At 38.2% G+C, this 1,051,363-nt stretch overlaps 83 protein-coding genes, 5 non-coding genes and 7 pseudogenes across 131 annotated transcripts in view; 49 read left to right on the top strand and 46 right to left on the bottom strand.

The window, feature by feature from the left end:
- Nucleotides 1-6,378, top strand: part of LOC139942373 (uncharacterized) — a 33,890-nt gene extending 27,512 nt beyond the window's left edge. For 3 of the 4 annotated variants that reach the window (XM_071939238.1, XM_071939237.1, XM_071939236.1), the window contains one exon: nucleotides 2,860-6,378. In XM_071939238.1, the coding sequence (XP_071795339.1) occupies nucleotides 2,860-3,068 (209 nt within the window). In that variant the 3' untranslated portion in view covers nucleotides 3,069-6,378. The remainder of the gene's footprint in view (nucleotides 1-2,859) is intronic. The other variant, XM_071939239.1, reaches the window with a different exon arrangement.
- A 115-nt stretch (nucleotides 6,379-6,493) lies between these two features.
- On the top strand, nucleotides 6,494-30,304 carry LOC139942372 (CST complex subunit CTC1-like). The gene is made up of 27 exons (XM_071939235.1): nucleotides 6,494-6,909; nucleotides 9,760-9,924; nucleotides 10,786-10,941; nucleotides 11,331-11,491; nucleotides 11,996-12,062; nucleotides 12,303-12,453; nucleotides 13,075-13,140; nucleotides 13,483-13,561; nucleotides 14,227-14,316; nucleotides 14,441-14,542; nucleotides 15,113-15,174; nucleotides 15,412-15,517; nucleotides 15,941-16,024; nucleotides 16,699-16,826; nucleotides 16,917-17,067; nucleotides 17,531-17,683; nucleotides 18,130-19,008; nucleotides 19,821-19,925; nucleotides 20,712-20,815; nucleotides 21,345-21,478; nucleotides 21,720-21,843; nucleotides 22,595-22,696; nucleotides 23,510-23,695; nucleotides 24,073-24,156; nucleotides 25,404-25,572; nucleotides 26,588-26,723; nucleotides 27,284-30,304. Exons 2-27 carry the CDS (start codon nucleotides 9,795-9,797, stop codon nucleotides 27,355-27,357), a joined length of 3,783 nt encoding a protein of 1,260 aa, XP_071795336.1. The 5' UTR covers nucleotides 6,494-6,909; nucleotides 9,760-9,794; the 3' UTR covers nucleotides 27,358-30,304.
- A 47,104-nt stretch (nucleotides 30,305-77,408) lies between these two features.
- Nucleotides 77,409-204,439, bottom strand: LOC139941329 (rho guanine nucleotide exchange factor 28-like). 7 transcript variants are annotated; one of them, XM_071937765.1, is made up of 49 exons: nucleotides 204,286-204,439; nucleotides 200,603-200,852; nucleotides 191,241-191,287; nucleotides 186,096-186,246; nucleotides 183,486-183,788; nucleotides 166,900-167,083; nucleotides 164,701-164,834; nucleotides 164,130-164,243; nucleotides 163,254-163,337; nucleotides 161,160-161,252; nucleotides 152,385-152,467; nucleotides 146,566-146,647; nucleotides 140,413-140,451; nucleotides 136,266-136,617; nucleotides 135,665-135,808; nucleotides 134,900-135,009; nucleotides 128,151-128,224; nucleotides 117,964-118,105; nucleotides 117,047-117,083; nucleotides 115,881-115,982; nucleotides 113,283-113,339; nucleotides 109,610-109,794; nucleotides 108,804-108,889; nucleotides 107,647-107,794; nucleotides 106,755-106,834; nucleotides 105,690-105,741; nucleotides 103,952-104,028; nucleotides 103,333-103,391; nucleotides 96,702-96,761; nucleotides 94,649-94,787; nucleotides 93,639-93,690; nucleotides 93,468-93,520; nucleotides 92,975-93,148; nucleotides 92,226-92,351; nucleotides 91,580-91,697; nucleotides 91,173-91,231; nucleotides 90,673-90,795; nucleotides 90,348-90,515; nucleotides 89,762-89,945; nucleotides 89,457-89,540; nucleotides 88,964-89,070; nucleotides 88,572-88,650; nucleotides 88,129-88,275; nucleotides 87,141-87,343; nucleotides 86,492-86,656; nucleotides 85,694-85,728; nucleotides 85,020-85,152; nucleotides 83,615-84,344; nucleotides 77,409-82,410 (listed from the first exon to the last, which is right to left on the bottom strand). In XM_071937765.1, the coding sequence occupies exons 2-48, from the start codon at nucleotides 200,613-200,615 to the stop codon at nucleotides 83,622-83,624; spliced, it is 5,964 nt and encodes a 1,987-aa protein (XP_071793866.1). In that variant the 5' UTR covers nucleotides 200,616-200,852; nucleotides 204,286-204,439; the 3' UTR covers nucleotides 77,409-82,410; nucleotides 83,615-83,621. The 7 variants fall into 7 exon arrangements, with proteins under 7 accessions (XP_071793866.1, XP_071793867.1, XP_071793870.1 ...); XM_071937766.1 differs by having other exon boundaries at nucleotides 87,141-87,328; XM_071937769.1 differs by lacking the exon at nucleotides 96,702-96,761.
- A 773-nt stretch (nucleotides 204,440-205,212) lies between these two features.
- LOC139941866 (transmembrane 6 superfamily member 1-like) lies at nucleotides 205,213-219,112 on the bottom strand. The gene is made up of 8 exons (XM_071938501.1): nucleotides 218,765-219,112; nucleotides 217,677-217,774; nucleotides 214,379-214,482; nucleotides 213,194-213,392; nucleotides 212,518-212,616; nucleotides 211,537-211,629; nucleotides 210,703-210,822; nucleotides 205,213-209,239 (listed from the first exon to the last, which is right to left on the bottom strand). Exons 1-8 carry the CDS (start codon nucleotides 218,955-218,957, stop codon nucleotides 209,054-209,056), a joined length of 1,092 nt encoding a protein of 363 aa, XP_071794602.1. The 5' UTR covers nucleotides 218,958-219,112; the 3' UTR covers nucleotides 205,213-209,053.
- Nucleotides 219,113-228,591: 9,479 nt separating this feature from the next.
- On the top strand, nucleotides 228,592-239,808 carry LOC139942336 (heterogeneous nuclear ribonucleoprotein A1-like). 2 transcript variants are annotated; one of them, XM_071939168.1, is made up of 8 exons: nucleotides 228,592-228,718; nucleotides 230,076-230,116; nucleotides 231,127-231,293; nucleotides 231,738-232,004; nucleotides 232,522-232,570; nucleotides 233,290-233,372; nucleotides 234,423-234,492; nucleotides 234,973-239,808. In XM_071939168.1, the coding sequence occupies exons 1-8, from the start codon at nucleotides 228,699-228,701 to the stop codon at nucleotides 235,317-235,319; spliced, it is 1,044 nt and encodes a 347-aa protein (XP_071795269.1). In that variant the 5' UTR covers nucleotides 228,592-228,698; the 3' UTR covers nucleotides 235,320-239,808. The 2 variants fall into 2 exon arrangements, with proteins under 2 accessions (XP_071795269.1, XP_071795268.1); XM_071939167.1 differs by having other exon boundaries at nucleotides 234,423-234,510.
- Nucleotides 239,809-240,496: 688 nt separating this feature from the next.
- Nucleotides 240,497-254,376, bottom strand: LOC139942335 (uncharacterized). Of its 3 annotated transcripts, XM_071939163.1 has the most exons (13): nucleotides 254,244-254,376; nucleotides 252,578-252,618; nucleotides 251,857-252,023; nucleotides 251,158-251,310; nucleotides 250,844-250,892; nucleotides 249,194-249,276; nucleotides 246,973-247,219; nucleotides 246,677-246,712; nucleotides 246,094-246,339; nucleotides 245,347-245,409; nucleotides 243,401-243,580; nucleotides 242,493-242,588; nucleotides 240,498-242,168 (listed from the first exon to the last, which is right to left on the bottom strand). In XM_071939163.1, the coding sequence occupies exons 1-13, from the start codon at nucleotides 254,306-254,308 to the stop codon at nucleotides 241,930-241,932; spliced, it is 1,665 nt and encodes a 554-aa protein (XP_071795264.1). In that variant the 5' UTR covers nucleotides 254,309-254,376; the 3' UTR covers nucleotides 240,498-241,929. The 3 variants fall into 3 exon arrangements, with proteins under 3 accessions (XP_071795266.1, XP_071795264.1, XP_071795267.1); XM_071939165.1 differs by lacking the exon at nucleotides 246,677-246,712 and having other exon boundaries at nucleotides 240,497-242,168; XM_071939166.1 differs by lacking the exon at nucleotides 245,347-245,409.
- An 808-nt stretch (nucleotides 254,377-255,184) lies between these two features.
- LOC139941327 (uncharacterized) lies at nucleotides 255,185-283,467 on the top strand. 2 transcript variants are annotated; one of them, XM_071937761.1, is made up of 33 exons: nucleotides 255,185-255,426; nucleotides 256,399-256,641; nucleotides 259,123-259,277; nucleotides 259,515-259,776; nucleotides 259,987-260,070; nucleotides 260,322-260,419; nucleotides 260,614-260,758; nucleotides 261,085-261,198; nucleotides 261,648-261,773; nucleotides 262,166-262,333; nucleotides 262,782-262,907; nucleotides 263,487-263,654; nucleotides 264,037-264,174; nucleotides 264,606-264,767; nucleotides 265,687-265,866; nucleotides 266,375-266,454; nucleotides 267,183-267,378; nucleotides 267,903-268,105; nucleotides 268,507-268,667; nucleotides 269,103-269,228; nucleotides 270,487-270,538; nucleotides 271,299-271,548; nucleotides 271,993-272,145; nucleotides 272,344-273,072; nucleotides 273,384-273,515; nucleotides 274,720-274,784; nucleotides 275,506-275,599; nucleotides 276,354-276,374; nucleotides 278,660-278,688; nucleotides 278,893-279,095; nucleotides 279,284-279,440; nucleotides 279,570-280,058; nucleotides 280,804-283,467. In XM_071937761.1, exons 2-33 carry the CDS (start codon nucleotides 256,411-256,413, stop codon nucleotides 280,829-280,831), a joined length of 5,325 nt encoding a protein of 1,774 aa, XP_071793862.1. In that variant the 5' UTR covers nucleotides 255,185-255,426; nucleotides 256,399-256,410; the 3' UTR covers nucleotides 280,832-283,467. The 2 variants fall into 2 exon arrangements, with proteins under 2 accessions (XP_071793862.1, XP_071793863.1); XM_071937762.1 differs by lacking the exon at nucleotides 276,354-276,374 and having other exon boundaries at nucleotides 280,804-283,466.
- A 170-nt stretch (nucleotides 283,468-283,637) lies between these two features.
- LOC139941328 (cotranscriptional regulator ARB2A-like) lies at nucleotides 283,638-293,550 on the bottom strand. Its single transcript, XM_071937763.1, has 11 exons — nucleotides 293,395-293,550; nucleotides 292,770-292,840; nucleotides 292,440-292,557; nucleotides 291,609-292,052; nucleotides 291,238-291,401; nucleotides 290,182-290,373; nucleotides 289,799-289,876; nucleotides 289,524-289,643; nucleotides 288,485-288,598; nucleotides 287,584-287,668; nucleotides 283,638-286,867 (listed from the first exon to the last, which is right to left on the bottom strand). The coding sequence occupies exons 3-11, from the start codon at nucleotides 292,528-292,530 to the stop codon at nucleotides 286,623-286,625; spliced, it is 1,533 nt and encodes a 510-aa protein (XP_071793864.1). The 5' UTR covers nucleotides 292,531-292,557; nucleotides 292,770-292,840; nucleotides 293,395-293,550; the 3' UTR covers nucleotides 283,638-286,622.
- Nucleotides 293,551-294,827: 1,277 nt separating this feature from the next.
- Nucleotides 294,828-392,937, top strand: LOC139942149 (insulin-like peptide receptor). Of its 2 annotated transcripts, XM_071938878.1 has the most exons (23): nucleotides 294,828-295,248; nucleotides 296,204-296,346; nucleotides 311,463-312,008; nucleotides 357,645-357,808; nucleotides 361,973-362,123; nucleotides 363,455-363,559; nucleotides 371,621-371,765; nucleotides 372,148-372,359; nucleotides 373,095-373,224; nucleotides 373,795-374,006; nucleotides 374,612-374,782; nucleotides 375,271-375,457; nucleotides 377,766-377,798; nucleotides 380,899-381,197; nucleotides 382,225-382,478; nucleotides 383,261-383,414; nucleotides 383,802-383,913; nucleotides 384,521-384,594; nucleotides 384,920-385,127; nucleotides 386,874-387,018; nucleotides 387,286-387,575; nucleotides 387,690-387,824; nucleotides 388,007-392,937. In XM_071938878.1, the coding sequence occupies exons 2-23, from the start codon at nucleotides 296,247-296,249 to the stop codon at nucleotides 388,341-388,343; spliced, it is 4,164 nt and encodes a 1,387-aa protein (XP_071794979.1). In that variant the 5' UTR covers nucleotides 294,828-295,248; nucleotides 296,204-296,246; the 3' UTR covers nucleotides 388,344-392,937. The 2 variants fall into 2 exon arrangements, with proteins under 2 accessions (XP_071794979.1, XP_071794980.1); XM_071938879.1 differs by lacking the exon at nucleotides 377,766-377,798.
- Nucleotides 392,938-396,021: 3,084 nt separating this feature from the next.
- Nucleotides 396,022-413,405, bottom strand: LOC139942150 (N-alpha-acetyltransferase 35, NatC auxiliary subunit-like). 2 transcript variants are annotated; one of them, XM_071938880.1, is made up of 17 exons: nucleotides 413,261-413,405; nucleotides 409,811-410,033; nucleotides 408,867-408,943; nucleotides 408,026-408,122; nucleotides 407,204-407,393; nucleotides 406,360-406,527; nucleotides 405,607-405,717; nucleotides 405,354-405,404; nucleotides 404,832-404,915; nucleotides 404,009-404,144; nucleotides 403,576-403,754; nucleotides 402,783-403,019; nucleotides 402,057-402,155; nucleotides 401,178-401,356; nucleotides 400,539-400,746; nucleotides 399,597-399,860; nucleotides 396,022-399,105 (listed from the first exon to the last, which is right to left on the bottom strand). In XM_071938880.1, the coding sequence occupies exons 2-17, from the start codon at nucleotides 409,873-409,875 to the stop codon at nucleotides 398,965-398,967; spliced, it is 2,286 nt and encodes a 761-aa protein (XP_071794981.1). In that variant the 5' UTR covers nucleotides 409,876-410,033; nucleotides 413,261-413,405; the 3' UTR covers nucleotides 396,022-398,964. The 2 variants fall into 2 exon arrangements, with proteins under 2 accessions (XP_071794981.1, XP_071794982.1); XM_071938881.1 differs by lacking the exons at nucleotides 408,026-408,122; nucleotides 408,867-408,943; nucleotides 409,811-410,033; nucleotides 413,261-413,405 and adding an exon at nucleotides 407,595-407,632.
- Nucleotides 410,022-413,089, top strand: LOC139942151 (uncharacterized). The gene is made up of 3 exons (XM_071938882.1): nucleotides 410,022-410,313; nucleotides 411,003-411,121; nucleotides 411,939-413,089. Exons 1-3 carry the CDS (start codon nucleotides 410,205-410,207, stop codon nucleotides 412,167-412,169), a joined length of 459 nt encoding a protein of 152 aa, XP_071794983.1. The 5' UTR covers nucleotides 410,022-410,204; the 3' UTR covers nucleotides 412,170-413,089.
- A 1,828-nt stretch (nucleotides 413,406-415,233) lies between the features above and the next one.
- On the bottom strand, nucleotides 415,234-432,260 carry LOC139941951 (uncharacterized). Its single transcript, XM_071938598.1, has 18 exons — nucleotides 432,058-432,260; nucleotides 429,346-429,561; nucleotides 428,494-428,589; nucleotides 428,073-428,154; nucleotides 427,551-427,680; nucleotides 426,933-427,104; nucleotides 425,368-425,563; nucleotides 424,841-425,014; nucleotides 424,392-424,494; nucleotides 424,020-424,110; nucleotides 423,004-423,124; nucleotides 422,070-422,196; nucleotides 421,682-421,802; nucleotides 420,620-420,971; nucleotides 420,088-420,222; nucleotides 419,418-419,538; nucleotides 417,805-419,199; nucleotides 415,234-417,103 (listed from the first exon to the last, which is right to left on the bottom strand). The coding sequence occupies exons 2-18, from the start codon at nucleotides 429,489-429,491 to the stop codon at nucleotides 417,021-417,023; spliced, it is 3,645 nt and encodes a 1,214-aa protein (XP_071794699.1). The 5' UTR covers nucleotides 429,492-429,561; nucleotides 432,058-432,260; the 3' UTR covers nucleotides 415,234-417,020.
- A 225-nt stretch (nucleotides 432,261-432,485) lies between these two features.
- On the top strand, nucleotides 432,486-434,983 carry LOC139941717 (succinate dehydrogenase assembly factor 4, mitochondrial-like). The gene is made up of 2 exons (XM_071938329.1): nucleotides 432,486-432,590; nucleotides 433,690-434,983. The coding sequence occupies exons 1-2, from the start codon at nucleotides 432,497-432,499 to the stop codon at nucleotides 433,998-434,000; spliced, it is 405 nt and encodes a 134-aa protein (XP_071794430.1). The 5' UTR covers nucleotides 432,486-432,496; the 3' UTR covers nucleotides 434,001-434,983.
- Nucleotides 434,984-435,384: 401 nt separating this feature from the next.
- On the top strand, nucleotides 435,385-460,962 carry LOC139942178 (semaphorin-1A-like). The gene is made up of 19 exons (XM_071938928.1): nucleotides 435,385-435,558; nucleotides 444,096-444,205; nucleotides 446,104-446,261; nucleotides 447,699-447,773; nucleotides 448,569-448,670; nucleotides 448,935-449,040; nucleotides 449,533-449,676; nucleotides 450,028-450,170; nucleotides 450,456-450,564; nucleotides 450,865-450,922; nucleotides 451,763-451,913; nucleotides 452,301-452,499; nucleotides 452,942-453,024; nucleotides 453,620-453,801; nucleotides 454,251-454,288; nucleotides 454,974-455,093; nucleotides 455,333-455,509; nucleotides 455,968-456,065; nucleotides 457,394-460,962. The coding sequence occupies exons 1-19, from the start codon at nucleotides 435,542-435,544 to the stop codon at nucleotides 457,451-457,453; spliced, it is 2,130 nt and encodes a 709-aa protein (XP_071795029.1). The 5' UTR covers nucleotides 435,385-435,541; the 3' UTR covers nucleotides 457,454-460,962.
- A 357-nt stretch (nucleotides 460,963-461,319) lies between these two features.
- Nucleotides 461,320-465,899, bottom strand: LOC139942179 (large ribosomal subunit protein uL24m-like). Its single transcript, XM_071938929.1, has 5 exons — nucleotides 465,687-465,899; nucleotides 464,746-464,841; nucleotides 464,164-464,267; nucleotides 463,140-463,276; nucleotides 461,320-462,593 (listed from the first exon to the last, which is right to left on the bottom strand). The coding sequence occupies exons 1-5, from the start codon at nucleotides 465,897-465,899 to the stop codon at nucleotides 462,457-462,459; spliced, it is 687 nt and encodes a 228-aa protein (XP_071795030.1). The 3' UTR covers nucleotides 461,320-462,456.
- Nucleotides 465,900-467,908: 2,009 nt separating this feature from the next.
- LOC139942176 (uncharacterized) lies at nucleotides 467,909-470,753 on the bottom strand. Of its 3 annotated transcripts, none has more exons than XM_071938926.1 (4): nucleotides 470,277-470,331; nucleotides 469,463-469,696; nucleotides 468,786-468,913; nucleotides 467,909-468,514 (listed from the first exon to the last, which is right to left on the bottom strand). In XM_071938926.1, the coding sequence occupies exons 2-4, from the start codon at nucleotides 469,651-469,653 to the stop codon at nucleotides 468,384-468,386; spliced, it is 450 nt and encodes a 149-aa protein (XP_071795027.1). In that variant the 5' UTR covers nucleotides 469,654-469,696; nucleotides 470,277-470,331; the 3' UTR covers nucleotides 467,909-468,383. The 3 variants fall into 3 exon arrangements, with proteins under 3 accessions (XP_071795027.1, XP_071795028.1, XP_071795026.1); XM_071938927.1 differs by lacking the exon at nucleotides 470,277-470,331 and adding an exon at nucleotides 469,995-470,095; XM_071938925.1 differs by lacking the exon at nucleotides 470,277-470,331 and adding an exon at nucleotides 470,384-470,753 and having other exon boundaries at nucleotides 467,910-468,514.
- A 200-nt stretch (nucleotides 470,754-470,953) lies between these two features.
- On the bottom strand, nucleotides 470,954-479,836 carry LOC139942175 (stimulated by retinoic acid gene 6 protein-like; annotated as a pseudogene).
- A 1,212-nt stretch (nucleotides 479,837-481,048) lies between these two features.
- LOC139942174 (stimulated by retinoic acid gene 6 protein-like) lies at nucleotides 481,049-491,739 on the top strand. 2 transcript variants are annotated; one of them, XM_071938924.1, is made up of 20 exons: nucleotides 481,049-481,446; nucleotides 482,078-482,180; nucleotides 482,743-482,828; nucleotides 483,411-483,553; nucleotides 484,246-484,378; nucleotides 484,704-484,752; nucleotides 484,958-485,077; nucleotides 485,608-485,714; nucleotides 486,157-486,215; nucleotides 486,749-486,810; nucleotides 487,070-487,220; nucleotides 487,431-487,506; nucleotides 487,625-487,700; nucleotides 487,890-487,938; nucleotides 488,268-488,385; nucleotides 488,745-488,876; nucleotides 489,164-489,327; nucleotides 489,754-489,909; nucleotides 490,159-490,356; nucleotides 491,114-491,290. In XM_071938924.1, the coding sequence occupies exons 1-20, from the start codon at nucleotides 481,406-481,408 to the stop codon at nucleotides 491,149-491,151; spliced, it is 2,061 nt and encodes a 686-aa protein (XP_071795025.1). In that variant the 5' UTR covers nucleotides 481,049-481,405; the 3' UTR covers nucleotides 491,152-491,290. The 2 variants fall into 2 exon arrangements, with proteins under 2 accessions (XP_071795025.1, XP_071795024.1); XM_071938923.1 differs by having other exon boundaries at nucleotides 481,050-481,446; nucleotides 490,159-490,346; nucleotides 491,114-491,739.
- Nucleotides 491,740-493,421: 1,682 nt separating this feature from the next.
- Nucleotides 493,422-501,849, top strand: LOC139942169 (armadillo repeat-containing protein 6-like). Its single transcript, XM_071938916.1, has 6 exons — nucleotides 493,422-493,612; nucleotides 494,700-495,356; nucleotides 495,844-495,989; nucleotides 498,233-498,364; nucleotides 499,083-499,220; nucleotides 499,568-501,849. Exons 1-6 carry the CDS (start codon nucleotides 493,492-493,494, stop codon nucleotides 499,775-499,777), a joined length of 1,404 nt encoding a protein of 467 aa, XP_071795017.1. The 5' UTR covers nucleotides 493,422-493,491; the 3' UTR covers nucleotides 499,778-501,849.
- Nucleotides 501,850-509,195: 7,346 nt separating this feature from the next.
- LOC139941923 (uncharacterized) lies at nucleotides 509,196-511,489 on the top strand. The gene is made up of 2 exons (XM_071938567.1): nucleotides 509,196-509,365; nucleotides 509,634-511,489. Exon 2 carries the CDS (start codon nucleotides 509,639-509,641, stop codon nucleotides 511,478-511,480), a length of 1,842 nt encoding a protein of 613 aa, XP_071794668.1. The 5' UTR covers nucleotides 509,196-509,365; nucleotides 509,634-509,638; the 3' UTR covers nucleotides 511,481-511,489.
- A 133-nt stretch (nucleotides 511,490-511,622) lies between these two features.
- On the bottom strand, nucleotides 511,623-527,924 carry LOC139941917 (MAM and LDL-receptor class A domain-containing protein 2-like). The gene is made up of 23 exons (XM_071938561.1): nucleotides 527,785-527,924; nucleotides 526,920-527,093; nucleotides 526,087-526,361; nucleotides 525,298-525,376; nucleotides 524,819-524,986; nucleotides 523,716-523,960; nucleotides 523,474-523,558; nucleotides 523,240-523,353; nucleotides 522,672-522,895; nucleotides 521,662-521,708; nucleotides 520,722-520,861; nucleotides 520,040-520,189; nucleotides 519,249-519,440; nucleotides 518,878-519,018; nucleotides 518,053-518,189; nucleotides 517,499-517,580; nucleotides 516,515-516,676; nucleotides 515,838-516,100; nucleotides 515,352-515,433; nucleotides 514,932-515,048; nucleotides 514,298-514,429; nucleotides 513,542-513,658; nucleotides 511,623-512,696 (listed from the first exon to the last, which is right to left on the bottom strand). Exons 1-23 carry the CDS (start codon nucleotides 527,840-527,842, stop codon nucleotides 512,407-512,409), a joined length of 3,474 nt encoding a protein of 1,157 aa, XP_071794662.1. The 5' UTR covers nucleotides 527,843-527,924; the 3' UTR covers nucleotides 511,623-512,406.
- Nucleotides 527,925-528,626: 702 nt separating this feature from the next.
- Nucleotides 528,627-533,304, top strand: LOC139942171 (trans-1,2-dihydrobenzene-1,2-diol dehydrogenase-like). 2 transcript variants are annotated; one of them, XM_071938918.1, is made up of 8 exons: nucleotides 528,627-528,921; nucleotides 529,525-529,742; nucleotides 529,865-530,028; nucleotides 530,599-530,734; nucleotides 531,492-531,605; nucleotides 531,839-531,963; nucleotides 532,311-532,509; nucleotides 533,167-533,304. In XM_071938918.1, exons 2-8 carry the CDS (start codon nucleotides 529,538-529,540, stop codon nucleotides 533,292-533,294), a joined length of 1,071 nt encoding a protein of 356 aa, XP_071795019.1. In that variant the 5' UTR covers nucleotides 528,627-528,921; nucleotides 529,525-529,537; the 3' UTR covers nucleotides 533,295-533,304. The 2 variants fall into 2 exon arrangements, with proteins under 2 accessions (XP_071795019.1, XP_071795021.1); XM_071938920.1 differs by having other exon boundaries at nucleotides 528,627-528,963.
- A 37-nt stretch (nucleotides 533,305-533,341) lies between these two features.
- Nucleotides 533,342-541,104, bottom strand: LOC139942172 (trans-1,2-dihydrobenzene-1,2-diol dehydrogenase-like). The gene is made up of 8 exons (XM_071938921.1): nucleotides 540,983-541,104; nucleotides 539,317-539,529; nucleotides 538,294-538,457; nucleotides 537,880-538,015; nucleotides 537,311-537,427; nucleotides 536,845-536,969; nucleotides 536,123-536,315; nucleotides 533,342-535,610 (listed from the first exon to the last, which is right to left on the bottom strand). Exons 2-8 carry the CDS (start codon nucleotides 539,516-539,518, stop codon nucleotides 535,501-535,503), a joined length of 1,047 nt encoding a protein of 348 aa, XP_071795022.1. The 5' UTR covers nucleotides 539,519-539,529; nucleotides 540,983-541,104; the 3' UTR covers nucleotides 533,342-535,500.
- On the bottom strand, nucleotides 534,898-534,970 carry Trnan-guu (transfer RNA asparagine (anticodon GUU)). The gene has a single exon. It is a non-coding gene; the product is annotated as a tRNA-Asn (tRNA).
- A 92-nt stretch (nucleotides 541,105-541,196) lies between the features above and the next one.
- Nucleotides 541,197-543,517, top strand: LOC139941610 (immediate early response 3-interacting protein 1-like). Its single transcript, XM_071938190.1, has 3 exons — nucleotides 541,197-541,401; nucleotides 541,841-541,942; nucleotides 542,228-543,517. The coding sequence occupies exons 1-3, from the start codon at nucleotides 541,311-541,313 to the stop codon at nucleotides 542,281-542,283; spliced, it is 249 nt and encodes an 82-aa protein (XP_071794291.1). The 5' UTR covers nucleotides 541,197-541,310; the 3' UTR covers nucleotides 542,284-543,517.
- Nucleotides 543,518-543,896: 379 nt separating this feature from the next.
- LOC139942166 (semaphorin-1A-like) lies at nucleotides 543,897-575,166 on the top strand. 10 transcript variants are annotated; one of them, XM_071938906.1, is made up of 19 exons: nucleotides 543,897-544,109; nucleotides 550,656-550,699; nucleotides 553,698-553,935; nucleotides 555,303-555,430; nucleotides 557,620-557,673; nucleotides 558,477-558,575; nucleotides 559,278-559,371; nucleotides 562,733-562,867; nucleotides 564,374-564,498; nucleotides 565,017-565,143; nucleotides 565,520-565,577; nucleotides 565,892-566,042; nucleotides 566,874-567,048; nucleotides 567,768-567,856; nucleotides 569,877-569,956; nucleotides 570,593-570,636; nucleotides 571,084-571,419; nucleotides 571,822-571,913; nucleotides 572,647-575,166. In XM_071938906.1, exons 3-19 carry the CDS (start codon nucleotides 553,800-553,802, stop codon nucleotides 572,710-572,712), a joined length of 1,989 nt encoding a protein of 662 aa, XP_071795007.1. In that variant the 5' UTR covers nucleotides 543,897-544,109; nucleotides 550,656-550,699; nucleotides 553,698-553,799; the 3' UTR covers nucleotides 572,713-575,166. The 10 variants fall into 10 exon arrangements, with proteins under 10 accessions (XP_071795007.1, XP_071795005.1, XP_071795008.1 ...); XM_071938904.1 differs by having other exon boundaries at nucleotides 553,695-553,935; XM_071938911.1 differs by lacking the exon at nucleotides 543,897-544,109 and adding an exon at nucleotides 548,535-548,552.
- An 11,792-nt stretch (nucleotides 575,167-586,958) lies between these two features.
- On the top strand, nucleotides 586,959-593,976 carry LOC139941980 (cAMP-regulated phosphoprotein 19-B-like). 2 transcript variants are annotated; one of them, XM_071938635.1, is made up of 4 exons: nucleotides 586,959-587,005; nucleotides 588,504-588,835; nucleotides 589,794-589,892; nucleotides 590,755-593,976. In XM_071938635.1, the coding sequence occupies exons 2-4, from the start codon at nucleotides 588,569-588,571 to the stop codon at nucleotides 590,962-590,964; spliced, it is 576 nt and encodes a 191-aa protein (XP_071794736.1). In that variant the 5' UTR covers nucleotides 586,959-587,005; nucleotides 588,504-588,568; the 3' UTR covers nucleotides 590,965-593,976. The 2 variants fall into 2 exon arrangements, with proteins under 2 accessions (XP_071794736.1, XP_071794737.1); XM_071938636.1 differs by lacking the exon at nucleotides 586,959-587,005 and adding an exon at nucleotides 587,010-587,111.
- Nucleotides 593,977-599,674: 5,698 nt separating this feature from the next.
- On the bottom strand, nucleotides 599,675-648,780 carry LOC139941493 (sodium/potassium/calcium exchanger 2-like). The gene is made up of 8 exons (XM_071938025.1): nucleotides 648,669-648,780; nucleotides 636,488-637,668; nucleotides 623,716-623,836; nucleotides 616,482-616,921; nucleotides 612,703-612,840; nucleotides 609,542-609,661; nucleotides 608,592-608,728; nucleotides 599,675-604,443 (listed from the first exon to the last, which is right to left on the bottom strand). The coding sequence occupies exons 2-8, from the start codon at nucleotides 637,307-637,309 to the stop codon at nucleotides 604,191-604,193; spliced, it is 2,031 nt and encodes a 676-aa protein (XP_071794126.1). The 5' UTR covers nucleotides 637,310-637,668; nucleotides 648,669-648,780; the 3' UTR covers nucleotides 599,675-604,190.
- Nucleotides 648,781-653,361: 4,581 nt separating this feature from the next.
- LOC139941407 (integrator complex subunit 14-like) lies at nucleotides 653,362-664,987 on the top strand. 5 transcript variants are annotated; one of them, XR_011786600.1, is made up of 10 exons: nucleotides 653,363-653,535; nucleotides 654,429-654,693; nucleotides 655,377-655,484; nucleotides 655,744-656,254; nucleotides 657,000-657,162; nucleotides 658,254-658,387; nucleotides 659,151-659,269; nucleotides 659,444-659,509; nucleotides 659,860-660,765; nucleotides 660,824-664,987. XR_011786600.1 is itself a non-coding variant. In XM_071937882.1 (9 exons), exons 2-9 carry the CDS (start codon nucleotides 654,445-654,447, stop codon nucleotides 660,082-660,084), a joined length of 1,575 nt encoding a protein of 524 aa, XP_071793983.1. In that variant the 5' UTR covers nucleotides 653,362-653,623; nucleotides 654,429-654,444; the 3' UTR covers nucleotides 660,085-664,987. The 5 variants fall into 5 exon arrangements, 2 of the variants coding, with proteins under 2 accessions (XP_071793983.1, XP_071793981.1); XR_011786601.1 differs by having other exon boundaries at nucleotides 659,860-661,245; nucleotides 661,669-664,987; XR_011786599.1 differs by having other exon boundaries at nucleotides 659,860-661,453; nucleotides 661,512-664,987.
- A 508-nt stretch (nucleotides 664,988-665,495) lies between these two features.
- Nucleotides 665,496-679,925, top strand: LOC139941408 (ubiquitin-conjugating enzyme E2 Q2-like). The gene is made up of 10 exons (XM_071937883.1): nucleotides 665,496-665,753; nucleotides 667,065-667,169; nucleotides 667,934-668,035; nucleotides 670,137-670,294; nucleotides 671,225-671,321; nucleotides 671,765-671,910; nucleotides 673,171-673,261; nucleotides 673,680-673,883; nucleotides 675,912-675,981; nucleotides 676,298-679,925. Exons 1-10 carry the CDS (start codon nucleotides 665,592-665,594, stop codon nucleotides 676,327-676,329), a joined length of 1,167 nt encoding a protein of 388 aa, XP_071793984.1. The 5' UTR covers nucleotides 665,496-665,591; the 3' UTR covers nucleotides 676,330-679,925.
- A 916-nt stretch (nucleotides 679,926-680,841) lies between these two features.
- LOC139941742 (sodium/potassium/calcium exchanger 5-like) lies at nucleotides 680,842-699,655 on the top strand. 2 transcript variants are annotated; one of them, XM_071938358.1, is made up of 9 exons: nucleotides 680,842-681,399; nucleotides 692,744-692,959; nucleotides 693,316-693,399; nucleotides 693,748-693,846; nucleotides 694,952-694,982; nucleotides 696,389-696,660; nucleotides 697,087-697,356; nucleotides 698,165-698,266; nucleotides 699,191-699,655. In XM_071938358.1, the coding sequence occupies exons 1-9, from the start codon at nucleotides 681,180-681,182 to the stop codon at nucleotides 699,511-699,513; spliced, it is 1,617 nt and encodes a 538-aa protein (XP_071794459.1). In that variant the 5' UTR covers nucleotides 680,842-681,179; the 3' UTR covers nucleotides 699,514-699,655. The 2 variants fall into 2 exon arrangements, with proteins under 2 accessions (XP_071794459.1, XP_071794458.1); XM_071938357.1 differs by having other exon boundaries at nucleotides 693,748-693,851; nucleotides 694,882-694,982.
- Nucleotides 699,656-702,638: 2,983 nt separating this feature from the next.
- Nucleotides 702,639-715,678, top strand: LOC139942117 (small ribosomal subunit protein mS27-like). Its single transcript, XM_071938827.1, has 9 exons — nucleotides 702,639-702,745; nucleotides 703,653-703,730; nucleotides 704,427-704,500; nucleotides 705,331-705,389; nucleotides 705,980-706,094; nucleotides 707,077-707,277; nucleotides 710,015-710,191; nucleotides 711,936-712,004; nucleotides 712,635-715,678. Exons 1-9 carry the CDS (start codon nucleotides 702,640-702,642, stop codon nucleotides 713,001-713,003), a joined length of 1,248 nt encoding a protein of 415 aa, XP_071794928.1. The 5' UTR covers nucleotide 702,639; the 3' UTR covers nucleotides 713,004-715,678.
- A 2,885-nt stretch (nucleotides 715,679-718,563) lies between these two features.
- On the bottom strand, nucleotides 718,564-733,122 carry LOC139942134 (cholecystokinin receptor type A-like). Its single transcript, XM_071938855.1, has 2 exons — nucleotides 732,738-733,122; nucleotides 718,564-723,694 (listed from the first exon to the last, which is right to left on the bottom strand). The coding sequence occupies exon 2, from the start codon at nucleotides 722,589-722,591 to the stop codon at nucleotides 721,479-721,481; it is 1,113 nt and encodes a 370-aa protein (XP_071794956.1). The 5' UTR covers nucleotides 722,592-723,694; nucleotides 732,738-733,122; the 3' UTR covers nucleotides 718,564-721,478.
- A 2,643-nt stretch (nucleotides 733,123-735,765) lies between these two features.
- Nucleotides 735,766-750,640, bottom strand: LOC139941339 (molybdopterin synthase catalytic subunit-like). Its single transcript, XM_071937781.1, has 5 exons — nucleotides 750,503-750,640; nucleotides 750,152-750,262; nucleotides 748,679-748,829; nucleotides 746,303-746,426; nucleotides 735,766-736,143 (listed from the first exon to the last, which is right to left on the bottom strand). Exons 2-5 carry the CDS (start codon nucleotides 750,255-750,257, stop codon nucleotides 736,078-736,080), a joined length of 447 nt encoding a protein of 148 aa, XP_071793882.1. The 5' UTR covers nucleotides 750,258-750,262; nucleotides 750,503-750,640; the 3' UTR covers nucleotides 735,766-736,077.
- Nucleotides 742,175-745,784, bottom strand: LOC139941337 (uncharacterized; annotated as a pseudogene).
- Nucleotides 750,641-751,516: 876 nt separating the features above from the next.
- Nucleotides 751,517-755,579, top strand: LOC139941336 (uncharacterized). The gene is made up of 3 exons (XM_071937780.1): nucleotides 751,517-751,786; nucleotides 752,936-753,073; nucleotides 753,876-755,579. Exons 1-3 carry the CDS (start codon nucleotides 751,734-751,736, stop codon nucleotides 755,575-755,577), a joined length of 1,893 nt encoding a protein of 630 aa, XP_071793881.1. The 5' UTR covers nucleotides 751,517-751,733; the 3' UTR covers nucleotides 755,578-755,579.
- Nucleotides 755,580-759,669: 4,090 nt separating this feature from the next.
- Nucleotides 759,670-759,741, bottom strand: Trnan-guu (transfer RNA asparagine (anticodon GUU)). The gene has a single exon. It is a non-coding gene; the product is annotated as a tRNA-Asn (tRNA).
- A 2,973-nt stretch (nucleotides 759,742-762,714) lies between these two features.
- On the top strand, nucleotides 762,715-768,586 carry LOC139942124 (tubulin polyglutamylase complex subunit 2-like). Its single transcript, XM_071938842.1, has 8 exons — nucleotides 762,715-762,857; nucleotides 763,147-763,314; nucleotides 764,167-764,301; nucleotides 764,846-764,953; nucleotides 765,073-765,236; nucleotides 766,072-766,235; nucleotides 766,365-766,409; nucleotides 766,582-768,586. The coding sequence occupies exons 1-8, from the start codon at nucleotides 762,791-762,793 to the stop codon at nucleotides 766,643-766,645; spliced, it is 915 nt and encodes a 304-aa protein (XP_071794943.1). The 5' UTR covers nucleotides 762,715-762,790; the 3' UTR covers nucleotides 766,646-768,586.
- A 66-nt stretch (nucleotides 768,587-768,652) lies between these two features.
- LOC139942121 (glutathione hydrolase 1 proenzyme-like) lies at nucleotides 768,653-790,063 on the bottom strand. Of its 3 annotated transcripts, none has more exons than XM_071938839.1 (11): nucleotides 789,932-790,063; nucleotides 774,039-774,233; nucleotides 773,568-773,788; nucleotides 772,924-773,116; nucleotides 772,583-772,746; nucleotides 771,771-771,917; nucleotides 771,282-771,418; nucleotides 770,665-771,002; nucleotides 770,004-770,229; nucleotides 769,259-769,378; nucleotides 768,653-768,804 (listed from the first exon to the last, which is right to left on the bottom strand). In XM_071938839.1, the coding sequence occupies exons 1-11, from the start codon at nucleotides 789,949-789,951 to the stop codon at nucleotides 768,661-768,663; spliced, it is 1,905 nt and encodes a 634-aa protein (XP_071794940.1). In that variant the 5' UTR covers nucleotides 789,952-790,063; the 3' UTR covers nucleotides 768,653-768,660. The 3 variants fall into 3 exon arrangements, with proteins under 3 accessions (XP_071794940.1, XP_071794941.1, XP_071794939.1); XM_071938840.1 differs by lacking the exon at nucleotides 789,932-790,063 and adding an exon at nucleotides 783,555-783,674; XM_071938838.1 differs by lacking the exon at nucleotides 789,932-790,063 and adding an exon at nucleotides 778,050-778,396.
- Nucleotides 790,064-793,965: 3,902 nt separating this feature from the next.
- Nucleotides 793,966-802,572, top strand: LOC139942120 (glutathione hydrolase 1 proenzyme-like). 2 transcript variants are annotated; one of them, XM_071938837.1, is made up of 12 exons: nucleotides 793,966-794,341; nucleotides 794,592-794,812; nucleotides 795,109-795,300; nucleotides 796,250-796,470; nucleotides 797,076-797,283; nucleotides 797,480-797,640; nucleotides 797,759-797,908; nucleotides 798,206-798,342; nucleotides 799,277-799,473; nucleotides 799,765-799,993; nucleotides 800,601-800,717; nucleotides 801,275-802,572. In XM_071938837.1, exons 2-12 carry the CDS (start codon nucleotides 794,610-794,612, stop codon nucleotides 801,416-801,418), a joined length of 1,959 nt encoding a protein of 652 aa, XP_071794938.1. In that variant the 5' UTR covers nucleotides 793,966-794,341; nucleotides 794,592-794,609; the 3' UTR covers nucleotides 801,419-802,572. The 2 variants fall into 2 exon arrangements, with proteins under 2 accessions (XP_071794938.1, XP_071794937.1); XM_071938836.1 differs by having other exon boundaries at nucleotides 793,967-794,341; nucleotides 794,584-794,812.
- Nucleotides 802,573-802,716: 144 nt separating this feature from the next.
- LOC139942119 (dimethylglycine dehydrogenase, mitochondrial-like) lies at nucleotides 802,717-820,709 on the bottom strand. Of its 5 annotated transcripts, none has more exons than XM_071938832.1 (17): nucleotides 820,587-820,709; nucleotides 817,289-817,484; nucleotides 816,809-816,989; nucleotides 816,201-816,299; nucleotides 814,491-814,655; nucleotides 813,763-813,967; nucleotides 813,125-813,373; nucleotides 811,929-812,127; nucleotides 811,597-811,716; nucleotides 811,234-811,388; nucleotides 809,267-809,484; nucleotides 808,047-808,177; nucleotides 807,597-807,814; nucleotides 806,769-806,926; nucleotides 805,691-805,750; nucleotides 804,750-804,887; nucleotides 802,717-804,213 (listed from the first exon to the last, which is right to left on the bottom strand). In XM_071938832.1, the coding sequence occupies exons 2-17, from the start codon at nucleotides 817,411-817,413 to the stop codon at nucleotides 804,016-804,018; spliced, it is 2,619 nt and encodes an 872-aa protein (XP_071794933.1). In that variant the 5' UTR covers nucleotides 817,414-817,484; nucleotides 820,587-820,709; the 3' UTR covers nucleotides 802,717-804,015. The 5 variants fall into 5 exon arrangements, with proteins under 5 accessions (XP_071794933.1, XP_071794932.1, XP_071794936.1 ...); XM_071938831.1 differs by lacking the exon at nucleotides 820,587-820,709 and adding an exon at nucleotides 819,014-819,108; XM_071938835.1 differs by lacking the exon at nucleotides 820,587-820,709 and adding an exon at nucleotides 819,010-819,027.
- Nucleotides 820,710-820,934: 225 nt separating this feature from the next.
- Nucleotides 820,935-826,791, top strand: LOC139942123 (betaine--homocysteine S-methyltransferase 1-like). The gene is made up of 8 exons (XM_071938841.1): nucleotides 820,935-821,090; nucleotides 822,813-822,945; nucleotides 823,214-823,332; nucleotides 823,890-824,081; nucleotides 824,216-824,369; nucleotides 825,037-825,219; nucleotides 825,362-825,590; nucleotides 825,959-826,791. Exons 1-8 carry the CDS (start codon nucleotides 821,079-821,081, stop codon nucleotides 826,125-826,127), a joined length of 1,191 nt encoding a protein of 396 aa, XP_071794942.1. The 5' UTR covers nucleotides 820,935-821,078; the 3' UTR covers nucleotides 826,128-826,791.
- A 2,501-nt stretch (nucleotides 826,792-829,292) lies between these two features.
- LOC139942170 (dual specificity mitogen-activated protein kinase kinase 5-like) lies at nucleotides 829,293-869,421 on the top strand. The gene is made up of 20 exons (XM_071938917.1): nucleotides 829,293-829,526; nucleotides 833,135-833,183; nucleotides 835,257-835,324; nucleotides 839,781-839,850; nucleotides 840,860-840,897; nucleotides 841,775-841,839; nucleotides 842,593-842,638; nucleotides 843,060-843,124; nucleotides 843,856-843,895; nucleotides 844,483-844,551; nucleotides 856,346-856,427; nucleotides 857,896-857,957; nucleotides 859,826-859,874; nucleotides 860,580-860,704; nucleotides 861,542-861,613; nucleotides 861,856-861,882; nucleotides 862,799-862,825; nucleotides 863,631-863,663; nucleotides 864,951-865,012; nucleotides 865,507-869,421. The coding sequence occupies exons 1-20, from the start codon at nucleotides 829,428-829,430 to the stop codon at nucleotides 865,664-865,666; spliced, it is 1,308 nt and encodes a 435-aa protein (XP_071795018.1). The 5' UTR covers nucleotides 829,293-829,427; the 3' UTR covers nucleotides 865,667-869,421.
- On the bottom strand, nucleotides 844,562-855,437 carry LOC139942173 (caprin-2-like). Its single transcript, XM_071938922.1, has 2 exons — nucleotides 855,251-855,437; nucleotides 844,562-848,222 (listed from the first exon to the last, which is right to left on the bottom strand). Exon 2 carries the CDS (start codon nucleotides 848,220-848,222, stop codon nucleotides 847,365-847,367), a length of 858 nt encoding a protein of 285 aa, XP_071795023.1. The 5' UTR covers nucleotides 855,251-855,437; the 3' UTR covers nucleotides 844,562-847,364.
- LOC139942167 (uncharacterized) lies at nucleotides 869,098-873,966 on the bottom strand. Its single transcript, XM_071938915.1, has 7 exons — nucleotides 873,621-873,966; nucleotides 872,737-872,825; nucleotides 872,035-872,179; nucleotides 871,382-871,463; nucleotides 870,584-871,187; nucleotides 870,024-870,238; nucleotides 869,098-869,868 (listed from the first exon to the last, which is right to left on the bottom strand). Exons 1-7 carry the CDS (start codon nucleotides 873,645-873,647, stop codon nucleotides 869,618-869,620), a joined length of 1,413 nt encoding a protein of 470 aa, XP_071795016.1. The 5' UTR covers nucleotides 873,648-873,966; the 3' UTR covers nucleotides 869,098-869,617.
- Nucleotides 873,967-874,059: 93 nt separating this feature from the next.
- LOC139941580 (ras GTPase-activating protein 1-like) lies at nucleotides 874,060-906,037 on the top strand. 2 transcript variants are annotated; one of them, XR_011786610.1, is made up of 24 exons: nucleotides 874,060-874,200; nucleotides 875,895-876,186; nucleotides 876,661-876,807; nucleotides 880,359-880,494; nucleotides 880,729-880,802; nucleotides 882,851-882,968; nucleotides 883,948-883,979; nucleotides 884,786-884,838; nucleotides 885,868-886,015; nucleotides 887,035-887,113; nucleotides 888,321-888,459; nucleotides 889,001-889,083; nucleotides 889,635-889,793; nucleotides 890,551-890,792; nucleotides 891,379-891,628; nucleotides 892,693-892,855; nucleotides 894,564-894,822; nucleotides 895,563-895,649; nucleotides 896,817-896,884; nucleotides 897,799-897,893; nucleotides 898,418-898,495; nucleotides 899,271-899,393; nucleotides 901,264-905,423; nucleotides 905,588-906,037. XR_011786610.1 is itself a non-coding variant. In XM_071938146.1 (23 exons), the coding sequence occupies exons 2-23, from the start codon at nucleotides 875,990-875,992 to the stop codon at nucleotides 901,348-901,350; spliced, it is 2,817 nt and encodes a 938-aa protein (XP_071794247.1). In that variant the 5' UTR covers nucleotides 874,060-874,200; nucleotides 875,895-875,989; the 3' UTR covers nucleotides 901,351-906,037. The 2 variants fall into 2 exon arrangements, 1 of the variants encoding a protein (XP_071794247.1); XM_071938146.1 differs by having other exon boundaries at nucleotides 901,264-906,037.
- Nucleotides 906,038-916,588: 10,551 nt separating this feature from the next.
- On the bottom strand, nucleotides 916,589-954,736 carry LOC139942165 (protein mono-ADP-ribosyltransferase PARP12-like). 2 transcript variants are annotated; one of them, XM_071938903.1, is made up of 12 exons: nucleotides 954,713-954,736; nucleotides 944,115-944,354; nucleotides 943,253-943,472; nucleotides 939,821-939,927; nucleotides 937,487-937,673; nucleotides 936,102-936,184; nucleotides 935,024-935,249; nucleotides 925,312-925,490; nucleotides 924,502-924,697; nucleotides 922,338-922,522; nucleotides 920,263-920,490; nucleotides 916,589-919,913 (listed from the first exon to the last, which is right to left on the bottom strand). In XM_071938903.1, the coding sequence occupies exons 2-12, from the start codon at nucleotides 944,342-944,344 to the stop codon at nucleotides 919,484-919,486; spliced, it is 2,271 nt and encodes a 756-aa protein (XP_071795004.1). In that variant the 5' UTR covers nucleotides 944,345-944,354; nucleotides 954,713-954,736; the 3' UTR covers nucleotides 916,589-919,483. The 2 variants fall into 2 exon arrangements, with proteins under 2 accessions (XP_071795004.1, XP_071795003.1); XM_071938902.1 differs by lacking the exon at nucleotides 954,713-954,736 and adding an exon at nucleotides 949,327-949,562.
- A 1,832-nt stretch (nucleotides 954,737-956,568) lies between these two features.
- Nucleotides 956,569-957,165, top strand: LOC139941914 (uncharacterized). The gene has a single exon (XM_071938560.1). The coding sequence runs from the start codon at nucleotides 956,569-956,571 to the stop codon at nucleotides 957,163-957,165; it is 597 nt and encodes a 198-aa protein (XP_071794661.1).
- Nucleotides 957,166-958,242: 1,077 nt separating this feature from the next.
- LOC139941913 (uncharacterized) lies at nucleotides 958,243-958,815 on the top strand. Its single transcript, XM_071938559.1, has one exon. The coding sequence runs from the start codon at nucleotides 958,243-958,245 to the stop codon at nucleotides 958,813-958,815; it is 573 nt and encodes a 190-aa protein (XP_071794660.1).
- A 1,100-nt stretch (nucleotides 958,816-959,915) lies between these two features.
- On the top strand, nucleotides 959,916-960,512 carry LOC139941912 (uncharacterized). The gene has a single exon (XM_071938558.1). It carries the CDS (start codon nucleotides 959,916-959,918, stop codon nucleotides 960,510-960,512), a length of 597 nt encoding a protein of 198 aa, XP_071794659.1.
- Nucleotides 960,513-964,220: 3,708 nt separating this feature from the next.
- On the top strand, nucleotides 964,221-964,802 carry LOC139941911 (uncharacterized). Its single transcript, XM_071938557.1, has one exon. The coding sequence runs from the start codon at nucleotides 964,221-964,223 to the stop codon at nucleotides 964,800-964,802; it is 582 nt and encodes a 193-aa protein (XP_071794658.1).
- A 1,075-nt stretch (nucleotides 964,803-965,877) lies between these two features.
- On the top strand, nucleotides 965,878-966,474 carry LOC139941910 (uncharacterized). Its single transcript, XM_071938556.1, has one exon. The coding sequence runs from the start codon at nucleotides 965,878-965,880 to the stop codon at nucleotides 966,472-966,474; it is 597 nt and encodes a 198-aa protein (XP_071794657.1).
- A 1,083-nt stretch (nucleotides 966,475-967,557) lies between these two features.
- On the top strand, nucleotides 967,558-968,154 carry LOC139941909 (uncharacterized). The gene has a single exon (XM_071938555.1). It carries the CDS (start codon nucleotides 967,558-967,560, stop codon nucleotides 968,152-968,154), a length of 597 nt encoding a protein of 198 aa, XP_071794656.1.
- A 1,835-nt stretch (nucleotides 968,155-969,989) lies between these two features.
- LOC139941908 (uncharacterized) lies at nucleotides 969,990-970,586 on the top strand. Its single transcript, XM_071938554.1, has one exon. The coding sequence runs from the start codon at nucleotides 969,990-969,992 to the stop codon at nucleotides 970,584-970,586; it is 597 nt and encodes a 198-aa protein (XP_071794655.1).
- Nucleotides 970,587-971,667: 1,081 nt separating this feature from the next.
- LOC139941907 (uncharacterized) lies at nucleotides 971,668-972,264 on the top strand. Its single transcript, XM_071938553.1, has one exon. It carries the CDS (start codon nucleotides 971,668-971,670, stop codon nucleotides 972,262-972,264), a length of 597 nt encoding a protein of 198 aa, XP_071794654.1.
- Nucleotides 972,265-973,343: 1,079 nt separating this feature from the next.
- On the top strand, nucleotides 973,344-973,940 carry LOC139941906 (uncharacterized). Its single transcript, XM_071938552.1, has one exon. It carries the CDS (start codon nucleotides 973,344-973,346, stop codon nucleotides 973,938-973,940), a length of 597 nt encoding a protein of 198 aa, XP_071794653.1.
- A 1,080-nt stretch (nucleotides 973,941-975,020) lies between these two features.
- LOC139941904 (uncharacterized) lies at nucleotides 975,021-975,617 on the top strand. Its single transcript, XM_071938551.1, has one exon. It carries the CDS (start codon nucleotides 975,021-975,023, stop codon nucleotides 975,615-975,617), a length of 597 nt encoding a protein of 198 aa, XP_071794652.1.
- A 1,080-nt stretch (nucleotides 975,618-976,697) lies between these two features.
- LOC139941903 (uncharacterized) lies at nucleotides 976,698-977,294 on the top strand. The gene has a single exon (XM_071938550.1). It carries the CDS (start codon nucleotides 976,698-976,700, stop codon nucleotides 977,292-977,294), a length of 597 nt encoding a protein of 198 aa, XP_071794651.1.
- A 1,081-nt stretch (nucleotides 977,295-978,375) lies between these two features.
- On the top strand, nucleotides 978,376-978,972 carry LOC139941902 (uncharacterized). Its single transcript, XM_071938549.1, has one exon. It carries the CDS (start codon nucleotides 978,376-978,378, stop codon nucleotides 978,970-978,972), a length of 597 nt encoding a protein of 198 aa, XP_071794650.1.
- Nucleotides 978,973-980,056: 1,084 nt separating this feature from the next.
- Nucleotides 980,057-980,653, top strand: LOC139941901 (uncharacterized). Its single transcript, XM_071938548.1, has one exon. The coding sequence runs from the start codon at nucleotides 980,057-980,059 to the stop codon at nucleotides 980,651-980,653; it is 597 nt and encodes a 198-aa protein (XP_071794649.1).
- A 1,079-nt stretch (nucleotides 980,654-981,732) lies between these two features.
- LOC139941897 (uncharacterized) lies at nucleotides 981,733-982,329 on the top strand. The gene has a single exon (XM_071938544.1). It carries the CDS (start codon nucleotides 981,733-981,735, stop codon nucleotides 982,327-982,329), a length of 597 nt encoding a protein of 198 aa, XP_071794645.1.
- A 1,083-nt stretch (nucleotides 982,330-983,412) lies between these two features.
- Nucleotides 983,413-984,009, top strand: LOC139941896 (uncharacterized). The gene has a single exon (XM_071938542.1). It carries the CDS (start codon nucleotides 983,413-983,415, stop codon nucleotides 984,007-984,009), a length of 597 nt encoding a protein of 198 aa, XP_071794643.1.
- Nucleotides 984,010-985,090: 1,081 nt separating this feature from the next.
- On the top strand, nucleotides 985,091-985,687 carry LOC139941895 (uncharacterized). Its single transcript, XM_071938541.1, has one exon. The coding sequence runs from the start codon at nucleotides 985,091-985,093 to the stop codon at nucleotides 985,685-985,687; it is 597 nt and encodes a 198-aa protein (XP_071794642.1).
- Nucleotides 985,688-986,767: 1,080 nt separating this feature from the next.
- On the top strand, nucleotides 986,768-987,364 carry LOC139941894 (uncharacterized). The gene has a single exon (XM_071938540.1). It carries the CDS (start codon nucleotides 986,768-986,770, stop codon nucleotides 987,362-987,364), a length of 597 nt encoding a protein of 198 aa, XP_071794641.1.
- Nucleotides 987,365-988,955: 1,591 nt separating this feature from the next.
- Nucleotides 988,956-992,862, bottom strand: LOC139941891 (uncharacterized). The gene is made up of 3 exons (XM_071938538.1): nucleotides 992,829-992,862; nucleotides 991,273-991,397; nucleotides 988,956-990,351 (listed from the first exon to the last, which is right to left on the bottom strand). Exons 1-3 carry the CDS (start codon nucleotides 992,860-992,862, stop codon nucleotides 990,013-990,015), a joined length of 498 nt encoding a protein of 165 aa, XP_071794639.1. The 3' UTR covers nucleotides 988,956-990,012.
- Nucleotide 992,863: 1 nt separating this feature from the next.
- LOC139941890 (uncharacterized) lies at nucleotides 992,864-993,460 on the top strand. Its single transcript, XM_071938537.1, has one exon. It carries the CDS (start codon nucleotides 992,864-992,866, stop codon nucleotides 993,458-993,460), a length of 597 nt encoding a protein of 198 aa, XP_071794638.1.
- A 1,078-nt stretch (nucleotides 993,461-994,538) lies between these two features.
- Nucleotides 994,539-995,135, top strand: LOC139941888 (uncharacterized). The gene has a single exon (XM_071938535.1). The coding sequence runs from the start codon at nucleotides 994,539-994,541 to the stop codon at nucleotides 995,133-995,135; it is 597 nt and encodes a 198-aa protein (XP_071794636.1).
- A 1,077-nt stretch (nucleotides 995,136-996,212) lies between these two features.
- Nucleotides 996,213-996,809, top strand: LOC139941887 (uncharacterized). Its single transcript, XM_071938534.1, has one exon. It carries the CDS (start codon nucleotides 996,213-996,215, stop codon nucleotides 996,807-996,809), a length of 597 nt encoding a protein of 198 aa, XP_071794635.1.
- Nucleotides 996,810-997,889: 1,080 nt separating this feature from the next.
- Nucleotides 997,890-998,486, top strand: LOC139941885 (uncharacterized). The gene has a single exon (XM_071938531.1). The coding sequence runs from the start codon at nucleotides 997,890-997,892 to the stop codon at nucleotides 998,484-998,486; it is 597 nt and encodes a 198-aa protein (XP_071794632.1).
- A 1,082-nt stretch (nucleotides 998,487-999,568) lies between these two features.
- Nucleotides 999,569-1,000,165, top strand: LOC139941881 (uncharacterized). Its single transcript, XM_071938519.1, has one exon. The coding sequence runs from the start codon at nucleotides 999,569-999,571 to the stop codon at nucleotides 1,000,163-1,000,165; it is 597 nt and encodes a 198-aa protein (XP_071794620.1).
- A 1,085-nt stretch (nucleotides 1,000,166-1,001,250) lies between these two features.
- On the top strand, nucleotides 1,001,251-1,001,847 carry LOC139941879 (uncharacterized). The gene has a single exon (XM_071938518.1). The coding sequence runs from the start codon at nucleotides 1,001,251-1,001,253 to the stop codon at nucleotides 1,001,845-1,001,847; it is 597 nt and encodes a 198-aa protein (XP_071794619.1).
- Nucleotides 1,001,848-1,002,987: 1,140 nt separating this feature from the next.
- On the top strand, nucleotides 1,002,988-1,005,206 carry LOC139941878 (uncharacterized). The gene is made up of 2 exons (XM_071938517.1): nucleotides 1,002,988-1,003,529; nucleotides 1,004,567-1,005,206. Exons 1-2 carry the CDS (start codon nucleotides 1,002,988-1,002,990, stop codon nucleotides 1,005,204-1,005,206), a joined length of 1,182 nt encoding a protein of 393 aa, XP_071794618.1.
- A 1,517-nt stretch (nucleotides 1,005,207-1,006,723) lies between these two features.
- Nucleotides 1,006,724-1,007,134, bottom strand: LOC139941877 (histone H3, embryonic-like). Its single transcript, XM_071938516.1, has one exon. The coding sequence runs from the start codon at nucleotides 1,007,132-1,007,134 to the stop codon at nucleotides 1,006,724-1,006,726; it is 411 nt and encodes a 136-aa protein (XP_071794617.1).
- A 677-nt stretch (nucleotides 1,007,135-1,007,811) lies between these two features.
- LOC139941963 (histone H4-like) lies at nucleotides 1,007,812-1,008,123 on the bottom strand. The gene has a single exon (XM_071938611.1). It carries the CDS (start codon nucleotides 1,008,121-1,008,123, stop codon nucleotides 1,007,812-1,007,814), a length of 312 nt encoding a protein of 103 aa, XP_071794712.1.
- A 6,402-nt stretch (nucleotides 1,008,124-1,014,525) lies between these two features.
- LOC139942379 (U2 spliceosomal RNA) lies at nucleotides 1,014,526-1,014,595 on the bottom strand (annotated as a pseudogene).
- Nucleotides 1,014,596-1,014,932: 337 nt separating this feature from the next.
- LOC139941968 (histone H2A-like) lies at nucleotides 1,014,933-1,015,310 on the bottom strand. The gene has a single exon (XM_071938617.1). It carries the CDS (start codon nucleotides 1,015,308-1,015,310, stop codon nucleotides 1,014,933-1,014,935), a length of 378 nt encoding a protein of 125 aa, XP_071794718.1.
- A 1,397-nt stretch (nucleotides 1,015,311-1,016,707) lies between these two features.
- LOC139941875 (histone H3, embryonic) lies at nucleotides 1,016,708-1,017,118 on the bottom strand. Its single transcript, XM_071938514.1, has one exon. The coding sequence runs from the start codon at nucleotides 1,017,116-1,017,118 to the stop codon at nucleotides 1,016,708-1,016,710; it is 411 nt and encodes a 136-aa protein (XP_071794615.1).
- Nucleotides 1,017,119-1,017,608: 490 nt separating this feature from the next.
- LOC139942410 (U2 spliceosomal RNA) lies at nucleotides 1,017,609-1,017,803 on the bottom strand. Its single transcript, XR_011786682.1, has one exon. It is a non-coding gene; the product is annotated as a U2 spliceosomal RNA (small nuclear RNA).
- Nucleotides 1,017,804-1,019,627: 1,824 nt separating this feature from the next.
- Nucleotides 1,019,628-1,020,617, bottom strand: LOC139941873 (uncharacterized). The gene has a single exon (XM_071938510.1). The coding sequence runs from the start codon at nucleotides 1,020,615-1,020,617 to the stop codon at nucleotides 1,019,628-1,019,630; it is 990 nt and encodes a 329-aa protein (XP_071794611.1).
- Nucleotides 1,020,618-1,023,081: 2,464 nt separating this feature from the next.
- On the bottom strand, nucleotides 1,023,082-1,023,262 carry LOC139942415 (U2 spliceosomal RNA; annotated as a pseudogene).
- An 899-nt stretch (nucleotides 1,023,263-1,024,161) lies between these two features.
- Nucleotides 1,024,162-1,024,539, bottom strand: LOC139941955 (histone H2A-like). Its single transcript, XM_071938602.1, has one exon. The coding sequence runs from the start codon at nucleotides 1,024,537-1,024,539 to the stop codon at nucleotides 1,024,162-1,024,164; it is 378 nt and encodes a 125-aa protein (XP_071794703.1).
- A 1,014-nt stretch (nucleotides 1,024,540-1,025,553) lies between these two features.
- LOC139942095 (histone H2B, gonadal-like) lies at nucleotides 1,025,554-1,025,922 on the bottom strand. The gene has a single exon (XM_071938787.1). The coding sequence runs from the start codon at nucleotides 1,025,920-1,025,922 to the stop codon at nucleotides 1,025,554-1,025,556; it is 369 nt and encodes a 122-aa protein (XP_071794888.1).
- Nucleotides 1,025,923-1,026,858: 936 nt separating this feature from the next.
- Nucleotides 1,026,859-1,027,269, bottom strand: LOC139942091 (histone H3, embryonic). Its single transcript, XM_071938782.1, has one exon. It carries the CDS (start codon nucleotides 1,027,267-1,027,269, stop codon nucleotides 1,026,859-1,026,861), a length of 411 nt encoding a protein of 136 aa, XP_071794883.1.
- Nucleotides 1,027,270-1,028,026: 757 nt separating this feature from the next.
- LOC139941929 (histone H4-like) lies at nucleotides 1,028,027-1,028,338 on the bottom strand. Its single transcript, XM_071938573.1, has one exon. The coding sequence runs from the start codon at nucleotides 1,028,336-1,028,338 to the stop codon at nucleotides 1,028,027-1,028,029; it is 312 nt and encodes a 103-aa protein (XP_071794674.1).
- A 232-nt stretch (nucleotides 1,028,339-1,028,570) lies between these two features.
- Nucleotides 1,028,571-1,028,760, bottom strand: LOC139942409 (U2 spliceosomal RNA). The gene has a single exon (XR_011786681.1). It is a non-coding gene; the product is annotated as a U2 spliceosomal RNA (small nuclear RNA).
- A 6,452-nt stretch (nucleotides 1,028,761-1,035,212) lies between these two features.
- Nucleotides 1,035,213-1,035,282, bottom strand: LOC139942380 (U2 spliceosomal RNA; annotated as a pseudogene).
- An 888-nt stretch (nucleotides 1,035,283-1,036,170) lies between these two features.
- On the bottom strand, nucleotides 1,036,171-1,036,548 carry LOC139941945 (histone H2A-like). Its single transcript, XM_071938591.1, has one exon. It carries the CDS (start codon nucleotides 1,036,546-1,036,548, stop codon nucleotides 1,036,171-1,036,173), a length of 378 nt encoding a protein of 125 aa, XP_071794692.1.
- A 1,007-nt stretch (nucleotides 1,036,549-1,037,555) lies between these two features.
- LOC139941965 (histone H2B, gonadal-like) lies at nucleotides 1,037,556-1,037,924 on the bottom strand. Its single transcript, XM_071938612.1, has one exon. The coding sequence runs from the start codon at nucleotides 1,037,922-1,037,924 to the stop codon at nucleotides 1,037,556-1,037,558; it is 369 nt and encodes a 122-aa protein (XP_071794713.1).
- A 909-nt stretch (nucleotides 1,037,925-1,038,833) lies between these two features.
- Nucleotides 1,038,834-1,039,244, bottom strand: LOC139942060 (histone H3, embryonic). Its single transcript, XM_071938745.1, has one exon. It carries the CDS (start codon nucleotides 1,039,242-1,039,244, stop codon nucleotides 1,038,834-1,038,836), a length of 411 nt encoding a protein of 136 aa, XP_071794846.1.
- Nucleotides 1,039,245-1,040,001: 757 nt separating this feature from the next.
- Nucleotides 1,040,002-1,040,313, bottom strand: LOC139941932 (histone H4-like). The gene has a single exon (XM_071938577.1). The coding sequence runs from the start codon at nucleotides 1,040,311-1,040,313 to the stop codon at nucleotides 1,040,002-1,040,004; it is 312 nt and encodes a 103-aa protein (XP_071794678.1).
- A 232-nt stretch (nucleotides 1,040,314-1,040,545) lies between these two features.
- Nucleotides 1,040,546-1,040,735, bottom strand: LOC139942408 (U2 spliceosomal RNA). Its single transcript, XR_011786680.1, has one exon. It is a non-coding gene; the product is annotated as a U2 spliceosomal RNA (small nuclear RNA).
- Nucleotides 1,040,736-1,047,183: 6,448 nt separating this feature from the next.
- LOC139942417 (U2 spliceosomal RNA) lies at nucleotides 1,047,184-1,047,253 on the bottom strand (annotated as a pseudogene).
- An 899-nt stretch (nucleotides 1,047,254-1,048,152) lies between these two features.
- LOC139941730 (histone H2A-like) lies at nucleotides 1,048,153-1,048,530 on the bottom strand. Its single transcript, XM_071938347.1, has one exon. The coding sequence runs from the start codon at nucleotides 1,048,528-1,048,530 to the stop codon at nucleotides 1,048,153-1,048,155; it is 378 nt and encodes a 125-aa protein (XP_071794448.1).
- Nucleotides 1,048,531-1,049,536: 1,006 nt separating this feature from the next.
- On the bottom strand, nucleotides 1,049,537-1,049,892 carry LOC139942160 (histone H2B, gonadal-like; annotated as a pseudogene).
- An 878-nt stretch (nucleotides 1,049,893-1,050,770) lies between these two features.
- LOC139942059 (histone H3, embryonic) lies at nucleotides 1,050,771-1,051,181 on the bottom strand. Its single transcript, XM_071938743.1, has one exon. It carries the CDS (start codon nucleotides 1,051,179-1,051,181, stop codon nucleotides 1,050,771-1,050,773), a length of 411 nt encoding a protein of 136 aa, XP_071794844.1.
- Nucleotides 1,051,182-1,051,363: the final 182 nt, after the last annotated feature.

The raw sequence follows: 1,051,363 nt of genomic DNA, 5'->3' as shown, positions 1-1,051,363 counted from the left end.
TGGGAAATAGTTGAGGATATTTTCAACTTATCTCGTTGGTAAAAAGGAGAGGTTTTTAAAAAAGACTAGGTGATAAATTAATCATATTGAAATGCCCCCAGAAAGTTTGAAACTGTTTTGTTTGATTACTAATGACTAACGTTTCTCTAACATGAATGAATCTAGATATAGATCATCATCAGAGTAGAAGAATCTTCCATAGCTATAGTGCATGCAGTGCAGAGTAACAGATTTGTTGTACATTAACATGACTAATTAAATGAACTCTTGTTACAGACCTGGGGCTTCTTCTAAGCTATGGCATCGGCTCCGGGCTTCTTTTGTCAATTTCACCAAACTCTTCCTAATTTAAACTTAATCTTAAGACTTAGTATGAGTTAAAGTCCGTATCCATACACGTTGGGACGCATTGAACCCATCCAAAGTTAGGATGAGTTACCTGTCCTACATTAACTCAAGATAGGATTAATCCTAGCGTTTGGTGAAATTGGCTGCAGGCCACTGGCTCAGGGTTTTGGGCTCGTTGCTCTGGGCACGGTGCTCTGGGCTCCAGGCTCTGGGCTCCATGCTCTGGTCTACAGGCCCTGGGCTCTTGGGTGTAGGCTCCAGGGCTCCGGGCTTCATTTGATGGTGGAAACACTGTGCAAAATGTACACTGCTCCAAAATTGATAATGTAGCTTAAACCAGAACCCAAGTTTAGCTTTGGAAAAGGCCCCTGGAGTTACATCTTTGAGAGGACGAGGCCATTTTCATTTTGCAAAGGACACTTTCATAGGAGAAAAGTCATGCGACACCAAGGCCAAGAGGGGCACCAATGCCAAGTCTTGTGCGACAGAGGTCATGCCTTCCATAGCCTCTGTGTAATCCTTGACTTGTAAATAACTAGATTTCCAGCTCATTGTGTTTTTTTCTATACTCAGTTGCAGTGATGAAGGCAGAATAGATCTGTTATTCTATTGAATGGTCTAGATATTGAAGGATTTTTTTTCTTCCCCTGTTAAAGCCATTGGACCCTTTCGGTACAGAAAAAAAAAAAAGTTCACAGATTTACAAATAACTTGCAGGGTTTACAGAAGGTAGTGGTGAAAGACTTCTCTTGAAATATTAGTCCATGAAATGCTTTACTTTTTGAGAAAACAGTAAAACAATATCAGTTTTCGATAGCGAGAATTACGGATTTATTTTAAACACATGTCATGACACAGCGAAACGTGCGGATACAAGGATGGGTTTTCCCGTTATTTTCTCCCGACTCCGATGACCGATTGAGCCTAAATTTCCACAGGTTTGTTATTTTATATAGAAGTTGTGATACACGAAGTGTGGGCCTTGGGAAAATACTGTTTGCAGAAAGGGTCCAATGGCTTTAAATCCAGTTGGCCAATTTATCTATCCTAAAAGTGACTGTCCTACAAGATGATGTCTAAACTTTCCCTCTAAACATTTTAATCATTTCACACTGAATTCTTTGACAAAGTATAGATTCTCTAATATGACACATTTCATTTCCTTAGTGCGCCGAGTGAGAGACAATTGTTCTAGTCATCATGTAACTTTTCTTGACAGGGACCCAATTCCATAAAGCTGTTAAGGTACCCAAAACAGGTTACCAGCGAACATATGATGTAATGTAAACTGTTGTTTTTTCACTGGCTCCATCGAAATGTTGCCAAGCACCATTTTCTGCTTATCAGCTTTACGAATTCGATCCCTGGCCATGAGTTTTGCTCCCACCCTTTCTGTTGCAGTGAGATTAAATTGTCTGAACCTCTTTTGGGGAAGGACTTGACTTCTAGGGATTGTGTGCTATTGACGAGAAAAACAAGAGCCCGATTTCGGGGCTCTTTCACTGCAGACTTTTGGGCTTACCATCATGTTCCTCCACTTTGAATTTTTGCGCTTGCTGTGTACACGTTGAAGCAAAGAATGCTTTAGTTGTGTGAATTTGCACACCTCATAAGCAAAAACTTCTTGCAATACTATCCTTGATTAAATACATGTATCCTTATGTTAAGCATAGATTGTTCTGCTTACTGTAAGTGTAGTTTTTTTTTGGCTGACATGAAAGCACTGTTTGTGTGATCTGCTTTACAAAGTGAGCACAATGGTGGCATGTACCAGAATGTACTTCATGTCGCTAAGGTTTGAAATCCATATATCCATCAGCATTGTGCATGACTCGTCAGTTTGTTTTAATAACTGCACTTTCACATTGCCCATTGTGACCATTCACTCTGTAAGTGGTCGGCACAGTTTTTACCTCATCGGTTTGTACACATCTCAAAGGCACAAAATCGAAAATCTAACAAAGACACCTACACCTGGACAGTAAACCCTCAAGACCATCATCATGCTAATACTATCACCACCACCACCGTCATGTTCCCTGTATGTGATAACAATAACTAATACTAATTTCACCAAATCCCACAAGGGGTCCATACTATTAGCCCTCCGAGCCTCAGTTTGGCATAACAAAAGAGGAAAGCAAAATACATGTCGCTAGACCTTGATATAGATTCACAAAGGCATGATGCACATGTTCATATACACACACAGATAACACTGGATTAAAAGAAGACTGTCTTCCACTTTGGTTTAGCTTTTTCAGGTTTTTCCAAAATGTCCAGACTCGCTGTCCAGACCATCAAGACATTTCTAATAGGGCTAAACTGTGTGTTAAATTGTGAAGAAAAGGGAGCAGGGAAAAATGATTTTGTAAACGATAGCCGAGAAAGATTATCTAATTTTCTGGAGTGAAATTGAAAATCCTCCGCTGTTACACTCCAAAATCTTAAAATCTCACTCAAGAAATGACATGTCTTAATTATTTTTTTGTTTCCTGAACAAATTATTAGATGGCAATGAAAACAATAGAGACGCCTATCCCGATCATGGAGACATCAGCAACAAGAGCAAGGAGAACCAAGAAGGCCAGAAGGAGGACGCCCAGGGACATTACGGAGATGGAGAAGAACCTGCAGAGAACCGTGATGAAGATGAACATGCTAAAGACGTCTATGGTGGCGAGGAAAATGTAGAAGATGCTGATCAAGATCACGTATAACGCTGGATGTGAAATCACGTCTTCTTTTATATCGCTTTGAAACCCAAGTGCAAAAATGTTGAATCTCCAGGGGTCGATTTCACAAAGAGAGTTCTAACTAACGACTGGTCCTAGGACTCTTAAGGATTGAGTTACTCAAAACTTAAGTCTATTGTCGAGATAAGACTAGACTTAAGTCTTTGTGCAATCCACCCTAGTTGTTTTAAGGTTGTCTCTCTATTTTTGTTTTGTTACTTCTCTATTTTCTTTTACGTTGTTTCTTACACAAAAGGGGCGTAGTGAAATAAACCCCTTTTCTATTGGATTTGAACAACATTTTTGTCTCAATTAAAGCGTGTGTTCAACTTTTGTATTAAGGCAAAAGCTTTAGAGATACAACGCTTTTGCATATTTTTGATATGTAAGTTTCCAATCTACTGGTTTGTTTATACTTGACGCAGTTGTGAATGCAAAGCGAACTTTCTCATCACAAACGCTTTGTGAGTTTGGTGTCAAACGTGTTAAGTTTACAAAGTCACATTCATCTTCGTATCGATATTTGCATTTTCAAGAAATGAGAACTTTGTGTCTAATTCATAAAAGGTAAACATTTTGTGAAATTTTTTGAGACTTCAGTGGGCCAAGTTTGTTCATGGTTGTAAGCAACCCCTGGATGACACCTTGATTTGCGTTTTGTCTTTGTAGCTGCGTGGAGCATAAAACACCCCAGAGAGTATGGAGTTTAAAATTCCCAGAGCATTTTCTTTTTAAGCAGATGAGAGAGAGAGAGTTTAATTAAAGCATTCTTGTTGATGATGTCTTTCAGTAGTGCCAGTTCATTTTTTTCTTTTAGGTTCATTGTCCTTCCATACCTTGTCGTTGATTTGCTGTATCATTTTTGTTGAATAGAATCAGTTTAAAAAGGGGGGTTTAATGAGAAAAATTTGATAGTTTCTTTTGATATTTGCCCGAAGCTACCCCCTGTGTTTGACATACATCATATTGATGAATGTGTGGTACTTTATTTGCTTTAGATGCTGCCCTTTCAAACAAATATTTGCATTGAAAGTTGTTGTATTAGGAAAAACAGTAGCCAGACATTCTCATTTGGATGAGTGGGGGCAAGTGTTGTTAAAGACACAATTTGGGACTATTAAATGAAATAATCCATGTAATTGTGATCCCCATTTTGGTAGAGGTAAGTGTTGGTTTGGAAACTGTCAACATTCTAACACCAATGTTTCTACTCGCTGGTTTATTTCTATATATATATATTTGAAAGTTTCAACAAATCTTTTCTTATGCCCATTATATACATAAATATTCTTCACATTGGTAAAAAGAATACATAATGAAATACAACGCTGTAAAAAGTCATTGTTACAAGGTGGTTTGTATCTAGAATTTTCAGGATTAACACAGTGGCATTGGTTTATGACAGCACAGATTTTGAGGCATTTTAAGGAGGGTTTCAAGAGCTCAATATGTGACGTTTCACTGAATTGAATAATGAATGGTAAAGACATGCCATGATGCAACAATGACAATCAAAATTGCACCGTTATCTACTTTTATACTTAACCTTTGTGAGTCCTTTCTTTTGTACTGTATAAAAAAAACTACCACTGTGTAAATTTGGTGCAAGTGAACTTTCAGTTCAGTTCAATTCAGTCAACTTAAGATGTACATTTCTTTGTTGTTTATATTAATTCACTGTTGACACGTTTACTTTTCAGTTTCCTACATTGTTAACTTTTCATAGGCATTTCTTGCTGCAATTTGTACAATTGTTGTGTAGGTATTATACTGTTATTTTGTTGCAAATTTGTTGTATTCTTGTTTGACATATTTTTAGATTTTTATTTGTTTTTTACTTGTTTACTTAGCATTTTAAAATGTTAAATTGACTGGGAAGTAGTAATTTAAGCTGGAGGTTTTGAGTTTTTAATTAAATCTTTGGAAAATGTGCTCAATTGACAAACCATAAAAATGCGTTAAACATTTATCAGTCATGGTTTATGAGCCATGGAAATTGAATCATTGTAAACCTTGCTTTATGGTTTTTTTGAGAAATGTTTAATGCATGTTTATTGTTTATTAACCATAGACAATGGGCCATAAGCATTGGTGTTTACAAACAAACAAAAATTCATAAACGGTATATAATGGTTTACAAACCATGTAGTTACCCATTTATGTGACTGCTCTGTATTTCAACACCGCTCTATTCCAACAACCCTTTGTTCTGAAAAACGATTGGGGTTATTCACTAGGATTTTTTTAGGGTTAGGATTAGGAAAATTTACTTATGTTTTAGGAATAATAGGGGTGTCCAAACACGAGTGTAACCCTGCTACCTGGCCCTCCAAAGTCACCCGCTGGGTGTAATTTTGATATCTAAACGTGTGTAACAAGGGTAATGAAAGTTTTAATGGGCAGGGGCAAGTTTTTATTTGGAAATCATGGAAAGATAAATTACAACTAATTAGAGTCCAGGTAGGAGTGATGTAGTTCAATGGAAACATTTTCTGGCATAACTAATGAGATAAAATGTGAATTCATGTTTTTATTCATCATTTTTTGTTTTGTCTTGCAAATTTAGTCAGATGATGTTATCATTGTCAATGGGTACACTGGTATGTTTACTTTTCTTGTGAAATTAATTTATCTTGACAACTTTATCCAAGTACGGGACTTAAAGGTAACTAGTTTAGATTTGGAGAAAATGACATTTGGAATGTAAGTCTAGTAATAATTTATGATTGTATGTAAAGCGTCTCTTAGAAATGGTCATAATTTATCGGATGATTTTGCTTGTATATTACTTTGTATTATTTCCGATTTAAATGTACTTCAGAACTTATGGTATGTTGTCAAAATAAAGTATTCTGACTTAAAGGAACACATTGCCTTGGATCGGTCGAGTTGGTCTTTGAAAAGCGTTTTGTGACCGTTTGTTATAAAATGCATATGGTTAGAAAGATGATGTAAAAGTAGAATACAATTATCTACACAAATATGCCTCGAAATTGCGTGGTTTTCTTGTTACCTCGTCCAATAACACGGTCGGCCATTTATGGGAGTCAAAATTTTGACTCCCATAAATGGCCGACCGTGATAGTTCACGACGTAAAAAGAAAACCGTGCAATTTCGAGTGATACTTGTGTGGATCATTATATTCTACTTTTAAAACATCTTTCTAACCATATACATTTCATAACAAACGGTTTCAAACGCTTTTTATAAACCAACTTTTCCGATCCAAGGCAACGTGTTCCTTTGAACACATTTTTTCCCAAAATAAATAAATTAATAAAATAAATTAATAAATCCATGGTGTTTTCCCCCCTTTCTTTTAAAGAAATTGTGGCATTTCTCAGGAAATTGGACAGAGAGAACACCACACAGACAAAATAAGCATTTTATGGGAACTACTTCATGAATGTTCAATGTCATCGGCCAACAAGTCATAATTTGAAATACTTGGATAGTTCGTTTTTCCCCCATTTTCCCCATTTTGTCCTTTTCAACTTTAATACAAGACTAGTGAGGTACACATGAGGTCCAATAGTTTGTTTTCATGGTAATAGTTGAACTTTGAAAACAACTTTTTGTTTACATTTTTGACCCCACATAAATATTTCAACAATTTTTTGAAAAAATAATTGGAGATTGGATGCAGCTTAAATGGGGAGGTTACAAAAGTTACAGCTATGTGTAAACAAGACTATTGAGGGCGCTCTGCAAAGCAGGGCAGTGTTTGTTTATTTTGCCGTCTGCTGCGTGGGAAACTTCCTTGCCTTGGATCGTTGAGAACTTCAGAATGCCGAATAATTCCTTTGAGGTTTAAAACAAAACTGGGTGAGCTGAAGAGATGTTTTGTTAGAGGGGAGTCCGGCACTTGTTATAAGTTTCTTTAAGCCTGATAATGACCCCACCGCAACTTTTTTAACGTTTTTGATTAACTTTAAAGTTTAAAATAGTTTCACCTTGCGTTTTAACTTTTAAAAGTTTTATTAACAATACTATTACTAGTTTATGTTTTGTCACCGTATTGCTGATTTACATTTACTTACACAGGGCCAAATTGTCAACAAAGATACATTAGCATTTAAACTGTGAAAGTTTCAGAGAGTTTGTTTTTTGAGAGAAACAGGCAAAACAACTCGCGGTATCTTCACAAAGAATTTCGAATCCACCGTTTCGAGCGGGTCAGCGGGTACCAGCCGCATCATCTCGGCCGCGCATGCCGCAGCATTCACGAACGGACACCAACCATTAGAAATCCAAGAGCCATTCAATCATGCGTGAATCGGGTTTCTGAGATTCAAATGTTTTGCTTGGGGAATAGTTTGATCATGGAGGGAAAGGAAATCCTTTTTTTAATAACAATCACTTTGTGGTTCTGGTTGCAACAATGGAAGAATATCTCTGCAAGAAATAAATTACCACTAAAAACACTGTAATTCAGGATATGTTTAGACAAGACAAGTTTTCTTTTTTAAACTTGTCCAAACTTAGACCCAGTGAGTGACTGGGAGCGCTAGATTCCTTTTTTCGAAATTTTGACATTATCGGTCCCATAATGTCAAAATAAAAAATGAAAAAGGAATCTGTCCGATAATGTCAAAATTTCGAAAAATGAATCTAGCACCCCATTCAGTGGGTCTAGACTAAACTAAACATTGACTGAGTATTCAGGCAGTACACAAATTTTGTAGCTACAAAAATTCTTGCCTCAATATTCAGTCAAACTAATGTCAGATCCATGATTAGCCCAGCTCCACTCTCCTCCGTGCCTCACCAGATCTACATCTCCGCCGCAGCATGCAAGGGAAACCTCTGCTGCCTGTGTCCTCCATGACGTCCATGCTGTGAATAACTTCAAACACCTCACATATCGTAGGAGGTCCTGTTTTCGAGGTGTCCCTAAAATCGTGGCAAATCTTTTACCTCTCTGTGTGCGATGTAAACAGTCCCTAGATACAAAATTTGGGGTTTTATTTGCCAAGCAAAGAGTCTCCTCTCCCTTGACCAAAACTTGGAAACACGTAAGGCTCCACTGGTTATTTGCACTTGTAAATGCAAAAAGGTTGGTATTTTAGGCATTTCTACACGGTACAAAAATATGTCATAATGTTGACGCCATATAAAAATATTTGCCCACCCAAAAAGTTTCATCAAATACTGTTTCAATTCACAATTCATGATGATCAAATCATGTGACTGAATATTTTGCAGAGCATTCTGAAAAGAAAAAAATACAGAGGCTTAAAGAAGCCATGTGCCTTATATCATTTTCTAATATTTTTGGAGATTTTCTATTTTTTAACCCTCATATCAATATTATTATTAATATTAAAATTTAAATATCAGCTTGTTGATTCAATTATCACTGTTTGTTTATACGCTTTATTATAAATTGTTAGAAAAAAGGGGGAAAAAAACTAAATAAAAATCAGGTTTGAAAGCCAATAATTATTCACACTTTTTATTAAATTATTTATTTTTGTTATTTTTTGCAAATTAACATGGTCATCATTTTTAAAATTTCATTAAAATATTTTGAATAAAACAAAGACAACTGCTGGCTATAGAGTCATACACAGAGTCTCAAAGAACACTTGTAGTCACTGCAGATGTTTCTTCAATGTATGGCTTCACCGGGAAACCATACTTTCTTGTTTGCCGTGAAAACAGGAAAAACTCAAAACAAATGGGGCCAGTTGAAGTCATCAAAGATCGGTGTGTAGTGTCAACATTTCAATGCCCATCAAGTTTTAATATATGTTTGCATACTTCATATTAACAAATGAAGATAATTAGGGCATCGGTTGATATATGGCATCATTATTTTTTTCCCAATTCATAGAAAAAGGCATAATAGCGTGAAAACTGGTAAGAGGAGGATACCCAAGTTAAAACTGGTAACTCTGACCTACTTGCACTCTCTCCACTTTATATCCCACACTACCATTACAATCTGCTCACTGGGATGGACTAGCCAGGGGACAAAAGAAACAGACCTCAGCCACAGCAATGCCTTTGTACACAGGTACTACTGCTGCACAGTAGCACTTGCACACCTGCCCAAACTATTAACAACCATGGAGGTAGTAAAAACAGGTGGCTCTCTGCACAGGAGAGCTAGAAAAAGTACTGCCATCTATTTACAACAAAGTAGATGCACATTATAGCAACTCCAGGTGTGGCATCTGGGTTTTGTTTTTTCTTAGAAAGGAGAGGCAAGCTGTAACCTGTCAGAATACTAAACTGCTTTTACTCGCAATCACAATCTAAGACAATAAAAAAAAGTAGTGCATATTAATACTAGACCAATTTTTTTATAGCGCTTTTCACGCCCGAGGGGTGTCTCAAAGCGCTTCCGACATTATTACCCCTGGTCACTGGGCCTTAAATCATTCCTTAAACCATCTCAGCTCCCTGGGGAGTATACAGCCTGTGCGCAATATATGCGCTACTCGGCTAAACCAGTCACAAGAACCATCTCTGCCCTCACAGGTACCCATTTACCCCTGGGTGGAGAGAAGCAATTATAGTTAAGTGTCTTGCTCTCAGGGACACAAGTGTCACGACCGGGATTCGAACCCACACTCTGCTGAACAGAAGCATCAGAGCTTGAGTTCGATGCTCTTATCCACTCGGCCACGACACCCCACATATTAAATGTCTAATTTGTTTTTCTTTCAGTTTATTAGATCAATTGGAGCCAACAAACAGTCGAAATGATGTCATTCTTGTCGGAGTTGATTTTGCAGCATGCCAAGACTCATTTGGTTCATCACGATGTCTCGGGTTCACATGTCACCAAAGTCTCAGAGTTCACTTTGGACTCGGTTCAAGGTTCACTCAAAGGTAATCTAAAGATAATTATTCCTTAGTTGAAAAATAGCTAAGATTCCAGCTTATCTTTTAAAAAAATGACTGTCTGCCATTTAGGAACAAGTTTCATAAAGTTACTTTTATAAGCACACAAAAAACAAAAATAAACAAAATAATGCTTTTCAGAACACAGTTACCATCCAAACCGCCATTTCTCGTGTACAAGCTCTGACTGGTATCCTGCTAATTTGTGCTTGGTTAAAACTTGTAAAGCAATGTCTTCTGCTTAAAGGGTGGCTGCAGTAGTTTTTTTAAATAATTTAAACGATTAAAGATGACTTTTTAAATCTGAAATATTTTATATTATTTTTTATTAAATGCGCAAGTATTTTAAAAATGGTTTTCAAGAGATTAGGGGAACCCACCCTGCCCCTAAAAGGGGCATAAACGTGACGTCATGTCGGGAACCCGAGCCGTCTGGCCCCCTGGCTGTGTGCATATAGAGATGTGTGCACTGTGTGGCCTGGTACCTAGGCGCGTGTAGTTACGGGTTAGGGACCAGCCTTTTTTTGCCGACGATATGTTTGAATTCCCGACGTGACGTCGATGGTAGGGGGGCGGTAACAATCCACAAAAGGGGGGGGCATGACTTATTCGCTAATTACGCAAGTGAGATATGTCGAGGAAAAAACAAAACACATTTTATTGAGTTTCAATACATATATCAGAAATAAATGACAGCAAAATTAACTGTTTTATTTTAATTCACTGCAGCATCTCCTTTAAAGCAGGTCTATGAAATTGGACCTTAACAAATTTGATCATCTTCACACTTTCTCCAATGTACCAGTAGATGATAACTAAAGCTAATGCCGTATTTTATCTCCACACTAGGTTCTTGGCTGAGTTCCTTGGATCGTTCATCGAGTTATACATTTATCACAATCAAAGAGTTGCTGGCATGGAGGAGGGTCGTTCACAGTCACAGTGACAACGCTCAATGCCTCGGTGAGACGTCCACCCTCCATAAGGATCATACTGATCATCTAGGTAAGGCAAGATTGGGAGGTTTGGGAATAACATTAGAGCGGCCCTAAGAACATGCCAGCTAGTTGCCTGCTAGGCAACCTTTGACCTTGCATGCCATGATACTATGTGTGTAGAAACATACTCGTTTGTGTAGTTTCAGGTAGCAAGATACCATATTTGATTCGTCAATCAGATGGGACATTAAGCCATACAGGTCCTGTGTTCTAGGATTGGTAGTGTATAGTAAGTAAAGAGCTCGGACTTTTATGCTGGAAGAGTAGGGGTTAACCCAGGTGTTTCTGGTTCACAAAGTAAAGTAAGCACCTTTGTTGCAAGTTTCCTTAGAAAGCTTGCGAGCTAAAGTATCTAAAGCGCATGAGCCAATGTAAGATTTTCTTTTTGTGTTCCAGGTTTGAAGCCATTGAAAAATGAGAAAGTTTTCCTCGTCGCTTGGTTGAAGACAGGACACAGTCTTCATCGCCAAGGCGAGAGCGGAGATCAGGGATGCGTCACCATGAATACAGACGATGAGTTTTATCTGAAAGATGAAACGGGATCAGTTCAGTGCCAGGTGCGAGTAGTTGTCATTTGAACTATTAAGAGCTGTTATTGATAAACAAAGCATGGTTTTTGAAATATTTGGACAAATTATTTTCCAGACATTATTTAAGTATAGCTCGCAACTCGCTTTTTTTGGCCTACAGCCGATTTCACAAAGAGTTAAGATTGATCTTGACTGTGTGTCAATTGTAGTTACTAAGCAAAGTGTGATGTCCCAATACAAATCACTATGGTATTACTGACAATTCATCTTCAGGTTTATCTTGGCCCTTTGTGAAATCTTATTTGGTTTGTAGACTCTTAGATTCTGCTGTAGATTAATTATCTTGTTGTTATATATTTGGTTTGTGGTAACACCATGTGTGTATCTACTTGCCAGGTAGAGTTTGTTCTTAGAGAACTGTCTTGCTTAATTCTACTACCGCGGAGTAGATTGTTTGGGTGTTCGGGAGACTTCTCAGTTCTGAAAAGAACTGTCCTGCTTATTAACTATTATGTTGTTGTTATTATTCAGGCATCTTTCTGTAACTGGAGATGGCTTGATCAAGCTTTGTTAGTTCCATGCTGGAACTTCATCCCAGGTAAAGAACAATATCATTTGTTTTACAAAGAGTTTACTTTTTGTTAATCCCATTCTTTTATACCTTTTGATATGTGTGTGTTGTGTTGTCATCTAGACTTTGAGGAAGACTCTGCTAGGGTTGAAACGTCAGGCCACAAACTATTTTTTGCATTTATACTATAGGTCATTTTGGTTGGTAAACAATTTGCAAGTATAGCTAATTCTATTTTCAACTTTTATTCTTGTATTATTTTTGAAGGAGCTGATGCGAGGGTTAGGAGTATGATTGAGATCTGCCCTCTTTGTACCCCAGTGGTTGTTTCTTCAGACCAATCAGACCGCCTGCTAGATTCCAGCCAACGGTCAGTATCCGTCGAGAGAGCTCTACGGATTCTTCAGCGTCATGACAGGTACTGGAAAGAAATCTCATCATCTTAAAATGTGTCTTCATTCTCATCACCATAATAATAACAAATAATAACAAATTCTTATATAGCGCATTTCACGATAACCGTATCAATGCGCTTTTTATTAGTGCCCTGGTCGTAGGGCCAATAACATCCCTTTTAATGTTTCTCAGCTCCCTGGGGAGTATACAGCCCTGAACTGCCTGTAAGGCGCTTGTGGCTTTTTCATACACAATATCAACCTCTACCCTCGCAGGTACCCATTTATACCCCTGGGTGAAGAGAAGCAATTATAGTAAAGTATCTTGCTCAAGTGTCACGACCGGGATTCGAACCCACACTACGGTGAATCAGCACGAGAACTTGAAGTTAGCAATAAGAAAAAAATAATTCTTTCAACTGGACTCTCAACCAGTTTTGTCGGAGGACGCTGCGAAATTCTTCTGAACCGGCCTATGACAATTTTTTATGGACGAACAACTTCAAAGCACCCTCAACTTTTTGCTTTATAGCATGCACAGGCAGGCTTCTGCGAACCTACTGTACTGCGCTTTGTTTCCCTGAATGTTGTAGGTGTCTTTAAGCATTATATTTGATTTTCTTTCTTCCATTGATTGTTACTAGCTCAAGACATGCTGTAAATGATGTCCACGTTACAGGGATTGTTGTCAATAAAAGCCCTATTATTAGGTGAGTCGTTTTCAAGATCAACTCCATTCAAACTAATTTGAGTAGTTATCCTTGTTTATGTTGTGTTTAGTTGTTATTTTGATAATGCTGGGGGCGCTACGTGGTTTGGGTTTTCTAACCCTACCTGACTGCCTGGGTTTTCCCGGAATAATTCTCTAGGGTTTCCTCCTACATCTAAAACTGAAACTTCATTCCTTGTCTTCTTTCCATTGGGTTCTTGGCTAGTACAGTGATTTAAGTTCACTTTTTTACTTAGCTTAGAGTCCTTGGCTTTACAACCAGAATAAACGAAATGTAATGGATCTGCATAAAAAACTTTAGCTTTTTCTCCCCTTCTTACAGTGTTCGTGGCAATAACCTTTTCTTCTTCCGGATGGCTTCAGATGTCTCTGGTAAGCTGAGCATTCCAATATTGGCCAAGGTACTTTGAAACAATTTTATAGTTGGAATATCGTTGATTTCACAAAGAGTTAGGACTAGTCCTAACTTAGGACTTTTCCTAGGAGATATTAAAAATGTATGCCTTGTCCTAAGTTCCATCACCGTGGTCAAGTGGTTAGACTGCTGGACTTGCAATCACAAGGTTGTGGGTTCAAATCCCCAAAGCTAACCCGCTGATTTCACAAGGACTAGAATAAATCTTGTCTAGTTACTGAATCACAATTTCTTGATTTGTGTAATTCTTAATCATAGACGTTACACCAATATTTGTATGAGAAAGATTGGCTGTTGCCAGTTTGGTGTTCATATCCCTTTGTGGGAGTTTGCCGAGTTCCCTTGATGGGAAGATCATTCAAACAAGTTAGGACGAGTAACTCGAGATAAGACTAGTCTTAACTCTTTGTGAAATCCACCCCTGGAATTTCATCTTTGAGGGCAAGGCCATATTCCTCCCACATCTAAAACTGAACATTTCTTTCAGCTGCATTTGTCATTTTGTTTTGGAATGTGTGCTGCTGGATTTTGTAAAAAAGCAAAGAGATAAATTTGGAAATTTGTGGACTTATCTTGTTCAAAAAGTAAAATACATGTATTTGGAGTGCAACGCTTCAGCATTTTAACTAACTTGTTTGATTTTGGAAACAGGAAAAACCCCAACTTGTATTCCTCCACAAGACGCTCCCGATGTACGCTTCATGTTCTGTGAGGCATCTTAGGCCAACAACAATGGTGAAGGTAAGCAGAGCGCAGTCGACTCTTATGATATCAAAAAATAGCCTTGCACCAGAACCTCTTAGACTGCTTAGCATGACAAGCCTATAGTTGTTACCTTACGTGTTACTTTGTTGATGAATTTCAGGGAGCCAAACAGCCTCATCACGTGTTCATGTGCAAGAAAGAAACTACAGTGACTGACGTCAAATATAGCTGTGATGAAAAGAAGCATAGGAACAGTATAACGGTATTACAGAGGCTGAAAATTAAGTCAAATTTCATGTCCCATCTGAAGGACGAAACTATTATGGTCAAATAGTTTTCTCAAGAACACAACTGGCACTACCAGGTCTCAAGCCCATACTCTGCTGATCAGAAACTTTAGAGCTTGAATTGGGTGTCCTTGGGTGGATTTCACAAAGGTAGTCCTAACTTAGGACTAGTCCTAGGCAATGCTAAGAGATAGGACTGGTCCTAAGTTAGGACCAGTAACTCATCCTAACTTAGGACTGGTCCTATCTCTTAGCATTGCCTAGGACTAGTCCTAAGTTAGGACTACATGTACCTTTGTGAAATGGCTTGCAGAACTGCTTGGCTCTATCACAACATGATGTCTGGGTCACTATTTAGATTTGTTTGCTCTGGAAAAAAAGTTGAAACATCTCTTTTATGTTAGTTTTATGGTTCGATCCTAGTGCTATCTTGCATGGTCTGAGCTAAATCGTTTTTGGGTTTTTTAAGATACATGGCTTTGTCAAACTTGTTCTGTCCCCAGTCCTGTTGGTTTGAAATTTCCTCTTTGTGTCTGTTTTTGCAGGGAACTGTTTCCAAATGCATTGATGCTTCATCGGGCATATATGAGCTGGATGGTAAATGCAGGTAATTCTATCTAATTTATAGAGGGAAAGTATAAACTTTGTGAAACTTTGTCCTTACACGCGCCGCCCCACCTTTGTGGCTGCCCCCCCCCCCCCTTCATCCATTACAGGACAAAGGCAGTTGTACGCCTGATTCATGCTATTTACGAACACCCCTTCCTGTGGATGGTTTGTCCATAAATTCAATTGATAATTAAACAAAGGTTAACACAATCTCTGTATAACTCTTCGTTATTAGGTTATATCTATGCTATCAAATGGACGACACTGGGCCCTCTACTGCCATGTTAAGGATAGGGTCAGTCATCACAGTATACAATGCGCATCACCACCCGAAGACTCTGGTAAATATTTTCTGTTTAAATCAGGTGTGATATTCGTCTGACTTAAAGTGTTTTGATACTTTTTGTAGATCAAGTTTTTGGCCATTATGAGTCCCTACTCACTGTGATTGAAGATGTATATAGAAGTTTTTGGGATAAAAAGGTGAAAATCACAGAGTGATGTTTTCAGGCGAGTCGCATAACCACAGTACTGGTTAATACGTTGTACATGCGTTTGTCTCCTACACGAAACTTATTTCTGTGATACTGTTTTACTTATTTGTAAAAAAAAACTACAGCGCCTCAGCGAGTATAATTTTAAGAGAATAGCCCACCATTATTATCTTCAAACTGTGTAAATTTAATGTTAATATGTGGACATTGTTTTGTGTCAGTAGCCTACAAAAAGTTTGTTAAAACATTTTTAACCCATTTTTCAAGCAGCCTGAGATGCCAAGAGTTGTTTGCTGCATGAGGAGCTCAGTCCACATTGATAGATTCTCTCCTCTTGACTCCGGCCCTAGGAAGGTAATCTTATCATACATTTATCTTATTGTTAATTTTTAAGGAATTCAGAGTTTACCCCTTTATAACAGGAGCGTTGTTACAACCGGTCTATTTGGAAGCGTCTCACAAGTCAGGCAGCCGGTGCAGAAATGCATGATGCTAACCGATGATGATGATGATGTTGTTATAACCGGACAGCAAAACAAAGAAACACAAAGTAGAAATGAGATTCAGGATTTCAGAATGTATTCTTTATAAACAGAACCTCTGTGCTCTTTATAACAATGGTTGACTGTATAAGGGATATTTAACCATGATGGTGTGGTTGCCTTGTGCGTAATGTGCTCGCCTCTCACCAAGGTGACCCCGGTTCGATTCTCGGCCAGGGCCATATGTGAGTTGAGTTGTGCGTTGGGTCTCTGCTGTGCCACGAGGGTTTTCCAGACCATCCGGTTTTCCTCCCTCGGGAAAAATCAAAAACTTTCAATCTTGGCTGTGCTCCGTGGTCATAATGGGTTGATGTGGCTTGCAGCCGAAGGCGCCCTTGCATGCCTGCTTCTCGAACAAGTTGTAGCCGCGTCCTTCGCAATTCAGCTCTTAGCTGCGAGTGAGGATGATTAGCCCCCCAAATTTATTTATTTATTATCAATGTATGGCAAAACCAATGTTAAGGATTTCTCTCTCTCTTTGGATAGAAATTGAGTCCGTCTCCATCGGGGATGGTTCGAGTCCTCCTGCAGTACAGTCTGACGTTGAGCGAGTTGGACTGGCTCTCTGATGTCATGAATTCTCTAGAGAGAAAGTTTGCGCCAACTTACTTGAGGTGAGGTTTATCTATAAAATAAATTCCACCATTTGTTTGTACATGGCTCATGGGCATGATTTAATGTCGGAACACCTTTGAATCTTTCAGAAAGAGAGCTCTTCACACATTGCTATGGCGACTGTTCAACACCCCTTCCACCGAGTCTATGAAACCCCTCCTGAGAGGGAAGAAGAGAAACATCTATGAGGAGTTTCTGAGTTCATCTCATTCATGCCATGCCTCTAGGGAGGTAGAAAAGGTATCCAAGATTTGCCAAATGTCACTTTACCCATCCTCATCCAACTCCCACCGCACCCCCACCGCACCCTCACCGCAGCCCCACCGTACCCCATCCCGATCATATAAGATGAACGTTAATCTAAGACTTAAGTGATGTTTGAAGCTTTGCATGGTGTGATGGATAAGAATAAACTTTATAATAGTAAACTTGCGGGTACAACCATGTAATGATTCTCCTTTGAAGGAGTCTTGGCTCTGAAAACAGCTGGTTTGGTCTCTGGTTTACCCTTCTCCTGAAGACGAGCAGAGTATACTGTTTGGAACCTCTTTTCAGAGCCAAAACTCCTTCAGCTGTAGCCGCGAATTCGGAAAAGGGCCTTATATAGTTACATAAGGAACCCAGACACAGTTCTAAATGTGTGGCTCAAGGATACCAGTCTTCGCTGCTCTGGATCTTATTGTTTTTGCCTTTTTTCACCCAGTCCCCTCCATGGCACTTTCCAGACCTAGCTGAAGTTTCTAAACTTGGGCATGACCAGGAAGAGGGAGAGGTGGATGATGATGATGGAAGCTCTCTCGGGCTTGCCGACTCTCATTTCAAAGTGACGGAATCCAAGCATATGAAACCGCCGAGAGTAAGTTGTTACTAAGACATGCAACCTCCCAACTTATCAACAAAATGTATTCTTTGGGTTTTTTTCCTCTCATAAGTGTCTGGAAAATTGGCATAGAGATCAAAGTTTATAGAAACAAAAATAGTTTCAGCAAGTTTTCATATGTATAAGTTGAAAATTGTCCAGATCAAATTTTAAACATTGTTTCAGTTTTCGATAGTATGAATTTATTGAACTACTGTTTGTGTGTCCAAAAATATTTCCCTTGTTATCATGTCTTTTGGTGTTAACTTGTTAACAACTAGAGGTATTTGGTTTTTATGTTTTATTTATCGTTCTGTTATATATTTGTTAACAAGTAAAATTGGAAAATGTCAACTCAGGTCATGACCTTTTCTTTGACCTTTATAATGGAGTGTTTTTATACCTCTGTGAACATTTGGCTTGATTGCATTTTTCTCCTGCAGATTCTTTTGGGCTATTTGCATCTCAATCCATCAACAGGCCGAGTACAGCTTAAGGATCAAACAGGCTGCGTGGACTGCATCATTACAAACACCATCCCATATCCTCAGACAAATGGACACACAGACGAACCAACAGATAGGATTAAGCATTCATGCCATCCACCCGTAGTAACCAAAATTGAATTAGGCAAGTCTGTCGAGAGAAGGTGCTCCTGGACCTGTTGCCATATGCACACCTGTTGTCTGGGACATCTCATCCGAGTTGAAGGCTTCCTGATCATTCAGGAAGCCTTGTCGCTCACTCTAGCCAGACCATCACCAGGATCTGATGAGACCTGTGTACCAGAGAGGGTTTGTTCTTCAGATAGAGTCACAGAGAACCAGAGCTACGTTGTGTTCAGCATGCAGTCTGTGGAGTGTCTGAATTGTGAATCAGCAGCATCTGCAACTTCATCAAGAGTACCTCATGGAAAGAGTGGAACTCACAACCGAACCAAAACCCCTCACTCCAAAAATGTTTCCACTTGCAACATCCAAGGGGAAGATCTTCCTACTTCAAACCTCACGTCAGACAAGACTGCTAGGACTGAGAAAGATCCAAAAGTTCCAAACAATGATTCTCCAAGAGAAAACATTTTACTCCTTCGTAAGAGTCAGCTCATTAGTAATTCAGAGGGTTCCCTCTTCTTCTATGCTCAAGTCTTGCCCCTTGAGGATCTCACATTGGAGGAACAAGCCAGCGAAACTCTTGCCAGTTGCAGTGAAGGAGACATCCATTCAGGAGTGATGAGGTTCAATGGTTCTTCAGTGAGGTGGTATAACACGTTACACTGTGGTTGTGCCTACATGGTCAGAGGAGAGACGACTAAAATCACCAAGGTATAAAACTCTTATCTGGCATTTTGACTTTCATATCTTGCAGATTTTAAAGTGAAGGTACAGCCACAACATTTATGATAGTAAACTCTTTGAATGAATTTACTTTAGTTTTTGTTAAGCTTAGCTACAAAATAAAATCACAATTTGCAGATTGGGATGTCATTTTTAGGCATAGTTTTTAATAAGAGTTTGACATTTCAGTTCTCAACTTTGGGCGAACTAAGTAAAGTTTACCAGAGTGGGATTTTAACCTGCCACCTGCCGCTTTTTGTACCAGTGCTCTACAAGGCTTAAAGGCAGTGGACACTATTGGTAATTACTCAAAATAATTATCAGCATAAAACCTTACTTGGTAACGAGTAATGGGGAGAGGTTGATGGTATAAAACATTGTGAGAAACGGCTCCCTCTGAAGTAACATAGTTTTTGAGAAAGAAGTAATTTTCCACGAATTTGATTTTGAGACCTCAAGTTTAAAACTTGAGGTCTTAAAATCAAGCATCTGAAAGCACGCAATTTTGTGTGACAAGGGTGTTTTTTTCTTTCATTATTATCTCGCAACTTCGATGACCGATTGAGCTCAAATTTTCACAGGTTTGTTATTTTATGCATATGTTGAGATACACCAAGTGAGAAGACTGATCTTTGACAATTACCCATAGTGTCCACTGTCTTTAAACACTTCACATTGATGGCACATTTACCTTGACAAAAATATGTAACTAAAAAAACCAAACTGTTTTGAAATATTCTTACAAATTAGGAAAGTGTATGTACTGAGACTAAATATTATTTGTAATATTTTGTTGACAGAATGAATTGCTTCATGGTACATCTTTGTTATTGAGGGAGCTAATGCTGACGGATTGTGACAATATTTGCTCAGTCTCAGAAGACGTCATTCTACAACATGTTCAGGTAAATTGTTTTTGCACAAACAGCCATTTTACTGTTAACCTCTGTGTGTAGACATCTTTTGTTCTTTCCTTTGTTAACATCCACCCGTAAACTTTGTTCACATAATTCCTTTTGTTGCACCCCAGTTTCTTGAATTCCCCTATGGAGACATTTTGTTTTCCCTTATTGTTTTATTTGCGGTCTCCATAATTTAACAAATGTTAAAATACACACCCATTATATACACTGTGGAAATTATTTTGCTCTGTGTCAAAAATTATTCTTCAAAATTTTTAAGAAACAATTTTCTTATAATCGCTTCCTTGGGGAAACCGAGGAAAAAACAAAAACAGTTTTTGGAAAAGTCTTTCTATGCTGATGGCAGATTTATAATAAGGCTTCAAAACAAAAACATCACACATTTAAAGGCAGTGGACACTATTGGTAATTGTCAAAGACTAGCCTTCACTGTTAGTGCATCTCAACATATGCATAAAATAACAAACCTGTGAAAATTTGAGCTCAATCGGTCATCCAACTTGCGAGATAATAATGAAAGAAAAAAACACCCTTGTCACACGAAGTTGTGTGCGTTTAAATGGTTGTTTTTGAGACCTCAAGTTCTAAATCTGAGTCTCAAAATCAAATATGCGGAAAATTACTTCTTTGTCAAAAAAAATGTTTTACACTATCATCCTCTCCCCATTACTCGTTACCAAGTAAGGTTTTATGCTAATAAATATTTTGAGTAATTACCATTAGTGTCCACTGCCTTTAATCTGTGCCATTTTTGAAAATCTGTTTCAGGAGAACTTGCTTCCAGCAGGGAGTGTAAACAAGCTGGAGAAAGCAAGAACTCAGTTCAGGAATTGTTTGCATGTCAAAGGTGTCTCTGAAGTCCCAAGCCACAAGTAAGTAAGACTAAACCTGGCTCATACTTCCTGCAAATGAGAATGCAATACGAATGTTGACGTCACAGCTCTGTTTTTGCTGCGAATGTTTCGAAGGAGTTGAGGACATTTCAACAAGAGAAAAGGGAAAGGGTTTTGTGAAATGGAGATTTTAATAGTTGTGTGCACAAGTATACCACTTTCTTTGTTTAATAGGTGGGTGGGGGGAGGGGGTGGCGGCGCTAGTCAGAATTCAGAACTGTCTGAACTGTTTACTGCGGTTATTGCCAAGGATATGCGTGCCAAGTTTATGAGCCAACCTGAGAAGTGGCATGGTAAAAGAACTCCAAAATATCTTCTCTTACTATCTAAAGACTCATTCATTCATTCCTTATAGCCGTCCTCTCGAGATAAATTCTTGAGATGGCTCCCCAACCACTATGAGTCTCCATAGGTCTACGTTGCAATAAAGATTCACAGCAATACATTTAAATTACTTTCTCAACTTAACTTGGGAATGAATATGAAATACGTCTTTTTAATATTTTAGAGCAAGTCCATCAGATGGACTTGTTTCATTTCATGGAAGAATCATCACAAGAACGAAGAGTATGAAAGATGAAATAAATCACTGCAATAAGAAGATAAAGACGTCTCATCATCAGCCCAGGTCTCAATCCGGTGGTGAGTTATTTATAATTGGTAAATTCTTTCCTCCATGTTTGATGGAGATTTAAGAATGTGAAGAGAAAAAAAACTGTTGACCACCCAACTTACATTTCTCTTTAGAAGACAATCCTACAGTTCTTTTCAAAACCACCCCATGTCATTTAGAGATTATCATTTCATGGTGTTACCGCAAACCTAAAAGTCGTATCACCATGCAAAGTTTCAATTCCTACTTTAAATATGTTCCTTCTCTCAGATAACTTGATCAAGTTTGTGATAGCACATCCTGACGACACGTCAAGCACCCTGGACGTCCACATTACCAAATCGTCAATAGAGAATACATTGGGGCTTATACCAGGTGCCTATGTAACATTCAGGTAAGAGATGTTCGTCTGCAGTTTCAGAGAGAACAAAGATTGCTAGACGGATATTTTCATGGTAAATGTGCCACCAGTGTGTCTGACCTAGTTCCTCCTATCAGAATGTTTTAGTAAGACCCCAGGCTTTGTGCTTCTTCTCACCCATGCACTCTTGATTTGTTGAGATGTAGAACAAGGAGCCATTCCAACAGTGTTATTCCACGCACTGCATCTCTTTGGAACTCCTTGCCTGGTGCATGTTTCCCTCCATCCTACAACCTAGACTGTTTTAAGAGGAATATCAATTCCGACTCTCAGCTCCCCCCGAGTTCTTTTCACATTCAATAATTATTTTGTTTATTTTTTTTTATTTTTTTTAATCTTCGACATCATTCTTTGTTGGCATGGGCCGTCCAGGGTAAGGCAAAAGTTTTAAAAACTGTCATCAAAGTGATGTGCCCTCCCAGACCCCTCCAACAAAAAACATGCATGTTTATAAAAATACAGAAAATAAAAGCATGAATTTTAAAAATGTAGATAATAACATATAAAAGTCCAAACACTACATTAAATTAAAATCATTAAACACCGAGCTGGCACAAACATTATGGCAAGATAGTGACAATAGACCAAAACTGAACGCTGGTAGATAAAAACGTTTTAATTTATCTTCTTGTAGCCCCATACCAAGAGTGGCTTTTAGCCTTGTTCGGGGTGAACTTGCATCAGCCTGGCAATACAATCTTCTTTTTCTTTTAATTACTTGCAGGAATTGTAGACTCTCCTATTCCACTATTGGTAGTGTCTACAGCTGCTCGTTTCCTTGGACTACAGTGACAGTGGACTGCATACCAAATGACATCAAATCATTGTGAGTTGTAAATGCTTTCGGTCATGCACTCCGCAATTTACCCAATAATTTATAATATATTAAATAGTTTGTGAACAAATTCAAATATTATTGGATAATCATTCAAACAATGAGTGTCTGTTGTGTACGCAATGAACAGGAATATAAAAATGTGATAAAATCTGGCCTCAGCTTTTGTGCTCTGCAGAATTCTGGGCTAATGGTCACAATTCTTTGGGTTAAGGTCAAATTTCTGTGCTAGCTGTGTAAGCATATGTGTAAGCACATGTCAATCTCCTGCTTATTTATCTGAACTTGTTCATCATTGTTCCCCTACTCGGACTCTACGATCATCTCAACAGTCATTGCTTTCTGCTACTAGAGCTTCTTCCATTTTTTATGACCACAGATCTTTTTCTTACGCCGCACCGTTTCTTTGGAATAGTCTTCCTGTGCATATTCGCCAAGCTAATACTTTACAATGTTTTAAGTCCTTGTTGAAAACTCATTTGTTTAAAGCTTCTTTTTTTGTAATTTGCCTTTTTGTATCTTGTATCTTTCTCTAATTGTTTATTTTATTGTTTCTTTTATGCACTTAGAGGCTTTTGCATTAGGCACTTTACAAATGTCTTATTATTATTATTATTATATAATTTTTATTTTTATACTTTGTAAAATACACTTATGTTATAAGTGTGTATATTTTTTGTTACTGGAAGCAAAGTTTTTGCTGAAGGTAAACAGGGCCATGTTGTTTCTTTTTGTTTAAAGATTGTGTATTATTGTACAAATGTGCTTGTTTGAGATTTAATGATACCATTTTATATTTCTTAGTTCTGTTCAAGATGCCCCAGCAAAAGATGAGTCCCAATCATCAGATCTTAGCCAATCTTCAGAATCATCCTTACTTCCTAGGAGGTACTACATCTCCCAGCTTCTTGCCACTCCAGACAGTGTTTCTCCATCTCACGTAATCATCATTAACTGTCATCTTCAGACTGTCAAGTACCTCAGTCTCAAGTAAGTACAGATTGATTTCAGAAAAACATTAAGCACACAGCTCTGTGTTGTAGTCACTCTGTGGACATTCTTTTGTTCTGTACATGAAAATCCTCATCTTCATAACTGTAAACAACACTGTGTGGACGTGTGTAAGTCCACATGGTGTTTCAAGTCCCTACGTTATATGAACTTCTTTTGTTCTATGTAGCGTTTAAACATATATAATAAGTAAAAAAGTGTTATTAATATTTGTTAGCCTTCGAGAAAGACTCTGCTAGCGTCAAAACGTCAGGCCACTCACTACTTGTTTGCATTTTATACCATAGGTTGGTAAGCATTTGGAACAGCTAATCCTGTTTTTGTAATTATTCTGGTTCTATTATTGATGTTAATAGATGGTCTTGTCTGCGCTGTGGTCATAAGGATTGTGTTTGTAGCAGCAGTGACGGCCAGACTGGAGGGATAACTGCGTCAATCAGGTTTGTGTTTGTATTCAATGTTTGGATGACCACAAATAAGTTGACCAAGACAAGTTGACCAAGACTTTGTGTGGTTGCAATTTCAAAGAGCTGCTTAAGCAAATTAAGTAGCTCAGCATGTTAAAGTTATGCTTACCAGATTAAGGTTACCAGCTAAACGACTATGCCACAAGTACAATCTATGACTGGTATCCTGCTTATAGCAAAAAACTGAAGCAATACTTTCTGACTAGCAACCGGGCAATGTCTAATGTCTAGTTTGGAAGACACTGCTCTAGAATAGCAAAGGTCATGGGTTCGAATCCCATCCAAGTAATATGCCTGTGATATTTTTCACAGAGCTTGGGGAAAGTACCGAGTATACAGTGCTAACACAAATTAATAAATACCTTGGACGGTTTCAAGTCTCTGATTGGTCAAAACCCGGTCACGTGTGAGAGTGTTAATGGTGGTATAAAGACCGGCTTTGGAAAATAGCGAAAAAGTGGCCACTAAATCAGCATACATTGTGTAAACCTTGCGCGTTGCACTGTTATCGCACGCTTATTTATATCCATGTAAGTTTCATTGCAACTTCGCGCACTTACGCGTACGCGCGCTGAAAATGTATCGATTTTGAGTGCGCGCCTGTAACATGCGCGCGTATAAACTCACGCCGAGCTCATGCGCGCGTTTTAATGCACAAGGAACAGCTATCGTCCAATCATTTGCCTCCTTTGACCCCAGTTAAGGCGCTGAACAGATCATTATTTAAAAGAGTCACTGGTCTCAAATATCAGTAATGTGTTAACGCACGAAAGAAATGGGAACCATCAAAAGCTCAAATATGGCCCCTGAACATGTCTGGAAGTACCGCCGAGAGAAAAGTCACAAAATTTGGACAATTTTAGCCGTTGAATTCGCTAAAAAAGGTATTTATTAATGGGAATAACAGTGTTCATACCCGGTCTTCACTGCGTGGTAATGACCTTTGTTGGTGGCTGGCGCTGTTAACGACCTCGCCTCCGGCTCGGTCCGTTAACAGCGCCAGCCACCAACCCGGTCATTACCACGCAGTGAAGACCGGGTACTCGCACTGTTATTCCCTAATCGGTGTAACCTGGTAAAACCAAATTTAATACAACACTTTCTGCTAAAGCAGCTTTATGAAATTGGACAGTACGCTACAAACAGGACCTCGATGGGATCTCTTTTCTCTTCTCAGACTTTGACATGGTATTAATATGCTTCAATGATCTCGTTGACAGGTTTATGGTTGAAGATGGTAGCGGTGAAGCCATTGTGTGGTGCAGTGTGAATTCCTGTATAGCTTCACTCCTAGGAATGACTGAGAATCGTTGGTTGCTGCTGGAGCACGCTGTAAGGCAATGTGAAGAAGTGGTCTACTCATATAAGCCAGAAGACTTCAACAAAGAGGTTAGTAAGCATTAAAGACAGTGGACACTATTGGTAATTGTCAAAGACCTTTCTTCTCACTTGGTGTATCTCAACATATGCATAAAATAATAAACCTGTGAAAATTTGAGCTCAATTGGTTGTTGAAGTTGCGAGATAATAATGAAAGAAAAAACACCCTTGTCACACGAAGTTGTGTGCATTTAGATAGTTGATTTCGAGACCTCAAATTCTAAATGTAAGGTCTGGAAATCAAATTCATGGAAAATTACTTCTTTCTCGAAAACTACGTCACTTCAGAGGGAGCCGTTTCTCACAATGTTTTATACTATCAACCTCTCCCCATTACTCCTTACCAAGTGAGGTTTTATGCTGATAATTATTTTGAGTAATTACCAATAGTGTCCACTGCCTTTAATATTTAGTTTCATAGAGCCGCAACTTTTTTTGGTAAAAAGTGCAAGACTTACCCCGTGTGATTTTATCAAACTTTTGCCCATATTCCCAAAAAAATGGAAGGCTTAATACCCCATTGTGCTTTTTCTGTGGTTATCCCAATATCAACAAAATTGCAAGGCTTGTACCTTCTGATTTAAAGGATTTGGGTACTTTTTCAAAATGTCCACAGATTTACATTAAACTTACAGGGTTTGAAGATAATGATAGTGGAAAGTTTCCCTTCAAATATTACTAACTAAGGTTGTGTAGTTTTTGAGAAATGAGTAAAACAAGTCACAAAATAATTTTGGTCTCATGAGACCAAAATTATTTTAGCATGTAAAATCCCCTTAACCAGTTATGATAAAAAGTCAGACGAAAATTATTACTTTTACTCATTTCTCAAAAACTACAGCACCTCAGTATGTAAAATTCCAAGGGAAGCTTTCTACTATCATTATCTTAAAACTGTGTAAGTTTAATGTAAATCTGTGGTCATTGTGTTTTTTGTCAGGAAAAAGTACATATACCCTTTAACTGAAGACTTGTCCAGGTTGTTTGATGTTGATGTGTTGATTTGATCTCTTGCTGTTTGTAGATGGAGATGCCAGAATCTTCTTCAGACATTGAGGGTTGGTTGAGTGTACTTTGTAGTCATAAGAGTATTCAGAAACCACTGATACTACACTGTCAAACAATGGTGTTCAACAACAGGAGTAACAATCCAAACACAGGTAAGGGGCCAATCTCTTAAATCACCCAGGTTCCTCAACAGACTCCAATGTTTAACCAAATTTTTTGTGCCCATCTGCGGTATTTTTTACTGAATTTCTAAATGATTTTTTAGCAAAACAACTCACAAAAGTAATTTTTGCCTCAGTGAGACAAACATTTTTTTAGCATGTATGAACGTATTAACCAGTTATGGTAAAATACCATAACTGGTTAATATGTTTTTATATGCTAAAACTGAAACTAAAATAATTGTTGAGAAATTTAGGTACTAATTTCTCAAAAACTACAGCACCTCAGCAAGTAATATTTTAAGGGAGCTTTCTACTGTCATTATCTTCAAACTGTGTAAGTTTAATGTTAATCTGTTGACATTGTGTTTTGTGTTACAAAAAGTACCCAGACCCTTTAAGCAGCAGTGTTCTCACATGTGAAAATAAGAGTAGGCACCCACCGTGATAAGCAGAACCTCGGCTGTGAGGTATGGCCGATATTCTGCCATGATATGCTGTAATGGATTCACAATAATGATATTTCATGTTGCTCATTTCTCTGTTTCCAGAAGACGCTGCCAAGACGCATTTCTCTCCCCAGGCTCGGCTCAAGTGCTTAGCTGTATTTGACGGCAACTATTGACCCACTCAAGACAATGGAGGTTTCCTACCAACACACTGGGTTACATTGAGTCACTACATGACTGGAGTGTTGTGGCAATTTAACTAAACTTACATGTAATATCATAATAATTAGTGTTTTTTCAACAAAATGGAGGTCTTCCCCCTTGTGGACATGTCCAGTTCCAGTTCTGTGAGACTCGCTATTTGTTGAATTTTGGATAAAATCACAAGGGGAGAGCCTTGCAATTTTGTTGAATCTGGGCTAAAATTTGATAAAATCACAAGGGGAGAGCCTTGCATTTTTGTTGAAATTAGGCTAAAATTTGATAAAATCACAAGGGGAGAGCCTAGCATTTTTGTTGAAATGAGGCTAAAATTTGATAAAATCACAAGGGGTAAGCCTTGCAATTATGTTGAAATTAGGCTAAAATTTGATAAAATCACAAGGGGAGAGCCTTGCATTTTTGTTGAAATTAGGCTAAAATTTGATAAAATCACAAGGGGTAAGCCTTGCAATTATGTTGAAATTAGGCTAAAATTTGATAAAATCACAAGGGGAGAGCCTTGCATTTTTGTTGAAATTAGGCTAAAATTTGATAAAATCACAAGGGGAGAGCCTTGCATTTTTGTTGAAATTAGGCTAAAATTTGATAAAATCACAAGGGGTAAACCTTGCAATTATGTTGAAATTAGGCTAAAATTTGATAAAATCACAAGGGGAGAGCCTTGCATTTTTGTTGAAATTAGGCTAAAATTTGATAAAATCACAAGGGGTAAGCCTTGCAATTATGTTGAAATTAGGCTAAAATTTGATAAAATCACAAGGGGTAAGCCTTTCAATTATGTTTAAATGAGGCTAAAATTTGATAAAATCACAAGGGGTAAACCTTGCAACTTTGTTAAAATTATACGTAAATTTGATAAAATCACAAGGGGTAAGCCTTGCAATTATGTTTAAATTAGGCTGAAATTTGATAAAATCACAAGGGGTAAACTTTGCAACTTTGTTATTGCATTTTTGTTGTAATGAGGCTAAAATTTGATAAAATCACAAGGGTTAAGCTTTGCAATTATGTTGAAATTAGGCTAAAATTGGATAAAATCACAAGGGGTAAGCCTTGCAATTATGTTGAAATTAGGCTAAAATTTGATAAAATCACGAGGGGTAAACCTTGCAACTTTATTGAAATTGGACATAAATTTGATGAAATCACAAGGGGTAAGCCTGGCAATTATGTTGAACTTAGGCTAAAATTTGATAAAGTCACAATGGGTAAGCCTTGCAATTTTGTTGAAATTAGGCTAAAATTTGATAAAATCACAAGGGGTAAGCCTTGCAATTTTGTTGAAATTAGGCTAAAATTTGATAAAATCACAAGGGGTAAACCTTGCAACTTTGTTAAAATTAGGCTAAAATTTGATAAAATCACAAGGGGTAAGCCTTGCAATTATGTTGAAATTAGGCTAAAATTTGATAAAATCACGAGGGGTAAACCTTGCAACTTTATTGAAATTGGACATAAATTTGATGAAATCACAAGGGGTAAGCCTGGCAATTATGTTGAACTTAGGCTAAAATTTGATAAAGTCACAATGGGTAAGCCTTGCAATTATGTTGAAATTATACGTAAATTTGATAAAGTCACTAGGAGTAAGCCTTGCAATTATGTTTAAATTAGGCTGAAATTTAATAAAATCACAAGGGGTAAACCTTGCAACTTTGTTATTGCATTTTTGTTGAAATTAGGCTAAAATTTGATAAAGTCACAAGGGGTAAGCCTTGCAGTTATGTCGAAATTAGGCTAAAATTTGATAAAGTCACAAGGGGTAAGCCTTGCAGTTATGTTGAAATTAGGCAAAAATTTGATAAAATCACAAGGGGTAAGCCTTGCAATTATTTTGACATTAGGCTAAAATTTGATAAAATCTGGGCTAAAATTTGATAAAATCGCAAGGCGTAAGCCTAGCATTTTTGATGAATCTTGGCTAAAATTTGATAAAATCGCAAGGGGTAAGCCTTGCATTTTTTACGGGGTTGTTGGAACTTCATTTTGTTCTTCATCTTGAGGCTTACGGATATAAGTTGACTCAGTGAAATAATGTTTGTCTCCTCACACCCCATTTATGGCTCCCCTCAAATACCACGTGAATTGGTAAAAGAAAGAATTCGGCAACATCTTCAAACACATCTTTTCATTAGTTGTTTTCAGCCTTGAAATATTTACGACCGCCTGGCATTAAAATAAGCGGAAAGAAAACTTTAAAATCAATCTTTAAAACAATAAAATTAATAGTCAATGTGTTTAAAAAGCATTTTGAATTTAAAACAATAATGTGCAGAAAGTTAGTTAGAGTGACGGCCAGGCCTTCAGGGGACTCAAAGTCTGATCGAAACCAGCGTGGTGATCACCCATTAGAACCCTTCAGGGATGGCTAGTCCCGGCCCCTCCTTTACTTTCCGACCCGGGATAATCATCCTACCCTAATTTGGGGAGAGACATGACGGACCCCAATCACTTACTGGTGCTAGCAGTAAAAGTCATGTCCCTTTGGTACGGGGCGGGATTCGAACCGGGTCTCCCAGCTCTGGAACGCACGCAAGCGAACGATCCAGTGCACCGTGTCGCCACAGTGCCCGTTGGTGTTAGGAGGTGATTTTAAACACTACTTAAATAATGAACTGCTATGCCGACTTAGTAAAAGAAAAAGATTGGTAGCATTGGGATTCGAACCCGGGTCAGTACCACTGGAAGCCCTCCTCTAACTGCATAGGCTACGGTTCCCTTATGTACTTAACTGAGAAATAATGCATTGTAATGCATCGGAGCGGTCAGAAAAAGACGAGTTTCGAAGTGATAATGTACTGGAATGTTTAGTGAACAGCGCGTCTCCGAAATATGATTGATCTTTAAAGTTTTCCCCTTTTCTTGATTTGATCAAGTGATCACCCAGAAAAGAGGGGAGAAAATCCCCGGTATTGCGTTTTTCTCTTGGGTTGATTTTTGATAAAACCCTTATGGGTATAGCTTTGGTTTGTTGTCGATATTATTAATCTAAACTAAAAAGCAATAAATTTAAAGTGCTGTTATAGTGGCCTTGTTTTGATGTGGCTGTTCTTATATCGTTCGTGTAATTCTTGACTTGCCAACTTTTGTTTTAATTTTCACAATTATTAGAATTCTGTGTTATGAATAGTGTTTACATTTTTACCTTTTTACGAGCAAGGTCTGGGAGGGCACATGTTTTGATGACAGTTTGTGACTTTTGCCTTTCCCTGGACGGCCTGTGCTTGCTTGTAGAATGTTTGTATTGTCCGAAGAATTATATAAACAAATGATAAATAGATATTGGGCTAGGATGGGTACAATTTCAAGGGATATAGAAGTCTCGAGTCTTTGTCAAAATGGGCTCAAACCTGATTAGATATAAAGTGTCGAAATTGTCGTCGAGGGGTAAGCCTTACATTTTTGACGAATCTGGGCTAAAAAAGGATAAAATCGCAGGGGGTAAGCCTTGCATTTTCGACGAATCTGGGCTAAAATAAGATAAAATCACAAGGGGTAGGCATTGCATTTTTGAAGACAAATTTGATAAAACTGCAAGTTTTTGCAGTTTTTACGAATCTGGGCTAAAATTAGATAAATTCGCAAGGGGTAAGCCTTGCATTTTTGACGAATCTGGCCAAAAACTAGATAAAATCGCAAGAGGTAAAGCCTTGCATTTGTGATAAATCTTGGGCTAAATTTTGATAAAATCACAAGGGGTAAGCTTGCATTTTTGATGATTCTGGGCAAAACATTTTATAAAATCACAAGGGGTAAGCCTTGCATTTTTAAGAATCTGGGCTAAAATTGTATAAAATCGCAAAGGGTTAGCCTTGCATTTTTTATGAATCTAGGTTTAAATTAGAAAAAATCGCAAAAGGTAAGCCTTGCATTTTTGATGAATTTGTGCTAAAATTAGATAAAATCGCAAGGGGTAATCCTTGCATTTTTTATGACAAATTTGATAAAATCGCAAGGGGTAAGCCTTGCATTTTTGACGAATCTGGGCTACAGTTAGATAAAATCTCAAGGGGTAAGCCTTGCATTTTGAATACATCTGGGCAAAGGGGTTATATATCAAATCGCAAGGGGTAAGCCTTGCATTTTTGATGAATCTGGGCTAAAATTAGATACCACAGAAATACCACATGAAGTGGTATAAGAAAGAAGTCGGCAACATCTGCTAACACATCTTTTCATTCATTGTTTTCAGTCTTGAAATTGTTACGACGGCCTGGCATTAAAATAAGCGGAAAGAAAACTTTAAAATAATAAATAGTCAATATTTGGTTTAACTCGCAAGGGGTAAGCCTTGCATTTTTGACGAATCTGGGTTAAAATTAGATAAAATCGCAACGGGTAAGCCTTGCATTTTTGATGAATCTGGGTTAAAATTAGATAAAATCGCAAGGGGTAAGCCTTGGATTTTTGATGAAACTGGGCTAAAATTAGATAAAATCGCAAGGGGTAAGCCTTGCATTTTTGATGAATCTGGGCTAAAATGTGATAAAAATCGCAAGGGGTAAGCCTTGTATTTTTGATGAATCTTGGGCTAAAATTAGATAAAATCGCAAGAGGTAAGCCTTGCATTTTTGATGAAACTGGGCTAAAATTTGATAAAATCGCAAGGGGTAAGCCTTGTATTTTTGATGAATCTTGGGCTAAAATTAGATAAAATCGCAAGAGGTATATAAGCCTTGGATTTTTGATGAAACTTGGGCTAAAATTAGATAAAATCGCAAGGGGTAAGCCTTGTATTTTTGATGAATCTTGGGCTAAAATTAGATAAAATCGCAAGAGGTAAGCCTTGGATTTTTGATGAAACTGGGCTAAAATTAGATAAAATCGCAAGGGGTAAGCCTTGCATTTTTGATGAATCTGGGCTAAAATGTGATAAAAATCGCAAGTGGTAAACCTTGTATTTTTGACGAATCTTGGGCTAAAATTAGATAAAATCGCAAGAGGTAAGCCTTGGATTTTTGATGAAACTGGGCTAAAATTAGATAAAATCGCAAGGGGTAAGCCTTGTATTTTTGATGAATCTTGGGCTAAAATTATATAAAATCGCAAGAGGTAAGCCTTGGATTTTTGATGAAACTGGGCTAAAATTTGATAAAATCGCAAGGGGTAAGCCTTGCATTTCTGACGAATCTGGGCTAAAATTAGATAAAATCGCAAGGGTGTAACCCTTGCATTTTTGATGACAAATTTGATAAAATCGCAAGGGTTAAGCCTGGCATTTTTGATAAATCTGGGCTAAAAAAGGTAAAATCGCAAGGGGTAAGCCTTGCACTTTTGACGAATCTTGGCTAAAATTAGATGAAATCGCAAGGGGTAAGCCTAGCATTTTTGATGAATCTGGGTTAAAATTTGATAAAATCTCAAGGGGGTAAGCCTTGCATTTTTGATGACAAATTTGATAAAATCGCAAGGGGTAAGCCTTGCATTTTTGACGAATCTGGGCTACAGTTAGATAAAATCTCAAGGGGTAAGCCTTGCATTTTGAATACATCTGGGCAAAGGGGTTATATATCAAATCGCAAGGGGTAAGCTTTGCATTTTTGATGAATCTGGGCTAAAATTAGATACCACAGAAATACCACATGAAGTGGTGTAAGAAAGAAGTCGGCAACATCTGCTAACACATCTTTTCATTCATTGTTTTCAGTCTTGAAATTGTTACGACGGCCTGGCATTAAAATAAGCGGAAAGAAAACTTTAAAATAATAAATAGTCAATATTTGGTTTAACTCGCAAGGGGTAAGCCTTGCATTTTTGACAAATCTGGGTTAAAATTAGATAAAATCGCAACGGGTAAGCCTTGCATTTTTGATGAAACTGGGCTAAAATTAGATAAAATCGCAAGGGGTAAGCCTTGGATTTTTGATGAAACTGGGCTAAAATTAGATAAAATCGCAAGGGGTAAGCCTTGCATTTTTGATGAATCTGGGCTAAAATGTGATAAAAATCGCAAGGGGTAAGCCTTGTATTTTTGATGAATCTTGGGCTAAAATTAGATAAAAATCGCAAGGGGTAAGCCTTGTATTTTTGATGAATCTTGGGCTAAAATTAGATAAAATCGCAAGAGGTAAGCCTTGGATTTTTGATGAAACTGGGCTAAAATTAGATAAAATCGCAAGGGGTAAGCCTTGCATTTTTGATGAAACTGGGCTAAAATTAGATAAAATCGCAAGGGGTAAGCCTTGTATTTTTGATGAATCTTGGGCTGAAATTAGATAAAATCGCAAGAGGTAAGCCTTGGATTTTTGATGAAACTGGGCTAAAATTAGATAAAATCGCAAGGGGTAAGCCTTGTATTTTTGATGAATCTTGGGCTAAAATTAGATAAAATCGCAAGAGGTAAGCCTTGGATTTTTGATGAAACTGGGCTAAAATTAGATAAAATCGCAAGGGGTAAGCCTTGCATTTTTGATGAAACTGGGCTAAAATTTGATAAAATCGCAAGGGGTAAGCCTTGTATTTTTGATGAATCTTGGGCTAAAATTAGATAAAATCGCAAGAGGTAAGCCTTGGATTTTTGATGAAACTGGGCTAAAATTAGATAAAATCGCAAGGGGTAAGCCTTGTATTTTTGATGAATCTTGGGCTAAAATTAGATAAAATCGCAAGAGGTAAGCCTTGGATTTTTGATGAAACTGGGCTAAAATTAGATAAAATCGCAAGGGGTAAGCCTTGCATTTTTGATGAATCTGGGCTAAAATGTGATAAAAATCGCAAGGGGTAGGCCTTGTATTTTTGATGAATCTGGGCTAAAATGTGATTAAATCGCAAAGGGTAAGCTTTGCAATTTAAACGAATCTGGGCTAAAATTTGATAAAATCGCCAGGGATAAGCCTTGCATTTTTTATGAACCTGGGGCCAAAATTTGATAAAATCGCAAGGGGTAAGCCTTGCATTTTTGATGAATCTGGGCTAAAATTTGATAAAATCGCAAGGGGTAAGCCTTGCATTTCTGACGAATCTGGGCTAAAATTAGATTAAATCGCAAGGGTGTAACCCTTGCATTTTTGATGGCAAATTTGATAAAATCGCAAGGGTTAAGTCTGGCATTTTTGATAAATCTGGGCTAAAAAAGGTAAAATCGCAAGGGGTAAGCCTTGCACTTTTGACGAATCTTGGCTAAAATTAGATGAAATCGCAAGGGGTAAGCCTAGCATTTTTGATGAATCTGGGCTAAAATTTGATAAAATCTCAAGGGGTAAGCCTTGCATTTTTGATGACAAATTTGATAAAATCGCAAAAGCCTTGCATTTTTTATGAATCTTGGCAAAACATTTTATAAAATCGCAAGGGATAAGCCTTGCATTTTTGACCAATCTGGGCTAAAATTAGACAAAATCGCAAGGGGTAAGCCTTGCATTTTTTGATGAATCTGATAAATTCGCAGGGGGTTAGCCTTGCATTTTTTTACGGGGGTTGTTCCATATGTTTTTCATCTTGAGGCTTACGGATATAAGTTGACTCAGGGAAATAATGTTTGTCTCCTCGGACCCCATTTATGGCTCCCCACAAATACCACGTGAGTTGGTAAAAGAAAGAATTCGGCAACATCTTCAAACACATCTTTTCATTAGTTGTTTTCAGCCTTGAAATTGTTACGACCGCCTGGCATTTAAATAAGCGGAAAGAAAACTTTAAAATCAATCTTTAAAACAATAAAATTAATAGTCAATGTGTTTAAAAAGCATTTTGAATTTAAAACAATAATGTGCAGAAAGTTAGTTAGAGTGACGGCCAGGCCTTCAGGGGACTCAAAGTCTGATCGAAACCAGCGTGGTGATCACCCATTAGAACCCTTCAGGGATGGCTAGTCCCGGCCCCTCCTTTACTTTCCGACCCGGAATAATCATCCTACCCTAATTTGGGGAGAGACATGACGGACCCCAATCACTTACTGGTGCTAGCAGTAAAAGTCATGTCCCTTTGGTACGGGGCGGGATTCGAACCGGGTCTCCCAGCTCTGGAACGCACGCAAGCGAACGATCCAGTGCACCGTGTCGCCACAGTGCCCGTTGGTGTTAGGAGGTGATTTTAAACACTACTTAAATAATGAACTGCTATGCCGACTTAGTAAAAGAAAAAGATTGGTAGCATTGGGATTCGAACCCGGGTCAGTACCACTGGAAGCCCTCCTCTAACTGCATAGGCTACGGTTCCCTTATGTACTTAACTGAGAAATAATGCATTGTAATGCATCGGAGCGGTCAGAAAAAGACGAGTTTCGAAGTGATAATGTACTGGAATGTTTAGTGAACAGCGCGTCTCCGAAATATGATTGATCTTTAAAGTTTTCCCCTTTTCTTGATTTGATCAAGTGATCACCCAGAAAAGAGGGGAGAAAATCCCCGGTATTGCGTTTTTCTCTTGGGTTGATTTTTGATAAAACCCTTATGGGTATAGCTTTGGTTTGTTGTCGATATTATTAATCTAAACTAAAAAGCAATAAATTTAAAGTGCTGTTATAGTGGCCTAGGTTTTGATGTGGCTGTTCTTATATCGTTCGTGTAATTCTTTACTTGCCATATTTTGTTTTAATTTTCACACCAATTATTAGAATTCTGTGTTATGAATAGTGTTTACTTTTTTACCTTTTTACGAGCAAGGTCTGGGAGGGCACATCTGTTTTGATGACAGTTTTTGTGACTTTTGCCTTTCCCTGGACGGCCTATGCTTGCTTGTAGAATGTTTGTATTGTCCGAAGAATTATGTAAATAAATAATAAATAGATATTGGGCTAGGTTAGGTACAATTTCAAGGGGTATAGAAGTCTCCAGTCTTTGTCAAAATTGGCTCAAACCTGATTAGATACAAAGTGTCGAAATTGTCGTCGAGGGAAAGCCTTGCATTTTTGACGAATCTGGGCTAAAAAAAAGATAAAATCGCAGGGGGTAAGCCTTGCATTTTCGACGAATCTGGGCTAAAATAAGATAAAATCGCAATAGGTAAGCCTTGCATTTTTTTATAAATATGGGCCAAGAAAAGGTAGAATCGCAAGGGATAAATTAGCCTTGCATTTTTTGATGATAAATTTGATAAAATCGCAGTGGGAAAGCCTGGTATTTTTGACGAATCTGGGCTAAAATTCGATAAAATCGCAAGGGGTATGCCTAAGATTTTTGAGGAATCTGGGCTAAAATTTGATAAAATCTCAAGGGGTAAGCCTTGCATTTTTGATGAAAAATTTGATAAAAACGTAAGGGGCAAGCCTTGCATTTTTTACGAATCTGGGCTAAAATTAGATAAAATCGCAAGGGGTAAGCCTTGCATTTGTTAAGAATCTGGGCTTAAATTAGATAAAATCGCAAGGGGTAAGCCTTGCATTTTTGATGAATCTGTGCAAAACATTTTATAAAATCGAAAAGAGGTAAGACTTGCATTTTTTTACGAATCTGGGCTAAAATAAGATAAAACTGCAGGTTTTTGCAGTTTTTCGAATCTGGGCTAAAATTAGATAAAATCGCAAGGGGTAAGCCTTGCATTTTTAGTGACAAATTCGATAAAATCGCAAGGGGTAAGCCTTGCATTTTTTATGAATCTGGGCTAAAATTAGATAAAACTGCAAGTTTTTGCAGTTTTTACGAATCTGGGCTAAAATTAGATAAAATCGCAAGGGGTAAGCCTTGCATTTTTAATGACAAATTTGATAAAATCGCAAGGGGTAAGCCTTGCATTTTTTATTAATCTGGGCTAAAATTTGATAAAACTGCAAGTTTTTGCAGTTTTTACGAATCTGGGCTAAAATTAGATAAAATCGCAAGGGGTAAGCCTTGCATTTTTGACGAATCTGGGCTAAAATTAGATGAAATCGCAAGGGGGTAAGCCTTGCATTTTTTACGAATCTGGGCTAAAATTTGATTAAATCTCAAGGGGTAAGCCTTGCATTTTTGATGAATCTGGGCAAAACATTTTATAAAATCGCCTTGCATTTTGGACGAATGTGGGCTGAAATTAGATAAAATCGCAAGGGGTAAGCCTTGCATTTTTGATGACAAATATGATAAAATCGCAAGGGGTAAGCCTTGCATTTTTGATGAATCTGGGCTAAAATTAGATAAAATCGCAAGGGGTAAGCCTTGCATTTTTGACGAAACTGGGATGAAATTAGATGAAATCGCAAGGGGGTAAGCCTTGTATTTTTGATGAATCTGGGCTAAAATTAGATTTCATCGCAAGGGGTAAGCCTTGCAATTTTAACGAATCTGGGCTAAAGTTAGATAAAATCGCAAGGGGTAAGTAAGCCTTGCATTTTTGATGAATCTGGGCTAAAATTTAATAAAATCGCAAAGGGGTAAGCCTGGCATTTTTGATGAATCTGGGCTAAAATTTGACTAAATCGCAAGGGGTAAGCCTTGCATTTTTGATGAATCTGGGCTAAAATTTAATAAAATCGCACGGGGTAAGCCTTGCAGTTTTTGATGAATCTGGGCTAGAATTGGTTAAACTCGCAAGGGGTAAGCCTTGTATTTTTGACGAATCTGGGCTAAAATTAGATAAAATCGCAAAGGGTAAACATTGCCTTTTTGATGAGTCTTGGGCTAGTTAGATAAGATCGCAAGGGGTAAACCTTGCATTTTTGATGAATATTGGGCTAAAATTTGATAAAATCGCAAGGGGTAAATCTTGCATTTTTTATGAATCTGGGCTAAAATTTGATAAAATCTCAAGGGGTAAGCCTTGCATTTTTGATGAGTCTGGGCAAAACATTTTATAAAATCGCAAAGGGTAAGCCTTGCGGTTTTTATGAATCTGGGCTAAAATTAGATTTCATCGCAAGGGGTAAGCCTTGCAATTTTAACGAATCTGGGCTAAAGTTAGATAAAATCGCAAGGGATAAGCCTTGCATTTTTGATGAATCTGGGCTAAAATTTAATAAAATCGCAAGGGGTAAGCCTTGCGTTTTTTATGAATCTAGGCTAACATTTTATAAAATCGCAAAGGGTAAGCCTTGCATTTTTGATGAATCTGGGCTAAAATTTAATAAAATCGCAAGGGGTAAGCCTGGCATTTTTGATGAATCTGGGCTAAAATTTGATTAAATCGCAAGGGGTAAGCCTTGCATTTTTGATGAATCTGGGCTAAAATTTAATAAAATCGCAAGGGGTAAGCCTTGCATTTTTTATGAATCTTGGGCTAAAATTAGATAAAATCGCAAGGGGTAAGCCTTGCATTTTTTATGAATCTTGGGCTAAAATTAGATAAAATCGCAAGGGGTAAGCCTTGCATTTTTGACGAATCTGGGCTAAAATAAGATAAAATCGCAAGGGGTAAGCCTTGCATTTTTTATGAATCTTGTGCTAAAATTAGATAAAATCGCAAGGGGTAAGCCTTGCATTTTTTATGAATCTTGGGCTAAAATTAGATAAAATCGCAAGGGGTAAGCCTTTGCATTTTTGATGAGTCTTAGCAAAACATTTTATAAAATCGCAAGGGGTAAGTCTTGGATTTTTGACGAATCTCGGCTAAAATTAGATAAAATCGCAAGGGATGAGCCTTGCATTTTTGATGAATCTGGGCTAAAATTTAATAAAATCGCAAGGGGGTAAGCCTTGCGTTTTTTATGAATCTAGGCTAACATTTGATAAAATCGCAAAGGGTAAGCCTTGCATTTTTGATGAATCTGGGCTAAAATTTAATAAAATCGCAAGGGGTAAGCCTTGCATTTTTGATGAATCTTGGGCTAAAATTAGATAAAAATCGCAAGGGGTAAGCCTTGTATTTTTGATGAATCTGGGCTAAAATGTGATAAAAATCGCAAGGGGTAAGCCTTGTATTTTTGATGAATCTTGGGCTAAAATTAGATAAAAATCGCAAGGGGTAAGCCTTGTATTTTTGATGAATCTTGGGCTAAAATTAGATAAAATCGCAAGAGGTAAGCCTTGGATTTTTGATGAAACTGGGCTAAAATTAGATAAAATCGCAAGGGGTAAGCCTTGCATTTTTGATGAAACTGGGCTAAAATTAGATAAAATCGCAAGGGGTAAGCCTTGTATTTTTGATGAATCTTGGGCTGAAATTAGATAAAATCGCAAGAGGTAAGCCTTGGATTTTTGATGAAACTGGGCTAAAATTAGATAAAATCGCAAGGGGTAAGCCTTGTATTTTTGATGAATCTTGGGCTAAAATTAGATAAAATCGCAAGAGGTAAGCCTTGGATTTTTGATGAAACTGGGCTAAAATTAGATAAAATCGCAAGGGGTAAGCCTTGCATTTTTGATGAAACTGGGCTAAAATTAGATAAAATCGCAAGGGGTAAGCCTTGTATTTTTGATGAATCTTGGGCTAAAATTAGATAAAATCGCAAGAGGTAAGCCTTGGATTTTTGATGAAACTGGGCTAAAATTAGATAAAATCGCAAGGGGTAAGCCTTGTATTTTTGATGAATCTTGGGCTAAAATTAGATAAAATCGCAAGGGGTAAGCCTTGCATTTTTTGATGAATCTGGGCTAAAATGTGATAAAAATCGCAAGGGGTAGGCCTTGTATTTTTGATGAATCTGGGCTAAAATGTGATTAAATCGCAAAGGGTAAGCTTTGCAATTTAAACGAATCTGGGCTAAAATTTGATAAAATCGCCAGGGATAAGCCTTGCATTTTTTATGAACCTGGGGCCAAAATTTGATAAAATCGCAAGGGGTAAGCCTTGCATTTCTGACGAATCTGGGCTAAAATTAGATAAAATCGCAAGGGTGTAACCCTTGCATTTTTGATGACAAATTTGATAAAATCGCAAGGGTTAAGTCTGGCATTTTTGATAAATCTGGGCTAAAAAAGGTAAAATCGCAAGGGGTAAGCCTTGCACTTTTGACGAATCTTGGCTAAAATTAGATGAAATCGCAAGGGGTAAGCCTAGCATTTTTGATGAATCTGGGCTAAAATTTGATAAAATCTCAAGGGGGTAAGCCTTGCAGTTTTGATGACAAATTTGATAAAATCGCAAAAGCCTTGCATTTTTTATGAATCTTGGCAAAACATTTTATAAAATCGCAAGGGATAAGCCTTGCATTTTTGACCAATCTGGGCTAAAATTAGACAAAATCGCAAGGGGTAAGCCTTGCATTTTTTGATGAATCTGATAAATTCGCAGGGGGTTAGCCTTGCATTTTTTTACGGGGGTTGTTCCATATGTTTTTCATCTTGAGGCTTACGGATATAAGTTGACTCAGGGAAATAATGTTTGTCTCCTCGGACCCCATTTATGGCTCCCCACAAATACCACGTGAATTGGTAAAAGAAAGAATTCGGCAACATCTTCAAACACATCTTTTCATTAGTTGTTTTCAGCCTTGAAATTGTTACGACCGCCTGGCATTTAAATAAGCGGAAAGAAAACTTTAAAATCAATCTTTAAAACAATAAAATTAATAGTCAATGTGTTTAAAAAGCATTTTGAATTTAAAACAATAATGTGCAGAAAGTTAGTTAGAGTGACGGCCAGGCCTTCAGGGGACTCAAAGTCTGATCGAAACCAGCGTGGTGATCACCCATTAGAACCCTTCAGGGATGGCTAGTCCCGGCCCCTCCTTTACTTTCCGACCCGGAATAATCATCCTACCCTAATTTGGGGAGAGACATGACGGACCCCAATCACTTACTGGTGCTAGCAGTAAAAGTCATGTCCCTTTGGTACGGGGCGGGATTCGAACCGGGTCTCCCAGCTCTGGAACGCACGCAAGCGAACGATCCAGTGCACCGTGTCGCCACAGTGCCCGTTGGTGTTAGGAGGTGATTTTAAACACTACTTAAATAATGAACTGCTATGCCGACTTAGTAAAAGAAAAAGATTGGTAGCATTGGGATTCGAACCCGGGTCAGTACCACTGGAAACCCTCCTCTAACTGCATAGGCTACGGTTCCCTTATGTACTTAACTGAGAAATAATGCATTGTAATGCATCGGAGCGGTCAGAAAAAGACGAGTTTCGAAGTGATAATGTACTGGAATGTTTAGTGAACAGCGCGTCTCCGAAATATGATTGATCTTTAAAGTTTTCCCCTTTTCTTGATTTGATCAAGTGATCACCCAGAAAAGAGGGGAGAAAATCCCCGGTATTGCGTTTTTCTCTTGGGTTGATTTTTGATAAAACCCTTATGGGTATAGCTTTGGTTTGTTGTCGATATTATTAATCTAAACTAAAAAGCAATAAATTTAAAGTGCTGTTATAGTGGCCTAGGTTTTGATGTGGCTGTTCTTATATCGTTCGTGTAATTCTTTACTTGCCATATTTTGTTTTAATTTTCACACCAATTATTAGAATTCTGTGTTATGAATAGTGTTTACTTTTTTACCTTTTTACGAGCAAGGTCTGGGAGGGCACATCTGTTTTGATGACAGTTTTTGTGACTTTTGCCTTTCCCTGGACGGCCTATGCTTGCTTGTAGAATGTTTGTATTGTCCGAAGAATTATGTAAATAAATAATAAATAGATATTGGGCTAGGTTAGGTACAATTTCAAGGGGTATAGAAGTCTCCAGTCTTTGTCAAAATTGGCTCAAACCTGATTAGATACAAAGTGTCGAAATTGTCGTCGAGGGAAAGCCTTGCATTTTTGACGAATCTGGGCTAAAAAAAAGATAAAATCGCAGGGGGTAAGCCTTGCATTTTCGACGAATCTGGGCTAAAATAAGATAAAATCGCAATAGGTAAGCCTTGCATTTTTTTATAAATATGGGCCAAGAAAAGGTAGAATCGCAAGGGATAAATTAGCCTTGCATTTTTTGATGACAAATATGATAAAATCGCAAGGGGTAAGCCTGGTATTTTTGATGAATCTGGGCTAAAATTAGATAAAATCGCAAGGGGTAAGCCTTGCATTTTTGACGAAACTGGGATGAAATTAGATGAAATCGCAAGGGGGTAAGCCTTGTATTTTTGATGAATCTGGGCTAAAATTAGATTTCATCGCAAGGGGTAAGCCTTGCAATTTTAACGAATCTGGGCTAAAGTTAGATAAAATCGCAAGGGGTAAGTAAGCCTTGCATTTTTGATGAATCTGGGCTAAAATTTAATAAAATCGCAAAGGGGTAAGCCTGGCATTTTTGATGAATCTGGGCTAAAATTTGATTAAATCGCAAGGGGTAAGCCTTGCATTTTTGATGAATCTGGGCTAAAATTTAATAAAATCGCACGGGGTAAGCCTTGCAGTTTTTGATGAATCTGGGCTAGAATTGGTTAAACTCGCAAGGGGTAAGCCTTGTATTTTTGACGAATCTGGGCTAAAATTAGATAAAATCGCAAAGGGTAAACATTGCCTTTTTGATGAGTCTTGGGCTAGTTAGATAAGATCGCAAGGGGTAAACCTTGCATTTTTGATGAATATTGGGCTAAAATTTGATAAAATCGCAAGGGGTAAATCTTGCATTTTTTATGAATCTGGGCTAAAATTTGATAAAATCTCAAGGGGTAAGCCTTGCATTTTTGATGAGTCTGGGCAAAACATTTTATAAAATCTCAAAGGGTAAGCCTTGCGGTTTTTATGAATCTGGGCTAAAATTAGATTTCATCGCAAGGGGTAAGCCTTGCAATTTTAACGAATCTGGGCTAAAGTTAGATAAAATCGCAAGGGATAAGCCTTGCATTTTTGATGAATCTGGGCTAAAATTTAATAAAATCGCAAGGGGTAAGCCTTGCGTTTTTTATGAATCTAGGCTAACATTTTATAAAATCGCAAAGGGTAAGCCTTGCATTTTTGATGAATCTGGGCTAAAATTTAATAAAATCGCAAGGGGTAAGCCTGGCATTTTTGATGAATCTGGGCTAAAATTTGATTAAATCGCAAGGGGTAAGCCTTGCATTTTTGATGAATCTGGGCTAAAATTTAATAAAATCGCAAGGGGTAAGCCTTGCATTTTTTATGAATCTTGGGCTAAAATTAGATAAAATCGCAAGGGGTAAGCCTTGCATTTTTGACGAATCTGGGCTAAAATAAGATAAAATCGCAAGGGGTAAGCCTTGCATTTTTTATGAATCTTGTGCTAAAATTAGATAAAATCGCAAGGGGTAAGCCTTGCATTTTTTATGAATCTTGGGCTAATATTAGATAAAATCGCAAGGGGTAAGCCTTTGCATTTTTGATGAGTCTTAGCAAAACATTTTATAAAATCGCAAGGGGTAAGTCTTGGATTTTTGACGAATCTCGGCTAAAATTAGATAAAATCGCAAAGGGTAAGCCTTGCATTTTTTATGAATCTTGGGCTAAAATTAGATAAAATCGCAAGGGGTAAGCCTTTGCATTTTTGATGAGTCTTAGCAAAACATTTTATAAAATCGCAAGGGGTAAGCCTTGCGTTTTTTATGAATCTAAGCTAACATTTGATAAAATCGCAAAGGGTAAGCCTTGCATTTTTGATGAATCTGGGCTAAAATTTAATAAAATCGCAAGGGGTAAGCCTTGTATTTTTGATGAATCTGGGCTAAAATTAGATAAAATCGCAAGGGGTAAGCCTTGCATTTTTTATGAATCTTGGGCTAAAATTAGATAAAATCGCAAGGGGTAAGCCTTTGCATTTCTGATGAGTCTTAGCAAAACATTTTATAAAATCGCAAGGGGTAAGTCTTGGATTTTTGACGAATCTGGGCTAAAATTAGATAAAATCGCAAGGGATAAGCCTTGCATTTTTGATGAATCTGGGCTAAAATTTAATAAAATCGCAAGGGGGTAAGCCTTGCGTTTTTTATGAATCTAGGCTAACATTTGATAAAATCGCAAAGGGTAAGCCTTGCATTTTTGATGAATCTGGGCTAAAATTTAATAAAATCGCAAGGGGTAAGCCTGGCATTTTTGATGAATCTGGGCTAAAATTTGATTAAATCGCAAGGGGGTAAGCCTTGCATTTTTGATGAATCTGGGCTAAAATTTAATAAAATCGCAAGGGGTAAGCCTTGTATTTTTGATGAATCTGGGCTAAAATTAGATAACATCGCAAGGGGTAAGCCTTGCAATTTTAACGAATCTGGGCTAAAGTTAGATAAAATCGCAAGGGGTAAGCCTTGTATTTTTGATGAATCTGGGCAAAAATTTGATAAAGTCGCAAGGGGTATAAAGCCTTGCATTTTTGATGAATCTGGGCTAAAATTTAATAAAATCGCAAGGGGTAAGCCTGGCATTTTTGATGAATCTGGGCAAAAATTTGATAAAATCGCAAGGGGTAAGCCTTGCATTTTTTATGAATCTTGGGCTAAAATTTGATAAAATCGCAAGGGGTAAGCCTTGCATTTTTGACGAATCTGGGCTAAAAATAGATAATATCGCAAGGGGTAAGCCTTGCATTTTTTATGAATCTTGGGCTAAAATTAGATAAAATCGCAAGGGGTAAGCCTTGCATTTTTTATGAATCTTGGGCTAAAATTTGATAAAATCGCAAGGGGTAAGCCTTGCATTTTTGACGAATCTGGGCTAAAAATAGATAATATCGCAAGGGGTAAGCCTTGCATTTTTTATGAATCTTGGGCTAAAATTAGATAAAATCGCAAGGGGTAAGCCTTGCATTTTTTATGATTCTTGGGCTAAAATTAGATAAAATCGCAAGGGGTAAGCCTTGCATTTTTGACGAATCTGGGCTAAAATTAGATCAAATCGCAAGGGGTAAGCCTTGCATTTTTTATGAATCTTGTGCTAAAATTAGATAAAATCGCAAGGGGTAAGTCTTGGATTTTTGACAAATCTGGGCTAAAATTAGATAAAATCGCAAGGGATAAGCCTTGCATTTTTGATGACAAATTTGATAAAATCGCAAGGGGTAAGCCTTGCATTTTTTACGAATCTGGGCTAAAATTAGATAACATTGCAAGGGGCTAAGCCTTGCATTTTTTACGAATCTGGGCTAAAATTAGATAAAATTGCAAGGGGTAAGCCTTGCATTTTTGATGAATCTTGTGCTAAAATTAGATAAAATCGCAAGGGGTAAGCCTTGCATTTTTGACGAATCAGGGCTAACATTTGATAAAATCGCAAAGGGTAAGCCTTGCATTTTTGATGAATCGGGGCTTACATTTGAAAAAATCGCAAGGGGTAAGCCTTGCATTTTTGATGAATCTGGGCTAAAATTTGATAAAATCGCAAGGGGTAAGCTTTGCATTTTTTACGAATCTGTGCTAAAGTTAGATAAAATCGCAAGGGATAAGCCTTGCATTTTTGATGACAAATTTGATAAAATCGCAAGGGGTAAGCCTTGCATTTTTGACGAATCTGGGTTAAAATTAGAAAAAATCGCAAGGGGTAAGCCTTGGATTTTTGATGAAACTGGGCTAAAATTAGATAAAATCGCAAGGGGTAAGCCTTGCATTTTTGATGAATCTGGGCTAAAATGTGATAAAAATCGCAAGGGGTAAGCCTTGTATTTTTGATGAATCTTGGGCTAAAATTAGATAAAATCGCAAGAGGTAAGCCTTGGATTTTTGATGAATCTGGGCTAAAATTAGATAAAATCGCAAGGGGTAAGCCTTGCATTTTTGATGAAACTGGGCTAAAATTAGATAAAATCGCAAGGGGTAAGCCTTGTATTTTTGATGAATCTTGGGCTAAAATTAGATAAAATCGCAAGAGGTAAGCCTTGGATTTTTGATGAAACTGGGCTAAAATTAGATAAAATCGCAAGGGGTAAGCCTTGCATTTTTTATGAATCTGGGCTAAAATGTGATAAAAATCGCAAGTGGTAAGCCTTGTATTTTTGACGAATCTTGGGCTAAAATTAGATAAAATCGCAAGAGGTAAGCCTTGGATTTTTGATGAAACTGGGCTAAAATTAGATAAAATCGCAAGGGGTAAGCCTTGTATTTTCGATGAATCTTGGGCTAAAATTAGATAAAATCGCAAGAGGTAAGCCTTGGATTTTTGATGAAACTGGGCTAAAATTTGATAAAATCGCAAGGGGTAAGCCTTGCATTTCTGACGAAACTGGGCTAAAATTAGATAAAATCGCAAGGGTGTAACCCTTGCATTTTTGATGACAAATTTGATAAAATCGCAAGGGTTAAGCCTGGCATTTTTGATAAATCTGGGCTAAAAAAGGTAAAATCGCAAGGGGTAAGCCTTGCACTTTTGACGAATCTTGGCTAAAATTAGATGAAATCGCAAGGGGTAAGCCTAGCATTTTTGATGAATCTGGGCTAAAATTTGATAAAATCTCAAGGGGGTAGGCCTTGCATTTTTGATGACAAATTTGATAAAATCGCAAGGGGTAAGCCTTGCATTTTTGACGAATCTGGGCTACAGTTAGACAAAATCTCAAGGGGTAAGCCTTGCATTTTGAATACATCTGGGTAAAGGGGTTATATATCAAATCGCAAGGGGTAAGCCTTGCATTTTTGATGAATCTGGGCTAAAATTAGATACCACAGAAACACCACATGAAGTGGTATAAGAAAGAAGTCGGCAACATCTGCTAACACATCTTTTCATTCATTGTTTTCAGTCTTGAAATTGTTACGACGGCCTGGCATTAAAATAAGCGGAAAGAAAACTTTAAAATAATAAATAGTCAATATTTGGTTTAACTCGCAAGGGGTAAGCCTTGCATTTTTGACAAATCTGGGTTAAAATTAGATAAAATCGCAACGGGTAAGCCTTGCATTTTTGATGAATCTGGGTTAAAATTAGATAAAATCGCAAGGGGTAAGCCTTGGATTTTTGATGAAACTGGGCTAAAATTAGATAAAATCGCAAGGGGTAAGCCTTGCATTTTTGATGAATCTGGGCTAAAATGTGATAAAAATCGCAAGGGGTAAGCCTTGTATTTTTGATGAAACTGGGCTAAAATTAGATAAAATCGCAAGGGGTAAGCCTTGTATTTTTGATGAATCTTGGGCTAAAATTAGATAAAATCGCAAGAGGTAAGCCTTGGATTTTTGATGAAACTGGGCTAAAATTAGATAAAATCGCAACGGGTAAGCCTTGCATTTTTGACGAAACTGGGCGAAAATTAGATAAAATCGCAAGGGGTAAGCCTTGCATTTTTGATGAATCTTGGGCTAAAATTAGATAAAATCGCAAGAGGTAAGCCTTGGATTTTTGATGAAACTGGGCTAAAATTAGATAAAATCGCAAGAGGTAAGCCTTGGATTTTTGATGAAACTGGGCTAAAATTAGATAAAATCGCAAGGGGTAAGCCTTGCATTTTTGATGAAACTGGGCTAAAATTAGATAAAATCGCAAGGGGTAAGCCTTGTATTTTTGATGAATCTTGGGCTAAAATTAGATAAAATCGCAAGAGGTAAGCCTTGGATTTTTGATGAAACTGGGCTAAAATTAGATAAAATCGCAAGGGGTAAGCCTTGCATTTTTGATGAATCTGGGCTAAAATGTGATAAAAATCGCAAGTGGTAAGCCTTGTATTTTTGACGAATCTTGGGCTAAAATTAGATAAAATCGCAAGAGGTAAGCCTTGGATTTTTGATGAAACTGGGCTAAAATTAGATAAAATCGCAAGGGGTAAGCCTTGTATTTTTGATGAATCTTGGGCTAAAATTAGATAAAATCGCAAGAGGTAAGCCTTGGATTTTTGATGAAACTGGGCTAAAATTTGATAAAATCGCAAGGGGTAAGCCTTGCATTTTTGACGAATCTGGGCTACAGTTAGATAAAATCTCAAGGGGTAAGCCTTGCATTTTGAATACATCTGGGTAAAGGGGTTATATATCAAATCGCAAGGGGTAAGCCTTGCATTTTTGATGAATCTGGGCTAAAATTAGATACCACAGAAACACCACATGAAGTGGTATAAGAAAGAAGTCGGCAACATCTGCTAACACATCTTTTCATTCATTGTTTTCAGTCTTGAAATTGTTACGACGGCCTGGCATTAAAATAAGCGGAAAGAAAACTTTAAAATAATAAATAGTCAATATTTGGTTTAACTCGCAAGGGGTAAGCCTTGCATTTTTGACAAATCTGGGTTAAAATTAGATAAAATCGCAACGGGTAAGCCTTGCATTTTTGATGAATCTGGGTTAAAATTAGATAAAATCGCAAGGGGTAAGCCTTGGATTTTTGATGAAACTGGGCTAAAATTAGATAAAATCGCAAGGGGTAAGCCTTGCATTTTTGATGAATCTGGGCTAAAATGTGATAAAAATCGCAAGGGGTAAGCCTTGTATTTTTGATGAAACTGGGCTAAAATTAGATAAAATCGCAAGGGGTAAGCCTTGTATTTTTGATGAATCTTGGGCTAAAATTAGATAAAATCGCAAGAGGTAAGCCTTGGATTTTTGATGAAACTGGGCTAAAATTAGATAAAATCGCAACGGGTAAGCCTTGCATTTTTGACGAAACTGGGCGAAAATTAGATAAAATCGCAAGGGGTAAGCCTTGTATTTTTGATGAATCTTGGGCTAAAATTAGATAAAATCGCAAGAGGTAAGCCTTGGATTTTTGATGAAACTGGGCTAAAATTAGATAAAATCGCAAGGGGTAAGCCTTGTATTTTTGATGAATCTTGGGCTAAAATTAGATAAAATCGCAAGAGGTAAGCCTTGGATTTTTGATGAAACTGGGCTAAAATTAGATAAAATCGCAAGAGGTAAGCCTTGGATTTTTGATGAAACTGGGCTAAAATTAGATAAAATCGCAAGGGGTAAGCCTTGCATTTTTGATGAAACTGGGCTAAAATTAGATAAAATCGCAAGGGGTAAGCCTTGTATTTTTGATGAATCTTGGGCTAAAATTAGATAAAATCGCAAGAGGTAAGCCTTGGATTTTTGATGAAACTGGGCTAAAATTAGATAAAATCGCAAGGGGTAAGCCTTGCATTTTTGATGAATCTGGGCTAAAATGTGATAAAAATCGCAAGTGGTAAGCCTTGTATTTTTGACGAATCTTGGGCTAAAATTAGATAAAATCGCAAGAGGTAAGCCTTGGATTTTTGATGAAACTGGGCTAAAATTAGATAAAATCGCAAGGGGTAAGCCTTGGATTTTTGATGAAACTGGGCTAAAATTTGATAAAATCGCAAGGGGTAAGCCTTGCATTTCTGACGAATCTGGGCTAAAATTAGATAAAATCGCAAGGGTGTAACCCTTGCATTTTTGATGACAAATTTGATAAAATCGCAAGGGTTAAGCCTGGCATTTTTGATAAATCTGGGCTAAAATTAGATAAAATCGCAAGGGGTAAGCCTTGTATTTTTGATGAATCTTGGGCTAAAATTAGATAAAATCGCAAGAGGTAAGCCTTGGATTTTTGATGAAACTGGGCTAAAATTAGATAAAATCGCAAGAGGTAAGCCTTGGATTTTTGATGAAACTGGGCTAAAATTAGATAAAATCGCAAGGGGTAAGCCTTGCATTTTTGATGAAACTGGGCTAAAATTAGATAAAATCGCAAGGGGTAAGCCTTGTATTTTTGATGAATCTTGGGCTAAAATTAGATAAAATCGCAAGAGGTAAGCCTTGGATTTTTGATGAAACTGGGCTAAAATTAGATAAAATCGCAAGGGGTAAGCCTTGCATTTTTGATGAATCTGGGCTAAAATGTGATAAAAATCGCAAGTGGTAAGCCTTGTATTTTTGACGAATCTTGGGCTAAAATTAGATAAAATCGCAAGAGGTAAGCCTTGGATTTTTGATGAAACTGGGCTAAAATTAGATAAAATCGCAAGGGGTAAGCCTTGTATTTTTGATGAATCTTGGGCTAAAATTAGATAAAATCGCAAGAGGTAAGCCTTGGATTTTTGATGAAACTGGGCTAAAATTTGATAAAATCGCAAGGGGTAAGCCTTGCATTTTTGACGAATCTGGGCTACAGTTAGATAAAATCTCAAGGGGTAAGCCTTGCATTTTGAATACATCTGGGTAAAGGGGTTATGTATCAAATCGCAAGGGGTAAGCCTTGCATTTTTGATGAATCTGGGCTAAAATTAGATACCACAGAAACACCACATGAAGTGGTATAAGAAAGAAGTCGGCAACATCTGCTAACACATCTTTTCATTCATTGTTTTCAGTCTTGAAATTGTTACGACGGCCTGGCATTAAAATAAGCGGAAAGAAAACTTTAAAATAATAAATAGTCAATATTTGGTTTAACTCGCAAGGGGTAAGCCTTGCATTTTTGACAAATCTGGGTTAAAATTAGATAAAATCGCAACGGGTAAGCCTTGCATTTTTGATGAATCTGGGTTAAAATTAGATAAAATCGCAAGGGGTAAGCCTTGGATTTTTGATGAAACTGGGTTAAAATTAGATAAAATCGCAAGGGGTAAGCCTTGCATTTTTGATGAATCTGGGCTAAAATGTGATAAAAATCGCAACGGGTAAGCCTTGCATTTTTGACGAAACTGGGCGAAAATTAGATAAAATCGCAAGGGGTAAGCCTTGTATTTTTGATGAATCTTGGGCTAAAATTAGATAAAATCGCAAGAGGTAAGCCTTGGATTTTTGATGAAACTGGGCTAAAATTAGATAAAATCGCAAGGGGTAAGCCTTGTATTTTTGATGAATCTTGGGCTAAAATTAGATAAAATCGCAAGAGGTAAGCCTTGGATTTTTGATGAAACTGGGCTAAAATTAGATAAAATCGCAAGGGGTAAGCCTTGCATTTTTGATGAAACTGGGCTAAAATTAGATAAAATCGCAAGGGGTAAGCCTTGTATTTTTGATGAATCTTGGGCTAAAATTAGATAAAATCGCAAGAGGTAAGCCTTGGATTTTTGATGAAACTGGGCTAAAATTAGATAAAATCGCAAGAGGTAAGCCTTGGATTTTTGATGAAACTGGGCTAAAATTAGATAAAATCGCAAGGGGTAAGCCTTGCATTTTTGATGAAACTGGGCTAAAATTAGATAAAATCGCAAGGGGTAAGCCTTGTATTTTTGATGAATCTTGGGCTAAAATTAGATAAAATCGCAAGAGGTAAGCCTTGCATTTTTGATGAATCTGGGCTAAAATGTGATAAAAATCGCAAGTGGTAAACCTTGTATTTTTGACGAATCTTGGGCTAAAATTAGATAAAATCGCAAGAGGTAAGCCTTGGATTTTTGATGAAACTGGGCTAAAATTAGATAAAATCGCAAGAGGTAAGCCTTGGATTTTTGATGAAACTGGGCTAAAATTAGATAAAATCGCAAGGGGTAAGCCTTGCATTTTTGATGAAACTGGGCTAAAATTAGATAAAATCGCAAGGGGTAAGCCTTGTATTTTTGATGAATCTTGGGCTAAAATTAGATAAAATCGCAAGAGGTAAGCCTTGGATTTTTGATGAAACTGGGCTAAAATTAGATAAAATCGCAAGGGGTAAGCCTTGCATTTTTGATGAATCTGGGCTAAAATGTGATAAAAATCGCAAGTGGTAAGCCTTGTATTTTTGACGAATCTTGGGCTAAAATTAGATAAAATCGCAAGAGGTAAGCCTTGGATTTTTGATGAAACTGGGCTAAAATTAGATAAAATCGCAAGGGGTAAGCCTTGTATTTTTGATGAATCTTGGGCTAAAATTAGATAAAATCGCAAGAGGTAAGCCTTGGATTTTTGATGAAACTGGGCTAAAATTTGATAAAATCGCAAGGGGTAAGCCTTGCATTTTTGACGAATCTGGGCTACAGTTAGATAAAATCTCAAGGGGTAAGCCTTGCATTTTGAATACATCTGGGTAAAGGGGTTATATATCAAATCGCAAGGGGTAAGCCTTGCATTTTTGATGAATCTGGGCTAAAATTAGATACCACAGAAACACCACATGAAGTGGTATAAGAAAGAAGTCGGCAACATCTGCTAACACATCTTTTCATTCATTGTTTTCAGTCTTGAAATTGTTACGACGGCCTGGCATTAAAATAAGCGGAAAGAAAACTTTAAAATAATAAATAGTCAATATTTGGTTTAACTCGCAAGGGGTAAGCCTTGCATTTTTGACAAATCAGGGTTAAAATTAGATAAAATCGCAACGGGTAAGCCTTGCATTTTTGATGAATCTGGGTTAAAATTAGATAAAATCGCAAGGGGTAAGCCTTGGATTTTTGATGAAACTGGGCTAAAATTAGATAAAATCGCAAGGGGTAAGCCTTGCATTTTTGATGAATCTGGGCTAAAATGTGATAAAAATCGCAAGGGGTAAGCCTTGTATTTTTGATGAAACTGGGCTAAAATTAGATAAAATCGCAAGGGGTAAGCCTTGTATTTTTGATGAATCTTGGGCTAAAATTAGATAAAATCGCAAGAGGTAAGCCTTGGATTTTTGATGAAACTGGGCTAAAATTAGATAAAATCGCAACGGGTAAGCCTTGCATTTTTGACGAAACTGGGCGAAAATTAGATAAAATCGCAAGGGGTAAGCCTTGTATTTTTGATGAATCTTGGGCTAAAATTAGATAAAATCGCAAGAGGTAAGCCTTGGATTTTTGATGAAACTGGGCTAAAATTAGATAAAATCGCAAGGGGTAAGCCTTGTATTTTTGATGAATCTTGGGCTAAAATTAGATAAAATCGCAAGAGGTAAGCCTTGGATTTTTGATGAAACTGGGCTAAAATTAGATAAAATCGCAAGAGGTAAGCCTTGGATTTTTGATGAAACTGGGCTAAAATTAGATAAAATCGCAAGGGGTAAGCCTTGCATTTTTGATGAAACTGGGCTAAAATTAGATAAAATCGCAAGGGGTAAGCCTTGTATTTTTGATGAATCTTGGGCTAAAATTAGATAAAATCGCAAGAGGTAAGCCTTGGATTTTTGATGAAACTGGGCTAAAATTAGATAAAATCGCAAGGGGTAAGCCTTGCATTTTTGATGAATCTGGGCTAAAATGTGATAAAAATCGCAAGTGGTAAGCCTTGTATTTTTGACGAATCTTGGGCTAAAATTAGATAAAATCGCAAGAGGTAAGCCTTGGATTTTTGATGAAACTGGGCTAAAATTAGATAAAATCGCAAGGGGTAAGCCTTGGATTTTTGATGAAACTGGGCTAAAATTTGATAAAATCGCAAGGGGTAAGCCTTGCATTTCTGACGAATCTGGGCTAAAATTAGATAAAATCGCAAGGGTGTAACCCTTGCATTTTTGATGACAAATTTGATAAAATCGCAAGGGTTAAGCCTGGCATTTTTGATAAATCTGGGCTAAAATTAGATAAAATCGCAAGGGGTAAGCCTTGTATTTTTGATGAATCTTGGGCTAAAATTAGATAAAATCGCAAGAGGTAAGCCTTGGATTTTTGATGAAACTGGGCTAAAATTAGATAAAATCGCAAGAGGTAAGCCTTGGATTTTTGATGAAACTGGGCTAAAATTAGATAAAATCGCAAGGGGTAAGCCTTGCATTTTTGATGAAACTGGGCTAAAATTAGATAAAATCGCAAGGGGTAAGCCTTGTATTTTTGATGAATCTTGGGCTAAAATTAGATAAAATCGCAAGAGGTAAGCCTTGGATTTTTGATGAAACTGGGCTAAAATTAGATAAAATCGCAAGGGGTAAGCCTTGCATTTTTGATGAATCTGGGCTAAAATGTGATAAAAATCGCAAGTGGTAAGCCTTGTATTTTTGACGAATCTTGGGCTAAAATTAGATAAAATCGCAAGAGGTAAGCCTTGGATTTTTGATGAAACTGGGCTAAAATTAGATAAAATCGCAAGGGGTAAGCCTTGTATTTTTGATGAATCTTGGGCTAAAATTAGATAAAATCGCAAGAGGTAAGCCTTGGATTTTTGATGAAACTGGGCTAAAATTTGATAAAATCGCAAGGGGTAAGCCTTGCATTTTTGACGAATCTGGGCTACAGTTAGATAAAATCTCAAGGGGTAAGCCTTGCATTTTGAATACATCTGGGTAAAGGGGTTATGTATCAAATCGCAAGGGGTAAGCCTTGCATTTTTGATGAATCTGGGCTAAAATTAGATACCACAGAAACACCACATGAAGTGGTATAAGAAAGAAGTCGGCAACATCTGCTAACACATCTTTTCATTCATTGTTTTCAGTCTTGAAATTGTTACGACGGCCTGGCATTAAAATAAGCGGAAAGAAAACTTTAAAATAATAAATAGTCAATATTTGGTTTAACTCGCAAGGGGTAAGCCTTGCATTTTTGACAAATCTGGGTTAAAATTAGATAAAATCGCAACGGGTAAGCCTTGCATTTTTGATGAATCTGGGTTAAAATTAGATAAAATCGCAAGGGGTAAGCCTTGGATTTTTGATGAAACTGGGCTAAAATTAGATAAAATCGCAAGGGGTAAGCCTTGCATTTTTGATGAATCTGGGCTAAAATGTGATAAAAATCGCAAGGGGTAAGCCTTGTATTTTTGATGAAACTGGGCTAAAATTAGATAAAATCGCAAGGGGTAAGCCTTGTATTTTTGATGAATCTTGGGCTAAAATTAGATAAAATCGCAAGAGGTAAGCCTTGGATTTTTGATGAAACTGGGCTAAAATTAGATAAAATCGCAACGGGTAAGCCTTGCATTTTTGACGAAACTGGGCGAAAATTAGATAAAATCGCAAGGGGTAAGCCTTGTATTTTTGATGAATCTTGGGCTAAAATTAGATAAAATCGCAAGAGGTAAGCCTTGGATTTTTGATGAAACTGGGCTAAAATTAGATAAAATCGCAAGGGGTAAGCCTTGTATTTTTGATGAATCTTGGGCTAAAATTAGATAAAATCGCAAGAGGTAAGCCTTGGATTTTTGATGAAACTGGGCTAAAATTAGATAAAATCGCAAGGGGTAAGCCTTGCATTTTTGATGAAACTGGGCTAAATTAAATAAAATCGCAAGGGGTAAGCCTTGTATTTTTGATGAATCTTGGGCTAAAATTAGATAAAATCGCAAGAGGTAAGCCTTGGATTTTTGATGAAACTGGGCTAAAATTAGATAAAATCGCAAGAGGTAAGCCTTGGATTTTTGATGAAACTGGGCTAAAATTAGATAAAATCGCAAGGGGTAAGCCTTGCATTTTTGATGAATCTTGGGCTCAAATTAGATAAAAATCGCAAGGGGTAAGCCTTGTATTTTTGATGAATCTTGGGCTAAAATTAGATAAAATCGCAAGAGGTAAGCCTTGGATTTTTGATGAAACTGGGCTAAAATTAGATAAAATCGCAACGGGTAAGCCTTGCATTTTTGACGAAACTGGGCGAAAATTAGATAAAATCGCAAGGGGTAAGCCTTGTATTTTTGATGAATCTTGGGCTAAAATTAGATAAAATCGCAAGAGGTAAGCCTTGGATTTTTGATGAAACTGGGCTAAAATTAGATAAAATCGCAAGGGGTAAGCCTTGTATTTTTGATGAATCTTGGGCTAAAATTAGATAAAATCGCAAGAGGTAAGCCTTGGATTTTTGATGAAACTGGGCTAAAATTAGATAAAATCGCAAGGGGTAAGCCTTGCATTTTTGATGAAACTTGGCTAAAATTAGATAAAATCGCAAGGGGTAAGCCTTGTATTTTTGATGAATCTTGGGCTAAAATTAGATAAAATCGCAAGAGGTAAGCCTTGGATTTTTGATGAAACTGGGCTAAAATTAGATAAAATCGCAAGGGGTAAGCCTTGCATTTTTGATGAATCTGGGCTAAAATGTGATAAAAATCGCAAGTGGTAAGCCTTGTATTTTTGACGAATCTTGGGCTAAAATTAGATAAAATCGCAAGAGGTAAGCCTTGGATTTTTGATGAAACTGGGCTAAAATTAGATAAAATCGCAAGGGGTAAGCCTTGTATTTTTGATGAATCTTGGGCTAAAATTAGATAAAATCGCAAGAGGTAAGCCTTGGATTTTTGATGAATCTGGGCTAAAATTAGATAAAATCGCAAGGGTGTAACCCTTGCATTTTTGATGACAAATTTGATAAAATCGCAAGGGTTAAGCCTGGCATTTTTGATAAATCTGGGCTAAAAAAGGTAAAATCGCAAGGGGTAAGCCTTGCACTTTTGACGAATCTTGGCTAAAATTAGATGAAATCGCAAGGGGTAAGCCTAGCATTTTTGATGAATCTGGGCTAAAATTTGATAAAATCTCAAGGGGGTAGGCCTTGCATTTTTGATGACAAATTTAATAAAATCGCAAGGGGTAAGCCTTGCATTTTTGACGAATCTGGGCTACAGTTAGATAAAATCTCAAGGGGTAAGCCTTGCATTTTGAATACATCTGGGCAAAGGGGTTATATATCAAATCGCAAGGGGTAAGCCTTGCATTTTTGATGAATCTGGGCTAAAATTAGATACCACAGAAATACCACATGAAGTGGTATAAGAAAGAAGTCGGCAACATCTGCTAACACATCTTTTCATTCATTGTTTTCAGTCTTGAAATTGTTACGACGGCCTGGCATTAAAATAAGCGGAAAGAAAACTTTAAAATAATAAATAGTCAATATTTGGTTTAACTCGCAAGGGGTAAGCCTTGCATTTTTGACGAATCTGGGTTAAAATTAGATAAAATCGCAACGGGTAAGCCTTGCATTTTTGATGAATCTGGGTTAAAATTAGATAAAATCGCAAGGGTTAAGCCTTGGATTTTTGATGAAACTGGGCTAAAATTAGATAAAATCGCAAGGGGTAAGCCTTGCATTTTTGATGAATCTGGGCTAAAATTAGATACCACAGAAACACCACATGAAGTGGTATAAGAAAGAAGTCGGCAACATCTGCTAACACATCTTTTCATTCATTGTTTTCAGTCTTGAAATTGTTACGACGGCCTGGCATTAAAATAAGCGGAAAGAAAACTTTTAAATAATAAATAGTCAATATTTGGTTTAACTCGCAAGGGGTAAGCCTTGCATTTTTGACAAATCTGGGTTAAAATTAGATAAAATCGCAACGGGTAAGCCTTGCATTTTTGATGAATCTGGGTTAAAATTATATAAAATCGCAAGGGGTAAGCCTTGGATTTTTGATGAAACTGGGCTAAAATTAGATAAAATCGCAAGGGGTAAGCCTTGCATTTTTGATGAATCTGGGCTAAAATGTGATAAAAATCGCAAGGGGTAAGCCTTGTATTTTTGATGAATCTTGGGCTAAAATTAGATAAAAATCGCAAGGGGTAAGCCTTGTATTTTTGATGAATCTTGGGCTAAAATTAGATAAAATCGCAAGAGGTAAGCCTTGTATTTTTGATGAAACTGGGCTAAAATTAGATAAAATCGCAACGGGTAAGCCTTGCATTTTTGACGAAACTGGGCGAAAATTAGATAAAATCACAAGGGGTAAGCCTTGTATTTTTGATGAATCTTGGGCTAAAATTAGATAAAATCGCAAGAGGTAAGCCTTGGATTTTTGATGAAACTGGGCTAAAATTAGATAAAATCGCAAGGGGTAAGCCTTGTATTTTTGATGAATCTTGGGCTAAAATTAGATAAAATCGCAAGAGGTAAGCCTTGGATTTTTGATGAAACTGGGCTAAAATTAGATAAAATCGCAAGGGGTAAGCCTTGCATTTTTGATGAAACTGGGCTAAAATTAGATAAAATCGCAAGGGGTAAGCCTTGTATTTTTGATGAATCTTGGGCTTAAATTAGATAAAATCGCAAGAGGTAAGCCTTGGATTTTTGATGAAACTGGGCTAAAATTAGATAAAATCGCAAGGGGTAAGCCTTGTATTTTTGATGAATCTTGGGCTAAAATTAGACAAAATCGCAAGAGGTAAGCCTTGGATTTTTGATGAAACTGGGCTAAAATTAGATAAAATCGCAAGGGGTAAGCCTTGCATTTTTGATGAATCTGGGCTAAAATGTGATAAAAATCGCAAGGGGTAGGCCTTGTATTTTTGATGAATCTGGGCTAAAATGTGATTAAATCGCAAAGGGTAAGCTTTGCAATTTAAACGAATCTGGGCTAAAATTTGATAAAATCGCCAGGGATAAGCCTTGCATTTTTTATGAACCTGGGGCCAAAATTTGATAAAATCGCAAGGGGTAAGCCTTGCATTTTTGATGAATCTGGGCTAAAATTTGATGAAATCGCAAGGGGTAAGCCTTGCATTTCTGACGAATCTGGGCTAAAATTAGATAAAATCGCAAGGGTGTAACCCTTGCATTTTTGATGACAAATTTGATAAAATCGCAAGGGTTAAGCCTGGCATTTTTGATAAATCTGGGCTAAAAAAGGTAAAATCGCAAGGGGTAAGCCTTGCACTTTTGACGAATCTTGGCTAAAATTTGATGAAATCGCAAGGGGTTAAGCCTAGCATTTTTGATGAATCTGGGCTAAAATTTGATAAAATCTCAAGGGGGTAAGCCTTGCAGTTTTGATGACAAATTTGATAAAATCGCAAAAGCCTTGCATTTTTTATGAATCTTGGCAAAACATTTTATAAAATCGCAAGGGATAAGCCTTGCATTTTTGACCAATCTGGGCTAAAATTAGACAAAATCGCAAGTGGTAAGCCTTGCATTTTCTATACGAATCTGGGCTAAAGTTAGATAAAAATCGCAAGCGGTAAGCCTTGCATTTTTTGATGAATCTGATAAATTCGCAGGGGGTTAGCCTTGCATTTTTTTACGGGGGTTGTTCCATATGTTTTTCATCTTGAGGCTTACGGATATAAGTTGACTCAGGGAAATAATGTTTGTCTCCTCGGACCCCATTTATGGCTCCCCACAAATACCACGTGAATTGGTAAAAGAAAGAATTCGGCAACATCTTCAAACACATCTTTTCATTAGTTGTTTTCAGCCTTGAAATTGTTACGACCGCCTGGCATTTAAATAAGCGGAAAGAAAACTTTAAAATCAATCTTTAAAACAATAAAATTAATAGTCAATGTGTTTAAAAAGCATTTTGAATTTAAAACAATAATGTGCAGAAAGTTAGTTAGAGTGACGGCCAGGCCTTCAGGGGACTCAAAGTCTGATCGAAACCAGCGTGGTGATCACCCATTAGAACCCTTCAGGGATGGCTAGTCCCGGCCCCTCCTTTACTTTCCGACCCGGAATAATCATCCTACCCTAATTTGGGGAGAGACATGACGGACCCCAATCACTTACTGGTGCTAGCAGTAAAAGTCATGTCCCTTTGGTACGGGGCGGGATTCGAACCGGGTCTCCCAGCTCTGGAACGCACGCAAGCGAACGATCCAGTGCACCGTGTCGCCACAGTGCCCGTTGGTGTTAGGAGGTGATTTTAAACACTACTTAAATAATGAACTGCTATGCCGACTTAGTAAAAGAAAAAGATTGGTAGCATTGGGATTCGAACCCGGGTCAGTACCACTGGAAGCCCTCCTCTAACTGCATAGGCTACGGTTCCCTTATGTACTTAACTGAGAAATAATGCATTGTAATGCATCGGAGCGGTCAGAAAAAGACGAGTTTCGAAGTGATAATGTACTGGAATGTTTAGTGAACAGCGCGTCTCCGAAATATGATTGATCTTTAAAGTTTTCCCCTCTTCTTGATTTGATCAAGTGATCACCCAGAAAAGAGGGGAGAAAATCCCCGGTATTGCGTTTTTCTCTTGGGTTGATTTTTGATAAAACCCTTATGGGTATAGCTTTGGTTTGTTGTCGATATTATTAATCTAAACTAAAAAGCAATAAACTTAAAGTGCTGTTATAGTGGCCTTTGTTTTGATGTGGCTGTTCTTATATCGTTCGTGTAATTCTTGACTTGCCAACTTTTGTTTTAATTTTCACAATTATTAGAATTCTGTGTTATGAATAGTGTTTACATTTTTACCTTTTTACGAGCAAGGTCTGGGAGGGCACATGTTTTGATGACAGTTTGTGACTTTTGCCTTTCCCTGGACGGCCTGTGCTTGCTTGTAGAATGTTTGTATTGTCCGAAGAATTATATAAACAAATGATAAATAGATATTGGGCTAGGATGGGTACAATTTCAAGGGATATAGAAGTCTCGAGTCTTTGTCAAAATGGGCTCAAACCTGATTAGATATAAAGTGTCGAAATTGTCGTCGAGGGGTAAGCCTTACATTTTTGACGAATCTGGGCTAAAAAAGGATAAAATCGCAGGGGGTAAGCCTTGCATTTTCGACGAATCTGGGCTAAAATAAGATAAAATCACAAGGGGTAGGCATTGCATTTTTGAAGACAAATTTGATAAAATCGCAAGGGGTAAGCCTTGCATTTTTTATGAATCTGGGCTAAAATTTGATAAAACTGCAAGTTTTTGCAGTTTTTACGAATCTGGGCTAAAATTAGATAAATTCGCAAGGGGTAAGCCTTGCATTTTTGACGAATCTGGCCAAAAACTAGATAAAATCGCAAGAGGTAAAGCCTTGCATTTGTGATAAATCTTGGGCTAAATTTTGATAAAATCACAAGGGGTAAGCTTGCATTTTTGATGATTCTGGGCAAAACATTTTATAAAATCACAAGGGGTAAGCCTTGCATTTTTAAGAATCTGGGCTAAAATTGTATAAAATCGCAAAGGGTTAGCCTTGCATTTTTTATGAATCTAGGTTTAAATTAGAAAAAATCGCAAAAGGTAAGCCTTGCATTTTTGATGAATTTGTGCTAAAATTAGATAAAATCGCAAGGGGTAATCCTTGCATTTTTTATGACAAATTTGATAAAATCGCAAGGGGTAAGCCTTGCATTTTTGACGAATCTGGGCTACAGTTAGATAAAATCTCAAGGGGTAAGCCTTGCATTTTGAATACATCTGGGCAAAGGGGTTATATATCAAATCGCAAGGGGTAAGCCTTGCATTTTTGATGAATCTGGGCTAAAATTAGATACCACAGAAATACCACATGAAGTGGTATAAGAAAGAAGTCGGCAACATCTGCTAACACATCTTTTCATTCATTGTTTTCAGTCTTGAAATTGTTACGACGGCCTGGCATTAAAATAAGCGGAAAGAAAACTTTAAAATAATAAATAGTCAATATTTGGTTTAACTCGCAAGGGGTAAGCCTTGCATTTTTGACGAATCTGGGTTAAAATTAGATAAAATCGCAACGGGTAAGCCTTGCATTTTTGATGAATCTGGGTTAAAATTAGATAAAATCGCAAGGGTTAAGCCTTGGATTTTTGATGAAACTGGGCTAAAATTAGATAAAATCGCAAGGGGTAAGCCTTGCATTTATGATGAATCTGGGCTAAAATGTGATAAAAATCGCAAGGGGTAAGCCTTGTATTTTTGATGAATCTTGGGCTAAAATTAGATAAAATCGCAAGAGGTAAGCCTTGGATTTTTGATGAAACTGGGCTAAAATTAGATAAAATCGCAAGGGGTAAGCTTTGCATTTTTGATGAATCTGGGCTAAAATTAGATAAAATCGCAAGGGGTAAGCCTTGTATTTTTGATGAATCTTGGGCTAAAATTAGATAAAATCGCAAGAGGTAAGCCTTGGATTTTTGATGAAACTGGGCTAAAATTAGATAAAATCACAAGGGGTAAGCCTTGTATTTTTGATGAATCTTGGGCTAAAATTAGATAAAATCGCAAGAGGTAAGCCTTGGATTTTTGATGAAACTGGGCTAAAATTAGATAAAATCGCAAGGGGTAAGCCTTGCATTTTTGATGAATCTGGGCTAAAATGTGATAAAAATCGCAAGTGGTAAGCCTTGTATTTTTGACGAATCTTGGGCTAAAATTAGATAAAATCGCAAGAGGTAAGCCTTGGATTTTTGATGAAACTGGGCTAAAATTAGATAAAATCGCAAGGGGTAAGCCTTGTATTTTTGATGAATCTTGGGCTAAAATTAGATAAAATCGCAAGAGGTAAGCCTTGGATTTTTGATGAAACTGGGCAAAAATTTGAAAAAATCGCAAGGGGTAAGCCTTGCATTTCTGACGAATCTGGGCTAAAATTAGATAAAATCGCAAGGGTGTAACCCTTGCATTTTTGATGACAAATTTGATAAAATCGCAAGGGTTAAGCCTGGCATTTTTGATAAATCTGGGCTAAAAAAGGTAAAATCGCAAGAGGTAAGCCTTGCACTTTTGACGAATCTTGGGCTAAAATTAGATGAAATCGCAAGAGGTAAGCCTTGGATTTTTGATGAAACTGGGCTAAAATTAGATAAAATCGCAAGGGGTAAGCCTTGCATTTTTGATGAAACTGGGCTAAAATTAGATAAAATCGCAAGGGGTAAGCCTTGCATTTTTGATGAATCTGGGCTAAAATGTGATAAAAATCGCAAGGGGTAGGCCTTGTATTTTTGATGAATCTGGGCTAAAATGTGATTAAATCGCAAAGGGTAAGCTTTGCAATTTAAACGAATCTGGGCTAAAATTTGATAAAATCGCCAGGGATAAGCCTTGCATTTTTTATGAACCTGGGGCCAAAATTTGATAAAATCGCAAGGGGTAAGCCTTGCATTTTTGATGAATCTGGGCTAAAATTTGATGAAATCGCAAGGGGTAAGCCTTGCATTTCTGACGAATCTGGGCTAAAATTAGATAAAATCGCAAGGGTGTAACCCTTGCATTTTTGATGACAAATTTGATAAAATCGCAAGGGTTAAGCCTGGCATTTTTGATAAATCTGGGCTAAAAAAGGTAAAATCGCAAGGGGTAAGCCTTGCACTTTTGACGAATCTTGGCTAAAATTAGATGAAATCGCAAGGGGTAAGCCTAGCATTTTTGATGAATCTGGGCTAAAATTTGATAAAATCTCAAGGGGGTAAGCCTTGCAGTTTTGATGACAAATTTGATAAAAACGCAAAAGCCTTGCATTTTTTATGAATCTTGGCAAAACATTTTATAAAATCGCAAGGGATAAGCCTTGCATTTTTGACCAATCTGGGCTAAAATTAGACAAAATCGCAAGGGGTAAGCCTTGCATTTTCTATACGAATCTGGGCTAAAGTTAGATAAAAATCGCAAGCGGTAAGCCTTGCATTTTCCATATGTTTTTCATCTTGAGGCTTACGGATATAAGTTGACTCAGGGAAATAATGTTTGTCTCCTCGGACCCCATTTATGGCTCCCCACAAATACCACGTGAATTGGTAAAAGAAAGAATTCGGCAACATCTTCAAACACATCTTTTCATTAGTTGTTTTCAGCCTTGAAATTGTTACGACCGCCTGGCATTTAAATAAGCGGAAAGAAAACTTTAAAATCAATCTTTAAAACAATAAAATTAATAGTCAATGTGTTTAAAAAGCATTTTGAATTTAAAACAATAATGTGCAGAAAGTTAGTTAGAGTGACGGCCAGGCCTTCAGGGGACTCAAAGTCTGATCGAAACCAGCGTGGTGATCACCCATTAGAACCCTTCAGGGATGGCTAGTCCCGGCCCCTCCTTTACTTTCCGACCCGGAATAATCATCCTACCCTAATTTGGGGAGAGACATGACGGACCCCAATCACTTACTGGTGCTAGCAGTAAAAGTCATGTCCCTTTGGTACGGGGCGGGATTCGAACCGGGTCTCCCAGCTCTGGAACGCACGCAAGCGAACGATCCAGTGCACCGTGTCGCCACAGTGCCCGTTGGTGTTAGGAGGTGATTTTAAACACTACTTAAATAATGAACTGCTATGCCGACTTAGTAAAAGAAAAAGATTGGTAGCATTGGGATTCGAACCCGGGTCAGTACCACTGGAAGCCCTCCTCTAACTGCATAGGCTACGGTTCCCTTATGTACTTAACTGAGAAATAATGCATTGTAATGCATCGGAGCGGTCAGAAAAAGACGAGTTTCGAAGTGATAATGTACTGGAATGTTTAGTGAACAGCGCGTCTCCGAAATATGATTGATCTTTAAAGTTTTCCCCTTTTCTTGATTTGATCAAGTGATCACCCAGAAAAGAGGGGAGAAAATCCCCGGTATTGCGTTTTTCTCTTGGGTTGATTTTTGATAAAACCCTTATGGGTATAGCTTTGGTTTGTTGTCGATATTATTAATCTAAACTAAAAAGCAATAAATTTAAAGTGCTGTTATAGTGGCCTTTGTTTTGATGTGGCTGTTCTTATATCGTTCGTGTAATTCTTGACTTGCCAACTTTTGTTTTAATTTTCACAATTATTAGAATTCTGTGTTATGAATAGTGTTTACATTTTTACCTTTTTACGAGCAAGGTCTGGGAGGGCACATGTTTTGATGACAGTTTGTGACTTTTGCCTTTCCCTGGACGGCCTGTGCTTGCTTGTAGAATGTTTGTATTGTCCGAAGAATTATATAAACAAATGATAAATAGATATTGGGCTAGGATGGGTACAATTTCAAGGGATATAGAAGTCTCGAGTCTTTGTCAAAATGGGCTCAAACCTGATTAGATATAAAGTGTCGAAATTGTCGTCGAGGGGTAAGCCTTAAATTTTTGACGAATCTGGGCTAAAAAAGGATAACATCGCAGGGGGTAAGCCTTGCATTTTCGACGAATCTGGGCTAAAATAAGATAAAATCACAAGGGGTAGGCATTGCATTTTTGAAGACAAATTTGATAAAATCGCAAGGGGTAAGCCTTGCATTTTTTATGAATCTGGGCTAAAATTTGATAAAACTGCAAGTTTTTGCAGTTTTTACGAATCTGGGCTAAAATTAGATAAATTCGCAAGGGGTAAGCCTTGCATTTTTGACGAATCTGGCCAAAAACTAGATAAAATCGCAAGAGGTAAAGCCTTGCATTTGTGATAAATCTTGGGCTAAATTTTGATAAAATCACAAGGGGTAAGCTTGCATTTTTGATGATTCTGGGCAAAACATTTTATAAAATCACAAGGGGTAAGCCTTGCATTTTTAAGAGTCTGGGCTAAAATTGTATAAAATCGCAAAGGGTTAGCCTTGCATTTTTTATGAATCTAGGTTTAAATTAGAAAAAATCGCAAAAGGTAAGCCTTGCATTTTTGATGAATTTGTGCTAAAATTAGATAAAATCGCAAGGGGTAATCCTTGCATTTTTTATGACAAATTTGATAAAATCGCAAGGGGTAAGCCTTGCATTTTTGACGAATCTGGGCTACAGTTAGATAAAATCTCAAGGGGTAAGCCTTGCATTTTGAATACATCTGGGCAAAGGGGTTATATATCAAATCGCAAGGGGTAAGCCTTGCATTTTTGATGAATCTGGGCTAAAATTAGATACCACAGAAATACCACATGAAGTGGTATAAGAAAGAAGTCGGCAACATCTGCTAACACATCTTTTCATTCATTGTTTTCAGTCTTGAAATTGTTACGACGGCCTGGCATTAAAATAAGCGGAAAGAAAACTTTAAAATAATAAATAGTCAATATTTGGTTTAACTCGCAAGGGGTAAGCCTTGCATTTTTGACGAATCTGGGTTAAAATTAGATAAAATCGCAACGGGTAAGCCTTGCATTTTTGATGAATCTGGGTTAAAATTAGATAAAATCGCAAGGGTTAAGCCTTGGATTTTTGATGAAACTGGGCTAAAATTAGATAAAATCGCAAGGGGTAAGCCTTGCATTTATGATGAATCTGGGCTAAAATGTGATAAAAATCGCAAGGGGTAAGCCTTGTATTTTTGATGAATCTTGGGCTAAAATTAGATAAAATCGCAAGAGGTAAGCCTTGGATTTTTGATGAAACTGGGCTAAAATTAGATAAAATCGCAAGGGGTAAGCCTTGCATTTTTGATGAATCTGGGCTAAAATTAGATAAAATCGCAAGGGGTAAGCCTTGTATTTTTGATGAATCTTGGGCTAAAATTAGATAAAATCGCAAGAGGTAAGCCTTGGATTTTTGATGAAACTGGGCTAAAATTAGATAAAATCGCAAGGGGTAAGCCTTGTATTTTTGATGAATCTTGGGCTAAAATTAGATAAAATCGCAAGAGGTAAGCCTTGGATTTTTGATGAAACTGGGCTAAAATGTGATAAAAATCGCAAGGGGTAGGCCTTGTATTTTTGATGAATCTGGGCTAAAATGTGATTAAATCGCAAAGGGTAAGCTTTGCAATTTAAACGAATCTGGGCTAAAATTTGATAAAATCGCCAGGGATAAGCCTTGCATTTTTTATGAACCTGGGGCCAAAATTTGATAAAATCGCAAGGGGTAAGCCTTGCATTTTTGATGAATCTGGGCTAAAATTTGATGAAATCGCAAGGGGTAAGCCTTGCATTTCTGACGAATCTGGGCTAAAATTAGATAAAATCGCAAGGGTGTAACCCTTGCATTTTTGATGACAAATTTGATAAAATCGCAAGGGTTAAGCCTGGCATTTTTGATAAATCTGGGCTAAAAAAGGTTAAATCGCAAGGGGTAAGCCTTGCACTTTTGACGAATCTTGGCTAAAATTAGATGAAATCGCAAGGGGTAAGCCTAGCATTTTTGATGAATCTGGGCTAAAATTTGATAAAATCTCAAGGGGGTAAGCCTTGCAGTTTTGATGACAAATTTGATAAAAACGCAAAAGCCTTGCATTTTTTATGAATCTTGGCAAAACATTTTATAAAATCGCAAGGGATAAGCCTTGCATTTTTGACCAATCTGGGCTAAAATTAGACAAAATCGCAAGGGGTAAGCCTTGCATTTTCTATACGAATCTGGGCTAAAGTTAGATAAAAATCGCAAGCGGTAAGCCTTGCATTTTTTGATGAATCTGATAAATTCGCAGGGGGTTAGCCTTGCATTTTTTTACGGGGGTTGTTCCATATGTTTTTCATCTTGAGGCTTACGGATATAAGTTGACTCAGGGAAATAATGTTTGTCTCCTCGGACCCCATTTATGGCTCCCCACAAATACCACGTGAATTGGTAAAAGAAAGAATTCGGCAACATCTTCAAACACATCTTTTCATTAGTTGTTTTCAGCCTTGAAATTGTTACGACCGCCTGGCATTTAAATAAGCGGAAAGAAAACTTTAAAATCAATCTTTAAAACAATAAAATTAATAGTCAATGTGTTTAAAAAGCATTTTGAATTTAAAACAATAATGTGCAGAAAGTTAGTTAGAGTGACGGCCAGGCCTTCAGGGGACTCAAAGTCTGATCGAAACCAGCGTGGTGATCACCCATTAGAACCCTTCAGGGATGGCTAGTCCCGGCCCCTCCTTTACTTTCCGACCCGGAATAATCATCCTACCCTAATTTGGGGAGAGACATGACGGACCCCAATCACTTACTGGTGCTAGCAGTAAAAGTCATGTCCCTTTGGTACGGGGCGGGATTCGAACCGGGTCTCCCAGCTCTGGAACGCACGCAAGCGAACGATCCAGTGCACCGTGTCGCCACAGTGCCCGTTGGTGTTAGGAGGTGATTTTAAACACTACTTAAATAATGAACTGCTATGCCGACTTAGTAAAAGAAAAAGATTGGTAGCATTGGGATTCGAACCCGGGTCAGTACCACTGGAAGCCCTCCTCTAACTGCATAGGCTACGGTTCCCTTATGTACTTAACTGAGAAATAATGCATTGTAATGCATCGGAGCGGTCAGAAAAAGACGAGTTTCGAAGTGATAATGTACTGGAATGTTTAGTGAACAGCGCGTCTCCGAAATATGATTGATCTTTAAAGTTTTCCCCTTTGCTTGATTTGATCAAGTGATCACCCAGAAAAGAGGGGAGAAAATCCCCGGTATTGCGTTTTTCTCTTGGGTTGATTTTTGATAAAACCCTTATGGGTATAGCTTTGGTTTGTTGTCGATATTATTAATCTAAACTAAAAAGCAATAAATTTAAAGTGCTGTTATAGTGGCCTTTGTTTTGATGTGGCTGTTCTTATATCGTTCGTGTAATTCTTGACTTGCCAACTTTTGTTTTAATTTTCACAATTATTAGAATTCTGTGTTATGAATAGTGTTTACATTTTTACCTTTTTACGAGCAAGGTCTGGGAGGGCACATGTTTTGATGACAGTTTGTGACTTTTGCCTTTCCCTGGACGGCCTGTGCTTGCTTGTAGAATGTTTGTATTGTCCGAAGAATTATATAAACAAATGATAAATAGATATTGGGCTAGGATGGGTACAATTTCAAGGGATATAGAAGTCTCGAGTCTTTGTCAAAATGGGCTCAAACCTGATTAGATATAAAGTGTCGAAATTGTCGTCGAGGGGTAAGCCTTAAATTTTTGACGAATCTGGGCTAAAAAAGGATAACATCGCAGGGGGTAAGCCTTGCATTTTCGACGAATCTGGGCTAAAATAAGATAAAATCACAAGGGGTAGGCATTGCATTTTTGAAGACAAATTTGATAAAATCGCAAGGGGTAAGCCTTGCATTTTTTATGAATCTGGGCTAAAATTTGATAAAACTGCAAGTTTTTGCAGTTTTTACGAATCTGGGCTAAAATTAGATAAATTCGCAAGGGGTAAGCCTTGCATTTTTGACGAATCTGGCCAAAAACTAGATAAAATCGCAAGAGGTAAAGCCTTGCATTTGTGATAAATCTTGGGCTAAATTTTGATAAAATCACAAGGGGTAAGCTTGCATTTTTGATGATTCTGGGCAAAACATTTTATAAAATCACAAGGGGTAAGCCTTGCATTTTTAAGAATCTGGGCTAAAATTGTATAAAATCGCAAAGGGTTAGCCTTGCATTTTTTATGAATCTAGGTTTAAATTAGAAAAAATCGCAAAAGGTAAGCCTTGCATTTTTGATGAATTTGTGCTAAAATTAGATAAAATCGCAAGGGGTAATCCTTGCATTTTTTATGACAAATTTGATAAAATCGCAAGGGGTAAGCCTTGCATTTTTGACGAATCTGGGCTACAGTTAGATAAAATCTCAAGGGGTAAGCCTTGCATTTTGAATACATCTGGGCAAAGGGGTTATATATCAAATCGCAAGGGGTAAGCCTTGCATTTTTGATGAATCTGGGCTAAAATTAGATACCACAGAAATACCACATGAAGTGGTATAAGAAAGAAGTCGGCAACATCTGCTAACACATCTTTTCATTCATTGTTTTCAGTCTTGAAATTGTTACGACGGCCTGGCATTAAAATAAGCGGAAAGAAAACTTTAAAATAATAAATAGTCAATATTTGGTTTAACTCGCAAGGGGTAAGCCTTGCATTTTTGACGAATCTGGGTTAAAATTAGATAAAATCGCAACGGGTAAGCCTTGCATTTTTGATGAATCTGGGTTAAAATTAGATAAAATCGCAAGGGGTAAGCCTTGGATTTTTGATGAAACTGGGCTAAAATTAGATAAAATCGCAAGGGGTAAGCCTTGCATTTTTGATGAATCTGGGCTAAAATGTGATAAAAATCGCAAGGGGTAAGCCTTGTATTTTTGATGAATCTTGGGCTAAAATTAGATAAAATCGCAAGAGGTAAGCCTTGGATTTTTGATGAAACTGGGCTAAAATTAGATAAAATCGCAAGGGGTAAGCCTTGCATTTTTGATGAAACTGGGCTAAAATTAGATAAAATCGCAAGGGGTAAGCCTTGTATTTTTGATGAATCTTGGGCTAAAATTAGATAAAATCGCAAGAGGTAAGCCTTGGATTTTTGATGAAACTGGGCTAAAATTAGATAAAATCGCAAGGGGTAAGCCTTGTATTTTTGATGAATCTTGGGCTAAAATTAGATAAAATCGCAAGAGGTAAGCCTTGGATTTTTGATGAAACTGGGCTAAAATTAGATAAAGTCGCAAGGGGTAAGCCTTGCATTTTTGATGAATCTGGGCTAAAATGTGATAAAAATCGCAAGTGGTAAGCCTTGTATTTTTGACGAATCTTGGGCTAAAATTAGATAAAATCGCAAGAGGTAAGCCTTGGATTTTTGATGAAACTGGGCTAAAATTAGATAAAATCGCAAGGGGTAAGCCTTGTATTTTTGATGAATCTTGGGCTAAAATTAGATAAAATCGCAAGAGGTAAGCCTTGGATTTTTGATGAAACTGGGCTAAAATTTGATAAAATCGCAAGGGGTAAGCCTTGCATTTCTGACGAATCTGGGCTAAAATTAGATAAAATCGCAAGGGTGTAACCCTTGCATTTTTGATGACAAATTTGATAAAATCGCAAGGGTTAAGCCTGGCATTTTTGATAAATCTGGGCTAAAAAAGGTAAAATCGCAAGGGGTAAGCCTTGCACTTTTGACGAATCTTGGCTAAAATTAGATGAAATCGCAAGGGGTAAGCCTAGCATTTTTGATGAATCTGGGCTAAAATTTGATAAAATCTCAAGGGGGTAAGCCTTGCATTTTTGATGACAAATTTGATAAAATCGCAAGGGGTAAGCCTTGCATTTTTGACGAATCTGGGCTACAGTTAGATAAAATCTCAAGGGGTAAGCCTTGCATTTTGAATACATCTGGGCAAAGGGGTTATATATCAAATCGCAAGGGGTAAGCCTTGCATTTTTGATGAATCTGGGCTAAAATTAGATACCACAGAAATACCACATGAAGTGGTATAAGAAAGAAGTCGGCAACATCTGCTAACACATCTTTTCATTCATTGTTTTCAGTCTTGAAATTGTTACGACGGCCTGGCATTAAAATAAGCGGAAAGAAAACTTTAAAATAATAAATAGTCAATATTTGGTTTAACTCGCAAGGGGTAAGCCTTGCATTTTTGACAAATCTGGGTTAAAATTAGATAAAATCGCAACGGGTAAGCCTTGCATTTTTGATGAATCTGGGTTAAAATTAGATAAAATCGCAAGGGGTAAGCCTTGCATTTTTGATGAAACTGGGCTAAAATTAGATAAAATCGCAAGGGGTAAGCCTTGCATTTTTGATGAATCTGGGCTAAAATGTGATAAAAATCGCAAGGGGTAAGCCTTGTATTTTTGATGAATCTTGGGCTAAAATTAGATAAAAATCGCAAGGGGTAAGCCTTGTATTTTTGATGAATCTTGGGCTAAAATTAGATAAAATCGCAAGAGGTAAGCCTTGGATTTTTGATGAAACTGGGCTAAAATTAGATAAAATCGCAAGGGGTAAGCCTTGCATTTTTGATGAAACTGGGCTAAAATTAGATAAAATCGCAAGGGGTAAGCCTTGTATTTTTGATGAATCTTGGGCTAAAATTAGATAAAATCGCAAGAGGTAAGCCTTGGATTTTTGATGAAACTGGGCTAAAATTAGATAAAATCGCAAGGGGTAAGCCTTGTATTTTTGATGAATCTTGGGCTAAAATTAGATAAAATCGCAAGAGGTAAGCCTTGGATTTTTGATGAAACTGGGCTAAAATTAGATAAAATCGCAAGGGGTAAGCCTTGCATTTTTGATGAAACTGGGCTAAAATTAGATAAAATCGCAAGGGGTAAGCCTTGTATTTTTGATGAATCTTGGGCTAAAATTAGATAAAATCGCAAGAGGTAAGCCTTGGATTTTTGATGAAACTGGGCTAAAATTAGATAAAATCGCAAGGGGTAAGCCTTGTATTTTTGATGAATCTTGGGCTAAAATTAGATAAAATCGCAAGAGGTAAGCCTTGGATTTTTGATGAAACTGGGCTAAAATTAGATAAAATCGCAAGGGGTAAGCCTTGCATTTTTGATGAATCTGGGCTAAAATGTGATAAAAATCGCAAGGGGTAGGCCTTGTATTTTTGATGAATCTGGGCTAAAATGTGATTAAATCGCAAAGGGTAAGCTTTGCAATTTAAACGAATCTGGGCTAAAATTTGATAAAATCGCCAGGGATAAGCCTTGCATTTTTTATGAACCTGGGGCCAAAATTTGATAAAATCGCAAGGGGTAAGCCTTGCATTTTTGATGAATCTGGGCTTAAATTTGATAAAATCGCAAGGGGTAAGCCTTGCATTTCTGACGAATCTGGGCTAAAATTAGATAAAATCGCAAGGGTGTAACCCTTGCATTTTTGATGACAAATTTGATAAAATCGCAAGGGTTAAGTCTGGCATTTTTGATAAATCTGGGCTAAAAAAGGTAAAATCGCAAGGGGTAAGCCTTGCACTTTTGACGAATCTTGGCTAAAATTAGATGAAATCGCAAGGGGTAAGCCTAGCATTTTTGATGAATCTGGGCTAAAATTTGATAAAATCTCAAGGGGGTAAGCCTTGCATTTTTGATGACAAATTTGATAAAATTGCAAAAGCCTTGCATTTTTTATGAATCTTGGCAAAACATTTTATAAAATCGCAAGGGATAAGCCTTGCATTTTTGACCAATCTGGGCTAAAATTAGACAAAATCGCAAGGGGTAAGCCTTGCATTTTTTGATGAATCTGATAAATTCGCAGGGGGTTAGCCTTGCATTTTTTTACGGGGGTTGTTCCATATGTTTTTCATCTTGAGGCTTACGGATATAAGTTGACTCAGGGAAATAATGTTTGTCTCCTCGGACCCCATTTATGGCTCCCCACAAATACCACGTGAATTGGTAAAAGAAAGAATTCGGCAACATCTTCAAACACATCTTTTCATTAGTTGTTTTCAGCCTTGAAATTGTTACGACCGCCTGGCATTTAAATAAGCGGAAAGAAAACTTTAAAATCAATCTTTAAAACAATAAAATTAATAGTCAATGTGTTTAAAAAGCATTTTGAATTTAAAACAATAATGTGCAGAAAGTTAGTTAGAGTGACGGCCAGGCCTTCAGGGGACTCAAAGTCTGATCGAAACCAGCGTGGTGATCACCCATTATAACCCTTCAGGGATGGCTAGTCCCGGCCCCTCCTTTACTTTCCGACCCAGAATAATCATCCTACCCTAATTTGGGGAGAGACATGACGGACCCCAATCACTTACTGGTGCTAGCAGTAAAAGTCATGTCCCTTTGGTACGGGGCGGGATTCGAACCGGGTCTCCCAGCTCTGGAACGCACGCAAGCGAACGATCCAGTGCACCGTGTCGCCACAGTGCCCGTTGGTGTTAGGAGGTGATTTTAAACACTACTTAAATAATGAACTGCTATGCCGACTTAGTAAAAGAAAAAGATTGGTAGCATTGGGATTCGAACCCGGGTCAGTACCACTGGAAGCCCTCCTCTAACTGCATAGGCTACGGTTCCCTTATGTACTTAACTGAGAAATAATGCATTGTAATGCATCGGAGCGGTCAGAAAAAGACGAGTTTCGAAGTGATAATGTACTGGAATGTTTAGTGAACAGCGCGTCTCCGAAATATGATTGATCTTTAAAGTTTTCCCCTTTTCTTGATTTGATCAAGTGATCACCCAGAAAAGAGGGGAGAAAATCCCCGGTATTGCGTTTTTCTCTTGGGTTGATTTTTGATAAAACCCTTATGGGTATAGCTTTGGTTTGTTGTCGATATTATTAATCTAAACTAAAAAGCAATTAATTTAAAGTGCTGTTATAGTGGCCTAGGTTTTGATGTGGCTGTTCTTATATCGTTCGTGTAATTCTTTACTTGCCATATTTTGTTTTAATTTTCACAACAATTATTAGAATTCTGTGTTATGAATAGTGTTTACTTTTTTACCTTTTTACGAGCAAGGTCTGGGAGGGCACATCTGTTTTGATGACAGTTTTTGTGACTTTTGCCTTTCCCTGGACGGCCTATGCTTGCTTGTAGAATGTTTGTATTGTCCGAAGAATTATGTAAATAAATAATAAATAGATATTGGGCTAGGTTAGGTACAATTTCAAAGGGTATAGAAGTCTCCAGTCTTTGTCAAAATTGGCTCAAACCTGATTAGATACAAAGTGTCGAAATTGTCGTCGAGGGAAAGCCTTGCATTTTTGACGAATCTGGGCTAAAATTAGATAAAATCGCAAGGGATAAGCCTTGAATTTCTGATGACAAATTTGATAAAATCGCAATGGGTAAGCCTTGCATTTTTGATACATATGGGCTAAAAAAGGTAAAATCGCAAGGGGTAAGCCTTGCATTTTCGACGAATCTGGGCTTAAATTAGATAAAAACGCAAGGGATAAGCCTTGCAATTTTCAAGACAAATTTGATAAAATCGCAATGGGTAAGCCTTGCATTTTTGATGACAAATTTGATAAAATCGCAATGGGTAAGCCTTGCATTTTTGATAAATATGGGCTAAAAAAAGGTAAAATCGCAAGGGATAAGCCTTGCATTTTTTATGACAAATTTGATAAAATCGCAAGGGGTAACCCTTGCATTTTTGATAAATATGGGCTAAAAAAAGGTAAAATCGCAAGGGGTAAGCCTTGCATTTTTGACGAATCTGGGCTAAAATTAGATAAAATCGCAAGGGATAAGCCTTGCATTTTTGACGAATCTGGGCTAAAATTAGATGAAATTGCAAGGGTAAGCCTTGCATTTTTGATGAATCTGGGCAAAAATTTGATAAAATCGCAAGGGATAAGCCTTGCATTTTTTAAGAATCTGGGCTAAAATTAGATGAAATCGCAAGGGGTAAGCCTTGCATTTTTGACGAATCCGGGCAAAATTTAGACAAAATCGCAAAAGGTAAGCCTTGTATTTTTGATAAATCTGGGCTAAAATTAGATAAAATCGCAAGGGGTAAGCCTTGCACTTTTGACGAATCTGGGCTAAAATTATATAAAATCGCAAGGGGTAAGCCTTGCATTTTTAACGAATCTTGGCTAAAGTTAGATAAAAATCGCAAGCGGTAAGCCTTGCATTTTTGATGAATCTGATAAACTCGCAAGGGGGTTAGGCTTGCATTTTTTACGGGGGTTGTTGGAACATCCATATGTTCTTCATCTTGAGGCTTACGGATATAAGTTGACTCAGGGAAATAATGTTTGTCTCCTCGGACCCCATTAATGGCTCCTCTCAAATACCACGTGAATTGGTAAAAGAAAGAATTCGGCAACATCTTCAAACACATCTTTTCATTAGTTGTTTTCAGCCTTGAAATTGTTACGACGGCTTGGCATTTAAATAAGCGGAAAGAAAACTTTAAAATCAATCTTTAAAACAATAAAATTAATAGTCAATGTGTTTAAAAAGCATTTTGAATTTAAAACAATAATGTGCAGAAAGTTAGTTAGAGTGACGGCCAGGCCTTCAGGGGACTCAAAGTCTGATCGAAACCAGCGTGGTGATCACCCATTAGAACCCTTCAGGGATGGCTAGTCCCGGCCCCTCCTTTACTTTCCGACCCGGAATAATCATCCTACCCTAATTTGGGGAGAGACATGACGGACCCCAATCACTTACTGGTGCTAGCAGTAAAAGTCATGTCCCTTTGGTACGGGGCGGGATTCGAACCGGGTCTCCCAGCTCTGGAACGCACGCAAGCGAATGATCCAGTGCACTGTGTCGCCACAGTGCCCGTTGGTGTTAGGAGGTGATTTTAAACACTACTTAAATAATGAACTGCTATGCCGACTTAGTAAAAGAAAAAGATTGATAGCATTGGGATTCGAACCCGGGTCAGTACCATTGAAAGCCCTCCTCTAACCGCATAGGCTACGGTTCCCTTATGTACTTAACTGAGAAATAATGCATTGTAATGCATCGGAGCGGTCAGAAAAAGACGAGTTTCGAAAAGTGATAATGTATTGGAATGAATAGTGAACAGCGCCGTCTCCGAAATAAGATTGTTCTTTAAAGTTTTCCCCTTTTCTTCGTTTGATCAAGTGATCACCTAGCTTTGATTTGTTGTGGATATTATTGTTCTAAACTAAAAAGCAATAAATTTAAAGTGCTGTTATAGTGGCCTTTGTTTTGATGTGGCGGTTCTTATATCGTTCGTGAAATTCTTTACTTGCCATCTTTTGTTTTAATTTTCACACCAATTATTAGAATTCTGTGTTATGAATAGTGTTTACTTTTTTACCTTTTAACGAGCAAGGTTTGGGTGGGCACATCTGTTTTGATGACAGTTTTTGTGACTTTTGCCTTTCCCTGGACGGCCTATGCTTGCTTGTAGAATGTTTGTATTGTCCGAAGAATTATATAAATAAATAATAAATAGATATTGGGCTCGCTTGGGTACAATTTCAAGGGGTATAGAAGTCTCGAGTCTTTGTCAAAATGGGTTCAAACCTGATTAGATATAAGTGTCGAAATTGTCGTCGAGGGGTAAGCCTTGCATTTTTGACGAATCTGGGCTAAAATTAGATGAAATCGCAAAACGTAAGCCTTGCATTTTTCATGACAAATTTGATAAAATCGCAATGCCTTGCATTTTTGATAAATCTGGGCAAAAATCTTTATAAAATCGCAAGGGGTAAGCCTTGCATTTTTTAAGAATCTGGGCTAAAATTAGATAAAACGCAAGGGGTAAGACTTGCATTTTTGACGAATCTAGGCTAAAATTTGATGAAATCACAAGGGGTATACCTTGCATTTTTGTTGAAATTAGGCTAAAATTTGATAAAATCACAAGGGGTTAGCCTTGCAATTATGTTGAAATTAGGCTAAATTTGATAAAATCACAAGGGGTAAACCTTGCAACTTTGTTATTGCATTTTTGTTGAAATTAGGCTAAAATTTGATAAAATCACAAGGGGTAAGCCTTGCAACTTTGTTGAAATTAGGCGTAAATTTCATAAAATCACAAGGGGTAAGCCTTGCATTTTTGTTGAAATAAGACGTAAATTTGATAAAATCACAAGGGGTAAGCCCTGCATTTTTTTTTTAAATTAGGCTAAAATTTGATAAAATCACAAGGGGTAAGCCTTGCAATTATGTTGAAATTAGGGGTAAATTTTATAAAATCACAAGGGTAAGCCTTGCAATTATGTTGAAATTAGGCTGAAATTTGATAAAATCACAAGGGGTAAGCCTTGCATTTTTGTTGACATTAGGCGTAAACTTGATAAAATCACAAGGGGTAAGCCTTGCAACTTTGTCGAAATTAGGCTGAAATTTGATAAAATCACAAGGGGTAAACCTTGCATTTTTGTTGAAATTAGACTAAAATTTGACAAAATCACAAGGGAAATTAGGCTAAAATTGATAAAATCAGAAGGGGTAAGCCTTGTGACTTTGTTGAAATTAGGCGTATATTTGATAAAATCACAATAATGTTGAAATTATGTTAAAATTAGGCGTAAATTTGATTAAATCACAAGAAGTTTCGCATTTTTATTAAATGAGTCGTAAATATGATAAAATCACAAGGGGTAATTCTTGCAATTATGTTGAAATTAAGCTAAAATTTAACAAAACCACAAGGGGTTAGCCTTGCATTTCGAAAACGAATAAAAATCACATTTAGTACATTTTCAGAAACCTATCAATCATGTTTGTATTGTTTATAAAACTTACCCATTCTGACCTTGAAAGAAAAATCTGTAGCATCATTTGAAAACAAATTCACAAAACAAACTTTGAACATTTAAGACGCTGAAAAATAAAACCCCAAACAAGCAGCATGGAAGCTTCACTTTCTTGTAAATTATCTTTATTTATATTATTTGAAATGGTGATTTGTTTGTCAAGTTAGTATTATAAACGCCACATTTACCGGTTGTTACGTTCGGTTAACTCCAAACTCTTTGACCTAGTTGTACAAAGCATTACCACCGTGGAATTATAAAAGTCATATTTGGAGAAAAAAAAAACATGGTGCAACTGTATCTTCAATACATTCAAAAGGAGGGGGGGGGGGCTCTTAAAAAAAGGGTAATAAATAACAATTTACACATTTACAATCACTTCAAACAAACACAATACTGAAGATGTTTTTTAAACAAAAGTGGCGTTAAGTGTTTGTCCTGTTTTCTGAAGGGATTCACTCCAAGATATTTTCAAAAGTTCTCCTAATTAATTATTTGATTAAATTCTGCTGGTGCTCGTTACAAAATAAAATAAAGTGCATAAGTAAACAGAAATTTGGTGAGAAGACACTTTCTCTGGGATGGCAAACTTAAGAGGATAAAGCACCTCAGTAGTGAAGACGTCACAGTTTGGAACACAGTTTTTTTTCACAATTCATTTTGATTCAAAAAAACATTCAGATATTTAAACAAAAATGTCACTTACTTCTTGTACAATGTGGAGAAATATGGAAATTTGTTCTTCGATTGCTCATTATCATGTAAAACTGACTTCTAAGAGTATTTGTGGGGAAATTTCTTCAGTAACAGAAATACACTGATATTGATTATTTCTCTAATCTTTACAAGACTTGCATTTGATGTCACAAAGGACTAAGATTCATCTTAAAATGAAGGAGCACTCTTAATTGCTAAGCAAAACAAAAAACGTTTCAAATCACACTTACCCTAACAATTAACATTCAAAGATGGAATCCTATTTCTTTGTGAAATCTAAGACAAGGGGCCAATTGCATAAGCCCAAAAACTAGCTAAGCAAAACAAAATTGTGCTTACCAGAAAAAAAAGGTTATCAGCTAAAATACCATTTGACATGTATAAAATGTGACTGGTATCCAGCTAAGTGGTGCTTTAGCAGACATATTTTATGCTTGAGCAGCTCTATGAAATCGGGCCCTGGTAACCAACCAAAAACTCCTGTAGAGTATATTATTTTCCATTGGTTCCATGCTCCATTTTGCTGAGTACCTAAATTTCTTAGCATTAACTGTATTTTCTGCTTACCAGCTAAGTGAAATTGCACCTTGGACTTCAGTAGCTACATTTACTATAAATAAATCTTAAATTCGTACTGAATGCATTTTATTTTTGTTAAAGGCAGTGGACACTATTGGTAATTAGTCAAAAAAATTATTAGCATAAAACCTTTCTTGGTGATGAGTAATGGGGAGAGGTTGATAGTATAAAACATTGTGAGAAACAGCTCCCTCTGAAGTGCCATAAATTTTGAGAAAGAAGTAATTTTGCACGAATTTGATTTCGAGACCTCAGATTTAGAACTTGAGGTCTCGAAATCAACCATCTAAACACCAAAACTTCGTGTGACAAGGGTGTTTTTTTCTTTCATTATTATCTCGCAAGTTCGATGACCGATTGAGCTCAAATTTTCACAAGTTAGTTATTTTATGCATATGTTGAGATACACCAACTGTGCAGGCTAGTCTTTGACAATTGCCGATAGTGTCCACTGCCTTTAACAAAGTAAACTCTGGCTGTTTTGCTGACCTTCAGGCAGAGAATCTAGTTTTGTACAACAGGTATCATTTTTTAATAAAATAAACTAAATAAAAATACTAAGATAGCACACTGCTCTGCTGGCGTCTACAGAAAATGTACATTGAAATTTGTGAAATACATAAAAGATAAAACAAAATTTGTAAAATATGGATTTTATACTAAAAAGGGGTTTTATGTTGGGTCCAAATTCAAAGAACGGTAAGCTCAAGAAAATATGCACAAAACCAGTCATAACCAGTGCTTGGTACTTTGTTTGGTGAGCTGTATCAAAACTGGTTTATTCTGTTGCAAAACTCGTTTATGCTTAGCTATTTTTATGTTTCGCAAACCTAGTTCTGTGAAATTGGGCTGTGGTCTTAAACCATAACGAAGTTGGGAAACAATACATTATACAGCTTACCTTGTAAAATTGTGATCTCTTATTCTATTACGTTGAGAAATAAACATGATATGAAGTGAATTTGGGAGAGGAGCCATTTTATAATTTCTCTCTGCTTGCGAAGTGTCAGTACAAGGATCTTTTGTAATAATTTCAGGTTGCATAAAGAAAATTGACTGGAGCAGGACATGAACCAGTCACCTCCGGATTAACATGCAAGAGGGTATACTTTGATTGGGGTTTATTGCGTATTGAAACCTGATCATGTACCATTCAGGTTGGATTTTGTAAAAACATGGTACCCTCAATGAGGAGATGAGGTCCCAATCGGGGTAGATAGGTTCATCTCTCAGTTTGTGCTATATTTTGTAGTACTGTTTTTTGCAAAAAATAGTTCTATGAACTTGGGGCATGGTTTAAACAGGTACAACAATACACGATAACGAAGCTGAACCATGCTGTTAATTAATTGTTTAATCTTGTCAATGTTTTTACATTTCTGTGGGCCATTAAGGGTGGGAAAATTAAAACCTACTTTTGAGTTCAAACTTTTAAAAATCAAGTCAGCAATCGTTCAACAAAGAGTAGCTACCAGACTTAGTGAGGGGAACTCAATTTTTCTCAGGGATGAGGTTGTTCAATCTTTTGGCTGAAGAAAGTATTTTTATGTCGGCCTGGTGAAGAAAATCTGACAATATAGAAATCCTGCTCATTGGTCTACTTCTCTAGTGCTTTGGATACTGTTTCCAAAAGCTCCTTGGAATCTATAACCCCCGGGGGTGTACCAAACAGTAGAAATGGCATCATTTCAACATACCTTTGAATTTGTATCCAAGTTTCAGACTTTTTCGTTAGTAATGACTCTCACCCCCGTTTTCTCATAACAAGGATTCACGGAAGATTAGACAGTACAACACTCATGTTTAGAGAGGAAAGAGTGGGTGAGGGGAACTGTTTGGTATTAATCAATACAGGTTTGTTTAAAGGTACGACCTTTTGAATATCCTAATCTTTACATGTAGACCTGGACCAAAAATCATAGAGCAAAAAACATTGCAACGAATAACAAGGGAGTTCATCGCAACTCTATGACTTTGGGCCCTGGCAGGGTCAGCCCAAAGGTCACCTCAAAACAACCTGTTTTGATTGGTCTCATTCTGCAGAACATATCACCACATTATCAAAAACTTTCCATAAGGTGGCACGTGATTGGATGAAACTGTCTGGGACTAGCTCTGTTGGCCAATGATATTCCACAGTAGAAGTTGATTTTGTTGCAATCAACTCGGAAATTTAATTTTGAATACTTTTCGTTTTTTTAATTTATTTTTTTAATGATATTTTGTGACACTGTGTTTACAAAAGAGTATTTATTCTGTCAATTTCTTTCCCAACTTTGAGGAACTACTTGCAGGTTTTTGTATGTACTCGATTATTTTTTTCACAGCCCTTCACAGATACAAAATACATTTAATATAGACCAGTGTTTGACAGCTTCTGACAGCTTTCTGGATTTTTTTTTAGAATAAGCGGATATCGAAAAATAAATTTTCGTTTGTGTCTTGCCATATCCCATTTATCGAGACACTAGGATTCAAGGTGTTTGTTTTTGTAAGGCTCCAGTGTTATTTTTTTTTCTTTTTCTCTTTTCATTTGATGTGAAATAAACTTGTAAAACCCTCTCAAGCTGCTAATTAAAACTCAACTTTAAGTGAGGGGTCTGCTACCTTTTATAAAGAGAGACAGCAATTTAAAATGAGCGACTTTTTGTCCGCCATTTTAAAACTAATGCCCACTGCACACAGTGAGATGGCTGCAGGAAAAGGAAAACAAATGGCCACCAGGCGGACACCATCTAATGGTAATGCTTTTACAGTCTTTGTTCCCCTTTAATTGGCCATAAGGCGATGAAAATAATTGTTGTCTTAAAGTGACACAGAGATGAGAAAAACTCCAAACAAAATCCAAACCCCCTCAAAAAATATACGTTCGTCCCTAAAAATTGACAGAGTTTATGAATTCAATACTTTTGTCCACAATGCCCCAAACAAAAAATAAAAAACACAATCTAAATCCATCATCACTCTTGACGGGTTATCAAATCTGAAAACCTAAACTTTTTGTATGGCGCCTAGAAAAAGAAAAAAAAAAATTAAAAAAAATGCATGCCTTTTCACATTACCAAATACTCTATTTCAGATAAAATTACTCTATTAAAATTTATCACAAAACAAATTGAATAAGAACTCAGTGGACATGAGTCAAATATGATCTGAATTACCCCTGAAAACTCGATACCTGTTATAAAAACAAGCAAACTGCTGTACAATATTTTTAACATTTCACAACAAACTTGAGTTCCAAGTCCAAACTTCCATCTCAACTTGTCCCTGTCATAATTTACACATTTTTACCCCAGAAAGTTTTCAACATCAACTCTTCTCTGGTAATATATTCTGGCCGCAATAAAAGTAGTACAAATTCTCGACCTAAAAAATAGTGGAACGGCTGCATTTCTCTTTTGTTTTATGATACATACTTTTTTTTAAATTTAATTTATTCACAAGATACTATTAGCATATATCTCTTCTGTTTTTTAAATCTCAATCTACACACTGTGTTTGATCACACACTTACTCTGGAGTATTTTAAAACTTTGTTTTAGCTGTACAGCTTGCGATTTATTTTGTACATTGTTTTTTTTTACTAGTATCAAATGTCCACATACTATGATCTGACGACCCTTTGAAGCTGGCGTTCAGTAAGCTGCTATCTGTCTCGGCAGCGAGGAGGCCGTGACTTGCACCACACTTCAAGCATCCAGTAGAAGAAAAAAACCGTCTTGTGCTTTTATAATTATTGCTGTTAACGGAAAAGACGAACCACCCAGAGATTCAGCCTGGTGAAGGAATCCTTCATGTGGATACATCAACCTGCCAACCGAGAACGTCAGTCAAAGTTAACTTCTTTTAAAATATTCTAGGGTGAGAGTCATTGATGACAAAACGCTCTGAAATAAGGATCAAAGTTAAAGCCAGTGGACACTATTGGTAATTACTCAAAATAATTATTGGCATAAAACTTTTCTCGATGACGAGTAATGGGGAGAGGTTGATGGTATAAAACATTGTGAGAATTGGCTCCCACTGAAGTACCATAGTTTTTGAGAAAGAAGTATTTTTCCACGAATTTGATTTCGAGACCTCAGATTTAGAACTTGAGGTCTCGAAATCAACCATCTAAACACAAACAACTTCGTGCGAGAAGGGTTAAGTTTCTTTCATTATTATCTCGCAACTTCGATGATTGATTGAGCTCAAATGTTCACAGGTTTGTTATTTTATGCATATGTTGAGATACACCAACTGTGAAGGCTAGTCTTTGACAATTACCAATAGTGTCCACTGTCTTTAAAATGATGGCATTTCCACCCATTGGTAACCCCTGGAGTTTTAGATTCCAAGGAGTTTTTAGGGACAGTTTCCTAAGAGACAGTTTCCTGTTGAGATACACCAAGTGAAAAGACTGGTCTTTGACAATTACCAATAGTGTCCATTGTCTTTAATTCTCTCTGATTTCTCTTACACCAGTCTCAACCAGGGCTGTACAGATGAGATAATCTCATACTCTTTAAAAGCACCCTCACTAAGGCCAAATCATTGGACAATCGGTGTTCTTTGTGCCAAGAAATGTGCGCATGGCCTCATTGCCCCGTAGCATTTGACGTTATGCAAGGGGTCTATTGAACCTTGTTTAAAGACAATGGTGACAATTGTCAAAGACCACTCTTCTCACTTGCTGTATCTCAACATATGCATAAAATAACAAACCTGTGACAATTTGAGCTCTTGGGCATAAAAGTTGCGAGATAATAATGAAAGAAAAACACCCTTGTCACATGTAGTTGTGTGCTTTCAGATGCTCGGACTCAAATTCTAAATCTGAGTTCTCGATATCAAATTTGATGAAAATTACTTCTTTCTCGAAAACTATGTCACTTCAGAGGGAGCCGTTTCTCACAATGTTTTATACTATCAACCTCTCCTCATTGCTCGTTACCAAGTAAGGTTTTGTGCTAATAATTATTTTGAGTAATTACCGACAGTGTCCACTGCCTTCAAGACTCTTTGTCTTTACCTGTGATTTAGAAGTATATAACATTCTGATCTGGACCCTGGCTTCGTTGATTGTTCAACTGTGTGGATTTCTGATCAGCCTTCGGCGACACTTTATTCCCGTTCCTCGTGGGTACTGGGGACGTTGAGGACGTCTTAGATGACGTGAGTTTATTTGGAATCATCTGCTGAGGTTTACTCGAGGAGGAGAACGAGGATGAAGATGAGAGAGAAGCGAGGGTGGAGAGCTTCATCGGAAGCTGCTGTTGAACCAGCCCGCTGGATGCCTGCAGCTCATTGGTCGCACTCAGGAGGTGCTCCGGCACTAAGTCTCGCCTCGACGTCCTCGTGCTGGCTTTCTCCAATTGCTGTTGTTCTCCATGGGTGGGTCTTGTGATGTCACTCCCTGCTCGATGTTTCATGATGGACTTAGGGCTCTCGGCCTGAAGCCCATGACTGGCATGAACGCTATTGTCATCATAGAGGATTTCACCAAAGGCTATTTTTCGTAGGCTTTGATCGTTAGTCCTGACGCCGGCAAAGGGTGGCTCGTACGGACTCTTACCGTCCACCTGAGAATCTCTCTTTCCTTTATCCTTCTCGGACGTCTTTCCTTTGCTCTCTTGTGACGAGTCCTTCCTAAGCTTCTCCTTGGTTTCACTCGAGTCTTTTCTGCTTTTGTCTTTCGTTTCACTCGGATCCTTTTTAGTTCGTTCCCGGATGCTGCTGAATCTCTCTCTATCAACGCTGCTCTGTAGGTTAAAAAAAACAAAAAAACATTCCTTCAAAAATCATCCATGTAAAACACTTTTCCACTTCAGTATGTAAAACGCTTCTTCACTACATCAGAGACACGATAAGATTCCTAATGATTTCTGTTATAGTGAGAAGAAAACCCAAAACCCAAACATAACAATATAATATTGAAGTATTATATAGCGCACGTATCTACCAACAAGGTTCTCAAGGCGTTTCATAATATATACGTTTTAAACAGCAAGATACACGTAGGTTATTGAAGTTATGAATTCTCAGACCCAATTATGTAGCACCTTATATTCGGCAGCCACAGCCAGGAACATCGGGGCGTACCCCTTCTCTTTTGGATAATGGCACTGGGTTCTTTTACATGCTTTACACAACACATGGGACCAACAGCTTTACGTCCCATCCGAAGGACGAAGCAATGGTTAAGTGTCTTGCTTAAGGACACAAGTGTCACGCTCGGGGGATTCGAACCCACACTCTGCTGATCAGAAACACCTGAGAGTTTGAATTTGGTGCTCTTAATCGCTCGTCCACGACACCTCCAGTCCGGGACTTGAACCAGGGTTCACCAGGGACAAAAAACCCTGAACCGCCTGACTGCGCAGGTCGAAGATGAAGATGACCTGATAGAGGTTTTGTAACTGTAGAGGTTGACTTACCGGTGATTTAGTGAGTGAGGCTAAGCCTTGTGTGCCCATTGAGTTGGATTTGTAATGTCTCATCTTGGGAGCCTCCCCTGTGCCGCTCAATGATTTAATCTTTATGTTGGCCTCTAACAACTGCGATCTCATTCTATAGAAACAACAACATCCAAATCAAAATCATCCAACAACAGATGTTGATGCAGTGTTTTAATATCCCAATGATAAACAAAATATTAATAATAACATGAGACATTTATATAGTGAAACATGCAGGAGCAACAATGCACAATACGTTTACACAAAAAAATTATAGAAATAAAGAAAGAAAATTGTTACAAAAATGTAGATTCAAATAAGTGAGTCTTTAGAATAGACCTGCATTGGCGTCATCCATTGGCCTCTTAGCGGTAATACGTGATGAAGCAATGGAAAGCACATCAATGCACAGTGCACATGATGAGCCAATCAGCTACCTTCTTTTGACCTCTAGGCGAGGGCGCCCTACTTAAATGACGTAAAGTGCGTAAGGTCTACACAACATTGGCCGGATCAATGTTGGAATGCAAAGCAAGCAATTATTTTGTTAAACCTGTGAGTGCATTTTTTTAAAAAGTTAATCTCATTCAGTGACATGACATTTCATAAAGTGTAAAATGCAACGAAAATATTGAAAGTAAAATAGAAGTTACCTTTCGTAAGCAGTTTCTTTTCTTGTCGTTAAACACTGTGGAGAAAAGAAACCAAGTAATTTTAAATTTGGTGATGGATGAAGATGATTTAACAGTCAATGGGATTAAAGATTAAAATATTTTTATTGTCATGATAAAAAACACGAAATTTGTCTTCCCTGTGTAAAGGAGACTATACAATACATACAAGAAAGGCATAGCAAAAATAAACAAGAATAAAATTACAATTTACAATTTACAGATATATACAAATATAGAGATAAAAATATGTGGAGAGCTTGTAAAAAGAACAACAATGAGAGTGAACCAATTTATCTCGACCATCTACTGTTAAAAAGCTGAATTGCACTGGGGAGAAAAGAATCCTTAAACCTGTTGGTCTTTAGGCATAGTTGTCGGATCCTGCCTGAGTGGTTTTGGATAATGTGAGGGTGCAGAGGGTGGTTGGGGTCGCAAATGATCTTATTGATTTGAGAAATGATACAATCCTCCATAATCTCCCGCATGCCTTTAACGTCGGCTCCAATAATCCTGCTAGCTCGTTTAGTAATACGTTGGAGCTTCTTAGAGTCAATGGGAGTTGGTTCCATACTTGGGCTGATGCTGCAGAAAATGACCTGCTACCCCAAAGAGTGGAAGTCCTGGGCTGATGAAGCATCATGAGCTCATTAGGACGCAGTCCGGTGTGTACTGAGGTGTATTGATGGTTGAGATCGACGAGGTATTCTAAAGCATTGTTATAAATAATTTTAATTAAATACACATTCAGGTCATTAAAAACAAAACCAGAAGTCCTACCAGTAATGAATTGAGGTGTTTTAACAGGTGGTTGACGCTGAGGACATGATCAGGTGACAAGACAGCCTTCTCATCTCTCAGTAAACCTTCAGGTACATCTTCACTCATGGAGCTGTTACTGTCTACGGTCAGCCGACTTGAGTTATCAGATAACCTGTCTTGATCCTAAGAGGCAACAAACGCAACGAGACAAAACAAAAACCAAATGAGTAGGACTTTAAACTTTGTATCATAGGAATGTAGTTAATGAGGACACTAATGCTGGACAGGGAAGAGTGGAGAGCTGCGACCAAGTCCCGAGTTGGTGTAGGAAAGAGGGCGCTCTTACATCGCATCGCATTATTAGGTGAGTGTTGCGGTAGCACCATGTATAGATCTCTTTTGAGTTGACAACTCTGCAAACCTGACCTAAATACCAAATGACTTTTAGCCCTTCACTGACGTGGCTATTGATTCAACTCATCTAAAGCCATCGTCCATGAATTTATCGTCTCAGTGTAAAAAAATGTTGTATCTCAGTTTTGTGAAATAGTTTTATCTTGCATGAATGTTCATGCTTTCTGCAAAAATGAAGTATCTCAACACGTACTTGTTGTGTGTGTACACTCGGAAATCAAGGCAGTCCCAAGAAGACAGTGTTTGTTCTTACCTTCTTCAGCATGTCCGTGTTGTCTTGATAGCTCTCAGAGAGTAGATTCGGGTCCGACCCCTGCTGAGGGTGAAGCTCAACCACATTCTGTTCAACCCCGTCCACTTTGGTGAGGTTAGGAACGCTGTAACTACGAGAATCTGGCTCCTTGACGTGCACTGTAAAACGCTTCTTCACAACCGGAGCAGCTACAAAAAACAAATCTGAAACCATATTATTCAAACATGTAACAGTGGTTGTATAAAAAACAGCATATTCAGGCATGCAACAGTAGTTGAATATAAAACAGAGTAATCAGACATGAAACAGTAGTTGTATAAGAAACAGTATATTCAGGCATGCAACAGTAGTTGAATATAAAACAGAGTAATCAGACATGAAACAGTAGTTGTATAAGAAACAGCATATTCAGGCATGCAACAGTAGTTGAATATAAAACAGAATAATCAGACATGAAACAGCAGTTGTATAAAAACAGAATATTCAGGCATGAAACAGTGGTTGCATAACAAACAGAGGAAATTTCAAGGCACCGCAAGACTTAGTATTTTGTTTTTTACAATCTTCACCGGCACAGCTGAAAAATCCTATTGGGAAATAGGGGGGGGGGGGGGCCTAATTTCTTGCTATGCCTCCGTAAGCAAAGAATCAGCACTTACATAAGCAGGGAAGTCCGTGCATATGTCAAGCGTAATTCACAGGTTAGCAGGGAAGTTTTGCTTGTGGGCATGCGAACTTCGCGTTACTAGGCATTCGTCGCTTATACAGCTAGCAGAAATTTGGCACTTGCACAGAAAGCGTATACTGATGAAATACAAAAGTCGGCCATAAATTTGGACCATGAAAAATTGCATGCGTGAATATAAAGCTCCTTAAGGATAAATAGCAGTCAGTGCGTTTAAATCTCTCTAAACCACCCAATACACCCCATCATTCCCTTCCAAAAAGTGTCAAATAAGAAAAATTCAATGCATTCTGCAAAACTCACCTTGTTGTTTGTCGAATCCTCCAAACGTCTCGGCTCTTTTAGGGAGAGAGTGAACTTGGAATAAGCCGCTTTCCCTCTCCCCAGCGCTACTTGCACTCCTGGTTAGTCCAGCCCCGGCACTGTATACAACTGCTGTCAGCCGATGGGCTGCACAATAAAAATAAAAACAACTGATACTTGTGACCCATTCCAACAAAGTGAAACTACTAAACAATGCAAATCTGGTAGACATTGGAATTGTTTAGAAGAAGTTTGGGTTCTGAGCCACATTTTATATATGAACTTTGGAACAATCTTCCTCATCACCTGCGCCAACTTGAAACTTTCAAATCGTCACTCAAAACTATCTTTTCAGTGAAAACCACTTTTTATAAACCCTTTTTTTCTCTAGGACGCCTGACTGACAAAACGCCCAACCACCCAGAAGATAGACTGGTACCAACCTTCTGCAATAGCTGCTAGGAGAATCTGTCTGGCTTCCTGCATCTGACAATCATTGTCTGCTATGATAGGGGACTTTAGCTGAAAGGAAAACAACAAAACAATCACATTGATTAAAACCCTCCAATGGGTACATGTACATACACACGTACTCAAAGATTTTAAAACCATCATTATCGTGGAATAAAATTTAAAAAATGGTAATCGCCTATTTTTCCAGGGGTCGTTGCCACCTACTCCTAGGGCTGAAACAGGGTTACCCCCTTCACAGTCCGTACGGATGTAGGCTTGGGTATCATCCATCAGAAGCCTGGCTGGTAGAGCAGAAAAGCACTTCCTCCCCAATTTACATATGCAAGTTGAGTTTGTGGATAGGTTAGGTTTGTAAACATACCGTTCCTAAGACGTCATCTTTATTGAGGGTGTCTTTGAGCTCCTCAACCAGCTTAGCTTTCTCCTCCATGATCTCATTTATCTTATTATCCTTCTCCTGCATCTCGTCTGCAACACAGAAATTTAAATATTCATCTTAAGTCATCTCTTGCTGTTATCTTTTATTCTGTTTATCTTATTAGATAATTTACTTGAAAAAGCAATCTGCTGTTTCAAACTGTGACTTCTCTATATTCAAACATCCCTATGTTTCGACACCCCTATGTTCCGACACCACTATATTCCGACAACCCAACCAACCCTGTGTTCCGACACCCCTATGTTCCAACAACCTGCGCCAACATTGTGTGTTAGCCATTTTTCAAGAAAAACAGTGAAGCAACTTCAAGAAACTACACCCAACTGCAATTTCATCCATATCTTATGCCGTTCATTGGAAAAGTTCAAATTAATTCTTTTTATATATATTTTTTATCTCAGGAGGACATTCTCACCCAGAAGTTTCTTGATCTTTGCTGCTCTTGCTTCAGTAGCTTTCTTCTCCTCATCCGTTTCAGCGTCTTCACCAACTCCTTCATCTTTCAAGTCAAACAAGAAGAATTTAAGAAAAATATTTAATTGATCAATTCATTACTATTACAAAAGATAGCTAATTTCTGTTGTTGGATTTTTTAAGAGAATGTATTGGGGGGAAAAGGATTAGCATCACTCCCTTTTTTTTTGGGGGGGGGGGGTCTTCTCTGACTAAATATATTTGTTGTCGCTTTAAATTTCAAATTGAATTGATTGAAACTCTCACCTTCATCTGGGCAATCTATGATCGCCTGTTCCAGAATCTCCTTCCATTTTTTCCTCTTGTCCGTGTTTTCACAATTGACTTCATACATCTCAGGGCCAGCTTTATTTGGACTGATCAGGTAGATGCTGCACTTGTCGACAGCGACGTCTCGCACCATCAGCTTGTGTAGGTGGATCACGGGAGGCTGGAGGTCGAGGACAGGTCAAAGGTTAAAGGTAACCACAGTTTGAATTTGAAACATTCACGCAAGCTGAACACATCCCTTGTATCATTCAAATTCAACTTGCACACCGCCAATCAGAAAACAAAATGCAAATATTGTGTACCATTGTACCATTTGTACACAAAAAAGTGACCTTGTACATTCAAGGGGCTTTCTGGCAGGCAAAGTACTCGTTGGTCGGAAATTTGATGATTTGTGTCATAATTCCCACGTAGATTCAAGAGTTTCAAGTAAAACAGATGAATAAGTTTTGAAATGTGCTCCCTTTCTTCATATCAAATGATAAAAATCACACGGCGCATTATCCATCTAAAAAAAGTCTAAATTCAGATAAAGAATGACATTTGTCCACCCTGAACATACCTTGCTGTCCTGCGATGCAAAGGCATACTTCTGGTTATTCTCCTGGAGTAGTATAACCACGTCGCTAAGCACCACCACGTTCACATCAGTCAGCTTACCCCTTGCAGACTTCCACCTCAACTCTCCTTCATGTCTCAGCTTCCGATTGCTCGACAGCAGATCCGATTTCTGTAACGGAATAAATGAGGTTTGGCGATGGTAACATCTCCTGATGAATGACTTACTGGCCCGTGTTTCCCCTAATTCTCCACCCGAGACCTCCCAGGTTACCCATTTCTGGTTAGCACGATTGATTCATGCTAAGCAGCTACATGTCTGTACTGACCTTGAACTTCTTTCCACTTTTCAGCATTCCAGATGATTTAGCTTCCAGCTTGTTGTAGATGTCCATCAATCTCTGATGTCTTTCATACTCATTCACGCGTACATTCACATCTTGGCATATGTTCTGAAACAAAAAAGTGAAAAATATAAGATTATGGCTCTAATTCTCAAAGAGCTGAAACTGATCTGAAGATGCGAATCACTCTTAATTACTAAAAACGTGACATCACAATACAAAGCACTGTAGTAATAATTCTGCTCAAACAGTATTAGACTTTACCAAAGAAGAAAAATTCCAGAATTATTCACCAGATATCAACAATTTTCAAAACTAAATATTATCTTCCACTGAATTCAAAATATCTTCAATAAGGGACAATGTACAAGTTAAAATGTATCAACATTCTTAATGTCATAGATATAATTTTTTACTTTTTTGTTAAGACTTTTCTTTACTGAATACAAAATGACAAATTTGTGTCGTTTAACATAGAAACGTACCTTGACAAGTTGTAGTGCCTTCTGAAGATTTGGATATTCACTTTTGTCGACTTTGGCAGCTGAGGAAGGACAAAGAGCAAAAGTTATAAATCAATATTTTCATATAGACTACGGAGGCAGAATTCTTCAATCCTGGTCATTATTCTTGAGTCAATCTGGTCAGATGTAAGTCACTAATGCCTGGTTGGTCTATAGTGGGATAGGACGACTGTCTTACCTTTGGTAGGTTTCATAATAGCTCTCATGAGTAGATAATACTTGGTTAGTTTGTGGTCAAGGAACAGCTATTGAACTTTAGTATTGACCATGCAGACAAACCTATTTAACCTTGGTAACGTGATTTTCCCCCAGTCAGTCAGGTCACTAATGCCTAGTCAGTCAATAATGGGATAAGATGACTGCCTTACCTTTGGTAGGTTTCATAATAGCTCCGATGAGTAGATGATACTTCGTTAGTCTGTTGGTTACACTAAGTATACATTCTGGTATTGACCACCTCCTGCATAGCGCATTGGTACTACATCTCTGTCGGACAAATCAACCAGTGTGTGATTAAACAAAATATAAAAAATATTGAAACTGGAGAATGGCCCCTTCTTTAATATAATAATGGACTGTGCTAGTCCACCAATGACGGTGTCGAATACTATAAGCCCTGGTCACTGGGTCATTTATTTCATTCCAAACGTTGTCCCATGTCCCTGGGGAGTATACGGCCTTTGTTGCTAAGTATGTATCGCTGCCAAGTATGTCGCACACCAAGCTGAACCCATCACAATAACAATCTCTACCTTCTTATGTACCTAACTTAAGTGCAGGCCTAGTGTGTGTGGCAGTATTTCAGTTTGTACACATTTTTCTTCTCATAGTGATGGGTACAGAGATTTTCCTTCGTTTTGCAAATTTTCAGCCAAAGAGAGCCAAATTATTTTTCTTTGACACATGCATTAAATCTCATGCAACAACAATCAAGGTCCTTTCTGCTCTCATCAATTAAAAGGTTGTTTTTTCAAAAAAGGAAAAATATCATAGATTCACTCCTCTTTAATTTACCTTGATAAACGCTTGAAACTTCCTGTCTGTTTTATACAACTCTTTATACAAAGCAACCGCCTCAATCTGTCTGCAGCACAGGTAGGCATAGGCTTCCATCATTTGCTTCCCGTTTTCCTTGTCGAACTGTCAACAAAAATCACGACATAATTGATAATACCACAAGACTTCATAGATTAGATGTCACTTATAAAAGCAAGTAACAATCACAACTTATTATTAGGGATTAAAAACATGATTTTTGTTATTCACATACGACAATGTATGTTTAGAACGGTACACTTGGTTCTTTCCCAATAATACATTTTTTGTCTGAAATATTCCCCGCTGTGGTTTTGAATAGGCTATCCCATGCTACAATAGGAGATCATGTGGTAAATGAATCTACACCGTATATGTCTTGCTGTGGGCTATTGAATGTTTTTTTTTAAAATGGTTTCTCAACTTAAAAAATGCTTACAAGAGAAGCAGGAATAACCTCAATCTACTCAGCAATACATTTATGAGCTAAGCATATTTTGTGTGCTTAATAGCTTAACGTTTTCAGGGCAAAATTTCTTAAAGCATAGAAGCATAACAATTTGCTAAGCACAGAAAGTCATGCTCAACAGAAACTGGCTACCAGCCAAATTCCATAAAGTTTACATTGTTGCAACTGGTGCCCCACTCATCGTTTGCTTATCAAAAGAGATTGTGAAATTAAGCCCTTGGTAATGGCTCAGACCCACCAACAGATCTCTATCTCTTACTTGATTGACTAAGACATCTCCTATTGTCTCTACAGGATGACCATCTCGCTGTTTGGATTGAAGAGCTTCATTGAACTGCACTGCGACCTTAACGAGCTCCTCTAACGATGGGAAGACTTTGTTGATTACTGAGGGTTCCATCTTTAGCTCGTCGTGCATCCCTAAACTGAAGATCTGCATCAAGAGAAACAAATCAGGACTATTAGGACTTGTTCCTTGTTTAAATTAAATTTTTATTGTAAATTGTTGCAATTCAGCACATGGCTGCTAATGAGAATTTTGTGTAAAACTTTTTTTTACAAAAACAAAACAAAAAAATAATTGCCTGAATCGAGCAGCTACGAATTTACGTTTATCTGTAATGCATCATTAACTCTTCTTCAATTCAATTCAATTCAATCACGTTTACTTCCAGACTGGTTAAAAAGGAGAATAATAACTATGTTAAGTAAAAGGTTTTTTTTTTTTTTTTTTTTTTTTTTTTCAAACTTACCTTTTGCATTATCTTGAGTGTTCTTAAATGATGCTTCTCTGTCTTAATAAACTCTGTATCCGAGATAAAAATCAGACAAAAACATGAGATGGATTCAAGAATGCCAGATTTTACGTATTAATTCTCAGAAGACAGTTTCAACAAAAAAGAAGTCACTAATCAGTTACTCACCAAAGATAACATCCTGCCTTTTGATTTCTTTATGGCTCATCTTTTTCAAAACCTGTCAACATAAAACAAATAATTTGGGGTTGAACAAAAACAAATTGACCAGAGCGGGATTTGAACCAACAACCTCAAGTTTAACGAGCCGGCAAAACTCACTTCGCAGCAGTGAAGTTAATAGCGAGAAGTCCCTCGATCCACTAAGTAAACGAAGAAGTCCCGGCTGATTTCCTATCATTCACCCAGGACAGTTCCTTTCAGAACTAAGAAGTTTCGCGAATTCAAAACTGCGGCAGTATAATAAACAGCAAGTTCTCAAAGAACAAAATCACCACAGCAGAGTAGACATACATGATGTTACCAAAAACCTACATTAAAGTATACATTAAAGTGGTGAACGGAGGGTTAAGGTTCTTTGACCATGAGCAAGTTCGAGTGCGCACATTTAGTCGACCAATGATTAACCAATGACCAACAACGTAGATTCTCCGTATGCACTCACTGAACAACTCATTTGAAAGCCTACTCAACTATCGGGACAATGATGTTTAGCACTCAATTGCCTTCTGCGCTTTTCGCTATAGGGTCACTTGATCCACTCTGAGCATCACACATGTTATCATGGAATAGGCTATCAGAACCGCGGATGAAACCATGGTCTTAAGGCTGGTGCCAAATGGTCTACCACAGTGGTCGACCAATCGACCAGCCTGGGTACGAGTCAAAATAGTCACCACTATAGACTCAACACATGTTCACTGCATGAACTCCCGTAGGCTAGTGAGCCACACCTTATCATACTATAGCACTGCCAGAGGTCAATGGTCATTCAAGCACGCAAGACTGATTTGCAAAAGCCTGCACTAGTTAAAACTTTTACAAAACTGTGCTGGGCCTAGAATTTTGGTCCTTACATTAACCATGGTGCACACCCGAACTTGCTCAATGCTACAGAAACTTCAAAGATTAAACAATAATCAAGTTGTGGCTCTGCAAGACGCTTATATGAACTGTACCTTCTTTTCTGCCGTGACGCTCCATGATTCTGGCTCGGGACCTTTAGAGACGAGATCTTCGTCCTCCTCGAATGACAAGGTGCTGGCCGTAACCTCGTCCAGTGACTCCATGGATACTGAGATGTTGTTGTTGCTTAAGCTGTAGAGCAATAATGGTGTTAATGTCTTTGAAACTACAGCTTTCCCACTGGGAGTAAGAAATGCATGGACAATAAAGCGGTCTGACTTTTGAATTTGAAATTGAGAACTAGCATCTGAATTCAGTTAAAAAAAGATGAGAGATCGCCCAACATCACAAGGCAAGACAGCCAATTCAAGGTGAAGGCTAGATTTAACTGATTGGTGCTTTCAACCCAAATCGACTGTCTCCAGGGGCATGTTGCCACCTACTCCTTGGGCTGAAACAGGGCTAACCCCTTCACAGTCTGTAAGGATTTACATGTAGGCTTGGGTATCATCCACTAGGAGCCTGGCTGGTAGGGCAGAATGCACTACCTTCCTAACTTTTTTAAATCTACAAACCACTTTTAAATAAAGTACATTTTGAGATGTGACTATAATTTTGATAGGGTTACGTTAAATAGGCGATTGTACCGGGCTCCTTCCCCAATCTATCAAACACAAGAAAACCAACATGTAGCCGGCAATGCAGTACTAAATCCATCAAAACTGGGCAAGACTTGACTATGGGTTTTGGAGGCTTTGGGTTGTGGAGGATATGGGTGTTAATGACACTGTTAGCAGCGACTGTTAGATATGGTTACTTGTAAATCACACCATGTCAAATTGTTAATTCACACCCTTTGAAGTAAACCAGGAATTAGGAATGATTGTTTAAAAAATGACAGTTTAAAAATTGTATAAAAAATTTCTTCCTTACATTCCCTCAGTGTCATCTTTTTTTTCACAAAAGAAATCAAGTAATTAAAACAGTCCGAGGCCCTTTTCAAAAACACAGCTTTGGCTTTTGTTTGGCTTGTGCTTTGGCTTATGGCTCTGTCCACCAGTTTGGATCCCAGTAATGAAAGCAGTTTGGCAATGAACTGACGAAGCCGTTTCGAAAAGAGCCTTAAAAAATTCCTAATTCAAAGGCGAACATTCCACAACTTCTTCCACGTCATATCAATTGATCAACACAGCACACGTGTGTCACATCCAAATATCCACTAAACTACTTGTGCAGATCCACCTTAAACATTGTCATATTTGTTGTGGATCGCTGATCCACTCACTTCATTGATTCATGTCTGTATGAATGTTTGCAACCACTGACTACAAACATGTATCCACATAAAAACTTGTTGATCCACATAGAAACTTGTTGATCCACATAAAAACTTGTTGATCCACAACTTGAGTTGTTTATCAAATAATTTTTTTTGTTTTTAGCAAACTTAAACCTGCATCAAACAAAATTTATTTTGAGGTTAAACTGGCCCACTAGATCACTACTTTCACACTACATGTACCTAAACAAGTCGAGTAAAATATAAATTGTTATGAAATTTGTGACATAATTTTTGTGTGGATAAAAGCATACAATTATAAATACATAACATTTACCTTTGCTTCAAATACAAATCTTTAAACAAACTCCAAATAATTGGTTAACTATTATTTGCTTAAATAATTGTACACTGATGTAACATGTCAATTGAATAAGTAAAAAAAATGTAATCTCAAAACTTACATTTGAAGTCCAAACCGAATATTGTATACATTTGTTGCATTGGTTTGCCTTTTAAGGTTGTAAACACTATCTTCAGAGTCAACTCTAAAAAATTGTATTATTAAATATGTTTCTACACAAAGAAGGCGTGTTCATATTTCCACAGGTGTGAGGTGGAAAGTACAAACCAACCTCGAAATAAAGTATTAAAACTTTGGTCTGAAAAGGCAGTCTGTACAATCGCATAACAAAATCTCTTCAGCACGTCCCCGACTGACACATTTTCCAAATTGCATGCTCATTCATTCGTTCGAGTTTTCCCCCAATAATAGGAAGGGGGATCCATGCATAACGGCATCCATTAAGGGTGGCCCTCTTCCTTACCTAGAAGCTTTGGGTGAATTATCCTCATCTTCTTCTAATTCTTCGCTTTCTTCAATCGTCCTGAAATGGGAAATTTCTCTAGCAAGGTTACAACTCCGACCTCATCGGGAATCGATAAAAAACGATCGTCTCAGCACGAAGACAGCAAACACAACAACTCAAGACATTCCATCTGAACTTAAAATCAGTTTCTTGAACAACTTTACATTGAAAAGAGAAATGCAAAACAGCTCTTCTGTTGCCCACATGAGTTTCATGCATGAAAGACACTTTGCAAAATGACTGTTAAAGTTACAAAATGATAACGATGTTAACAAGACTATAAAAAGGAAATCAAGCAATGCAAATAAATAAAAAGTAAAAAATTGAATAACGGTAAACGAAATTGGTTTAAGATTATTTCTTATTTTTGTCTAACTATTTGGATTAACTTGCAAAGAAAAGTTGTCTGAATCTGTTGCCTTCTTTTGATTAATTTCTGCCACAGGGTTCTCAGCAAGTCTTAAAACTGGGGGGGGGGGGGGTATTATGGACCACGGTCTGGGAATTTGGACCTAACCAAGCTGCATTGAAACGATGTTCTTTTGAAGGCTCTTGACTTCGTTTTTATCTTTGGTTTTAAAAGCCCTACTCGTTATGTGATTTTTGTGAATTTGATCTTGAGTCCAAATTTATTTAGTTATTATTAAAATGTTGTTGTTAAACATATTGTCTGCGATTTGCGCACTATCAACTGCAATTTGTGCGATTTGACCCAATATGCAAGCCAGTGCGTTGGAGAACCCTGTGGCATTAAGATAGTTTCCTCTAAATGTAAGTGAAAGATGAGCTCGGTTAAAACGCTAACTTTCCTGTCTGCCAATCTGTGACTAGTTTATGCCATGAAGATTTCTTCTCTCTGAGATATAAAGAGCGATAAAAAACTAAGAGCGGTAAAAATCTAAGAGCGATATTAAACTATGAGCAATATCTGATAATTTAGAATGGATTGATCTTCTACAAAGCCAAATGTATGTCTGCTATTGATTGACATAATGTAGCAAGACAAAGATGATAGCATGAGAACTCCAAACCAAACTTGAGTTGCAAAAAAAATGAAATTTTTTCCCCAAAATGCGCACTTCCAAACATGAAGAAAACTGCTAAGGATGAACAAAAACAATGACTGGAAATAAGATAAATAGGGTTTTTCCCCTTTTTTGTTATAAGATGAATAGGGTTTCCCCTTTTTTGTTATAAGATGAATAGGGTTTTCCCCCTTTTTGTTCTTAACTCCTGAACAGACTATACATGTAGGTAACAAAATGTTACAGGTGGTTACAAAATGTGCTCACAGACATTTTGATTGATTTAGTTTTTCCCATTCGTTTTTTTACTTATTGCAATTGGAACTGAATCAACTCTATTTCAACTGGAACAAATCGACAAATATCTACAAAAGTGTAATCAGAAACTAAAGGTTATTTCCTACATGTACTTTTGAAATAGCTCTAAACTCACGACTAAACTTCTATTAAAAAAAAAAAAATGCAGACGATTCTATAAAAAAAAACCTGCAATTTGTCCTCCTTTTCTATCTGTTTTTTTTTCTCTAAAAATGGCTATCAAAATTCAACTTACAAAATGCTTCGGGTGACTGAAAATGAAGCCGAACGTTGACTGAAGGAAAATTCAGTCTTTTGAGTTTTTCTGAAAATGTTCCAAATATGACACTCTTTTTATTCTACAACTTGGATGGCAGTAAAATTAGAAGTCTCAAATTTCTAGGAAAACCAATCCACAAGTAAAAAGTCAAAACCTTTACTTTACATATGAATTAATAAGAATTACAGTGGTTCTGTTTTAAGCAAATCAAGATTATTTAAATATTCTAGAAACAAATTGCTGAGAAACAAAAATTGCTTTTACTTTCTTGAACTCTAACAAACACAAGTTACCATACAAATAGTATGATTTATATTCTTAGAAATTATATCAATGATTTTACTGCTTTTTGTTAAGAAACAAAATCACAAGAAATTATCTCAACCTTTTCACTGTGAGTTAATACTTTTTTAAATAACATTCCAACACCATGCTCAAAATATCAGTTATCCATGCACAGTAAAATCAAAACTCTTTTCAAAACCAAATATCGGAATAATGGTGCAAAAAAAAAGGGAATTAAAGCTACAAAATGTGAAGCAATATGGTGCATTGAATCATGCATTAAGAGATTCAAATGTTGAAATCTTTATCAGTGTCTTGGTTATCGGCACACGCTCATTTTAATAACTAAGTCCCTTCATAATAGTCTGGTTCCCTTCTCATCGTATGCACAGAATGTGCATGGGTAAGGGGGACAAGACTGGAAGACATCTTGTGTTCCCCCTTCTCCTCCCACTTAGATGGCCAAGAATACAGTACAGTCTTATTTTTTTAGTCTAGTTGGCATAAGACACTGCTCTACAATTGTAAAAGTTGTGGGTTCGAATCCCACCAGAGTAACGTGCCTGTGATTTTTTCCACAGAGCTCTGGAAAGTAATGAGTATACAGTGCTATTTCATATCAGTGTACATAGGTAAAACCAAAATTAATATTCTTTATCCCCTTATTGAACATTTCCATGTAAAAATCTGAGAAATCTTGTGCAAAAAGAAGAACAGTGTTAGTTCTAACCACCCAGAAGAAAGGAGTGCCTTGTTTTTTGTTCACAAGAATCTAAGTGTGTTGGAAAAATAAGAAAAAAATGAAAAATATTTGTGTGCTTTCAGATGCATGATTAAATTCACCCAACAACTGGCAACATCAATATTTTAAATCCATAACGAAGCAAGGGAATACTCGTACAATGTAAAAAGGGTACAAAAAGAATCTTAGCTCCAACATGGTAACGTATGCTTAGGAAACTCTACCGTAGAAATGACATAAAAACTCTAAAACCAGAATCAGACTTCAAGCAAAAGTGAAGCAGATTTCTTTGGGCTATCTCGGTGGTGAGCCATCTGCCCTAGAATGGTGAAGGTTGTGGGTTTGAATCCCACCCGAATAATATCCTTGTGGATTGTTTTCGCAGGACTTAGCAAAGTTCTGAGTAGAGAAGTGTTTTACATACATAGGGTATGGATAAAACAAAACAGTGTAATTTTTAACAAGTTTAGTTTCTTTACAGTGACTTTTTTTTAAATAAAAAGTATAACATCGCCTTTTAATATTTCACACAAAGTGTTTTAAAAGCCTTTCAATTTAAACTCTGATTTTCTTTTGCCAGTCAATTGATTTCACCAATTTACATTATATACAGTATGTTTGGTTTCAAGTTATACAAATTTGGGTAAAAAACTGTCATTTCATAATCAAGTAGACTTCCCTCGACATACACATGAGAGTAAAAAAATAAAAATGAACAACAGCTCACAAGTAAACTGCGTACAATGATTTTTAAAATATAAACTAAAAGAGTTCATTCAAAAGGAAGAGTGCAGGATCGTAAAATCTTTTAAAAGTCATATTGAAGTTTATAAAAACTCCCCAAACTTCAGAAACAAAATTCCTTCCCCTCATCCCTACGCAAAACAGCAATAAGGCTGGCCCCTTTTAGTTTCTCAGAATCAACAATTCATTAACTGCATTGCAGTCGGGGAGTAAGACTTTCCGATCCTCACACTCAACCAACATAGCATTTCACCGGCGGTCAGTTCAGCCGGTGGAAATAGGTCACTTACTTGACCCCTAACTTTACGGCCACGCGGTGCCAATGCCAACGTCCAGTGTCCATACTGTTATCCCGAGATATGCATGGCAAATGGGAGGGTCATACACAACACTGGTCAATGGGATACTTTTTAAGATTAGTGCCCTATTTCATAAAGTTGCTTAAGCACAAAAAGTAGCTAAGCAAAACAAAATTATGCTTAACATGAATAAGATAACCAGCCAAACTCCCATGTCACAAATGTAATTTGCGACTGGTATCCTGCTCATTTCTGCTTAGCAGACAATTGTTAAGCAGCTCTATGAAATTGGAATGTTTTTGGTTCTGTCTTACATCTCAAAAGTCTCCCATTGTATGGCTCGTTAATCAGCATTAATAATTAATTAAGAACAAAAACGCTATAATTCAATCAATTAAAAACTCAACTAAACCATTTACTTTCTACTCAATTTATACTAAGGGAAAATCTTCTAAAACCTCTAAACCTCTGCAAGTCTATAAGTGACCATCTTGCTCAAGCTGGTTCGAATGGCAGTCTTAAAACACAGTCTTAAAAATCAATCTACCTCATTTTACACAGCAAGGTTATGACATACTTTTTAGTTAAGGTTTTTGTTGGAAGTAACTCTAAATAGTAAACTTGCATAGACAACCGCGTAAATCTGTCTTGTGAGATGTGTTGGCTCTGAAACAGAGCTGTTGCTGGTGTTAGTTTGTTGTTGTGCTTATTTTCAAATTTAAGGCGGTTTGCAACAAAGCTAGCCAGAATACAAATAGATTTTTTTTTAATTTGATATATGTGAATTAAATTAAGCAATGGTAGTTTGATGGAAATGATGTCCCTCAAATATAGAGAAAAAAATGGAAAAAGATGCATATTTAACCCTCTATAATTTGCAAAAAAAACGGCCAACAGCAAATCTGATTGCTACTACAATACTAATGTCTACAAATCAAATCGCACTGACATGATTTTCACTCTATGTTATAGCACATGATTGCTTACCAATTATGTATGATGTTACAAAGGAAAAAGAGGGATTGGATTGGGTTGGGGGGGGGGGGGGGGGCTGGAGGAAAGTCCACAGTTGCATTTATTTACCTAACCGTTGGGCACATTTTTGGATTGTTGGTAAAACCCAATAAAGATCCCACTATCCTCAGAAAGACCTGTATTACAACATGGCCGCCTTGGTCACACACCCTGACTGATTGTGATATAGAATCACCTACATAGCGGGGGCCATACTAAATTTATAGGTCAAACTTTGTTTCTGGAGTTCACTCTTTAACATGGAACATCAGCATGGCGACCTTATGCAAGATGTTTTCATGCCGAGAATAGTTTGGTTTAATTTATCACCACATAGGGCCTACTCTCGAAAAAAACATATATCTGATTGTGGAGTAACTGTCACACTCCACTGCATTGAGATTCATAAATACAGAGGGAACTGTTAATATGGACGACAAAACTGTCTGATAAGACAGAGCTGAAAAAGAGCCAGCGGCAACTTGAACTCCCCACAGAGTGTCAATAACTGCAAGCTGATTAAAACTAGGCGCCAAAAATATGCACGTCCGCTTTCCTGTTGTGTAATTCTCAACATATGAAGGTGAATATTACGACGGAACTGTTTCACTGACCACAAATAGATAAGCTCAGGAAAGGTTGCAAGAACGTAAGGTGGAGGAAGGTGGCTGGCACATGGGAAGGGCCAGAGAAAGGATAAACTGGGTCAAAAAGAATTGGCTTACTTTCCTCTCTCCTTTGAAAGTAAAACCAATACAGTCATCTTGTTTCAAAGACCACTGCTATAAAGAGGTTAGAACTGCTTATAAAGAATACATTTTGAAGTGCCAAATCTCATTTCTGTGTTATGTGTTTTTGTTTTGCTGTCCTCGTATAACAACTTTCCTATAAAGAGGTTAGTTGACCAGTCCCAGTGACCTTGTTATAAAGAGCACTGCTATAAAGAGGTTCTGCTTATAAAGAATACCTTTTGAAGTCCAACAATTCATTTCTGTGGGTTTTTTTTTTGCAGTCCTCTTATAATTATATAATTTTTACTTTTTTTTGCTGTCCTCTTATATAACACCTTTCCTATTATAAAGAGGTTAGCCAGTCCCAGCGATCTTGTTATGTCACGAGAGACAACTGTATACTATTGATCAATAAGTTCTCCAAAACAATGTGGGGGGAGGGGTCAGGGGAGGGGGGTGAGAGACAGTGTCATGAACAACAAACTGCTCATTGCAAGGAATGGTTTACTTAAAGCATAATCGAAAGGCTCTTAATATATGAAGTTCTATTTTAAAGAAATTCATGTGAACTTCAGTGATATTTACATGTAGGACAGGAAAGTTCAAACTCAATAGACCCAAGACCTAAATCATTGTGCATTCATAAACTCTACATGTTTCTTGCTCCGACTACAGAATCTGAACTATAGTTGTTAGCAATATCGGCTGTGTCAGGGTTAGTACATCTTTAGGAGATTAGTCTTGAAACAAAACTTTTTTGTTCAGAAAGTTAGTGTTTCATGATTGTTAGACGAGTTAGTTTCACTGCAACTCATGCAATAGCAGTTGGGGTTATCAAAACAAAATGTGTTAACAATACATCAATCCATTAAGCTCCACCCACATTGACACAGTAGCCAATCACAACCACCAGTTGCCGTGGTGGGCGGAGCCAAATGGTTTGAGTTATTCATAGTTAGTATACACCAATCCATTAAGCTCACCCCACATCAATGCATTAGCCATTCACAACCACTAGTTGCTCTGGTGGGCGGCGCCAAATGAATTGAATTATTCGTAGTTAGTATGAAAAGTCTCAGAAAGGGTCATCAAAAGATGTGCAGAAGTTTTCCCTTTGACTTGAGGTGTTATAGGGGCTGTTGAAAATCCAGTGGGTTTAGTGTTTTACTCACCCAACTGATGATGGTATTCCATGTAACCTGAGATCGGTCAAACTCCCCTGGAATGGCAACTGCCAAATTATAACAGATAGCATTTATCTCTCACTTTAAAAAAAATATGGACAACTGAGAAAGTTCAGTCAGAAATGAAAATAATAATGGCTTCTTATATCATGCTAAGGTCTGTCACGCCACGCAGTGACGCTCATAGCCAATTATAAGTCTAAGGCTGACTTAAAGACACTGGACACCTTTAGTAATTGTCAAAGACGAGTATTCTCACTTGGTGTATCTCAACATATGCATAAAATAACAAACCTGTGAACATTTTGACTCAATTGGTCGTCGGAGTTGGGAGGGAATAATGGAAGAAAAACACCCTTATCGTTGTTTGCTCTCAGATGCCTTTATCAAATATTTTAGTGAGAAAATACTTCTTTCTCATAAACTACGCTACTTTAGAGGGAGCCGTTTCTCACAATGTTTTATCCTTGCAAGTATCAACAGCTCTCTATTACTCATTACCAAGTGAGTTTTTATGCTAACAACTATTATGAGTATTTACCATTATTGTCCAGTGCCTTTATTAATGAGAAGTAATTTTGAGCTACAGAATGGAAACAGAACCTACCTGTTGCAGCTTGGATGTAAAGTTGCCCGACGATGTAGGCCTTCTAGAGTTTTCATTCACTGACTGGGAATACCCCACTGTGGTACAGTACAAAAATAATCAGAATAAGAATAAGAAGAAAACTTTACATGGCACCGGTATAAGCTTGGGCGATATCGATTCATTTTATTCACGATATATCGCCGACAATACATCGCAATATTCAATTTAATCGCGATTAGTTAAATGTGACATCATCAGTCTTCAAACTCCCAGTGAAAGTTGTAGAAGAGACAGTCACAGCCTATGAGAGGTGTTCTAATGACCTATTCTTCAAAATTTTACTCCAAATCTATGGGGTGCATGATGTCTCAGCTAGAAAATACATCCCGATATTGCGATATTTAATCGTTATCGCAATATATCGATATTTCGATAAAAACCAAATCGATCCGATATCAAGTTAGTATCACGATATTCGATAATATCGTGATATCGCCCAAGCTTACACCAGTATCCGCCTTAAAAAAAAAGCTCATGTGACTGGAGGAGAAAAACAAATTAGGACAAGGGATTGTAAGAGTATGCTTGTTTGAACAGGTGAAATTTTCAGTTTGAATGTTGTGATGGATGGAGATGATTTGCCTGTCAGGGGAGGATGGTTCCACACTTGAGCTGAAAATGACCCGTTGCCCCAAAGAGTAGAAGTCCTGAGGTCGATTTCACAAAGACAATCCTAACTTAGGACTAGTCCTAAAAAATAAATGCTAGTCCAGGGCTCAAGTTCACAAAGGTAGTCCTAACTTAGGACTAGTCCTAGGCAATGCTAAGAGATAGGACTGGTCCTAAGATAGGACCAGTAACTTATCCTAACTTAGGACTGGTCCTATCTCTTAGCATTGCCTAGGACTAGTCCTAAGTTAGGACTACTTTTGTGAAATCCCCCCCCGCCAGGGCTCAATTTCACAAAGAGTTAAGACTAGTCTTATCTTGAGTTAGGACGAGTTACTCTTCCTAACTTAGGACTAGCTATACATTTTTGATATCTCATAGGACTAGTCCTAAGTTAGGACTACATGTAGTCCTAACTCTTTGTGGAATCCACCCCTGAGTTAGGACGAATAACCCGTGCTAATGTAAGACTAGATTTAATTCTTTATGAAATGAACCCCATGGCTGGATAAAGCACCACCACTTCTGCGTTCCACTCATAGAGTTATATGTAAGAACTAGAGGGTGCACTGGCCTATATACGCGCCCCGTATGCGCGCAGGCGGCCATTTTTTAAGTTGAACAAACAGGCATTGATTAGTTTGTGTTTGTGCGGCCATTTTGTAAGTTGACAAAACAGCATCGCGTCAGCGTTCAATAAACACAAACTCCAACGTATTCTTCATATTCAACGAGCGTGCAGAATGGCGCGCGTGTCTCCTTGCGGTCCCATCGCGTTTGTGCAAGAAGCATCACCAGTGCGCCCTCTAGTTCGTATATATAACTCTATGGTTCCACTCAACATTGAGCGGGGGATCGGGATTGGGGAGAGAATGTTTATTGTCAGGGGGGAAGTGGACATGAAATGGTTTTATGTGACGTTGGGAATGGGTGGCTCAAGCATATTGGCCGGAATTGTAGATTAGATCACTGAGAATGATTTGGTTTTTTCGCTCATCACGGTCAGAACACAATTGATAAAAGGTCACACCACAGACAGATGGATATGAAAGGGGGTTAGTAAGTGAAACCCGCATACTGTACTCACGAGAAGTTCCTGGTTTAGCGCTGAGACGATTTTGGGATCCACTGTTGGGCTTCTGTCAACGATAGAACAACGCAACAAAATAAAATCATTATGGCGTGTCATGACCGAGCTGTTTAGCGCATCCAACTCAAGTTCTTGTCCCAATTTGGCAGAGCTGCTTCAGCACAAAAAGTAGCTTAGTAGAAAAATGTTGCTGACCAGAATAAGGTTACCAGTCAGACTATATATCAAGAGTAAAATTTGTGACTGGTATCCTGCTCATTTCTGCTTAGCATGAAATTCTCAAGCAATATTTGTCTGCTTAAGTAGCTCTATAAAATTGCTCCCTGGTGGTCAGGGCCCAATTTCATAGCTCTGCTTACTGCCAAATTCTGCGCTTACGATCGCGATTCCCCGCTTACGTGCAAGCGCCGAATTTCTGCGCTAGCCTTATAAGCGTAGAATGCCTAGTAACGTTGAGTATGCACGCGCAGAAGCCAAAATACGCCGCTAACCAGTGAAATACGCTTGCCATAAGCACATAATTCCCTGCTTCCGTAAGCGTCGACTCTGTGCTTACGGTAAGCAGAGCCATGAAATTGGGCCCAGATCATCAGGGTGTGGGTTCGAGTCCCGGCTGTGACACTTGTGTTCTTGAGTAATATGCTTTACTATAATTACTTCTCTTCACTAAGGGGTCAATAGGGGTACATGTGAGTAATATGCTTCAAAAATAATTTTTTCTCTTCACTAACATGACTAAGGGGTATAAATGGGTACATGCGAGGGTAGAGGTTGATATTGGGGCTGTTTACTCCCCAGGGAGCTGAGAAAGAGAACAGGAATGTTACTGGTAAAAATGTGCTACATAAGAACTAGTTATTATTAACCTTACTACCATTTACTTTAATTCTCTTTTTGATTAACAGCTCTTTTTAAAACAAAATCTCATTTCATGTGTGATTTTTTTTTTTTTTTTCGAGGACTCTTTTTCTCATTTGACTGTTGTTTTTCTACTAAAGAATATGTAACTGAAAGCTTGACAAAACTTTCTGAACTAATTGCTCTTCTAAGCCCTATACATACCGGCTTAGGATGCTTGGTAAGCTTTGTGCAGCCTTGGACGTGATCCTTGCAAGAGCTGTTATGTACGTTCACCTGACACGCTAATAGAACATCAAATAAAAAGGCAAAAAAATGTGTTAGATTGTTTTCAAGCGCAACTGATACCTTTAAGGGCCAGGTAGACTTTCCTTTGTAAAGTGCAAATCACGTAAACACCAAATTTACTTCGAAAAAAATGTGAAAATAGAAACACCCAGAGATCTGAGAGAATGAATCCGAGATAACATGGTTTGAGGTGGGTGTGTTTATTGGGCATAAATTGGCGCACTTTCTTTCAGTGCTTATTTTAGGCCTGTTTGATGTTCTTATCGGGAATGAAGTTGTTAATATAACATATGATAGCATTTAAATAAAAGTAAAACAAACTTTTTAAAAGGCAAATATTGTTGGCCTGTTTGGTCTCGTTTATCCATAATTGAACTTCCGACAACAACACATTTAGTTTTGATCAGATTATATTCATAATATTAATAATAATATAATGAATAGGGTAGGTGGCCTTAGCTTTCGATCCAAACCGGACCTTCTTCAGAGGCATAAAACAAGTACAAACAAATACATATCCATTTATTGAAAAAGAGAGGGGAAAGGGATTAAGGGAGGGATCCAGAAAGAAGCGGGAAAATAACAGCCAATAATATTAATAATAATAATAATTTATAAAGACTTGTAATGAGCACATATCCACCCTGCTGGGTGTTCCAATGCGCAGTTAAACCAAATACTAAATGAAAGGAAAACAGACACAACAAAATTAGTTCTTGAAAACCTGCGACATAAGATAAGTTTTGGAAAGAGACTTGAATTTTGTGGTACAAAGACAAGATCTAAGATTAGGTGAAACTCTGCTTACTGATGCATTGTAGGGCGTCTCTGTTGGCCATAGACTTGTCACAGAAATCACACTTGGTGGAATTGGAGAAGGAGACCGTGACAAATTGATGCTTTCCTCGTTCCTTGTCTTTCTTGTTCTCTTCTTTTGGCTTATTTGGATCTTTTGTCTAAAGGGGGGAAAAATCAAAGATGAGCCTAAAGTTTTTTATACCTTATTCTATTTTGACGTCACATGGCTGTTTCCGCAGCGAATGTTTCGCAGGAGTTAAACACACTTCAACAGTTGCGAATTATTTGTTTGCGAATCTGTTACGCCAAAATTTGTATCGCATTCGCATTCGCAGGAAGTATGAACCAGGTTTTAAGGACAGATTGGTTTAATTTCAGGGAACTCTCAGAGTTGGAAGTTCTTGCTGTTTAGAGAAATTTCAAGTTGGTGATATTTGAATGACCTCTGGGGGTCCGTGGGGACATCATACCATGGTACCTTCATCCTGAGAAAGCTATCAGTGGCTTAGATCATTCAAACAAGCAGTTCCTCTTAGGCACAACCCTTCTGGGTGCTGTTAGCTGAGTAGGCACCCCCCCCCCCCTCGGTACCCATTAAATGGGTGCCTAACTAGGTGACACAGTTTGGTTTTCACAGAAACCCAATCCTTCGCGGTTGCTCGCTCGCCAAATCGTGTCAACAATAAATGAAAATTAATGTGTGGAACTTATGAATTTCTCTGACAGAAGCTAAGTCAGCAAAAACAAAAGGTTCAAAGTGAGGTACTTACAGTACTAATAAAAGTGGAAATGATTACCAAGTTTACAAAATGGAGATTTTCTTGCAACATGGCTGCTTTGCATAGAGATTTTGTTTTCCCCATGTATTGGTTGTTATCATGTTGTTTAATACTCTGATAATTGTGCAGCTAACTGCACCAGCTACGCATTACTACTAGTTAACAGTGTACTTGCCCAAAGAACACAAAACAAACTTCCAGCCAAATCTCAACAAATTGTTTGGTTGATATTTGGTTGACAAATACTTGCTAATACCTGCAGCCTTTTGAAAAATCATGTCGAGAAATAAATTGTTTTAAAAGCCAGGATGATCGGACGGCCCAGCAAGTGAAAAAAGAAATTAGCGGAAAAAATATATACATATTTTTTTTAAACTCCATTTCTCACCTTAGTTCTGTTTTTCCTCAGGAAGCTAAACTTTCTAATCACACCTTTAGGTTGATCCATGTCGCTCGCTGACATGGACTGCGTCCCTGAAAAACAAAGCATGTTGTTAAGACGGTGGTGAACGGTTGCAGGCAATTGCCGGGATACGTTGGAAGGAATAGACAGTGGGGATCGTTTCTCCTGACGCAACCTGACTGCTCGGCCAACAAAGAGCCAGAGCAAAAGCTCTCGATAATACTTTGTAACTGAAGTAAATACAGGGGTTGGATTGCGACAAGAGGTAAGACTAGTCTAATCTCAAGTTGAGACATGCTTTTAATTACTCCTAGGACTAGTCCTAAGCTAGGACTAGTCCTAAGCTAGGACTATCTTAAGTTGCAAGTAGACCCTTATGATTAAGCACAAAAAGTAGCTAAGCATAACAAAATTATGCTTAACAAAATAAGGTTACCTGCCAAACTACAATGTCACAAGTACAATTTATGACTGGTATCCTACTGATTTCTGCTAAAGCAGAAAATTATTAAGCAATATTTTGAGATGCAGCTCTATGAAATTGGGTCCAGTTTTGTGAGACAGATTTTCCATTAGGGTGTGCGTTTTAGGTCATGCTCGCATGTGTTGTGTTGCTAGTTAGCCTTTGAGAAAAAACTCTGCCAGTAACGGTTCAAACATCAGGCCATTACTTTTTCCTTTCTTTTTTTTTTTTGGGGGGGGGGGGGGGCATTTGAAATCCTGATAAATGCCAGACCTGCTCAAGTCAAGTGACATTGTATATAAACCTGGAGAATTATTGAGTGACCTACTTGCGTGGATTGGTGATTGTGATGCCTCCTGCTCTTCCTTCAACGCGGCTGCCGCTGCCTCGGGGTCCCCCTGGAAGTTCCTTGGATCATTCAGGAACTCTGTCAATGACAGACGTGCCTTACGCTGCTTGGCCGTCAAGTCCTTCTGGCCATCGTCAAGATCGGAATCACGACTGATGTCGGAGCTGCGGAAAAAGGGACGACGGAAATCTTTGATCAATGTCAGGTTGGATTGGAAGGGGGGGGGTGGGGGGGGGAAGGTGGGTAGGGTGGGTTTTTCTTGAGGGTATGAGACTATGGCCCGTTTTGAAACCACGCCTTTGGCTTTGGATTCGGCTCAGGCTAGCTTGGCCCCGCAGTTAATTTGACAAATGCGCATACATTTTCCTAAGTGCTCGTAGCTTCAGATGAAAGGATGGAGCCTGAAGCCAAATCTAACGCCAAACCAGTGGTTTCGAAAAGGGCCTATGGTTTATAGCTGTAAATGAGTTGCGTTTTGTTGACTCGGGGTAAGATCAATTAACAACTTTCATTTTGTCCTTAAGCAGTGTATAAATCATTGCATACTTGATGAAGCCTGCATGTCACATGTGGAAGTTGTTCCTCCCTGCAGGGTAAATCAAGCACACAGTGAGTAACTACAGCGCCGGGTCGCAAAATCAAAATTCTACTCTTTGATTGTAAGATCTGACTTTATAATGGATACACTGAAAGGAAGACTAAAATAAAGTCCAACTGAAAAACATTTGACCCGTCACAACCCGCAACAAAACTGCCCTGGGTGAAGGATTTCCAAGCAGTTCTTGAAGTCCTTTTCGGGTATTCCCCTTCCTCCATCCGCCCCCTAACAAAGGATCATTTCTCTCAGGCTTTGGAAAGAAATACATCTACTGTATCTATCTACTATGTAAATACACACCACAAGATCGTCAAACAATTGGGCACTTCACTACGATAATAATGGTTGACTAGAGCAAGTCTAAATGGTTGACTAGGGCAAGTCTAACGTCCCTTTAGGCGTTTCAACTTTTCTTATTTGAATTGATTGGAATTAGTGTATTAGTGTGCATTTTTCTCAAGGAAACATTGGGGCAGTGATGGGGGTTCAACTCCCAGCGAATTCCCTTGGGTTGTTTTTCCCAAGGATTGGACTTGGTAGTGTGAACGGGGCTTACTAATGATGATCACAGGAGGAGCTACGACAGCATTGATGGTTGGGTAAAGAAAAAAAATGAAAGGAACCTAACTCAAATGACCATGAGCTTCATTAAAAGCCCCTTTGAAGATAGATTACAATAGTAATCATACGTCATTATAAATACACCATGAAAGACATGGATGGAAAATTCTGTAATTTCACTTTTCTAAATCACAGATGGATGGCGTTGGTTGTCTGGGTTGCTAAATGACACTACGGGACAGAGGGATGTGATGTATGAGGATGATTGCGGGATAGAGGTTGTGGATGTAAGAGGGTGACCATTTTCATTGAGTTATGTAATAGAGATAGGGTCATAACTGGGTCCAATTAGGTACAAAAAATTGCTTACTGGTTTTCGGCTAGCAGCTATAGAAGAGTACCAGTCATACATGATACATGTGATATGGTATTTTGGTTGGTGACCTTAATCTGGTAAGCATGATTTTGTTGCCTTTTGTGCTTAAGCAGCTCTATGAAAGTGGACCCATATCAGAAGCAATTAATATTCTACTTATGAATAAAGGCCAATCCATTCCGATAGCAAAATCAAGAGCTCATACTTGTACACTTTATGAAAAATAAATGAGGAGCAAACAACGATTGCCTTAAAGCCAGTGGACACTATTGGTAATTACTCAAAATAATTATTAGCATAAAACCTTACTTGATAACAAGTAACGGGCGAGGTTGATAGTATAAAACATTGTGAGAAACGGCTCCCTCTGAAGTGCCATAGTTTTCGAGAAAGAAGTAGGTTTCCACGAATTTGATTTTGAGGCCTCAAGTTTAGAATATGAGGTCTCGAAATCAACCGTCTAAACGCACACAATTTCGTGTGACAAGGGTGTTTTTTCTTTCATTATTATCTCGCAACTTCGACGACCAATTGAGCTCAAATTTTCACAGGTTTGTTGTTTTATGTTGAGATACACCAAGTGAGAACATTGGTCTTTGACAATTACCAATAGTGTCCATTGCCTTAACAAAGTGTTGAAGTGCAAGGAAGCAACAAATTCAGGCATTTCTGTGGCAATAATTCACTTGTTCTGGTACATTGGGGATATAAACAGCCTGTCTGTTGAAATTGTACAACACACAATTGTCAGCAGGGAAAGGACAAGGTCGAACATTGTAGATTGTCTACAATGAAAATATCTCTAGTAAAAATTGTTTTGTCATCAAAAATATCTGTCCAAACACAACCCCTTTTTAAACATAGCTACTCTTTAACTGCTGGCCTAATTAGTGAGTTCCATATGAAATGATGCCTTTAGTTTAAGAGTACGTTTTTCGCGGTCCTTACAAATAAATCTTTCGGTTACAATTGGCCATTGGTTAATTAATCACTGGCCAAAGACTGAAACAGTTATTGTTAACTGACGCCAAAACGCACCCCAGGTGTACACAGACCCATAGCACCGTCTGTTGTACGCCATTTTGACAGTCATATTTCATGACAGTCATATTTCATGACAGTCATATTTCATGACAGTCATATTTCATGCATCTCAACAGAAAAACTTGGACTTCCAAAATAGCACTGCAACAATTTTTCATGGGCGATGATAACAGGTGAATATGATCGATAGTTCGTGATTATATTAATGATATATGTGATGATTATTTTAATTTATTAAATTTCCATCATACCAAATGAATTATGTAAAAAAATCATTGATTTAGACAAGGTTAGATTTCCCAACAAACCAATCACCGAAAAACATGAATGAAAGAGCATAGCATTCCTATCTAAGTTAAGTAAATATGATCCAGAAGCAACTGTTAGCAAGTCGATGTGTTTATGTTTATTCGCTACAAGATGGTACGTTACAAAAAGTATGACTAAAATACTTTTAAAAAAAGGAGGCATGATTAAGATTGAGCTTTTGCAAATTGCACTTACCAAAAAGTATTGCAAAAATGGGGTTTATACCAATACTTTTTAAAATAAATTTTATTTAAAGAGGGGCTCTTAGGTCAAATTGAGTTTTGTATGCGAGGTTAAGAGACACGTTCTGTTTTTTCACTGTCATACGGTCTCTGTTCAAAAATTCAATTTGACTTTAGAGCTCCTCTTTCAAAACTCTAAAACTTTATTTCTTGACCTTAGTTCATTCTATGGTCAGAAAAAGCATGTATGGTTGAAGCTCTACAGAAAATGTGTTCCAGCATAATGGAATGACGCTTTAGCAAGCCCGGAATTTCATCTTAGAGAGGGCAAAGCCATTTTCATTTTGCCAAGGGCGATTCCATTGGCTTAAAGTCTAAGGGATGGTTTTAAAGGGGCACAAAGGCCAAGACCTGGGGCAACAGAGGCCCCGTGGCCTGGGTGTAATTCCAGGCCTAGCATGGGGATAGGTTCAAAGGTAGAGAAGTACAACAGGAACTTGTGGAAGCAGGGTTTTGGTTTCGGATGACTGATGGCTTGGTGCAGCTTGGGGAATGATTGGAGAAACTAAATCACAAACTTACTCATCCTCCACCTCCACAACGGACTGAATCGAGTCTAGGGTCCTCGGAGTAAGAGTACTGGGAAGCGGAGAAAGAGACGAGAAATAGAAAGAGAGAGAAAAGATGTAGGAAAGTAGAAAAATGAAGGAAGGAGGAGGGGTGAGGGAACATCGGTGCAGACAGGGGGTGTTTTTTTTTTTAAATAGAAAGTGGGAGGGGTGTGGGGAGGGATGAAGTGGAAAAAAATAAAATCAAACTCAAAATTTACACCAAGGAAAAGAGATCAAAGAAAGGTTTTAGGTTGTAGATATGAGACCGCTTCACCTTTGGGGAATTTACTTATAATTTAAAAAGTGGGCTTTAAAGATACCCTATGAGTTGTAAATTCGATTAAAGTTAGCAGCCAGCAAACCGTTATAACTGACTATACATGTATGATTTGCATATATATTTGGTTTGCGGTAACACCATGTGTATTACAGTGGGTGATAAAAACTCCATCTAAGGTCCTTTTTGTGCAGTTACCTAAGAAATCTGGGGGTGTTTTTCTTTTCTTTTCTTTTCTTTTTTTCTTCTATTTTTTCATTCACCTCAACTGATTTTAAACTGCTCCTTAATTCATTATATTTTAGAAGGATTTGAACATCACAATCCCAAATTTACATAATTTTTTTAGCAATAGTGTATGTACTTTCTTTAATTTTTTATTTTTTCAAACAGATAGCCATTGAACTCTTTCTCTTCTTCAGTTTCACAAGCAGTTAGCAGTTAGCTTTGAGCACGTTTTAGACTTAAATCACCATTAGTAATGTGCATGTTTAGTTTTTACCGCTTTCAGGCGAAAATGGAGAGTCGCCAGTATCCCTTCAAGGAGAAAACGCTAATTAGGTAGACTTTGTTTTTGACCCCCTCACTTTGCAATTCATAAAATGTCCCCACTACCCTAGACTTGATGTTGTTAACCTTACCGGCGGTCAAACCGGAGAATAATTACAGAGCGGTTCGTGCAAAACTCAAGTGGCACAGAAAAACATCTCCTAAAGCTAGCATATTGTGTGTCTCCGTTAGGCAAGGGGTTAACACACTGTGTTCGTGCAAATAGCGAAGGGCTTGTGAGGTTAGGTTACATATGTGGTTAATTTTCAAACAACGAACAAACGAAACATACATTGGTAGTAAACACTCTATGATGTTAACACAAGGCCAGGACATGCAGTCAAATGGGCTTTCTGAAAGCCCCCCCCCCCCCCCTTCAACCCAAGTACATATGGTTTGTTGGTAACAGACAAGGGCAACAAGTTGTACAAGTACTAAATATTGGTAACTACAACTAAATGTAATCACTGCTGGATAGTTTCACTAGGGTACAAAACCTATTTCTAAAGCCTGGTACATACTTCCTGCAAATGCTACACGAATGTTGACGTCACAAATTTGCAGCAGTTCGTTCAACTCCTGTGAAACATTCGCTGTGAGAGCAGCCATGTGACATCAGAATAGACCCTTCCCATGAAATATGTAAATTGCACGTAGCGCGTGCGCACTAACGTTTTGGTTGGCAAAACGAGGGAACATTGCGCCGTTTTGTACACGACTAATGGGTGCGTGACGCAGACGCAATTGCGCAACTCTATGGCGTTTGCCAACCAACAGGGTCTGTACGCATGCGTGAATGTAATTAGCATATTTCATGGGTGGGAAGGGTCCATTCACTTTGCATTCGCAGGAAGTATGGACCAAGCTTGACACTTATACTGGGGACATTTTAACCCTAGGGAAATGAAATGTACACTACAATCAATTCATGAAGGGTTTGTAATGGCTGTCATTTCATCAATCTTAAGGCTGTGACCAAATCAACGGCTTCGGCTATGACTATGGCTGGTTCGCTGAATAAGCCACATCAGCCAGTAGCCAGTAGCCATGGTCAGTAGCAGTAGCCATAGCCAGTAGCCAGAACCGAAGATGACCTTTGGTATCAGAAGACAATACCACTGGGCAGTCTGGTGGAAACATGGTCAAACCATTACGTTATAACAAGTCAGGAAACCCCAACAGTGTGGAAAAACATACCAGACATACTTCATACATTGGACTTCTCACCGCCACTTGAAAAATGCTTAGCAAAAAAAAAACAATCTAAAATTTTGCAGCTGAGTGCACTTTGTTTGATTTGCGAAGAAGAAAAAAAAGCTCTGCTGTTTTCCATTAATTTCCATTTCTAGCTAATCGCCAAGAAAATAAAAAGCTTCTGCAGATACCCGGGAAAGCAAATCTACAAGTCTAAGAATAATGTCGGTAAATTGAAGAACATACATGTATCTCAAGATTTCCCCTTGCACCAGAGACAATGAAAAGGCAACCCTGAAACAGTAAGGCATGCATTGAGAAAGATACTCGAAGACAAAGTGATAGAGAACCGACAGTAGCATAACAAACAGGGCTTCAAAGTACAAAAAGTCTTTGGGAACTGACGGGGCACAGTAAACAAAACTTGACGTCGCTGAGAACGAGGTAGGGAAAGGGGGGGGGGGGGTAGGGGGGGTGTATTGGAAGCTAAGGCATTGATGTTAGCTAAAGCACAGCACGCGACAGGGTAACACTAGAGGGTGTTCTTACAGCGTGACGACGGGCGGTGCACTGTTGGGCAATGGGGGTGTGAGCGGCTCGTCTCCCATGCTACACTCATTGGAAGAGCCATCCGTTCGCAGCTCAATAGTCCTGAAAATTCCAAGCGGATTGGCCCTTTTTGATTCAAGCCATGTGTAATCTCCCTACCGTCTACCATCATTTAATGCAGTTATGTATAGTTTTGTTCACCAGCAAGGTCAAACTCTTTAACAAAATCCTTAAAAAATCAAGAACACATCTTTGAAGTTTTCTTAACATTATAAATATTTTTATAAGCCAAACCACTACTAGAAAAACATGCGTACTTCTCCCATTTGGCATTAAATTTGAGACTTATTTAAAGTACCTTCCAATAACCAAACCTTTGTAACACTATGTCAAGGTTTTCCTGAACCCTCCGTACTACGCAAAGCATCTGACGTTCTAGATCTATTTGGGTTTTTCACTGGGTAGGCGTTAATGACATTTAGGTTTGATAATTAACAGTAAGTGTAGGTTGGGCTTCGATTAATGATGGGGCATCTCAGCCAATGACAGCTTATCATGTACATTAAATAGTTAACAAGCAATTTGTTTATTTTTTAATCTTGTACAATTTGTCAAGACTATCTCATTAAAAGTATATCCACACTCGTCCAACTTTGTTGAATCATCAATTACTGTTTGTAAACAAGTTTACAAAAACACTTTGTTTACTGTGTTCTGATTTCTCCTATTTGAATGGATGGGAAAATGGCCGGAAGGCTAGCCGTCCAAATCCAGAAGTCAATACAAATGTTCTATTGTTTTTATTATTATTACCATTATCATTTTTATCATGTTCAAACTAAACTAACAGTGCAACTTTTACTTCATACCCATAACCACATAATTACCTCAAATCAACAATCTTTTTGTCCGGCAAGTACATGGCTGTGTCCAAAACGGCGCCTTCGGCTAGAGCTACGGCTTGATCAGCGCGTCTAGTATGCCAGTGTTGAAGAATAGGCAGACACGCGTGATCAAGCCCCAGATGTAGCCGAAGTCACCGCTTCGGACACGGCTGATTACTAAGTAATGAAGTTTCACATGGCTCTTGATAATGACCTGTCTTGTAACTGAAGAGGTTAAAGGTCAAAGGCTACGTTCAAAATAAGGAAATGTGTTATAATTACCTTGAGGGGGCGAAAAGTGAGTTGACCTTCCGGCGACCTGTAATGACAGTCAAGGAGTAATAGAGTAAATATCAATGTAAGTTTTTTTTATTATTATTATTATTATTTATTAGATTGAGGTAGGACTTGCACTCTTTGCATGGTGGAGATGCAATATAGTAAGGTTTGCAGTAACACCATGTACATGAGTAGGATTTGAAACCTTTGAAAGGTGTGAAACACAAATTTGGTGCAGGATTTCGCGGCAAGCAGTACCGCAGATGCATGTTTTGACTAACATGATCATGTCTTTAAAAAGAAATCTGAAATTATCAGATTTTTTTTCTTTCTGTTAGAGGACAAACCAAAAAGTATTCCACTTTGTTTTATGAAGTACTAAGGTGACCACTGATTCAACGAGAAATAGAAACCAATTAACTCAAAAAATCCTCTTTATCTTTGAAATTATAAATACAATTATATCTACAAGTCTTTGAGAAAAAGACTCTGTTATTATTCACACTTAAATTTCAGCTCTCCTCACCTCTAAAGCACCATGAATCACATACAAGCCGTCTTACCTAAGCCCATCTGATAATCCTCAGTTAATCCTTAGTTAATTTCCCCTACCAATCATCAAATCCTTCATAATCCCCTGGTTAATCCTTGAATTTGATGGAGTGGGTCACGCACGGTCAACCCTGGATGCCGGGCAGGCAAACCAATCAGAGGCGAAACAATTTGGGGTTTCATTTTAACATCTCATGAATCCGGGCCGGGACGGCTACTTGCGAAGAACCCCCCGAGTCGGATCTGGATAAATTATCCGGTTCACACAAGGCTTTCTTATCATCCCCTGGAGGGTACCCTTGAGATGGATCTGGGCAGTGTGAACAGGATCCCCTTAACCCCCATGCTAAAGTCAGTTGATTACGTACCGGATTGTTTCTGAGTATCTTGGTTCTTTTTGCGGAGGGGTACTGCTTCGATTTCGGCCCTCGTTGGGAGGGATGTAGCATTATCTGGAGGCAGGATGGTTGTCACGTCAACCTCGTTGGTGTTTAAGTCCGTTGCATCATCCTAGTAGAGAGAAAAATCAAAAGATTTTTTTTTAGTTTACGCTATTATTATTAATGTTTTTATAGATGGAAATTTGCATCAGGGATAAAGAATACATGTTTTTAATTTGGGTTTTACCCTAACACAGATGTTTGGTAACACTTTATACTCAAGCTCTGTGAAGAAAAAAAATCATCTGTATATTACTCGGGGGGATTCGAACCCACGACTGTTGCAGGCAAAATTAAAGGTTAATTCAAAGAATTAAGGTTGGGCAGAGGGCTGGGCAGGGTGGAGCTGGGCAGTGTGGGTAATATTCAAGAATTTGATCAGATGATTTGTAATACAATAACAATTGATACAATAATCAATGGTAAAATAATTAATTAATACAAAAATCAATCAATCCAATAATCAACCGCTACAATAATCAACCAAAAAAAATAAAGAAAAATTGAATACAATGATCAATCAATTAATACAATATTCAACCGATAAAACAATCATAGTACCATTGTATTAACAATCTCTGCTCCAACATAGCCTTATTTTTCCTTCGTCCATTTTTCACGAGTCTGTTTCTATATACATTATAAAAAATCACTTCTCCATCAATCCTAAACCCCAAAGGTGCGGACAGGGCACCGACCATCCTTCACACCAGGACTGCATCAATAGCTGCGTGTACCATCTAATAATATTGTCATTCCACATGTGAGACGTTTGTTGTTGATGTATCAAAGTAGAGTTGGTGTCATGAATACAGAGCCACTGGCAGTTCTTAGTCTCCCCCCCCCCTCTTCTCATCATAGCATCAAGAAGGGGGAATGAATATCATGGTGTCCAACTAAGTATCTCATGCGTAATCTATATTTATTGAAACTGGAGATGGATATACCCAAGACTACTAATTAGCTGCAGTTTGGTCTGCAGTCCCGGCCAAGCGAAACAAACTCTTTTGAAGGTAGGAATTTAAAACGCAAATGCGATACTCTCGTCTACCCAATGCCTGTGGGAATAAACAATCTGCATTTCTAATCAGGGAGATATTGTAGTGGCACCTTGGGACAACTCTCGTTGAAAGTGTAGGCCGTCGTCAATCAGGTATAGTAACACCTCGATAACTACACTCCGATCTCTTAATATTACGTTCACTTATTTCAAATTTGATGGCCATAACGAATAACTTCACCAGGGGTGGATTTCACAAAGAGTAACAAATGTAGGACTAGTCCTAAGAGATATACAAATTGCATGGATAGTCCTAAGTTAGGACGAGTAACTGGTCCTAACTCTAGATAAGACTAGTCCTAACTCTTTGTGAAATCCAACCCCTGGGTCAAGGAATCAACCGATGGGGGAAATTTTGTATCTACAAGGCAATGGATGAGCCCTCTCGTTACCGAACTGTTTAGACATTTACAAGATCTGGTGCCTGGATTGTTTGATCTGCACTCAAACCTGAAGCACACATTCTTATACAACAGAAAGCTTTCATTCAAACGTCATTTTTACAAACTCTATTATCAAGATTACAAAAAATGTTTAGTTGTTAAATTTCCTTTTTGAAACTGAAAATCGATGGAGATCAGCCAATAAATGTCCAAGTTCGTGGTCTTTGTTTCCTCAGTGTTATCTGTAAACTCAACAAAATCTATATTGCGCTCCAAAGGCGTTTTGGCATTTTGGATTTTTCAACTCCAACTTTAAAAAAAAATCCATAAAAGCAACCTTACTTTTTTTGATCCTCATTGTAGATGTCCGATCTTTCTCTTTCTAATCACATAAGCTTGTGTATGTAGAGTGACAAAACTAAAACGGACAAGACTTTAGCTTGATTACAATGGTCTCTGTGGTGCTTAGGCTTGTGTGGGAGCTTGGTCGACTAAAGTCGCCAATGGTAAGGAAGAAAGGGTATGAGTGCAGTCAGCTAAAGTCGCCTATGGTAAGGAAAGGAATAAGTGTATGCACAGCGCTTGTGCATTAATGCAAAGTGTCTGATGGTCAAATCCAACAAGTAACCATGACTATGAAGAATCCACTCGCTGTCAGGTACACTACCTCGCTGTGTCAGCCGCCAGCCTGAAGAATGAGACAAGAGGGTACAGCTGCCTCTTGAGAAGCTGTCGCAAATCTGGACAGAGACTTAACAGGTGTACTTTCTTCCTTGTTCTTATACCACGTTTTTTTTTTTTTCCCATTTTTTTTTTTTTTTCATGTTGTCTCGCTTAACCATGGACTCCCAAGATGGTAAAGAAGCATTCATATCACTGTTCCCCGGTTCTGTGATATTTACTCATGCAACTTTCCTCGGTCTTTATAAAAAAAATTTTTTTTAAAGTTATATGTGAGAGTTGGCAGGGGCGTAACAGTTGAAGTTGAACAACTTTGACTGGGTGTGCCGCAGGGTTGGGTGGTTTCGTATAGTCATGGTGGGGTGGCTGGTCTGAGGCTTAACAAGGCTCTGCTGTATCTACATGTAGGTCTCTGTACTTACATGTAGGTAGGATTAGTCTCCTTTGGCCTTGATCTCTCTGCCAACATTGTCTGGTTGCGTGAAGAAGAAAATGCTTATTCTCACACAAACAGAGAAGGCCACACTGTAGCTGTTAATTCTTTATACAGGTTTGGTTCCATGCAGTTGCATCCAACATTGTCGGCAGTGGATTTCACGAAATGATGAGTAACTCGCCCTAACTTAGGATGGTTTCAATGCGTCCACACGTCTATGGTAGGGAACTTAAGTTCTAAGATTAATCCTAAGTAAGGAAGAGTTTGGTGAAATCCACTGCTGGTTTTATGTTGAAAGAGGTCCTTATTCTCCCACAATTCGCAACGGCCAGAGTACACTTGAGTGATCCTTCTTCAGTTTGGTTCCACGCTTAGTACACAAGATACAGAGATGGCAGCAACAGAAGAAAGTCTACTGAATTAGTCCGAGTCCCCACCCTCCTCCCACCTGCCGTAAACCCTCTATTCATTATTAATGAACAGACAATCAAACGAATCTCCTCACAACTTGACCTCAGATTACACCTAGATGGGTGGACCTACAATTTCTTGTCGCAACTATTCAAGTCCAACGATTGAACTGTTGACCTTTAATAGGAGAAAGGGGTAACCTGGTCAACCTCAGACAATCAAACGAATCTCCTCACAACTTGACCTCAGATTACACCTAGATGGGTGGACCTACAATTTCTTGTCGCAACTATTCAAGTCCAACGATTGAACTGTTGACCTTTAATAGGAGAATGGGGTAACCTGGTCAACCTCTGACAACGCCTAACGCAAACAAATATGGCTGTACTAAAATACATCTCCCATTTCTGTGTCGCTTTGAAAGAGTAGGAAGTCGAGTTACAAAAACAATAGTAGACTGCCCCACAACGCCCAAACAATTCCAACGGGTGAAAGTGACCTTTCTTTAGATTGTTCCCGTTTGATATCACACTATGTCAGAGGACATCTTCATGAGCAATCATAGTCACTAAGTCACTGTACATCTATGCGTTATGCGCAAGTGGAAGTTTTTTTCAATTCATTTCATGTTTGGTTAGTGAACTACTCGTATAAGTACATGTAGCTGTATTAAAATGCTTGACATAGCTCAAAGTCTTAACCTAAGCAATCCATCAAAAAGGCGTCTATCGGAACTAGCTGTTATTCTCATTCAGGGCCCAATTTCTTAGAGCTGCTTAAGCACAAAATTTTGCTTAAGCAAAAAAATCCTTGCCTAGTAAAATTAATTTACCCACCGGCCTAAACTCCACTTAATTGTTATGCTAAGTAAATAACAGCTAAATACCAGTCACAAGCAATGTATACGTATATGGCGTGAAATTTTGGCTAGTAACATGTGTAAAATAAGCAAGCTATTTTCGTGCTTAAGCAAATTTATTGCTTAAGCAGCTCTATGAAATTGGCCCCAGGGATGAGATTTGATGAATGAGAAAATTCCAAATAATTTTTTTGCAAGGCTGGGTTCCCCCTTAGTCTAGACCCCAGAACCTCCCAGGAAATATACAGCCACTAATGTGCAAATAAAAAACTACAATTTAGGACACAATTTTGCAAAACTTACTTCACTCTTGGTGACTTATCCTTCTATCAAGAAAGTCTCAAAAAAGTTGTGTAAGAAAATCCTGAAATCGAGAAAAATTCGTGAGAAATCACATGTCTGCTTCCAATGTTCGTTTCGCCGTTTGTATATGATTTAGACATCATTTAGGCGCAGAATACAACAAAGAGTCAAAAACCAAGCATTAAATCAAAAAAAATAATAATCCCTACATTGCATGAGACTCCGCAGACAAAGAAAACACAGAGCCTCTCACGTCAAACTCGCTGAAGATCAAAATTCAGCCAAGTCAGGATTTGAACCGAGGAAAGTCTCTCAAACTCGGGGAGGTTGACATCTATTTAGGAAGTTAGTATGGCCGAGGGGCAAAGTAATTCAGGATGTCTAGAGCCTTATCCTTAGCTTACATCGAGGGGGGGGGGGGGGGAAGGGTAGGGTAACCGTCGTTGTGCTGAATAGTCTTTTGGAATAGTCCTGGAATAAAAGTTGAGGTCAGTCAAACCAATGCTAGTGTTCATTATGTACATCATATAAAAATGTCCTGCGACACGTACATTTAGATAGGAGCTCAAACACACTTGCTAGTATTGGAAGTGATGTTGGGTTCCTTAGAAACATGTTGGTGCTAAATGTATACATGTGTACATGCTTAACCTCTGGTTAGTGGTTAGGGAGGGTAGGCCACCCTTGTTGAGCTGGGTAGTGTTTGGGAATAGTCCTAGGATAAAAGTTAAGGTCATTCAAACCAATGCTGTTTTATTTTTATTTGTATTAAATACATCATTTCAAAATGGCCTGCGAAACTTACATTAGGACAGGTGCTCATACAGACTTTCAAAGCTAGCATTGGAACTTTTGTTGGGTCTCATAGAAAAAAATGTGTGCCAAATGTATGTATGCTTTACATACGTTTAGATCTATTGCCTAGAGGCATGGTAGGTAAAGACCAAGATCACGTGAGTTCACTAAAAAAAATCTTCAAACATAATCAGTTTTAGTGAAAACATTACTTTAAGGTACACGTATTAGTCCCCAATTCCACCAGTCCTCAAAAAGTCCTGACAATTCAACCCCCGTCTGCAAACACTACAGGTGGTTTGATTCAGAGCTGCCAACATTTGCATCTTGCAATCAGGGAAATTTTGTCTAATATTAGGGGGAGATATTTACAATTACAATAGACATAATGTGCAAAGTGTTTCCATAATGAGGGGTATGTTCAAACTTGCTAATCAGAACACATGGACAGATTGGTTTATTTCCTTGAACCTTTCAAGGAGAGTTTGCAGCTCTGCTGACTAAATTAATGTCCTAACAACGCACCATGAGGTGATGAAGCAAACTGATCAGCAATCAACAGCTATTAGAACAAGACCCATCGGGGCAAGCTTTATACAGTCCTACCCTAACCACGACTGGGGTGGATTTCACAAAGAGTTAGGACTAGTCTTATCTAGAGTTAGGACTAGTCTTATCTCGAGTTAGGACCAGTTACTCGTCCTAACTTAGGACTATCCATGCAATTTGTATATCTCCTAGGAGCTAGTCCTAAGTTAGGACTGGTCCTAACTCTTTGTTAAATCGACCCCACGATCATTACAAGACGGCACCAACACACATGGTGCATAGAATGGAGAGCCCAAGCGCTGTGCAATACCTTGGCTAAGTGCCAACGGTTCAATGTTCCAGCCTTTTACTACCGTGCCCTACAACTCAACACATGGCTTAACTAATGAGAGGAAATATAGGTCTTCCTGTTCCATTAAAGTTCGTAGTAACAGCGTTGAAGATGGTGACTGGCAAAACATACAACTCAACTATTGCTCTCTCTCTCTCAAGAAACGTGTGTATGTTGTGGTACATGAAGTGGGTCACACACACACAGAAACTATCACCATGGAAGTTAAATTGTTTGATAACATTTGCCTTGATGCAAAGGTTGTAGGTCTAAGTCTTCCAGAGTCAAATATTTTTCACAGTTGTTCCATATATGACGATAAAGAATGTCAACACTTTAAGAACTCAAAAACTTGGCCTAAAAAGCAGATTTTTGTAAGGCAGTCTCTAAACAAAAACTTCCAATGCAGAAAAACATCTAGGGTTAGTAATAACCTTAAGGATGCACCCATGTATGACGAAAGTTTGGCGACAGTTTTCCCTTGAGAAGGAACGTGGGGTCTTGACATTTCCAACAAGAGACTCTGCTCGTCTTCATATCTTCTGAAGTAGAGTAAACTGACCAAAGAAGTTCTTTTCAGAGCCATAACTTCTCCCTAGAGTTTTGTACATGGTTAGTGTACTACTCAGTCTTTTTTATGATCCACACCGTGTAAAGCTCCAAAAATAACTCCAACTGCAGAGGTATGAGCCAGATTCATACTTCCTGCGAATGCAAAATGCGAATGCAATACGAATGCTGATGTCACAAATTCACAACAAACCATTCACAGCAGTTGAGTTGTGCTCAACTCTCTTGCAAGTATCGCAGCGAAAACATAGTTGTGACGTCAACTTCACGTCAAATTCGCATCGCATTTTCCATTTGCAGGAAGTACGAACCGGGCTTTAACCATATGGACAGTAGCAGTCTTGATGCAATTAAGAACAACCCGACTTGTCTGTAATCTATATTCAAAATCTCCACCACAAAAAGACTTGTAAAGGTCAAAGTTATATAAATGCAAGACAGTGTTTTTGTAAAGTTCCCAGACTTCCTTTATGGACAGCACAGTGCTTGCAGGTTGTAGTCAGGTTCCACAGACAAGGAAAAAGTGTTGGCTCTGACAAGGACTGTTTTCAATCAGCATACTCTACTTTAGAAGCAATGAAGACGAGCAGAGTATACTGTTTGAAATATGTGATAAATTACAAGTCTTAAACCTCACGTTAAATCAGTGTAAAGTGTCACTGTGTGCCATTTAGATACCCTTTAAGCGCAATTTTATCAACATCCCAAAATGTTTGATGGCGTCACATTTCAAATATATGGTCTTTGCATAGAAAAATTTTGTCATTCCTGAATGTTGATGGTATTCAATCACATGACATTGGATTTGACTTTTTTACTAGCACAAAAAAAATTCCTCTTTGGAATGTACCGACCAATTTTGTATTGATGTTCAATGACGCCTTGTTACTATTTCGCTACGAAAGAGTTTTGGACAAAATGACATTTGACAATTTATCCTGAGATGACTCCATCCATTGATAATTGAGGGCAACAAAGGCGATTGCCTCCATGCACCCAGGTCATTGCCTTAGTGCCCTTGAAATGCTGTAGAAAGTTACAAATTCCTCAAAGGGTGCCCAGTACAAAGGAGAACATGCCTAGATGCCGTTGCCCATTTAAAAAAAAAGTATATGCCTCTCTTAATATTCATGCATGATGTCACAATTCTTACCCAAAATGTGGCTATTGGGGCACGTCCGCCACCACTTGCAGTGGCTGGGCCTATGGCCTCGTTTGACATTAGAGTTGTGGCGTACTCATGCATAAATATTAAAGGCAGTGGACACTATTGTTAATTGTCAAAATCCAGTCTTCTCACTGGTGTATCTCAACATGTACATAAAATAACAAACCTGTGAAAATTTGAGCTCGATTGGTCGTCGGAGTTGCGAGATAACTTTGAAAGAAAAAACACCCCTGTCACACGAAGTTGTGTACTTTCAGATGCTTGATTTCGAGACCTCAAGTTCTCGAAATCAAATTCGTGGAAAATTAATTCTTTCTCGAAAACTACATCACTTCAGAGGGAGCCATTTCTCACAAGTTTTTATGCTATCAACCTCTCCCCATTACTTGTTACCAATTAAGGTTTTATGCTAATAATTATTTTGAGTAACTACCAATAGTGTCCACTGCCTTTAAGAGAGGCGTTATACAGACCAGTGAGAGCATCACAAACTGAATTACATTTTGGAGCCCCTCATTTATTAAATTGATTAACTAAGATCTGAGTAACAGGTGACTAAGACTTCCTAGATTCAACTCCCCATAATTACTTACCTGAACATCAATGAGAGAAGACGTCCATAGCAAGACAAAATATAATCCAATATATCCATTAGGGTAGCCAGAAGTAAAATGGCCAACGTTGAGCTCTCCCAACTGAATCAACGACTCCGTGCATTCAACATCGCCAATCTGACTCTATTTATAAACAGGCCAGACCACTGGAGGAAGTACTTTACATTCAAAGGAGAAATGCGGTCTCCAGATATAAATCCTAGATACAGTCCTGTTTGTGCATACGTCTTAAGCCGCTGCTGACACTGCAAGAGTGCAACGAGTAGATGGTGGAAACTAAGAAAGCCACGACGGTTTCGGAATCACGGCTCAACATCTGCGTGCCACACGTAAAACATAACATATCCTCTTTCAACTCAACACTTGAAGGCAATAGTTCTAGAAGTTTCCAGTGGTTGTCAGTGATGCCCAAACAATGTCTTCCAAGTTGGTCCAATCTTTGATTTTGTGAGAAATACCTTGAGACAGAGTTGACTGGCGAGTTAGCGTCACCCCGTCACAACAACAGACTATCGACTTTTACACTGGCTCCTTTACACTGGGTGAACGTAGTGACACATTACACAGGAATCAGACACTGAGAAGTGACTAGGGGGAAGCTTTGCCATGTTAAGATGCTCGGGACATGGATCGTGGTGGTCGCGAGATCGGGGGGGGGGGGGGGGGGGGGAGGGGTCCGAATAGAAACAGTGAATCATTCGCCATCTATTACTACCTCTAAGACTTTCTGGGTCTCAGTCATAATTGACTGGAACGGACCGCACTGGCTCATGCCAAAGTGTTCATAGACTTGACTGAGTCCACACACTTTCTCTGCCAACTTCCCAAGCTGCTGTTGGGAATTGGCTAACCACAAAGACTTCCACATACCTCCCACGATTACAGATGTAGAAACGAGAGATTTTACCTTTTCGGTCTTCCCTAAAATCCAACCAATCCTAGAAGATAAATACATAGAATGTAAATGCCTTGTCACCTAGGATGGGCACTGAAACACAGGTAGTTCAGGGGCTGCAGGGCACAGCAGCCTCGTTTCCCATAAGAGCAATCCATCCAGCCATGCCAAAGGTTAAAGATCCGAATTTAAACTAAGGCAAGGACATGAGCAAGTCTACTTTCTATAAATGCCTTGCCTCGTGCTACAGGTTGCATCCGACGGATCCAGCTGGTACAATCAGATGTCTGCAGAATAAGAAGTCTGTACTTCTACGGCTGTCTTGGCTTTTGGATTGTGCACATAATGGGCAAGGGTACAACTACCCATAACTCACAAATGAACGGTAGCTCAAAAACCGTTGTAACTACTGCTTTTCCAGAACTCACAAACCTTTAGGACTAATGCATCTTCGCCAAAACTCACTAAGGAGCAGTTGGTGGAAAAACCTTAATAAGAAATGCATCTTTGCCGCAACTTAAAACACTATTGTTACGTTTGCTTGTTAGGTAATATTATTCCAGGAAAAGCTATGATCACTTTTGTTGTTGCAATAAGAAGTCTTTACTTCTGCAGCTGTCTTGGCTTTCGGATTGCTGCATCTTTGCCAAAACTTACAAGTCTAGTCTAACAATTTGTTTGCGTTTGCTTATCGAGTTATCTTGTTCCAAGAAAAATGATGACACCTGAGAAACACAAGAGCTCAGTGTGTAAAGGGAACAAGGTAAAGGAACAAAAAGGGAGGAATGGGTATTCAAAACCTACTCATGATTCTCAGAGCTACATTGTACAATTCTACTTCCGTACCTTTGCAAGGACTAATCTAGGCGACACAAGACACAAAAAAAAATTGCACCATCACTTTGTTTTGCCCAAAGATTGCCATTCAAAATTAAAGTTTTCAATTGCCAGCACAGAGTCTCCGCTGGGATTTCTGTCTGAGTCGGTCGGTGCTGGGTCATTGTTTACCACGGAAATCTACAAGTCATGAAGTCACTGATATACATCAATTGACACTTACTGAGATGACGTCAGGTGAGCTCTGGCGCTCTGCTGCACCTCGGCCGTCGATGGGCGATGACGTGGCACTCGGACCTGGGGGGGGGGGGGAAAAAAAATGCATGATTCGTAAGAAAGTATGAACACAGGAGAGAATTACAATTTACAATAGAAATCAAACTCCCACATACTAAATGTCATCTTACCACACAAAGAAATTGTTTATAAGGATGCAGACAACACCTTCATAGTACACCGTGACACTTGGTGGGGAAGAAGGTAATGTGGAAAGTGACTCCTCGGGGAATTCACATCGTCAGTTTAAGAGGATTGTAAATGTCAATGACTTGTTCTCTCCATGAGCATGCATTTTTACAAAAATATATACCTAAATAATAATTGCTTTCTGGAATGAATTTGACATCCAATATTTAAAAGTAGGGCAGATATCACAAGAGAAGGATCTGATGAGCCGGGGACGGAGTTTGTTTTAATGGATTTTTAACGTCAGGAAGTTTTGATTAGTCATACACTCTTTCATCACACATTGTTCCACTGACTGGCTGATGAGTCTCAGTGAATATTATAACACTGTAGGGGATGGGTATAAGCAGGCAAAGTTTTAACAGAATAACAGGGCCCAATTTCATGGATCTGCTTACGTGTAAGCAAAGAATCAGTGCTTTCGGAAGCAAGGAATTCGGCACTTATACGTTGAGTGTATTTCACTAGTAAGCAGACAATTTTTGCTTATTGTTGCTTAGCAGACAATGTTAAGCAAAATTTTCTTTGAAACTGGGCCCTCGAGTATACACTTAGACCAAAATTACAAACTGATTTTAATGAAAGTAAAAACCTAAAGAAGAATTTACAGGACAATCAAACCAGGTCTTATGCAATGGGTTTCGGGTCACCTTATTTGTCCAACCTGAAAATGCCAAATTAATACTTTGATAAGACGTATAATCGCAGAATAAAGCTAATCTCAGAGAAACACTTCCTGTTCCTGTTCACTTTTCCTCTGGGTTTGTACCTGTTCCTTCAAGGTATAACTGCTTCCCCCCTTAAACTGTGTTTGACATGAGCCAGCGCAAGGTGTACACGGTGGCACGAACGAGAAGGTTAAACCAAGAGGGAGGGGGGCTTTTTAGGAAAGGGCTACCCTCCCAGAGGGGAAAGTGAGAAATTAAAACTATTGAGGTACTCCGACTCAATTCTCTTTTTCCTGTTTTTTTTAGGGTTAGGGTAGGATGTTGAATTGGTTTTTGAAGTAATAATTTGTACTCCAATCCACTTTTTTTTTTTTTTTTTTTTCTTTTTTTTTTTCTTCACATGCAAGTTCACACCAAACTACATGTAGGCTAAACACCACTCTTGCAGGCCTGGAATTACACGCATGCCATGGCCTTCATTGCCCCATGTCTTGGCCTTGGTGCCCCTTTATAAGTTTCACATTGCTTTTCAGATTTTCCAATGGAAATAATGCTCTGAAGAAGGAATTTACCAACTTTCTTCAGAAGTTATCAAAATCAAACACCGATGAGTGCTAGTTTTAGTTGAACAGCACCTACGTGTATGATAACTTTTTTGGAAACCTTCCCAGAGTAAAAAAGGGGCACTCAAATGTTGGAGGAAGCCTCCATGACATCACGCAATGCGATTAGCGTTGAGCTTTTGCAAGGAAGGAATTAATTTAGATGTGGAATTACAGAATGAGGCCAGTCGCCGTTTAGGGACACACTTCCATGGGAAACAGAAGCCCAAAGAAAAAGAAGGAAAAAAAACCCAGTAGCTACGAGTTGAAACTTATTTTTTTATTAGAGTTTGGGAAAGTACGGAGTATACACACACGGATGTATGTGGGTAAACCCAAACTTAATACTCTTTACCCACGATGCACATTTCGTTCTATTAAATCCTTGCAACTCCTACTGCTGAAACATTGCCTCTACCGGGCAATCTCGTTGGTCTAGTTGGTATGACACTACTCTATAATTTCAAAGGTCATGGGTTCGAATCCCACCCAAGTAATATGCCTGTGATTTTTTTCACACAGCTTGGGTAAGTACTAAGTATATAGTGCTAACACACATCGATGTATAAGGGTAAAACCAAAAATTAATATTCTTTATTCCGATGCAAATTTCCATCTATGAAAACTTGTCGCTTTCTTAAAGCCATTGGACCCTTTCGGTTCAGAAAAAAAAAAAAAGTTCACAGATTTACAAATAACTTACAGGGTTTACAGAAGGCAATGGTGAAAGACTTCTCCTGAAATATTATTCCATGAAATGCTTTACTTTTTGAGAAAACAGCAAAACAATATAAATTCTCGTTAACGAGAATTACGGATTTATTTTAAAAACATGTCATGACACGGCGAAACGCGCGGAAACAAGGGTAGGTTTTTCCGTTGTTTTCTCCCAACTCCGATGACCAATTGAGCCTAAATTTTCACAGGTTTGTTATTTGATATAGAAGTTGTGGTACACAAAGTGTGGGCCTTGGACAACACTGTATACCGAAAGGGTCCAATGGCTTTAAAGAATGATTGGCTCAATTACATTACATTATATTTATAAATAATAATAAAATAAAAAAATAATAATAATAATAATAATAATAATAATAATAATAATAATAATAATAATAATAATAATAATAATAATAATAATAATAATAATAATAATAATAATAATAATAATAATAATAATAATAATAATAATAATAATAATAATAATAATAATAATAATAATAATAATAATAATAATAATAATAATAATAATAATAATAATAATAATAATAATAATAATAATAATAATAATAATAATAATAATAATAATAATAATAATAATAATAATAATAATAATAATAATAATAATAATAATAATAATAATAATAATAATAATAATAATAATAATAATAATAATAATAATAATAATAATAATAATAATAATAATAATAATAATAATAATAATAATAATAATAATAATAATAATAATAATAATAATAATAATAATAATAATAATAATAATAATAATAATAATAATAATAATAATAATAATAATAATAATAATAATAATAATAATAATAATAATAATAATAATAATAATAATAATAATAATAATAATAATAATAATAATAATAATAATAATAATAATAATAATAATAATAATAATAATAATAATAATAATAATAATAATAATAATAATAATAATAATAATAATAATAATAATAATAATAATAATAATAATAATAATAATAATAATAATAATAATAATAATAATAATAATAATAATAATAATAATAATAATAATAATAATAATAATAATAATAATAATAATAATAATAATAATAATAATAATAATAATAATAATAATAATAATAATAATAATAATAATAATAATAATAATAATAATAATAATAATAATAATAATAATAATAATAATAATAATAATAATAATAATAATAATAATAATAATAATAATAATAATAATAATAATAATAATAATAATAATAATAATAATAATAATAATAATAATAATAATAATAATAATAATAATAATAATAATAATAATAATAATAATAATAATAATAATAATAATAATAATAATAATAATAATAATAATAATAATAATAATAATAATAATAATAATAATAATAATAATAATAATAATAATAATAATAATAATAATAATAATAATAATAATAATAATAATAATAATAATAATAATAATAATAATAATAATAATAATAATAATAATAATAATAATAATAATAATAATAATAATAATAATAATAATAATAATAATAATAATAATAATAATAATAATAATAATAATAATAATAATAATAATAATAATAATAATAATAATAATAATAATAATAATAATAATAATAATAATAATAATAATAATAATAATAATAATAATAATAATAATAATAATAATAATAATAATAATAATAATAATAATAATAATAATAATAATAATAATAATAATAATAATAATAATAATAATAATAATAATAATAATAATAATAATAATAATAATAATAATAATAATAATAATAATAATAATAATAATAATAATAATAATAATAATAATAATAATAATAATAATAATAATAATAATAATAATAATAATAATAATAATAATAATAATAATAATAATAATAATAATAATAATAATAATAATAATAATAATAATAATAATAATAATAATAATAATAATAATAATAATAATAATAATAATAATAATAATAATAATAATAATAATAATAATAATAATAATAATAATAATAATAATAATAATAATAATAATAATAATAATAATAATAATAATAATAATAATAATAATAATAATAATAATAATAATAATAATAATAATAATAATAATAATAATAATAATAATAATAATAATAATAATAATAATAATAATAATAATAATAATAATAATAATAATAATAATAATAATAATAATAATAATAATAATAATAATAATAATAATAATAATAATAATAATAATAATAATAATAATAATAATAATAATAATAATAATAATAATAATAATAATAATAATAATAATAATAATAATAATAATAATAATAATAATAATAATAATAATAATAATAATAATAATAATAATAATAATAATAATAATAATAATAATAATAATAATAATAATAATAATAATAATAATAATAATAATAATAATAATAATAATAATAATAATAATAATAATAATAATAATAATAATAATAATAATAATAATAATAATAATAATAATAATAATAATAATAATAATAATAATAATAATAATAATAATAATAATAATAATAATAATAATAATAATAATAATAATAATAATAATAATAATAATAATAATAATAATAATAATAATAATAATAATAATAATAATAATAATAATAATAATAATAATAATAATAATAATAATAATAATAATAATAATAATAATAATAATAATAATAATAATAATAATAATAATAATAATAATAATAATAATAATAATAATAATAATAATAATAATAATAATAATAATAATAATAATAATAATAATAATAATAATAATAATAATAATAATAATAATAATAATAATAATAATAATAATAATAATAATAATAATAATAATAATAATAATAATAATAATAATAATAATAATAATAATAATAATAATAATAATAATAATAATAATAATAATAATAATAATAATAATAATAATAATAATAATAATAATAATAATAATAATAATAATAATAATAATAATAATAATAATAATAATAATAATAATAATAATAATAATAATAATAATAATAATAATAATAATAATAATAATAATAATAATAATAATAATAATAATAATAATAATAATAATAATAATAATAATAATAATAATAATAATAATAATAATAATAATAATAATAATAATAATAATAATAATAATAATAATAATAATAATAATAATAATAATAATAATAATAATAATAATAATAATAATAATAATAATAATAATAATAATAATAATAATAATAATAATAATAATAATAATAATAATAATAATAATAATAATAATAATAATAATAATAATAATAATAATAATAATAATAATAATAATAATAATAATAATAATAATAATAATAATAATAATAATAATAATAATAATAATAATAATAATAATAATAATAATAATAATAATAATAATAATAATAATAATAATAATAATAATAATAATAATAATAATAATAATAATAATAATAATAATAATAATAATAATAATAATAATAATAATAATAATAATAATAATAATAATAATAATAATAATAATAATAATAATAATAATAATAATAATAATAATAATAATAATAATAATAATAATAATAATAATAATAATAATAATAATAATAATAATAATAATAATAATAATAATAATAATAATAATAATAATAATAATAATAATAATAATAATAATAATAATAATAATAATAATAATAATAATAATAATAATAATAATAATAATAATAATAATAATAATAATAATAATAATAATAATAATAATAATAATAATAATAATAATAATAATAATAATAATAATAATAATAATAATAATAATAATAATAATAATAATAATAATAATAATAATAATAATAATAATAATAATAATAATAATAATAATAATAATAATAATAATAATAATAATAATAATAATAATAATAATAATAATAATAATAATAATAATAATAATAATAATAATAATAATAATAATAATAATAATAATAATAATAATAATAATAATAATAATAATAATAATAATAATAATAATAATAATAATAATAATAATAATAATAATAATAATAATAATAATAATAATAATAATAATAATAATAATAATAATAATAATAATAATAATAATAATAATAATAATAATAATAATAATAATAATAATAATAATAATATATTACACTGCTTTATGGAAAGCCAAATGACCAGCCGTCGATTTCACCAAACTCTTCCTAACTTAAGATTAATCTTGGGACCTAGGACGGGTCCCAACCCTGCACTGTAGCATACAGACCTTAAGATTAATCCTAAGTTAGGACGAGTTACTCGTCCTAACTCGAGATAGGATCAATCCTAGCGTTTCGTGAAATCGGCTGCAGGGCAGTTATAAAACAGCATGAAAAAGTCATTGTGAAATGCGCTGTTATTAAAGGCATCATGAAATCAGGCCTAGGTAACACTATTGTCAAACATACCTCTGTCTGGTGAGCCCTCTATATAGCTTCGGGATGTCTTCGGGGTTAACAATTCCTTAGCGTCGTGGAACTCCTGCTCGCTTCCTCTATCCAGATTACCCATGCTCTTACTGCAAGAAATCAAAGCCAGGTGGAGGGGTCTTAAGAACTAGCGGTTGCATTTTGAATTTGGTTTTGCCGTGGACGGCCAGAGGGCCAAATTACATGTGATAAGTACAAGGATTTACCTAAACATATCGTCGGTAGCGAGTGTAAGGTCATTAATCAGAATTAATCCACAATGATCATGAGGGCATTAAAGACGTTAAATGAAAATTCTGTTTAATATTTGTTATCCTTTTCTAATTAACAAATAAAACAATCTACCCATAAACAAAATTTCTCCGAAAAAGATTTGGTTCTTTTATTTGTGTGGAAATTACACAAATTTCGTCTTAATCTTCTTTATGACCAATGCAGTATCTTGCCTGACGGGAAAAGCAATGCCATGTGCAAGGTCACTGTTTTGGGGGTTACATGAACTATAATTTACATCGCAAGACTGAAATCGTTGTTCCGCACTTCTGTCGGCATTTTAATCATCAACATCAAAGGCAGATGCTGAGAGCAGGCTTGCTCAGAGATGAGATTTATTGCTGTCATGCTAAGAGAAAAGGAACATGTACGATCACAGGAAATAAACTTCTTTTTTCTTTGATCAACCCTAAATCACAAAATGAAAAAAAAATAAAAAAAATTGGAGGTTCTGGAAGATTTAATGCTCACCTTCTTGCCGATAAACTAAGAGGCAATGATACATCTTCAGTCGGACTTATAACCTCATCTGTTGGGTCTGAACCCCAGCTGTTTCGACGACCTCTAGACAGATGCTCTGGCTCCTGGAGACTGTTCACAGAATCGCTCGGTGAACTGCAAAAGGAGAAGAGGTGGAACAGCAAAAGCATTAAGAACCCCTTTTTTTATTATTAAAAAGCTGTTATTATTGTAAAAATACTGCTGTTTAATCTCCAAAGTAAATTGGCCCTTCCCATGAGATATGTAAATTGTACATTTTGGTTTTCAAGATGAGAGAACATCGCGCTTTTTTGTATGCGGCTAATTAATGTGAGACACAGATGCGCTTGTGCGTCTGCTTAGTACACGAATGTGCATGAATGTAATTAGCATATTTCATGGGTAGGGTCTATTCTTACATCTATCAAATATATATTAGCTAGGCAAAATAATTGCACCACTCGGAACCTTGTGAATATTGTTATATTTTGGTTGGTTACCTGTTTCTACTCAGCAAAATTGTTCTATACCATTAATCATATTTGTGGGGGGGGGGAATATAACGGGGTTCAGAAGCACTAAATATCTTTACCTGCTTTGCTCTTGCCTTGATGTAGCCGTTAGACCAGATGGGGTCACGCCCTCTGACCTATTGACCTCTGCACTCACATCATCAACGAGAATTCTCACGGCTTTGTTCGGCTCCTCAAAAATTGGCTCCTCTGGAAACGAGACGTCGTCTTCGGCAAAGGGTTCCGTCGAGACGGAGTTCTCCGTGGGAAATGGAGCATCGGTGATGTCTGCCTCGGGGAAGGATGTGTCTTCTTCCTCAAGGAGGAGGGGGTCTGGTGAGAGGATGCTCGGATCGGGCTCTGTCGACTCATCCTCCTCCTCAACGCTGCTTTGGTGGTAGTTGGTTGCTGCTCGACCCCTCATTGGAATGTCTGTAGGGAAAAAGATGAGGAAATAGAGTTAGCTATTGCAAACTACTTACCCGCCACAAGGACCTATGGAATAATTGCAAACAAATAGTTAATGGCCTGCAGCCGATTTCACGAAACCTAACGCAACTGAGTAAGTCCACTTGCACACATTTTTGGAGCAACCATAAACGTTGCGCAAGTGGACTTAGTTGAAATCGGCTGCTGATGTTTTGAGCCAAGCAGAGTCTTTCTCGAAGGCGGAAGATGTAAGATAAATCACTGCATCTTGAATCTTGAGAATACAAATTTGTCCAGGCATACTTGAAGACCATCAGAGCATACTGATCGAAACGTTGAGTTATTAAACACCGATTTTTTTTTCTCAGAACCAACACTACTCGAAAGAAAGTTTCACATGGTGTTACAGCTAACCTTACCTAATAATACACTTCCACTACGCAAAGTTGCAAATCCTAACTAGACATACATGTACTTGTCTAAGAACGTTTAAGCTAGTTAAATTTTCTAGGTTGAATGTTTTCAAAATAAAGTGTGGAGTTTTTTTATCAATACAGACCTCATCAAAGCCATCTATGTGAACAGTTGAGGTTCCCTTCCAAACTCAACTCAATTAAAACAGGTACCCGCCCCCTTTCCCCAACCGGCGCAAGTATGAATTCAAGCAAAGACCTTGAACTTTGCTCTTGAAAGGGTAGTCATTTTCCCCTCCGGTTAAGGAGAACATCTTTGAGGACAAAGTCAGTTTGCAGTGGGTGCAAGAATTTAACAAATATTTAATTTCACCAAGCAAAACCTCAAGTGACTTTACCCTATTTCATGCCTTCCCAACTTATTGTCAACGAATCGGTAGATTATACACAACTTTCACCATGTTCTGCACCAGCAAAAACTACAGTTCACTTCTTAAAGGCATGATAAAATAAATATAACCAAATGTAGATGTTACAAACTGCTTACCAACCAAAAGGACCTATGGTATAAACACAAACAATATTTAATGGCCTGACGTTTTGACCCTAGCAGAGTCTTTCTCAAACATGTCAAAGACTTTTTCGTGCTTAAAACTGTGTATGATTGCAGAGAGTTTAAGCAAAAAAAATAGCTTCCAATGAAGGCTTGATTTGGTAAAGTCGTACGCCTGGGTACATCCCAAAGTCAGAGTGTATGATTGGGTGTGATGCTCACATGGTTTATGATCTCTGTGGAATGTTAAAGGGGGAGGATGGTAAGAACGGTGAATACTTAAAGGGCCTATGTAACTTTTGTAGGACAAAAAACACAATGTCTACAGATTTACACTAAACTTACACAGTTTGAAGACAATGATAGTTGAAAGCTTCCCTGAAAATATTACGTGCTGAGGTGCTGTAGTTTTGGGGAAATGAGTAAAACAATGTCATGAAAATAATTTTCGTCTCATAAGACGAAACTTATTTTAATCATTTACAAACGTAGTTTCGTGACATTTTCTTACTCATTTCTCAAAAACTACAGCACCCCAGTAAGTAATATTTGAAGGGAAGCTTCCCACTATCATTATCTTCAAACCCTGTAAGTTTAATGTAAATCTATGGACATTTTGAAAAAGTACCCGAATCCTTTAAAGGAGAGGGACAACTGTTAAAGCATGAGTTGAATTTCAAGAGAATCTTCACTAGACCATAGTTCTCTATGCTCAGAGCTTGCTCAGAGCTTCACTGGACCAGCAGTATTTTTTACAAGACCATTACTGTTTGGTATTTTTTTAAATATTATTTGCCCCTGGCACTCATTTTCAAATGATTCTTAATAGACTTCAATTGTGTGACGGTAATCTCAGTGAAACCAGGCATGGATGAAATCATCATGCATGCAGAAATGGTTCTCAAAAGACGCTGGCAAAACCATCAGCAACACTAGGCTTAAAAGTGAGAACACATGCTTGACGTCAGTGGTGCAAGATGAAACTGTAAGACAAGCTGATGCATTGAAACATATGAAAAACTGATGTCTTCACGTCATGACTCTGAAATAGCATCTTCAGGATGTCTTCAAATCATTGCATACGGACTTCCTTATGAAATGAATGCGTTACTTAAACATGTTAAGAACTTCCCTGCTCGGGATTGCAAGCACATTTTACGAATCGGATCATGGGAAATGAGTTGAATTGCGAACCGCTGAATCAGAGCCACAGACAACAATTGATGTTTCTAGAATTTGTGTTACACTAAGCTGTGAATTAGTCATTTGACCACAGCTTGTTTTGTTTTAACAGAGCTTTACTTTTGTCAGCTGGATTGTGTGCGAATAATTGGCTGTATCTTCCGTCAATTTGTGAACATACCCTGAAAGCGGGTGGGTCCAAATTTGACCCAGTTGCAAGGCCTGAGTAGAATCCTCTACTTCTGTTCAAGGTTCATCAAAAGACCAACCCAGATTGTTTCCAGCGACACTTTTTAACGGTCCATCAAAGAGACTTTAAAGTCAATGGTCAGATCATCACAAACAGTAGACCATTAAGGTCAAGTTTTAGACTTTTCAAGCCATAAAGTTTTTAATAGAAAGAATTGGTTTTATGAACTGTATAATGAATACAATGAACTGCAGTAAAAATGGAGAAAAAGGTAAGTTAATGGCCAGTGATTTCTAGCCAAGGGTTGGAAAGGTCAAAATGTGTACCCATAATTGCGGCTGTGCACACAGGCGAAGACAAAGTGACTTAATTCAAACACAGCTGTATAATATGCACAAAGTATAAATAGCTCCCTCTTGTGGTAGGAAACAGCCAACAAATGCTAAATGAAACAGAGTGGCAGGTGATATAACATCCTGGATTACTGTAGCTACTGGCAAAATGTTATCATAGTAGAGGACACAAGTCCTTCGAAATGAAAGATAATGATTCTTGAATGCAGTGCAAATGAAATTTTGCAATGATACACGTATGTATGTGTTCATAGACATCTTGAACATTATCCCTTTCCGCTTTCCAAGGAGGAAAAACAACAAAGCTTTGAGGAAAGAAAACAAAAATGTAAGGCTCTATAAAAAAAAAATATGTATAAATGGGACTTGAGGTTTTAAAAAAGCAAAACATTTGTAGATCACTTGATGAGATCTGTGAGTAAACTGAGATCTGAGAGAAAAGATGAGAAAAGATGATGGCAATAACTGGCTCAGGAATAAGGTGCAAGAGAAACCTACGTTGTGAGCCTTCATTTATGGAGTGAGTGGACACAGGCTGAACAGCGCTCCTGTGTAAAGAAGCTGTTGGTGAAATATGTGTAGTCTCGGCGGATAGACCTTTAGGTGATATCATGGCCCTGTTTCATGGTATTGCTTACCATAAGCAAAGACTCAGCACTTATGGAAGCAAGGAGATCCGCACTTACATCTAGGGCATTTCACAGGTTGCTTGAGCGAGCACGTACTCAATTTAACTTGGCACTGCTCGCTTATACAGCTTGCGCAGAAATTCAGTGCTTGCACATCAAGTGATCCTAGTCGCAGAATAAGGCGGTTAGCAAAGCCATGAAAATGGGTCCTGGTTTCTCTTCCATAGAAGTTAGTGTAACCAAACTGAGGCTGGAAGGGAAAATAGTCTGGCACCCCTTAGTGCAATGAGAATTATAACTGTTTATGCCATTTGGTATTCAGGGGACCTGACAATGGTTGCAACAGAGTGATGATGATCTTTTAAAGGAGCACTTTTATTCCTCATGAGAAGCAAAGTTTTTTGGCTGGTTTTGGGGCTGGTTGAAATGAAGTGCAGCAATGAATTTGATTTTTTTTTTTTTTTTTTTAAATTCATACCACTTTTTTCTGGAAACGGAGGAGGAGTCAACACAATTCCTAACCCAGAGAGAAGAAAAAATCAATAAATCTTCATATTACACGGAGGGATCGTTTTAGCCAGATGTACAAATATGCGAAGCGTGCAATTTGGAAACCCTCATTTTGAATTACAAGCAAACTTAACTTTCTCAAGATTCTACTCTTCAAAACTGCAAATAACACTGTGTGGACATAGTGTCCACATAGTGTTTCAAGTTCCTGCATTACGTGGACCTCTTTTGCTCTCAGGTCCACACTTTGAATGTAGCGTCAACACATAAAATGCAAGAGTGAACAGAAGCCAGAACTTTAGCGAGAATGGAATTATTTGATTAAATTCCACGTAGACTCCTCGTTCAACACTTAAGTATGCAGGACAAGGGTCTCACTCCTGATGCTCCACCCTGCATTTTAAAAATGAGACGTTGATTAAATTGAACAGGACTTTCTCAAGTCACCAATCTACACTCGCTTGACCTGGATAAGTAATAAATGCCAACGGGAAAGTACAATACGTATATTTTTTGTTATCCTTGGACATTTTTATCACAATTTTACATCTCAAAATTGAGTTTGTAGGTACATCAAATCCAATAGGTCAATCCAATAAAAAATCAATAGCAAAAAGAAAAAAGGAAAAAAAAATTAGCCCACTCTCTCTGAAAGTCGCTCTAAAAGCAAATTTAATGTGGCAGAAGTGGTACAGGTGTTTTTTGCAATAATATGAAAGCACTTTTCGCTTTCTTGCGTCCGAGTGTAACAAACTTTCTTGAATTTTTCTCAAATATAGGACAGTGTGTTGTTTGAGTAACTTATTTGCAAAAGAGAGCAATTTTATTTGTTTTATAAAGGTCACGCAGAATTGGAGAGTTATTGACATGCATTTTTCAGCAGGTCTGATATTTACCCCCGAAATAAAGTAGACAAATTTTTGTGGGTTCAAGCATATGTAACCTACATATGGTTCAGGCTTTGATAGTGGGTTTTTTTTCAGGCTATCCAAAAATGATTTTCTGAGGAGAAAACAAATTTGGAGGAGAGAAAAATTACTAAAAATCGTAAACCAGATTAAAACAAAAATAATATCATACCTGCCTAAGATTTTAATTTATTTTATTTTTGGAAAAAGATGAGTTTTTTAACAAAAATTAAATTACACAAAACAGAATATTGTTAGGTCCACTTGTAATAGGAATTTCCCTACAATTTTTAGAGGTAGTTTTAATAAATTGGACATTGAAAATGTCCATGCAAGACAGCTGCTTGCTGCAAATCAACTAAGCACATTTCTATGTTTGCTTACCGGAAACAGGCTACCAGCAACGATACCAATTTGATATCAAGTGTGAGTAACCGTATCCCCAGTAAATTTTTGCGCTTAAAACATAATCTCGTCCAAATCCTGTTTGAAGCCACCTCCAAATTCATTTTCAGTGTAAAGGCCTCATGGCATTTCCACAATGTTTGTTACTCGTCCGACAGATCCTGCACGTGCTAATACTGCACTACTGCTTTTTTTTCTCTACCCGCAAGTGCAAATGTTGCTGAACCTATCAAATTACTTTCCAAATATCCAATCCCCGAGTGAATGACAGATAACTCCATCTCACATCTTGGGATTTATTCATGCTACTCTTGCCATTACAGCGATTAAGAGAAGAGAGGGAGAGGGTAGGGGGAGACTGACGTGTATGCTACTCACGTCAGTCCGCTGGTGACGGGACCGGTCAATCCATGTGAAGAAGAAAAAAAAAGTGAAGTGAGCTGTGATCAAATCGTATAATTGGGTGCTAGCGGGGAACAGGGAGCAGGGAGCCGGTGATTTAAACCGTGGATCCTCCGTCGATTTGACAGTGATGTTCTAAACAACATTGGATTTATCGTCACATAGGAGATAGACAGGCTTCAGATGGTATTATTGTTACTTAGCTTACATGTAAGTCGGAATTCTTGAGGGAGGGGAATGTACAGGGGCAACATGATTGGGGGGGGGGGGGACTGGAGTGGAGGGAAGATTTCCAAATTTTAAAGGCATAAAAGGGGAATGGAGAAACGTGATTCTCTAGAAATGAGAGTATTCTACAGTCTGACAAGGAGACAGACCTACCATCAAGAGACAATACCCTCTAAACAGAAGCCCTTCTCTCTCCCCCCCCCCCTCCTTCAAGCCCCCCCCCCCCCATCCAAACTCGCTAGATTTTTGCAATCAATGAGGTAGTGTTACGACCCAAGAGCACCAAGCCATTCACCCGGCTCCCATCAAACTCATCTTGGAGACAATCTCATTTACTCCCCTCACGGCTGTTGACGCAGACTCTGCATTTCAATCAATCTCGGGGATGAAAGCTGATCTGGGAGGGGGGGAGGGTGAGGGGCCTGGGACGTGGATTACTGCTAAGTTTGGGATTAACCCGAAGGGAAGTACTTGCCTTATTTATTGTTTTTCATAAAAGGGTTATGATTTATTTCTTACAATTTCATTTGTATGTTATATCGTTGCGGTTATTGAGTAACTGTTTTTGTTTGAAATTGATGTGCCAGGTAAATCGATCCTTAAAGCTCGAGTACAACTGCATGGGTAATTTTCAAAACCCAGTATCCAGACTTTGTGTGACCCAACATATTCATCAAACAACAAACCTGTGAAATTTTAAGCTCAATCGGTCATAACAGTCAAAAGAAAAATATCTGATATGTTTTCAGTGTCAGGTTAATGAGATCGAAACACTTTGTTTGTCTCATCTTTTAAAAACTGTAGATTTCCAGTTCAGATGACGTTTCTCCTCAAAAAGATAAATCTCACGGAAAGATATCACTTTTGTTTTTGTAAACAGGATATCCATTGTTCTAAAATCCTGTCCAAAAATAATACGGTGTCAGTCTCAACCTTTGCAAACAGTTCCATATTTTCCTCAAGTCAGTTGAGATTTCTCTTAAAGAAGGTAAATCCCTCAGAAAGATATAACTTTTGTTTTGGTAAAAAAACAAAAAGACCAATTGTTTTAAAATCCCGTCAAAAACAAAACTAATACGATGTCAGCCTCAAAGGGTATTCCCGAAGTGTGGCTTAGGGAACTTTGTAAGAAAGGGCGTTAATCTTTCAATTTGCTAAAATGAATAAACCAAATATATTTTCACATAATATCAACTTGAAAGGTTAATTAACGAGATGTGGGCAGACATCAGGCCTTCTGGCTCAGTTCATGGACAATACAGGGTGTGATTCTACAAAGCTTTACGGCACGCAGTCATGATACACATCCCCGTTTAGCGGAGTCGATACCACCTCCCTTGAAAGTTGTACTCTTTTTTATCCAAGTCCTTTATCCTCGAAACTGCCAAAGGGAGGGATTTTAAAATGGATGATGAATAAAGGGCTGCAGAGGAAAATATTATGTAAAAAGTCTTTATCTTGTGATTAACGCTCCACTGGGGGAAATAATTCTACGAGCTTCGATGAAAAACATCAGGACTTCAGACTGCATCGAATCCCTCAGGGAACTTCCTTTGTCAACTTCACTTCACAGTTTACAAAAACAACGACATTTGGACTGGATGTCCTCATTAACCATACCATGAATATCGGTACAAAATGAATATCGGAAATGCTTTGAATATAAAATGTGGATTTGAATGTTTGGAATTTATACAGGGCCCAGGGAGGGGGGATGACTTCTCTTGCAACTGTCAGGCTTACCAAGTAAAAACAACAAAAACAGACATACCAATAAATAAGAAATCAAAAATAAATTTAACCCGTGGTTTTTGGTTTTATCTTAGAAATGTTTTTTAAGTGCGGGTTGAGACTTGCGTATTACTCAAGACTTTTTAAATTTTGCTGAGGTAATTTGTTGATGTCTTGCTGTTGGAGTTCAACTAGCCTCAGTTTTTTCCCTTTACTCATTTAAGTCACCACTCTAAATACAATGTTTGATTTACCATTTTTTTATTTGGTGACAGATATTTGTCTATTTATGCAGGGTGTCTGAAATGGCAATTACATAACTTTATCTGTGATATAACACATCAAATGATACCGTACAGACTTTTTGCTCGGTCATTAAAGTAAAGGTCACACTGTGTACAGCACATCTGCCTTTTCCCACTTAAAGAGTGTTTTCTTTTATACCCGAAGCATCAACAAACACACCAAAGTCAGAGTGAATGTCCACAGGCGATCACGTCCAAAACCAAGAGGCATTTATAAAAGACTGGTATGACACAAAGCATAAAAAGTCCAGTGATCTCCAAGCGATAGCAGCGACGAGCTTTTCTCGCCTACGGTCAAATATGCAATTAGGCAAAAGAATCGATCCTCTGACATCTAACTTCTGTAATGATGACTGGGTACAACGTTACGGAATATATTGGTTTATATCAACAGCTCCCCTCGACAGTTCCATATGGGAATGGGGTGCAGCATTTAAGCGATTCTGGATGGGGTATCTGGCAATAAATTGGCCTGTTTTATGATTTTATACAGAACCAAAAGCTCTGTTGTGAAATTACGTAAATAGAAGAGTCAAGTAGTTTCCAGTTGTAGAGTGGGTAGTACAAAATAAGTATCATGGGGGAACTGCCATGAATCAGTCATGTGTTGGAGAGAGGGGTATTTGATAATGTTGTTGTTATGTGGGCTCTGTTTTGCTTTGGTTTTCCCTTCTCAAAGTTTCAAATAATTTGTTTGTTTGTTTGTTTGTTTGTTTGTTTGTTTGTTTGTTTGTTTGTTTGTTTGTTTGTTTGTTTGTTTGTTTGTTTGTTTGTTTGTTTGTTTGTTTGTTTGTTTGTTTGTTTGTTTGTTTGTTTGTTTGTTTGTTTGTTTGTTTGTTTGTTTGTTTGTTTGTTTGTTTGTTTGTTTGTTTGTTTGTTTGTTTGTTTGTTTGTTTGTTTGTTTTTCCTTCTTTTGATAACCAAATATTTCCATAAAATGTTACAAAGTGTACATGTGCAACACACTTCACCATCATGCATGTGAACATGTCATTTTCTCTACACAGACCTTTTTGTCTTCCCTTTTTTTTCTTTATTTACCCATGGTGGGCTAAATTGTTTCCTTCATGGCAAAAACTGGGGATCCTAGTGGGCTCATATACCTAGCTTTAAAGGGAAGGTACACCTTTGGTAGTTACACAAAACAAATTTTAACTTAAAAACTGACTTGGTAACAAGCATTGGGGAGCTGTTGATAGTTTAAAACATTGTGGGAAATGACTCCCTCTGAAGTGGTTTTTTGAGAAAGAGGTAATGTCTCACTAAAATACTAAAAGACTTCTAGCTAGAAGTCTTTTCTTCTTATCTGAAAGCACACAAATTCGTCCAACAAGGATGTTTTTTCTTTCATCATTTCCTCGCAACTTCGATGACCAATTGAGTCCAAATTTCCACAGGCTTGTTATTTTATGGTGATGATGGGATACACCAAGTGAGAAGACTGGTCTTTGACAATTACCAAACGTGTACCTTCCCTTTGATTTTTCATTATGTAATTTGACACCCATGGAAGGAACAAGGAGTGGTGTGCTTAACGATCCTCTACAGATAGTAAATGGGTTCCACCCCAAAAAAGTGGGCACAAGTCCAACACTAACACCAAATGAGATCCGATTTCAATGAAACTGGGAGTTCCCTTCCTTGTTGTGCTTTACAAATATTTCAACGGATAAGTTGGTGAAAGGTCAGGAGAGACTCTAGATGTACCAACGACAATTCAGTTCAATGTCATAATTACCTTCTTTTGTTTTTGAATGGGTTTTTTTGTCGATCACAAAAAAAAATAACAGTCCTGAGTGAGCTAAAAAGGCATCACATTATAGAAGCTGTTGCATCAGACCCTCGATAACTCTATCCGACCACCTATCTTACTAAAAAAAAAAAAAATAGCCATATAAATAAGCCAATCCACCTATTATTCTAAGCTTGAACAATATAATCCTTGATTGGCATGGCAACAGTTGTCATAGAAACTTGTTTTTGCCAGAGCCAAGATGTTTGATAGACAAGGAGGGGGTCAAGCTAGAAGAGACAGACCAGGCCTGTTGGGGGTAGGAGGTTGGGGTTAACAAACATCAGATCTGACAGACCATTAGCTCTACCCTAATGAAATTTGACTGGGGGAGAATGTTTTTCACTTACTTGGAATATGGATTTTTTCGCTCTCGTCGGCAAGAACTGGGCAAGATGAACTAAACCGTGACAAAGACTCCCTTCTTGCGTCCTGAAATGAAAAAACGGAACAAAAACAAAATCAACTACATTTGTATATGCTTGTTAGTGGATAGATTCTACATAAAAAGTTCCCGTTTTTCAATATATATATCAAATTTCACTTCTTTATCTCCTAGTTTAAAACTAGAAAGTGTGACCTCATGCTTCATTGTTTTACAGCACCCCGTCCACTGTGTTTGAAGCGCTGAAAGAACAACTTAATAACTTCCACTCTATGTTAAGTTGTGGGAATGACGTATTAATGGGCTCAGATTCAACACCTAATGCCACACTTTGCAGAATCAACTCACTGCGCATAACTTTTAAAAAAACATTGCCTCGTTTGTTTACTGTAAACAACCCTCAACATCGACCCATTTTGGTGAGATTTCATAACTCCAAAGTCTTTCCCAGAAACAAAGTTTCAAAGATCAACTGCTTGAACCATTATTTACAGGCGCTTGAAGCACAAAAAAAAAAAAAAAAAACAAGTTTTAAGAAATCCTGAACAAGCATGAGCAATATTATCAGTGGAAATCTAAAGCGATTATATGAAAGCTCAAAGACCAAGAGTATTTAGTGCACAAAATGAGGCAATCGATGGGGGGGGGGGGGGTTTAAAAAAAAATCCATTGTAGACATTATTGGTTCATGGAGGTTAATTCCTTCCTCTCTTTTTTTCCTTGGCATCTCTAAAGGTCAAGGGGTCAAACTTGCCATCATGTCAGTGAGACCAAAAGGTTGCGTCACTGCTTATTATTCTCAACTATATATTATACAACATTAATAATTCACTCTTTAAGTACAATGTGGTTCTGCATCCATCAAAATCTCACCCCCAGGCCGATTTACATTAGTATTATCCAGTTTTACAGCTATGCTCTGGTAGACTATTCACATTTTCTTTCAGATTTAAGGGTGTGTGAATTGACAAATGGGCAACTTATTCCTTGACCGGAAAAAAATGTAGAAGTGGAACTGGGCCTCCCCTAGGTCATAAGTAGGAAGTCTCATGAACAACTCCATCATCACATTACAATGGATTAATAATCCTTGAACCCAAGGGTTAAGGTAATTTTTACCTCGTGCAGGGGAGAAAAAAAAACACTCTCAATGTACGTGGAAAGAGCTCTTTAAAAAAACTATACATTACCCAAGTGTCACCAAGACTGTTTGGGGGGAAAATCTACACAACTCAGCCCAATTTCAAAGCTTGGCTAGATTTCTCAAACAGTAAGGTTCATTTTAAGATGGGCTGTAAGTATATATACCGTAGTGATTTATATTGTGACATCACACTTTTAGATTTGAATGATGTCTGTACAATGCCTTTTCACTCACAACAAGTGAATGCTCAATTTGATTTCAGACTACATCTAGCGTTGGTATGATGTCATATGCTTAAGAGCAAGCTTTTTTTTTAGCAACATGGGAAAGGCAAGCCCCCACATGCTAGAAGATACCAATCTTTGCTGATTTGCAGATCGCAATGCAAAAGCTTGCCCCCAAACCATTTAACAACATAAAGCACGACTTTCAGTAGAACTCCAATGAAGCATTTACTAGTGTCGAACAAGGTATCGTACATACCTAATTCAAATCTAACTCAGAAATGGCTTATTGGGCCCACATTGAAACGATGTTGCTTTTATTGCTGTTATTTATTTATCATATGCTATAAAGTAACATCTTCTCCCCAAGTGACCTATTTATGGCCATATGAAATAGGCCATATCGCTTCATAAATAAATGTGTGGATTCATGAGTATTTCATGGAGCTGGGCCGAGATCATTTACCATTAAAACAAAGTGACCCCTTTAAAATAAGTTTGTTCAGAGCCAAACCGTCACAGGTCGATCACTACATAAACATCAGTGTTTCTTTCTCTCTGTTTCCCCATCATCCCCAAAGCATCGATCTCCTTTTTAGTTCCCGCCAGAAATACAAGCAAGGCAACTTGGAAATATTCCTAATTTTCTACACCTCGGGTACGATTTCACTAAGGTAAACATCCCCCGTGGAGCCTAGATCGTATTGCTTTTATTTTTTTCTTTATTTTTTCCCCTTGGTCAAACCCGCTCTCATGCACGCGAGGCAAGAATTTCTCATCCACGTCGAGCACTTACACAGCAGAGGTTTGTGTTTTTTTTTTCTCTTTTTTTTTCTTTTTTTTTTTCTTCTTCTCTTTTTCCTTCGCTTCATGTGGGAGCCAAGCAGAAATTCTTGTAATTAGGAATGCTTTCCAACCCCCTTGAGGAATTCAAACTTTCCTTTGGGACTTTATTCCCCCTTCCCTTGCTCATCTTGTGGTATTGTTCTCAGAGAGAGCCATAGCGCAAGACGGTTTCTAAGCAACGACCCTAAACTTGGAAATTTGAGGATGTCCCGGGTATCGATGAACGAGTAATTGATTTACGATTGAATGAAATTACTTAGTCCAGAATCAAATGTCTTAAGAGTCGAACACAGTTTAATCTTACACAGATTAAAGAATATAAAAGGTAGCGTTTTGATTTTGGTAATTTATTCTTTTGTTTCAAGAAATTAAATCTTTCACTGGAAAAGATTCTTGCAAGCTGTGCTTGCAATGGCTTACTGACTTCTTGTTGTTTTCAAGTGCAAGAGACAGAGCGCCAAGGGGAGAAACAATCGGAGATGTTTGCGGACGGGGGATGGATTCTTCTATAACTACATAACTTCTTATCCCCGATTATGTTATTTTACAATAGTTTTACATTAAAAGATGATAGGATAGATTTTGTGGCTGATTTGACCCAAATTAATGAGCCTTCGCTCTACAAATTGAGCTCTCTGGCCCTAATGTTGGCGGTCTCTCTATTTCGTCAATATTTTTGTTCATGTGAGCCAGTTAGAAGCAACTGCCTTCGCAGGTCATAATGGTTTCTGACTGGCACCCTCTTACAGAAAAAAAAAAAATTTAGTTAATATAACAGATGAATTGAGCCAAATTATGATTTGAATAGAATTGAATAGAATTGAATTAGATTACAGACTAAAATTCCATTCCATTCAGACATCCATTCAAGCAAGCAAACAGTTTATTGCATGTTATCTTAGGTTATAGTGTATTGATGTTTACTTATTGCAACACTTATCTTAATACCAAGCCAGACTTTGTACACATTTACTGCTAGTGTTCATCACATACCAATCAGATACATGTATTGTACACAGGGTAGTTATTGTGAATGATCAAATAAATCAATAGAGTATTTTTATTCTGAAAGATTCTTTTAACAAAATTCCTGCCCCAATTTTAGAGAGCTGCTTAAACACAAACCAATAATGCTTACCAGAAAAGGGTTCACTTTCCCCTCGGCCAATTGCTACAAATATGTAATGTGTACCATTTGTGATTGGTTGCCTGCTTATTCGTGTTTCATACATGAAACATTTCTTAGATTGCGTGTTCAAATTACATGTGGACATAACCAAATTTTGGCCGATATCTCATAAATGCTACCACCTTTTTTTAAACAGATGCTGCAGTGAATTAAAATAAAACAGTTAATTTTGCTGTCATTTATTTCTGATATATGTATTGAACATCAATAAAATGTGTTTTGTTTATTCCCGACATATCTGACTTGCGTAACTAGCGATAAGTCATGCCCCCCCCCTTTTGTGGATTGTTACCGCCCCCTACCATCGATGTCACGTCGGGAATTCAAACATATCGTCGGCAAAAAGAGTGTGGCCCCTAACTACACGCGCCTAGGTACCAGGCCACACAGTGCACACGTCTCTATATGCACACAGCCAGGGGGCCCGACGGCTCGGGTTACCGACATGACGTCACGTTTATGCAAATGAAGGCTCCCTTTTAGGGGCGGGTGGGTTCCCCTAAACTCTTGAAAACCATTTTTAAAATACTTGCGCATTTAATAAAAAAAATAAAAAAATATTTCAGATTTAAAAAGTCATGTTTAATCGTTTAAATGAAAAGAGAAAAAAAAACTGCAGCCACACTTTTAATGAAATTGTGAGCTCTAAACATATGATATGAAAGTGAGCCCAGATTTAAATTTGAACATAATAAACCCTTGGTACAGAAATGTAAGAAATCAATCAATCAATCAATCAATCAATCAACCATCAATCAATCAATCAATCAATCAATTCGAGGCTTAAGGGGGTGTTATTCTCAGAAATGTTTGAAGCTAAAAACTATGTATGAAAACAATGGAAAATATCTGCAGCAACTTAAGTACCAAAGTTTGTCTCTGAAAGAGTCCATAAGACAGAAATCGGGTGAACAAAACAGGCATTATATTTTGTCCTTGGGAAAAAGGTTGTAACATTTTATTGAGTAGAAGGGCTGACCTACATGTATACAACCTCTACCATGCCCACATGGTAGAGGCTTAAATACACTTTTCAAGCTACTTATTTACAGTTTACTTATTTTTCTGAGGGCTAAACAAACTGGAAATCAGTAGGAAGAATATCATACGTGTACCTAACAGAATCAGGGGTGACAACAAGCTAAAGTTCTTACCAATAAGGAAGCAATACACTTGTGAATCTTATGTATAATCCATGGTTTGGCTCTCAATTTATCCACATCGGCAGAGACGCAAGCCCTCCTAGCGAAGTTTTTCCGACCCATGATCCCACAGAAAATTTCCACATCCTCATCGAACAGAGGAATTCCTACAAATGGTCTCTCAAGTTTTCTCGCTAGGTCAGCAGTTTTTACTCTCTTTCCGTTTAATACTAAATGTCAATATCCTTTAAGAGGGGTAGGTTTCAAGGCCCTGCCCAGCACCAGAGGAAATGGGGGCTAAGTGAATTTATCCACTTAGCATGACCAATCGAGGAAACAACGATCCCAAAAAGCTTTGATCGATCTGTCAGCGATACCTAACAATTTCCTCCCAGTTTGTTTCCTTCAAGCGGATTCGGTTTAAAAATAGAAGAGCCACCACCCATGATAATATAACAGTCATTCTCCGTATCTGGTATCACATCGTACGATACAATATTTTGGATTGTCAATCTTATGTTATCAGTGTCAGAATATGCCCTGGGATTCTAACTTCGCACTGCTTAGCAGACATTAGTGCTTAATTAATTTCTCTCTGCTAACCAGGTAACAAATTTTCTACATTGATTTTATTATGACAACCATATATCTGCTTAGCAAGCCATTTATGCACTAAGCAAATTTGTCTGCTTAACAGCTCTCTGAAGTTGGCTCTTGATCTCTTCAAGACAATCTCTTTTTCCTGTTAGTGAAACCAGGAAACTGAAACAAGTCCACCATAGCCAAGAACAGTTTATACATTTCAACTTCAACAACTGACAGATACCCAAAGGAATTGCATTGAGGTTTCCTTGGATTTCTTTTAAGAATATATGCAAAAAAAAATTATTATTATTTTTATTTTATTTTCAGGGAAAAAAAAAAACTATGGATGCTGGTAAGCAGATTGATATAGGTTATAAGAACTGTCCTTGATGGATGAAATTAGGGGGTTTAAAGCAAATTTACACACAAATGCCACCTTAAGCAAGAAAAGGCGAGAACCTTGCAAGAAGGTGCGTGCATGTGTGGGTGATGTATAGAGTCGCCCACAGAATACTGGCATAAAACCAACTACATCATGCTACATTGTGATTCTTCCCGCTGCTGTTCCTCTCCACTCACCACCCACTCTACCATTATCACAAACACAAAAAAAAACATCAAAAATCACAGAATAAAATTCAAGAAAATCCTTACCTCTGCCGTTAAATACTCCTTGTTACTGGCCCGTAACCTTTGAACTTTGGTTTTTAATACGTGAACATGTGCCATGCTCTCTCCTGAAACACAGAATCGGGGAGAAGAATAGAATAAAAATAACGGTTACACAAGCTGTTTAACAACCTAAAGTGCATTTTCACAATCCCGCTTTAAGAAAATATAAAAAAAAAAAACGATATATGATGACGTAGGCTAGGCGCTGTCTTGAGATTACTTGAGTATTCTCAGCCCACTCCTAAACAAATACTACTGAGGAGATTTAAAGACAAAATACAAGATTGGCTCACAATTCAGAGAGAGGAAAAAAATCACTACTTTCAATCAGTGGGCTCAGTGTCACTGATTATGAAGTTTATAAAAGTACCGATTCTCTAGAGGAATAGACATAAAAGAATACGCTTTATTAAAGTGGTTTCTACTTATCGGGACTCTGGGAATAAGCCAGTATGTCAACATGAACAAAATCTCTGACAACACTTTAAGCAGTTTTTTTGTTGTTTTTTTGTGTGTTTTTTTTTACATTTGTTTTTTTCACTGCAACAAGATCACCCAAAGTGCCTAGATTTGCATCAGGGAGATTTTGTACAACAGTCTGAGAGGTATTTAGCAATCAACAAATAATTGCAACCCTTTCAATGATGTGTATTAAATACATCAATGAAAGGGTAAAAACTGATGCAAAAAACACATCTATTACATTCAACAAAATGGGGAAAAGATTTCCATAATCTAAGACACTTTCAAATTGCTGCAAGCCTCGAGTAAGGTATTTATTCCTTTAAATCAGCGTGTTTGCGGTTTTTGAAGGCTCATCCTAATTTGATTTTTTTGTGATTTTAGATATTTTCATAGAATGAATTAAATTTTTCAGTGGGTGTCTACCTTTATATAAAAAAATATGAAAAATTTCTTTTTAGCAAAAAAGAATTGAAAAAGTTGGAGTACTTTACGGCATAGAACACTGAACGCTCAATTCTATTCATATTTTTTTCTATTCCTAGCTGATTTATTTATTTTATTTTATTGTATGTTTGTCCAAAGCTACAAAAGCTTTTTGGCTTAATACATACCAGACTTGTCACAAAGTATTATTTTTATCTTCTTGGTTTTTTTTTTTTTTTTTTTTTTTTTTTTTTTTTTGCAATTGCAGAGCAGTGGCATAACCAGCAGTTCACTGGGTGGGGGCAGGCAAGCGGGGGCAAAGACATATTCTGTGGATGGAGATATTTTTAAGTATCAAACCATTCATTTTTCCATTTTAAAGAGGTTCTGGGGGAGATTTAACAGATCCAACTGTCTAACTGCACAAAAAAAGAGGAAACGGCCAATCACACTTGGTTGTCTGTGGCTTTTTTTTTTTTTTTTAGAAAAAAAGGAAATCAGCTGATCAGGCTAAAAAGTTGCATGCGACTGCGTGATCCCTGTGAGGGCAGAGATGGTTCTCCTATTACAATTGATTTCACTTGGTGCGCTACATTTTGGCACCACTCCCCAGGAGATGAGATGAATAAGGGAATAAAATATACGGCTGAGTGACCAGGGGCAATAATGTTTCCATGGTCATAAGTGCCACTGAGTGACAGATTTGAGCACAGTATAAGAAGCCACTATTATTATTGTTACATACAAACTGACAAATAAACCTAGACGTCATGTCAAAAAAGACAGATACCAAACTAATGAAAACTCCATACCATGGCATTATTCCCAAGTGCAATGTGCAAAGGGTTCACAAACTTCCACAATCCGCATTCCCTTTGGAGCTCTCAGTGAAGAACCGTGACGAAAAAGAGGCAAATAAACTCAAACAAAAATATTCTTCATCCACGCAAGAATATCAACAGAAAGATGCATTTCCAGAACCAAACGCTATCCAAAACTCCCATGTTTGCGTCATAAGCTCCAGGTTGAATCAATTTTCCAGGAACCACGTCGATGAGAAACAACGCTCCAGAAGCTGAACCTTTCGGTTGACTTCCAATCCCCAGCCTCTCAATTCATTATTCCAAAACCACCCAGGTGCAACACCAAACAACAAACCAACCACAGAGCTCCCTTCAACAGGTACCAAGTTCTCACGCACTTATGCTAAAAGGTTCACCTTGGCCCAAAACAAAACGCAGACATGATGGGCCTGGGCAATCCGGAGGTCCCTCGGAGTGCTTGAAACTTCACTAGCCTTCACACCAGTGTTTCCAAGCCCCACTTTACCCCAAACAACCAGGCGTGGTTTCCAAGAGACCGAACCAAACTGTGAAGACTGAAGAGGCCTGGTTATAAATACAATCGCCCCAAGGTCAAACAAATACAGGTATTATGATGGAATACAAGCATCGCTGATTATTTCATACACAAGCTATTCATAATATTTCTGTAATGCCAAACAATGGTGATCATGTAAATGACATGCCAGGCCTACATGTAGTTCATGCACTAATGAATCGACATGATATTATGACCAAGTTCTGTAATCCGTTAGAATGTTCTCCAAAGAAGTCTTCTCTTGAAGGGTTGTTTATTTACAGAACTCGTTTTCCCTTCTTTCTTTCAAACACTGCTGGCGAGATGGCATATTTAATTAATAACAAAAGCACTCTTCATGAATGTCTTCATAAAAGTTTTGTCTGCTCAAGTACTGGTTTTTATTTTTCAGCCATTGTTGATCCACAGCAGGATGAAGGCCTCATGATGTCTCCAAACGTCTCTATGTTTGTGCATTTTTCTCTGGTGCCCACAAGTCGTTACCATTGTGGTTGTTCAGCATTTGACTAAAAAGATTTTATTACAATTTGTGTGGATTCCATAACAAAAATTCTTTGCAAATTTTTTGAGCTCAGGTAAATGGAATGGATTGGACAAAAGTAAATATTCTAGCGCAAAAAAAAAGTATTTCTATTAAAAATAAAATAGTGTCCCATATAGTGAGACTCCCCACTGAATATCGGTTTCGTATCAAATTAATTAGTCCTAGTTTTTATTTGACCTCCACTAGTGTATAAATAAAAAGCACTGTTTACTCTGTAATTTATGTGCCCTTGCGAAAAAAAAACATCAAGAGAAATATGCAGTATATATCGCTAATGGCCGATAGTCATTTCACGAAAGTACTGCTTAAAAAATGAGTGGGGCACCAGCCATAACAATGTCAACCTAATGGAATTTCGGCTGGTAACCTGTTTCTGGTAAGCAAGATTTGTATGTACTTAGCAAGTTTGTGTGCTTACAGACTTTGTGAGAGCTGCTTAAGCAGTACATATTGCTAAACAAGTATCTGCTACAAAATATTATACAACCCTTAATAAAATAATTGGTAAGCCTAATGTTGTCGTACTTCAGCTACTTTTGTGCTTAAGCAGCTCTATGAAATTGGGCCTTAAGCATAATAGAATTATGCTTACCAGAATAAGTTACCAGCTAAACTACCATGTCACATGTACAATTTGTGACTGGTATCCTGTGCATTTCTGCTTAGCATACAATTGTTAAGCTATATATGTTGCTTAAGCAGCTCTATGAAACTGTGCCCTAGTCATCTTTTCAATTATGGACGAACCACAAGGCCAACTCTCCAACTACATCCGTTTGAAATATCCTACGTCCATCCCCCCAGGGCTTGACCAACCTAATGAAGCAGGACATTCTCAAATAGCTCAACAGTTCAAATAAACAAAACGTAACTAATCATAATATTGATCTTAATTTCATCTTGATTACTTTCATTAAATCGTCTTCCCTTGCCTTTGTCTTTCTAACGGCGGAGTGCACGCAGTTTAACGGGGAAACACAGGTTGTGATTTGTGTTGGTTTACTATTTCGATGGTCATCCATAATTAATAGTCACTGCATGTATTGGTTATGTGCACATTAATGGTAAGGTCATAATTTTGTTACCGACCCCCCAAAAAACTAGTGTAACTTATAACTGAACCCTTACTTGTTATAAAGATGGTAACAATTATTTAGTCTGAAGTGCCCCAGTTGATAAGCAATCCATTTAAGAATGATGAACAATCTGCATCTCCAACAATCAATTTCATTAATAATATTAATAACAGGTCTTATATATTGGCCCAATGACCAAGGGACGATTATTGTGAAATGTGCTATTTAAGAATTTGTTATTATTATTATTATTATTATTATTATTATTATTATTATTATTATTATTATTATTACTATTATTATATACAGTTTCAAAAACGATCATTTCACGTCACAAGCAAACAAGATTTTTCTTGTGTAGCAGAACAACATGCAACACAAATTATACCAGTTGCTAGTAAAAAACAAACCATCATTTGCTACTCAGTATTATCATTCAGTTTGCACGACAAAACATGTCCATTCTAATTATTTTGTTCTGCAAAATTGCTGGCCAAAGATTATTCCCAGAATTCATGCCTTTAAAGGGTCTATGTAACTTTTGTAGGACAAAAAAACACAATGTCCACTGATTTACACTAAACTTACAGAGTTTGAAGAAAATGATAGTAGAAAGCTTCCCTGAAAATACTACGTGCTGAGGTGCTGTAGTTTTTTGGAAATGAGTAAAACAATGTCATGAAAATAATTTTCGTCTCATGTGACGAAAATTATTTTAATAATTTACAAACGTATTTTTATGACCTTGTTTTACTCATTTCTCAAAAACTACAGCACCTCAGTAAGTAATATTTGAAGTGAAGCTTTCCACTATCATTATCTTCAAACCCTGTAAGTTTAATGTAAATCTATGGACATTTTGAAAAAGTACCCAAATCCTTTAAAGGGGGACTGTAGTCATGTTCATCATGCCTGTGGCTGCACATGGAATTACAAGCTCTAACCAAGTTACTGCACAAGAGCGCGCACGCTGCCCATCTCATCACAGTACAACTATGACGGCGCCCTCTGTGATGTAACAGCCAGCGAGCGTATACAGCAACTGGGCTAGAGTATTAGTCATCAAGTTTTTTTTTAGGTAAAAAGTGAAAATAACCGAGAAATATTTTCAAGAGAGTCCCGTTTAATCCAGTGTAGATGCTAAAATAATTTTCACCTTACCAAGGCAAAAATTTATTTTTGTGAAATTGTTTTTACTCATTTCACTAAACCTGCAGCACCTCAGCAAGTAGAATTTTAAGGGAAGCTTTCTACCATCATTATCTTCAAACCGTGTAAGTTTAATGAAAATTTGTGGACGTTTGTTTTTTTTGTGTTGCACAAAAAGTCCCCAAACCCTTTAAGGTCTGCACTCCACGTACACCAGGGCAATCCCACACTGTTCCTTATTTCATGACCTTTCGAGACGGCCTGCGGGAGGGAATTCTAGCAAGATTCCAGTAGGTGGTTCATGCTGCTACATGTATGTGTCCTGTTCATAATAATCCAACGACAGAGATCCCAAGCAGAGGAACTAGCTGTCAACTTCCACTCATTAAAAGGCACTGGACACCTTTGGTAATTGTCAAAGACCAGTCTTTGTGAAAATCTGGGCTTGCAAGAGAATATGAGTGAGAAATTAACTATTTCTAAAAAACTATACTTCAGAGAGATCCATTTCTGACAATGGGTTATACTATCAACAGCTCTCTTCATTGCTCATAACCAAGTAAGTTGTTAAGCAAAAAAATATTTGAGTAATTACCAATAGTGTCCAGTATCTTTAACAGAACAAAACAGTTTCCAAAAATTAAGGAAATTGGTGATCTTTTGAAAGAATACACTTGTGGTTTCCTGAAATCGAAGTGGGGAATGTATTACATGTTTAATTCTTCATTCAAAGGAGTTTATTACGTGGAACCTAATCATCGTTTTGGAATTTCATCTTCGGTGGGGCAAGGCCATTTTCATTTTACAAAGGGCACTTCCATAGACCTTATGCACATGACGTCATTTGAGTAGTGCGCCCTCAACTTTTTTTTATAGAGAGTAAGCTTTCGAATTAAAATTAAACAATTGTTTTGAGTGGGCCTTTACCAAAGAATGACCCTAATTAATTTTTCACTGAATGGAATTCAAAATAAACATCTTCATGACCTTCTCGTTGGCTTTGACCCACATCTCCTTTTAAGATTCAAGAATTGATACGATTACAAAGTATCCCTCCAGCTTTCTAGTTTAAATAGGATGAGTTTTTTTTTATTTTGCGAGTGGCACGATCACAATAATTGGGTGAAGCGATTAAGAATGGACCAGCCGGGATCTATCGTCATGGGCAAGAGTGCCGACCAGCATTAACACCGTTATCTGATTTGAGCACGCCTTGTGGGGTCACGAATAAATGTTTCAGGAATTAATAACAAATACTTGTTCATCATTTAAGAGACTGTGGTTTTTTTTAAAGACAGATTCCGACCTGGGTTCACGGATTGGGCCCCACTTTCCTCTGACCCTTTTAGTCTCAAGGATAATGAGATTTGAGAGAGGATTTGCACAGAGAAAATTTGAAATGTAGATTTATGTAAACAAAGATATCAAATACAAAGCAATGTGACTACATGGAATTTGCGTAGTTTTAATGTAATTTATTTTGTCGGTAGAACTTTAGAGGTGAGAGTCATTACTGGCAAAAAGCTTTGAAACTTTTATCCTAATTTGACGAAGTTTGTTTGAAATGATGGCATTTCCACCTCTTGGTAACCCCTGGAGTTAGTGAACAATTCACCACAAACTAGGTCAAGTAACCTGGTTATTACAATATAACTAGTCAGCTTCCAAATGATAACTGTTGCAATAATGATCCCAGTAAATATCTCAACCAAGTAAGTGAACAAATTATGACAAACTAGGTCAAGAAACATGGTTTAGTACAATAAACCTAGTCACAAAACTGGTGGCTACATGTAACTACAGCACTTCTTACACTCAACAATCCCACACAAGGCCTTTCCAAGATATGTTTTCCCCCAGAGTAACAACATTAAAACATGCTGCCTGACATTTATCCACAAGCCTAACTATCTCCAAGCCATTTCACCTAAACGCTCTGCGTTGCACTTTCGCCCTAGAAAAATAATATTGGCACACTAGGGCTAACACCTTGACGCCACAAGAGTCACCAATGGAATTGAAGTTACCCCCAGGAGTGTCATTTCTATACGGACGTCTTTAGGTACGAAGAAGCTTCTCTCTGATGTAACTGCGTTACAGAGCCACCAGCAATAACGTCATCCGACTCAAAAAGCCAATTTAAGAGGTTTTGTTGTCCTTTAAGGATTTAATGCCATTCAACTTGGCACACCTTGGCGTTACCCTGGTAACACTTTCCGCAAATGGGTTTTGACGTTACACTCAGATTGACTAATGTTTATTTTATAAAGACAGTTGAACTAAGCGGCCTATATGAAAGGAGAGTTGTGATATAATGCCTTGGGTGGGTAGTCTGCAGTGACTAGGGATAAGACATTTATATATTTTGCCCTTAAGTAAGGCTGACAAAAAGATAAGACACAAAACGCAAAAATGAGGATCATCAAAGTGGACTTGCACTGGCTGCAAAAACAGAGGTCTCTGATGCGTATGCTGTTGGCAAATGTCAACTGAAAAGCACGACTACTCAACTTGAATCAGGACAATTCTGAGAAATCGGCAAGTTGAAGTTTTCTCAATTATCGGAATGTCTCTTTCAATAACCAAGAGACCAAACTCTGCCTCTGGAAAAACTTACTTAGGAGCAGAGAGCAAAATGTAGTCCATCATAAATTACTTAAGACAGATGAACTTTATACACTTTGTTATTACAGCTAGTAAAAGTGCTTTTTCACAAAGCACAAAGTTAGATAATTTTCAATTCAGTTTCATCCTTGAAGGTGCTGCATGTAGGTCCTGACTAATTACTACTTTTTTTTATGAAAATGGAAAAAAAAATTAAAAATTTGCCCGCAGAGTAAAAATACAAAAGAAAACATCACTTTTGCAAAAGTCCTACCAAACAAATTTGGCACTGTGTCAGCTCTATGTATTTATGTATGGGTAAAGTGGAGTATCGTGATATGTCACTTCATTAAAACACAAAATGGCAAATCTAATGATACATCGTTCATGCTAATTAGCACAATAATGAAATTACTGTGTATTAGGTGCTGGTGCTGACTTATCAGTGAAGAGTGTACAGACTTGCCAAATAAGTTGTTATTAAAAGAGCAGAATCCAAACATCTGTGACTGTCAAAAAAAATTGAAGCAATTCCATGGCAGATGGTTCCAGGTTACGAGTGCTCATACACAATCAATCCCAAGGTTTGATATTGTATATTTTGGAATTTACATTTAGTCACAGGGCCAAATAAACTCGCTAAGCAGAAAATTCTGCAAAGTATAAAGAGATCATGTTTATAAACCACACACAGCGAGCCTTGACATTTGATATGTGGAACACCCATCACATGTCATCCATTATTTAGAAATGTACTTACTGGAGCAACACTCCAAAATTTATTATTATTGGACAGGCACCTGTTCAATATAAATAATTCATCATTCCCCCAAAATAATAATGGCACGCTGACTTTTCCAAGGGTAAGAGAATAAGAAATCAAAATCCTTTGTGTAAACCTGGCAACTAAAGTCGCCACTGGTAAGAAATAAGGGGTGTGAGTGAAGTCGACTTAAGTCACCAATGGTAAGGAAGAGGGGGTATGAGTGCAGTCAACTAAAGTCGCCACTGGTAAGGAAGAGAGGGTATTGGTGAAGTCCACTTAAGTCACCAATGGTAAGGAAGAGGGGGTAAAAGTCGCCTATAGTAAGGTAGGGTAGAGGAAAGCTTTCTTACCTAGTACTTCTTCCTCGGGAATGTTTTCTTGTATCTCTGTCTCCTCATCTTCATCTTCATCTTCATCTCCTCTGTCTTCATCTTCCTCGTCAGCTACAAAGAAATACAGAAGAGGAATTCATTCACCTGTAGCAGTATAGTACGATGCGACGACCGCTCCACAAAATATAACTTAAGGCTTGAAAGACTTTGTAATAGATTCATCAGGATCCTTCAAAAGTCATAATTATATTAATTTAGTTCTGAGATCAGATCCGATAAAGCTCATTTAGACAGTTATATGGTTAATCAATGACCACGTGATCATATTAAAGGCACTGTACACGTTTCGCAATTGTCAAAGACCAGTGTTCTCACTTGGTGTATCTCAACATAAGCATAGAATAACAAGACTGTGAAAATTTGAGCTCAATTGGTCATCCAAGTGGCGAGAAAATGATGAAAGAAAAAACACCCCTGTTGGACGAATAATTCCAGATTGGAATAAAAGGCTTCTAGCTAGAAGTCTTTTAATACTTCGAGGGAGTCGTTTCCCATGTTTTATACTATAAACAAGTCTCCAATGCTCGTTACCAAGTCAGTTTTTAAGTTAATATTTGTTTTGAGTAATTACCAAGCGTGTACCTCCCCTTAAGTATGTGTCACCTGTTCCACAAATTGTAAACAAAGACTTCAAACGAATAGATTCAACAGTTATATTCATATTAGAGTTCTGAGATCAAATCGGACCGTTCCATGGTAAATCATCGACCATAGGTCTTTCATGACATGATTTTTTTTAAATCTGTTCCGTATAATCACAAATCTTAACACAACAAACAAGACAACAGAGTATACTGTTCAAAATGTTGTGACCATGCTGGCTCTTTTTAGAGCAAACACTCTAGTTCTAGTTACTTCTCAACATAACAAGTCAGTAAAGAAATCATTTTTTAAATAACTTTGATATCAGTGTCGCTGAGTACGTGGAAATGTTCCTACAGCTTAGCAAATTTTTGTTCAGTTTTTTAACCTGAAGGATTCTCCCCGTCATGCCAAGCCAAACTCAATCCACCAGGTAGCTGCACAAGTCATTCCTATGCTCTGTATGGACTCACTGAGCTGGACACTGATCTACCGTCACTATCACATATAGTGCCTAGAGCTTGCAACTGTACTGGCATTATTACCCACATCCACTATCAAAAAGTACAACCCTGAATAAGCTCAGCGAGTCTCTCCAGGGATGGGAGCAAGAGAGATGCGTATCTCTTTATTTGAGAAGGTTGCGATTAACGGCTAAGCTCCCTTGTGAAACATGGGAATACCGTTCACCCGAGGTGATTTCAAAATCGCCGTTCCGTCCTAGCCCCAGCAGGCAACTAAGGATTACTCAACAGAATTACACATTTTGCACTTCGGTGGATCCCGCCATGTTTCTCATTTTGCTTAACCGTGCGGAAGACACAAGCCCAACGGAGCATGAGGAAACCTTTAAAATTGTGCAGTAGGGTCCCCGCGTCGTCTTACACGGGACGCATAAACGGATTGACAGCTTTCGGAACTTGATATTCAAATGTAAGCAATATATGATTGCTTTATTGGAAGGTCCTGTTGAAGCTTTTTATATTGTTGTCTTTTCCATGGTGGACTGAGAAATGTTGCAGGAGAATGTTAATTTGAATGATTTAAACTGACTGCTAGTCAGTTTCAATATAAAGGTAGAACACATCTCTGGATTTTGGTAGAGAGTACACATGTATGGTCTCTCCAATGCTCTAGTTTCCAATTGACACTTTTTACAAATAAATTCTAAATAAATATAATAACAATAACCAGTTTTGATATTGTTTTTATATTATTACTATAATTATTATTATTTTATTTTTATCTTTCTGAGTGGGTTTGGAGAAAAAAAACTTGTAAGTTGAGAATTTGGCAAGCTAGGTGGCAGTAGTGTTAAGAAGTAAATTTCCATTGTTGACATAGATCTGAAGAACAATGCATTTTCCTGGTAGGTCGACTGCCAACCAACATCCCTAAAACTCTCCCATTGCAACCCCCTTCCCAAAGACCCCATCTATCTCCCCCTCCACGACACTTTTCTCCACCTACCTGCTGAGAAGTACTGTTGACTGGACTGGTCTGATGACATCCTAGAAGGTAACATCTCCGATGGTAGTCTTGCTGGTAAGCTCCCTGTCAAACACATCAATCAAGAGCTGCATTTAAAAATCGGTACCTTCAATAGACCCCTGTATGAGACACAAGCCTGACACTTCACAGGGGCAACAAAGGCAATTGCCTCCATGCCCCCTGGTCACTGCCTTGGTGCCCTTAAAATGCACCACTAGAAACTTACAATTTCCTCATACGGGTGCCCTTTAGCGAGTAGAAAATGCCTTGGTGTCCTTGCCCTTTCAAAAACATAGACGTCACAAGCCACTTCTGATGAGCCTTTTTGTTGTTCTGGCTGAGAAAAATCTCTAAAAGACATACCATCATACTACCACGGTAAAGGGTGGTCAGGTTGGCATAGTGGTATCTTTCTTCACCTTCCGTCTCTATGACCCGGTTCGAATCACGCCGGGGACACTATGTGGATTGGGTTTCCAGTCCCAACCCGACTGCGTGGATTTCCCTGGAATAATTCTCAGCAGTTTTCCTATCACATCTAAGTTTTCCTATCACATCTAAAACTGAAACAACTTCCTTACGTGTCTTCTCTCTATTGGGTTCTTGGTTAGTACAGTGATTTAAGTTTGCTCGACCAGCCAAGCTACTAATGGATGACACCAAAGCCTACATCCGTACAGTTTGCATCCGTATGGACTGTAAAGGGGGTAACCCTGTTTCAGTTGGCAATGGCCCCTGAGAAAAATTGAATGTAGCCCACACCTTGAAGTGGCCTTCAGGCGTCGTGTGTCTGGGATTTGCATTATAACAAAAATATAAAAAATATTTTTAACAATTATCAAAAAATACACTTACCCACTGAGAAGTAGTCCGGACTAGGTGGGTCTTCAGTGGATCTACCCGCTGGGGGACTCTCTACTTCTACTCCCATGAAGCTCACGATCTCCTTCAGCATCTGGATATCTTCCTCTGCGATAATACAAATAAACAACGATGAGAATGAAGGAATCTTAGGAGCCCTTTCAAGATCATATCTTTGTCAGGGGATGCTGGATGCTAAGCCACTAGATCAGGGCCCAAGTTCATAAAGCTGTTAAGCAGAAAACACTGCCTAGCGATTTTTCTGTTTAACAGCTTTATGAAATTGGGCCCCAGGCTCAATTCAATAGAGCTTCTTATACATGTAAGCAGAGGGTTATGCTTAGCAATTTTCTGCATAGCAAACATAAGCAGGATGCCACTTTTATTTTGTAATGTAAAATGGTATTTTGGCTGGTAACCTTATTCTGGTAAGCATAATTTTGTTATGCTTAGCAAAATTTTGAGCTTAAGCAGCTCTATGAAATTGTGACCTTGTGGCTAGCTCCAACACCAGAGAGATAGACTATCTTTTATTTTTACTGTGTCGCCATCATAACTATCTTACCTAACGACCTTGTATCCTCCGTCGTGTTGGTGCTGATAGTAGCCGTGCCGAGAGAGTGTCTCTTCACCATCACTGATTTGCTTTGAACTCTACCTAGATCGGCCGATTGATGCGAACTGCCTCCAAAGTCGTGTCTGCAATGGGGGGGAGAGAAATCATAACACCAAATCACATTAGATGACGCATACATGTACTCCCATCATGAATGACGTGTAGCACCTTTTTTCTCGGGAGGTGGTTGGATCCTAACTTGATTACCGCTAGCTTAACCTGATCAAGGTGCCATTTTCATAGCCTAAGCATAAATCTGCTAAGCATGAAAATGGCGCTTAGCAGAAACAGGTCACCCGCCAAAAAAACTAAGTGGCAAATCAGAATTATCAATCAGGAATGTTTTATCACTGAAAAAAAACAGACAGGAAAATCAGTGGAACATAAGGGTTTACCAACAAATCATTATCACAACTTCTATATCAAATAACAAACCTGTGAAAATTTAGGCTCAATCGGTCATTGGAGTCGGGAGAAAATAACGGGAAAACCCACCCTTGTATTCGCGCGTTTCGCCGTGTCATGACATGTGTTTAAAATAAATCTGTAATTCTTGCGATCAAGAATTGATATTGTTTTACTGTTTTCTCAAAAAATAAAGCATTTCATGGAATAATATTTCAAGAGAAGTCTTTCACCACTACCTTCTGTAAACCCTGTAAGTTATTTGTAAATCTGTGAACTTTTATTTTTTTTTCTGTACCGAAAGGGTCCAATGGCTTTAAGGGGGTTGTGGGTTCGAATCCCAGCTGACTAGTATACCTGTACAGAGAGGGTTTTTCGGCAGGATTGATCACACATTGGTGTAAGGGTAAAGCACACAATATAAAGTCGTTGTTCTGCTTTCTGCCCGGCAGCTCCTTAAATTGGAGCTCATTTATCATCGGAAATTTTAGAACATTTATCATCAGAAAATTGAGTTTATTTATCATCAAAAAATTTAGTTTATTTACACTATTGATACTTAGCGTCATAGGTTTCCCACTAAATGGACAGAAGAACATCTGTTAATGGGTCTCATTTTTCATTTAATACAGTATGATTAATCATTTGTCATACATACTGACCCCGCCCCCCCCCCCACGCTCTTCAGAGAAAATGTCAAACATCGGTAATAATTAATTGGTAAGAATTTTATAGTCACCATGGGCAGAATATGCTCTCTATGAAAAAGCTCTTAGAGTACATCTAAAGACTGGGGTGCTCCAAAAGGAAATTTGTGTACAAAGTCTATGGGAAACTGATAGTACGTCAGGCCTGAACACTGCAGTTTGTCAACAAAAGAGGAAAGTACATGACACAGATGGACTTTGCACTGAGTTTTTCAACGGCAGAGCTTAGAAACCAAAATGAAAAATTAATTGATCAACTGAAATGTTGCATGCCTAATTTTCACATTTATTCTACCTTCAAAGAGATGTTTTTCATAATCATCTTCTCAGTACCAAATAATAAAACGAAATAACTGGTAGAGCACCGGCATATTAATCCGGAGGTCATTGGTGTGGTTCAAATCTCACTCAAGTAAAAAAAAAAATGTCAACCCCAAATAACCTCCTCTGTGCCATTGCAATTATTAAGATGATGTCAGGCCAGGTATAGCATTATCCAAATGTGCAATATTTACTTCAGGAATGATATTTCATGAATGTGAAAAATGCAGGAAATGGATGGCAGGCCGGAATTACCCCTTATTCTAGTCCCAGATCCTCCAAGGTGTTACAACTCAGGAGATTCACAGAATCTGTTCATCACCAGAATTACAAAAAAACTACTTGTTCAGAGCATGTGTACTATTTCTTTCTACTTTTTTGTACCTGCTTTACTTCTGACTTCTTTCAAGAAAACTTGGAGGCTCTATGAGAATTTGAGATAAGTCCTGAAATCAGGAGGAAAAAAAACCCAGGGTTATTACTTAAGTGCTCTTTGTCTTTGTTTTTTTTTTACTGGTGGGTAATTACTTAAAGAGGTCACGAAGGACAAGGAAACCTGAAAGGACATGACCCTGGATTTCTCACGATGAACCTTAATGCACTTTCAAGGAAGTCCGTGAAAAGTTAAGATTTTGAAAGCACCCTTTCGGAAATATAGGTGCCTTGCCCATGAAGACTAGAAAACTCCCCACAAAAAAAAAAAAACACCACTTACTCGTTCATGCGATCCGCTAAGTCATCTAAGCCATGTGACCTGGCAAGCGCCACCGCCAATTCACCGTTCTGATTGGGCAACCTCAGGGCGATGTCACTGCCCTCCTTACCCAATAGGTGCTCTGCGAATTGAGGAAGACCAAGACGGGTCGCAAAATGAAGAAGTGTTTCTCTCGGGGGAGGATCTGCAGTGAGGAAGAATAAATTAAGAACAGTTTGATTAATTTCTTGTGTGTGAAGGGGGCGGACAAGGAACAATTCATTACTTGTGGATAGTAAAGAAGCTTTCCAAACCTTAGGGGTAATTCATCCTCGCTCATACATAAACATGAAAATAAATGCGTTACAAAATAAATATCATTCAATATGAGTGTTGTATCTATTGACACAAATACATTCACTTAGACCCCAACAAGTATCACACAGCCAAAGAGCAATTCAATTTAAATCCAAAATGTATCATTTCAGTACCATTTTATTTATGAACACTCCCTCCCCCTCAAAGAAACAACAACCCACATAAGACCTTAATCCTGATGGTGTGTATTGTAGACACCACACAACTCCCGTCCATCTACGACATATGAAACACCCAAGACGCAAGACTCCCCAGCATTAATCTACCCTAGTCTAATTCTAGTAGCTTCTATTACTGAAACATAACCTCCACATGCCGCTAGATACAGTAGCTGAACCACAACATGCGTAATATCACGCGAACCATAATCCTGCCCAGCCTATCTCAGTGTTGCAATGTTAGCCCAATGGTTTGGTTGATGCCAGAAATCCTAACCCCCCGCCCTTAAAATAAAAACCTCCCACGAGTAACGCGGCGGCCCATGTCAAACAAAAATGAACCGAAGTGCACAACCTAGCTCCCAATGCCGCAAAGATAAGCAACTGTCAGAAACAATTACGGCTAACAGAATCACACTACTGATATTCGCAACCGTTATTTACCCTCAAAGATAGCGAGAAGTACAAATACAGGTCTCCTGCTCCTGTGATTTAAACAACTAGATCTATCAAGAACGAATACAAGGGGGAACTATTTGAGTTGACACTTCTAAACCAGGGCAGTACATGTGGAAACCAGACTAGGTGTATATTTGTAAATGCTGGAAGATTACACAAATCAGTTACTGTGGGGAAAAGAATTCAAGGCAAAGTTTTGGGGAACTATTTGAGTTGACACTTCTAAACCAGGGCAGTACCTAGAGACCAGACTAGGTGTAGGTATATTTGTAAATACTGGAAGATTACACAAATCAGTTACTATGGGGAAAATAATTCATGGCAAAGTTTTTGGGAACTATTTGAGTTGACACTTCTAAACCAGGGCAGTACCTAGAGACCAGACTAGGTGTACGTATATTTGTAAATACTGGAAGATTACACAAATCAGTTACTATGGGGAAAATAATTCATGGCAAAGTTTTTGGGAACTATTTGAGTTGACACTTCTAAACCAGGGCAGTACCTAGAGACCAGACTAGGTGTACGTATATTTGTAAATACTGGAAGATTACACAAATCAGTTACTTTGGGGAAAATAATTCATGGCAAAGTTTTTGGGAACTATTTGAGTTGACACTTCTAAACCAGGGCAGTACCTAGAGACCAGACTAGGTGTACGTATATTTGTAAATACTGGAAGATTACACAAATCAGTTACTGTGGGGAAAATAATTCATGGCAAAGTTTTTGGGAACTATTTGAGTTGACACTTCTAAACCAGGGCAGTACCTCGAGACCAGACTAGGTGTACGTATATTTGTAAATACTGGAAGATTACACAAATCAGTTACTTTGGGGAAAATAATTCATGGCAAAGTTTTTGGGAACTATTTGAGTTGACACTTCTGAACCAGGGCCGTACATGTAGAAACCAGACTACATGTATGTGTACATGTATATTTGTAAAACGCTGGACGGTTACAAAATGGGTTACTATGGGGTAACGAGTTCATGGCAAAGATTGCTGTATGGATCAGCCACTCAAAAGCAAGATGAATAAAACAGGGTGCAGACCATGACTAAAGAGTTTCTGATGCTGGGTCAAAGGTCATGAGGAATACAAAATATACTGTGTTTAATGGGGGAGTGATCAGTCAAAAACAAAATAATAACACAGAATAGAGCAGGCTTTTGGTGTCAACAGTCTGCCACCCCCCTTATTAAAGGCACTGGACACCTTTGGTAATTGCCAAAGACCAGTATTCTCAGTTGGTGTATCCCAAAATATGCCTTAAGCGTTAGGATAATTCAAATTGTCGCTACATGTAGCTATCGGGCAAGCTCGGTAGTCTAGTGGTAAGACGTTGGCTCTAGAATGGCAAAGGTCCTGGGTTCAAATCCCACCCATGTAATGTCTGTGGACTCAGGAAAGTGCTGAGTATAGAATGCTTCAGAGTCATTGACGCATGAGTAAAACACCCCAAAAATTGTATCCAAGATAAAAAATTAATATTCTGTTGTCTCAACAACATTTACACTCCGTTCGTTCTACAACAAGAAATATACCTAGCGCTGCCTAGTCCAAATTCAACACTTTAACACTAAAACAGGAGTTTTTTTAAACATAATACTGTAACTAAGGTTACAAATTATGCACTAAATATCCAGGGGTGGATTTCACAAAGGTAGTCCTAACTTAGGACTAGTCCTAGGCAATGCTAAGAGATAGGACTGGTCCTAAGTTAGGACCAGTAACTCATCCTAACTTAGGACTGGTCCTATCTCTTAGCATTGCCTAGGACTAGTCCTAAGTAAGGACTACCTTTGTGAAATCCACAAAGGTAGTCCTAACTTAGGACTAGTCCTAGGCAATGCTAAGAGATAGGACCAGTCCTAAGCTCCTAACATAGGACTGGTCCTATCTCTTAGCATTGCCTAGGACTAGTCCTAAGTTAGGACTACCTTTGTGAAATCCACCCCAGGGTCTAGAACCTGTGATCATGAGATGACCTCTGGTGAATGCAGATTGCGATGAGGTCAATGGATGTGTTCACCAGGAGCAGGTGGTACCTTGTAAGTGGTACCGGTGTAACGACATGCAACTTATAATTACCACCATTAAAGTATCTATTAAAAAACACCATGGATGAAACAGCGTTTATCAGTTTTTAATGGCTCAAAAATCCATGAAAGCAGCTAATCTGTTCGGAAGTTGCATGGCCAGCTGGGTCCAAATCTCATTAAGCCAGTAAGCACAAACAACTTATTACTGAGCACAATCACGTCAAAATAGGCTCCAAAATATTAATTAAAGGTTTTTTTTTAAAATGCTTTACTTCCAATCCTCTAGATATAATGAATTAACTTCACAGTGTTGTTTCAACCCCAATGGCCCTCGTCAAATTAAAAAGTGATTAAACTTTCTTATGCATTAGTAGTTGAACTTGACGGCGGCCAATCAAACAACATGCCCTCTTTCATCTGAAAACTAATCTTATATAAATGCCATCGGCTACATAATTACAGTACAAAAAGATAGATTGTGAAGCAGTAATGGTACCTGATAAATGTGTTCAGCTGTGATCTCCAATTTCAAACTCAAACCAAAAGATCACAATTGAAAAAAAAAGCAGAATTGCAGTAGAATTTTTTTTTTTTTTAAGTGTATGCAAAACATAGACACTGTATATTAAGTACACATCGCCTATTTCTGCCAATTCATACAATGACTACACCATCTACACGACAGCAACAAATAAACGCCAGCTCATTCAGCAAGCTCAGAGCAATGCTCTAAGACTAACCTTTTACTCGTGTACATGTTCCACACCAGCAAATAAACAAGTAAAATGCTGACCCCTAGTGCAAAGAGTGCAGCACACATTCATAAATCATACAGGAGGCCTATTTATGTTTACACATGTTTAAACATTGGAGCCCAATGCTGTTTATCAGTTCTGGATCTATACACGCAGTGCCGTTCTGTAGTAGTGGGAACCGTAGTCGCAACCCAGCACGCTAGGGCAAATCCACAGTTCAGGTTTTCCACCTGGATACACCCAGAATTCACTCCCGCTTTGAAGTTGAAAACGATCACACAAAACTTGGGCTGAAACTATTTCTTTCCTTTCAATGGTCTACAATTGTACATGAGATCTATTTAAGAGCTTTACAACTCAAGTTGTTGTCGTGTCTAAAATGGAACACAGTTCCTGCCATAATGGTTGTATTTTATTAAACTCTCACTGCCGTTTAAGTTACTAGAGCGGAATTTATGAATTGGTCTATTGACGAGTGGCTCGCCACAAGTTCAAAAAAATTCCAATGCAGACAAATGCAGTTAACTGTGAAACGTACATGTATGTGAAAACACTTGTAAAACAGTAAATTTTGAGAGTTTTTTAGAGAAACTGACTTGGTAGGCCTACTTATAAATCACTTTTGGATGAACAAAGTCAAATTGACCACTACATTAAACACTACAACCTCCAGCATGTGCTTGTGATCAGTGTTCTGCCAATTCTATCTACCCCTGTGATGGTGTTCTCACTCACTTGCCATTAACTTTAATATCATTTGTAAAGGAATTTTGTCAAAAGTGAAGCTACATTTAGAGGATTGTCAATCTTTAAACAGAAGCAGGCAAAGGGGCACCAGTCAGAAATTATATGAAATATTAATAAAACACTTTCTGTGAAATGTTTAAAGGTGTGTCATTTTCTGACCTACATGTTTGTCTATGCACATTCTTCCCAATAAATCATCTCTTTCCAGTAATAAAGGAAACAGTTTGTTAAAAACATGAACTAGCATATACATGTACCACTATGCGACCTTTATGTAGATTGACACAGGCTCTGTAAAAAATAGATTTGCACAAGTTAATAGGAACAACTTGAGCAACGCTTGAGTGGGGCTGGATAACCCCTGCAGACTCTTTTGTTCATTCTGTACACAAGAGTGTCGCCATTGGGACTGTTACACAATACGGACAGACACCCACTGTAATATATATATTCAATAGGGGTGCAAAATCATGTTTTATAGACACGTACATGTATCGTTTTATTTCAACCACTACTGTATTAAAAGGGCACACCACCAGATACACTGACAATTACATGGCTAGACACTTAAGGTCAAAGGTCACATGCAAGACAAAGTCAAGTTTATCAATAAGATATTTAAAACACGTGATTTGGCAGCCGGGGACTATTGGCTTGAAATGGACAACTTGGGCTTTGGAACCAACTTGTGTGAAAAACAAAACACGGGGGAAAATTGTTTAATTGCCTTGGTGATGAAGCAAACACCCCTGAGGGACTTAAAGGTGGGGTGATAGATTGTTTATTGTTGAGGTAATGATGATTTAAAGGCAAATAAAAAAAGATACAATTTAGGTCAACTGAGACAAAATAATTTATACCATCAATAGCTACGTTCCTTTTAAAGTTTTTACATGCCATTTCTTTTTCTCTATCTGTTATTAAATTCTACAGATCTCAGTCCATCACTGTTATGATTATGACGTTATTTCCAACTCGGATACAAAGAATGAGGTCTTGCTTCCTTCCTGGAGTAAACACTTAGTGGAAGAGTCAACGTCCATCACGACAATAAAAACACTTTTCTGGCTCTCTTAGGCGAAGTCCTCTTTGAAAATCAACACAATGTGTACTAACACGCCCAAGTATGAAACTACAAGGGTCTACGGCAGGCTAATGAGGGCCATTGCGAGGGCAAGGACATTTTTTATTGTGCAAAAAGGCACTTCCATGAACTTTTGAAGGGGCACCAAGACCTAAGATCAGGGCAACAGCGGACATGGCCTCCCATGGATTCCGTTAAAGTCAAGGCCTGCTACGGTATCTAGCTTGTTTGAGAATTGCCAGGAGAACAGTTCCAATTTGAACCTGAGAGCTTTGCAGTACTGTTAGTGTTATCAATCATCCAGTAAATTCCATCTAAAGTACTGCCAACTTGACAAATTAATGATTAAAATGTGACGCTAACCAGTGACCAATTACACAAAACCTGTAAGCAGATCATTTCCTGCTTACAGAGTGGCACTTAACACAGTAACTATGTCATAAACAATGCTTACTATAACTTTTATAAGCTAAAGCAAAAGGGATGCTAGCTTACCGGCAGTTCTAGTAAGCAGACAAGTGGAGGATCACTGCATCTAAATCGTGCTATATCAAATCATAGAAGCATTACAAATCTGCTTACACACAATTATCTGCTAACCATGTATTATGGTAAACACACACAGCTTTATGAAATTGACCCCAGCTGTGAAAAGTGCCAGTCCATCTGTTTACAAAGTGTCAAGTACAACACAAGTCTTATTAAAATATTACTGTATCAGGGATGCACTTTTGGGATATCATTTCATAGCAAGTCATCACTGAATCTACAGTAACTCCAAACATACTTTTCTTAAAACACAGAACTTTGGTGTGGGAGTTCATTCATTATTTCATGAAAATGGTGATGAAATGTAAACTGTTATGTTTGGGCTTCAAGGGTAAAACATTTTACTTTGAAACCTTAACAAGGTTTACAACAAGCGAATCCAAAGCAATACTTGCATAATCAGTGGCAAACAAAAATACATGTTTATGTACTGTACTTCTTCTTGAGTCCAGCCAAAGACACTAGTACAAAGTAGGCAAGCAGCTCCAGATATCTGCAATTTTGACCACTTGAGGGTGCTTCTACAGTAATTATCACAGTTGTATCTTATTTTGACTGCCGTGTACACTCGTATCAGTGGCCAAATAAATAATAATAGTAATAACAACGGTGAACCAACCAAGCCTCAAAACAAGTGCTCCGGTCTACCATTCACACCTCTCGGATCGGCAATTCGCACATTGCTCCTCTGATGTAATCAGCGTCATCGATATAACCCCACAACGCAAAGGATGGACGTACCGGTACTTGACATGTCAAAGCACTCTTACCCTTCGTGTAGGGAGGAATTTTAAAATTACCTGATATTAGACAGGTGTTTGGTAGGATGAAGATGCATTCTCACTCTCAGGGAATCTTTACAGTATAACCAACTACATTGTGTATTTTAAAGGCAGTGGACACTATTGGTAATTACTCAAAATATTTATTAGCATAAAACCTTTCTTGGTAACGAGTAATGGGGAGAGGTTGATGGTATAAAACATTGTGAGAAATGGCTCCCTCTGAAGTGCCATAGTTTTCGAGAAAGAATTACCTTTCCACGAATTTGATTTCGAGACCTCAGGTTTAGAACTTGAGGTCTCAAAATCAACCATCTAAACGCACACAACTTCGTGACAAGGGTGGTTTTTTCTTTCATTATTATCTCGCAAGTTCGATGATACACCAACTGTGAAAGCTAGTCTTTGACAATTACCAATAGTGTCCACTGCCTTTAAGGTTGAATAAGCAATATTCATGCTTGAATGATCCGACAATCCTCTCTCATTTTTTTAAAAATAATATAGAAATATCAAAAATTAAAATATAAATAAAAAAATTACAAAAATTATATTTTTTTATGACAAATCCAAGAGCAAAATTAAGCACTTAAAACTGGATGATTTTTTTTTCTTTCTTTCTTTCTTTTTTTCTTTCTTTCTTTATGAGAAATCTTCTAAACTCAATTGCGTCAAACCTTCCCTTTAAACTCACTTGGACTAACAAAAGGTGCAAACTGTTAATGTGACACTACCCCACACTTCAGTCTCTCTATTTCACGAGGACAAATGCCAAAAAAAATCCGCCGGTTCTCTTTCGCAGCATCGTTGGCTTTTTTTTTTCTCCTTTCCTTCACTGCTCAGGCGAATCAATAAAATCACTTAACTGATACGTGCCACGGCATGACTGCCTGGCATGAGGGGGTGTCGGACAACAGCCAAAGAGTAAACCTGCATTTAATTCCACAACGCTGCCCAACCAGAGCTCGATGCAAATGCAATTTTCTCTAAAACGTGAAAGTGACGGATTGACGCTATTTATAAAATGGATGAGAGTTACAGGACAGTGTATCCTGACAAAATAACTCAATACTGTAAATAGCAATTTGAAGAGTTGAATGCCAGGAATCAAGAAAGGAGGGTGTGTTCATTTGTCGACATGACGACTTCCAAACAATAGCTCGTGGAACTGTGATATGAATCCCTCTAGGGGTTTGCACTTTATGATCTCTGCAAAGCGGATCCAATCGAAGCTATTTCTCTCTCTCTTACACACTTCACATTCTCAGACTTGAAAGGAAACACAACCCAGACTGTCTGCAAGATGGAAGAAGCATCATCAACGAGGGACTCATTATTCGTCAAGGTATTTGCCGCCAGCAAGCCAAACTCTTCCAGTAAAAAATCTTCTCAACCTTTCCCCCAAAATAGCCATCCAAAGTGAAACTCCAACTGTCATCTTGAAAATATTTCCTAGGGCAAGGAGTAAAATGATCCAAGTTGATTTTGGTCGAGGTTCAAGGGCATCGCGATTGTGATTTTAAATTGATGGGCTGGAGGTGGGGGGGACTATTATTAGAAAACCAGCTACAAGAAATCGAGATCTGACACACACCTGTCCTTCTATAAAACTCATTCAGTCACAGACGCTCAAATCTTTTTCAACGATGGAATAAAGGAATGAAAAATCTTCACTTCATCCTGCAAATTGAAGTCTGTATACAGTACTGTAAACACAGACTGGAGGGTTATGTCATGAAATTACCTTACCTCAAATTTTTGCTGAAAATCTTTGTAGTCTCATTGCTATTGGGGTCATCACTGCTAGATTTGACCTTGTGACAGTCACAAACTTCAGTTTTATAAAAATTAATAGACGTGAAAAATGACTAGACCACTGCTGGGTTTCTAAGAATGCTCTACCAGTAGACAAGGCCATTGACTCCCATGAGCCTGTCATAAACCCACCATGGTGGGTATGCCATGTTCTCTACTATTATTACAGATTATCACAATGACAGCCAGGGCAGACACAGGTCAAACTATGAATAATGAAAGGCTTTTTTCTATTATTTCTGCAGGATTATTATTTTTTTCTTTTTTTCCCTTGGTTGTAATGGATGGGATTTGCTCAGTGTGGTTAAAGGATCAAGTACAGGTTATTATTATCACAGCATGGTGCGCTGGATTCCATTTGGTCAGGATGGTGAAGATTTAGTCAGTCAGTAAGTGTTTTATATTTTGTTTGATTTTTACTTGATGAGAACTACGTCACAGTCCAGAATGAGGAAGAACAAATTTCAATTGGCTGATGATAGCTCTATTAGGTGAATGTGGCGTGTACTTCGGGTTATGTCACCAAGGTACCTCTACTCTCTTTAAATTTGGCTTTTTTAGAGACTCATTTTCCCGCGCCGGGTTAAAAGTAGTAAATTAGCAGGGAACCAGTCACAAACACTACACACATACAGTGTATTTTGGCTGGTAACCTGTTTCTGCGTAGGCAACATTTGTGCTACCGCATTTTAAAATCATCTATTTAAATGAAGAAATGGGGCCTCACAGAGATTGTTTGTAAGACTGGAATTTTTATTTGGCAAGTTCAGGGCTAGTAGAATAGACATGGGGGCCAGGCCAGCCCAGTAGTTCTCAATGGTGGTCTTATGTACACATAATATGGGTGAGGGTCACTGTGAGGACATGGTACATGTACATTATAGGGTCTAACATGGTCTAACCAGTCACAGCACAGGGCAGTGTAATTTATGATCATGTACAAAATATAGTATCCAAATCTGTACTGTCAACATGGAATGGGGATTTACTTGTAATCTTAAATCATACAGGATACGTTTCACCTACAAATCAATCTGGGTGAAAGTTTGACGGCTATACAGAATGAACACAATTTTCCTGGAAACCGCTTCGGTGAACTGAAAAACTTCTACTTTTGCAAAACAAAGGAGTAAATCAAGTACAGGTTTGAAAACAAGCAATGAATTTTCTCTTAAAGAGTGCATGCCCTTAAAAGATGTTGAGTAAGAACTTTTTTTCAAAAACATTTCAAAATGTTAAGATACTTTCATCAGAGGCAAAAAGCTAGTAGTGACTGATTTCCCTTGCAAGGCAAAGTGCAATGCAATTTGTTGCTACTTAAAAATAATCATTTACTCCTCAATGTCTAAATATTTTGCGATTCACAATTGCTGGATGAAGTCATTTCCTTGCTCAGAATTTTTTTTCGATGACAGAGACCATTTGAAACAGGGAAGGGCGTTACAAAACTAATCGTCATAATTTTTATTTGATTTGTTCACAATCCACAGCAAAAACAAAACTTTGGAATGGGTGACAGCAGTGTTGTTAACAAGTCCTGTATAGTGCATGAACCATTTCCAAAGAAATATTACCAGCTTTTTCTGTGAAATATACAGGAAGTCTGTTAGAATTGCCACTTCCCTGTTTTACATTGTGTCAAACGAAAAGCTTTATGTATGACCTATTTTTTTAAAGTTATTAACCATGCATGAATAGAAAAAAAAAATCGGAAAAAAAATCCAATTGTTTTAAACAATAGTATTCAAAACTTGTATCACATGTGTCATAAACTTGTACAGTTTGTTTATTTACATAGTTTTATCGTCCAATCAAAAATCTTTATATTGATGTTATATAAAACAATCAATGAATGTTTCACATTCGTGCAATGGAGAAAATCTTTTCATTCAATGAAAGATGGAATGTTCTGTTAAACTCTGTTTCAAAATTCTGTTAGTGTCACCTCTTGAACGGAAACATATCAACTCCATGAACATATTCTCACGACTGCACTCAAAAAACATTTTCCATTTGTGTACTGTCTAATACAGGCCTTGAACTTGGTTCTTGAAGGGCTACAGTAATTTTCCTCTGGTAATACATTGTAATAATAATAATAATATTAATAATAATGACATTTGTAAAGCGCCTCATGCGAAAAGCCTCTAAGCGCATAACGAGAACAATAAAATATACAATGAGAGAAAAATACAATTACAAGTATAAGCAGATTACAAATAAGCAGCTTCAAACAAACAAGTTTTTAACAGAGACTTAAAACATGGTTAAGAAGTTGCCTGGCGAATACGCACAGGACTATACCAAAGAAACGGTGCGGCATATAAAAATGATCTGTGGCCATAACAAAAATTATTAAGGGGCACTCTATGAACAAAATGTAAACTTGTATTAAAGGCAGTGGACACTATTGGTAATAACTCAAAATAATTATCATCATAAAACCTTTCTTGATTACAAGTAATGGGGAGAGGTTGATGGTATAAAACATTGTGAGAAACAGCTCCCTCTGAAGTGATGTAGTTTTCGAGAAAGAAGTAATTTTCCACGAATTTGATTTCGAGACCTCAAGTTTAGAATTTGAGGTCTCGAAATCAAGCATCAGAAAGCACACAACTTCGTGTGACAAGGGTGTTTTTTCTTTCATCATTATCTCGCAACTTCGACGACCGATTGAGCTCAAATTTTCACAGGTTTGTTATTTTATGCATATGTTGAGATACACAAACTGTGAAGACTAGTCTTTGACAATTACCAATAGTGTCCACTGTCTTTAAACTTTGCAAAAGGCAAAAGCACAGGGCAGAACAGTAGAGGGTGGGTGCCGTGGGTTATTTGAAAGCATGGTCTAATAGTTACACTGTACTTGTGTTTTTAATCATACAAGATGTAACTAGTAAAAAGTATGCAAAGTACGTCCAGCGGTTATACAGGAGTGACACAAGCCAAACCTGATCAAATCAAGACTAAACCCTGATAATCCTTAAATATAAACAAAGGATTAAGTCCTTCATCTCTATTCCCCTATTGGTGAAAGTTCATTCCTCTGTAGTATCGGTGTTTCTTAATTAAATCTCGGGGGTGAAATTTCACTCTCTGCAGAGAACAATTACACAGTTTTAGGTTAAGACCATGTACTTAATACTGTAGGCAATGAATCAGCGCTTACTTCCAGGAAGCAGTGAATTCCACACTTATACGTCAAGCGTATTTCACAAGTTAGCAGGGAATTTTTGCTTACAAGTGCAGGTGCATGCTTACACAGCTAGCACAGCACTTGCCATGTAAGTGAACAGTGATGGTTGCAAGCACAACATTTGGTAAGCAGAGCCATGCTATTATAAGCTACTCTAAAAGTTTGCTTGAAGATTGTAGGGCAATCTCGGTGGTCTAGTTGGTATGACACTGCTCTAGAATTGCAAAGGTCGTGGGTTCGAATCCCACCCGAGTAAAATGCCTGTGATTTTTTCACAGGACTCGGGTAAGTACCGAGTATACAGCGCTACACACATCGGTGTACATGTATATGGGTAAAAACCAAAAAATTAATATGAAGATAAATTACCAATCACACCTGTGCTGATTGTTTACGAACAAATACATGTAGCATTTCTGGGGCCCAATCCAACTCCACCAGACAAAAAAGTGTTGTATTTTTCCGCATTCCACTCACGCTTGTGTGATAACTTTTAAGTGTACATGTACATGTTTATAAAAGTACATCAATACTGATTTGCGGCCACATAAAAAAAAAAATCACTGATTTGAGCCACAATGTTCATGTTCATGAATGCTATTGTGTGCTACATCACTCAATCACTGTCATCATCCTACCTCAAAATGACAAAACATTTATCAACAGTTGAATTGAAATATTTATACTAAAAACACAATGCTTACAGTAGTTACTGCTGAATGCGCCATGATTTAGAGCAAATTATCGGTTCCCAATTTTGAGTTGCCATAAATCAACAGTAACCATGGAAACTAGTAACCCTGATTCAGGGATGGGCAACTCCCAAATCATTCCTAAATCTAGGTATTCAAGTATCAAGAATTTGAAAAAGGAGACCCCTATTCAGCGTCAACTGGAAGTACAATGCAATTTTGATACGCAGTCATCTGGCATCCCACCTGCCAAACACCGATCAAAAGAAACGCATGATGGGTTTTTTGTTCACATGAATTACGAGGAGGCTCCACAATGGCTAACCCTGGGAGCCTGTGTAGACACAATGGGATCCCAGTCACATAAGGGTACATGTGACACCTCGAGCGGCATCAACCCAGCATTAATGTACAGGCCTTGAATTAACCCACATCACCCCCACCGCAATTGCCGCGGTGCCCTGTGCTTTTGTGTGCTGCCCTTTGCAATGTAAAATTTACATTGTCCTCATAGAAGTGCCCCCGAAAAGAGGTAAATTACCGCACCTGTTCCCAGGGGGAATTTCAAGACCTGTATAGATACTGTAAAGTGTGAACAAATAATACTCACCTTGTGAAGTTGATCTGCATTAGAGGCTAAGGGTTACATGTATGACTGTAACTAAGTGTGTTGCTAAGGGATGTTCTACACTTTAACACATGATGACGTGGCAATCCCGCCAGAGCTGTAGCCACTAATTCTAAGGGTACGGCTTTGACTGTAACTACATGTAAGTGTGTTGCTAAGGATGTCCTATACTTTAACACATGATGACGTGGCAAACCAGCCAGAGCTGTAGCCACTAATTCTAAGGGTACGGCTTTGACTGTAACTAAGTGTGTTGCTAAGGATGTTCTACACTTTAACACATGATGACGTGGCAATCCCGCCAGAGCTGTAGCCACTAATTCTAAGGGTACGGCTTTGACTGTAACTAAGTGTGTTGCTAAGGATGTCCTATACTTTAACACATGATGACGTGGCAAACCAGCCAGAGCTGTAGCCACTAATTCTAAGGGTACGGCTATGACTGTAACTGAGTGTGTTGCTAAGAATGTCCTACATATACTTTAACACATGATGACGTGGCAAACCAGCCAGAGCTGTAGCCACTAATTCTAAGGGTATGGCTATGACTGTAACTAAGTGTGTTGCTAAGGGATGTTCTATACTAAAGCGCATGACGAGATGACAATCCATTTGTAGCCAGAGCCGCACATTCCGACATTACCTTAATTAGTCACCATCAATTTGAGACTATCCAGACTACCCTGGCTATCACACAATATCAAATAACAAGAAGCCAAGTCTTTCTACGTGGCCCAACTTTGTCTAACAGTTCTTTATGTTTGCAAGTCGGTCACGACGGGGAGCGCAAATCACATAAATGTCAGCCAATTTAAAGAATTTCCAGTCATGGGATGCATAAACATAGTGTAGCGTTTGACATGCCTTGATCATGTGGATCTGTGGTAATGAGTCAGGATGCAGTGACCTACATCTAGAGGCAGACAACGCTCAAGGCCAATGGATGCAGAGAGGGCTGACAACGTGAGGCAGAATATAACAACTGGAAATAAGACTAGGCTGTGGGGAACAGTTGCTTTATAAAACCTGATCCCAATTTCAAAGAGCTGCTATAACTTAAGCAGAAAAAATTTGCAAAGCACAAACCAATCGTGTTTACAAGAAATACCTAAGCAGCCATTTACAGGCTTACCGACTATTTTCAGGCTACATGTATTTTTGGTGAGCTTACAATTCAACAATGTTAATGTGTTCAGAGATACTTTCTGTAGGTTCTCGGCTTGATTTCATCGTGATGTAAATCACTCTTACAAATGTATAACTGCTAAGCAAAGTGTAATATCACAATACATATCACTATGGTTATACTGACAACTCATCATTTTAAAATGAATCTTGAAGCTTTGAGAAATCAAGAAAACCCAGCCATGGGGCAACAAGGCCATTGCGTACATGTATTTCCAGGTGTGCTCATCTACAGGAAACAGGATGAGAAGGCAGGTCCAAAAAATGCATTTATTCTGATTCCTTGGTCTTTCTAAAAACCTCAATGATGTTTCGGAATAAAGGCATATACTGTACATGTTAGTACCAATATTTAAATCATCTCACATCTTCAGAAATTCTCCCATACCCCAAAAAACAAAATATTGACAACTCATTGATCCGATCTTTCTTATGAAAAAACAACAACCATCTTAAGATTTGTCAACTTTCTAAGGAGTCTCCTAAAGAGAAACACCTAAGATCCCGAAATGGTATCAAACCATGCAGTAAGAAATATCTTAAGATTGAAATCATCTCACATCTTGAGAAATTCTCCCATCCCAATAACCAAAAGTTAAAAATTACAACTCAATTATGGGATCTTTCTGAACAACCATCTTAAGATTGACCAAATTTCTAAGGAGTCTCCTACACAGACACACCCAAGATCCCTGCATCCCACGCTGGTCTCAAGCAGCTTAAAAACATCTCAGGTCGTTCTCTCCCAATAGCACCAAGAAGGAGCAACTTGACACTTCACCAGGTGATAATAAACCAAACAGGCCTCCTTTGACCTCTTTAGGCCTACACACAGTGGCTCTTGTGTAATGCACAGCGTTTGACACATTGCCATGAATTACTTGGATACAGATTAAGTGGGCGGTAATTGGATCTAAACATGTTGGATACAATCAAATGATATTCATGTTTCTTCCGATTAAAGAGTAACAGGCATGTGCAGAATTCGTATTTATATAGAGAGAAAAGTTGACTTTTTTTCAATCTGAAACTCATGGATTATAAAGTTCATATCAGTCCCAATCCTCTATAGAAGTATCAGTTGGCTACTTCAATTATTAAGTTCAGAACTCTCTACGTGATTAATGTAAATGAAATAATAAACGATTTTTGGGGTTTAACAAAGAATTGACTAAAATGGGATTTGAACCAACGCCCTCCGGATTAACGTGCCGGCCCTCTAACAACTGAACTATCTAGCCCTAATATTGGCGGTGTCCCTATTTTGTCATATCTTTGTTCGGGGGTGCCAGTCAGAAGCCACAAGAAAAACTTTATTTATTATTAAGATTGGCGTTGAACAAAGACAAATTTACTGCAGCGTGATTACATCCAACATACTACGGATTACCTAGCCGGCGCTCTACCAACTGAGCAACCAGCTTGTTAATCCGCAGGTCAGTGTTTCAAATCTCCCTCTACTCAAGTTTTCTTCAGTCAACTAAAAAAAATTAATGTGATTGTAGTTGCAGGGAAAGAAACTTTGTACAATGGTGAATGTTTTTCTCCCAAAGACCATACTTCTAAAACACTATATTTTTTTTAATAAATTGTAATTCTTAATGAATAATAAATTTAGTTCCAACCCCGTTTATATAATGTCATCCAAACTAGAGAGGGATCATATTGTCGTAAACTACGGAAATATGACCCACATATTTCTATTTTGATTCACAGTAGAAAATTAATAACGTTGTAATAACAATAATAAATAATGAGTTCCTGAAATATTATATTTTGCTATCCTTGGTCTTAAAACATCAGCATATTAATTTGTATTTTCATCCAACCCCACGAGGAAACTTGTATTAATTTATTAATTTGTAGAGAACACATCCACTTTGAAATAAACAGCTTCTAACACATTTAAAATGATTGGAGGGGTTCAGGATGAGAGTGGGGGTGGGGGTCGGGTTTCAGGTGAAGGTTTGGGGGCGGGGTTTCAGTTGAAGGTGAGGTTGGTATCGAGTGGGTCAGTATCGGAGGGGTCCTGGATGAGTATGTGGGTTTGGGTTGGGATGGAGGTTGGGGTCGGGTTTCAGGCATGAGCAGGGGTGGGGAGGGTAGGGGTCTCAGATGTCAGTCATCACTTACCTTGCTCCAGTCTGGATGTATCCTCCACCAGTCGCCAGCTCGGTGACAACTCAAGATGCTCAAAGGCTGTGGTGAGTCGCTCATCCAGCGTGGACATGTCCTCTGTCCACAAGTTGAACCTTTCCGACTTGATGGAGGACGGGTTCTCCAGGGCAGTAATATCAGACACACTGGAGGCCAGGAACTGGGCCAAGTAGTAGGTGGAATCTTGAACAAAGTTCAGGGTGCCTTCTGAGATGAGGTGTGGGTTACCACCTTCGGAGGCATACACAGAGAGGTGGACAGACTCAAAGCTGTTGTGGCCTGCAAGACAAACACGAGGGAGGTAGTGGTAGAACTTAAAGACTAATTATCAATTAAAAAACTGCATGAGCTTTCATAGCAAAAACTACTTCATCAGATGAAATGAAGGAGGCATGCCAAGTAGAATTATACAAGAAAGTAACAGGTGAAGGAATCCAGTCACAAAAGATGGAGTTGGTGACTAAAGATTTATAGTAAGACCCAACTTAGACTTAATACAACTATATGATTTGTGTGTTGTTTGTTACTTGTTACTTAATTCTTGACATAAACTTCCTCAATAAAGACACAATTTTGTGCAAAGAGGGAATAAAATGAAGTCTACATTTGGGGAAGTTCCCTTTGAATACTTCATAGACATCAATTGTTGATTTTGTATTACATTTGAGCCTTTCATTGTTGTCTTTGTCAAGCCCTTGTGCGTGTGACATCATGGGTGCGTGCAGTCTGCAGTCACTGTGGTAATGCATTATGGGTATTTTATAAGAGCGCCAACTGACAAACTGAGCTGACTCCCACAACCACAAGGCAACTTTAATAGTTACGTCCGTACGCAAGCGTTATGTCCAAGCTTTACATTTACTCAAACGCAAACCGACTGTACTACTGCAGGCTGGCGGCCTGGTTGGCTGATGTAATGATCGTGCGACAGCTAGTGATGAAACGATTGTCTGATATACGGGTAGTTTGAGGAAAGTTTACGTCGTTAGTGGCAAGTGCTGTTTCCACTAGAAACCCAGATGAAAAATACAGCTAGTCAGCCACAAAAACATTCATCTTTACTGTATGATAAAACATTTTTCTAACACAAATTTTAGGTGTGGTTAAAAACTAATTTAAAAGCGCACATCCAGTTGGAGTTGTAGTTTGTGTTTGAATGCGGTCAGGAAAACACAAGCATTCTTCCTGCTTCATAAACCAAATGACAACATTGGAAATGACGTCCAGGGAAAAAGCAGTAACGGACATAAACACTGCTACCCACAAAAGACATGCCCTCAATGGAACGGTTTTCAGTGCTGCTAGCGCCAACAAAAACAATACAATTTCCTATATTTAGCAGCGAGTATGACAAGGCATCATCTGCCACAAGCATTAGATGCAACAGACATGGCAACCTGGCTGACAATCAGCCGTACATGTAGCTCTCATACCCAAGAGGGGCACGCTGGGCGATGATCGTTCTTCCCTATCCAACCCCTCAAGTAACGTAAGTGTAAGACCATTCCAGGTATTGCTCCCGCCCACTCAGATTCAAGACACCCTGTCTCCTCGATGTTCATGATCCAAGTTAAACTCCAAGGAACTTCAATGTTGCCCCCTCACTCTGCCGCCCACACACAGAATCTCATACTCCCAAGGTGTTATGCCCTCATGGTGTAATGCCCTCATGGTCTCTGAACATGGACTGCATCACAACAGAAAAGCAGACAGTGTGGCCTTCTAGATTTTAAAGGAACACGTTGCCTTGGATCAGACGAGTTGGTCAAAACAAAAGCGTTTGTAACCGTTTTTTATAAAATGCATATGGTTGGAAAGATGTTTTAAAAGTAGAATACAATGATCCACACAAGTTTGCCTCAAAGGTTTTCCTTCTACTGTGCGAACTAACATGGTCGGCCATTTATGGGAGTCAAAATTTTGACCCCCATAAATGGCCGACGTGTTAGTCGACGAGGTAAAAGGAAAACCACGCAATTTCGAGGCATGTTTGTGTGGATCATTGTATTCTACTTTTACAACATCTTTCTACCCATATGCATTTTATAAAAAACGGTTACAAACGCTTTTCAAAGACCAACTCGACCGATCCAAGGCAACGTGTTCCTTTAAGTGAACATATTCTTCATACATGTACAGCTTTCAAGCAGGGCTACATTTCATAGAGCTGCTTAATCACAAAAAGTAGCTAAGTACAACATAATTATGCTTACCAAACCAGCCAAAATAACATTCAACAGGTAAAATCTGTGACTGGTATCCTGCCTAGTTTTGCTAAGCAGAAATCTGTTAAGCAATATTTGCTGTTTATTCAAAAAATGTCTTTTTCTTTTTAAGGGCAAACAAATCAGGAATAAGACTCAAGTGTATGTTGGAAAACATCATGCATGATCAATTCATAAAAGAAAATCATACAACCAAAAAAGCTTTGCCGCTAGGGAGACAACCACAATATCTGCTTAGCAGGCTTACTTAAAAATCAACATTACCATATTGACGCTGGTATACACTTTGTCTGTACTTAGCATCTTGGTGCGGCAAGCAGCTTTGTGATTCTAAGCGTGGATGACTACAGTACGGACTTACCTGGAATGATAGCTTGAATGGTATGGTAGTCCAGTCGACGAGCCAGCGTTACGTGTCGTGACTTGGACCCCTGAAACACTAGAAATATCTCGGCATCCAGGCCGGGGAGGTCACTCGTCTCGGAAAATACAACCACGATCTGACCACCACCCTGGGATTAAACAAAATTTAAGGATCAAAGAATTTGAAATTAAGAAGTACATTCAGCAATTTATGTAAATCAAAGTTTAAAATTTCAACCCAGTCAAAAAGTCTTCTTTAGTGAAAAACTAAATGGAAATATATTTAACTTGGGTTATTAATCTTAAAAAAGATTTTGACAAAACAGGGAGACTACCAACATAGCTTAGTTGGTCAGGTCAGCATCAACACATGAGGTGCAGGCTCAAATCTAGTTAATTTGTCCGCGTTCACCCGAAAATGAATTTTTAAGAGTTAACACCACATTGATACAACTCAATTCTCACTTTTCAAGCAATTTAAAGGCTAATAAAAAACTCCAAGTTTCTTTAAGACATGTTCCTGGACAGTACATTGTATTTAATAGGCCAATTAGGAACTTCAAAATTTCAGGCATTTAGAGAAAACACAGTCTCCATGGATCCATAACACAGCGTGTCTAGACAGAGACAAGAACGGCCACTTGTAAATAAAAGATAAATATCTCGGACATACTTTGGGGAAGAGTTGACTCGTGTACTCATTTCAACCGGATCTTGTTTTAAAGGCGAAGTATAAAAATTTGTTTTTTTTGTTTTGTTTACACTCCACTGAAAAACTAAATTTGAAGTCTATGTAAACTAAAGAAATGAGTTTTCAAACCCTATCAGAAACATATTCCAGATCGGGAATTCCGTGGAGGCCACAGAGACCATGGCATCAGTTGCCCTGGGCCTGGCCTTGGTGCCCTTTCAAAGGAATTCCCATGAAGTGCCCTTTCCAAAAAAAGTAAAATGGCCTTGGCCACTCAAAGATGAAAGTTCAGGTTAAAACAAAACAACTAAATATAAATCTTGATTCAAGATGAGAAAGTATATAATCAAAGCCCAATTTACTTGTCAACAACACAAATTCTTTACATATGACTTCAAGATCAATATCATCAAGTTAGCATGCCACACAATTTCTCCTTGAAATAGCGTACATATGTCATGCCCCCAAAATACACCAGCGTGTTAATTATCAGATGCACATGTGTCCTCTCATTCCCTGTTCAAACTCTAAGATCTTCTTGCAGTACGTTTCTTTTCTTTCAGGAAGGGGGGGGGGGCTGCTGGAAAGGCCAGGGACTCTAAATGTCACACCTGTATAAATCTTGACAGGTGCCATGATTTGTCAACAGCTCAAAAAGTGTACTGTGTCCTTTGCAAATATCAAACATGACAGCTACATGTATGAAGAACTGCTAGAATAAAATACCCGATTTGGTTCACTGACCACATGAAGCTGGCTTAAAAACATCTGATCATTGGAGGATGTCAAAAACCAGAAATCACACTTTCAAAATGCCGAACCTGTGACGATTTAAGCTCAATCGGTCATCAGAGTTAAAGACCAGCTTGAACGAAAAGTCGTTAACTTTGCTGAATTCCACTTAAAATGTTTTCGATGAATAAGGAAATCAAGTCATATGATTATGAAGAGGTTTCAATTGTGTAAAAAAAACAATCATTTTGTATGCCCTTGTCCAGAGCTTTTCTGTGAGATTTGCGAAAAGCCCCGTTACGTAATCACTCTCAAAACGTCATTTATAAGTAGATAAAGCCGCTTTGTTGCAGCGTGGATGTATAACAAAGCAAACTCCCACAAATGACGTCAGCGGCATTGTCCTTTGACGCCCACTCTCAACGGCAGAAGTGTTTTTAGTTTTTAAAAAAACCTTTAGGTAGGGGCCTGATTTTTTACTCGATAATTACGAAAAGTTCAGAAGTGTACACATATCAAAATTACATTAAAATGGTGAACAAGTGCATTATAAACAAGTAAAAATACCATTTCTGTTGAAAACATTCTGCTCAGGTAGCTGTTTCAGGCCGAGTTATAGTCGGTCGCGCGGTGGTCGGGCGTCGGAAATCGCGACGCGCGATCATAAAAAGACAAGGTTTTTAGGCCTCAGTCTTAGGATTGCGCACAAGATTTACGTCGCGCGACCATCGCGCGACCGACTATAAACCGGCCTTTAGGGGGAAAGAGTGTAAGTGAGAGGAACAAACTTAACTAGTTTCAACCAATGGGTATCGGACTTGTGTGATAAAAACTAATTGTTTTACTTCTCTCCATAAGTATTTCAGGCAAAAACATTTCAGGAAAAGTTGTCCACAATAATTACCATTTTCATGCCATGTAAATTATTTGCAACCCTGTGTCTTGCGTGATTGACCATTTATAATTGTTTAATTTTACCAATGTTGTGTGTACCCTTTAAAAGCAGCTAGTGAACACTTTCAATCGGCTTTTTCTTGATGTTTGCCAATGCAATCATACTCCAGAGTACGAGCAGCAGATGTCTTTGGAAATGTTATTACCTCTCTGTTTATTTTTATCAATGCAACTGATCTCTCGTAATAATCCTTCAGCTGCTGGCTGCGTTGACCACGAGCAATGCTAATTTATATTAAAATGTATATTTTAAAATGGCAATTTTGTTCGTCTCCTCAGGAAGCTTACATGTACCATGGAATCCGGTCTGGAAACAGAATCAACATGACAAAGGTCATTCTGACATTTGTTAATTATGTACACATTTTGCAAAAAGAATTTACATGATTTGCTTGCATTTCTTGTTTTGGGCTTTGTAAATCTTTTGTAAAAAACCTTTGGTTTTTAATTTGTATTCCTTTCCATCTATTTATCAAAAATAGACAAGCCTGGTTAGGCTAACCTGTAAAAATTTGAAAATATAGTGACTGGATAAAAGTTGCGTCTCCCTTAAGGTGATCCCCTGGCTGCTGCTTCTCGGGTTGTGTCATACACTTTGGTGTGATCTCTGTACACACAGGAGCTTACAGTTACAAAGCTTCTGACCGACACCCTGAACAAAGATTGACTAGTCGGGAGACTGCCAACATAGGGCTAGATAGCTCAGTTTGTAGAGCATCGGTACACTAATCCAGAGGTCGTTGGTTCAAGTCCCGCACCAGTCAATTTTTCTTTGTTCAAACCCAATCTATTTCAAACTTACCCAGTCAGTTGTCCTTGTACTTAAATTACTGGATAAAAGTATTATTAAATAATATCAAATGACACCACTGCTTGTTCTTCCCATTATCTCGAGGACTCAATGTTGAGTACAGAACATACTTTAAAGGCAGTTGACACTATTGGTAAATACTCAAAATAATTATTAGCATAAAACCTTACTTGGTAACGAGTAATAGGGAGAGGTTGATAGTATAAAACATTGTGAGAAACGGCTCCCTCTGAAGTAATGCAGTTTTTGAGAAAGAAGTAATTTTCCACGAATTTGCTTTCGAGACCTCAGAATTAGATTTTGAGGTCTCGAAATCAAGCATCTGAAAGCAGACAACTTCGTGTGACAAGGGTGTTTTTTCTTTCAATATTTTCTCCCAACTACGACGACCAATTGACCTCAAATTTTCACAGGTTTGTTACTTTCTGCATATACACCTGTATGTTGAGATACACCAAGTGAGAAGACTGGTCTTTGACAATTACCAATAGTTTCCAGTGTCTTTAATGTATGCATTTTTGTGGGCAGCTGCGTCAAGACGTATGACACATTCATAGTGCACATTTAATGAATAAGTCATTAATACCATAAATGCTAATACCATCCTCCTTGTCACAGATACATAAATTACCACCCAGTTGTGACCTCGATTCCTGTACTTTAAGTCCGTTAGAGAAATCATCTGAATATTGATTGCAAATCGCCCTTTGCAGACCTGCTGCTTTGTTCTTTTAAGGGTGAGGCATTTTTTTGTCTCGCTAAATTAAAAGGGTACCTCTATAAAATGTTTTACACCCCTACAGAAACACTCCAAGGGCACCAAGGTAATCACCAGGGGGCAAGAAGGCAATTGCCTCTAGAATGCTCAGTATGCAAAGTGCCGGCATGGTAATCTGGGGGTTGTAGGTTCAAATCCCACTGCTTTCAAAAACAACTCTTTATTCAACCTCAACATTATTTCAAATGTAGCCAGTCAGTTTCCAACACCAATCCAACACCATGCTAACTGGTGAAACTTGCCAAGAAAAGAAAAAAAAAGATAAATTACACCCCAGTAAAAAAGACTTTTTATAAAATGGGTATTGACCAAGATTGATTTCAGTCAAATTTTAAAAACCAATTTTGGGGATTTGTGAAGATCGACCCTCAGAGTAAACACCTTTTGTTGTAAATCCCCGTCAATTTTTTTTTAAATCTGTCTAGGTGACCATTGACACGAGTATCTTCTTGTCAAGCTTTGTTGTCACTGTCATTGCTGTCAGGTTAGCTTTGTTGTCATTGTCATCCCTGTCAGGTGAACTCGTCAAAAAGATGACCAAAATTTAGACACATCAATACAAACTTGATTAACTGCGCTGGCTCTAGTTATACTTTAAAGCCTTGTGGCTTTGATTGAAATCGTAAATAACCCAAAACATTTTACGATTTAATTAAAATGGGGACTAAATGACAATAGCAACTACAAACCTTGGGAGGTTCCAATGATTTTGCAGCCGTCAATAACTAGAGTTAAAGGCAGTGGACACTATTGGTAATTACTCAAATTAATTCATAGCATAACAACTTACTTATTAACAGTTAATGGAGAGCTGTTGATAGTATAAAACATTATGAGAAAAAAATAACGTAGTTTTTGAGAAAGAAGTTATTTCTCACTAAAATATTTGAATTTGATTTTGAGACATCAGAATTAGATTTTGGCGTCACAAACTCAAGCATCTGAAAGCACAGAACTTTGTGCGACAAGGGTGTTTTTTTCTTCCACTATTCTCTCGCAGCTACAACGACCACTGAGTTTAAGGTTTGCTATTTTATGCACACATTGAGACTGGTCTTTGACAATTACCAAAGGTGTACAGTGCCTTTAAACCGTGTCTGAATTGAGTGGCTTTGACTTTGGCTGAAGCCATTGACTGTAGTGGCTTCTAGCCATAGCCGTAGTAAGCCATACTTACATAGATTGGTGATTCTTGAGGTGAGAAGGCCATGTGGCAGTTGTCCCCTGATGAAAAAGAAAGAAAGCGGACAACGAATTAACGTTTGAAAACTTAAATGAAGGGTAAGAAATTTGTATCACATCCTGAAACAGTGGAAATAACTTAAAGGGTTTTTACAATGTTTGATATGACAATGAAAATTTATGGCACTACAAATTTTCACATGTTAGTTTTATGGTCTACAACTACCGTATAAAAGGTTGAAATAAACAACGAGTTCCAATTAACAACCATACATTTGTATACAATCCCTTAATAACCTAAATGGATACAGAAATGTTGAGGATTTTTATGGTGGCAGGCCCAAAAGCTTCTCAATGCACAAGCTACGCATAAAAATAAATGTGCACATAGCAGCGTTTCACAAACATCAAAGCTTCAACGTTTATTTAGAGGAGAAAATAGTACCCAGTGTCAATGCACCATGATCATTTGATTGCCCTTTGTACTAACATTTAGCAGGGTTTCATTTCAACTGCGATTCATTTTGATTTAGCAAGGTGCCATGAAAGCACCTCGTGATACAATGTACAGTAAGGTTTAAAGGAACACGTTGCCTTGGATCGGACGAGTTGGTCAAAACAAAAGCGTTTGTAACCGTTTTTTATAAAATGCATATGGTTGGAAAGATGTTTTAAAAGTAGAATACAATGATCCACACAAGTTTGCCTCGAAATTGCGTGGTTTTCCTTCTACTGTGCGAACTAACATGGTCGGCCATTTATGGGAGTCAAAATTTTGACCCCCATAAATGGCCGACGTGTTAGTCGACGAGGTAAAAGGAAAACCACGCAATTTCGAGGCATGTTTGTGTGGATCATTGTATTCTACTTTTACAACATCTTTCTACCCATATGCATTTTATAAAAAACGGTTACAAACGCTTTTCAAAGACCAACTCGACCGATCCAAGGCAACGTGTTCCTTTAATCAGCCATCAGATGCAAATACTATGTAATCTCACTAAACCACATGTAATTATGTTGATTCTGAGAAAGACCTTGAGGTTTAAACTGAACTATTCAAACAGTTTTATCTCTAAAAAATATTATCACCAGACTGTACCAGAATCTGCAGCTGGACCCCCCGTAATAAAACCACAGGACACAAAGGTTGGTTTAAAAAACTCATTTAATGGTGCCCCAGTTTAGCACTACATTCCACGTTAATGTAGCGTAAATCCTGTGTCTCCGTGTTCAGACACAATGCAATGCCCCAGTAATGTAATGCATGCTGCAAGCAGGAATTGTGTTACTTGGTTGCTATAGTAACAGGTCACAAACGGGGTCACCAGCTAGGGAAAGAGTTTATCCAGCAACCAAGGCCATGGGTGAAATGACAATTGGTGGTCGGTTCTCTGTACCCACCACAAAGCCTGATCTGATTCAAATCTTCAATTACCAAGCCAGTGTTTCCATCCAATTTGGTTTAAGAACGAATCTCTCGATTGGATTAGTGACTTGTGGAAGTTACTTGGTTGTGGTGGAAACTATTTTGAGAAAATAATATTAGCTGAATGCAAACTACTAACCACCCAAAAGGACGTGTATGCAAACAGTAGTTAATGGCCTGATGTTCCATCCCTAGATTAGAAGTACTAGAAGTATCCGTTTATACAATATGTGTTATGTGTTTTTTTTACATACGTGTACAGTTACACAAAATGTCGTATGATTGTTAGAGCGGTAGGTTTGAAAGGTTAAGTGTCAGAAAAAGAAGCAAATAATAAACCGATAATAATGTGGAGGCGAGGGTGATAAGCAAACCATATTGTACAGATGTTGTTTATACAATGTAAAGTGATAGGTCATGCAGTAAGTACGTTTGCTCATCTCACTGCACCTGTGCTAAAAATTGTGCACAAGTCATTAAATGTTTGTCTCGGTGATAGCATTTACAGCTCTCCCGCGATACTGCGAGACTGTCTGGGAGGGCTGCTCTTGAGAGACCACTGCCCTAGCAAGGGTCTGCTGCCCCCCCCCACCCTTAACTAGGCTGTAGTCGCAAGAGCAGTAGTCTCACCCAGGCTGGCAGTCTCGCTTAAAACATCACCAGTGTCATGAGATTACTAGAGAGAGTCGGGTACGCAATTATTATCGACTTGTCCACAAGTCTACACCTGTGCACTAATGTACAGTACATTGTAACTCTTACATTAACACAGTATGATCCATGTATTCACTTTCAAAGACTGCACGTTGCAGTTACAATGATTTCCAATTGAATGTTGTCATTTGAGACGGTACGCCCTGGAAACCAGGCCACAGAATTTGACATCTTGTAACATGACGATGCTAGCCTTAGTAATATTCATGCTGGGTTTCTGTTTTTTTTCTTCTTCCTGGTTTTTTTCCCTTCCTGCAACGCCACCACACACTTGCTGCTATCACAGAGTAGTAGTTCTACTGTGCACTTGCTAAATGTGGTGGCTGTAAGCTTGACGTGTAACCACAAGAGTCTGACTACTTTTCTAGATGTGTGTCAGCGTTTTGCTGGTCCAGTGCCAATTTTGAAAAATTGTGAAAACCAGTCCCTCTGTTCTCCTGCCGGCTAGTTCAGTGTTTTAAAAGCTGTCATATTTCATTTGATACATGTATATTGACTTATTTGAAAAGCTAACAGACTAGTGAAAAAGCAAGCTGACAGACTAGTCAAATGACATGCTGACTCAACCAGGTCCTGCAGGCCAAACCCTGTATATATCCATTGGCAAGCAGTCCAATACCAGCCAAGTTGGACATTCTGACGTTACTTTTATTTCCTTAAATAATCAAATCTTCCTGTATTTGTAGAAGTCAAACAAGACACTCCTGCTTGCAATACAATTTGGAGGGTACAGGTTTGAATATATCAAGATATGTAACTTTCCACTTTGCAAGTTACCTGCGTAGTACGAAATCTCAACCTCACATTTAACCACTTGCAGCTTGTTTACAAAAAAAGTACAGCCACCAGTCACCAAACAGTCTCAAATTTAGGGTTTTAGAAAACAAATCTCTTATTAGGTGCCACACTCATCAGTGTCATATCGAGGGAGTCGCCCACCAATCCTGACAGGAGGGGATTTTGGCTGGCTTTGGATGGGACCCCAAGCTCACGTGGCAGTAGATTGGCCAAATGCCAATCAAATGTCTGTTTGTTGGGCCTTCAAAAATCTGCTCAACTTTGAGGGCCTTCCCATTTGGTTCTTTTAAAACAAAATATAAAACCAAAAACATTGTGGTCTGTGGTACACGTGTACAAAACAAAAAAGTGCCTTCACATTCATTGGAAGTTCAAACATGACTACAAAACCAGTTTAAATTTGACTGAAATCAACAGAGGCAAAGCATGGTCTCTTTAAACTTGGAAAAAGGTCAATAGTAAAGAGATAGTAATAGTAATAGTTGTTTCATTTGTCTTGTTTGGGATGAGCCGTTCTTTTAATTTTTAGTCACAAACTTTGCTTTAAATTTGACACTGATTTGACATGATACACCCATTGGCTTTTTGACATATTTTCCAACTGCATAGAATGTTCTTTCCCCAAAGAAAGAAAGGGTATACATCAGCAAGAACGATGTCACCCACAAATTGAATCAGCCTTGGCTTAGGGAATGCACCCTTGCCAATTTTGCACTTAATGCAAACTTGATGCACTTAAATGTAAATGACAGACATTGATGGACACTGGTGTTATTTTGACAGTATGTAAGGAACTGCAAAACTAGACAAGATTTGTTCGGCTACAAATGCAAACACTTATTACTGGCAAAATTCTTGTTTCTGAGCTGCCTTGTACAACAATGTTTTCAGGAATGTTAAATCAGTCCAAACCAGTTTTAACAAGTTGGTTGCCCATAATGGCATGGTGTTTTAATGGGGGAAAAACAAGCTTGTGAAAGAAATTTCTTGTCCAAAATCTAGTGGTATATCTGTAAATGTAAAAGTTCAGCCCTTTTTAAGGTCTATCAATAATCATACAATATGTACATTTATTTGTGATGACCTCTAATTTATGTAAATATACACAATGGATAGCTTCTAAATAAAGAGGAAGGTTTATTTATTTGTTCAATGAGGCTTGGCAATCTGAATAACTATTATTTGGAATCAGTGACTGACAAAGAAAGGAAAGGTTCTGTTTAGACCACTCAAGGCAAGTTGCTTTCGCATCACGCTCAGCTCTCAGGGCATACAACAGGTTCTTTGTAATTGTATACTGGTGGTGCCACAGAGAATCAACTTGTTTAAAGTTGGCTCGACTCTTGACTGGTGGATTGGGTTCCCAAACCGGGCGTAAGAAATCAGCGTTCAGAACTTCCTCTTTCTATGTGAACATTAATGTATGTGCATCAAAACCTGTCCGGGATTACGACAATTACACAAACGACAAATGTACACACAATGTACCTCGCATCATTAAAAAACCAACCCCGAAAACTTTGAACCTTAATTGGGCACAAAAGACTGCAGGCTAACTCAAACATAAAGAACCCCCGTCTCTTTTCCTTAATTTTCCCTAAAAATTTCCTTCTTCCATTGGGTTAACAGAAGTGGACATCAAAGTGGAGATTTGCGAGAGTTGGGGTTTAAAGGTAGGCGTGTGTTTATCCCTGAAGCACGGAGGGAAGCCTGAAGCCTGAATACTGAACTCACATCAAATCATTCCAAGACAATACAAGAACGGTTGCTTGAATGCTACACCCTTCAGAATACCTCTTCAATAGTTGCGACCTTTTGATTTGACAAGTTCATACCATGAGTTAGAGAAGCTGACAAAGCACCACACAATGCACGTTTAACCATAGAGAAAGGGTTTTACACCATGTCCGCACTCATGTTGGTGGTTTGTATATAGTAGGGTTAGTCAAACATAGTTGTGTATGCATGACTGCACCACTCATGGAGCTATGGTGGGAGCCTATACCATAGTGTCCGAATACAATGGCTGTGACCATGTCAACATGTAACTGTCTGCTTCTGTCCTTACTCTATGATTCTACTGTGCTGTAGGATGGGTATTCCCATGATAGGGTATTCTCAAATGGGCAATGCACACAATGACATCCTAACCATCAATGTCAGCTCTATCTAGTACTAGTAGTATACAAATATTGACTGCTTCGAGTGCTATGGTTAAAACTATGACTCCCGAGGTGATCCACGGAGCGTTCTATTTTCCCGAGGCGAAGCCGAGGGAAAATAGAACGCTCCGGGGATCACCGAGGGAGTCATAGTTTTTAACCATTGCACAAGTAAAAGCAGTCAATATTTGTTTTATAACACCCCAAACATTTCTAAAACCTGTATTATTATTATTAAGTTACAGACCTGAATGCTACAATCCACGGACGACGCGAACACAGATTGCAAACACTTTTACCTACTGTGTTGCATGTAGTGTCGGACAATCCGAAATGGTTACAGACTATTAATTTATCATCCTCGTACACGCAACGGACGTCTGGGTACTGCACGCCGTGTGCTAGTCTGTCGGACTAGCGCACGGCGCCATGTGCTAGTCTTCGGACTAGCGCATGGCAAACCGACGCTCTATCACACGGCCGTCGTCTAGCAAAACTAAGACATGTCATGTGACGCGCTCTAAACCAATGAGCAGGCACAATACTTGCAAGGGGTGTTATAAAACCCATTATCATTCTTTAAAGCCATTAAATACACTTTCGGTAAACAGTATTGTCCAAGTCCCACACTTCGTGTATCACAACTAATATATAAAATAACAAACCTGTGTGAGAATTTAGGCTCAATCGGTCATCGGAGTCGGGAGAAAATAACGGGAAAACCCATTCTTGTTTCCGCGCGTTTTGCCGTGTCATGACATGTGTTTAAAATAAATCCGTAATTCTCGCTAACGAGAATTTATATTGTTTTAATGTTTTCTCAAAAAGTAAAGCACTTCATGGAACAATATTTCAAGAGAAGTCTTTCACCATTACCTTCTGTAATCCCTGTAAATTATTTGTAAATCTGTGAACTTTTTTTTTTTTCCCTGTACCGAAAGGGTATAATGGCTTTAAAATCTGTGTCAACATGTACACGTAATTGTACGATGATGGGTATTCCCATGATGGGGTATTCTCAAATGGGCAATGCACACAATGGCATCCTTAACGTCAATGTAAATCTATATCAAGTAGAACCCATTCTTATTTATAAAATCTTTGTCAACATACTGTACGATGACAGGTAATCCCATGATTGGGTATCCACAAATGGGCAAGAAGAAAACAATGGTATCCCTATCATCAATATCATCAGCTCAGTAGAAAACATTCTGATTTTTAAAATCTTAACTTCAAATTAAAGCCATTGGACCCTTTCGGTACAGAACAAAAAAAAAAAATTCACAGATTTACAAATAACTTACAGGGTTTACAGAAGGTAGTGACGAAATACTTCTCTTGAAATATTATTCCATGAAATGCTTTACTTTTTGAGAAAACAGTAAAACAATATCAATTCTCGTTAACGAGAATTACGGATTTATTTTAAACACATGTCATGACACGGCGAAACGCGCGGATACAAGGGTGGGTTTTCCCGTTATTTTCTCCCGACTCCGATGACCGATTAAGCCCAAATTTTCACAGGTTTGTTATTTGATATAGAAGTTGGGATACACGAAGTGTGGGCCTTGGACAATACTGTTTACCGAAAGGGTCCAATGGCTTTAACTCAACGCAGCACCCATAGCAATTGCCTTTGCTTCTGCTGTTGTGCCCCAAGTTACAAAGTTCCAATAGAATATAATATTCTTCCCAGCAGAAGTGTATATTATTTCCAGAGGAAACTTGTGCCCCTTCAAGAGCAAGGGTCAACCTTGGAATTGACCGAACAAGCTTTGGATTTCAGCTTGGTCTCCTGCCTGTGTGGAGAGAAATCACCCCCAAACATTCATGTTTCAGTTCACTATTCAACGCCTGTACACTTCACATCTGTTGCTGTTTAGAAATTTCCAGCCAAAAGGGTCACTACCAAAATGCTATAGACCTTGGGTGTAATGGGCTTATATCATTCAATACTCCCCCACATTCTGCCTCATGCACTGAGACTGAGAGACGTACACATGGATCGTGCTTTCTTCCCTAAGGTCGGCAGGTTAATGTCGACCAATAAAGACATCCTCTAGAAGCACGATTGGGCAACATTGTTTTTGAAATCCCCCACACAGGTCTAATCTGATAAAAACTAACCAAGTGCTTCCGAGAATGACCCTTTTTTTTCAACTTGAACATTTTCACAGTTTCGATGTTGATAAAAGGTAAACTACAACGCTATGCAAAAATAGTGAGCAATGGGTGTGGTTGGAATCGGACTGATAGTATTGTATGCTCGTTGGCTCAGTGCTTAAAGGTCACATTACAAATGTTCATGTTTGTACACTGCATCACAATGTACTAATATAATTGGAAGCAAAACTCAAAGTCCACAAACTTTACAAAAAAGGTTCTTTGAAAATCCCCTCTTAGGTGTGTAAAGCAATCACTCTGGAGACGAAAATTAATCAATCACCATTTGCCAGGAGCTCCTAAATATGTGAATAAATTTTAACAAATCCTTACAAAATTGTTAAAATAAGGGTCTCTGAGCCAACACTGGGTGATCAGCTATAACGCATACAAAAACAGTCGTTTTAACTAGTTTTGGGAGCTTTTGTTTTGTTTAGGATTTTTTAGTGTTTTTTTTTAAATCATCAATTACACACGCTCCATTATATGCCCAACTTGAAATCAAACACAAAACAATAGCAAGATACAAAATGTATGAGTCAAGTCCAGGATCCACACGCAACTCTAGGGGGACATTTTTGCCCCACACTGTGTATGCCATTACACAATTTAAGGCCCAGCCAAATATAAAGTTAGTCTAGGAATAGCCACATATTTACATGCTGTTTGAACACCGGGGGATTAGGAATTTAGCTGTATTGTGTGACGTTTCAAATATTTTCTTTCCTGCCAAATTTCATTTTCAATGGCAAGAATAAGCTCAGGTAGGGCCGACTAGGTCTAACATTCTGCAGTGAAAAACATTGTGTGTAAAACTGGGGTCAAAATTACTTTCTTGAGGGTTAATTGCTTAAAGAGACATCTTACTTAAATGATTTTGTGAGACAAAGTGCCTTATGGAAAAACTTGCTAAAACAGATGCAAAGTGCTTTCTTTTTGTCTCCTTTTCTATCTTTCTCTCTTTTTTTGGGGGGGGGGTCCAGCTAGACAAGACAAATCAGTAGAATGTTCACCTGTTCTTGGTTCCACCATTTTAATGTGAAGCTACGCACGTAAAAGCAGCGGTCTTTTACAATTTACCATAAGTATACCCTGCCTTTAAACAACCCAGCTGAACCACTCTGAGAAAATGTTTACTAGTCCTTGGTTTCCTGTTGGTTTTTCTTGTTGCTGGCACTTTACTAGTTGTCCACTTTAAAACAGCGAATATTGAGCAGCAGTTCATAGTCCAGATGCAGAGCTAGTTTGTAGGCTCTCAACGTACATTTGTACATTATTTGACCTTCTCATAATTTGCAATAATAAGTAGTATGTATTGCACAACAGAATAATACTAAATTCAAAGTCCCTATACCACATTCCATGCTTTTTCTCTGGACAAGGTCCAACAACATAAGGTATTTACTCTTAACAATGACTCTTTTGTTTTCTCATTGTTAGTTGTACCTTGAGGTTACAAAAGGGCTGCATTTTCTTTGACAATGTACTGTCTGCAAACAAACTGTGCATGCCAAGAGTCCATCTAATAGAAACTTTATTGAAAGAATTAATTGCTATGTACACATTGTTTTCTGCGATTTACTGGGTTTTTTTTTTTGGTTTTTTTTAATGTCTTTTGACTGTGCAAGTTTCATATGCATCCAAACTTCCTGGACCAAGTTGGCCTAAACTATATCGAGTTTCACGTGCGCAAGATTTTGTTTCTTCAAAAGCTTGATTTTCTTGTTTAAGGCTATTGAAGTAATTGTTTTGTTTTGAAAGTAAAATAATGTTGACAAACCAATGAAGAAAAAGTGAAATGTGACGTCAGTTTCCGATTATTTGTAAACATACGATTAAACGTAATGGTTGCACAAACTTTGGGTGTGATTCACAATTTCTTAGCATATGTAGACCAGAACTATTCGGGTCGAGAAAAGATCTGATTTCATTTTTTTTTAAATGGTCTTTAGGCCTATTTGTTTTTAAGGGCACCACAGCAATTGTAGTGGGAGCCTTGGGTTATTTCGAGGTTAGCCACAATATTTCTGCAGTTTGGTTAGAAAAACATTAGCTTAAATTTACCAAACAGGTCAAAAAGCTTACCTTTGTTACGCATGTTGTCAGAAGCTTCAATCCAGAGTAGCTACATGTACGTATATTAAATCCAGGAACTTCCAGGAAGCAAAACGAATAAATCCGACTAGTACTGGGCAGACCTTGGTACTAAGAAGAACAAGTGTTTTCCTACAGATCGGATTGGTATTATCCCCGTAGTGTCCGTCGTGTTCATCATTTCCTTGGTGAACCCTTGTTTGAAAAGCCTCAAGTTTGGTGTATGATGACCTGTAAACGTCTGTAGCATGAGAGAAAGTCAAATGGATGACCTTGTCAGTGGCTTAGATCTTAAAGAAGAACGCAATAAGGAGACAATGCATCCTGTATTAACTTCTTAACTCTCATCATATCCTTGTACTATGTCCCCACTAGGAAGGGATCTTAAATAGACCATAATGGCCGAATATTCCCAAACATGAGAGACTGGCTTCAAAATTCTACGAAAGATTAACAAATTGTAACAGCCAGTTGAAGCCAGTGGCTGTATGCTATCACGCAATTATCACAAAACTGCACGTTCACCAATAAAACCATGAAAGCCGGTTCTCTTCAAAAGTAAAAACATATTGGGCGGCCTTTTCGTGGGGGGAAAAAAGCCTTCCACCTTCCCTTTTTTTTATGGCAGAACCAAAACATAGGAAAAATAATTATTCCTAGGCCATTACGCTTAGCTGCTTCGTTCATTTCCCTTTCAATTACCCTCTACCTCCAAACCCCCCCCCCCCCATCTTCTCAATAACCTTCCCCCATCAAAATCAAACTACGCCTACATGTACAATACTAGATTACCTCAGCCACCAGGGCCAATTATTTTCCCAACCCTCAAATCAAAATTTGATTATCAATGTAATGACACAACAAACAAAAAGGGAACCTCAGTTCTACCCTTTTCAATAAACATGTATCCACTGTTTGACCTGGAATATTTCGCTAATAACATCTAGATGTGTACAAGGACATGGACCATCAACATTCCACAAACTATGCATGCATTATGTACACAAAGTATTGACCCAGGTATATCAAATGGCAACTGGATGCCATTCAGTTCCTATCACACACGCAGTTTTATTGGACCTGGTTTTACAAATAATAGACTATTTACTGTGCTCAAAGTATTGTTAAAAGATGTCCCATACAGAGACTAAGGGAAGCACTGCAGACTCCATAGTGCAAGTGTAATGCACTGCTAGTACTGTACATATACACGATTGAAATGCAGTTCTGCAAATGCACAATGCAAACAAACCAACAGGGAAATACATGTTGTTTAGTATCTATTATCATGGAGGTTTATTGTAGTCTGCAATGTTGTCTACAGTGTGGGACAATGTCAATAGTCAATAACCAAACATCTTTCCTACATGTAGAACATTGACAACGTGGCGAAATGTTTTCAGGCATTCCTTCAGGCATGGAGATAATGTTTTTTACAACCCAACCCAATAATTTATCAATCCAATGAGATTAAATTCTTCTTTTTGAAGATATCAAAAAGATGATGCATTTAGAAACTCCAAAATATATGGGTCACAATTCTGTAGACTCGGCAGGTAGAAAATTCTTTCCACTGAAATCAATTTATTATGTAAAGTATTAATTTTAAAACTTGTTGCTATAATAATAATGTGCAGTTGTTCCATGTTGCAATATCTTTATTATTTGTAAAGCACAACAACCAGTGCTGACAACAACAATCACAAGAATTGTATCTAGGGGCCAACTCCCAAAAGCTGTTTAGCAGAAAATACTACTTAACAAGTTTCTTGCTATTAAAGAGTGGCGCACCAGTAAAATAGTGTAAACTTTGTGGAATGTTGGCTGGTTAACTTATATCTGGTAAGCCATATTTTGCTCTGCTTAGCAAGTTTTATGAACATTTATGAAATTGAGCCATGGTTGGTTGTCTTTGTGGAGTGAATTTATGAGCTTAAAATGTTGTGTAGCTCTATGAATTGGACCCTTGGTTGTCGTCACTGAACCACCTCATACAAAGTTAACACAAAAATCAATGGAAAATTGATCTAATGGGTTTACAATTATAACCGTAGCGTAAGTAGGGACTGTGGAAAAACTCTTACGTGTATTCTGTGCATTGGATTGAACTGCTCAGAGGTTTAAAAAAAATAATAATAAATCAGGACCCAACTTCAAAGTGGTTCTGCTTAAAAGCAGATATTATTACTTTTCAGAAGCAGAAATTATAAGCAAGATACCAGTCACACATGTACATTGTAGTTTAGCTGGTTACCTCATGCTGGTAAACATAGTTATAGAAAATGTATTCTGGAGGCCATGGGGCAGTCACTAGACTGGACTGGTACCTGTAGTAGTTCAGAGAAATGTAGAGGTCGGTTTCTACACACCACATTCAAGATTCACATCAGAACTTTTTAGGAAATTACTAAAATAGAGAGCTATCCTTTACATCCGTGTTGAATTATCTCCGCAGTCTGGTGGCAAGTTTAAAGGCCCCCTCGTGAATTTGAGGGTCCAGTTGAATGGTTTAAAACAGTGCTCTGCCTACTGCGTCGTCATGTGGTCAAGTGTCAGGTTTGCTGCTGATGCATTATGGGTAGTGGATGTAAATCAACGACTACAGTGTCCTAATATTTCGATCGTGATGGATGGTTTCTCTGCTGATTGACAACTTAAAAATAATTTTCAAAATAAATTTGCAGCACAACAAATGATTGCGAGTACAATGTAATGCCTGGTGTTGCATCTTGTTTTTTTTTTTGTTATTTTGGGGCATTGTTTGTGGCTGGATTTTCTACTACATGAAAATTATCATCAATCTTGTTCATCACCCCACTTAATAATTAAATAAAAAGGAACTGTCATTCTCCTTCCTACCAAGAACCACTGTGAATTGGAATCTTGATGTAATGCCTGTCAATTGAAACCTTAAAATTCAAAATTAATAATAAATTAAAATAGGCCTAGCTAGGAGCTTTGTCTATTTTCCTGAGAAGGGGGCCCACAAAGTCACAGCTCATTCTGTCTGCTTGCCACTTATTAATTGTATATCTGCAACTACAACAAACATTGAACAATCTAAACACCACAATCACAGAGCACAAATGGAATTTGCAACCCCCCCCCCCCCCCTCTCCATGACAGGACAGGAGCTTGTTGTTGTATTATTGCAAGGTATTCCAGAATTAAGAGGGTTACAACGAACAACAATATGCAAGCAAAATAACAAACAAAACAAAACAAAACAAAACAATAAGTAAGTGTGTTTGTGTTTCGCAGAAAGAACTAGCTCTGGCCTGGGAGCCTCTGCTCTGCTGAGCTGAGCTCACTGTCTGTACTTAATTATTAGGCATGTGCTGTCATCTTCCACCACCACTGACTCCAAACCTTAAACACCACCATGGATGCTTAAACGTTTGCACGAGAGATGACACCTCGGCACCTCCACTCTACCTGGTGCTTAATGATGGTCGAACCATGGTCGAACCGATCCTGATCCGGCGATAGTGTGAAATGGTTGGCATGTCCATCCAGCAGTAAGTCGGCGACATTTCCCCCGTACCGTAGCGCAGTGCTGTACGCTACCCCCTGCATCACTCGCTCTCTCCACAGTCTAGGAGCATTTTCTGCATCTAAATAGTACCCAGACATTACAAAAGAACACCATACCAATTAAACAGATACCGACTCACCTTTTTCTCACTCTATGTCATAATGTCGCACACACGTATTCCAAAAGAGAAAATTTTAAATTCCAAAATTGTCACAGCACCGGCAATTTCTCTTCGACAAAACAAAAACTGTCTTCCGCCATAAATTAATGGTATCACTTTGTAGCTGGTTTCCTTCTACCACCTAGCGGTTTATGACAATGACATAAGTGACAAAGATCGAAGGGTTGTTGAAAACCAGCTAAAAATACACCACTGGGTCTCCCGACGTCACATAACTTTATCACGTGATATAAATAGGGCAAAACTTCGTCAAGTTTTGGAGAGGGCGCCCTACAGTTTCAATGATGGGTTTCTGACAGACATAAAGAACTTTATGTCTGTGGTTTCTGAGGTCCAGAATGGTCGTTATGGGAGGAAATGGGAAAAGAAATGAGGTGTAATTATGGCCCAGATAAAGAAACCTTTACTGTGAATCAAAGCGTACAAAATGCATCTGAAGATAACCCCCTGAACCTTGTGACATAGATTACGCTTACTTTCTCAAAATTTTGCGACTGAGGCGTAGATTTCCTCCTCCAACTGAACCCCTAACAAACATTCCAACAAACAAACAAACAAACAAACAAACAAAACCCTGACAAACAACCCAACAATCAAACAAACAAATGCTCTCAGGCAAAGACCTCGACAAGTCCAGCTTCCTGGAATTCCCCACTAATCACCCCTCTTATAATCTCTGAATATCAATATTATAATTTGTTGATTGATTGAGTGGAGATTAAGTATTGATTGATATTGATTGATTATTTTTAATCCCTAATGCAAAATTCATACTACTAAAAAATAGTATGATGAGTACAAAATATGCCATTAATCAATAAAACAAACAGGTATCTTTCAAATTATACAATACGCGAATATCACAGCTATTTTATTGGAAAACTTAATCAAATCATTTTAAAATATTCACCACTTCTAAAACTTGAACTCATTCAATATATAAAAGCATTATATTCACTTCAATTCAATTTTATACAAATCATTTAAAATGCATATTTTTACACAGATCATACAATGCAACAGAAAAACATATCAAAGAAAAAATTCCTCAAACAAAAGCACCACCGATATTTACTAATTAAAACCACAAACTTTAGCGAAAATTTTGAAACACTTATAATTGCTTTAGTTTAACATAATAACATATTAATCTTGTCAGTAAAAACTAATTGCAAAATGCTGTCGCGGGTAACTTCCAAGGGTGACTAATTGTGCTAGTTTGGAGTAATTAGGAAAATCTGCTCCGAGCTTACAACCGAATTGTATGCTTATGGTAACTAAAGTATTGTCCACTTATAAGGTTAACAACAACTTCATAGAGCTGCGTATAAGCAGAACCCAGGTCAAAATTCCAGTTGAACCTAGTTAACTGGGGTCAACTGGTTCAACTGGATAGTGACCAAACTCGTCCATTTTCCATTTTAACCAACTGGTTTGAACTAGGTTTAACTGTGTTCAACTAGGTTGAAATTATAAACCAGTTGGTCTCTGTCCATTTTTCCATATTAAACCAACTGGTTTTAACTGTGTTTAACTAGTTTATCAACTGGTTTCAACTAGTTCCAGTTAAACCCAGTTTAACTAGGTTCAACTGGAATTTCAACTTTGGAAAATACTGCTTAGTGATTCCAAGATACCAATACAAAAAGGTACAAGTGCAAATGCATTTGTAAAAACTAGATAGCAGTCTCCTTTTGTTTAATTTGGAACATGAAAACCGCTGAAATTCAAAAGAGGGTTCAATTCTGCAATATTGCTACAGATATCTAGATCCTCAGGAGATCAGGCTGGTTTGTGGTTTGATAACCTGCCCTTTTACCCCTGGTTCACATCCCACCTAGATAGGTAAAATTGCAAATATATGGATAAGGTTTCCAGACCTGATTACGTGGGTTTTCCCCATTTGTTAGTATTTTGGAAGATGGGAAGGCAACAGAATTTGAGATAGCTTCACTTTTGAAGGCCTTCCCTTCGGTAAACCGCTTTGGTACAACACATTTTTTAATAAAGGTTACAACATAGAACATTGTCTTTTTATATTCTGATGAAAACAAATTCAAGATTGTTTTTTTTTATACAAATATGAATATACATGTGTCTTATAGAAAACAATTTTTACAAAAACTATGAAGTGTTATTTGAAACTATGGCAGGAATAAGCACAGGGACCAATTTCATAGAGCTGCTTAAGCACAAAATTTAGTTTAAGCAAAAAAATCCCTGCTTAGTAAAACCAGATTACCGGCCAAGACTCCACTCAATTGTTATGCTAAGTAAACAACAGCTAAATACCAGTCACAAGCAATGTATATGGCGTGAAATTTTGGCCAGTAACATGTATAAAATAAGCGAGCTATTTTCGTGCTTAAGCAAACTTTTTGCTTAAGCAGCTCTATGAAATTGGCCCCAGAAGCCTTCCTACTCATTTTCTATAACACACGTTTGTATCTTACACCAACATCAAATACAGGCCTCCAAAAACCCACGACACCAACAGCAATCACAATGGTGCCCTGTGCTTTTGCTGTGGTGCCCTTTGCAAAAGTTTTAACACGAACTTAAACTTTCCCCGTAGAAGTGCCCTTTACCAGAGGAAAATTGCCGTGTCCCTTCAAGAACAAAATTAAGGCCAGCACATAGTCTACTGTTGTCCACACATTTTGGGGAGTCAAATGGCATTTGAAATTATGGTGTGAACATGTAAATGCCGCATCACCTTAAATGTGCACAACACTGTATAACACACAGGGACAATGAATCCTAAAATGATGCAACTAAGATTATTGCGATGGTGAAGTCGGGTGAGTTTCATCAATATGCGTATTGGTCAATTGCAGTTAACAATATTAATAATCACATAAATTAAAAATGGACATTTGTAGAGCACCATTATCTACTAATTTTGCCGCTCATGGGCTTAATTATTTTGCTTAAATCATCTCAGCTGCCAGGGGAGTATAAAGTCTGTGCTGCTATATAGGCAGCTAAATCAATCACATGAACCATCTCTGTCCTCATTGGAACCCAATTACTCCTGGGCGAAGAGAAGCAATTATGTTTTGTTGTCTTGCTCAAAGACACAAGTTTCATAACTGGGATTCAAACTCACTTGTAAGATTCAAACACGTGAATACATTGTCCAAACCATGTGAATACTTAGAAGGGAATCCTGTCTCAAAATAGTTTATACAATCAACAGCTGCAGTACTTCTTACCAAGTAAGTTAGTATGGTCCATAGAGTTATATATAAGAACTAGAGGGCGCACTGGCCTATATACGCAACCCGGTATGCGCGCAGGCGGCCATTTTCTAAGTTGTCAAAACAGGCATCGCACAGCGTGTGTTTGTGCGACCATTTTGTAAGTTGACAAAACAGCATCGCGTAGCGTTCAATAAACACAAACTCCATCGTGTCTTACAATTTCAACGCGCGTTCAGAATGGCGCGCTTGTCTCCTAGTGGTCCCATTGCGTTTGTGCAAGAAGCATCACCAGTACGTCCTCTAGTTCTTATATATAACTCTATGGTATGGTCATTAACTTGTTGAGTATTTACAAATCTTTGACCCTACCTGTTATTCCATTGAAAGTATAAAACAAAATGTTTAATTAATACTGGGTGCGTTCGTTTAGCTTCCCTAGGTCTACCCCGTGGTGCTCACTCGGGTGAGCCCCTGAGAAGAGCTACACGAACGATCACTCACCGCTCTCGTAGTGACGTCGTTTACCTGGGGCCAGACCCCAAGTGACCCACTCCACAAGCAGAGCACTGGGGGCTGACCTGGGTGAGCCCCTTGAATGACGTCAAAAGCTATTCGAACTCACCGGGGCATACCGGGGATGACCCAGGGAAGCTAAACGAACGCACCCACTATTCCCCTAAACCGAATACCTTTTTCAGTTTAGAATTTTACAGGGCAGTTAAAGTGCATATCCTGAGTTCTTAAAAAAGCAACAAGTATAAACAAACACCCTCAAACTAATAACAACAAAAATTATTTTCTTATCTTAAAGGTGTTGTACAGGATTGGTACAGCTGGAAAAATAGTCGCAGACAGTCTTCATGTTTTTGTGTGATCAATCATGCATGAAACAATAAACCTGTCGAAATGCAAAATTTGTAGCATGTTTACACATTTTCCTTCATTTTGGATGCAGTTTTCTTGAGTATGACTTCATTTCATAGGGAAATATTTCACAGAAAATATATTATCTAGTATGAAATTCATAATCAGCAAGATTTGAGACTAAAATTACACAATGATTTGTGGACACTATTGGTAATTACTCAAAATAATTATTAGCATAAAACCTTACTGGGTAACGAGTAATGGGGAGAGGTTGATAGTATAAAACATTGTGAGAAACGGCTCCCTCTGAAGTGACGTAGTTTTCGAGAAAGAAGTAACTTACCGCGAATTTGATTTTGAGACCTCAGATTTAGAATTTGAGGTCTCGAAATCAAGCATCTGAACGCACACAACTTCGTGTGACAAGGGTGTTTTTTCTTTCATTATTATCTCGCAACTCCGACGACCGATTGAGCTCAAATTTTTACAGGTTTGTTATTTTATGCATACGTTGAGTTCCACCAACTGTGAAGGCTGGTCTTTGACAATTACCAATAGTGTCCACTGTCTTTAACAATCCTGTACAAAACCTTCAACCACACAAACTTTTCACACAGGCAGGAACACAACTTGTATTTAAGTGAAGTTCGTCTATTCTAATTTTCTTTATTGCTCAGTGACTTCTTGCTATTGGCTACCGAATAACATCTCCATGCCAACAGTTGTGGCATGACCAATAAAGCCACATTGATGACGAGGAAGACAGATTGGGTTTCAGCTGGTACTCGATAGATATACGGAGTGTTGCTATGGAGGGAAGCACCAATGTGGGAAATTTGGGCCTGTAAAAAGAAGAAAATATACAAACAAAATTTAATATATTTCATTAATTTCAATTTCATTTTCGATACCTACCTAATGGCGTGGGTTTTCTCTGGAATAGTTCTATAAGGCTTACCCACCACATCTACCCTTATTCCCTGCAAAATGTACCACATTTTTTTTCAATCTGGGACAATTTGTTATGCGTTTTTGCTTGAACTTCATTTCCAACCCCCACCTGTGGGCTTGAACAGGGTTACCCCCTTCACAGTCCGTAAGAATGTAGGCATGGGTATCATCCACTAGGAGCCACCTACTCCTGGGGCTGAAACAGGGTTACCCCCATCACAGTCTGTAAGAATGTAGGCTTGGGTATCATCCACTAGGAGCCTGGCTGGTAGAGCAGAATGTACTACCTTCTCTGTTACAATGCAATTATGCCGTGCTCAAGGGCACAAGTGTCATGACCATGATTCGGACCCACACTCTGCTGATGAGAACACCAGAGTTTGGGTTAGGAAACTAAATGTGCTGTAAAGCCTGTTCATATGTCCTGCGAATGTGAAGTGAGTTTTGGCATCACATGGCTGTTAGTGTTTTCGCAGTGAATGTTTCGCAGGAGTTGAACACAGTTCAACTGTTGAGAATTATTCGCTGTGAATTTGTGACATCAACATACATCTCACATCTGCAGGAAGTATAAACCGGGCTAAAAGACAGTGGACACACTTGGTAATTGTCAAAGACCAGTCTTCTCACTTGGTGTATCTCAACATATACATAAAATAACAAAGCTGTGAAAATTTGAGCTCAATTGGTCGTCGAAGTTGCGTGATAATAAAGAAAGAAAAGACAACCTTGTCGCACGAAGCTGTGTGCTTTCAGATGCAAGTTGATTTCGAGACCTCATCTAAATTTGAGGTCTCGAAATCAAATTCGAGGAAAATTACTTCTTTCTCGAAAACTACGTTACTTCAGAGGGAGCCGTTTCTCACAGTTTTTTATACTACCAACCTCTCCCCATTACTCGTAATCAAGAAAGGTTTGATGATAATAATTACTTTGAGTAATTACCAATAGTGTCCACTGCCTTTAAAGCCATTGGACCCTTTCGGTAAACAGTATCGTCCAGGGCCCACACTTCGTGTATCACAACTTCTATATCAAATAACAAACCTGTAAAAATTTAGGCTCAATCGGTCATCGGAGTCGGGAGAAAATTACAGGAAAACCCACCCTTGTATCCGCACGTTTCGCCGTGTCATGACATGTGTTTAAATTAAATCCGTAATTCTCGTGATCGAGAATTGATATTGTTTTACTGTTTTCTCAAAAAGTAAAGCATTTCATGGAATAATATTTCAAGAGAAGTCTTTCACCACTACCTTCTGTAAGCCCTGTAAGTTATTTGTAAATCTGTGAACTTTTATTTTTTTTTCTGTACCGAAAGGGTCCAATGGCTTTAACCCTAGTGAATTCATACCTGAGCTGACGCCCCAGCGTGAATAATGGCCCAGTCAGCCACCCAGGACTTTCCAGGCTTCACTAATGACCAGATGGTTGCACCGTAGTATGGGACGTAGTAAAACCAAAACACAAGCATCTGTAGTGACAGAAATAAACAGCACAGAAATTTAGTACAATTATATCACATAAGTTGGAGGCTAGTACATGAATATTTTTGGGCCCTGGAAAACAGTAGGCCGTATTTGGATATTGTCTTACTCTCTTAAGGGAAAATCGGTGAACATTGAATTGTGAATGGCTTTTCTTCTTGGAGATTGCCTGGAACTGGTTGCCCGTAAATTGCCTCGTCAACTTTCACAAGAGGCACTTTACAGGCAACCAGTTCCCGGCAATCTCCAAGAAGAGAATCCATTCACATTTGAATGTTCACATACTATGGGGATCGTAAGACACTGTTTGAAAAGTTACTAACGACTGTGCTACCAAAGTGGTCCTGCAGCATGCACTGTACATAGTTGGTTCCCTCTCAGTTGCCTGTAAAATGCCTCATGCGACATAAGTCATTTTGAGTTATGGAGGCCACAGTATTGCGGCACTATTAGGTTTGGTTAAAACAAATTCTGTGCACTCTTTCAAGGCCGAGTCACACTGCAGCGATAACAAAAACGATAACAATCACGACACAAAGATAATGCATTCTATTGGTTAATTGAGCGTGTGTGTATTCTGCGTGGAGCAATTCAACCAATAGAATGCGTTCTCTTTGCGTCATATTGTTATCGCTGCAGTGTGACTCGGCCTTTAGTGTCCGGCATATCTCGAAAAGGCTCATGGCCTTAAGGGTATTCACCTGCATCTTGGGGTATGCCACTGGGTCTTGTAGGTACGGCTCGTAGTTCTTAAGGTAAGCTTGAGCTGGGGGATAGGGGCTATCCATAGCAGCCTATGGGAATAAAAAACACACACACAAGACCTTTTATTATCAATATTTGTACTACCTAAAAAAAATGTAAACTTTGGACAGTCCCCTAACCCTAACCACTGTCCGGTGTCTTCTAGTCACCCTGCTCAATACAGCAATATCCAACACAGTTGAAAAGGCGAAGGTTTATGTGAACTGATGCCCACTTTGCCACCAGGCATTTAACTTGCTAATTGCACATAGACTAGATCCTTGCTAATTTCAGCACAGTGCAACAAAGTTTGAGATTTTAGTAGACAATTAACCGCAATCAAATACAACATCTTTTACCACCTACCAAATATACCAGGTAAATTTTTATTGTTTACAGAGTATTTGAGAATGTGCACATTTCTGCAAACAATAGATTCACCAGCGAAGAGCAAGTTCGAGTGCGCACATTTAGTCCACCAGTGGTCGACCACAGACTAGCAACGCACATGTGCAGTGACGTACTCACCAGAACGACTCGTTTGGTAGTCTAGTCAACCTTCCATCTTTTCGCTCAAGTGTCACTGGTTCCCCTCTAACTTAACACATGTTAGAATGGAATGTGCTGTTGGGACCAGTGAAGAAACCATGGGCTCGAGGCTGGTTCCAAATGGTCGACTACAGTAGTCAACCAATGGTCGACCAGCCTGGGTTCGAGTCAAAATGGTCATACTTTAGTTAACCATTGTGCACACTCGAACTTGCTCTAAGTCTGCTTCCACCTAGTGTCCCCCAAAAATGCCTGATTTTCTTTACACAACAATTTACCCAAAGTAAGATCCAAAGCATCTTGACCCGTTACCTCCAGTTTTCTAGGTCTCTGATAAGGAGGTTAGAATTACACATTGATCTTATCAATAAAGATTTCCTGTAACTCACCATGACACGGATAAAAGCTAATAATGTAGCTGCAGCAAGATACAACACAAAAATCAGATCGATTGGTCGAGACAAAATGCTGCTTGATTTGGAAGACGTCTGTTAAAATAAAGTAAAAAGATGTTTGCATTTGAACAGCAATTCTTAGGGTATCATATAAAAGTGACATCATTATGAACTCACTGACAAAGACCCTACAGCACTGATACATTGGCCATCGTAGGGCGCTGTGGCCGAGTGGTTAAGAGAATCAAATTCAAGTTCTGGCGGTTAAGTCATCGGGAATGGGTTCAGGTCCCCGTGTTGACACTTGTGTCCTTGAGCAAGATACTTTAATATAATTGCTTCTTTTTACCCAGGGTATAAATGGGTCCCTGCAGGGATAGAGAATGATATTGTGTATGAAAATGCCTTTGGAGTGCTACGGTTGTCCGGGTTGTATACTCCCCAGGGAGCTGAGAAAGATTAAAGAAATATTATTGGTCCAATGACCAGGGCACTAAGTGTAAAGCGCATTGAGACGATTATTGTGAAATTGGCTATATATACGTAAGAACTTGATATTATATCTACTATTATTATTACTATTATTCAAATGGCACATGCTTCATCTGAGTTTTTAGTGCATTTGGCTCATCACTCAATTATACAAAACACGATTGGGCCTTGGGCAAACCTTTGCGGGAGGATCTGGCTTTCTCTGATGAAGGAACTTATAGCCGGCGTAAAGCGGTAAGAAGATGTACGGAGTATTGAGGAAGAACGATGACCTGACTTCACCACCAAACTTTCCTAAGACGTTCCCGGGTAGAAAGACGCAGAGGCTGTTCATGACTGAACCGACCCAGAACAGACCAACCTCACGATAATTCTCACTGAAAATATCATTGGTAAGGAAAGCAAAAATGTGTTATTCATTGTTTCCATAAAAATTAGTTGATTTTGCAATATCTTTCACAAGTCATAAGCATTTTACAAGGTGATTTTCACAATTACTTTGTTTTCAAACAAACAAATTTATATTTTAAAGACAATTTGATTTTTTTTGTAAATTAGTTTTGGATAAAAAGCAAGTGATAAGAGCTTCTAAGATTCTTTTCAAACAGGAACAAATTTGACAATTACCCAAACAGACAGACAGAGCATTTTTATCTTTAAATATTTAAACAAACTTTTGCCATTGTTTTTCCACCGTTGACTTGGGACAAGAATTAAAGGGACTTTGATCTGCAATAATCACGGAATGATAACCCTATTTGTTCTCTTTGGTGCAGAAACCTTAAGTACTATGGTTTAGTAGGAGGAATATTATGCCCGATTTGCATTATGCAATTATTTTGGATAAAAAGCAAGTGATAAGAGCATCTAATATTCTTTTCAAACAGGAACAAATTTGACAATTACCCAAACAGACAGACAGAGCATTTTTATCTTTAAATATTTAAACAAACTTTTGCCATTGTTTTTCCACCATTGACTTGGGACAAGAATTAAAGGGACTTTGATCTGCAATAATCATGGAATGATAATCCTATTTGTTCTCTTTGATGCAGGGTCCAAATTTCACAAATCTGTTTTACAGCTGATATTGCTTAGCTGATTCAATTTTTCAAGTCACCAAGGCCCAATGTCATAGAACTGCTTAAGCAGGAAAAAATTGCTTAACAATTGTGACTGGCATCCCGCTAGTTTGTGCTTTTAAAACATTTTTTTTTTTTTTTTTACAGCTTTATGAAATTTGGCAATTCTTACTGCAGAATTTTGCACATCCAGCTCATTAAATTACACAACAGGATGCAGTAAGCGCATAATTACATGTCGAGAAGAGCCATGAAATTGCAGACGAATATGATTGACTTACTTCCAGACAATAGCAGTGACCATCATGATGTACATACAATAATGGCCGGATGCATCCCAATAATTGATCATGAGTCCATAGGCTGTGTTCAGATAAGGTTCACCCTGGATATATAAAAATAATGAATGAAAGTAACTATCGATGAGTCTAACTTGACATTTAACACAGTGTAGAGTTGACCATCTTTATGGTAAAATCAGACAGTTTGTTTAATCATGGAGGAAGGAATAGAAGGAGCTCGAACGAAGGGACTTCAAAAGTCGAACCTGCGGTACCGCGGTCGTTTAACAACACCTCGTAATCACCGACATACCTTATACAGACAATGGGCGACCTGGCGTATGTGAGTTTGCGCGTGCGCACTTGGTTTTTCACTCAACCATGGTGTCGTATGTCGTATGGATATAATACAGAAAAACAACTTTTTTGAGACCTGATAAAATTTGTGTACACTTGTGCTCACCAAATCGAAAAACACAATTGAATACCAACCAGCCTCGTGTGCTAGTACCCACATTTTGAACCACCGCTAGTGACCGGAAAGTCACAAAAAATTTAAAAATATGCCATGATGTTTCAGTGAAACACCACAAACGGTAAATGAATACGTGTATATTCACAATTCTTGTCTCCAATGATTCAACTTTACACGAAGGCAACGGTGCAGAGAGGCGGTACCGCACGTTCTGTACAAAGAAATCTAATCCTGCTCGTTAAATGGCCGTCCAGCTGGAGGTGTCCTATCTTTTTCCACTGGTCAGACAGGGGCATTGTCAGGGTATTCTTTTGTTACTCTGCGGTTTTGCGGATCGTTCGAGCTCCTTCTATTCCTTCCTCCATGGTTTAATGCACAACTATTCGTTTTGCCTCTATATTGACTGCGACAAGGGGGAGTTTCTAAAAATCTGTTTGTGCTTGGTACGAAATTACTCTGCACAAAATTACTCTGCGCAAAAATGTTGGTAAGCTTTATGCAGGTGATGAGGATATTGAAGGAGTTTGGCTTTTCAGGATTATACCTTTATCATGGCTACCACCACATTTGTACCATGGCAACTTCTGTGGTTGCACCATGGTAGTACTTCATTGAAAACTACTGCGTTGGAATAATACATTTTACTCCAACAGCAAATTATCACTTTAAGCATGGTTAAAGAAAGTCAATTATTAACGAAGCCAGAGAACAGAGTTTGTGCAAACAGAATAGCTGGGTTTGATATTTGATAAAGATGTTTGTATCAAATGACAATCTGGCTATTCAAAGCCCCTGAACAGTGCGGTCTTCCAGGCTGAAATCAATCTGCTTATAGCATTAGTGCCACAAAGAGCTGTTTATAGTACCAGCATTTAATACTCTAGGGCTTTAATGACCTTTGTCGTTGTTCTATGTGTGATATGATGGTGTTAATTTCTCATTGAAAACATTGGCAAGTGACTGAAGTAGAATTTCAAGTAATGCTGATATGGTAAATTGAAATCAATTTTGGGGTTGAACAAAGACAAATTTACTGGAGAGGGACTGGAACCTGCGACCTCCGGATTAATGTGCCGGTGCTCTACCAACTGAGCCGTCTTACCATGTTGTTGATGGTTTCCCCTATTTTGTCAGTATCTTTGTACGGGGGGGGTGCCAGTCAGTTAAAGGGTCTATGTAACTTTTGTAGGACAAAAAACACAATGTCCACAGATTTACACTAAATTTACACAGTTTGAAGATAATGATAGTAGAAAGCTTCCCTGAAAATACTACGTGCTGAGGTGCTGTAGTTTTTGGGAAATCAGTAGAACAATGTCATGAAAATAATTTTCGTCTCATGAGACGAAAATTATTTTAATCATATACAAACGTATTTTCATTACATTGTTTTACTCATTTCTCAAAAACTACAGCACCTTAGTAAGTAAGATTTGAAGGGAAGCTTTCCACTATCATTATCTTCAAACCCTGTAAGTTTAATGTAAATCTATGGACATTTTGAAAAAGTACCCAAATCCTTTAAAGCCATTGGACCCTTACGGTAAACAGTATTGTCCAAGGCCCACACATCGTGTATCACAACTTCTATATCAAATAACAAACCTGTGAAAATTTGGGCTTAATCGTTCATCGGAGTCGGGAGAAAATAACGGGAAAACCCACCCTTGTATCCGCGTGTTTCGCCGTGTCATGACATGTGTTTAAAATAAATCCGTAATTCTCGTTAACGAGAATTGATATTGTTTTACTGTTTTCTCAAAAAGTAAAGCATTTCATGGAATAACATTTCAAGAGAAGTATTTCACCACTACCTTCTGTAAACCCTGTAAGTTATTTGTCAATCTGTGAACTTTTTTTTTTTTTCTGTACCGAAAGGGTCCAATGGCTTTAAGCCATCCAACCTCTTGTACTGTAAACTTGGGTTTGACCACTGGCAATACAGCAGGCAGCTTGCATGTCTTCCGACTGGCACCCCCAAACCAAGACAAATGAGGAAGACCACAAACAATAGGGCTATATGGCTAGGTTGGTAAAACACTGGCATGTTAATCCAGAGGTCACAAGTTCAAATCCTCCTCTAATAAATGTTTCTTGCTTCCAGCCAAAAATGAAATAAATTTACAAATTCTACTTTTGATGTCCTCTGATATACTAAGAATAAGGTCCATTATCCTTCATTGAGGTGCATACACATATTCTAGCCACAAAATGGTGAAGTACCCAGTGCAACCTTTTTCTGTCATTGTATCTGTATGGATGTATGGTCAATAAGTGCCTTGATTTGCCACTTCAGAAATTCTCCAAGGTTGAGAATCTTATCTCTTCCATAATAGTGGCTTAAATTCCAGTGCAATTGAGAACAGCTGGTGGCTTCTTTAGTTTACCATTGAAGAACCCTTGCAATGCCTCTACACCATGCAAGTGTAGTGCCTTAAATTTAATAACAATAAAGAACACTTAATAGAGCGCCGGTATCCGCCTCAGGAAGGCACTCATGGCGCTTGACGAGAGAAAGACAAAATTTGGACTGAGGATTGTGTGAGTATGCTTGTTTGAACAGGTGAGATTTTAAAAGGAAGGTGTATCTTTGGAATGGCAACAAAAACCTTTGGTTGGAAGCCTACAAGTTACAACTGCATTTGTTAGTTTAAAGCATTTTGATATTTTGCCACTATTCAGGCGGTAATGTACTGGGATTCGAACCTACACTCCGCTACTGGAGCTCAAACTCGATGCTGTTAACCGCCACAACATGCATGATAAAATAATAGTATTAATCAATTATTTATAATATTAATAGGGTATAAATGAATTGATTACCTCTATGAGATAAAAATCAATGAAGTTTGCGATGAGTCCATCAGCTTGCATTGCAAGAATCAGATCAACGATGCTGGTCCACGCAAACAGAGAAAACACTGAAGGAAAAAACACAACAAAAGGGGGGTATAAATAAACATCATACATGTTTCAAAGTTAAGGCTCTTTGCAACGTTTCGCAGCAAGTTGACTTTTTAAAGCGATTCTAGTGGCACATATCGAGCCTGGAAATACGCAGAGACCACGGCCTCTGTTGCATGCCCTGCAACCGATTTCACGAAACGTTAGGATCAATCCTACTGTGTATCTCGATTAGGACGAGTAAACGTGAACGAGTAACCCGTCCTAACTTAGGATGGGTTCATTGCGTCCTACGTCTCTGAATACAGAACCCATCCTAACTTAGGACGGGTTCATATATGCGTTCTACGTCTTTGGATAAGGAACTTAACTCGTCTTAAGTCCTAAGATTAATCCTAAGTTAGGATGAGTTTGGTGAAATCGACGGCTGGTCTTGGTACCCTTTCATGAAGTGCCCTTTGTTGCAAGATGAAACTAAACGGACCGAAACTGGGTGAATTTTTTTCGGATAACTTTCCGTATGGCGCCACCACTTTTCACGATTTTTTTACAAAAAGGGATATCTCATTGAGATAAATTAGATACTATATTATTTCATATCGAATGAAAAAAGTGGTGGCGCCATACGGAAACTTTTCCATTTTTTCTAAAGGGAAGGGATAAGTTTCTGTATGGTGCCACCAGTTTTTTATTCGATACATTATAATTAAGAAGTATCTAATTAACCTCAATGAGATATCCCTTTCTGTAAAAATGAGAGAAAAGGTGGGGCGCCATACGGAAAGTTATTCCAATTTGAATTATGGAGATCAATCAGTAACTTGAATTGATAAATTTGATTGATTGGAATTTTTAAAACTTTATTCTCAATCAATAATCAACAGAAGTGAATTTAACAACAGCTCGTCAAATCGATGGTATCGATAAGTAAACAGTGACAACCTACAAAATAACATACTTCGCTGATAAATACTATTCTATGTATCAATGAAGACAAAAATACAAACCATAAAAGAACCAGTCTTTGGGCTTCGACCTCCGACTGATGAGGTAGGCTAGCGCTACGATGATCGGCAGGACCAAGCAGCCAACAGCAAACACTGCTCGGTGGTCTTTGGAAAACGTCTGCACTTGGTTCAGCAAGTAACATGTTGGAATAGCTGTCAGGGACAGTAGGAATATTCCAGTTGCAGTAGACATTGCAAATGATGTTAACACCTACTGAGTCTTAAAAACATGAAAAAGCAAGCTGGAAATGTTGGGCTTATGTTATAATGAAGCGTCCAATAACTTTTCTGATAAACGAGTGATCGATCACGATGATGCATGCGAGTAGTTTTGCGGATCGAGGTCTCGATCCATCCAGCACACTTTTGTGTGTGGTACACAAAAGTCGTACAGCGCCCTCTTACGGTATATAAAACAAACTTGTGAACATTAACTTTGGATGGGTTAGGGTTGGGTCAGAGTTTGGGTCGGTGAGTCGGGGTAAGGGTTAGGGTTGGGTTTGGGGTTAGGGTTAGGGTTAGAGTTAGGGTTAGGGTAAGGGTTAGGGTTAGGGTTAGGGTTAGGGTTGGGTTAAGGTTAGGGTTAGGGTTAGGGTTAGGGTTAGGGTTAGGGTTAGGGTTAGGTTTAGGGTTAGGGGTAGCATGAGGGTTGGGGTTAGGGTTGGGGTTATATCGTTAAGGTTGGAGCTAAGGTTAGGTTTAGGGATGCGGTTGGGGTTAGGGTTGGATTTGGGGTTAGGGTTAGGGTTTAGGGTTACGGTTAGGGCAGGGGTAAGGGTATGGATTGGATTAGGGTTAGGTTTAGTGTTGGGGCTAGGGTTAGGGTTAGGGTTAGGGTTAGGGTAAGGGTTAGACTTGGAGTTAGGGTTAGGGTTAGGGTTAGGGTTAGGGTTAGGGTAAGGGTTAGGGTTAGGGTTAGGGTTTACAATGAAGCGTCTACAACTTTTCCGCTAAACGAGTGATCGATGATATTGTGTAATGCGGATCAAGGTCTCCATATCCAGCACATTTTTTTTGTGTGGTACACAAAAGTCGTATACCGCCCTCTTGCGGTACTGTACAAAACAAACTTGTGAACATAACTTAGGGTGGGTTAGGGTTGGGTCAGAGTTTGGGTCGGGGTGAGTCGGGGTTAGGGTTAGGGCTGGGGTTGGGGTTAGGGTTAGGGTTAGGGTTAGAGTTAGGGTTAGGGTTAAGGTTAATGTTAGGTTAAGGGTTAGGGTTAGGGTTAGGGTTAGGATTCGCATGAGGGTTGGGGTTAGTGTTGGGGTTATATTGCTAAGGTTGGAGCTAGGGTCAGGGTTAGGGCTGTGATTGGGGTTAGGGTTAGGTTTACGGTATGGGTTAGGGTTGGGGTTTGTGTTGGATTTGGGGTCAGGGTTAGGGTTTAGGGTTAGGGTTAGGACAGGGGTAAGGTATGGATTGGATTAGGGTTAGGTTTAGGGTTGGGGTTGGGGCTAGGTATAAGGTGGAAGTGTCTTGGCCGAGCGGTTAAGAGCACCGAATTCAACTCTGGTGTTTCTGATCAGCAGAGTGTGGGTTCGAATCCCCCCATCCCAACCCCAACTCAAACCCCTATACCTGACCCAACCAGTATCCATACTAACCCAAACCCTAACCCAAGCCCTAACCCCAATTTTAATCCCAATCCTAACCACAACCACAACTTTAACCCTTACCCTATACCAAACTCTATCCCTAGCCCTAACTCCAACCCTAACCCCAACCCTTACCCCCAACTCCAACCCTAACCCCAACTCTAACCTAATCCCAACCCCAACTCTAATCCCCCACCCTAATAATATACTTGGGGTATAAATTTCAAAAAAATCATAAGAAGCATTATTTATCTATTTTATTATTAACATTTTATTTGTTTCGTTGAAGGGGAGGGGGGAGGGGGACTACGGTTGAATAATTGTTTATATTTATATCAAACTACACAAAATGGTACTGCTATTTGTTTGTCAGCCAATGGCAGAAGGTGGGGGGGGTCGGCAAATGCAAATAATTGGGGACAAAATTACCCAAATCCCATAATAAAAATGGTGCACCCCTGTTACCCCTTGTGTTTTTTCCCACGTTTCATCATTAACCAATGGAGGGTCAAGAGCTTATCACAACTTTCTTTATGAAGCAAAGTTTTGGATTGTATCAACTAAAAACAGAAAGTATATTACTCCGGGTTTTTTTAAAATATATTTTATAGAATTTTAGATGGAAATGTTTATCTTAGGTTAGATGCGACTTCATAGTTAATGAGCTTTAGGTTAAGTTTGGAAGTAAAAGTTTGCAACCCTCTTTGTCTATTGTGTTTTTAACTATGCTCCCCCTTCCAAGTTGTGATAATCAGCCTATGATCCTCAAAATAGACCCACCCTAACCCAAATGGAGATAGATCATCATATCTACTATAAAATTAAATAACCAAATAAATGAAACAAGTTTACAAACTGCATGCCTCAATTAGTTTTATTTTTTCTGTTTTTTCTTTTTTTAATTTTATGAATTAATGAAATAACAACAGATATAACTTTACTGGTTACTTAGGTAAAGAAGCAAGATGATTCGTTTCGGTTTTTTTTTGTAAGTGAAAACGAAAGTGATTGATAAGTCTTCTTCACCTGACATTATCGCCACAATAATTTAATGCATACCAATGACTTGTGGTTTATCTTGACAATAATTTAATGGCGCTACTAATGAGTTATTTTTTCCATGTAGAAACTGTGCATGAGCGGTGAACAGTGTGAGCATTGAAAAATATGCAATTATTCTATTTTTTTTTTTTTTTTTTCATTTGTTACACATCTTTCAGTTGATTTATTTAGCAAAGCTGTATCATCTTTAAAGGCAGTGGACACTATTGGTAATTGTCAAAGACTAGCCTTCACAGTTGGTGTATCTCAACATATGCATAAAATAACAAACCTGTGAAAATTTGAGCTCAATCGGTCATCGAACTTGCGAGATAATAATGAAAGAAAAAAAAAACCCATTGTCACACGCAGTTGTGTGCGTTTAGATGGGTGATTTCGAGACCTCAAGTTAAAAACTTGAGGTCTCGAAATCAAATTCGTGTACAAATTACTTCTTTCTCGAAAACTATGGCACTTCAGAGGGAGCCGTTTCTCACAATGTTTTATACCACCAGCCTCTCCCCATTACTCGTCACCAAGAAAGGTTTTATGCCAATAATTATTATGAGTAATTACCAATAGTGTCCACTGCCTTTGAAGGTATATTCTTAAGTACACTGAATCCATCAAAATCCAAAGGGATAGTTCAATTGAATTTGATGAATTTGATTCTCAATAATAAACGATTAGTGTTTGGCATCAAACAAGGCATACCAGTTCTTGCAGTTAACTGGTGTAGATGCTGAATTAAAAATATTGTTTTGGATTTTGATGGAATCAGGGAACTAATTAAAAAACTAAAGGCCGTTTCCAAACGTCGTCTTGGGCTCTGGCTTGCAACGGGCTCTGTTTGAAGTTTTGGAGCACTTTGCCTGGTGGCCATGGTTAAAAGATCAAAATGGAGCCTGAAGCCACAGCCGGAGCCTAAGCCAAGGTTTGGAAAAGGCCCTTATAGATAGTCTTCTCCTCGGGTGTCATCATAGTAGGGCGCCATCATGGTCCAGTTGAGCTCACTCGAATAGTTGACAATGTGGAGAATGTCCTGGCTAGGGTTGACCCAGTCCTCCTTCAGCTGGTTGCACAGTCCAAAAAAGCGTTGGTTGTGGCATCATCATCGAAAGCGTCTCAAACTGAGGGGGGAAAATTACTGATTTTTAATAATTACAAAAACTATTGTTAGTGGGACGGATTTAAAAGTCAATCAATAGGAGTGTAATTTATAGGGACCTGTCCATTTTCAAAATCTAAAAGATTTAATTTCAAATCTAAAAATGGATTGGTCCCTTTAATATTACACTTCTATGGATTAACTTTTAAATCCCTCCCAATTAGAGTGCCGGCTCTTCATATAGGGACAATGTAAAGGGAGGATTAGTCAAGATCGAGAGTGGCTACCAACCCCAAACACAAAAGTCCTTGGATTGCATGCAGACACAAAGGACACTTCAGACTACTTATCAGTGACTGTTTGTTTACTTGTTTGTTTGTTTGTTTTCTTGTGCTGTTTTCCTTTGTTATAAGCCGCAAAAAAATTTATCTCGAACTGCAATAAAGATCTCAGACATTGGTTGATGGTATATTGAAAAGGGAAACTGTATGCTAATATAAGAACAAATGTATTCTTTTAATCTTCAAATCTTCAAAAATGATAGATTTGTGAACCCCTTTCCTAAAATATTTCTTGACCAAATCTTCAGGATGAACCTCACAGATGTTGACAACAAAATCAAATTATTTCAAAGTTACCATGTGGTCTGTTGTTGACTTTCTCTGTTGTTTCTTCACTGATGCTCATCCCAAAAGTCCAGGCTGTACTCATCACTGCACGAGACAGCTGGGCTGAAAGGAGGAAAAATTAACACAAGTACACGTCACTAATAGTTACTCTGTATTTATTGTTGCAAGACAATCTGAATATTGTTTCAAGAATGGGGGGGGGGGGGCATTATTTTTAAGTGCAGAAAGACAAACAATACTGTTGTATTGGTTCAGTTGCCATTGGTTGTTTGATTGTATAAGTCTTGATGTTGTGAATCGCAAACAGTGAAAAAATATGTTCTGCTGATTATAACCATCGAGGTACTACCTCCATGTTATGACCAAACAGTTTAGAGATTCCTTTGAGATATTCAGAAATAACTGCAAATTTCTTGACGCTTTTCAGATTACTATTTGGAAAGGTTGGCATTCAGTTGTCAGATAAAGTAAAGCCATTAACTTGTTGGTAGATCCTTGGCTGCAGTAGTTCATCCATGTTCAGAAGAAAACTTAACCTGCAATATAAATGAAAAAGGAAATTTCAATAAGGTTAGCATTTGGTTTCACTCAAACCTCCATGCAGTTAACCATGAGTTAACACCGATACCTTACCAAACTGCGGTCTCATTGAGTTGCTACCCGGGCATGGCCTGCCCCATTGCTGCTTCAGAACAATAGGCTGTGGAAGACAATAAAAAGGGAAATGTTACTCTCAAGCCAAAGTCTAGTTAGCCACGAGTTAACCCCGATACCTTACCAAACTGCGGTCTCATAGAGTAATGTTGCTAACAGGCATTGGCCTGCCACAATTGCTGCTTCAGAACAACAGGCTGTGGAAAACAATAAAAAAGGGAAATGTTAGAATTGTTGTGAAGAGAGAGGGTTATTTTCCTTTCATACTTTACCCAGATACTACCTGGTTGACCTACGATGACCTTGGGTCATGCATCAAGGACATCAAAGGAAGACTCGTCATCATCTGCTCAAGTTCAGACTTGAATCTTGGGTACCTTGGGGGGGGGGTGGGTGAGCCTGGTTGAAGCTATAGTCTTATCTCTAGGCCTACATTCCCTATCCCTGTCTAGGCTAACACTATCTTACCACCCATACAAACCTAGGACTTCATGGTGTCCTCTTTCTCAAGGATGACCACTCTGCTGCCTCAAGGAGAAGATGAATCTTGAATCTTGATCCTTTTCACCATCCTTGCCTCTTTTTTCCATACTTCAAGATGTTCGTGGCGCTGCCGAACGGAATTTGTGGTTTTCTGCCGAACGGAATTTGTGGTTTGTAGCGCTGCCGCATGGATTTAGTGGTTTAAAGCGCTGCCGAATGGAATTAATAGTTTGGGGAATTTATTCCCAACTAAACTAAAACAGATTTGTAGTTCATGCAAAACTACAACGCTCATGTTTGCTACTTTACTTTTATTTAAACAAAAAAATGTTTTGCAAAATGTTAAACTTTTGTCTTCTAAATTAAACTGTTATGGAGTTGGTGTAATTTATAATAAGTCAAAAGTATAGCTACATTCAGAATTTGATGCAGTGCTGACTTCAGGGTTAAGTAACAATTTAGTATGTCTAAATTATTGATTTAGTACTCCTTAATCAAACATTGATCATCAAATTAATGCAGATTAGTGAAGCAGATAGGCAGGAATGTTTTGGATGCAGGTTCGATGAGAATACAAAGAAAGTAAGAGGTGTGCCAGAGTACAAAAGGCACTAAGCAGATAAAATGTTGTTGTATAAGGGAAAATTGAGGAATGTAACCATTAATTTATTTTGTATTTTTACTCAATTTTGGCTTTTAAATTTAAATAACAGATATTACATTATTTAAGTGGTATTCGGCATTTAACTTCTAAATATTTTACAAGAATTTAAAAATCATGACAATTATTTGTAAAATGACAATTGGCGACTTGAAGTTTCAACCCAACGGAAATTTCCAGATAGACTAGTCTTCTAATTGAAAAGCATCATTGGCTTCGACCAATATGCAATCGGAGAAAAGGCCTGGGAAAGTGTGACATCACATTGAAACTATTTTTAGGGACAACATCAACAAGTTTCTGGAACATCTTGTAGTGGGCATGGGATGTACAAGGGGTGGGACTCTGCAAGAGAACGGGTTAGATCTCCTTCTACCTTTTGCAGTCTTCTCCACATTTCTCTGTTTTGTCTCATTTTAGACAAACTTGGGGTATCCGACCGCCTTTATGTTTTTCATTACTTACATCTTGTTTGAAAGGTCAACAGTCATTGTATTTTCAACCATTTTCTTGAGATTTGTTTCCTCTTAACAAAGTCAATGATCTTGTTCTTGTTTTTTTAACAAAACGATGATCTTAAAAATGTATTTTGTTTAATTTTTTACAAAGTCAATGATCTTTAGAGGGTTTTATTTGAAAGTGGTCGGTCGGATACAGCAATTTGCCCCTACCTTGGTCCATTGGTGTCCTCTTGCATCCACAGAAACCACACAATCCGTAGACAACTGCATCTCTCCCTCTGCTGAATGCGGGAGCTGTTCACCAGCTGGTACCGCCTGTATACCTCATCAACGGCTTACAAGCCGTGAGAATGCGACAGTTCAAGTTCAGGTGTGTATAAACATAGCAACTTCTCTGTATTTTCCTCCAACATTTCCCCAACAAGCAAAGAAAAGAGGCTCAAAAATTTGTGAGATCGGCATCTTGTTTGCTTTTTAGTCATGAAGCTTTGGCTGCAGTTAATCCTACCTCCATGAGTATACGGTGTACAGAAATCTGTCCCCGAGCCACTCGCTGCGCTCAACACTTAAATTGTACGCCACTGAAGAAGGGCTCAACTAGGGAATTTTGTTTTGAGTTTTTCAGTTTTTAATCAAAGATACATGCTTCTGACAATAATGAAAGCTTGAATTTTAGAAGGTTCGTATTATGGCAAATTTAACCACCGAGTTCAGTTCATTAAAAGAGCGACGCCATTCACCTGAAAAGTGCTGTGCAGTCCGTGGTGGTCCATGCAGTCGTAGTCCAGTGCTGAAATGAGAGCCATGCGGTCTTTAAAAAACAGCGCGCACCGAGCAAGTTCGAGTGAGGCATTGGATGATTTTGCTTGGTACCCAGAATGTATTGAATGCATAGGTAACCATGGAACATTGACCAGTGGTTGACAATGGTTGCCACCGTGTAGAGACCCCAGATTTATGCAAACTATCTATGCAGCCCTGGTTCAATGCTTCGCCACATTGTTCCTGTAGTTTGCATGCAAATCATTCTGTGAATAAATAATTATGTAACACTCAGTTCTTTACAGGCTTTTATCCTGCCTGTTGTCGCTATGCTGAATTGCAGGAAGAGCTATTGTTTGTTTGTTTGTTTGTTTGTTTGAATTATTTACAAACCTTTTTCAGTAACACGATTTGAATGTAAAATTATTGTTAAACGGTTGTTTGTCAACGCTTGTAGGTAAAAATATAGACTGGCAAAGATTCAGCTAATAATGGCAGGTGTGGATCGGGGGGGGGGGGGGGCGCACGATAAAAATTAAGAAAAAAAAAAATAGCTAGCACATTATTTTATTTACAAATATCGGAGTGCCATAAGCTGTATGCAAAGTCATCCTATAGCTCCCCGTCGCGTCGTCACGCCTCCCCGCTCTCCTCATCGTTGCATGTATTATTATGAGAGCACTTACAACTAGGTGATAAATATTCATCTCGACACCAATGAAAGCTAGGGAAACAAACTGCTGGTAGGCCTACACTTGACCAACTGCAGACAGAGTTTTATGTTCCAAAATAATGTGTTCCATATAAAATAACGTAGTATAACAATGTGAACAAGTTATTAATCCCTAAAACCTGGTCTTGCTTTGTGTAATTTTCGATCAATATTCCTACGGCGATTTTCTAGCCGCATCCCATCCGCGTGTGTGCGGCAGATCATTGAACACGCGGGGTCCTACTAAAAGCCGACAACAAGCCGACAACGCCGACAACAAGTCTATAGCGCCGCCAACACGCCGCCAACAAGTTTTAAATACCTCAAAAATGGCAAATAAACCATATACATTTTAGAACTATATGTGTTTTGTAATGTAAACATAAATTTAATGGAAAAACTTCACGAAAAGTGTGAATTTTTAACCAGAAAAAAAACTTAACGTTCACGGAGAACGGTCGGACGCCATCTTGGCTTAAAATCGTGTTTGGACCAGTTCATTATGATGCGGGTGAGTCAGACTTAGCAATAGAGGGCGGGCGTCATGCACTGTGCACACTGCAGTGAAGGTCTTCACATAAAGCCCGCCCTCTGTTGTTGACAAGTGCTAAATCTACCCGTATCATAATGGTCTGGTCCAAACACGGTTTTTAAGCCAAGATGGCGTCCGACCGCTTTCCGTGCAAGTGAAGTTTTTTTCTGGTTAAAATTTCACACTTTTTGTGAAGTTTTTACATTAACTTTAAGTTTATATTACAGAACACATATAGTTCTAAAATGTATATGGTTTATTTGCCATTTTTGAGGTATTTAAAACGTGTTGGCGGCGTGTTGGCGGCGCTCTGGGCTTGTTGTCGGCGTTGTCGGCTTGTTGTCGGCTTTTAGTAGGACCGAACACGCGGGTTCCATGTGTGTTGTAGAGGGCGCTGTATAAAGAACGTGAATCGATTTTTCACCTGCAATATTTCGGATACGTGGAAACGTAACGTTGAAGCATTTACTTTAAAATGATAACATCGCCTTTGCTTATTTTCTGTTTGCGCGGCAAGAGTGCAAGGTTCGAAAAAACAAAATATTGGTAGTGGGTCACCCAATTGTAGCCTCCTTGTTTGTAGCACAAAGACTTGCTAATCACAGAAAAGTGTTGCTTACTAAAAAACAACAACATGTTTTTCCAACCAAGTTTACAGTGACTGGTGAGGGGGGACCCACTCAATTTCTGCACAGAATAGAAATTTGTCAAGTTAGCAGCTTTCAGAAATTGGATGGATAACAAAAAGAGGGTTTCCTAAGGAGTGCTAAATTTTAAGCTTAAAAGGACTTTCGAGTTGTCATAGTCTTTATTCGACAAATCTCATGCACTGGGGCTATCGCTCAATTAATTATACCTCCACGATAAACAAGATAGGAAACAATTTTAAGGCCCTGCAAGTCTTCTTTATACAGTCCCCGCCCCCTCCCTTTAGTCTTTTCTTTAAAAGTTATGTTACACAAATGAATCTTGGCCTCTCAACGTTATACTACACAAAATTGTATATGGTTTGTATCTAATTCACATCCATTCTCTTATGGCTAGCACTCTCCCACACCACCACCACCCATTTTGGGGGGGGGGGGGGGGGGGTGAGCCCCTCCCCCTCCCCATGATTGTGCACTGTGATGTGAGTTTCTAGTTCAATGCTTCAAACGAACAGCCACCCCACAATGCGTATCCGAACAGCTTCATGTATGTAACACGCGTTTTGTGGAAGAGGCCCGTTTGTCCGCTGCTGAAGATCTTGCACGCTGTAATTCCGCAACCTAATAACACACTTAAAACAGAAAAATGGAGCAATCAGACTTGCCGTAAGTACAATTCACAATATCTTAACGATTCTTTAATAATTATAAATGTTCTATGGAAATATTGATGTCCAAATAATGTTCAGAAAATTGTGTTTTTTAGATTTAAAAATTGTTGAAGCTGATCAAGCCAGTTTGGAAAAAACATTTGCCCGGCATTTTAACACGCATCTCCTTTCTCGTACGTTGGACGCCAACAACTTCCGTATGGCACATTATTTTCCTAAAAATGTTTGATGCATCGGATAATATTTTACTAGTTAATTGGACGGTATTGTTCTATCTTGTGCATAGTGTAATGTGATATAAATCATGCTATATTTAAGCCTTCTTTATGAACAAAACAAACGACTTGAAATTGTAGAATTGTTCAGTTTTTGTTGCATCATGTGCACAGCCAGCCATCCACCACCAGTGCAATTTTCTTTTGAAAAATAAGCACATGGGGCATGGCAATTTTTAATGTAAATCAAATTTTTAATCACATGAACTTACAGTCATTGTAAACTTTGTCCATGTTTCAGTTGGCTTATTATTATTAGTTCAGTTTAACTGTGTACGGTTTTCATTATTTTACTAAAATTTGTCCTCTTTTTTTAAATTAAAGTTTAGTAGGCCTAGTTCTTGTTTGAATCTGTTGACTGTAGTGTTGTTGAATTGAACTCTAAGTCTAAAGTAACTGTACAAACATCAACATTACCAACAATAAATGAATCTTTTTAGATGATTATAAATTCTTATCTTATCAATATCTTGTATTTTTAGTGTCGTCGTTGTTGTCTTGTTGTTAAATAATAGGCCTACTTGTGTTTTGTAAGGGAAACTTTTAATAAATGACTTACATTACAAAAAGCTTAATTGTTTTATTTCCTAAATCTTCTTTCAAATTCAATTCGGATCAATGCAGTGCAAACCTAAAATATTGTTGGTTTTACTGTGGTGAAAAATAACTTACAGGGTTTACAGAAGGTAGTGGTGAAAGACTTCTTTTGAAATTATATTCCATGAAATGCTTTACTTTTTGAGAAACAGTAAAACAATATCAATTCTCGATAGTGAGAATTATGGATTTATTTTAAACACATGTCATGACACGGCGAAACGCGCGAATACAAGGGTGGGTTTTCCCGTTATTTTCTCCAAACTCAGATGACCGATTGAGCCTAAATTTTCACAGGTTTGTTATTTGATATAGAAGTTGTGATACATGAAGTGTGGGCCTTGGACAATACTGTTTACCGAAAGGGTCCAATGGCTTTAATACGATTTACATAAAATATTTGATAACTTCAAAATGAATGCCCTCATATAAAGCTTTTCAGCATTGATTGACATTGTACTTGTCTTAACTTACTTTCAGAAACGTGTATGTCGGAGGACTTCACTTCAAGACAACAAAAGGTATGCATGCCCGTATGCTTCGTTTTTGAAAGGGCAAGGGCACCAAGGCATTTTCTCTTTGGCAAAGGGCACCCTATGAGGAAATTGTAAATTTCTACTGGAGCATTTCAAGGGCACCAAGGCAATGGCAAGGGGCAACTGAGGCAATCGCCTTCGTTGCCTCCGTGAAGTGTCAGGCCTGGGTATGAGATTGACACTTAAGTTACACATGTAGGTCTGGAGTTTACATGAGGCCATGGTTTATATTGCCTGGTCTTGGCCTCAGCCGCCCCTTCAAAAGATTCTGATATTCATTTTCTAATGGATGTCAGTGTACTTTAAAAAATAAAAAGTGCCTTGCCCTTTAGAAGATGAAATGCTAGGCTCGATTTGTACTTAGAACCTGCACCAACATGTTCCTGTGAAGTCATGTACGGTAATTCTTTTAAAAAGTTAAACCTTATTGAGTCTTCGAAAGAAATTTGGAAGTTGACTTGATTTCAGTGGTTTTTGTAAATATTTTGATTGGCGATTATGAAAAGAGTTTGATTCTAGACTAAATTCATATCATAAAAGAAAGTTTTTGGGGCATTGGATTGAGAAATGGTTAAAGGAACACGTTGCCTTGGATCGGTCGAGTTGGTCTTTGAAAAGCGTTTGTTATAAAATGCACATGGGTAGAAAGATGTTGTAAAAGTAGAATACAATGATCCACACAAACATGCCTCGAAATTGCACGGTTTTCCTTTTACCTCGTCGACTAACACGGTCGGCCATTTATGGAAGTCAAACTTTTGACTCCCATAAATGGCCGACCGTGTTAGTTCGCACAGTAAAAGGAAAACCACGCAATTTCAAGGCAAATTTGTGTGGATCATTGTATTCTACTTTTACAACATCTTTCCAACCATATGCATTTTATAGAAAACGGTTACAAAACGCTTTTTATAGACCAACTCGTCCGATCCAAGGCAACGTGTTCCTTTAACTCCATTTTTGTTAAACCATTTACTTTTTGTTTTATCCTTTAGAAACACTCATCGCCCACTTCTCAAAGTACGGAGATGTCAAGTCGGCTGTGGTGATTACTGAACCTGGACCAGAAGGAAAGAGCAAAGGTTACGGATTTGTAAACTACTTCAATGTTGAAGACAGAGATAAGGCTCTGGGTGTTTCTCATGAACTCGACGGCAGACCAGTAAGATTTGATTTTTTTTCGTTGCTCCCAGACCTTTCTTGGGTGTACTTGCTCCAAACATGATACTCTTCCTACTTGGGTCTGATTTCCATTCCCCTCAAAATTCCCCTCAGAAAAATCAGAATAATTGTTATTTAATAGCCACAAAATTCTAAACAAAATTAGACCATATTTACATGTAGGCCAGCCCACATACTCAATCAAAATTTCCCTACGTGCTTCCCCAAGAGCTAAATATCAAGCCGGTTGCTCCCACACACTCCTTAAACTTCTTGCTTTACATTTGTTTACCTTCAAGGATCTTGCTTTGAATCGTCTTATAATATTTGTTTAGGTATTGGATGACAATGTTTTGACAGAGTAAAATTTAATATTTCTTCATTTTGGATTTTGAAACATTCCAACTTAACACCCTTTTCATTTTTTTTTTTTTTTCTCCAACAGTTGTCGTGCTCAGTTGCTAAAGAGAGCAATAAGAACAGAAGTATGGGTGGCATGGGCGGAATGGGAGGCATGGGCGGTATGGGTGGAATGGGCGGCATGGGTGGTATGGGCGGAGGAATGGGTGGAGGCATGGGAGGTGGGAGCATGTACGGAGGTGCACCTCAGTACGGAGCCAAGGATGATGACGCTAAGAAAGTCTTTATTGGAGGTCTTCACGCAAACACGGAAACACATGACATCGATGAGATCCTGAGCGAGTTTGGAAAGGTGAGTGATCCTTGGTTTATTTTATTAAGTCTACCTACCTATGGACATTGATCAACATTCAACTGACTGAGAACAAGTTGATTTGCCCATTACAAAAAAAGCAACACATATTCAATTGAGACATTTTTGTTAACGGCTCTGTTAGCATGTGACCTACTGTAAAACATATAATGTGAAGGTAATGCAACCAAGATTGATCAGAGGTTTTCATGTCGGCTGAATTGGAGTTTGGCATCCAGACTCATGAGATAAAAGCTCTATAACTCACGACATTTTCCATAACCACATATTAATCCCTTGCACAATGTGAAACTTATCACTCAAGATTAAGGTCTACCATTTCTGTCATTTTGAGAGTCAATTCTTTGGTTCTTTACTCCAAAAATGGCGGACAAAATAGGTGTTTGTAGATGCGCTGCATGTTGTGCAAGGGGTGTATAGCTCACTCATGTACAATATCATTATAGTACCCACATTTTGTTGACGTCTTTATTTATTGATTGTTCTCATCCTTTAGGTTAGCTTCACAATTATCAAGAAGGATCGGGAGACGCAACGTTCAAGAGGTAGGCTTCCATGAACACTAGACAGACTTAAAGATAAATGCTAAGCGTAGATAATTAATGCTTTGCAGAATGCAATATTTTCGGCTTGACAGTTTATTTCTACCCCATTTGTAAGAAATGATGTTTGAAGCTTTGCATGGTATGGATGATACATGTCGAAGTAGTAAGCGGTAGTTCTGAGCCGCTGTGGTCTCCAAGTTTCAAACAGTATACTCTGCTCTTTTTAGAAATATGAGTTTGTGTTAAGTAAATATTGATACGTTGGAAGAAGATATTTAGCTGTTAAAGGGAAGGTACACATTTGGTTTTTGTCAAAGATCAGTCTTCTCACTTGGTGTATCCCATCATGTGCATAAAATAACAAGCCTGTGAAAATGTGGGCTCAATTTGCGAGAAAATGATGAAAGAAAAAACATCCTTGTTGGACAAATTTGTGTGCTTTCAGATAGGAATAAAAGACTTCTATAGAAGTCTTTTATTATTTTAGTGAGAAATTACCTCTTTCTCAAAAACTACATCACTTCAGAGGTAGTCGTTTCCCACAATGTTTTATACCATCAACAGCTCTCCAATGCTCGTTACCAAGTCAGTTTTTAAGTTAATATTTGTTTTGAGTTATTACCAAACGTGTACCTTCCCTTTAATGTGTTACAGGAAGATAAGTTTTTTTTAATTGCATTTGTCATTCAACCCTCCATCACTGTCACTTTGTTGTACAGGATTTGGTTTTGTGACTTTCGAGAAAGCAGAAGATGCAGCGAAGGCGAGGAAACAACAATACGTCAGCATCTTAGACAAACGAGTAAGGACTATTAACTTAAACATTAATTGAATTCATAGGGCAGCTTTCATGTGATCGAGAGCTCGATCTCACTGAAATTGTTCAATGAGAAATCACAAAGACATCTTGCCCTGTGATCTACTTCTCTAGTGGTGAGGATGCCAGTCCTACAACCACTGTGAAGTGAAATTTACACCGCAAGGAGTTATCAAGAGGTGGAAATGTCATCATTTCAATAGAACTCCTAAGATTTAGTTCCTGGTTTCAGATTTTTCAGTCGGCAATGACTCTTAACCCCCTCCCCCCTGATCATAAGGGAGGCCGTCTTTAACTAACCCCCATTTACTATTTTAAGTGGTGAAAGAAAAAACCCCGATCCCAGTGGTTTTTCTTTCACCACTTTAATTAGCTTATTATCTACAGGTCAATTCACAAAGCTACATTACGTCGCACGAATATGCATGAGCTTTACTCAAACAGGCTTGGGCAGTGGCTTCAACAAAGAGACCAATTACTGGCTCCTGCAGAGATATTCTGCAGAGATCTTTAGTAATTGAGATCTTTAGTAATTGAGATCTTTAGTAATTGAGATGTAACCCTTTGATTGCTCCGCTTTGTTATGGCTGCTCACTTCACCTGACAAGCCCTAATCCAAAGTTTCAAATCCTACTTAAGCCCTAATCTGCTGTATACAATAGCCCAACACCTCCCAAACTTCCTTTGTTGTCCCATTGCTTATTCAGATGTTAATCCCCCTGGCAAGGGACTGGGGTTTTAATGAACCCTTCGGCCAGAGCATGACCTCTTCAGCGCTGGTATATTCATGATTTATGCAATCCTTTTGTAAGTGTTCACCGAGTTAAAAGCCGCAGGGATCCGGCGGTTTACGGCGGAAAATGGGGGTTAGTTAAAGACGGCCTCCCTAACAAGTATGCATGGAAAAATACTTTGATGATAATACCTTCCGTTGAGTTTCAAATACATTAATGAAAACCTCCTTTGAAATGTTTGTACAACTTCCTTTTAAGATCCAATCTAATTCCCTCATCCAATCTGATTTCTTGATGACAGGTGGAGATCAAGTCTGTTAATTCCAACTCGGGCCAGTCACAAGGAGGATTTGGTGGTAGCTATGGCAACGGTAATATGTTCAATCCAGGTAACAGCTTTGTTATCAAGGCCAACATTCGTTGTCCAATTCTTTCGATCTCATTACTTTTTTAATTTGATTTTTTTCCCTTTCTTAATTTTTTTGTTTGATAGATACACTTAGTATATATCTTTTGATAAGTTAGGTGAGGTTTACGATAGCATCTTGTATAAATCTCTTTTGAGTAGTTGTGTTGGTTCCGATCAGTGTGCTCGGATATCTCTCTGGAAAACAAGAAACAAAAAATGACACATCCAGAATGGCTGTTGTACCATGCACAATGTTTTATCAACTTCAGGCCTGATGCTACACGGAGGCAATGAAGGCGATTCCCTCCATGCCCCCTGGTCATTGCCTTGGTGCCCTTGAAATGCTATAGTAGAAATGTACATATTTCTTCATAAGGTGCCCTTTCAAACTTCTTAGTTTTTAAGGTGTTTAATGAGTTTCTACTTTCAATTTCTTTTGTAGGAGGAAGCGGTTATGAGAACAACAGCTATCAATACGGCAGCGGGGGTGGTGGTGGTGCCGGGTACCAGGGATACGGCGGTGCTAATTCCTCCAACTGGCAGAGTCAGGGAAGCTCTTGGCAAGGTGGCGGCGCCGGAGGAGATTCCTCATGGAATAGCACTGCCTACGGCAGTACCCCAGGCACTTATGGTGGTGCTAGCACCGGTACATACGGCGCTGCTAACAGCACCAATACCTATGGGAACATGACGAGCGGTCAGACCCAGCAGTATAGCGGACAAGGTGGGTACGGTGGATATAGCGGAGCGTCAAACACCGGACAGAACGACGGCACCAACTACTGGTAAATAACAAACCTCTGACTCGGTATGACACCTGGGAATGGGTTTGAGGATGGTTCAAGTGAGTAGGGGGGAGTGAGTATGGAGAGAAAGTACTTCAGTAATGGAGTCGATGATGGGAAAGAGATCTGGTTGTATTACTCGCCCACTTGTAGTTTTAGACGTCAGGAGGGAAATGGGGGAACAGTAGAATCTAGTTTGTTAATACAAAATCCAGTAGATTGTAGAAAGTGAGACTGTTTAATTATATGCCACTGTATGTAACAGTCTTGACAGAATTGTATTGTATTAAATGGTTTCCAAGGGCTTGACTTATTCTTGGTAAAGTTTCACTGGTTTTAGTTTCGGCACGACACACTTTTATAACACTCTAATACCTTTGTCCAATATTCATAACTTGAATGAATGTTGATGACTGCCTACAGTTCTGATTAAGATGTGGTGGATTGCTACCCATTTTGAGTCATATTGCCAGTTTTCAGTTTGCAAAGTTAAAAAAATCGATCAAGATAAAAAGTAAAACCATGAATCCACAAATGGACAGCCCTTGGAACCCATACGCCACAAAGAGAACTTCTTCATCATTTCCAACTCAAATTGAGAACTAACAACTGACACATTTGTTTGGTCTTAAACAAACAATTCTCTTTGTTTAAAAGAATTGAATTTCTCTTTGTGGCGTGTTTCAATCTTATTATCTTATGTAACAATAACTGAATTATATTGGGCAGAATTGTTTTCTTTCAAAGTTTAGAGTTATAATTTTTTTCACAAACTTGTTATGAAAATTGTCAGCGTTTTGTAAAAATCATCACCACATTCCTGCAACTGTTTATTCTTTGTTTCAATGTCAGCATCATAAATACCTTGTTTGTTGTAACATCAGTCATACATTTTGAAACAAGATGATTAGACTGTTGTACCTTCCAACCTCGCTTTGGTTCTTTGTTTGTGGTGATTTCTACAAATCCTGCTTTTTGTGTGAATGTCTGTTGATAATATGTTCATCTTGGTGTTCCTTATAACTATTCAGAAAATCTCTATGAAAAATGGATGCTTTCCTGATTTTTCTCTATTTCTCGCTCTTAAAAAAAAAACTCCCCTTTGGAAATTCTGGATTATTGACTCCCTACAGTTTTCTTAAAGTAACACGTACAGATAATGATCTATTTTCATGTATTTTAATTACATCAAGAGTTAATAGGATTGCCAGATGGTCATCATTTCTAAATGAGTTTTATTTTACTGGTTAAAAATTAAGAATGGTTTAGAGTTTCACAATAATATTAATTGAATCGGGCATTTCAGTTCAATTCATCGCAACATAATGTTGACTTTTTTTTATATTGTTTGAAATTTGATTGTTTTTATTTGGTTTTCTGACAAATTAATAATGATTTTGGATTCTAAAATGTTCTTATATTTGGTGGTTACACAAATTAACTGAAGTTATGGTATGTTATGGTAAAAAGTCAGATTGTTGCTGCATTAACGGTCAATTATATCTTCAACACATTAGAGTCCTTTGATTATGAACAGGAAAACATGTTTGGAAAACTCCTATGTAAATACGTTTAGATTTTTTCTCGCTTAACAGTAGAACATTATAAATGATTAGTCTTTTTGTTGAATGTTTAGTTTTTCGGTCGCAGACGCTTTTAAGAAAAATTATTCAATCAAATACAAAACACGAGTTTGCTGATTCGTTTGACCAATCAAAAAGCACTTTTAGTATTTTAATGAGTAATTTGTTGGCATTTAATCAAACTACGTATTTGTAATGAGAAAGTGCCTGTTACTACTAGCCGGTTATAAAGTCGATAACATCGTCTCCAGAATGCACTTGTACATTGACACTTTCAGTTAGTTTGTTCATGAGATGAGATAACCATATTTTATTACCTTCATAGATTCTAAATTCAGGTCGTTGATAATAAATATGTACTACTAGAATTATTTCTCAGCAAGTTAAGTAGAAGAATTATATAATATGCAAAAGTCTGATTGGAACCAATTGTTGGTTGGTACTAGTTGGTATGGACCATGGTCGTAAGTTTAACACTTCTTAAGATTTTAAGGGAAAAGAGCTTGGGTAAAAGACAACAGTACACTTGCACCATTGTTTATAGAATACGTAACTGCCATTATACGATTGAAAGGGTCGTCTTAAACATTTTGCTACACATCAGCGTCTTTAATGTCGTTGCTGTCAACACGAGTATGTGAGACTAGCTTCTGCGATTGTTTAATTACATCATTCAGTTTGCTTATCTAGTTTTTAAGAACAAGTACAAGTGTACTGGTTGCTGATTTTACTAGCGGTAGTTCAGTTGCCATGTATTCACCATAGCTATGTGGTTAATTCCATCATCCACTGCATATATTTTTCTGTAACCCATGTGTTTATATTGGATACAGGCTTGTGTGAAGAAAATGTGTTAAGAACGAGGTCTCAGGGCTTTAAAAAAAAATAAGATTTCACTCTTTGCTTCAATTTTTTTATCAAAAATATAAATATCGATATGAATTATATCGGTTTAAAGAAGATGAGGCGGTGTTAACAACAAACAAGTAAAGGGTGCATTTTGGTATCTTTTTCATTACTTGCATAATTTGTTCCTTGTTTTGTCGGCCTGGTACTTTGCTTCTGTGCACAAACCTTCAATTTGAATTGCATTAAAGGCAAGTACCAAGCTTGAAGTTCATCTACTCTTTCGTTTACAAATACTGTTTGTTTTTACCAAGACCACCAATGTGGTAAAGTTTGTTGATGTTGTGTAAATTTGGCATTAGGAAATGAGTAATAACAGTTCGTTAATTATGTCTCATTAATTTTTCATGATTATATTTATCGTTTTAAGGTTTCCTATTTCTTAAAAGTTTGACATTTCAAAGACCTAACATTATTGTTCATTGTTTCTTAAGTAATTTTCACCCCAAAAAAGGATGGAAGTTAAAAATGGATTTCACTTTGTACAAATCACTATTTCTGTTACTTTGTAGACTTGTTAACAATTTACCATCCAGAGTTGGCGTGTTGTCTTCTTATAAAAGGTATCTGTGTAAAAAGATTAAGCTAGATACAGTAAACCTTCATGCCAAATTAAAATAATGGTTTGGGATCTAATTTTTATGCAAACCAGTTTTAAATGAAGATCTAGAAACAAATTAATTTCATTGTTTCCTAGGAATTACCTAATTTTACCTGATTTTTTTCCATAAAAGAAGAAAAGATAGTATCATATGAAGTAATTGTAAACCATAATTGATCAATGTTTGATTTTAAAGTCTAGATCAATGTATTGAGGAACCCAAAACTGGCAAACTGCATATTAATGTATTTACACGGCTACTCTCACCACTTGTGTATTTTTACTTCAATATTGCTAAAGACAAAAACCATTTCACCACACCATGGCCATCCTTGTCTGAACTCCTTTCTATTACATTGTGCCTTGCTCAAAGTGCAAACATGGGAGCAGACTATTTTATGTCTAACCTCGGTTTGGATTACAAATAAGATGGCCGTTGTGTGGTTGAGATTATTCCAACACAGAAGAAAGTCAAGCTTACTGTTACAGGAGTAAGCACTTCTGTTTGGTTTTTTTGGTAAAACATCTAAGATTTAATGGTACATCTGTAAGTTTACAAAAAGTAAAAGAAAAAAGATCGTTTTCCTGTTAATGTCATTTTTATGCATATTTTTGTCAATTCAAGAGTTAACTAAAATAAAAAGTATTTGGTATTACGCGAGATAGTGGTGAGTGATCGTAGCGAGATTGTGTATGAAAGAGTGGGAGAGACAGAGCATAATACCAGTTACAGTTTATGACAACTTTAACTAACGAGTTTTATAAAGGTTATATTTGCAAGCGTAATAAAAACTGTAACATGTACAGTGGATTTTGCAGCCGTGCCACAAATTTAACAGTTTTAATGTTTACATTAACTAATGCTTATTCAAATGTATAGCAATTTAAGAACATTATTTTTTTTCAATGAGAAAAGAAGTCTTCCGGTGTAATTTTGTGATAACCTGAGACTTGGAGACTTGTTATCTTAAGTATTAAAGAGGTTTATTTAGTGGCACGGAAGTGAAGTCCAACAATTTTATTTTGGTTTACTTACTACAATAATGAAATTTACCAAGTTGCATATAATGTCAATTTTGCATTTACTATTGAATTTACCTTTTAATATTACTTTCGCACAATGATTCCTGTTAAAAAGAAAACTGAAAAATAACATGTTAAGTGATTTTTTTTTTTAAATTTGCCTATTTTTCCAATGTTTCAAAACGCGAAAAACTCGACTGGCTTTACTGGATTCATAAAAAGGGATACAGATGGTTTTAATATGAAGGGTTTCAAGGTTTAGCTATCGGTTATCTTAGAGTGTCTTAATTTCTATAATGTTTCAATAATTAACGCCTTTAGTGTTCGTTCAAGCTTGTAATAAATTGTCACACTTAGGTGATCTTTCCTTCATTACTCAATATCTGATTGTTATGATATATTATTTTGTATTGTTGTCTATTTATACCTCTCCATGAATACACCATAAGCAGGGTCCTTGTGTTGACCCCTTGCACGCGCGGCGAATGTGCCACGCTCACATGATAGCACTACCTTTTGATAACCCCTGCCTAGAGTTATATGGGGGGGGGGGGGGGAGATGGTAATTGTACACATATAGCAAGTTTTGGGAGGACTAGCTGTTCCCCTACCCCCTTCTCAGATGCCTACAGCTTTTAGGGAAGTAGTATCCGCAGAGCTCTTATAATATCTAGAGTAAATCAAAGAGCCCGGCTTATTTACTTTTGAGAAAAATAAAGCATTTTGTGATTACCAGGCAGATTTAAAAACAAGTCAGAAATTTCTCAGCCCTGAAATTTCACAGAGGCAACGGCCTCCGTTGCCCTGGTCTTGGGCCCCCTTTCAAAAATTCCCATAGACTTTAAGATTTTCCAATGGAAGTGCCCTTTTCAAAATGAAAATGGCCTTGCCCTCTCAAAGATGAAATTCAAGGCCTGCCTGAAGAAAACGCTGCCCTGAAGCAAACGCCTCCTTGAAGAAATCATGCGAGGACAGTTGACCGATGATAGAGAAGATGCCAAATTGCTTCAGTGGTAAAGAGAGACAAGTATGCAGTCTTTGGAAACGGCACAAAACACGGCAAACATTTCTCTACAGTTTAACAATTATTTTATTTGATCTGCAACAGGGTTGTTTCACTTCGGTTTTCCTACATAAAGAATGGACAGAAATCTTCATAGTTTACCCGATTATAAAAATATCCTTACAAGTTAAAACAAAGGGGAAAGTTTCAACAGAAACGGTATAAAAAGACTTTACATGAAATTACATCAAGTTCCTTCGTCATCATGTAGTAATGTTTTGCGGCTCGTTTTACACAAAAACATAAAAATTCATATCACAATATCGACGAGACCAAATAATTTCCCTTTCAGCCTCTTTTGTATAGTTGTTAATATCATGGCTCTTGTATGGTTCAGTCTCCCAGTTGTTTATCGATGTCTGAATCGTACTTGAATTCTTGAAAACGTCTTGAATGATAAGACAGTCCATTCCATAAAAGGCCATTTTAAATCAATCATCGCTTTGCAAGTTGACAAGTCCATCATCTCTTACAACCTTTATAAGCCACTTCCAAAAACAAAGCCATGGAGTCAACTATCTTGCTAGATACTGGTTATAAATTGTTCCGTTAAGCGTCATGGAAGGATAGTTTTCAGTCCATGTTTGATCAAACAAAATCATATTAAAACTCTACATGTTGACAAATTGTTTGACATTTATACTGACTCCATGTTAAGTTCTTTGGGAAAAGTGCAATTAGGAAGTGGCCGTTTTAAGCTTAGATTGTTGTCTTATCATTAAGTGTAAAAACTACCGACTGAATTTAAAATCATCAGGTTACGGTAAGTGACTTTTGTACTCAAGTTTTTAATAGCCTCATATTTGGACTGTAGCAGGATCTTTCCAAAGGGCTAAAAGTACTTGTTTAACATACGGTCATACAAAACTACAAATACATGCTCATTTTATTTACAAAGTGGACATGGTAATTATGATGCCCCAAATTAAAATAAAATAAAAACTAAAAAGACGTTGGTGGCCAATCTTTACAATGACTAAGACAAACTTTATAAACAAAATGATGATGGCAAATTAATAGTGAGTTCATTTAACACTTTTTCTACAGGAAATATTACAAGTTGGCAAAATCTTTTCAAAATATCATGCGAGTGTCATCCAGATGTTCAAATGAAAAATGTGTTTTCCTGACGTACTGACAAAGTAACTTTTTAAATTTGTTACTTAAATTTCATAAATGATGTCAGCTCAGCTGTGAAAGTTGTTTTAATGAAATTCAAACAAATACTTGTGTATGATTACACAGCAGACTACATTTTTTAAAACTTCCCATCAGTTAAAAAAAAAAAATCTCTTGAGGTAAATATTTGTAGAATCCGAGTCTGGGTTTGAAAGATAACACAAGTTAAGAATCTAGTTCCTGTAAATAAGAAGAACAGATAATTATTACACTTGGTTTGTTTCTACATTTGTAGCCAACATGAGACAATGATGGGAATTTATCTCCTGTATGGATGGAATGGAACGGCAGCGTTGTTTCCACCACGTGCAGCAAAGTTACCAGCAGCCTGAGGTGTCCCACCATACATATCCTGTGAATGGTCTCCTTGTGCTGGTTGTCCGTAGTTCTGCTGCGGTGGTTGTTGTTGTTGTGGTGGTGGCGGTTGTTGTTGTTGTGGTGCTGCTGCTGCTGCTTGATTGCCGTAATTCATACTAGGGTCAGTGCCGTATCCTCCAGCTGATGAAAGAGCCAATAAGTTTATTAAATTAAATCAATCAATTAAGCCAAACAGCAACAGGTGGCAGACTGTACAAAACATTTTGTTTACAGGTTACTGATGCTGGGACACAACAATTCAATAACAAATAGGATTGACCATTACATGAGCACTGCACAGCTCGTCTACTGACCATCTTCATGTTGGTCTCAGTTGCTTCTGGTTCAACATTATCTTCCTTATACTCGACAGATTTTCTATACAAACGCCTTTGTAACAAACTGTTTCTACAGCTCTCCGTTTAAATTTTCTCATCAGATTCATGAACTGAAGCAAGATTTTACCTTGTGGTTGAGTGAAGTTCCCTTGGGTTGGGGCGCTGTAATTGACTCGTTGAGGTCCGTAGCCTGATGCTTCCTGTGGGTAGTTCCCCATGTTACCTAAACCAAATAACATAATCATCCATTTACTACCTCATAACAAAATCTCTATTATAATTATATCAAGTAATTTTATATAGTCATGAAATAACTAATGTTTTGAGCATGTTATTTTTCAAACAGTTCCACACCATAGTGTTAGCCAAAGGGGGTGTCTGTGCATCTTTTGGACACCCCGTTATATTTGTCATATACATGGACATTGTAAATGTATTTTAAGTGAACAAGTTTTAAAATGTTCAGCAAATTTTGACACCCCTTTAAAAAATCCTGGGTAAAACCTTGGTTCACACCATGAAATATAGAAGGTAATTAAAAAAAAAAAGGGTGAATTTATATTTAAAGGCAGTGGACACTATTGGTAATTACTCAAAATAATTATTAGCATAAAACCTTACGTGGTGTCGAGTAATGAGAAGAGGTTGATGGTATAAAACATTGTGAGAAACGGCTCCCCCTGAAGTGGCGTAGTTTTCAAGAAAGAAGTAATTTTCTGCAAATTTGATTTCGAGACCTCAAGTTTAGAATTTGAGGTCTCGAAATCAAGCATCCGAAAGCACACAACTTTGTGTGACAAGGGTGTTTTTTATTTCATTCATATCTCGCAACTTCGACGACCAATTGGGCTAAAATTTTCACAGGTTTATTTTATGCATATGTTTAGATACACCAAGTGAGAAGACTGGTCTTTGACAATTACCAATAGTGTCCACTGTCTTTAAGTTAGAACTGTCAACCATGAGCATGTTATGTAAACCACCGAGGTTAAACTTCATTCTTCTTCATATTAAAGAGAGTAGATTCTAACAAACCATTTTGAGGGAAGTTGTTTGGTTGTGCCGGTTGATTGAAGTTTCCAGCGTTATATCCCTGGTTGGTCGGTTGTTGAGGGGTTTGTTGATTATACTGGTCAGGTTGCTGTTGGGGTGGAGCTTGCTGTTGCTGCTGCGGTTGCTGATAGTTATTATAGTTACCATAGGTCTGTGGAACGCCTGACAGAGAAAAACACAAAGCAATTTTACGTCAGGAAACCTGCGTGATTACTTACCGTGATTACTGTGATAATGTGTTTGGTAGGATTGTATTTGTATGTTATGGTAAAACTAAGTTGAAAGCAATTGCAATGTTGATTGGGTTATGATTGTTATCTTTAAATTTAAAGATTGGGATGTTGGAGGACTTGGTTGACAGGCTAAGAAATTCAGGTTAAAAATTTCATCTTTGAAGAACACTTCAAAAATAAATTCTGCATAGGAATATTTTGATGGAACACCATGGCCAGAGGCAATCAAGACTGTCAGCTTTATCAAATACCACAGCTCAGTTTCATGGCTCTGCTAATTACAGAATTATTCTCTTCAGGCACCATGAAACCTGTAAAGCACACACATTTCTGTAGGCAGTTCTGTACTTAATGGCATCCAGTAAAGCACAAAGTCTTACGGACCTCAAAAAACAAAATCGTGAAGTAAGCAGAGCCGTGAAATTGGACCCAGGTTCGGTGTATTATTTTCAAAAGGGAACTGGAGCAACTATATACAACTCAAGTTGCCTGTTCTTACAATTTGAAATAAAAATAGTTTAGATTTGTTGATGATAAGGTTTAAATATTGAAATGGGTAAGTGTTGTTGCTGAGAGTTGTGCTCCTGATAAACACAAAATGAAGAATAACTAGGGATTAGTTTATAAGAATTAGTTAATTACAAAAATTCACAACACAACGTAGCTAGAACCACAAATTCCATTGTTAGTAAACAAAACCAATGCTGATAAATGTTCATGCATAGTGCTGGGTGAATAGTGAAATTTTGTTATTCGGATACCACTGGCCAACTATCCGAAATTAACCGGATATTCAAATATTTTTTTTGCCGCTAGAGGGAGCTGTTCGTTTGTGAATGAGATCTTATGGGCGGATTGATATTAGTTTTAAACAGTGTCACTCGGTTCATTCATAAAAATGACCGGATCTAATTTAAAGATGGCAATTTGCTTTTTCTTTTGATCGTGATTGACTCTACGTGAAGGAAAACTTTTGTAATCTTTGAACAAATTACGTCAGAAATGTCATTGTTTTAACTCTTCACGGAGGTGAGCTTAGTTAAATACTTAATATATGCTGTTTTATGCTGTTTTAATAGAAGTTTCATAAGGATTCAGACAAAACATTCATGTCAGTTGTCGCCCGACGTCCGCGGATATTCGGATATTAAAGAATATCCGGTTACTCGGTTGTAATTACAGAATTATCCGGTTTGTAAATAGGTATTCGCGCCCTATGCGGATATCCGATTAAGAAAAAAAAGGCATTCGTGGTTACGGATAGGAAAACCTATTCGCCATTAACCGGATATTCGAATAATTCGCCCAGGCCTATTCATGCAGCTTCTTGGTTAGACCACTCGGCCACCACAAAGTTATGGAAACATCAGGGGGAAAAAAAGTAGAGAAAAAAAAGGGAGAACAAATTTCAGAAATTCAAACTGATATAAACATCAGCAAATTTTCATTTCATCTGGCCAACATATTTTGATCTTGATGACAAAAATGCGATTATTAATATGTAAATGCAATTTAAGATTTTAAAAATTTAGTTAACCCAACATCATTGATCAGCATTCAATCAAAACAACTGTTTAACAAAAACCAGAACAATGGGTAAAACAGCCCAAACAACCAACATTAGAAATCACAACGCTTGGTGCAAGACACCATCAACAGGTGCAAAAAAATCAAACGACAATGGCCAATAGGTACCTAGAGGTTTATTAAAGCGGGGACTCTTTAGAGGTGGTACGTCACCGCCAACGTTGGGTCGTCCTAAGGGGGTAAACATGAATCATGAGACAAACATTGTAGTCGTGCTAGTTTAGTCAAATGCAAATACAACGGGAGGCACCAATGGGGTTCCACTGGGTCGCCCCTAGGATTAGGAGGGAGGGGGGTAGGGGATGTAAACAGGAATCATAAGACTTAGGCATGCTAGTATTATGAGGGCATTCTACCATAAGTACACAGTGAAGTAGACATGCATGGGCCGGGTACACATGGTGTAGTAACACAAATAAGATTGGACTATACTGACCATTTACAAATTATTTAGGTTCATGTAATAATTATTTAAAGTTGATTTGTGTGATCTGACACGAATTCCGAAGAGATTATAATAAAATAATTCACAACCTGAATGTTTTACTGATAACTTCATATCCATGTAAGTTTTCCATCAATCCACCGACTTAATCCATGATGAAATGGAAATAAGACATCTTCAAAATGTTGTGATATTCTTTGAAAAAGAAATTTTCTTCCATTTCCCTAAAACCTGCCTTTCAATAATAGTGTATATCAAACAAGTACAATATCACAATAAGATTACTTAGGCAGAAGATAAGCAGAATACACTGATTCAATTATAAAGACCCAACGTTACCTCAACTCCAGTTCTTCTCAGACCTAAACAGTTTTTCCTAAAGTTTATACGCAGCTTCATAAGAACCTTACCATAATTGCCTTGTTGCTGTTGCTGAGGTTGTTGTTGTTGTGGTGGTTGCTGTTGTTGTTGTTGTTGAGGTTGACCATAACCACTGTTATAACCTGCTTGTTGTTGTTGTTGTTGTGGTGGTGGTTGTTGTTGTTGGTTATAGCCTCCTTGATTACCATTACTGTACTGGTTCCTGAAGCCTTGATTGGGCATTTGTCCACCCCTTGGACCATAACCCTGCTGCGGTGGCTGACCATAGTTACCTCCTGGACAGGGTCAAATAGTCAATAATTTCAAAGCTAGGATTTGAAACTTTGCATGGTGGGAGTGAAACTAAGAGAGGTTGCGGTAAACCATTTTGATATCACTTTTTGACTTTCAAAGCTGCTGCTTTTGAAGGCAGATACATTTTGGTATTTGTTTGTTTCTGGCTTTCTAGTGATACCCCCTCGTTTCAACTTTTTAAAATATCCTTATTTTTCATCTTCATGTGCATCGTGTAGGTCTAAACTATCATACCAGTCTCTTTTTTCCAAATGTAAGAACTGTAATTATTCATCTCTTTCTTAAAGTTTTGCAAGACTTTAGATTAAGGTTCCTTACCCATCTGTCCTTGTTGAGGAGGACCTCCCCACCCTCCTGCAAGATCAGAGAGACACAAAACAAAATCTTAACTTTTGTTTGTTGAAGGAATTCTGCTCTATATCTAATAGTTTGTGATACAACCTGGGAAGTAGTTAGCAGCAACTCAAAGCAGGTGCAACTTTTTCCATTTCAAATGTCAAGTCATGTACCACAAGAGAAACTGACTGAGTAAATTTAAAATTCTACCAATGTTAGAATATGCTGAACAATCCTGATTCATGTTGATCCATTTTATATTTTATTAGAAGTCTCACCTTGCTGTCCAAAGTTGCCACCTCCTTGGTTGTACTGATTATTCCCAAAGCCCTGGTTAGGGTTAGGATTCCAGCCCTGGTTGAATCCACCATTATTGGGGCCGCCTCCTTGTCCACCCCTATGCATTGGGTTGAAGTTACCCCCTGGGCCTCCTGGACCCCCAGGGCCTCCTGGACCCCCAGGGCCACCTCCTCCTGGGCCTCCCATCTCATTCCTGCCTCTTGGCTCAGCCTTCTTGCACTCCACCTATTGGGATAAATAAGGAACCCATCGTTTAAAACAAATGATTTCATGATCATGGGAAAGAGAGGTCAAAGTGTACAAAGGTTCTCTGCATTGTAGACTTGCTACATTTTAGAGATCCTTGGTACAATTTTTCTCTCCAGAATTCAATTTGATTCAAGACAAAACAGTCAATTAACAACATATATATCGCCACAAAATGTTCTCTTAATTTCCACTTTGTTTCTTCAGACTTCAAAACGAAAATCTGCAGCTGGAATACTTTCCATTTCTTTTCATAAATGTAACCCAGAAATGTTATCTTTGGCTATCTTGTGTAGAGATAATTAAGTTGTGTATCTACATCGCACAACGGAACCACATCAAATGCAAATGGCAGTAGTTGATACAGTGTGTGGAATTCATTAGCGGATTGAAGCCACTAAGACGCCATTTTAAGACTCCCTTAACACACACTCTCTCTCTCTCTAACCACACATCTCTACATGAACATGGAGTGCTAAAAAGGTGAGTCACAATAAGGGAAGCTTATCACTAGGTTCTCAGATCACTAAACGCCTCTCTTAATATTCATGCATGAAGTCACAATTCTCACCCAAAATGAGGCTATAGGCGCACGTACGCCACAACTTGCAGTGGCTGCGCCCATCGCCTCATTTTGGGTTGGAATTGTGACGTACCTCATGCATAAATATGAAGAGAGGCGTATATCCTATCTATGTTATTCTTAAGTAAATAAATAAGCCAAACCACTTGGAGCACAGTGAGTTATAAAAGTACCTCATACTTTCTGCTAGTTTTAACATATGATACGTTACATACATTGTACATCTAAAACCTGTCTGCGACCTACTTCAAATCTTGTATACTCTCTACCAATAATCATCTACATTTTACTTGCAATGACTCTTGCCATAAGGGTAAATTTTTACCTGTACGACGTGGCAGAGTCAACTCTATCATTTTAAACTAACTTCCTCATACATGTAGATTCTTAATACCACTGCATAAATGTAAGTACCAGTATTTCACTAAACACGGTAACTACATACACTGCATTTAACTACATTTACAGTAGTAATAGTACGTTAACACAATGGTACTATGGTTCATCACACCTTTTTTTTTCAAAATAATTGTACGTAATACGTAATGTATTAAATTCCACCCATGAAATATTGTATTTACTGACGAGTGTAAAATAATCCATTTGTGTCTGATACGGGTCACTGGCTCCAAGTAACTTTAACTTATTTATTGTTAATCAATAACCAACCATTATGTAATGCTCACTACATAAAACAATTGAATCCCTCCACAATTTCTTAATGAAACGCTTATCATCAAGGACTACAAAACACACTTTATTTTCTGCGACCTTGGTAAAAATGCTGAATGCTTTCTGCACAGCCAATCAAATTTTAACGCTTCTGATAAAAACAAAAGTAATGTGGAAGAATAACGAAAACGTATTTTAAAACAACTCATAAAATCTCATCGTTTTCATCCCCAGCTCATGAACAATTTCCATGTTTTGGTATCTAGCTAACATGGCACAAAGGTTGGTGAACACTTGTAACGAATAGGACCACAATATTAACAATAATAATGCTATTGCTACCAATAAATGGAAAGAAAAACCTTTTCTCTAGAAAAACCTTTTCTCTAGAAAAACCTTTTCTCTGCACACTCACTTGATATTCAAAATTTTCAACATTTCAAATCAATACGTTTTTGAAAAAGTCAAATTCCAAAAATGAAAATCATATTTGTTTTTTTCACCTCACGTTCTCATGAGAAAACTTCTCATCCAAGTTTAAGCCGAAAAAAAAAATCATTGAAAAGACTATTTCAGCATAGACTTGTATGAAAAAGTAAGCTTCTCTGAAAACTCAAGTTTCCTCATCACACACACTCATTCCATCTCTCACATCATATAACATAAATTAAGAAGTAAGTGGGAACATAGAACTGCACCGTTTTGTTATCAATGTTGAAAAATCGTGTCCGGCAGACTCTGTCCACGGTGTTGTCATCGGCGAACGTCACAAATCCAAAACCTAGGCATGCGAGGTAGTCGTATATAAATTGTGGATATGTAGAACATTTCAAGATTACCACTGGTTTGATCTTATGCTTTTGATTGTCACATGACCTGAATAAAGTCACATGTTGGTCACATGGTTTCTATTGGTCACATGGTTTCTTCTCTCAAAGACTATTCTATGATAGTATGGCATATGATCCATATATTGTTACCTAATCATTTTCATCAAATTTTGAAGGATAAGAGTAAATCACTTAACACTTTACAGTAACTCTAACTTTCAAAAATGGCTGTTGTGTTGTGGTGAAGTTATTAACTTGTAATGCTTGAAAACATGTAATGCTTGAAAATATAACAGCGATGGGGGGAGGGGGGGCGGTAAGTGAAATCTACTCAAATGAACTTTTGCACAAAAAAAACAAAAAACTAAAAAATGTTTTTAAACCCACAACCACCAATCTTATAATTTTTGCATGTGTCTTTTTTTCCTCTAAGAAGAACTTTGAGATAGTGTGAAATTTAAGTTTTATTTGTGGCAAAGTTGTACCAAATAAGGGAGTTGAAATTATTGAGAGATTTAGGCAAGATCAAAAGCAAATGGTAACCAGTCAGCACTTGTTAACCTCATCAAAGATATCTTACTCATCAATACCTAAATAGAAATACAACTAAATAAGGAAACAAAATATTGGTTAAGGTACAAGTTACTAATACAGGTATATTACTTAATATTACGAAGACATGTATTCAACTCCTTGTAAGGGGCAGCAAGTTTGGAATGAATTAAGCCTTCGCTAGAAACACTTGGGTTAAAGCATAACAAGGTGTTAAGAGCAATAAGCTAAAGCATGTGAATGAAAGAAATATGATTTGTGATAACATACCAACTTAGATTAAGGTCTTAACAACTATTCAAAATAGCTTAGTTGAATAAACATGGTAACCTCCTTCAGTTTCTAAGCGAGATATTTCAATATTAAATTGGGATTCAATTTCATAAGTTTGGCAAGATTGTATTAGTTTGTTAGCCTCTAGGAATTGTAGCTTACTTAAATGAAGCTGTGTACACGTACATATTACTCTTAGAGTTACAAAGTTTATATGCACCTTAAGGGGCACAATATTGCCTTTAAAGTTAGCTTACTTTATCAAACCAAAGTTTCAATGAATGAGATGTTGTAAATGAAAAACATTGGTTCAATTGAAAAGACCAAACATAGGAATCAAGGAAAAATACCCTTTTACATAAATTTGTACTTTTTCATCCAAATGGCTTAACGACAAAATGACTCAATATAGATTGAAACTAATCCATAGTTAATAGCTTAGTTATGTCATTACATAATTTACAACTTCAAGCATGAATACAAATAAAATACACCAGTTTCAGAACGACCAAAAAATACACAATTATAAATTCTTGTTGTATTTTAGCAAAGACAAGTGCAAAACGTCAGAAACTGGAGCATATGAATATGTAGTAAGAATTTCTTGCAAAGCAAAAAGGTGGAAGAAATTGCGAAATTGATTACAATCTTTGAGGCAAATTGAATCCTGTTTTGATGCTTAAAGTAACTTACCTCTACTCTTCAAGGTTTGGCTGTCATGCATAAGCACAATATCTTGAACCTGAAAACAAATAAGAAAACAAACAAACTTATCAGATCAATTCGTACAACTTTCTTTTCAATTTCTTTTAAACCCGAGTTTTTAAAACCTTATTAATCTGCAAACTGTTTTTTATGTTATATTTTTTTATGTTATGTTATAAAAAAAGAAAGTTGACTAGAAAATGTCAAGTTAAAGAACAGACAAGACATTTGTTGAATAACAGAAATATGCATCAATAAAACCAAATTAAAAATTAAAGTGATGTTACCACATGTCAACTTACCGGTAAGTTTTGGCTATTGAAGAAATTCCTGAGTCCCTCCTCGGATGTTCCTTGAGCAATTCCTCCGACAAACACTTTCTTGTCCAGGCTCTTGTGTGGCATCGGTTTGCTCGGAGGAAGCTGTCCTCTTTGAACACTTGGTTTGGGGTCAATCTTTAAAAAAAAAACACATAAACAATACTTTATGAACATCAGTCAACCTTGTCAAGTGTTCTTGAACGAAAGACCTTCGTTGGTCAAACTGCAAGGACCTTCTGCAAGACTTTTTACTGTGGTGTATTAACAATTCTAAAAACTAGAACCCAAGTTACTTTCCAAGAGGATGGTCACTCTTTGAACTTTGTTATACAATTAAATCATCATCACTTTTTCTATGATTTCTTTTGAGTGGTCTCAAATTTGACCTACAGCTTAGTTGAAGGGGCTGTGACCTCATGATCAAAGCAGGTCTATGGCTGTACATGGAATTATGACATCATAGTTTTTAACGATTCCTGTAAGTGGCGGCTTTCCGCTGTTGGATGTCAATAAATAAAATTTAAAAAATTAAAAATCCATCCCAGTTCCTTTAAGCGTGCGTGTTCTCTCCAAAGGTTTTGTATGGAGGGAGTGCGCTTCTGTGCAGTAACTGATTGATTTTTCAAAACTCCATGTACAGTCATGCTTTGAATGTTTCAAAGTTATAAAAGTTATTTTTACCTCTCTTCCATTCAATAAATGAGGTCCTGTCTGCATGATTTTTGTGGCAACAGCTGGGTCGGCAAAGGTCACGAAACCAAAGCCCCTGTTCTTCTTTGTGATTGAGTCCTCCATCAACACAATGTCCGACACTTCACCAAACTTCTCAAAGAAACTCTGGAATTCCTCTGATGGGAAACAAAAAATATAACAGTTTTACAGAACTAGGCTTACAAGTTACAACTAAATATAGTCTTCAAAGTAATTAACTAATCAACCTGCCATTGTAAAATTTACAACAGCACAACTACTACTACATCAACCCAAGTGGCAGCTTGGGATGGCAAGGTTGAGAGTATCTGCTGACATAAAGGTCTGGAACAAGGATCAACATTTAAGGAAGAAATGTTGAAATGACGGCATGTCAACCTTATGATAGCCCCAGACTTATAGATTCCAAAGAGCTTCTGGGAACAGTGTCCGCAGCACTAGAGAGGTAGCTGAAAGAGCAGGGTTTCTTTATATCTAAAGAAATAAAACAGCTCTATTTTTTAAACCAGGCAGATCCAAATAGTCTGAATTTGGATCAGAGACTGGCATAATGAAGCTCACGCCACACATTTCTCGTGAATGCAGCGACTGAGCTCATTCAACATCTTAACCATGGTCCTAATTGGTCTCCTTCTGCTTAGGTTCCCAGAGAATTAACAGATTGCTATTTTAAATAAATCTTACAACATACCTTTAGTGACCTGGCTGTTTACAGCACCTATGAAAAGCTTTCTGTAAAGGAGAAATAAAGAAACTAATAATATTGGTGATAGGCCTGGGCGAATTATTCGAATATCCAGTTAATGGCGAATAGGTTTTCCTATCCGTAATCGCAAATGCCTTTTTTTTCTTAACCAGATATCTGCATAGGGCGCGAATACCTATTTATAAACCGGATAGTTCTGTAATTACAACCAAGTAACCGGATATTCATTTAATATCCGAATATCCGCGGACGTCGGGCGACAACTGATAGGAATGTTTTTTCTGAATCCTTATGTAACTTCTATTAAGACAGCATAAAACAGCATAAATTAAGTATTTAACTATGCTCACCTCCGTGAAGAGTTAAAACAGTGACATTTCTGACGTAATTTGTTCAAAGATTACGAAAGTTTTCCTTCACGTAGAGTCAATCACGATCAAAAGAAAAAGCAAATCGCCATCTTTAAATTAGATCCGGTTATTTTTATGAATGAACCGAGTGACACTGTCTTAAACTAATATCAATCCGCCCATACGATCTCATTCACAGCGCCCTCTAGCGGCGAAAAAAAACTATTCGAATATCCGGTTAATTTCGGATAGTTCGCCAGCGGTATCCGAATATCAAAATTTCACTATTCGCCCAGCACTAATTGGTGAAAAAGGAAAAGGTATATCAAAAGTAAAAAAATACAAGCATTCTCCACAATCCACTAGTGTGGAGTGAGCACTTTTTGAAGTATAAATAAAATAAGAGACCAATTCCAACTCGAAATTCATTCCAACTGCATCCCTTTTCACAACATTTCAACAACTTAACAAGGTCAAGGAAAAACATTTTTTTTTTTTAAGGATTTAAAACTTTCCGTATGGCGCCACCACTTTTTCACTCATTTTTACAAAAAGGGATATATCATTCAGGTAAATTAGATACTATATTATTTTATTTCGAATGAAAAAGTGGTGGCGCCATACGGAAACTTTTCCCCCTTAAGATACATGTATTTTATGTAAACCATAATAAACATTATGTGCACGCACAGCCATAATCATGGGTGGGCGCACAAAAACGGGAAAAAAACCCGGAAAAACTTAAAGTATTCCCATGATTCCCGGCTGTGCACTATAGGAAAAGTTTCCGTATGGCGCCACCACTTTTCAATCGATATGAAATCCACCTATATAGTATTTATAATACCCCTTTTTTAAAAATAAGTGAAAAAGTGGTGGCGCCAAACAGAAAGTTTTAAATCCTTAAAAAAAAATGTTTTTCCTTGACCTTGTTAAATTGTTGAAATGTTGTGAAAAGGGATGCAGTTGGAATGAATTTCGAGTTGGAATTGGTCTCTTATTTTATTTATACTTCAAAAAGTTAAAAACCTTATTCAACTGTGACACCCAAAATCATCCTAAATTTTGAAACAAATTATTATTTGCAGAAAAAAAAAATCAGTACAAAGACCTATTAAATGCACGACTGGTTCCCCCTGCTCATTCACGGTTTTCAACCCTTGCAAGCAATGTCTTCATTCTCAATAATGTTGGCAACCACCGAAATGGAAACAAAAAATATTTCTCCACATTTTCCACCCAGGTTTCTATCTCTTTTTTTAAACAAAACAAAACATGCATATCCGATAATGAATACATACCCTGGTTCTTCACCCATCTTATGTCTTCTTAAATCAGTTTCTGATTTATTTAGAACAATATTCATACGCAAACGACCACTGAAATTCTGCAAAATGGACGATCACAATCCGAGACAGATGTAGGGCACGTTCACTTGTGTGAAAAGACTAATGAATCAATTGAAAATTTTCGCTGGTTGCCTATCTTTTTCTGTTGTAATTACAACTTGTGAAGCAGAGTACCAGCGCTGAATAAAAGTGCGTACGACGTGTGTATGTACATACGTGTGTGTACTTGTGTACGTACGTGGTGTACATGTTGTTGCACGCACCGTGTATGTTTCTGCATGCATAATTTTTATGAAAATAAAATATGTTTGTTTCGAACAAAAGTGCCTCTTGATGAAAAACGAAGCATTTCTTTCTGAAATTTCCTTTAAAAAATCTGTCTTCATAATAATTTTAATAAACAAACAAACAAACAAACAAACATAAACTAGGCTAGCGAGTGACCTCAAAGAGTTAGTAGGTCATTGTTGCTAGTCTTTGATCAAGACCGGATCTGCGTACCGTAGGCTTGTATTACTGATGCACTCCGTACCATTCAAACACTATTACACCATGTGCGTCTTTGCTAAAGGCTATGACGAAAAGAGTCGTTTCCCACGATCGCCTATAATGGTCAAATTGATTTTGTAAAGGAGGGGTGGTTAAGTTTTTATTCATTCGTTTGTTCCTAAATATTTCCAAAATAGTTATTTATATTAATGTTACAAATATAAACAAGTTAATTTACATGTAAAATGGTAATTTTTATGTTTTTTTTGTAGTGTTAATTACCCAAAAAATTAACAATTAGTTTAATCTTTTACCTATAATTATAATGGTTTAGTCGACCTGACTGATTCAGATAGCGTCCTTAGCATCAGCATCAGTGTAAATTGCATTGTAAATGTGCACATAAAACTACAATGCATCATCAGTACGTGTTTTGTGTAGTAAAATGGACTTGTATTTGTAAGTTGTATCAACAAATGATTTGTGAGCTTTGATTTCTTGCGAACCATGGACCAATCTTCAATTGTGTCTTAAAACAACGACATTTGACAGGATAAAACGGAACTTTTTGATCCCAACAGGGGGAGGATGGCACAGTTAAACAGCTAGCCCTGCCCAGTTTTTGAAACGATTTCGTTTGAAAAGTGTAAGTCAACAGTTGTTTGTCCGTTTTTAAAACTTGTTCAAGTTGTAAATGGAATGTGTGGCCTAATTATTTACTAAAAGCATGGAGGTAGAATTACCAATTAGAATGTAAAAAAAAATCGTGAACAAAAGTTGTTGTTTTTTTCATTAAAAAGAAAATATATAAATAACTAAAAACCAAACTCACTGTAGATTTGAATCTTACCAAAGTATTGACAGTCAGTGGGAGCTGTACGCCTGGATCCATTTGTTTAGTTTTTAATGTTGACATTGCAGAGCTGAGAGTGCAGGTTTTTTTAAGGAGTGCAGTGGCTGCCAGTGTCCCAGTCAGTTCATGGGTCTTATGATTTTGATCATAATCAAATTGACAAAGTCAAATATGATATGGTGGTCGGATTTGGCACCTTTTCTCACCAAATTTGTGAAGTTGCAGTATGCTTTATACTTATAGAAATAAAAATGCCTAACATTAACAATAACAATTAAAAATTATTTCATGTTTATACTCAGGAATATAATAAGAACTTTTAAGATGCATGTATTCAAATGATTTTGATTTATTGGCAAAGCATTGTAAGTTACAAATGTGTTTATGTTCCCTGTTTAGCAGGTAGGTATTGTTGTAAATACTTCTAATCCTGATCTAGGTAGACAAGGTTATCGTCCCAACAATCCGAACGACCTCTCCTCATAGTTGCATATTAAGTCATAACCTTCCATCCTCCCGACAGTCAAGCTTTGGGAGGATTGTAGTTACGATAACATTACCCTCCTGCCGACAGCGAAAGCCTCCGGCTTCACCGTTCGGCAGGAGGGTTACGTTATCACAACTAGGAGGATTGAGGGTTACGATTGTGGCAACAAACCCCAAGACAATGGCCAGGGGCAACAAAGGCATTTGCCTATGTTTTCTCTTTGAAGCTTCAATCTTTTAAAAAGCAATACTAATTCCCCCTATGTATTTGATTTTTAGATTTGTTGCACTATGCAGCGAACAAGTTCACCAGCGATCCGTTACCGTAACCATGGAAACACAATGGGCCGAAGTTTCCATGAGGGAAATTATCAAGAAGACTTCAAGCCTCCCTCTCGTTATTCTAATACGATGTCTTCCCCTCCTGTTGTTTACAATGACGATGAATCAATCGTTATGAGTTCTGGATTGGATACAAGCTTTGAGTTGATGTCCGCAACGCAACTTCGTGAACAACTTAGGGTATGTAACTTAGGAATATTTCAATCTAATTAGATCAGTTTTACTATTGTTTTGTCAGGACTTGGGAGTCAACAAAGAACAAATAACTTGAGCGGGAATGGAACCAATGACCTCCAGGTTAACATGCTGGTACTTTATCAACTTGCCCTATAATGGCAGTCTCTCTATTTTGTCAATATCTTGGTTTAAGGGTGCCAGTTAGAAGCCATACAACCGTTAACTGATGTAGCCAGGTAACAAACCCAAGTTTACGATACAACCTGGAAAGCAGCAGCCAGGGATGGGACTTTACCCAGTCAGTTTCCCTTGTGGTTTATGTTTAAAGGCAGTGGACACTATTGGTAATTACTCAAAATAATTATTAGCATAAAACCTTTCTTGGTGATGAGTAATGGGGAGAGGTTGATGGTATAAAACATTGTGAGAAACGGCTCCCTCTGAAGTGCCATAGTTTTCGAGAAAGAAGTAATTTTCCACGAATTTGATTTCGAGACCTTAGATTTAGAACCTGAGGTCTCGAAATCAACCATCTAAACGCACACAACTTCGTGTGACAAGGGTTTTTTCTTCTGTCATTATTATCTCGCAAGTTGGATGACCGATTGAGCTCAAATTTTCACAGGTTTGTTATTTTATGCATATGTTGAGAAACACTAACTGTGAAGGCTAGTCTTTGACAATTACCAATAGTGTCCACTGCCTTTAAAGCCATTGGACCCTTTTGGTAAACAGTATTTTCCAAGGCCCACACTTCGTGTATCACAACTTCTATATAAAATAACAAACCTGTGGAAATTTAGGCTCAGTCGGACATCGGAGTCGGGAGAAAATAACGGGAAAACCCACTCCTGTTTTCGCGCGTTTCGCCGTGTCATGACATGTGTTTATAACAAATCCGTAATTCTCGTTAACGAGAATTTATATTGTTTTACCGTTTTCTCAAAAAGTAAAGCATTTCATGGACTAATATTTGAAGAGAAGTCTTTCACCATTACCTTCTGTAAACCCTGTAAATTATTTGTAAATCTGTGAACTTTTTTTTTTTTTTCTGTACTGAAAGGGTCCAATGGCTTTAAGGACAACAAACAAATTTACTGTTTTAGTATCCCCTCTGTGAATACATGTAGGTGCATTAGATGGGGTTAGTGTGTGGTTGTGATAACAGACTGGAAATGACCGTAGCGTAATGGGCAGAGAGGACGGGCAGAGCCGGGCTGAGCAAAGCTCACCACATACATGCCCTCTGCCTGTTACAGTAGGCCCCTACTACATGTATAATCTACACATGACCTCTGATACGTACTAGTTTACGATACAAAAATAATACCTAAGTGCCCTTAACAATACACTGTCCACAGTTGACTGTAATTGTGAACCAATGAACAATATAATGACTATTATCCCTCATAGATAAGAATCTATGAGGGCTAACCCTTTCAAATCAAAACACACCTGTGTTAATTTCTTCATGTTACGGGGAAGGGTACAAAGTTTAATCCCATCCGATAAACTTGAAAGAAGAGGCAAACTCATTCATAGAGAATTAATATTGGTCCATATTAACTTAGTCAGTAGCAATTTATCATATATTTATATGACCCACTTAACCTACTGTGATTGGTTGTGCATGTAGTAAGCATTTTACTGAATTTGTTGTGATAGTGACTTGATAAAGACTCAGTAATCTCACATTTAGGGCATGGAGTAAAGTATACTTTAGCCATTGCTTGGTGTGTGTGTTCATGCGTTATACAAAGGAAATTAAAGGCAGTGGACACTATTGGTAATTGTCAAAGACTAGCTTTCACAGTTGGTGTATCTCAACATATATGCATAAAATAACAAACCTGTGAAAATTTGAGCTAAATCGGTCATCGAACTTGCGAGATAATAATGAAAGAAAAAACCCACCCTTGTCACACGAAGTTGTGTGCGTTCAGATGGTTGATTTCAAGACCTCAAGTTCTAAATCTGAGGTCTCGAAATCAAATTCGTGGAAAATTACGTCTTTCTCGTAAACTATGGCACTTCAGAGGGAGCCGTTTCTCACAATGTTTTATACCATCAACCTCTCCCCATTACTCGTAACCAATAAAGGTTTTATGCTAATAATTATTTTGAGTAATTACCAATAGTGTCCACTGCCTTTAAACAAAATATTGTTCAAAAAGATAGGGTATGAGAAAAAGAATTGATTATATTTTGTATTGCCATTTCAACATTTATTGCCTATGTTTTATTCTTAGAGCTAGAGCAAAATTTCATTGAATATTATATCAGTTGATCAATATTGATGGTTTGATTTGTGCAATTTTTCTTGGTTTAAAAATTAAACTTGTATAGCATACTCTGTTTAATTTATGGTTGGCACTTGGCGGTCGCTGTAAAGTGTTTAGATGTATGATCTGAAAATGTTTTTTTTTTTAAGGGACACACCACCTTTAAAATGGGTCACATCTCCCCCCCTCTATCCCCCTACAGAGAGAACAGCAAAGAAGACGAGACAAGGAGAAAGAGGTTGATACTCTGAAGCGATCAACCACTAGCATGATGGGAAAACAGTCACACAGTCCAGCTGGACGCATTCATGACCACCCTACTAATAGTAATAGTCATGACTCAGATAGTGGTATCAGGTAACGTCAATTACTTTATTCCCAACTGACCAATCCGCCTGCCCATGTAGCACCCCACAATGATTATATTTGTTGTTTTGTAGCTCTTCTTGATGAGTTTCTTAATTTCAAATTCAGTTTGAGCTTCTTAAATTTATTTCTGAAGTTGGGATTCCCTTATCTTAATTTGGGTTTGAAAAATTCTGTAAAACTAAATGATAATGTATTTTATGTGTAAACAATTTTGTTGTTGTTTAGCTATTCCTTGTCAAATGGCCAGATGAAATCAACACCGCACCCTCAACACTCTTCCCCGATCCACGGAGACGTCGACACCAGCCCTACCTCCTACACATCTCGTAGATCAGCACGAACACCGGTCCCTCATTCTACTGATGAACATTGGGGTGTGTCTTCAACCTCAGGAGCATTGAAGAATCTTCAAGATGGGATGTATGAGAGTGAGCAGAGAAGGTTGGCTCTTGTAGAGAAACTTAGAGAAGCACATGAAACACTGCAGGTATGTCTAGGAATCAAGTCGGTGTCAGAAGTGGGATACAGGAATGTAGTTTCTCCTTTTCAAACCGGAGTTTTTTGTTTTTTTTACCACCCCCCCCCCCAAAAAAAAAAACACCCAAAAATAAATAAAATAAAAATTAAATATAACTTATACTCAAATTATAGTCAACAAATGGTTTTTAGTTAATGTGTGAACCTTTTTTTTTTTCAGCGTCAAACTGAACGATTATGTGACAGTGAAGCTAAACTTAACGACAGTCACTATGCCATGGAGAATCTGTCTTCAAATAATGAGGTAATTATTACTCAAAATGAATTCTATAATAAATCCCACTTGAATTTATTTCTTTTTTATGTTTACTAACTTCCTTCTTGGTGTTTAAATTAACAACCAGCTATATATCCAATTATAAATCTCAATTGCTTGAGGGCAGTACCGAATAAAATGAAATGATCGTTTTTATTCAGTTGTTCAAAGTTACCTTTTAAGATTGTGTATAATCTGTGTTTAAGTTGTTTATTTGAGGTGTCCATTATTTCTTTTAGGATTTGAACAAGAAACTTGCCAGTCTTCAACGTGAAAAGGAAAGGACAATTGAAGGCAGACAAGATGTAGTCAAACAAAATGAAAAGCTAAAACAAAGGTTTGTAAAAACAAACTTTTGCGTTTAATTAATTAATACAATTTGTATTTAAACTACAAAACTGTGCTCCTGTTAGTCTTGGTTTTATGTCTTTCTAGATACCTATGTTGTTTGATTCTTTCAGATTTTAATTTGAATATAAATTGTGTCTACTTTGACAAATCTTTAGAGTACTCTTAATATTATTATCACAGGTTGGATGAATTACTCCAAGAGCTGAAGGTACTAAAACTTTCTCAGGAAAGCACCCAAGCAGAGCAGCGGAAGCGAGATAACCTGGTGGAACAGACTTCTAAAGCACTCAATATGATGGAAGATGAGAACAAGAATTTCCAACAGGTATACTACCCTTTTTGGGCTCATCATACCCTGATCTAGGCTTTCTTAACCTCTTTTGGGATACATTTTTTGGAATCCACTACCTCCTTTGGGGTCCACTTTCATTTTTTGGGTCTACTTATCTCCTTTGTGTTGTACTTGCCCCTTTGGGCTCTAAATACCTCCTTTGGTACCGTACCACATACCTTCTTTAGGCTCTACACTCGCCGCTATGTGGTATCATGTTTAAGAAAAAAATTACTGTAAGTTCAACGAGAGAGAAAAAAAGTGTTCTGTTTTTCCATTGTAGTTAAAGAGGATAATAAGATGTGATTTCTATTCTGTAGATGAAGGAGAGTATGATTAAAGAAACTAAAGCATTAAGAGAGAGTCTTCATATGGCAAGAGCTAAAGCTGAGAAACTAGAGATGGATAATAGAGAACTAGAGAAAATTGCAGAGGTAAGACAAAGTTCAATCAACGTAAATTGGTGACAACATAAGACTCTTCATACAGGGGTGGATTTCACAAAGGTAGTCCTAACTTAGGACTAGTCCTAGGCAATGCTAAGTTAGGACCAGTCCTAAGTTAGGACCAGTAACTCATCCTAACTTAGGACTGGTCCTATCTCTTAGCATTGCCTAGGACTAGTCCTAAGTTAGGACTACCTTTGTGAAATCGACCCCAGGCATTACAAATCAGCCCTTTCTCATACCAAAAGGGTTCAAATGGATGAGAAGCATTGACATCTGTGTTTGACTGTGCCCAAATTATGCAGCTTTGGCTTCCTGTTATAAATAATGGGCATCGTCATCGGTAAGACCAGCTATCAAAAGCTGTCAACATGGACACGCCTGGAACTTTACAATATCTTCAGTTTTGAAAACTTTTATTTTTTAATTACTTCTAGAAACATGAGATGCTCGCCACTCAGAACGCTGATCTCAACAGCCAGTTACTGGAGGAAAGAAGAGCAAACACTGATCTTGATCATCAAGTGGACATCTTGAGAGCTGACTTCATGAAAACTAGAGAGGCAAGTCACTGATTAATAGTCTTGTCTACAACCCACTTATACTCAATCAGATATTACTGGTAGCCAGAGACAAGTCACTGATTAATAGTCTGGTCTACAACCCACTTATACCCATTCAGATAACTGGTAACCAGGGGCAAGTCTGTAATAATAGTCTGGTCTACAACCAAATTATACCCATTCAGATTACTGGTTGACACAGTCAATTCACTGATCATTGTAGACAAAAATACCTGAAATCTTTCAAATTATTATAAAGACAGTAGATTTGAGTACACTTGGCAAGAAATTCAGTTGTGAATAACTTTGAACTGATAATCATGTTAAACTTTACTAAAATCAACAGAAACCATTCAGCGTAAACAATGTCAGTATTTTCTTGTGACCCATAGGAGAGAGAGGTCTTCCAGAATCGAGCCATTCAATTGGATGAGAAATGCGCAGATTTGAACGCAAAGTGTGTCAGTTCCTCAGCATCTAAAGAGAGACTCCTTCAGGAGAAATTAGATCTTCAACAACTTCTTAATCTTGCCTTACATGAAAAAGAGCAAATGAATAAGGTACAATTTTTATTATTTTTCTGAGAGTATTGTTTTTTTATTATTCCCTTAACTCTTTCAGTGCCTGCTTTGTTTTGCATTTTAACCCAAAAATGCCAAGCTCTTTGAGCTGTTTCGAGATTGTGTAAAAAAAAAAGAGAAAGGAAAAGGGTTTCTCATAAGACAAAATGTATCTTGCTGACTTGTGTTGCTTTGGTACTACCGAAAGTCAATAGTATTTCTTGAGTGATAATGCCCTCTTGGGATAACATGTATATTATGTGTGTCATACATGTACGAGTGATGACCCTTTTTGAGTTAATAGATCATTCATGTACGATAATGACACTTTTGGAATACATAAAATAGCCTGTACAAGTACGTCCTTGGTTCTGAAATAGTTAAAGTTTCAACACTGAAGCGGAAAGCTAGATGCAAGGCTGACAATGCTTTTTATTTGTCTTGACAGACGAGGCAGGGCCTTGAGGGTAAAGTAACGGAACTTCATCTTGAAGTGACTCAGAGTAAATTGATGGTTGAGAATAAAGATGAAGAGATGGACAAAATGATGGAAGAGCTTAATGCTGTTAAGAAGGTCAGTTAAATGTAGATTTGGTTTTAAAGGCAGTGGACACTATTGGTAGTTACTCAAAATAATTATTAGCATAAAACCTTTCTTGGTGACGAGTAATGGGGAGAGGTTGATGGTATAAAACATTGTGAGAAACGGCTCCCTCTGAAGTGCCATAGTTTTCGAGAAAGAAGTAATTTTCCACGAATTTGATTTCAAGACCTCAGATTTAGAACTTGAGGTCTCAAAATCAATCATCTAAACGCACACAAATTCGTATGACATGGGTGTTTTTTTTCTTTCATTATTATCACGCAAGTTCGTTGACCGATTTAGCTCAAATTTTCACAGGTTTGTTATTTTATGCATATGTCGAGATACACCAACTGTGAAGGCTAGTCTTTGACAATTACCAATAGTGTCCACTGCCTTTAACACAATGTGTATATTTACTTGCTTGGTAGATAATGTTTTTTGAGAACTTGTCTTGCTTTTATACTCTACTACTGCAGAGTAGATTTTCGGAATTTGGGAGACTTCTCTATTGTGAGTATGAAAATAAATGTTTCATTGAAATGAATTGAATTGAATTGAATGATGTAGGTGAGTGAAGTTCTGTCGTTGGAGCTTGCATCAGCCAGGACTAATCTTGAGAAGATCCAGGAAGATGTGAAGCAGCTTAGCGCAGATAAACGAATGATTCAACAGCAACAGACGTACTGGGAGAATGAAGCTAAGAGAGTATCATCAGAGAGAGATGCTTTAGACCAGGTAATTGACTTCATCAATTAACGTTTGTGATCGATCAGATTGATTTGTCTCTTCTTTTATTGGTTTCTCTTTTAATTTCAAGATTTGTTTTTTCACGATTCCTATTCAATATTTTTTTTATTTCTTGAAATGCTTTTATTATCAATATTATTTAATGTTTTATCGTTGTCTTTTTAACCAAATCTTCATCTTTTTGTTGATTCCAGGCTCTTGTCATGTCATTTTAACCAAAATGTTTTAAATCTTTTAACTTTTTGTTTGGTATTGGTAAATAAAACCAAAATGAATTTAATGCATTGAACACACAAATAATTATATATAGTTATATATTTAAATAGAGAACTAGCTTGTTTACTGTTTTTCATCTTCTTGTTCATCTCAGGCTCTTGAGCAACACAAACAAGACTTTACTCAGGAACGAGAGCAGTTAGAAGGACAGCATCAATCCATGAAGGAGAATATGAAAGAAACTAGGACAGAGAAGAATAAAATGGCTGCTAAATGCCAAGAGCTTGAAACGGTGAGTCTGCTTACTACATTATTCCGTGCTTACTGCAATAAATCTCCTGTCACACAAAAAAGTTAGCAATCAATATTAGTGCTTGCTGTTTAAGCATAGCTTAGTATTAAAGGCAGACAAGTTAATTTCAGTGCTAACCAGTGACATCAATGCCAAACTTTGAAAGAAATGTGAATTAAGCAGGAATGAAATGGCTGCAGAAAAAAACTGTTAGTTAAAAGGGGTGATCCAAGCCGTCTGCTTACTGCGACATTACGTGCTTACTACAATCACTCTCCTCTTTAAAAATTAAGGTAGTAATCAATATCGGCGCTAACTGTGTTAGCATAGCTTAGTAATCAAACAAGTGAAAATTCACTGCTTACCAATGCCATTATGGCAAAATTTAGAAAGAATGTGAAATCAGCATTTTCTGTTCTTTATTGTTGTAGATGCTGCAACGAGCTAACGATGATTTGCGAGATAGCGCCCTCACTCAACAGGAGGAGATGGAAGAGTGGAAGATGTCATCTGAGCGTCTCTCTGCCTCTTTGAGTCGTAAAGATAATGAGATAACGTCGCTCACTGAACAGCTACAAGAAGCTAGAGATAAGGTGAGGTTTCATCACACTTCTCAAAGTTTTTACTTTTCCTTCTCGTTTACTACAAAAGGAGTAACACTAACAATGATTGCAGCACAAACAAACAAAGTAGGGGAAGGTAGTGCATTCTGCTTTACCACCCAGGCTTCTAGTGGATGACACCCATGCCTACATCCTAACGAACTGTGAAGGGGGTAACCCATAGAGATATATATATTGACTAGAGCGTTAACTTGCTCTGCGTTTTGAAGCCACCCTGAGCGCAGCCATGTTTGATGTGTTGCGTGAGTTCGGAACGATTTTAAGAGAACACACATTGCCGCGATTTTTTACATTCGGCGTGGGCGCTGACGTATGCGACTGTCCACTCGCGTACGTCCGCGCTACGAAAATGGTAACTTCGACTTGATTGATGTACTAAAAAAAAAGTATACGCGCCTTTTAAACATGACGCACATGACGCTCGCAGTTTGTACGCTGATCAGCAGATTGTGCGTTCACATTTGCTGCATTTTTTGCTTCGATGACACATAAAAAAGAACAAACGCACTATCATGCAAATAGCCGTACAATTGCCGTACAAAATTTCAAGCTTTTGTATTGGTTTGTACATAAACATGGATGCGCCCACACGGCTTCAAAACCTTAGTGCGTGTATAGCGGGGTGTTAGCGCTCTAGTCAATATATATAGCTCTATGGGGTAACCCCACTTTCAGCCTAAGGAGTAGGTGGCAACGTGCCCCTGGTAACAATTGATTTTGGTCGATAGCCCCAATCAGTTAAGTGTAGCCCTCACCTTGAAGTGGTTGTCCGGCCTTGGGAGTAAAAAATGAAATAAAATTGTTTTAACGCATACGTTTTCCCCCTTAAACACGATACTATAGATATGTAATTTGCAACTTATACATCACTAAATTTGGTTATTTACAGCATGTTCAGTTGAAAGGAGAGCTTCAGACAGCGAAGTTAAGACAGGAACAGTTTGCAGAGTATCGTGAAGAAGCTGACCAACTTAGAGAAGAGAATAAGCAACTAGCTCAAGATCATGCTGAGGATCAACAAGTTATACACCTCCTTGAAATGCAGAAAGATATCTTGACCAAAGGACAGGTATGCATGCAAAGGTTTTGTTTGTGTTTGTTTTATTTCAAGTTATTGGCAAAAGACCTTATGCATTGTGTCATCCAGCGGCCATCTTAATGGAAAAACGGTGACGAAACAATCGAAACGCACAGATTTGTACGCGCGGCGCACAGGATGATTGGCCAATGAACAACCTCCTTTTGACATCTAGGTGAGGGCGCCCTACTGAAATGACGTCATGTGCATAAGGTCTATGGAGCCAACATAATCGTAACAGTGTAGACAAGGAGCATTTAGGTTTGAAGAAAATTGAGAAAATGTCCTCACTTGCAACTGCAAAGTGGTGGTTAATTACTTTCATTAGGTTGCAATCATTGTATCTTGAACCTTGCATTGTTGTATTCTCCTGTCCTCTCGTGGACTGCAGCAATGCTTGTTGTAAGCGTTACTGCTGTCCTGGAGAGGGTGGGTTGTCTTTGATTACAAGGGATGTTTGATTTTGATTGACAAGTTTGATTTAATGTCTGTCATGCAGAGTCCTGGCGGCCAGCGACTGACTTCAGAACAACTTCAAGCTCAAGTCGATCATCTCCGAGCTGAACTAGGATTAGCAGAGTAAGACCAAGATTCAGTCTATAATAGATGTTAAATTTGCATCGGGGATAAAGAATATAATTTTGGTTTTTACCCATACACGGATGTGTGTTAGCACTGTATACTCAGTACTTTCCAGAGTCCTGTGAACAAATATCACAGGCGTTTTACTCGGGTGGGATTCGAACCCATGACCCTTGCAGATTCAGTCTCATGATGTTTTTGTTTCTCTGTGTGCTGTCTCTGAATAAATGACTTAATCAATCTGAAATGATGTTTGGGTTGCCAAATTAAAACTGTTATCAAGCCATATGGTAGCCGAATTGCTCTGATAGTCTTCAGGAGAACATGTACATTTAAAAGCCATTGGACACTTTCTGAACAGAACCAAAAATTTAAAGTTCACAGATTTACAAATAACTTACAGGGTTAACAGAAGGTAATGGTGAAAGACTTCTCTTGAAATATTATTCCATGAAATGCTTTACTCTTTGAGAAAACATTAAAACAATTATCAATTCTCGATATCGAGAATAACGGATTTATTTTAAACACCATGTCATGACATGGCGAAACGTGCGGAAGCAAGGGTGGGTTTTCCCGTTATTTTCGCCAATGACCGATTGAGCCTAAATTTTCATAGGTTTGTTATTTTATATATAAGTTGACGAAATGTAGGCCTTTGGACAATACTGTTAACCGATGTTGTGCGATTGCTTTAATACTTTGTTTTGTTGTTTTTCTCATAGGGATAAGGTGAATGAACTTCGAGAAGAACTAGCAAGAGAGAGAGCCCAGACTGCGGTTAGTTTTGACCTGTCAGACGGAGCTCCACGACGCTCAGCTAGAAGCACTCCAGTACCTTGCCATAATTGCCAAGAGCTCGCTGATCAGATTGTTAAACTACAGGAACTAAACTCACTGTTGTCTGAAAGAATAAATAGGGTGAGTCACAGTGATACTTAGGAGTGTATCAAGCTGGCCAGAACTAAAGCTCATTTGAGATTAAGGTCAAAGTTCATTGTGTTCTCTTTGTTCAAGTAGCTTGAGCATTTTGTTGATGGATATGTGCTCGCTATAATACTCCGATATTCAACTATTATTATCACATCAAGAAGTCAAACACATTTTGGTTGATGCCACCGAAACAAACATTTTCTTAACCCTGAAACTTAACATACTATCATCAAAACTGAATTATTCAGAACTGTAGTTTAACGGTTATTTCAAAGTTGATTTTCTTCTCTGCTTTTCACCAAAAAAACTTATATATTGCTTTCTTAAATGTTGTACATCTTAAGATGCCAAAATTAATGTTTGCTTATCCCTGACTTTTGAAATTATCATTAAAAACTGAAGTGTCGGAATTCTGCATTTAAGAAGTTAAATAACTTCAAAATTGATTTTTTTTTCTCTGATTTTCACAAAAAGAATCTTAGATTTCATTGATTAATTTTGTACACCTTCAGATGGAAAATGAAAGTCATCAGACGTCTCTTCGCTCTAAGGCTGTCTCCGAACTCCAGGAGAAATGTAGACACTTACAAGAGAAGTATAAATCTCTTGAAGACAGTAACAAGCAACTATCTAACAACGTCAGCCATCTTGAGACAGAGAAGATTGACTTACAGAGTAGAGCAGTCGGCTCAGTCTCAAAGGTTGAATATGATCAGTAAGTTGGGAGTTCTCTTTCTTAGTTTTGGTGGGGAATTTACAGCAATATTGTTTTATGTTTTTGGAGGTATAAATTGATTTTTTGTAAGGTACCGCCCAACTCACAAGGCCAGACGGCCACTTCAGGGGTAGGGCTACACTTGGCTGATTCGGGCTATCGACCTAGATCAACTGTCACCAGGGACACAATTTCACCTACTCTTTGGGCTGAAACAGGGTAACCCTTCACAGTCCGTAAGGATGTAGGCATGGGTATCATCCACGAGGAGCCTGGCTGGTACAGCAGAATGCGCTACCTCCAAACTTTGTGCACAAAATCTGAGCCATCTATTAGGGACCATCTGAAGGGTGATCCGAACGAACCCTGTCTTAATTTTTGGATCATTCTTCATTTCTTAGGATGGAACGAGAGAAGACCCGGCTGAAGATGGATTATGAGATGATAAAGTCTGATTATCATGAGCTGGAAGGACGCCACCAGCGGTTCGTTACTGACCATCTCTCAAGGACCTTAGACAGTACTGGACTAGGAGCATCTCTTACTGCACAGGATCATAGAGGTATATAATCGTGTCTTGGAATTACCATCTTTGTCATGTTCTTGGTCCATCTTCCACCTCCTTGGTCTCTATTTGCAAGTGTTTAGTATCCATCTTCTAGCTCTTGGCCTAGACATTCAATGTTTACCTCACCAACAGCAAATTCAAATTTTGTCAGGCAGTAGGTGCAGGCCCTATGTAAGATTACTTAACTTCTGACAGTGCATGGCCAGTGACTTTTCTCTTGTAAATAAAAAGTGGTTGTATTTGTAAGAAAGAAGTAAGCTTTCCATGAAGTAAGGCCACCTCTTAATTGGCGGCATCATCAAGTAAAGAGTGCCCTTAGCACCAGTTGTAACCATAATCGTATCTGTCAATTTGGATTATTGCTCAAGCTTGAATTGAGGGCCCTGACGGAGGTTGAAAAATAACTTTGTATAATTTTGTTGCCTTCAGATCACCTTGAGGCTGAAATCCGTAAACTACAGCAGGAAAATGACTCCTTAAAGAGGCAGATTGATCTTCTTAAGAGCCAGGCTCTTATTGCTGAGAATGCTAAGAGACGAACTGATGACAAAATACGTAAGTTCCTTTAATAATTCCAAGTGTAATCCATAGAATACTATCACATGATTACAGTTGTTTTTTTCAAAACCCTTTACAAATTTATAAAATTCAAAAGATATGCTGTTATTATTTACTTACCCTCTTATCAAATACATAATTGCATTTTGATAATATTGTGTTTGTTTGAATACTTAATGTTTGGGAGTAGCAGAGTGTGAAGCGTTAGGTGGCATTAATTTCTTGCTTGCTTGTTTATTTGGAGTCACATTTATTTTTGGCAAGTTGCATTTGAAACATTGTTTTCTCTTTTGATTTTGTCGCTCAAACACACTGTGTAGTGAACTTTGGTAAGTGACACACAATAAGAAACATACTCCACTTTTATAAGCTTGTTTACAGCTGAAGAACTGTTTGTTTTATTGTATCACTCACTCATTCATAAGCAGGAAGGTTTCCTTTTGAAATATAATGTATCACATTTGTTTGCATTTGCAGTATGAAAACTTGTGTTGTGTCTTTGTGTCTTACGTCATTTGTATAATCAACCCTTCTTTCTATTTTAATCATTGTTGCCGATTTGATTTTTGTTACACTGCACTGTTTATTTACTCTGTAATGTGTCTTTAACTCTCTCTCCTGTGGCTGTTTGTCACTGAATAAAATGACTGTTTTTGTGACCTTTAAACACATTCATTTGAAAAATGATTTAATTCACAGGTCTGATGTACATAAATTTGACATTATGTTTTTGTCCATGTGTTACCATTAATATAGTGGTCACAATATAGATAGAGATTAATATAGTGCTCTTAGATAGAGTTACTTGCCTGTTTACAATGTCATTTCATTTGTGTCCCCTCATCAGAATTTTGTTGTATTGCTCTTAAACCATTTTGATGTATAGACTTGCTTTTTTTACGTATATCATTTTTGGTGTGTTTTCCTGTGTATGTCTTTGCTTGTTTGCCTTTTTAAATTGTTTAGTGATTTGTATTATCTTCTGTGCTTTTTTATATGCCCCCTCTTGCCTTAATGTATTTTTAGGGTTTTAGGAGACATACGCCTTTTGGCGACAGTTATCTTTTTTAACTTTTATGCTCTCCTGGGCACCCCACTGTTGTTTTCATTGTTTTCTTAAATATTTTTAATGAATGTATATGTGCTTGTAAATGTGATTGCCCGAATAAATATTATTATTATTATTATTATTATTATAATATGTTATTGCTAAAATACTTGATACATGATTGGTTTCTAATTTGTGATTTTGCAGAGTTACTTGAGAAGGAAGCTCAAGACATGCATGGTGATCTGATAAGACAAAAGTAAGTTACGATGATAGGAGTCGGTCTTTGTTCTTTTTAAGACAGCTATCAGCCTAGCCCTCTTACAACCTGCATTCATCAACCCTCCTTACTGCTGACCATTAATGTCATCCACTGTGATTTGGAATTATAGATTAACCATACCAGTTTGGAATATAACATCGTGTGTGCATGTATCTACACAGTTAACCCTCCTACTCTCTGACCATTTAATATCATCCACTGTGATTTGGAATTATAGATTAACCATACCAATTTGGAATATAACATCGTGTGTGCATGTATCTACACAGTTAACCCTCCTACTGTCTGACCATTCAATATCATGTTAGGTTTTGATTGATCCCATATGCCAACCTGCAATTTGATATCATGCCGTGCATGCATCTACACAATACACAGTCAACCCTCCTACTGTCCGACCATTCAATAACAATCAGTTACACACATATAATAGATGTTAAATTTGCATCGGGGATAAAGAATATTAATTTGGTTTTTACCCATACACCGATGTGTGTTAGCACTGTATACTCGGTACTTTCCCGAGTCCTGTGAAAATAATATCACAGGCAAGTTACTCGAGTGGGATTCGAACCCACGACCCTTGCAATTCTAGAGCAGTGTCTTACCAACTAGGTTGCCCGGCAGCTAGAGGCAGTTCGAATCCACAGTACACAATAGTTACACACAGTACACAATAGTTCTGAACATAGTTGTACCAACATAAATATCGACCTTCTTTCATATTCTCTTCCAGACGTAGACAATCTCCAGTCCCTGACAACGAGCCGCTTTTGAGGTCACAGCTTCTAGAACGAAGCCACACCATAAACCAACTACAAGGAGAGATTGCTACAAAGAGCATCGCCATGGAAACCATGAGGCAAGGAATAGACTCAAGACTGAGTGATAAGAACCGAGAACTTGACGAGTTGATACGAGAGAAGGAAGAGATAAATGAAGTCAGAAGGAAACTGGAACAAGAGAAGCTGGTTCTTGAAATCAAGGTAAGTCAAAAGTTTTTCATTATAAGATGGAAACACTTATGGTTCATGGACAAGTACATCCATATAGCAAGAAAACATCTAGAATCAATTTTATAGCTCTGCTTACCGCCAAAATTTGAAGTTTGATCACCATTCTCCTCTTTCTGTGCAAACACTGAATTTCTACGCTAGCTGTGTAAGTAAGAAAATGCCTAGTAACGTTGAGTACGCACGTGCACAACTCAAAATTCAAGACCAGCCAACTCATAACGTAAGTGCAGAATTCCCTGCTCCCGTAAGCGCTGATTCTTAGCTCATGGTAAGCAGAGCCATGAAATTAGGCCCAGGTGCCAAACTGAATGCTTAAAGTTATTACATTGATGTTTTACATTGACCATGCTGCGTATAAAAAACTCATCTTTGCACTGCAATAAGAAGTTATTTATTCCTTAACCTCATTCTCAGGTTGATGAGCAGCAATCAGTGTTGGAGCAGATAAGGCAGGAGAAACCTCGCATTCTTGAAGAGAAAGACACTCAGATTGCTGAGCTACATGCAGACTTCATTCAAGCTGATAGGAACGCCAAGAAACTAGAAAATGATCTCAGAAACATGCAGGTAAAGTTAAGACCAGTCTTATCTCAAGTTAGGATAAGTTATCTAACTTAGGACTAGCCTTACGTTTTTTATAACTCAGGGCTGGATAGTTCAGTTGGTAGAGCCCCAATACGTTAATCTGGAGGTCTAATGTTTTTCTTGTTCAAACCCAAACCATTTATTTCATTCCCAACTCGACAACCGTTTTATGATTTCCAGGAGAAGCTGATGGAGAAGGATAGTGAGTTGATAGTTCTGAGTCTCAAGCAAGCTACGGAGCTGGACAGCGCTCAAGAACATACTCTCAATAAAGTCAAGGACCTCCAAGGAATCATTATCAAGAAGGAACATGAGTCGGCAGACCTTCGTCAAGAACTCCAAGTCAAAACCAAGGACTTCCGAGAGTTGCTTCAGGCCAAGACCAGACAAGACTTGGAACTGGAGCAGAGTAAAGATGACAGCTCTCGCCGGATTGAGCAACTGACAAGCCAGAACCAGCGACTTGAGGCCGAGATTGAAGCTCTTAGAGAGGAAGTTGCATCTCTTAGAGAGCAGCTAAGAGCTTTGAGACAAAGTCATGATTCTGATTCGGAGAACCTAAAGGAAAGACTTGCCGAGACTATGCGAGAGACTTCTCGCCTGAAGGGAAATCAAGAACGGGAGGTAATGGAACTTCAAGCTGAACTGGCGAGGAAAGAATCTGAGCTTCAGAGGGTATCATCAGAGAAGGGATCTGAAGTAGAGAGTCTTGAAGACCGGCTGGAGGATTCTACAAAGGAGTTATCTCGATATCGAGACAATAAGGAGAAGGAATTGATAGAATTGAAGAGTGAACTGAAAAGGAGAGAGTCTGATTTACTAAGACAGATTGATAAGAAAGAAGAAACCATCAAGGCGTTACAAGATGAACTTGAAGATGAGAGACATCGTAGACCAAGACTCATGAAGGTATGAGGAACCTTTTAGCATCTTGTAAGACACTCTTGAACAAATGTTTTGCAGATGTAGCTTAGTAATGGTTTTATGCATGCAATCCTTTGATCATCAGCACTTATCAACATTGACGAGCAGTCTAGGGCGTTGGTCTCAAGTTCTGTAATTTACAGAATGTGGGTTCAAATGCTGGCCTGCTCAGTCGTGACACTTGTGTCCTTGAGCAAGGCACTTTACCATACTTGCTTCTTTCCACCCAGGAGTACAAATGGGTACCACCTAGAGCCGGGGAGTAACCTTGTGATGTTATCTTTCTTTCCTTCTAGCAATCGATGAATGAAGTAGAGGAAGAATTAGCGTCAGTCAAGGGAGAACTCCAACGTGTGAATGGGATGATTGACATCAAACAATCACAGATTAATGATCAGAATAACAGACTCAGAGATCTAGAGACAAAGGTGAGTAAAATAAACACTCTTATTTTCGGTTGCTCTCTCATTATCCCTCAGGGCAGGAAAATTACCCCAAGTAAAAAAAACCTTGAAGCCAGGCGTTCCTTTGTAAATATTGTTCACAATGATCTCATTTGGATAGATGTTAGTTTTGCATCGAGAACTGTAGAATATTATAAGTTATCACACAAGCGCGAGTGGAATACGAAAAAATATAGCGCTTATGCGTCCCATATCCAACTAGGTCGAAAACGAATTTATCTTCCAGTCTCACTTGCAACATGCAAAATTTCAAACTTCAGAGCGTTGTTTCACGACGAACAGCATTCACGCGCACAAAGTTTAGAATGTAATTTTTGCACTGTCTGTATACGGAGCGTGATAAAATGACATTTCACAATACGCACTGTGTAATAAAAACAGGAAGTAGGATATAAAACAGAGGTCGTAGCATTATATGTTTTTATCCCCCTAGTAGTTTGAGCTCCTGATTGGTGGATTAGCGCGTACTGGAAGATAAATATATTTGGTTTTGACCCAATCAGTCATCAAAGTCAACTTTGATTACCACTGTATATACTCTTTGAGTTCTTTCGGAATTCTTTGAGTTCTTTCGGAATTCTTTGAGTTCTTTCGGAATTCTGTTTCATAGAAAGTACAGTGGTTCATAAAGTATACAGTGCTATGAATTATACACATCGGTATTTATCAATTCATGTCAATCTTGTGGGTGTGATCTTCTACTGGTTAAAGGCAGTGGACACTATTGGTAATTACTCAAAATAATTATTAGCATAAAACCTTTTTTTGGTGACGAGTAATGGGGAGAGGTTGATGGTATAAAACATTCTGAGAAACGGCTCCCTCTGAAGTGCCATAGTTTTCGAGAGAGAAGTAATTTTCCACGAATTTGATTTCGAGACCTCAGATTTAGAACTTGAGGTCTCGAAAGCAACCATCTAAACGCACACAACTTCGTGTGACAGGGGTGTTTTTTTCTTTCATTATTATCTCGCAACTTTGATGACCGATTGAGCTCAAATTTTCACAGGTTAGTTATTTTATGCATATGTTGAGATACACCAACTGTTAAGGCTAGTCTTTGACAATTACCAATAGTGTCCACTGCCTTTAAGATCATTGCTGACTGAAAAGTCACCATTTAAAAATATCTTATTTTATATTTATTCAAATTGTTTTTTAATTGTAGAAAGAGGAGATTCAACGGGAAAAGTTAGAAATGAGACGAAAACTTGAGGCTGAACTCGACGAAAAGTGAGTGTGAATTTTGTATTTTGATTATAAGTGTTGTTTGTATTTCACTGATGTTACTAATTGAATAGGTTTACATCTCATCCTCTCACGTGGATTTGGTTTTCAGTCGCTACCTGATTGCATGGGTTTTCCCCTCAATCAATCAATAAAACATTTATTTCCACATTCACATCACATAGAGGCATCATCCTAAAAGCCGAGGCTTGTGGCGGATGTGCCCGTTACAAGATTACAGAACAAAACAGGAATACAGCACTAATTAGACGAATAAATAAATACATACCACTACGGTAGATAACTACACAAAGGTTTAACCATGGTTTTAAACAATGTAAATATAACTATGAAGCAGAACATGTATGTGAAGTAAACAAAGGGACAGCAATTAAACAAACAATACAAATTAGAAAACATAGACGAGTAAGTAGGTAGGTAAGTAAGTAACGGCTAAGCCAACTACCAGTATAAAAAAGCAAATCAATCAATTATGTTGGGAATTTAGTAAAAACGTTGTTAGTCAGTATTTAAACGAGCTAATTGAGGGGCAATTAGTAATTGGTGGTAGAAGATTATTCCAGTTTTTTGGTCCAGTTATTAGGGTTATCCTCCCACATCTTAAACTTGAAAAACGTTTCTTCTTGTTTCCTATTTATCCTGTTATTGGCACTAATTGTACCATTAGATGTGTAAGAAATAAACAAATTATGTTGTTCTGTTAAAGCACTGACACTATTAGAGAGTTACAACGAAAGACAGATGCTCAGAAAACCGATCTGGAGATTATGAAGGAGAAATGTAAAGCGCTAGAGGGCCAGGTATGTTACCTATCCATCACCCTCCCCCCCCCCTTTCTTGCACCCAATGCATGAGGTTGAATTGTTTTTTTATGTCTCCTCCCTCTCAACTTGTCTTGATGTTTCTTGCACCCAGTTAATCATAGTAGCCAATGCCTTCGCCAAATGTAAAAGGGGGTCCGTACTAATGTCTGAGGATTTGTAAATAACACTCTATCCAAAATGATTGCTATGTCCATGATTCTCTTGGATTCAGTTCTTTTGAAGTCAATCACGGCATCTGAGCAATGAAAATACTGATTGTGTATTTCTGAACCTCAATGAACTATTCACCACCAATACCACCATGTCAGTTTCCTCACAGTTCCTTATTCCCTATTCGTGCAAACAAAGGCATTGTATACTGTTAAGTTTGTGTTTACCCCCAACTTGAGTGAATGTTTTTGAGATTGTTGAGTTTCTGTACAAATCCACTATAAAAGATGAAATATTGATACAAACAGAAATTGAAAAAAAAAAAGGACATATATTTCTTAATTTGAAAACTGAAGACACAAGACATGTATTATGGTTCTTTGAATAAATGGGATTTTTTTTGTATAAACTTTTAAAAAGTGGATCTGTGTTTATGATCTAGTTGATTTTTTTTAAAAGTTCTATGCACGTGTGTTTCCTTTTTAGTTGCACCTGTTGTATTGGTTTTGTTGTGTTTCCCCCTGTGTTTTTGTTGCTGTTGTTGTTGTTGTTGTGATTTTGTTTATTATCTTATTCTCAGGGGTTAGTTGATGACGTAAAGGTACGTTGTTATACGTAAATGTCGCAAACAGTGTTAGGAAATGCATGAAGCTTATTCCAGTGTCTTAAAGCTTGGTTCCTTGGGCTGCTAAGCAAGCTGATAATATAAAAAAGCAGAGAACAAAATTGAAAATTCATAAAACTAAAAGCATCATAGAATCATAAAATGCATTAAGCTTGGTAAGTCTTTTAGAAATTAGTACCTAAAGTCAGACAAATGGCTAAAGATTTGAATCTGTTAAGCAGAGAAAGCTAATAGTACAATTAGGTTATCAGCCTTAATAGCATGTATGCATAAATAGTTTCTGACCAATTCAACTAATGTCATTAAATACATGTGCTCATTCCACGTAATGTGCTCCGATATGTACTTTGAATGCAGAATATTAGCTTTCAAGAATGCAATGTCGCAGTTGTTTTATTGTTGCTTTTAGTCACTTAAAGCCATTGGACCCTTTCAGTACAGAAAAAAAGAAAAAAGTTCACAGATTTACAAATAATTTACAGGGTTTACAGAGGGTAATGCTGAAAGACTTCTCTTGAAATATTAGTCCATGAAATGCTTTACTTTTTGAGAAAACAGTAAAACAATATCAATTCTTGTTAGCGAGAATTACGGATTTATTTTAAAACGCGCGGATACAAGAGTGGGTTTTTCCGTTTTTTTCTCCCGACTCCGATGACCGATTGAGCCTAAATTTTCACAGGTTTGTTATTTGATATAGAAGTTGTGGTACACAAAGTGTGGGCCTTGGACAATACTGTTTACCGAGAGGGTTCAATGGCTTTAATTGATACTAACTTACACTGTAGTAGTTTTGTTTTCTGTGATTGACATAATTCATTGTTGTTTTCCATTAATTGTTTTCCTATTGATGTGATATCTAATTTTTGTTTTGCATGATTTGATTTACTACTATCATCATCATCATCTCACCATCATTCTCATCCTTCTTACTGCACTTCTTAGTCAACCAAGGTAGGTATCAAGATGCCATCAGACAGCCTTTGTGTCTTCACAACATTATTTACCATTCTTCCTTTTTTAAATCCGATTCACAATTTTATTTTTTCCCTATGAAAAATTTGCCAAGTTGTTTTTACATAGCCTAAATAAAATGCTATAGAAGCATATGCAAGCATAATATTCGTCCCACTTTTGTCTGATTTCCAATTTTATTTTTGCCCTCAAAAAAATGAGCAAATTTGTTTTAAATAGCCTTGAAGCCAATCATATGTATTATACATGTACATGTATATATGTGACCCCCTACGTGAAAATGAGTAAGATGTTGACAATTTCAAGGATTGAGTTATATGTATGGCTGGAAGGAACACACCAACAGCAGTAATTTGGTATGTGTCTAAGCTTTGGGTGTATCGCGTTGCTGAGTTACTTCCGTTTGAAATTAGCCAATACATAATTTTTTCTGAAAAACGAATTACAAGTAAAGTGATGTTTTAAACTACCATTTCGCGCAAAAGGATACAAATTTGACATAAGTATGATCACAAAATTGTTGTATTCATAGCTTTATTGCCTAAAAGTAAGTATTCTAAAGGTTACCCACGCAAATATAGATCTTAATGAAACATGAAACTGTCCATTACTAAATAATGCATTGGGCGACATCTGACTCATTTTCACGTAGCGGGTCACATATCAGTCTATGTACTTAATAACATTGTTCTACTTTTTGCCGAGGGGCAGCTATCTTGCCTGATAATGTCAGTTAATGTCTTTAAAATGCTAAAGAATCCTTTTTAACAATTTGTCAAGATAATTCTGCTCTTTTCTCAATATTTTCTCAATGTGTTGATATAATTATCCTTTCTGATCCTTTTTCATAAATATTTTTGGTCTTTTGTTATTATTATGTACTGATCCATTGTCATAATTTGTTCTGATCTTTTCTGATTTATTGCTTGTAAGGTGTTGTAAAAGTATTTATACAGCCGTCGATTTCACAAAAGTCTTTCTAACTTAAGACTAATTTTAGGACTTAGGACGAGTCCCAACCCTGCACTGTAGCATGCGGACCTTAAGATTAATCCTAAGTTAAGACGAGCTACTCGTCCTAACTCGAGATAAGACAAGTCCTAACTCTTTGTGAAATCGACCCCTGTACATATAAAAAGTTTGATCAATCTTTGATTCTCACAATACCTCTATTTAATTACACTACTAAATAGACTGAGTCTTTAGATTATCCCATATCTCAACTTTAAAACACAATATTAGTTTAGAACTCTAAAGTTAATTTCATTGTTTCTTTTCATATGCAGCAAGGAGATCGTGATGAGTTTTCCAAAAGGTGAGATATTTTATTTTTGTCCCGAGTGTATAATTTTTACAAAAGAATTATCAACTTCCTCCACTAAATGTTCTGTTTTAGTTTACTGTAAAACTCTTTGATAGCCCCATAGTACAGCATGAATATAGAGCCATAATTGTACTAAAGAGATGAAGAAATGTACTCTTTAGGAATTTACTGATTTTTCTATTTTTGGGGTCAAAGGTTGGAGGATAAGATTGAGAGTCAGGAGGAGGAGCTTCATGCTTTGAACCGACTGGTCAACGACCTCCAGAATAGAAACAAGAAACTAGAACAGACAAGAGAAGCTCTTCAAGACAATGTGGAGACGGTGAGAGAGAAGAATAAGAAGCTGTTAGAGGCAGAGAAGGCTCAGAAGATGCAGATGGAGAGCTTGAAGGCGTCAGGTGAGAACACTTAGGAGGTTGTCATGAGATTGGGGTTTGGACTAGTGAACATTGAAGATTCAAACGTTGCAGCTGGAGAGCCTAAATGCAGCATCTAGAAATATTCAGGTTTTAGCGTGTGAGACACAAAATAATAATTTTCTTAAATATTGACAATTTACTTATTGTCTCATTTTTCTTGTACATAGCGGGAGCAAAGTGTACAACCTGCAAACGTCTTGAGAATCAGTATGAAGAGGTCTTACAGGAGAAGGAGACTCTTGAAGAAGAGAATGAGGAGCTTCAGCAAGAACTCGAGAAACTGGAAGGCCTTATCAATCTCCAACAACAAGACGCTAAGAAAAGGTAGCAAGGAAAACTGCAAAGTGAAATTGATTATAGTGTCTTCAAGATTTAGTTTTGGAGATGATCTTTAAGATGACGTCTCAAGTGCTTTTCGTTTAATTAACTCAATGTTTTGTCTGAACCTTACAGCCAGGAGAAAGCCAAAGAATTGGCCAAGAAGACTCCAGTGAAGGAAGAAATGATAACAGTCACGAATCAATCTCCAACGGAGTCCAGACGACTGGGATCTGGATCACCGTCTCCACGTGGTCCTTCCCCGATCCCAAGAAAAGCTAATCCCTTGGAGCTCGCCGCAGCTTTAAAGAGATTATCCAACAATGCCGCTAAGAGATCCCCAGATTCAGCCGACTCTAAGAAACTATCGCAAGATGCCTCGGAGGAGATGAAGCGATCAAACATCAAACTCCCAGACACGGGGAAGTACGATCAAAACAAAAGAGCTTCGTTAAATTCCATGGAGGCCCGCTTAGAGGCCCTGAAGCACTCCAGTCAGGTCAAACCAGTCAAGGGATTGGATAAGAAAGATTTGGGATCTTCCTTGGAGCAACCCAAGAAGCAGACTCGTTTTGTTCTTCCGTCGAGTAAGAAGTTTGACAAACCCAAACCTAAACCTGAGAGGTAAGTCCAGTTCTACATTTCTTTACAAAACCTGGGCCCAATTTCATAGAGCAGCTTAACGGTAAGCTAATTTGCGTGCTTACTGTAGCAGATAAATTTGCTTAAGCCTTAGTATAGTTCACAGGTTAGCAAAAAAATTGGGCGGCCATATTGCGTGTTTACCGTGGATTTGCATTGTGACGTCATTTATTTTCGTGCGGTAAGCACGCTTACGGTTAGCAGCCCTATGAAATAGAAATTGCACAGTAAGCACAAAATCGGCCGCTAAGCAGCGCTATGAAATTGGGCCCTGGGCTAATATTGATCTTAACTGCAAATCCCTCTAATTGCTTAGCAAAGTGTGATATCACAATACAAATCACTGTGGAATTGGTTTTACATTGCATGAATATGGTAACTCATCACCAAAACAAAGCATAATTAGTTTGACAATGTTTTGATCAATTCAATAGATGTGCAACAAACCTGCTGTCTGATTTTGATGGGTTTTAGGGTTGTGAGGTTTACCAAGATGCTAAACATTGACTTTCTTTTAAAGCACATGAAGATTGTCTCACCTGAAAAATTTTAATCATCGAAAGAATTAGACTAGTCTTTGTCTCGTGCTGATAATCAAATAAATGCTTCACACATTATTTGAAACTGTTCTGTTATCTTCAATCTTTTGTCTAAATAGATCCAATGGGTTGAGTTTGAGCCTAAAATCACAATGCAATAATGAATCTTCTTTTTGGTTTTTTAACAGCATTCATCAAGCAGATGATGAGGTTTAGTCACTTCACCCTAAACACTGGACTGATTTCAATGAAAACAACCTTGTGGTATCGTTGAAGTAGTGGATACATGCTGAAAGAGTTAAGCCATATCCAAGTATGTGGCTACAGCTATGGCTACGACTGTCACCAAGGATGTACTTTACTTCAATGCATGATGACCTGGGGTGGATTTCACAAAGAGTTAGGACTAGTCTTATCTCGAGTTAGGACGAGTTACTCGTCTTAACTTAGGACTAGCTGTACGTTTTTGATATCTCTTATAGGACTAGTCCTAAGTTAGGAATAGTCCTAACTCTTTGTGGAATCCACCCCTGGAAATCTAGCCGTAGCCATATCGCAGCCTTTACATGAAGGAATCACACAGTCAAGACGCCATCGTTGATGTAAACAATGGCAATTGAGCTGGTTAGACAGCTGCTACAGACATAGTGTTCCAAAGTACCTATTGACTTCAAAATATCAAAAGATATTCTAGTCTAGCCTCAAATCATAGTTAAATGTCTATACAATTAAATACCAATATGTTTAATATAGACGAGTTTGCGGTAACACCATGTAATACCAATCTCTAAATGAGTTAGAGATTGTTATTACATGGTGTTACCGCAAACTCTTCTATATCTTATTTCCACCATGCAAAGTTTCAAATCCTACTTAATATATTTAATGTATCATTGTTATTATCAATACTTGTATATTTTATACTTCATTTAACTATGCATGTGTAGTTGAAATTGCTTGTGCAGCATCTATCCATTAATAAGGGCTGTCTACTTGGTACATTCTATTCCTGCTTCAGTGGTGCATTGATGTGTCTGTTTAAGATTTAGTTATGTTTGGTTTTGCCTTCATTTTGGGATTATTTTTTTTTAGAGATTTTAAAAAAGTTTGTTTGTTTTTATGATTTGGTTTTTTATTCTGTGCGAGGCTGACTTTTGTGCTGATATTTTGTTGAATTGTTTTGAAGCAAATTTTTTAAATGAATTGTTTTATTCTTGATTAACATTGACACACTTCTAGTTGGTGTTTTGGTAGTGATCATAACTGTAACATAAAATGTCATGGTGCTACTTAGCAACAAGTGGTGCTTAAAAAATTGTCTGCTTAGCAAACACTGAGCAGGATACCAGTTACAGATGGTAGCCTACATGTGGAAGTGTATGTTGGCTGGTCAACTTATTCTTTTATCATTGTGCTTAGCTACTTTTAGTGCTTAAAGGCAGTGGACACTATTGGTAATTACTCAAAATAATTATCAGCATAAAACCTTACTTGGTAACGAGTAATGGGGAGAGGTTGACAGTATAAAACATTGTGAGAAATGGCTCCCTCTGAAGTGACGTAGTTTTCGAGAAACAAGTAATTTTTCACGAATTTGATTTTGAGACCTCAAGTTTAGAATTTGAGGTCTCGAAATCAAGCATCAGAAAGCACACAACTTTGTAAGACAAGGGTGTTTTTTTCTTTCATTATTATCTCGCAACTTCGACGACCGATTGAGCTCAAATTTTCACAGGTTTGTTATGTTATGCATATGTTGAGATACACCAACTGTGAAGGGTAGTCTTTGACAATAACCAATAGTGTCCACAGTCTTTAAAAGCAGCTCAATGCAACTAGACCTGTGTTGTGTTTTGGAGTCTCAAACCAGACAAAAACAAGATTTTTTTACTTCAGAGAACTGTATGAAAAAGGCTCTTAAATGCTACACTCTTTATGCATTTCACCTAAAAATTTATGTTACCGAAATTGTGTGATTTTCATGAAATGGAATTTGCTGTTTTAAGGTTGACATTAATTTGCTGTGTTCTCTCCATCAGTCCTGATAGTGTCTTTTTATTGGGGTTTTTTCAGCATATATTATTTGAAATGTTACCAATAACTCCGTCCAATGGCCTCCGTCCACTTGACCATTTGAAATAGATGGATTTATCACCTGGGGCTGATTTCACAAAGAGCTATGGTTGGGATCCTAACTGCAAATCAATCATAGTTGCCAAGTTAAGTGTGATGTCACAATACAAATCACTATGGTAATACTGACAAATTATCTTGCGATGTATTTTATTGCTTTGTGAAATCAAGCCCTGATCTGGTCGACACCAAATCCAATTAATTTTCTCAATATTTGAGATGCAAGAGTTAATCAAATAATAAAGAGTAACTTCCAGCCGTCCTGTCCACACATTCTATATTTTATATGAAATTGTAAATATATTTTTATATATAATACAAATTATTATTGCTTTGATGTGGGTTTGTTTTCTGTTTATTCTACATGTGTTTCCTTCGATCAAGTTATGTAAATTCTTTCTGGGTAATTTTGTTTTATGTGAGATATTTTAAGAAACAACACTGTGTGAACAAAATTAATTAAGCTTTGGTATTCTTATACTTTATTCCATTTGTATCATTCCGATGCAAGTAAGACATTCTCTGATTCCTTTATCTTACCAAAATATTTGTTGTCACTTTAAAATTAAAATAAAAAGCAGTCACTTATCGACATGGAAAGGCTTGTCTTAAAAGGAACACGTTGCCTTGGATCAGTCAAGTTGGTCCTTGAAAAGCGACCTGTAACAGTTTTTTATAAAATCGGTATGGTAAGAAAGATGTTGGAAAAGTAGAATACAATTATCTACACAAATATCCCTCGAAATTGCATGTTTTTTTTTTTTTACCTCATCCAGTAACACGGTCGGTCAAATGGGAGTCAAATTTTTTTTTGACTCCCATAAATGGCCGACCATGTTAGTTCGCAACGTATAATGGAAACCGTGCAATTTTGAGTGATACTTGTGTGGATAATTATATTCTACTTTGTAAACATCTTTCTAACCATATGTAATTTATAACAAACGGTTTCAAACGCTTTTTATAGACCAACTAGTCCGATCCAAGGCAACGTGTTCCTTTAACCCTTTACAAAAACTGTTGCTTTCTAAGAAACTTGAGAATATTGATAAGTGTATTCCATCTCAAGAAGTTTGAATTGTTTTTTTACTGAAAGCTTGGAAATTCTTATTCACTTACTATGCAAAACAGGTATATGGCACAATCAATGTATGTTTTCTTTATCATTTGTAATCATAATCAATTAAAGACATTCTCAGCTTTACAGCCTAATTATTCACTTGTACTAAATACTGATTTTGAAATAAACTTTTTTATTACCAAAGTAATGTACATATCTATGTTTTGGTTTTTGTTTGATTAAAATGGAAATGCCCAAAGAATAGCTGGAATAGAAACACGTAACATGCTTTTTTTAGATTTGAGATTGATTTAATAAAATGAGAACACAATTTACAACTTTTGAGTCAAAAGCTCAGATCAGTAAATTATTTTTACAAATCTTACAAGGAAAGTTTTGTACTATAATATACAATTTCAAGAAGCACAAGTTTTAAAAGTTGCCGCATCTTGTCACTCTGATGAGAGAAAAATAGGTGTTTTTTTAAACTGCCGAGTTGAAAAACGTTACCCTGTAAGCAAAACTGGTATTTTTGGCACATTCAGTCATCAGCACTCAGTAAGAATCTATCTTTGGCTGGATGTTCTTCACAACAAACCAGCTTTTGTTAAACCATGTTATTAATTATTGTATGAAGTCCTTATCCATTCCAAAACTAATCAGAAAATAAGCCAATTACCACTACTAGGGAGTAGGGTTAAGCCAGCTGGGGGCGTTAGTATTAACTGCATTAAACCATTGGTAATTACGATGTAAGATTTATATCAATTCAATTAAAAAACTAATCAGAAAAGAAGACCTTTTACAGGAACTAGTTATCCCTGCTTTGAAGTGGGGTTAAGTTTACCCTAGATTTAATGTTTCTTTTCCCCAAGAATTCAAATCAAATCCTTTACAAAATGAACAATTACACATGATTTATTTACATAATTAAATCCATCTTTCACACAAACAGTCACATTTTAAATATCATTTAAAAAATGGGAGATATGGAAGTTATTGCCTTTAGAAAATATATACATTGTATATCAAAATATGTTATATGTTTTTTTATTTGGACAGTGATCACAAAAGCTTGATTTTAAAAGGGTGGGGTCAAGTGTCAACAACCCTCGAAACAAACGGTTGTCAGAACCACCCCAACTCATTTAGAGATCATTAACCCTCAAATTTCACAAATCAAATCAGTAATTTTCCCTTTATATTAATAAGGTTTTTCCCCATTAACTCAGCTTTTACCTCCATCCCATAAATATTAAGGTTTTGCAATATTGTAAAAGAAAGTAGTTAACGATCCTGACACAATGTAATCCAGCTGCTTCAGCAAACATTTCCCTCAGCTATTATTTGCGTTTATACAAAGGCCCTTTTGGTTAGAGAGTAGTTTGCAACAGCCAGTTCTATTTTCTCAAAAAAATATTGTTTACCATTTTCTGCTTGGCAAAAATAAGCCAGACACCACTCACAGAGGGTGCACGTCACATGGTATTTTGGCTGGTCACCTAATTATTCCAGTCTGGTAAGCATAATTTTGTTTTGCTTAGATACTCTTTGCGTTTTAAGGCAGTGGACACTATTGGTAATTACTCAAAATAATTATTAGCATAAAACCTTTCTTGGTGACGAGTAATGGGGAGAGGTTGATGGTATAAAACATTGTGAGAAATGGCTCCCTCTGAAGTGCCATAGTTTTCGAGAAAGAAGTAATTTTCCACGAATTTGATTTCAAGACCTCAAGTTTAGAACTTAAGGTCTCGAAATCAACCATCTAAACGCACAGAACTTCGTGTGATAAGGGTGTTTTTTTCTTTCATTATTATCTCGCAAGTTCGATGACCGATTGAGCTCAAATTTTCACAGGTTTGTTATTTTATGCATATGTTGAGATACACCAACTGTGAAGGCTAGTCTTTGACAATTACCAATAGTGTCCACTGGCTTTAAGCGGCTCTATGAAACTGCCCTAGTTTTGAGCAGACCCCAATCCAATCCAATCAATCCCTACCTCAATGATCCAACAGAGTGATGAATAACCCAAAGGCTGAATTGAAAGAAATGTCAAACAAATAATGAAAACCTCCACCGACTTTAAGCTTCAAATCCTCCTAAGCTACACAACCATGTTATGCTCTTAGGCATAGCATTGGTTTCACTCACATTATGCTAACAAAACTAGATATCAGAAACGCAGTTGTAACAGTCTGCAAATATCATAAATAGCAGCAACAAAAGATTCTAAAAAGCAACAAAGTTGTCATTATAGCAATGGATCACCAAGGATCCACTTTTATCAGAATGATTTTCTTGTACTTTCCTACTTTGTACAACTGCAAAGTACTTTCCTACTATACAACTGCAGTAAAAACAAAGGATAAAAATATCAGACACAGCAAGACTGTGTACCGTATTTTTGCACATCTGAGAAACCAAAAAACAAGAAAACTTAGATGTAAAGGTGCTTACCTGTTTGTGTCATGAACCATATTGACAAACATTTTGAGTATTATCATAATTATATCTCTTTATTTCTGCCTCTAGCTACCGGGCAATCTCGGTGGTCTAGTTGGTATGACACTGCTCTAGAATTGCAAGGGTTGTGGGTTCGAATCCCACACGAGTAAAAATGCCTGTGATTTTTTTCACAGGACTCGGGAAAGTACTGGGAATACAGTGCTACACACGTCGGTGTATATGGGTAAAAACCAAAAATTAATACTCTTTATTTCAGTTTTCCCTTCAAAGTAAATCGGAAAATTTCAAGCAACACAGGAACATATTTTAAAAACTTTAGAAAAAATGGTTTTACAAATGTTCTTAGACTGGTGTGTCAGCTGGTCCAATCTCTGTTTCCTGTCCCTGGTTGATCTCTTCCTTCAACTCGGTCTTCTCCGTCTCTACATCCTTCCTTACTTCATCAGACGTTTCTTTAATTTCTGGTTCTGCAACTTCTGGACGAGGGTTTAAGGGTTTGATGTTTTTAACCTCGCCTTCTTTAGTTGCAAGGAACTGGAAGATGGAGTCGATGCTGAAGTGAGATGTTTCTTCATGCTTCATTGTACCTGTTGGTTTTTAATTAATAGATGTTAATTTTCATAAGGGATGAAGAATATCTACTTGCTGGGTAGATTATGTTCTTTTGAGATCTTATCTATAGTTTCTACTTTGGAAATCATTCGACTTTTTAGAATGTTAACTTCTATACTACAAATTCCTCCAAGTGTGTGAGATTTTCAAGGCGTCTTAAAGGGATGCTGCAGTGAATTAAAATAAAACAGTTAATTTTGCTGTCATTTATTTCTGATTATATGTATTGAATACAATGTTTTTTGTTTATTCCCGACATATCTGACTTGCGTAATTAGCGAATAAGTCATGCCCCCCTTTTGTGGATTGTGACCGCCCCCCCGCCCCCCCCACCATCAACATCATGTCGGGAATTCAAACATATCACCGGCAAAAAGAGTCTGGTCCCTAACTATACGCGCCTAAGTACCAGGCCACACAGTGCACACGTCTCTATATGGGGGGCACACAGCCAGGGGGCCCGACGGCTCGGGTTACCGACATGTCATCACGTTAATGGAAATGAAGGCTCCCTTTTAGGGGCGGGGTGGGTTCCCCTAATCTCTTGAAAACCATTTTAAAAATACTTGCGCATTTAATAATAAACAGAAAAAAAATATTTCAGGTTTAAAAAGTCATGTTTAATCGTTTAAATGAATGAAAAAAAACACTGCAGCCACCCTATAAATAAGTTTTGTGTTAATCTTTATACCTGCTGAAACTCTCTTGCAATCATAACCCATATCATCAATAACAGTGTCTAGTGGTTTACTGGATGACACCCAATTCACTGCATTCTGTAGGTAAATAAAGAATCATATCTCATGAAAACAGAGGCAAGATAACTAGAACGTAGGCCTATGGCTGTACATTGAGTTACAACATATCATTATTTTTGGAAACAGGTGTGCGTGCATGCAACAACTGGTTGAGAGCTTATATTTTTATGTACAGCTACAGACCTGGGACGTATTGCACCAAGCGGTCTTAAGCCGGTCTATGCGCTATAGCCGGCTAACTTGAAACACGCTTAGACAGTCTTTAATTATAGACCGATTGCAATAGCGTGGTCTATAATTATAGCCAGTCTTAAATCTTAAACCTGCTCTAACCTGGCTATAATCAGTCTTTGTTTTGGTTTTTAAAGATGGTGCTGCATTTGTTAGTTGTAGATGATTTGATACAAAGAGCTCTACGATGAGATTGTATTTTATTTTAGAAATAGATTACACCCATTAAAGGCATTATGATGATGATACTTTGTATCGTGTCATATGTTCCCAACAGTAAACATTATACAACTCAGAGATAGGATATCCGATGATTCAAACCAAAGCAATAAGAACAATGCCATACCGCCAGTGCCTGTAGAAGTGCTTATGGGACATTTGTTTGTATTGCATTACTTTTCGCCGACTTATCTAAGACCCTCTTATTGCAACAGGCTTTATGACTGACTAAGCTAAGACCGTCTAAGGCAGATAGCCTGCTATAACTGACTGGTCTTAGACCGCTGACTAAGACCGTTTTATTGCAATCCGCCCCTGCTTTGATCATAACGACACAACCCTTTAATACCACAAGTTTATCTTCCTACTTTGTATATATCTCACCTCAACAAACCATGAGTAGAAAGCATCCAACCTCCGATCCTGGCTCATGAAGTGAACGGAATCAGTGAAGGCGATGGCAAAAACCTTCCCAAAGCTTTCCTGTTTTTTTGTTGCCTGAAGAAAAAAAAAATCATCATTTGGGTTTTAATTCATTAAAGAATTATCCAAAGTATCTCATAAACAATGAGAAAACGTTCACGCTACCATTGAAATTAGACAACACAAATTAATGGTCAACCGTTTTTCACTTGAAAATAAAAAGACCCTAAAAGTAAAGTTCATACCCCAAACCGTGGAATTTGGTCTTTGAGAGGGCAAGGTCAATTCCATTTTGCATAGGGTATTGTTATTATTATATTACTTCCATTGAAAAATCTTAAAGGAACACGTTGCCTTGGATCGGACAAGTTGGTCTAAAAAAGCGTTTGTAATCCTTTTTTGTAAAATGCATATGGTTAGAAAGATGTTTTAAAAGTAGAATACAATGATCCACACAAGTTTGCCTTGAAATTGCGAGGTTTGTCTTTTACTGTGCGAACCAACACGGTCGGCCATTTATGGGGGGTCAAAATTTTGACTCCCATAAATGGCCGACCGTGTTAGTCGACGAGGTAAAAGGAAAACCGTGCAATTTCGAGGCATGTTTGTGTGGATCATTGTATTATACTTTTACAACATCTTTTTACCCATGTGCATTTCATAACAAACGGTTACACACGCTTTTCAAAGACCAACTCGACCGATCCAAGGCAACGTGTTCCTTTAAAGTCTAAGGGAAAAATTTGTAGGGGGAATAAGGCCAAGACCAGGGCAATGTAGTCCAAGGCCTCGGTGGCCTGTGTGTTATTCCAGGCCTAATCTCTAGTAGTTTAAAACACCTTACTACTTTTTACAGACGTCGTGAACTTGTGAGTTTGAATCAATGTTTAATCTGTTAAAACAAATCTGTTGTTGTTGCTTTACAATGACAGCATGCTAAACTTGGGTCTACACAAAAACTATGCCAAGAATTTTAAAAAACATTAAATGATAAACTTACTAAATCCATTGTTACCACCCCTCCATAGCTGTGTGCTACTATGGCAACATGTTTAACTGGAGTGTTGGCCACAAACTTATCCCAGACAGCAAGTCCATGCTCATTGGGACTGGAGCTTCCCTGTAAAACGAGTATAAAGACTTGTGATGAATCAGATTTAGTATGTGATGACGTCAGGTACTTTGTGCCAAGACATTTAAAGTCCAAAATCAAATAATCCCAATTAATGTCAAGTTCCAAGCCAAACAAGAAATGAAGCAAAGTTATGTCTGTACCTCTTTCCATATTCTCCGACCATCACTGTCAATATAGAAGTTGTCATTCGTATTCATCACCAGGACCTCATAACCTTCCTGCCGTAAAACAAAAGAAAATACAAATTATTGAGTTACATAACACCTGGGTCCAATTGCACAGAGCTGCCTGACCAGAAAATATTGCTTAACAATTGACTGTTAGGCATAAATGAGCAGGATATCGGTCACAAATTGTACACGTTTGATGGACTTTAGGCTGGTAACCTTATTCTTGTAATCACAACTTTGCTGTGCTTAGCTACTTTTTGTGCTTAAGCAGCTCTATGAAATTGGGCCATGAACACAAGAAATTACAAGCACATCTACAAAAAAAGACAGCAAAAAGGTGGAGACAGTTTTACCTTCATAGCTCTCTGAATGTAAGGTATTTGTGTACCACTATCCAAGCAGTCATTAATGATGAGACGTCGTGCCCACTGGCCGGCTCGAACAACTCCACTACCATGAATTAATATCAAGAGTTTATCGGTCGTCGTTTGAGCATTCTCACTCATGAAGACAAAGCCACTCCCTTCATTCTCATTGTCATCAAGCTGTAACAAGATAACAATACATAAAGCATTGTTTAAATCTATTGTAAACACATGGCAGTGTCATGGCCGAGCGGTTAAGAGCATGGCCAAGCACTGGTGTTTGGATCCCGGTCGTGACACTTGCTACATAAAATTCGGGAGGTAGTGCTTTCTGCTCTACCGGACAGGCTTCGAATTGATGATACCCAAGCCTACATCTGTATGGACTGTAAAGGGGTGAACCCTGTTTCAGCCCTAGGAGTAGGTGGCAACGGCCTCTTGAAAAAATAATTGTAGCCCACACCTTGAAGTGGCCTTCAGGCCTTGTGTGTCAGGCGACTTGCATAACAAAAAAATTAAAAAATATAAAAAAATATGCATCTTGACAACATCAACCTAAATCTATAAACATACAGCGACAAAGAAAAAAGTGCACTTTAAAAAAACCGTATTGCACCAAAAGATTCAATGCAATTGTTGTGCTCTTTTCTGGTCATCAGACCAAGGTAAAGACTTCTTAACTCTTGTCACCATAACATGTCCACTTACTTCCCACTAAGACTAGAGATTTGAGTCAACATCTAATGTCATCAAGAGGAAACTTAGTTTCTCACTTGATTTCTCTGGAGCTGGAGTTCGCTGGACTAGGGCAAAACAAACTTCATATTCACATAAATTCAATCAAAAAAAAACCTTGCACAATTTGCTGCGCACTTTCACACCCATCTAAATCTTGTCTGACATTTTGCGAGTCAATATTCACACAAAGGAATTTACCCACAAAAAGATGGAAATTGTAGGAGGTGCGTTCCATATTGTGCAAGGGACCTATACTAGCAGCTCATAGTTGTACTAAGTGATCAAGAGGATCTATCTGCTACTTACATAAACTTTCTTCAGTCCAGCCACTGTTTCTAGAAGCTCATAGATGTGTTCAGTAATGACTTCACCAATTGCCTCATAATGCATCTGGTTGTAGCGATGGTCGTTTTTCCTGACGTCAAACTTAAAACCTTGTTCTTCATTTACAATGTGTCTAAGTCTACCCTCTGAAAGACAAAACCCAGAAAATCATTTTGCAATTCGGTTTTCATAACTCTTTAACCAGTTGTCGCTGGGATGTTCTGTCTTTTTTCCCCTTCCAGCCTGATTGGATTGTTTTAGAAGAATCACGCAAACATTTTTCTTTGATTATACTGGCACAAAGAAACCAAGACTTTACAAAGCCAAGACAACAAAGATTCAAAGTGTCTTACCTTTGTTAAATGCATAATTGAACTCTGCCAGGGTTTTAGGAAACTGCATTCCATCTTCCTCATCCTCATCCATGTCTGAATCGCTGAGATCTTTCTGCTCAAGTCCTTGGTCTTCCTTCACCTTCTCCAATCCCTCGTCTTCTTTCAACTTCTCAAGTCCTTCATCTTTCTTTTTCAGTTCTTCCGCCTCCTCCACCTTCCCTTGTGCTTCCTCCTTCTCTGGTACCAGCTTTACCTCCTTCTCTTTCACACTCTCTTCGCTCGCTGCTTCATTCCCATTCTGGACCAGACCATTGTCTTGTTCAGTCTCTTTTGGTACATGCGAGTCTGTAACTGACACTGGATTTTCTTCAAGATGCATCTTAGGTTGTTTAGGGATCGGAGATGAACATTGAGGCGATGGCTCAACATCATCCGTAGAAGTATCCATCTGAGACTGGGACTCTGAAGAAAAAAACACATCATAATTAGCCAACGACCGCTTGATGCAACAAATTTGTCATGTCTGGATCTGGATAAATATTCTTAACAATAACATTCTAATTAGAGCAAAACAAGAAGAGAAGATGATGAAGAAAGTTCATATAGGGGGAAAAACCCACAGAGAATTATTCCAGGGAAAACCCACGCAGTCAAGTAGGGACTGAAAACCATATCCACATAGTGCCCCAGTGGGATTCGAACCGGGGTCCTAGAGGTGGAAGGTGAAGCAAGACACCACTATACCAACCTGGCCACTAGAGAAACACGTGTGAAACATGAGCTTGATTTGAGTTTTTATGCAAACGGATAAAATATCTTGAGCTAAAGTTATGAGAAGTTGTTGTGTACCTTGTCCATCTTGATCTACAGACATCTGAGAGTCTAATACTTCTTGTGTTTGCTGAGAATCGTCAGCCGCTTGTTGCGACATCTCATCCATCTTAAGATGCTGAAAAACCACAATCAACTACGGAGGAAATCAAAACTAGAAATTAAAAGCCAGAGTGATGACATAGAATTCAGATATTATTGTATTCCTATTTAGGAAGTTAAAATGTGGTACTCAGATTAAATATGAAAACTGAAAACAAAAAATCTTTGAGATTAACAAAGTCTGTACAAAATAAATAAATAGCACCTTTTTAATGATTTGGAAACGCGATTAATGGGATAATTTACCTGAATAAGTAATAAAGCAACACCAAGACCCAGTCCAATGTGAACTTTATAATCCAGTTTTGTTACTGTTCCTAAATTGTAGAGAAAACAAAATTTTAATCGACAGAGTATCATATTACCTGAATTTACATGCATCAAGTTGGCACTTTATATTTAACAAAGCCCACTTTTTTTATCTTTAGATTAATCTTTTAAAAGATGAGTTGCCAATAAACAATAACTAACATTTAAAAACAACATGTTGTGCCATAGCCCACCTTGTAGAGCTGTTAATGGCTCTCTTTTAACATCGGTCTGTAAATTGTAATTGCAACAGTGAGTGATGAGACTGAAGAGATCCATTATCACTAGTATCAGCTCAACAAACAAGGTGGGCTAGTTGTGACATCACACTTTGCTAAGGAATTAAGATAATTCACGTCTTAAGATCAATGTAAGCTCTAACTTAGTGAAATCAGTCCTCGCACGGAATTCCTCAATAAGAAGAAAATTACGAATACAAACTTTAACCATGCTTTGACTCGAGTTTGATTGAAGCATGGATGTGTATAAATTAGACGGTGACAGTGACGACTCTCACGTAAATGCAACAACAAAATTGTAAGCAAAAGAGGATCTACCTTACCCTTTGACTATGATGAGACAGTAAGATGTTCCTGATTGAGGAAGAACACGGAAAATGGTTTCCACTGCTTTCAATTTCAGCTTACATTGTAAACAGAAACTTTCAAGAATAAACAGCTTCTTTCTCCCCCAGGTGTCAGTTAATGGTGTGTCTTTGACGAAAACAAAATGGGGAAATCCCAAACACAGTAATGATGCAGAGCGCCCTCTGTTGTTAAATTTTAGCTTCAAACGTCCCGGACGCAAAGGGGAAAAGGGGCGGGGGGGGGGGGGCTTCCAGAAGCTGATCGTCAAAAACTCTGACGGGAAAAACAACATATAGAACACAAAACTAACAGTTCATAATATACCCTATAAAAATCAGTATAACTGCAGTTAGTGTTTTGTTCCTTTCAGAAGGTTTGTATGAGTAGTTTAGAAGGGTAACCGCGGAGAGTGCCCCCCTGCGTTCTACAGCGGCAAAGAAAACCCTTTCGGCTACTATTATGGCGATTGGCATTTTTAAATCCCCCTAAAGTTGTATAAAAGGAAGGGTTGTAAATTTATAGGGAGTTGCGTTCATTTCCTCATTGAAGAACTTTCTACTAGATTGGCATTTTAATTTGTTTTTACTTCCCCCTTATAAAGTTGTACTAGCTACTGGCTGGCTGATCAACACAGCGCCCTCTATTTAGAACCCCCTTGACTTGGAGGCTGGACTGCCCTGGTTGCCCCGGGGGCCGAGCTTTAAATCTCTTCAGCTGTAATTTCTTCATAGAGAATAAAATGAGGCAAATATTTCCATATATGAATGCTCTATCTAGTTAGCAATAAACTGTTAAATACTGATCAATATCATGGACATTAGTGATCATCTACAAGTACCCATGCTTTACTTTTAGATTCTAGGTCTGGGCATAGAGGCCCAAGTAAGTTGTGAAATAATGCAAAGGGTGGAACTATTCTTTCTAGTGTTGATTAAAAGTGTTTATGCTTAAACAATACTTTCAGAATCTGCTTCTAGAAAAATCTCCACAGCAAAGAAAACTGTAAGAAAATAAAATATCCCAATGTTCTGTATCTAAAAATATAAAAAAAACAAAAATATAATACCGTGCTACATTGTTACAAACCAAACCTATTTTTGTCAAGATGAAATACAAATGAAGATAAAAAAATGCCGTGCGTGGAATTGAAGATCATGAGGGAATAAACCCTTGGGAAATGCAGGGAATTGAGATAATCCTCCTCAAGAAAGATCGTTTTTTTTTTTTTTTTAATCCACAAAATTACGAATGATCCCAAACCACCTAATATGGATTGTGGACTAGTCCATAATCTCATCACTGGTCCTCTCTCGTCCCCCGTCACGAAACAATGGATGTCACTTACAGGAACCAGCTCCGGGATATTATGTGTACAAATCAAATGCGTGCATAAACGATGTGCGTTCTGAACACCTAGAACGACGAATAAGTCACTCTCAAATTATCCAGTTTTATACCTTCTTGGGGATTTCAAGCTATCTTAAACTACCATGTATTGATCACAGAGGATTTTATTCCCGAAATTTGAGTATAATTTTGGTTTATAACCAGCAGAAGAGGTCAGTGCAGTGTGGTTTAAGCAGCGGTTCGGTAGAGTGCGGAGGTTTTTTTTGTACGGAGAGTTGACCGTGTGTTTAGCGAGGTCAGTGCTTTGACGGTACGGACGGACGGCCGGCACACAACAACAACTTCCACGACGTACTGTGATCTACGTACACAGCCGGTGAAGTATTTACAACGTGTGGTCTTCATCAAACAGCAATGGTATTTTGTTGTGCTTCGTCACATCGCGTTCGGGATTTCTGTCATTAAAATGCCATCTTGTATTTGTAAGTAATTTTTGAAATTGCAAGTCTTTTAAAATAATTATTGTTATGTAGGAAGCTTGATCGTTGTGTGTTGAAATGTGAGAGTGGAAGAAAGGCAATTGGTTAACAAATCAACCAACATTTTGTTGACATTTTTTCCATACCGTCTTGAATATTTTCCTTAAATACATAAACTTATGCCTAAAATGCACTGTATAAACTGCAATTTGGTTGTATGGTAGATGTACAAAGCTCTTTACAAAATACAAACACTTTTTTTTTAAATTTTGCATGTGAGTGAGTGATCATTTGATTTAAATTTTAATCATGAGCTCATTGTTTTTTTGGCTGTAATGACAAAAGGTATCAAATGCATTTTGATTAATGTACTGTATTTAACTGTTGTGTAGACCCTTACTTACAATACATGATGTTTTTTTGTAAAGGAAATGCCAAATCAGATATTACATCAATTTATTGATTTACAAATCATCTGGGAAGGTATTTTTTCTGTTATTCTAAAGAAATGTACACGCACTGCATTGCATGCCATCGTTGGTTAGCTTAGATCATTCTACTATTACTAACCTAACCAACCATGTCAGAAATGCTTTTAGTTTTTTCTACCAGGCATGCCACTTTTTCCCTCAGCTGATCAGCTGATTTTCACATTAAAAAGAAATTGCCCTAGAAAAACTGAAAAACACTGCAGATTGAAATGACAAGATTGCTGTTTTACATCATTTATTTAAACAAATATAAACAATATTCCACATGGATGTTTATTAATCTTAATCTTTGGAAAAGGTTCCGAATCGCGCCACCACTTTTTCATTCGATATGAAATAATGTTATCCAATTTATCTCAATGAGATATCCCTTTTTGTAAATAAGTGAAAAGATGGTGGCACCATACGGAAAGTTATCCTAAATTTTCACTACAAATAATAATTGAATTTGTGTTTTTTTTCCATAGTGTAATCATTGACGCTTGAGTGCGCTATAATCAAGTCACCATCATGTATTTGATGGCTTCAAAGGACGTACCTGTGGGGTACCTCATTGGGACTCTGTTCCTGGTGCTCTTTGTCACAAGAGAAGCTACTGGTGCTGAAGAGAGTAAGTATTTTTCACACTTACCCTCAATCCATCAAATACCCTGAAACACCAAGGTGACTATTTTAAAGTCTGGAGTGGTGCCACACTTTTCTATTTTTAAAAGCAGCTCTACATGTATGACATTGGGCCCAGGCTGATAAGAGCCAACAGAGGAATTTGTCTTAATGCCCCCCAGTCATTGCCTCAATGCCCCTGGTCATTGCCTCAATGCCCCCGGTCATTGCCTTAATGCCCCTGGTCATTGCCTCAATGCCCCTGGTCATTGCCTCAATGCCCCCGGTCATTGCCTCCATGCCCCCGGTCATTGCCTCAATGCCCCTGGTCATTGCCTCAATGCCCCTGGTCATTGCCTCAATGCCCCTGGTCATTGCCTTAATGCCCCTGGTCATTGCCTCAAATGTCCCTGGTCATTGCCTCAATGCCCCTGGTCATTGCCTCAGTGCCCCCGGTCATTGCCTCAGTGCCCCCGGTCATTGCCTCAATGCCCCTGGTCATTACTTTTATTAACTGTCTTGTAAAGAACCAACGTTCTCATTTTCCAATCAAATCACAGTGATTACCCATATCCATGGTTTCAATGCAAACCAAAACCCACCATTTAACGCCCCATGATTTATGAAATCAGATTAAGCACTGATTTATTAGGTGTGTGTTTAAACATGAGTCCCTAGTGTTGGATATCATAAGAAACTCCTTAGTCTTTCCAGTTCAAATGTTCAGGTATTGCACTGTTCAGAATTAATTCTAAGAATTTCCTGTCAGTAAGGATTTAAAACTAGTTACATTTGAACGAATCATGTTACTGTTCTAAACCTACGTAGTATGTGAATCCTACCCTAGCGCTGTACATGAGTTGGTACTCATAGATGCTTAAAATCTATCATGTAGCGCAGTTCAAATGCGTAAAAGCCGTGACAGTCTCGCCCTTGCAATTTAATTAAAACAACTTGTTGTTTTAAATGTGGGGCAGCCATGAATGCCCTGTATACACAATGAATTGTGTAATTGAAAACTAGAGGTGTGGTGACTTTTGCATTGCATCGGAGGTGGATAAATTTTGCTGGATTTGGTTACATTTTGTGTCGTACTGTGACACTTGAACACAGACTTTTGTCTGAGATATTTATGGCTCCAGATGCATTTAATCACTGTCAGCAAGTTGAAACATTGAATAGAATAGAAAGTGTAGTAATATCAACAATAGTTTGTTTATGATATCATATTCGCCTAGTAATCTATTATACTTCTTAAAAGGTAAACGAAAACTAGTTCATACAACAGATGGCTGTTCTCACCAGCACTGCCAAAGCGGACAATAAGAAGCCCATGTCAGGCCTGGAATTTCATCTTTGAAAGGGCAAGGCCATTTTTCATTTTGCATAGGACACTTCCATTGGAAAGTCTTAAAGTCAATGGGGAACTTTTGAAGGGGCACAAAGGCCAAGACCAGGGGCAACAATGCCCTCAATGGCCTGTGTGTAATTCCAGGCACGCCTTGTTGATGATTCAACATGTAAATTATTTTGTAAAATGAGTGTTTACCTGTTAACAATTTCTATTCTGTTTGCTCTACCAATGAACTGAAATCCCAGATCATTGTTAATTTAATTCAGGCTTCCTGTATGATGGAACGACTGACAATAATACATTGTTTGAATTTTGTTTCGAAGCTTGTTCTAAAAAAATGGGAGGAGAAGAAAAACATCCTGGCTTCAGGCTTTGTGTATGTTGGTTTTATTTTCCAGTCAGCAGAGTAAACTGGTATCAGTAGACGCAGAATCAGTACACTTATTGATCATGCAAATGAAGCAAGATTGACTTCAGACCTAGCAGAATGTCCACACAGTATTGTTGACTTATTGAACTGTTTGTGTAAACAAAACAGTGCGAGACTTTGGATTGTTAACAACTTCTGTTTAAATAGAGAGTAGCCTTCCTTCGGGTCTGATTCTATGTGGAGGCAATGGGGACAATTGCTTCTACAATCCTGATCATTGCCTTGGTGCTCCTTTAATGTGCAGTTAAACATTTTGATCATAGAGGTGCCCTTTTATTATCGGAAAACTGCCTTGCCGACGAAGGATGTAACAACAAGCCTTGTCTACATGGGCCTAATTCCATCTAATTTAAAAAAAATATGCTTAGTTAGCACACAAATTTGCTTACCACTAACCAGCGCTGAAATCAGCGCCTGGTGTCAACCATGGGATTAGATTCTAAGGCTGAAATTCTAAATCTAAGGCCGTGTTGGAATTGGCAGTCTACAGCCCTAAGCCCTTGAACCGTTGGATCATCTTTATTCTTAAAGAAAGGCTTGCTGTTGTAACTGAGAAGATTTTAAATTTACAATTTATAATGGCATTTTGAAAATCATTCATTCATATCTATAGGGCCTACCATTAAAATTTTGAAGGTCACAATCTATGGTTGATGTTTCGATGGAAAGTCCAAGTTTAATGTCATTGGGGTAGTTGCTGCATACATAATTTAATTATGCAATGGTTTTCACTTCAAACTAAACATCTGTGGGATCAATTTTTCGCTTCTGAAAAAAGGAAAAAGAGAAGAAAAAAAAGAACCAAAAAGCACCCAAAATGTATTAAGTTCAGCTGTACTGGTATCATTTAAAACCTTATTTTTTTTTATTTATTTTTTTTTTTTTTTTTTGGGGGGGGGGTTAATGTGTTCATCACATTGAGAAAATGACCTTGAATTAAATGATTTTGAAGAAAATGTTCTGAATCTGTTAATCCTAGTCAGGTATTCCATAGTGAACCATTTTCTATTGTTATCATGAATGACATCCATAATTAATTCAACACTGAAGCGTTAATCTGTTTTGTTGTTTTCCACGACCCAACTGGTCGTCATGTACAAAGGTTTGTTTACCACCTCGGTACAGCGGAGTGTTTACACACACGCCAGTTTCCCTGGCAGAGTTACCGGGTAGACAAAAAAAAAAATTGATCTCGTTTTCTCCGTGTCTAATTCTCGGGAAACAACCTTCCATGTAGTCGATGTAGATATGTGCACATAGAGTCCCTCTATACACACACATGTCAGATCTATTGTAGAATGTTATTAGAAACACCCCATAATGTAACTGGGTTTTTATGTAGCGAGAACCTAGAAGGCTCCATGTATGTTATTATAATATCCCCCCTCTCTTTCCAACGCTGTAATGCTGGATAGCTGTGGCGTAGCAGCCTGATACTTTCGTCACAAACAACTCTAGCTTCCCCGGCTTCATGACCCATTTCACCATTGAGCGCTGTTGACACAATCACTGTTTACCGTAGCCATCAGCAAACGTAGACCAGTAATGTCTTCCATAGTGCTGGCTTTTTACTGGTGATTGAAGCAGGCAGTACGTGTACATGTTATACATCGGTGACGAGGGCAGGCATGGACTTGCTGAAACCGAGAACATCCAAAACAGACGGATTATTTGTCCCTGTTACATTACATTTGTGTCAATAAAGTGGGATGTGTTTTTCCTGTTCGCTTGTGAAAATGCTAAACGTTTGGGTGATACGGCGTATAACAGCGAGGGAGAAAATACGTGTTGTTGGAAAATTATGCAAATGCGTAGTCTTTTGTGTGTCGCTGTCAAACACAATATCTGTTATCATTAGTTCGCTGATGCCATTCTAAGAAAGCTTAGTACTCCGCTAATGCATTTAAAATAATTTAAGGATATTTTTTAAGATCGAGGCACCTTTTATTTTGTATGATCGCAGGTTTCACCTTTTGTATTGCATACAAAATTTAATCTTGGGATTAAAAACAAAATTTGGGAACAAAACAATTAAATTAAACGTAAATTATCTATCGAGGCCTAATATGTGAGTATGAAGTCAAGACCTGTGTGAAATGAATTAACATGTCAATACTAATAAAATATGTTTATGTCTTTAAAAATTAATTAATTTTATGTAGGCTAAATGTCTGTAGGCTACACAGTATGAAAACAGTGGTGAACTTCACAATTTTTCCCATAAGTATTGCGCACAGCATTTGATAAGAATTTGTTTGATCAGCATTACGCATTCCCTCCTTATGTGTGCGTCTCCAATGGCTCTAGAGAATTTCCAGGAAAAGTGAAGAGTATTGGCAAAGATTTGTCTTCAACAAATGTGTGGTCAGTGGATCAGAAGCAAAGGTGGCTTGCTTTGCCTGACTGAATGTCTGATGTACATACACCAGGTTGTCTTTATGGACTAATAGGTTGACTACACACCCATTGCATAATATTTAGAAAAACAACACGGGACAAAAAAAAACAAGTATTCAAATGGACTTTGGTTTATATATCCAAATGAATTGTTGATCTACAGTGGGGTTTGTTGGCACTATTGTTAACCTTTTCCCATGGTTCACTTGAAACACATGCATGGAGTTTTATCTTTGAACATGTTGGAAGGGCAAGGCCACTTTCATATTTTGCAAATGGCAATTCCTTTGTCAAATCTGAAAGTCAATGGGGAACTTTTGAAGGACACCAAGACCAAGTCTAGGGGCATCGGAGGCATGGCCTCCAGGGCCTGAGTGTAATTCCAGGCCTGTAACACAACTCTTTTTTGAGATCCCGTTTCAATTATTTGAAGGAAGTAGAAAACAAACGGGGAACATTAATAATGCACGACCTTCCATTGCATCATAATACCAACAAACCTATACAATACGTATTACCATGGCTACATCCTATTCTAAGAGCCTGAGATGCATGTATTGTTATTTAAAGGCAGTGGACACTATTGGTAATTGTCAAAGACTAGCCTTCACAGTTGGTGTATCTCAACATAAGCACAAAAAAACAAAGCTGTGAAAATTTGAGGTCAATCGGTCATCGAACTTGCGAGATAATAATGAAAGAAAAAAACACCCTTGTCACACAAAGTTCTGTGCGTTTAGATGGTTGATTTCGTGACCTCGAATTCTAAACTTGAGGTCTCGAAATCAAAATCGTGGAAAAATACTTCTTTCTTGAAAACTAAGGCACTTCAGAGGGAGTCGTTTCTCACAATGTTTTATACCATCAACCTCTCCCCATTACTCACCAAGAAAGGTTTTATGCCAATAATTATTTTGAGTAATTACCAACAGTAATTACCTGCCTTTAAAACAATACAACATGCTTAAAAGCATGTTGTTTTCAAATTTATAATAGAGCCAATTTTCCTGTTAGCTCTGACACAACCTACTGAAGTTATGGCTGTTTCCTGAAGGTTTACTAATGGCAACTGGATTAGACATAGTCAAAGTAGAGATGCTATCATTTTGTAGCAGAGCGTAAGATTGTAAAAAAGCGGAAATATTTATATCTCATTATCTGTAATTGCAATGTCCTTGGGTTATTTTTTGTACATGAAGGTATTCTGTAGGCTTTGTGCATTTTATATATATTCTTCAGTTTTCATTCATTTTGGTGATCATTTGTAAATATTTATATTAGTTATGCGGCATGGGTAAACTTTTGTAGTAAAAGCAATTAGCTTGCAGCAGTGCCCCAATCAAATTGAATCACATCAATACAACAATGCTTGGGTGTAAACAAAAAACTGTAGAAAGTTTTAGAAATATTGATAAAACAATTACATAAAAAGTAATTGTTATATTTAATCCTTCATCTTCACTGTGAAATTACATCGAAACATAATTTGTTTAGGGAATCAGATTGGTTACATATGTAATATCTTGTTATCCCGCCTTTCACTTCTGTAGACCCTGGTTCACATCCCCTTTGAATGGTGCCTTACAGAGTGGGTTTTCAGTCCAAACCTTTGTGCCTGACCTGACTTCATATTGTGAAATTCCTATTTGGGGTTTTCCTCCCACAATTAACTAAACATTTCTTGGTTATTGGCTCAACATATCAGAAACCAGTTAAAGGAACACGTTGCCTTGGATTGGTCAAGTTGGTCTTTGAAAAGCGTTTGTAACCGTTTGTTATAAAATGAATGTGATGAGAAAGATATTTTTAAAGTAGAATAAAATGATCCACACAAGTATACTCGAAATTGCGTGGTTTTCCTTTTACCTCGTCGACTAACACGGTCGGCCATTTATGGGAGTCAAATTTTTGACTCCCATAAATGGCCGACTGTGTTAGTTAGCAAGGTAATAGGAAAACCTCGCAATTTCGAGGCAAATTCGTGTGGATCATTGTATTCTACTTTTAAAACATCTTTCTAACCATATGCATCTTGTAACAAACGGTTACAAACGCTTTTCAAAGAACTACTCGACCGATCCAAGGCAACGTGTTCCTTTAAAGTGGTTGTTACTCTTGCGAATCCATCGGTTTTATTACAAGAAAATTTAGAAATTAAAAATAGAGATAGATTATGGAATTAGATTAATAAAAGCATTTTTTTTTTAACAGATGGATGAACTCATGGTAAAACAGGTTCATGCTATTCATGTATTCATGAGCCAGGTGTGCCAATGATGGTGAGGTTATCTGCACTATAATTGCATGTCCCAATTTCAATAGGATGGTAAGCGCTGAAAATTGCTTACCATCGGAAATTCAAATCTGAAGATTAAGATTAGATTAAGATTAAAATATTTTTTTGTCATGATAAAAAAAAAAACCATGAAATTTGTCTTCCCTGTGTAAAGGAGACTATACAATACATACTAGAAAGGCGTAGCAAAAATATACAAGAATAAAATTACAATTTACAGATATATACAAATATAGTGATAAACATATGTGGGTAGCTTGTAAAAAGTACAACATACACTGATTGTGATAGTAGCTTTGGTGAGATTATTGCTCAGCAAAAATATGACTTACATACAGTTAATGTCATGTTGTAAGCTCAGCAATGATTTGTGAGAATTGTTTGTACATAATGTACAGTCTTTGTTTTATTAAATTAGCGCAGTGTTGTTTTTTTGCTGATGCAGTAAGCAACAGAAATCAACATCCCATATCAGATGGTTCATTCATCCATTGTGTGAAAAATAAATAGTCAATGGAAATTATGCATCATTATTGACAGAAGAAGTGTTTTGTGTGTCGCTCTGCACTCATTGCCCATAACAAGTTACCTAGAACCCTTAAACTCGTTATACAATGCAGAAAGGTGTTTTCTTTCTTCTCTTCAGTTCATTAGTGTTTTTAATTCAGGTGTACAGTCAGTTTAAAAAAACAAATGGGAAACCCAGGTGGTTTTAAACACTACTAGAAAACAATTGAAATGAATTACTTGATATATGTCTTTATTTGACGTAAATTGAAATTACAAAAATATCCTTTCATTTATTTGGAATTTTTCCTTGCTTGGAGACGCCACCTGTTTATGCGATGTTGTTTCTCGGAGCATGAAATTCACTATACCTCGCTCAATTACTGTTTAATTTCAATACTCGGCTGGTATTCCCAAAGCTAATTGTATTTCCTTGGAACTTCAGTATTTGTGTCATTTAGAGTGAATATTACATGTGTTTTCACGGTTAATTGTTCCCATGGGGAAAGAAATAGAATATATGTAAGATATATATCTCTTGGGGTAATAGAAGGATGACAGTAAACCTTACATGGATCACTGAATACTATGACAGTCAAATAGTGTAGGGTGCAATTAGGCATTGACAACATGGACTGTAGTGGAGGTCGCTGATTTAGGTAGAATGGGAGTGCCGTACATGTGGGAGGGGGGGAGGGGGGACTGGACAGTTACACAAGTTGATGATAATTTGGAAAACATACCTTCTCTTGTTAGGGACTTGGGGATGCCTGTTAAACAATTGCTGAAAAATAAAATGAGAGGTCACAAAGAAGCAGGCTGTTTGGAAATATCAAAGATTGAAATGATCCACATCTGACATGTCTGAAGTCTGTTTTTTATGTCTTCACATTTTTTGTTTCCGCATCACTCCTTTCTAATTATTTACCTTGGCTGTAGAGTTCCATTTTCATTATTGGCTCGTGCTACTCTAAGAGCTACTAGGCCTATAGAATAAACAAACTATAAAAGTCATCCTTCACGCCCATCACCGGGTCCCTAACATAAACATCAGTCACATCAGCAATAAGCAAACCAATTTTTTAATTTAGGAATATTTATTATGCTCTGTGCGCTGGGCGTGGATTAACCATTATACGCAAAACCGCCAAAAATAGTGGAGCATATTTATCGATCCCTGAAGTGTCGACAGTTAATGGCAGGAAACAAATACTAGTGATTTATGGTTGCATCTACCAGCAGTACTGTCAGCCATCTACTCCTGCATAACAACTTACAATAACAGATCTATTAATCATAAAATGCGAAAATAGAAAACATGAATAGGTAGGTCAATGCAGTTTGATTTCTTTCTAAACGTAGAACTTGGCCGAAGCCTTGAAATGTGTTTTTGGAAACTAGTGTACATTGTAAATGCCATGTTTGCCTGCAATTGCTACTCTTATATAAAGCAGGTGTGAAAGTAAGTGCAGATTGCTTTCTGTTGTTTCCGTCTAAATTCAACCCTTAGAATTCCAGAGTCAACAATTTTACCTTGTTTTCCATGCAGAGATCGATATAAAAAGAGATAATAATCACCTGAGTCTAAATTTTCCTGGGTGTGTATATCATGAAGCAATCTGAGTGAAGGTCCCTGGCACACAAAAGCCTGGTTCTTTTTTTGCAACGCATGGATGATTCACGTGACAGCCTACTGAGGGCTTCCAAAGCTAGATGAGTTTCTGATGTAAACATCTCAGACCCCCCCCCCTGTTATTTTGTTAACCAGCGCTTGTCATCATCATACCAGAGACTCTAGGCAACTGTGCAGTACAATCATATCAACATCAATGAACAATATTCAAGATGTAAGTGCTTGATAGTGCTCATCTGAAATTCTATTTGCTCTGCTGAAATTAAGACGTACATGTTTACCTCAGATTCACCTGTTTTGAAGCATACCTGATTCGCGGATTAATTGAAGATTTGTATCGTTTTTGTTGTTATGCTTTTACTTTGACATGCTTTTTAGATTTTTCGATAGTTGATTGTAAAACGTAGAATGAATAATTCACAATGGCTATCGAAGTCACTGTTGAAGAAACTGAGTGCGAGTAAACAAGAAATTATCATCAACACATGGGTAGCATTGAATTTATTTTCTTTCTTTTTAATATATTTCTATAAATCATTATAAATTTACCCAGTAATTTTCCCTTGTGGGTAAATTATTTGATAATAAGTATAAGCAATTTACATTTCATATGAAGCGGTAACAGCAGGCCTGATACTTCACGGAGGCACTGAAGGCGATTGCCTCCGTGTCCCCTGGTCATTGCCTTGGTGCCCTTGAAATGCTTCAGTACAAATTTGCAATTCATAGGGTGCCCTTTACCATGAAGAAAATGCTTTGGTGCCCTTGCCCTTTCAAAAACGAAGCATACAGCCCTGTAACAGTAAAAACAAAAGTTAAAACTTCTATAATATTTAGCAATATTGTCAACACCCCTCGTCCACTTCTCCCATTTCCAAATGATCAAGCAGCCACATCATCAATCATGTTGTCCACTGAGGTTTGCCTAATTTCATCTCACTCTTGTCTCTGACGGATTTTCTCACTGAACATTTTCGCACAGGTGTTCTTCGCCTCCGAGCTTGTTGTTTTTGTCTTTCCTGGCGACTGCTGGAAATGCGGGAATTGACCTGTCTTTGTTGGTGGTCATGGAGTTCTTGGTCCCATGCCTTCTTCCCAGGCAGAGCATAATCAAGTTAACATTTATTACATATTTACACCGAAAGAAAGGTCTATTTTGAATACACACGGGTGAAATTATGTCCAATGATTGCCTTGTAGGCCTGTCGTGTGCAAGTAAATAAAATATTACCGTATATTTCACATTTTGGTGTGGCCCAACATTTCAAATCCTCACCGTCTTTTATATTCGAATGAGGAATAACAGTGTTATCTGCCCACGTACCACCAATGTCTTTTGTGTGAGACACGTTTTTAGAACGCTGAGGAACCCAATTGGAGACTTTACAAACATGACGAGAGATGCAAGATTCTCAATGTATTTACAAAACAAGTTTCCAGACAGTTTCTTGTAATTTGTAGTATTTGATTTACCATTTTAGATCTTTTTATAGAATTCAGCTTGTACAACACTCGGGTGTCTTTCTCTATCCATCTTGGGTACAACTCCCACTCCTTCCTCCTTTCTACAGGTCACAACTTGACAAGCCTCTTTGAGCAGGGCCTAATTTCATGGAGCTGCTTAAGCACAACAAGAAAAACTAAGCATAATAAAATAATGCTTACCAGAACAAAGTTAAACCAGCCAAATTACCATGTCACAAGTAACTCTCCTGCTCATTTCTGCTTTGCAGAAGATTGTTAAGCAATAAATTCTGCTTAATTACATGTAGCTCTATGAAAGTGGGCCCAGTCTGACCGCTCTGACCGGATTGACCATGGTCTGTTCATCCCCTTTATAACAAGCTGTGCCAAACAGCGGCCAAACAGCAGCTAAACTATGGAGGTAGAAATAGATGTCTGATTAGTACTCCACGGTAAGATCATGGTAGGATTTTCTCTCACAAAGCATGGACCTTCCTAGAAGTCTCCACTTGCCCTTAAAGACAATGACAGCCATGACTGAAACATCTGGAGCCAATATTTGGTTGACCTTTGTTGCTGGGTTCACTTCAGGTTTTATTTGATGTATTTTGTGTTTTCTAGACTAGACAGGGGAGTTTGGCAGGGTTGTTGTTAGGGGAGGGGTGGGTACAAAAATATGGAACATTACATGGTTGGAATCGTATACACGTACATCTGCCCACAATTTTATTATAGTTGATGGTTTTATTTGATTGAAAATGCTCCGAGAGCGATGAGAAAATAGGTTCTTATTGAATAAATGTTGCATTATCACCTAGTAGTAAGAAGGCTGGTACATGTAGGAGCAGGAAACCCTAGTATTTCAAAGGTTAGAGTGTTTAGCACCAGCTTGACCATTTGCTCTTTGAATGCGTCATAGTCAAATACTTGTAGTTGTAGTCAAAATTTAGTTGACGCAAAGTCACGTAAAGAACGCTGGAGTAAATGTCAAACAGTCATTGCAGAACTTAGATTGTTGACAATAATCTTTCCTTCGACTAGCCCTGAACTTGGTGATCACTTTAAGTAAAAACATCCCCCTATCTAGGCCAGGCATCCCTTTGACATGCTGTGGTAATTACACAAATTTGAAGAAAAATCTTCTCTGATGTCAACAGGTTTTGTGTGTACTTCACAATCACTCCCACTTGTCTGGGATCAGTAGCTCAAAGGCAAGCCTTGACTAAAAATAGAAGGTTTATTTAGATCTGTAGTATATCAGGCACCGCCCGGGCCCAATTTCATAAAGCTGCTTTACAAGCACAAAATTAAGTAGCTAAGCTGTTAAAAAATTGTTTTGCCTACACAAGTTTACTAGCCTAACTACCATGTCACAAGTACAATTATCCTGGTAATTTCGACTATACAGGCAATAGTTAGGTAACATTTTCTGCTTTCAATTGAGCAGTTCTATGAAATTGGGCCCAAGCATCAACAAGTATCAACTGGAGACCTGAGCATCATGTCCTAGAACCTTAACATCACCATGAACACAAATCAAGCTGGACGAGGGACAGAGAAATATAACTATAGTTTGGTTGCCTTTGGCTCTTGTGTTGTGTGGGTGGGTGTTACCTATTTTTAAATGCCATGCAATTCAGAAGATACTTGACGGTAATAACAATGAGGAAGATGTCTGAACTCCCAGAGCAAGAGTCCAATGTTTCATGGGTTTCAGATCCACTGGGATTTCATTTCCTTAGGGTATATACATGTATTTGTTTTTTTCTTCTCTGAGGACTATGGTTTAAAATTTGGCAAACAGATCTTCATGATAAAAAGGCTTCCATATGGTAAACATATTTTTGTGTGAATTATAAGTTAAGTCCTTCTTGAATAACGCAAGAAGGACTTGCAAGAAGAACTGATCAGTCCTGGAGCTTTTTTTCAAACCTCCAGGGCTCTGGGCTTCGTTTGATGTTGGAAACACTGTGCAAAATGCACACTGCTCCAATATTGATGATGGAGCCTAAGCCAGAGCCCAAGCCAGAGCCGGAGCCCAAGCCAGAGCTGGAACTCTAGCATGGTTTGGAAAAAGGCCCCTGTGGTTAAGTTGTTCCATGAGCTCTTCAAATCTGTCTTTGCTAATTAAAGCAAATCATGAAAGGCAGTCTAAGCAGTGCACCTGTTGGATTCACCTGTTATGTGATTAGACCAGGTGAATGGTGCAGTTCATGACATTCAAGTATGTCTATTGCTTTTGAGCAATATTGGACATTTCTGGGAAAAAAATGTTTATAAAAAATTGGACAATTCTTCATTGGTAAATTTTGCAAAAAGATGATAAGTTGGAGAGGCTCATTAGATGGGAGCTTTCTGAATCCTGTATGCCAAATTGGTTTTCTACTTGAATTGTTTTTTGTTTGAAATATGATTTAACATTTTATAGGAAGAAAGAAACTGTGAACGTTTGAAACAACTACAGAGGGCCAACATTGACCTGATCTTAAGTTCTAATGGTCCTTAGATTACAAAACTTCAGCCAATAAACAAGAGAACATTATGTAACAAAATGCATGCATAGCCTGCGACTTCATTTTCAATGTGACAGGCACACTATGTGTTTTTTGTTGTTGCAAATTCAGATATTAAAGGCAGTGGACACTATTGGTAATTACTCAAAATAATTATTAGCATAAAACCTTTCTTGGTGACGAGTAACGGGGAGATGTTGATGGTATTAAACATTGTGAGAAACAGCTCCCTTTGAAGTGCCATAGTTTTCGAGAAAGAAGTAATTTTTCACAAATTTGATTTCGAGACCTCAAGCTTAGAACTTGAGGTCTCGAAATCAACCATCTAAACGCACGCAACTTCGTGTGACAAGGTTTTTTTTTTCAATGACCGATTGAGCTCAAATTTTCACAGGTTTGTAATTTTATGCATATATGTTGAGATACACCAACTGTGAAGTCTAGTCTTTGACAATTACCAATAGTGTCCACTGCCTTTAAATGAAAGGACACTTAAAACAGTTACACCTACATTTTCTTGAATTCAAACTTCATTGGTTTCCCGCATGTTTTGGAGGTTCTGGAGATTCCCATGCTTGATATTACATTACAAACAGGAAACAATTAAACTGTTATCATATCTTGCTGAATATTTACCTTGAAATTGATTCAGGAACAAGCTACTTTAGACCTGAATGGATTGCCAATTACTACTTCCTCTCTATCCTGGTCAGGTAATTTGAGACAACTGATCTTTGGTAGGGTAGGGGGAATGGGTGTTTTCTTATATGTAGTGGCACCAATATTTGATGGGCCATGATTTATGTAGCACACAAACACTGGGCTACTTGGACTCCATTTATGTACTCAACTTCTTGCAAACAGTTAGTCTTGGTCAAGTCGTTGGTCTTTATCACTCAATTATCGCGATGCCCCACTATCTGCACAGCCTAAGTAATACATTAATCTGAATCTTCAAATGATAGGGGGGCGCTCACACGAATCGCATGGTACAAAAGTTTGAATTTTTGTTCATCACCGATGATTGGATCACCCACATGGTTTGTGGTTTCTGGTTCGTTGCCCTCTATCTGTGAAATAGGTGCACTGTGTATACAAAATGTGTCACCACTCACAATATTGTGTAAGAACTAAGCTTGGGTGATATCGATTTATTTTTTTCACGATATATCGCCGACAATATATCGCGATATTTGATACAATCGCGATTAATTAAATTTGACATCATCAGTCTTCAAACTCCAAGTGAAAGTTGTAGAAGAGACAGTCATAGCATAAGAGAGGTGTTCTAATGACCTATTCTTCTGGTTTTACTCCAAACCTATGGGGTGCAAGATGACTCAGCTAGCAAATACATCGCGATATTTAATATATATCGCGATTATCGCGATATATCGATATTTCGATTAAAACCAAATCCATCCGATATCGAAATCGTTTCCAAATTAATATCGCGATATTCGATAATATTGTGATATCGCCCAAGCTTAGTAAGAACATCATGCAACAACACTAGCAAAGGCAGGTTCTGAAGAAAAAATTTTAAAAAAATTCACAAGACTCTGGGAATGTGCTAACACACATCGCTGTATGGGTAAAAAAAATAAATAAAAAATAAATGCGTTTTACTTGACCGACCAGTATATCCCACTGAAGGGCATAAAATTAACAAGCGTGCGAATGTGTCATCAGGTATGCCAGCATTTTCGCTTTCAATTGATACAAGCTTTTAACGAGGCCAAGGTTGTGTTTTAAAAAAAATCCTTAGTTTTATGTGAAATTTTAGTCATGAGGTGTTCATAACTGGGGAAAATGAATGAGACATCAAGTGAAATGTAGCAGTAAGATCAGGAAATGAAAATACTCACTAGTTTTGTTTTTGTTTTTTTGCCCCTGTTGCCATTACATCTCTTTATAAAACCTCTGTAATAAAATGTTTGTCCCTTGTTTGTATACGTGCGTTTTATAGACTACATGATAGACTAGTATTGATATTATTATAAGCACCGGAGAAATGGTCTATATTTAAGTTATTAAATAATTAATGAAGTCTGAAACATAAACCCCTTACTGGCCTTGAACTTGGCTCTTAATGGGGCACAGCAATTTGCCTCTGAAAATGGCCTCTTCTTTGAGGGAAATGTAAGTTTGTGTTGGAATCTCACAGAGGGCACTGCAGCAAAAGCACAGGGCACCACAGTAACTGCTGTGGATGTGGAGGGTTATCTTGAGGCGTGCCCTCGCTTATCTTCTAAATCCACTTAATTTTAAAGAACCCCTACATGATGCTCAACAACTAGTGTCACAGACAAATTTCCCATACAACCCTACGATACTACAATGCCTTTCTACTGTGGATGAGAATCTCAGAGTTGATCATGTTCTAACTTGGAAAGTAACATATTTTGGCCATATTTCGAATGTTTGGAATAAATTGAGTGTATTGGAAGGAACCCGTTGATTAGGTGTTTGTTGAATAACCATGGTAACACATGTAGTAAAAATCAAATGTTTCTTTTTCCTTTTCAGTCTGTGGAAATATTGACATTCGCAACAGTGCTGAATCTTTCACCATTCTACAAAACTGTACAATCATCGAAGGTGATCTTCACATTCTTCTTATTGAGAGGGAGCCACCAGGCGTCTTGAACAGCCTTTCTTTCCCAAAGTTACGAGAGATCACCGGCTTCTTCGTCTTATACCGTGTCTCACATCTCCTGACCTTAAGAAACATGTTCCCGAATCTAGCGGTAATCCGTGGTGATACTCTCTTCTTTAACTATGCCTTAGTGGTATATGAAATGCTTGAAATGCAAGAGATTGGCCTCCCAAGTCTGGTCACCGTAATGCGGGGTTCCATACGCCTGGAGAAGAATCCTAGCCTGTGTTATATGGACACAGTAGACTGGTCCCTCATCCTTCAAGAGGGAATAGAGAATAACTTTATTGTTGATAACAAGGACCAAGGAGGGTGCTTTAATTTCTGCCCTAAAAAAGACAATGGCCGGACATGTCGACGACAGTCTACCCTGGGAATGAGAGAGCTGTGCTGGTCCAGTGAGCATTGTCAAAAAGGTAAGATTGTTAACTCAGGCATAAGTATGAAAGACGAGTCTTGCGTAAAACGACGGAGAAACATCTTCCCAGCAAAGCATTCTGATACAATTTCTAGTTGATCCCTCCATAAACCTGTTATCACAAGAAGATAAAGCTGCGATGTTCGGAGGAGATTTTATCTTCTGAAACGTCTTCAAGACCATCTCTCCTTAACAAAATAACGTAAAGCCATTCTGAACAGTCATACAATTAACCTAAAGGTTTTGTATCAGCTGAGGAATCTTACCATACCTTTTACAGATAATTGCGCAGATTGGTTTTTGTTTTCTTAATTTTTTTCCGTCAATTGCTGGTTTACTGACCAGTTTTGATGGGGTGTTGTTTTTGACTTGCTTTGTGTTGACTTAATTTAGTTGGCTTCTTACAAGATATTGGCAAGCAGCATTCCAGGTTTTGATAGAATTCCAGAATTGATACTGTAACAATCAGAATGATCAGCATTCAATCCAGCTATAATTGCAAAGATGGCTGAGACTGCCTTCGATAAACCTTTGCAATGGACTCTTTCATCTTGTACATTAGAAAACAGTGATTAACCTGTGACGTAGTTTGATGTAAAATACATCTGTGCTGTAAAAAGGAAGGTGTACCGACTGATAGAGGATTAGTCGTGTGGAGAAAACAAATGAATTGTTCCTAATCTGAAAGCTTACTTAAAAAAAAAAAACTTGTACTAACGATTGTTGTGATAATTTCTGTTCAAAATACTGTGTACATTATGCAAGAAAAAACTTGCGTCCAACCAATATTGGGTTTCTTAGTTTGATGAGCCAGAACTAATAAGTAAGAGCAATACGTATTTCCTGCCCTAGAAAGAGGAAGTGAGGAGAGTCAAGTAGAGGCTGCTCCTCTATGTCTACAGATCTCAAGCTTGAATCTTTCAAGACGCTGGTTGTGGAGGACATTGTAGAGCAAATTCTCAGGCTATGAAGGGGATGAAGTATGCAACGTTTGGGTTAATTTTATTGACACTGTACTTGAATATCTTAAACCATGCCCTATTGGCTCTTGAGTAAGCCAGAAATTGTCTCCATGCCTGCTTTCGTGATAGCCAGAAGTTGTCTGCAAGTGGGCTATGGGAACTTGGGAAGTAGCCAGTAGTTGTCTGCAAGCCAGCTTTTGGGATAGCCGTAGTTGTCTATCAGGCTATTGGGATGGCCAGTAGTTGTCTAGCAGGCTATTGGGATGGCCAGTAGTTGTCTAGCCGGCTATGGGAAGTAGCCAGTAGTTGTCGGCAAGCCAGCGTTTGGGATAGCCGTAGTTGTCTAGCAGGCTATTGGGATGGCCAGTAGTTGTCTAGCAGGCTATTGGGATGGCCAGTAGTTGTCTAGCCGGCTATGGGAAGTAGCCAGTAGTTGTCGGCAAGCCAGCTTTTTGGATTGCCGTAGTTGTCTAGCAGGCTATTGGGATGGCCAGTAGTTGTCTAGTCGGCTAAGGGAAGTAGCCAGTAGTTGTCTGCAAGCCAGCTTTTGGGATAGCCATAGTTGTCTAGCAGGCTATTGGGATGGCCAGTAGTTGTCTAGCCGGCTATGGGAAGTAGCCAGTAGTTGTCTGCAAGCCTGCTTTTGGGATAGCCATAGTTGTCTAGCAGGCTATTGGGATGGCCAGTAGTGGTCTAGCCAGCTCTGGGGATAGCCAGTAATTGTTTAGCCGGCTATGGGGGATATTTAATAGTTTTCTTCAAGCCGGCTTTGGGGATAGCCAGCATGCGCCAGCTATGGGGATAGCCAGTAGTTGTTTCTAGGCCTCAGGGTCTCTGACCCAATTGTTCTAAGTAAGTGGATATTAAGTTTCCAACGTCATTTCCTAAGTCATGGGGGTGGCCGTGGCCCCTGTTCACACCATCACACCAACCACACATTGTTGATCTCAAACTTTCAAATAATATTTCCATGCCTTACAGGGGTGTATTTTAGGCTGTCAGTCGATTTACGTTGAGGAATATTCAGCCCAACACTTAACAGCAACTCTGAAACGTGTCAGTTTGTTTTGTAAGGTTAATATCAGGATTGGATTGTATTGAAGCACTGCAGGGGTTTGAGTTAGTGGGTTGATGTCTGCACTTGGACCCTACTTGAACCCAGTAAATGAACAATTTAGAAGTAGGATGTTTGGAATCAAATTGTGTTAATGACAAGTTAGGTGGTCTACAGGAAAGCCTGATTTGGAAGCATAAACCATAATTTATGAATTTGTTTTTCTCCATAAAACTGCTGCTATAATTAGTACACCTGTTTTATTAGTGGTGCCCAGTTGTAAACAACCTGTTAGGTTAAAAATGTTGATTGAGTGATGAGTATTAGTTTCCCCTTTTAATTAGAAGTCTCTAATCCAGCTGTTCATTGTGTGGGTGGTTGGGTAGAAAATAAAGTAAAATCATAATTTGATGTATACCTTCCTAAAAGAAAAACCTAAAACAAAACAAAAACAAAGCAAAACAAAACATGACATTGAAATTTAAGATTGGGTTGAAAAGATGGGTAAAAAAAAAAAACCCCAAAAACCCTAATATGTTGATTTTTTTCAACGTGATATTTATAATGTTGTCTTTGATGTGTAATCAAGAAGACTAAAAAATATATATTACACACATGACCTTTTATTTAAAATGAACTTTTAGGTTGGCATTGTTGGTTGTTCAACTGTCCAATGAAGTTTGTTATTTTTAAAAGCAGACGCTTCTCACAATACCTGACTCACAAACACAATAATTGAAACGTCTACTTCATGATATATTTTATTCCATCTCACGCTCCTACTGTAAGTACGAATTGTGCTTCAGGAATTCTTGCCAGCCGTGCATGTTGTCGTTTAGACACACTCACTGCTAACAACAATCACCCAAGGCCACATGTGCGGTTATATAATTTCCATGGTAACGGAATCAGAACCAGAATCATCATTGTATTGTGATTTGAGTATGTAGAATGTATGTGTGTTCTCTACGCAATCCTGCTTTTAGGCCCCTATTGTTAGATTATTTAAAATTCAGTCTTAAAATGTAACTTTAATTTTCACATTAGTGTTATTTTTGGGGGGTGATCCAATACATAAACTCTTTTAAAGCCATTGGACCCTTTCGGTAAACAGTATTGTCCAAGGCCCACACTTCGTGTATCACAACTTCTATATATAAAATAACAAACCTGTGAAAATTTGGGCTTAATCGGTCATCGGAGTCGGAAGAAAATAACGGAAAAACCCACCCTTGTATCCGCGCGTTTCGCCGTGTCATGACATGTGTTTAAAATAAATCCGTAATTCTCGTTAAGGAGAATTGATATTGTTTTACTGTTTTCTCAAAAAGTAAAGCATTTCATGGAATAATATTTCAAGAGAAGTCTTTCACCATTACCTTCTGTAAACCCTGTAAGTTATTTGTAAATCTGTGAACTTTTTCTTTTTTTTCTGTACCGAAAGGGTCCAATGGCTTTAAGGAGTTCATTTGAGAAAGAAATATTACCTTTAAATCATATTTACATGTAAGATGTAAATCTGGTTGTTGCTCTTTTGATTCTGAGTAATTAATGTATGGATGCCCCATGCACTCAGATCAGAAATAGGCGACTTTAAAAAAACACTTTAAAGAAAAAGAAAAAGAAAATATTCCAAAACAATCTGCAGAGGTCTACAGGCATCGGATCCTGTTGCTTCTGGGCCTTAATATATTATTGATTTCCCCCAAAATTGTCTCTGATTTCGCCGGTCTGCAAAGAATCTGAACGACTGAGATTATCTCTTGATCTCATTAGCCGATGTCACAAAGACTTTTTGACGGCGGTTAATCAAATAAGGGAAATGTCGGTAGATGATCCTTAATCTTAGCCATTAAAAATGATGGCTTTTGAGTTCAAAATAGTCGTAGAGTACTGGAGTAGATTTACAACAATAAATAAGACGTTGAGATGTAGTTGAATGCATCAACCCTGGATAGATGACTTGGAGAGTGAGGGGAAAACATAAAGTCAGGTTTCTTATTATCAGGAAATCTAGGGTTCAAATAAAAAACCAAAAAGTCTTCCTAAATTAGATTTATTTTGTGATTGGAGACTTAACTAGTGTTCAGTAGAGGAGAGGTTACCGTTTTTCGGAGAAAAGACACTTCCATTTAAAATAAGAATATGAAAACAGTTCAGGGCTATGAAGGAAATAATATGCAATGAAAGTATTGATGGCACATCTGTGCATGTTTTTACACCCTAACTACTTCTACACATGAGGGCAGTCAGGGGAAAGCATGTTATACACAGTACTTCATAACAACATCCTGTCTATCTTAAAGTTACAAAGGCGTTGACTTGTCAAATACACCTGTACTGACATACAATACATAGTATTATGGATTACAAGTGTATCAAGTAGAGCCACTGATGCAATGGTTACACCATTAGTTCCTTGCTCTATGGTAACATGTAGGCCATATCCGAGTTGGCGGCTATGGCTCTGGCTTAAGCTGGATTGCCGCATCTTCATACAATGAAGCATAGGATGTCCTTAGCAACAGTCGTAGCCGTAACTCAATCCGCCAATTGGGTTTGGCTTTATTTTCATGACATACTGTGTGACGTTGTGAAATCTTGAGACGTGAGTATGTTGATTGTGGTTCCTGTATTGGTTGACCACTGACCAGTAGCAGGTGGTTTGGATCACATTCATCAAGTCTTAGTCCAGGATGTAGCTCAAATGTCTTCATTTCCTTTATGACTGCTTCAAGACTTGTATGAAAGCAATGTGACTACATCCATGCTACTATTTCACAGGAGTTGAATCCATGGTCCCATTATTATACGTAGAGCAGACTTACATTGTGCCCCTTATTAGTAGAACTTCTAATTCGTAGCACTATACAAAAACCATGGTATACATTAGCTCCATGGGCATACATGTTTGTACTAATAGTTTTTAAAGGCAGTGGACACTATTGGTTATTGTCAAAGACGAGCCTTCACAGTTGGGTGTATCTCAACATATGCATAAAATAACAAACCTGTGAAAGTTTGAGCTCAATCGGTCATCGAACTTGCGAGATAATGAAAGAAAAAACACCCTTAACACACCAGGTTGTGTGCGTTTAGATGGTTGATTTCGAGACCTCAAGTTCTAAATCTGAGGTCTCGAAATCAAATTTACTTCTTTCTCACAAACTCTGCCACTTCAGAGGGAGCCAATTCTCACAATGTTTTATGCCATCAACTTCTCCCCATTACTCGTCACCAAGAAAGGTTTTATGCTAATAATTATTTTGAGTAATTACCAATAGTGTCCACTGCCTTTAAGTTCTTGCTACTATGGAGCACATTACTGCCTCTAGACCATGGAGGAAGGAATAGACCAACTGCTGAGTAGTAAAAAGTGCATTATACAATACAGCTTAGCTTAAAATCTTTCTCCGTTTATCAAAACTGTTTCATGCTTTGCCAACTTGGATCAGCATCAAGCAGCCCCAGGGAAAATTTCCCCGATCTGCTATGCATAGAAATGGCATATCAAACAGATACAGTTACCAGAGCTGAAACATTTTATCTTCTTAAGCAACTGATAAAATTTTGCCTAATGGTAGACCTGGATTGTATCGAACTCTTGGCTTAATATTTGTCAAAAGATATTCCTTCTATGTTGTGAAGGTTTGACAACAAGCAAGCAATGCTATTGCTAAGTACGTCATGTGAAGTCTCGTTGCCTTTGATAAGATGGGTACGTGTATAACATGTAGCCATCAGCAATCGTGTTTTGAGTTGTAAACATTCATATTAGCAGCCAAACACAACGTGACAGCCTCTCCTTGAGATATGGACATGTCAATACAAGTGGATCTGGATGGAATGGATTCTGCATTCAGCATCCAGGAGCATAGCAACATTTGCTGCATCATGAGCAAGAAAACTACACAGGGAAACTAATAATGTCAAAGAAGATTTTAACGGTTTCTTGGAATTCGTTTAATTGGGGTTCTATGTATGGTTTCATTTCATGCCGACACAGTCCAGGTATGCTTCATTTTTAAAAGGGCAAGTAAAGGCATTTTCAACTTGGTCGAGTTGGTAAAGGGAACCCTATATTGGTAAATTTTCACTGGAGAATTTTAAGGGCACCAAGGCAATGACCTGGGGGCATGGAGGCAATTGCCTTCGTTGCCTCTGTGAAGTATCAGTTTCTACTGGAGCATTTCAAAGGCACCAAGGCAATGACCAGGGAGCATGGAGGCAATGGCATTCGTTACCTCCTTACAGTATCAGGTCTGTCATATTTTCTTCATCAAAGTCACAATTCAGAGGCTAGTGATGTGTAAGGATATTTCCCCGATTCCAGAATTTGTCAGTGATCTCAGTCCTTGTGCCTTTTTAGATTTCTAATATTCTCAGACAAATACAGGTTGCTTATTACATATAAAGGTAGTTACTTCAAAATATTCAGATAAAATGAAACAAATATCAACTCAAAGAAATGGTACCTATGGTGCATTGTGACTTGCATAGATGGTTGTTTCCCAAAAGGAATATTTAGATCCTATAAGACTTGACATCGATCTGCCTTGCGATGAAATCATGATTGATGACATCACTGTGACTGCAATTAAACAAACTTACATGTATCCTTGTAATTTTATCTAAACAATTGATGACTACATCCAAAAGCTTGATTTGATTTTGATTAATGACCATTGTTTCTCCCTATACTTTGATTACTATTAAGAAACCATGACAATGTTTTGCTCAAATCTCGTTTTGGCCATATTTTTTAATGCCGCCAGACTGATGGAAGTATTTTTACATGAATCCTGTCCAGCTCTGATCCTGGACCCAGCTTTGATCTGTCCTTGTTGTCTTTACAACCAATTTATCAAAGAGTGAATTTAATCAACCAGGACTAGTGTAGTGTCTAGTCAGTGAATTGCAGTCAGTGGAGGCAACCACATCCTTTCATTATTACTTTGTTTTTGGTTCCAAATGCAGGCTGTTTTTGCCAAATGGTGTTTACAACACCAAAGATGAAAATCCAGCCCCTGTGCGATGCTTTCTCTTTTGGGAAATGATGGCTTTGTTTGTTAATGTTGTAAGACTTAGGGCAAGGTGTTTGATCAAGCTGCTGTGAATGTGTAAATAAATGCCGAGGTGGAGAAGAATTTTAATGAAATTCAATCCTTTACGAAGAATGCGAATGTTCAGCTTAATCACTCTCACAAAATAACAATGTTATATGTACCAATTGTATTTGTTCTTTACAATGGCCTTGCTGTTTATTAATATTTAAATGAGATACATGTATATTTACTCTTCAATTTATAGTGAGCAGGGTAGATGGCCTAAGCTTTCGATCCAAACCGGACCTTCTTCAGAGGCATAAAACAAGTACAAACAAATACATATCTATTTATAGAAAAAAAGAGGAGGAAGGGATTAAGGGAAGGATCCAGAAAGAAGCGGGAAAATAACAGCCAATAAAAGTTTCTCTTTCAGAAACTAAATTCCGGGATGTATAATGAAAAAGTTAAAACAGTAAATAATATGGTGACATAAAAGCCTGACATGAAAATTTAAATGGAAGCAAAAGAAAAGAAGGAAAATGGGAGACCCAGGCAAGGAACACGAATGTAGTACATTGTAGTAAGAAGAACCTGTATGGTGTCTGAAAAACAATCTGTGCACCATTAGAACCTACACATAATGTACACAAAATATCTTGCTGTAAAATCAAAGCAGAACATGAACATCTTCATTTTATGAGATCTTGGAGGTAGATGTAGGCTTCCATTGTAGGGGCCTGAATCTGACGTCCAACATGAGGTCATTCTCTGCAAACAGGAGCCATAGACATGGCTCCTCCATGATGAAAGGGGAACATTTCCCTTGCCTTCCTTTGGTTCTGTTCCATTGATTTCAAGGTGAGGTCCAACCTAAACATGGACCCACCAAAATGACCTATGTTCTGACATCGCTAAAACTTACACCATGTGTAATGTTCATTATGATAAACTGATTAAGGTCCCTCTTGTTTGGTATGGGAGGAATTTACAGGTCGGGTCAAATAGCTGGGTCCATGTCAAGTTTCAGCTAATTTTATGTGTGGTCACTAGTACCCCTAGGGTTTACCTGATATAAGATACACCTTGGTATGGTGACTGGGGGGGGGGGGGGGTGCTGCTGGAGGTACTTGAGATGCACCAAGCTAGAGACTTGAAGAAAACCAATACAAGGAGAAGTCAAGACTACTCCAGATGCATCTTATTGTTGGATGAATTTATTCATGAATCATGGGCAGTCCTGGGATTGGGTTGTGGTGTTTACCACTGTTGTTGCTGTTGTTGTTGATGTTGTTGTTGTTGTTGTTGTTGTTGTTGTTGTTGTTGTTGTTGTTGTTGTTGTTGTTGTCATACATGTGAGCAGTTAACATACATTCTGACAGTTGCACACACACGAAAAACAGTTGGATAGGCCTATAATTATGCAGTATAACAAACCTAATCTCACAAAGAACCAGTACGTACATGTAGGAATAATACACTTAGACTTGGACAATATTTCTCCAAATGAACAATATTTCATTTCATACTGTACTCTCTTGGTTTTTAATAAAGCATGATTTGACCAACAGTTCCCTTATTAAGAAATCGTGTTTGATTAGCCGCTTTAGTTCAATTCCTGCCATGGATCCTTAGTCACACACAACGCCCACACAAGGTCCAAAACAACCCTGGTTTCTTGAACTGTTTCAGGGATCTGGATTTCCAGTGAGGAGAAAGTAAAATCTGTTCAGCCTAGTAATCTTGGATGACCTACGTCTATGCTTGTCGAATGTAATGTGTTATTGATTTTACATAACCTGTACGCTAAAAATATCGCTATGCAAAGGTTTACCCCTTTTCACTTTAGTCCGTACTGGCTAGATAGAGTCTGTGTTAAAATTGAGCGCAACCAAGTTGTTGTTTACAGCGTTCAGTTTCTGCGGTAACGGTGTGTTGGTCTGTGATCTGTTTATTAGAATTGGACTAATTTATGAGAACACCTTATGAAAAAAATCAATTTACCATGGCAACAGGATTGTACATGTAGCTGTTTGCATTTGGATGTATATGACCAGCTCAATTTAGCATGTAATGCAGCACATTGGTAGAATACTTCTTGTTGCTTGGGTAGGCCTACATGTAGCTGTTGGGTTTTGAAATTAACACCTTCAGTGTCAAGTACTAGAGTCGTCAGTGGAACTGAGGATAACCCACGCATCTTGCTCAACCTCTTCAGTCTTTAAAAGGGATGATATTATTGATGATGTCAAGCGGGGATTGAGTCGGTTCAAATTATTGTTTTTTTTTAAAACAAAACTCATCCTTAAGCAGTCCTGAAAAAGAAATCCTGATGATTTTCACGTTTTTGAGAAATAATGTAAGGTACATGTGTAGGTCTAAATGTTACACTTTTTACACATGATTCTTATTATTCTTCCGTGCATTCTGCAATGCAACAAAAGACATACAACAAGAAATAATAATAATACAAAAATGGGGGATCACAGTTATGTTAAATGAATATTCTTCTACTTGTTGATCTTTATTCTCAGAGATGAGAATTAATAGAATGCATGTTTTTTAAAGATGAGACAACTACAACTATCTACACTCAAGCATACCAGCTTGACTTACCAACCTTATACACATTAAGGTTTTAAATTTACATTGATCCATTTATTTTTGTAAGTTAACTCCTAGATTTAGGTCACCAAAACTTCCCAAGGTTCATATGTCTTACACCAAGGTAGTCGTCTTATTTCCGTGTCTTCACCGTCACAAATGGACATGGCATCATCAATCTGCGTAGCTATAAAAAAAAGGACGGTGGAATAAATTGAAGATGTGAAATGATGTGTATCAATAGTGACACTACACAGTGGTCGTAGGTATTTTTACTGCGCAGTCACAGTTGAGTCATTAACCATGCATGTTCTGTACACAACAATTATCCCGTAGGAACCATTTGAAAGTCAAGGCTCATTTAACATTCCAATTGCACTGCAACTCATTATGTATTGGGTTCCCATACTATCAGCTATGCTAGTCCAAGGGTCTTAAATTATTGAAACAATCAGGCACGCACACCTAATGTAGTCTTCTAGACAAGTGTGTGTGAGTGTGCCCCATATTATTCTCATGTTCTGTTTTCTCGGCAGTTCGCTTGCTTTTTATGGAAAATCTGAGATACATGTAGGACTGAGTTGTTGATCCATGCATGGTTCGGCTAGGTTGCACGATCAAATGGGTTGATGTATTTAGGGGTGTTAGTTTGGGGGGGGGGGGGTGTTGGGGGGGTTATTAAAAGAGGGATGGGGGATGGGGACAGGGTTGAGATGAAAGTTCAATTCATCATTGCATTTACACATCTAATAAGTGCCTTTAAGGATAGAAATTCATGTGAATTGTTATTTCACATTAAAAAAAATGCTACATCTTTACGAATGATGGAAAGTATTATGTTTGAAAAAATATTAGAAAATGCAGTGAATACATTTTGAAATCTATATTGTTTACGCATTGTCAGGTTGGTAAGTGTTTGGAATTAAAAAGGTTGAACGATGTGGGATAAAAATAAACCAGTATTGTTATACCTCGGTAACAAACTGTGAAGTTTGATTGGTCGAGAACCAATCATGTGACGTGCAACAAATACGCATGTTACATGGCTCGACGGGCCGGGTAACATGAAAAGTGATGTACACCGGTGTACATCACCTTGATCGTTCCCAGCGTTGGTCGATTTCGCGCTGTGTACGAAATAACCGCGGGTTCGAGGGAATTGTTGCCTGTTCGTCTGCTTATAAAACAATGAATAGTCCGTCGTAATAATGTTTGAAGATGACAACAGAACTTCGAGAAGAGGAATAACAATTATACAAAGGTATAACAAAACAATTGTTGCACGCTGTGAGTGGGGTCCATGGGTTTCGTACACCCTCGAGGGTAAATGGCACCCTCGGCTTCACCTCGGGTTCCATTTACCCCCTCGAGTGTACAAAACGCCATGGACCCCGTCACAGTGTGCAACAATTGTATACTGGTTTACAGTTTTCCTTAGCCTGTAACTTGTTGGTTCTTCATGTTAACTGTACACGTCACAAACATTTACATATTATTCAGGCCTGTTACATGGCAACACCTTTTTACTTTTATATCAACCACAAAATGTTAAAGTGTTGAACCATATCTTTTGCTGGTTAGATGTTGTTTCACTCCATTTCAGTATGACATTGTACAGGATGTATGTCTTGGCACTCTACAACAAGCCTACTATCATTTTCTACACTTGCTAGTGAAGTAACACAACCATGGCATATCCACACTGCTCTCTAGTTAGAGCACAAACTTCTAGTAACACAATCACTGAATTCCTTTACTCTTTTTGAATCGAAAGGATATTGCCTTGGGATCGGACAAGTTCACATCCAATGGGAAACAAGAGGGTCAGGGTTAGTTACACCTCAGAGAAATAATACTGGAGTCTCTCCCTGTATGGTGACACCTGCTCATAGCGATAGATCATATGGCAAGCATACAGAATAGAAATAGAAATGTTCGAAGTTCAACAGGGAATCAAGAATCTTTTGATTGAATAAAACGTCAGTAAAGCTAGATATTAAAACATGTGTTTCCACCATCTATTATTTATGATGTGGAGTGGACTCTTGGATTTAATTTAACTCATTCGTTACATGCATTATTCCACAGAATGTAGCATGGCCGAGATAGTATTACTGCATCGACTTAGAAAATTAATCATGACATATATTTCTCATGAAATAAATCATCAGTTCTGCAAACATTCATTATGTAGATGGCCATCTTGAAATTCTCAAGACAGGCAGGAAATGTACATAATTTTCCTTGATGGCAGTATTGGTGTTATCAGGGCAGGCCTCGATAACCCACCGCACCCCACCCACAGCAATTGCCATGGTGCCCTGTTCTTTTGCCTTGGTGTCCTCTGCAAAGTTCCAATACAAACTTACATTTTCCTCATACAAGTGCCCATACCAGAGGCAAATTGAAATTGCTCTGCCCTTTCAGAATCGAAATTCAAGGCCTGTGATGGCAGATGATGTTATCAAGGCCTATGTGCCTCTGTTACCGCTGATCTTGGCCCTAGTGCCTCTTGGTATCTTAAGTTTTGGCCCTAGTGCCTCTTGATATCTTAAGTTTTATAGTTTGGTATCTTGTATTGTTTGGCTTTCTTATTAAGTGCTCGCTCTCCTGGTAAGAATGAAATTTAAGACCTGTCATTGTTTTGTGTAATGGAGTGTAAAAGCTTAGAGAATGCACTGGTACCAGTATGACAAGTATCTTCATAAAAGTTATCAAGTTACTTAGACATAGCGTCTGATCAGATAAATACTACCAGTAATCTTCCACTTAATGATAACTCTAATCAATCTGATACTCCATTAAACTACTTATAGATATTATGGGAATCCTCATAAATACTTGTTGCTTGGATTGCTTTCTTGGGGACACAATGTTAGCCTTTCTCTGAACCTTACACAAATTGTTTGTCTCAAGAAATATGACTGAGAAAATAGAATTAACTGTTGTAAGCTGCTTTTGAACAAAAAGGACATAGATAAATGCAAAAAACTTTGTTTGTTTTACTCTACAGCATTTTCTCAGGCTAATGTTGAGAAAGACTCTACTAAAACTAGGGTCGAAAACTTCCGGCCATTTACTGTTTTTTTTTTCCCCCCAAGAAATATCACCATAACTTAAAACCTGCCAGAAAGTTTCAACAACAGTTTGTTTAAATTGGTGAACTTTGATTTGCCCTCTTGTATTAATGACTTACCCTATTATGTTGAATTTGCATCCGGGATCACCATATTGTGATGATGTTTATTTTCTCATTGTAAAGTTGTTTGCCCTTAACTCACAATTTTTCTAAATTTATTTTAATCAAAGAGCTGTCATGCATTTCTTTCAAAATTCCTGTGACCTGTTTTATTTTTATCTATATAAACCACAAGGGAAACTGACTGGGCAAATTTTGATATGATTTTTGGGGTTGAACAAAGAATTGACTAGAGTGGGATTCGAACCAACGACCTCCGGATTAACGTGTCGGCGCTCTACCAACTGAGCTTTCTAGCCCTATACTGGCGGTGTCCCTATTTTGTCAACATCTTTGTTCGGGGGGGGGGGGGTGCCAGTCGGGGGGGGGGGGGGTGCCAGTCAGAAGCCATTTGTTTTATTTTTGTAACACATGATGAAATTCTTAATAAATTTGGAAGAAGAAAAAGATAAGTAATTTGTTGCTGGAGAAGTGATGTCCAAGGGTTGACGCATCTACAGTGGTTACACATGACTGATGTAGGATTGTGGAGTGTTTTTGACAGTGCTTGGCCCCCTCTTGCAGGGTTAATCCCAGTGGGACCTATGAAGTGTGAAGTATTATGGTCGATGCAGGGTAGATAGGTGAAGTTGATGAAATACTGCACAAAATTGAAATCAAACCTTGCACTCTCTCTACTTGACTTTTTAGGCACCAAAGCATTTTCTTATTGTTGGTGAAGGGCACCTTAAAGGAACACGCTGCCTTGGATCGGACGAGTTGGTCTATGAAAAGCGTTTGAAACCGTTTGTCATGAAATGCATATGGTTAGAAAGATGTTTTAAATGTAGAATATAATGATCCACACAAGTATCACTCAAAATTGCACGGTTTTCATTTAACGTCGCGAACTAACACGGCCGGTCATTTATGGGGGTCAAATTTTTGACCCCCATAAATGGCCGACCGTGTTTGTCGACGAGGTAAAATGAAAACCACGCAATTTCGAGGCATATTTGTGTAGATCATTGTATTCTACTTTTACAACATCTTTCTAACCATACCGATTTTATAACAAACGGTTACATAGCGCTTTTCAAAGACCAACTCGACCGATCCAAGGCAACGTGTTCCTTTAATGAGGAAATTGCAAATTTCCACTGGAGCATTTCAAGGACACCAAGGCAATGACAAGGGGGCATGAAGACAATCGCTTTCATTGCCTCCGTGGAGCATCAGGCTGGTCACTTAAAACCTCCAGGGTATGAATGTTCACTTCAACACATGTCATGGTTTATGGTAGAGGGAATTCTAGTTCAACAAGTTTTTAATTTTTATAGCATTCTTGTTTGTTAGAAAGCAAGTGTTTGCAAAGGCATAAACACCAGAAGGATGATTACTAATATTTAATTTGGTTTAAATTGTTACATGTATGCTCTCAATGATACCTTTGTATGTATTCTAGACTATAAACTCAATTGAAGGATAAAAACCTGGTACTTCTATTCAAGCCAAAGCCTGCCAAGGATAAAAACAAGTTATTGTGACCGTTTAAATTGTTCACTGCCAAACAGGATGTCTAAATTGTTGATTTGTAAATGCTTGTTTATGGCAACTAAAACAGGGTGTCATTTTACAGAGACTGGAAGACATGTAAATACTCCCATGGGATCTGATAATTCTCCCTAAATCCATTTTCTGTATCCTTGGAGGATAGCCTGAGTAATAACCCAAACATATGTTCACTGCACTGCCTTGCCAGGAGGTTGGTTCTGGATTCAGAGATACTTCTTCAGTCTTTCTTAATTTATGAGTATGGATGGAAGGAGAGAGATTCCATACCTCAGGGCAGTCTGCACACTTTCTTGGAAGTTTAAGTGACATCAGGGCCCAATTTCATAGAGCTGCTTAAGCACAAAATTTTGCTTAGGCAAAAAATTCATTGCTTAGTAAAATCAGATTACCGGCCAAGACTCCACTCAATTGTTATGCTAAGTAACAACAGTTAAATACTAGTCATAAGCAATGTATATGGCATGACATTTTGGCCAGTAACATGTGTAAAATAAGCGAGCTATTTTCGTGCTTAAGCAGATTTTTTGCTTAAGCAGCTCTATGAAATTGGCCCCAGGTTTCATAGGAATGCTGTTTATGGAAACCTTATTTGATAGAATGGTTGTGTAGGGTTGTTTTATTTAGTGGGTGTTTTATGGTCTTTTGTGCAGTTAAGAGTTAAGTAAATTCCTTTTGGTGAGTTACAATGTAGGTTGCCTTGATTTTTATTATAAAAAAGGTAAATGGACTTTAGAGTCAACCTGAGATTCCAGAGCGAGACCCAGCCAAGGTCCAACGCATGATTCTTGTAGGACCATGAGAAACTTGTTTGTTTTTCTGAACAACGTTTCTCAAGTAACATATGGTCCTGATAAGAAACCCTTTTGATTTCACCATTGAGACCCTCTTCTAAGATTTCACCTTCAGACTTTAGAAGAAGGAGTTGAGTCTGATACTGGACACAACCCAGATCATGACCTGAGTGACCTTCTAGGCATAATTTATATTTAAAAGCCACAAGCTTTTTCCCTGCTGTATTGGTGTAGCTAAAAATGCTAAACTCTCCATCGTGCTGACTGAGATGATGTGTTGTGGTCTTCACTGGCGCCCCACTCCAACCTTGATGAGAGTCAGCCAGGGTTAATGGACTGTTAAACCTTCTTGATATCACCGGCGTTCATTAATCAATTTTTTATAAGTTATTCCTTTTGTTTTGGAGGGAAGAATTTGTCACAACTTACAAATTTGAAGCTTGCAAAAAAATATTTGTTTTTATTTTAGACTATTTACATAATGATGTCGGGTTTTTTTTATGAGGAAGAGAGCGCCCTCAGTGACAGAAAACAATTTAAGCTACACGTGCATGTTATTAACGTACAACGCATCCATTGTTTGAGTTTAATTTTCGTAAATATCATTGGAAAGTTCTGTTTAAACTGGTTTTAATTTTAAGTAGTGTGCTTTTGATTGTATTTCACCTTTTAAATCAAATGGCAGGGTCTCGCTCAGTTTCAACGACCTGCCAGCTGTTTCTTACTTTAAAACCACACTTTGGCAGTTTAAGTCAAAGTTGATAAATTGTTTCATTTTTGGGGTAATCTGTCAAAGAAAATGTGTGCTATATGAAGTGTCCATTTGGTGTGGTGCAGTTGTGTTGACACATAATAAAATAATGTCCATGTTTTTGGATTTGTTGACATGTGTACTCTTTATAGTGCATGCGATGTTGTTGACACATAAATTGCACCTATGTATGCGGGCTAGACTGGGTATAAATAGGTAAAGCCAATGATATAGCACCTTCGTGCAGCACCTACATGTACATAGGTGAAACTGGGTATAAATAGGTATATATCCAACTTGACATACATGTTTTCTACATTGGTCAAATAAGTTTGTTGTTCACAGGAATTTGATATTGGTGCCTGATGACATTAATACTTGTTGCCAGTTTCTATTTATAGAATCTGACGAAAACAGATGTAAACAATGAAGGTTTTTGTGTGTCTTGTTCTGAGTATTGTTACGATTCAGCTGAGACTAAAATCTGATTAATCTGATTTTCAGACGTGGAGTCTTCGTTCATGGTTAGAGCCTAATCCATGAAAAACAGGACAGAACGTCTGGATGTTCAGATAGCTGGTGCCACTTAAGCTTGGGCGATACCACGATATTATCGAATATCGCGATACTAATTTGGAAACAATTTCGTTATTGGATCGATTGGGTTTTGATCGAAATATCGATCTATTGCAATATCGATTAAGTATCGCAATATTGCGATGTATTTCCTAGCTGAGACATCTTGCACCCCATAGGTTTGGAGTAAAACCAGAAGAATAGGTCATTAGAACACCTCTCTTATGCTATGACTGTCTCTTCTACAAGCTTCACTGGGAGTTTGAAGACTGATGATGTCAAATTTAATTAATCGCGATTATATCAAATATCGTGATTTATTGTCGGCGATATATCGTGATTAAAATAAATCGATATCGCCCAAGCTTAGTGCCACTGATGTCATGATCAAGTCACAGACAAATACAAGAATTGATGTGCATTTTTATTGGGAATTGTTGGATCCGTTCATCCTCATATGCCTCTTCCATTGTTGATGGTTGGCTCTCTGTTTGGGTTTATTAGTCTGCTTATTGTGGATTCATGCATATATACATTGTACTGAAGTAGTCTTGGTACTAGGTTTCAGGCGTTGAATTTTGCTCTTAAAGGGGCACATCAATTTGCCCTCTGGTAAGAAGCACTTCAGATGAGAGGGCCCCAGAGCAAAAGCACAGGGCACCATGGCCATTGTTTTGGGTCATTAAAAGACATGAGGTTTAACAATGTACACGACTCCATCTGAACACCAATCACAAAGTAATGGTTTTATGGATTGTTGTTAAATATTGTTTATTAAAATAAAATGGATTTATAACGTTCGCATTTCTCAGAAAACTTATCAAGGCGCCTGTTTGTATTTGTCCGACCAGTGTCAAGCGATCGCCTTCCCTCTTGCCCTAACAAGGGACCAATACCAAAGGGGACCTGGGACTTAGGCCAGGTGCCTAGCTCATCATATCACATGTTCCTTAGTAGTCACCTTACCTAATGAAGTTACGTGACCCATTTGGCGCGGCTTGGCTTCTTCATTTTGTCCCAAATTGATTATTTTTCCTGGCTGCAGTTTTAACCTGATATCATTCTCCCTTGTACGAACCCGATATGGGGATACCATACTACCGCAAAGTTTTGGGGTTTCCGTTACCTTATTGAGATTCAACAAAGAGAGACCTGGAAAGGGAAATGAATTCTCATATTTCAGTCAATTTCATTGTCTTCGAGCTTAGAGAGCCTGCAATTATTCATGTGGAGGGGGTGGGGTTTATCAATTTGTGGGATGTATATTTCTTGAGATTTACAGGTAGCTATGAAAAGTTCTGCTTTATGAGTTTTGCTGGACTAGAGGGATTTTGGTCCATTGTTTGTCTTTCAATCTTTCTCAATTGTTATAATCCAGATTGGAATCCTAGGCTATCAATTATTCCTAATTGGGACTTTCTTGGCTGGTGATGACACCACCTGAGTTTGGGTATCCCAACTTGGACTTCCTATGATTGGTTCTCAATCGGACATTCAACTTATCAATCGGGTATTCAACTTATCAATCCTTTTTCATTGTTCTTAACAATAAGAACGATAGTAAATACCGGTGAGGAGACGTACGCTATCATCTTAAAAGTCTCCCATTTTGACACACGGTCATGTACTTTAAATCGCTTTTCAAATTCTCCTGCAATTAAAGGCAGTGGACACTATTGGTAATAAGTCAAAATAATTATTAGCATAAAACCTTACTTGGTAACAAGTAATGGGGAGAGGTTGATAGTATAAAACATTGTGAGAAACAGCTCCCTCGGAAGTGACATAATTTTTGAGAAAGAAGTAATTTTCCACGATATTTGATTTCGAGACCTCAAGTTTAGAATTTGAGGTCTCGAAATCAAGCATCTAAAAGCACACAACTTCGTGTGACAAGGGTGTTTTTCTTTCATAGTTATTTCGCAACTCCGACGACCAATCGAGCTCAAATTTTCACAGGTTTGTTATTTTATGCATATGTTGATACACACCAAGTGAGAAGACTGGTCTTTGACAATTACCAATAGTGTCCACTGTCTTTAACCAATCTTCATGATCTACTTCAAATGAAAGGTTTTGTCATCAACCAGCTGCTCTTTGGATTAGGCAAGGGTCAATCCTATATATAATTCTAAGGTGTTTCAGATCGAGAAGAGATTATATCTTGGGCCTAATTTCATGAAGCTGGTGGTAAACAACAAAATTTGCAAAGCTTAGAGAAATTCTGCTTAGCATAAAAAGGTTATCAGCCAATAATGTTTCCATTGATGTGACTGGTGCCTTGCTATAGTTTCGCTTAGCTTTAGCAATGTTCTTGCTTAACACTCAGTTCCCTGTCTGACACAATACACATTACTTGACACTTAAGATTGCTTACCTGTTGCAGCTAAGCACGTTTTTTATTGTGCTAAGTAAAATTGTTTGTTTCAGCAGCACTATGAAATTAACCTGATTATGCTGTAGTGTTACAGGCAAAGTATGCGTGGGTTGTGTTTAGTATCTGCTTCTAAATTTAACAGTTCTGCTTTTAATAACAAATTATGCTGAATTAAGACCCAGTTCTCTGAATAGTGCAAATTTAAAATTATTTTTATATTATCCGATTTCTCCACGTTACATTGTTAGTATTGATGTTTCTTTAACTACCAGTGCACTGACAGAGTCAGTCTGAGTCGGACATTGGTGAAATGTGAAAGCAGTATGGCCGCCACCTTACGATTAAGATCTATTTAGGGTACTCAAGGACCATGGCAAGATTACTTTCCCATCTCAGGAGTCATTTCCAGGCACAGAGTCCAATAATTCTACCTTCAGCATCAGTCTAATCAATAAAGATCGTCTGATGGTTTCTCGTTGGTCAGATGTATGGCTGGCATCTTGCCAAGAACGACGTGTGTCTTCTTAAGACTCCCTCCCTGGCTAATGCATCTTCATGAAGAAGATTGTTAATGTCCAGGACTTCTTTTGTTTTCATGCAAATTGGCTAAAGTGACTTGAAGACGTGTGACAATCTACAGCCAATTTCACTAAACTTTACGCAACAAGGATTTCTTGAGTTAATGGTGTACAACTTACACAATGAATTATAAATGTTGCCCAAGTAGACGTACATACATGTTTGCAGTTGCGTGAAATTTTGTGAAATGGTCAGCTGGTTCCTATCGTTGACGACAATCAGCTTACAATTATAACTGAGTACATTGGGCACCAGTCCAAGTTGCCTTCATCCTAAAAGTCCATGTTATATTTAGGGTCCAATATGTGATGAACATTCTCACCTTTCAAAACCTATTAATGTTTGCTTCTCATAATAACTCCTTCAATACTAGGTCATCCATATCTGAATTCTTGATAATGACAATTTCACACTGTCTCTAGACTGATCATCATTTTATTCATAACCTAGAAATATTAATTCTTCTCTCTCCTGTTGTCATGTCTGTTAATGAGTTACTAATGTGAGCGGCCATCATCACAGTATTTCACCCCTTAATGGTGCTACACCATCAGGTGTTTGTAATGTCAGCATCACCTGACGAAACAAGACAAACAAGATGATTATCAGTGGGTAGACTCTCAATGTCCGACCTCATTAAAAGCAAACCTAGAGCAAAGACTATCGAGGCACTTATACTGCTCCTTGTGGGGCTTGCTCCGAACGACTGCGCACGGCGGAGTTGTTGTTCATCATTTTTCGGAGATGTTTTCTTGTTGTTTTTCGGTGCATTGTTTACTTTAATTAAATCACACCCAAAGCAGAACAAACATGTTTTTGAGATTGTGGTGCTTGGCTGTGCGTGTTCACCATGCATAATTTGCTGTGAGCTAAAACCGGCTCAAATGCCCTGTCATTATCAGATTAAAGTGAAGGTGCAATGGCAGTATTTGAAAGAAACAAAAACACGTTTTATTGAAGTTACTTTTATTCGGTATTTATGCGAATGATGTGGTAATGATGGGTGTGGTCCTGGGTGTGGTTGGAAGATGTGGTTTTCACTTAACTAGAGTCTTACATTTTCTTTATTTCGCTAGCCAACAGGACAAGAAAATGTTTGTGACAAATAAGCATCTAATTCAGTGTATAATCATGTCATGATATATTTTTCCATCATAGATTGAACGGTTTGAGTTTGAATTATTACATACATATATTCATGGTTTATTTATTAAAACAATGCATTACAGCGGCTAAAAGCTGAAATGTACAGTTTACAAAGTAGTCATTAAAAACATTACTATTATATATTAAAAAAAAAAACAAAAAACAAAAAATGATGTAATCAAATGTATAAACACACAGGCAACAAATTTGTGACAGAAAAATATTGAATTCAAGATGAGCCTACAAGTTAGAAGTATTACGTAAATATTGAATTTAAGATGAGCCTATGAGAGGAATATATGCCAACAATGTGCATACTTAGTACACAATCAACTTGGCCTGAAGCAGACAAGCTAGCAGAATGCTATATAAACTAAATAGCAAGAGATAGTGTTACAGAGGTCTGCTGGATTTGTTGAGTAACCAGAGGCTATAGGGACGGTCAAAAGCTTGTATCAAAATGAGATCTACTTCTAAGAAACGGCAATAGTTGCATAACACTTGGTGTTGTTGAAGAGGTCTCCAGACGTTGTAGATAGTAGAGGGATGAGGCACCAAGGTGGTACCCTAAGGAAGTGGATGTTGTTGAAGATCAAATACTGCATGAATCATCATTGATTCTTGTAAGATGTCTGCAGTTTTCATCAAATGCAAAAGGCGGCCAAGCTTTTAATTTTCTTCTGTTGTACGGCAGTCCTCCTAGTCTAAGGCTACTTCAATGTTTACCCACTTGGAAGGTCCTTCTAATGAAAAGAAAAATCAATACTTAATGTTTTGCTCTGGGTGTCTGTTACAATTACAGCAAATGGTTCCTGGTCATTGGCAGTTTATGTGAAGGCTGAATGTTAATGCGTGTCGCTGCCGTTCATGGCTAAGAATTTCTCACAGCTTAATTTTTGAGAAAAATTTTGACCAATCATAAAAGAAATGCCTGAGGTGTTCGATGATATCGCTATCATCTCGGCTCCAGAAAACCCCGACTCAATTTTTAGAGAGGGGAAATCGGCTGCCATGCTTGTCACTGAGACAGACATTAGAACCCATGTGTGTATTGATTCTAAGCGCTTTCCAAAAACCTGAACGGAAAAGTGGAGTTGAATTAGATGCCTGTCAATCTTCTTGATTTCAACGAGGGGGGAGTATCATAGTCAGGATGGGGGGGGGGGGGGGGGAACGCTGATACCTTGGATGTCCAAGGCCCTGATGGGGTTTAGGGTCAGCTTTGCACTTTGTTGAGTCATAGATGGTGGTGGTCCAAAGATTCTACAGTAAGACACTGGGAACTGGAAGTTGAAGTTTATGGATTTTACTGTTAGATTTGTAGTCGTCAGTGTAGACATTGATTTGAGATGACAGCTTGATTGATGTTTGATATTCTGTACTTGAGTGACACCATGTATTTCAAAACATCACCCACTGACACCCACTGAGCCAGTGTGTTTCCCACTACAATGTGAAGTGAAATGCCCATTTAAATCAAATAGTTAAATGTGAGCAAGATTGACATAGGTTTAATTCTTACAAAAACAACTCCTGTAAAGCCCTTTTTACCACACACAATGATTTAAATCTAAACGAAGACTTTTCGATTCCAACTCTATTTCCCATCCAAGAAAAAAGTAATTCAATTCATTTAGCTTTTTGTGCAAAACTTCATCAGATTTTTATTCGCACAACTTATAAGTTCTTAAATCAGACTTCTTTATAAGGTGTGAAACCTTTAACTTGTACTCAATTCTACCCTTTTTCCCTAGCTGAAATAACCAATTTATTTGTAAGTCGTTGTAAATTCCTTCAATTGGTATAACTCATGTTTGTGTCACTTTTGTGGAAGACTTTAATCTGCAAAGCATTGCTTGCTCATTGCAGAAATTGCTGCCGGAAATGGCGGATTTGTTTCAAGACTGTAAAATAGCAGTCCAACAGGTTTGTCGTTTCTTGTGGATTGTCGGATAATCACAGCTTCTTAAGACCCTTAAAGGTTTTGCTCTCGGCTCACGGATTAGAAGTCTGCCATGAAAACTTTTTTTTTCCCCAGATTGATTGTGTCTGGCTGTACATTTCCATTAAGGGTAAATCTTGGAGTAGAATTCAAACGTCATCGTCACATTTATCTCCATGGGCACAGTCCGAGGTGTGAGAATAACAACTGCATCTTCAAGAAAGAGGTAATGATGGAAATACAATCAAATGAAACATTGTGACAGATGTTGGAGGGGGGGAGAAAGAAAGAAATTAATCCAGTTTCTTCTCCTTCAAAGAAAAGAAGGATGTGAAATGAGCCAGCAGCTGGTGCGATTTGTTGTGACTGCCTCCGCATAGTTTCATTACTTCATGATCTCCCAGTAAGGGTGTACTTTTTTAGCACCCAGACCGCTCTGTGGACCCTCAAGGAATACTCTATAATTATAGGATACTTATTCTTGACTGAGTGTTTGAATACTTAATCTGTATTCCACGTACTGCATCTATGTTTCCCTCCATTTTTTTTTTTTTTTAACCACTTACCAAGAGTGGCTTTTTAAGCCTCGTTTGGGGCAAACTTGCATTATATACAAATAACTAGAAGGTTCTAAACTTATGTAAGATGAAGATGAAGAAGACATAGGAGGAATAATGATCTTACCATCAGCCAAAAGTTAACTCACTCACGGGAGAAAGAGTATTCAAACCAAAAATCTCTAACTTAAGAAATTGGGATCATGAATTTACTGCATAGTCATTATTGAGCCTTGCCCTTATCCTTGAGCTAAATGTACAACAATCAGTCTAGAGAAAAGATGGAATTCTTAAAATCTACTTTCCCAGGCTTGGAAGGGAGATTTCTAGGTGATCTTTTTCTTTCCGTAAGCGATAGTTTGCAATACCGGTATGTCCTGACAATACACGCACCTTGAGTTTGTTAAACCCTTCTGAGGGTACCAACCTACAATGGCTGTCAAAGGTATCCAACAATACCACACTATTGTTGTTTATTGTCACATTCAATTAATTCACAATAGAGTCCCGTCACTCTAAATTTAACAGAACACAGCGTGGCTTGCGTTGTCGTTGTTCACCAATCCTTTGCCGGGGGTCCTAGATTGACATGAAAAGGGGGATACCTGATGAAGTAGAGAAACGTTTTTATTGTGTAGCTGTACTCTATTGCAGCTGTCCTGGCAGGGTTTTGTGAGTTCACTTACACAGTTGTTGGGATTTGAAATGGATTGGGATTTTAACACTCTCGCCATGGGATGTAAATACTGCTCTGACCAAGCTGTGACCTTAGCATAGCTTTGGTTCAGTGGGAAAAGTTCATCAGATGGTTACACAAACACCGTGCATCAGTGTACTAACTCAAGACTATCTGCTTATTTTTATTACCATTTTTTGTTTCCCAGGGAAGATGTTTACAGTCGAATGTCGGATTCCTGTCCTAGATTTAAACTTTTCATTGCAAAAATAAAGTTATGGTTACACAATCAGTCTGCGTCAGTGTACTAACATTAGATGTACTGGCTATTTTTACTACCATTTTTCGTTCCCAGGTAGAGATGTTTACTCGTCAATGTAGGGTTTTTGTTCCAGATTTACCCAAGATATTTACCCAAGATGGGGAGCTTACTTGTCTAGACAGGAATTTTATGGTTGTGAGCCAAAAACATGGTGGATTTATAGCCATTGCTGCTCCAAGAATGGGAGGCTGTTGGTTTGTGATTGGTTAGGGTTTTAGTTGTTATTGGGGTCAGGTATAAGCAAGCCATACCTCCATGGTAGTTGTTTATGCTTACTGGTGGTGCTGTAAGTGTCAACACACCAGCCCTCCTGCCTGTCTACCAGGAGTCACTACACAGCTTGATACAGCCAGTTGGACCATCGGACTCACTACACATGGCCCTTAATTTCATTTCATGATTTCATCCCACTGAGCGTTGTCTAAGTGCATCATCTGTGTGGGTCGTTCTCTGTCGGGCATCCAACAAGCATATATGCCTGTCTGTTTTAATCTACTCTATTGATGGAACTCAAGGAAATAAGTCTGTTTAAATTATTAATCGTTTTTGCAACTCAAGCATTTCAACACAACCTCAAATGGAATGTACAAAATGCATCAGAAAAATCCTTCAGAATTCAGTTATAATTTTATTCTGGTATTAATGATAATAGGAAGTGACATACAACAATAGCCAGCAGATTTTTCCGTACACTGCCTTTAACACTAGATAGAATAGCATTGGTTTGTACAGTGTTGTGTAAGATTGTTGGGTAAGATTGTCGAGTTGTTTTTGCACGGACACTTTGCAGCTTCTGAATAAATACTGTGAGTAATCAATGCATTGAATCTCGGAGACATTCGAACAAACAAACTAATTTACTCAAACACAACTGTCTACATTACGTTATTCAGCAAGTCTGAAGTCAAATACAACCGTCTCCATTGCAGAATATTCAAAGTCTCAAGTGTTTTGCCCGTCCTCTTGTGCATACCCTTATTTTCAAGAATTTATGTCAACATTTGGATAGTTGAGACCACTAGTGGTACCTTAGTCTGCCATGGTACGGCATCATGTCTGTTTTTGCATTAACCCATTTTTGTCCTGGTCTAACCACATGGATTTAATGTGGTTTGATTTTCACCGACTTTTCAATCTTGCATCATGACTCATAGCATTCTGTTTCTTGGCCATGAATTGTTGTTGTAATCATCCAATAACCAGCCTTAATGTGGTATTGTGATGTAGAAGAAGAGAGGGAACTGAAAATATGCTTCGGCACCTGTTTGTGTCATTCTAAGTGGCAATTGCATATAGTGCATAAACATTGAGCGGTCATGGCTTCCCTTGTGAGATGGTTACGCCATGCTCAACTCACCCTAACACTACTGTACTTTGTTTAGAGTTGGACAGAGGACAATGACCTAAATCATAAGGACTCTCAGGGTTTCTCGGGGACTTGATTAGCAGAAATACCTCAGTTGCGGATTTGTTTTCTTCAGAAGGGATTGAAAGAGGGTTAAACCTTACCTTGATGCCCGGCTAGATTTATATTCATTCACTTTGTATTAGACTCAGGTGTGAGATAGGGTCCCACAAGTTTGCCCTAGTAGCCCTCCCAGTGGGCTATTCTACCTTGCTTAGGGTCAGGTCTTTTGGGCAAATATGACCTGGATCTGTCTTCAGAGGCACATGTCACCACAAAAGCTTTACCTGGGTCTGTAACTTCCATAAGAGAGAGAGAGAGAGAGTCACAATCCGCTGATGGGAATTGGCATTAAAAGTTGTGGGTTTTTAACTCTCTTGGGTTTAGGTTGAGGGGGGACTGTTCAGAAGAGACAACAAACAGTAGCAGGGAGAACCTTGAGTGGGAGTGATTTGGAAGGACATGTCAAGTCTGATATTTAATCTACTATCCGCCACTTGAATCTCATTTGTGGGAGTGATCGAGCTAAACCAACGTATAGATGATATGAAAGGACAACAACCTCCGTCTCACTCTTAGACTAGTCTGCTCACTCTCTCACCCTCAATGCTTGACATTTTCATTGTACTTTTTTTTTCAGCACCTTATACTACAGAAATAGCTGAAGATGGGATATCTAATGTGTGTGTCCTAATGTGTGGATTTGATTGACAGACTCAGTGCCTAAAATACTCATGCTTAGTTTGATTTATTTCTCACTGTGAAAGGTAAAACACCTTTGAGCCTTTGAGCCTTTGCTTCCAAGAAGTTAGGGGGGCATGTATGCTTCGTTTTTGAAAGGGCAAGGGCACCAAGGCATTTTCTCCTTGGTAAAGGGCACCCTATGAGGAAATTGTAAATTTGTACTGTAGCATTTTAAGGGCACCAAGGCAATGACCAGGGGCAACGGAGGCAATCGCCTTCGTTGCCTCAATGAAGTATCAGGCCTGAACTACCAGCACACAGCTATGGTGTCTGTGTGCATGTACTTTTATTTTACTATTTGCATGACTTTCAGTAATTGTTTTTCATATGAAGTTAGTTATGATATTAGTATTGAGGAGTACACTCAGCCTTGCACAGCATTTTTCTTCTGGTAAGGGACACTTCTTTGAGGAAAATGTAAATTTGCATTGGAACATTGAATAAAAAAGGGCACCACAGCAAAAGCACAGAGCACCACAGCAGTTACTGTGGGTGTCTTGTGGTATTTCGACACCTGTACACTGTGTGCCACTCATGTGTACAACCATTTTGACTGTCCTATTATTAAAGGCAGTGGACACTATTGGTAATTGTCAACGACTAGCCTTCACAGTTTATGTATCTCAACATGTGCATAAAATAACAAACCTGTGCAAATTTGAGCTCAATCGCTCATCGAACTTGCGAGATAATAATGAAAGAAAAAACACCCTTGTCACACGAAGGTGTGTGCGTTTAGATGGTTGATTTTGAGACCTCAAGTACTAAACCTGAAGTCTCGAAATCAAATTCGTGGAATATTACTTCTTTCTCGAAAACTATGGCACTTCAGAGGGAGCCATTTCTCACAATGTTTTATACCATGAACCTCTCCCCATTACTCGTCACCAAGTAGGGTTTTATGCTAATAAATATTTTGAGTGATTACCAATAGTGTCCACTGCCTTTAATAAGTACATGTAGGCCTGGAATGACCTCATGTTGTACCCTTGCAGGATACAGAATGCATAATGTGACCTTATAGTAGCTCCCATTTGACCTCTCTATGAACCTTGACCCCATACCAACTGCACTCTACTGTAATCCTCAAACACTTATCTCAGTTTGAGCATTTGAGCATGAGGAAGTACAAATGGTTGATAATTTAAAAGAAAATGGAGGAGTTGATTGAACATCCTAACAAAACAATGTAGCTTGTCACCAGCTCTAAATCCTGCATCAATTATAATATGCCAAGCCAAATCTATCCACCGATATTCTGGGGTGCAGTTAGCCTTGCTCAAGGCAGTCGCATTATTCGCTCCGAAAAGACGCAGCTGTAAACCCACCCGCCGTATACCCTATGCATGGTGTGTGCGATCACACCGAATGACCAACCCGTATACACACTGTCACATCGCACGAATACTGTTCACACAAGTCAGCGCACTCGTACACCACTAACCGCATGCGGAGGCCGTCAGGCCGACAGCCTTGTCGGATCTGTATCTTCCCGTTTTAATGTGTTGTATTGAAAAAATTCCAATAGTGGACGAAATTGGGGGGGGGCTCGAGGATATGCTAGTATGCAGCTCATGAATATGTATATCGTTCGTCAGACCTATCAGACAACACAGGATGTGAGGCAAATGAATTATTCATTTTGACGTCCAATCACGCACTTCCCTTATCACGACCTTTGGACCCTATCATGCGTCCGTGGTGGTGGTGTGTGAGGTAAACATGTCTCGTCTTTCGCGGGCATTATGGTAATGAGCTGACCGTGGGAACTCTTCGCTTATTATAGTAATGAGGTCAGTGGCTTCAACACAGATCCTAAAAGGCTGTCGGCCTGACGGCCTCCGCATGCGGATAATGTACGGGGGCATCGTGTCGTGCGATGTTACGCACAGTGAATACGGGTGGGTTTTACGCACAGTGAATACGGGTGGGTTTTTATACAGCGGCGGTCTTTTTTCGGAGTGAATAATTCGACTGCCTTGAGCAAGGCTAGGGTGCAGTTTGCTTTGGATTGATTAACTTCAGGACCCAATAGCGTAGAAGAAAACCTGAATAGCTGCCCAATTCACTTCTATAATCTGTACCCAGCCCTAGGGGTGCCAAGGTTTCAAGGAACTTTATATCTAAGCAAGGGTTGGTGTAGCTTGATGGTTCCCACAGCTGTGTGGCTGGCAACTTTCTCTTTATTGACCATGCTTCAACCAGGGTAGTATACACACATCTGGGGTCCCATTCATGTCTACCTACCTCCATGCTTCTACTAATAAAGAGCCTATATGGATAGACCCTTGGAGCAGATGTTAACTTTCAAAAAGCCCCCTCTGTTGGTGACCTTTTGTTTCATGCTTGTTTAGAATTGACATTACATCACACATGCTTGTTGAGAAACAAGTTAATATTTACATTACTAAGTGCTCACGTCCGATCCTACTACTATTCACAGCAGATTCTCGTTGCAGCTATTTATATACTAAATGGAAAAGCAATGTGGTCAGCGTTTCGCAGCACCTTTGAGCCAATTTTGTGTAACCTTAATCTGAACCATTCAAATCTGTTGGTTAGCTGTGTAGGCCATAATCCCGTTACTGCCACAGGCTTACGGTTAATTTTATTTTAAGAGTAAAATTTTCGATTGTTATAAATGCAACTCAAGATTTTGGGTTGCGTGAGGGAGCACAGCTGGAGATATAAACAATAATGGTACTCATCTTCTCTCAAACTAATTTTTGCTTTTTTAATGAATTCTGATCACCTTTTCACAGATGAGAAGTTTTTTATTCCCCTGTCTGAGACGGAGAAATTTCCCCCCGAAACTACTTTATGAAGACGTAGCCATTGTTGGAGAAAATCTTGAGGACATCTATGTAGAGGTGGCTGAAAACATTTCCATAACAACAATTCCCTAAGGCCGATTGTGATTTCATTTTCAGGTTCCCACTCGAAGCTTACTTGGCCACTTTTTGCGGACAAAACAACAGCTATTGTTTTGATTGTTTCTTGAACACAATCATCCCCTGAAAATGAAAAACAACTTCTCTTAATAATATTATCGTAGTAGTTGAAGAAGAGATCGATTATGAGGGTGGGTGTTAAGGTGGGGGGGGGGGGGGAGGGTGTTGGAGAGACAAAAGCCCATTGGGGCGTTTTAGCTGGTGGGTTATGACTGAGAGAGAGGCGAGAGAGAGAGGGAGAGCTAGTCCTTGGGTTTAGCCTGGGTGATGAAGAGTGTTTTGTTGAGCTCCTCAGCTCCTTGCTCTATGGGTCCTTACATGTACATGACAACTTCAAGGCTTTTGATTTGGCATTGTGTTTTGACCTGTAGTAACCTCTAGCTCTCTATACCAGCATGTCTAGCAGTCAACTCTTACACCCAGAAGTAGAAACTTAAATTGGTCCCATAAGATGTGACACTTGGCCATGGATTGTCGCAAACAGGATTATGAGAGAAAAAGAAACCAGAAAACTTCTTCTTTGATGATGGATGTTTCTAAACACCACAAAATGAAGAACTTGTGGGCCCAGTTGTACCATTTAGCAATAACCATGATCACAAAGTTTTCAGTTTATAATACCAAGCTGGAAGGAAAAATAGAAAACCCATGACCCTTAGGATGGTTTTTCAGTGGATAATAAGTGCATTTCACAAAGTTGTTCTCTGGGTCAAACCAGGGGCCCTGGATTGTTATTTCTCAGCTCCCACTAGGGGGTACTACATGTACAGAGCTTGTAAACCCCTCTCTAGAACCAGGTGAGTTGGGTCCATGACAGCTTCTATGGTGAGGCACAGGTGGTGGATAAGTTGCATATATCATGGCCTGGATTCTAACACTGAGGTCATTAGAGTTCTTGATTCTACACTAAGCGATTGCCACAACACTTGACGCCTCGACACCCTTTGCTAGTATTCAATCTGATGAATTATGAAGATGTTTTGATGCTGTATTATTTTGTTATTGCTGACGTGCGCATATTTGTTATTTGTCATATTGCTTTTATTGGTATTTGTGTTTTTCGTGGTAGGGGAGTGATGTAAAGTGCAGGGTGGTGCTGGGTTGAGGCTGGAGAATGAATTGATGTTAGCAAACAATTTGTAAACATTTTTTATTATTTTTATTTTAAGCCTTTGAAAAAGACTCTGCTAGGGTTGAGACACATCAGGCCATCAACTCTTTTTGCATTTACACCATCAGTCCTTTTGGTTGGTAAGAAGTTCTCAAAAGTTGTTATAGATAAAAGTTTAATTGGCAAAAGTTCAAAGTTAAAACAAAAATCGATGGGTTTATGATTGGACGGCCATATTACAATAGGTGTTGCTAATGGATTGAACTTCCTACTTGTCCTTGCTGGAAGTTTACTGTACCTTCCTTTGTCAGTTTCTGTGTCTCGGAGACAAAAACTAATGCGTGGGAGAATATGATAAACCTCATTTGGGATTATGTTGGCATGCGCCTTGGGCAGGTGTAGTTTGCTTTTAATTTGATGAGTGGTAGTCTCACTCAGCTTGAAGCAATTTATCAGCAAGTTTGGTAACTACATTCATCCATGGTTACTGAGTGTCTACCTATCGGTTATTTGAGAAGGGGAGAATGTTTGGGAGTTTCATCATTGCCCCCTGTTTTTCGTGGAATTTCAGTTGTCAATATTAAGTGAGGGAAAATGATAACTCCTTTCTCAGCTTGATCTGTTTCTTAAGAGTTTGCGGTTATTTTGTGGTTCTTATTTTCTTTGGCCTTTGTGCCTGAAGTGACTTTTATCTGAGATGTTGGAAGTAGTTCTTGACACTTTTATGTTTGTCTGCGTTCTATTTTTTTAAAATTGGTTTCCCATCTCGATCGAATTGTCAGTGTTAATATTGATCATGATATTAAGTTAGTTTCCTATTTTGCCACATCCTGGACATCGCAGGATTTTGTTGTTTGTCATACCGTATACTGTCATTTTAATAGTTTGTAATAGTTTCTGATCTACAATTCATTTTGACTTGGTTTCTTCCTCTGACAATAAAAGGAGTATGTTCCAACTTATTTCCTTGTTCTAATCGATCGAAGGTTCTACCATGGAGGTGGGGAACTACATGTACCTGTACCAACCTATCATAAGTAGCAAGTAGAGACGAAAGAGAAGGTACATGCATCTTCTGCTTGATTGCATTTTCAAACTCCTCCATGCTTTTACATTGGATCTCCTAAGGCATGCTACAAACACACACCAAACCGTCTCCTTCATCACAGTACTAGACTATCCTGTCACCCATTTGGGTGACCTGAACCCAATCTGGGTGAAATTACCCTCCTGGGAGATAAGGAAGAAGCCAACAGTCCCCATGAACTGAGAAGTGACCTTGAGGTCACAGGTCAACTGGTGAACTTGTAGATACACGGACTAGTTTATCATCACTTGAAATGCTTGAACTGGAAGGTAGTGATCCTGCTCATATAGAGACATGGTGGAAGTCAACCTACTAGATTGTTTCATGAAAATGGGATGGGTCATTTAGATGGTATGATAAACTTGTCTTTATTGTCTACCCCTGAATGTTGAATGGACTGAGGGATTGGGGTGAAATAATGTAGGAAAATGATGTGTAATTTACCAGATCCATGCTTGGTAATCTAATAGTTCTCATGTTGAGTCCATGTGTGATACACATGATGCTGCATGATGTACATATGTTTAAGACATGATCATGGTTTAGCAAGCAAGCCACATACAGAAATAGCTCCATGGGTTGGTTTAAGACACAATGTCGTTTGGTTTACCCAGCAAGCGAAATATAATTTCATGGAGACATGCTGTAGTTACATGTAGCCAGCAAGCGCCATGTGTTAAGACATGATGTACCTTCACCAGATCAAGAATGTCAAGGCCCTTTTTTCACTTTAAAAAACTAAGGTGATTTTTGACATGAATCTAACCTGTACTTTTAAGCTGTTGTGTAACAGCTGTATCTTATGAAACTATAAAAAATGAGCTTAAATAACAAGGTCTCTTGAGTCCAAACGTCATCATGCTTGCTAGTTTTTTTTTGTTAAATTGATTTTCCACAGGTGAGCAGGTTTTTTATCGAATCTGCATCATTGATGCACCTTCTTTCAGTTTCACATTGTGACTTATTCATGGTTGGAACAAGACCAAATCACAGTAGTCCAGAATATTCTTATACTTACAAAACTTCCTGAAACCATTTCTAGTTTTGTAGGGTACTTAAATCACAGGTGCATTATTGCTAGCATTCATTGTACTGTCTAAAGAATGCCTAAAAGTACAATAGCCCAATAACTGCCCGAATCAAATGGGTTCGGGCAATCAATCATCTTTGCATGTCTCCAAAAGCAGAACAATAAAATACCTGTTGGTTGAAATATTTGCAGAAACTTAAGTCTGCTTGTATGTGGGGAGCACATTCCTCCACCCCATTTTATTTATTGTGAATTGGTTTGTTCCCTCTCTCTGTCAGATGTCTGTTGTGTTCCCATTTATAAAGGGATCTGATCAACTTGAGTGATTGGTATTCTGGAATTGTTTGTCCCTGGAAAGCTGAGGGCAATGGTGGGCGAAACGATGAAGCTAACACCCTGGGTAGAATGGCATTGATGGTGCTCAGGGTTGAGACGTACTACCATCTTTTTATGAAAATGTGTACTCTTGGCTGATCATGTGATGAGTTCAACAGTGCATGACTCAATAAACCAACACCATGATAGTGAAATTTAACCATCAATTTGTTTTGATGCGTGGAATGGTTGGATGGCCAGACTTGGGAATAATGGATGGGTTTCTTTCAAACTTTTATTTTATTTTATAAAGATTTGTTTTTTTCATAGGATTTTGTTTGTGTGTCTCCCTCGACTTCGACTTAGATTATTATAACTCTGACAATAGTTTGTTATTTCAAAATCATATTCTACTTGAGCTCATTGTCCGTATCTAAGATGTTTGCTGATATGGAAATATGATTCGGTCTTACTCTCCTCAGACTAACCTAGTCTTCTAATCCAGCAGAGAAGACCTATCTTTAGACCATTGGCCTTAACAAATGAGTTTGTACTACTACCCAAGTCTCTTGAGAATGAGGTTAATACTGTTATAGAGAGTCCTACATGTAAGTTCTCTCTATTTCTATCACCATCTGTTATCCAGCATGTAGATGGCGACAGACTGTTCAGCATAGCATGACCTCAATGAACTTAAGAAGTCAAGGCTGTCTGTAGGAAGGGGTGACCTCTGGTTCAATCCTAATGGCTTACTTTAGGGCTTTGGCTACTGCTCTAAGTCACTGAGGAAGCCTAAGCCATCTGTTATCCAACATGTAGATGGCTATAGACTGTTCAGCAGAGCATTGCCTCAATGAACTAAAGAAGTCAAGGCTGTCTGTAGGAAGGGGTGACCTCTGGTTCAAACCTCATGGCTTACTTTACAGCTTTGGCTACTGCCCTCAGTCACTTAGGAAGCTTAAGCCAACTGTTATCCAGCATGTAGATGGCGAACAGACTGTTCAGCGTAGCTAGATGACCTGAATGAACTTAAGAAGTCAAGGCTGTCTGTAGGAAGGGGTGACCTCTGGTTCAAACCTAATGGCTCCCAAACATTATGGCTTTGGCTATGCTCTAAGTCTCTGAGGAAGCCTAAGCGACCTCTGGTTCAAACCTAAATGGTAACAGCTTTGGCTACTGTTGTAAGTTCTGGAGGGAGCCTAAGCCCTACTAACAATAGTTCTTACATAGCGCTCATATCGATCACCCAAGCATGTTTGGGTCCAGTGGTCACCTTTAAACTTAGTGCATTGGGGGGAAAAAACAGGGGAAAAAAAGAAAAAAAAGGAGAAAAAAAGGAAGCGCCGCCCCACCCCCCTTCAAAACCCCCACCCCCCTCCAAACCCCCCCCCCCCAAAAAAAAAAAAAAAAACACAACCAATATCACCATTCTTGTTTGAGAAATAATTGGATTTATGACAAAATTAGATTTTTTATCCAAATTTATTAATAACTTTACATGGACTCTGCTCAACAAATAATAATCACCCGATGTAATCCCTCATGTTAGCTTAGCCATTTCAACTTCCTCTAATTAAAGTAAAAATAACCAAATTGAGACAGGAAAGAAACTAGTTTGCCACCATTTCAATAAACACAATTAGTATTCATGACCACTTTTTCATTATTATAAGAAACAAGCAACCATAGTACATGATATTTATTGATTCCATTCGTGTTCATTCTTTTGAAAGGAACTACTTTACATTCAAAACTCGTTCACATGCACTTAAAATGATAAACTATCAAAAATATACTGAGCATAATGATCATCCCGGACGCACCAAACAAATCAGATAACACATGAATACCAATCATTCATTCCCTCATTGATTAAATTACAAAACCTAGTTGTTTGTCATTTTCCAGAAGGGCACTCAGCGTGGATGTTTGTTACGTCGCTAGCAAATCCCTCGTCGAATCGAGTAAACAACATAACCATGTTTTATTATATTCTCTGATCGAACCGGTCTTCCGTTGGCATTCGCACTGACATTTCCCTCCATTATGATTGGATATGGTTAATATTTGGCAGTGTTTTTCTCCTTTGGGCGTTGTCGCCGTGGAAGCAGAACCCTCGAATACATCGAGACCCAGTAATAAATAGCCCAGCAGCCATTGACATGCTGGGTCGTTGCTTAGTAGCAGTGTCACAAACAAGGAAACATTAACAAAAGCATGGTCAGGCTTTTTCATCAACACGTCTTGGTTTTAGTTGAATTCTTTAGGCTGGAGGAGGTTACTATGACAACCTTTTGAGTGTTTGTTTCGTTGGGTTGTTTTCCCTGATACCTCCCCAAATCTATCCCGACGTACGTCCTTGTTTAAATATATATATAGACCAGCAATTATATAGGCCCCTACTCCAAAGGTTTCTACAAATAAAAGCTATTTTTTGAGATCGAGGCGATTTATTTTTAAATTGTTCTAAAAAGGTCTCTGTTGTCTTTGTCATAACATTGATGACCTTCACAATCATCTCTTTACTTAATTCTCTTTATTTGCTGATTGACATGATGGAAGCACCCTACCTTATAAAAGTAGACTCGCCCCAATCAAACATGATTGAAGTCTTACCCCTTAGGTCAGGGTTTGTGGGTAGGGGTTTGGGGTAGGGGTTTGGAGTTAGGAGTTTGGGGGTTTGGGAGTAGAGGATGATGCTCCAAGATTATCTGTGAAGAGTGTAATATTTCGTTGAGAAAAATCATGGAGGAATTAGCTCTTGAATCTTGCTTGGTCTTATTCCAAACCACGACTTAGGTTGGTTCTGTATGTAGCTCTGGGCTTCAGTAAACACTGCAAAACACTGCTCTCAAATTTATGACGGTGCCCAAGCTTAGGTGTTGGTAAAGGCCCTATATTCTTGTTTTCTTTGAGTGACACAGGATGCATCTTTTCAGCTGATTTTCTCTTAAATGTTTGCCATAGAAAACTGAAAATCGTGGACATTTTTTTTCACCTTGGGTTGCCATCCAAATGTGTAATCCTTATTACTCTGGATCATGTTTGTACCACGGAGTCAGCAGTAATAATGAATTGAACATTTACAAGGGTTTTATAACAAGGTCGTTTGGAGAGAGATTTCATGTTATGTGAAGAAAAAAAAATACAAGCGTTGCAACGACCAGCTCTCCGATAAATTGGCTTTGATTGATTGACTACTGTGATTTTGCAACAACAATTCCATGAAAACCAGTTGAATGTTGCAGCTAGCGTACCGCATAAATTACTACACGTACGTAGACTCATCAACATGTATCAACCAATCAAAATCAGTCATTTTTCTAGGCCAGTCATTGATTGATTGATATTATTAAATAATAAACATATTCCTTTATTGAATTCATCAGTTTTTACGACTGCCATTTAGCATCAGTCAAATTATCAGTTCTTTTTGGGGGGGCGGGGGGCGGGGGGGGGGGGGGGGGAGTTGGAGAAAAGAGTTAAAGTGAAGTGGGCTAATGTTGAAGCCTCCAGATTCATAATTGTATTGGTGTAAGATAATGATAATCTTGGGAATAAATGAAGAGGGATATTGCAATTCAGGAAGCTCTTTGTAGTCGTTGTATTTCACCGCTCATATTCTAGATACATGTTTTAGTTATTGAGCCATGGAGCTACATGTAGGTTTATGGGCTTGTTTGCTTATAACCACCCTTAATAACGATGGATTGTACCATTACAATCAGGGTATGATCATACATTCTCCAGCATTATCCAGCATCAGAATGGAGGGCTAGAATTTGCCAGGAAACAATTTTTATGATTTTTTTTTTTTTATATATCAGGATATACAGTGCAGGCCCTACATGTAAACATGTATGATGGTATTTTGGTAAGATAGGTGAAATTTTATAAAGGTGATTGGAATGATTTGTTAGGGTATACAGTCAGTATTGTGTTGATTGTTGATGTATAATGATGTTAATAAGTTCTAGCCAATTAAATCCACTTTCAATATTTGTTCAGTTTTTAATATTTGTTGCTAATAATTACCCATATCATATGACTTCTAAGGTAAGTTTTTGAGCTTCGGAAAACACAGTATGGCAAATCGAAGGATGACATTTTGTGTGGGTTTTACTAATCATATTATGACATTGACAATAAAAGTAGTACACATGCATTCGTTGACCAATTAGAAGTAGGATTCACCTTGCTTGGAGTAAGATTTCAAGAAACTCATTAGACATGTACAAGAACAGCCCCTAGAGCAAGACGAGCCCTCTCCGAAGGAGGAGAGGAGGTCTTGTGCTTTCTATGTAGCCACACATGTACACTTTGTATTCTATTGTCCTTGTTTGATCCAATAATAATGGCTTACATCAACACGGAGGTCATTAGAGAAAAAAATAATGAGCTCCTTGGTGTAGGGTCTTCAAGGATTACACAAATTGATTATTTCTACTGTTTCTTGTGTTAGAGACACTGGACACCTTTGGTAATTGTCAAACACAAGTTTTCTCACTTGGATGCATAAAATAACAAGTTTATGAAAATTTGGACTCCATTGGTCATCAATTTTTGAACTTGGGTCCTCACTTGGTAAACAATGTAATGTTGAATTAGTTATTTACAGTAGTATTAGTTTATGTTGCTAAAATGATGTCAGTTAACTTCTTGTCCCCTTCAGGTTTGACCAATACATGTGTGTTGTAGCCATAGAGTTATATATAAGAACTAGAGGGCGCACGAGTGATGCTTCATGCACAAACGCCACGGGACCGCAAGATGACAAGCGTGTCATTCTGCACGCGCGTTGAATATGAAATACACGTTTGAGTTTTTTTTTATTGCACGCTCACGCGATGCTGTTTGTTCAACTTACAAATTGGCCGCACAAACACACGCTGTGAGATGCCAGTTTTGTCAACTTAGAAAATGGCCGCCTGCGCGCATGCTGGAGCGCGTACATAGGCTAGTGCGCCCTCTAGTTCTTACATATAACTCTATGGTTGTAGCTTTCTATGTTGTTCACCACAATGTATTTCAATATCCTGACAATTTTATTTTGAACCTGTAAGCAATAAGCCAAGGTACTTGAAGCATACAGTATGGAATTGTTTAGACAGTTGTAGGCAGACAGTGTTGTTTGTAAATGTACATGGCATATGCAAGGCCGAAATGTTGTTGATTGTTGAAATTAGTCTTCTGCGTATTAACATAAAATGTTTGAATTGTTCATGCAAGGTTAGTTTTAATGGAGGGGTTCATTTGGGTGCATCTGTTGCATCCATGCCAACATGTACACATCAAGGTGAAACAGATTGAGAAAGAGTTGTTTTGCACAGTCTTATGTCCACGTAGATTACATTATAAGTAGTGTGGACAAATGGTGATTGCTTGTCAGCTCTCTAAGTGCTTGTGTTAATTAGCGGGTTATACTACATTAGCTTTTAGTTAGAGAATTAGAAGGAAGACTTTCACAGGCCCTGTAAGATCTTGGAGGAAGTAAACCTCATTGGTAAAATTAAACACATCATTAATGAGGAAATAATTAGACAGAGAAACTTAGCACAGAATGCTGTTTCACTTTGCACAATAAATAATACTACGTAATATGTACTCTAATGATCAAATTGCCCCATGCTTTGGGCTCCTAACTCTCTGCCCAAGCTTGCTATTTTCTCCTCTCTGCCCTTCTGCCCTGTCAGCCCGTGCCCCCCTCCCAGCCTACCCTTCTCTCTCAGTCAACCCCGCCCTCACAACCTTCCCTCTACCAGTGTGTCCCCTTCCTAACATATCTTACCTCCTCAGCCTGTCTTTACTTAAACTGCCCCGCCCTACTAGCCTGCCCCTCCAGCCTGGCCCCGCCCTCGTATTATATAGCCTACTGATTCAAAGAATTTACTCTCCTGGTAGTGGCAATGTTTTTGAGATATTGACAAAGTTCGATCTTTTTCTTTCATTTCGTACCAGATTTACAGAACAAAATGTACACATTTTCAAAAATGTTTAATAAAAAAACCAAAATAAATAACTGCTTCTCCTGTATGTAGGTCATAATTTGTTGAGGTTATATTAAGTAAAGTGATAAAAAAGATGATATAGATCTCTCTACTTCCGAAAAAAATACAAATATCCGGTAGATGTTTTATATTTGAATGACCTCTCTATAGATGATGATTGTCATAGGTCGACCCCAGGAGCTACTATTAGCAAAGATGATGTCATTGTGTCACATTGTCCATCAACACGTTGAGGTAACACCTGGTGTATCTTCGGCAACATGTGGAAACAAAACATGACACAATGTTTTTTTGTGTCCACTGTAATAAACACAACTCAATAATCGAATAACCCTGACAAGTACATTGTTTTACTTGAGTTACAGACGCTGTACATTGTGTATACATGTCCAAACATGTAACTCCACAGTTGTGTACCGGCTATCAAAGCATACCCCCCCCCCCCCCCAAGTGTATCATAAAACTATGCTGCAAGGTTTTCATCATCGCCTTTCTGACATTTAGTATTTAAACAAAATACACCTACCACTTCTTGTGTTGATGCTAAAGAATGAGCCTATAAACTTGATAAGAATGAATTGCTAATTAAAATGCAAATTACAGGGATGATAACGGAGAGCAAAAAATTCAAAACAACTTGTTATTGTGATCGTCACTGCCCACATAATTAAAGAACCCCAGCCCATTTCTGTTGATACGATAACACAGTGAGATACCGCCGAGCACACCCAGGTTATATTAAATATCTCTACACATGCTACACTGACATCAACCCCCCCCCCCCTTCCATGCAGGATCAACGCAGCCGTCAACCCCACATCCCAGGTGCATGATGGTATTGTTTACAACTCTTGCTGTCACGGCTCGGCATGAAATATTTAACCCAATCATCCCAGCTCTCGGCCCTGCTTGGAAAAAGGAAACCCATTTTCATATTGACAAGCAGACGAAGAGACTGATGGCGTTGTGTGCTTGAGCTCACTGTGCTGAGGCTCACTGTGGTTCCCCATTGCGTTATAATACGTTGATGACATGTTAGAATACATGATGATACATTGGGTAGTAGTCATGCGTTTACTTTTACATCACGATCCAAACTGTTTGTCTTGTAAACTAGATCAGGGGTTACCTCTAAGATTGCTCCCGGGCAGCTTTAGGGGGAGGGGGGCTGGACCAGTCTATTTTTGGGGAGTGAGACATGACCGTGTTTATTTGAACTAAGCTGGATGGTGCTAGACATTTTAATATTTCTCAGTTGGGAGAAATTATCACCCAAGGTGAAAAAGCTTTGCATGTGTTCGGGCTTTGACAGTTCTTTGAACTTGACAAAACATAAACTAATTGCGCATGTAAAATGCTTTCGGATATAACATGGATTGGACCTCTATATAAGATGAAAATAAAGGAACCCAGAGCTACGTTGTTGATGCTGTTACCAAATATTTTCAGAGCAGGAATTTTGCCCGAGGAGAGGTCAGAAGCAGAATCGTAAACAATTTCTTGTCAACATCTTTCGGGGGATTGAATCTCTCCAAATGTAATATCCGTCAGATAAATCAAAACAAATTGAAATATAAATCTGGCTTCTCCAAATCCTTATTTCTCAAAATAAATTCATCAACACCACCTGCTTTTTCTCTCCTTTAAATATCTCATCATAAAAAAATGAAAAAGTCATCTCGTATTGAATTCCGTCCCTATATTTTTCTGTGTGGACTTGAAATGTACATCTGGTACAGTTGTCATTGTGCGTTTGGTGACATAGCGAGCTTCATATTGTTTTTGTCAACTTAAAATGTCAAACCCTCTTAGATACAAAGAGTAAGAGTCTCCATGTAAAGTGCCCTGTACTTTCTGGACATGCAGAGCTAAAGATGGGGGGAAATTACTGGAGATAGACGGGATTATATTGCGCGCCATCCAGAAGAATTTCTGCAAATTATTAATCTTTGCTGCATTTGTTCAGAGAGTTTCATGTCGGGTTTGATGTTTTGATGAGGTTTGGGGAGGGAAGCTTTAATCCAAGATGATTTTGTGTGTAATTATCAGCAATTATTTGTAGTCTCTGTTTTTGATTTGGGGAGGGGGAGAGGGAGGGGGTGTTTGTTGTCAATGGACTGAGGTGAGAGGAAGATTTTTGGGTTGAGTGTGTTGGATCATGGAGGCTGGATTGTTGTTTATCAGCAGGTACTTAATTGCATTACATTCCCTACTCTTAAAGGTTTTAAAAGTACACTGCCTTGTTGTTGATAACCCAGGTTCAGAACTGCTAGCGTGTTTGTTTGCTTCTAAAACCCTTGAGCTGCAAAAAAAGTGGCGATAAAAAGGAAATTTCTCACTGAAAACCAAATGAAATATAATTTATTTTGAAAGCAACACTTTGAAATGCAGCACGTTTATCAACATAAAATATAATGTAAAAATGGAAAGTCTGCTGCCACCTAGCGTTCCAAAGTCTCTCAATTGTTCAATTCAAACCTCAAGAAGTACATAGTATTTTAGGATAATGAGGGCTCAAACACCGATTGCTGATGATTAGAACAGGCGTAAATAAATTGTTTGGGGATGAGTAACCAACGAGTTGAAGTTATCAGAGGGTAATCAAACACACTATAAGGTGATAAGGTTTTCATTCATGTACCTGATGTATGAAGTCATAAAGAACATTCTGACAATTTTGTTCTTGAGCTTAAATATAAAAAGCTCGTTTGTGATGTGTACAACTTTGTTTGAAAGAGTGAACAGGTTTAATGTTTTGTTTTGCCAGTAGGCTGTAATACAATAGAGCACAATGTCTTCTTTATTTTGACAAATAAGTTGAGTTGAAACTTGATAACGACTGGTTGGTTTACCTGGGTTAAATTACTAATGGGAATAGTCAGTTTGATGACGCTCTTATACAAGCTATAATTTCCAACATGCCGGGAAAAAAAAAGATCCAAAAGACATTATCAGGAGTCTGTATAGCTGACTTTTGTCCGCCTTTCCCTTTGATTAACGATCCAGCTGTGCATAACACGTCGGGACTGAACAAACAATTCCTCGGAACATCTCTCCCAGATTACGCAGACTCTGCACCGTGTCCATGTCAAGCAATCTCCGCTACTCTACCGCGCTACTCCACCGCGGAGGTGAATAACAGGGGTTTCTGTGCGGAAATGAAAGAAAGACACACCACTGTTTGTGCCACATTGCTTCTAACCCCTACGTGGTAACTGAATGAACGTGTTGTCTGTTAAGTTGAGATGAGGTGTGGATGAGAAAGATACCTAGTTGTTCTAGATAACGTAGATTATTAAAGTTGTCTCAAGCTGAGGAGAGTACAGAGGAAGTTGATTGTTTTTAAGTCTGACTTGATGTTATTTGTGAAAGGGACTAAACAGCATGAAACGGATGCCCAACACTCAAAATATTGTCAGTGATAGGAGAAGTGCAAATTAAATGGCTTGACTTCCATATGTGTTTATTATCTCCGACAATTTGTCCTGGGGTAAAAACACCTGACATTGTACTTCTTAATTCATATCACTTTGTTGAAAGTCCCAAACAATTATCTTCACTTGATCCTTGCCCCACCCCTTTTATATCAATCAAACACCAGGCGAGGGGTGCGTTCCAAACGTTCCAAACGTTGCCAACAGTTGCGCACGTTCGCCAACAATTTCAAGTGGAACGAGTTGTGTGCTGCCACCCCTGCAAACATTGCCAACTTTAGGCGAACATACTTCTGAGGTGTTGGCGAGTGGTTTTTAAAATGGCGGACAACATACAGTATTATTTCCTTGTCACAAACATAATTACATTGTATTTTTGATGATTTATAATGAAGATTTAAAGTAACAAAGTTAATTAGTTGAAGAAATGATGTAGAAAAGAGGACTATACAGCAGAAACTAAGTTAAAAAATAATAATACTGCGTACGGTGCGCGCCATCTTCATTTCAGGGCGCCGCCATATCGACTTCACGTAATGCGCACCAATCAATCCAAAGATAAAAAATGTTTGCGCGAACATTGGCGAGTTGTTTGCGTGAGTGGAACGCACCCCTGGATGGCCTCCGTTGCCCCTGGTCCTGGCCTTGGTGCCCCCTCAAAAATGTCCCATGGACTTTCAGATTTTACAAAGGAAGTGCCCTTTTGCAAAAAGAAAAAGGCCTTGCCCTTTCAAAGATGAAACTCCAGGCCTGAAACACTCTTCGTGAATGTAGCGCTTCTTTCTTTCGTAACCCCCCCACCTTCCAAGAACCTTGTACTGACTCGCTCCTTCCATCTGCCACTAAACAATTAAAAAAGTAAGAAGTTTCTCGCATCTATACCTGATGTCACCTTATAAAATTTGTACTTGTTACAAAACAACAACCTGTCATGCCTCGCCTCCTGAGGGTAGAAAACAATGATGAGTTATATCACACTGTAGCCAGACAATGCCCTAGTGTATCAATCAGTCCAACCAGGTGATTGTACTGTGAGATAGTTTTTTTTTTTTAATTAGGTTCGTTGGGATGCACAATCCCTGATTAGTTCCCTCGATGCTCGCAAGGTCAAAAAACAAATTAATTTTAATATGTTTGGTCACGATCGTCTGATCATACCATAAGGCGCAGGCTGATTAACGAGCGATCACACGAACAACATCTCTTGGGTTTGTGCCATTTGTATACTCTCTTATTGTCGATCGTAATGGAAAGATGAATACTTGTTAACACTCATGATTAGTTTCCCCAACCTGCAGGTGATTGCATTGAAAAAACAAATTTACTCCCCAGATTTATAAATTGGTTTATAGGAAATAAATGCATGTTGATTTGTTTCCTGTTACATCTAATTCATAAAAGAGAAATAAACACAGCAGACCATGACATTTTGTAGGGCTTTAATTTAGTTATGTCTATACTCTTCACTTATGCATACTAATTATTTTGTTATTACGGCATATTTGTTCTTGTTCTTGTTGATTATAATATTTGTGTTCAAGCCTGCACACTCTGTATCTTATTATTGTTATTACGACAGTTAGGTTCTTGTTGCTTGCTGGACAATTTGTTGAAAAAAAAAACCCATTTCCATTCAACTCTGCACACTTTACATTTAACGCAATACGAATGCAAAGATTTTTCTGCAATTTACATGGAGAACAATTCTTCATTATTGAGTGGAATTAAATTGAAAATGAATCATATTGAAAATGAACTACAGACGCCAGTGTAAGTTGTAAATATTGGAGTATTTGCATTGAAGTGGTTTGAGCACACTGTTTTTAACCACATAAGGAATATCTAGGGATCGACCTTGTTTACACAACAATGAAGATTATGTTTTGTATTACTGGGAGAGAGGGAGGTAAATACAGGCATACTTGAGATGTAGGTCATATGCAATATCTTACGTGACCCAAGCCTGGTTCTAGATTGCAATACCTGCTACTACTAACACATAGGATTCAAACTGCCTCTAGCCACCGGCTAGCTCTAGCAATGCAAATTTCATGGGTTCGAATCCCACCTGAGTGATTTTCCTGTGGGTTTTCCTTTCGCAGAACTCTGGGAAGGTGCTACATGTATGTACAATGCCAAAACATTGGTGTAAGGGGAAACAAAACATATTTGTTTTCTAGATGGTTCTGCATCCTTACTTTGGACCCAACACAGCTCTGTTTTGTTTTTCCGTCCACTCCTTTCCTGAGAATCTGTCCTCTACCCCACTGTCTCTTCAATAGATCTCTCATGTAGCCTCATTGGTCATATTCCGCTCTGCCAAGAGGGTTTAAATTTCACCATTTGTTTTAATTTAATGTTGCAGAAATAATTGAGAGCTGGGGGCTAGGGACTAAATGGTGCGTTCATGCATGTCTGATATAACATGTCAAGTTTTTTTTTTCTTTTAAAAGATCACAATTCCACTTGAGTCTGAGTCCCTTTTCTTCTGAGACGCCATTTACATTAAACCATTGTTAAACTTTAAGCAAAATCATTTTCTAATTGATAAAAATTAGACAGTTGACAATGAACTGGCAAAAAAACAACTTAAATTGTTTCAGACATACAGTAGGAGACATACGCCTTTTGGCGATAGTTTGTTTTATTTTTTTTTTTACTTTTATGCTCTCCTGGGCACCCCACTGTTGTTTTACTTTGTTTTCTAAAATATGATTAATGTATGTACATGTGCTTGTAAATGTGATTGCCCGAACAAATATTATTATTATTATAGTATTGTTGGGTTACAACTCTTTCCTAGAAGAGTTTCAAAATTGAAACCATTCTATAGGAGTATGAAAAAAAGGTCATTACACTATGTGACATTTGTCTTTTGCAAATAACTTCCTAATGGCTTAGGGAATAAAATGATCTCTCCAGGATAACAGAAGGGGTAGTCGCTAGAGTCTGTCCGGGCAGCGTATTTATAATGGACTCGCGTTGCAGAACATAGAATCTATTTTCTTATAAGCCTTAGATTTCCTTCTTGACGTTTATCAGAATGCTACCATCTTTGTAATCCTTCTTTACTGAAGATCCATTGAAACTGGGGCTTTGTGGTTCACTCTGGGTTTGGACCTGTTCACTTGTGAAATAAAAATAGCCATGGTCCAATAAGCCATTTGCGTGTTAGATTTGAATATTGTCTGGAACAATGACGTGCTTGATCACAAGTTACCACTTAAGTTTGAATTCCTCAGACTATTGAGACAGTTGCTATGTCACATGATCAGTGGCGAGGCTTTGCGTAGTTAGTACGTAAGAGATGGTGAACACCCATACACAATTCAGAACCAAAATGAATATTCTTATCCCGATGCAAATTTAACATCTTATAAAAACGATCTTTGGTTTTGTTTTTCCTCCTTGCAGTATGCCCTTCTCGTTGCCAGTCAGCCTGTGATGAATCTTTGACTTGTTGTCACGAGTCATGCATTGGTGGGTGTGATGGACCTACAGATAGAGACTGCATTGCGTGTCGGAACCTCATCCTTAATGGCAGGTGTATAGACAGATGTCCAGAAAATACATTTGTGGTAAGTTTTTATCAATTAATATTTGTCCCGGCCTATTTCCTACCTCCCCCCAGGTAAAAAAGGAGGACAGTTCTTTTCAGAACTCCCAAATTCCGGAAATCTACGCTGCGGTAGTAGAATAGAAAGCAAGACAAGTTTGTAAAAGAATATAATCTACCTGGCAAGTTGACACACACATTTTTTATTGATACATGCAATGCCTCAAATTCCATACTTTTGTTTAAATTACTTACTTACTTACTTAGCTGCGTAGGACTGGGTGTCCCTTGGCCTCCTTTGAGAACCATCCCCATTCATGTCTATTTCTAGCTAAGTGCTCTGCCTCATGAAGTGGAATGTTGGCATCTTCCTGGATTTGCACCTTCCAGCGCAATGGTGGGCGTCCTCGTTGGCGTGGAGTGTTGAAGTCATTGTAGTAGACCAGGTTGGGTAGCCTGTAGCTGGCATTCTGATGACATGGCCAAACCAGTTCAGGCGACGTCTGGTCACTACATCTGTTATTGTTGTGTTCATGTTAAGTTGCCTGCGTATTTCTTTATTTCTCATTTTGTTTCTTAAAGAGACACCTAGTATGGAGCGGAGGCATCTCATCTCAAAGACTTCCAGTTTTTGTTTGGTGGCCTTTTTGAGAGTCCAGGATTCCGAACCGAATGTTGCTATTGGGAGGATGAGTGATTTGTAAATTCTGGTCTTAAGTGATCTTGAGATGTCATGGTTTGACCAGATGGTGTTTTTTAGACGACCAAATGACCAGGCTGCAAGCCTAGTGCGCCTCTTCACGTCTTCTTCCATAGATGGAACATTGCTTCCTAGGAACACAAACTCCTGTACTTTTTCTATGGGAATGCCGTTGAGGGTGATGTCTCTCGGGTCGTCTGTCATAATTTTGCATTTGGCTGGGTTGATTTTCATGCCCCATTTCTTGCAGGCTTTGTCCAGTTCATCTGTTGCCACTTGGAGTTTCTCGAAAACAAGATCCAGTAGGGTGGTGTCATCTGCATATCTGATGTTGTTTATGCACGTATCTCCCATTTGTACTCCTGAATCGAGTTGTCGGAGCCCTCTCATGACAAACTCAAGGAACAGGTTGAAAAGGACTGGTGGTAGGAGGCATCCTTGCCTAACCCCAACTCCAACCTTAAACCACTCTGAAATTTTGCCATTGACGATTATTGCACACTTCGTCTGCTCATACATGGATTCGATGAGGTCAACCAGTTTACTCTCTACACCAATTGACCTTAAGCATTTCCAGAGTGCTTCTCGCCAGATGGTGTCGAAGGCTGCTTTGAAGTCCACAAAGTTCCAGTGGATGGGCACTCGTCGCTCTTTGGCTTTCTCAAATATCTGTCTTGCGATAAATACTGCATCCGATGTTCCTCGAGCTCTCCTGAAACCCATCTGCTCTTCTGTTAGGTGTGCTTCTATAGTATCTTGGATCCGATTGAGAATTATCCTACAGAAAACCTTACCCGGGATGGAGAGAAGAGTGATGGCTCTGTAGTTACCTGGGTCTAGCTTGTCACCTTTCTTAAATACAGGGGTGATCAGGCCTGCACTCCAGTCCTTCGGAACTTTGCCTTGTGTCCAGGCAGTGTTTATAATTAGGAGTAGGAGCTGGTTCATCGATGCACCCCCTGCTTTCAGGGTTTCAGCTGAGATTTTGTCCAGGCCACAGGCCTTGTTCTTCTTTAGTTTTTTGACAGCTTTTCGGAGTTCATCTAGGGTGAATGGTAGTGATGGTTGACACTCTGGGGGATCTGGTATTGAGTCTAGTATGTCTTCCTCTCTTGGGAATTCTGTGTTGAGGTGATTGTCAAAGTATTTCCGCCAGCATTCCAAAACTTCACCTGGTGCTGTTCTCAGGGTACCATTTTTGTCTTTGGCTGCAGCTGGCAGCTGGTATCTTTTCCTTTTCTCCGGCCAGATTTTTGACTCTTTTGAAGAGTTGGTGGCTGTCATTTTTTGTATGGTCCTCTTCCATTTTTTTAGTTTCAGCCTCAATGAGTTTTCTTTTCCACTGCTTGACTTGCCATTTAACATTCTTATTTAGTTTTGAGTAAGTTGTTCTGTTATTTTCAGATGGTTTGTTAAGCATCGTGATTCTAGTTTTTCTTCTTTGGTCACATGCTTTCATGACCTCTTCTGGGAGACCTTTGATATGGCGTGCCCTTCTCAAACCCACTGTTTCTTCTGTAATTCTATTAGTAGTGTCTTTGAAGGTTGACCAGATCTCTTCAAGCTCAGTGTCCACCAGTCCTAGAAGAGGTTCGAATGCTCCGCCAATTTTTGCTTGAAACTCTTTAGCAATAGTAGCATTGCATAGTCGGCTGACAGCGTACCTTTTGGGGAGTGACTTGATCCGTTTGGTCTTTGTTGGATGCAGCGATAGTTTTGCTAGGACCAGATTGTGATCAGAACCAATGTCTGCTGAGCAGTAAGACCTGCAGTTGAGGATATTGCTCATGTTGTCTAGTTGTGTGATGATGTAATCGATCATGTTGCGGTACCTACCACATGGGGATGTCCATGTTGCCTTTCTGGTGTCCTTGTGTTGGAAGAAAGTGTTACAGACAGCCAGCTTATGGAGTGTGCAGAATTCAAGGAGTTTCTCCCCTCTGCTATTTATATCTCCCAGACCAAATCTGCCAACAGTTGGTGTCCAGAGTCTGTGTTCTTTTCCAATCTTGGCATTTAGGTCTCCCATGACAATCAGCTTTTCTTTCTTGCTGACCTTTTGAATATGGCATTGTAGGGTGTCATAAAAATTGTCACTTTCAGTCTCACTATGCGCCGATGTTGGAGCATACACTTGAATGACATTAAGGAGGCCCTCCTTCATCTTGAATTTGGCAGTTATGATTCTTGGCGAGACTGTAACGAAAGTCTCTAGGCACTGCAGTAGTGTGTGGGATATTAGAAGTCCCACGCCTTCCCTGCTGATACCGTCTTTTCTACTGGATAGCAGGATTGGGTCTCAGGTGGGTCTCACATAAACCGAGGATATCTACATTGAATCTTCTCGACTCCTCAAGGAGCATTTCCCAGTGTCCCGCTGTCTTCAAGGTCCTAACATTCCATGTACCAATACTAATTGTAGTGGAGCTCCTTCTTCTTTCTGTAGGAGGCACTTCAGTTGGCAGCAAATCATCCGGCAGATTCTTAGCACCCCTGCCGCTCTGTTGCCAGTGAGCAGCCACCGGGACTCGGGCCCTATTCGGGGGAAAGACTTTCATGTTTGGTTGGTTTGTCCAAAGGAGTTTTGACCTGGTATACATACTGGGCACTCGGCCATTGGCTTCCCAGTTGGGTGAGATGTTACTTTACTACTTCCAGGGGGGTGGGCCACCAGCCGCTTCTCCTAGATGACAGACCTCCATGTGGGTTTCCAACGGTTTTCCGTCCGTTTCCAGTCTAGGTGTTTTTATTCTGGGGGCATGGAACCCAGTCGTCTCTCCCAATCTGCCTGCTCTTTGGTGAGCAGTTGCCCAGGGTGCTCCACTTGGAGGTAGGGACTAGACATTTGTATTGATAGAGGCATTTCAGTACCAGAGTAGGGGCTTATGATGGTAATGCCCTCCTTTTCGCCTTACGGCTAGGCACCCGCCCGGTCAGGGACCAGCTGCTAAGCATATCCAATACCATTTTGCACCCCTAAATAGTTGGTCTCTAATATAAAATACAGAATGGGGATTATAGGTGAAGGTTAAGGTTGCTTGCTATGCTTAACAAGAAGTTTGATTGTTAACTTGAAGCTTTAGGTCAGTTTGATCATTAGTTACTCAGTTTGACCATCAATTAGTTTATTTGACCATCAAGTAGTCATTTTGACCTTAATTAGCATCAATTACCCAGTTTGACAATCAGTTGGTCTATTTGACAGTGGGTCAAAAGTTGATCACCGATTACTCTGTTAGACCATCAACTTGTTGCCCCATTCAGTTTGTCCATCAATTTCTTAACAACAAAGCAAACTTTAACATTGGCTTTACCCTAACTCTAACTCTACGCATTAATCCTTGATTTAGGACAATAATATCAATACAAATTGCAAACATAAAACATTAAAAGTCTTTGTAGACTGTAGGAGGCAAGTCTGTTCTTTTTGTATGATTGGAAATAATCAGTTACTATGGTTACTCTTTGATTTGTTTTCCCATTTAGTATCAAAATCGTCGGTGCATTCAAGCCGATAAATGTCCGCCTAAATGGAAACTTCACAAAGGTCATTGTATTATGGAATGCCCAACCAGCTACATCACCAACATTACCAACTCACGCTTCTGTCAACAGTGCGAAGGACCCTGTCCAAAAGGTACAATAACCAGGAGGGAAATATAACAGTCATTAATGTATCCCTTTGACCAGGAGGGGAATATAACAGTCATTAATGTACATCCCTTTGACCAGGAGGGGAATATAACAGTCATTTATGAATCCCTTTGACTGATAGAGAGGTCCAATAATAAAAATGTTATACATCCTACTTAGAGTTGTGTAGTTACGAAAACTGCTAAGGGGAAATGAGTGTTGGGAAAGGAGACAGTTACAAGCACTGGCTGGTAAACTGGTAATACAATTAGTATTATCAACACATGGCTTATTGGCTGGTAACTGTAGGAGCAAAGCGTTATGTATTGGTTGATAACATGTTTTTACCTGGCAAGATTTCTCAGTGCTACGCAAATTTGTGTGCTTAAACACATTTATGAAGTACATGAAATTGCCTGTTCTAGGGACTTATATGCAAAACATGTAGCTAAACATGGATTAAACCCAAGTCAGATTGGACCAGGGGGCCAATATAAAAGCCACACAGTCCAATGCACTTTTTTCTGGAGAACAGAGGACAATATACTAGTTATACTGACCATATGCATTACATGTTTGACATAACATGCATGTAGTCAAAAAAACATGATGTTAAATTATATTTTGAAGATACAATTCTGTAACAGACAACCTCTTTGCCTGCTGTTCAAATTACATACATGAACTGGACCAAGTATGGAGCCTCGAGGAACACCAGCATAACTCAATTTATTCCCTAGAAATTGTACTCATGGTCAAATATTAATCACAATTTTTCAGCAAAGTTCCTATGATTGATAACACTGCCTTGTTAGCATTGGACTCAACATATGTCTCAATATTAAATTTAGTTTGTCCTTCCTCCAAGTATGTTCCAGTAGTGGACCAAGTAGTAGGCCTTGAGGGATACAGGATAGACACACATTCATGTCGTACTTTATCGTAGCAGCCAGTCTTGTTTATAAATTACATTTACCCAAACTTGATAACATTTCCTGATGGTATAACTAGGAATTCTTGACAGTAATGGGTGGTATTTCAAACATGTCCTGATATTTCAGATAGAATAGAATCTGAGCTCTCATAGTGTTTCTGACCTCAGCATACTTGCTGGCATTTCTTCCCATCATTATTAAACAAATCTGAATGAAGATTCTTTGAAATTACAATCGCATTAGACGAGAGTGCTTTAACAGAAATGTCAGATTGCTTTCAATTTTGGAGGAATAGTTAACCATCCAAGCGGGGTATTCAATCTATAACACCTTGAATGTGTAAAGAAAAATGAAGGTTTGTGAGTAATACGGATGTACATGTTGTGTTTTAATTTGACAGTCTGTGGATACGGCACCTCAATAGTCAACGCAGTAGGACATTCAGAGACACTGGCTGGTTGTACTGTCATCAACGGCTCCCTGGAAATAGGCATCCGCAGTGGAAGTAAGTTTCTTATCAACATTTTAATGAAATAATTTGATTCATTTTCCATTTCATGTGGCACTCGTGTACAACATTAACTCAGTGATTATGCCGCGGACCAACTGAGCACTGAGCATCAATAAGATAAAATACAACCTTCAACCCAGGGGGTGATTAATTGTCTTTTTTTATGACCCTGGTAAAAGACAATTATAATTGCAAGGCTTTGTGTAATTACAGGTACCAATAAAATGGTTGTTAAGTGATTGCATTATTTATGTAGCAGTGTATTGCAGTCAATAGGATTCAGGCCTGGTTCTTAGTAATCTCACCATAAGTTTGACCTTGGAAGCAGGCCTTAGGACATGTAAGATTGTTACCAAGGGCTGTGACCATGAAGGTGTGGGCTTAATGGGTGTGGCCAAGGGGTGGGGCCAAATGTGTGTTTTTTACATCAATTGAATTGGTAATATACAACTAATTTAGAAAAAAAACAAAACAAAAAAAACTTAAAATTAAAAAATTTCAAGACCTAAAATGAAAAAAGAAAGAGACCAAGCATGGATTTCGACCAAGGCTAAGGCTAATCACGAACGACTCAGAGGAAAATCCAAGAATAAGTATTTTTTTTATAAATTTACTAGAAAGGATGCTCTTACTGTTGAATTTCTTTGTCATGTTCCCTGTATTCACAGTAAGCATATAAGGTTATTGTTCACTGAGGAACCAGACTCTGGTGTCACTTTGGTATGGAAGAAAAACATAGAGTTATATATAAGAACTAGAGCGCGCACTGGCCTATATACGCGCCCAGGTATGCGAGCAGGCGGCCATTTTCTAAGTTGACAAAACAGCTATCTCACAGCGTGTGTTTGTGCGGCCATTTTGTAAGTTGAACAGCATCGCGTGAGCGTTCAATAAAAAAAAACCTTAAACGTGTATTGCTTATTCAACGCGCGTGCAGAATGAAGCGCTTGTCCTCTTGCGGTCCCGTGGCGTTTGTGCACGAAGCATCACTCGTGCACCCTCTAGTTCTTATATATAACTCTATGAGGAAAAACAAGATACCCACACCATCATTATAAAGAGCAATAGTAAATGAGATTGCATACAGTGTGCTCTTTGAATGCCTTAGTAGAAGCCATTGGGTGTATGTCACCAAAGACAGATACCTTAATTATGTTTTCTTCCCAAGCACTTATCAGTTGAGATATTGTGACACGTGCACTATCCCTTCAACCGTTTCATGTCACTCTTGAACACACCACTGAACAGCAGTACGGGACTTTACACAACTGAGAGACCATGTTTACTGGAGTCAGTTCTGCAACGGCTGAGACGGGCAAATATAAATAACCCAGTCCCAACGGTAGCCACGGTTACAAATGAATCTGTCTCGTGCCTTGACGCACCATAGAATTACAACTTGTTTTCAACCATTACCAGAGTGCTAGCACCTTCATGGCCTGAAGATGTTTTCTGAGGAGTAATGTTGATTTCAATTGCTCCACAACACTTGAGGTCATTTGGGTCATGAAGGGTCATGAAGGGTCAAGCAGCTAGGATATTTGCATATTAGTCTTGGCTCATTAAAGACCAGTATTCTCACTTGGTGTATCCAAATGTGCATAAATTAACAAACATGTGAAAATTTGGGCTCAATGGCTCCTTCGAAGTTGCAAGAGAATGGTGAAAGAACAAACACTGTTGTTTCATTACTTTGGGTGCTTTCAGATGCACCAAACGGCTTCTGCTGAAGTATTTTATTATTTTAGTGAGAAATTAGCTCTTTCTTAAAAACTCTTGTTTCTCATAATGCTTTCAACAGCTCTCCATTGCTTGTTACCAAGTAAGTTGTTTTTTGCCTTAAAGTAACAAATACAAGATGTGAGCATTATCACATATTGACGTCACATACAAATATTATGTACACTGTGCCCTTAAGGTAGATGACATTCAGCTGCATCTAGGTTTATTCATACGTTGGCGTTAATCACATTCTCATGTTTCATAATGGTGGCTAAATCCAAACCCCCAAAATAGCTTGACTTAATTGGGACATTGTTGATGGCCAAATGACATATTTAGAGAGATCTCGGCAAGGGTTGAAACACAATGTTTGTTAGAAAAGGAAAGAATTAGATGTTTATAGGAAAAGGTGTATTCTTGCACTTGATCATTGACGTCATTTAATAAAATTGCTTATTGGTTACGTTGTATCTGAACAATTTCACAAAGGTACTATTGAAAGAATTTAGAGGTAAACTGCTCTTATTTGAAGACGTTAAGTAAAAAGGAAAGTCTTGGCTGATTTGGATAGCAGTGATTGACATATTATTCACGTGGCTTCAAGTTCCAAAATGTCAACTTATACAAGGTCAAAGATTTGCCTGCTGTTTCTGTTATTTTGGGGTTTGATCAGCGAAATCTCCCTGGTTGCCACGGTCATACGAGTTCAAACAGTTCACATCTTAGCTGGATTTCCTTCAAACCTGCTTGTTACTGCTTTTCAGTTTTCTAACTGGACTCCCATCTTGTCTATCAATCAGCTACAATATGTCTACCAGTAGTGGCTTAGCATGTAGTCATCACACACAGTGAAAACACTAAAGGAAATAGAAGTGTACAAACCATAGAGTTATATATAAGAACTAGAGGGCGCACGAGTGTTGCTTCGTGCACAAACGCCACGGGACCGCAAGATGACAAGCGTGTCATTCTGCATGTGCGTTGAATATGAAATACACGTTTGAGTTTTTTTTTTATTGAACGCTCACGCGATGCTGTTTGTTCAACTTACAAAATGGCCGCACAAACACACGCTGTGAGATGCCAGTTTTGTCAGCTTAGAAAATGGCCGCCTGCGCGCATGTCGGAGCGCGTATATAGGCCAGTGCGCCCTCTAGTTCTTATATGTAACTCTATGATACAAACAGACCCTTTCAACCATGTGGCATTTGCAAGCCTCAAAGAATAACCCACGGCACCACAGCAATTGCCAAGGTGCCCTTTGCTTTTTGTTGTAATGCCCTCCTTGCAAAGTTCCAGTACAAACATTACATTTTCCTCTTAGACGTGCCCCCTTCAAGAGGGAAGTTCAAGGCCTGCAGGCATACTATATGTAGTGTGCATGTCCTCAATGTGCGGTACATAGTGAAAGGTTTTCATTTTTGAAACAATCCTTACGCCGGTTTGATAAATGGTATATTATTAAAGACAGTGGACACTTTTGGTAATTGTCAAAGACCAGTCTTCTCACTTGGTGTATCTCAACATATGCATAAAATAACAAACCTGTGAAAAATTTGAGCTCAATCCGTCATCGAAGTTGTGAGATAATAATGAAAGAAAAAAAACACCATTGTCACACGAAGTTGTGTGCTTTCAGATGCTTGATTTCGAGACCTCAAATTCTAAACTTGAGGTCTCGAAATCAAATTCGTGGAAAATTACTTCTGTCTCGAAAACTACGTCACTTCAGAGGGAGCCGTTTATCACAATGTTTTATACTATCAACCTCTCCCCTTTACTCGTTACCACGAAAGTTTTTATGCTAAATTTTGTTTTGAGTAATTACCAATAGTGTCCACTGCCTTTAATCCTTTTATACAGTGGAGAAGGAGCTTTTAGGTCAAAACAAATCAACAATTCCAAGTATAACACGTCATTCTACCTTTAGTACCCACAAACGTGCTACGGCAATATCCCATCAAATTAACACTGTGCTACCCACTGGGTATAACAGTGGGGGAACATGTTTAGAATTGAAAGGTTTGCACGGCTAGTTGTGTGTAGGTACTTGGTCACTAAGGCTCCCGCATTCATCTTCCATGCATATTGATCGTTATTTTCAGTCCCTACACGTCTTAGATAACCTTTATTTCCACTCTACTAGGTGTTAGTTTTCCTTTCTTACCTTCAATTATATTTGAGATCGTTGGTTGCATTAATGTCTATTGCCTTGGGATGACGAGGCTATAAACAACTCACAATAGCAATAGTTATTGACAGCAACATGGAAACATGAATAACAAGTGCCCAAAAAAACAATGTTAAATAAGGAAATATTAATCATGTAAAAAGGTTTTGCAATTCTCTTATGACTTCATGTTTTGATTGTGATCGACAAACAAGTCATAGTGACAGGTCCTTAGGGATAACCATAGGAGAACCATATATTTGTCCATCAATCTACTTCCTTTTTTATGAGGTTTCAAAACATGCATTGAGTTCCTATAAATAGTATAAATAGTCAAACCAAGATAAAAATTGTATTTTTTAGTTTGGGCATGTGATTTTTTACTGGGCTTATTATTTATGCATTTTGTTCTGAAGTTGTTTCTGAAAGATATCATCTTGAGTAAAAACAAATTACCATCCAAAATCCAAATCAGAATGATGAATATACAAAATTTGCTCCAATATTTATTTTGTCTCGGAAATACAATCTCTCTCAAATGTAACTTTTACATAATAACCTGTTAATTGCCTTTTTTTGCAATTATTAAAATAATGATGTTAAATGCCTAGCAGCTCTAAGATTTGTTTTTTGAAAGTATTATTTGAGTTTTGAGATTTCTTTGGGGAGTAATATAAACTCCTCACCAAAGTGCCCTTTCACTCTTGAAATGCAGTCATCTCCTGTACCCTCCTCGCTACCCATTCAACCTTCCAGACACAGAGTGCAATTAATAATAGTTTCTCAATGGTAGAAATGTCAAGGGTGCAAGCTGGAGGTTTTTGAAGGTCATCTTTGCCTTCTAGGAGAGACTTGTTCGGTAGAGCTGTCTTGTTTGTCTTCCCTTCAAATTCACATAATCAAATTGAGGTTGAGATGAACTTAGTCTGGGCCCTTTTTTGTTTTATGGAAATAACTATTAGTGGTTATAGACTGCGGACAGGAAACAAGAGATTTAAATGAATTAAATGTAATTTATTTAAACAATGATCCAATAAAATGTTGATATTGCTCGGAGGTTGGTAGGAGTTGAGTCCAATTAGCACTGAGTCCAATCCCACGAAAATACCTCCACTAAACAACAGATCAACTTAAAGGAACACGTTGCCTTGAATCGGTCGAGTTGGTCTTTGAAAAGCGTTTGTAACCATTTGTTACAAAATTGATATGGTTAGAAAGATGTTGTAAAAGTAGAATACAATGATCTACACAAATATGCCTCAAAATTGCGTAGTTTTCGTTTTACCTCGTCGACTAACACGGTTGGCCATTTATGGGAGTCAAAAAGTTGACTACCATAAATGGCCGACCGTGTTAATTCGCGACGTAAAATGAAAACCGTGCAATTTCGAGTGATACTTGTGTGGATCATTATATTCTACTTTTAAAACATCTTTCCAACCATATACTTTTCATAACAAACGGTTTCAAACGCTTTTTTATAGACCAACTCGTCCGATCCAAGGCAACGTGTTCCTTTAATAAAAAGAAATGTCATCTTTGTTTTTTCGTATGTATCACCCAAAGTCGACCTCAGTGATGTGATTCCAACCGGGGTCAAGTCAACCCTGCCTCATCCCAGTTAGACCTTGGCTGTACTCCCATTAGGGTGTCACTTAACAGTCATTCGGTCTCCTTATCCTCAGTGTGTCTGATACACAACCTCAACCCTGCCTCATCTCAGTTAGACCTAGGCTGTAGCCCCATTAGGGTGTCATTTATTTTGGACAGTCCATAGTCTCCTGATCCTGGACTCTTGATCCAAAGAGTGATCCATGATGATCTAACTTATCCCATAGGCGTAGACATGGAAGGATTAGAACCACAAGTGAAGGATATTTTGGTAGTTTCACTGTTTGATGTTCATCTGATTCAGGTCTATAGGCTTGAATATTCTAGAGGATCTCAATTAGCCCAGAGGGGTAGGGGTACACACTGTTCTGCCCTGTAGGGGTAAGCCCTGCAGATGTCTACCCTGTAGGGGTAAGCTTTGAAGGGGGTAAGATACCCTGAGGGGTTCCTAGAGAGGGTAGAGTCTTGATTGTTGAGGTTAAACAGGGCACCATGTGTTAGCAACAGGTTATTATTGATACCTGCTGGTTTCAACATTCAGAATTAGCTGAAATTTAGGAGGTCAACTGGGCACACTAAACATGGTTGGTTGTTTTAAAGGGAAAAGAACTTTGTTACTTTGTGATAGAATAACTTTATAAAAATAAATTCGTGAATGATTTTCTAATAAGATGCGTCTGTGTGGAAATTCGCCCAGTTTTCTCACTTGGTGTGTCCAAACATATATGCATAAAGTCTGTGAAATTTTGGACTCAATTGGTCATTGAAGTTGCAAGAGAATAATGAAAGAAAAACACCCTTGTTGCACACCAGCGCAGAGTGCCCAAGCAAAGAATCTGCGCTTACGGAAGCAGGGAATTCTGTGCTTACGGCAAGCGTATTTCACAGGTTAGCGGCAAATTGTGGCTTCTGCGCATGCGTACTCCACGTTACTAGGCATTCTACGCTTACAAGGCTAGCACAGAAATTCGGCGCTTGCACATAAGCGGATAATAGTGATCGTTAGCAAAGAATTCGGCGGTAAACAGAGCCATGAAATTGGGCCCAGGTAATTTCACTTGAGTGATGGCACTAAACAAAACTATGGTCATGGTTTAATCGCACTCTGGCTCATAAATATTAGCTCGCTCTGTCCTCTTTTCACTCTGTCCCCCAATACGGCAAACTGTGTAACTTGTTCGCATAGCGCCCTCTTTTGAATCCTCCTCATTCAGCCCATGGTAATTCCACATTAGAAGAACATAATCTCCAGGGGACAGACTTCCCTGGGGTCACAGATATATTTACCCTCTCTTAAGTAAGCGGGAACACCTTGTGTCTATTATTACAAACACTGTAATCCTAGTTACTTCACTTTTAATAATACATTTCCATTAGGAATGTAAACATAAAGTTTGCTCTCTAATATCATAGGTTATATTTGTCAATTCCATTAATATTAATAAGTTGCCCGTAGCAGAGAGATAAGTGATCCATGTACGCCAGAATCTTTTCCATTAAAATTGCTTTTTGTTTTCTAGTTTTGGGTGAATGATTATTTATGCACGTCCTTCATTCGGTAGGTCATCAAACGTGTAAAAAAAAATATATATACATATATATATATATAGAGAGAGAAAATTAAGGTTTTTATGGAAAGACTTCTTTGATTATTTATTTTCTTTTTACTTTATTTCTCAAAATTGCACTCAATAAGGTATAAAAAGATATGGAGAAGGCTAGACCAAGTAGGAAAATTTTAATTTTTTTTCCTATAACCTATAAAGGTTGAGTCTGACGATAAAAACATTAAACAAGTGAACAACATTTAGTTAACAAGTTGTTGAAGAATCCATTCCTCAATTCTGCCTAATGCACTGTACACTATCAGCAGATATGTGACTGAGCGTCAACATTCACAAGCCACCGTGTTGGCCAATCAGTCCAGTATTTTCTTGAGTGTCCCAAATGGATCCAGTTTATTAAAACACAACAGCGATACACAACCCCCAAGACACTTAAAGTGACTCAATTCTGCCGAAGGCACCCCCAACTGAGTTGTGAAATTAACCGGCATGAAAACCAGCCAGTGCAAGACAAGTCAAACAGGTTGAGTTGCCTGAGCAATTGCGGTTGCTGTAAGTGTATCATTTTTGTGGCATTACCATAACCAGCGTGACTGCTTGATCATACTAAATATAGCCACAGATACAGGTTGTGGTTGAACACAACATGGGGATAAAAGTTGGATGGAACTCAAAATAAGACTATGAATGAGAAGAAAGTTTAGATTTGAAAAATATTTCTTTGTGTCGGAGTCAAAACGTTGCATCCTTGAAAATTTGAGTTTTAATTTGTCAAAATGTTGTATCTCGTTTTTGAAAGGGCAAGAGAGCACCAAGGCAATTTATCCTTGGTAAAGGGCACCCTATGAGGAAACCAATTTTCTCTGGATTATTTCGAGGGCACCAAGGCAATGACCGTGGGGAATGGACGCAACTGCCTTTATTACCTCAGTAAAATACCGGGCCTGCAGCATCTATCTTTATGATAATTGTTTTGTCTCTCTGCAGCGAACATCATGAAGGATTTGGAGAAGAATTTGGGTATGATTGAAGAGGTGACAGAGAAGATTGTTATCCGGATGGCTCACTCCCTGGTCAGCCTTAACTTCTTCAAACATCTCAAACGGATTGGTGGACGTGACCTGGAGAATGGGTGAGTAAAGGTTTGCGGGTTGAACAAAGACAAATTAACTAGAACGGGATTTGAACCTCCGGGTGACCTTCGGATTAATGTGTCGGCACCCTACAAACTTTTTTTTGAGGGGGGGGGGGGTTAGGGGGGTTAGGGGCCTGTCAGAAGCCATTGAACTTGTAACTGCTATGTAGCCAGTGATCATACCCAAGTTTACGATACAACCTTGGAGGCAGCAGCCAGTAAATTTTAAACATATGTTTGTAAGATTCCCCGACTTCAAGCTAATAAGAAGGAAACATTTTCAAACCTGTCAAGATGTTTGATTTTGAGTAACCTCAGTTAAAATTAATACTGTTTTCCCAAATAAAGTAATTTTTGTTGTTGTATACTTTCCTTTTAGGTTGTATTCCTTCTACCTGCTAGACAACAGAAACCTTCAAGAGCTTTTTGACAGTCGGAGCTACCCTAACATCACAATCGGCAATGGCTCGTTGTTTTTCCACAATAATCCCAAGCTCTGTGTGTCCCTGATCAGAGACTTCCAGGAAAAGGTCAACTTTTTGACTCCACCGCTGAAGAATAACTTTGGAACAAACGGAGATCAAGTGGCATGTAAGTTAAGTTAAAGCACACTTTAGGGAGCTTGTTTACCTGTTGTTGTTTCTCTATTGTTGTTTGTCTACTGTTGTTTGTCTATTGTTGTTTAAAACTTGTTGTGTCTGGGTTAGAAACCTTCAAAAAGGACATGAGCAAGAGACTTTACCATAATTTCTTTTCCCTTCAGATTGGACATAGGTTTCTAGATTGGTAGTGTAAAAAAACCCCAGAACACTTATATTTGAAGAGTAGAGGTTAACCCCTGTGTTCGTGTTTCACATAGCAAACACCCCTTTTACAGGTTTCCTCAGGCTTGCGAGCTGCAGTGATTAAGTTCACTTATGAGGCATCCTTGATTTCAATACCAGGAATATGGAATACAATTATCATTATTATTTTCTAAGAAGAAAAAGAAGAAAAAAATAGCTCCTGAGAGGCCCGGGTGATATCAGGGCCCAGTTTCATAAAGCTGTTCAGAAGAAAAAAACTTGTTTTTTCTTTGCTAAGCAATAATTGAGTGGGGCATTAGACACAACAATGCAAGCTTTACGCAATTTGGGCTGGTAACCTGGTTCTGCTAAGCAAGTTTGCTGTTGTTACATGCTATATGATATTAGCCCCAGGTATCTGCCAGTCAAGAAGATGTTGTGGTGACATTTCAGATCAAAACGTTGGGGTTCCTTAACCAACTATAATGTCTTATTATCCCTCCCACTCATTGGTCGAATCTATTCATCTTTATTTGAACAGGTAATGCTCAAGTCATCACGGTGGTTGCCTTACCAAACTCTAGTACACTCACTCTAGCATGGAAAATTAATATCGATCTAATTAAAGATAAACGGAATCTGCTTGGATTTATTGTTTCTTATCGGAAAGCGTAAGTAGAAATGATGTCATTCTATTGACTTATTTTAATATCATTGAAGGTTTACCCTTAAACTGTTTTTCAAAGTCCTGCCCGAATGTTTTAATTATAAACTGGTATAGACCATGTGAACTTTGTTTGCAATCAGTGTGACCTTGTACATTCTTTAAGTATTCTTGCAGGCACTGTACTACACTGGTCCTACGGGAAAGTTGACGTTTTGTGTCATAATGTCCACATAAAACCAAGCGTTATGAAAGTAAAAGCTGGACAAGTTTTGAGATGTGCCTCCTTTAATCATATCAAAAGTTGATAAGAATTAGACAGTGCAATCTCCATAAAATATAAGATTTTATATTTTCTTCAATTGAGCTGTGTACAAATCATGCCTGCAGGAAGTCCAGGCTCTGTGGCTCTTTTGTAAACAAGTGATATCACAGGTCACATCGTCTATACTACAACCAGTTCATGTTATTTGAAAGATAACAATAAACTTTTGTTTAATGGAAATTGTTTCAAGAAAAGAAGCAGATGGTTTTGTGTCTGACTAAATATTGATGTTTTTGTTTGGATTGAGCGCAGGCCTCATAAGAATGTAACAGCTTTAGACGGTGAGGATGCTTGTGGGACTAGTATGTGGCAATCAGTTCTTGAGAAAGCAGAGGACCGGGTCGCCATTGTGGTTGGACTGGAACCTTGGACACAATATGCAATATTTGTACGAGCTTATATGATATCATCGGCTGAGCAGGGAGCTCAAAGTGAAATAACTTACATCACTACCAAGGAGGATGGTAAGATCTTGATATCATTTTACTTTATGCCCTTCCTGAACTGCTCATCGCCCCGCCCCCCCTTCCTACCCCTTCACCCTCCCTCCTCCTTCCTTCTCACCTAACCATCCTTAGTCATATCGAGCCCAATTATTCTGCTTACCAACAATATATATTGACTCTACACGTATATATCAACTCTATACGCTTACAATCACCATCGTCTGCTTAATTTGTAAGCGGGGAATGCCTAGTAGCGTGGAGTACGCACGCACACAAGCATGAATTCCCTGCTTACCTGTAAAATATGCTTGACAGAAGCACAGAATTCCCTGCTTCCGTAAGGGCCGATTCTTTGCTGACGGTAAGCAGAGCCATGCAATTGGGCCCTGTTCACAATTTGACAAAGCTACCAAACAGAAAACAATGTCTGAACTTATTGGATTGCTAATTCTAATGAAAGAGATGTTGTCAACAGCTCACCAACCAAAACTACCATACGATTTGACGAGAGTCTTTCTCAAATGTTAATATTCTTTGGTGATTACCAACCAAAACTACCATACGATTTGACCAGAGTCTTTCTCAAATGTTAATATTCTTTGGTGATTACATTTTGTCCATAGAACCAGGACCACCGTCTGACCTGAGAGTTCGAGCTAACTCATCCAGTCAACTCATGATTTCATGGCAACTTCCACAGAAACCTAATAGTAACATAACTGCATACAAGGTACGATGGATCAAACAGGAGCTTGCACTCAATCAGTTCAGAATGAGAGACTTCTGCAGAGAAAGTAAGTATTGACCAAATAGTGACCAAATACTGGCTAGTAGAGTGAATAATATAAGAAGAATAATAATAACAGCCCGTTTTTGTATAGTGCTTTTCACACCCGGAGAGCGTCCCAAAGCGCCTCACATTATTACCCCTGCCGTCGATTTCACAAAACTCTTCTTAACTTAAGACTAATCTTAGGACTTGGGATGAGTCCCAACCCTGCACTGTAGCATGCAGACCTTAAGATTAATCCTTAACTCGAGATAAGACGAGTCCTAACTCTTTGTGAAATTGATGTCAGGTCACTTGGCCTTATTTCACTCATTAAACCATCTCAGCTCCATGGTGTGGAGTGAATAAGTTTGCTTTTCTGAGAGTCTTTGGCTCCACAACCAGAATAAATGAAATGAAATGAAACGAAATGAAATTGACTCTGTAGATACCAGAGAGCGACTACATCCTGCACTGACACCTAATGAGTTAAGACGTTATTTTGTTTTGTAGAACCACCAATGTTACAGACTGAGTTCATCCCTGAGCCAGATGAGGAGGACTTTGACATGAATAAGACATGTAAGGAAGGATGTTGCGCCTGCCCCAAGGACAAAGAAACACTCAAACGAGAAGAAGAAGAAGCTCGCTTTCAAAAAGAGTTTGAAAACTTCTTACATAACAACGTCTTTCATCAGAGGTAAGAAAAAACAACCAACGTTTTTAAAATTTCTGAATTTTGTTGCACGTTAACTTCAGCTCTCTGTTGAGCAATAGCAGGCAAAGTTTTCATCATTAGCAGCAAGTTTGAACAATCAACTAAAGGCCCTTTTTGATACCACGGCTTCTGCTCAAGATTCGGCTCAGGCTAGCTCGGCCCTGCGTGTTTTTTTTTAACAATTGCGTGTGCTTTGCGTATGCCTTCAGGGCTTCAGATGAGAGAACAGGGGCCTGAAGCCGAAATCCAAATCTGAAGCCGTGGTATAGAAAAGGGCCTTAAATATCTTCCAAGTCTTTGTGATTTAAAGAATAAGATTAAGAATAATCTGTACCTGCAATTGGTGTTACTTAAAATGAAGATTCTCAATAACAAGGGATTCTCGGTGGGTGTAAAGCAACAACATTAAGTGAGAACCTTTGATAATGTTCATTCATGAACGAGTACAACTGAACTCCTCTGGAGGTATGTACTTATTGAACATTTAGTGAGAAACTTTGATAATGTTCATTCATGAACAAGTACGACTGTACTCCTCTGGAGGTATGTACTTATTGAACATTTAGTGAGAAACTTTGATAATGTTCATTCATGAACGAGTCCGACTGTACTCCTCTGGAGGTATGTACTTATTGGAAACTAGATAGATGATGCATTGTCTTAATATTTCCATCCAAAGAAAGTAGTTTTGCACTTAATAAGAAAATAGCAACAATATTGTTGTTGGGTTTGTGTCGCCATTGTCATATCTGGGCACACTCTAATTCATTTCAGCTAAATGGCATCTAACCATGGATAACATTACCTTCTACCATTGCACATTGGGTTCACTGCATTTTTCATTTTCTGCAAAGTTTTTTGAATAAAACGAGTGGGGAAAAGGGACTTCTTTTTCTGCGGTGGAAAGCATTTTCATTTTCTGCAAAGTTTTTCAAAAAAAGAAAAGTGGAAAAGGGTACTTCTCTTTGGGATATTCTGAAACAACTCTGGCGGTAAAATTCCCTTTCCTGTCTCAATTTGAATCACAATAACTTTTATTAACAAATATTGACCTAACACTGTCTACCATGGATATGATTCTAACCAATTTAACCACTCTCTTTAACCACAGGTACTTACAAACTAATAATGTTGTGTTATTTGTATCCCCTCCCCTCCCTAACTAAGCCATGCATAGCGTTATCAATAAATCATTTCATATGAAGTCTCTAGCAACAAAGAGAGGCTTTCTAATGCTTGTAGGATATTCCAACCACGTTCGAGTAGGAAGCTTGATATCTCATTCCAGATTCATAATCACACTCATAAATCAATACATTGACTCTAAAGCTGGATCTGTGTTGGCTCCCTGCCTTACCCATGTTGATTGATTGATAAAGCCAGTTACCAGGGATTAATATTGATTATTAGGAGTTTATTATAATGTGTTTGGATACATTTTTTTTACAAGTTATTGTTGTCTGTTTTAGCAAATAACGTTAACTACACAGTAGGAATTTGTTACAGCCGTTTTCAACACTCATAAATTATGGTAAATGATGATGTTGTTGTTACATTTTCTCAAAAAAAAAAAAAAAAAAGCCCCAAAAACAACAACAACATTCACAGAACCCTTTTTTTAATAGAAAATTAATGTCATGATACCCTATTTTTAATATTCATGTTTTAGACAAGTTAGAGTTTGCTCTCATCCATGATTTGATGTGCATTGAAAACTTCTTTTTACTGACAGTATTTTTGTAATTTCAGAATCTCTAATTCCTTCTAGATTTTCTCATCATTCTTTTCCTGTTTGGAGTTTAAGTTAGGATTGAAATCATTCAACTTCATTTGAGAACCTTTTTTACCTGTCATTCCCAGAGATAATGAAACCATATTTGGTGGTAGTGTATGTTACAGTAAATTAATTCATTTCAATATCATTGGTTGATTCATCATTTGAGATCCCACAATCCTCATCTCCTGATTCTACCACAATTCATGACCCTGGGTATTCATATTAAATCTGAGTCAACGAATGTAGGAACTTATATTAGCACAATCAAATTATCAAAATATATTGTGAATTTTATTCAACTTAAAAAAAAAAAAAAATCGAAGACTTCATAAAAGCTGACTAACAGTTTGAAAAAGATGTTAAATTTAACAATTAATCGATAACAATTAATCGATAACAATTAATCGATAACTAATCAGAGAACAATCTAACAGCTTCACCTTTTTTCCTCCTGGGCTTCATTCCTTCCCACCCTTCATCCACAAACCTCTACCCGTCATGTTACTATTAAAGGATTTACTTCAAGTTTAACGAATCAAACACAAGGTAAGGTTAAGGGTCACTATATCATGTCAAAGGTCATTGAGTTGCATCCTGTACATATTGAATGGTGTAGTCTGGTGCAGTATGTTGTATTTACTTCAGAAGCCTTGAATGACAGAGCCATGCTTTTTTTGCTTACCATTTTTTGCTGAATGCTTTGTATGTAATGCTTCGCTGTTGTTGTTGTCTCTGGAAGGGACTCACTCATTTGCATAACTTTGCATAACTTTGCATGTTGCCATTGCAACACCTGCATGATATAGATGCACCCATTGATGATCAAGGAATTCCTGTATGTGGTTATATTATTATAATGACGGTATTAATATAATGGGGATTAAAATTTGTTGAGATACTTGTTTTGACTTTGAATCAACAGGGACCTTTCTGACGAACTTATTTCTCATGACGCTTTCTATCATTAGCATTATTATGACAATTAGGCTTTCAAAACAATTCCCATTTTCAAAACAAAAACTTTCCTTCCCTTAATTTAAAACTTTCAAGACTCTTTATCTCAAAGCACATCTGAATTTATAATTCAATATTCCTGTTCCTTTTGTGCATGGTCGCACTTACTTTGAAGACAACTAAATCTATACACAACTTCATAGTTAGTCAGTAGTTAATCTTTTGTTGATTATTTCTTTTTTTAAAAGACAGTGGACACTATTGGTAATTGTCAAAGACTAGTCTTCACAGTTGGTGTATCTCAACATATGCATAGAATAACAAACCTGTGAAAATTTGAGCTCAATCGATCGTCGAAGTTGCGAGATAATAATGAAAGAAAAAATATCCTTGTCACACGAAGTTGTATGCTTTCTGATGCTTGATTTCGAGACCTCAAATTCTAAAATTGAGGTCTCGAAATCAAATTCGTGGAAAATTACTTCTTTCTCAAAAACTACGTCACTTCAGAGGGAGCTGTTTCTCACAATGTTTTATACCATCAACCTCTCCCCATTACTCGTAATCAAGAAAGGTTTTATGATGATAATTATTTTGAGTAATTACCAATAGTGTCCACTGCCTTTAATCTGTAGTATTCTAGTTTAATGCCTGCTGAATCTGGTGTAGGTTGAAGTATGTAGATAAAGTTGAAAGGGTGTGGGTAATGAGCCTTTTCTATCAAATCCATCTACCATGTCACATCAGCCACTGGTTTCACAAAACTGTGTGTACGTCCACGTGTACATTTATTGATTAAGTTGTTCACCACTTAAAATAAATCTTGATTTTTGGGGTTGAACAAAAAATTTACTATAGTGGGATTCGAACCAACGACATCCGGATTAACGTGCCGGCGCTCTACCAACTGAGCTATCTAGCCCTATATTGGCGGTGTCCCTATTTTGTCAATATCTTTGTTCGGGGGTGCCAGTCAGAAGCCATACAACCGTTAACTGCCGTGTAGCCAGGGATCACACCCAAATTACGATACAACCTGGGAAGCGGCAGCCAGGGGATCACTTGCTGATTCTGGTTTAGGTTTAAAATAAATCTTGCAAAGTTATGTGATGCTACTTGGAAGGGAAGGGAATTAATCGCTAAGGTAGCACAGGAAACGTTTTCCTGCCAGTGTCACGCTGTGTAGGGATCGAAACAAAGTTGACTAAGAGAGGTTCACGGCAACACCATGTGGAAATCCCTTTTGAGTAGTGTTGGTTCTGAAAAGATACAAGGGTTAACTATTCAATGTCTAGGTCAGTTTGCTCTGATCATCTTCAGGAGAATGCTATAGTTTGTATTCTTCTTGAAGTCTGAAACTAGTTGCCTGTGGAGAGTCACATGTGACTTGGCCCTTACTTTCTTGCATTCTCTAAACACCATTGGTTAGCGTGCTGTTGAGTTATGCAGTTGGTGCCACGTGTAGACATTGCAGGAAGATCACCAGGTTTTACCAACTAGATAAAGTGGTGTCTCTATGGATGTGTGACTATGATTAACTTCCACGGAAAGGGCTAGTTATAGTAAAGAAGCTTGACAAATATAGAGGCTTGACAAAAATAGAAATAAATCATTTTCTAGTTTAGAATGTTTAGAATAATTGTTTTATTTTGGTTAGAGTTAATACACTGGATTTAGTAAAAGGAAAACTGTCATCTTTTTAAAGGAAATATTTAGACCTGATGGATAACTATGCCATTTTAAAATAAACTTTCAAAGAAATTTGAATTTGCATCAAAAATACTAAAGTTGTGTGAGGTTGGAACTTTCGGGCAGTCAGAAATGGATACAAATTTGAATTTGATTTTTTTTTTTTATGAGAGTTTTGAAATCAGATTATTTGTCTCCATTGGTATCTTTTCCCGAATGATGAATTTTAGCTGGAATCGTGACCACAAATTTTGTTTGTATTTCAAGAGTTCCGCACATCAAGTTCCAGCTGTCATAGTTAAAAAATTTGAGTAAATAACACAAACATTCTTGTTTACAAAGTCACATTTGTGGACAGCAGTTTTCCTTTTAAATGATAACTGAATGCAGATACATACATGTATCTAAATAGTAGGGGATATTAGTATGAATATATTCATAGAAGGGGATATTAATAAATAGTTATATTCCTTTGGTATAGTTATTATCAAATCCTGTAGTAGTAAAAACCAAAACCACCCATTATTTAATATTGATTGTCAATATACATGTATGTTTTAAATATTTCAATTGAGGGTGTGATTTTAAACGTCAACGTGTGAGTGAGTGATTATGTAATGCAGTATATCGCACCGCTGTAGACTTTTTTTTTATTGTACTGCACTCTTTTTACCTGAGCTCAATTCATTCAAAACACTCGACTACACATGTATTGGATATAAAACTGTGTAGTTTGATGTCTGTATGCACTGAGTATATCGATACTATACAAGTCTATTGTGTTTTGTGAGAAGCAAAGCTATCTGTGTGAGATTGTATTGTCTCAAATAAGTTTCTTTTATTGCTTGATCTTCCTTCCCTCCTGAGACGAAGCTAAAGGTAATGTATTACTTACAGATGTACATTCCGTTTGAGTTTTGATTCCTTATTAACATGTTGATTTCTTGAGTGTATTCTAACATATCTTGTCTTTCTTCACTCCAAATTTCTCATCTCTTCCTAGACCTGGTTCAAGAAAACGTCGCCGTCGTGATGTCTCAGATACTCCCAGAGTGACCCTTCCATCCCTGACCACCCCACCCACTGCTGGACTAGGCAACGACAGTACCCCTAATCTAAAAGCTCCTATGGGTACCTCACCCGCCCCTACGCCCTTATTACCCAAGGAAACATACGTCTTAGACACATCAGTGGTTCTGAATGATCTTGAACACTTCTCTGAATATATGATAGAGGTCCGAGCGTGTAATAGTGAGCACTGTGGGCTGCAGATGGCAACGTTTGGGAGAACGTTGGCAAACCGTGAGTTAGACTTCTGTCTTGATCAGGAATGGAGGGAAACAAAGTGGGGCAGTTTAAGCAACCTTGGGTGGATTTCACAAAGAGTTAGGACTAGTCTTATCTCGAGTTAGGACCAGTTACTCGTCCTAACTTAGGACCATCCATGCAATTTGTATATCTCCTAGGACTAGTCCTAAGTTAGGACTAGTCCTAGCTCTTGTGAAATCGACCCCTGGGCCCAATTTCATGGTTCTGGTTACCGCCAATATCTGCGCTTACGACAACCATTCTTCACTTACTGTGCAAGCGCCAAATTGCAGCGCTAGCTGTGAGAGTTACGAATGCCTAGTAGCATGAAGTACACACGCGAACAAGCAAAAATTCCCTTCTATCATGTGAAAGTGCGGAATTCCTTGTGTCCGTAAGCACAGATTCTTTGCTTAATACTGTAAGCAGAGCCATGAATTTTGGCTTCTGTAGGCTTATGTTGCATTGTTTACAGTTGTTAAAGAGCTTAAAGCCATTGGACACTTTCGGTAAACAGTATTTTGTCCAAAGGCCCACACTTCGTGTATTACAACTTATATATAATAACAAACCTGTGAAAGTTTTGGCTCAATTGGTCATTGGAGTCAGGAGAAAATAACCGGGAAACCCACTCTTGTTTCCGCACCTTTTGCTGTGTCATGACTCTTGTTTAAAATAAATCCATAATTCTCGATATCGAGAATTGATAATTGTTTTAATGTTTTCTCAAAAAGTAAAGCATTTCATGGAATAGTATTTCAAGAGAAGTCTTTCACCATTACCTTTTGTAAACCCTGTAAGTTATTTGTAAATATGTGGACTTTTATTTTTGTTTCTGTTCCGAAAGAGACCAATGGCTTTAATATTGTGGGTTAGTTATCTACATGGTGTCACCGCATCTGATGTTTGTTGCCTTTCCACCTTTCAAATCTTCAAGTCTTTTTTATAAAATCTCATTATAGAGTTTCCAACTGCAGTGAAATCTTGTTTCTAATATCTGTGTGTTTTGTTTTGTTCTTAGCTGAAGCTGATGAAATCCCGTCCCCAGTGACAGCTAACTCCACCTCTAAGAATCCAAAAGATCGCAGCGTGAAGTTGACATGGGAAGAACCAAAGAATCCCAACGGCATCGTCATCGTGCATGAGGTGGAATACTCTAAGGTGGATAACACCCCCAAACAGGGTAGTAACTCCATTGAGGGTATATCAAGCAGAGATGCCAATGGGGAAACTATCTCAAACGAGGTAGAAAAGAAGATTGTGGTGAAAGACACTGTGAGTATTTTATCAGTGAGAAATATAGTTTTGTCGTGATTGTTTGCAAGATGTGCAATTAAAACAATGGTTTAGAAATCATTAATTTATTCAAATGTGTGCAGCAATTGTTAATTTATGCTAATATATTCACTTTAGAAGCATTGCATTTTGTGTTGATGTGATTCAAAGGTATAAATTTGTGTTATTTGTGATTGTTGACTAAAAGAATAAGAAACAGGTAACTCTCCACAGGTATAAAAACTTAACCAAATTTGGCAAAGATGTATGGCATAAACTGTATCATCAATTTTCAACTTTGTGAACTTGATTTTTACCAATTGTTCATAATTTGTTCACATTTCATATGAATTGTACCCATGTAATATGATTTGGTTTTACCCATACACCAATATGTGTGAAGCACTGTATACACGTTTGATTCTTGTGGGAAAACAAAACCCACGCAGGTATATTACTCGTTATTCCCAGTTATTCCCAGTGTTTAACAGAGCATCAGTTTCTCCAGGATCCAGGCAGTGTGAATCCTGTCCTTTATCCATGCTGAAATAATACCATTTCATAAATCCATGTTATTCCTAGTGCCTAACAGAGCATCAGTTTCTCCAGGATCGAGGCAATTTGAATCCTATCCTTAATCCATGCTGAAATGTTAACATCTATATATCTATGTTGTTCGCAGTGTTTAACAGAGCACCAGTTTCTCCAGGATCGAGGCAGTTTGAATCCTATCCTTAATCCATGCTGAAATATTAACATCTATATATCTATGTTGTTCGCAGTGTTTAACAGAGCATCAGTTTCTCCAGGATCGAGGGTACGAATTGAAAGCTTTAGATCCAGGGAATTATACGGCTAGAGTCCGAGTCATCTCACTCGCTGGAGAAGGACCATGGACTGAACCGGTTTTATTCAATGTTCCTGAACCTCTTAAAGGTGAGTGGAATCCCTTAGCAGCCATCTTTGTTTTCTGTCTAGCTACCTGTACTCGTGTTTTGAGATTGTCCCTGGCTGGTTTTGGTCCTTGGTTTAGGTCGCTGGCTGGTCCGGGAGTGGATTTCACAAACAGTTAAGACTCTAGTCTTATCTCGAGTTAAGACGAGTTAAACTTAGCACTAGCGACACGTTTCTTTAACAACTTTAAGATTCCTCGGATTAGTCCTAAGTTAGGACTATCTTTGTGAAATCAACCAGGTCCCTTGCTTGTCTGGTGTCCTGGAAGCTCCAGGATTGTTTATGTTTGTAGTTTTTTGCTAGTTTTGTGTTTATAGAATTGAGACTGAGGATGTAGAAACATTGATACTTGTCTTTTTGACGTTTCAGAGAAACTAGATGATAAAGAGTCGGGTCTGAGTGCAATGGGCGCTACTATTGGTGTGTGTTTTGCTGTAGTAATCATCTTGGTATTCTTCATATGGTTACTGGTTAGATGGAGGTAAGACAACTGGGCATCAAGTCAAGTAAACAGAGTGTCAAGATTTACTATCAGCAAAGATTATAGAGCGCCGCAAGGGGCGAGATGGGGAACTCGGGCTGAAATGTGAAATCCCACTGGACGCCATTTCGGCGAGTAACTCTTTTGATACAACAGTAGTTCAGTGCAGATCGGTGCAGACAATGACCATTCCTATCAATGGGAAACAAAACATTCACTTGCTGAAATGGCGCCCATGCGTATTTCACGTTCCAACAATAGATAAAGCTTCAGTTCCGCATCTTGCGCCTTGTGGCGCTCTATAATCTTTGCCATTAGTGAATAGTAGGCTGTGTTTGAATTGGCTCTGGCTACAGCTAAGGGTGGGTAATGTGTTGAAGTATAGGATGTCTTTAAATACACTCTTAGCAACAGCTGTAGCCGTAGATAAAGCCGCAATTAGGAATGCAGCTGAACATTTCAACATTGTCTTAAAAAAATAATTTAGTCAATTTATTTTTGATAATTAATAATCATTTAAAGTTGTTGTCACTTGGTATTGATTATCAATACAAACCACAAGGAATGATTATGGAATGAATATTAATCGATTGTTGTTTCTTATCAGGTACAAGAAGAACCAGATGCCTGATGGTGTCCTGTATGCCTCCGTCAATCCTGAATATATGAGTACCAGTGACAGTGAGTACCAACTAAATTTATTATTAATAATTTATCCAAGGTCGGGGAATAGAGAAGTGTGGACAGACACGCAAATTTTCCTCGGATCAGCTGATTTCCTCTTTTTTATTCTCAGTTTTACCATTCAAAGTTTAAAAATAATGTACAAAAACATTTTGTAAAATTTTTTTTTTTTTGGTGAAGTTCTTGATCTGAACTGTTTGTTTACTTTGTTTCCATGACAATGCCTGTCTAATTGATTGTTAAGTTTGTTTCCATGACAGTGCATGTCACTGATGAGTTTGAGTTTGATCTAAATTGCTTGTTGACTTTGTTTCCATGACAGTGTACGTTGCTGATGAATGGGAGTTTCCAAGGAACCAATTGGATATCATCTGTGAGCTCGGTAAAGGTAGCTTTGGTATGGTATACGAAGGCCACGCTAAGAAGATCATTCCTGAAGAAGACGTCTCAACAGTTGCTGTCAAGTCTGTACAGGCTAATGCATCAATACGGGATCGCATTGAATTCTTAAACGAAGCATCGGTTATGAAGTAAGTTTTACAGACGTTTTTTTTTACCTTGGAAAAATTAGAAAAACTGTGATTAATTAGCCCAAAAGTCCAGTAAACCCTACTCCTTAGGAATAATCAGCAGCCCTTGTAGAAGATTTTCCAACTTTTTTTTCCTAGCACCAAAAATCCTGCCTTTTTCACCGAGTCATTTCGTTATGTTAGCCCTTGAACTCAAGAAGATTTCCTACTTTTTTTCCAAGGACCAACTATCATGCCTGGTTTTAGTCACCAAGTCATATCATTAAAGGCAGTGGTCACTATTGGTAGTTACTCAAAATAATTATTAGCATAAAACCTTTCTTGGTGACAAGTAATGGAAAAACGTTGATGGTATAACACTTTGTGATAAACAGCTCCCTCTGAAGTGCCATAGTTTTCGAGAAAGAAGTAATTTTCCACATATTTGATTTCGAGACCTTAAGTTTAGAACTTGAGGTCTCGAAATCAACCATCTAAAAGCACACAACTTCGTGTAACAAGGGTGTTTAGTCCTTTCATTATTATCTCGCAACTGTGACAACCGATTGAGCTCAAATTTTCAGGGGTTTGTTATTTTATGCATATGTTGAGATACATGTAAGGCTAGTCTTTGACAATTACCAATAGTGTCCACTGCCTTTAAGTCTGATTAATGAGTTCTGATTGGTTTATTTGAGACAGTATCTGGTTATTGGTGATTTCATCTTTGTTTTCCTTGTTTGATGATTTTATTGTTTGCTATTGTGTTTGTTTTTCATTGTATATGTTATTGAATTGTTTTTCATTGTATATGTTATTGAATTGTTATTCTTTGGATGATATTGTATTGTTTGTTATTCATTGTATGATTGATGGAAAACTATTGTGTTGTGGTGAAGGTTGAATTGATTTAAAATGTTTGTTTGTTTGTTATTCTCACAATTTGCTTTGCACCAGTATTAAAGACAGTGGACACGATTGGTATACATAAAAAAACCAACCTGCGGTTGTCGAAGTTGCGGGATAATAACAAAAGAAAAAACACCCTTGTCACACGAAGTTGTGTGCTTTCAGATGCTTGGTTTAGAGACCTCAAATTCTAAGCTTGAGGTCTCTATATCAAATTCGTGGAAAATTAATTCTTTCGCGAAAACTATGTAACTTCAGAGGGAGCCGTTTTTCACTATGGTTTATTCCATCAACCTCTCCCCATTACTCGTCACCAAGTAAGGTTTTTTGCCAATAATTATTTTGAGTAGTTACCAATAGCGTCCACTGCCCTTAAGTTTGACCAAGCTTTGTGATTTGAAACTGTCCTTTCATACTGCACCTCTTGTGATCTTATTTCAAATATTTCTCCACAGGTACAATCTAAAGTACATTTGTTTTATTAGATGTAGGCGTAGACTTTGTGTTCCTCGTACAAACATTACTCTTTTGTTTTAAACTCGGCTCATTTATTAAACCCGTCAGCTGTAGGTAAATAGGGGTACTCATTTGTAGGTTTGTTCACTACAGGTTTTCAGTCCGTTGTAAATAGTTTGTTACTTTTCTTGTATTTAAGTAGATGTTATTTGACTGTATATTTCTGTCCTTTTAATCCTTATAACTTTGTTGATAATTTGTTGTTGTTTACAACCAAATTATTGTTTACAACCAAATAACTATTTTCAACTAAATTATTTTTTTATTAAGTGCCAATGGAAACTAAATGTCCATGTTTTTATAATGCAGACAATAACATTTCTATTTCCTCCTGCTTTACAGAGCTATCCATACCCACCATGTAGTGCGATTATTGGGTGTTGTATCTAAAGGCCAACCTACCTATGTAATTATGGAATACATGGCACAAGGTGATTTGAAGAACTGGCTTCGAGCTCGCCGACCAGAGAACCAAGCTGATGTTGCTGTGAGTTTATTTAAATCCTTCGAAAAAAAAAGGACTCTGCTAGGGTCATTAACTATTTTTGGCATTTATTTCAAGAACTGAGAGTTGCTTGAGCACAAAAACTTGCTAGAATCCTTGATGTTGCAAGAGTAAAATTTGTTGTCATTCGCATTAAGCTGGTTACTTTCAATGTGGACTTAAGCGCTTCAGCAAATTTGATAAATCTTATCGATAAAATATGAACAATATGAAATAAGTTTGTTGTTTTGTTTTTTTACCTCTCTACAGCTTCACAACAGGAAGTATCCACCTACCCTAGCAGACATCATCAACATGGGAGCTGAGGTAGCCGATGGTATGGCGTACCTCACTGCTCATAAATTCGTCCATCGAGATCTCTCAGCAAGAAACTGTCTAGTATCTGAAGAAGGTACATGTAAAGTAGCTGACTTTGGTTTAGCAAGAGATATCTACCAGTCTGACTATTATCGGAAAGAGAAAGGTGGAATGTTACCGATCCGATGGATGGCGCCGGAATCAATTAGAGATGGAGTCTTCACTGCAAGCTCTGATGTCTGGTAAGAAATAATGGCAGATTCTTAGCTTCAATTTGAAACTTTACCCTTGAAACTACAATGTAACAAGAGAAGATATAGACAGGAGGTAAAACGTTATTGGTGTTATTCTTACAGGTCATTTGGTGTATTGATGTGGGAGATTGCCACACTAAGTGAACTGCCATACCAAGGCATGTCAAATGAAGAAGCTGGAGAATACGTCAAGAATGGAAACGTCTTAAACAAACCAGACGGATGCCCAGATAAACTGTAAGTTCAAAGTCCAATCCCTTCAAAACATTCTCTTAAAGTGTGAAGTAAAAACATGTGAAGACTTTGAGAAAGGTTATTATATGTAGGGGAGATGGTTTTGTTATGAGTTGATCAACATTTTAACTTTGTTTCGTCTTAGTTTCTTGAGTTATCTTCAACCTTTTTACTTTTGTTCTCAGGGATGAGATTATGGTGATGTGCTGGCAGTTCAACGAGAAACTCCGCCCAACCTTCTTAGAGATTATTCAGTTTGTCGAAGACACCAACATGGTCTCTTCTAAGTTCGCTATCAACTCCTTCTATCACAGCGATGAAAGACTTCAAGCCACTCACGATAAAATGAATGCCGCGGAGATGGAACGAGTTTCAATCCTTGGAGATGAGAAGGATGCTTATGAAAATATGGCGCCTAAGGAAAGGAAACGAACGCCTAAAAATGGACTTGTGCCTGTAAATGGCCGAGCAGTTCACAATGGTTCAAGTGACAGCTCAATAGGCAAAGTTACTGAATGCTAAAATGGTGTCACTTTAAGATAAGTGCTCGTCGAGCAAACAGAGAAGTATATATTTTCGGGGTGTTGTTGTTGTTGTTGTTGTTGTTGTTGTTGTGGAAATGGTGAACATATATATGTATATTATGTATGTGATAAATGTTCAGTGCATATTTGTTGAATTTGACTCAAATCTGTGCAAGACTTTTTTGATGTTTGGTATTCAATGACTAATTCTTATTATTGGAATAAATTGAGTAAAATGGTGTTTTTTAATCTGTATTCACACCATTGGCTTTTGATGAAATATTCATAAATTGTGCATCAATATTCATGAGTTGAATATGCAACTAATTAGGCTTATACTGAATTATTCACTATTCATGCATTACCAAATGAATTATTCATGAATTACAAATGAATTTACAAAGTGGATTAAGAATCTTTTAAATTTTTCATGTGTGGGAAGTCAGTGTTTTAGTCATTGAAAAATACTGAATTATTCATCTTCCAAAATGGAATGAGTTATTAATGAATTGGCCATGATAAGTGAGAAACTGCACAATTCATGAATTATTCATGAATTTGACACTAAGCCATGATAGCACATTGAATATTCATGACTATGCTAATTCTAGTAGCAGTCCTTGTGCCTAGATAGTGACAGGTGTGGATACAGTAAAAGGTGCTGAGTGGTTGCAAAACAATCGATAAATTGATATTCAATCAATCATTTTCTACATTAAACATTGATAGAATAATTAGATATTTTGATATTTACTAAAGTGATCACGTCTGACTTGACTCGTAGTACCATGACATGATCACGTAGTTGTTGTACAATCACTTCATACATCTTTAGCATCCTAGAAACTATTCAGATGCTTACAGTTCCTGCAAATAACGATAGCTAGGAAGATAGGTCAGAGGTCATCCAGTGTTGTCTAACAGCTTTGGCAGTGTGAGTGGCTATGTCTTTGTTGCTAGAATGACCTTTTCTTCATCATTGCGACTGCAGCCATTGGCAATAGCCATAGCTATAGCCAGAGTCAGTTGATGTTGAGACAGCCTCACAAGGAGGTACAGAGAGTCTAGATCATCCTTATTCCCAGGCCTGAAATAGTACATGCCATTACTCCACTGTAAACCATACAGTCTTCATTGAGTTCAAGGTTGATACAGAACCTTATGCAGATATTTCTTTAAAGTACTACAAATTATTGTCCTTTCTGTGTATACACAAACAATGATTATTCACAGATTGTTGTCTTGTTGTCTTGTTTTCTTTCTGAAGGCTGAGTCACACTGCAGCAATAACGAAAACGATAACGACGCAAAGAGAACGCATTCTATTGGTTGAATTGCTCCACGTAGAGTACACACACACTCATTCAATCAATAGGATGCGTTCTCTTTGCGTCGTGATCGTTATCGTTATCGTTTTCATTATCGCTGCAGTGTGACTCCGCCTTAATACTCTCTGTACAATCGTGGAAGCTGTTGATAATACTGGATGCACCCCTCTGATGTGGATATGAAGAAAGTGGAAAGTGGGCCATTACGGGTTGAGTTAAAAAGAAATATGTAATTGCAGATGTACTATAAGCCAGCCAGAAATTGCCAAAAGAAATTTACTTACAGATGAACTTATAAATATAATACTACCAGTGTTGTAGTCAGCACTTAGCCATATCATTGTGCATCTCAAATTTTATTAAGCTGCTTAAGCACTACATTTAGCTAAGCACAAATAAATTTTGCTTACAAGTTAAAAGGTTACCAGGCAAGTTACAATGTACACTGTTTTTGACTGGTGCTCTGCTTAGTTCACAGCAGAAGAAATGTGTTAAGTAGCTTTTTCTTGAAGCAGTATTATGAAAATGATTGAAATGTCTCTTCAAACCTAAAATGGTTGTTTGGAGTTTGACTAACATATGGAATGAAACGTATTCCATTATACTGTTGAAGAGTGAAAACTACAACACTGGTCAACAAAGAATTAAACATCAGTACTTTCAAAAACACTTCAATTTGATTATTTTCCTTTTTGAACTTTTTACATTTGGAACAATTAGTTGGCTCTTTGCTGCTCTTCGTTAGGGCGTTGTTTATAGAGTCAACCAACAATGTGATACCTCTTTTGTACAGATGAATAAAATATTCTAATGTGTAAGAATGATCAGAATTTACTAAGAGTTGAAATAAACTCTATCCGATATATTTGATGTTTATATAAAAAGCAAAAATAATGTGATATATTGTATAAGAAGAGTTTATTTTGTAAAAAAGTTTATGTCTGTGTGTGGTTGCATGTGAGAATAAATCAACAGTACGTGTATAGTTAGTAAGTGTTAGAAATATGTAGAAGATTGGAGAACATGTTTTCGAAGTTGGGATTTTCTGAAGAAAAAAAGAATCTTTAATGTACACAGTGTATATTTGAGGTAATTTTTTGCAGACAATATTCATAAAAAATTTGATCACATTGAAGTTTTCTGATTTTATAAATCATGAACTAGAAACAAAATGTGAAGGGATTGTACATTATTGCTAACTAAAAACCCTTCACTGGTTTAAACAACGGGAGAATCGGAATGAGGGCATAATCACTTTAATATCATTCGTAAATGTTTCAACAAATGGACTTTGAGAAATTAATATGAACGTAATGAATTTCAGTTGTGGAATTGTATGAATTTTTTTAAACAAAGAACTTCAGTGAAGGCACATGTTTTGTGGAACTTATATTTTTAGAAAGAAATTTGAATGGCTCGTTTGACTTTTGTTTTTATGTTCAATTTTAGTTTCCTTTAATGTAAGCACACTTTGGCAGAGTGTGTCCGATACTTTGGGGTATTTTTTTTGTGGGGAGAAATATTTTGGTAGAAATATTTGTACATAGAATGAGACTAAGATTAATCTCTCCACAATATATATAACAATAGTTGACCATTGTGCTTTAAGGTTCAGTAAATATGTTTAACTGTGTGTTATATTTTGTGTTTGTGCCAAATGTGATGGAGTAATACAAGGCCTTCAGACAAAAATGCAAAAGCAGAATACTTAAACAATCGATATTTTCATTTCCCCCCCCCCCCTTTTTTGCTTTGACGGAGTAACAAGAAATACACCGTAGCTCTATCAGTTGAAACGCATCCTTGAAAATGTGAAGTATGACGTTGAAATGTCTTTATTTTACTAATTGGTTTTACTTGTTGAGTTTTCAAAAATTCAAGTTTTAATTTTTTTTTTTTTTATGTCATTAAGCATATTTAATAATAAATAATATTAATAATTTAATAGATGTTAAATCGTTTGCAGTACCCGCTGCTAAAACATAGCTACCGGGCAATCTCGGTGGTCTAGTTGGTATGACACTGCTCTAGATTTGCAAAGGTCATGGGTTCGAATCCCACCCGAGTAAAATGCCTGTGATTTTTTTTTTCACAGGACTCGGGAAAGTACTGAGTATACAGTGCTACACACATCGGTGTATATGGGTATTCAAGGCGCAGTAAAAACCAACAACAAACAAAACAAAACAAAGAAAAACAGACACAACAAAATTAGTCCTTGAAAACCTGTGACATAAGATAAGTTTTAAGAAGAGATTTGAATGTTGTGGTACAAAGACAAGATCTAAGATTAAGTGGTAGAGAGTTCCAGATGCGTGGCGCAGCTGAAGAAAACATCAAGATGAATTTAATTTGAGCAGCAGGTAAAAATAATTATTATTAATAACTGAAGAGAACCAAGATGCTGCTTGTGTTAAAAGTTTGGATAAAACGTTATTTGGGAGACAAGTTTATAGTTCCCTTATGATTGTAAAGATACATTGATTGTATCTGCTTAGTGACTATTAGCAGGACACCAGTGATGAGCACTGTACATTATAGTGTATTTTAAACTGGTACCCTGTTTCTACTAAGCAAGGCTTTTCTGTTCTGAGCCATTCTTTTGCCCAACAGCTTTATACAATTAGGCCGAGGAACCAATCTGATAAAGCAGCTAAGCTGAAAAATCTGCTAGACAATCTGCTTAGCATAGGAAAGTCATACTGAGTAGCCAATGTGGCAGAGCAGCTAATCATACAAATCTGCTTAGCAATCTGCTAAGCAACGGCAGGTCATGCTAACAGAAACAATTTAACCAATATTCCTCAACCATTTGATCCTCTACTAAGTCAGTTATGAATTTGCTTTAAGTTAAATAAAGTTGTCAGTCAGAAAGTGAAAAAAGACCAGTCCTTATTAAAGTGTTAATGTATGAATATGCATTATGCAAATTTCTTGCATTTAGGACCTAATTTTAGGATTCATTCCATCACATCAATGACAAAGTAAATCAGCACGGGTCTTTAAAGTTCATGTATTGTATGATGCACTTGTGGCACTGTTTACTGTAGAATTCTTGGCGTATGGCGCCATTTCACAGGAGGTTGTAGCACCATGGAACTTAACTGGGCCCTCCTTCAAAGTCACCTGGGCACAATGTCTTTAAGACAGTGGACACTATTGGTAATTGTCAAAGACTAGCTTCACAGTTGGTGTATCTCCACATATGCATAAAATAACAAACCTGAGAAAATTTGAGCTCAATCGGTCGTCGATTTTGTGAGATAATAATGAAAGAAAAAAAACCTTGTGTCACGAAGTTTTGTGCTTTCTGATGCTTGATTTCGAGACCTCACATTCTAAACTTGAGGTCTCGAAATCAAATTCATGGAAAATAACTTCTTTCTCGAAAACTACGTCACTTCAGAGGGAGCTGTTTCTCACAATGTTTTATACCATCAACCTCTCCCCATTACTCGTAATCAAGTAAGGTTTTATGATGATAATTATTTTGAGTAGTTACCAATAGTGTCCACTGCCTTTAAAGCCTGTAAGCACTCAAACTCGCTAAGCACAGAATAGTATTGATAGCAGAATCAGGTTACCTGCCCAAATTACATTAAGTTAACGTTGTTTTGGTGGTGCCTGACTTAATTTTTGCTTAGCAAAGAAGTTTGTCAAGCAATATTTTCTGCTTAACAGCTTTATGAAATTGGGCCTTTATGTTTGTCTGACCTGCCCTCTGGGGCTTGATTGTTTGGAACTACTTTGTCAATGAGTGTATTATTATATTATTCCCACCGAGGCCCCCGTCCTGACTGTATTCCATATCGTCATGTCAACCGTCATGTCATGGATGTTTATCAAATATCAACAAAGAATGTTGAATAGTTACATTCTTACCAATCACACTAGGTTTGTCTTTTGGTACAATGTGTAGAACTACATGTAGTTGGATGTATTTGATGGAGTGTTGTTGGTTATGGCTTTGGCTGACAGTGAAGACAGCCACACCCTAAGCCGTTCATTTATGTACACTTGTTTAGTCAGCAATTCTAAGGCTGAGCATAAGCAAGATGAGTTCATTGTGTAGTTAGGTTACCAACCATGCAATCAGAATACCAGTGATAACCTATTTGACAAGAATCACTGTTTCATGTTACTTTTTTTTTTAATATCCTATATTTCAATGAGTGATCTCTGGCCTTAATGAATTTGTTTTCATAAATGAGTCCCATAGGTACGAAGGAAGTATTTCTCACTGTTCCCCAAATCCATATACAAATATCTCTTACTGCCATTTGATGTAATTATTTATTTTTTAATTTATCAACGCAACTCATTAAATATTTTGTATTTATAAGAATATACAGTCTCTCACTGTGAAATAAACAATAACTGTAAAGCTTAACATTTATGATTGATTGTGTTTAATGGTATTTACACTATTGGCAATCAGTGTGTTGTACGTCAATATAGGATCCAGTTGTGTGTTACTGTAACTAATGTTTTCAATTACAAAAGTCAATTTTTCATGATGTATCAATTTTAACGAAATTTGAGATGGGACCAAAACAAGCCTAATATTGGCAGCTGACATATTATGTGTATTTTAAAATTAAGCTAAATTATCCCAGTAGGATTAGAAGACGTTTGTGGAATGAATCTGCCCAATGTTTTTGTGTTCTGGCTTACACTGCTGGGCTACTCCTCCAATATTAAATTGTTCTGAATAACACTGCTGGTCCACTCCTCTGATATTGAAGTATTCAAGCTTACACTGCAGAATACTCCTCCAATATAAAAGTATTCTGGCTTGTACTGCAGGCTACTCTTCTGATATTGAAATACACTCTTTTACACTGATGGTCTACTCCTAGAATAATAAAGTGTTCTGGCTCACACTGCCCGATACTCAAATATTGAAGTATTCTGGCTCACACTGCATGCTAATCCTTCACAACTTTGACAAGTATCCATACACCAGGGACTATATTACTATAGAGGTAACTCACTTACACCCATCTTCATATCAGTACTCAGGTAATCAAATTGAATATATTGAAGAATTTTAAATGAACAATTTAAATGAAAAATACTACAACTAAACTTATATCTCCTTTAATCAGTTTAAAATCCAGCATGGGCCATTCTGGGATGACTCAAGTGGGCCCCACATTGGAATCTTCAAACCAAGTTTCTACTTGGTTGATCTGGTTGTAAAAATACAAATAAAACTATCAGCAATTGGGCTTTACTTTGCCCAATTGCTTAGAGCTTAAAGTTGTTTACTACAGGTACTAGTGAGTACTTCTAGACCTTAGTTTTTTTTAATATAAATATGAAGAAAGCATGCATTTAGTGATGAAACGATAAGACGTTGTCATGTTCAGGAAGTACAAGAGACAGATTGGTTGTTTCCCCACACCCAGAAGTAGTATTAGTACTAAACCCAATACTGCAAGTTGGCCATGAAACGCTGAATAACAAATTGGAATGTCTGCTAAAGAACTGTGAAAATATCAGTCAAGAATTGAAATGTTAAGTACAATTCTGAGTGACTTTTCTCAGCAACTTTTCCTACATCTGTCCCAGTCATTACGCAAATTGTTGAGGTTAAAACGAGTTTATTGCTTATCTGATCCTTATCTGTGTCATTCCTACAACACAACATGACTGTAGTCTAGAAAGTTTTGAAAAAGATTCTTGTTTTAGAGTGGTTTTCTCAATTTTTTTTTACAAAGGCAGGAACTGGTTTTTTTAAGGTGATTTTTCTTAGGATTTTATTATTAATTAAGAAACAAGTGAAGTCTGGTTGTTGGCAGGTGGAACTAGTTTTTACATAAAGCAAATTGACCGATCCATTAGGCTCCGCCCACGACGCAAGTGTGAGCAAGAATACGTGCGCCACTCCAATGCCATTCTGCACAACTCTGCCGCGCCCGCCAAGCATACGCGCAAACATGTCGGACCTTAATTTGTCAGACTTTTGGTTGTGCGATGGGTTGTGATTGGTCAATACGACATGGGGCGGGGCTTAATGGATCGGTCTATTGTTAAATAGCACTTTGCACTAATGACTTGCGTGATCACTGCATTGGTGCGCCAGATCGCTATATTAGTACGGTCAACATCAAGCTTGGACATGTATGTGTGCGCTCGTTTGAATTTTGACGCATTTTCTGAGATACAGGGTACTTAATGAGCCTCTATTTTTATAGCACTTCTAGTGCAAAGTGTTATTCAGCAGCAAATCTTGATCATTTGTTTCATACTATTAGATTGTCTAGAGACTGTCATGAGGGTATTAGTAGTCAGTCAGCTGGTCTGGCGTTTGTAGCCAAAGAAAAACTAAAATCGCTCAGTACAAATCATGTATGAATTTATTAAAGTAATTGCTTTATTTGACTTCCTGCTAACAATTACACAGAACATGAAATAGAGTTTTCTCATAAACGTCACGTATTTATAGCAACGTGGCAAATCCACCATTCTGAAGTACCAGGCACATTAATACACATTGGTTTCCAAGTTTAGGAATTGTACTTAAAGGCTCTGTAAATCTCAAACATTTATTTGTCATTAAATCTTAACTCGCCATTCAATTTAAATTCATACACAGAAGTTATTGATATGTTTTATTCACCTTTTGCAACAGGTTAAAGAAAAACGGAGACATAGTAGTAAAACCCATCGGCTTAGAGTCAAACATATTTCCTAAGGGTTTCTGAATTGGAATTATTTGACATTTACCAACTGCATTGATTCCAGACATCCTTAACTCTATCAACAGGAAAAAGGTCATTCTGGTTTCAATGTGCGGAGCCATTTTGTTTATGTCACATCCAAATGCATACTGATCAAAAATAGTCTGGTTCTTTATTATGTACGTACGTTATTATCATTACCAGACACGGGTGATATGACAAATATACCTTTTTGGTCCATAAGATTTTCATGTCATTCATATGAAAATGACTCAAAATGAAACTGTCAGTGTACTAAAGATTGATTGACATTAAAAACCATGGTTGCAGCTCTGGCTTAGGTTCTGGCTTCGGTTCCGGCTAAGGCTCTGGCTTAGGCTTGGGCTCCTCTGCCTGCTTTGAAGCCATGTACATAAAGGGCAAAAAATAACTAAGTTGAAGCCAAAGTTTTTGAAACGAACACTGACAAATTTTGCTGAATACAGAAGTAGGTTCCTGCCTTTAGTGGTTTGGGTTTCCTGTTTTGAAAACAATCATTTAGCTTCAAAAATAGCTTCATGAAATCAAATCCTGTACATAAAACTCAACACACCCTTCCACCCTCAATTTGGTTACATTGACTTGAATGTGAGAGAAACAAAATGGCCGACGTTGAATGACTGTTGAGTACAATGATAGATCAACCATGCCTTGAGTTAAGTTATACCAGGGCCCAATTTCATAGAGCTGCTTAAGCACAAAATTTTGCTTAAGCAAACAAATCCTTGCTTAGTAAAATCAGATGACCGGCCAAGACTCCACTCAATTGGTATGCTAAGTAAACAACAGCTAAATACCAGTCACAAGCAGTGTATTTTGCATGAAATTTTGGCCAGTAACATGTGTAAAATAAGCAATCTATTTTCGTGCTTAAGCAAGTTTTTTAAGCAAGTTTTTTTTGCTTAAGCAGCTCTATGATTGGCCCCAGGTCCCAGGTCTAATTGGTACACGATTAATAATATTGTGATGGATTTAATATCTGTTGTATATACAATGTATTTAGTCTGTTTGACATTGATGTACACCATTCTACAGTACACTCAGCCCTTTATGTCGAGGGTTGACCATTTTATGCCTAATTCAAAAACTGTTGTGTACAATTTATGTGATTTAAATATTGTTTCAATTTTCAGATTTTTATGAATGGTGTCAAATTGGAAAGTTAAATAAAGTCATATTTATGCCAATATATTATTTCATTGGTTTTAAATGTTGTTATTTGGTTTCTGAAAATAAGTGGAGACCTTTAGTACATGACTTTGTGTCACCGTGGTCCAGTTGTTAGACTGCAGGATTTGTAATCACACTGAAGTGGATTCAAGTCCTATCAAGCTAACTGCTGATTTCACAGTGACTAGAATAAATAATGTCGTCTAGTTACTGAACCATTATTGAATGATTTGTGCAAATCATAATTATAGACGTTAACCAATATTAAGAGATATTGTCTGATGCCAGGTTGGTGTTCATATCCCCTTGTGGGGTAAACTACAAAAAAATTGCATTTTCATCTGGATGTTTTAGCAGAATTTTGACTGAAAACTCTGCAGACATCTTTACAAAGTCCATGATTATACAAATTGATTTGTGACAAAAATAATCTTGTATTTCGGCAGTGTAGACTTGGTGTTTAAGTATCCATCCCTATCACTATGGCGTGCCATAGCGGTGTTACTGGTCAGCAGAGTGTGGGTTCGAGTCCTGGTCGTGACGCTGAGGCCCTCCAGCAAGACACTAAACCACTGTTACATTGTCCTTTGAATGGGGCATAAACACACAGGTCCTGTGTGTTGTGCAATGCACATAAAATAACTCTTATACACATAGCTGAGAGAAGGGGTTTGCCATGTTGTTTGGTGGCATTTGTTGCAGATTGCTTGCAGATTGCATGCAGTGCAGCACATTGGCTACCTTTAAAAGGTTCTACATGTACATAAATGGGTATGATAATTCAAACAGTTTGCATACCTTCATCTTTAACTTACTGCACCTCAGAATAGTGAACTAGACTGTTGGTGCTTTAAAAATACTTTATGTTATAGTTATCAACTACTTGTTATCAGAAAAGTCTGACTGAAACTTTTTGTTTTTGTTTACTTGCCATCTTTTTACATATGAATGAAGCATGCACTATGCTTCACAAGACTGTACACTTATTTCAGAACCACCCTGCTAATTGTAAGATGCGATTTGATGGTTCAAAATAATATGGGAGGATTAATCTGTTCGATGGAACTGAAGGAAGTCTAATCTTAAATATTGAAGATCTTAGGACAAACTTAATACTGCAAATAATTGTTTCAAAAGTCCAATGTGGAGGTTTTTCCAAAATAGATTAGACTAGATTAGAACACTTTATCTATTAATAAAAAACATAAAATCGCATCTGAGTATTGTACACAATAAGCAAGGCTTAACCCTAGGGAGTCATTAACAGTCACTAATGACCCCTCATTAACTTAACCCTAGGGCAGTCATTAACAGTCACCACTAATGACCCCTCATTAACTTAACCCTAGGGCAGTCATTAACAGTCACTAATGAACCCTCATTAACTTTTAGAGAGTTATTTTAGTTTAATGATGGGGAAGATGCCATGCATGCTGAAATCAAACTCAGGAGGGACTTTGGACTCTCTCTTGTGACCTCCCATCATTAGCTTGATGACAACTACATTGGTCTTAGCAACACGGATTAACGAACTCAACTGTTGATAAAAAAGAAGAAACAATAAAGTGATAAACATACAATGTTGTATGAAGCAAAATGTTCCACATCACATTTTAAGATGCGCTATTCAAAATTATAACTCACCTCACATTATTCCCATATTCATACATGACCAGGACAGTCTATCCCTTCTGATTGGTCGAGAGGGGATCATCCAGCCATGTTCAAACGTAACATAACAACACGGTGAGGAGTGTTTTACATGGCCTGGGGACATCAAGTCAATACAGGGCAGTATCATATTTCATGACTTAATTTTAAGTTGGCCGGTCGCTTGTTTGGCTCTCACACGTTGGAAACTTACGTGCCATTAACAAAGATTAAGTGAACAAGTTTGAAACTTCACAGAGATCAAAAGAGTGGTGACTCCTTCGTAAACTGCCATTTTAAATCTTGCAGGATCGTTGCCATGCAATACCCTGTATCAATAAAGAACATTACAATTTGAAAAGAGTCCAGGCAACCTACCTCTGGCGTCTGGTTGGGGATCTTTTCTAGCATTGACGATGACTGCATGAAGAGTTTATACGCCGTGTAAAACAAATCTAGCGGTGTCCTATTAGGGTCCATCTTACGAATATCCGTCATCTCACAGAATGTCTCATATTGCACTAAAGGAGGAGTCAAGACGGCATTGAAGACACTGAACCGATGCTCAAAGCGAACCCTTTCATTATCAAAGGTACAGTTGGGTCGTTTTAATTTGCCATCCATTGTGAAACCGATGACCGTCTGGGTACAGAAGATAAAAAGAAGTCAAAGTTTTGATTTTGTATCTCCGAGATAAATTTATGAGTAAAATTATTCGGTTATGCCAGGGTTTGATCTTTCAACAGGGGCTCAGATTCATACGAGTTGAATTTATCCAATGATTCAACTTAGTTTCTGCACAAAATGTTATAAATATTAGAGTTTTGTGAAACATAACCCATGACTTCTTGTTATGTATTGACGTCATGAAATGGAATGAACTATTTATAGCAGAAATGTTTCAAGTAGGATTTGGTGTACTGCATGGCGGAGATAGTTACTGCAATTGGGGAAAACCATGCATTTATCTCTCTTGGACTAAGTGTTGACTGTCCAGAGCTTTGATGAACATATCCAGTTAATTTGGTTTTATAAAGTACCCTGTAATAAGCAGAACACAACAGCTGATAGGCCTGGGCTATCGCTAGCTCTCGTTCAAACCCTAAGTACCTTTAAATAGGCAGAACACAACAGCTGATAAGCCTGGGCTATCGCTAGCTCTCGTTCAAACGCTAAGTACCTTGTAATAAGCAGAACACAACAGCTGATACGCCTGGTCTATCGCTAGCTCTCGTTCAAACGCCAAGTACCTTATAATAGGCAGAACACAACAGCTGATATGCCTGGGCTATCGCTAGCTCTCGTTCAAACGCTAAGTACCTTATAATAGGCAGAACACAACAGCTGATAAGCCTGGGCTATTGCTAGCTCTCGTTCAAACGGTCGTGTCTTACGTCGCTTGTTCTTCTTCTTGTTGCTCCTGCTTTTAGCTGCAGGTTCAGTAAACGCAGCCTCATTGTCTTGTAGCATACTATCTGCTCTTGTGACTGTCGAGATAAACCATGCATACAGAAAGTCGGCCAGATACCTGAGGTAAATACACAATGGGAATGAGAGGACACACAAAAAGTCAAATCAGCAATAATAAGAATAATAATAATAACAAGTTTTTCTACGGTGCTTTTCACACCCGAAGCGAAGGGCTTCTTAAAGTGCTGCCAACATTACCACCCCTGGTCGTTGGGCCTTAAATCACTCCTTAAACCATCTCAGCTCCCTGGGGAGTATACAGCCTGTGCAACAAATATGCGCTGCTAAGGTATATCAATCACAAGAACCATTTCTACCCTCACAGGTACCCATTTCTCTTGTAATAAGTAGGAATTGTTTGTTTAATTTTCTCTGTTTTTATATGATGAGTAATTACTTTTAGATGTAAAAATTGTGGAAGTCGGTCTTCTTTTATTAACCAATTTATCTATCTTTAATGTATTCTAAGTTGCCTAAAGAGTTACTCACCAGTAAATATAATGATACTCATGTGTTGCATACAGCTCAAGTTCAAACCCAGAGAGAACATAACGTATCATGGTTCTTAGCGTATGGTACATAACCCAGCTCCCAAAGCAAGCTTGATGAGGCCATTTAGGATCAGACTTTGACATGAAGGATAAAACTCCAGCGTCGACTTTCTCTGCCTGTAGATTAAGCAAAATCATTCTGAATGTTAGAGAGTCAGACATCGAGGGTAGTCAGGTTGGCTCAGTGGTTTCTGTCCCTGCCTTTCACCTCTATGGACCCTGGTTCGATGCCCGGCCCGGTTCTTGGCTCAGTGGTTTCTGTCCCTGCCTTTCACCTCTATGGACCCTGCTGTCGATTTCACAAAACTCTTCCTAACTTAAGACTAATCTTAGGTCTTAGGACGAGTCCCAACCCTGCACTGTAGCATGCAGACCTTAAGATTAATCCTAAGTTAGGAAGAGTTACTCGTCCTAACTCGAGATAAGACGAGTCGTAACTCTTTGTGAAATCGACGGCAGGTTCGATGCCCGGCCCGGTTCTTGGCTCAGTGGTTTATGTCCCTGCCTTTTAATACTGTGGATTTTCTCCCACGTCTAAAACTGAAATTTCTTCATTGAATTATCAGAACAAAATTGGTGTTGTGTTTCCATTGGGATGATTTGCCAATTATACAGTTTAAATTCAGATTCAGATTCAGACTTTTATTGGTCGAGGATTGATGGTGAATTTTCTGTGTGGATTGTGGGAATTTAAAACAAAAATTTTGCCAAGAGACAAGAGAGGAGAGAGGGGGTTGGAATTGACTTCAGGTGTCTAGTTGTGTTGTAACTGCAATATAAACACATATATTTCCGAGTGTCTTGTTGACGTTTTTACCTCATCTTGAAGGTTGGAGAGTTCTTCTAAGACTTGTCCAAGTTTATCTCTCTGTCTGGCTCGATTATGACCTTGAATCTGAATTATGGTACACATTGGCTGAAAAATAAAATATTGTAAAACCATTGAAGTTGCGTTTCCAAAAAACTTTCCTGATGACTTATAGGGACTAGAAACCTAAACAAACATTTTGTTTTCGTTCACTTGCAAAATGTTACTAATATTTTAACAAAAGTTACACCAATCCATAAGCAATGTCTCTCCTTTCCGAAGAAGTGCACCACAACACACTATGAAGGAACTAGATTGGGAGCAGTTTTGAGTGGGATTTTATCTTGTGGGGCTTTTTGGCTCCGACCCTAACCCTTACCATGACGATAAGAGCAATGGACTCAAAATCTGAGTGTGGGTTGTGTCCTTTAGATAAGATGTACAGTGGTTGATCCCGTGTGTTGTGTAATGCATGTTAAAGAACCCAGTGCACTTATTGTAAAGAGAAGGGGTTTTCCGCGATGTTCCTAGTTTGATTGGTTGCATAGTATGCCACATCACCTTGTGAACCATAACAAGGTGGTTTGTAATGTAATTGGTCTCATACTTGAAAAACTAGCTCTATAAAACCTTGCAGGAAAATACTGAATGTTAAAGTGCCTTATGAGTGCCACCATGTGATGGATATAAGTTTTATATAAGAAGCCATTATTATTATTCTGATTAACAACGTACCCTGACGGCATGCAGTAACAACGAATCGACCATCTCCTTAACTTGAGGGTTGTTGTAGATCGGTGACTTTGGGATAAGGGCAGGAGGATACACAAAAGAACGGACGCAGTCTCGTAGAGACTCTTGAACTAACTCAGTCCCAAATACCTTCTTATTGTTAAACGGAAGGAAGATGAGTTGGAGAATGGAACGAGATAAGACACAGGGACAATGTTTACTGAATTCACCAATCATATCCTGAAATAAATAAAAAATAATGAAAGAAACATTAGACAAGAATGTCAATCAGAAATAAGAAAGTGATAAATGAAAGATACATCTCAAGAGTTGGGTGAAAATATCACATCACATGATTGACTGCTGTGGATCATGAAGAGGGATTCATTTTCTGAGCCAATTTTCTGCACGGAGCAAAATACTAAAAAACAACACAAGTATAATTAGTTGATTGATATATGTGGCATTCTGAGGTAGAGCAGTCTAGCTCACTTGACTTGAGCTCTTGTGTTTCTGATCAGTAGAGTGTGGGTTCACATCTCAGTTTTGTCCTTGAGCAAGACACTTAACCATGATGCTTCGTCCTTTGCAAAGGACGTAAAGCTGTAGGTCCTGTGTGTTGTGTTATGCTCGTAAAAGAATCAAGTGCTTTTATCGTAAAGAGAAGGGGTTTGCCTCCGTGTTTATGGCATGGTGTGATAGTATTATTTGACTTGATGAAGTGTGAAGGACAAACAAACATAACAAAGAATTTGATTTTCATGAATCTACTCTTAATATTTGAGAACATTCTTACCATAATAGCATGGAAGGCGCTGAGATTTGTGACTTCACAAACAGATTTTAATCGAACTATGAGACCTTCAAAGTATTTGACTGCAGCTGGACGATCGATAATCTTGGAGTATCGAGGGAAGGTTGGAGGAAGTAATCTCTGGTTGACAAGCGGCTCAAAACCCATGATTAATGGTAAATCTACAAGAAGTTACAATTGTAAAACAAATTATAAGAAAAACAAAAGTAACTCAAGTTTTGTAAACCGTTGTTATCATTGAAGTTGAGCATAAAACATAAAACTGTTTGTAAAGAATACATGTAAATAATGCATACACCAACTGTGAAGACTAGTCTTTGACAAGTACAAATAGTTAAAAAAGTAACTCAAGTTTTGTTAACCGTTGTTATCATTGAAGTTGAGCATAAAACATAAAACTGTTTGTATAGAATACCTGATGCTTTTTCTTGATCCCCTTGGCTGTCCGACTTAGTGGGTTGAATTCCTAGATGAATAGATTTCTTGATTATAGGAAGGAGATCACCGGCTTGGATTAGAAGCTTTCTTGCCTCCTCTACACCCTGCTTGACCTAGGTCAAAACAAAGGTCAAAAGTCGAACAAAGATGAAATCACAACGTAGCTCTTTAGCAATGTCGGACTTGAGTGAATAAGGGCTAGATCTGTTGAAGTTGGCTTTTTATTACTGTTTTAGGAAGCAGCAACTTAAAGGCAGTGGACACTATTGGTAATTACTCAAACATTTTTTTTAGCATAAAACCTTTCTTGGTGATGAGTAATGGGGAGAGGTTGATGGTATACAACATTGTGAAAAACGGCTCCCTATGAAGTGCTATAGTTTGTGAGAAAGAAGTAATTTTCCACGAATTTGATTTTGAGACCTCAGATTTAGAACTTGAGGTCTCGAAATCAACCATCTAAACGCACACAACTTCGTGTAACATGGGTGTTTTTTTCTTTCATTATTATCTGGCAAGTTCGATGTACGATTGAGCTCAAATTTTCACAGGTTCATTATTTTATGCACAGTGTGAGATACACCAACTGTGAATGCTAGTCTTTGACAATTACCAATAGTGTCCACTGTCTTTATTTGACATAGCCACAATGAATTATGAACACATGGCCTAGAAGTTTGGTCTTTTGAACATTGCATAGAACAAGCAGAGAGTAGCTTCCAAATTACTATCAATCACAAGTTTGTTTATAAACAATATCAACTCTCATTGTCCTTGTATTGATTGGATCTTGAACTTACCTCTTTCTTATTTAATGCCAAGAGTGCCGTGTAAAACATTCTGATGAACTTTATTCGACACTGAACGGCAACACACTGCTCATGCTGCAATCAAATTCAAACAAATAAAGTTGATAAACATATTATTATTTAGTACTTTATTTGAAAGTACAAGTACAATAAATATCCCTAGGTCAGTTAAACAAAGACAGTCCTTATTTAGGAACTAGAAGTTATTAGAAACTTAAGGCTAGTCTGAAGTTAGGTAACTCGACCTAACTAAGTCTAGTCTTAACGGCTGAAATCCACTCCTGGACTACGACAGAAACAACTTCTTCACTACGGTAGTTTTACGGTAGACTGTTAGTAATAATTGTTGTATTTTTACTCTTTGTGTATATGCATCCGCAATTCTGCTTTTTGGCCGCCATGTTTGCATTTTTAATAAACCAGTAATAATAAATAAATAAATGAACTGTAACTTTATTTTCTTGAAATGGCCCAAACCAAAGAAGTCATTTTATAAAGTTATTTCACTCTTACCTCTTGCTCAGTTGCTGGCTCTCTCACCTCTCCTTGTCTGCTTCTCGTACTCTGAGAAACACAAGAGAATATCAACTTTGTCACTGTCTTTAAAAACTGACATTGCCATAGTTACACAGTGTCTCATTACTGTCAGACATTACAGGAGTTTAAGAAGAATTTGGGAATATGTTGATAATTATGTGGTTACTACCGGTCCAAGATCATATATCAATATATTCAGATAACTGTTCAATATTTTTCTTGAACTGACCTTAATCCTTCTGTTGAATTCTTCCTCTACTTCTCTCAGCATTCCAGCTACTCTTAGATCTGTCACATTATGAGCGAGCTTAAACCCATACGTCATGGACTGAAAATCCTCCTGTCAAAATTCACATAAGGTTAGATTAATCCTAGCACAGATTGACTGACATAAATTAAATAACTTAAAGGTGTCAGTGAAAAGGTTCTCGGGAGAGAGAATTGTAAAATCGCAATCTGTAAAAAGGGAATCACTGTGAGATTGAGTCTGATAATATTAGTATTCATTACACTCTGCTTGACGCTATGGGTATGTCAAAAACCCAAGTGGGCAATTCCAACCCCATACCCATAATCTCTGATGGTGAATGTCCAACCCCATATCCACAACCCTACTAAAGGGTAATTTTAGCCCTGTAATAAAAACCCTTGTGGGTACGTCAAATTCTATTCACAGTTCAAAGTGCCCATCAATAGATAGGAGATTTACTTTCGGGGAAATTTCAAACTTCAACCCATATTCAGATGTGTTATAACAAACACATTCTCCCTCCTAGACCCTGGAAGGTTTGGCTGATGAGCCCTGCCGTCGATTTCACCAAACTCTTCCTAACTTAGGATTAATCTTAGGAGCTAGGACGGGTTCATTCCGTATTCAAATACGTAGAACGTATTAAACCCATCCTAAGTTAGGACGGGTTACTCGTCCTAACTTGAGTTAGGATTAATCTTAGCGTTTCGTGAAATCGGCCGCTGGTCTTACCTCTTCAAACACCGAAGCTCTGACTACTTTATCTTTGATGATATCTACTATTTTGAGAGCGGCTAATGTGAAAGCTCTAGTACATCGATCCTCTATAAGATCAGGATTATGAGTGTAGAGATTGGTGAAGACTGTCTGGGCAAGAGAATGACCTTCTAACCATGTAGCCTGAAACAGAAACAGTTGAACGCAATAAGGTTTCAGAGTAAGAACAAATACAACACTATAGCACTTCTAATCACCAATTCAATTAACTACATAGTTAAACAGATTTTCTTCAGATTAATTAAGACACAACTGCCACCCCACTCGATCCCAACTCAATCCCAGCCCCCTCACCTAATTTTTTCCGTCCAATCCATTCTTTTCAAACCAAATTGATCAAACAGATCTTTGCAAACTTTGAACAGTTTAAGTTTAGCTAATTTGTAGAAACAAAATGGTACTTTCAACATAAGAATCTGAGAGTTTAACGCCTGTATACCAAATAGCTCGACTTTGTTCCTTACTCTGTGCGAGGCGACTGTTTCATCCCTTACCCACTCCCTGACCCCTACCATCTTGAGCCTAAGAGATACTTACAAGACAAGCTAGAGTGTTGACAATAATCTCTTAAGGTACCAAGTCCTCTTTGGTCCTAACTCAGTGTTTGGCGACTGTTCCATCTCTTACCCACTCCCATACCATCTTGAGACTTGCTAAGAGATACTTACAAGACAAGCTAGAGTGCTATCAATAATCTCTTGAGGTACCAAGTCCTCTTTGGTCCTAACTCATTGTTTGGCGACTGTTCCATCTCTTACCCACTCCCATACCATCTTGAGACTTGCTAAGAGATACTTACAATACAAGCAAGAGTGTTATCGATGATCCCAATGACCTCATCCGGAGACAAGTCTTTAATCTTGAGTCCTCTGTGTTGAATTGACTGCTCCATACCCATGACTTGACGTCCAGTTTGGTTGCACATCATTCCGGCATCCATCTTAGGGTCCATCATCTCAATGGCGGACATTGCCTCAAATAAACCAAAGCTAGGGTAGAGAAAGAAAGAAAAAACTATAGTTTCTACATGCTAGGTGAGAAGGGATGTAATCCCAATCCCAGACATTCCGATCAAACAACCATTCCTCCTCTGGCTCAACTTGAAATACTGCAAAATACTCTCTACCCACCCTCACCCTAAGCTCCAACTGGGATATGGGTTTCTGGGTACCAATAACTGGGTACATTACTTTGCATCATGTAAGAGTTCCCCCATCTCAAGTTGAGATGCTGCTTAGCAAACTCCTCTCTACCCACCCTCACCCTAAGCTCCTACTGGGATATGGGTTTCTGGGTACCAATAACTGGGATATGGGTTTCTGGGAACCAATAACTGGGTACATTACTTTGCATCATGTAAGAGTTCCCCCATCTCAAGTTGAGATGATGCTTCAGTGAATTCCTCTCTAGCCACCCTCACCCTAAGCTCCTACTGGGATATGGGTTTCTGGGTACCAATAACTGGGATATGGGTTTCTGGGTACAAATAACTGGGTACATCATGTAAGAGTTCCCCCATCTCAAGTTGAGATGATGCTTCAGTGAATTCCTCTCTAGCCACCCTCACCCTAATCCCCTACTGGGATATGGGTTTCTGGGTACCAATAACTGGGTACATTACTTTGCATCATGTAAGAGTTCCCCCATCTCAAGTTGAGATGCTGCTTCAGTGAATTCCTCGGTGATATCGACCCAGTTGTACTTGATACCTTGAGCCTCTGAAAAAAGGAAACAAAAATACAAATTCAGTAAAGAATAAAGTAAAGTTTTAATTTCATTCCTGATGAAACATACAGAAATAAGCTGGTAAGCATTAGACATTCATGAGAGCTGGTGTGGTACATTATATAACGATGCATACAGCTCTTTTTTTCAACACCATTGTCATTCTCACAGTACAAGGGGTCATTGTAATTAAGATTGGGTAACAATGTAGACCTATAGACCTTATGCACATGACGTCATTTCAGTACGGCGCCCTCGCCTCGAGGTCAAAAGGAGGTTGTTCATTGGCCAATCTATGTGTGTTTCGATTGTTTCGTCACCGTTTGACCTCAAAGATGGCGATTGGATGACGTCAATGCATAAGGTCTATAGGCCTCTTTCTCAATGGTAGGCCTATTGACCCCTTGCACGCATGTTACACGGGCTGACTGTGCCTTACCATTTTGGTGGTCAATAAAATTACACGTAAATGCCGTGCCGCCTAAAATGCGTACTTTAGGGCCTACTAATAACGCACAGTTACATTGCCCACCAGTATGGCGGTTCCAAGATTATTCTGATGATGGCGTCAGGTGAATTGGGTAAATAGGCCCCTATGACTTGTGAGTGAAAAGATAGTAGTCAGATTTGGAATCTTTGCCTGATGGTCGTTTTAATCATAACTCAATCAAAAAAAAATTCTGAAAATTGCAACTATTTACCATAACAACTCCAAGTTTAATCTTCAAAAACCTTACCTCTCATTTCAACAATATTTGGCCTGTCATTGAAGTCACATTTGTTGGCAGGTTTGTCTTCTTGTTGCATATTTAACCTATTGAAAAGTGGAACACAATAAATAGTAAGAACAGTTTTGTACGACAAACATTTTGCAATATTTCATTGTTTGTCATCCTGCCATAACTGTGTCGAACTCGTATCGTACAATCGTAGGTAGGTAGCAAGTTTGTGAAGATCAGAACCCTCCTTGCATGCTGTTTGCCGAAGGTTCACAGCGGGAAGAAATGTTATGAGGCCAAGCAAGGGTAAGGGGATCCCAACTACACATGTCTATATAGTAGTACTACTCTAGGCTACTAGCGGATAACTTTCTGTATGGCGTCACCACTTTTTCACTCATTTTTACAAAAGGGATATCTCCTCATTGTCTGAGCCTCAATTTGAATGTAAATTAGATACTATAAGTTTACGTCGATACTCAGCAGAATCCTCAAGTGAGGACGTAAGGCCAGGGGTGCTTGATTGTTGATGCAGTGCAGATCGGACACAAAAGTGCTAACTAACAAAAACAAAACTGAAGAAACAGAAGGTGATGAAGACAAAACAACTGGAACTCAACTGGTGCTAGACAAAGTGCAAGTAAAAAAAAGATATTATTTCATACCTAATAAAAAAAGTGGTGGCGCCATACGGACACTTTTCCCTACTAGCTAGCTATGCCTACCAAACCATGCCTACACTACTGAAAGAACAAATAAATAAATAATATCGCAACTGGTCAATAACAAAATGTACACAACACAAAATTGATTTTGCTTGTGGATATGTCATTAAAAATTATTATGTGTGCCTCATCATGTGATGAAGTTGAATGAACCGATCGAACACTAGACATACTTTATAAATTACACAGCTACAATGCATAGAACGGAACACACACAGAATAACACATTTGACTTACTTTTGATCAGAAGTCTGACTTGAACTTGCCGAAGATGACAAATCTAACTGATTTTCGTCTGCCATGTTGACCTCTCTCTCATCTGCAGAGCGAGACTGTTCGCGACGACTGTTGTTTGTAAATAAAACTACGGCTGTTTATTGTTGGATACTTTACTGACGAAAACTGTAGCGCCCTCTGTTGAAGCTTTCATGCTAAATTATTTGAGTTGAAACTTTTTGTGCTGCGAGGGAGGACGTGTGATAAGAACTGTCAGGAAAACTTCTTGTTTTTACAACTTCGTTAGATTTGAAACACTTATCAATAAGCTTCTTTAACGGATCCTTCCTTCATCGACATCGAGAAGAAACAACTTTATTGTGAGGACTTTCAAAGGATAAAACTAAAGGCGAGAATGTTGAACGTAGGCTTTTCCCTTTTCATCGGATTGTTGGTTTGGTCGGCAACTTCACTAGTTCACACAACAGCAACCATCAATCCGAATGCCACTGTCTCAGACTCAGGTACGTAAAACACTGCCTTCTGGTATTTCCAAAGTGGTTAATCATTGTTTTGCATATGGTGTGAATATTACGAATTAAAGCCATTGGACCCTTTCGGTACAGACAAAAAATTAAAAGTTCACAGATTTACAAGTACGAACTTACAGTGTAAGTTCGTATTTGTAAATCTGTGAACTTTTATTTTACACTTACAGGGTTTACAGAAGGTAGTGGTGAAACTGAAAGACTTCTCTTTAAATATTATTTCATAAAATGCTTTACTTTTTGAGAAACAGTAAAACAATATCAATTCTCGTTAGCGAGAATTACAGATTTATTTTAAACACATGTCATGACATGGCGAAACGCGCAGATACAAGGGTGGGTTTTCTCGTTATTTTCTCCCGACTCCGATGACTGATTGAGCCTAAATTTTTACAGATTTGTTATTTTATATATAAGTTGTGATACACGGAGTGTGAGCCTTGAACAATACTGTTTACCGAAAGGGTCTAATGGCTTTAACTAAATGAATACTAGCTTGCGGGTAAAATTAAATCTCTTTTGTGGGAGTGTGGGCTAAGAAAATAGTTCCAGTTTGGTCTTGACGTTTCTGGCAGGGGCAGGTGGGGGTAAAAAAAACTCTCTCTTTTAATACTGTTTTGCAATAGACTAAAACTTAAGCATTTCTTTCTGTGTTTGTTTTCTAGATATTGAGTGCTACCAATGTGAAGGAACTCTGGGAGATGCAAATAATAATTGTGGGAATACATTATATCATGATGACATCATTAACACAACAACTTGTACCAACCAGACCGTTTGTGCTGTAAGTTCATCAATCAATGTGTCATAAATAAATAAAATCATACAAACTAGTATAGGCCTAAGGATTCATTTTCTTTACATTTGTGCTTGTCTCCAGAAGATTTAGATGAAGAAATACAAAATCTTTAACAAACCACTAGTCCCAGAGTGGCTCTGGTTTAGCCAGGATTTTGTACAACTACAAAATACAAGGGTCAAAATGTGATAGAAATAAAAAAAGGGGTTTTCAAATCGTTCACTTACAATAGTATATTTACATGTCAATGACAGATAAAACAGGGTGTCCGAATTGAAAATTATGGTGTCCAAAAGACACCCAGGCACTCCTCTATCTAACACTCTTTTACTGATTGAACTGACAGAGGTACTTTTTGCTGAAACTGAAACTGATAGAGACTTATCTGTGTCCCATGAGAGTTGACAAGTTCCCGAATCCAAAAGCCTAAGGGTCAAATGCCACTTTGTTAAAAAAAACCAATAAAATAGAAATGAAACATGTACAATATATCATAATTGTTTAACCCAGAACAAATAATAATATCGCAACTGCTTCCTCCATGATGACGATAAGTTTATAACAGAATGTACACAACACAAATATGATTTTGCTTGTGTTTGTGGATGTGATGAAGTTGAAAGAACCGATCGAACACTAGACAATGTGTCCCATGAGAATTGACAAGTTCCAGAATCCAAAAGCCTAAGGGTCAAATGCCACTTTGTTAAAAAAAAAACCAATAAAATAGAAATGAAACATATGTACAATATATCATAATTGTTTAACCCAGTGTCTTTTTCTTCTTCTTCTTCTCTTAAAGAAAGTAATAATCTACATGATTGAACAGAAGATAACTATCGTCAGAGGTTGCGCCCCTCAATGTCAAGATGGATGTGTTAAAGATGAACAGCTAGCTAGCCATTGTTATTATTGCTGCCAAGATTATTTGTGTAATAATGCAGTAACCATCACCCGTAACTATGTAAAATGGTTCACTGTTTTCATGACAATTCTTCAAGTTCAAGCTTGTAGATTCTTAAATTCAGAATAAAATGTGAAGCCATGCATTTATTTTGCATTTCTTGTATTCTGGTAAAATGGCAATTTAAGTGAAGACAACCAAAACATTAGCCACGATATCTATGTGTTCATGTGATGTTTTAAGTATTCTATATGTTGAGAAAGACTTGCCTAAATGACCCCAACTAAGTGACATTTGAAAAAATGGTCTTATTCTTATCTCTTTGATGAGCAAATTAACCAAGTTTTGAGAATTGGCAGGAAGTGTCTGTTTTTGTTTTTATGAGAAAAGACATGACGGAATGTCACTTCATAACTTTTTTTTGCAAGTGGAAGCAGTTCCCACCTTGTTTTCACGAAAACTTTTTACTAACTGTGAACTTTTATTGATTAAATAAACAGTTTTTAACATTTGTTGTTTATTATGAGCCATAAGACTAGTTTCGTAGAATTGTTAAGCACTATAGTATCTGATTTGTCTCCATTCACAAAAGTTGTATGTCACACATTTTTCTGAACGAACATTACATTGTGTTTTCTTTTAGCTAGCATAATGATGTGATTAGAAGGGACCACTTTCATAAAGTTATTATTAAGCCAATTGCCTGCATTTTTTTTATGAGCAGACAAATATGCTAAGCGCAATGTTCTGCTCACCACTTGATGAAATTGTGCTCAGCTAATTTTGTTTGGGTCAAAAGTTTGTTGTACCAAGTTTTCAAAAGTTGTACAAAAAAGGTTTGTTCAAATTTTCACCAGGATTATGTAACAACTATTACACTTGTATAGTGTGAAGCGAGAGTCTTTATAATCGTGGTCAATTTTAAAATCTTAATTGTTTTAAGTTACTTGTACAATCCGAGACTGTTAATAAATAAAATGGCGTTTCCAACGCGACCTGGCTTTTTTAACATCCGTTTGTCTTTTACAAGTTATGTATTGATGTATCTTCTTGGCAGTACTTTTGATTTAAATAAAGTGACAATTTTACATCTTCCAAGACTTCTCTGTGAATGCAGATGTTTCAAAAGTGATTCCCCCCACCCCCCCCCCCCCAATAAAAAAACCCAGCAATATGTTTCCTCAATTTTACACCAATGACATTCATCATCAAACAATTACCATTCTCTACTTTTTCTTGTTAGCTCCATGTTGTGTTTAGTTTAGATTTCATCTCTACATCTTCTCTTCGGTTTTCCTCTTCTTCTGTTTCCATTTCGTTGTCATTCAGTTTAGTCTCTTGGTCCACCTGTTGCCATCTTTTTGATATAATATGTCTCGCCTATCTCCATTTAGGTTCCTTGATCTTTTCTATGATGTCTTAGATCTAGTGAAGATCGTTGCCGTATGTTGGAATGTAATACTTTGTCGCGTAGAGTTTGGTACGATCTTCTACCCATAATCTCTGTGATATTTTGCAGGTGAATTACCAGAGGAGCGCGCGCCATTTCCGGGTGTGGCAGTTTGTGCGTCTGGACTGAATCGCGTGCAAGACACGCAAGCGCACACGTGGTAAAACTAAGGCCGAAAGTCTGTTGCTCTCAAATGCTCTCAACGCGCACGGAACGATTTTGTGTCGCGCGCACTAAATAAAAACCCCACATAATACACAAAAATAATACTATGGGGATTTAGGAAGTTTGCAACAACGTTGTTCAAATTAAATAACGGGTTTGCCGTGCCGTGCGGTAAAAATACAGTAGGCTCTCAAGGCAAACTCAGGTGAGGTTTTAAATAAGTGGATGATTCTTTATAAACTGTTTTGTACTATTGATGTTACGGTGTGTTCATCTGCAACTTCAAGTTGTTTTGACTTAACTTTGTCCGTCTATATCTTCCTTTGTTTTCCAAGAAGGCCGGGTGTGCTCTCGAGATGGTGTTGCTACTTCTAGGCCTTGTCTTGTGCCTTGCTTCGGCAACTGACGCGAAACGTAAGGTTACTTTTTGATTTGGTCGATTGATTAATTGGTTTACAAAGTCACAGTTGATGAAAACTTATATTAATTTCAAAGTAGAATAAGCTTGATATTTTAATATTCTTGCTAAAACTTATTGAACTTCATGATTGTAATCTCAGAGACCGAGTGTTATTCCTGTAATGGTGTATTGGCCAGACCGCCAAACTGTGGCTCCGACTGCGACTTGGTAGCAGACCTTGAATACTGCGGCGAGATGTTAGATTTATCAGTTAATACACCACCCACAGCTGTATGTGAAGGCATATGCATGGTAGGGTGAACCCTTCTGTTAATTCACTCAATAAACAAAATAACACCCAATATTATATCCACAATAAAACTTATCTTTGCTATTGGATTCCTTTTTGGTTCCAGTAACGTTTCAAAGTTTTGCTTAGATTTTTTAGACCTCTTTTCATTTAAAGGCAGTGGACGCTATTTTGGTAATTACTCAAAATAATTATCATCATAAAACCTTTCTTTATTACGAGTAATGGGGAGAGGTTGATAGTAACCAACATTCTGAGAAACAGCTCCCTCTGAAGTGACGTAGTTTTTGACAAAAAAGTAATTTTCCATGCATTTGATTTCGAGACCTCAAGTTAAATTTCGAGATCTAAACTTGAGGTCTCGAAATCAAGCATCAGAAAGCACACAACATCATGACACAAGGGTTTTTTTTTCTTTCATTATCTCGCAAATTCGACGACCGATTGAGCTCAAATTTTCACAGGTTTGTTATTTTATGCATATGTTGAGATACACCAACTGTGAAGACTAGTCTTTGACAATTACCAATAGTGTCCACTGTCTTTAACACGTGCGACAGGAGATTGTGAACAATCATAACTTGTAGTTGTTTTGGAGATGGAATACATTGATCTTTTTGGGGGAGGAATTAAATAATTATCGGTTTTGATTCACAGACCAAGAAATCGTACGTGATGGATGAGAAGTATTTCATGGATCGTAAATGTGTACCTAAATGTGAGGCTGGTTGCTGGTTGACCTTTGGTACTGGTGCCTGCATCTCTTGTTGTGAAGGAGATTTATGTAATTCAGCCAATGGGAGGACTGCTTCATTATGGTTGCTTAGCACCGTTACCATGGCAATTACTGCCCAATGGTTACTTTATTAAATGACAAGAAAACAAACATGGAAACCGTCTTAATTCCAGAATGGATTATAGAAATTTGAAACAATTTGAAACAAAGTCATCTGTTATCATTTACAAACTTAATGCAAGCATAAAAATTCATTTATTTCAAATTCAGTTTTCAGTTTGGCCATACTATATTAAATCAATCCACACTTATTAAATTATTTTACACTCGACTGAGAAGTACAAAGTTAATCTACTACTCTGGAGAAAAGAAAATATGGAATAATTCTGTGGTTTTCAGCTAGACACATTCAAAGTTGTTGAAATAATTAAACATTTCCTAGTTATCAGAAACTCTGAAAACAAGATGTCTCTTTCCTAAGTTTGTTTTGTTTTTGAGAACCTACAAGTTTTTTTTTAACAAATGGTAATTCAAAAATACCCTGCACTTCCAATCCAATACAATTTAATTTTTAGCTGCACTTTTTCAGCAGTTGTATTTAACCATGGGGGAGAAGTCTTTCCTCTACGATTCAACACTAAATCAGTAACCTTTTTGAGATATGATGGACACTACAGGTGCGCTGTTTGGTTTATGTGTGTATAAGAAAAACCTCGTAAGGTCATAGAATTGCGTCCACCATATCAACAAAACAATGGCTCATGGAGCTGCTAAAATCTACTTTGTCGCACATACAACTGTTAGGCATTACGTTTGATAAACTTAACAGATCTTACCTATAGCCTTACTTTGCTGAAATTAAAGTGTAAAGCAATAATTTACTGCTAAGTAGCTTTGTGAAATTATTTTGGTCCGAGCGTTTACATAACTATTTTGCTGAGGATAAATAAATTGCTTATATTACTGCAGCTGATGCAACTAAATATCCAAATTCATTACCAAGTTTGGGCATTTTTTGTGACTACATAGAAAAAAAGAGCAGTATTGAAATTAAATGCCTGCTTAAAAACTAAATGAACTCAAGCTCACTAACAAACTCACAAGCACCAAACGGATTATGTGTTCATGTACGTTATTTTACAAAAAAATATGTACAGATTTGCACTCTCATATTCTATAGTCGCATATTAACTCTGTGTAGATTTGTCATAAGGCACTTATTATTAAAACAATGCATTGCATGCATACACAAACTCACCACAAATCTAATAAAATATTGACAAATTAAAATAAGTGTGAAGGTGATCACATAAAACGCTTTCAATTGAAATACTGATATGAATAAAGTCAAGTCGAAATAACTTGCTTCAAACATACCGACTCGTGTAACTTTTTGGTGTCAAAGTTGCATAGAATTAATTGTTATTAACTGCAGCTACTTACATGCTTTTGTATATTTAGTGTATGTGCAATTATAAAACAGTTGATATGTCTTGAAACATCTACACAAGACGCCAATACAAATGCCAAATGATGACTATCTCCTTAGCTCCCAAGAAATGATGACATCTCTATAGAGTGGTATCACATGATATAGACAATCAAATGTTATCAAACTCCCAAAGTTGAATTGATTCACTAGGGAGTGGTGTAACTATAACAATGTAATCAAGTGTGACACCAACAGAGGTCAAAGGTGAATCCGAATGAGAATGAGCAATTGCCAGATCAACATCTTTACCAGAATGAGATTGGTTGAATAAAGCTCCAATAGATGGGATTAATCGACCCCTCCAGTCGTAGCAACATTGAAGGAGAACCAATGTCTACTAGGATTCCCCTGACTTAGAGCTGTTGAGGTTGGAGGCAGCTCCAATATAGATGTGATGTGATTGATTGATTGACCCCTCCTGTCGTAGCTACATTGAAGGAGAATCAATATCTACTAGGATTCCTTGACCAAGAGCTGGCGAGGTTGGAAGCAAAATAGAATCATCTTCATCTGTATTTGAGACAAGAAAGAAAACATTTTTTAAATCGATCAAACTGTCTCATGATTGCTATTAATGCTTAAAGCCATTGGACCCTTTCGGTAAACAGTATTGTCCAAGGCCCACACTTCGTGTATCACAACTTCTATATCAAATAACAAACCAGTGAAAATTTGGGCTCAATCGGTCATCGGAGTCGGGAGAAAATAACGGGAAAACCCACCCTTGTATCCGCGCGTTTCGCCGTGTCATGACATGTGTTTAAAATAAATCCGTAATTCTCGTTAACGAGAATTGATATTGTTTTACTGTTTTCTCAAAAAGTAAAGCATTTCATGGAATAATATTTCAAGAGAAGTCTTTCACCATTACCTTCTGTAAACCCTGTAAGTTATTTGTGAATCTGTGACCTTTTTTTTTTTTTCTGTACCGAAAGGGTCCAATGGCTTTAAGAAGCACATCAAGGGGACAACTGAGCCTCTTACAGTTCAAAATATCTACAGCTTTCTAAACAGATTTCCAAATTAAATTACAGAACTGACAAAGTCTAGTGTTGGAATTGTAAAGTAACTTTTTTTTAGTAACATGCACTGTTTCACATGGTACTCTATCGGCTTTAGAAAGACTGATTTTAGGAATTGATGAGGAGTCGTAGTTTGGGTATGCACATTATCATTCCCTCTTCAAACAAATCAACAACAAAAATACTCACCTAGCAGACCAAAGTTCATTGAGGTATCAGGTGTATACCGATTTGATGTGAAAGAGGACTGGGTACCAGACACTCTAGACAGATGTAAATTGGACAATTCCTGTAGCAGCGGTGAAGTTCCAGATGTCATCTTGATGAAATCATCTGTCTGATTCAAAGAAGGTTCGACCAAGGAACTATTCTTATCCCTGTGTGGAGTCACAGAGTTTCTCTGCTGTTGCATCCAGTTTGAGGAGTGTCTCGCATTGAGCTTTGGGGTCCTAGAAGGAGTGATGTCGGGAGAAATAGAAACCAGGAGATCATCCATGGCCTTGGAGAGGTTCATGGAATAATCCTGACCTAGGTCAGAATCTGACAGAAGATCAGATTGTAAAGGGCTTGCATAGAGTCCTTCACTGGGTCTGTCCTGTGGGGGAGGGGAGTGTGCAAGATAAACTTCACTCAGGAATGTGTTGGTAGCTTTCTCTGGGCTTCGGTGTTCTTCAATTGATCCATTGTTGGCCATTCCAAGGATTGAGTAGCCACTCGGCCTTGGCTGTCCTGCCTGGACATAAGGGTCATCAACTGATTCCTGGTCATTCGGTGGCGTCATATCAACGTTTGACCGGTCAGGGCTAAAGTCACTGATATTAAAGCTCTGCTGGTCAACATGATCAGAGAAAGTTACACTCTTTTGTGAGCCACCACTTACTTGCCGAACCTTACTGCTACTCAATTCAGCTGAGGGCGTTGGATCCGGAGCCTGTGGTTGCTGAGTTCTTGTCTGTTTCTGCCTCTTAATCCTATCTTGACGTATCACATCTAAATTTGGGGTTAGCCCTTCAATAATATCAGTGTCTCTGTGAAGTGTTAGTGGAGTTCCATGTGTGGATGAAGTCATGTCATCGTCCTCTTTGAAACTTGGAAGTGGTTCCTTCTGCTTGTGAGCCGCAATCCTCGTCTTTGCTCGTGTTGATAACTGAGGTGTCCTTGTCTGGAATACTTCAGCTAGGGTTAGCTCAAGATCCTCAGAGAGTTCTGGCCTCCTTACAAGCAACGGGGAATCAAATTCATGAGCTGGTGACACTCCAATATCAAGATCAAGAAGATGGTTCTGGAGACGATTTGATGGCAGGAACGACGTCTCTCCTTGGGTCTCAGGTGACCCCAGGTCAAGAAGATTACCAATGTGTACGCTGTGTCCCTCAAGGCTTCGTTCTTGGGACTCGTGTGTATCTGTAGCACCCATAGGTTCTCTCCTCTGGCTTGTAGGGACATCAGGGCTTGAGTCTGAATCAAAGAGTGTTTTAGGGAGCCTGTCTTGAGGGGTATCCAATGACCTTGGGGTGCCAAGTGTACTCTCATCTAAAACAGGAGTTCTCGCCAACTTATCTTTGCTGATAAAAGCCTCTTGATCTGAAGTACAAATATATATATAATATTAGCCCTTTCATGTCCCCATAAACAGGCGATGACAAACAAAAATACTCTATTTTTTGTTTGTAGCTTGCATTTCATATTTCTTTCTAACAATATTAAATTCATCTTCAACAAAACCTGTACTCAAACTATACTTTCTCTCATGCTTGAGATTTTTCAAGCCGTTATAGTCTACTATATGAAACTTGACTCACCTAATCCTGCCACAGGATCCTGAAGAGCCAAATCTAGAGGAGTGTTCTCTTTTGATTGAGTCCTTAACATTTCCAAGAAGTCTGGTGTTATATTCCCTCCATCCGTCACTGCATCAGCAATCTATTTGTCAAAGCAAGAAGAAAAGGATGAAGAACAAAACCATTCTTTAAGACCATCTGTCTTAAAGGCAATGGACAGTGGACAGTCACACGCTAAGTAATTGTCAAAGACCAGTATTCTGACTTGGTGTATCTCAACATATGCATAAAATAACAAATCTGTGAAAATTTGGTCTTGATTGGTCGTCTAAGTTGCAAGAAAATAACCAAAGAAAACACACCCTTGTTGCAAAAGTCTGTGTGCTTTCAGATGCCTGAGAAAGACTTCACAGGCTTGAAGTATTTTTAGATTCAAATATTTTAGTGAGAAATTACCTCTTTCTCCAAAACTATGTTACTTCAGAGGGAGTTGTTTCTCACAATGTTTTATACTATCAACAGCTCTTAGTTGCTCGTTACTAAGTCAGTTTTAATGTTAATGTATATTTTGAATAATTAACAAACTTGTCCAGCTTATAACTCCTTATCCCCTGTGTAATAATAAAAGAGAGATTTTCTGCTTATAAGATTGAAAGTTGAAAATAAAACTAAAATATGGATGACCTCTGACCTGATCCACGAGTAATTGATGAGCTCTAGGTGTAGTCTTAGACCTCAAGGCGCTTGACATGACATCTCTCTTTATTGCAGAAGCTACTGGTGTATGTGATGATAGAGATTGGGATGTTTCATCATGACGTGATATCTGATGAGTCAAAGAGTTGATCAATAATAAACTCAGTTAGAATTGTTGGCTTCAAGGCAGAGTAAATGCAGTACAACTTTAGGGTCACAGCTATTACTTTTTTTAAAAGAATTCATTCAAATTCTTAAGTTTCCAAAAGGCATATCACACATCTAACCTGTAAAATTCCATAATGGCTGCACATTTCTTCAAAAATGTAACCCTAAATAACTGACATATTTGTGTTTATGTTCTTAAAAATGGAACTTTTTTGTAAAAAGTATTTTTTTTAATTTGTGCTAGTTACCAAAATATTACAACATTTTAAGCACTCAGGCCGTACAAATTAATTTGACTGAACAAATTTCTGATCTAATGAATTGAATTACTCCCACATATTTCAATTAGGGCATCAAACCTTTGTTTTGGATGTTTTCTTTCGTCTCCATGGTTTCTCCTCTTTCAAGTCCTCTTTCCTATGATCCGTCATTCCTCTACTGACTCTACTCTCAGCCCCCTTCCTGGGTTGTGTCTTGTACCCCTGGGTCACATCTCGCTCCATCTTACCCACTCTCACACCCTTCTTATGGGATGCAGTACCATTGATCTGGGTGGCATTAGTTGCTTGGGTACCTAGGTGCCTGAATGGGGTATGTAGTGCTGAATGGGTTGATGTGGGTACCACTTTAGATGGTGCTGATTTAACTCTCTTGCGGTGGTGGGTGGTCTCTGGGTATGTTGTTCCTATTGGGATGGGTAGCTTGGATGGGCTGTAATAACAAACATTCAGTATAAGGTTACTAGCCAAAATACAATGATACACGAACAACATATTACTAAAGTTCTCGCAGAAAGCAGAAAGTTGTTAAAGGCAGTGGACACTACTGGTAATTGTCAAAGTCTAGCTTTCACAGTTGGTACATCTCAGCATAGGCATAAAAATAATAACAAACCTGTGAAAATTTGAGCTCAATCGGTCATCGAACTTGCGAGATAATAATGAAAGAAAAAACACCATTGCCACACGAAGTTTGGTGCGTTTAGATGGTTGATTTCGAGAACTCAAGTTCTAAATCTGAGGTCTCAAAATCAAATCCGTGGAAAATTACTTCTTTCTCGAAAACTATGGCACTTCAGAGGGAGCCGTTTCACACAATGTTTGATACCATCAACCACTCCCCATTACACATCACCAAGAAAGGTTTTAAGGCAATAATTATTTTGAGTAATTACCATAGTGGCCACTGCCTTTAAGTAGATATTTCCGCTGACCTATACCTGCTTTGAACAACTAACATAACCTGACCGACTGACCTGACTGACGTGACCTGACATTGTCAACATTGCCAACTGACCTGACCATGCGACCAGACCAACCTGACCTGACTGACCTGACCTGACCTGACTAACTGGCTGATCAACTGCCCTTACATGGTAGGGGACTAGATAAAAAAACGCATAGCTACATGGCGTGTCTCACCCATTGGTCTGTTTCCTTAGGTCTCCAAGCATGCTTGTTGGTGTTCCTTGTATCAGTCCAGCGTGTCTAAGCGCATCTTTATTGATGGTTTCACTTAACATGGACACAGCCTCTGGAGTATCTGGTGGGAAAATCACAAATTTAATTCAATGTTATTTATGGTTTAATTTTAACAGGATAACCCAACCAGAATAAATACAACTGCTATTCTTAAAAAGCATGTGAAAGATTCCAGAGTAACAATAGTATTACGTCAAAACTTGCGCTTTAAAAATTGAAATTGTATGTATTACAATACTTAAAACATGACTGTTGTTTAACTGATAATGTTATTTGTGCTGACCAAAATAAGTAAAACAAAGGACTCGGACAAAAACAAAATAACTACCTGTAGATGTATTTATCTTGAGAGATTCTGCAGCAGGTAGCCTTGTAGGTGTTTCATCTTGAGACCTCACAGCAGCAGGTTCAAATGAGACGGGTGGAGTAGGGGGCAGTAAGTCTAGACCTAAAGACTAAGAACATATCAAGTGGTTATCAAACAGGTTATCAAACAGGTTATCTTGAGTGATCCTGCAGCAGGTAGCCTTGAAGGTGTTTCATCTTGAGACCTCACAGCGGCAGGTTCAAATGAGACGGGTGGAGTAGGGGGCAGTTAGTCTAGACCTAAAGATTAAGAACATATCAAGTAGCTTTGGGTTGCGAAGAGAGGTTTGCGGTAACACCATGTGAAAATCTCTTTTGAATAGTAGAACCAACACTACTCAAAAGAGTTATTCACATGGTGTTACTGCAAAACCTCTCTTAGTTATACTTCCACAATGCAAAGTTTCAAATTCTGGCTTTGAATTGACAAACAGGTAATCTGATAGAATCGGTTAGGAAAAATCTCTCTTAGTGTACAGTTTGTTTTGTTTGAAGTCATTGTCTTATGCGATGAGTTTTATGCGGCAAATCAAAGAATTCTAAGAATGCTAAGAAAACAGAATATCTTTCTGCTGTGATGTCATGTCTTATTATCGAACTCCAAGTAGTTTGTAGGGAGAGGGGGTATAATTCATAACTCAATAACAACAATAAGAATAAACAACAAACCAACCTCGGTAGTCTAGTTGGTAAGACACTGCTCTAGAATTGCAAGGGTCGTGGGTTCCAATCCCACCTGTGATATTTTTTTACAGGACTTGGAAAGTACTGAGTATACAGTGCTAACACACATCGGTGTATGGGTGAACCAATTAATACAAACCAAAATTGTTTACTCTTTTCCAATCATAATTTGCAAGGATTAGATTAGGGGAATTGAATTGTTTGTAACTTACACTGAGCTGAAAAGACTTGAGTGTATCTTTCCTGCTGGGTGTTTTCCCTTCGCTGACTTTCTTACGAAGTTGACTAACTGATGTCTTCAGCTCTGGTAATAATTCATTGATTAATGTGGATCTGTAAGTATCAAAGACAGGGAAGGAGAGAGTATGGTGATACTAGACAAAGAGCCTCACACTAAGATACATAGTTATCAATTCTCAAGGAAGTTTACACAGTTCAGCTTAAAGTGAATGGTTGTGCAGATTCAGTGTCTCACTCAGACTATGTGTAAAACGTAGATCAAAGAAATTTTAACAATCAGAGTACATTTCATAATATTAAATAATAATAATTTAAGGGGGCTAATCATCCTTAATCGCAGCTAAGAGCTGAATTGCGAAAGACACGGCTACAACGTATTCGAGAAGCAGGCATGCAAGGGCGCCTTTGGCTGCCAGCCACAATCAACCCATTATGACCACCGAGCACAGCCAAGATCGAAAGTGTTTGATTTTTCCCTGAGGGAGAAAAACCCTCGTGGCACAGCAGAGAACCAACGCACAACTCAACTCACATATGGCCCTGGCTGGGTATCGAACCGGGGGTCACCTTGGTGAGAGGCTTGCGCTTTACTTACAAGCCAACCATGCCACCATTTCATGTGACTGTACCAAAGAATACTGCATTTAGATGGACCTGTAAAGCATATAAGCCTATGGGGCTGTGGTAGGGCAAAGCAAAGAATGCAAGGGCAAGTAGCGACCATGAAATAGGGCTTGGTTGCAGTTTTAACAAACATTACACACTTACTGACTCACTGTACTGCTCATTGTAGTTTTAACTAAAATACTAAACCTATGATTCATGTGCAAGTAACAAGCTAAGCCAAAAACCACGTTGCTCCTATATGTTGTTGCAATATTGCAAAAGAAGTCCAAGCATTTTACAGTGGAGAAAAAATATATAAATATTCATATAGCTAGGTGATAGAGTAACTTATCACGGCTTTTAGTAAAAGAAAGTGGTTTACCTAACAGCCTGTGTATTGGCAAGGTGTGCATGATGAGTGTGAACTTGAGTTACTAACTCAGAAGAATACTCCTCAAATCTTGGCATTGGTGCTGAGGACAAAAGATAAGTAAATAGTACATTTTGAAAATCAGTTCTTTATGTTAACGGTTCAAGGTGTAGATGAAGATTTTTCCCCGAGAAGGCGTCGGCTGAAGACATCCTCTCGTTCAACTGATGAAGATTGCACTATTGGCTGATGCATGTACATAGGTTTGCTAAAGAGCATACATACATTCTAGTTCCATTATTATTTGTTTTGATGTGTAATGTATTCACTCTTTTTACAGTAAACTTAACTCAATTCAGCCCTCCAGTCTTAACCAGAACCCACCTTGATGGATTTTCTCCAAGTAGAGATGAAGTGAGAGGTTCCAGAGCTGGATCAGCGTGACTAGATTAAGTTGACCGCCTTCGTAAGTATTCCCAACATTACGCTGGAAAGAAAAAAACCAACATGGAATAAAGTTACCTTCATTTTTCTCTGTAACTCTCGTCTGCTTTGTCTTTGAAGTTCATAATTAGGATCAAGAATAAGTTGTTTGTTATTCGTAAGGGCAAGCCATGACAAGTCTTTGCTTCATGCCTAATGTTGTTATTGTAGTATTTATTATTGTGTTCTGTTCCTGTGAAATCCTGCATCAAGAAAAATGTTTTTATCGATTGTTTCATTGACAACCAATTGAAACTAAACAGATATGGAAACTTTCTCCTTGGAGTATCTCATCAAAATAGAAAAAGGCAGATTTGACAATTTGTTGAGAATGAAACATTTACTCTTACCCTCTGGAGTTCTTGTTGGCATTCTCGAAGCAACATCTCTGGGACTTGGACATTAATCTCTCCTGCGTCAAGACGGTATTTATTTTCAACCTCTTGTAAGACTGAGGTCACTACATCTCTCTCTGCTGACTGGGTGACATAGAATGAATCCACCGTCTTCCAAAGCTCTCTTAGCTATCATAGGATTTGGAGAAATATTTGGTTAATTCCATACAAAGTTAAATCTTAAATTAGCTACACCTAGGTACAATCACAGATACAAATTTTACAAAATACTAATCAATGTTGGGAAGTTAGAGCATTTTGCTGTACCAGCCAGGCTCCTAGTGGATGATACCCATGCTTCCATCCTTACGGACTATTGGGGCAGCCCAAGGAGTAGGCGGGAGCGTGTCCCTGTTATCAGTTGATTTCAAGGGCCAATAGCCCAAACCAGTTCAGTCTAGCCCTCACCTTGAAGTGGCCGTTCAGCTTTGTGATTGTGATGCTAAGCAATATCTCATTCTGATGATGGGGACCAATCTTACCTTTTGAATCTTCTGAGTCCGTTTGACAGCATGCATATCTTGTTCTCCCGTCGTCATCCCACCTGATCTACGTCTCATAGTAACTGGACTACCCCTAGCCTTGGCTTGATCGTAAGACGCAGCTTGGCAATCTCGTAACTCATGTTCAATATCACGTAGCTGTTTAGATAACTGTCTGTGCTCCTTCACAAGCTCACTGTAATAACATCAAGGTTACTCAATCATCTTAAAATTATCTTCAATATAAGTTAAAGACAGTGGACACTATTGGTAACAGTCAAAGACCAGTCTTCTCACTTAATGTATCTCAATATATGCATAAAATAACTAACCAGTGAAAATTTGAGCTCAATCGGTCATTGAAGTTGCGAGATAATAATGAAAGAAGAAAACACACTTGTCACATGAAGTTGTGTGCGTTTAGATGGTTGATTTCGAGACCTCAAGTTCTAAATCTGAGGTCTCGAAATCAAATTCGTGGAAAATTACTTCTTTCTCGAAAACTATGGCACTTCAGAGGGAGCTGTTTCTCACAATGTTTTATACCATCAGCCTCTCCCCATTACTCGTCACCAAGAAATGTTTTATGCTAATAATTATTTTGAGTATTTACCAATAGTGTCCACTGCCTTTATGATTCTTCTGCCCAACTAAACATCTATTGCTAATAAATAAAAGCCCCACCCCACCACTAAAAAATGACCCCTCCCCCCAACAAATACTTTATGTAGACAGTACACTCTCGGCATGTTTTCAGAGGTGCACTCTGCTGCTGGGGATTGTGCATTTTATGCACATGCCCTGAGCCTTTGGAACTGTCTCCCCCATCAAATTAGTTTGGCATAGTCACTTGAAGTTTTCCAAACTTTCCCGTTCAATGGTTGATAATGGGAAACTTTAGACTATCTGCCAATCACCAAGAGAGGGCGCTCTTCACCAGGTAATGTCAACAACTTAGGAATAGGAAAAGCATGAGTGACGGCGGTCACTGACAGCAAATACCTTGTGTTTTGCGTGTTTTTGATTTTGTATTTTAGATTTAGCCAAACTGTGTTTTGTTTTTCATAACACATTGCCAGCATAAACCAAACTGTTCTGGAACAGGACGTACTGGACACGAGTTCCCCAAGGATAACAAGCGGTGTGCATGAGTTTTGGGGAGTGTTTCTTCTAGGGTAATTAGCAAAAATTCCAAAATGCTGACCTACCAAAACTTGAGAAGAAATCTGAAGTTAAGTTGTATGACAATGTATCTGATTTAATTTCAAGAGGTTGAGAGACTTCTAAATATTTTTTGAGTATTTTTGAATTTTTGGCATTTACCATTGTTTGCTATAGGAGTTGTGCACCCTTACCTGGTAGGTCTGCTGCCCTCTAGTGGCAGAGCTTTCAAAAAGTCTCCCATTGTCTTTCCCATTATTAGTGCCTTTATTTATTTGCTTATTGTATAGTTTTCTTGTAAAGCGCTGTGGTACCCAGTGTAAGAGTGCTCAATAAATTACGTTATTATTATTAGCTTATCTGGACTGAAGAATTGTCTCCTTTGCGTATAACCTAGATCTTACTTTGCATATTGTTTCCACTCTCTATGCAGTAGTACCATGAGTTGAGCTCTCTCAAGGAATCTCTTTCTATGTCTAACAGTAGCTGATTGGGTCGTCTTGAGCATGATATGCCCTAGATGAGAGACTGACGGTAGTAACTTAGGTCTTTGTAGCATGTCTCGCTCTCTCTTGCCTGTGAAAGAAATCAGTTTATTTTTTTCTCACTTGACCCTTGTAGTACTGATTGTCACTCGTAGAGTTCTGCATGTTTATTTGTTAAAGCCTTCTGTTTACTCTATGGTACTTGTTTCAACTGGTACTCTATCTAACCAAGTTTAATTTATGTGTTTTAACTGACCCCGTGTAGTTTCAACAAGAAGCACATCTCATACTAAGACTAATCCAATCCAACAGTATTTCAAATTTTAAAACTGTAAAACCGTGATAAGATACAGCAGGCAAAGCCTACCTTGCTTAGCAGGCGCAGCCCTACTAGCTTAGCAGGCAAAGCCAGGCTATCTTAGCAGCAATCTCACTAACCAAATAAAGCAAAAATGCCCAATGGCATTTCATGAGCTAACAATTTACATGTTTACTGAAACAAAACCCGAAATACTTGAGCATAAATTATGTTCTTACTGTTTTCCTGTCTGATGACTTTATAAAGGACATACTGAGAGAAATGTAACAGGAGGAAGTAGAACCTATCACCACCCGGAGACATGAACAAGGATGGTACGATGCGGGGTAGATTGGCTACTGGATCCTCCTAAAGATGCAAACAATACAAAGAAAATAATCAAATTACATTCCAATTTGAACAAACCTGATCATCACGCCTTAACATTGAAAAGTTCTCATGTTACTTTGGGGTTGAAACTAAGAAACATTTCTGAGAATGGGGTTTGAACCTGCAACATCCGGGCTGAGTTAGCTCTCTCTCAACTGAGCCATCTAGCCCTAATGTTGGTGGTCTCCTTATTTTGTCTTGTTTGGGCGTGCCAGTCAAAGTGCCTTCAGCTGATCCCTCTGCTTCACAGGTTGTATCACAAACTTGGGTGTGATCCCTGGCTTTGCTGGGGTCACAGGTTTAAACCTCACTTCAGTGCATTTGAGTAATTTTTTTAGTGTTCAACCAAAAATTATTTATTTTATACTTACAGCAGAAATCTCAGAGAGTTGATTGCTTACAGCTTTTCTGAATGCCTGTTCCTGTTTCTTATCAAAGATCGGCCAACAATCTCTGCAATCCAGAAGACGCATTACGAAAAACAAGAAGAAATTATCAAATGGATGAATGAATAAAACACCATCTCAATAGATATGTAGGTTTACTACCATGTGCATTTTGTAGGTTTACTAGCTGGGTAGTGTTTATGTTCTTTGGAGAACTTGTCTTTCTTTATAAGAAAATTTAAATGTATGATGACAACACACACAAACAAGTTTTGAGTGTCACTTAAGTTTGGATACGATCAGCTTTCTGATCAAGTGTTAGTAAGAAAGTAAATAAAATTGTGTTAGGTTTTTTGTCCGACACATTGGATGATTTATTTGATTGATTTCTGTTTTTGATACTGACCTGAATTTTTCATGAGCCATGGCTGGATTTAGTCGATCAAACAAGAAATGCATGACAACTTCAAATGCTTTCTTGTTTGGAAGAGCAAACATATCTCTGAAAAGTGAAATAATAATAATAATAGTAATAATAATAATGGACACTTAATAAAGCGCCAGTATCCGCCGCGGCGCTCATGGCGCTACTCTACAAAAGAACAACAAGCAATGAAAGTAGCAAACAACAAATATAAGAAAATAAACTTAACAAAAAGCTTCTCTATGAAAATGAGTTTTTAAACTGTTCTTGAATGTGTTGAGTGATTTGGAGAGTTTCACAGTGTCCGGGAGGGAGTTCCAAAGCTTTGGTGCTGCGCTCTGAAAACTTCTCTCCCCCCATACGTGTTTAGTTGTTTTTTCCTGGAGGAGTTTGTGTTTTGTAGACCGTAAGCCACAATGTCTTGGGGTGTATATCTGCACAAGGTCACTTAAATATGCTGGGGCATCACCTTGTAAGATCTTGAAAATAATGAGGCACAGTTTATATTTAACTCTTTGAAAGAGAAATGAGTGAGAGTTATTATTATTTCATCTTGGCCTGTCTCCGAAAAAGGTAAACTTTAAAAATGGTTCACAGATAATAAATGTTTACCATCCGACTACAAACACTTTCAAAAAATAAAAATATAAATCATAAACATACAGATGTAAGAGACAATGTGTCTCTTTTTTTACTTTCTTCTAATTTGCGATTTATTATTTAAAACTAAAGAATACTTGCTTCAAGAAGATCATGATTTTTGCTGAAGATAATGATTTTTGATGAAAATCCATGACTCAACTTTCAAAAGAGTTTCTTGAAATGTTTACAAACCTGTTGAATGGAATTTTATGTCGCCTCTCAGCTTCTTGAGGTTCAAATCCAAGAAGCAATACATTGGTGAAGAAGATCTCCCTAGACTCCAATACGTCTGGGATGTTGCTGACTGACGCATGACTGCGACTCTTTTTCTTACTCATCTTTCTTACTACTTCAATTCAAGACAAGATCCGTTAGGTCAGATAATGTGTTGTGACTTTTTAGTTGACTCTGTGAATAACAAAATGTAAGTAAATATATATTATAAAAAAGAAGCGTTAATTCTTAAAGTCACTTGGAAGTGGTATTTTTTCAAAATAAAGCTTTTGTCACTAATATATGTGTTTTGATGAGTGGAATGTGAATAAACAGTTAGCTAAGGTTTTAAAAAATCAGTTCTGATGTTATTTACAAATTTAAGAGTAGACCCCGACCCGAGAGGGCGCTGTTCGTGACGTCAATCGAGGCAGACTTTGCCTGTAATGCGTAGAGTAAACACAATTGCAAAGTAAATGTACGTACCAAATCGTGAGTTTGTACGTTTTTTTTTTTTTCCGGCAATGCCGACCAGGTGTATTGCTGCTGAATGCAGAAAAACACTTTTTGAAATGTACCAACTAACGACCTGGACGTACATGTACTTTGGACGTGTGTTTACTATACGTTTACTATATGTTTACTATACGCATTGCAGGCAAAGTCTGCCTCGATTGACGTCACAAAAGGGGTAGGCGGAGTCAGCCCCCAAACAACTTTATATATTTTTTAAACATATAAATCGTGACAAACAATTACTAAAAAAATTGTTTTATTGTTCGTAAGCATATACTCTTATGTTTGAAAGAAAAAAAATTCTATTTCCAGGTGACTTTAATCAACAAAGGAGTGATTTTTTAGTGATATCCTCTAAGATCAGGTAAAAATCAAAACAATAACATGGCTAAGCCTTTTTTATTTGAAACTAGGTTCCCAGGTTCTACAATTATTACTGCCTGGCCCATTATAATTAAATTACGGTATTATCATCTGAATGTGACAATGCCGTATCTGTTTTATTTACCAGTTTCTTTCAACGACAACATGTTCAACTTCAAGAAAGTTTCAAATAAATTCACTGTCTAGTCTCTCTCTGAGCTGACTCCGAGTCTGACTCAGTCATCAGTCAATTCATCATTGGCAGCTTTTCAAGAAGTAGCCTTTTCAAGAAGATTTTTTTTATTAATTCATGATAGAATTAGTAGAGGCAAACAAATATGCACATATATTTATTATAGTATATAATATACGGACATGTCAAATCATGGCAAATTATGACTGTCAAAACAAGACTTGTGTTGTGTATCTGTATCTGTATTGTTGAGCCGGCAAAAAAATGACTAAAGACACTTCACACCTGTGTCGACTGCAGTGTCAGAAAAACTCAGATGAATATAATTTTTGATTATAAATAATCATTCAAAGAGCAATAATCCTGGATCAATTCTGAACAGATATTCTATGATTTATGAAAACTAGTTTTTTATTGCCCCACATCCATTCCATGATCATCATGGGGTCATGGTTTATTCGGATAACTTTCCGCATGGCGCCACCACTTTTTCACTCATTTTTAGAAAAAGGGATATCCTCTGCTTACCAGTTATCACGCTATTATGCCTTTTTCTTTGAATTGGGAAAAAAATAATGATGCAATATATCAACCGATGCCCTAATTATCTTCATTTGTTAATACGAAGTATGCAAACATAATTAAAACTTGATGGACATTGAAATGTTCACACCACACACCAATCTTGGATGACTTCAACTGGCCCCATTTGTTTTGAGTTTTTCCTATTTTCACGGCAAACAAGAAAGTATGGTTTCCCGGTGAAGCCATACATGGAAGAAACATCTGCAGTGACTACAAGTGTTCTTTGAGACTCTGTGTATGACTGTATAGCCAGCAGTTGCCTTCATTTTATTCAAAATATTTTTGTATTAAATTTTTAAAATTACCATGGTAACTTGCAAAAAATTTAAAAAAATAAAACAAAAATAAAAAGTGTGAATAATTAAGCTTCAAAATCTGATTTCTATTTATTTTTTTTCTACTTTTTTTCTTAATATTTATAATAAAGCGTATTAATAAACAGTGATAATTGAATCAATAAGCTGATGTTTAAATTTTAATATAAATAATAGTATTGATATGAGGGTTACAAAATAAAAATCTCAAAAAATATTAGAAAATGATATAAGGCACATGGCTTCTTTAAGCCTCTGTATTTTTCTTTAAGAATGCTCAGCAAAACATTCAGTCACATGATTTTGATCATCATGAATTGTGAATTGAAATAGCGTTTGATGAAACTTTTTCGGTGGGCAAATATTTTTTTATGGCCTCAACATTATGACATATTTTTGTACCTTGTAGAAATGCCTAAAATACCAACTTTTTTGCATTTACAAGTGCAAATGACCAGTGGAGCATTACGTGTTTCTAAGTTTTGGTCAAAGAAGAGGAGACTCTTTGCTTGGCCAATAAAACCACACAATTTTTATCTAGGGATTGTTTACATCGCGCACAGAGAGGTAAAAGATTTGCCACGATATTAGGGACACCTCGAAAACAGGACCTCCTACGATATATCAATCAGGTAAATAAGTTCCTATATTATTTCATATCAAATGAAAAAGTGGTGGCGCCATACGGAAACTTTTCCGTTTATTCCTTAATACACTTACTATTCGAGAGGCGCCGAGGTAACATTTGCATCGCCACTTTACACTAGATTCGCACTGATTGTTTGTCAACTAGAGAAAGCAGCTAAACTGGCCAGTCGATCGGTATTCCGGTTTTACTTCATCACTGTACCGATCATTTTTGCCGACGATCACTCGTTTCCCGATCTTCTTCAAGTTCATACTTACTTCAATCCACCCGCCAATTTTAGTCATCTTTTTTAATGAACAGGCATTGTGCGAAAACAAAAATTAAAATTAAATTATTTTATCTCCTTAAAAAATAGTTTTAGTATTGAGAAACTACTCTGTTATATATTTTACTTGTAAAAAGGTGTTTATAATTTATTTAAATGAAATTTAAATAAATTTACAAATTTGAAAAATGTCATGAAAATAGATTTACATTTTACCCATGATGCAATGAAAGTTTCATAACAAGATGGCGGCGCCCATAGTCTATCGTAGATTTGTCAACTTTAAGCTCATAAAAAGTAGTTTGAGTCAGCCCATGATCATTTGTGGAAATGTCAATCGTAAGTTTTATATATTTACAATATTTACATTTATAAGCTAGAAAACACATCGTTCGTTCGAGAAAGCAGACTCTGCTAAATCAATAAAAAGTTGTTTCAATCATTAATCAAAATGGTTTACCACGTAACGCCATAGCCCCACTTGTGTGGCCAAGGGTGGGGCTAGTAACGCCACAAAAAATCGTGTAGTGTGGTGCGTGATTCATATGCGTTATCTGCATGGATCCAACTGCATTGTGAATGTTGCATTGGATGTCAATCGTGCGTAAGGATTCCTTCATGAAAGTCACACACACCACACAGTGGTCTCTGTTCTTTTGCTGGATAACTTTCCGTACGGCGCCACCACTTTTTTTACTCATTTTACAAAAAGGGATATCTGAATAAATTTTGATTATCTCATAATTGAGGTAAATTAGATACTATTTATTTCATATTGAATAAAAAATTAGTGGCACCATACGGAAACTTTCTCTGATTTTTTATTTTAACTGCAAAAAGGCAAACAGTTTGCTAAGTCGGCGCAAACGTTGCAAGAGAGTACAAAATGGCCAGGTATGCCACCACATTATATGTCTGGATGTTTTTTCCCACTTTATTTGTTATTATTGTTTTCAGCACATGACATGCATATATTCATAACAATTTTAATAATATTATTTTATCAAAATCTTAAAATATTACTTTTAATTAAAGGAACACGTTGCCTTGGATCGGACGAGTTGGTCAAAACAAAAGCGTTTTTAACCGTTTTTTATATAATGCATATGGTTGAAAAGATGTTTTAAAAGTAGCATACAATGATCCACACAAGTTTGCCTCGAAATTGCGTGGTTTTCCTTCTACTGTGCGAACTATCACCGTCGGCCATTTATGGGAGTCAAAATTTTGACCCCCATAAATGGCCGACGTGTTAGTCGACGAGGTAAAAGGAAAACCACGCAATTTCGAGGCATGTTTGTGTGGATCATTGTATTCTACTTTTACAACATCTTTCTACCCATATGCATTTTATAAAAAACGGTTACAAACGTTTTTCAAAGACCAACTCGACCGATCCAAGGCAACGTGTTCCTTTAATGATAATTTGTCTTTACAGATGCAGTCAACATGGGTCAGTTCCAAAGAACTCCTTCTCTCACGATCCCTGGCAATCCAAGTCTGCTACAGAAATTCTACTCACAATCCTCAAACGACAGCAGTAGCAGCAAAACACCACTGAAGAAACCATTTACTCCTTTAGGGAAACATGATGGGACTTCTGAGAGGCACCGGGATGGAGAGAAGGAACCTCTAGAAGCTTTTCCTGATGATGTTAATCCGACAACCGGAGAGAGAGGCGGACCTAGAGGACCAGAGCCAACTCGATATGGAGATTGGGAACGTAAAGGCCGCTGTATTGACTTTTGATATATTGGATCAAAGTTGACAGATATGAGATGCTGAATAAAGCACTATATGTGTAAACACTATATTTAAGTCTATACCAGTAAGAAGTGATCTCTTTGTAAGTCACTCTTTTATCAAGATGGAACATTAGTTCAAACTGTTTAGACAGTCACCTGTCTGCAACTAATGTTACAACCTGCAACCATTGGGCAAATCTCTCTGTGCTGTGCTGTGTAATCTAATCCAATGAAGAAACATGCCCATCTAGGTCATCAAATCATTTTTACACCTGTTCTCTATGTATAAAGGTGTAATTATTTTCATTGGCCATTGACTGTATGGAGGTGTTGTCGTGTTGGTAATATAATGCTTCATTTTTCATTATTGTCACCTCAGGCTTTTCTAGAGTTATTCTCTGATAAATCATAAGACATAAACCATCACTTATAATTATGAGTCATTTTTGTCTGTAAAGACACTCAACATTGCTCATTTGCTGCTCTTCTTCAATATATTAAAAGACATATATATTATGACAATTTGACAAATTGAACGTGTTAAAAGATTACAACATTTTTACAGCTTGACATTGGGTTCTGAATAGTTTTTCAGTGGAAGGTTATTTCAACCAATAAAAAAGGGTTTGCAAATTGCTTTAAAGAAATAATCCTGTTGCCTCAATTGTATTTCAAAACATTTTTGCACCGTTAACTGTACAAATATTGGAAGGATGTCTCCAAAACCAATTGGTTATACCATTATACCATTAGTGTACAGTTGTTAGTTGCATAAAAAGGTATTTATATGGTAAAAGTCCTTTGCAAAAACACTATAGAAGGTTTATTTCTGTATGCATGACATGTTATGTGTGGGTGTCTTTTAAATAATTTTCTGTACTGAACCCTTGTTTAAAGTGCATAATAATCCCAATTATTAGTATATTTATTCACACTTTTTCACAATTTAGGTGAGCTTGGATCACAATAAATCTCTAGGTAAAGATATGAATTTTCTTGGTTTAAATTGTTTTTGTTTATACCACTTTTTGTTGCTTTTTTGTTTATATTAAGACATAATGCCAATCGAATATTTAGAATGGGATGTATAAGGTCCGGTTGGATCGAAAGCTAAATACCCTACTCGTTATTATAATGGGATATATAGATTATCGCATTATGTGGCCTGTTCGCAAGTCAGAATAATGAGAAAGGAAGACTTGAGTTTAATCAGTAGTTATGAGATTAAGTCATAAAGATTTTTTTCTCTCTCCCGATGCCATTTTATACTATTTCGCTAGTCATTGTATTTTGTATAATGACTGCTCACAATCCAGAGAGCAAAGACGCGCGCTCCACTAATTCAAAATAGCGCCCTCTATAAAAGGATATATTTTATTTCCGGGAAATGACGTCCATTGTAGGTTGTGTACCAATCTCGGAAGGACATGAAAACATCGAAGTTTGTGTCGGTAAAGTCAATATAAATAGACTTGATTAGCTTTGAGTGTTTGGTCTTGGAAATCCCCCTTCAGAAGTCCAAGAGGTCCAGTGCGCCATATAAAGATGGGAAGGTTGAGAAGGTAAGTTAGAACTCGGAAAATGTGAGCGAAAATGTGCACACAAAAAACTAACTTCCTAGAATCCTACCGAGTCGTCACGTACTTATTTACTCAATATTTATTATTAATATAAAATGTTAGTTTTAGTTTTAATATGTTTATGATATTTAATTAGCTGTTCCGACCTACCGTCGGAACAGGTATTGTTTTCGTCGAGATTTTTATTATTTTTATTATTATTATTCTTTGTTTCCGCCTAAAACCCCATAGCGTTTGTACAGCTAGCGAGTCTGTCAAAATGGCAGTTTTGTAAAACGTATCTGTTTGTGTGTGAAAAGTAGCTTTGAATAACTCGCCAATTGATAACATTAACCTTGTCCAAATCAAACAAGGATTCAGTTTTCTAGAAGAATTAAGATAACAGAATCCATAGAAAACAAAATATCTTGGGAAAAGCTGCAGTAAAATTGTGAAAAATTAAGTTTACTTTTGCGTTTTTGGGACCAGATATTGACGCGTCTAAATTTCTGAACGTCCATTTTGTCGACTGCCACAAGAAGTATATTTTCAAGAATACTGGAGGGTGCTCTTTCTTTCGAGATAATGTGAGAAACTAAAGTACATGATGTAGAATTTTGTCAGCTTTCCAACGGTACTATTTTGAAACAATTCACGTAAATAAAAATGGAATTTCTGCCCAGTTTTTCGAACACATGAAATACGGACATATTATGACGATTTTTCTCCTGAAAATGCGTCAAAATGTCATACTTATAGGTCATTACAGTTCTTTGACAGAACTCTATTTGAAAGATTATACTCTGAACTGGGTGTCAATGCACTTTTTGTTGTTTTATTAACTATCGCAAACAATCGCAAAGCAAATTTATAGAGAAGGTTCTTTAAAAAAATCCTCAAAATCGGGTCGATGGTTGAACACAGCGCGGCACTCTGCGCACTCACACACATAGCCTTGGTTCCAAGACCATTGGTGTTGCGCGGTCACGCACAGCCAACGTTCGATCTATGCACGCACGGCAAAAACTGTACACGCTTGTAACGAATGAACGTAGAGGGCGCACTGTTTCTCTGATTTCCGAATCCCACCAAGACTATCCGACACACCGTGTCTGCGCAAATTGCCATTTCAGTTGTCGTGTCCCCTGACTTAAAATCGGCTTATCAGCAAGCATTGCCGCGTGAGTGTGAACACCAGTCTTTAAAAGATTGCGCAATTCGCTGATGCACAAAAACCAGACCGGCTAAGAAACAACGGCCGGCAGTGTCCGCGCCCCGGGATTTATTGGTTTCAATAATTCAGAATCGGAAAGGTTAAAATAAATTACGTTCTGATGGCCTTTTTTTTAATCTTAATTCCATTGTTTGAGGTTACATACATGTTTTAAATGAGGATTCGTTTTAATCTTGACTTTTGTTACTATTTGTTTAATAAGATAGAAAGGAAAAAAAGAAAAACAAAATTATAATAATAATAAGTATTTCGTGCGGAATTTGTAAACATTATTTTGCAATGTTTATTTTAACTTTCAAAATGAAAAAGGGCTTAAAAACTTGAGTCATAATAAACAGAGAAGTAAACAAAATTACTCTAATGAATTGATACTATTTTTAATAAAACACTTGGTAACTATGTTTACAAAAAAAATTACCACACAAATTTCTAATACTAGCAATTGTTTATTGGCATAAAGTGCAGTTTTCAAAGGCCAAGGTAGCAGTTATATGTGCAGCTTTATGTCTTAGAAACTGACTTGCTTGAATCTTCAAGACTTGAGGTACCTGAAATGGAAAAAAAGAGATATATTCACGCTTCAAGTTCATGTATTTTAATTTGTTTACCTTTTTTAAAACATGTAATTAGGCTTAAAAATATGTAAACAAGACACAATTATCACCTATTGTCCCATTGATGTGAATACCGAGATCAATTTTGTCAAATTTATTATGTCTGGTATGCTCTAATGAATAAATCAGGAGCAGTTTCTACACTCTTTTAATCAGTAAGAAATTGACAGACTCAAAACGCCCTCTGCCATGTTTAAAATGAGCATAGCTTCCTCATTATACAAGCTATTGAAATAAAATAAACACCATTGGTTTGCTCTTGCCGTCCTCTTTCCAATGGTATAAAACTTGTTGGCGTTTTGTGAAAAAAGGCAAATTTTGCCGGACTCCCTAGTACAGCGTTTTTGTTCAGGCCCCTACTCCTAAAGTATTGGGATAAAATAGTTAAATCATATATAAAGCTAAGCTTTACTCTAATAAAAAAAGGTGTAAAAATTCTTCATTAATTAACCACGTGGTCTTCATTTGAATTTTTAATTTGTAAACTTGATGCAGTCACTTTTCATGTTATTGTGAAATATTCAGAAAAGTTTCCGTATGGCGCCACCACTTTTTCATTCGATATGAAATAATATAGTGTCTTATTTACCTCAATGAGATATCACTTTTTGTAAAAATGAGTACGGAAAGTTATCCAAATATTCTCTTTGGTAAACATGGTAAATGCATGCATACACACAGTATGGGATTCACAGTATGTACCTATCATGAGTTGTGACTTCTTGAGATGAGTCTACGCGTTTGAACATAACTGGATGCAGTCACTTCCATGTCAAGCTTGTTCCATGTTATTGTTAAAAACATTCTCTATGGTAAATGCAATTCAGTATGTACCGATCATGAGTTGTGACTTCTTGAGAGGAGTCTACTCAAGTCTCTTTTTCTTGTTTTTCTACATACGTTCTGGACCACAGCGTAGTGTCTGTTTCTTCGTTTCCTAACCGAGTTCTGGACTAATATGCTTTGTACACGAAGGCTTAGGGTTTTCCTTTAACGAACGTGCGTATATAAATAGGGGTTTTTGACGACGACGACTTACCATGGTGTCCACAGAATTACACTAAACTTAAACAGTTTGAAGATAATGACAGTTGAAAGCTTCCCTTAAAATATTACTTGCTGTGGTGTTGTAGTTTTTGAGAAATGAGCGAAAAAATGTCAAATTTAGACTCTGAGGTGGCGTCCTCCGTGGACGAACGTGCGTAATTGAATAGGGGTTTTTGACGACGTCCTCGTCAAAAACCCCTAAAGGCATCTAATACTACATTTCAACCCTACTTAATAGTTAAAGGCGTTAGCAGTTCATATTTAGTGACATTGTCATAATCACCTCTGTTGATATACATACATGTAAACCCTCGATTTTTGCATTGGCCCTCATAGCCTAGTGGTCATCAGTCGCGCTTACCTCACTAATGTGTGCGAGTTCGAATTTGCGCACGGGAGCAATATTTTTTTTATCCCCCAAAACTAAAAAAATATTTCTTTTTGTAATATTTAAGTTAGATTCTTATCTTTATATCGATAGTGTTGCCTTTTCTTTTTCTCAATTGTTAACCCAACATAACATGTGTGCATGCATGACACGATGATGTTTGAAAAACACAGTAAGTGGAAAATGGTGATCATAAGCGCAGAGTTTGGTGGTTAAGAGTTCTGTGAAATCAAATCGTATTAGATCAAACATCAAGCACCGACCCCCAAAAATGTTAAAAATCGTAATTAATTAACCACGTGACCCATATTTGCATATTTAATTGGGAAAACTTTGTAACACCATATCTCAAGAAGTACACTGCCGTTTTTTAGACTGTTTGTAGTTAAAGACTCCTTGGGGATTGGAGATTAATTTTGAAAAACCGTGACCTCAAGTTGACCTCTACTTCCGGGTCAACCCAAAGTGTGGCAATATCGATTTTCAAACTGTTCTCAGTTAGAGACTCCTTGGGCATTGGAGATTAGCCTTAGGTTACCATGACCCCATGTCGACCTCTACTTCCGGGTCAACCGGAAGTGGCACCATAACTCATTCAGCATTTTCTTTCTTTTTTCAATGATAGACTCCTTGGTCATTTTAGCTCATAATCCAAGCAAAAGAACACGGAACAGCTTTGTGTTTGTTCACAAACACCTAATGTCTAGTTTTGATATGATATTTATTTATTTATTTATTTATTTATTTTATGGTGGTTGTCAAATGTGGAATCTTTTCCTCCAGTGTTCTCCCCCTTTTCATCATCATTTTAGCGGTCGCAACCGAGATTCCATGCACAACATCTCGCCAGAGGTGTTTATCCCTCAATCATGTTTGGAAGGTCCATGATTTCAGCCTCCGTATCTCTCCCGATCACGTCGATGTAGTTGAGTGGTCGAGGTCCTCTATTAGGGCACGGTAGTCTCCAGTAGAACACGTCAGGAATGACCTGGTCTTTGTTTGGCACAAAAGCAGTGACATGAGAAGCGGACTCTGCAATGAGCAACAGTAGTAGAGATTGGTGGAATATCTCCGTAGATCTGTTCTTTGGTCTTGTGCTCACGCCATGAGATGTTCTGTACCCTCATAAGAAGCCTGGTGTATGTGCCGTCCAGGCGATCGTGAAACTCTTTTTTCATGGTCCAGGTCTCCGCTCCATACAGAAGGATGCTCTCTACACAGGCTCTGAAGAATACCAGCTTGGTTGTATTCGCTATGTTTGAATGTCAGATGTTATGAAGCTTGTTGCAGGCATTCCAAGCTAAACCCTTGCGAATCAGGAAATTTAGCCCACCTTGTTGAGCTGTTAATGGCTCCGCTTTTAACATCGGTCTCATCACTGCAGTGATGAGACCGATGTTAAAAGCGGAGCCATTAACAGCTCAACAAGGTGGGCTACAGGAAATCTTTCTTGCTATTGGCAATATAGGACCCAAGGTACCTGAAGTCGCTGACAACTATGACCTGTGTGCCATCCCCCTTTTATACCTATAGTTAATATTGTAGCTTAACCCTAATTTTAATATCATCTTTACTTTGTTACATTTAATAATGCGTATAGCAAACAAATGTAGTCTAAGCTCAGTTAACAGTACAACTTTTTACAAGGCAACCAATACACTACGCTATTATACTAGTCACACACAAATATAGCAATTTTGCAATTGGTGCTTTTTCTATGGGATTTTTATGACTTTTTGTTGGTAGTCTTGCTGTTTTATATTTATTACAGTTTTACTGTAGAAATTAAGTAGTGAAAAGAATATTAATTTAATAAATGGACTGTCAAATTTGATGCCAAACAAAGCCAAGAGGAACCCTACATTGTGAAACTGGTGATGTTCAAAATTGAATCCGCCACAGTCAGGCTCTTCCTCCAACATGGAGTCCATGAATGCATAGACCAACCTAAACAATAGACCTCCCTCCAATACATGTATGCATGCACAGTACAGTGTGTTATAACTGTGTACCAGATGCTATCATTTGTTATGCTAATTAGGGACAGTCCCTGGTTGATGGCATGTTTGAATGCCATAAACATTGAGACATTGTGATCAATAGCTTTCTGTTGTGATAGAGAAGGTGCCATGGAGACAAGCCTAAGGTAAATTAACTATTTTAGTTGTCAGTAAAACTGCATTCTAGAGTGTGCCTGCGCATGCTTGATATTAAAGGGGAAGTTTTGTAATCACTCTTAAAACTAACGGCAATACAACAAATTGTTAGAGAAGCCAACCAAATTGTTCAATAGTATAGCATTTTGAGAAACAATTCACTTTGAAATGTGGTTATAAATAATATATCCATTAGTTTAAAGCATCAATGTACACACATTATTTGAACAAATATTTCCTTTAACTATGGAGGGAGTAAATGTTATGATTGTTGTCAATGGTGTTGTAGCTGCCACTGCCAGTACACAACAATACACTGATCACACTTCAGTGCTCAATAAGGCGTGCCGAGTGGTACATGTATTTGGATATTAACTGTTTGAAATGTAGATTATCACGAACCAAACAGATGTTCTAATCATGCAGTTATAATGTAGAAAGAATTTTCCATAATTGTGGTGTTGTTTATCATCCTATGATTACGTACTATTTCTACCTCCATGGTACATTGTAAATTATAGGGCCTATAATTAAAACATAACTTTGTACAGTCTCACTCTCAATTCTTTTTTAATCCAATTGCCAAAATGCAGGACTCCAAAAGTACTATCCCATTAATGATTGCTTATCACTAGGTCTGGCATTCCATGATGGAGCAACACACACAGAAAAGAATCTATTAAATAAAGCTGCCATAGAGGCAGGACAAAATACACAAAAATAATTTATGGACAAATGCTTACATGGAACTATTCTTGGTGCATGTACAAAGTGTAAGTTTCCTCATGGAGGAAGGTTTCCTGCATTGCGTCATTTCTTCTTTAGTTCTCCTCACTTATTTAAAAACTTGCTGAAAATTCATAATTGACTCCATTTTCATGAGCACTTTTATAATGAGACAAATAAGCACAGTGCATTGCCTATGGGCTTCTTGTCATTGATGGAGCTCACCTGACCCGAACTGAGCGCTTTGCAAAAAAACTAAACAAAACAAAAACAAAACAACACAACATCGGTTTGCAGGAAACATGAGATTGTAATCTGGATTGAGTTACAACAAACTAATTGCATTAAAATCAAGGAATGGAATCCTTTGTTATGGTCTACTCATCATGTTACATTTCCTCTCATGGTATTCAGTAAATTCAATATGTATGTTGACATTTAGTTATAATTAGCATGTATCAGCTATCAAAAGTCCTGATATGACCAAGCAAAAGATGTTATCCTGGGAGAGAAAAATTTACTTGAATAATGTCAGTCATTTGTAAATGACACCCCTGGTGCCCAATTATAAAGGTGGAAATTGTTGAGAATTGTATGAGATACATACAAAACCATAAGATGCAAGCAAGGTGAGGTGATGCCAAGCACAGGGAATGAAACTTTCCCACAAGTGGCATACAGATGTAGTTCAGCTGTGACTAACGTTTAGTTTTGCTTCACCACTGTTACCGAACAGACACCATTAAATTAGGTAAAAAATAAATGTTTTTTACCCCCCTTCTTTTCAGTGAAAAAAAATTAAATATTGTTAGTACTTGTCTAACCTACATACTTTTATAGCCTAGTGCAATGAGAGCAGTTTTGTTATGGCAACATGTGTAGCTGGATGTCTTTAACGTTGTTCAACCTTGGTTCAACCACAGAAAAAGGCGAACTGATGGCTTCTAATCCAAATGTAAAAATAGCAAGGAATGATTGATAAATGTTTTTTGTACGGTGGGGTCAGGAATGTTTAGTGTCAACGGTTCAATGAAGTAAAGTTTAGTAACTCTTCACTTGGTTTACCAGAATGTGTACATGCATCAGGTTGAAAGGTTAGACATGTACTGCTTATGCAATGAAAAACATCTGATTTGAGGCCAGATAAATTTAGATAACAAATGGCAAGTTAAAATAATGCATCACATCATGCGGCAAGTCGTGATTACTGTTTGTATCTAGGCAAGTTAAAGGGAACGTATAGGTGTACACTGGTGCTGGTGATTGCTACATTGTAGCTAATTATGTAGCTGGTGTGTATTTCAATCAATGATATAAATGGAGACCAAGCATGAGTCGGTGTTAAAACCCTAAATTACTTTTGCCCCCTGGATTTTGTATTACATACAGTAGCTGGAGAGCCATTATACTGCATATTTTTTGCAAGCAGTCGCTGACGCACTATTTAATATTTTCTGGGTGTGTCTGTTTCGTCACTGGGGGTTCCCCAGTAACCATGGTTACTACAAAATAATACGTCAATAGAGCTTGATTGCTGTGTTTTGCCATGGATGGTGTACAAATAGGCCTAAATGTTTACATGCTTACTACAAATTAGCATTATTATATTGTTTTTCAGTTATATTGGTACAGTTATGTTTTTGAGGGTTATTGCATTTAGTTATTTCACATCAGATGACGCATTGTAATTGTAAGATTCACCCCCATTTTTGTCCATGAAAGCAGGGAATTCTAGTGCTTACGTCAAGTGTAATCCACAGGTTAACTTATTGCTAATAGTGCGTGTGCATAAATACTCCACTTTACTAGGAACACAGCTAGCCCCCAAATTCAAGGCTTTCCCTGTCAGCAAAGATTGGTGATTGTAAGTAAACATATAATTTAGCTGTAAGCAGAGCAGTGAAATTGGGCCCAGTTTGTACAATGGAGAGTTCCATGTACATCAAATTAACGCAGCTTCTCAGATGACTTTAAAAAAGTCTCATGTAACATGAATGTTAGTTAAAATACATGTTTGTAATGCAGCCTTGCCAATAATTCTATAAGCCTATTGCAATAATACTGAAGTACTCGTGTGTCCTTTTAGTATGGCATCATTGGTAAAATTTTCGCCATTTTAGAGGTATAATTACCTCCGGTAATTACAATGCAGGACTGTTGGCATGAGTTGAAATCATGAACAAATGTGTTATAAACAATGACACCATTCATCTAAATAAGAACCACGAATCTATTAAGTTTTTTACAAAATGTTTAAAATCATCACTTGTTGTTTTAACCGTTTTCAATTATGTACGTTCTTACGTTGTATCTTCAAGTTCACAGTGCTCAATGAATAATTCCACCTGTTTCCCTTCATGTTTTTTCTTGATCAGGATGTACACCTGTTTACCCAGCTTTGTTAGCTTGGTGTTTATCACCCTTCCTGTTCTGATGACTGCTGTGAAACTAAACAATAATGACATCATAACTGTAGATGTGAAAGGTAAAAACAATCAACACTTTCAAATGTCAAACGACCTTTGTGTTCAAGGTGGTGTTATTATCATTATTTACTTAAAGGCAGTGGACACTATTGGTAATGACTCAAAATAATTATTACCATAAAACCTTTCTTGGTGACGAGTAATGGGGAGAGGTTGATGGTATAAAACATTGTGAGAAACGGCTCCCTCTGAAGTGACGTAGTTTTCGAGAAAGAAGTAAGTTTCCACAAATTTGATTTCGAGACCTCAGATTTAGAACTTGAGGTCTCAAAATCAACTATCTAAACGCACACAACTTCGTGTGACAAGGGTGTTTTCTTCTTTCATTATTATCTCGCAACTTTGATGACTGATTGAGCTGAAATTTTCACAGGTTAGTTATTTTATGCATATTTTGAGATACACCAACTATGAAGGCTAGTCTTTGACAATTACCAATAATGTCCACTGCCTTTAAAGGTATTATAAAGGATTGGTAAAGATAAAAAACTCTTTTTGTGTATGAATACTTACAATTATGAGTTCATACTAGAACCCTTTTTTCTGTGAAATATTTATCTCTGAATCACAGGAAATAAAGTTTTATTTGATAAAACTGTATCTAAAAGTTTGAAACCTTGTAAAAATGTAATGTCAGCTGATTTCAGTTGTTTCCTAAGTTTAGAACAAAATTGTGTTTACATGCTGAAAATGTTGCATGGTAACGACAGATTAAATTAAGCCAACATTGTACAAGTTAGTTTGTTAATTCATTTTAATATTAATAATTATTTTAAACACCGTCTATGACTGTTTGGTCAGCTTTACCAATCCTGTTAAACCTTTAACTTCTCTACAGATGAAAAAAAAGGGAAGTAGCACTTCCTCAACGTTGTATTAACCTTTTAAACAATTTTATTTCCTTTATTGCTCTCAAATGAATCAGTTATTATTGAGGGAATTTATTACAAATTAGTGGTGATGATGTGTTAAATGGTTGTTTTGGGTCGTGGCTCTGTGATTATGACAAAATGTTTGTCACTGCTTGTTTACATCTGGGAAAGACATAAAGAGAAGAGAGTTTTCGCAGTGAAGTTATTGGTTGATACTTTACAGTAGACCAAACAACCACATAGAAGAACTAGGAAAACACAAAATAATTTACTAGATACAATTTAATAAGTTGAAAGGAGTATTAAATACTTGGGTTCCCCAAACTCAAATGGTGTGATTGTAACCCCCTTTTATAAGTCTATAGTACACCCATACTGAGAAAGGCTGAAGCTAAATTGATTGATCAGAAACTGTTTGGGGCATGAGGGCCTCAATAAGAAATACCTACCCAATCAGAAATACCTACCCAATCAGAAATACCTACCCAATCAAAAATACCAACCCAATCAGAAATACCTACCCAATCAGAAATACCTACCCAATCAGAAATACCTACCCAATCAGAAATACCTAACCAATCAGAAATACCTACCCAATCAGAAATACCTACCCAATCATAAATACCTTCCCAATTAGAAATACCTACCCAATCATAAATACCTACCCAATCAAAAATACCTACCCAATCAAAAATACCTACCCAATCAAAAATACCTACCCAATCAGAAATACCTACCCAATCAGAAATACCTACCCAATCAGAAATATCACCCCAATCAGAAATATCGACCCAATCAGAAATACCTACCCAATCAGAAATACCTACCCAATCAGAAATACCTACCCAATCAAAAATACCTAACCAATCAGAAATACCTACCCAATCAAAAATACCTACCCAAAAGGATAGCCTTGAGGTATTTCTTGAGCACCAATAAGATGATTTTTCCTCATTGAGTATTCTGTACTGGTTGAGGTTATTTTGCTATTTCTTGAACGGTTGTTTTGCTGATTTAAATTGCAGATTACGGTGGGGACAATTCTACAAATGAATTAGATCCTGGTAGTCAGCCATCATATCGGCTCTTAAATAAGATTGATGGTTCCATCTACTTTGGGGGAAATGAATCCCTTATTAGAGCGTTTATTGACAGTGAAACTAAGAAGTTTGAGAATATAACGGTAAGTTGAAAGAAGTTACACTGACAATTTCAATCTGCTACATAATTTTAAATTTAATGTTTTGTGAGATTTTATTAAAAGATTTGGGTACTTTTTCAAAATGTCCATAGATTTACATTAAACTTACAGGGTTTGAAGATAATGATAGTGGAAAGCTTCCCTTCAAATCTTACTCACTGAGGTGCTGTAGTTTTGAGAAATGAGTAAAACAATGTCATGAAAATACGTTTGTTAATGATTAAAATTATTTTCGTCTCATGAGACGAAAATTATTTTCATGACATTGTTTTACTCATTTCCCAAAAACTACAGCACCTCAGCACGGAGTATTTTCAGCGAAGCTTTCTGATATCATTATCTTCAAACTGTGTAAGTTTAGTGTAAATCTGTGGACATTGTGTTTTTTGTCCTACAAAAGTTACATAGACCCTTTAAAGGCAGTGGACGCTATTGGTAATTACTCAAAATAATTATTAGCATAAAACCTTTCTTGGTGATGAGTAATAGGGAGAGTTGATGGTATAAAACATTGTGAGAAATGGCACCCTCTGAAGTGACATAGTTTTCGAGAAAGAAGTAATTTTCCACGAATTTGATTTCGAGACCTCAGATTTAGAACTTGAGGTCTTGAAATCAACCATCTAAACGCACACACCTTCGTGTGACAAGAATGTTTTTTTCTTTCATTCATATCTCGCAAGTTCTATGACCGATTGAGCTCAATTTTTCACAGGTTCGTTATTTTATGCATATATGTTGAGACCCACCAACTGTGAAGGCTAGTCTTTGACAATTACCAATTGTGTCCACTGCCTTTAAGCAGTGACAAGTTGGATTTTAAACTTTGCATAGTGGAAATATTATAAGAGTTTTGCGGTAACACCATGTGCGACAATCTCTTTTTTCATAACAGTTGGTTCTGAAAACCACCGGTTCTTTTCAGAACCAACACTGAAAGAAATACTCACATTGTGTCACTGCAAACCTCTCTTAAAGGAACACATTGCTTTGGATCGGACGAGTTGGTCTATAAAAAAGCGTTTGTAACCGTTTGTTATAAAATGCATATGGTTGGAAAGATGTTTTAAAAGTAGAATACAATGATCCACACAAGTTTGCCTCGAAATTGCGTGGTTTTCCTTTTACTGTGCGAACTAACACGGTTGGCCATTTATGGGAGTAAAAAATTTGACTCCCATAAATGGCCGACTGTGTTAGTCGACGAGGTAAAAGGAAAAATGTGCAATTTTGAGGCATGTTTGTGTGGATCATTGTATTCTACTTTTACAGCATCTTTCTACCCATATACATTTTATAACAAACATTTTTCAAAGACCAACTCGACCGATCCAAGGCAACGTGTTCCTTTAAGTAGTGACAAGTCATTTTAAATCTTGTACTGAATTTTTTGCCTTCTTCTATTTTTAATTACAACAGACGACGCTTGTGACAACAAATGCAACAAAAGAGCTCGTCCTGTCTTGCTCAGTTCTCAACTCTAAAAACAATGAAGTAGGTCTACTTTATACATTTTAGAAAATAAATGTCCCAGAAAAATAACCCAGTTATCTTTTAAAGGAGTATTTCGGTTAAAAGTTTTACTTTATTTAGTGATGATACATATACAATAATATTTTAAGATGATTGGTGTAAAACAAAATTAACAATTTATATTTATTTTACATAATTAACAAGAAATATTCTAAAAAACCGTAGAAAAAGTCATAGGACAGAGTAAAAGCTTTTTCCTTGCTGTTGCAACTTCCAAATCTATGTGACATTATTGTGCAAAGTTTCAAGTTGACTTGAATGTTTCTAAAACGAATGGCGTCAACGTCGCTGCATCCAAACGTTCAAATATGTGTCATGCGCGTAGTGAAATTGTGCAATCCCTGCACGTTGCAAAGCGTAGTGTTTTAGAAATGGTGCTCAGATAATGTGTTTATGTCTCGCTATCTCTGTGCACCTTGTTAACACCCTTCCATTTCACAGACTCATTGGATAGGTTAAATACTCATTATTATGTGAAATACTCATGAGAAATTGTGAACAAAAAACAAATACAGTTCAATTTGGTGTAGTGAGTAAAATTTGCATAGCTTGAAGAAACTGACTCCACACATCATTTGAGTGATTTAGACGAAAAAAAAGAAAAAAAAAAAAGTTCATTTTAGGTGATTTTAACCCTCCTCCCAAACAGCGGGAGGAGGGTTATGATTATCGCAACTACCTTGCTCTGTGCTTAGCCATAATTTCAATACAAGCCCAGCAATTGACACATTATTTCTCTCTTTTTTTGGCTTCTAGACCGTTTGTTGGAACTTCATTCGCGTTGTCGAGAAGCTTAACCGGCCTGATAATGAACTGTTGGTTTGTGGTACCAATGCGTTTCACAGATTGTGCTACAGGGTATGTATTCTATCTCTAATGCTTGTATAAAAAAATGTACGCTATAATTTCAAAAATAGGAATAAGTACAGTGCTGTACAGTCAAATACTATAATACAGAATACAAATATGAGCAGGCGTAGCTAGTTGATTTAAAAATACACTTAAGTTATTAAAGAGTAAATCGAATGGAGTAAAAATTGCCATAAAACAAACACACAATATACAATAATAACATAATATTCTATTTTCTCATGGTTTGATTGACTGACTATTTCTTGACAGTGTGACACTACTGACTTGTCAGATATCAATTGTACACCTGGAACTGTTCCCCAATTGAACTTGGTGCCCAAACTCCCCGATATCAGACCATCTTCAGCATTATTTGGTGAGTACATCTCTACACATCAATATCTCATCATCTTTCTAGCCAAAAACTATCAAGTCATTTGCATTATTCAGCTCCAAAAGGTTATCACTCATTATGCTGAATTTGTATCCAAGCGCGATATGAGGGTAGATGGTATCCCCCACACACCCACACACCCAAGTGTGTATACGCCTGCAACCGTGGACCTCCTATTGTCCCACTTTTGTTTATATTTTTTGGTTGCAACAGCTCCCATTGGTTTTGAAGTTGTTTTCCAACTGTGGACTTTTCCCGAAGTTTGGACTCTCTTGTCCCTCTTTTGTCACAGGTCCCCGGTTAGAATGTGTATACCGAATCACACACCCACATTCCTATATTTTCACACACTATTTTAGAAGTACAAAAATTCTTTGTCAGCAGAATTTCTGTTAGTTTGGAAGTATGATGTTAAATTCTGTGCTGAAGGCAGAGAACCTTTACTAATTGATCTCTCGATTCTTGCTTTCCCAGGCCCAAGTCTAGGTGATACAGAAGATGTATTATTTGCTGCACTTACTGATGATGATTCAACCTTACAGAAATATACAGTACCCTTAGAAGGTGATCCTGTGTTTGAGCTGGACACAGTGACCGTTGGAGGCAGATTTATTCAAAGTAAGTTTTAGAACCTTAATATTGTATTTATATTTACACACAGATACCAAGCTCCTCGTATGTGGGGGTTTGCCTCGGATCGCTTGTCATGTATTGCAAATGGCTGGATTCGGGTTACCGGTTATCCAGGGTACCAGTCAAGCCAGACTGGTTTATTGCCAAACAACGCTTACATTTACACTAACAATAACACTAGTCGTTACACTTTTTGCCAACGTATGCATAAAACAACAAATCTGTGAAAATGTTGGCTCAATTGGTGATCGAATTTGCAAGAGAACAATAAACTGATTGATTGGATTATTTGAATAAATGTCTAAACTGATTGATTTATTTATTTGAATCCAACAGAAGGAGTAGTGTTTGTGGGACGTCCATTTGAGTACACTGACCCCCACCGAAATACGTATGTATTTAGTTTCTACCGTGAGCCGGCCTTAGAGTATGAAACTCATGGCAATAAAGTCTACTCTAGGTTGAGTAGAGTGTGTAAGGTAAGTCCTTCCCAAATCTTAGTTAAGAATGTCCGAACATCTTGAAGAATACTTCTTTTCCTTTTCCTTTGTAACAGCAGTTTCTTCAAAGTCATGAGCATTTTGTAATGTCATTGTTTATCTTGTTTTTCTTGTCCTTGTTTCGTCATTCGCTGTTTGTTTGTTTGTTTGTCTGCCTTGGAGTCCATTCATGGATGTATGGCGCTTTATAAGCCTTATTTATTATTGTTACTATTATTATTAGTGTTTCCAAGACTAATGTTGTGTATTTTCTTTATTCTTTAGAATGATACTGGGGACAGCAGTAGGTCGGATAAACTTGCAACTTTCATCAAAGCTCGAGTGAATTGCTCTCTGCCAGACCTTCTTCTTCCATTTTACTACGATCTCATTCGTAAGACATTAACTGTTTGTATTTTCATAATACTTAACACTCTGTATTAATACTTACCATGCTTACTAACCATACTCAAGAATGTATTAATTCATCGGTAAATTGTATCAACACTGGATTAGAAGTCTCCCGAAAATCCAAAATCTACTCTGCGGTAGTAGAATATACAGCAAGACAGTTCTCATAACAAGAAAATCTACCTGGCAAGTAGACACAGGCACATGGTGTTACCGCAAACCAAATACATAGTATCAAGTTATGAATAACATTGCTTTTTTTTTTTCTTTTTTTTTTTTGTAGAGGATGTGATTTGGAAAGAAGATACAGAGGAAGTTTATGCAGTATTTACTTCCCAAGAGTAAGTTAATTGTGGGGCTCTTTTTCATTTTTTATCTTGGAGCTTGTGTCCAGTGGGCATTATGTTTCATTTATGAAATCGATCAATCATCTGGTATTTGTAGAGCACCCTCATTCTAGTTGCCTTTTTCCCGAGGCGCTTAGAAAAGTGAAGGAAAATATGGCAACAGAGTTCACAGTATACTATGTGGATGTGCCAACTCCATCGAACTAAATGTAAGCAGATTCAAAGAGATGAGTCTTATGCTGGCTTTTGAAGATCAGTAAGTAGTCAAATGTACAGAGTTGATAGGGAAGATCATCCCTTAGCTTTGGTGCAAATGAAACACATAATGAAGAATGACATCGAGGAATGTTTAACAGTAGTTTGTTTAATAATACTAACAAGCGTTTTTATGTTGCCCTTTAAACACCCGAGAGGCGTCTCAAAGCGCTTCCAACATTAGTACCCCTGGTCACTAGGCTGTTTAATTCATTCCTTAAACCATCTCAGCTCCCTCGGGACTATACAGCCCGTGCTGCCAAATTTGTAGCGCACTAACAGACTAAGCTCAATCAATCACAAGAACCATCTCTGCCCTCACAGGTACCCATTTACCCCTGGGTGGAGAGAAGCCATTATAGTTAAGTGTCTTGCTCAGGGACACAAGTGTCACAACCGGGACTCGAACCCACACTCCGCTGAACAGAAACACTAGAGCTTGAGTTTGGTGTTCTTATCCACTCGGCCACGACACCCCAACTATGACACCCCAATGATGGTCTTAGATTTGGCAAAATGAAATTGGTGTAGAACTTTTATTTGTATTTGACTGATTTCTTGATTGGGCTTTGCCTATAGACTTGGACCAGCGGCGTCAGCACTTTGTCGTTATAGAATGAAAGACATCATGAAGTTGTTTGATGAAGGAAAATTTAAGGATCAAGAGGGGCAAGTTACGACTAAACTCTGGCTGCCTCTCGATGCAGATCCAGTTCCGAGACCTGGGACGGTGAGTACTTCATAGACTCGGTCAAGTTCAACTCCTGTAAACTTCCCATATTTATAAATTTACATTAAAATTGGTTTTTAATTTAGCACAAACAGTTTAAATATGTTAGCAATGAAGAACTGGAAATCAACACACAATTGCAAATTATGCTTCATTAAAGAAGAACCAACAATGTCAGATACTGGGATATACAGAGCTTAATGAAGAACTCCTAAAGACTTCACAGATGAAAAACAATTGAAATCAATTGTTTGATGGAGTAGGATCTCGATAGGTTAGTTGGAAATACAAATATAATTTTGTGACTTAGTTGAATATTTGTCTGTTTTTTTAATCTGAGTATAATAATCTTTGATTTGTGTTTGTTTGTTTTGTTTTTGAATTTAGTGTGAGAATGTGCACTCCGTTAACTACCCCCCGCTTCTTGATAAACTGGTACCCAATTATAATCCAAATGAAATGGCTGCTACTAGTACAGATTTTCTACCTACATCTGCACTACCTACCCTCTACGTTAATGGGTTGAGGTTCACATCTCTGACTGCAGATTTTCAAGGTGGCAAATGCGTCTTCTTCTTTGGTACAAGTAAGTAAAGATGGAGTCAGTTTTAACAAAACAAACCCATATTAGTGGGAGACGGTGAGGAATGCATTCTGGCTTACCAAGTAAATCAAGTATTTTGAATGTGCGCACTGTTTCACACAAATAGTGGACAATTACCTGGATTGTCTGCTGCCACCTAGTGGCCAAAAGTCCCTTATTGCTTGCGACTCACTTGTAATATCTTGTGTGGACGGCCATTTTGTTGCTCCTTATTCTGGTGATTTCTTCTAGGTTGTTGACTACTATCAATTTAGAAGTTTTGAGATTGTTTCATGACCGTCGATGCATCAAGTTTTAGGGACCGCAAGAAAAGTCAGACACGCTCTGGGCTCTGAAAACAAGTGAAAATTGTTTTTGTATGGAATTTTTAAATAAACAAAATCAAATCAAGCATTAAACATAATTTTGTTGTTTAAACTATCAGCAACTGGAGTTATTTTGAAAGCGTACAAAGATGACTGTTCAAATGCAGATGAGCCTTTTAAAGCAGTCAAGCTCAAATTCATGGTAAGCTAAATATCCTTCTTCCATCACCTACATGTATCACCTGGTAAAACCCTTATATAACTCTAGCTTATTTGTCACCAGTGGTTCTTGTGGAATAATTTAAATGAGTCCATTAAATCTGGGAGGATTTTTTGTGAGGTAAATTAGAATAAATTCAAGTTGTCACGATCAATCAATCTTCCCAATCACTTCAATTCTGGCACTAGAGGTAACGGTTAACCATGGAGAGACTGTTTGTCTGAGTAGGGAGAAACTGTGGATAAGGCGCCTTCAGACCTTTCAGTCCCATGACCTGATATCCAAGAATAAAATGACCTTCTTAGTCTGCTTCATTCACATAACCAATTATTTGTCTTCCATCTTCCAACTTTTAAGTCCTTTGTATTTCCATCCTCTTGGGGTCTAGCCAGCCTCTACCCCCTCCCCCTCCCACCCCCTGTCACTCGCTTCATTGTTCACCCCTTGCTTTTCCTGCATGCTTTCTGCTGGTCTCTTTCCATCACTTTCTATTTGACTGATTCGTTATAAAACAAGTATATCTGTGTATCTGCGTTTTGTTGTAATCATTAAATGTGCATTTTCCCCTTTCTCTTAGTGGGAGGCTGTCAATGGAGTAGGTCGATTGAATGATGGTGATACTAACGTCCTGGTTGTTGCAGGAGCCAATGGGCTCTTAAATTGGCCAATTACTGACAATTGCGGATGTGCTCGAACAGAAAGTGAATGCAATACTGTTATGGGTCCGTATTGTAACTGGAACGGTAGCTCATGTGTAGAGTAAGTAAGGTTACCTTATCTTCTAGCTAGCATGACAAATTTGGGCTCAATTGGTCATTGAAGTTGCAAGAAAATAATGAAAGAAAAAACTTCTTCGTTACACAAATGTGTCCGCTTTCAGATGTCTGAGAAGTCTTTTTCAGATTCAAATATTTAAGTGAGGACAGCTCTCCATTGTTTGTTACAAATTTAATTTTGATGCTTATATATATTTTGAGTAATGGTAGCAAATGTGTCCAGCCGTCGATTTAACCAAACTCTTCCTAACTTGGGATTAATCTTAGGGCTTAGGACGAGTTGAGTTCTGTATCCAAAGATGTTGGGACACATTGAACCCACCCTAAGCTAGGACGGGTTACTCGTCCTAACTCGAGTTAGGATTAATCCTAGAGTTTCGTGAAATCAACTGCAATGCCATTAAGTGATTTTTCTAACTTTATTTTTAACAGTCCCAGTGGAAGTCCTGGAGATGGTCCTCAAAAGTCGGGTAAGTCAATGAATCTGGGGTGGATTTAACTTATCTCGAGTAAGGACGAGTTACTCGTCCTAACTTTGAACTAGCCTTAAGTTTTTAATAACTCAAGAGTCCTAGGACTAGCCCTAAGGTAGCACTATCTTTGTGAAATCAACCCCAGGTGCGTCTCCAACCAATGACTGTACATTACAAAATGCCACCGTGACACAATGTTTAAATTCTTACATGCAGTGGTGGAAAATGTCCTCTACGAATGAAACTGATGAAAATGGTTTGGCCTGTTAGTTCCTCAACAGGACTATCCCATATCATTAGGTTGAGATTACTCCACAAACTGCAAGTCATACCAAGTGAAAATATGATTACCTTACAGATTGAAAATTATTTGTTAAAATAAGATAATCCCATAGATTGAAAATCCTATTCGTAGTTGAAAATGAAATTACTCCACAGACTGCAAATTTTACCTCATTAATATGAGATTAAAGTTTACGTACCCTCACACTGAATATCCTTTCCATTGAAAGTAAGAGTTTCCCATATACTGACCAGATTCTGTTCATTGAAAATAAGATAACCACACAAAGTGTAAATCCTATCCAGTAAAAATGAGATGTTTAGAATGAGATTATCCCACAAACTGCAAAATCCTATTTGATTAATAATTTTTGTTGATTAACTTTATGTATTTTTCTAGTTCTTAAACAGCCAGTTGAAGACTCTGTTCAAGTATGTGGGATGGATAAGATAGTCCTGTACTGTGAATTCGACTATGGAGTATTCAACACTGAACCGTTTAATGTTAGTTGGATCAAAAGTGAGTGTTTTAACAGAATTTTCTTTTGTTATCAAAACAGTTGCTGGCAGTCTAAGCACTTTATGTAACCCACCAACTATATACAAATGCAAGTAACGTGTCTGTTTGTGTAAGGTCCGGTGATGATCATGCTATGGGGGTAAAACATTTTTTTAGTTTCTTTCTATTTCAAAATTATCGTCTTCTTATTATCATCTTGTAATCAAGATTATTTGTTTCGTTTATTTTTAACTCTTTAGCTGACAATGATGCCTTCATTATGAATAGCGGACACTTAGTGAGATTAACTCGGTATTCACGTTCATTACTTGCGATGGAAGTCACGGTTGTCGAAGGTGTTTCTGATGGTAGCTATACGTGTAGTAGTACTCTTGGGACACCACCCACCTCCAAAACGGTTAAGATAGAACACCAAGGTAAGGACATGATTATACAAAATAACAAGAGTCGTACACAATGCAGACATATTTTCCCCCTATATCATCCCAGAAAGTCTTGGAACTGCATCCTTATGGAGCGTTGTTTTGATCTTCCCTTTGTCCCTGCATTTAACGATTTCCCATAGACTGTGCATAATTGCCACACTAGTTCTCTAAAAAGGTCTCTGTTAAAACCCTACTGGTTGAAGCTGCTTTTTTTTAATCTGCTTATATTTGAAAATTGTAATTGTATCTTTCTTTCATTTTATATTTTATTGTTCTCTTTATGCGTTTAGAAGCTTGTCGCATTAGGCGCTTTACAAATGTCTCTATTATTATTATATTAATATTATTACTACTTTTAAACTCCTACTACTGCTTCTTCTTTATTTTTATTTTTTTATTTGATATCCCACAATCCTCTTCTGATGTTTTTTCGAACGTTTTGTCAACAGATTGTGTGACTGTGGGAAGCTTGGAAACAAGATGTGAGCTTCATAACACACTTGAAACTGAGAGGGACGAAATAAAGAAAGAGTTTAAACAAGGAAATGTAAGTTAAGATTATTCATTGATATTCATGCTTCTTGATTAAATCCAAAGATTAATTCATGTAAGTTTTGGATGATTTTTTGTTACAAATGACATTGAAAAATTAAGGTCATTTCCCCTCCAAGATTATTTTTCCAAATTTATTTGTTTCTATAAAAAAAAGCTGAAATTGAGTTCCCATTTTAATCTAATAGTTTGATTGGATAATCTTAGAGGATTAATTAAAGACAGTGGACACTATTGGTAATTGTCAAAGACCAGTCTTCTCACTTGGTGTATCTCAACATACGCATAAAATAACCAACCTGTGAAAATTTGACCTCAATTGGTCGTCGTAGTGGCGAGATAACTATGAAAGAAAAAACACCCTTGTCACACAAAGTTGTGTGCTTTCAGATGCTTGATTTCGAGACTTCAAATTCTAAATCAAATTCGTGGAAAATTACTTCTTTCTCGAAAACTACGTCACTTCAGAGGGAGCCATTTCTCACAATGTTTTATACCATCAACCCCTCCCCATTACTCGTTACCAAGTAAGGTTTATGCTAATCATTATTTTGAGTAATTACCAATAGTGTCCACTGCCTTTAAACTCAATAGCTAATGCTTTAAATTGGAAGCAACAAATTATTAATTTTAATGCACTGTATTGAAAACTTTCCATTTGTGTTTTGTGTTTGTCACTTTATATTATCTGTATCATTTCTCATTTCTCATTTTATTTGTTAATTTAACATTTGTATAATTTTGTACTGTGCCTTCCTAAAGTGTCTTTTAAGGCAGATTTTTGAATATACCAATATTAATTGTTGTTTATTATTAATATATGACTATAAACTAATTTTGTTACTAATAATAATTTTTATTATTATTATCTTAATATCAGAGTATGGCATGTAACTTTGTTTTTCTCATTTTTTCTCATTTAGTGTAAACCCCCTTCTTTATGTTGCCCTTTAAGTATCTGATAGCTTGATGAATATTTATATACAAACACGAATGTGCAGTTCTAGATTGTCAACATTTTTGGACCTGTTCTATCATAACACCACTCACGTGTGAAGAAAATTAATTTGTCTATAGTATTTGTGTGCATAACTTACATAGGCGTATGGGATTTGAGGCATTGCATGATGAGGTATCAATAGATATTTGGTTTGCATTAACACCACGTGTGTGTCTTTCTTACGTAGGCATTATCTAAATGACCAATGTAGATTTTGCAATGAGAACAGTATGATTTTTAAAATCATAGACAGTTGTATTTAGTTTGTTTAAAATATTCTGTTATTAAATTGTTTTATTTGTCCATTTTGTCTCCCAACTCAGACTTGTTCGATTGATGTTAAATCGTGTGACACATGTCGTCATGGATTTACTACTCCGTAAAACTGATAGCGTCAACTTGAAGAGTTCATGCATTGGAGGAGACGATTCTATAAAACGCTAGTTGGATGATTGTCCAAACTATTAAAACCTGCACTGTCTCAGTTAAATACGTAATAAATAATCGGGTTTACCCTTACACTGCTGTGTATTAAGCACTGAATACTCTTTCCCCGAGTTTGTGAAAGAAATCCACTGGGAAATCACTTGGGTTGGATTCGAACCCACAACCTTTGCAATTCTATATCAGTGTCATACCAACTAGACCACCGAGAATGTGTTAGCCGAGGGTATCACATCGTGTTCTAGATGTTGTTTTTGCATCGGGGATAAATAATAAAATATGTTTTTACTCGTCGTTTTGTTATTCAAGACACAAACAAACTATTCTTTGAGACTATTAAAAAATTGTGAGGCTATTAACACATAAAGTAATAAATATTTAAAAAGAAAAAGGTATGCAAATTAATTGACATACTAAAAAATAAACTTGCTCAGATTTGATGGATTAGAAGTGTTGACAAAATCAAAACTTGCGATATGACTCAAATTGATTGTGTTTCGAGACAACTCAAGAATAAATGCACTTTAGTAAAATCATTTTTGGAATTTACATGGTGTTACGCAGCAATACTGTGAGTCCTTTAAGACTTTAAACAAATCTCTATTTTGTAAATTTTTTATAATATTTTGATTTTGAAGTTTATAACAGCTAGTGTAGTGACAAGCTGTTTGGTCTATTTTTTAATAAAGTTGTTTAATTCCAACAAATGTAAAGGTTGCTAAGAGATCAACAAAATATTAACATGTGTTTTGTTTTCTTGAGAGTGGAATGAGGTGGTACATGTAGTTGGTGTTTTGTCTTTAAAATTTGAAACTCTTAGCCAGTATGATTTAATCACTTTAAACAATATTATGAATACATTATATTTTAAGTCTTTTAGTTTATCATTGAGACAAACTTCTTCATAACATTTTGTAAAATTTATTTGAATATTAGTTTGAACCCAGAGTGCATGCAAGAGTAAATAAGGAAAGTATACCTTTGTTGTATGGTGTTGGAATCCTATATAAATGCAGGTACATATGTTAAAACTAACCTGTGAAAATTTTATTACATTTAAACATAACCACATTACTTCGAAGTGTAGTGATTTTCAAAATGCTTTATACTAAAACTGTTTCTACCCCAGTAAGTGTTTATTGCCATTAATTTAAAGAGTGACGACCAAAATTATACCTTCCCTATAACTAGAAATATCATATCTCGCTCCAAAACCAAGGTACACTTTGGGTTTTGAATTTGTTTTGGTCGGACTCCATTTTACACATCAATATTTGTCTACGTAAAAAAAAAAAAAAAAAAAAAAAGATGGCAACACTAAAGGTAATAGTTAAACAAGTCAATTAAGATAGCTTTGTCTATCTGTTGATATATAAACATGTATAAACGTTACAATGTTGTTAATGTGGTTTCTAGGAACGTTTTTCCTTAAAAAAAAAGACCAATATCTTTAATTTAATTTGTTTGCTTTTTGAAACATTATTTATTACGCAGAAATTTTTATTGATTTATTAACCAAGATTACTCAATTATAAAAGAGCTTTCATTTTGTTGCAATGTTGTGTAACATAGGAGATAAACAAGGGTAATACACCATGTGACTACCTGTGACATCACATGTTTAAAAGAGCCACCAATCAGTGAGTTCCTGCAGGCACGATTAGTACACAACCAGACAGCTCAATTGAAGAAAACAAAACGTAATGGAGATTTATGGAGATGGAGACTGTCTGATTTGTATCTACTTTTGATATAAAGAAAGAGACATCTCAAACTTTCTTCAGCTATTGAATTTGTAGAAATTACTACATAAAGTTTTCCATATGACTTGTGTAGTAATTTGCCTGCTGGAAAGGCTCTGGAATGTCCAAGTCAAGGTCCATTCACCTACAGGGGCCGATCTCACAAAGGGCTAAGATTGATCTTAATTGTACATCACTCTTAATTGCTTAGTGTTGTCACAATATGTTTGAACTGTGACATCATATTTCACTAAGCAATTTAGCGTGATACTTTCTAAAAATAATTCTTGACAACTAATCTTAAAGTTTGTCGTAGTGCTTTGTGGAGTTGAGCCCAGCACCAATTATTGTGTAATAATAAGAGGGCTTTCTCATCAATGCTGAATATTCCTGCCTAAATTGTTGAATCGTAATCACTTCTTAAAAAACTTGTAAGCACTTATTTTGAGCTATTTTTTTCTTCCTGAACTTCAGTTTTACCGGTAGTTAGCAGATAGTGTCCATTATTGTAAATACATTTATAACTAAGCATTCATACCTATACACTGTGCCTACATTATGGATTTATAACCATATGAGGTGTTTTGCTGTGTTACCATGGGAATATATCTTGTAGTTAGTAAAGCTGGGTTAGTAAATAACTTTTCGTCAAGTTTTGCTCTGGTTGTCTTAAAGGAATCAACAAATTTCTAAGAGATGTTCTTGGAATTCCACCATCTTCTTAATTCATCCCAAACTTGATCCTTATTGTAAGTAATCAGGGGTTGATTTCACAAAGAGTTAGGACTCTAAGAGATATCAAAAGTGTACGGCTAGTCCTAAGTTAGGACTAGTAACTCGAGATAAGACTAGTCCCAACTCTGTGAAATCCACCACAGAGCTTTTTTAAAGGATCTTGACTTGAAACAGTTACAATGTTTTCCTTATAAATGTCAAGTGCCAAAAGAAGTTTGCAGTAAGTACCCATATACATGTATGCTTGAACAAAGTTTAAGATTGATTTTTGTTTGTGCAACAGTTGTAGAACTGTATTTCAAACTGTAACCTTTGTATGTAGACCACAAGGGATAAACAGAACATAGGGGTGTCAGAACATAGCGCAAGCAACCTCAAAAACAGTGTGCGTGCTATATGTAATGAGTTGAACATTTAACAAGAAAACAATGTTTCTGATGTTGCTCCAGGAGGGCGTTTCAATTCAATTCAATTCAATTCAATGAACATAGTGTCAGCAAGATAATTTAGCAAGCGTGCAGTTCTCTTGACTTAAGGATTTCTCACTTTTGCCTGTTTGTATTAAGTCTGGGCTAACACTGAATTTGAAAGTCAGCAGTAACATCAAAGTGAATAGATGGCAATTTGCATTCGGGGATAAAGAATATTAATTTTGGTTCAAATTTGGTTCAGGTCTATATAGAATATAGATTGGATCAGTGCCTGAAAGATAAATGTGAACAGTTATCAATGTTATCAATGCTGTGCACATCATAGTTTTATTACTTCACATTGCTGTGTTTATCTAAATTTAGTGGATTTAAAAGTTGCATATTATTTTTTGTTTCATGTACACCAATTAGTGTGTAATTATCCATTATTGTACAATGTATTTTATAAAATGAAAGCAGCTGTTAAATTATTCCACATCTTGATCTGTTGTTAATGTTTAGTTTGGTGTGAACTGATTAAATTTGAGCTTTCAGAAAGAACTTTGTCCGCCGATAACCATCCTCCCCCCTTGACATCCGAATTGACATTCCATATTATGGATCTATCATCTTAAAGGAACACGTTGCCTTAGTTCGGTCGAGTTAGTCTTTGAAAAGCGTTTGTAACCATTTTTTATAAAATGCATATGGGTAGAAAGATGTTGTAAAAGTAGAATACAATGATCCACACAAACATGCCTCGAAGTTGCGTGGTTTTCCTTTTACCTCGTCGACTAACACGTCGGCCATTTATGGGGGTCAAAATTTTGACTCGCATAAATGGCCGACCGTGTTAGTTCGCACAGTAGAAGGAAAACCACGCAATTTCGAGGCAAACTTGTGTGGATCATTGTATTTCTACTTTTAAAACATCTTTCCAACCATATGCATTATATACAAAACGGTTACAAACGCTTGTTTTGACCAACTCGTCCGATCCAAGGCAACGTGTTCCTTTAAGGTCATTTAGCCTTCGAGAAAGACTTGGCTGGGGTCGAAACTTCAGGCCATTTAATTTGTTTTGCATGTATAACATTATAGTATGTCCTTTTGGTTGGATAGCGGTTTGCAACAGCTAATTCCCCTTTTAGTATTAAGTATCATCAAGTTGGTCAGGTTGATCAGTAGTTTCTTTCTGCCTTTTGTGAACCCTGGTTCGAATCCCACCTTGGACCAGTGCAGCCTTGCATTTAGAAGTTGTGTTTTCATTCCCTACCTGGTTGCGTGGGTTTCCCCCCCGGGTATTCCTCACACATCTAAATGGCCTCTCTGGGGTTGACTGAGAACAAACTGTCAGTCTTAGTTTCCGATAAAAGGTATAAACAAAGAAACACAAAGGAAAGAAAATCAACTTTTGTGTACATTTCTTTAAAAAGACTCATCTTAAGAATTCATCCTTTTCTTGAAGTGCATCATCAAGCAGCCCAAAAGACAGACTGGTCAAGCCTAGGTTTCTCAATTTCCAATCAACAGGGTAACTAGATCATGTTGTTCAAAAAACAATAAAATGATTTCAATGACATTTAGCCCTCATCTGTGGTGACACTTGAGCAAGGTACTCTACCATAATTGCTTCTCTACACCCAGGTGTACAAATGGGTACCAACGAGAGTTGGGAGTGACCTGTGGGTTGAACTGGCAATCTTGTCCAGGTGGGAGCAAAAATATTCTCAGTCGCTTAATGCCAATGAAACCAGATACAAACGGTTGCCTGATGAGCCATACATTGGGTCGGGACAGATTTGAGTTTACTAAAAGCCATCATCACACTGACTGAATGCCAGACTGGTCAAGTCTAAATTTCAACTTGGTGAAAATAAGTTTACACTGCCTGGTGTCCATCTGGTATTTCCAGTCGTCGCAAATTTGTTAGTTTTTAGCTTGTGTCCATTTAATGTGAAGCCTTCAACATGAGCTGGCAAAGTTGTAGACAGAAAAGTGTTGTTCCCGATATAAAAGCACAAAAACGCTTTCATCAGAAGTTTAGTTGTCCGCTCAGTACCAGTATGTTTTAGCTGTTTTCCGTGTTTCTACAATGTTATTGGCTTCCATTAGATCTTCTTCAACAGTCTTTAATGATGGCTTGTATGTTCTCTCACAAACATCCTTCAGAACTGTGTCTTTGGGTTGCTCTGCAAAATGGGAGAAAAAGTCAAACAGAATTTGTCAAGTTATTACCCTTCAAAAGTTCCCCAGTGACTTTAATATTTTCCAGTGGAAGTGCTCTTTGCAAAATGAAAATGGCCGTGCCCTCTTTTTTCAGCCTGAAAGACTAGACAGTTTGGCTGGCATGTAGCCTAAATCTTCCACTATCCTCTTCTCCTATGTCACTACCTATCAAATGGTGTGGACTTGGATGAAATGACTGATTCCGTGATAAGCAATTGTTATGTGGGCCTCAGTCCTGAATCCTTCACTTTGGCAATTGGATATACATGTAGAAGGAATTGGAACTGTGAGGGTTTCATAAACCTCACCCGAGTTGTGGAGAGCCCTACCATCTTCTCTTAGAACAGCTGCTACCATGGAAAATTTTCAAATCTCAAAACCCTCCTATTCCAACTTGCATTCACTCATTATCTGTAACTTTCAGTTTTGTCAAGCGCATTGAGATTTCCTCCAGTTATGTTTTGCACTATATAAGATTTATCTAATATTACTAATGCTTAGTTTCTTACCAATATAGGATTCCTTTGTCTTGTAGTCTTTATGTTCGTTGGCGGTGGGTGGGATGGGTATAATTCTTCCAGTGCGTTTAGATACTCTTACTTGATCACCTGCCTCTGTGAATCGAAAATCTATCTCTGCTGGTTTGCTGTAAGAAATATAATAGAGAGATAATGTATAAGTTGTATAATACAGTGTAATGATCTGTGAAAGTTTTGTCTTAGTCTTTCTCGTCAAGGGAACTCGCAAACTCCCCATAAACTTGAAGCTGGCAACAGCCAATCTCTGTTGTACAAACATTGGTTTAATGTCCATTATAATGAATTGCACAAATCAAGAAATTGTAGTAACTAGAAGACAAAACTTATTCTAAATTGTGAAATCAGCGTTTAGCTTCGTAGAGCGTTTTATTTCAAATAATGTTGGGTTGAACAAAGACAAATTGACTACAGCTATATTGAATATGCAACCCCCGGATTACCTTGCCAGCCCTCTACCGACTGACCCATTTAGCCCTTATGTTGGCGGTATCACTATTTAGTCTTGATTAAAGCCATTATACACTTTCGGAACAGAAGAAAAAATAAAAGTTCACAGATTTACAAATAACTTACAGGGTTTACAGAAGGTAATGGTGAAATACTTCTCTTGAAATATTATTCCATGAAATGCTTTACTTTTTGAGGAAACATTAAAACAATTATCAATTCTTGATAGCGAGAATTACGGATTTATTTTAAACACATGTCATGACACGGCGAAACATGTTGAAACAAGGGTGGGTTTTCCCGTTATTTTCTCCCGACTCCAATGACCGATTGAGCCTAAATTTTCACAGGTTTGTTATTTTATAACAGTTGTGATACACGAAGTGTGGGCTTTTGGACAATACTGTTTACCGGAAGTGTCCAATGGCTTTAAGACATCATTTTGAGGTATGTTTTGGATGATCTTTTCTCTAAGAACCAATAATGGTGATACAGACATCTCTATTAATGTGGTCTACTTTAGAAATACTTCAAGATTGTAACTTACTTATCTGATGGATCAACTAGTCCGACATCATGAACATTCAAAGGTGCTTCACTAGCGACGTATGTTCCATTGTACCCTGGCATCTTACCAATGTATCTATAATGCTATAAATCACATTAGAAAGAAATAACACATTATCACACAGCATGGACTATGTGAGTGATAGAAACATTAGTTTAGAACTTTTAGAACAAACACTCCTCTTACTAGCTAGGTAAGTTCTGTATCATGGTTGGTTGAAACAAGGTCATGAGGTAACTAATAATATAGGCTAGTTTATGAGATTTGAGCCACTGTGAACTAGACACGCTTCAAGAACAGTTACAGAACAGTTTCTTTTCTCATATCATATTTTGGACCGATGTGTGTAATCGATCACTCTTCTAGCCACTCACAGTCCCAAGGGAGGGGGGGGGGGTTGAATTGCTCTAGTGACCTGATCATGCCAGTCCGTTTATGTGTATACCATACCAAAAAGGTTTTACAATCATTATGACTGTGCATTTGTATCACTTATGAGCCAGATTATTTAGTTTGTTTGTAGAGATTTGGAAGTAATTTATTAATTTATGTTGGACTTACACAGTTGAGACCCTCAACAACGACCCAGTTCCTTTCTTTAATGACGTCATTAATGATTCCTTGTTTACCGGCATCTTTTCCTTTCAGAATTTGAACCTGTAGTGACAACAAAGATATTATAAATACATGTACTTAAAGCCAGTGGACACTACTGCTACTGGTAATTGTCAAAGACCAGTCTTCTTACTTGCTGTATCTCAACATAAAATGCATAAAATAAAAAACCTGTGAAAATTTGAGCTCGATTGGTCGTCGGAGTTGCGAGATAACTATGAAAGAAAAAAATCACCCTTGTCGCACGAAGTTGTGTGCTTTCAGATGCTTGATTTCGAGACCTCAAATTCTAAACTTGAGGTCTCGAAATCAAATTAGTGGAAAATTACTTCTTTCTCGAAAACTACTCCACTTCAGAGGGAGCTGTTTCTCACAATGTTTTATATCACCAACCTCTCCCCACTACTCGTTACAAAGTAAGGTTTTATGCTAATAATTATTTTGAATAATTAACAACAGTGTCCACTGCCTTTAAGAAATTCCCAAAGATTTAAAGATCAATTACATAATAAATCATTTGATTTCATTTCCTAATCCTCTGACATTGCAACGATATTCAATTCATACAAAAATGGCACTTTGAAATACTAGTTCTGAATCTAACAGTCAATTTACTCAATAGTAGGACCAAAAACAAATCATTTTGTAGAATTTTTGTTTAAATCATGAATGAAAAGTGGCAGTGGAGTCAACATCTTTTCTGGTTAAGAAAAGGGCAATGCTAAACATCTGATGGAAGTGTTTGGAAAGGATTTTTAAAACCTTGTTGTTTTACTCGTTGCAAGTTATTTTTTTTTTTTTTTTTTTTTTACTTTCTATTGAAAATAAATAAAAGTTTTATTCTGTGAAAATTGAAGCAATCCTCTTAATTTAATGAATGGACTCACAAAATCTCCTTTGAAGAACTTCCAGTCTTTGATTGGTTCAACTTGAACCTTCTTGCGGTCTCGTCCTGGCATATTAGCAACTTGAGATTGAATTGTCCATGGTCGCGACATTCCGTAGCGGAAATGTCGGTTTATCTTCTCCCAGGATGGTTTGTCCTTTGAACTTGAAGAAGCACGACGAGCCATAAGAAGTAGTTGTGTCAATCTCACCATGATGAGGTCACTGATGAGGCACTGTTGAGGTCAACGATGAGGTCAACTTTGAGGTCACTGATGCCCGAAGTCACTGGAGAGGTCACTGGAGAGGTCACTGGAGAGGTCACCGATGAGGTCACTGATAAATGTAAGGCCACAGATGAGATTACTGATGTATGATGTGACCACTGATGTCTGATGAGGTCCTAAATAAATGCTTTTGAAGGGGGCACAGACACGTCATCTTGTTAATTTTATGTTAACAGATAAATAGTAGATAATAATAGTAATGTATAGTATTGGCAGTCCAGTAATAAATGTTTACTTTTAAATTAAATTTAAATGTTTATTTGGAAATGTGGTACGTGGTAATACTGGTAACGAATTATTACCCTGACAAAGTGGTGTCATTGGTGTAAACTGTAATGTCGCGAAAGGTTACTCTTTATAATTAATATATAGTTTTAATAAAACTTGTAAGATGCATCCTGCAAAATGATTTCATCTGAAAAGCCCCCCCGCCCTTGTCAGATAAATGCATGATAATTAATGCGATTGCGAGTTTTGCGTTTAGTGAGTTGAGACTGAGACTGAGCATGAGCATGGAGGTAGACTGAGTGAGAGCAGAAACACACTACATCCCCGACATCCAACCAGAGCAAAACCATCTCGCATTTAGTTGGCAGAAAACATTTACTTTTGCCTACGAACACTTTAATTAAATACCTTCTTCGTCATCACAATTTTCTATTTAGAGCCCAATACACATTAATTAAACGACTTACTTGGATGATTTTCGTTCATCAAAATGAACCAGTCTTCGCTCTCCTGACCTGGTCGGTTGCAGACGGCGATTTTTTTGTATGTCAATAGAGGGCCACATTGAGCTTATTTATTTTTGACCACATGGGGGCGCTTTCAAAGGCGAATTCCTCTGACTTTTCATCACTTATAGCTGCCCGGTGTTGTTATAATTATTGTATCAATTATTTGGCAAGTAACAAATAAATTTAATAAGAGTAAACAAAAATACCACTTTATTCTACTTGTTTTACGTAAAGTTGGTTCAAACACGCACTCACGTGGTCAAAAACTGCCAATGGCACAAAGAGCCCCCCCCTTTTTTTTTTTTGTTTTTTTTTGTTTATAGCTTTGTGGGTTGTTATCGGTCCGTCTTCAAGAGTCTTTGTCTGTTCACGCTTTATTCATGTGAAGTAATGCTTTCATTTCAAGCTTTGAAACTACACCCGAGTCAAAAGCGACGATAGGTCCAGTACACAAGGTTGGGGCAGTAATGGGACGCGCCTCGTGTATTCCAAAGATGAAACCAAAACTTTAAGTGGTCGTTTAAAGGAACACGTTGCCTTGGATCGGACGAGTTGGTCTATAAAAAGCGTTTGTAACCCTTTTTTATAAAATTCATATGGTTGGAAAGATGTTTTAAAAATAGAATACAATGATCCACAGAAGTTTGCTTCGAAATTTCACGGTTTTCCTTTTACTGTGCGAACTAACACGGTCGGCCATTTATGGGAGTCAAAAATTTGACTCCCATAAATGGCCGACCGTGTTAGTCGACGAGGTAAAAGGAAAAATGTGCAATTTCGAGGCATGTTTGTGTGGATCATTGTATTCTATTTTTAAAACATCTTTCCAACCATATGCATTTTATAAAAAACGGTTTCAAACGCTTTTCAAAGACCAACTCGACCGATCCAAGGCAACGTGTTCCTTTAATGTAATTCTATATGCCGCTGGACTGTCATTATTTAGGTGACCAGTTCAATCAAAATATTTAGATAATTAAAATTGAGGCTAATAACCTATATTGATTGTTTGCTGGGGTGGGGCGCAGGCTACATCAGATGGGATGGGAGTCTGGGCGACGTGGGTGGGGGGGGGTTGGAGGGGCGGAGCGGGTGGGGGGGGGGGAGGGGGCGCATTCAAACCTTGTAATCCAAGAAGAAAAAAACTGCAACTATGAAAAATGATTACTTTTCTTACACACCATCAATTAAATAGGGAGAGTTGTCACAAGTTTTTTGAGGTGTTTATAATAAATAATTTTATTTATTTGCCAACACCAATACTTCCACTTCTCACTTGGGCATAGAATACTTCCCGTTTAGCTTGAGGTCATTATGCCATCGTGAGCTTGGACTTTAACACTGATCTTTATAATTTTTTTTTACAAATTTGTGTTATTGTGAGTCATTGCAGCCCTAATTTCCGGAATCATTAACTTGTTGATGATTTCCCCATCAACCTCATGAAAACAGAGAAAAGAGTTCAAAGTTGCGGGGACAAAATTGTTCTTGAATTATCTTGAGATAGATGTGGTAATTTTGTTCCTATGTACAAACACGGTAGTAGGAAGCTTATATATTCGTTAATGTTGTTCGTAGATACGGGAAAGGTACCAGACTAATTGAGCTTCCAGCCTCGGTTTGGTTACATGTGATTGCATAGAAGACAATCCAAGATGGCTGCCCAGTGATGAGTTTATTGGCATCTTGAAGGGCAATCTCCACAGTCGGTACCAATTGCACATACTGCATCAATGGATCCCGGTCCACCATCATTACATACGTCATTATCCCTGTGTACTAGGCAGGAACGGCTGCATAGTGGGTCTACGGAGGAGGAAACAAGAAAACGCAACTATTAGTCAACTATAGGCAACACCTCAAAAATAAATCTATGGTGAGGTGCATTCGGGAATTTGAGAATTAAATTAATATTCCAATTAAAAAATGCTTTGCGGGGAAAACTCTAACAATTGTATAACAATTCGTTTGTACCCCCCTTTTTTTTACACATAGGGCCTAAAAAAAGAAAGATAATTTCCAAATTAAAGTTTGAATTGACCTCTGACAACTCGACCTAAAACTTGTTCTGACTTACCTCCCGGTGGGCAGCTATCACATGTTGTACCAACCCATTGACCGCTGCAGGTGCAACTGAATTCCACCGTGCCGACTATTGCGCCTTTTGTAGATACGCACTCGGCTCCATTCAAACAAGGACTTGAACTAAAAGGGAAGAAAATGGAATAATAGTCACAATTTCTTTAAAGCGCTTCATAAAAAACAATAGTGTAGCTTTCAAGACCGTCTTTAGTACACTTTGTGCATAATATTTCCATGTGAACTTCTCTGTACATGCATTAAGAATAAAGAACAAAGACAGAAGAGCATAATGATTTCTTAAAAAAAATTGCGGCAAGGTAGTGTAAGGGTACAGCAAAATGTGTATCTCGCCACCAGCAAAAAGGAATATCTCATTAGGTAAATCAATTATTTTATTTCTTAACAAATAAAAAGAGGTGGTATGATACGGAAATCTGTCCAAATAATATTGCCTATTCGTTGTAAAGTCCACGTGAAAGATCAACATTTTAAACAAAGGAAGGACGTCTGTTGATAATTCTTTTTTGAATAACTTTCCGTATCACGTCACCACCTTTTCACTAATTTTTACAAAAAAGGGATATCTCATTGAGGTAAACTAGATACTATATTATTATTTCATATCAACTGAAAAAGTGGTGACGTGATACGGAAACTTTTCCGATACTATACCTGCATGGACAGTCACGGAGCGGGGTCCTTGGTGCTGGGGCGGCAGCTCTTCTTACCCGGTGATGTTGCTGTAATGGTCGGTAGTAGTGACCGGGTAAAACATGGTTATGCTGTAGTATACCATTACTCACTTGAAGGGAGTAGAACAAACACCATACTAAAACAATCGAGGTTGGCTTCATAAGATACATCGTGGATCAAGAAGATGAAGTCAGTAACTGTTGTGTTCTTTTCCTGAGATAAGTGGAGAACAAAACTAAAGTTCAATATCTCAGATCAGTATTTTCTTTCAAAAATTTCTACTTTTAAGATTACAATCTAAAGAGAGGCGCACCATGCATCGAGATACGAAGGGGGAATCCATCGAAAGTGACTTGATTGAGCATTTATAGAAATCCTGAATGAACGTAATGAGTGGTGTCCTCGTGCGTTTTAGATTCTGGCAAACTTAAAGACAGTAGACACTATTGGTAATTGTCAACGACTAGCCTTCACAGTTGGTGTATCTCAACATATGCATAAAATAACAAACCTGTGAAAATTTGAGCTCAATCGGTCATCGAACTTGCGAGATAATAATGAAAGAGAAAAACACACATGTCACACGAAGTTGTGTGCGTTAAGATGGTTGATTTCGAGACCTCAAGTTCTAAATCTGAGGTCTCGAAATCAAATTCGTGGAAAATTACTTCTTTCTCGAAAGCTATGGCACTTTAAGAGGGAGCCGTTTCTCACAATGTTTGATACCATCAACCTCTCCCCATTACTCATCACCAAGAAAGGTTTTATGCTAATAATTATTTTGAGTAATTACCAATAGTGTCCACTGCCTTTAACGCCCCTTACCAAAACACAAGTGCTATTTTAAGAAATGGGACAGAAACTCAAAAATCGGAGACCACCATATGCGAGACGTCTTACCTTTTCTTATAGCGCCTTGGACTGCCTTGTGCTGGGTGCACGTCTGATGGTCTGACAGTCAGGAGAACACATAGCACTAGTTTCACAAGAATTCCTTCATTCATCAATCAATTATTATGCAACCTTAAATTCCTCAGATTTTTTTTACACAAAGGTGTTTTAGATGTTCACTCGGAGCATTGTTTAGACTTGTGGACAAGTCGTTAAATCGGCCCCACGTGCTGAGATAGTGCTCTCGCGAGATCACTGCTCTCGCGCGAACTGGAGCATTGTTTCGAATTCAATTCTTTGTGTGGGTTTCCTCATTGCGGTTAAACATTGTTAAAAAATCACCGTATAAAACATTCAGTAATTCGTGATCGTTTGACCTCGTGGAATTCCACACATGTCAATCCATCACAGCAGCCCGTGATTAGTTTTGTTTTGCATCTTCTCTCAAACGAACTCTTATTTTCAAATAATGCACCGTAGTACTATCTTTCCACATACGATATCCTTGTCAGCCACTATGACGTCATTCATCGAGTTGAACTGGACATGTAAAGCTGTTGTATCAACACCAACTTTGTGTAAAGAGTGCTCCAATGGGTTGGTCATTACATCGGCTTGATTAGTAAAGCTACAAGTTGAAATAAAGATTAAAAGATGCCAAATGCGGCGGGAAGGCTGGCTCGTGGCTCAAAGAGAAGGTAATTTAATACACGACATGGATAAAAAGGGATATCTCAATGAGGTAAATTACGTACTTTATTTAATATTGAATGAAACAGTGGTGGCGCCATACGGAAACTTTTTTTCCAAGTTTCGATTGCAGAACTCGCTGAAAATTGTGTTCGGCCATTACACAAGGTGGACGAGAGTTTGTTATCATCTCGAATACATATAAATGCACTCTCTTTTATAGTTTAAACCCATCTGGGTCTACTGGTATCTTGTGATGTATATACTGGTTTCGGGGTAACAGTTGGGCCACTTTTCCCACAGACTTTTCCCAGAACATGATGGTTTGTTGGAAGTTTTACTTGAAGGACGAGGATATGAACCCCCTTTGTTGAGGCTGAGGGCGAGCCTTTTACACAACAAGGATAGACATGCTGTCTGTATCCTTGACGTCTTGAGCAAGAGTCTTGCTTCCCTCTGCATCGAGTGTCGAGTTTGATCCATTTGAAATGACTGTTGTGGAGACGGCTCCAGTCTGGGAAAACAAATGACCATAAGACCTATTATTATTAATGATTAAATACAAAATCTGTTTCCTTTAAAAAAAATTTTTTGTTCAGTCACCATAACCATTCACGAAGTTTAAAATGGTAGGCTACCTAGAGAGGGAAAACACGTTGGACTACTCATTGAACTATGAGTCTAAAAGGGAGTGCATCTATAATTATTTGTACACATAGCCCTAGCAATTTGTATTACGATTGTTGCTGCAATGAATGGCTTGTTTGTCTGTGTGGGTTTAAGTGTGTTTCCTCCTTCTGCTTGTTCTTATATCTTCTACGTTGGTAAAAGTCTTCCGCAAAGGGGTTTTTCTTCTAATTCTCAGAGTTTGATGAACCTGCCATAAAAAAAAAAAAAAATGAGCCCCTGCAACGAAACTTTAGCCCAAATTGTTCGCCAATTATTTTGATATTAACTTGAGATGTTCGTTTTTAGATGTTGGTTCGATGGGGTGTAGGGGTATACAAAGGGCTATGCCTATACCTGTTTTGCTCGTCTTTCCTTTTCAATATCTTGCTTGACTTGAAGTAACTCTGGAGCAATTCTCATTCTCGCAATGGTTAAGGAACGATTACGCATTAAGGTGATTGCTACAAACCATTTATTACGGGGCCAGCGAGGCTTTTGACGGCACCCTCTTCTTAGCTCAATGGCCATGCTTCCCTCGGAACCTATAAAGCAATTAGTTGGGTTGTTTAGCCAAATTAATGCTTGCAAAAAAATAGTTCATGGCCTGACGTTTCGACCCTAGCAGAGTCTTTCTCGAAGGCTAAAAATTAATGCTTATTACAAAAAGCTTCATTATCTCGTGTAAAATTCATTTTGGAAAATCATGATCTGAGGACGAAATTACACAGAAAAGTTTAATTTAAAATACCCCAATAAATTATGGCTTTTGTTTTGTATAAGTGGAGTATCTAGTGGAGCATCTTTTTAATTATAAATTTAGTTACGAGACTAAGCACAGTTTTGATGGTTTTATACAAAATCAAAATTAATTTTGTGTTCAACCCAATTAATTCAAAGTTACCCAGTCACTTTCCTTTTGTGGTTTAATACTTGATTTATACAAATAGCGATACACAAGGGTTAACTAGTACTACCTTTCTTGGTTGGTACTTTTCTCCAAAACGCAAGAGATGCTTTTTCTTCTGCCATGTCCTTCCCGACTGATTTCCACAGAAAATGACAGAATGTTACAAGAACTGGATGTGTATGGGCAACCTCTAGCTCCAGAAAACCCATGTAAGATTTAAAACCTGAATAGGAATGAAAGAACAACAATTGAATACTCGATATCTCTTCTTTGCTGTAGTGACATTCTCTTTAAATAATTAGGCTTGTATCCGCAATTGGTCGATGATTCTTACCTGGGTCCCATAACTCCCAGCCTCTCATTAGGGTCGATCGATCGATTCTCCCGATGAAGAGTACACCAAAGATAACAGCCTTGACGATCCTCATCAAACAAGACACTAACCCAACTATGACGTTCACAAATAAAGTCACGTAAACTACAACATGAAACATTCGTCTGGTGAAATAATCAGAACGTAATTAGGAGAGTAAATGAGAATACAATACGGCTGTTCGTGGTAGTTATATATTAATTTTATTGAAAGGCTGATTAATTTGTTCAAGGTTCAAGGTTAATATTTTTGAACACAAACGACTTTTTTCTTCCAATATTTTTTTTAATACAAATTTTGAATAATTTGTTCAAAATTACCTATTGTTGAGGCTCAAATGGACTTTACGCCTTCTCTTCTTTCTCTTTTTGTAAGAAAGCAATATGAGCCAGAGCAACTTGGACGTAGTAAAACACGATCCCCGTTACGAACGTTAACCTATACAAGGAAAAAAGGAATGAGTTTGTGTATACCACGGTAGCCCAATGATTACCTGGGAACCCAATGAAAGTTAAAAATGAGCAAAGTTCCACACAATTACAAAGTTATTTTGTAGAGAGGTTAAACAATAACACCCAACTTGTTTTACTTTATTTATTATTTTTTTAATCTTTTTATTTTAAATCTTTAGACATGCACAATAGTTACAAGTTGTACAGGGGCTGTCAAGGTTAAAACAAAAGTGTAAAAAAACTGTCATCAAAAGATGTGTAAAACCAGACCCCTGCCACACCTTGACACAAGAAACAACACCCTTTTAGTTATATTAAGCACAATGCCTCAGGTCCTACTTGGTACATTTTAAGTGACTGAATCATATCCTAAATTTCATCTTGTTTCAAAACAATGATTCTCCACGAAAACCGTGATGGATATTAAAGAGTCTCTTTCATCGAGCTATGTTGATATTTACCAATATAAATATATCAATTGAAATCAACAAATAATACGGCTTACCAGTATCCCTCGAAAAATTTGAGAAGCCATGTTAGTTCTTCATCAGTTTTCTGAAGTTGATAAATTATAAAATACACAACGAAGAACAGTACGAGCCAGGATACGACTTGGGTTATGAGAAAACCTGAAACAAAGAACACAGAGATGGGGAGAGTGTTGAGATTAGTATAAGTTTATATGCATCTTAAAGGCAGTGGACACTTGGTAATTACTCAAAATAATTATTAGCATAAAACCTTACTTGGTAACGAGTAATGTGGAGAGGTTGATGGTATAAAACATTGTGAGAAACGGCTCCCTCTGAAGTGCCATAGTTTTCGGGAAAGAAGTTATTTTCCACGAATTTGATTTCGAGACCTCAGATTTAGAACTTGAGGTCTCGAAATCAAGCATCTGAAAGCACATAACTTCGTGTGACAAGGGTGTTTTCTTCTTTCATTATTATCTCGCAACTTTGATGACCGATTGATCTCAAACTGTCACAGGTTAGTTATTTTATGCATATGTTGAGATACACCAACTGTGAAGGCTAGTCTGTGACAATTACCAATAGTGTCCAATGCCTTTAAAAGCACCTACAAAAATGACTTATAATGCACTTTCGGTCTCTATTATTTTCACATTATTAACCTGGGTTATGACAAACCTACTCAGTTCTACAATCTTTTCTCTTGTGAACTGACTTTTTATAAATTGAACTGGAATTCACCTCCCCTGTAAGATTTGAGGCCGATAAAAGAGACTTAGTTTGCCAATAACAGACTGGAGTAGACTCACCCCATGCTGAAAATCCGATCGCATATCCAGAAAAGCGAAGGTTTGCCACCTATCAATCAAAGCATCAATATTCACATCAGTGAATCAATTTATACAAACTAATTTCATATCAAACATGCTCCATTGGTCACACCGAGAAAACTGCTGGTAATTGGGGGGGGGGGGGAGGGGGGAAAATAAGGGCAAACAAAACACAAACGTCACACAATATCTTACCACTAAAGATGGTAAATGGAACTTCTCTTTAGGACAGAAGTCTCGATTTCCTCTCCACAACTTTAAGGTGTGTTCTCTAGAAGAGAAATAACATTTAACAATTCATAATTGATGAGTAATTTCTTCAAGAGTAATAATAATTTTGCAATGAATTTGTTCGTTTAAATCACAAAACAGTCGTTTTTAAATCACAAAGCCTCGATTTGGTCCATATACACGTGCTTGTTTATAGGCATACCTGTAACATAGCGGCATGTGTAGATTGTACAGTATGGACAGAGGGATGGCGAAATAACAAGATGCCCAGAACGTATCTGTTAAAAGAAGAGCAGTTTCATATTAGCCAGAATGTAACCGAGAGAAGAATAATGGGTAACAATATCCGCTAATTACCATGGAATATTGCACTTATATAACACGTCTCATGATTATGTGCTTTACATAGCTTGATAAACTCAGAATACCTCGGCAAACAGAACCATGCCATTGGAACATGGTAACAACAAACATGGCATTTTGATGCATGGTTTAAACTTGTTATTGTTTTTTTTCATACTAAGCAAATCGATCTTGTCACTTAAAGACAATGGACACTATTGGTAATTGTCAAAGACCAGTCTTCTCACTTGCTGTATCTCAACATATACATAAAATAACAAACCTGTGAAAATTTGAGCTCAATCGGTCGTCGAAGTTGCGAGATAATAATGAAAGAAAAAACACCCTTGTCAAACGAAGTTGTGTGCTTTCAGATGCTTGATTTCGAGACCTCAAATTCTAAACTTGAGGTCTCGAGGTGATCAAATTCGTGGACAATTACTTCTTTCTCGAAAACTACTCCACTTCAGAGGGAGCCGTTTCTCACAATGTTGTATACTATCAACCTCTCCCCATTACTCGTTACCAAGTGAGGTTTTATGCTAATAATTATTTTTGAGTAATTACCAATAGTGTCCACTGCCTTTAATGTTTACAAACCTTCAGCGATTTTGAAGAATTCTCTAGCCTCGATGATGAACTCTGTAGCATTAAACACAGCAAACGATTGATACAGTATTCCTTTATCATCAAGTGCAATAGCTGGATACGTCCAAAGGGTGTACAAATTCGTCAAGTATAGAAGACCAACCTAGAGGAAATCAATTAGTTTCAAACTTCAAAAAAGTAATGATAAATATTTATTAAATTTGTTGGCATCTTTGGCATGAATGTCTTTTTATAGGCTTCATTGCTCTATAGTGACCAAAAGGAGGCAACCACTTCAAGTTTCTCTGAATTATGTTATTACTCTTATTGATAACAATTTATGAAGATCTCTTTATTTTATGCTGAAAAGCTGCTTTCTTAAACTTTTTGTTTCATTCCAATAAATGAGTTCTTGTATGTCTCTTTGTATTTAATACAAAGAGACATAGGCAGTTATATAATATAGGCCTACCAAAGAATTGTAATACATGATGTCTTTGTTCAAAACTCGATGTTGTACATCCCTGTACCTTGGTGGATGTCCGTACCTGGTATGTAGTTAACGTCGCTAGTACCACTGTGCAGATAACTCTTGCTGAATATCTGAAACCTGAGCAACAATTACAAAGTTGTTTCAAATTTGCAAACATTTATAAAAGTGACGTTCCGTATGATATTATGTTCTTGCTAAAGGAACTATTACAGGACGCAGTACTAAGAAACTTACCAGGAGCATCAGAGTAAAGCTTTCTTCTGAGTCGGACTAAGAAACTCACGTCTCCCCTGCAAACAAATGAAACTATATGATATAAAAATTATAAGGGTAAGACAAATTAGTGTTTATCAATATTCTGTTGTATGGTCACATTGTTTTTTCTTCTTGCAAAGTCGAGGTTGACAAAAGCATATTGACATGTCGATTGTAGAGCCTTGTAAGCAGTTTAATAAAGACAAATGTTATTCTTTTGACGCGCTGAATTCTTTAAAGAAAACTTTCACAATTGAAGGACAACACCATTTTTGTTTTCTGCAAATAAAACTTACTCTTCTTTGAATGGAGTCAGTAAATATTTGACTCTCTCGTAGTAGTGTGTCTTCTTAAAGTCATCTTTAACTTCTTCATGACCATGTTCGTCTCTCTTATCAAACAAAAACAGAATTTGATTATTTGGTGAGAAAATAAAAACTCGATAGAAATATATTAAGAAAAAGCAATTATTTTTTAAATGGAACCATTTGGAGTAAACATAAATGACTTTACCTTGCATGTTGCCTTTTTTAGTTGCTCGTAAAGCCCATTGCCGAAACGTACCTCTAAGAACATGTAACCAATAAACACTGGTACTGTTATAGCAATGGTCGTCCTATCTGCAAGCTGGATGGATGTACAGATATTGGAAAATCATTGTTTAATTCAATATAATACTTTTCATGTATAAATAAGCATGTATAAGTTTAAAACCCGATAGTTTTTTTTGTGTCAATTTCCAGTGTTTTATGGTAAAAGTACCATTATTTGTGCAACAAAGTAAGTTACAAATTTCATGATTTTTGGAAATAAACAAATGAATGAAGGGAATGAGCATTATAATAAACTTACAATTTCGATGTTTTGGCAGAACAACATTATCATGAGATAATACGTCATCCTGTGAATCATAAAAATCAACACGATCAACACAAATCAGTCATTTTATAAATGTAGATTTAAATGTAGATTTGGATAAATTTAAGTTCATCTGATGTACACTTACCATGCTGTAGTGAATAGTAACCCGACGATATTTCCAATGACTTTGTGTTGCGTTCTTAGACAGATTAACAATGGATAGAAGATGGCACATATCAATAAGACATTCGCTAATCCGATGAAGATGCTCACTGTTCCTGGAACAAAAAACAATTTTAAAACATAAAATAATAATAATTTTTATACGAAAGAAAACAATATTTGTGTAGTATAGTATAAAGCAATACAAGTTCTCAAAAGAACATAACCTACCCAGCAAGTAAATACACACATAGTGTTACCACAAACCAAATTGGGGTGTGTTGGTGTACGAACACTTCCGAATACATGCAAATATTTTAAAAATAAAAAAAAACATAAAAACACAATAGAAAACGTAAATTAAAAAATGTGGTTTGAGTTGGTAGGTATACTATCAAACTTTATTTGAAGCTCGGGTAGAAAGGAGTGCTACCTCTCGACTGTGGGGTCATTTGTGATCATTTTGTGGGAGCTCAGTTGCATCTGTTGATTTAAACATAAGCGACAATTCACTTTTGACGATTAACCCTAAAGTAATTTGAGAAAACAATAAGACTTATGTGCGCATTTGACTTCGCAGTCGATTAAGACAATTGTAAATCAAGTATTGATAAACTGATTACCTCTAAGCATATTGGGTATATAATCGATATTTGGGTTGTAGACCCACTGTCCGCTGAATAGGAGTAAGATACTGGTTGACATTACAGCAAAGGCGCTTGAGAAAGACCAACGATCGTCATAAGAATCCACTAGATTTACTGGACTATATCAAAGAAGAAATTACAAAAAGGTGCATCAACAAACAAAATGACAAGATATTTGCACTGGCATTCTCTCTGTGAACATTTAACTGATCCATGTTAGTTAAGTGATACATGTTTAGTGATTCATGTAGTTATTTTAACTCTAATATTGGTGCGTTTGGGGTGACACAGTTTTTAGGCGAACCACCAATCTTTAATCTGTAATGTTCATCACCTTATATACATGGTATCTTCGTTTCATAATTTGATATAAATTTACACTTATTAATAATAACATTAAAGGAACACGTTGCCTTGGATCGGTCGAGTTGGTCTTTGAAAAGCGTTTGTAACCGTTTTTTATAAAATGCATATGGGTAGAAAGATGTTGTAAAAGTAGAATACAATGATCCACACAAACATGCCTCGAAATTGCGTGGTTTTCCTTTAACCTTGTCGACTAACACGTCGGCCATTTATGGGGGTCAAAATTTTGACTCCCATAAATGGCCGACCATGTTAGTTCGCACAGTAGAGGGAAAACCACGCAATTTCGAGGCAAACTTGTGTGGATCATTGTATTCTACTTTTAAAACATCTTTCCAACCATATGCATTTTATAAAAAACGGTTACAAACGCTTTTGTTTTGACCAACTCGTCCGATCCAAGGCAACGTGTTCCTTTAACAATCTTACTATGGGATGCCTGGTCTCCGATTACAGCAGTCTGGCCACAGCCTCACTCTAGCCTCCAGAAGGGAGAACATTGCTATTATTGATAGCTGAAATAATAGAATGTAACTTTAGTTCAATTGCATAATCAATTAAGTAAAAATCCAGTGTCGAATGTGAACGAGTTGTTCCTTGTATTTCAACATCACTAAGTTGGCATGACACCGAAAACGCCGGCGCAAAAATCTTTTCAAAAACAATTTCTAATTCATTCTGAAAACAATTCCAATGCTGGGATGATTAAAGGCACATGAACCTAGCTTATGTGTACAAATGAAGACCTCGACATTCATTTTTAAGAGTTCCTTATGACCCTCTAAGGCCGATTATTGTATGCGAAAACATAGAATGTAAACTGAAATCAAACTCCTGATAATTATTGGAGATGTTGTTTGTTTTACTTACCGAGACTGGTAAGGAAATAAACGTCCAGTATTCCAATTCCAGTTCACTTCCACAGAATGGAAAACTTGATACATTTGTTGAAATGAAAAACTCCGCCATTTTGCCCTGAAGAAATTGAAGCTTATAAACAGAAGATGAATGGGGTGCAAAATGGCGTCACCAGTCGGATAGATCAGTTTTATCATGAAAAGATTTATCCATGTTATCAAAAAAAAAAAACTCAAACCAAAATTCCTGACGGACGACACGACCGAGTTCCTTTTTGGTATTATTAGCAGTACCGGGATACACCCGATGACCATTTACTAATCAAAGACAAACTGTGTTATTTCCATGGGAATAAACACTGACTGTTAATAATTAAACAACTTTGACACATAATTGAATGATTGGACTTTAGAATAACCTTTTAAAACACTCACCTCTTCGACAAGAGGTTTGCTTTATTCCCCTTGTCGGCAACATTGTTTTGACACAACATATCAGTCTTTCCGAGTTCCCTATGAAAAATGTGTCCCTCTTGCGGCTCCGAATCAACTTTCACCTAAAAGGAGGACTTTCACGAGACTCGCGGCTTTTCTTAGATGATTCTTGCTTTTCAGTTGTTTTGTTAAAATAACTGGTTTATTTGTTTGCAAGCATTAACACTAAACAGACGTTTTTAATCCTGGTAGTAACTTTGTTGACGGTACAATTATTCTTCTTCTCTTCTATTATTAATTGTATTAAGATAGAGTCTCGTTTCAATGCCGTCTTATATAAAATGATTGATGGTTGATTCAAGTTGGCCCCGGTTGGTACATTTGATCATATTAGTCATGTCTTACAAGGAAACCTGGTCTAAATCAGCAAATACTATCCGTCCGAAGTCTTTACTTCGCCATATTATTGTTGCTGCTGTTGTTTTTTTGTTGTAGTTGATGGTTGTTGTACTGTAAAGTCATGCTGTTTTGTCTTGGAAAAAGTTGGCGTCATTATGGGGGACGTACAAGATTCCGACAGAGATGTTGGTCGACTAATATAAAGCAATTATTGAAACATTTTACAAAAATACAAATAAGTTTATTGTTATTTTAAATCTTCGGCCAACAAAACAATTTCCGAAGATTTAAAATAAAAATAAATTTATTTGTATTTTTGTAAAGTTTCAATAATTGCTTTATATTAGTCAACCAACATCTCTGTCGGAAGATTATTTTACGGAGCACTACTCAATCGAGGCTGATCGCGCTTGTCTATACTGTGTGTTTGTTATTCTAAATTTCCTGTTTCCATAAAACCATTCTTCAAACTAGGCTTTGGACAAAGGGCCACATGTCAGTTCACGCTACAAGGTCATGTCTAGGAATTCATAATTGACAATAATACACAGGGGTCATAGTTCACTAAAGGGAAAGAGATTTATGTTTGTGTTTACACACTGAGTCAGTGTAAAGGTTGGTAGGAGGCCTATTATAGGCCTAGTGTATATGGTTCAGTATGTATCGACACCATGGGTTGTTTGCAGAAGGCATAAATGCACGTAGTTTCTTTATCACCTCCATAATCATATTAATCTGCAAGCTGTGTTGACATGATACCGAAAAGGTGGACGTTTGTTCCAATTTGTGATAACTAGTTTCACATTTAAAAGGTTCACTTCCTTGTTGCCGTGAATTGAAGATGACCCTGTTTTCCTGATCCATGAAACTATTCTACTGAAGTGCTGACTGTCAGTTGGATGTTGATGGTGGATACAGTTGACATTATAGGTTATTTCAAGTGAGCATGGCGTAGTCTAGGCGCCACTATCTACATAGTCTCTCATCAGGCCTCTTGCATCATGGCGGATTTATTCAATATCACCGGCGTATTTTCCCAAGGGTGAGTCTTTGTTTGTCTTTGGTTCGCAATATTATTGTCTTTAAATGCTTACAATGTTTCAACATTATGATCTTTCATTGGAAGAATGGTTTCTTGGCAGGGCGAGTAAGGCATAACATGCATCTGCCTTTGAAGTAATTGACGTCACGTCATTGAGATAATTTCCTGTCATATAAAACTCATTAAAAATTGTCAGGGCTAGGCCAAGTTGAAGTACTTGATATATAATTTTGTCCATTAATATAAATTATTATGAAATAACGCATTATGGAGAGATTATGGCTAGTCAAGTTCATTATTCATAAATAGTGGAGCATCCTGGCCTGAATTCATAGAGCTGCTAAGCAGAAAAATATTGCTTAGCAATTTCCTGCTAACCAAGAAGTGAGTAGGATACCAGTCACAAAATGGCACATGTATTTTGGCCGATATATTCTGGTAAGAATAATGTTGTTGTAATAGGCTACCTGTCCTATATGAAATTGGTACCTGGACATTATTGCATGGATAGTGGATTGTAATATGCAACGAGGAGGGCATCTGGAAATTAGAAAGTAAAAAAGTCAATATTATATTGTAATGAATTAATGAAAAACAGCTATTTAATAATCATGTGATATTTTTTGTTCAGGGAAGGGAATGTGACACCGATACCAGATGGAGGAGGTGGTACTGTGTGTGAGAACACAGCATATGATATGAAATACTGGATTCAGCTTAGTGTTATACCATCTGTAAGTACATTATATTCCATTCGTGATTAAACCACAATAAATGGACAACTTTAGGTTTTCGTCCCAAGCATAATACCACAGAGTGAACAAACTGAAAACAATGAAAACATAACACATATTGTCCTCATATTGATGAACGAGGAAGACAATCGTGCCTATGACCTGCATATCTACACACAGTGAAAGTGTAAACAGGTGTGGTTCAAAGAGAAAACAGTCCATTGTGCATAGCTCACGCTCTATCTAGCCTTCTATCAGAGTGACATAATGACCTTCTTGAAGAGAACATAATTATGAAAAAGACTCCGTTTATTTGTGCTTTGATTTTTTTTTGTTAATATTCTTCTCGCTAGCTCCACTCACACATGATGTATAAACAATATTAATTACGTCAAAATAAACATGCTAGATTTATGTTTGAGAAAAATTGCTGGTTTTACTACCAGTATTTTGAACAGAATGCAAATTATTATTTAAATATATAGGCCCCCGTCCGATCGTAATTGAGGTTATCATTTTGTTTAATATGTCGGTGGTTTTTATTGTCTATTATTTTGCATAGGTCATAATTATCATCGTGTTTTCGTTTCTACAACCAAGAGTTCGTCTTTGGCCAAAATGTTGCGCTCAAAGACCGAGTATTCCAGAGTAAGTGAACAGCTTCATTTCTATTTTTTTTTTGAATATTGGTCAATTACCAACGTCTTGGTTTTATGAGTCTATATTGATGTAAACACATGACCCGAAAATTGAGATTAAGGATTCGAGAAAGTTGTTTTAGGTATTAGGCCTATTACGGAAAAAAACGCGTGTAAGTTAAATAAAATAAAAAGATTTGTCGTCAAGTTCCACTTAACATAATAGCCATTGTGTTATTGTACATCTGTGGGATTAAGCAAGAGCATTATGCAGTATTCATTACGCTCACGCATTATGCATTAGTTTTTCGTTTTGGATCGGCAACATCTGTTAAAATTCGCTCAAATAAAAAAAACCTTTTTTTTTTTACTTTTTATAAATTCGCTCAAAGAAAAAACATTATGTATGTAAAATAAAACTAGACCTTGCAACTTAAATGTAAGAATAGACGAATGCACGAAAACATTGTATCCTTGAATTGTGATAAAACAGGAAGTAATTCAATTCAAACAACCTGTTTGCTCTAGTCAATTAATTATCTCCAAGTGATCAGATAAACCTAACTCTAAATGAATTGTTATCTACCTACAGACCTTCTAACTTTATCGATGCGTATGAGGATCGACTGTCCTACGCATGCGCATTTGCTGCCATGTCAACGTGTGTGGTCCTTTTATTCACCGGTGATTGGTTCTTTAATCCAGATATAAGTCACATTCCTGGAGTCTTCCAAGGTAAATATTTACATTTTTAATTTCTTAACAGTTTCACCTCAGATGTTCAATTAAGGCACTGGACACCTTTGGTTATTGTCAGAGACAACTATTCCTACTTGGTGTATCTCAGCATTATGCATAAAATAACAAACCTGTGAAAATTTGGACTAAATTAGTAACAATAAAATATTTTTCGAAAAAAATTGTGTGCTTTCAGATAAATAACAAAAGGCTTCAGGCCTAAAGTCTTTTAATATTGAGTGGAAAATTACTTCTTTCTCAAAAACTACGTGTGACTTCAGAGGGAGCCGTTTCTCACAATGTTTTATACTTTTAAAGGCGCATGTGGACACTATTGGTAAATGCATAAAATAACAAACCTGTGAAAATTTGATCTCAATTGGTCATCGAACTTGCGAGATAGTAATGAAAGAAAAAAACACCTTTGTCACACGAAGTTCTGATGCTTGATTTCGAGACCTCAAGTTCTAAATCCGAGGTAGTCGTTTCTCACAATGTTTTATACCATCAGCCTCTCCCCATTACTCGTCACCAAGAAAGATTTTACGCTAATAATTATTTTGAGTAATTACCAATAGTGTCCACCAACAGCTCTTCAGACTCTTTTTTTCTTTGACATAGGCTAGAACACAAGAAGAAACTAACAAATCTAAATTTGTTTTGTTTAATTTGTTTGTTTCTCTCAATAGGAACTGTTTTAATATTCATAGCGTTTGTCAACGTGTTTGAAATCAGCGTGGTTTACTATCCAATCCTCCTGTGTTTGAGTACTGAACATAAATTAACTGGCAATATTATTGGTCTAATCTACTCTACTGTCTGGTAAGAAAATCACTTCATTTACTTTAAAAACATCTACATATATTTCATCATGACAGTATGATTGCTTGCTTGATTGATTGATTGACTGATTCATCGACCAATCGATCACTTACTTGATATTGATTAGTGATTGGTTAATTCATTGAAGTAACTCCAGAATGTGTAATGTTATTAACTTATTATGGACAAGAATAAACTTTTTTCCTTTACATCGATGTACATTAAGCACTGTTTACTCGGTAAATCCCGGGTTCTTTTCCGATACAACAAATACATTTTGGGTAAAATACATCATGAATTAAACTTTGAATTTGTTGTGTTACAGGAGTTTCTACTACGTAGCTGTTCTTTTAGCTTGTCCCAAAGAGGAAGGGGTAAGTTTAAAAGCTATCGCTACTTAAAAACACACATTTGATTCAGTTTGTCTCTGTCCGAACTGCCAAAAATGGTCTTTGACGATCGTTAAGTTCAAACCACTCTCAGATAAAGTGGATGCCATAAAAAAATTCTTGCTCTTAAAATGCGTTTATTTTTCTAATTTCAATGTTTCAAATGAACAATTCTATCTGTTTATATTAGGTTGTAGGTAAGACAGTAACGGCAGTGTTGGGTCCAGTGTTCATATGCTACATAGGACTGGAAATCCGATTCGGCTATGGAATATACACAGATTTTAGGAGATTAGTATTGCAGGAAAAGGTAAGTTTCAAAGGACTTATGTTGCCATGTGAATGGGTTATATATTGAAATGTCCTTTGTTGCATATTTTTAATCTCCAACTTATTCTGTTTTTGGCTGTTAGTGTGTTTAACTTCGCTCATGTTGTGTTAATTTTTAGTAACTTTCTTTTCCTTTTTTTTACGGGCCTTCTGCTGAGTCTTGTCACTTTTTGTATTAATTTTAGCTTTTGATGTATTTTTCACATAATATGAGGGCCCCAAATGAGCACGTGCTGGAATGGTCACCCTCGTTAAATATGGTTTCAAAAAAATAAATAAATTAATAAAACCTTTGATTTTTCTTAAACCACAATTTTGTTTTGAATTCTTTTTACAAGATAATCTATTACAATGCAGGCCTTTTCAAAAAACAGTCTTTTAATTTCGGCTGGGTCCATCCACTGTTTTATAAACACGTGAAGAGGTACAGAGAATTTCGAAACCTACAGACCAAAGGCGTGGTTTTGAAAGAAATTCCCAAACAACAATTATTATATTTGTACTCGACAGGATTCGACGATGGATAAAACCGCAGTAGACAGCGGTATCGACGAGGAATTCAAGAAGACTCACTTCTACGAGCGAGTTCAGTACCTTCTAAGAAAACCCACACCAGAGTAAGACTGCAGTCTTACACGAGACTGTACATCTTTACTTACAAACTCACCTTTATGCTCAAAACATCTCTAATGTCGTCATGGAAACAAATAATCCTTCCGAATCTGCTCATCACCAAGGATGCTCTAATTTAAAGAAACTGCGCGCATGTTATCTTTTCCAACAAGTCTATTGTAATTATCGAACGATTTTATTTTGTTGATTTTGGTAATTTATATATATATAAATGTTTTATAATTGATTGATTGATTGACTCTATGAATGAAGATATATTATTTTAAACAAGACACTCCAAACAAAATTGAATACGCACTCACTTCTTAAACACACTGAAATCATTGAGGTTTTTTATATAGCAGATATCTTCGAACGTATAAACTCATAAAAGAACCCTAAAGTTTAGTTTATTTTACAATAATTGTCACTTATTTGATTGATTAGGGTAGGGGAGCCAAGCCTTACAGTCAAATGGAGAAGAAAGTTGATAGATGACGCACCAGGTAAGTTAAACAAGATCAGTCAATCATTTACAATTCAGTTCAGCAAATTAAGAATACTTTTAATGCTAAACCTTTTACCATGAAATGTTAGTTGCACATCGAGCTTGGTGACACTTTTAGTTGAGTAGGATTTGAAACTTTGCATGGTGGAAATAAGATATAGAACAGTTTGCGGTAACACCATGTGATGACTATCTCTAAATGAGTTGGGTGGTTCTGAAAAGAACCGTTGGATTAACTCGACGTTTCGATCAGTATGCTCTGATCGTTTTCTGGGGAATGCTGGACTCTGATGCTGCATGCTGCTTAAGTACTTTTAGTTGGCATTGTGGAGGAATGTCACGCCCCATTGTTGTAAGGGGATGATGGTGGTGGGATGCATACACGTTTGTCTGTCTAGTGGACAACTCAATGGCGTTTTACAATAATAATAGTACATAAGTACTATATATAAACGTATCTACACTTTAAGGTAGTTCAACGACAGCGCCCTTTTTTCTTTAAACTCTCAATTATTTGTTTGTGTCATTCAGGCTTCAAGTTTTCAAGAAGAATTGTTTGCACCTTTGTCCTGAGCTCTCTAACCACATACCAGGTAAGCTGACAATTTATATATTTATTACAAATTAATCCTAAGTTAGTTCATAATTGTAAATACTCAGTGTTTTATAGTACAGAATCAATTACTAGCCTATTATTGACTATATACCTGAGAGCGATTGTTGTTACATTTAAATTAAAAAAAATACAAATCATATTATGCTAATAATAAGTTTCATGTTGTTTTTGATGATAACAATATTAAATATTCCTTAAAATGAAATAAATGTGACTCCTGTGTTGTTCTTGTACAGCTTGGTTTGGTTTACATCATGTCTTTATCCAGCGTCTGGGAATCCGCCAATGCGTCTCTAGCTATTAATGGATCTGTTTATAATATATTTGAGAGATCAAATGAAACAGCGACTTTCTATGAACTCAAGGACTTCTTTGATATCGCTGAAAGTAAGCATGACGTCATTATGACCTAATTTTGTGTCTAAAAATAAACCGTACGATTGTTGAGCTTAACAGTAAAAAAAACCTTTGGTGTTAAACAAATGACGAATTTAAGATATTGTTTAGCTGTCCTTATTCTCCTAATATTCTTATTCGATTGTCAATTATTTTGTTGTCTTTAAATTGTTATTTTAATTTATTTGTTATGTATTACAGGTACTTTCTGGGGGACCTGTTATTTCGCCATCGTAACAACTGTACTTTACTCCTTCCATATGCAAATTTGCTACAGGTAAGACTCCATCTGATGGTGTGATTACACAAGTTCAAACTATTGTTTTATTGAAGTAAATATTGCTACCAAAGTTTTGTAACTGGTACTACTATACCATTCTTGTCTTTCAATTTAGGAAACATACTCTTCGTCTTTGGAAAGGAAACAAAAACTTCTGCCCCAGGGAAGATTTCAGTTTCGACTCGTTGGTGGTGAGTTTGCATGTTTACCTCTGGAGACAAAATGAAAATCTGACGTTCCAATCCTCATTGAAAGAGACACACTCGTTAATCTAATAGTGATTTTTGTCTATCGAGTTATAAATAGTCAAACATTTCCTGTTTATAATTAGGCTTTTATTTCTACATGATGTGCCTTGTTATTTTTCTTCATGTTCACAGGTTGCCAATTTACGATATTCTGGATATCATATCGGATTCTCAGCCTGGGGTAAGTATACGGAAATATAAAGTCACTAATTGTGTTTCTAATAGTTACGATACCCGCTGCTAAATAAGTTTGGAACTGCCTCTAGCTATATACCGGGCAATCTCGGTGTTCTATTAGTTGGTAAGAAACTGTGCTAGAATTGCAAAGGTGGTTTGTTCGAATCCCACCCGAGTCATTGCCGGTGATTTTTGTTCACAGAGTTCGAGAAAGTACCGAGTGTACGTAACAGTGCTTGTTGGTGTAAGGCTAAAACCAAAAATTTACATTCTAATTGTCTTTCTGTTTTCTACTTTCCTTGACTAATTGATTATATTATTTACCACCTCCAGGTTTCTTCATTCTTCAGATTGTTTCTTGGGCACTTGTGTTTTTCGTGACGTATGGAATCATTTACCCCTTAGGTAAACGTATGGACACTGCGCTTCTCAATCTACTCAATGACTATTGGTAAGTTGCAATAACACATTGAGAAACAGCACTTGGTTTGGTATGGTCATTTCAATTGTTTGCCAGTATTTAGCAAAGCTGTGTGCATTTATTTTGATTTTGACAATTTTAAATTTTATTTTAAATTTTATTTATACATTCATAAATATTTCAGGACAAAATGACATACTATGTCAATACTTTTCAGATTCAGTATTAATCCCAAAAAATATTGTTCATTAACTTGGATGTAAATATCGATTATGTAATATCTTGTTGACTTTGTTGAAGCCTACTCAGAAGTAGATGTGTGTTTTAGTGCAGTAGCTGGTATGTCATTGTGTATTTATCTTTTGATTCTGACATGATTATATACACAGGTTGAGCTTTGTGGTTGGTCTCATTTTGTACTACGCCCAAGTATTTCTGTCTCGATTAGCTTTTCTTCAAGCTGACGAAGAAGATAAAAAGAAGAAGAAAAAGAAGACAATACATTTGAGTCTGAACAATAGGTTAGCGAATTCTTGATATATTTTGGCAAAGTACAAACTTTTGTACCAGACTTTGGGGCAAGTGACCCAGCCCTGAAACTGTTATTATTATGTTGACTCAGAAATGGGTTTGTTCCACATTATTTTCGTGTAGTTTTTTACATTTTCTGAAAATATTTCCTTCTTTTGAGCGTTTTTTTTTTATTATAATAATTTTACAGTTTTTTATATCAACTGTGTAGGATTCAGCTGACAACAATAATTATGAAATAACTTTGCAATAACTATTGTCATTCTCGTTTTTTAAGGCGAGCCTACAACGTCACTGTTTACATCACGCTGTTTATGAACGTCCTTCTTGGTCTGGTATCCTGTCTTATGAGGATTCTCAAGGCAGTAGTATTCGGCGTTTTGTTCATTGGTCGGATTGATCGGTGTACCTTAATGCGTGGATGGGAACTTTGGGATCCAGGTAAAGCATGTTTAGTCCAAGGAATAAGAACCCAAATAAAAATACAGACACTAACCTTAATCGGACTTATTTGAAATACACTGCCACTGTTGAATGAAAACTGGCAAGTGAGAATAAGGAATGAATAAGCAATGAATAAGGGATTAAAACTCCGTTTTACTTATATACAGAAACAAATTGAAAAGGTTCTTTAGAATGTGGGGCAAGGTGTCACGACAGAATGGTCATGTGACTCGCAAATTTCGTATCCACTTCTACTCGCAAATAAATATCAAGTCAGGATCATCTTTTGTGCACCACAACCGGTGTATTCAATTGGTTAGTTTTCTTTAAAAACTCAAATGTTTCTAACTTTCAAACTGCCATATCGATTCATTTGTTAAGTAGTGACATTTTCTGTTTGATTTGATTTTTTACCCATTGCAGGTTTTAAAGCCTATATTGGGTTTATTCAACTGGAGGTGGCCCACACCCATCCTGTGGTGATCACGTTTTGTCATTTATTATGGAAGTCCATTGGCAAGAACAAGTTCACATCACCACAACTCACAAGCTACAAGACATTTGACATCGTAGAAGAAGGTCAGTTAAGAGGCAATCGGAGTGGTTTTGCAGTTTTAAGTAAACGGTTGGTTTTATTGGTAATAGGCAAAATAGAATTAGCTGTTGCGACCGCTGTACCAACCAAAAGAACATTGTTATGTATAAATGCAAACAGAGGTTTTCTCGAAGGCTAAAATCAAAGAAAGACCCTAGAAGATCCGAAACGTCAGGCCATTCACTATTTTTATGTGTTGGTAATAATTAATAACAACGACATTTTAACTACAGGTCAGAAAAAATCATCTCCAACCAAAAGCACCTCTGAAGTGAAGTCGCGTCGAGCCCGCAACCGTTGGTTTGTTGCCATCACACTAATGAGAAACAGAGCACTGACTATCAATCGGGTGCCTATTCTTCCTGAGCTTCAACAAGTGCAAGAGGAGTCAAGAGATAAGACTGATCATGGTTTGGTTAAGGTGAGCCAAGGTAAAGTATGGATATTTTATTTGTCTTTCTGCTGATTGTCTGCTTGCTTCATTAGTCTGCCTGCTTCTATCTGCAATCTTGGTGTCTTGGACGTTGTCTTGCCTGTATCTGCATGCTGTAGGATTGTGTGAGTAGTATCGATTCATAACAACAAATAGAGCAACCAGCGCCATTTTTGGCCTTGCACAAATTGGACTCCTCATTTGCATGCTAACTTTAAATACCTCGTTTGTCTGCGGTTGTTAATTTCTTCTTAAAATTTCCTGTTAAGCCTACTGCACGTAGGCCTACTCGGCACCACTATCTTTTAACAACATTGGAATTACAGCCACAGTATTGGATAGTGCATTATGTCTATGAGGATTTTAAACTCGGTATTAAGGCTACTTGCATTGGCCTTCAGTGGGAGTGCTGTTTTTGGTCTTGTTACGTCATTATGAAATGGCAGGTCTTTTGCAGCGTGGGCTACGCCTAAACTTAGTTCTTGCTCTAACTAATCGTAGCCTAGACGCAAATGAATAAAACGCTTCCGCCAGAAAGTCTCCAGCAGTAAGACCAATCAAACTGACTTTACTTTTTGGTTACGTGATCGTATACAAGTTTTTGTGTCACATCATTGTGTAGTTATATTGGCTCAGGTTCTAGAGAAAAGTGAAGTGAAAAGAAAACTTGTAGGCTTATCTACGCTTGATTAACCAACTTAATTTTGTAGTCAATTATTTCACTGCATGTAATGTCTTCTTCTCCCTTGATACAGTATGCTTGGCTGAACACAATGTCTCCTCTACTGTATAAATCCGATCGTGATCATTTGATGACAAATCAAGAAGCAGAAAAAGTGCCCTCTAGTGTTCCGATCGAGACGTTCGTCCATATCAAACCCCCAGCCAAGAAAACGGTACCTAAGGAAACGGACTTGTCTGACGTCACATCTCCGAGAAACTCGCCCCTTTCTCCGAATGAGAATGACCCTCTTCTGGTAGGAGCATCTGGCAGGGATGGTGAGAAGCAATCCGCCAGAAGGACTGATATCAACTCTGGTGGTGTCGTCTTGAAACTTGAAAATAATAGCACAGAAACAGATATATAATAATTGGCGTTGCTTTTAATTTTATGACAGTTGGCTAATGAGCTGTTGAGGAAAGTCTATTTTGAGTATTAGTGCATGGTAGATCTGAAAATACGGTGGTTGTTAACTCAATGTTTCGATCAGTATGCTCTGACTGTCAACCACTGGTTCTTCTAGAACCAAATTTACTCCAAAGAGATTACACATCGCCTAATGATACTCTCACAATGCAAAATTCAAATTCTACTTTTTGTTTAGGGGCCTACTATTTTTATCTCAAAAAAATCAGCTATGTGTGTGAATTAAAAAACAAAGTGTAACCGAACATCTCAATCAACATGACACTTTTAAAATAAATTAAGACATTTTGACAAAAATTATTTCCCTATTACGGACATGTATATACAATAATATTGCACCATGATGACTCTGAGTTACACGCGTCTCTTCTCATAATATGGGATTTGCCGAACTTCTTTATTTTGTAGCTATTTAGAAAAGGTTGGACAATAATTCATCCAAGCAAATTGATATGCTAGGGGTTCTGAGGTGCTTTGCAGAATAATGTGTTATTTTTATAATTTCGCTGAGTACTATAACGCTTAACAAGAATCTACAATTCTTGCATCAAATAAGTTGTTTAGGTCTACTTTAGTTTCTTCTATCGTCGCACAAATAAACAATAAGAAGCCGAGTCTTTCAGGTGGTTCGAAACGTGAATTAATGACAAACTAATGTTTACAACGTCCTGCTTGTTTATTTGTTTATGTATTGTTACATTTGTATACAGAGTATATCATGATTGATCATGACTGAAAATTCTTTACAAATTTACTCAGTTGTTAAATTTTAAAAGAACTATACGTCTTAAAGTCCTCAAGATAACTTCATCAGGGTCACAATAAGTTTTTTTTTTATTTTATTAAGCGCTTTGATTTTACAACATTCTTATGGATATGAATTATTATTTTGCAAGAAGAAATAGAAAAGACGCGCAACCATTGTATTCCACTCGATGAGCATTATTCTTCTTGCTTACTATTTTCCATTTTCATTTTGTTTAGCATGGATATTTTATCCCGTTTATAAGATTGTACATTAATGTGTGTGTATTGGTCCGACACGGTATATGAATTTTATAAATAAAACTTAATGTGTAAGCTTGATTGTTTGTTTGTTTGTTTGTTTGTTTGTTTGTTTGTTTGTTTGTTTGTTTGTTTTTTATTTCCAAATATCACAATAAATATACATAAAACATACACGAAAAACGAACAAAGGGTGAAAAGAGGAGGGCACCAGGAAAAACCCTAGGCTTGTACAGAGCCTGGACCCTGGATTGTAGGCTATTAGTAGCTTTATTTCTGGGTTTGAATAGGGCCTACTGATAAGTATAGACCTCTAACATCAAATTATTAGCTTTTTACAAAAATTCAAATCCCGCAGCCCAGGGGCCGAATATAGGCCTACATCTGAATTGAAAAAAAAGGTGTGAAGTTAGTGACGTGCAAAAACCAATGAAACAAAGAATAAAAGATATCTACTTACAAAACGTATAATGATAAGAATGATTATTGGCTTTTTGTATCTTTCGGTTCGGCAAAGAGGGATGGTACGTTGGTTGGAGTTGAAAAGATTATCTACACGGAGGAAAGCATTCTCTGTGCCCAACCCAACGAGTCTCCCCTATAAGCACACTATGATGTTGGCGCTCCCAGGGGACCAATAATTTTTAAACATTTCTGACTCCTGAGTCGACAATATTTAGGCCTATTGATAAAATTTGTAAAAAATCAGCAAATGATGTTTCTCCATAGTCAAACTTTATGAGTGAATGGTGGATGTTATCAAAATGCCTGCAAACGTTTTTTTTCTGGCCTAGTATAGAGGGTCATCGGATGGAAGTTCCTGTTGTCAGAATAACATGAGGACTATTCGCCAAGAGAGGGCGCTTTCCTTTATTAAGTAATGAACTACAGGTGGCGCTGTTAATGTTAAGTGTACCCATGCAACAGAAACCTCGAATTGAGTAAAGTTAGACACAAAAAGTAACATAAAATTGCTTTAAAATGACAGCCAAGCGAATAACCCAGGATACCTTTGATGCTGTTGTGAAGGAGAACATCGAGGAGTTTGAAATGTCACCAGAGGAGGCGTTAAATGATGCAGTGGAACAGTTCAAATCACAAGGTGTTTATTTTTGGATGAGCCCAAAATTACCCAGTCACGATCACCCCAGTCAATTGTCAAGACATAATGCTCGCGGCTGCACTTTTTCTCTCACAATTTTGACATCTTCGGTCGTGTGCCTTTCTAGCTTAAAACTACTAGTAGTAACTACCACCACTACGACCACAGATGTCAACATTTTGGAGAAGGGGTGCAACGCCCAGATACATTACTAATAGTTACTAGATATAATAGATGTTAAATTTGCATTCAGCATTGGGAAAAAGAATATTAATTTTGGTTTTCACCCATACAGTATACACCGATGTGTGTTAGCACTGTAGGATAACTTTCCGTATGGCGCCACCACTTTTTCACTCATTTTTACAAAAAGGGATATCTCATTGAGGTAAATTAGATACTATATTATTTCATATCGAATGAAAAAGTGGTGGCGCCATACGGAAACTTTTCCGCACTGTATACTTAGCACTGTATAACTAACAGTTACTAGGGATAACTTTCCGTATGGCGCCACCACTTTTTCACTCATTTTTACAAAAAGGGATACCTCATTGAGGTAAATTAGATACTATATTATTTCATTTCGAATGAAAAAGTGGTGGCGCCATACGGAAACTTTTCCGTTACTAGTCTAGACTAGTGCAGTAGGGCTACTACTAGTATAACTATAGGCCTAACTGGTTGTCAAAATTTGATGTTTATATCCAGATCCAGATAAATTAATCAGAAAAGTTTCTGTATGGTGCAACCACTTTTTCAATCGATATGAAATAATATAGTATCTAATTTACCTCAATGACAATGAGATATCCCTTTTTGTAAAAATGAGTGAAAATGTGGTGGCGCCATACGGAAAGTTATCCAATTAATTAAACTGTACAGTCCATTTCATTTTCCCGGTAAAAACTACTTCTTGCACTGTCTTCAATGAAAATTATACTTAAATGAAAATAAGTATGAACATATTGTGCTTTCTCTGTGACTGTGCGAGGTTTCTTTAATATTTACAATAAAAATGAAACAAAGGAATTACTAATACTAGTTACATGGTTTATTTTGTGTTTTTTTATCTGACATATTGCAGGTGTTGATTTAATCAACATAATTAAAGCAGTTCCAAAAGCGGACGGTGAAAATGGTTCATCTAGCAGACATCCAGTCCTCCAATCCTTAGATGAGCTCAATGAAGTCTTACCAGGAGTCATTACAGATGAGAAAACGATTCAAGCAGCTCTCGTCAAATTCTCAGCAGAATGTAGCATTGACATTTCTCATCGTATTGCGGCAGGCGGCAACAAGGCTTTTCCAACGATGAAGTATTTGGTGCAGAAATATCGTAAGGATGCGACGATGCTGCCTATTGTACTTGATACATTGTCTGCTTTATTGAACGGCCAACCAGACTTGATGGATACAGAGGGAATCGACATGCTGTGTAACATCCTTAAAGAAGATGTGACATCAGAAGTAATCACCAAATCGTGCGTCAGGACTGTCCGCCTCTCATGCATAATGCATGAGATGAATAGGCGAGGTTTTGTCAAAGCTGATCTGATTACATTATTAATGGGAGTAATTCAAGAAAACAACCAGTCTAAGGAGGTGATTAAGGAAGCTTGTGGAGCTCTGCGTGTCTTGACCAATGATGATGATGTTCGTGTTCCATTTGGCAAAGCTCATGATCATGCTAAGATGATAGTAGAAGCTGGAGCGTTAAAAACAATTCTAGACACCCTGAAAAGTAAGTCTACTTGGCTCTCATCCTTTATAAATCAATACATTGTTCTTAAGAAAGACATAAATTTGACTTGGAGAGCACCTTCTTCCTATAAGAATAACTTTAATCAGAATATTTTGGGTAGAGTTCTGGTGTGGTCTCTGAAGGTTTTTTAAAATATCAATTGAAACGTACAGCCTTTGAGAGTATGAAAATTTGGTTATTGTAACATTCTACTTATCAAGTTATAAACCACAAGGGAAACTGACTGGGCATCTATTAACAAACTTTGGGTTGAACAAAGATAAATTGAGTTGAGTCGGGTTTGAACCTGCCACCTCCAGATTAACATGCCAGCATTCTACAACTGAACTATCTAGGCCGAATGTTGGCGATCTCCTTTTTTGTTAGTATCTTTGTTCAGGGGTGTCAGTCCGAAGCCATCCAGCCTGTAACTACTATGTAACTGGCTATGATAATTGTTTACTTGTAATTTAATCTTTTGATACAGTCCACGTTGGAGACGCATCTGTTGCTGGTGATCTGAGTTTAACTCTTGGGAGGTTAGCGGTACGTAATGAATTCTGCCAAGAAATCGTTGATCTTGGAGGATTGAAGCTCGTCCTACAAGTATTGAATGATCACATCAATAGTCAGGTAGGTGTTGGTTTGAAAAGACCCTTCCCATGAATTATGTAAATTGCACATAGCGCGTGCGCACTAACGTTTTGGTTGGCAAAATGAGGGAACATTGCGCTGTTTTGTACACGGCTAATGGATGCGTGACGCAGACGTGAGCTGCTTAGTGCACAACTCTATGGCGTTTGCCAACCAACAGGGTCTGTACGCATACGTGAATGTGATTAACATATTTCATTGGAAGGGTCCATTGTGGGGAAAGTTCTGTTGATTTGTCTCATTGATTAATATTGAAACTTTTCCCAGACATGGAGCACACTTTACAGACGCCTATACGGTCCACCATTATGGGTGTCAAAATTTACTTTTAGGAATTGACTCCCAAAATGGCAGACAGGCTTTTTGGGGAGCGAGTTGTGTAAGGGATCAATAGAATTAAGTGTGATGCATTGTTTCTTTTGTAGGCGCCTTGATCAAGTTTTCTGGATAAGTGTGCCATATGAATCTGGATTATTATTATTATTATTATGCTAAATGTTGTACCTATGTACAATCTATTAGAGTTTAACTACTGTTATTTGTCAACTTACTTAAAGACAGTGGACACTATTGGTAATTGTCTAAGACGAGTCTTCTCACTTGGTGTATCTCAACATATGCATAAAATAACAAACCTGTGAAAATTTGAGCTCGATTGGTCGGCGCAGTTGCGAGATATTAATGAAAGAAAAAAACACCCGTGCAACACGAAATTGTGTGCTTTCGGATGCTTGATTTCGAGACCTCAAATTCTAAACTTGAGGTCTCGAAATCAAATTTGTGGAAAATTACCTCTTTCTCAAAAACTACGTCACTTCAGAGGGAGCCATTTCTCACAATTTTTAATACTATCAACCTCTCCCCATTACTCGTTACCGAGCAGGGTTTTATGCTGATTTTTTTTTTAGTAATTACCAATAGTGTCCACTGCCTTAAAGTGTAATCTATTTTCTTTATGTTCGTTGTTGACATGGATATGAACAAAGTGAAATAATTGGTACATAGTTGTTTTTGATAACTTAGCCATGTAACTTGCATTGTACCTGTGAATTTTTATATTTTTATATTTGTTTGAGTTTTATGAAAACAACTGTATATATTGATGAATTGAATTGAATTATGCATAATTTATGTTATATTTTGTGATGTATTTTAAAGTGTTCCGATGGATACCAGCCAGGACATGATATGTGTTTGATGTACTATGAATACTGTGTGATTTTGATTGTCTTAAGATTTGCATTCATCTCTCTTTGAATTCCCTACTCCTGACCTGATGATAATTTGTTGTATTTGTGTTTGTTGGATTACTCTATTTAGTACAGTGCTATTTGTAATAACTATTGTCAATTGTTTGTAGGCCTAGTCATGCATTTTATGTATTTGAAAATTGACTGTATTTGTTCACATGTCTTTATGCTTCTACTCACTAGTTTGTTCCACTAAATGGGGCCACCCATTTGAAATAAACAACACAGAGTGACTGAATGTTGGCCCTTTGCCAATATTAGTTTTCACATTTTGTGTAATAACTCATTTATTAAAGCAATATAATTTACTGATTTTACATTTTAAAGGATTAAAGTCACCTGGATATAGATTTTTTTCTCTTTCAAACATAAGAGTATATGCTTACGAACAATACAACAATTTTTTTAGTAATTGTTTGTCACGATTTATATGTTTAAAAAATATATAAAGTTGTTTGGGGGCTGACTCCGCCTACCCCTTTTGTGACGTCAATCGAGGCAGACTTTGCCTGCAATGCGTATAGTAAACACACGTGCAAAGTACATGTACGTCCAAGTCGTGAGTTGGTACATTTCAAAAAGTGTTTTTCTGCGTTCAGCAGCAATACACCTGGTCGGCAAAATTATGTTGTTGTTGAAACGTACAAACTCACGACTTGGTCCGTACATGTACTTTGCAATTGTGTTTACTCTACGCATTACAGGCAAAGTCTGCCTCGATTGACGTCCTGAACAGTGCCCTCTTGGGTCGGGGTCTACTCTTAAATTTGTTAATAACATAAGAACTGATTTTTTAAAACCTTAGTTAACTGTTTATTCACATTCCACTCATCAAAACACATATTAGTGACAAAAGCTTTATTTTGAAAAAAATACCACTTCCAGGTGACTTTAAATAAAAGTTAAACAAAGATACTATGTTGAAAACCAAAGCCATTCTTGAAAAAAACTAACTGATTCTTTCACTCCTAGGCTATTGTGAAACAAGTTATGAGCATGCTGAAGGCTATAGCTGGGAATGATCAAGTCAAAGTTGCTATCATGAATTCTGGAGGAGCTTTAATTCTTATACAAGCTGTGAGTCGACATATTAAACACGCAGGGGTAAGTAAAGTGTTTGTGTGTTTTTTTTTTCAATATGCTTTGATGGTCTTAGGGATAATAATAATAATAATAACAATAATAATAACAACAGTAACGGTAACGGGAGCGGGAGCGGGAGCGGTAGCGGTAGCGGTAGCGGTAACGGTAACGGTAACGGTAACGGTAACGGTAATGGTAATAACAAGTTCTCATATAGCGCATTTCACAATAAACCGAATCAATGCGCTTTACATTAGTCCCGTGGTCATTGGGCCAATAAACATCCCTTTAATCTTTCTCAGCTCCCATTAGGGAGTATACAGCCCCGAGCTGCCGTGGCGCTCCGAAAGCTTTTCATTCACAATTATCAACCTCGCAGGTACCCATTTATGCCCCTGGGTGAAGAGAAGCAATTATAGTAAAGTATCTTGCTCAAGGACACAAGTGTCACGACCGGGGTTCGAATCCACACTCCGGTGACTTAGCACCAGAACTTGAATTCGATGCTCTTAACCACTCGGCCGCGACACTCTACAGGGATGCTGAGATTGTCTTCAGATCTCTTGATTGAAACGTTGAGTTGCCAACCACCAGTTATTTTCAGAACCAACACGACTCAAAAGATCTACACACGGTGCTACCACAAACCTCACCTAACTCTCACCATTAGTTTAAAATCCTAGAGTACTGTCTAGTAGTTTAGAGTGATCGATAGTGTCTTGTTTTCTTTCTCTCTCAGGTCTGTGAGGCAGGATTTGCTGCCTCGGCTGCTATCACTCTAAGAAACCCTTCACATTGTAAGATGGTAATGGAAGCTGGATGGGCACCAGTTATTATACAAGCAATGCAGATACATCCCAAGGTACCAGCTATGCAGGTAAAGGATTTCAATTGAATACATAAGACACTGTATACAGGCGTATCAGACGTCTGGTGTTGTATCAATAGATATTTTTATGGAAATAAATGTGAGTTTTTAATCAAACTGAATAAACATTATAATCTGCAGCATCTTCTGTTCTTTGCATTCAAATCAATCGATCAACTATTGACTGATTGATGAGTGAATGATTGATTGGTTGATGATTAGTTGATTGGTGATTTATTGATTGTTAAATAAATTATTTAAATAAACAAAATTATTAGACACAGTGAGACACTGTCAAGTAAATAATATGGACTATTTTTTGGGATTTAATTAGTTGTATTTGATTGTATTTACAGAAACAAGCGTGTATGGCTCTGCGTAATCTAGTAGCCCGTTCTAGAGAGTATTGCTCTGCGATCGTAGCGCTAGGAGCAGAGGCTTTAATCCAGGCAGCTAGAGCTAACAGTGACTGTGAAGATGAAGCCAAAGCTGCTCTAAGAGATCTTGGGTGTGCTGTAGATCTTAAAGAGCTATGGAAGGGAGAGAAGGCCCCTATGAGTAAGTGATGAGGTAGGAACTAGATTACAGTTCCTGGAACCTTATCTTATGTGTGGCATTTTAAACACCATTGAAAACATACCCTGAACTCCTCAGAAGTGTAGGGGTAATTATAATGCTGTGACTATCAATGAGCCACGTTTAAGGGGTCAAACGTCATCGATGAGGGGGTTGGATGTGTATAACATCAAAAGGAAAATTAAGGCTTTGTCTTTAAGAATGGCTTGGGCAGTGGCAGTGTTCTCCCTTGAAAGTGGTCCGCTGGCCAGATGGCAGATAAGACACATGCGGACCGGACAGAATTCTCTCCAATTGATCCTATCTGCTGGCTAGTTCAGTGTTAAAAAAAAGCATGCCTATTTAATATGAGTTGTGAACAAGTGCAAAAGCTGACGGACCAGTAAAATAAAGGCTAACTGGTCCCGCTGCGCTGGCTAGTCAATGAAAAACGTTAAAGTCAAACCCTGCAGTGGCTATTGCTAGATTACTGACATGTCCTATTCCTCATTATTGTTGTTGCAGCCTTAGCTGTAGCCAATAAAGTTGCTTGCTTTAGATGTGATTTAAGGTTAAAGGCAGTGGATACTATTGGTAATTGTCAAAGACTAGCCTTCACAGTTGGTGTACCTCAACATATGCATAAAATAACAAACCTGTGAAAATTTGAACTCAATCGGTCATCAAACTTGCAAATTAATAATGAAAGAATAAAACACGAAGTTGTGTTCGTTTAGATAGTTGATTTCGAGACCTCAAGTTCTAAACTTGAGGTCTCGAAATCAAATTCGTGGAAATTTACTTCTTTCTCGAAAACTATGGCACATCAGAGGGAGCCATTTCTCACAATGTTTTATACCATCAACCTCTCCTCATTACTCGTCACCAAGAAAGGTTTTATGCTAATAAATATTTTGAGTAATTACCAATAGTGTCCACTGCCTTTAATATGTTAGAGACTGACAAACCAATCCACATGTTTATACCATTAGGTACTTGTGGTAGACTCAGTATTGAAAGCCAACTACAGTCTACAGATCGAAAGATAGAGTTAACTTGCACTGTAGTAAACTTGAACAATTCTAAAAGTAAAATGTTGGATATTTCTCTACTCTGACTAAAGTTATACTGAGTTTGTCTTGAATCCATTCATTCTCAGGATGGGGACTTTTGTAATTTATTGCAATTTAATATTCATCAACAATTGTATAAGCCAACCATATTTTACTTAAATGCAAAAGATTGGGCCACTATGTATGAGGTTAAATAGCAGGTCTTAGTCTTATATTGAAGAGTCAAATTGTTTGACAACATGTCTGATGTTGATTTAGTACTGGGTAAACACCAACTCATTGTGATCAGTAGAAAAAATTACCAGCAAGAAGAAGTATGATGTCATTGGTATTGTTGACTGGTTCCCTGCTTATATACGGCACGAAAACATTTGCGAAACAGGTACACGTATTTGTCCTGAAACAGCTAGCTCTATGAAGTTAAAATTGATGTTTGCTTGTGCTGCTCTGATACAGGTCTCAAAATCATTCGATTAGCTTCCCTGGGTCAACCCCGGTCTGCCCCCGGGTGCGTTCGAATAGCTTTGATGTCATTTCAAGGGCTCACCCGGGTCAGCCACAAGTGCCCTGCTTGTGGAACGGGTCACTTGGGGCTGGCCCGAGTTGCATGACGTCACCGCTAGAGGGCGGTTTGATTAGCTCTTGTCAGGGGCTCACCCGAAAAAGCACCGCGGGGTAGACAGGGAAGCTAATCGAACGCATTATATATAACGTCTATCGACGCATTTTATGAAATACTATATAAATGTTTATATATCAATTGTGTTTATATAAAAAGTGTGAAACTGTTTGTTTATTTTGACATTTTTATTTGACCTTGCTGTGTTGTTACCTTGTAGCTCTTTGTCGCCAGAAATAAACTACATGTACAGATTGAAATCTTATAACCTGATGGGTAGAAGTTCATTTAATGACACATTGTGTTATGATCAGTATCTAACGTGTGTTAGTATGCAAGATTTAAAATAAGGACACCTTATTAAAGGCAGTGGACACTATTGGTAATTACTCAAAATAATTATGAGCATAAAACCTTACATGGTAATGAGTAATAGGGAGAGGTTGATGGTATACCACATTGTGAGAAACGGCTCCCTCTGAAGTGACATAGTTTTTGAGAAAGAAGTATTTTTCCACGAATTTGATTTCGAGACCTCAAGTTTAGAATTTGAGGTCATGAAATCAACCATCTAAAAGCACACAACTTCGTGTGACAAGGGTGTTTTTTCTTTCACCAACTTCGACGACCGATTGAGCTCAAATTTCCACAGGTTTGTTATTTTATGTATATGTTGAGATACACCAAGTGAGAAGACTGGTCTTTGACAATTACCAATAGTGTCCACTGTCTTTAAAGACAATCTGTTTCCTTTATGGTATTGAGTAGGCTAAGATTGTCAGTATTTATGGTAAAAGTGTTTAAGACGCTTCACACAGTACGTTGGCTCACATAGATCGTGTTTAGGATCAAGGGATTTTTTAAAATGTTGCTAAATAAATGTTCCATTGTGTATTAATAAGTAATTGCACAACAAATAAGGCAAAATCAAAGATCATACGTGGCGCTACACAATCTTTGGGCAAAACTACCAGATGCGCCAAGGGCAACAATCGCGCCTAAATCACTGTGACCCGTAGACCGTGCTGACTAGTCTTGGTTCCAAGACCATTGGTGTTGCCTGGTCACACACAACCAACGTTCCGATCTATGCACGGCAAAAACTGTACACGCTTGTAATGAACGAACGCTAGCGGGCGCTCTGTTTCTATGATTTAGGCCGCGTCCGAAACGGCGACTTCGGCTACAGCTACATTGATCTCCATTATACTGACTGGATAGGACATCGCGTCTAAACGCAGACCGCGCGCGTAATTTTTCAAACGGGTGAAGACCGTTCGTCACACGAAATGCGCTGTACACTTTTAAACGGAGTTGCTGCAAGCAGAGAGGAGTTTTCGTCCTTTTAATTGTCATTTGGGGATAAATACAATTGGAATCGGATCAAACAAACTAAAAATGCTGATGGTGAAGTCGTGCGCGGCTGTCAATCACTGGAGGAGGGAAAACTGAGTCGGCAAAGGGATTGTCTTTCCATAAGTAGGTAGGCCTTTGCATTTTTTTAGCGATTCATATTATTATTATTATATCTAACGTTACAAATATAAGCCGGAAATTTAAACTATCTTTCATAAAATAATTATTATAGGCCAAGTATTTGTAATTTTTACAGAGCAATACTATTTTTGTTTTCGCTCCGTTACAGATGGTTGTCTGGAATCGACGAGGACGGGAAGCCCGGATTTCAACAGATGTTTGTCATAGCATCAATAATTAAATGGTTCGGGAAAGCGACATGTATATGCGAATTATGTACAGACGATACAAGTTCGTTGAGAGGATCAGTCATCTCGGAAATAGCCGACTTCGTTATTTGTGACCAAAATAAAATATTTATTTCTGGCGGAACAGTAAAACGGTTATGGAAGTTTTGCTGTTGGGATTGTTTTTCAATTAACATGATGAATAGAAGCTTAACAATAAAAAGTTTAAATTTGTTAATGGAGTCAACTCTCACTTATCACATTGTATTTTGTTTTCATCTTTCTTGTTCTTTTCCCTCGATTTTAGCGAGTATGTAGTTCTCACTCTAGTGCCTACTCGAATTGTTTATTGTAGGAGCACTCTTGTTTTGTCTTTATATGGTTTATTGCCATTTTCTCAATGAACTGAAAGAATAAAAAAAAACATATACCTGAATCCCAATACAGTTTCTCGGCCGAGTGTTTGTTTAGAAATTTAAATATCATTATCATAATACTAATAGGGCATTCGATAGAAACAAATGTAAAGTTAGTTTGCTTTATTGCATTTCACTCAGAAACTTTTTCATACTTCAAACTATCGATCGTCATGTTTTCCCCACATTTCTATTCTCAATTTACAACTTCAACTGACAGACTCAAACCCGACCAAGTGCACATTAATTTACCCGTTTGAAGGAATTGCGCCGCCATTGTTGGGCCGCGTGTTTATGCACGCAGCATAGCGCAATGTCCTATCCAGTCAGTATAATGGAGATCAATGTACAGCTACGGCTAGATCGCGCGCGTCTGCCTATTCTTCAACACTGGTAGACGCGCTGATCTAGACGTAGCTGTAGTCGAAGTCGTCGTTTAGAATGAGCACAGCCGGAAGCGCCAGCCGGAAATCAGAGAAACAGAGCGCCCGCTAGCGTTCGTTCATTACAAGCGTGTACAGTTTTTGCTCTGCATAATCGGAACGTTGGTTGTGTGTGACCGCGCAACACCAATGGTCTTGAAACCAAGACTACGTGCTGACCGACATCTGATAAATCCCAACTCTTCCTTGTCATCAGTGTCACGTGTATTCTTGGCGAATGGTGGTTTTCAATTTGACAGTCAAATATAACAGGAAGAAGGAAGGAGTAAGGTGCAGTTGCAGACAGATAACCAAAATGACTTGTCGAATAAAGACAGATAGTGTTACTAATTCACACTTCGACAACAACAGTCTTTCCCTATACAGCTATTGAAAAAGGCTAGCAATGGATCGCAGCGTCAGGCACCTTTCGCAATTGAATCATGAGTAAGCTTTGGAAACAGGGTTAATGGTCTTACCATGTTCGTAGTGACCGCTAAAAAAATGTGATTTTTTCCCCATTTCGGAAATGCCCTGTAGGTTTTAAAGGCAGTGGACACTATTGGTAATTGTCAAAGACTAGCCTTCACAGTTGGTGTATCTCAACATCTGCATAAAATAACAAACCTCTGAAAATTTGAGCTCAATCGGTAATCGAACTTGCAAGATAATAATGGGAAAAAAAACCTTTGTCACGCCAAGTTGTGTGCGTTTAGATGGTTTATTTCGAGACCTCAAGTTCTAAATCTGAGGTCTCGAAATCAAATTTGTGGAAAATTACTTCTTTCTCGAAAACTATGGCACTTCAGAGGGAGCCGTTTCTCAATCGGTCATCGAATTTGCGAGATATTAATGAAAGAAAAAAACACCCTTGTCACACGAAGTTGTGTGCGTTTAGATAGTTGATTTCGAGACCTCAAGTTCTAAACTTGAGGTCTCGAAATCAAATTTGTGGAAAATTACTTCTTTCTCGAAAACTATGACACTTCAGAGGGAGCCGTTTCTCACAATGTTTTATACCATCAACCTCGCCCCATTACTCATTGCCAAATGAGGTTTTACGCTAACAATTGTTTTGAGTAACTACCAATAGTGTCCACTGCCTTTAAATAATTACAAGTTCATGTATACCCAAACATTTGCCTTGATAGGAGATTCATAAGTTCGTGGTGGCTGCGTATAACCCCTGCGGCCAGAGATGCGGTTGGCACCATGCTGTCACCTCAGAAACGTGGATATATTTCACGTTCTTCATGAAAATACAGTGGCTAATTTTACTGTTTACTCATCAAGTAAACATTGTATTTAGAGGAAACTTATGTTTACATGTGACCTTTAAATTGTGATTTTATTTATAATTTGGCAATAAAACAGCATTATTCACCTTGACCAAACTAGACCATTGGGTCGTATGAATAAAAAGTAGTATTTACTGCTGACAAGTACTAGCAAAAAGTAAAAGCATAAACTTCCAAGTAGAAGCATTCAGTAAAAGCATCTTCTAAATTCCGTATGAATAAACCTATTCTTTTACTGCAAAGTATTCACTTAATGCTTTGGAGTAAATACTTCTGATATACCATGGCTGAATGGCTCTTAACAAAAGGTTTCCTTTGTATTACAACTCACATTCACGTCTACGTACGCACTCACACACACACACAGCCAAAGCAGCATTTGATTTAACAGAAACATAGAAATCTTCAAGTCAGCCATGAGGTTTTTATTCTGACAACATTTTGATGAAGACGACTCATCTGGACACACAGAATAAAAACGTTTTTGTTAAAGGAACACGTTGCCTTGGATCGGTCGAGTTGGTCTTTGAAAGGCGTTTGTAACCGTTTTTTATAGAATGCATATGGGTAGAAAGATGTTGTAAAAGTAGAATACAATGATCCACACAAACATGCCTCGAAATTGCGTAGTTTTCCTTTTACCTCGTCGACTAACACGTCGGCCATTTATGGGGGTCAAAATTTTGACTCCCATAAATGGCCGACCATGTTAGTTCGCACAGTAGAAGGAAAACCACGCAATTTCGAGGCAAACTTGTGTGGATCATTGTATTCTACTTTTAAAACATCTTTCCAACCATATGCATTTTATAAAAAACGGTTACAAACGCTTTTGTTTTGACCAACTCGTCCGATCCAAGGCAACGTGTTCCTTTAAGCTTTTGAAACTTGGAGTGGAGCATGACAGCGCTGTATAGAGAACATGAGAGCTGGATATGAGCATAGCTATTTAACTTAAACTTAAAAGTTTTAATAATAACACGAACAACATTCTATTGAAATGCATTTTAATTGTTTAAAAAAATTACTTCTTCTGATTTTATGAACAATAAGCCTTAATGATCGAGGCATTCATTTCTGAGTTGAAAAAATTCTTTATATCTTTTTTAAAAGCTTACTGTAATGATACAAAACGGTTTTTTTTACAAACGGGTTTATTTTATCCTCAGCATATATAAACAAGTTTGATTAAAAGCAGTTTGAGTTTGTGTGTATTGTTTCTGTTGTGAAACACTGTGTATGTGTCTATTTAATATTTTAGTGATGTCTTTCCTTTGGACTTAAACATTTATCCTGTGAGGAACATTCATAAACACTGTCATTTCTTCGGACGAGCCTTTTACTTCTGTGCCCAAGGTAGCTCTGGAGCTACCTTGAAAAATCACTAGTATTTACTTGCATTTTGTAGTATATTCTCCGTTTGTTCATATGGAAGTAAGTAAGTGCTAAAATTAAAAGAATTTACTTTTTGGTAAAAGTAGATACTTTTAGCATTTTAGTAAATACTTTTAAGTAACAGTTTTTACTTCCTTTTATTCATATGGATGGTAGTAAATACTTGAAATTTTCAAGTAAAAGTAAGTACTACTTTTTATTCATACGACCCATTATACTTTGAACTCTTTCCGAAAGTGTCCCACAGGAAGAGATGGGTGACACTGAATTTTAATCTGGCAATCACGAGTTTGCCATAACGCTTCCGTGTAATGGTTCTATTTACACTGCAAAAACGTTGGTCAAATTATTTGTTGGGCAAAGTAACTTCAACAATTATTGGTCGATAATTGCCCAACAAAACCAATAATTGGTGTTGTTGGGCAAACATTTTGTTTGCCAATTTTTTGTTTAAAAAGCGGAACAAAAGTTGGGCAAGTGTTGGGCAAATAATTCGTAATCTGAATTTATCATAACTGTTGGTTACACTTTTGCTTATTTATTGAGCAACTTTTTGGGTAATTTTAATTAATTTTGATTGTTGGTTAAAATGATGCACATTAGTTGGTCAAAATCATCCGATCATGCGCACTACGATCAAAGAGTTGCCCAAAAGTTGGGTATGGTATAAAAAACATAGCGATATTTTCCAACATGGCGAGTGGAGGAGTGGCTGTGACGAGCGGGGTTGTCCAGTAGATATAGATCCAATTTGAAGGTTAGTTTTTAACTAAATATGAAGTTGTGTTTTCTATTCAGTCGTGCATAGTCGTGACAGTTGCAGAGGGAGCAACACAGTGACACAACTGTTGAATTAGTTTCAGTTTTTAGTTTCAGTTTCATCATGCCATTATGTGCAATGCCGGTTGTGGCATGTATGCGTGTGCTTGCGCTGCAACTGTCACGACTGTGTACAACAACTGAACAGGAAACAAATTGTATTTAGTTGAAAACTAACCTTCCAAAGCATCTACAAACCACTGAGCACCCTCTCGATTTTGAGAGAGATGTCGAGGTCACAGCTCACTACCGTTTGCCATCGTGGAAAAGATATTTTCTATGCCTGGTTGTATGACGTATCACAGGAGAAACTGTAAATCAAAGGGTTAAATATATTCACCATTTGTTGGATAACACCGAAAAGGGTTAAATCATTAATAAAATCATCGCCCAATAAGTGGGTTATTGATAATGTATTAAATACCCAGAAAATGGGTAAACAAAATATTACCCAACTGTTGGTTAGCAAAATATACCCAACTATTGATGAGGAAATATTACCCAATTATTTGGCAATCAGAGTGCCCAACTTTGATGGTTAATATTTTGCCCAAAAGTTGGAGGAGTTCACTATTCGCCCTTAATTGGGTAAAAGGTTGGGCATTTTTTTACCCAATTTTTTTACAGTGTATAAGAAGACAAACTGGTTCTATAATTGGCCGCACATTGGGCTGGATTGAAAAACTAAAGGCTTGATACGTACAACAATTAAAGAAAATGGGAAGAAGATAACATAAAACAAAACTGCAAAGTTATGCATTTTTTGGAATGAAACGCCAAAAACCACCGGGGATATTTGCGTCTAAATGTTAGTTTTTGTGAATTAAAAATTACAAAATGAACGATAGAAGATGTTAATGGTTGTTCCTCTTTTTCATTTAGTAAAAAAAAAAACCCCTTTTACCCAAATTAGTTTTGGACTCGCCGCATGATGGAATTACATTGCCTAAACACCCTTGGAGTATATTGTTTATTTGTCTCGCCAAGGGAGGTTTTATTCCTCCTGGTTTTGATGCAACATCTATTAATATTTATCGTAAACAGTTCTGTGCTGTATCCTGTTTCGCTTTATGGTTCTTCAATCTTTGTTTTGTATTTTATTCGAACCCTTACCCAGTTAGTAATTGAGGTTATTGTGACCTCGTGAAAAAGGTGAATTTAGTGAAGAAACTTTGATAATTCTCCCGATTCCCTTTTCAACTTATTCTGTAAATTAGACACACGTTCCCTGTTTACATTAGTCTTGGCCCAAGACTAGCTTGCAGAGTGTAGTCTAGATTTCGAGCCGTCCACGTAACTAAATCATACCGGGCGCGCTTTTTGCGATTCAACCGCGCGTAGTACACTATCCAGAATCAAGCACCATCGTCTTGGGCCAAGACTATGTTTACATCCGTAGAGGAGGAAATAATGTTGGAGTTGAAAACATTTTCATCGACGCCAAAACAAACCATTTGCAATAGACCACACCTATACTCAATGTGACAAGGCGAAACAACATCACAAGGTCAGTTTCTTGCCATTCCAGCAAATATTATAAAAAATAAATTTAGTTTATTTATTAGTATCGGCAACCAGTACTGTCGGCAATTGTCTGTTTGATTACGGAAGTAGAGTTCTTTAATTACGGGAGCTTGCTTAGAAACTACAACAAGGAAGTTGATAGTCACATTGTTCCTTTGAAATTAAAACCAACATCGTGTAATACAAGTGTGTTATGTTGAATCTGATTGAAATAGAATAGACACTCCAATGTACCAATCATTTCAGCACTTATCTTAGCAGGAGCACTTGTCTGATTGTTCGAGCTACTTCTTACTTCTCTAATTTGTCGAGCTTTTCGATTTTCTTAAGGTAAGATTGATTGTTTTTTACATAAACACACTGCTTAGAAATGCATTGTATTTATGATAATGACAATATTTTTTTGAAGGATGGAGACGATAATAATTAACTGACGATGTTGGTCGTACATCTATTCATGATCTACAAAACACAACCTTTTGAAAGAGCGTCCTACCGTGCTACACACATATTGTATTTTCACTTCATGTGCATGCAATGATAGAGCAAGCTTGCTCTACAATGTATTCATTCTTTCTTTGTCTTTTATTTCTTGAAGACACGATGGATGCAAACATAGCTGATTCAATTCTTGCGGATTACAACAAAGAATCAGAAAGTGCTACATCAAACCTTCTTGCACAAACCTTCCCAAGTAATGATGTGACACCAGTTGTAGACAATTCCACCATGCAAGTTACACGTGGTCTGATTGTGTTGTTTGTTACAGCGCTAGGTATCTCGGTGGCTGTTGATAATACAATCTCAAATGAAGAATTCGACTCATGGATGATTTTCATGCACGCGCCTAGAATCATCTATGCTATCTTCATTAACACACTCTTGGTTTATTTTATCATTAAAAAGAATACTTGGCATCGTCTTGGTTATGTTTCTTGGTTTTGTTCCAATAACAATGAACATATTGAACTTGATAACTTGGTTGGTGATGGGAACCAACGCCGAACTGAGACGCATGACGTCACAGTACCTTCTGACGAACCATCGATGCTGATTACTCTATACACGTTTGGCATTGGGAGCTGTGTGTTTCGTTCACTTGAGATTGCCAGTGATGTTCACTGCATGGTGATTGGTTTTACTAAGTCAGTCCCTCTTGAATGGGTTGTGATTTTTGATCATTTCACCAGCTTGGTAGCTGTTTGCCTTCAGTTGATGTTTTTCCGAATGTATAGCAAGGCTGTGTTTGCTAACCGTGTCTTGTTTCATTTTGCTATAAGTGCAATAGTAGGACTGCAGGCATGGTGGTGGTTCGGTAAACTCGTCTCTCCTTTAATCACGATATATGATGTTGATGATGTAGATGTGAATTGCAGTAATACCAATACTAGAATGAGTTTCAAGAAATGTTGCGCAAATCACAGCGACTTTGTTAACGTAGTTGATGAGGTTCAGTTCTACCTGAAGAGTTTATACACGGAGTACGCGATGGTGTCGATAGGTGTTCTCGCCAACCTATGGCCATCTTCCCAACACGCACAGACACAGAACAGTACCTTGAGGGAAAGACAGAATCTTTCAAACAAGAACCCAGCTTCTTTAGACCTTGGACGAAGTAATGGCGACTTTGAAGGGTCGGGAACTTATCAAGAATCAAGCTTCATCTCGGAGACCGCCAAACCGCTTAAAAAGATTGGCGGAAATTATGGTTCAACTGCAGTTCATTTAAAGGTGACGAGATATACACTGAGTGAAAAGTACTGTAACATTATTTGGTATTTCGTTTATCTTATCCCATTACTAAGTTTACTGAAGTTGGTTTTCAGCGGTCATTACATGGGACAATTAATAACAAAAGAAGCCAGTGAGTACTTGCAATATTACTCGCTCATCCCGACCTTTGTGACCCTCCCTGCTGTCATGGTAATGACCCGGAAGAGATTGAAACCTAGGGTTGGGTTTCGTAAGGATGATCTCAGTATTGTTGATTATGTTTTGCTCATAACGGCCTGTCCAATCTTTCTGATATCACTTTTTCGTATCTGGGCCTCATTGGGGTTTATGTTCACTTCGAATTCGGAAACCAATGAATGGACACTCGCTCTGGCAATTATCTTTGCTATAACAAACATAATACAGGCTTGGATACAAACAGAGTTTCTCATTAATATCCAACGATTTCAAGTCAAAGGCAAATCCAGATCATTTGCTAGAAAAGCCTTAATGTATATAATTATTGCTAACGTTCTTCTATGGTTAGTTGACAGTTTAATAAATGAATGGAATTCGGTTATCTTTGTGCCTGTTATTGACGGATGGTATGGTAACCATTCACTGTTAATTATGGCGGTTGTTTTTCCCGCCAATACTTTGTATAGGTTCCAATCCGCTGAGGTTGCATACCATGCATGGGCACGCCTGGGAAAAGTTCACAAATCACAATGAATGCCTAATTGTTTTGATGCTGTATGATATGTAACATCATAACATTATAGTTTTCCTTTTATATTTGGACACTATTATATGACTATAAGAATCATATTATTTTCGTTAATTTATTAATTCATCTGATGGTGTAAGACCCATTCTGAGATTTCAGGTTAACATTCCGAACGATTCGTACATATAGAATGGTTTATTATAAAACAAATTAAAAATAAGTTGTGAAACAACGTGAGGATGAAACTCCAGAATTCCTTAAATCTACTTCGCGGTAGTAGAATATAGAAAGACAAACTAAATGTATACAAGGAAGAAACTTGTATCAGCTTCTTGTTAAGATTGTACATAGAAGAGGAAGGAAAGCGGTCGTGTTGTAAATATTTACTTAATACTTGTGTAATTTCAAACCAAGAGTAAATCGTGTGTTTATCAGAAACTCTCGTAGCTCGTGTATCCTCAATTTTTATTCACGAAAATGTGAAGAAAAAAAATCACGGTTATAGATAAAGTGTCATTTACTGGAATTAGTCAAATGGTTTTAGTTTTGATAAGTCCATTGTGAATGTGATGTGTCAAATCCTGTGGCATAGTGTCTCACATTCTCTTTTATTGATACACACACTATTGGATTTAAAAACATTGTTTGGGAAGCAATTTTTTTTTAGTTAGACCAATAGTGGTTTTTTATAAATTTAACGTGCGCAAGTTTTTAATAAAAAGTTTTTCTAAATGTGTACATGTACTTGAGTGTTGAAAAACTTTAACCTAAAACCATTCTCTTATAAACCAGTATCACTCTCACTAGGAATCGTTCAGTCGTTGTTTTTAAACAATGTTTCTCGAGTCTTCTTAGTTGGCAGTGTAAATAAAAAGCACATCTATTTTAAAAGAAATATGAGACAATAATTATAACTCATTAGATTTTAATGTTAATGATTAATATTTTCATCTGAGTTCGAGTCAAGGACCTCCATTTCAAATCCTCCATTCATGTCAGATTTTGAGCTTTTATTTTCCGGAGTTTCAGAGTCATGTTTGTCTGTCTCTCCCACAAAATCATCTCTATCATCATCACCATCTACACGTTCATCACAAAATGAGAAATGACATATAATGACCAGTAGAGCTACTGATAGGCCGAGAAGAAATCCTCCCACGTAGGTTCCAATTAGGACTTTCTCTGTGTAGGGTGTTATACCTGACTCCACATCAGACTTGTCTAAACAGAACAAGAAAACAAACAATCTGTGGTGAATATGAGTTTCTTAATAGATTGGCAACGGTCATGGGTTCGAATCCAACCCGAGTATGCCTGTGATGTTTGTTCACATAACTCGGGAAAGTACTGAGTATACAGTGCGGACACACATTTGGTGCAGGGTAAAACCAAACCAAGTAAAAACTTATTTGTTTCATAATGATACCATCAGGCATCGCGTTTGGACACATGACAAGCATTTTCGATTGTTTCACTTTCCTGTTTAGTGAAACCAAAACAACTGATAACAAAAGTCTCTATGTTTGTGTAACTGGTTATCAATGTCCAAGTTGGCGATTACATTTCAAGGTATGAGTGCTAAATTTAATCATTCTTTAAAATGTACAACCATGCATTTGCAAATTGGAAGTCATTGCTTCAGCCATTTTGGTTCAGCTTGTGGCAATCCACTGTAGCTTCATGCTGCACCATGAAGGCATAATAATGCAACTTTTCATTCTCAGTTAGGCCGTGTCCGAAACGGCGACTTCGGCTACAGCTACGGCTAGATCGCGCGCGTCTGCCTATTCTTCAACACTGGTAGACGCGCTGATCTAGACGTAGCTGTTGCCGAAGTCGTCGTTTCGGACACGGCCAGAGTTTCAGTGCCTGTTTGTGACGTGAGCTGATGATCTAAATTTTTCGGCAGTGAGTTTCAAAATTGGCTGACGTTAACGTAACTGACCCATTAACTGAATTTTTGTTTTGTGTAGTAGATTAAGAGGTAGACCCAAGCTGCTCTTTATGTACAAGTCATGTTGCAATTTCTTATGATGAAGGAGTAGGCAACTTGTTTACATACATACCTCTAATACACTGTCCATCAATGGAGTCGATGTAACCGTAATTACATATACATGTAAATCCATTGTCATTCTGTAGACATGCCTCATTATCACGAGTACAAGGATTGTTTGAACAACCTAGAAGACAAAAGGAAAACAAATTATGTTAGGTCTTCCTTTAAAGCCATTTTACACTTTCGGGAAAACAGTATTGTCCAAGTCCCACACTTCATGTATCACAACTTATATATAAAATAACAGTCCTGTGGAAATTTAGGCTCAATCGGACATCGGAGTCTGGAGAAAATAACGAGAAAACCCACTCCTGTTTTCGCGCGTTTCGCCGTGTCATGACATGTGTTTATAACAAATCCGTAATTCTCGCTAACGAGAATTTGTATTGTTTTACCGTTTTCTCAAAAAGTAAAGCATTTCATGGACTAATATTTCAAGAGAAGTCTTTCACCATTACCTTCTGTAAACCCTGAAAAATATTTGTAAAAAAACTTTTTTTTTCTTCTGTACCGAAAGGGTCCAATGGCTTTAAGTTTTATGTCTGTACAGTCTGTTATATAAAAATGTGTATTGGGTCTTACTTTTATTTGTGTATACTATTTTTTGTAGCTGCTGGGCACTTTTCAGAAATAGTGTTTTGATGAGAAATAAGTCAATTAATGATCGAACTACATAATTTTGTGATGTTTATCTGATTAAAGTTTTTGAAATCTTCAACAAGAGAACAAGATGTATGTTTTTTTGTTTGTTTCGTGAACTTACCTTCGATGCATCTTCCTTTAAATTCCATGTACCCTGGCTTGCACACACACTCATACCCAGGAGACTTATTTTGGCAAAGTCTCAATGGATCGTAACTGCAGAGTGAGGGGTCGAGGTTGCACTCGTCGATATCTAAAAATTGGGGAAAATTAGAAGATGATCCGTTTTTACGGCGATTGAATCGTGTACTCTTTAGTTTACTCTTAAAGTTTACTCTTAAAACTCTCGGGTTTGACCCATTCCCGGTTCAAGGCCTGACTAATTTCTGGGTCAGGTTGACCCGGAAAGTGCTAAAAAGATTCCGCGTCAGTTTGACCCATTTATTGGTCATTTTCATAAAGATTGTGGGTCACACTGACCCCTTGCTCAGGCCCCCATGGTACCCATATATTTGGGTAAATTTTGACCCGGAAGTGCTTAGAGTGTGTCAAGCTTAAGGCTTTGTCTTGACTATGGCTGTTGTTTTGACTCCTGTAAAAACGATCAAGAATGGACAGAGGCATTAATGCCGTGGGAAGCATTAAAACCTCGTCTGTGGATATTGACCGGGCCTTTGGTGCAGCGTGATCGACCCCCCCCCCCCCCCAAAAAAAAAAAAGGGGGAACGATACCGGCCGCGTTGGTCATCACTTACTGGTGCTACAGTCGAGTCCGTCGTATCCTTCAGCACAGTCGCATTGGAAGTCGTCTTGTGACGTCTGGGTACACGACCCACCATTCAGACAAGGAAAACTTCGGCAAAAGTCCACTCCTATACAAAACAAATATCGATAAAATTATGGCAGCTTTTAAAAAATTAGTAAGAATCACTCTCTACAAGTTGCAGACTGAATATCCCTCTTACCGACTGAACTACTAGTCATCTTTCGATATCTTGATTTTTCTATTGAAAATAGTAATATTAACACATATTCTTTACTAAACAAAGTAGGCTAGCTGTTCAAAGCCATATTTGGCAAATTGGTTCGAAACGGCCACACACAAACGGAACAAAGTCTGAAATAAAATGGTTCAACAATTACACTATCCAAGCAGAATACATGATAAATCTTACCCATGCATTGACTGTGCTGAAACTCAATATCATCTAAGGCTATATCACCCTCAGGTCCTGTCGCTGTTGCTTCAAATATAATCTAGTCGAAAATAAAGCAAAGTAGTTTAACAAAGTAAACATAGATGCCCATTTTGTTCATCTCTGTGGAGACATCTTTTGTTCTTTCCCTTGTCCTTTTGTTAAGAACCTCCCATAGACTTTGTACACACAATTCCTTGTGGGGCACATCGGCCTTTATAATATATCTTTTTGGTTTCCCTTTTTTGTTTTGTTCTCGTTTTCCATAAGGTGTGGACATGAAATTAGCTTGACCGAAATGAAGTGTACACGTACCTTTGAGAGGTATCAACATTTACAGCAGTCTTAGAAATGTGTTCCTTTTTTATTTGATGAACAAATCAGGGGAATAAACTCATGGCTCCTTGTCTACCCCTCCAGTTAAACAATCCCCAATTCCAAAATGGTCCCCTTTTTTATACTTACTCGATATCTTCCCGATACAGTCGATAAATCCACATCATATGAAATCCAGTCATCTACGTTTGTTAATGTGATAGATTCCATCAAGTCAACCGACTGGGTTGAGTTTATTCGTACAGTGAGAGATCCAAGATTAGCTCCCAATGCATGATAGTATAACCTGAGGGTACATGGTGTTTGATCGCTCCATTTGTAATATTCAACACTCTGTAATGTTGCTACTGACGTAGTAGACATCTCACTTGACTTTATGTATAAGTAACCACCTATAAACAAAATGGTAGACAATGACTTATTGAGATGATACTTATTGGGTGTTTTGTTTCAACAATATTACACAAACACCTTCCTGCGACGATAAAGTCAAGAAGGACGTTGCAGGGTCAGGATCGTCTATTGGAGTTTGGGGTCAGGAGCAAAACCCAAAGAATGTTATTTGCTATTCGTGGACCTATTACATGATGTCATGATGATTAGCATCGTGGCAGACCCTTGTCCATCGTTTATATGCCCAAACTGTTATAATTCGCTTGATGGAACCAGTTATAGTTTACAACCATACACTGAAGAAATTAAAATAAATTGAGAAAGTTACTTGATTCCCTTTCTGGCTTATAGAGAATTCAAGTGACGTAAACACCCAATGGAATATTAAGCAGTTTGAAAACAAGGTATCATACCGTCTGCCGTGCCTAGTGTGTGATCTACCGACGGACCTGTCCCAGGTGTGGGCGTGGCACCAACCCCCCTCGACCAGAAGTTATCTTCACTCATTTCAATGAGTCCACAGTCATCTGTGAGGGATGTACCGGCTTCCTCGCAATCATACATTGATGGAAGAGCTGAATTTAAGCAAGAAAAACAAACTATACTTTAGGATTTGTGGTTTTTTTAAAGGCAGTGGACACTATTGGTAATTGTCAAAGACTAGCCTTCACAGTTGGTGTATCTCAACATATGCATAAAACTATGATAGTAAACCTGTGAAAATTTGAGCTCAATCGGTCATCAAAGTTGCGAGATAATAATGAAAGAAGAAAACACCCTTGTCACACGAAGTTGTGTGCGTTTAGATGGTTGATTTCGAGACCTCAAGTTCTAAACTTGAGGTCTCGAAATCAAATTCGTGGAAAATTACTTCTTTCTCCAAAACTATGGCACTTCAAAGGGAGCTGTTTCTCACAATGTTTTATACCACCAACCTCTCCCCATTACTTGTCACCAAGAAAGGTTTTATGCTAATAATTATTTTGAGTAATTACCAATAGTGTCCACTGCCTTTAAGTAGCAATGAAACGCCAGAGAGCAGACACACTCCCTACACTTAATTTTGCCAGTTTTTGTTCCGATATGAGCTACAATGATATATTGACCTTATAATGCGGCCATTTTGTTTTCTACAAACGCAGATCAACTGCAGTCAAAACGAGGTTGCGAGACACATTTTGTGACACGCTGTGAGTCGGTATTCAGGATTGCTATTTCACAATGGAACAGGACAACATTTTATTATGAACATTTCCCCCCCTCTAAATTACTGACGATGCCTACTTCCTCCACCATGGGTAATGCCTTTTGATAGTTCTTGGAAAAGAAAACACTTTGTGCAAGCAATTTGACGTGAGGATCGTTTTTCGTTTAAAAGGGGAAGTATTCTATCCTACCTCCTGAGCGTAGGACAATGTTGTCCAGTGCAGCATAGGGTCTGTCTACTGCACCAGGGGTCATTGTACTTTCAAACACAATCTGTGAAAGACAATTACATACAACATAAAACATTGTGTTATTCATATCTGACATTATTCTCTCATTGTCTGAAAACAGCGCCATCCTTTAGGCCAATACGAAGGGTTGTGCCGTTCTTTTTCTCAGGGATCCACTTCTGCCAATAAAAAAACTTAGCAGTTCTTTTTATACAAGCCCATTTTCGTCACTCTTGTTATGCGATTAATTTCATAAAATAATCTGACGTATGTGTAATTGAAAAATGGTTTTTAAACACTGAAATTATCATATTAAACGGTATACACAAAATGTAACTGTTACTCATTGTATAACTTTTAATCTCAAAACGCCAGATTGCAAATTGGGGCGGGGGGGGGGGGGCACGTACATCAATTAGTTACGTCACTGTATGAGAAGCATATTTTGTTTAGTATAATCATTGATTCCAGGGCTTAACTTCCATGCCAACCACAGCTAACGACCTGAAACAAACCTGGTAAGACAGTGGTGGATGAAACTCCAAGAACCGTAAATTAACCCATTGCTCAGTTTCAGGGAAATTGTCTTCAGTCGACCACAGGGAAATACGCTCTTTATTTTCCATCAGCAGTTTAATACTTAGAATGCAATCTAGGGGACAACCACAATATAGTAATTGAATTATGTGTCAATTTTCTCAATCAAAACAAGTCAAACAATTAATTAGCAAGACAATGTGTTTTATTATTGTAGTATTCGAAATGTTACACTTTTGAATTAACTATTAGGTATTTAAGTAGCATCATACTTCCTCTACTGTTGTCAAGGACATGACACTTAATGGAATATATAAGTACAACCAGCGCCAAATTTCATGGAGCTGCTTTATGCTTTAAAACCCTGCTGTACACTTATGGTTATTGTCAAAGACCAGTCTTCTCACTTGGTGTATCTCCACACATACATAAAATAACAAACCTGTGAAAATTTGAGCTCAATCGGTCATCGAACTTGCGAGATAATAATGAAAGAAAAAACACCATTGTCATACGAAGTTGTGTGCGTTTTAGATGGTTGATTTCGAGACCTCAAGTTCTAAATCTGAGGTCTCGAAATCAAATTCGTGGAAAATTACTTCTTTCTCGAAAACTATGTCACTTCAGAGGGAGCCGTTTCTCACAATGTTTTATATTACCAACCTCTCCCCATTACTCGTCATCACAAAAGGTTTTATGCTAATAATTATTTTGAGTAATTACCAATAGTGTCCACTGCCTTTAAAGTTCAATTTTGTCGAATTCTAACTATTATACCATTCTACATTGTCTCTAGTACTTACCTGTTGGTTCACCACGTATGTAATAGTCCACATCCAACAACGCTACTGTTGTGATGTCAGTCCGGCTATGCATCGTAGGAGCCAATAGGCTGGTCTTACCCATCGCTGTTTGGCTGTTCAAACGAGATATTGCATAAGCACCTACAAAAAGAACAAGCTCTGTGATTGGTCCAATGTTTTGAATAATAATGTTCTTAATCGCTGCAGAGTCAACACATGTCCAGCATTGATGACTTTTAGATCGTTGTCTTCACATGGATGATTTTTAATTGTATTTTCTAAACATCTTGAAGAGTAAACATCAAAGGTGTTCCTATTTTGCCATTTTTGAAACGAAAATAGTTTTTATCGCAAAGAATGTTTAAACTTACCTAGAAATGGTCCCTCTTCTTGTGTTAAAGCGTTCCAAACAATACTCCCGGGTTCCCAGTTTGCAGCATCGTTGGTCTCTAATTCCCAGTTACACATAAATGGAACTGGTGGACCAATAGGAGCATCAGGTTGGAAGTCACATTCAAATCCAGTAGCATTAGTTTCTGTAGCATGTGGTCGTAGATTAGGATCTGTGCAATCGACAACAAATTATTGACCATTTATTTTGCATTTTTGATTATTAGTTTTCCGTCTGAAATGTATTGTTCGATGTATGCCCAAAACACTCGGGGTTTTTTCTATTTCAAAACATTTCGATTTCTGTCTGTCCCAAACACAAACATCTTGGTTGTCCCAAGACTGCCTGTGCTTACACGATATACATTGTGGGGTAATTTGTAGGTAGGAACTTAACTTGTTGGGTGTTTTGACTTTGTGGGGTGCATCTCACTGTTTTTAACAAGAAAGATTAAAGAACAGGGATCGTATAGACAACACCTGGGGAAAGCACAATATCGCTCTATGTTGTTCCGGTTGGTCCACAAACACTCGGTTCTTGTCTAAATTTAAAACATTGTTCGCTATTTTATTATCTGTCCACGCTATTTCACAAAAGGCCTTGGTTGTTTGTGCATACTGAAAGGGAAGGTTAGGAATCATAATCATTGTCGCGACTCTTAAATGACTGATGCTTTATACCCCAAAACATCTAATATTAACTTGCAAGAGCCAAAGTTTAGATTATTAATCATTTCCATCGAAAATACGGCAGGCACAAACGCCATCTTACCTACACCCATCTGTCGCTGAAGAAACTTCATCAAGACACGATTTGGATCAGCATGGTCCATCTCACATGACGTACCCTCGTCTACGTCACAAGAATACGGAAGAAAATGGTCCTCTATAAAGCGTCTCATTCCACTGGATGCTGAACTTCCTAATCAAAGAAACAAGAGCATCTTAAAGAGGCTCACACCAAGCCGGGAGGGGTGGGGAAACTATTCTTGCTACCCCATGTTCCACCCAATGAGATTGGTTTGGTTTGATTTACTAAAAAGCCACCTCAATGTGTTGCCCCGCTTGACACCCAAAATGATACGTTCTATAGTTACTGTCCCAATCACCACAACTCTGCATTCTGCTCATTGACCTTTAACCTTCCTATATATAGTTAGACCTGATTATGGTCAAGTATAAATTAGAACTTTGCATTTATTTTGAAATTATGGTTTAAATGGTTTCTGAAAAATGGACTGTATACCATAAATCTCCAAAAAGACTGAGTATATATATATATATTTGTTTTTAGCATGTAAATTGTTCAGAAAGATCGCAATGCAAAGGAAACGAGACAATTTTGTTGAACAAAAATATTGAAATATCACAAGTCTAGTGAGTGGGCGTTTTCACTATAAATGTGTTTAGTGTTCAGTTATTATTACAATATGGAACGAGGTAATTTAACTTACCAGTCATAGCCGAGACCAACATTATTCCAATCAGCCATTTGCCTAACACTTCCATTTTACAATTTTTGTTCTCATCGAAACAGACACCGAAATTGGTTTTCTGGCTGTTGTAAACCAAGTCACTGCATATTGAGATTGATCTCGACAAAGATCAAAATACAGCGCGGTTTGTGGATTGAATGATTAGGTTTCGTTAATCATTATCAATATTAACCACAGATAAAAAACAATAATGGTTCTGTTTATTTATAGAACAGTTATGATATACATGTCAGATATTTCACCAGGATTATAACATGCAACGAACTGTAGTTGTAAAACCTGCTGGTTACCCCCTCACCAAACCTCCTGGGCAGATTTCATAAAGCTGTTGAGCAGAAAATACTGCTTGGCAAATTTGTTTGCTTAGCACAAATTTTTCGGGGCACCGGTATGACAATAATTTAAATGTAATGTAATTTTGGCCGGTAACCTATTTCTGTTAAGCAACACTTTTCTGCGCTTAGCAAGTCTTTGTGCTTACAGGCTTTATGAAATTAATCCTTATTGGTTGATAGCGGAGATCATGACGGAGTTAATTTGTAGCATACTTCATGGTAACCGGGTTGTTATAGCAATTTATGACCCGTTCTCCTAGGAACCAGTCGACATTGTTTGCTCATTTTACTCTAAGTATAACAGATCATTATTTTGTTGAAACAACAGACAATGGCCTCGTATGTATCATTACTGCAGATATTCCAGTCCTGTGTATTCATGATTTGGAAACATGATTAGTTTTGAGTCTTATGAAAGGGTAATTTATAAAGGCCTATAGTAACTTATTGCAAACGCATAATTCTGGTAGAGCAGACCATCGAAAAACGTATTCTAATAATTCCACCTACAGGCATTTTCAACACATCCTTATTCGCATTGCAAAGTGTCAATGTCATTTTACAGATAGAAACACACAAAGAACTCTTTCATAAAATCATTTTCTGCATGCTTTAATTAACAGAATCAGGTTCGATATAAAAATAGACTAATTCACACAAAATAAAAACGTACTTGTTTTATTTTTCATAAAAAATTTCAATACACAAAAATAATTCAATAAGTACTATTTATTTACCACCATCTCCTCATGAAAGTATAACAATTGGGGTCCACTATAATGAGGTATCGCAGACACGCAGTAAAGTTTGCCAGAGCTTTAAAAGGAATTATTCTTGTCGATTACTGAAAAATTGAAAAGCCTCTGAAAACTTCCTCAATTTTAGGTGAATGAAGACAATTCTCAGGTTCTAGTAAAACTTGGAACTGTACACTTTGGACGTGAACCTTCCAAGATGACATAGGCCTGTTTGGGGGCTTAGTGTGGGGGTGCATATATAAACTTAGAATTACTGAGAGTAAATGAAAATAAATTGCCATAAACTGTGGCAATTTCTACAGGCGGAAATAAAATTGAGATTAAGTTTTTTAAAGTTACTGCGAACGTTAAATAGTCTGAGAGTAATAATAAATCAGCTGAAACTACAACAATGGGTTTAATAAAACTTTTCTGAAATGAAAATCATTCAAGCATGCTTTTATCAAAGTTCAATATTGTGATAAATTATGGTAGGAAAGGAAAACAGTAAACGGTGGCAACTAAAGTGCTCATTGTATAATTGTATGTCCCCGAGGTTTGGATCTGTGTTATTATACAATTCATGACACAATGATCTGCAAGTATGTAGTTATCATGAAAGTTTCAGCTCCAAATTGCCAAAGATTCATGGGAAAAAAAATTAGTGAGTTGTTTTTTGTTTGTGTGTGTTCTACTCTTACATAAAAATAATACATTAAGGACAAACTTCTGTCTTTTGTACAAGGAGGCGACTTGTATTGGAGTTTTTACAAAGCTTCAAGGAACGTGACCATTGCAGCAAATTACATTGACAACATTTAGAGTAAACTTGTTTAAACTTGTCGATGTTTATCGTCGGCTCCATCGCTAACATACCCAGTGTTCGTCATCGAAACGCGTGTATTTTGTTTGTCATCTTCGTCACCATGTGATTTATTGTCGTTGTTGTTGCAACCACAACACATCAAATAGAGGGTGACTAGTATGATGACACCTGCTGCTACAGCCGCTGATACGATAGCTACAACAATCATCGTAGAAAGGGGTTCTTTTATTGGCTCTGTATCATTAGAGATTAAACAAGAAGAATACAATACATCAAAAGTATTGGTAACGACACAATGGTAAAGTTGCAATTTATTCATTCTATGTACCTTTAGTTTTGGTTTCCTCATAGTCAAGATGAAATGGGGATAATGGTTAATATTCAATCCACGTTTTAGAATGTTCATCGACAGCGAATAACAAATAATATCATTCACTTAAAGAATACAAAATTCACAAGATTCATCAGTTTTATCAAAAATTGATGTTGTAGCAAATTGGTACTTGATAAAATGGCTTAAAAATTTCAATTAAGTATTTAAAAATTGGTGATTTTTATAAAATCAAACTATACGATACCTCCTTCACAGTTTGGTTGAAGATAGCCTGGAATACAGTCACATTGGAAGTCCTTGTCAATCGAACTGCAGGTGCCACCATTCAGACAAGGATAACTTGAGCATGGGTCAATTTCTGAAATTATAAGGCAAAGTCCAGGCTATAAAATTATAATATTTATATTTTATTGCTTAAAAGGTTAGCAGTTCTTTAATGAATGTGACGCTTTATCTATGAAACAAAATAAGTACTAACCTATACAATTGTCTCCAACAAAACTGACATCATCAATAGCGATATCACCAAGGTTACCATCACCTCGTACACCCTCAAAGGTAATCTGAAAGAGAGTATGGGGGTTTATTTGAAATGAGGAATCAGTTAAACCATCTTCATGAGGAATGAACATGTGGCAATATTTGGTTTGCGAACTTACATTTATATATTCCTCGATGCAAAGCTTAATCAATTCATGTATATGTAATATTCAGTAGTACCTTAAATTCTCCTGAGACATCTTTCAAGTCGATTTCATATTTCTTCCATTCATCTTCACTGACCAAAGCTACTGGATAAACGTCATCCTCAATAAGAACGTTTAGTTCTCCAAGATGATCACCGTAAGCATGATAGTAGAACTCTAGTTGACACGTGCCTCCTGATGCCTTACGTAACTCTAGACTGCTAAGCATCGCCTTCTTTTCCTCTTCACGGCGTGTTGCTTCGATAAAGAGATAGTGACCTGAAGATGAAAGACACAAGAATGATGAAAGATCAGCTGACAATGGCGAAGAAAGTGGCACTGCCTCTCCAGTCTCCTTATGTTCATTACTCCCCATCATAGTTTCTGGTCAACTTTCTTCAATTTCTCCAATTAAGCACACCAACTGCCCTTTAAGGGATACCTCTTACGCCCATGATTAATTTGGGAGTTATGATATTTGAGAAACTGTTTGCTGTTCCCATCCTGTTTGTTACACATTTCTGAAAACATTAACAACATTCGCAAACTCATTGATTTCTTACTGAGGAGCTCGGGAGAGAATGTTGTATATTGATGGATTGGTTTGTGTACAAGTCGGTAATGGAAGTATTTCCCAAAGGTACCATGTTCACAATAGGATTGAACAAACTACATATCGAATGAAACGAGCATTCTAATGAAAGAATGTTTAAAGGCAGTGGACACTATTGGTAATTGTCAAAGACTAGCCTGCACAGTTGGTGTATCTCAATATATGCATAAAATAACTAACCTGCGAAAATTAAAGCTCAATCGGTCATTGAAGTTGCGAGATAATAATGAAAGAAAAAAAGCACCCTTGCCACACAAAGTTGTGTGCGTTTAGATGGTTGATTTCGAGACCTCAAGTTCTAAATCCGAGGTCTCGAAATCAAATTCGTGGAAAAATACTTCTTTCTCGAAAACTATGGCACTTCAGAGGGAGCCGTTTCTCTCAATGTTTTATACCATCAACCTCTCCCCATTACTCGTCACCAAGATAGGTTTTATGCTAATAATTATTTTGAGTAATTACCAATAGTGTCCACTGCCTTTAAGACATAATTATTGCCTAAAGAGTAACTATTTGTTTCCTACCATTTTCCCCTTTGCCGAGAGTGTGATCAAATAAAGGACCAGTGTCTAGAGTGGGCGTTTCTCCAGACTGTCTTGTCCAATCAAAATCATCAGATCCATTGCGTAATTGATCAAAAATGCAGAAATCACCATAGATACTGTTCTCGAAATCACAAGTAGGCAAACTCTCTGATAAGAAAAAACAATAGACATTATGCAATTATTATATATCGATGGTTTGACACAAAAAACATTTACTTTCTTTAACATGGAAGCCTATGGAAATGCAAAGCTAACTGCACAGAAAACAATTTGTTTACAAATAGGTGCATCATCCATATAATAATGTTTTCGGCTCGCTAAGTAATGTTGATTCGCTAAAGACTGTTCATCCAAGCATAAAGCAAGGATCCGAACCCTTTTTGTATTGCTAAGGCTTTGAAGTGGAGCTGAAATAAATAAATAAAGACAATGTTGTGTTTCAATTTCTAGAAACTTACTTTGGGTCTGAAGAGCAACATCGTCAAGAGCAACATACACATCAGATCCCATGCCTTCCACACTTGTCTCAAATGCAATCTATTCAAGTGATTATAACATAAAAGAACCTCATGAAAGTTAATAACTGCATTTTCAGGACGATATTATACTTCGTGACACGGTTATTTGCCTGCTTAAAACAGTATGATCAATACGGACACCAGGGACATATCATCTTGTTCGATAAGGCAATCTCTGAAGCACACTAACTTGAGATGTTTCAGGAGGCCTGCCAGTTTTATGCCTTATTTACTTCTTTTGTGCCTCAGCGCCTTGTAGCGAACCTTTGATCAAGACACAATATAACAGTTGACTGATTGAATGATTGATTTTATTTATTTGATTGATTTGATTGACTATTGATTTGATTGACTATTTATCAATTGATTCAGAAGAGATACACCTCTACAATGTTTATACCAAACTGTCATGTATCGTAACCATCATGACAGATCAATCAGTCTAAGGGCATTAGTTGTCACACTTGGCAATGTTTGCATGAGGCAACTTGAAGGCAACCAACTGCAATGCCTGCTACAGGGACACTACAGGGTAGCCAGGAGGGTAGCGAATGAGTAACTTTTCAAAACAATGTCTTATCGATCCTCAAGAATAATATGTGAACATTGGAATGTGCATGGATTTTCTACATGGAGATTGCCTGGAACTGGTGGCCTGTAAATTGCATCGTGTGTGCACACGGCCCAAAGTTAACACGGAAGAAATGAAAGCAAGGTTTCGTGATTTACCTGAAACATTCCGGTATAATAAATTATAACCTTAGCTGACAACCACGGGTCTGTCTTCGCTAAGGCAACCCCACCCTCAGGAGTTCTCCATAGTAGAATCCTTGGTTTATTTCTATCTTCATGAACCAGGTATACAGTCAGATTGGCTTGGGTGGAGCCGATATGATACCAAAATGACAATCCAGTTGTAGGGAACTCTGAGCTTCCTTTGAGTAGTGGTGTATAAAGTCTGGCAACGTTACCACCAAGGCCTCTTGTAGTGGCGTAGAAATCATCTAATAAGAATATCAAGAAGTTGAGCTCAGTGTATTTCTCAATGATCTATATAATGAATTGTGAATTTAATCTTTTGTTCAACAGCACCGAATGTTACTAATTAGACTGCACATCTTTCCGAACACAAACAAACTATCTGCTGCATGATGAGCAACAAGCTCTACAGGGTGTCGTCAGTGTCACCAAAATAATAATCCTGGCAAAATTAAAGGCAGTGGACACTATTGGTAATTACTCAAAATAATTATCAGCATAAAACCTTTTCTCGTGACGAGTAATGGGGCGAGGTTGATTATTATCTCGCAACTTCGATGACCGATTGAGCTCAAATTTTCCGAGGTTTGTTATTTTATGCATATGTTGAGATACACCAACTGTGAAGGCTAGTCTTTGACAAATACCAATAGTGTCCACTGCCTTTAAACTACGCCATGTTTGAAGCTTTGAATCGTGGGAAATAAGACGAAGGCCCTTATAAATATAGAAAACTGAATAAACACACACAAAATGACACAATTATAGTAGTAAAAATAAAGAAAGGCAGTATAAATTGGTACCTCCTGAGTGGTCGTTAGTTGGACCAAACCCAAACAATCCACTCATCTTAGACTGGAATCTGCTGAATGAGGTTGTAACATACTCGTCCCGAGCTGCGTTCTCCCAGCCACATAGATCCAAAGGTAGAAATGTACATTGAATTTGTGTTGAGCCACTGCTAACCTCAGCTGTTCCTATGGTAGAAAGAAAATTCTTGTTAGCATAACAACTTACTTGTTAACGAGCCATTAAGAGCTATTGATAGTAGAATCTATTATGAGAAACGACTCCTTCTGAAGTACGTTTTGAGGAAGGGTAATTTCTCATTCAAATAATTAAAGGCAGTGGGCACTATTGGTAATTGTCAAAGACTAGCCTTCACAGTTGGTGTATCTCAACATATGCATAAAACTGTGAACATTTGAGCTCAATCGGTCATCAAAGTTGCGAGATAATAATGAAAGAAAAGTAACCCTTGTCCTCGAAGTTGTGTGCTTTCAGATGGTTGATTTCGAGACTTCAGGTTCTAAATCTGAGGTCTCGAAATCAAATTCATGGAAAATAACTTATTTTAGAAAACGTTGGCACTTCAGAGGGAGCCGTTTCTCAAAATATTTTATACCATCAACCTCTCCCCATTACTCGCCACCAAGAAAGGTTTAATGCCAATAATTATTTTGAGTAATTACCAATTGTGTCCACTGCCTTTTTAAAAGTACTGCCTTTAAGTACTTCGGGCCTGAAGCCTTTTATTATAGGCATGCCTATAGCAAGTCGACTGTATTTAAAATGAATAAGTTTCATGATATTGCCATCGTTTTACCATAAAAGCACAGTGTAGTACTCAATTAATAGTATTATCAAGCAATTATAATGAACACTGACCTCGGGTTAGTAAAGCTGTCACCATCAAACACAGCGAGAATATGAAATTCGCTGACATTTTGCGGTGATTTCTCTTTCGTTGTAGACTAAAAACAACCCAGTTCCTTCACCACACAAAATACATATAGACTTATTTAATATTCCAAGTGGCACGAGAAATGTCTATATTAAACTACTTTGTTTAATAATTAACTAATGACGAATGATTAACTCGTACCATCCCATTCCAAAGTACAGATTTTAATCAGTGAGTTTCAACGTAAGAATCTGCAGCAATTATTATGCTGGATAATTTACGAACTCATGTCAACACAAAATATTATGTCCTGATATTAAGTTGTGACCCTGCTATCGTCAATTATAAACAGTGTTCGTTTGCATGCCAAGCACACAAGTTTTGTTAATTTTTATGAAGCAATAATACGTCGTGAAACTTTATTTAGACTTGTAGCCTAACCTCCAAGAATTTTGTTTTGTTCTGTATTACTGTTTATTTATGTATGTAAGCACTAAAAAGCTTTATGGAATGTGGTAGCCAACAAAGTTTTGGTAATAGTTTTCTGCTAACCAAATAGCAGGAAACCAGGCAAATACGATGCATGTGAAAAGATTTTTGCTGGTAACCCTCCAAGCAAACTATTGTTATATTGCTGCTTATTTAAGCAGCTCTATGAAAATGGAGCCCGGCCCAATAAAAGTAGCTAAGCATAATAACATGTTGCTTATCAGATGTATTTTTGCAGGTATCATTAAATTTTATTAATGAAAGATAGGCCTATTCTATACCCTTTTGCATTTGAGTTGTTTGAAAGAGAATAATAGACTCAGAGTCAGAGCTTTTTATATATAATGTAATTTTTTTCCCAGATTTCTTTAATGGCAATAAAGGATTTTGTTAGTCTATAGGCGTAATTGTTTTTCGCGTTTTCCCCTCTTATCTTACACCCCTGTGTGAAAATAGAGCACTCGAGAAGTGGCGGGTCTTGGACCTAAAGGTCGTTCCGGTCGTGGGTTTATCAACAACAACTCGCTGGAGACAACATGGCGCGGTGTGTATGACTGCGGAAATGGTGTGACTTTGGCGGCACAGCCCTCTCGAAACAAGGCATTATTCCCTCAAGAGTTTGAGTCAGACAGGTACGAATTGTCTTGTAAAAGAAGGTGCAAATGATCTAAAAGGTATGAAGTGTCCATAGCGTACGTGGTGTTCAAAGTAAACTTCGTACTCATTGACAGTTAAAGTTTGAATTTAGTTTGTGTGAACGTGGTTGAATGTTCACACATACTAAGGTTTTCTTTATGGTCTGGTATAGTCAAATGAACACATTCCACCCGCATATTAACGCAAATTTAAGTGTATGTTTTCCATAATGAAATTCTCCATTTATTCTGTTGTGCATATACGCCAAACGAAGTGCTATGGATTGGTATGGCGAAGTGTGGCGTATATCACTGGGGTCGGGGTGGGGGAAGGGGCGTTGCTTTAAGTGTGTGGGCGTCCATGGCTCGTTGGCTTAGAATGGAGCGAGGTCATGTCATAGAAGGGGGCACTTTATGTGCAGCTGTTTATGTGGCATATAAGTCTTGTTTTTATTGCAATAAAATGACTAGTGACTACCCCCATAGCACTATAGCCCTCCCCACCTAGCCCTCACCACCGTCAGCCCAATGCAAGACTCCCCCTCCCTCCACCACTTTGCATCCAGGCTCAAGATTGAATCTCTTTATTTTGATTCTTAGACACTGGTTTACGATGAAGCTTCGTTGGGGAATCTGTGGCTCTGGACTGATTGCTAATGACTTCTTGGTTGGATTGAGTACTCTACCTCCTGAAGACCATAGCGTAGTAGCCATAGCCGAGACATGGACACCAGAGACGGCTCAAGAACTTGCTAAGAAGTTTCATATTGATGCAGTGTATGAGAAGTTTACAGATGTTGCTGAAGACCCAAATATTGGTAAGTGTCATTGGATAATTTTGTCCAAATTGATAAAAAAAAAATTGTAGAGATGTTTAATATTGTATTGAATTTATATTGAAAACATTAACAGTAATTTTTTCCCCCGTCTTTATTACCAGATATTGTTTACATTGCTGTATTGAACCAGGCCCATCTGCCATTGTGTAAGCTTTTTCTCACTCATCATAAAAACGTCCTGTGTGAGAAACCACTGGGTCTCAACAAAAACCAATCCAGGCAAATTATTCAACTTGCAAAGGACAACAATGTGTTCTTTATGGAGGTAAATATGGAGGCAAATAATGCTCTTATTTTGGGTTTTTCCAGAATATGCTTTATCTTGCCAGGGAGTTTATTATGTGTGCCGTCTTGGCATTGACTCCCCTTACTGTACAGTGGTGTAACCAGACAGGGGTAGGGAGAGGGTCAGACCCCCTGCTCATCGAAACTCTAGACCCCTTCCCTTGCCTAACCACTGTTACTGTTACTGTGGCCTAAAATGTAAAAAAATAGGATACTCATGATATAAAAATAGTAACAAAATTCTTTTAAAATGCATGTCACAATAACCATCTCAATGCGCTTTACATTAGTGCCCTGCAGTCGATTTCATGAAACGCTAGGATTAATCCTATTTCAAGTTAGGACGAGTAACCCCTCCTAACTTAGGATGGGTTCAATGCGTCCTACGTATCTGGATGCGGAACTGAACCCGTCCCAAGTCCTAAGATTAATCCTAAGTTAGGAAGAGTTTGGTGAAATCAACGACTGGTTATTAGGCCGACATACATATTCAGGCCCATACTTGATAACTGCTGAAACCAAGTTATATTTGATTCTATTTCTTGATTAGGGATGGTGGAGTCGTTTCTTCCCAGCAGCAGCTTCACTCCGTGACACCATTGCCGATGATGTCATAGGTCAAGTTAAGTTCATGCAATGCACCATGGGATTTGCTATGAGCACCAAGGATCGAATATGTAGAAAAGGTGAGACCATAGCTAAAACTCCTACAACTTTCTGAAACAGCTACCTGAGCGGAATGTTTTCAACATAAGTTGTATTTTTACTTGTTTATATTGAACTTGTTCACCATTTTAATGTAATTTTGATATGTGTACACTTTTGAACTTTTCGTAATTATCGAGTAAAAAATCAGGCTCCTACCTAAAGGTTTTTTGAAAAACTAAAAACACTTCTGCCGTTGAGAGCGGGCGTTAAAGGACAAAGCTGCTGACGTCATTTGTGGGAGATTGCTTTGTTATACATCCACGCTGCAACAAAGCGGCTTTATCTACTTATGACGTTTTGAGAATGATTACGTAACGGGGCTTTTCGCAAATCTCGCAGAAAAACTCTGGACAAGGGCATACAAAATGATTGTTTTTTTACACAATTGAAACCTGTTTATAATCATATGACCCGATTTTCTTATTCATCGAAAAAACTTTAAGTGGAATTAGCAAAGTTCGCGACTTGACATTTTCGTTCAAGCAGGTCTTTAAGATAGACAACATTTACTTGAAGATCTAGTGAGGCTTAAACCAGGTTATTGATCTTGAAGTCTAGTGTGCTTATTAAACAAAATTATTTGTAAACTTTTGAATTTATTCATATTGCACAATACATTTATTTACATCACATTACATTGCTTGGCTTTTTTCAGAAATAAAGGATTCACAGAGTAGAGAATGATGTAATCACTCCATTTCAAACTTTGACTGCTTTATATTTGCTTATTTTCAGAGTGTGGAGGCGGGGCCGTTATGGACATGGGTGTGTACCCATTGAATCTTGCATTAATGATCTTTGGTGAGAGGCCCGTTTCTTACTCAGCCACAGGAACCCTCGGCAAAACAGGTAAAATTAGCTCAGTTTAAATGAAGAAACCAAAACATTATTTTCTTTACTGATTGCTATGTCACAAACTTGGTGTTAAAATCACAGAAATGGACCGGCTTAGTTGCCTATGGAGATCATCTCACAGAGATTTATTAAAACATCTATTGTTTCATTTTCATCCAAGAAGTTTTGATGGTAAACTATGTTTCAAGTTATTAATAATTTTTGTTGTGAACTCTCCACACACGTAGGTGTTGATGAAATGTGTGTTATGACACTGCAGTTTCCTAATAAAGGCATTGCAACGCTCAGTGTTAGTATGGATACCAAACTACCCAATGAGCTCAATATACAAGGATTAAAAGGGCATATTAAGGTAAGTCTGTGTCTTTTCATTTAACCATCTACTTTCACAAGACTCAATTATAACATGTGACAATCAAGCAGAAATTTAAGAAGTAAAACTATTTAGTAAACTTGAGGGTACAACCGTGCATGCAATCTCTTGTTGAGGGGTGTTGGCTCTGAAAAGAGCTGGAAAGGTCTCACTGTTTCGAACGAACCCACACTCTGGCAATCAGAGACTGAGTCCGTTGCGCTGGACCACTCAGCCACGACACATCAAGACAAACAAATGAACATTTTTGAACACTTGAGTAAAGACACTGCTAGGGTCGAAACGTCAAGGACATAACCTATTTTTTTGTTTCTTCCTATTCTCAGATTAAAAATCCCTTCTGGTGTCCGACCAAACTAGAAATATCAACTTACGTAGCAGAGGAAGGCAGTACAGTTTTTGACATCAATGAAAAGACTGAAATATTAGAGTTTCCATTGATGAAGAGTTCTTATCATCAAAACTATCCCAATGCTGTGGGTATGAGGTACGAGGCCGAGGCAGTTAGGCAGTGCATTATAAAAGGTAAGCATAGTGTTTCTTAAGGAGGGGCTGATTAATTTTAGCTTTAAAGACAGTGGACACTATTAGTAATTGTCAAAGACCAGTCTTCTCATTTGGTGCATGTCAACATATGCATGAAATAACAAACCTGTGAAAATTTGAGCTCAATCGGTCATCGAACTTGCGAGACAATAATGAAAGAAAAACCCCCATGTCACACGAAGCTGTGTGCGTTTAGATGGTTGATTTTGAGACCTCAAGTTCTAAACTTGAGGTCTCGAAATCAAATTCGTGGAAAATTACTTCTTTCTCGAAAACTACTCCACTTCAGAGGGAGCCGTTTCTCACAATGTTTTATACTACCAACCTCTCCCCATTACTTGTTACCAAGTAAGGTTTTATGCTAATAATTATTTTGAGTAATTACCAATAGTGTCCACTGCCTTTAAAGCAGAAAATAAATAGGCTGTCGGAATGGTGTACAAAAATAATAGTTTTCCGGATTAGTATTTTCTCTTACTGACTTTTTCAAAGGGACTAAAAATATGTATAACTACTTTGGATTTCAAATGTACTTGGCCTGTAATTTTGTGGAGTGAGAGTTGGAGTGATACTTCTAAGTTATAACAGCCAACTGTTTAAACTCAACATTTCTATTTTAACTTTTTTGATTGACAGGTTTGAAAGAATGTCCTATAGTAAGCCATGCAGACAGCTTATTCATGGCTGAGATGGTGGAAACTTTACGTCATCAAATGGGATATTACTTAGAAGGAGATGAAAATGTAACAAGTAATTCGTTATAGTGAGTTCCCTCTGGTCCATTCACAGAATAAAATAGCTAATTTCTTTTTTTTTAAATAAAAAAGCCAGAAAGCAGAAATGCACTAATTGTTTTCAGCTTTTGTGGACCCTCTGGACAGTCAGGAACACTTTGAATGTTTGAAAGTACATTCCAGATTAATTTCTTATCATGTGTAATGCAAACTGTACCCCAATGTGATGGCATATGATGTTTTTCAAAGGGTGAAACTGCGGGTTAATCAGTAATAAACCCAGACAGGGGTGTCGTGGCCGAGTGGATAAGAACACCGAACTCAAGCTCTGGTGCTTCTGTTCAGCAGAGTGTGGGTTCGAATCCCGGTCGTGAAACTTGTGTCCCTGAGCAAGACACTTAACTATAATTGCTTCTCTCCACCCAGGGGTAAATGGGTACCTGCGAGGGCAGAGATGGTTCTTGTGGTTGATTTAGCCGAGTAGCGCATATTAATGTTGCACAAGGCTGTATACTCCCCACCAGGGAGCTGAGATGGTTTAAGGAGTGATTTAAGGCCCAGTGACCAGGGGTAATAATGTGAAGCGCTTTGGGATGCCCCCGGGTGTGAAAAGCACTATATAAAAACGGGTTATTATTATTTATTATTATGTATTATTTGAATCAATATTCTCTATGCATCTTGTATTCCTACATCGTTGATCATTTACACACCATTAAGTTTGACAACGCACAATATTGTTATAGTTTCAGTGCTTTGATTTATTCTACTCATAGGCTCGAGTTGTATATTGTAACAAAATATAAAACTGTATTTGATTATGAAATTTTCAAGTATATATATATAAATTCAGAAAAAAAGAAAGACTTTCAAGCTTTAAGCTAATTCTTGAAATATATTTTCACTCTAAGAATATTTTTTATCAATAATATAATGAGGCAATATTTCTTTGCATAATACAATGAATTCACACTTGGTGTAAATTCATCACAAAATATTTGCGCAGAGTCCAATGTTAGTCTATCATAACATATTCTGCGCAGAGTCCAATGATAGTCTCACACACTGAGTGTAGACAATGATTAGTGGAGATAGAAACCAGTTTTACCAAGTGAAATGATCCACTCATATGCCTGTTTGTCTACACTGTGTTAACTTTCGTTGTTCTTGAAGAATGTATACTTTGATTTGATGAGTTGATGACCAGTGTATTACAAGGCTATCTTAACAAAGGCAAAGCTACAAAGGTCGGGGATAACGTTATAAAGGTGATCTTGAGATTTCAGCATTGTTACCAACTCTTTTATATAGTAGGGTTTGGTGACCCGGGCCACCCAAAGTTTATAATTGGTTTCTCTATGAAATAAATCAGAAATTTAATTGATTTTATTTATTAATTAGGATTTGAAACCATTTATTATTGGTGTAGCATTGGATGGATAGCTTCTTGTATTGATGTGTTGGAAAGTAAATTATTGACAATTCCACGTTGCCGATGCCTTTCTCAGATTCAATTCTTTTTGTGAACAACCTCTTTTTCTAAAGATGCAGAACTTAAAAGAGTATCAAAATAAACCACAAGGGAAACTGACTGGGTAAATTTGTAAATGATTTTTGGGGTTGAACAAAGAATTGACTAGAGTGGGATTCGAACCAACGACCTCCGGCTTAACGTACCGGTGCTCTACCAACTGAGCTATCTAGCCTAGATAGCTCAGTTGGTAGAGCGCCGGCACGTAGCTCAGTTGGTAGAGCGCCGGCACGTTAATCCGGAGGTCGTTTGTTCGAATCCCACTCTAGTCAATTCTTTGTTCAACCCCAAAAACCAACTTAAAAGAGTGTCATTTCTGACATAGCTTTATAACAGATGGCCTCCAGTGATCTTTACCAAGTAAGTTTTTAAGGTCATTATTTTTTATAGTAATGAAAAACAGTGTAAACTCCCTTTAAAGGGTTGTTGTATCTAGCTCAAAACACAAATTCTGACCCGGTTTATTACACAAGAGTGTGTATTAACCAATATACCTCTCTGTAACATTTTCTAGTTAGTGTCTTTATAATTATTGAATATGTTAAGAATTTTATCAAATTCAATTGAGTATCAAACTTTTAAATTTTTGTCCAAAAAGTTTGTAACTGTAAACACATTTAAGAATTACAGCCATTTTTCATCAGAGAACCATGTGTCTCAGAATAAAGTTTGAAACTGAAATTGTTTATTACGTGGTAACAATTTTTACTCCTTATCCTCAGCTAGATGATATCCAAGATCATGACGAGCTTTAGTAAGAATCTCAGCCACTAAGAGACTCTCCTTGTGACTGATGATCGGACATTCTTTGTGACCTGTTGGTAAAACAGAAAACCTTTACTTGCATGAAGTGTCTTGAAACAGATTTGGTTGTAGTTGGATCCATGTCTGACTGTAGACTATTCAACTTTGCTCTTATCACCAAAGTAGCTGCTTAGTTCTGACTTGTATCAACATGAGGGAGTTCATCAGCAATAGACCCCTTGCATTAGCCGCTATCGTTGATTAAATGTGCCTGTGTGAAAGACTGTCATTGGCTAAGAGTCGTGCCCAGTGCGGACGCGTGCACTTTCCGATTGTTTGTTTGTTTGTTTGTTTGTTTCTAAGATGGCGGTCAATGACGTCATAGCAATCCATCTAATGTCACCTTGTTTTTAATAATAATAATAATGATAATAAAGCAATGATTGTCCATCATGAGTTTTGTTGGATTATTATCAAGTTAACTTATTGCATTCGCTAAATAAGAAAATATTTATAGGGGTTTCAAAGTATCGCATCAACACAAAATAAATTGATTCAGAAGTTGCTCGTGCTTAAGGCTTACCTTTCATCAGGCACTGACGTACACATTCAGCTTCGTATCGGAGCCCAACACTATTCACAAAGTTGAACTTCTTGTCACTTTTAGGAAGTGGATACTCGATAATCTCAGTTCTTTGCTCCACATTGGACGAGGTACCTGTACACTCTTGGAGTGAAACTTCAAGTTTTGTTGGGGACCAGAATGGCGCAGGAACCTGCAAAGAAAGCATTGGAAAAAGTGGTGAAGACTGAATGAAATAACCGGAATCATCTTATCACTTGCTTCAATGGTCACCCACAGCCATTGTGGCACCACCTTTGTAATGTAGAGTGAGCTTTTCAAATCCTGTCTAGTTGGGTCTTTTTGTGACCTTGTTTTTTGAGACCTTGTTGCAAATGGGCAGGGCACCCTTCTTCAACCAACCAGGTGAAGTTACGTAAAACAAAAGCATCTGCACACTGCATTTGAGCGGAAACCTCACTTCCGTTCAGCTTTGTGATATTTGTGTCTCAGAGAACAACAAGGAAGTAGTTATCAAAGATAATCACTACTAAAAGGGAAATCTCAAGAAGCAACTGTTTTTTAAAACTTTGTTATTAAAGTTTACAATTCCTTTGTTCCACTGTTCTGAGCCTAAATTGGTCTGTATGTCTGTCTGTCTGTCTATTTGTCTGTCTGTCTATCCATCTGTCTGCCTTGGGTCATCTCATGCTATAGTAATGTAACCTTTGACCTACACTGACCTTGATATGACCTTTAGTCCCTCTTATCTCCAGATTATTTTGAAGTTGAGCTGAAAGGCTACATGTCAGTGTTGCAATTGCGTTGTTTGGAAATGTAATAACAGTAACCGATGTGTCATCAACACCTGAATCATACAAATAATAGAATGAATAAGTTTTATTCTAAATCATTTATTTTTATAATTTTGTGTAGCCCTCAAGAAAGACTTTGCTAGGGTCTAAATGTCAGGACATTTAACTGTTTGTTGCATTTATACCATCGGTCGCTTTGGTTGGTAAGCAGTTTTTGCAATAGCTGATTCTATTTTCTCAAGTTATACTCTAATTAACAGTTTCAGTTGCCATGAGGTTTTCTGAATGAAACCATCACGTGGTGAACATTTACAAATGAAGAAGAACAAAAGTTCACTTTTTATTTTACTTCTAATAACACACAAAAACACAACTTTAAGACGAAGAAGTTTACCTGAGTTTAGGAGGAAGCCTTTGGTAGAGTAGGAAGTTGGTTCTTGACCCCCGCATACCATGATGGCCATCTGAACGCAATAAACACCGAGGTCTAACAAAGCACCTCCACCACCCTCTGCAGGTATACAGGGGGAAAATAAAATACTTGTCTAAATATTAGTCAAACTGTGAATTATCAACGTGATCATGTCGAGGACCTTCCAAGTGACATGATGAGGGATTAACACCTCTGGCGTGACGCTATGAATGGAATCTCGGTTGCGACCACTACTAATGATTATAATGATGTGAATTACCCAAATAATATTAGAGACTTTATTTTGGGTAAAGTGTGTGGATTTGCTACCCACCAACTTTGGAGTTTTCAAGGCCGTTCAGCTGATGTAAGGTCGAGATCTCAAAATGGTAAGATCTTAAATTATTAAACTCAACTTGTGTTCATTTTGAATCCAAGGACTACAAATATTTCTTTTACTTTTTTGAAGCTATCTCCAGATTGGTTTGTGTGTATCCACACCCGTTCAAACTTCATTTTAAAATAAAGCAAGCGAGTCTTAAGAAACATACCCTTATTAAGAAGCCTCTCAACCCCAGAACAAGGAAATCCAAAGGATGCATTAATAGTTTTGACTTCACCAATGCGACCCTCAGCTAGAATCTCTCGCAACTTCACACTTACAGGAAAGAAACGAGTCCACCAGCCCTTAAAGATAAAAACAAAAAGACTGTGAAATAAGAAGGGATGACTTTGTTAAGAGAGAGTTAGGTAGTGCAGGCCTGTATGCTTTGTTTTTGAAAGGGCAAGGGCACCTAGGCATTTTCTCCTTGGTAAAGGGCGCCCCATGAGAAAATTGAAAGTTTCTGCTGGAACATTTTAAGGGCACCAAGGCAATGACCAGGGGGCATGGAGGCGATCGCCTTCGTTGCCTCCGTGAAGTACCAGGCGAGCAGTGTCTTGATAGAAATTAGTTTTCCACTCACCTCCATGAAGAAGACATCCTTTTCTTTAGCGAGACTTATCATTTCTTGAACTTCTCTTGGATTGAGCCCAAGTGGTTTCTCACACAGCACATTCTTGTTATGGCTCAGGAATAGTTTGCATAAAGGCAGATGGGTATGATTCAATGAACCAATGTACACAATATCTGAACAAGAAGTGAACACATAAATTAAAAATTGTATTTAGTACCTCTTGCTAAAGGCATCTCTGATTAAAAAACCTCACCACATTGATACCTCTTGCTGAGGCTTCATCATGACCCTCATGCTACAGAAAGCAGTTTGACCCAACAGCCTAACCACATTAGTACATGTATCTCTTGTTGAGGCTTCTTATATAGCCCTCATGCTACAGCAATCAGTGATTTAACTACCTACCCACCACATTAGCACCTCTCACTGAGGTTTCACAATCCTTGTTCTACACCAATCAGGTGTCTATTCAAAAACCTATGTACCTCTTGCAGAGGCTTCATGACCCTCAAGCTACAGTAGGCAGTAAGTCGGTGTGTCTTTGACCCAACAACCTACCCACAATAGTACCTTTAAATGCTGAGGTTTTCATAACTGATCCAATAACTTACCAACATTAGCATCTTGCCCCAAGGCTTCATGACCCTCATGCTACAGTAGGCAGCAAGCCGGTGTGTCTTTGACCCAACAACCTACCCACAATAGTACCTTTAAATGCTGAGGTGTTCATAACTGATCCAATAACCAACCAACATAAGTATCTTGCCCCAAGGCTTCATGACCCGCATGCTACAGTAGGCAGCAAGCCGGTGTGTCTTTGACCCAACAAACTACCCACAATAGTACCTTTAAATGCTGAGGTGTTCATAACTGATCCAATAACCAACCAACATAAGTATCTTGCCCAAAGGCTTCATGACCCTCATGCTACAGTAGGCAGCAAACCGGTGTGTCTTTGACCTTTGACCCAACAACCTACTCACAATAGTACCTTTAAATGCTGAGGTTTTCATAATAGATCCAATAACCTACCAACATTAGCATCTTGAGCCAAGGCTTCATAACCCTCATATGACACAGGAATCTTGTGTTCTTCTGCAAATGTCTCAGCCTTCTCTTTTGATCTTGAAGCAATTGCCACCACCGTATGGTCTTCAGAAGGCAGTGAACTCAGAGCTGACACAAAATCATTGCAGATCTTCCCTGCTGAACAGATTCCCCAACGTAACTTCATTCCAAGTGAACCTGAAGAAAGATAAAAAACAAAACTCACTTGTATTTATAACATTGATTATTTGGAGTCCTGTTTGGAGCGTCACTCTCATCTCATTTTGTCCCTGGAGATACATACACTGTAAGATTAGTAAAGATGCATCTCACTAGTCACAATAATTGTAACCCTCGCCAGAAGCATTACAATTATTGTAACTTGTATCTGTGGTGTCACTTGTCTACAGCAGTAGGCTTCAAAGAATACTCTTCTTTGCATAGCTGCAAAGGTACAAAACTCTGTTTTATTAGTTAGTTAATGAAATCTTTTGTACAGTTCTCGACACAACAGCAAGCAGTGATGCAATCCTGCAAGATTCTGGAGTTACAAAATACGAGGTTAAAAGAGATAATATCTCCTGCACACTCTTTGTCCAGCTTGAGCCACACCGACACGAGTAGGTCTAAAAAGGTACAAAACATGTCCATTTTAGAAAGTTCATCTGTTGGTAGCTGCGAGTGTAGGTGATGTTTTCCAATGCCAGGTTTATTGGGTGGGGAGGACACCGCTTCTTCTTGGGAGGCATCTTCTTAAAGAAAACCATATTAACTAAGTAAAACTAAGAGTAAGACATTTTGAGAAACAAAGTAACAAAAATGACAACTTGGCCCTACTTAGCCCAGGTTGGGCCCTGTACAGTACAGCTACATCATACATATACAAGTCATAAACTTTTAATTTCCAGTGTGAAAGGGTGTCCCTTTTATTATTTCTGTGAGAGAAAAAAATGTTTTGCTTACCGCTGACTATACTTCTAGAAACTATAAAACAAGGCTCCCCGTGCATAGTTTCGGTAGAACTTCTAGTAGAATTAGTACGCTTTTATACCATGCTTATACCTCTCTGTCCTTACTCTATGCTTATACCCAGCTCTGCTATACGACATTGCAAAATATTAATAACAGCCACTTTAAAGCCATTGGACCCTTTCGGTAAACAGTGTTGTCCAAGGCCCACACTTTGTGTACCACAACTTTTATATCAAATAACAAACCTGTGAAAATTTAGGCTCAAGTGGTCATCGGAGTCGGGAGAAAACAACGGAAAAATCCACCCTTGTTTCCGCGCGTTTCGCCGTGTCATGACATATGTTTAAAACAAATCCGTAATTCTCGTTAACGAGAATTTATATTGTTTTGCTGTTTTCTCAAAAGTAAAGCATTTCATGGAATAATATTTCAAGAGAAGTCTTACACCATTGTCTTCTGTAAACCCTGTAAGTTATTTGTAAATCTGTGAACTTTTATTTGTTTTTCTGAACCGAAAGGGTCCAATCCAATGGCTTTAAAAAAAGAACAAATAATATCCTAATTCTTAATTTGGGTCATTGAAATCCTGCCGGGTCTAGTTTTGAATAAACCATGGTTAATTTTCAATTTGTGTTTGATGTGATTCAATAAATTAATAAAGTCTTAAATAAGAACTTACTATATAGGCACTCTTCCAATCCAAGGTAAAACTCTTGACCAATTCAAGCACTTCGCTTTTCTTTAACTTCGTCCCACTCTGCAAAATAAGAAAGAGGAGTTTACAGAAGAGTTACATAGCGCCCTCTATTGTTGAATATCTGCCACGTTGTACAAGTTAGAATGCCAATGTTTGTTTACGACGAAGCTTGATACTTCCTGCAAGGTATCTGACTATTTCACTACCGTGCGTTGAACGATAGGAAGAAGCAACAACACATCAAAACTAAGTGATTAGTTTTCATTCTTAACTTAATGAATAAAATAGTTTCCATCGTTTTTTCATAATAATGGCTTTTGGATTGTATTCGCTTATTGAGGCTGCTCTTCTATGCATTAATGCCATCGCAGTGTTAAATGAGGAACGATTTCTAAGCAAAGGTATTAATTGAGTTTTATTATTTTTTCTTTGTAAAGAAATTTTGTTGTGTAGCGTAGTTTTTCTTTCAACTTTAGTTTCACATGGTTTCACCCTTTCTTCACATGAATTTTGTCGAATCTCACCCATTCTCCAATCCAAGCTGCATTTGTTTACTTTGAAGGGACATTTACTTCATCTTCATACACCCTTCTCATGTGTGCATCAGATCAAGTTTGATTATCAAATCACAGGCAGACACTGGGGAGTGACCCCCCCCCATGACCCCACCCCATGACCCCACCCCCTGCCCCTTCCTCCATGCTCCAACACAACAACGTGAGTGGTCTGTAGTGCTAAGTAAAGGGAACTGGTGCTTCTGAACCTCAAGTCAATATAGGTCGGACTTCTGTTTAGATTTATTTGATTAGTTATTGACAAGTTTGTGTTGTTATTTTTCAGTTGGATGGGGCGGTGATCAAAGTGTTGGCGGGTTTGGAGAGGAACCTGGGATGAAAGCACAGCTCATTAATTTAATTAGATCCATTAGAATTGTTATGAGAGGTAAGTTTTTGTTCCTTTTAGGTTAGTTTTACATGACCAAGTTATTTTAAAATTTGTTTGTGGATTATTATTAATAATCCACAAACAAATTTAATAATATTAATAAACTTTGCTTATTATCATGATTATTATTATTATTTAGGCCCACTAGTCTACAAAGTTACATAACGACTTTTTGCAACAGAGAAACACCCAGAATTTAGTAATTGAAATTAGGAAACTTAATGAAATTAATTGCATTTTTTTACATTCTAATGTTTTGAGTTTGTTGTTCTCCTCTTTCAGTGCCCTTGATTTTCTTCAATGCAAGTGTCATAGTACTGAAACTTGTGTTTGGATAACGACAACTCATCAACCATCCATGGGACAATAAGAAGGAAGATGGAATATGAAGATTGACTAATTTAACAATTCACTGAAGTGAACAGAATGCGTTTGCATAAGTTGTTCGGCCGTTTCTGCCTAGTTGCACCATCAAAGAGCCACTCTATGCTTCTATGCTTCTATGACATAGCTTCAGTGACTTTTTAGAAGACTTAGTCATCATCAGATGTGTACATTAAATCCTGTACTACTGGAAGAGAAAAAGTCATTCACTGCATGAATGACCTTTGACCTACCCTGGTCTACATGTATCATGTTGCTGATAGAGACTCTTGCATATATGACATCTACATCTATGTGGGTTCTCATCAAAGCCTGTTCAGCCTGTTCATGAGCCCCCAAACAGCGCCCTCACTGAGATCAATGAAGACCTATCTTTGGCTGAGAGTTGTTCGCAGCAGCACAGATATGTGTGCACATTTCATAGAAATAGAACCCGGAGAACGCTGAGTGTCTCATTGTGCGTGCAGTTTCGTTGTGAGACAATTTTTATGGACGCGCACACGCCATTTTCGTAACGCGTGTATGGCATAATATTTTGCCATACAATGACATCATCATTGACCAATGAAAACACTAGAAATGGTCTCTGTGCGCTGACATCTTGCCATTTTGCCATTTGCGCGTGTCACACGATGATAATTTTGCCATACGCGCGTATTGCGCGGTATTGATACGCCGCGTCCACAGACGACACGGAGGGTGGTCGAGCTCAGCGTTCTCCAGGTTCTATTTCTATGGCACATTTCCATTGTTTTACTACAAAGATGGCGCCCAGGGCAAGGAGTCAATATCATGAATACAACTTGCCTTTTTAAAGTAACAATTTGTGTAGCTTGTAGCTTCCCCACTCACAAACAAAATTAATGACATGTTCGCCTGTATTTATTTTAACAAATATTATTTTTCTTGCAAGTCATTAACATTATAAATAACAAACTTTACAAACATCTGTTCAATCATGGAGAAATTCATTCCTCACGATTCAATCATCTTTTTTAGTGTTGCTTGACTTCTTCAAAACCAAAAATTCCTCATCTCTCTAATTTGTGGGGTGTTTTTTCCCCGCTCCCTCAAATAGTTATTGTTGTTTTTCATGCCGGATTATGTTAATAGCATTATTTGTGATAGAAGTTCACTGAATTGTGAAGGGTCAGTTTGTGATGAAATAAATTCAGAATCAACTTTTCATACTAAGGTAGTATGCTTGATTATTATTTGTATGCATTCTTGAGTTCAACCAGAGAAAAGATAAACTTCATGGAGTGTTTCAGTTCGTAATCTGTTAAACGGCAGTTATTTATAAGGCAACCAACTCTACTGCATGTAAAAGAACCAGTAGATGTGTGGCACAAGGGGCATTACAGTTACACTATCTTCATGAAAAAAAAACCGTGAAAATTGATGTGTGAATTATTTTGTTGTACTTTGAGATTGCTTGATTTTTTTTACAATTCATTCCCTATAGTGTGTGTCCCTCTGATGTTCATTGGTCTTGGAGACGGACCACAGACATAAAAGCACCGTTGATGTCTGTGAGAGCCGTGGCAGCGCCCTCTCTTGGTCGTCCGTAAGCAACCGCACCTGTCAACATTTTTTCACGTAATCTACCACACCAACACCCCCTGAATAACGCGCACAATCTGACAATGCAGAGAAGGGGGAAATGAATGTAATGTTTTAGATTTGTTTTTACCATCCACATATTATTCAATGCTTTGCTGTCACATGAGAAGTTTAGCAGATCAGGGAAACAGACTGATTTCTGGTAATAATAATCAAGGTAAGATTAATATTTTTTAACATCGGTCTCAGGTTTCAGCATCACACACGCAGTCTAGCTGTCTAGCCCAACTTGCGTGCGGCTCAAATTCAAAACTAGCTAGCTGAATCCTAGCCCTGGCATGGACCTGGGGTGGATTTCACAAAGATAGCCATAACTTAGGACTAGTCCTAGGCAATGCTAAGAGATAGGACCAGTCTTAAGGATTCTGCCGAGTATCAACGTAAACGGATGAGTTACTGGTCCTAACTTAGGACCAGGCCTGTCTTTAGCATTGCTTAGTTAGGACTAGTATTATTGTAGCCTTAATTATTTTCCGAACAACATCTGGGGGCGACTTTGCTAGGGGGCGACATTGTTTGGGGGCGAGATTGCCAGGGGGCGTCTTTGTTTCAACCCGGGGCGAGCCAGGTAGGGGGCGACTTTGTTGGTGGCGAGCTTGTCAGGTGGCGAGATGACCAGCATTCACAGAAGCTATGCAGTTTACTCATGGTCTGTATTTTCATCAGGCTTAATCATGCTGAGAATAAAGTTTCCTGTCGTTGGTTATGCTCAGTCACAAACATTTATCAAATGATTGTTTTTTGGTACTTATAACTAGTGCATCATTATGTCTCAACATTCAAATGAGTCAAAGAAATATCATCCAACCTCGAAAGTTCAAAACAAAATTACTGTCTGCTAGATTGAGTTTCATTCTGCTTTAGTCACTAGATGGATCACGTGAGGTGGTTACTATTTGGGATTCTATGCTGTGCAAATGTGGGGAAAATATTAAAAATGTTTAAGTGAAAATGACAACAATTGTTTTGTTTTATTTACACTGCATACTGTAATAAATTCCGATAAGCATAATAAATATTAAGGATTCCAATATTAAGTCTACATTAACACATTTTATCTTTCAAGGATAAAATGCTTTATACACAGGGCGAAAGTGTAGTTACACACGGTGCGTGTGCTGCCAAAGTGCGGTTAAAATTGTACAAGCTTAAGGGGTAATTCCCTTGTGGGCAGGGATGCGCGGCCAGGTGCCGTGCACTAAAGCTGAGTAACTTATGTAATTTGTTAGCGGGCAAATATGTTGGTACTCCTGGGTTTTTAATTACAGTCCTCTGTGCATAAATATTGTGTTTGTTTTCAATTTGCCAATAGGGTGTTTATAATAGGTCAACATTGGCCAATGAATGTTTTTGTTTACCTTGCGTTGTTGGGGACGCGCTAATTAGCGCGGGATTAGCTTTCACTTCAAAGTCACTTTGTCACTGCCTTTCGAAATGAAGAGGCTGTGTGAGTTTTATACTCACACAATTTAATTAATTTCCCTCCACTCCCACCCTAAAGGTCTTGTCAGTAATCTTAACTTGTCATTGCGGTATGGCATTTTTTACGGGATTCACAGAGTGTTTCTGTTTTGGGGGTTATAGTTGCAAGTAAATGTACTTTGTCAGATTATTTCTTTCACTTTGTACACCTTGTTCAAGGAACTTACACGCCCATTCGTAATATTGAGTTAAAGTATTGTAACAATAAGTTGTGTTAGCGCTCTGAGGTTCCCCAGGGGCTAAGTCCGACCTCATGTCTCAAGGTGGAATTTTACAACTTGATTGATTGATTGATGGGTTAACCTCATTGTGTAAGGTATGACTAGTTTCAATAATTGTTTTAGTGCATTCTGACTGTGTGCCCACGTGATTGGAGTCAGGTGGGCATGCAGATTAATGTTTGGCCAGGTGCCAGTTAACAAATATAACGCTTGTGTGCCAAATAAGTAATAGGGGCGTGGTGCCCATTAATGGTTGTGTCACGTGTACATTGGAAGAAGAAGCCATGTTGGCCAGATTTGTTGTGGTGTGGCAATTGTTTGCCAATTAATTACTTCGGGCGTGGTGCCCAGTAATGGTTGAGGTCATATGTTCATGGGAAGAAGAATCCAGGTACTGGGCAAATTTGATGAGTGTTATGTGGGCAGAAGAAGCCAAGTACTGGCCAAACAATTGTGGGGTCATGTGTACCCTAAGCTAATTTTATGTGTGTAACTGGCTAGCCATAAGTTTTTCGGCAACCTTCACAATTTTTGTTTTGGAAGTAAAACAGTCTTCAGAGGCTGTGGCAATCAATCAAAATATAATTTGTCTGCTTGTTTTATTCGTATCTGAGTATAAAGAGAAAATATCATACATGTAGATTGGTTTATCTCCTGAAACCAAACATTACCGGTATGAAATAGGGGAAAACGAATTGAAGTGTGAGTGCATCAAAAATGTAATTAAATTAAGTAGTAATTGAATAATATTTTTGATTTATTTTGCACGCCATACTAGCTTCTGAATATTCAATAAAATACCAACCAATGAAAGGTGTGAAAACATATGACGTTGCTCCAATGTCGTGCATGCATAAGCACTGTTAATGGCGGACTGTCTCTCGCAACATAAAAAAACAAAAATTTCAACACACCATGAAGTGAAAGTGTTGTTAAAAAATTGGATAGATGATTTGAAAAAAAAAAAAATTAGTCTTTGATTGTGAACAATTTTTCTGTTATCCTACTGAAAACACATGACACCAGGATATTAAAACTTGATGGACATTGAAATGTTCACACCACACCGATCTTCGATGACTTCAACTGGCCCCATTCATTTGTTTTGAGTTTTTCCTGTTTTCACGGCAAACAAGAAAGTTGGTTTCCCGGTGAAGCCATTCATGGAAGAAACATCTGCAGGGACTACAAGTGTTCTTTGAGACTCTGTGTATGACTCTATAGCCAGCAGTTGTCTTCATTTTATTCAAAATATTTTTTATTAAATTTTAAAAATTACCATGGTAACTTGCAAAAACATAAAAAAATAATATTAAATAATAATAAAAAGTGTGAATAATTACTGGCTTTCAAATCTGATTTTTATTTCTTTTTTTAATATTTTCTTTCTTAATATTTAAAATAAAGCATATCAATAAACTGTGTTTGTGTGATCTAAATTGAATCAACAAGCTGATGTTTAAATTTTAATATTAATATTAAGATTGATATGATTATAAGGGTTAAAAAATAAAAATATTAGAAAATATTAGAAAATGATATAAGGCACAAGGCTTCTTGAAGCCGTTGTATTTTTTTCCCAGAATACTTAGCAAAATATTCAGTCACATGATTTGACCATCATGAATTGTGAATTGAAATAGTGTTTGATGAAACTTGTTCGGGTGGCAAATTGTTGTATGGCCTCAACATTATGACATATTTTTGTACCTTGTAGAAATGCCTTAAATGCCAAACTTTTTGCATTTACAAACTGTGGAAATAACCAGTGGAGCCTCAGTGTTTCTAAGTTTTGGTCAAGGGAGAGGAGACTCTTTGCTTGGCAAATAAAACCATACAACTTTTATCTAGGGACTGTTTACATTGCGCACAGAGAGGTCAAAGACTTACCACGATTTTAGGGACACTTCCAAAACAGGACCTCCTACGATACAAGTGGGGCTAAATCACCCTTAATTTAAATTTTATTTCATCGACTGATCAAACACTCAAAAGTGGCCGCCGAACATTTTTAATTCAAAATAAGTTAGGCCTACCACTTAATTTACTCTTTAGTTTTACTCTTAATCCATTGGCCTAGTTACAAGTTCCCTTAAAACATTGAATTAAACATAAAAGGTCAACCACAAAATAATGAACCACAGAATCGCATCGCATGTTTTTGGACCTTCTCAATATGCTCAATGCTTTATATTTTGGTCACCGGCACTGTACATGTGGGCACCAGCCTACTCGCTTGCCGAACTGCCGAGCCACGCCGAGTTGGACTATCGGTGTCAGGTTGTCTGCCTTCCTGGGCCTTGCACCTTGAGTGATTACTTGCTTTATAGGAAAGAACACCTTAAACCTTACTAGGGGTACTGATGTTGAAAGCACTTTTCGGGTGTATAAAGCGCTTAATAAAGAGAAAGATTGTTACATAGATTCATCACAACTTGTCAGGTCTTCTGAGTTTGTCCCATCTGAATTAGAGATCCATAAATTAATCCAGGGACGTGTTTAATTGCTTAGTGTACTTTTACAGGCCTTGAGCTTCACTCATGAAGGGGCACATAAATGTTCCTTTGGTTAGGGCATGAGCACTTCTAGGATGAGGAATATGTAAATTTGTAGTGGAACTTTGTAAAGGGCACCATCAACAGTAGCGCAGGGCACCATAGCAACTTTTGTAAGTGCCGTGGATTATTTGGAGGCATGCTTTTATGTTAAAATTCTTTTCAAACATACCAGAACTGATTTATCACTGGAAGGTGACATTGTGATTTTGGGGTCAAAGGCCAAATAGGGATCGTTTATTTGTTATGTATCATAGCAGAAGTGATGTTACACACAAAAGAACACCTACCCGTATAAAATTCCTCGTTTCACTCTCCAACCATTGCATGTAACACAAGGAAGTGAGTACAAATTGTATTTTACACTTGAAATGATTACATACATATGTACGTCTAGACGTTTATGACAACAGTTTAGACCAAACATGTTTTGCGTATACTGAATGCTTTATTGAGCAGCAAATTATAATTTTTGAACAGTCAACTGATATTTTATGTAGCATTTTGTTAGTACAAGGGAAATTGTTCACTGGAACACATTCTTTCCTGCAGTTTTGAACATTTTGTTGATGGATCTGCCACAATGATGAAATGCTGAAATGAATACCAATCTATTAAGCCCTGCACATAGCACTGTCTTTCAATGTCACTCCGGTAATGTGTAACTTGTACAGTTAGTAGAACCTTCAGGAGATGAGCCATATGCAAATGACAGCAGGAGCGATAAGAAAATTCCGAAGAGGGTCAGTGCAAGAACACAGCTCTGCTTCACTCCACTGCAGTACAACCTCGTTAAGCCACTGGGCCCAATTTCATAGAGCTGCTTAAGCAAAAAAATCTTTGCTTTGTAAAATCAGATTAGCGGCTAAGACTCCACTCAGTTTTTATGATAAGTAAACAACAGCTAAGTATTAGTCACAAGCAATGTACATGGCATGAAATTTTTTCCAATAACATGTGTAAAATAAGCAAGCTATTTTCGTGCTAAAGCAAATCTTTTGCTTAAGCAGCTCTATGAAATTGGGCCCTGGTCTGTCTTTAGAGCTGATAGAAACCATGGAGCTTACATGTGTGTGGAAGATTGTACTAGAATTTTAGACGTAAACAAAACATTCTCAGCATTGATGGAATTGTAGGGAAAATCCACAAGACCATAAAGCTTGTCGCTTAGAGTTGTAATACTGGACCACTTTGATTGAAATACATATACATTGAGTAAGAGTCAAAGCCAATATTGGAAGTCATTTGTTTTTAAGGCCTGGTACAAAACACAGTGAATTATAAAACCCAGGCTCCAGACTTTTTGAGTTGAACAGTTCAATATGTAACTGGCCAGATGTTAAAAGCACTATAATATTGCTGTAGGTCCTATTTCATAAAGCAGTTTTAAAACACTGCTTGATGAAAAACAAATTCTAAATTCTAAATTTATTGTTCCTTTACTAGTTTGTTTTGGTCTGTCTTATGTTTTGCAATTTTAACTCTTCGGATTGTCCTGTAAGGTTCTTGTAACTTCAGTTTGTTTGGATTGCTGTATACTTTCCTGTTGTAAAATGTTATATTTGTATAATTATTTTGTTATGCGCTTGTGTACATTTTATGGAATGGGTGCAATATAAATGAATAAATTACTATTACAATTATTATTATTTATGAAATTGGGCCCAGGTCTTCCAGTCTTGTACATTACACGCAGTTACAACAAACACATTATGAGCCATGCGCAGAAAGCAGCTGGAAGGAGTGGCTTGGGGGGGCTTATTGTCCAGGGTTTGCTGTATTCACCTTGTTTGATTAACGCATGACTTGGCACTTTGAACGGATCAATTATCTTCATAGGGAGTTCCCCTTTCTTTTTTCTATTGAAAAGTGATGTATTAGCTCTTGTGAGTAGACATATGAGGTACAGTAGCGTGACCTTTGTTGTTGCCTAGAAACAGGATTATATCACTTGCTGCTACCATAAATACTTCAGTGTTTTCCTTATGAACCAGCTAATGAATTGACATACCCCTGGCGACAGACATCTAATAATAATAAAACAGCAATAACAGTTGAGTAATTTCGTGGGGTGATGTGGATAAAAACAAGATAAATCAAAGAGAACAAAGAATATAGTCAGTCGTCAGAGTTAAAAATTAGAATTTGAAGAGGTGGTAAATTCATATTTGAACCCCTACAAATAAACTCATTTTATTTCATTTCATCTCTTGCATTTGACTCCGGTTTCTTTTTTTGATATTGCTTTTATAAAACTTTACTACACTTTTTTCAAACACACATAATTACGTACTTAATTGTACATCCTTAAAAGGAGGAAGTAATGATGTTTTAATTTTAATTTTCCATCCTGCATCATGTTTTGGAGGGAGTGGTTTTCTGGTATTTATGTTTGAGAAAAACGTTGTGTACTATAACAAGAGTTTCCTGTTATTGTGTCAGCAGATTGAGTGTGCAGTTCTGTAGTTAAAGAAGCAATACTACAAATAGTAAGTTCATTATGAATTGTATAAAGCAGTGTAATGTTATGGACTATTTTGTAACTCGACTATGTTGTTCAATGGTAAAAAGTGCAACATTTCTGACATTGAACAAAAAAAAACCATGAAAACCCAAACCAAAATGTGATCCAAAAAGAGACAAGTTGAATGTCACCATCAGGCAGTTTTGAAGTGGGATATGATTTTTAAAAGACTTTACTCAGTTAATTGTAAGAAAATTAAATTCTCAATGTAATTTTTATTTACTTTTTTCTTTTTATTTTATAATATTGCACTTGGTGTAAATGTTGTGACTTTGCATGGTTTTATCACCCAATTCTTTTTTGATAAGCTTTTGGCTGATAAAGCAGTATTTGAGTCTGCTTTTGTTATCGTTTGTTGATGTCCATGTTATGGTACCTTGGTCATGTTTAGTCTGTGGGTTAAAGGATTCGGGTACTTTTTCAAAATGTCCACAGATTTACATTAAACTTACAGGGTTTATAGATAATGATAGTGGAAAGCTTCCCTTCAAATATTACTAACTAAGGTTGTGTAGTTTTTGAGAAATGAGTAAAACAAGTCACAAAAATGAGACCAAAATTATTTTAGCATGTAAAATCCCCTTAAAGCCTTTGGACCCTTCCGGTTCAGAAAAAAAATAAAAAGTTCACAGATTTACAAATAACTTACAGGGTTTACAGAAGGCAATGGTGAAAGACGTCTCTTGAAATATTATTCCATGAAATGCTTTACTTTTTGAGAAAACAGCAAAACAATATAAATTCTTGTTAAAGGAACACGTTGCCTTGGATCGGACGAGTTGGTCAAAACAAAAGCGTTTGTAACCGTTTTTTATATAATGCATATGGTTGGAAAGATGTTTTAAAAGTAGAATACAATGATCCACACAAGTTTGCTTCGAAATTGCGTGGTTTTCCTTCTACTGTGCGAACTAACACGGTCGGCCATTTATGGGAGTCAAAATTTTTAACCCCATAAATGGCCGACGTGCTAGTCGACGAGGTAAATGGAAAACCACGCAATTTCGAGTCATGTTTGTGTGGATCTTTGTATTCTACTTTTACAACATCTTTCTACCCATATGCATTTTATAAAAAACGGTTACAAACGCTTTTCAAAGACCAACTCGACCGATCCAAGGCAACGTGTTCCTTTAACAAGAATTACGGATTTATTTTAAACACTTGAAATGTCATGACACGAAAACAAGGGTGGGGTTTTCCGTTGTTTTCTCCCGACTCCGATGACCGATTGGGCCTTAATTTTCACAGAAGTTGTGGTACACAAAGTGTGGGCCTTGGACAACACTATTTACCAAAAGGGTCTAATGGCTTTAACCAGTTATGATATTGTACCAAAACCATAGCATAACTGGTTAATACGTTTTTACATGCTAAAACTGAGACGAAAATTATTACTTTTACTCATTTCTCAAAAACTACAACACCTCAGTAAGTAAAATTTCAAGGGAAGCTTTCTACTATCATAATCTTCAAACTGTGTAAGTTTAATGTAAATCTGTGGACATTTTGTTTTTTGTTAGGAAAAAGTACATAGACCCTTTAAGGAACAAAAGTGCCTCGCTCAACCTTACACCTAAACATTCGACATCAAAATCCCATGTATTATGTACTGATACTCGATTGTACAGTAACGAAAAACAGCCTCAAGTTACTTTCATTACTAAATAGAAGCAACGTTTTGAAGGGAAGGTTTCAACTGAGAGGTGATACTTTCACAAGTTTCAGTTTTGATTTCATGTTTGACAAACGGTAAAGTATGATTTATTATGAACACACTTGTCAAAAATTTACACATCTGTTCTGCATACACTGGTTGCTTAGAAACAAAATATACTCTACTATGTACAAGTTTTGATGTGATCTTTTTTTATGGATTCCATACTCTGTCTTCATGCGCCCTGTTCTAAAATGAAATTTTATCCACAGACTTTACATTTACAATTGGGAATACATTGGTTATAAAGTAGTACAAAATGCACCTGAAATAATAACAATAATAATAACAAGTTCTTATATAGCGCATTTCACAATAAACTGTATCAATGCGCTTTACATTAGTCCCCTGGTCATTAGGCCAATAAACATCCCTTTAATCTTTCTCAGCTCCCATTAGGGAGTATCGAGCTGCCGTGGCGCTCCGAAAGCTTTTCATTCACAATATCAACCTCTACCCTCGCATCCAGGTACCCATTTATACCCCTGGGTGAAATTAATGTATGATATTTCTACATGTACATGTACATTTAGCAGTCTCCCTTGAACCTCTAAACCAATCAACATGAAGCACATTATGCATACACCATCACGACTTGATTACTACAAAAGGACATTAACTTAAAAAATTTATTTAAAATCTCTAGTTATACACAAAAGTGTAGTGCACACATAATGCAATATGAACAACTGTTCACACTATGGCACTAAACTGTGAACCGTGAATTGCATTATCTGCATAAAGGATCTCAATATCCATGGAACACACATTGTTTACATCAGCATACTGAGTAATGGTAAACAAGGAAGTAACATGACACTATACTTGTATCACCATTACACCAGCGCTAACCAGATAAAAAAGTCAGACATTTTGAACTTTACACTGACTTACTGTAGTCAATGTGTAGCTGAAAGTACAGGTAATGTGGTAGTGTACCTACAGTATGTACAACATGTATGTGTAGACAATGCAAAATATGTAGTACCAAACAGTACACGGTACTGTACATTGATAGTGACAAGCTTCACTGCTTTTACATTTTATGGACTTCATTTTGAAAATAGAATTGAGTCATGCATTTTACACTAAAGGTACGGTAACAGGCATTTTTTGTGTCTATGATGTGTCAAATGTTTTATGCAAGTGATGCCTTTATCCTTGTTGTAACACAAATCATTTTCGGTGTTCCTTTCGAACTTTGATTCAATTCATATTTATTTTTTGTTTTTCTTTATCCTAGCAGAGTAGCACTGTCGTCACTCAGTCTCTGGAAACCTGAACCTTTGATGGTATTGAAGAAACTAATCTACTATAGGCAGATGAAGACATTGTGACTGTTTCCATCATGTCATCTTTTTCCTGGTTTCACTTCCCTTCAAGTCTCTGCTTTCTCCTCATCCATGTCTGTGTCTCACAGATACACGTAGTGATTGACTCAGATGTTGCAGAGCAACTCTATCAAAACAAAAAACCATTTCAAGGTGAGTTTATTTTTTTAGTTGATTATTTTTATATGACATTTTATAAGATGTTTCTTTGGAATAAGTTAAATGGTTACCGGTAATAATAGATAGATATTATGCCTGGTTGTCTTGTCTTGTCTTGTCTCTACTGCACAAACCGCCGTCACTGGGCTTTAACCATGCAGACCCTCATGCATGCATGCTCCTACTCAAATTTTATATTAACAAGGAGGGACTTAAAATTATGGCTGTCAGGGGTGGAGTTTGACTGCAGAAGTTTATGGACTGCAGAAGTTTAGGGAAATTTTATTATCAGTTTGTTTGAACTGATTTAAAACCAGCCGACAGGTTTGTAAATCAGTTCAAAGAAACTGACAATAAAACTCTGAGCTCAGATTTTCAAAAAAATTGCTCATTGTTTCTGTGAACTGAGCATATGAAGAATACAATTTTACATTTAATATGTGGATTTAGCTCAATGTCAAATAAACAGTGCATGTAGTTCAAATAGCCTTTTATTTTTGTAAGCCACTAAACAAGAAATGTAAGTTGTAAGTTTTAAAATCATAAAAAGGGTGAACTTTGAACTATAACCCTTGCACATTGTTGGCATACCAATTGTTGAACCAAATTGGCTATTATTGTAAGATGACGCTTTTATAGTATACGGTTACATATTAGGCTTTGGGCGTTGTCATCTGAGCTTATTACTATGCCAACACCAGGTGTTGTTTATCGACTGCTAAAACTCCTAGGTTCAGAAATAAAATATGCAAATGACTGCTTGGTACATTTGAGTGTGCCAACAGATTTTTGGGTTATTGTCGTAAGTAAATATATACCCCCCCAAAAAATGGAAAATTTTAAATTAACGGATTGGTATTCCCAATTTTTTTTTCTTTAACCCCATGTATTATAAAGTTGTTATACCAGTGGTATCAGTCTCCCATACAAATATTTTGGTTTGAAATGCTGTCAAAGTCAAGAAAATTGAACTTGAAGACCCACATTTAACTTTAGTTAATAATATACTTAAAGATGTGCACAGTTTTTCGCTATTTTTCTTCTCACTCAGACAACGGGTTGTGTCACAATTTTTCTTCTCACTCAGACAACGGGTTGTGTCACAATTTTTCTTCTCACTCAGACAATGGGTTGTGTCACAATTTTTCTTCTCACTCAGACAACGGGTTGTGTCACAATTTTTCTTCTCACTCAGACAACGGGTTGTGTCACAATTTACTTTTTTTAGTAAGAATTTTCCACCATGAGCTATACCAATTCTTATGGATTTTACGCTCAATTTGACCTTAATTGACACGTTTACGATTCTTAATTTAGAAAGGTTTTAATTCAGGGTGAATTGTTCTCTGTTTTTGTTACAGATGTTATGGGTGAATACATACTTAATGAAAACCAGTCAAACTTCTATCAACTGGTACTGAATGGCAGTGTACTTTACGTTGGTGGTCGAGAAAGTTTGGATACCATTGATTTGGCGAGTTGGAATGTTGTAAGTACAGTACATACTCTGGCAGGGTAGACACATATATGTGTAAATGATTCATCCTGTAAGATAATGCAGTGGGTGCATCTAAATGGTACACAGTTTTTGTATATAAAAAAAAATTATGCAAGTTGCCTGACACACAAGGCCTGAAGGCCACTTCACGGTGTGGGCTACAATCAACTTGTTTTCCCCCGATTTACAGTCCATACGTACGTAGGCTTGGGTTTCATCCATCAGAAGCCTGGCTGGTAGAGCAGAAAGCACTACCTCTCCAACTTAACGAAGCAATCATGGTTAAGTGTATAAGAATACAATTGTCACGACCGGAACTCGAACCCACATTCTGCTGATCAAACACCCTTGAATCAGTTGCTCTTAACCGCTCGGCCATGACACGCCACAGTTCAGTTATTGGAACAAAGCTTGACTTTGACTCATACACTCAACTACAACCCTAGGTTTTTAAAAAAAACATTAAAAATGTTCTACACTACTGTTCTACATGCAATATATGGACAGGCTGTAAGACAGACAACTAAAATACATGCAGAAAATCAGATTTTCCCTTAAGAATCATACATTAAAGGCAGTGGACACTATTGGTAATTACTCAAAATAGTTATTAGCATAAAACCTCACTTGGTAATGGGTGATGGGGAGAGGTTGATATTATTATGAGAAATGGCTCCCTCTGAAGTGAAGTAGTTTTCGAGAAAGATATAATTTTCCACGAATTTGATTTCTAGACCTCAGCTTTAGAATTTGAGGTCACGAAATCAAGCATCTGAAATTACACAACTTTGTGTGACCAGGGTGTTTTTTCTTTCATTATTATCTCGCAACTTCCACGACCAATTGAGCTAAATTTTTCACATGTTTGTTATTTTATGAATATGTTGAGACACACCAAGTGAGAAGACTGGTCTTTGACAATTACCAATAGTGTCCAATGTCTTTAAAGGCAGTGGACACTGTAGGTAATTACTCAGAATAATTATTAGCATAAAACCTTTCTTGGTGACAAGTAATGGGGAGAGGTTGATGGTATGAAACATTGTGAGAAACGGCTCCCTCTGAAGTGCCATAGTTTTCTAGAAAGAAGTAATTTTCCACGAATTTGATTTCTAGACCTCCGATTTAGAACTTGAGGTCTCGAAATCAACCATCTAAATGTGTGACAAGGGTGTTTTTTTTTTTCATTATTAGTTCGATGACCGATTGATCTGAAACTTTCACAGGCTTGTTATCTCATTATTTTGATTATCGGAATAATTCACTTCCAGAAAATCTAAGTAATCCCATTTTCTTTTCATTGAATCGAGATTTTCATGCTTTCTCCACAAGACAAGACAGTCTACTTCACGCCTTTTGTATTTGTAGAGTTGACGTTGCTTCATCCAATTATCGCTTTACCCTTCCAAAAATTTATAATTCTTTTCCTAATGAACTTAGGGAATGTTTTATTAATGTTCCGAAAAAGCGCTTGATTAAACAACTGAAAGACTTTTATTTAATTAAGTATAAAGATTTTCTATGTACTAATTTGAATTGTCAGACATGTCATTAGAGCAGGACATTGGAAGAAAAACATATATTTATATTTAAATATGTGTACAAGTTCATATCTTTTAGGCCTAATATCTTTATTTTGCTTTACACTATTGTTCTTCAAAGATGTGCTTTATTTTATTTTAGGGTTACTACATGTATAATTTACTTTCATATTACACTTGTCATTTGTGAAACCAGTGCAGCATTTCATTTTTTATTTTTTATAGCAGTTCGGGTGCTCCACTACAGGAGGGTCTTACCTCCTCTGGCTGCAACCCCCATTTGTACTTAATTTAAATTTATAACAGTATTTATATACTTGAAATCATCATTGTTGTATTTTTTTGTTGTACAAATGGAAATAAAACAAACAAACAAACAAACAAATTTTATGCTTATGTTGAGATACACCAACTGTGAAGGCTAGTCTTTGACAATTACCAATAGTATCCACTGCCTTTATATGTAAGAACCAACGTGCAGCTGTTTAGTTTTTGATTATCTTCCGTACAAGTTTCTTTATCTTTTGGATTACAGTGAATAAGTTCTTCACTTTGGGGCATCCTTGGTTTCATTACCAGAGTTAATAAGGAAATATGAGCAAAGAATAATGATTAATCTTATCATTGTTTGTATTTTAGAGTCATCATGTGGATTTTGAAACACGTTCAGGGTCATGTGCTGATGAAGTGCTGGTAAGAAATCACTCCTGCTATAATTATTGTACAATGGAAAAAAAAGTTAATGCCAGGTTGCTTGAAATAGGCAGAAACAATTAACTGCATATTGATTATTTTCATAGATAAAGAATAAATTATACCACCTAGAACAACCCCATAAGCTGTACAAACAAATTCCTGGTTCTTCATGGACCCACTGTAAAGTCACATTCTGGTTTTAACGCACGCAGAAAATGAACATAGGAGATAGGCCTTAAACCACTATAGACGCGCTAAAAGTCACGTGCTGGTAGAAGATGAACGTTGGAGATAAGCTAATGGCTGCCCCCATTCCAGAACCTGCGTATGTGCGCATGGCAGATCTAGGTATCATATTCAGTATCTGGGTTTTTTTTATGCTTAATATTATGCAAATCTTGATTCATACCTTTTTTGATTCTTTACCTTTTTAATTTTGTAAATCAGATGATCAGTGGCTGTTCCCAAGAGCTGATTTTTTTTAGAAAGTGAAACTTTGTTTTTGTGTCTTCTGTCATGTCTGTTTTTTCTTTCTTCCTATGTTCCTACGTCAGAAAATGTGTTTCTTTTTTAAATCTACCTCATGCTCATTAGGACATTAGACATGATTGTTCGGTTTACGGTCGATTTCACTTGGCAAAAACACCTGCGTAAGAAATTTATTTTTTGTGTCATATGTTTTTCATGTCATTTATTCGCAAATATATTCAAGGCATGATAATTTCTTTAATAATTAATACCAGGAATTTAGAAAATAATATTTGTTTGTGTCATTATATAATGTCCTTCATTTTTTGCAGTGTTTCAACTACGTGACTATAATTGAGCCAAAAGATGATTGCCTGTTTGTCTGTGGAACGGATGCTCAGTCACCGAAGTGTTACATTGTGAACCCACAGGTAGGAACAGGGGTCGATTTCACAAACAGTTAGGACTAGTCCTAACTTAGGACTAGTCCTAAGAGATATCAAAAACGTACAGCTAGTCCTAAGTTAGGACTAGTAACTAGTCCTAACTCAAGATAAGACTAGTCCTCACTCTTTGTGAAATCCACCCCAGGACTAGTAGGCCTGGGCGACTAGTGAAATTTACTACTCGACTAGTTTGACTCAAATAGTCGCGACTTCAACACTAGTCGCAACTAGTTTTTAATTCCCTTGATGCATCGCGGCCAAATGTTTGCCGCAGGCCCAAGAGTAAAAATCTCATGCTGAACGAATAAAGGAATATGAGTATGTCTGAATGTGTTTCCTAAGTAAATTACATTGTCATACATTGTAAATAGTCGTGAGTGACACAATTGGTTCAACAAACAGGTAGTCCCAACTATTTTTGTAGTAGTCTTATCCCAGTAAATCAGAATGAAACAAGTGACAAAATACCAACATGGTCAGTTTATCTTCACTCCCCTTAACTCTGCCCTTGACTCAATTAAGCTTCACTACCATCTTTTCGCTACATTATTTGTTCGCAACTAATCAGTTGTCCAAAATTGTCTGCCCCCAACCGCAATCTCCCTAACCAATATCAGATAATCAAAGCTTCCTGATAATCTTTACTGATATCAGTTTTCAAAATGAGAGCAACTTTTGTTTATTCAGGATAACACAACAACAGAAGCCTCACAGTACCAAGGCAAAAATGTCGCCCCTGCAGATCCAAAACAGAACTCTACATGGCTCTATCTGCCTGCAGGTAATATGGCCAACTCATTCAAATGCTTTAAACATAATAGATAACAATAATATAATTAATAATAATAATAATAATAATAATAATAATAATTAATAATAATTAATAATAATTAATAATAATTAATAATAATTAATAATAATTAATAATAATTAATAATAATTAATAATAATAATAATAATAATAATAATAATAATAATAATAATAATAATAATAATAATAATAATAATAATAATAATAATAATAATAATAATAATAATAATAATAATAACAGGTTCTTATATAATGCTTTGTTACACCCCTAAGGGGCGTATCAAAGCACTCAGTATTTTGTCCTGCAAGGTATGTGGAGCTGTGTTTTGAAGTATGAGATCTATACTTTAAATCACCATGTAATGGTTTACAAGGTGCTATGGCGCAATGTGCTGCCGATCAAACCAGGAATACCAAAGCGAACCCCTTCTCTTTTCAATAAGTGCACTACCGGTTCTTTTATGTGCATTACACAACATATGGGACCAACGGCTTTGCGTCCCATCCGAAGTACGAAGCATCATGGTTAAGTGTCTTGCTTAAGGACACGGGTGTCTTGGCTGGGATGATTCAAACCCACAATCTGCTGATCAGAAACACCAGAGCTTGAGTATGATGCTCTTATAAACTGCTAGGCTATGACATGTCACTGATAATCAGTGATCAGTGATATAATAGACATTATTAAAGGAACACGTTGCCTTGGATCGGTCGAGTTGGTCTTTGAAAAGCGTTCTGTAACCGTTTGTTATAAAATTGATATGGTTAGAAAGATGTTGTAAAAGTGGAATACAATGATCTACACAAACATGCCTTGAAATTGCGTGGTTTTCTTTTTACCTCGTCGACTAACACGGTCGGCCATTTATGGGAGTCAAATTTTTGACTCTCATAAATGGCCGACCGTGTTAGTTCGCGATGTAAAATGAAAACCGTGCAATTTTTAGTGATACATGTACTTGTGTGGATCATTATATTCTACTTTTAAAACGTCTTTCTAACCATATGCCTTTCATAACAAACGGTTTCAAACGCTGTTTATAGACCAACTGGTCCGATCCAAGGCAACGTGTTCCTTTAAGACTAAGTTGATTGTAGCTCATGCCTTGGTCACCAACAACTGAACCCTGAACTACCATTCCATCTCCTTTTTAGCCATGTTAAAGAATAAAGATGTGGTCTGTTATGGTCAAATGATTAGGTGCACGGGACTCCAACTTTTTCAATAAATGCAGATTGTGATTTATATGAAACTTTTGATGTGAATATCTTATTAGCGCATTGAATTTTGTAAAATGCGCTTTATAAGTCTCGTTTATTATTATTATTATTATTATTATTATTAGCTGTTTCGACATTTCAGTCGGAACAGCTATTGTAATCGCCGAGATTTTTATTTTTTTTAGCTGTTCCGACATTTCAGTCGGAACAGCTATTGAAATCGTCCAGATTTTTTTATTATACTTTCTTTCCTCAAAATCGTATTGACTTAACACCTGACTTTTCAAATTGTCAAATGTCAAATTAGAATTATCAGAAAGAGACAAATCATGTACCATATGAAAGAATATTGCCCAACTTAATTTTTAGATTTAATTAGATTAACATTCTTAATTAATTATTCACGTGACAGCTGTATGAATATTTAATTAGGCAATATTGTTATCATCATATCTCAATAATTAAACATCCAATCTAAATTATTTTTTCGGTTATGGACTTGTCTTGAAGTGTAGATAAGACTTCCAGCCTAACAATTTCAGTCACGTCATCATGACGTCATACGTTTGCGCGTTTTGTTTTCTGTGTACAAAACATATGGAGCTAAAAGTAGAAACGTTTTACAAGTCAAAAACACAATAATTGACAGTAACTTCAAACTAATTTATCTGTTCGTTTTCAAAATTTCAAATTCTGTGTTGAAAAATTTATTGATTCTAATAAGAGATGTTTCAGTTTGTTGAAATCAGTCAAAGTACGTCAATAATTAATTATTAATTAAAAATCTTGGCATCATGGGTACAACGTGATATGCATTGATCATTGCATTGATACATCTTCCCTATGGTTAGTGCAATTCACAATTGGGATTTTGTAAACGGCATTGGACTGGGGTAAGTTGCATACCATCGTGTACCTTATGAAATTTATTAGTACGAAAAACACAAAAAACACAATTTTAAGACTGAGACGTCATCACATGTTAATTTATGCTAATTAGAAGCTTTAATGAGTTTTTCTTTGCAGCACTATATCTCAAGAAGTGTACGGCCGATTTAGAAGTTTTTTTCAGTATTAGACTCATTAGGCATAGGAGAATTGCCTCGGGTAACCGTGACCCCGATTTGACCTCTACTTCCGGGTCAACCGGAAGTGGGACCATATCTTAGGAGTTACATAACCGATTAAATTATTTTCTTTAGTTATATACTCCTTAGGCATTAAATTTTGTTGGGGAAAATCCGTGACCCCATTTTGACCTCTTCTTCCGGGTCAACCGGAAGTGGGACCATTTCTCAAGAACTACACAACCGATTTTCAAACTTTTTTCAGTTATAAACTACTTAGGCATTATGTATTAAATTTTGAAAGCTGTGACCGCCATGTTGACCTTTATTTCCGGGTCAACCGGAAGTGTGACCTTATCTCAAAAACAACACAACCGATTTTCAGACTTTTTCCAGTTATGGACTCCTTTGGCATTGGACAATTGCATCGGGTAGGTGTGACCCTATGTTGACCTTTATTTCCGGGTCAACCGGAAGTGGAACCTTATTCCAAGAACTACACAACAGATTTTCAATTTTTTTTCAGTTATGAACTCTTTGTGCATTGGAAATCAAGCATGGGTTTCCGTGACCCAGTATTGACCTTTACTTCCGGGTTAACCGAAAGTGGGATCCTATCTCAAGAACTACACAATCGATTTTTGAACTGGGGTTAAATTTATTCAACATAATGACCATGGCGCCATGTTGACCTTTTTTTTGTGTGTTAAAGCTTCTTTTGATTTAGTATCAGATACAAGACCAGGTAATCACATGTCAAAGAGTTGTAATGTGTGTGTTTTAATGTAGCATAGATAGAAAACTATTATTAACAACAATTTCAGGAACAGCTGTGTGATTGTTTACAATCACATTAGATCTAGTTATTATTATTATTATTATTATTATTATTATTATTATTGCTGCTGCTGCTGCTGCTGCTGCTGCTGCTGCTGCTGCTGCTGCTGCTGCTGCTGCTGCTGCTGCTGCTGCTGCTGCTGCTGTGTATTTATGTTCACTTTGCATTTACTTATAGTTGGGTTCTTTTGTTTTCTTTTTCAAAGAGGGTAAGTATTTTTCTGCGTCTGGTATGCCAGTGGAAGGAAGTGAATCCGGAATTCTTGTAGCAAATCAAACAGGCTGTAATAAAAATTTTACGGAAGGTACAGGCAACATAAAAACTCCAAATTGGCTGAATGGTAAGTTTTTTAACTTTTTTTTATTTTTGTATATAGATTTTTTTTGTGCATGGATGTCATGCAAAATGTGTAATCGGTTTGTCACTTTTTTGCGCGACCTAGATGGCCGATTGATCTCAAACGTCTACAGGTTTGTCAGTTTTTGTGTATATGGTGGATTGCTTTACTCTGTCATGCTAGTAGTCCACTGGGCCAGCGCAAGTTGGTGCCAGTTCGCGCCATCAAAGATTATGTGATTGGCGCGTAGTGGCTCGCTGTGGCGCCGAATTGATTTCCGCTTGGCATGTGTCGCCAAGTGGAATAAACTGGGTGCCATATGGCATGCGCCAAATGCCACCCGGCTTGCTCCAAAATGTTTCGCCAGTTTGCGCCAGTTCGCGCCATTACACGGCCATTTGATTCAAATATTCACCCTGTGATTAGTTTGTGCCAAAGGTCACCAAATTGGTTTGAATTTGCCGCCGCTTGGCGCTACTTGCCGACTATATAAATACCGGCCAACGGCTACCTGGTTCAGACCCTCCTCAGCTGCATCTTTGTTGAAAATTGTGTGAAATCTTGTAGAAATTGTGAAGGAAAAACTGCGTGGAGCCGTTGTCGAGTCGAATCTTGAAAGTTGTGTGAGAAAGTCCTGCGATGTCGCCCTGCTTTTATAGGCGGCAAGTGGTGGCAACCAGGTGGCATTTGGCGCGAAGTAGTCACCAATCGGGTGCCATTTGGCGCGCTTTGGCGGGCTATCCGCCTCTGTTGGAATTAGGTGGCGTGTAGTGGCGCAAACAAGGTGCCACTTGGCGCCATTTGGCGCGAAATCTCATTGACGCAACATTCCAGTGGATTCCAATAGGCGGAATGTTTGCGCCAAAGGGCGATATGTTCGCGCCATTTGGTGCCACTTGGCGGACAGTTGGCGCTGATTGCTCGATGCAAGTGGCGCAAAGAAAATTTCAAATTGCCGCCACATTCAAATTTGGTGCCGTTACGGGCCACCACGAGCCAGTTGGGGGGCAGTTTGAGCCCAACTGGCGCTGGCCCAGTGGACTCCTAGCATCAGCAACTGTTTGGTTAGCAAAAAAACAATTCTGTAATGTTCTTTGAAACATATGCTTAAGGTCCCTAGATTAGAAACACCCAACATCTTGACTGTAGATTTCCTGTAAAGTCTATCCAGTCTTTATCATGTAGTGATATTGACTAACAGAACCAGTGCAGTTTGAGTATGTGTGCTGTATGAATGAGTCATATGAGATCCATGTACATAATTGTAGGCATCAGGGAAGTTGGTCATGACTGACTAACCAAGGTTAACAGAAACTTAATTGCAATGTAATAGGCCAACCTTCCACCAAAAAGCGTCCCTGAAAGTACAAAAAATAAAAATTAAATGTATATTTTTGACCTTTTCCTCTTTACATTAGTATCATGGGAGAATTAAAAAGTGTTAAAATATTATTCAGTGATGTATTAACTGTATTAATGACTGATATCCACTTTGTATTGTGTGTGCAGTTCCACAGTTTGTTGGACAACCTTTTGAACATGGTGACTTTGTCTACTTCTTTTTTCGTGAGTTTGCAACTGAGCATGTCAACGCTGGAAGGGTTGTTTACTCAAGGGTAGCCAGAGTCTGCAAGGTTGGTCAAATCAATAATTCCAGTTACGATAATTCTAAAGGATTCCATGGTGTGTCTGCACATATTTACACTTACTATAGATTCAACATGCAGACTTGAAAAGAAAACAAGTGTTGTCAAAATGATTTTATGAATTTGTCTTTATTACCGTGTTAGTTTCCCTTGAGGTTTATTACTTAATAATAATAATAAATTTCTCACAGGTTTTGTCTTGCTCTTTTGCGACCAGACACTTTGCATGAAGTACTTTCTGAAACCATTGCATAAATCCACACAGAAAGATCATGCCACTCAAACTAGGAATCCAAATGTAAAATTATAGGGATCACAGAAAATTATTTTTTTGTTATTTTATAGAAAGAAATGGTTTTTGAGGTGCTTCTTTTATCTTTACATCATCAAAAATAAGAAGTTACTCCTGAGACCATTTTAAAAAGTTGGTTTAAAAGATGTTGGTGCAGCAGTGGAGAATGGTGTTCCCTCTAACATGACAGCTTTAATACCTTTTTGTTTTCCAGAAAGATACTGGAGGAAAGGCGTTTACAAACTTAGAATCGAAATTCTTAACCTACCAGAAGGCCAGGTTAAGTTGTGTTGCGTCTTCAGGAGGAGAAGAAGATTCGAACTTGATGTATAATGATATTCGTAAGTAAAAACTTCTTTTTGAAAGAAAAAATACAACAAACAAAAAAATGAAGATGAGCAGAGTAAACTGTTTGAGTAAACCGGCTCTTTTTACACGAGAAAAATAAGGGAAAAGAAAACATCAAAATTAACATGCAGTAAACAGTAAAAAGGGTAATTACATAAATACAAAAAAAATTAAAACATTTATATTTTTGTTCTTATTATTCACACCATGCAAAGCTTCAAACATCACTTGTAAACTATTTAGAAGAGCGCAATAAGCATATCGCGGCTTGGACCCTTCAAGCATAATCAGGCCTTCAAGTCCCCATTATATAACGCCAGGTTCCTAAATATTGAGTATTGATTGTGCTTGTTACTTTACACTCAACAGAGGATACTTATTATGATATGGATACGGAGCTTGTGTATACCGTCTTCAACGCACCACAGTAAGTCATAATCTTCTCAGATGATTCCTACAAGTCTTTTAAATTGTTTAAGTTCAATAATTATCTGATGCGCTGTGTGAAGGTAATATTCTCTATCCCTGATGCAAATTGAACATCTTTAAAATCTATATCCTTGAAAGAATGTACCAATGATTTGTTTAATAACGTGAATGTTTTGAATTATTCTTGGCTGCTGAGATCTTAGATTTGTATACTTTTCTGACAATAATCACTTTGTCTTTAATAAGATTTTCAAATCGGATAGGATGATAGTTATAAATAAACTAATGAGACCTGTTTTTTCTTGTTTGTAGACATGCTCCACCAACTTCAGCTATTTGTGTGTACAATATGACTGACATTATTAGTGTGTTTGAAACATCCGAGTACTGGGGCACTCTGACGCCATCAGATCTTTGGTCCAAACCGAAAGAAAGTGAAGTACCTGTTCCCCGACCCGGTCAGGTAAATAATAATAACAAGAGGTCAACTCTGGACTAGGAACTGGTACCCAGACTTGGTCAGAAAACCTGATTCCCAGACCTGTATGGATCAGTTTTCACATAGAGTTATATATAAGAACTAGAGGGCGCACTGGCCTATATACGCGCCCCGGTATGCGCACAGGCGGCCATTTTCTAAGTTGACAAAACAGCTATCTCACAGCGTGTGTTTGTGCAGCCATTTTGTAAGTTGAACAAACAGCATCGCGTGAGCGTTCAATAAAAAAAACCTCAAACGTGTATTTCATATTCAACGCGCGTGCAGAATGACGCGCTTGTCATCTTGCGGTCCCATGAGTTTGTGCACTAAGCATCACTCGTGCGCCCTCTAGTTCTTATATATAACTCTATGGTTATTCACTGGTCGACCCTAGTCTAAGACCTGGTTGTTTAGCTAGTCACTGGTCGACCCTAGTCTAAGAACGGGGTTGGTTTAGCTGCACAATCACTCTAGCCTTATATAGCAACTCTCCTACATATTCTTGTAATTTTTCTAACCCAAGCATAGTATTAAAAGATTCACAGCATGTTTTTTGGTTTTGTATAAAATTATAACACACTTACTCAATCAGACACCAACTCACGCAACGCCTACAACCATAGACTTCCTATTGTCCCTCTTTTTTGCAACAGCTCCCATTGGTTTTGTACACGTTTTCCCAACTGTGGACCTTTCCTGAACCGTGGACTCTATTGTCCTCTTTTGTTAAATTCCCTTGTTTGAATGTGTATACCTACTCGCCCTTAAACTTGCCAATTTTTAATAACTGTAATATATATGTTTTTAATTCAGTGTGATGCAGTATACCCACTTGGTGACCCAAATTTTGCAGTATTTCTTACAAACTACCCCCTGCTTGAGAAATTAGTCCAGTCTACATTGACTGTGGTACAAGACAATGTGAGCTATGTGCAGATTGCAGTGGAGGGGAATGTTAATGGTCAAACCTTAATGTTCCTTGGAACAGGTGAGTTATCTTTCAATCTACAAAAGTCTTGAAGTTAGGAAACTTATTGACATCTTTCATTTTACAGACTGAGACCTTCACTTGTGCTCAAAATGCATTGACAACAAACTCTGGCGATTGGCTATTTTTAAGCTCATTTTTAGGTAGAGTTTCAGGATTGTTTCATTTGTGGTTTTGGAGAATAATCGTGTTACATTTCCAGTAATTTGTGCGTTAACACGTCATTCCCGTAATTGGTTAGTTAGGAAAGGTATGTAAAGATTAACTTGGGAAACTTAAGTTGTTTTCTTCACTTATTGAATGAATAAGATTTTCTCTTTTCTTTAATGCTAAACACTGTACTGTACTTTGTTCTCTGTAATATTAGTTAGTTTGTGAATTAAGAAACTAAAACTATAACTTTTGGAATGTTAACAGTGGACAGCAGAAAAACACTGAGAGCTTTGATTTCTTGAGTTTCAACGAGAGAATAATGTATGTGAGATAAAACTAATCTTCATTGTTTCAACATTCAAAGACATTAATGAAAATCTCATAAAGAAAGGGAACATTTTATCGGTACACATCCCTTGCTAGGAATAACTTGCTAATGCATTTCATATCGGCTTCTGGTAAAAGATGGAACTACATGTACACTGTGTAAGCTGGGTTTATAGTAGAATTAGGAACATTTGCCTACAGGAGTTTTAACAGTAAGTCTAATGCTAATTTAATAACAGATCGCAATTCAGTCGTCCTGGCAGCTTTCAATGGTTCTGCAGTAAATATGATTGAAGAAATTGACCTGACTTTAGATGACATTCCACAGGTAAGCTGGGATATCTTAAGCTTTGAAATGTTCTACATGTATTAAATGTTTGCATTCATTCGATAAGTTTAACAATTGCAAGCAGGTAGCTGGTGTAAATTACCACAGGCCACAATGCCAAGTTTGCATCTTTAAATAGTCATCTTATATTACTTTATTCTCAAGACAACTTATGCTAAAATAATCAATTCGTGTAGACTGTAGCTACTGTTTCATGTTGCAAGTTGGGATTTGTTTCTTTTTGTTTATTTATTCATGATCTGCAATCCTGGCAATATCTGTTTGGGCCACTGCACCAAGGCCCTGTTCCCCCTTTGGGCCACTGCACCAAGGCCCTGTTCCCCCTTTGGGCCACTGCACCAAGGCCCTATGCCCCCTTTGGGCCACTGCACCAAGGCCCTGATCCCCCTTTGGGCCACTGCACCAAGGCCCTGTTCCCCCTTTGGGCCACTGCACCAAGGCCCTGTTCCCCCTTTGGGCCACTGCACCAAGGCCCTATGCCCCCTTTGGGCCACTGCACCAAGGCCCTGTTCCCCCTTTGGGCCACTGCACCAAGGCCCTGTGCCCCCTTTGGGCCACTGCACCAAGGCCCTATGCCCCCTTTGGGCCACTGCACCAAGGCCCTGATCCCCCTTTGGGCCACTGCACCAAGGCCCTGATCCCCCTTTGGGCCACTGCACCAAGGCCTAATGCCCCCTTTGGGCCACTGCACCAAGGCCCTATGCCCCCTTTGGGCCACTGCACCAAGGCCCTGTTCCCCCTTTGGGCCACTGCACCAAGGCCCTATGCCCCCTTTGGGCCACTGCACCAAGGCCCTATGCCCCCTTTGGGCCACTGCACCAAGGCCCTATGCCCCCTTTGGGCCACTGCACCAAGGCCCTATGCCCCCTTTGGGCCACTGCACCAAGGCCCTATGCCCCCTTTGGGCCACTGCACCAAGGCCCTGTGCCCCCTTTGGGCCACTGCACCAAAGCCCTGTTCCCCCTTTGGGCCACTGCACCAAGGCCCTGTTCCCCCTTTGGGCCACTGCACCAAGGCCCTGTTCCCCCTTTGGGCCACTGCACCAAGGCCCTGATCCCCCTTTGGGCCACTGCACCAAGGCCCTGATCCCCGTTTGGGCCACTGCACCAAGGCCCTGATCCCCCTTTGGGCCACTGCACCAAGGCCCTGTGCCCCCTTTGGGCCACTGCACCAAGGCCCTATGCCCCCTTTTGGCCACTGCACCAAGGCCCTGTGCCCCCTTTGGGCCACTGCACCAAGGCCCTATGCCCCCTTTTGGCCACTGCACCAATGCCCTGATCCCCGTTTGGGCCACTGCACTAAGGCCCTGTGCCCCCTTTGGGCCACTACACCAAGGCCCTATGCCCCCTTTGGGCCACTGCATCAAGGCCCTATGCCCCCTTTGGGCCACTGCACCAAGGCCCTGTTCCCCCTTTGGGCCACTGCACCAAGGCCCTATGCCCCCTTTGGGCCACTGCACCAAGGCCCTATGCCCCCTTTGGGCCACTGCACCAAGGCCCTGATCCCCCTTTGGGCCACTGCACTAAGGCCCTGATCCCCCTTTGGGCCACTGCACCAAGGCCCTATGCCCCCTTTGGGCCACTGCACCAAGGCCCTATGCCCCCTTTGGGCCACTGCACCAAGGCCCTGATCCCCCTTTGGGCCACTGCACCAAGGCCCTGATCCCCCTTTGGGCCACTGCACCAAGGCCCTGATCCCCCTTTGGGCCACTGCACCAAGGCCCTGATCCCCCTTTGGGCCACTGCACCAAGGCCCTGTGCCCCCTTTGGGCCACTGCACTAAGGCCCTGATCCCCCTTTGGCCACTGCGCCAAGGCCCTGTGCCCTCTTTCAATGGCTCCCACTGCAGGGCTTGCGCTCCCATCAACATTGAGTGGGGTACGGGGGACAGAGTGTTTATAGTCACAATGCAAATAGTGTCCTAAGTATTTTGACCGGGATTGTAGTTGATTCAATCAGCGAAGTAGACAGACAGCTAGTTCTAATTTGTTTTATTGCAGTCACCAATTCTCAACATTATAAAGGATGATGCATCCTTGTATATAAGCACAGAGTACAGCGTGTACAAGCTCCCACTAGTGTGAGTATCAGCCATTAGACTTGAGGAAAGGCTAGCCATGACTTATTGATAAACAATGAACGCACTGAGTATCAGTGAATATTAGATATTAGACTTGAAGAAAGGCTAGTCATGACTTATTGATAAACACTGAACGCACTGAGTATCAGTGAATATTAGATATTAGACTTGAAGAAAGGCTAGTCATGACTTATTGATAAACAATGAACGCACTGAGTATCAGTGAATATTAGATATTAGACTTGAAGAAAGGCTAGCCATGACTTATTGATAAACAATGAACGCACTGAGTATCAGTGAATATTAGATATTAGACTTGAAGAAAGGCTAGTCATGACTTATTGAGTGATAAACAATGAATGCACTGAGTATCAGTGAATATTAGATATTAGACTTGAGGAAAGGCTAGTTTCAAACAGTGAATTTGTTGAGTATTGGTCATGGCAAATTGATAAACAGTAAATGCAGTAAGTATTAGTAATGGATTGACAGTTAATTGATACATTCAGAGAAACACTTGACGTTAGTGAATTGATGCATGGTTGTAATATGGCTGCACCATTTTATGTTATGGTTGTGTGATGTTGTTTAAGTCTAAAATAAAAAGTGATTGTTAAGTTATTTGTTATTCTACAGACCAGTTCCCATTTTACCAGACGACACCACAAATTGTGATGAAGGTAAGATCTTTAAATCTAATATTTAAGAGAAGCTTACTACCATCATTATATTTAAACTGCGTAAGTTTGATGTAAGTGTGTGGACACTTGTGTTTTGTCTCGTACAAAAAGTACCCAAACTTTTTAAGTTTGATTTGGTTTGCCTAATATCTTGAGGAGAAAGAATAGCTTTGGGAGGAGGAATTGAAGATTTGTTGTGGTTAAGTGCGATATTGGCAATACACCAGAAACCCCCGGAACCAACCTGTTGCATTGAATTGAAATCATACAAGATCTTAACTGTGAAAGAATTTGAATATTTGAGCTAGTCCTACACCAGTAGTTCATTTTTAGTACCATATTTTCAGTATTTTCATTGATTTATTAGTACCTGATTATAATACTTCCTTGATGTAAAATTTCATTGTTTCCTTTGAACTACTTTTTCAACTTTTTCATTTTGTTTAGTTATTATTACTGATCTTGGAAATGACGAACCAGTCATTACCGTTACTGAAGGCAAGATAAGGCACATGAACTACATTGTTTCTGCTAGATCCAACTGCAGTCTTTCTGCCAGATCCAACTTCAATCTTTCTGCCACGGATGTGGAATGTAACGATACAAGCTGTAGTGTAATATCAAGTGGTAGTAATCCATCCGTTTGTGGAAGTCAAGATATCTTGTCTGTGAAGTATGCCGTCAAAATAGATAAGAATTGTAATTGTGGGGTTAATTTCAGTGCAAATGGTGCTAAAGATCTGCACAAGGTGACTCAATTTAAATTGGACTCTAACATTATAGGTAAGCTTTTTACAATATTTTTCATAAAATAGGATTAAAGAATTTCTGTCGATTGAAACTGATTTGTTCATTTTGACAAGTTTCTTTTAGTGATTACCTGGGAAAGTACTTTACTCGGTCTAATATTTTGAAAATAAATATGGCAGATTTCAACTGAAGTAATATGCCTGTCATTTTTTTTTTATACCTCAGGAGAGTACTGAGTATACAGTGCTAACATACATCGGTGTATATGGAGAAAACCAAAAGAAATTTTCTATATCCCGATGCAAATTTAACATCTAAAAACATTGATAATGTATTAAACAAACATTTTTTTTTAAATGTTTGTTCAATACATTATTGTCTCAACTCTCAATTGATTTGTCCTTTCTAATCAAAGATTTCATTTTGTTTTTACAGTCGAAGATGACAATTGTCTTAAAAAGGTACGAGATTATGATGTATTACTAGCCCTCTACAAGTATGACTTACAAAAATGGAAAAATAAAGTGGTAGGTACTTTTAACAATCTGATTTTTGTAATAGGATTTGTCCTTAGACAGGAAACATTTATGTCATACTGGTGACTCATCAATAAGAGATACATACATCGTAGAAAAGCAAATAATTAATCAATACATATATCACACTATTTGATTTACTGAAAATTAATGTACATGTACATGAGTCAATAATATAGGAAAAAGTGAAGCAAACAATATTACTTTTTATCTATTTCCTATTTAACAGAAAAAACAGACACACACAAGCTTACAGCTGAGACCAAACAAACATAACCAATTAAAAAGAACACCATTAGATTATGTTGCCATTACAGATATGTATTAAGCTTAAGGTTTGAATGAAAAATGTCCATCTTTGATAGTTTGTGATCTACAATGTAAGATGTTACTTGGTTGTTTTGCAAATATTCAGCTGGTTTTCTCAAAGGTTTTCTCTTTTTACCCTTTGAGAAAGATTGCTAGAGTCAAAGCTTCAGACCATTCACTTATTTTTGCATTTGATATTTTCTGGTGCAGACTATCAAACTTTTTCATTTCATTTTATTTGCCAGCAAGCATGAAAAAACACACTAACAAAATTGCACATCAAAGATTTACAAGAACAAGCACAAGAACGTGCACAATTACATATACATGTACAGGCTACATTGAGGTAATTGTCTTTTTAGATATTACATTGTTTGGAGACATATTAAAGTTTGTCTTTTGTCGATTTTGACAGATCCGTGAAAGCGATTGTACAAAAAGCTATTGCAATGAGCCGAGGACGTGTTCAGTGGAGCAATAGCACAGCAACAGCCACTGATGTTAAAGTAGATTGGAACAACCAAGCAAATGAAAGGCCTTGCTTTGATGTTAATGAGGGTGTAGGCTCAGCTTATGGTGTCAAATGTAAGAGGTGTATAAACAAATCAAACTGTATTTTATTGACTCCTTACTAGAAGGAAACAAAATAATCTTAAGAGTGTACCTTCAGATTTATTTGGCATCACTTTATTATGTGTTGCTCTGTGCCACTACCAGACACTTGTACATATAAAGGCACTGGACACCTTTGCTAATTGTCAAAGACCAATATTCTCACTTGGTATCTCAAGATACAGACCTACCAAGTCTCACGCATTTGGCGTGAGACTCACGCATTTGGGCTCTGTCTCACGCTCACACGCACAGCAACCATTTTCTCACGCATTTGGGCCAGACCGGAACAAAATAAAAATTAACGACAATGCATTGCCAAATTGCGCTCATGTTTTTCCGGGGGTGGGGGGGGGGGGGGCGGGGGTTGGTGAGCTTTGAAAAATCTCACGCATAGCTGGCCTCTGGACTTAAAATCTCTGAAGATATGCAAAAAATAACAAGTATATGAAAATTTGGTCTCAATTGGCCATCGAAGTTGCAAGAGAATAATGAAATAAAACCCATCCTTGTTGCACAAATTTGTGTGCTTTCAGATGCATCAAAACATATAGAATAGCCTTTTAATATTTGAGTAAGAAATTACCTCTTTCTCGAAAAGTACTTCAGGGGAGCCGTTTCTCACAATGTACTAAGAACAGCTCTCTATTGCTCAATATGAAGTAAGTTTTTTTTTGCCATTTTTTAGTAATTACCAAAAGTGTTCAGTGCCTTTGTAAGACAGTAGTTGGTGTTATGTCAAGTGATTTTTACAGGTTTTGCTTTAAATTCAATTGTTGCTATTTAAAAAAGCACTAAGTAAGTGTGTTTTGTGGTACACAGTTTTCTTGGTTTTAGCGTTTTTTTGACAGAAATATTTCAAGATGAAGGTTTGGTACTGGTGTGTACATTAAAGTGACATCCAATTTTGTATATTGCCTTTGAGTTTAAGGACTCCATAATGATTTTATGTGTTACATATTACAATTCTATCTTCTAAGAAATTAAAGTAAGTACAATGTGTGTATTTATGGTAAAGGGTATATCTATCCCCACACTATATATGTATATAACAAATTCTTATATAGCGCATTTCACAATAAACCGTATCAATGCGCTTTACATTAGTCCCCTGGTCATTGGGCCAATAAACATCCCTTTAATCTTTCTCAGCTCCCATTTAGGGAGTATACAGCCCCGAGCTGCCGTGGCGCTCCAAAAGCTTTTCATTCACAATATCAACCTCTACCCTCGCGGCTACACATTTATACCCCTGGGTGAAGAGAAGCAATTATAGTAAAGTATCTTGCTCAAGGACACAAGTGTCACGACGGGGATTCGAACCCACACTCCGGTGAATTAGCACCAGAACTTGAATTCGATGCTCTTAACCACTCAGCCGTGACACTCTACTATACATGTAGTTATTACCAGAACCCTGTTGCACTATGGAGCTGCTTATACAGCACAAATCTTAAAGCATCCAGCGCACTACATAAATCATGAAATGATTGGATTTTTCGGGAAAGTACTGAGTATACAGTGCTAACACACATTGGTGTATGGGTAAAAACCAAAATTAATATTCTTAATCCCCGATGCAAATTTAACATCTATTATATCGTTGCGGTACCCGCTGCCAAAACATAGGATTCAAACTGCCTCTAGCTGCCGGGCAACCTCGGTAGTCTAGTTGGTAAGACACTGCTCTAGAATTGCAAGGGTCGTGGGTTCGAATCCCACCCGAGTAACACGCCTGTGCTAACACACATTGGTGTATGGGTAAAAACCAAAATTAATATTCTTTATCCCCAATGCAAATTTAACATCTATTATTATTATATGGATTACATGTATTGTGTTTCTAAAAACACTAACATCAGGCACTTCGCAGTAATTCTGATAAAATGACATGAAAAGTGAAGACCTAAACAAAGTCGACTGTGTTGACTTTACTCATTTGAGGAGCAAGTAGACCAAATGTTTACAGGAATGTCCTTGTTTGGGCAGGGAGTGTCATGAATTCATGATAAGGTGGCATATAAATGTTCCTCATCCATCAAACACTGTTTTGTAATCTCTGTAATGAGTGCATAGATACAAATATGTTATTGTATATTGTCAACAATTAATGTGTGATACTGTCGAGCTTAAATTAGCCAAATTTGTGTTACTTGACATCAAAATAATTATTTCTATTTTATATTGTAAGAAAAAAATGTATATAAATCTGTATAATCTAAGTAGCCTTGTGCAGTTGACCCTTATTTTAAATTAATTTACAAAATTTATTATGATCCTGAGTTCTGACCTTTACCATGCCATAGGCATCACCCCCCCCCCCCCCCTAAAAAAAGGAGAAACAAAAAAAATTGTTCAATTACATTTTAAAATATTTTTACCACACGGTAGATGCATGAGAGACCAACAAATTTAGAGTGAGTTAAGATATAGTAAACGACAACATTATAAGACAGAAAAGAAAGAAATAGAAACAATTCAACATCTGTTGGGTCATCTTTTTATTTATAGACATTTGATTAACAATTTCACTATGATTATTATTGTAATTTCTATATCAGTTCTTTCTTGCCTTTTGCATTCTGGTGCAATCATTCCAATCTACAACCATTTCAGAATTCTGACTTGGCTTTTGGTTGAGTCTTTCGCTATTGGTTAAAATGAGTAACATTTTCCCAGTTTTACTTTACCAAATGAAGCTAGAATTACAAGTTAAGTTTATAAACTAAATTGAGAAATGACATTTTTATTATAAAATTGAATTATTGTTTAAATCAAGTTGTTTGCTTTCTGTGTAGTTTTATGTCCATAAGATGGAATTGTGTTCGATGCTTTTCTTCAAAAACCAATGAAATTGGAAATCATTGTTGATATTAAATAGTTAAATAATAAAATGTTTGATAGTATAAAACATTGTGAGAAACGGCTCCCTCTTAAGTAATGTAGTTTTTGAAAAAGAAGTAATTCCTCACTAAAATATTTGAATTAAATTCTAGACCTCAGCTGAGGTCTCGATTTTAAGCATCTGAAAGCACATAACTTTGTGTGACAAGGTTTTTTTTTTTCCTTCATTATTCTCTCGCAACTTCAACGACCAATCAAGTTCAAATTTTCACAGGTTTGATATTTTATGCGTATGTTGAGATACACCAAGTGAGAAGACTGGTCTTTGACAATTACCAATAGTGTCCAGTGTCTTTAACTAGTCTTGTTCAACTATTATTGTTATTTAATTGATGTCATTTAATATTCACTTACTAATTTTTAAAACAAATAAATATGTAATACACAATAAAACTGTGTGCACACTTTATTAAAAAATCTTTACTTTTATTAAAACACCAAAGAAACCACATTTTGAAATAAGCAATTAGTTTTGTTAAGTGAAAAGAACAAACAAAGATCACTTTGCTGGTATTGGGGGGGGGGGCTTGCACTAATCATGCTTCAACCTATTTCTGTATTAATTGTATATTCATTAGCAGGGGCGGATCCAGGATTTCAAGGGGTGAACTTGTAAGGGGTGACGTAAGGGTTGACTTTGTAAGGGGTAACTTTGTAAGGGGGTGGCTCTGTAAGGGCTGACTTTGTAAGGGGTTGACTTTATAAGGGGTTGACTTATAAGGGGTGACTTTGTAAGAGAGGGTGACTAATTTGTCAGGGGGCGACTTTGTAAGGGGGTGATTTTTGTAAGGGGTGTAAGGGGGTAACTTTGTCAGAGGGTTACTTTATGGGTGACTTTATACGTGGCGACTCTGTACGGAGGTGACTTTGTGAGGGGGGTGACTTTGTGAGGGGGTCTTTTTATAGGGGTGACTTTGTAAGGGGGTAACTTTGTCAGAGGGTGACTATGTCAGGGGGTGACTTTGTAAGGAGGTGACTTTGTCAAGGGACGACTTGTAAGGGGTTGACTTTATAAGGGCTGACTTTGTAAGGGGGTCAGTTTGTCAGGAGGCGACTTTGTAAGGGGTGACTTTGTAAGGGGTGACTTTGTAAGGGGGCGGGTGACTTTGTTAGGGGTGACATTATACGTGGCGACTCTGTAGGGGGGTTAACTTTGTAGGGGGGTGACTTCGTGAGGGGGTCTTTGTATAGGGGTGACTTTGTAAGGGGGTGACTTTGTAAGGGGGTGACAAACTTGGCAAAGTCACATCCTAACAAGTCACCCCTAGGTTAGCAATATTTTTGTCAACTTCTGAGACTTTTTAAATGTGCCGTTTTTGTTGTTGTTTGTGGGGTTTTTTTTTTAGGGGAGGTCTTATCGTAGTCGACCAGACCGAGGTTAAAAGAGAGCCACTATAACAGCCCAAACAAAGAGGGCTATCCCCGCCCCCTACCAACACCCCCTCCAACGTCCAGCCCAGAGAGGCAATTGTAAAAGGTAGATGTTAGTTTCCAAACGCCAGGAGTCGATCGTTACACGTGAAAAGGATCCGAAATAACCACACTGTTAAGAACGCTTTTAGACTTGACTAAGTCCGTGCAGCATTTCTCGTGTTGCGAGCGGATGGGACCCACTGCAGGGGTACATACGTATCACTCTCCACGTTGCAAAACTTCTCAACACAAACGTACGTTATCAATTAAGTTAAGGCCAATCAAAGACTGGTCCATTCCCTTTCAGTACACAAGAGATTCATCTAGTTCTGCTGATTTTAATAATTAAGACCGAGAGTCCCCCTAAATTGCTTCATATACTGTGGCAAGTCACTTTGCCGTGCGTACAGTTTAAGAATTCATTTTATCATAGTTTGATAAAGCTCCTTTGTATTTATTTGAGATTTTTAAAAATTAAAGACCACGCGAGTCCCTTTGCAGCATAGGCTACTGTGCGTGTGTAAACAACGTTCACCGCTGTGCGCACAGTTTAAGATTTCATCAACGCCACGGGTCGATTTGTAAAACGGTTTATCAATACGGTATCATTCAAATTAGACAAATCAAAGACTGTCATTACCTAAACAAAGCATTCATGTAGCCTTACTGATTTTATTATTATTTTATAAAGCTCCGTTATATTTATTTCAGATTTCTGAAAATTACACACCACGAGTCCCTTTGCAGCATACTGTGCGCGTGTATTACACTGCTGTGCGCACAGTTTAAGATTTCATCAACAATAATAATAATAATAATAAGACTTGTAATGCGCACATATCCACCCTGCTGGGTGTTCAAGGCGCAGTAAAACCAAAAACAAAACAAAAACAAACACAACACAAAGAAAAACAGACACAACAAAATTAGTCATTGAAAACCTGTGACATAAGATAAGTTTTGAGAAGAGACTTGAATTTTGCAGTACAAACACAAGATCGAAGATTAAGTGGTAGAGAGTTCCAGATGCGTGGCGTAGCTGAAGAAAAAGACCTGTCACCCCATGAGTGTCGAGACTTGGGTTCAATGAGGAGAAGCATAGAACTTGATCGAAGATTCCTTGATGGAGTGTAAACGTGAAGCAGTTCAGAAATATAGTGGGGAGCTTTGCCATTAAGAGCTTTGTGGACAATGAGCATCAGCTTGAAGATGATTCGTTGAGAGATAGGCAGCCAGTGTAGTTGTTTCAGAATGGGGGTGATAGAACAGGATTTTCTAGACAGTGTCACAATGCGGGCAGCAGTATTTTGGAGCCGTTGAAGTCGGGAAATCTGGTTGTTAGGAAGACTGTAGAGAAGAGCAATGCCGTTGTCAAGACGAGAAGTAACAAATGCGTGAATGACCTTTTCAGTGGCACTTTTGTCCAAGTACTTGCGAATCTTACCTATATTCCTGATGTGATATGATGATAAACGAACAATGTTGTTGATGTGTGGCTGAAGTGTCATCGATGAATCAAAAATAACCCCTAAGTTCCGAGCTTTCAGCGAGGGAGCTATCCGAGCATCACCGATGGAGATGTATGGCACTGAAACCTTAGTTAACTGTTGACGTGACCCAAATAGAAGGAACTCTGTCTTATCATCATTTAACTTCAGGAAGTTTTGTTGTGTCCAACGTCGAATCTCTTGGATGCATTTATCAAGTCTTGCAATAGATGCATTGGCGTTTTCTTGAGAAGATTTAAACGTGATGTATAGCTGAGTGTCGTCTGCGTACACATGGTAATTCAGATTAAATTTCAGGATGATGTCACGAATCGGTAAAGTGTACAGCGTAAACCACTGCGGGCCGAGTACCGACCCCTGTGGCACAGAGTAGTTCAAAACAACAGGGTCGGATATCGCGGTGCCAATACATACATGCTGAGTTCTATTGTAGAGATACGATTTGCACCATGCTAGGGCTGTGTCCTCTATGCCAAGGTGATTCTGGAGCCGAGAGAGAAGGATGTTGTGATCGACAGTGTCAAAAGCAGCACTCAAGTCTAGCAGGACTAGTGCTGTTAGGTTACCATTGTCCATTGCAGAGAGAATATCGTTGCTCACACGGACTAGTGCAGCCTCGGTCCCATGGAAAGGCTTGTATGCTGACTGGAACACGTCGGACAGGTTGAAAGTATGAATGTGATCAGAAATACGTGATGAAACTACTCGTTCGATGACTTTTCCAAGATATTTTAAGTTTGCAACCGGTCTGTAGTTTTTGAATATCTCCTTGTCCAGGTTTGGTTTCTTGATGAGCGGCCTGATGTAGGAAACGTTGAGGCTATCGGGGAAACAACCGGAACTGAGGGATTCGTTTACAAGCTTAGTGATGTAGGGTACAAAAAGATCGATGTTTTGCTTTATCATGGATGTTGACACTGGATCCAGCTCACAGGATTTTGAAGGAGATTTCATAATAACCCTTTGAATCTCAGCAACAGTCGCAGGCTCAAACACAGATAGTCTACACTCTGGTTGAAGTTGTGGCAATGTCTGCGGCACGTTGTAAGGGACTGATGAAAATGATGAGCGGATGTCTGAAATCTTGGTGACAAAGAATTTCTGGAACTCATTTGCTAAGTCCTGGTCATTGTAAGTGGATGGAAGGACAGGGGTTTTGGGTTTGAGCAACAACTTACCAATTATCTTGAAAAGCTTCTTTTGATCTCCTGAGGATTCTTGTACTTGAGATGAATAATGGATGATCTTTGCCTGGTTGATCAAATTCCTAACTACTTTACATTGGTTACGATATTCTTGTCGTTGAATTGCCAATTTGCCATTTTTCCGCCACTTCCGCTCCAGTTGACGACAGATCTTTCTCGCTGTACGAATATCATCATTGAACCAGGAGACTTCAGTTCGGACCTTGACTGATCTCGTTTTCCAAGGTGCGTATTTATCCAAGATGTCACTGACTGTACTCTCATATTGGCTGACATAGGAATCCAAGCAGTCGTGATCAACTTCTAGATTTGCTAAATGGGAGCCTATGTCGCGGAACACTTCGGTAGGATTAACATGTTTCCATTGTCGGCTCTTTATAGTAACGGTTGGGACTTTGGGCTTGCACAGACTCAAGTTACACATGACTGCATAATGGTCTGATAATCCAGGTAGAATAACAAAGTTTGAGACAATTGGTGGGGAGATTTCACGAGTTATGACAAGGTCTAGGCAATGACCGAGACGATGAGTCGGCTCCTTGATATGCTGGGTAAGACCAAAAGCCTGAAGTAGATGCTTAAACTGGTTTGCATTGGTGTTGTGGATGTCATCAACATGAATGTTAAAGTCGCCTGTGATGATGATTTCCGATGGATGAAGCAGATATTCCAAAATCAAATTCTCAAACTCCCTTAGAAAACTTGAGAAAGTCACATGTTGGCCGTTTGAATCCCTCTCAGGTCTGTATACAATGACAAGGCGAACAGATTTAGAGTTTCCGGAAACTTCAGCATGAAGAGATTCAAAAGTTGTGTACTGGACGTCATTACTTTTCACAGAGACAGATAAAGTAGATCTGTACAGTATTGCAACTCCTCCACCAGTCTTGTGAGGTCTTGGGATGTGATGAAAAATCGGGTCGATTTGTAAAACAGTTTATCAACACGTTATTCAAACGAAGCCAGTCCAAGACTGTCACTACCTAAACAAAGCATTCATGTAGCATTACTGATTTTATCATAATTTTATAAAGCTCCATTATATTTGTTTCAGGTTTTTGAAAATTACACACCACGAGTCCCTTTGCAGCATACTGTGCGCGTGTACTGCACTGCTGTGCGCACAGTTTAAGATGTCATTAACGCCACGGGTCGATATGTAAATTGGTTTATCAATACGGTATAATTCAAATTAGACCAATCAAAGACTGTCATTACCTACACAAAGCATTCATGTAGCATTACTGATTTTATCATAATTTTAAAGTTCTCCATTATATTTGTTTCAGATTTATGAAAATTACATTCCACGAGTCCATTTGCAGCATACTGTGCGTGTGTACTACACTGCTGTGCGTACAGTTTACAATTTCATCAACGCCACGGGTCGATTTGTAAAACGGTTTATCTATATGGTATCATTCAAATTAAACCAATCAAAGACTGCCATTCCCTAAACAAAGGATTCATGTAGCATTACTGATTTTATCATAGTTTTATAAAGCTCCGTTATATTTATTTCAGATTTTTGAAAATTACACACCAAGAGTCCCTTTGCAGCATACTTTGTATGTGTACTACACTGCTGTGCGCACAGTTTAAGATTTCATCAACGCCACGGGTCAATTTGTAAAACGGTTTATCTATATGGTATCATTCAAATTAAACCAATCAAAGACTGCCATTCCCTAAACAAAGGATTCATGTAGCATTCCTGATTTTATCATATTTTTATTAAGTTCCATTATATTTATTTAAGATTTTTGAAAATTACACACCACGCGTCCCTTTGCAACATACTTTATGGTGTACATCACTGCTGTGCGTACAATCAACGATTTCATCAACGCCACGGGTCGATTTGTAAAACGGTTTATCAATACGTTATCATTCAAATTAGACCAATCAAAGACTGTCATTACCTAAACAAAGCATTCATGTAGCATTACTGATTTTATCATAATTTTATAAAGTTCCGTTCTATTTATTTCAGATTTTTGAAAAGTACACACCACGAGTCCCTTTGCAGCATACTTTATGGTGTACATCACTGCTGTGCGTACAGTCAACGATTTCATCAACGCCACGGGTCGATTTGTAAAACGGTTTATCAATACGGTATAATTCAAATTAGACCATTCATAGACTGTCATTACCTAAACAAAGCATTCATGTAGCATTACTGATTTTATCATAATTTTATAAAGTTCCGTTCTGTTTATTTCAGATTTTTGAAAAGTACACACCACGAGTCCCTTTGCAGCCTAGTTTGCCTGTTTTCACCGCTGCTGTGCGCACAGTTAACAATTTCATCAACGCCACGGGTCGATTTGTAAAACGGTTTATCAATACGTTATCGATCAAACGAAGCCAATCCGAGACTGTCATTACCTAAACAAAGCATTCATGTAGCATTACTGATTTTATCATAATTTTATAAAGCTCCATTATATTTATTTCAGATTTTTTAAAATTACAGACCACGAGTCCCTTTGCAGCATACTGTGCGTGTGTACAACACTGCTGTGTGTACAGTTTACAGTTTACGACGCCACGGGTCGATTTGTAAAACTTTTTATCAAAAGGACCCGCCCTTTGATGGTCCTTCGATTATGTCGTCCTACAACTTACACGAATGCAGAAAAAGATTGCTGGTGATGGACCGGGAGCAATGGTTTTCATGTATTCAATTTCAAGTAATGAAACAAACAACTTCACTTATATCTAAACTGAAGACACGCTTGGTTTAAAAGTTGTTTCCTTTATAATGTAAAGGCAAACACTCTTCACACCTTAGCAGTTGAACATCTGCCAAGATTTCTGTCACACAATACAAAATCAGGTCTTGGTCAGTTTCCAATACATGCCCCCCCCCCCATGAATAAATATAGGTTTTCTCGGTCAAATTTGGCAAATGAACAGTGGAATTAACTTTCATGCGCTGGAATTAAAGCTGTTTTGCCTCTCCAGTTGTGACTGCGTTTCAAATTTAGAATTCGGCCCTTCAATTTCGTATTGAGTCGAGTTATTAAAATTCCTTTAACACATCAATTTAGCGTATCGTCATTCTTTTTCGAGACACACAAGCTTGAAGAAGCGTCTGCGAATTTCAATGCTGCTTTGTTGAATTGTTAAATTGAATGACGCTGTCCCCGCAGCATTACAGTTTTTGACTAATCATAAAAACGAAATTACCCTTTTCAGTAGCTTTCGATTTCGCGCGAATTAGAACAGGTTGATGGTTAAATTGGCTGCAAATTTGCCGAAATTGACCAAGAAAATCTATAAATAAATAAATAAATAAATAAATAAATAAATAAATAAATAAATAAAATAAACAAATAAGATATATAATGAGTAAGGTATAAATGGCCTTAGCTTTCGATCCAAACAGGACCTTCTTCGGAGGCATAAAGTACAAAAATAATTAATAAATAAATTTAAAATAGAAAAAAGAGAAAAAAAATTAACACCGTTTGGGCAGGGGTGTGATAGGTTGTTGACATCGAAAAATAAACTATGGGCAAAGCGTGAAGCTTGCGAGCGCGGAAGCATCCGAATGCGAGGCATTCTTACATTCATTTTCTTTGGTTTTGAAAGCCCACAATCTGGGGTGTTTCATGTGGTTTTTATCTAAGTTAATTTTCTCATGAATTTTATCTTAGTTATAAAATCTATTAATTGGAATAAAAAAGAGAAAAAGAGGATTAATCACACCCTGGTAATGGAAATATAATAAAGACAATCAGATTTAAAAGAAAGTACGGAACAGTTGCCTACAATTTTTTCAGTCAATTTTAGGCCATCACGACAAACAAAAATAAATCGTCTGCTTATTTGACAAAATTGAGTGTCTTCACTAGTGACACTCATACTATCGCTCTAGATATATTATTTTTTACAGAGAAATCAGCAACTACCTGATTTTTTCCCCACATGTACTTATGGTAGTCCCGAATAACATGTGAAAGTCGTCAATGGTAAAACTTGCAAAGTACGAGTTGTTTTAATTATAGAAAATAATTATTGGAAAATAGCGCCCTCTATTGGTCGAAACTGGAGAACTGTGCACAAACTGTACAAATGGGCAAATCACCATGCACAAAAGAATTGGGAAATTATTTAACTGTTTCGTCCAATTGAGTGCCTTGCAGTCCTTGATAGCCGGTCTGTGCTGGCTTACTCACTTATATCATAGATGAAGGACAGCCTTCCTCTATGCTTTATCAAACCAAAGTGTTTCTGTGTCGTATGTGAAAACATTACTTCATTCCCCCCTTAATTTTAATTCAATTGTTTTAATACTATCACCAACAAAACTTTCTGAACCTAATTTTGGTCATTTACTAAGTTTACGGAGCTAAGACAGGCCATTTAAATTTTAACTAAATGAAGAACTTGATACAAAAAGAGGATATTGTATGGAAAAGCCCCACATTTTTATTTCTCACCGATTTTTCTTTGTTCCTTCCTTCTCTAGATGCCACTTTCTTATGATACAATATTCAAAAATCAAAAATAAACAGAATGGAGCATTATACAAATGGGATAAAATCAGTAATGCTACATAAATCCTTTGTTATCGTATTGATAAACCGTTTTACAAATCGACCCGTGGCGTTGATGAAATCTTAAACTGTGCGATAGCGGTGTTGTACACACGCACAGTGTGCTGCAAAGGGACTCGTGGTCTTTAATTTAAAAAAGAACTGAAATAAATATAATGGAGCTTTATAAAATTATGATAAAATCAGTAATGCTACATGAATGCTTTGTTTAGGTAATGACCGTCTTTGATTGGTCTAATTTGAATGATACCGTATTGATAAACCGTTTTACAAATCGACCCGTGGCGTTGATGAAATTGTAAAATGTACGCACAGCAGTGCAGTACACACGCAAAGTATGCTGCAAATGAACTCGTGGTGTGTAATTTTCAAAAATCTAAAATAAATAGAACGGAACTTAATAAAAATATGATAAAATCAGTAATGCTACATGAATGCTTTGTTTAGGTAATTACAGTCTTTGATTGGACTAGTTTGAATGATAACGTGTTGATAAACTGTTTTACAAATCGACCCGTGGCATTGATGAAATTGTAAAATGTACGCACAGCAGTGTAGTACATGTGCACCGTATGCTGCAAATGAACTCGTGGTGTGTAATTTTCAAAAATCTGAAATAAATAGAACAAAGCTTTATAAAATTATGATAAAATCAGTAATGCTACATGAATGCTTTGTTTAGGTAATGACAGTCTTTGATTGGTCTAATTTGAATGATAACGTGTTGATAAACTGTTTTACAAATCGACCCGTGGCGTTGATGAAATTGTAAAATGTACGCACAGCAGTGCAGTACACAGGCACAGTATGCTGCAAAGGGACTCGTGGTGTGTAATTTTCAAAAATCTGAAATAAATATAACGGAGCTTTAAAAATTTATGATAAAATCAGTAATGCTACATGAATGCTTTTTATAGGGAATGACAGTCTTTGATTGGCTTCATTTGAATGATACCGCATTGATAAACTGTTTTACAAATCGACCCGTGGCGTTGATGAAATCTTAAACTGTACGCACAGCAGTGTAGTACACATACAAAGTATGCTGCAAAGGGACTCGTGATGTGTAATTTTCAAAAATCTGAAACAAATATAATGGAGCTTTAAAAAATTATGATAAAATCAGTTATGCTACATGAATGCTTTGTTTAGGTAGTGACAGTCTTGGACTGGCTTCGTTTGAATGATAACGTGTTGATAAACTGTTTTACAAATCGACCCGTGGCGTTGATGAAATCTTAAACTGTACGCACAGCAGTGTTGTACACACGCACAGTATGCTGCAAAGGGACTCGTGGTGTGTAATTTTCAAAAATCTGAAATAAATATAATGGAGCTTTATTAACTTGTGATAAAATCAGCAGTGCTACATGAATGCTTTGTTTAGGTACTGACTGTCTTTGATTGGCTTCGTTTGAATGATAACGTGTTGATAAACTGTTTTACAAATCGACCCGTGGCGTTGATGAAATCTTAAACTGTGCGCACAGCAGTGTAGTACACATACAAAGTATGCTGCAAAGGGACTCGTGGTGTGTAATTTTTAAAAATCTGAAATAAATATATTGGAGCTTTATAAATTTATGATACAATCAGTAATGCTACATGAATGCTTTGTTTAGGTAATGGCAGTCTTGGATTGACTTCGTTTAAATGATAACATGTTGATAAACCGTTTTACAAATCGACCCGTGGCGTTGATGAAATCGTAAACTGTGCGCACAGCGGTGTTGAACACACACGAACAGTAGCCTATGCTGCGACAGGACTCGCGTGGTCTTTAATTTTCAAAAATCTGAAATAAATATAATGGAGCTTCATAAAATTATGATAAAATCAGTAATGCTACATGAATGCTTTGTTTAGGTACTGGCAGTCTTTGATTGGTTTCGTTTGAACAATAACGTGTTGATAAACTGTTTTTACAAATCGACCCGTGGCGTTGATGAAATCGTAAACTGTTCGTATAGCAGACTCGTGGTCTTAAATTTTTTTTTAATCTGAAATAAATGTAATGGAGTTTTATAAAAATACGATAAAATCAGTAATGCTACAGGAATCCTTTGTATAGGGAATGGCAGTCTTTGATTGGCTTAATCTGAAAGATACCGTATTGATAAACAGATTTTAACAAATCATCTTTTAGTTGATGAAGAGTTTGTATTCTGTGGCTACACATTGCTTTGTTGTTTATTTAAAAAATCTGGAAATAAACTTTAAAAATCAGCAATACATGACCCCTTTGTATGTTAATGGTTGTGAATAAAAATAAATAAAACAAATGTCTCAACTTAAGAGCGAAACTCCAAAACATCGGTGTAGCTACCATACAAAAATACACAAACAAATCTTAGGGAGAAAAAGCTCAAGGAATGGTAGCGAGTCTATGTATTGCTGCCCCGTTTGACGACTACCGATTACATCGGATCCTTTCGAGTAGCGATCGACTCCTGGCGTTTGGAAACTAACATCTACCATTGTAAAAAAGTGACCCGTTAATTACTGATTATAGCGCCCTCAATCGGTAAACGTAAGAACGTCATCGGCGCCATCTTCCATTATCGGTAGGTTGATTTTCTGTGAAATCAAGATATTTATTTAGTATAGTTTAAGATATTTTACGGGTTGGTTTGTTAGAGGAGTTCTAAACTCAGCATTTTGATGATTAAGGTAGGGTGCTTTATAAGTCCTGTTACAATTGCCGGGCTCAACTGAACTTGGTTGGCTATGGTTTGACTTTTTATTTTTGTTATGAATTTTGTGTTGAGTTTGTTGATTGCAGCCATCATCATGTTTTTGTCATGGTCATTCCTCTGTTAAAAACTTCCCAAAACGATATCATGTGCAGGCTACAGGCCAGAGTTTACTAGCTACTGAGTTGTATCGTCTTACTTGTGTCAGAGCAGAGCAAGAAAGACCAGAGAGCGCTTTCTATTGACAGATATCAGCATCCTCTCCCTCTGGTCTGAATCTGAGTCTGTTATTTTTCTGTAGAATTCAATTTATTTGACTTGTTGAAGGACTGTCTTGACACCGTGACCGTGCCGTGCGTGATTAATGATTATCGATAATAATCATTATATGCCTGTGCCTCTCCAGTCAATTGATCATTTCATGAAATTCATACGTAAATTGTGCATTTTGACTTGTTTTAAGTTGTATTTACTTTAAAATTTAGGATTTTTGTTTTGTGATTTAAAAGCAGAATTCAGACAATCAATTCGTGTTTCGGGAGGATAGAGGGTTTGTAACGAATTAATACAAAAATAATAATAACGCCAACGTAGACCCAGTAACTGGGGCGCTGTACTATTCTGACATTCTCGGTCGTACTAGTTCGACCGAGAATGTCAAAGTTTCGAAAAAAGGAGTACAGCGCCCCAGTTACTGGGTCTACGCCACTGGCTATTCTTAACTATAAATTATAGTTATGTTCACAGTTTTTATTTCATTGATTGAGCTTCATTATGTGTAGTTGTAGGCCTAACTCATTATCAACAGAATTTCATTGTATGTTGCAATTTCTATAAAATGTAGGATTTTAAATGTTCATGTTTTCTTCTTTCATTGAGGTGTGATATTATTTATTACATGTAACTGTATTTAATTGTTTGGTGCAATTTTGGTAAATACTAAAATGTCAGATTTTTGTTTTCTTCCATTGAGCTGTGTGTGCCTGGCTGCAAACATTTCCGATTGTGTTGTTTTGTAACAGGTTGTGTTGTGGTGCGGTCCACAATGACCTCTACTCAGTGACTATAAATCCTTAAGTATTGAAATGACCATCTGCAGAAATAACCTACGAATTGCCTTATTATAGTGTAGGCTTGGTCTAAACGCACTGCTCAGTTGTTGGACTCAAGTCTCTGTTGCACTGCATGGTAGGCCTATGCAATGCAATGGAGAAGCCCAGCTATCTATCTAAATAGATACTGGTACACAAAACAGATAAAACATTTAAAGTAGATCACTTGTCAGTATAATCAAGACAGAGTGACAGCCCATTTTTTTTTGTAGCAATGTTTTTTTGTTTTAACTTGTAGATATTCTGTTAATTTGCAGCTTCTGATGTAGGTTTGATTTCTAGTCTAATCTTCAAGCACTCCGTTGTTTACACACACTCCAAAATGTCTGAAGATACAGTAAAGAGTGATTCACCAACAGTGCCAGAGTCGGAACCAGAAGTCGCCATGGAAACAACATCACAAGCAGAGTCTGCTACCGTCGAGGAGAAATCTTCACCACTTCCTTCAGTTGAGGATGAAGACAAACCGACACCTCTGCCTACTGTTACAGAAGACGTCAAACCTGCTCCATTACCTACTGCAACGCTGACTGCAACAGAAAAAGATAAACCACCCTTCAAGAAACCCATGGATATTAAGAAACCACAGGTCAGTTTTACTGTCAGTTTTGTTTTCAAATTACTGTTCAGTGATTAAAAGATGTTAAGTTTGCATCAGGGGTAAAGAATATGGTTTTAACCTTACACCGATGTGTGTAAGCAATGTATTCTCTGTACTTTTCCCTTACACCGATGCGTGTAAGCACTGTATACTCAGTACTTTCCTGAGTTCTGTCAAAGAAATCACAGGCATATTACTTTGGTGTTTAGGGTTTTTATCAGTTTATAGTGTTATTATCAATTCTCTAACAGTTTGCAATTTTATTCATCAATGTCATTGATCATTTATTTGTATTCCAATAAGTTTTTAACCGTTTTTTTTTTCATTTGAAATATTCTGTAAATTTTTTAACTTAATTGTTTTTATTTATTTTGTTTGTTTTCTCTTGCCTTGTTTTCCATGATTCATCTTTTTGCTCTTTGCTACATGTGTGCTAACCTTTGATAAATGTGTGCATTTTTTCTTTCTTATTGTTCAATTTTGGTGTATTTTATTCCATTGTTTAACCTCTTAATGTTGTGCAGGTATTTTTGCCATGTTCTTGCTGTGTTTTTATCCACATAAATTCAATCAATCATTCATTCATTATGGCTTATTATTGTAGAATGTATCTTGTATAAACTGCTCTTTAAGAGAAGACTGTCTCTAGCAAATTGATTATTATTTCTTAGATTTATATAAAGTCAGCTCTCGTTATAAAGAGCACTGATAAGAAGAGGTTCTGCTTATTAAGAGTAGGCCTACATTATGAAGTCCTAAATCTCATTTTGTTTTCTTAACATTCCTGTTATTAAAAGGTCATTTGGCCAGTCACAACGACCTTGTTATAATTAGAGTTGTCTTGTATCTATTATGTAGTCTGTTAGGCCTAATGCTTTCTTTAATAACTAAAAAACATCAATCGTTTTGAAAATGTCTGATGGTTTTCATTTCTTTCCTGTTCCAGCTTTCCCCTGAAAAGGCAGAAGAAGCCAAACTAAATGCCAAGTACGGGAAAGTAAAACCTGGTGGCTCAGACTTCCTCCGCAAGAAATTAAACAAAGGCGTAAGTATAACAAGGGTATCTACTAAGGACAGCTAACATGAAAGACACTCCAAGCCTAATATCTGTAGTCTGCTTGGAAACAAATTGCATTATTATTCTAAAGATGTTTGATCCCTAGAATATTGATTCATAGCTTGAGTGTCACCATCAATGGATGCTGGGCTTACAGAAATGTATGGCTTCATTAATAACCGTATTTATAACGCGCCTTTTGCCAAAGGATACAAAGCACCAGGTATTATTACTGCAAGGAGTAGGGCAAATTTTGAGATATAAGACCTAATCCTTAAGCACCATGTAATGGTTTACAAGGTGCTGTGGCCCAATATGCTGCCAATCCAGCCAGGAACACCGGGGCGAACCCCTTCTCTTTTCGAAGAGTGCACTGGGTTCTTTTACATGCGTTTACTCAACACATGGGACCAACGGCTTTACGTCCCATCCGAAGGACGAAGCAATGGTCATGTGTCTTGCTTATGGACAAAAGTGTCACGGCTGGGGATTCGAACCCACACTCTGCTGATCAGAAACACCAGAGTTTGAATTCGGTGCTCTTAACCGCTCGGCCACGACACTCCCATTACGTGTATATGTTTTTCATTCTTTTCATTAAGGATTTTAAAATGACCAATAAGTGATGAAATGAAACGTTGTCAATTAGTAGATATTATTGATATTCCTCTACTGTTCTTAATCATGTCTACTTGTGATGATATTGAATGGTGATTGGATGAGTTTTTACATTTTTAAACTCTCTGTTTTCTTTGTTAAATTTAACAATGAAAATATTTCTTTTTGATGCAGTCCTTTGTATTTATCTGTACATGTATATATATTTTCATTTTATTTGTTATTATCTCAGGTGAAATATTTTGATTCTGGTGACTACAACATGGAGCAGCAATCAGGAAAGTTAAGAAATCGAGGCAAACCACCTGGCTTGGCTGGACCTCCAGGGGTACGCCTTCCAGTCCAATCTCCTCTTGGTCAAGCTACAGGAAAGACAATCCCAACACCTGCCTCCATACCACATAGGAAACAATCTACAGAGATTAGTAAGCTGGCAGTGTAGCACTAGAAGTAGAGTAGACGCTAGAAGGTTAGTGTGAAACGGCAAAACTCAAGTCCTTTATTTACATTCTCTACATCGGTGTCTGGTTCCTAATGGACACAATGACAGTTTAAGTTCTAATGTGTATTTCTATATAAAGTGATCAGACTATTTTCCCCTTGCAGTCTCACTTTGGTTTCATTGATGTGAATTGATGTCAAAACAAGATGGCTGTACTGTGTCAAAGGTCAAAGGACTGTTGTTGTAACACTTGGTTGGTATGGTAACCGTATTTTATGTTCTATAAATTGTGATTTGAAACTGAGACATAAACATCTTTGGCGGGACTTGGGGCAGAGCAGGGAAATTACAACGTTCTCTTTAAATACTTAGGGAAGGGCAGGGCAACTATCCACATCCATAAAGAAGTATTGCAGGGCAACCATTTAAAAACGTTTTTGTGTGTGTTAAAAGATAATACAAAAAGTTTGTTTTGAACATAAAGCTCCTTTCTGGTCATGATACTTTTCTTTTGTGAAGTTTGTAAGAAAGTGTTTTACTAAGTCAAAGCTAAAAGGTTGGAGACTACGTTGATAAATATTCATTTATGAGTTAGTTTGCTAATTAATTGTGTTTGCATATTCATTTGTATTGTAATGAGAATCAAATCCAATGATTTTTGTGCATGCATTGATGGGAAATCATATGGAGTGGCATATACGGACATTTCCATTTCTAATGTGTATAAATTTGAATTATAAAATGCCACTTTTGCTTTTTGGTAGCCAAGCCAAATTCAGTTCAAGTATGAATTGTTGGTTATGCAGTCTACAATGCTTTGCTTGTTGCTTCAGTTGGTTTGTATTTTACTCCGTCTTTATGATGTTAGTTTATTCATGTTATGGACTGGTATGGATTCTTCATTGTCATTATGTGTGTATTGTTCTAGAATAAGGGTTTCAGATTTGCCACTGTCTACTTGATGATATTATCGCCATGTCTGTCTGATTTACTGTTAGTCTTATGTATATAATCCAATCTCATTTATGTAAAACCTCTTCTACTCTACATTCTCCAGTGAGTTTCCCAATCATTTGAAATCATTCAACTTCACTGGTTGTGTATGGTGGCACAGGCCCGTATGCTTTCGTTTTTGAAAGGGCAAGGGCACAAAGGCTTTTGCTCCTTCAGGGCACCCTGTTAGGAAATTGTATTTGTCTACTACAGCATTTCAAGGGCACCAAGGCAATGATCAGGGGGCATTGAGGTAATCGCCTTTGTTGCCTCAGTGAAGTACCCAGCCTGGTGGCACAAGTGTGCACTGAGTTGCCTGCCTACTGGGTAAATGATATCATATTACAGGCTGCCTAAAATAAAGTTGATCTATCATTTAACATGAGAGTGGATCATGAATTGTAAGACAGTAGGATGGTAACCCAAGGTCTGTTAACTTACTTATCTAGTATTTTATAGAGAGCTACGTCTGTACATGAACCAGGCAATGGTGGTCTAGTGGTAAGACATCTGCTCTAGAAAGTGAAGGTTGTGGGTTCAAATCCCACCCAAGTAATACCCCTGTTGATTTGTTTCACTTGAATCTGGAAAGTACTGAGTATACATCAATAAAAGAGTACACCTGTACAACCAAATAATAATCTAGTAAACAATCAATGTTGTATCCTTACTCTATTCGAACAGGAAATTTCTCATCAATGCATCGTTAGTCGATACAAAGGGATGCCAGATTAAAACCTTGTAGATTTGTAAAATTGCTTTTCGTTTTTATTTTTAAAGTTTTCTTTGATTAATGTAAAAACTTTGCATGGTTGAATAGGAGAAGCAAAAGTTCTGTATTTTTCATTATAAAAAGTGGGGGAAAAGGCCAGGGAGTGGGAGTTCAAGTAATTATTTACTCATGATACATGTAAACCCAGTTAGTATTTTAGGAATAACACTCATGGATAGTCTTTGTCTGGTCGTGTAATTAGCTTTATCATTTGGAACATCAGTTGAGAAAGTTGAATTAGAAAAACAAATAGTGTCGTAACTAAGTGGCTGTGTAGCTTTTTAAGGTTAGTTGATGCTTAAGAAACATTTGAAGTGAGAATGAGTTTCTAGACGGAGATTATTTACACCGTGAACAACCACTTCAAAACACTTCAATCAATAATGAAAGATTGTTTTATTTCAGTCTGCCAAAGTTTCTTTTTTACATGAGCAATCACACTTGTGTTGCTTAGTTTTGTTTTATTGAGGTAATTGCGAAGTTTAAGGTTGAGCATCTCATGCCGTTCAAAAAGAAAATTTTAACTGATAGAGAAGAGTAAGGGTTCTTATGTTTGATACATGTATACTGTGTATGACACAAGAACAAGACTAATAGTAGTGCGGTGTCTTGGGTATCATAATGCGGCTAAGTAATCATTTACATAAAGAAAACAAAGAAGGAAAAACACTCCCACAGGATGAGCATGCTACATCAACAAAGTCTTATTTTTTAAGACATTAAGCAGGCATTTATGCTTCGGTTATGAAAGGTCAGACACCAAGACATTTTCTCCTTGGTAAAGGGCACCCTATGAGGAAATTGTTAATTTCTACTCTAAGCATTTCAAGGGCACCAATGCAATGACCAGGGGGCATGGAGGCAATGTTCAGGGGGCATGGAGGCAATCACCTTCTTTGCCTCCATGAAGTACCAGGCCCGAGACAGTCACTAATGAATTAGACTTGTATCAACAAAAGCTACACAGTCACAATAATCACACACTGTTAATTGACTCGTTGAGTTTTGTACATTGAAAGTTAACAGGCTTTATACTTGATAATACCTAAATGTAAATATAATGTTGACATATTTTAGACTACAATCTGAAAAATCAAGATATGTAATGTACGATGTTGTAATGCCGTGATTTAGCAGCAATGCTATGTGTTATGTGTACATGTGTATAAATCAATACAACAAGATGCTTTACTTTAAACACTGAGTAGTTTTGCGACATTAAACAAGTACGTACCAGTAACCTGCAATCTGTGTGGTATAAAAGTGGATTTATTTCTTTAGGAAACGTCACATTCATATGGCTAAAAATATGTTATTTTTCCTATTCTACATTGAGCCTATAGTTTCTGGTGTGTAAATGACAGGCCTGTAATGCAGCTGTACCGATAGTGAGATGTAGGCATTTAATTTGTGATAGATTTGTTGAGAAAAAGTGGATGTAAAATAGAGAGCCCCCCCCCCCCCAAGCTGAATTTAATCAATGGAGGCAGGTCTTATATTTGGATTCAATCCTAGGTTTAATTGTTATTTGTAAGATTGCTTCAGTTCAATTCAAGAACAATCCTAGAGGTTAACAAAACAATTCTGTGTGTCCTGCCTTGTATGTCGCCCTCTTGTGACAGCTTACATAATAATAATTCTAACCAAAATTGGTTTACACACTGATTGATGTATGATCATGGTGCAATACAAATCCCTCTCATACCTTCATTAAAATTGTATCTGAAGTGTGCCTTATGCTCAGGTTGAAGAGCTCTTCGCTATCGCTCTGCTTAAATTAAAAAACAGATTTCCAAGGCTAGCTAGAAATAACAATTATGAGCTCGGTCACAAGCGACTCAATTAAAAAAGCAATAGGGCCTTATGGGAGGGCTATATGCAGAGAAAGATGCCACATTCATTTACTTTGTGCAGTGTAAAGAATTTATGCCCTTGATAACATTCTCATTAAATATTTTTTATTTTTTCAAGTAAAAAATGAAAACGTAGTTAAAATGGGCTCTTACTTAAAGAAATTGAGGTCATATCTGATAAGTGCATTGACTAATTCCCCATTCAATCTGATTACTCTTAATAACATCACACATTGATCGTTCCCAAACGCCACCTATCACTTCGATAATTTGTTTTATCAAGAGGGGGAGGGGGGGGGGGCACATATCACTCTGATACAGTTTACTGTAATTTGTTTTATCAAGAAGGGGGGGGGGGGGACACACCACATTAATTGTTTAAGAACTAAATTGACTTCACACTTTGAGTTGATTGGTTAAGAGTCGTCTCTTATAACACTACATAGGTGTTATCCTCTTAGGTTTTGTTTTTCATAGTCTGAAGATAATTGAGATATTTTCCCAGATGGCTGGAATTTAATGGCTGTGGGAGTTACATGAAAGCTATGGATTCAATATCTTGTATTATGTTATCTGGAGTTAGGAGGATTCAAGAAATTCCAATGTGGATGTGGTTTACACAATGAATAAAGATGTGTGTTTTCAAATCAAGTTGTCATCAAAATATGCCACACTACTGTTAATTAATGTTGGCAAACAAAAGTTCAAATTACAATATGGTAACACACACTGAAATTTAAATCAGAAATTTGTTTTTAGTTAAGTTTTGTCCGAGCTTTTTAACTGTAAGACAATCTTGCAGAAACAATCGTGGGATAATTAACCTCCTTGTTATTTCAGAAACAACTGGTCAACTTAAACCAATATCACTTTGTTGAAACGTTTTAAGCTGTTAACCGAATTAACCAAACATATCTGTATGAAGTTATTTAGGAAGAATACCTGCATTTATTTCAATTAATAGTAACTAAAATGGTTAACTTTGCCATATATTTATTAAGTCATCCCCTTAAACAGAGCAAGTATTCAATGGTTTTGGCTGTAATGTAACAGTATATACATGTATGCTGAATCGCTCAATCCCAACCAAAACAACCTCCTTCAAGATAATCAGGGGTGAAATAAAAGAAGCCCAGCCTACTCTAGATAGGCTCAATACATCTCCAGTTTCAATCAATCTTTTAGGGGCCAGACGTGGGATGTAGACTTGGCAGAATTTATTCAGGTTGACACTTTATGATCCATTTGAAGCATGATTTAAATCAAATAAAAACCAGCCACGTTGCCTTGTTTTTCAGTTTTTAATGACACACATCGGTGTATGGGTAAAAACAAAATTTAATATTTTTATCCCCGATGGAAATTTAACATCTCTTATAGTTTTTACTTTGTTAAATAGCAGCCTTGCATCTTACTCAAGGAAAACATTACAAGCTTCATTTTGAAGTGAAAATCCACTTAAAATAAAGCGGAGTTAAATATTGTTGCCTATTTATACAACCATAACCATGGTAACCTCCTTATCACACATACACAAAGAAAATAACCAGATAAGACGAGATGCTTTAGTTCCATCTTGCTTTATGCACAATGATGTCGACCTTCAAATACCATTACTATGACTTGTTTAAAGCACTCAAGACATTGAAGCAATCTTGAGGTGAGATGAATTGCCAGGGAATTTGGACATCTTATTTGCATTGTAGCTTCTAAAAATAGTTTTGTTTTATCATTATTCACAATGAAAGACAAAAAACTTCTTTTGTGTTGATTACTGTGGTAACCAATGCAATGAAATAATTTTTAAAATGTTAGGTACATTTATTTTACAGAAGCTCATGAATTGCATCTTCAGTTTTGTGTATTGAACCATCGTTTCAAAATTCCATGTGCCAAGGAGCGTTTGAAGGTAACACACCCCTGTAATTGGTTGATTTTTCTACATTCGTTTGATCTACATGTAGATTTAAGTCAAAACTTGACATGGTAATCATCATAGTACTGCCTTGAATTTCCAACATAAATAAATTGATGAAGTCAAAAGCCCCTGTAAATGTAGACTGCAGTGAAAGTAGATTTTAAATAGTAATGACAGATGCTTTTAAGTCCGGGTATCACAATGTTACACTTAACCAAGAGCCAAGGGCTAATCAAGCACCACTTCTAATGGGTTCACGATGGGGAATATAGATCTAGCTATAACAGCTTGCAGGGCTGTATGCTTCGTTTTTGAAAGGGCAAGGGCACCAAGGCATTTTCTCTTTGGCAAAGGGCACCCTATGAGGAAATTGTAAATTTCTACTGTAACATTTCAAGGGCACCAAGGCAATGACAAGGGGCAACGAAGGCAGTTGCCTCCGTGAAGTATCAGGCCTGAGCTTGGTCTCACCACTTCAAATTTAACACCATTCTTCCAAATCTGAAACTCATAAGTTCTTATAAAAAGATGGTTGAAACTTGATCCCCTTTCCTAAATCCTTTCCTGTTTTGACATAAATTTATGTCTATGTCTCTTATAAAATCATGGCTTAAAGACAGTGGACACTATTGGTAATTACTCAAAATAATTATTAGCAGAAAACCTTACTTTGTAACAAGTAATGGGGAGAGGTTGGTGGTACAAAACATTGTGAGAAACAGCTCCCTCTGAAGTGGAGTAGTTTTCAAGAAAGAAGTAATTTTCCATGAATTTGAATTCGAGACCTCAAGTTTAGAATTTGAGGTCTTAAAATCAAGCATCTGAAAGCACACAACTTCGTGTGACAAGGGTGATTATTTCTTTCATAGTTATCTTGCAACTCCGACGACCAATCAAGCTCAAATTTTCACAGGTTTGTTATTTTATGCATATGTTGAGATACAGCAAGTGAGAAGACTGGTCTTTGACAATTACCAATGGTGTCCACTGGCTTTAATCATGAGATGTGAATCAATATTGTATTAGTTGCTAAGGAAAGTGTAATGTCTCAACACAAATAACTGCCAATATACAACACTCATGTTCACATGAATCTTTGTGTTTGGCAAAATTCATCCTAAAACAATGTTAAATAACACATTAAGAATGATACATTCACAACTGAGTGGTTTATACAAGTTGCACATAGTGTACATGTTATTTAATATCATAAGTTTAACTCTGAATCCTATCGGCTCTTACACTTTATAATTACATTGATATTTTACTTCACAATGTATGGATTGATAATATTTCTTAAAAGATTTCACAAGTAAACCATTTTTGTCAAGCAGTCATTTCCAAGTATATTTTTAAATTGAAATGTCAACCATGTTTTCTCAAGGACATACTTGTATCTGCTCTTGCTGCATTGTGTTTCTTAAAGACACTGGACACTATTGGTAATTGTCAAAGACCAGTCTTTTCACTTGGTGTATCTCAACTCATGCATAAAAAAAACGAACCTGTGAACATTTGAGTTCAATTGGTCGTCGAAGTTGGGAGATAATAGTGAACAAAAAAACACCCTTGTCACACGAAGTTGTGTGCGTTTAGATGGTTGATTTCGAGACCTCAAATTCTAAACCTGAGGTCTCAAAAATCAAGTTTGTGGAAAATTACTTCTTTCTCGAAAACTATGTCACTTCAGAGGGAGCCGTTTCTCACAATGTTTTATACTATCAACCTCTCCCCATTACTCGTCACCAAGTAAGGTTTTATGCCAATAATTATTTTGAGTAATTACCAATAGTGTCCACTGCCTTTAATGCATTGTCGATGATATCCTTAGAGTCTCATTTCTAATTATCATTTTAAGTTTTAAATTCAGATGCTTCACATTTTAAAAGTTACACCAAAATCTTCAAGTAAGCATAATGGTTTATACATCCATTTATTTAATCACTTTTTTCAACATTACTTAAAATAATAGACTATCTGGGCGGAGAAATGTTGATTCACAGTTTGGTTATTTTGCATATTTATTTCTTGTGCAATAGATCAGTCAGAATGTAATTTATCAAAGCTGTTCAACTCCAGTTTCAAAAGAACAAATTATTGAAGAGATCAATACTGCATTGTGTTACTTAATAAATACAGGCACACCTACACATTAAATACTAAAAGCTGGAATCATAAAAGTAAATCATTGTAAATTCTGCCGAGGTGAGCTGAAAAAAGACCTCAATATTCACAATAGCAATTCCAATCCAAAGGTAATTCAGTGCGCCATCAAATTAACTCATGTGGTATTGAGTTCTGGAGCAAACTAAAAGAGATCAATGAAGTACAGGAAAAAAAGAGGAAAGGGAAAAACCTTGTAGACGCCAGAAGCAATCTGCCTGGACAATGAGTTTACCTCAAGCCTTGCCAATTTAGAATCAGTCAAGCTCAATTTAGAAAAAGGTGTCCATCCTAATTTCCGTGTCAGAATGCATTTTAAAGTAACTGGTGGTGTTTTTCCCCCAGTCATTGGCTGAATTTTGAAAAAAAGTGAATCAGTTAAAATGTCAAATAGTACATTGTAAACATTCAATAGCTCTTGTGATCTACATCCTTTTAATAACACACGGTTTTTGATCGGTAGGCTTTAATGGAAGCCAAAATATTGTGCGATGTTCTTGAAGTAGTCACTCATGCACATTATTTAAGATAAGAAATAATCATAATACAATGTAGTTACAGTACATACACATTCAATATTTAAAGCTGCTTTCATTGTGAATTAACCAACTATAATGAGCTTCTTAACTAAAATGTCAAATTGCACTTAAATGTAAATTGAAACCCTTGAGCAATAGAAATGTTAATGTGTTCAAGCATTTGTTAGGCATAAATCTTTCTTTTCACACTTTATACATGCATTCTAAAATCAATAAGAAATTCATATAATATATTGTTTTGTACACCACACTATTTACAACTGCACACCATCTTCTACTTCTTCTTCCCAGCACACTTTTAAGCTTTATCCTCCGTAGTGATAATTACACAGTAATAAGTTTTACTCCTTACCACTTTAATGCCAAACAAATGGTTCTAGAAGAAGCATTATGAACATTTTGTGCTGAATTGCGTAGTTGAATAACTGTTACATCAGTATTTAAACCATTCCATCAGTTTCAGAATACAAGGTTTGGGGGGGGGGGAGGACCCCCCATAATCAAAGATAACCCAGAGCCAGATTCATTGAGAAGAAAACAAACTAGATCGGATTCTTAAGCCATGACTAAGATGACCATAAGGCAGTAGAGTTTGCATCTTCATCAATACCGAGGTCATAAGATTGCAATCTTTGGACAAGGATTGTCAACTCTAGATAAACCTTAGGCAACAATTTCTCAAGACCGACACACAAACCTTTCTCTGAACTGGGTCATATATTAAGCTAACAGTGACCTTTTGGATTTAGGATTTGTTGTACTATTCTGGCCATCTCAGAAGTGTGTTTGTTCACTCATCTGATGGCCGATATTATTTTGTGTGTGAAAGTTTCCCCTATTGTAAATTTCTATCAATTTTTGTGCGTTTGAATTGCGGAACATTTTTGATTTCCGTTTCCTTTTATGTGAAGCACTCTGAGACCATCTGGAATTGGTTGCGATATTTAGCATTTTAGTATTATTCCTATTACCTTGGTAATCATTTATTCTTGTCATCCTGAAAGCATTTTTAGACATATGTTCCTTAAAATAAGAGGAAATCAGTATTTTTATAATGCTGAATACTAATGAAGTGCTAAGGGAAGTAAGTCACAAATTGTCATGTGTTGAACTTTCACCTTTGCAAGCGGCCATTATCTGCCTTTTGATTTCCACTGATATTGTCTAATGTTATAAAATAATGTGCTTATCATCTTATATTTAACACAAATTTATCATTATAAAGGTTGAAATGTGTAAAGATCTTTACATTTTAAGACAAAATAGTAATATATACAATAATTCTTGATTATACAATACAATTTGGACTTTCTGAAACACATAAACGGTGATTTAAATGTAGTGAATTGTGCTTTACATTAATTACACATGTATTGCTATTTAATTGGAAGGAGTCTTAAACATTAGGACATCTCATCTTAACTATTTACTGTATAATATTTTAAGTTCATGCAACAGTTGTCTGCTACCTTGTTTGATAGTATTAATAGTAAAAGGTTCGACTCGTTTGTAACCACAAGATACGCTTATTATAGCAGGACCAATCATAACATACGAGGAGTAGGAACAAGAAAGTACATTTTTTACCCATATTTATTTTAAGAATTTAACACACCTACCACTCAAAACTAAAAACCAAATAATATTCAATGTAACTTGTCTATATTAAAGCATTTGGCTGTTAATATTTGTAACAGTTTGTTTTTTAGTTTGGTTTGGTTGAAGGTCCCAGGTCACCTTTGTTATGACAATACCTCACAACACTTTAACTTAGTGAAGCTGTTACCATGTTAACTGGAAGATTCCTGCTGAATACTCCAATCCATCTTTGTTTGTCGATAAATGAAGAAGTATCATATAATAATATTGGAGCACAGGTGCTGTGACTTATCAAATGAAACACAAGCACAAAGTAACACGATTCGTTACACTAGAATGACTTAAAGGCAGTGGACACTATTGGTAATTACTCAAAATAATTATTAGCATAAAACCTTTCTTGGTAACGAGTAATGGGGAGAACTTGATAGTATAAAACATTGTGAGAAACGGCTCCCTCTGAAGTGCCATAGTTTTCGAGAAAGAAGTAATTTTACCACGAATTTGATTTCGAGACCTCAGATTTAGAACTTGAGGTCTCGAAATCAACCATCTAAACACACACAACTTCGTGTGACAAGGGTGTTTTTTTCTTTCATTATTATCTCGCAAGTTCGATGACCGATTGAGCTAAAATTTTCACAGGTTTGTTATTTTATGCATATGTTGAGATACACCAACTGTGATGGCTAGTCTTTGACAATTACCAATAGTGTCCACTGCCTTTAAGAATAGGAAGATTAAACCATAACAATTCCAAACCAACCATTTTGTTTTATTTTAGAGGCATGTCTTCAACTATCAAACTAGTACCAATAATCAAAACCAAGATACATGCTCAGTATGGTGTGTGCCAAAGCCTTTCACCAAACTGTGCAGATGATAAAACTATAGAATTAGTGGAATGTTGTTTAAAAAAAATCTCTAACACTCCTATGAAATCCATGCAATATTATTTGAAAAAACCAATAGCAGATTAAACATTTTATTCATTAATACAGTTTACATGTACATTTTTATACACATTATTGCACAGAATAAAGAATTTGTGACGAACCATTTCTGCTAAATGATGTTATTACATTAAACACAACCCTTTTAAACAAACCTCCCATTATCTTGGCAGGTCTAAACGTACAAGTTTTATACACAACAGCTTTGTTCAAAAGGAGTAGATACATTGTATAAATTGTTAGTATGCTTAAAGATGACAGCAATGGTTGGTTTTTTGACTTCCCTTTCTCAGTCGACCAGTTAACATCTAGATTTGAAAGACTACTGGATAGTGGTTATAGTATGTACAATTCAATGGAACCCTCTCCCCTCTACAACGAATTAAGACAGACAAGACAGACAAGACAATATGAATGTCAAAGGTCATCATCAACCAATCAGCAGCCATCAATCTGAGTTATTGACCAATAATCAGATTGATACATACGCCATCGTATATATGTTAATCCATTCCTTTATCAATAGCACACATTCAGTATTTAGATACTAGATTCTACCTAGAAAGAAATGTATTGCTATGTAATCTAACACACCAATCATATGAGATTGTACACATAGAAGCCATTATGAACGTTTCTCTAGTATTTATTTATAATTTAGTGTCAAAACACCGGACTTTGGTAGCACATTCAGACTATACCCATGCTTTAAAATGATTTCCTAGTTTTGAATTACATATATTTATTGATTTGTTTAATCATAGTATCTACATATACACACTTGATACAAAAATAGATTATTAAGAGTACAGATTGATATTCTGTTTTCTTATTAAATTGTTCGTGTTTCGGTCTATTCTATGAAACTGATATAAATTGTGTTCTAAGCTCGTAATAAAAATAGCAATTTTCTACATTTCTGTTCAAAATGAAACATACACAGAAATTTGTGAATTTATATTGTGCAGGTTGTATGTAAAATTTGGGGGGAAAATAGTTTATTTAAATTGCAAAAATCATTAAATAACATAAAAATAACAACCATGTTTGAGAACAAAATGTTCTTATGGATGGCCCAATTGTTGTTAAGATGGTTTATTCCTAAATGGAATGCTTTTCTTTTGGCCCAATTGTTGTTAAGATGCTGTTTTTAAGTACCAGCTTGAAAAAAAAGCAATAAAGTGATTTTTGCTAAAACTAATTTGAACGTTTCGATTGCAACATGGATGTATAACAAAGCAACCTCCAACAAATGAAGTCAAAGGTATTGTCATTTTCACACATTCTGTCAATGGCTGAGAAGTAGCTAGTGTTTATAAACCTTGAGGTTGGGTCTTAATTGTTAAAACAGCAACATTCAGAAGTGTGAAAATAAAAATTAAAACATTTAAAAGATAAACAAACACATTATATACAAGTTTAAGTAGCATCCAAATAACATTATTTTGTTCACTCAAGAAGCTGCTTAAGTCGATCATATCTTTAAGAATTATTCAGTATTTCTTAATATAAATATTTATGGGAACATTTCTACATTATATTTGATGTATATGTACTAAATTGGTTCCCTCTGTCCCTCCTGTTTATAACAGAGGTATATAACCACACCCCTCTCTGGGTTGTAAAGGAGTCCAGCCTAGCTATGGTTCCTTTGTTATCTCATATGGAGGCAAATTAACAACCCATGTGTAGGCAGTTTCCTAGAGTGTGCGTATAATGAAGTTACTCTTGTTAATGTTTCCAAGGTCTGTGCATGTTTTTGGCCGTGGGCGGCTGGGGAAAGCCAAATGGCCCAGACTAAAGTAAGTTGTAGGCAGAGACAATGTGTTTAAAAAGGCCTCATGTGTACTGAATAGAATTAGGACAGTTCAATCTGATCCTAGTTATTAGCATCAGACAATCCCTAGCCCCACTTTCCTTCTTATTCATAGCGTTTCTTTCTGGCCATATTTTGCAATTTGAGGTTTAAGCTTTCCTGTAAAAACCCTTGGAATAGACTTTGGTTCAACCATCTCTTACAGACTGTAACAGATGTAGGCCTAAGCAGTTAAATCCTAGTTCCTGATTTCTAATTACTCCATTCTTGCTGTGACCCTAGACCATGTTAAAATAAAATCTTTGATTTTAAATCGCCTTGCACTCAACAAGAGCATCCTGTAAAATTACATCTAAAGTAGTTTACAAATAATATTGTTTTGCAATGAAAGTCTCAAAAACATGCATATAAATTCTGACCCATAGTCCTATACTATTGTTTAAACAGAATAGGAGCCACATAAAACATCTCACTTTTAGAGGAACTTTAAAATCTAAATCTTTAACCCTGAAACTTATGCGGGCTACCAGTTTATAACACTGAAATTATTGATTGATGCCAATCAAACATTTGTGAATCTCTGAGCCAGGCTTTGGAGCAGTTTATTTGGGATTTATGTTTTAACTTGATTGGAGAAGGCATGGGATGTAATCAAGCTCCAGAAGTAAACTGATTGTGATGAAGAAAGCATAAAGAACAAACATGGCTGCACCAAAGGTCTTGGTCATTTTCCATTTGCTGACTGCTATGATGAAGATGACTAGTAGTAACAATGCAAAGAGTAGAAAGACTGAACAAAACAAGCCAGTACTGTTGACTACAACAGCTTCACCGAGTTGAATGGCGTTAAATAGAAGCCAGGGAAACGGCAACCTGAACGATAAAAATAAGAAATGAATTGATTACATCATGACATCACAACATTATAACCACATACAGGGACTGAATAAAAAAAAACATTAAAATGTTCCAAACATAATTTTAAAAACTAACAGATTGAAAAATAGCACTGGGACTGACTTTCCTGAAAAATGTCACCTTTCAAGAATACTGCAATTTGACTGCTTTTGAGCTACCCATTGTTTCTCCCTCCAAGATATATCACTATTTCAGCTCATGACAAATAATTATTGAAAATTAAAGACCCATTTCTCAGATTAGTGTATGAATGCACTCTAAACAGTGTATGGAGTGTTTTGCCTAGATGAAAATAGTAAGATGCCAAAGAAAGATGCCAAAGAAAGAGAACTTCTTTTTAAAAATTTAAAATCAAATAAAAATTCAATAATTACATGTACATAACATCACCCAGAGTTGGGCACACATTCTGTTTTTCCGCATTGCTTTTTTTAAAATGTCAATTTGTTTTAAATATTATTTACTACCAAAATATTTGCTGCGAATGTTTTATAATAAATGTTAACACCTCATAGTCAGTATTTCAGTCAATTTAAAAAAACCAATCTCTAGTTATTTATCTACCACTCATCAGATTTGTCCATACATCAGCCATTTCCTGTATTTTAACAATACATTCAGCACCTAGCTACGAGCCCCTTATCGTTCAGGTGCTGTGTAATATTTATTCTATTGAGTGTAGTTCCTGATCAGTAAAGTGCCAACTTGTCATGCGTTATTAAAGATAAATGATGTACCACACTCTTCTCTCTATAACCAGTATTTGTACTTGGCTATTAGTATCAAGTTTCTAGATACAATGTACAGTCTAGAAAGACATGCATCACTAATGCATTCCTCAACGCCCCCTCTTCCCACCTTCTCCTCTTTCCCACCTTTCTCCTGAGACTAAATACAATGTAGATGTTACATTCAGAACATATTGAGCTCAGGACCAGATTGTTAAGTTAACACATAGACCCTAGATGTTATGACGTCCAACACAACAAGGAAATGTTTGGTAAGAGCTGGAAAGTTAATATTTATAGGAAAGTAAGTTAGCCATTCACTACGATTGGTGATTCTTAATTGACGGGACAGACACGGTTGAAATACAGAGCACATAACAAACTGCCGTTTGGAAATCTGAACAACAGAATAAATATAGCAAATCAAATGTTGAACAACCTTTGTATATCATGCAGGTTTTCACATCAATAATGTTGGAATACTTTTTTATGTTTGATCTTTCTATACCCCAGTTCAATCGCTAACAATCATTAAAGGAGAACATGTTGGAATACTTTCTTATGTTTGATCTTTCTATACCCCAGTTCAATCGCTAACAATCATTAAAGGAGAACATGTTGGAATACTTTCTTATGTTTGATCTTTCTATACCCCAGTTCAATCGCTAACAATCATTAAAGGAGAACAAGTTGGAATACTTTCTTTTGTTTGATCTTTCTATACCCCAGTTCAATCGCTAACAATCATTAAAGGAGAACATGTTGGAATACTTTCTTATGTTTGATCTTTCTATACCCCAGTTCAATCGCTAACAATCATTAAAGGAGAACATATTGGAATACTTTCCTATGTTTGATCTTTCTATACCCCAGTTCAATCGCTAACAATCATTAAAGGAGAACATGTTGGAATACTTTCTGATGTTTGATCTTTCTATACCCCAGTTCAATCGCTAACCATCATTAAAGGAGAACATGTTGGAATACTTTCTTATGTTTGATCTTTCTATACCCCAGTTCAATCGCTAACAATCATTAAAGGAGAACATGTTGGAATACTTTCTTATGTTTGATCTTTCTATACCCCAGTTCAATCGCTAACAATCATTAAAGGAGAACATATTGGAATACTTTCTTATGTTTGATCTTTCTATACCCCAGTTCAATCGCTAACAATCATTAAAGGAGAACAAGTTGGAATACTTTCTTATGTTTGATCTTTCTATACCCCAGTTCAATCGCTAACAATCATTAAAGGAGAACATGTTGGAATACTTTCATATGTTTCATCTTTCTATACCCCAGTTCAATCGCTAACAATCATTAAAGGAGAACATGTTGGAATACTTTCTTATGTTTGATCTTTCTATACCCCAGTTCAATCGCTAACCATCATTAAAGGAGAACATGTTGGAATACTTTCATATGTTTCATCTTTCTATACCCCAGTTCAATCGCTAACAATCATTAAAGGAGAACATGTTGGAATACTTTCTTTTGTTTGATCTTTCTATACCCCAGTTCAATCGCTAACAATCATTAAAGGAGAACATGTTGGAATACTTTCTGATGTTTGATCTTTCTATACCCCAGTTCAATCGCTAACAATCATTAAAGGAGAACATGTTGGAATACTTTCTTATGTTTGATCTTTCTATACCCCAGTTCAATCGCTAACAATCATTAAAGGAGAACATGTTGGAATACTTTCTTATGTTTGATCTTTCTATACCCCAGTTCAATCACTAACAATCATTAAAGGAGAACATGTTGGAATACTTTCATATGTTTCATCTTTCTATACCCCAGTTCAATCGCTAACAATCATTAAAGGAGAACAAGTTGGAATACTTTCTTATGTTTGATCTTTCTATACCCCAGTTCAATCGCTAACAATCATTAAAGGAGAACATGTTGGAATACTTTCATATGTTTCATCTTTCTATACCCCAGTTCAATCGCTAACAATCATTAAAGGAGAACATGTTGGAATACTTTCTTATGTTTGATCTTTCTATACCCCAGTTCAATCGCTAACAATCATTAAAGGAGAACATGTTGGAATACTTTCTTATGTTTGATCTTTCTATACCCCAGTTCAATCGCTAACAATCATTAAAGGAGAACATGTTGGAATACTTTCTTATGTTTCATCTTTCTATACCCCAGTTCAATCGCTAACAATCATTAAAGGAGAACATGTTGGAATACTTTCTTATGTTTGATCTTTCTATACCCCAGTTCAATCACTAACAATCATTAAAGGAGAACATGTTGGAATACTTTCTGATGTTTGATCTTTCTATACCCCAGTTCAATCGCTAACCATCATTAAAGGAGAACATGTTGGAATACTTTCTTATGTTTGATCTTTCTATACCCCAGTTCAATCGCTAACAATCATTAAAGGAGAACATGTTGGAATACTTTCTTATGTTTGATCTTTCTATACCCCAGTTCAATCGCTAACCATCATTAAAGGAGAACATGTTGGAATACTTTCATATGTTTCATCTTTCTATACCCAGTTCAATCGCTAACAATCATTAAAGGAGAACATGTTGGAATATTTTCTTATGTTTGATCTTTCTATACCCCAGTTCAATCACTAACAATCATTAAAGGAGAACATGTTGGAATACTTTCATATGTTTCATCTTTCTATACCCCAGTTCAATCGCTAACAATCATTAAAGGAGAACATGTTGGAATACTTTCTTATGTTTCATCTTTCTATACCCCAGTTCAATCACTAACAATAATTAAAGGAGAACATGTTGGAATACTTTCTTTTGTTTGATCTTTCTATACCCCAGTTCAATCACTAACAATCATTAAAGGAGAACATGTTGGAATACTTTCTGATGTTTGATCTTTCTATACCCCAGTTCAATCGCTAACCATCATTAAAGGAGAACATTTTGGAATATTTTCTTTTGTTTGATCTTTCTATACCCCAGTTCAATCACTAACAATCATTAAAGGAGAACATGTTGGAATACTTTCTTATGTTTGATCTTTCTATACCCCAGTTCAATCGCTAACAATCATTAAAGGAGAACATGTTGGAATACTTTCTTATGTTTGATCTTTCTATACCCCAGTTCAATCGCTAACAATCATTAAAGGAGAACATGTTGGAATACTTTCTTATGTTTGATCTTTCTATACCCCAGTTCAATCGCTAACCATCATTAAAGGAGAACATGTTGGAATACTTTCATATGTTTCATCTTTCTATACCCAGTTCAATCGCTAACAATCATTAAAGGAGACCATGTTATAGTCTCTATATACTATATTTTATTTTATTCAATATCCCCCAAACAAGAATAAAATCCAAATAATGAAATAGCAGAGTATAAGAATACTAACCCGACAGTGATGTCAAATATATTGCTACCAACGGAGCTGGATACAGCCATATCTCCCAATCCTTTCCTAGCAACAATGACACTCGTAATAAGATCTGGAATACTTGTACCTGCAGCTAGAAATGTCAAACCCATCACCTGTAAACAAACAAAATCATAACATCAGGGCCCAATTTTATAGAGCTGCTTAAGCACAAAATTTTGCTTAAGCAAAAAAATCCTTGCTTTGTAAATTCAGATTACCGGCCAAGACTCAACCCAATTGTTATGCTAAGTAAACAACAGCTAAATACCAATCACAAGCAATGTATATGGCATGAAATTTTGGCCAGTAACATGTGTAAAATAAGCGAGCTATTTTCGTGCTTAAGCAAATTTTTTGCTAAAGCAGCTCTATGAAATTGGCCCCAGACTTTTTACATTTTACCATGGCAACATTGTCTGGAGAATGTGATGTCCCATAAGAATGCATAATTTTATTTATTTATTTCTTATTTACCCTGGGGAAACCTCTCCGTGAAACACATTAAAATTTTAAAAGTTTATTAAATAAAAAATAGATGGATTCTTTATAATTATCTGAACCTAATTTAAAAAAAAACATGACATGATATTAAACATACTAATAGTACACTTTGCATGCGCCTTTTTGTATAAACCTGACTTTATAAATGCACATCTCAAGACTCAGGACAACAGCTTGTTTATCATTTTTTTGTCAGAAGCAAGTGGTTGTCTTTTCTGAAATATTATGTGTTTCATTTCAATAACAGAAAGATAACTTCACAAGGCGGTGAACACTATATTGCGGTTAAGTATTTCCTGAAAAAACGAGCACATGTATACTGTTCAATTCAAAGCAAACACTCTCACAAAAAAAAGATTTACATGTTGTTGTACCCGCAAGTTGACTATTTATTTATTTAGAGTTAATTCTTGACTGAATTATACCTGGTTTTGGATTCCAACCGTTTCACCAATGACAGTGGCCCACCATACCATGAGGTATGAAAAAAAAGCAATCCACATAATGCTCACGATGAATGAAATTGGGTACCACTTGCGACTTGTCTGTAAATAAGAACACAAAGATTTGTTATTTAAAAGAAGAGTGTCATAGACGATATAACAATGGATTCAATTCATGTCAAGTTGCTCTGTCGATTTATCAAAAGCCAATAATATAGCAAATGCATTGAAAATGTAAACATAACTCTCTTTTTTGTGACTGGCCCTTGAATTGTGCTAGACGATGTGTTCGGTCTCAGTTAGTTTTCATTCAATTATTTTTTGTATTTAAATATTTTTATTTATTTTTTTGTGGGGGGGGGGGGCTGACAGTGAGGTGACAGACAGGCAAAACACAAATTGAATTTTAAAAAGATCAATGATTCCATAACACTGTATTATCCTCCCACTTGACACTATGTAAATGAACTCTACTCGCAACCAGAGTATGACATAAATACTGTAGCAGTCCTGGTTATATATTTTCCTACCACCAGTTCTGTGCTTGACTAATCAGAGCTTTCTAGCAGGTTGACACTGTCGATCTAAACCAATCATGAGTTATTATACATACTTCAGGAACTCTAACAAAATATACAACATTAAAAACCAACCCCAAATAGTCCAACGCAAGTACATGGTCAAAAGCTAATTAGTTTTAGGATTTCACGTCATCTATTTGGGAATGACGGTCTACGACGGATAGTGTAGAAAAATATATATCACAGATGGGCTGTAACGACACCATGCTATAAATGATTAGTAAGCTAGTGGCAATAAATCATAAATCACAGTACAAGTGGTCTGATCAGGCTGGTGTGACATTTATTAAATGGCTTTCTTTAAGATGCAGTAGTGGAATCCTTCAATGGAAGATGTTGGTAGGTTGATGGGTTGGAACTACACAGCTGCACTGAATATTTCAGCAATATGTACATAGTCATTAGTATTTGATGAGTAGGTAGACATGGCAGGGGGGATCAATCATAAACCAGCGGGATAGTGATAGGGTTCGGGAAGGCTTCTCATAAATACAGAGGTGACAAAAAAGCTTGACTAGAAAACAGGTAATTAAGAAACTGCTTTCTTATTAAATGAAAGCTATTAGGTAGGAAATGAGGTGGATTTTATCAAGGATAGTCTGAAGAAAATGTTTGAGGCAAGTTTGCGATTGGATAGGTAAGAAGAAGATTTAATATTAGAAAAAAAAGATGGATATTTAAGATCGAAAATATCTATCAGTTAATATCAGTTAAGAATATCTTTTGTACCCTTCCTTTTTTTGTCACTACATTGAAAAGTCTTGCTTGCCAAAGTCACAATGAACAACCTTACATGACAGAAGCTAGTAGCGTCCAATTCAATGAGACACACAAAGCTTTTAATACATTTTATTTGATCGCTGCAGCAAGCACCACTACTGAAGATGGACTCCACATTTTAGCGTGACTTAGCAATAAATAGTTAGACAGATGTGTGTAGTGTGATATCTAACATGAAGGTTTCTCGTTGACACTTCCATTGCACCTATACATTAGTTAGGTGGCTGTAGTTATAGGAATGGGCCTTCATAAAACCTTTGTATCAAGGAGATAATGTCCAGTAACAATGAAAGCAGACTATGTACCCATGGAAACCAACAATACTGTCTTTTTCCTCTATTAAACTTGAATGAATGCAGGCTAGTCCTTGCACATGAGCTATTTATTCTGAATGATAAGACAAGGATTTTCTGAAAGAGAATTCAGAAAGGCTAAAAACCACATAGTGAGAAGAAGAGAAAGGGAATTTCAGTTTTAGATGAGGTGTGGAATTATTCCAGGCAAAACCTACGCAATCTGGTAGGGACTGTAAACCTAACTCATGTAGTGCCCCCAGCAAGATTCAAACTATGGTCCTAGAGATAAGCCCGGTTCATACTTCATACGAAAGTGAAGCGAGTTTGACATGAATTTGACGTCACACCCTCCTTTCGCAGGGATTATTCACAAGGGAGTAGAGCAGAGTTCAACTGCTACGAATTGTTCGTTGCGAGTTTGTGGCGTCAAGATTCGCTTCGCATTCGCATTCGCAGGAAGTATGAACCGGGCTGTAGAAGGCGAGATAGAAAACACAGTGCCAACCCGATTGTACTTGATTAAATATATCCAACTCCCAAATCCATATTGCACCCTAAAACATGTGCAACGTACAATACCTACTGTAATGTGGTTGTTATATAAAAAAAAAATGTAAAATCAGGAACTTAACTGTCAGACTAAATTTAAGTTTCATCTCTTCAGGAATAATAATAGTCCAAATTTCATTTGATTTAAGTCACTTTAATTCGCTGCTATTTATGCAAGCCTTCAGAAACAATAAATCCACTTTACTGACCTTGACACCGTCAGATATTCAAATCCTTTTCTTTTGTTTGAGGATAAAATAAATTGGTCATTTGCAATTCAGCATTCAGCCTTTAGTATTTATTGTGTTCAGAAGTGCTTTAGTTTCCTGTAGTTTATAAATTGTGCACAAGATAACCATTAATAACAAGCAATAAGATGATTGTATGCAATGTCAGGGGAATTATGGTAGCATCGTTTACCATTTATCATCAATTGCTTCACAATGTAACAATGCATAGTTAACCATCTACTTGTGCTACACATGTACATGTATATATAGATTGTCATTTAAGATCGCAACCAAATGAATACCATAGTTACAGAATATACAAACGTGGGAATTAGAACTTGACAACCAATAATTGTTATTGCAGTTATATTTGGCATAAAACATAAAACTGTAAATTCTTTTTATTTATGAAAACATGCATTGACCCCTTGGACAAATGTCACACACTGTCTGCCATGCTTGTCATTTTGGAAGTCACACTTTACACGTACCACACACTTTACACGTAAGTGTACAATTGTGAAAGCCGCATCACCTAAATTGTGCCCTACAAGTCTGTATACAAAATTATCTCGCAAAATGGCACAACAAGATTATTGTGATGATGACATCAGATGAATTGGGTCAACACATGGAAAAACAAAACAGAATCTTCAGTTGACCAACTGAAAGCTTTCTAGAAGACAATCTAATTATTGAAAGCATACCTCTCTCCTAACATCAGGTAGTGTTAGCCACATTGGGAAGATCAGAGGCGCTAGTAGAATATACGTAATACGTTTCCGACATGTTGGTGGCCAGCTTATATCCAATGGTTCTTCTTCTTCTTCAATTTCAGGAATCTCCTAGAAAAATACAAACAAGAATAGTAGCAACTTAACAATAGAAACATGAAAATGCTATACTTTAACAAAAGAAACCTTTAAAGAGATTTTTTCTGAAGGTTTAAATAATAATATGGCTTCTCATATAAACGCTCATATCCGTCAAGGCGCTTTAACAATCAGTAATTGCCCGCAAGGTACATGTATTGTGGAGCTCTGTATTTGAAGTATGAGACCTTTTTTCTTTTAAAAGCACCATTTAACGATTTACAAGATGCTGTGGCGCAATATGCAGCCAATCAAACAGATAATGCTTATTAATGGGTGTAAAAGCTGTTTTTAAAGTGGGCAAGTTTGATCGTTTATTTTAACTCATTGTAGGAAAATTACACATACATTCCACATGGGGATGTACATGTAAAACATTGTAATTGCAAGGTAAAAAAAAAAGGAAAAAGTTTTCTCTCCAAAAAGCCATATAATTGCTTATGGAATTGTTCTCTTGCGTGTTTTTTGTCTTTTGTTTGTTTTTCTTCTATAGGCTGAATTTTCTTGGCAGTTAGTTTAGATTTTGCACGTTCATGTCGGTAGGGTTAAATGTTTCTGTCTTCTGAAAAGATCAAAACATTAGCGGTACCAGCAGGGATAGGATAATGTAATGAGTTAATTTTAGTTTGGTTGAAACTACAGATATCTAGATGTACATGTACTGTACTACACGTACATGTATCCCCATACTGTTGTTTGGGCACTGGCCTAGTGATCCACTATTTTTCTTTATATTTTTCTTCCAGTCTGTGCATTTAATCTGTTCCATCTGATCATTTGTATATAAGGTGCATTTATTATGAAGACCTTCTGTTGGGGCATAATTTAGTACATTTGTGCGCCCAACGGAAAGCCCTAAGAGCCCATGGCTACCAGCCATTGGACTTTGACGCCACCATGCAATAACCATTTTGCAATACGCAATAACGACAACCAACTAAAAAAGGGCATAACTTAAACCATAATGAAGAGTGATGGGAAACAGGAAGCAGCCATTTTTGATATAATGTGAATTCACAGAAATAGAAATCAGCAAGGTCATTCTAATCCTTGTAGCTTTCAATAAAACCGCACCCCGCTTCCTAAACAGAACTCAACGACACGTAACACGCAATATTCACCATTTAGTGTAGGAAAAGTGAAAATACAACCATATACACACTGTCTGATAAGTGAAGTTTTTCATATCAAGACAAACTTCACGTCAAAAAAACACCACTCCTAGAATTCAGAACAAAACAGCAAGTCTGATCTTCGTGAAGATTAAACAAGAATAGAAGGGGATATCAAAGTGAATAACCTCTAAAAGCAGACCCTGTCTGTCAAGGTCGGGTCAAATAGTGACGTTTACTGCAGACAATACTGAGACATACGGTTATGGGAAATTATTCAATCTCTCATTATAAAGAAAGACGATCAGAACGAGAATGACGCAGTCGTAACTTTTCACATTCCAAGTGAAAGTATTAATGAGTTAGTCTTGAGGAAAACTTGGATGATGCAAACAAATAAATGTATTAATTGCACCAAAGGAATTTGCATCACAGTATAAATACAAATCTACTTGATAGAAACAAACTCAACCCTGTTTCCCTCCATAGATCTTCATTGTTGTTAATGCCTAATTGATCAATGAATCTTGTCTACGATGTAAACATTACATGAATTATGTCTGCAATCTTCAAACATTACTGAAAATTTATCAAAAGAATTACAGAATCGCTATCAAAAATGTAAACGACACAAAACCTTACTAAAAATTACTCATCCATTTCAACACAAGAATTATCTCTAAATCAAAATTGTAAATGAGATTTTAAAAAAAAGAAGAGATATATACACTTTTATTATTGAGCAAAACCGCCCACACCTAAAATGGATGGATTGGTGTAGCTCCTTGGTGTAATGACAATGGCTGTTCATGGTGATTCAATTTGATAAAACAATGAGTAAACATCGGTGTTGATAGATGTTTCCTTATCTCAGTTAGACTATTTGAGTTTCAGAATCCCTAATGGATGTTTTGATAAAAGAAGTTAGTCTCCAATGTTTGAGTTATACATAACAATGAACACACTTTACTGGAGTGCAATACAGATTCTAAGATGAGAGGTCATTTCTTGAATGGTACACATCAGAGATCGGATATTTCTCTCCTTTAAAGAAAATAAGATTGATGGTGGAGCCAAAATACAAACTATATCCCAACTAAAACCTAACTTGTTGGATGATCACATATCATACAAATGTCTAAATTTGCTTGAAAGTCAAACAAAGGACAAGCATGTACATAATTCACTGAGTCTACACTCTACAGTATGAAATGTTTTTATTCTTTCTGTGTGGTGTCTGTCCTTTCAAATAATCAAGGTTAAATTGGTGACAGGTTGAATTAATGTCAGGTTTTTAGCCAGAGTGGTTTCATTGAGTTTCCTTTGTATACAAATTTTCTACAAAAGTGCAATTACTAACCATGTACATATAGAGTAGCCTTTATTGAATATTTGAAAACTTGACAATTTTTGAAGTACTATTTGATGTAAAAAAATGAAATGAAATATTCTGATACAAACAAACAGAAGATTTGTCACGATTAATTAAGAAACTAGCATCAAGATTCTCACCAAAAAATTCACCCTTGAAATAATATTTGAAACAAGAATCAACAAATTGTATCCAAATACTGACTGACGTTCAGCGAGACAAAGCACCAGATAACTTGACCCTCAGTCTTATCAAGATAAGAAGACACCATAAGAAAAGATGAAATCAGTTCTCCCTCAGGTTTTTGAAAGAATGGTCATCTTTTCAAGCATTGAATTACAAAGTGCAGTGTTTATATCACACATGTTTGTTATTCTTTGGATTTGAGTGTGAAAATTTAAGCTTTTGACCAAAATACCAAGTAGTGAATTAATATTACTGGCAACTACTTATTTTTACAAAAGGAAATATTTTTACAACCATTTTTCAACGCCCACTAAGCAATATGACCGCTGTTGAAAAATGTCTCATTATGATGTGAAGTAAGCACTGAATCACGCCTGCCTACAATGTAGCTTGTCTCATAATGATGTGAAGTACTTTTGTATAGCACTGAATCACGCCTGCCTAGCTTGTCAAAACATTCTATAGTTCTCTTTCTTTATTAAAGCAGAGGGAAATTAAAAGCTGACAATAGATACAGCTAGTGCCTTGTCCGACGTTTTCTTGTTTCAACAGACGTCTTTATCTAAGAGAACACAGAGGCCATTATAAGATGACCTTCGGAAGATACAGACAAGGTAGAGATGAAAACCATCTTAACAGATGGGGAGATTGAGATCAGCATGAAGACATACAACTAGGTGTCATGTCAGTATAAATCTTATCAAAAATAATGTTGCTTTTTCTTGATAAAATGACGGTGCAAGTAAGACAAGTTTGCGTGGTATCAATTATTTTAGAAATATATATAACAAAAAATTGTTAAGATTGATGACCATATTATTTCAAATTTTATGTAATTTAATGTTTTTATCCATCCTGTTATCCATGGCGCTTGCGCTGCTGGATGTGGCTGAAATAAAATTAAAATAAACCTACAATATTGACTGAGAGTTTGTGGAGTTTACCTGTGATGTTGGCGATTGACTCGTATCATCAACCAATGTAGATTGTGTCACCATATCCACAGATACAGTCCTTCCACCAGTAGGTGTAGCCGGTGAATCGTCGTCTTCCGGTATATTAGGATGTGAGATCGTACTAATACGTCCTCCATTCTGCTCTAATTCATCAGGAAGATGTTCAGCTCCTAAGATGCATTCCCTCGATGATGAATGATCATTACGAGATGGTAAGCCATGTACGACCACACCCCTATCTACTCCTGGTAGATCAAGACTACTTCCATTGTTTATTGTTTGGGGTGTGGTCATATCTTGCATATTAGTCTCTTGGTGATTGTTGCTAGGGGTCATTTGGGTGTGACCGTTTGTCTGAGCGATTTCTGCATTATTGCATGATTTGGCGATGGCTCTCATCTGAACAGCTTTCTCATGGACATGAACAGCTGTAGACAGAAATAAAAAATGAAAAAGAGAAAAGGTTTGATACAAGTCATGCAAATTAACCAATCAGAATCAAGATTTCAAGTTAATGTGAAGATAAATTTTAATTACTGTCTATAGTATTCAGATTTAAGTAGTTAAGTAGGTAGTCTTTAATTTATTATTATTCTGACCACTGTCGGAACTTGCCTTTAACTCAAAAAGTATTTTTCTTTTAAATTAACTTCTTGTTTATTTCACTTTCTTCAACACAAAATGTACAATGTAGCTTACAGTTTTCCAAACCCTACCTCTGAATATCTCTGATATAAAAACTTATAACTTGCACATAAGTATACTTAATGCTTAATGATGAGAATAAACACCAGATGTTCATATGAAGTAATTAAAATAGTTCTGTATAGAACCTTTGTATGTCAGCCTTTTGAATATTTCAGTCTGTCAAGTCAAGTCTGAATATCTACGTCCCATTATTGATGTTATTGCCTTGGAAACCCACGTATACACGTTAGATATATCAGGATTGTATTGTGCAGTGAGGTGATGTTACAATCCATGCATGACATTGACATTGATTTAAGATCAAGAATCCCTGAGGTATTCAAGAACAAGACTTTAATGTCATGCGTCATCACATCTTCTTAAAGGAACACGTTGCCTTGGATCGGTCGAGTTGGTCTTTGAAAAGCGTTTTGTAACCGTTTGTTATAGAATGCATATGGTTCGAAAGATGTTGTAAAAGTAGAATACAATGATCTACACAAATATGCCTCGAAATTGCGTGGTTTTCTTTTTACCTCGTCCAATAACACGGTCGGCCATTTATGGGAGTCAAAATTTTGACTCCCATAAATGGCCGACCGTGATAGTTCGCGACGTAAAAAGTAAACCGTACAGTTTTGAGTGATACTTGTGTGGATCATTATATTCTACTTTTAAAACATCTTTCTAACCATATGCATTTCATAACAAACGGTTTCAGACGCTTTTTATAGACCAACTCATCCGATCCAAGGCAACGTGTTCCTTTAACATCAAGATCAAAACTCTCTTTATTTGGGTTCATGTTTTAATTCAGAGTATCGTGTCTCTATCTTGTTATGTTTTCAAGGACCATGAATTATTGAGTATTAATACAAAATGGCCAATGGAGAAATCAAATCAGAGTTCCGTGTTGAAATGATAAATAACTGCTCTGGTAGAGTTCTTGGAATGAGTATTCATGAACCCCTGGGAAGAAAATGATGAAGGACGGAAAAGAAGAGTTGAAGTAGGAGGGGTTGTCCTTCATAGTCTACAAATTACGAGTACATAAAACAAAACAGATCTAATAATGAAAAAGGGACGTGGTGTGTCTAGCAGGACATGTTTTAATGATCAAAGATAATTCAGCATGGATATCTTTGATATTTTGTGTAGTTGAGGTTAAAATTTGCTGCATTGTATACATGTCTACCACGCAATGCTTTCATGATAAAAAAAGAAGAGAAAATAGATTTGAATGCAGTCCAAGTCAGCAGCTCAGTGATACGAATACTCAATCTCTTTATTAAATTAAACCTATGAAAGTATCAAAATGCTAATAATGGACATATAATTTCAAGTTCAAAAAAACTTTTTTTTTTGAACGCTTTTTTTAATACTCTCAACAGTGGATCTGTTGGTACAATTCACATTAACACATGTATTGTTAAAAATCTGCATCACAAATAGAGACAAATTGTGTTTGAAGTTGCTGTTTCTGAGACTGCTTAATTTTGTTATATATTTCCTAACCAAATGAAGCTGACTTGTTCATTCATACTGAACTGTCAAAAAGTTTTTACTCTTGCAACAGTTTTGATGAGTTAATAATTAATTTCCAAACAGATTCATCACTTCATAACAAACACAAAAACAAGACTTGCATGCGTGCAGAACGCAGAGTACACAAACACAATCCAAATGCATATTGAGACTGTCTATTGTGAAAATGCTAAACTTTAATAGGTTAACAGATTCATGGGTTTGTAGAAGCGCAAAAGTCATATCCCGTTGTTTGGCAACATCCCAGGCCAAAATTCCAGTTGAACCTAGTTAACTGGGGTCAACTGGTTCAATTGGATAGTGACCAAACTTGTCCATTTTCCATATTAACCAACTGGTTTGGACTAGGTTTAACTGTGTTCAACTAGGTTGAAATTATAAACCAGTTGGTCTCTGTCCATTTTCCATATTAAACCAACTGGTTTTAACTGTGTTTAACTAGTTTATCAACTGGTTTCAACTAGTTCCAGTTAAACCCAGTTTAACTAGGTTCAACTGGAATTTCGACCTGGGATGCCAGTGCTATGTTTTTTAATAGATAAAGTGGCGAATCTTAATAGAAAATACAAAATGGTACATTGGTGATACCTTGGTGGTGCTAATTTTAGTGCCATTTTAAACCCGTTACTAAAACATGCATTATGATTGAACACTAGACTGTTCAAAATTGAAAACTAATGATGGAATAAAATGCCTTATATTCTTGTTTGTTTATAGATCAACCAGTCAGCTCTTAGCCAGTATTGAGTAGAAAGATTAAAAAAATTAGTAAAATATCCTTAAAATGTGTTGTTAGCATGCCATACATTTACGAGTAAAAGCTTCTTTTTACAAAGGTTATATTTTTGTTGACTTAGGCATTGCAAAAAAATTCTATACTATGTAGTTTGAGCCATACTGTACTATGTACTACAGTGTATGCTAAATCTTTAAATTAATCTTTGTATAATTATGATGAATTTTAGTTGACCTTTCCATGCCCAAAATATTCATAATTTATGAATCTATGAAAATCTTTCTTACAATGAAGTGATACAATGCAATACATGCTTGTAATGTATGCAAGTTTTTTTTGGTACAAACAATAGAGTCACAGACTGATGAAATTCATTCAATGAATGTTCTTCAACAAAGACGAAGACCTTTTAAGAAAATGAACAGACGCTTCAATTCAAGTCATATCAAGCGTATTACTCAAGTAATTCAAGTTATTATACGTTTTGCTCAGTGAAAATTCTTCAAATCTCATCAATAAGTGCATATACATGTATGAAGCCAATAATGCTCAATTGTTTCTGCATGCTTCCTCTTATCAAATATAAACTGCCTACAGCAGGTAAATTGGCTAGACACTTTACTTTCACAAGAAACTACAGGATTGGAATAAAGAGAAGTATAAGTCAGGAATGATGACAACCTTACCAGCTTGCCAGCTGGATATTTTGTCTTCTTCATTTTTGTTTGTTAATATTATGTTTAGCCTTCGAGAAAGACTCTTCTAGGGTCAAAACGTCAGGCTATTTACTGTGTTTTTTTTTTTTTTGCATTAATACCATCAGTCCATTTGCAACAGCTAATTTTATTTTCTCATCTTTTATGTTTAAATATGTAATTTTAAATAAAAACTGAATTTTGATTTTCAGTGATTTCTTTTGACACACAGAGCCACCTACTCACAGTTTTCAAAACTTTTATGTATTGGCTATTCTTTAAAGCCAGTGAAGGGCTATGTAACAACAGTGGAACTTAGGCACCATATGGGGATTGATGGGAACATCTTAAAAAACTTGATTTTGTTGTCTAAAAAAAAACTATAAATCAAGACAACATCAAACACTCAGATTCTTGCAGTTAAATCTTGATCTTCTACATGTACTTGCTGAAAATAAACTAAGCAGCAAATCTCTTCAATCCGCTGCATCTAAATCATTTTCCTTAGCCGCTCCAGGACTGTGGAACCATCTTCCCATCACACTACGCACCTCAATTTCACTGCCTATTTTCAAGAAAGCACTTAAAAAACATCTTTTTCCTTAGTGTCTGTTTATTGCTTTATTGTTCATTTGTTGTATTACCTGCATTGCTATTGTTCGTCTAAAGTGCTGTGGTCTAAATGAAATGGCGCTATATAAAAACCCATTGTATTGTATTGTATTGTATTGTATTGTAATGTATTGTATTGTATTGTATTGTATTGTATTGTATTGTACTCATTTGGCATAATGTTTGCCTTATTTCATCAACGATGATATACATGTAGGTAATACATGGACATGCATGTATGATGTAGTTACACCGGCCTGTATGTAGACACTTGATTGAAAACAAGTTAATAACTCTAAAAGCTTTGCCAATTGAAGCATATAATTAAAGTTAATGAATAATGATATCCTACATTAATCCAACCAAAATGTCATTAAAAAATCATGTCTTTGTAATATATATTTACCCATTAGCAGACTCATAAATTAACATTAAATAATCTCTAAGTACTAGCAAACCTAACACCCTAACACTTTATACCTACATGTAGCTTACTAGCTAGCGTCTATTAAACCTGTTTATGTGGGTTGTGTTGTGTTGTAAATTAACCTTCAAGGAAGATTCTGCTACGGTCAAAACGTCAGGCCTTTAACTATTTTTTTCGCATTAAACACTGAACTACATTAAAGTTAGTCTGCAACGTAATTTGGAACCACAATTGAGGATATCCATAGTTGCTAGGATGCACATATGCTCTAAGCATATGCTAGCTGGCTAGTGACCCTAGGCAATTAATACACAACGACAGGACATACGCGCCAAGCAATACTCTAGCATCTTAATTAACTTTACTTCCTTCCTTATCACTCAAAGCAAAGCGTAGAGAATAATATTATATGTACGCCACTTCAAGGATGACTTTTAAGCTCGGAAGGAAACACAAAGAAAAGAAATCAGGTCACTTCACAGGAAAACTCAATTAATGATGGAATTTGTGGGTAGTTTGGACATCTATACTCCATGCAAGTAGACTACATGCATGGCTTATAAATTTCTACAAATTTAGGTCAATTTTCACTCACTTCTGTTTGTTGTATATCTACATGTTTTTAAGGGACTCTTACATGTAGGTACATGTATACAAACCATGAAACCCAATTTTCTTTTTGGTTCTTTTGACAAAGGCACTTAATAAATGTGTACATTATATTTTCAGAAATAACTCATGACACCCACAGCAATTGCCATGGTGCCCTGTGTTTTTGCTGTGGTGCCCTTTTGCAAAGTTCCAATACAAACATTTTCCTCATACAAGTGCCCCTTACCAGAGGACAATTGCTGTGCCTCTTCAATAGTGAAGTTCAATGCCTGCTAACAATAACATGTGCAGCTAGCTGTAAATGAACCCCAAAACGGTCAAAAGCTGTTTCCATTTAAATAGAGGGTGCGTTCGTTTAGCTTCCATGGGTCGACCCCGATGTTGCGTATTATATTTTTTTCCAGGACGGACGTGGGCACACAATTACCCCACGTTCGTCCTCGAACCAGGAACAAACCCCAGACACGTCACCACGTGAGCCTTCCTGTGGTGACGTCAGTGCACCTCGGGCCAGCCCCAAGAGCCCCACTTGTGGATTGGGTCACTTGGGGCTGGCCCGAGGTGCACTGACGTCACCCCGGGAAGGCTCACGTGGTGACGTGTCTGGGTTTTTTTTCTGGTTCGAAGACAAACGTGGGGTAATTGTGTGCCCATGTTCGTCCTGGAAAAAAAATAAAAATACACAACATCGGGGTCGACCCAGGGAAGCTAAAGGAACGCACCCTATCACAACAACCTATGTCAGTTTAAATCCTGAAAAACAAAATTGACAAATCTTAATGTAAATACCTGCCCTAAATCAAGACTGAATATCTTGAGAGTGATTTGAAGGGGCTAATTTCACGGCACTCCTAAAACACTACAGAATTCTGCCATTATAGCACCCTGTAAAGCGCATTTCTCTGGGCCAAGTGCAAAATACCACAGTAAGCCAGTGTCAGACATGAGATCCTGAATTTGTACATGGATAGTATCCCATGTACATGTACATAATCCCTAGACCTGAGGCTCAAGAAAACATTGCTGAGTGTCTCAGATGTTGTCTCTGGTCAGACTACTTGATATTCTAGAACTGTAATATTCCTGAGTCTAGGGACAAGATTGATTGATCACTGTCCTATATCTTCCAATTCTTTGCTTTTGTCTAGTTTGGGTTTATGATCTATACACAGCAGACACCAAACAAGGACTGCATAAATCACACTTGTCTAGGTATGAAGTTTAACAAAAGACCTGCACAAATGAAATAGCTTTTCCAGGTGGCAGCAGGTTTTACCCTCTGTTTCATTATTTCAATTCTTTCTATGGAAGGGTTATATAAATGCTTTGTTAATAATCAGGAACAATATGGAAACCTCATTTGATACTTGTACATCTGCTAGTACATTTACTAAAACATCTGCCAAATTAGAAGTCATTGACTAAGATTAAAGGCAGTGGAAACTATTGGTAATTACTCAAAATAATTATCAGCATAAAATCTCACTTGGTAATGAGTAATGAGGAGAGGTTGATAGTATAAAACTGTGTGAGATCCGGCTCCCTCTCAAGTGACGTAGTTTTCGAGAAAGAAGTAATTTTCCATGAATTTGATTTCGAGACCTCAAGTTTAGAATTTGAGGTCTCGAAATCGAGCAACTGAAAGCACACAACTTCGTGTGACAAGGGTGTTTTTTTCTTTCACAGTTATCTCGCAGCTCCGACGACCAATCAAGCTCAAATTTTCACAGGTTTGTTGTTTTATGCATATGTTGAGATACACCAACTGTGAAGACTGGTCTTTGACAATTACCAATAGTGTCCACTGTCTTTAGAAGGAAACATCTGTCATACACATCGTGATATCCGTCATAAAGTCAACTCAATATATGAAATCATTATGATGTCTCCATCTTAGGATATACCTACTTTCACTTAGTGGATCAATGGTGTGAAGCATTAGCTGAAGCGCACCGTGTCGGAACATATTGGTGTTGCGAAAGTGTGGTACACTGTGACGTCGGTTTCTGGGTACGACAATCTCTTTAGCCTGTCAAAAGTCACAAGAAAATAGGAAGAGATTATACAAACTAAATTCCATTAGGTTCTAGAAGAGTCATGCAGACTCTAATTAATTATGGATGCCACATTAGTTAAATTGTAACCAGCGCGTTACAATTAAGGCTACAGTGAGTTCTTAGAAGTCTCATTATACTGTAGACTAACGACTTTAATTAGTACATTATGACGTAAATGTAAATGGTCTATGAGCAAGTGGCAAGTGTGCATACGTATATTGATAACATACAATGAACCACCATCCACATTAGAGATCAAGCTTTTGTACAGTAAAGTAACTAATGTCTAAACAGATTCTTTTGTCTAAATTGAAACAAACATTTTGAAATGTGCATATAAATTGTAAAAAACTGTATACACAATTTTGTATACTTGAAATCTTGCAAAGATGTTTCCATCTTTCAAAATATTACCCGTTATCCCCCTTTGATTCTCATAACATTTCATTTCTATCACTTATAAACTCACAGCTAATTGCTAGATGGTTTGGTTTTAACAAAATATAAAAACATTTACAAAATTTACCCAGTCAGTTTCCCTTGTGGTTTATATTGATATCTGAAACAAAAAGTCGCATCCCCTTAAGGTGATCCCCTAGCTGCCGCTTCCCAGGTTGTATCGTAATTTGGGTGTGATCCCTGGCTACACGGCAGTTAACGGTTGTATGGCTTCTGACTGGCACCCCCGAACAAAGATATTGACAAAATAGGGACACCGCCAATATAGGGCTAGACAGCTCAGTTGGTAGAGCGCCGGCACGTTAATCCGGAGGTTGTTGGTTCGAATCCCACTCTAGTCAATTCTTTGTTCAACCAAAAATCAAATCAAAATATAAAAACCTAAGATAAATTTATACAGAGTCAATATTTGTTCACGAGACGTATTTCCAGTCAAAGGCAGTGCCTTTTAAGAAACTGCGCCGAAGATCAGCAGTCGTTATTTGTACAATTACCAGAGCAACTGATTGGTTGACATAGCGAGTATGAGATTGGAATCCTATGGTAATGGCCATGCTATTGGAATAGGTATCAGCTGAGTCAAGTTACAGGTGCATATAGTGCTTACATTGCAGCTTGGTCTAGTCTCCGCTCAAGGCAAACTATTCATTGATCAAACAGCTCTAAAAGCCGTAGAAATGGGTTCTAATGGATGCAAATAATTACACTTAATTGGGCACCACAAACCAAATGTGCAAAGTAGTTTTTTTGAACCTTTTAAGATTACATCACAATATTAATGCTACAATGTAAATGGAAGTGTGATAATTATAAGTAATTGATAGCACCATTTTAGGTGTGTTAATTACAGAGTGAATGCATGCACGTACATTGTATGATTGTACATGCATCTCTGAAACAGGTGGATATTGTTACACCTGTAATATTCCAATTAACTTAGGCCTCGTTGTTTGTCTGACAATGGAACTTATTAACATTTTTATAGCTCCATGGTATGACTTAATTACCACAATGTGTAGCGTGGGAAGCATTTGTGGGAAAGACGTTACCCGCTTAAATTTAGGATTCTGCAATCCCACGTTTGAGTCTTTGAATCATTATAATCAACAAACTGCACTACACTGTATTTTCACATGTAGGTTTCAATATTTACTCAGAATTAACTGAAATTGTGGCACGTTGGTGTACAGTACAGTCTCTGTAAAGATCAACAATTCATTGAAGAAGAAAAGCAGTTATAGCGACAGTCAATGATTTACAGACATCTATTTCCACATGGTATATTCATATTATGTATCTGCAGGCCTGATACTTCACGGAGGCAATGAAGGGAATTGCCTCCGTGTCCCCCGGTCATTGCCTTGGTGCCCTGAAATGCTACAGTACAAATTTGCAATTTCATCATAGGGTGCCCTTTACCAAGAAGAAAATGCCTTGGTGCCCTTGCCCTTCCAAAAACGAAGCATACAGCCCTGTACCTGTTTGTAGAAAAAGAAACAATGTTCATCCTTGATCTACAATTTAGTTTTGACTAAATCAATTAAACCTCAACTGTAGGTCAAATAATTACATAAGTGTACCATTACCGTGGCAACAGAGACACAACAAAGTTCATAAAACTCTTATTTCATACTGGAGCAAATATAAAACCTTTAAAAATGTAATATTCTAAAATTAGGTCAAACTGTATCAGGTAGCTCAATTGAAGATGATCATGGCTAGGTTTGGACAAATGAAAAAAATGAGCGATGGAAATATTGATGAATGTTCTCATTTCTTAAACCGCATTTAATTTCCTTGTCAAAGGGAGACTCATTGAATGTACTGGATGCCTTCATTTTGGGTGGGTAGTGAGTAAGATCTTGATGTTGTGATATCATTAATCAAGTAAAGCTACTCAATAATATTATAATGTCACATTGATCCATTAACCTACATAAAGTAAGTTAAGTTTGTCCAAAATTATAAAGTAAATGATGCTCTGCTAAATATTCATAATTCAAAAGAAGACTTTGACTTGAAAACCACAATTTATCAAAATGATCAATTTTTTCTACACATATAAACCTCGACAGCATGTCACGCACACAATTTAATAAGTTGATTATTTCATTTAAGGATATGATGGCTTTACAGTACGTGTACTCATACCATGTTAATCATTTACTTTGAGTGGAAATTGACGTTGATTTGTTACAAAATGACGACATTCAAAAGTCACGACTCCATGCAACCATCCATATCAATTTCCAAGTTTTTGTAAGGTTGTTGTCCACTTTTTGTAGTAGTATTATTTCTCCATGTCTGGCAAAATGCAAGACAGCATATAGAGATCTGGGTATAATTAGTGATATAGATGTTAAATTTGCATCGGGATAAAGCATATTAATTTTGGTTCCCACCCATACACCGATGTGTGTTAGCACTGCATACTCAGTACTTTCCCGAGTCCTGTGAAAAAACATCACAGGCATGTTACTCGGGTGGGATTCGAACCCACGACCCCTGCAATTCCAGAGCAGGACTCGGGAAAGTACTGAGTATGCAGTGCTAGCACACATCGGTGTATGGGTGGGAACCAAAATGAATAATTAGTGTATTAGGTATAGGCCTTTATGCACAGGGAGGTCAGGCTGATCAATAAAGGCTGCGCATTGCGCATAAAGATCAATTGCACTATGCTTCACCAGATGAGCAATACACAAATTCATGCAGTTCAGATCAGTTTGGTTTGATTTTCATAAAATCAATCAAACTTTATATTTATTTTTGTATAATCTCATAACAATAAAGATGTACTTCTTTCACAGTTTTAATGTACGGTGAGTTTTAAAGTACAGTGTGCGTACATTCAACTGTACTTTCATTGAAAGACAAAGTGCATTATTTAACGCATGTCATTCAACTGAATAATTTATTATCTGAACGAAAATTTAATTGAATGGATTAATAATTCTGTATTAAATGGATCTTATGTGAGTGGCAAGTTTATGACAATATTTTTACTTCATTTTGTGTATAATATTCCCCTTTTAAGACAACAGAATACAATTAAGGTGTTTACATTTAGTTAAATGACTTAGGAAACTTCTACGCATGAAACAGGTTTTTGGTGTAATGAGCATTTAATAGAGAATTTTCAAACTGTAGGTTTTACTACGTTTTTGAGTAAAATAGCCCAAAATGAGCAGTCTCCAATACAATCACAAACATTGAACGTTCAATGACTTTGGAAACTTCTACGCATGAAACAGGTTTTTGGTGTAATGAGCATTTAATAGAGAATTTTCAAACTACGTTTTTGAACAAATACCCCAAAAATGAGCAGTCTCCAATACAATCACAAACATTGAACGTTCATAGGTGTTAGTCAAATATTCACCATTTAACAATCTTAGAATTTTGCCAGCTACAACTAGACGATCGATAACCATGACATCTACATCACATTAATGCACAAGGAACATTAATCCTAACGATATCAAACTTATTGGGATTAGAGTAAAATAAATGAATATTTTACATGTTTTTCACATCATGAAAAAACTACTTGGCACTGGCAGGCATTTGAGGTGAAGAACCTTTTAGTCTACTCCGAACTAAAGCTGCAGACGTTTCCAATTCACAAGCAAATTGAGCTGAATCAATCCACTTCAAGGTTTAGTAGCCTTTAAATTTACTAAGAGTAGGTAGTGACAAATATCTGATTTAATGGGAGAGAAAAACTTTAAAGGGGTAAAACCTAGATTAGATACTGAACACTGCACACACAAACACAGATCATGTATTGATTTTTAGTTATTACTCTTGTCCCTTAACACAAAGTAACCAAAGATTGTAGAAAAAGCTTATATAAGTGGAAAGTCTTCAAAATCATGTTTTCTACATGCTGCATGATGTGATTAACATTGGTAGGCCTATAGGGTTGATATGCTGACTGGCGTAGTACTACTTATACGTGTATATCTCAGCATCTGTATTGGGAGTGTCATCCTCATCCACATAAAACAGTCAATTAAGGTAAAAAATAATTAAATTCAATGAGATGACACTAAATTTGTACATCTTTGCAGCAATTTTATTTTCTGTAAAGTGAAACACACTTGGGTTTCACTGTTCACATGTTAACATGAAAACTTACTAACAATAAGATTTTTCAATTTATGTGATCATAGGCATGAATCAAGAACTTTAAATATACCTGTAAAAACAACTGTAGCTTTATGAATTTTAGATTCACCTCCGATTACTGTTGGATCCAGTCTGTGTGTAGTGGGTGTAGTTTGTAATGAAATCATATGTCACATGTTACTAATAAGATTATGGCAGGCAATCAACTAGCAACGGCAGGCAAGAACACTGTCACATAATAAATGTGTATGTTCTGTAATCAATCATGCTTCAATTCTGTGTTTTAATTGGCTATGTTGTCTTATGTTAAAATGATTTATGATAAGATGAGATGTTGGATGAAACTCTGATTACATTGAAGATGGTGTTGTGGTCAGTACAGTCTGACTGAAAGTGGATCAGCTGATCCTAGCCAGACAGAAACAGCTGATGCCGGAGTATACTTGTTGATGGAATGGGGTCTGATGCACCATGATTGAGCATGCGTTTGTGATTTTATAAGAAGGGGAAAACTGAGCAACAATTGATCTTAATTTGGTATTAGCTCCATGCACATTTCTTCTACTGATCATACATGTACCTGTATGTTTTATATATTTTTTATTTTGTGGAACATTTAGAATGAAGTGGATTTACAGTCTAGTTCTAATGTTTACCAAACTTGTTTGTGGCCTTCAAGTTTTTCTATATATAGACTCTGAAATAATGACTCAGCCTCACACTCACAGTCTTCCATGCCCGATGCTTTCAAGGGCACCAAATTGTAACATTTCAAAGGGCACCAAAGCAATGACAAGGGGCAGCGGAGGCAATTGTATCAGTTGCCTCCATGAAGTATCAGGCCTGGTTACTCTTCTCTACTCATCATTGTATTTACTGATGGGCATTATGGTGTAATGTACAATGATTGTGTACACACAGTGTTGTTTGATTACTTAGTTGTGAATCCCATGTGGATTCTTCTTTATTTCCCTTTGTGTCTTTCCTCCTTCAGTAAGTAAGATGATACAAGGTTCATAGTAATATCAACCAATACAGACAATCCTGCTACGGAGACCTCAGCGCATCATGCTCACATCCCCACCTATCAATTTCATATGTCTCCTGTACACAAGGAGATTGTATTACCACGAAACGCAACCTCAGAACATGCACACGGTCTACAGGTACAAATGCCCCCAATTCTTAACATAAAACTGTTGACTTTGAACAAGTTGGACCCATTTCCTATATAGGCAGGGTTGATTAAGAGGAGCAGTAATTGCTTTAGTTGATACCACGCTTTTCATGTGTGTGGTTCGTTTCTGCTCTCTTATTGTTATACCTTTTCAAAGGTCAATCCATATGAAGTGATCACACCTCATAAAGCCCAATGGTTCTGCATGTACGCAATGTACAGTGCACATACTTCATATTACTACAGTATAGATGAATTGCATTCGTTTTCAATTTGATTAACCCACAGCCAAAGAAACAGCATCATATTCATGTTAATTATACAAATATTTTTTTAAAGATTTAATTTCAAACCTGGTTCAATTTTTCAGAAAACAAAAACAAGATGTGCATTAAGGAGGAAATTAAGATGTAGAATTTATGGAGAGTGTGAGGATATTGGTCTCTGTTGATCAATGCGTGTCTTAAGGCTCTCTGTATGCATAATTCCTGACAGACGTAGGCTATATACGTATACTGTCTCTTGTGTACACAGTATGACCAGCTTATGTTTAAAAGTCTTCAGGCTATAAATCTGAAACATTGGTAACAACATTTTCAGGGTTCTCCCAGAATCTACCCACGCACAAAATTGTCTTACTACCCAACATTTGAGCCTTTGAGTAAGCTTGGGCGATATCACGATATTATCGAATATCGCGATATTAATTTGGAAACGATTTCGAATTCGGATCGATTTGGTTTTAATCGAAATATCGATATCGCGATATCGATTAAATATCGCAATATTACGATGCATTTCCTAGCTGAGACATCTTGCACCCCATAGGTTTGGAGTAAAACCAGAAGAATAGGTCATTAGAACACCTCTCTTATGCTATGACTGTCTCTTCTACAACTTTCACTTGGAGTTTGAAGACTGATGATGTCAAATTTAATTAATCGCGATTATATCGAATATCGCGATATGTTGTCGTCGATACATCGTGAATAAAATAAATCAATATCGCCCAAGCTTTGAGCCAACATTTGAAAAATTGTCTACATGTAGCAACTCAACATTTGAGCCATGAACAAGATGAAATGCTATCATACATAGTATGAATGTAAAGTAAAAATTAAAGAACATCCTTATAAAAATAAAATTTGAAACCATTAAGTTGAAACATCTTGAAAACATGTGTAAGCAGCCATCAATCTTGGGTTATTCAGAGCAACAGAGTTCAGTCCAAGTACACAACATATCAGATTTAACGTCTGAATTCTCAGTCATTCTTTCAGATTGAGTCTACATCATCTTAAATCCCTGTGGGGATATAAAATAAATGATGGGTGTTCCTAAATAACTTCCTAGTCTAATTAGCAAGCTTGTGCAGATGTGGATTGTGTATAAACCCTTCACTCACGAACAGTCTTGGCTTGAAATCCTATTGGCTTACCACTTGGCGTTTTATTTCAAAGTGGTTTATGGATGGGTTGATCAACAAAGCTAAATATTTCACAGCCTTTTGGTGAGAGGGTAATGCAGCATTATCAGTTAAAGGTACAGTAGAAAGTTTCATCCAGTGTGAATGCCCATCATCCCTTGGAACCTTTGTTCATCATTTCTTCTCATGCATTGATGTTGTTGCAGGTTTTGAGATGCTAAACTTAACCATTTTGGCAAATTCATCTCAGATAAAAAAAACCTGAATGTTATGCATCAATGAAGAATGAAAATATGCAACTTTCGTTTGCCATCATAGATACCAACCTATCAAGCAGTCGTCTATGGTTCTGTACTTGGAAATCATGTATAGATAAGAGCAGCTTTAAGCACTTAGCGGGTAGATCAAGAGAAAGTAAAGCAGCTCTATTCAAAAGTCAAGAAAATAGTAACTTATGATAACCATTACTGCCATACTAAACCATTATGATGAGTTGTATGTTGTGTCTGGTGAACGTGATGCTAGAAGCAATGGATTAGTACTATACTAGCATGCGACATCATGTCCTTGCATACTGAGTACTTCAAATGATATGCCAAGGCGTGATCCTTCAATGTTTTAGGAGCACTATGTGCAAAGTCAGACGCCCTTCTTAATTTCACTGTCTATGGCAGATGAATAAATTACAAGAGGGCTTCTACTCTCTACATGATTTCCATTTTATAGAAAAGTTCCTTAAACCCAAAGTTCAGACTTTGAGAAATTCTATGTAATTTTTCCAGAGCAAAATATAATCCAAGGAACTGTCTGTTGGTTAATTAATGTTTTAGGAGAACTGTGTTTGAGTCTTCCTTGAACACCTAAGAGCAAATAGAAAGAGAGTAATTTATGAGTAGTTCCAATAATTAAATGAAGAAAAAAGCTTCAGCGTTGAATTCCAAATGTCAGTTGGAGTGCTCAATGTTGAGAAGGTTGTACACTGCCACAAATCAATCTGTGACCTATTTGAGGCATGAATGTTTCGCACCCAATAATCACTTAGCCTCAAAACAACAAGACCAACCAGTGTTGACAGGGTCTTGAGAACAGTATATTCAGAAGATGTGTCCATGGTCCAAGGCAAATTTGACAGGAATGTAATCATCTATACGTTACACTTTTGGGATATAATTAAGATTATTTGAATTGGATGAACTGAATCTAACAAGCAGGATGACGTCGTGTTAACAGGCCCTCTTTCATCTCATACTACTGCAGTACAAATTTACATCAGTAAATAGTTTTCCTAAATTACTTGTATTTTCTAGTTTTGCTTTATCTTCTTCACAACCTCTTGTATTTAAAAAAAAACTGCTTCAGAAAGTGATCAAGTTAATCTAATGGTGATGGTTAGAGTTTCACTGTTGCCATGGTGACTTGTGTTGTGACATGTTTTGCTTGGCAACTAAGGTTGATCAGTTTATTACTCATCTACAGATCAACCTTATTGGAATATTACTGTAGAAGTATTTCTTTAGTAGGCCCTCTGCACAGTTCTGAATCAGTGCACATGATTTGCTAACAACCTATGAATACTTTTGCATAGTGTGAAGCTGATTTTGATACAGAATTTCCAGTTTATGTGTGGCAAAAAAATATTACCATGTGATGTCAAGAATGTTCACTTTATAGGCTTACTCACTGATCATTTGGTTTTAAAACCAGACCAAAGTGCAATATAAGTTCATCTTAGGTGAGGTTATTTATTGCTAAATGAATAAGTATTTATTGAGGTAAACATAACTTTGGTGACATCAGTTCATCTGTTTTAATGAAAGTCAGTGTCATCAAACACATTCCTACTCCGTGGTTGGAGTAAGTTGGTGTAAAATGACATTTCCTAAAATGAACATTTGATGCATTACAGAATCTGAACTGAAGCTTGCTGATTCAACATGTCCGCTAGCAATCCTGACAACCAGAATGACAACCAAGTTTCTAGTGAATAACCTTGAACTCATGCATCTACTGTACAATCAATAAGATTCAATCCAATCCCTACACAGAATCTCTTGAAGGAAATCAATGCTTTTTCATTTGCTCGTTTTGTAACATACATTTAAATAAATATTTAAATGTATTTACCAACCACAGTTCAGTGCAGGTATAGTAAATGTTTTAATTTAAAAAAATATTTGTTTAAATATCTACTAAAAAACCAAACAGTGATAGTGTACCAACCTGTAGTGTGCATTATGCACAGTCAATGTACAGGACTAAGAAATCTGTAACACTATATTTTTGTTTGACCTTTTAAGTTAATTAAGAGTAGCAAAAGCATGACAAATGTACCAGGCGCACCGTCCATGAAGGATAGTTCAAGTTAACGTCGTAATTCATATTTGAAGAACGTTAAAATCTCATCTAATGGAACTGTCTGCTGACAGCTGAATTTGTTTTAATAGCACTATGGGAATGACCTTAACAGCTAATTAAGTGTAAATCATAGAAGCACTGTAGTATGGTGCTCACAGTTAACTTGACATCAATATATTGAGCTTTGTGGCTGCTGGGCCAACCTGATCTTACATAGACCTTTATGTACATTGAATCTAAAGCCTTCATAACACCATGTACAATTCAGAGACAGTGCAGTCTCCACTGTCTTCGTGTGCCGACTAGTGATTTTATGAAGAGGACAAGAGCCAAATGATGCATGCACTTTAGTGGTTAAAAGGGCTGTCAGGAATGATTACGGGCTTAATAAGATCTGGCTAAAGCAGCACTCCAGTGTATAAATGTACACTCAAAATCAGTGCTGTTTATTAACAATAGACAAAGAGACCTTCAGTGTCCTTTAATTGAGGAGAATAATATCAGAGGACATTATAGGTTTGTAACCTTCTGCAGATGTCAACTTAAATATAGGCAGATGAGTATTAACTCTGCAGACGAGTACAGTCCTTTATGCAGATATAGGGTATGTTCAGACAGCGTACTAAGTTAGACCCGAACCGGTTTAACCTTTACAAGCAGCAGGGGGTGATGGTAAAAATAAAACCCCTTTGCGTTCAGACAGCACTGAGTTAAACCACATCCGGTTTATCTTTGGTTTTAAAAGGTCAAAGAAAACGTGACCCCAATATTCTAACATCCTGTTTATTGTCCTGTTCATTGGTCACCGTGTGTTTACGTAATGATTACGGAGGTCAATAGGTCGCCTGTTGTGAGTTAAACCGGATGTGGTCATTTTTATTCTGTCCACACACAGTGTTAAAAGATAAACCCGAAGCGGTCTAAAGAAAAAAAAACCTCCCTGGACGGTTTATCTTTTGTGGATTGAACTCAATTCGGACTAACTTTAGATCCGTTCAGACACACTGAGTTGAACTCGATTGAGTTGAACCATGAGTTAAACCAACTTTAGTACCGTGTCTGAACGCACCCAAGAGTCCTAAATCTGCAGATGAGTTGGTAAATCTACAGATGGGTCTTTCATCTGCAGACGAGTCAGTACCCGGTTCCAATGAGACCTTTATGCAGATTCAAGTCCTAAAAAAGTAAAGCATTTCATGGAATAATTATATTTCAAGAAAAGTCTTTCACCATTACCTTCTGTAAACCCTGTAAATTATTTGTAAATCTGTGAATTTTTTTTCTTTTTCTTTCTGTACCAAAAGGATCCAATGGCTTTAAGAGACGAGACTTTACTTGTCAGCCTACATGTACATACATGTCACCTACAAAGGTAGGACTATGGCTTAATGTAAAGGGTGTACACAACTGATACCACAACAGAAATAGGGAAAAGATGGTCAATATATGCAGACTGTCTCACCACTGACCCAACACCCTGGAAAACCCTAGCATAAGTTAGTCGCTTTGCCTTCCTAGCCTCAAGCCTTATCACAGTCTGACTGTTCATAATCAAACAGCAATATCGGCACCTTCTCCCGGCTAAGAGACCGACAGTCAACTTTCCTGGCGTCAGTAGACTGCTTGTACGTCAGGGCTGAAGAGAGTTTTATAGACTCGGGGTAAGAGAGAAGAAGCTGTGGTTACCAACATGTTTACCAACCTTCCGGAGATCGCCTGACAATCAGAACGGTCAATTTGCCTAACAGGGTTTTCTCCTTGGATCTTTTATATGAAACATCCCCACGTTGTCCCTTGAAGGGTATGAAAACAGCAGTTACAGGGTGACTTGGTTACCCGAGGGACTGACTTGGTTACCGGAGGGACTGACTTGCTTACCGGAGAGACTGACTTGCTTACCGGAGGGACTGATATGTTTTACTCAATAGGGTAAATTGACTTTAAAAGACAACAACAAAATGATGTATAAAAAATACATATTTTATGAACATGAATAATTCTATATAGGATTTGAGGCATTGCATGGTGAGGTATCAATGTATATTTGGTTTGCGGTAACACCATGTGTGTATCTACTTCAGATTCTCTACTCCGCGGCAGTAGAATAAAGCAAGACAGTTCCCTAAGAACAACTCTACCTGGCAAGTAGATACACACATGGTGTTACCGCAAACCAAATATACATGAATAATTTTGTTGCATGAATAAGCATCTTGCCACTGGTTCAAATACATACCTTGTCAACCAAGAACTATGTATGTATTTAAGGTTGTTAGTACAATTTGTATGAGTTTTATAACTTGCTTGCATATTTTTTATGAGCTCCTTGTTAAATAAGTTTTTTTCTGTCACAAGTTTTCTCAAAATTAATGAAATGGCTTTAAGGAATTCTGAATTGGACTTTCAACTTATGATGAACATACATAAGAAGTGTACTCTCTAACTTATTGAGAGATGGACTACAGTTGTCAAATTTGAAAATTGAAAATTTTACTAAAAACTGTTGAAAACTAAGAAAATGTTGGTGTTTTGAACACCAAGTCTTTACAAATCCCCAAAATGTTGTTTTTACAAATAATGACGGACCAGGGCCAAGATATTTTTTTTCCCATTGTTAAATGTTGTACAAAAAAAGTTTGTTCTTAAAAATATGGGACTGGAAATAACAAATTCTGGTACTATTACGGCTTATCCTCTAAAAGATTTTTGTCAGTCATTTACTGGAGTTTCTTTTGAAAATGTACTGACTAACATTTAACTGTTTGGGTGTTGTCCAATGTTTTCACAACTATTTGAATAGTGAGTGAGAACTCTAAACATAGAAATAGATCTCCAAACACACACACATAGATCATGGAACTGATAAGCTGCTCGCGTTTCAGCCTATAATACATACATTGTACATGTACCTGATAATATGTTTTAAATCCAACAAAACTTTGTACGTAGTACTTCCAGTTTACAATATGTTTGTTTTGTAGAGAGGAAATGGTATGTAAAATCACATGAAACTAACTGAAATAAAATGAAGTAAAATGTTTTCTGATCTGAATGAGAAATCCTGACGGTACTTACCGGTTCAGCAACACTGATGGTCTTGATTGTTCTGCTCAGTCTCGATTTCACAAATTGTTCAATCCTCACATTAAATTTCATAAATAAAACGTAAAAAAAATACATGGCGAGCAACATCAGGGACTCATACCACTGTATTTTGGAGTCCATGAAGCATAAAAGTAAAATGATCAAACTGCAACTATAGAAGACTACATCTCGAAACAAAGGCCACCAAGTCAGCGAAAGAACTGTTTTGCTAAAAATTGCACACATTCCAATTACAAATAAAATGTTAAAGACTGCAGATCCAACGATAGTGCTGATACCGACATCATTTCTTGCAAAGTGTACACCGATCAGACTTGTGAAAAGTTCTGGAGCACTCCCACCGGCAGCCATAAATGTTGCTCCTGCTACATCATCCGATATGTTTAATCTATCAATAATTACCCCTAATGTCGGTACAAAGAATTCATCACATACAATTGCCAAAGCAATAAACATGTAGATCAGTCCTAAGCAGTGAAGTATGACTGCACCTGATTTTAGCTGGGCCTCTGTAAATATATCATTTGGGTAAAGTCCTGGAGATGATGTTGGCATCTTAGGAGGGGGAGGAGGCCCAGTAACATTTGCCGTTTCATTTACAAACAAAAGATGTCGAGTTCTTCCATTTGTTTGATAGTGGAGAAGTTGTTGTTGTTGATCCGGCTGGAATATCTGAGAGTAGATTGTGATGATAAAACCTAACCCCAGGATACATCCAAGAATTGCAAGCCGTACTCCACTGTACCGCCGTTTAACAGCACGGCAAACACACCACATCAGCGGCAAGGCCATGCTTGCTCTCAATGCCCACCCCACTTGGAGATAAGAGAATTCAACAAAACCAAGCTTTTTTCAGTTAATACATGAAGATTTTATATCTGCTTCTCATCATTCTGTCCATGAAGTAAAAAGTGCACTTAGAGATGCATAATGCTATCCTGACGGCACACACTGTATCCTCTAGAAATCCTTCTGCCAAGTCCAGCCAGTCCAATATAAATGCCCTACCGACTATGTCGACATCACAAGAGCCATCCTTTATGCCTCGCTGCAAACTGCTCTCTGTGGTTTGGCTGATACTTTATCTGCAACCAATCACTTTCATCACTTCATCGTCATCAACACAATGGTGCCGCACTGAACTCACAGCTCTGTGTGTAGAAAGGGAGAGAGAAGATGCATGAGATTTCAGAACATAAATACCAAGTGTGTGTAAATTGATGATGGGTCGTGCATGACACCCTACTGCCTTATGGCGTATAACAGCATTTGCATTTCTTTTTTACAGAAATCCTTTCAATCACGCTGACAGGATTTTAAAAGCTAAATTACTGGCAATCCTCATAGGATTTCGTGACTGCTTGATGAGATTTTTCAGTTCTTTCAGCTATGTTCAGAAAAATTGTAATTATTATTTTGTTTAATTACTCGGTCCTTACGGTTTGCCGCGATAACATCAGCAACATAATTAGGGTAACATTTTAGGGGGGGGGGGGGGGGCACATGGGGGTGTACCATTTGTTGTGGTGGGGGGGGGCGGGGGGGGGGGGGCACTTCCGGCAAAGTTTCTGTTTGCCTTTTTCTTTAAAATGAACCCATGCCGAAACCTTTTCAAACACTTTATTATTATTTTTTATTTACCAATATTTCAAGTGATGTTCAAGTAAAAAAAATTATGAATAGTTAACAGTAACTCGCTCATTTGACTGATGATAACAATAGGGGTTAAAACGCAAAATGTGTCTATTATAAGAAATAACCCAACAACATGCTTGAACTATATGATTTGGTTACCATGTCCAATTAATCAGGAAAATATTGTCTTTATTGTGCAAGAAAATCCTCCCTGAAACTCAGATCTAAGATTTGCCAAACTGAAAGCATACATGTACACATAACCTATATGTGCTCAAAATTGCCCAGAACAAAACAAACCATAATTAATGTTGTCTTATAATCATGTGACCATGGCGATAGTCGCGAGGCAATTTTAAAAGGCTGTTTGTAAGGAGTCCTTTAGAGACCACCAGAAAAATGAAATCCATCCAACCAATAATGATTCATATTACAATATGGAAGAGTGATCCTGCCCAGTATTACAATGATAGTAGAGGCCTCTGGCAGCAACATGATGTTATAACAGGTGGTTAATCAGGGGGAAGGGGGAAACGGAAAGAAATAGATCAATTCTAGAAACCCTCATGAATAAGCTTGGGCGATATCACGATATTATCGAATATCGCGCTATTAATTTGGAAACGATTTTGATATCTGAGCGATTTGGTTTTAATCGAAATATCGATATATCGCGATATATCGTGATATCGATTAAATATCGCAATATCACGATGTATTTCCTAGCTGAGACATCTTGCACCCCATAGGTTTGGAGTAAAACCAGAAGAATAGGTCATTAGAACACCTTATGCTATGACTGTCTCTTCTACAACTTTCACTTGGAGTTTGAAGACTGGTGATGTCAAATTTAATTAATCGCGATTATATCGAATATCCCGATATATTGTCGGCGATATATCGTGAATAAAATAAATCGATATCGCCCAAGCTTACTCATGAACAATGAACCAGTGACGACCCTCCCCCTCCCTGCTTGACTCTGCTGAGCCTGTCAATCTCCCCAACACCTGCATTATAGATAACCAGACTCAATGCCTGCTCTCCTGCCCACACAGGGTAGTTAATATTCCTATAATCACAGCATCACCTCTTGATTTTTCAGCTAGTGATGTGATGGTTTTTATCCTTGCCAGCGGGCATGGATGGCCAGAAAGGTCTCACTAGGTAAGAAGACCATTGTATGACCTAGGGGGGAATAGACTGGCTAGTTTCTACCTCAGACAGCAGACATGATAACAAGCCTTATGGATGGATTGCCAGTAGATTATTCAGAGATAATAAATGCATCTCCATGAACAATGTATACACAAATCACGTACATGTTGTAGTAAATTAAAGGATTCGGGTACTTTTTCAAAATGTCCACAGATTTACATTAAACTTACAGGGTTTGAAGATAATGATAGTGGAAAGCTTCCCTTCGGATATTACTAACTATAGGTTGTGTAGTTTTTTAGAAAATAGTAAAACAAGTCACAAAATCATTTTGGTCTCATGAGACCAAAATGATTTTAGCATGTAAAATCCCCTTAACCAGTTATGATATTATACCAAAACCATAGCATAACTGGTTAATACGTTTTTACATGCTAAAAGCTTTCTACTATCATAATCTTTAAACTGTGTAAGTTTAATGTAAATCTGTGGACATTGTGTTTTTCATTAGGAAAAAGTACATATACCGTACCCTTTAAGTCAAAGGCTAGGCAATTTTTTTTTATGCTCAAGGGTACCAAAATTTTGTAAGTGGAGTGATATGGACAAATTTTATTGTGTAATTTATACATCAGGAAACATCAAGAAACTAAAAAAATTTATAATTTATCAGCCAAGTGGCCCTCCATGATGTAGCCCATTACTCCTCCAATGGAAAGGGTCTGTCCTTTTTTCAAGATGTTTAAAAACAAGAATGTTCCACAATGCAATGAGAATTTGAATGCGTCATTGGGATGCTCTGCATTTAACCCTCAAGGCATTCTGCAAGTGCTTTTTGTGGTTAATCATAAACAATGCCATCTCTTCCTGTCCTTAAATAATCTGACGCTCGACCATACTTTGAAGAAAAACAAGGCCTGTAGCTTCATTTAAACTTTTTGTGATGCGTGACCACCAAGAGTGCCTCCTAGCATCGCTTTTAGTCAATGAATCATCCAGAATATTGACACCATGTTGAAATATTAGTTGGCATCTCTTTTTTAGCTTTATTTCGGATAGCAAGGTGTGTAAAGGCACTGAACACTGTTGGTAATTACTCAAAATAATTGTTAGCATAAAAACTTACAATGAATTTTGAGTTTCACCTTTTTTTCATTTCATGTCTGAATTCATGAATCTGCCAAACATTGCGAATCTTCCCGTTGCTAAGACTTAACTAACTACTTGTTTCTGGAGATCTTATCACATTGCAAACACTGATATGTGAAATATCAATAGTGATTAAACCATGGACTTACACATGTTCCCCTTGAAAAATGTGTTTTCATAACTACAATTGTTTGATTATAAGTAGGGCTTACAAGTAGGGCTTACAAACCCTAACATAGATCAATATATGTTCACTGTTAGCAACAGTAACTTACCAAACTTATTCTACATGTATCTCCACTTTTATAATATCATCAGCTCCGTTTGATCCTACACATGATCCATGCACAAATACACAAATACAACTAGACCCAAAACAACCTTGGCTCTATGGTTCTATAAGAGATAGCTCCAGATAGATTCACGTTGTCCAAGCAACAAGTTAATAGTACAGTTGGAATCTTGTTTACTGGTTATCTAATATTGAGTTCACAATGTCAGTGAACACAATGCAAGTAATTCGGATTGTAGTATAGTGATTGGCATAACAATGTACTAATCAATGTCTTAGTCTACCATATTGGCCAGTAAGGCAAGCATATTGTCTGGTATATAAGACACACATGCTGAATACACACAATCAATGTAAGACTTTAACAAGGAAAATAAACCTTACAGGTAGAGGCATGATCACTACACAAATTAACAGATTGATAGGCCTATTTTGTACTACACAAGGCAAAAGGGGAAAAAAGATGACTGTCCAATGAGCAGCTAAATAAAAACAATCACATACATCACTCTCTGTATAAAGAATAAATAACGTCTTAAGTTCTCAAGTTATTGGGGAGTGTAACAGAATTACTCGCCAATGATGAGTACTAACAAATGATGAGAACTTGCAAATGACGAGTACATGTACTTGCCAATAAGCAGTAGGTCTACATTGCCAATGATTTAGCAGATTCCCAATCCTTCAAGATTGTTGAGCCATTGTGGACTGAGAAATGCAAGCCTGCGTTGCAATGTGAGCAGCAATGAAACCTTTTAATGCACACCTTTTACCATGACCATCTCATAAGATATTGAATTTGGAAATCTTCTGCAAGTATGATGGTTGTTGCTATGGCAACAGAATGTCTGACTTTACACTGTACAAAGCTCTAATATAGACGCTAGTGTTGTGTTTTACCTACCATTTACAATGTGTGTGGACGGAACTGCCAATGTAAAATAAAATAATTTTTAAGCTGTTGGCCTTGAAGCTGTCCAGAATTAGACTGTGTACAATTGGTCCTTTGTGGACTGGACCTGTCGTCAGAAAAGTTAACCTAATGGTGTACATGTATCCGTATTACACAATGGAAATCTTGAGTTTAATAGTAATTCAACCTAATTTCTTCCCTCACCACTAATTAACAACTTAGACATGATATACCAAACACTTAACTGGATAGATCTAAGAATTTACCACTGCACCCTCAACACTTTATGTAGAAAGATTAGAAACCACAGTTTAAATGACAGAATTGAGCAAAACACTGAACATTTCAAATCTTTTTAAATCAAGAAGCACTCATAGGGCGTACTGCAGACTGTACCGGAAATGAAATGAATTCCAAACTGCAAATCATAGTTATAATATGTACATACGTATGTAGACCAGTTAATTGTGTGTAAACAGTTGTTCACTGGGGACTAAACAACTGTGCTTAATTTCCCAAGAGAATGTACATCCTACTGAAAGGTAATTGAATTAATTAAGTCAGTGAATGTTTTGCAATGACGCATTGTAACGTGTCGTCTTCCCTCATGAGGTTCTTGCTCATTAATAATTGATATCATTTTTTGTTTTACTTTTGATCAGAAAGTTCAAGAGAAAAATGTCATTTAAAAACAGTTTATTCCTTCAAAGGAAATATTTTGACATTGATTGATTAGAAAAAAAGTTCTCTGTAACATCCAATTTAATTTCACATACTAATATTGAAAAACTGTCAATTAAAGCCATTGGACCCTTTCGGTAAACAGTATTGTCCAAGGCCCACACTTTGTGTATCACAACTTCTATATCAAATAACAAACCTGTGAAAATTTACGCTCAATCAGTCATCGGAGTCGGGAGAAAATAACGGGAAAACCCACCCTTGTATCCGCGCGTTTCGCCGTGTCATGACATGTGTTTAAAATAAATCCATAATTCTCGCTATCGAGAATTGATATTGTTTTACTGTTTTCTCAAAAAGTAAAGCATTTCATGGAATAATATTTCAAGAGAAGTCTTTCACCACTACCTTCTGTAAACCCTGTAAGTTATTTGTAAATCTGTGAACTTTTTTTTTTTTTCTGTACAGAAAGGGTCCAATGGCTTTATAGTAAATGTTTGTCAGCATTTATGTTAAAAACATTGCACATAGTACACATGTACTTGTCATGGATCCCTCTCAAACTTTGTTGCCATAACGATACATTTAGTGTAGATCTTCACTTAACATCATTAGATCCAGTCAACATATCCTGAGTAGAGATTGGATACCCACTTATCAATATACAAACATAAGTCTCTCTCTACGCAACATGTCAACCTTTGGTCAATGAATTAAACAAATAGAATCCAAAATATGAAAAGAAAAAAAATTGCCAATGATTTCAAAAACTCTGACTCTCCAACTAATAATTACTCCCATTCGTCCCGTGCTACTCAAATATTTAGCAAGGAGCTACTTCTATTACCAGAACACTTGCCAAACTTATCAAATAGAAGTAACAAGATGGGTAAACATAGTGGAGTTGCTGAGGCAACATATTTATTTTCACAGTGAGGCCAAATAAAGAGAGCAAGTGAGTCGCATAACGATTGTGGAAGCATCCAAGAATGCAAGGCAATGACTTTTGATAGCGTTTTTAAAAAACTGTTTTTGAAATTCATCAGGTTTTACAAGTTTGAGATTTGAAGCACAGGTGATTTTTAGAACAGTTTTTAAACATTAAGTCGACAGTGTTTCACAAGATAAACAGTAAAAGAGAACATAAAAGAGTGGAAATAAGGTTTCTCATGCTTGGTTTGACCTTAGCTTTCTTTTGTTTGATTTCGACCACATTCCAAATGTGGTCCAAATAACCGAATCACGAATTGACTGCTTGTTTGAAATTCTTAAATCTTATATGCTTCACTTCTATAACAAAATATTTTACTTTTTTTTTTTTTTTTTTAAATATCATGATGATTTAAAGGCAGTGGACACTATTGGTAATTACTCAAAATAATTATTAGCATAAAACCTTTCTTGATGACTAGTAATAGGGAGAGGTTGATAGTATAAAACATTGTGAGAAACAGCTTTCTTTGAAGTGATGTAGTTTTTGAGAAAGAAGTAATTTTCCACGAATTTGATTTTGAGACTCGAAATCAAGCATCTAAAAGCACACACCTTTGTGTGACCAGGGCGTTTTTTCTTTCATTAATATCTTGCAAGTTCTTCAACAACCAATTGAGCTCAAATTTTCACAGGTTTGTTATTTTATGCATATGTTGAGAAACACCAACTGTGAAGGCTAGTCTTTGACAATTACCAATAGTGTCCACTGCCTTTAAGTTCATACACTTACCATACGGTACTAGTAAAAGATTTATACGGAATACATGCATGGTCCATTTTGTCATATTGGTTTAATATTAAGACGAAACCCCTTGGACCAAGCAGTGTACATCATTTTAATGTCTATTGAGGCACAGCATGCTTAATTGTCATTCTATCATTGTACGTACAGTATGGATCAAGAAATCACACAGAAATTCCTGCTGTACAAACAAACTCAACTATCACCTAGCAACCAGTAAGGAACATGGTCTGCTCAAGTACTCCCTCGTTTCTACTGTGTTGTACGATACAGTACAACACAGAAACGCTATTGGTTGGTGATGCAAACTGAAGACTTAGTCACAAATATTAACACTAAAATAAGTCCACGACTAAAATACAGACTTCACTTGCAGACTAATGGATTTTGTTCCTGCATGCATAAAAATGAAGGCCTTCTAAAAATTTAATTTGGAAATGGATGTTGTGCTTATGTATAGTCACTTTCTTTCTGAGAATGTCAGCAAATCATAAGAATTTGTTATGGCATTAAATATTGGCAAAGCTTTCAGAAAGATTCAGGCTTGTTTTCCTTTTTGAAATTACAATCATCTAAATCTGCAATAAACTGTACTTTTAAAATACTGTTAAGCAGATTTCTTTTTCAGAGTTTACAGTGTTTTGTAAAAGAGTCTTTTTAAATCTGATAGGCAGGAACAGTAAGAACAACCCAGACACATATTAAATTACAGGGTCGATTCGCGCCATTCCCGTGTCAAATTACATGAAAAATATAAGGGAAAGTCCCAGAGCAGTTGCAATTAATGTGGACTTGGTGTAACATGACTCCAAAACATGATAAAAATACAGTCAGGATGTTCAATAGCATCTAGTATTGTTCTGTTTTTGCAAAAACCTATTTATAAGTTTTCGTACACACATTTTGTCCTACATGATGTTGTAAATTTTAAAAAACCTTCTCGTTTACACAAGCAATAGGCAGGGGGGATAGGGATGGTGCAGAATACAATGGCTTTTGGAGGAGTTACTCTTTCATTGTATAAGTTTTCAAGAAATATTTGAAGAAATTTTGTAAGAGTGTACTTTTTCACGCATTACAACATAGCTGTAAAACACTTCAAGAATAAATTGTTGTTTTATATTCAAAGGAAGCAGTTGTTCTACACTACACAATGCTTTTAAAAGAATGCCGTCTGAGGCCAACACGAGAATTTGGTTTGTAGGATACAACACTAAATCTAGTTTAAGACCAAAACATGATCCTCTGCAAACATTGTTGCTGTATAGAAAGGCCTGAATGAAAAAAACATATTCAGTATGAACTTAGTGCCTGGAGGTTAGTTTGTCAAATGTCATACTAGACATGTTGGTGATTTGAACACCGAGGTGAGCAACAATGTTTAGTTGAACTTCACGTAGGCAGAGATCGACCCATACATTTCAGAAATATGAGGCAGTTATGAGACAATACAACAACGGAAAAGGTTAATACTGTTGTCAATGTAGAAACCTTTTTTTAGCTTCACCAGTTCACCTGTTTTATGAGTTTATGTACGTGTATCAATTTACTATCAATTTCCCTGAATCTATTGGCCAAGCAAAGAAAAAGAAAAAAAGAAAAAAACACCAGCTGATCGACCTTTTTCACTTAGCGAAGGATTAAGAGAACCTTTTCCCACCTTTTATTCAAGGAGAGAACCGACTTAGCTGGCTTTGTAGTTTAATTTACATGTAGAAGTCTTTGATCTATAAAGTCTTTTTGGGGATACCAATTTTCACGGGAAAAAGAGGAGGGATTTAAAGCAGAAACAAACAACTTTTTTTATGAACAAATATTTGTTTGAAATTATTCCCTAAAAGAACATTTATTGGGTAAGTGTTGCCCTTTTTTACACCTAGCAAACATGGATACATTATTTAATATGGTCTTACTGGTTTAAATGTAATTCATTAAAGAGTAAAGTAAATTCTGCTGTATATTCATTGTGATTAATGATACAAACATGTATACAAAAACTGGATTACACTGAAATCAGATGGTTACACTTAATACAATTATTTGCCACTGTCTGCCAAATGAGACGTTCAGTGTGTACACAACAACGGGAAAGAACACTAAACAATTCTAGTGAGACTAACACTAGTTTTGAACTGAACACACCCCTGTCATCAATCAAGCTTTACACACTGCTGAACTTCTTTGAACCAAATACAAATAGGCCTACACAATCAAAACGATTTTATTTTGTCTTTCATTTTAAATAAAATACACAATTAAAATGTTTATAATACATCCTGGTGCCAAAATTTAGGCTGAATTTTTATTATAAAACAAAAAAACAATTTACACTGAAGTGTGATTCTTGTTTCAAAATTAATTGTAAAAAAAAATTAATTCAAAGATGTTGAGCAACTATTGTAGGTCATGCACTTTTTGTAAATAATGAAAAACTTGACACAAATTGCAAAGTAAAACTATCAATAGGTCTACTACATTGTAGGTATAGGCCTAACAAGTAAGGTTATATATAAATCATGACGAGAAGGCATGATACATAGGCCTACGCAACCAATATTGTCTAGTGGGGGGCCTAGTAACACAAGAAAACATTTCAAGCTTAAATGTAACTATAAACAAAACCAGTTTCCGAGAGCTCAACTCAGTCCAATAAATGTGCACCTAAAAAGGACTGATATCTGACTACCATCTGAACATAGAGCAAGGACAAAGTATCAATACAAGAGGTCTAGATGCTCGGAAAGGCGCTCAGCTTCTGTACAACGAATCTGACTGAAATCTTTGTAAATCTGGTTATAAAAGAACAACAAGATGAAGGTATGAGATAAACTCAAGGGAGTTACAGTATGAGATAAACTCAAGGGAGTTATGAAGGGAAGATGAAGGTCTAGGTTAGTCATGACGTAAACAACTCTACAATGAACAGCTAGCAGTATATTGTATAACATGCCATTGAATGCTTTCAATCTGCTTTTTCGATCCCCTGTTTTGATCCTGTTTAACACGAAAAGGGGCAAATTTCCACAATGGCCAAAACAACTGTTCTTAAACCATTATTCCGAGCTATCATCAAGCCTTTACAAACAAGTTGAGAGTCAAGTTTCCTGTTGATAGTGACACCAACAAGTTCATAAAAAGTTCAAATTTCAGTATAAATCAATTGGCCAATACAATACTGTATGCATATTTAATAAGTTAACAAAATAAAATCCTAGATCCCAAAATAAAAATCCTGAACATAAAAAAAGGTCAATCTTGTAGATCAAGTTTCAGTTTTCTTTGATGGAAGAATAGATCATGTGATGCTGTATTCGTGTGGGAATTATGGTATGTGCCAATACTGCAAAAATTTTCAGGTTAAAGCCATTGGACCCTTTCGGTACAGAAAAAAAAAAAAAAGTTCACAGATTTACAAATAATTTACAGGGTTTACAGAAGGTAATGGTGAAAGACTTCTCTTGAAATATTAGTCCATGAAATGCTTTACTTTTTGAGAAAACGGTAAAACAATATAAATTCTCGTTAACGAGAGTTATGGATTTGTTATAAACACATGTCATGACACGGCGAAACGCGCGAAAACAGGAGTGGGTTTTCCCGTTATTTTCTCCCGACTCCGAAGTCCGATTGAGCCTAAATTTCCACAGGATTGTTATTTTATATATAAGTTGTGATACACGAAGTGTGGGACTTGGACAATACTGTTTACCGAAAGTGTATAATGGCTTTAAGGATATGACTAGTTGCGATAACGTAACCCTCCCCCGTCGGCAGGAGGGTTACGTTACCGCAACTAGTCATATCCTTAACTAGGATATGACAATTTCTTTTAATTTGTTTAGGGTCCCTTTGTTTAAAAATCAAGAAAATACTTGTTGACCGTTTAAGATAAAGAAATACAACTTACAAGATGTAACTAATACAAAAGTACAGAAAAAGTAAAGATTTCATGTAATATAACTAGAAAATAACTTTTTTTAATTAACTATTCAAATGGAAATTTTGCCAAAAAGGGGTAAAAATATCGTCCAAATACACTTGCCCTTTGGAACATTTTGTATGTCCATATTTAAATAAAATACTGAGTGATAAAGTTGAGCTTCTGCTTTTAAGTACCCTTGACCTTTGACCTCCCGTAACACGGCAGGGAGAAAATACAGATTTCCTTCGTCCGTAGTTTTTAAATTCTCATACTCTTATCTTACGTCACCAAGTAATATCAAAACAAATATCTGAGATCTTGAATTTTGCTTGATATACTATGAAGAAGGGACTGAGTCAGTTCTGAAACCATATTGAGCTCTCGCGGGAAAACAGTCAGCCAAAAAGGACCCGACGATGCAACGACTTGAATCGCTGCATAGCACACGGGACGGACAGACCAACACATAACATCAACACATCATCAAGACACTTCACTACACGTATTATACACAGGATGAGCTGAGTCAACCACCAACCAGAACATCAAAGACTATCTCTGATCTATCTATTTATCTAACACTATCTACGTCAACTTTGAACTATAATACTATTATTAATAGAGAAGCTAAACTGTACATTCAAACATAAGAAACAATGGTTTTACCTTTTAAAGTGAACAAGAAGATTCATGAATCTATCTCAGCTTCGTCGATCTTCCTACTGTACTGTTTATTCGCGCAGAGCTAGCTAGTGATCGACTTCGTTTACGTGCGTAAGCATGCTAACGTGACACAAGTCAACTGATCAACGTGTATTTGGGGCACATCACAACGCTGTCTGCTTGCCGTGGAAGCAACTACACGTTTGTAAAAAAAATAAGTATAAACGCTCAGCAGTAGCAGTTGGCCGATTTGTACGGGCCGGTGTCGCATGCAATGTCCTCTATGCAATACTATCCTGAGGACATTATTGCATATGCAATTATCCGCGGACGGTTTATGCAATCGTGTCCACCCGGACGCTGCTGCATAATGCAATTATGTCTGCCCGGACACATTTGCATATGCAGTTGTGTCCGCCCCCGTGCAAAACCGTCCTTGCAGTAAACGCCCTTGATTGACGGAACACGTTCGCCGTTTTTTTACAAGCTAAGAGCATGTCATGAATGACCGGGTTTTTGCATAGCCCCGGACACGAGTGCATATGCAAAAGTGTCCGGAGCGGACAGTATTGCAGACCGGACACAATTGCATCTGACATCGGTCACGCAGGTAGCAGCCGCCTTGCGACGGTCGGCCGCGTCCTCGTTTCTTATTCTTATTCTTTATTTGGCCATTAAACAATAACAATAAAATTATACAAGCAGGCAGTATGAAAAATAAACAATAATAATAAAAACAAAAGTAAATACAAAGCAAGACAAACAGTAAGGGCACAGGAAGTTACAAAACAATCCTAATGTGATGACCAGGATCAACAAAAGTATAATTAAACACTGTATCTCGAAAGCCTGTTAATCCAGTCACATAGGGAGGCAAACTCACTATATAATGTTTTTTTTTTATACTCTATGGAAAAATAAAAATAATACCCTTTTTTGAAGTTGAACGGGCACAAGAGTCTGCACTCGTTGCAGGTTGCCCCCTGTATGACGCAAAATAATCCTACCGATGATCGTTTGCATATAAAAGCATTAGACAGGGGTCCGGTTTTATTACCGTGTCAGAATTAAACATTCTGTGCATAATGCTTCGGGATAAAATACCAACAACCTTGCAATAGACATGGCTTTAAAGATGGCACTTTTTATAGATGTAGGCTTTTATTTATTAATCAAACAGATTTCTTGTCCATTACCTCGGCGGAGGCACGGTACAAAAACAGTGCACCAATAAAGTAAGGGTGTTGAAATGTCAACAAAAGATGTCTACCTTTATTTTAAAGCATTGGTAGGCCTACATAGATTTCGATTAGATCCACTAAAACATTTCTTATAACGGTTAAACGGATAAAGTGAAGATTTGAAATGTCCTTTCTGCCTTCATCCTTTTCGAGATCCAGGCAGGAACCACGAGTGCGTTTTTCAGACACTGTTGACTCATTGACTGCTGACAAGACTTCTACGGTTCTAGAGACTAGTGACGCACACTAATGACTCGAGAACAGACAGGGGCCTTAAATACCTTAATAGTGAGGGTTCCGTTTGATGACCTGCCCAAATCTGTCTCATGCGCTCCCTCCGGTTTAAGTTTATAAATATAGTAAGTTTTGACTTTATAAATAAATTGCTTCTCTCAATGTCTTCTGGGCATGTTTTTTTTCTTTCTTCAGGGTCATTGCCTTTGTACAGGTTCAAATTAAAGAATCATATGAATTGACTTTGTATGATGAGGTCCTTTTTTATATGATTTATTAAAGGAACACGTTGCCTTGGATCGGACGAGTTGGTCTATTTAAAGCGTTTGAAACCGTTTGTTATGAAATGCATATGGTTAGAAAGATGTTTTAAAAGTAGAATATAATGTTCCACATCACAAGTATCACTCAAAATTGCACGGTTTTCCTTTTACGTCGCAAACTATCACGGTCGGCCATTTATGGGAGTCAAATGGGAGTCAAAATTTTGACTCCCATAAATGGCCGACCGTGTTAGTCGACGAGGTAAAAAGAGAACCACGCAATTGTGAGGCATATTTGTGTAGATCATTGTATTCTACTTTTACAATATCTTTCTAAAAACCATATGCATTTTATAACAAACGGTTACAAACGCTTTTTACAGACCAACTCGTCCGATTCAAGGCAACGTGTTCCTTTAATAAAACTGTGTACCCTATCCCTACCGTGCTCATGTGGTCATGGCCCAAATATTGTAAAGTCATCCGTTATTTAATTGTGAGACACAAAATGACAATAGGCTTCTATCAATAATTTCAGGTGTGGCGGTTTCAACTTTCCGCTGTGTTCAGTTTTCCGAATGACCAAATACGGTAGCATTACGTCATGCGATGCCATGCGCACAGCAAGCGAAAGTAGTCCATTTTTAGTGCCGTATTGAGTCGTCCATTACCCTCCGGTAGCTGTCATGGCGGCGTCCACGAGTCGAGTACAACTAGCGGCAAACGCGTGGATCGTATGAGTTGTTTTATATGCAAGCAGAGTGTGACCTGCCTAAAGTTGTACCCATGAATACATGTAAAGAGTAGGGCAAGAGATTATGTGACTACACAGAAAAGAATCGTAATATAAACAATTTGGGGTCACTGCTGAGAGAACTACAGTACTCGCCAGGGTACTCGCGGCGGTATCTGACAGCCCCCGATTTCACGAAGCGCTGCGACGCGTCGCAAGTGCAAGTTGCGACCGGTTACACGTCGTAAGTTGCGAACTCGTCGCAGCCGCGATGTGTCTTATAGGTCTGCGACGCATCGCAAACCCTACGATGCGTCGCTACTTGCGATGAGTTTCGTGAAATCGGGGGCAGGTCACCCGGAAAACTGAACACGCCGGAAAGCTAAAACCGTTCGATCAACGTGATGATATGTCCGACTACGTCACCCGGAAAACTGAACACGGCGGAAGACTGAAACCGCCACACCTGCACACAGACATTCTAACTTTGCGTGACGGGCGGGGTTGGCACACTATGGGTGCGTTCGTTTAGCTTCCCTGGGTCGATGTGTGGCGTTTTTTTTTTCCAGGACGAACGTGGGTAATTATCTTCACACGTTCGTCCTGGAAACAAAACTGCCACACACCGGGGTCGACCCGGGGGAGCTAAACGAACACACCCAGTGATCGCCTGATATGCGATATACGTACATAGTTTGTGGGTGCCGAGTTTGCAAGGTGCCGAGGTTGTGGGTGCCGAGTTTGAGAGGTGCCGAGTTTGCTGGTGCCGAGTTTGCAAGGTGCCGAAGTGTCCGGTATTCAGTAAAACACTCCATTCAAAATAAAGAGTACGTGTAAATAATTTCCGTTACAGACTAAACACAGGGTGAGCCCGCTGAACTGTCGCTGCCGCCGCCGCGGTGGGGCAAAAGTCCCCCCACGGCCGACGGCCGCCATGTAGGCAAAACACGCTCCTAAATCACACTCTCTTCAAAATCAAAAAGTCATTGTCAACCAAACGCGAACATTTTCAAAGCCCAATACATCAACAAATAAATTTATAGCGATGCACTTTCACAAACATGATTGAAAACAAAAAACAAAACAAAAACTGAATGTGCGGAGGTAAAGTTTCCGGGGAAAAAAAAAATTTCCGATGCCAATTTTTCGAAAGTTCAGAAGCGGTTATGTTCATATAAGCTAGCATAACTACTAATTATTTTAACTAAATTCAAACCAGTTTTTATGGTGTTAATACTACTCTTCGGGTGGTTGCTGTTGGTGCCGAGTTTGGTTTGGTGGACCAAAATAGGCTGGTGCCGAGTTTGTTTGGTGCCGAGTTTGTTGGACCAGAACAGGCCGGTGCCGAGTTTGTTTGGTGCCGACATTCTTGGTGCCGAGTGGGTGCCGAGTTTGCGAGGTGCCGAGTTTGCGAGGTGCCGAGTTTGCGATGTGCCGAGTTTGCTGGTGCCGAGTTTGCAAGGTGCCGAAGTGTCCGGTACCCGTTTTACTGGATCAAAGTTTTGTGTAAATGTTCCCAAAAAATACTTGGACATCGAAATTACGTATTTTCGACTCAAAAACGTCTTCAAAAGTTTACACAAAATAAATATTAATTATTTTGATACAGATCTTTGAAAAGGGCGACCTCACCATGACAGTGAAAAATACATATTAATTATTAGGTATGTATCGTCGGTACGACGTCGAACCCGCCGATACACACGACGAGGGTCGGGATTTATTTCAATTTCCAACTGGGTGCCGAGTTTGTAACGTTTTCAACGTTTGAGCGTTTTCAACCAGGTGCCGAGTTTGTGGTTGTGCATGTGCCGAGTTTGTGGGTGCCGAGTTTGCAAGGTGCCGAGGTTGTGGGTGCCGAGTTTGAGAGGTGCCGAGTTTGCTGGTGCCGAGTTTGCAAGGTGCCAAAGTGTCCGGTATTCACGAAGAGGGCGCCATTGTAATCGAAAGTAGGCCGTGTCCGAAACGGCGACTTCGGCTACAGCTACGGCTAGATCGCGCGCGTCTGCTATTCTTCAACACTGACAGACGCGCTGATCTAGCCGTAGCTGTAGCCGAAGTCGTCGTTTCGGACACGGCCTAAGTTCAATTCAGCCGCTGGACGTTTTTCTATTTACGACATTTGACTTGCAACAAGTCTAATTTTCGGTTAGATGTCTGAATGCCAGACGTCATTATGTTCTGCACTACCGCAGAACTCAACTGATAAAGAGCGCCTGACGCTGTATGGTTTTGTGCTGTAAAAACTGAAAATTGAATGAGTACAATTGAAATGCAATGTGGACTGTAGTAGTGCGTATAAGTTACACTGTTTTTGTGTGTAGGAAGGATTGTTCCTCTCCACTCTCGTCTCTCAACCAGGGAATTTTTCATTTATCTGCAAGAAAGTGAGACTGAGAGTAAGTACGGACCTCAACGTTTGGATAACTTTCCGTATGGCGCCACCACTTTTTCACTCATTTTTACAAAAAGGGATATATCAGTCAGGTAAATTAGATACTATATTATTTTATTTCGAATGAAAAAGTGGTGGAGCCATACGGAAACTTTTCCACCAAGGGCTCGTCCCTTCTCCTCGTCTAGGCTAGACTCTAGGCCTAGCCGCACAATTTGAGTTTACAGTGTAACACTGCCCGAGGACACTACAACTGTTTCGGTTTCGTTCGCTATCGTCTCCCGTAGTAACGTCATAATAGGGTTACATCTCTCACGACCATTACGATGATGGTTTAATGAATTTTGTAATGGCAGATCGCTCTTTTTTTTCTTTTCTTAATCTCGCCAAAATAAGGCCGGCTCAACTACTTTTTTATATGTGTCCTTTGATATCTCATTGTCCGAGGGGACGACAGAAAATCCACTCCGCAATCTCTAAAATTTCTTACCGTACTTCAGTCCCCAACTACTCCGTTTTACCATTGCACTACAAATGCCAATTGTCCCAACCGTGCGCCTATTTTTTCCCCAGGACAAACGTGGAGAATTATCTGCACACGTTTACCTCTTTAATTCACTTTTTTGTGAGTGGGGTACTTGGTCATATCAAGGTGGGAACCAAAATTAGACATGGAAAAAAGAAGATAAATCTATTGTTTGTTGTGACGTCATCAGACTCTGCTGAACCCTGTATATAATGACGTACAGTATTTGCCATTGTGTTGTTGATTTAAATTTTGAAATACCTAGAGTATAGTAGTACAAATGCAGTGTTGGAAGTTAGAAAACATTACAAGATAAAGTTACTACATTTTTAAAATCATTGTAAACATTTAATGATGTTTTTTTTAATTAGGAGAAGCAGCATCATCATGCCTACAGTGATCTTGTTAGATGTTTCATTGTCCATGACCCAACCTGTGAGCTCAACGGATGGAGGTAGCAGTAGCAGTAGTAGTAGCAATGAACCAATCACTAGGAGACAACTAGCAGAAGCTGGTCTGAATACACTACTAGACTTCATAGCTGCTAATAATAAACTAGAGTTTACTACACTTGTCATTTTCTCTTCGCTGTGGGAGATTGTGGTGCCATTTACAAGAGATTACAATGAACTGAAGGTAATATTTATTTTATTGAGTCTAACATTACATATGTAGACCTCTTGCCAAAAAACAGCTCCCTCACAGAGGTCAATTAAGACCTATCATTGGCTGAGAGTTGTGTGCGACGCATACACTTAGGCAAGTTTCTTATGTTTAACCTGAGTGATGATGGTGGATGCATGGGCTATAAATCATTGTCTTTGTTCCAAGGAAATAATGTTAAGAAACATCATACACCAACAAAATATAGAGATAGATCAAGTGTGGATATACTGCCAGCTTCATTTATGTTGTTATAAACTATCAGAGGTCGAATTTGGGATAACAAATCCTTAAAACTTCAAGTATTGTGTAGTTCAACATTTTTACTGGACCGAAATCAAAATGAGAAAAACATCCTAATCTGTTTTTTTTAACACCACAAGAATATTTATCTTACAGGTTACACTTCAATACTCAGCACTATTGAAAGATGTTTATCAGATTTAAATTCAGCAGTAGAACTTATAGAAGATTGTTTTAAAATTCCATTGTAAAACACAAGAATGCTGGACCTGTCATTTACTAGCCCAAAGTTGCCTGTCATCCTGTAATCCAGTGTAAGTTTCAAACCCTGCCTGAGGTCGGCACCAGTAAAGCACATAATATGTCACATTCCTTTTCTCTCTAACATACATGTATCTTTGTATCCTCCACAGAAAGCAGTACACACCATTGAGATATTTGATAAGACGTGTCTGGAAACCGTCTTGGAAGGAGTCAAGAATGTTGTGATTGAAGAATGGGGCGCAAGTACTCTTTGCCAGGTAGCTCATGAATGTTTTATATCTTTCTGATACCATTGGCTCCTTGGTGTGTGCTTGTTAACCATTCACTGAACCAGAATCTCTTAAAAATGTAGGTTGTGTCAAGTGGGAATATTTGCAGGTGTAAAAACATTAAATTATTCAAACTCATATTTAGTACCCTTTTGCAAAACCTCAACAAGTTTCTGCTGACTTAAACATTAATTTGAAGTTGCCAATATAACCATTTAAATGATGATTGAACTTCTTGTTGATGCAGGTTATTTTGGTGACAGACGGCAGTCCAGGAGTTGGTCCAGGATCATTGAAGCATGCCATACAGACTCTCTCCAACCCTAAACCTGATGACTCCACCTTCCCTGTTCCCTTTGAGTTTCCCAATAGCTTCCACACGGTCCTCATCTCAAGCCAACTAGAACTCCAGCAATGGGGCTCATTGTCTATGTATCAGAAGTTACTGGATGCTAATCAACATAAAGGTCATATTCACACCATTGAAGGAGCTGTTACAGTTAAATCAGCACAGGTTATGTTCACTAAGATGGCTGAGGAGCTTTACTCAGCATTTCATGCTAAGTTGTCATGTGGGAATCTTAGCTCAGAAGTACAAGTGTTCCCTCCACCACAGCCTGTTAACATGGCACGTGATTTTGAAATGGTTGCACAGCGTTTATCAACTGAACTTAGTATCTGTGGCTTCATAGATTGTGCTGATGCTTCTAGCCCACCGGTTATATCAAGACATCTAGTCTTACCACTTCCAGTTAAAGGTAAGCTACCACTGTGTCTTGAGGTCTACATCTTTTGGCTGTAAATGAACATGTATCTAAGAGTTGTAAGAGACGTTGGTGATAAAATCTTTACATTCAGCAGATGCTTTCATCCTGGTAATTTCTAAGAGAATGGAATGGTTTTTATGCATATAATCCTATTACACAGGTTATTGACAAAGAAGTAAATTAAACTAGAGTTGGAACAATTCAAGAATGTATGGTTGCATTCCATCTCATATCCGGTTAAAGGCAGTGGACATTATTGGTAATTACTCAAAATAATTATTAGCATAAAACCTTACTTGGTAACGAGTAATGGGGAGAGGTTGGTAGTGTAAAACATTGTGAGAAACGGCTCTCTCTGAAGTGGAGTAGTTTTTGAGAAAGAAGTAACTTTCCACGAATTTGACTTCGAGACCTCAAGTTTAGAATTTGAGGTCTCGAAATCAAGCATCTGAAAGCACACAACTTCGTGTGACAAGAGTGTTTTTTCTTTCATAGTTATCTCGCAACTCCGACGACCAATTGAGCTCAAATTTTCACAGGTTTGTTATTTTATGCATATGTTGAGATACAGCAAGTGAGAAGACTGGTCTTTGACATTTACCAATAGTGTCCACTAGCTTTAATATTCATCATGAGTTTTTGAGTTTCACTGATATACACACATTATTTTCAGGTCAAATCGGCAACCAAATTGACCTAGTAAATTAGTTGTCAATATTGATCCTTCTATTTTCAGATAAAAGTTCATCAGGTTCAGGAGAAGGAGCAGAAGGAGGAGATAAGACTGAAGAGAAAGAGACGGTTCCGTCTTCAACCGAGATGGGATCTAATCCGTCATTTTGTGTCCTTCTACATGGCAGCCTGAAGGTGGAGAATCTTGTAGCACTCGTTAATGTTGGGTAGGTCATTCATTCAAGATTTTTAGCAATTTTTAGATTAGATTTTTAATTCATCTGAATCACATTAAGTAATACATACCAAGTTGTTCCACTTGTGTATTTTATTCATAGTCTCAGAGTTTTGCTGCATTGAAACATTGCAAAAGCACTCTTTATTCATCATCGTCAGTCAGCATCATGCATTTCTGCACCAGCTGCCTGACTGGTGAGAAGCTTCCAAATAGACCGGTCTTGAGCTGCAACTTCTGCCTCCTCCACAGACCGGCCAGTACCAAGTCTGGAGAGGTCGCTCTGGATTACATTTGCCCATCTTGTCCTAGGGCAACCTCGTCTGTGTTTCTTGTGGGTTGGTGACCAGTTGTACATGTAGAGTTGCTTTTAGAGATCTGATTTGTATCCATTTGTTGGAGTTGACCAAACCACTGCAGTCTGCATTTTCTTATGATGCTTGAGAGGGGGGGGGGGCTGTTTGGTTGTTGCTCTTACATGCTTATTTGTGATATGTCCATTCAATTCCCAGGATCTTTCTTTGGCATCTGCATCTAGCCTGGCCTCATTTCTTTCTGTCAGACTCCAACATGCAGCGACCTACCGTAGGGTTGAAAGAATACAAGCATTATAAAACCTCATCTTGATGTCCAAATCAACAAATATTGTTGATTTAAAGGCAGTGGACACTATTGGTAACTTCTCAAAGTAACTATCATCATAAAACCTTTCTTGGTTACAATTAATGGGGAGAGGTAGATAGTATAAAACATTGTGAGAAACGGCTCCCTCTGAAGTGACGTAGTTTTATAGAAAGAAGTCATTTTCCCACGAATTTGATTTCGAGACCTCAAGTTTAGAATTTGATGTCTCGAAATCAAGCATCAGAAAGCACACAACTTCGTGTGACAATGGTGTTTTTTCTTTCACTATTATCTCGCATACTTCGACGACCGATTGAGCTCAAATTTGCACAGGTTTTTATTTTTTGCATATGTTGAGATACACCAACTGTGAAGACTAATCTTTGACAATTACCAATAGTGTCCACTGTCTTTAACCTTATCTAAATTACTATGGATATCAACTTGAATTCCTTGTAGGGAGAACTGGTATGGACTGCTTCATTCCTGTGCAGATAGTAAGAAGAAATCCAACTTAATGATGTCATTGTTTGAGCCTGGTGATCATGCTATACCATGGGTTGGAAAGTTTCATTTACTAGGACCATGTACAGGTAAGTCTATGGACCAGCCGAGGAATAGCTAACTGAATCCATATAATATTAATTGTTACTAAAGCCTTTAGATATTGTTGAATAGATAAAAATGAAAAGTGGTGATGGGTAACCCTGTTAGTCAGGTTATTGCAAACAGGAGAATAAAATGTAGTGCTTTAAAGACCAACTAGTAGTAAATAAATATTTGCATGAGCTTTTGTAGCAACCACTATTTCATCAGATGCAATGAAAGAAAAAACAACTTCAACAACGGTTTATAATATAGAGATGATCATGTTTGTGTTTGAATGATTAGATGTGCATTTATTACAAATGTCTTATTTTTTTAAAGACGGTGGACACTATTGGTAATTGTCAAAGACCAGTCTTCACACTTGGTGTATCTCAACATATGCATAAAATAACAAACCTGTGGAAATTTGAGCTCAATTGGTCGTCGAAGTTGCGAGATAATGAAAGAAAAAACACCTTGTCACACGAAGCAGTGTGCTTTCAGATGCTTGATTTCGAGACCTCAAATTCTAAACTTGAGGTCTCGAAATCAAATTCGTGGAAAATTACCTCTTTCTCAAAAACTACATTACTTCAGAGGGAGCCGTTTCTAACAATGTTTTATACTATCAACCTCTCCCCGTTACTCGTAATCAAGTAAGGTTTTATGACAATAATTATTTTGAGTAATTACCAATAGTGTCCACTGCCTTTAAAATGTAGGATTCATTCAAATTTTCTTTGAATTTGATTTTCTTTTCTTCATCAGCTTTTGCCAATAATCCTTATGGGGAAGACAACAACAAGAGTCCATTTCCGGTCAGGTTACAAGAGAAAAGAAGTTACTCCCAGAATCCTGTTGTCTGGATTAAACCAATTAATTTACAGGTATGTTGACCTTTGATCTAATACATCACTGTTGGTTTTTATGTATACACATATTACTTATCCAGCCCTGAAATATGATTCTTAATGACTGTAAAAACATCGACAAGACAAGCCAAAATTCTTATTCCTATATCTTATCCCCTAATCAAGTCATTTTCTTGTCTTTTCTTGAAGGCTGATATTCAAAAGATTCTTCGCTATGCAAGAAAACTTCCAGAGAAGACACTAGTATTCTACAAGGTAATCTATTATAATAATAATAATAACAATAATAGTGTTTTTTTATATAGTGCGCCTATCCATCACTCAGAGATACTCAAGGTGCTTTAGTATTCAGTATTTTCCTGCAGGGTATGCTGGACTTTAAAGTAATGGCATTCACGGACTGTTGAAACAATGTTAATTATGTACTTGTCATATTAACTCATTTCAGTATACTGTTTCAAATCTTGTTTTATTTAGTGATTTTCCTTTGCATCCATGATTTAACACATTTTCATCTGATAGATTTTGGGCAGTTCAGATTTCAGATAATTGAAATGTGTTTTATTTTTAAACCAGGATCTTCTTGTGTATTTTCTTTCTTACAGGAGTTGAATAGACTTCGTCGTGCAGCCTTATCTTTTGATATGACTGAACTTCTCCAAGGTATGTCTATGATGCTAGAGAGAGAATGTACTATTTTACCCTGGACAGCTCATCCTGACGCAGCATTACAATTGACTCATGCTGGAAAGATGCTGACTAGTGCTATGGAAAAAGGTTATGATTATAGCATTACACCACTGTCTACAAACTTTGCGTCAGATAGCTGAGATGTTCACAGTGTAACAGTGTAACACCAACGTCACCAAACTACACTTCAGGTAGCTGAGATTGATCACAGTGTAACACCAACATCACCTAACTACACTTCAGGTAGCTGAGATTGATCACAGTGTAACATCAACGTCACCAAACTATACTTCAGGTAGCTGAGATTGATCACAGTGTAACACCCACGTCACCTAACTACACTTCAGGTAGCTGAGATTGATCACAGTGTAACACCGACGTCACCAAACTATACTTTAGGTAGCTGAGATTGATCATAGTGTAACACCAACGTCACCAGCAAACTATACTTCAGGTAGCTGAGGTTGATCACAGTGTAACACCAACGTCACCTAACTACACTTCAGGTAGCTGAGATTGATCACAGTGTAACACCAACGTCACCAAACTATACTTCAGGTAGCTGAGATTGATCATAGTGTAACACCAATGTCACCAGAAAACTATACTTCAGGTAGCTGAGATTGATCACAGTGTAACACCAACGTCACCAAACTATGCTTCAGGTAGCTGAGATTGATCACAGTGTAACACCAACTTCACCAAACTATACTTCAGGTAGCTGAGATTGATCACAGTGTAACACCAACGTCACCTAACTACACTTCAGGTAGCTGAGATTGATCACAGTGTAACACCAATGTCACCAAACTATACTTCAGGTAGCTGAGATTGATCATAGTGTAACACCAACGTCATCACCAGCAAACTATACTTCAGGTAGCTGAGATTGATCACAGTGTAACACCAACGTCACCTAACTACACTTCAGGTAGCTGAGATTGATCACAGTGTAACACCAACGTCACCAAACTATACTTCAGGTAGCTGAGATTGATCATAGTGTAACACCAACGTCACCAGAAAACTATACTTCAGGTGGCTGAGATTGATCACAGTGTAACACCTACGTCACCAAACTATGCTTCAGGTAGCTGAGATTGATCACAGTGTAACACCAACGTCACCAAACTATGCTTCAGGTAGCTGAGATTAATCACAGTGTAACACCAACGTCACCTAACTACACTTCAGGTAGCTGAGATTGATCACAGTGTAACACCAACGTCACCAAACTATACTTCAGGTAGCTGAGATTGATCATAGTGTAACACCAACGTCACCAGAAAACTATACTTCAGGTAGCTGAGATTGATCACAGTGTAACACCAACGTCACCAAACTATGCTTCAGGTAGCTGAGATTGATCACAGTGTAACACCAACTTCACCAAACTATACTTCAGGTAGCTGAGATTGATCACAGTGTAACACCAACGTCACCTAACTACACTTCAGGTAGCTGAGATTGATCACAGTGTAACACCAATGTCACCAAACTATACTTCAGGTAGCTGAGATTGATCATAGTGTTACACCAACGTCATCACCAGCAAACTATACTTCAGGTAGCTGAGATTGATCACAGTGTAACACCAACGTCACCTAACTACACTTCAGGTAGCTGAGATTGATCACAGTGTAACACCAACGTCACCAAACTATACTTCAGGTAGCTGAGATTGATCATAGTGTAACACCAACGTCACCAGAAAACTACTTCAGGTGGCTGAGATTGATCACAGTGTAACACCTACGTCACCAAACTATGCTTCAGGTAGCTGAGATTGATCACAGTGTAACACCAACGTCACCAAACTATGCTTCAGGTAGCTGAGATTGATCACAGTGTAACACCAACGTCACCAAACTATACTTCAGGTAGCTGAGATTGATCACAGTGTAACACCAACGTCACCAAACTATGCTTCAGGTAGCAGAGATGTGGCAAACAAGGAATTTGTCCATAGCGTGACACCATTGTCTGAAAACTTTGTTTCAGATAGCTAAGATGTGTTACAATGACTTTGTTCTTAGTGCGTCACCAATGTTTACAAACTTTGCTGGAGATAGCTGAGATAGGACATCCAAAGACTGTTTCCACAGTGTGACACCAGATAGCTGAGATGTCCATAGTGTGACACCAATGTCAACTAACTTTGCTTAGTTGAGATAGGACATCCAAAGACTGTATCCACAGTGTGACACCAGATAGCTGAGATGTCCATAGTGTGACACCAATGTCAACTAACTTTGTTTAGTTGAGATAGGACATCCAAAGACTGGTTCTGGTTCTGGTTCTGGTTCTGGTGACATACAAAGACTGCTGCAGTGCCACAGTTTGACACCTGTTTTTGTTTTCTAACTTTGCTTCAGATAACCCAGACGGTGTTCTGTTTGTATGCATTTACTCCTGTTTAAAGTGCTGAATAAAGATTTCGAAACAGGATTTTTTTTTTTTATTTAATGATTAAACATGTACCAGTCTAAAGTGAACAGAAGTCACAAAAGAAAATTAACTTTTTTGAAGATGTTTTATACAAAAGTTTTCAGAAAATGTTAAATCACCTTCCACACTTGTCTGTAATTATCTTGCCTAAATGAATGACATTTCGTCTGCTCAGAACTATAAGGTCAGTAAAATGGATTTGCTAAACAAAACTTGTCGTCAAGATTTGAAAATAACATGTGCTTAGTTCAGTTTAAATTGTTTGTGTATATATATTTTTGTACATGATATCGGAGCAGTTGAAGGTGGATAACCAGACCAGGCAGACACCATTGATTTTTTTTTTAAGCATTAAAGTAGCTATGGTTTTTATTAAATTGTAGATTTTAGCAGCACATTTGCTAAATTAGTTTGATTTGTTTCGATGATAGACATAAATTCATTAATGTCAATGGATGATGGAAATCCTACTTGAACTTTGATGACAACAGTAACCAAGTAACCAGAATGAGATGCATAGTGTCTTGAATGAAGACTATCATTGAGAAAGACTCTGCTAGGGTAGAAACGTCAGGCCATCAACTATATTTTTCTTGTCATCATTATTAGTTTAAATACTGCTTAAAGACAGTAGACACTATTGGTAATTGTCAAAGACCAGTTTTCTCACTTGGTGTATCTCAACATATACATAAAATAACAAACCTGTGAAAATTTGAGCTCAATCGGTCGTCGAAGTTGCGAGATAATAATGAAAGAAAAAAACACCCTTGTCACACGAAGTTGTGTGCGTTTAGATGGTTGATTTCGAGACCTCAAAATCTAAATTTGAGGTCTCGAAATCAAATTCCTGGAAAAATACTTCTTTCTCGAAAACTATGTCACTTCAGAGGGAGCCGTTTCTCACAATGTTTTATACCATCAACCTCTCCCCATTACTCATTACCAAGAAAGGTTTTATCGTAATAATTTTTTTGGGTAAATAACCAATAGTGTCCACTGCCTTTAAGGGTGGGGACCTTATCTACAAATATTAATAGGATCCTCATTTGAAGAACTAACTCCATTTTAGTGTATAGTGTATGGTGGTCACCACTCGAGTGCAACCAAACACAACAAACTTTCAACCAATGGCCAACGACCGGCACATGTTTTTGTTTAGAAAACAAAAGTTAAACACCCGAGAGTAATATAAAAACGACCGTAGATAAACAGTGAAACCAACTCCAATAACAACTTTGGAATTTAAGCCTTGCTGTATGAAAGAAAAGGCTGACAATTTTACAATCGATTGGTAGATGACAATGCAAAGACGTCCTATTGTAGGAATGTACAGTTTTTATGTGAGGCCAATAAACTGTGGATCAAAAGTTGTCCTCGGTAATTTAAAACCTTGTTTACTTTCATAAAATCATTGCGTGTATGAAGCTTAACAAAGCCCAATTTCATATAAAAAGTATAGCTGTTGTAAGGCAGAAGATACTGCTTGAAAAATTTCTGTGCTAAGAAAAAATTGAGTGGATACCAGTCGCAACTTAATATAATTTTCGTTACCCGTTTCTGTTCAGCAATATTTTTCTAAGCTTATCAAATTTTTGTGCTTAACAGGCTTTACGTAATTTGGGCTGAAATAGCAGTAATGGTATATCCACTTTATAATAGCTCTATGGTGTTGGTATGAACCGATCCGGCCTGTCAATCAAACTGTGCGCGTTCACCCATTTGACCAATCACAGCAATGATTGTGGTCGGCCCGCGTGCGTACAAGTTGCGCTCGCGTCGGAGTTGCGTCGACGCAGAACAAAGCTCGAACTTCGTATTCCACCAAAATATTTCGGCGGGGGTTTACTGACTTGAATTATTTATTTTTTCGACAAAAGAAGAGGCACTTTGAAGGAACGAGAGTGTTATAACCTGGAATTTCTCCGATTGCAATTAATTTTGTTTTCGTCTGTTACCTACTTGGTGTAGAAATCACGAGCTCAGAAATCTCCAATCAAGATATCTCTGTCAATGGATCATGATAAGTCAAAGACCGAGGGTCGTGGAGATCGACCTAGGGGTCAACCTCGAATCGACATCTTGGTTGAAAACTCTTCACTATCGTCCAACTTAATGACAGAGGCACAGCAGCCGACCAAGTACCACATTTCTTCGTCACTCAACCCTTATGCTACAGAGGAGGACTTGTTAGCTTTGATAAGGGAATATGAAGACGCAAGAAAGAAAGCTGTCATGGTACGGGATACCTACCAGTCACTCAAGATGAGGTATACAGATCTACTGTTGAATATTCTTATGTACGTCATCACGAGTGGGCTGGACTTGGAGATCATTCAATGATAGTTTGATGTTCAGAGAAAAACACGATTCTACAGTGAGAACGCGATTAGGGATGGTTGCATCTGTTACTTTGTATAAAGTTCAGTTAATTATTCAATTAATTGTATGAAATGGTTCGGTTTAGTCGGAAAGGCAACAGTGTGTTCTTCATTAACAATCTTCTATATTTTGGCAACAGACATGTATGAGAAGACACCTGTTTTACTAATTAATAAAAACAAACCACAAATCTGTGGTTTTTCATGCATTTTAGTATTCTAACTTTTGTTGTTGAATTGTTTGTCTCTCTCAGCTGACCGTTGGTGGGGCCTAGTGCCCATTTATATTACCCCTGAAAGTTAACCACAAACATCTTTCCCGTGTTATTTAACTAACTTTTCGAAAAGAATTATTTTCAATAGGTCAATAATCAACAATACCTTTCCAATTTGTTATGAGCGTGGAACGTCGCTCTCACTGAGATCTGCGTTTAGGTTTATGTGGGGGAATTTTATGTCACCGTCGCCAACATTATTGTGAAGGTGGGATTTATATTAAGTAACTTAGCCTAAAAGTACTCGCCTGTTCACTTGTTGCAATTAGTCTAAATAACTTATTTATTTAATTTCTTTGACTAATTATACCTCATCAAAATAATTGGGATGGGGAGTTCGTTTGGGGTAGGTTGGGGGGGGGGGGGGGTCTCCCAACGGTGCGAGTTATTTTGACACGTACTTTACCTATAGAGGGCGCACTTTCACTGAGGCTGCGTAGAAAATAACAAAACGCCATTTTCCGTGAACTTTTGTTTCTGCCGCAAATTTGATCCCACAAATATCGTGTTTAACTACATAACTGGAACGAGAAAAATGTAAAAATGGCCTGTGTGGCATCACTTAAACAAGAACTTCAACTCTCAGAATCATTATTCGGCAAAGATAATGAGAGATTCCAGATCCACGCTGCCACTATGGACGAGTTGACATGCAAGTTCATTGGCTGCAACAAGGAGGAATTTACCGTACATTGTAATTTCACAGTGAGTAATTGGAATGAACGTAACAAAGCATGTCAATAATTGAATTAGCCCTTTAACTAATGGTTCACGATTTGTCCTATTGTTACAATGTAGTTAAGAGTACCCGATATTCTGATATCTTATTCAGTTTCGTAATCATTTTTTGACATCATCAATCAACAATTTTCAGGGAATAATTTCCAGCAGGATTTACTGAGATTGTTGAGAAGAGAGAAACTCTTTCTTTTATTGATTGAGTTGAGTGATACTGATAAACAAAGTACATACTTGCATTGTTACTGTTGTACAATCTTAAACTGACCATCACTCAAATTCACCTTCATAAGATTGATTGGAACTCAAATGTAGAACAGAAAAAAAAAGGAAAAAGTCTTTTAATCTTTTTAGTATTTTCTCTTTGATTTATCTGGTCAATTAATTATTTTAATTATACTGGGAATAATGAAAAATTATTTTGTTTGTTAAATCACAAGTTTTTGCAAACTTTTTTTTGATGAAAACCCTCCATGAAAATATGTCTTGGATAATATATATAATTGTTGTTGCGGTTGTTTTTGATAAAAATGTCCTACGAAGGCAGTGTATCATGGATTGGTCAACAATTATCCACAACATTCAAGAAATAAAAATAAAGCCTTTTGTTTTATTAAATGCCACTTTACACCTCTACATTTTACAGCTGAGATAAAATAAATCTTATCCAGGCTAATGAAAGATGCCAAATCCAAATGCCACTTTTTTGCTCATGAATCATGACCTAAACACTTGTTGAATAATGTACCATGTTTGGTCATGATGAATGAATTAGTAAAATTAGTGGGGGTCTTAAAGGATTTGGGTACTTTTTCAAAATGTCCATAGATTAACATTAAACTTACAGGGTTTAAAGATAATGGTAGTGGAAAGCTTCCCTTCAAATATTACTTACTGAGGTGCTGTAATTTTTGAGAAATGAGTTAAACAATGTCATGAAAATACGTTTGTAAATGATTAAAATAATTTTCGTCTCATGAGACGAAAATTATTTTCATGACATTGTTTTGCTCATTTCCCAAAAACTACAGTACCTCAGCACGTAATGTTTTCAGGGAAGCTTTCTACTATCATTATCTTCAAACTGTGTAAGTTTAGTGTAAATCTGTGGACATTGTGGTTTTTGTCCTACAAAAGTTACATAGACCCTTTAATATTGGGAATGGGTTTTCTGGAAGAGGCATTCAAACAAAGCCAGTATTGTACTTTATCAGTTAAAATGTGAATTGAAAACCCCCCAGATATTAGATCTGACCCTCTATTGTTCTTTGCTTAAAGGATTCGTACCCACAGACAAGGCCAGTATGGTTCTCAGAATCAGAAGATCCAGTCTTATCAACAGTGATTCAACGTTTATCTGAAATCAGTGCATCCGGCCAACTGGTAGGTCAGATTACATTTATGTCACAAGTAACATGGGGTCAATTTCATAATCTGCTTACCGATAAATTCTGCGCTTACGATCACCATTCTCCGCGTACCAAAAAAACACTAAATTTCTTTGCTAGCTGTGTAAGCGCAGCAGAATGCCTAGCTAACCAGCTAACCCGTTAAATATGCTTGACGTAAGCATGGAATTACCAAGTGCGGATTCTTTGCTTACAGTAAGGAGCGCCATGAAATTGGGCCCAGCATATAGGTGTTAAGCAGAAAACTCTGCTGAGCAAATTTATTTGCTAAGAAAGAAATGAGTGGGGTACCAGTTGCAGCAATGGTAACTGTATAGTATTCTGGCCGGTAACCTATTTTTGCTAAGCGAGAATTTTGTTGTGCTTAGCTTAGCAATTCTTTTGTGCTTACAGGCTTTATGAAAATTGGCCCTGATCTCATCATGTGATATAGCCAAATTCCAGCTACAATGGATTTTTTGTTGTTGTTGTGTAGGGTGAGGAGGGGAAGAAATTTTTTAGTCACTTTCTTGTGAGTACTCAAAAAACACATTTAGTTTGATATTTGATGGTTTTTACATGATGCAAATTTAAATGACTGTTAAAAAATAGAGTTATAGGCCAACCCTGGAGGAAGGAATAAAACCTCCATGGTCAAACTAATCATGACCTCCATTGACCCCTATAGTTTTTATAGAGGAGTACAATAATTGCAGGATGTTGTGATCTTATTATGGACGAATTATTTGTTTTGAACAGCTCTTAAAGATGATAAGAAGGTTGGTCCGAGACCTTTGTAAACTTCATAATGTTCAAGAACCCTCCACAATGTCAATCTTAGATCAAGAGCTACCATCGGAGGTATGTATACAATAATGTGCATTGTCTGCTTTGGGTTGCTTTTAAAGGCAGTGGACACTATTGGTAAGTACTCAACATAATTATTGGCATCAAACCTTACTTGGTGACAAGTAATGGGGAGAGGTTAATGGTATAAAACATTGTGAGAAACGGCTCCCTCTGAAGTGCCATAGCTTTAGAGAAAGACGTAATATTCCACGAATTTGATTTCGAGACCTCAGATTTAGAACTTAAGGTCTCAAAATCAACCATTTAAACGCACACAACTTCGTTTGACAAGGGTGTTTTTTTCTTTCATTATTATCTCGCTACTTCGACGACCGATTGAGCTCAAATTTCCACAGGTTGGTTATTTTATGTATATGTTGAGATACACCAAGTGAGAAGACTGGTCTTTGACAATTACCAATTGTGTCCACAGCCTTTAAAGACACTGGACACTATTGGTAATTGTCAAAGACCAGTCTTCTCACTTGGTGTATCTCAACATATGCATAAAATAACCAACCTGTGAAAATTTGAGCTCAACCGTTCATCGCAGTTGCGAGATAACAATGAAAGAAAAAAACAGCCTTGTCACACTAAGTTGTGTGCTTTCAGATGTTTGATTTTGAGACCTCAAATTCTAAATCTGAGGTCTCGAAATCGAATTCGTGGCAAATGACTTTTTTCTCAAAAACTACGTTACTTCAGAGGGAGCCGTTTCTCACAATGTTTTATACTACCAACCTCTCCCCATTACTCGTTACCAAGTAAGGTTTTATGATAATCATTATTTTGAGTAATTACCAATAGTGTCCACTGCCTTTAAGTAATAATATAATAACAAGTTTTTTTTGAATCAATTAAACCTTCCCATTCATAACACCTAGTCTTAGGTAAGCATCTTATCTTAGTGATATTGAACACCCAACCCTTCTTAGTATTTATGTTCCTGCCTCTTACCAATTTCATTACCAATTTCAAGTTCATCACATTGCAAAGTAGCCTTAAGATTGTATTTGGTGTCTTTTTTAAGTCAAGGGAATTACTATTTTTAGGCCTGGACAAATTTCCTGTCCAATGGACCTTCTCATGAAATATGTAAATTGCACATACCGCGTGTGCATGAACATTTTGGTTGGCAACTACACGACTACAAGATCACAACTACTAGATGTCTCAGAAGCTGCCAGATCAGTGGGGCTCAAAATACACACCGGGAAAACCGAACTGATGACTACTCAACCATGTACAAATCTAGCACTCAAAGGAGAAGTCATCAAACAAGCAACAGACTTCAAATATTTGGGGTCAATGATGGCATCATCAGAGAGTGACGTACGACGACGTAGATCTGTCCATGATCTGTCGCATGGGGTGCTTTCTGGAAACTGGGAAGGATTTGAAAGTCTTCTTCCGTGAATCAAGAGCTAAAACTCAACATCTTCAAGACAGCCTGCCTTCCTATACTCCTATATGGCTGTGAGACATGGATCCTGACCAAGCACCTCACTGCATATCTCAATAGCTATCACACAAGCTGCTTCCTAATCATACTGAGAATAAAACGTCTCAACAGGGTTACTAACACCACGTTGTACAACCTCAGCCATCAAAGTGCTTTAACTCACACCATCTTAAAATGATAACTCAGATGGGTCGGATACATCCTGCGGAAACCCACCAACGAGCCACTCAACATCTATGCTCTTTACTCCCCATCGCACGGCCGGCGCAAACAAGGTCGTCAGCGCCTGCTGTACCCTGTAATCCTGCCCGGATTTTCTGCTCTCCCCACTTGAGATTCGGAAAATAGCACAAGACAGGAGAGAATGGGAAAAGCTTGTGTCCGCCTGCTGTGCAGTCGACCGACGATGATGGTTGGCAAAATGCGCTGTTTTGTATGCGGCCAATGGCTGCGAGACGCAGGCGCGATTGTGCATCTGCTTAGTGCACATATCTATGGCATTTGCGCATGCCTGAATGTAATTAGCAATTTCATGGGAAGGGGTCTTTCGCCTGGGACATTTTGTTGGGCAACTTGTATTAGGCAAGTGCTCTTACAGAAACACCAATGAGTTGCATTGAATAAAAGACACTTATTTTCCTTCTTCTACAGAAGAGTGATGATGACATGGCTAGTGCAGATGAAGATGATGATGGGATAGATTATTATAACGGAGATGATGACGACGATGATGAAGATGAAGATGAAGAAGAAGAGGAAGAAGAAGAAACTGACTGTATGGATCATTACGAGATGGAAGAAGAACCAAGGTAGGTTAACAAACACCCACAGTAAACTATGTATGTAACACCATACCAATTGTATGGATCATTACGAGATGGAAGAAGAATCAAGGTAGGTTAATACACCCACAGTAAACTATAAATAGAACGCATTTTGATGTAGGAATTTTGTAGTCTGTGTTTGATGTTGTATTTACCAGGCATGCAACTCTTCCGCGTTTCCGCGGAATTCCGCGTTTTTTTGTGTTTTTTTTACGTGAAAAAAAGAAGAACATTTTTTTTTTCTCTTTTTTTCCCTTCTTTTTTTCCCGGATTTTTTGTTTTTAGCCTAATATATGCCTGGCATTAACAGTGTACAACTACAATCATGTAAAATAAGCCTAGTACATGCTAAAAATGCACCTAAGAGCATAATAAACCTCAACATTTTCTAGGGTACCATTGTGGGTATCCTGTCCCGTGGCATTTCGGCTGCCTCGCTCCGCAAAAATTTTCCTTTTTTTTTTTTCAACGGGCAGTTGCATGCCTGATTTACTGATGTTAGTTAGTTAAGCACAAGTTCTACTTTATTGAATGTTATGAAAGCCCTTTTAAAATGGTGTAATTCTCCTGCTACATGTACATGAACTTTGTTATTTGATGAAACACACCTCTGAACAATCCGCGTCTACCATTTCCACCTTGTTGGGAGTCAACTCCTTTGTGTATGATTCTCAAAATAATTGACTCCCAAAATGGTGAACAGGATGGGCGCTTGAAGGTGCGTGGCTCGTTGTGCAAGGGGTCTTTTGTGGTGACAATGTCAAACGAATTGAGTCAAAACTTGTTGATATTGTTGTTGAATATTAGGCTGAAGATGATTATGGTATGAAATCGCTCTTTATTACATTGGTGTTATTTTGTTCTTGTTATGGCATGGTTCATTCTGTTAATTGTTGCTTCTTCTTTACCAATCAGTAAATCAGTTACAGAGAAAGATGACAAGGACATAGATGCAGAAAACTATGCAGTACTGGAGAGACTAAAATCCAACCAGAGAAGAGACTACTTAAAGGTAAAGTATAGTCTCTTCTCAAGCTGCTTTGTTATCAATATCCACCTAGTGTTCCTCAGTACCTCATAGCAAAATGATGTATGAGTCTAAAATCCAACCAGAGAAAAGACTACTTAAAGGTAAAGTATAGTCTCTTCTCAATCCAGCGTACATTTCCTTGGAATCTCAGTACCTTGGTCTCACTTCACCCTAGCTGTAGCTGTAAAATTCAAGCTTATTTGTACTTTTACATATTTTGTAAACTACAGTCAAGTCAGCCATAATTATCGTATTGGTTTTAAGTATTGTACTTTGGAAATGTGGATTATTACGCGATGTTATTGTGACTTTTGTTGTGTCTAATTTTTGCACTGAGATTCTCAACTCATAATTATACTGATTATAACTATTGATTATAACTATTGTTTAACACTATTGATTAAAATGTTTAATTCTTGATATAGGGCTCAGTATCAGGGTCAGTGCAGGCCACAGACAGACTGATGAAAGAGCTAAGGGATGTCTACAGATCAGATGCTTTCAAGAAGAAAATGTACTGCGTGGAGTTAGTCAACGACAGTCTCTATGACTGGCACATCAAAATTCTATCGTAAGTAGATAATTTACTGTGTTGAGTTTTTAGTCAACGACAGTCTCTATGACTGGCATATCAAAATTCTATCGTAAGTAGATAATTTACTGTGTAGAGTTAGTCAACGACAGTCTCTATGACTGGCACATCAAAATTCTATCGTAAGTAGACAATTGTTTTTGTGGAGTTAGTCAACGACAGTCTCTATGACTGGCACATCAAAATTCGATCGTAAGTAGACAATTCACTGTGTAGAGTTAGTCAACGACAGTCTCTATGACTGGCACATCAAAATTCGATCGTAAGTAGACAATTCACTGTGTAGAGTTAGTCAACGACAGTCTTTATGACTGGCACATCAAAATTCTATCGTAAGTAGACAATTTTCTTTGTGGAGTTAGTCAACGACAGTCTTTATGACTGGCACATCAAAATTCGATCGTAAGTAGATAATTTACTGTGTAGAGTTAGTCAACGACAGTCTCTATGACTGGCACATCAAAATTCTATCGTAAGTAGATAATTTACTGTGTTGAGTTTTTAGTCAACGACAGTCTCTATGACTGGCATATCAAAATTCTATCGTAAGTAGATAATTTACTGTGTAGAGTTAGTCAACGACAGTCTCTATGACTGGCACATCAAAATTCTATCGTAAAGAGACAATTTTCTTTGTGGAGTTAGTCAACGACAGTCTCTATGACTGGCACATCAAAATTCTATCGTAAGTAGACAATTGTTTTTGTGGAGTTAGTCAACGACAGTCTCTATGACTGGCACATCAAAATTCGATCGTAAGTAGACAATTCACTGTGTAGAGTTAGTCAACGACAGTCTTTATGACTGGCACATCAAAATTCTATCGTAAGTAGACAATTTTCTTTGTGGAGTTAGTCAACGACAGTCTTTATGACTGGCACATCAAAATTTGATCGTAAGTAGATAATTTACTGTGTAGGGTTAGTCAACGACAGTCTGAATGACTGGCACATCAAAATTCTATCGTAAGTAGACAATTTTCTTTGTGGAGTTAGTCAACGACAGTCTTTATGACTGGCACATCAAAATTCGATCGTAAGTAGATAATTTACTGTGTAGAGTTAGTCAACGACAGTCTCTATGACTGGCACATCAAAATTATATCGTAAGCAGACAATTTTCTTTGTGGAGTTAGTCAAATTGCTGTTCATGTGTTCTCTGTAGTTATACATACTAGGAGTAGTCGACTACAGATTTTGTGTTTTGTTATTCAGTATCTTTGCTTTTTATACCTGACAGTGTTGACAATGACAGTCCATTACATGCAGACTTAAAACAACTAAAAGAAAAAGAAGGGAAGGATCACATCTTGCTAAATATGACATTTAAGGTGAGTTTCTAAACGCTAAGCACCTCAAATAAGATATAATAATGCTTCACACTCTGCCATGGCACACCAATCATCTTAAATCTTCCAGTATTTCTGACACAAAATCTCGGCAAAATACTTAGGGAACTGTCAAATGAGGCAACTTTTACAGGCAACTTGGAGGTAACCAACCGCACTGCAGGCTACAGGACCATGTTGGTAGCATAAGCCAGTCTTTAAACTATGTATTTCAGTCCTCAAGAAATGTATGTTAACTTTGAAATGTGAATGGCTTTTCTTCTTGGAGATTGCCTGGAACTGGTTGCCTGTAAATTGCCTCGTGTGACATGACCCTTAGTTTCATCAAATTTCTATTGGTTTTGATGTGAAAGGCATCTGTTTGCTTGTTGATGATAATAATAATTCTGTCACTTTGTAGGAAAACTTCCCGTTTGACCCACCGTTTGTGAGGGTGATCTTCCCAGTGTTAACCGGTGGTTACGTCTTGGGTGGTGGTGCTATCTGCATGGAGTTATTAACTAAGCAAGGTTGGAGTAGTGCCTATACAGTAGAGGCAGTCATCTTACAAATAGCTGCTACACTAGTCAAAGGCAAAGCTAGGATACAGTTTGGTGCATCAAAGGTAAGACATACCAAGAGTTGGCTCAATATTAATGGGATGGGTTGGGGAACTTGTCAAATGTTGAGTCTAGTACAGTACATGTATAGGGCAGAAGAAGTGATTGTGATATTGGATTGTGTATTTTGTGTATTTTCATGTAAACATTTTATTGCTGCTTTTTGTAATCTTGGCTTTCTTATATTTTAATGCAGTCAGTGGCATTAGGGGCTGTTCATAATTGTTGATGTTTTAAAGTTTCGATTTCTTTTCCAAAAGATTTTTGACCCACCCACCCACCCCCAATTTAGATTATAAAAACATTGATTTGTTTATGCAGTATTACAAACAAAACTACACGTTGTTTGCATGTACTTTTACATGTGTGCCCGGGGCCAGTAAACTTTTGTCCGAACAATTTCCCAATGGCGTAGTTGTACGGGCGAGTCACTTTCAACAAAACCTTTCCATTGCTGCTGAGCAGTTGAAAGTGACGTTTCTTTCGGATTTCTTGAGAGCAAGCAAGAAGCACAAACAAACCTCTCGTATGGTGAACAGGGAGTTTTCATGATCAACTTTTGTTGTGCCCAAAACCTGTGTAGATCGGTCGATATGTCGAATTTGACGTCCATGGTGGCAGCCATGTAATGTTTATCGTGGTTGAAAAGCTTGGATTCTAGTCAACTCGACCACCACCGCTTGCCAACTCGATTCCGACCAACTCGACCGTTCACCTGCTCGATCGTTGTACTAAACTCGACCGTTGTGCTTTCAACTATAAAAGCTCAACTCGAATAGAAAAGTCAACTCGTCCGTTGTGCAGCGGCCCGTCCGCATATATTTTTTTTCCATGACGAACGTGGGCACACATTTTATTACCCCAAGTTTGTCCTGCTCACCCGTATGCGATATCTACCCACATTTATCCTGGGAAAAAAAATACGCGGCCCGAATCTCACGTGGGTCAACCTCCCAATGGTACGTGTATTTCACTGTGGGGCCGGCCACACGCATGGGGTTTAGTCACGCACATTTACATTATTATGTACATGTACATGTACATTCTGCCTCGGTTTGTCATCGCGCGCAGGAACGCTGGTATGCAGGCAAGTCAAACTTCACTTTTTTATTCCTATTTACTAACTTTTTTTATGAAAAGTGAATTTCGTTTTTCAGTTATTTGCCTTGACCCACCCACCCACTAATTCGAAGAAAAAAAATCAAAATTTAAAAAACATCGACAATTACGAATGGCCCCTTAGACTTACAAGCTTCCAAGTCACTGTTTTTTGTTGACTTTTTTAATTCCAGGCATGTGCCATTGGCTTTTTGCCCTTACTGTTTTTTTTTTTTTTACTCCTGTATTTTATATTGTTCTTTTTGTTATGCCGAATGAATAAAAATATTATTTAAGACTAAAATAACGTTGTTTGGTCACTTTTGGCGCTGTATAAACCATTAATTATCAGTACATAAATGTTCCCTTAAAGCCATTATACACTTTTGGTAAACAGTATTGTCCAAGTCCCACACTTTGTGTATCACAACTTCTATATAAAATAACAAACCTGTGAAAATTTACGCTCAATCAGTCATCGGAATCGGGAGAAAATAACGGGAAAACCCACCCTTGTATCCGCGCGTTTCGCCGTGTCATGACATGTGTTTATAATAAATCCGTAATTCTCGCTATTGAGAATTGATACTGTTTGAATGTTTTCTCAAAAAGTTAAGCATTTCATGGAACAATATTTCAAGAGAAGTCTTTCACCATTACCTTCTGTAAACCCTGTAAATTATTTGTAAATCTGCGAACTTTTTTTTTTAATGTACCGAAAGTGTATAATGGCTTTAAATAAAATGAAGTTAGAAGAAAATGAAATTATTAAAAAGTATTTAACGGGACTTACTCATTTGATGCTTTCTTGCACTTGTATTAAAATGACATTTTAAGTGTACAGTAGCTTTTTTGTGTAGCTATGTTGTATTGAGTTCAAGATGTATTAATTTTCCATACTAATTGGGTGATTTGATTTGTTTGTCTCTTCACAGCAGCGTCAGTATAGCCTGGCAAGAGCCCAACAATCCTTCAAGTCTTTAGTGCAGATTCATGAAAAGAATGGTAGGTCAACTTACTTACATCTTTCAGTTTGTTATGTCAGTGCAAAAAATTATATATGGTCATCTTGATTCTGTAATTATGCTGTAACTAACACTAAGCTAAGAAAGATCCTTGACGAAACATTGTGCACATTTGATTGATGATTAAAAATGGTGTAATAAGAGGCTTTTTCCTGAAGACGATCCAAGCATCCTGATCGAAACGTCGAGTTGAAACCAACGGTTCAGAACCACCCCAACTCATTTAGAGATGGTCATTAAAGGTGTGTCAAACCTTTCCATAATAGGCTTTTTGTTTTACTCTTTTTTCTCTAAAGGCTGGTTCACGCCACCCAAGGAAGACGGCTAGCCCATCTCTCAATGATTCCTGAAATAAATGAACTATCGTCAACATATACAGTTTGCTTTATTGCAAGCAAAGAAAACAAAGAAACCTAGAACCTATATCATCCATGGAGGGAATCTAAGGGATAAAGACATCTGTTGTTTTCTTCATACACTTTAAAGAGGAATCATACAAAGATAAAAGACTTTGGTTCTTTGAGAGTGTTCCACAACCAGATTACAACCTTTTTTTTAGTAAACTATGGCCATTATGTGCAACATCGTCTGCCCATGCATGGAATGCTGTCAGTCAATGTTCCCCTATCCCTGTGTCAGAAATATCCTGAGGTCTTAAGTGAATTTCAGAATTTCAAAGTGGGGTCTTTCCACACACAATGTTTAAGGTAAGTTTAGGTATTGTCTGATAGCCTGGCATTATGTTAATATTTCAGCACAATATCAATTGTTAATGAAGTCTCATCAGTGAAGCCAAGGTAATCTTCCGTAATGAAGATTTAAAGTTAAGCAGATGAAATTTCCAAGTTATGATTCAAACTCAGGAGAACATGTTGCCTGTGGATTGGTAGTTGGGATATGAACCTTTATTATTTGCGTGATACACAATCTTACTTAATGATCCATAGATTGTGTGACACAGCATAAGTATATAGGGACCTAGGCATCTTAGTGAACTCGCTTTGTATAATGGGATAATCTTTAGAATCGGGTGGTTGCGTCTTAAGATTCAATATGTTATTTTGGGAGTGTAAGATGTGAGCAGAATCAACCCATAAATAATCACTTTGGATTGATTATTTAATCATTGACACAAAGTTAAAATCAAGCGGGTGTAATTTTGCTTCAAAAAAGTACATCACAACTCATTTCATCAACACTCTACCAAAACTTGTTGGCAAGTTTCAATGGTGTTAAAACAATCAGTCTGAAATGTAGAACCCAATGACTGACATGTTGGTTAAGTATGAGAATTAATAGAAGGTAAGAGGGTAAGAACTTCAACAAAAATATCTGAAATGGAATTTATACAAATATTGGTTTCTTGGAAACTTGACTCCATAGGCAGGTTTCAGAGCTAACAATAAAAGAAAAACATTGCATAACAGAAACGGGTTACCAGCCAAGGTACCTAGTGACTCACAATACATGCAACTGGTTCCATGTTGGGCATTCATTTTCGTTTGAAATTCTATCTGAGATTGTGCTGTGTGTTGTGTCTGGGTTTAGATCTTGATGTACATTTGGTATGACACAATAGAATAGGGTGTTATACATATGAGTAAGCTTGACACAGTTCAGTCAAATCTCTTCCATTACACTATTGCTATTGTTTAATGCTTTGTTTATACATATTGTGTATGGTTGTATACTCATTCAGACTCGATAGCGATGAGTCATCTATTTCCCTGTACATAAAGGAAAATGGAAATCATTGTTGTACATTTTTGAAGGAGAGATTTCCATTTGGGGAGTCGGTGTTATTAGAAACCCTTTATTTTGGAGACTTGTCTGCAGCCATTTAAACAAACTCGCCTGTATTATCTATGGATATAAACTTTGATGTAACTCATTGGTTTATTTTATAATAGTTTGTAATTTAGTTTAATTTAACCACCAAAATCTGACCCAAACTGCTGCAAGCTTTGTTATACCAGCAAGGTTGAACATTTGTTGTCTCTACAAAAGTCGCTTGTTTTATTGACCATAAATCATTAACTGGTCCCATTACTCTTTGATCACACACTTTTAATCTTAAAGGGGAAGATATGTTAAGTGCCAATCATCTTGAAAGTTTATATTGAATTGTTTATTGGACAAACATTTCCTCCCAGACATTTGATATAATTATGATGCTGTGTTCAACAATTGCAATATTATTTTGACATGCTGTTTGAATTTTGAGTACTTTGTAAAGGTGCAACCAAGTTGGACTTTCACGAAACAATGTTTTGAATTCATGGCAGTGGAGTCATGGCATGATAATTGGTCATTGTTTCTGCTAGGCTGCTCTATATTAATTACCCATGATGTAGTTAGTGCCCGGTTGAACCCTTTATGAAGGAAACTGACTCCCCACTACTGCATGCATTGAAGCATAGGCTGCCCCTTAGCAACTGCAGCCATATCATCAGCCACAGCCGTGTATCTGCCAGTATGGCCACCAATTCACTACTCTCCCCACTACTGCATGCATTGAAGCATTGAATGCTGCCCCTTAGCAACAGCCATATCATCAGCCATAGCCGTGTAGCTGCCAACATGGCCACCAAATGAGAAACAGCTTTAGGAATATGAAAGGGAGTCTCTATTTGTGATTTATGCTGTTTCTTTGGTTTATTTCTTTGCTATTATTCTGCATATTAATGTTTAATTTATTCAATCCAATATTGGTGATTTAATTCATACTTGTTTCGAGTGCCTTTTCACCGTTTCTGTAAAATGCTAACCCTTGCACATGTTGCAAAATCATTTTCATATTCTTCCAACAAAATTGTGGAATGTCAAACAAGCATCTTTACACCTCGATAAAGAAAATAATTATTATTGTATGTTTTATTTTGCAAGTTCACTAACCTTTGTTGTTTGTTTTCTCATCTGCTCAGGGTTCATTAGTCAACATTTTTTTTTGTCAAATTGAACTTATTTACTAAAAATTACCAAGGTGGGTAAATTGATATGAAAGTATGAAACCATGCTCCAAAGAACCTTGTACAAACCCTCGCTATTCTTTATGTATTTTTTTTTTTTTAAAGAGGCACGCTGCTTACCAACCAAAAGGACATATGGTTTGAATATAACAAACTGGTGGCCTGACATTTCAATCTTAGCTCAAGAAAGACTCTGCTTGGGTATAAACGTCAGACCAGTAACTATTTAAAAACTCTTTTTTTTTAAATATTTGTTTTACACACCCTATTTCCATTTTCCATGCCATGTAAGTCAACCTTTGTAGTCTCAAATTAACTGCCATCTCTTAATAAATAAATAATTTGACACAATCAATGTTGGGTTTAGTGTTACTGAGTGAAATGAAACTGTCATTCAGTGAATCCCAAGTACAACAAGCCTGTTTGTGCAATCCATAAGTTTATAGCCCCAAAGTGGGCGGAAGGGGTTGGGGGGGGGGGGGTAAATACATGGTGTTATGTTATTGTACACACAGGAAGATACATCGTTGTATGGTTGTAGCAATCAGCACATGGGCCATTGTGTTGAATACTTGAGATTATTTTGCAGACAATCTTGTATTTGGGTTTTAAAACGATTCCCATTGATTAGGAAAAGAGTTGATATCCCCACTCTACAAGATGGGTTGTTTGTCAAGTTTATATTATAAATGAGGATACCCTCATTTGGTAACATACTATCTTCAAGTTATTTGTATAGTTAAATATGTCCCCCATAATTACATATGCAATAATAGTTTTGGCTTTACTTCTTATGATTATGTTATTGTATTTTCTTTTGTGGACCAGAGATAAATAATATTGTTAATTGAATTGAACAATGAAAACCCCCCAAAAATGATGATAGTGAAACGTAGATGGAATAAAGTAATCGGACAACCAACTCTGTAAAAGACGAGTAACTCTTGAAATGTGTCAAGTTAAATTGATGGTGTCATGTAATAAACTAGTTGTTGTTTTAATTACATTGTTTATGGAAACAAACAAATGTCAAATCTGTATCATCCCAACAAGCCTGGAATTATGTTAACATTTTGAGTTTGGTAATCTTGATTGGATCAAAAGTATTGTAAGCCGACAAACATGACAAGCGTTATATCTGCTTACTTTGCGATTTATCATACTTTCTTCATTCATGATGTAATGGCCCAATGTTATTAAGCCTGTAAAAAGTGTAAGCACATAAATTGACTAAGCACAGACTGGCTAGCACCAACAGGTTACAAGACGACATGATTTCAACAAGTTTACATTGTGAGACTGGAGCCCACCTCAATTTTGCTTAGCAAAATATTAACAGCTTTGTGAAATTAGGCCCTGCTCAATAGACTACTACGCAAATACTTTTGATGCCCATGTATAAGCCACAGAAAATTTTGCTAAGCAGAAATAGGTTGCCACCCCAATATCCATATTACTATTGCGACTGGTGCCCCACTCTTTTTCTGCGAAGAAAATGGCTGAGCAGTATTTTCTGCATAGCTTTGGCCGTGTCCGAAACGACGACTTCGGCTACAGCTACGTCTAGATCAGCGCGTCTACCAGTGTTGAAGAATAGCAGACGCGCGCGATCTAGCCGTAGCTGTAGCCGAAGTCGCCGTTTCGGACACGGCCTTTATGAAGTTGAGCCCTCAGCATGCAGCCCATTCTGCGGCTAACATTAAACGTATTTGTATTCACTTGTTTGTATATTATTTAGTGAGGGCGCACTCTGTTGACAAACCCCCTTCACTGAGTCTCCCGCCATTGGTTGATGACATACATTACCCACGCGTTTAACTGACTCGAGTCGTACATGCATGTATAATGTATTGGGAGTCTAAGCACGAATGGTGGCGTGGCGAGTCATATGGCGTTCCTGCATCGTAATAGTATACTAATTGTGTCATTACACTGAGGGTCAGAGTGTAAGCCGTACAAATTAAAATTAGCAATTTATACTTATGGCAAAAAATGATTAATTTTCGTACAGCAAACATGTAGGAGTTGAGAATCGTCTGTTTCTTCACACAGCAGTAGAGCCATCTCAAACTGGAGCTTCAATATAACACAAACATCATGTAATGAGGATGTATCGCATTATGCACGCAGGGCACTACAGAGGCATAATCTTTACTTCTTGTATACCCACGGGCGAGCAAGCGTGAACGCGCAAAGTACTGCCGTCAAAATGGCCATATGGACGGGTAGACGTCGCAAATCCTCCATGTTCAAATCTGCTATTTGTGGGACTTATATTTGTATCGTGATTGTTTATGCTTCGGTGCTTATTCTTTACGGATTTATCGATCAAATCGTGAAATTCAGCGACGGGGGCGAGTATGTTGTGGCAAGAAAACGACTGGTTCAAGAGACTACGGTTGGAACTCAGGAGATTCTCAATGTAACGGGTAAGTAACAAGACAAGACTTAGAGCAAAGACAGAAACAGATATTAAGAACATCACACTAAGAGAAATTAAGAGACACGTGGAAATGTCGAGTGTCGAGTATCCCTTGATGCGGCACAATATACCCCAAAACAAACCATTATTCCAAACACTATTGTCCAAACACTATTGTTTTTAATTCAAATAATGGAAAATGATTTGAAATTAATTTGTATAGTATTGATTCAAATTGGTATTAAAAACCGAGTTATATTTTCTAATTTCGTTTTTCTCTTCTTTGTTTTGTGTTATTAATTGTGCGATAGTTTTTATCTTATTAGAGAAAGTTTCAAACTGCAGGATTTCCATTTTAATTGTTTCCATAGTGAAATCTAAGATGTGCGGTTTCCCTAGATATTGGTATATTGTTTTCATCCATACCACAATAATGCAATTAGGGTAGGTTTACTTGTCAAAAACTAAGCATACACGTTTTGGGAACATCGGGCTTGATAAAGGTAGCTTATAATACAAATAATTCCCAACACAATAACGAATGACCACAAAGTCGTTTGATTTGTTTTTAGGCATCTGCATGAAAGCACACACATTGTGCAACATTTAATGGTATTTTTTCTGTCATTATTCTGTTGCAACTTCTATGAACAATAATTATGTACAAATTTTCACAGATTTGTTATTCACCAAGTGAGAATACTGGTCTTTGACCATATTACCAAAGGTGTCCAGTGTCTTTAACTCCTCTCTTTTCTATTTGACATTCTCACTCACTGGACATGTTTTTTCCTCTGACAATGACTATGTCAAAGGCACGATGGGCAAGAGAGAGCCTGGGAACCCTTCAGCTTCCAAAGACGCCCCTTGATCCCACCGGGTTGTGAGGCACTCTACACTGCCCCCATATACCCACCCTCTCGACCATGCTCTCGACAAAATTAGCCGGCATCCAATTTGCCCTAGCTACAACCTTGTTCTCACCATGTCACTGCACGCGACTATATACACATCGGTTGATACATTGTTAATGAAGCTATTGAAGACGCTGTGAAGTTCTAATGCCAGTGACTTAACCCAATACTCTTATTCGTGTTATCAGTCAGCATGAACATAATGATTATTGCATTTTGCATCTGATAAAAATAACGGTTTCGGTAAAACACGGTTATCATACGTTGACGATAACCATTAAAGGAACACGTTGCCTTGGATCGGACGAGTTGGTCTATTAAAAGCGTTTGAAACCGTTTGTTATGAAATGCACATGGTTAGAAAGATGTTTTAAAAGTAGAATATAATGATCCACACAAGTATCACTCGAAATTGCACGGTTTTCCTTTTACGTCGCGAACTATCACGGTCGGCCATTTATGAGAGTCAAAATTTTGACTCCCATATTAATGGCCGACCGTGTTAGTCGACAGGGTAAAAAAAAAACACGCAATTTCGAGGCATATTTGTGTAGATCATTGTATTTTACTTTTACAATATCTTTCTAACCATATACATTTTACAATAAACGGTTACAGAACGCTTTTCAAAGACCAACTCGACCGATCCAAGGCAACGTGTTCCTTTAACCATATTCTGACACACACATTTTTACGCTAAGAAATATGGTAAAATTACGTGGGCATTGTGCATAGATTATGTCTGACTTTCCTCCTGCTTATTCAGGGTAGTCATGTGGTTTAAATGGACTATTCTCAATAATTGACTTATTGGAACAACAAGCGGGTATGAAACCACAAGCAATATTTTTATGATGCTTTGAACGTTCCAAATTGCTTTCAAAATGCACATCAGTAATTTGATTACTTAAACAATGTGAAGAAGGAGATTTAAACAAAGAATGAGTCAAGTACAAAGTAATAATTGTTCTTGCTTTATCTGAACACCCAACAGGACATCGAAAAATAAGACACTATAAAGAAATGTTACTTTATTTCCAAAGTATAAAGATGACCCACAAAATTCACTTGAACAATGAAACATCGACGCTACATACTACTATTCGGATAAAAACAGAATGCCAACAAAATTCCCAATCTAAATGAATAATAATATAATAATAATAATAGTAAAAATTTATATAGCGCCATATCCATCGAAAACAATGCTCCATGTCATGGCGCTAATACAGAGAAACATTAAAAATTTAGATAATCAGCAAAAACAACTAGATGTAAAAATAAGTTCAAAATCAAGCGAACAATGATAAGCAATTAAAGAAATTAACAATATACAATGGAAAGGTATCAAATATACAATAGGAGTATGCACAATTTAAAACTGCAAAGAGATTGTACAAACAGACCAGCTGTGACCAAAATGAATCTATCTGATGCTAACCGTGGTGAAATATCTATACACTATTCAATATTTAAAGGCAGTGGGCACTATTGGTAATTGTCAAAATCCAGTCTTCTCACTTGGTGTATCTCAACATATACATAAAATAACAAACCTGTGAAAATTTGAGCTCGATTGGTCATCGGAGTTGCGAGATAACTATGAAAGAAAAAAACACCCTTGTCACACCAAGTTGTGTGCTTTCAGATGCTTGATTTCGAGACCTCAAATTCTAAACTTGAGGTCTCGAAATCAAATTCGTGGAAAATTACTTCTTTCTCGAAAACTACGTCACTTCAGAGGGAGCCGTTTCTCACAATGTTTTATACTATCAACCTCTCCCCATTACTCGTTACCAAGTGAGGTTTTATGATAATTATTATTTTGAGTAATTACCAATAGTGTCCACTGCCTTTAAATTATTGAATACCACATATTATTTTATTGTACAAGATGTCAGGATAATTGACAATACGTTTTATTATATTTCGGAACAGAACAAAAATTAAAAGGTCACAGATTTACAAATAACTTACAGGGTTTACAGAAGGTAATGGTGAAAGACTTTGAGAAAACATTAAAACATCAATTCTCGATATCGAGACTTACGGATTTATTTTAAACACATGCCATGACACGGCGAAACGTGCGGAAACAAGGGTGGGTTTTCCCGTTATTTTCTCCCGACTCCGATGACCAATGTTATTGAGCCTAAATTTTCACAAGTTTATAAGTTGTGATACACGAAGTGTGGGCCTTGGACAATACTGTTTACCGAAAGTGTCCAATGGCTTTAATGTCGTATTAAATACTAACTTGTTTTTATTTTAAGCATTATCATACGGCATACATTAGCCAAATAGTTCCGTTAGTTGATGTTCACAGAAGTAATATGTATTCCCGATTAATTTACTTTTTGTATCAAGCATTTTACTTAATCATGAAATCAACTTTAAAGGGAACCAAAAGTACGAAACAAATTGCACTGAACCAAAACAAAACGTTAATATGCTAATTCTATAGCTGCAGGACAAAATTTATTTATGAGCATTTAATTTATGCTTAAACAAACAATAATCAGATGTTACGGGTGGTAGGGAATTGTTTGCCGATATGCACTAATTGAAATGTTTTACAGTCTGTTTCCTAAGAAAACAAATCATGCTTAGAATCCTATTTTTGTATCTGTCTCTCTGCAACACATTGAAGACACGCATCTAAGAAATAAGAAATAAACCAAATTCTGAGAGAAGAAAAGGTTGTTGTGTCAATTGATCGTCGCAATGCATTTCCATTTGATAACATATTCATAGTAGACCTATACCCAGAATGCATACAAGTACTGTAGACTTAATGAACTGACTCATTCAGGTAGACAGTCTTGCTAAATGGAGTCTTGAAATTGTCTGATTTTATGATCAGGGACACTTCAAACATCAGGAATATTACGATCGTATCTTATGACCGTGATATTTATGCATCCAATGAAGCATTCTTAATTGAAGCGTTTCCTTGGCAACCGTTGCCACCTAGAAATAGCTTAGTGTCATGTGTTAAAGGCAGTGGACACTATTGGTAATTACTCAAAATAATTATTAGCATAAAACCTTTCTCGGTGACGAGTAATGAGGAGAGGTTGATGGTATAAAACATTGTGAGTAACGGCTCCCTCTGAAGTGCCATAGTTTTCGAGAAATAAGTAATTTTCCACGAATTTGATTTCGAGACCTCAGATTTAAAACTTGAGGTCTCGAAATCAACCATCTAAACACACACAACTTCGTGTGACTAGGGTGTTTTTTTCTTTCATTATTATCTCGCAAGTTCGATGACCGATTGAGCTCAAATTTTCACAGGTTTGTTATTTTATGCATATGTTAAGATACACCAACTGTGAGGGCTAGTCTTTGACAATTACCAACAGTGTCCACCGCCTTTAATGCTGATGCAAATACTGTTCTCATTGGGTACTCTAAAGCTGTTTTGCCTCATGATGTAAAGTAATGGCAGTAAGGAATGCGTGTATTTGCCAGGCGGCCCCGAACACATAAAATGTATTCATTTATTTATTATACCTGCAACTAAATCTGACCACACTTTAGGAAGAGACTTGATACAGTATGCTTTGACGACCAACGTACTTGTGGTAAACGGCAGTTGCTTGTATTAACCAGAGGGTTGAGTGTATTGTGACCATCAAAACCAGGGGGCTTTAAAAGTGCTTTATAGAAAATAATAGTAAGTACTTCAAATAGAAGCTCCTGACAGTCAGACTATTCAGTGAAATAAACGGTAGTAAATTTAAACTAGAGATTGAGAGTTTGTGAACAAACTCAAGGTGTTCGGTTTTCGGGAGTAAAAGCCTGGATTAAAAAACAAATATTACACCTTGCTTTGTTCTCAAGATTTGTAATAAATGATTCAAATTGCAAAAACTGTCAAAACAACATGATTACGTCATCTAGTAAAAGTGTATGTTTGGTGACGTCATCGGTAATATTTGTTTTAAACCAGACCTTTGCCAGACTTGTATGCTGTGATGGTAAAGCATCAAAGGATGTATATTTCAACCTAAAAGGCAATAAACAACGCCCTTTCAAATCATTTCACAGTCACATCCGGTTTAAACAGGTCAAAAGGTCAACGAAAGTTCACCAACATATCCATTTCTGTAAAGTATGTAACGCCCTTTCATATAATGTATAGATTGTCAAAATAGCTTATGTAGTTTAGGTTATATGAACTTAGGAAATATTGACGACTGTAGAAAAGACTGTAAGGGGCATGTATGTTTTAACCGCCTTGAACGAAGACTATTCTTCATGAAGCTTTTTCGCGCTCTATGGATGATCACTGGAGCGTGACTCTGCTGCACCGCTAATACACTACACGTTGTGTGTATGCCTACGTGCAATGTTTATGCACATACCAATGGGGATTTACGTTGTTCTTTAGACGTGAATTTTGAAATTTTCAACCTCTCCTTTGAGCCGGAAGACAACATCAAAATGGGGTCATGTCTGTGGGGCGTTTACGGAGTTTTCAATGACGATTCCGATGATGTTTCGATTGTAAGAATCCCTCATGTAGATCAAAAGTTATGATTTTTTGAATTAATAAACTTTGAATATTCATAACTCAAGAATTGATGACGTCATCATGACGTAACTCACACGGTTTCTTCTCCTAATAAATCGCCAACTATGTGTGAAGTTTCAAGTTCATACGAGTTTTGGAAAGGCGCTTTTGTTAGCGGACAAGGGACGCTGATAAGAAGAAGAAGAAGAAGAAGAAGTATGAAGAACTAGAGATTGAGAGTTTGTGAACAAACTCAAGGTGTTCGGTTTCCGGGAGTAAAAGCCTGGATTAAAAAACAAATATTACACCTTGCTTTGTTCTCAAGATTTGTAATAAATGATTCAAATTGCAAAAACTGTCAAAACAACATGATTACGTCATCTAGTAAAAGTGTATGTTTGGTTACGTCATCGGTAATATTTGTTTTAAACCAGACCTTTGCCAGACTTGTATGCTGTGATGGTAAAGCATCAAAGGATGTATTTTTCAACCTAAAAGGCAATAAACAACGCCCTTTCAAATCATTTCACAGTCACTTCCGGTTTAAACAGATCAAAAGGTCAACGAAAGTTCACCAACATATCCATTTCTGTAAAGTACGTAAAGCCCTTTCATATAATGTATAGATTGTCAAAATAGCTTATGTAGTTTAGGTTATATGAACTTAGGAAATATTGACGACTGTAGAAAAGACTGTAAGGGGCATGTATGTTTTAACCGCCTTGAACGAAGACTATTCTTCATGAAGCTTTTTCGCGCTCTATGGATGATCACTGGAGCGTGACTCTGCTGCACCGCTAATACACTACACGTTGTGTGTATGCCTACGTGCAATGTTTATGCACATACCAATGGGGATTTATGTTGTTCTTTAGACGTGAATTTTGAAATTTTCAACCTCTCTTTTGAGCCGGAAGACAACATCAGGGTCATGTCTGTGGGGCGCTTATGGAGTTTCCAAAGACGATGCCGATGATGTTTTGATTGTAAGAATCCCTCATATAGATCAAAAGTTATGATTTTTTGAATTAATAAACTTTGAAAATTCGCTAACTATGTGTGAAGTTTCAAGTTCATACGAGTTTTGGAAAGGCGCTTTTGTTAGCGGACAAGGGACGCTGAGAAGAAGAAGAAGACGAAGTATGAAGAAAAAGAAAAAAAACGAACAACTAGATATAGTGTTTGTAGAAACAAACACTAGGTGTTGGGCTATTGTTGGGTCAGTGTTTGAATCAATGAAAAAAGTGTTGTTGATAGCTCGTCAAATTGCAAAGTATTTAAAACCAAACAGTTTTCTCGATTTGAAATAGTTTTATGGTAAAGCATCAAAAAGTGTACATTTCAACCTAAAAGCTTCAAAATAGTGCCTTTTCAAAACATTGTACAGACACATCCGGTTTAAAAAAGTCAAAAGGTCAAGAGAAGGTCACTAACATACCCATTTTTGTGAAGTACGTAAGTACCCTTTCATATGATGTATAAGATTGTCAAAATAGCTTTTGTGGTTGAGGAAATGTGAACTGATGAATAATGACGACTAGAGGAAAGACTAACTAACCGGAAGGGAAATGTTTTTTGAAAACGCCTTGAAAACAGACTACGTACGTAAAGCCCTTTCATATGATGTACAGTATAGGTTGTAAAAATAGCTTTTGTGTTTGAGGACATATGAACTTATGCATAATGACGACTGATTACACCGCATACTTACACCTGGTGACCGCAATGCACCGCATGCTTACACGTGGCGACAAAGTACATGTATATGTAATTGTAAAATCTTTACGCGCAATCAATGGGGGAATTTTGTAGTTCTTTCTACATGAATTTTGAAATTTTCAACCTCTCTTTTGAGCCGGAAGACGGTTGTAAAAATCCCTCATGTACATCAAAAGTTATGATTTTTCGAAATAATAAACTTTGAATTAGTGTATCTCGTCAACTGATGACGTCATCATGACGTAACAACTTGTGCATCATCTACTGGTTATTGTCTACCTGTGTGCAAAGTTTCAACTTAATGCAAGCTTCGCATCTATGGTTTTACTTGCGGACAATCGACTCTGAGAGGAAGAAGAAAAACTAAAAAAAAAAAAACTAGATATATTGTTTGTAGAAACAAACACTAGGTGTTCGGCTATTGTTGGGTCATTGTTTGAATAAACGAAACAAGTATTGTTAATAGCACGTCAAATTACAAAGAACTCAAAACCAAACAGTTTTCTCGATGTGTAATAATTTTATGGAAAAAGCATCAAAAAGTGTATATTTCAACTTAAAAGCCTTTAAATAATGCCTTTTCAAAGCATGTTACAGGCTCTTCAAGTTTAAAAAGGTCAAAAAGTCAACAGAAGGTCACCAACATACCAATTTTTGTGGAATACGTGAGGCCCTTTCATATGATGTATTGATTGTAAAAAAAAATTTTTATTGAGGAAACGTGAACTGATGAATAACGGCGACTGGAGAAGAGACTAACTAACCAGAAGGGAAATGTTTGTTGAAAACGCCTTGAAAACAGACTACGTACGTAAGCCCTCTCATATGATGTATAGTTTGTCAAAAAAGCTTTTGTGGTTGAGGACATAGGAACTTATGCATAATGACGACTGGAGAAGAGACTAACTAACCAAAGGGGAAATGTTTGTTGAAAACACCTTGAAAACAGACTACGTACATAAAGCCCTTTCATATGATGTATAGATTGTCAAAACAGCTTGTGTGGTTGAGGATATTAGGAGCTTATGCATAATGACGACTGGAGAAGAGACTAACTAACCGGGAGGGAAATCTTTGTTGAAAACGCCTTGAAACAGACTAAAACGAAGCTATTTATAGGAAGAAAAAAAATTAAATACAAAAATAATCAATACAAATTTCCGTCGCCAAGTGGTTCCCATCCAAATACTGACTGAGCCCGATTTTGCGTAACTTCAGTGACCGGACGAGAACCGGTGTTATCAACGCAGTATGGTCGTAGATAAAACTAATGAATTACTTTTGAAAAAAACTGACATTATGTTGAGAACGCCTCGAACGCAGACTAAAACGATCAACACGTGGTGCAGAGCGTGACTATGCTCCTCAATGCACCGCATACTTACACGTGGTGACCGCAATGCACCGCATGCTTACACGTGGTGACAAAGTACATGTACATGTAATTGTAAAACTTTTACGCGCAACCAATCGGGGAATTTTGTAGTTCTTTATACATGAATTTTGAAATGTTCAACCTCTCTTTTGAGCCGGAAGACAAAATCGGAGTTTTTAATGCCCTTTCCGATGATGTATTGATTGTAAAAATCCCTCATGTAGATCAAAAGTTATAATTTTTTGAAATAATAAACTTTGAATTAGTGTATCTCGTCAACTGATGACGTCATCGTGACGTAACAACTTTAGAATAATCTACTGGTCGTTGTCTACCTGCATCCAAAGTTTCAACTCTATGCAACCTTCGCAACTTTGCTTTACCTTGCGGACAATCGACTCTGAGAAGAAGACGAAAAACTAAAAAAAACAAAAACGAACAATAACAAAGAGTTGTTCGGGCTGTTGCCCGAACACCTAAAATAACGAACAATAACAAAGAGTTGTTCGGGCTGTTGCCCGAACACCTAAAAAAAAAACAAAAAAAAAACCCGAACAAAATCAAAGATTTGTTCGGGCTGTTGCCTGAACACCTAAAAATAAGAGGTGTTCCGGGCTGTTGGCCCGAACACCTAAAAAGAAAAAAAAACGAACAAAAATAAGAGGTGTTCCGGGCTGTTGGCCCGAACACCTAAAAAGAAAAAAAAAAACGAACAAAAATAAGAGGTGTTCCGGGCTGTTGGCCCGAACATCTAAAAAGGAAAAAAAAAAAACGAACAAAAATAAGAGGTGTTCCGGGCTGTTGGCCCGAACACCTAAAAAGAAAAAAAAACACCTAAAAATAAGAGGTGTTCCGGGCTGTTGGCTCGAACACCTAAAAAGAAAAAAAAAAACGAACAAAAATAAGAGGTGTTCCGGGCTATTGGCCCGAACACCTAAAAAGAAAAAAAACGAACAAAAATAAGAGGTGTTCCGGGCTTTTGGCCCGAACACCTAAAAAGAAAAAAAAAACGAACAAAAATAAGAGGTGTAACGGGCTGTTGGCCCGAACACCTAAAAAGAAAAAAAAAACGAACAAAAATAAGAGGTGTTCCGGGTTGTTGGCCCGAACACCTAAAAAGAAAAAAAAAAACGAACAAAAATAAGAGGTGTTCCAGGCTGTTGCCCGAACACCTAAAAAAAACCTAAAAAAAAAACCGAACAAAATCAAAGAGTTGTTCGGGCTGTTGCCCGAACACCTAAAAATAAGAGGTGTTCCGGGCTGTTGGCCCGAACACCTAAAAAGAAAAAAAAACAACAAAAATAAGAGGTGTTCCGGGCTGTTGGCACGAACACCTAAAAAGAAAAAAAAAAACGAACAAAAATAAGAGGTGTTCCGGGCTGTTGGCCCGAACACCTAAAAAGAAAAAAAAGAAGAAAACAAACAAAAATAAGAGGTGTTCCGGGCTGTTGGCCCGAACACCTAAAAAGAAAAAAAACGAACAAAAATAAGAGGTGTTCCGGGCTGTTGGCCTGAACACCTAAAAAGAAAAAAAAACGAACAAAAATAAGAGGTGTTCCGGGCTGTTGGCCCGAACACCTAAAAAGAAAAAAAAAACGAACAAAAATAAGAGGTGTTCCGGGCTGTTGGCCCGAACACCTAACAAAGCTTGTCACAAACTATTTGTTTTTTTTCACCAACATTGTCCCGATATCATGAACTATAAAAAGACGCACAACGAGATGTACATTTCATCATAGTTGAGTTTTCTGCACTGATATTAAATGTCTACGTTGATTTCCATGGGAATAAAATATCTATACAAAGGTCAATGCAATTTATTTGCAAATTGCATGTAGAAAATAAAATCTTGTCTGATCCATCAATCATTGCTGAATTAATGGATTGAAGAGTTGGGTATATATACCTGGAGGCGATCATAGGGAAATCGACATGACAGACATGTCAGCTCGTCATGTCAGTACAACGTCTGAATAAAATAGGAATAAAAACGAATACACTTAATTTGTAAATGACATTTCATGATTGATTATCATGACATGAGATGTACTCAAAGATTAGAAAAGGTTCTGTAATTGTCTGTAGCAATAACGGGCTCGTCATTTATGAGTAAAGGAGAAGCTGTCCTGTAAAAGTCCTTTTCGCATTAATAAGTCAAGAAGTCAATTTCATCGGGCCGAAAAACACTGATTGTGCTGTTGGATCCCTATATAAATTTTTCTTTAAAGGAAACAGATTTAGTAGAGGTAGACCTATATAAACTGTTTTTTTTTCCCGGGTGATCTTAGTCTGCGTTCAGACACGAGATGAACATAAAGATGGCTCCATCCTCCAGGAGGAACATCTGTCTCAAAGATAAATGCATAATATTGTTGCTGAAGACGAGTATATACATAGGCCCCTAGATTATGATGAGTTTGTGAATTAGTCCAAACATGTCCCTCGCCTCGAATCGTGGCTCGAGGGGAATTCTAGTTTGCTTCTAGTGTTGATCAACGACGGTGCAAATCCATACTTAAAATATTTAGTTATGTCTGCTGTAACTGAGTCAAGCGCCGGAATGACCGGTCATATGAAGTATTTAATAGTAGAGTGATGATAGAGCAAGAGATAGGTTTCAAAACGTGATACCTCAACGATATACTGCCACATGAAAAACACCTGCACTGAAAATACATAGTATGTGAGTGGGTGTATATAGCGCAATCATTACTGACACTGAGAATTGTGTATAAACATCCAATTAATCCAAAAACTGCATTGTTTGTAATTTACTAAAATCTTGAAATTGTCTATTTCTCTATTGTTATTATCTTTTTCATAGGATCTACATCTCCAACAGTAACAGATGACAGTTTGGAGTTGATAGACAATTGTACAACACCTTCTATTGACAACTTTCCCTCCGGATTATTCAGCGTAGACTCACTTCGTCGAGGCGCCTTGTCTATAAACGTTATTGCAGTCGTTTATATTTTTGGCGCACTTGCAATTGTATGTGACAGTTACTTCATGCCTGCATTGGAAATCATATGTTCAGGTAGGTTTCAAGCATATAGATGATGGATTATTGTTACTGCGCGACCTCCACTCTGTGTGGTAAGGTGTGAACTATGGATGTTGACATTTTAATCTAAGAGAGATATCGCACTTATTGTACGTACAAAGTAAACAATTCCCGTTGAGATAATATCAAAAGATATATATACATATATTTAATACATATCTCTACGGATATCTCTATAGTAATAGAATGTACGCCATAGTGAACATTACACCGCATTATAATTAAACATTTTCAATCAATATAATTTGTCGACTAGTCCTTTAGTTGTCAATATTGCCACCTTTGTTTACCTTTTTTTATCATTCCACTTTGATTGTTTTATTTCTTAGTTCTTAATCTATCCGAGGATGTCGCGGGAGCAACTTTTATGGCTATTGGAGGATCAGCCCCAGAGCTATTTACATCTGTCATTGGTAAGACACTTCAAGAAATATCTTATGACGTATCTTAAGATAACAATTTTAACCCGAACAGCCTTGTTCCAGTATCAACATAAACTGGTTGTGCATTAAATTATATTACGAAGACATAGTCAATGATTTATATTCATCTGAATAATTAATTACACAAAGCTTCGTTGTAATGCAAAACGTGAGTGTGGCACCAATCAATGATATTAAAACATTATGGAATTTTAGCTGATTAGCTGTTTCTGCTTAACACTATTTTGTCAGTGTTTAGCACGTTTTTTGCTCAACACAAATTTTAAAATTACAATTGTTTATATTTTTCGATAATTAATCGATGTTTTTATCGATCAGGTGTGTTTATCAGTAAAGGAGATATTGGAGTTGGGACCATCTTGGGCTCAGCTGTCTTCAATGTTCTCTTTGTGATTGGTCTGTGTGGACTGCTTGCTGGTAAGGTACGAAAGAGCCAAGAAAACTGATGACAATCTCTAATTCAAATGTGGAGATTCGTCAGTATGGCGTGGAAGTAAACGTGAAGTTTTCGGTATTAGTGATTATTTTATGGTGTACGATAATTTCCGATGAGGCAATAACTTGTGAAATAAGTAAAGAGACTAAATTGTGTACGTCTTTCAGCCACTGTTAAAGCCATTGGACGCTTTCGGTAAACAGTATTGTCCAAGGCACACACTTCGTGTATCACAACTTCTATAATTAACAAACCTGTGAAAATTTAGGCTCAATCCGTCATCGGAGTTGGAGAAATTAACGAGAAAACCCACCCTAGTTTATGCACGTTTCGCCGTGCCATGACATGTGTTTAAAATAAATCCGTAATTCTCGATATCGAGAATTGATGACAGTTTTAACGTTTTCTCAAAAAGTAAAGCATTTCATGGAATAATATTTCAATGGAAGTCTTTCACCATTACCTTCTGTAAACCCTGTAAGTTAATTGTAAATATGTGAACTTAAAAAACAAATTCTGTACCGAAAGTGTCCAATGGCTTTAACTTATTTAAAATATAAACGTTTTTACTTTGACAATATAATTTTCAATATGAAACGCAACCTGATATATTAGGTGGAGTATTATTTTAAATCTTTGTTGGGAGAGATTGAATAAAATGACGAGACCGCTAATAGTAACATTTTCGAAGACTTAGTCTCTGGTCGTTTGATCTGCCGACACTGGCACAGTCTTAGGCCGTGTCCGAAACGACGACTTCGGCTACAGCTACGTCTAGATCAGCGCGTCTACCAGTGTTGAAGAATAGGCAGACGCGCGCGATCTAGCCGTAGCTGTAGCCGAAGTCGCCGTTTCGGACACGGCCAAAGTCTCCGTTCCAAACATTTGATTTCTTTACACTGACACAGACTAGACATGCATTTTGATATCTTGACACTACGTACAATTGTGCCTCTTTTTCATAGGCATTGTTTTTTATATTTATTATCGTCACTGACACTTTTTCTTGTTTTCAGGCATTTGACCTGTCATGTTGGCCATTAACCAGGGATTCATGTTGTTACATTATCTCAATTCTTGCACTAGTCTTTGTCGTTGCGGATGGTTTGGTCGTGTGGTAAGTAGACGTGATTGTCATCAACTAATGTATGCCTATAACATGGCCCAATTTCATGGCTCTGCTTACCGCCGAATTCTGCGCTTACGATCACGATTCCCCGCCCACGTGCAAGCGCCGAATTTCTGCGCTAGCCTTGTAAGCGTAGAATGCCTAGTAACGTGGAGTACGCACGCGCAGAAGCCCAAATTCGCCGCTAACCCATGAAATACTCTTGCCGTAAGCACAGAATTCCTTGCTTCCGTAAGCGCCGATTCTGTGCTTACGGTAAGCAGAGCCAAGAAATTGGGCCCAGTTGTTTTCAGTCAGTAACATCGTTTGGAACTACACCATTATTTGAAACTTAAAAAAACAACATTTTATTTGACTCCTTCACTGTAGCGTTTGAAACTGAATGTTTTAGTGTGGCGTGCTCAATCCCCACTCAGCGCTTTGATAAATACATTGAGTTTATAAACCGCACCTGTTTGTGTCAATCGATTATCACCGAAAGGTTTGTGTCAGCTAAACACTCATGTATAACTGACTTTCTGATGGATCGAGACAAAAATAATCATAGGAAATTAGTGTTCAAAATAATTATTACATTTTCGTGTCTAAATTGAGCAAACCACCAGCTTGCATATGATTATGATGATAAAAATATAAAGCAATTGTCATCAACACTTCTTGTGATATTGCAATATGGAGATGTAATGTTAACACTATACGGTAATTCAAATAGCCTAAAGCGAGCCATGCGCTTTTTAAACAAAACCTGCTAAAACCCTGCAAATTGTTAAGTTATTTTTAAAATTATTTAGCACAACAAAACGAAACCCTTAGTCAAACTGACTGTATAAAAATACATTCCTACACGAATGGATTTATATAAAAAGTGAACGTAATACCGTAACACCTGTTAGCCTGCTATAAATAGGTTTTCTATGAAACCCACATCGTTTGTTTAAACTGAAGTCATATATTTTTCCCCACTTAAAGGCAGTGGACACTATTGGTAATTGTCAAAGACTAGCCTTCACAGCTGGTGTATCTCAACATAAGCATAAAATAGCAAACCTGTGAAAATTTGTGCTCAATCGGTCATCGGAGTTTCGAGATGATAAAACAACCCTTGTCACACGAAGTTGTGTGCGTTTAGATGGTTGATTTCGAGACCTCAAGTTCTAAATCTGAGGTCTCGAAATCAAATTCGTGGAAAATTACTTCTTTCTCGGAAACTATGGCACTTCAGAGGGTGCCGTTTCTCACAATGTTTTATACCATCAACCTCTCCCTATTACTTGTCACCAAGAAAGGTTTTATGCTAATAGTTATTTTGAGTAATTACCAATAGTGTCCACTGCCTTTAATAATTATTTTGTTCACAATTTGTCTTTATTTCATCTTCTTCTTTCGTGTGTTAGGTCTGAATCTTTGGTTCTTCTAATCCTATATGCTCTGTACATTACCCTGATGTACTTTAACCCACCGACTGAGCGTTATGTAAATCGTAAGATGTCTACCTGTAGATGTAAGAAACTTGCAGGTGTAGATGGAAGACGAGGAGTAACGGGGGAACCAAGAGGAGACTTTACGGAGCTTGCTAATTTAATGGAAGAGGGAGAGGGGTCTGATGAGGATGATGAGGAGGTTGCTCTTCATATGGTCAATGGAAATGGAAGTCTTAAGAAAGAAGGTATTACTCAATCATTCTAAGGTTGTGTTACAAGTGTAGGACTCGTTGACCAATTCATCTTTTGAGAGCTTAAATTAAACCTGTTTCCAGAATGCTATAATACAATTGACGTTTGACGCAGCTTGTTTCCAAAATCGGCATGGGATGAGCGCACATCCAGTCCAGTTTATTTTCTCAAGGAATATAAACCAATCAGAATGTCTGAAACGTTTGAAATATTGAGTTGATCAAAAATAAGTTGGAGCACTACAAACGGATATCATTCGCAATGGACTGTAGAATGTTGTCAGTTGAATGAACAGTTCAACTATTATGATCTTTCGAATCCCATCGCTATAAATTGGTTGTGCAGTTTGACTAGACAACGCAATGTTTGCACATGCATCATGTTATTCAAACACCCGTTTTTTCATCTTTCCAATGTAGATAAAAAGGAAAGAAGTCAAACTAGAGACGAGGGAACATTTAGACAAGATGAAGATGAAGAAGATCCAAAGTCACCTCTTGAGATTCCCAAAGGATGTCTTCAAATATTCAGCTGGAGTTTAACATTACCAGCCCTACTGCTATTCTATGTCACTATTCCTGATTGTAGAAAGAAGGCGTGGGCGAGGTGGTACCCCGTCACATTCTTGGTTGCTCTTGCGTGGATTGCTGGATTGACATACGTTTTGGTTTGGATGGTCACTATTGTAGGTGAGTTTATTTTATTGAGAAATTGGGGCAACGAAAAAGATATTTCGTAAAGTGGAATAGTAGATGGGCAATTTGGTACAATTCTCATTATTACTGGGTGTATAATAATAATAAGAAATGCTTATATAGCGCAATTCAGTACTGCAAGTACTCTCAATGCGCTTTACAAAACAAATAAACACAATTATACAATAGAAAGCAACAAATAAACTAAACAATACAGTTATTACAAAAAAGATTGAGTGAATAAGTGAGTTTTGAGACGGGATTTGAAGAGGTCCGGGTTTATCTGGGAACGGAGAGTAGCAGGAAGAGAGTTCCAAAGTGTGGGTGCGCTGAAAGCAAAGGTTCTTTTACCGTACGTTTTTGTTCTGTATGGGGGAACTTGTAGGAGAAGCTGTGAAGAGGATCTAAGTGACCTTGTCGGGGTGTATGGCGTTATCAGTTCAGAAATGTAATGAGGGGATAGACCATGGACAGCGTTGAACGCGAGGAGCAGGACTTTGTACTGTATGCGAGCATTGACAGGAAGCCAATGCATAGAAAAAACAATCTGTAAAAAACTTTGACTCAATTGGTCATCGAAGTTGCAAGAGAATGGTGAAAGAACACGTTGCACAAAATGTGTATGCTTTCAGAAACCAAAATAAGTTTTTAGGCTAACAATTATTTTGAGTAGTTACCAATAGTGTCTGTGCCTTTTTAATTGTAGTTTTGTGTAAATATGTAGGGCCAAATACGAAGAACAATAACATCCCAGTTGCAATTGATATGCCAACATCAATCCACATTTTATTTCTTTGTAAAGGATTCGTTCTCGAGATACCAGACACAGTGATGGGTTTGACTTTACTAGCAGCTGGTTCCAGTGTTCCTGATCTCATATTGAGTGTAATAGCTGCTAGGGAAGGTAGGAAACACGACTGTTTGGCCGTTTTTAGTCTTTGCACTGAGTGAATGTAAGGCTATGATAATTCCGATGCGAAACATAATTATAGTAAAAAACTTAACCAAGTGAAGTCCTATAATACCATGTAACTTGTAAAAATTGCTACAGAATGATTTATTTAAAAGCAAGTCCGTGCACCTTCAGGCTTCACTACACCTAAATCCTTCACTATTTATGAATCATGATTATGTGTAATTGTCGCTTATAGTGGCTAAGGTGATATAGTGGCACAGGGTGTATGCGTACACCGTGTCACAAACACATTGTGGGTGGGGGTTGGAGCGAGATAATGCACCAACCTCAATAATTTAGGCATTAAACTTCTGCTTAAAGCCATTATACACTTTCGGTAAACAGTATTGTCCAAGTCCCACACTTCGTGTATCACAACTTATATATAAAATAACAATCCTGTGGAAATTTAGGCTCAATCGGACATCGGAGTCGGGAGAAAATAACGGGAAAACCCACTCCTGTTTTCGCGCGTTTCGCCGTGTCATGACATGTGTTTATATAACAAATCCGTAATTCTCGTTAACGAGAATTTATATTGTTTTACCGTTTTCTCAAAAAGTAAAGCATTTCATGGACTAATATTTCAAGAGAAGTCTTTCACCTTTACCTTCTGTAAACCCTGTAAATTATTTGTAAATCTGTGAACTTTTTTGTTTGTTTTGTACCGAAAGGGTCCAATGGCTTTAATTAAAAAGGTTACACGGTTTTAGTTGCATGGACTGAATAAATCCCATCAACATCGAACATTAATTCTAAAAATTTTCCAATCAAGAGTTTTCGTTTTGTTTTCAAGCCTTATTTTTCAATACATTTTGGATCATTTTGGTTAATGATGAGATCCTTGTTTTCTTGATTTCTCCCTACGTCTAGGTTATGGTGATATGGCAATCTCTCATTCTATTGGAAGTAATTTATTCGACATCTTACTTGGTCTGGGACTTCCGTGGTTTCTCAGCTCGATTGTTGTTTCTGGGCGACCTGTCGTCATCCACAGTTCAGGGGTAATATACATCACGGCCATGTTGCTAGGCAACGTCGTCATCACTGTGGTCTTAATAAGAGCGAATGGTTTCATATTGAATAAGAAGTTGGGCTTTTTATTGGTTGTCTTATATGTAGTCTTTTTGGTCTTGTCAATCTTCTTTGAGATGCATTCAATCTTAGGAATGACAATTCTGCCGCTGTGCACTTAATCATTATCATTAACCTTTCTAGAAATAATATTATCAAGACATATTGATCAATTTTAATACAACAAAACAACCGAACAATTAAAGGAACACGTTGCCTTGGATCGGACGAGTTGGTCAAAACAAAAGCGTTTGTAACAGTTTTTTATATAATGCATATGGTTGGAAAGATGTTTTAAAAGTAGAATACAATGATCCACACAAGTTTGCCTCGAAATTGCGTGGTTTTCCTTCTACTGTGCGAACTAACACGGTCGGCCATTTATGGGAGTCAAAATTTTGACCCCCATAAATGGCCGACGTGTTAGTCGACAAGGTAAAAGGAAAACCACGCAATTTCGAGGCATGTTTGTGTGGATCATTGTATTCTACTTTTACAACATCTTTCCAGCCATATGCATTTTATAAAAAACGGTTACAAACGCTTTCCTAAGACCAACTCGACCGATCCAAGGCAATGTGTTTCTATAAGTAACTATTCTGCCTGTTGATGCATTTCTCATCCATTTTATGTCTTGACATTCCGTTGTCATAAAGGCCATAATAAGATCCGTTGTCCTGTGTGATTCTGAGTATAAATAAAAAAAATCACCTCACAGTGTCATTTGGACACGAGTTGATTAAAACTGTTGACTGAATTCTTCAAAATAATCATCGAAGTTATAATCTTCAAGTCAACCTATGTAGTTGATTTTGTAGAGTGTAACATTGTTTTATATTTTAAAAAATTTGTGTCTCAATATTGCCTTATTGTCCAGTCTTAAAGTAAATCTGTATCTATTATGAAAAATAATAAATGTTTTTTTTTCAAATTATTCTGTCAAACAGTGACAATGCACACTATTCTGCAGCATATTAACTTGATATGGTAAAACGCATGACCCAAAATTATAAATGTGTAAATCAAATCCATCGCGTTTTACAAATAATAGGGTTTAAAGCACTAGAACTTATTTCATAAAAATCTGCGAAGCACAAAAACTGTTTAGCTGAGCAGACAGATGTTAGCATCCACAATACTTATCAGTAGATGGAACGCCAAAGAAGCATTTAATCATCGGTGATGGTCTTTTGCAACCGGTGATCAAATTTGTCATTGGTGTTGGTCCTATGCGATCGGTGATCAACTTTAGCAATCGGTGATAAAACACGATCGGTGGTCCATTTTAGCGATCGGCCATGCATATTCATGATCGGTGATGGTATTAGCGATCGGTCATGCATATTCACGACCGGTGATGGCTTTTTGCAATAGGTCAACTTTAGTGATCGGTGATGGCTTTTTGCAGTCGGTCAACTTTAGGGATCGGTGATGGCTTTTTCGGATATCCCAAAATTCCATCACCAGTTGCAAAAGTTGACCGATTGCAAAAAGCCACCACCGATCCCTAACGTTGACCGACTGCAAAAAGCCACCACCGATCCCTAAAGTTGACCGATTGCAAAAAGCCACCACCGATCACTAAAGTTGAGCACCGATTGCAAAAAGCCATCACCGGTCGTGAATATGCATGACCGATCGCTATATACCATCACCGATCATGAAAATGCATGACCGATCGCTAAAATGGACCACCGATCGTGTTTTATCACCGCTCGCTAAAGTTGATCACCGATCGCATAGGACCACCACCGATGACAAATTTGATCACCGGTTGCAAAAGACCATCACCGATGATTAAATGCCTCTTTGGCGTTCCATATCAGTATGCCTATTTAGATTGTGACTGGGTCCTTGGTTGGTGCTTAGCAGACATGTAAGAAGTATTTTGTGCTTCGGGATATGCAGCTGTATATGACATTGGAGCCTGATGTTGAGAAAGTGAATTAATACCTGGGGTCGATTTCACAAAGAGTTAGGATTAGTCCTAACTTTAGGACTAGTCCTAAGGGATATCAAAAACGTACAGCTAGTCCTAAGGTTAGGACTAGTAACTCGTCCTAACTCGAAATAAGACTAGTCCTAACTCTTTGTGAAATCCACCCCTGGATGGATAACTCATTGTCATAACAACCAAGACGCAAATACACATTTTTGTTGATCTTGTTTAAGACTAGTTTCACTGACAAAGTGAACTTGGCACCACGAGTATTGACGATAGTTCACTTTCATCGATGCTAGGCCTATTTGTTTCATCACGTCGAGCGAAAAAAAAAAAAGCCAAAGTGACAGACCAATATTTGTATCAATTCTTTAAATCTATTATTGTATTCATTATTTTAAATAATTAGGTGAAAGTATGCTAACTTATTTTTCAATTGATAAAAAGTTCCTTTGAATTAATTTCTTTCATCAATGTACTAGTGACGTCCAGATGGCCAACACATTGCAACAAAATGGAGGTTATGTGCTTGGAATTTGTTTTAAAAATCAATGATAATGTTAATGTATAAATACTACTGTGCGCAAACAATTATAAAACATGGACATTGAGTTGAAACATTTTAGTAGTGAATTTATTTTATCGTATGTGATAAACTCACCAAACACTTTTGAAATGCCTTTCCCCTCATTCTTCAATGTGTGACCGTAGCTGTTGACTAGGTTCATTGACTTGTTCTCTATAAATACTTCTCAGGGCATGAGCTAGTCTTGGTGCAAGACGTTTCTCGTTTCCCTTCCTTTCACGCACACCGCAGCCAATTCACCGACAGCGCCCACACCGACTCGCCGCCCGGAAAGTTTCTCTAGGGCAGTGAGTCGGTGCGGGCGCTGTCGGTGAATCGGCTGCGGTGTGCGTGAAAGGGAAACGAGAAACGTTTAGCTGATCATGCAAGGACACTGCAATAAATACTCCATGTAGGGGCACAGGATTCCCAAGTGATCCATGGGCGGGTTCATTGTGAGGAGATTGCGGGGGAGGCAGGTGGTAAAGCGGATCGTTCCATTTATTACTGACTTTCGCTGAACACCATTAATAAATAAAGTACAGAAAGGAAAGCTGTAACTCTTCTGATTCAGTCTAGATCTAAAGCTTACCACAATATCGTCATGTAAACAGTAAAGATTGATCTTTAACTGCGGGGCTAGTTTGAAAGAGACAAACTTTCTTTTGGAGAATCTGCATGAGCGGCATTGGAAGACCATGGTTCAACAGAGGGCGCTGTTTATGAGCATCAAAATTCAACATGGCGCTTTGTAAAACAGCATTGACTTTTCGATCTACACTTTCACGACAGCTACTTGGATCCAAACATACTTATTCTGTTTGCATAAATGGTGTACCTAAACATGGTAAGTTATGTTACAGTTTGGAGTTTTGGTGTTTTATATATCTGTAAGTGTAACACAGCTGATTAGTTGCAGTTGGAGCAGAAATAAATATCTGTCCGGCATTTAGACCCAGTAACTGGGGCGCTGTACTCCTTTTCAACAATTTTTGACTTTATCTGTCGTACTAGCCTGCAACGGAGGAGTCCAACCTGGGCTAGCCCACCCCATGTATGTGTCGTGTACGGAATGTGTTTGAGGCAGCATCCATCCGTCGACCGTCCACTACTCGAACGACCGAACACATGTCGAGCTGTCGAAACAGTTTATGGCGCCATGGGCCCAAGTCAATCATGCCTGACATGATGCTGATACTATGTTGCAGTGACTCAAATGATTTTTCTCACGAGAGCTCGGAGTTGTTGTTTTTTGCCTTGGCTATTTCTACCTCCAGTCCATGGCTTAATAATAAAGCCTTAATTTTACCATCATTCACTTCATATTCAATTCATTACGACTTGATATGTCAATGCCATTATATCATGCTAGTTTAGAAATTGTGTTGTTGATGCACTTCATAGAACCATGGAATTGATAGAACTATTGTTGTTGTACTTAATTCTGTTATAAATAAAAAATATAGAATGTTGAAGCAGAATAGAAAATAAAACTAAATAGTGCTTGACCTCCAATATTTGGCTTGAGTATAGTGGCTTTTAAGAGTCCTTTCTACCATGGATTTTAAGAATTGTTTTCTGTTACTGGGTTTAACTCAAAGATACCTGAAAGTCTCTTGATAGGACTCTATCATTATCGTCGACCATCCTAAGAAGTAAGTTGTTTCAAAATTGTATTTGAAAAAGCTAATCCTGTTATTTCATTGTCAAACCTGGATATTAGATTAATAAAGCATTGATATTATTTTTTACAGCAAGGAGAACTTTTCTATCGGATGCATACAAAGGAACCAGTGCTTGGAGAACTAGAAGACTCTTAGCTGTTAACATGGGTAAGAAATGGGCCTAGTAGGAAACACTCATCCTTGTGTGAGAGACGGTTTCAGACGTACATTTGTACACAACCCGTAAGCTTTAATCAAATGGTCATGGAGAGCATTGGATAAGGGAGTACTGGTATACAAGGCTACGTATGCTTTTCTGTAAGAACAACCCAACTCAAGCTTTTGTGATAACTAATAATGTTACCCGAGTAACATGCCTGTGATATTTTTTCACAGGACTCGGGAAAGTACTGAGTATAAAGTGCTAACACACATCGGTGTATGGGTAAAAAAAAAAAAATTAATATACTTTATCCCCGATGCAAATATAACATCTCTTATATCGTTGCGGTACCCGCTGCCAAAACATAGGATTCGAACTGCCTCTAGCAACCGGGCAACCTCGGTAGTCTATTTGGTAAGACACTGCTCTACAATTGCAAGGGTCGTGGGTTCGAATCCCATCCGAGTAACATGCCTGTGATATTTTTTCACAGGACTCGGGGAAATTACTGAGTATACAGTGCTAACACACATCGGTGTATGGGTAAAAAAACAAAATTAATAATAATGTCTTGTTATGCATTTTAAAAGTTTCACGCTGTTTACTGAAACTTATCGTTAAGATACTTAAATACAAGTATTAAGTATCTTAATATGTCTGAAAGTGTAGGTTTTTTTAAACTTCAGTTTTTTTTTTTACAGATGAATTGAAAATCATGCTGGATGCCAATTTCTTTGACTTAAAGAAACCAGTGTCATCAATTGACCTTCATAAGGTGGGTACCAAGTAGTGAAGTTAACCAATAGTTTACTGATTTATTGATCTGTGAAGTTACACCCTCATATACCATCAGTTCATACTGTACCAACCCTTTGCAACTTACTTCACATGCAGTAAACTGAAAGTGCGCCCTCAACCTACAGTGTATCTTTTGAGACAAATTTTTGCTTAGATGGTCATTTAACCATCCATAGGAAAAATGTCTATATATTTTGTTAACTTATGACAACTGTTCATTAATTGTATGTAATTTACATTTTTCTTTGTTTAATCAACTAGGCACTAGGCCTAATAAGTGGTTATTTTCAAATTACTTTACATTGTCAGTTGATCAGTTGTAAATTGTAGTTGTAAGTTGTGTATTTCTTGGCTTAATTATAGATAAAAGGTTGTAAAAGTTGTGCTGTACGTCATACCATAGTTTTGAATCCATTTCTTTTCATTTTGTGCCCGAGTATGGCTCAGGTTTGCTATCTTATACTCTGATTTGAAGAGGGTTTTTGTCAAAGAAACCCCAGTTAGTATGTCTCAGATTTATATTTATATTTTATTGAAGACAATGATTGGTTTATTTTGAGAGTTGTTCACCACGTGTAAATGTTCATCTTTCATATACGTCAAATACATGTACCATAGTCACTTATTATTGCTTGTACATGTATGTTTACTTTGTCAGGTATTGGGTTTTTGTTTTGTTTGTCGTTAAATAACTGTTAGTTTTCACCTTTCCTTTAGCTGATGATTGAATTTTGTTATGATTTCAAAGTGCTTTCAGTTGTTGCCTAATGTTGTAAAACTTAATTTTGAATGCCACTTTGTTTCCAGTTTATAGACAATGTTTCTGATGAACACCAATTACAATCGGCTGAGCAGTATCTCTATTGGTATGTATCGGTTCTAGTTTCTTTCTATTGAGCCTCCTACAATCGGTACCTTTTTGTAACAAGTTGATACACCATTTGAAACCATTCAAGTAAATGGTATTGAATGGTATGATAGCTGTGCAGACAGTTGGTTCCCAAAATGGTTTTGAATGGTGATGCAGCTGGTATAGAATCCTATGAGGATTGTTTTAAGTGGTGCATCAAGGATCCCACTATGTCATGACTGAGTGATACCAGGCAGTCTGGGGGTGACCAATCTGTCCCTGGCTAGGAGGTTACCATACACTATGTCATAGACACTACAGGATTTGTAAAACAGCTTGCTGACCATCTGAAACCATTCAGCTATGGTAACTCACACAGGTACAGTGTATGCTCAGCTCTAAACCATCTGAATGGTTTTGAGTGATAGTACAGCTTATCTTCAACCCTGCTCAAATGGCACTGCCAGGAGTGTACAAAAACGATGGGGTTGTAAACGTTAGTGAATTTTGAATGGTTTTGAATGGTGTATCAGTAGGAGGGTTAAATCAACCTTTCTGAAAAATGGTTTATAGTATTTGCCACTAAACTGTTGTTATTATTTTCAGTCATCGTCATTCTCCAATGACAAATCATTTGAGGGCATCTACTGTTCACTGCTACATTCGGACTTGCATCGATTTAGGAATGTCAGATAAAGCGCTCAAAGTTCTCAAAGACAAGGTAATAGCAATTCATTCATTCATTCATCGTTGGTTTATTATTTTAAAAACAAATTCCCATGGCGACCGGAGGCCGAATTACAGGAAAATATACATAGATTTAAAAAAAAAGAAAAAAACACACTATTACACATTATTTAAGAAATAATTGATTAAGGAGAGACAAATATTTACAATGTATAAAACAAATTGTTCTAAAAAGTGCGGGAAAAAAAACCTGGATAAAAAATATTGCTGGCACAGTCAAAGGACGCATAAAAAGCTGCATTCTACTGCAATTCAGTTGTTAAAAAGGTGTGTGAGGTGAGGGAGAGGGCTCTTTCTATAGCGCTCCGTTCGGCATTTAAAGGAACACGTTGCCTTGGATCGGACGAGTTGGTCAAAACAAAAGCGTTCGTAACAGTTTTTTATATAATGCATATGGTTGGAAAGATGTTTTAAAAGTAGAATACAATGATCCACACAAGTTTGCCTCGAAATTGCGTGGTTTTCCTTCTATTGTGCGAACTAACACTGTCGGCCATTTATGGGAGTCAAAATTTTGACCCCCATAAATGGCCGCGACGTGTTAGTCGATGAGGTAAAAGGAAAACCACGCAATTTCGAGGCATGTTTGTGTGGATCATTGTATTCTACTTTTACAACATCTTTCTACCCATATGCATTTTATAAAAAACGGTTACAAACGTTTTTCAAAGACCAACTCGACCGATCCAAGGCAACGTGTTCCTTTAAATTGACCCTGATGTTTTGTTGTGATTCTGTCTGGTTTGTGAATTGAATTTCTGTTTCATTGGTAAAAAAGCAAATGTGTTCTTTTTGAATAAGATTGCACTGGTTTTGCGATCATAATTTGATAAACGTATTTCTGTACATTTTTATTCCTTCTGAAAGGACTGTGGGGAAAACTAGTGATTGAACTTATGGTTTCTTTGAAAATGTGTCTCCTAATTTGATATAATTGTGAATAACTTAATTTACAGACCAATTACGGTTTATTTCCTGATAATTTCACAAACAACTTACTACTTGGCGACTACCTTCAAAGAGAAGATGTAAGAGGTGCAGCTACTGTTGCCATGGAAATGATGAGACTTGAAATACTGACCAATGACGAACATCTATCTCAGCTGTTATCTCTTTATGCGTGTCATCAGTATTTGAAATCAGGGCAGAATACACAGGTCAGATTGTTTCTTCAGTCTTTGTAAATTATTCCTTTTTCAGAAACACTGGCTTTTTTATTTACATGTACTTTAATTTTTCTCGAATCAAACTTAGAATGCAACTGAGCTTTGTAGTATGTGAAGAAGCAGCAATCACAATAAATTTTGTTCTTCCGTTGTTAAATTTGCGTCGGGGATAAAGAATATTAATTTTGGTTTTTACCCATACACCGATGTGTGTTAGCACTGTATACTAAGTACTTTCCCGAGTCCTGTGAAAAAATATCACAGTCATGTTACTCGGGTGGGATTCGAACCCACGACCCTTGCAATTCTAGAGCAGTGTCTTACCAACTAGACTACCGAGGTTGCCCGGCAGCTAGAGGCAGTTCGAATCCTATGTTTTGGCAGTGGGTACCGCAACGATATAATAGATGTTAAATTTGCATCGGGGATAAAGAATATTAATTTTGGTTTTTACCCATACACCGATGTGTGTTAGCACTTCCGTTGTTCAGTCCGGTACAATGCCTAATCAGGGAACAATTTTCTCGTTTTGGCAACATGTACCCTGATCATGAAACATTCATTCTCCAGTACAACTGTCTCCAATTATGGAGACATTTAAAATGTTTCCTGATCAGGACACATTTGTCAAAGTTCATAGTGTCTCCAAAATAGGTAACACTTCAAATGTTACCTGATCAGGAAACATTTGTCAAAGTGTACAGTGTCTCCAAAACAGGAAACACTACTAACATTTCCAAATCAGGAAACTTTTTTCATCTTGTGTAATGTTTCTAAATCAGGGAACAAATAGTATCCTGATTAGGAAACATTCCCCTTCAATCAGGAATTTCTTTAAAAGAAATTAAAAATCTTTAGGAAGTGCTCCAGAGTGCCCCAGAATAAATAATTAAATAAACAACGACAATAATAATACTAATTTTGGTTTTTACCCATACACCGATGTGTGTTAGCACTGTATACTCAGTACTTTCCCGAGTCCTGTGAAAAAATATCACAGGCATGTTACTCGGGTGGGATTCAAACCCACGACCCTTGCAATTCTAGAGCAGTGTCTTACCAACTAGACTACCGAGGTTGCCCGGCAGCTAGAGGCAGTTCGAATCCTATGTTTTGGCAGCGGGTACCGCAACGATATATCAGATGTTAAATTTGCATCGGGGATAAAGAATATTAATTTTGGTTTTTACATCGGTGTATGGGTAAAAACCAAAATTAATATTCTTTATCCCCGATGCAAATTTAACATCTGAAATAATAATACTAGACATGTGTTGTTTGTAAATTACAAACAAAAGGTGTTAGGTGCGTTTTTATAATTTAGTAACCCTTTCCCGATCTGTTTGAAGCACTGTATACTCAGTACTTTTGCAAGTTTTGTAAAAAACTAAAAAATGAAATCATAATATAAAAACAATTAACAAACAAATGTTACACCTTGCTTTGTTGTCAAGATTTGTAATAATAAATGACCAAAATTGGAAATATTGCCAAAACAAAATGATGACGAAAAAAATATATTCATTGAAAAAAAAGCCTGGACTTATAAAAACTGTCAGCTATGCTCTTGAATCATTCTGGAACTAAAAATGCTAGAGAGACGCGGTTTGTACCTGTGTCATCCTTGCATGTCCCTGCATCTGAATTTTTAAGTTTTAGGGCGGCTTCCATACTTCTTGATAACGAAATTGACAAGTAGGCGGCTGTGCTCCGAAGCTAACTCAACAAGCCTCCCTATGGGATTTTTGTGCACAGAAAAAATCACAAGTTACAACTGGTCAATTCGACCCCAAATACTTGTTCAATCTAAACAAGTTTAACACCATTGGATAGATATGATCAAGGGCTTTTCTCTCGTATCAAACTTAGTGTTGTGGGGATTTTCCAAGCGAGGCTAGAGGTCAGGGAGTGGACCCGACACACACCCCAAAATTCGGGGAATTTAATGCATGATTTACACGGCGCGTGGTGATAAATGGGAAAAAATATATTCATTGAAAAAAAAGCCCGGACTTATAAAAACTGTCAGCTATGCTCTTGAATCATTCTGGAACTAAAAATGCTAGAGAGACGCGGTTTGTACCTGAGTCATCCTTGCATGTCCCTGCATCCGAATTTTGAAGTTTTAGGGCGGCTTCCATACTTCTTGATAACGAAATTGACAAGTAGGCGGCTGTGCTCCGAAGCTAACTCAACAAGCCTCCCTATGGGATTTTTGTGCACAGAAAAATTACAAGTTACAACTGGTCAATTCGACCCCAAATACTTGCTCAATCTAAACAAGTTTACCACCATTGGATAGATATGATCAAGGGCTTTCCTCTCGTATCAAACTTAGTGTTGTTGGCATTTTCCAAGCGAGGCTAGAGGTCAGGGAGTGGACCCGACACACACCCCTAAATTCGGGGAATTTAATGCATGATTTACACGGCGCGTGGTGATAAACATGTTGTTATTTGAAATGTGAGCAAGCTTAGATCTCTTGAGCAATGCAAATTTGTCTGGTATTATTGACTGCAGCTGGGACTTAGCTTCATAGAAAAGGTTAAAATTCCTGCCTTATTTACACCATCTTCTAACTTGGCATAGGTCTTTTAAACGTCACTCTTTACCAATTCTTTACAAGAAATTACTGAATGAATTATTAATGGAAGCTGGGAAATCATTGCTAAATTTACTGTATAAAATCGCTGACATAGATTTTCATTTTCCTTCTTATATGTTATAGGAAGAAACACATGACCTTGGCATGACCTTTGCTGATGCTACAAGAGGTCAAACTAGTCTTCTCTCCAGGAGTTATCACATTATTGGTCTTTCTATGGCTGGAAGATATAAGGAAGTTGCTCAAGTTTTACAATCGGTAGCAGATGGAAATAAAGAACCCTGTGTAGTCAATGAAGTGGTGAGTGTTATTCTCTTGGGTGGCTTGCTAATTACTTATGGGTCAATTTGTTTTTAATTCAAATTTTATGTTTGCATTTTCATATATATATATTTATTATCAGATGTTGTCTTTTTGTTTGCTTTTTAAAAACAATATTTTATGCCACAACTCATCAGCACATGTAAAGGGCAAAGTCGTACACAGCTACTTTTGTACTTGAGCAAACAAATATTGTTGAATGCGTTTGAAATTTGCATTTAGTACGTATTTTTATCTTAAAGGCAGTGGACACTATTGGTAATAATACTCAAAATAATTATTGGCAAAAAACCTTTCTTGGTGACGAGTAATGTGGAGAGGTTGATGGTATAAAACACTGTGAGAAATGGCTCCCTCTGAAGTGCCATAGTTTTCGTGAAAGAAGTAATTTTCCACGAATTTGATTTCGATAAATTTTGATTTTGATGTCCAGTGTCTTTAATTGAACTTATTTGTTTTGATCAAAATTTTAGTCCCCTAGCTCAAAGTTTTGAAAAACTAGCTACATGTCACATTTTCAACATGATCATTTTAAACAAACTGTTTCCAATAAATTTTCTTTGGATTTAACACATTTGATATGAGTTTAAGCAAGGATCAATTGTTGCTATTTATTTTCAATTTGTTCATTAATATGTTTCTTTATTACCTTGTTACTATTTCTTTTCCTGCAGCTTTGTTTGATATCCCTGTATTTTGTTTTTGGATTGATGCGTCTTATAAAAGTGATTAAATTGTGTGATACTGTTACTATTTTCCCCCCTACAGTTTGTTTGTTTTCTGGGGTGGACTTCACAAAGGTAGTCCTAGCTTAGGACTAGTCCTAGGCAATGGTAAGAGATATGACTGGTCCTAAGTTAGGACCAATACTCATCCTAACTTAGGACTGGACCTATCTCTTAGCATTGCCTAGGACTAGTCCTAAGTTAGGACTACCTTTGTGAAATCCACTCCTGGTTATTTTGTGTTGGATTGATATGTCGTATAGTGTGAATTCAATAATAATTTGAAAAATAACTTTTAATTGTTTATACTGAACTGAAGGTGTAGGAAATCCTTTAATTGTGTAGATGAAATCTTTTCCAGCTAGATGTAAGATTTACATTACAAATTTGTTTGCCATTTAGAAAACCAATTGGTCACAAACTAATCTTATATAGTGAGTGTTTGTTAGCTTTACACATTTTTGGTGTCAGCACTGGTTTAGTCTGACATTAGGCTTACAATAACATATAAGTTGTGCTAAAAATTATTTAGTTATGATTAGAAAATTAAAGGCAGTGTACACTATTGGTAATTACTCAAAATATTTATTAGCATAAAACCTTACTTGGTAACGAGTAATGGGGAGAGGCTGATAGTATAAAACATTGTGAGAAACGGCTCCCTCTGAAGTGCCATAGTTTTTGAGAAAGAAGTAATTTTCCACGAATTAGATTTCGAGACCTCAGGTTTAGAACTTGAAGTCTCGAAATCAACCATCTAAACGCACACAACTTCGTGTGACAAGGGTGGTTTTTTCTTCCATTATCTCGCAAGTTCGATGACCGATTGAGCTAAAATTTTCACAGGTTTCTTATGTTATGCATATGTTGAGATACACCAACTGTGAAGGCTAGTCTTTGACAATTACCAATAGTGTCCATTGTCTTTAAGGTAATTGGATTAACTTGTCATATTATCGAGGCATTAAAAACATTGATTGTTATTTATTTGGTGACAGATTGAAAGGTTGCAAGGTGAAATGGAAAACCCAACAGAAGGGAATCAGGAAACGATCAGTAATATACAAGTAAGTCACCCCAAAATAGATGTTAATGGTGCATTGGGCATCAATAATTTAATTTTGTTTTTACCCTTTATACACCAATGTGTATTAAAGGCAGTGGACACTATTGGTAATTGTCAAAGACTAGCCTTTACAGTTGGTGTATCTCAACATATGCATAAAATAACAAACCTGTGAAAATTTGAGCTCAATCGGTCATCGAAGTTGCGAGATAATAGTGAAAGAAAAATAACCCTTCTCAATCGAAGTTGTGTGCATTTAGATGGTTGATTTCGAGACCTCAAGTTCTAAATCTGAGGTCTTGAAATCAAATTCGTGGAAAATTACTTCTTTCTCAAAAACTATGGCACTTCAGAGGGAGCTGTTTCTCACAATGTTTTATACTTATCAACCTCTCCCCATTACTTGTAATCAAGAAATGTTTGATGATAATAATTATTTTCAGAAATTACCAATAGTGTCCACTGCCTTTAAGCACTGTACATGTATTGTATAATCGGTACTTAAAGATTATTCAAATTTAAGTCTTGAATACATTTTCTTGATATCTATTATTGGAATAAGAGATATCCCTGAGTTTTCTTTCAATGATCATTGTTAACATGTTTTACATATTTTGTATTCTGTTTTTAGGATTTATTAACGAGACTGCAAGCAGAAGATAAAATACTCGCTGAATCTTTAGACAGTTTGATCATCTCAGAGACATTGCCACTTATCAAGGAGGTAGAGAAGAATCATTCTCATCTTAAGATGTATCCGTTGATGCTGGAAGAATGGCATAAGGAGCATATTGAGGCTGTTAAGAATCAGATTAAAGCAGCCCAAGATCATGAGAGATCAATTAAAGAACAGAAACTAGAGAAACTATTAGAAGCAGTTGGTGGGATCAAGTATTGGACTGAGAAAGAGGAGAGAAGAAGACAAGAGGAAGCTAAGGAGGAAGAAAGGATAAGAGAATTGGAGACAGGTGACTTGCAAACTCAAGCAGAGAAACACTGAGGCTTTTTTTTACTGCACTAATGTACGTTCAGTTGTGTATTTTAACACCGTTGCTTTGCTATGAGCGTTATGTTCCCTTGTATTTTGAAGACGTGAGACCGCCGACCTGTTCTTTGACTAGTTTGCAAAAGCAGACTACACAAAAGTTGTCCTTTGTTTCTGTGACTCGCAATGAAAAACCCACACTATGTACACAATAAAAAGGCACATTAAGATTTGAGTGTGGCCGGTAAAAACCCATTAAGATTTGAGTTTAGCAGGTAAAGAAATATACCATACTGAGAATTGACAGTCTCACATCTTCTGGGAATGCATTGTAATAAATTCGCTGAAACTCTTTTGATGAAATGGCATTGTCCATCTGATCAACTTGATTGAGTTAGTACACTTCGTTTGGCCTTGAGCATAAAGCAAACCATATACATGTAGCTCTTTGATGCCAATTCATGTCGTGTTTAGAATACTACAATATTTAAGATGGTCCTATGGGTTTACTGGAAGGTAAAACACGAACCCATTAACAATCACGTTCAAGGACAGGGGCGATTTCCTGCCTTCAGACTGACTAAAGTGAAGTTGTACAAGATGGTGTGTTTATGGAACTCGCCTGTCCTGGTGTATATGTAGGCATACATGAAAGCATAATGGTTAAATCAACATGTTGTAATATTTATTCTAAACAATTAAATCAGGCAACTCTATCGGCAGTTGGAACCTAAAATTTGGTTGGGTTTAAAGGAGGTGGACACTATTGGTAACAGTAAAACCTTACGTGGTAACCAGTAATGGGGAGATGTTGATGGTATACAACATTGTGAGAAATGGCTCCCTCTGAAGTGCCGTAGTTTTCGAGAAAGAAGTAATTTTCCACTTATTTGATTTCGAGACCTCAGATTTAGATCTAAACGCACACAACTTCGTGTGACATGGATGTTTTTTCTTTCATTATTATCTCGCAAGTTCGACGACCGATTGAGCTCAAATTTTCACAGGTTTGTTATTTTATGCATATGTTGAGATACACCAACTATGGAGGCTAGTCTTTGACAATTACCAATAGTGTCCACTGTCTTTAAAGGCCCAGTAGCCGGTGGAGTAAACCAAATTTCAGAAGCACTTATCACGCGTGAAGTTTCCTGTGCTCACAGGATAAGTTGAGTTTCTTAAAGTAGATCCTGTCAACGAGACAATAATACAGGCAACTTACGGGCTTAAAGAAAATATGACAATTATGTTAAGCTTATGTGAGTCAACAGGTGCATTGAACGCAGGGTTGAACCAGATAGTCAATGGTTTTTGACTGTTGCAATATGTTGGTCAGAGCACGAAGGAAGGAAATTGGGGCGAAACAAGCAAACAATATTAAATAAACTTAAAGTGGAATGAACTCTATACTAAACAGAAACAATCAATTCATTGAACGCTGATACTTTATATAAGTATCCCTACTAATACTTAGGAGCAAGGTATGAACATTAAAGATCACCAACTTTGAATTTGTCTTTGTATGATTTTGCGCTTTCTTATAAGAGTTTCATTCAATAATTAATGCCGGCGTCTATATGGACTTGAACTAAAGATCTTAAGTAGCACAAGTGAGGATTAGATGTTGTGAAGGGTGCCATTTGCTTTCTTTCTATCGAAGTGTATTAATTATTGATGACAATAACCAAGGCATTGCTTTAAGAGGGACAGGCGGTGGGGGGGATAAGTGGGAACGATGTTGTCGGCTCAGAGTAGTCTGGACAGGAAGAGGGGAGATTTATTTCTTGGCATTAACTCTAACTTGGTCTGATTTACTTAACTTAAATGAAACATGGCAATCCCCATTTCTGACGTCGTTCTAGTGTAACTTATTGCCATGGAGATGGGAAAATAATCCCGTTCTTAAGATTTTAGGTAAAAGAAGAAGTGGACTGTTCATTCAAAGATGAGTTACCAAATTTCAAGTAAACAAGGACCATCCTCGTAACTGATTGCACTGATTGTATATAAGTGCAGCAGGTATTATTGTACTTAACTTTTAGGCCATACTCTGTTGTAAAGTACGGACGCGTATTGTCGCCACATAAATACAAACATCTCTTACCGTGATACGTCATCGTGTACCTACGCGGTGAGATATTTATTTTATTCATGTGGCGGCAATAAGCTTCCGTAGTTAAAGGCAGTGGACACTATTGGTAATTACTCAAAATAATTATTGGTACAAAACCTTTCTTGGTGACGAGTAATGGGGAGAGGTTGATGGTATAAAACATTGTGAGAAACGGCTCCGTCTGAAGTGCCATAGTTTTTGGTTTTCGAGAAAGAAGTAATTTTCCACGAATGTGATTTAGATACCTCAAGTTTAGAACTGGAGGTCTCGAAATTAACCATCTAAACGCACACAACTTCGTGTGACAAGAGTGTTTTTCTTTCATTCTTATCTCGCAAGTTCGATGATCGATTGAGCTCAAATTTTCACAGGTTTGTTACTTTATGCATATGTTGAGAAACACCAATTGTGAAGGCTAGTCTTTGACAATTACCAATAGTGTCCACTGCCTTTAAGAAATGTTAACAAGATATAAATACATAAATAAAAATAAATTTACTCGTGTCACCGTTTATTTACATCCTTTCAAAATGTTGGTGCTATAAATTGTTTTATTTTGAGCACGGGGAACAAATAAGATGTTTTTGTTTGTGCTTCTGACTGATTTTGTAAATGTCGTGTCCAATGACACAAAATCAAATTAACAGCAGGTGCAGGGAATTCAGGTGTCAAAGGAAATCCGAAGAAATTCAGTTGCTTCTGCCTCGATTCTATTATAAACCTCAATCACAGAAAATGTTTTCCATCAATATTGTTACATAAATTCTTGTAATTCGTTGAAGATTGTTTAGGCGGCTCTAGAAGGTGTATTGGCGCAGAAACGCAAATTGTAAATTCCATCGAAGTCGAAAATTTTAAATTGAGTTATTTTGTTCGTTGAGTTTTGTAGAGGTGCAAGTTGTGTTAGCGTTATGTACAGACCTGTGCCCAATTCCTTAAAGCAGAAAATACTGCTTTATACAAAAGTGGGGCACCAGTCGAAACAATGTAAACTTAATGTGAATTTGGCTGATAACCTGTTTATGTAATTAATAAGCAATACTTTGCAATGCTTAGCAAATTTTTGGTACTTACATGCTTTATGAAATTAAGCCCTGTGCCTCATCTCACAGAGCTGCTTGAGCACAATTGAGAGCTAATCACATGTACGATGCGTGGTTGGTATCCTGTTCATTTCTGCAAGACATGCGATTTTTAAGCATTGTTTCTATCATTTTCACAAAGCATTGATAAATGGGATCTGTCATTTTAAAGGAACACGTTGCCTTGGATCGGTCGAGTTGGTCTTTGAAAAGCGTCCTGTAACCGTTTGTTATAAAATCGGTATGGTAAGAAAGATGTTGTAAAAGTAGAATACAATGATCTACACAAATATGCCTCAAAATTGCGTGGTTTTCGTTTTACCTCGTCGACAAACACGGTCGGCCATTTATGATTTGACTCCCATAAATGGCCGACCGTGTTATTTCGCGACGTACAATGAAAACCGTGCAATTTTGAGTGATACTTGTGTGGATCATTATATTCTACTTTTAAAACATCCTTCTAACCATATGCATTTCATTACAAACGGTTTCAAACGCTTTTCATAGACCAAACTCGTCCGATCCAAGGCAACGTGTTCCTTTAAAGTATATGGTTGAGTTGGTTGAGGCCAAAAGCACTATTTCCAGGCTTGACTATAACTCGCGCACATAAATAAGTATGTCTGGATTGTTGGTATTTGTAAATCATTTCCCAAATACTTAAAACAACATGACAGGAGTGAGACAGAATAATTCAATTATTCAAGACACGCGTCCAGCTCAAGATGTTCAAATTAGACTCCAAGGATTCATCTTTTGAATGTTAACTTATTAACAATGAGATTGTATCTCAAGTCAAGAGAAATTTCTTCCATTCCCATCTTATCATCGTTGCAGACATAAGGTCACATTTTATTTGTTTATTTATTTATTATTTATTTCCAGGCAAACAGTACATACAAATAATAGGCAATAGAAGTATGACTACACAGAGAACAATCCTGCGGATAACCAAAAAGCGAAAATAATCACTATCTAAAGGCGATCCAGACAATAAAAATAACAAAGGCACAAAGGCCATTGAGACGTAATTATATCTTAAGCCCTTTTCACACTACAGAGCCATTTCCCGGGAAATAAACTCCCGGGAAAATCCCGGGAGTTTTTAACCCCACCGCCACCCCAGCAACCGTTCTCACTATCCCAATTTGATAACTCCCGGGGGTACTATTTCCCAGGAATATGCACGGTCGTTTCACACTTACGATCAAACCCCAGGAAATGTGGCAAACAGGTCAGCCCATGCGGAAGTTACAAATGTTTGTGGACGGAAGTCCGTTCCCACAATGCCACACGGCCGGCTGCAAAATCCTTGCCACATGCGACCCAAAATGGCTGCACATGTGTATTTGCGTGTTGTTATACCAATATTTCTGTGATTACGGCGGAGAAGAAGTCTTGCACTGTAATTGCTGACAATTGCTGTAGACTGCCTTGATGATATGATTTATTGAAACTCGGAAACTAACTTTACAAGGTTTATAATTATTTTCATCGCAAGGAACCAACGAACAATGACAACACACAAACAGCATGCCAAAACAAACAAGCACCACAACACACAAACAAACAAACAAACAAACAAACAAACAAACAAACAAAAACACAAAAACCCCCATAAAAAACCCAACCTCAAACAATCAAACAGTGTCATCGTGGTGCCCATTTTTTCCCCTGGAAAAAAAACCCACAAAGTAATTTCATTAAATTTGAAAGTTACTTTTTAACATAGATTCACAATTAAACCATGGAAATGAAACAAACAAAACGAAACAAAACTGGCTAACTGGTACGTAATGCTTTTACAAATACAGAATTATAACCTTGACACGATACTAATTGTGGTATAGGCCTACCGGTATATTCAATAAAACACACTTTGCTCTTGAAGATAGGTCGTCTGTAATCTAATCTTTGTCTCAATATAGGTATATTTAGATACAATTTTCGACGGCTTTCATCATTTACACGAGCCATTCCAATGACCGCGCACGTAAAGAATTGAATTTCCACTTTTTAGACAAACTGAATGGGTGTTTTTGCACGACTGGGCTTGAACAAAACTGTAACACTTTCTCACAATGCATTCATGGGTGGCAAGTGTCAAATCTAAGGCTTTATTCACACGACAATGATTCCAAACACAATACATTCCTTGCTCATGTGACGCATATTAGGGCGTGAACGTTTCTAATAATAACTGGTTCAATAATATAGAAATGGTAAATGGATTTCTGGGTTAGCCCGCTCAGGTATAATAATCTGCCCACATATCAAATAGTAAGGGACCCTCTCAGAACAGAGGAAACCATGTCCGGATGGTGGTATTATTCAGATTGGATCTCGGCAAAGCTATATATCCCCCCCCCCCCCCCCCCAAACACACGCTACATGTAACCCATGAGATCACTTCATTTTAACTCACAAAACAAGTGCATAATTGTGAATGGGAATTTGCATCAACCACTTGAGATATTAAATATTGCACCGTACTGCGTAAATCTGATGCCTTCCCTGGTATTTTGGGTTTACCCTGAAGTTGTTTAATGACTAACCAACATGGACTGAGTTAGCTTGTCATTTCACAAGTCCGCCACTTTATTTTAACTCGGTCAATATTTAATATGAAATAGAAATGCTTTTTTAACTTTGACTAATAACCAGCCGAGCCACTTGCATATATTTTTGAGTGGTCCTCAGGTTTTTCTTCTGGCATTAGCCAGCGGACCTCTGTTAAGGGAGTACCATGATGAGTGCAAAACAATTAAATGTCATTCGTTTTAAAATAGCTTGAGCGATGAACGCTTACTTTTAGAAAGTGCGATCGGATGTACAAAATACATTAGTATTCCGTCAAATCTTAGTAATATCAGACTGGAGTTCTACGACAGTAGTGTAAATCATTGTTTACTATTTTATGCTCTTCGATTTTTTAAAGGCAGTGGACACTATATTGGTAATTACTCAAAACAATTATTATAAAACCTTTCTAGGTGACGAGTAATGGGGAGAGGTTGATGGTATTAAACATTGTGAGAAACGGCTCCCTCTGAAGTGCCATAGTTTTTGAGAAAGAAGTAATTTCCCTGAATTTGATTTCGAGACCTCAAGTTTAGAATTCGAGGTCGCGAAATCAACCATCTAAACGCAACGCACACAACTTCGTGTGACAAGGGTGTTTTTTTTCTTTCATTATTATCTCGCAACTTCGATGACCGATTGAGCTCAATTTTTCACAGGTTTGTTATTTTATGCATAATGTTGAGATACACCAAATGTGAAGGCTAGTCTTTGACAATTACCAATAGTGTCCACTGCCTTTAACGAAGTTATTAAATTTACTAGACCACAAATACAAAATTAGGTTGTCCTACGATGTAAGATAATTCTATATTCTTTTCCCCTTTCTATATTCTTCAAGCAATTCCATTGCGGAACGTAAATTATAAAGACCACAGCAATTTAATACAGCCATGGTCGGCAAATCTAATTTCTGACCTATTCTTGGTCTTTACTGCATCCAGCAGCGGGAAACAGCAATTAGGGGCCTTTAGTACAGTGTCAGAACGGTTCAAGTGCATCACCAGCAGTAATTTTAAACCAGTTTTCCATTAGCTCTTGTTCGACAACCTGAATGGTTTGCTATGGACATGCGCAAGGAAAAATCAAGAACCGACTTCTTACGAAATTCTTCTATCAAACTGCAGTAGGTGTTTTGTATACTATCTGGTGTTAGTCGACTGTTCATTTTGACATAGGCGATTAGATACAAAGCCCTTCTTTGGCGAATAATTAGGTTTACAAACTGAATCCCTTAACTTACGATAACATATATATTGCGCGTAATAACATAGAAGGTATGTCATACGTTTTTGTGATGGTGAATTCTGCAAAAAAACAACAACATCGTGTTCGACAAAGGGTTCACAATATGTACATGATAGTCCTATGTTTGGTGCTAATAGTAATTATCAGTTTACTGGAGTATTTGCACTCTTGGTACTTGCACTCTGGTGCCAATAATCATTAGTTTGCTTGGTACTTGCACTTTGGTGCCAATAATCATTAGTTTGCTTGGTACTTGCACGTTGGTGCCAATAGTTTGCTTGGTACTTGCACGCTGGTGCCAATAATCATTAGTTTGCTTGGTACTTGCACTTTGGTGCCAATAATCATTAGTTTGCTTGGTACTTGCACTTTGGTGCCAATAATCATTAGTTTGCTTGGTACTTGCACTTTGGTGCCAATAATCATTAGTTTGCTTGGTACTTGCACGTTGGTGCCAATAGTTTGCTTGGTACTTGCACGCTGGTGCCAATAATCATTAGTTTGCTTGGTACTTGCACTTTGGTGCCAATAATCATTAGTTTGCTTGGTACTTGCACGTTGGTGCCAATAGTTTGCTTGGTACTTGCACTCTGGTGCCAATAATCATTAGTTTGCTTGGTACTTGCACTCTGGTGCCAATAATCATTAGTTTGCTTGGTACTTGCACTCTGGTGCCAATAATCATTAGTTTGCTTGGTACTTGCACTCTGGTGCCAATAATCATTAGTTTGCTTGGTACTTGCACTCTGGTGCCAATAATCATTAGTTTGCTTGGTACTTGCACACTGGTGCCAATAATCATTAGTTTGCTTGGTACTTGCACGCTGGTGCCAATACTCATTAGTTTGCTTGGTACTTGCACTCTGGTGCCAATAATCATTAGTTTGCTTGGTACTTGCACGCTGGTGCCAATAATCATTAGTTTGCTTGGTATACTGCACTTTGGTGCCAAAAAATCATGAGTTTCTTGGAGTACTAACAAATTCGGTGCTTACAATTATTAGTTTGCTGACACTTTGTGCTAGAAAATCATTATAGTATTAATTAACACTGTGTGCTAACATTAAAATCATTAGTTTGGCTAACACTTTGTTGCCAATAGTCATTAATTTTCTTGGTGATATCAATTTGGTGCTAATAATTATTAGTTTGCTTGAGTAACATCGTGGTGCTAATAATCATTAGTTTGCTAGAGTACTACTAATTTGTTTTAACTAGAATCTATAGCGTTGGTTTCTGGAAACTCACCATAAAGGCCTTCAAAAAAAATTCGAACTTAATGTTAAACTCAGTGTTCACGTTTTATTAATACACAACCACACATTTTGCTTAAACTTTGTTTTGTCAGGGAATCTGCAGTTCCTAACTATGGGCTTATTCCATTTCTTCAATTTAAGATAATCAACATCATTAATGGCTTGTTTGCATGTACTCCTTTGACAATACTTCAGTACTTTTTACTTGCTATGTTCCGGAGGTCGGCCCCAAGACCGATACCGTCAGGTCACGATTGTCCAACTCCTTTTTGCAACAACAACACAAACGTTTTAAACCAATTTGAAACTGTCTGTACTGCATAGCATAAATGAAGGGATTTGCACACATATTAGCGTGAACGAAAAGTTTGGTAACTTCATACCAAACACTTGTAAAATCTAAAGGTCCACCTAAGTTAAAGATGAGGTAGTTGAAGGCTATGGGAGCCCAAGTAATGGCATATGTTGCTGAGACAATCATCATAGTTTTAATCACATTTCTTGTTGCTCTAGATCGTGTGTTATTAGCTCGAGCATTTCGTTTATTGTTAAGTAGAGAACCTTGTACAGATCTTGGTTCAGTAGCATTCACACGACTAGATAGAGTCCTAGCCGGAGATTGGGCCTGTACTTTCGCTGTCTGTTGTCTTAATTTACGTACGATACTTGTATAACTAAACGCCATTACGGATAAAGGTCCCAGGTACGTAACAAAGAAGATGGTGATGCCACTAATAGCTTGTGACGCAGGAGATGAGTAGATGGGTACGCATAAGTTACCTGGTAAGACCTCCTGTACTGCTGCCCAAATAGCATCAATAAGAAATCCAAAGGCCCAGACACATGCAGCAACAACAACAATCCTTTTCTTGACTGCTACAACTTTCTTCCTATACCAGGCTGGCTTCATGGTTGCAATATAGCGTTCAAGTGTAATGCATACCAGGTTAGCGCTTGATGATATAAAGAGAGACCACATGACATATTCAGATACCCAAACTTTGCAGAGGATTGAGTGCACTGGGTTGCCTGGTATAAGTTGCACTTTAGGTCCAAGATGGATCAGTAGATATACTAAGGAGCTTGTGAAATCAATCATAGATTGATTTATAATGAATAGATTCACAAGATTTCTAGACTTACTTCGAAAAAATACAACAAGTACGAGCCCATTACCAATGACGCCAAGTGAACCAATGATGCTCTCTAAGATTATCCATAGAACCAGTCTGTACGGGGGCTCTGGTGCATCCGTTGTCCACACACTGGTGGTGTTATCCAGAGTCATATTATAGCTGGTAGTTGCCAACTCGTACTCCATGTTGACTGTATCAAGATGATTGGAATTCTTGGGATGTGAACCGTCAGTTTGCAGTCTTATTGTCTTATTTCAGTTTAGTTGTTCTTGCTGTGATGAAAGTATACGATTCAAGTGATGTATGTTTAAAACAGTCCAAACTTACTGTCCTTTGGTAAGACAATAACCATTACTAAGTCCTTACACGTTAGTTGCGCCTCTGGACAGATTGAATAATATTCTATGATGAATTGAAGCGATTAATAGGATCGATAACTTCTCTGGGTTCTATCAGACGCAGATGAAGCAAACATGAATCATCTGAAATGCAATTATTTGACCGTGAGAACTTCTCGAATGCAGCAGAAATAAAAGAGGAATTATTGTACTCCGTCAAACATTCTCAGCTTGCTAGCGAAATTGTCCCTAAGCCTAAAGACAAGTTACAAAACCTCGGTGATATAATACCTCGTAAATCAACCCTTACTAAAGCTTAGCAGTACGTTACAGGCACAGTTCTAGCTTCTTCTGATGTCGAGGAGTCACTGAGACGGTAAATTACTCTAGAAATCAATTGATTGGCAAAACCGAGCATGACTGTTCTCATACCTCAGTGAAGGGCGGAATATTAATTGGCTTCAGATTGCAAACTCCCATGTGTCTCCCTGTTATGGTAAACAAACGATGGATGTTGCCAGTAGGGATTTGATAGTTCTATCAGTGGACATGACGTATTACAGTCTTAGCACTAGTGGACAATCACTTAGGTGTCACTAACCAAGGATATGTCAGGTGTGAGATGATCTAGTTAACACAGTACAGGCTTATACAGATGTCATCATCACAACCTCAGAACAAGAAACTCATTTCAATTCGTTTTGAAGAAAATGGTCGGCAGAACTGTACTTGCTGTAAAAGTTCGGCCAACTCAACTGTTAATAAACACTGCCACAGGGCCGGTCATCGAAAGTCTCTGTGCGTAAAACACTTATGGACTTAGTTAAATTTTTGACTTTCAATTTGAAATCGTTCAATCCGGACTAGACGTAGTTCGAGTCGGTCGATGTCGTTTCTGCTGTTGTAGAAACGGCACAAATTCCAACCAGATTGCATTGACGTGGAGTTTCCTGCAATACGTAAAACAAACAAAAAAGTATAATTTAAGACTTGACAGTGACATAGACTTGCAATGACCCTAACACATAATTTCGAAAAGAATTAGACGTTAATTATACCGAAAATAGACCGTTATATGAAGACTAGAATTGTACTAGGACGTAAAGCCGTTGGTCCCGTGTGTTTTTGTGTAACGCACGTAAAAGAACCCAGTGCACTTTAATATCAAAAAGGAAAGAGGTTCGCCCGGTGTTCCTGGTTACAGCACATTGTAAAATCATTACATACATCGTTCCTGGAAGGCCTAGGTCTCGTATGAAACACGTATGTTAACGCGCCTTGAGCGTCTCTGAGTGACGCATACGCGCTCCATACAAGAAGCGACTATTAAAAGTCCTTCGAGATCAAACAGAATGATAGCTGAAAACTTTTGCTGGCAATTTTTTGAATCGAATTTAAGTTGTATTTGATATAAAGCACTCTCAATAGTTGCATTTCGTTCGCTACTTGATTTGAAGATGGAATTGTATGGAAGGTTTGCGGGGATTTAAAGTCTCAGCGGTCTAATTGGCGTTAGTATTGGAGATTTATTTGCAGAACAAAGTTTATTGTTAAGAAACAGCGGGGACAAATTGTCTATATATTATTTAAAAAAATATATAAAAAAATTTAGGAAGTGTATAGGATGTTTCCAAAGGAAGTAATTAATTTACCGTAAAATAAAAAATAAGAGAAAAAAAAAATCACTTTTCATTTCTAGTTTACTTCATTCTTGGTAAGCCTTTTCAGAAACTAAATTGCCATGGATTTTATTCATTTCAAAACCATGATCAAATAAATCCAAGGGAAATAAACTTTGTGAGTCGAGTATGACTCTGTTAAATATCTCACTACGTTTAAACTTTTAGAGAAAGTAGTAATTTTCCTTTGAGCAATCTGGTCCTTGTGCATGATGAGATTGCAAGACTTGATCAGAATAGAGCATGATAACATTGAGATTCAAACAAACAACTTAAAAGTTGATGGTTCACTCGTCTGAGAATTTGTATACGGTACAGTGCTTGGTGCGACCATCTTGAAAAAAAATGTCAGTTTTTAACCGCTTCAAAAGTCGGACAATAACAGAGCGCAAGTCCAGACGAAGTTTCCCGAACAGATTAGTCGGACTTTAAAGCCATTGGACCCTTTCGGTAAACAGTATTGTCCAAGGCCCACACTTCGTGTATCACAACTTCTATATCAAATAACAAACCTGTGAAAATTTAGGCTCAATCGGTCATCGGAGTCGGGAGAAAATAACGGGAAAACCCACCCTTGTATCCGCGCGTTTCGCCGTGTCATGACATGTGTTTAAAATAAATCCGTAATTCTCGTTAACGAGAATTGATATTGTTTTACTGTTTTCTCAAAAAGTAAAGCATTTCATGGAATAATATTTCAAGAGAAGTACTTCACCACTACCTTCTGTAAACCCTGTAAGTTATTTGTAAATCTGTGAACTTTTTTGTTGTTGTACCGAAAGGGTCCAATGACTTTAACCAAAAAAGTGACGGTTCAAAATCATTGCAATTAATCATTGATTTTATCCTAACTTTCCCTTATAAGATGGAATTAGACGGCTGTTCAAACACGCAGTTCTACAAAACCAATCCCAAAAGCCATTAAAAGTGGTAAGTTCTTAACGTGGTTGCTTAGTGACGTCAGTACATTTGTACCCGTCTTCCAACCATAAGGGGTTTGGGGCTGGAGTGGTTCATACGACACGCAATCCACTCATATAGGTACCTGCAATTTGGAGCTAAGAATTTGACATAAGTACGACGGCCTTTCATTGCAGACAGAGTCAACAACTGGCTTGTAATTTACATGAATTTAAATGTGCTAAACGTGACCGTGACAAGTCAGAAGGCCATTTTCCAATGATGTGTAAATGCCATCATGGGTAGGCCTAGCATGAATTAATCTTACTGTGTGTTGCCGATCAAGCTAACGTCCTTGCAGATAGACATACAATAACACACATCACAAAGCACAGTCTCACAAAAATGCCAAGTTCAAGGGCGCCTGTATGCAAAAATCCAAGCTCAAAACAGAACCGAACTCCAATCTCGTATTACGTACAATAACAGAATGCTAGAACAGTGAGCGATCTGCCTGATTAGAAATATCGACTTGCACTCATTTCGATAAGTTGTCAATATTTTTCGATTATTGATAAACGGTTGTAGGTTAACATTAGTTCCCGGTGTAACTTAAAATGTACCAAAGTTATTAGGTTGTAAACCATAAACACAAACAATGGGTTTGTTTTTATAAAAGCATACCTTGGCCCAAGTATGTCAAACGTAATTTCCTATACCCAACACAACTACCCACCGTTACTTCTGATTTTGCCCTCAGAGTTTTCATGGCTAAACAAATACAGGCTTTCATTCTAGCCTAATTGACACTGGTGCCAGAATGTAGAATAAACTGCCGAATTATTTAAAGACAGTGGACACTAGTCTTCTCACTTGGTGTATCTCAAAATACACATAAAATAACCAACCTGTGGAAATTTGAGCTCAATCGGTCGTCGAAGTTGCGAGATAATAATGAAAGAAAAAACGCCCTTGTCGCACGAAGTTGTGTGCTTTCAGATGCTTGATTTCGAGATCTCAAATTCTAAACTTGAGGTCTCGAAATCAAATTCGTGGAAAATTACTTCTTTCTCGAAAACTACGTCACTTCAGAGGGAGCCGTTTCCCACAATGTTTTATACCATCAACCTGTCCCCATTACTCGCTATCAAGTAAGGTTTTATGCTAATAATTATTTTGAGTAATTACCAATAGTGTCCACTGCCTTTAAGGTTTTCACTGTTTTAAAACCGCATTGTTAAAAGTTTTAATCTCTTAGCTCCTTCTCTGTATTTATTTCGGCCCTTTACGTTCTCAACCAGCTTGTGTTTTTATTATTTTTTTATCCTAAACCTTTTGGCATTTTCTACCGCCTATAACTGGGTTTTAAAGAAATACATACAAACATGGACTATTCAAGAAAACAATAAATTTGTATAATTTGTGTGGCAACATCAACTCTACATAATTAAATAAAACAGCTTTAAAGAAGGAAACAAACCCATAGTTTAATAGTCGTATTTTGATCGTAATATTCAACCAAAATGTGTACATCTGATTAACATTGAGTTTGTTATTTTGGTGAGAAGCAGAACTTGAGGAATAACGGCCTTGACAAAGAGACTCAACATTCTAAATCATAATGGGGTACTTTGAATCGATGCGTCGTATGCATGCAGTGGGTACGCTCGACTATGGCTAACAATGCCACTATCAATCCATTGAACCAATTAAGACTAGTTAGAGCGTTGTGGGGGGTTCAGGAAAGACAAAACTACGATTATTATTATTATTATTATTTTTTTTTTATTATTTATACAGATTACAGATTACCACTTAAATGCATATAGCTATTTCAACGATGCTCTTCGTCATAAATCACCATTACATAGTGAAGGACAAAATTTCAAACAGCAATTTACAATTTGGATGCTATTAGGCTAGGCTTCAGAATCTGTGTATAAAGTAAGAGTTCTTAACTAGGATGTTGCTGCATAGACATATGAAATGGAGGAAACCGCCACTATAATGTTGCAAAACCCTTAGACACAAAAGCACTGCACACTGTTGGTAAATTAACGAGCAATGGAGAGCTGATGGTACAAAAATTGCGAGAAACGGCTCTCTCCGAAGTTGTGTAGCTTTTGAGAAAGAGGTAATTTCTCACTAAAATAATAAAAAATACTTCAGCTGAAGCCTTTTATTATGCATCTAAAAGCACCGGTCAAAAAAGTTGTGCAACATTACGAGTTTTTTTTTTCGTTTTTTTATTCTCTTGCAACTCCGATGACCAAATTGAGTTCAAATTTTCCATGTTTGTTATTTTATGCATGTATTTTATGCAATGCATGTTGGGATACACCAAGTGAGAATACTGATATTCGACAATTACCAATAGTGTCCAGTGCTTTTAAAGGCAGTGGACACTATTGGTAATTACTCAAAATATTTTTTAGCATAAAAGGTTTCTTGGTGACGAGTAATGGGGAGAGGTTGATGGTATAAGTGAGAAACGGCTCCCTCTGAAGTGCCATAAGTAATTTTCCACGAGTTTGATTTCGAGACCTCAGATTTAGAACTTGAAGTCTCGAAATCAACCATCTAAACGCACACAACTTCGCAAATTCGATGACCGATTGAGCTCAAATTTTCACAGGTTTGTTATTTTATGCACATGTTGAGATACACGAGCTGTGAAGGCTATTCTTTGACATTTACCACTAGTGTCCAGTGCTTTTAATCTGGAACTTCATTATAATAACAGGCAGATAACCCTCCATGATGTTACCGCTCTTTCAACAGGGAGGCACTTATAACACATCAGGTGAAACGTACCATGTTTCCTTCATCGTGATGTACATTAGGTTCGTTTGATCGTGCATGTTTATAGAGACTGCAGGTGGGCTACCTGAGGTACCCATCTGACTTCACTAAATCTCACATCGCTTGAATCAAGGAGAGAGTGAGTTCTGCTTCTGTCTTAAAAAAAACATTTTTTTCCTTAGTGTCTGTTTATTGCTTTATTGTTCATTTGTTGTATTATCTGCATTGCTATTGTTTGTCTAAAGCGCTGTGGTCTAAATGAAATGGCGCTATATAAAAACCCATTGCATTGTATGTTGTATTGTATTGTATTCAAATAGTTTATAACCACCGGTTTGACAATAGTTTCAAATCAACTAACGTAGAGATTTTCATTCAACTCCAGAACTGACGAGGTTGTAGTACATTAACTTTGCTAAATACTGTCTGGACTTTTTGCATGTCATAACCTTTTGTTAAACCCCGGTAACAAACTGTGGAGTAATGCCGAGTATTGACGTGCATAATCAAATCAAATAACACACAATTCTGAAAATGTGTTTTCCGGAAAATGCACAGCTTAGGCTTATTATTCGTTTTCGTTTGAATTGTCAAAGAGACACCCGATTCAAATTGATACCATAATATTCTGCAATATTGACACATCTTCGGAATACAACGCTTACCTTGTGCGAATTGATTGTCAATGGTGTCCTTAGAAGAAGATTAATAACCTCAAGCCTCAAGCTTTGGCATTTCAAAATAAATTGCAAAAGTGTTGTCGCAGAATTCCCCAGACGAACAACCTTCCGTGCGTACCTCGAGCATTTCCTCGTCCGAACCGGTTGCTCTCGCCGTGAGTAAAATGAAAGTGGAAGGAGAAACGCACGTACACGTATTGGGGCATTACACGGAAACGGACACGACACGTTACATCGCGAGTCGGAGCAAAACAGGGGAATACTAAAAACACTCTTTTGTTGTCTTGTTGGGTTTTGGGTTGGGTATTGGTTTAGGTAGTGCATCGAGCAGAGGGTGTGTCAAGGAACACATATCATTGAATCGAATCAAAAGTTTACTTTCAAGTAGGCTAAACTAGAATAACATTACTTGTAATCAACATTACTTGTTTATTAAAAGGCAGTGTACACTATTGGTAATAAAAACAAGTGATAACATAAAAACTGACTTGGTAACAAGCAATGGAGAGCTGTTGATAGTATAAAACATTGTGTGAAACTGCTCCCTCTGAAGTAACGTAGTTTTTGAGAAAAAAAGTAATTTTCCACGAATTTGATTTCGAGGCCTCAGAATTAGATTTTGACGTCCCAAAATCAAGCATCTTAAAGGAAAGCACACAACTTCGTGTGACAAGTTTGTTTGTTCTTCCATTATTATCTCGCAATTTCGACGACCGATTGAGTTTAAATTTTCACAGGTTTGGTAATACTTTATGCATATGTTGATATACACCAAGTGAGAAGACTGGTCATTGACAATTATTACCAAAAGTGTCCAGTGTCTCGAGAGGAAGACCTAAGCTGATTTGTCCATAAATTCACCTTCCATAAAAAAGAAAACTTAATGTTCGCGATGTACCTTGTCTTGATATCGTACATTATATAACTTTCATAATAATTGAGCTTTGACGACCCGGAAATTGTATAGAATCTTCTTGCCACTATTCATTATCTGTATATTCTTTGCATTGGTGCTTAACTTATAGGAACTCCAATGTCAAATTCAGTTTCAATTTGTTAATGCACACATTTTGCCCGGAGGGGCCTGGGGTTATAACGACTCATGTAAAATCTCATTTTCTTTGATAAACTTTCAGAGCAAAGTTCGAAACATTACGTCATCGATGAAAATAAATGGGTGTGTTCATTACAAAGACGAATTTTAGCGCCAGTCAAACGGTAAATTTAAAATATCAACATTCAGGAATGGCCTAAAATTCATTGCAGAAAAACGAAAAGACCATAACAAATGAAAAGGAACGTTGCCTAAACAAAATGTCCCTCTTGAAACCTCGTGAGAGTTGCGTGATGCTTCGGATTTAATAATCGACACACTTAAAAACTCTCTCAGACATATTTATAGAATGCAAGGTAAGTTTGTCATAAAAGACGGGTAATGGAATCTTCGTCGTTCATTGTCAATTTTAAATGGAATAAGTTGGCGGCTTTCAAGGCAGGCTATTTAAGGGTTCTCTTAAAGACAGTGGACACTATTGGTAATTGTCAAAGACCAGTCTTCTCACTTGATGTATCTCAACATTTGCATAAAATAACAAACCTGTGAAAATTTGAGCTCATTCGGTCATCTAACTTCCGAGATAATAATGAAAGAAAAAATACCCTTGTCACACGAAGTTGTGTGCGTTTAGATAATTGATTTCGAGACCTCAAGTTCTAAACTTGAGGTCTCGAAATCAAATTCGTTGAAAATTACTTCTCTCTCGAAAACTATGGCACTTCAGAGGGAGCCATTTCTCACAATGTTTTTTACCATCAACCTCTCCCCATTACCGGTCTCCAAGAAAGGTTTTATGCTAATAATTATTTTGAGTGATTACTAATAGTGTCCACTGCCTTTAACATAAATTCCATTGTGATTGTCAATCTAATTTAACATTGAGCGTGGAAGAAGCCGGATACAAAGACGTGTACCAAAACTGTCTAGCGCGAAGAGAACATGTTAACAATAATGCTGTCGTGGAAAAAAGTTGCGTTGATTCTCACCGATGGGAAAGTTTAATGCAAGTTACAAGGTATATTTGAGTATACGATGGTTTTTCTTTTTGTAGTGGATGTGTTCTAATCCACTTATCTCGCTGGTTTCGTCATAAATAATGTTTTGAAAACAGCTGAGTCTAGTGCTCCCCCACCACCACCACCACCCACAACAATACACACACAGTCCACCATTAAACCCCCGTCGACAGCAACTTCATTCAACAAAGGGTTTGTCACCGATATATAGGCCCGAAATGTTTTATTAAAATTCTAAAACCCAATCTATAGGCCGAACTCATTCGTACACGGATTGGATTGCTACTCTACTTCCTCTTGGTGCTTTTTTGCCTACGATTTCATTACCTGACACTCTACTCCTTAATTGCTCTATTATTTCCAAAGTCATACACCCTATATGAAGGAGACGTGTTGTTGAAGAGGCAGGCATGGCATTGTACCTGTATTATAGGCAATATCACCGACAAGGACGCGTTCAGCGAAGCTGACTGAAATTATCAAGCCTCGGCAATCAACACAAAGTGAGATTGTGAAAACAGCTTTCATTTTGCCAAAACGAGACTCGCATTTTGCACATTTTCATTTCACTTTTGATGCCAATTAAATCTTTTAAGTTGTTCTTAACTACTTTCAAACTGTAAATCGGCGTCGCGTATGAGAATTATTTCTGCATAATGAGCTTGCCTAGGTCATAGTGTCTTTGTGTTAAAACTTATAAATACCCGAGAACTAATAATTTATTGGAAAATGCACTAGCCAAACACGATCTCTACAGATGAAAACAGGATTATTGATCTTCAAATATTTGTCAAGTATATGCAGCTGTTGCTGTATCCCATCAACCACACATTGCTTGAAAATGAGCTATAGTGCCCTAAAGGTCCTTTTAGAGAAACCCAAGTTCTTCTTCGTTATGCCTAAATCATGTTCCCCTCTTAATTTGAGTGAGTTAATCTCAATAAAATAACGTGACGGTGTATAATGTGTCTACAACTGTGTACAATAGATTATATTTGGAATCTTCATGCAAATCCCATTGAAGGCAGTGGACACTATTGAAATTACTCAAAATAATTATTGGCATAAAACCTTTCTTGGTGACGAGTAATGGGGAGAGGTTGATGGTATGAAACATTGTGAGAAACGGCTCCCTCTGAAGTCAAATAGTTTAAAAAAAAAAATTCCGCGAATTTGATTTCGAGACCTCAGATTTAGAACTTGAGGTCTCGAAATCAACCATCTAAACACACACAACTTCGTGGGACAAGTTTTTTTTTCTTTCATTATTATCTCGCAACTTCGATGACCGATTGAGCTCAAATTTTCACAGGTTAGTTGTTTTATGCATATGTTGAGATACACCAACTGTGAAGGCTAGTCTTTGACAGTTACCAATAGTGTCCACTGCCTTTAAAACTTATAAATACAGAGAACTAATATTGAAAAATGCACTAGCCAAACACGCTCTCTACAGATGAAAACGGGATTATTGATCTTCAAATATTTGTCAAGTATATGCAGCTGTTGCTGTATCCCATCAACCACACATTGCTTGAAAATGAGCTGTAGGGCCCTAAATAAAAGGTCCTTTTCGAGAAACCCAAATTCTTCTTCGTTATGCCTAAATCATGTTCTCCTCTTAATTTTAACGACTGTCACTCTCAATAAAATAACGTGAAGTTCATAGTTAGTCAACAAGTGTGTACACGAGATTATAATTGGATGATCTTCATGCAATTCCCATTAATAGAAGTGCTATCTTACAATTGACAATATGGATTCAAATTCATTATTGATTAATCGACTTTAAATTTAGAAGAAGGTAAATGTTTGTCATCTAATAACACAAACATGGGTACAAAATACCATAAACTTACCGAACGGTGTGTCGGTGGATGATCGCAGTGAGTTGACTCAAGTTCAAAACAGCATGTCTTCTGGCGCAATAAAATAATGTGAAGTTAACTGATCGTCAGTCTTTATGTTGGTGTTAAATCACGAGCTTCGACGTGTGACATCAGCTGCTGTTCTGGTCAAGTGTTGTATAGTTCCGTGAGTTGTTGACTCCATCGGATATCACCGACTCGGTGCCTCTGTAAACCTCAATGTACATTTCCGTCAAGTGACCTCAGTTTTACAACACAAGAGTTATATATGGTCACGGTCAGTGGTTAACCAAGGCGGATCCTCACCCCCTCAAAGAATTAGATTGGTATGGGGTTTCCCCGAAACTTACACTTTTACAATGCTTTTGGAATACAATTTTAAAGCCATCCCGCATGAACAGATTTATTTTTATTTTGTATTACTTTGTTAACATATATTTATGACAGGATTTTAAACTCTGAATAATGAAGTTGTTTTCCCCTCTACTGAAGTTCTGTTTATCTCCTCCAATAAATATCTGGTCCCATTTGTGAAATTACGAACTACAGATGATACTGTGCTTTAAATAATAGATTTTTTAAAACTCCATAGAAAAGGGAACAGTTGCTCTACAACGTATACAATAACAAACGGTAGGTTAGGTTTTTTACTGTTCATTCAACTGAAGCAAAAGCTCTTCAAATAGCTTTGAGTTTTTTATTTTTAAAGGCAGTAGACACTATTGGTAATTGTCAAAGAATAGCCTTCACAGTTGGTGTATCTCAACATATGCAAAAAATAACAAACCTGCGAAAATTTGAGCTCAATCGGCAATCGAACTTGCAAGATAATAATGAAAGACAAAAACACCCTTGTCACACGAAGTTTTGTGCGTTTAGATGGTTGATTTCGAGACCTCAAGTTCTAAATCTGAGGTCTCGAAATCAAATTCGTGGAAAATTACTTCTTTCTCAAAAACTTTGGCACTTCAGAGGGAGCCGTTTCTAACAATGTTGTATACCATCAATCTCTCCCCATTACTCTTTACCAAGTAAGGTTTTATGCTAAATATTCTTTTGAGTAATTACCAATAGTGTCCACTGCCTTTAATGAGTCAAAGAATATTCCTGATGTAATTAGTAACAGGGCGCCTTTTTGGATCATCAATCTCCTGTTCAATAAACCTTTAGAAACTTCATCAATGAGTACAAAATGAAATTGAAAGTGAGTGTACAAACTTTGAACAGTTATCAACAAGTTTCATTTCAGCGCATGCTGCGAAATGTATAGGTGTTATCATGATGCCTTTATTATTCCCGGTTGATTTCTTTTATTCCGGAACTTTTGTGTAAATGCTGATGCATCGTCATGACTCGTTAGTGTGTTTTCGTTTCATGCATTTATATAGCGCTTAAAGGGTATGTACTTTTTCCTAACAAAAAACACAATGTCGACAGATTTACATTAAACTTACACAGTTTAAAGATTATGATAGAAGAAAGCTTCCCTTGAATTTTAATTACTGAGGTGCGGTAGTTTTTGAGAAATGAGTAAAAGTATTAATTTTCGTGTCAGATTTAGCATGTAAAAACGTATTAACCAGTTATGCTATGGTTTTGGTATAATATCATAACTGGTTATGGGGATTTTGCATGCTAAAATAGTTTTGGTCTCATGAGACCAAAATTATTTTGTGACTTGTTTTACTCAAAAACTACACAACCTTAGTTAGTAATATTTGAAGGGAAGCTTTCCACTATCATTATCTTCAAACCCTGTAAGTTTAATGTAAATCTGTGGACATTTTGAAAAAGTACCCGAATCCTTTAATACAAGGTTTTTAATCGCTGAGAATCCTTTAATATAAGGTTTCTAATCGCTGAACAGGAAGTGTATGATAACAAAAGAAAGACAATTAAAAGTGGGATGAAATAGCAGAAACTGAACAGACTAGATGGATTTAAAGCCATTGGACCCTTTCGGTACAGAAAAAAAATAAAAAAATTCACAGATTTACAAATAACTTACAGGGTTTATAGAAGGTAGTGGTGAAATACTTCTCTTGAAATATTATTCCATGAAATGCTTTACTTTTTGAGAAAACGGTAAAACAATATCAATTCTCGTTAACGAGAATTACGGATTTATTTTAAACACATGTAATGACACGGCGAAACGTGCGGAAACAAGGGTGGGTTTTCCTGTTATTTTCTCCCGACTCCGATGACCGATTGAGCCTAAATTTTCACAGGTTTGTTATTTGATATAGATGTTGTGGTACACGAAGTGTGGGCCTTGGACAATACTGTTTACCGAAAGGGTCCAATGGCTTTAAATAAGTGTGTTTTTAGAGCAGTTTTAAATGAGTCCAATGAAGACGAGGCACGGATATGAACGGGGAGATTGTTCCAAAGAGTGGGAGTGGCGATTGAGAAGGATCGGTTTCCATAGCGAGTGCGAGGTATAGGACCAGAATTGAATTCCAGGTTCGCAGTAGATGATGATCGGAAAACACGAGTTGTAGGTTTTTTGGGGGGGATAAGTAATTCTGAGATATATTTAGGGGCTAGACCGTGTTTAACTTTGTAGGCAAGAGTGAGAACTTTAAATTGGATCCTTTGAGACACAGGGAGCCAGTGTAAGGAGATTAGAACAGGAGTGATGTGATCTGATTTCTTTGTGCGAGAAACTAGACGAGCTGCCGAGTTCTGTATTCGTTGGAGGGGAGCAATGTGGGATTGAGGAAGGTTGATGTAGAGACTGTTGCAGTAAACGAGGTGGGATGTAGTGAAAGCATGAACCAGTCATTCAACGACCTTCCTTATTAGCATTTCTATAATTTCGAGACTGGTGTCACGGAGAAGACTGTCACAAAATAAGAAATACTAACAAAAGACAAACACAATACAATAAAACTAAACAAAACAAAACAAAACAAATAAACATCAAAACAAGACAACAATCAAAACCAAAACCGAAACTAACAAACGTATCCTATAAAATGCTGATCCACCATGAATAACAATCCACAATAACAGATTAATTTCACAATATCCTTTTAATAGGAAATCAAAGTGATGTTTCTATGTGCGAGCCTATTGTTATTAATTGCCTATAGGATTCCCGCAGTGTCATACAAAATTGAAGCAAAATCACTTATATTATGTTTTAAACTCGGCCAACACCAGTGAGTAAACCCACTCAACGGTCAATAATGATTTTAAGCTAATTTTGGCTAATAATGATTACGTATTACCAGTAGTAGTAAGCCTCTAATGGGCAATTAATAATCATTGATAAAGATTTAGCAAATTGGCAACTGTTATTCTACGGGAAGTCCTATGTTTTTCATCACGTCTTCCTCCATTGACACTCTTTGTTTTCCTTCCAAGTTCCTTCTCCGTCTGCAAACATTTCCTGTAAATAACAACACCACAAAAAACCCAGATTATTCACACTATGCCGCTAAAGTATGCGTTTTGTTAAACAGATAAGTGTATATGTATGTGTAACAGGTTTGAGTGCGGCTAGCGCACTCTGTGCTGAAACATAATAAATTTTACAAGGGACACGCTGTTTTAGTGGTGTTGTAAAATATAAAGGAAGGTTTATTCAAATCCCGACTACTATAAGGGAGAGGCGACTTTAAAACGCTGTATTTAAACAATGTGAATGAGATACTAATAAAATCTCAGAAACAAAAAGAGAGAAGTAAACCCGGCGGGTCTCGACAATATTATAAATGCAACGAAAATAACAATGAAACTTTATACAATGGAAATATAAAACAAAAATAAATGAATGGCCTATCTGTTGGTGGTGGACTTGAACGGACGATAACTTGAATTGAAGATTCCGGTGTAACAATGTAAAAGTTCTTCCAGCAAAGTTGAAGATATTGGGCTGTGAAGATGATGACAAACTTGGAGATGGGGACTTCAGAAACAGGTCCTCGTCCTTGATCAGGGGACAGGATTACTGTTTCTGGTACGACTGGTTATGACGAAAATGCAGTGAAGATAAATAGGCTACAGTTGATGACACGCTGTCCTGCTGGCTCTCTTGATTTGGATTCGGCCTAGAGCAGGACAGGGGATGAACATATAATTATTGTGGTAATAAAGCTGGGCTGGCGCAATCCAACGTAGATGTCCGACAGAGGCAAAGTGTAATTATTGAAGGAACTTGGAGGGTTAATTCTAACACTATCCGTCCTCTGTCGGTGTCCAGTGGCCAAGTTTAAAATTAATACTATGCCATTCACAAATATAAACTACACTAAAATTAAATACCTAATAATAAATCTTATAATCCTTTAACAGAAATCACTAATCTTGGAAGTAAATTAAGTGTGAAACAATAACAGCTGTGTGAGACTGTTACACTAGCCAGTGCAGTATGGGTGCTAAAAGGTCACACTATTCCCCAGACCAGTGCATGCCTGAGGCAAAATGATGGACAGGGTATTTAAAAGCCAATTAAGGGAAACTACACCCCTTGCATAGTGTGTGGTATAAGACATTTCATGGAACAATGACTCATTGGTGCCGTGAAACCAGGATGTTTACAATAAACAATGAAAAACCGTGGGAATTGGTTTTGACTACAATGAATTATATACAATGATAAACTTAAAAGAAGTAAAAATAAAAGTAAATGCAAAACATTAAAAACCAAACGAGAAGTTAAAAAGCAAAGATATATGTATGAAACCATAGAGCAAAACTATGATAAAAATGATTACTGACTGAACAGTATAGTTTCAGTAAATAAAAGAAAGATAGATGCATAAAACTAAAACCAAAAAAACTCCAAATACAAAACTAGTCTTTGTCTGTTGCCAAACTCATATAAAAAAGTACTATTAGAAATAAGTTGTTTTAATAATCAACAGGTGTAATCAAATAAATCAACCACTGAATAAAACAGACTCTAGTTAAAGTATCTGGTCTTGAACAAAGTAGACAATGAAATTAAACCATGAAACAAATAAGTACTGAATAATGCAGAAACTAAATCAACATTAAATAAATCAAGTTCAAAGCAAGATAATACTGAGACAAAATGTAATCTGGCAATTCACATTTTGTAAGCATAAAAAGTCAAAAGAGCATGGAAAACAACAAGTCAACAATTATCAATTCAAAATAAGAGCTTGTAAAAAGGAACTTCTTTTCTAGAACTTCAATCATCAAAATCTGAAACACTATCCTTACACAATAGAAAGTAGCAGTGATTGTTAAAACTAAGTGTTAAGCGACACGCCGATCTTTACTTTAACTTTTAAACCTAACTAGGTTCACAAGAAAGATAAAAGTAAAATCAAACTCACCTAGAGCAGGACAGGGGATGAATATACAATTATTGTGGTAATAAAGCTGGGCTGGCGCAATCCAACGTAGATGTCCGACAGAGGCAAAGTGTAATTATTGAAGGAACTTGGAGGGTTAATTCTAACACTATCCGTCCTCTGTCGGTGTCCAGTGGCCAAGTGTCAAACCACTTTCTTGGGTTTGGTCACTGACCCCTAGACATCCCTTCCTCAATAGCCCTGATTGGTTGCAAATCCTGCTACCAATCACCCACTCATCACACACCACCAGGCAACCACCCACCCCTAGACTCGCCCTAGTCCGAGCAGGACATAGGTAAACTAGGGGTAACAAAAAAAAGAAAGGGCTGCAATTTCATCCTATTACACGCGCGCCTGCTTTCTGAATGTCGTCCCGACATAAGCTTAAACAATCGCTATGCATGTCCATTCGCTCAAGTAAAATGCCAAGAAAACAACAAAGAAAGAAAGAAAAAATTGCTCTATTTCGCAGTAATAATGCCTAACATTGCAGTAATGCATGCATCCTTACTTTCCTCTAAACTGAAGTTACTCATAAAGGATTGAAGAAACTCTGCCTTTTCCTTCCATTCTGGAATTCCATGTTGGAGGGAAAAGCCAAGACGGTTAGGGGGCTTGATAACTCTGCTGGGTCTTTGTCTAGGGGGGACCTGGGGACCCGTAGCAGGGGGGTCATCGTCATCTGACACCGAGTCTTCTACTATGGGTGCATCCGTTTCAGTATCAGATTCTGATGGTTGGGGTTCCTGTGTCTGCTTTGCCTTGCTCGCTGTGCCTTCAGTGGAAGTAGGTACAGGGAGTGGCAACGAGTTGAAGGGCAGGAGCAAGTTCCTATGGAGTGTTCGAGTAGAACATCCACCTTGCTCTTGTTTCACCACATACACAGGAATATCAGGGTTTACCTGCTTGACCACCTTGTAAGGATGTTGTTCCCATCGGTCAGCTATCTTGTAGTTCCCAGTGGGAGCTACAACCTTAACAAGAACTCTGTCACCAGGGTGCAAGATGGCAGCTCTCGTATTGATATCGTGACGAGCCTTATTACGGGAGTTAGACTTCTCAGAGTGACTTGAGGCCAGGTTGTATGCATCAGCAAGGCGTTGTCTCAATTGCTTTGCATACTCTCCCTGGGTTCGATTGGCCGACTCTCGTGGTTCCAATCCAAGAAAGATATCGACTGGAAGCTTTGGGTGTCTACCATACATAAGGAAGTACGGTGAGAAACCAGTTGCATCATTCTTGGTGGAGTTATATGCATGGACCAAGGGGGCAACATACTTTTTCCACACTGACTTCTTGTCCTCTGGCAATGTCCCTAACATCTCAAGAAATGTTCTGTTGAAACGTTCGACTTGACCATTTCCTTGGGGGTGATATGGGGATGTTCGACTCTTAGTGATGCCGGTTATTTTACACAACTGGTGTATAACATCGGACTCAAAACCCCTTCCCTGGTCAGAATGAAGTCTACCAGGAAATCCATAATGGACAAAGAAATTGTCAAACAGTACACGGGCAGTAGTTTTAGCCGTTTGGTTTGGTACCGGGATTGCTTGGGCATAACGGCTAAAATGGTCGGTGATAACCAAAATATCCGCTTGTGAACCACCAGTCGTTTTGAGGGAAAGATGATCGATGCACACCAGTTCCATTGGTTCACAAGTTGTAATGCTTACCATTGGGGCTGTCCTTATAGCAACTGGGGGCATCTTACGCCTGATACACCTGGGGCATGAGCGAATCCTATTATCAACATCACAAGCCATGTAGGGCCAAAAGAATCGAGAACGGATCAAGTCAAGAGTCCGCTCACGACCAAAGTGACCAGCTTCGTCGTGAAGACAACGGAAAGCAACATCCCTGTACAGCATGGGGAGAACAAGTTGGAAAATTCTACCACCATTTTTCTCTGTACGTTGGCGGTACAGGACACCATCTCGAAATGTGAGTTTGTCCCAGTCCCGTAGGATTGCAACAACATCACGACTTTCTCGATGTCTCAACTTCCCTTGGGGACATTGTCCTTCCTCCATGTATCGAACGATCTTCCCAATGGTAGGATCTTCACGTTGATACTGTCGCCACTCCTCGGTGGACACCTGAGGAATGGGACTTTGGCCGGGCCATAGTGGGGGATCGTCGATTTCTGGTGGAACAGCTGTGCCTTGCAGGGCTAGGGTCTCCACAAATGGGGTGGGTGACTCGGCTGAGTTGGCAAGGTAAACACCGTGTGAGCCTACTACAGCTTTTACAGCTTCAACAGGAACAGTCTGTGAATTAGTTGCAGTCTCATGGTGGGGGCGACGAGACAGGCCATCTGCATCACCATTGAGCTTGCCACTCCTGTACTCCAATGTGAAATTATATGCAGACAGGGCAGCGAGCCAACGATGTCCAGTTGCATCCAACTTGGCAGTCGTGAGCACATAAGTTAGAGGATTGTTGTCTGTCACCACTCTAAAACTAGTCCCATAAAGATAATCATGAAACTTATCTGTTACGGCCCACTTCAGAGCTAAGAACTCAAGTTTGTGGGCAGGGTAGTTTGCTTCGCTCTTTGAGAGACCTTTGCTTGCATAAGCAACAACTCGTTCCCGTCCATCCTGCAGTTGATACAGTGCTGCACCAAGACCAGTGACACTGGCATCAGTATGAAGGATGAAGGGTTGACTAAAATCTGCATAAGCCAAGGCAGGTGCCTCTGTTAGCTGTGTGATCAGGTATTCAAAAGCATGTTGACAATGTGGGGTCCAGGTGAAAGGAGGGGGTTTGGGCTTGTGGGAACGGCCAACACCTTTCTTCATTGGGAGGCCCACCGTAAGGGCATGAAGGGGTTTGGCTATATTGGAGTACCCCGCAATGAATCGGCGGTAGTATCCAGCGAATCCCAGGAAGGATCGAACTTCCTGGTGGTTACTGGGAACTGGCCAAGTCTTCAAGGCAGCAGTTTTATCTGGGTCAGTCTCAACGCCTGCTGCCGAGATCACATGACCAAGGTACTTCACAGAGGAACGAAAAAGATGGCATTTGGACGGCTTTAGTTTCAAACCATGCTGCTGCAGCCGTGTGAGTACTGACTCAAGTCGCTCGAGATGTTCCTCGAAAGTACTTGAGAAAACAATGATGTCATCGAGGTAGACTAAACATGTTTTCAAGTTGAGGTCCCCCACGCAACGTTCCATGAGTCTTTGGAAGGTTGCTGGGGCATTGGTAAGGCCAAAAGTCATACGGTTTGCTTCATAAAACCCAAGCGGGGTTGTGAAAGCCGTTTTTGCTTTGTCTTCTTCTCGCATCTCCACTTGCCAATACCCAGCTTTCAAGTCTAGAGAGGAAAACCACTTTGCGCCATGTAGGGCATCCAATGTGTCCTCAATGCGGGGCAGTGCATAGGAATCGCGTACTGTACGTTCATTCAGTTTCCGATAATCTATGCAAAACCTCAGACTGCCATCCTTTTTCCGTACTAGGACAACAGGGGATGCCCAAGGGGAGTGTGATTCTCTGATCGCTCCAGCATCGAGCATCTCTCTGATCAGCTGTCTAACTTCGTCATACTGAGCAGGGGGAATTCTGCGATGCCGTTCTTTGAATGGTGTGTTATTGGTCAAAGTGATTCCATGTTGGACAGTGGTGGTGTGTCCAAGGTCTTTGTCGTGAAGCGAGAAAACAGAAGTACGGTGTTTCAAGAAATCTTTAACTGTAGTCAGATTATCGGAACTAATCGGTGACTCAGTAAAGTTGAACATATTCAAGAAATCATCTGTCTCGTCTATAACGACATCGGTGGGGTGATTGGTTTGTGATTCTTTCTCAAAAGCAGGAGAGGAGATTGAATCAACGTGCTCCAATTTGCACAAAACAGTTCTCGGGTGAATGAAGCACTGTTTTAGGGACATATTTCTGACTGTAATTGGAACAAAATTATGGTGAACATCGCGGTCCAATGTAAGGACTGTAGGAAGGACTTTCAACATGCCAGGCAGGGCATGTTCTTCAGCGGGTTCAACAATAACTTTCAAATGCAATGCTTGGAGATGGGCTTTTACAAAACCACCAACGACAACGGTTTCATTTGGATTAATCGTGATAACCCTATTACCGGCTGCTCGTACATTTCCAAGTTTCTGTTTCTTGCATTTGTCCTGGGCAGACAGACTTTTGAGTGCAAGTTGCAAGGCATTTGGCAGGGCTACCTTTTGAGAGAATCGTGGCCCATAATATTTGCATCAGAACGTTGTCCATGGTGGCCACAGGAAGGCCACCACGACGGCACGCATCATACACGAGAAGTTTGAGACGGCGACCGAAACCAGCAGCCGTCTCCTGGTCCTCTTGGTGGCTGTTGTATGCTCGCTGGAGGAGAGACGGCCCATCCTGGACGGTGCCGTAACTCCCCTCCAGCTCACGGACTATGGCGCCAATCGAAGCGTGGGGGCCCAGCGTTTGAATTAGCCGACTGGGCTCTCCACGGATCGATTGGCGAACATATGGGGCCAAAATCTGCTCCGAGTAAGTGCCGTCTCGGAGCAAGGAGTCGACTTCGAATCTCCAAGAGTCAAAGTCAACACCATGCCCCTTCGACGACACATCCCCAAGGAAAGGAGAGATCTTGGGGGGCTGGACATAGGCAGCTGGGGCTGAGGATGGGTAGGAACAGGCCTTTGTGGGGGGAAATGGGCTGGAAACGCATGTGGCGGTTGCGGCTGTGGCTGCGGCACTGGTTGCGGCACTGGCTGTGGCACTGCAAAGGCCGCCTGGGGGATAGGAGAAAGTACAGGAGGGGGAGGGTTGGAAAAAGGAATGGAAGGGGGAGGGGTAGTTGGGTGAGAAATAGGATATTGTTGTGGTATGGTTGGTATGGGCACAGTCATCGGTGTCGGGGGATGAAGGATAGGCAAGGGAGGGGTTGAACGAAGAACATCTTCGTGGGAGGGGATGAGGGAAGCCATTGGTATAGGGTCGAGTCCAGGGGGTGGAGGCTGCCGGTGCGACAAGCGAGGGTAGCCAGTGAGGAGGGACCGTCCATTAAGGAACTGAACAGCCTCAGCCGCCGCTGCCGGAGAAGTGTACTGGCAATATACATATGAGCCATAGGCACTTCCGGAATGTGACGGCTCAGTAATGTTACAGATTGCACCAGCCCTTCCTAGAAAATAACGTATCTGCGCTAGGGAGGCTTCAGGTGGAATGTTAGCCACCAACACGGACATAATGATTAAAATGAAATTAAGAGTTAAAAATAAAAAATCCGATGTAAATAATCACATGCAACCAAAGGGTACATGAAAACAAGAAATTCAAATTAAAACTTTGGCAAGAGCAATGCTGAATAAACAACAAATAAATACAATGGGGAAAGTTGGCAAGTTTAGCAGAAAACAATGTCGAGAAATAGTGTGGGCCCCTTCAGTAGTCGTCGAAAGGTGCTTTATTTTAACACACAATCAAAATTGGAAAAGAAATACAGCGTATCCCCACATTGGGCGCCAATTATGTAACAGGTTTGAGTGCGGCTAGCGCACTCTGTGCTGAAACATAATAAATTTTACAAGGGACACGCTGTTTTAGTGGTGTTGTAAAATATAAAGGAAGGTTTATTCAAATCCCGACTACTATAAGGGAGAGGCGACTTTAAAACGCTGTATTTAAACAATGTGAATGAGATACTAATAAAATCTCAGAAACAAAAAGAGAGAAGTAAACCCGGCGGGTCTCGACAATATTATAAATGCAACGAAAATAACAATGAAACTTTATACAATGGAAATATAAAACAAAAATAAATGAATGGCCTATCTGTTGGTGGTGGACTTGAACGGACGATAACTTGAATTGAAGATTCCGGTGTAACAATGTAAAAGTTCTTCCAGCAAAGTTGAAGATATTGGGCTGTGAAGATGATGACAAACTTGGAGATGGGGACTTCAGAAACAGGTCCTCGTCCTTGATCAGGGGACAGGATTACTGTTTCTGGTACGACTGGTTATGACGAAAATGCAGTGAAGATAAATAGGCTACAGTTGATGACACGCTGTCCTGCTGGCTCTCTTGATTTGGATTCGGCCTAGAGCAGGACAGGGGATGAACATATAATTATTGTGGTAATAAAGCTGGGCTGGCGCAATCCAACGTAGATGTCCGACAGAGGCAAAGTGTAATTATTGAAGGAACTTGGAGGGTTAATTCTAACACTATCCGTCCTCTGTCGGTGTCCAGTGGCCAAGTTTAAAATTAATACTATGCCATTCACAAATATAAACTACACTAAAATTAAATACCTAATAATAAATCTTATAATCCTTTAACAGAAATCACTAATCTTGGAAGTAAATTAAGTGTGAAACAATAACAGCTGTGTGAGACTGTTACACTAGCCAGTGCAGTATGGGTGCTAAAAGGTCACACTATTCCCCAGACCAGTGCATGCCTGAGGCAAAATGATGGACAGGGTATTTAAAAGCCAATTAAGGGAAACTACACCCCTTGCATAGTGTGTGGTATAAGACATTTCATGGAACAATGACTCATTGGTGCCGTGAAACCAGGATGTTTACAATAAACAATGAAAAACCGTGGGAATTGGTTTTGACTACAATGAATTATATACAATGATAAACTTAAAAGAAGTAAAAATAAAAGTAAATGCAAAACATTAAAAACCAAACGAGAAGTTAAAAAGCAAAGATATATGTATGAAACCATAGAGCAAAACTATGATAAAAATGATTACTGACTGAACAGTATAGTTTCAGTAAATAAAAGAAAGATAGATGCATAAAACTAAAACCAAAAAAACTCCAAATACAAAACTAGTCTTTGTCTGTTGCCAAACTCATATAAAAAAGTACTATTAGAAATAAGTTGTTTTAATAATCAACAGGTGTAATCAAATAAATCAACCACTGAATAAAACAGACTCTAGTTAAAGTATCTGGTCTTGAACAAAGTAGACAATGAAATTAAACCATGAAACAAATAAGTACTGAATAATGCAGAAACTAAATCAACATTAAATAAATCAAGTTCAAAGCAAGATAATACTGAGACAAAATGTAATCTGGCAATTCACATTTTGTAAGCATAAAAAGTCAAAAGAGCATGGAAAACAACAAGTCAACAATTATCAATTCAAAATAAGAGCTTGTAAAAAGGAACTTCTTTTCTAGAACTTCAATCATCAAAATCTGAAACACTATCCTTACACAATAGAAAGTAGCAGTGATTGTTAAAACTAAGTGTTAAGCGACACGCCGATCTTTACTTTAACTTTTAAACCTAACTAGGTTCACAAGAAAGATAAAAGTAAAATCAAACTCACCTAGAGCAGGACAGGGGATGAATATACAATTATTGTGGTAATAAAGCTGGGCTGGCGCAATCCAACGTAGATGTCCGACAGAGGCAAAGTGTAATTATTGAAGGAACTTGGAGGGTTAATTCTAACACTATCCGTCCTCTGTCGGTGTCCAGTGGCCAAGTGTCAAACCACTTTCTTGGGTTTGGTCACTGACCCCTAGACATCCCTTCCTCAATAGCCCTGATTGGTTGCAAATCCTGCTACCAATCACCCACTCATCACACACCACCAGGCAACCACCCACCCCTAGACTCGCCCTAGTCCGAGCAGGACATAGGTAAACTAGGGGTAACAAAAAAAAGAAAGGGCTGCAATTTCATCCTATTACATATGTAACTTTCTCTTCATTTATTCGTTCATACAAACAGAGGTGAAACACACAGTCGTACATCATTACTGGTTGCGTTTGACACGAGAGAGGTAGGGGAGGGGTAGGATGGGATGGGGTTTGCTGTTGATGGGCTGTGTAATGGGTAGAAGGATTGGGGTGAGATGGGGTTCATTTTGTATGGGTAGAGGTGGAGACGGTACGAGTTTTGTGATGGGTAGAGGGATGTGGAGTATGGGTGGAGATGGGGCTTTATGATGGGTAGAGGGTTTGCTTTTGACAGAAGTGAGATAGGGGAGGAGTAGAATTTGGTTTCCATGGGTGGAGAGGAAATGAGGGTTTGTGATGGGTAGAGGGACAGGGGAGGATCTGGTCCGGTTGGGGCAAGATTGGGGATTGCTTTTGATAATAGTGAGATGGGGAGGGGGTAGGGTGGGATGGGGGTTTGCTGTTGGTGGATAGAGGGATGGGTTTTGTGATGGGTAAAGGGTTTGCTTTAGACAGTAGTCAGATAGGGAAAGGATATGAGGTTACTCACCTTCTTCCATATTGGAACTGTAGTTTTCAGTGTATCAATGCAATACTGTACTGATTCTAATGACGGATGACGATGTGGTGCAGATACTGCTATGATTACACTAGACTCTGTTACAGGAACAACTCTATAAATCAGATGAAACATCAAGCATGTAGTGTAAGAATTGCAACACAAGTGAAGTCTCCTTAATGAACCGCAATATGAGTGGAATGCTCTGCCTTTATCTCAAATATAAATTTATTTGATCCAATGGTCAAGTAATGCATTGAAGTCGGGCACAATGTTAAGTCATTCAGAGCCCAGTTTCAGTTCTTGTTTAGGTCAGACGAGACGAGATGAGTTGCCAGCATGAAGCTGTTAATGTAATTCAAGTGTGCTGAAGATTCAAATCTTATATTTAATCTTACAAGGTTTAAAGGCAGTGGACACTATTGGTAATTACTCAAAATAATTATTAGCATAAAACCTTACTTGGTAACGAGTAATGGGGAGAGGTTGGTAGTATAAAACATTGTGAGAAATGGCTCCCTCTGAAGTGGAGTAGTTTTCGAGAAAGAAGTCATTTTCCACGAATTTGATTTCGAGACCTCAGATTTAGAATTTGAGGTCTCGAAATCAAGCATATGAAAGCACACAACTGCGTGTGACAAGAGTGTTTTTTCTTTCCTAGTTATCTCGCAACGTCGACGACCAATCAAGCTCAAATTTTCACAGGTTGGTTATTTTATGCATATGTTGAGATACAGCAAGTGAGAAGACTGGTCTTTGACATTTACCAATAGTGTCCACTGGCTTTAAATAACTCAGGTGCACTTTCAAAACAAAGTCCAGAGATCTTTTTAGGTTAACTCTTGTAAGATTAAATATAAGATTTGAATCTTCAGCACGATTTATGGTGAAAGTGTAGAAGTTAGAACCGATTTATTCCATTTATGGCTACATCACAACTTGGACACGAGAAGCTTTATTACTGGCAGTAAATCAATCACTTTTCATGATGTCGTATTCCATTACAAATTTTTTTTAATTTTGACAGTTATCTAATCTTATTTCTCTTTTGTTGTCATCATTAGCCAAGGTGATTCTCAGATCGTTATGGGAATGTATGATCTTGAAATGACAAGATATCCTCAGGACTAGTCGGTTTTAGTCTAAAGATTCATTTCGAAATTACTATGTATCCTTACGACAGGATACTAAACCATACACGTACTAGTCTGTAGGCAAGAGCCCCTTGCTAATGACATAACATAGACGCCGCCCCTCAAAAAAAACACATTACAAACAAACAATAAAAATGGAAATAAAGTTGAGAAATAAATTAGCCTTAAAAAAGACTATGCCCTCATTTGCTTCCCACTGCTCCTAGTTCACACACAAATTTGTTGATTCTCCTACAAAGGTGATGAGGACACAAATATGTGATATATTGACAGATTATTGGAGTGTCTTTATAAACTGAGTTTCCTCCAAAAAAACAGTTTGTGGTTGTCATGAATGTCAACGTGATATCGCCCTAGACATGTTTATTCATTAATTCATTTGCCAAGATGATTAAACATAGAAACAGGCTTTGTCACACACTGTGCAAACAGATATTACTCATCTTGTCAGGATTGAATTGGAAAATGTTCATTTAAATAAATAAGTTATAAACCATAAAACCCGACACTGAGTTTAAACCGACACTTAGCCAAATAGGCATATAAATCAATTTGTATTGCCAGTTGCTGATGAATTATTGGTGAACAGGGTTTTCTTAACGGTGGTGGAGGTCGGCGGGCTGGTTTTATTCTACCAAATTAAAGGGTGTGCCATTTAATTCACAACAGGGCAAGTTGCAGGCAACGTAAACAGCAGTCCTTCATTGGGTGTCGTGGCCGAGGCGACTCAAGCTCTGGAGTTTCTGATCAGTAGAGAGTGGGTTCGAGGCCCACAATCGTGACACTTGTGTCCTTATAAAAGCAAGACACTTGGCCATAATCCTGTGTTATTTAGATGGGACAGAAAGCTAAAGGTCCTGTGTTGTTTTGCCAATACATGCAATAGTACCCAAGGCATATTGCACCCACTTATCCTAAAGAGAAGGGGTTTGCCCTAGTGTTCCTGGTTTGATTGGTTGTATATTGCGCCACAGCAACTTATAAACCGTAACATAGTAATAATAGTAATAATAACAAGACTTGTAATGCACAAGTGTCCACCCTGCTGGGTGCAGAATAGTGCTATGTAAAGGTTTAGGTCTCATACACCGTACTTCAAATCAAATCTTATTGCCTCAAACCTCACAGGAAAAAGTACTGAGTGCTTTGAGACACCCATTGAGTGTGATGATCAATATTATATAAGAACTCAGTATTATTATTAAATTCTTACCCTAGTCTATGAAATACTGCAATATTTTCCACATTCCATTTTGTCCTAACATCCCGGCAGATAATTTGGATTTGCTTCTCTGCCATTGGAATATAAGCCTCGTACTCCAAACAGACAACCTCCTTGTCATCAAAATTGTTTCTAGTTGTTCCTGAAGGAAAACCAAGTTATGTTAAGTGACAAGGGGTACTATCACTTTGGGAATTGTTTCCAAGTCAGAACCAGTAATCAAATAAGTAGTTGTCAATTATTTACAAGTTTTTATCTGTTTACTTGCACGACAGTAAAAGAGTTTGGGGTGAATAAAACCCAAATATAAAACCATATGAACAACGAAACTATTTCAGATTAAAATATCAAATTTTGGTTTCTACGCTTTTGTTTAAATTGGCGGTCCTTTTAAAACTTTAGTACTAACGGGTCATCTTTATATGTTAAGCAGATATGTTTAAAGGAGCAATGTTGTTGTGAGTACAGTCTGCTTGTGGTTGGACAAGGAAACATGACGTCTCACCCAGTTACAAGACGCATGCGTTGACTGTTGCATTACAAACAAAAGCTTTAAAGGGGACTGTCATTATTATCACGTGTGTGTGCACTAACTGAGTGAGAGTTTAGAATTGAATGTCTGACCACATAATTACTTTGATCACAATGACTGTGCCCCTTTAAGGCATTAAGACTCACAGGACCAATGATAGAAGATCCTTAGTTTCAGTGTGTGAACACCAACCACACTGGACCTGTCGTGTTCATGTGATCACACTTGGTTATGCAAATGAGTTGACCTCGTGTAAGGTCACACGGAGGTAGAGTGGAAAACTGAGGAACGGAGAATAAAGCACATGTTGATGCAGAGATTGAATTTGTCTATAATACTCTTTTAATAGTGTTGATTTAATTCGCTAGTCTATTAAAGGCAGTGGACACTATTGGTAATTGTCAAAGACTAGCCTTCACAGTTAGTGTATCTCAACAATACATGTGAAAATTTGAGCTCAATCGGTCATCGAAGTTGTGAGATAATAATGAAAGAAAAATAACCCTTGTCTCACGAAGTTGTGTGCTTTCAAATGGTTGATTTCGAGACCTCAAGTTATAAATTTGAGGTCTCGAAATCAAATTCATGGAAAATTACTTCTTTCTCGAAAACTATGGCACTTCAGAGGGAGCCATTTCTCAAAATATTTTATACCATCAACCTCTCCCCATTACTCATCACCAAGAAAGGTTTTATGCCAATAAATATTTTGAGTAATTACCAATAGTGTCCACTGCCCTTAAGACATTACAGGACCAATGAGAGAATTGCTGTGATCACGATGACCGTGCCCCTTTAAGCCTAATGTGCTGTAGTTAACCTCACAGGACCTATGAATGAAGGTCCTTTGTTTCAGTGTTTGAACACCAACCGCTATCGGGCAGTCTTCCTAAGATCCACTGTTTCATCTTTAAATCCTGCAGTATTCTTACCTATGAATAAAGATATGGCACCAGATGTTGGTGATGTAACCATCTTTGTTATCTCTTCAACACTCAATGGGTCGGGAGTAACTTTGATAAAATCTTTGCCTTCCATTTTATCTAACACAGAAAGAGAACATTAATAAATGATCATAAAAGTGATCAGTGCATGTTAAGAATAATGTTAAAGATTGTTTGAATGATTTAAAGGTACATCTTTTTTTCTGTACTAAATGAGGAAAACTTACTGAACTATCTCATTTATTTTGACTCACTGTGCAAATATTGTTTGGAAGAAAAAACTTTATAAAAAGTAAAGGCTTTTAATTATCAATGGCAATGATTAATTATGCAACTTACGAAGATTGTTTGACGTTAGCCTCCACTGATTGGTGGAATTACAGCAACTTCATCACCAGGTCGAAGGTTAAGAGTATCGTCTCCTTTGGCAATGTACTCTTGATTGAGTGACAGGACGACAGTGTCTTGAATAACGGACAGTCTGGAAAGTAAAGTACTAGTGAATACCACGACTAAATCAAAAGCAAGTGTGCCCAAAATTGAAGAGATTTAAAACAGGGGAGGGGCTCCAGTATAAAAATTGTTATGTCCCATTTGGGGAGCTGTGGTCTCTTATGATTTATATTAAAATTATGTGAAACTAGGAGCAAATCATCATTCAATGAATTTCAAACATTTTACCATGCTTACCCACATGATTATAAATATAATAAGGTCATAAATAAGGACATCGAATGAACACTGTTGAATCCAATTTAATTAATTTGGGCTAATTTTAAAACTTATCGACCATGCTACTACTAGTACTAAGGGGAGTACCACTGTGAAGTCGATCTGTCATCGTCAGGCCGTATTTGAATAGTCAAGTCGCCTCTTCCGTGTATTTCTAAAGGCCCCGCTCACAGGCAGAGTAGTTTCTAGGGTTGTCGCCTCATCATGTAAAATCAAATAAGGTTTATAAATAAACGAACGTTCTTGTTTATCCTATCTTACTCACTGTGGATAGTGGTTCACAATTGTCAGGAGCAATTCCTCTGGTTTCAAATTTGTCTGCACCTGAAGGTGTCCCTCTTTCACACCAGCTAGTTCTCGACTCTTGGCGAAAAAAAGTAAATTAATTTCGACAACATCCGCGCAAATAGAGGCCATTTGACGCTCATATAAAACAAAAATCAGAAGGTTTCCACAATGAGGAACGTGTTTACCTTTTTCACGCCAGCTGGAGATGTAGGGCGCCCCCAACAGCTGAAAGTAATCATGGACGCAAGAGGGCGGACTTCAATTTCAACATAGACCTTATTGCAGATAGCAAAAATCTGAAGTCTCGCAAAGGATTATGGGAGATATTTGGCACCTCGCAGTCGTCAAGCAGTTAGCAACGCACAGCAGGCGTGAGAACTACGTTCGTCTGAGACTTGCTGTTTGTAAACATTGCGTTTGTTTGTAAACATCCGGATGGACGGTCATGCTGCAGCGGAAGACAGTTTATGTATGTTTATCTATGTTTATGGAATGGAAGTACCTCGATGCTTTGCATTAAGTCATGTTAGATGATTAAAATACAACAATAATGCCGTCAGACCACAGGTGTGTGCTTTGCAACAACGGAAGAAACAGGGACAGGTACGTCGTATGTAGCATGCGTAGGTCCATGTATGTCATGTTATTTTGAACAAAAGTAATTTAATACAATTAAAATATCAATAAATAAATGTCATTATTAAAATTAAATCATGAATAATTGGAAAAATACCTGAGAATTAATATGCCACTAAAATTTGCTTTGCTTTCGCATGAAGTATGAAACACCACCAGGCTTAATGTACAAAGAATCAGCACTTTCCGAAAGCAAGGAACTCTACTGCCTTTACATTCAATGTATTTCACACGGGTAAAAGGGAATTCTGTTTTGTAGTGTGCAATAGAGGCATTCTTCCTTTAAAGTTATACAGCTAGTGCGAGGTTTGGAATGATAATCACAAGTACAGAAGTTGGACATGCAGTTACTTGTAGCAGAGCCATGAAAGTGAGCCTAGCAGAATGCTATAACAAAAATTACCAGTTGTTGAGTTTTAAAGGCAGTGGACACCACTATTGGTAATTACTCAAAATAATTATTAGCATAAGACCTTTCTTGGTAACGAATAATGGGGAGAGGTTGATAGTATTAAACATTTTGAGAAACGGCTCCCTCTGAAGTAACATAGTTTTTGAGAAAGAAGTAGTTTTCCACGTATTTGATTTCAAAACCTCAGTTTAGAATTTGAGGTCACGAAATCAAGCCTCTGAAAGCACACAACTTCGTCTGACAAGGTTTTTTTTCTTTCTTGAAATCATTATTATCTCGCAACTTCGACGACCGATTGAGCTCAAATTTTCACAGGTTTGTTATTTTATGCATTTTTTGTTGAGATACACTAACTGTGAAGGCTAGTCTTTGACAATTACCAATAGTGTTCAGTGTCTTTATAGCACTGTGCTTAGCTTGAGTTTAGGGGAAAATAATAAACAAAAGATCTTCTGAATTGATGTGACTTTTCAATGATCTTTGAAAATGGAACAATATTACTTGTTGCAAGTATATCATACAAAAAACTGTTATTTCAAATGTGAACTGGATTAGACGACAGTACCAGTCAGATATTTAAAAAAGTTACATTTAAAATAATCTTATCATTCTTAAGGTATCTTTTAATCACCGGTGTTCAGGCAAATACAGGAGATGCACAATAGACTTATAATAATGCAAATTGCAATATCATTGCTTTTCAGATGGATCATAATGCCACATGTGCTTGACCTTCAATTCCATTCTCCCAAAATTGAAGAATTCACGAAATGGGAGAAAAAAATTGACACCAAGAATTTCAAGGTGACAAAGCACACGAAGATCTGTAGTAACCATTTCAAGTAAGTGCATCTCATTTCTGACTTAACAAATATGACAGGTCATCAAATAAGAAACATGTACATATACCTGAAGGATTAAGCACAAAATTCTAAGGGAATAAATGAGTGATGACGAGTTCTTAAACGGGTGTTTAAAACAGGCAGGGTTGTTCGGATCGGGCCTTTGTCGCACTGCCACGACCCTGCAAATGTTTAAACGGCTGTTTATAGAACGAGTCACTACTCTATTATTCCATTTATAAATGCCATTTCGGTTAAAAGGCTTAATAAAGTAGAAAAATCTGTCACACTTTATACACCCCAACGTGACTTGCCCTCCATCACCGAATAGCAAAACTGTGTGGGGTATTTATGAATAAATATTTACTGTGTTTTCAGGTTGGAAAATAATGTTAAACTCTGCCAAAAATATAGGAATAAAAAATACATAATGTCCTCAGTCAACACTGTTTCATGAGAACAATCTATTTGATTAATTCAAATGTAAATAAATTTATGGAGGGGAGGACCTGTACTTCATAATACATTTGTCAAATTAATCTTCAACTGCAGTAAGAATAAAACATTGTAAAATCTAAAGCAAGTGTACTGTTCATTTACCAGATAACACAACCTTTTTATTTTGTTCTGTGGATATTTTGTGTACAGTGCAAGTTCATACCCACACCTTTTTATGATTCACAGGGGAAATGTTGCTAGATTAACTGGCTAATCTCCTGATGGTATTCTAGAGTAAAAGATCTTTATTGTATTGGCATTACTTAATACATATTTATTTTCTTCTTTTCTTGTTTTCATTCAGATTTGCAAAGCCACTTGAAAATTCTGCTGTCCCTTCGCAATATTTGAGGGGTTACCCTAGCTGGGCAGTGTCTAGGAAATGTGCGGCCAAGGAAGCAGCAGCTGTGGAAGATGGACTCATCTCCAACATCTTAGTTCACATCAGCAAGTACTTGGACCCTGTTACTATTGCTAATCTAGGCAAGCAGTTTGGAGTACAGGGTGAACAACTGAACCAGACGCTGCTGCAATTGCCTTGGCCCACAGCAAGATATTTAGTTTCCAAACTTGCACCCATTGTGCCTGGTGGTAAATGCCTTGAAGCCCTCTTCATTTATAGATATGGTGGTCTGCTTGATCTTCCAGCAAATGAGCAACTTCAAACGAGTTCAACTATTATCACCAAACAGCCAACCATTTCTTCAAGAACAGATGACACAGGTGATTGTACCCCCTATTCTATCGGTGACTTTCATAATTACACCGAGACTGTTCCAGGTGTACCGTTAGTACCAACTGTTCACTTTGGATGCAAAGGTCATGACAAAGACTGTACACATAAAATATACAAGAACTGTCAAAGGTATAAAAAGGGCAAAAAGATGTTATGTGGCAATGCAAATTGTAAAGAACTAACAGTACAGCTCAAAAAACACATACAAAAAGTAGAAAACCTTCAAGAAAACTTGGCAGCTGAGGCTTTACGAAGCAAACGATTAACAAAAGAGAACAAGTCACTTGTAAAGAAATCACAAGAAATGAAGAGACTTGTAGACGGGCCTAAAGTATCCATTGAATCTATAAAGGACTCGGATGAACTTATCCATCTCCACACTGGCTTAGCGTCATACAAGGTATTTGAGTGGGTCTTTAAGGAAGTTGAACCAGCAGCAAAAACCATGGCCTACTGGCATGGCAGTGATTCAGCAATACCAAAGAAGTTTCTTCAGGCAAATCAAAGTAGACCTGGACCAGCGAGACTTCTGTCTCAACCAAATGAACTCCTCCTGACTTTGATGAAGTTGCGGCACAACATGACTGAGGATTATTTGGCATTTCTGTTTAACATTTCACAACCTTCTGTGTCATCCATACTATCCACATGGATTCCATTTCTGGGTCATGAGCTTTGTGGTTTAATTTATTGGCCAGAGAAAGAAGAGGTCCCACTATGCTATCCAAGATGCTTTAAACCATGGAAAGGTATAAGAGCTATACTTGACTGTTTTGAAGTAGCAACTCAAAAACCATCTCATGTAGAGGCAAATACTCAAGTGTTCTCAGCCTATAAAAACCGCCCAACCACTAAATTTCTACTTGCATGTACTCCAGGGGGCTCAGTGTCCTTCCTGTCACCCCCAGCTGGTGGAAATATGTCTGATAAAGAGCTTGTTCTAAAAAGTGATATTCTTGATAAGTTCTCTCCTGGTGACAAGTGTATGGTTGACAAAGGATTTAAGATAAAGGGTGAATTGGTAGAGCATGGTGTCGAGCTCATTATTCTACCATTTGTTCATAAAGGGCAACCGTTTACTGAGGAGAAGAATGTCCTCAACAAGGAAATCACACATGCTCGAATTCATGTTGAGCGTGTGATTGGTAGAGTACGGGAGTATAAATATCTAGCAGGTCCAGTGCCTGTAAATCAGCTCGATTTAATTGGACCTGCAGCAACTGTGTGCTGTGCTCTTACCAATCTCAAACCCTCTGTTATTAAAGGTTAAATGTAGGATAGTTAAAATTACAAGGGGTCAATCTGTCGTCTGAATAGGGAGGGAATAGTGAAGACCGTGCATATATTCAGCATGTCAACACATTTTCTCTTGCTGTCAAATGTATATTAAAGCCATTATACACTTTCGGTGAACAGTATTGTCCAAGTCCCACACTTCGTGTATCACAATTTATACATGTATATAAAACAACAAACCTGTGAAAATTTAGGCTCAATCGGTCATCGGAGTCGGGAGAAAATAACGGGAAAACCCACTCTTGTTTCCGCGTGTTTCCGCTGTATTTCTCGCTAACGAGAATTTATATTGTTTTACTGTTTTCTCAAATAGTAAAGCATTTCATGGATTAATATTTCAAGAGAAGTCTTTCACCATTACCTTCTATAAACCCTGTAAATTATTTGTAAATCTGTGAACTTTTATTTTTTTTCTGTACCGAAAGGGTCCAATGGCTTTAACCTATTCATTTGGCAGGTACTTGTAGTTTCAACTTGTTTTTCTCTACAACTTAGAGAGTGCTTCTACAAGCAGATCTTTAATGTATTTAAATGCCATTTTCTTCTCTACTTCACATGTTGTCAGCTCAGTCAACACCTTGTCTGACCAGAAAATTGATGCTTTTTGTTTCATTTCATCAATTATTTTTTCATTCCTACAAATGCGCTGGATTAGCATGTTATCTTGTTTTGCATTAGTCATTAATACAAAGTCACAGTAACTGCATTCTGTACAAAACAACTGACATTGAACCTGAATATAATAACTGTGAGAAGTTTTCAAAGTAACTTGGCCCTCTTTGCTTTCCAAGCATGTATTCTTCAGTGAACCATATTCTTTAATGCTGACATTATTGTTTCTGAATGGACACTTTATCTCAATGATGCCATCCCCGCAACACTTGCATGTGACGCATCCATCAGGGGTCGCAGCAATGAAAGGATGTGTACTGGATATCCAGAGGCCTGTCTCCTGGGTAGTGAAATGTTTGTGTTTCTTTTGCATTGTTAGCGAGTACTGCTTTCGGGCTGTTGGTTCTTGGTTTATCCCATATGATGTGGCTGGTGTTGTGAAATGCTTGTAGTAAGACATGGCTGTAGCAATGATACTGTGTGTGGCTCCAGTTATGTTACCATGTGCATCAACATGCTTCATGACAGCACTCATATTAGAAGCGGTTATTCTTCCAGTTCTGTGTGCACTCCAAAGATGTGATCTGAACTGTTGTTTTGTGGACTCGACCAACCACATCCTACTTCTTTTGCTGCAGGAGAGCTCATTAACCATTTCTTCTGAGTTGACTAAAGGCTGTGTGTGTGTCTTTACTCTCATGAGGGCATCTTTGACCGATGACACATAGATCGGTGATGATGAAGTTATGTTAATTGTTGAGTGAATATTGTTAATGTCTGGTGATGAGGGACATTTCCTTTTATGCGATAAATGTAACAAGCCAGCTGCCTTTCCATTGGTGATTTCTGCCAGAACATCCAAATTATAGTCACCTATTGTCTTTGTTCTTTTGTGTAGAGCAGATCGAAGGTCAACTTCGTCCCTGTGAACCTTTGTTAGTTCACAGGTCATCGAGGAAGATGCCTTTGGTGTTTGGATGTCCTTAAGTAAGGCTGATGTTTTAACACCATGGCTTGATGACTTACTCGGTTTGTGCCACTTCTGCAGTTTGCTGGTGCGTGCCATATTACAACCATGCTGAACATGTTGAGCAACATGTGACAGCAGTGCTGCTACATGTTTACACATTCCGCTGAGTCTAGTTGATGAAAGTATAAAGTGTTAGCTACAAAACTTTTAATGTATTCTCTTAATAAAAACACAAAAGAGTGTTCACTACTCGTCTCAGGGCTGGAAACTTACACTGGACCACCAGCCAAGAAATGTGGTGTTGTTTTTTGTTTTCAATTCAACATCTTTTCAAGAATTTTGTTCAAGGGTAAACTTTGAGACTGGAAAAATATTTCAATCCTGCTGAATATTGCTCATAAAACAGCAAGATAAATCTTCTCTTTGTGTTTATTCAAGTCGTGCAGTCATGTGGAATTTTCCTCCAAATTTGTCTAAAAACTGAAGGACTTGGTTCAAGATAGTTATTTGGATAATGTATCGCACTCTTGTTGCTATGGATGAATCATTCAGAACACATGATTCCAGTTTGCTGGAAGATAAGTGAACTTTTCCAAAGATCAATACTATTCAACTTAATCATAGATTACTTAACACACCCTGCTATGCAATGACAATCTGCTTGATGTATGACACCAGTAGCTTTGAATACAAGTACCCATACCATGTATGGATGATCGTTAACTCGCGTTTGTGGTACCACAAGTGCACGGATATAGCAGAGTCCTGTAGATGGAGAGAGATAGATTGATATTTTTCATTAATAAATACCTTGGACGGTTTCAAGTCTCTGATTGGTCAAAACCCCGTCACATGTGCGAGTGTTAACAGTGGTATAAAGACCGGCTTTGGAAAAAAACGAATAAGTGGCCCCTAAATCAGCATACATTGTGTAAACCTTGCGCGTTGCACTGTATCGCATGCTTATTTATATCCATGTTAGTTTCATTGGAACTTCGCGCACTCGACGTACGCGCGCTGAAAAAGTATCAATTTTGAGTGCGCGTGTGTAACAGGTGCGTGCGTATAAACTTACGCTGAGCTCCTGCGTGCGTTTGAATGCACAAAGAACAGCTATCGTCCAATCATTTGCCTCCTTTGACCCCAATGAAGGCGCTGAACAACAGATCATTAATTAAAAGAGTCACTGGCAGACTCAATTATGTATAATCATAAATGTGGGCTCTGCTCAGAATACAGCAAGTGTCCTTTTATGCCAGTTAGAGAAATGCTATCATACCTTCATGTTTTAAAATGAATTTATTCATGTTAAGAAGTCAAAATGACTGATGTACGGGTACAGGTGGCATGTATGTACTCACCTACAATGTCACTTATCGGATGGTACTCCACACCATGTACACGCCCTCTGGAAAGTGCCATACTTCTACCTTCCCGTAGTGCCTTCTGCCCACCTGTATATATGCCCACATCTTGGTTTCCTAGTGGATAATGGCATCAGGTAATTAGGTAAAGAAAAGGCAATGTGTTTTAGAAAAGGAAATGTGGTTAGGTTAGGTACCAGGAGAGAACTGTCTATGAAGTTTACTATATTCTTAAACTGTAAATATAATATATTAAGTCTAAGACGCAAGTCATGTACAGTGTATACACTTATTATTTATTACCAATGATGCCATTTGGAAATTTTTGTACAACAAAAATTGAAGGTACATGTACATTGATTAGCATTTCAATAAAAAGTGACATTTAGTATAAAAATTAAGTGTGATCTTACATAGGTGACCCCGTTCTTTTGTTGAAATAGGAACTTCATGAAAAGGTTATTTTGGTTCGCTTTGGTGTATTAGGCATTTAAACTGATCCAATTATTTAAATAGAAACAAAGTTCGAATTATATGAACAGCGCACGATCTAATGAAATAGTGTAATACTGGTAGTCACAATGCTCTCAATACAATGTACAAAACTTTGTGCACCACTAGATTTATGTGAGCTTAGTCCCGATGCCTGTTGACATAGTTTTGAAGATCTTGACTTATAATTGATGGTAATCTTCTGCAGTAGCTACCCAACTCTCTGAATTAAATGATGCATTGATCAACTGGGATGGGGTTGGGGGATGAGGGACACACATTCTTGCACAGGCATCATCGTCAATACCACTCATGTCAACGGTGTATTCATCATGTGTACATCATTCAGCAAAAGTAATCTGTAGTTTATAGACTGGGTGGAAATAAAAGTATTGTGGTCATTGAATATAAAATGTTATACTTTGGTATGTTGGCTGGAGAGTTACAAGGAATCTAGTGGGATATAAATGAACTTTATTTACCCAAACCAATTTGGTTGTTCACATTTGGTTGTTTATGTTTGTCTGCCTTTGCACACTTATAAAAAGGAAATAAGGTATCACGACCTTTGGAGATCAAATGCAACTGGACATGTTATAAAATTGAATGAATGATGTTCTGTACAAGATGCCTGGTGTGGGACTCGAACCCACGACCAAGGACTAACAATCCCATGCTCTACCAGCTGAGCTAACCAGGCTGTGATTTAATCGTACAGGACAATGTGTATGTTTTTGGTGTTTTAAAGGTTCAGCACGTTAAAAGATATTACACAAGTTAAATACAGACAAATTTAGCACTTCTGCAAACCATATTATTTAATGGTGCCAAAGGCTTAGTTTGGTGGGGGACGCAGATGGACTATATTTTTCTGATTTCCATAAGTGCGGCGGGTGATAACAATTTTATCTTCAAGCAAACTTCAAGCATGTATGTGATGATTCAGCATTTAATACATGTAGATGGATTGCAATGGGTGTCATCATCATCAACCGGGATCTTTGATGCGCAGCGCATACAAATGTGCACTTTTCCCCCTTGATATTATATCAAAGATGTAGTCAATGACGTTTATTGCAATCCATCTGTAGAAGTGTAATACATGGAGTAAAAACACACAATACGAAGGGTGTGATGTAGCCTTGAAATGTACGTTTAAAGCTAACTCCTTGTTGCTAAAGATTGATCCATCAGAATCAAGGATTCAAGCCTGCTTGAAGATAAAGTGAGTTATGTGCAAACTTTCAGTATATTTTTCCATTAAATACATTTGGAATTTTACCTCTGAATTAGTTTTGAATGTCTTTTTATTACCAATTTAAATATTTGTAAAAAAGAGTATTTTTTGAAGAAAGGAAACTGTAAATAAATAATTTTGTAAAAAAAAAAAAAAATTGTGTCACAGGTTTGGATTTATTTACAGCTGGAGTTAAATTATGTGTACCCATAGTGATCAATGAAACCTTTAAACTCTCACCAAAAAATGGGTCAAATAATTACAGATGCTGTTAGACGTGACCAATTGAACAATTGGAGTTAAGTTTACAGCAATGCATGGTAAAGCATTCACAAACTAGAATTTGTCACAGATGGGCCTACATTGTACATCAGTTGCAATTTGATAGACTTTTATCATGGTGCAGTCATCTTTAGATTCCATTCCAACCAAAATGAGTGCTGCAGAATAGTCTGACCCCTCATTGTAACTTGAAGTTTAATCTGTCAGAGTCTTTGTGTGAACAAGGACTCTGACATGCATGACATGTCTGATAAAGTTGGCTGCAGCTAGATAAAGATCTATTGTTGTAATGTTGGCTTTGTGAAGTCATGAGACAGCTTACATACAAGTTGCCTCTGGCAGTACTGAACCCATTATTAGTGGGCCCTGAACCACCTGACCACAGTGCCAGTCTACTTACTTGTTAATTTTAATCCAGATTTTGAAGATGCAGATTTTGAAGATGCAGATTTTGCAGAGAATCTCATTATTTTAAGTGCTCACAGTACTTCTTCTCTGATGACTTTCAACAAAATGGTGGCATGGCACCCATCACCCACTTAAACTGCAAAATGAGACGTATCAATAGATACAAATTTAGAATCAGGTTTAAAAGATTTACAAAATATATTATTTGTGAAGAATATGAAGAATATAAAAGCAGATATACTGTATAAGTCTATAATAACAAAAAATGTATTAATTGGGATCTACGTGTAGTTGCCCCCAAAATAATAAAGTGTAATAAAAATTGATTTAAAAAATTCCAAGTAAAACCAAGGATGCCCAAATGCAGTAATCTTTTAAATTTCCCAGTAATTTCATTGAATCAATAACTTTACTTATTTGAAACACACATTTTGATATTCTTTTATCAAATTCCTACCTGAAGAAGGGCTTCGCTCACCGTGACCACGTCCTCTCTTTACAAATTATAAACCTACAAAAACTCGAGGTACAATATTAAAATTAAAGACAAACTAATTTAAACATACTATATTACAGTACCTAGGGCCAAACAATACAGCTTATTGAACATCACAGTTTGATGCTTTATATAAGATTCGCAGAATGGAGTGGTGATTAAAACCTTTATCTTCAAGTACGCGCTAATCCTCCAATCAGATTGGCAGAATGGAGTGGTGATAAAAACCTATATTGCACGGCTAATATCACTACCATGCGTCTTGTGTGTTCTATGTCACGCGGCAAGTTTGCTTGAAGATAAATACGTTATCACAAGCGCGCTCGGGAAATACGGAAAATATAGCGCGTCTGCGTCCCATATCCAACTCGGCCTGCGGCCTCGTTGGATATGGGACGCAGAAGCGCTATATTTTTCCGTATTCCACTCGCGCTTGTGTGATAACTTATATTATAACACCCCTAGCGTATTTATCTTGAGGTAGAACACACAAGACGCATGATTGGTAGTGACTGATATTAGGTTTTTATCGCTTTTTATCGGTTTATACTGCCCACTCTCTCACCTTGATGGTGGCATCAAAGCCCTTCACCTGGCTGAGGACCCAGCCGTAAACTGGATTATGGACTTCAAAACGAGATCTACATAGTACTAGTAGCATACGACATCATCATCATCGGTTTATATATAGTACATTTTGTAACACAATCCTCGACCATCAAGACATGATTGTCATGTTTCTCTCTGTGTTTTGTAACATAAAAACATATCTTACTTTTGTCGAAGTAACTCTCAGCAAAAACCCGAGTCACCGATGGGAAGTTGTCATTGGTTGTTTCCCATCCCTCGAGGGTTAATGGGTGCGGGAGCGTCACCGATCCGTACTGCAGCTTTGTCGCTCTTGTCAGTTGTCTGTTTGCTTCCTCCCGGTCGACGGTTGGACAGACGGGCAAACCTAATTTCAACGCGAAAAATAGTCGCCTTTGTAGTTGCTCCTTAACTACGCCGTGTCTTGGCACATTCACTTTGGCTAAAAATGACCTTAACTCGTCTATTCTAAAACTATTTATTTTCTCCAGCAGCTCTTTCTCGGTCACTCCATTCATTTTGCAAACAGCTGTTCGTCACACCGATCGATCTTGTACGAACGTTGTTTACTTTTTTGAGCAAAGTGCCAAATTGTTCCCACAGTCCTTTGCGCGCACATGCGCAGTTGTTCAAAATCGCTATCTGCAATAAGGTCTATGGCGGCGCACATAACATTGTTTTTGTTAGTGTGAATTAAAGTTTCCTCCCAGAGGTTTTCCCCAAACCAGGCAGATTAACATGGATGAGTTTCCACTGACAACAGAACTTTTTAGTCAGTTGACACTTGGTGTTGTAAAGTCTCTTGGTATGTCAGCACCATTATCGATAATAACTCAAATGTGTTGCTATTTCAATCATTATTTGGGACCGATTATTTGCATCGGTTTTGTTTTTAATTTTGTTTAACTTTTTTTTAACTGTTTATAACCATAATTACTCTCTGAAATCTTTCTCGTCTGATCCATTGTCAAAGCAACTCCACGATCATCGGTTGCATTTAGACAAGAATATCATGGTTAACATTTTGATGTTAGGTAAGATGTCAATAAAGGAAGCATATAATTTTGAAAATGTAAATATTATCTTTATTTCAGAAAAGAGAGCAGGAATTTGTGATGTGAAGTTGGTTGACTCTAAACCTGCAGAGCGCCACCAAGTGGTATCATGGGAACAGCGTAATTCCTGTATGTTACCTGATGATCTTAAAAGATTCTATCTCACATCAGATGGACTCCTTCTCAAATGGAGCGTTAAATTGGATGGTAAATTTAACATTCCTATGTGCACATTTTGAATGGTAGATTTTTGTTTGTGATATTGTGACCAAAATGGTATGGAAGAAATAATTAGTATGATAAGTTACTCAAATTGACAAGGTTCCTCCAGATCCATGGTCACAGTCACGAGGAAAGTAAATTTAATGTGTTTTTAAATTGTACAATCATACTTAACATGAATGTTTTATTCCATTATAAGTTATCACACAAGCGCAAGTGGATTACAAATTACCGCTTTTTCACCCACTATCCAACAAGGCTGATGGTCAAGTTTTAATTAAACTTTATTAGTTTTATCAGATAACTTTTTATTTACTTCTGTCATTTATTTTATAGAGTTATTTAAGTAAATTAATTGTCTTATCTTTTTGAATGTTTGTATGTTTGTTTTATGCTGTAAAATGGATAACAAATTTCATGTGATTTCAAAATTAAATGAATTGAATTAAAGGGTCTATGTAACTTTTGTAGGACAAAAAACACATTGCCACAGATGTACACTAAACTTACACAGTTTGAAGATAATGATAGTAGAAAGCTTCCCTGAAAATACTACGTGCTGAGGTGCTGTAGTTTTGAGGAAATGAGTAAAACAATGTCATGAAAATAATTTTCATCTCATGAGAAGATTTTAAAAAAAATCATTTACAAACGTGTTTTCATGACATTTTCTCAAAAACTTAAGCACCTCAGTAAGTAAGATTTGAAGGGAAGCTTTCCACCGTCATTATCTTCAAACCCTGTTAGTTTAATGTAAATCTATGGACATTTTGAAAAAGTACCCAAATCCTTTAAGCTAGTTCTAACTGTCTGTATTTGTTTTCTTTCAAATCTCAGATCAGTTACAACAAGTTGGATTGATGGAGATTAATCAAGTGAATAATCTAAGTAAGTTAGCTGGTAATAAAGCAACGAGTTCCAACACGCCATCTTTAGCTGATATAGATGATGTCAGTGATGAAGAACAGGGAGGTAGGTTCACACGATTCTATTTTGCTTACTTAGTGAAATCAGATGGACCTGAGCAATACTAACACATTAAAGGAACACGTTGCCTCGGATCGGACGAGTTCGTCACTAAAAAGCGTTTGAAACCGTTTGTTATGAAATATATATGGTTAGAAAGATGTTTTAAAAGTAGAATATAATGATCCACACAAGTATCACTCAAAATTGCACGGTTTTCTTTTTATGTCGCAAACTATCCTGGTCGGCCATTTGTGGGAGTCAAATTTTTGACTCCCATAAATGGCCGACCGTGTTATTGGACGAGGTGAAAAGAAAACCACGCAATTTCAAGGCATATTTGTGTAGATCATTGTATTCTACTTTTACATCATCTTTCTAACCATATGCATTTTATAACAAACGGTCACAAAACGCTTTTCAAAGACCAACTCAACCGATCCAAGGCAACGTGTTCCTTTAACTCAAATTTGGGCGATAAGAGGGTGCATGGAATTGTCAACCTTTAAGATAATAACCAGTATTTTGTTCTTGGTCAACTGTGTTTCAGGAGATGAATTTTCCAGTCCTCATTTTGACAGACGTAGCCGAATCTTTGAGCTAGATTCTTGTCAAGGCATAGCTAAGGTCTGCCTTGTTTACACAGACACCAAACCAGGTAAGATACATGTACATGTTAAGTGCTGACAGTGACAGTTTGTTTGTATTTTTATATTCCAACTCACTTTGTCATATTTTTCTCACAAATAATTTTCCTTTGTCTTGTGTTTTTCTTAGGAAGTCCTGCTCAGCATCCAAAGATCTGGTTGCTAGACAGGGCTTTAAGATGGCACTATTTGGCGAGTACCTTCAGTCAGTATTTCCGTATGATGTTAATGCATCTTGGTCTGCCACAATGGCAGTATGCCTACACTGATATTGGACTCACACCACAAGCAAAGGTAAGAGATGCTAGTGATGTGGTTGTTGTGTGTGTTGTTGGAATCAAGACTTTCCGACTTTCTGGTTTTTTTTACCATTTATTTTTGCCAACACATTATGTAATTCAACGTACTCTTATTTCATTCTAAGCTACGTAATTTGTGTTCTTGTTTTGTTACTCTCTCTCTGTTTTTGTTTATGTTCCTTGGAATAAGTTTAGTCTTAGATAGATGGCGCTTTATAAGTTTTCATTATTATTATTATTGCTATTATTAAAGGCAGTAGACACTATTGGTAATTGTCAGAGACTAGCCTTCACAGTTGGTGTATCTCAACATATCCATAAAATAACAAACCTGTGAAAATTTGAGCTCGATTGGTCATTGAAGTTTTCAGATAATAATGAAAGAAAAAAACACTCTTGTCATACAAAGTTGTGTGCGTTTAGATGGTTGATTTTGACACCTCAAGTTCTAAATCTGAGGTCTCTAAATCAAATTCGAAGAAAATTACTTCTTTCTCGAAAACTACGTCACTTCAGAGGGAGTGGTTTCTCACAATGTTTTATACCATCAACCTCTTTCCCATTACTTGTCACAAAGAAAGGTTTTATGCTAATAATTTTTTTGAGTAATTACCAATAGTGTCCACTGCCTTTAAAAGTAATGGTGTTGGGGAAAAGTTTGACCAATGTGAAGTTACCTGGAGTTGCTAGTTAAGACAAAAGGTTTAGGCTAAAAATCAGCAACTTAACTTGTATCAAAGTAATGACACGTAATGGAACTCTTTATCAAATCACTTTTCTCACATTTCATTGAATATTTATTGATATAATTTTCTCATCTGTTTTAACAGCAATGGTTTAATATCTACTCACCTCTTCGGATTGGATTAGAGTGTGAAGAGAATCCAAGCAATGAGGATTGTGGAAACTTCGCGAAAAGAACTCCCAAAAGTAGCTCATCAGAAGTTAATAAGCTGGATACTGGTCGTGTATTCAAAGGAAAAACTGACAAAAAGTAAATAATTAATCAACTTACAAAATGTTTTATTTATTTCTTTTTTATTTTAATCAACCTTATTTCAATGGTCACTTTTAAGAATAGGACCATGAAGTAAATAATAATTTGTAAATTAAATTTTTGCAGGTCAAAATCTTACCAAGGCAAAAAGAAATCTGGAGTAACAAGCAAGTAAGTCCCAAATCATTTCTTGTCTGCTTAGTCGGTACAGTGAATATTAAAAAGTACTTATTAGGGAAACTTATATTTGTTAGTAACTTGAACTGGTTTGTGCTAATTTCATTTATCTAATTGTACATAATTTGCAGTCGTTTTAAAGTTTGCCTTGTCTATTTCTCTGTAGGCCAATGTCTGGGAGTTCAAACAACCGATCTGGTTCCCAACTGAGTGGAGGACGATTGAGGTGATCAAAAGGCCGTAAGTGGACCAGACTAAACTGGAGGCAGACATATTTGTTTACTAATTCATGTCTTAACCCAAACTAGCCCTAATTGTATTCGCTATGTCACAGTTCCAGGGAATCATTGGAACCTATTATACAGTCTCCTTTCTTGTACAGGCTTGGTAGTCTTCCTATATGAGTCTGATTTATGATTTCTTTTGGCCATTGATGAATTGGTGTTAAATAAGCCTGAAACGTCAATAAAAGCCTGTAGGCCTACCATGTCTACATGTGGGTCAGTCCTTGTACCCCTGCAGTGGATTTCACAAAGAGTTAGGACTAGTCTTATCTCGAGAAATTAGGACTAGCCATGTGTTTTTCATATCTCCAAGGACTAGTCCCAAGTTAGGACTAGTCCTAACTCTTTGTGAAATCGACCCCTGGCCTTGTTACTACTAGGACCAAATGTGCCTAGTTGTAGTGAAATTATTTGACCTCCAGAACTACTTGGTTTGTTTATGTTGACACTCTTCAAGAATGACCCTTGATTTAATAAACAGGACACTTTGTGCAATAAGATATCCCAGATTGTTTCTGTTGAAACTCTCAAAGAATGATACATGGTAAACAAAGAGTTACCAGTTAGGCAGGTTGTCTGTTTATAACCAGTAACTTAAAAAAACAAACAACACTTTCTTTAACTGCTGAGAAGATTCCTTTAAATTTATAACAGATTACTCATCAAAACAAGTCATAACTACTACAGATATTATTTTCTTCTACATACTGTATGAAAGCAATAAGGAAACCTTTAACCTCCGTCCTTTTATGATTTAATGTATTTATTGTAAATACAAATATTTCTATAGTTCCTGTGTAGTAAACAAGTTACGGTTAATAAGAAATAAACTCTTTTGAGATTCAAGTTATTGAGGTTGGACTTAAAGGCAGTGGACACTATTGGTAATTACTCAAAACATTTATTAGCATAAAACCTTTCTTGGTGACGAGTAATGGGGAGAGGTTGATGGTATAAAACATTGTGAGAAACGGCTCCCTCTGAAGTGCCATAGTTTTCGAGTAAGAAGTAATTTTCCACGAATTTGATTTCGAGACCTCAGGTTTAGAACTTGAGGTCTCGAAACCAACCATCTAAACACACACAACTTCGTGTGACAAGGTTTTTTTCTTTCAATATTATCTCGCAAGTTCGATGACCGATTGAGCTCAAATTTTCACAGGTTTGTTATTTTATGGATATGTTGAGATACACCAACTGTGAAGGCTAGTCTTTGACAATTACCAATAGTGTCCACTGCCTTTAAGACATTGTTTATACCACAGTAATAAAACCAAGTAAGTGCTGTGCTGCACAAGATGCCTACATGAGACAGTCTTGGTTGCAAGATACTCAAGATGTGTTGTCACAAAACACATTTTGTTGACTACAACTGGAACGCCTAGAACAAAGACTAGGCTCAAGGGAACACGAGTGATGTATATTGTTCGTCTCACTGGCGGTCATTTCCACCGCCTTGTACATTAGAAAGGAGATAATTACGATGCGTAGCCGGTAAATTGCTGTACATACCTGAGCGATGTGCCGTGGGGATTAGTACGACAACTATAACAACATTAGAGCACCATAATAAAGCAAGCATTCCTAACGACAATGAACACAATTGTACATGCACTGGTTACGAAATACAAACTTTTAAAAAAAATGTACAAATGTAACTGAACTACAACATTCAAGAAATAGACAATTCAAGTTTACATTGAACTTGAGTAAACAAGGATTAAATCGCAGAAGAGAGGAAACATCACAGAGTGTATTCAGTGACCCGCCAAGCACGGCTTTAAACAGTCGATAAGTCTGGTATAAAAATACATTGTAGACTGGTCTTTCGATTACAAGAAAATATTCTGAAATAAGTTCATACATGGTTTAACTGATACAAATTTAATGATGCAAGTAATATTTATTGTGGTTTTACCCATACACCGATAGTAATGTTAAGATGATCAATAACTATTTGCCTAATAACCAGCCGTATCCCCTTTCTTACGTGAATCTGAATGAGCATGTATCAAATCATCATCTCTTATGATTGCCTGAGATACACTAAATGATGTAGTAGATACCATGTTATGACCCATAGACCTCAGCCCGTCCAAAAGATCCTGCATACAACAAGAAAATAACAGTGAAACTATAATTAATAGGACTGCAACAAACCATTATTCAAAGCACAATCACTCACTGAAAGATTATTTATGCAGGCAGGCAATTTTCATTTGTAGCCTTTATGTGGGAAAAACCATAAATCCAGGGATAATTAAGGAATTACTTGTCTTTTTCAGTAAACACAAAAACAATGCCAAAGAAAGCCGATTATACACCAATCTACAGCAATCTGAAAGAAGGGTCAATTTAATACAGGAACACTGTGTGTTTATCCAGTTTTTGTGGTTGGTGATAGTGGGTTATAGTTGGTTATGGTGGGTTATATAGTTGGTTATAGTGGGTTATAGTTGGTTATGGTGGGTTATATAGTTGGTTATAGTGGGTTATGGTGGGTTATATAGTTGGTTATATAGTTGGTTATAGTGGGTTATAGTTGGTATATGACCTTACCTGTGGGAAGTCGTTCTCGTAGTATATTTTATGACTAGTGCTATACGGATACAATCTCGGCTCTTCAATCACAACATCTAGATCATTCTCATGTTGACTCCAAAGACTGCGGAACATTACCTAGTAACAATTCAGACATCAGTATTAGTCAGGAAATCTTTATGAATGTCTTTTTGCATTGTGGCAGTGTCATGGCCGAGCGGTTAAGAGCACCGGATTCAAGCACTGGTGTTTGATCAGCAGGGTGTGGGTTCAGATCCCGGTCCCGACACTAGCTACATAAAATTGGGGAGGTAGTGCTTTCTGCTCTACTGGCCAGGCTTCGAATTGATGATACCCAAGCCTACATTCGTATGGACTGTGAAAGGGGTAACCCTGTTTCAGCCCTAGGAGTAGGTGGTAACGGCCTCTGGAAAATATAATTGTAGCCCACACCTTGAAGTGGCCTTTAGGCCTTGTTTTTCTTTTAGGGCTTATACAATATTTTGAAAGAAGTTTGATTTTAAAATGACCTGTTTTTAAGAAGAAAATGTGAAATGCGAATCTTGTTATGCCAGTCTATTTGTTTATGTTCTGGTAGGACTGACCTCTGGAAGTTTGTTTTTATTTATATATAATTAAATATGAAGGTGTCATCAATTCAACTCTCATCGGAACGCCAAACTAGTACGCGTCACACTCTCTCATGACCGCCCTGATTTCAGCTGCAGAGGTTAGCCTAGTTAGATATAAAGTTATTGCTCACCCAAGCAGTTGTTGATATAATACGTAATCCACCAGATGTCCCAACAATTTCCTTCACCGACCCATCCTCCTCTGTAATGACCGTGGGGCATACCGTTGACATTGAGCGTCGACCAGGCTCTAGTTTGTTAGCTTCCCATGGTGGGGTACGGCCATTGTAATAAAAGTTGGCCATGTGATCGTTGAGAAATAAACCCGTCTGGTTTGAGAAAAATCTACCTCCAAAGCTGCAATAGAAGACGAATTATTAATGATTATTATTATCATGTTACCGTCTTGTTACAATTCATTGATAGAAAATATCAAAATTTAATGTTTGGCCTTTCTAAGTGTACAAACCATGAATCCCCATGTCTGAAGATGCACTTTCACAATGAGTATAGGTTTTGAAACTTTACTTGTGGGAGAAATAATTATTTTTAGCCAAGGTGTTTTACACATTCATGCTACTTCAAATCTCACTTGATATCACAATGTGCCAGATTTTACTTGTGATATTGTATCGGTTATTTCATGGTAAATGAAAATGAGATTATCTGAGGTTTGGTAAATACTGCTTCTTATGACATTATGTGTTCCGTTTTGTAATGAAAAGTACAGAATGTCAAAATACCCGTTTACATGAACCAAAATGGACACAAAACCTGACATTGTGGACTCACTACTTTCCTACTGTGGTTGTCAAAGATACAGCATCACCATTTTCTGCCAGGACGCTCAAGTGACTAGTATCCCCAAGCATGGCGTCGGGATCCTCAGTCGGTTCTTCGGGATCTTCATTCGGTGCTTCGGGATCTTCATTCGGTGCTTCGGGATCTTCATTCGGTGTTTCGGGTTCCCCACTCGGGGCTTCGGGGTATTGGTGACGAACAGCTCTTTTAGATGATGGTAAATCATCATAAGTGTCATAATCACTTATTGATGTGAATGTTACGTGGGTAGCATTGATCAATGAACAGATCTGCTGAGCATAATCACTGGAGGATAAAGCTGCAAGTGTCTGAAATATTAAAGGGTTGTTTTAGAGATAATTGTCAAACAAAACATTTTTGTTGGATATCGGTATTAACTTACTTTGTTTTATAAGGCCTGTATGTTTTATGATTTTATAAGGTAGTGGTGAAAATGCACTTCAATACGTGGATTGGCCTAACAATATGTTAACATCTCATACTCGTTGTTACCCTTTTGACAAGTTTCACAAGTAACATTCTTAGGGAATGGGGACTTTTGTTCATCAGTAATATCATTGATATCATTGTTATCAGTAATTTGTTACCCTGTGAACCTCCTGTGTATCTGCTTCACCGATATGAAGTCTGAACCCGATAGCGAAGGTGCTGGCTTCAATAAAATAGTGGTACAGTTTCAGCTTTCCTTCGAATGTGTTGAAGTCAACCGTTCCCAGATTACATTCTGTGGATCATAAGAAATGGAGAATTATCCAACATTTCCATGACCACAATTGATAACAAGTAAATGATTGGTCACAATGTGCCGTTCATTAATAAAGTATGCTTTAAAACCCGTAACAGAGCTGAATAGTCATTAAACCCTATCACATAAATTACTAATTAATAGTTTACCCAACGTATGAAGGGGGGTTCAAAGTCCTCGATATCCTATAATGGAACATCCCACACATTAAAGAGGGGAGGGGATGGGGAGGGAATTTTGCTATCTTATACTGAGCAAGTCGGTGTCATTTATTCTTTTTGTGCAATATGGATTTAACCTCGTCCCTGTACATCTACGATTAGAAACTCACTTTGAAGTATACTGACAGTAAACTGTTGAAGGTCCCCACTGGATGGGATCGAGGTTGACATGATTTTGTATTGAGCAAGATTCAGCACGGATGGTTGCTCCCACGAAATGACGTAGTTGGTTAAATCTTCCATTGTAATTATTCCACCTGCAACTCAAGTAGAGAAGTTATTTTAGATTGCCAATCTCTTGCAAATCAAGTTCATACCACATGCACATAAAGTAAAAGCAGTGTCGGGAAGTTTTCAGTACATTGAGCAAAACTATAGAGTTATAAAACCACAGTACATAGATTGCTGCTTTTATAAGCATACCAAATCGCCTCATTTTACACTATATTCGCTATTAGCTTAAAGACAGTGGACACTATTGGTAATTGTCAAAGACCAATCTTCTCACTTGGTATCTCAACATTTGCATAAAATAACAAACCTGTGAAAAATTGAGCTGGATTGGTCGTCGGAGTTGCGAGATAACTATGAAAGAAAAAACACCCTTGTCACACGAAGTTGTGGAAAATTACCTCTTTCTTGAAAACTATATGTTATTTCAGAGGGAGTTGTTTCTCATAATGTTTTATACTATCAACCTCCACCCATTACTCGAAATCAAGAAAGGTTTTATGATGATAATTATTTTGAGTAATTACCAAGTTCAAATACAACTATAACCAACCAATGACAAACTATTGTCAGCTTGCATATACAACCGCATACACATTTCAAACATACTCTGCTCAGGTTCGTTCAACACCTTCAAGATTACTACTATAGCATTCTTAGGATTTACATCATGCAAAGCTTCACTTATTACCTCCTGATTGGATGTCCTGAACTAACTTTTGACCCACATCTCCCTGATAGAAGACTGAAGCTCCTTTTGCGGCGATCTCTCGTAATGTGTTAATCAGACCAACAGGTGCTCTGATGATATCACCCACCTTCATCAAAGAGCCGTCGGGTTTTGTATAAAGCTCCCTGCATTCAAACATTCAAATAAGATGGTATGAACACGTGCAGCTCAAACAAACGTATCCAGCCTTCAAATCTACTCTGAATAAAACCCAAAGATTACAATCTCAAATACAGCTATACGATGTTATGCTACACGATGCTATAAGTTAGTTATAAGTTGTTTACGAGAGATAATTTTACCTAAGAGCAGGATATTTATCAAAATTCTTCTCCAGTATTTGCAGAGTGTACACAGTGTGCCATGTCAGGGGAAATCCATTCTCTGCTATGTAGATGATGGGTCTGAGAAGGCGTTCCCATGATAAGATTCCATATTTCTGATGAGCTGCCCACAAACCAGCTAACTCACCCGGTACTGACACAGATCTCACTCCTAAATACACAGATTTATGTAGAAAGTCAGAAAAACAATATTGATCAGTGTCCGAAGTGAGCTTCCCTGGTGTGTTTCCGCGTTATTTGGCACTTGATCCAAATATAGTAGAAATGAAATGTTATTAATGCTTTTGAAAATAGGCCGATGTGTTTTGAAAGGGCCCCTCGATTACAAATGATCAGGGGTCGATTTCACAAAGGTAGTCCTAACTTAGGACTAGTCCTAAGCAATGCTTAGAGATAGGACTGGTCCCAAGTTAGGACCAGTAACTCATCCTAACTTAGGACTGGTCCTATCTTTTAGCATTGCCTAGGACTAGTCCTAAGTTAGGACTACCTTTGTGAAATCCACCGCAGTAACTATAGGCCCCCTACAACAATACAGCGACTGTCCGGGCAAATAAAAATTGGTTATAACAACCTATCATGTGTTTTGGGATCAATCTTACCGTATTTGGCCTCGTCTGTATCATTTACAAACATATCGAAATAAGAAGCCGCCGGTGCGATTTCATTTGCGATCATTGCTGTAACATTCTTCTCATTACGTTTGTAGATTACCATGAATAACCCACCACCAAGTCCAGAACTTTGTGGATTCGTTACTCCAAGACACAGTGCTGCAGTAATTGCTGCATCCACTGCAGACCCTCCATCCAACAGAATATCCCTGTATATTGAAATCCAGTCAGTCAAACTTTATTAATGGTAATGTTAACTAAAAGTCAACTTTGGTTATACACATTTGACATTATTTGTAACGTCGAGTAATAAGCAATAACCAACCCTTTTTTGGAGTCATTATAAATGTGAAGGAATGTTATTGACGTTCATTCCATTTGTACATTTACCGTTAAATGACACAAAAATGAAAAATAAACATTAAACAAAATTGTATTAACAAAGTGTGAAATTGTTACCTTGCCATTTGTGAGCATTGAGCATTGTCTGTTGCTACTGCAGCGTGTTGATATACACCATAAGGTAGTTCAACTGATGGACTGTCATTGCTTTCCTCTTTTGACAGACCGAAGTATAAACCAACAGTCACACCAACACAAACCAAAACACACACACTGACTCCGAGAATAATGATAAGCACAAAACGGCGTTTTCTGGAAAGATTTACAGAAGGAAAAAGTACAAATTGTGTCATGTTTTTGATGTGTATGATGGCGATAATAACTTAAGGTGTTTCAAACCTAGGGACGGACCTCGGAGTATATGGAAATGATCATCTGAATTGACTAATTTGGCTGCGTCACCAAAAACTATTGTCTTTTCCTGTTCAGGATTCAGGGAAAGGTACAATTTGTTGTAGATACTGAGCGGTTGGTTGCTAAAGCAATGCCCCTTTAGTTAATTTCTCTATCTTGCATGCCCACCTCCTTGTTAGGTGACCCGTCCATCTCCACTTCTGTGATTGACTTTTTGTGAATAATATCCTGCACTCTTGATTGTTTTCTTAGGTCCTCATTCATCACACTATCCTTTGTTACTCCTACCATTATTATGATGTTTTCTCAAGTCGTTTGATGGTATAGTCCATGTCTTGGCACCATCAGGACAGGTGTGACGCACTGATCAAATACTTGCCTTTTCAGCAGGAAGGGTGTGGTCTCGTAAGGTGTGTCTGAGTTTCTTCCAAAGTTCACCCGACCTACCTGGATTCTTCTCTTTAGATGGTTATCAAATTTGAGGGTTATCATTTTGAGACACGCAAACGGGTTTGTAATGTTAGTAGTATAGTCTAAGGCACTCACACAGGAGTTTTTGCGAGCAACACTGTTGCTCGCAAATTGCTCGGATTTTTTTGTTGTTGCTCGCAAATTGCTCGGATTTTTTAAATATTTTTTTTTAGGGGTGGGGGTTGGGTCAAAGGCGAGCCACGGAGTGGTGAGTCGTTCGGCTCACGCTTGTGTTTGGGAGGCCCGAAGGGACAACATGCGAGCCACGGAGTGGTGAGTCGTTCGGCCCACGGCAGTGTGACGTGTGAGGGCCGACGTGTGAACATGATGATGCAAGGCATCATGTTGGGTGGTTCTAGGGAATGGAGAAGTTGTCTCACGACAGTGTAACTGAGGGCAAACCGTTATTGTTTTTCCGCAGTTGTGAGGTGCGGGAGTGATTTTTAAAATCACGGAGCGCCGAAGTCATTACCACGCAGCACAAACGAGACGGATACGTCTCGTTTGTATTTTCACGAAGTGAAAACAAAGGGATCGATTCCTCTACGTCTGACAAGACGTAGCGGTAGAGATAAAATTGTGGTTGTCCCTTGTCTTTACTCCAGCTCTGTCGTTGTTTGTTTATTCGAATATGTCTGCACCACCTCGTTATGGAATACGTTTCCCATACGACCGTTTGTCGCCTTGTAGTTATTTGTACATGTTTATTTCTTTGTCTCATTTGATGTTCAAACTTTGGGTCGAGTATTTTTTTGTTTGTATCTTTTTTTAGCCCTCGGTCTGTACCGTGTGATTTTGCAACGTCACCTTACGTCAAGGTAGGTCGGAGACGCGCATGGGTGGTTTTCTTTGTTGAGTTGTACCGTGTGACATTTGCATCGTAACCCTTGACTGGGTTTGGTACGATTTAAACTTTTGACGACAACACCAGTTATCTACACTAGTTTTAATCAATAAGAGCCCAAAGTGTGGGTACAACCGAGTTAGCCATCAAGAACAGGATTAAATGCTTAGTTTGTTTTACATTTAGACGCCCCTTCCCCCCTTTTTTTTTGGGGGGGGGGGTATGCCTAAGCAGTTGGCAACACAACAGATAATTTTCTATGCGTACGTTTCTGTACTGACTAATAAATTTACGGTGCATATCCTATGTTACTGCAAATGGTCATAAAAATTATTTCCATCGTTTTCTACAAAGATTAAACGTTAAATAGAGTTATGGTGTCATAATAGAATAATTACTATCCTAATCTGTAATTGCCAGTGGCCTTCACTTCGTGTACAAACAAAAAAGACTGGTGCATGGTTTACGTGAAAACCTCAATGACCCTTGATCACTAAGCCTCGTTTGACGATTGTTTCAATTCTGGGCATCTGGTACAGTGAATCAGCTTGACAACGACCTCACCCCATGTTCTTTTTTAATCTAGGTTTGAAAGACCCTTACAGGTTCGACTTATTTAAAGTTTTCTGGTGGTCGGTGTACACTTTGAAGCCTATAGCATTCGTCTTGGATCGTCTCACTGATATAAAAAAAAAATGGAGTCGAAGCGTTTAAACACTTCTCTTAGACCCGTACAGGAAAAGGTCTCGTGTCCAATTTGTGGGAAGAGCTTTTCGCGTAGCGACAATATGAAACGACACCGACAGACACACAAGAACCCCAGTATCGGGAGCTAATCGAAAGCTTGTCCTATTTGTGATAAGGTGTTTTTCACTTCAAACAATTTGAAGAAACATCTTCAAAATCATAAGGAGGAGGGGAAGGAGGAGGAGGAGGAGGAAGAGGGGGAGGAGGAGGGGGAGGAGGAGGAGGGGGAGGGGAGGAGGAGGAGGAGGAGAGGAAGTGGACTGGGAGGAGCTTCATGGAGACGATAGTGATGAATCAACAGATGGTGATGATTTTGAAAATGAAGACGTGATGGAGGAAGGGGACTACCGTGAAGATGATGATAGTGATGGACTAACAGATGATGATGGCCATGAAAATGAAGGAGATGAGGAGGAGGAGGAGGAGTTCCTTGGAGACGATAGTTATAAATCAATACATGATGATAAGTATCGGGCCTCCCAAACACAAGCGTGAGCCGAACGACTCACCACTCCGTGGCTCGCCTTTGACCCAACCCCCCCCCCAAAAAAAAAAAAAAAAAAATCCGACAAATTTGCGAGCAACAGTGTTGCTCGCAAAAACTCCTGTGTGAGTGCATTAGACTATACTACTAATGTTTTTTCTGTTTACGTATAATGTTGTGTGTATTGTGCAGCTAGTTTGAACATTGTTGTGCCGCTGTTTCATATCTTTAGATATGGAAATGATATTGCATTCTGTGTGAATAGAATTCCCTGATCAGTTGTTTATAAATAAATAAAAATTGTATTTACACGGGTCACCAATTATCAAAGGTTAGTGGTGTGAAAAGGGCGACTTTCTAGAAACCATTCGATCCGATTTTCAAGATGCATGTATGCAGAAAAAAACAATTGTTTTGACGTTTGATCGACTAGGCCTACATAGGCAAAAAAAGTTGAAAAAATAATTCATCTAAACCGTTTGCTTTTGCTTCTAAGGAAACGAATACAAAAGTCAAATGTCAACTTTTCGACTGTAAATGTATTGGGGAAAACGTTAAAGCTGATGAAACTGAAGAAAGGTATATTAAACAGTAGAAAAATGGATGTTACGAAAATGTTCAATCTTATTTTTTAAAACGAAGAAAAGCAGAAAATCGCATTAAAAAACAACGTTGAATCTGGTTTTTCTTAAATATTTAATAATGAGACAGATCGGAAGACTGAAAAAAAGATATCAACTGTTCGACCTCCACACTTTGCCTGTGTCGACTACTGGTTTTTGCCGAAATCGTTGCATAACGTAATTGACAACAGGACCGTCGTGCTCGTTCCTCCGTGGTTTAAACCTTGCTGTATGTTTTAACATTTTATATTGGGTTACCGACCAGATGATATTTTATACATGGGCCTACTGTAACCGGGTTACCCGGACCCCTGTTTTATGCACCAAATCCAAACAGTTAATAAAGATGAATACTATACGATTCAAGCCACAGTTGGCTGGGGTTGGGGAGGGTTGACATACCTGACAGCATGACCCCACGCATGATGATGGGCAAGTCTGCGCCAAGTGTCTGTGTACGACCCCCGACTGCAGTTGATAACTAACTGTATGATTTGTTTGTTTGAATTTTGAATCTGTTGGTTATGAATGAAAAGTGCACTTACTCTTTTGAGGTTATGTCCATGGTGAAGTACAGGCCTACCTGTACGTGACGGTAGAACTCTACGTAGCTTTATGGCAAGATCTGTCTTTGATAGTAGCACCATAGAGTGGCTACAATGGCGGTCACAGCAAAATCACACCATGAAGTATTATTTGGAGTACAGAGGAATCCCGAAACGACGAGTTTAGCGTCGATCTGCGCACTTCCGGTTTTATCTTGGTGTGTCTATCAAGATTACCCCATGCCCCCATAGGCATTTACAATCAACGTTACAAGGTTAGCATTTAAAACAAGTTACATGGTTCTGCAGGGCTGCAGGGGAAAAACATCGGTCCCTTGCATACAGTCATGGTCCGTTGATCAGACCATCGGACCATGGCCATGATCGGACGCAAACTCAAGGAGAGGCTCCCTGCCTGACTTAGTTTTTGATGAGTAAAAATGAACTGCATAAGTGCAGTTAGGTCTGTTGTAACACCAGCATGCCAAGCACACATTCATATTGTAACATTCGTGCCAATCAGCCAGTAGAGGGCGCCAGCACGGCTCCGCGGTGGAGCCCTGCTGGAAGATTGGGAAACCCGCTGGCGTGGAGATGTTTTCCTATGTCTAGATCTGTGAATTTATAAAGATTGGACGTCTGCAATAAAACGGTCAGGAATTCAAGCAGAAATACTGGTTTTTAGTGTGTTTCATTGCTCCGTATTGTTGTGGTTATTGACACAGGATTTTTGTGTTACATTGGTGGCGGCGGCGGGACAACAAGAGCAAAAGAAATCAGGTAAAACAGTTAGTTTTTCTGTTGTGAAATCCTCGTGGTTGGGACAGCATGGCGTCGGACTCGCCATACGCCAAGGTCAAGCCGGACCAGACTAAATTACTGAGTGAGACATGCTTTTTTATAACAGTAGAAAAAGAACTATTTTTAGGGCTACAGAAGGCCAATGCTAGCAAGGACAGAAATTATAATAACCATAGGGGTCAGCCAGGGATTCTAGGGGGCAGAACTGGTGCGTCTGCTTCGGGTCATGTGGGTTCGGAAAGGTTGGGGTGACACCGTACGAGGGCAGAAGAGTTGGGGCAGCACCACACGGAGCTGTTTCGGCTGTCTCCGAGCCTACGGACACAAGGGTGGAAGGGTTGAAGCAATAGGATAGAGCAAAGGAGCCTGCTCCACACTGCACAACCCAATGGGGTGGAGCAGATGGATCGACTCCACCGTGTACAAAGCAATGGGGTGGAGCAAAGGAGCCTGCTCCACACTGCACAACCCAATGGGGTGGAGCAGATGGATCGACTCCACCCTGTACAGTACAATGGCAGTGAGCTCCGTGCGATGCTCTGCCGTGTACAAAGCAATGGGGTGGAGCATAGGAGCCTGCTCCACACTGCACAGCCCAATGGAGTGGAGCAGATGGATCGACTTCACCGTGTACAAAGCAATGGGGTGGAGCAAAGGAGCCTGCTCCACACTGCACAGCCCAATGGAGTGGAGCAGATGGATCGACTCCACCGTGTACAAAGCAATGGGGTGGAGCAAAGGAGCCTGCTCCACACTGCACAGCCCAATGGAGGTGAGCAGATGGATCGACTCCACCGTGTACAAAGCAGGGGGATGGAGCAAAGGAGCCTGCTCCACACTGCACAACCCAATGGGGTGGAGCAGATGGGGAGGAGGAGGAGGGGAGGAAGTGGACGGGGAGGAGCTTCATGGAGACGATAGTGATGAATCAACAGATGGTGATGATTTTGAAAATGAAGACGTGATGGAGGAAGGGGACTACCGTGAAGATGATGATAGTGATGGACTAACAGATGATGATGGCCATGAAAATGAAGGAGATGAGGAGGAGGAGGAGGAGTTCCTTGGAGACGATAGTGATGAATCAATACATGATAAGATTTATGAAAGCGAAGAAGTGGAGGAGGAGGAGGAGGGATTCTGTGAAGACGATAGTGATTAATCAACTGATGATGACGATTTTGAAGATGAAGAGGAGGATGATGAGGAGGAGGAATTTCAAGAAGACGATAGTGATCTATCTACAGACGAAAGTGCTTATGAAAATGAAGAGGAGAGCTGGAAACGTCCAACAAAAATACTGAATTTTTCGATAAAGAATGCTAAAATTAAGTTTAAATGATGAAAAGTTTTTCAATCCTACACCCCCAAGATTGTATTGTTTGATTTGGTAATAATACAAAACAGTATTATCAACGGGAATTTTTTAAAGCATAATAATCTATCAACTGTAAACACTATGAGGGCTTTAATAAGTGAACTCGCCCCACATAAAAATATAAAAGTAATAATAATAAGATGAGTAAATACATAATTAATTAATTAGTATCTATAATTAAATAATCTCAACCCATCCACCTTATCTCCTTAATAGGCAGGCACGGGTCGGTGGGGTCCAATCAATCACCTCCATGCGAACGCAGTTCAGTCAAATGATTTCAAAGTTCTTGTCATAAAGGGGGGGGGGGTGGGGATTAAGGTAGATGTTTATGTTAATGGATTGTTATATACCGAATAAAGTTTTTTTGTAACGTTTATCTTGTTTTTTCCGTGTATACTCGTTTTCTCTGCAGCCCCTTTTTGCAAAGGTAAACACAAACATAATACCGTGTCCGAGTGATTGTGGTACATGATGTGGGCTTGGAGTTATAGAAAACAAAGATAGCTCCACTGTATGGGAAACAAGAACTGGCACGTTTGGCTGGAAGACCAAGTAGTTGTGACGTCATCTATTAACTACCAGAGAAGGTCAATGAGGTTTTCACGTAAACCATGCACCGGTCTTTTTTGTTTGTACACGAAGTGAAGGCCACTGGCAATTACAGATTAGGATAGTTATTATTATATTATGACACCATAACTCTATTTAACGTTTAATCTTTGTAGAAAACGATGGAAATAATTTTTATGACCATTTGCAGTAACATAGGATATGCACCGTAAGTTTATTAGTCAGTACAGAAACGTACACATAGAAAATTATCTGTTGTGTTGTGCATAACTGCTTAGGCATACCCCCCCCCAAAAAAAAAGGGGGGCGTCTAAATGTAAAACAAACTAAGCATTTAATCCTGTTCTTGATGGCTAACTCGGTTGTACCCACACTTTGGGGCTCTTATTGATTAAAACTAGTGTAGATAACTGGTGTTGTCGTCAAAAGTTTAAATCGTACCAAACCCAGTCAAGGGTTACACGATGCAAATGTCACACGGTAAAACTCAACAAAGAAAACCACCCATGCGCGTCTCCGACCTACCTTGACGTAAGGTGACGTTGCAAAATCACGCGGTACAGACCGAGGGCTAAAAAAAAAGATAAAAAAAGAAAATACTCGACCCAAAGTTTGCCCATCAAATGAGACAAGGAAATAAACATGTACAAATAACTACAAGGCGACAAACGGTCGTTTGGGAAACGTACTCCATAACGAGGTGGTGCAGACATATTCGAATAAACAAACAACGACAGAGCTGGAGTAAAGACAAGGGACAACCACAATTTTATCTCTACCGCTTCGTCTTGTCAGACGTAGAGGAATCGATCTCTTTGTTTTCACTTCGTGAAAATACAAACGAGACGTATCCGTCTCGTTTGTGCTGCGTGGTATGTAATGACTTCGGCGCTCCGTGATTTTAAAAATCACTCCCGCACCTCACAACTGCGGAAAAACAATAACGGTTTGCCCTCAGTTACACTGTCGTGAGACAACTTCTCCATTCCCTAGAACCACCCAACATGATGCCTTGCATCATCATGTTCACACGTCGGCCCTCACACGTCACACTGCCGTGGGCCGAACGACTCACCACTCCGTGGCTCCCATGTCGTCCCTTCGGGCCTCCCAAACACTAGCGTGAGCCGAACGACTCACCACTCCGTGGCTCGCCTTTGACCCAACCCTCACCCCTAAAAAAAAAAATCCGACCAATTTGCAAACAACAGCAACAAAATTTGCGAGCAACAGTGCTCCTGTGTGAGTGCCTTAGACTATATTACTAACATTACAAACCCGTTTGCGTGTCTCAAAATGATAACCCTCAAATTTGATAACCATCTAAAGAGAGGATCCAGGTAGGTCGGGTGAACTTTAGAAAAAACTCAGACCCACCTTACGAGACCACACCCTTCCTGCTGAAAAGGCAAGTATTTGATCAGTGCGTCACACCTGTCCTGATGGTGCCAAGACATGGACTATACCATCAAACGACTTGAGAAAACATCATAATAATGGTAGGAGTAACAAAGGATAGTGTGATGAATGAGGACCTAAGAAAACAATCAAGAGTGCAGGATATTATTCACAAAAAGTCAATCACAGAAGTGGAGATGGACGGGTCACCTAACAAGGAGGTATGCAAGATAGAGAACTGAACTAAAGGGGCATTGCTTTAGCAACCAACCGCTCAGTATCTACAACAAATTGTACCTTTCCCTGAATCCTGAACAATCCCCACCCCTTAAAAAAAAAAAAAATGTTGTGTGTATTGTGCAGCTAGTTTGAACATTGTTGTGCCGCTGTTTCATATCTTTAGATATGGAAATGATATTGCATTCTGCGTGAATAGAATTCCCTGATCAGTTGTTTATAAATAAATAAAAATTGTATTTACACGGGTCACCAATTATCAAAGGTTAGTGGTGTGAAAAGGGCGACTTTCTAGAAACCATTCGATCCGCTTTTCAAGACGCATGTATGCAGAAAAACAAATTGTTTTGACGTTTGATCGACTAGGCCTACATAGGCAAAAAAAGTAGAAAAAATAATTCATCTAAACCGTTTGCTTTTGCTTCTAAAGGAAACGAATACAAAGGTCAAATGTCAACTTTTCGACTGATAATGTATTGGGGAAAACGTAAAAGCTGATGAAACTGAAGAAAAGTATATTAAACAGTAGAAAAATGGATGCTACGAAAATGTTCAATCTTATTTTTTAAAACGAAGAAAAGCAGACAATCGCATAAAAAAACAACGTTGAATCTTTTTTTAATTTTTAACGATGAGACAGATCGGAAAGCTGAAAAGTACATATCAACTGTTCGACCTCCACACTTTGCCTGTGTCGACTACTGGTTTTTGCCGAAATCGTCGCATAGCGTAATTGACAACAGGACCGTCGTGCTCGTTCCTCCGTGGTTCAAACCTTGCTCTATGTTTTAACATTTTATATTGGGTTACCGACCAGATGATATTTTATACATGGGCCTATACTGTAACCGGGTTACCCAGACCCCTGTTGTATGCACCAAATCCAAACAAAAGCGAGGTTATCCCTCAACAGTTAATAAAGATGGATATACGATTCAAGCCACAGTTGGCTGGGGTTGGGGAGGGTTGACATACCTGACAGCATGACCCCACGCATGATGATGGGAAAGTCCGCGCCCAGTGTCTGTGTACGACCCCTGACTGCAGTTGATAACTAACTGTATGATTTGTTTGTTTGAATTTTGAATCTGTTGGTTATGAATGAAAAGTGCACTTACTCTTTTGAGGTTATGTCCATGGTGAAGTACAGGCCTACCTGTACGTGACGGTAGAACTCTATGTAGCTTTATGGCAAGATCTGTCTTTGATAGTAGCACCAGAGAGTGGCTACAATGGCGGTCACAGCAAAAGTACACCATGAAGTATTATTTGGGGTATAGAGGAATCCCTAAACGACGAGTTTAGCGTCGATCTGCGCACTTCCGGTTTTATCTTGGTGTGTCTATCAAGATTACCCCATGCCCCCATAGGCATTTACAATCAACGTTACAAGGTTAGCATTTAAAACAAATTACATGGTTCTGCAGGGCTGCAGGGGAAAAACATCGGTCCCTTGCATACAGTCATGGTCCGTTGATCGGACCATCGGACCATGGCCATGATCGGACGCAAACTCAAGGAGAGGCTCCCTGCCTGACTTAGTTTTTGATGAGTAAAAATGAACTGCATATAAAGTGCAGTTAGGTCTGTTGTAACACCAGCATGCCAAGCACACATTCATATTGTAACATTCGTGCCAATCAGCCAGTAGAGGGCGCCAGCACGGCTCCGCGGTGGAGCCCTGCTGGAAGATTGGGAAACCCGCTGGCGTGGAGATGTTTTCCTATGTCTAGATCTGTGAATTTATAAAGATTGGACGTCTGCAATAAAACGGTCAGGAATTCAAGCAGAAATACTGGTTTTTAGTGTGTTTCATTGCTCCGTATTGTTGTGGTTATTGACACAGGATTTTGGTGTTACATTGGTGGCGGCGGCGGGACAACAAGAGCAAAAGAAATCAGGTAAAACAGTTAGTTTTTCTGTTGTGAAATCCTCGTGGTTGGGACAGCATGGCGTCGGACTCGCCATACGCCAAGGTCAAGCCGGACCAGACTAAATTACTGAGTGAGACATGCTTTTTTATAACAGTAGAAAAAGAACTATTTTTAGGGCTACAGAAGGCCAATGCTAGCAAGGACAGAAATTATAATAACCATAGGGGTCAGCCAGGGATTCTAGGGGGCAGAACTGGTGCGTCTGCTTCGGGTCATTTGGGTTCGGAAAGGTTGGGGTGACGCCGTACGAGGGCAGAAGAGTTGGGGCAGCACCACACGGAGCTGTTCCGGCTGTCTCCGCAGCCTACGGACAAAAGGGTGGAAGGGTTGGGGCGGCTCCACACGGAGCTGTTCCGGCCGTCTCCGCAACTTCCTGACTCTCCTCCAAAGCATCAATGATCCTGAGGATGCCATGGTTGAGCCAGTTGTCCAGGTTATCCAACGCGACCATGTTCCAGCTGGGCTGCTCCGCACTGTACAACCCTATGGAGTGGAGCAGATGGATCGACTCCTACCTGCACAACACAATGGCGGTGAGCTCTGTGCGGAGCTCCGCAGTGTACAAAGCAATGGGGTGGAGCAAGGGAGCCTGCTCCGCACTGCACCACCCTATGGAGTGGAGCAGATGGATCGACTCAGCACTGCACAACCCTATGGAGTGGAGCTCCGCACTGTACAAAGCAATTGGGCGGAGCACATGAACCTGCTCCACACTGCCCAACCCAATGGAGTGGAGCAGATGGATCGACTCCACCCTGTACAACACAATGGGGTGGAGCAAAGGAGCCTGCTCCGCACTGTACAACCCTATGGAGTGGAGCAGATGGATCTACTCCACCCTGCACAACACAATGGCGGTGAGCTCCGTGCGGAGCTCCACAGTGTACAGAGCAATGGGGTGGAGCGAAGGAGCCTGCTCCGCACTGTACAACCCTATTGAGTGGAGCAGATGGATCGACTCCACGCTGCACAACCCTATGGAGTGGAGCTCTGCACTGTACAAAGCAATAGGATGGAGCAAGGGAACCTGCTCCGCACTGCACAACCCTATGGAGTGGAGCAGATGGATCGACTCCACCCTGCACAACCCTATGGAGTGGAGCTCCGCACTGTACAAAGCAATAGGATGGAGCAAAGGAGCCTGCTCCACACTGCACAACCCAATGGGGTGGAGCAGATGGATCGACTCCACCGTGTACAAAGCAATGGGTGGAGCAAGGGAGCCTGCTCCACACTGCACAACCCAATAGGGTGGAGCAGAATGGGGTGGAGCAAAGGAGCCTGCTCCACACTGCACAACCCAATGGGGTGGAGCAGATGGATCGACTCCACCGTGTACAAAGCAATGGGGTGGAGCAAAGGAGCCTGCTCCACACTGCACAACCCAATGGGGTGGAGCAGATGGATCGACTCCACCCTGTACAGTACAATGGCAGTGAGCTCCGTGCGATGCTCTGCCGTGTACAAAGCAATGGGGTGGAGCATAGGAGCCTGCTCCACACTGCACAGCCCAATGGAGTGGAGCAGATGGATCGACTTCACCGTGTACAAAGCAATGGGGTGGAGCAAAGGAGCCTGCTCCACACTGCACAGCCCAATGGAGTGGAGCAGATGGATCGACTCCACCGTGTACAAAGCAGGGGGATGGAGCAAAGGAGCCTGCTCCACACTGCACAACCCAATGGGGTGGAGCAGATGGGGAGGAGGAGGAGGGGAGGAAGTGGACGGGGAGGAGCTTCATGGAGACGATAGTGATGAATCAACAGATGGTGATGATTTTGAAAATGAAGACGTGATGGAGGAAGGGGACTACCGTGAAGATGATGATAGTGATGGACTAACAGATGATGATGGCCATGAAAATGAAGGAGATGAGGAGGAGGAGGAGGAGTTCCTTTGAGACGATAGTGATGAATCAATACATGATAAGATTTATGAAAGCGAAGAAGTGGAGGAGGAGGAGGGATTCTGTGAAGACGATAGTGATTAATCAACTGATGATGACGATTTTGAAGATGAAGAGGAGGATGATGAGGAGGAGGAATTTCAAGAAGACGATAGTGATCTATCTACAGACGAAAGTGCTTATGAAAATGAAGAGGAGAGCTGGAAACGTCCAACAAAAATACTGAATTTTTCGATAAAGAATGCTAAAATTAAGTTTAAATGATGAAAAGTTTTTCAATCCTACACCCCCAAGATTGTATTGTTTGATTTGGTAATAATACAAAACAGTATTATCAACGGAAATTTTTTAAAGCATAATAATCTATCAACTGTAAACACTATGAGGGCTTTAATAAGTGAACTCGCCCCACATAAAAATATTAAAGTAATAATAATAAGATGAGTAAATACATAATTAATTAATTAGTATCTATAATTAAATAATCTCAACCCATCCACCTTATCTCCTTAATAGGCAGGCACGGGTCGGTGGGGTCCAATCAATCACCTCCATGCGAACGCAGTTCAGTCAAATGATTTCAAAGTTCTTGTCATAAAGGGGGGGGGGGTGGGGATTAAAGTAGATGTTTATGTTAATGTATTGTTATATACCGAATAAAGTTTTTTTGTAACGTATATCTTGTTTTTTCCGTGTATACTCGTTTTCTCTGCAGCCCCTTTTTGCAAAGGTAAACACAAACATAATACCGTGTCCGAGTGATTGTGGTACATGATGTGGGCTTGGAGTTATAGAAAACAAAGATAGCTCCACTGTATGGGAAACAAGAACTGGCACGTTTGGCTGGAAGACCAAGTAGTTGTGACGTCATCTATTAACTACCAGAGAAGGTCAATGAGGTTTTCACGTAAACCATGCACCGGTCTTTTTTGTTTGTACACGAAGTGAAGGCCACTGGCAATTACAGATTAGGATAGTTATTATTATATTATGACACCATAACTCTATTTAACGTTTAATCTTTGTAGAAAACGATGGAAATAATTTTTATGACCATTTGCAGTAACATAGGATATGCACCGTAAGTTTATTAGTCAGTACAGAAACGTACGCATAGAAAATTATCTGTTGTGTTGTGTTTAACTGCTTAGGCATACCCCCCCCCCCCCCCCAAAAAAAAGGGGGGGGCGTCTAAATGTAAAACAAACTAAGCATTTAAACCTGTTCTCGATGGCTAACTCGGTTGTACCCACACTTTGGGGCTCTTATTGATTAAAACTAGTGTAGATAACTGGCGTTGTCGTCAAAAGTTTAAATCGTACCAAACCCAGGCAAGGGTTACGATGCAAATGTCACACGGTAAAACTCAACAAAGAAAACCACCCATGCGCGTCTCCGACCTACCTTGACGTAAGGTGACGCTGCAAAATCACACGGTACAGACCGAGGGCTAAAAAAAAGATAAAAAAAGAAAATACTCGACCCAAAGTTTGCCCATCAAATGAGACAAAGAAATAAACATGTACAAATAACTACAAGGCGACAAACGGTCGTATGGGAAACGTATTCCATAACGAGGTGGTGCAGACATATTCGAACAAACAAACAACGACAGAGCTGGACTAAAGACAAGGGACAACCACAATTTTATCTCTACCGCTACGTCTTGTCAGACGTAGAGGAATCGATCCCTTTGTTTTCACTTCGTGAAAATACAAACGAGACGTATCCGTCTCGTTTGTGCTGCGTGGTATGTAATGACTTCGGCGCTCCGTGATTTTAAAAATCACTCCCGCACCTCACAACTGCGGAAAAACAATAACGGTTTGCCCTCAGTTACACTGTCGTGAGACAACTTCTCCATTCCCTAGAACCACCCAACATGATGCCTTGCATCATCATGTTCACACGTCGGCCCTCACACGTCACACTGCCGTGGGCCGAACGACTCACCACTCCGTGGCTCGCATGTCGTCCCTTCGGGCCTCCCAAACACTAGCGTGAGCCGAACGACTCACCACTCCGTGGCTCGCCTTTGACCCAACCTTAACCCATAAAAAAAAAAATCCGACCAATTTGCAAACAACAGCAAAAAATCCGAGCAAAAACTCCTGTGTGAGTGCCTTAGACTATACTACTAACATTACAAACCCGTTTGCGTGTCTCAAAATGATAACCCTCAAATTTGATAACCATCTAAAGAGAGGATCCAGGTAGGTCGGGTGAACTTTGGAAAAAACTCAGACCCACCTTACGAGACCACACCCTTCCTGCTGAAAAGGCAAGTATTTGATCAGTGCGTCACACCTGTCCTGATGGTGCCAAGACATGGACTATACCATCAAACGACTTGAGAAAACATCATAATAATGGTAGGAGTAACAAAGGATAGTGTGATGAATGAGGACCTAAGAAAACAATCAAGAGTGCAGGATATTATTCACAAAAAGTCAATCACAGAAGTGGAGATGGACGGGTCACCTAACAAGGAGGTATGCAAGATAGAGAACTGAACTAAAGGGGCATTGCTTTAGCAACCAACCGCTCAGTATCTACAACAAATTGTACCTTTCCCCGAATCCTGAACAATCCCCACCCCTTAAAAAAAAATAATAATGTTGTGTGTATTGTGCAGCTAGTTTGAACATTGTTGTGCCGCTGTTTCATATCTTTAGATATGGAAATGATATTGCATTCTGCGTGAATAGAATTCCCTGATCAGTTGTTTATAAATAAATAAAAATTGTATTTACACGGGTCACCAATTATCAAAGGTTAGTGGTGTGAAAAGGGCGACTTTCTAGAAACCATTCGATTCGCTTTTCAAGATGCATGTATGCAGAAAAAAATTGTTTTGACGTTTGATCGACTAGGCCTACATAGGCAAAAAAAGTAGAAAAAATAATTCATCTAAACCGTTTGCTTTTGCTTCTAAAGGAAACGAATACAAAGGTCAAATGTCAACTTTTCGACTGATAATGTATTGGGGAAAACGTAAAAGCTGATGAAACTGAAGAAAAGTATATTAAACAGTAGAAAAATGGATGCTACGAAAATGTTCAATCTTATTTTTTAAAACGAAGAAAAACAGAAAATCGCATAAAAAAACAACGTTGAATCTTTTTTTAATTTTTAATGATGAGACAGATCGGAAAGCTGAAAAGTAGATATCAACTGTTCGACCTCCACACTTTGCCTGTGTCGACTACTGTATATTTTGTTTTTGCCGAAATCGTCGCATAGCCCCCGCATAGCGTAGTTGACAACATGACCGTCGTGCTCGTTCCTCCGTGGTTCAAACCTTGCTCTATGTTTTAACATTTTATATTGGGTTACCGACCAGATGATATTTTATACATGGGCCTACTGTAACCGGGTTACCCGGACCCCTGTTTTATGCACCAAATCCAAACAAATGCGAGGTTATCCCTCAACAGTTAATAAAGATGAATACTATACGATTCAAGCCACAGTTGGCTGGGGTTGGGGAGGGTTGACATACCTGACAGCATGACCCCACGCATGATGATGGGCAAGCGATGTCTAGTCTGCGCCAAGTGTCTGTGTACGACCCCTGACTGCAGTTGATAACTAACTGTAAGATTTGTTTGTTTGAATTTTGAATCTGTTCGTTATGAATGAAAAGTACACTTACTTTTTTGAGGTTATGTCCATAGTGAAGTACAGGCCTACCTGTACGTGACGGTAGTACTCTATGTAGCTTTATGATGACAATATCTGTCTTTGATAGTAGCACCAGAGAGTGGCTACAATGGCGGTCACAGCAAAAGCACACCATGAAGTATTATTTTGGGTATACGACTTTTGAGCGTGGTTTATCTTGGTGTGTTTTTCAAGATAACCCTATGCCCCCTATAGGCATTTACAATCAACGTTACAAGGTTAGCATTTAAAACAAGTTACATGGTGCTGCAGGGGAACACATCGGTCCCTTGCATACAGTGATCCATTGATATGATCGGACCAGGGATCGGACGCAAACTCAAGGAGAGGCTCCCTGCCTGACTTAGTTTTAGATGAGTAAAAATGAACTGCATAAGTGCAGTTAGGTCTGTTGTAACACCAGCATGCCAAGCACACATTCATATTCAGACAGGACTGGGGCCAATTTCATAGAGCTGCTTAAGCAAAAAATTTGCTTAAGCACGAAAATAGCTCGCTTATTTTACACATGTTACTGGCCAAAATTTCATGCCATATACATTGCTTATGAATAGTATTTAGCTGTTGTTTACTTAGCATAACAATTGAGTGGAGGCTTGGCCGGTATTCTGATTTAACTACGCAATGAATTTTTTGCTTAAGCAATTGTGCTTAAGCAGCTCTATGAAATTGGGCCCTGGTATGGCAACATGGGCTACTCAATTCAGTATTTCAGTTTTGCTTGCCCATCGAGATACATTGCATCCCAATTGGTACGGTATAGCCCATGTGGATTTGGAAGAAATTGCCTTATTTCCTATCCAAAGCTAAGTTTGCATACAATGTGTACAACGATGTCCCTCAGCATGTCGGCTGTTTATTTTCAGCTTGGGGGCTATGTGTAGGATTAACCCCGTTCCCCTCAGCGACCTTCACCAAGCTAAGTGATGTAGCTGCCACCAGAATCATCGTTACTACCATACATGCAGTTTCTTCAAGACAATTTGGCTCTACCATTACTTTAAGGCAAATCTTTAACACAAATTTGACTGTGGTGAATGGGAAAACTCGCCTATTTTAAACGCAGTGGGCACTGATGGTAATTACTCAAAATAATTATTAGCATAAAACCTTTCTCGGTGACGAGTAATGGGGAGAGGTTGATGGTATAAAACATTGTGAGAAACGGCTCCCTCTGAAGTGCCATAGTTTTCGAGAAAGAAGTAATTTTCAACGAATTTGATTTCAAGACCTCAGATTTAGAACTTGAGGTCTCGAAATCAACCATCTAAACGCACACAAATTCGTGTGACATGGGTGTTTTTTTCCTTTCATTATTATCTCGCAAGTTTGACGACCAATTGAGCTCAAATTTTCACAGGTTTCTTATGTTATGCATATGTTGAGATACACCAACTGTGAAGGCTAGACTTTGACAATTATACCAATAGTGTCCACGGCCTTTAAGCAAATCGCCTTGTGTCCTTTCATCCAGGCTATAATCTGAAATGTCACTCACATACACTTACATTGTACTTGAAACAAACAATCTTTACTACAATATAGCAAATGTTTTGGTTTAGGGGAGTGGTGTGTAGGAGTTCTTAGTAGTTTCCTATTTACACTCATGGGTCAAATGATTGCTCAATTGAAAGCTTGAGGAAGGCACATTGTGGTATTTCACTTTCCCATGTACTTGTAACCCTTGTACATCAATGATAAAAAACAGTCATTAATAAATCGATCTAACATAGAAACGATTTTGTTTGATAAATTAATGACTTGGAAAAATCAAATTTCAGTATAAGCAGACAAGGATTGTTCCTTACTTTAGGTCATTTTCCTGTTTAGTCTACATGTACATAACACTATTGAACTGACACATCAAGTCTCCTGATTTAAGACTTCGTGTGGATATTCAACAAGCTCATAAAGGGAAAGAGGATAAAAGCTAACATCACTAAAAGCTGTATTGAGATGTTAAAGATACTAAAAGTTACAAAAATAAAGACAGAAAGAAACATAAGCTTTGTAAAATATGTAAATCAAAATACAGACACTCTAGTGTAATCACTTAGCTTTCCTCAATTCCTCTTGTCATTATAACCTTGCATTTAATTGCAAGTGTTATTTCTTGACACGACAGCGTTTTTTTCTTTCATTATTATCTCGCATGTTCGATGACCGATTGAGCTCAAATTTTCACAGGTTTATTATTTTATGCGTATGTTGAGATACACCAACTGTGAAGGCTAGTCTTTGATAATTACCAATAGTGTCTACGGCCTTTAAGGTTTTATTTAATAGTACTTTTTCTCTATAAGGACCAACTCTGTAATAGGATTCAACAGAACCCCCCTTTCTCTACGGTGGGGATCCCATTCACACTATACATCAGTTCTTTCACTTTCACTGAGCTATATTTGAGACAATTTTTTTGTTGTGTAAAATAATTGTTTTAACGCTAATTTGCAGTTCGTTTTGTGCTAACGTGGTTGAATTCACAGTAGGCCTATGCTCTATGGCCTATGCAAATGAAAACTGTTTAAAAACCAACATTAATCAGTTTTACCATTGCAACTATACATCGTATACAACAAAAATGTAAAAAATGCAAGAGTTTTTCCCCGGAAGAGCATTAATTATCTAGAGATATAATGTAGAGTACTTTCAGAAGAGTATTTTATGGAAGCTTTACCAAGATTTCCAGGTATCGTGACGTGAGTTCAAGGAATGCGTGTTATGTGCACTGAGTTGATTCAATGCATGTGTGGGTTTGTTGGTTTATACATGTTTGTATGACACTATGGAATAATTGAGGTGGATCTAATTCAATTACAATTCATGTGAAGGCTTTAGTTTCTCTGTTGGAAACAAAGGAAGGCTTTACGTAATGTTATACATGGAAGAGATGATGTGTGTTGATGTCTCAGTACAATTTCAGAGGGCAAATATTATTTAAAACAAATGCAGAGTTTTCCAGCAGAGCACTTTTTGTGGAGATGGAATGTAGAGTATTTTCAGAAGAATATTTTGTGGAGACAAGACGAAGCTTTAGCAATCCTTAGGAAATGATTTCCTGGTACTTGTGTATACCGTGTGTTAAATGAATGTGTGTTATGTGCACTGAGTTGATTCAATGAATGTGTGGGTTTGTTGGTTTATACATGTTTGTATGACACTATGGAATAATAGAGGTGGATCTAATTCAATTCCAATTCAAGTGAAGGCTTTAGTTTCTCTGTTGGAAACAAAGGAAGGCTTTAAGTGATGTTATACGTGATGTTATACGTGGACGAGATGTTGTATAGGTGTCATTGTCAGAGCGCAAAGAGGTAAGTCATGCAGGCTAGGACAGTGTGCATCATTCATGTTACATCTATAATATAGAGATGTCTTGGAAGGTTCAGGTCATGATAATGTGGGCTCTTATGGAATGAGTGGAAAAACTTACAACACATTGCATATGAGGAAATGTCAACACAAAACGTTGAATGTTTTTTATTTAGTTTTGCTGGCAATACATTCTTTAAATAATGGACATTCTTGCTAAAAAGCAGGGCGAGCAGTCATAGTCAATAAAGTCAAAGTACTTGTATACATATTAAAACAAATTCTACATAATCCAAAATTTTTAGTTTTTGCTTCTTTTTTTTTGGGGGGGGGGGGGTAGCGGTGCGGGGCTGTAGCCATATAGCTACGGGACGTCAGTCTACTTCACTCATTAATTATTGTACCCTCATCTTTGAACATCAGTTGTTCAAATGATTGTTTCTCTATGATTGTTTCTCTATGATTCATTGCAGCTTCTGCTGTCTAGTTTTTGCGCAAACGTATAACGAGCATATCTGATTATAGAGCAATCATGCTCCAATTTAAATATGGCGGGGACTGGAGCACGTGGTTTTGCCGATGTATACCTCAAGCACATAATAATGGAACCAGGGAAACAAAAAGAGTGTTCTGTGGTTTACACTTTGGAACCAAGTTATAAAGAAATGTAAACAAGGAAAAGACTGACGTACTGTGTACGTGCATTGAGCAATGTGTCGAACGAAACGTTGTTTTCATTATGGGAATGGGTGTAATGTGAAGCGAAAACTATAAAAACCCAAGGTCAACCATTAGAGCAAGGACCTGCAACGGGCCAGTCCGACTCGACTGTCTAGCTCTATGGTATCACTCGGGTGACTGACACACTGGTTACAGACAAGTACGTGGGCGGCAACCATTCCTACCGGGGTCACACTTTGACGTTACTAGAGATCGCACACTCATAGAACTGGACACGCAGTGTACTTGTACAAAGTGGCACCACCTGTTGTTAATAATTAAGTTTTTTTCTTCTGTGAATGGTTTCTACGAACTGAACTGCACTCTCGGTGCCACACAGTCTTGATAGGTGAGTGTACGATGGAATATAGGCACTGCCGGATGCTCTATGGTGTGACCTTATACTTTTTTCATGGAGGAATGTTCTTCAAGAACATACAAAACCTCATGCATTACTGATTTGTTCAATTCATCAAAGATAAGTCTAGTTGTTGCATTTATGATGTGACCCAAATTAGTAAGCTCAATCCTAGGGCGTGGTTCGTTCTGGCTGGTAACAAGAGTTCTTAAAAATTTATAAAATACATTTAGTATTTCAGAACTGATCCTTGATAACTATGGAGGTTGAGCCATCAATAAGTTACATTGCACAGATGGAGGATACAGATGGTAGCATGGAAGACGTTCAAGACAATCACGATGACGACGTCCAAGACGTTCAAGATGTTCAAGATGAAAGTATCTTGGAGATTGAGCCAATGACAGTCAACGGGAAACAAGTCAAGCATGTCAAATTAGTGACCAACAAACATGTTGAAGGGTTAGTTGTGTCTCATTGCTATGTTTCTTGTCCACAATCATCAGTGAACAGAGTAAAAAGCTGCATGACTATTAACTTGTATGTGCTACCACTTAAAGTGCAAGGTCCTTGTTTCATTTTATGTGTGTTGTGTTGTCATTCAGCATTTGAGAACTCTCAGAACTTACTTTTGTGGTTTTCTGTTCCATTGCTAGAGGGTTTGGCTTTTATACCAATGGTCCTTTTTGTTTGGTGAGGAGTTTGCAACAGCTAATTTTACTTTCTGAAATATATATTTTTACTTGTATTTTCTGTAGGACTCCATTTACACTAAGGACTTGTTTCCTAATCATCCTGCTGGGTATGGGATTGGCAGTTTTATTCATGGTAGTTGTTGGTGTAACAATGGGAAAAGATTCATCATCTGAGTCTACATCTTCTCCTGATCAAAGTATGTTCAGCAGAGCTGCAGTTTCGACTGACGTTGGGTTGTGTTCAGATATTGGGAGGTAAGACAAACACTCTAACCTTGTGTATAATTATTGTCTTCTTGTTTTGATGTGTCACATTATACTACACTAGCTCAGCATACGATGGCTTGTAAAAACTGCTAACAGGCTATCAGTGAAAACCACTTCTCAACATGCCCGGAAATGTGTTAATTTACTTTTTGAGTGTGACAGAATGTAACTTCATTCATTTGACTAGTGCAAGGCCTGTAGCCCCCCAATAAGTTATTTGTCTATCATGTGGTTTGTGTTGGATGCATAGCCTAAACAATGGATTATGTACCTGGAACTTCTACTCTAGAGTTCTCTATGCTGACGCCTAGTTTGTATGAAGAGGTTGACTTAAAAATGTCAGGGTCAGATATGTTTGTAATGACGGAGAGCAGTTGAGCAATACAGTCGCTGTACACCCCCCCCCCCACCCCCCACACACACAAACACATAGGCATCAGGTTAAGAAGTTAATTATATTTCAAGGACTCTTTTGACTTCTAATTTTATAAGGGGTTCATGGGTGAAATTAGAATGTTGTACCTGCTGTTTGGTATTCAATTATCTAAACAGGTTGAGATTGACTGTAATGTAATATCTGAATGTTCTGTTCCTACCTATATTTAAAAAAATGAGTTGCACAACTCTTTGATATTCTTGAACAGAGTTGTTGTGGTGTGTATGTAGTAGCCGATGCTACAATACAGAAATGAAAATGGTATTGTTTGCACCCTAAACACTTGAGTTACTTTTGTTTATACATAGAATAATATATACAAAAAAACAAAGAAGTTGTTTGTCCTTTGACTATTTCCAAGCAACTGTTATGGATTATAAACTACATTTACTTAATATGTTATGTTTTGAAATGAATGTAGTTTGGCAAGTTTGGTTTTATTCCTGTCCTATGTCAAATCATTGTTGTTCATCTAAAAAACGGTAATTTTTCCCTATTTAGTGCCATTTTGAAGCAAGGTGGTTCCGCAGTGGATGCAGCTATATCTAGTCTGCTATGTGTAGGTGTAGTAAACCCTCAAAGCTCAGGTTTAGGTGGAGGTATGTTCATGCTAGTATATGATAAGAAATCTAAAAAAGCAGAGACATTAATGGCACGAGAAAAGGCTCCTGCAGCAGCTACTGTTAACATGTATCAAAATGATGCGACTGAGCAGCTCAGAGGTAAGTCATCCATAACAAATGATACACTATAACATGTGAAAATCCATAACAGATAGCCCTCAAAGGCTTCCAAGTCACAGTTATTTGGTTAACTTTTTTAATTCAGGCATGTGCCATTGGCTTTTTGCCCTTACTGTTTTAATAGATGTTAAATTTGCATCGGGGATAAAGAATATTAATTTTTGGTTTTTACCCATATACACCGATGTGTGTGGCACTGTATACTCAGTACTTTCCCGAGTCCTGTGAAAAAAATCACAGGCATTTTACTCGGGAGGGATTCGAACCCACAACCTTTGCAATTCTAGAGCAGTGTCATACCAACTAGACCACCAAGATTGCCGGGTAGCTAGAGGCAGTTCGAATCCTATGTTTTAGCAGGGGGTACTGCAAACGATTTAATAGATGTTAAATTTGCATCGGGGATAAAGAATATTAATTCTGCTTTGTTTCGTTATTTCTGTATTTTGTGTTGTTCTTGTTATGACAAATAGACAGTAATACTAGTAATAATAATTGCAGTTAAATTGACCGTGGAAACATATTATGGGTAAAGTTTTGAAGGATTTGAATGACAGTTCTATTTGCATGTTGTTTGATGACAGGTTACAGATCTGTAGCTGTCCCTGGTGAACTACAAGGCATGTGGGAGGCACATAAGGTGTATGGAAAGCTACCATGGCAAGAATTGTTCACATCAGTTATTGAGTTAGCAGAGAATGGATTTCCAATGACTGCTCACCAAGAAAGGGCACTTAAAAAGTTGTCAAAGGTCCAGAATATAACAAGTCTTCCTGAGTATGCTAGGCTTGTGTAAGTTATGTTTTTGTAAGCTTTGATTATCATTTCGTCGATTACAAACCATAACTCTTACCTTAAAAAATATTTTTCTATTTATTCTTGTACAAGCATACTGAGTTAGAAATTGATTTAAAAATTGGTTGGGAAACAATACCAGTATTAGCAGTACCAAAATATTGACTCTTTGTTTTGTTTGTTTCAATTGAAGTGCCCGGTACCAGACTGATGATGGCAGATGGAAGACTGCTGGTGATAGTGTTTCATGCCCGATACTAGCAAAGACACTGAAAGCTATTTCAATAAATGGACCTACAGAGCTATCTACTGGACAATCAGGACAACGACTCATACAAGAAATGAATACATATGGTATGTATGGGCTGAAGGATTGGGTTAAAATAAATAATCTGTTCACTTCAGTATACAATTTGCACGTATCATGAATCATATCTCCATCATGTACTTCATTGTTTATTATTACTTACAGGTGGAATATTAACAACAGCTGATATGGAAGACTACACTGCAGAATGGATGGCTGCCTCTACCTTCTCCTTAGGACAAGATAAGACACTTTTAACATCACCAACACCTTCTGGAGGTCCTTTTGTACAATTTATCATCAACATCTTATCAAGTAAGACAATGCGGCTACCTTTTATCATAGACAAATCTTACAGTATACAAAAAAGTCATGTCAACTTTTAAGACAATTTGTATTTGTTTATGAAGAAATAAGTGTATGGTGTGAAATTTACATATATGAGCCACCTATTTCTATTTCAAAGTACATTTTGTAAAATAGTTGACAAATGCAATTCAACTGATGTCTTTGTGATGAAAACTTTACAATCCTTGTTATACTTGTGACTGGCCACAAACTCTGTCAATTTAAGTGCCTGATCAATATTTGTTCTTGATGTATTTCCCTCAGATATTAATTTATCGGACACTCTACTGAAGTCATCTGATGACAGGACACAAATATACCATAAGTTTATTGAAGCATCAAAGTTTGCCTTTGCACTAAGAAGTTACGTTGGTGATGTTGATACAGCAGAGGTTCAAGAAGTAAGTGTTGATCTTGCATGTTTCTATAAACCCTTAAAGGCAGTGGACACTATTGGTAATTACTCAAAATAATTATTGGCTTAAAACCTTACTTGGTGACGAGTAATGGGGAGAGGTTGATTGTATAAAACATTGTGAGAAACGGCTCCCTCTGAAGCGACGTAGTTTTAGAGAAAGACGTAATTTTCCACAAATTTGATTTTGAGACCTCAGATTTAGAACTTGAGGTCTCGAAATCAACCATCTAAACACACACAACTTCGTGTGACAAGGGTGTTTTTTTTTTTTTTCATTATTATCTCGCAAGTTCGATGACAGATTGAGCTCAAATTTTCACAGGTTTGTTATTTTATGTTTATGTTGAGATACACCAACTGTGAAGGCTAGTCTTTGACAATTACCAATAGTGTCCACTGCCTTTAACCCAAGATAAGCCAATCTTGTTACATTTCATGGTTCAAATAGTGTTCTTACTCATTAAAACCTGTGATGAATAGTTAATGGCCCAACATGTCGACCCTAGCAGTAGAGTCTTTCTCATTTAACCTATGAAATAAGACACAACGACAAGATGGAATACAGAGCTGGGATGTCATTTTCTTCTGTTCAGATACACATAAAAGGAAAAAGAAAACCAATTAATCAATTTGATCTTGCACATAACTCCAATGGACCCTTCCCATGAAATATGCTAATCACATTCACGCATGCGTACAGACCCTGTTGGTTGGCAAACGCCATAGAGTTGTGCACTAAGCAGACGCGCAATCACGTTTGCGTCACGCACTCATTAGCTGTACAAAACAGCGCGATGTTCCCTCATTTTGCCAACCAAAACGTTAGTGCGCACGCGCTATGTGCAATTTACATATTTCATGGGAAGGGTCTATTACATGGCAGAGCTAACCATTTTTCTTGAATTGTTCCCTGACAGGTTCTGAATAAGATGAAGTCAGACATTTTAGCAAAGACAGTGTTCTCCCAAATTGAAGACAACCAAGTAACTTACACAGATGCATCAGAGTATGACCCACTTTATAGTACAGCATCACACCATGGAGGCACTTGTCATATTAGTGTAGTAGATGAAGATGGAAATGCAGTATCGGCAACTACTTCTGTTAATTACCAGTAAGTGTTACCACAATACATCCAGATAGATTTGGCCGATAACCAAATGGTTTTGCCATACTTTCTCTCATTAGAATCAACCAAATCAAGACAACAGTCTTGCCCTTTGATACAATTGAATGCGAATATATGTTTGTGATTTAATGTGATACAGAGGTTCATTGACAAAGTATGTGAAAAAAGGGTCATTTGCTCATAAGAACATTTGAAAGGGTAGTCTTTTGTGTCTTCAAATTCATGTTGTTTTTTTTCAATCTGTTTTCACGTGTCTAACTCTGAATCTGTTTGTAGCTTTGGGAGTCTAATGATTTCTAACTCCACTGGTATATTATGGAACAATGAAATGGCAGATTTTGATACACCCGTCAGTCAGCCAGCTTCTTCAGTCAATTATATTAAACCTGGTAAAATGCCACTCTCAGCAATGAGTCCAGTGATAGTAGTGAATGAGAAGAGTGGTGACGTTGAGCTTGTTACAGGAAGTGCTGGCAGCAGAGCTATTATTACTACTAATGCATGGGTAAGTTTACTAAGCTGCTCTTACATTGGGAGACTGCTCATAGAGCATGTAGCTCCACCAATTTGTACAATTTAATTTTGCAATCATGGAAAAAATTGCTTATATTATATTTGTAAAAGTTGGTTCATATGTATATGAGGCCACTCTTTGCCATTAACTTACAATGATTAAAATGAAAATATGTTTGTTCACATCAACAACTAGAAACTAGTTTATACACTTTCTGATATTCAAATGTTAATGTTAATATATTCTTGATTTTTGGTTGAACAAAGAATTGACTAGAGTGGGATTTCGAACCAACGACCTCCGGATTAACGTGCCGGCGCTCTACCAACTGAGCTATCTAGCCCTATATTGGCGGTGTCCCTATTTTGTCAATATCTTTGTTCGGGGGTGCCAGTCAGAAGCCATACAACCGTTAACTGCCGTGTAGCCAGGGATCACACCCAAATTACGATACAACCTGGGAAGCAGCAGCTAGGGGATCACCTTAAGGGGATGCGACTTTTTGTTTCAGATATCAATATAAACCACAAGGGAAACTGACTGGGTAAATTTACCCAGTCAGTTTCCCTTGTGGTTTATATTAATATATTCTTGTTAGATAACATTGATGTCAGTGTTTACGGAAACCACACTTGAAGACATTACTGACGAGAAGAGAGTTCATAACCAACTGCAACCTGAGAATGTCGTCATGTATGAATCAGGATTAGATCAGGTAAATAGACTTAAATCATGGGTCAATGAGGGAGATTCATGACAAACTCCTACCATTGTTACTCCAGAGTTCATAACCAACTACAACCTGAGAATGTCGTTATGTATGAATCAGGATTAGATCAGGTAAATAGACTATTAAATCATGGGTCAACTCCTATCAATGCTACTCCAAGTCAATGTATAAAACCCCTTTCAACAACGCTCATTCTGCAATGTGAGCCATAATCAAACAAATGAAATGTTGACATTTTCCAGTAATAAAGTAGATTTTCAATGCCCAACTCGTTAAGACATATGAGACTGCATTCTATGTCATCCAAGTTTAACCCGTGGATGATGTTTAATTTGACACTGTGTAACTCTATGGAATACAGCAACAACGTTATAGTTATTTGTTGGTACAAATTCAAGTTCTGAAAAGTGGTCGAATCCATTGGACAGTGCACAGGACAAAGGGCAACATTGTTAGAGAATAGGAATCTTGCATAAAGAGGGCAAAACACTTGTACATAATTTGTTAATCTTTGTATTTTCTTTGTCTTTATTCTCCCAAAGGACATCTTAAATAGTTTGGAGAGCATGGGTCACATACTGAAAGAGAAGCCACTACTATCTATCGTCCAATCTATCCGAAGGTCTGGTAACGGATGGGATGCATATAGTGATAAACGTAAACACGGCAGGGCAGCAGGCTATTAAACCATCATACTTGTACCATTACTTTATTTCATTCGATCAGTTATAACCTAGACCAGTTTACTACATTAGGTGTTTTCTTATTTAAGCTTATCTTAGAATGTTTAACCAAGAGTTCAACAAATCCCTGGACATGTTGCCTGTTATAGGGTCATTTACTTACCCCTTTTCCTTGCCTTTTCTATTTGTACACTCTTTTTATAGATTTTGTACTTAACACAAACCTTTAGTAGATGAGACTGTTGGGTACACAAATCACTATTCCACCAGACATAATTTATTTGTTAAAAGAAATTATGAAGTTTTAATTACAATTCCATACTCAAATGAAACTTGACAAATTTGTAAATTTACTGTTGTTGCCATGATAAAATAGTACCCTTTCTGATGAGAAAGTTGTTATTATCACTAATATTCTATCCAAGATATTTTAGTAGTTTACTAGTGCAACTGATATAAACAGTCTAATTAAAATATCCTAAAATAGCACTTCAGAGAATAACAAATCCTTACAAGACCACTGTTAGCCTTTAGTCAAGGCGCACGCGGCAGACCGGATGGCATGCACAACCCCAAAAATGTAACGCACGAAAAAAGACTATCACCGCGAGAGGCGAAGCGGCGAAGCGCCTTTACCAACTCGTTTTGGGGCCTTATGTTTTTCTTTACATTTGCCAACGATTTTATGGGGGAGAAAATGGAATGCATAATGCATCGCAGCGTGGTGAGTTGCTGGCCAATAAGAAGCCACAATTACTTGCATGACGTCACAAGAACGTTCGATGTGAATTAGTTACATTTTCTCCCACCAAAATCGTTGGCAAATGTAATGAAAAACATAAAGACGCTTGCGGTGATAGTCTTTTTTCGTGCGTTACATTTTTGGGGTTGTGCGTGCTATCCGGTGTGCCGCGTGCGCCTTGACTAAAGGCTAGACCACTTTGGGTTCAAGTGCCAACAATCCCATGTACACCCCACTGGCAAATAAACAGCCACAAGATTAGACCAACTACTAGTCAACATAAAAGGTCAACTTAAAACTCTGAATTGAAAGTTTCTACTGAATCCAATGTTAACATGGTATGTACATTTCAAAAAAACACTTGGATTATCTTTTATTCTATCCAGGCAAAACATGAAATGAATAGAATGTGTTTTTAATCACATCCTAGCATATGTTGATGATACAGTAATTAATGGTCTCTTAGGAGTTAAAAAATAAAAAACTTTTGTGATTAACAGATTACATGGTGTTCATGAATACTTACTTTAAGAATTGCAATATTTGAGTAACGTGATGAAATACACAACTAGATTACCAGAATGCTGAATACATGATTGCTTAAGTAAGTCTTTGTTACTTTTTTAGGGTACTGTACATCGTCTCTTATCATCTCCCCTCATCATGTCTAACCCTTGTGTGCAATGCACTTACTCGCCATTTTGGGAGGCAAAATTTACTCTAAGAAATTGACTTCCAAAATGGTGGAAATGCTAAATGTTGTGTGTTGTTCAAGGAGTCAATAAGATTGGCTGTGATACGAGAAACAGTAAAGGTGTTCATATAATATTGGAGTTCCAAGTTAAGTGAATGAGAACTGAACTTGTGGAATGCATTACGTAATCACAGAGAAGAAGAAGTACAATTATAGGGTGCGTTCGTTTAGCTTCCCTGGGTCGACCCCAGTGTGTGGCGTTTTTTTTTAAGGACGAACGTGGGTTAATAATTACCCACGATCGTCCTGGAAAAAAAAATCGCCACACACCGGGGACGACCCAGGGAAGCTAAACGAACGCAGCCATTAATGTTTACATTTTAGTAAAATATTTGTACCACTTTTCAAAAAATATTTCTTTTGTACCTTTTTACACACTCTCACTCAATCAAGGTAGGATTTCAGATTAATATCAAAACTATTACTCTTTCACTGTTTACACATTTTACTTAAGATCACTTCAAAAGAAACTTAAGGCGACAGCGTTTCACTTTTTTTTTTTTTATATTATCGCCACAAAGGAAATGTAAACTATAAAATTCTTTGAAATTGATTAAGCTAATTTATTGCAATGATTTTATCAAATATTTTCCCAATGACATGATAAGCAATGTATCTGTCATTGTTGCATTGAACGCATTGGCTACTGTTGTGACGCTTTCAGCTATTGTTGAATAGTGGCTAACATACAATACTCCAGGTGTTTATGTTAAACACTTGCAACTTAACACACAATGTTATCTCAGAATTAATACTGTAAGATTTGGTTTCATCCATTAATAACTGACACTTGTCTTTTTGTGTCATATACATTTTTGTACCAGTGGTGACTTCGATGTTTGGTTTTAGCCAATAGTGTGACCTAATGTTTTGTTTTATCCTCGAATTATAACCGAGCTTGTTTTTTAGTCCACCAGATTTTGTTGATAAAGACTTTAGATAAAGGCACCCAGCCACCAGATAAGTTTACACACTATAAAACAGTCAATTCAAAGGCCACTGTTGGTTGAAAGGAAGCACCCCCTCTATGGGTGGCCAATTTCCTAGACAACTTTAGGAGTTGTGGAATGCATTGTCATTGTTTCAGTATACTCACTTGACTGCTTATTTATTTTGTTGTCTGGTCCTAGCGGGTTCTGTTTGGACAAGTGGTTCTTTGACCACTGTTGAAGTGTAGCGCTTACCAAGCAGTTCTACATCAACCTGTGTCCCTTCTGTGGCTAGGTCTAATGGTAGATAGGCATAGCAGATACTACGGCCAAGATGGTAGCTGAAGCAACCTGATGTAGTGTTACCAACAACCTGTAATTGCAATTATTAAATGGGATTTATAGTTACCATCAGCTGGCTGTACAAAGCATCTATTCAACTAAATGAAGCCACATTATGAAGTTTACCCCATCATGGGGCGTCTTATTGAATTTAAAGCTGCACTATTCAGTTCTAAATACGCATTCTACTTTGATTGACAACAAAACCCAGGATATTTAGATTACTTTATCTTTGCTGTGTGCTCTCCGACTCTCTCCGTCTCCCTCTCTATTCATCTATTTCCACTTCACTGTTTTTATTTCGCTTTGACATATGTACATTGTACATGTACCTTGTGTTGGTATTTAGCCTTCGAGAAAGACTCTGCTAGGGTCAAATCGTCGGGCCATTAACTATTTTTTACTTTCTTAACTGTATATATTTAAATGCATTTTCTACAACTGGCCATGAAGTACTCGCAAACTACTGAAAGTTACTTTCTTCAAACCAAAACCAGCAACCAAAAAGCTGTGATTGTTTCTTTAGACACAAGTTAACATGAGCTGGTATTTAGAGATACTTCTTACCTTGTCATTGATCCAGATTGTCTCATTGCCTTCAGGGTCAACATTGTCTGTGTCTGGCATCGTTAGTAGAACTAACTTCTTCTTAATACCTTCATCTTTCACTTTCTGTATAGCTGCTTTCCCAACAAAGTCTGCTTTCTAATGAGTTAAGGGAAAAACAGCACATGTAGAAGTATATTAGTTTCAAATACACATTTCATGAAATTTATTTCCTTGTTTTCCCATGGCAAAGTTCTTCAATTTTTGCTGGTTGCACTCTTATGTTCAGTTCAGTACATGTGTATATGTACATAATATTCTGTATTTTGATTAAGTTGGGGCTCATTAGATTAATGTGCTTTGAAACAACACCACCTTTGTCTCCTACCTTTAAAATTAATTAAAAACAATTGTTTCAGGAAAGTGTTGGAGCATAAACTGTTGCAATGTTTAAAGGCAGTGGACACTATTGGTAATTACATAAAACAATTATTGGCATAAACCTTTCTTGGTGACTAGTAACGGGGAGAGGTTGATAGTACAAAACATTGTGAGAAACGGCTCCCTCTGAAGTGCCATATTTTTCGAGAAAGAAATAATTTTCCATGAATTTGATTTTGAGACCTCAGATGTAAAACTTTGTGTAACAAGGGTTGTTTTTCTTTCGTTATTATCTCGCAACTTCGACGACCAATCGAGCTCAAATTTTAGACAGGTTTGTTATTTTATGCATATGTTGAGATACACCAAGTGAGTAGACTGGTCTTTGACAATTACCAATAGTGTCCACAGCCTTTAAGGAGTATAACATGACCAACTTGTTATAACCTGCTCCATGTTCAATAGAGGGCCAACTTTAATGTATTATTTTTTTTACAGGTAAAGGTCAATTTAATTCAGTCTTCTTAAACAGGCTTCTTGATGCCTTTCCACATATAAACTATTTGTGTGACCTGCCTCACCTTTTTGAGTTTGATGAATGGTCCAAGTCCAGCTTCTAGAGGACCATTGTCCATTAACATCTGTTGGAGTAAACAAAATAAATAATCCAACCGTACTTGGTTATAAATGAGATAAGATAAGATAAAAACAAAAAACTGGATTATCCCACAATGGGGAAATTCAAACTGGCCTTGGGTTGAATAAGTACAAGCAAAAAAACTACAATGTAGAACAGTAAAACAAACTAACTGGATTAAACCGGTAAAAGAATTAATGTCAATAAGAATATATTTAAAGTAGGATTTAAAAGATTCTTCATCAATATTTGCATTCATATTCACAATAGGTAGTCAAAGATAAATCCCATAGATCCAAAGTACAAATATTATTTAGATGCTAAATCATTTGTTTTGAATTACATAACACATTATGATAGAGCTCAAGCGGACAAGAGCAATACTTGTTTTTGTTTGTTTACAGTTGGGGATCATACGATGTTGATAACGGCCAAACCTTTTTTATTTTAATCTGAAGTTATTATGGTACCCAAACATTGTAGATACTTCCCACATGACTGTTGTATGAAAAGAGAAAAAAACCTCATCTTTTCCATCACTTGAGTGTATTTTAAATTCCAGTTAAAAAGAAATGATGTTGACTGAAACTCCTAAGTTCAGTTTCCTTGCATTTTGCCTTTAAAGCCATTTTACACTTTCAGATAACAGTATTGTCCAAGTCCCACACCTGTGTATCACAACTTATATATAAAATAAACCTGTGAAAATTTAGGCTCAATCGGTCATCGGAGTCGGGAGAAAATAATGGGAAAACCCACTCTTGTTTCCGCTGTGTCATGACATGTGTTTAAAATAAATCTGTAATTCTCGCTAACGAGAATTTATATTGTTTTAATGTTTTCTCAAAAAGTAAAGCATTTCATGGAACAATATTTCAAGAGAAGTCTTTCACCATTACCTTCTGTAAACCCTGTAAATTATTTGTAAATCTGTGAACTTTTTTTTTTTTTTCTGTACCGAAAGTGTATAATGGCTTTAACATTTTTTGAAACCATTTAATCCAAACTGGAGATCATTTTACCTCTTGTCCCCACATACGGAAGCCTTTCTCAATGCGCATTGTATTCAGTGCATAGGTTCCAAAGTCACTAACACCAAACGGTGTGCCAGCTTCAAGTAGTGCATCATAGAGCTTAGCAGTGTCTTCACTGCTGTGGTAGAATTCCCAGCCCAGTTCACCTTCAGGGATAAAATAATGATACTAATTATAAAGTAAATTTTTGTACATATTCAAAATACTCCTCAGGACCTTGTAAATAGTTACAAATCGAAAACATCAGTTAACCATGTTCCAATACCTAATAAATATGACCTTGGCATTTAACACTTTTACTTCAAACCAATCCCTTGACTTTTCAGTCCCAAAGAGCAACCCCCACCCAAATTGCAATTACGAAGTATTATATTTAACTGGAGTAACGCTTCAGAAACCATTTAGCTATAACCAATCACCATGACCTTAACCGTTGACCCTTTCACCCAAGATCAATGATCTCAACTTTTCTTTCTCAAAGGCAACCCCCACCCAAGCTGCAAGTCCAGGCGACAATTGTAAGTAGAGTTATGGGCCGGGAAAAAAGTGCGGACACCAAGGACAATGAACGGACACCATGGGTAGGGACAAATGATAATGGCCCACCACCAATCTGGTTGCCCCATAATAACCTGATAAGGAATTTCATACCAGTAGCCTATAGGAGATCTGATTGCATCTACAGCCCCTCACACCAAACCCAAGAACAACCTCATGTAATAACAAATGTCATACCAGTATAGGAAATTCTGATATCATCTATCAGCACCTCACCCCAAACCCCAGAACAACCTCATGTGATAATAAATGTCATACCAGTATAGGAGATTCTGATGGCATCTACAGGTACTCCTCCAATGTTGATATGTTTGACATCCATAAATGAGAATGCTTCATGACTAATGTCTGCATCTGTGATTGTTGAGAGTACATCTCTAGATAATGGACCAGCAAGACTCAAGCACGCCACATTATCAGATACGTTGTTAAGCTTAACATCGTAGTTTCCCTTCCAGGCAAAGTCCTCCATCCACCTACAAATGTCAAAAGAGCAGAGTTATTTTCTGTTTCCTAATTGAAATATTTCTGGTGACAGTAACTTTGTAGCCATTGTTGACTATGCAAAGTTTCTTCATCTTGGTATGGACTCATATATTTCTGAGAGAGTTACTAATTAGTTCATCTTAATAAGACTTTTAAACCATCTACTCTTAACCTGTATCCAATGGTTTTCAGGATACAGTGAGATGTAAATAGAATACGAACCTGAGATCATGAAGCTCCACCCCAGAACCAGTTATGACCAGGAATTTGTCCTCTTCAAGATGACTGATAGTTACTTCAGCATACACTTTACCTTTGGGTGACAGAATGTGACAGACACTGCAACGGCCAACCTGAAGGGCAACATAATAGTACTCTGTTATTAAACGAACCAACGAGGAAGGAACCTCCATGCACAAACAAATAAAGTAGTATCTGTTAGAACACTAACCAACGAGGAAGGAACCTCCATGCACTAACAAATAAAGTAGCATCTATTAGAACACTAACCAACGAGGAAGGAACCTCCATGCACTAACAAATAAAGTAGTATCTGTTAGAACACTAACCAACGAGGAAGGAACCTCCATGCACTAACAAATAAAGTAGTATCAGGTAACGTGACATGGCCAAGCAGTTTAGCGCATCAGACTCGAGCTCTTGTTGCCGAGTCATCAGGGTGTAGGTTCGAATCCCGGTCATGGCACTTGTGTCCTTGAACAAGACACTAGACTATAACTGCTTTTCAGCCATAGAGTTATATATAAAACTAGAGGGTGCACTGGCCTAAATACGCGCTTCCGGCATGCGCGCAGGCGGCCATTTTCTATGTTGACAAAACTGGCATCTCACAGCGTGTGTTTGTGCGGCCATTTTGTAAGTTGAACAAACAGCATCGCGTGAGCGTTCAATAAAAAAAAATTCAAACATGTATTTCATATTCAACGCGCGTGCAGAATGACGCGCTTGTCATCTTGCGCTCCCGTGGCGTTTGTGCACGAAGCATCACTCGTGCGCCCTCTAGTTCTTATATATAACTCTATGTTCTCAGCCCTCTGTGGTAAATTGGTACCTGTGAGGGCACAGATGGTTCTTGTGATTGATTTAGCTTAGCTCATATATACATACTGCATACTCCCCAGGGAGCTATGATGGTTAAAGGAATGAAAAAGATGGCCCAAAGACCAGGGGTGGTAATGTTAGAAGCGCAATGAAAAGTCTCTGGAATTGCACTGTAACATTTAATATTATTGTCATTCATTATCGTGCAGTAGGTAGATCAGGAGGCCATAAATGAAGCAAGGTAGTTAAATCTTAGTTACTTACAGATATGTGTTTGTTTTGTGGCTAAGAGTTACCTTAGCATTGACCTTGCTCTAAATGGTTAAATGGATGCAGCTAACAGATTTTGCCCTAATGACTTACAAGTAAACTAAACTTACTGCAGGAATCTTGTTAGCAACAAGATTATCAAGGTATTGATGTACGTCTTTTCCTGTTACTTCAAACTTGGCAAAGGGAGATATATCAATAATTCCTCCTCGGTTCATCACCATTTCATATTCCCTCCCTACTGGATTGAACCAATTGGAACGATGGAAACTTTGTCGATACCCAGCCTCATCTCCATCTAAGGCAAACCAATGAGGTTGCTCCCAACCTAATACAAGAATGAGACAGAGTAATCACTACAAAACTACATATTGGAAATGTTTAATTTAAAGACAGTGGACACTATTGGTAATTGTCAAAGACCAGTCTTCTCACTTGGTGTATCTCAACATATACATAAAATAACAAACCTGTGAAATTTTGAGCTCAATCGGTCGTCGAAGTTGCGAGATAATAATGAAAGAAAAAACACCCTTGTCACACAAAGTTGTGTGTTTTTAGATGGTTGATTTTGAGACCTCAAATTCTAAACTTGAGGTCTCGAAATCGAATTCGTGGAAAAATACTTCTTTCTCGAAAACTATGTCACTTCAGAGGGAGCCGTTTCTCACAATGTTTTATACCATCGACCTCTCCCCATTACTCGTCACCAAGAAAGGTTTTATGCTAACAATTATTTTGAGTAATTACCAATAGTGTCCACTGCCTTTAACACAAGGCAAAATTGTTATTGTTATTTTAGTGCCACTTCAGAACTGGTCAGTAGCCATATTCAGTTTGTATTTAGAAGTGAATGGCTGATCTTGTTGGTTTATTAACAGTCCAGCAGCAGCCTCAAGGCTGAATTACATACAGAATGATTCAGGTTCGCGTTCAACTTAATTTTTCCTGCCAACAAGAAGTAAAGTAAAGTAACTTAGATAAATTGATTACTGAGTAATCAATAAAGTTGATCGATTTATCAACAACATAACAAAGATAGTGGCCTCATAACAATGGATGGTTCATAAACAGCTGATATTATGGGGTAGCCTCTTATTTAAGTACGGTGTTTATTGTTTAGATAATCTTCCATCAGATATTAGGGGCCTCCTACACATTGGCTTTGTTTTAATCAGTTGACAAAACATGGGACAGTACACTGGTTTTATTATCAAGAACCAATGGTCCTATGAGAACAAACATGTTTTTAAAGTCAGTGGGTGTATTGCAAGTGTCCCATTTAGTTGCCATTGATGGATTTAAGGCAGTGGACACTAATGGTAATTACTCACAATAATTATTAGCATAAAACCTTACTTGGTAATAAGTAATGGGGAGAGGTTGATAGTATAAAAACATTGTGAGAAACGGCCCCCTCTGAAGTGACGTAGTTTTCGAGAAAGAATTATTTTTCCACGAGTTTGATTTCGAGACCTCAAGTTTAGAATTTGAGGTCTCGAAATCAAGCATCTGAAAGCACACAACTTCATGTGACAAGGGTGTTTTATATTTCATTCATATCTCGCAGCTTCAACGACCAATTGAGGTCAAATTTTCACAGGTTTGTTATTTTATGCATATGTTTAGATGCACCAAGTGGGAAAACTGGTCTTTGACAATTACCAATAGTGTCCACTGTCTTTAAAAGTATATTATAGTATATCACCATAACACACTTGATTCAGGATTCACATTTGGTACAACCAAATGTTATCCCCATCTTTTTTCTTTCTTACAGATACAATGTAGTTGTATCATTGTATTCCTTGATTACCACTTTAATAATAATATGAACACTTATAGTGCGCCGGTATCCACTACAAGTGATGCTCATGGCGCAAGGAAGAAACACAAAATTAATGAAAAGCAGCTGTCAAAAAGTGGGTTTTGAGGGCCTCTTTGAACTCATGAATAGAGGACATGTTACGGATATTAAGAGGCAGATTATTCCAAAGTAAAGGACCAGCATGAGAAAAAGACCCGTTATGTTATTGAATTCACAATGTAATTGGTTGTATACTGACTGACATCATACCTGCATGGAAACCAAACTCAGCTCCCCTTGCTTTCAGTTTATCATAGATTCCAGATACTCGTTTTGTTGGTCTACCAGCCCATCTCTCTTCTCTAGCCCAGCCTATGGCATTGTTCATACCATAGGATTCTCGTGTTTTCATACTAGTGTACTCTCTGTTAAAATCAAACAAACCAACAAAATTGAAGGATGGCAAAATCTTCATGTACAAAAGTTCCCTACTTTGTCCCAAGATGTTTAAGTTCTTCCTACATGTTGAAAGTCTTTCAAAATGTATGAATTGTATGAAATGTATGATCAAAAGATTAAAAACATAATATTCGTCATTAACATTGAGTAAAATAAGTTATTTAAATAACTTACTTAGTAATCCAGTTGCCATAGCGATTGGCGTCTAATTCAGTCAGATCATAGGGTGGTTCTCCTTCAATTATCCAATCACTGAGATATTTCCCCATACCTCCAGAGTGGATGATTCCATACCTAAGAGCAGGAAAAAGCGCATATTAGTCAAAGATGATCAAGTCAGGGAAGCAGACTTCAGTTTGTCTTTCTAAATATTAACCATGCATGTGTTCCACTTTAAAAAAGAAGTACAACTTGGCTGTGACGATACAATGATAACTGCTATTATAATGTCATACACATTTTCTATTGGCTGTTTAGATGTAAATTTCCTATTGATAATATCTTACCCAGTACCACAAGCAAGCCAGAAGTTTCTAAGTCCTTGGAAAGGTCCAACCATACCCAGTACATCAGGGCTGTAGGTGATAGGTCCACATACAACGCTCTGAATATCAGCTTTCTGTAGGACAGGTACTCGTTTCATAGCGCCCTCAACGTGCTCCATGATGCGATCTATGTCACTCTCAAATAACTCCTTGCCAAAACCTAGTTATAGTAAACAAACCAGAAGGTTCACAGCTCTGTGTTACATTATCATACACTCTGTGGACATTACTTTGCTCTGTGCACTCAAGAAAACAGATTCTTCAACATGGTAAAATCAATGTGTGGACTTGTGCAAGTCCACATACATGTAGTGTTTCAAGTCCCTACATTGTGTATACCTCTTTTGTTCTCAGGTCTCTTTTGTTTTCTCATGCCATAGTTACACACACAAAACAATGTGTAAACACTTACAATCTCCTATTCAACTTGTTGGGGCAACAGTACCCATTGGTTTTGTATATTCTTTCCAACTGGGTACCTTCGCACAACCAGTGACCTTCACCAAATCCATGGACCCTCCCTTTTTTTAAATGAAAGTACATCATCCTGAAGGGCAATCATCAAGCATGACACAGCAACTACCAAGACTCTGGGTATTTAGCATTGGATGTTGGGTTTGGGTGTCTTGTACATACTCAGTTAACATAAATGGTTTTGTATTTTATAATGTGGCTTTTCATGGAAACTTAATAGGAGACAAGAAGCGTTTTACCTCCAGTAAGGCTTTTTAAAGCCATTTTACACTTTCGGTAAACAGTATTGTCCAAGTACCACACTTCGTGTATCACAACTTATATATAAAATAACAAACCTGTGAAAATTTAGGCTCAATCGGTCATCGGAGTCGGGAGAAAATAACGGGAAAACCCACTCCTGTTTTCGCGCGTTTCGCCATGTCATGACATGTGTGTATAATAAATCTGCAATTCTCGCTATCGAGAATTGATATTGTTTTATCAAAAAGTAAACAATTTCATGGAACAATATTTCAAGAGAAGACTTTCACCATTACCTTCTGTAAACCCTGTAAATTATTTTTTAAATCTGTGAACTTTTTTTTTTTTCTGTACCGAAAGTGTATAATGGCTTTAAAAGATGTTTTGGTCTTGAGGTCAAGCCTGATATTAAGACAAATTATAAATGAATATCATGTCACCTTGTGGTACTCCATCACGAACCCAATTATCTTGTTGCTTCATCATATGAGACTTCTCATAAGGACCGAAGAGTAGACCAGATCGCTCTTGTCTTAAGTAGTAAGAATTCTCAAGATCACGGATAACTGGTGGTTCACGTTCCAATGCTTCAACCTCAGGTATAGATGATGTAATCACATACTGATGTTGGATAGCTACCATAGGCAACTCTAAGCCAACCATACGTCCAACATCAGTAGCCCAGAAACCTGAAGTAAATCAAATTATTGTTTCAGTTTGTGCGGTTGGAGAATTCATTAAAAAGTTCAGTTTCAAATATTCCACTTCAACTGCTTGATTTTCAAAGAATCAATAGTTTAAACTGTTGGTTTGTACTGATTCAATACCATTTCAGAATGGTAAAATTGTTTCACAAGCATTTCAGTTGAGGTCTTGGTCGTTTTCAAACCACGAGTATATTTATTACCAAAGGTATAAATAAGACAATGGTTTAAACAAGCTAGATAAAACCTGTTGTAAACTGTTTACCAACCAAAAGGATGTATGGTATAGATGCAAAAACAAATAAACATAACTAATTTAAAAACGCAATACACTAGGGTGGTTCCCAACCTTCTTATAACTAGATATACAGTACCTGCAGCATTGACAACCACTTTAGCATGTATGGTACCATGCTCAGTCTCGACGTCCCATCCTCCGTCTTCACGAGGTTTTAGGCTTTGGGTACTCGCTGGCATATACAGATCAGCACCATACTTGCGAGCTCCGATTGCATATGCTTGGGTCAGAGAGTAAGGATCAATATGACCATCATCTGGATTGAGTATACCACCAAGTATCTAAGCAAAATAAACAAAGTGTCTTATAAATACCACCAAGTATCTAAGCTAAATAAACACAGTGTCTTATAAATACAACCAAGAATCTAAGCAGAATAAACAAAGTGTCTTATAAATACCACAAAGTATCTGCAAAGACTCAGAATCGTGAAAACTCTTTATGCAATTTTCGTTGACACTATTTTTTTTTTTTAAATAGGATTCTAACTGCCTCTAATGGTCTAGTTGGTATGACACTGCTCTAGATTTGCAAAGGTCATGGGTTCGAATCCCACCTGAGTAATATGCCTGTGATTTTTTTTCACACAAATCGGGAAAGTACTGACCAACAGTGCTAACACACATCGGTTATGGGTAAACCCAAAATGAATATAACATTTTTACTTTGCACTTTTAACTCTTTATCCAATTTTGTTTGACATTACACTTTTACTTTGAACTTTTTGTCACTTATGACTTTATGTTTTCAAATAGTAACTTTACCACGAGTAGCCATTATTTATAGTGTTACACATTCACTTACACCATCCATATTAAGTAGTGGATGTATTTCAGCCACTTTCTCCGGGCTAATCAATTCTTGAACTGCTTGGTTCCAGCCAGCACGTGACATTTGATACTTAGCTTCGTCCATTCGGTCTGGTGTTGTGAGTAGACGTAAACTACCTGGCTTATGAAATCCAACTTGCTGTATAATATAGAAGTCAAGATTTTAAAATATGCTATCAGTAACAATAGATGAAATTACTAACAAGGTCTAGTACAATTCGTTACGGAGACCGTGCTTTCGCTAAAGCTGCTCCTGCCATATGGAATAAGCTCCCTGTCTCTCTTCGCCAAACAACATCTCTCAACAACTTTAAGAGGGAACTTAAAACACACTTGTTCACTTAGACTTTCATTGGGTTTCATTATGTTTTGTTTATTGTTCATTTTCTATTGTATAATGTTTTCATTTTGTGTAGGCGCCTCGATCGGTTTTCTGGAAAAACACGCATTATAAATTTATATTATTATTATTTTTATTATTATTATTATTATTATTATTATTATTATTATTATTATTATTATTATTATTATTATTATTATTATTATTATTATGTTTGCTGTTGCGCTAGTCCAAAATGGTATAGAGAAAACACAATCTACCATCCACACAGTAACTCAAGTAAAGTATCTGGTTTTATGAGCTACCTGCAGATGTTATATTAAACTCAGAAAGTTCCATAGTATGTCATCCCAGAAGGTTTGGTGCTAGTCCAAACCATAATCTGGGATGTTTTTACAGGGAACTGCACTGTCTTAGAAATTATAGCCCTTAAAGGCAGTGGACACTTACACTATTGGTAATTACTCAAAATAATTATTGGCATAAAACCTTTCTTGGTGACGAGTAATGGGGAGAGGTTGATGGTATAAAACGATGTGAGAAACGGCTCCATCTGAAGTGCCATAGTTTTCGAGAAAGAAGTAATTTTCCACGAACTTGATTTTTTAAAGACCTCAAGTTTAGAACTTGAGGTCTCAAAATCAACCATCTAAACGCACACAACTTCGTGTGACAAGGGTTATTTTTCTTTCATTATTATCTCGCAACTTCGATGACCGATTGAGCTCAAATTTTCACAGGTTTGTTATTTTATGCATATGTTGAGATACACCAAGTGAGAAGACTATTCGTTGACAATTACCAATAGTGTCCACTGCCTTTAAGTATCTGGTTTTATGAGCTACATGCAGATGTTATCTTTAACTCAGAAAGTTCCAAAGTATGTCATCCCAGAAGGTTTGGTGCTAGTCCAAACCATAATCTGTGATGTTTTTACAGGGAACTGCACTGTCTTAGAAATTATAGCTCTTAAAATGAACAGGATTGATAGTATTCGTTCCATTCATGTGTGACACCCATAAAGCTATATAGCTCTATGGTCACACCATTTCTCATTCAATTTTTTTTTATTTTATTTGTATTTTTTATGCAAGTCGCCTGACACACAAGGCCTGAAGGCCACTTCAAGGTGTGGGCTACAATTATATTTTCCGTTGCCACCTACTCCTAGGGCTGAAACAGGGTTACCCCTTTCACAGTCCATACAAATGTAGACCGGGATCCGAACCCACACTCTGCTGATCAAACACCAGTGCTTGAATCCGGTGTTCATAACCGCTCGGCCATGACACTGCCAAAGAGTTTAGACTAGAACTACTCAAGGACCATGGATGAAGTATTTACCTGACCAGTTTCCTCTTCTAGTTGATCAAAGAGTTTACAGCTGTAGTAATGAATTTTCTTTAGATTGATTCCAGGATGAAAGTATGTTGTTAGTCCAGCCTATAGGTAGAAATAAGCAGCAAAGAAAACATGTCAAATCTATCCAGTATATCATTTATGTTGTATTAATGAACAATATAAATTAGAAATCCTCTAATCTAAAGAAATGTTTGGCGCTAGATCTCTCTTGTAATTTCTCTCATTAGTGGTTTCCTGTTCAGAGATTAATGTTCTGTGGGTGCGAGTAGAAGTTGACTACAATCCTAACTACATGTACGTACACAAGTTGATTTCAATTGGAGTGTGAATTTAGGAATATTATGAGGATTTGGGAAAACACAATTAAAAAAAATCTCCTCTAAATACACAATTAAATTGATTTATAAACTTGTTTTCTGACACCAGCTTTGGTGCTAAAATTTGAGGGTTGCATCTTATCCTTTCATCAAGATTACACAAAAATTAGAAAGTTACAGGTGTGTACAATGCTAGATATTGACAGTGTTTATATTTAGGTTTTTTACAATATCTAAAAATGACAATTAAGGGGCTTTTATTGTGTGACTTACAGCATGCCATGTGCTTCCCGCAGTGAGCTCTGACTTCTCTAGAAGTACAACATCTTTCATTCCTGCCTTGGCAAGATGATAAGCAATGCTGGTTCCTACGCATCCTCCACCAATAATAAGAACTTCAGCCGTCTCCTTTAGCCTCTTATTCAACTTTCCTGCTGTAGCATCCTGGCCACCACTACAAAATAATCAAAGAGTTTTTAGTGCTTCAATGATTTTAATATCACCATTATTAGACATATTTTTATATTATTGGTGTATGTTCACCACTGTGATGAGAATTAGTTGGTTCCTTTCTCCATAGAACTCTGAATGCACAAATGTATCTAGGGATGTCACTCATGATAATCTTGGAAAATTATTACATTAATTTCCATCAGCTAGAGGGCTTTTTCTCTGACAAGAGCTTTGGATTTTATTGTACATGGCAACAGGGTGTTCACAATAAATGCTTTTGCACAGTATTGTTTATGTTACCTTGAACGGGTAATGTATCCAGTAGAGAATGGTGCAACATGACGGAGTTTAGAACAACCAGATTGGTATACTGGATGGGATCTTAACAGGTACTGTGCGCATCGTCCGTACAGTATACTACTCATTGTGCACCTCTCTGTCTGTAGCTTATCACTTGGCTACAGTGCTTAATGATGTCAATGGTGTACTGCAATATCTGCATGAATAGAAAAATATTGTACAAAAGGTTATGGAATAGGAAGCATTTTTAAACGTTAGAAAGACGACAACTGATTTTTTATAATGATTGCCTACTGTCTTCCAAGAAAATGTAACAAACTGTGACTAAAACACCCTCATCAATCTAAAACAGTTTTTTTTACCCTCCTTTTTTTTTTTTTTTTTTTTTTTTACAAATAAACATATAAAAAAAGTCCAAGGACAACCTGTAGTGTTTTTTTTTTGTTTTAGTCATGAAGAGAAAAAAATATTCTGATTCTTGTTTGCAGAACATTAATATTATTAAAATCAGCTTAAACAAAAAGAGTTCATGCAATAGGGAAGACTTCAACTATCACATAGTGGCTAGCTGAAGGATCGTGTTTTGTATCTATAATATTTATGAAGCCAATTTGAATAAGTTAGTAACTATTTCTACCTCCACCATGGGCCAATAGAGCAAGTCCTTACTCTGTCCATCTGGATAATTCACAATAAAAGTATAGTCACATGGTCACACTTAAAGGATTAGGGTACTTTTTCAAAATGTCCATAGATTTACATTAAACTTACAGGGTTTGAAGATAATGATAGTGGAAAGCTTCCCTTCAAATATTACTTACTGATGAGGTGCTGTAGTTTTTGAGAAATGAGTAAAACAATGTCATAAAAATACGTTTGTAATTGATTAAAATAATTTTCGTCTCATGAGACGAAAATTATTTTCATGACATTGTTTTACTCATTTCCCAAAAACTACAGCACCTCAGCACGTAATATTTTCAGGGAAGCTTTCTTCTATCATTATCTTCAAACTGTGTAAGTTTAGTGTTAATCTGTGGACATTGTGTTTTTGGTCCTACTCGTGCAAGTTCACCCATGGTACCAGAGTCAGACCACATCCCACATCACCTATGACTACTGTATTACAGGGAAAATATTCCGTATGGCGCCACCACTTTTTCATTCGATATGAAATAATATAGTATCTTATTTACCTCAATGAGATATCACTTTTTGTAAAAATGAGTGAAAAAGTGGTGGCGCCATACGGAAAGTTATCCTATTACAGCTGCAGGGTATTGATAAATAATTGTTATTGTTAATGTGGGCCCATATAAATAAATAGCACAACCATGGACGAAGTAACCATTCAATCAAGTACAGTTAGAGCCTAACTAATGTAGACTGGAGGTAGCAGCAGGTATTGTTAGCTATTGGGTTTCGATCCCCACTACTCTATAGTTATAGTAAGTAGCACCCTTAATTGGGTAGTAGCATGGAGGAATAAATGTACCAGAATAGGGTGTGTAGCCCATGAGCCTGTGTGTTCATAGATAGAGCAAGGACCAGTGTTGTAGTGCTGACGCCCTCGATCAAGGCCATCCGCTACCTAGCGTTTGTACACATCAGTGTCATTCAGCCGCTGCTAAACTCGCCTCTAAAAAAGCAACGTTTTGTTCATGTTCGTATTAAAAGTTATACTACCCAAATGGTCGCAGACTGAAGTTTCTTAGTCTTACTTACGCCAGACGTAGCCGTCGTACGGAAGGTCCAGCGGATTTAGATGCAGTTGTTGTTTTTTGTCCGCTGTGTTTTGTGTGTGGCAGGCCTAAAATTAATTTAATGTCAAACGAGGGCGCTATTCATTCGGACGCGGCAATGTTGTTTGGGATGGGGGCTCGAGGGGGGCGTTACCCGGTTTACCGCTGCGTGTTGTCAAAACAATTTACAGTTTCTTATTATTTTCGGCAATCGATAGCAGCAGGTGCATATTTCCTTTTTCAACGAAAGAAAGAAAGAAAGAAAGAAAGAAAGAAAGAAAGAAACAAAGAAACAAAGAAAGAAAGACACAAACAAACAAACAAACAAACAAACAAACAAACAAACAAACAAACAAACAAACAAACAAACAAACAAACAAACAAACAAACAAACAAACAAACAAACAAACAGACAAACAAACAAACAAACAAAACGTGTAGTTTACAATGAAGGAGCCGTTCGCAAGTAAGCTTCATGTATGCCAAGAAGAAGAAACTATGACTTGTTTTACTACCTCCATGTTTTACCCTACAATGCAATTAGGTTCGGCTCATGGCAAGATCGACGTAACACAGTTGATCTTTTGGTTTCCAGCACTCCCAGTCGCTGTTTCATCAGGTCGAACTTTTCGTGCAATTATAATTCACTTCGGTTCGGCCGTGACCCGCCTCGAGCGCTCGTCTGAACCTGGTGTGGTACGGGCCAGAACTAACCGGTCGAAAAAGGAGATAACTATGAGCTACCTGCGATTACAATAACAACGATAGGTATCCTGCCCTGTCCAATAATAACGAGAAGAAGAACCCTACCCCCCCCCCCTTTTCGGGTAAAACAAGAAAACAAGAAGAAGACAAAAACCCCAAAACACAACATTGTTCTTTATAGGGAGTCTAAACCGTCAGGTTCTGACAACACAAGAGAGTGGAATAATTTGAGGATACCGTTTGGTTAAGTTAAACTCTTTTTTTTTCAAACGGTATCCCAAACTTATTCCATTCTCTGTTTTCAGACCCTCAAATCTTTAATCATAGTGTTTCGTGTGACTCGGGCCTGGATTGCAAATGACAATCATTTTATTGAAAATAATATAATGAAAACGTTTCCTGACAGTAGTAATGCAGCTCAATATCAACCGTTGTGTGATGTTTGAGGCTCCCGTTTTTGTCAATGGCATAATTTGCATGCTGGGCCTCGTCAACACCAACTCGTTTTCATTGCGTGTAGATGATAATAATACCAACCATAGTTTAAGATTGGTGCTGAAAGGCAGCAAGAAAGCCATAATCTATAATAGTCATTGTATACTTTCAAAACCATGAGATATTATTGCCGTTTTAGACATAATGCTTGATGGTTTTAAACTGTGCTTCGCATGTACTTCACACTGGTGGTGTTGGTGTTGTTCACAGCCTTGTACTTTTGTGCGTGTATATGCATGGTATGGCCCATACTGAGGCGGTACACAGCCTACATCTGACTACTACAAATGAAACTTTCTTATAAAAAGAACAATTAATGAAGATTTACGTTTCGTGATGAACTAAAGAAAAGTTACCTTGTTTCAATTTGAGTTCTTCTGCTGGAAATTTGAAATGTTGTTTAATTTGCATGCACTACAGCTCAACTATTGGACTTTTGAACTCATTTGAAAATGGAATAAATCTAGGATTATAAAAACCAGTTTGTTCTGGTGGAAACTAGTTTGATCAACACCGAAGTACAAACATAACACCCAACAGATTCGATTCGATTACTTCGAATGACAATGTTTCGATTGGATGACAACCACGACATCACCATACGAGTATTCATGATGTAACTAAACGTGTTATTCCATGCCATGGAATCGACTCCACTTCTAATAATATGAGTGGTTTAAACGGTATCGATTCTTTATCATACCTTAACAGGTGAACACCTATAGCGATAGTCATGACCTAAACTCGGTCACTTCCCTGCTACTCTTCCACGCTCTAGGATCTCCCGCCCACACTCTGCCTGCAGCATACCACTGTTCTTAGGTGCCACACGCCTTCAAACCATCAACATGTCCAAAAAGGTAAACTTAATTTCAAACAATAATAATTTGACTTAAAAAAAATTGAAATTCACAACATGACTATACCTTTACTCGTTTGTTAATATTATTTTCTTGATATTCTGAAGTCTAAAGCCACGACAGATGCTTAAAGGCAGTGGACACTATTGGTAATTGTCAAAGACCAGTCTTCTCACTTGCTGTATCTCAACGTATGCATAAAATAACAAACCTGTGAAAATTTGAGCTCGATTGGTCGTCGGAGTTGCGAGATAACTATGAAAGAAAAAACACCCTTGTCGCACGAAGTTGTGTGCTTTCAGATGCTTGATTTCGAGACCTCACATTCTAAATCTGAGGTCTTGAAATCAAATTCGTGGAAAATTACTTCTTTCTCAAAAACTACTCCACTTCAGAGGGAGCCGTTTCTCACAATGTTTTATACTATCAACCTCTCCCCATTACTCGTTACCAAGTGAGGTTTCATGCTAATAATTATTTTGAGTAATTACCAATAGTGTCCACTGCCTTTAACTTATTATTTACTTCTTTATACGATTATGCCTACTGTTTGTATTGTTGTTATGCTATTTGATCGACCATCATGTCGAAGCACTTGTAAACAGTTCTGAATAGTTTTTAATACAACTTAATTATAACTGGAAAGTTTTTCGCCGGAGAATACCGAGCCGACTGCCAGTAGGCCTACACCCAAATGCATTAAACGTAAAATCTTGTTTTATTCAATTGTGAAAAACTTTGAGTTATCCCAAATTGATTGGGATATGAAGTCATAGTAAAATTGAAAATCTGCATTAGATCACCTTTCGAGCACCCGCCCCCAAATCGGGACCAAAAGTTTCAGTTCCTGCAAAAAAATAATCCTTAATTCAGTTTCCTCAAAACGTACAAAGCAAAGTTAACTTTTTTAAGTTTATGGTTTCGTTGGCAGTTTCGTTGAAAAACGGCGCGGAACTGTTACCCAAGGATCGCGTTGGCGATTTAAACCCCAGGGTATGCTTTACTTGTAGCATGGAGGATTTCTACCTCCATGCTTAAAGCCAGGTCGGGACAAATGGCACGGATAACACACAAAGATTGGACTTTGGTTTACCACCCAGCTACAGTAGAACTGCATAATAATACAATGGCCAATAAAGACCTACTTATAATATTGACCAGCGACCAAGCTTTATCGATATAGGTGTGTAAACATCAGCCTGGTAAACATTATAATAGTTTACATAACAAACAAGCAGAGGGGGTAGTCCAGGGTAAGCTTAAATGATTATTAGATCCAGATAAAAAGAAATACCCCAGATAAATTTTGTTTAATTTTCGTTCATAAAGCTTTCTGAAAGCGGGCGCATACCTGCATATTCCATTTCCAATATAATGAATAGGGTAGGTGGCCTTAGCTTTCGATCCAAACCGGACCTTCTTCAGAGGCATAAAACAAGTACAAACAAATACATATCCATTTATAGAAAAAGAGAGGGGAAAGGGATTAAGGGAAGGATCCAGAAAGAAGCGGGAAAATAACAGCTTCCAATATAGTTATATATAATTAAATAAACATATTTTGGCCTACAATAAAACGCGGAGGGCATCGAGGTACTACCAACGTCACTTATTTCGATCGATTCAACGGAACCAAAACTGCATTATGAACGTATACAAAATCTACCACAAAACATCGTTTATGGGTTTTCGGGCTGAATGTTTTGACTGCACTTTCTACAGGGCCTTATGGAGCGATTGGATGCTGGGGAAGTCGTCATTGGAGACGGTGGTTTCGTGTTTGCACTTGAGAAACGTGGCTATGTGAAGGCAGGTCCATGGACACCAGAGGCCACCGTAGAAAACCCAGAAGCTGGTAAGCAGTCCAATGGAAGGACGGACAAACAAACCTAAACAAACATTATTGCCAAAAGGGCAATGAACAATTTTGTTTTTTCTTTAAATCGTACATATTTTGGACGGTATAAACATTGTGCTCTATATTTCGGTTGTGATTGTATAGTGTGAACAAATAGTTATTTAAACAAATATTACCACTATGATCAATTATTCTATATCTAATAGATAATTAATATATTATTAATTGCAAATTGCATTTACATTAGTATTATTACTTTTTTTAGTTCGTCAGCTTCATCGTGATTTCCTTCGTGCTGGATCTGACGTCATGCAGACATTTACTTTCTATGCTAGTGACGACAAGTTGCAAAACCGTGGTAATGAGGCACAGTCAAAATACTCCGTAAGTAACTTTAAAGACAGTGGACACTATTGGTAATTGTCAAAGACCAGTCTTCTCACTTGCTGTAACTCAACGTATGCATAAAATAACAAACCTGTGAAAATTTGAGCTCGATCAGTCGTCGGAGTTGCGAGATAACTATCAAAGAAAAAACACCCTTGTCACACGAAGTTGTGTGCTTTCAGATGCTTGATTTCGAGACCTCAAGTTCTAAACTTTTCGTGGAAAATTACTTCATTCTCCTAAACTAGGACACTTTAGAGGGAGCTGTTTCTCACAATGTTTTATACCATCAACCTCTCCCCATTACTCGTTACCAAGTAAGGATTTATGCCAATCATTATTTTGAGTAATTACCAATAGTGTCCACTGCCTTTAAGCATCCATGCAACTGATGCGATGTATACACTGATACTGCTTCTATATAAAACAAAGAACAACTTGATGAGGTCATGTAAGACACTCGGCAGGCGTGCAAACAACGCTAACAGTATTTAAAAACAAATTGTGCTCATGATTTAATAATGTTAACCGTTATTTGTGTGCCTTTCTTCTAGGGAGCCTTAATCAACAAGAAAGCATGCGATATTGCTCGAGGGGTTGCGAATGAGGGTGATGCTTTAGTCGCAGGCGGTATTTCACAAACACCAACCTACTTGTCAGGCAAAGGAAAAGAAGCTGTCCAGAAAGAGTTTGAGAAACAACTTACAGTGTTTCTTGAAAACAAGGTGGACTTTATGATTGCAGAGGTAAGGTGGCAATAGCATTAACGAAGTAGTGATGGTCTTCTGTAAAGTTTTATAGAATTTAATGTGTATGCAACAGAAACAACAACTAATATTGTTTAAAATAACTTATGACCGTGTGTTTGATTCCTCTACAGTATTTTGAGCATGTTGAAGAGATGACTTGGGCTATTGAATCAGTTAAAAAGAGTTGTCCAGACATGGCTTGTGTGGCTACGATGTGTATCGGTCCCGAAGGTGACATGCACGGCGTCTCTGCTGGAGAATGTGCCGTCAAAATGGCTCAAGCAGGTCAGTTAGAAATAAAGGTTAACCTTTTCAACAAACTCAGAACTTCCAATTAGAACTGTAACAGTCACGTACTCTGTTTCGGGGACTTCTGATCCAAGTTTTAATGGTGACTTTGTGGAGGAACCTGATTATGGGCTGTGACAATTTGTTTTAAAGGAACACGTTGCCTTGGATCGGTCGAGTTGGTCTTTGAAAAACGTTTGTAACCGTTTTTTATAAAATGCATATGGGTAGAAAGATGTTGTAAAAGTAGAATACAATGATCCACACAAACATGCCTCGAAATTGCGTGGTTTTCCTTTTACCTCGTCGACTAACACGTCGGCCATTTATGGGGGTCAAAATTTTGACTCCCATAAATGGCCGACGGTGATAGTTCGCACAGTAGAAGGAAAACCACGCAATTTCGAGGCAAACTTGTGTGGATCATTGTATGCTACTTTTAAAACATCTTTTCAACCATATGCATTATATAAAAAACGGTTAAAAACGCTTTTGTTTTTACCAACTCGTCCGATCCAAGGCAACGTGTTCCTTTAAATTTTACATCAAACATGTTTATACATAATACAACTAAATGCGGTAACTAAACAATATTTCTTATTTCAAATGCACATAAAAGATAGCAATATCATAATGGTTACAATATTGAATCTTTCTCCCTTAGGAGCTGACGTCATCGGAATCAACTGTCACTTTGACCCGGATGTGACTCTAGCTGGGATCAAGAAGATGAAGGAGGGATTGGAAGGGGCAGGTTTTAAGAAGCATTTGATTTCACAACCGCTAGGCTTCAAGACCCCAGACGCCAAGAAGCAAGGATTCATTGATCTGCCCGAGTTCCCCTTTGGTGAGTCTACATTAAGTCTACTTCTTATTATTCAATATCTATATTTTCTTAATAAAAAACTATGACGTTAAGTTGTTTTTCGCTAACATTGTCTTTTGTGTAAGCACTTTAATGACTTGTGATTAATGGTATCTATTTACAGGCTTAGAGCCACGTATTATAACACGTTGGGATGCCCATCGGTACGCAAGAGAAGCCTACAATCTTGGAGTTCGTTTCATCGGAGCTTGTTGTGGATTCGAACCGTATCATATCAGAGCTATGGCCGAGGAGCTCGCTAAGGAGCGTGGCCGACTACCTGAAGGTTCTAAGAAGCACGGGATGTGGGGTGATGGTTTGAGGCAACATACCAAACCATGGGTCAGAGCTAGGTAAAACAACATCCATTCATCTACACCCGTAATAATTCAACTAAACAAAAACAAAAACAAACCGTTCACAAAAGAATCACAATATTCAAACGTTTGCTTGGGGTGAAAAATTAACCTTTGATGCGGTAGTCGTCAGCCATGTTGCCTGACTGTTGAATCCAGAGTACCAACTCCTGCAAAAAACGAATTCAAATTCTACAAAACGTAATGTCCGCATGGATAGACAAAAAGTCTTTTGCCTTGTCTTAATGATTAAAGATAATTTGGCCCATTGCCGTTCATGCTGAACAATCGTTATGATTGTTTTTTTCGACGATTCGATTCTGATGTTCACATTATAACATAATCACATGGTTTCTTCCATACAGGGCTCGTCGAGAGTATTGGGAGAATCTTCAACCATCCAGTGGCCGACCATTGAGTGCAGCTCTATCTACACCCGACCAGTGGGGTGTCACTCAGGGTGACGATATCCTGAAACAACACAGTGAAACTACAACCAACGATGAGCTCAAATCACTCTTCGTTAAACACTAAAGGGTTCTCTACCTGCTAAAGAGCTTTCAAACTAGCAGTAAAACAAGTTAAAATGGGTTCGTAATGAGTCAACAATGATCGATTTTTTTTTAGGGTTTCACTCATTTATTGAGAATCTGTAACGAACATGTTGTATAATGTATAGGCGTTGGACAGTCATACTATTGCCGATTGAAGGTAGGCCTTCACTGAGTGCAGCTGCAAACACAAAACACAAAAACTAAACAAGAGTCTCTTCTCAATCTACGATAACAACATCCCTTGGCAATTTGAAAGTTTGTTAAAAGGATGAGAGTAGATTTCTGACTTGTACGTTGTCAGACGTTAAAGGTTGCACAATTACGTTTCGTAATGACTCGAAAGTAGGCCGATTCGAAATACTGCGGTTATGGAAAAAGATACCACATTTTATTCCGAAAAACTATCACTGTGAAAAACTATCACTGTAACGCTTCTCATAAGTGAATTCTATTTGCAGATTATTCTTCCTGTCTGAAAAACCTACATAGGATTAAAACAAGCACAAGGTCCATTACCAAACTACAATCCCTTTAACGAGGAATAATAACACGTATAGTACTTCAAAAGAGAGTTTGTTGCACAAAAAGTTGACTGCATTATATTAAAAGCATGACATCGTCACAGATGAACATGCATATGAAAATTATGTGTCTGTTTTGCATACTTGTATGATCATACTTTTTTAAACATTATATACCGATAAGTGAAATGATTAAATAAACACACTAATTGGAAGTTTTGTTTGAATAGTTGTTAATTAATGTGTGGAGCGACAATAATGCATAGCTTGACATTGTTCTAAGCTTGATGCGTGGCACAGGTCTTGGATCTAAACTAAATTAGATTATTACAAGAAGTCGTGTTTCGAGGAAGGGGACACTATTGGTATTTACTCAAAATAATTGTTAGCAAAAACTTACTTGGTAACAAGCAATGGAGAGCTGTTTAGTATAACACATTGTGAGAAACGGCTCCCTTTTAAGTAGTTTTCGAGAAAGAAGTATCTTTCCACTTAATAAATGATTGAATTTGATTTCAAGGCCTCAGAATTAGATTTTGAGGTCCCGAAATCAAGCATCTGAAAGCACACAACTTCCATGATTACCTCGCAACTTTTCACAGGTTTTTTTTGGCAGTTGTTGAGATACACCAGGTGAGAAGACCGGTCTTTGACAATTACCCAAAGTGCCCAAAGCTGAGACTGATTGCACCTACGGGATTGAAAACATTATACCCATAATTATTAAAAATGAAACACAATTAGCCAGACATGGCCTAATTTGAAGATGAAAATCAACTCGTCTTTCATCATGGAGTTTTCTGTCAAAAGCATTGAGTCAAACAAGATAAACAAGATCGCTTTTAAAGTTCTTTATTTGAAAGTTTACTATCTCTGCACTTACTGTATGACTTTGAGTAATTTTTGTACCCCTTTCAAATACCTGACCACATCCCACATAATCTAGAATCCCCATAATCCATAATTGACCCAAGAAGGCTCGCCGAAAACCAGTTTAGGCATTGGTGATTGTCGGCTTCAGGGGCGTCAATCCGTCTTGAAAGGTGGGGGGGGGGGGGACACATAACATTTACGGCGTGGGGTCCGGGCCCGCTTTAGGGCCCCGGGAATTGTTTTTAGCCCGTAGATGCTCTCTGGTGCTATCTAGTGAATCTGAGGGGTGATGTTCCCCCTCTCAGATGTTGGAATTTAATGCCTATTTCAAGCTATGATGCACATATTCTTGCTATCACGGTTATTGTACCTAAAAAGCAACTCAATTATAGCTTCGTTATATCCATATTGTTTCTGCATTCAATGCTCTGACGGCGTTTCATCCCTATATCATCACCAGCAGACCTAAGACACAAGTTTTATGGGGCAAATCTGTCAGAATGGAACAGAACATCTGTAAAATGTGAGCAGCAGTAGAACCTTTTGGGTTGACAGCATCTTCAAGTGCGGATCTATGAACCAAGTTTTAGGGGGAAATACTGTCAAAGAGTGAGCACGTGAGTGTGAAACCTTTACGGCATGGGTCCGGGCCCGGGAAAATTTTGTATTTTTAGATGCTATGTGGTGCAATCTTTAGGCCATTTAGCGGCCAAATGGCAAACGAAACAGAACAATGAGCTGTGTGAATATTGTGTTCCAGTGCTCCACAGTTCCACAGTGCAAAACACAATGTTCATGATAAAGGTGGTCAAACGACACGAGGAACAGTTTGATACTGTGTCCCCCACCTTTCGAAAATGGGGTGGGGTGGGGGAGGGGTGGGGTACACGTCCCTTCCACTCTTTCAAGGGGGAGGTGCAAATCTGTCAACGATGGAGCATGCGCGTGAGAAGCCTTTACGGCTCGGGGTGCGGGCCCGATTAAGGGTCCGGGAAAATTTTGCATTTTAGATGCTCTGTGTTGCTATCTAGGGCCAATTTTGAGGGGGGGGGGGGATATTGTGTCATCCTTTGCCCACAAGATTAATGCCCATATTATAGGGACACAGGGTTTCGTCTTACACAATGCAAAACTTGGGCTTCATGATAAAGGTGGTCAAAAGATGGGGGGATGGGATATTGTGTCCCCCACCCTCCAAATGGTGGGGGACATGTCCCCCTGTCCCCCTGTCCCCCCCCCCCTGATTGACGCCCATGGTCGGCTTGATAAAAACTCTCCTCATATAGTATTCAAAACGAATTACAACGCAATAAGGGTAGCTTGATCTAGGAACTGTTTTTCTTACCAATAATGTATGTTCCTGGAGTGGTATGGGTTACGAGCCTGATGTTATTGACTCTCGGACCGCAGTACCACAACATTACACTTGGCCAAAATATAAATGCACTTGTTGGTTTAGCTTACAGTTTTCCGATAAAATTTCCTCTCTCTCACGTACTCGTTTCTCATAAATATCTTTGATTATCTAGGTAAATCGTTTAACGCGTTTGGAATCTAGGCTAATGGTTTCAATCGTGACCACACCCATTCTGTTTTCATTTGACCACACCCAAACACAGTGGAGCAAAGATCAATATGTATTGACTACAAACGAACTATACACAGTCTGGTACCTACGCAGTCACTTTAGCTTTACAGACACGTTACACTACTACGTACAGATACACGACGTGTACTACTCTATGGTTTTTGGTCAGTCGGAAATAACAATCGTCAAACGATACCGATTGCATGGCCCTTTCAGTTTTTTTAAAGTCTAATTGTATGAATTCAGTTGTTTGAGCCCAGTTTTTTCTTCAAACTATGTTTGTTAATAAGCTGTTAATATGACGACACAGCCTGTTGTGATACGGATCACGAACCAACATGGGGAAAATGTCGATTGGACTGTTCAGTCGCCGCACGTATCATTTCAAGACGTCCTGGTGAGCATTACATTTCTGGTTTTAAATATTGTTGCCGGTCCTACTACTACTAGTATCCTCTGCTTACCAGTTTTCACGCTATTATGCCTTTTTCTTTGAATTGGGGAAAAAATAATGATGCCATATATCAACCGATGCCCTAATTATCTTCATTTGTTAATATGAAGTATGCAAACATGTATCAAAACTTGATGGACATTGAAATGTTCACACCACACACCGATCTTGGATGACTTCAACTGGCCCCATTTGTATTGAGTTGTTCCTGTTTTCACGGCAAACGAGAAAGTATGGTTTCCCGGTGAAGCCATACATGGAAGAAACATCTGCGTGACTACAAGTGTTCTTTGAGACTCTATGTATGACTGTATAGCCAGCAGTTGCCTTCATTTTATTCAAAATATTTTTTTATTAAATTTTTAAAATTACCATGGTAATTTGCAAAAATAAAAAAAAATATAAAAAGTGTGAATAATTACTGGCTTCCAAATCTGATTTTTATTTATTTTTTAAATATTTTTTTTCTTAATATTTTTAATAAAGCGTGTAAATAAACAGTGATAATTGAATCAATGAGCTGATGTTTAAATTTTAATATTAATAATAGTATTGATACGAGGGTTACACTACAAAAATCTCCAAAAATATTAGAAAATAATATAAGGCACATGGCTTCTTTAAGCCTCTGTATTTTTTTTTCAAGAATGCTCAGAAAAACATTCAGTCAAATTATTTTGATCACCATGAATTGTGAATTGAAATAGTGTTTGATGAAACTTTTTCGGTGGGCAAATATTTTTATATGGCCTCAACATTATGACATATTTTTGTACCTTGTAGAAATGCCTAAAATAGCAAACTTTTTGCATTTTTGCAAGTGCAAATGGAGTGGAGCCTTACGTGTTTCTAAGTTTTGGTCAAGGGAGAGGAGACTCTTTGCTTGGCAAATAAAACCACACAATTTTTATCTAGGGACTGTTTACATCGCGCACAGAGAGGTAAAAGATTTGCCACGATTTTAGGGACACCTCGAAAACAGGACCTCCTACGAGGTACTACTTGCCGTCATCTCGCCGACTTGCTGTCAACTCGCCGTCAACTCATTTTCGTGCCGTCAACTCATTAAATTTACATGAAAAATCTATAGAATGGGCACGGAAGTGTTAAGTCTGGGCTAAACTACATATTAAGCTTGGGCGATATCGATTTATTTTATTCACGATATATCGCCGACAATATATCGCAATATTCGATATTATCGCGATTAATTAAATTTGACATCATTCATCAGTCTTCAAACTCCAAGTGAAAGTTGTAGAAGAGACAGTCATAGCATAAGAAAGGTGTTCTAATGACCTATTCTTCTGGTTTTACTCCAAACCTATGGGGTGCAAGATGTCTCAGCTAGCAAATACATCGCGATATTTAATCGATATCGCGATATATCAATATTTCGATTAAAACCAAATCCATCTGATATCGAAATCGTTTCCAAATTAATATCGCGATATTCGATAATATCGTGATATCGCCCAAGCTTACTACATATTTATTATTTTTCATGGTTTTCGGTAAAAATTCATTCACAAAAACGACTTTCACTTGTGTTGATAAAAAAAATCCAATCATTGACATCTTTGGCCAAGACTAATCATTGTGAAAAAGCAAGATGGCGGCCGACGGTTTTGCTGCTTCGAGATAATTTTTTCACGAGAAAGAAACTAAATTTTTATTCCGAAATATGACCTAAAACTTACGTGAATTCTCTTTGAGCTTATACTTTACAGTTCTATGCTTCTTTTGTGGATTTTAAATGTATATTGACGGCGAGTTGACGGCGCAGGTGAGTTGACGGCAAGTAGTAGGACCCAATTTTGCTAGGTTGTGGGTTCAAAATCGTATCCGCTAGGGATCCACTAGGGATCACACCAAAGTTTACGATAGTCGATACAACTTGGAAAGTGACAGCAGAGGAATAAGCCCCATAAATAGTGCCAAATACACCCAGCATATTTGGCACTATTTATGGGGCTACAGAGGGGCCACTGGGTAAATTTTAAACAATTTTAGGTTCAATCAATCAATCATATTGAGAAAATAAACATTGGCTAGGGACACCGCCAACATTTGTGCTACATGAGATAGTTCGGAAAAGTTTCCGTATGACGCCACCACTTTTTCATTCGATACGAAATAATATACAGTCATTTGACCAGTTCGGGATCATTGACCGGTTCGGGATCACTTCAACTTTGCAATAACCAAATAATTATATCACTTCTCATTATTACCAATTTCTGTTGATAAATGTGAAGATTAACACCCATTAAACCAACAAACCCAAAATAAGGTGCCAAACATCATCAGCAAATAAATAATGGCCGTTTTCCTGAAGGTTGTCTGCGAAATTGATCATTTTTTTGTTTAAAAATGTTGGTTGAAAAACACTGTTAAAACTTCTTACCTTTAGAATTGGAGTGCCAGGGCAAAAAATATTTATGTAAAATGATAACAATGTGTAAAAAAAAATTCCTGTAAATACTGTGCAGTCATTTTGTTTTTTTGAGGAGACGAAGTTACCAAAATCTTCTTTGGGGGGGGGGGGGGGGCAATTTACCCTTGACCAGTTCGGGATCACTCAACATCTCATTGTAGATTTTTTTTTTTGTGAGAAAATTAAACTTGGAGGGGTCAATAATGCTTTTTAGGTTCGCTTCACTTTTTCATTTGCCTTTGCTGTTGTTTTGTGGTTTTGTCGCTGGGTTTTTGCGCTGCTATTGAAGACACTTGCATGACATTCACTAAAGAAAGGAAGTCCAAGTCCATGCCAACACACCCCTGAAGTTTTGTCCTTGAGAGACAGTTTTATGAATGGGAGTATAGGATTGCAATAAAGGGCACTCTACTGATTCAGAATAGATTCATCTGATCCTGAACTGGTCAAACAGGTGACGATACTTTTCTCAAAGCCTCTTTGAAAGAAATAATCTTTTTTTGTCAGTGAATACTTGGTGAGTTTTATGTCATGTTTAGGTAAAGTGATAAACTTTTTTGTTTAAGATATCAAAGAGATTGCAACAAAAACCAATGTAAATTCAAAAAGTGATCCAAAACTGGTCAAACGACTGTAGTATCTAATTTACCTCAATGAGATTTCCCTTTTTGTAAAAATGAGTGAAAAGGTGGTGGCGCCATACGGAAAGTTATCCGATAGTTCAGCTGGTAGAGCATCAATACTTAAATCCGGAGGTTCAAGTCTAAAGTAAATTTTTCTCATGGTCGTCCTCAAAAAGTGTTTATAATTTTATCAATCAGAAGACAAAGTCAACACTGTTTCATCAAAAACAACTACACTGGTCTCCAATGTGCATTTAAAATATAGGCTATATAATAAACATGATCAAATGGCCACCTACGTACTGTAAAAGGAGTAATTCATTGTGAAATAACGAAAAACAATATTAAAACGTAGAAATAGTTTCATATGTGGATCTGGATGTACATGTTCATACACTGCTCTTGTATGCTGTATACAAATAATGATAGTTTTTTTTTAACTGAGTAAGTTTGTATTTTCATTAAATGATTCAGTTCCTTTTTCTGTTCAGGATGTGATTGCCCAAGTCCTACAGGATGGTTCCATTACTGCATTTGAATGTAAGTTTAAACAGAGCTTTTGGTTTGGTGTTGGATACGTATGATTTTTGATATTTATTTTGAAAAAAACAATTTCTGCTATAAAGTATGTTTATTTTCCTTGTGAGTCACAACCTGCGTCAATGCCTGCCAACAATACAGTAGGGTATGTCCGGACTTCAGTGCAAGCTATTTGAGATGTTCAAACTATAGTTTGTAGTTCTGGTCTTGAGAGCGGTTGCGCTAACTACATGTACATGTATCTCATTCTCAATTTTCCCTATTGAAGTCTCGGTCTCGGTCTCAGAAGGGGAGACATCCACTCAAATGCTCTGATTGATGTCTCTTTTTAAGACTTTAAAGACACTGGACACTATTGGTAGTTGTTAAAATCCAGTCTTCTCACCTGGTGTATCTCAACATATGCATAAAATAACAAACCTGTGAATATTTGAGCTCGATTGGTCATCGGAATGGCGAGATAACTATGAAAGAAAAAAACACCCTTGTCACACGAAGTTGTGTGCTTTCAAATGCTTGATGTCGAGACCTCAAATTCTAAACTTGAGGTCTCAAAATCAAATTCGTGGAAAATTACTTCTTTCTCGAAAACTATGGCACTTCAGAGGGAGTCTTTTCTCACAATGTTTTATACTATCAACCTCTCCCCATTACTCGTTACCAAGTGAGGTTTTATGCTGATAATTATTTTGAGTAATTACGAATAGTGTCTACTGCCTTTAAGTGCCTGACATACATTACAATGCAGGTTCATGCTATAAATTCTATAATTTTGAAATTGAAGTTAGGATTGACATAATATTATTATTAATATAAAAACATTTGGGAGAGAAGAAATCTAATCATGTATAAAGCTTTTTGTTCTACAACATACAACGTGTACATGTAGCTAGAACAGGAAAAGCTCAGTAACTTTTTAATTTTCTTTTCATGTTACCTGTTTATTTGTTTGGTCCTTAGAGGCAGTGGACACTAACACTATTGGTAATTACTCAAAATAATTATTAGCATAAAACCTTTCTTGGTGATGAGTAATGGGGAGAGGTTGATGGTATAAAACATTGTGAGAAACAGCTCCCTCTGATATGGCATAGATTTCGATAAAGACGTAATTTTCCACAAATTTGATTTTGAGACCTCAGATTTAGAACTTGAGGTCTCGAAATCAACCATCTAAACGCACACAACTTCGTGTGACCAGGTTTTTTTTCTTTCATTATTATCTCACAAGTTCGATGACCGATTGAACTCAAATTTTCACAGGTTAGTTATTTTATGTATACGTTGAGATCAACTTGGTTGAGATACACTAACTGTGAAGGTTAGTCTTTGACAATTACCAATAGTGTCCACTGCCTTTAAATAGGAAATTTGCTTTCATATCATACAACTGGATTGTATTATCTTTGCATGTTGGGGCACATGATACATGACTTGAATCTGGTGTTGTGTTTGGTGTACGTAATTGTTTTACAGGTAAGGCCAAATAACAAAACATACCAGTTGATCGTCCGGATTTGTCAAAAAAGAGGAGGATGAGGGCCTTACTATTTTTTTTTAAGATGGCCGCTAATTATTTCAAATCAAACAGGCCACCAATTCTTCAGTTTGAATCAACCTTATTTATATCTATTAGTTGCATGATGACCTGTGTTAACACTAACACTAACAGGGTCGAAACGATTTGCTGGTAGGCATTCACTAATATTGTTTTATGAAACAGACGGTTACAAGTGTTCGAGAGCATCAAGTTAGATTCCTAGGCCAGTCCTTTTGAATAGACGGATAAAAAAACAAAACAAAACACCACATTTTTATTTTATTTTATTTTTTTACAAAAATCGAAAAATAGTAAATAGTAAAAAAAAAGGATGCGCCCCCAAAAAGGATGCGGGCGGGGACGATCAACTGGTATTTTTTTTTATTTGGCCTAAAAAAACTTTGAAGCACAATCTTCTTTTGGATCCCACCCAATCAATCCCAGTGAAATGTGCATTTTACTGGATTCTGAAATCTACATTAGCAGTAGATAGCAAGTTTTAAAACCATGTGTATCAATTGACTCTTTTACAGATGAGGATGAAGATGGTGATCGTATTACTGTAAGAAGTAATGATGAGATGCAAGCAATGATGGCATATGTAAGTGTCTTTGTAGTAGTTTTGATAACAACCCTCACTATTGCTTCCCAGGTTGTATGGTATCACAGGAATGATCCCTGGCTATACATGTACAGCAGTTTAAAGGAACACGTTGCCTTGGATCGGACGAGTTGGTCTAAAATCGTTTGAAACCGTTTGTTATGAAATGCATATGGTTAGAAAGAGGTTTTAAAAGTAGAATACAATGATCCACACAAATATGCCTCAAAATTGCGTGGTTTTCCTTTTACCTCGTCGATAAACACGGTCGGCCATTTATGGGAGTCAAATTTTTGACTCCAATAAATGGCCGAAGGTGTTAGTTCGCAAAGTAAAACGAAAACCACGCAATTTTGAGGCAAATTTGTGTAGATCATTGTATTCTACTTTTACAACATCTTTCTAACCATATGCATTTTATAAAAAACGGTTACAAACGCTTTTCTAAGACCAACTCGACCGATCCAAGGCAACGTGTTCCTTTAATGTTGGAGGACCTCTGAATACTCTCCCACAACTGAATACTCCCCCACAAGGATTTCGGCAAAATGGGGAGACCTCCATCATAGGGCTACTATACTGTAGCTCAGGAAGAGTGCCAGCAGTTAAATAAAGATGTCTCAGGTTCAAACCCTGCTGTAGTCAAGTTTTCTTTGTTCACTCTAAATTGTACACACTTATTCAAAGGAACTTGATAGAGTATGAAAATTACATGTATTTTGTAACTGTGTTCTGTACACCAATGTTATGTTAACACAAGCACCTTTTATAGTCAGGTAGCTTAGGGATGGAATCGTGACCGACTGGCCCAAAGCACCAAATTTGACAGGTACCTTCTATAGGCCCCAGAAATCAATTTTAGAAGGGGTGACACCAAAAAATATTTTTGGAAGGTACCTAATTTGCATAATTTCAAAATTGCTGCAAAATCCTATATTTAAGCACTTATTTCGGTACATTTTTATCATTTAAGCAAAGGTCATTTTGAAATATTTACTTTGGTGGTTTTGTTTACATATCCTGCACTTAAACAACATTAATGAACTGATGATGTGCCTGGGTAATTATGTGTTGTCAGAAATCCAAGATGGCCACTACAATAATAAATTAAGTATCCTGGTTCGAAATATGCAAAACAGTTATATTTTGTTGTTACTACCGTCTTAACTATTAAAACAGTCCCATGTGGGGAAAATTGGTTTAAACTGACAATATCTTCAAAGATTTTGGCAGCTTCTGCTGCAGTTGTAAAGCGCTGTGCAAGAAAGCCTGCACTTTGCGGCATCTGCAGTTTCTGAAGCACTGCAGCAGTGTTTGGCATCCGCACTCCAACAGCTCTCTGCAGACACTGGCTGCCTCTGGAATGAGTGACCACACAGGTTTCCAGTCAGATGCAACCTTTGTTCAACCATATCCCTCGGGTAGTGAAGCACGCTGTTCAGACTTCAAGCTTGTTGTCCAGATGCTCGCCTTTCCAGCAGGAAACTTCATGTTCGATACCTTCTCAGTTAGTAGTTGAAATAGCTCTTGGTGGGATCCTGCAGAAAGTTTAGGAAGTTTGTTGGTAGTTTAGTGTTCCCTGCAACCTTCTTCCTACACCTTTTCCTCTCTTCTTCCTCATAGATTGCTTCAAACATACCTCTCTTGTATGTATTCCATAGATTGCTTCAAACATACCTCTCTTGTATGTATTCCACACTATGTCTACTCGGTTGCTATCCCTCAATTGTTGGATCCAAAGGAGAAATAACTTTTCACCAGATTCATTGAATGTACTAGTTTGATTTGCAGGAAATGCGTGGACGATAGCAGCGTCGTCAAAAACCTTGGCATGGTAGTATGACGGAGGGTCTGGCTGATCTGTTGTCAGAATTTCTACCAGATCAGGTTTTTTCGTCGGCAGGAGGAGCGCTCCATACACCGAGAGAGAAGATGGCCTAGGATGATTCATGGGCGAAGAATTCTGTTGAGTCTCCATCACGGTACTGACTTAATTGCAAAGTAGAGCTGGCTGAAAAGATTGCAATCATTGTTTTTACTTGAACGATGCTGCTTAGCACTTGTGTTTGGCTTTGATTTCACACGCTTCCAAATGGCCACAGAATTTCTTTTGATGGGCTTATGAATGCTGGTGCTTCGGTCTAAAATCACATCCTTAACATGCTTCTGGTACTGGGAAATGCCAAGGGCTTCGATTGTGCGGACTTTGGAAACAACATCTTTATTAGCACAATTTCCAGTGTCCAAAGCAAGCAGTTCTGAAGAATTTCAATGAAAGAATTACCCATTTCTGAGATTGCTTCAGTGAGGCTCTTCACTTGTTTCCTGAAAACCTCCTGCATAGTCATCCCTGTTCATGCTGCTTGTAAATGTCGACAGGTTCTCCGTCCAAGAACTGGTCCTCAAATTCTTTCAGCAGTCTTGCTTGTTGTGGACCTGAAACCATCCATATTCTGGAGGCAACTGGGTTTTCGGTAAATTCTACCACGCCACCAGACCCTTTACCAACGTTGTTTTGTTCATGACCATGGTCAAGAGGCATGCAAGAGGACGCGTGTTGAGTCTTTTGAAGAACCCACATTTGTATGACCTCTTCTTTGATATTTTGTGGTAGAGCCTTCATGTCTCGGATGTGAATGGGGATCCAGCCAGCGTAGGTGTGATCCAGAACAAAGAACCAAGACACCAATGCCTCCAAAGCCACCACAAAGAGATCAAAATCTCGGATACCATGAGCACGGATGAAAATCAGCACAAGTGTTTCATATTTCAAGATGATATCCCAGTACTGAAATGTAGGGCTTGCCGTTATCATCTTCTGCTTCCACGTTTCAAAGAAATCCCACTGTCAGACTCCACCTTCAGTTGCCAAGCATCTCTCTCTGCAGATTTGCAACTGTTAGGGCTGTAACTGTGACTATGCCTGGTTCTAGCGAGGTGAGCAGCTTAGAGGAAGGAGTCTGCTGTACCTGAGGAGCCCACACCAGCTTCACATAAGGCAGCGGTCCAACCAGATCCTTCAAGAAAGTCTCCAATTGTGTTCCATCTATAGAGTCATCTCAATTTGGAGACCAACGTTACTAAAACGTGCTTTTCCCCAATACAATGTCTCGGGCAAACGCCACTGAACAAAATTGGCATGGGCAGACAGTGGTTGTTCCACAGCAATTAGCGGTGATGGATTGAGATATGTTGTTATCTGCCTTTGGATATCTATCCCATCAAGCATTATGCTTGATCATGTCAATGGTTGTAGCCTTTTCGTAGAAAAGGGGAAAGAGGGCGTCAAGAGCAGCAGGATCTGAAAGAGGCATCTGAGTTAAAGCATGGAAGGCAGACCAGGCAATATAATCTCTTTTCAAGTTTGCCCTTCTTTATTAAGAGAAAAATAGATCTGTGTATCCAGGAGACTTCTGTAGCTCTTGCAATTTCAAGTTTACCATCGACCTTATGTTAGATTTGCAGGGCAGAAAAGTTATTGTTAATGGCACGGTCGTAGCTAACACTGATGCCCAGTCTATACAGGATGTTCATTATATGTTGCATCTTGTGAGTGTTTGGATACATAACCCATTGTAGAGAGGAAGAGGTGGCTCCTTTTCTTTGGAATGCCTGCTGTTTTTTGCCACAGAAGCTTTGTTTTTTGCATTGAAGCTGACCATCTGAGTTATGGAAAGACAAACCTGTGACTCGGTGATATCTTGGTGCTTTAATTTACATTAGGTCCAATCAGCAGCATGGCAACTAGTGTCTTAAGGCTTGCCGGAACAGAATTTTCCAGGCAGTTATGCTCAAAATTCCGGGTATAAAAAGGAGGGATTCCCAATCAAATATGTCTTGTCTGATGCTTTTAAAACTGATCTTTATTAACTAAAATATCAAAGTGAATGCGCCGGGAGGGATAAAAAAAAATTGAATTGGCTAATTGAAGCCCACCTCCAAATTGTAGGTGCAAATAATAAAACGAATGTTGAAAATTGTACATTAAATCAAATCACTAACAATTACGTTGTAATTAGTCTTAATTAGTGATAATTAGTTATAAGCATCAGTCTACTTTGACTTTAAAGTAAAAAATACATAATTCGAACCCTATCAATAGGCCTAATTAATAAAGGGCTGAATACAGCAATCAACTGAAAAACAAAATCGCCACATAATTTTTTTTTAAAGATTTTATATGCAAATTGTGCACAAATTGTGATTTATGCAAATTAGGTACCCTCCCAAGATTTTTTTCAGGTGTCACCCCTTCTAAATATCTTCTCTAGGACCTAAAGAATATATCTACCAAGTTTGGTGCTTTGGGCCAGTCGGTCACGATCTCGTCAAAATTTGGACCTAAGCAACCTGACTATTAAAAAAAAGTTACTCTATACAAACTGATGTTGATGGTCCTTCCTTAACTGAAACACTGAAAGTTATTTGCTCATTTGTTTCTCTGGTTTGTTTGTAGTACATGTCAGTTATAATTGAGAGTGAAAGTTCCAACGAGATGGCTCCGCCTCTTGTTATATACCCAAGAGGTAAGTTTCTTATGCTTATTTATAGATTAAAGACAGTGGACACTATTGGTCATTGTTAAAGACCAGTCTTCTCACTTGGTGTATCTCAGCATAAAATAACAAACCTGTGAAAATTTGAGCTCAATTGGTCGTCGAAGTTGCGAGATAATAATGAAAGAAAAAAACACCCTTGTCACACGAAGTTGTGTGCATTTAGATGGTTGATTTCAAGACCTCAAATTCTAAATCTGAGGTCTCAAAATCAAATTCGCGGAAAATTACATGTACTTCTTTCTCGAAAACTATGTCACTTCAGAGGGAGCCATTTCTCACATTGATTTATACCATCAACCTCACCCCATTGCTCGTCACCAAGTAAGGTTTAATTCTTATAATTATTTTGAGTAATTACCAATAGTGTCCACTCAATCCAAATAATAAGTCAAGTTATTTGAATGACAAAATTCACTGATATTGCTGTCTGATTCATCTTTGAGTCTTAACCGCTACCCCTTATTTGAATAAGGCTGAGTTTTTAAACCAACATGTAATGTCAAATATGTGGCATATCAATGTTTAATAATGTTATACACAGGACTCGGGGAAAGTACTGAGTATACAGTGCTACACACATCGGTGTATATGGGTAAAAACCAAAAATTAATATTCTTTATCCCCGATACAAATTTAACATCTATTAAATCGTTTGCAGTACCTGCTGCTAAAACATAAGATTCGAACTGCCTCTAGCTACCGGGCAATCTCGGTGGTCTAGTTGGTTCGACACTGCTCTAGAATTGCAAAGGTCGTGGGTTCGAATCCCACCCGAGTAAAATGCCTGTGATTTTTTTCACAGGACTCGGGAAAGTACTGAGTATACAGTGCTACACACATCGGTGTGTATGGGTAAAAACCAAAAATTAATATTCTTTATCCCCGGTGCAAATTTAACATCTATTAAATGTTATACATGTTACATGTACCACCTTTTGCTTTTGAGAATGACGTTGCTTTTTTGTTTAATGCACAGTTATAAAGTCAGGGAGGCGAAACATCCATGGCTTGACAGTAAGTATCATCAAGAATTTAAACGCTTACAATAAAGATTTGTAGTAGGCCCTACTTCTGAAGAACTCATCTTAAAGCCATTTTACACTTTCAGTAAACAGTATTGTCCAAGTCCCACACTTCGTGTATCACAACTTATATATAAAATCATAAACCTGTGAAAACTTAGGCTCAATTGGTCATCGGAGTCGGGAGAAAATAACGGGAAAACCCACTGTTTTCGCGCGTTTCGCCGTGTCATGACATGTGTTTATAATAGATTTGTAATTCTCGATGTCGTAAATTAATAATTGTTTGAATGTTTTCTCAAAAAGTAAAGCATTTCATGGAATAATATTTCAAGAGAAGTCTTTCACCATTACCTTCTGTACACCCTGTAAATTATTTGTAAATCTGTGAACTTTTTTTTTTCTGTACCGAAAGTGTATAATGGCTTTAAATACTTGGAATAAACATACAATTGATTCAAAATACTGCTGAAGAACTTATCTTTGCATGTGAATTTTTCTATCCTGGTGTCACTCATTGTATCTATGTGTATTAGGTTGAGCCTTTTACAAAGCAATAATGAAAATGCAGTATTTAGTATTAAAGTCTGCATACTTTTTAGAATAACTATGAGCACTTAGAGATGTCCTTGGTTGTGATAAAGCAATGTGAACTGTCTCTTCACTCAAATGAAAGGCTATAGATTTATTCAAAAGTTTGCTCTCATAAAAAAGAGCCCTTTATAGTTTGATCCTATGCTGGCTCAAAATGAAAAATACAGTGCAAATGCTTGCTTTGCCCGGCACTGTAATCTTTTCTTTTTGATGCTTGCCTATATAATGTGTGACTTAAAACAAGATTTGATGTGATTTTTAAATTGACATTATAGGTAAGCACAAGCCCTACAGGAACTGTCCCCAAAGGTGCAGATAGCGGAATCAGTCTACATTATGGGTACGTGACTCTGTGGTACTAGATTAACTTTACATTGGCGTGTGGTCCTGAGCATTATAGGTAAGCACAAGCCCTACAGGAACTGTCCCAAAAGGTGCAGATAGCGGAATCAGTCTACATTATGGGTACGTGACTCTGTGGTACTAGATTAACTTTACATTGGGGCGTGGTCCTGAGCATTATAGGTACGCTCAAGCCCTAAAGGAACTGTCCCCAAAGGTGCAGATAGCGGAATCAGTCTACATTATGGGTACGTGACTCTGTGGTACTAGATTAACCTTAAATTGGCGTGTGGTTCTAAACACAAAAGAAGTCCACATAATGCAGGGAACTGAAACAGTGTGGACTCACACATATCTACGCAGTGTTTTTTTTACAGTGTTGAAGATCATGTGGACAAAAGTAAAGCATGTTTACAGAGTGTGTATGTAACTGGGGGACCAAAACAAAACGGGGTGTTTACTAAACCCATGGGAGCTGTTGCCAAAAAGGTACAAAAAGAGGGACAGTATGAGGTCCCCGATTGCTGGTGTTTCATTCTTAGATTTTTGTGTGAGTCTGAATTCATGGTCATTTTATAGGTAACCTAGTGACTTTTTGACCTTTTTTGAATCAGTCGTTTATGGGTGAGTGTGTGTGTGATTTTAAGGTTAATTACATGTATATTTAGGGGGTGCTTATCAGTTAAGTTTACATGTAGGTATAAGTTTAAGTAATACGTAAAACAGTTGAATTATTCTTTTTGGTTTCCAGGAGACAACAGGATGCAGAACTAAGGGAGATACTGGCAACTGGACAGGTACTTGTAGAAATTAATTTCACTAGCATTCTATAATCTAAAGAATTAAAGCTCATAATTTTCACCCTCTCCCAATTTGCGGATAACGTAAGGGCTACTATTTAGTTTTGAAAAAATAAATAAAACATTAATTAGATAAATTTAAAAATTAATTTAAGTTTGTTTACATTTCTTGTTCTCAAAGAGATATTATTTTTCATAAAACTAACTGGCCTAAAGTTATTTACAAAAAGAAAAAGGCAAATCTAAACATATAAGCATGCAACCGAATGATATATGTAATATACTCTGTGTAGTGGAACTAGGACTGGATCAAAGATAAAAAAAATGTTAATCCAATTTATGTTTCAGCCAAATTTCTCCATTACTTTCCATCCAATGAAAATGCAAACTATCTGCAATTTTGTTTGTTTTTTATCAGATATCCGAGAGTGACATTCAAAATATTGAGGTTCTTGGCCATGGTCATAGTGGATCTGTGTATAAGTAAGTATTTCTTACCGTATCAAACATCTTGCTCGACTCTTGTCTTGTTAAAGTCAATTAGTATAAATTCTACACTTCAAATTCAACATAATTATCATGTCAGTTGTTTTAAAACTAATACTGCATTACTAAGCTCTGTATCTCTTTTGAAAGTAGGGTACACCCAGAGTGTCTAGTTGGTAAAAGCAGACTTCATGTATTTGATTATAATTCATATACCTAATCGTAAATAATATCCAAAGTTTCTTTGTTTAATGTCGAACTCAGAGACCTTTGGAACTCATTTGTTGATGACAAAATTGACATTATAACATAAATCTCATGCCTGAAGATAGTTTTATATGAAGGATTCAGTCTTTCTGTGTGTGGCTAGCCTTGTCTAAGGCAATTACAAAGAGCACCAGGAGATGTCGCCGCTGAAGTAAGTTTTGAATGAAGGATTCAGTCTTTCTGTGTGATTCAGCCTTGTCTACTATGGCAACTACATGTACTAAGAGCACCAGGAGATGTCCTCGCTGCAGTAAGATTTTAAACTTTGCATGGTGGAAATACAAAGCTAGTCGAAACGTTGAGACCAATTCAGAACTGACTCCGCGGCAGTACAGTTAATTACGATCCTATAAGCTAAAGTAGTAGTCCAGTCTATTTTCTATACCATCCGCCCTGGTAATAGTTGAATATTATTGTTTCAAGTGAAAAAAAAAAAATAAAATTATTGTTCTCTGTTGCAGGGCAAGACACGTTGCTACAAATAACATCATGGCAATCAAGGTAAATAATAACAAAATAATTTTACTTTCTAAGATGCCCTTATTTAAAGCCATTGGACACTTCAGTAAACAGTGTTGTCCAAAGGCCCTCACTTCGTGTATCACAACTTATATATAAAATAACAAACCTGTGAAAATTTAGGCTCAATTGGTCATCGGAGTCGGGAGAAAATAACGGGAAAACCCACCCTTGTTTCTGCACATTTCGCCGTGTCATGACATGTGTTTACTATAAGTCCGTAATTCTCGTTTTCGATAATTGATCATTGTTTCAATGTTTTCTCATAAAGTAAAGCATTTCATGGAATAATATTTCAAGAGAAGTCTTTTACCTTTACCTTCTGTAAACCCTGTAAGTTATTTGTAAATTTGTGAACTTTTGTTTCTGTTCCGAAAGTGTATAATTGCTTTAACCTTTCAAACTGACAAAAACAAATGCTTGAAAACAAACTCTATTTCAGAACATGTACATGAAGCACTTGAAAAAGTAACTACCATTATAGTTGTTTATTTTTAATGATGCTTTTAATAATTTAAACAATAAGAAGAAACAAGGTGGTTATATTTTGGTTATTATTTTATCTCTAGGTCATATCTGTTGATATTACTCCAGATGTCCAAAAGCAGATTCTATCTGAACTACAAATACTTTACAAGGTAGGTTTTTACATGTAGGTTGACTTTGGCTTGGTGCTTTATAAGATATTTGTTTTTCAATCTGTTTTTATAAACATACACTTCTTCAAAACTCTTTTCCTAGCAATAATACACTTCTCTGTTCTCAAGGGAGAGCCCCTTGTATACAGATTGAAGATCTTTTTTTTGGTCTTCACTGAACTGCTTTAATATTGGTTAAAACCAGTACAATTTCAACATAATATCTTTGTTGTGACTTACTTTGTTAATTACAGATAGACGGAGCTTCATTTATAAAATGAATAATATTCTGGAATTATGGTTATAGCCACAAACAGTTTTATCATAGGGTGCCTTCGTTTAGCTTCCCTGGCTCGACCCCGGTGTGTGGCAGTTTTTTTTTTCAAGGACGAATGTGGGTAATTATCTTCACACGTTCGTCCTAGAAAAAGAAAACGCCACACACCGGGGTCGACCCGGGGAAGCTAAACGAACGCACCCATAATTCCCAACTCTGGATGATTTCTTAGGTACATAAAGTCTAAGACTATCTTATAGAATCGACCCATCACACAACAATGCGATTGACTGATCACTCAGGTTAACTAATCTCACCCAACATATAGACTACATCACATATTAGAAAGCTGAGAATGGTATAAAAGACTTGATACTTTAAAGAGTCAAAGAAGAATTTTCATGAACTTAGGAGCTAATACCAGTTTTTTTTTGGTCATTACTATGTAGTTAACACTTTGACATATTCAGGGGTCGAAATTGCCACTAGCCCGCTAGCCCGGGACTACCAGATTTACATCCGGGCTACTACTTTTTCCAGTTTGATAGCCCGACAGGCTAGTTGAATAATAATGCAAAAATCATCATCACAAGCAATAAAGAACTATGTTATTGGTGTATCTGTGTACTGTAAAGTTTGAGCCGTGACGCGAGACATAACGTGGCTTTTGGGCTACCAAAATCTTATCAGGGCTACTAAAAATTATTGGTCATTAGCCCTGCTGACTACCATGGAAATACACTTAATTTCGACCCCTGCATATTTAATAATGACTGTACATTGAAGTGAAGATTCTAACTTTACTTAAAGTACAATCTTTATAGAATCCCTAAATGGTTATATAGACAAAGATTTAAAACATGCAATTACAGACACTATTTAAAGTTTGTTTTCGTTAACACAGCTCTATGAGAATACAGCCACAACTACACACGCAGTGCCACATCACACATTAATGAAGATAATGCTAAGGAAGCAAGTTTAAAACATACTGTAAAGAAAAAGATTACTAAAAACTCAGTTAACAATCCAAAAATTAGTAATAATTAGTTATTTTTGAAGCTTTGTTGTTACCATTGTAGTACTATTTTTAACAATCAAATTGACAAACATACCATTTAAAATATTGATGTAGCTTAGTAAAAAAAATTCTCAGCAATGCCATTCTGTAAATTTAGTTTGGTATTCAGTTATCTCTTTGGATAATAACAAATATGTAATCTAAAATGGAAAAAGGGAAAATCCAACTCACAGATTTGATGATTAATCTAGCTCAAGGGAGTCTTACATGTATGCAAATTCATGTTCCACTGGACTTAAAAAGGCAGTGGACACTACTGGTAATTGTCAAAACTAGCCTTCACAGTTGGTGTATCTCAACGTATGCATAAAATAACAAACCTGTGAAAATTGGTCATCGAACTTGCGAGATAATAATGAAATAAAAAAACACCCTTGTCACACGACGTTGTGTGCGTTTAGATGGTTGATTTCAAGTTCTAAATCTGAGGTCTCGAAATCAAATTTGTGGAAAATTACTTGTTTCTCGAAAACTACATCACTTCAGAGGGAGCCGTTTTTCACAATGTTTTATACCATCAACCTCTCCCCATTACTCATCACCAAGAAAGGTTTTATGCTAATAAATATTTTGAGTAATTACCAATAGTGTCCACTGCCTTTAAGAAGTGAAGGGTACAATGGACTAGTTTAAGATTACTATATTGTGCAATCCTAATAGGTCAATGAGGCTCTGAGTAATATGAGTGACTTAGCTGAGCAGCTTCAACTCGCTGTAAACCTTATCCCTTTTTAGTCTTTCATATTCAGGTATTCATCATCTAGAGTTCTTATGATTCCGTCTGGTATTGTTTAAGCTTTGAACTTGCTGAATATACAGCATCAGATTTCAGCTCCTTGCTTTCCTTTTGTGCAGCACAGACTTGACTATTTTGATGCTGAACATTTACATTTTGAATCGATAATAGACACCAGATGCATGGTAATATTATCTGCTATTTGTTTGTTTATTTGAGGTACCTCCATGGCAAACGGTTCAAAAGAGTAACTTCACGTAAACATTGAGTGCAACCTCAGATTTAGTTTGTATTGACCTTAATGTAATATCATGTGTTGATGTTTGTCGGTCATTTAAAAGTGTGCCAACACCTCCCAAATAAGCTTTCATGATTTAATGACATTCAAGCAAATATTTTTTATCCGAAAATTCTGTTTTTACATACTGCTCTTATGGAAATGGGATTAATTAGCCGAGTATACATGAAACCGTTTTAATTTGAACTTATTACACTTATTGATGGTTGTTCACCTATTGTACACTGAACATTCAACAAATAAACTCTTTTTAATTTGCCGATATATAGCTGAAACTATCTACTTTGTAATCCCAATGAAATACAACATTTATTTTAGCTGAAATTCAAGTGAGTTTCAAAAGATGAACCATAGAGTTATCATGTTACAGCAGTTGGATAGCATTTCTAGGGTCAGTGACTTCTTTGTCAGTAAGATTTTATCAACCTTTAGGTTTAGTAGCAGAAGCGGGATACAGAAGGTATCCTGTGAATGTAGTCAGATTCTGAGTATTACCACTGATGCTATGACTCCTAGCTAGACGAATCCATACTTCATCTCTCTCATTCAACTCAACCACTACACTATTAGTGTACATTGTACGTAATTTCTGTGCTGCATCACCGTGTATTGCAACCAACCGCTGTCCATTCTTGACCAACTCTACCATTGCATCACGGTCATGTGCAATGGAAAAGGTGAAATAGTAAGTGCCATTGGTAGGACACACATAATGCCCTGTTTCAAAATTAAAGCGGTTGCCAATGTTTGTGATTACAGTGTCAAAAGTAATGTCTTTGACAGCATCACCATGTCCAGGAAGATCTGCAGTACGTATTACAGTAAAAGCAGTGATTTCAACTTGTCCCCATGGATAAGCTAATGGGGCAGATGCCATCATCATATCAGGATTTGCTGGGTGTACACTTTGCTGTTGTTGTTGTACTCTTTGGTCAGCTAGTGTCTTCAATGCAGTCTGTAGATCGGATAGAGTTTCAGGAGATTGTTGACTGAGTAGTTTCAGGACAGCAGTGATATCCCCTTCACTGCCTTTATCACCCTTATCACCTGTACGTCCAGGTAACCCTGCTGGACCATTAAGACCATTCATACCATCACGTCCAGGAAGACCTTGTGGTCCTACTATACCTGGTGTACCTTGTGGACCAATAGGTCCTGGCTCACCCCTCTGTTGACAACAATCTTTACAAGGTCGGTCTGCTCTTGCTGAATCAATCAGTTTGGGAATGAGAAGAAACAGCGTGAACAGGAAACATTGCCAGAATGTAGACAGAGCCATCTGTATCACAAAATAAAAACACATTGACACCATTTAGTCATTCTCAAAAAAACCCAAATTTACAACAGATTATCTATCAAAATTATGTCAAGGGAATGTATAAGGTTGTTAATCTTTCTCAAGGTTGTTAATCTTTCGTCATTTGGAGAAAAAAAACAGTGTTTTTTTTTCTGTAATTTTTTTAACAAATGTTTTTGCATAGAGCTAGCTTAATTTTAATTTCATGTTGTAGCAACTTATCTTTCATTGTCAGTAGCGCACAATGATATAACCTTCATTACTGGTGTTGGAATTAAAATCAGTTGTCAGTTTGTTTGGAGAAGCATGCAAGCAGATGTAATGATTTTTTTCTCCATATTATTGATTCTCAGATGAAATGATATTAATATTTGCAATGTAAAGCAATCTACATGTTGACAATTACCAAGGGACCACAGCTATAATTGCAAATTGAATGGCACATTCCAAGCTTCATTTCAAATTCAATTACTACACATCTCCAGATTGAGCTACCATTGAAGAGCAGTCATATTAATTTAAACTCAACAGTCAGTCAGAAGGAAGTAAGGTTATAAATAGATAGTACCTCTCACTCATTTACATAAACAGTTATTACCCGTCATAAATACAGCTGCATAATTTATAAATAAATTCCTGTGCATGTATAACCCAAACTGTTGAAAAAAAAGACGATAAACAAAAGAAAAACACAACACCAACACACACACAAATTGGCCCAAAATAAGTAGATTTTTTGTTTTGATTAGTTGAAACAGAAGTATATTAAAGCCATTATACACTTTCGGTAAACAGTATTGTCCAAGTCCCACACTTCGTGTATCACAACTTATATATAAAATAACAATCCTGTGGAAATTTAGGCTCAATCGGACATCGGAGTCGGGAGAAAATAACGGCAAAACCCACTCCTGTTTTCGCGCGTTTCGCCGTGTCATGACATGTGTTTATAACAAATCCGTAATTCTCGTTAACGAGAATTTATATTGTTTTACCGTTTTCTCAAAAAGTAAAGCATTTCATGGACTAATATTTCAAGAGAAGTCTTTCACCATTACCTTCTGTAAACCCTGTAAATTATTTGTAAATCTGTGAACTTTTTTTTTTTTTCTGTACCGTAAGGGTCCAATGGCTTTAAAAGGAGTGTATACCCAACGCACTCACTCAAATTGGCCCAGAATAAGTGGGGCTTTTTTGGCCTATAGTAGAAACAGACAAACTGTATACTGGAGGGTTAAGGTTATCTTGATTCCCTCCTGTCTCTTGACAAGCGTCATCCATCAGGCCAGAAATAACATGTTGTGGCCTTGGGGCTTCTCACTGTTTCTCTTATATCGATTTTCTTGCTCAGAAGCAACATTTAGGTTTTTTTTGGCACGGTACAAATTAACACTTGAATTTGAGAAAGCATCAAGAGCTACGTAGAATAGTGTAACCATGTAACTGTATTACTTTTAGACTTGGGGCTTAAAGCCAATGGACCCTTTCGGTAAACAGTGTTGTCCAAGGCCCACACTTCGTGTATCACAACTTCTATGTAAAATAACAAACCTGTGAAAATTTAGGCTCAATCGGTCATCGGAGTCGGGAGAAAACAACGGAAAACCCCACCCTTGTTTCCGCGCGTTTCGCCATGTCATGACATGTATTTAAAATAAATCCGTAATTCTCGTTAACGAGAATTTATATTGTTTTGCTGTTTTCTCAAAAAGTAAAGCATTTCATGGAATAATATTTCAAGAGAAGTCTTTCACCATTGCCTTCTGTAAACCCTATAAGTTATTTTTAAATCTGTGAACTTTTTTTTTTTTTCTGAACCGAAAGGGTCCAATGGCTTTAAGGGAATAAGTGCAGCACAAGGCAAAACTACCATATAATGTGTGATTGTGATTTTGTGTAGTGTGAATGTCTACCAGATTATGCCATTTTTGTTCATTTTTTACTATATTTTTTGTACTTGCAGCAGTAGTCACAATTAGGGCGAGATTTTCTCAGCAATGATCTTTCCAACATGCAGATTTCATTCAACAGTGAATGATTGCATTGTACAATTCACATATTTATGGTTTACTCATTCAATAATGAGTTTGTAGTAGCAGCTGCCTGTGTACATTTATACTTGTGTAGCAAAGTTGTGCATTTTTTAATGAAGCACGCTGGTCTCATGAGCAGACTATACTAACGTACCCTCGTCAATTAAGTAGCTTCTTATGAAAACAGAACGTTAACTGCTATGGAAATATCCAGTCAGTCAAGAACAACAATCATGAGGGAGAAGATTTAGCTACGACAGACTTGATTAAAGACTAGGCTCAATATTGAGTCTGATGTAGATTATTGGATTATAGGTAGACACTGTCCCTCAAATGCCATCTGGGTTTACTCACTTGCACTTCTACATAGGTGCACCAATAAAAAAACCTTCTTTCCATAAAGTATAATATGGTTTCATGGCCAGAAATCCCACCCTCTTTCCAATATTGAATTTCATCAGGTTGTTAATGAAAAGGTGTTCTTTGCCAGCATTCATAGTGATTTATGCATGCCGATGTTGTCTATACTACATGTACTAAGTTCAAACCATACAGGTATAGAAGAGTTTGCGGTAACACTATGTAATAACAATCTCTAAATGAGTTGGGGTGGTTCTGAAAGAACCGTTGATTTTAAATCAACGTTTCGATCGGTATGCTCTGATCGTCATATCATATGCTCTGATCAGAGCATACTGATCGAAACGTCGAGTTAATCCAACGGTTCTTTTCAGAACCACCCCAACTCATTTAGAGATTGTTATTACATGGTGTTACTGCAAACTCTTCTATATCTTATTTCCACCATGCAAAGTTTAAAATCCTACTAACCATACAGGTGTCGCACTACCAGATTCAGAACAAGCCCTCTGCCTTACATGACTGGGTTACTAAATAGAAAATAGTGCAATATTGTCCTCTCAGTCCACCGTTGGATCTGATGTCTCGTATTGTATCAACCAATCAATTTTGTGGATGTTCCCCCAAATTTAATTTATTATTTTTTCATTATCTTCTTTTAAGGACTGTTAGTCTAAGTGTGCTTTCTTGTAAAATTTTGTCTCAGACTGCCTGAGTTTTAATATTGTATTTTTCTTTTTTGTAAATTGCATTTAATTCAGCCTTTGGCTGCAATGTGTTTTTAACAATAAACCAATTAATAATAAAAAATACTAGTTATTGTTTTATGTTTGTAGGTTATACAGTGTGTATAATGCCACAGCTAGATTTATAAAGTAGAGGTCTCCATTTGCCAAACTCTCATCATTTTATTGAATTAAATTGGTGTCAGCAAACATACTTCACTTAACGGCCATCATTTATTCACCTCCGTGTCATCAGATGCACTTTATCATGCTTTCAATTGAATCTCAATATTTGATCAAGGCTTCTTGACTAACCCCCAGTGTAATGGAAACTAGTGAGTTATTCTGAAGTAAAAGGAAACACACCAGAGTGTATGGTAACTGTTGAGTACACAACCTAGGATGTATTGAAGTACAATGAGTCAACACACTGTACGGTTATTATGAGACACTCTGTTCATCCCACTATCAAACTGATACACACACACTTCTTGATATTGTTATTCAAATCTTGCCTGGTTTAAGATTTCTGGTCAATTTCATCAAAGCGCTTGGATTAATTCTGCTTGTTAGTCTAAGGAGGATAAGTGATGAAGTTTCCAAGTAAGACTTGATGATGGATGTCTTGACTACTCAAGACAAATAGGCGCCTTGCCAAGATCACATGGAATTCTTTAATATATCATAACCATAACTCAATAAATGTAATAACATCTAAGTGACTTTAAGCCCCTCAGGGTCCTGATGGAAGGACACGTATCATCAAACAGGCCTGTATTGGTTTATTCACTGGCGTCTATAGCTCCTTGGTCATTCCCTATAAAACGCTGTTGTGTCAAGAAATAACACTTGCAGTTTAATGCAAGGTTATAATGATAAGAGGAATTGAGGAAAGTTAAGTGCTTACACTAGAGTGTCTGTATTTTGATTTACATAATTTTACAAAGCCTATGTTTCTTCTGTCTTTATTTTTGTAACTTTCCCCCAAAACCAAAACATTTGCTATATTTTAGTAAAGATTGTTTGTTTCAAGTACAATGTAAGTGTATGTGAGTGACACTTCAGATTATAGTCTGGATAAAAGGACACAAGGCGATTTGCTTAAAGGCAGTGGACACTATTGGTAATTACTCAAAACAATTATCATCATAAAACCTTTCTTGATTACGAGTAATGGGGAGAGGTTGATAGTATAATACATTGTGAGAAACGGCTACCTCTGAAGCGCCATAGTTTTCGAGAAAGAAGTAATTTTCCCCGAATTTGATTGCGAGACCTCAGATTTAGAACTTGAGGTCTCGAAATCAACCATCTAAACACACACAACTTTGTGTGACAAGGGTGTTTTTTTCTTTCGTTATTATCTCGCAAGTTCGATGACCGATTGAGCTCAAATTTTCACAGGTTTGTTATTTTATGCATATGTTGAGATACACCAACCATGAGGGCTATTCTTTGACAATTACCACTAGTGTCCACTGCCTTTAATACATGGCTGGAACCCTTGGAAAAATCTGCAATGCTGTAGTGTGTATGATGTATTGCCTTGTGCTGGTTAGCAGTGTTTAGTGTAGTAGCGACTTTATAGTGACAGAGTGTTGATGGAGCCTTTAGTGATGAGCAGGCTAGTAGACCAAAGTGTTAACACTAAGGTATTAATTGCCAATCAGTCTTGAACCATTTAGCCATGGATCTAGACCTACATGTGATATCATCCTCAGGGAATTGCACTCATTCTAGCAAACAGCTCTTATGCAGTTTCGTTATTATATCAGGTTTTTCTAGTTTAATGATGTGCATCAAAGCATGTAAATGTAGACACTTAAGTTGAAGTAGTAATGAGCACAACAGAGTGCAGTATGTAAAGCAACTTGAGGTTTTTACTTTTTATACTTATTTTGGCTGACTATTTGTATATCAAGATTGATGTCTCTTTCTGAGCTGTTGCTGTCAGTCAAATCAATGTTTGTCTAAATGTTGTTTTATTTTTGAGAAGCAAAAACAAATTGATGAGAGCAGGATACGAACCTGCAACCTTATTTGGCTAGAAGTCTTTTATTCTTATCTGAAAGCACACAAATTCGTCCAACAAGGTTTTTTTTCATCATTTTCGCGCAACTTCAATGACTAATTGAGGCCAAATTTTCACAGGCTTGTTATTTTATGCACATGATGGGATACACCAAGTGAGAAGACTGGTCTTTGACAATTACCAAAAGTGTACTTCCCTTTAACATAAGCCATCTAGCCCTACTCTGTTATGAACAAATTTAAACTTGGATAAAACAGTTTTGAAAAAGCTAAAACCTTTTAAAACATTTATTATTTTGGAATGCAGGCCCCTTAAAGGAACAGGTTGCCTTGGATCGGTCGAGTTGGTCTTTGAAAAGCATTTGTAACCGTTTTTTATAAAATGCATATGGGTAGAATGATGTTGTAAAAGTAGAATACAATGATCTACACAAACATGCCTCGAAATTGCGTGGTTTTCGTTTTACCTCGTCGACTAACACGTCGGCCATTTATGGGGGTCAACATTTTGACTCCCATAAATGGCCGACCATGTTAGTTCGCACAGTAGAAGGAAAACCACGCAATTTCGAGGCAAACTTGTGTGGATCATTGTATTCTACTTTTAAAACATCTTTCCAACCATATGCATTTTATAAAAAACGGTTACAAACGCTTTTGTTTTGACCAACTCGTCCGATCCAAGGCAACGTGTTCCTTTAAACTGACAATGTGAACCTTTTTCATTCATATTTACTGTAACCAATCATTTTAAGTATACAGATTGAACTGAATTACATTCACAATTTTTTTGTTTTAATGTGTTTGAGTAATCGAGGGACGCTCATATTTAACTTCATGAATGTTATCTTGGAAGCACACAATCATATGTGTTGTACATAATTGAGTGACTCAAGACTGGACCCCGGATGGGGACAATCACACACTGTTATAAAAAGCATTCATTACTCTTCAGAGATACGCGTAGTTACATGACACTACTTAAATCTCTTTACAGCATTATATAAGAAAAATGGTATGAAACCATGCAAAGGTTTTTATTAAAGACACTGTACACTATTGGTAATTGTCAAAGACTAGCCTTCACAGTTGGTGTATCTAAACATATGCATAAAATAACAAACCTGTGAAAATTTGAGCTCAATCGGTCATCGAACTTGCGAAATAATAATGAATGAAAAATAACCCTTGTCGAACGAAGTTGTGTTTGTTTAGATGGTTGATTTCGAGACCTCAAGTTCTAAATCTGAGGTCTCGAAATCAAATTCATGGAAAATTACTTCTTTCTCGAAAACTATGGCACTTCAGAGGGAGCCGTTTCTCACAGTGTTTTATACCATCAACTTCTCACCATTACTCGTCACCAAGAAAGGTTTTATGCCAATAGTGTCCACTGCCTTTAAGAAAAGACATCTGCAATAAGCTCTTGTTCCTGGCCAAAGTACCTTTTTGTGACAGGAATATTGTTTGAAGTGGACAGAAGAAGCATAAAACAAAAGTGGTGTTTTTGACTTTTGATATGCAGTATGTTGTTTATAGTGAGGGTACATTGTCATACCTGAATCATAGCACTGGTAATAGTCAGCTGTTCTTCTGAAGTATAATTTGCCTTCTATTTATTTTAATTTCAAATTTTTAATTTATGTAAAATTGTTGTAATTCAGCCTTTGTGCTGCGAGGGCAGTTTTTTAATAAACCATTTTATCTATCTAATATAACTATCCAGTTGAACACATAAATTCTGTCATTTATGAATACAGATTATTTTTGCCATACATTCTACTCAATTCAATTTAACTTTCACATCAATTATGATCCTTAGAACGGGTAGCACTAGTTTTTTGAAAGAAATAAACCTTACCTTCAGTCCAGCAATACCTGATGCAATACTTCTGACGACAAAGTAATTTTCTCGCACAGTTTTTTCCAAAATGAAGACTGGATTGTCCTCTTGAAAGTTATCGAGTTGAATGATCCCGATTCTGCTTATTAGTAGACACCACTGTGAAAGGATACTGAGATAGAGATTGAATGAGTAGACGTTCTTATTGTACAATCCTCATCAGATTCACTTTCTATAGAGCAATCTGTATTATGCTCCTTACCTCTTATTGCTGCGATATAAAGGTGGACTACTACACTCCTTGAAGAGGGGTAACCATTTTAGATTGGACTTTATGATTGGACATCATAAAGATGCTGCTGTCATGAGTGCAGATAGCATGTGACCGTGTCTTTGCCTGTATGATAGTTTTTTATCTAAATTTCATTTTTGCTGACAAGTGTACTCATTGAGGTGTCTTATTCATATTAATATCAGAGTTTAACCATAATGAAACAGGTATTCCCTTTTGCAGCTCATCAGTGCACCTTAAAAGTGAAGTAAAACTCAGTGTTTCAAACAAGCTTTTTTTTGTTTGAGTTTTATATACATTGTTTTATGTTACCAAATGTCTACAAAATTTACAGGCTAGTCATTGAGCTTTACATTTTTTTGTGACCAGAATATTACCAAAACAGAAGGTAATTGGTACAGTTAAGGTCTGTACAATAGTGTATGTAATGTATTTTGATTGAAAACAATAGTTAATGGCCAGACGTTTCTACTCTAGCAGAGTCTTTCTCAAAGACTAAAAGTGGTTTTTTTTTATTGCGTGGTGTTCTGTAGGTTTAAGTTATTCCTATTAAAATTACAATCAATCTTGTCAGATCCTCTCACCAAATTAGATTTACATAAAACATACGATTCCCTTCCCTTGGCTTTCCAATAATAAGTTCACATTACTAATTCATACTAAGATGTTTAAAGATGAACTATGTGACAAACACCCCACCAAGAATGACCTAGTCAGATTCAATTCCTTATACAGACGTTTCTTGTCACGGTCAATTTGTTTAGAATGAGAGAAATCTAATGTTTCATTCATGACTGTTTTTCTTTTCTTGATTGCTTTAGTGTGATTCGTCATTCATCATTGGCTTCTATGGAGCTTTCTTCACAGAGAATAGAATATCAATTTGCACAGAGTTTATGGATGGTAAGCCAGTGTTATTAACCATTAGATTGAAATAGGTATGCATTGCAGAACTTGCAGTTCATAATAACTTATCAAAATTACATTGATCCATGTGCATTTTAAAGGCAGTGGACACTATTAAAACCTTTCTTGGTGACGAGTAATGGGGAGAGGTTGATGGTATAAAACATTGTGAGAAACGGCACCCTCTGAAGTGCCATTTTCCATGAATTTGATTTCGAGACCTCAGGTTTAGAACTTGAGGTCCCGAAATCAAGCATCTGAAAGCACACAACTTCGTGTGACAAGGGTGTTTTGTTCTTTCATAGTTCTTTCATCTCGCAACTCCGACGACCAATCAATCTCAAATTCTCACAGGTTTGTTATTTTATGCATATCTTGAGATACAGCAAGTGAGAAGCATGGTCTTTGACAATTACCAATAGTGTCCACTGGCTTTAACTTGCAGTTTATAATAACTTATCAAAATTACATTGATCCATGTGCATTTTAATAGTTGACCTACAAGAAAGAAAAAAACACCAATTGTTTGTTTGATTTGTTTTTATGCATTGCGTTTAATAAAATAATGAAACCTGTTTATACATGGAACATCTTTGGTCTTTGATGAGAGTTTTCTATGACTATTGACTATCTGTCAATCAGTGCATTCCAACCAGTTCCTATCATTATCAACCAAATTGGTCTCCTTGCTTGTATAATGTAATGACATAACATCAATTCCTACATGTACATTACAAGGTCTTATAAATAAAACCACTTAAATATCCTCTCCACTTAGCGGAGAACCTTAATTAGTTCGTCAGAGTTTCATGAATAAATGTGAATAATATGTACACCATTTGCATGTACAGTACTGATTGTACATTAAAGGAACACGTTGCCTTGGATCGGTCGAGTTGGTCTTTGAAAAGCGTTTGTAACCGTTTGTTACAAAATGCATATGATTAGAAGGATATTTTAAAAGTAGAATATATTGATCCACACAAGTATCACTTGAAATTGCGCGGTTTTCCTTTTACCTCGCCGACAAACACTGTCGGCCATTTATGGGAGTCAAATTTTTGACTCCCATAAAAGGAAAACCACGCAATTTCAAGGCAAATGTATGTGGATCATTGTATTCTACTTTTAAAACATCTTTCTAACCATATGCATTTTATAACAAACGGTTACAAACTCTTTTCAAAGACCAACTCGACCGATCCAAGGCAACGTGTTCCTTTAATGCAGCATAGTGTTGTATTGTGTTGTATAGTGTTGTAAGAGTTTCAGTAACTTGGTGTACATGGTACACATTAGTTTAATGAACATCTCATATAAACATTTTTCTTTGAAACAATTTTGAGGGATTTTCGTTTTCCTGACATCTTTTGTCTGTTGTTAAAACCTCACTAGGTTAAATCTTTCAAAGTAAATGAGTAAACTGAATTGTATGATGAAGTCATTGTTATTATAATCTATTCAGGTGGTTCATTAGAGATGTATAGATGTATTCCAGAGGATCTCTTGGGGAGAATAACTGTATCTGTAAGTAAGCTCTGCTGGTTTTCTCTCTATATTTAAAAACTTACCTCTTCATATCAACCATTAAGTTTCTTCTTTCTTGTGTGCACTTTGTATCTGTTTAGCGAATTCGCTGTTGTTATTAGTAATACTTTTATTACAATGCTCTTTTTGGGGATTATTTTGTTTGAAGCTGATCATCTCAATTTCAGGTACACATTGGTTACCAATAAATAACTTTAAAGGCAGTGGACACTATTGGTAGTTACTCAAAATAATTAATATCATAAAACCTTTCTTTGTGACGAGTAATAGGGAGAGGTTGATGGTATAAAACATTGTGAGAAACAGCTCCCTCTGAAGTGACGTAGTTTTTGAGAAAGAAGTCATTTTCCACGAATTTGATTTTGAGACCTCAGATTTAGAATTTGAGGTCTCAAAATCAACCATCTAAATGCACACCACTTCGTGTGACAAGGGTGTTTTTTTCTTTCATTATTATCTCGCAACTTTGACGACCGATTGAGCTCAAATTTTCACAGGTTTGTTATTTACTGCATATGTTGAGATACACCAAGTGAGAGCACTAGTCTTTAAAAATTACCAACAGTGTCCACTGTCTTTAAACAGCTACCTGAGCGGAATGTTTCAACGGAAATGGTATTTTACCTTGTTTATAATGCACTTGTTCACCATTTTAATGTTATTTTGATGTGTAAACTTCTGAACTTTTCGTAATTATCGATTAAAAAATCAGGCCCCAACCGTAAGGTTTTGTAAAACTAAAAACACTTCTGCCGTTGAGAGCACGTCAAAGGACAATGCCGCTGACGTCATCTCTGGGAGCTTGCTTTGTTATGCCTCCACGTTGCAACAAAGCGGCTTTACAAATTGGAGCTCCCAGAGATGACGTTTTGAGAGTGATTACGTAACAGGGCTTTTCGCAAATCTTTCAGAAAAGCCCTGGATAAGGGCATTCAAAATGATTGTTTTTTTACACAATTGAAATCTTTTTATAGTCATATGACTCGATTTCCCTAATCTTTGAAAACATTTTAAGTGAATTTCAGCAAAGTTTACGACTTGACATATTGGTTCAAGCAGGTCTTTAAGGCTAAAAATGTGCACTTTTGTGTGTATTTTTGTAAATTTACTTATGTTGGGGTTTACATACTGATGACCAAATGCAGATATTAATTGTTTCTATAGAAGATTGTGCTTTGAGGTTTGCTTCCATTGTCTTGACCTTTGACCCTTGATGTATTGTACAGTTAGTTTTATTTCTTGTTTGATAAATAGAAAACTTAATTCGTAGCTTGCCTTATTCCTCTGACAGCTACTCTGTTTTTAAAGGTGTGTTCATTGTAAGCTTTAGTACACATAGTAATGTTCCCCCTTGTTCATATAACAACTGCAGGCACTCCTCCCCAAGTCACCCATGATTTCAACAGCAAACAATTTGGTATATGTAATTTTTCCTTACAAAAAACACAATGTCCACAGATTTACATTAAACTTACACAGATTGAAGAGTATGATAGTAGATAAAAAGCTTCCTTTGAAATTTTACTTACTGAGGTGCTGTAGTTTTTGAGAAATGAGTAAAAGTAATAATTTTCGTCTCAGTTTTAGCATGTAAAAACGTTATGCTATAGATGGTTTTGGTATAATATCATAACTGGTTAAGGGGATTTTACATGCTAAAATCATTTTGGTCTCATGAGACCAAAATGATTTTGTTACTTGTTTTACTCATTTCTTAAAAACTACACAACCTTAGTTAGTAATATTTGAAGGGAAGCTTTCCACTATCATTCTCTTCAAACCCTGTAAGTTACAAAGTAAGTTGAAAAAACCTTCCTTTACATAAACTTGTCTAATTTATCTATCAGGTTGTCAAAGGACTTACATATCTTTGGAGCTTAAAGATCATGCATAGAGGTTAGTTGAAGGGGTTTGTTATGTAATCTCATTTGTTGATAATACCTCTAAGAAAGAGAGGGAGGCAACAAATGGATGTCATTTTTAACATTTTCTTCAGAGCACTTTTGAATGTTGAATGTTTTAGTTAATACAGCTCTTTTCCTTGTAAAAACTTCAGCTTAACTGAAAAGAAAGTTTCTACTTAATTGATTAGTCTGATTATGTTAATACTTAAAGCTTTTTTATTTGTTGATTCTATTTAATAACCATTCAGCCACAAAGAAAAATTATCCTTTGTTGGAAAAACTCAGTCAATTTATTTGTTTCTGATAATAATATGAATTTAAGCAGAATAAGAGGCAATAAGAACAGAATGTAATTTTGGTTTGGTTTTGATACTTGGGTAGACGATGTGACCTCTGACGTCACACGAAAACCATAACATGGTTCGCGTGCATACCGCAAAACCTTTGTGTTTTGGCAGCCAGCTAGAAAGTGTAGGCAATCTTACTATGACTCCGCAACTCGGTGTCCGGCGAAAACATGACATATATAGTGTTATGTCAACAGAGAGCAGTTTGAATGTAAACATAGGTCACATCGTCTATACAAGTTGAGTATTCTATTTGATTGTGTAGCTTTAACTGCAAAATGATTGCTTTAATCATATCCTAACGGCTAAGGTGATAATAACATAACGATATGCTTGATTGTTTCATCTAGACGTCAAGCCATCAAATATACTTGTCAATACTCAGGGAGAAGTTAAACTCTGTGATTTTGGTGTCAGCGCTCAACTTGTCAACTCCATCACAAAAACATATGTGGGAACAAATGCATACATGGCAGTAAGTTGGTACACTCTTTCTACTCAGTTGTAAATATCATCCAGAAGCAGCATTAATTAGGAATTTCAGCATTTTGAGGTTTAATTGACTTGTTTGAAAGTACTATACTAAGGTAATTATGAAAAGAAAAATAAGTAATAAACCACCAATGAAAGAGAAAGTATGCAAATTATAGATAATACAAAACTGGAGCTACAATACAGAGTGTTAAAGGCAGTGGACACTATTGGTAATTACTCAAAATAATTATTAGCATAAAACCTTAATTGGTAACTAGTAATAGGGAGAGGTTGATAGTATAAAACCTTGTGAGAAACGGCTGCCTCTGAAGTGATGTAGTTTTCAAGAAAGAAGTAATTTTCCACAAATTTGATTTTGAGACCTCAAGTTTAGAATTTGAGGTCTCGAAATCAAGCATCTGAAAGTACACAACTTCGTGTGACAAGGGTGTTTTTTTTCTTTCATAGTTATCTCACAACTCCGATGACCAATCGAGCTAAAATTTTCACAAGTTTGTTATTTTATGTACATGTTGAGATACACCAAGTGAGAAGACTGGATTTTGACAACTACCAATAGTGTCCACTGCCTTTAACATGTTTAATGACAGAAGATACATTTGTACAACACTAAAATCACCCTCAATGTTATGAATGTAAACACACTATGAATAATGATAGCAATCTTTGTCATGTTTTTGTGGTAGTCAACATTTAGAGAGTGATGAAAATGCTTTAAAAGTTCATTAACAATTTAAATTAAATAATGTAGTGGGTTACAAATGTTGTGAAGACATACTGCTATGACTTACAATAAATTAATGTTTGTATTTTGTAGCCTGAGAGAGTTAAAGGGGACCAGTATGGAGTGCATTCTGAGGTTTGGAGTCTGGGTGTTTTCCTTCTTGAGGTATTTATTCACCTGTGTCTGCATTAATTGCTTCTGTAGTGAATATGGTTAACATTATGATACATTCTGTTTGGCTCTGTCATGACAGCTATCAGCCATAGCTGTAGCAGAAGGCACTTCCAACTTATGATCACGATGCATGTCATCAGTATTATTATTAAGAAGAATTTCATACCATTTATAAGAGCTGCTGACGTGATTTTCATGGATGTTTGTCTTTGTTTTGTTTTTAATTGTTGCAGATGGCCATGGGAAGATTTCCATATCCAGTGAGTATACATACTTAAAGGAACACGTTGCCTTGGATCGGACGAGTTGGTCTTTGAAAAGCGCTATGTAACCGTTTGTTATAAAATCGGTATGGTTAGAAAGATGTAAAAGTAGAATACAATGATCTACACAAATACAATGATCTACACAAATATGCCTCGAAATGCGTGGTTTTCGCTTTACCCTGTCGACAAACACGGTCGGCCATTTATGGGGGTCAAAAATTTGACTCCCATAAATGGCCGACCGTGTTAGTTCGCGACGTAAAATGAAAACCGTGCAATTTTGAGTAATACTTGTGTGGAGCATTATATTTTACATTTAAAACATCTTTCTAACCATATGCATTTTATAACAAACGGTTTCAAACGCTTTTCATAGACCAACTCGTCCGATCCAAGGCAACGTGTTCCTTTAATTTCTTATGAGTTCTACAGATGAATCTATTATTAATTGTGTTGCCAAATTCATCTTTTTATTTATGAACTTAAAAGAAAAACATAATGTCTGATTGCCCTGTTGACTTTATTTTTCTCCTGCCAATGTATATTAAAATAGTTCAGGTTTAAAATGTTGATGTAACCCTCCCCAGGGTTAAGGGGTGTGTTCCAAGTTTGAATAACAAAACAAATGAATGAATGAATTATTATTAGTCTGTTAGTCACTGAAATCAGTTGATACAGTTTGATATAGTTCATTATTATTATTATCATTAGTTTATTAAACATCAAACATTGCAGCCAAAAGGCTGAATTGTGTTCAAGTCACAACATAAAAAAAGACATTCAAACATCAAGGAGTAAAAACCAGCAAATATACAATGAGAGATTATAAGAAAAAAAATGTAAATCTGTATTTGAAGACATAATTGAGTTTTGTGGTATTTGCTTATAAACTTGATTTTTATACTTGCAGGTTACCCCAAGAGAAAGCGAGCTATCAGTAAGTACAAAAAATGGACATCGAAACAGTCAAGTCTTTTAAAGTCTTGTGTAATCTTTGTCAAGTGTTAACAATCAAGAATATATTCTAGTCCCCTTTCCAAAGTAACTGTTGTTCAGAAATCTTTTACATTCTATGTACATTATTTTAAAACTGTATTCTTTGTGCAATGTTTTCCTGATCTGGTTGGGGACAGTACTGCGATAAGTTTGTCTTTTTGTGTAATTCTGGGTAATTTGCCCTTTTATCTTTTGGGTTATATTCCGAATGTGCAATTCAATGTGTTCTTCTTTTTATTGTATTAAAGGCAGGTTACACTATTGGTAATTACTCAAAATATTTATCATCATAAAATCTTTCTTGATTACAAGTAAAGGGGAGAGATAGATGGTATAAAACATTGTGAGAAACAGCTCCCTCTGAAGTGACTTAGTTTCTGAGAAAGAAGTAATTTTCCACAAATTTGATTTTGAGACCTCAAGTTTAGAACTTGAGGTCTCGAAATCAAGCATCTAAACGCACACAACTTCATGTGACAAGGGTGTTTTTTCTTTCATTATTATCTCGCAAATTCGACGACCGATTGAGCTCAAATTTTCACAGGTTTGTTATTTTATGCATATGTTGAGATACACCAACTGTGAAGACTAGTCTTTGACAATTACCAATAGTGTCCACTGCCTTTAACTACCCTTTGTTGATTAGAGACCAAAATTCAGAACTTTTGTACTGCAAGTGTCCTTCTAATCATTACTGATGAAATAAACAAACCATCAATAATACAAATATCTTGATTATTTTGCAGGCTATAGATCTGCTGCAGTGCATAGTGCATGAGGTTAGTTTGGTGATCTTGGCAAAGGGTGATGTGCTAGAAACCTCTCCCCTTTTGAATTTTTGTTTGTCTCATTACATAAATAGTGTCCTTCTGTATTCAATTTTGAATATGGATCTTTATAACTTTTTACCTCTAACCATGGAGCAAAAAAACTAGATTGCTCCATGCTCTAACTGTTGTGTTAATCTTAGCTCTACATGTAGTTGTTATCTATATAGTGTTTATGTTTTTAGTATTTTTATGTGTCTTGTTTTTTTTTCTGTTAATAGCTTTAGTTAAAGGAACACGTTGCCTTGGATCGGTCGAGTTGGTCTTTGAAAAGCGTTTTGTGACCGTTTGTTATAAAATGCATATGGTTAGAAAGATGATGTAAAAGTAAGAACACAATGATCTACACAAGTATGCCTCGAAATTGCGTGGTTTTCTTTTTACCTCGTCCAACAACACGGTCGGCCATTTATGGGAGTCAAAATTTTGACTCCCATAAATGGCCGTCTGTGATAGTTCGCGACGTAAAAAGAAAACCGTGCAATTTTTAGCGACACTTGTGTGGATCATTATATTCTACTTTTACCACATCTTTCTAACCATATACATTCCATATACATTTAAACGCTTTTTATAGACCAACTCGTCCGATCCAACATGTCCAAGGCAACGTGTTCCTTTAGTTTTGTATGAGTATCTAACTCTTTGCTCCTTGTGATTTTGTTTAGTTTTAAGAATCTTTTTTTTGTGTGTGTTTTTAACTGTATTTCTGTATTACATGTTGCTTTTAACGTAAATCTATTTTTATCTCGTTTCAAGCATTTTGAGACCTAGCATAAGGCGTTATATAAACACCTTTATATTCTTATTATATCAGCCAATTGTTATATTGACACTTTTTTTAGTTGTATTCAACTTTGGTTTTGAGAAAATAGAATTAGCTGTTGCAAACAACTTACCAACCAAATGGACCGAGAGTATAAATGCAAAAAATGGTTAATGGCCTGACGTTTCGACCCTAGCAGAGTCTTTCTCGAAGGCTAAATGACAACGCAACAAACATGAACAGGTAACTGAACATGAACAGGTTACCTGTTCATGTTTGTTGTGTTGTCATTTAGCCTTCGAGAAAGACTCTGCTAGGGTCGAAACGTCAGGCCATTAACCATTTTTTGCAACTTTGGTTTTACCCATTTTAACATCTATTAAACTGTTAAGTTGTCTAACATTTTGTGTTGGATACACAGTGAACAATCTTCTGCAAGTACACCCAACTTGTATGTTCAATTTGTATTTTAGAAACCACCATCATTGCCAAAAGACAGATTTTCTGAAGCATTTGTGGATTTTGTTGCCCAGTGGTGAGTAGTATTCATTTGTTCCTCGTCATCATAACAAATTTTTCAGAGAACATTCTGCAGAATCGGGGAGAGTTGGCATCTCTATCAACAAACAATTGTTGTTGAAATTGAGTTATGTTTTGGAATGCTGATATTGTAGCTTTCTTCATGGGTATAGACGATGTGACCTCTGATGTCACACGAAAACCATAACATGTTTTGCCCGCATACCGCTGGGCAAAACCTTTGTGTTTTGGCAGCCAGCTAGAAAGTTTACGCAATCTTACTATGACTACGCCGCAACTCTTTGCCCGGCGAAACATGACGTATAATAGTGTTTTGTCAACAGAGGGCGGTTTCAATGTAAACATAGGTCACATCTTCTATACATTTCCCAACTCTGACCTACTTGCAGTGTTTTGTATTATATCAGCTTCTTCACTTTACATGAATTGTTGATTTCCACAAAATGATTTAATGTGTACCTAATTTATGTATTTCACTTTGTTGTACAGCATGCAAAAGATACCTGCTGATAGACCTACTCCTGAGACTTTATTACATCATGCATTTATCAGGACATATGATGATGGCAATAAACAAATCATTGCAGAATGGGTTTGTAGAAGTCTACAAGAAATTAGGCTAACGGGAGTAGCTGGTGGTCAGTCATGAGAAAAGCAACAACTCATTCAAAACACAGACAATTTACATATCTACAGTGTCGGTGAGCAGAGGAACATACACGTCATCTGACAGATTAATAAAGTCCTGTATCTCAGGTAATTGTGAAGAGGGTCAGTTATAATAGACTAACTATTCACAATACATGTACAGAACAACTGCTACATGTTGACTTGATGTACACAATTTGCAACCTCAGTAACGGCATATTGCAATATTTGTAGGTTTATGACAATCAAGGTTTTCTTGGCAAGAGTCACACATTTTGTTTGTTTGGTGTAATAATAAAACCAGTTTCTTGTTGTATTCATATTAAGTTCCCAATAATTCTTTGTGAACCTTGCCTGTTGAACAGTGTATTAGGTTTGCTGATCATGTTGCTATAATTGATTATAGACGGGAATAATGACTGTAAGAGGGGCACTATCTTCACTTCACTTATTATGTAAAGGGATAAATATTTCGGTTATTTTTTATTCCCTTTTAAAGCCATTATACACTTTCGGTACAGAAAAAAAAAAAGTTCACAGATTTACAAATAATTTACATGGTTTACAGAAGGTAATAGTGAAAGACTTCTCTTGAAATATTATTCCATGAATTGCTTTACTTTTTGAGAAAACATTAAAACAATATCAATTCTCGTTAGCGAGAATTACGGATTTATTTTAAACACATGTCATGACACGGCAAACCGCGCGAAAACAAGAGTGGGTTTTCCCGTTATTTTCTACCGACTCCGATGACCGATTGAGCCTAAGTTTCACAAGTTTGTTATTTTATACATGTATATAAGTTGTGATACACGAAGTGTGGGACTTGGACAACACTGTTTACCGAAAGTGTACAATGGCTTTAAACATGTTTTTTGGACCATTGATAAATCACAGTATACATGTATATGTAAAATAATTCTTTCTTTGCTGCAGTCACCACATTTGGGAGAACTCCTTCCTCACATGCTTTCTAAATTATTTGTGATTTCAAACCTTCACTTTAAGCTCATACATACAGGTAGAGAAATAAATGTAATTAGAAAGCTTATTCTATGAAGCATATACTGTAGTGACTTCTTTAGTCAAATGGTCTGTCATGTTCCACAATGAATTTCTTATCAAATAATGCATTAGCTTATATGAAAAGTTGTGTGCGGATGAGGTTAACCAAAAGCATTGATTTAATTGCAGTGCTTGCACCATTTATCCGACTATGAAATATTCTCATTATTTTCTATGCAAGTACATGAAATTTGTCATTTTCTATAAAACCCGATATTTTTCCAGTGCTCTCTTGAAATGATGTTTACAAATAATGCCCTGAAATATGCACCCTCTTGCAGTCAGTATTAGAGTCTATGTTATCAGGGTTTTGGGGTAAGATGTTCATACAAGAATACCCTATAGATAGAGTAGGTAATAGTAACGGACACATTTGACACTTCAATGAATTGATGGGACTTGTTTGATGTTTTATGTATTCTTATCCATGTTATTCCATGTGATGTTTCACCACAAAATGTGAGCCAATTAAGTTCAGACATTAAGAATACACTTCTAGTAAATGCCATTTATATGTAAATGTTTATTTAAATTGTACATGTAGGAAAGGCATTTTTGATGCTGCTGAAGTAGATTTTATTTAAATTTGGAATTTTAGAGTATAATATATTTTCCAAACAGATATTTTTGTAAAGGCAAATGAACTTTTTGGTAGGGTTTGATCAATTTTTAGGCCATACACGAAAATGAAGAGCAAGTTGCATGTAAATGGCACATTACTCTTCCTCTTGCCGTGCCTTAAGTGGTGTACTCCATGTCAACAATACCTTTTTTTACACTATGTGGTTTTTACCTCTTTTGAACAAGTTCTTTCTCCAGCATGCGCCTTAATACATTGAGTTGAAAACAAGTTTAGCAACTTGTTGTGCAGTAGCTGAAATGTTCTTGGTTACAATAAAAATGTGTTCACGTATCACCTGATCTGAACTTAGTTCATGTCCTGGTAAATCGTGCCAACCATTTTCACCGATGTGTATGCAGCAGCCAATTTCACGAAACGCTAGGATTGATCCTAGTTAGTTAGGACGTGTAACTCTTCCTAACTTAGGATTAATCCTAAGGTCTGCATGCTACAGTGTAGGGTTGGGACCCGTCTTGGGTCCTAAGATTAATCTTAAAGGAACACGTTGCCTTGGATCGGTCGAGTTGGTCTTTGAAAAGCGTTCTGTAACCGTTTGTTATAAAATCAGTATGGTTAAAAAGATGTTGTAAAAGTAGAATACAATGATCTACACAAATATGCCTCAAAATTGCGTGGTTTTCGTTTTACCTCGTCGACAAACACGGTCGGCTATTTACGGAGTCAAAAATTTGACTCCCATAAATGGTCGACCGTGTTAGTTCGCGACGTAAAATGAAAACCGTGCAATTTCGAGGCATATTTGTGTAGATCATTGTATTATACTTTTACAACATCTTTCTAATCATATACATTTCATAACAAACGGTTTCAAACGCTTTTCATAGACCAACTCGTCCGATCCAAGGCAACGTGTTCCTTTAAGTTAGGAAGAGTTTGGTGAAATCGACGGCAGGTCACATAATTTGTTCATGGTGATATTTAATCAGGTGATAAACAAGCATCAACAAAGAGAGAACAATCTGACTTTATAAAGGTGTTTTAAATTTAACTTAAACATCAGTCAGTAAATCTTAGGCATGAAGTTGATCAACTCGGTTCAATAATGATTATTTGCAAGGCAGTTGACTCCTTGTTATATTACAATTACAAAGTTGCATGTTTGACAAGAACATTTTAATCATTGATATTAAAGATATTTGTAAAGACTTAAGTTGGTTTTTAATAAGGACTCTTACAACAGATGTCACACCATTACCTCATTATGGGTTGATATCAGATGCATGCATTGAAGTCTTAATATTCATTCAGTATCATGGTTGTTGGTTGCACAAAATTAGATAATGTATATGTAATAATGTAAAAAAAAAGAAGATGTTTCCACTGTAAAGAAAAGCAGCAATTCTGATTACACGTACTTGTATTGTGAGTGCATAGTTTGGGTTAAAATGAAAAAGGAGGTTACACAACAACATGTTGTACTCTATGCAAGGAATAACTTGTTCTACATCATTATTCTCTACCAACTTTTGCATGTTGGAGTGAGATCAGATTTAGGGTACATTTATTGACTCCCTCTTACATTGACACCACACATATGTACTGACTGGATAGTGGGTCAGGCCTTTGCACAAGACCATGAAGTCATCACTAACTAGTGACATCCATTTTGAAACTTGCAAACATCTTCATTACACACAGTGGGTGTATAAAAGTGATTTACCTGATTTGCCATCGAGTTATTATTTATGGTTTTAAAGCCCACAATGTTATTTTATTCTTTGTGTAGATGTCTACTTATTTTAAGATTGTGCATCTAAACATAAATGGCGAGTTTCAAAATGGATTCAACCAACTTCATGGGATGTAAACATTTTTTTAAAATGCACAAAATAAACAGCATGAAGTTCAAAACAATCTGATCTTAGTCGGTGTATGGGTAAAAACCAAAATAAATAATCTGATCTTAGAAAGTACAGAATGGTTGCTAAATTACTTAACGTAATGATGGCATACCATACATGTATAAACTTCATAACCAAACTGTGGAATTATGTTATAGGTACATGTACATTAACAATAAAACATAACCTGTATTTTAAAATAAACACTGAAGTTATTCTGAAGTTTTTGTGAAACACCATTGAAGACATCCATTTAAATTTGAACTCATCATGTACAGTACATGTAAGCTTGGTATGTAGCCTCATTGACTTTGTTCCATGTACACAGCTTCTAGAGGTTGGTGACAACATTCAAATGGAGTATTCATTTTAATGACATTAGGTCTGGATTTACTTTTGTTTAGTCTTCATCAAATACTATTTTCTTCCCTTGAAAAGGTACTATTTTAGATTCAAGTTTACGTTTTTTACTAGCCTCCCACGATGGATGAAGTTGTTCTTTAGCAGTAGGTATCTTCTGAGGTAGTTTGATGTCCGAAGTGGAAGTGGGATGTTTAGCATGTGAAGGTTTATTCCCCCATTCTGATGGATGAATCTGCTTGCTTTGAGGTCTACTCTGTGTATTTTTGTGGAAAGACTTTCCTGGCGCACCTGTTATACAAAAAACAAAATATGTAACACACATGAATTCTTTATTAGCCATAATTTTATTTTTAGTGCAAGGATTATGTCTAAATAGGAGAGCTAATATTTCTGTTTCCGTTTATCATTTGAATGTCTTCGGTTTATAGAATAGCACAACTTACCTGTTCTGACAGCTTGATCTGGAAAAAAGTTGATTCCGGGTATCAACTTCTCCACTTGTGTTTGTTGGACAGGATTTGGTTTGTCTACCATTGGAGTTTGCTTGACAGTTCGTGGTTTATCGGTTGAAATGGTTTTCTGGAGAGAGCTTGACTTGGCAACCATTGGGGTCTTGTGTAGCATCACTGGAGGTAAATCTGACTGTTTTTCTAGCGGCCTGCAATGATGCAATAGAAGAAAGAAATAATTAATGATAAAAGAGATTGTTCTAACATCAAGTGTGTTTTGTAAATACGACGGGAAAAATAACCCTGTAAATAATTCAAGAGCGTCAGTGTTTTCAGAAACAAAATGTATTGTAAGTACCAGAAGGTTTTGTGGATTGAGTATTGTTGTATGAATATTCAATCAGTTACAATATTTACATGAAATTGCATTATGACAGAAGCAAAATAAGTTAAATTCTGAGGACCCATTTGTTTTCTTGTGAGAACCTCTGGATGATACTAATTTACAAGTGCATGTGCAATGTGCACCTATAAGTAAATGACACTTGACTCACCGTTTGTTTTTCTGCTTCAGGTCTTCTTTCTCATTCCCTTGCAATGTATTCAAGTCTATATTTCCTGTTTGAGGGCCTGTTAGTGTATTTTTATTTTGTTTACCACCTGGATGAAGAACAGTCTCTGATTGATGATTTTTTGCATTGGATGGATCTATACTATCGTCACTATTTTCATCATTACCAGTATGCTCTACATTAAGAAGTTTGTGCATTGTTTCATCATGTGGTGTTTCTGACAAGAGAGTGTTAAAGCCTTCCCATCGATTATCATAACTTGTGTCACTCGCACTCCCTTCATCATCATCTTCATCGGACACTACATCCTCCTCCTCTTCTTCTTCCTTCTCCTCCTTCTTGCTGATCTTCTTAGCTTTTATCATGTGTTCCAGCCTGCCTTCATCATCATCTTCATTGGACACTGCATCCTCCTCCTCTTCCTTCTCCTCCTTTCTGATCTTCTTAGCTTTTATCATTAGTTCCAGCCTGCCTTGATAATCTTCTTCATCCTTCCTTCTTGCATCAGCTTCATCCTCAAAATTCTTCTTGCGAAGGCGTCTATATTTCTTGGTTCCTGTCCGCAGAAGGTCTTTTGTAACCATACCTGATAAGAACAAAGGCATTTCATTATAATAATCAATTAATTAAAAACAAGTGTTTCAATTTCAGTCTAAGACCTAGACCATGATCTCAAGAACTAACACATATAAATGAACGTATACTAACCCTAACCCTAACCACAATAGATAAACCAATTGAGAAATTCAAAATGATGTACTGTACAGAAAGCATACCTACCTTCAAATTTGACAACTCTTTCTTGGACGAGTCTATGGTGTATCAAACGAGCTATTACTCTCTCCAAAGCAGATGACTTTGGCTGCAACCGAAATGATCAAATGAGTTATGAAATCTAGCCAATCAATGACTATTAAGGTGATATTATTGTTTTGTTTAATAATATGCTTTAAAGGCAGTGGACACTATTGGTAATTGTCAAAGACTAGCCTTCTTCACAGTTGGTGTATCTCAACATACATGTATGCATAAAATAACAACCTGTAAAAATTTGAGCTCAATCGGTCACCGAACTAGCAAGATAATAATGAAAGAAAAAAACACTCTTGTCACGAAGTTGTGTGCATTTAGATGGTTGATTTCGAGACCTCAAGTTCTAAACTTGAGGTCTCGAAATCAAATTCGTGGAAAATTACTTCTTTCTCGAAAACTATGGCACTTCAGAGGGAGCCGTTTCTCACAATGTTTTATACCATCAACCTCTCCCCATTACTCATCACCAAGAAAGGTTTTATGCTAATAATTATTTTGAGTGATTACCAATAGTGTCCACTGCCTTTAAACTAATGTTTACACAAGATATCCAATTAAGATAAAACTTGAAGTGTTAATAAATTCATCAAGCTTCTTTTTTTTTCATTCATTGGACGTACATTGTTGAGAACTTCCTGAAGACCTTTCTTGAATGTGACAGCCTTCTTGGTAAATGTATCCAGAGGAACATCTTTAATTGCTTCTACCTCCGCTAGCATTTTTGTTGCTCTTCTTTGGTTCTTTAAAACCTGCTGCTCAGACCCTCTGTAAAACAGTGATCAAGAATTATTTTCAACAACATCATGTCAGGATAAACTCTAAAAGTGAAGATCTTGAAAGTGGTTTAAGTCGTTGTTTAATTTAAAGGTTTAGGATTTCAACAGCACATCTGGTATTACTGAACATGTACAAGCAACTTCGTTTTCACATGATCATTATGTAAGCATTGATCAGGTCATCAACAGTGCATTAACAAACAAACAATAGTATTTTACAACTCATTGGGTGTGTTCGTTTAGCTTCCCTGGGTCGACCCCGGTGTGTGGCGTTTTCTTTTTCCAGGAAGAACGTGTGCAGATAATTACCTACGTTCGTCCTAGAAAAAAAACCCGCCACATACCGGGTCGACCCAGGGAAGCTAAACGAACGCATCCATAATTATTAGATAGTCAAACTACAAACCAGCCACCCAATATAAAATTAACTAAACTCTGCTAGTTTCAATATTACAAACAACAATGACATGCTGTACATATGTAGACATTTGCTTAATTTGTTATGCTTGTTAATATTTGTAAATTTATACCTGTATAATTTCTTACTTTTTGCTTTGAAGTTTCTTAACTTGTCTTGTGAGAGAGTGCACGATGAGAACCTTGACTGTCTTTACTGTCTTCCTCATGTTAACAACCTGTGATTGTATCAACAAGATATAAACTTCAACAAGTGAAAGTATTTAATCATACATTACATGGATACATCCTTGGTTCTTAATCTGTGATACGTCCAAATGCTAATCCAAGCTCAACCATTTGTTTCATTGGCCTTCAATCTGTTCCAGTTGCGACAATGGTAACCCTCCCTGAGCGATAAACTCTAAACGCAAAGTTAAATTATTTATTTCTCATCAAATACGACAATTCAGGCAGAAATATTTCAAGGGATGTGTTCTAGTCTACTTACTATCATCATAATTATATTAGACTGGTAAGTATTATGTAAATCTGTGATCTTCACGATTTTGTTTTCTTACCAATTCTGTAACGTTCCTTTTAACGTTAAAACTTAAAACTTTAAAATTAGGAAGCAGACGTTTACATTTACGTTGTACTCGGCAGAATCCTTAGTGAGGACGGTACGTACGTACATAACAAGGGTGCTTGATTGTAGTGCAGATCAGACACAAAAGTGCAGGGCTGTATGCTTCGTTTTTTTAAAGGGCAAGGGCACCAAGGCATTTTCTTCTTGGTAAAGGGCACCCTATGATGAAATTGTAAATTTGTATTGGAGCATTTCAAGGGCACCAAGGCAATGACCAGGGGACACGGAGGCAATCGCCTTCGTTGCCTCCGTGAAGTAACAGGTCTGAAAGTGCTTATTATAACAGAAAAACAAAACTTATTAAGAAACTGAAGACAAGTCAACTAGCTGAAGACAAGACAACTGGAACTCAACTAGTGTTAGACAAACTGTCAACAATGATTACCTCGGTATTGAACTGTACTTTGTCCATCTTTCACTGCTGCAATGTTCCACGGCTGTCGTGCAGATGATGAGGTAGATAAACTGTAGATCGGAGTGTTTCAGATGAATCAGTCATTCAGTGCCTTTTCAACTCACATGACTATTTCACAATCTAAATTCGGCCTAAGCTTATCTTCGTACACAATTGTATTTGTACATTAAAATACAATATCTTTTTAAATTAGTAGTTTTGTCTGACCTTCTTGTCAAGTTACGTCGCGGAAGTTTTTCTGAAAACAATAATGGATAGACGATGTCAACAATCAAGACAAGAATTTAGAAAGCAAACCATGTGTGTGCGATCTCTCTCTCAGTCTCTGCTGACGAGAAGGGGTCAGTGACATGTAGGTCAACACATGAGGGCGCTATTCGTTCGCAGGCACGCAGGCAGGTTCGGATTTTATGCATAACATTGCCGCCCACACCTTCAAACACTGTTCGAAGACGACACCGCTGAGAAATTGTGTAAATTGTTTTACATTTTGATGATATTCAACTCTTCATTGTGTTCTTTCATCCAGGTCTAGCTAAATAAATTTAAGGTATGTTGTAGGGATAGCATTGAGTGTTTTGTTTGTAAACCACGTTACAATAATGTGCGTGAAAATTAACAAAAATGCATGTTGTTAAAAAACTGTTCAGATTTATTTTACATGTCGTGCATATGTAGTCATTCGTGTCAGTAATGGTCGAAATCTTGATTGATCACAGCACTCACTCACGCTGGCCTGGGCCCTCACACTTTACAATAATGCCTATTTTCTTTTGTATAATGCAAAACAGTTGTGTGCAGTGCTGGGGGTTGGTTTCCATTTGGCATGTTGGTTGGCTGTATTTTGGGCTCAGTCATGCCGCACTGAATTCAGGGATCCGAATTCACTCACTTGGCTTGGCAGCGCTGCTGCTGACATGGCTGAGTTGACTCATTGATCAAGTACTGGGGCTGGCTTGTCATTATTTGATTATGCTGAAACCCAGCATTTCTTATTCATAACAAAATAAATATATTAAGTAGGCCTGCTGAGGTGATAGCGAAACAAACCTCTCAGTCATAGTTCTATAGTTACCCTCCAATCTCCCGACAGTTACAGACCAAGCAAAAAGGGTTAACGGTTAACCATTTTTGTCAGACTAAATGACTAAATATTTGCCCAATTATTACCACTTTTTAAAAATCATGGCCCGCAGTGTTGAACTAAGTCTTATTATGCAAATGGATATTAAAGATGCCATGTCAGATTTTTGGCCGATTTGACCCCAAAATTTTGATTTAAAATTCAGGTATTTAGGTATTTTGATGGGGGTCGAGAAAATTACAAGCTTTCATTTGAGCCATTGCTCGAAAAAGTCTGCCAATTATGCAGTGAAATAAAGTGCTCAAACTTAGTTTTTGTCGGGATCCCGACAATATATCACGTGACCAATTGTATTTTATAAAGGAACGTTTTAAATTTTTGTCATGGTTCCTGACCATTAAAAGTAAAAGTTAAACTTTTTTTTTGTTAGAGTGGGTGATACTCTTTGAAATACCATTCACTCAAAAAAATCTATTTTTTTAATGTTTGGGGCCAAAAATCTGACATAGCATCTTTAATGTCAGGACCCAAGAAAAAATTGTTGTTGTTTTCTAATTGTGTAGTTTGTGGGCTGCTTGATTAAACAGCTGACACTTAAAGACAGTGGACACTATTGGTAATTGTCAAAGACTAGCCTTCACAGTTGGTGTATCTAAACATATGCATAAAAGAACAAACCTGTGAAAATTTGAGCTCAAATGGTCGTCGAAGTTGCGAGATATGAATGAAGTAAACAAACACCCTTGTCGCACGAAGTTGTGTGCTTTTACATGGTTGATTTCGAGACCTCAAATTCTAAATTTGAGGTCTCGAAATCAATTTAATTGAAAATTACTTCTTTCTCGAAAACTACGTCACTTCAGAGGGAGCCGTTTCTCACAATGTTTTATACCATCAACCTCTCCCCATTACTCTTTACCAAGTAAGGTTTTATGGCAATAATTATTTTGAGTAATTACCAATAGTGTCCACTGCCTTTAAACCTTACAGGCTTCTTTAGTCCATAGTTCCTTGTACTGCCTGCAGACTCTTTTGTCATCATTTTTTTAAATAATAATACCGGATGTTTTCTTCATTTATTTAGATTCTCAAATTATGATGGTAATTGTAAACCATGCAGGAAGTGAGTTTTACTTTAATTTTCCTGTTTTTACATAAAGGGAGGAATTCTTTGAAGAGATGACGTCTTGAACATCATCTTTGATGTTTTCAGCGAAGAGAGGTTTTACTTCATCACAATTGATTGTGTCCTATAATGGCAACATCCTCTGGCTCTGTGTCAAGTGACAGTCGAACTAGACTTCTAGGAACCTCAACAACCAACCAGAGTGTAGAAGATATGCAGAACCTAAACATCCATGATGAGTTTGATCCATTTGATGCGTATGCAGAGACAGAAAAGCCTGATGCTACAGTGGTGGATGGAAGTGTGGCTGCCCCTCCTCAAAATGAGTATGTTCATGATGTTAAATGTAATGTGTGCTGTACTTCTGTCATACTATTGTTTACCATTGTCATATATACATGTAAATTATTTTTTTTATTATTATTACTAGTTTATTGTAAAAAACATCTGTTTGTCGCAGTCCAGAGACTCAATTAAAATACAGATTTACACTTTTATAATTTTTTTTTTTAAAAGCACAGGAGAATATTTATACACAAGAAACATTACAAATTTAAAAGCAAAAGTCAAAAGATGCATGCCTTGCAAGAAATGCATGTGGCATAAATCCAAACCCCTCAAACCCTTCAAACAGCTTATGTGATGAGTCGATGTTGGTGGACATCCAGAAAAAAACCTCAAAATTGTGTTAAATTTAACAAAAATAAAGGTATTTGCCACTCACTTATTAATAGACAACTGCTCTTACAAAATATGTGCACTGAATATGAAGTTTGATTAGTGTGACTGTTTGATTGTAGGTGGTATCATGGCTGTATGGATAGGCAGACTGCTGAGATGAGGCTGAATGGTGCTAGAGATGGCAGCTATCTAGTCCGAGAGAGTGAACGTCGACCTGGTTCCTATGTTTTGTCATATCTTGGTGTCAAGGGTATCAACCACTTCAGGTATGTTTGAAGATAAGCTCAGTTTAGAAATATTTAGAAATCCTACCAAAAACACTCATTTAGACTTTCCAGCATTGCTTATTATTATAAATTATGGGGTAAGTTGCTCTTTATTCCCGCGTGTTTTTATTCAAGCACTTAAACCAAAATTGTATAGTTGAAACTGTTTGCAGGAAGTAAAAATGTAATGATTATGTTTTAAAGTATATTAGATTTGTTCATACACATACCATGTACACGTGCAATGTACACATGGACCTTGTACACTACAGTTACTGAAAGTTTGAATAAATGAAATAATGTGGATGCTACAAAGTAGACATGGCTCTGGGCCCAATTTCATAGAGCTGCTGAAGCACAACACGATTCTTAGCACAACTCAATTATGCTTACCCAAATAGGATTACCAGCCAAAAACCATGTCACAAGGACAATCTTTGACTGGTATCGTGTTTATTTGTGCTAAGCACAAAATTAAGAAATGTCTGTTTTTAAGTAGCTTTATGCCATTTTGACTTGAAGGCAGTGGACACTATTGGTAATTGCTCAAAATAATTATTAGCATAAAACCTTACCTGGTGACGAGTAATGGGGAGAGGTTGATAGTAGGCCTATAAAACATTGTGAGAAACGGCTCCTTCTGAAGTGACATAGTTTTCGAGAAAGAAGTAATTTTCCATGAATTTGATTTCGAGACCTCAGATTTAGAATTTGAGGTCTCGAAATCAACCATCTAAAAGCACACAACTTTGATGACTGATTGAGCTCAAATTTGGACAGGTTTGTTATTTTATGCATATGTTGAGATACACCAAGTGAGAAGACTGGTCTTTGACAATCACCAATAGTGTCCAGTGTCTTTAAATCAGGTACTCGCTACCTACTACTTAATTTGCACTTGCACTTTCAGTAAATATATTACTGTAAGACTTGGGATCAACCATGTAAGGTGATTACCACTTGGAGAGTCAGCTTCAAACTTGCCTTCAGATTATACGTTGTATTATTTTATTTGCATTGAAAATATTTCAAGACAGTTTTGTTTAAAGCCATTGTACACTTTCGGTACAGAAAAAAAAAATAGTTCACAGAGATATACAAATAATTTACAGGGTTTACAGAAGGTAATGGTGAAAGACTTCTCTTGAAATATTGTTCCATGAAATGCTTTACTTTTCGAGAAAACATTAAAACAATATCACTTCTCGATAGCGAGAATTACGGATTTATTGAAAACACATGTCATGACATGGCAAAACGTGCGGAAACAAGAGTGGGTTTTCCCGTTATTTTCTCCTGACACCGATGACTGATTGAGCCTAAATTTTCACAGGTTTGTTATTTTATAAATAAGTTGTGCTTACACGAAGTGTGGGACTTGGCCAACACTGTTTACCTAATGTGTATAATGGCTTTAACTTAATTCGGATTGTTTTATTACCATTGAAACTATTGAGATAGTTTAACCATGGAGGAAGGAATAGAAGGAGCTCGAACGACCCGCAAAACCGCAGAGTAACAAAAGAATACCCTGACAATGCCCCCGTCTAACCAGTGGAAAAAGATAGGAGACCTCCAGCTGGACGGCCGATTAACGAGCAGGATTAGATTTCTTTGTACAGAACGTGCGGTACCGCCGCTCTGCACCGTTGCCTTCGTGTAAAGTTGAATCATTTGAGACAAGAATTGTGAATATACACGTTTTCATTTACCGTTTGTGGTGTTTCACTGAAAAATCATGGCATATTTTTTCATTTTTTTTTACTTTCCGGTCACTAGCGGTGGTTCAAAATTTGGGTATTAGCACACGAGGGTGGTTGGTATTCAATTGTGTTTTTCGATTTGGTGAGCACAAGTGTACACAATTTTTATCAGGACTCAAAAAAGTTGTTTTTCTGTATTATATCCATACGACATACGACACCATGGTTGAGTGAAGAACCAAGTGCGCATGCGCAAAATCACATACGCCAGGTCGCCCATTGTCTGTATAAGGTATTTCGGTGATTACGAGGTGTTGTTAAACGACCGCGGTACCGCAGGTTCGACTTTTGAAGTCCCTTCGTTCGAGCTCCTTCTATTCCTTCCTCCATGGTTTAACTGATTTCAGATTGACATGTTTCATTTAGGTTTATAATTTTTGTTGAAGGGATGGTTTTGAATCATTCATTTGTCATTTTGTATGCGCTCATGAAGAATGAAAAAGGGAAAAAGAACTACATAGTAACTATTCAAATGCTTTGGATGTAAACCATTTTTAGATTTTCTCTCAAAATTTCCTTTTCTGAAACTTGAGCCAAAAGGGACTTGAGTTAGGACTTTACCCCAAGACACAAAAACTAGAGGGATGAAAGGTCTGAGAAAAATGCAGAACAAGCGAATAATAAAAAAAAAAAAGGTTTTAACATTTTTGTTCCCATTGCAGTAGAACATTATGAGATAAATTAAAGCTCATGTACATGTAGCAAACTCATGTTCAAGTTCAGAGACAGCTGCAATTGGGGAGCTCCGATTGTCCTTCTTTTGTTTGTAATTTTTGGCAAAGGCACCCGTTGGTTTTGTACACAATCTTCAAATGGTAACCTTCAGCCAACAGGGGACGCTAATGTCCTCTCTTGTTATAGGTCCCCATTATTTCTACCCACGAGCACACACGCACACTTAGTAATAGTTATGGATGAAAGTGTTTGTTTAAACATTAATAAGAATAAGATAATTTTACAACATAAGGAAATGAAGTTTCCTATCAGGAAGGTAAATTATAAAATGTCAATAACCATTTGAGGAACCTAAAATGAATTATGAACTTCATACAAGCATTTATGTCCAACAATGCTTCTAATGGCATAATTGGAGTTTAAGATGTACATGTACTGTACATTCGTGTGTGTTGTATGCATGCGCACAACAATATACATTGGTAAGGTGACATGGTATTACCTGAAGAATGGGGACAGTAGAACAAAGGAACACAAAAGAGACAAAATGCCATCCTCACATTGCAATCCATTGTATTTTCAATGACCTTACATTGTTTTCATGGGCTTAGTCTAAGGAGAGTGTTAACTTAGAGGAACAAAGGGAAAATCCTTACATCCTAGATAGCAATAAATATATGTATCTTTTGTGTACAGTACATGAACATAACACATTGATCAGTGATCCTGAGTGTTACTGAATGGTGTTGTGTGCAAGTCTTTAAGTTCTTAAAATGTAGAGCCTCGTCACCTCATAATGGCCCAATTTCATGGCTCTGCTTACCGCCGAATTCTGCGCTTACGAACACGATTCCCCGTTTACGTGCAAGCGCCGAATTTTTGCGCTAGCCTTGTAAGCGTAGAATGCCTAGTAACGTGGAGTACGCACCTGCAGAAGCCAAAATTCACCGCCAACCCGTGAAACAGGCTTGCCGTAAGCACAGAATTCCCTGCTTCCGTAAGCGCCAATCCTGTGCTTACGGTAAGCAGAGCCATGAAATTGGGCCAATGTCTGTGCTGTTTCAAGATGTCGCTGGCTTTCTCTTGTTACTCTTTATTTTTGTTGAATTATAGGATTACAGCTTTGTGTGGTGATTACTACGTTGGTGGACGTCAGTTTCCATCTTTGGCCGAGTTGATAGGTTATTACACACATGTATCCAACATTCTGAAGAGTGAAAGACTACTCTTCCCTGTGCCACCCCCTGAGGTTAGCTTTTTATTATAACCCCCCCCCCTTCACTTCTCCTGTCCCCAACCTTTCCTTTCCCTTTTGTGACTAGTGGTCCTCGCTCTGGAAACTCTTGAAAATGTGATTCTATAGGCCCTACAGTAAAAGTTTTTTATGATAAAGAATTTCACCCTGTTTTAGATTTTTGTTTCTTTTCACCCCCCCTGTGTTGTATACTGTAAATTGATTGATTGTTTTTTCTTATTTTTTCAGCCATTAATTGATGACAGAAAGAAAGTCGTGGCTGTCTTGCCCTATACTAAAGTGCCTGACACAGATGAGCTCAGGTTAGTGTAATATAATAAGCATTTTTGGGTCGATAGTTTGTGTTGTGCAAGTGACTGTCTAACTGACCCTGCCATTCCATGTTGACCTGGGCAATCAAAGTTTATTTGGAGTAGCGAGCAGTGAGCTCGGATGTGTCATTTTGAATTATAAATAGCTAGAGTAGACTGAGTGCATAACAGATTCCAATGTCATGACTGTGTTCAGAGCTGGGTTCAACAAACACTAAACACAGTTGATACAAAGGAATTTCAAGTGTGTGTGGACAGCATTAGTATCCAGTCCTCTGCTAAATCGCATAACCTTTCATCATCTGTGACAACAGTATGATCTTTCCAATCTGCTATGCGACTAGATCAAGTAGATATCAACCCTACAACCTTGTAATCCAATTTAATTGGCAAGTTTGTTTATTAAGAGTCCCTGCCTGTAAGAATGTACCAAGTGGTGATTCATGGGTTCTCAGATCTTCTTCTAAACAATTAGAGTGATACATTATCATACCAAAGGAATAAATCCAAAATATTAGTTTGCTGACGCTTTCGGTTTGGGAGTTATCAGTTATCAAAGTTTCGGCCTAAAAGCCTTTGTGAAACGAATAGTACATTCCCTGTAAACACAAAAATGTGCGTCAAGGTCATCCCAACAAAAGTAAAACATTTTTGAAACCTCCAGTTGGGCTTATAACAAAAGTATACAAAAAATTTGGGATCTCGTTGGCGCGTCATGTTACGCGCACCTGAACCTTTGACGAACAGTGCCCTCGTGCCATTTTCGACGCCTCATAACTCAACGCGCCTATAACATCCCATGAATTAAACAAATTCACATGAAAGAGCTTGCATCCCTAAAACAAATTGAAGTGCAAAGTGCGTGGGATCTCATTGGCGCAGAGAAATAATAGAGGTCAAAGTTCAAATTTTACCAATATATTGTGTTTTCGCACCTCCGTAACCTCGTGCACCAACATCAATTTTTTTTTTATGACAACTGGGTGTTGGAACAGTTTTCATCTAATGACAAATGAAAAAAGAATCTTGGGATCTCTGCAACTTGCATGTCAAAAGATTTTTTGAAAATTTTCTAAAGTATTGCCATTCCACACATTTTGGCCTAAATTGGCACAACATTCACTTTTTTCATCACTGTAAGTATCTGTGCCAACAAGATCCCATCAATGTTTTCTTGTATTTGGTTAAGTTGAGTGTTCCTTAACAGATTTCATTTGAAGAATAATTGGGGTCATGTTGGCCCACCAATATAACAAAGGTCAAAGGTCATATGAAACTACACTACTGCCTATTTCGGGCGGTTTTGCGTCGTCTAGAAATCCATGCGCCAATATGATCACATTAAATTGTCTGCGTTTTATGATTATATAGATTCTCAGCAACACATAAAAAGCAAAAACCAAATGGGATTTGAGTGGCGCTAACAAATATTACAGACCAAAGGTCACAATATGTGCCTGCATGTCATTGCATTGCTGTGGCAACCAAAAGTGAGAAATATCCCCCAATTTCAAAATGTTGGCAAACCATGAAGGGGATAGGTCTCCAAAACAGATATAGATTGGACTTGTTTTTACAAATGGTGTTAGTTTAATGTTGGTTGGTAACTGTTGCCAAGGTCAAAGGTTACAAAGAACATGGGTGTTTTTTATATTTTCTGTCAAGAACCAACTTCAGAGCCTTTTCAAGATTTTATTTTAAGAACAAGGGCTCTTTCATTTCAGTTAGGGACAGCCACTTATAATACCTAGGCACATATGGTTGTCCCAAATTAATTATAGAGCCCTTCCTTATTTGATAAAATGTTGACAGGGCTTTGAAGTTGGTTCTTGACAGAAAATGTATTGCAAAACACCAATATTTTCTGTGGAGAGCTAACTAAGCTTTACCTTTTGCAACTTGCTTTCCATAAGAGTCTCAAGAACTGCAACATTAAGAAGATCATTCCAATTTTTGCGATCAAAGTTTGCAATAAATTCTGCTTACAGATGACGCTATGGTAGTAAATAGACACGTTGATATTTGTTTTGTCCTTTTAGCTTTGTAGTAGGTGAAGTGTTTGTTGTGCACAATGAGCTAGGAGATGGATGGCTGTGGGTTACATCACAGAAGACTGGCGAAAGTGGCATTGTAGTAGATGACCTTGTCAAATACATTGTAAGTTGTTTTCTTTTCTTGTTGACTATTTTACTTATTTAAACAAATCATTTTGGGGGGGTTTGTCCGGACCTGAAAGTCTGAATGACTACAGTACCTTGATTTACACTTTTTTAAAGGCAGTGGACACTATTGGTACTTACCCAAAATATTGATTAGAATAAAACATTACTTAGTAACAAGTAATGGGGAGAGGTTGATGGTATAAAACATTGTGAGAAACGGCTCCCTCTGAAGTAACGAAGTTTTCGAGAAAGAAGTAATATTCTACGAATTTTATTTCGAGACCTCAGATTTAGATGCGTTCTCGAAATCAACTTGCATCTGAAAGCACACAACTTCGTGTGACAAGGTTGTTTTTTTTTCTTTCATTATTATCTCACAACTTCGACAACCAATTGAGCTCAAACTTTCACAGCTTGGTTATTTTATGCATTTGTTGAGATACACCAAGTGAGAAGACTGGTCTTTGACAATTACCAATAGTGTCCAGTGTCTTTAATGTTTGTTTTGGTGAGCTACATGCTTAGACATACATTAAGAGGTGTATGCCATATATATGTGTAAGATACAGAGCATTTAGCTTTTTAGATGGCAAATTATTACAGCACTTGCTTTGGTTAGGATAATGAAAGTTACACAAATTGTCTGCTTACCTCCATCAGCAATAATGCAGGTACATTGTATAGAAGTGTTATTAATCAAATTCATATACATGTACAGTCATGTAAGCAAACCCACTGCTCTGCAAGAGGTCCAAACCTCATTAGGAACAAAAGGTTACAACAACAGCTCAAACAAAAGTCTTTACCGTAAATGCATTCAACAAAATATTGAGATACAAGATGAAAGTTTGCATTCTAATAAGCTTTGGTATTTTGTACTCCTTTATGTACATAATTCCACAGCTAATATGTGCATAAAATGCATGTAAATGTTCACTCTGGTATTTTTGATTTGTTGCCTTTATTGTACACAGGATAAGGACACGGACACTAATGAAGGCAAAATGTAAGTAGATATTCAGCTCTTCATTGATGATACCATTCTTATAGTTCATTATATCACTAGAGCGAAGTCACATTTTTACATACACTGTACCATGAAGTGTTGGTACTATGAAGAGGCAATTTTATGTTTATTTGTAAAAATGTTTGTGTAAACGTTTTCAGGCTCACCATGTTAATGTTAAACCTGTGTAATACCAATGTTAACTTAAAGGATCTGGGTACTTTTTCAAAATGTCCATAGATTTACATTAAACTTACAGGGTTTGAAGATAATAATAGTGGAAAGCTTCCCTTCAAATATTACTTACTGAGGTGCTGTAGTTTTTGAGAAATGAGTAAAACAATGTCATGAAAATATGTTTGTAATTGATTAAAATAGTTTTCGTTTCATGAGACGAAAATTGTTTTCATGACATTGTTGTACTCATTTCCCCAAAACTACAGCACCTCCGCACGTAATATTTTCAGGGAAGCTTTCTACTATCATTATCTTCAAACTGTGTACGTTTAGTGTAAATCTGTGGACATTGTGTTTTCTGTCCTACAAAAGCTACATACATGTAGACCCTTTAAGCAAGATTACCTTTGTCCTTTTGAAAATAAAGGAAACCAAACATAAACTCTCTAAACATGGTTTATATGATGGTGCTTAATATTATTTCAACGTTGTTTCTTTATCAGTTTCCCCAAAAAACAGTTCATACATCAATATTTACCAGACATATTAAATTTAACAATGGTTTTGAAAGACAATTGTTTTATACATCATGAATTTCTGAATTATGTTTGGGTTGGATTTTTTAACAGATGGTTCCACTGTAATATTTCAAAAGATGAGGCTGCTGAATTACTTCTGAAAGGTTAGTTTGAATGCACTTAGCAGCTGTCTTGTACTGTACTTTGCCAATTAAAGAAACACTTTGCCTTGGATGGGACGAGTTGGTCTATAAAAAGCGTTTGTAATCGTTTTTTTATAAAATGCATATGGTTGGAAAGATGTTTTAAAAGTAGAATACAATGATCCACTCAAATTTGTCTCGAAATTGCGTGTTTTTCCTTTTACTGTGCAAACTAACACACAGTCGGCCATGTATGGGAGTCAAAAAATTTACTCCCATAAATGACCGACCGACGGGGTAAAAGGAAAACCGTGCAATTTTGAGGCATGTTTGTGTGGCTCATTATATTCTACTTTTAAAACATCTGTCTACCCATGCATTCTATAACAAACGGTTACGAATGCTTTTCAAAGACCAACGCGACCGATCCAAGGCAACGTGTTCCTTTAAACACATACATGTACTTCATGAAAATACAAAGCAAATTTTGTTGAGGCACTAACTGGCATGTCAGTTTTTCCAAATGTGCTGCAAGAAAATGTGCTCCGATTCGTGTGACCTACAATTTATGAACCCGGGCTAAGTGGGGGTTTGCATGTTAAGAGAGCAAATTTTGTACACAGATGTACATGGAAATCTAATGTACTCAAAAAGTCCTTCACTCAAACCGGTATGTAAGTCAATAACATTGTACACATTAGCTTCCTTGCATAGAAGAGATGTTTTATAAAATTATATTTTAAAATGATTTTTGGGGTTGAACAAAGAATTGACTAGAACCAACGACCTCCGGATTAACGTGCCGGCGCTCTACCAACTGAACTATCTAGCCCTATATTGGCGGTGTCCCTATTTTGTCAATATCTTTGTTCGGGGGTGCCAGTCAGAAGCCATACAACTGTTAACTGCCGTGTAGCCAGGGATCACACCCAAATTACGATACAACCTGGGAAACAGCAGCTAGGGGATCACCTTAAGGGGATGCGACTTTTTGTTTCAGATGTCAATATAAACCACAAGGGTTATATTTTTACTGACACTTTATTTTAGGAGGTGATGTTGGAAGCTTCTTAATTAGGAACAGTGATAAAAATCCAGGTGATTATTCATTATCGTTCCGTGGTCCAACTACCATTCAGAGGTTTCGCATCCAAAAACAGCAGCATCTTTACATCATGGGTGGACGCTCTTATCACAGGTAAGTAGTGTACTTGTTTCTATTTCATTTACTCCCCCTTCAACAAAGACATACCCCAGATTTCCAACAGACAAGAAGCACTATAGATGACTAGCAAAGTCAAGTCAATGCACAATCAACAATCAACAAACCCAATAATGGCTTATGAGGACCACTAGTCCAAATGTTAAAGCCAGTGGACACTATTGGTAATTGTCAAAGACCAGTCTTCTCACTTGGGGTATCTAAACATATGCATAAAATAACAAACCTGTGAAAATTTGAGCTCAATTGGTCGTCGAAGTTGTGAGAAATGAATGAAATAAAAAACACCTTTGTCACACGAAGTTGTGTGCTTTCAGATGCTTGATTTCGAGACCTTAAATTCTAAATCTGAGGTCTCGAAATCAAATTTGTGGAAAATTACTTCTTTCTCGAAAACTATGTCACTTTCGAGGGAGCTGTTTCTCACAATGTTTTATATTTATCAACCTCTCCCCATTACTCTTTACCACGTGAGGTTTTATGCTGATAATTATTTTGAGTAATTACCAATAGTGTCCACTGCCTTTAACAAATACATACCCCAGATTTCCAACAGACAAGAAGCACTATAGACGACTAGCAAAGTCAATACACAATCAGCAATCAACAAACCCAATACTGGCTTTTTATGAGGACCACTAGTCCAAACGTTAAGAACAAATCCAACACAGGCTCTTTTCAGAGTCAAAGTATGCAATATTTTTCAGGACATTGAGAACAAACTCAAGCTAGTTTTTGTAATGGACCGATCCGGCCTGTCAATCAAACTGTGCGCGTTCACCCATTTGACCAACCACAGCAATGATTGTGGTCGGACAAACTCGGTCATGCGTGCGCGTATATTTGGCATGCGTGGCAGAATCAGGCAGAATGTCATTGGGAGTGCTTGTACACGTGTCTTGCTCACGTGCGTGGTGGGCGGAGCTTAGTGGAAAGCCGGAACGGTCCATTGTTTATGTTTGAATTTTTTCTTTTTTCTTCTCTCTTTTGCATAGTTTGGACGGCATTGTGGATCACTATAAGAAGGAAGAGATCGTCAATGGTTTCAGGCTAGGGCAACCTGTACCACCGAAGGTAATATATAACTTCATTTCTCGGATGATTACTAGAGCAAGAGAGTCAAAATGTTGAGACCAAATAAGAACTCACCCGGCTGTAGTGAAGTTTATAAAGACAAGTACCCTCAATCCACTCAACTTTATTGTAGTAATTCTGTCTGTCTCACCCGGCTGTAGTGAAGTTTATAAAGACAAGTCCCCTCAATCCACTCAACTTTATTGTAGTAATTCTGTCTGATTTTCTACCTCCTGCCCAGGTAGAAGTTAATAAGCAGGACAGTTATTTTCAGAACTGAGAAGTCTCTTGAATTCCGAAAATGTACTACGTGGTAGTAAAATATAAAGCAAGACAAGTTCTCACTAGGACAAATCTATCTGGCTATCCAGATAGACATATAGTGTTTCTGCAAACCAAATAATAATATACAATATATTCAAATGTGATGATTTCGAGCAACTTAATTGAAAGTTTTAAGGTAACTCTTTGATCTGGTGAGGCTTGAATTTTATAGATGAGGTTCGTTTAAAAATCATGGTCATCGTGAATGTTGTTGTCCATTTGTTAAATCCGACCTCCAATATACTTTAAAGCTTTTTGCATACTTGTCCACAATTTCAATCATCAACAAAATTATGAATAATTTTACAATCTCCTTGCAGAATGGTTTATGCAAATAACCTTTCTATTAATTAAATGGGTTTTCTGCAACAATTTGCCTATCACAAATGTGAAGTGATAGTAGTGTAGCCAGTGGACAGTATTGGTAATTGTCAAAGACTCAGTCTTCTCACTTGCTGTATCTCAACATATGCGTAAAATAACAAACCTTTGAAAATTTGAGCTTGATTGGTCGTCGGAGTTGCGAGATAACTATGAAAGAAAAAAATACCCTTGTCACGGGAAGTTGTGTGCATTCAGATGCTTGATTTTGGAATCTCAAATTCTAAACCTGAGGTCTCGAAATCAAATTTGTGGAAAACGACTTCTTTCTCGAAATCTACTCCACTTCAGAGGGAGCCGTTTCTCACAATGTTTTATACTGCCAACCTCTCCCCATTACTCATTACCAAGTAAGGTTTTATGCTAATAATTATTTGGGGAATTACCAATAGTGTCCACTGCCTTTACACCATTTTGTTAAAGTCACCATTTGTATTGGTGTCATTTTCTTTTCTTTTGTGTACTCATAAATTAATCGTTTGATTTATCTGATTTATGGCAGAGTTTACAGACTATGTCTCGGATTCACCCCAATGCTAATGTTAATTATGAGGATATCAAGAGAAGAAGAAGTAGTGGTCTGGTCATTATGACTGGAACTGGAGATCGTAGCGCTAAGCAGGGTTACCTTAGCAAAAAGAGTAAGTCAAACTGTTCGGATTTTATATTCAACTACAGGCCCAAGTTACTTTTTTTTTTTATCCCAAACCAGATGACCCAGTATTAGAATGAAAAAGTTGAACCGTAATTCTTCATGTTTGGTTTCTAATAATAGATTAATAATAACCAATGACGCACTGTTATGGTCCTTTTTTTAAGTTTCTTGTAAAGGATAAAGTAGCTTTCACATGTAGTAGATGTTGGTTTTATATGTTTAAAATTATGACATGTGTTTGTACTAACATGACTAACATGAGACAGAACAATCTGGGAAAGGTCATTCTTAAGACAAACTGACAGTTTTTATAAAGTTGTGTATTACATAAGGTATGGTTTACATAAAATTCAAGATCAAATTCTTAATGTAAGGCTAGTCCTCCACTGAAGGGGACCATCTGGAGACGTTTACAAATAATAATTCACAGGATGACAAGAATGTAGGATGAACTCAATTCAATCCTCAGCTCTAAGAAACACAAGGTGAAAACTAACAGTTTTAAATGTTTGTTTTGTTTTCGTCAGGTTCCAAGCACAAAAAGTGGAAAACCTACTACTTTGTTCTGAACAGTACTGACCAGCATCTGTACTTCTTTGAGAATGACAGGGTAAGCTACATTTTAGTTTAGATCATAATTGCCAACAATGAACCACACCTAAAGCAAGGTTCATACTTCCTGCGAATGCGAATGCGATACGAAAGTTGACGTCACAAATTCGCAACGAATAATTCGCAGCAGTTCAACTTTGCTCAACTCACTTGCGAATATCGGTGCGAAAGGAGGGATGTGACGTCAAATTCACATCAAATTCGCTTCGCATTTGCATTCGCATGAAGTATGAATCGGCTTAACGCTCAGTAGGATTGATCAAGTAAACTGCAATGTATGTCTACCAGATTAAGATATTGGATAACAAATTTCTACCCAAAGTGTCGAGCTTAAAGGCAATTACTTCACTTCTTCAAAGACAAACTCTTCTGCCCAAACAGGACTGCTAATATGCTTTGGCATTTACATGTAAAAGTAGACAGAACAACTACCTTGTTGATATGTATTCCTCTTTATATAATGGAATAAACAATGCACTTGGTTTGATAGATCTTGGCTATCGACATGCTCTTTTTGATCATTGAATGCTATCTTATTGTATTTTACAGAGAACCAAGCCTAAAGGTTTGATAGATCTTGGCTATGGATCAGTTTACATGGTTCATGAGAGCTTGTTCAACAGACCCAACTGTTTTCAAATTGTTGTGCGTGCAATGAGTGATGTTGAAGTCTTCTACCTTAATGCTGAAACTCCACAACTTGCTCAAGTAAGAGATCAATATAAGAGATAAATATAATTTTATTATTGTACTCAAATTTAAACTATTATTATTTTTTTTCTTTTCTATTTTTCATTTTCATCGCCTTTTGTTCAGGTATTTTCAAAATTCAATTGGAGTAGTATTATATCTTATTCATGATGAAATAAGGGACTGTCGACATTGTAGTCTTAACTTAAAGTCACCTGGAAATAGAATTTTTGTTCTTTCAAACATAAGAGTATATGCTTACAAACAATAAAACAATTGTTTTAGTAATTTTTTGTCACGATTTATATGTTTAAAAAATATATCAAGTTGTTTGGGGGGCTGACTCCGCCTACCCCTTTTGTGATGTCAATCGAGGCAGACTTTGCCTGCAATGCGTATAGTAAACACACGTGCAAAGTACATGTATGTCCAAGTCGTGAGTTGGTACATTTCAAAAAGTGTTTTTCTGCATTTTTTTTGAAACGTACAAACTCTTGACTTGGTCCGTACATGTACTTTGCAATTGTGTTTACTCTACTCATTACAGGCAAAGTCTGCCTCGATTGACATCACGAACAGCGCCCTCTCGGGTTGGGGTCTACTCTTAAATTTGTAAATAAACCTTAGTTAACTGTTTATTCACATTCCACTCATCAAAACACATATATTAGTGACAAAAGCGTTATTTTGAAAAAATACCACTTCCAGGTGACTTTAAACAACGTCAGTTCATCTGCATTTTAAATATACCATAATAACTTGCTTCTATTATTAGGAATGGACCCAGGTTCTTCGCTCATGTTGTATTCGTGCAAGCTGGACTCAAACAACTCGAGCCAAGACTAGCGGCATTAAACAGCTCAAGAGTCTTAGCCTTCACATCTTGGAGGCTCATAAGATCCCAACCAAGCAAATCTCACATCCCTACTGTGTCATCTCATTAAATAACATCAAAGTAGCTCGTACACCCATCCAGCCAGCGCCAGACCCTCTATGGAGTGAAGAGTTTGTCTTTGAGTAAGTCAATTAGTCAACTCATTGCTATTAGGCTCAGCACTTTGGATGGATTGTTTTAGATTTGAGTTGTATGATAATCAAATAATAAAACACAAGGGCAACTGACTGGGTACACATTTTTAAACGATTTTGGGTTGAACAAAGAAAAATTGACTAGAGCGGGATTTGAACCAACGACCTCCGGTTTAATGTGCCGGCGCTTTACCAACTGAGCTCAGAAGCCATTCAACCACAAACTGCCGTGTAGCCAGGGATAACACCCAGGTAACGATACAACCTGGGAAGCGGCAGACAGGGGATCACCTTAAGGGGATGCGTCTTTTTATATCAGATATCAAATAATAAACCACAAGGGAAACTGACTGGGTACATTTTTAAATGATTTTGGGTTGAACAAAGAAAAATTGTATGATAATCCTTACAATGTAATGTTATCGGTGATTTTATTGAATTATTTATTAAGACCACTTTTCAAAATAGGGGTGGGGAAGGGGTTGTTTATAATATATAAAGCGAAGAAAGCTGACTGTGTAGCTCATGCATAATACTCTCATATATTTAATTGTTGTGTGTTTTGATTTTTTAGTGACTTCCCTGATGACATAGACTCCTTCACGATTGACGTCTTCAATGGTGCAAAGAGAGCTAAGCCTGTCCCGCTGTGCAGAACCACACTTCTTCTAGAGAGATTACCAAATGGGGTAGTGGTGGACCAGTGGTATCAACTCATAGCACTAACATCTCAAGGTCGTGGTGAGATGGGTTCAATAAGAACCAGAGCCCAGTTCTTACAAGAAACTCTCATGCCACTTGAAGAGTACAACAGCCTCCAAGAGGTATTAACAACTTTCCTTGACTCTGTTTTCTTCATAGAGTTATATATAAGAACTAGAGAGCCCACTGGCCTATATACGCGCTCCGGCATGTAGGCAACCATTTTCTAAGTTGACAAAAGTGGCATCTCACAGCGTGTGTTTGTGCGGCCATTTTGTAAGTTGAACAAATAGCATCGCGTGAGCGTTCAATAAAAACTCAAACGTGTATTTCATATTCAACGCGCGTGCAGAATGACACGCTTGTCATCTTGCGGTCCCGTGGCGTTTGTGCGCGAAGCATCACTCGTGCGCCCTCTAGTTCTTATATATAACTCTATTGTTTTCTTTTTCTTCTTTTTGGTTTTATTGAACTCAGATTCTGGTTCTGACAAGAAGTATGTTCACATCATTGGCCACACCTCCTCAGTAGGAACCTTTTGTACCCAACTAAAAGTCAGAGGAATAACATGCCTGGTTTACAAGTTTACTGGTTGGCAGTGTCATGGCCGAGCGGTTAAGAGCACCAGATTCAAGCACTGGTGTTTGATCAGCAGGGTGTGGGTTCGGATCCCGGTCGTGACACTAGCTACATAAAATTGGGGAGGTAGTGCTTTCTGCTCTACCGGCTAGGCTTCGAATTGAAGATACCCAAGCCTTCATTCGTATGAACTGCGAAAGGGGTAACCCTGTTTCAGCACTAGGAGTAGGTGGCAATGGCCTCTGGAAAAAAATAATTGTAGCCCACACTTTAAAGTGGCCTTCAGGCATTGTGTGTCAGGCGACTTGCATAAAACAAAGTAGAGCTGCAACAAGCTTCAAAGCTATAAATTCCACACAAACAAAGAATGTACATTTCTCCCGAGTTGAAATCCCAGAGATAACTTGGAGAAAAACATCAGTAAGAGAAAGGATGCATCAACCATGCATTGTAATTGCATACATACATTGGGCTGTGGTTGTATCATGTTTAAATGAAACGCAATTGAAATTTCAACTTTTTTAAAGGATTAAATATCAAGCTAGGTAAAATAGTAACATAATTTAACAACATTATATATATAAATAATATTGTGAACTATTTGCAGTTGGTGTTGGGAGACAGCGATTACCACTTCATATACGCTCTGGAGGATGCTTGTTGTAAAGATAGGTCACATCTTGCAAGTGTACTTCTGGACATCTTTCGACAACAACAGAAAGAGGTGGAGTTGTTACATAAACTCAACGGCAGAGAAATTGAGAAAGAAGGTTGGAATTTATAATAACTTAAGAACTAAAAGAGTAAATGCCTTGCTTCTGTTGCTGACAAAGGTTTTTAACCAGTTCTTGTCATATTAAAAAGAAATGGAAACCCTGCCGTGCTATACTGGAATCTTGGAATGCTTGGTCTTACCTCCCATTGAGCGGAATATAATAAAGCACAATGGTGGCAGTCTTTGTACAACAAAAGAAATAAGCGGAATATAGTAATGCACAATGGTGGCAGTCTTGCCATTCTTTCAAGTCTCATTTGTACAACAAAAGAAAAAAGCGGAATATAATAACGCACAATGGTGGCAGTCTTGCCATTCTTTTAAGTCACATTCATAATTACCCCAGACAGTTCTGCTATTCCTATTGGTTAAGAGTGCGTAACGTGGGTGTGTATAAACCTTTGTTTATGACCAGTAAAAAATGTTGAAACATGGGCGTGACACGCGAGCTTGCACCTGTTCTTATAAGACAGTTTCTTCATTCCTGTTGGTCGAGAGCAACGGCTGAAACAGTTGTGCCACATCACGCGATACGCGCGACGCGCACAGCGTTCCCTTATAAGGAGTTGTTTACCCGAGGGCGGCGGAGGGCTTTACCATTTCAAAGTTGGAAGGGTGTTGTGTTGAAAGAAATCATTGAACAATTATAACTTTTGCATTTATTTTACTTTTTGACCAAAAAGTGTTGATGTTTTTGACCGAAAAGGTATTTATGAATGGGAATCAAAGTGTGTTGAATGGGTTTTCAACTAGTGGTTTACATGTAAACCCGCCTAGGCCTGGTTCTTTAAAATTTACCTCGACTTTGTCTCGGTAAAATTATCAAGAACCAGGCCTCGTTGGGATTAAACCACTAGTTGAAAACCTCTTCACCACACATTTATCCCCTTATTTGTACAACAAAAGAACAAAGGTCTGGAATCGGGGGTTACACAATAACTCCTAGAAGAGTATGTTTTCTAGAATCTGCTGTTGCTATTTTATGGTTGAAATGAAGCTTACCATAGTGCTCCCTACCTAATGGAATATCCTGTTGGATAAAACAGTGGCCATAACCACCTGGCTGTTCACATCAAGTTGAGACAAGTCTAAAGTTTTTTCAGGCATTTAAACAATTTGCAGATGAATAGTGCCTTTAACACTCTAAATGGGAGGGATTGAAAGATTGGTCTGGGGGATTGCAGTTAGAGACCGGTCCATTTTTGATTTAGGGGTAAACAGTTATTTTTCAGTGCCTCAGATTTATTTTTGGTGCATGAAGTGGATTGGTCCCTAACGGCGGTCCTTTGGATTGACTTTAAATCCCTCCCATTGAGAGTGAACAGTTTTCTAGATAATCTCCGTTTTTGAGTATAATAGTTTTTATGCCATTTAAATTATGATTGTAATATTTTACTCAGATGTTTAATTATTTAATTTTAAGTCACTGTTCTCCTCCCTGTCAGAGTGTAGGCATACGGTACTTCTCCCTCTCAGTTTTTCTGTGTAAGATTTAGGTCATTTTAAATAATAATGTAATGTTTTACTCAAAATTTTTAACGATGTAGCTGTTCATGTAATTTTGCTGCTGACAGCGAATTGAATAGATTTTTAATAAACCATTGAATAAATAATAAGAATACCTCATCCGATGTGCATTGTTAAATGTTGATGTGTGTTTTAAATCAAACTATAAACTCCATGTTACTGATTGTCAATTGCAGAGGAAAAGTCCACATTGTTCCGTTCCAACACGTTAGCCACTACCCTGATGGACAAATACATGAAAATAACAGCTCAGGAATTTGTACAACATGCACTGCGAGATGTTATCATCAAGATCATGGAGTCCAAGCATTCATGTGAGCTTAATCCATTGAAGGTAGAGAAAGGAGATGATGTTGCAGTCAACTGTCAACATTTGCTGGAATTTCTTATTGAGATTGTGGAGTCCATATTCAACTCAGCCAACAAGTGTCCTCTGTAAGTTTGCTGTCTCTTCTAATACCTTTTCATTAGTTTTACTAAGGGAATCAATGGGTGCATTCGATTAGCTTCCCTGGGTCGACCCCGATGTGGCGTATTTTATTTTTTTCCAGGACGAACGTGGGCACACAATTACCCCACGTTCGTCCTCGAACCTGGAAAAGCCCCCAGACACGTCACCACGTGAGCCTTCCCGTGGTGGCATCAGTGCACCTCGGGTCAGCCCCAAGAGCCCCGCTTGTGGATAGGGTCACCTGGGGCTGACCCGAGGTGTACTGACGTCATGACGAGAAGGCCCACGTGATGATGCTTCTGGTTTTTTTCCAGGTGGAGTGTGGGTAAACATTTGCACACGTTCGTCCTGAAAATATCGCCTATTTTGTTTTCCAAGCGGGGCTCTTGGGGCCGACCCGAGGTGCACTGACGTCACCAAGGGAAGGCTCACGTGGTGACGTGTCTGGGTTTTTTTCCAGGTTCGAGGACGAACGTGGGGTAATTGTGTGCCCACGTTGGTCCTGGAAAAAAATAAAATACGCCACATCGGGGTCGACCCAGGGAAGCTAAACGAATGCACCCAATGTGTGGTGAAGAGGTTTTCAACTAGTGGTTTAAACCCAATGAGGCCTGGTTCTTGATAATTTTACCGAGACGATTAAACAAATGTTTAATGAATTTTGTTTGTTTCTTGTGGCAAAATATAATTGCTAGGAATGTCTGTATTTATCTTTCATATTTAGACCTCTGAGATATTTGTGTTGGTGCTTGCAACAAGATGTCAAGAAGAAATGGCCAGATGATCCCAACATTACAGCAAGGGCAGTAGGGTGAGTAATAAGATTAACCATAACATTTGATATGAGAATGTACACACAACCCATGTCATGGTTTTGTCGTAAAGGATTTGGGTACCTTTTCAAAATGTCCATAGATTTACATTAAACTTACAGGGTTTGAAGATAATGATAGTGGAAATCTTCCCTTCAAATTTTACTTACTGTAGTTTTTCAGAAATGAGTAAAACAATGTCATGAAAATACGTTTGTAAATGATTAAAATAATTTTCATGACATTGTTTTACTCATTTCCCAAAAACTACACCTCAACACGTATTACTTTCAGGGAAGCTTTATACTATCATTATCTTCAAACTGTGTAAGTTTAGTGTAAATCTGTAGACATTGTGTTTTTTGTCCTACAAAAGTTACATAGACCCTTTAAATCCAAATCACACTTAGGGTATACAAGAGAAACAATACAAAAAGTACAGTACAACAACAAAGACACGCTATAGGGAAACTATTGCTAAAAGAGGTACAAAATCATGGGGTCAAAATAACCCCCCAAACAGCAAGGTGGAAATGTCAACCCTACTTAAAGGCAGTGGTAACTATTGGTAATTACTTAAAATAATTATTAGCATCAAACCTTAATTTGTAACTAGTAGTAGGGAGAGGTTGATAATATAAAACATTGTGAGAAACGGCTCCCTCTGAAGTGGTGTAGTTTTGGAGAAAGAAGTATTTTTCCATGAATTTGATTTTGAGACCTCAAGTTTAGAACTTGAGGTCTCGAAATCAAGCATCTGAAAGCACACAACTTCGTGTGACAAGGGTGTTTTTTTCGTTCATAGTTAATTTGCAACTCCCAACGACCAATCGAGCTCAAATTTTCACAGGTTTGTTATTTCACGTACATGTTGAGATACACTAAGTGAGAAGACTGGATTTTGACAATTACCATTAGTGTCCACTGTCTTTAAGGCTAACTAACAATGTTGTTAAACTTGTATTTTCTTTGGAATGAGCGAAAACATAAAACAGTTTTCTGATTTCTGATCCCGAAAGAAGCACAATAACTTTCTGTGTACCGCTTCTCCTCAAATCCAAATAGAAGTTTGTTTCACCATGGAGGTAATGGTTTCACACAATAACTCTCAGTGGCCTTAAGCTACATCTGTTTATGAGTTTCCTGTATCTTTATTTGTTTAACAGAGGGTTCATATTTCTACGGTTGATCTGTCCAGCCATACTTAATCCCAGACTCTTCAACATTGTATCGGGTAAGTTTGTTTTAACAGTTTATATACGGTACAATTGCGCTATTGTGTTTTTATGCCAATTGCTGAAGGTCAGTTAGAAGGTACATTACAATGTATTTTGTGACTTGAACAGTCACAATAACAAGTATGCAGATTAATGATAAATACAGTATTAACAAACAATAACATGCATACTGATACACACAGTATTAACGGCAGTGGACACTATTGGTAATTGTCAAAGACTAGCCTTCACAGTTGGTTTATCTCAACATACGCATAAAATAACAAAGTTGTGAAAATTTGAGCTCAATCGGTCATCAAAGTTGCGAGATAATAATGAAAGAAGAAAACACCCTTGTCACACGAAGTAATTGTGTGCGTTTAGATGGTTGATTTCGAGACCTCAAGTTCTAAACTTGAGGTCTCGAAATCAAATTTGTGGAAAATTACTTCTTTCTCGAAAACTATGGCACTTCAGAGGGAGCCATTTCTCACAATATTTTATACCATCTACCTCTCCCCATTACTCGTCACCGAGAAAGGTTTTATGCCAATAATTATTTTGAGTAATTACCTTTAGTGTCCACTGCCTTTAACAAACAATAACATGCATCCTAAATCCTAATGTGTTTCTCTTTGGAGTTTCTCTATGTCGTTTTTGTTCCTTGCCGTCTCAGTCTATGCTGCATTGTCGTTTGCACTTCAATATGTACAGGTTGCAATTAGAATAATGGTGTGCACAATCTTTATGATGTACACTGTGTGATAAAAGTCTGTGAAGTTTTTGAATGTATTGATGCTGAAGAGGCAATCCCATTTTCACACTTGGCTACATTAATGGTGTATGCCATATCTGGCTTATCTTGGATTCATTTCCACTGATTTGGGCAAGTGTTAAAATTTCTGTACTTTTTTCTTTGTCCCTGTACTAGAGGCTGCACTACCAATGGCTAGTCGTACTCTTATGATTGTGGCTAAGGCCATACAGAATTTGGCCAACCAAGTGGAGTTTGGTGCTAACTACAAGGTATGTTTTCATTATTTTCTGCAATAGACCGTACTCATTATGATGTCACATGAATAGGGCAGTCTTCCTCAGAGGCAAAGGAAGGTCCAATCTTTACACTGCTTGTACATAGCTGTGCATTTCCATTGTTTCATCAACTTTCTAACTCTAATAAATTGCAGGGTGGCATCAATGCATGGGGATTATGCAATTATTTGACAAGCATGATGGTCGGCTGATTTCGTTGCTTTTGGTTTCTTGACCATGTCAAACACAGTACAGCTTTTTACTTGACTGTTTGTTTCTGCAAGGGCTTTGTACTGTGCTGTTGGACTCTGGACCCAAGTATTCAAACTCAATTGCTTCTCTGCTGTTGTAGTATTGGTCAGTAGTTGATACTCAACTGAAAAGTACTTCACTACAACACTCGTACAGATTCAATTGCAGTTGGACAGAATCTCTGCCATACATGTAGCTTTTTACTGGAAGCTTGTTCTTATTAAGATGTTGTGTTAACTAATGGGTATACTATTTTGTTGTTTAAGGAGGCGTACATGGTGGTGATCAACCCATTCATTGTTATTAACAAGGGACGCATGTGTCACTTCCTCAACGAACTCGCAGTAAGTTTATTACAAGACAAGCTTATCAAAGTGAACAACTTAAATACACAATTTAAAGTTCATGTAGTAACATTGCCTTGGAAAACCCTGTTTTTTATTCAGTTAAGCAATAACACAAGATTAGAAATAGCCATTTCAAGGTGTTAAAGGCAGTGGACACTATTGGTAATTACTCAAAATAATTATTAGCATAAAACCTAGCTTGATTACGAGTAATGGGGAGAGGTTGGTGGTATAAAACATTGTGAGAAACGGCTCCCTCTGAAGTGCCATAGTTTGATTTCGAGACCTCAAGTTTAGAACTTGAGGTCTCGAAATCAACCATCTAAACGCACACAACTTCGTGTGACAAGGGTGTTTTCTTCTTTCATTCATATCTCGCAACTTTGATGACCGATAAGCTCCAATTTTCACAGGTTTGTTATTTTATGCATATGTTGAGATACACCAACTGACTGTGAAGGCTGGTCTTTGACAATTATTGAATTACCAATAGTGTCCACTGCCTTTAACATAAAACAAACTGTATATCAATATCAGTAAGAGCAAATACAAAATATAAAACCTTTTTATTTGGTCTGGGTATTTAAATGATTTTTAAAATGACTCTTGTGAAATGTTGTCTTCAATCAGTAAGAAATAACAAGTACAAAAACTTGACATGTAGTGGTACAAGTAATTCTCTTTGAATAACTTCAAATAACAGTCGAAAAGGTGTCTCTAGATGAAGATATTCCACCTTAATGTTTAATGCTATTTTTTACTTGAATAACAGGGTATGAAAGATATCCCATCGCCAAATAAAGTACCACCGATAGACCTTGCTCGTCAACTAGCAGCTTTGCATCAACTATGTGTCACCTACACAAAGGAATTACAACAGCTCAGTGTAGTTCAGGTAGGTAGACATAATACTAATATGAGACAAGACAAATTGACAAGTAGCTAATATCCCTGTGCATTGAGGAACTAGAAAAGTCCTTTGCTGCTATGGTTGACAGAATGAAACAGTAATCACAAACTAGAAAACTTGACAAGTAGCTAATGTTCCTGTGCATTGAGGAACGAGAAAAGTCCTTTGCTGCTGAGGTTGACAGAATGAAACAGTAATCACAAACTAGAAAACTTGACAAGTAGCTAACGTTCCTGTGCATTGAGGAACGAGAAAAGTTCTTTGCTGCTGAGGTTGACAGAATGAAACAGTAATCACAAACTAGAAAACTTGACAAGTAGCTAATGTTCCTGTGCATTGAGGAACGAGAAAAGTTCTTTGCTGCTGAGGTTGACAGAATGAAACAGTAATCACAAACTAGAAAACTTAACGAGTAGCTAATGTTCCTGTGCATTGAGGAACGAGAAAAGTTCTTTGCTGCTGAGGTTGACAGAATGAAACAGTAATCACAAACTAGAAAACTTGACAAGTAGCTAATGTTCCTGTGCATTGAGGAACTAGAAAAGTTCTTTGCTGCTGAGGTTGACAGAATGAAACAGTAATCACAAACTAGAAAACTTGACAAGTAGCTAATGTTCCTGTGCATTGAGGAACGAGAAAAGTTCTTTGCTGCTGAGGTTGACAGAATGAAACAGTAATCACAAACTAGAAAACTTGACGAGTAGCTAATGTTCCTGTGCATTGAGGAACGAGAAAAGTTCTTTGCTGCTGAGGTTGACAGAATGAAACAGTAATCACAAACTAGAAAACTTGACAAGTAGCTAATGTTCCTGTGCATTGAGGAACTAGAAAAGCCCTTTGCTGCTGAGGTTGACAGAATGAAACAGTAATCACAAACTAGAAAACTTGACAAGTAGCTAACGTTCCTGTGCATTGAGGAACTAGAAAAGTCCTTTGCTGCTGAGGTTGACAGAATGAAACAGTAATCACAAACTAGAAAACTTGACAAGTAGCTAATGTTCCTGTGCATTGAGGAACTAGAAAAGTCCTTTGCTGCTGAGGTTGACAGAATGAAACAGTAATCACAAACTAGAAAACTTGACAAGTAGCTAATGTTCCTGTGCATTGAGGAACTAGAAAAGTCCTTTGCTGCTGAGGTTGACAAAATGAAACAGTAATCACAAACTAGAAAACTTGACAAGTAGCTAATGTTCCTGTGCATTGAGGAATTAGAAAAGTCCTTTGCTGCTGAGGTTGACGGAATGAAACGGTAATCACAAACTAGAAAACTTGACAAGTAGCTAATGTTTATGTTCACGTAGAAGCTTGTCTAGTGAGGTAGGAAGAATTATCCAGCAACAACTGGATAGTTGTTGCATGATGACTGAAAGGCTATGTGAAACACTTAACCAGCTACTCAACTGCAGGGGAGTGTTTTGCTAATGTAAATTGTTGATGCACATTTAATTAAAGCCATTGGACACTTTCGGTAAACAGTGTTGTCCAAAGGCCCACACTTCGTGTATTACAACTTATATATAAAATAACAAACCTGTGAAAGTTTAGGCTCAATCGGTCATCTGAGTCGAGAGAAAATAACAGGAAAACCCACCCTTGTTTCCGCACGTTTCATCGTGTCGTGACATGTGTTTAAAATAAATCCGTAATTCTCAACGAGAATTGATAATTGTTTTTTAATGTTTTCTCAAAAAGTAAAGCATTTCATGGAATAATATTTCAAGAGAAGTCTTTCACCATGACCTTCTGTAAACCCTGTAAATTATTTGTAAATCTGTGATTTTGTTTTCTTTTTCTGTACCGAAAGTGTATAATGGCTTTAAACCAATCATTGTTGTTGTTATATTGTTTATTCTAGCCCAGTCTCAAGAGGCTTTTGGCAGTGACAGAAATGTTGACACTGAACAGGAACCAGTACATGGGACGAGCTACTACACTGGTATGAGTACTGACTTAATAACTTGGGTCAAGCTACTACAGTGTACACTGGTATGAATACTAACTCAGTAACTTGGGACGAGCTACTACACTGGTATGAATACTAACTCAGTAACTTGGGTCAAGCTACTACACTGGTATGAATACTAACTCAGTAACTTAGGTCAAGCTACTACACTGGTATGAAACCTAACTCAGTAACTTGGGTCAAGCTACTACACTGGTATGAATACTAACTCAGTAACTTTGGTCAAGCTACTACACTGGTATGAATACTAACTCAGTAACTTGGGTCAAGCTACTACACTGGTATGAATACTAACTCAGTAACTTGGGTCAAGCTACTACACTGGTATGAATACTAACTCAGTAACTTGGGTCAAGCTACTACACTGGTATGAATACTAACTCAGTTAAACTTAGCACAACACATTTGTTATATAATGAGGCTTATTTGGTATAGATAGATCTGTATTAATGGCATTGCTACTGGAAATGAATGTTATGTTCAACATACATTGAGTTATGCCCACTTTTATTGATGAGTGGTACTTAGTGGTACTCAGCTTTGATGGTTTTGAATGTACATTGTAAAGATAATGTTGTGTGATATCAGAACAAGAACCCAATCTTCCTTTTTACCTAAGAATACTACAAGTACTTTATTGTGTTTGAACAGCATGCTGAAAGGAATCTATTACTTTTTTTACTGTGTGATGGATAACTTCATATTTTATACAGTATTTATCCCATGTACATGTAGGTAATTTTTTTGTTATTGTATGTAACAAGCCTGCAGTTTGTGAAATGTAGGCAAGTTTACTCTTAGTAGTTATAGAAGGGCCCAAAGCTGTAAAATTAAAAAGTAATTAGGGGTGCGTAACAAATATTGTGTATACAGAATTACCATGTGCAACTCGTGAATTATGCTTTTTATCATTATTAGCCATTAAAATGAAATGACCATAGTCAGAGTCATCATTATCTGGTTAAATTTGGGGTTCAATACAGAAATTAGTACAACCTCTAGATTAACATGCCAGGCTCTACCAACTGAGCTATCTATAGCTCTAACGTTAGTGGTCTCACTATTTATTAATGCCTTTGGTTGGGGTGCCAGTCGCTAGCCAATCAACCTAAAACTACATTTTAACCAGAGATTACCCCAAGTTAATGAAAAAACCTTGCATAATGCTAATAATCTCGGATTTAACCTCTTTTGCACTTTTTAAAAACATTTTGGTGGGGAACAAACCCCCCCAAAAAACAATTATGTCTGTCTTCAGATTATAGATTTGTGCACGCTAATAAAAACCCCAAAAGGTACAATTCAGCAGGGGTTGGGTGGATTAAACAACTGCTCTGAACAGCCACGGACACTCTACAGGTTTTGCTAAATCGGCAATGAAATTTCCTTCCAAAACACACCACCAAAAAGTGCAATCATGGTCCAATGCAGTAGCATTTGCTCTATAGCTTTGTACACAAAGCAATGGGGCAGCCCTGACCACCACATGTGGAATCAATCACTACATCATGACCACCGGGTTAGCATGGCCATTCAACTTTGGCAGTTTGTTTCATGAAGGTATGAAGTTGGATTACATGGAGGCCTGATATTTAAAGGCAGTGGACACTATTGGTAATTACTCAAAATAATTAGCATAAAACCTTTCTTGGTGACGAGTATTATGTGGAGAGGCTGATGGTATAAAACATTGTGAGAAACGGCTTCCTCTGAAGTGCTATAGTTTCCTAGAAAGAAGTAATTTTCCACGAATTTGATTTCGAGACCTCAAATTTAGAACTTGAGGTCTCGAAATCAACCGTCTAAACGCATACTTCTTCGTGTGACAAGGGTGTTTTTTCTTTCATTGTTATCTCGCAAGTTCGATGACCGATTGAGCTCAAATTTTCAAAGGTTAGTTATTTTATGCATATGTTGAGATACACCAACTGTGGAGGCTGGTCTTTGACAATTACCAATAGTGTCCACTGCCTTTAACAATTATTATTAGTAAAGTTATGCATAAAAATACAAATAAGTGCAGTGAAATACAGTGGCACTGTCTCAGGGGAGGGTTAATTATATATAGTAGAATGATTGGGCATACTCAAATGTTTACAGTCAGGCTCATGCACCTAAGAATGTCTTTATTTTGCATTGTAAAAGTAACAACTGGTCTAGTTCAAGTTGACAGTATAAATGAATGTTGTAATAACAAAATTTGGTTTGATTAGTGTCTTGCCTGATACTAGCTTCGTCTTAACATTGTGTTTATGGTGTTGCCATACCAATGTGACATTGTGTTTATGGTGTGCCATACCAATGTGACACTGTTCATGGTGTTGCCATACCATTGTGACATTGTGTTTATGGTGTGCCATACCAATGTGACATTGTGTTTATGGTGTGCCATACCATTGTGACACTGTGTTCATGGTGTTGCCATACCAATGTGACATTGTGTTTATGGTGTTGCCATACCAATGTGACATTGTGTTTATGGTGTGCCATACCATTGTGACATTGTGTTCATGGTGTTGCCATACCAATGCGACATTGTGTTTATGGTGTGCCATACCATTGTGACATTGTGTTCATGGTGTTGCCATACCAATGTGACACTGTGTTCATGGTGTTGCCATACCAATGTGACATTGTGTTCATGGTGTTGCCATACCAATGTGACATTGTGTTTATGGTGTGCCATACCAATGTGACATTGTGTTTATGGTGTGCCATAGCAATGTGACATTGTGTTTATGGTGTGCCATACCAATGTGACATTGTGTTTATGGTGTTGCCATACCAATGTGACATTGTGTTTATGGTGTTGCAATACCAATGTGACACTGTGTTCATGGTGTTGCCATACCAATGTGACATTGTGTTTATGGTGTGCCAGACCATTGTGACATTGTTTTTAAGGTGTTGCCATACCATTGTGACACTGTGTTCATGGTGTTGCCATACCAATGTGACATTGTGTTTATGGTGTCCCTTACCACTGTGACACTGTTCATGGTGTTGCCATACCAAGATGACATTGTGTTTATGGTGTTGCCATACCAATGTGACATTGTGTTTATGATATGCCATACCATTGTGACATTGTGTTCATGGTGTTGCCATACCAATGTGACATTGTGTTTATGGTGTATCACCAATGTAACATTGTGTTTATGGTGTGCCATACCAATGTGACATTGTGTTTATGGTGTTGCCATACCAATGTGACATTGTGTTCATGGTGTTGCCATACCAATGTGACATTGTGTTTATGGTGTGCCATACCATTGTGACATTGTGTTTAAGGTGTTGCCATACCAATGTGACACTGTGTTTATGGTGTGCCATACAATTGTGACACTGTGTTCATGGTGTTGCCATACCAATGTGACATTGTGTTTATGGTGTGCCCCACCAATGTGACACTGTTCATGGTGTTGCCATACCAATGTGACATTGTGTTTATGGTATGCCATACCATTGTGACATTGTGTTCATGGTGTTGCCATACCAATGTGACATTGTGTTTATGGTGTGCCATACAAATGTGACATTGTGTTTATGGTGTTGCCATACCAATGTGACATTGTGTTTATGGTGTTGCCATACCAATGTGACATTATGTTCATGGTGTTGCCATACCATTGTGACACTGTGTTTATGGTGTTGCCATACCAATTTGACATTGTGTTTATGGTGTTGCCATACCAATGTGACATTGTGTTCATGGTGTTGCCTTACCATTGTGACACTGTGTTCATGGTGGTGCCATACCATTGTGACATTGTGTTCATGGTGTTGCCATACCATTGTGACACTGTGTTTATGGTGTTGCCATACCAATTTGACATTGTGTTTATGGTGTTGCCATACCAATGTGACATTGTGTTCATGGTGTATCACCAATGTAACATTGTGTTTATGGTGTGCCATACCAATGTGACATTGTGTTTATGGTGTTGCCATACCAATGTGACATTGTGTTCATGGTGTTGCCATACCAATGTGACATTGTGTTTATGGTGTATCACCAATGTAACATTGTGTTTATGGTGTGCCATACCAATGTGACATTGTGTTTATGGTGTTGCCATACCAATGTGACATTGTGTTCATGGTGTTGCCATACCATTGTGACACTGTGTTCATGGTTTTGCCATACCATTGTGACATTGGGTTTATGGTATGCCATACCAATGTGACATTGTGTTTATGGTGTTGCCATACCAAGGTGACATAAGGTTTATGCCATACCAATATCATACAATATTATTGTTGGGTCATACTTCGTATGAAATTGTCCATTATTTATTAAATGTAGGTGTAGTAATATGCGTTGGGTATTTTTATAGCTTTGTCTCTTCCTCTCATATTTCTTTAACTATGAGTATTTGTGACAAATATGTATTATTTACTATACACAAATTAACTGTATGTACTTGTACCTGGTGTTATATAAACAATCAAACGTTTGTCAATGAAGCAATCTACCAATCCAATGTAGTTGATAACTTGTGGGTTTATAGATTGCTGTTGATTTTAATTATGCCAACATAGTTCATTTTAAGGTTTGAACTCCAGTATGTTGGTTTAACTTTGCTCCCAAAAACCTGTAATTATTATGTCCACTTACTACTGTATGTTAAAATTTGTCCTAATAAATTGTCTTGCCATTTCTCTAGTTCTAACAGTGATTGTCTAATTTACAACTACAAGTGGCCTTGTACACTTTTTCAGAAAAAATTTGACAAGTTCACAAGGGGCCTTGTAGACCTTTTCAAGCAAAACTTGACAAATTAACAAGGCTATAGCCTTGAAGACCTTTTCAAGCAAAATTTGACAAGTTCACAAGCCTTGTAGAACTTTTCAAGCAAAATTTGACAGGTTCACAAGGCTATATAGCCTTGCAGACCTTTTCAAGCAAAATTTGGCAAATTCACAAGGCCTTGTAGATCTTTTCAAGCAAAACTACACAAGGCCATAGCCTTGCAGACCTTTTCAAGCAACATTTGACAAGTTCACAAGGCCTGGTAGACTTATTCAAGCAAAACTTCTCCAGGCTTAAAGACCATCGAGGGGTCTAAAGGCTGTGAGACGAGGTCCGTTTTGGAGGAAATATACCGCCGATTGCGTAATGATCAGTCTAATTCTGTTAGGTACACAAACACAAGTTACACGTAAGCAGAGAAACCTTGACAAATTGGCTGTCGGTAAAACTGACCACTAGATCCTTTATTGCACAATCAATATTCAATCAAATCATATACATAATTGGGCAGGGATTCGTTTATTAAGCACCTTTCTCTCAGGGTCAATGAATACACATCTCAATAAAACATTAAATCAGTATTACAACACCTTATGAATACACATACCCTTGCTCTAATGTAACCCCAAGTAGCCCTCTGATATATCCAAAGTAACTCCAAGTAACCCTTTGCTTTATCCAAAGTAACTCCAAGTAACCCTTTGCTATATCCAAAGTAACTCCAAGTAACCCTTTGCTAAATCCAAAGTAACTCCAAGTAACCCTTAGCTAAATGGAAAGTAACTCCAAGTAACCCTTTGCTAAATCCAAAGTAACTCCAAGTAACCCTTAGCTAAATGGAAAGTAACTCCAAGTAACCCTTTGCTATATCCCAAGTAACTCCAAGTAACCCTTTGCTATATCCCAAGTAACTCCAAGTAACCCTTTGCTTTATCCAAAGTAACTCCAAGTAACCCTTTGCTATATCCAAAGTAACTCCAAGTAACCCTTTGCTATAACCAAAGTAACTCCAAGTAACCCTTTGCTATATCCAAAGTAACTCCAAGTAACCCTTTGCTAAATCCAAAGTAACTCCAAGTTACCCTTAGCTATATCCAAAGTAACCCCAAGTAACCCTCTCTTTACTTTTACTTTATATATCTGAAACCCTTATATTTGTGCAACTGCTCACAGTGTGTCCTCCAAAAAGGTCTCCACTGCCCACGGAACACTAAATATCGAGTACAACAACCAATACAAGAAAACAACAAATACCCGAAAATAACCACACCAAACCACACTTCCTGAACTGTGTTCACACTTACTGCAAGCCAAAAGCTTTTACAGTGTGCCTCTACACGTTCCTAGTGCAGTACAATAACCACGAAAACCCAACTTAATTCTTACACTACCAGAAGGTGTTCTTTACCTGGTCACAAGCCAAAGCATTTGCGACCGGAAACTATACACTCGACTAGCGTGTCACATAAACACAATTACATGAAAATACACCCAGAAATACTCAACAACTTATGCAATAACAATTCCGTAGACCCCTGGCCTATCATATAAGAATACACAGATAAACTTGTATAAGTACGGAAGCCCATTAGCGCCAGTAAAAAAAAAATTTCAAATCCGTTATTACGGATTAGCAATCCGTTATTACGGATTAGCAATCCGTTATTACGGATTAGCAATCCGTTATTACAGATTAGTAATCCGTTATTACGGATTAGCAATCCGTTATTACGGATTACCAATCCGTTATTACGGATTAGCAATCCGTTATTACGGATTAGCAATCCGTTATTACGGATTAGTAATCCGTTATTACGGATTAGTTATCCGTTATTACGGATTCATAATCCGTTATTACGGATTAGCAATCCGTTATTACAGATGCATAATCAGTTATTACGGATTAGCAATCCGTTGTTACGGATTCATAATCCGTTATAACGGATTCGCAATTTGGACAGGGAACTGTCCGCCGTCTTTTTAGGAATCTTAGATCCCGACGGAGTTAAGTGTAAGGAAGATGCTTCAGAGAAGGTCTTTGTTTAACTGTCATAAGAACAATGATAAGAAGACAGTTGTAGTTCCATTAATTCTGGGTGACCCAATGACTTTCTAAGTCCCTAGAGTGAAATAATTAAAAGGATAAAAATCAAACTAACGTCACTTGGTTGGCAAAATTTACATTGATTATATCTTAGTAGTTTTAATGAAATACATCAAGTCGAGTCTCCACCGTGAAGCATTTTTTGTCATGATATATCTACATGTATCCATACCCTTCAAATTTTCGAAAACGCTCGTTATTTGCTTAACAGAAAAACTATGATTTCAAGTCCAATAAACCATGATGGAAACATGAACAGTTGTTTTATTATTATTTTTTTTTTAACATCTAGCAGAAATTGGTCCCTAAAACAGCACACATTGCCCTGGATTTGGCGAATGTTATGAAGTAAATTTAAATGGTTGGAAAGATGTTTTTAAAGTATAATGTAATGACCGCACACACTGCCATTTGTGTGATTTTCTCTATACTACGTGAAGTAAAACTGTTCGTCATTTTGGTGGTGTCAAATCTGACTCCACAAAATGGCGGACGCCAGTCGATAGCTCTTGTCAATCAAACCACTGCACTCTAGGCTGAGTAGCCAGCACATAGCGCCCTCGGGGGATCCTAGAAGGAATCCGTAATTTTGGATTACAAATCCGTAATAACGGATTGCAAATCCGTAATAACAGATTGTGAATCCGTAATAACGGATTACTAATCCGTAATAACGGATTACTAATCCGTAGTAACGGATTACTAATCCGTAATAACGGATTACTAATCCTTAATAACGGATGACTAATCCGTAATAACGGATTGCTAATCCGTAATAACGGATTGCAAATCCGTAATAACAGATTGTTAATCCGTAATAACGGATTGCAAATCCGTTATAACGGATTACTAATCCGTAATAACGGATTGCGAATCCGTCATAACGCATATGAAACTTATTTTTTACTGGCGCTAATGGGCCTTCGTATAGAAGACCCCTGGCCTATCACATAAAATGCAAGGATAAACACAATATGCAAGAATGAACAAACTCATATATAATCTTTGTACAGAGAACTTAACTTACGATCTCTCCCGCTCCATCCACGAACTATTTACACAGCACCTCCTGTTTGGAGGTCTTCCGCTACACACACCTGACTCGTTACTGCCCTCTACACGCTAGCCCCCGGTGCCATGCCTCTACACATGCAGTCCCAGATCGCTAACTGCGCACGCGCACCCCGCTAACCTGATCACTGCGCACGCGCACCATGCCAGCATTACCGCTACAAAGGCCCAAGCAATGGCCGAGTTCCCTACTCGTCAGCCATAACTAAATAAAAAGGAAATGCATAAATCTTTAAAGGTTACATTACAATACAATATAAAACATAAGAAAATACCCATTTCTTAAGTGCTTCTTTACAAAACAATGTAAAACATAAGAAATACCTCTTTCTTAAGTGTTTCTTTAAAATACCATGAAAAACATAAGGAATACCTCTTTCCTAAGTGTTTCTTTTAAATACAATGAAAAACATAAGGAATACTTCTTCCCTAAGTGTTTCTTTAACCTACAATATAACACATAAGAAAATGCACCTTTCTCAAGTGTTTCTTTAAGATACAATATAACACTTAAGTTTCGACCTCATTAAATATGCGCAAGAACTATACAGGTAGGAAAAGGACCAGATTCTAAAAAAAAAAAATTAGTGGCATAATCCGCTTAAAATTTAAGGAAATTACATAATCACAGGATTTATACAGATTAAAGGAATGTCTTTGAAAATCACAAAATCAAATCTAGTACCACTTATACACTGTAAACCGTTACTTCTCCGCAAACTAACCTAACTCCGCGATAGGACCCGGTCTTCCGCATCCACCGCCATCAGCATCTGCTGGTGCTCCTCGCAGTGGTTCAAAACTCCGCCATCCCAGATGGTCTTGAAGGAGATGCGTATCAGCACCACCCTTGTCCTCCTTCGTCTAAGGTAGATGATGGGGAAACTGGTCACGCCCCTTCTCTCAATCGTCTCGTCTAAGGTAGGTGATGGGGAAACTGCTCTCGCCCCCTCCATTGGAAAGATTAACTCTCTCCCAGCAACATTTGCTTCCCTGCCTAAACGAAATCGCAGAGGCACTCTGTGGCTTCTCGTTGGGTACCGCCTCGGCGGCCCTTCACCAGTGACCTCTAGTAACTCTGACCCTCGACCTTTGGGTCACCGTCGACTGTGTCAACCATCCTGCAAGCAAGAACCACAATCTGACAAAACATAACTTAAACTATGGGAAGCTTAATTCTCCCCTAACCCATTCCCAGTACTCAACTTTGGGAAGACCATTTTGTTTTACAACCTCATTCCCAGTACTTAAACTTTGGGAAGACAAATTTTCTCCAAACTCCCAGTACATAGCTGCCAAGAGAAACCGCAGGGGTACTGTACTTCTCGGATATTGCCTTGGCGTTTGTTCACCAGTGACCTCTGGTGAACTGCCCGGCTGACCCCCAACTTCAGGGTCACCAGCAATGGAGTCAACCATCACGGGACCTTCACAACTTCCCTCAGTGGGGGTTTCCACTTGAGGTCCAACCTCAAAATCCTCACCACCATATGGTTTTAGTCGGTCGACGTGGACCACTTTCAGTTTGCCTCCTCGCCGAAGCTGGATGCGCACAACCACGTCTGACAACTTCTTCACAACCAACCATGGTCCCTTCGTTGCAGGACCTCGCAACCAAACAGTTTGGCCCCGTTCTATCGGAACGCTGACCCTGCACTGTGGTGGCCCAAGCAAGTCTTTGGCCACCCGCTCAACCGGACTGCTGACTTGGCACTCTGGTGGCCCACCAAGTCTCTGGCCACCTGCTCCATCGGAATGCTAACTCTGTACTGCTTCCGAGGGGCAACCCTTCTCTTAGCAGCAGCATTCCTTCTGGCACATCTGTCACAATTGCCCTCAGGGACGACCGTACATCAGCCAACATACCTGCCCAGAAGTACTTGACCTTTGTCTTGGCCAAAGACTTACTGACTCCCAAATGACCACCCGGTTGACCACCATGCACCTCACCAATGACACGATTTCTCATCTTTTGTGGCAAAACCAAACGCCACGTCACAGATTTCCCATCGTCGGACTCCCAACGATGATACAACAGCCCTTCCTTAACCTCTAGTTGGTCCCATTGAGACCAATAGTTCTTGGAGGCTGTGGAGGAGTGGGACAGCGTCTTCCACCCAGGGCGACCACTTCCCTCCTCCTTGGACTTGATGAGCCAACTCATCGTCCCATCCTCCAGCTGAGCCTCCCTCATCTCTTCCCCGGAGAACATTGGTTGGGCCACCAGGCCCCTAACCAACGACTCCTGAGGCTCCTCACGCTTAATCTCCGTAAAGAGCTTACCAGCTTCACTGGTGCACTTAATTCTCTCTCCATTAAGCCTAAGTTCGTCCAATTGGAAATCTAAATTTCCCCCTGTGGGCATCAGAAAATCCATCCCCAGGATGCCTGGGTACTTCATTTCTGTAAACGTCGCCCTCACCAACTGGCTTGTCCGACCAATTTGTACCTCAACTGAAGCACTGGCCAACACAGCCAATGGACTACCATCAATCTGTCTAACCCGGACAACTTCCGTCTCTAAGACGGGTCTCCTCTCCTGTGGAATTTGGTGGTAAATGGCACTACTAATTAAAGTATCGGTGAAACCCGTATCAATCAAAAACTGACACTTGGCACCCCTACCGATTCCGTAACAAACCATCCAAAGCGGGGACCAAGACTCGACGTGGGTAGAGTAGCTACTCTCCCCTCCCCTTGCTTTGCCCGTTTTCCTCCACTACCACCACTGTCTCCACCTTGTCTTTTGGATCTTCTGCTATAGCCAGCCTGTCTGTGGGTCCCCCTTGAGACTGGTTGTCGTTTGCCTGGTTCGAGGATGACTTTCTGCGGGGCCTGTTTACACTCCCGGGCAAAATGCCCAACACCCCCACAATTGTAACACTGCCTCGGACCAGGCTCAGTCCCCTGGGGCTTGTCCTTCCCTGAAGGCACGCCCTCAGTGGAACCTCCACCACTCCCCAAAGACCTCAACATATCTGCCATTGAATGCAATGCTTGGGCTTGTTGACTGAGACTCGCTTCCAAGCTACCCAACCTCTGTTCCAGGTCAACAGAGTCCGAAGCCCTTGCCAACTTGGCGGGCTGTCGGTCCAACAACCTTTGACGTTCGACCTTATCAAAATTCTCCGACTCTAAAGCTGCCTGAATAGCCTCGTCTAAATCCTTCGGACGGGCCCTGTTGATGCCTTCTCGGATGGAATGATTTTCCACCGCATCAATAAAATGGTTCTTTGCTAACCGATCTCAGGGTATGCTCGAGCGGTCAGCTCTCGAATCGCCTGACCCAACTCTTGCAGGGTTTCCTTCGTCCCCTGACGCTTGTGTCGCAATTCGACAAGATAATTCTCACTTTGTCGACTCGAACCAAATCTACGTCCCAACAACTTGACAAGGGCACTGTACTCATACCTTTGCCCTGCCTCACCCAACAATCGAAGTGCATTACCCTGCAGGCCTGCGGTTAGGTACCTTGCAGCCTGTTTGTCACTCCAACCATTCAACTCACGGCATGACTCAAAATGATGGTAGTACTCCTTCCAGAGAACTTTACCATTGTAGCGATCAGGGGTTATGTATGGCCGTCGATTCACTTGATTCACACCACTCTTCTGATCCTCCTGACAACTGACTGACCTACTATCTCTCGGTGGTTTGCATTTCACCAAAGAATCACATACCTCAGCTTACCCACTGTCACATGATGCCTTTACAGGGCCGGTTATGCCACTTAACAGTTCACTGTTGGTCTGCTCGGGTTGTGCGACTACCTCATCATCCAGGAACGGGTTGGTATTACCTCTACCCTGTTCCACGACTTTCTGTCCCGCAAGGAACAGAGTCAAATCATCGGGCGATTGACTACCTAGTGCCTTAGCAATAGGGGTAACCTCCAATGCTCGGGAAAACAACCCTGAGTCCCCAGGCCTAAGAGGTATACTTCCCTCAAAACTAACTTCCTTCATAACTTTGGGAGCCATATCATGTACGGAATTTGTACCCGACCGGTTCCCAAAGGCGGGGGAAACATACCCAGATGTCTCTTCCCTTAACTGAAAATCTACATCGGTATCCACCTGATGTCTCACCTGCCTACCCTCACTAGGCACGTACCCTGGAGTTGACCCCTGCATGGCAGCTTCCAATTTCTTTGCAAGGAGATCTCTCTCCCATTGCAGAAATTGGGCTTCCATGCGGAGCCTTTGCACCTCTGAACTCACACTGGAGGTGCCCACCCTACCGTCGCTTCGTCAGTCATACTGCTGTATCGTATACGTCGGGGTTGCACCCCAAGTAGACAAAGCCAACCAACGAATAGCCCGCCTCTGATCTTTGATGATGCGCCAAACACAGAAGTAAAGCACAATCACCAGAACGAGACACGCCAGAAGAAAACACAAGACAATTGACCACATTCGCTAAAGTTTCTAGAACCTACAAAGTTGCCTCACTCGGCCACTGACCACTAGGTGACTGAGTCACATCTAGCACAGCCGGCTGGGTTGCAATTCTTTGCCGTTCCAAACCCTGAGAAACCCCGACACTGCACGTCTGACTAGTCAAACTGCGAATTTGCAGCAAGATCAAGTTCTGCTCCTTTGCAATTTGTCGTAACCGCCTCAACTCCAAACGGGTTTTGGCAAACCGACAAGTCGCAACTAGAGCAACAATAACTAAAATCACCAACAGCACAACAACAACCCACAACCTCATGCCAAACTGTTTAACTTGTGTACTCGCCTTTCCTCAGAACGAGGCGTTTACCTTAACAAAAATTAGACTAAATCATTCGCAATCATCCCACTTCTGACACCATTTGTGGCGGGCAATTGCAAATTATTACAGGCAAATTACAATTTGATCCTTGGCCTAACTATTCTCCAGGCTTAAAGACCATCGAGGGGTCTAAAGGCTGTGAGATGAGGTCCGTTTTGGAGGAAATATACCGCCGATTGCGTAATGATCAGTCTAATTCTGTTAGGTACACAAACACAAGTTACACGTAAGCAGAGAAACCTTGACAAATTGGCTGTCGGTAAAACTGATCACTAGATCCTTTATTGCACAATCAATATTCAATCAAATCATATACATAATTGGGCAGGGATTCGTTTATTAAGCACCTTTCTCTCAGGGTCAATGAATATACATCTCAACAAAACATTAAATCAGTACTACAACATACCTTATGAATACACATACCCTTGCTCTAATGTAACCCCAAGTAACCCTCTGATATATCCAAAGTAACTCCAAGTAACCCTTTGCTATATCCAAAGTAACTCCAAGTAACCCTTTGCTAAATCCAAAGTAACTCCAAGTAACCCTTTGCTATATCCATAGTGACTCCAAGTAACCCTTTGCTAAATCCAAAGTAACTCCAAGTAACCCTTTGCTATATCCAAAGTAACTCCAAGTAACCCTTTGCTAAATCCAAAGTAACTCCAAGTAACCCTTTGCTATATCCAAAGTAACCACAAGTAACCCTCTCTTTACTTTTACTTTATATATCTGAAACCCTTATATTTGTGCAACTGCTCACAGTGTGTCCTCCAAAAAGGTCTCCACTGCCCACGGAACACTAAATATCGACTACAACAACCAATACAAGAAAACAACAAATACCCGAAAATAACCACACCAAACCACACTTCCCGAACTGTGTTCACACTTACTGCAAGCCAAAAGCTTTTACAGTGTGCCTCTACACATTCCTAGTGCAGTACAATAACCACGAAAACCCAACTTAATTCTTACACTACCAGAAGGTGTTCTTTACCTGGTCACAAGCCAAAGCAATTGCGACCGGAAACTATACACTCGACTAGCGTGTCACATAAACACAATTACATGAAAATACACCCAGAAATACTCAACAACTTAAGCAATAACAATTCCGTAGACCCCTGGCCTATCATATAAGAATACAAAGATAAACTTGTATAAGACCCCTGGCCTATCACATAAAATGCAAGAATAAACACAATATGCAAGAATGAACAAACTCATATATACACTTTGTACAGAGAACTTAAGTTACGATCTCTCCCGCTCCATCCACGAACTATTTACACAGCACCTCCTGTTTGGAGGTCTTCCGCTACACACACCTGACTCGTTACTGCCCTCTACACGCTAGCCCCCGGTGCCATGCCTCTACACATGCGGTCCCAGATCGCTAACTGCGCACGCGCACCCCGCTAACCTGATCACTGCGCACGCGCACCATGCCAGCCTGAGTCACTCCGCAGGCGCACCCTGCCAGCCTGGATCACTGCAAGCGCTAGGCTCCGCCTACTTGCATCGATCGCCCAGCCACACAGCAAACACATGCAAACACATGGACTACACTAAACAGTCACATGTCCGTCACATGCATTTCCGCTACAATGTTTAAGGCCTTGTACACATTTTCAGACAAACTTTAAGGCTATTTTCAGGCAAAAACATTGATACGTACACACAAGATTATAGTCTTCGCAGACTTTCTGGCAAAGACATTGCTAACGCAAGGCTCTAGTCTTGTTCACATTTTCATGGATAATTTGTTAAGTACACAAGGCTATATATACCATGTACACATTTTCAGGCCAAAACAATGTAAAGTGCACCCTTATTTGTACATTTTCAGGCAAACTTTGATTAGAAAACAAGGCTTTGTATAGCCTTGTATAGACTTTCAGACCAATAAGTACACATTTTCAAACAAAAAATTAAAAGCACACATGCACAACATCACAATGTACTTGTACATTTTCAGGCAAACTTTGATCACAATGTACTTGTACATTTTCAGGCAAACTTTGATAAGTACACAGGGCTATAATAAGCCTTGTACAGATTCGTATCAAGTATCGTAGCGTCATACGTTATCGACCCCCATATGTTTACTCACTGTGTGTATTTTCATCAGGCTTAATCATGCTGAGAATAAAGTTTCCTGTCGCTGGTTATGCTCAAACATTTATAAAACGATTGATTTTCGGTACAAATCACTAGTGCATTATTATGCCAACATTCAAATGAGTCAAAGAAACATCATCCAACCTCGAAAGTTCAAAACAAAATTACTATCTGCTAGATTGAGTTTCATTCTGCTTTAGTCACTAGATGGATCACGTGAGGTGGTTACTATTTAGGATTCTATAGTGTGCCAATATGGGGACAAAATTAAAATATTTTAAGTGAAAATGACAAAAGAAAATTATTTTTTATTAACTGCATACTGTAATAAATTCCGATAAGCGTAATAAATATTACCACCTGATAAATATACACAAACACAAGGATTTGTTGTTGTAGTGAACTCTGCCAAGAGTTAATTTATTCCGTACTCTGAATTCCGTGGTAAAACGCCAATTCATAATAATATAAGGGATTTCCCTTTATTTAATTCCATCCATTGATATCCACTCATAAAGAAGTATACCAGTTCAAATTATAAATACACTTTGCGGCCAATCCGCAAAGGGTCCCAATTCCTCACTTAGCGAACGGTAAATTTCCAATCCGCAAAGGTTCCCACTTCTCGACGATTTGCCAAAGAAGGTACCAGACCAATTACAATTATTATAATTATATATGCACTCATTGACTGGAGAAACTCCGGGTCAATGAGGTTCCCACTTCCAGCGAGTTGCCAAGAAGGTACCAATTTAGTTTACTTCTTTATATACAATCACATCATTTTATTACCACCATATTTATCCATATCAATTCACATAAATTAATTTACCACTTCCTCACAGGCTACCATGCCTGTTAGCTTCTTGTTTATAGGAACAACCTAAACTTACCGCTTTAAGTGTAAGTTGTAAGATTATTAGTCAACTCAATCTGTATCACGTATGCCGTAATACCCTGACCCTTCCAAACCCCAGGGAGGGAGGGAGGGAATTTTGTGAAACTATACAATCTATCTTAACTCCTCGGTGGCAGAATATTCAATGACGGTTCCCAGAAAGACAAGCACCCTTTCCCCGAAATGCATTGCTTTGGTTGGTTGAAAAGAACAATGGAACCACGTCTGAATGCACCCTGACAATCCCAATCGCTTAGCCCCGACTGTGTAACATGACTATATGCATATTTGACAATGTTAAACACTTCAGAACATTTCAGGAGAAGTACACATTAAGGCTATATTAAAAAAAAAGTACTTACAGCTTATCCAAAACAGAAATAAATTTGAAACTTAACAGGAATTACATGTACCTTATGTGTCTACACTACTTGGTATTTATCTGTGTAAATAACCCATCAAATAAAAGTATGGTAACTCGTTTACAAGCTACGCGTATAACACTAAGTAAGCAAAAGTATATTAACTTTACAAGCTATAATTGTGGTAAAACTGTCATGCTTTCATGCTTTCATGCATTCGAAATAGATCGATTTTGATTCTTCAGTTAAAACCGTTATTTAATTTTACTTTTACACTCTTACAATGAGGTGACGAGTGCATATAAATGCAAAACAGTGGACTTTTTTGTGTAGAGGTTTCTTCATGCATTTCTCTCAAAGCTGATGGCCAAGGGAAATAGGAACCTCTTTTGTTTAATCACAGTCCTAAGGTGAGAAAAACACATAACTAGTCACCGAGTTCAACAGTCAATTGTTGTGTTTTATAACTTGTCCCTATAACATAGATAAGAAATATATCAGTTATGTTTTAGCTGAAGTATTTTAATTCAAGAAATGTCTCATGCGGAGGTCAACCATAAGCTGTTCAACAATTTAAGGACCTCTTCTAGTTTCCTTAAGAGCAGCTTTTTACTTGCGTGTCACTGTTTACATTAAAAATGAGGGTGCTGAAACCACTTCAACATTTTGAGTTCAGTGCCTTTTCATGACTTAGTTCCTGGCACAACTTTCCTGCAATAGCTTCATTATTGAACCCCATGTGGCTGTCTTTCAGTCACTTTAAATAGTGGATCAGACAAAAGGTGTGTTTAAAGTGGGTTCTTTAGCCAATCTAAACCAGCAAAAGGTGTGTTTAAAGTGGGTTCTTTAGCCAATCTAAACCAGCAAAAGGTGTGTTTAAAGTGGGTTCTTTAGCCAATCTAAACCAGCTAAAGGTGTGTTTAAAGTGGGTTCTTTAGCCAATCTAAACCAGCAAAAGGTGTTTTAAAAGTGGGTTCTTTAGCCAATCTAAATCAGCAATCATTTAACCAGAGTATAACAGCAACTCGTACAGATCGGTGGTAAAAGCTGCTGCAAAATAGAATGTTGCTTGAGTTGATTATGACATTCAATGGTTATCTTTTTAAATCACAAATTACAGTCGACTCCTGTTTTTATTAAGAGCTTGCATGTTACAAAGTTCCCATTAATACAATTGGTTGGGCCCGTCCCAAACTGCCTCGTGCGTGTTTCAATGCATTTAAAAAAAGGATTATATATGCAAAAGAACAATTGCTAACACAATAAGTAATAGGGAGCTTTCAATTTCGCACCTAATTGAATAGTGCCACAATTAAATTTATTGCTAGTTTGCCAAAATAATCAGGAAGATAAGTAATTCAATTATCAGTATTTATCATGCCTTTTTGAATCATGCCTTTTTGAATCATGCCTGGAGTGTTCCTTATAAATCCTTCACTCCTTGGAGAATTGTTCGCAATAACAGCTAAATTATTTACAACTTGAAAAACACAAAATGTGGTGTTTTGTTGTATATCAAAACTTTGGCTAAAATCCCCTTGGCTCATAAACTATTTACTGTTGACACTGCTCTTAAAGTTATTTTTGAACATCTCAACCTAATTATTATTTCAGGATCTACATCATCAGGCAAAGTGAAGTTAACCAGGCATGACATTTGAACCCCTTGGGGGAAAAGGAATAATTTTATCGAGTACACAAATTGCTGAACTACATTGTACACATGGTTTTTAGTAGTCTTTTAAGGCCATTTAACAACTTCTCAGGCCTGGTTTACTTCAAGTATGATTTAGTGTACCTCAGGTCTGTATTTTAATAACTCAACTACAATTTGCATAGATGTACAATTATAACTATAAGGCACTTGATTTCATTACAATATGGCATTATATAAATTATCCGATTACCATTGCAGAGATGCTGTTCATATAAAATGGAGGATAAAAAACCCTGTGGAGATTTACAAAAAAAGGTCTTTTATTAAATTAGACCAAGATGACGATTGCATTACAGACAGTGTCTCATTTCCTTTTGTAAGTAATCATGTACTCAGGATAGACTTGACACGAATCAAAAGTGACAAAAATCATTGGATTGGTTTGGCTATCCACACAAGAGTCGAACATTGGACCGCAAAGGTTGGATGCGTCTTTGAAGGGTGGTCGTCTATATGATGGATTTCCAAGAATGTAGGATCCAACTAGGACTCGAACCAGAAACATTTGCTTTGTACCTTTGTCTGTCTCTTCAGCATAGCAGTCCGAGTACACAGAGGTCTTACTAAAGTAGCTGCCTTGACCGTACTTTGTTCCCACATTGGAGCCGCTAACTCGAGGATCAAAGTTCTGCTGGCAGATTGCTTTAATGAAAGCCTTTCTTGTGCCATGGAAGAGAAGTTCTTCTTTGGCATCGTTGTGGTCTTTGTGGTTTTCCTTCATTTTATCTCGCTTCCTGTATAGAAACATGGAAACTTGTTGTATAATTTCATACCAATTTAAGCTATTTGACAACACTCAAAAACACTCTACAAGAAAAGCTAAGGATGGCAAACTTCAAGCCGATCTGAAAATAATGAAAACAAATCAGTAGAGCTTTCCAGATTACTTTGTGTGGGCACTGGTTGGTTCAATGAAGTCCATTGCAAACTGGCAGAAATTATTTAACCAGGATTCATTCATATCCTGCAAATAATTCCCTGCCAATACACTCTGCCATCAAACATAAGAAGATTCATACCAACATGTTTATTAAAAGGTTAATACATGACTTGTTATCTTGATGTTAAGAATTATCAAATCACCTCACAAACTCATCCCATGCTTCGATGTTCTGTACTCTTTCTATCTTTATGATCAACCTTTTATCCATAGTGGCAGCAAAGTGCTCCTGCACCTTGTCATATTCAGCCTTATGGATATCAGGTTGAACCTCGCACAGGACAAAGTTATCACTTGGGTCAGCTGGCTGCTTAAGTGTGTCCCATGACAGCGGCAGAATTGTGGCCAAAACCTGTGTTTTCTTGAGACATCTGCATGGACAAAAACGTAGAAATTAAAGTAACCTGGAAGTGGTATTTTTTCAAAATAAAGCTTTTGTCACTAATATATGTGTTTTGATGAGTGGAATGTGAATAAACAGTTAACTATAGAGTTTAAAAAAATCAGTTCTTATGTTATTTACAAATTTAAGAGTAGACCCCGACCCAAGAGGGCGCTGTTCGTGACGTCAATCGAGGCAGACTTTGCCTGTAATGCGTAGAGTAAACACAATTGCAAAGTACGTGTACGGACCAAGTCGTGAGTTTGTACGTTTCCAAATTTTGTTTGTTTTTTTGTTTGCAGGCAAAGTCTGCCTCGATTGACGTCACAAAAGGGGTAGGCAGAGTCAGCCCCCCAAACAACTTTATATATTTTTTAAACATATAAATCGTGACAAACAATTACTAAAAAAATTGTTTTATTGTTCATAAGCATATACTCTTATGTTTGAAAGAAAAAAAATTCTATTTCCAGGTGACTTTAAAGTTTGTACTGCCAATAATAATAACAAAAATAATAATAAGCGCATTTAATTCAAAAGAGTGTCTATTCGCTTCTGTTATTAAAAAGAAATTGTTCTAGCGAGGTACAGTCTTTGACTTTGTCGGGAAGAGAGTTCCATAGTTAAGTGCAGCACATTTGAAGAAACATTGACCGTAGAACTTTGTTTAGACTGGAACTGCTGTAAAACCTTTTGAACCGGAATGAAGTTTTTGCAGAGGTTGATTCCTGGAATTAATTCCTGGAGATAGTCTGGTGCTGATTTGTGTTTGCATGTTGGTGAGTGTTAGGACTTTGAAAACTATCTGTGATTTAACAAGTAGCAGGTGGGGATTGTGAATGATTGGAGCGATGGTTTAAGTGATAGGGTTCTGGTGATGAGTCTGCCTGCTCAATTCTGTATGCCATGCAACATACAGATAATGGATGAGTACATTCATTTGCATTCCAAAAAACACCAAATGACAACAAGAATTTTTTTGGATTAAAAAGAGTGAACCTGTGTTGTTTTTACTTTGGTATTATTTATTTATTTTATTTATTTCAAATCTTTAGACATACACGCACACAATAGTTACAAGTTGTACAGGGGCTGTCAAGGTTAAAACAAAAGTATAAAACTGTCATCAAAAGATGTGTAAAACCAGACCCCTGCCAACGATAAAAATATAACTATACAATATACATTAATTATATTAATTAAGCAACGAGTTCTTCAACGGCCTTTTAAAGCCGCCAGGGTCGGCAGCCGTGTGATAAAGGCCAGAGCTGAAGGCGAGGAGCTTTATCGTAAGAACTAGTCACTACCCTTTTATTCCCATTCAAATGCTCTTTTGTTAAAAAACGTTAAACAATACTATTATAGACACTTTAACAATTGAATATTCGAGGTTTGAAATATTTTTTTCCAAATCTTTGTGAAGAATCTGTTCGCTGCGCGTGGGTTGTGTGTAAGCGCGCCCTTAGATTATGCGCGTGCGCTGTTACTATGGCTATGATTTCGTTCCGCGTGATAATCTTGCGCGCCAGACAGGCGGAAGCCAGCTTGTAATAAACAGCTCCAGCTGGTCATTATCATGAAATGTTTAAACACCCCCACGTGATGCACTCTCCACCAATAAGAGTAGAGAAACTGTCTGGGGTGGTTATGAATATGCTTTTAATCAAGGGCATTAAACAAGTTTAGTGCATTACCCATATATTACATCACCTTACCTTTGTTCACTAAACAAAGGAGCAGCACTGTCTGTAAAATTACCACTTCACAACAATTCTGCAATTTAAGCAGTTTAAGGTGGTGACATGGGAAAGAAAGGAAATTCTTGAGTTAACTTACTTTTCCAACATGTCTTTAGTGCAAAGTTGAGCAGGTCGCCTTCGAGCTTCCCTCTTTGTACCGGTTATCAAGTTTGTCTGCCTCATACTTGTAAAATTCAATGAATATTTAAATGATGCCGTCTCAAACTTGAACCTCTTAGGTTCTCCAGTTGTTTTATAACTTTGGTATGCTCTCTCGATTTCCTTTAGAACAAAATAATAAAGAAGGGGGGTGATTTACTTCAAAAGCCAGTGACTCAGTTGTCATGGTTGTTTTAATACTCGGGTTGGGGTTCTTTCGTTTTGATTTGAATTTAAAGACACTGGACACCTTTGATAATTGTCATAGACCAATCCTCTCTTGGTGTATGTCAATAACAAACCTGTGAAAATTTGAACTCAATGGCTGTCAAAGTTGCTAGATAATAATGTGAGAAGAAAAAACCTTGTCACAAGAAGTTGTGTGCGTTCAGAGGCTTGAATTTGAGACCTCAAAATACTTGGACAATTTGAGCCCAAAATTGAACAAATCACAAGGGTTAAATTCAGCAGTTTGATCAATGTTTGAGCTAAAACGTGAGAACCCTGAGAAGAGTAAGTCAGGCATAAACCACAAGGGGCAGTTTTAACCAACCTGAGACCAAAATTGAAAAAATCACAAGTAGTAAGTCAATCTTTTTTTTCCTTTTAATTTTGATCCCTAAATTTAGGTCACATACTTTTATTTAATTTTGTTTTAACCCAAAGACCCAACGAGTAGGCATTAGTATATAAATTATTTTACATTTTGCCCCCAAAACTGAGCAAATCACAAGTGGCTAGTCAAGCAGTTTTATAAAATTTTGGCTAGAAATTGAAAAAATTGCAAGGGTTAAGGCAATCATTCGAACCCCAAATTTAAACATTCACAAGGTTCCGACATTTTTATCCAATTTATAAAAAAATATCACAAGAAGCAAGCAAGTCTAGTATTTTTCATTACTTTGGGCCAAAAGTTGAAAATATTTTAAGGGCAAGTCCAGCATTTTCAACCAATTTTAGCCCAAATATACTCAAGCGCAAGGATTAAGTAAGGCATTTATCAAATTGAGATCGAAAGGTATCCCAAGATTTTTCAAGTATTTTAAGTAGGGTTAGTAAGTCTAGCATTTGCATTGAATTTGAAAAATATTAAAGAAAAAAATTACAAAAAGGAGGAAATATTGCAAGGGGCAAGTCAGTGTACAATTGTTTTTAAGGACCTATGAACATCCTATACTTCAACAAATAAGGGAACAAAAGGGTAACGAAGAGTTTTTAAACGGCCGTTTAAAAACGGCAGGGTCATTGCTATGTGCCTTTAACACATGGCAACAACCTTGCAAGGTTTGAAATGGACGTTACTCTTTTATTCCCATTCATTAATGCCCTTTTGTTAAAAAAAACATAAAATATAGACACTTTTACAATTGAAATATTTTTTTCAAAAACTGTGTGAAGAATCTGTTTGATGCGCATGGGTTGTGTGTACACGCGCGCTTAGAAATAGATTACGCGGTGTTACTAATAGCTATGAATTGCGTTCCGTGTGATAATCTTGCGCGCCCGACACGCAGAAGCCAGCCAGGATAAACAGCTCCAGCTGATCACTATCAACCGTTTAAACACCCTCACGTGACGCTCTCTCCAGCAATAGGAGTAGAGAAACTGTCTGGGGTATTTATGGATAACTATTAACATTAGATATTTCCACAAATGATGACATTACAATCCAGCCCTCAGCCCTGAGCAAGTTCGAGTGTGCACAATGGTTAACTAAAGGTTGACCATTTTGACTTGAACCCAGGCTGGTCGACCATTGGTTGACTACTGTGGTCGACCATTTGGAACCAGCCTCGAGCCCATGGTTTCTTCACTGGTCCCAACAGCATGTTCCATTCTAACATGTGTTAAGCGCAGAGGGGAACCAGTGACACTTTAGCGAAAAGGTGGAAGGTTGACTAGACTACCAAACGAGTTGTTCGAGTGAGTACGTCACTGCGCATGTGCGTTGCTAGTCTGTGGTCGACCACTGGTGGACTAATGTGCGCACTAGAACTTGCTCCCTGTACCTGCCAATTTGGCATTGTTTGACAATGGCCTCTGAATGTGTTTGAGTCTAAATGTTTGTGCTGAGAGCCTAAACAATGAACTAAGCTACATACCATATTCTGAGCATACAGAACCCAGACGGGTCCTTCGTCCAGATAATACCATTGCCATTTTGTACTCAGCACTGTCTGCCAGCATAAAGGCGAATCTGAAGGTTTAAGCACTGGTGTCTCGAGACGACGAACAAAACTCACACCTGCGGAGTTGGTCCATTTCATTGTCTTAAAGTCAATGCAAGAAGCCTTTGATCTGTTAATGTAAGAAAGAATTTGCTTCAGATAAACTATATCAAAGCATCATAAATTTTAATAATGGACCGGGTCTTCACGTAACTCTCGTGGGGGACGGAGCGCCGCTAGCCCCCACGAGCCACCTCTCCGATGAGTGCCTCCGACTCTGCACTTTGCCGTGCATCCAGAACACCATATTTCCACCAAGTCAGGGCCCCGTGCCAGGCCCCACTGCAGCCGGGCGAGAGCATAACATTCAGAATAATTCACAGGTATGCAACTTTTTGTAGGATTCACTTTTTAAACTCTTACTACAATGAAAATTTGAAAAACACACCCAAAAGTTGCATGAGCTGCTCTTTTTATTTTTGTGTATGAATGAAATTGTTGTTGCAAGCCTTTTTTTTTAACTGAGAAAACACCGAGGAAGATCATAATAATATTTGACATTTAGCTTCAGATTATTCTCTGGTGAACTGAAATATTCTGAATATTCTTTCAAGTACTAATTAATATTGTGCTATTTACCAATCTACAGCATCCTTGGAAGTATGGAAAATTATTTTGAAAATGATAAGCGTATTAAAATTATTAAATATCCTAAAATGTTTTTTTAAAAGGTGAAAAACATACCCAGTGTTTTTTCTTGTTATGTCACAAAAAACAGTTTCTATGGCAACATTGACATCATCTTTCCAACTGGTCCATGATTGGTTGTCATCACTGTACTGCCACTGAAAATTCTGCTCACAGTGAACTTTACGACATCCTTCATCAAAGTAACACTTGCCTCGTAGTTTGTACTCACATATCTATTTTAAACATAAAAAATTGTAGAGAAACAAGTTTGGAAGGCATGGTAAAACCTGAAAAAAGGTAATTGGTTTTAATAAATTGAATGTATCATAGTTCAATTTAGATCGTAAATTCAATTTAATGTTTTGATAGCAACAATAATTATGAGAATTAATAGTTGCTTTATGAGATTTTGCCGTAATTGGCTCCTACTTGCAGATGATGTCACAAGATCAATCAGCACCTTCATTAAGGAGATATCTCATAATGGCTGAGAGTTAGCTGTGATGTGCCTATTTTTACTGTTTAAACCAACCTTGGTGGCATAATCAAGATTTAAATTGAACAAAGACATCTCATAATTGCTGAGAGCTAGCTGTGATGTGCCTATTTTTACTGTTTAAACCAACCCTGGTGGCACAATCAAGATTTGAATTGAACAAAGACATCTCATAATTGCTGAGAGCTAGCTGTGATGTACCCATATTTACTGTTGAAACCAACCCTGGTGGCACAATCAAGATTTGAATTGAACGAAGACATCTCATAATTGCTGAGAGCTAGTGATGTGCTTATTTTTACTGTTTAAACCAACCTTGGTGGCATAATAGGGTTTAATGCGTAACGCAGTAAACCGATTTAACACCAGGAAATATGCATAATTATAGTCAGGTTGCACAGTCGGGGCTATAAGCGATTGGGATTGTCAGGGCGCATTCAGACGTGGTTCCATTGTTCTTTTCAACCAACCAAAGCAATGCATTTGGGGAAAGGGTGCTTGTCTTTCTGGGAACCGTCATTGAATATTCTGCCACCGAGGAGTTAAGATAGATTGTATAGTTCCTCAAAATTCGGTACCTTCTTGGCAACTCGCTGGAAGTGGGAACCGCATCGAAGAAATCCAAGTGATACCTGATGAGGAGGGCGAAGATGGGCGGCTACAGAGAGTGGTGAAGCCGATGGCTTACTAGCCGGGCCAATCGGGCGAGTCGCTACATTTTCAGACCTAATGCTGGGGCAAGTACAGCCCCAACACTAACGCTAGTAGGTAACACGAGTACCGTGAATACGGAAAGGTTTCAAACATCTAGTATGTATAAAGGGCCAATAATTGCGAACATCCCTTAGATTAAGTCAGGATATTTCATGGCCTTCACACGTAACTCGGGGTATAATGGACCAACATTCTCAAAGCATGAGTACAGGTACACAAGGACAAGAAAGGGCGGACAATCATAATTTTTCTGGCAGCTTGCCGTTTAATATGAAAGTTAGTCAGAGCTTGTGTCAGTCAGGCCAATCAGGAATAAGTAAGCCTAGTAGTTTAGTGTACAACTTGGCAAACTCTAGTCAATATTCAGGGTATTCCATACATAACAGGGATGGGGCATGTAGTAGGTTAGGAGGGACATCATCTTCAATAGAACTGGGTGGTGCCCAACTTTCAAATGCAGGGTGCAAAATAAGTACAGTAGGGAGCAGTTGCATGTGGGGGTCCATTGATTGCACAGCGGGCTCTTGAAGCATACCGATGGCGGATAACATGCAGCATATGAATTAACCATCAACTCCCTTTAATCCATTGATATCGGTTTGTAGCGAATTGGGCGAGGGCCTACCGCTAACCTTAAAATTTTTAAGATTATTCATAGCGAGTTTGTGGATTTTGCTGTGATCTTATAAAGAAGAGTGACCCTATAGTAGTACAAATAGCCTACCGCTAACCTTAAAATTTTTAAGATTATTCATAGCGAGTTTGTGGATTTCGCTGTGATCTTATAAAGCAGAGTGACCCTATATTAGTACAAATAGCGGTCAAGACACAATAATTCTTGCTGGCTGTAAACGAGGGGGGTTTTATAATATGGAAAGATAATAAACACAGGCGTCCAATTACTTCTATCTGTCTATACATTACATGGACCTCTGCATTTTTTGACTTATGTAGCAGTGTATTTGCGAGCTCATCTCCATAGAACACATAGAATTATTGAAATAGTGTCAGATCGTACGCACAGAGAGCAGCAGCTCGTCCAATAAGGGGGGATGGCGCACTTTTAGAATGAGGCAGCAATTAACACCAGTTAGATCATGGGCATAATTGGCGATGAATTATGGGCATTGCACGTCACAGCACCATGTGTTAATCAAGCTCTAGAACAAAGTGTACATAAAGAATAGAAGGGCAATACCAAGTTTCATTATGACCTTTCGGAATGATTGATCATTATTAGGCACTAAATGGCCAGCTTCCATAAATCAAGGGGTAGCCTATTGCATAATATTAAAATTAAAGACCTTTGCATCTTCTTCCATTTGTACATACGTATCTGGTATTTCATATGTTTAATGAATAGGGTGGTATAGATGGCCTTAGCTTTCGATCCAAACCGGACCTAGTTCAGAGGCATAAAACAAGTACAAACAAATACATATCCATTCATAGAAAAAGAGAGGGGAAATGGATTAAAGGAAGAAAGAAGCGGGAAAGAAAGAAGCGGGAAAGAAAGAAGCGGGAAAATAACAGCCAATCAAAGTTTCTATTTCAGAAACAATTGGTGGCTATGAACCAATACGAGTAGAGTGGCGAGGACAAAGGAGGTTTCATATGAAAGGATGGATTACTGGACCATAAAAGTGGTAAATGCATTGTTCGTTAACAATGCAGGGAAACATGAAAGGGTAGAATTAGAGAACAAGTTGCATCATGATGCAATTAACAATGGTCAATTAATAGAGAAAAGCAAGATCAAAAGTACGATGGTATTAAAAATAGGTATGAGGGACCTGTGGAAAAAAGAAGGGGGTTACTTACATGAGATAGTTATAGTAACAAATATATAGGACAACTTTAAAAAATTTATTTATACTTGAGTTACAGAATATAAACAACATTATAGTTCTCAAGCAGAAGTGAAGTGGGGGTAACGGGAAGTTATTTAACACCAGTGTTTATGTTTAGTCCAAAGGGCTTGACTGTCTTGAGTTGGTGAATCCAGTGTGATTCTCTATGCTTGCAGTTATATTTCATATGTTCATAAATTGCACAAATGGGAGGATCCCACGGGTAGTTTCATTGTTTCTAAGATGAAAGAGGATTGTAGACGCTTGGACCCTCGGCAAGATTCAAGATGTTCCATTACATTTCCAGTGCTGAGCAGTCTGGTTAGTTTTTACCGCCAGTCTGCAAAATATTGAATTATTCGGTTGGGTCCTGAGGCGAATTAGAATAAATCTGCTTTATACTTGTTAAGTATAAAGAGTTACACGGTTCAATGGTTTGGCGGGAACATTGAATAGGACTGGGTGCGGTACCCAGGGTAAGGCTTATCTGGCTATGCTATCAATATACACATTAAAGCTTTGTTAATTTAGTCTTTTTTTAGTCGTTATATAGTTTAAGTATCATCGGTAACAGTAGCAGCTACCATAGCTTAGCAGGGAGGTCAGTACTAGCTTGAACCTGAAAGCGTTGATTTGCATAGATCAGGTGTACGTTTCCAATATCGGTTGGTTTTTCGTATCTGGCGGTCAACACAGCACTGATGTTCCATGGCAATGACACGTTGTGTCGTAAAAATGTCGGTACAAAATGTAACGAACAATGGAGGCGGGCTAAACCGTAAAGCTTACGTATTTGAACAACAAAGGCGCATGATTAAAAATTATCAGTTGATCCGGTTATTCAAGTTACAGGGTGTAATTATTGTCAGTGAAGACGAAAATTTGGTCGTTACAAAAAGTAACAAACATTATAATGTGGGACTAAACGTACAGAGTATGTACATGAGATGAGAAGACGCATGATTAAAAATGATCGAGTGATCCGGTTATTCAAGTTACAGGGTGTAATTATTGGCAGTGAAGATAACAATTCGTAAAGTGGTTACAAAAAGTAACCCATTATAATGTTGGATTAAAATGTAACAGAGCATACACATGAAATGACAAGATGCATGATTAAAAATAGGTTCAATTACAGGGTGTAATTTTTACAGTGAAGACAAAAATGTTCGATGCAAACGTAGAAGAGTGTGAAGATGAAAAGAGAAGATGAATGATTAAAAAGGAATCAGTTGCTCCGGTTGCAGCATAGCTTGCAGACATCTTCATCCGGTTGCAGCATAGCTTGCAGACATACCATATTTGACCTATATGACCTTTATTAAAGTAGCATAGTTAATGTTTAAAGTATAATCAGCATATGAAGCTCTGCTGTTAAAAGCAGCATTCTTGGTTGCCCTTTCGGTTATTCTGAGGGTGAGTGAGTTTACAACTCACGATGGCAAATTCCCGGGCGTTGCGTATTGGTGATATTTCCTTTAATCAGGAAGGGAATTTGCAAGTAGTTCTAAGATATTCAAAAACGGATCAAGTGGGTAAAGTTCAATCATTTCTATTGACAGGAATGCCAATACTTCACCGTTTGTACATTGAGGGGGGACCCTATGTCAGCCAGACAAGTTAATCACATCTTAAAGTAGGGATTAAGGCCTTCAGGTAAACCCCACACCCTTTTCAGTTCATAGTTGCAGGATATGTTTGGGGTTCGGGAGGAACAAATCAAAAGTATGGGGAGATGGAAGTCTGGAGCACTTGAATCCTACATTAGGCCAGACTTAATGTTTTCAATTGTCTAAAAGGGGGTAGCTTGTAGCAAGGTCATAAATAAGCAGTGTAGACAACCGCTTCTTTAATTAGCATATTGCCGTTTAAGATAAATAATCATTTACAAGATTGGTGAATGTTGAGTTGGTTGTTAACAAATTGTGTACAACATTTTCAACTACATACAAGACTTTGACAAGATAAAATATTGGTCAGAACAGATTACCCAGGCTGTTTTTCTTTGAATTTGTTTTTATACAGATGTTTATCGGGGACAGTATCATTCGCCACAGTAGCGGCACAGTGGTGGTACAGTGACATGGAAAGGCGTGTCTGGGGCACGCCTGGACGGCTGGGACTAGGCTCAGGAGATACGGCAAAAGGCGAGGTCCCGACGCCAATAGTGTTACATCTAAGGACCAAAGATATCTTGAAGGAAAATTCGGGACAGATAACACATAGGGTAAAAGGGAGCCTAAAGATGTTCATCAATCCGATGCAAGAACGTGGGTACCGGGACAGTATCATTCGCCACAGCAGCGGCACGGTGGAGGTACAGTGACATGGAAAGGCGTGTCTGGGGCACGCCTGGACGGCTGGGACTAGGCTCAGGAGACTCCTGGCAAAAGGCGAGGTCCCGACGACAATAGTGTTACATATAAGGACCAAAGATATCGTGAAGGAAAATTCGGGACAGATAAGACATAGGGTAACAGGGAGCCTAAAGATGTTCATCAATCCGAAGCAAGAACGTGGATACCGGGACAGTATCATTCGCCACAGCAGCGACACAGTGGTGGTACAGTGACATGGAAAGACGTGTCTGGGGCACGCCTGGACGGCTGGTACTAGGCTCAGGAGATACCTGGCAAAAGGCGAGGTCCCGACGACAATAGTGTTATATCTAGGGACCAAAGATATCTTGAAGGAAAGTTCGGGACAGAGTAGACATAGGCCGTAAAGAGAGCCTAAAGGTAATTAGGAACATCCTACCCAACACACGGTTAATTTAGTCAGACATTTTGTTAAGGGTGAAGTATCAAGGTAAAGTTAATGGAGGGCAGAAAAACGCTGCACTTGGGATTTAAATATGTATGCAAAGAAGATACTTCGGGAGATGCAAAACGCACCTGTTATAAAACACCCCCATCTCATTAACCCTTCCCGGAAGGTGCGTACTGGCAAGACATGATTCATTTGGTTCCATCAAAATTTATCAGACGGGTTGACACTCGGAGAAAGTTTTGTTAAAAAAAAAAAAAAAAAAAAAAAAAAAAAAGGGGGGGGGGTGTTTGGGCAAATTTTTATATCAAAATTTGCTTTGGCGGTAAGTTTAGGTTGTTCCTATAAACAAGAAGCTAATATAGGCATAGCCTGTGAGGAAGTGGTAAATTAATTTATGTGAATTGATATGGATAAATATGGTGGTAATAAAATGATGTGATTGTATATAAAGAAGTAGATTAATTTGGTACCTTCTTGGCAACTCGCTGGAAATGGGAACCTCATTGACCCGGAGTTTTCTCCAGTCAATGAGTGCATTTATAATTATAATAATTGTAATTAGTCTGGTACCTTCTTTGGCAAATCGCCGAGAAGTGGGAACCTTTGCGGATTGGAAATTTACCGTTCGCAAAGTGAGGGATTGGGACCCTTTGCGAATTGGTCGCAAAGTGTATTATAAGGGGAACTGGTATACTTCTTTATGAGTGTGGATATCACTGGATGGAATTAAATAAAGGGAAATCCCTTATATTATTATGAATTGGCGTTTTACCACCGAATTCAGAGTACGGAATAAATTAACTCTTGGCAGAGTTCACTACAACAACAAATCCTTGTGTCTGTGTATATTTATCAGGTGGTAATAGGGTTTAATGCGTAAGGCAGTAAACCGATTTAACACCAGGAAATATGCATAATTATAGTCAGGTTGCACAGTCGGGGCTATAAGCGATTGGGATTGTCAGGGCGCATTCAGACGTGGTTCCATTGTTCTTTTCAACCAACCAAAGCAATGCATTTGGGGAAAGGGTGCTTGTCTTTCTGGGAACCGTCATTGAATATTCTGCCAACGAGGAGTTAAGATAGATTGTATAGTTTCGCAAAATTCCCTCCCTCCCTCCCTGGGGTTAATGGAAAGGTCAGGGTATTACGGAATACGTGGTACAGATTGATATGACTGATAATCTTACAACTTACACTTAAAGCGGTAAGTTTAGGTTGTTCCTATAAATAAGAAGCTAATAGGCATTGTAGCCTGTGAGGAAGTGGTAAATTAATTTATGTGAATTGATATGGATAAATATGGTGGTAATAAAATGATGTGATTGTATATAAAGAAGTAGATCAATTTGGTACCTTCTTGGCAACTCGCTGGAAGTGGGAACCTCATTGACCCGGAGTTTTCTCCAGTCAATGAGTGCATTTATAATTATAATAATTGTAATTGGTCTGGTACCTTCTTTGGCAAATCGCCGAGAAGTGGGAACCTTTGCGGATTGGAAATTTACCGTTCGCAAAGTGAGGGATTGGGACCCTTTGCGAATTGGTCGCAAAGTGTATTATAAGGGGAACTGGTATACTTCTTTATGAGTGTGGATATCACTGGATGGAATTAAATAAAGGGAAATCCCTTATATTATTATGAATTGGCGTTTTACCACCGAATTCAGAGTACGGAATACATTAACTCTTGGCAGAGTTCACTACAACAACAAATCCTTGTGTCTGTGTATATTTATCAGGTGGTAATCAAGATTTGAATTGAACAAAGACATCTCATAATTGCTGAGAGCTAGCTGTGATGTGCCTATTTTTACTGTTTAAACCTACCCTGGTGGCATAATCAAGATTTAAATTGAACAAAGACATCTCATAATGGCTGAGAGCTAGCTGTGATGTGCCTATTTTTACTGTTTAAACCAACCCTGGTGGCACAATCAAGATTTGAATTGAACAAAGACATCTCATAATTGCTGAGAGCTAGCTGTGATGTGCCTATTTTTACTGTTTAAACCAACCCTGGTGGCACAATCAAGATTTGAATTGAACAAAGACATCTCATAATGGCTGAGAGCTAGCTGTGATGTGCCTATTTTTACTGTTTAAACCAACCCTGGTGGCATAATCAAGATTTGAATTGAACGAAGACATCTCATAATGGCTGAGAGCTAGCTGTGATGTGCCTATTTTTACTGTTTAAACCAACCCTGGTGGCACAATCAAGATTTGAATTGAACAAAGACATCTCATAATTGCTGAGAGCTAGCTGTGATGTGCCTATTTTTACTGTTTAAACCAACCTTGGTGGCATAATCAAGATTTGAATTGAACGAAGACATTTCATAATGGCTGAGAGCTAGCTGTGATGTGCCTATTTTTACTGTTTAAACCAACCCTGGTGGCACAATCAAGATTTGAATTGAACAAAGACATCTCATAATTGCTGAGAGCTAGCTGTGATGTGCCTATTTTTACTGTTTAAACCAACCTTAGTGGCATAATCAAGATTTAAATTGAACAAAGACATCTCATAATTGCTGAGAGCTAGCTGTGATGTGCCTATTTTTACTGTTTAAACCAACCTTAGTGGCATAATCAAGATTTGAATTGAACAAAGACATCTCATACTCAAATCTTTCACTGTGTGTTTTGATATTTTTGTTGAGGTATCAATAAATAACAATTATAATATTAATATATGATTTGAGGCATTGAATGGTGAGGTATCAATAGGCCTACAGGATCGTAATTAACTGTACTAACGCAGAGTCAGTTCTTGAAATTTGATCTCAATGTTTCGACTAGCTTGCATAGAACATAAGACTTTTTTTTCCTTAGGCTGTGTACAAATCGTGCCTGCAGGAAGTCCAGGCTCTGTGGTTCTTTTGTAAACATGTGATGTCACAGGTCACATCGTCTATATTTTGTGGCACAAAGTTGTGTCTGTGTATTTTGATAGCTTTCCGTATAATATCCCTTGTATACGAATGTCTCTCATCAGGGGTGCGTTCCACTCGCGCAAACGTTGCCAACAGTTGCGCACGTTCGCCAACAATTTCAAGTGGAACGAGTTGTTCGCCGCCACCGTTGGCGAACGTTGGCAACTTTAGGCGAACATAGTTCTGAGGTGTTGGCGCGTGATTTTTAAAGTGGCGTACAAGCTTACGGTATTATTCCTTGTTACAAACATAATTACATTGTATTTTCGGTGGATGATAATGCAGATTTGGAATAACAAAGTCAATTAGTTGATGTAATGATGTCAAAAAGAGGACTATTGCAGCAAAATAAAGTGAAAAAAAAAAATATGTATGGTGCGCGCCATCTTCATTTCAGGGCGCCGCCATATTGACATCGCGTATACGCACCAATCGTTCAAAAGATAAAAAACGGTTGCGCGAACAGTTGCGAGTCGTTTGCGCGAGTGGAACGCACCCCAGGCATGCCAGGTGCTATGATTCAAGCCTGATCCCAATCTATGACATGGTCCAAACCAGTGGAGTGTTTGACAATGGGAGATTTGTCATACTCCCCTCTCTGGCCTTGTGCTTTATGTTCTTTCAGCCTGGTAATGAAACCTCTCTAGCAGTCAGGCAGGGGTTTATAGAATTCCTTGTTCTTGTGGTAAAGTGTAATTGGCGAGACTGGTAAGGGGGTGACTTTGTAAGGAGGTGACTTTGTAAGGGGGTGACTTTGTAAGGGGTTGAATTTTTGCAAGGGGGTGAACTGGTAAGGTAGTGACTTTGTGAGGGGGTGACTTTGTAAGGGGATGATGTTTTACAGGGTGACTTTGTAAGGGGGTGACTTTGTATCAAGGATTATATTGAAGGAAGACCTCTCATACTGGGTGGGAGTGTTTAAACTCAACCCTGATTGCATAATCAAAGTTAAAGTTCATTTGTTTCAAGGTTTATTTTCATTTAAGGATTTCATTTACCTCACTCTTGTCTTGTTTTTCCTCAGGTGCTTCTCCAAGGGAAGTAAGTCTTCTTCGTTGGATCTTATTTTCTCCATCCATGTGACCCTGAATCATGGAAACCAGTTCTTGTATAGTCTTGTTTCTTGCATCAACCTCATGTTTCTGCCAGACTTTCAAAGCGTTTGGATTTTTAAGATCATGTGAGAATTTGCACTCATCCTTGCATTCTCCTCTAACAAATGATCTAAAAAGAGAAAGACACAATGCCTAAAATCTTACACACTTTGAAGTTTGTAAAACAACCAACACACCCCAGCAAAACATAAAAAAAAAATGAAAATCGGCCATGTTTTGCTCTCTTTTGCAATTTTCTAAATATCTTTCAGGGCCTTGGCACAAATGCAGGCAACTCTGCAATGCATGCAAAATAACCCTAATGAGCAGTTAACTATAAAGTGTCTTAATAATTCAGAAACTCATGAAGATCGAGACACCACAGCCCTGTTTGAGGTTTGTCAGAATTTGAAAATTATTTGGGTTTGATCAAAGAAAAATGTACAAATTTTGAAGTGATTAGTATAAACTTGATTAAAGCCATTGGACCCTTTCGGTAAACAGTGTTGTCCAAGGCCCACACTTTTGTGTACCACAACTTCTATATCAAATAACAAACCTGTGAAAATTTAGGCTCAATCGGTCATCGGAGTCGGGAGAAAACAACGGAAAAACCCACCCATGTTTCCGCGCGTTTCGCCGTGTCATGACATGTGTTTAAAATAAATCCGTAATTCTCGTTAACGAGAATTTATATTGTTTTACCGTTTTCTCAAAAAGTGAAGCATTTCATGGACTAATATTTCAAGAGAAGTCTTTCACCATTACCTTCTGTAAACCCTGTAAATTATTTGTAAATCTGTGAACTTTTTTTTTTTTTCTGTACCGAAAGGGTCCAATGGCTTTAAGTAATTAACTTGATTGAATTTCCTCTTACATGTAGGTAGGACCAATACAAATTGAATTGAATTGAATTGAATGACATTGGGTGTGGCCTTCCTTTTTTCTATACGACCCAATAGATAAAAGTAACTATACCTACCTACAGACATGTAAAAAGGGACAGGTGTCTCCTTTTTTGCAGGATCTCCGGTTGTAATGTATACAGATGTCTGGGAGACGAGCCTGTTTAGAATAACATATGCAAGGAATGATTAAAGGAACACGTTGCCTTGGATTGGTCGAGTTGGTCTTTGAAAAGCGTTTGTTATAATATGCATATGGGTAGAAAGATGCTGTAAAAATAGAATACAATGATCCACACAAACATGCCTCGAAATTGCACGGTTTTCCTTTTACCTCGTCGACTAACACGGTCGGCCATTCATGGGAGTCACGGTCGGCCAAATTTTTGACTCTCATAAATGGCCGACCGTGTTAGTCGACGAGGTAAAAGGAAAACCACGCAATTTCGAGGCAAACTTGTGTGGATCATTGTATTCTACTTTTAAATTATCTTTCTAACCATATGCATTTTATAACAAACGGTTACAAACGCTTTTTTATAGACCCACTCGTCCGATCCAAGGCAACGTGTTCCTTTAATCGTCTTCATTATAAAAGATAGACTTGGTTTTGGAGTGGGGGATGTGGGGGGGGGGGGGGCAAGCCAGATATGCTTTTATTTTGGAAGGGGGACTCTAGAGGAGGCCACCATCTTCTTATGTTATTGATAGCTGTAATAGTATTTTTTCTAACTAAATACTATCAGAAATAACTCACTAGGAAACAACATGCTGGGCTTCTCAAATCGTGTTGTCATAAACTCTCCGTGTGTCAGTAACATAATCCTAACATGTGAGACTGTTTACAGCTACCTAGAAACCATCCAGTTGCAGGAGCTGCCAACTGAGGGCGTGATCCTGATAGTTCACTACATGAGATAACACAAGCAGCAACTTCCTCTTTTTTCTTTTTAAAAATATTTTTATGAGCACAATTAAGTTTAATTGTTAGCAGTTAGTGTCGAAGTCTTATACAGTGCACGTCTACCAACAAGGTTTTGAATGTGCTTAGTATATATACATTTTTTCTGAAAGATAAATTAAGTGTCACGACTGGGACTCAAACCCACACTCTGCTGATCAGAAACACCAGAGTTAATGCATTGCCCTAACCACTCGACCACGACACTTCCACACTGGCAGTACAAACTTGTCTAGCCGTGTCGTACGTGCAAGTGCTGTAGGCCGTGCTGATGGAATGCTGGCAGCACAAGTTTGTTTAAAAAAAGACATGAGAAAACCATTGTCTCTCGAAGAATCAGACATGCAAAATCCCCGTTATCTTGTTCAATCCTGCAACGTATACGCACGTCTTGCAGAAAAAAGGTGCATATATAAATAGTGTTATAGGTTCATTAGATTGAGACTCAAAGGAAAGAGGCAATGACTACTTGACTTGTTGTATACCTAATTGTATACCTACTTGCTTCTCCATCACCTCTACAGGTTCTATTTGCTTCTTCTCCCGGACCATGCGAAGCAACTCTCCTGGACTCATTGAGGCAGCATTGATACCATACTCTTCCCATACACTTATTGGCTGATTATCTTTGACATCATGTGAGTATCGACACTTTGTGTTGAATTTGCAATCTCCTGTAATGTAATGACTGAAAAAAAATAATGCAATAGACACTTGTTACTCATTGATTCCATCCTCACCTGAAAGTCCACGACCCCACACTTTAGCCCTTTTCACACGGCCAAAATGTAGCCAGGGTCCCTTGTTACAAAATTTACAAGCGTGGATTGTTTATTTGTTATCACCGTGTGTGACTGATTTTGTGAGCTTTCCCACTGCTAAGTTAAACTAGACAGCGAAGCTGCCATGGCGAGCTGCCGATCGCCAGATAGAACCAATGACTGACAGAAAAACCAATCATTTGATCAACTGATGGTCACAGGGGTGGAGACATTGACAAGTATGAAGTTAAGACCATTTAAGGTTTTCATCTTTTCATATTATCTACATGTAAGCAGCAATATTTGATTGAAGTTTTAAATCTGTACATCATTGCAATAAAGAGTGATGACCATTTAAAGGGACACGTTGCCTTGGATCGGACGAGTTGGCAGTATAAAAAGCATTTGTAACCATTTGTTATAAAATGCATATATTATGGTTGGAAAGATGTTTTAAAAGTAGAGTACAATGATCCACACGAATTTGCCTCGAAAATGTGTGGTTTTCCTTTTGCTTTGCGAACTAACACGGTTGGCTATTTATGGGAATAAAAAATTCGACTCCCATAAATGGCCAACCGTGTTAGTCGACAAGGTAAAAGGAAAATCATGCAATTTTGAGGCATATTTGTGTGGATCATTGTAGTTTACTTTTAAAACATCTTTCCAACCATATGCATTTTATAGCAAACAGTTACAAGCGCTTTTCAAAGACCACCTCGACCGGCCCAAGGCAACAGGTTCCTTTAAGGTTTTCATTGTTTTAGCTCATTCAACTTGAACCAGTGATAAACTCTTTAAGTTTTATATTTTCGTGTGAAGCTTCACGCAAGAAGTAATATTTGATTGAAGTTTCAAGTCAGAACATCGGTGCAATAAGGAGTTTTGACCATTTAAGGTTTTCATTGTTTCAGCTCATTCAACTGGAACCATTGATGCACTCTTTGAATTTAATCTTTTCATATGTATCTATACGACAGAAGCAATGTATTAAGTTTCAAGTCAGTACATCGTTGCAATAAGAAGTTATGACCATTTAAGGTTTTCATTGTTTCAGCTCATTCAAAAAATGACTGACAAGTATATATAACAATCTCACTTGGGCTTGTACATACCAAAAACAACTCAACTCAAAGACTGAAACTTAAACCAAAAACTTTAACATTTCCACTGAGTGCAGACGGCCGGACGGACGGACAAAATCGGTAGAAACACTTGCAGTAAGTTTGACAAACATTTTCACCCTTAAAACAGCAACATTTTGAGCATTAGGTATCTAAGAAATTGCAGGACAACTTGATCAAAACCTTAGTGAATTGAGTTAGAGTGCAACTTCTTATATAGGCCAGACATAAAACAAGAATCCAGAATGTTTTATTGTCTCCTGTCTGCTTGGTTACACATCCATTTAAATTTGTGAAGTAAACCAGGGAAAAAGAACTTGTCTTGCTCTTAAAGCCATTGGACCCTTTCGGTAAACAGTGTTGTCCAAGGCCCACACTTTGTGTACCACAACTTCTATATCAAATAACAAACCTGTGAAAATTTAGGCTCAATCGGTCATCGGAGTCGGGAGAAAACAACGGAAAAACCCACCCTTGTTTCCGCGCGTTTCTCCGTGTCATGACATGTGTTTAAAATAAATCCGTAATTCTCGATAACGAGAATTTATATTGTTTTGCTGTTTTCTCCAAAAGTACAGCATTTCATGGAATAATATTTCAAGAGAAGTCTTTCACCATTGCCTTCTGTAAACCCTGTAAGTTATTTGTAAGTCTGTGAACTTTTATTTTTTTTTCTGAACCGAAAGGGTCCAATGGCTTTAATGTAAAGGCACAGTAAACAATAACATGACAGAGAATCATGCCTGTACACCATTATCATGATGCCTCCATCTTGGTGATGTTCGTTGTATAGAAAAACAATAATGAATGCTAATAATCATTTTGCAAATAGGAAACAGACTATTTTGTTCTTCCAGCCTCTGTTTGGTAACATTGGTAATGGGCGAATTTAAAGATGGCTGCAACATGATAGAGATCCATTGCCCTTTGCATTTGTAAAGTTAACTTACCGACAAATGTGCAGAAATCTACACTTGTTTGCATCATCACATCCCTTGGTATTGTAGAACTTGCATACATCTGGTACAGTGATATCAGGCCAGCTTAGCTTTAATATCTGCAATTCAGAGTAAAGCACAAGGAGAGCCACAGAAACAATGAACACCAATGTATTGATGTGAGTTAAAACATGGACAACAAGAATGGTGTGTTGACAACATAAATGCCCTGCTAAGATTGGAATTGCTACACCAAGTTCTTTTCGAGTTATTGTTTTAGCCATAATGAGCTTAATATTTATCTGAGGGGGCCTAAAAACAATAGGCTTCTGGGGGATCCCAAGACCAATCCACAAACCAAGTTTGAAGTTGATTCGCCAAATCCTTCTTGAGATATTGCTCGGACAAGGATGATGTGCACACACCCACACACCCAAGTGTGTAAACACCTGCAATCGGGGACCCTCCTTTGTTCAACTCTTTGTGATAGCAACCTGGGACCACAATGATTTCCTTTGTGATAGCAACCGTGGACCTGATGTCCCTTTTGTTATAGGTCCCCGGTTTGAATGTGGATACCTACCCACACACACACTACCATGCATACACAGGGAAGGACAAGGCAAACACTGTAATGCCCCTTCGGCTTACTTCGCCGGTGGCGCATAAAAATGAGTAAGTCAGAACATTAAAAAAAAAACAGACTGGTCTTCGAACAAAACATTAGGTCAAGGTTTATTTCAAAAAATTGAACATTGGACACTTTCGGTAAACAGTATTGTCCAAAGGCCCACACTTTGTGTATCACAACCAATATAAAAAATAACAAACCTGTGAAAATTTAGGCTCAATCGGTCATCGAAGTCGGGAGAAAATAATGGGGAAAACCCACCCTTGTTTCTGCACATTTCACTGTGTCATGACATGTGTTTAAAATAAATCCGTAATTCTGGACCACGAGAATTGATAATTGTTTTAATGTTTTCTCGAAAAGTATTGCATTTCATGGAATAATATTTCAAGAAAAGTCTTTCACTATTACCTTCAGTAAACCCTGTAAGTTATTTGTAAATCTGTGATTTTTATTTTTTTTTTTCTGTGCCGAAAGTGTATAATGGCTTTAAAACCTAGATGCCAAATTACAATTGAATTTATAGAGAGGAACACATTATAACAATACGTTACAAAGGAAATATTTCTGATCTTAACAAATCACCAGAAATCAACATGCAGAATGCAGATGTTAAACTATAAACATAAAATGTAATAAATTTTTGTTCAATAAAATTTAAATAAAGTTTATCGGAGTGGGACTCGAACCAACGACCTCCGGATTAACGTGCCTGCTGTCTACCTAGTGAGCTACATGTCCCTATGTTGGCACTTGGCAGTGTCCATATAAATATTTGTCAATATCTTTGTTTAGGAGTGCCAGTCAGAAGCCATACATTGGTTAATTCTGCAGTGAAGCCAGGGATCACACCAAAATGGCAATACAACCTGGGAAGTTGCAGCCAGGGGATCGACCTGAGGGGATGCAACTTTTTTTATAGGGTGCGTTCGTTTATCTTCCCTGGGTCAACCCCGGTGTGTTTTTTTTTCTTTCCCAGGACGAACATGGGTAATTATCTGCACACGTTCGTCCTGGAAAAAGAAAACGCCACACAAACGCTAAACGAACGCACCCATAGATTTTAAGTAGTATGAACCAAAAGGGAAACTGACTCAATTAATTTTAAATGATTTTTTTTACTGTAGTGTGACTCGAACCAATGACCTCTGAATTAAAGGCACTGTACACTACTGATAATTACACAAAAAAGATTGTAGCACAAAAACTAAGTGGTAACGAGTGACAGAGAGCTTTTGATATAAAATATTGGCAGAAACGGCTCACTCTGAAGTGAAGTAGTTTTTTAGTGAGACTTCAGCAAAAGCATTTTATTATGAATCTGGAAGCACACAAAGTTATGTAACAAGTGTGTTTTTTCTGTCATTTTTCTCTTGCAACTTAGATGACCAATTGAGTTAACATTTCCACAGACTTGTTAATGCATACTATGTTGGGAAACACCAATTGTGAATACTGGTTTTTGACAATTACCAAATGTGTTCAGTTACCAACCAACATTAAACTAACACCATTTGTTAAAACAAGTCCAGTCTATATCTTACCCAAAATTCATTTTGGAGACCTATCCCCTTCATGGTTTGCCAACATTTTGAAATTGGGGGATATTTCTCACTTTCGGTTGCCACAGCAATGCAAAAGAACTTTTGATCTGTAATATTTGTTAGCGCCACTCAAATCCCATTTGGTTTTTGCTTATTATGTGTTGCTGAGAATCTATATAATCATAAAACGCAGACAACTTAATGGGATCATATTGGCGCGTGGATCTCTAGACGACGCAAAATCGCCCGAAATAGGCAGTAGTGTAGTTTCATATGACCGTTGACCTTTGTTATATTGGTGGGCCAACATGGTCCCAATTATTTTTCAATTGAAATCTGTTTAGGAACACTCAACTTAACCAAATACAAGAAAACATTGATGGGATCTTGTTGGCATAGATACTTACAGTGATGAAAAAAGTGAATGTTGTGCCAATTTAGGCCAAAATGTGTGGAATGACAATACTTTAGAAAATTTTCACAAAATCTTTTGACATGCAAGTTGCAGAGATCCCAAGATTCTTTTTTCATTTGTCATTAGATGAAAACTGTTCCAATACCCAGTTGCCATAAAAACAATTTTTTGTTGTTGGCGCGCGAAGTTACGGAGGTGCGAAAATGCAATATATTGGTAAAATTTGAACTTTGACCTCTATTATCTCTCTGCGCCAACGAGATCCCACGCACTTTGCACTTAAATTTGTTTTAGGGATGCAAGCTCTTTCATTTGAACTTGTTCAATAACATGGGATCTTATAGGCGCGCTGAGTTATGAGGCGTTGAAAATGGCACGAGGGCACTGTTCATCAAAGGTTCAGGTGCGCGTAACATGATGCGCCAACGAGATCCCAATTTTTTTTTTTTACTTTTGTTATAAGCCCAACTGGAGGTTTCAAAAAATGTTTTACTTTTGTTGGGATGACCTTGGCGCACATTTTTGTGTTTACAGGGAATGTACTATTCGTTTCTCGAGGGCTTTTAGGCCGAAACTTTGATAACTGGTAACTCCAAAACCGAAAGCGTCAGCAAACTAAAATTTTGGATTTTTTCGTTTGGTATGATGATGTATCACTCTAATTTTTTAGAAGAAGATCTGAGAACCCATGAATCAATACTTGGTACACTCTTACAGGCAGGGACTCTTAAGTGTCTTGCTCAGGGACACAAGTGTCACAACCTGGATTCGAACCCACACTCTGCTGAACAGAAGCATCAGAGCTTGAGCTCGGTGCTCTTATCCACTCGGCCACGACACCAAATATTATTTACCTGCATTACATGCGTATCCTGAAGGTGGTCCAATCCGTTCAACCTCATGACTCTCTCATTGTGTGGTACACCCCAGAGCTGATGTGGCCAGAAACACTTCCTACCACGCTTACATCCCACTGAGATAAAGTGCTGACAGAGATGAAAATCATAACAACCTTGACAGCCATTACTACTCTTGGGGTCGAACTGATCACACAAAACTGCATCCGTCTTTATCCTGTATAGAAAGCCAAAATTGCACAATAATGGTAATCCTTAAAGGTACCTGGGGTGGATTTCACAAAGAGTTAGGACTAGTCTTATCTCCAGTTAGGACCAGTTACATGTGCTAACTTAGGACTATCCATGCAATTTGTATATCTCCTAGGACTAGTCTTAAGTTAGGACCAGTCCTAACTCTTTGTGAAATCGACCCCTGGACACTATTGGTTTTTGCACAAAATAATTGTTAGCATAAACACTGAGTGAACGAAACGTCGAGTTTAAACCAACAGTTCTTTTCATAAGCACCCCAACTCATTGAGAGATAATCATACACGTTGTTAATGCAAACTTTTCCATACATTGTTTTCCCACCATGCAAAGTTTCAAGTTCTCACTCAAATATTTTAACTTGATTTCTTGAACTATTCTCTCGCAACTTCAAAGACCAATTGAGTTTAGATTTTCACAGGTTTATTTTGTGCATATGTCGAGAAACACAAAGTGAGAAGACTGGTCTTTGACAATTAATAAATGTTTCAGTGTCTTTAAAAACAACATGAAACTTTTCTATTAAACATAAACACCCTTCCCATCCAACCCTCCCTTCCCCCAATTAAAAGGGAAAAGAAATGGGGAAACCAGCAATCTGTAGTACCTGACCGTGCACTTATCATGTTTGGCATCTTCGTCCAGTCTGAACATTTTGTGAGGAGACTCCTTTAAGAATCTTTGAAGAGAGGTCAATGACATTTCCAGCATCACGTTGTCATGGTCCATGGCATCCTTCAGAGCAATCAGGTCGAGGCTTCCCCCTGATATACACAGACGCTTTGATACCCATTGTTCTAGATTTATTGGATGAGATGGCATCATTGTTGAGGCCATCTTGCTTCCCCTGTAATAATGTATCAAATATAAATCTCAAATGGTTACCCATGACGTCACACTATTTCATCTTACCACAAAAAACTCAAAAAAATCCTCAATCCAGCTAAAACTCCTGACAATACTCATTCAACTTGTACAAATTGCCAGTGGGGCAACTTTGTTGGGGTGACATTGGTGTGCTTGCAGGTAGGGGGCAACTTTGTTTTTCTGCTCGACTGGGCCCCTGTCTTTATCCGCAAGGATCAGGTGGGGATAAAGACAGGTACCTGCTATTCAGAGCCAGTGATTCCCATGGATAAAATGATATCATTGGATAAACTTGCAGTGACATGAGCTTTCCATTGATGCCCAAAACATTACGTTCCTACTGCGTTTGCCATAGAATGTGACTGTATCTGTATGTGAAATAATATCGAAGTCTTATATAGCGCACGTATCTACCAAACAAGGTACTCAAGAAGGCGCTGAGTATATACAAACTCTCAGAAAGATAGGTAATTGCAGTGATGAATTCTGAGACCCAATTATTTAGCACCTTATAAGGGTGCTAGGTGCTACGGCGCATTAAGCAGCCACAACCAGGAACACCGGGGCGAACCCCTTCTCTTTTCGATAAGTGCACTGGGTTCTTTTACATGCATTACACAACACATGGGACCAACGGCTTTACGTCCCATCCGAAGGACGAAGCTATGGTTTTAAAAGTGTCTTGCTCAAGGACACAGTGTCACGGCTGGGGATTCGAACCCACATTCTGCTGATCAGAAACACCAGAGTTTGAATTCGGTGCTCTTAACCGCTTGGCCTGAACACTTCCATGAATGTAGGACCAAGGTGCACAGACGAAACATACGCTGGCTGGAGATCGATCTTTGGCAATATGAACAAGCCTCGAAGTGTGATGTCAGACGTTCAGGCTAAGGATTTGTAAACACAACAAGCAGCACAAAAAACGTAATAATATGTTGCACCGCCAATGCATGTTGTGATAGCGTAACCCTCCTCCCACGCCGTTCAGAAGAGGGTTACGTTTGCAACGTGCTAAATGCATCCACGGTGATTTTTAGGTGTTTGGCCAACAGCCGAACAACTATTGTTATTGTTCTGTTATTTTGGTTTTTTTTTCCTCGTGTTCTTCTTTCCCTGCGAACCTTCTCCAGCAATTTTAAACAAAAGTAAAGCTTGTACAAACTTAAAACTTACTATGTACATAGGCAATAGTTAGTAGATGAAACCGCCACTTTTTTGGAATGATGACGTCATTGATAAAGTCATGGCAAGGTTTTTAAAGTTGAAAAACGACATTTGCTTTTCACCGTATCTCAACGAATATGAATGCTATGATGTTCATACTTGGGCATCGGATAGATAAAGACTTGGACAACATTTGGAAAGTTAACGCAAAAATCGTATGACCTTAACTTCCGGTCGTTACCCTGGGTCAAAGTTCGCCTTCGCATTTTTTCATCAAAAAACAACTTTTGAGCTTTAAAACAAAAGTAAAACTTGTACAAACTTAAAACTTACTGTGTCCATAGGTAATAGTGATTAGATGAAACCGCCACTTTTTTGGAATGATGACGTCATTGATGATGTCATGACAGGGTTTTTAATGTTAAAAAATGACCATTTGCTTATTGCTGTATCTCAACGATTCTAACAGCTATGATGTTCATACTTAGGCATCAGATAGTTTAAGACTTAAGCAACATTTGAAAAGTTTACGCCAAAATCATACGACCTTAACTTCTGGGTCGTTACCATGGGTCAAAGTTCGCCTTCGTGTTTTTTATTCGTGTTTTTTTCATAAAAAAACAACTTTTGAGTTTTTAAACAAAAGTAAAGCTTGTATAAACTTAAAACGTACTATGTACATAGGCACTAGTGAGTTGATGTAACCGCCACTTTTTTGGAATGATGACGTCATGACAGGGTTTTTAATGTTGAAAAATTACCATTTGCTTATTGCTGTATCTCAACGAATATAAAAGCTATGATGTTCATACTTGGGCATCGGATAGATAAAGACTTGGACAATATTTGAAAAGTTAACGCCAAAATCGTACGACCTTAACTTCCGGGTCGTTACCCTGGGTCAAAGTTCGCCTTCGTGTATTTTACATCAAAAAACAACTTTTGAGATGTTAAACAAAAGTAAAGCTCGTACAAACTTAAAACTTACTATGTTCATAGGCAATAGTGAGTGGAAGAAACCGCCATATTTTGGGAATGATGGCGTCATTGATGACGTCATGACAGGGTTTTTAATTTTGAAAAATGACCATTTGCTTGTTGCTGTATCTCAACATATAGAAAAGCTATGATGTTCATATTACAGCATCGGATAGATAAAGACTTGGACAACATTTGAACAATTAACACTAAAATCGTACGACCTTAACTTCTGGGTCGCTACCCTGGGTCAAAGTTCGCCTTCGTGTTTTTTTTTTTCATCAAAAAACAACTTTTGAGCTTTTAAACAAAAGTAAAGCTTGTACAATCTTAAAACTTACTATGTCCATAGGCACTAGTGAGTAGATGAAAACGCCACTTTTTTGGAATAATGACGTCATTGAGGACGTCATGACAAGGTTTTTTAAATTGAAAAATTACCATTTGCTTGTTGCTGTATCTCAACAAATATAAAAGCTATGATGTTCATACTTATGCATTAGATAGATAAAGACTTTTCCAATATGCGAAAAGTTAACGCCAAAATTGTACGACCTTAACTTCCGGGTCGTTACCCTGGGTCAAAGTTCATCTTCATATTTTGTTTCATCAAAAAACAACTTTTGAGCTTATCTACGCCATAACTCAAGATTGAGATCGATTTGAACCTTGAAACTCAACAGATAGTTGAACCTTCAAAATGACGTCATCGGGTAATAGATAACAATAAAACAACGTTTAAAATTTGTAAAAATCATATGGCACGAAAGTTTTTGGGGGAATTCTCAACAGCGTTCTCTTTTTGCCCACCAAAGAGGGCGCTGTTGATTATCAAATCTGTGTACAGCATCCAGTGCAGGGGTGAGCTAGATTTTTAAAGGGCTTTCATAAGTTGCAAACAAAAAAACTGATGCCAATCTCACACAAACATATTGCATTTGTGAAGAAACAAGGCGTTCAAAAGTGTGATACAAGTTTAACTATAAAATAACGACACATTGTATAAAAAACATCTTTATGGTTCAATGTTTTTGAACTACGTCATCACGTAACGTCCAACTGAACACCGTGATTTTGTAATTAACAAAAAACACTATGTCTAGTTATGTATGAATTCGTACTTAATTTCCCTTTTTTAATTATCCTCACGGTATAAAGTGGGGTTACATGTATGGTCACTTATTGGACTTAATTTCCCTTGTTTTAAATCGAACAGTCCTTCTGACATGTCCAATGAGCAGTGACAATGATCGAATGATTTGAGCATTGCACAACTTACTACCCAAACACAAATACAACTGGAAAATGGAACATGGCGTTTCCTTGACATTTATTTTTTAAAGCCTTTAAAAGAAGTTTTCACTTAGAATGCCTTTTTTCTAGCAACCCTTCTTGTTTTAGGTGAGATTATAATTAATATTCATAAATGCCTCAGACATTTTCGCTATTCCTATTGGTGGAGAGCGCGTCACGTGGGTGTGTATAAACCTTTGTTTATGACCGGTAAAATAGGTTCATGGGCGTGACAGGCGAGCTTGCACCTGTTCTTATAAGACAGTTTCTTCATTCCTGTTGGTCGAGAGCAACGGCTTAAACAGTTGTGCCACATCACGCGATACGCGCGATGTGCACAGCATTCCCTTATAAGGAGTTGTTTACCCAATGGCGGCGGAGGGCTTTACCATTTCATAGCTGGGGGGGTGTTGTGTTGAAAGAAATCATTGAATAATTAAAGTTTTTGCAATTATTTTGCTTTTTGACCAAAAGTCTTGATGTTTTTTGACCGAAAGGTATTTATGAATGGGAATCAAAGTGTGTTGAATCGGTTTTCAACTAGTGGTTGAAACCTGTCGAGGCCTGGTTCTTTATAATTACCTCGACTTCGTCTCGGTAAAATTATCAAGAACCACGCCTCGTTGGGATTTAACCACTAGTTAAAAACCTCTTCACCACACATTGATTCCCTTAGTAATTTTAAGTGGATAAATTGCCTTCAAAGAAAACTGTTCGTTATTGCTTGATTAAAGCCATTATACACCTTCGGAACAGAAAACAAATTAAAAGTTAAGGATTTACAAATAACTTACAGGGTTTACGGAAGGTAATTGTACAAGACTTCTCTTGAAATATTATTCCATAAAATGCTTTACTTTTTGAGAAATCATTAAAACAATTATCAATTCTCGACAACGAGAATTACGGATTATAATAAACACATGTCATGACACGGCGAAACGTGCGGAAACAAGGGTGGGTTTTCCCGTTATTTTCTCCCGAATCCGATGACCGATTGTAAATTTTCACAGGTTTGTTATTTTATATAAATGTTGTGATGCACGGGTGTGGGCCTTTGGACAATACTGTTTACCGAAAGTGTCCAATGGCTTTAAGACCAGAAAATAAATATCTATCAATGACCATTTTAACAACGCCATGAACGTAAAGCATTTCAGAGGTTCAAAATGTTTGACCCTGTAGGACGATGGTGGTAGCACTAATTTAATGAAGCTGGGATGAAACTTCTGTTCTACACTATGACTACAGTAGTAGGCCTACAGGTAAATTATATTTACAATTACATACATGATACATCTTCATTCACAGTGAATAAGATTCATGTCATGGCCCCCCAAAAATAATCTTCAAACAAAAGGTAGGCCCCTGGCCAGGCCTGGGCTGGCTGTGTGTAAACATAGTGTAACCAAAATTCGAAACCCATTAATAAATTATAATTTTATCTTAATTAAATAAATATTAATCGATTCGAGCTGTTCCAAGAACTAAGAACCAACCAAAGGTATACTTGCCTTGTCAGTTACGTGACGGAAGTGCAGAACAATTCTGACGCAGTTCCTTTTGCGAGTTTTTACAATTGCACATCGTCGATTGCGAAGGTCGGGGAATTTCGGTAGGTGTGGTGGTTATTTATGGCTGATGCGCACACATAAGCACGGACAAAATGGGGAATCCCCGAGTAAAACTTTATTGCGCATGTACGTAACAATAGTGTGGTGCATGCAGTGGTGTGTGTAGCTAACCGGGTATTTATATTAGAACGCTTTAACTATGGGGCGCCGTTTGTCCATTAATTGTTTGACAATTTTAAGGCATGTTTTTACCATGGTTTACAGCAATTAGATGTAAACCATAAAAACTGTTGCCACATCCTGTTATGGTTTACATACCAGTAAAGTATTTGTTGTGTCTAAGTTTATGGTTTACAAACCATGAACATACAAAAAACATTTACAAATCGTGGTTCATAAACCAAGAAAATTTACGCATCTTAAAAACATGGTTTATAAACCATAAAAAATAAAGCATCAAATTCATGGTTTACAAATCATGGTTTACAAACCATGAAAATTGAGACATCTAAAAACATGGTTTACAAACCATGAAAATTTAAGATAAAAATCGTGGTTTACAAATCATGGTTTATAAACCATAACAAATGAACCATAAAATCATGGTTTGTGACAATGGTTTATAAACCATGAAAATCGAGACTTCTTAAAAAACATGGTTTATAAACCATGAAAATTGAGACTTCTTAAAAAACATGGTTTATAAACCATGAAAATTTACACATCTCAAAAACGTTGTTTGTAAACCATAAAAAAAGTGCACTTACAAATCATGGTTTACAAACCATAAAAAATGTGCACTACAGAAATCATGGTTTATAAACCATAAAAACGTGCACTCAAAAATCATGGTTTATAAACCATAAAAACGTGCACTCACAAATCATGGTTTACAAACCATAAAAAATGTGCACTCAAAAATCATGGTTTATAAACCATAAAAACGTGCACTCACAAATCATGGTTTACAAACCATAAAAAATGTGCACTCAAAAATCATGGTTTATAAACCATAAAAACGTGCACTCACAAATCAAGGGTTTACAAACCATAAAAAACGTGCACTCACAAATCATGGTTTACAAACCATAAAAAATGTGCACTCAGAAATCATGGTTTATAAACCATAAAAACGTGCACTCACAAATCATGGTTTACAAACCATAAAAAATGTGCACTCAGAAATCATGGTTTATAAACCATAAAAACGTGCACTCAAAAATCATGGTTAATAAACCATAAAAACGTGCACTCACAAATCATGGTTTACAAACCATAAAAAAGTTGCGTACACAAATCATGGTTTACAAACCATAAAATTCTATTACGATCGTCTCTAAAACCTCCTTCCCAACTCTGATCGGTTCCCATTTCACCCCCATTTCCCCCCATGCCACATGCGAGCCAGCAATATGCAATTCCCCGTGTGTGTAAATGCTGTGATCAATGCACCGTGTGTGTAATGCTGATGCAATAATTATGGTGGCCCTGAAGGGACATCGCATATCGTAAACGTGTGCGCATACGTATGCAATGTCGTGAAACAATTCGCGAATATGTGCGCACACGAATGCAATGTCGTGAAACAAATCGCAAATATGTGCGCACACGTATGCAATCTCGTGAACCAAATCGTGAATATGTGCGCACACGAATGCGATTTGTTTTGCAATGTCGTGAATTTTATTGCATACCATGTTGCATACCATTAGGATGATGTCATAGTTGTGGATAATTTGTTACCGAACTAGGGAGTACTGTGGCGCTACAGCAGGCTCCCTCTGTAAAGCATGTGTATACCCAGGAACTTGGCACCAGGCCAAGGAAGACCACCCGCCTCGCTTGCCTCACAACAAAGACTACTGCTGCAATGACTACCGCTTATCTCACTGTTGGAAAGAAACCCCCCAGATTATTAGATATTTTATTCAAAGGTATGCAACATGGTATGCAAAAAAATTCACGACATCGCAAATAATATTCACAGACGTGTGCGCACATATTCGCGAATTGTTTCACGACATTGCATACGTGTGCGCACATATTTGCGAATTGTTTCACGATATTGCATACGTGTGCGCACATATTCGCGAATTGTTTCACGACATTGCATTCGTGTGCGCACATATTTGCGAATTGTTTCACGACATTGCATACGTATGCGCACACGTTTACGATATGCGATGTCCCTTCAGGGCCACCATAATTATTGCATCAGCATTACACACACGGTGCATTGATCACAGCATTGACACACACGGTGAATTGCTATTGCTGGCTCGCACGTGGCATGGGGGGAAATGGGGGTGAAATGGGAACCGATCAGAGTTGGGAAGGAGGTTTTAGAGACGATCGTAATAGAATTTTATGGTTTGTAAACCATGATTTGTGTACGCAGCTTTTCTATGGTTTGTAAACCATGATTTGTGTGAGTGCACATTTTTTTAATGGTTTGTAAACCATGATTTGTGAGTGCACGTTTTCATGGTTTATAAACCATGGTTTGTGAGTGGAGTTTTTTTATGGTTTGTAAACCATGATTTGTGAGTGCACGTTTTTATGGTTTGTAAACCATGATTTGTGAGTGCACGTTTTTATGGTTTATAAACCATGATTTGTGAGTGCACATTTTTTATGGTTTGTAAACCATGATTTGTGAGTGCACGTTTTTATGGTTTGTAAACCATGATTTGTGAGTGCACGTTTTTATGGTTTATAAACCATGATTTGTGAGTGCACATTTTTTATGGTTTGTAAACCATGATTTGTGAGTGCACGTTTTTATGGTTTATAAACCATGGTTTGTGAGTGGAGTTTTTTTATGGTTTGTAAACCATGATTTGTGAGTGCACGTTTTTATGGTTTATAAACCATGATTTGTGAGTGCACGTTTTTATGGTTTATAAACCATGATTTGTGAGTGCACATTTTTTATGGTTTGTAAACCATGATTTGTGAGTGCACGTTTTTATGGTTTATAAACCATGATTTTTGAGTGCACGTTTTTATGGGTTATAAACCATGATTTCTGTAGTGCACATTTTTTATGGTTTGTAAACCATGATTTGTGAGTGCACATTTTTATGGTTTGTAAACCATGATTTGTAAGTGCACTTTTTTTTATGGTTTACAAACAACGTTTTTGAGATGTGTAAATTTTCATGGTTTATAAACCATGTTTTTTAAGAAGTCTCAATTTTCATGGTTTATAAACCATGTTTTTTAAGAAGTCTCGATTTTCATGGTTTACAAACCATTGTCACAAACCATGATTTTATGGTTCATTTGTTATGGTTTATAAACCATGATTTGTAAACCACGATTTTTATCTTAAATTTTCATGGTTTATAAACCATGTTTTTAGATGTCTCAATTTTCTTGGTTTGTAAACCATGATTTCTAAACCATGAATTTGATGCTTCATTTTCTATGGTTTATAAACCATGTTTTTAAGATGCGTAAATTTTCTTGGTTTATGAACCACGATTTGTAAATGTTTTTTGTATGTTCATGGTTTGTAAACCATAAACTTAGACACAACAAATACTTTACTGGTATGTAAACCATAACAGGATGTGGCAACAGTTTTTATGGTTTACATCTAATTGCTGTAAACCATGGTAAAAACATGCCTTAAAATTGTCAAACAATTAATGGACAAACGGCGCCCCATATTTAACAACACACCCGCTATGTGGTAAATAATATCTTACTGTTTCACACTTTTCTCTTTCTTCACATTAATGCTACCGTTACCAATGTATGTACACTAGTCCTTCTTAAACTTCCAATGACAGTAGCTTTGACGAGTGAGCATAAACCATCGATCGCAAGAGCACTGCAGACCGCGACCAGCAAACCGCCACTTCTAAACTATCTAGGTGCGCAAGGCGGGTACCATACAGAGAGTACATCGACTATAGGGTGTACTTGTGTACTTCCTAGAAACTATAATATAAGGCTACCCTGCTCTGTGAGCCTTGTAGGGGTCTCATATTTAGGGCCCCCTTAACGCTATACGTTTTTCAAACCAGCGTTGATGGGTGAAAGTTTTACGACCGTTAGCCAGCCAGAACTGTAGTTTCCTGTGTACTGTATCCTCCGCTTACCAGTTTTCACGCTAGTATGCCTTTTTCTTTGAATTGGGAAAAAAATAATGATGCCATATATCAACCGATGCCCTAATTATCTTCATTTGTTAATATGAAGTATGCAAACATATTTACAACTTGATGGACATTGAAATGTTCACACCACACACCGATCTTCGATGACTTCAACTGGCCCCCATTTGTTTTGAGTTTTTCCTGTTTTCACGGCAAACAAGAAAGTATGGTTTCCCGGTGAAGCCATACATGGAAGAAACATCTGTAGTGACTACAAGTGTTCTTTGAGACTCTGTGTATGACTCTATAGCCATTAGTTGCCTTCATTTTATTCAAAGTATGTTTTTATTAAATTTTAAAAATTACCATGGTAACTTGCAAAAAATAAATTTTTTAATTTCTTTTTTATAAAATGTGTGAATAATTACTGGCTTCCAAATCCGATTACTATTATTTCTTTTTCTCTTAATATTTACAATAAAGCGTATAAATAAACAGTGATAATTGAATCAACAAGCTGATGTTTAAATTTTAATATTAATAATAATATTGATATGAGGGTTAAAAAATAAAACTCTCCAAAAAAATTAGAAAATGATATAAGGCACATGGCTTATTTAAGACTCGGTATTTTTATTCCAGAATGCTCAGCAAAACATTCAGTCACATGATTTTGTTCATCATGAATTGTGCATTGAAATAGTGTTTGATGAAACTTTTGGATAACTTTCCGTATGGCGCCACCACTTTTTCACTAATTTTTACAAAAAGAGATATCTCATTCAGGTAAATTAGATACTATATTATTTCATATCGAATGAAAAGTTGGTGGCGTGATACGGAAACTTTTCCAAACTTTTTCGGTGGGCAAATAAGTTTTTGAACTTTGTAGAAATGCCTAAAATACCAAACTTTTTGCATTTACAAGTGCAAATAACCAGTGGAGCCTTACGTGTTTCTAACTTTTGGTCAAGGGAGAGGAGACTCTTTGCTTGGCAAATAAAACCATACAATTTTTTTCTTGGGACTGTTTACATCGCGCACAGAGAGGTAAAAGATTTGCCAAGATTTTAGGGACACCTCGAAGACAGGACCTCCTACGATACACCTAAAGCTTTCCCCACCCTACTCAATATACATTCATAATGCTTGTAGTTCCTTTTTGTTGATGTAAATTAAAAAACGTCGTCAAAAAATACAATTTTCTACTCGGTACTTACTGTTGTTTTCCTGCCGCAGCGCACGTTTTTAGGATAGGAAAATGAAGAACGAATTAGCGGCCACGGCTACCACACTCGGCTCAGCAGTAGCCCGAGATTGGTACACGGTCTGAGCACACACTTTAACTATCGATAGTCGTTCGCAGTCCCTCATTATAATAAATTGTAAACCCACAACTTTTTCTTTAATTCATCATCTCGAACGCCATAATTTTGATAGATTGTTGAAATTTAGTAAATTAATTCGTACTGGGTTTTCTGAGCTCCAAACTGATGTATTTTCGGTAAACAATGCCCGACAAAAAGGCCCTATTTTACAAGCGTAGGTACATTGGTTGATTGATGAGTGTCAACAATCGTAGTCGTCGATCGGTGTGCAGAAGGGAGTTCTTATCCAGACCAAGGGCAAGGGAGCTTCCGGTTCATTCAAATTGGACCCAGCAAAGGACAAGGCCAAGGAACAGGCGGAGAAGGTCAAAGAACGAGCCAAGGCCAAGAAAGAGAAGGAGCAAGCAAAGAAAGCAGAGCTGAAAGCCAAGAAAGCAGAGAAAGCCGCAGCCAAGAAGGAGAAGGCCAAGAAAACCAAGATAACCAAGAAGAAGACTCCAAAGAAAATCGTCAAGAAGACACCCACCAAGAAAGTTGCAGCCAAGAAAACAGCAGCCAAGCCAGCAAAGAAAGTCGCCAAGCCCAGCAAAGCCGCAAAGAGTCCAAAGCCAAATGCAAAGAAGGCCACCAAAGCAGCAAAGCCGAAGAAGACCACCAAGCCAAAGAAGTAGTCATTTCCCACCCGGGACAATCAACCAAACCAAACGGCTCTTTTCAGAGCCACAACTTACAAAAAGAGACTATTACCTGCATTTGTCTAGGAAAAATAATTAAAAATAAAATAATCACATCGGCAGATAATTTATTTGTTTCGATAAAAAAAATATATCCAAAATATTAAATACATAAATATTACATAAATAAGTAACTAGTTTGATCAAAAACACTATGAAACATAAACAAAATGGCGAAAAACGATGGATCTAATAAAAACAAACCCACAAGTTTACATAAAAGCAGCGGTGATGTAGGGGGGGGGGGCATTATGCAACAAAACAAAATGGCGAAACACGATTAATTTGATGTAAACAAACGTACCAATTTACATAAATATGCGGTGTTTGTTAGTTTGTTTGTTTGTTTTCTGAAGGGGGGGCAATTACAGACACGGGGGGAGGGGGGTTACTCAGAGTGGCGGAAATAGTAAGAATGTATCAACTTGCATGCGACTCCACTGCCTTAAGCACTAATAATGCCCAAATAACAAAAACGAGTTTGTTTCTCGAAATTGTCGCAAGACAATTTTACAACAACTATTGCGTGACTGGATTAATTGACTTGCTAAGATCATCATCATTATTTGAAGCAATAATTAAATGATACATAAATCGATGTAACATTATATGCGACAAAAAAAATGAATAAAATGTCACTATCGGAAACAATGTCATTTCATAGTGGTCGTTTCAGGCTTAGATATTGAGACCTCGTAAAAACAAATTGTATGCATGGAAAGGTTAGAACTTGACCAACACATCTACAGTTGTGGGGAAATTGTCCGATGCTATTTTAAACAAGAATTTTGCAAATCAGAAGAAAAATGAAACACACTAATATTGGAGTAAATTCCAGCTCCACACGAACCGCCGAGCCTCGCCGGTTGATTGAGCAGCGTGAATGGACCCAGGGGCTGCTCAGAGCCACCCGTGACCCTTGAAAAAGGCTGACGGTCCGGTGGGTCTCATCAGTATTGCTCGCTGTAAAGCTTCTTACGAAACGATTCCCTCGCATCATCTCTCTCTATCATCATGGCTACCGTGAAAAAGTCTGCAACTGTTCGGGCCCACCCTCCAGCAATCAAGATGGTGGTTGCCGCTATCGTGGCACTGAAGGAGAAAAACGGTTCGTCCAGTCAAGCCATCAGAAAGTACATCAAGGACACATTCCAAGTCGACATGGACAGGCAGGCCGTTTTCATCCGAAAAGCCCTCAATACCGGTGTGCAGAAGGGAGTTCTTATCCAGACCAAGGGCAAGGGAGCTTCCGGTTCATTCAAATTGGACCCAGCAAAGGACAAGGCCAAGGAACAGGCGGAGAAGGTCAAAGAACGAGCCAAGGCCAAGAAAGAGAAGGAGCAAGCAAAGAAAGCAGAGCTGAAAGCCAAGAAAGCAGAGAAAGCCGCAGCCAAGAAGGAGAAGGCCAAGAAAACCAAGATAACCAAGAAGAAGACTCCAAAGAAAATCGTCAAGAAGACACCCACCAAGAAAGTTGCAGCCAAGAAAACAGCAGCCAAGCCAGCAAAGAAAGTCGCCAAGCCCAGCAAAGCCGCAAAGAGTCCAAAGCCAAATGCAAAGAAGGCCACCAAAGCAGCAAAGCCGAAGAAGACCACCAAGCCAAAGAAGTAGTCATTTCCCACCCGGGACAATCAACCAAACCAAACGGCTCTTTTCAGAGCCACAACTTACAAAAAGAGACTATTACCTGCATTTGTCTAGGAAAAATAATTAAAAATAAAATAATCACATCGGCAGATAATTTATTTGTTTCGATAAAAAAAATATATCCAAAATATTAAATACATAAATATTACATAAATAAGTAACTAGTTTGATCAAAAACACTATGAAACATAAACAAAATGGCGAAAAACGATGGATCTAATAAAAACAAACCCACAAGTTTACATAAAAGCAGCGGTGATGTAGGGGGGGGGGGCATTATGCAACAAAACAAAATGGCGAAACACGATTAATTTGATGTAAACAAACGTACCAATTTACATAAATATGCGGTGTTTGTTAGTTTGTTTGTTTGTTTTCTGAAGGGGGGGCAATTACAGACACGGGGGGAGGGGGGTTACTCAGAGTGGCGGAAATAGTAAGAATGTATCAACTTGCATGCGACTCCACTGCCTTAAGCACTAATAATGCCCAAATAACAAAAACGAGTTTGTTTCTCGAAATTGTCGCAAGACAATTTTACAACAACTATTGCGTGACTGGATTAATTGACTTGCTAAGATCATCATCATTATTTGAAGCAATAATTAAATGATACATAAATCGATGTAACATTATATGCGACAAAAAAAATGAATAAAATGTCACTATCGGAAACAATGTCATTTCATAGTGGTCGTTTCAGGCTTAGATATTGAGACCTCGTAAAAACAAATTGTATGCATGGAAAGGTTAGAACTTGACCAACACATCTACAGTTGTGGGGAAATTGTCCGATGCTATTTTAAACAAGAATTTTGCAAATCAGAAGAAAAATGAAACACACTAATATTGGAGTAAATTCCAGCTCCACACGAACCGCCGAGCCTCGCCGGTTGATTGAGCAGCGTGAATGGACCCAGGGGCTGCTCAGAGCCACCCGTGACCCTTGAAAAAGGCTGACGGTCCGGTGGGTCTCATCAGTATTGCTCGCTGTAAAGCTTCTTACGAAACGATTCCCTCGCATCATCTCTCTCTATCATCATGGCTACCGTGAAAAAGTCTGCAACTGTTCGGGCCCACCCTCCAGCAATCAAGATGGTGGTTGCCGCTATCGTGGCACTGAAGGAGAAAAACGGTTCGTCCAGTCAAGCCATCAGAAAGTACATCAAGGACACATTCCAAGTCGACATGGACAGGCAGGCCGTTTTCATCCGAAAAGCCCTCAATACCGGTGTGCAGAAGGGAGTTCTTATCCAGACCAAGGGCAAGGGAGCTTCCGGTTCATTCAAATTGGACCCAGCAAAGGACAAGGCCAAGGAACAGGCGGAGAAGGTCAAAGAACGAGCCAAGGCCAAGAAAGAGAAGGAGCAAGCAAAGAAAGCAGAGCTGAAAGCCAAGAAAGCAGAGAAAGCCGCAGCCAAGAAGGAGAAGGCCAAGAAAACCAAGATAACCAAGAAGAAGACTCCAAAGAAAATCGTCAAGAAGACACCCACCAAGAAAGTTGCAGCCAAGAAAACAGCAGCCAAGCCAGCAAAGAAAGTCGCCAAGCCCAGCAAAGCCGCAAAGAGTCCAAAGCCAAATGCAAAGAAGGCCACCAAAGCAGCAAAGCCGTAGAAGACCACCAAGCCAAAGAAGTAGTCATTTCCCACCCGGGACAATCAACCAAACCAAACGGCTCTTTTCAGAGCCACAACTTACAAAAAGAGACTATTACCTGCATTTGTCTAGGAAAAATAATTAAAAATAAAATAATCACATCGGCAGATAATTTATTTGTTTCGATAAAAAAAATATATCCAAAATATTAAATACATAAATATTACATAAATAAGTAACTAGTTTGATCAAAAACACTATGAAACATAAACAAAATGGCGAAAAACGATGGATCTAATAAAAACAAACCCACAAGTTTACATAAAAGCAGCGGTGATGTAGGGGGGGGCATTATGCAACAAAACAAAATGGCGAAACACGATTAATTTGATGTAAACAAACGTACCAATTTACATAAATATGCGGTGTTTGTTAGTTTGTTTGTTTGTTTTCTGAAGGGGGGGGGCAATTACAGACACGGGGGGAGGGGGGTTACTCAGAGTGGCGGAAATAGTAAGAATGTATCAACTTGCATGCGACTCCACTGCCTTAAGCACTAATAATGCCCAAATAACAAAAACGAGTTTGTTTCTCGAAATTGTCGCAAGACAATTTTACAACAACTATTGCGTGACTGGATTAATTGACTTGCTAAGATCATCATCATTATTTGAAGCAATAATTAAATGATACATAAATCGATGTAACATTATATGCGACAAAAAAAATGAATAAAATGTCACTATCGGAAACAATGTCATTTCATAGTGGTCGTTTCAGGCTTAGATATTGAGACCTCGTAAAAAAAAATTGTATGCATGGAAAGGTTAGAACTTGACCAACACATCTACAGTTGTGGGGAAATTGTCCGATGCTATTTTAAACAAGAATTTTGCAAATCAGAAGAAAAATGAAACACACTAATATTGGAGTAAATTCCAGCTCCACACGAACCGCCGAGCCTCGCCGGTTGATTGAGCAGCGTGAATGGACCCAGGGGCTGCTCAGAGCCACCCGTGACCCTTGAAAAAGGCTGACGGTCCGGTGGGTCTCATCAGTATTGCTCGCTGTAAAGCTTCTTACGAAACGATTCCCTCGCATCATCTCTCTCTATCATCATGGCTACCGTGAAAAAGTCTGCAACTGTTCGGGCCCACCCTCCAGCAATCAAGATGGTGGTTGCCGCTATCGTGGCACTGAAGGAGAAAAACGGTTCGTCCAGTCAAGCCATCAGAAAGTACATCAAGGACACATTCCAAGTCGACATGGACAGGCAGGCCGTTTTCATCCGAAAAGCCCTCAATACCGGTGTGCAGAAGGGAGTTCTTATCCAGACCAAGGGCAAGGGAGCTTCCGGTTCATTCAAATTGGACCCAGCAAAGGACAAGGCCAAGGAACAGGCGGAGAAGGTCAAAGAACGAGCCAAGGCCAAGAAAGAGAAGGAGCAAGCAAAGAAAGCAGAGCTGAAAGCCAAGAAAGCAGAGAAAGCCGCAGCCAAGAAGGAGAAGGCCAAGAAAACCAAGATAACCAAGAAGAAGACTCCAAAGAAAATCGTCAAGAAGACACCCACCAAGAAAGTTGCAGCCAAGAAAACAGCAGCCAAGCCAGCAAAGAAAGTCGCCAAGCCCAGCAAAGCCGCAAAGAGTCCAAAGCCAAATGCAAAGAAGGCCACCAAAGCAGCAAAGCCGAAGAAGACCACCAAGCCAAAGAAGTAGTCATTTCCCACCCGGGACAATCAACCAAACCAAACGGCTCTTTTCAGAGCCACAACTTACAAAAAGAGACTATTACCTGCATTTGTCTAGGAAAAATAATTAAAAATAAAATAATCACATCGGCAGATAATTTATTTGTTTCGATAAAAAAAATATATCCAAAATATTAAATACATAAATATTACATAAATAAGTAACTAGTTTGATCAAAAACACTATGAAACATAAACAAAATGGCGAAAAACGATGGATCTAATAAAAACAAACCCACAAGTTTACATAAAAGCAGCGGTGATGTAGGGGGGGGGGGCATTATGCAACAAAACAAAATGGCGAAACACGATTAATTTGATGTAAACAAACGTACCAATTTACATAAATATGCGGTGTTTGTTAGTTTGTTTGTTTGTTTTCTGAAGGGGGGGGGGGGGCAATTACAGACACGGGGGGAGGGGGGTTACTCAGAGTGGCGGAAATAGTAAGAATGTATCAACTTGCATGCGACTCCACTGCCTTAAGCACTAATAATGCCCAAATAACAAAAACGAGTTTGTTTCTCGAAATTGTCGCAAGACAATTTTACAACAACTATTGCGTGACTGGATTAATTGACTTGCTAAGATCATCATCATTATTTGAAGCAATAATTAAATGATACATAAATCGATGTAACATTATATGCGACAAAAAAAATGAATAAAATGTCACTATCGGAAACAATGTCATTTCATAGTGGTCGTTTCAGGCTTAGATATTGAGACCTCGTAAAAAAAAATTGTATGCATGGAAAGGTTAGAACTTGACCAACACATCTACAGTTGTGGGGAAATTGTCCGATGCTATTTTAAACAAGAATTTTGCAAATCAGAAGAAAAATGAAACACACTAATATTGGAGTAAATTCCAGCTCCACACGAACCGCCGAGCCTCGCCGGTTGATTGAGCAGCGTGAATGGACCCAGGGGCTGCTCAGAGCCACCCGTGACCCTTGAAAAAGGCTGACGGTCCGGTGGGTCTCATCAGTATTGCTCGCTGTAAAGCTTCTTACGAAACGATTCCCTCGCATCATCTCTCTCTATCATCATGGCTACCGTGAAAAAGTCTGCAACTGTTCGGGCCCACCCTCCAGCAATCAAGATGGTGGTTGCCGCTATCGTGGCACTGAAGGAGAAAAACGGTTCGTCCAGTCAAGCCATCAGAAAGTACATCAAGGACACATTCCAAGTCGACATGGACAGGCAGGCCGTTTTCATCCGAAAAGCCCTCAATACCGGTGTGCAGAAGGGAGTTCTTATCCAGACCAAGGGCAAGGGAGCTTCCGGTTCATTCAAATTGGACCCAGCAAAGGACAAGGCCAAGGAACAGGCGGAGAAGGTCAAAGAACGAGCCAAGGCCAAGAAAGAGAAGGAGCAAGCAAAGAAAGCAGAGCTGAAAGCCAAGAAAGCAGAGAAAGCCGCAGCCAAGAAGGAGAAGGCCAAGAAAACCAAGATAACCAAGAAGAAGACTCCAAAGAAAATCGTCAAGAAGACACCCACCAAGAAAGTTGCAGCCAAGCCAGCAAAGAAAGTCGCCAAGCCCAGCAAAGCCGCAAAGAGCCAAGAAAACAGCAGCCAAGCCAGCAAAGAAAGTCGCCAAGCCCAGCAAAGCCGCAAAGAGTCCAAAGCCAAATGCAAAGAAGGCCACCAAAGCAGCAAAGCCGAAGAAGACCACCAAGCCAAAGAAGTAGTCATTTCCCACCCGGGACAATCAACCAAACCAAACGGCTCTTTTCAGAGCCACAACTTACAAAAAGAGACTATTACCTGCATTTGTCTAGGAAAAATAATTAAAAATAAAATAATCACATCGGCAGATAATTTATTTGTTTCGATAAAAAAAATATATCCAAAATATTAAATACATAAATATTACATAAATAAGTAACTAGTTTGATCAAAAACACTATGAAACATAAACAAAATGGCGAAAAACGATGGATCTAATATCATCATGGCTACCGTGAAAAAGTCTGCAACTGTTCGGGCCCACCCTCCAGCAATCAAGATGGTGGTTGCCGCTATCGTGGCACTGAAGGAGAAAAACGGTTCGTCCAGTCAAGCCATCAGAAAGTACATCAAGGACACATTCCAAGTCGACATGGACAGGCAGGCCGTTTTCATCCGAAAAGCCCTCAATACCGGTGTGCAGAAGGGAGTTCTTATCCAGACCAAGGGCAAGGGAGCTTCCGGTTCATTCAAATTGGACCCAGCAAAGGACAAGGCCAAGGAACAGGCGGAGAAGGTCAAAGAACGAGCCAAGGCCAAGAAAGAGAAGGAGCAAGCAAAGAAAGCAGAGCTGAAAGCCAAGAAAGCAGAGAAAGCCGCAGCCAAGAAGGAGAAGGCCAAGAAAACCAAGATAACCAAGAAGAAGACTCCAAAGAAAATCGTCAAGAAGACACCCACCAAGAAAGTTGCAGCCAAGCCAGCAAAGAAAGTCGCCAAGCCCAGCAAAGCCGCAAAGAGCCAAGAAAACAGCAGCCAAGCCAGCAAAGAAAGTCGCCAAGCCCAGCAAAGCCGCAAAGAGTCCAAAGCCAAATGCAAAGAAGGCCACCAAAGCAGCAAAGCCGAAGAAGACCACCAAGCCAAAGAAGTAGTCATTTCCCACCCGGGACAATCAACCAAACCAAACGGCTCTTTTCAGAGCCACAACTTACAAAAAGAGACTATTACCTGCATTTGTCTAGGAAAAATAATTAAAAATAAAATAATCACATCGGCAGATAATTTATTTGTTTCGATAAAAAAAATATATCCAAAATATTAAATACATAAATATTACATAAATAAGTAACTAGTTTGATCAAAAACACTATGAAACATAAACAAAATGGCGAAAAACGATGGATCTAATAAAAACAAACCCACAAGTTTACATAAAAGCAGCGGTGATGTAGGGGGGGGGGCATTATGCAACAAAACAAAATGGCGAAACACGATTAATTTGATGTAAACAAACGTACCAATTTACATAAATATGCGGTGTTTGTTAGTTTGTTTGTTTGTTTTCTGAAGGGGGGGCAATTACAGACACGGGGGCAGGGGGGTTACTCAGAGTGGCGGAAATAGTAAGAATGTATCAACTTGCATGCGACTCCACTGCCTTAAGCACTAATAATGCCCAAATAACAAAAACGAGTTTGTTTCTCGAAATTGTCGCAAGACAATTTTACAACAACTATTGCGTGACTGGATTAATTGACTTGCTAAGATCATCATCATTATTTGAAGCAATAATTAAATGATACATAAATCGATGTAACATTATATGCGACAAAAAAAATGAATAAAATGTCACTATCGGAAACAATGTAATTTCATAGTGGTCGTTTCAGGCTTAGATATTGAGACCTCGTAAAAAAAAATTGTATGCATGGAAAGGTTAGAACTTGACCAACACATCTACAGTTGTGGGGAAATTGTCCGATGCTATTTTAAACAAGAATTTTGCAAATCAGAAGAAAAATGAAACACACTAATATTGGAGTAAATTCCAGCTCCACACGAACCGCCGAGCCTCGCCGGTTGATTGAGCAGCGTGAATGGACCCAGGGGCTGCTCAGAGCCACCCGTGACCCTTGAAAAAGGCTGACGGTCCGGTGGGTCTCATCAGTATTGCTCGCTGTAAAGCTTCTTACGAAACGATTCCCTCGCATCATCTCTCTCTATCATCATGGCTACCGTGAAAAAGTCTGCAACTGTTCGGGCCCACCCTCCAGCAATCAAGATGGTGGTTGCCGCTATCGTGGCACTGAAGGAGAAAAACGGTTCGTCCAGTCAAGCCATCAGAAAGTACATCAAGGACACATTCCAAGTCGACATGGACAGGCAGGCCGTTTTCATCCGAAAAGCCCTCAATACCGGTGTGCAGAAGGGAGTTCTTATCCAGACCAAGGGCAAGGGAGCTTCCGGTTCATTCAAATTGGACCCAGCAAAGGACAAGGCCAAGGAACAGGCGGAGAAGGTCAAAGAACGAGCCAAGGCCAAGAAAGAGAAGGAGCAAGCAAAGAAAGCAGAGCTGAAAGCCAAGAAAGCAGAGAAAGCCGCAGCCAAGAAGAAGAAGGCCAAGAAAACCAAGATAACCAAGAAGAAGACTCCAAAGAAAATCGTCAAGAAGACACCCACCAAGAAAGTTGCAGCCAAGCCAGCAAAGAAAGTCGCCAAGCCCAGCAAAGCCGCAAAGAGTCCAAAGCCAAATGCAAAGAAGGCCACCAAAGCAGCAAAGCCGAAGAAGACCACCAAGCCAAAGAAGTAGTCATTTCCCACCCGGGACAATCAACCAAACCAAACGGCTCTTTTCAGAGCCACAACTTACAAAAAGAGACTATTACCTGCATTTGTCTAGGAAAAATAATTAAAAATAAAATAATCACATCGGCAGATAATTTATTTGTTTCGATAAAAAAAATATATCCAAAATATTAAATACATAAATATTACATAAATAAGTAACTAGTTTGATCAAAAACACTATGAAACATAAACAAAATGGCGAAAAACGATGGATCTAATAAAAACAAACCCACAAGTTTACATAAAAGCAGCGGTGATGTAGGGGGGGGGCATTATGCAACAAAACAAAATGGCGAAACACGATTAATTTGATGTAAACAAACGTACCAATTTACATAAATATGCGGTGTTTGTTAGTTTGTTTGTTTGTTTTCTGAAGGGGGGGCAATTACAGACACGGGGGGAGGGGGGTTACTCAGAGTGGCGGAAATAGTAAGAATGTATCAACTTGCATGCGACTCCACTGCCTTAAGCACTAATAATGCCCAAATAACAAAAACGAGTTTGTTTCTCGAAATTGTCGCAAGACAATTTTACAACAACTATTGCGTGACTGGATTAATTGACTTGCTAAGATCATCATCATTATTTGAAGCAATAATTAAATGATACATAAATCGATGTAACATTATATGCGACAAAAAAAATGAATAAAATGTCACTATCGGAAACAATGTCATTTCATAGTGGTCGTTTCAGGCTTAGATATTGAGACCTCGTAAAAAAAAATTGTATGCATGGAAAGGTTAGAACTTGACCAACACATCTACAGTTGTGGGGAAATTGTCCGATGCTATTTTAAACAAGAATTTTGCAAATCAGAAGAAAAATGAAACACACTAATATTGGAGTAAATTCCAGCTCCACACGAACCGCCGAGCCTCGCCGGTTGATTGAGCAGCGTGAATGGACCCAGGGGCTGCTCAGAGCCACCCGTGACCCTTGAAAAAGGCTGACGGTCCGGTGGGTCTCATCAGTATTGCTCGCTGTGAAGCTTCTTACGAAACGATTCCCTCGCATCATCTCTCTCTATCATCATGGCTACCGTGAAAAAGTCTGCAACCGTTCGGGCCCACCCTCCAGCAATCAAGATGGTGGTTGCCGCTATCGTGGCACTGAAGGAGAAAAACGGTTCGTCCAGTCAAGCCATCAGAAAGTACATCAAGGACACATTCCAAGTCGACATGGACAGGCAGGCCGTTTTCATCCGAAAAGCCCTCAATACCGGTGTGCAGAAGGGAGTTCTTATCCAGACCAAGGGCAAGGGAGCTTCCGGTTCATTCAAATTGGACCCAGCAAAGGACAAGGCCAAGGAACAGGCGGAGAAGGTCAAAGAACGAGCCAAGGCCAAGAAAGAGAAGGAGCAAGCAAAGAAAGCAGAGCTGAAAGCCAAGAAAGCAGAGAAAGCCGCAGCCAAGAAGGAGAAGGCCAAGAAAACCAAGATAACCAAGAAGAAGACTCCAAAGAAAATCGTCAAGAAGACACCCACCAAGAAAGTTGCAGCCAAGAAAACAGCAGCCAAGCCAGCAAAGAAAGTCGCCAAGCCCAGCAAAGCCGCAAAGAGTCCAAAGCCAAATGCAAAGAAGGCCACCAAAGCAGCAAAGCCGAAGAAGACCACCAAGCCAAAGAAGTAGTCAGTTCCCACCCGGGACAATCAACCAAACCAAACGGCTCTTTTCAGAGCCACAACTTACAAAAAGAGACTATTACCTGCATTTGTCTAGGAAAAATAATTAAAAATAAAATAATCACATCGGCAGATAATTTATTTGTTTCGATAAAAAAAATATATCCAAAATATTAAATACATAAATATTACATAAATAAGTAACTAGTTTGATCAAAAACACTATGAAACATAAACAAAATGGCGAAAAACGATGGATCTAATAAAAACAAACCCACAAGTTTACATAAAAGCAGCGGTGATGTAGGGGGGGGGGGGGGCAGTATGCAACAAAACAAAATGGCGAAACACGATTAATTTGATGTAAACAAACGTACCAATTTACATAAATATGCGGTGTTTGTTAGTTTGTTTGTTTGTTTTCTGAAGGGGGGGGGGCAATTACAGACACGGGGGGAGGGGGGTTACTCAGAGTGGCGGAAATAGTAAGAATGTATCAACTTGCATGCGACTCCACTGCCTTAAGCACTAATAATGCCCAAATAACAAAAACGAGTTTGTTTCTCGAAATTGTCGCAAGACAATTTTACAACAACTATTGCGTGACTGGATTAATTGACTTGCTAAGATCATCATCATTATTTGAAGCAATAATTAAATGATACATAAATCGATGTAACATTATATGCGACAAAAAAAATGAATAAAATGTCACTATCGGAAACAATGTCATTTCATAGTGGTCGTTTCAGGCTTAGATATTGAGACCTCGTAAAAAAAAATTGTATGCATGGAAAGGTTAGAACTTGACCAACACATCTACAGTTGTGGGGAAATTGTCCGATGCTATTTTAAACAAGAATTTTGCAAATCAGAAGAAAAATGAAACACACTAATATTGGAGTAAATTCCAGCTCCACACGAACCGCCGAGCCTCGCCGGTTGATTGAGCAGCGTGAATGGACCCAGGGGCTGCTCAGAGCCACCCGTGACCCTTGAAAAAGGCTGACGGTCCGGTGGGTCTCATCAGTATTGCTCGCTGTGAAGCTTCTTACGAAACGATTCCCTCGCATCATCTCTCTCTATCATCATGGCTACCGTGAAAAAGTCTGCAACCGTTCGGGCCCACCCTCCAGCAATCAAGATGGTGGTTGCCGCTATCGTGGCACTGAAGGAGAAAAACGGTTCGTCCAGTCAAGCCATCAGAAAGTACATCAAGGACACATTCCAAGTCGACATGGACAGGCAGGCCGTTTTCATCCGAAAAGCCCTCAATACCGGTGTGCAGAAGGGAGTTCTTATCCAGACCAAGGGCAAGGGAGCTTCCGGTTCATTCAAATTGGACCCAGCAAAGGACAAGGCCAAGGAACAGGCGGAGAAGGTCAAAGAACGAGCCAAGGCCAAGAAAGAGAAGGAGCAAGCAAAGAAAGCAGAGCTGAAAGCCAAGAAAGCAGAGAAAGCCGCAGCCAAGAAGGAGAAGGCCAAGAAAACCAAGATAACCAAGAAGAAGACTCCAAAGAAAATCGTCAAGAAGACACCCACCAAGAAAGTTGCAGCCAAGAAAACAGCAGCCAAGCCAGCAAAGAAAGTCGCCAAGCCCAGCAAAGCCGCAAAGAGTCCAAAGCCAAATGCAAAGAAGGCCACCAAAGCAGCAAAGCCGAAGAAGACCACCAAGCCAAAGAAGTAGTCAGTTCCCACCCGGGACAATCAACCAAACCAAACGGCTCTTTTCAGAGCCACAACTTACAAAAAGAGACTATTACCTGCATTTGTCTAGGAAAAATAATTAAAAATAAAATAATCACATCGGCAGATAATTTATTTGTTTCGATAAAAAAAATATATCCAAAATATTAAATACATAAATATTACATAAATAAGTAACTAGTTTGATCAAAAACACTATGAAACATAAACAAAATGGCGAAAAACGATGGATCTAATAAAAACAAACCCATCAGAAAGTACATCAAGGACACATTCCAAGTCGACATGGACAGGCAGGCCGTTTTCATCCGAAAAGCCCTCAATACCGGTGTGCAGAAGGGAGTTCTTATCCAGACCAAGGGCAAGGGAGCTTCCGGTTCATTCAAATTGGACCCAGCAAAGGACAAGGCCAAGGAACAGGCGGAGAAGGTCAAAGAACGAGCCAAGGCCAAGAAAGAGAAGGAGCAAGCAAAGAAAGCAGAGCTGAAAGCCAAGAAAGCAGAGAAAGCCGCAGCCAAGAAGGAGAAGGCCAAGAAAACCAAGATAACCAAGAAGAAGACTCCAAAGAAAATCGTCAAGAAGACACCCACCAAGAAAGTTGCAGCCAAGAAAACAGCAGCCAAGCCAGCAAAGAAAGTCGCCAAGCCCAGCAAAGCCGCAAAGAGTCCAAAGCCAAATGCAAAGAAGGCCACCAAAGCAGCAAAGCCGAAGAAGACCACCAAGCCAAAGAAGTAGTCAGTTCCCACCCGGGACAATCAACCAAACCAAACGGCTCTTTTCAGAGCCACAACTTACAAAAAGAGACTATTACCTGCATTTGTCTAGGAAAAATAATTAAAAATAAAATAATCACATCGGCAGATAATTTATTTGTTTCGATAAAAAAAATATATCCAAAATATTAAATACATAAATATTACATAAATAAGTAACTAGTTTGATCAAAAACACTATGAAACATAAACAAAATGGCGAAAAACGATGGATCTAATAAAAACAAACCCACAAGTTTACATAAAAGCAGCGGTGATGTAGGGGGGGGGCATTATGCAACAAAACAAAATGGCGAAACACGATTAATTTGATGTAAACAAACGTACCAATTTATATAAATATGCGGTGTTTGTTAGTTTGTTTGTTTGTTTTCTGAAGGGGGGGGGGGGCAATTACAGACACGGGGGGAGGGGGGTTACTCAGAGTGGCGGAAATAGTAAGAATGTATCAACTTGCATGCGACTCCACTGCCTTAAGCACTAATAATGCCCAAATAACAAAAACGAGTTTGTTTCTCGAAATTGTCGCAAGACAATTTTACAACAACTATTGCGTGACTGGATTAATTGACTTGCTAAGATCATCATCATTATTTGAAGCAATAATTATATGATACATAAATCGATGTAACATTATATGCGACAAAAAAAATGAATAAAATGTCACTATCGGAAACAATGTCATTTCATAGTGGTCGTTTCAGGCTTAGATATTGAGACCTCGTAAAAAAAAATTGTATGCATGGAAAGGTTAGAACTTGACCAACACATCTACAGTTGTGGGGAAATTGTCCGATGCTATTTTAAACAAGAATTTTGCAAATCAGAAGAAAAATGAAACACACTAATATTGGAGTAAATTCCAGCTCCACACGAACCGCCGAGCCTCGCCGGTTGATTGAGCAGCGTGAATGGACCCAGGGGCTGCTCAGAGCCACCCGTGACCCTTGAAAAAGGCTGACGGTCCGGTGGGTCTCATCAGTATTGCTCGCTGTGAAGCTTCTTACGAAACGATTCCCTCGCATCATCTCTCTCTATCATCATGGCTACCGTGAAAAAGTCTGCAACCGTTCGGGCCCACCCTCCAGCAATCAAGATGGTGGTTGCCGCTATCGTGGCACTGAAGGAGAAAAACGGTTCGTCCAGTCAAGCCATCAGAAAGTACATCAAGGACACATTCCAAGTCGACATGGACAGGCAGGCCGTTTTCATCCGAAAAGCCCTCAATACCGGTGTGCAGAAGGGAGTTCTTATCCAGACCAAGGGCAAGGGAGCTTCCGGTTCATTCAAATTGGACCCAGCAAAGGACAAGGCCAAGGAACAGGCGGAGAAGGTCAAAGAACGAGCCAAGGCCAAGAAAGAGAAGGAGCAAGCAAAGAAAGCAGAGCTGAAAGCCAAGAAAGCAGAGAAAGCCGCAGCCAAGAAGGAGAAGGCCAAGAAAACCAAGATAACCAAGAAGAAGACTCCAAAGAAAATCGTCAAGAAGACACCCACCAAGAAAGTTGCAGCCAAGAAAACAGCAGCCAAGCCAGCAAAGAAAGTCGCCAAGCCCAGCAAAGCCGCAAAGAGTCCAAAGCCAAATGCAAAGAAGGCCACCAAAGCAGCAAAGCCGAAGAAGACCACCAAGCCAAAGAAGTAGTCATTTCCCACCCGGGACAATCAACCAAACCAAACGGCTCTTTTCAGAGCCACAACTTACAAAAAGAGACTATTACCTGCATTTGTCTAGGAAAAATAATTAAAAATAAAATAATCACATCGGCAGATAATTTATTTGTTTCGATAAAAAAAATATATCCAAAATATTAAATACATAAATATTACATAAATAAGTAACTAGTTTGATCAAAAACACTATGAAACATAAACAAAATGGCGAAAAACGATGGATCTAATAAAAACAAACCCACAAGTTTACATAAAAGCAGCGGTGATGTAGGGGGGGGGCATTATGCAACAAAACAAAATGGCGAAACACGATTAATTTGATGTAAACAAACGTACCAATTTACATAAATATGCGGTGTTTGTTAGTTTGTTTGTTTGTTTTCTGAAGGGGGGGGGGGGGCAATTACAGACACGGGGGGAGGGGGGTTACTCAGAGTGGCGGAAATAGTAAGAATGTATCAACTTGCATGCGACTCCACTGCCTTAAGCACTAATAATGCCCAAATAACAAAAACGAGTTTGTTTCTCGAAATTGTCGCAAGACAATTTTACAACAACTATTGCGTGACTGGATTAATTGACTTGCTAAGATCATCATCATTATTTGAAGCAATAATTAAATGATACATAAATCGATGTAACATTATATGCGACAAAAAAAATGAATAAAATGTCACTATCGGAAACAATGTCATTTCATAGTGGTCGTTTCAGGCTTAGATATTGAGACCTCGTAAAAAAAAATTGTATGCATGGAAAGGTTAGAACTTGACCAACACATCTACAGTTGTGGGGAAATTGTCCGATGCTATTTTAAACAAGAATTTTGCAAATCAGAAGAAAAATGAAACACACTAATATTGGAGTAAATTCCAGCTCCACACGAACCGCCGAGCCTCGCCGGTTGATTGAGCAGCGTGAATGGACCCAGGGGCTGCTCAGAGCCACCCGTGACCCTTGAAAAAGGCTGACGGTCCGGTGGGTCTCATCAGTATTGCTCGCTGTGAAGCTTCTTACGAAACGATTCCCTCGCATCATCTCTCTCTATCATCATGGCTACCGTGAAAAAGTCTGCAACCGTTCGGGCCCACCCTCCAGCAATCAAGATGGTGGTTGCCGCTATCGTGGCACTGAAGGAGAAAAACGGTTCGTCCAGTCAAGCCATCAGAAAGTACATCAAGGACACATTCCAAGTCGACATGGACAGGCAGGCCGTTTTCATCCGAAAAGCCCTCAATACCGGTGTGCAGAAGGGAGTTCTTATCCAGACCAAGGGCAAGGGAGCTTCCGGTTCATTCAAATTGGACCCAGCAAAGGACAAGGCCAAGGAACAGGCGGAGAAGGTCAAAGAACGAGCCAAGGCCAAGAAAGAGAAGGAGCAAGCAAAGAAAGCAGAGCTGAAAGCCAAGAAAGCAGAGAAAGCCGCAGCCAAGAAGGAGAAGGCCAAGAAAACCAAGATAACCAAGAAGAAGACTCCAAAGAAAATCGTCAAGAAGACACCCACCAAGAAAGTTGCAGCCAAGAAAACAGCAGCCAAGCCAGCAAAGAAAGTCGCCAAGCCCAGCAAAGCCGCAAAGAGTCCAAAGCCAAATGCAAAGAAGGCCACCAAAGCAGCAAAGCCGAAGAAGACCACCAAGCCAAAGAAGTAGTCATTTCCCACCCGGGACAATCAACCAAACCAAACGGCTCTTTTCAGAGCCACAACTTACAAAAAGAGACTATTACCTGCATTTGTCTAGGAAAAATAATTAAAAATAAAATAATCACATCGGCAGATAATTTATTTGTTTCGATAAAAAAAATATATCCAAAATATTAAATACATAAATATTACATAAATAAGTAACTAGTTTGATCAAAAACACTATGAAACATAAACAAAATGGCGAAAAACGATGGATCTAATAAAAACAAACCCACAAGTTTACATAAAAGCAGCGGTGATGTAGGGGGGGGGCATTATGCAACAAAACAAAATGGCGAAACACGATTAATTTGATGTAAACAAACGTACCAATTTACATAAATATGCGGTGTTTGTTAGTTTGTTTGTTTGTTTTCTGAAGGGGGGGGGGGCAATTACAGACACGGGGGGAGGGGGGTTACTCAGAGTGGCGGAAATAGTAAGAATGTATCAACTTGCATGCGACTCCACTGCCTTAAGCACTAATAATGCCCAAATAACAAAAACGAGTTTGTTTCTCGAAATTGTCGCAAGACAATTTTACAACAACTATTGCGTGACTGGATTAATTGACTTGCTAAGATCATCATCATTATTTGAAGCAATAATTAAATGATACATAAATCGATGTAACATTATATGCGACAAAAAAAATGAATAAAATGTCACTATCGGAAACAATGTCATTTCATAGTGGTCGTTTCAGGCTTAGATATTGAGACCTCGTAAAAAAAAATTGTATGCATGGAAAGGTTAGAACTTGACCAACACATCTACAGTTGTGGGGAAATTGTCCGATGCTATTTTAAACAAGAATTTTGCAAATCAGAAGAAAAATGAAACACACTAATATTGGAGTAAATTCCAGCTCCACACGAACCGCCGAGCCTCGCCGGTTGATTGAGCAGCGTGAATGGACCCAGGGGCTGCTCAGAGCCACCCGTGACCCTTGAAAAAGGCTGACGGTCCGGTGGGTCTCATCAGTATTGCTCGCTGTGAAGCTTCTTACGAAACGATTCCCTCGCATCATCTCTCTCTATCATCATGGCTACCGTGAAAAAGTCTGCAACCGTTCGGGCCCACCCTCCAGCAATCAAGATGGTGGTTGCCGCTATCGTGGCACTGAAGGAGAAAAACGGTTCGTCCAGTCAAGCCATCAGAAAGTACATCAAGGACACATTCCAAGTCGACATGGACAGGCAGGCCGTTTTCATCCGAAAAGCCCTCAATACCGGTGTGCAGAAGGGAGTTCTTATCCAGACCAAGGGCAAGGGAGCTTCCGGTTCATTCAAATTGGACCCAGCAAAGGACAAGGCCAAGGAACAGGCGGAGAAGGTCAAAGAACGAGCCAAGGCCAAGAAAGAGAAGGAGCAAGCAAAGAAAGCAGAGCTGAAAGCCAAGAAAGCAGAGAAAGCCGCAGCCAAGAAGGAGAAGGCCAAGAAAACCAAGATAACCAAGAAGAAGACTCCAAAGAAAATCGTCAAGAAGACACCCACCAAGAAAGTTGCAGCCAAGAAAACAGCAGCCAAGCCAGCAAAGAAAGTCGCCAAGCCCAGCAAAGCCGCAAAGAGTCCAAAGCCAAATGCAAAGAAGGCCACCAAAGCAGCAAAGCCGAAGAAGACCACCAAGCCAAAGAAGTAGTCAGTTCCCACCCGGGACAATCAACCAAACCAAACGGCTCTTTTCAGAGCCACAACTTACAAAAAGAGACTATTACCTGCATTTGTCTAGGAAAAATAATTAAAAATAAAATAATCACATCGGCAGATAATTTATTTGTTTCGATAAAAAAAATATATCCAAAATATTAAATACATAAATATTACATAAATAAGTAACTAGTTTGATCAAAAACACTATGAAACATAAACAAAATGGCGAAAAACGATGGATCTAATAAAAACAAACCCACAAGTTTACATAAAAGCAGCGGTGATGTAGGGGGGGGGGCAGTATGCAACAAAACAAAATGGCGAAACACGATTAATTTGATGTAAACAAACGTACCAATTTACATAAATATGCGGTGTTTGTTAGTTTGTTTGTTTGTTTTCTGAAGGGGGGGGGGGCAATTACAGACACGGGGGGAGGGGGGTTACTCAGAGTGGCGGAAATAGTAAGAATGTATCAACTTGCATGCGACTCCACTGCCTTAAGCACTAATAATGCCCAAATAACAAAAACGAGTTTGTTTCTCGAAATTGTCGCAAGACAATTTTACAACAACTATTGCGTGACTGGATTAATTGACTTGCTAAGATCATCATCATTATTTGAAGCAATAATTAAATGATACATAAATCGATGTAACATTATATGCGACAAAAAAAATGAATAAAATGTCACTATCGGAAACAATGTCATTTCATAGTGGTCGTTTCAGGCTTAGATATTGAGACCTCGTAAAAAAAAATTGTATGCATGGAAAGGTTAGAACTTGACCAACACATCTACAGTTGTGGGGAAATTGTCCGATGCTATTTTAAACAAGAATTTTGCAAATCAGAAGAAAAATGAAACACACTAATTTTGGAGTAAATTCCAGCTCCACACGAACCGCCGAGCCTCGCCGGTTGATTGAGCAGCGTGAATGGACCCAGGGGCTGCTCAGAGCCACCCGTGACCCTTGAAAAAGGCTGACGGTCCGGTGGGTCTCATCAGTATTGCTCGCTGTAAAGCTTCTTACGAAACGATTCCCTCGCATCATCTCTCTCTATCATCATGGCTACCGTGAAAAAGTCTGCAACCGTTCGGGCCCACCCTCCAGCAATCAAGATGGTGGTTGCCGCTATCGTGGCACTGAAGGAGAAAAACGGTTCGTCCAGTAAAGCCATCAGAAAGTACATCAAGGACACATTCAAAGTCGACATGGACAGGCAGGCCGTTTTCATCCGAAAAGCCCTCAATACCGGTGTGCAGAAGGGAGTTCTTATCCAGACCAAGGGCAAGGGAGCTTCCGGTTCATTCAAATTGGACCCAGCAAAGGACAAGGCCAAGGAACAGGCGGAGAAGGTCAAAGAACGAGCCAAGGCCAAGAAAGAGAAGGAGCAAGCAAAGAAAGCAGAGCTGAAAGCCAAGAAAGCAGAGAAAGCCGCAGCCAAGAAGGAGAAGGCCAAGAAAACCAAGATAACCAAGAAGAAGACTCCAAAGAAAATCGTCAAGAAGACACCCACCAAGAAAGTTGCAGCCAAGAAAACAGCAGCCAAGCCAGCAAAGAAAGTCGCCAAGCCCAGCAAAGCCGCAAAGAGTCCAAAGCCAAATGCAAAGAAGGCCACCAAAGCAGCAAAGCCGAAGAAGACCACCAAGCCAAAGAAGTAGTCAGTTCCCACCCGGGACAATCAACCAAACCAAACGGCTCTTTTCAGAGCCACAACTTACAAAAAGAGACTATTACCTGCATTTGTCTAGGAAAAATAATTAAAAATAAAATAATCACATCGGCAGATAATTTATTTGTTTCGATAAAAAAAATATATCCAAAATATTAAATACATAAATATTACATAAATAAGTAACTAGTTTGATCAAAAACACTATGAAACATAAACAAAATGGCGAAAAACGATGGATCTAATAAAAACAAACCCACAAGTTTACATAAAAGCAGCGGTGATGTAGGGGGGGGGGCATTATGCAACAAAACAAAATGGCGAAACACGATTAATTTGATGTAAACAAACGTACCAATTTACATAAATATGCGGTGTTTGTTAGTTTGTTTGTTTGTTTTCTGAAGGGGGGGGGGGCAATTACAGACACGGGGGGAGGGGGGTTACTCAGAGTGGCGGAAATAGTAAGAATGTATCAACTTGCATGCGACTCCACTGCCTTAAGCACTAATAATGCCCAAATAACAAAAACGAGTTTGTTTCTCGAAATTGTCGCAAGACAATTTTACAACAACTATTGCGTGACTGGATTAATTGACTTGCTAAGATCATCATCATTATTTGAAGCAATAATTATATGATACATAAATCGATGTAACATTATATGCGACAAAAAAAATGAATAAAATGTCACTATCGGAAACAATGTCATTTCATAGTGGTCGTTTCAGGCTTAGATATTGAGACCTCGTAAAAAAAAATTGTATGCATGGAAAGGTTAGAACTTGACCAACACATCTACAGTTGTGGGGAAATTGTCCGATGCTATTTTAAACAAGAATTTTGCAAATCAGAAGAAAAATGAAACACACTAATATTGGAGTAAATTCCAGCTCCACACGAACCGCCGAGCCTCGCCGGTTGATTGAGCAGCGTGAATGGACCCAGGGGCTGCTCAGAGCCACCCGTGACCCTTGAAAAAGGCTGACGGTCCGGTGGGTCTCATCAGTATTGCTCGCTGTGAAGCTTCTTACGAAACGATTCCCTCGCATCATCTCTCTCTATCATCATGGCTACCGTGAAAAAGTCTGCAACCGTTCGGGCCCACCCTCCAGCAATCAAGATGGTGGTTGCCGCTATCGTGGCACTGAAGGAGAAAAACGGTTCGTCCAGTCAAGCCATCAGAAAGTACATCAAGGACACATTCCAAGTCGACATGGACAGGCAGGCCGTTTTCATCCGAAAAGCCCTCAATACCGGTGTGCAGAAGGGAGTTCTTATCCAGACCAAGGGCAAGGGAGCTTCCGGTTCATTCAAATTGGACCCAGCAAAGGACAAGGCCAAGGAACAGGCGGAGAAGGTCAAAGAACGAGCCAAGGCCAAGAAAGAGAAGGAGCAAGCAAAGAAAGCAGAGCTGAAAGCCAAGAAAGCAGAGAAAGCCGCAGCCAAGAAGGAGAAGGCCAAGAAAACCAAGATAACCAAGAAGAAGACTCCAAAGAAAATCGTCAAGAAGACACCCACCAAGAAAGTTGCAGCCAAGAAAACAGCAGCCAAGCCAGCAAAGAAAGTCGCCAAGCCCAGCAAAGCCGCAAAGAGTCCAAAGCCAAATGCAAAGAAGGCCACCAAAGCAGCAAAGCCGAAGAAGACCACCAAGCCAAAGAAGTAGTCAGTTCCCACCCGGGACAATCAACCAAACCAAACGGCTCTTTTCAGAGCCACAACTTACAAAAAGAGACTATTACCTGCATTTGTCTAGGAAAAATAATTAAAAATAAAATAATCACATCGGCAGATAATTTATTTGTTTCGATAAAAAAAATATATCCAAAATATTAAATACATAAATATTACATAAATAAGTAACTAGTTTGATCAAAAACACTATGAAACATAAACAAAATGGCGAAAAACGATGGATCTAATAAAAACAAACCCACAAGTTTACATAAAAGCAGCGGTGATGTAGGGGGGGGGGGCAGTATGCAACAAAACAAAATGGCGAAACACGATTAATTTGATGTAAACAAACGTACCAATTTACATAAATATGCGGTGTTTGTTAGTTTGTTTGTTTGTTTTCTGAAGGGGGGGGGGGCAATTACAGACACGGGGGGAGGGGGGTTACTCAGAGTGGCGGAAATAGTAAGAATGTATCAACTTGCATGCGACTCCACTGCCTTAAGCACTAATAATGCCCAAATAACAAAAACGAGTTTGTTTCTCGAAATTGTCGCAAGACAATTTTACAACAACTATTGCGTGACTGGATTAATTGACTTGCTAAGATCATCATCATTATTTGAAGCAATAATTAAATGATACATAAATCGATGTAACATTATATGCGACAAAAAAAATGAATAAAATGTCACTATCGGAAACAATGTCATTTCATAGTGGTCGTTTCAGGCTTAGATATTGAGACCTCGTAAAAAAAAATTGTATGCATGGAAAGGTTAGAACTTGACCAACACATCTACAGTTGTGGGGAAATTGTCCGATGCTATTTTAAACAAGAATTTTGCAAATCAGAAGAAAAATGAAACACACTAATTTTGGAGTAAATTCCAGCTCCACACGAACCGCCGAGCCTCGCCGGTTGATTGAGCAGCGTGAATGGACCCAGGGGCTGCTCAGAGCCACCCGTGACCCTTGAAAAAGGCTGACGGTCCGGTGGGTCTCATCAGTATTGCTCGCTGTAAAGCTTCTTACGAAACGATTCCCTCGCATCATCTCTCTCTATCATCATGGCTACCGTGAAAAAGTCTGCAACCGTTCGGGCCCACCCTCCAGCAATCAAGATGGTGGTTGCCGCTATCGTGGCACTGAAGGAGAAAAACGGTTCGTCCAGTCAAGCCATCAGAAAGTACATCAAGGACACATTCAAAGTCGACATGGACAGGCAGGCCGTTTTCATCCGAAAAGCCCTCAATACCGGTGTGCAGAAGGGAGTTCTTATCCAGACCAAGGGCAAGGGAGCTTCCGGTTCATTCAAATTGGACCCAGCAAAGGACAAGGCCAAGGAACAGGCGGAGAAGGTCAAAGAACGAGCCAAGGCCAAGAAAGAGAAGGAGCAAGCAAAGAAAGCAGAGCTGAAAGCCAAGAAAGCAGAGAAAGCCGCAGCCAAGAAGGAGAAGGCCAAGAAAACCAAGATAACCAAGAAGAAGACTCCAAAGAAAATCGTCAAGAAGACACCCACCAAGAAAGTTGCAGCCAAGAAAACAGCAGCCAAGCCAGCAAAGAAAGTCGCCAAGCCCAGCAAAGCCGCAAAGAGTCCAAAGCCAAATGCAAAGAAGGCCACCAAAGCAGCAAAGCCGAAGAAGACCACCAAGCCAAAGAAGTAGTCAGTTCCCACCCGGGACAATCAACCAAACCAAACGGCTCTTTTCAGAGCCACAACTTACAAAAAGAGACTATTACCTGCATTTGTCTAGGAAAAATAATTAAAAATAAAATAATCACATCGGCAGATAATTTATTTGTTTCGATAAAAAAAATATATCCAAAATATTAAATACATAAATATTACATAAATAAGTAACTAGTTTGATCAAAAACACTATGAAACATAAACAAAATGGCGAAAAACGATGGATCTAATAAAAACAAACCCACAAGTTTACATAAAAGCAGCGGTGATGTAGGGGGGGGGGGCAGTATGCAACAAAACAAAATGGCGAAACACGATTAATTTGATGTAAACAAACGTACCAATTTACATAAATATGCGGTGTTTGTTAGTTTGTTTGTTTGTTTTCTGAAGGGGGGGGGGGGGGCAATTACAGACACGGGGGGAGGGGGGTTACTCAGAGTGGCGGAAATAGTAAGAATGTATCAACTTGCATGCGACTCCACTGCCTTAAGCACTAATAATGCCCAAATAACAAAAACGAGTTTGTTTCTCGAAATTGTCGCAAGACAATTTTACAACAACTATTGCGTGACTGGATTAATTGACTTGCTAAGATCATCATCATTATTTGAAGCAATAATTAAATGATACATAAATCGATGTAACATTATATGCGACAAAAAAAATGAATAAAATGTCACTATCGGAAACAATGTCATTTCATAGTGGTCGTTTCAGGCTTAGATATTGAGACCTCGTAAAAAAAAATTGTATGCATGGAAAGGTTAGAACTTGACCAACACATCTACAGTTGTGGGGAAATTGTCCGATGCTATTTTAAACAAGAATTTTGCAAATCAGAAGAAAAATGAAACACACTAATTTTGGAGTAAATTCCAGCTCCACACGAACCGCCGAGCCTCGCCGGTTGATTGAGCAGCGTGAATGGACCCAGGGGCTGCTCAGAGCCACCCGTGACCCTTGAAAAAGGCTGACGGTCCGGTGGGTCTCATCAGTATTGCTCGCTGTAAAGCTTCTTACGAAACGATTCCCTCGCATCATCTCTCTCTATCATCATGGCTACCGTGAAAAAGTCTGCAACCGTTCGGGCCCACCCTCCAGCAATCAAGATGGTGGTTGCCGCTATCGTGGCACTGAAGGAGAAAAACGGTTCGTCCAGTAAAGCCATCAGAAAGTACATCAAGGACACATTCCAAGTCGACATGGACAGGCAGGCCGTTTTCATCCGAAAAGCCCTCAATACCGGTGTGCAGAAGGGAGTTCTTATCCAGACCAAGGGCAAGGGAGCTTCCGGTTCATTCAAATTGGACCCAGCAAAGGACAAGGCCAAGGAACAGGCGGAGAAGGTCAAAGAACGAGCCAAGGCCAAGAAAGAGAAGGAGCAAGCAAAGAAAGCAGAGCTGAAAGCCAAGAAAGCAGAGAAAGCCGCAGCCAAGAAGGAGAAGGCCAAGAAAACCAAGATAACCAAGAAGAAGACTCCAAAGAAAATCGTCAAGAAGACACCCACCAAGAAAGTTGCAGCCAAGAAAACAGCAGCCAAGCCAGCAAAGAAAGTCGCCAAGCCCAGCAAAGCCGCAAAGAGTCCAAAGCCAAATGCAAAGAAGGCCACCAAAGCAGCAAAGCCGAAGAAGACCACCAAGCCAAAGAAGTAGTCAGTTCCCACCCGGGACAATCAACCAAACCAAACGGCTCTTTTCAGAGCCACAACTTACAAAAAGAGACTATTACCTGCATTTGTCTAGGAAAAATAATTAAAAATAAAATAATCACATCGGCAGATAATTTATTTGTTTCGATAAAAAAAATATATCCAAAATATTAAATACATAAATATTACATAAATAAGTAACTAGTTTGATCAAAAACACTATGAAACATAAACAAAATGGCGAAAAACGATGGATCTAATAAAAACAAACCCACAAGTTTACATAAAAGCAGCGGTGATGTAGGGGGGGGGGGCATTATGCAACAAAACAAAATGGCGAAACACGATTAATTTGATGTAAACAAACGTACCAATTTACATAAATATGCGGTGTTTGTTAGTTTGTTTGTTTGTTTTCTGAAGGGGGGGGGCAATTACAGACACGGGGGGAGGGGGTTTACTCAGAGTGGCGGAAATAGTAAGAATGTATCAACTTGCATGCGACTCCACTGCCTTAAGCACTAATAATGCCCAAATAACAAAAACGAGTTTGTTTCTCGAAATTGTCGCAAGACAATTTTACAACAACTATTGCGTGACTGGATTAATTGACTTGCTAAGATCATCATCATTATTTGAAGCAATAATTATATGATACATAAATCGATGTAACATTATATGCGACAAAAAAAATGAATAAAATGTCACTATCGGAAACAATGTCATTTCATAGTGGTCGTTTCAGGCTTAGATATTGAGACCTCGTAAAAAAAAATTGTATGCATGGAAAGGTTAGAACTTGACCAACACATCTACAGTTGTGGGGAAATTGTCCGATGCTATTTTAAACAAGAATTTTGCAAATCAGAAGAAAAATGAAACACACTAATATTGGAGTAAATTCCAGCTCCACACGAACCGCCGAGCCTCGCCGGTTGATTGAGCAGCGTGAATGGACCCAGGGGCTGCTCAGAGCCACCCGTGACCCTTGAAAAAGGCTGACGGTCCGGTGGGTCTCATCAGTATTGCTCGCTGTGAAGCTTCTTACGAAACGATTCCCTCGCATCATCTCTCTCTATCATCATGGCTACCGTGAAAAAGTCTGCAACCGTTCGGGCCCACCCTCCAGCAATCAAGATGGTGGTTGCCGCTATCGTGGCACTGAAGGAGAAAAACGGTTCGTCCAGTCAAGCCATCAGAAAGTACATCAAGGACACATTCCAAGTCGACATGGACAGGCAGGCCGTTTTCATCCGAAAAGCCCTCAATACCGGTGTGCAGAAGGGAGTTCTTATCCAGACCAAGGGCAAGGGAGCTTCCGGTTCATTCAAATTGGACCCAGCAAAGGACAAGGCCAAGGAACAGGCGGAGAAGGTCAAAGAACGAGCCAAGGCCAAGAAAGAGAAGGAGCAAGCAAAGAAAGCAGAGCTGAAAGCCAAGAAAGCAGAGAAAGCCGCAGCCAAGAAGGAGAAGGCCAAGAAAACCAAGATAACCAAGAAGAAGACTCCAAAGAAAATCGTCAAGAAGACACCCACCAAGAAAGTTGCAGCCAAGAAAACAGCAGCCAAGCCAGCAAAGAAAGTCGCCAAGCCCAGCAAAGCCGCAAAGAGTCCAAAGCCAAATGCAAAGAAGGCCACCAAAGCAGCAAAGCCGAAGAAGACCACCAAGCCAAAGAAGTAGTCATTTCCCACCCGGGACAATCAACCAAACCAAACGGCTCTTTTCAGAGCCACAACTTACAAAAAGAGACTATTACCTGCATTTGTCTAGGAAAAATAATTAAAAATAAAATAATCACATCGGCAGATAATTTATTTGTTTCGATAAAAAAAATATATCCAAAATATTAAATACATAAATATTACATAAATAAGTAACTAGTTTGATCAAAAACACTATGAAACATAAACAAAATGGCGAAAAACGATGGATCTAATAAAAACAAACCCACAAGTTTACATAAAAGCAGCGGTGATGTAGGGGGGGGGCATTATGCAACAAAACAAAATGGCGAAACACGATTAATTTGATGTAAACAAACGTACCAATTTACATAAATATGCGGTGTTTGTTAGTTTGTTTGTTTGTTTTCTGAAGGGGGGGGGGGGGGGCAATTACAGACACGGGGGGAGGGGGGTTACTCAGAGTGGCGGAAATAGTAAGAATGTATCAACTTGCATGCGACTCCACTGCCTTAAGCACTAATAATGCCCAAATAACAAAAACGAGTTTGTTTCTCGAAATTGTCGCAAGACAATTTTACAACAACTATTGCGTGACTGGATTAATTGACTTGCTAAGATCATCATCATTATTTGAAGCAATAATTAAATGATACATAAATCGATGTAACATTATATGCGACAAAAAAAATGAATAAAATGTCACTATCGGAAACAATGTCATTTCATAGTGGTCGTTTCAGGCTTAGATATTGAGACCTCGTAAAAAAAAATTGTATGCATGGAAAGGTTAGAACTTGACCAACACATCTACAGTTGTGGGGAAATTGTCCGATGCTATTTTAAACAAGAATTTTGCAAATCAGAAGAAAAATGAAACACACTAATTTTGGAGTAAATTCCAGCTCCACACGAACCGCCGAGCCTCGCCGGTTGATTGAGCAGCGTGAATGGACCCAGGGGCTGCTCAGAGCCACCCGTGACCCTTGAAAAAGGCTGACGGTCCGGTGGGTCTCATCAGTATTGCTCGCTGTAAAGCTTCTTACGAAACGATTCCCTCGCATCATCTCTCTCTATCATCATGGCTACCGTGAAAAAGTCTGCAACCGTTCGGGCCCACCCTCCAGCAATCAAGATGGTGGTTGCCGCTATCGTGGCACTGAAGGAGAAAAACGGTTCGTCCAGTAAAGCCATCAGAAAGTACATCAAGGACACATTCCAAGTCGACATGGACAGGCAGGCCGTTTTCATCCGAAAAGCCCTCAATACCGGTGTGCAGAAGGGAGTTCTTATCCAGACCAAGGGCAAGGGAGCTTCCGGTTCATTCAAATTGGACCCAGCAAAGGACAAGGCCAAGGAACAGGCGGAGAAGGTCAAAGAACGAGCCAAGGCCAAGAAAGAGAAGGAGCAAGCAAAGAAAGCAGAGCTGAAAGCCAAGAAAGCAGAGAAAGCCGCAGCCAAGAAGGAGAAGGCCAAGAAAACCAAGATAACCAAGAAGAAGACTCCAAAGAAAATCGTCAAGAAGACACCCACCAAGAAAGTTGCAGCCAAGAAAACAGCAGCCAAGCCAGCAAAGAAAGTCGCCAAGCCCAGCAAAGCCGCAAAGAGTCCAAAGCCAAATGCAAAGAAGGCCACCAAAGCAGCAAAGCCGAAGAAGACCACCAAGCCAAAGAAGTAGTCAGTTCCCACCCGGGACAATCAACCAAACCAAACGGCTCTTTTCAGAGCCACAACTTACAAAAAGAGACTATTACCTGCATTTGTCTAGGAAAAATAATTAAAAATAAAATAATCACATCGGCAGATAATTTATTTGTTTCGATAAAAAAAATATATCCAAAATATTAAATACATAAATATTACATAAATAAGTAACTAGTTTGATCAAAAACACTATGAAACATAAACAAAATGGCGAAAAACGATGGATCTAATAAAAACAAACCCACAAGTTTACATAAAAGCAGCGGTGATGTAGGGGGGGGGGGGCATTATGCAACAAAACAAAATGGCGAAACACGATTAATTTGATGTAAACAAACGTACCAATTTACATAAATATGCGGTGTTTGTTAGTTTGTTTGTTTGTTTTCTGAAGGGGGGGGGGCAATTACAGACACGGGGGGAGGGGGTTTACTCAGAGTGGCGGAAATAGTAAGAATGTATCAACTTGCATGCGACTCCACTGCCTTAAGCACTAATAATGCCCAAATAACAAAAACGAGTTTGTTTCTCGAAATTGTCGCAAGACAATTTTACAACAACTATTGCGTGACTGGATTAATTGACTTGCTAAGATCATCATCATTATTTGAAGCAATAATTATATGATACATAAATCGATGTAACATTATATGCGACAAAAAAAATGAATAAAATGTCACTATCGGAAACAATGTCATTTCATAGTGGTCGTTTCAGGCTTAGATATTGAGACCTCGTAAAAAAAAATTGTATGCATGGAAAGGTTAGAACTTGACCAACACATCTACAGTTGTGGGGAAATTGTCCGATGCTATTTTAAACAAGAATTTTGCAAATCAGAAGAAAAATGAAACACACTAATTTTGGAGTAAATTCCAGCTCCACACGAACCGCCGAGCCTCGCCGGTTGATTGAGCAGCGTGAATGGACCCAGGGGCTGCTCAGAGCCACCCGTGACCCTTGAAAAAGGCTGACGGTCCGGTGGGTCTCATCAGTATTGCTCGCTGTAAAGCTTCTTACGAAACGATTCCCTCGCATCATCTCTCTCTATCATCATGGCTACCGTGAAAAAGTCTGCAACCGTTCGGGCCCACCCTCCAGCAATCAAGATGGTGGTTGCCGCTATCGTGGCACTGAAGGAGAAAAACGGTTCGTCCAGTAAAGCCATCAGAAAGTACATCAAGGACACATTCCAAGTCGACATGGACAGGCAGGCCGTTTTCATCCGAAAAGCCCTCAATACCGGTGTGCAGAAGGGAGTTCTTATCCAGACCAAGGGCAAGGGAGCTTCCGGTTCATTCAAATTGGACCCAGCAAAGGACAAGGCCAAGGAACAGGCGGAGAAGGTCAAAGAACGAGCCAAGGCCAAGAAAGAGAAGGAGCAAGCAAAGAAAGCAGAGCTGAAAGCCAAGAAAGCAGAGAAAGCCGCAGCCAAGAAGGAGAAGGCCAAGAAAACCAAGATAACCAAGAAGAAGACTCCAAAGAAAATCGTCAAGAAGACACCCACCAAGAAAGTTGCAGCCAAGAAAACAGCAGCCAAGCCAGCAAAGAAAGTCGCCAAGCCCAGCAAAGCCGCAAAGAGTCCAAAGCCAAATGCAAAGAAGGCCACCAAAGCAGCAAAGCCGAAGAAGACCACCAAGCCAAAGAAGTAGTCAGTTCCCACCCGGGACAATCAACCAAACCAAACGGCTCTTTTCAGAGCCACAACTTACAAAAAGAGACTATTACCTGCATTTGTCTAGGAAAAATAATTAAAAATAAAATAATCACATCGGCAGATAATTTATTTGTTTCGATAAAAAAAATATATCCAAAATATTAAATACATAAATATTACATAAATAAGTAACTAGTTTGATCAAAAACACTATGAAACATAAACAAAATGGCGAAAAACGATGGATCTAATAAAAACAAACCCACAAGTTTACATAAAAGCAGCGGTGATGTAGGGGGGGGGCATTATGCAACAAAACAAAATGGCGAAACACGATTAATTTGATGTAAACAAACGTACCAATTTACATAAATATGCGGTGTTTGTTAGTTTGTTTGTTTGTTTTCTGAAGGGGGGGGGGGGCAATTACAGACACGGGGGGAGGGGGGTTACTCAGAGTGGCGGAAATAGTAAGAATGTATCAACTTGCATGCGACTCCACTGCCTTAAGCACTAATAATGCCCAAATAACAAAAACGAGTTTGTTTCTCGAAATTGTCGCAAGACAATTTTACAACAACTATTGCGTGACTGGATTAATTGACTTGCTAAGATCATCATCATTATTTGAAGCAATAATTAAATGATACATAAATCGATGTAACATTATATGCGACAAAAAAAATGAATAAAATGTCACTATCGGAAACAATGTCATTTCATAGTGGTCGTTTCAGGCTTAGATATTGAGACCTCGTAAAAAAAAATTGTATGCATGGAAAGGTTAGAACTTGACCAACACATCTACAGTTGTGGGGAAATTGTCCGATGCTATTTTAAACAAGAATTTTGCAAATCAGAAGAAAAATGAAACACACTAATATTGGAGTAAATTCCAGCTCCACACGAACCGCCGAGCCTCGCCGGTTGATTGAGCAGCGTGAATGGACCCAGGGGCTGCTCAGAGCCACCCGTGACCCTTGAAAAAGGCTGACGGTCCGGTGGGTCTCATCAGTATTGCTCGCTGTGAAGCTTCTTACGAAACGATTCCCTCGCATCATCTCTCTCTATCATCATGGCTACCGTGAAAAAGTCTGCAACCGTTCGGGCCCACCCTCCAGCAATCAAGATGGTGGTTGCCGCTATCGTGGCACTGAAGGAGAAAAACGGTTCGTCCAGTCAAGCCATCAGAAAGTACATCAAGGACACATTCAAAGTCGACATGGACAGGCAGGCCGTTTTCATCCGAAAAGCCCTCAATACCGGTGTGCAGAAGGGAGTTCTTATCCAGACCAAGGGCAAGGGAGCTTCCGGTTCATTCAAATTGGACCCAGCAAAGGACAAGGCCAAGGAACAGGCGGAGAAGGTCAAAGAACGAGCCAAGGCCAAGAAAGAGAAGGAGCAAGCAAAGAAAGCAGAGCTGAAAGCCAAGAAAGCAGAGAAAGCCGCAGCCAAGAAGGAGAAGGCCAAGAAAACCAAGATAACCAAGAAGAAGACTCCAAAGAAAATCGTCAAGAAGACACCCACCAAGAAAGTTGCAGCCAAGAAAACAGCAGCCAAGCCAGCAAAGAAAGTCGCCAAGCCCAGCAAAGCCGCAAAGAGTCCAAAGCCAAATGCAAAGAAGGCCACCAAAGCAGCAAAGCCGAAGAAGACCACCAAGCCAAAGAAGTAGTCAGTTCCCACCCGGGACAATCAACCAAACCAAACGGCTCTTTTCAGAGCCACAACTTACAAAAAGAGACTATTACCTGCATTTGTCTAGGAAAAATAATTAAAAATAAAATAATCACATCGGCAGATAATTTATTTGTTTCGATAAAAAAAATATATCCAAAATATTAAATACATAAATATTACATAAATAAGTAACTAGTTTGATCAAAAACACTATGAAACATAAACAAAATGGCGAAAAACGATGGATCTAATAAAAACAAACCCACAAGTTTACATAAAAGCAGCGGTGATGTAGGGGGGGGGGGCATTATGCAACAAAACAAAATGGCGAAACGCGATTAATTTGATGTAAACAAACGTACCAATTTACATAAATATGCGGTGTTTGTTAGTTTGTTTGTTTGTTTTCTGAAGGGGGGGGGGGCAATTACAGACACGGGGGGAGGGGGGTTACTCAGAGTGGCGGAAATAGTAAGAATGTATCAACTTGCATGCGACTCCACTGCCTTAAGCACTAATAATGCCCAAATAACAAAAACGAGTTTGTTTCTCGAAATTGTCGCAAGACAATTTTACAACAACTATTGCGTGACTGGATTAATTGACTTGCTAAGATCATCATCATTATTTGAAGCAATAATTAAATGATACATAAATCGATGTAACATTATATGCGACAAAAAAAATGAATAAAATGTCACTATCGGAAACAATGTCATTTCATAGTGGTCGTTTCAGGCTTAGATATTGAGACCTCGTAAAAAAAAATTGTATGCATGGAAAGGTTAGAACTTGACCAACACATCTACAGTTGTGGGGAAATTGTCCGATGCTATTTTAAACAAGAATTTTGCAAATCAGAAGAAAAATGAAACACACTAATATTGGAGTAAATTCCAGCTCCACACGAACCGCCGAGCCTCGCCGGTTGATTGAGCAGCGTGAATGGACCCAGGGGCTGCTCAGAGCCACCCGTGACCCTTGAAAAAGGCTGACGGTCCGGTGGGTCTCATCAGTATTGCTCGCTGTAAAGCTTCTTACGAAACGATTCCCTCGCATCATCTCTCTCTACACTGTAAAAAAATTGGGTAAAATATTGCCCAACTTTTTACCCAACTAAGGGCGAATAGTGAACTCCTCCAACTTTTGGGCAAAATATTACCCATTCAAATTGGGCAAACTTTTTGCCCATTACTTGGGTAATCAAACTTATCCCAACAGTTGGGCAGTATCTTTCACCAACTTATTGGGTAAAAACTATTTAACCATAAGATGAGCACAATTTGCCGCCAACCGTTGGTTAAAATTTAACCAGTTATTGAGTAAATATGTTCACCCATTTAATGGTAAAATTGTGCTTAATTCGACCAACTATTGGGTCTATTATTGTCTACAGTTGGTCATTTTATAACCGCTATAATGATAGATTGCTGTCCAACCCTTTGCCCAATGTTGAGCGAGGTTGTTCAACTGTTGGTAAACTACGCCATTGACATACAGAAAACAAACCTGACAACAATCTTGATTGAATCGATGATTTGATTTATTGCACTTAATTTGTAAAATCACATACTTCAAAACCGCAACAAGTTAAAACAGTTCACTTAAAAAATACTCTTTCAAAATTATTTATTTGAAATGTTTGTATCAGGCCTATTTCAGTTAGAGTTATCCACTATGCATCTTAATTTTGCAATCAATGAAATGTTTTGCAGTCCAAATCAAGGTTTATCTCTTGCAATTACACAATAATTTTGTTTTGACAAACAAGTCAATCACTCTCCTTCAATAATAATATTTGAAGGTAAAACTTTGTCCGCAACAATATTTTAAAACTTGTAAATATTTTCAAAACTTTTAGAACAAAACAAATTTAAAGCAAAATAATGATAGAAAAATACATTCTATGAAATTGGAACCAGGACCCAATTTCGACTCTGCTTATTGTCAGCAAAGAACTGGCGCTTACGGCGGAAGCAGGGAATTCTGCGCTTATGTCAAGCGTATCTCACAGGTTAGTAGGGAATGTTTGCTTGAGGCTACTAGGCATTATTTGCTTACACACAACTAGCGCAGAACTTTGGCGCTATCACAGTAAGCATAGAATGGTGATTGTAAGCGTAGAACTCAGCGATAAGCAGAGCCATGAAAAGGGGCCCTGGTTGGGCCCAATTCATAAAACCTGCAAGCACAACAAATTTGCTGAGCACAAAAATTTGTTTGTTTAGCAAGAAAAAGTTACCAGCTAGAACACCATACAGTTATCATTGCTGCGACTAACCCAGTCATTCATTAGTCTTTGTTTTATCGTTTGTGTGTTTGTTCATAATGTGCTTCTATGACCAATGCACCTAAAATCAGTCACTACTTTTTAAGTGTCCTTTTTTTTTTTAATGCAATGTAACATTTTAATTAAATTTACTGTGTATAAGCTAACCAAGAGGTAACTTTCAAATTAAAAACAAAACCTCTTTTTAACATTTACACAACTTTATCGAAGTAACTTTAAACTAGTATTTCAGAAGTAATTTTTTACTGAAGCAGTGAAAACATCACATGCACAGTAATTTTACTTGAACAACAAAACAGTTATAACCCTGATCTCCTCTTTTTTATACAAGCAAAACTTGTAACACAGTGTGGCTAAGGTGCAAGTGTCTTGTAGGAAATAAATGCACGTAAGGCCCTCATTGTGTTTGACTCCTTTCTCCCTTTGAGTGCCTGCTTGAACACAAATGACTGAAAGAAAGACCACAGCCCTTTGCAGCTGTCTTGATAACTACAGTCCAACACAAAGTGTAGTTTATAGCAAATGTCCACAGCTTTCAACAATGAGGACTGTGGCAGAGCTTGCTTCTCCACTATGACGAAGATGTCTGTTGGTTGAAGTTCACTTACGTCTCGATGCAATGCCAGTATGAATGGTTGAGGACGCTTCTCTGAATCGATTTTCTTCAAGTAGGCTGGGATGTTAGTTATATCCTGCAATAACATTTAGAAATTAAAAAAATTAGTTTAAATATCTTAAATAGTATTCATAAATACCTCAGACAGTTTCGCTATTCCTAGTGGTGGAGAGCGCTTCACGTGGGGGTGTTTAAACGGTTGATAATGACAAGCTGGAGCTCTGTTTATAACCGGTTGTTTTCTGATATTACGCGCTAGTCTTGGTGCAAGACGTTTCTTGTTATGGGCGATGTCGGTGAGTTGGCCGTGATGTGTGTGAAAGGAAAACGAGAACGTCTTGCACCAAGACTATACGTGCACGAACAAAACCGGAAATTGTAGAATGTAGAAAATAGGCGTCTCAGTCATAACAATGCGATACACGAACGTACAGAGCTCAAGCACGTCGGAAAGGGATAAGTTTTACACAGTTTCTTATTTTATTACGCTTTTTAACCAAAAAGGCATTATGAATGAGATTAAAAGAGCAGTGACTCGTTCTTTAACGGCCGTTTAAAACCTTCGGGCCTCGGGACTTTATCACACGGCAACGACCCTGCCTGTTTTAAACGGCCTTTAAAAAACTCATTGCTACCCTTTTATTACCTTATTAATATTCATTGACACACCATTTTTCAGTATTTAAACAAAGTGCCAGTTTCATGGTACATGTACTCCATATTACACTATCCTGCACTTGTACCATTCTGTGCAGTGAGTTACTATTGCACCTTTATAATGACAACACTTTTCACCCACAACGATTATGAATACACAACTATCACTTTCATTAGATAAACGAGTCAGTCTAGAGGACTATTAAGACCAAAATTTACAAAAAAAAACTTTGACTGTTTCGGTCTGAAAATTAGACAGGGGTCACATAAATGACAGATAGCATTGTGATCAAAGGAGAAGACTTTGAGGTTACTAATCAGCTATCAGAACTGTACTTACCGGTTGGGTATCAATAAATGCTTCTCGCTTAGAAGCATTGCTGGAGGAACATCTGCCACCTGCTGCCTTTCTCTGTCCCTCAAAAATAAGAGGCAGGAAAAATAGAGACAAGTTGGTTTGCTGATCTGTGTAGAAACAATACAAAAATAATATGTATAAGGTTTGTGTTTTAATTCTGTGTACCTATGCTTGACTGTGTCATATTATCATACCATAATTTTATTTACCAAGTATAAAATGATGGCGTGAGGGTCAAGTTAAAAAGTAATAATTAACAATGATGACATCAATTACCCCTTTCTTTACAGGTTTGGGCGTTGACTCTGGCCTATTAGACTCCAAAGAAAATCGTCAAGAAGACACCCACCAAGAAAGTTGCAGCCAAGAAAACAGCAGCCAAGCCAGCAAAGAAAGTCGCCAAGCCCAGCAAAGCCGCAAAGAGTCCAAAGCCAAATGCAAAGAAGGCCACCAAAGCAGCAAAGCCGAAGAAGACCACCAAGCCAAAGAAGTAGTCAGTTCCCACCCGGGACAATCAACCAAACCAAACGGCTCTTTTCAGAGCCACAACTTACAAAAAGAGACTATTACCTGCATTTGTCTAGGAAAAATAATTAAAAATAAAATAATCACATCGGCAGATAATTTATTTGTTTCGATAAAAAAAATATATCCAAAATATTAAATACATAAATATTACATAAATAAGTAACTAGTTTGATCAAAAACACTATGAAACATAAACAAAATGGCGAAAAACGATGGATCTAATAAAAACAAACCCACAAGTTTACATAAAAGCAGCGGTGATGTAGGGGGGGGGCATTATGCAACAAAACAAAATGGCGAAACACGATTAATTTGATGTAAACAAACGTACCAATTTACATAAATATGCGGTGTTTGTTAGTTTGTTTGTTTGTTTTCTGAAGGGGGGGGGGGCAATTACAGACACGGGGGGAGGGGGGTTACTCAGAGTGGCGGAAATAGTAAGAATGTATCAACTTGCATGCGACTCCACTGCCTTAAGCACTAATAATGCCCAAATAACAAAAACGAGTTTGTTTCTCGAAATTGTCGCAAGACAATTTTACAACAACTATTGCGTGACTGGATTAATTGACTTGCTAAGATCATCATCATTATTTGAAGCAATAATTAAATGATACATAAATCGATGTAACATTATATGCGACAAAAAAAATGAATAAAATGTCACTATCGGAAACAATGTCATTTCATAGTGGTCGTTTCAGGCTTAGATATTGAGACCTCGTAAAAAAAAATTGTATGCATGGAAAGGTTAGAACTTGACCAACACATCTACAGTTGTGGGGAAATTGTCCGATGCTATTTTAAACAAGAATTTTGCAAATCAGAAGAAAAATGAAACACACTAATATTGGAGTAAATTCCAGCTCCACACGAACCGCCGAGCCTCGCCGGTTGATTGAGCAGCGTGAATGGACCCAGGGGCTGCTCAGAGCCACCCGTGACCCTTGAAAAAGGCTGACGGTCCGGTGGGTCTCATCAGTATTGCTCGCTGTAAAGCTTCTTACGAAACGATTCCCTCGCATCATCTCTCTCTATCATCATGGCTACCGTGAAAAAGTCTGCAACCGTTCGGGCCCACCCTCCAGCAATCAAGATGGTGGTTGCCGCTATCGTGGCACTGAAGGAGAAAAACGGTTCGTCCAGTCAAGCCATCAGAAAGTACATCAAGGACACATTCAAAGTCGACATGGACAGGCAGGCCGTTTTCATCCGAAAAGCCCTCAATACCGGTGTGCAGAAGGGAGTTCTTATCCAGACCAAGGGCAAGGGAGCTTCCGGTTCATTCAAATTGGACCCAGCAAAGGACAAGGCCAAGGAACAGGCGGAGAAGGTCAAAGAACGAGCCAAGGCCAAGAAAGAGAAGGAGCAAGCAAAGAAAGCAGAGCTGAAAGCCAAGAAAGCAGAGAAAGCCGCAGCCAAGAAGGAGAAGGCCAAGAAAACCAAGATAACCAAGAAGAAAACTCCAAAGAAAATCGTCAAGAAGACACCCACCAAGAAAGTTGCAGCCAAGAAAACAGCAGCCAAGCCAGCAAAGAAAGTCGCCAAGCCCAGCAAAGCCGCAAAGAGTCCAAAGCCAAATGCAAAGAAGGCCACCAAAGCAGCAAAGCCGAAGAAGACCACCAAGCCAAAGAAGTAGTCAGTTCCCACCCGGGACAATCAACCAAACCAAACGGCTCTTTTCAGAGCCACAACTTACAAAAAGAGACTATTACCTGCATTTGTCTAGGAAAAATAATTAAAAATAAAATAATCACATCGGCAGATAATTTATTTGTTTCGATAAAAAAAATATATCCAAAATATTAAATACATAAATATTACATAAATAAGTAACTAGTTTGATCAAAAACACTATGAAACATAAACAAAATGGCGAAAAACGATGGATCTAATAAAAACAAACCCACAAGTTTACATAAAAGCAGCGGTGATGTAGGGGGGGGGGCATTATGCAACAAAACAAAATGGCGAAACACGATTAATTTGATGTAAACAAACGTACCAATTTACATAAATATGCGGTGTTTGTTAGTTTGTTTGTTTGTTTTCTGAAGGGGGGGGGCAATTACAGACACGGGGGGAGGGGGGTTACTCAGAGTGGCGGAAATAGTAAGAATGTATCAACTTGCATGCGACTCCACTGCCTTAAGCACTAATAATGCCCAAATAACAAAAACGAGTTTGTTTCTCGAAATTGTCGCAAGACAATTTTACAACAACTATTGCGTGACTGGATTAATTGACTTGCTAAGATCATCATCATTATTTGAAGCAATAATTAAATGATACATAAATCGATGTAACATTATATGCGACAAAAAAAATGAATAAAATGTCACTATCGGAAACAATGTCATTTCATAGTGGTCGTTTCAGGCTTAGATATTGAGACCTCGTAAAAAAAAATTGTATGCATGGAAAGGTTAGAACTTGACCAACACATCTACAGTTGTGGGGAAATTGTCCGATGCTATTTTAAACAAGAATTTTGCAAATCAGAAGAAAAATGAAACACACTAATATTGGAGTAAATTCCAGCTCCACACGAACCGCCGAGCCTCGCCGGTTGATTGAGCAGCGTGAATGGACCCAGGGGCTGCTCAGAGCCACCCGTGACCCTTGAAAAAGGCTGACGGTCCGGTGGGTCTCATCAGTATTGCTCGCTGTAAAGCTTCTTACGAAACGATTCCCTCGCATCATCTCTCTCTATCATCATGGCTACCGTGAAAAAGTCTGCAACCGTTCGGGCCCACCCTCCAGCAATCAAGATGGTGGTTGCCGCTATCGTGGCACTGAAGGAGAAAAACGGTTCGTCCAGTCAAGCCATCAGAAAGTACATCAAGGACACATTCAAAGTCGACATGGACAGGCAGGCCGTTTTCATCCGAAAAGCCCTCAATACCGGTGTGCAGAAGGGAGTTCTTATCCAGACCAAGGGCAAGGGAGCTTCCGGTTCATTCAAATTGGACCCAGCAAAGGACAAGGCCAAGGAACAGGCGGAGAAGGTCAAAGAACGAGCCAAGGCCAAGAAAGAGAAGGAGCAAGCAAAGAAAGCAGAGCTGAAAGCCAAGAAAGCAGAGAAAGCCGCAGCCAAGAAGGAGAAGGCCAAGAAAACCAAGATAACCAAGAAGAAGACTCCAAAGAAAATCGTCAAGAAGACACCCACCAAGAAAGTTGCAGCCAAGAAAACAGCAGCCAAGCCAGCAAAGAAAGTCGCCAAGCCCAGCAAAGCCGCAAAGAGTCCAAAGCCAAATGCAAAGAAGGCCACCAAAGCAGCAAAGCCGAAGAAGACCACCAAGCCAAAGAAGTAGTCAGTTCCCACCCGGGACAATCAACCAAACCAAACGGCTCTTTTCAGAGCCACAACTTACAAAAAGAGACTATTACCTGCATTTGTCTAGGAAAAATAATTAAAAATAAAATAATCACATCGGCAGATAATTTATTTGTTTCGATAAAAAAAATATATCCAAAATATTAAATACATAAATATTACATAAATAAGTAACTAGTTTGATCAAAAACACTATGAAACATAAACAAAATGGCGAAAAACGATGGATCTAATAAAAACAAACCCACAAGTTTACATAAAAGCAGCGGTGATGTAGGGGGGGGGGGCAGTATGCAACAAAACAAAATGGCGAAACACGATTAATTTGATGTAAACAAACGTACCAATTTACATAAATATGCGGTGTTTGTTAGTTTGTTTGTTTGTTTTCTGAAGGGGGGGGGCAATTACAGACACGGGGGGAGGGGGGTTACTCAGAGTGGCGGAAATAGTAAGAATGTATCAACTTGCATGCGACTCCACTGCCTTAAGCACTAATAATGCCCAAATAACAAAAACGAGTTTGTTTCTCGAAATTGTCGCAAGACAATTTTACAACAACTATTGCGTGACTGGATTAATTGACTTGCTAAGATCATCATCATTATTTGAAGCAATAATTAAATGATACATAAATCGATGTAACATTATATGCGACAAAAAAAATGAATAAAATGTCACTATCGGAAACAATGTCATTTCATAGTGGTCGTTTCAGGCTTAGATATTGAGACCTCGTAAAAAAAAATTGTATGCATGGAAAGGTTAGAACTTGACCAACACATCTACAGTTGTGGGGAAATTGTCCGATGCTATTTTAAACAAGAATTTTGCAAATCAGAAGAAAAATGAAACACACTAATATTGGAGTAAATTCCAGCTCCACACGAACCGCCGAGCCTCGCCGGTTGATTGAGCAGCGTGAATGGACCCAGGGGCTGCTCAGAGCCACCCGTGACCCTTGAAAAAGGCTGACGGTCCGGTGGGTCTCATCAGTATTGCTCGCTGTAAAGCTTCTTACGAAACGATTCTCGCATCATCTCTCTCTATCATCATGGCTACCGTGAAAAAGTCTGCAACCGTTCGGGCCCACCCTCCAGCAATCAAGATGGTGGTTGCCGCTATCGTGGCACTGAAGGAGAAAAACGGTTCGTCCAGTAAAGCCATCAGAAAGTACATCAAGGACACATTCCAAGTCGACATGGACAGGCAGGCCGTTTTCATCCGAAAAGCCCTCAATACCGGTGTGCAGAAGGGAGTTCTTATCCAGACCAAGGGCAAGGGAGCTTCCGGTTCATTCAAATTGGACCCAGCAAAGGACAAGGCCAAGGAACAGGCGGAGAAGGTCAAAGAACGAGCCAAGGCCAAGAAAGAGAAGGAGCAAGCAAAGAAAGCAGAGCTGAAAGCCAAGAAAGCAGAGAAAGCCGCAGCCAAGAAGGAGAAGGCCAAGAAAACCAAGATAACCAAGAAGAAGACTCCAAAGAAAATCGTCAAGAAGACACCCACCAAGAAAGTTGCAGCCAAGAAAACAGCAGCCAAGCCAGCAAAGAAAGTCGCCAAGCCCAGCAAAGCCGCAAAGAGTCCAAAGCCAAATGCAAAGAAGGCCACCAAAGCAGCAAAGCCGAAGAAGACCACCAAGCCAAAGAAGTAGTCAGTTCCCACCCGGGACAATCAACCAAACCAAACGGCTCTTTTCAGAGCCACAACTTACAAAAAGAGACTATTACCTGCATTTGTCTAGGAAAAATAATTAAAAATAAAATAATCACATCGGCAGATAATTTATTTGTTTCGATAAAAAAAATATATCCAAAATATTAAATACATAAATATTACATAAATAAGTAACTAGTTTGATCAAAAACACTATGAAACATAAACAAAATGGCGAAAAACGATGGATCTAATAAAAACAAACCCACAAGTTTACATAAAAGCAGCGGTGATGTAGGGGGGGGGGCAGTATGCAACAAAACAAAATGGCGAAACACGATTAATTTGATGTAAACAAACGTACCAATTTACATAAATATGCGGTGTTTGTTAGTTTGTTTGTTTGTTTTCTGAAGGGGGGGGGGGCAATTACAGACACGGGGGGAGGGGGGTTACTCAGAGTGGCGGAAATAGTAAGAATGTATCAACTTTTATGCGACTCCACTGCCTTAAGCACTAATAATGCCCAAATAACAAAAACGAGTTTGTTTCTCGAAATTGTCGCAAGACAATTTTACAACAACTATTGCGTGACTGGATTAATTGACTTGCTAAGATCATCATCATTATTTGAAGCAATAATTAAATGATACATAAATCGATGTAACATTATATGCGACAAAAAAAATGAATAAAATGTCACTATCGGAAACAATGTCATTTCATAGTGGTCGTTTCAGGCTTAGATATTGAGACCTCGTAAAAAAAAATTGTATGCATGGAAAGGTTAGAACTTGACCAACACATCTACAGTTGTGGGGAAATTGTCCGATGCTATTTTAAACAAGAATTTTGCAAATCAGAAGAAAAATGAAACACACTAATTTTGGAGTAAATTCCAGCTCCACACGAACCGCCGAGCCTCGCCGGTTGATTGAGCAGCGTGAATGGACCCAGGGGCTGCTCAGAGCCACCCGTGACCCTTGAAAAAGGCTGACGGTCCGGTGGGTCTCATCAGTATTGCTCGCTGTAAAGCTTCTTACGAAACGATTCCCTCGCATCATCTCTCTCTATCATCATGGCTACCGTGAAAAAGTCTGCAACCGTTCGGGCCCACCCTCCAGCAATCAAGATGGTGGTTGCCGCTATCGTGGCACTGAAGGAGAAAAACGGTTCGTCCAGTAAAGCCATCAGAAAGTACATCAAGGACACATTCCAAGTCGACATGGACAGGCAGGCCGTTTTCATCCGAAAAGCCCTCAATACCGGTGTGCAGAAGGGAGTTCTTATCCAGACCAAGGGCAAGGGAGCTTCCGGTTCATTCAAATTGGACCCAGCAAAGGACAAGGCCAAGGAACAGGCGGAGAAGGTCAAAGAACGAGCCAAGGCCAAGAAAGAGAAGGAGCAAGCAAAGAAAGCAGAGCTGAAAGCCAAGAAAGCAGAGAAAGCCGCAGCCAAGAAGGAGAAGGCCAAGAAAACCAAGATAACCAAGAAGAAGACTCCAAAGAAAATCGTCAAGAAGACACCCACCAAGAAAGTTGCAGCCAAGAAAACAGCAGCCAAGCCAGCAAAGAAAGTCGCCAAGCCCAGCAAAGCCGCAAAGAGTCCAAAGCCAAATGCAAAGAAGGCCACCAAAGCAGCAAAGCCGAAGAAGACCACCAAGCCAAAGAAGTAGTCAGTTCCCACCCGGGACAATCAACCAAACCAAACGGCTCTTTTCAGAGCCACAACTTACAAAAAGAGACTATTACCTGCATTTGTCTAGGAAAAATAATTAAAAATAAAATAATCACATCGGCAGATAATTTATTTGTTTCGATAAAAAAAATATATCCAAAATATTAAATACATAAATATTACATAAATAAGTAACTAGTTTGATCAAAAACACTATGAAACATAAACAAAATGGCGAAAAACGATGGATCTAATAAAAACAAACCCACAAGTTTACATAAAAGCAGCGGTGATGTAGGGGGGGGGGGCATTATGCAACAAAACAAAATGGCGAAACACGATTAATTTGATGTAAACAAACGTACCAATTTACATAAATATGCGGTGTTTGTTAGTTTGTTTGTTTGTTTTCTGAAGGGGGGGGGGGGCAATTACAGACACGGGGGGAGGGGGGTTACTCAGAGTGGCGGAAATAGCAAGAATGTATCAACTTGCATGCGACTCCACTGCCTTAAGCACTAATAATGCCCAAATAACAAAAACGAGTTTGTTTCTCGAAATTGTCGCAAGACAATTTTACAACAACTATTGCGTGACTGGATTAATTGACTTGCTAAGATCATCATCATTATTTGAAGCAATAATTAAATGATACATAAATCGATGTAACATTATATGCGACAAAAAAAATGAATAAAATGTCACTATCGGAAACAATGTCATTTCATAGTGGTCGTTTCAGGCTTAGATATTGAGACCTCGTAAAAAAAAATTGTATGCATGGAAAGGTTAGAACTTGACCAACACATCTACAGTTGTGGGGAAATTGTCCGATGCTATTTTAAACAAGAATTTTGCAAATCAGAAGAAAAATGAAACACACTAATATTGGAGTAAATTCCAGCTCCACACGAACCGCCGAGCCTCGCCGGTTGATTGAGCAGCGTGAATGGACCCAGGGGCTGCTCAGAGCCACCCGTGACCCTTGAAAAAGGCTGACGGTCCGGTGGGTCTCATCAGTATTGCTCGCTGTAAAGCTTCTTACGAAACGATTCCCTCGCATCATCTCTCTCTATCATCATGGCTACCGTGAAAAAGTCTGCAACCGTTCGGGCCCACCCTCCAGCAATCAAGATGGTGGTTGCCGCTATCGTGGCACTGAAGGAGAAAAACGGTTCGTCCAGTCAAGCCATCAGAAAGTACATCAAGGACACATTCCAAGTCGACATGGACAGGCAGGCCGTTTTCATCCGAAAAGCCCTCAATACCGGTGTGCAGAAGGGAGTTCTTATCCAGACCAAGGGCAAGGGAGCTTCCGGTTCATTCAAATTGGACCCAGCAAAGGACAAGGCCAAGGAACAGGCGGAGAAGGTCAAAGAACGAGCCAAGGCCAAGAAAGAGAAGGAGCAAGCAAAGAAAGCAGAGCTGAAAGCCAAGAAAGCAGAGAAAGCCGCAGCCAAGAAGGAGAAGGCCAAGAAAACCAAGATAACCAAGAAGAAGACTCCAAAGAAAATCGTCAAGAAGACACCCACCAAGAAAGTTGCAGCCAAGAAAACAGCAGCCAAGCCAGCAAAGAAAGTCGCCAAGCCCAGCAAAGCCGCAAAGAGTCCAAAGCCAAATGCAAAGAAGGCCACCAAAGCAGCAAAGCCGAAGAAGACCACCAAGCCAAAGAAGTAGTCAGTTCCCACCCGGGACAATCAACCAAACCAAACGGCTCTTTTCAGAGCCACAACTTACAAAAAGAGACTATTACCTGCATTTGTCTAGGAAAAATAATTAAAAATAAAATAATCACATCGGCAGATAATTTATTTGTTTCGATAAAAAAAAATATATCCAAAATATTAAATACATAAATATTACATAAATAAGTAACTAGTTTGATCAAAAACACTATGAAACATAAACAAAATGGCGAAAAACGATGGATCTAATAAAAACAAACCCACAAGTTTACATAAAAGCAGCGGTGATGTAGGGGGGGGGGGGGCATTATGCAACAAAACAAAATGGCGAAACACGATTAATTTGATGTAAACAAACGTACCAATTTACATAAATATGCGGTGTTTGTTAGTTTGTTTGTTTGTTTTCTAAGGGGGGGGGGGGGCAATTACAGACACGGGGGGAGGGGGGTTACTCAGAGTGGCGGAAATAGTAAGAATGTATCAACTTGCATGCGACTCCACTGCCTTAAGCACTAATAATGCCCAAATAACAAAAACGAGTTTGTTTCTCGAAATTGTCGCAAGACAATTTTACAACAACTATTGCGTGACTGGATTAATTGACTTGCTAAGATCATCATCATTATTTGAAGCAATAATTAAATGATACATAAATCGATGTAACATTATATGCGACAAAAAAAATGAATAAAATGTCACTATCGGAAACAATGTCATTTCATAGTGGTCGTTTCAGGCTTAGATATTGAGACCTCGTAAAAAAAAATTGTATGCATGGAAAGGTTAGAACTTGACCAACACATCTACAGTTGTGGGGAAATTGTCCGATGCTATTTTAAACAAGAATTTTGCAAATCAGAAGAAAAATGAAACACACTAATATTGGAGTAAATTCCAGCTCCACACGAACCGCCGAGCCTCGCCGGTTGATTGAGCAGCGTGAATGGACCCAGGGGCTGCTCAGAGCCACCCGTGACCCTTGAAAAAGGCTGACGGTCCGGTGGGTCTCATCAGTATTGCTCGCTGTAAAGCTTCTTACGAAACGATTCCCTCGCATCATCTCTCTCTATCATCATGGCTACCGTGAAAAAGTCTGCAACCGTTCGGGCCCACCCTCCAGCAATCAAGATGGTGGTTGCCGCTATCGTGGCACTGAAGGAGAAAAACGGTTCGTCCAGTCAAGCCATCAGAAAGTACATCAAGGACACATTCAAAGTCGACATGGACAGGCAGGCCGTTTTCATCCGAAAAGCCCTCAATACCGGTGTGCAGAAGGGAGTTCTTATCCAGACCAAGGGCAAGGGAGCTTCCGGTTCATTCAAATTGGACCCAGCAAAGGACAAGGCCAAGGAACAGGCGGAGAAGGTCAAAGAACGAGCCAAGGCCAAGAAAGAGAAGGAGCAAGCAAAGAAAGCAGAGCTGAAAGCCAAGAAAGCAGAGAAAGCCGCAGCCAAGAAGGAGAAGGCCAAGAAAACCAAGATAACCAAGAAGAAGACTCCAAAGAAAATCGTCAAGAAGACACCCACCAAGAAAGTTGCAGCCAAGAAAACAGCAGCCAAGCCAGCAAAGAAAGTCGCCAAGCCCAGCAAAGCCGCAAAGAGTCCAAAGCCAAATGCAAAGAAGGCCACCAAAGCAGCAAAGCCGAAGAAGACCACCAAGCCAAAGAAGTAGTCAGTTCCCACCCGGGACAATCAACCAAACCAAACGGCTCTTTTCAGAGCCACAACTTACAAAAAGAGACTATTACCTGCATTTGTCTAGGAAAAATAATTAAAAATAAAATAATCACATCGGCAGATAATTTATTTGTTTCGATAAAAAAAATATATCCAAAATATTAAATACATAAATATTACATAAATAAGTAACTAGTTTGATCAAAAACACTATGAAACATAAACAAAATGGCGAAAAACGATGGATCTAATAAAAACAAACCCACAAGTTTACATAAAAGCAGCGGTGATGTAGGGGGGGGGGGGGGCATTATGCAACAAAACAAAATGGCGAAACACGATTAATTTGATGTAAACAAACGTACCAATTTACATAAATATGCGGTGTTTGTTAGTTTGTTTGTTTGTTTTCTGAAGGGGGGGGGGGGGCAATTACAGACACGGGGGGAGGGGGGTTACTCAGAGTGGCGGAAATAGTAAGAATGTATCAACTTGCATGCGACTCCACTGCCTTAAGCACTAATAATGCCCAAATAACAAAAACGAGTTTGTTTCTCGAAATTGTCGCAAGACAATTTTACAACAACTATTGCGTGACTGGATTAATTGACTTGCTAAGATCATCATCATTATTTGAAGCAATAATTAAATGATACATAAATCGATGTAACATTATATGCGACAAAAAAAATGAATAAAATGTCACTATCGGAAACAATGTCATTTCATAGTGGTCGTTTCAGGCTTAGATATTGAGACCTCGTAAAAAAAAATTGTATGCATGGAAAGGTTAGAACTTGACCAACACATCTACAGTTGTGGGGAAATTGTCCGATGCTATTTTAAACAAGAATTTTGCAAATCAGAAGAAAAATGAAACACACTAATATTGGAGTAAATTCCAGCTCCACACGAACCGCCGAGCCTCGCCGGTTGATTGAGCAGCGTGAATGGACCCAGGGGCTGCTCAGAGCCACCCGTGACCCTTGAAAAAGGCTGACGGTCCGGTGGGTCTCATCAGTATTGCTCGCTGTAAAGCTTCTTACGAAACGATTCCCTCGCATCATCTCTCTCTATCATCATGGCTACCGTGAAAAAGTCTGCAACCGTTCGGGCCCACCCTCCAGCAATCAAGATGGTGGTTGCCGCTATCGTGGCACTGAAGGAGAAAAACGGTTCGTCCAGTCAAGCCATCAGAAAGTACATCAAGGACACATTCAAAGTCGACATGGACAGGCAGGCCGTTTTCATCCGAAAAGCCCTCAATACCGGTGTGCAGAAGGGAGTTCTTATCCAGACCAAGGGCAAGGGAGCTTCCGGTTCATTCAAATTGGACCCAGCAAAGGACAAGGCCAAGGAACAGGCGGAGAAGGTCAAAGAACGAGCCAAGGCCAAGAAAGAGAAGGAGCAAGCAAAGAAAGCAGAGCTGAAAGCCAAGAAAGCAGAGAAAGCCGCAGCCAAGAAGGAGAAGGCCAAGAAAACCAAGATAACCAAGAAGAAGACTCCAAAGAAAATCGTCAAGAAGACACCCACCAAGAAAGTTGCAGCCAAGAAAACAGCAGCCAAGCCAGCAAAGAAAGTCGCCAAGCCCAGCAAAGCCGCAAAGAGTCCAAAGCCAAATGCAAAGAAGGCCACCAAAGCAGCAAAGCCGAAGAAGACCACCAAGCCAAAGAAGTAGTCAGTTCCCACCCGGGACAATCAACCAAACCAAACGGCTCTTTTCAGAGCCACAACTTACAAAAAGAGACTATTACCTGCATTTGTCTAGGAAAAATAATTAAAAATAAAATAATCACATCGGCAGATAATTTATTTGTTTCGATAAAAAAAATATATCCAAAATATTAAATACATAAATATTACATAAATAAGTAACTAGTTTGATCAAAAACACTATGAAACATAAACAAAATGGCGAAAAACGATGGATCTAATAAAAACAAACCCACAAGTTTACATAAAAGCAGCGGTGATGTAGGGGGGGGGCATTATGCAACAAAACAAAATGGCGAAACACGATTAATTTGATGTAAACAAACGTACCAATTTACATAAATATGCGGTGTTTGTTAGTTTGTTTGTTTGTTTTCTGAAGGGGGGGGGGGCAATTACAGACACGGGGGGAGGGGGGTTACTCAGAGTGGCGGAAATAGTAAGAATGTATCAACTTGCATGCGACTCCACTGCCTTAAGCACTAATAATGCCCAAATAACAAAAACGAGTTTGTTTCTCGAAATTGTCGCAAGACAATTTTACAACAACTATTGCGTGACTGGATTAATTGACTTGCTAAGATCATCATCATTATTTGAAGCAATAATTAAATGATACATAAATCGATGTAACATTATATGCGACAAAAAAAATGAATAAAATGTCACTATCGGAAACAATGTCATTTCATAGTGGTCGTTTCAGGCTTAGATATTGAGACCTCGTAAAAAAAAATTGTATGCATGGAAAGGTTAGAACTTGACCAACACATCTACAGTTGTGGGGAAATTGTCCGATGCTATTTTAAACAAGAATTTTGCAAATCAGAAGAAAAATGAAACACACTAATATTGGAGTAAATTCCAGCTCCACACGAACCGCCGAGCCTCGCCGGTTGATTGAGCAGCGTGAATGGACCCAGGGGCTGCTCAGAGCCACCCGTGACCCTTGAAAAAGGCTGACGGTCCGGTGGGTCTCATCAGTATTGCTCGCTGTAAAGCTTCTTACGAAACGATTCCCTCGCATCATCTCTCTCTATCATCATGGCTACCGTGAAAAAGTCTGCAACCGTTCGGGCCCACCCTCCAGCAATCAAGATGGTGGTTGCCGCTATCGTGGCACTGAAGGAGAAAAACGGTTCGTCCAGTCAAGCCATCAGAAAGTACATCAAGGACACATTCAAAGTCGACATGGACAGGCAGGCCGTTTTCATCCGAAAAGCCCTCAATACCGGTGTGCAGAAGGGAGTTCTTATCCAGACCAAGGGCAAGGGAGCTTCCGGTTCATTCAAATTGGACCCAGCAAAGGACAAGGCCAAGGAACAGGCGGAGAAGGTCAAAGAACGAGCCAAGGCCAAGAAAGAGAAGGAGCAAGCAAAGAAAGCAGAGCTGAAAGCCAAGAAAGCAGAGAAAGCCGCAGCCAAGAAGGAGAAGGCCAAGAAAACCAAGATAACCAAGAAGAAGACTCCAAAGAAAATCGTCAAGAAGACACCCACCAAGAAAGTTGCAGCCAAGAAAACAGCAGCCAAGCCAGCAAAGAAAGTCGCCAAGCCCAGCAAAGCCGCAAAGAGTCCAAAGCCAAATGCAAAGAAGGCCACCAAAGCAGCAAAGCCGAAGAAGACCACCAAGCCAAAGAAGTAGTCAGTTCCCACCCGGGACAATCAACCAAACCAAACGGCTCTTTTCAGAGCCACAACTTACAAAAAGAGACTATTACCTGCATTTGTCTAGGAAAAATAATTAAAAATAAAATAATCACATCGGCAGATAATTTATTTGTTTCGATAAAAAAAATATATCCAAAATATTAAATACATAAATAAGTAACTAGTTTGATCAAAAACACTATGAAACATAAACAAAATGGCGAAAAACGATGGATCTAATAAAAACAAACCCACAAGTTTACATAAAAGCAGCGGTGATGTAGGGGGGGGGCATTATGCAACAAAACAAAATGGCGAAACACGATTAATTTGATGTAAACAAACGTACCAATTTACATAAACATGCGGTGTTTGTTAGTTTGTTTGTTTGTTTTCTGATACATAAATCGATGTAACATTATATGCGACGAAAAAAATGAATAAAATGTCACTATCGGAAACAATGTCATTTCATAGTGGTCGTTTCAGGCTTAGATATTGAGACCTCGTAAAAAAAAATTGTATGCATGGAAAGGTTAGAACTTGACCAACACATCTACAGTTGTGGGGAAATTGTCCGATGCTATTTTAAACAAGAATTTTGCAAATCAGAAGAAAAATGAAACACACTAATATTGGAGTAAATTCCAGCTCCACACGAACCGCCGAGCCTCGCCGGTTGATTGAGCAGCGTGAATGGACCCAGGGGCTGCTCAGAGCCACCCGTGACCCTTGAAAAAGGCTGACGGTCCGGTGGGTCTCATCAGTATTGCTCGCTGTAAAGCTTCTTACGAAACGATTCCCTCGCATCATCTCTCTCTATCATCATGGCTACCGTGAAAAAGTCTGCAACCGTTCGGGCCCACCCTCCAGCAATCAAGATGGTGGTTGCCGCTATCGTGGCACTGAAGGAGAAAAACGGTTCGTCCAGTCAAGCCATCAGAAAGTACATCAAGGACACATTCCAAGTCGACATGGACAGGCAGGCCGTTTTCATCCGAAAAGCCCTCAATACCGGTGTGCAGAAGGGAGTTCTTATCCAGACCAAGGGCAAGGGAGCTTCCGGTTCATTCAAATTGGACCCAGCAAAGGACAAGGCCAAGGAACAGGCGGAGAAGGTCAAAGAACGAGCCAAGGCCAAGAAAGAGAAGGAGCAAGCAAAGAAAGCAGAGCTGAAAGCCAAGAAAGCAAAGAAAGCCGCAGCCAAGAAGGAGAAGGCCAAGAAAACCAAGAAAACCGGTATAATAGAGGACCGTGCCTACTTTATACAAATGTTGTATAGCGCCCGCTACGATGGCAGTCAGAAGTTAAATTACAACAGCATGAACGAAAAAAACAAAACCCCAAAACCTGCTAGCTGTAGCCGCCATTTTTTTATTGGGTCGGTCGTTCTATCAGTCTAGTCGGGTTGGTTATAGGTCAATCTATTGCTTATATATTTGCTTTTACTCCGTAATTTAATCGTATCGTTTTCTGAAAAGAGCCGTTGTGTTTTGAGAAAGGAACGAATCCTCAGGCTCGTTCGCCACGAATTCGGCGGGCGAGTTGGATGTCCTTGGGCATGATGGTGACCCGCTTGGCGTGGATGGCGCAGAGATTGGTGTCTTCGAAGAGTCCCACGAGGTATGCCTCGCTTGCTTCTTGGAGCACCATCACCGCGGAGCTCTGGAATCGCAGTTCGGTCTTGAAGTCTTGCGCTATTTCACGGACCAGTCTCTGGAAGGGAAGTTTTCGGATAAGCAGCTCTGTACTTTTCTGGTAACGGCGAATCTCACGCAGTGCCACAGTTCCGGGTCTGTAACGGTGAGGCTTCTTGACCCCGCCGGTGGCCGGGGCACTCTTTCGGGCAGCTTTGGTCGCCAACTGCTTTCGTGGGGCTTTTCCCCCGGTGCTCTTGCGTGCTGTCTGCTTGGTACGAGCCATTATCTTTGCTTACTGTTTACGATGTTGTGGTGCAGTTTCACGAGCAGCTCTTCTTAAAGGGTTGGGATGTCCGTTCAAGGATCGCCTCTGACAAAAGCGGGGACGCGATTGGCCAGCCCCCCAGTGCCGCCAGAACCGCTTGAGTGGTCACCAATTTCGCACGGACGGAGCTAGCTGCTTAATGGCACATGAGAAACAAAAATAGAGTAAGCGGAAAATAAACATGCTTTACAGATTACGGTTGCCCTCCCTCGCCCTTTTATGAGACTAAATTTCTTGAGGGCGAAAATACCGTCCACGTACGTGAATTGTAGAAAAGGGGGAAAAAAAACACGGGCAACCTTCTACCAACAATTAGACGCAACACTAAAAAGAGCTAGATCCATCGTTTTTAATTTTGGCAAAGGGGTTCAGCCTTAAACAAACCAAAAAGTCTAGATGTGGTGTGGTTGTATTTTTATTTATTTTTTTCTGGGATAGTTGCCCTACAAAATATCATGTATTATTTTAAAAAAACTAATTTTGCTTGAATATTATTACAGAAGAAAAATAACAAACAAGGACAAGGCAGTGAGTGGGTGGGGAAACCAAAATACAACCATCTGTAATTCTCTCTTTTTTGATTTTGTGGTGGCTCTGAAAAGAGCCGTTGTTTTCAATGTGGGGATTCTTTGGGCCTATCCTCCAAATCCGTAGAGGGTACGGCCTTGTCTCTTGAGTGCGTAGACGACATCCATGGCGGTGACGGTTTTTCTCTTGGAGTGTTCGCAGTACGTTACGGCATCACGGATGACATTCTCCAAGAACACCTTGAGGACACCGCGGGTCTCCTCGTAGATCAGACCGGAGATTCTCTTGACACCTCCTCGGCGTGCCAGACGACGGATGGCCGGCTTGGTGATACCCTGGATGTTGTCCCGCAACACTTTACGATGGCGCTTTGCACCCCCCTTGCCAAGCCCCTTTCCACCTTTACCGCGTCCAGACATAGTTGTGCTTAGCAGAGAGTATCAAGACAAGACAATGGTTCAACTGGCTGACGAGAGCGAAAATGTCAACAACCATGATAAAAATACAACAAGATATTACGCACAAAGAAGACACACTCACCCAACCGACGCTTAGCAAGACGACACCATGCGGCTCCATTCCAACACAGTAACATCCCACCGCACACCGGCCAGAAGACTACCAAACTAACAACTATAAAAATTACCCAAACCGAGGTATGGGGTTACGACTGTCCCGCCAACAGGGAGCTAAATAAAATAATTACCTAGGCCTATCCCCGCTGGCGTCGGTGATGTTTCGATCTTTCCAGGAGACAGAACGCCTCCTATTCCACCAAAAGTGGATATTAAAATACTAACAGGGGTCGAACCCCTGCTAATAACATTGCATTAAAAATGAGATCAGTGCTTGGCAAGACGTCACCGTGTTGGCCCCTGTCCCCCACAGCGCCGCCCTCCCGCACACCGATCGAAATATGGGTGAGACTCTAAGTTTCCCGCGAATGCCGGTAACCAAAGCCTCATTAAAAAGACTAAAAATCCACCACTCACAACTCTAACCAATGCGCAGGCTCTTCCCTGTGAGGGGCAAACGCCACCGAGCCAAGTCCGAACCCGCTACATTGGCAAAGTGAAAGCAGTGGAGAAAATAGAAGTATGTCGATCCCCAGCCGAGCGAGCATACCCGCCACCGCAACGCGCCATTAGCTGTATACTACTGCCAATCAGCACACCGCAGCAATGAGCCACCCACAACGACAGAGGGAAAACACACAAAGTTACAGGTTAAAAACCAGGTTATTATTGACTATCCTCACTAACCCACCCTTCACGCACCAGGTGGCGTGAAAGGCGGCAGGAGGCAGTCTCTCAAAGTCTGCTCTGATCCTGGTTGAGATGAAGTGTTTACTTCTGCCCAACACCACATCAGAGCTAATGTCAATGTGATCAAACAGCGTCTGGCACCTGGACGTCCAGATGTGCCATTTGATCACAGAGATAAAAAACCACACTAGAAAAGACTCACGGGAAGAAAGGTCTAGCCCTTCCCCGTACAAAACGCATGGCCAAGAAAGGATAAAATCGGTACTGAGCACTTTGTAACAAATGTGTTGTGCCCAGTACCATAAAATGCCGACAAAGGGGCAGTCCCAGATGAGGTGACAAATGGACTCGACGCCCTTGCAGTTGGGACGGGGACATTTCCCGTCACCAATACCCCATTTATGCACACGCTGGGCAGTTTTAACACCCTGCCAAACAGTACGCCAGTTAAAATCACGCAGAGCGTGGTCTAATTTGGGGGTTAACACCAATTTAAACTGCTCTGGTGGACAGGGTACCCGACCAGCGGGTACCCTGCTATTGTCATTAGATAAAATATTATACAAACTACGTATAGATGCAACACTCCAATCCATGTCTGGACATGAACTAGAAATGTTGCAAATAATACCACAAAATTTGGAATAGTGAGCCGGACCCGTGATCGAATGCGGGGTTGCATTGGACCACGAGCCAGCTGGCATTATATTACGCAGCGAAAAAGCTGACCAAAGTTTGGCGAAGTGACACCATGGAGGAACACTGTCATCACACAGCGCCACCACACCAGCAGCAAGAAAAGAGTCGGCCTTGGCCTTAAAATGAGTGATACCCATACCACCCTGCAGAACAGGGCGGCACAGGATCGGTCTCCGGACTAGTTCCGTCTTACCCGACCAGAAGAAAGAGAAGATTGCTTTTAGAACCTTCCTCTCCACTGCCGGGGGAACGGGGTAGACCGGAGCTACAAAGAAAAGAATAGACAGAAGGATGGTGTTAATGACCAAAGCTTTGCCGACCAGCGACAAAGCTCTAGCCTTCCAACTGTCGGTACATTTATTAAATTTATCCAATCGGAAATTCCAATTCATCAGTGCCATATCCCCCCTACCTACCCAGACACCATTGATGAGGATTGGGTCTGTTGTCCACGAGATAGGACAGTAGGCAGGAAGAGAAGTTGGCCACCGACCAAAAACTAAGCCTTTCGACTTGTTAAAATTAAGGCGAGATCCACTCGCCTTAGAAAAATTTTCAACCACTGTGAAAAGCCTGCGCAGTGACATAAGATCACGCACTACGCAGGTAGTATCATCCGCGTATTGCACGATAGATACACTGAGACCATTTGCCCCCGGTATTGGGATACCTCGAATATTTTTGTCTCCCAACACCGCGGTCGCAAATGGCTCAATAAAAAGAACATATAAGAGAGGAGACAGAGGGCATCCCTGCCTCACTCCCTTATATAAATCAAATGGGTCCGAAAGGTTCCCATTTGACAAAATCCTACTGGAAATCCCAGTGTACAAAATATTAACCCACTTCAGAAAGTTAGGCCCAAATCCAAGTTTAGACAAAACTTTAGAAAGGAATGACCAGCTCACCCTATCAAAGGCCTTTTGCTGGTCAAGAGAAATAATAAGGGAGTCAATCCGACGATCGTCTATGTAAGAGACTACATCACGAAGGAGCTTGATGTTATCGTGGATTGACCTACCCTTTACACCACATGTCTGAAAAGGGTTAATTAAAGAAGGCAAAACCCCTCCCAAACGAAGACACAAAACCTTGGAAAGGATCTTATAGTCAACGTTCAGGAGAGAGATGGGCCTTTTATTCTGAGGATCCAAAGGATCCCCAGGTTTATCAAGCAAAGAAATGACTCCCCTCCGAAGAGATGGGGGGAGACAATGCACTTTAAAAGAATGGTTAAAAACCATTAGTAAATCAGGACCCAAAAGGTCCCAAAAGCACATATAAAACTCCTTGGGCAGGCCATCATCCCCGGGGGTCTTGTTGTTTGACATGCTAGCCAGAGCGGTCTCCAACTCCCGTACATTTAACGGGAGCTCGAGACCACCCTGCATGTCATCGGGAACCGACCTGCTCAAGCTAGATAAAAAAGGAGTCTGCTCCTCGTCCGAAACATTGTCTACTGAATAAAGAGCAGAATAAAAATCCCTATACACTTGAGAAATACCTTCCGCAGTCTCAACAACAGTGCCGTCGGGACCACGGACGGAAGTAATAACATGTTTGGCTTTAGCCTCAAGGTGAAAGAAGTGACTGGACGGCCTCTCCCCTTCATCAAGGGAACGGACCCGCGAACGGATCCGAGCCCCCTCAGCTTCGAAGTCGTCGAGTCCTTTAAGTTGTTGCTGCAGATCTGAGTGTTGGCGCAAAAGATCGGGATCCGTGCTGCCAGCTCTCAGATCTGAGGCGACAGAGTTGAAAGACACAAGAAGAGCCTCTCTCCTCCGCCGCCTTCGCTTGGAAGCACGACAGCAAAAAGACACAATATATTGCTTGGTGCGGAGCTTGACATCCTCCCACCAAAGGAGCACATTATCGTACCCCTCCAGGAGAGTCCGCCAGCCCGCATACACTAACCTAAAGCTTTCTTTAAAGGAAGCATCCTGGAAAATTGAGATGTTGCACTTCCAGTACCCCTTACCGGAGACGAAGTTCCCCGGAAGGCGTACCTTCAGCGCAACACCGTCATGGTCTGAAAAATATACCGACTTGTGAGAGCAGGACACCACCTCCAGACAGCTGGACGCGTAGAACCGGTCCAACCGGCTAGAGGCAGTGTTGGTTCCATTTCTCCAAGTCGGGGAAAACACAGACGGATGTAAATCCCGCCAGCAGTCTGTTAAAGAAAAATCAGAAGCAATTCTATTAATCTCCTGTGCTCCAATGTGAATGGACGAGGAGGGTGCACCACGACGGTCACCCTCCACGTCCAGAACACAATTAAAGTCACCACAAAGAACAACAGGTAAATTACCACTAATAAATCTTGGGAGAGAAGAGAGAAAAGTACGACGGGCCTTAGGGTCGTTCGGAGCATAGACCGTGCAGAGCCGGAAGCTACCACACGGCCCCCGCACAGTACCACTCACCACTCTCCCGTCTAAATCAAAAGAGGGGTTAGAAAAAACAATTGAGGAGTGTTTAGGAATGAGGATAATAGTACCCCGAGAGGAAGACGTGCCAACACTGGCAAACATCTTCCCCTCCCACTCACTCCTCCAAAGAGCTAAATCAGAATGACCGGAGACATGACACTCCTGCAAGCAGGAAATATCATATCCCCGGCATAAATTGAAAGCAGCAAGACGTTTTGCATTATTGCGCAAACCGTTTGCGTTTAAAGAAAGGAGGGTATAATTAGCCATGACTAATGTAAAGAGGAAAGACAAAAGCAAGGAACTTGGGGCCAAATACCCCTAAGTAATCTTAAAAAGGGACTCGAAAAAATTCGAGTCCTTACATAAAATGAAGGCCGGATGCCTCCGGCACATGTGCTTGATGCAAGCGCTCGGAAGTGTAAATTTGGATTCACACTCCGAGCACTTGATTAGGGTTAAGGGAGCACCATCGTGCTCCTTCCTCCGGTGGATGGTTAGGGTAGACATCTTCCCTTTGAAGGAGCATCCGGGGAACCTACAAGGTATAGGCACCCCGGCCCGGCCAGGTATTTTAGCCCCGGCGAGGTGGGCGATGGCTTGGTCCTCCTCAGGATCCCGGAACACGGAATCCCTAGGAGGACCCTCGTCCTCTGAAAGTTGGGAGGAACCCCCGTCCGACTCCGAGAGGGAGCCAAAAAGGTCGTAGGAAGTTGGGACCTCAGGGGGAGGCACCACCTTCCCCGACACAGTACTAACAAGACTTTCCGAGGAAGAAGAGGAAGTGCGGCGTGCCCGCTTCTTACTCCTCTTCCTCAGAACCTTAGTGAATCCCTCACTGTCTTTGGAGCCACCGGGTCCAAGACAATCTGGCTTATTACAAGCCAGAGTCAAGGGCCCGTTGACTCCTCTGCAGCCCATGCACCCAAGGACCCGGAACTCCGAGTCCCCGAGCGCACCGCCACAGTGACAGCAAAGGGTGTCGGACGGGAAGGGACCCGACTGTTCACCACACACCTCACAAGAGGAGCGTGGCAAATCGAATCCCTCCCCGACCTCCACATTCTTCATCTCGAAAATAGTTTGTGACTGAGGAGACGGCACGTCCATAGACACGACCGTCTCCCCATCAGAACCCTCGGCCTCAGCAGCAGCCGTGACCAAGGGCTCCTCACCCTCTCCAACGGGCGAACCCGTTGGAGAGGGAGCCATCGAGAACCACTTACGCTTCGGCGCTGTACGGCCTGCGTAAGAGTTGGGGCACCGCCGATGGCTGTGCCCCTTTTCCCCACAGACCGTACACACCGAAGCGTTGGGACACGAAGAAATAACGTGTCGCAATCGCGGGCCTGGTGTCCCGGTTCCCCGCATCGGGCACACGTCCGGGTTTGTCCAAGGTAGGACACCCAGGCGTTGCGGTCCCCGATGCGGAGAACCGTCGGAATGTTGTGCTTTAAGCGCATCCTATATTGGCGATTGCCATTGAACACCTCCGGCTCACCTCTGTGGGTACAGAAGTGGCCGGAGATGACTTCGCCATAGCTGCGCAGCATCCGGCGCACGACCATGTCGTCCATCTCCATGGCAACGTACGCCACAGTGACAGTGGTCAAACCACCGCCACCGGACACGCTGCACCCGGAGACGGACGACAGGGCCGAACCATACCGGCGCAACAGATCTACAGATTTAAAGTATAGAGAAAACTGCCCTGCCTTAAGGGGTTGTAATGCCCAAAGGTGGCTCTTTGCCACAATGCCCAGCTTACTTAGCTGGGTAAACACATAAGAGGGGGCTACGGGGTTGTCGAACCGAAGTTCGACAGAACAGTTTTTCTTTGATCCAGCCATACTATCCAAAGTGAACAGAGAAAGAAACCAGCAAAAATGAAGTAGAAACAATCACAACAGAATGCTTAGCACGGAAGAGTCTACTTTAACACCCCAAGCTATGTATAAGGCGCACCTGGCGACCTTTTAAGCAAAATAAAACATAGACTAAAGAGCTGCAAAGGAACGGTTGGGTACAACTGCTACCCTTAAAGCACAATACTCTCAGAGTGTGCTAAATTAAGCTTTTCAGTGAAACAGTATCAGTGAAAGTTCACTCTAAAAAGCAGATTGTATTGGCGCACCTGGCAACCGATACACTAAAGTTAGACACACAACCTTTTGTGCGAAAAATTAAAAATTCGGGCACAACTGCTACCCTAAGCTATAATAGTTACACTAACAGTGGCTGTTTTCAGTAAGACATGAAAACAATATGATCAAGCGAGATAATAATGCAATATATACAGTTACACAGTAATACAACCTGACCGGAGAAGAAAGAATGGCCGCTTCCACACGCTTCAAAAACCCCGCAGGGAGCTGATCTGACCGGAACAACTTACACCTCAATTGCGTTATGGGGGCGAACCCCCAAGAATTTTTCCACAATATGTCAATGTACAGATACTACACATGATCTTAGCCAAAAGGCCGAGAAGCGATACTCACCACAGGTTTTTCGAGAATAACCCACCTTTCGACATGGCACGAATCACAAGACATGCTGGGTGTCACAAGAGGGCGGTGTGACTTTTTTGACAACTTTTCACATACGGCGAACAATCGTTGTATCGAAAATAGAGCTACTCTGACCGCACACAAAGCAAGAGCTTGCATCAAAACCCAGATACATCCACGTGTAAACGTATGCAACACGCAAGTACATGTTATTCTAAAGTTTATGTTTACGTTATACAGTGTTGCCTGGTTGGGCTCGTCCCGCGCGTTTGTACACGCGGGTTAAGAGCCGTTTGGTTTATCAGTGTAGCAAGAGCTGAGTTTAAGAGCTTGACTTGGCGGTTTTCTTTGGCAGCAGGACAGCTTGGATGTTGGGAAGTACACCACCCTGGGCAATGGTGACACCGCTGAGCAACTTGTTCAACTCTTCATCGTTTCGGATAGCGAGCTGTAGATGACGGGGGTTGATTCTTGATTTCTTGTTGTCTCGAGCAGCATTACCAGCCAGTTCCAGTATTTCTGCCGTGAGGTACTCCATGACTGCCGCCAAGTAGACAGGGGCGCCAGCACCAACGCGCTGAGCGTAGTTGCCCTTCCTCAAGAAGCGGTGTACTCTACCAACGGGAAATTGAAGTCCGGCCCTGGAGGATCGACTCTTTGCCTTGCTTCGGGCCTTACCGCTCTTTCCGCGTCCAGACATGACTGAATTGATATACTGAGCAAAGAGATTGAAAGAACTGCTGGGTGCTTTGAATCTGTGTGAATGAGTGTTGAGACTGCCAGTGGTGTACTTATGGCGTTGGGGTGTATCCCCAATGCACCAATCAGGTTTCTCCTCGCATGGACGCGCCCGGGTTCAGCGGAGCATTCTGGGCGGGGTGGACCACCAGCGGCGGGCGGGGGCGGCACGCAGTTCGAGGGGAGGTAGGGATAACTACTGCGGCGGTCCCCCCCCCACCGTCACCACCCCTCTGAAAACAAGATAAGATTCCGAGGGAAAAAAAAACCAACAACGACAACAACACCAACAACAACAACAACAACAACAAAAACAAAGCAAATGCAAATATTTACAGAAACTGACAAACATCATGTTTGTTTGATTTTGCGTGCTTATGTTTTTGTTGATTTTTCAAAATAAAACTATTATCAAACTTATAATTTTAAGTTAACTCTGGCGTATAAAGTCGCTGTTGTTGTTAGTGTTGTGTTGTATGTTATTCAAGTAATACGGTGTCATGAACAAGGCACTTACTCAATGTACGTCTTTCTTTCTTTCTTCAAGTCCAATCTTGTGAACCCTCACTCGACTCGGTGACACATTTATTGCAGCCAAAAAATAGAGCAGAGCGTTGTCTTTTATAACTGACTGAAAGTTGCGTGTCTGCAAGGATGGGTGTCTGAATAATGGGCAGGCAACCATTGGAAAGGAATGTTATACTCTGGTTAGAAATACAACACGAGTATAGTGTAACCCAAAACAAGTATCAGAAAATAATAATCAGAGAAACTTATCCAAAAAAAAAAAGAAATCTGCAATGGCCCAAGCATGCATAGTACATTTTAAGAAAACGATACGATTAAATTACGGAGTAAAAGCAAATATATAAGCAATAGATTGACCTATAGCCAACCCGACTAGAGTAATAGAACGACCGACCCAATAAAAAAATGGCGGCGCGGCGTAAAGATAATCACCAACTGTTGTGTTTACAGCTAGCAGGTTTTGGGGTTTTGTTTTTTTCGTTCATGCTGTTGTAATTTAACTTCTGACTGCCATCGTAGCGGGCGCTATACAACATTTGTATAAGGTAGGCACGGTCCTCTATTATACCGATAGTTATGTTTACACTGCACAGGTGTATACATTAGTTTGTCAAATTTCTAATGTTCTTGTTTGTTTGTTTGTTTGTTTGTTTGTTTATTTATTTATTTATTTGTTTGGCCATTATTTTGCTTGTCTTTGTTTTGTTGGAGGACTGAGTGTGGAAGAGGAAAGATTGGAAGAAATAACGATTACACGGACGTGATTAAAATCTCTGTTAAGAAGTGGTGGCTCTGAAAAGAGCCGTTGTGTTTTGAGAAAGGAACGAATCCTCAGGCTCGTTCGCCACGAATTCGGCGGGCGAGTTGGATGTCCTTGGGCATGATGGTGACCCGCTTGGCGTGGATGGCGCAGAGATTGGTGTCTTCGAAGAGTCCCACGAGGTATGCCTCGCTTGCTTCTTGGAGCGCCATCACCGCGGAGCTCTGGAATCGCAGTTCGGTCTTGAAGTCTTGCGCTATTTCACGGACCAGTCTCTGGAAGGGAAGTTTTCGGATAAGCAGCTCTGTACTTTTCTGGTAACGGCGAATCTCACGCAGTGCCACAGTTCCGGGTCTGTAACGGTGAGGCTTCTTGACCCCGCCGGTGGCCGGGGCACTCTTTCGGGCAGCTTTGGTCGCCAACTGCTTTCGTGGGGCTTTTCCCCCGGTGCTCTTGCGTGCTGTCTGCTTGGTACGAGCCATTATCTTTGCTTACTGTTTACGATGTTGTGGTGCAGTTTCACGAGCAGCTCTTCTTAAAGGGTTGGGATGTCCGTTCAAGGATCGCCCTGACAAAAGCGGGGACGCGATTGGCCAGCCCCCCAGTGCCGCCAGAACCGCTTGAGTGGTCACCAATTTCGCACGGACGGAGCTAGCTGCTTAATGGCACATGAGAAACAAAAATAGAGTAAGCGGAAAATAAACATGGTTTACAGATTACGGTTGCCCTCCCTCGCCCTAAGTTGTGCTTAGCAGAGAGTATCAAGACAAGACAATGGTTCAACTGGCTGACGAGAGCGAATGAATTCAACCTGACCAGAGTAGAGTATCTTATGGCTTGCATTGCGGACGTGTGGGCCAGCAACATTATCGACTTGTTGACAAACAAAGCAGATAGACTTGAACACCAACACAGTAAACAGGCGTTGAGACTAAACGAATTCTGACTTTGTATTTGATATTATCCCCGTGAGGGGAGTGGGCCGATATCCCGGATGTAGTGCGAAACCGGGCCAACCCGTGGCCTGGACGGGGCAAGCCCCTCTTCCATGGCCGTTCCTCAAAAATCAGATTAATATACTTGCTGCTCAATGAACAGCATTTCAGATATTATTCTGAAAAGAACAGAGTGCTTAGTTTATTTGAAACTTCGTTCATCCAAAGGTAATGTACAGTTATTAAAAGTGTACTCTAAAGGAGTATTAAAGAAAATAAGCTACAAAAGACATAAAATGGTTCCCCACTAGCAAAGCAAAAATATTAAGCAACACAACAATAAGAGTAAGCCGCCAAACTACAGGAAAGTAAACGTAAAGTTAAACTGATTAGACTTTACAATGCAGCAAGCCAAACCGATGCAAAGAGCAAAAGAAAAGCCAAGTTTATACACCAAGCGTTGAATAAAAAACATGTAGGTGTAACAACGAGCCAGATCAATTGAAACCAACATCAGAAGGGCGAACAACAAAGTAAATAAAGGAATCTTAAATGAAATGAAGTCAAAGCTGACACCCACTAGACAGAGAGTCTGCAACGGGCCACATAAATACACCCTGCGTTGGAATCAAACAGGTGGATGTAAAAACATGGAGAGTCCCAGAGTACCCCGCCCACCGGGCGAGCAGCAATGACAACGTAAGAAATAATGCAGATAAGAAAATAACAATGCATGGTAAACGGAGCGTGACTCCATAAAGCAATCAGCGCCCGCAGTGCAGAGGACAAAAGACAAGTCAAGTAAATACACCAAGCGTTGAAAACAAAACAGGTAGGTGTAAATACATGGCCTGTCAAATGAAAACCACATCACGAGGGCCAACCACAAAGCAACAAAAGAAAAGCATTTTATGATGTCACAACTGGAGTCCAGAAGGCATGGTCTGAAACAATCCATACACATACATCCTGCGTTAAAATCAGAACAGGTGGATGTAAATACATGGCATGTCGCAAAGTACCCAACCGAAAGGGCTAACAGAAATAACAACAAATATGAAAAATGCAAGCAAAAAAACACATGAGCAATGAAATGAGGGTAAGACCGTTACCCATCAGACATTAAGTCTGTAACACATCACATAAATACATCCAACATGTAAACAAAAGGATGTAAATAAATGACAAGTCACAAACACCAGTCTAAAGGGCATACAGCAATAAACGAAATTGAAAAGCAAAATGCACGGCAATATAAATGAAGTCAAACACTGCTGCTCAACAGACAGAGACACATTAACAACCCACATAAATACACCAAAGATGTAGATACATGGCATGTCACAGGTCACCCGTCTGAAGAACAAAGAGTGAAAGCAAACAAAATAAATTGAAAAGCAAGATGCATGTAGTTCCAAAATGCACTCAAACACTGCTGCCCAACAGACAGGAACACAGCAACAAACCACATAAATACACCATAGATGTAAATACATGGCGTGTCACAGGTCACTCGTCTAAAGAACAAGCAGTGAAAAGCAAAACCAAAATAAACAAGGCAATGATGAACAAGCAAAACAACCGCTGACCGATGAACATGGGTCATGCGCAAAGCCTAAGTAAACACCCTTGGTTGAAGCTGAACGCACACTAAGGCAATTGGAGATAAACATGGTGGATGTAAAACAAAGGCTAAGCGCATGAACCATAATTAACCAACCGACAGCAACACAAAAAAGTGAAGGTTCCAGCTGACCGAAGGCGCTTTGAGTTCATTGTTCATGAAGATGTGGTCAGCTGGGCGGACGATGACCGTTACACGGCTGAGCCACAGCATGAAATGGCCGGGGCAGAATACAAAGGAAACCACCCAGACCGCAGACAGAGTGGCAACCGCCGTAGCAACAGTCATCGTAGTAACGGAATCCGGGGTGAGAGTTCATTGTTCATGATAGGCAGGTATATCCAGTAGGAAAATCCACGGTGTCCAACAGAATAACAAGTTCACAATCCAGAGAGTAAAGACGGGCTGACATGTCCAAATCGGAACGGCTGCCTAGTCCTGGTATTGGCGGTGGCCGCTGACGTGTTCGATGTAAATGTCCCTGGAACCCTTGATGGCGTCAATGCAAAGCAGTCGTCTCATCAAGGGCCGGTAGCGCCTGGAGATGCCGAGGCGCCCCAGGACTCTCTCGTTGCCTTGGTGCCATGAACCGAGAGAGCCAACAGCGAACCCGAAAACTTCCACATCCTTCCCATCGGCTGCCAAAGCTTGCTTGAGGTCAGCATACTTGGTGACTTTTGCTGCGGCAGCGGTCTTCAAAGCATCACGGTCGTTGTCAAAGGGGCAGCATACATCGATGATGGTGACGTGTTGGTCGACATAGACTTGTCCATGTCGAATGGCAGACTTGATGCGGTTCTGGACAAGATTATGGCGACGTCGGATAGGCACCATGTTCGGACGGCAATGGTTTAGAACATGGGGGAGAGTCTCGTCGGGGTGGCCGCAGCGGCGACACGCTGAGTTCGTTCCGGGGTTCCAGCGTTTCGCAGCTGCGTTGGTTGGCAAACAGTTCAAACGGGCTCTGTGGATGAACCGCCAGTCGCAGAAACGTATAAAATTCCCGGATGGCATCCACGAAGATCCATTGATATACCGATCGGTGTTGAGACAGCGGGCAACTTTCCCCTGGTCCGGGAGGGCGAGAAGCTTGCTGGAATATACCTCGCGGGATGCAGCACGCAAGGCCGTGGTGATAACTTTGGGGCCAATCTCTGATCCAGCTGCCGTCTTTGTAATCACTGAACCAGAGAGAGACCCAGTGATGGAGATCTTGAGCCGCCTTGATGCCGCACGAGCCCGGGACCAAAGAGTTGAAATCTGCCCGCTGTTACCGGAGTTGCTGAGGTCGCCGTCCATGGAGCCAGTCAAGAAAAGATCAATATCTTCCGCCGTCGGAGCTCGATGAATTGTTCTGTGGACGACGGAAGTGAGCTGGGCACTAGCGATGATTCGGACGGTGTCATCGGGTGAGGATAACATACGAACAGCCTGCGTGACGGTTTGAATGTCAGCATCGATATTGACATCGATAAAACCCAGGCCACCAACACGACGATCAGCAAAAACGAAGTTTGTTGTGGCCCGGGTCGGGAGGTTGCAGACTTTTCGAGAAATCCTCACCAACTCTCGACGCAGTTTCTTAAGGTGCTTCTTCTGGCAGTCACCGGCGCGCAGGGTGTAGGCCGCACATGGCTGGATGAAAGTGCGGTATGCCAGGGAGCGAGGAGAGATGCATCAATCCGCTGAAGATCTTCAACCATCTTGACTGCCAGGGACTCCAAACTCTCGTTCAAGCGGTAAAAGCCGATTGGCACCCCAAGATAACGGTAGTGTTGTTCCTCGGACAAGGCAGGAATGTTGGTACCTTGAACAAGAAACTCAACTGGCTGTACCACGGGGCGCTTACGGCATTCCAATGATAGAGTAGCGCACTTCTGGGGCTTGAACTTGAGCCGGAGTTTATCAGCCATGATGGTTGCCGTGTTGAGCAGGCGTTGGAGACCCTCAGCGGATTTACTCATGATGACCAAATCATCGGCGTAGGCCAGGATGGAGATTGACTGTCCATGGACGACGGGGGCGGAGTGGTGGGCGGAGGCTGCTATGGTGACCGATCTGATGATGAGTTCCAGAGTCAAGTTGAAAAGAATTGGAGATATTGGACATCCTTGTTTGACTCCAGAACAAATTGGAACTTCACCAGTTCGGCCGGACGGGATGAGAAAATCTGTAGTTGCCCCAGTGTAGACATCACGGAGAAGGGAGATGAGGCCCTCCGGGGCCCCTATGGCGGCAAGCACAGTGAACATTGCATCATGAGGGATGCTACCGAAGGCGTTGGCGAGGTCAAGCCAAGCGATATGGAGCGATTTCTGGTTCCTTCGGGCATCCTTCACGATGGAGGAGAGGAGAAAGGAATGTTCATAGCAGCCTTCGCCCGGGCGAGCGCTTTTCTGGGCGTTGCTAATGGCACCGTGCTCGATGGCCCATGTTGTAATCCGATCGGAGAGGATGGCCATCAACAACTTGTAGAAGCAGGACTGGAGGGCGATAGGTCGAAAGTTTCCCGGGTCATCCGGCTCCCCCTTCTTGTGGATGAGGACTGTTGTAGCAGATTTCCAAGAAGAGGGAACACGGCTCTCACGCAGGCATCGATTGAATATCGCCACGGTGACACGGAAGGCGCCGTCGGCTTGTCGGATGTGGCGATATTCAAGGCGATCCTTCCCCGGGGCTGAGTTGCTCATCCGACCCAGACGAAGAGACACTTCCTTTTGGCTCACGGGGCGGATAAGGTCTGGGCCGGATTCACGGGACTGGGCGGCATTCGGGAACAGGAGACCAGCGTCAGTGTTTATGATATCCGAATTCACAGTTCGGGCGGAGAAAACATTTGTGAAGAAATCAGTCAACACTGACTCAGACCCGCAGAACTTTACATCGGAGCCATCGAGGACGGTGCGCATGGCTCTTTTCTTACTGGTCCTGTAAAGTTTCTGCAGGCGGCTGGCCTCCTGAACATCAAACTCCGGCCCCCGGCGACGATGTTGTTGTTGCTGTGCCCGGTGTGGCTGAGGAGGACGTCGTGAAGGAGAGGCAGTCCCTGGTGCCCTACCAGCAGCAGAGGCAGACTCAACAAAACGATCACACACTGACTCAAACTGAACGAAATCATCAGCGCGTGAAAGCTCATCAAGCCAACCATCCACTGCTGATTGGACCATGGGTACTGCATGAGCTGGTTCGACGTCCTCATTAACATGCACACCGGGCGCTGGAGCGTGAATCGGGGGCGTGGCTTGAAGTATTGGTGGCGGAGGTGGAGTCGGTGGCTGTGGCGGTGATGGTGGCAGGGAAGGTGACTGTGGTGGGGGCGTGGGTGACCGCGGTGATGGTGGTAGAGACGGCGGTAGTGGAGACGGAGATCGTGAAGGGGGCGATGGAGCAAGACGAGGTGGTGGAGTTGAGAAAAGTGGCCGGGCTGGAGGCGGAGACGACGGTGGTGTATGCAGAGCTACTGGCGGAACTCTTGGAGGGTCGGCAGGAGGCTGGATGGTACGCACTGATGAACACACCGAGGAGGCTGCTTTCTTATGATGTTGGTAGTGAGCTGCAGCTCTCCTCGCGTTATCAAACTCCTGCGGACAATCACGGCACTGGTAAGTGTAACTGATGGAGACTGTCGGATGAGAACGTTTCTGATGCCTTTTCAGAGTTTGTTGGTTGAAGAAGTTGTCTTTACAGACAACACATGACCAGGCATCAGAAAGAGGGTACATGAAGATCTGGTCGACAGTCTCCATCATCTCAGCACTGCTTGTAGATTCGTTAACTGTGTGGCGATGCATCCTACCCATGTGCCGGCGCAGGCCCGAAATCGTGGGGAGTGATTTCGAGCACACGGCACAATGGGCAGGTAACGCCTGAGTAGCCTCACTCATGTTATGCTCGGATAAATCCGAGCAAGCATTATCCATGAGATGTTGGCCACTATTCGATCGCTATGGGAACACCACGAACTAAAAGACTATATGTTATAGTAAACTTACTGCTCAATGAACAGTATATTATTCTGAAAAGAACAGATACTACACATGATCTTAGCCAAAAGGCCGAGAAGCGATACTCACCACAGGTTTTTCGAGAATAACCCACCTTTCGACATGGCACGAATCACAAGACATGCTGGGTGTCACAAGAGGGCGGTGTGACTTTTTTGACAACTTTTCACATACGGCGAACATTCGTTGTATCGAAAATAGAGCTACTCTGACCGCACACAAAGCAAGAGCTTGCATCAAAACCCAGATACATCCACGTGTAAACGTATGCAACACGCAAGTACATGTTATTCTAAAGTTTATGTTTACGTTATACAGTGTTGCCTGGTTGGGCTCGTCCCGCGCGTTTGTACACGCGGGTTAAGACAATGGACATTACAAGCGCGCGGAACACAACAATGCGTCACATTGCAGTATGCAAAACACTGTACATAGAAACAGCGTGCTGTGTGCATTGTCACATCCACCGCATGCAGTACGTTAACACACACACGGGCTACATTCGGCTTGCGACATCGTGATGGAAGGAATGATGTGTGATGATTATACACGCATGAAGAGATAACAGAAATTAAAGTAGAATACTTTATCTTTCAGTATTGAATCACCCGGTATTGGCGTTAGGTTGTGCCAAACATTAGTGTGTAAATATTTCGAAGAACTTTTGTTCTATGTCTATTGATACATCTTTTAACCTTTTTGTTCGAAACCGTTGCTCTCCTACAGTTAGCATCGCAACGAAAATAAAGCTTTGGTCTGACTTATGTGTGGTTTATAGGGTTACAAACAACTTATTGGATGATTGGTTACGCATGGAAAACAAATAGTATTTAATGAATTCAATAATTATGTGGGGGGGGGGGGTTGTCTTACAAACGCAATTCATGTTTAGAATCTCTCTTTGGATTTATGTGGTGGCTCCGTAAGAGCCGTTTGGTTTATCAGTGTAGCAAGAGCTGAGTTTAAGAGCTTGACTTGGCGGTTTTCTTTGGCAGCAGGACAGCTTGGATGTTGGGAAGTACACCACCCTGGGCAATGGTGACACCGCTGAGCAACTTGTTCAACTCTTCATCGTTTCGGATAGCGAGCTGTAGATGACGGGGGTTGATTCTTGATTTCTTGTTGTCTCGAGCAGCATTACCAGCCAGTTCCAGTATTTCTGCCGTGAGGTACTCCATGACTGCCGCCAAGTAGACAGGGGCGCCAGCACCAACGCGCTGAGCGTAGTTGCCCTTCCTCAAGAAGCGGTGTACTCTACCAACGGGAAATTGAAGTCCGGCCCTGGAGGATCGACTCTTTGCCTTGCTTCGGGCCTTACCGCTCTTTCCGCGTCCAGACATGACTGAATTGATATACTGAGCAAAGAGATTGAAAGAACTGCTGGGTGCTTTGAATCTGTGTGAATGAGTGTAGAGACTGCCAGTGGTGTACTTATGGCGTTGGGGTGGATCCCCAATGCACCAATCAGGTTTCTCCTCGCATGGACGCGCCCGGGTTCAGCGGAGCATTCTGGGCGGGGTGGACCACCAGCGGCGGGCGGGGGCGGCACGCAGTTCGAGGGGGAGGTAGGGATAACTACTGCGGCGGTCCCCCCCCCCCCCCCACCGTCACCACCCCTCTGAAAACAAGATAAGATTCCGAGGGAAAAAAAAACCAACAACGACAACAACACCAACAACAACAACAACAACAACAAAAACAAAGCAAAAGCAAATATTTACAGAAACTGACAAACATCATGTTTGTTTGTTTTTGCGTGCTTATGTTTTTGTTGATTTTTCAAAATAAAACTATTATCAAACTTATAATTTTAAGTTAACTCTGGCGTATAAAGTCGCTGTTGTTGTTGGTGTTGTGTTGTATGTTATTCAAGTAATACGGTGTCATGAACAAGGCACTTACTCAATGTACGTCTTTCTTTCTTTCTTCAAGTCCAATCTTGTGAACCCTCACTCGACTCGGTGACACATTTATTGCAGCCAAAAAATAGAGCAGAGCGTTGTCTTTTATAACTGACTGTCTGTAAAAGTAGAATAACAAAAAAGCAACGAGAAAGATGTTTATTGATCGCTAAAAATTATAGTGGACAAAGTTATCAAGATTATTTGAACTTCGTAAACAACGTTGTTGAGTTGTTCTACAGAGATATATAGAGGAGGCAGAAATATTTTGAAACATCCTTTAATATAATATGGCATTATTGTAAACCCTGTTGATTTTATTTAATATTATTTTAAAAAATGGGGAGGGTTGGTGTTACGGTGGTCACTTAATTCACGCATGTTTTGAATCTCTTTGGGAAATGTGTTGGCTCTGAAAAGAGCCGTTTGGATTGTGCATGACGCCGGACCTGCTTATTTTGAAGTTGTGTACTTGGTGACCGCCTTGGTGCCCTCGCTGACAGCGTGTTTGGCCAGCTCACCGGGGAGAAGGAGACGGACTGCAGTCTGGACCTCTCGGCTGGAGATGGTTGATTTCTTGTTGTAGTGCGCCAATCTAGAAGACTCGGCGGCAATGCGCTCGAAAATGTCGTTGACGAAGCTGTTCATAATCGACATGGCCTTGCTGGAAATGCCCGTGTCTGGATGAACCTGCTTCATGACCTTGTAGATGTAAATGCCGTAGCTCTCCTTGCGGCGACGCTTTCTCTTCTTGTCTGTCCGGATTGGCCCCTTGGTGTTACCGGCTTTCTTCTGTCCCTTTCCACTTGCTTTGGGAGGCATGGCTATAGAGTGCTGTGTTGCTGAGTTTGTAGAATCAATCAGACTGATGACTGGTACACCGGAGAAGGCTTAGCTTTATACTGCGAGTCGGGGATCCGGCGGCCATTAGGGCATTGTTAGCATTCGCGCGCCTCGCTGTGAGCAGTGAAGCGGTCCACCAGAAAAGTTGCGTGTCTGCAAGGATGGGTGTCTGAATAATGGGCAGGCAACCATTGGAAAGGAATGTTATACTCTGGTTAGAAATACAACACGAGTATAGTGTAACCCAAAACAAGTATCAGAAAATAATAATCAGAGAAACTTATCCAAAAAAAAAAAGAAATCTGCAATGGCCCAAGCATGCATAGTACATTTTAAGAAAACGATACGATTAAATTACGGAGTAAAAGCAAATATAAGCAATAGATTGACCTATAACCAACCCGACTAGAGTGATAGAACGACCGACCCAATAAAAAAATGGCGGCGCGGCGTAAAGATAATCACCAACTGTGGTGTTTACAGCTAGCAGGTTTTGGGGTTTTTTTTTTTTTTTCGTTCATGCTGTTGTAATTTAACTTCTGACTGCCATCGTAGCGGGCGCTATACAACATTTGTATAAGGTAGGCACGGTCCTCTATTATACCGATAGTTATGTTTACACTGCACAGGTGTATACATTAGTTTGTCAAATTTCTAATGTTCTTGTTTGTTTGTTTGTTTGTTTGTTTGTTTGTTTGTTTGTTTGTTTGTTTGTTTGTTTGTTTGTTTGTTTGTTTGTTTATTTATTTATTTATTTGTTTGGCCATTATTTTGCTTGTCTTTGTTTTGTTGGAGGACTGAGTGTGGAAGAGGAAAGATTGGAAGAAATAACGATTACACGGACGTGATTAAAATCTCTGTTAAGAAGTGGTGGCTCTGAAAAGAGCCGTTGTGTTTTGAGAAAGGAACGAATCCTCAGGCTCGTTCGCCACGAATTCGGCGGGCGAGTTGGATGTCCTTGGGCATGATGGTGACCCGCTTGGCGTGGATGGCGCAGAGATTGGTGTCTTCGAAGAGTCCCACGAGGTATGCCTCGCTTGCTTCTTGGAGCGCCATCACCGCGGAGCTCTGGAATCTCAGTTCGGTCTTGAAGTCTTGCGCTATTTCACGGACCAGTCTCTGGAAGGGAAGTTTTCGGATAAGCAGCTCTGTACTTTTCTGGTAACGGCGAATCTCACGCAGTGCCACAGTTCCGGGTCTGTAACGGTGAGGCTTCTTGACCCCGCCGGTGGCCGGGGCACTCTTTCGGGCAGCTTTGGTCGCCAACTGCTTTCGTGGGGCTTTTCCCCCGGTGCTCTTGCGTGCTGTCTGCTTGGTACGAGCCATTATCTTTGCTTACTGTTTACGATGTTGTGGTGCAGTTTCACGAGCAGCTCTTCTTAAAGGGTTGGGATGTCCGTTCAAGGATCGCCTCTGACAAAAGCGGGGACGCGATTGGCCAGCCCCCCAGTGCCGCCAGAACCGCTTGAGTGGTCACCAATTTCGCACGGACGGAGCTAGCTGCTTAATGGCACATGAGAAACAAAAATAGAGTAAGCGGAAAATAAACATGCTTTACAGATTACGGTTGCCCTCCCTCGCCCTTTTATGAGACTAAATTTCTTGAGGGCGAAAATACCGAGAGAGAGAGAAAGCATGAGCGACAAGGACTCGTTAACGTATTACTCACTTGATTTGCTTGAATATTTATAGTAACAGCCATCCACGTACGTGAATTGTAGAAAGGGGGAAAAAAACACGGGCAACCTTCTATCAACAATTAGACGCAACACTAAAAAGAGCTAGATCCATCGTTTTTAATTTTGGCAAAGGGGTTCAGCCTTAAACAAACCAAAAAGTCTAGATGTGGTGTGGTTGTATTTTTATTTTTTTTTTTCTGGGATAGTTGCCCTACAAAATATCATGTATTATTTTAAAAAAAACTAATTTTGCTTGAATATTATTACAGAAGAAAAATAACAAACAAGGACAAGGCAGTGAGTGGGTGGGGAAACCAAAATACAACCATCTGTAATTCTCTCTTTTTTGATTTTGTGGTGGCTCTGAAAAGAGCCGTTGTTTTCAATGTGGGGATTCTTTGGGCCTATCCTCCAAATCCGTAGAGGGTACGGCCTTGTCTCTTGAGTGCGTAGACGACATCCATGGCGGTGACGGTTTTTCTCTTGGAGTGTTCGCAGTACGTTACGGCATCACGGATGACATTCTCCAAGAACACCTTGAGGACACCGCGGGTCTCCTCGTAGATCAGACCGGAGATTCTCTTGACACCTCCTCGGCGTGCCAGACGACGGATGGCCGGCTTGGTGATACCCTGGATGTTGTCCCGCAACACTTTACGATGGCGCTTTGCACCCCCCTTGCCAAGCCCCTTTCCACCTTTACCGCGTCCAGACATAGTTGTGCTTAGCAGAGAGTATCAAGACAAGACAATGGTTCAACTGGCTGACGAGAGCGAATGAATTCAACCTGACCAGAGTAGAGTATCTTATGGCTTGCATTGCGGACGTGTGGGCCAGCAACATTATCGACTTGTTGACAAACAAAGCAAATAGACTTGAACACCAACACAGTAAACAGGCGTTGAGACTAAACGAATTCTGACTTTGTATTTGATATTATCCCCGTGAGGGGAGTGGGCCGATATCCCGGATGTAGTGCGAAACCGGGCCAACCCGTGGCCTGGACGGGGCAAGCCCCTCTTCCATGGCCGTTCCTCAAAAATCAGATTAATATACTTGCTGCTCAATGAACAGCATTTCAGATATTATTCTGAAAAGAACAGATACTAATTTTTGATTTTGGGGTTGTAAAAACAAGAGGCCCCTGGGCAGGCCACAATCGCGTGGACCTTAGTGTCGTGGGGTCTCGCTCCCCCCTGCCCATACCTGAAAATGTCAACAACCATGATAAAAATACAACAAGATATTACGCACAAAGAAGACACACTCACCCAACCGACGCTTAGCAAGACGACACCATGCGGCTCCATTCCAACACAGTAACATCCCACCGCACACCGGCCAGAAGACTACCAAACTAACAACTATAAAAATTACCCAAACCGAGGTATGGGGTTACGACTGTCCCGCCAACAGGGAGCTAAATAAAATAATTACCTAGGCCTATCCCCGCTGGCGTCGGTGATGTTTCGATCTTTCCAGGAGACAGAACGCCTCCTATTCCACCAAAAGTGGATATTAAAATACTAACAGGGGTCGAACCCCCGCTAATAACATTGCATTAAAAATGAGATCAGTGCTTGGCAAGACGTCACCGTGTCGGCCCCTGTCCCCACAGCGCCGCCCTACCGCACACCGATCGAAATATGGGTGAGACTCTAAGTTTCCCGCGAATGCCGGTAACCAAAGCCTCATTAAAAATGACTAAAAATCCACCACTCTCAACCCTAACCAATGCGCAGGCTCTTCCCTGTGAGGGGCAAACGCCACCGAGCCAAGTCCGAACCCGTTACATTGGCAAAGTGAAAGCAGTGGAGAAAATAGAAGTATGTCGATCCCCAGCCGAGCGAGCATACCCGCCACCGCAGTGCGCCATTAGCTGTATACTACTGCCAATCAGCACACCGCAGCAATGAGCCACCCACAACGACAGAGGGAAAACACACAAAGTTACAGGTTAAAAACAAGGTTATTATTGACTATCCTCACTAACCCACCCTTCACGCACCAAGTGGCGTGAAAGGCGGCAGGAGGCAGTCTCTCAAAGTCTGCTCTGATCCTGGTTGAGATGAAGTGTTTACTTCTGCCCAACACCACATCAGAGCTAATGTCAATGTGATCAAACAGCGTCTGGCACCTGGACGTCCAGATGTGCCATTTGATCACAGAGATAAAAAACCACACTAGAAAAGACTCACGGGAAGAAAGGTCTAGCCCTTCCCCGTACAAAACGCATGGCCAAGAAAGGATAAAATCGGTACTGAGCACTTTGTAACAAATGTGTTGTGCCCAGTACCATAAAATGCCGACAAAGGGGCAGTCCCAGATGAGGTGACAAATGGACTCGACGCCCTTGCAGTTGGGACGGGGACATTTCCCGTCACCAATACCCCATTTATGCACACGCTGGGCAGTTTTAACACCCTGCCAAACAGTACGCCAGTTAAAATCACGCAGAGCGTGGTCTAATTTGGGGGTTAACACCAATTTAAACTGCTCTGGTGGACAGGGTACCCGACCAGCGGGTACCCTGCTATTGTCATTAGATAAAATATTATACAAACTACGTATAGATGCAACACTCCAATCCATGTCTGGACATGAACTAGAAATGTTGCAAATAATACCACAAAATTTGGAATAGTGAGCCGGACCCGTGATCGAATGCGGGGTTGCATTGGACCACGAGCCAGCTGGCATTATATTACGCAGCGAAAAAGCTGACCAAAGTTTGGCGAAGTGACACCATGGAGGAACACTGTCATCACACAGCGCCACCACACCAGCAGCAAGAAAAGAGTCGGCCTTGGCCTTAAAATGAGTGATACCCATACCACCCTGCAGAACAGGGCGGCACAGGATCGGTCTCCGGACTAGTTCCGTCTTACCCGACCAGAAGAAAGAGAAGATCGCTTTTAGAACCTTCCTCTCCACTGCCGGGGGAACGGGGTAGACCGGAGCTACAAAGAAAAGAATAGACAGAAGGATGGTGTTAATGACCAAAGCTTTGCCGACAAGAGACAAAGCTCTAGCCTTCCAACTGTCGGTACATTTATTAAATTTATCCAATCGGAAATTCCAATTCATCAGTGCCATATCCCCCCTACCTACCCAGACACCATTGATGAGGATTGGGTCTGTTGTCCACGAGATAGGACAGTAGGCAGGAAGAGAAGTTGGCCACCGACCAAAAACTAAGCCTTTCGACTTGTTAAAATTAAGGCGAGATCCACTCGCCTTAGAAAAATTTTCAACCACTGTGAAAAGCCTGCGCAGTGACATAAGATCACGCACTACGCAGGTAGTATCATCCGCGTATTGCACGATAGATACACTGAGACCATTTGCCCCCGGTATTGGGATACCTCGAATATTTTTGTCTCCCAACACCGCGGTCGCAAATGGCTCAATAAAAAGAACATATAAGAGAGGAGACAGAGGGCATCCCTGCCTCACTCCCTTATATAAATCAAATGGGTCCGAAAGGTTCCCATTTGACAAAATCCTACTGGAAATCCCAGTGTACAAAATATTAACCCACTTCAGAAAGTTAGGCCCAAATCCAAGTTTAGACAAAACTTTAGAAAGGAATGACCAGCTCACCCTATCAAAGGCCTTTTGCTGGTCAAGAGAAATAATAAGGGAGTCAATCCGACGATCGTCTATGTAAGAGACTACATCACGAAGGAGCTTGATGTTATCGTGGATTGACCTACCCTTTACACCACATGTCTGAAAAGGGTTAATTAAAGAAGGCAAAACCCCTCCCAAACGAAGACACAAAACCTTGGAAAGGATCTTATAGTCAACGTTCAGGAGAGAGATGGGCCTTTTATTCTGAGGATCCAAAGGATCCCCAGGTTTATCAAGCAAAGAAATGACTCCCCTCCGAAGAGATGGGGGGAGACAATGCACTTTAAAAGAATGGTTAAAAACCATTAGTAAATCAGGACCCAAAAGGTCCCAAAAGCACATATAAAACTCCTTGGGCAGGCCATCATCCCCGGGGGTCTTGTTGTTTGACATGCTAGCCAGAGCGGTCTCCAACTCCCGTACATTTAACGGGAGCTCGAGACCACCCTGCATGTCATCGGGAACCGACCTGCTCAAGCTAGATAAAAAAGGAGTCTGCTCCTCGTCCGAGACATTGTCTACTGAATAAAGAGCAGAATAAAAATCCCTATACACTTGAGAAATACCTTCCGCAGTCTCAACAACAGTGCCGTCGGGACCACGGACGGAAGTAATAACATGTTTGGCTTTAGCCTCAAGGTGAAAGAAGTGACTGGACGGCCTCTCCCCTTCATCAAGGGAACGGACCCGCGAACGGATCCGAGCCCCCTCAGCTTCGAAGTCGTCGAGTCCTTTAAGTTGTTGCTGCAGATCTGAGTGTTGGCGCAAAAGATCGGGATCCGTGCTGCCAGCTCTCAGATCTGAGGCGACAGAGTTGAAAGACACAAGAAGAGCCTCTCTCCTCCGCCGCCTTCGCTTGGAAGCACGACAGCAAAAAGACACAATATATTGCTTGGTGCGGAGCTTGACATCCTCCCACCAAAGGAGCACATTATCGTACCCCTCCAGGAGAGTCCGCCAGCCCGCATACACTAACCTAAAGCTTTCTTTAAAGGAAGCATCCTGGAAAATTGAGATGTTGCACTTCCAGTACCCCCTACCGGAGACGAAGTTCCCCGGAAGGCGTACCTTCAGCGCAACACCGTCATGGTCTGAAAAATATACCGACTTGTGAGAGCAGGACACCACCTCCAGACAGCTGGACGCGTAGAACCGGTCCAACCGGCTAGAGGCAGTGTTGGTTCCATTTCTCCAAGTCGGGGAAAACACAGACGGATGTAAATCCCGCCAGCAGTCTGTTAAAGAAAAATCAGAAGCAATTCTATTAATCTCCTGTGCTCCAATGTGAATGGACGAGGAGGGTGCACCACGACGGTCACCCTCCACGTCCAGAACACAATCGAAGTCACCACAAAGAACAACAGGTAAATTACCACTAATAAATCTTGGGAGAGAAGAGAGAAAAGTACGACGGGCCTTAGGGTCGTTCGGAGCATAGACCGTGCAGAGCCGGAAGCTACCACACGGCCCCCGCACAGTACCACTCACCACTCTCCCGTCTAAATCAAAAGAGGGGTTAGAAAAAACAATAGAGGAGTGTTCAGGAATGAGGATAATAGTACCCCGAGAGGAAGACGTGCCAACACTGGCAAACATCTTCCCCTCCCACTCACTCCTCCAAAGAGCTAAATCAGAATGACCGGAGACATGACACTCCTGCAAGCAGGAAATATCATATCCCCGGCATAAATTGAAAGCAGCAAGACGTTTTGCATTATTGCGCAAACCGTTTGCGTTTAAAGAAAGGAGGGTATAATTAGCCATGACTAATGTAAAGAGGAAAGACAAAAGCAAGGAACTTGGGGCCAAAAACCCCTAAGTAATCTTAAAAAGGGACTCGAAAAAATTCGAGTCCTTACATAAAATGAAGGCCGGATGCCTCCGGCACATGTGCTTGATGCAAGCGCTCGGAAGTGTAAATTTGGATTCACACTCCGAGCACTTGATTAGGGTTAAGGGAGCACCATCGTGCTCCTTCCTCCGGTGGATGGTTAGGGTAGACATCTTCCCTTGGAAGGAGCATCCGGGGAACCTACAAGGTATAGGCACCCCGGCCCGGCCAGGTATTTTAGCCCCGGCGAGGTGGGCGATGGCTTGGTCCTCCTCAGGATCCCGGAACACGGAATCCCTAGGAGGACCCTCGTCCTCTGAAAGTTGGGAGGAACCCCCGTCCGACTCCGAGAGGGAGCCAAAAAGGTCGTAGGAAGTTGGGACCTCAGGGGGAGGCACCACCTTCCCCGACACAGTACTAACAAGACTTTCCGAGGAAGAAGAGGAAGTGCGGCGTGCCCGCTTCTTACTCCTCTTCCTCAGAACCTTAGTGAATCCCTCACTGTCTTTGGAGCCACCGGGTCCAAGACAATCTGGCTTATTACAAGCCAGAGTCAAGGGCCCGTTGACTCCTCTGCAGCCCATGCACCCAAGGACCCGGAACTCCGAGTCCCCGAGCGCACCGCCACAGTGACAGCAAAGGGTGTCGGACGGGAAGGGACCCGACTGTTCACCACACACCTCACAAGAGGAGCGTGGCAAATCGAATCCCTCCCCGACCTCCACATTCTTCATCTCGAAAATAGTTTGTGACTGAGGAGACGGCACGTCCATAGACACGACCGTCTCCCCATCAGAACCCTCGGCCTCAGCAGCAGCCGTGACCAAGGGCTCCTCACCCTCTCCAACGGGTCCGCCCGTTGGAGAGGGAGCCATCGAAAACCACTTACGCTTCGGCGCTGTACGGCCTGCGTAAGAGTTGGGGCACCGCCGATGGCTGTGCCCCTTTTCCCCACAGACCGTACACACCGAAGCGTTGGGACACGAAGAAATAACGTGTCCCACCTCACCGCACTTAAAACACCTCACCTGGCCGCAATCGCGGGCCTGGTGTCCCGGTTCCCCGCATCGGGCACACGTCCGGGTTTGTCCAAGGTAGGACACCCAGGCGTTGCGGTCCCCGATGCGGAGAACCGTCGGAATGTTGTGCTTTAAGCGCATCCTATATTGGCGATTGCCATTGAACACCTCCGGCTCACCTCTGTGGGTACAGAAGTGGCCGGAGATGACTTCGCCATAGCTGCGCAGCATCCGGCGCACGACCATGTCGTCCATCTCCATGGCAACGTACGCCACAGTGACAGTGGTCAAACCACCGCCACCGGACACGCTGCACCCGGAGACGGACGACAGGGCCGAACCATACCGGCGCAACAGATCTACAGATTTAAAGTATAGAGAAAACTGCCCTGCCTTAAGGGGTTGTAATGCCCAAAGGTGGCTCTTTGCCACAATGCCCAGCTTACTTAGCTGGGTAAACACATAAGAGGGGGCTACGGGGTTGTCGAACCGAAGTTCGACAGAACAGTTTTTCTTTGATCCAGCCATACTATCCAAAGTGAACAGAGAAAGAAACCAGCAAAAATGAAGTAGAAAAAATCACAACAGAATGCTTAGCACGGAAGAGTCTACTTTAACACCCCAAGCTATGTATAAGGCGCACCTGGCGACCTTTTAAGCAAAATAAAACATAGACTAAAGAGCTGCAAAGGAACGGTTGGGTACAACTGCTACCCTTAAAGCACAATACTCTCAGAGTGTGCTAAATTAAGCTTTTCAGTGAAACAGTATCAGTGAAAGTTCACTCTAAAAAGCAGATTGTATTGGCGCACCTGGCAACCGATACACTAAAGTTAGACACACAACCTTTTGTGCGAAAAATTAAAAATTCAGGCACAACTGCTACCCTAAGCTATAATAGTTACACTAACAGTGGCTGTTTTCAGTAAGACATGAAAACAAAATGATCAAGCGAGATAATAATGCAATATATACAGTTACACAGTAATACAACCTGACCGGAGAAGAAAGAATGGCCGCTTCCACACGCTTCAAAAACCCCGCAGGCAGGGAGCTGATCTGACCGGAACAACTTACACCTCAATTGCGTTATGGGGGCGAACCCCCAAGAATTTTTCCACAATATGTCAATGTACAGATACTACACATGATCTTAGCCAAAAGGCCGAGAAGCGATACTCACCACAGGTTTTTCGAGAATAACCCACCTTTCGACATGGCACGAATCACAAGACATGCTGGGTGTCACAAGAGGGCGGTGTGACTTTTTTGACAACTTTTCACATACGGCGAACATTCGTTGTATCGAAAATAGAGCTACTCTGACGGCACACAAAGCAAGAGCTTGCATCAAAACCCAGATACATCCACGTGTAAACGTATGCAACACGCAAGTACATGTTATTCTAAAGTTTATGTTTACGCTATACAGTGTTGCCTGGTTGGGCTCGTCCCGCGCGTTTGTACACGCGGGTTAAGACAATGGACATTACAAGCGCGCGGAACACAACAATGCGTCACATTGCAGTATGCAAAACACTGTACATAGAAACAGCGTGCTGTGTGCATTGTCGCATGCAGTACGTTAACACACACACGGGCTACATTCGGCTTGCGACATCGTGATGGAAGGAATGATGTGTGATGATTATACACGCATGAAGAGATAACAGAAATTAAAGTAGAATACTTTATCTTTCAGTATTGAATCACCCGGTATTGGCGTTAGGTTGTGCCAAACATTAGTGTGTAAATATTTCGAAGAACTTTTGTTCTATGTCTATTGATACATCTTTTAACCTTTTTGTTCTAAACCGTTGCTCTCCTACAGTTAGCATCGCAACGAAAATAAAGCTTTGGTCTGACTTATGTGTGGTTTATAGGGTTACAAACAACTTATTGGATGATTGGTTACGCATGGAAAACAAATAGTATTTAATGAATTCAATAATTATGTGGGGGGGGGGTTGTCTTACAAACGCAATTCATGTTTAGAATCTCTCTTTGGATTTATGTGGTGGCTCCGTAAGAGCCGTTTGGTTTATCAGTGTAGCAAGAGCTGAGTTTAAGAGCTTGACTTGGCGGTTTTCTTTGGCAGCAGGACAGCTTGGATGTTGGGAAGTACACCACCCTGGGCAATGGTGACACCGCTGAGCAACTTGTTCAACTCTTCATCGTTTCGGATAGCGAGCTGTAGATGACGGGGGTTGATTCTTGATTTCTTGTTGTCTCGAGCAGCATTACCAGCCAGTTCCAGTATTTCTGCCGTGAGGTACTCCATGACTGCCGCCAAGTAGACAGGGGCGCCAGCACCAACGCGCTGAGCGTAGTTGCCCTTCCTCAAGAAGCGGTGTACTCTACCAACGGGAAATTGAAGTCCGGCCCTGGAGGATCGACTCTTTGCCTTGCTTCGGGCCTTACCGCTCTTTCCGCGTCCAGACATGACTGAATTGATATACTGAGCAAAGAGATTGAAAGAACTGCTGGGTGCTTTGAATCTGTGTGAATGAGTGTAGAGACTGCCAGTGGTGTACTTATGGCGTTGGGGTGGATCCCCAATGCACCAATCAGGTTTCTCCTCGCATGGACGCGCCCGGGTTCAGCGGAGCATTCTGGGCGGGGTGGACCACCAGCGGCGGGCGGGGGCGGCACGCAGTTCGAGGGGGAGGTAGGGATAACTACTGCGGCGGTCCCCCCCCCCCACCGTCACCACCCCTCTGAAAACAAGATAAGATTCCGAGGGAAAAAAAAACCAACAACGACAACAACACCACCAACAACAACAACAACAAAAACAAAGCAAAAGCAAATATTTACAGAAACTGACAAACATCATGTTTGTTTGTTTTTGCGTGCTTATGTTTTTGTTGATTTTTCAAAATAAAACTATTATCAAACTTATAATTTTAAGTTAACTCTGGCGTATAAAGTCGCTGTTGTTGTTGGTGTTGTGTTGTATGTTATTCAAGTAATACGGTGTCATGAACAAGGCACTTACTCAATGTACGTCTTTCTTTCTTTCTTCAAGTCCAATCTTGTGAACCCTCACTCGACTCGGTGACACATTTATTGCAGCCAAAAAATAGAGCAGAGCGTTGTCTTTTATAACTGACTGTCTGTAAAAGTAGAATAACAAAAAAGCAACGAGAAAGATGTTTATTGATCGCTAAAAATTATAGTGGACAAAGTTATCAAGATTATTTGAACTTCGTAAACAACGTTGTTGAGTTGTTCTACAGAGATATATAGAGGAGGCAGAAATATTTTGAAACATCCTTTAATATAATATGGCATTATTGTAAACCCTGTTGATTTTATTTAATATTATTTTAAAAAATGGGGAGGGTTGGTGTTACGGTGGTCACTTAATTCAAGCATGTTTTGAATCTCTTTGGGAAATGTGTTGGCTCTGAAAAGAGCCGTTTGGATTGTGCATGACGCCGGACCTGCTTATTTTGAAGTTGTGTACTTGGTGACCGCCTTGGTGCCCTCGCTGACAGCGTGTTTGGCCAGCTCACCGGGGAGAAGGAGACGGACTGCAGTCTGGACCTCTCGGCTGGAGATGGTTGATTTCTTGTTGTAGTGCGCCAATCTAGAAGACTCGGCGGCAATGCGCTCGAAAATGTCGTTGACGAAGCTGTTCATAATCGACATGGCCTTGCTGGAAATGCCCGTGTCTGGATGAACCTGCTTCATGACCTTGTAGATGTAAATGCCGTAGCTCTCCTTGCGGCGACGCTTTCTCTTCTTGTCTGTCCGGATTGGCCCCTTGGTGTTACCGGCTTTCTTCTGTCCCTTTCCACTTGCTTTGGGAGGCATGGCTATAGAGTGCTGTGTTGCTGAGTTTGTAGAATCAATCAGACTGATGACTGGTACACCGGAGAAGGCTTAGCTTTATACTGCGAGTCGGGGATCCGGCGGCCATTAGGGCATTGTTAGCATTCGCGCGCCTCGCTGTGAGCAGTGAAGCGGTCCACCAGAAAAGTTGCGTGTCTGCAAGGATGGGTGTCTGAATAATGGGCAGGCAACCATTGGAAAGGAATGTTATACTCTGGTTAGAAATACAACACGAGTATAGTGTAACCCAAAACAAGTATCAGAAAATAATAATCAGAGAAACTTATCCAAAAAAAAGAAATCTGCAATGGCCCAAGCATGCATAGTACATTTTAAGAAAACGATACGATTAAATTACGGAGTAAAAGCAAATATAAGCAATAGATTGACCTATAACCAACCCGACTAGAGTGATAGAACGACCGACCCAATAAAAAAATGGCGGCGCGGCGTAAAGATAATCACCAACTGTGGTGTTTACAGCTAGCAGGTTTTGGGGTTTTTTTTTTTTTTTCGTTCATGCTGTTGTAATTTAACTTCTGACTGCCATCGTAGCGGGCGCTATACAACATTTGTATAAGGTAGGCACGGTCCTCTATTATACCGATAGTTATGTTTACACTGCACAGGTGTATACATTAGTTTGTCAAATTTCTAATGTTCTTGTTTGTTTGTTTGTTTGTTTGTTTGTTTGTTTGTTTGTTTGTTTGTTTGTTTATTTATTTATTTATTTGTTTGGCCATTATTTTGCTTGTCTTTGTTTTGTTGGAGGACTGAGTGTGGAAGAGGAAAGATTGGAAGAAATAACGATTACACGGACGTGATTAAAATCTCTGTTAAGAAGTGGTGGCTCTGAAAAGAGCCGTTGTGTTTTGAGAAAGGAACGAATCCTCAGGCTCGTTCGCCACGAATTCGGCGGGCGAGTTGGATGTCCTTGGGCATGATGGTGACCCGCTTGGCGTGGATGGCGCAGAGATTGGTGTCTTCGAAGAGTCCCACGAGGTATGCCTCGCTTGCTTCTTGGAGCGCCATCACCGCGGAGCTCTGGAATCTCAGTTCGGTCTTGAAGTCTTGCGCTATTTCACGGACCAGTCTCTGGAAGGGAAGTTTTCGGATAAGCAGCTCTGTACTTTTCTGGTAACGGCGAATCTCACGCAGTGCCACAGTTCCGGGTCTGTAACGGTGAGGCTTCTTGACCCCGCCGGTGGCCGGGGCACTCTTTCGGGCAGCTTTGGTCGCCAACTGCTTTCGTGGGGCTTTTCCCCCGGTGCTCTTGCGTGCTGTCTGCTTGGTACGAGCCATTATCTTTGCTTACTGTTTACGATGTTGTGGTGCAGTTTCACGAGCAGCTCTTCTTAAAGGGTTGGGATGTCCGTTCAAGGATCGCCTCTGACAAAAGCGGGGACGCGATTGGCCAGCCCCCCAGTGCCGCCAGAACCGCTTGAGTGGTCACCAATTTCGCACGGACGGAGCTAGCTGCTTAATGGCACATGAGAAACAAAAATAGAGTAAGCGGAAAATAAACATGCTTTACAGATTACGGTTGCCCTCCCTCGCCCTTTTATGAGACTAAATTTCTTGAGGGCGAAAATACCGAGAGAGAGAGAAAGCATGAGCGACAAGGACTCGTTAACGTATTACTCACTTGATTTGCTTGAATATTTATAGTAACAGCCATCCACGTACGTGAATTGTAGAAAGGGGGAAAAAAACACGGGCAACCTTCTATCAACAATTAGACGCAACACTAAAAAGAGCTAGATCCATCGTTTTTAATTTTGGCAAAGGGGTTCAGCCTTAAACAAACCAAAAAGTCTAGATGTGGTGTGGTTGTATTTTTATTTTATTTTTTCTGGGATAGTTGCCCTACAAAATATCATGTATTATTTTAAAAAAAACTAATTTTGCTTGAATATTATTACAGAAGAAAAATAACAAACAAGGACAAGGCAGTGAGTGGGTGGGGAAACCAAAATACAACCATCTGTAATTCTCTCTTTTTTGATTTTGTGGTGGCTCTGAAAAGAGCCGTTGTTTTCAATGTGGGGATTCTTTGGGCCTATCCTCCAAATCCGTAGAGGGTACGGCCTTGTCTCTTGAGTGCGTAGACGACATCCATGGCGGTGACGGTTTTTCTCTTGGAGTGTTCGCAGTACGTTACGGCATCACGGATGACATTCTCCAAGAACACCTTGAGGACACCGCGGGTCTCCTCGTAGATCAGACCGGAGATTCTCTTGACACCTCCTCGGCGTGCCAGACGACGGATGGCCGGCTTGGTGATACCCTGGATGTTGTCCCGCAACACTTTACGATGGCGCTTTGCACCCCCCTTGCCAAGCCCCTTTCCACCTTTACCGCGTCCAGACATAGTTGTGCTTAGCAGAGAGTATCAAGACAAGACAATGGTTCAACTGGCTGACGAGAGCGAATGAATTCAACCTGACCAGAGTAGAGTATCTTATGGCTTGCATTGCGGACGTGTGGGCCAGCAACATTATCGACTTGTTGACAAACAAAGCAAATAGACTTGAACACCAACACAGTAAACAGGCGTTGAGACTAAACGAATTCTGACTTTGTATTTGATATTATCCCCGTGAGGGGAGTGGGCCGATATCCCGGATGTAGTGCGAAACCGGGCCAACCCGTGGCCTGGACGGGGCAAGCCCCTCTTCCATGGCCGTTCCTCAAAAATCAGATTAATATACTTGCTGCTCAATGAACAGCATTTCAGATATTATTCTGAAAAGAACAGATACTAATTTTTGATTTTGGGGTTGTAAAAACAAGAGGCCCCTGGGCAGGCCACAATCGCGTGGACCTTAGTGTCGTGGGGTCTCGCTCCCCCCTGCCCATACCTGAAAATGTCAACAACCATGATAAAAATACAACAAGATATTACGCACAAAGAAGACACACTCACCCAACCGACGCTTAGCAAGACGACACCATGCGGCTCCATTCCAACACAGTAACATCCCACCGCACACCGGCCAGAAGACTACCAAACTAACAACTATAAAAATTACCCAAACCGAGGTATGGGGTTACGACTGTCCCGCCAACAGGGAGCTAAATAAAATAATTACCTAGGCCTATCCCCGCTGGCGTCGGTGATGTTTCGATCTTTCCAGGAGACAGAACGCCTCCTATTCCACCAAAAGTGGATATTAAAATACTAACAGGGGTCGAACCCCTGCTAATAACATTGCATTAAAAATGAGATCAGTGCTTGGCAAGACGTCACCGTGTTGGCCCCTGTCCCCACAGCGCCGCCCTACCGCACACCGATCGAATTATGGGTGAGACTCTAAGTTTCCCGCGAATGCCGGTAACCAAAGCCTCATTAAAAATTACTAAAAATCCACCACTCTCAACCCTAACCAATGCGCAGGCTCTTCCCTGTGAGGGGCAAACGCCACCGAGCCAAGTCCGAACCCGTTACATTGGCAAAGTGAAAGCAGTGGAGAAAATAGAAGTATGTCGATCCCCAGCCGAGCGAGCATACCCGCCACCGCAGTGCGCCATTAGCTGTATACTACTGCCAATCAGCACACCGCAGCAATGAGCCACCCACAACGACAGAGGGAAAACACACAAAGTTACAGGTTAAAAACAAGGTTATTATTGACTATCCTCACTAACCCACCCTTCACGCACCAAGTGGCGTGAAAGGCGGCAGGAGGCAGTCTCTCAAAGTCTGCTCTGATCCTGGTTGAGATGAAGTGTTTACTTCTGCCCAACACCACATCAGAGCTAATGTCAATGTGATCAAACAGCGTCTGGCACCTGGACGTCCAGATGTGCCATTTGATCACAGAGATAAAAAAACACACTAGAAAAGACTCACGGGAAGAAAGGTCTAGCCCTTCCCCGTACAAAACGCATGGCCAAGAAAGGATAAAATCGGTACTGAGCACTTTGTAACAAATGTGTTGTGCCCAGTACCATAAAATGCCGACAAAGGGGCAGTCCCAGATGAGGTGACAAATGGACTCGACGCCCTTGCAGTTGGGACGGGGACATTTCCCGTCACCAATACCCCATTTATGCACACGCTGGGCAGTTTTAACACCCTGCCAAACAGTACGCCAGTTAAAATCACGCAGAGCGTGGTCTAATTTGGGGGTTAACACCAATTTAAACTGCTCTGGTGGACAGGGTACCCGACCAGCGGGTACCCTGCTATTGTCATTAGATAAAATATTATACAAACTACGTATAGATGCAACACTCCAATCCATGTCTGGACATGAACTAGAAATGTTGCAAATAATACCACAAAATTTGGAATAGTGAGCCGGACCCGTGATCGAATGCGGGGTTGCATTGGACCACGAGCCAGCTGGCATTATATTACGCAGCGAAAAAGCTGACCAAAGTTTGGCGAAGTGACACCATGGAGGAACACTGTCATCACACAGCGCCACCACACCAGCAGCAAGAAAAGAGTCGGCCTTGGCCTTAAAATGAGTGATACCCATACCACCCTGCAGAACAGGGCGGCACAGGATCGGTCTCCGGACTAGTTCCGTCTTACCCGACCAGAAGAAAGAGAAGATCGCTTTTAGAACCTTCCTCTCCACTGCCGGGGGAACGGGGTAGACCGGAGCTACAAAGAAAAGAATAGACAGAAGGATGGTGTTAATGACCAAAGCTTTGCCGACAAGAGACAAAGCTCTAGCCTTCCAACTGTCGGTACATTTATTAAATTTATCCAATCGGAAATTCCAATTCATCAGTGCCATATCCCCCCTACCTACCCAGACACCATTGATGAGGATTGGGTCTGTTGTCCACGAGATAGGACAGTAGGCAGGAAGAGAAGTTGGCCACCGACCAAAAACTAAGCCTTTCGACTTGTTAAAATTAAGGCGAGATCCACTCGCCTTAGAAAAATTTTCAACCACTGTGAAAAGCCTGCGCAGTGACATAAGATCACGCACTACGCAGGTAGTATCATCCGCGTATTGCACGATAGATACACTGAGACCATTTGCCCCCGGTATTGGGATACCTCGAATATTTTTGTCTCCCAACACCGCGGTCGCAAATGGCTCAATAAAAAGAACATATAAGAGAGGAGACAGAGGGCATCCCTGCCTCACTCCCTTATATAAATCAAATGGGTCCGAAAGGTTCCCATTTGACAAAATCCTACTGGAAATCCCAGTGTACAAAATATTAACCCACTTCAGAAAGTTAGGCCCAAATCCAAGTTTAGACAAAACTTTAGAAAGGAATGACCAGCTCACCCTATCAAAGGCCTTTTGCTGGTCAAGAGAAATAATAAGGGAGTCAATCCGACGATCGTCTATGTAAGAGACTACATCACGAAGGAGCTTGATGTTATCGTGGATTGACCTACCCTTTACACCACATGTCTGAAAAGGGTTAATTAAAGAAGGCAAAACCCCTCCCAAACGAAGACACAAAACCTTGGAAAGGATCTTATAGTCAACGTTCAGGAGAGAGATGGGCCTTTTATTCTGAGGATCCAAAGGATCCCCAGGTTTATCAAGCAAAGAAATGACTCCCCTCCGAAGAGATGGGGGGAGACAATGCACTTTAAAAGAATGGTTAAAAACCATTAGTAAATCAGGACCCAAAAGGTCCCAAAAGCACATATAAAACTCCTTGGGCAGGCCATCATCCCCGGGGGTCTTGTTGTTTGACATGCTAGCCAGAGCGGTCTCCAACTCCCGTACATTTAACGGGAGCTCGAGACCACCCTGCATGTCATCGGGAACCGACCTGCTCAAACTAGATAAAAAAGGAGTCTGCTCCTCGTCCGAGACATTGTCTACTGAATAAAGAGCAGAATAAAAATCCCTATACACTTGAGAAATACCTTCCGCAGTCTCAACAACAGTGCCGTCGGGACCACGGACGGAAGTAATAACATGTTTGGCTTTAGCCTCAAGGTGAAAGAAGTGACTGGACGGCCTCTCCCCTTCATCAAGGGAACGGACCCGCGAACGGATCCGAGCCCCCTCAGCTTCGAAGTCGTCGAGTCCTTTAAGTTGTTGCTGCAGATCTGAGTGTTGGCGCAAAAGATCGGGATCCGTGCTGCCAGCTCTCAGATCTGAGGCGACAGAGTTGAAAGACACAAGAAGAGCCTTTCTCCTCCGCCGCCTTCGCTTGGAAGCACGACAGCAAAAAGACACAATATATTGCTTGGTGCGGAGCTTGACATCCTCCCACCAAAGGAGCACATTATCGTACCCCTCCAGGAGAGTCCGCCAGCCCGCATACACTAACCTAAAGCTTTCTTTAAAGGAAGCATCCTGGAAAATTGAGATGTTGCACTTCCAGTACCCCTTACCGGAGACGAAGTTCCCCGGAAGGCGTACCTTCAGCGCAACACCGTCATGGTCTGAAAAATATACCGACTTGTGAGAGCAGGACACCACCTCCAGACAGCTGGACGCGTAGAACCGGTCCAACCGGCTAGAGGCAGTGTTGGTTCCATTTCTCCAAGTCGGGGAAAACACAGACGGATGTAAATCCCGCCAGCAGTCTGTTAAAGAAAAATCAGAAGCAATTCTATTAATCTCCTGTGCTCCAATGTGAATGGACGAGGAGGGTGCACCACGACGGTCACCCTCCACGTCCAGAACACAATTGAAGTCACCACAAAGAACAACAGGTAAATTACCACTAATAAATCTTGGGAGAGAAGAGAGAAAAGTACGACGGGCCTTAGGGTCGTTCGGAGCATAGACCGTGCAGAGCCGGAAGCTACCACACGGCCCCCGCACAGTACCACTCACCACTCTCCCGTCTAAATCAAAAGAGGGGTTAGAAAAAACAATAGAGGAGTGTTTAGGAATGAGGATAATAGTACCCCGAGAGGAAGACGTGCCAACACTGGCAAACATCTTCCCCTCCCACTCACTCCTCCAAAGAGCTAAATCAGAATGACCGGAGACATGACACTCCTGCAAGCAGGAAATATCATATCCCCGGCATAAATTGAAAGCAGCAAGACGTTTTGCATTATTGCGCAAACCGTTTGCGTTTAAAGAAAGGAGGGTATAATTAGCCATGACTAATGTAAAGAGGAAAGACAAAAGCAAGGAACTTGGGGCCAAATACCCCTAAGTAATCTTAAAAAGGGACTCGAAAAAATTCGAGTCCTTACATAAAATGAAGGCCGGATGCCTCCGGCACATGTGCTTGATGCAAGCGCTCGGAAGTGTAAATTTGGATTCACACTCCGAGCACTTGATTAGGGTTAAGGGAGCACCATCGTGCTCCTTCCTCCGGTGGATGGTTAGGGTAGACATCTTCCCTTGGAAGGAGCATCCGGGGAACCTACAAGGTATAGGCACCCCGGCCCGGCCAGGTATTTTAGCCCCGGCGAGGTGGGCGATGGCTTGGTCCTCCTCAGGATCCCGGAACACGGAATCCCTAGGAGGACCCTCGTCCTCTGAAAGTTGGGAGGAACCCCCGTCCGACTCCGAGAGGGAGCCAAAAAGGTCGTAGGAAGTTGGGACCTCAGGGGGAGGCACCACCTTCCCCGACACAGTACTAACAAGACTTTCCGAGGAAGAAGAGGAAGTGCGGCGTGCCCGCTTCTTACTCCTCTTCCTCAGAACCTTAGTAAATCCCTCACTGTCTTTGGAGCCACCGGGTCCAAGACAATCTGGCTTATTACAAGCCAGAGTCAAGGGCCCGTTGACTCCTCTGCAGCCCATGCACCCAAGGACCCGGAACTCCGAGTCCCCGAGCGCACCGCCACAGTGACAGCAAAGGGTGTCGGACGGGAAGGGACCCGACTGTTCACCACACACCTCACAAGAGGAGCGTGGCAAATCGAATCCCTCCCCGACCTCCACATTCTTCATCTCGAAAATAGTTTGTGACTGAGGAGACGGCACGTCCATAGACACGACCGTCTCCCCATCAGAACCCTCGGCCTCAGCAGCAGCCGTGACCAAGGGCTCCTCACCCTCTCCAACGGGCGAACCCGTTGGAGAGGGAGCCATCGAGAACCACTTACGCTTCGGCGCTGTACGGCCTGCGTAAGAGTTGGGGCACCGCCGATGGCTGTGCCCCTTTTCCCCACAGACCGTACACACCGAAGCGTTGGGACACGAAGAAATAACGTGTCCCACCTCACCGCACTTAAAACACCTCACCTGGCCGCAATCGCGGGCCTGGTGTCCCGGTTCCCCGCATCGGGCACACGTCCGGGTTTGTCCAAGGTAGGACACCCAGGCGTTGCGGTCCCCGATGCGGAGAACCGTCGGAATGTTGTGCTTTAAGCGCATCCTATATTGGCGATTGCCATTGAACACCTCCGGCTCACCTCTGTGGGTACAGAAGTGGCCGGAGATGACTTCGCCATAGCTGCGCAGCATCCGGCGCACGACCATGTCGTCCATCTCCATGGCAACGTACGCCACAGTGACAGTGGTCAAACCACCGCCACCGGACACGCTGCACCCGGAGACGGACGACAGGGCCGAACCATACCGGCGCAACAGATCTACAGATTTAAAGTATAGAGAAAACTGCCCTGCCTTAAGGGGTTGTAATGCCCAAAGGTGGCTCTTTGCCACAATGCCCAGCTTACTTAGCTGGGTAAACACATAAGAGGGGGCTACGGGGTTGTCGAACCGAAGTTCGACAGAACAGTTTTTCTTTGATCCAGCCATACTATCCAAAGTGAACAGAGAAAGAAACCAGCAAAAATAAAGTAGAAACAATCACAACAGAATGCTTAGCACGGAAGAGTCTACTTTAACACCCCAAGCTATGTATAAGGCGCACCTGGCGACCTTTTAAGCAAACTAAAACATAGACTAAAGAGCTGCAAAGGAACGGTTGGGTACAACTGCTACCCTTAAAGCACAATACTCTCAGAGTGTGCTAAATTAAGCTTTTCAGTGAAACAGTATCAGTGAAAGTTTACTCTAAAAAGCAGATTGTATTGGCGCACCTGGCAACCGATACACTAAAGTTAGACACACAACCTTTTGTGCGAAAAATTAAAAATTCGGGCACAACTGCTACCCTAAGCTATAATAGTTACACTAACAGTGGCTGTTTTCAGTAAGACATGAAAACAATATGATCAAGCGAGATAATAATGCAATATATACAGTTACACAGTAATACAACCTGACCGGAGAAGAAAGAATGGCCGCTTCCACACGCTTCAAAAACCCCGCAGGGAGCTGATCTGACCGGAACAACTTACACCTCAATTGCGTTATGGGGGCGAACCCCCAAGAATTTTTCCACAATATGTCAATGTACAGATACTACACATGATCTTAGCCAAAAGGCCGAGAAGCGATACTCACCACAGGTTTTTCGAGAATAACCCACCTTTCGACATGGCACGAATCACAAGACATGCTGGGTGTCACAAGAGGGCGGTGTGACTTTTTTGACAACTTTTCACATACGGCGAACATTCGTTGTATCGAAAATAGAGCTACTCTGACCGCACACAAAGCAAGAGCTTGCATCAAAACCCAGATACATCCACGTGTAAACGTATGCAACACGCAAGTACATGTTATTCTAAAGTTTATGTTTACGTTATACAGTGTTGCCTGGTTGGGCTCGTCCCGCGCGTTTGTACACGCGGGTTAAGACAATGGACATTACAAGCGCGCGGAACACAACAATGCGTCACATTGCAGTATGCAAAACACTGTACATAGAAACAGCGTGCTGTGTGCATTGTCACATCCACCGCATGCAGTACGTTAACACACACACGGGCTACATTCGGCTTGCGACATCGTGATGGAAGGAATGATGTGTGATGATTATACACGCATGAAGAGATAACAGAAATTAAAGTAGAATACTTTATCTTTCAGTATTGAATCACCCGGTATTGGCGTTAGGTTGTGCCAAACATTAGTGTGTAAATATTTCGAAGAACTTTTGTTCTATGTCTATTGATACATCTGTTAACCTTTTTGTTCTAAACCGTTGCTCTCCTACAGTTAGCATCGCAACGAAAATAAAGCTTTGGTCTGACTTATGTGTGGTTTATAGGGTTACAAACAACTTATTGGATGATTGGTTACGCATGGGAAACAAATAGTATTTAATGAATTCAATAATTATGTGGGGGGGGGGGGTTGTCTTACAAACGCAATTCATGTTTAGAATCTCTCTTTGGATTTATGTGGTGGCTCCGTAAGAGCCGTTTGGTTTATCAGTGTAGCAAGAGCTGAGTTTAAGAGCTTGACTTGGCGGTTTTCTTTGGCAGCAGGACAGCTTGGATGTTGGGAAGTACACCACCCTGGGCAATGGTGACACCGCTGAGCAACTTGTTCAACTCTTCATCGTTTCGGATAGCGAGCTGTAGATGACGGGGGTTGATTCTTGATTTCTTGTTGTCTCGAGCAGCATTACCAGCCAGTTCCAGTATTTCTGCCGTGAGGTACTCCATGACTGCCGCCAAGTAGACAGGGGCGCCAGCACCAACGCGCTGAGCGTAGTTGCCCTTCCTCAAGAAGCGGTGTACTCTACCAACGGGAAATTGAAGTCCGGCCCTGGAGGATCGACTCTTTGCCTTGCTTCGGGCCTTACCGCTCTTTCCGCGTCCAGACATGACTGAATTGATATACTGAGCAAAGAGATTGAAAGAACTGCTGGGTGCTTTGAATCTGTGTGAATGAGTGTAGAGACTGCCAGTGGTGTACTTATGGCGTTGGGGTGGATCCCCAATGCACCAATCAGGTTTCTCCTCGCATGGACGCGCCCGGGTTCAGCGGAGCATTCTGGGCGGGGTGGACCACCAGCGGCGGGCGGGGGCGGCACGCAGTTCGAGGGGGAGGTAGGGATAACTATTGCGGCGGTCCCCCCACCGTCACCACCCCTCTGAAAACAAGATAAGATTCCGAGGGGAAAAAAAACCAACAACGACAACAACACCAACAACAACAACAACAACAACAAAAACAAAGCAAAAGCAAATATTTACAGAAACTGACAAACATCATGTTTGTTTGTTTTTGCGTGCTTATGTTTTTGTTGATTTTTCAAAATAAAACTATTATCAAACTTATAATTTTAAGTTAACTCTGGCGTATAAAGTCGCTGTTGTTGTTGGTGTTGTGTTGTATGTTATTCAAGTAATACGGTGTCATGAACAAGGCACTTACTCAATGTACGTCTTTCTTTCTTTCTTCAAGTCCAATCTTGTGAACCCTCACTCGACTCGGTGACACATTTATTGCAGCCAAAAAATAGAGCAGAGCGTTGTCTTTTATAACTGACTGTCTGTAAAAGTAGAATAACAAAAAAGCAACGAGAAAGATGTTTATTGATCGCTAAAAATTATAGTGGACAAAGTTATCAAGATTATTTGAACTTCGTAAACAACGTTGTTGAGTTGTTCGACAGAGATATATAGAGGAGGCAGAAATATTTTGAAACATCCTTTAATATAATATTGCATTACTGTAAACCCTGTTGATTTTATTCAATATTATTTATAAAAAATGGGGAGGGTTGGTGTTACGGTGGTCACTTAATTCACGCATGTTTTGAATCTCTTTGGGAAATGTGTTGGCTCTGAAAAGAGCCGTTTGGATTGTGCATGATGCCGGACCTGCTTATTTTGAAGTTGTGTACTTGGTGACCGCCTTGGTGCCCTCGCTGACAGCGTGTTTGGCCAGCTCACCGGGGACTGCAGTCTGGACCTCTCGGCTGGAGATGGTTGATTTCTTGTTGTAGTGCGCAATCTAGAAGACTCGGCGGCAATGCGCTCGAAAATGTCGTTGACGAAGCTGTTCATAATCGACATGGCCTTGCTGGAAATGCCCGTGTCTGGATGAACCTGCTTCATGACCTTGTAGATGTAAATGCCGTAGCTCTCCTTGCGGCGACGCTTTCTCTTCTTGTCTGTCCGGATTGGCCCCTTGGTGTTACCGGCTTTCTTCTGTCCCTTTCCACTTGCTTTGGGAGGCATGGCTATAGAGTGCTGTGTTGCTGAGTTGGTAGAATCAATCAGACTGATGACTGGTACACCGGAGAAGGCTTAGCTTTATACTGCGAGTCGGGGATCCGGCGGCCATTAGGGCATTGTTAGCATTCGCGCGCCTCGCTGTGAGCAGTGAAGCGGTCCACCAGAAAAGTTGCGTGTCTGCAAGGATGGGTGTCTGAATAATGGGCAGGCAACCATTGGAAAGGAATGTTATACTCTGGTTAGAAATACAACACGAGTATAGTGTAACCCAAAACAAGTATCAGAAAATAATAATCAGAGAAACTTATCAAAAAAAAAAAAGAAATCTGCAATGGCCCAAGCATGCATAGTACATTTTAAGAAAACGATACGATTAAATTACGGAGTAAAAGCAAATATATAAGCAATAGATTGACCTATAACCAACCCGACTAGACTGATAGAACGACCGACCCAATAAAAAAATGGCGGCGCGGCGTAAAGATAAACACCAACTGTTGTGTTTACAGCTAGCAGGTTTTGGGGTTTTGTTTTTTTCGTTCATGCTGTTGTATAACTTCTGACTGCCATCGTAGCGGGCGCTATACAACATTTGTATAAAGTAGGCACGGTCCTCTTATACCGATAGTTATGTTTACACTGCACAGGTGTATACATTAGTTTGTCAAATTTCTAATGTTCTTGTTTGTTTGTTTGTTTGTTTGTTTATTTATTTGTTTATTTGTTTGGCCATTATTTTGCTTGTCTTTGTTTTGTTGGAGGATTGAGTGTGGAAGAGGAAAGATTGGAAGAAATAACGATTACACGGACGTGATTAAAATCTCTGTTAAGAAGTGGTGGCTCTGAAAAGAGCCGTTGTGTTTTGAGAAAGGAACGAATCCTCAGGCTCGTTCGCCACGAATTCGGCGGGCGAGTTGGATGTCCTTGGGCATGATGGTGACCCGCTTGGCGTGGATGGCGCAGAGATTGGTGTCTTCGAAGAGTCCCACGAGGTATGCCTCGCTTGCTTCTTGGAGCGCCATCACCGCGGAGCTCTGGAATCGCAGTTCGGTCTTGAAGTCTTGCGCTATTTCACGGACCAGTCTCTGGAAGGGAAGTTTTCGGATAAGCAGCTCTGTACTTTTCTGGTAACGGCGAATCTCACGCAGTGCCACAGTTCCGGGTCTGTAACGGTGAGGCTTCTTGACCCCGCCGGTGGCCGGGGCACTCTTTCGGGCAGCTTTGGTCGCCAACTGCTTTCGTGGGGCTTTTCCCCCGGTGCTCTTGCGTGCTGTCTGCTTGGTACGAGCCATTATCTTTGCTTACTGTTTACGATGTTGTGGTGCAGTTTCACGAGCAGCTCTTCTTAAAGGGTTGGGATGTCCGTTCAAGGATCGCCTCTGACAAAAGCGGGGACGCGATTGGCCAGCCCCTCAGTGCCGCCAGAACCGCTTGAGTGGTCACCAATTTCGCACGGACGGAGCTAGCTGCTTAA

The sequence above is a fragment of the Asterias amurensis genome, chromosome 9, assembly GCF_032118995.1.
Source record: "Asterias amurensis chromosome 9, ASM3211899v1".
NCBI lineage: Eukaryota > Metazoa > Echinodermata > Asteroidea > Forcipulatida > Asteriidae > Asterias > Asterias amurensis.
The sequence above is the reverse complement of the archived record's forward strand: the minus strand, read 5'-3'. Positions and strand labels throughout refer to the sequence as shown.

Excerpts from the sequence above, each read along its gene's own strand:
- LOC139941903 (XM_071938550.1), top strand. The coding sequence starts at position 976,698 with ATGGCTACCGTGAAAAAGTCTGCAACCGTTCGGGCCCACCCTCCAGCA.
- LOC139941968 (XM_071938617.1), bottom strand. The coding sequence starts at position 1,015,310 with ATGTCTGGACGCGGAAAGAGCGGTAAGGCCCGAAGCAAGGCAAAGAGT.
- LOC139941881 (XM_071938519.1), top strand. The coding sequence starts at position 999,569 with ATGGCTACCGTGAAAAAGTCTGCAACCGTTCGGGCCCACCCTCCAGCA.
- LOC139942173 (XM_071938922.1), bottom strand. The coding sequence starts at position 848,222 with ATGGCTCTGTCTACATTCTGGCAATGTTTCCTGTTCACGCTGTTTCTT.
- LOC139941912 (XM_071938558.1), top strand. The coding sequence starts at position 959,916 with ATGGCTACCGTGAAAAAGTCTGCAACTGTTCGGGCCCACCCTCCAGCA.
- LOC139942059 (XM_071938743.1), bottom strand. The coding sequence starts at position 1,051,181 with ATGGCTCGTACCAAGCAGACAGCACGCAAGAGCACCGGGGGAAAAGCC.
- LOC139942336 (XM_071939167.1), top strand. The coding sequence starts at position 228,699 with ATGGAGCAATCAGACTTGCC. Across the intron at positions 232,571-233,289 it reads GGAGACGCAACGTTCAAGAG|GATTTGGTTTTGTGACTTTC; the intron begins GTAGGCTTCCAT and ends TTTGTTGTACAG. Across the intron at positions 234,511-234,972 it reads CGGTAATATGTTCAATCCAG|GAGGAAGCGGTTATGAGAAC; the intron begins GTAACAGCTTTG and ends TTTCTTTTGTAG.
- LOC139942172 (XM_071938921.1), bottom strand. The coding sequence starts at position 539,518 with ATGAAGTTACGTTGGGGAATCTGTTCAGCAGGGAAGATCTGCAATGAT. Across the intron at positions 537,428-537,879 it reads TGAGAGGCTTCTTAATAAGG|AGGGTGGTGGAGGTGCTTTG; the intron begins GTATGTTTCTTA and ends GTATACCTGCAG. Across the intron at positions 536,316-536,844 it reads GGACTAAAGGTCATATCAAG|GTTCCTGCGCCATTCTGGTC; the intron begins GTCAGTGTAGGT and ends CTTTCTTTGCAG.
- LOC139941945 (XM_071938591.1), bottom strand. The coding sequence starts at position 1,036,548 with ATGTCTGGACGCGGAAAGAGCGGTAAGGCCCGAAGCAAGGCAAAGAGT.
- LOC139941929 (XM_071938573.1), bottom strand. The coding sequence starts at position 1,028,338 with ATGTCTGGACGCGGTAAAGGTGGAAAGGGGCTTGGCAAGGGGGGTGCA.
- LOC139941955 (XM_071938602.1), bottom strand. The coding sequence starts at position 1,024,539 with ATGTCTGGACGCGGAAAGAGCGGTAAGGCCCGAAGCAAGGCAAAGAGT.
- LOC139941965 (XM_071938612.1), bottom strand. The coding sequence starts at position 1,037,924 with ATGCCTCCCAAAGCAAGTGGAAAGGGACAGAAGAAAGCCGGTAACACC.
- LOC139941408 (XM_071937883.1), top strand. The coding sequence starts at position 665,592 with ATGGCCTGTGTGGCATCACTTAAACAAGAACTTCAACTCTCAGAATCA. Across the intron at positions 667,170-667,933 it reads TCAGTGCATCCGGCCAACTG|CTCTTAAAGATGATAAGAAG; the intron begins GTAGGTCAGATT and ends TGTTTTGAACAG. Across the intron at positions 673,262-673,679 it reads TGCTAAATATGACATTTAAG|GAAAACTTCCCGTTTGACCC; the intron begins GTGAGTTTCTAA and ends GTCACTTTGTAG.
- LOC139941493 (XM_071938025.1), bottom strand. The coding sequence starts at position 637,309 with ATGGCCTTGCCGCTGATGTGGTGTGTTTGCCGTGCTGTTAAACGGCGG. Across the intron at positions 623,837-636,487 it reads CCATCAGTGTTGCTGAACCG|GCTAAAGAGATTGTCGTACC; the intron begins GTAAGTACCGTC and ends GACTTTTGACAG. Across the intron at positions 604,444-608,591 it reads ATATTTGACATCACTGTCGG|GTTGCCGTTTCCCTGGCTTC; the intron begins GTTAGTATTCTT and ends TTTATCGTTCAG.
- LOC139941878 (XM_071938517.1), top strand. The coding sequence starts at position 1,002,988 with ATGGTGGTTGCCGCTATCGTGGCACTGAAGGAGAAAAACGGTTCGTCC. Across the intron at positions 1,003,530-1,004,566 it reads ACCACCAAGCCAAAGAAGTA|CTTCTTACGAAACGATTCCC; the intron begins GTCAGTTCCCAC and ends CTCGCTGTAAAG.
- LOC139941932 (XM_071938577.1), bottom strand. The coding sequence starts at position 1,040,313 with ATGTCTGGACGCGGTAAAGGTGGAAAGGGGCTTGGCAAGGGGGGTGCA.
- LOC139942121 (XM_071938839.1), bottom strand. The coding sequence starts at position 789,951 with ATGGACATAACCTCAAAAAA. Across the intron at positions 774,234-789,931 it reads ATGGACATAACCTCAAAAAA|AAAACGCCGTTTTGTGCTTA; the intron begins GTAAGTGTACTT and ends AAATCTTTCCAG. Across the intron at positions 768,805-769,258 it reads ACGAGAACGACTTCCCACAG|GATCTTTTGGACGGGCTGAG; the intron begins GTAAGGTCATAT and ends TGTTGTATGCAG.
- LOC139941891 (XM_071938538.1), bottom strand. The coding sequence starts at position 992,862 with ATGATAGAGAGAGATGATGCGAGGGAATCGTTTC. Across the intron at positions 991,398-992,828 it reads TGATGCGAGGGAATCGTTTC|ATCAGCAAACCAACTTGTCT; the intron begins GTAAGAAGCTTT and ends GTTTCTACACAG. Across the intron at positions 990,352-991,272 it reads CATTTATTGATACCCAACCG|GATATAACTAACATCCCAGC; the intron begins GTAAGTACAGTT and ends ATGTTATTGCAG.
- LOC139941896 (XM_071938542.1), top strand. The coding sequence starts at position 983,413 with ATGGCTACCGTGAAAAAGTCTGCAACCGTTCGGGCCCACCCTCCAGCA.
- LOC139941877 (XM_071938516.1), bottom strand. The coding sequence starts at position 1,007,134 with ATGGCTCGTACCAAGCAGACAGCACGCAAGAGCACCGGGGGAAAAGCC.
- LOC139942091 (XM_071938782.1), bottom strand. The coding sequence starts at position 1,027,269 with ATGGCTCGTACCAAGCAGACAGCACGCAAGAGCACCGGGGGAAAAGCC.
- LOC139941897 (XM_071938544.1), top strand. The coding sequence starts at position 981,733 with ATGGCTACCGTGAAAAAGTCTGCAACCGTTCGGGCCCACCCTCCAGCA.
- LOC139941901 (XM_071938548.1), top strand. The coding sequence starts at position 980,057 with ATGGCTACCGTGAAAAAGTCTGCAACCGTTCGGGCCCACCCTCCAGCA.
- LOC139942179 (XM_071938929.1), bottom strand. The coding sequence starts at position 465,899 with ATGGTGAGATTGACACAACTACTTCTTATGGCTCGTCGTGCTTCTTCA. Across the intron at positions 464,268-464,745 it reads TTGTTGAGGGTCTCAACTGT|CATTATAGATACATTGGTAA; the intron begins GTAAGTCCAACA and ends TGTGATTTATAG. Across the intron at positions 463,277-464,163 it reads CTAGTTGATCCATCAGATAA|CAAACCAGCAGAGATAGATT; the intron begins GTAAGTTACAAT and ends TATTTCTTACAG.
- LOC139942335 (XM_071939163.1), bottom strand. The coding sequence starts at position 254,308 with ATGAATATTGTTCTAAATAAATCAGAAACTGATTTAAGAAGACATAAG. Across the intron at positions 250,893-251,157 it reads TCAATAGCCAAAACTTACCG|GTTCAAGATATTGTGCTTAT; the intron begins GTAAGTTGACAT and ends ATTTGTTTTCAG. Across the intron at positions 246,713-246,972 it reads TGGCAACTTTGGACAGCAAG|GAGGGTGGGGAGGTCCTCCT; the intron begins GTGAGACTTCTA and ends CTGATCTTGCAG.
- LOC139941917 (XM_071938561.1), bottom strand. The coding sequence starts at position 527,842 with ATGTCAGCGAATTTCATATTCTCGCTGTGTTTGATGGTGACAGCTTTA. Across the intron at positions 526,362-526,919 it reads AACTAACGACCACTCAGGAG|ATGATTTCTACGCCACTACA; the intron begins GTACCAATTTAT and ends TATTCTTATTAG. Across the intron at positions 512,697-513,541 it reads TGATGGACAGTGTATTAGAG|ACAAGTCTGATGTGGAGTCA; the intron begins GTATGTATGTAA and ends TGTTCTGTTTAG.
- LOC139942149 (XM_071938878.1), top strand. The coding sequence starts at position 296,247 with ATGTATTTGATGGCTTCAAAGGACGTACCTGTGGGGTACCTCATTGGG. Across the intron at positions 371,766-372,147 it reads GGACGTGACCTGGAGAATGG|GTTGTATTCCTTCTACCTGC; the intron begins GTGAGTAAAGGT and ends CTTTCCTTTTAG. Across the intron at positions 383,415-383,801 it reads TGTTCCTGAACCTCTTAAAG|AGAAACTAGATGATAAAGAG; the intron begins GTGAGTGGAATC and ends TTGACGTTTCAG.
- LOC139942151 (XM_071938882.1), top strand. The coding sequence starts at position 410,205 with ATGTTGAACGTAGGCTTTTCCCTTTTCATCGGATTGTTGGTTTGGTCG. Across the intron at positions 410,314-411,002 it reads TGCCACTGTCTCAGACTCAG|ATATTGAGTGCTACCAATGT; the intron begins GTACGTAAAACA and ends TTTGTTTTCTAG. Across the intron at positions 411,122-411,938 it reads CCAACCAGACCGTTTGTGCT|AAAGTAATAATCTACATGAT; the intron begins GTAAGTTCATCA and ends CTTCTCTTAAAG.
- LOC139941907 (XM_071938553.1), top strand. The coding sequence starts at position 971,668 with ATGGCTACCGTGAAAAAGTCTGCAACCGTTCGGGCCCACCCTCCAGCA.
- LOC139941910 (XM_071938556.1), top strand. The coding sequence starts at position 965,878 with ATGGCTACCGTGAAAAAGTCTGCAACCGTTCGGGCCCACCCTCCAGCA.
- LOC139941730 (XM_071938347.1), bottom strand. The coding sequence starts at position 1,048,530 with ATGTCTGGACGCGGAAAGAGCGGTAAGGCCCGAAGCAAGGCAAAGAGT.
- LOC139942176 (XM_071938925.1), bottom strand. The coding sequence starts at position 469,653 with ATGTATCTTATGAAGCCAACCTCGATTGTTTTAGTATGGTGTTTGTTC. Across the intron at positions 468,914-469,462 it reads CTCCGTGACTGTCCATGCAG|TTCAAGTCCTTGTTTGAATG; the intron begins GTATAGTATCGG and ends CTTCCCTTTTAG. Across the intron at positions 468,515-468,785 it reads TGATAGCTGCCCACCGGGAG|ACCCACTATGCAGCCGTTCC; the intron begins GTAAGTCAGAAC and ends CCTCCTCCGTAG.
- LOC139942123 (XM_071938841.1), top strand. Across the intron at positions 822,946-823,213 it reads CGTAGAAAACCCAGAAGCTG|TTCGTCAGCTTCATCGTGAT; the intron begins GTAAGCAGTCCA and ends TACTTTTTTTAG. Across the intron at positions 823,333-823,889 it reads AGGCACAGTCAAAATACTCC|GGAGCCTTAATCAACAAGAA; the intron begins GTAAGTAACTTT and ends CCTTTCTTCTAG.
- LOC139942174 (XM_071938923.1), top strand. The coding sequence starts at position 481,406 with ATGGCGGATTTATTCAATATCACCGGCGTATTTTCCCAAGG. Across the intron at positions 488,386-488,744 it reads AATCTACTCAATGACTATTG|GTTGAGCTTTGTGGTTGGTC; the intron begins GTAAGTTGCAAT and ends TTATATACACAG. Across the intron at positions 489,910-490,158 it reads ATTTGACATCGTAGAAGAAG|GTCAGAAAAAATCATCTCCA; the intron begins GTCAGTTAAGAG and ends TTTTAACTACAG.
- LOC139941888 (XM_071938535.1), top strand. The coding sequence starts at position 994,539 with ATGGCTACCGTGAAAAAGTCTGCAACCGTTCGGGCCCACCCTCCAGCA.
- LOC139942167 (XM_071938915.1), bottom strand. The coding sequence starts at position 873,647 with ATGGACAAAGTACAGTTCAATACCGAG. Across the intron at positions 871,188-871,381 it reads AAGAGTTGTCAAATTTGAAG|GTATGGTTACAAAAGACCTT; the intron begins GTAGGTATGCTT and ends TGTTCTTATCAG. Across the intron at positions 869,869-870,023 it reads AGATCAAGCTGTCAGAACAG|GTGCGCCAGGAAAGTCTTTC; the intron begins GTAAGTTGTGCT and ends TTTGTATAACAG.
- LOC139941902 (XM_071938549.1), top strand. The coding sequence starts at position 978,376 with ATGGCTACCGTGAAAAAGTCTGCAACCGTTCGGGCCCACCCTCCAGCA.
- LOC139941887 (XM_071938534.1), top strand. The coding sequence starts at position 996,213 with ATGGCTACCGTGAAAAAGTCTGCAACCGTTCGGGCCCACCCTCCAGCA.
- LOC139941875 (XM_071938514.1), bottom strand. The coding sequence starts at position 1,017,118 with ATGGCTCGTACCAAGCAGACAGCACGCAAGAGCACCGGGGGAAAAGCC.
- LOC139942150 (XM_071938880.1), bottom strand. The coding sequence starts at position 409,875 with ATGGCAGACGAAAATCAGTTAGATTTGTCATCTTCGGCAAGTTCAAGT. Across the intron at positions 407,394-408,025 it reads GAACTCTTACATGATGCAAA|CTTTGGTTTATTTGAGGCAA; the intron begins GTAATGTACCCA and ends TCTCTACCCTAG. Across the intron at positions 399,106-399,596 it reads TCCCCAACCAGACGCCAGAG|TTGAGTTCGTTAATCCGTGT; the intron begins GTAGGTTGCCTG and ends TTTTATCAACAG.
- LOC139942117 (XM_071938827.1), top strand. The coding sequence starts at position 702,640 with ATGGCGCTTTGTAAAACAGCATTGACTTTTCGATCTACACTTTCACGA. Across the intron at positions 704,501-705,330 it reads CATCAATTGACCTTCATAAG|TTTATAGACAATGTTTCTGA; the intron begins GTGGGTACCAAG and ends CTTTGTTTCCAG. Across the intron at positions 707,278-710,014 it reads AATCAGGGCAGAATACACAG|GAAGAAACACATGACCTTGG; the intron begins GTCAGATTGTTT and ends TATATGTTATAG.
- LOC139941610 (XM_071938190.1), top strand. The coding sequence starts at position 541,311 with ATGGCTTTTGGATTGTATTCGCTTATTGAGGCTGCTCTTCTATGCATT. Across the intron at positions 541,402-541,840 it reads GGAACGATTTCTAAGCAAAG|TTGGATGGGGCGGTGATCAA; the intron begins GTATTAATTGAG and ends GTTATTTTTCAG. Across the intron at positions 541,943-542,227 it reads CATTAGAATTGTTATGAGAG|TGCCCTTGATTTTCTTCAAT; the intron begins GTAAGTTTTTGT and ends CTCCTCTTTCAG.
- LOC139942178 (XM_071938928.1), top strand. Across the intron at positions 450,171-450,455 it reads GGTTGAGTAGAGTGTGTAAG|AATGATACTGGGGACAGCAG; the intron begins GTAAGTCCTTCC and ends TTTATTCTTTAG. Across the intron at positions 450,565-450,864 it reads ATTTTACTACGATCTCATTC|AGGATGTGATTTGGAAAGAA; the intron begins GTAAGACATTAA and ends TTTTTTTTGTAG.
- LOC139942170 (XM_071938917.1), top strand. The coding sequence starts at position 829,428 with ATGACGACACAGCCTGTTGTGATACGGATCACGAACCAACATGGGGAA. Across the intron at positions 833,184-835,256 it reads TTCCATTACTGCATTTGAAT|ATGAGGATGAAGATGGTGAT; the intron begins GTAAGTTTAAAC and ends ACTCTTTTACAG. Across the intron at positions 843,125-843,855 it reads CATAGTGGATCTGTGTATAA|GGCAAGACACGTTGCTACAA; the intron begins GTAAGTATTTCT and ends TCTCTGTTGCAG.
- LOC139941914 (XM_071938560.1), top strand. The coding sequence starts at position 956,569 with ATGGCTACCGTGAAAAAGTCTGCAACTGTTCGGGCCCACCCTCCAGCA.
- LOC139942120 (XM_071938837.1), top strand. The coding sequence starts at position 794,610 with ATGGAGGTTGAGCCATCAATAAGTTACATTGCACAGATGGAGGATACA. Across the intron at positions 794,813-795,108 it reads ACCAACAAACATGTTGAAGG|GACTCCATTTACACTAAGGA; the intron begins GTTAGTTGTGTC and ends TATTTTCTGTAG. Across the intron at positions 797,641-797,758 it reads ACAAGAAATGAATACATATG|GTGGAATATTAACAACAGCT; the intron begins GTATGTATGGGC and ends TATTACTTACAG.
- LOC139941327 (XM_071937761.1), top strand. The coding sequence starts at position 256,411 with ATGCAGCGAACAAGTTCACCAGCGATCCGTTACCGTAACCATGGAAAC. Across the intron at positions 259,278-259,514 it reads GACTCAGATAGTGGTATCAG|CTATTCCTTGTCAAATGGCC; the intron begins GTAACGTCAATT and ends GTTGTTGTTTAG. Across the intron at positions 271,549-271,992 it reads AGCTGGTTCTTGAAATCAAG|GTTGATGAGCAGCAATCAGT; the intron begins GTAAGTCAAAAG and ends CCTCATTCTCAG.
- LOC139942165 (XM_071938903.1), bottom strand. The coding sequence starts at position 944,344 with ATGGCCTCAACAATGATGCCATCTCATCCAATAAATCTAGAACAATGG. Across the intron at positions 925,491-935,023 it reads AAAAACAAGACAAGAGTGAG|ATATGTGAGTACAAACTACG; the intron begins GTAAATGAAATC and ends TGTTTAAAATAG. Across the intron at positions 919,914-920,262 it reads GCATGGGATGAGTTTGTGAG|GAAGCGAGATAAAATGAAGG; the intron begins GTGATTTGATAA and ends GTTTCTATACAG.
- LOC139942171 (XM_071938918.1), top strand. The coding sequence starts at position 529,538 with ATGAAGCTTCGTTGGGGAATCTGTGGCTCTGGACTGATTGCTAATGAC. Across the intron at positions 530,735-531,491 it reads GGATCGAATATGTAGAAAAG|AGTGTGGAGGCGGGGCCGTT; the intron begins GTGAGACCATAG and ends GCTTATTTTCAG. Across the intron at positions 532,510-533,166 it reads TAGGCAGTGCATTATAAAAG|GTTTGAAAGAATGTCCTATA; the intron begins GTAAGCATAGTG and ends TTTGATTGACAG.
- LOC139941923 (XM_071938567.1), top strand. The coding sequence starts at position 509,639 with ATGGATGCAAACATAGCTGATTCAATTCTTGCGGATTACAACAAAGAA.
- LOC139941963 (XM_071938611.1), bottom strand. The coding sequence starts at position 1,008,123 with ATGTCTGGACGCGGTAAAGGTGGAAAGGGGCTTGGCAAGGGGGGTGCA.
- LOC139941580 (XM_071938146.1), top strand. The coding sequence starts at position 875,990 with ATGGCAACATCCTCTGGCTCTGTGTCAAGTGACAGTCGAACTAGACTT. Across the intron at positions 882,969-883,947 it reads ATGACCTTGTCAAATACATT|GATAAGGACACGGACACTAA; the intron begins GTAAGTTGTTTT and ends TATTGTACACAG. Across the intron at positions 887,114-888,320 it reads GGCAACCTGTACCACCGAAG|AGTTTACAGACTATGTCTCG; the intron begins GTAATATATAAC and ends GATTTATGGCAG.
- LOC139941336 (XM_071937780.1), top strand. The coding sequence starts at position 751,734 with ATGCCGTCAGACCACAGGTGTGTGCTTTGCAACAACGGAAGAAACAGG. Across the intron at positions 751,787-752,935 it reads AACGGAAGAAACAGGGACAG|ATGGATCATAATGCCACATG; the intron begins GTACGTCGTATG and ends ATTGCTTTTCAG. Across the intron at positions 753,074-753,875 it reads ATCTGTAGTAACCATTTCAA|ATTTGCAAAGCCACTTGAAA; the intron begins GTAAGTGCATCT and ends GTTTTCATTCAG.
- LOC139941879 (XM_071938518.1), top strand. The coding sequence starts at position 1,001,251 with ATGGCTACCGTGAAAAAGTCTGCAACCGTTCGGGCCCACCCTCCAGCA.
- LOC139941951 (XM_071938598.1), bottom strand. The coding sequence starts at position 429,491 with ATGAGTAAGAAAAAGAGTCGCAGTCATGCGTCAGTCAGCAACATCCCA. Across the intron at positions 419,539-420,087 it reads ATCAATTACTCGTGGATCAG|ATTGCTGATGCAGTGACGGA; the intron begins GTCAGAGGTCAT and ends TTTGACAAATAG. Across the intron at positions 417,104-417,804 it reads AATGAACTTTGGTCTGCTAG|ATGAAGATGATTCTATTTTG; the intron begins GTGAGTATTTTT and ends TCTCAAATACAG.
- LOC139941890 (XM_071938537.1), top strand. The coding sequence starts at position 992,864 with ATGGCTACCGTGAAAAAGTCTGCAACCGTTCGGGCCCACCCTCCAGCA.
- LOC139941717 (XM_071938329.1), top strand. The coding sequence starts at position 432,497 with ATGGCGGCGCCCATAGTCTATCGTAGATTTGTCAACTTTAAGCTCATA. Across the intron at positions 432,591-433,689 it reads CATTTGTGGAAATGTCAATC|ATGCAGTCAACATGGGTCAG; the intron begins GTAAGTTTTATA and ends TTGTCTTTACAG.
- LOC139941742 (XM_071938357.1), top strand. The coding sequence starts at position 681,180 with ATGGCCATATGGACGGGTAGACGTCGCAAATCCTCCATGTTCAAATCT. Across the intron at positions 693,400-693,747 it reads GCTATTTACATCTGTCATTG|GTGTGTTTATCAGTAAAGGA; the intron begins GTAAGACACTTC and ends TTTATCGATCAG. Across the intron at positions 693,852-694,881 it reads GTGGACTGCTTGCTGGTAAG|GCATTTGACCTGTCATGTTG; the intron begins GTACGAAAGAGC and ends TCTTGTTTTCAG.
- LOC139941328 (XM_071937763.1), bottom strand. The coding sequence starts at position 292,530 with ATGGATGAGATGTCGCAACAAGCGGCTGACGATTCTCAGCAAACACAA. Across the intron at positions 291,402-291,608 it reads CAATTATGCATTTAACAAAG|AGGGTAGACTTAGACACATT; the intron begins GTAAGACACTTT and ends TTTGTCTTTCAG. Across the intron at positions 289,877-290,181 it reads ACATTCAGAGAGCTATGAAG|GAAGGTTATGAGGTCCTGGT; the intron begins GTAAAACTGTCT and ends GTTTTACGGCAG.
- LOC139942119 (XM_071938832.1), bottom strand. The coding sequence starts at position 817,413 with ATGAGTAGTATACTGTACGGACGATGCGCACAGTACCTGTTAAGATCC. Across the intron at positions 816,990-817,288 it reads GGATACATTACCCGTTCAAG|TGGTGGCCAGGATGCTACAG; the intron begins GTAACATAAACA and ends ATTATTTTGTAG. Across the intron at positions 808,178-809,266 it reads TTGCTAACAAGATTCCTGCA|GTTGGCCGTTGCAGTGTCTG; the intron begins GTAAGTTTAGTT and ends GTTGCCCTTCAG.
- LOC139941906 (XM_071938552.1), top strand. The coding sequence starts at position 973,344 with ATGGCTACCGTGAAAAAGTCTGCAACCGTTCGGGCCCACCCTCCAGCA.
- LOC139942169 (XM_071938916.1), top strand. The coding sequence starts at position 493,492 with ATGACAGCCAAGCGAATAACCCAGGATACCTTTGATGCTGTTGTGAAG. Across the intron at positions 495,357-495,843 it reads AATTCTAGACACCCTGAAAA|TCCACGTTGGAGACGCATCT; the intron begins GTAAGTCTACTT and ends CTTTTGATACAG. Across the intron at positions 499,221-499,567 it reads CCAAGGTACCAGCTATGCAG|AAACAAGCGTGTATGGCTCT; the intron begins GTAAAGGATTTC and ends TTGTATTTACAG.
- LOC139941908 (XM_071938554.1), top strand. The coding sequence starts at position 969,990 with ATGGCTACCGTGAAAAAGTCTGCAACCGTTCGGGCCCACCCTCCAGCA.
- LOC139941885 (XM_071938531.1), top strand. The coding sequence starts at position 997,890 with ATGGCTACCGTGAAAAAGTCTGCAACCGTTCGGGCCCACCCTCCAGCA.
- LOC139942134 (XM_071938855.1), bottom strand. The coding sequence starts at position 722,591 with ATGGAGTACGAGTTGGCAACTACCAGCTATAATATGACTCTGGATAAC.
- LOC139941873 (XM_071938510.1), bottom strand. The coding sequence starts at position 1,020,617 with ATGTTATCCTCACCCGATGACACCGTCCGAATCATCGCTAGTGCCCAG.
- LOC139942124 (XM_071938842.1), top strand. The coding sequence starts at position 762,791 with ATGGATGAGTTTCCACTGACAACAGAACTTTTTAGTCAGTTGACACTT. Across the intron at positions 764,302-764,845 it reads CAGTGATGAAGAACAGGGAG|GAGATGAATTTTCCAGTCCT; the intron begins GTAGGTTCACAC and ends ACTGTGTTTCAG. Across the intron at positions 765,237-766,071 it reads GACTCACACCACAAGCAAAG|CAATGGTTTAATATCTACTC; the intron begins GTAAGAGATGCT and ends CTGTTTTAACAG.
- LOC139941909 (XM_071938555.1), top strand. The coding sequence starts at position 967,558 with ATGGCTACCGTGAAAAAGTCTGCAACCGTTCGGGCCCACCCTCCAGCA.
- LOC139942372 (XM_071939235.1), top strand. The coding sequence starts at position 9,795 with ATGATGTCATTCTTGTCGGAGTTGATTTTGCAGCATGCCAAGACTCAT. Across the intron at positions 14,543-15,112 it reads AGCATAGGAACAGTATAACG|GGAACTGTTTCCAAATGCAT; the intron begins GTATTACAGAGG and ends CTGTTTTTGCAG. Across the intron at positions 16,827-16,916 it reads TTTGCGCCAACTTACTTGAG|AAAGAGAGCTCTTCACACAT; the intron begins GTGAGGTTTATC and ends TGAATCTTTCAG.
- LOC139941911 (XM_071938557.1), top strand. The coding sequence starts at position 964,221 with ATGGCTACCGTGAAAAAGTCTGCAACTGTTCGGGCCCACCCTCCAGCA.
- LOC139941913 (XM_071938559.1), top strand. The coding sequence starts at position 958,243 with ATGGCTACCGTGAAAAAGTCTGCAACTGTTCGGGCCCACCCTCCAGCA.
- LOC139941866 (XM_071938501.1), bottom strand. The coding sequence starts at position 218,957 with ATGTCTACTGCAACTGGAATATTCCTACTGTCCCTGACAGCTATTCCA. Across the intron at positions 212,617-213,193 it reads AGCCAGATCCTCCCGCAAAG|ACGTCTTCCAAATCAAGCAG; the intron begins GTTTGCCCAAGG and ends TTATTTTAACAG. Across the intron at positions 211,630-212,517 it reads TAGCTTTTATCCGTGTCATG|GCTGCTATGGATAGCCCCTA; the intron begins GTGAGTTACAGG and ends TTATTCCCATAG.
- LOC139941895 (XM_071938541.1), top strand. The coding sequence starts at position 985,091 with ATGGCTACCGTGAAAAAGTCTGCAACCGTTCGGGCCCACCCTCCAGCA.
- LOC139942166 (XM_071938907.1), top strand. The coding sequence starts at position 553,800 with ATGTCATCTTTTTCCTGGTTTCACTTCCCTTCAAGTCTCTGCTTTCTC. Across the intron at positions 565,144-565,519 it reads CTTGATGTATAATGATATTC|AGGATACTTATTATGATATG; the intron begins GTAAGTAAAAAC and ends TACACTCAACAG. Across the intron at positions 565,578-565,891 it reads ACCGTCTTCAACGCACCACA|ACATGCTCCACCAACTTCAG; the intron begins GTAAGTCATAAT and ends TCTTGTTTGTAG.
- LOC139941407 (XM_071937882.1), top strand. The coding sequence starts at position 654,445 with ATGCCTACAGTGATCTTGTTAGATGTTTCATTGTCCATGACCCAACCT. Across the intron at positions 656,255-656,999 it reads CTTACCACTTCCAGTTAAAG|ATAAAAGTTCATCAGGTTCA; the intron begins GTAAGCTACCAC and ends TTCTATTTTCAG. Across the intron at positions 657,163-658,253 it reads GTAGCACTCGTTAATGTTGG|GGAGAACTGGTATGGACTGC; the intron begins GTAGGTCATTCA and ends AATTCCTTGTAG.
- LOC139941329 (XM_071937765.1), bottom strand. Across the intron at positions 128,225-134,899 it reads AGAGGGCTCACCAGACAGAG|GTCCGAGTGCCACGTCATCG; the intron begins GTATGTTTGACA and ends CCCCCCCCCCAG. Across the intron at positions 106,835-107,646 it reads AGACGCCCTACAATGCATCA|CGTGTCAGGTGAACGTACAT; the intron begins GTAAGCAGAGTT and ends ATGTTCTATTAG.
- LOC139941980 (XM_071938635.1), top strand. The coding sequence starts at position 588,569 with ATGTCTGAAGATACAGTAAAGAGTGATTCACCAACAGTGCCAGAGTCG. Across the intron at positions 588,836-589,793 it reads TGGATATTAAGAAACCACAG|CTTTCCCCTGAAAAGGCAGA; the intron begins GTCAGTTTTACT and ends TTCCTGTTCCAG. Across the intron at positions 589,893-590,754 it reads GCAAGAAATTAAACAAAGGC|GTGAAATATTTTGATTCTGG; the intron begins GTAAGTATAACA and ends TTATTATCTCAG.
- LOC139942095 (XM_071938787.1), bottom strand. The coding sequence starts at position 1,025,922 with ATGCCTCCCAAAGCAAGTGGAAAGGGACAGAAGAAAGCCGGTAACACC.
- LOC139941904 (XM_071938551.1), top strand. The coding sequence starts at position 975,021 with ATGGCTACCGTGAAAAAGTCTGCAACCGTTCGGGCCCACCCTCCAGCA.
- LOC139941894 (XM_071938540.1), top strand. The coding sequence starts at position 986,768 with ATGGCTACCGTGAAAAAGTCTGCAACCGTTCGGGCCCACCCTCCAGCA.
- LOC139941339 (XM_071937781.1), bottom strand. The coding sequence starts at position 750,257 with ATGGAAGGCAAAGATTTTATCAAAGTTACTCCCGACCCATTGAGTGTT. Across the intron at positions 746,427-748,678 it reads GCAGTATTTCATAGACTAGG|AGTTGTTCCTGTAACAGAGT; the intron begins GTAAGAATTTAA and ends TCTGATTTATAG. Across the intron at positions 736,144-746,302 it reads CAGTTCCAATATGGAAGAAG|GAAATGTTTGCAGACGGAGA; the intron begins GTGAGTAACCTC and ends TGTTATTTACAG.
- LOC139942060 (XM_071938745.1), bottom strand. The coding sequence starts at position 1,039,244 with ATGGCTCGTACCAAGCAGACAGCACGCAAGAGCACCGGGGGAAAAGCC.